General features: G+C 41.4%; 2 protein-coding genes across 6 annotated transcripts; one reads left to right on the forward strand and one right to left on the reverse strand.

Annotated features, from left to right (window-relative positions):
• Positions 1-62,513: 62,513 nt before the first annotated feature.
• Wdr72 (WD repeat domain 72) lies at positions 62,514-277,425 on the reverse strand. Of its 4 annotated transcripts, XM_045160884.1 has the most exons (21): positions 277,357-277,413; positions 265,636-265,682; positions 250,546-250,710; positions 243,103-243,209; positions 237,662-237,740; positions 234,321-234,495; positions 233,223-233,299; positions 231,745-231,864; positions 230,887-231,032; positions 230,405-230,501; positions 225,651-225,792; positions 225,048-225,293; positions 221,548-221,768; positions 219,147-219,342; positions 190,324-190,526; positions 153,075-153,886; positions 149,256-149,344; positions 143,694-143,773; positions 140,710-140,908; positions 69,508-69,612; positions 62,514-64,114 (listed from the first exon to the last, which is right to left on the reverse strand). In XM_045160884.1, the coding sequence occupies exons 3-21, from the start codon at positions 250,696-250,698 to the stop codon at positions 64,059-64,061; spliced, it is 3,303 nt and encodes a 1,100-aa protein (XP_045016819.1). In that variant the 5' UTR covers positions 250,699-250,710; positions 265,636-265,682; positions 277,357-277,413; the 3' UTR covers positions 62,514-64,058. The 4 variants fall into 4 exon arrangements, with proteins under 4 accessions (XP_045016819.1, XP_045016820.1, XP_045016821.1 ...); XM_045160885.1 differs by lacking the exon at positions 265,636-265,682 and having other exon boundaries at positions 277,357-277,425; XM_045160886.1 differs by lacking the exon at positions 69,508-69,612.
• A 772-nt stretch (positions 277,426-278,197) lies between these two features.
• Positions 278,198-861,969, forward strand: Unc13c (unc-13 homolog C). 2 transcript variants are annotated; one of them, XM_045160688.1, is made up of 35 exons: positions 278,198-278,507; positions 279,160-279,345; positions 410,926-412,100; positions 443,472-446,703; positions 525,956-525,978; positions 526,542-526,606; positions 568,692-568,770; positions 570,010-570,015; positions 571,271-571,342; positions 577,867-578,086; positions 595,967-596,194; positions 598,366-598,507; positions 625,029-625,198; positions 628,297-628,412; positions 629,607-629,770; positions 642,654-642,810; positions 655,032-655,100; positions 657,432-657,521; positions 661,500-661,628; positions 687,142-687,275; positions 706,267-706,352; positions 752,442-752,568; positions 755,808-755,904; positions 757,062-757,205; positions 764,430-764,507; positions 769,219-769,296; positions 785,536-785,624; positions 793,158-793,307; positions 798,137-798,260; positions 800,979-801,035; positions 806,690-806,770; positions 818,318-818,465; positions 858,372-858,464; positions 859,174-859,333; positions 860,396-861,969. In XM_045160688.1, exons 4-35 carry the CDS (start codon positions 443,718-443,720, stop codon positions 860,679-860,681), a joined length of 6,648 nt encoding a protein of 2,215 aa, XP_045016623.1. In that variant the 5' UTR covers positions 278,198-278,507; positions 279,160-279,345; positions 410,926-412,100; positions 443,472-443,717; the 3' UTR covers positions 860,682-861,969. The 2 variants fall into 2 exon arrangements, with proteins under 2 accessions (XP_045016623.1, XP_045016624.1); XM_045160689.1 differs by lacking the exons at positions 278,198-278,507; positions 279,160-279,345 and having other exon boundaries at positions 410,847-412,100.
• The last annotated feature ends 291,464 nt before the right edge of the window (positions 861,970-1,153,433 follow it).

Raw genomic sequence — 1,153,433 nt, forward strand, 5'->3', positions numbered from 1 at the left:
AATGATAACTTTAAAACTCTCAAGCTAGAAATTGCAGAAGACACTAGAAAGTGGAAAAACATACCTTGTTCCTGAGTTGGAAGAATAAATATTGTGAAAATGGCAATCTTACCGAAAACAATCTACACATTTAATGCAATCCCTATCAAAATTCCAAAGACATTCTTCATGGAAATAGAAAAAACAATCCAAAAATTCATTTGGAATCACAAAAAACCTAGAATATCTAAAATAATACTGAGCAACAAAAATAAGGGTGGTGGTATCACCATACCTGATTTTAAGCTATACTACAGAGCCATAGTAACAAAAACAGCATGGTACTGGCACAAAAACAGCCATGTAGATCAGTGGAACAGAATAGAGGACCTAGATGTAAGTCCAGGTAGCTATAGCCACCTGATATTCGATAAAAATTCCCCAAATACTTATTGGAGAAAAGACAGCCTCTTCAGCAAATGGTGTTGGGAAAACTGGATATGTATCTGCAGAAGGATGAAAATAGATTCTTCTCTGTCTCCATGCATAAGAATTAAGTCCAAATGGATTAAAGACATTAACATCAGACCTGAAACTGCTAGAGGAAAAAGTAGGGGAAACCCTTCAACATATTGGTCTTGGTAAAGACTTTCTGAATACAGCCCCAATTGCTCAGGCAATAAAACCACAGATTAATCACTGGGACCTCATGAAATCCCAAAGATTTTGCACTGCAAAGGACACAGTGAGAAAAGCAAAGAGGCAACCTATAGAATGGGAAAAAATCTTCGCCAGCTATATATCTGATAGAGGATTGATATCTAGGATATACAAAGAACTCAAAAAGTTAAATAATAAGGAATCAAACAAGCCAATCAAAAAATGGGCTATGGAGCTCAATAGAGCATTCTCAAAGAAAGAAATAAGAATGGCATATAAGCATCTAAAAAAAATGTTCTACATCACCAGTCATCAGGAAAATGCAGATTAAAACTACATTGGAATTCCATCTCACTCCAATCAGATTGGCCACCATCATGAAAACAAATGATCATAAATTTTGGTGGGGATGTGGAAAAAGAGGAACCCTTCTACACTGTTGGTGGGAATGCAATCTGGTCCAGCCATTGTAGAAATCAGTGTGGATGTTCCTAACACAGCTAAAGATTGATCTACCATATGACCCAGCTATAGCACTCCTAGGCATATATCCTAAGGACTCACCTCATTTCCTTAGAAGTACGTGCTCAACCATGTTTATTGCTGCTCAATTTATAATAGCTGGGAAATGGAACCAGCCTAGATGTCCCTTAACTGAGGAGTGGATAATGAAGATGTGGCACATTTATACAATGGAGTTCTACTCAGCAGTAAAGAAAAATGAAGTTATGAAATTTGCAGAAAAATGGATGGATCTGGAAAGGATTATACTAAGTGAGGTAACCCAGACCCAGAAAGCCAAGCGCCACATGTTCTCCCTCATATGTAGATCCTAGCTACAGATGATTGGGCTTCTGTGTGAGAAGGAAAATACTTAGTAGCAGAGGCCAATAAGTTAAAAAGGAGATATAAAGGGAAGAGAAAGGAAGGGAGGAGGCTACTTAATAGGTTGGTATTGTATATATGTAAGTACAGTGTTTGAGATGGGGAGGTAATATGATGGAGAATGGAATTTCAAAGGGGAAAGTGCAGTGAGGGGGAGGGTATTACCATGGGATATTTTTTATAATCATGCAAAATGTTAATAAAAATTGTGAAAAGATAAAAAATTAAATTAAATTAAATTAAAAAAATAAATGACTCTTACAATGTAAGGGATTCAGAGAATGAGAAAAGATTATGGAAGCAGGGTTGGAGTGTGGTTGGATTGAGCCACAAGCCAAGGGATGCAGACAGCATCTAGAGACTGGAAAGTCAATGAACAGATTCTCCTTTGGAGCTTCCAGAAGAAATGCAGCCCTGCCTTCACTTCAGTTTTAGCCAAATAATTTCCTTTTTTAGACTTCTGGCATCTGCTACAACACATGACTACACCTAGATTGTTTTGATCCTCCTTGTTTGTGATGAGATGTTGCTGCAGCTATTAGAATCTAATAACCCTCTAAGACAAGCATCCTGGCCATATTCTCCATGAGCATGGCCCCAGACCCAACGCTATGTTCATCTGTCTCCACCCAACACACATTCCAGCTGTTCTGTGTTAAGACTTTCTGATGGGCACCACACCAACATGCCTGTGTTCTCAGACTACCTACTGAATGCATCTCCTAATACTGGATTCAACTGTAACACACTCTTTGCTGAAGGCACTGAGGCCCCGAAAGGCCCCCTAGAAGCCACCTTCACTATTTCTTCAGTACCTGGCATTTTCACACTTCTTTGCTTATAGAGGGGATATTGATGAAAAACATGTCAAGCTCTTCATTCCAGTATCCACTGCTTTGCAGTCTCCTCAAGATACCTGGCCAAATCACCCTTGACTTATTGCCACATGCATCTTTTAATCTAGTGTCTTCCTTTATTTACTGAGGATTTTAAGCCTAGACCACTTAGCTCGAGTTCTGTGCTAGACTTTTCTATCATCTTTGGGAGACCTTAGAATTCCTTAGGACACTCTGCTAGCCTATTTCAATTTATTTTTTATCTTTTTTGTTCATTTTTATTTATTTATTTGAGAGCGACAGAGAAAGAAAGAAGGAGAGGGAGAGAGAGAGAGAGAGAGAGAGAGAGAGAGAGAATGGGCACACCCGGGCCTCCAGGCACTGCAAATGACTCCAGGCATTACAAACGAACGCCAGATGCATACACCCTCTTGTGCATCTGGCTAACATGGGTCCTGGGGAATCAAGCCTCAAACTGGGGTCCTTAGGCTTCACAGGCAAGCGTTTAACTACTAAGCCATCTCTCCAGCCCATATTATTTATCTTTCTAATGTTTGATTTTATTTATTGTTGAGAGAAACTGTGCATGGCAAGGCCTCTAGCCACTGCAAATGAACTCCAAACACATGTTCCACCTTGTGCATCTGGCTTTAGATGGGTGCTGGAGAATTGAATCTGGGTCCTAAGGCTTTGCAGGTAAATGCCTTAACAGCTAAACCATCTCTCAATCCCTAATTAATTATATTATATTGTTTTATTTTATATTTGCATACTGGGCATTCAACCAAGGCCTTAATACATGTTAATCAAACACTCTACTACTAAGCTATAAGCTATATCCTTGACCTTCCTTTTAAGTTTAGTTTCTTTTGAGACAGGATCTCATCAGACTGCCCCAGGCTGTCTCACTCCAGCCTAAGCAGACCTTAAATTTATAATCCTCCTGCCTCATCCTTCCAAGTAGCTAGTATTATAGGCGTGTAATACCAAACCTGGCTCATTTTTGTTTTTTGATATTTTATGCCCTGGTAGCCTTTAGGCTCACTCTACCTCAGCTGTTAGTAGCCGAGGGCATATTCTGGGTGTCTTTCACATAGAATTTCTCCATCTCTGGGCTCTTAACATTTGTAGATCTTACAGAATTGATCTGAAACCTCAAAGAAGAAACTTAAAGGTGAAACAGCCTGACTAGATGGTGTGTCCACATCATTCCCCAGTCACCCTCGCTGCCCTGATGCATTGCTCATCACTGGATGTCCAGCCACACAGGTGCCCAAGGCTAAGATGTGGTGGGCACTGCCTCTAACTCTGACCCTCATCTCTGATTTTCATGTCCAGCCAGCTGTCATGCCTGTTCATGTTTGCCTTCTGCCTGTGAAACCTGTGCATTTCTCCAACACCATGACACAAAATAACCTTTTCTTGTGCAATGGTGATCTCAACTCATTTCTCTCTAGCTGGTCTCACCTACTCAGCAAACCCAACTATTATATGTTTTTTCTTTTCCTGGTCATCTAAAGTACATTATGATCATGTTACTTCTTTGCTTAGACTCTTTCAAGAGTTTCATTGCTTTTGAAATATAGTTCATCTGTAGTCTTAATGGCTGGCTGTGGTCACCCAGGAAGTGTCACCTGGCTTATGTTCTCCAAAGCATACTTGTCTTCAATTACTTTCATTTTTATAAATGAAGCATGCATGGCATTTATCTCCAAGTTTTGTGTGTGTGTGTGTGTGTGTGTGTGTGTGTGTGTGCCGTTCTCGCACAACTTAGCCCTGCCTTACAGTTTTTTACTTATCTACTAATACCACATATATCCTTCAGATGTAATCTAAACCATTACTTTTCTGAAAAGTCCTTCTCTATTTCTCATCCTGCCACCTTGTCTGATCATTGAAAAAGGCTTCCCTGGAGTAACCTGTACTTACCTCTGCTCTAGCATTGTCACACTCTACTCATGTCTCTTGAGTGATTTCTTTCTTGTGGAGGAAGGGCCATGTCCATTTTACTTTTGACACTCTAGTGTATGACCTAAGGTCATTTTTATTAAGAATGTAAAAAAACAATTAAATCCACATTTTTATTCCTCAATCTTCTCTCCCCACTTTTACTACCTTGACAAATTTCTGGCTCCTCATATCTATCCTAATTGGAGCCAAACTCTGACATCTAGGTTTATTCATGTCTGGATGCAGAGTGGCTTCATATTGTCAGCTCAGGTTAACCTGTATTTGCTTCACACTGGCCTATGGATGAGGTGTTCTCATCCATTATCAGCTCTTCTTAAACCACTCCCAATCTCCCAGAGAGCTCCTAGGCACCCTATTCTGGCTAAAGTTCAAATTACACAGATGTCTACATTTCCAGTATTTCAACCTCACCATCACCAACAACCCTACTGTCAAATGGAGAAGCAAGGAACTCATGGAAACCTCAGGCCTCCTGTAGGGTGACTGTAAACCACCTGCACACAGCAGCTCCAGAGAACACTCATTCAAGATCTTGTCCAACCACAAAACGAATGGAAATTGCCAAGAAACTCCAAGGGAGCCCTTCTTATGACATTAACAGTGAGACAAATGTCAAGCCCCTTGTGCACATCTAATGTAGATTTCTGGCCTCCACATGCATGTGCACACATGTACACTCACATTATGCATGCTCACACACATATGAATATGCATGCACACTCATCAATACCACACACATACTCATCCACACACATGAAAAGAAATAAAGAACAAATGTAAAGTGACCCAATCATTTCCCTTGTTCACTGTAGACATGCTCAGGGGACGAGGCAGCTGGGGTGAGATGTGGAAACTAACTCTTTTGGCTGTAGCTATAAGGTCAACAAATTGGAAAAAGCCACAACTCACCCTTGGGAAGGATTAAATAGGCTGACATCTGCCACATTGATTTACCTAGATCCGACCACATGTTAATGAGGCAGACAAGTTACTCTAACTCATTGGTACTATTCTAAATGCAAAGATGTTTCCACATTAAAGAGGTGGGGCCAGGGATTCAAATGAGTGTCATTGGTTCTTGGCTTGTCCTTCACTATGATTGGACCAGTGTCCTCAGAGTCATTTATGGTTGCTGTCATCCAAACTATACCCGAAGAGCACAGCTCCCAAGAAATGAAGTGATTTTTCTCCTCCCGTTACAGGCACCTGTGTGTGAGGAGAGGAGCAAGATGCTCTCAGCCCACCAAGTGCAAGCACTTAGATTTCTTCTGGGTGCAGACACTGCTGAGTGCTCAAAGATTTTTCTATTATTTGAAGAGAGCCCTTGAAAATGTCTCTCACTTTTCAAGGCTGAGTCCTCAGACAATCTGAAACATTATTGGTATCATAGATGTAGGATCCACTGATCTCCTTTGGTACAAACTGTAAGTTGGGAAGGGAAGGTCTTTTTGGCTTCATACTTCTCACTGGGCTTTATCCTTGTCAAGGCAATGTTCAAGCCCTATGTCAAGCACTCGTTATTTTGTTTGTCACTCACTCACTCACGCACACACAAAAGGCTTTGGAAAAGTACCATCGAGTGGACCTTCCTGTAGGTGAAAGAGAGCCTGGAGACCAGATAATGAACGCTTGGGCTTCTGGGTTCCTGCTACTCAATCCTGCCGTTACCGTAAGAAAAACTTGGAGACAATAGGTAAATGAATGTGTGGAACTGACCATGTGCCCACCAACTTCTATTTAGGGACAACGTTGAAGTTTAAATTTCATTATTTTACAGGTAACAACATATTCTTTTGATTTCTTTCAACAAATGAAAAAAAATGTAAAATTCATTCTACAGTGGCAGGCTGAAGTTCTGCAGCACAGAGTTTACAAAAAGCACTTTAACCCATGGCTTTAAAAAAAAAAGATGCCGAATGTTATCTCTTCGCTTAAATTTTATTTTGGAGTTCTTTACTGACATGAGTTAATTCCCCTGATTGGATGAGATCAATGTGAACCACAAGAACACTCAAGGAACAATTATTGCTATGTGTAAATTTGGTATTTTCAGATTCTACATTTGTACTTTAAGGAAGAGAAAATCCAATAGGGAAAAATCAAGAGGCATTTGTATTTTCCCTACAAACTGTGCTTTGAGATAGACTGCCATGGTATTTCTCATACTTTTACTCCTGTTTAAGTTAATTTTTTCCCAGAACAATCCTAAATTTCTAATACATTTTTTTGTGATTTTTAAAAATTTTTTTTTATTTATTTAGAGAAAGAGAGAGAAAGAGAATGGACACACCAGGGCCTCCTGCCACTGCAAAACACCCCCAGACACTTGTGCCACTTTGTACATCTGGCTTTATTTGGGCACTAGGGAATTGAACAAGGGCCAACAGGCTTTGCAAGTAAGTGCCGTTGAGCCATGTCCCTAGCCCAGGAATTTTGTTTTCTGACAAATGAGCATTCATTCATCACTCATATTAATTAGTAATCTATAATAAAAATTATCATTTGTGATTACGAATGTTGTGTTGGTTTATTTTGGACTACAACAAAACATGAACATAAATTTCTTTCTGTTCAAGAGTAATGCCATTTAACACCAGGACATCTTTTCACTTGCTTTTATAAGTCTGTAGTTATGATATAAAGATTTTCTGTTGGTGAATCTAATGTTGAATGGAAAGCTTGTCTGTTGGAGTAGAGAACTCACTGATTAACAACGTTTTTCAGCTCAGGGTGAAGCAAAGGTCTCAGATGCTAAATATTTGTTGGTAAACGTTGCCCCATCAGCTAGCTGGAAGTCAGTTCCCACAGACTGGGCAAAGCCATTAAGCAAACAGTGCAGTTTAGGACCCATTGGACTTGTGTCTGTGAGAAGTGAGTCTGTGTCTGACCTCAGCCTCCTCCTGTCCTCCCTTCTCTGGGACAAAGCCCACTCGGGTTCAAGAGCACACTTTGTGCTGCTCACTGTCACGAGGAGCCCTACCTCTGCAGGTGTGCACGCTGAAAGCTGGGTCTCCATTACTCTGGCCCCTCCCTTCCTTCGGTAGTCCTACTGGTTGGCTAGGAGCTCAAAGGAGAGCCCCTGGGGCTTCCCTTTAATGGGAATATGAACCGTTAGGGAAACTGTGGGCTACAGGGGCTTTCTGAAATCAAACTCAGCTCCTTAAAGGAAGGAATGACAACAATTCTTAGCCTTCAGACCCCTTTCTCCTGCCCCCAGCCCACACCCCCAAATCACATAGGCCAGATGTTTGTGAAAACTGCAGTTTCCGCAATCAAAAGTACAACATTTACCATAGCTTTTATCAAAGATTTCAATTCCCCTCATCTTAAGGAAAATGACCCTTTTATTTTGTTGTGGACATAAAATTATGGCCCTGGGAAAATTGGAAGCATTTCTGTTGAGGGAAATCAATTTTCTCACCCCCGTATATGATCAACATGTCACCGCCATCACCCAGATAATAATAGGAAAGTACAAGTAAAGCGCCTGGTAATACCGGCTTTAAAGGTGAAAAAGACAGAAGCAAGATAGCACCCCTCCCCCTCTTTAAGGCATGTTAGTGAACAGGGGAAAAGAGAAGGAAGAAAGAAACACCTCGAAGGGTGAATTTTGTCCTTTAATCTTCTTCCTTCGCTCCCAGTGTTCTTCCCTTCACCAGAGCTTTCTAGAATACACATATTTTATTTTGTGTATTAATTGGCCAGAGCATTAATGAAACTATAGAGATATTTGTTCTTCCTGGAAAAGTGTAGGCACTTTATGTGTAAACCACTCTGGCTCCTTTTCAATCATCCTGTTAATGGGTGGCTAATTGTCAAAAGATGTGACCAGAGAGAGAGACCCAAGAGTGTGTTTAGGTGGGAGGCAACTGGGAGAGAACAGAGGCAGTGTCTTAATTTGGATCCTGCAAACAAAAGGAAAACATCAGATCTGACCTCGCGCTGGAGTGTTAATGGCTTTCTCCCCATCTCCCCCTGCCACTTAGCTTCCCCGCGCCCCACCCTGGGAAGCTTCCCGGCAGAAGTGTGCATTAGCAGAACTCTACAGTTACAAAATGCTGCTTACTTCAGACACGGGAAAAACCTTCCCCGTGATTAAATGTTCTCTAGACAAACACATCCATAGCCATAAAAGTGCCATTTTTATCTTGGCCAGTCCTTTCAGTGATGTTCCTCTCGTGGCCACCATCACAAAAGAGTGTCGTACTTCGGATGCACAGAAGCTCTTCAAAGAAAATCTAAGCACCATCACCCTTGCTCTCACAAGGGAGACCAGAGCTGCATTCACTCAGTCCAAGGTCGGACCCCAGGACGCAGCAGAGTGTTGGCAAAACTTCAAATGTTTTAAATAATTCAATCGTTTGCAAACAGAAAAAAAAAAAAGCATGTTTTGGAATGGAATGAGAATGACATATAAGAAGGAGAGGAAAAATTTAACAAAGAAATATAGATGGTGAGAATCTAATAATATATGTGCTGTATGCCAAGCTGTCCATATAAGTATTATTTAGAATTGAATATGGCCTATGCATCTAGCAATATAGGATTGTAAAAGATGAACTATGGTTTTTATATGGTGCAGTTATCCAAAAATAACAGATCTGATGGAAGAAATATGCTAACAAAAAACATATACTAGAGACTTGAGTAAAAGATTAATACCAGAAAGAGCTGTAAACATGCATCTTAGAGAAATATACCAAACATGTTTCATTAGAACCCACTTAAGCCAGGTGTACAAGGTGGCACATGCGTCTGGAGTTTGTGTGCAGTGACTGGAGGGCCTGGCATGCCCACTTCTCTCTCTCTCTCTCTCTCTCTCTCTCTCGTTTTCTCTATCATAAACAATAATAAATACTTAGGCAGAATCCCTATATTGTTGAGTATGAGAATGTCATTCACAAAGAAAGTAGATTTTTTTCAAAAACTTTTTATTTATTTTATTTATTTATTTGAGAGAGAGAGAGAGGCAGAGAGAGAATGGGTGCGCCAGGGCCTCCAGCCACTGCAAATAACTCCAGATACAGCGCCCCTTTATGCATATGGCTAACGTGGGTCCTGGAGACCTAAAAGGGATCCTTTGGCTTTGCAGGCAAACACCTTAACTGCGAAGCCATCTCTCTAGCCCAGAAAGCAGATTTTTAATAGATGTCTTAATAGCATGCCTCTGATGCTGGGAACTAAAGATCGCTGTGGCTGCACTAGCCCAGACGAGGGCCCCTCACTGCGCTCCTCACAGCAGCACCCCAGTGCCTCCCTCTGGCCTTCAAACCCCTTACGCCTCTGTACCACAATATCCATAGAGATGGACCTTGAAGGCTCTAGACAATACCCAATGCTAATGACATTTGTAATCATCACTTTTCCCACGGCTATGATCAAATACCTCAATGTAAGGGTAAAAGGGTTTATTTTGGCTCACAATTCGAGAGGGTGCAGGGCTTTGTGGTGGGAAAAACTCAGAGGCAGGAGCATGAGACTAATGGTTCAGAACCACAACAGACCAGGAGAGATCCTGAGCAGGAACTCAGGCAGGCTGTAACCCTAAGACTGTCCCCAAGTGACCTACTTCTTCCAGTGAAGCCCCTTTTCCTGAAGTTTCCAGAAATACCTAAAGCAGCACCACTTAACTGGTGTATTAGTCAACTTCTCATTACTGAGACAAAATACTGGACAAAAACTAAAAGAGAAAGGACTTATTTCAGCTTAGATTTCCAGGCTATAGTCAGTCCATCATGGTGGGGAAGGCATGGTGGGTTTTGGGAACTTGGGGCAGCTGGTCACACTGTGGCTGTGGTCAGGAAGCAGAGTGACAAAGACTGGCACCCCACTGCCTAGTGCTTTTTGTGCAGTCCAGGGACCCAACCTGGCCCATGAAATAGTGATGCCCCTATGCACACGGCCGGAGTGGGTCTTCCCACCTCAGTTAACTTAATCAAGAAAATCTCTGACAGGCATGTCCAGAGGCTCATGTCCTAGGTGATTCTAGGTGACAATTGTCAAGGTGACAATCACTATAAACCATCAGAACTGGGATGAGGTGCTTCTAGGCAGCAGTTATGTCCTAAGAAGACAATACCTATCCCCAGAGAGGGAGTGGCTAATTTTTCTCCATTTATTTCATAACATTTTCTCCTTGTACATTGGATATGTACATCTTTGTCATGAACTTATCACGACAGCAACCTCTTTAAACACAAGAAGTTGTCTAAGGAATCCATATTCAAGTCCATTTCTTTCCTTAACTTTATTTTATTAGAGAGATAGTAAGAGAGGGGGAGAGAGAGAGAGAGAATGGGAACACTATAGGCTCTAGCCACTGCAAATAAGCTCCAGATGAACACACCGCCATGTGCTTATGGCTTATGTGGGTCCCTGAGAATTGAATCTGGGTCCTTAGGCTTTGCAGGCAAGCGCCTTAACTGCTGAGCCATCTGTCTAGTCCTCAAGTCCATTTCTTGTCCACATACCCCAAAATGAGGGGTTGTGTCAGGTTAAAATTTAAATGCCACTTCAGGACTATGCTGCACCTCAGTGGGGGATGCACAGGTAGCTGTGTCCCACTGAGCACTGTGGCAAGTATGCTTATCCCTCTATAGACTATGTGTTGGAAATGATCAAACTCTGGCTTATTGGAGTGGAATAGCTGGCAGAGAAGTATTCAAAGACCACTTCCTGTCAGTTAGTAAGAGTGCATCAATAAAATTAGATCAATGACTAATTATTTTCAGGGAATCTGCTTCAGATTCAGCAAAGATCCCATTATGTTGCATTTCTAATAGACTAGCCTGGAAAGAACAAGGTCTGTGCTACAGTCACACACCTTGAAGATACCTGCTTTCTGAGATGCTACACCTTTCCCTGAGGCCAACAAGCAAAGTACAGACATACACAAATAGAAAATGTTAAAAATCAGAAGAGGGGGCTGGAGAGATGGCGTAGCGGTTAAGCGCTTGCTTGTGAAGCTTAGGACCCCGGTTCAAGGCTCGGTTCCCCAGGTCCCACGTTAGCCCGATGCACAAGGGGGCGCACCCGTCTGGAGTTCATTTGCAGAGGCTGGAAGCCCTGGCGTGCCCATTCTCTCTCCCTCTATCTGTCTTTCTCTCTGTGTCTGTCGCTCTCAAATAAATAAATAAAAAATTTTTTAAAAAATCAGAAGAGGGCTGGAGTGATGGCTTAGCAGTTAAGGCATTTGCCTGCAAAGTCAAAGGACCCAGGCTTGATTCCCCAGGACAACATAAGTCAGACGTACAAGGTGGCACATGTATCTGGAGTTCATATGCAGTGGCTGGGGGCCCTGGTGTACCCTTTCTCTCTGCCTCTTTTTCTCTCTTTCTCAAATGAAACTTAAAAAAAAGAAAGAAAGAAAGAAAAGTAGCTGGGTGTGGTGTCACACTCCTTTAATCCTAGAAATTGAGAGGCAGTGGTAGGAGGATCACTGTGAGTTTGAGGCCAGCCTGAGACTTACATAGTGAATTCCAGGTCAGCCTGGGCTAGAGTGAAACCTTACCTCGAGAAACAAAACAAACAAACAAACAAACCAAAATAATCAGAAGAAATAACTCCTAATATATGTTTCCAAAACACAAGAAATATCTCAAATAAAGAAACTTTAGAATAAATGAGACGATTGGCTGAAGAATTTAGTTAAAATGCAGGTGTGAAATGGAAGGCCCAAGAAGTGCAGGAAAGTGCCTGAGGGAGGGGACAGAACTTACAAATGTCATGATCAGGAATCAAATCCAGGTCTGATTCCAGAACCTAATCTAGACCTATTAGCCAAGGGCCATGAGCAATTACTGGTCAAGTTGGAACTTGGGCTCCATGGTGCTCACCCAACCTAGTCCCTTTTTCATTGTCCTAATACTTCCCATTCTTACAGAATAGCGTAGGCCTTTTCCCCCATGCTTTTATTTTAAGCCACTTAAATTAGACGAAGAATATTTTCAATCCAAGCTCATTCCAGTGGCTCACATGTCTCTGCCCTTGAAAGGGAATCCTAAGTATAAATATTACCACTGTTTAGACCTGTTACTTGGTGATACAATGTCTTTGCAGCATGAAAATATAAAGAATATAAAGATGCCTGGGCTCAAGAGATGGCTTAATGATTAAGGCATTTGCCTATGAAGCCAAAGGACCCAGGTTCGATTCCCCAGAACCCACGTTATCCAGATGCACAAGGGGCACATGTGACTGGAGTTTGTTTGCAGTGGCTAGAGGCCCTAGCATGTCCATTCTCTCTATATCTGTCTCTGTTCTCTCAATCTCTCTATGCTTGCAAATAAATAAATAAAAATTTAAATAAAGATCCCCAAGCCTCAGAGAGTCTGTGATAGAGATGTCTCATTGCAGAGGAGGTGGCACAAAGAATCTAAGAGCCAAGAATGGTGAGGAGCACTTTGAAACACTGTCTTCCAGACACCAAGTGGAGGCTGCGTTCGTGACCTCACAGGGGCTATAGATACCTGCCCAAGACCTGCATCACATTGGGATTACCAACATGCTGTCATGGAGGATGTAGGATAGCAAAAAGACAAAAACAGAAACAAAATGGCATCAAAATAGAAGAGGGACCAGTTGGAAAGAAGAAAGAGTTGAGTGAAGGAAACATAAAGGAACATAAAGGAGGGCAAAAGAGGGAGGGGAGAGGGATTATGATCAGGAGGCATTCTGTGTATGCACGGAGCTGCTAATAAGAAGTTTTAAAATAAGAAAACAAAAGAACATAAAGATATTTTGTAGAGTGCGGCCTTTCTGTCTCTCTTGCAGGTTAGGAAGCCTTATGAGGCTTGTGGTAATCACTACTAGTGGACGCCAGAGAATAAGAAGAAAGTGTTTCAGGCACAGTGGAGCCCAGGGAGGAAACGACACAGACTGGCTCGGCTCACCGTCCTCTTTCCTGTGAGGCTCAACAGCAGCTCCCCATCCATTTCAAGAGGCCTCCAGATGGCCATGGCCTGGAAAGAGCTGGCTCTGGAGAACAGAGCCAGTTGACATCCTCAACTTGGTGAGAAATGCCAGGTTGTGTACCTTGGAGATCTCACTCATTACCCAGGAAAGTTACTTTACTTTTCAGATTTCAAGTTCAGGGGCATACTTACCTGGGATAAAGTATAGAAGACTCCAATAACTTCTACCTTTATTTTAAATTCTTTAGAGTTCTAAATTTAGTCAGAATAACCCACAGTTTTCATGGAATTGTTTTTAAATATCTTTTCTTTTAAATGTGTGATATATCAGTTCGTGGGATTTGGGGTCAGCCAGAGAGCTAGATTTGAATTGCAATTGTATTATTTACTTGGTGACAGAGAATGAATTGGGTAACTCCTTGAGCTGCAATTTCCTCATCTATAAAACTAGAGTAACATCTCAATCACATTTATTGAGAGATTAAAAATCAAAGCACATAAGCCAGCATTTACTTGGTGAGTAATTACTGCAAGCATTCCTGTGAGGCAGGTCCCTAAGGTCCCTTGTAACCATTCCGACAGAAGGAGATGTCCGGCCATAATGCTGCACTTGGGCCTTGTCCTGTCTGGCATGGCAATTGTGCTGCCTGCTGGTTATCTGACTCTGATGCAGTTCCTCAGTTCTTGGCTGCTCCCTGGCTGTTGTGAAATCTCTCCTGATTTAGATCAGGATCTCTGCAGATCCTGTGGTCTGGTCACAGCTGAAGTACATTCTGTGATATGGCCATTTAGCCAGAAAGGCCTAGAAGGGATGAGGGGGTGGCCAGAGCTGGGGAATACAAGGCACCCTGAACTATCTGATTTTCTGTGTAGCTCAATAATTACTGATCACCTACCATATGCCTGGCTCATCTCACTGTCACAGGGCACGACCAGGACACGGCCCCAGCCTGCTTTGGAGCCCTCAAAGCATGGGCTCGCATAAGAACTGGTTTTCACTTCCACAAAAATACTAACCTGGATACAATAAGAGATTCCTTTAAGGAAAATGAAAGTGTGTGCTCCAAAGAGCCTCTGAAATCTAGATAAAGAAAACATATCTTGCTTTGAAGAATAGAACAAAAAGCTACCTGAAGTATGCAGGCATTTTTAAAATATGTGGATCATCTCTATTAAATACATATCAAAATTGAAAATAAAATTTTGTCAAGTGTAAGTGCTGACATCTATGTGTATCCTCACTGTATAGTTCATCAGACTTTTGCAAAGCAGATGAACTTATATAAGAAGTACAGAGATGAAGAAAATAAATACACACACACTTCACAATCCCTGGAAGCCACTTCTGATCACCGCTTCTCAGGGTAACCGGTGCCTTGCACGCTGACAGCATGCCATAACGTCTTGTCTATACAGTCCGTACGCATTGAGTCAGGTTATAGTATACAGACGGGAAAACATTCCCCATCAAATTTCAGTTTATGATTCAGTGTTTTATTTGTTCAACTAACCAGCAAAAGGTGTTCACTGTAAAGAACTAGCTGAGGATGACATCCTCTCGAGCTTCTATATGAATCGCTCATTCTTTGTGCACAGGATGGAGCCTTGGAACCTGGCTGCCTTGTGTGGAGGCCATTCCTTACTCATGAACTCAGTTAGTGGGGAATTCCTTCCCTCACTGAGCGCCAAGGACTTGCTTCCCAGCAACATACCCAAGGTAAATGCCTAACTCAGACAGTCAACATTACTGTCTCAAAACATCTTTAATTCTGACATGCCACATACTCGTCATTAGGGAAATGAACACTCACATATGTCCACAAATATTTGGTCTTGGTAGACCTAGGTTGACCTGTTTTAGAATCAACAGGATAAAAAAAAAATCTTATCTCCGTCCTTGGAAAACATACAATTCAGTGAAGGGAAAGTTTCAATGTGGCCTCTGAGAGACTTTGTTTCCCTGAAAACAAAATCATTTTGCTCTAGTCAATCAATAACTCTACACAGTAAATGTGAATCTTGAGCTCAAAAAAGAGGTTATCAGACATAACATTTTTTCACACTCTCATAATGTTATCAGGAATCAGAAGGTAACATTTATCAAATATTTACAAGTTGCGTGGGACACAGCACAGGACAAACATATGAGCCTGATAGTATCCAAGCTTCATTTTTAAACAGATGCAAAAAAATCTCAGAAATGTTTGCTTTTCAATGATGCATTCTCCATCATGTAAAAATTTAACTACTGAGGTACTTGAATGACATGTGGAATGGGTCACACAAGAAGGAATGAATCTCAGGTGAAAGGTCAGCGTCAACACAGGAGACGGAAACTACAGCGGCAGCTCATGCCAACCAGGAAGGACAGACCTTTCCTAAGGGAACATGAGCTAAATAATAATTATCTAATGGAGACATGAAACAGATACAATTAATTTTCATTAATTTTACTGGGAGGTATGTACTAAAATATAGTCACACAAAAGAAATGGTCCATCTTTCTGTGGTCAACTCCATTCTCCCTTGGTTGTTCTTGGTGGCATTTCTCCAGATTCTATGAAGACAGAAACTCATTTTTCTTTCTCATTCCTCCATCTGGGTCCTTTGATTCTGTGTAGGACTCACCCAGTCACAAACATTCATAACTACCTCCCTGAGTGAATTTTCTGTTCTATTAGAGATGGGGAAGAATCAAGATGTGCAAGATTAAGACAGAAGCACCAATCTTACATAAAAGAAGGGAAAGCACTAGGTGGAAAATAATATTCCCACAGCGTTAATATTCCAATCCTCACAACTCCCCTGATCAGGAGGCTATAGCTCAGCCCCAGCCTGCACCTGCACACTGCCGTCTTCCTTCTCCTTTGGGCCAAGCTTGAGAGACAGAGCTTGGTGGAACTTGAGTGGTAGATTCCAGAGGAGAGTAAGACAGCTTGAATGATCTGAAATCACAATTTACAAAGCAAAAATGTACTTTAAAGTACATTATGTTGGCAGTGTATCACATATACATGTACATATTTGTGTGTTTCCATAATTGAAGTGTTTACATTTCTGATTTCTTATCCCTTACATTTGAGAACAGTGTTTAATTCTACAGTGGAAGTAGATGGCAGCCAAAAGTTCAAGTTTATAAAGATAATTGGAAATAAAACCCAGAAGACCTTCAAGAACTATAGCAAAAAAATTTTCCTTCTAAAAAAATAGAATTTATGAAGATATTTTTCAAGTATCAGAAGAGGAATTGAGGGGTAAACATACATGTTTTTCAGCATCTTGATATGTATTACATACTGCAAATCATAAAGTGTAAATTTTTTTAGTTACACACATGGTAAAAATAATAAAATAAAAGGCAGTGTATACTTTTAAAATTAGGCTGTAAAACACACAGCAGTTACTATTCATTAACCTGGAGCTTTAATGGATATCTGTGCTGGGTAAATATGGGTGAGAAAGCAAAGAGTCTTAGAGCTAATTGACTTCCGGCCCCAGGCATGCAGACATCTTTCTGTGACTCTGGGTTTGTCCCTCCAGGACACTAGTGCCAAGATGATCAACACAAGGACCGAAAATAACAATTTATTCTGCCCGGAGGACACTGCACTCCGCATCTTCTAGCTAGATGAATGAGCCTCTCTTGCTGTGCCCCTCAAGATATCCTAAGCATCAGGACTTTACATGTGACAATTCAGGGCAAAAACGTCTGCACGGAGACAGCGCTACGAGCGTCTTCTTAGGTTCTTAGGCCCAAACTGATGGAGTGAGACGCAACTCTTCTACCCGCTTGTTTCCTGTAAGATGTTGTCATCCCTCAGGCAAGCCAGGGATCAAGGGCAGGGCTGAATTCTGTCCTGGCTCCTCACACAAAAATATTAGTATTAACCAGCAACAACCCCTAGTTAGCCAATTTTAAGTCTTTTTTCCTCCTGTACTTCTTCCCATCAAGAACCTCTATCTGCTCTCAAGGTCACAGGGCAAATGTTGGTTTGCCCCTGAGCTGTTTCTCTGTCCCAGTCTGAGAGAGAGAGAGAGAGAGAGGTGGGGTGGGGGGAGAGGTAGATAGAGAAAATGGACACCCCAGGGCCTTTCAGCCATTACAAACCAACTTCAGAAGCATGCACCACTTGTGAATCTGACTTATGTGGGTCCTGGGGAATCAAACCTGGATCCTTTAGTTTTACAGGGAAATGCCTTAAACACTAAGCCATCTTCCCAGCCTTTTCTGTTTTTATTTCTTTAGATAGGGTCTCACTCCTGCCCAGGCTGATCTTGTACTTACTCTGTAGTCCCAGGTTGGTCTCAAACTTACATTGATCCTCCTGCCTCTGCTTCCTGAGTACTGGCATTAAAGGGTTAGCCTCAAACTGGCCTCAAACTCACAGCAACCCTCCTATCTCTGCCTCCCAAATGCTGTGATTAAAGGTGTGCACCACCACACCTAGCATATACCCTTAACCAGTGTTACCTGAGAGCTTTCTGCAATGGACTGACTCACTGCCAGAATTTAAGGGCTATTAGAAAAGATCATGTCATTAAAGGGGACAGGGAAGGTCATCCCCAGTGGAAAACCATCTTCTTATGCAAAAATGATATTTATATAAGAACTTCCAGGGTCATGGATATGGCTCAGGGGTAGAGGCTTGTCTAGCATGTATGAGATCAGGGTTTGATCCAAGCATGGCACAGGGAGGGGAAGGGACTGACTCATAACTCCTCAGCCATCCATTGAGTCTAAAATTATGTTTATAATTTTTTAAACAAAATGCATGCTGAATAAAAATGTTGATATGGACTGAATTTCTGCTTGGGGTCTGACAGACTAACCCAAAATGGAATCATGCATATAGAGGTTTCATGTCACCAAAGTAAAATATAGCCAGCTACTTGCAAGCTCTGATCTTCTAAGTAATCAAGAGAGATAGGAAACTCCCCAAACAAGTCAGCTTTCCTCAAAAAATAGAGTCACAGAACCTAATTGGTAAAGGATCAGTCAACCTGAACGTAATGGGAGAACATCTGGTATTAGCCGACTCCCAGAGGAGGCAGCCAGTGGGTACTTCCCAGCATATGAGTACCTAGTCAGAGCTAATTAAATCTTCAAAGCTCAATTTGAAAAACATTGTTTTTTTGACACACAGAACAGGCCACCTCTATTTACTGCCTATTTCTCCTTCAGGCCCGTACTGTATCCATCACTTTCCTGGTGGGATGTGGAGCCCATCAAGGTGGGGAAAGTACGGTGGCATGAGCATGCAGCAGCCGGCCGCATCACATCCACAGTCAGGAAGCAGAGAGCAACGAGGGCTGGTGCTCAGGTAGCTTTCTCCTTTGTATTCAGTCCAAGGCACCAGCCCATGGAATGGTGACTCCCACAGCTGGAGTCAGTCTTTCCACTTCAATTTAATCTAATCTAGAACCTCCCTCACAGATGTTCCCAGAGATAGGTGTCATAGAAGATTCTAGATACAACCAAACTAATAATAGTGATTAACCATTATACTTACCAAAAGGGACAGCTTTCCATTGAACTTTCTGTTTAGTTTGGCTTGGTTTTGAGATAGGGTCTCGCTATGTAGCCCAGGATGGCCTCCATTTTATTGTCCTCCTGCCTCAACTTCCAGAGTGCCTGGATATCCATCATGCTTTCAGTGTTAGTGGGGGTAAACTAATTTGAAGGATTATGTTTATTTTCCCCTCATTTATTTATTCATTCAATCAATGTTAGCTGTTGAGTGTGGAGGGAGATACTGGAGTTACCATCATGAGCTCCACCACTTTGGGTGGATGACAGGTAAGATACCACTTGACATCAATTCATCAAACCCATGAAAATGTTCAGCCCTCTACCCCATGAGGCCTGAGACTATGCATCTAACAGGTTTAGCCAGGAAGATCTGAAAACCAATGCAGGTTCTCCACATTGGGTTGAGAAAGGACGTGTGGAGCAGCTGGGACACAGTGGCAAACAGCCTTGCAGGCACAAGTGATGTCCTGAACGACTGAGGATGATGAGAACGACTGGAAAACAAGCTCCAGGCACAAGTGATGTCCTGAATGACTGGGGATGATTAGAACAACTGGGAAACAAGCTCCAGGCACAAGTGATGTCCTGAACGACTGAGGATGATTAGAACGACTGGGAAACAAGCTCCAGCAGAACCATCCCAGCATTTGGAAAAGGTAGAGACAGAAGAATCAGACTCCCAAAGTGGTTTTCTGTCTAACTACTGTGGGGTATGCCTCAGTTTCTTCAAGGACAAAACTTCTAGCACCTATTCTATCTTCTTACCCCTTCCTCACAAAACTTTGACATTTTCTCTGATGACTTTGGTGATAGAAAACCCTATGACTAGTCCAAGGAAAGAAAAACAGAAATGGGCCTGTTTGAAGACAGGAATGGAGAAAAAGAAGGAAGTTTTGAAGAATATTTCTTATGAGTATTGTTGCCCACAGTGAGAATCTCTCCTGACTCACTCCCTGTCTAGCAGGGATCTTCTCTAGACATTTCAAATGATGTTGGACAAGTTGTCCTCAAATGGAAGCAAGGTGAGTTCAATTTTTATTTATTTATTTGGAAGAAGGGAGGGAAGAGAGAGGGAGAGAGAGAGAGAGACAGACAGAGAGAGAGAGCGAAAGAATGGGTACATTAGGGCCTCTAGCCATGCAACAACATCCAGTTGCGTGGGCCATTTTGTGCATCTGGCTTTACATGTATACTAGGGAATCAACCCTGGGTTGTTAGGCTTTTCAGGAAAGCACATTAACCACTGAGCAATCTCTCCAGCCTTGAGTAAATTCTAGCAGGATAATTTTGTCTAGATATCTGTTCCCCCTGGCCAGGTAGTACTCCTGGGAAAAAGAAAAAAAAAACTTCAAACCATTCTTGTGAAATGCTTCATTTGTATGCAGAGAGGGCTCTGAGAATCTGAGATTATGGGACCATAAAAGTTTCACTTCCTGTCATTCTGTCAAGGAGACTTTTGGGTTGTGTGTTTGCTGCTGTGTACAGAAGACTGGGACACATTTTTTTTTTTTTTTTTTGAGATAGGGTTTTCATACTATCCCAGACTGACCTGGAACTCTGTAGCTCCAGGGTGACCTCAAACTTACAGCAACCCTCCTATCTCTCCCTTCCAAAAGCTGGGATTAAAGGTGTAAACCACCATACCTGGCTATTTTTATTTTTATTTTTATTTTTTAAGAGATAGGGAATAGAGGGGAATGGAGGAGTCTCTTAGAAGTTTAGACGATCTATTATATACAATGAACACTGATATGACCATGATCTGAAGTGGCGTTTAATATGGATCTAGGAGGCTAAGGTAAGCTGGAGATTTTAGAGACATTGCAAGTAAGAGAAATAGCTAGAACAAGGAAAATGAAGTATGAGAATCCGAGATTTGTACCTCCCCCCCTCCAGAAGAATTCTGTCTACTTATATGCATGGAATTTCAGTTCCTGAGCCAGTAGTAGAGGAGAAATAAGATTTGAAAGCTTGACTATGACCAAATTATAGAAGGTTTGGGAACTCAGTCAGAAATGGTAGGGAATGTTAATGTAATAATTTCAGAAATTGAATATGACTACTCCAGACACAGTTATAGTAAAATATAGGTCCTTGAGATATATCAGGGAGCAAAACAAATGAACATTTCCCTCCTTAATGGAATTTACACTCTAGGCATGACAACCCAAACCATTGTTTCTTAATGTTCATGAAATAATGTAAGTTTACAAGTCAATGTAACAGAGACTGTTATTAGCCTGACTTGACATATGAGAAAATTGAGTGTCAGGAAGTTAAGCATGGTTGCAAGGTCACACATCTAGTAAGTGATGAAAGAGAGAATGGTATGTTTTGAGCAATGAGCTGTGGTAAGAATGGGGGAGAGCACCCAGAGACCAAGCAGGTTGTGTGTGTGTCCGCACGTGCAAGCACGCATGCACCTATGTTACCATACGTGTGTGGAGACCAGAGGCCAACAGTCTTTCACTCTCCTGGAGCTCTCCAAGTAGGGTAGGCTAGCTGACTATGAGTCCTCGCTCGTTCTCTTGTCCGTGCCTCCTTAACTTTGGGACCACAAGCATGCATCACCATGTCTGTTGTTCTTAGCATGGGCTCTGAGGATCAAACTCCCTCCTCATGCTTGCTAGGACGCTTGTTACCTATTGAGTCTCAAACACAAAGTTTTCACACCATTCATTTCTGCCGGTGACCCTTCAACCGTGTCCCTGACCTACGCAGCACTGCAGTCTGGCTTCCAGTGACTCAGCCTTAGTGTCTGACTTGCAGCCCGTGCAGAGGAGGCTCAGCATGGAGAGGCTTAATGGTGCTGTCTAGGGCCTGGGAATGAAATTCTGCACCAGTATTTCTAGTCTGGAACAGAATCTTTAGAAGGAGTTTGTGGGTAGATAATTTTTTCAAGTCCATTTAAGGAAGTTATTTTAAAAAATATTTAAATTAATTTATTTATTTTAGGGAGACAGTGAGGGAGGGAAAGGAGAGAGAGTGTATGCCAGGGCTTCCCGCTGCTGCAAACTCCAGACATATGCTCCACCTTGTGCATATGACTTATATGGGTCCTGGTGAATTGGGACCTGGGTCCTTAGGCTTTTCAGGTAAGCATCTTAATCTCTAAGCCATCTCTCCAGCCCTAAGGAACATACTTTTTTTTTAAAAAAATTATGTATTTATTAGAAACACAGAGAGGGAGAGGAAGATAGAGAGTGAGTGAGAATGGGCATGGCAGGGCATCTAGCCACTGCAAACAAACTCCAGATGCATGCACCACCTTGTGCATTGGCTTACGTGGGTCCTGGAGAATAGAACCTGGGTCCTTAGGCTTTTCAGGCATGTGGCTTAACCACTAAGCCATCTCTCCAGCCCAGGAAGATACTTTGTATTTTTTTAAATTTATTAGTTTTCTTTTCAGCAAATACAGGCAGTTTGGTACCATTGTTTAGGCTCATCCATGACCTACCCCCTCCCAACGGCCCCTCCTTGTTGATGTAAGTGGGTCGTGCATTATGGAGTTAGCCCATAGTTCTTGGTACAATAAATGTCTCTGCATATCATGACCCAACATGTGACTTTGACATTCTTTCTGCCCCCTCTTCCACAAAATTTCCCTGAGCCATGTTGGGTTTATTTTTGGTCTGCTTCAGTGATGAGGTGTTGGGGGCCTCTGAGGCTCTGGCTCTCTGGTTTGGTAGGGGTTGATTTTTCTCTGTGTTGGTCCCCTTCCCCTTTGTGCTGGTATCCAGTTCATCAGGAAAACATCACCCCTACTTGTTTCGCCAATTTTCCTTAGTTTCAGTCAGGCCCCTTTTGAGGTATGATGGGGCAGCTCTCTCCTTAGGATTTGCATGTATCTGAAAGAGAGAAGCAGATTCTCCAAAGGAGAGTAAGCTAGCACCTGGAAAATTGAGATAACACTTACTTTTTTAATAGAGAGTTTAATAGGTGTAGACCTTCTTGTACCCCATGATTGATGCTAGCTTGATATTGGAGAGTGGGCTTATGTTTGGATATGGTTCTGACTTGTTTCCCAGTTCCAGCTATGGGTCCCGTACCACTGAGAGGATCAGTTAGCCAAATCAAGAGCAGTTGGTTCCCCTCCATGGCTGTGTGCCACTATTGCACTTGTGTGGGCATCACACCAGGTTATTTGTTGCTTAGTAGGTTAGACCATGAGTTGCTTGGACAGATCTTGGTAATTTCCCCCAGTCACCCATGTAGCATCCTCTAGCACTAGACACGCTGACTGTCTGGGGACTGACTCTCTCCTGGCTTCCAGCCATGCCATTCCATTTTATGTGTCAGTTGCATATGGAGTCTTCAGCAATAGGGTCTTACCACTGACCTTTGGTGGGTCATCAAGTACTCTGACAGAGGTCTGTCATTCTTTTAGGAAACCTTGTAGGTTTCTCTGATCAAAAGCTCATTGTGGATGATAGCCCCATGCTGGTAGTGGGGGTTACAGGTCAGTGCCCACTAAGAAATGAGGAAAAAAATAACTAATATACAAGAGTTAGACAGGAGAGGGGGGGAAGGGGGAGAGGGAGGGAGAGAAGATGTAGAAGATTTAGGTTAGGCTTGATCCTACCCTCTCCAGTGTCTTGTGGTTCAGGTGTTTCCTGTAAGAGTCTAGACTTTTAAAAAATATTAGTTTTTAAAACATACATTTTATTTATTTATTTGAGAGAGAGAAAGAGAGAGAATGGGTGCACCAGGGCCTTCAGCCACTGCAAACAACCTCCAGATGTATGCACCAATTTGTGCATCTGGCTTACGTGGGTCCTGGAGAACAGAACCTGGGTCCTTAGGCTTTCCAGGCAAGTGCCTTAACCACTAAGCCATCTTCTCCAGTCCTAAAATATTAGTTTTAAGGTGAGGGGGTGATAGAAAAATTTACAGGATAAACTTATTTTTGGGGAAATTAAGCTAACTTGTTCTACATGGGGAAATCAACCTCTCAGCTTCATAGCTTCATGGTATGCTCTGCGCATGGCTCTGTCTTAGATGCAGTGTGAAAAATGTATTTAAGATTGCCATGAGAAGCTCCTGGAAAGTGTCATGAAGAAAGGAGTCTGTGGTAAACATTATGAGAATTTGTTGGTTGAATGGTTCATTAATTTATGTACACATTCACTTTGCCCCTGTCCATCTGGTCTTGTAGATAGAGCTATTCTTGGTTTAAATGCCTAGAACTAACTTGCCCCTCAGGTGACAGAAGGAATGTGGGAGGCATTCTGTCACTCTGATCTGTGTACTAACAACTCAGTGAGAAAGGCAAATCAAACCAGGAGCTAAATCTAACAGCTTGTATTTGAACAAGTTAATGTGTTTTTTCTTAATCTCTAGAAACAAAAAAACAAGGGTCTGATACCATGGGTGTCCATTATTTGTGAGCTAATATTTATCTGTTAGGACTTTAATAGCTCACATTTGCTTTCCCCACTCTCAGATCCTATACTTAATTGAATAGCTCCTCTGCACTAAGAGAAAGAAAAACCTATAATTTAATCTTAATAATGACCTAATAAGGTGTACTGATCTCTTTATCCCAAGTATGAAACCTGATGATCAGAGACAAGATGGGGAATGGATCCTGTCTCCTGTGAATTCACAGAGGGTCATGCCTGTGTACCTCATGTCGTCAGACTTAGTGGACCCCACCCCCAAAGCCACCCATGCCAGACTACACAAATTCAAGTCATTTGTGAAATTACTAAAAAATCACTCAAGTCTCAAACTCAGATTTTTTTAGCTTCTATGGAATAACTTTCCTCAGAAATAAGGATGAGGATTTTATTCAGTAACAACAGAATGAATTTCCTCTATTGAGTATGAACAATGAAGCATTGTATAGACAGTCTGCAATATTCTTCGAGTTTTTCTCTGTGTGTGTGTGTGTGTGTGTGTGTGTGTGTGTGTGTGAGAGAGAGAGAGAGAGAGAGAGAGAGAGAGAGAGAGAGAGGGAAATGTGTGCGGTGTATGTACATGAACGTGCAGATGTGCACCACATGCCTATGTGTGCAGACCAGAGAAGAATGTTGGGAGCCCTTCTCTATAACTCAGCCACATATTCCCTCCAGATGAGGTCTCTCCCTCAATATGGAGCCCCAGTCTCCACCTACCTTACCTGTGGCTGAGGTTACAGAGGTATGTGTCTACACCCAGCTTTTTACAAGGATTCTGGGGAGTTGAACTGGAGTGGTCTCCATGGGAGAGACCCTCATGTTTAAGCAGTAGGCACAGCAAGCACTGACAACTGAAGATGACCTACCTAGCCTATTCTTTTCTTTCTTTTTCTCTTTTTTTGAGATTCTGAAGATTGAGCCCAGGGCCTTGCATATAGGCAAACACCTGCCCATTGAGCTATTTCCTCAGCCCTGACTTTTAATGACACATATCTATAAGAAATATATAGTAAAACTAAGAAAAATCTAAATCATTTGAAATCAGCCCAATCATAAATAACTTCCTGTTTCCGGCAACATCCCGTGGGACTTGGGCTGGGGGATAGGTCAGTCAGTAAAGTGCTTGCCTTGTTAGCATGGGATGCTGAGTTCGATTCCTAGGACCCACATAACATGCCAGGTGTGGTAGTGTCTGCTTGTAACCACAGTGCTGGGGAGGTAGAGACAGATTGATCCCTAATCCCCTTGGTCAGCTAGTCTAGCCAAGTTGGTTAGTGGTACCTAAGGCCGATACCTAAGGTTGACCTTGACACACATGCATGCACTCTGTCTATCACAACACATGCACACACACACGTGCGTGCGCACACACACACAATCCAATCACACACACATACACCATATGTACATGCATTTTAAAAAGGCGAGTCTTGATTTTGTGAGAGGTTCTGGAAGAGTGTCAAATAGAGAGGGGAGAGAAAAAGAATAACGTGATATATCTTGCGTAGAAAAATGTGTCTTGGATGTCAGGAAGTGACAATAGAAAATGCACATTCATCTATGGCCAGACTTGATGGAAGCTTAAGGGACTGTACCTGATCTTCACTTTATTTTATTTTTAACAGGTTGTCACTTCTGAAGAATAAACAGTCTTTCCTGAATCCAGAGGTATGAGTCATTTGTCTCGATAAAGTACAGAAAAGAAACATTGTGCACTACTGCCAGTAAGTCATCACCTTGGCCCTCTAGGTGGAAGGCAAGAGTTCTTCCTGCTCAACTCAGTGGAACACAAATTGGTAAGCTGAGAGCTAACAGGTCACAGCCAATGAGGCAGTGCAGAGCCGACATCCCATCTTACCTGAAACGTCAACAGCCATGACCCACAAAAGTGCCACAACAGAGGATGCCCACAAAGGAGCAGTGAGCATGGCACACTTCAAGGATAGCACAGTTCAGAAATTGGTCTGAATCAAAGAGTTTTTCCTTTTAAAAAATGTATCTGCTATTAATATCTGAACTGACTGTTCAAATGGAAATCTGAAGGAAGGTAGTTGGAAAGAAACATGCATATCAGTGAGTTTCTCATTGTTGGGACAAATTACCCAACCAAAAGCAACTTAGGTAAGGAAAGGGTTTATTTTCAGCATAGTTTCTCGGGAAACTACATCATGGTGGAGAAAGAATGACAGGAGTGGGAAACTAGCCTTACATCATCACATTGTGCAGAGGAAGTAGACAGAGGGAGAACAGCACGTGGGCCTGGCTATAACACCTCACTACACACACACACACACACACACACACACACACACACACACACACACACGCCTCCTCTAGCAAGGCCCCACCTCTTAAAGGTTGCACCTCCTTCCTGAGTGGCACCACCTACTGGGGACTAAATATTCAAACTCATGAGACTATGGGGACATTTTCATTTAAAGCCCAGCAATACATGTGGATATTTGATTCTGCTTTTAAGAGCTTTCTTCAGACAATCTCACAAGCAAAGCTTGGGCTTTTAGATTCTCCTAGACTCTAATGATTTTTTTGAATCGTTATTTTTGGCTTTTTTAAAAGTGTCCATTGTGTGCCAAGCCTTGTTTCTGGGTTCTAAGGAAGAGACACAATGCAGATGGTGTCTTCTTTTCAGAGTTCTCTTGTGGTGACCCAGTGGACTCTACTAGATGATAATCTCCACTTAATCTGAGTCCTGAGGAGTGTGTCTTTACCTAAACAGATGGGGACAGGTTCATAGACTCTATGGCCTCACTCAAATCTTATACGATCTCAAGGCAGAACCCTCCACATCCCTGCCAATAGGTAGCTCCACGTACCATAGTCCACACATTTGAAAATTACATATCAAGCTAATAGATTGGTAGGTAAACTGTGATTTATCTCATACACTGACAATTAGTGTTTTCAATGCCCAGTTTGAAGTTATGGGGTTGGCATCATGACATGAACAGTCTTTATTTCTATCTCCTGCCATAAAACTATTCCATGGTTGAGTCCCACCCTGGTCCATCCTGCACTGGGAATGGTCTCTGTGCAGCCTTGGCACTTGGCAGATTTGCTAGGAAGATTTATTAGGGAAGACCCCACACAGGCTCAGACATTGCACTCAGGGATGTCTAGAAAGACTTGCTAGGGAAGACCCCACACAGGCTCAGACATTGCGCTCAGGGATGTCTAGGCAGGAAGTTCTGAGGTCCTTTGCCTAGGGGTTGGGGTAGAAGGGGCATGTGCTCTGTGTGGGCATGACTCTATGATCCCACATGTGCCTTGTGCCAGGTGTAGGGTGCATATGGGGATGCAGTGTGGCCCAAGCCTGAAGCCTGGCAGTCTGGACAGGTATAAGAGTGGTGGTCACTGTCTCCCCATCTTGCTCCCTCTCAGATGTGCTTCGACCCACAGGGTTCTGCTTCTCAAGAGCTACTTGCTTCTCGTTTCACAGTTTTGAAGGACAGGGTGGTCTCTTGATTTTGTATGGCCACTCGTCATCCAGTTCTCCTCCACCCACCATCTTGGAGGAGAAGCCGGCAGCCTGGACTGCCTGCTGCCCCAGCTCATGACTTCTTCCTACAACCCCACAGTTCACTTCCCTCATTTCGTGAGGACATTTTAGAAGCTGCATCACTGTCACTCTCTCCTATCTTTACAATCTATGTGAAATGTCTGGTGACTTCAATTTCCACCTCAGTGGTCCTTCTCGGCTGTTAACCTCTTGTCTTGCAGTAATCTTGTCCTTCAGTCAATCATTCCCATGGTTACATGCTAGATTTGTCATTTTCAATAACTGCACCCCTCATAATGTCAATTTCAAGCAGTTCTCCGACTTTTTCAAGTAATTCTCCTTAATGCTCTTATTCTCACACATCTTTGGCCACATCTGGACTTCCCAGCCATCGATCCTATCACCTCCATTTTGCCTCTGTCTCTCGCCTGCCTCATCTTGTCACTTTTCTCCTTCAGATCCCATGATAGAAGCTTATCATGTGACATGCTTCCACTCCACCCTCCCTTGGTCAAGTCTGTGCATCACAACCTCTTGTAAATCCCCCGGCCTGGTTAGCTCCAGCACTCCTCTCGTTCATCAGCTATATGCATAAACCTGAAAGTTTTGGAAAACACAACTTTAAATTCACCCTTTTGAACCTCACGTGGGCTCTCAGCGCTATTCAGCAAGCCTTTTTTCTTCCCTTCTGTATTCTTCAGGACATCTTCAAACCCGTTTTTCTTTCTTCAAGCTTTAACCTTTCCTCTCTGCACTCTGTGAAGATGACTTGGCATTTTATTCCCACAGAGGAGGCAGGAGCAATTGGAACAATAGAACTTACAAGGTCGCCATTCCACACATCCTCAGCCATGTTCCAGCAACTTTCTTTGGAACCTATAGTCTCCAAATTCCTGCTTGTTTCTTTGAACCAATCTTGCTCCTTCCTTGTTGAAAGAAATACCTCCCCTTGTGGGTGTCATCTCATGAACACAGCTTCTTCATTTAACCAAACAATAGTCGTTGCTTCCCTCTTGGGGCCTATGACCTCCCCACTTAAAGACTTTTGACTCTTGTCTCTTAAAAGGTCTTGCTCAAATAATGTTCCCCCAATTCTTCTATATTATCAAAATTGTGCCACCTGCTCAGTTATTACCAGCCTATACACATATCATTTGTCTCACCTTGAAAAGAAATAAAACAAAAGCAAAGCATTGAATTGCTCATCTGCCTCAGATCCTCTTCACCAGTTATATGGTGCATCCAGTGCTCTTGGGACTTTTATTTTTATCTTATTATTGACCATTTGTACACATATACATAATGTGTTTTTTTATCATAATATCCTCCTGTTTCTTTCTCTTTATCTCCCTCCCTGTCCTACTTCCAATGATCCCCTTCTCCCCAACTAGTCCCTATTATATTTTGATGTCTCATTTTGTTGCTGTATGTGGTCAAGATCCAATGAGGTTAATTAGGGTTATCTGCATGGGCATGGGAATGTGTGGAGGTGGTTGACCTGTCCTGAGTACATGGGTCCTATCAGTTGCTATAACACTGCATAAAGTGCCTCTCACTACCTCAGTTACCTCGGGGCAGGGGTGCTTCATGTCCTCCTCCATCAACCACGATGGAATGTTTTGTATTGTGTGGCTAGTGTGCTGGTACTGACAATCACTGTGAGGTCATGACTCCAACAGCCACATTGTACCCGGATGACAGCATTCCACAGCACTCCTCCTCCTCTTACATGCTTTCTGCCCTTTTCTGTGTTGTTCCCTGAGCCTTGGGGGAGGCGATATCAACAGCTCATTTAGTGTGGAGGGCTCTGGAGTCACTTCTTCCCAGCAGTTGATGAGTTTCAAGTCTCCTCAGTAGTCACCATCATCTGTGAAGGGCAGCTTCTCTGAGAAAGGAGAGAAGGGCAGAGACACACACAGTTAGAGGACAGTTTGTTGAACACTGCATATTCATTTAACCAAACAACAGTACTTTCTTTCCTTTTTTTTTTTTTTTTTTGGACGTTTCCCCTTCTATTGTTTCTTAAACCCAGTCTTCTCAAGCTTTTGACCCAATGACATGACTGAACAAACCACTGTAGACATGGTCATTTATGACCTCCACAGAGCTGAATTTAATTCTGTTCCATATTTGCTAGACCTATTAATGCTTTCATTAATTTTCTGCCAAGATGGCCACCAGTCACTCCTTCCAACCACGAACACTTAAGCCACACTTCCCACTGAAATGTAGCCAGTATAGCCCTGCTGGAACTCAGGCTTTGCTAATCATAAGCCTAAGATTTTTGCCTTTCTCTATTCTTAAAATGCCCAGTGTACAGTATACATTTTTGTGCACATTTAGTAATTGGTTGCTACTGAATCTCAGGTGGCAGGATCCTGAGGGGTGAATAACGCTACGAGGAAAGAATGGGGGAGGGAAGCCGAAGGGAGGCCTCCACAGTCTGTTTAAGAAACCAACCGGCCCTTTGCATCTCAGGTATTTGCAGCAGTGAAGGTCTGGCCAGCCTCTAACCAATCATGCTTATCTATTGAAGATTGGGTTTTGTCTTCTGCAGACTGAAGGATTTATATGAAAATTGCTTCCAGATGGAATTTTTCAAGTGTGGATCTTTGCTACCCCACTCTGCCCCTTAAGGAAACTACAGTGGTCTTTTCCCTGATTTCCACAGTTTTTGTCCATGTAATTCTTTTCTGATGTTCGTTCTGCATTTTACTTTCCAACATACAGCTTCTCATGGGGCCAGGTGGTATTGTTCACTGGGCCGTGGGCAAGCTGTGTTCTGCGCAGAAACTCTGCACTGGTATCGTTCTTCTGTCTTCAATCCTCCTTATCCCTGGCCTCTTACAAATGGTATTTATTCTTTATAAAAAATGATTAGCTTGCAAAGAATTAAGATTTATTATGATATTTTCCCCATAATATTTTGTTTTGTTTCCCTTCCCCCTTTCTCCCTAGCTTCTCTCTTGGTTCCCTCTTCTCCCCACACCCCAGCTTAGCTTTCTTTCTGCTTTCATACTGTTTGTTTCCTTGTGTCCTTCCCCTTCCTATCACTTCTTGTTCCCCTCTCGTGGTCTACTATGTCAATGTTAAGCATGTACTCAATCTCACATATACACACATGCGTACATACATACATTAAAAGTTTGGATTCATATATAAGCAAGAACATAATTTTTTTTATCTATCTTGTTGGGTTTAGGTTGCAACACTAAGTGTATTTTTTCAAATTGCAGCTACTTTTCTCAAATTTTCACAATTTTATTTTTCTTTAAAGTTGAGTAGAACTCTACTGTGCATGTGTATCATAATTTCATTATCCAGTTATCTGCTGATGGGCATCTAGGCTGATTCCATATCTTTGCTGTCATGAGCAGAGCAGCAGTCAACATGGATGTGTAGGTACTCCATAGTTGGCTTTAGAGTCCTTTGGGTACATGCTCAGGAGCGCTGCAGCTGGGTCATCTGGTATTCTTTCTGTGAGATCTTGCTTTGTCCCTAGAGACTCCAAGAAACATTTTCCAGCTATTTTATCCATAGATGTTTTTTCTTCACTCCCTGAAGACCTACTTTTCTTTCTTTCTTTTTTTTTGCACATGTATGTGTCTGTGAGTGTGGTGTGTACAAGTATGTATGCATGTTCATGTCTGTGAGTGTGCATGCCCATGTAAAGACTTACATGTGCATGTGTGTGTGTGGAGGCCAGACGTCACAATCAAGTGTCTTCCTCTGTTGCTCTCCACCTACTTATTGAGACAAGAGCTCTCACTTGAACACAGAGCATGACAATTTGGCCAGTCTAGCTAGCTATCATGGCTAGGGGATCTCCTGCCTCCACCTCCTGAACACTGGGATTACAGGCAGGCCACTGCTGAGGCTTTTACATGGGTGCTGGGGATCCAAACTCAGGTCCTCATACCGGCATGGCAAACCTTTTGCCAAGTAAGTTGACTCTCCAGTCCCGGAAGCACTGTTCTCATTGTGGGTCAGCAGTGTTACGTACTAGTTGACTGATTTCTGTATGTGTCCTGTGTGTTTAGTCTTAAATGTCAGCTGTGCTGGAAACATTAGAAAGTGAGGCTGACTGTTCATCATACAATTTGGCATTCTTTGACTGAATGTGGTCATAAGCTTGTTACATTGAACACACTCATGGTACCTGCCATTAAAATTGAGGTCAGTTGCTGGAGAGATGACTTAGCCATTAAGTCACTTGCCTGTGAAGCCTAAGGACCCATGTTCAACTCTGCAGATCCCATATAAGCCAGATGCATAAAAGGAAGGCAATCACAAGGTTGCACATGCCCAGTAGGTGGTGCAAGCATCTGGAATTATATTGCAGTGTTGGAGACACACACCCATTCTCTGTGTCTTTCCTCCACAAAAAATTAATTAATTATTTTTTAAATTGAAGTTGGCTTAGTGGCCAAGGCCCTTGCCTGAGAAGCCTAAGAATTATCCAGGTGTGGTGGCACATGCCTTTAATCCCAGCACTCAGGAGGCAGAGGTAGGAGGATCGCCATGAGTTCAAAGCCAGCCTGAGACTACATAGTGAATTCCAGGTCAGCCTGAGCTAGAGTGAGACCTTACCCCCAAAAAACCAAAATAAAAAAAAAAGAACATTTAATCTGGAGGTCCCACATGCCCAGACACATAGTGACACAAGCATGCAATGTGGCACATGCCCACAATGTGGCACATGTTTCTGGAGTTTGTTCACAGTGGCTGAAAGGCCCTGGTATGCCCATTCTCTCTCTCTCTCTTTCTCTATGCTTCTTTTTATCTTTGTCTTAAAAATACAATTACAAATCTGTTTTAAAAATACAAATTTCCTTCACCAACTTAAATTTGGTCTAAGTAGTGTGGGTGCTTTCTGTGCAGTGTGGCTGCAGGAATCATTTCTGGCCATCTCAGAAAACATTGGAATCTACCAGTAGGGTATTGCCACCCATTTTGAGTGTGCCTGAAGCTCTATATTTAGCTCAATTTTACCTGAAAATTGTCAAATGTCAATTAGAATTAGTCTGATTCCATTGATTTTTTTCACCCACTATATAGAAAATATCAGATTCAAAATCTATCTCATGAAAATAAAACAAGAAAGAAGGAAAAATAAAAGGTCTGATGCTCATGGGTGGGTCCAGAAGGCCATGAGGAAGGGCTCAAAGTAGTTTTTTGGGCAGAAATAGCTCTTCTCTTCTAGTAAGCCCTGCTGGGTCATGTGTGCCCAGATGAACTCAGGGTACCTTTTGCCAACATCCGGTATGTTTCACACATATTGTGCTCCATTCCTTCTCTTCCTCCAAGGACAATCATCTCTAAAGAAACATCCCTGGATAGCTGTAAACGCCTTGGTTAGAGTAACAGAATATTAACCAGTACATTTCTCTACCCCAGGGGTGACCGAGAGTGAGTAGTCTTGCTTCTTCGTACAGGGAAGAGCTGTCAGAGGAAAGACAGATTAGGCTCCCTCTGTGCTGCCTGCCCTCCAGAGCCAGCTGGGGCCACAGTGGAAGCCACAGGGAGGAGGATGGGGTCTGGGGAAAGAAGAGCTCCTAAATTACCTGACCACTTCATGTTGTAGCCAGATGATCCAGGAGGCAGAGAGCTCTGAGGCCACAGAAGCATGTGGGTGATGGCTATTGTTGGATGCATGTGAGAACTGAGCCACTTCAGGAAACGCTTGTCAGATCAGTTACTCCAATGCTCATACACTTTGGGGTCCCAGCACTGATGGGAAAACATCTGCCTATAAGCTTCTTTCTTACTTTTTAACACCCTCAACCAGTATTCTTGAATCTTGTCGGCAACAAATAGGAATCTAATCTGCTATTTTGGGCTATTCTGGATTATTCTGAACCTCCCCCCCCCCACTTAAACAGAAACAATTCATTCTACAGTGGAAAATGTAGGCACCTTTGAATTTCTAATAGACTTAAATATTTAAGATAAATTGACAACTTCTGTTTTGATAGAAAACACAGAATCTTTCTGGTGAGGGTAAGACCCTGGGGGAGGCAATGCGTATGTGGGTAGGTTGCTGGAGAGAAGGTGGGGGATCTCCACCTTTTGCTGCAAACCTAAAACTATTCTGAAAACAAAGTCTATTGGAAACAAAATTGAAACAGAATTGTACAAAGTGACCTTGATTCTGCCACATTTCCGATAAGGAGACTTTGGGAAAGAAATGACACATTCATACTTCATAATTCAGCTGAATGTAATGTGGGATATACTTTCAAAGACATAGGTTAGGAAAATAAGTCTTTTCCTAGCCAAGGTCTCCTAGCAGTGGGTGTAATCTCCATTGCTTCAGGAAAAAGCCAATGGCATGGTTTCTGCTACTCACTGAAGGTTCTTGCAGGGAGGAGCAGCTCCCTCAGGGGAAATGATGGAAAGACACATCCAGCCCACCATGATCTAGCAGCAGGAAAGATAAGGGACACATTCCTTATTCTAATTTTCCTCCTGTGTTCTGTCATCTAGTGCTCATGGACAGAACCTTCTGGAAAGCTGTGGGCAAGGGCAGCTCTTGATGCAGTCCATAGAGCGTGATTCTCACAGAACCCAGGGTGTGGTGCAGAAGAGTAGAGAGAACCTGGAGGGTCGAAGGATGCCACCCAGAGGATCTACACAATTGTCCAAGAGTTCTTACTGGCTCTCAGATACAGCTGAAAGCAAACATAGTCTTGAAAGAAATTCTATCTTCTGGTGATAGACACTACAATATTTGTAAATTATATATATTTGGGTGATTATCAAATATGTGGGTCCACTTGAGAAAGGGATTATAGAATGGAAGACTTCCAATAGTCCTGTTTCAAAGAAAAGAAGCTTTATCAGAATTCAATGATTCCTTTTCACAGAAGCTATGGATTTCTCACTGTTTCTTTCTCCCATGGCTATATTACACTATCTTGTATGTGAAATCAATGGTAGCTTTTCTAGTTTCATTCTAAATGTTCATATTCAATAAAACATTGAATCACCTTTTGTGATAATCAAAATATTTCATTTTATTAGATAGCATTAAGTGAATGGATGATAATTTCAATATTGATACCTTTTGTAGGGCCTGGTTATTGATAGAAAATGTTTGCTTGTGGGATATAGGTCACTGTGATGCTGGGGAATTGTGAAGGTTATGACATGAGATGGGGGAGGGGCTGGATGGTCATCCCAGGAGCTGTGCACCTATTTCCTCCCCTCCCCCATGAAGAGTGATCAGCAAACGAGTGGTCCTGGTATTTAAACATAAATCCTCCCGTCATTTGGTGCTGGTCAATGGAGGTGTTCAGAGCTCAATTTCAGTTTCATCTCAGAGTGGAATTTCAGAGTTACTTGACAATAACAGGATTGCTCTTGAAAAATGAAAGTGGAAAGAGAAGGCTGGACCCTTGCCACCCGCTCCTACCCACTCTGCTGCCAGCTTCCAGCCTCTTACAGATGGCAGAGCATTCTCACTGCTGGTGCCAGCTGTCCTAGGGGAAATGCTTGGGTATAGTCAAATATTTATTCTAGCAGAAATGCCCAAATCTGGGACTGTTTAGGATAGAGACAGTGCTTATAAACAATAAGTTAAAACTACAAATCAAATCTTCTGATATCTGAAATTCAATTCCATGGTAAATTTAGTAGAAAAATGAAACTATCAATAAAATTAGTAACATTTGAGGGGTAAAGGGTGAAAGTAAAAAAATAAAATTCATTACTAGAAATTGGATATAAGGATGGTAGACTGTTGTCTTAATTTGAGCAAGCAGCTGTTTGGACATCAGGTCTCAGTTACTTTCTATACGTACATTTCAAATATGGAAAGTCAAGATTATTCATATATGACTCTTTTGTGATTTACTCTGATAAATATTGCCCAGTGAAAATTCTTTTTCAGACTCAACATATTGCTTTTCTCAGAAAACACTCAAAGCATATGCCTTTTCTAAATAAAGCTTGAACTTGTACAAATTTATCAAAAGGATATTTCCAGTTCAAATAATGAAAAGCTCCCTATTGATCAAATAATTGTGGGTTGTGCACAGGGAGAATTCAGAATATATTACATGTTATACCAATTCTTGTGCAAATATGTCTTGGGAGACAGCTCACTGGTTCTTCTACTGCAGAATTGGTTTGGAAAGCAACATAAAACCTTCACTATGTCATGAGCATTTGGTCCACTTTACAGTGCTTTGGTACTAAAAATATGGAAAGGGCTTGTCAGAGTGTGAAGGTGACAAATGATTGCTTATGTTTTTTTCTTATGTTTCAGGTGGAAATGAAAAACAGAGAATGGTGTACAATGGCCACACTTTCTCTTACATTCCGGACACCATTTAACCAAAAGGTCAGAAAGTGCTCTGTTTACATATCCTTTTCACACTTATGCCCTAATGGAGGAAAAATAAAAGCAATAATATAGTAAGCAATTGGCCAGGAAGAGCAACTATTTTCCTCTGTCCAGGCCACTTGTAAAATGTCACACTTCCTTTCAGAAGCCAATCCAAGTACACGGGGCAGGAAGCACACAACCGTCACGTTTCTCACATGGGGACTTTGAACGACGCACACAAGTGCATCGTATGCCGACGCTCACTGTGCTGTGACGCTCAACAGTTCCACCATAGAAGATGCAATCGTGCCGCTCTGAATGGAAGACCTGCTCCTCCAGCATGGCTGGCACTGCAGCCTCGAGTCCTGACACCCAGCCACGTGCTCATCACTGCAGCCACATCACAATCAATTACTGGACCTCCAAGTGAATGTCTCCAATCTCACATGCCTTCCTTTAGCTCACCGGATATTCCTTGGGCACCTACAGCATGTGACCAAGGCGACATGATCCAAACCCTCCTGCTGCCATGGGAAATGACATGCTCAGGTTTGAGAGCTGGAAGGCTCTCTGAGCCTGGTGTGTGGTGGATGTGGGGACACAAGGCTCAGATGAAGGGGACTCAGGTCTTCCATTACACACGGCTTTGTAGCTCATATCAGGAAGTGCAACTAGCTGTCATTAGTTGGATTTAAGTGAAAGAGGAGCATCATTTGATTTACGTCTTTAAAAGTTTACTCTAGCATCTGTGATTAACAGAAAGACAAAGCGATAATTTGGGAGTCGCAGTTCACTAGGAGTATGTACTAGAAGATCAGAAAAAAGATTTCAACAAGGCTATGTTTTGGGGGTTTCAAATACAAACCCCATACCTGAGCTCTTGCCTACCTTTAAAAAAAAAAAGAGAGAGAGAGAGAGGCAGCGAGAGAGAGAGAGAGAGAGAGAGAGAGAGAGAGAGGGAGAGAGATCGGAGAAAGAGAGAGCATGGGCAGGTCAGGGCCTCAGCCACTACAATGAACTCCAGATGCATGAGCCATCTTGTATATCTGGCTTACATGGGTCCTGGGGAATCCTGGTTCCTTCAGCTTTGCAGGTAAGTGCCTTAACTGCTAAGCCATCTCTCTAGTCCTTTTGTCTGCTTTTAACCAAAGATTGGATAAACCAGACTAAGAAGGAATAATTATTAAATTATTACATTTTTTAAATTTAAAAGTCAGGAGATATGAGAGTCTGCTGACCAAGAAAGGGGGGAAATGAATTCACCCATGTGGTCTAAGGACCAATGTCCATGGTTCTAGGGGAAAACAAAATTATCCTTTCCCACTCTGGCAGCTTTGGAAGGATGAAACCATGCTTGTGGTAAAAACCTAAGGTGCTAGAGGATAAACAGCCCAGGGGCCAGAACGGGGGAAGAGGTCTCCTTTGTGGGTTCCAACAGGGCTTTTGATTATGGATCTGGGGCTGTATAAGAAGCCAGCATACCTGGGTGCAACCTCTGGAAGAAGCTGGGCTTGAACTACATGAGCAGCTGAGCAATTCCAGCTCTATAGCAGCTGCTGCAGATAGCAAGCTAATGTGTGATATAAGCAGCCAGTGTTAAGATTTTTAAAAAATATTTTATTTTTTTATTTGCTTATTTGAGAGTGGACAAGAGAGAGGGAGATAGGAAGACAGAGAGAGAGAGAGAGAGAGAGAGAGAGAGAGAGAGAATGGGACCAGAGCATCCAGTCACTGTAAATGAACTCCAGATGCATGCACCATCTTGTGCATCTGGCTTACATAAGCCTCTGGGGAATCTAACTTGGGTCCTTCAGTTTTGCAGGCATATGTCTTAACTGCTAAGCCATCTCTCTAGCCCCAATTTTTTTTTAATTTTATGTATTTATTTATTACAGAGAAAAATGGAGGGAGAGAGAGAATGGGCACATCAGGGCCTCCAGACACTGCAAATGAACTCCAGATGCATGTACCACTTTGTACATCTGGCTTACATGAGTAGTGAGGAATCCAACCATGGCCTGTAGGCTTTGCAGACAAGCACCTTAACCATTAATCTGTCTCTCCAGCCCATGGGCTTCAGATTAATACTTCCCTTATGGGCCTTCCTGTCTAACTGCCCCTCTCTAATACTACCCATCTCCTGTTCAGGATGTTGGTGGATGGGCTCAAGAGATGCATGGAGGTATACCTAACCATGCAACTGAGGGCACTCCTTCCAACTACTTCCTGTTGTTTTGGGGGCTCAGCCTGATCCTCACCTCTCCTGGAAAGCTACATTGGAGTTCTCTATGAAGCTTGCCCCATGCATGTACAATGTGACTTGTCATGATGTTGGCCTTTCCATCTGCCTTTTCAGGAACAAGACTGTATCCCATCCAATTCTGTAATCCTGGCCCCATTACAGAGCTCAGGACTCAGATGTGCCAGGAACTGTGCTTCTGATCCGTTGGAGAGCTGTTCACATGGCAGGAGCCACTGAGAAGGGGGCAAGGGCTGGGAGCTTGGGACTGATCTGGACTTGACAGGACCACGGAGGAGCTAGTGCATACCAAGGATATCTTCATCCATTAGAAGTGACCAGGAAATCTCCACCAGGAAGCCAAATTGATTTTTCCAAGTCCAATTCAAAGGAAGGAGATCTTGACTAAGGTGGACACTCAAGTTCCATTTTCAAACCTGCTGGGACAAGTACAGGCCAGAAACACTTGCTTGCAGCGCACAGCTTATCAGACACTGTCATTGTGACGATTCATCCGTGAGTGTCCAGGAACTGCTGCACAGAAATCCCAGTCAGGCCTTCACTATGATCCCCCCCATTTCATTTAAGCAAAGTTATTTTAATTCACCTTCATAAGTATTTAAGTGCTCACTGTAACCTGGGATAGGACCTGGCTGTAAGGATAATGGTGGCTACCAAGATATTTCCTTACACTTGCAATATTGTCAGAGAAACACCTAAACACACACTAATACTTGACATTATATATATCTACAATATGCATATGTGTGTATACATATATATACATACATACATATATATATATGTAACATTATCTGTATATCCTTTGTAGGAGAAACACAAAAGGATAGTTTATTCATTTTTCTGGGAGAAAAAAAGAGTGTCCATTGGCCTGGGGAGAGCATGGGTCAGTAGAGTTTATCAGCCTCTCTGTCAATTTCTAAGTGTCCGAGAGACGCAGACATAAAGCCAGCAGCTCCTGACCTACATGGTCAGGGGTTCAGATCAATTGTATAAGGACTTGGATAGTCTCTCTAAAAGTCATTTAAGAACAACTTACCTCAGTTTATTCGACTGTAAAGTGGGATGATACTAATACATCCCTTGTAGTGTTGCTATGGTAATTAAATGCATGCACATGAGCATGAATATATCATTCTGGACAGGAGCAGAGGGAATTGTATCAGCAAATGCAAAGGATGTATGGGGATGGTCAAGAAAGAGCAAGAAAGGCTCTGTTGTAACCAGAGTCTAGGGTGCTCGTTGTAGTGAAAGCAAGGAGGGTCAAAATTCTTAGTAAGAATACGTTGGGCTGGAAGGAGAAATGAATAAAGGGAGTGAAGGGACTCATGAGGAGGCTTGCAAACTCACACTGGGAAGGCAGCCATAGGCCACGCTCACCCACTCTATGTAAGGTTCTCCAAACATTTCGACTCTGGGTCTTTTCCTTCCTTGCACAATGTCCCAAAACTTCTTCAGGACTTGGCTTGGGCAATGCTGACTCCACACTGCTCACGGTTTGGATGTTTGAATTTTATCTTCTGACATCCTTTTGCATTTTGGCTCTCTGCTCCTGTAACCCAGTAAAAAGTCATACTCACAACCAGAGGCACTTGTAAATAATCTAATGATGGGCAGTTTAGACAATCAATGCCTGAGCATGTCTTCCATAAACCCAGGTCCAAAGTGAGTTCTGGGGCTTTTCTCATGAGCCAGCCATGTCTCAGGCTCTCTTCTTTTTCCCAAGCAGGAAGCTTACAGTGAGAAATGTGATAAAATCTGTATTTGGATAAAATTGACCTGTTGCTGATATGCATTTCTTATTGGGGGAAGTAAAAGAGCCACACTTCAGACTTACCATTGCCTTAAGAGTGTGTTTCAGGTAGTTCTGTCTGCAAACACACATAACCACAAATCCTTAGAATATGCCAATCATAATTCTATTATGCACACACATACATGCACAAATGAAATCTTTGATCTACCTTATAAACAAATAACATTATAATCCTGGTTTCCTGGGTGACTAAACTGAGTCACAAAGAAGGCTGGCATCACATCAATAGTTAATGGCAAACCAAGCAGGAGAATTGATGAGAATGGTCAGTACAAAATGAGCATGTGAAGGCTGGAGAGATAGCTTAGTGTTTAATGCATTTTCTGACAAGGCCAAAAGGACCCCAGTTCAACTCCCTAGGACCCAAGTAAGCCAGAATGTCAAGGGGGTGCACACATCTGGAGTTCATTTGCAGTGGCAAGAGGTCCTGGTGTGCCCATTCTCTCTCTCTCATAAATAAATAAAATATATTTAAAAAAAAGAAATAAAATTAAATGAGTATGTGAATGAAGGAGTGTTGGCATGAATAAATAAGAGACAGATGTAAGACTTGGGAAAGTGGGAGCTATTAGCTTAGGCATCAGAGACTAAATGAGACAGGGGAGTCCCCTTGTTAGCCTGGACAGTATTATAAAGAAATTACTCTCCAGATGAGAGACTCTGAGTTGGGGTAGTAAAGAGAGCATGGAATTTACTCGTGACTACAACAAAATGCAGCGTGTCTCTCACTGGTCAGGATCAAGCCCTCCCGTCATTACTGGCTCTCCTAAGTGGCAGTTGAAACAGACGCCATTTCAACTGCAGAGCATTTACTGAGTAAGCCTGAGAAATGCTTTCACCTGGCCAGAATCTGTGACCTCACGAGTAAAAAAGCTCTCCGTGTATCTAGAAAGAGGTGCACCATATTCCCCACTCTTCTCAGCAAGACATCAGCTTCTGTTTGAACCTGCAGTAAGCTCCTGGATTCTAGGCCCCTGTTCCTCTGTGTCAGTGGCCAAAGCACAAATATTCTTCAATTAGGCATCTTAGAGCATAAACTAATGTTGTGAAGTAGGAACCCAAGATGGCAAGAAGTAAATTCTAATTTCAAGTCAACCTGCATGAAGATAGTGCAAACTCAACTATAAATTTAGGAAACAGGTTTATAAAAACTGTTCTTCTGGAAAATCTTAATAGACATGTTTACATCCTCTGAGTCAGCTCCCAGAAAAATACCTACGATGATACACTCGTGAGGTATATAAGAAAAGGAGGCAGTCTTCATTTGATGCCCAGAAGTATAATACAATATGACAAGAATGACTCAGCAAGGACCTAGGATCTCAGACAGAGTTTAATCAGGGTCTCGATTACAATGTAACATGAGATGGAGGTGAAGAAAGAAAGCATTGAATGTTGATGGAAAATAAGGGCTGATATGAACCTTCTGGTTTCCCCAGTGGTGGAGGATTTCACTACGTTTGAATAAGGAACTTAAATACAGTTATGTAGATGGTTCTGCAGATAAAGTGTTTGCCTTGAAGACATGAAGACATATGTTCAAATCCCCAGCACTCATGTAAAAGCTGAGCACAGCAGGACATGCTCCTGAAAGTCCAATGAGCTGGGGAGGCAGAGACAGAGACAGGAGGATCCCTGCGGCTTGCTGGCAGTGAACTTTAGCTTCAGCACAAGACCCTGTCTCAAATACTAAGGTGGAGAGTGGCTGAGGAAGATACATGGCGTTGACCTATGGCCTCCACGTGCATCCACCCAAACACTTAGAAGCATGCATGCACACGCGCGCACACATACCCTGAAAAAAAGTGCATCCAGAGTGGAATACTCAGTGAAATCAGGTCTATTCTCAGATCTTTTGAATCAATTGCCCAGTCTTTCTATTGGTGTTTTTGGTCATCAGAAACACAGAACTCTCCTGTGCAGAGCTGCCATCCTTTTGTTTCTGAAGTTGCCACCAAGAAAATGCAGAAAAAGTGACTCTGGTTCCTTATGAGGTGAGAAGTCTGGCCTGCTCTGACTTGGCCAAGATCCCAGCAGAGGCACAGCCAAGTCTGTTATGAATCAGCCTTACCTTATGCTATGTGGCCGGCCCTGCCACTATCACCTGTGTGCTGTACTTTTCACCAGCACATAACTCATGTGTCACAGAGGTAACCTGGCGCTGACACACGGCATACCCTGACTGCCATCAATCTGCTCTCTAGAATCTTCCAGCCAACCATCACAGCATATCACGTTGGTGCTGACATTCCTGAGGACGTGTCCCAGGCAGGAGATGTGTGTCACCCAAGGATGTCTGATCCAAATGCATGATGGATAGAGCCTAACCATCGTCCCATCGCTCATGAGCAAGGAGGCGAAAACTGTCAGGGTAGGAGTGTCAGGTGTGGGAAAGGGAATTCCTGACAAGTGATTAATGCCAAGAAGCCAGAAATTACCCAAGCACTGCCAAAAGAAGTGGGCAGTTATGGGTATTTTTTTCTATGACTTGGTTTGTTTTCCACAGTCTTTGACCTCTGGTTTTATGTTTGATGTTATTACAAAAAATATTCTCACTGGGCTGGGGAGATGGCTTAGCAGTTAAGCACTTGCCTGTAAAGCCTGAGGACCCTGGTTCAAGGCTCAACTCCCCAGGACCCACGTTAGCCAGATGCACAAGGGGGTGCACGCGTCCGGAGTTCGTTTGCAGTGGCTGGAGGCCCTGGCACGCCCATTCTCTCTCTCTCTCTCTGTCTGCCTCTTTCTCTGTCTGTTGCTCTCAAATAAATAAATAAAAATAAACAAAAAATATTAAAAAATATTCTCACTGATAACTTTTTTTTTCTCTTTCCTGATTCTAAATATTTATATCCTTCAAAATCTAGCTTGTTATCTGAATCTGGATGGTTCTCCAAAGGCCTTGATTTTTTGTTTTTTTCTGAGTTAGGGTCTCACTCAAATCCAGACTGACCTGGAACTCATTCTGAAGTCTTAGGTTGGCTTTGAACTTAAGGTGATCCTCCTTAGCCCCCATAGTGTTGTGATTAAAGATGTGTACCACCACTCCTGGCTAAAGGACTATATGTTAAAGGCTGTTCTCCAGCATGATTTGGTGGGGCTGGGGAAGGTTTAGAAGATGGAGACTGCTGGAAGATCTCAGGCCACTGAGGGCTTGCCTTCCAAGGAGGTTGTGAGACAGCAGGCTTCTTTGCATCCCAGCCATGAGAAGACAGGTCCTTATCTATGTCCCCTCTTCCTGAAGGACTGCCACCCCTCCAGAGGACTAATACCATAGGACAACTGCTTAGAGATTGGAACTGCCAATCAGTTACAATGTGAGTCAAAATAAACCTCAGTATTCGTGTAAGTTGATTGTCTCAGATATTTTTGTTGCAGTAACAGAAGGATGATTAGCATGCTATATGTATTCTGTGGATTCTGCATGCACGTACACATACAACACATACACACACACTCACACACATGAAGGGGAAAAGAGGAGCTTATTTTTGCAAGGTCTCATAACTTCATGATCTTTTGAAAAATGATGAAAATTCTCCTTGGTTATTAATATTACTCTGGTGGTGCTTTAAAATAATCTTTCTGCTTAGGGCCAAATCCAGATTTCATCCATGGTCTGAACACATTGTTATACCTCTGTGTCAGTTTCCTCATATAAAATGAGATTGTTTTGAGAATTAAAGGATGTGACTTAAAGTAAATATTTGGCAATTGCTGGGTAATAACCCGACTAAACTTCGACTACACTGTCAGGCATGACAGGAACATTTAAAAAAAAATGGAAGATTGTTCAGAGCACCAGATACCTAGGGCAGGCAGGTTAGGGGACTGAGGGAAATGGGTTTTATTTGGCACTGAAAATTATGGTTAAAATGGACCTGAAGTCGGTAAGGCAGGAAGTGGAGGAGAAGCTAAGCTCCGAACCACTGAAAACAGGTCCTTCCTTTCCCAGCACACCCAATGACAGGCGCAAACACTGAGGACTCGGCGAGGGAAGTGTGGGACCTGAAGGGCTTTGCGGCCAGTGGCTGGCAGAAAGCCAGCCCAAGGGAGACTCCCAATGGGAATGGGTGTGGATGTGCTGAGACCAGCATGGACCAGCACCCCTCGAGAGGCAGAAGCCACCCTGGTCATTTTAAGAGAAAGGATTTAGTACAAAGAGGCTAAGGGGCCTACAAGAAAAGAAAAGCTGATACAAGAGAGGCAGCTGCAGGAAGCGGCTCAAGGGCCTTGTGCCCAGGAGCAAAGGGCAGGGGCTTGAAGTGTTCAAGCAGAAGAAGCCTGGAGGAGGGACCCCACCCGCACGGCTCCGACGCCGGGTCTTTGAGGAGCACTGATGTGGACGAGTCCCGGCTTTGGGAAAGCCGGCTGCAGTGTGCAATCTCAGTACTTGAAAGGTGGAAGCAGGAGAGTCAGGACCTCAAGGTCAGGGGGCTCTGGGCTGCATAAGACCCCATCAGAGAAAACCATCACAGAAACAACACACTGGTTGGGAGCAGGGTTCTGTTGCTGCTCCTGGAACCCAAGGAAGGTTGTAGGGCGCGGTAGCACCTATGAGGAGCGAGCCTCCGCTCGCGCAGGGGAAGATGGGGCCTCAGCATCCTCATCCTCGGTGCAGTCGTCTAACTCATCTCCTTTCCCCACGGACACTGACCAGCCTCCGTGAGCCTGGCACCAGGGGCTGGCAAAAACGCTGCTCTCCTTAAGGCTTTAAGAAGAGAAAATGTTGCTGTTCTTGACATTTACAATTGTGGTTTGACCATGCCCTCGTTATGCCATCATCAGCTCCCTGAACCCTGGGATCCGCACCAGCTGATGGCAGAGGCCCTGGATGCTTGTCCTCTGGAGGCCGTCGTCGCTGCGGGCCATGGAACGTGCGCCAGGGATGCTGTCTCCTCTGACATCTACTCTTTCCAGCTCGGGCTCTGTCACACACCCCGCCGTGGATTCCCAGTTTCCCTGGGGTAACCTGCTCCAGAGACCGGACATTTCTCTAGCAGTTGTCTGCATAGCTCTCGACCTACCCTGGCCCTACTGCATCGTTACTTCCTTCTCTCTCCAGCCCTGTAGCTCAGAAAAGCAAGCTCATTTGAATAGGAAGCCCATTCCCCAAGAGACGGAGCAGGCATCTTCCCACGGCCCTCCAGAGATGTTCATTGGCCCCTTAGTGAAGGAGCAGCAGGGGCCCAGGCTGGGTTTCATACCTGTGACTTCCACTCCCTGACCTAGGGGTGGGCCTGTTCTGCCTGGCTGTTTCCTTCCTGTGTTCTCTCTTCAGTGACAAGTAGCAAGTGTATCCATATTGATGTACTTGCCAATAGCAACACCTTGGCTTCTGTGTTTGATGCCTTAATAGTAGTGGACTTCAACTTCATATCATTGGGACTATCAAAAGTATTTCCTGGGCTGGAGAGATGGCTTAGTAGTTAAGCGCTTGCCAGTGAAGCCTAAGGACACCGGTTCGAGGCTTGGTTCCCCAGGTCCCACGTTAGCCAGATGCACAAGGGGGCGCACGCGTCTGGAGTTCGTTTGCAGAGGCTGGAAGCCCTGGCGTGCCCATTCTCTCTCTCTCCCTCTATCTGTTTTTCTCTCTGTGTCTGTCACTCTCAAATAAATAAATAAATAAATAATTTTTTTTAAAAAAATATTTCCTGCATCTTCCCCTCCCCGGGGTTTTATATCTACTCAGAGAGTGTTCTCAAAGATGAATCTTGCTTTTTATTTATAATCAACCTATTAGCAATTAAAACATTTTGTCTGATTCATAACACAACAAAGGCATGGCAAGTTTACTATTATTTTTAAAGCTAACATTACTGTGAACCAGGTCAGACCAGGATATTTCAAACATTCTTTCACACATTTATTCTGTTTCATATATTGATATCAATTAAATATGAAAAAAAGAATATAGAGACCGCTGGGTATGGTGGTTAAATGACAGCTGGTAAATGGGTAGCATTGCTTTAAAACAAAAAACAACTGGCCAGTTCTGGAACTCATGCGTTTACAATTTGATCAAACCTTTCAGGTCTCATCTTCTATAACTGGTCTCTGCTCATGCACTCTTTGCTTTAAAGGTAAAGCCGGGTTTTCTATCTCTAACCCATGGGTACTGATGCTGGGGATGGGACTTCACACATAGCAGATATCAGTGAACCCTTGTTGGAACCAAATGTCCTTTAAATTTATCTGCGAATGAGGCATGCCTGTCACCATACTTCATGCACTGTGGGTCTTGGATAACTGTTTCTTCACTGAATGCAGCATTATAGTCCAGAAAGGGCCAGGGGCCCCTCTCTGCTTGTTTTCTACACCACTCTGTACTAGAAATGAAGCACTGGGGTAGAGAACCAAGTGACTTATTTCATGACAGAATTCGTCCTCCTTTCATGTTGACTCCAGCGGGACCTTCCTGAGTCCCTTTCATTTCTCATCTTCCTGCTCATCTGTCTGTGGCCAGCAACCCAACCTAGAGTGATGTTGTATTATCTTCCCAGGGCCTTATTAAAATATTGTTCAATTTATCCTCTAGTGTTCAGGGAGAAAGTAGGAGATATTAGTTTGCTCCCTTTTAGTCGATGGGGTTAATTGGAGACATCAAGTATCAAGTATCTGACACGCCCAAAATTAAATCAAGTCCCTATCTCCCAATATATGGAATTACCACCAGTAAAATGAACTTCTCTGTTAAGAAATAATAGAGGGCTAGTTGGTAAAGTGCTTGTGATGTAAGCATGAAGACCTGGGTTTGATCCCAAGTACCCATGTAAAAATGCACTGCATTTGATGTGCACCTGTGATTCCTTGCTGAATAGGCAGGCACAGAAGGATCTCTGGGGCTTGCTGGACATTGAGTGTAATCTGCTTGGTGAGCTGCAGGCAATGAGAGCCCCTGTTTCAGGACAGGTGATTCAGTGCCTAAGGAATTATATCCAAGGTGGTCCTCTGACCTCCACACCTACATGTGCATGCACACACATATACCTACACACAAAGGTGATGGACAGAGCCTGCTCTAAACCCCTCTCCACCTGATGTACTCTGTGAACGCAGCAGGGTGTGTGTGTGTGTGTGTGTGTGTGTGTGTGTGTGTGTGTAGACGTGTGCATGTGTGTAGGCATCCCTGATGAAAGGGAAGAAAGTACATGCATATCAGACCACTCTCCCAGGCATTTAGATATGTGGGGTGTCTTTGAGGAAAGTGTTGATATCTTTCTTCATTTTTAAAGCTAAAGGGAGAATTTAAGAAATCTGCCCAAATCTACATCAGGACAACACAGTGTACTGATTTCAAAGGCTATTTCTACTGTTGTTATTCTTAAATTACCTCTCAAGAACCTTCACAGAATAACTCAGCACATAGATCAGGCTTCTCTGGTGCAGGAGCCAGCCCTCACTAGGAAGCAGAAAGGGATGGAGTGGGGAGTATTGCCTTTCACATTCACAGGTTGGAAGCCATGAAAGTAGCGCAGAACCAGTGAGGTTCTGAGTGAGGGACATAAACATTTCCCACGAACATCAAGACTGTGTGCTCAGCCTGAAGGGAAGCCCTGCCCCTTGGCACTCCAAGGCTATTGTGTGTCTTTGGTCCATTCTGACCTTGGGCATAATTCTTACAGTTTCAAAGTTCCACATGCTTGCCAGATCTGATCCTAGAGCATTTAAAAATTATTTTAATTTTATTTGGGAGAGAGGAGAATGGGTGCTGCATGGCTCCCCTGCTCCAAAGATGAACTCCATATGCATCACTGTGTGCATAAGGCTTTGCATGGTACTGGGAAGTCAAACCCCTGCTGTCAGGCTTGGTAAGCAGACTCCTTTACATGCTGAACCACCTCCACAGCCCTTAGAGCATTTGTAAAAGCTGTTTCCACTTGTTGGTGTGGATTCTCTGTCGAGCAGTTAGGAGATGATAGTCATTGCTGGTAATAGCAGTCAGAATCAGGGTAAATGGTTCTTTTTGCTATACTATGTTCTATATTTTCCTTCCTTATAATCCAAGGTGGCTTAGAACAGAAGAGGAAAACATTTGCTGACAAGCTTAAAAATAGAAAAATAACTATTCTTCTTTTACTGTGGCCAAGGTCAACAGCAAGAAAGGAATTTACAGCAGTATGTATGTCATAAACAGACCATAAAGTGTTTAGAATACGGCTCAAGTGAGATGCTTTTGCTTTGTAAGTTCATATTGTGGCATAAATTTTACTATCTTCTGCACATTTTATTAGCAGAAAAATGCAATAAATATATTGTTTTCAAATGCTGTGATTCCCTTTTAGGACCTCTACCTGGTTTCTGACTCATTTTTTCCTTGACAGTCAGGCTCGCCACCTGTGTCCCCTGTCTTCCTGTCTAGCCTTCAGCTTCTGTTGGAAGAGGCACGCCAGTCACTTTGCTGTCAGGTCATTTGACTTCGTCATCAGCCACAGTGGCTCCGCCAGACACAGAGAGGTGAGCATCCCTCCTCTTCATATTTTGGGTTGGTTTCAACTTGTACTTCACGCTTGTATGAGGGAAACCTCCACAGGACAGAGACATGAGCATATTCTTTTCTGTGACATTTAAGAAAAACTACTGCTCCCACTCATAAACACCAATTGTCATTTTTTTTTTAAGTTACAAAGCACTGTGTTCTATAAATTTACATCATTCTTAAGGTCCCTGTTTCATTAGTGAGAGATACTCAGGCTCTTATGAGTTGGAAGTCCCCTGATGCAAAGAAATGAGTGGGAGAATCACCCCAATGGCCTGGGATCCACAACAGACAGGGCTCCGCCCGGCATGGTCAGCTGTGTGTCCCCACGCCCTCCTTGCTCACCCCGGATGTGGCCACAATCTGCCACCTCTTCTGTGGCCCACCTCTGCAGGAAGCCCCTCAGCCTGCAGCACACCTGGGGACAGACAGGAGCAAATCTCAGCCACTGCCTTACTACTTATGATTGAATTTTCACATGTTTTGCTTTTCGTAAAGTCTATCTGGTAGGCCACAGCTGGCCCAGCCCTGGAACCTAGGAACACAAAATATTACCTACTTGGCATTTTAGAAAAAGCTTGCCAACTTTTATTATAGATGTTTTTGAAAAAAAAATGGGACAGTTTAGCTAAGTTGACATAAAATTAACCATTTCAACACCCAGTTATTAATTCTATAGCATGTTTCTCCTCAATAAAAGAAAACCAATGTGTTACACTTACCAAGGATTTGGGCTGTTTTATTGTATAGCTTCTCATACTTATTGCTTTTCTCCCTATGGTCAATAATAAATTTATTTTTGGTCTTAGAAGTGAAAGGCCAAAGTACACAAGCAAAGAAAAAAAATCTTTGAGTTTCAATGAGGCTTTTCTATTTTAAACCTTATAATATGAGGTCATGTTTATTTCACTAGGAGTGAAAAGCAACTCAGGCTGTGTCTTTGTGTCAGCAATGACAATGACATGGGAAAGCAAAGAGAGTACAAATAACTGAGATGTAGGTGGAATCAAATCATCATTAGTGAACGCCTAGTGGGGTTTCGCGTGAGTACAAGAAAAAAAAGAACTAGAATTCAGAACCCAGAAGCATCAGTGTCAAGCCCTGCTTGGACTTCATTTTTTTTAAACGTGGAACAAGAACTCATTTTTTAAATTTTTTATTTATTTGAGAGTGACAGACAGAAAGAGGGAGAGTGAGAGAGAGAGACAAAGAAAGAGAGAATGGGTGTGCCAGGGCCTCCAGCCACTGCAAACAAACTCCAGATGCATGTGCTCCCTTGTGCATCTGGCTTACGTGCGTCCTGAGGAATCAAGCCTCAAACCCGGGTTGTTAGGCTTCACAGGCAAGTGCTTAACCTCTAAGCCACCTCTCCAGCCCTGGACTTAATTTTTATACATATATATTATTTATTTGAGAGACTCAGAGAGAGAGAGAAAGAGAGAGAGAATGAGAGAATAGGCATGCCAGGACCTGCAGTCACTGCAAATTCACCACCTTGTGCAACTGGCTTGTGTGGGTCCTGGAGAATCAAACCAGGATCCTTTGTTTTGCAGGCAAGCACCATAACTGCTAAGCCATCTCTCCAGGCCCAGACATCATAATTTTGAGATAAGGTCTCATCTAGCTCAGTCTGGTCTGGAACTCACCATGTAGCCAAGCACGACCTTGGACTTCTGGTCCTCCTTTCTCCACTTCCCCAGTCTTGGGATTACAGGCATGTACCACTGTGCCCGGCTTTATGCAGTGCTGAGGATGGAACACAGGGCTTTGTGCATGCTAGGCAAGCACTGTAACTGAGTTATAGCCCCAGTCCTGTTTTGGCTTTTGAAGGGAGACAAGGAGTGTTGGAAAGCCCACGAGATCCCTCTAGCCTCTATTAAGCATAGAAGTACTTCAGTGAAGGTATCTGAGAATGTCATGTTCATTCCCAGTGAAGCGTAGAAAATTCAAAGCTTTTCTGTTCACTTTAGGAGGGCATGAGGAAGACCATGCAGAAAGACAGACCAGAAGCATCCATCAATGCAGTGAGGGAGGAAGTAGGTGAGAGGTGTGTACAGATGACCCAAGACCAGTGAAAAATGAGCCTTCCTTTCTGGATCCTGTGAATTAAACAGATTATCTGTCCACCTCATGTGGATGGACAGTTTGTGAGTAAGACACTGTCCCCTTATACTTTCAGAATGACATGCCTCTGTTCATACTGAGTTCACTTATTTTTTTTAAATGTTAAGTTTATTTATCAGGAAAGAGAGAAAGACAATGAGAGAATATGTGCACCAGGGCCTCTTGCCACTGCAAACTCCAGACACATGTACCACTTTGTGCATTTGGCTTTATGTAGGTACTGGGGAATGGAACCATGGCCAACCCAGGAAAGTTTGACCAAGAAATCTCTCTGGCCCCTGACTTAACTTCTTAAACAGTTATCTTTCTCTCTCTCTCTATCTCTCTTTCTCTCTCTCTCTCTCTCTCACACACACACACACACACATTATTTGCACTGAAATGTATATGGTTAACATCCTAAGCCCTAGCACATAGAGGCAACACAGTAGAAAAAGTGAGAAATTTGAAAGGGTTAAGGTTAAGTTTCTTTCCTACCTGGAAAAGACAAAGAAGAAAGCCAAATCTCTTCATAAAGAAAACCAGACTGACTTTTGAGCACATGCAAGGGTGTGCTCTGAGGTTTCATATCTCTCTTCATTTAGAAAGTACCCCCAACTCAGACCTTCATAGTTGCATTTTTAAAAATTATTTTTGTTTATTTTTATTTATTTATTTGAGACCAACAGACAGACAGAAAGAGAAAGAGGGAAAGAGAGAGAGAGGGAGAGAATGGGCCCACCAGGACCTCCAGCACTGCAAATGAACTCCAGATACATGTGCCACCTTGTGCATATGTCTTACTTGGGTCCTGGGGAATCAAGCCTCAAACTCGGGTCCTTAGGCTTCACAGGCAAGTGCTTAACCGTTAAGCTATCTCTCCAGCATAGATCTTCATATTTTCAGATCTATTAGATATGCATAGTCCATTACTAGCATACAAAATAATATACACAATGATGTGTTTAATTTCTGCCTCAACTTTCTCGTGTGCTTTTCTTTTAGAAGGAAATCTGATCTTCACTAATTTATTATTATAAGATGGTAGGAAGTAGGGGTACTTTATGAAGGGTTTCAGAGTCCTGCTAAGGAGGTGTAGACTGCATCCAAACCTGTGGTCTGCTAGAATTGTGTTTTGGAAAGTCAGTATGGGTAACAGTGAACGGCATGGGATGGCGGCCATAGGACCACAGTCAAGCTCCTGAGGCAAGTTAGATGGGCTGAGGAGAGGGGATGCCCTCAGCCGCACCAAGAGGACAGACATGCAAACTACTTAGGCAATCAAATGGAAGATAACCAGAAAGTGACTTTATGCCTGGAGGGAGGAGAAAGGGAATGTCTGCTTTGATGGCAGATGAACTCAGTGTGGGCACAGGGAGCGTGTTCAGGAGATGACGGCTTTGCAGGTGAACAACTTGTGTTTTGGAGAATCAGAGAATTAATTTTTTTTTTTCAAGGAGTGAAGGAAGGAGGGAGAGAGAGAGATTAGGTGTACCAGGATGTCCTGCCACTGCAAATGAGCTCCAGGTGCATGCAGTACTTTGTGCATCTGGCTTTATGTGGGTACTGGAGAATTGAACCTAAGCAGCCAGGATTTGCAAACCAGTGCCTTTAACCACTGAGTCTTCTCCCCAGCCTCAGGTATTAAGAACAGAGAAATGAGAAAATATTGGGGGAAAATAAAAAATTTCAGATCACTCTTTTATGGTTTTTCAGTAATTGTTAGCCTGAGTAAAGTCTGTTTTGAAGTCAGGCTAGAGAATATTATTCTGAAGTGAATAAAGCCCAATTAAGCACTTCATAAACTTTTGTTTGGAGATTTATGTCCAGAGAATTTTACCTTAGACTAGTGTTGTTCAACCGGGTGCAATTTTATCTCCTTAGGTGACATTTGGCATTGGCTTGGGACAGTTCTGGTTGTCATAACTGGAGGAGATAGTGGCAGAAGCCAGCAATGCTGCTAAGTATCCCCAATAGGACAGTACCTACCAATCACCTGGTTGAAGATGTTAATAGTGCTGGGGTTCAGAAACCCTGGCCTTGGACAATCGAGCTAACAATTTTGCTGAAAGAGCTGAAATCACCCTTAAATTGTTTTTCTGATCGAGACACACCACAGAAAGACTTTGATGGAATGCATGAAAGGAGCTTGATATTCTGGCTGGAAGTCCATTCCTGTTAGTTTTTCTCATTCAAAAGGCCACTTACTGGGTCAAAAGCCCTTGTGTTCACAGAAGCACTTTGGCAGCACAGGCACACAGCATTGAGGGCTCCAAGAAAGTAGAGCACTTTCACCCAGTGAGCCCCTATGAAGGACAGCAGTCAATGCAGAGGCAAGAAGTTCAGTATGATGGGAACAGATGGGAAAGCACAGGCCACGCAGAGCATCTAAAATTGGAGGCTTGGAAACTGCCATTCCATCTGGCTGTTGCATCATTAAATATAATTACAGTAAGTTGAATGTGATCAGCACATAGCACACTGGTAATGCAGTGGGCTGAGCGCCACTGTGTGAAACTGCAAGACTTCTGGTCTTATTAGCTGGGTTACTTGCAGAAAATGCTTATCTACAAAGAGCTGATTGAAGATTTTTCACCTGTAAAATGAGCATTAAAAAAAATAACATCTTCCTTAAAGAACTGTGTTTGGCAGTAAATCAGTTACCACAGATAACTAACTTGTAGAGCTTCAGAAGCAATTAGTATATGGTAAGCAGGCTTCTAGTAACTTCTATGTGAATGCGCCTTGGAAGTCTAGCTAGTAGACCATGTTATTAGTATTTTTTTTTTTTTAATTTAGGAGTTTTTTCTAGCCAAGGCTGACCGGAAACTTACTCTGTAGCCCCAGGCTGGTCTTGAACTCACAGTGATCCTTCTACCTCAGCCTCCTAAGTGCTGGGATTGAAAAGTATACCTAGACCATCTTAGTGAAAGAGAACTAAATCCACCTATTCTACTGTGACTGTGAACTCATGGCTCTGGATAACTGACACAAAGATATCCATACAGAGATGCTGGGAACTAGCAGTGATTTGTAAACAAGCACTTTTAACCACTGAGCAATTTCTCCAGCCCCAGATTTCAAGAATTTATTCAAATTCAAGCGCAATCAAACAAATTTTCTTAGAATTTTAGCCCTGTGAATCTTTTTTATTGAGAACTTTAATATGTGAACATATTTCAAATTGATCATAGTCCCATTGGGTTATACTCTTATGTCCCCTCTCTCCCACCCCATTCCCATTAGGGCCCTCCTTAGTGGGGGTCTCAGTACTCACTGTGGGGTCATGAATGCACCAGTGGGTTTCTGGGGGGGGGGGCACAATGCTTCCCAGGACACCTTTTCACTCTGTTTCTGTACCTATTTCTGCCCCCTCTTCCATAATGTTCTCTGAGTCTTAAAGGGCATGTTTATGTCTCCTTTAGTGTTGAGCTCTCAGCAGCCTCTGACTTTCTGCTTTGATGAGTTCCGAGTCTGGAAGAGGTGCTCAGGGTAGCAGTGAGAACAGCTCTCATACTGCATCCATGCCTTCCTCTGTCGTGATTCCTGGTAGGTGTGATGGAGGTGATTTGTCTTGTGGTGGCAGTCAGCTTTCTTCGCTGGTTGTATTGATAGATCTTGTTTCTCTCCAGTATTTTCTGCTCTCTGGACCCTGGGTGGCCTATCAATCATCAATCTTAATGATTCTTTAACCAATTCACCTATTTAATCACATTTTATAAGTAGAAGGTATATGCAGAAATTTCTTGGCTTTTGTACCAAGAGAATAAGAGTTTAGCTTTACATTCCCTCATTCTCTATTCCATCCATAAAATTCTCTTTTCTCCTGATAATTTTAGTTTTTAGACTGATACTGGCTTTGTGATCATTATTCTATCATACACAGCTGGGCCAACAAACATTATACTTATTCTCTCTTGTTTTTAAATTTTCTTAGTTTCCTGTCATACACAATACCTGGTAGTAATTTACTGAAGTCCCAACCAATGCAGTCAGACTAACCATGTAGCCTGCCTGCTTCCTTTCCCTCCTGGAGACATTCCTATTGCTGCTGCTCCTTTATGGAATGGTCTGGACTGGGTTCTACTAGGCCTGTGCACAGCACTAGACGTGAAACCTGCCTTCATCCTCTGGGGAATTTTCTTACCCCGAGGTTGTGTGTGTTGCTATTTACTGTTTATCTATTTATTTATTTATTTTTGAGATTAAATTCACTCTGTAGTCTCAGGGTGGCCTTGAACTCAAGGTGATCCTATATCTGCCTTTCAAGTATTACGATTAAAGGTGTGTACCACCATGCTCTGTTTATTTTGTAGTGGACTGTACCCTCCAACAGCTTAGGGACAAGGTACATGCAAGAGACAGATTGGCTAAGTATAGAATTTCAGGATGGAAATGGAAATGATTTTCATGAGGATATTTAGGTCATTGTTCCATTTGCTTCTAGCACCCAGAATTACACCTGAGAATACCAAGCCAGTGTTCTATGTTCAGCCCTATTTCACTGAGATGTCTGATAGAATTGTGACTGCTTATCACTGGGTAAAAGTTCTCTTTCTTCAGGTCAATGATACCTCTCTGTATTCATTAATATCTTGAAGCAGGTACTTTTAGACTTTTAATATTATTTTTATCTATTTCAGTGAGATGGGTGGGGGAGAGAGAGAGAGAGAATTTCAAGGCCTCTAGCCTCTCTGCAAATGAAGTCCAGATGCATGCTGTCTAGTGCATCTAGATTTACGTGGTACTGGGGAATTGAACCAGGGACTTTAGGCTTTGTAGGCAAGTGCCTTAACCACTGAACCATCTCTCCAGCCCCCTGATGCAGATACTGTTGGTTGACTTTACTGATCCCATCATGAGTTCTTTCCTTTGGCAAGTTGTTTTCATCATTCTTGTTATTTTTATCTTGTAAATTTCATCCTCTGACTCTATGATCACTCTATTCTATGGCCTTTAAGAACTATTCTCATTATTTCTTCTATTTTTCTTCTTTTGGGGAGATTTTCTCAACTATACCTAGAGACATTTTTTTAATTGCTAGTCTTTGGAGGTGTGTATGTGTGTTGTTTTCTGCCACATCCTTAATGTCTAGACCAGTGTTTAGCACAGAGTTGAAAAGAGCAGGGGGTTGTTGAACTGAAATGAATAAGTGTTCTCACATATTTTGGTCCCCTGGATATTCTTATTCAGCTTGCAAACCTATTAAATAATCACCTTCTGTTCTTGCTTACCCTGGCCTCTGGAAAGTACCTTTCTGTTTCTATAAATTTGAATACTATAAATATGGAATTACATAGCATTTGTCTTTTCTTTTTCTTTTTCTTTTTCTTTTTACTGATAATTCATTTAGTATAATGTCTTCAAGGTTCCTCTGTGTGGGGTTATGTGCTGGAATCTCCTTCCTTCTTAAAAGTTAGTACTGCTCCCTTGTGTATGCAAACCTTATATTGTTTATCACCCATTATCCAAGGGCACTCAACTTTTTTGATTATGCCTACTGTATATAATGCCATTATGAAAATTGACAGATAGCTCTCAGCCTCAACCTTCTTTTCAAAGAATATATTCAGAATTGCTGTATCATATGACAATACTGTTTTTCATGTTTTGAGCAATTGCCATCCTGTTTTTTATAGAAGCGGCATCCTTTCACATTCTTATCTGTCAGGTCCAGTGCATGTAAGCTCCAGTTCTCTACATTCTCAATGTTCTTCTGCTTTCTTAAGAAAAGCCACCCAAGATGAGGGATGGAGTGCCGTTGGGATTGTGAGTTGCATTTCCCTAACATAAGGGATGTCTTCTCAAATTCTTCTTGGCCTCAACTCTATTGCTCCATCAGGAAACAATTACAAGTCCCTACTCTACTGTTGATAAGAATGGCTATCAGGTTTCACAGGCAACGTAGGCAGAAGTTGGGGCACGCAGGGAGCATCAGTGTGCAGATTTTTACCCATTCTCCCTTTTTTCAGTAAGATGTCCAGCCTTGGGCAGGGCTTATCACTCCTGAAACTCACATCACCCTGGTCAACCTCCCAGGATCATCCGGAGAGGAAGGAGGACAGTTGCTCTTGTGGAATATGTGGGAAATCAGCAAACTTGCCTTCTTGTTTCAGCCGTACTTAGACTCCACTTTCAGAGGTCACAGCCGATCCTGTTCCCCGAGCCTTTAAGGAGCCCTGTAACTCCAACCAGCACCCCCTCAGCACCACCCATCATAGTCCTTCTCAGCTCCCCAGTTTTTAACATTTTACCACTTTTCCTTTATCTTCTGGGTATATGTCTTTGTTTCATTATTTCAGGGAGGCTTTAAGTTGGCATGGAGTGAGTATGTCCTTAACTTGTTATTTTAATAAAAGCCCATAGTCATTTTATCATTAATTCCCCAATTAATATTGTAGCAGACAGCTTCAGGTTCACTGAGATGAACTTCCAGACCAGGCACAGTTATGGAGGAAGGGATTTATTGAAGCTTACAGATCCAGGGGAAGTTCCATAAGTGGCAGAAGAAGCTGGCCTGCCTTCACAGGACCAAGACGAGAGAGAGAAGCACTTGCCAAAAAGCCAAAAGCCACACAGCACACTTCAGGAATTCCAACTAGGCACACTTTGCATATCTTTAGATTGAAATCGGAAACTCACCACCACACCTTAAGATCACCCAGTGACATTGCCTCCAGCCAGGTAGCCAGCAGATGCAAACTACAAACAAACAACTGAATATATTGGGGGCCATCTATTCTATTCAAACCACCACAAATATGCTTTCATTTAAAGAGAGAGGGGGGAAGAAGAGATCAGAAAGAGAAAAGCTGTGAGGAAATGTATTTCCAAGATTTACTGAGGTCCAAGAAGGGTGACTTGCCCTGTTCCAGATACGTGCTGTTGTGTGTGATGCCCCAAAGTTCATCACGCGCTCATGACTCCACGTCAATTCTTCCTCCCATCAGATTTCTGCCTGGTTAAATTCTTTTTAGAGTTCAGTTTAGGAGAACAACATTCCTAATTCACATCATCCTCGATAGGAGGTCAGGATTTGCTACACACTATCATAATGCTTCACATAAAATCAGTACTCACTGGCTCTGGGGATACCTGTTTAGAAATGCTTGTGTGTTTTGGTTTGGTCTTTCACTTATGTAAAGCTACAAAAACATGTGTTTAGGGTCAGGATATGAATCCTGACAGAAATTTAAAAATTAGTTATTTTTTGTACAACCTTAAGTGAACTACAGCTTGTCTTATTCTGACCTAAGACATTCCTGGAAAATTATTTTTCAGGATGTAGCCAAACAACTTAGCAATTCATTGTTATCCATTACTCCTGGGGCAGCCATGGCCTTTAAGCCAGTTGTTGAGACTTGGAAAACTAGCCTTGCTCCTTGATCCAGCTTACATGAAACACCGTTACAAAGGCACGTGACATAACCCACTTAGCTATAGGATGTCCAAATGCTCCCTCCAACCTGAGAACCAATACTGCCCAAGAAGAAAGGTGCTGCTCTGATTGTCCACAGTTAAGATTCTAACCAGGTATTTTGGCATGTATAGTAATTTTAATTAATTATATTATATTCATGAGTAATAGCATATGAACCCAATGCCTGGGAAATTGCGATTATTATTTTACATGTATAGATGAAGAAATTAAGGCTCAGAATGTTACATGAGACTGTTTGCCCATTATCAAGCAACCAGTAAGACAAAAAACAGGGACAGATTGCCATTACCTACTCCCTATTCAATGCCTGCTATAAATCATGGCTTTATTTCTCAAAACATTTGTATTAAATTACATTGATGGATCAAAGAGATTCGGCATGTGAAAAAACAAGAGAAATGAGAAGGGATATAAAGTTGATTGAGACACAGTAGATCTAGAACCTTCTGCCATTCTTCCACAAACCAATTACCGACTCATCACACCCTTGAAATGCAATTGCTATGTGTTCACCTGGGCCTAGAGCTGTGAACATTACTTGGTAATTTTGAACACAAGAACTGATCCTATGTAAAAAGAACACCAGGAAGCTGCCTATGTTCTCTATAATATATACCAGTTCTGGAAGAAAGTCAGCAACTGGAGAAAAGCCTACTGCACACCAGTTTCCATTACGAGGAAGAGCAAAGTGATTTACACAAGGCTGTGCAATTTGTCCCACGCCAATGTGGATGCAGGAGTGAACTGCTCCCTGTCTATAGTGACACATCTGCACCGAGGGCCCACATGCTCGCCTTAGCTGAGCCTCGGGTAGGAGTTGTGGCCTCTTTCAGGGCCTCTGAGGCTGTCGGTGCATGCTTCCTGCCCTCGTTGGATTTGCACATATAACTAAGATGAGCGTGGTCGCTTGCAGTTAGGACGATCCGGGTACGCGCCTTCATTTTGAAAGCCAAGGATGTGTCACATCGACTGGGAATCCTGTTCTTCACAGAGAAGCAAGTGGCAGCCTGTATCATTACTTCATAAGTTTAGGCAGTTTTCTTCCTGCTCCTTAGAGAAAGCCTTCAGCCTGAGAGGAGGCAAGGAATTCAGGTCCACGAAAAGGAACTGAAAGGAATGCTGCCCGCTTGCGTGAGAGCTGAGTATGATTTCTGTATCGAGGGAAATGACAGATGTCTTCACATTATGGAAACCACTTGAAGCACAACCTTAAAATAGTGCTTTGGAGATAGGTGGGGACAGACAGAAATTTGTCTCTGCACTTTAAACCTTTCCTCTTCCACAAGGCTTTTTATAGTCAGTGTATGTTTTGGACTAGAGCTGAGAAAGAGAATTTCTAGCCTTGGGTGTTGCTGCCACCTACAGGGCAGGAGGACTGTGAACAGAAGCTAGCCCTTCTCCAAGGACACGGATGCTTCCGCACTATGTAAAGATAAACTCCCGAAATCCACAAATTTATTTCTTCAACTATTCAGGTTTATTTTTTAGTATCCCAGTGACCCAATTATACAGTTTGTTTTCTGTCTTACAGAAATAGGAGTAAGTTGCCTTGCTTAGATTGGTGTGGACATACACAGATATTTGAAATAAGAAGTCTAGAACAACTTCTTTATCATAAAAATATCCCAAGGGCAAGCATATATCCTGGGAAACTTCACGGGGAAAGGAGGAAGGTTCTTGATCCCACTGTATTACATTTCCCCCAGCCCCACTGGCTGAGACTAAAATACAAAGAGTGAAAAGACACAAAGCCATTCTACAACAAAGGGAGACAAATGGAGATAATGCAGATGTAAGGGTTACTTAGATCATGAATAAGAAGTTATTTTTGATAGATAATAAATATAATTGGTCTTGCAGAAGAAAGAGGAAATATCTTTTAAAGTCTAAAGGAAATTTGTGGTTCATGAAGAAAATGGTCTAGGGATTGGAAATTAGCTTAGTCTATAATGTTGCCTTGAAAGCACGAGGACCTGAGTTCAATTCCCAGTACCTACATAAAAAGCTGGGCACAGAAATGTGCGCCTGTATTCTCGGTTCTGGGAAGGCAGAAACAGGAGCATCCCTGGGACTCACGGACCAGCCAGTTTGGTTTAACTGGTGAACTCCAGGCTGATGAGAGACCATGTCTCCAAAAAACAACAAACAAAAAAGGCAGACAGCATTCTTGAGGAAGACACCGGAGTCTGTACTCTGGCCTTTACACTCATGCACATTCCCCACAGATGTGCTCCAAACATAGACACAAACAAGGGCACATTAGAACCTGTCATCTTATCTTAGAAGGCACCATCTAAGTCTATGGTACTAGTGCCGTGTGAAACATCTCCCTAGAACATAGATGGGTAGGATCAAAAAGCCAACTGGGTTTACCCATAATTAAAATTAAAATGATTTCTAAGTGAATAAAGGATGGGTTTTGGAAGCCTGTGCCAACTAATTATTGCTTTTACATAATGTTATGAATATTGGCATTTTGCTGGCTTTTGGCACTTTGCAGAATTATGCATAGTGCATAGTCATGGAATAATTATCATTAGTGTTAAAAACTTTGTATCTTTGAATGAAAACGATCATTACTTTCCAATTATTTGGATAATGAAGGTAAAAAAGACCCAGTTGATAAAGAAATTCTCTGAAAATAAATAAAAATATTTGGATAAATAATGAAAAATAACCATAAGATGGGCAGCATTCTCCCTGTCAACCAAAACTAAAAATGAATGAATGAAATGCACAAACTTTATGCAATATAAACTTTATAAAAGCATATGAGTCTATCATGTGAAAATAAGACTTTGAAAATCAATATGAATTAAAGTATTCTGAAACTCAACTCTAATAATATGCATCCTAAAGACTGAAGAAAAACAACATATTTTGTAAAATGTTTATTTGAATTCTTCAAATAGAAGATTTTTAAAATATAGCACACTGGAAGATGATACAAGGAAGGAGAAAAACATCAACCCAAATGACAGCATCTAAAATTAGAACGTGAATATTTAGTTCAACGTTTTCATGACAGTTTTCTACAAAGCTTTAACTTAGTTTCTAAAACAGTAGAATGCTGGAGCCTGAAGCCCCCTGAGTGTGGCTTACAGTACTGTACGTTTCATCTTCTTGCAGGCCCCTCTGCTGTGTAAGGGCCACCTCGTAGAGCATCTGGGGTGAGCTCCGTGATGAAGTTTGCCACCTCGCAGAGGAGATAAGACCCCTAGAAACCTATGCTCCCTGGACACACTGCAGAGCCCCTTCTGCACTTGTTCACCTTCTAGTAGAACATAGCCCATGGACAGCTCCACACAACTCAGAAAGGAATGCCTGCTTGCAAATCTGAAGACATGACATTCCACGAATGATTATTTTATGTAAATGTATATAATCATAACTATGACCAGGATTGTTGCCAAAATGAAATGCAACATTATTTTTCACAGATCACTCACTACAGTGACAGGAGAACTGTGTATGCAAACATGTTTAAGGTTATACAGGGGCCCACAGCAAGACTCCCACCAAATCAGGACATCTGTTTTAACTTTCTAGTGGTGTACCAAGTGATAAGGGTCACCATGTGGTCAATTTAATGAATCAGGTGGCAATTTGCAACTCCAAGTGTGCCCGTGATAGAAACCACTGAAACATGCTGAATACAAGTCAGGATTGACAAAAGTAGACTTTGCAAACACAGTCTGCACATGAATATGCACCAAGTGTGATCTTTCTCTCCCTCTGAAGTTCTCAGCTTTAGGAATTAAAAGATGTTTGTTGTTGTGTGGGCTCTAGAATGATATTGATAAAAATATGATAATTCATTTGATATGAATTTTTAGTGACCAACATCTGCTGTTGGAGAATCTTACTATCTTTATTTTTTTTTTAACTTTTTGTAGTACCAAGGATTGTACCTAGGGCCCTGAGCATGCTATACAAACATTCTACCACTGAGCTACACCCCTAGGTCCTAGTGTTATAGAATCTTAAAACTCCCATTTGGCAAAGTCAGTGTTATAGAATTTCTCATTTCCTATGATTGGTGGCATCATAATATATTTATCAGGGATTCAAAACTGGTTTCTTTAGACTTAAAAATATGCTAAGCATAGTAACTATTGAAATCCTACTGATGGGCTGGAGAGATGACTTGGTGGTTAAAGCACTTGCTTACAATGCCTAAAGACCTGGGTTCAATTCCCTAGTACCCATATAAAGCCAGATGCACAAAGTGGTGCATTCATATGAAGTTTGTTTATAGTGGCTAGAGGCCCTGGTACACCAGTTGTCTTCCCCAATTTCTCTCCCTCCCTCCCTCTCTCTTTTTGTCCCCTTGCAAATAAATAAAATGTAAGACAAAAATCATATTGATACTTCTTTTTGCTAAAGGAATAAAATGTCATAGCAATACAAATAATAAAGTTTATTGTTTAAATAGCAGAATTTTAGCATACATGTGGATTTTAACCATTAAAATTTCTCCTTTGAGGCCATACATATTTAATTTGCCATCATTCCAAATGTTCTTTAGACTCATTGTAATGGCCCCAAAGCCAGCATTCAGCATGCAAGAAAAATCAATTCCATTACTTTTGTTCACTAACTCCCTTTATCTTGAAAGTTGTTTCAAGCAGCTTTTGGCTATTTTCAAAGGGGTAAAAATTATGTCAATGTTCAAAGTATTAAAGTTCAAAGTATCACTAATTTCAATGATTATTTGCATTGACAGTAGTATCCTAAGTACAAATTGAAATTAATATCATAGAGGGGCATGGTATGTTAGGACAAAAGTAATATGTACCTTAAAATTGCTAGACTCATTTGATATCTACTTTCTGACTTTCTGGTGCTAATTATAAGTCCTGAAGAACAGGGAACATGGTATTTCAATTATATATTTCTCTTGTTTAATCTCTCCTACCCCCGACCACTGCATCCCAACATAGGACCTGAGGCTGGTGATGAAAAAGGTGTTGAATTAATTAAAGTGACATTAACCTCCTTATTAGACAGATAGGCCGGGCTATATATCATATATTTAATACTTCTGTTCATTTTTCTATGGTTTAGGATATACCTGAATTCATATATATGTACATTAATAATCTTGCATGATTTTCTATAAATTAAAGAATTGTTCAATATGAATCCCAGCAAACAACTCAGATTTAATAGATGAGCATTTCTGTCAACTTCTGATTATACTGGTTTGCATATTATATACCTTTAGTTCCTGCTACTCAAGCTTCCTTTCTGGGAAGAGAATTGCAAGAGTTTCAACTTGATAAGAATCAACAGTGGTATAGTTTAAGTACGTTCTCCTTGCCTCATTCAAGTCTGCATGGCTAATAAGATCAACCTTTAATGACATTAGTCACAATGTCATTAGAAGTCCAAACTAACTAGACTGTACCAGGCTGCTCACTGTTATATGGTGTGTCACTATTTGGACTAGTTGATGGCTAAGTGGACCTGAGTATCTGTTGACAGCATTTCATGCTTATGAATGAGATCTGTTGCAGTAATGGGTTTGAATTAAAATATCCACTAATGCATAATGTTCTACCCTAACCAATCAAAGTTGGTACAGCTTTAGGATAAATATACTGAGGTAACATCAAAAGCAGTGTGTGTTAACTTGGCTTGAACACCATTTATTATACAATTCAGGAGCTGAAAAGAAATGAAGACATTCTGAAGCAGGGTTGAATTAGTCATGTGGCTGGTGTTTTGTTGGAAATTATAACATAAAATTAGAATAACTAAGTGATTTTCTGGAAGTAGAATTTTGGCGTTTTCAATCAATAACACTTTAAATACACTTTGGCTAAAGTATTAGCAAATATGCTACAAACCAATATAAGCAGCATTGCTTTATTTGATGATAAACAAATAACACTTTGCATTTGCCAATTTGTTCAGATAGGTTTCTGATGTGAGACTGGCTTTAGCACATCTTGCAGGCGCACACCTTTGCCAGCCATGAATGATACCTCAGTTGGCCTAGAAAAGAACACAGGTACCTGGGTTATTTGGTGAAATACACATAGAGAAAGAAGGAAGGGGAAAAGGAGAGATGCAGGGAGGAGAAAGGAGGAGAGGAAAAAAGAAAGTACTGCCTATAATTTCTTTATTCCTTTTCCCCTCTGAAAAAATGTTATATAATGAACAATATTCTTGCCTTATAAGCAAGGTAAATACATACAATAATGTGAGTTACTAATACTTTTTTCTTTCATTGTCAAAGGCAAGGAAAGTTTCCAACAAGATGAATTTGGGCTGAAATTGGCAACTTCCCATACACTCCAAGTATCTTAACTGTCCTCAGAGAAACCCACAACTACATTACAGGGTCAGGCGTTATGCATATTAGCTGAGATACACAAGTTAAAAAATCAAAATGCCCATTTTCAATAACAAGGAGGGTCTAATGGGAGGGGGTAGATCACAGATGAGCCTAAATAATGGTACCAAACTGCCTGTATTTACTGAAAAGAAAACTAATGAATTAAATTAAAAAAAAAAATCAAAATGCCTATTTCTCAGACCTGCTTGGATTATTATCGTTGTAGGTTGGCTAAAACAAATAAAAATACTCATGTGATTGAAATTAATTTGACAATCAGACTAATTGGAGCACTGTGACTTAATTAAACATTTTCTTTTGTTCAAAATATTATATACTAGGTATGTATGTATATGTGTGTGTAAAGAATGTTTATGGGTGGATATGTATATGTATATGGTGTGTGTGAGCAATTTCATGTTGCTTTAAAAATTATGACATTTATGCTTAATCTTCCCCCTTTGGGCAAGTTAACACAAAATGATATTATTAAGCAGAAGAGATCACATTTTTGTTACTGTAATTGTTCTTCCTTCTTTTAGAGCATTTGTTAGCACCTGCCACGAGACCTGTGATGGATGTCTTCTGCCCACACTCCCGGCACTTTCCCGCCTCCTGCATCCCGCCATCATCTCCCACACCCCAGTCCCAAATCTGTCCACTTTCCTCTATGCGGTTGTCACTGTGATTCATGAGCCAGAATTGTAAATGAAAAAAACAAACAAAAAGTCACTCTGGATGTCCCAACATTTTCTTCTCTGGAAATTCCACCAAAAAATTCAAGTTGTACTCATCAGATGCATGCAGATATCATATTGATTGGCAACAATGTACATGGACCCACACAGGACATGCTGCGTAAGACTGCTAAAATGTTCTATTAATGGCTGAATGCCTGCTGATTATGGGCTACTCAGAATTGATGTAAAAAATTGTGTGTATGCATTTTTTTGAATGCCCATGCTCTCTCTTGCCAATGACTGCTTTCAGCCAGTTACTTTAAGTGTCCTGTGCCTAGACCATAGGAAGTCTTCATTTTCCTAGCCAATAAAGTGATCATGGTTCAAGGTCTCTCTTAACACTTGCATAAAAACTGTGAACACTACACTGTCATATTGCCATCTTGAGCGCAGAGGTGAAGGGCGAGGGACCCTTTTAAGATATTCTGAGTAGTAAGGGTAGAGCCTTAGTGGCTTCATGGGGAGAGGTTAGAGTAGGACCGATGAGAGTAAGCCCATCGGAATTAGTTCTGTGAAAGCATCTTTCAGGTTGACAAGCAACCAGGTCTCAAAGAAAAGGAAAAGAGCCTAATGGCCCTAAAACCACAGACAGGGAGCTTCAAGCTTGTGAGGCTGTCTTTGTGCCTCTATTACAAGATATCAACGTTATCCTCACAGGTCTCAGCACTATACAAATGCCAGTGAAGGAGCAAGCAGACTTAACAGAGTCAAAGGCAGAAACTCCAATCTGGGATTCACCTGTGACTCAGAACTCTTTGTTAATGAATTATTCCAAAGAAAAGACATGACTGAGGGATACTTTCTCCATCAGAGAAGACCTCTAGGTTCAGTAGCTAGGTCAAGGTACTAGAAATGCTCGGGTCCACAGGTTCTTTGCCAACCTTAATGGACTCCAGGTGCTCACCTGGGTATACAGCTTGAAGTAGTAAAGATCACAACAGCCTGATGCATACGGTAGAGCCCTCCAGAGACCAGGTGAACAACCACTCCGTGAGGCCTCTATGTTGTGACCTATATGCAGACTGCAACCTATTTGCAAATGGACCTCCCTACTCAGTTCAGTGCTGGGGAGGACATGAGATCGGTGTAAAAATAATCTAGGTATCAAGTCAAAACCCACTATCTTCAAAGGTAATTCATGAAGTCCACATTGCTATTTTATCCAAATTCTAAAACTTTGATTTGATGGCAGTATAAACTATTACCTCTTAAACGTAGCAACTTTAATTCATCTCACAATTATTTTAGTTTCTGTTTCAACACCCTTCTTACTTTCTGCAGAGGAACGTGAGTTAATATCAGCATCACACAGCTACAGGGCAAAAATAAAAGGATGGTTTTGAAGACTTGCGAAGAAAAGTCATTTGGAAGGAATGATATAAGAAGTAATATTCTTTGTATGGGAAAATGATCTTTATTTTCACTGTCTATATAACTGTTCAAGCATTTGGTCTGTTCATTTAAAATGATGTAATAAATATATTAGTCATTTAGCATTACATTAGATAAAACTTTGAAAGGTCAATATCCATTAACGCTAGAAGACTGACCACATTCAGCTCTGTAACTGTGCGATTTTGCACATACATAAAAATGTTAAAAGGAATTTTAGATGAGTGATAACATTCCACTTGAAAGTGGTAAGAATGATGCATTCTCACTTAAAGGCATACCTTCCCACGACATATGATTTTAAATTTGGCTTGTGAAATATCTCTCACTGATCAAAGACATCCTCCAAAATGCAATCCAAATTTGTTTTTTCTTTTATCTAAGGAGAGTTCTCTTTTCCATGGCCTCTGGTAAACAGAGGCACCTACATCGCCAAGGAAGTGCCTGCCAGATTTCAAATGACTTGCACCCTGAAGTTCATCTCTGGACACTGAAAAGTGGACCACCATATTTTCATTAAGAAAGCCACCATATGCCACCAAATTCATACAAGAAATGCAAAGGTTATTTTGTTTTGTGTTTTGTCCGCAGCCTTTTGCCAATGGGATGCTCCCACTTCAAGGAAATGCACACTCTCATCAGGGTCTTTCTTACAAGATGAGCACCTCTGTCAGAAGTGTCTTAATTTCTTATCACAGAATTTTAGCCACACGTAGACCAATAAATAATGCATATGTCCGTCTCTTTGTTGTGTGTCCTGGACTCACAGAGCTGGGCGCCTGACAGGCGTGTCAGGACCAGCCACCAGAGATCTGACAGGACAGGAACTAACAAGTTTCTCTCAGCTCATAGAGAAAGTAGACAATGGTCAAACTGCAGAAAGAAATCTTGAAACAAAATAAGATTTAAAAAACAACACAAATCCTGTTTCCTTTTACCTAAGTGTTTTCTATGAGGCGATTTCCAACAACACACAGGGACTGGTCATTTTATAGGACTGCCCAGCCCCCTCTCTTCCTCACGCTTGCTCGGCCATTTACGCCTGGCCACGGATCAATATGAGCAATTCTTGGAGAAATACGATGTCGCCATGACAACCAAGCCACAAATTCTCAGTGGAAAGCAGTGAGACCAGTCGTGAACTCTCCAGAGGTTTCTAGGCCTATAAGGCAAGATGTCTTAAAATGCAGGGATGGACAGAGGGAAAGAAAGAGGGAGTAATTCATTCTTTATTACTGGTTTAATGATGTCTGATCCAAAGTACAGTGTTCACTCTGGGTGATTCCTCATCAGAACCTGCATTTCCTAATGAATCTTTCCTTTCTGAAACGCCCCTTTGTTTGCTTCTGTCAGAGACAGCCAATCACATTTGAATCCCCACTATAAGTCCACTCATATTAAGGGATGATGGAAATTTATTCTACTTTTGAAATGGTATAAAACTGATCTATTCCTGTCAAACACAATGAACCCTTAAGTAAATACTTGATTTATGGATTTAATTGCCTGACAGGACGGTTGATGGGAACTTTAAAAGACTAGTCAAAATTAGGCAGTTTCATTTCAAATGAAAACTAACTCAAGAATAATTTTTATTATATAAATTTAATATTGCTGTTATCCTTTCCTTTTTACAATGAGATAAATAGATATTTTTTTCCTCTGGAATATTCTGGCAGGGAGAGGGGCTAATTTGTATGTTAAAAATTACTGTCAATACCGAAGATGCTGTAAGTCTGTCTCAGGATGCTGAAGAATTGTGGCTGGGAACAACGCACAGCTGTAATCCTCTTGTGAGGAATCTTGGCAGAGTGGAGGGGGGATGACACACCATGCCATCGCCCCTGGGCCTATTGGGGCTCCAAGATGACTTCGGGGACCTGACACAGATTGCAGGCTACACCTTTCACTGAAAATTAAATCTCAGTAGCTCTCCTCGGGGAAGAACCAGGGGACTGTTTGCAGCTGCCCCCTGTCAGCAAAGGCTACACGATGTGGAAATCTCTTAACTAAGCTGACAGGACACAGACAGGATGAACCGGAAGTATGATATGTGGACCAGTACACAAAGATGTGAGAGTGTAGCGGGGACACAGCATCCAGATGACACAGGACAGAGAAATATCCAGTGGGGCAGGGGAGACACCAAACTCTTTCATTCACGGTAATTAGGGACTTCCTAGAATCTCGTGGTTTCCAGTGATCCAGTAATGCTATTCAACTTTGGCATTTTTTTTTCTTCTTGTAGTTAATTAGCCATTAAACAGAAACAAAAATCTATGTTTACATCTTTCTGACTGTAACAGCCCTGCATATTTCTATTTTTTTCCTACAAAGAGAATATCATAGTAAAAGACTTTGACATAGAATGTGGCTCATTGTATGAGGGTGGATTCCACTTTGCCTTTGACCGTGTCTGTTCCTGCCATGCTGGGCTGCCCCTCCCTGTTACAGTTCCGTCTGAACATTGGAAGGTAAACACGTGCTAATATGACAATCTGTTTCTACCCTCTCCTCATCTCTCCATTTCTGCCTGGCTCTTGCTAGGTCTCACAGTTAGGAATATTTAAGATGTCAATATTCTTCCCATTTTCCTGTCTCTGTCTAAGATGATAATGAACTATGAGAATCAGTTTCCCTTCTTGGTCAGGTCATAAAACCCTTGTACAGAAATAATCGATAAAAGCCAAAAAGATAACAGCTCCACACTGTGACCTCTGGAGGTGACCATTAACTTCAAGTGCTAAGGGAAAGCATGCCACAAAGACGTCCTCGTCCTTTAGTCCTCCCACCACAGAGTCCTCTCTTGCCCTCCCACCACAGCCTCCATTTCAGGGTCCTCCCAGCACCTTCCCAAGGACCCCAAGGCTGCGTCAGCTTTATCATTTTATATCTGACTATTGATCAATGGCTTTCACCTGGAATCTCAGATTCTTCCAGAACATGTCTGTCAGGCATGTCCTCAGCATCATGGGTGTTCGCTGTGTTTGAGTTGTTGTCATGCTTGCCCAGGATGGCTGGAGCTGAGAGAAAGAGAGAGAGAGAAGAGAGAGGGAGGAGGAGGAGGAGAGAGAGAGAGAGAGAGAGAGAGAGAGGGAGAGAAAACACCATTAGATTAGTGCAGTCCCACAGATAGTGTGGGACACACTATGTAAACACAAATAATAAATTGAAATAAAATGTATCCTCTAAGTATTTATTGGCAGACACATAATTAGTTGAAAAATCCATAGATGTGACTATCTCGAAAGAAAAATAAGTTCATGGCATCAGCTTAAGAGCTGCAAAGCTACAGAGTAACAAAGTGAGGCTTTCCAAATAGAAATTGTGTTTTTAATGCATAAATCTACCACAGTATATAGTCAATTAACGGCAGCAAGACTTAGAGAAGACACTAGTTTATTCACTTAGAGAGGCCTCTCTGCAATTCAGCAGCTCTTACTTCTGCTGCACAAATCACAGCCCACGAATACTTTATACTTTGCATTTTGGCTCTATTTCATTGCATTGAAAATACAACATCAAACACCAAAAAAATCTTACAAAAGGTAACAGAATTAATACACTGAAAATTATGTGGCGGTCTAGTGTGTGAACAGTACTTCTCCCTAACAGCTTAGATATATTCAAAGATTTCTTATAAATGCATTATAACCTCCAACGCTAGGTTTCCAAAGGTTGCAATACTTGGTCTAAATTATCCTTATCGGTAACACATCCAAATATTACATTTGTTTCAGCAGTTGTCTGTTATATACACACACTACTGAGTAAATATAAAGTCAGGTATACACATACATATACACTCTATCAAGTACCTGTGTGCTCATACACACATGCATGTATACATACACTATGGAGTATACATGCATGCCTATATATACATATACATATACATATATATACACACACACAAATACACATACATATGTTTGTGTGTATATATATACATTATAGTTTCATATTCATATATACACTGAATGCAAATGTATGTCCCCCATAGATTCTTGAATTTTAGATTAAGTTTTCTACTTGAGTCTCTAGCAGGAAGATCCCTGAGGGAGGAGGTGTGTCATTGGGGTTGGATCTTCAGTCCAGTCACACTAGGTGTGTGGAGAGCCAGTCTGAGCTCCAGCTGTCTGTGCTTCTCTCCCTCCCTCTCTCTCTCTCTCTCTCTCTCTCTCTCTCTATCTGTCTATCTCTCTATCTATATGATGTAGATGCTGGAATGAGCCAACTTCTTTCACCATAATGGAGCTTTCTTTGGAATCTGCAATCCTGAAACAAGCCTCTCCCTCCCATAAGATGCTTCTCCTCTGGTGCTTGTCCAGCAATAAGAGGGTAACTGCAGCACACATATATACTATTGGATATATATCTATACTCATATACACACACTACTGACTATATGTGCACTCATATATACATACACACATATACAGGGATGCATGAGTGTACAGATGCTGGGCACATACATTTACACACATACTACTGTGACCAGAGGGGTTTTATGTCTCAGTTTCTGTAGTAAATACTACCAGTGCTTACAGATATTGATAAATACACCATACTCATAAGCCAAAAATGAAATAAGCAGATCGCATCACTGTACATCACCCCACTAGTATGCCTGGACCACTGCTCTAAGCATCCCTTGGGGAAGAAGACAGAGGCAGGAGGCTGTGCTACTTAACACTCAGGAAGCATGGCACAAAGGTGTGCAGCCCAAGGCCCAGCAGAGAAGCCACACTCACATCCATCACGCTCCTCTCCCTGCTTTCCTGGGGCACACACAACACTGTGGGTATACCTGAAAGACCAGCAGACACGCTTTGAGGGAGACAGGAAACACTTCTGGTGAAAACCCCTGAGATAGGGTAACAGCACTCCAGAATCACATAGTCATCCTTTTCTAAGACCTTTTACTTAGAAACAAATATAGTACGAGTGTAACATTAATTTTTTAAAAATAGTTTTAAATTTTTATTTATTTATTTGAGAGAGAGAGAGAGAGGCAGAGAGAGAAAGAAGGCAGAGAGAGGGAGACAATGTGAACACCAGGGCTTCCACCTGCTGCAAATTAACTCTAGAAGCATGCACCACCTTGTGCATCTGGCTTACATGGGTCCTGGGGAACCAAATCTGGGTCCTTTGGCTGCGCAGGCAAGCACCTTCATCAGTAAGCCATTTCTCCAGCCTTAACATTCTTATTTTAACTAATTAAACCTGATTTTTTTTTTTACATTGCAGACTGAAATTTTCTGAAAAAAGCCACAAAAATATATAATATGCTTATTTCATTTCTGAGTCATGAATATAACAGTTGCTGGACCATAGGAACCATCTGGAAGGATTTCTGGAATGAACAAATGAACAGCAAGTTGAGGCAGAGGTGCCAGGCTGGACGTTACTGCAGGAGGATATTTCTGCCAGATGTGTCTTGGCTACAGTGGGTGAGTCTGTGAAGTGGAGATGTGGGTTAGTCTGAGATCTGGAAGGAAAGGCACATGTATTCTACCTAGCAGTTATTCTTATTGCTGCCTCTAATATAATGTTTTTCAATCTAACTCCTACTTACAGATTATCTTTGAATCCAAGGATTCTAAAATGTTTAAGTGGGATAGTTAAATGAATCAAAGCTACAGAAAACTGTTGTAGTTGTCAAAATTTCCCACCTGGTTTTAATGATTCTTCATCTCTACATATCTTACTTGTTAATTTTCTGAAGCATTTTCATTGGGATTTATGATCGGGAATCAATCATGGGGCTAGTCTTTGCTAAAATCCATGTGGTAGTTCCTCTGTTTATTAGAGTAAATGCATTTCGTTAGTTACCCAATACATTGGTCTCTCATGACTTCACACATTCTTTCAGCGATTCATTTATTCATTCTTCCCACAAATATTTATCAAGTACTGAATATTTAACATGCCATTCTAAATAGAGACTTTCAAGGAAAAGAGGATATGATATTAGGCTACAAAAGCATATATATGCCTATGACCATTTTGAGTGGCAATAATGTTGTCCCAAGCTGAAATGATATACCAAGTTTCCTAAAAACGTAGAAAGTTAGACACAGGCTTATCATCCAGGTCCTCAAAAAACTTACTGTAGTAGGATGCATCCAGTTATCTCTGCCTCTACTGCTGATTCTGGAGGGAGTGATTTGTGTGAGGGTAGAGGCTAGGTAAAGGTTGTTCAGGTATCTTGCTCAAATTACTGATTAGTTTGAAAATCTGAAGATGTACAAGACTGGTCATTTTCTTGGTGGTTCATAGAATAGCCAATTAAATGTCCTGTAGAAGAACAGGCCACCTTATGGCCACTGGGAACAACAGGCTTTGGCGAGGTTAATTACTGCCATTGCACAGTTTTGTGTTTGTCTGATAGGCTAATCCTTGTCATTGTTCTTTGGGGCGTTTCATGTGATGTTTCATCATTAAGTTCTGACATGATGTGTGGCCAAGGCTTCTCAAATGAATCATTTCAAAATTGGAAAAATCAACACGTATTGATTTTGGGCTTATTATGGGTTAGCTCTTTTGCTAGACTGTGTGGGGTAGACAAGTTAAGGTATTTTTTTTAATGTGCCCTCCTTGTGATCTAGATGACTTACAGTGAGAAATACTAGCCAGGAGCCTTAGAGACCACATTCTAGGAGCAAACTGCTTTTGAGGACAGCGGAGGAGAAGGGCTCTGCAATAAAGTGCTAAGAAGGTGACATCTGAATGAGGCCTTCTTGAATGGGGCTGAAGAAACTCAAAGGGAGTCATTCGCACAAAAGAAAAAGGTGTGAAGACAGGTATAACTGTGGAAATACCATATGCCTCAGCCACAGTTGTGCTGGCTCATGCTGCTGGCTGCCTACCTGGGATGTGATGGTAATGAATTCTCCATACTTGTCTCTTTGAGCTTTCCCTAAAGTGCTACAGTTGGCTAATTCTTCTCACCTGCAGAACTTATAGACAGGTTTTCCTTTGCCCTAGATAGTCAATAATTTGATCTTTACTGATGGTGAACCCATTTATCATAGCACGTTGTCCTTTCACTATACATATTGACTTTTATTTGTCAATACCAAAGTCCATTTGTAGCTCATCACTAAAGTTCTTGGATGTTTTCAGTAGTTTCTGAAGGTGCATTTCAGAGCTCAGCAGAGTAGTACTTTTGCCATCAATACAGTGCAAATGGTTGCCAGACTCATCTTTGGGTTAAAAATCAACTGTTGTTTCTTCTGTAATGGATTCTGAAAATGTTCACATTTGGATGGTCTGAGCCACAACTGGACTCTTCGGGACATTTCTCTACTGCACGTAAGGCATGTTACTTCACAAACCTCCACATGCTGACAGCTGAAAGGCCCCTGCCCTAAATATCTTTGCAACTTCTGCAATGACTTAAAAGAGAGGAATCCATGTGGTCTATATGGACATGTTAGACTCTAGTACCGGGAGTTAAGCAGGAATTTCTCTAAGGCTCCAGGTAGTGCTGCCCCACATCTTCTGTTCTCTGTCCTGGTACCCTCATATGTGTGTGTGTGTGTGTGTGTGTGTGTGTGTGTGTGTGTGTGTGTGTGTGTGTCAAAATCTATATCAGTCGCAGTGTGAATAAAACCAGCAGCATCACATAATGTTTTCAATACAATGACCTATGAAAGATTTGAACAAAGAGCCATTCATCATAAGGGTCGACTTTAAGAACAAACGGGGATATTTATGGGAAATCTTTTATACAATGATATGATAATTTGAAATGTTGGTCAAGTGCATAGAACATACCACAGTAGCAACAGATAGATTCCAGACAAAATCTTCATCATTTAATAATCAAAAGCATAAAGATAATTAATATGTAGGTTAGAGAGGTCAGAACCCATGGAATAAAACACCCAACTTCAACTCTACTGGATGAGCTTGAGAATTTAGGCCTCATTCCACTCTGAAGGAAGTACTGAGAAATAAATTAAAAGAATCTTTCTAGAAAGTAAAATAAAATAAAATTCTGGTTGAAGTAAATGTTAATGTGGTCCTTACAATTTCCCCCACCCCCTCTCTCTTATACACACACAGTCATATATTTTAAATTAGAAGGAAACAAATTCCATGAAAAGACTTTAAGTGCTAACACCAACTTGGAAACTAGCTTGAACAGACCTTCAAATTCAGTTTACAAAGCAGTTTGTTCTGAACAGATGCCTTATCAGGAAAGCATTATCTAGCTAAAGAGCTGTGTATATATAACCCTGACTTTAAAAGAGTATCTATTGTGATAATCTCATGGCAGGATCTCTTGATTATATTTGAATAGCAACACCTACAGCTGGTGTCTACTCCAGGCTTACTTTATTTTCAATATGAAAAGAGAAATTGTTTAGTGATGCCAAAAGTTAAATTAGGCATCTCATGTCTCTTTATGACAGAGTGCTAAGTGTCTCATGGGCAAGTTCAGCAAGTGAGAATAATATAATACTTGCATGTTTCTACTGTCTTCCTACAATGATGATCCGATAAAGAATATTATTCAGGGGTGTAGTTTCCCAGCATAAATGGAATATTACTTGAGGTGTGATCTTCTAATTTGAATTGGTTCGTTGGTTCTAATATAATTAGTTCAAAGATGATATATATTTAAACTGGCAAAGGAATGAACTTTTGAAAAATTCCATGAGCAATAATATTGGTTACCTTATTTAGGTGGGTGTAATTTATTATTTTGTTTAAATAATATGCATCCAAATGGAAGGTCAAATTGTTGACTAATTAGGCTAAGAAGAAAATATGCCATAGCTGACAGCTACAGGTAAGATCATTCAATGAATCTGAGGGAAGGTGAGTTTTTGGAACCTCTTTAAACACTGTTTCGGCGTTGGGGAGACAACTGTCAGTAAAGTGTTTGCCTTTCAAGCAAGCATAAGCACCCAAGTACAATGCACAGAGCCCAGTTTAAAACGCTGGTCATGGTGTTGTACTCTTGCAATCCCAGCACTGGAGAGGTGGAGACAGGTCCCCGGAGCTTACTTTCCAGCTAGGTTAGCCTAATCAGTGAGCCCAGACCAACAGTCGACTCTGTTTCAAAAAGATTGGGGATATTTCTAAGGAGTGACACAATGTTGTCCTCTGGCCTCCATATGCACATAACACACATGCACCCTTCCACACACCAAAACAAACACATACATATGTGCATATAAAAGCAAACAACATCGTTTCAGTCCCCACAAATACAAAAGTTCCTCTCTTAGCCAGGATGCCTATGCAATGAGCTGCTTTGGTAAGCCTAACAAGCAGGCAAGTACTACACCACTAAACCTATGCAATGTCCATGGTGGTATTTTAAAAGTGTTGAAAAAGTGGTGGAAAAGAATGTGAGCAAGGTTTCCTAAGGGGAAAAATATTGTGGGGGCTGGAAAGATGGATCAGTGGGTAAGAGCGCTTGCATAAGGGGCAATGTAATGAGGATGGGGACAGAGATAGCAGAATTGCTGAGACTTACTGGTCAACCCGTGTAACTGAAAAAAAGCAGCCCTGGGTTCAGCGAGAGCCCATCTCAGAGAAATAAGGCAGAAGAGTGATAGAGGAGGACACCTAATGTCTTCCTCTGGACTCTGCATGGGTACACACAACACACATCCATATACTCCCACGTGTACACACACACACACACACACACACACACACACACACACACACACACGATTAACTTCATTTGCAGTTGAAGGGGAGAACCTTCAGGTCTAGCATCTTTGGCTTAAATTTATCCAATCAGCTCCCATAATCTATGTTTATGCCAATAGAAAGTTTGCCTCATTTGTCTTGTTTTTGAACAGAAGATGAAATTCTTACTGTTTAGCATCCACATATATGTACTTATTGCAAGAGAGAAAAATATAAATAATTTAACTATTGAGATGAGTTTACAAGCTCTCATAGGTTCACTGTGTGAATCTGGGAACATGTTATAATCTGTTATCTGGTTTTCAACATCACCTCTACCCTTCAGAGTATGACCTTGGACATGTAACCTTAGACATGATGTTCTATTTTCCTGGTTTCAGGTTCCTTTTTTTTTTTCAGTAAAATGAAGGGGTTTACTAGAGATGCCCCTTTGATGCTTTCCAGTTCTCAAGTTTAGATATTCTCAAGACCAACCAACCCCTCTCTCAAATAATACTGAACAGAATAATGCAGATTTCTATCTTTTTTTTTTTTTTTCTTACAAGAGGATTGGGTCCTTCTTGATTTCTGTTTTCCAGGAGACAGATTCTCAGTTGTCCCTTGTCAAATGAGTGAGTCAAGGTTATAGAAAGGTGGGGTGTACAGTTGTGCTCCCCTCAGCTCATATGTCATAAAGGCAAAGGTAGTATAGTCCAAATATTTCCATTCTTCTTATGTGTAAGAAAGGGGGCTATGAGGTAGCCTTGTCTTGATCCAAAAAGCAATATGAAAGCCAACTGTAATCAACTGATCTAATGTTTCCACAGAAGCAGAAAATAGGGATAGAAGACACAGCAACTCTGTAAGATGTTAAGTGGGGAAGGAGAATAGCTGGAAAGGGTGTGTCTTCATGTTACTGCTCTACACTCTCTAGCGTGATTACAACAGATAAGAATGATTACTGTTCTCTAAGTCCTCCCTCAGAAGACCCATTTCTTTGATAAGCTGTGTTCCAAAAAGGAAAGTGGTAAGTAGACATGCAGATATTAGGTTTTGCTGTTTATTTATTATCAAATCTAAATAATTTTCATGACTGCCCATTCTAACCTTACAGAGCAGGAATGCCTAAAAGAAACCCTGCTAATTATTTTGTATGTTCACTCACAATTTGATAAAGAAGATGTAAGAAGATGTAAGAAGTAATTTGGTTTGATGATCTCCTTAATTCCAGCTTTCTACATAGTAGAGATTACTATGTTAAAAAAAAAAAAGGACTCGGGAGCTGCGAGGAGAGGGGAGGGGATGAAGTACTTTTGTGGCAACACAAGAACCTGGGTTCATATCCCCAGCACCTATGTAAAAACATGTTATGGTGGCACAAATCTGTAATGTCCATGCTAGGGAGGCAGAGATAGGAGGATTCCAAGGATTAACTGGCTATCTAGCCTAGCCAAATTGATGAGCTCTAGGTTTAGTGAGAGACCTTGTAGAAAAATAAGATGGACAATAACTGAGGGAGACACTTGAGGTTGACCCCTGGCTCCCGCACACTTGCACTCATATGTGTATATGTATGTCCACACAAATGAAATGAACACACACACACAAAATAAAGGAGAAAGGACTCAAAAACATCTTACTTCAAAAGACCTCTTCAACACTGAAGGGAAGCCTGAGTGGAGAATGGATTTTAGGAAGGTAAAGAAATTAACTCTTATACTTCTCATGCAAGTTAGGCTTGATAAAAGTCATCTGACTTTTCATAAGGACCAAGTTCCAGATAAATGCAGAAGTGCATAGATTTTGCTCATGGTTCAAAATTACAAGGAAAGATGAGGTTGAAAGTAAGAGTAGACTCCAAAGAAGAAAACAAATCGGTCCTCACATATTGACAAATTGAAGACTGTCAGTGAGGGGAGAACTCTGGGAGGAATTTATAGTAAACTTCCCAGCTTGAATTTGAAAATGTAGAAGAAGGTCAGGAAAACAAAACAGACCCTTCAATCAAAAGAGCATCAAGTCAGCACTTGAGACCAGAGATAAACATGATTTATATATGAACCAAAGATAAGGATTTCATAGGGCAATTTAAACCACAGACAAGTCTACCGCTATCCATAAGTGAAAAGTACCAGACAGAGGCCCATCTTGAATCACTGGGAGAAGAAACTGTCAGATTCTGCCAGCGCAGGGACCTGCAGGGCGGCAGCCTTTCCCGGGCTGGATCTCACAGCAGAGCATCAGTGTGGGGAGCACAGCCTGAGTGCCACCTCCACTTCCCAGCTGACAACAGTCTGTCTCAGGGAAGCACACGTGTCTCTGATGGCTGGTGAAATATCAGAATTCTTCCATCTCCTAGCTAGGAAATGCAAAATCAAGAGATCAAATTATCAAGGTAACACCCTGCTTTTGACTCCCTTGTCAACATGAGGAAGGGTGTAAGGAAGAAGAGGTCTAAGGGACCATACTTTGAAGCAATAGGATTGGTTACCAAGATCATGATTTATTCTTATTCGAATTCTATCAAAACGGGGGGGTCTTACAGAAGCTGAATGAAAGACATGTTTGGACACCAATGACATGCTTTGTGACCAGGAGTGTACATCACTCTCTTACCCCACAGTACCTTCATAATAGATGTGGGAAGAATTGGTTACTTAAAAATATTAACACTGGGCTAGAAAGATGGCTCAGGGTTAAGGTGCCTTCCTGTAAAACCTGTTGACCCAGGTTCTATTCCCCCATATGCCTGTAAAACCAGATGCATGAGGCAGCATGTGCATTTGGAATTCACTTGCAGTAGACTAGAGGCCCTGGAGTGCCCATTCTCTTTCTCTGCCTGACTCTCTGCTTGCAGATAAATAAATAAAAATATTTTAAGAAATAATACTACTGGAACATAAGTGATAGAAAGATTTCTTCTTAAAACCCAAAGCTTTCACTAATCATACTCTATATATTTGGGTGAATATTTCAAAATCTGATTACTCAAAACATAGACATAACCTTGATAAGTGGTACACAGTATTTATTTTGAGGCAGGTACTCTCTATGTAGCTTAAGTTGATCTTGAACTCATAAACCTCTGCCTCAGCTTTTAGAGTGCTGGGATTATATGGCTGAATGTCTCATTTTGATTCTAGATTATCTAATGATATTTATAAATGAATAATAAGAAAATATATCTCAAGCAAGCATAAGTTTTAAACACGTGGATAAAGAGAAACTTTAATCTAAGAAGATATAGAAAGAGCTAGTTTCAACACAAGAGATGTTATCATATGCGGAGACTAAATAAAGGGTAAGAGATATACAGATGTGTCTAGATAAAACAAGCCCTTGTGTTATTGTAAAGTACTCCTTTTGCTGGTTAAAAGAATGCCTGGGAGAATGAATGGTTGCTAAGGGTTCCAATGTTGAGAAAATTCAGACTGACTAGATAAACTAGATGACAATCTCAGATCATAGTCAATGAGAGTGATACTCATTTTGGTTAAGTTTCAGGAAGCATTCAAGGGAAATACCATTCACAGTGTGTATAGGAGGAAGAGGGCTCGGAGTCTGCATTTGTTATCACTTTGAGACATTGTACGACTGGAAAAATGTGCCAATGACTAAAAGCAGGCTGGTGCTTTAGGAAAGGGGTGGACACCACAATACCCTAACCATGGAGGAGGGAAAGAGCCTGAGGCCTTTGTTCTTGGAACACTGCATATATCCGTGGGGCTGGCCATTAGGACACAGTGGGGCATAAGGGGGAGCCAATGATCTGGCAGGAAGTAAGGCGAAAAAGAGATACCCAACACACAATATCTGTAAGTTTACCAATATAAGACATCTACAACAGTTCACCATAAGATATCTGTAACAGTTCACCAATATAAAAATCTGTAATGGTCCACCAATAGTTCACCAATAACATATCTGTAACAGTTCATCAACATAGGACTATCTATGAGTTCACCAGTGGGGCTTGGGGGGTGGCTCAGTGGATAAAGAATCTGCCACACAGGCATGCAGACTGGAATTTGAATCTCCAGCACCCATGTAAATGTTGGGTGGGACTTGGCGGCCTGCGTGTAATCCCACTGATCCAGAGGTACATACAAGGAATCCCAATAACAAGCTGGCTAGCTAGACTAGCTGAATGAGCCAGCTCTGGGGTCAAGTAAGAGACCCTGTCTCAGCAAAGACTGAGGAAGATGCCAATGTCAACCTCTGTTTCAATGCACCCATACATATGTGTGCCATCCACATGGACATGTGCACACACACCACACATACAGGCACACAAGAAGGAAAGAGTTTGCCAGTGTAAGAATATCTGAAGACTATCGAGATTCCAGTCTGTAAAAAATCTGGAGAACAGTGTAAATGATATTTATAACTAGTTCTAACACTTTCTCACCTCCAGCTCTCCATCTGCCAAGGTTTCACTTTTCCTATTCCTCCTCTCCTAGAGTCACTATCATGACTCTCAAAGTAGATGTTTCTCTTTCCAGTCATTATTTTAAACCAAGAAATACTGTATCTCTAAACCAAGGCTTAACTCCTCTGACTGTGATGACATGCACTGCAATGACAAGAGATCACTTATAGTCGCTTGGACATGACATTTATCTTCTGCATGAGCGTCTTTGTATAGATTCCAGTGTTATGTATCATTTGCCAACCCAGCCTCCAGTCCTCATCTTACTGCAATATCGCTGTTGAAGATTTAGCCCAAATTCCATCTTTTCTCTCTTTTCTGTTTGGTGTGTAGGTCGCATGTGTGAGGTGTGTGTATATGTGCTCACATGTATGGTGCATGTATGCGTGAAGATGCATATGACCCAGGCACATGCAGGAGGAGTAGGAAAGCTTTAGGCGTCCTTTACTGATTTTCCTCCCTGAGATAGAGCTTCTCGCTGAACTGAGAAATTCCCATGTTTTGATTAAACTAGCTGATCACAGAGCCACAGGCATCCTTCAGTCTGTGCCCCGCTCAGTGCTTGAGTTAGAGGCATGTGTAGCAATGCCCAGCTATGTACATGAGTGCTGGGGACCAAAATTCAGGTCCTCATGCTTGGGCAGCAAAGTTCTTACCCATGGTGGCACCTTCCCAGCCCCCTATTCCATTTTTTCTATGCCATCTTCATCAGCCCCCTGATTATCATGTCTCTTCTGTTGTTCTTAGGACTTTATCTGATTGAAACCACGCTTTTGCTACAGCTTTTGCCGTCTCACTTCTGATCCCCCCTCCGCACTCACACGGAGGGAGCTGGTTTAGATGCATCTCGACATGGACTCTGCTGTCATGAGGCAACTTTTCTTCTCTGATGGGAACTCTGTTGCAATCAGATGGCTGGCTAGAAAAATCAGAGGCATGACCCAATATGTCAGTTTCTGTCATCCTTAGCTTGCCTCAGTCAGTTGGAAATTCACAGAGTACACTGGTTTCACGTAATGAATCTGGTTCTCATGGGACGGCTTACTTCTGGCAGTGATGGCTAAAGAAGTGTGTTCACTGCCCTTTATGCTATGTGGGTGTTTGGTGGACTATGCTTAGCAAAATGTCTATGACAAAGCATCATGCACTTCAAAGAATGAAACTAAGGGCCATATATTTCAAAAGATTACCCCCACCTCCTTCAAAATCAGGGAAAATTCACATACCCATTCCTTTCCCCCCTGACTATCATAAATCATAAAGTTAAATTTACCCAAGGGATCTCACACTACTGAACTTAATGCAGACATAAAACAATTTTTATTCTCACAGGATACACCATTTTTTTCATTAGTTCAAGGAAAGGGTCACATAATGTTTAAAACATTTGGTTTGATCTTTGCTGTGATTCGTGCTATCCAGCGCCCACAGACGTACACTGGAATATGTCTGATAAAGAGAATGCATCTCCCTGGACCCCATAATGGTCACGTCTTCATGTAATGTTCTCAAAAACAGTAACAGGAGCAAAAGAGTGGAAGCAAGGTGATCAGGAATGGAAATATAAGCTTACTTAATATTTATACTACTTTTGTTTTTCCTAAGTTTCTATTCTGAGACAGACTTAGTTTGTCTTCCTATGATATCAAAAACTTCCCCAGAGGTAGGGAAGACAATCCTCTTAATCTATCCCTCCCAGTAAGTCCTAAATTTCTACTCATTTGGTTTTAACATTTTTATTCTAAGTTTAACCTTCATCTAACAAAGAGGCATCCAATAATAAAAAGTTCATTAATATAATAAAAGTAAAAATAAATGAGGTGACTTGTCATAATTTCACTAGAACAAATGGATTCATGTGATCTTAATGTAAAAATGGATTATGCCTTTTAAAGGAATACCCAGTTGTAGAAAGATGATTTTTACATAACAGAACCATTTTAAACAATAATTCTCATACGGATAGCAACTCCCATGCTTTTTGGTCTGTACACTCTTTCCAAAGAGCAGTCAAGTTATTTTTTAAAGGTTTTCTCATTATATTGCTATTGAGGGGTGTTTCTCATCTCTAATGGCCAAAATTCGATTACCCCTGCTGGGTACCAATAGGGAGCCAAGATCGCCTGCCTTTGCATAGAACCTCCTTCTCTTCATGAATTAAAGATCACACATTTATTACTCAAAAACAAACACAGAGAGATTTAGGTTAAACTCCTTTTTTTTTTTTTTGCCAAATTATGGTCATTTTATTTCAAACCCTAAAGATCTGCTCTAGGAGGGACAGACCAAGCTCTGCACAGCTGGTGCCTGCACAAGGGCAACATGCTGTGGAGGAAGCTGTCGTTTCCCGAGCGTCTGTCTCTTATAGTAAGGGAGGTGTCCACCTTACAGGCAAGAGTACTGCTAGAGGACGGCAGCAAAATAAAATGATTTAGATGTCCATTTCACTGACAAATCTAAAACGCAGATCAAATTGGCTCAACATCTCCCCCTCAAATACCCTTATCCTGTGAGCCGGTATCTGAGACAATAACCCACATATGGCCTCAGACCTCGGCCTCCAGTCAGCTAACTAGTTATACATGGAAGTGGCTCGCGGGTGACATAGAGATTGACTGGTTCACACCAATTTACTTCACACAGTTTCCATTTATCTCCTAGAAGATCCCCCGGCAGCAGCATATAATGGTGTATCCTAGGCTGTCTGACTGAATGCATTTTTGAAGCAGTGGTGCTTGATGAATCTGAATCCAGAAAACAGTTCACCGATAGAAGAGTGGGCACATCCGGGGGCACAGCTGTGACTTGGAGCCTTGCTTGACTGGTGGAGCAGCTGACTGTTAACTGTGTTTGTTTTCTGACTGGGACAAGTCAGAGAGGCACCTTGGTTTTGGAAAGCAAGAAAGGAATGGAGGGGGAGGGAGAGAAGAAAGGAAGGAAGGAAACAGAGAGGGACAGAGAGGCAGATAGATGACAGATAGATAGATAGATAGATAGATAGATAGATAGATAGATAGACAGACATTCTGAGAATATCCAAGTGGCACATTCACCTATAAAACTAATTGGACCATTTAATCTTTATTTTTTAAATACTCTGACACTGCTCATTGTGGCAAAATTGTGGGCAACAGTTTTAAACCTAAAATGCTGGACTAAGAAAAAAGTATGAGAAGAAGAAAATAAAGGAGAATTCCAGCTTAATTCTTTTGTTTTTCAACAATGAGGTTCAACAATCTGGCCACAAGGACATGCCAGCATTGAGAAGCAAGTCCACATCTAAGGGAAGCATGCCTTTACAATTGTTCTCTTGTGCCTATCATACAGCTTGGGAAAAATCCTAAAAAAGTAGGTCAGGGAGATACAGCTGTAGGTAAAGTGCTTGCTGTGCAAGGGGCCCTATCTGAGTTCAGATCCCCAGAACTCACAAAACAACAAGAGGCAGTTGTAAGTATCTAATCTCAGCCCACATGCAGTGAGAAAGGAGTCTGGGACAGGAGAGTGCTGGAAGCTACCAGCCGGTCTGCCTAAGCTGGTAACAACCAGAGACCCCACCTCAAACAAGGTGGAAGGAAAAGGGCTAAACTTGGGGTGCTGTTCTCTGATCTCCACATGCAAACTGTGGCATATGCACATCCATATTCTCACATATATGTGCATATCACACTCACACACACACATACACACAAAGGTTTAACAAACACAAAAGGGTTCCATGTTCATCAGATGAATAAACAGATAGATTCTTATATGAACAAATGAGTCACTACTCTCTGCTTTGGAAGTGTAGCAAACCATCAGCCAGTAACATGGCTTGCACCCAAAGACAGAGCCATCAGATGTCCTTTAATGGCATGAGAGCCAGCAGCAGTAAACAAAACCAGCTCAGTGGCAATTCTGTGAGGCAGTGATGGGGCACATTTAGTACTACAAGGTATAACCTAGGCTGCAGTAGCCAGGTGATAGAAAAAGTAGGATTAGGGTTTTTGCATGTGACTTGATTTGATGGTGTTTTCTGCCTGTGGACTGAAGCATGGGAAGCACTGTGGTCATCTTCATATGAGCTTTCTGTAAAAGATGCTCAAATAGTCCCCAATCCAATTAAACAGAAGTAAACAGAGGGCAGACTTTTGCCGAGAACCGTCGTCACTTATTTTTTTCCATAATGAAAAGCAGTATAATTGCATGCGCCCCAGCTCCCTCATTTCACATTAGATCTAATAGATGACTTACACAGAGCATGGTGGCCCGCCTTTTGTGTTACTGTGCTTAAACTTTGGGCCATTATCTTTTATTATGTGACTTGTAATCCTTAAAGCCCCTGATTGTGTCTAGCTATTTGATTAGGATTCTTCTTGGTAATACAGGGATCTTACTTCTAAGCATGATGGTTTAATTGAATAACACAGCATTATTAAACATTTAAAGAATTATGTATATCACTTTCCTTTTGTAATTGCCCAGTTTCAAATAAGTGCTTTCTTCAACAGACATTAAGACCATGATTCAATTTTAGAATTGCTTAAAAGAACAGCATTTTCCATTGAAAGACAGGTAGTAACTCGTGGCTATAGACATTTGTCAAGATGCTATTAAAATACATGATGCAAATAACATCCTCACTAACTGGGTGACCTATAAGTTAGTTAAGTTTCCTAAACTACCTCCACCACAAAACAGTAACGATGAAATAATAATATCATTACTATTACCACTAGCATCCAGTAGAGGAGAAGAATTGTTATTTGCAAAAAATACTTGAAACAATAAAATGCTTAGACTAATGTGAAAGGCCTAAGTAAGTCCAGTATAATTATAATTTTTACATTTGCCTTTACCTAGAAATGTGTGCTTATAGCAATACTATATTAAACATTTGGATCCAAGAACATTATCTAATTTTCACTAGCATTATAATGATACTTAAAATCTATCTGGCTTATTAATATGACAAAGTTTAAGTAGCTATATTAACCTTGTTGTCACTAGGATACTAGAAATCTGGAAGGAATTTGTCAGCTCCCTTACTTTGGCAATTTGCTGAGGTCTATGGGTCTATATTACTGTAATGATATCTTAACCAAATAAAATCCTGCCTGAAGCCATCTGTGGTTCTTATGAACAGTGCCAAATACTGAAGGAAGAGAGCATAACTGCTGAGCATGCTGACTAGACAATGCAGGATCTCATTGCAAAGTTATTCTAAACAGCTTCTTTATCTCCTTATAAATTAAATAAAAATTAGTTTGAATAGGCATTATGTAATACTTATGTTATATAATAAATGTAACAAAAATTCTTACAAAGAAATTGGCCTGGGTTTGGAGTTTGAGTTTCAGATTGCAGATACATTTAGACCATGACCTCTCTAATGACCAGGTGTTATCTGTTGATTCAAAGCTAGGAACAGATCTTGCATAGTGACCCCTGAGCTTTGCATGGTTTACCCCTTCACATTCTAGGTTTTCATAAATGCTAGGATTTAAAATGAAATTTTAATCCAGCACAGCCCACAAATGGTGAAAACAAGACTGTAGGGAGTTTAATTTGAAACCCCAGAACAGTGGCTGACTTATTACTGACATTCTCCATTCTTCCTCATTTCTAAGGTAGGATGCACCTTGAACAAATCAAATAACAACAAAGAAAAAACTCTCTCTTCCTTAAACACTAGGAAAACAATCAAGGAGAAGGTGTGTTTTGTTTATGTCTAACCTAGGATAGAAAATAAATGTATATAGAGCTAGAGTGATGGCTCAGTGGTTAAAGGTGCTTGCTTGTAAAGCCTGACATCCTGGTCTCAATTACATTTTAGCAGAGGCCCAGGCCTTAGACTTGCACTCATGATTCATAATTCAGTGTTTAAATCTATACTCACTCTCCCAAGAATTGAAACTATTGCACAAGAAAATGATTAAAAATAACATAAAGTAAACATATGTCCATAAGTGGTTTGAACAAGTAGACATGTAGTACATCAAGAATTCTAAGGCTGATTTCTGTGAGAATTGAGTTACATGAATATTTCATGCCTGGATATTGCAGAATAACTGAAGTGTTACTAACATTATCTCATTCATTCCATCAACAATGAGAGCTCCTAGGTGGCCGACCTTGCCTGAGGTGCTGGGTATACAGTGGTGATAATTAATGGCTGCACTCTTCATTTCAGTAGAATGAAGAGAAAAAGACTGACTCTATGTATGAAGGATGTGTAACATGCCTATGTATGGATAACAAGAGTAGAACTCCCCAAATTTCTTTCTAGCAAGAACACCACTAGAGTCTGTTGGTCATTACATTTGCAATAAACAGACTTCATCGATTTCCTCTGTGTTTGTCTCATTCAGCCTTAAGTTGAGCTTCAGAATAGGCTGGTTGGTTGAGTTAAAGGCACTACACACCCCTTGCCCAAACTACAATAATGACAGAAAAACTGATGGGTGGTAGGTGCTGTAGGCACACTTACGGAGTCTGAAATTGGTGGAAAAATTGATTTATTGTCTTTGTAGGAACGTTATTCTGAGCAGCAATGAGTGAAAGACAGAAAAACAGAGTGTCACTGATTTCAAAAGGCTGATAGGCTTAGTTAAGAAACTTCTTTGTTAAAGATCTTTAGAATCTTGGAAGTGTCCACTATGTGAGACTATAGTGAATGTGAGAATGTGTTATCTAGTGAAAATCCAGTATAAAAATGACTGGGTGCTCACTCACAAGGTGTGTGTCTTGTAGTCATTTAGAACTGTGTTGTGATAATCACCTTTGTGTTTTCCTTACTTTCTGCAAAGTATTATACAGTAGCAGCAAATAATATTCTTGCACTTCATCGTGATACACCTATGCTAAGGCAAATTTCACAGGTCAGCCTCCCAGTGCAGAGGAGACATAGCTGGGGCCACCTTCTTCCCAGACACTAAGCAGGAGCAAGTCTGACGTGAGTGTGCGAGAAAGCGGCAAGACCCAGAGTGGTTGGTTCTATCCTACAGTGGGACTGGAATGCCTGCTGTGCATGTGGCCCATGTGCAGATATTTTGGCCAACTTCAAAGAGAGAGCTTTTGAAGGGAAGGTGTTAGCTACCAAAAGGAAAAGGCAAGGAATCAATATTTGATAAGGTCCATTTACTAATTTATAAAGGCAATGGGAATTGGGGTGAAGTTACAAAGTAAAAGCCGAAGGAATGATCTGGAGTGAATGATAATGATCCTCTCTCCATGTTGTGAACTGTGATTTCTTTTTTTGGGGGGGGGTAGTGAAAAGTATAGCTTGATGTAACTGAGTCTTTTACAAGTGATGACCAGATTTTAAAAATAACTACTTATTATTAAAACTGGACGATCCATTTGCTAGAAGGTGTTTATAACTGTAAGTAGACACAGAAGAAAACATGCTTAGAACTCAGAGGAGAGGTGGAGAGAGGGAGAGAGAATTAATGTAAATGCAGAGATAAAGGTTCAATCAGAACTCACAATTTTGGGGTTAATCTTTTATGTTTTCCTTTTTCTGAGACAAGGTTCTAACATAGCCCAGGCTGGCTTCCAACTAACATTGCAGCCAAGGATGACCTTGAACTTTTGATCCTCTTGCCTCCACCTCTCCAGTGCTAGGATTATAGGTGTGTGCAAGTATGCCTAGTTTATGCCAGGGATTGAACACAGGACTATGTGCATGCTTGGTAAGTCCTCGATCAACTGAGCTACACCCCCAGCCTTGGTTCATCTTATTAACAACCACACTGGGATGCTGAGACTACCAGGCAAAAGGATCTATAAAGTATGTGAAATAGGGCTGAAGAAGTGGCTTAGTGGTTGTAGCACTTGCCTGCAAAGCCAAAGTACCCAGGTTCAATTCCCCAGGACCCATGTAAGCCAGGTATACAAGGTGGCACATGTGTCTGGAGTTTGTTTACAGAGGTTGAAGGACTTGTAAGACCCATTCTCTCTCTCTGTATCTTCCTATTTCTCTCCTCTCTTGCTCTCAAATAAATAAAATAATTTTTAAAAGAATCTGATTATCTGAAGAAGAACAAGAACAGAGCACATGGTCCTGGTTTTAAAGAATGCAAGCAACTAGAGAGGAACTGTTTCAGTTAAGTATAGACATCACACGTTCTTTACAGGGTGATTTACTGCCACATGATATATATTTGGGGGACCCTGGTATGGATACAAATTAGGTAATTTTCTTTTGTAGCTCAGGGCACAAGCCCCAAAGAACATGGATGCTGTCCTGTCCTGGTGACACCGGAGCTCCAGTCTGACCCTAGACGAAGGACGTAAGAGGCAGCACCCTGACGCTTCCTCCTTTACTCTTCTCTGTCATCCCTCCCCACCCCAGTGGATGGCCCATGCTCAGTCCGCACTCTTCTCTGGGGCCCACCAACCAATCATGGTCCTTCAGGTACATTTGAGCTTGACAACGAGACTCAACCCAGCTGGCTACCTAATTTATACAAAAGGCCTGTCAGAGTTGCCATGTGGTTTCCTTCTCAGTATGCCTCCCAGCCAGGAGGTTGACAAGCCAAGAAGCTTGACAGTTGTTCTTTTTCTCTTTGTTTTCACTCTATTTTAATACAAATCTTTCACAGTTTACCCTTCGTGGTGTCTGCGCTTACTGATTCTGTGCTAATCATAACTAAGAACTTGAGGTTACTGGAGGGTGTGTGGCCACATAAAGCCACATGCACAAAGTGGTGCATGCATGTGGGGTACGTTTGCAGTGGCAGGAGCCCTGGTGCACCTATATTCTCCTCTCCCTTCTTGCCCATGTGCAGATAAAAAAATAAGCAAGTAAAAAAAAAAAAAAAGAACTTGAAAGCCAGCGGCTGGCACGGGGGGTGGTGGTGGGGGGCTCTCAACTGTCCATGGTGAAGAAACACTATGTTGCTATCTAGGGTGCTGCGGAGATGACCACACAAGCATGGCACGGCAGATGCTCTCACAGAACTGGAGGCTTAACAGGAGACACTAAACAAGGAATACAATCGCGTGTGAAGAATATTAAAGTGGAGGAGTATATGGGGCTTCTTGGAATAATGTGGTGGTTTGATTTAAGTGTCCTCCTAAGGTTAGGTGAGCTCTGCAGCTGATGGTAATCTGGGAGTTAATGCCTCCTGGAGGCAGTGTATTGTTGGAGGTGGGCTTATGGGTGTTACAGCCAGCTTCCTCTTGCCACTGGGGGCACACTGTCCTATTGCCATTGTCCATCTGATGTTGGCCAAGAGGTGATGTCCACCCTCTGCTCATGCTATTGTTTACTCCTGCCATCATGGAGCTTCCCTTTGGGAAAGCCAAATTAAGCCTTTTTTGTTTTTTCACAAGCTGCTCTTGGTTGGGTGTTTTCTGCCAGCAATGAGAACCTGCCTGCAACACCAGGTGAGGAACATCAACCAATGTTGTTTCTAGGGAAAACAAGAATATGTAGCAGAAAGGCTTTCAAATCAATTAGTCAATTCCCAAATGTTTTGTTGCTGACATCCATATACCAGACACACATTGTGTCCTTGATCCTTATAGAAATACTGCTGAGTAGGTGTTAGTTTTCCCATTTATTTGTGAGAAAATTTAAATTATAGCAAGGTAAAGTAACACACCTTGCTTTTATTTACATCATAAATCCTAAAACCAACTTCAAAAATCAAGCTAATTTGGGTTGTTTTTTCTAAGGCATGATGGATTCAGACTGACAAAGGGAAAGCATTTTAGTAAAGATGAAATCTTTTTAAAAATATTTTAAAATTTTTATTTATTTATTATGAGAGAAAGAGAGAATGGGCATACTAAGGCTTCTAGACCCTGCAAATGAACTCCAGATGCATGTGCCACCTTGTGCATCTGGCTTATGTGGGTCTTGGGGAATTGAACCTGGGCCCTTTGGCTTTGCAGGCAAGTGCCTCAACCTGTAAGCCACCTCTCCACCTTCTAAAGATGAAATCTTACACTTAAGGCCACTCAGCCTATGATTAATAATGGATCAGAGGTGACCCGGTACCTAGACTTTTGCCTTATTGTCAAGTTGTGCCCAAATTCAAGTACCTAAATCCCAAACCCCAGGACTCCTGAGGATCATCTTGCCCAGTCAAGCTTACTTCCTCTCCTTTTCATTAATGCAGATACTTTTGGGGTAAACTGATGGGATCTTCTCTGGTAACAGAAGGCACATAAATCAGTTCATTTATATCCCAAAAAAATCTAAGTTTATCAAATAACCATTGCTTTTGGAATAGTGCTTAGATGCAAGCACAGTGACAATGTTGAGCAAACAGATGTGATGGGACCTTATCTATGTCCTAACAACTGTTCCCCCTCTCATGGCTGAGAACCTTTCCTTAAAGGGTAAGATGGTAATTACTTCAGACTATGGGCCTTGAACACAGAAGTTACTGCAGGTGTGACCAAAAGGATGTCCTATTCCAGTGAGACTTTGTTCACAGAAACAGGCCACAGCCTGGATTTAGCGCACTGGCTTTGGTTTACAAACCACTTGCTCACTTGCTTGTTTTTTGTTTTTTTTTTTTCCTGTTTGGTGCACCAAACTCCCAGCTGAGCCGCTATCCCCCACCTCCATGTTTACTACGATACTGAGAGCTCTGCAGAGCCTCTACTGCTAGGATTAGAAGTTAATTCTGCCCATCCTTCTATAACTAACATCCCCTTCAGAGCCTCACTCGACCACTACCCTGGTACAGGAGATCAAAAATATGTGCACTTTGGTTTTTCCCTGCAGACACAGTGAGTGAAAGGTATAGGAACCTTATGCAGACATACTGTTTTTCACCAATAAACAGAACAGTATTTTGTAGCTGCTATCAATGACGGAGAAGTGAGATAACAGTGAGGCACAGGAAGTTGTGGGGACATTGGAAGGGAGGAAAACCTCTCCCTAGAGAGTCTCCCAACAATAGAGAAGCAAGAATTTCAGCACAATGAAGGTCATCTGCTTAAAGCCTTTCTTCTTTCACAGTTGTAAATGTTATGTTTTCTAGGTCATGTTTGAAACCTCTTCTGCAACCTAGTTAGTGGCTACTGGCTCAGCCTGATCAGACTGTGATCTTATCCAAGATACCTTAAGAGCCTACCTACAATGCCATTTATCAAAAAAGGAACAGAAACAAAGTTTTTGTTTTTGTTTTTTGAGGTAGGGTCTCATTCTATCCCAGGCTGACCTGGAATTCACTATGTAGTCTCAGGTTAGCCTTTAACTCATAGTGATCTTCCTGCCTTGGCCTCCTGAGTGCTGGCATTAAAAGCATGTGTTACCACATTTAGCAAAATATTTTTTCTTGTTTTACTTTGTTCTTTTTGTTGTTGTTGTTGTTTTGTTTTTTGTCAGGTAGGGTCTTGCTCTAGCCCAGGCTGACCTGGAATTCAGTATGTAGTATCAGGCTGGCCTTAAACTCATGATGATCCTCCTAAGTCTGTCTCCTAAGTGCTGGGATTAAAGGTGTGTGCCACCACGCCTAGATTTAAAAAAAACAAAGAATCTTCTCACTACCTTAGAGATAGTTGCACTACTATGTTTATTGCTGCTCCATTCACAATACCTAGGAAATGAAACTAGCCTATATGTCCATCCATGGATGAATGGATAATAAAGATGTGGTACATCTTCACAATGGAATTGTATTCATTGGTAAAGAAAAATGAAATTATGAAAATTGCAGGGATATGGATGGATCTGGAAAGGATTATACCAAGTGAAGTAACCCAAGCTCAAAAATCCAAATGTCACATGTTCTCTCTTATCTGTGGATCCTAGCTACTAATGTATAGATTTGTGTGTGATTTGGAACCGAAAAACAGTATCAGAGGCCCATAAGCTAGGAAAAGACTATAAGGGAGGGAGGAGAGGGAAGGTCTTAAGAGGATGATATTGTACATATGTAAGCAAAAGAATAGATTACAGGGAGGGGACAGGCCTAAGTGAGGCCAGGGAAAGAGATTGGATAAAAGAAGGGTGGTGGTGGAAAGTTAATCAAAATTCAAGATATTCTGAATAAGACATATGAAAATCTACTTTCTTAAATAATGGCACATCCAGAAGCCACAGATTGTTACTAGAAAATTTCCAGTGCCTGGGATGGGATACCTTCCAGTGAGTCATTGGCCTGGGAGGTCCCTGATGCCTCCAGAACATTACAGGCTATTGCCAAGGCCCTTGGTTCCCCATGAGAAAGAGAAGGTAAGGCCCTGTTGCTGAAGACTTCACATGCCTGAGTGGCAAAGTCACTGAGAAAACAAGTTGGTGCTGAGCAGAAAACATACTCCCTGTAGCCCAGCCAACTAAAATCTGGAAAAACCTACACTGTATGCAGTCTTATGGGAGACAGAAGTCATCAGTGGTGAAAGCAGTGGACACTGGAAACCTCAAGTTTGGCCAGACAGGCCAAATGACTGAGAGAGTGCAATAGTGGCATGTCTGTTCTGTACATCTTCCTTTCTGTCAGTGCCTTTCTTTCCCTTAACTCTTTTGTTTAAGTCTACATTAAAACAGCTTTAAAAAATTCCTGTCTCAAAGATGTGGAGGGCGCCTGAAGAATGGTACCCAATTCTTACACACACACACACACACACACACACACACACACACACACACGCTCATGCGCATGACTGAAACTCACTTAATGAGGACTCTTATTCCAATAAATGGAATAAATGGAGGAGGTGGTAAAAAGAGATGGGATAACCATCTAAATATAGGAGGAGGTTTAGAACACATGTGCACACATGTGCACACACACGCACATGCACACTCATGTACGCATGCACCCACTCACTCACTGTTAGGCAGGAAGCCTCTGACCTGTCTGACAGTTGGCCTCCATTCAGTACAATGGTTCTGTAAGGTCAGGGTGGAATGACCACTGTCCCATCTGCTCCCCTCCTGAGCATAGTCAGAGGAAGGACAGAATGTGTCTGTTCCCAACACTTTGCAAGGCTTTTCCTGACATCTTTAGACTACCTCCAGATGAATTGCCCTCCATCTATCTGCTTGTGTGTACAAAGACACACACACTAGGAGCCACTGTCAGATAAGCTCACATGAGTGACAGAGCAGCCTATCCATGTTCAGAACTGGAAGTTTCTATGCAATATGTTCCCACCTCACTGGGCTCATGAATGCCATGTGTTCTTCATGGTTTGTTTACCAGGTTGTGATTCGTCAGATGCATGTCACAGAGCACATGGTCACATCTCAGATGTCTGTTTCAAAGGCAGGGCCAATGTGACCTTTGACTTTCTGTTTCACAAAGACAAAGTCCTTCTTTAGGAGTATTGACTATTTACGCAGTGACCCATTCTGCTATGAAGTCCCCTTGATTTTCTGCAGCATTGCTTGTTGAATATCTATAGCTAGTTTTATAGTAGAGGGCAAGATGCCTGGGTATGTTTGGATGCACTCTTTATTAGTGTCTAGCTTAAGCCGTTTCTCTTACATTATGTCTTCTTAAATGAGACATATACCATATACAAATGCTTAGGGAATTTATTTTTATTTGTGATGCAGAATCCATATATTGTTGGAGAATAAAAGAGTAGTTATAAACATTCTCTGAGTTGGAAGACTTATGGCATGTTTATCTGTCTCATACTTCTATTTATGAAATAAATATTAGATACATCCCATTTGATTTTTCTCCCCTTCACTCTGGAAGCCAATAACTTTCCATATTCACATTCCTGAAGAGGAATAACTTCTATGGGAAGTGGTGAAAACCCAAATATGGGTTGAAACACCCTATGAATTATAACCACAAAAAATGATTTCTACTATTGTCACCAGTCAAGATCATTTAAATCTCAAGAAATCTTATGTCAAAATAAAACAAAGGACAATTTAAAAGGAATGGCTTACTTTGGAAGTCCTTTCTGTAGCCAATGGTTCAAAATAGTACATTGTAGATACCGGAGAAAAATCCAAATGCACAGTCCAGGGAGAAATAATTTTATTATCTAGCAAGATAGTGGCTTCATCATTAAAAAATCCAACCAACTAGAATACAATGTCCTTTGACCTGGCAGATAAAAGGTCAGGCAGCAATTCTGAATAATAAATGAGACCTGTTGACCCTGTGACCCAAATCTAGCCGAGTGTGTGTTTCCTTCAGCAGATGCCCAAGGCAGACACGCTCAGCTCAGCTAATGACCTGCCTCATCCCTGCTAGGTGCTGCCGTATTTTAGTGTGGCATAGCACCCGAGAAAATGCTCTTTAAGCTGGGTGCTACAAAGAGATATTTATAGCAGTATTTCCCTTGTTGTTTTGAAGGAGACAGGTCTTTTGGTCCGCCATGTTTCTGAATTTCAGCAGCAGACTCACCATTGCTTGAGGGTTTTCTTTGATTTCTGATTATTTTAGCACCACTAACCAAAAGTTCATTTTGCAATATGTATGTCATGAGCATTATCAACAGGGCTTGCGAGAGTTTTCTGAGCAACGACAGTAGGACAGAGACTGCTTATTTCTAATGAGGTGTTTCTCATCTTCCATTCTACAGCAAGCAGCCCACTTGAACTCAGATAAGGAATTGGCACATGCACAGTGCTGAACTATTTTTATGAAAGGGTGTCTGTGATATAATAACTGGTTTAACTGCTAAAGATTATTAGGCAAACACAGGAATCTAAAATTACATAAAAATTTCAGGGAAAATGCAGAGCTATGGCTTGAACTAAACTATTCATCTTTACTGTGTCCATATTTTAAATTTTTATAATACTTTTGGGAAAAAATCTGTCACAAAGTCAACTTAGTAAATGTTTATCCTCTTTGAATAAATGTCCCACATCTCTGTTTTGACACTGTGGATTAATAATACTTGCCATACATTTAATTTGTTTACTTGGTATAGTTTTAAATTTTAAAAAAATGTCAGGAGCTTATCCAAATTCTAGTTTGGTAACTATGTTTATCTTGCTCCTTTCAGTTCTCAACTAATTATTTTTCTTTTCTTCATCAATCATATTAAATTCTTATCAATCGCTACATTGTCAGAGGGCCAGTTAGTTAAATAGTTATCTCTTATTGAGTAACAAAGACAAGTAGGGAATGTTTTCAATGATTTTGTTTGTTTGTTTGTTTACCATAGTTTGGGGGAAGGAAACAACAACAATGTAATCAATAGAAACTATCACCACACATCACACAATTCTCCACATGTGCCCAAAACAGAAAGATAAACTACGGCCAAAGCTAGTTATCCAGTGGCTTTATATTCCGCTTGAGTCTGTTGAATAAAACACACATGACACAGTAATGCTGCATATTGTGCTGGTAACCATCATTGTTTATGTGAGGATTTTTTTTCTAGGCATACCAAATTTTTCCGTAGTCAAAATTTTTTCAAAATGAAAACAGTGGACTTAGATTTATGGTGAGATTACATCCTGATTAATACTATGGAAGATGACTGCTTTTCACCACCTCAACATTAATCCAGGAGGAATAAGTTAGTGTGTAGGCTTACAGAAAACACAGTGCCTTTCCACTGGTGCTGTGGAACACATGTTGTGTTTCATTTTAGACTCACAACAAATGCATGTGGAATATATTCAGTTCCATGCTGGTAAAAGCTTATCAATCTGTTCAAGAAAACAAAAAACAAAACAAAAAGGCATTAAGCAAACAAAAACTTGTTATTTGCTGATTTTCTTGCTGGGAATTCTCCAAAAATCAGGCTATCAGAGTTACATCCCTGAACATGGGGAGAACTGCAGGCAGGTGCCCTCCTGAACCAGTGCTGGTGTTCCTTCTGACCACAATAATATCTCCAATTTAGAGTTGAAGAAAATGATGTGGAGAGATTCAAGAGTAGAGCTAGTACTAGATGCCTTGCATTACTAGCTTTCGAGTTTTCCTCCCACTTCCACCTTGTGAAGTAATCATTTAGCAAAAAGCAAGCATGATTGTCAGAAGAGCAAGGAATGCACGTGTGCACTCGGATGTCCATCCATGCTTCACCACGGACAGAATCGGGGCAGAGCCATGTTGCAGAGGAAGACACAAAGGAGGGACTAGCAGGAGACAGAGATGCAGGTGGAGGAGAGAAGAGGAGAGAGGTGAGGAAAATGGAAAGGGGAGAGAGGGAAAGGGAGGAAGGGAGATTGAGAGAGAGAGAGATAGTGAAGAGGAGAGGAGTGTCAGGAGAGAGTGAAATAACAAAACTTGGTGCTTTAGACTAAAAGTATTTCCAGTTCCAGTGGCTGAAGAATGTTGTTTTGCCCTTATCTTATCTAAGCAGGTAGTCATAAGAGCCACTATGTTGATTGGGTACTAAGTATTCTTACATCCCTAATTACCCTGTGGTTTGGGATGTGTGTCAGTTTTCCCTTGTAGCATACTGACTATTCCTCATTTTGATCCCTTCTTCAGATAAGACAGGGATTCTTAGTTAAAACATCCTATGTAGTTTTCTGATCTATTAGTATAACAGACCAGCCAATACTTTACATTTCTTTCAATTCTCCTGTTCTTCCATGCTATCATATGCACTTAAATAAAAATAAGGTTTAAGTGTTTTATGTTCAGGCCACTTATTTGATTGTTTTGCTGAGTCCATGGTCTGCAGTTTTTAAAAAGAGTTTTTGAAGCATTTTACTGTAGTGTTATTTGGCAAAGAAAATGGAGGGTTTTATACACTTTGTCTAAAGTGCCTTAAGAGTACTCCTTTAGAGGGGCCACCATCTGTATTTCACAAGAACAACAGGGATGAGGTGATTTTCTTTAACAAATGAACAAAGAGAGCTGAGAATTGTACCTACTACATTTCTACAATAGCATCCTATGATATTTTCCACCATACTGCACTGTTTAAAAAATCAAAATATAAATTAAAATGTTTTGAATCTCTGTTCTTTGAAGATAATTGCTTAGGTACAGGTGCAGTCCATCATTTCTCTGTGGAGAGAAAACGCCAATCCTTTCCTTCTACCAATGAAAGGATATCACTGAGGTAAACACTGAAATAAAGCATATGTATCTATCTATATCTGTATCATGTATATCTACATCCATATATGCCATCCATTCTTTGGAGAAAACATTCTATCAGTTGTTAAATAATGAGGCTGAAAGATAATGCTGGGCGTGGTGGCTCACACGTTTAATTTCAGTAAGGCTGAGGTAGGAGAATTGCTGTAAGTTCAAGGCTGGAATGAGACCTTGCCTCAAAAAAAAAAAAATAGAATACATGATGTGTAGGCATTTAAAGTTTTCAGCCTAAGAAGTAGGTGTTAAGTGGGCACACTGATTTTAGAACTAAAGTTTTATATTCTTTTCCTGACTGTAGTTTCACTATGCTGTGAGGTCACACTCCCTCCTAATCTGGAATTTCACAGAAGTATTTCTAGAAAGTTGCCTAAAGGAAGGGCTGTGGTGTGACATACAGCAGTGTCCCTGTACATGGATGGGTGGAACAATTGTCAACTGTCACTAGTGCCACCCAATCGTCCATGTGAGAAAGGATGACAGGCACAGAGCTTGCAATTATCTGGAGCCAGCCCATACACTGGTGAGGCTGAGGAAAGAAAGGAAAATAAATATAACTGCACTGGGGAAGCATGACAAGTCCCTTCTGGTGACTCAGAATGTGTCATCATGGGTTCCATCTGCAGTGGAGGTTCATGAGGTCAACAGATGACAGCCACAGGTACCATACGCCTTGGCTTAGAACACAGCATAGGAAAATATGTATAAGTTATTATTATTATATACATATATAATTATATCATATATATTATAATTAGTCTAGGTACATGTTGAAATTTTACATTCTAAAGTCATATAATATACATTACACATAAAATATACGTACACATGTCTCTTACACACAATACATATGCATGCACTACAACACAATACTAAAGTATTCATGTATCACACATATATGGCATACAGAGATATACATGCCATATGTTAGAGGATACTATAGAAACATATAAAGGAGTTTTACTTTGACTAGATAAAAGGGAAGGAAAAAAGGTTTATTGAAAGTAGCTATTTGAATTAAACAATTAAACAATGGCTACTGCCACAGTGCACTTGGCCTGAATAGAAAACAAGCTGTACTTTAAAGGTAATTTACTGTATGAGCTCTTACTGTGTCAAGCTTCCCAGAGAGCTTGGATGCCAAAAAGCAATGGCCCAGCAATCGGAGAACAATGACCCATTACTATGCAGCTGCACTTAGCGTTCTGCTGGAGGAAGCTCTGTCCTGCTTCCTAAGTAGAGGGAGCCACAGGGTTTACTTCATTGTCCTGAGCTTTTGTGTCATCCAAATGAAGCGAACTGACTGCTGCTCTGTTTGATATGATACATAGAACACTCAGTTGTCTATAGTGAACACAGCCACAGTCCCAGTACTCTGGAAGCTGAGGCAGAAGAATGGTGAGTTGAAGACCAGTTTGAACTATGTAGAAAGTTCTAGGATAGCTTGTGCTAGTGATACTCTGAGACAGAGGAAGGAAGGAGGGAGGGAATAAGGGAGAGAGTGAGAGACACAGAGAGAAGATAGAAGTAAGGAAGAAAAGAATAGGATGGAAAGAGAAGGGTAGAAGGTAATGGAAGTGGAAGGGAAGGGAAAAAGAAGGGAGGGAGAAGAAATGAACAAAGAGAACTATATTCCAAGTAGGGAACATGATTTGTCTTACATTGTGAGTTTAATTGACCCTCACATATTAAGATCACTGGGCATTTCATGTCACCCACCACATCCTCAAGGAGTTTCTAACATTGAATCTGAACCCAGGAAGAAACATGTCTTGACTGATAAGAAGTCATCTGAAAGCTAGGGATGGAGAAGTGGTGGTTCATGGATCACCTCTGTGATATTGTAGGATAAGATCTGGGGGAGGCTGAGAGAGAGGGAAGTGAACATTGGCCATCCTGAGGCCCAGTTCCCTCACTTATTTTAGTAAAAAGAATTTTGCTAGATAATCTCCAAGACTCTCAGACCCTCCTTTAGGCAACTTTCTAGAAACACTTCCATGAAATGCAAGGCTAAGGGGGAGAGTGACTTCATCGTAGCATAGGGAAACTACACTTCTACAGTAAGGAAAGTGATATAAAACTTTAGTTCTAAAAATAATGTGCCCACTTAACACTTGATTTTAAGGTTGAAAAGTATAAATGTCTAAATATCATTTATTTTATTTTATTTTAGCATTTTATTTTGAGACAAGGTCTCACTCTAGCTCAAGCTAACATAAACTTACTCTGTAACTTAGGCTGGACTTGAACCCACAGCAATTGTTCTACCTGGGATAATTTACAATTAGCTCTCAGGTTTGTATAGTAACACCACATTTCAGGACTGAAGAGATGGCTTGGTAGGTAAAGCAATTGCCACAAAAGCATGAGGATCTGAGTTTGGATCCCCAGCACCCACATATAAAGGCAGGTATAATGATATGTACATATAATTCCAGCACTGCAGAGGCAGAAATAGGGAATCCTTGTACTCGCTGGATAGCTAACCTAGCTGAATTGGAGGGTTTTACGTTCAGTGAGAGACCTCTCCAGGAACAGGGTGGAGAACAGTTGAAGATCACCACCGTTGACCTCTGGCCTCCACTGTACTTGTTCACATGTGTGCCCACACATATAGTAACACACACACACACACACACACACACACACACACACACACACACACACAAGACATCCCACAGTTCAATCAAGTTTATGTCTAGTAATATGTATTAATAATCCCTTATGTCATTATTATTATCATTTAAGTAAAGAAGCTGATAGTCAAACTGACTAAAGTGAATCTAGTTGAGCTAGTCTCTATCCAGTTAACACATTTCTTCCCTCATCTGTGCCTAAAGACAGCCCAGTGTACTTCCTTACTTAGCAAATTCCCAAGAGGTAGTGCCCTCCCACAGCCTCCTTTGAAGTCCCCATTCCTTGCCCATGGTGGGGAATCACTGTTGTATTTGGAAGTCTTTCTTTTGGTGCCCTGACATAGCAAGTGACTCTTCTGGGTCATTACCGAGGTACTCTTGCCATGGAGGGACCATACTCCTGCACTGTATCTGTAGTCAAAACAGTTGTTGCCTGATCCAGACAGTGAAGCATCAGACCATCTTCCTCCTTCAGACCCCATCCTGCTTCCTCCTTGTGACCTCCAGCATGCTTTGAGGGTCATGAAAGCAAAGGGTTAGAGCACCAGGTTGTTACCTGTATGGTAAGTGCTTCACATACAGCTAGGTAACTTTGGTGTATGCACTAGAAGACAATGTGCCAGGGTCTTCCTTGAGGGACCTGTGTTATAGTGAACAGCGAGTACAAAGTTTTGCTTCCCTCACTGATGTGGTAAAGGAGCAATGGGAAGGTTCTTGGAGAAGTGGAATGGACAGAGCTTATCTCTGTTATTCTATAGAACCTAAATGACACAGCTTTCTTCTATCATAAGCAAGTGCTAGAAACTATAGCCCATTCCACACTTGGAATTTATAGACATGGATATTAATTTAATGTTTCATCCAATTTTAATGGCAATTATCCTATAACAGTACATCCTGAATTATCACATTTTAAACATTATCCATGACATTTAATTCTACATCACCTCCAATCATGGAGAAACTTTTTGGGGTTGTTCCAGTGGACTTCAACTATTCAAACAAAGCCAAGTAGAAGCACAATAAGACAGTACAGATGTGTAAAATCCAGAGCAAGTTTAGAAAAAGAGGCTCCCAGGTAAATACTAAGTATTAGATTTCATTAGAAAATTTAATTTTATTAAACAGTGTTTCATAAACACAACTATCTATCTTTTATCTGTAGGGAAATGGCTTAGGGGTGAAATCAAAGATTATTTATTTCTCAAAATGATGGCTTAGTAAGCAGTTCAACATTTGTTTAAAATATGTCTAATGTAATGTTGAATTGATTTCTTAATTTGTAAATTCAAAGAAGCTAATGAGTACTCATCAGTTTGCTATAGAAGACCCTATAATATATTCTAAAAACCTAATGAAGATCATCATTTCTTGACTCTATGAGCTCCTTTTATTTCCAGTCAAAAACAAAACAAAACAAAACAAAATAAATGAAGCTCATGGATTCTCATTCATAAGAAAGGCAGTGGCTCTCTAGAAATCCCCCCCCATGTGTATGTGTGTGTGTGTTTGCATGTGATATGTAACTACAGGCCCACATTGTCACAGTGAACATAAGGAGGTCAGAAGACAACTTCAGGTGTTGATTTTCACATTTCACCTTATTTTTTTTTAAATTATTTATTTATTTATTTGAGAGCAACAGACACAGAGAGAAAGACAGATAGAGGGAGAGAGAGAGAATGGGCGCGCCAGGGCTTCCAGCCTCTGCAAACGAACTCCAGACGTGTGCGCCCCCTTGTGCATCTGGCTAACGTGGGACCTGGGGAGCCGAGCCTCGAACCGGGGTCCTTAGGCTTCACAGGCAAGCACTTAACCGCTAAGCTATCTCTCCAGCCCTCACCTTATTTTTGCAAGAGTCTTTATTGTTCACCACTGGGTTTGCCAGGATACTTGGCCTGTGAGGTTCAGGGGAATCTTCCTATCTCTGTACCCTTGTCACATCTTGCCACAGGAGTGTTGGGATTACAAACATGTGGGACTGTGTCTGCCTTTATGTGGATTCTTGGGATCTGAACTCAGTTCCTCACACTTTTCTGGCAAGTGCGTTATCTATTGAACCATCTCTCCTGCCCTTAGTGAAACTTCTTTTGACCTTTCAAAAAAAGGGACACTCTATTTTATACGTCTCCATTGTGTATTCAAAATTTGTGTGAGTTTTATTGACATCCACACACTTGGAGTGTTAGAGTCTCAGGCAGACAGAGAAACAGTTATCTCTTCAGTTTATTGATGCGTGGATCAAATGGTAACCTTAAGTAGCTGTGGGGGGAATAGGAACACTGGGGAGATGAGGAGAAAAAGAGTCAACTAAAGTAAATCATGTGTGAAAATACTTCAATACTATCTTAACTGCCATATGTTAACTAAAAAAATTTAAAAAATCAAAATAAGAAAAGACAAAGTTATTTACTTATACTTCCTATTTTACTTTGAAGTTTGAGAGAACACTCAAAAAATTTTGAATTAAATTATATTTATTTATTTGCTTATCTGAGAGAGAGGGAAAGAGTTGGGGAATGGGCAGGCTGGGGCCTCCAGCCACTGCAAAGGAACTCCAGATGCATGTGCCATCTTGTGCACTTTGCTTACATGGGTCCTGGGAAATAAAACCTGTGTCCTTAGACTTCACAGGCAGGTGCCTTAGCCCCCAAGTCATCTCTTAACCAGCAGTATTTTTTCTTTTTTTTTTTTTTAATTTCATGACACAGAATTTGCTGGTCTAATGGTATTTTCTTTTCCTTTTAGCCAAGAACTAGACAGAACAATCTTCATTCCTCATAGGAATGATCTTTAATGGTGATAAGTGTGTGATTTTTTTTTCTGAAGTACAATGAGAATTTATGGGTTTTCCTTTGAAAGAATACATTTTTAAAATGAGGTGGCCATGGGTCTGTGCAGCAGACATAGGGTTTTGACCATGTCTGTAGGCCAAGCTCATTTGCAGACAGCTGCCATGTGAGCATCCCCTGCTGCCCTGTCATTGACCTCCAACCTGATCTGAAAAAAGAACCTTCTTATAAAGTGAGAAGTTATTCATTTACCATAATAGCTCTATGCTGGGCCTCCTTAGCAGAAGCCAGCAATTGTTCCCAAACGAGAAGGTTTTGAGATCCCCACTACCATTATTACACAAGAAACAACCACAGGAAAGTTCCCTGCCGACAGCCACAGTGGGCAGCCAGAGGTTTATGGTGAAAACTATGGCTGATGCATGGCCATTATGAAACGAGAAGGGGAAGTTATGAGGAGGAGGCGTTTGGACTTGCTCTGGGTATATGCGACCCTTGCCCATTACCATCTCTTCACAGGACAGAGCACAGAGAGCAAAGCTGCTGCACCAGAGGTGAGCTGGCGGCTGCAGCACGCTGCTCTAAAATGAGACCCTCTGTGAAGAGAAAGGGAAAACCAGAAATGATAAGCCTATCGGATAATCATTACAAATAAATAAAAAGCCTCTGATACATGCAATTAGTCACAAGCATTACAAGTTGAAATGCAGGGCGGTGTTAAAGAGACCGATCAGAAGCATGTGGCCCATTTATCACAGCCCCACAGACAAGTTATTGAGCTGTCTGTGAAAAAACACAGAGCCAAACAGGAAAGCTTTCAGTGCCGAATGGCGGCAGAGGTCCTTGATGGATAGAGCAAGATGATGCAGAGCTGTCCGATGGCTTTCTGCAAAATAAAGTGGAGGGATTCAAGGTCTTTCACAGTACTGTGACCACAGATGAACAGCTACTTCATTATGGCCGGGCTTGGGGTTGCCCCTAACTCCATTTCCTGCCCCTTCCTGATGAACATCCTTGGCTGGGGCAGCCAGGCATTGTGTTTAGTTAAATAAGAGTCTACCATCCTCACATTTCCTATGATGTTTAAGATTTTACTTATTTTTGTGTGTGTGCATGTTTGTATGTGTTGCACATGTGTGAATGCATGCCTTGTGTAAATGGATATAAGTGCATGTATGGGCATGTGCATATAGAGGACAAAAGGCAGCTTTAGGTGCTGTTCTCAGGAATACCATGCACCTTTTCTGAGACAGGATCTTTCGTTGGCCTAGAGCTCACAATTAGGCTAGACTGACTTGTCAGTGAATGCCGTGGACCAAACTGCACCCATCTTGCTATGGTAATTAAACTTAGGGCCTCCTGCTTGCAAGGTAAGCACTTCACCCACTGACTTGCCTCCTCAGCCCCATCTGCCCATTGCAAATTCAGAAGTAGGTCCACTGCACAGGAGAAAAGACTGAATCATGGACTATCAGATTCCCTCCTCTTGCTGACCAGCCTCTCTTCTGATATGGGTAAAAGAAGGCACCGTTGTGTTCTGCCCTTCCAACTCCTATCCCTCTTCCTATGAAGGTTATGGCTCTAAAGAGCTATGGGAATGGTCTGCACTGTGACTCCAAACCCAGATGACCCTCCCAAGAATTAAGGTGTTGCACTTGTTAATTTTGTTTGGGCTGTAAAGTTGGGGATGGATAGAGCATGTGTACCCATGCAGGACTTGTTTAAGGCTTTTTGGTTGCTTTCAGTAGGTTTGGGTATAAACCTGGTTTTGCTAAGGAGCTTACAGAAAACAAGGAAATGTTTTGTCCTGATTTTAGCTTGCATCTTGTCAGTTACACTTACTGTTCTTCAAATAAGCACTCTGAGGATCTAGAAAGTGTTTGTTATTTGTGTCCTACAAGGAAGAAAAATGCAAAGAAAGAGAAAACAAAAGGAAGAAAAAGGAGAAAAAGACACAAGAAAGGAAGACAGAAAGAAGAAAAAAAATGGAAAAGAAGGAAGACAAAAATAAAGGAAATAGAAAGAAAGGCCAGATAGCCAGAAATGAAGGGGAGAAAAGAAGATAGGAAATAAGAAGGAAGAAAAGAAGGAAGGAAGGGAGGGAAAGAGGGAGTTGGAGAGGAAGAAGGAATGAAGAAACTGAATGAAGAGAAACAAGAGAGATGTGCTCTAGAATCATTTAAGATATTATATTTTCAGTGTATTTCCTCTTGCATCATTTCCAAATAGAATTTAATCAACATAAATATTTTAGCACAACTGTCCTTTGTTTGATTTGAGCACATTATAATTTTCAAGTTCTACTCTTCCCTGAAGTTTTATATTTGCCCTGATTTTCAGTGCCATAAAAGGCCAAATATCCAGGTTCAATTTCTCAATACCATGTAAAGCAAGATGCACAAAGTGGCACATGTGTCTGGAGTTCATTTGCAGTGGCAGGAGGCCTTGGTGTGCCTATACTCACTCATTTTCTGTCTGCTTTTTACTCTCTCAAATAAATAAATGGGTATTTTAAAAAATGAAGTGGAGATAGTTTGAGGAAGACATTTCCTATATACCTTTGCCCCTACTCATACATGTGCACACATGTGCATGTGTACCTGAACATATATAGTAGCATGCATACACATACATACACACTACACATACATGCATAAGCACATAATATTCAAAATATTCAGTTGGCGAGATTAATTATTGGTACTATTGGGATACCTATCTTCACTATAAGCCTCTGTCACTTATATAAATAGCAAAATTATATATAAATAAAAGCAAGGGAGGGAGAGAAGGATGGTCTTGTAAAGTATGCCAATTATAATTGAAAACAAAACTTAAACCAAGGAATAGTTTGACCATGCCCAGCCACAAGCCCTTTGTGGGAGACAACTGGACTTAAGCATTCTTTTCTCCACAAAGCTATAATTAGACTGTGTCTGATAGCAGGCACGGTAAGTATTCTAAAAGTCAAAGAAACTTATTTGAAGATACTTTTTAGAAAATAAATGAGCAATGATGAACCATTTGAGAGTCTTCTAAGTTTTGTGTCACCTAACTTACTTAAATCACATCAAAATGTATTTAAATTCCATGAAGTGTTTTGCTCCAAGTTATAAATTATGTTGTCTGAGACAATGAAAGCAAGGAATATGGCTGAATTTATCCCAGTGATTTATAATCTGAGTGCAAAATTGACAATTTAAGATAAACACTTGGTTTTTCCTTATCATTTTGGAAGGAAATTTCCCACCTAAAAGAGTGCTAGCACCCTCATTATTTGTTGTGGGTTCTGGTCAGATGTGACTCAGAATATTTATGTGAATCAGTTTCAGCAAAGCCTTATGTTTGGAATTCATGATATCTAAAGTTAGCAAGTCAACTCATATTTCCAGTTGGAAAGTGGACATAGAATATGAAATTATTTTAATTTTTTTTTTTTGTTCTGGCCTATGTAAAATTTGGGGAAAAGAACACAAATAGGTAACTTTCACTTGTATAATTTCCTTGACATATACTTTGAAAAGAAATATTTTCCTGTTGTGTGTGTGTATGTCATATGTATGTGTATATGTATATATATATATATACACACACACACAGCATTTTTGAAATGTTCATGAGCCTGTACCCCAGGCTGAAGGTGAGGCTGTTTGCTGAATGATTAATCTAATGATAGGAATGTCATAGCTGGGACACCATACTTCAGATTTTTTTTCAAAGATGTGAACGACAGTCCCTGCAGAAAGTTGGTTGGATGACACAGAGAGCTGGGGCTGGCCTATCACACTGATTACTTGATGGGATAGTAAGCAAGCGTAAGTGAACTGTGTGTCTTCAATCTCCCCAATCACTTAGGGATGGGCGTCAGAGCCTGCCATCCATCATGCCTGGTCTGAAACACACGGTACATCAGTAATCTCCCGCTGACCTAAATGATGGTAAGAGCCGCTAGGCTGTTCACCATAAGAAATTGTTGTCCACTGAATTACAGGCTTCTGATTAGATTGCTAACATGGTCAACTTGATGTATAAGTGAAGTGTCCAGCGAAGATGTTCTTTAGGATCCACTGAAGATTAATTTATACCCTTGAAATGTAGACCAATCACACAGTCAAAAACTATGTCAAGGTATTTTTCTTGTAGCCAAGAAAGCTCAGCTGTTATAACAGCTATTCATTTATTTCTGGCACCTTTATCTGTGATAGAATTTAATAGGCAAGGTATCCAACAGTTATTGTCTTGGTGGGGTTGGTATTAACCACTATGATAATTCATTTATTTGGAGTCAAATATATCTGAAGAGGAGTTATAAACTGTCAGGAATAGGAACATAAATGTTAACTGTAACTTGTAATTTCAATTTTTAAATTCAGTGTTTTTGCATGTTTTATGTATATGTGTTATGCATGTATGTATGTATGCATGGTTTTATGTGTGTGCACATGTATGTACATGCTTTGAGGATAGAAGTTGACATCAAGTGTCTTCTTCACTTTCTCTCCTCCTTAGTGATTGAGGCTGGGCATCTCACTTGAACCCTGAGCAAATTGATTTGGCTCGTGTAGCTAGCCAGCTGACTCTGGGATGCCATGTCTCTGCCTCCTGTGTGCCGGGTTACGTGGGTTACCACACCTGCACAGCGTTTACACAGGTGCTGGGGACCTGAGATACAGTCTTCACACTTAAACAAGTGCTTTATCTACTGAGCCACTTGCTCAGCCCCCACATCTAAAATACTAAATTTGACTGTCTAAAATGCCTAGTTGTTGTTTTATGCTTTCCCATCTGTGGATATGCTATACATTATTTACTTTCCTGAGATTAAAATATTTGAGCCTGAAATTCAACGTTAAAGAAACTATGTCCCTGTCAAATACAAAACTTAAAAAGAACATTAACACCAGTTCTGTGAGGTCTGTCTTGTTTGGGGTTCTGAGTTAAACTTACTGTCTGGCTTGAGATAAATGACTTGGATACACTTGGCATCAATATGTAGATATATAGTTGTAAAAATAATATATATTGGTCTATGCAAACTCCATTCGAGAAGGATATTTGTTCCTTTAACATCTACAAACCATTCCTACATTTGTCATGTTGCTACTAGAAAGACACATATTCTGCCAAAAGTTCAGCAGAAGGAGACAGACAGTAAGAAGGCAGGTGTGATACTGGCCTCGCAGAATACCACTGACAACCATAACTCAGATGGGTGTCAACACACCCAGTACTGGGCTCATGTGTGTGCTTTTCTAACAGGGACTCCAGGGATCTGGAGCAAGACATTGGATGGTCCATAAGTGTGAGGGTTGCATCCTTGATGCTATGAAGTATATGCAAAAAACATTCAGGAGGCATGGGTATGTACCTTAGTGAGTAGAGTGTTTGCCTAGAATGTACAAAAATCTACTTCCAATCCCCAATACTGCACAAATTGAGTGGGGCAGTACACACCTATAATCCCAGCATTCAGGAGGTGGAGTCAGAAGGATCAGGAGTTCAAGGTCAGCTTTAACATAGCAAGTGTTGCAGTAAGCTTTTCATCGCTGGCACAAAGCACCAGACCGGGCACGGCTCATGGGAGGAAAGGGTTTGTTTTGGCTGACAGTCTTGAAAGGAAGCTCCATGGTGGCAGGGAAAAGATGGCATGAGCAAAAGTTGGGCATCAACTCTGCCATGGCTGGTAGAAACAGCAAGACAGTGAGCCAGGTTCTTGCTAAGGCAAGCTGGCTATAACAACACACCTCTTCAGCAAGGTTCCACTTTCCAAATTGCTACCAACTAGGGTTCAAGCATTCAGAACACATGAGTTTATGGGGGACACCTAATTCAGACCACCACAGAAAGTTTAAGGCCAGCTTTGACTACAGTAGACCTGTCTCAAACTCAAACAAGCTGAACTAACCAAGCATCAAAAACAAACAAACAAACAAAAAAAACCCAGAAAATTTTGGGGGGAAGAAATTCTGGAGAAATACAAGATTCGAAGACAGCAAAGGGAAAGAATGAAAGAAAAAGGGAATGAAAGACTCCTGCCATACCTTCAAGGTTATTTCCCAATAACCTGAAGACACTTTTTAAATTTTTTTTATTTATTGTTATTTATTTATTTGTGAGTGACAGACAGAGAAAGAGGCAGAGAGAGAGAGTGAGAATGGGTGCACCAGGCTTACATGGGTCCTGGGGAATCAAGCCTCGAACCGGGGTCCTTAGGCTTCATAGGCAAGCACTTAACTACTAAGCCATCTCTCCAGCCCCTGAAGACCTTTCATTAGGCTATACCAATTACATTTTCCACCACCTCCCAATATCACTACCCTAGGCTTTACCACCTGGGCCAAGGGTGACACTTAGGGTCCATTCTCTAGAAATAGCCAAACTGGGGTTTAAGTCCAGGAAAATATGAACTCAGAACAAGTGTTTTCTAAGTGCTACACTATTCTGTTTGTGGGCTGAGGAGATGGCTCAGTGGGTAAATCATTTGCTACCCAAGTGTGATATCTGAGGTTTGGTCCTCAGAACCCATGTAAAAAGCCAAAAAGCACAATGACTTATCCTGTGCCTGTGGTGAGATGGGAGGTAGAGACCAAAGAGACCCTGGAGACCTAGTGAATAAGAGTGCATCTCAAAGAAAGTGGAAAGTAAGGACCAATACCAAGGTTATACTCTGACCACCAAACTTACATTTGTTGTATGTGTGTGTGTACACACGGAGAAAGAGAGAAAGAGAGCAGCTCTATTTATGATGGAGAAAAGTTTGATAAATTTGAGATTTATCAGAAGGAGAACTGAGAGAATTTGTTAAATGATTGCAAAGATCATTATTTTCTGAGAGTAGGAACCAAAGAAAACTTACAATTGGAAAGCAAGAAGTGGAGAAGGAGGAGAGGGGTAAATTCAAGGTGTAGAGGGAACAGTCTAGTCTAGTAATGGGTGAATGGCATGTAGCCACTGTGCTCAAGGAGCCAAGAGTGTGGATGCACACTTACAAATTAACAAGAGGAATATGAATGCCAAGGGTGAGACAAGCAAGAAAGATTAAGAACAAACCAGCAGATAAGAAGGAAAACTGGAAAAAATGTTATTCCCTCAACCCAATCTTGAAAAATTAACACAAGATCACTTTTGAACTACTTTACAAGTAAGTTGTTAAGGCCCTCACCTGGTGTTTTCTTCTCATTTTTAAGAAATGATACATTGTGAAGGCAACACTCATGAGATTCTCCCCAAACACAGGTTACTAAAACCTCCTTACCCATACTGTCTCACTCAGGTGACAGCGTGAGGGAAAATGACTTTCCTAAGCTGGCTGAGGGTCCTGATACATTTCTTTAAAACTCCAATAACCATGCAGAAAAGTGTCAAATTGAGGATTTAAAGGCAGCGGCTGCAGTCCCTGGAGAGAGCCTGGGAGTGATTCTTATGTACCTGACATAACTCAGAAACAGGAGAGCTCTCCCACACCACCTTGTGTAAATCTACAAAGGGCTGCCCAGAGGTTTATGTGAGCTGTGTGTCCAACACGTGTTGGAAAATCAGTCTCGTTATATTTTCTCTGTAAATCCTTCCAGGAGTCCTCTAGGTTTAAGGGGGACCTTCACATTTGGAATGGAGAAATGAGTATAGATTTTCTGAGGCTGCCCAGACTCTGTAATATGCTGTTCATACAATATATTTGAGGAGGAATATGTAGGCACTGTCACTCAATTGATGGATTCATACCCAGAAGTTCCAACTGGCTCATCTCCCCAACTCCCTTCAAAGGAACAACAAAAGGCTTGGTTTTTTACAGGGACCAAGTTCTCTTCATGCACCTGTCACACTGGTAGTATGTGGTGTGACTTGCCGAAATGGGGCTGACTGTCTTGTTTAGTGTAGACAATTAGTCTTGTAAACAAAAACTATTATTATTCATGTTGGCAACTCAAGTTCCACCGCCACTGAAAATGAGGACTGGACCAAAATATATAATGCAAACATCTTTTTTTTTTTTCTTCTTGACATGGTCACACTGGTCTCAACTTCATGGTCTTCCTAGCTCCAATGCCCAAGTGCTACCACCACACTTGGTTTATATTATGGTGCTAGAGATTGAAGCCACTGCTTCATGTAGCTGAGTTATAACCCAGCCCAGAATATAAATAGAATCTTAGGAGTGTAAACTATCCCCATAGGGAGAGAAATCCTGAATATTCTATGATAAAAATCACAACATTATTATTATATGCTCAAAAAATAGAAGCTTGGAATATGCTACTAATATTGAAGACAAATTAATTTCTAAATGTATAGACCATATATATATATATATATATATATTGCAGATTTTAAAAATTAGTTCTAAGTTCTATTTGAAACATGGTAAATTAAATACCTCTCCATTCTCTCAAGCATTATTTTAAATCTCTGACTGTTTAGGATATCCCAAGTCAAGGTTTGGTTGTATGCATTTGTTTTTGTAAACTAATTTTGTATAAGATTATATTGCTAGTAGTGGACAATGAAGATCTGATTTTTAACAACAATCATTTAAGCATTATTTCAAATGTAGGAGGACTTCTGTACCATTCAGTATATAGATCTGCGGATATCCCTCCCACACACAAATGCAGGCATGCAAACAGTAGCTTTAAGAAGCCTCTCTTCTCGAGTAATAAACTCTTTGTTTCAGCAAACCCTTAAGAGGTTTGAGACAATCAATCAAGTTCTATGGGGTGTAAAGGAGGGGTTACCTGGACAATTTGATACCCAAACCAGTGGCTTTGACTTATAAGAGACATGGAGCTCATTACCTAATAAGGCAGCCTGTCCTATTGTTCTGCAAACAAAGATGAGCTCTTATTTCCTCTGGCTGGAGCAGTGGTCTCCACTCTGACTGCTGGAACACTCCCAGTGATCTTGTTTTCACTAGGGATATCTCTCATCTCGTCTTCCATGCCAGGATTCCATTCTTGAGGCAACATATCCCCATTCCTCATCATGGTTTTGAAAGTTTCTCATACCCTCCTCTTCCAATACCATGGCTAGTCATCCTAGAAAGACTACAGCCTGTTCCACTCAGTGCAGTCACTTCCCATGAGTTGAATGTTGAGCTTCTGTCCACATAAACTTAGGTAATCAACATATATAGTGTGAACATGTTATTGAAGCATAATGACTTTGGTTGTCTTCTGGAGTTTAGCACTAAGGCTAGGAGAAATTTTTGATAGTAACATACTTAAATTGTAATTTTTTAAAAAAATTCCCAATTGTCTTATGACAAGTGTAGAGCTCAGTAAAAATCCCCCCCAAAAGTTTATTTCCCTTCTGCTCTGTTCCTTCCTAACATGAGGCCTTTTTGTTTCTCTGCAGTCTTATGCCTTTAGTCACAGGCAGTCAGTGCACCCCTGCCTTTACATGGTCAATCTGATTTACCTTAGTTTGAAACCATAGTCCCAGATTCCAAGAACTGGGGCAAAACATCTTCCTATGCCTTGGGTATCCAACAACCACTAATAAGAAATGATCAGATAGCCGGGCGTGGTGGCACACGCCTTTAATCCCAGCATTTGGGAGGCAGAGGTAGGAGGATTGCCAAGAGTTCGAGGCCATCCTAAGACTACATAGTTAATTCCAGGTCAGCCTGGACCAGAGTGAGACCCTACCTCGAAAAAAAAAAAAAAGAAATGGTGAGAGGGTGAGAGTCACAGTGTTACATGAGCAGCTGCTCAAATATCTCTCTGTCGGTACAGGCTCTCTGAAATGTAGGTAAAATGCAGGAGAAGGAAGAAAGACAGGCACCCTGAAAGATGTAGTACCTTTGAGAAAGGTGTCCAATAAAGAAAGCACATATTAAAACTAGAACCAATGATGGCAAGGGAGATAGATCAGTGGTTAGGGCTTGTTCACAGTCTGCCAGCCTGGGTTCAGTTCCCAAGCCATCTGTGTAAAACTGGAATAAACAGGGTGCTTGCATCTGGCATTTTAATTATTTTTTGTTTGTTTGGCTTTCCGAGGTACGGTCTCACTCTATTCCAGGCCGATGACCTGGAACCCACTCTGTAGTCTCAGGCTAGCCTCAAACTCATAGTGATGCTCCTACCTCTCCCTCCCAAGTGCTGGCATTAAAGGGATGTGCCACCATGCCCAGCATATCTGGCATTTATGTGCAGTGGCAAGAGACTGTGGTGCGGGTACACACACATACACACACACACAATGTTTCGACACTGTATATAGTATGAACTATGCAGGTCAAGATAACTAAAGCACACGTTGTCTTGCATACTTATTATTTTGTACTTGGGACAATGTGAGTTGGAAATCTACACTGAAGAGAAGGCCAATGCTCTTACAGTGGGATGGAAGAAGGTGAGGAAGGAGCAATAATATAACCAGGAAGCCTAATCTCTTTGTAACCACATCTAAGCACTGCACTCTAGCTGACACAAATGTATGAGAAAATCATCTGTCTGATTTTTACCACAATTAAATACTTATGGATTTAATTTTGCTCCTCTATGCTAAGTATCTCACCTTGTCCAAACAATATTCTCTACTTACGTATGTGACTGCGTGTATGTTTCTTTCATTCCAAGACATCATCAACTCAAAGATGTATTGTCAATTTAATAAAAGTCATGAGGCAGAAAGAAATCACCACACTGATTACACATTTTGTTTCACTTCACAAAGGCATTTCCTCCCACTTCTTTTCCAGGGGCCAAATAGTACCTGAGTCTAATGTGCAGTGTGATCCATCTAGGACTGGCTTGATAGAATGTCATAGATTCCTGCTTCTGGCTTCTAATGTTTGCTCTTTTCACTCCAATGTTAGCACCAGGTGTTAACATGCGCATTCTCCTATGTCCCTAGTTTGCATTACTTCTGTTTCTTTAATTGATTGAAACAGGCCTGGAACGTTGAACTCCTTAGTCCTTTATAACACATGTGTAGGCTACAGGGATGTCCTCAGTAGGAACCTGGTGATATCCTCTAAGAGAATGGTCTGTTTCTCCTGCATTTGTTCATGTCTCTTGATGTGTAGCAGGAAACCTTGTATGTATAAGGTGCTACTAGGACCAGTTTTATGTCATAATGCAATCCATCTGAAGATATTGTGACAAGCTAAAATCTAAACTTGATTTAAATTTTTGCAATAAGTAATGCTACCCATCAAATATTTTCCACTAAGATGAAAACGAATGAAGAGAAGCTTCCTCTGTGGGACTCTGTGCATATTTAGTGAGCCACACTCATTCTTAGCAGGACTGGTAACTGCCTTCTCCCTTGGATTCACACTCATTCAGCAAACATTTATTTATAGTCTAATCTTGGCAGAAACTGAGAACACTTGGTGAATAAAAAAGACAATGTATCTCCACTTGTTATACTATGTTCTTCTGTAATGTGCAGCACCCAGGTGTCAGAAAATGCAGAGAAATATGCGACTGAGCTATCTCAGAGGAAAGACATAATAAAGCTGCAGCCTTCCCCACTGCCTAACTCGCTCACTCCCTACAGCCTTCCAGTTCTTCCACACATCTCCCTAAGAAAACACTTCACTAGTCACATGTTTTCCATGAGAGATGTTTCTTGCATAATAACAGGACAGTCTTACATAAGAAATTGCATAAAACCTAGACATTCCTTGTTTTCTTCTACAAAGCAAATTAACTAGTGAAATTCTCTAAGAGTTATCTGATATATTTTGTCTGTAATCACAAATAGGAAGCATATTTGGAGTGGGGGAGTAGTATATAGCTATTTTTGATGATGATTCTCAGTGGGATTGATTGAACAATTCACATATTAAAGGAGGACATATTTCAACTGATCTTGTCCTAGAATGTAGTTAAACAGATTTCTAAAAATCAGACACAATGAAATCATCTATGTATCTCTATATTCAAAATATATGCATATTTGTTGTATATGTTATTTTGTTATATCCATATTCTTGAAAATTAAGGTAAGAAGCTTGAAAACAGAGTTGCTCTCTCAGGACCCCCATGGGTCACATGTCCTCCCTCAGCAGGAGAAGCTCTGCTAATTGTATTTGAAAACTGCCAAGTGAGCGCACACTTTCATGTGTAAATGTGGACTTCATCCTTGATTCTCATGAGAAGTGATTCATGGGTAGTTTCTACAATATGACAAGGAGAAGCTTTAAATCTGGGTGTTGACACTTCCTGTATTAGTCATGATCGATATTGCTTGCTACATGCTCTGTCACTGAAATAAAATCATGATCTCTTTGCAAATAAAGTTGTAATTACCGACATAAACATCCATGCTTGGAAATGTTGGGACTTTTTAATAATAATAATAATACATTTTCTTACCAGACTAAAACAAATAAACTCTTATATGTCAAAAAGGTTAATATCTAAAAAGTACAATTGTAGCTGATGTATGTTTATAGATGCAAACTATAAGTTACTATAGGTTATAGGCAGTTTGGATTCTTTTTTCTTACAAAATTAAGATAATAGTTTCTAGCCTCTTACAAAACTAAAGTAAATTAGTAAACCCTCAGTGTTTCATGAGTGTTTCTAAAATTGTATAATTGGAAAAATAATTTGAACTCAAGCATCAACGCCCATATTGGATTAGTTGGAACCTGCATGTTTAACCGCTGCTCACAGTGCCTACAACACAGAGATGTCTCATTGCTGAGAGTGAAGTCACGGAGTCCCTTTCAGAGTCTCAGAGGGTAGCACCCACAACCAGCAACTCATATTCTTGGAGGAAGACATCTTTGGGACAACTGGGAGCATACACTTCCTTTTTGTAGCACCTAGTCCATGTACATTGTGAAATACCTAAATTCGGTATCTGAAAACTTCCTGTTACACTATGACCATGAAACTGTTTACAAATTGGCTCCACACCAGCTGGAGCCTGGTCTCCCGATCACTCATGAGATCACATGCTAATTCTACCCCCAAAATGGGCCCTCTATGGCACTGTGCTGTCCCTGTCCAGATCTGTGTAAAGAACAAGACCTTAGGTGTTCCTCTGTGTCAAGTTAACCAGGGGATGCTCCCCACATCTTTCAAGATAATCACACTTGGAAACGAGTCGCAGCTGTTGGTAACTTTGTTTACAGCCCTTGAGATCTCAGGAAGTGGACAGTTTAAGACATTGACAAAGTGTTGACAGTATTTGTCTCATTGTTTTCTATAAAGCCTATGTAAATTAAACAGAATATAGTTACAGGTCACCAGAAAAGCACTGGCCTTAGGATTCCAAAGCCTGCCAGTCTGTAGGACTTTAATCTTGCAAAGATCCCATGTTCCTTTCAAAAGACTGAGATGCTTGTTAAAAAACCCAGCCGCCTGTTCATAGATCTGGTACCCTCCTTCTTTATGCTAGGAACGTGCTCCGTACATGACTCATAAATTTATGGCTTTCATTTTAATCAGTCAGGAAGAAATCTTGCTCTGCAAAATCTTATTAAAGGAATTTGATTGCCAATTGAATGTGGTCCAGCACCTCTCCAAAGCTCATTTAAGATATTTGATATTTGAAAGAAAAAAGCCTAAATGGCATGTTAGCTATCCATTTACCTACCTGATTCCAAATTCTATCTCCACACACTCTCAGACCATCAAAAAATAATGTCCTGGATGACATTATCCCAGTCAATCAAAGGCACGGCTTCTGAGCTCTGACTCACTGTATGTCCTTTGATCTTACAGAGGGTAAGATTTAAAAAAATTACCCTGCTTAAAGCATGTTTGGTACCTTTCTGGAAAACTAGTCGGAGTACATTTTACTATGTGGATTAGTACTGTTTTATATAAGAACTCGTGTAAGAAGATAGTTCCAAGAAAGAACGTCTATCCTCACAGATGTCTCCATGTATGATGCCTTTGAGGGAAATAACTTCTGGTCATTAGTCAGCAGGCCTAACATAAAGTACATAAAGTCAGGTAAGAACAAGGTATATAAAATATCATAATGAAATTCATTACTTCATATGCTACCTTAAAAAATTAAGGGGCTAGGGGGATGACTTAGTGGATACAGCACTTGGTGCTCAACCCTGAGTACCTGAATTTGGATCCCCAGACATCATGCTTTTTTTTTTTTTTTAATCACAAAGATTAATTTTGGCATTAGGCTTAGATAACTAGAAGTCAGTCAGTTATATCCCATTTGATACCCCATTGTCTATGTATTTTTTAACTTTCTTATGTGACACTATAATTTTAAAAACACACAAATATAACTCCATCTAAGCCACAGACTTTTGTAGCTTCTGGCCTTGAACTCACCATTGTTCTGCCTCAGCTTCCCAACTATCAGGATTAGAGGTGTGAACCACTGGATCTATCTTAAAACACCTTGTATAGTATCTATAATGGGACCTAAATTTTTTAACTTTTGAAATTGTCATTTAAAATGTATATTGCATAAAAAAATAAAATGCATATTGCAGTCCAAGAACTTCCTGTCATTTTTCTGTCAACTATTTACTGAGTACTTGTGGGTTATTTGGGCAGAGGCCCTAGAGATAAGATGGTAAGAATTTAGACATCTTCCCCTTCCATTAGAGGTTAGGCAAACAGGGAAGCAGGCAATGATAACACAGTGTGGTCTGGGTTCTGAAACAGGCTCTAACCTACATCAGGAAGTAGAAATGGCTTCCCAGAAGATGTTTAAGACACAAAACGAACAGAGGAGAGTATTTCAGACTCCACGGGGCTCACAGCTGCATATTGATGCCTTTGCTCAGTGCTTGACTCATGGAAGGCATTTAGAACTTTTAAAGTAAATTAATGAACAATAGGGGCTCACAGCTGAGCAGAGACAAGCTCCCTTGGAAAAATCAGAACTTACTTGGTTTGGGCGAGTTGTGGACCTCAAGATGGGTGAGATGCAATATAAGATAAGGCACCTGAAGGTCATTTCTAAATGATCTTTGTTTATCATCAAATAATCTGTTCTTGGGGCTGGAGAGATGGCTTAGAGGTTAAGCGCTTGCCTGTGAAGCCTAAGGATCCTGGTTCGAGGCTCAATGTTAGCCAGATGCACAAGGGGGCGCAAGCGTCTGGAATTCGTTTGCAGTGGCTGGAGGCCCTGGCGCGCCCATTCTCTCCTCTCCCTATCTGCCTCTCTCTCTCTCTCTGTCACTATCAAATAAATAATAAAAATAAACAAAAAAAAATTTAAAAAAATAATCTGTTCTTTATCCTAAGAAGAGAGGGAAGTTATATGCAACTACAGAAGTAAAATGATACAGGAAACAGCTTCCTTTTCTTGCATGAGGATTGAATTCTCTTAGTTATTTGATAAAGGTAGAAAGTCCACTAAGTTCCCAGGTGTCATGGTTGATAATGAAAGTTACCTCTCATTGGTCAACTGGACCTAAAAGGGACTGTGAATGCACCATAAAAACCTGTTTCATAGATTTGGGATTCCCCAAGAGCAGACCTGGAAGGCTGTACCTACGGGATTACTGCAGGAGAGGGTACACTAAGCAGGCTGGTGGGCTAGGCTCCACTGCTGCCTGACAGACAAGCTGTGGCTCCTATCTCTCTCCTTAGACAGGTGCCTGGTGTGGGGCCTTGTCCTCTGGGACGTCTGAATGCTGATCTGTACTTAGAAGACAAGGATCTTATATCTTATATGGAGGAGAGTTTCTATGAACAGATTTGGTTTCTTGGAGATCTCTTTTGCTAGGGAATACAACTGCCTCTAGGTGGGTTACTCAAATGTTACACTGACCAGAATTCAGTATCAGCCTGGCTAGAACCAGGTGGAAGCCTATGTGGGAGGGGAAGGACAGCACCTCTTTTGTAAGTTTACTATAAACTTTGAGGATTTAATCCTTTCAAGTGGGACTTATAGAAATTCACATTCTGATATGGGATTCACCAGCCACTTCACAGAGAGAATGTCACGGTGAGCTAGAAAATAACAGCCTGAGAGAACAGAGAAATACAGGTGGAGAATGAAGCTATTTTCAATCAGGTTGAATACTATCTCAGTTCTTAAGTAGCTGTGTGACTTTAAGTAAGTGACAAAGTCTCTCAGCCATATAACTATGGGGAAAGAAAGAAAGAAAGAAAGAAAGAGAGAGAGAGAGAGAGAGAGAGAAAGAAAGAAAGAAAGAAAGAAAGAAAGAAAGAAAGAAAGAAAGAAAGAAAGAAAGAAAGGAGGGAAAGAAAGAAGGAAAGAAAGAAGGGAAGGAAAGAAGGGAAGGAAGGAAGGAAGAAAACAAAGAAAGGTGTAGTTTAATTCATCTCAAATGACCCAGGCCAAAGTTCCAAGTACTATTACCACTTGTATACTAAACAATATATGCATCTCAAACACCCCTCTCATTCTTCCAAAGATTATTAAAATTGATTGCTAATTACAGAAGTATCGAGGGCCAGGAGCTGAAGTCAGTCTCTGGTCCATGCTGGACTGAGAACTCTGATCATTCTCTGTACTCAGCTCTCCCTCTGTGTGACACAACAGTCACGCCCATCCCTGAAACTTTCCCATAGGCTTCTTCCGCTCCATTGGCTGTGCTATTGTGGGCTCAGAAAGGCCAGTGTGATCTGCAGCCACCTTGGATAGGGCCCTTACTGCACCATATGCATACCTTGAACTTTCAGTGGCTGCTAATGATTGACAGGGTTAAGAGATAATTAGTGCTAGGTGTGGTGGCACACACCTTTCACCCTAGCACTTGGAAAGCAGAGGTAGGAGGGCTGCTGTGAGGTCTTGGCCAGCCGGAGACTATATATTGAAATCTAGGTCAGCCTGGGCTAAGCAAGACCCTATCTTCAAAAACAAACAAAAATAAAACAAAATAGATAATTACTTCATCTGTGCTTATAAACCACCTGAACTAAGTGATTAAAACAAGTATGTAATTTCAGCCTAAAATCTAAATCAAAAACCACATATTTAAAATGATAATTCTTACTTTAAAGCATGTTTCTAACAGTGTTTACACTTTGATGCCTAAAGGGGACACTGGAATTAATTAACATATAGGTATGAAGAAGAAAATCTTCATGTTTATAAAAAATTTGAAGTAGGGACTTACAGTGGAAAGGGTAGTATGCACTTCTAGGAAATCTCATGATGATCTCAGTGTCATAGACATTTGCCAAAGAGCCTTGAACTGCATCCATGCCAGGCTGTGTTATTGGAAAAAGGCCTGCCCCATAACTTCCTGGAATTCTCCTTCCTTCAAGCCAGCAGCTGACTTGGCACAAGCTGGGCACTAAGCTCTGGCCCTTCATCCAGGGGACACTGAGCAGTGTTAGGGCTCATTCATGAGGACACAGTTTGAATCTGGAAACATGAAAAAACAACCAGCTCACACAGCTCATAAAACACAACCAGCCCCTCTTTGTCACATGCACAACAACCAAAGGTGGCCACTGGCAAAGGCAGGGTGATGAGGGAGACAGTCGTCGTTCTGCGGCCACTGTGATTAGTCCCAAACACAAGCAGCCCGCTGCCTCCGGTCTTATGTCCAGGGAGTCTGGCTGCATGCCATAGGGATTCAAAATTTCTTATAAGTTATAGAAGTCTGGTTCTAACTACATATTGAAAATATATTCTCTAACTATGTTTAAAAACTGTGATTTAAGCTGCAGGTGAAGCTCAATGATAGAGTGCATTTCTACCATGTATAAGGCTTTGAGTTTAATCATCAGCACCAAAAAAGTGCACAAAACTTTACAGAAGCAAAGAACTGTGATTTTAAAATGGAAATTTTTGAGCTGGGGACATGATTCAGTTGGTAGAGTTTTGTCTGGCATGATGAAGCCCTGGGTTTGATCTCCGACACCACATATGCCAAATATGCTGGCATATACCTGGAATTGCAACACTGGGGAAGTCAAGTCTGGAAGATGCGGAGTTCAAGGCCATCCTTGGGTACATAGAGAGTTCAAGGCCAGCTTGGAATGTATGAGATTCTGTCTCAACAAATAAATACAAAACCTGAAAGTATTAATATAATCATATCAGAAACCATACCTTCATTTATGCTTCCAAATGATTGTTTTTGTACAGACCCTCAGTGAGACCAATTTTGCTCATGTGAATTTCTCCAAGCAGGTACTTTTTGCATGCATGTTCATCTTACCAGAACGAGTCATCAGAACTTTTCATCCCAGCACAGTTGATATGACTGCCAACCATTTGTCTTATGTTCAAATCACAGACTCCACTGAAATGTATCTGAACTCAGTGTTTAATTTCAGGACAATACTAATGACTGGAAATGTATCATCATAAATTCAATGAATAAGATTGACTTTGTCCACTTTGTTACTTGTTATATTTTTTAAGAGAAGTTCAAGTGCTGATGAAAATTTTAAAACAGCAGTTCAAATCATTTCTCAAATAGCAAAAGGAAGTTATCCATTGGGAGAAACCTTTGAAACTCTATACATTTCCAAATACAAAATGAAAGCAATTAGCAAATACTTTAGCCTATGGTGTTATTCTTGCAAGTTCTCAATAAAAGATTCATAGAAGTCACCAAGTGAATAATCAAATTCACTTCACAATATAAAATCACTTTTTAGCATCTTTCTGGTATCTAAGGTAATTAAGCAACTCTGTATGGGACAGCAAATAGCCTTTACCTCTAGAATACAGAAGGAATGCTTTAGAACTTGTGACTTTTTAGAAAAACTCTGTCAAGGTTTTCTTGGAGGTTTGAATCGAATGCCCTCTGCAGGCTCACAGGCTTTGTATATTAGGTTCTCAGCTGTTGGCAAGTTGGCAAAGGTATGGACCCTTTGGGAGGTGGAGACTTGCTGGAGGAGGTGTATAATTGTGGGCAGGCATTGGGGTGTTACAGCCCAGCTCCCAGCATGCAACAGCTAGATGGCTCACTCTTGCTTTTCCTCCCAGCTGATGGGACTCAATGTGATGCCTGCTCTGGCCGTGCTTCCACCATGATGGATGTCCCCTCAACACTGTCAGCTGAAATAAATCCTGTCCTTCCATATGCTGCTTCTGGCTGAGTGTTTTGTTTCACCAATGAGAAGGTAACTGATCCAATATGTATTAACTTGATATATTAAAAAAAACAAAGATTAGACAATTTTAATTTATAATTATGCTGTATGAACTTGAAAAGTAAGGACTGGGCAAGGAAAGAACAAGAAAAGTGAGACCACTCTGACAAATAGGAAGGAAAAACTACCAACTGTAATGAGTACAACAACTTAACAATTCCATTGCCCTCTTTAAAAAAAAAAATTGTTACTTTATTTATTTGTTTGAGAGTGACAGACAGAGTGAGAAAGAGGCAGAGAGAGAGAGAGAGAGAGAGAGAGAGAGAGAGAGAGAGAGAGAATGGGCACACCAGGGCTTCCAGCCACTGCAAACAAATTCCAGATGTGTGTGCCCTCTTGTGCATCTGGCTAACATGGGTCCTGGAGAATCAAGCCTCGAACTGGGGTCCTTAGGCTTCACAGGCAAGTGCTTAACCACTAAGCCATCTCTCCAGCCCTCTCTTGCCCTCTTAATACAGCCATTACAGCACGTGCATCCATGTGCTTTTCACCATCAAACACCTCTTTACCACAACTTCATGCTTACATCTCTCCAGTATCTTCTATACTCCTGATTTATGTCTGCAGAATGACTTCAAAAGCCATATGCTTTACATATAGATTCTAGAAAGAGTCAGAATTCAGGTAAGTCTATTAAATCCAGCTCTAGGATGGTGTTATGTGCCTCCTGTTTTTCCAGTAAATCCCCCTGAAGCAAACCTGTCCACACATGGACTTCTTGCAGAACTGAGTTGCTTTCTTGAGCGCTATCATAATGGAATCTTATCCTTTGTAATGTTTTGGAGAGAGCTGAGGGTGGCGCCTGAGCAATTTGATTTGGTGTAAAAATACACACCAAATCTGATTTCTGTTACATTAAAGCATCCTCAGAAAAAAATATGTAGAACAAGAAATGGAGTGAACTGTGTTTTAGAAATATCTTGCTAGCTTATTTCCCGAATACCTGACCACTAATTTTTAAAAATGGATCAAAACCCACTTTAATTGAATTTTTAATAGATAATTTAATGATCAAGTTAAGATACATTTGAAATGCTAAATGTAAAAAAGATTTGTGTTTGCTTACTGGAAATATTTGTAATACAAGCCAACATATATAATAAACTAATACTTAAAGCAAATTTACTGTGGAAGAAATGAAATGATTATATTCAATTTATAAATACACTACATTCATCAAACTATATTTTTGACTAATAGTTGGCTTTTATAAAATGAATATATTAACAGTGAGTTGCCACTAACAGCAGAAATAGTTTAACTCATTTTTTAAATGCATAATATATTTTCTCTTAAGAAGGTCATTGGAAATATGAAGATGGTGATATTCTCCTGGGGAAAAGCTCAAATTAAGCCAAAAGAGATAGATTTTCAATAAGTAAATGAACTCATTCTCTTATAAATTCAATATCTTACATCTTTCCCCATGAAGTAGCAGGTTTACAAAAAAAAATCTGGGATTGGCAAGTACTTGCATACCTTTTAGACTAATGCAACTTTCTAAGAAGCAATATTATTACAGAGAAGCTAGCTGTTTAAGGTGCCCTAATTATTTTCTTAATAAAATTGGCAAAGACTTACTGCATTTACTATCTAAAAAGGACTAAAAGATGCTAAGTCTTGTTAAAAGTGAGGTCAAAACCAGAAAAGTGTGTTCAACATTGGAAAATAATTCACCTGAAAATAAAATTAAATTCATGCTTTTGGGTCCTGAAATTGTCACCTCTTGTAAATATTTTCCATAGAATTACCTTATTAGAAAGAGTGAACCTTAGGTCCTAGGAAGAGTGTAGACCTGCCTGTGCATTTGCCAACATTAAATGCAGACACGCTGTGGTGCCCAAAATATGTTTCCACTTGGGGTCCTCCTGATGAGTTTTCACAGAATGGAAGACCAATTGATGTGTTCCATTCTCTTCCAGCCCAACGAGCGTCCCAGACATCCAGCACTGGGTAGGTGATTGATTCACACAGGTGAGTAGGCAATTCGGCACTGCATGACAGGTATTTTGTCATTACCTTGTGAAACAATTTCACAGTGCAAGATATGCAATAGGAAAAGAAATGATTCTGCCCAATCACAGCAGTTTGAAAGAAACATACATCAGGAGCACAAGAAAAGCAGGTGATGTAATGGGTCTGACATTAAGTAGATGGCTTAAAGAGATGCATTGTGAAGGCCAGCCTTGAAAATTATTCACTGGATATTAATATGACCACACAGAAATGTTACCTTCCTTTGCTAAGTTCTATTCACTAGATCAAGAGTTTCTTTAACATGGTAAGGAGAAATATAATCAATTCTTAGAAAATGCTTAATCTTAAACACATAATTAGCCTGGTACTACTTAGTGCTTCGACTAAGATGATGGTTTTAAAAATGGTCAATAGTGTCTTTATGAGCCCATGTGAAAACAAACAGGAAGAGTAAATAATGTGGATGGTCAGCTTCCCTGCCACCACCATCAACAGGGACTCCAGAGTGTACCATACTCCAATAAACTGGATGGTCACTAGGGTAGGGCAATGGGAGCCCAGGAGAATCTGCTCTTTATAGATGGAGGCAAATACTGGAGATCCAAGATCCACCCCTATGACAAGAAAGGAAAAGTGACTGGCTACAATGGGGCAAGTCATTTCTATTACATCAGCCAGGGGTAAAGGAGGTACTACAGAGAAACTGTCAGGTTAAGAATAAATGCTGCTCTTACTGCTAGCCTGAGAATCTCCTCCAGGGAGATAGTGGTAGACCCTGAGGAGACTCACAACTCATCAAAGCAGAGAACCAGAGGCTGATGAGAGCTCAACACTAAAGGGGACTTATAGCATACCCTCCAAAGCTCAGGAAACATTTTAGAAGAAGGATAGGGAGGAAAGTAAGAAACTCAGACTGGCCAGGCGTGGTGGCACACACCTTTAATCCCAGCACTCAGGAGACAGAGGTAGGAGGATTGCTGTGAGTTTGAGGCCACCCTGAGACTCCATAGTGAATTCCAGGTCAGCCTGAGCTAGAGTGAGACCCTACCTTGAATCCCCCCCACCAAAAAAAAAAGAAAGAAACTGAGACTGGAAAGGAGTATCCTGAGGCATTGTTCCCTACCTCCCACAGAGACTGACATGTGTATTGATGACCCCCAAAGTTAATACCAATAACCCCACTGAAGACAGCCATAGATAGAATGGGGGTGGGGAGAGGAAACATAATAGTGTAACCCAATGAGAGTATGACGAATGTGTAATGTGTTCATACAGTAAGTTCACAATCAATTAAAAATAAAGAATGTGGACAGTGAACCCTTGGCTATAGGTGGCAAACAGCTTAAACAAATCCCCAAGTGATGAAGAATCAACCCAAGTCAATAAGATACAGAAGTTGCAAAAGTTCAAGAACTGATTCAGAAGGAAGGATAGACTGGTATAATCACCAAGCAGAATAAGGACAGCATGGAAGGGATTGCTGAGATCTGAAATATGATGACCCAGAAAGCCTTGCTATTGTCTGGTCTACAAGTAAGGGGGAAATTTTTGCTTTTTTTTTTTATGCAGTCGGAACAAAATCTCTTAAAGACTTTGTATGGGGCATGAAGCACTGATGTTCCACCTAACCATTTTAGGTTTGTAAAGATAGACTACTATTTATCTAAGGAAACACAAAGCTAAGAATAAGTACTCTTACCATAACATGCTAGATGAAAGGAGCATGTGCCAAGAGGTGGAGTAATGGTTTCTGTGTCACCTGTTTCTTTGATTTGGAAATGCTCAATTTCTTTCCCAATTTCTTATATGTGCATGTATGTATGGTGTGTATGTGTGTGAATGTGTGTAGGTGGAGGCCAGGGTTGATGCCAGGTGTCTTGTTTAAACTCTTCCCACCTTATTTTGTGAAACTTGGTTTCTTGCCAAATCTAGAGCTCTCTGATTCTGCTGGACTAGCTAGCCAGCAAGTCCTGGGAGTCCTCCTTTGTCTGCCTCCCCAGCACGTGGATTAGAGGCACACACCACTGTAATGATTATGTGGCAAACAATTTACCTACTGGGCCATCTTCTCAGCCCCTCTGGATGATTTTTGCTGTGATTCCAAACCATCTCATGGACCTTCAGCTCCATACCAGAACCTTCACTCCAGGTCTCTCACATTCTGGGTCTGGCTTGGGATGCCCCCTCTCTTCTAACATACTGACACCCTACTCATCCCCCATTTTTCCCAGTCACACTGGCTGCCTTTATGACTGTTCCATGATTTTCTCTTTGCTTCACTTCTCACACCATCTGAAAATAAAGTCAGGGGTATCAAGGCTGATGAAGAAGAAACCTCTGTGACAAGACAAGGGCAGAAGGGACTGGCCAGGAGGAGCCCTGTAATCCATACAGACCTGACAAGGCTTCACAAGCCTGGAGGAACCTCCAGAGCAAATCTGCCCCATAAAATGTGGTCTGCAGATGGCATAAGCTAACCTCCCACCTTGCTTAGCCATTGGTCCAAGAGCGTGGCTTCTGTTCCCATCTTGACACAGAGACAGAAGCTTCCAGAGATCCCCTTTCTTCACAGTGGGATGAATCTTTATTCCCAAAGAAGCATTTCAGCAGTACATGGTACCACATAGCAACTCCTGAGAGCATACCCATTCCCATTTGATGCTGGGAAAATCACCTGAGAGTTGGCATCTCTGTCTCCATTGCAACTCTCTCAACATGCATTCTCATATGTTCATAGCTCTTTTCTGTTTATAAGCTAAGGCCACATCATAACTTTCCAGATTTCTAGATCACAGCTAGATCATAGCTTGGGATAGAGAGGACCAACCTATGTTAAAGAGACATAGGCAAAGGATGGGCAGTTGGATTTAACAGATGGATGATCAATCACATTTGTTATTCCCTACCCAGGTACAGAAGTATCAAAGGATATACCTTGAATATGTAAAGCAGCATTATAAAATTATTAAAATATAATTCTTAAAAATATTTTATTTACTTAGAGAAGAGGGGGGAGAGAAAGAGAGCCAGAGAGACAGATATGATTTGCCATGATCTCTTGCTGCCACAAATGAACTCCTGATGCACGTGCTACTTTGTACATCTAGCTTTACATGGACATTGAAGAAATGAACCCTGGCCAGTAGGCTTTGCAACCAAGTGCTTTTAACTGGTGAGCCATTTCCCTAGCCTAAATATAATTTTAATATACTTTAAATACTAGATTATGCAACCCTAAGGATTCAATGTACTGAAAATAAGGATAGTGTTTTGTATTTATATTCCTAATCATTAATATAATCCCAATAATCAAGAAATCACATGATCCTCTCTGTCTTTTTCTACCCATTTTATCATCCAAATTCTGCTTCTAATTTACAGATGGGGAAAATCATATTTTTTTTTTCTTTTTCATGTGTGTATATATGTGTGGTATATGTGATTTGTGGCACATGCATGCTTGCATCTGCCCATGTGTGCTCCAGGCATGGGTGTGGAGGCCTGAGAATTTCAGTTACTCTTCTCTTATCACTTATCTGCATATTTCCTTGATGCTGGGTCTCTCTCCCTCACATAGAGCTGCTGTGAGTCAGCAAACTCAGCATTTCTCTTGTCTTGCCCACTCCCACCTCACCAGTGGATGGAGTTACAGATAACCATGGCCAAACCAAGCCTTTTACATGGGTTCTGGGAGTTGAACTTGGCATACCTGTTTATCTACGGACTGAGAGATTTTCATGCTTAAGTGGGAAGCACTCCTAATTGCTGAGCCATCTCTTCACTCTGACATACCTAGTTTTTAGAATCAAGATGTACTATGTATTATAAAATAAAAATCTAGGGCTGAAGAGATGGCTCAGCGGTTAAGGCACTTGCCTACAAAGCCAAAGAACACAGGTTTGATTCCCCAGAATCCACCTAAGCCAGATACATAAGGTGACACATGTGTCTGGAGTTTTTTTGCAGCTGCTGTATGCCCTGGCACATCAATTCTCTATCTCTGCTTCTCTCTCTCTCAAATAAATGAATAAATGAATGAATGAATGAATAAATAAGTAAATATTCCCTTGAGGACCACTTTCATTGTGTCCCATAAGTTTTGGTACCATGTGTTCTCATTGTCATTCATTTCTAGAAATTTTGCAATTTCATTTTTTATTTTGTCCACTACCCATATATTGTTTAAAAGTATGCTGTTCAGTTTCCAGGAGCCGATGGCATTCTTGGTGGTCTTCTGTTGTTAATTTCTAGCAATATAGCATTGTGATCTGATATCATGCAGGGAATTATGACAATCTTCCTAAATATATCAAGGCAGGCTTTGTGACCCAGTATACGATCTATTTTAGAGAAGGCTTCATGAGCTGCTGAGAAGAATGTGTAGTCTGTGGATTTGGGGTGGATTGTTCTGTAGATGTCCATTAGGCCTAAATGTTCTACAGTTTTGTTGAGCTCTCTCACTTCCCTGTTGAGTTTCTGTTTTGGATGATCTATCTATTGCTGATAAGGGTGTATTGAAGTTCCAAACAATGATGGTATTGGTGGCTATTTCTGTTTTATAAATAAATGAAAATAAAAACCTAAAATTGTTGCAACTTGTGGAATTTTATTTAATAATCTATCTGGATAGGGATTAGGTGGTTTGATAATATCTAGTCTTTACTTAGTAGACAATTTTTTTTTTTTTTACCTATGCTAACATCATATCTAGGCTTCAAGGATATAAAGATGAGAGCGAGTAATTGGACAAGGTCCTATGGATGGAGACAGAATAGCAGTGAGATTGGTCACCCTGAAACCTGAGAATTGTCCTGGCTGGAGGTTCAGGCTTGGAGTAAAGAGCAGACATCAGGGAGCTATAAGAAAGGAATAGCTTGAAGTAGCTGGAGGGCACTATTTTGTTTCCATTCAACCAAGTCCTTTTGAGAAGGAGAAGTGCAGGAACAGAGAGAACTCTGAAAGTCTAGAAGTCTACGCCCTTGGGCAGTGGGTCTCGGCAGGGATGGCACTGCCCCACAGAGGAGGCTGCTGAGGTAAGGGACAACTGGTTTCCCATGATGAAGCCACTCACTGGTGTTTTGTAGATAGGTACTGGGGTTTTCAAATATACCACAATCCTCATAAAAGGTATCTTATGAAAAATTGTCCTGCCATGGCACATAATTGCTATTGAAGGAAAATCCTGTTGATAATTTCCTGAGTCAAGAAGAACCTGCTTCATTTTACATATAACCATCTATAATTTTTCAAAACTTTTTACATAGTTGTTTTCTTCTTGCCCTGACAAAAATACCCAATAAAAATAACTTAAAGAACGAAGGGTTGGTTTCAGCTTACATTTGAGGGTGTGCACATTACAACAGTAAAGTCATGGTATCAGGAGCCTGGAGCAGCTGGCCACGTGGCATACACAGTCAGGAACCAGAGTGATAAATGCTGATGCTCAGCGTGCTTTGTCCTTTGTATTAAGTCTGGGACCACACACATCCAATGGTGCTGCCCACAGTTATGCCTACAGTTAGGGCAGGTCCTTCCATCTCTGTTAGAGTAATCTAGAAACTCCTTCACAGACATTCCACAGACCAGTGGCATACGTGATTCTGGGTCTTGTCAGATTGGCCATCAAAATTAGCCATCATGCATACCCTGAATTTTCCACGAAGAAATCTACCCTGTATATTCTTAAGAAATGGATGTTTTCTGTTGTCAAAATTTTTCCTTGAAAGCCTCCTTTGGGCCCTGACACCTCTGACAGTCACCATTCACCTGCAAAGGTCCATTACAGTGTCATCTCAGGTACAATGGGTCAGCATTTTCCTATACATTTAGTGTAGTCATGTATACTTTTATTCATAGTATTTTAAGTCACATACTATTTATTTTTCCTTCAGATGTATGTGGATAGATTGTATTATTTGTGAGTTGCATTTTTACAATTATTAAGGAAACATTACAAAACATTGTTTAGGACTAATAACTCCTAGAATCACATCTGCAAAATTCAAAGAGCAATGTCATTGCAATGAGAAGGAAGTTAAGAGTCTGTGTATGTCGAGAGTCAGGTTCCAACGAGTGCTCTTCCTTTTCCCCCAGACTGACAAGCTGTCATGTTGAAGAACAGCTGTCCCTGCTTGGAGCGAAGTATATAAAGGGTCCATGCTAGGCAGGGGTCAGAAAAAGTAAATATAATTATTTTTAATTAGTTAACTTCATTTCTTGTTGCTTATTAATCAGACAGAGGGATGAAAAAGAATCGTCTGCCTTGTTTTTTACCTTAAAGTATACTTTAGGATTAATTTTTTCCTGGTTGTTCTCTTTATTGATGAATTGCTTTTGAACTGCATAGGCAAATTGGCACATTTTCCCATACATTAATATTTTAGATTAAAATGCTCATCCCTTTATTAACCTCTTCCATTCTCTTCCTAATTCCCCAACATGAACATGTTATTTTGTATTTCTTCTTCCTTGGACCAGAGTTCACTGAAAAAACACCTGTCACAACTATTTCCTAGTCACCTGTTCACTCAGGCAACAGAGATATGCAGAGCCTCATTCTGTAACTTGCAGCGACCTGCTGCTGAGAGTGCAAAATAATTCTAAATTTTCTCCCAAGGAGTTCAGAATGGTAGGAGAGAAAGATACATAAACATGCAATTTGAGGGCCAAGTAGTGTACACAATGTTAGCAGAAAATGATATGATTGAAAATAACATTACCTAGCCTAGTAGGCATAGTAACTATATGACACATTTGAGCTTACACAAATTACTTCAGGGCTGAAAACTGGGCAAACATATCAAATAATTAAAATTGAGCAACGTAAAGGCTTACCCAGGAAGACGCTCTAATGGGAATGGGAATTCAAGGGCACAGAGAAAAAGGATCATTTTTTTCTTACAGTCATCATTTCTCTAGCAATTGATGTGTGCTCAACACCGTGCTACCCGCTGAGAATACAAAACTCACTAAATTTCTGCTTTTTGCTCAAGAGTTTAGTTCTTGATTATATAAAAATGGGTTTCTGACCTCAAAATTCATATCAATATTGGCTGAAAGAGTTACATTGGATGATGGGACTGATATCACACAAAGTCCTAGGCTCAGATAGGGGGATGGAGTTATTAGAGACCACGACCCAGGCCACCCAGGTGGCAAAGGCTCTTTTAGCAGCTCAAGGGTTACTGGTGACAAGAGATCAGGAACGAGCTAGACTCCAAGAGAGGCAGGACACAGGATGTGAACACAAACACTGAGAAAACTGAGTTTGGGCTCTAGCTTCTGAAACACTTCATGCTGAGCCTGTAGATGAAAGAGTAGCAAGAAGAGTTCTCAGCAAGGATGGGACCCCTCCATCATTAAAACTGTAAGCAGATCATGGGCTAGAGAGATGGCTTAGTGGTTAAGCACATGCCTGTGAAGCCTAAGGACCCCGGTTTGAGGCTCAATTCCCCATTACCCACTTAAGCCAGATGAACAACGTGGTACATGCATCTAGAATTCTTTGCAGTGGCTGGTCACCCTGGTGCACACAGTCTCTCTCTCTCTCCCTCTCCCCACCTCTTTCTCTGTCTGTCTGTCACTCTCAAATAAACAAATAAAATATTAAAAAAAAACTATAAGCAGATCATGACAAAATGAGTAGTGAAGAGACAATCTTGAGGAAAGAAAAGCTTCCAGAGTGATAAGCTAAATTTATTTGTGTGTCTATTTTTTAGTACTTATGTCTACATGGTCTCTGTGTATATTTAGGCATGTGTAGGTGCATGTGGGCATTTGCATATATGTTCACATGCATGTGAAGTCCAGAGGAAAATCTTGGGTGTTATTCTCAGGAGTGCTACCTACCTCTCTTTATGACAGGGTCTCTCATTGGCCCATAGCTCACTAATTCAGCTAACTGGCTGGCCACTGAGTTGAAAGGATCCTCTTGTCTCCACTTCCCCAGCGATGAGAGGACAGGCACTCTCCATTAGACCTGGCTTTACATGGGTTCTGGGGATGGACACATGTCCTCATACTTGTACGGCAATCACTTCACTGACTAAGCTACCTATCTTCCCAGCCCCTGTTTTTTAAATACATTATTTATTTACTTACTTGAAAGAGACAGAGAGAGAAAAGGGCAGAGAGAGAGAGAGAGAGAGAGAGAGAGAGAATGGGCACGCCAAGGCCTCTGTTATTGAACTCCAGACACATATGCCACCTTGTGTATCTGGCTTATGTGGGTACTGGGGAATTGAACCTGGGTCCTTAGGCTTCACAGACAAGTGCCTTAGCTGCTAAGCCATCTTTCCAGCCTCCTAGCCACTATTTTTACTTACTTTGTTTGTAGCCTGTCATGTGTACAGAACATAATAACACCTGAAAAATTCAAATTTCACTCTTGACTCAAGGGTATGTCAGGCTGTTTAAGAACAGTGACCCCTGATTTTTCTTGTTCCCTCCCTCTCTTACTAATTAGGAGTTGGCTGAATCTTCAGTACACATTATCCCACTGGTCATCCGTTTATCCACCCACTTAATAAAGAGGAATTACCAGCTCATAGGTGGAAAACACACACACACACAAACACACACACACACACACACGGAGCTTGGAGGAACAAAAGATAAATAGGTCCCATCCGTTCCCTGGAATGATCCGTGTCAAGAGGCCAGTCTTGGCTTGGGAGAACAATAACGCAAATCCATTGATTTCAGCCATACAATCTAGATCACTTTTTCTTCGTCAATAAATTTAAATGGGTATGTAGATAATAATCAATGATGTGGAGCCTGCACAACTGTTACCAAGGAAATATTTAACTCCCCTCCCTGGCACTGTCACCTTTGCATAGATGAGCCAGGCTGGCATTCTGACCACTCAGAAGAAAAAGAGTAATGCAATGCCAGTTCTTCATGTGCCAAGATGGAAATCACACATCTCAACCTCCATGAAAAATGAAATGACTTCTGGAAAAAGAATAGAAAACCCCATCAGTCTTTCTAATGCCATGCACTCTGAGCATGACAGAGGAAGGGAGCAGCAGTGGGGACTGACGGAGTGGTTTGCAGGGACAAAATGTAACTGATGAAGAATTACCGTTAGTTTTATAAGGAGCTAAAAATAAGACAGGGATAAGTTAAATTCAACCCACTGCAGTGTCTTGAAAGTATGTAAGATATGGTAAGTACAAACTGATATGACTTTTCACATGTCAATAGCTGTTCAGCTAACACATAAATATCATGATATTTACATTGTCTATTAGATATTTCAATTTATATCCATGAAGTTTTGAATTAATCCTCGTCCTCTCTCCTCCAAAATGCTGTGACAACTGATGTCTATATTATCTATTAGGATATTTTATACTACTGGTTCAATCTCATTGATCATTATTGGTCTATCTGGATTTGTAAACCTTCTTGGTTCCTTTAGGAAGACCACATGGATCCAGAAATTTGCTCATTTCTGCTAGATTTTCAAGTTAAGGAGATTGTATTCTCTCATGAAAAGGTAGAGGCTGGTTGAGTAGGTAACATGAAAACAGACCCAGTGATGCACCAGTAAAGATACACACACACTCAAAGTTAAGATAGAAAAAGGTATATTAGGAATATAGAGCTCAAAATTGTAAAAACGTAGCATTTATCCCAATATTATAAGCTTAAAATTAAAAAGTACAAGAAGAGACAAGTGTCACCATGGTAAATGGTTCAATTCAAAACAGTAAATAAGGTGTAGTGTTGATGCTATAATGTCAGGATACAATTTTTTAAAAAATAATTGCTAACAATAGTTTATATTTCTGTGGGATCAGTTGTAATATGAGAATACTATATATAAATTGATTCAAGGTTTTGCATTTATTTATTTGAGACAGACAGACAGAGAGAGAGAGAGAGAAAAGAGGCGAGGTGAGGCGAGGAGATGAGAGGAGAGGAGAGGCGAGGCGAGGCGAGGCGAGGCGAGGCGAGGCGAGGCGAGGCGAGGCGAGGCGAGGCGAGGCGAGGAGAGGAGAGGAGAGGAGAGGAGAGGAGAGGAGAGAAGAGAGAGAATGGGGCACGTCAGGGCCTCTAGCTGCTACAAACTCCAGACACATGTGTCATCTTGTGCATCTGGCTTCTATGGGTCCTGGGGAATCAAACCTGGGTTATTTGGCATTGCAGACAAGTGCTTTGGCCATTAATCCATCTCTCCAGCCCTGATTCAAAGTTTTGGAGAGCAGGTATTATGCAACAGAATCTCAATGCATTGATCTTGTTTCACTAAAACTGAAACGTAGCTTCCTTCCTAGCTCAAAGGATAGAGTTGAGACACTTTATGCAGGAAAAATAGCTCTCTGTTAAGAGCTCTGCAAACTCTGAAGCATGTACCAGTGAGTGTAAATATTATATGTTATAACAAATATGCATATTGGTTTTAAAGTATCATCATCTTTTCAATTACAAGAGGTACATAAACTACAAATCCTTAAACAAGGGAATAAACAAACATGTATGTTGGGTATATGTGTTTGTGTATATACATCTAATTCACAATTTAAATATTTTTTGTTTTTGTAATATTTTATTTATTTCCTTACTTGAAAGAGATAGAGAGATAAAGACAGAATGAGTGTGCTGGGGCCTCTAGCCACTGCAAATGAACTCTAGACATATGCACAACCTTGTGCATCTGGCTTTACATGGGTCCTCTGGAATTGAACCTGGGTCCTTGTCTTTGCTGGCAAGCGCCTTGGCTGCTGAGCAATCTCTATAGCCCCACAACTTAAATTTGACAATATTTATAACTTGTTTCCTTAAGCTGGTATTATTACTATTATTTTGAACCATAGTTTCTTGCCAGGGGACTTTTAAGCCTCTTGTCCATTTCCTGGCAGTTAGCTAAATTAAAAGTAGAAAATATAATCTGTCAATCACTTAAACAGACATACACCAAACCCTGAGGGGCAGCCTTTGTTGTGTGCACCTTCTCCTCATCCTTCAGCATCCTAGGACTGTGATATGGCACTTATTTATAATGCTGCATCACCTCACATAGGCTTCGAGTCAAGACACCAGAGTTAATCCATGTAATGCCATCCTTGGACCCCAACCACAGAATGACATGATCCAGCAAAACAGATGCCACTTGTCAACTCAGCTGACTTCCATTCTCAGAGCTAAAGCACACGACTTCATTGTGACACTCAGGCCCTCTACACACAGCATGTCCCCAGAACTGTCTGCTCAGTGCTCATGCAACGTCATGCAGTCCTGTTTCCTAGGTGACATCTGTGACCATGGCAAACCTGCTGGTCTTACTTTTGCCTGGAGGCCTTACAAGGGTGGACAGGATGCTCTCACTACATAAATGTGAGAGACTCAGCAGGCAGCTGCCTCCAAGCTTGTCCTTCTGCAGAGGAGAACCTGCTCAACATATGTTTATCTTCTCATTTTTTGTTTATTTTTATTTATTTATTTGATAGTGACAGAGAGAGAAAGAGGCAGATAGGGAGAGAAGAGAGAGAATGGGCGTGCCAGGGCCTCCAGCCACTGCAAATGAACACCAGACGCGTGTGCCCCCTTGTGCATCTGGCTAACGTGGGTGCTGGGGAATCGAGCCTCAAACCAGGATCCTTAAGCTTCATAGGCAAGCGCTTAACTGCTAAGCCATCTCTCCAGCCCCATGTTTATCTTCTCGATTGACAACAGTTGCATAGCTTTATTGAAACAAAAATTACATTTTTGTTATTTCATTTCTGAGATAAATCACTGGATATGAAGCCTGAGATAAAGATCACTTATAATATCCTTATTTGGGGATATCTTTACAATCACAGTGTAACATGTAATTTAAATTAGCCAATGATTCCAAGGTGACAGTATTACCTACAAAACCACCACTTCTATTTCAAGCAATTTATTTAACGAAATGATTTAGACCACTCATTTAAGCCAAATGACATTGTAAATAAACATAAGGGGAAAAAAGTTTCAATTGCATTTTAGTAATAGAAAATAACTGCTGTTTTTAAGACAATGAAACTTAGCCTCAAGTGAATTAATGATGCCATTTATTTTAAAGAGATTCAAAGAGGACAACAATGAGATCATTGTAAAAATCCGCCACTCTCATAGGACACACAGGTACAGGACTAGGGAGCCTGCTCGGTGGAAAGCCTGAGTACCTGAGCTCGGGTCTCCACACCCCGAGAGGAACTGCACGTTGTGGTGTAGCCACTGGTAGGACTCAAGTGCTCTGGTAAACACTGTCCAAATGTGCCCGTGCAGGTAGCTCTGCTTATCCTCAGAGGGCCACACGCGCACAGAGGAGAAAGAAGAAGGGGTTATGTGAGAGGGGAATGACAAAAGACAGAAGAGGGTTATATCAAAACACACACACACACACACACACACACACACACACACACCACACACACACATATATATATACACATACATACATACATATGTATAAAATTGTCAATATTTTTAAAGCCATACGAAGAAGCAAGTATCTATAATCCTACCACAAGATGAGAGGTGGCCTGGCAGCTCATGGGCCAGCTAGCCAAGCAAATACGGCTAACAATCAAGAGACCCTGCGCAAATGAGGACCAGCGCCTAATGAGGACCAGCGCCTAATGTTGTCCTCTGAACTCCACACATGTGCCGTGTTACATGTGCCTTCACTCATGAACATGCATGGACACACAAACACATGCATATGCATACATACACAGAAGTTAAAAAAACATATACAAAAATCTGTCCTCTGAACATACACATGCCATATAATGTAATAAGTAAACCACTGGGAAGAAAGATGCAAAACTGTAGAGTTCACACATGCATGCTCCAACTCTTGGTCCACTTGATTTCCTTTGCTTCCTGGATGCAGCTCACACAAACAGTCTAAGAAAACCAGTTAGTTTGTTAATTGGAAGGAAGACGATGTCTGTGACTGAAAATTGGATTTTCTTTGGTGGTAAAACAACAATTTATGAGGAAGGAGAGACAAATCTAAGAATATCACTCAATAAATTATTCAATGTTTAGATCAGGCTGACTTAGAGAAAATTCCCTTTATGGGGCCAGATATAGAACATGGCTTTGCTGGACAAGATGCAGGTATTAGCGGGGATATTTGATGTGAATGTACAGAAAGCCATAGTGATAATGTTACTTCTTACAATTAATACATGTCAGTAAACATTTAATTTATTTATTTATTTGAGAGAGGGAGAGAAAGAGGCAGAAATAGAGAGAAAATAGGAGCGCCAGGGCCTCCAGTCAGTGCAAACAATCTCCAGATGCATGTGCCACCTTGTGCATCTGGCTTTATGTGTGTACTGGAGAATTGAACCTGGGTCCTTTGGCTTTGCCAGCAAGTACCTTAACTGTTAAGCTATCTCTCCAGCTCAGTAGACATTTTTAATAACAAAATATTAGAGGTTGCTTCCCAGTTTTTAGTGATTTAGCAGGATAGGTAAGATGAAATCTCAATTAAGTCCCAGATGGAATTGAAAGGTGGGTTAGTAATCACAGATGCATCTCCAATTCGCTATGTACGGTACTGGTGGCAAACAGCTAGCCAGTGCTAGGATGGACTTCACTCTCAAATTATTTTAACTCTGTTCTAATGTGTATGAGGAATACATTTAGAATGTCAAATAAAAACTTTAAAGAGGTGGTATTTCAGGACAAACTAGGCAGCACCAAGAGAATGGATGTTTTTTCAGAGAACATTTCCATTGTACTTGAAAACTTCATTTCCATGAACATGGGCACTCACAAAGCCAGAAGTTTTTCACACAAATAACTCAATGGCTGGAGTCAGTCTTAAGAGTCATGTGGCTTATGTGAGAATTACAGAAAAAAAAGTGAAAGTGCATTCATAAAGTAGTTTTCACAGTGTTGGTGGGCATTAAGAACTCAATTACCTGTTATTATTATTATTATTGTTTTCCTTGCCACTACTGTCATAAGACTACTGTGATAATAAATTAACTACTGTCTACTCTGGCTTGAAAGAATTTCATGAGTATCCTTGCATAACAAAATGACTTTTTACTTCCCAAGTAACTCACACATAAAATGTATCACCAAGAAAGCAAGAAAAAAAATAAATGAAATTATGGAAAAAGCATGGGGTAAGAATATGATAAAGTTAAATAACATACACTATTAACATGATAATATTTTTATAAAATAATACATGTTGCAATGACACTTGGGCTAAGTAAATGCACTTATGAAATTTGATAAATTATCAACATACCTATACACAATCTTGTTTGCCACATGATTTCTTGAGACTTCTCTGGGCATTTGATTAAAAGTTTTTGTTGTTGTTTAAATACCATCATGTAATGTATTACTTGCCATTAAAATTAAAATCTAAAATCTTTTCAAAAATAAGTATTTTCTAACAGGGAAACAGGCTAGTATGAATTAAATATAGCAGTATGTCTCTTTTCAGTGTTTGCTGGGTGTTTTTCATTTAATTATAATAACAGTTAATATTTTTCTCAAGTAACATTTCTTGAGAAAATACATGTTTAACATTTGTGAATGTTATTGTTCTTTAAAATATTTAAAATTCTATCTACCAACATACAAGGTAGGTTTAATACTTTAGTTTTCCAAATCTTATCTGAAATTATTCTCGATTTTCTTTTGCCATGAGCAGAGGGATTATTCAAACTCAATCCAAAAACATTTGCTACCAAACATAAAATCCAAATGTCTGCATAGATTGTGTGGTTTCGGTAGTGTGTGTGTGTGTGTGTGTGTGTGTGTTCATGTGCACGTGCACATGTGGAGGCCAGAGTTCAACAACAGGCATCTTGTTCCATTGTATTCTACCTTATTGAGTCAGTATCTCTCGTGAACCTGGAGCTCACCACTTCAGCTTGGTAAACTGGACAGAAAGCTCTAAGGATCCTCCTGTCTCCTTCTCCCCAGCTCTAGGATTATAGAACTGTGCTGCCACACCAGCGTTTTATGTGGATACTGAGGTCTGAACTTAATTCTTCATGCTTATATAGCAAGTACCTAACCCTCTTAACTCACTGAGCCATCTCAACAGTTCTGCCTGAGAGTAAATGTGGATAGAGCTGGCGGGGAACCGTCAAACATGTGTAAACACTGTGACAGAGAATTCATAGGCATGATTGATGGTTAGCCTCGATTTGTTGCCCCTAAACAGAGATGTAGCCCAAAGAATCAGACAGGTGCTCAGTGCTAAGCATTCCTCTCACAAACAGCCCCCCGTGAGAGCTCATCTGTGGCAAGTGGTTTGTCTTTGAAGAGTTGGAAGAAACTCACCAATGAGCCACCTATTGGGTGGCTCTCCATATCAATCAAGTACAAATATAGCTCCTGAAAATTAATCACAAAGGAATTTTTTCTACTTGTTTGAAAAAAATGTATAACAAGGAGCTTCTTCACAGAGGCAAATTTACCAGAAAATGAAGACTTCTTAGTGCAAAACTCAGAAATCAACAAACCAACATGTTGAAATAACCACTGAACCTTGCTAAATTATTTACTGAAATTACCACCATCAGTGATTACCCAGACAAAGAAAACATTTACCTATTTTTACCTTTGGCCATTGTTGAATACACCTTCCCACCCCTCAGCAAATAAGTTTACCTGATCAGAATCTTACAAAAATAATGAGAAGAAAAAAGTAGTACACACTCCAAAGAATGACATCTGTTCTACGATTTAGTGTCTCAAATACAACAACATTTCTGTGAATCCAAATAAATAAAAATAAAATCTAATTTGAAAGATTTAAAAGAAATACCTGGTAATTTAAAAAAATGGAACATGTAAATTTATAACATATTTTCCTGACAAAATATTCTTAACCATATTATAGGTTAATTTAGTCATTAAGACCTACTAATAAAACTAAAAATTAAGTTTGTACTATTTTACTTCCTTCTTTTCCTTTCCTTTTCCTTTTCCCTTCCTTTTTCTCTTTCTTCCCCTCTACTCTTCTCCCAGGGCTATCCTAGCCAGTCCTGTCTCTTCCCTGTTTGAGACAATGTTTCCTTATTTACTCCAAGCTGGACTTGAATTCACCATATTTTTTCCTAGTGCTGGGATTATAGGTATGCACCACCATACCCAATTTCATTATTTTTCTAAAGTCATGGCTAGTGTGCTGAAGAAATAAGATAGCATTTGATAGCATAAATTTAGTCAGAAACTACAAAAATTATTAGGAAATTTCAGTCCTAAACTCCATTATAAAAATCAAATATTCTAATTGTAAAATCAGTTTATCAGTTCCAGGAAAGAAAATTTAACATGCAGTTCTTACCAAGGAAAAAAATGAAAACAAATGTATTTCCATTACTATAGGTGTCATTATAATATATATCCTCTTAGGATATTCCTGTTAATTTTCTCTTCATTTTTAATCACTTAACTTCAAGACATTATTAAAAATAATATGAAATTTTCCTCTAGAAGTTCTTTAAAAACTTGACAATTATATGATGAAAGTGATAGCAAAATAGGCCAGAAACAGGGTTTGGCTTGGATCTTGCAAAAATGATATATTGTGGACTCACTTTCCCAACATTCTAAGGAGCACAGACCTCCTAAGAGCCGTCCTTGAGCTTCGCACTTACTTTGTGGAGCCACAACTTTTGTGATGCACTGTGACTGCAGCTCTTCCTCACGTGCCGCCATCCTTGCTGAGAACTGTATCACGTCATGGAAGTCGCTCTCTGCCATGGGCGCGGGCTGAGTAATGACTGGGAAGTTTCTCAAACTCTGCATGTGCTGCTGAACCTCGGCCAAGAGAACAGCTTGTATTGCTTCTGTCACCTAAAAAAAAAAATAATAATAATACGGTTTTCCTGAATTATTTAGTATATTCTAAATTCTTAGGAGTCTTGTTTAAAAAAAAAAATCCCAGTATTCTGATTTGAGCTGGTTCAGCATAAACAAGTGATCCATTCTGTAAGAAGTTGCAACAGAAAAAACTGGAGTTCAAGGTCTCTGGGGAGATGGCACACTTGCTACACAAGCATGAAGACCGGAGTTCCGATCCCAGCACCCACAGAAAGCTGGATGCAGCAGCAAGCATCTGTAATCTCTACCATGGAATGGAAGGTAGAGATAAGAGACTTCCCCGAAGCACACAGGCCACTTGCAGTGGAAGACAAGGTGGACGGTAAGGACCAACATCGACGTTATCTCTGACCTCCACAGGTATGCTGTGGACACAGTGCCTGCACTTTCACGTATACACATGCACGCACATATTCTAAGACTAAACATATTGAAACTTGGGCATAACAACTGACACTGTCTTCTGTAGATGAAAGATCCTAAAAGGATACTTCACAGGAGTTTTCAACACTTTGTCTAAGCAATCTTCACAGTTATCTCCTTGCTGGTACAAAACACCTGACCAAAGGCAACTTATGGGAGGAAAGGGTTTATGTCAGCTTACAGTCTTAAGGGGAAGTTTTATCATGGTGGGGAAAGTATGCACAAACCAAAAGCTGACTCACATCATCACATATCAACAGGATGGAGTAGTAAGAGTGAGCTGGCTTGAACATCCAGTGGCTGAACTAATAAATCTGAAGGACCATCCCCAGCAATGCGCCTCTACCAGCAAGGCTCCATCTCCCAAAGGCTCCACAACTTTCCCAAACTGCCACTAGCTGGGGGCCTAGCATTCAAAACACATGAGCCCATGGGGAACATTTCATTCAAATCACCATAGGTATTTTCATTTTATTAGAAAGTGTAGAAAATTATTTGAATATATCACATGCTCTTGAAGACAAGGTTAACTCCTCAATCTATGTCTGCCCTGGAAGCATTGTGTAGGTAAAACACTGAATTTCACTGTAATATACAATTTGGGCCTTTATAGAAAGGACTTTAATATTATAGCTCACTAACCTGTATGTGTGCCAATGTGACTTTTTTTGAGGTGGAGTTTCATTCTAGCCCAGGCTGACCTGGAATTCACTGTGTAGCCCCAGGCTAACCTCAACCTCACAGCAATTGTCGTACCTCTGTCTTCTGAGTACTGAGATTAAAGGAGTGCACTACCATGCCTGGCATGCTTACTTTTGTAAAATTATTTGCAAGGGAAGAGAAAGATAGACATAGAGGTAGATAGATACAGAGATAGATGATAGAGACAGAATGGACGCCAAAGGGCCTCTAGCCACTGCAAATGAATTCCGGATGCATGCACCACTTTGTGCATTTGGCTTTATTGGGGAATTAAACCTGGGTCACTAGGCTTTGCAGGCAATTGCCTTAACTGCTGAGCCATCTCTCCAACCCCTGCATATGTGATTTTTGATAAACTACCACAAGTCATGCCTTCCAACTGCTGCACACCTCTGGTCAGTGGAAGGAAGAATGTTTATCAGAACGTCTGGTCAGATATATCTTCATTTTAAACTTAAGAACCTGCTGCAAGACAACTTAAGATGGGTGGTGAGCAGGCCTTATGAGACCCTGAGTCTGCGCCCCATCATAATATACAGCCCGTAGCTTGCAGAGCAAAGCTAGTAACCATCTATGTCAACTCCTTCTTGGCAAAAGATGAAGCCAGACCCAGGAGTTAAAAGGACAGCTTGGAACTACTTAGGGAGGCACAGGAAGGGCATTCAGGTCTAGGCCAACTGGGATCCCTTCCCATCATCCTCCTCAGGCTCTATAAAGCCAAAGTCCCACATCTCCTCCTGCTTTCCATGGAGAACTTGTGGGCAAATTCATTCTCAATACCCTCCCTGAAGGCACGTGCTCAGTTGTTAAAGTTGGATCTTGCTTTGTTTCACAAAAGTATTCCATTTCTATCCAATGCTCATAAGATACATAAAGTAAATTAAATTCAAGGGTATGTGATCTACACAGTGGCTTTAAGAGATGGCAGGATTAAGAATTTGAATTCATGACTCAAGGGAAGCCTGATAAACCTAACGACCAGGGCTAACTTCCCTAGTACCCATGCAAAGACCGATCCACAGAATGGCACATGCATGTGGAGTTTGTGTGCAGTGGCTAGAGGCCCTGGTGTGCCCATTCCCATTCATTCATATTCTCTCTCTCTCTCTCTCTCTCTCTCTCTCTCTCTCTCTCCTTGCAAATAAATAATTAAAATAGTTTTTAAATGAATTTGACTGATTATTAGAGTACATAAATAAGAATGTGTTCCTGATAAGCCCAGATATTTCTTTTCCCATTTGTGAGTGAGATTAAACAAAAATCAAGAAGTAAATCTAGCTTCCAGAGTTGTGCCTGGAAGAGACAAGAGACTGTGTGGCTAGACTTCCCATGCAAATGGACAATAAGCACTGGGGATGACATCTGTCCTGCTGGTGTGTTTCACACAAGGCACTGAATCACAGAATGATGATAAATCACATAGAAAATTGTAGGTCATGAAATAACTTTCCATTCTCATTCTATCTATATGAATTTGCTTTTATGGAGTCAAGTCCTATAGTTTGACTTCACCTATTCTGCTAACCTATTTGACATAATTTCTGTGGTCTTCTCAGGCAGGGGGACAGTCAGCGAAAACCAGGGGCAGCAGGAAAAGCCTTTGAGCACCTTTAGACCATGGACTCCATCATACCTGCACAGACTGGTCTCTCCAGCAGGAGATCAGCTTCAGAAGCGAAAGGTCCGCCTCAGGTGGAAGGGGTACATTCTTGCCTGGAAACACACATAATATCTTTTGTACTAGAGCAATCCAGGGGTCCCCAGCCCTGTGTGTGTTGAATCAGCCTGAGGCTTGCTTCTACGCACACTGGGACACCAGTGCTCGGACTTATTCTCCAAGAGAACCAGGTCCAGTGAGTCTCAGGGAGGGGATGAGCAACCATTAATACTTCAAAAGTATCTCAGATGTAGGCTGGAGAGATGGCTTAGCGGTTAAGGTGCTTGCCTGTGGAGCCCAATGAACCCAGGTTTAATTACCCAGTACCCACATAAGCCAGATGCACAAGGTGGCACATGCATCTGGAGTTTGTTTGCAGTGGCTGGATGCCCTCACACACCCATCTTCTCTATCTCCCTCTTTCTCTCTCTCTCAAATACATAAATAAAATAGCTTATCCAAAGTCTCTCAGATGATTTTCATATACCATATATGGCGAGAATGCTTACTAACACAAAGTCATGTCCAATCACACTTAGGTTCACATTTTCAATCCATCATTGTACCTCATTGCCAACCCAAGACAAATTAATCAATATTTCAATGCTTCCTTAGATGAGTACTTCCACAATTCAATCTTGCCATGGGCCAGTATCTATCACATGCAAAATCAAAGGCTCTCTTTGATTTAGCCTTATCCAGCTGTTCCACTATGATCAACAGGTAAAGCCCTAACACTTCACTCCGACTCATTTGTTACTTTTTTGGAGACTACCCTCTCTGCATACTCTCCATCCTTGCCTTAATGTCTAGTGGGAAATCCTAAGAATGAGGAAGGGCTTGCTCTATTTGAATTGATTCGTAGTGCCCAGTAGCTATCCACACTAAAAACACTTAATAAGTGCCTTTTTACTAATTGCAAATATACATAGAACCATCCAAATGAAAAATCAATGAATTAAGGCTCTCCGAGGCCTAAAGTACATTGTGTAGGTCTCAGGTACTGGGGGTGAGGAGTGGAACAGCATGGGGTCTTTCACTGGTAAGAATATTAATACTGTAATGGTCTTGATTAATTATTGTTAACTAGACATTATAAAATCATAATGGCAAGGAATAATTATTATAGATTAATTATCATATTAATAAATGTTTGACATTCTGGTATCAACTAATGAGATTAGCATTTGTCTGAATGATTCCATCTGGAAACAAGTTTTGCATATAGTAGGTATATAATAATATACATAGTAATGCATAAGAATATACTTAGTATATGCATAACTAATTTCCATATATTACATTATTAGCTATATCATTATTATAATATACATATATAATCATATTACACATCAAAGAAAGACACTGAGTACAATACAAATTGAAGATATGAAAGATATTTCAAAGAACAGTTGGGGACTAGCGAGAGAGAGAGATATACTTCAGTTGTTAAAGATTTTTGCTTGCAAGCACACTAACACAGTTTTTAAAAATATATTGTTTTTATGTGCAAGAGAGAGAAAGGTGCAGACAGAAAGAGAGTGAGTATGAGTACATCACACTCAAATGAATTTCAGATGCATGTACCACTTTGTGCATCTGGCTTCACATGGGCTGGGAATCAATCCTGGACCACCAAGTTTGTAAGAAAGCACCTTTAACCACTGAGCAATCTTCCCAGCCCCTTACATAGTTTTGATCCTCCTCAGTGCCCATGCAAAGCCTTACAAAAATTGCTGCACATGGCTATCATCACTACACATAGGAGTGCAAGGAGGAGTGGAGCCAGGATAATTCCAAAACTTGCAAGTAGTAGAGGCAAAAATCAGAGAGTCCCTGTCTCAAAAGAATGTGGAAGGAGGCCAGGCTTGGTGGCATAAGTCTTTAATCCCAGTACTCTGGAAGCAGAAGTAAGATCGCTGTGAGTTCAAGGCCAGCCTGAGAATAGTAAATTTCAAGACAGTCTGGGCTAGAATGAGACTATAACTTGAAAGGAAAAAAAAAAAAAAAAAGAAAAGAAAACAAAATTGTCCTTTGGGGCTGGAGAGATGGCTCAGCAGTTAAGGGAATTTCCAGCAAAGCCTAATGACACAGGTTTGATTCCCCAATACCTACATAAAGCCAGATACACAAAGTGGCAGATGCATCTGGAGATCTTTAGAGTGTCTGAAGGCCCGTTCTTCCATCTCTTTTCTCTATGTCTATCTCTTCTTGTAAATGAATAAATAAAAATATGAAAAAGAAGACTCCTGAAGTTGTCCTCTGACATCCCCATGCACACGTGGAGTGTATACGTCCAAACACATGCACCTTCGACCTCCTCATGCACACGTGGAGTTCACATGTCCATACACATACACCATACACATTTACACACAAATAAACAAGAAGAAAGTTAAGAAATGTTCGATTAGTATTTTTTTTCTGAAGGAGCATATAATATGAAATAACCAAAAGCAAGACATAAAGCACGTTGGGTAGAGCACTGTTATTTTGCAGTCATATTTCTCATTTCTTCACAATCATAGCAGAAATCATTTTTGTCTCTTCTGATCTTTTTCCTTTTCCTACTCTCATTCTGTCAACCTTGTGACCATCAATACCAAGCATCCGTCTCAATTGTAACTGCTTACTGGCATCACAGAGTACTTCACAGTGCACTTTAATGTGATGTTAAAATTTTAATACAACATAGAAACGAGAGCCAACTTTTCTTGGCAATGTCAGCGAGTTATAGAATTAATTGCAACTTCAGGGGTAAAGATGAAAAGAAAACATCCTGGGCTTGCCAATATCACTCTGTCACTACTTCTGCTAAGAGAGGTGTCGACTCCTGTCAACCTTGAAAATCTCAGGGTATTGTTTCCTTTCCCTTTCTGAACTTCCCATTATGAAAACAAAATATGTGCTTTTTTAGTCTCTAATTTAATCTTTACTTTGCACATGTATTTGTGTGTGATGTGTGTAAGCATGTTGCTATATGTGTGGGTGCACATGTATACAGGTGTGTTTACACATGCCTGTGTGTCTGTAGAGGCTGTAGGTTGATGTCATGTGTTCTTCTCAATCTGTATCTCCTCCTTCCTTACCCCTCCCTCCCTCTTTCTTTCTCTCTCTCTTTCTTTCTTTCTCTTTTGGTTTTTCAAGATAGAGTCTCACTCTAGCCCAGGCTGACCTGAAATTCACTATGTAGTCTCAAGTGGCCTTGAACTCATAGTGATCCTGCTACCTCTGCCTCCCAAGTGCTGGGATTAAAGGAATGCACAACCACACCTGGCTTCCTCTTTATTGTTGAGGCATGGTCTCTTACTGAACCTTGACTCAGCTGAACCTCACTGATTCAGTTAGTCTAGCTAGCCAGCACATCTTAGGGCTCCTTCTGTCTACACCACCTCACAATCCCTGGGAATATAGGTTCGTGCCACTAAACCTGGAAGTTTGCATGGGTATTGGTAATAGAATTCGAATCCTCAGTCTTACACTGTAAGAAAGAGAGAGAGAGAGAGAGAGAGAGAGAGAGAGAGAGAGAGAGAGAGAGAGAGGTGCACCAGGGCCTTCTGCCACTACAACCAAACTCCTGATGCATGTTCCACTCTGGTTTTAAGTTGGGTACTGGGGAATTGAATCTGATCCATCAGGCTTTGCAACCAGCCCTTAAGTGCTGAGTCATTTTTCCATATATACATATGTAGCATTTGAGAAAGACTTGAGAAACAAAGGGGAAAAGAAGCAGAGCAGGGGAACTGTACAGATATCTAGGGACAGATCATCTCAGGCAAAGGTACAGCTCATAATAAGCCCACATGACCTGCTTGTCATGTTGCTTATGAATAAGGAGACAAGAGTAGGTAATTGTGGAGTTGAGCCAGAGAAGAGTGTGTGTGTGTGTGTGTGTGTGTGTGTGTGTGTGTGTGTGTGTAAAATGATATAGGCCAAGCAGCTACAACAGACAGGGCTTTGGGAATGATGGGAATGACTATGGCTTTTATCCTGAGTAGAAAACAAAAGATATTGGAAGGTTCCCAACAGAGTGAGGATGTGACTTTGTGCCTAATACATCACTCTGGCAGCTTGGTTGGGAATAGAGTGTAGGAGCCAAGGGTGGAATCTGGGAGTGGCTAGGCACCTACTGTGACCATCTAAGTAGGATGTGAATGCAGGCTAGAGGCTCACTCCATGGGTGAAGCATGTGGATGGTGAGAAGTAGTCTGTCTGGGGAATAGTCAAATGATAGAACCACATGATGGCTTACAGAGTGGGTGTGAGATAAAAGAAAGGGAAAGTAAGACATGACATCTAAGTTCTTGACCTGAGAAGCTGGGAGGGTAGGACCAATACTTGGTGATGTGCTGAAGATCTGGAAAGGCATGTGTGGGAGACAGGTTACCACTTAGCATCAAAAAAAAGTCTAAACATAGAGATGCTACTCAGTGGCACTCATGGGGCTGGGGAAACAGCTGGGTCACTGGAGAAACTGTAAGCATGAGTGCCTGAGTTTGGATTCCCAGAACCCATGTACAAGCCGGATGTTGGGGCAGGTGTCTATATCCCAGCACATCTACAAAGAGACAGAAGGTAGAGACAGAGGAATTTACCAGAAGCTCATGGACCAGCTAGTGTGTGGAATGCAGTGATGAACAAGCCATCCCACATCTAACAAAGTTGAAATTTGACATCCAAGACTGTCCTGTGATCTCCATACACATACTGTGGCATGTATATGCCTATAAATCACAAACTCACACACACACAAAGACACACACACACACAACTAAGATTGATACTCATGAGACTATAACCTTCTTGGATGGAGAGATGACTCTGGAATTAAAGGAGCTCGTTTTCAAAGACTGGTGTCCAGGATTCAATTCCCTAGTACATACATAAGGTCAGATGCACAAAGTGCGGCATGTTTCTGGAGTTCATTTGCAGTGGTAACAGACTGTGGCATAGCCATTCTAATTCTTTCTGCTTACAAATAAATACATTTTATTTTATTTTACTTTTTAAAAATATTTTTATTTATTTATTTGAGAGTGACAGAGAGAGAAAGCGGCACATAGAGAGAGAATGGGCATGCCAGGGCCTCCAGCCACTGCAGACAAACTCCAGACACGTGCGCCCCCCCCCCCTTGTGCATCTGGCTAACGTGGGGCCTGGGGAATTGAGCCTCAAACTGGGGTCCTTAGGCTTCTCAGGCAAGCGCTTAACCGCTAAGCCATCTCTCCAGCCCACAAATAAATACATTTTAAAACATTAAATAATGTAACCTTCTGAAATAGCAATGCAATTCTCTAATAATTATTTAGAATAAATATATGGATGCAGTAAATTTTTCAATTAATCACATATGCTCTTTACTTAATATCCAAATATTTCTTTGACAGAAGTCTTAGGCTTTAGGCATTTCAAAGATGGTTGAAGTCTATGTGTTATGCAATATTGCTTATCTTACTTTGCTGTAAAGTTATACAAATATTATACTACTGTATAGGAAAAAATATACTGGGTTCATATATGTGTAAGTTACCCCCTTACCATTTCTTAAGTGTCCGTAGAAACTTGATATATTCAAAATATCATTCCCAGGGCTTTTCCCCTTATGCATGAATTCCATTTTCAAGGGTCTGTTTGGAAAAAAAGAGTTAAAGGATACTGTTTCATAAATACTATGAAAAAGATTTTAAGAAAAGTAAACTGAAGATACGGGAGCAAAGTTGGGAATTGAACATGGACTATTTTTAGCAATTTCTTTCATGTTAACTTCTTGTGGGTACCTCCTCTTCACCTAAAATCTGTACCCCAGTTGAACTGCAAACAAGAGCTTTTAGAATTAAGTCCAATTTTGGAGGAGGGTTCTCACCACTTTAGAACATGTCATATGGGAGTTCCAATTCTGGGATCCTCAGTTGTTGACAGCTGCCAAAGAACTCTCTCTCAAGTTCTCCTTGCTGGGCCAGGACCTCCTCCTCAGGAGTGTTCAGATATTACCCCACTGGTCTCCTCACTGGGCCAGGACCTCCTCCTCAGGAGTGTTCAGATATTACCCCAGTGGTCTCCTCGCTGGGCCAGGACCTCCTCCTCTGGAGTGTTCAGATATTACCCCACTGGTCTCCTCGCTGGGCCAGGACCTCCTCCTCTGGAGTGTTCAGATATTACCCCAGTGGTCTCCTCGCTGGGCCAGGACCTCCTTTACAGGAGTGTTCAGATATTACCCCAGTGGTCTCCTTGCTGGGTCAGGACCTCCTCCTCTGAAGTGTTCAGATATTACCCCAGTGGTCTCCTTGCTGGGCCAGGACCTCCTCCTCAGGAGTGTTCAGATATTACCCCAGTGGTCTCCTCGCTGGGCCAGGACCTCCTCCTCTGGAGTGTTCAGATATTACCCCAGTGGTCTCCTTGCTGGGCCAGGACCTCCTCCTCTGGAGTGTTCAGATATTACCCCAGTGGTCTCCTTGCTGGGCCAGGACCTCCTCCTCAGGAGTGTTCAGATATTACCCCAGTGGTCTCCTCGCTGGGCCAGGACCTCCTCCTCTGGAGTGTTCAGATATTACCCCAGTGGTCTCCTTGCTGGGCCAGGACCTCCTCCTCAGGAGTGTTCAGATATTACCCCAGTGGTCTCCTCGCTGGGCCAGGACCTCCTCCTCTGAAGTGTTCAGATATTACCCCAGTGGTCTCCTTGCTGGGCCAGGACCTCCTCCTCAGGAGTGTTCAGATATGACCCCAGTGGTCTCCTCGCTGGGCCAGGACCTCCTCCTCTGGAGTGTTCAGATATTACCCCAGTGGTCTCCTCGCTGGGCCAGGACCTCCTTTACAGGAGTGTTCAGATATGACCCCACTGGTCTCCTCGCTGGGCCAGGACCTCCTCCTCTGGAGTGTTCAGATATTACCCCAGTGGTCTCCTTGCTGGGCCAGGACCTCCTTTACAGGAATGTTCCGAAACTACCCCAGTGGTCTCCTTGGCATGCAGGTCTTTCTTTAAAGTTCATGGAAGTCATGTGTCCAGTGGGTACCACATGACTTCTCAACCTTCACAACCAAGGTCAAGTGTTGGCAAAAGGGACACGTTTGATGGAAAGATTTGTGTCCAATAAATACATCATTTTGATTTCTCAATGAAACATAACATCCCAGTTCTGACAGATCAACTTTAGAGTTAACTGACTTAGAGAAACAGTCTTGACTCCTGATTCTGACACTCTAGAACTTGTTTCAGTAAATTTTTTCAAACATATGAGCATGTGTGGTGTATATGCATGTAGTATATACATGAGTACATGCAGATGTGCATGCCCGTGTTCATGTGGAAGCCAGAGGAGAACATCAGGTGTCCTCTATTGCATATCCAGGTGTCTCCTTGAGGTGGAATCTCTCACTGAACCTGAAGTTGCTGTTTCCAGTCCACTGGCTGACCATGAGCCCCGTGATTTTCTTGTACCTGCTCTCCACAGGACTCAGGGTATAGATGTGTGGCCATGTCCAGCTGTCTATTGGGGCCCTGGGGAACCAAACTCAGGGAGTCTCAGGCGCCCATGCTTGCAGCAAGAACTCTTAAATCCCAACCATCCCCAGACTTCAATGGACATTTTTTTTTTTGGAGAATACACTATTGCTGGGCATCTTTTGAAGGCCTTTCATGAAAAGCATGTTGACAGCCCATAGAATCCCCTACATAATGCCAGGTATTCCATCCTCTCTATCTCATACCTTGCATTGGGAACAAATTCACAATTAAAGCCTCTGGCAAGCAATGACAGAACCTCCCCTGCCCCGTGCCCTGCCTGCTTTGTGGGACCACACTTAAACACACGGTGAGAGAGCAGTGCTAAGCTTCAAAAATCTGAAGAAATAAGCAATTGCCTGGTCCACCTCAGCTCACTTTGTAAACAAAGAAGGCATACTCCAGACAGCACAGGGGGCTAGGCCAATGTCACACCGCAGTGATCCAATTTAGATCAGGGTTCAATGCTAGGCCATTGGACTCCAGGCTAATTATAGTTTCTTTCATCATACATTAGTGCTATGTAATTTTCCTAGTAATAGCAAGAAAAGAAAGTTTTAAACAACTATCTACATTGTGTGTATATGTGAGTATGCATGTTAACATGTATGAAGACATATGTGTAGGTGCACATACACATACATGTTCATGTGTGTGGAGGTCAGTGATATCAAGCGTCTTCCATAATCACTGTCTAACTTATTTGCTAACTGAGATGGGCTGTCTCACTTGAACCCAGACTTCAGCAATTCCACTGGCCTAGCTAGCCAGCTTGACCCATGGATCCCCTGCCTCAGCCTCCTAAGTGCCAGGATTAAAGGTGGACTACCATGCCTAGCCAGCATTTATTTGCTGGGGACACAATTCCTGTCCTCACATTTGCACAGCAAGCAGTTTACCATTAAGCTATCTCCCATCCCCATGAAATTTCTTTTCAAAGGGACATTTGGGGATTTAGGATGAACAAAAGGAAACAGAGGCTCACTGAGTATAAAAACTGGGCACTTCTTAATCTCTGATCTTGTCAGAGTCGATCCCCATGGGAGCAAAATGTCATGGAGTATTACAGTGCCTTGGTGGACTCCCAACTGATGCTAAGCCCACCAAGGGCAGGATATTTGTCACACAGCATCTGACAGATTTTGGTGAACTGTGCTCTTATCGATGAAGAGAAATTTCTGAGATCCTTCACTGCCATGTAGTGTTTGATTCAGTGTCTATTTGAGGGACCCTGTCCTGGAATCAGCATTGCTGTTCTTTCCCCTCTAACCACCTCCAGCACTTAATCAACAATATTTCACCCAAGTCTTCTACTCTGCTTCAGTACTTCCTGTCTGTATCATGAGCAGTATCTTATCATTCAAACGAGTTCATGCCTACATCAGTCCTTTCTTTAAGTTCCATAGTCCATCAGCTATGGGCATAGTTTAATAAGGAAGCATTTAGAGAACTTAATTCAATTCTATAACATCCGACATATTAACAAACATTACTGAATTTTAATAGTGGGAAAAGACCAACAGGCAGAGCTGAGGTTAGTAGGTGATGACAATCTACAGTGACAATGGTGATATACATATAACACATATATATATGTTATATGTATATCCATTGATTTATGGATATATTAAGCATCTACCATAGTGGATTTTCTGGCATAGATTATGAGAATAACAAATATTTGTTGCATGAATCAATTTTAAAACATATAGATATACTGTCAATTATCTTCCAATCCCAAGAATTAATAGAAAGATTTTTTTACATACTGGTTTTGGAGTGAAGAAGTAGTCTTCTGTCAGAAATAAGGAAGACGGGGACTTGCATACAACAGATCAGCAGTCTCCTGCCATTCTTACCTGTTAGTCTCACAGGCTGCTTCTAAAGGCATGTTAACTAATGTGGTCACCAAAACCAGTCTTCTCAATAAGTAACCTATCGTGTTTGACTCCTGTAAAGGGTCACAGTGGCTTTCCAGGTTTCTTGGTATTCCAGCCTGGCTTGGAAGAGTGGCTGTGTATTTATGTGACAAGTCCAAAACTTTTCTGGAAAACAGATTCACTCTTGGGTACTTCATGTCACTGCTGTCCAAGTCCCAACCCGGGAGCATCAGAGAGAACTGCTCTCCATCGGAGGCAAGTCCCAAAGACACGGGACCCTGCAGCTTCAGGATATTGAGGTGTCTGGTGCAGAGGTAGTCTAATTCTTTATCCACCCCCCATGGCAGGAGACACGACAGGAACAGTTTCGCTGTGTCGATGGTGAGATTAGCATCGGCCTTGCTGTATGGCTTAGCACATGTCTTTTTGGAATGCTTTGTTTTCTTCTGCCTCTTCAAGCTGTCATTTTCCTCTGAGAAGCTGAAGATACTGTCCCCTGGGGCTGGGCTCTCACTTGCAGGCTTGGTCTGAGCCTCAGCAGACAGAGAAGTGCAGGACGCTTTGCTTCTTTTCATTGTCAGGGCCGTCTTCTCCACAGTGCTCTTGGCTCTCCTCAGGATGCCACTGCCATAGAATGAACCCGGAGGGTCAGTGCCACTGAGGGGCCTTGGCAGCATCCCTTCAACAAGGTTTTCCAGATCAAACAGCAGGATGTGAAAGCCAACATCACTCCATTTTGTTTTCACAGGCAAGACATTAAAAGGCCTTGGAACAGATATGGCATCAGCAACCTAAGGAAGTGAAGAATAATCATATTTCAAAGTCATTGCTGTGTAAGTTCTGTGATGTCGACATGCAACATAAAAAGAAACACAAGTTACAGTTACATGCAAAGCAGTATTAAGTTCTGGAAAGACAGGTCACGGCAAGTTGTCTTGCCTTTATTATAAAATTCCTTCTTAAATTACACTCTGTATCCTAATGTTCATTAAAAAAAAATTTAGGGTCTAGAGGGATGGCTTAGCAGTTAAGGCATTTGCCTGCAAAGCCAAAGAAACCAGGTTCAATTCCCCAGGACCCACATTAGCCAGATGCACAGGGGAGCACATGTGTCTGGAGTTCGTTTGCAGTGGCTGGAGGCTCTGGCATGCCATTCTCTCTCTCGCTCTCTCTATCTCTCCCTCTTTCTCTGTAAAATAAATAAAAATTTTATTTATTTATTTATTTATTTATTTATTTATTTGAGAGCGACAGACACAGAGAGAAAGACAGATAGAGGGAGAGAGAGAGAATGGGCGTGCCAGGGCTTCCAGCCTCTGCAAACGAACTCCAGACGCATGCGCCCCCTTGTGCATCTGGCTAACATGGGACCTGGGGAACCAAGCCTCGAACCGGGGTCCTTAGGCTTCACAGGCAAGCGCTTAACCGCTAAGCCATCTCTCCAGCCCAAATAAAAATTTTAAAAAAATTAACACAAGATTTGTTTTTGTCCTCTAGGTAAATTTGAATTAGATTCACTCTGGAGAAAAAAAGTGTATGATATAATATCTATCTATGTATCTATCTATCTATTTGTATGTATATATTGTGTATATATGCATATGTATGTATATATTCTTTCATATCCTATATATTTCATACCATATATATGAGAGGATAACATTTATATTATAATACACATATACATGATCCCATATTCACATATTCCCAACGTAGTCATAGAGATATGCAAGGAAAAATATTGACTGCTCATTACTCTGTATTCTCTCTGTCACATTTTTCTTCTTCCTGTATTTATGATGACACTGTAAGAATGTATACGTTTGCAGGATCACCTTTACTTGTTCTGTATGTCCACTGTCTAGGACTCAAATACTCATCAAGAGGCAGGTGCTGTGGTTCAGACCTCTAATCTCAGTACTTGGAAGGCCAGGAGGGTCAGGAGTTCAAGGCCAGCATCATAAATAAAGCAAATTTGAGGTCAGCCTGGGCTACATGACCCAAAATTGCCTCGAAATAAAAAGGTATAAATAAATAAAGAAATACCAAATAAATAATTTAAATATCTTAAAATGATAATATAAGCTATATTAATTGTTGAACATTTTCATTGATATTTTGTTTATTCTGTACAATATTTACATATGAGTTTTATAGTTTTCTTTTGTGCTTAGGGAGTTATATAGTTATTTGAAATGTTTTGTTGGTCAGCTATGCATCTGAAATACCATATGTTCCTATTTTGAAAAATGAAAGATTTATAGGATCTGATGAAACACCAGTGTATATAGCCACTATTTTAAATTTTTATTTTTTTTCTTTTTGTCATGCTAGAGTTTGGACCTTTACTACTAACCTATATGCCAAGCCTACTAGAGTTTTCTGATTTTCTTTTGCCTCTTCAACAATTTCCTGTTGGTGTGGAGCACCACAATTAGTGCTAATAGTGTTTTTAAAATATTTTATTTATCTTTTTTTCCTCTTTTTTTGGAGGTAGGGTTTCACTCTAGCTAAGGCTGACCTGGAATTCACTATGTAATCTCAGGGTGGCCTTGAACTCACAGTGATCCTCCTACCTCTGCCTTCCAAGTGCTGGAATCAAAGGCATGCCCAGCTATTTATCTTTTTATTTATATGAGAGCAAGATCCAGAAAGAGAGCAGGAAGGATGTGCCAGGGCCTTTAGCCACTGCAAATGAACTCCAGACAAATGTACCACTTTGTGCATCTGGCTTTACACGGGTATTGGGAAATTGAATCTCAGTCCTTGGGCTTTGCAAGCAAATGCCTTAACTGCTTAGCCATCTCTCCATCCCTAACAGTGTTTTTTTTTTTCTTAATTAATATTGAACATCCTTTGAAGATTATACTTTTGGAGTTTTTCTTTTAAAAAAGTTTCCTATCAGAGAAAATGAAAATGATCACTCACATTCCTTTCAAAGACTGTATTTTTGTATATGGTTTTCAATTTTGTATTTGATTTGTGTGACAGAACAATTTTCATGTTTTCCTCTTCTGATATCCAACTGCTTTAGTGATTTGAGAGACTGGTCTAATTAGTTGAGGTATCAATGAATAAATTAATTGCAATAGAACACTAAATTGATTAATAACATTAAAAAAGAACTTGATTTCTGATTAAGTTCCCTTACCATGACCCACTATGGTCTTTAAAATCTTTCATGTGTCAAGTTCTTGGATACATTTCCTACTTAGACCATATTTAATTAATTTAATATTTATTTTGACAGTTTTTACAGTTGTTGAAGTGGGGGTCTGTCTGATTATCAGTTACCCAAATTTTGTGGTATCTGAATCCTTTTTCAATTATATATTTTGCTTCTTTTTTCTTGTTAGGAGTTAATTTTGATACTCTTTTCAAAGAATCAACTTTTGCTTTCGTCTATCCTTTTGATGGAATAATGTTTTTCCCTGAAAGCCAGTTTTGCTGAGTTCAGCCTTTCAGCCTGTCTTCTGCTGCTTCTGGCTTCCTTTCATGTGGTGGAGATGTCAGCTGCTGGGCTGTCACTCCATCTGACTTTCTCCCTGCTATTTTTGATTCTAGGTCCTCTTGTCTATAATATTCTGCATCAAAATATGACTTTTTATATGATATTTTCCCCAGTCCTATATTGTATCTGAGACGGTAAGATGTTCTGAATCTTTCCTGTCCATTCTACCATCACCTTACTGGATGCATACTCTTATTTGATGGAGGCTCTATACCTTGTGTTTTCTGTCTCTTTGTCCCTCCATGCCTCATCTGCACATACTTTTCATAGTTTGTCTTGTCTTTGCCTGTTTGATTTTACTGGTCTCTAATATGTCTCTTAACCAATGAGTTCTTTATTTTGATATATAATCTTGAAGTTCTATTTGATTCTTTAAAAAATCAAATTGTTTATTAAGTATGCCAGCATCATGGGAAGATTCAGGTTATGAGCCACAGATGAGTGAGACCATGTGACAATTATCTTTCTGTGATTAGGTGAGTTTATTGAGAATGATTTGTTCCAAGTTTGACCATTTTTCTATCGAATTTCATTGTGTCATTTCTCCTTACTGCTGTGTAGAATTTCACTGTGTAGATAAAACACATCTTAGTTTTCCATTAGTGTAATGGTGGACATCTGGATTGATTCCAGCTCTTAGCTATTATGAATTGAGGGGTGATGAGCAAGTGATGCTTTTCTTGATGAACCTGGTACCATCATAAGAGTGAAGGGGACAGACACAGAGAACAGTCAACTCTTCAGCTCCCAAGACCTCCCGTTACTGAAATAGACCAAAAATGAACCCACCATGGCTAAGGGAAATTCAAGGAAGAGGGGGTGAAAAAATTGTTAGAGCTATAAGTTTGGTCATTATGCACAGAGACATTGCCTCTCCCCCATAACTGAAGGCCATCCCTACAATGCAACACCCACAATCTGTAGCGGGGAGACAACAGGGAGAAGGCTAAGATGGTACCAACATGGCTGTAAACACACTATACAGAACTAGCAAAAAATAAATAAAAAAGAAAAACCAAACAATAAATTAATTAATTAAATAATTTACCAAGCCAAAAAAAAAAAATCAAAGTGATCTATTCTTTTTTCTTTTTTCTGCTTTTTCAGGTAGGGTCTCACCCTAGCCCAGGCTGACCTGGAATTCACAATGTAGTCTCAGGGTGGCCTTTAACTCACGGCGATCCTCCTACCTCTGCCTTCTGAACGTGGGGATTAAAAGCATGCACATTATGCCTGGCCATTATTATAGTTGATTCTTTCTAACTCATATTTTAAAACTCTTCTTGTTTTTCTTCTGCACATGCTTATTTTATAATTCCAATGTCTGAGATCTTTCTGAGAGTCACTCTGCATATCTGCTCTGAGGATGCTTTCCTGTTTCGTTGCAGGTGTTAGAATTGTATCTCTCCTTTCTCTCTCTCTCTTTCTCTTGTGTGTGTGTGTGTTGTGTGTGTTACATCTTCAGTGAGTTCCCTTTGAGAAGATTTTAATCTGATTTTCAGGTACCCAGGAGTACCCCCAACTGCAAACATTTTCATATGTTGTACCTAGCAAGAATTCTAACTTCTATATTATGATTTTCGACTCTTAAGAAAGTTGTTCATTTATCTAGGGCCAAGGTCAATAAACACAAATACTTTCACTCTCTGTGAACTTATCTCAGTTTTTGTTCATTTTTTTTTTTCCCCTGAGTTATAGCCCCTGTGAGATGATGGATACAGGCAGCGGTTTCTGCCAAACTGACTTGGCTCTGGACTTACACAGGGCTCTTTGGTCACTATGTAGTGGTTAGAAGCTACACAAAGAGTTCCCATGAATTAACAGAGATGTCAGTTGACCTTTATCCTCACTGGTCGGGAATTGTGTTACCATTTTGATTTTGCCTCTAAGAAATTCTTAAAATTTCTTGTTATCACACATAGTCATTATTAAAAATCATTTTCTAAAAATTACTTTATTGTTTTTAGAGAATTTAATGGAACTGATGTTGAGACAGTCCACAAATCGAAATTGCATTAGTAGAGAGCATTGAAAATCAAATAATTCAGTTTTGATCCTGGAAAGAACAAGCCAACACTCTCACATGCAGCAAGACAAATATGAAGACATGCCTGCTTTGTGGAGATGCTTCTCCACACCGTAAGATGCCATGTACTATTCAAAGATTAAATTATTTAAAACAATTAATTATACAGGAAAACTATAAAGATGCATAAAATCATATAAAATAATGTTCATTGCAAATTTTTCTGTCAATAATCAGCAAAATAAATAGCCCATAATAGAATTTTTGCTAAATACATTTCAGTATATGCATATGATGAAGTACCATGTAATAAAACTTATGATGTTATGGCAATAAATTCACATACATTGTTCATGGAAACACTTATACTGTTAAAGTACAATCCAATTTTATAAAGTTATAGTTTTATGAATGTCTCCTTTTTATTAACTCTATTTATATTTCATATTTATTTATCTGGAGACAGAGAGAGAGAGAAAGAGAGAGAATGGGCATGTTAGGGCCTCTTGCTGCAGCAAATGAATTCCAGACACATGCACCACTTTGTGCATCTGGCTTTACATGGGTCCTGGGGAATCAAATCCATGCTGTGTCAGGCTTTGCAAGCAAGCACCTTTAACCCCTGAGCCTTCTATCCAGCCCTTTGTATCTATTCCCAAATTTCTATAGAAGCCCACATTTTACTAAACAAAAAATTATTTAAATTCTGTTTCATATTTCTCTTGATAAATTCACTAAAATTTACAAATAGGAAGTAGAGTATTCCCAGCTGAGAAGTGCTCCATCTGATGTGCTCTAGAGAACCTTCTTCAAAACTGTTGTGGCAACATGTAACAAGTATCATAAAAAAATATTTAGTGCTATTTTCTCTAGTCTTCCCACCTCAGCTAACCTGATCAAGATTATTGGTTATTCTAGATACTGCTAAGTTGACAGTCAATATAAATATTGAAATACTAGATAGACCTTCACCATGCACAAAGTCCTTTACTGTATAAAAGGAGAGAGCTGGCTATGCTCTCTAGGTCTACTTTTCTGCTTCCTCCGTGTTGATAGGCTATGACACTGGTTCCCTTCTCCTTCCAAGTCTTCCTGATGTGATTGATTGTGACTTAGAACTGACAAACCCTTCCTCCCTTAAGATGGTTTCTGTATGGTATTTTGTCTCAGCAATAAGAACTTGACTATTATAAGTATAAACTATGAGCATTCTATGACAAGAACATGGTAGACCACAAAGGTGGGAGCTTGATTACTTAAAATGTTTGAACTCTATTAGTTTCAGATTACCCTCCAAGTTCCAACAACCCTTGAAGGAGTACTGAGGTAAGGACGTCACCTACGCACGAACTACTTCCATGGTGTTTCCTAGATTACTGGTTAACCAAGTTAAGTAAAACGGCTGTTCCTTCCATCACTCTTACTCCCCTGAACTAGAATGTTGTTCAAACACAGAATCTAGATCTTCCCCACTCATGGAACCCTCAAATAGCAGCAACAATTCTAGTCATATTTATTACATGTACCCTGCTTTCACAAGAAGCTCACTGTACTGTTCCAAATGAGCCCTCAGGAGAAATTAGACATTTTACATTGTATTGTAATCAAACATTATTCCAAATTTATTTAATATGTAAGAAAATCGGTTTCATTGGAAATCAGTCTATTATATTACAAAATAAGCCATTGCTTATTTTAATATTTATTTAATGTATTATGAGTAAATATGATTCCAGACTGCCAACACATTGAAATTTAAGGAAGCTGATTATTTTAAGATCTTTTTTTAACAATGGGCCCTGAAAAAATAATTAATAATTACTTTAGGCATAAATACTACAGAAAAGCAATAAATATGCCTCAGAATATGTCCCAAGTCACAAATAGGACATTTACAACACTCAGTAATGTTTAGCAACAAATGTCATAAATTTCTACCTTATTTGTACTGATTTAGGTACAATGTATCTTTTCAAAAATCCTATTAAAAATAGCAAGCTAAATCATAACTGACGTGATAAAATATTAATTTCAGAATGATAGCACATATCAAACATATCATTTAAGCAAATGTTATGGGAAAGTTTGCCAACCTAGTTAAAAAAAAAAATCTAAAGTAATTAAATGCAGAGAATTTCATTCAATGACTCCACAGGCTGCACAGAAGCACAAGGGCTAGGTTTAAATGTCAAGTGCGAGTTCACATGTACATAGCAAGGGTTGCACGTAGTCATCTGACCACACAACAAATAACTCCCCATTTCTTGCTCTCTATGCTTTGCAGATCTGGGGAGGTGCCTGCATTTCTCCAGCGTATCTCTTAGTCTTGGTCTCTAGAGGTACAGGCTGAGCAACAGATGAGACAACAATGGACAATGTGCCTGAACTCTTAACTTGGTGTAGTGGGGAGTAAATAGTGTGGTCATCTTCATGCTAATGTGTGAGCCACATGTGCTGAGCAGTACACAGACGTGGGGAAAGCTACAGAGTTTGCAAATACAATCGCAGACGGCTGGTAGAAGACTGGAATTGTTTCTCTTATACTGACAATAACTCCAAATAAATGACAAAAACTAAAATCAACAAAAGAAAGATCAAGCTTGAAACAACCCAGTACACATATTTAAAAAAAAAGAGAGAGAAAATAAAATCACTCAAGATTTTGGAGGAAAAATGTAATAGGTATGAGGGTGCAGGTATAACACACACATTTGTTGATTTGTTTTCTTTCCCCTTTGTCCCATTATGTTCAGTTTGCATGTCTTCCTTTTCTACCTGATTCAGAGAGACAAACTAGTTAAACAAGACTGGTTTCACTCCCTGCCTTTGAAGGTGAAAATGTACCTTCTATAAGACATGTTCTGAGAAAACTTCATTGCCAGAGCACACTGGAGCCCCCTCCACGTGTGTTGTGAAGGGACATGTCCTGCCACAATCACAAATACACCCAGTACAACTATTGCCAAACTCCCCTTCATTTACTCATGCTCCTGCCTTTGGGCCACTAAAATGAACAAAGCAGCTGTTAAAACAGCTACAGTGAGGCCCTACCTCAAAAATAAAAATAAAAAAAATACGGATTTGGTTACATTACAGAATTTAAAATTTATAAATTGTCTAATATGTAGTCACGTGGTACACTACAACATGTACAAATAATTTTGTGTACTTGCCTATAATCACACAGGTAAAAGTTGGTATGGTCAACATTTAAATCAACTCACATTATTGTAACTCCAAGCCCAAGTTTTAACAAGGCATTTCATTTACTAACATATTTATGGTCATTTCTGTACCATATGATTCATCTGTGGTTTTACATATGATAATATTTAGAAAATTTAGAGTTGTGCACTTATCACCACAATCTGAGTTTAGAACATTTCCATCTCTCCACAGATCTCTCCTGACTATCTGCTACCACTGTTCTCCCTCCTATCTTGCCAGGTTTTCCCCTTCTGAACACGAAACTGTTCCTTTTGTGGGTGTTTTCCCCAGGCTTCTTTCAGTCTTTAAGATTTTAAGAATCATACATGTTGTAGTTTATATTGTTACTACATTCTTTTTTTAAATTTTTTTTTCTATATTACTCTTAGCTTAATTCTGGAAAAGACAAAAGGTCCCATAAATGAAAAAGTAAATAAAAATGTTGTAAATTAGGAGCTGGAGAGATGGCTTAGCAGTGAAGCACTTGCCTATGAAGCCTAAGGACCCCGGTTCAAGGCTCGATTCCCTAAAAGTGAATATCCTTTAAGGTAGGAACTGTATCCTCTGATATGAGCTATTTAAGAGCAAGAAATATGCTCTACATTTTAGAAAAAAAAAAAGTCCTTTGTTGTGTGATGAGAAGTTCAAGTCCACAGGAGAGGTAGGAAAGCACCCCAGGCCCACTAGTCATCCCCCTGTCTCAGCGAAACAAGAGCCTCACATCTAATGTGCAATGTGGAGGGCCTTTCATTCCTCCAGGATATAACCCCCCCCCCAACACACACACACATACACACACAAACTGAGGGCTTGCTTGAATCTAGCCCTCAAAGTCAGGGGAGTTTCAGTTACTGGGCTTTGACAGATAACACATTTTTTAGAACTGTTGTGGGGAATTTCAACTGACGTCAATCCTGAGCAGGACAGCAGTCGCCCTGCAGAGGCATGTGCAGCCAGCTCATCTCCTTTGAGCTCTTGCACAGTCTGCACCTGGCCCTGCTTCTCCCTTCCTCTGCGCTTAGTGCTTGGTATCCACCTTCCGACCCTTTCCCACCCCTCTGCTTGCACAGGTCCTCGTGCAGGTAATGTCCTAAACTCATCTGCACAGCTTTTTCTCTATAAACCTTATCAAATGCCCTCCCAGTAACAACCTTACCTTCCTAGTAATGGTTGCATATATCCTACAAGTACCTTCCCCCATCAAAGATTTTTCCAGAAGGTAAAATTAAATAGTACTTATTGGTGGTATGACTGAAAAAAATCTACCCAGAGTAGATTTTCATATGTACTGGTCTAGGAGGAGGTTGATCACTTTAAGATTTTATTTTTACTTATTTATTAGAGACAGAGAGAGAGGGAGGGAGGGAAGGAGAGAATTGGCATGCCAAGGCCTCTAGACACTGCAAACGAACTCCAGATGCATGTGCTACCATGTGTATCTGGTTTATGTGGGACCTGGAGAATCAAACCTGGGTTCTTAGGCTTCACAGGCACGTGCACGTGCCTTAACTGCTAAGTAATCTCTCCAGCCTGAAGTTGATCAATTTCTGTTTGATGTTTTGTGACAGGTATCACTATTTAGCTGGCCTTGATTTGTAATCCCTCTGCCTCTGCCTCCCAAGTGGTAGTATCGCAAGTCAGCATCACCAGATACTTTTTTTTTAAGAAACTTGCTACAATATCTGAAATGTATTTTTTTCTGCATAAGAAGAAATTCATGTCCACACACACACACTGGTGTAAAGTGTACCACATCAGATCATAATGACAGAGGCAAATATGGGACTCTTTTCTACCCATAAACAGCAGGGCCCTCTCTGAACTGTCAAACACTCACTTCCTAAAATTCAGCCTTGATCCATTAGTGAAACATGAAAACCAATACTGCTTCATAGTATTTTGGAAAGTCTGAAGTTACAACATAAACCATAGCTGAAAAGTGGAGTTACTGTAGATGTTTCTGACATGATATCCAGGAAAAGAAAATGCATTTTCCCCTCTCAAAGACATCAGGGCATTAACTGATTTAATACACATGACTGCATAAAAATTTCATGGAAAGTACAACTTAAATGCTGTTTTACCTAGCTAACCTTCTGTCTCTGAAGGTTGCTTACCGCTGGGATCTAACTTATTCTGGGAACTCTGCTGCCTTCTTTCAAATACACACTCCATTAGCCGAGGGAAAGCCTCTTGTCGGCTTATGACTCTTCACCCTCCTCCCTAAGACCAGTCGTTTTGCTAACAAGATGCAAGCTTCCAGTGGATATGCCCTCCTTCCATTTACTTTGCCTACTGCCTTTCTTCAAAGTATAAAACACAGGTTAGAAAGAGAAATGAGAATTATTAATAAGTACAGTCATAAATTAACATTTATCTAATCTAAAACACATTTATAAAATTATCACTTTGGAATTCCCTGGTCTAACAATATAGAGATGGTACAGATACTGACATGGTTTGGTTTATGAAGATTAATGGGTAGGTAAGTAGCAGTGTGAATGTCTGGTTTCCATCCAAAAGGCAAATTGATTAATCACTTGGTCAACTAATCCACATTCTAATAACAAGTAAATATTTATTGAGTAAACTTTTATTAATCAAGTCAAACAATGTCTCACCGGGAACAAGCAGATTATGAGAGATTTCTTTCTCCTTTTTTTTTTTTTTCTCAAATAGCTTCCTCCATCTAATTTAACACAATGATCAAGCTTCATCTTGCGTGGAAAGCTTCGCTGCTAGTTATTTTCTAAGCCCAGAGCATAAAACCTTCTAGAATCGATGGGCGCTAACTGGACACACTTTTCATCTAACTTTCCTTGGGATGACTGAATATAGTGCTGAGAATGTTGCCTGCCTGGAAGCAACTATGGCAGGGAAGATTGCCTCTAGTCAAGGTTCCTTCTGGCTCTTCGCATAGCTAGATCTACCTTCAGAGTGGTGTGAGGAACTATTTGCTTAATTTAAAACCTAAAGTGCATTTGTGTTAAGAAAGACATAGAGGGCTGGAGAGAAGATGGCTAGGTGAGTAAAGTGCTCGCAGTACAAGCCTGAGCACCTGAGTTTAGGTCCCTAGCATTTGGCATGCACCTACCTACTCTAGCCCCGTCGGTGGGCTTTGGGTTCAGTGACAGAACCTGCCTCAAAAAATAATGTTCTTTAATTATATCAAATGCCTCAGAAGATACTGCACTATTATTTTTTTACTTAAATTGTAAAAACAACTTTTTCATTTCGTTTCTCTGCTTCTTTAATAACACTCCACTGTTAATCACTTATCAGTCAATATTATAATGAAGGAAAACTGGGCATGAGGAATGTAGCAAGAATTCTCTGTGATACTGTTTTTTTTTTAAATGCATCTAAAAAGTTTGTTCAAAGAAAATAGAATTCTTAAGTTAAATAACAATGGCCTGTGCTTATCTAAATGATAGATTTTTAAAAATAAAGATATCTTGGGCTGCAGAGATGGCTTAGTGGTTAACTGCTTGCCTGTGAAGCCTAAGGACCCCGGTTCGAGGCTCAGTTCCCTAGGACCCACATTAGCCAGATGCACAAGGGGGTGCACACATCTGGAGTTCGTTTGCAGTGGCTGGAAGCCCTGACATGCAGTTTCTCTTTCTCTCTCTTTCCCTCTGCCTCTTTCTCTCTCTGTTGCTCTCAAATAAATAAATAAAAATGAACAAAAAGTTAAAATTAGAGATATCTTTTGCAAGTCTGTTATATGCATGAATAGAAATGCCATAATGAAACTATTACTTTGTACAATTAATATATGCTAATAAAGAAAAGGACTCTGTTGCAGTCCAAAACACAAACAAAACAAAACAAAAGTAATGTGAAGAGCAATCATGTGAGACAGTTGGTGCTGACCTCTAGCCGCTGCATATTCACACTTGCACACAAGTCTGAACAATCATATGCACAAAAAGAAACACACACAAAGAAAGGGAGACAGAAATAGCCCACTTTAATTATTCATCCATTTCTACAATCTGACTTAAAATGCTAAAATTTAAATGTAAAGATACTTGCATGGAGAATTATAGTAATCAGTGGTTTAATTTTACCTATGCAAACCTAATATATAAAATCCTAATATATGAAGTTATGGTGTTCATTAAAAAGTGCATAACAATAAATATTTTCTCACAGAATACTCAGTTGTGAAATCAAAATGAAGGTTAAGTTTTGTATGTAATCATAAATTCTACCAATGATTAGCATTTATATAATCATTTTAGGATTAAATCTATACTATGATTTGAGGAAAACAGCATATGCACTAGTCACCAAATGAAATAATTTTGATATAAGCTCAAGTATTTGAAGAAGCTGAGCATATACTTGTTTTTTTTTTTTTTTAAATCTCTTTTTATAAAGGTTGGGCTATTTTAATGCTCACACAAACTATACCTCTCCTAGGCCACTGTGAATACAAAACATAGTTTTTAATTACGAAAGCCCTTTTATTCTCCTTTCTGAGTTTCAGAGTTTACCTTAAGATATATTTAGAGAAAAAGATCTAGATGTTTACAAGGACTTCCTTTACATTTCTTCATGGGAATTTTATCTTCAGTGACAGAAACCAGGAGTATTTTAAAAGGGATAGGATTCATTAGAAGAACACACATCTGAAAAGGATTTACTCTTACCTTACCAACCATACTTTAATATTCATAACTTACAAGTTCATTTCACAGGACACTATAGCAGGTAGGGACATGCTATGTACAAAGAGCGCCAATCTTACAAAGAGGAAAAGCTTAGAAAACACTGGTGGGTTAATATGAATGGACAAGCATCTCTTGGATGTGTTGATCAGACAAGAAAGTACAAATGACAGCACAGCCATCCTCTGCAGCTTGTTGGGGCCCGGGTTGCTGGAGCTGGTTGTTGGCAGGAAAAAACACCTCCTTGCATCTGGTAAGCTGGTGAGCTGCGTGATTGGCAGTGCAAGTAGAAGACAAAGGAGAAAGCCTTCCATCTGCGGCTGAGGCACAGGAAGGACACAGGGAGTGAGTTCACAATAGAGACAACATTACCAAGCTAATGGCACGGGCAATCAGGGGGCCACCGCACCCCGGGTATCAGCGGGGCATCCATTTCAGCTAAGTGTTAGAGTACCTTTTTGCTTTCTCTCCCCACTGCAGGGGTAAAACAACCTAGCGCCTGAAACCCACTGACTGGTAATAAATTACTATATTGGACACTTTTTGTTTTCTTTCAGCAACGACTCACTGTGCGTCTGTGCTATCATTACCAATTAAAGCCGAGCCTGCTTTAGCGAATAGTATCTAACTGTATATCGGCCCCTTGCTCAAATTGCTCTGGCAAGTTTCACGAGGTCAAGAGTCCCCTTTGACCTTTCTCATCTAAGTCTTTCTGGACACTCACTATTTCTAGCAATCTCAGCTGAACAGATGGACAGGTTCTGCGACACCATAAAGCTAGAATATAAAGATAAATGAAATTGCATTTCAGGCTTCAAACTGGTTTGTGAGTGTCAAATATTATTAGTGTGTCCCACAAAACCTCCATAGTAATGTACAGGCTTACGGCACCTAACAGGCAACATTGCCTTTTGTTTTAAATTCTAGACTGTGTCTTAAGCTTGAGGAATAGTAGAGCTTATAAAGAGGTGCCAAGTCACTTGGCTGATGTTTAGATGCAGGGTGCCATATTCTGTGTCTGTTCTGAATAAAGAGTGAGGAGGACATAGCATGTACAGATTAACACTGCAAATGTTGAGGTACAAATAAAGATGTTAATTTGCTATGAATTATATCTTTTATCTGCTAGGTGATTCTGGAATTTCTGTGTAGTTTCAGGTAAAGGAAACATTATTAAGCCTGAGTTTTATTTTTATATTTTTGACTTATTCATGTGAGAGTACAACTTGTTTATCTGAATTACTGACTGAAATTGCTAGTTTAACCTGAAGTTGAAGAGTACATTATTAGTATGTTAATAATTACACTGTACCAATTAAGCACCAGCCAATATTGCCTCAGTGGGCCTGAATGTATGATCACCATATCACAAATGCATAAGGAATCCTTTTAACATTGCATGGTTTTGTGTCACTCTTAAAAATATGGTTACTATTCTATAAATCACAAACATAACCTTTAAAACCTACTGGTAAAAACAACATATTTATTAAACATCCAGGGTGAATTTCAGTTTCAATTCTTAAATTCTGATTTAGAGTAAATTTAAAAAGGGGAGGCTCAAGAGATGGCTCAGCAGTAAAGGTACTTGCCTCCAGAACCTAACAACCCAGGTTCAATTCCCCAGTATCTATGTAAATCAGATGTATGCATCCGGAGTTTGTCTGCAGTGGCAAGAGGCCCCAGAATGCCCATTCTCTCACTCCCTCTCTCTATCTCTTTCTCTGTATATTTTTCTGCTTGCAAATAAAAAATAGAGGCCCTGGTGCACTTATTCTCTTTCTTTCTCTCAAATAAATAAAATAAAATAAGACTGAGTCATAAAAAATTTTTAAAAATTAAAATAAAATTAAACAACCAGTGGTTGGAGAGATTGCTTAGTGGATAAGTCACTTTCTCTTAATGCCTAACAACCTGAGATTGATTCCCCAGTATCCACATAAAACCAGATGCAAATATAACCGGAATGCCTTTGCAGTGGCTGGAGGCCTTAGTGAGCCCATTCTCTCTCTCAGTCACTGTTCTTTCCATTTCTCTCTGCTTGCAAATAAATCAATAAAATTCAAAATAACAAAGCCTCAATAATAACACTTAATAATTCAAAACTTTTTATTTCTACACTTTATGCTCATAAAATCAATACAACTGGTATCCTGTTGTGGAATTTCCACAATATTTTTTCAATCAACTAGGTGTCTGTAACACAAATGCATTCAACTGCACATAAATGAGAAATAAGACATGAGTATGTAATTCATTTTTAAGGTTTTGGGAATAAAACTTAGTCTCACATGTTAGATAAGTTCCTTATTACTAAGCTATTCCCCAGGTCCCATATATAATTGATTTAAAGGAAATGAATTCTCAGCACTTTAGAAGAAAGTCTGGAAATCAAGGTAAGGAAGAGAGGGAGAAGAAAAAGAGAAGGAAAAAACACCAATTCTTCAGGGAGTCAGAATGAATGTTTAGGGTTATCATAAGGAACTGTCTAGCGATTAGAAAAAAACTCCAGATTCAAATCGCCCCTCCTCAAGAAAAAGGCCCACAACCACCTGGCACCTCAGTAAAGGAGGTGAAATCAAAGGCAGTAGTAATTGTTGAGGATCTTGGAGGTAACCTGAAATACCATAGCAGTCCAAGTGACAGGAACACCTCTGAGAAAGAGCTCTGAAAGTGTGCTGGCTGGTTAAGATATATTTTGTATGGGAACTTGGCCAAAAGGGAATTATAAAAAGTAATCCCCCTAATAAAATATGTATGTGTAAGCATAGATATTTGTTCAGGAAGAACTTTAAAGTTCTGATTGGCAATATTGTCTAACATTTGGATAGAGCCAAAAAAACTCCCCAAAATGTAGGACATGGCTAGCATAATGCCATCTGACATGAGGTATGCTTTGTGCTTCCCCTTAAAATTACTCAGAAGAGCCGGGTGTGGTGGTGTACACCTTTCATCCTAGCGATCTGGAGGCTGAGGTAGGAAGATCGCTGTGAGTTCAAGGCAACCCTGAAACTACATAGTGAATTGTAGGCCAGCTTTGGCCAGAGAGAGACTACCTTGAAAGAACAACAAAAAAATTACTAGGAAGACCAAACCCACTCACCCCTCCCCCAAATTTTTAAAGTGTGTGTGTGTGTGTGTGCGCGCGCGTGCGTGCAGAAATCAGAGAACAAGCTCAGGTGTCATTTTTCAGGAACACCAGCCACATTGTTTTAAAGACAAGCTCTCTTACTGGCCTGGAACTCACCAAGCAGGCTACACTGGCTGGTTATCAGCCCAAGGGATCTGCTCTCCCTATGCCGAGATTCTTGCCAGTGCTGGGATTACAAGAGTGCAACACCACCAGCTGTTTGTCATCATTGTTGTTTGTTTGTTTGTTTGTTTTCTTAATGAGATTCTGGGCATCGGGCACAGTCCTCGTGCTTGCAAGGCAAGCACTGTATTGACTCAAGTGTCTTCCAGCCCACTCCCTCTACCTCTGACATCTGTTTTGGTGGGGTTATAATTCAACTTTTGTATGTACTCTGCTTTTTATATTAAAAAAAAATAGCAGTGGTAGAAAAAAAGGATCCACTGTCAAATTCCACAGAAATTATATTAATGAGCCAATGGTGGCAAATGGGTATTGTTGCATATGCAGTCCTTAAATAGCAACTCTTTCCTCAAGTTTCCCTTTACCTTTCTCAGTATGTAGCTGTCAATTAAGATAACAAGTGCATGTTTCTAAACTACTCTGAACTCAGACTCTAGAGGTGAAAACTAATTAAAAGAGACATGCTGTAGACATGCTGATTTTCTCCCCAATGCCTTCACTCCTGACTAGGACGCCTAAGTCACAACCACCAAGTTGACAGTCTAAACGCCATGCTAATAAGTTTATAATTGGGCAAGAGGTCAGGAAAGGTGTCAGTGTAGAGGGAAAACAAACTGGTTAGAATTGGTACACCACTGAATGGATCCAGGGACAAAGTTTTACAAAGTGCTTCTCTTGGGAGTGATTCATCCATGCATTTACATAAAGAATTAGCAGCCACAACATTTATTTTGGGTAGGTATCTCCACGTGGCCACCAGTTATTCCAGTCCATGCAACACGTACTTGCTAAATTGAAATCAATACCCAAAGAACATTTTTACCTGGAAGCTTTAGCAATAAGAGTGTTACAAGAAAGCCGCAAGTGATTATGAAACGCTGTTCTTTTCAGAGGGAAGCCGGCACCATTTCTCTGGCCTCAAGTACTCGATCGTAACAGGATTCAGTCACAGCACAGCCTGCTGCAGGAGTCACAGGACCATCGTGCAGCTCTCCAAACCCTCTGCCTCCTCTTTCTGTAAGTAGCATGTTACTGAAGCTCAGAAACACTCATTTGCATGTGTTTATCACATGGTTTGTCCTGCCTTACACTGGCAGAGTGGTGTGGACACCAGAGACTAGATTACCCACAAAGACAAAAATATTCATTACTTGTGGTGGTCCGAATATAATATGTCCTCCATATATTCATGTGCTTGAATATTTAGTCCCCAGCTAGTGGTGGTGTTCTGGAAAGTTGTGGAACCTGTAAATGTTTAGCCTTGCTGGAGGAAGTACATCACTGGGAACTGGTGTTGAGGTGTCACAGCTGAGCCCCATTCTACTTGCAACTTTCTATGGTGATGTCATGCTTACTTCCTGTTCCTGCCATTCTGTGTCCAACATGATGCACTCTCCCCTCTGGAACTGTAAACCAAAATAAACACTTTCCTTCCATAACTTGCTTCTGATCAGGTACTTTTGTCTGAGAAACTAGAAAGTAATGACTCATTATATACCCATGATCTCTGGCACCTTGCTGAAGCTCCTTGAATCAAGAATCTGGTACGTGGTAGGTGTTCCATGAATATCTATCTACCCATTGAATTTTCTGCTTTGCATTCTTCATGACAAAATTCATAGAACATATATACCAAAGATCTTAAGGCCTATTTGGGAAAATAATATAAATGCTTATAAGTAACAGGCAATTCAGTTCATAGGTAGTGTACAAGTTAAGTAGCATGTGCATGCTACATGGATATAATGAGAGCATGAAAGAGGACACCTGGTGTACATGGCCTTCACGAGGAGCAGATATGCCAAGAATGCAGTCAGCACTTCCAACATGCAGAAGGATGTCAGCCTGCTGGAAGTTTCTGAACAGTGTCATCTCTCAGATCTAAATAGGATATTAAGAGACATTGAAAAAGAGGAAATCCTGTAAGACTTGGAGTCTCCCAGGACTACTAATGGGTGCCGCCCTACATCCCCACACTGAGAGACATAAAAGTATTTGATGTCATGTATCCTGGAGTGTCCTCAGCTCTCTCTCTCTCTTCTGATGGGAGGAGAGGAAAGCCATTGCCAAAGGATGTACCAAAGCAGGGAGCAATGTCTGCTGCTAGAGATGTGCAGAAATGCACCAGAGTGTTTGCATTTGGGAAATGAAACATAAATGAAGCCTCTTCATATTTATTACACTAACATTTCTGAAAGTTATTACAAACCTGTTGATTAGGTGTTTGCTAGCTTCAGGGGTTTTGTATTAAGGGGAGGACTTAGTAAAGTAATTATCCCAGGGAAGTGGAGGAGCTATGATATACAGTACAATCCTCAGGCTATTTTTCAATGCTTATTTTAGATAACTCTGTGACTAGAAAAAAAATGAGTCTGAGATTTAAGAGCAAGTAATGAGGAAGACTCTAAGTGAGATATTTTCACCATATGCCTTGTCTTTCTGAGACTTTATAATGGCACCACAATGCACACCTTACCTAGAGTGAGCCATATAATGTCACCACAACACACACCTTATCTAGTGTGAGCCATATAATGTCACCACAACACACACCTTATCTAGTGTGAGCCATATGATGTCACCACAACACACACCTTATCTAGAGTGAGCCATATGATGTCACCACAATGCACACCTTACCTAGAGTGAGCCATATGATGTCACCACAATGCACACCTTATCTAGAGTGAGCCATATGATGTCACCACAACACACACCTTATCTAGTGTGAGCCATATGATGTCACCACAACACACACCTTATCTAGTGTGAGCCATATAATGTCACCACAATGCACACCTTATCTAGTGTGAGCCATATAATGTCACCACAATGCACACTTTACCTAGTGTGAGCCATATAATGTCACCACAATGCACACCTTACCTAGTGTGAGCCATATAATGTCAGCACAATGCATACCTTACCTAGTGTGAGCCATATAATGTCACCAAAATGCACACCTTATCTAGTGTGAGCCATATGATGTCACCACAATGCACACTTTACCTAGTGTGAGCCATATAATGTCACCACAATGCACACCTTACCTAGTGTGAGCCATATAATGTCACCACAATGCACACCTTACCTAGTGTGAGCCATATAATGTCACCACAATGCACACCTTACCTAGTGTGATCCATATAATGTCACCACAATGCACACCTTACCTAGAGTGAGCCATATGATGTCACCACAACGCACACCTTATCTAGAGTGAGCCATATGATGTCACCACAATGCACACCTTACCTAGTGTGAGCCATATGATGTCACCACAATGCACACCTTACCTAGTGTGAGCCATATAATGTCACCACAATGCACACCTTACCTAGAGTGAGCCATATAATGTCACCACAATGCACACTTTACCTAGTGTGAGCCATATAATGTCACCACAATGCACACCTTACCTAGTGTGAGCCATATAATGTCACCACAATGCACACCTTACCTAGAGTGAGCCATATAATGTCACCACAATGCACACCTTACCTAGTGTGAGCCATATGATGTCACCACAATGCACACCTTACCTAGTGTGAGCCATATGATGTCACCACAACGCACACCTTATCTAGTGTGAGCCATATGATGTCACCACAATGCACACCTTACCTAGTGTGAGCCATATGATGTCACCACAACGCACACCTTATCTAGTGTGAGCCATATGATGTCACCACAACGCACACCTTACCTAGTGTGAGCCATATAATGTCACCACAACGCACACCTTATCTAGTGTGAGCCATATGATGTCACCACAACGCACACCTTATCTAGTGTGAGCCATATGATGTCACCACAATGCACACCTTACCTAGTGTGAGCCATATAATGTCACCACAATGCACACCTTACCTAGAGTGAGCCATATAATGTCACCACAATGCACACCTTACCTAGTGTGAGCCATATGATGTCACCACAATGCACACCTTACCTAGTGTGAGCCATATGATGTCACCACAACGCACACCTTATCTAGTGTGAGCCATATGATGTCACCACAATGCACACCTTACCTAGTGTGAGCCATATGATGTCACCACAACGCACACCTTATCTAGTGTGAGCCATATGATGTCACCACAACGCACACCTTACCTAGTGTGAGCCATATAATGTCACCACAACGCACACCTTATCTAGTGTGAGCCATATGATGTCACCACAACGCACACCTTATCTAGTGTGAGCCATATGATGTCACCACAATGCACACCTTACCTAGTGTGAGCCATATAATGTCACCACAACGCACACCTTATCTAGTGTGAGCCATATAATGTCACCACAATGCACACCTTACCTAGTGTGAGCCATATGATGTCACCACAATGCACACCTTACCTAGTGTGAGCCATATGATGTCACCACAACACACACCTTACCTAGTGTGAGCCATATGATGTCACCACAATGCACACTTTACCTAGTGTGAGCCATATAATGTCACCACAATGCACACCTTACCTAGTGTGAGCCATATAATGTCACCACAATGCACACCTTACCTAGTGTGAGCCATATAATGTCACCACAATGCACACCTTACCTAGTGTGATCCATATAATGTCACCACAATGCACACCTTATCTAGTGTGAGCCATATGATGTCACCACAATGCACACCTTACCTAGTGTGAGCCATATAATGTCACCACAATGCACACCTTACCTAGAGTGAGCCATATGATGTCACCACAATGCACACCTTACCTAGTGTGAGCCATATAATGTCACCACAATGCACACCTTACCTAGTGTGAGCCATATAATGTCACCACAATGCACACCTTACCTAGAGTGAGCCATATGATGTCACCACAATGCACACCTTACCTAGTGTGAGCCATATGATGTCACCACAACACACACCTTATCTAGTGTGAGCCATATAATGTCACCACAACGCACACCTTACCTAGTGTGAGCCATATAATGTCACCACAATGCACACCTTACCTAGTGTGAGCCATATGATGTCACCACAATGCACACCTTACCTAGAGTGAGCCATATGATGTCACCACAATGCACACCTTACCTAGTGTGAGCCATATGATGTCACCACAATGCACACCTTACCTTGTGTGAGCCATATGATGTCACCACAATGCACACCTTACCTAGTGTGAGCCATATAATGTCACCACAATGCACACCTTACCTAGTGTGAGCCATATGATGTCACCACAATGCACACCTTACCTAGTGTGAGCCATATAATGTCACCACAATGCACACCTTACCTAGTGTGAGCCATATGATGTCACCACAATGCACACCTTACCTAGAGTGAGCCATATGATGTCACCACAACACACACCTTATCTAGTGTGAGCCATATGATGTCACCACAACACACACCTTATCTAGTGTGAGCCATATGATGTCACCACAACACACACCTTACCTAGTGTGAGCCATATGATGTCACCACAATGCACACCTTACCTAGAGTGAGCCATATAATGTCACCACAATGCACACCTTACCTAGAGTGAGCCATATGATGTCACCACAATGCACACCTTACCTAGTGTGAGCCATATAATGTCACCACAATGCACACCTTACCTAGAGTGAGCCATATAATGTCACCACAATGCACACCTTACCTAGTGTGAGCCATATGATGTCACCACAATGCACACCTTACCTAGTGTGAGCCATATAATGTCACCACAATGCACACCTTACCTAGTGTGAGCCATATAATGTCACCACAATGCACACCTTACCTAGTGTGAGCCATATGATGTCACCACAATGCACACCTTACCTAGAGTGAGCCATATGATGTCACCACAACGCACACCTTATCTAGTGTGAGCCATATGATGTCACCACAATGCACACCTTACCTAGTGTGAGCCATATAATGTCACCACAATGCACACCTTACCTAGTGTGAGCCATATGATGTCACCACAATGCACACCTTACCTAGTGTGAGCCATATGATGTCACCACAATGCACACCTTACCTAGTGTGAGCCATATGATGTCACCACAATGCACACCTTACCTAGTGTGAGCCATATAATGTCACCACAATGCACACCTTACCTAGTGTGAGCCATATGATGTCACCACAATGCACACCTTACCTAGTGTGAGCCATATAATGTCACCACAATGCACACCTTATCTAGTGTGAGCCATATGATGTCACCACAATGCACACCTTACCTAGTGTGAGCCATATGATGTCACCACAATGCACACCTTACCTAGTGTGAGCCATATGATGTCACCACAATGCACACCTTACCTAGTGTGAGCCATATAATGTCACCACAATGCACACCTTACCTAGTGTGAGCCATATGATGTCACCACAATGCACACCTTACCTAGTGTGAGCCATATGATGTCACCACAACACACACCTTACCTAGTGTGAGCCATATGATGTCACCACAATGCACACCTTACCTAGTGTGAGCCATATGATGTCACCACAACACACACCTTACCTAGTGTGAGCCATATAATGTCACCACAATGCACACCTTACCTAGAGTGAGCCATATGATGTCACCACAATGCACACCTTACCTAGTGTGAGCCATATGATGTCACCACAACGCACACCTTACCTAGTGTGAGCCATATAATGTCACCACAATGCACACCTTACCTAGTGTGAGCCATATAATGTCACCACAATGCACACCTTACCTAGTGTGAGCCATATGATGTCACCACAACACACACCTTACCTAGTGTGAGCCATATGATGTTACCACAATGCACACCTTACCTAGTGTGAGCCATATGATGTCACCACAATGCACACCTTACCTAGTGTGAGCCATATGATGTCACCACAATGCACACCTTACCTAGTGTGAGCCATATAATGTCACCACAATGCACACCTTACCTAGTGTGAGCCATATGATGTCACCACAACACACACCTTACCTAGTGTGAGCCATATGATGTTACCACAATGCACACCTTACCTAGTGTGAGCCATATAATGTCACCACAATGCACACCTTACCTAGAGTGAGCCATATGATGTCACCACAACACACACCTTACCTAGTGTGAGCCATATGATGTCACCACAATGCACACCTTACCTAGTGTGAGCCATATGATGTCACCACAACACACACCTTACCTAGTGTGAGCCATATGATGTCACCACAATGCACACCTTACCTAGTGTGAGCCATATGATGTCACCACAATGCACACCTTACCTAGTGTGAGCCATATGATGTCACCACAACACACACCTTATCTAGAGTGAGCCATATAATGTCACCACAATGCACACCTTACCTAGTGTGAGCCATATAATGTCACCACAATGCACACCTTACCTAGAGTGAGCCATATAATGTCACCATAACATACACTTTACCTAGAGTGAGCCATTTGCCCGCAAATGTTCAGAATACCTGTTTCATTGTTATCACTGAATATATTTTTTTGAGTTGATTTAGACTTGTCGAACTCTATATAACTAATAAACTCTTTACTTGACAAGAAAGGTACCTAATCCTGCCAGGGCTGTTGTGTTTTTTCTGTTGCTATTGACTCTCTCTTGGCTTGGTCATTCCCCTTTGTAAAATCAAGTCATCCAAAATGCAATCTGGACTAAATGCAATTAACTGGCAAATAAATGCACATTATTTCTGGCATTTCCTTTCCTGTTATAATTTTAAAATGTATCTTTCACTTTCTTACCTAGATCTGTTATTATTTTTTGTTTAGACTTTATTAGTTTCATGAGTTTATTCAATAGTTACTTCTGAATGAATGAAGTATGAGACAGGTTACCATGGCAAGTAGTTAGAAAAGTCACAGTTCTCTCTGCATTTTTATTGTATTTGAGGATAGGAATGATTTTTCTTTCACTTCAGGCATGTGTATGTGTGTGGTCTGCATACAGGAGTACAGGTATGTGTGTTCCTATGTGTGTGGATACATATATTTGTGTGGGTGCACAGTATGTGTGTGTGTGTGAGCGTGTGTGTGTGTGTATGTGTGTGTATGTGTGTGTGTATATGTGTGTGTAAGCCAGGGGTTGATAAAGCTTATGAATTCAGCCCAGGGGTCTAGTTATAGCCTCTGCCCCATTTCTGGGATTACAGGCTCATGACACCATGCCAGGCAGCTTTCCATGGGTACTGGAGATCTCAACTCAGATTATCATTCTTGCATAGCAAGCACATTACTAAGCCACCTCGCCAACCTCTTAGAGAAGATTTATTTTAATTTGTTATTTATTTACAAAAGAGGCAAGGAAAAAAGGGAACCAGAATCCCCTGCCATTGCAAACAAACTCTGGATGCTTGGGTACTGGGGAATCATATGCACACCAGCAGGCTTTGCAAGCAATCACTTTTAACCACTGACCCATCTCCCCAGCCCCAAGACTTTTTGTAATGAAATAAAAAAGACTGCTGAGGAAGGAAGTGACAGGAAGTAGACTGCTACTTCCATCTTGAGGAAATGACCATGAAGTATGTCGACAATTCCTCCAGGGGGAAGAAAGATGAACAGTAGAGGAAATTACAGTTTCTATATAATGAAGGCAGCTAGCTGGGATGAAATATCTGGGTTATGATCTGGAATCCACGGCTCACAGTTTACAATATCTTTTGTTGTATGTTTGCTTTTTATTCAAAAGATTAATATAATTCAGTTGAATAACAATTATATTTTTTATTTCGGGGGGCGGGGGCTTTTTTCTTCCCATCAACTCAGGCTCATGGAAGTTCAAAAGACTATCTTATAAACCACAATGAAACTCAACAGACTGGAAACCTGCATGCCTGACAGAACTGTGTAATCCTTTTAGGACATTTCCTCTAAACTCATAACCACTGTCAACTCTAACTTAAAATGCAGAAGGCATTTCTGAAAAGAAGAATAGCTTTAATTCCTAGTTCAATCAAGACAGTAAGATTCCATAATATTAGTATTGACCAGCAACTTTAATTTATAAACATTGTGAAATATTAAATAGATTCTTTTCTAGGTTTTAAGATGCATTAACATGTCCTAAGTGGGTAAATAAACAAAAAGTTACCAGTGGGCAGTAAAAATCAATTAAAACTTTTAATTATAACATGGTGTTGCATGCTCATGCAGAATGAAATATGGCATATCCTGAAAATGGGAATTAAAAGCAATCATATTAAATGATTCATCAAGACGACAGGTAACCGCAGGAGGGCTGAGAAGCATTAAGAGGTACGATGTATCATTCATACATAATGAGACTGGCAGACTGCATTGCTTGGTCCCATTATACTCCATGCATCAGCTGCAAATGAACTACCCATTTATTATGCCCTTTTTACAGGTAGATATATTAAGGACCCAAATCTTTAGAATTTATTCATTGGTGAAGCAAGAATAGATTAAAACTATTACTTTTGTTCCAAAGGGAATTATGACAAAGAATAGTAAGTACAATGTTTTTTAAACACCAAAGCCTAGTCCTAGAAGGAGTGAGCAGGGACGGTTAGGCAGAGACACAAAACCTCAGGTTGTGTGGCCTTTTGTCAGACACTCGCAGTATGTGGAGCAAACTACCATACAAACACTAAGTGGCTCACAGAGGTTTCTGCATGGGACCCAGAGACAAACCCGAGGTCAGAAGGACAGATTACTGAAGTCAGTGATAACTTGTGACGGTTAATGGATGTGCCCCAGGCACACTCAGAACTTATAGTTTTCTGGGACTATCATACGACTCCCTTCCTTGAAAGCCAGAAACTAAGGTAAAACATTCCAACTGTGGTTCAGATGGATGTTTAGCCTGAGCAAATGCAAAGCCTCCAAGGAAATGCCAAAGAGACCTTAGAGATAAGTGTTGTATCATCCATAACATGACTTTAACTGCAACGGGCTGGGTCCTGCATAGTTAAGCTGTTATGTTCACAAGCACATGATACACTCTGTCAGAGTTCTGGATTGAGGGGTCTTTTTTGATTTGGGGGGGTCATACCAATCATCCAATGACATTCTCATGGAGGCTATGTGCCAATTGTATTCTCATCGTGTTCACCAAGCAGCCATACTGGCAATGCCACCATGGCTTTGAAAACACAGTCGCTGGAGGGACTAATAGATGGAAAATAGAGAATGACTGTCAAAAGTCCAGCTTTGTTTAGAGACAAGAGACCTCCAAAAGACAGCTAGCAATAGTAAAAAGGATACTGTATTCTGTATGCTTCCGTAATGGCTGTGGTAAAGCAACTACTCAGTATGTGAAAAATCAAAGAAATAATAATGACTAAAACAAAACAAAAAAATACCTCCCACAAAACAATTTATTTTCAGCACTATTTATGCATATAAAAATATCTGCAGGCAATGGAAATCCTTGCCTGCTCAACACAGACTCTTAAGATGAGTTAATTCCTAAGAGAAATAATAATGTTTGCACCAAAAAATCCTGCCAGATATTTATCTTAGGATAAACATGCTGTTTTCAGAGCAGCCAAACAATAGGGAGTAAATGATGAATAAGTAATTTTCACTTCAGTATGAAAGAAGAGAACTGTAAACACTTTTAAGACATCCTTATTAAAACTCAATTTAGAAGAATGGGCAGGAATATTGGCTAAATATCTTTTCTAAAAAAAATTCAGGCTCTTGGTTTCAATAAATAAAGCTAAGGACTTAATGCATTTTGTTTTTAATAATCTAGAGGGATATTCCATGAGAATAACAGCTTTCTTTTCTGAGAATTGTTTCCTGTCCCTCTTCTGCATTGGTGAGTCTCTCAGAGCCTGCTAGAGCATAGATCACAGGCACCAAGCAGCCTTCCGGTTTGGATTCTCAAATGGGTCCAGGGAGTGTACTCAATCCACAAGTGACATTCTCAGATTTCAAGAAGGAGATTTATTCCCTTCCTTTTCTTTCCTCTAAACATCATCTAAACTTCTATGAATTTCACTTTTTATTCCTGTATATTTCATCTAGTATATTAGTAATAAAATTGGCATGTAAGTGTAGGGCATTCTTAAATGTAAGGTAATGATTTTGTTTTCTGAAACTCATGTTTCTTACAAAGGGAAACACTTGCCATCACCTTCTAATCAGGAGAAGCAAGTTGCTTGTAAAAAGACATCTGAAAATTCTCCCCCAGCAGATATATAAGACCTATGTTAGCAGATTTCTAAATTATTTCTTACATCCTCCAAGAAGGAAGACATTAACACATTTGGAAAAGCCACAGGTCTTTAAAAATGACAGCAATTTGTAACTGGAAATAATGAAAGTAGGAAAGAAAATCAGAAATAAGGGAGAAAAAAGTCTCCAAATGTTTATGAATGGGTAATATGGTATGGGCATGCTTATAGGATTCTTATGTTCTAAAGTATCTAAAAGATTATTCATGTAAATAAAGGTAAAGTTGAAAACATATTTTAGAAGAATGTTAATAATGTCCCTAGATTAATGTGCCTAAATTCAAGTAGCCAATATGCTCACCTTTCTCTATGGTTCAGTGCTGAATTTTTCCATTCCCCAAATTAACTGATGATCATAAACAAAACTGAATTCCAGAACACATTTTAAATCTTAGCTCTTCACATTTCTAACAGGGAAATGAAACTGGGAGTGGGTAAGAGAGATGAATGAGGCTGAATCTAGCACAGAAGAAATGCGATAAACATTTATTCATTGAAAAATCTCACTTTAGAATTAACAGGAGAGATAACATTTTCAGAAAGTAGCTGAAATCAAAGCTGAGCAAACCTTTTCTCTGGGAGAAATCATGATTGCCTATCAGCAATTATAAAAACAATAATGTCGACCTTGAATCAGCCTTCAAGGTCTCTGTTCCCAACTATATTATCAGCTGTATGAATTTTTCTGTTGCTATCTCAGCCTCAAATGTAACCCATGTGGAGTGGGTGGATGGTAGAGGAAAACGGTCATTTGACCTGTGTCCCCTCTGGAAAGGCTTTTGAGAAAGTTCAGCTGACGCTGGCATTGCTCATGTTAAAAGTGACAATGTTTCAAATTCTATTGAGCACACCATCGATGAAGCCATGCAGCATCTCAGAGTAACAACAGTAAATTCAAAGCAATTCAGTCAAAACAAGAAATAACTTAAATAAAAAGAAATAATTTAAATATATTGTACCTGCAATCCTAAGAAATCAACAGTCAGCTGAAGGTTTTTGGTAACTTGAATTATTTTTTGTGGTCTTAAATTTTATCTTAAAACAATTTTGTTTTTCTTCATGAGATTATTATTTGACTTCCATCCTTGTATCTTAACCATAACATCTAGGAACAGTCCAGAAACTCAATCAAAGAGAGCCCTTGTGTGTAGTTATTGTAATTAAGAGATTCAATATCTATTACTGCAAGTCAGGTATCATAGCAACCTTGTAGTGTTGGAAACTGATAGTAAAAACTCCTCAAAACCAGCAAAGCTGCTTTAGCAAAGCAACGCTGGGGACGTTCCTGGCTGTCAATATGTGGCGTTGCCATGGGCACAGCCTGTTCTCCGGGACTCTGCATCTACAGAAAGAGTGCACATGCAGAGAAGAGGGGAGGAGCACAGAGATCTACTGATAAGAGAAACCCAAAGAGCAGAAATAATTGGGCCAGTGATATAAAATAAAAACATAATTATGAGTCCATGCTTTCCACTGATTCTTTTCTACTGAATGCAGAGAATCCAAATCCAAGTTAACTGTAAATGTGACTCACACAAACCAGGGTTTGAAAATCATTCCTACAAACCCACTTTCATACCATTCATCACAAGTCTTAATTGGAAACTCAAAATGGATCGCATTTAAAAAATATTAAACTTCCACTTTTAAACCCTTGATAGTCGTTTATAAATCCACAGAAGAGAAAAGAACAGGTTACCATGAACAAGAAGCCAATATTGATTTTTCAGCACTGCGTCTCCATTCTATGTGGCCGCTGTCAAAGGCTCTCTCTAACAGTTGGAGTCAAATAGCGCTATTTACAGCGAGAGCCCTTGTCAAGTGGACATAAGTACTTTAACAATACGCTATTCAAATGGCACTTTGCCACACAAATTGCTGACTTGATGAATAACCTATGTCAATGACTCAGGCCAATATAAAAGTTTCATTTTTTACGAGAGGTGTTACATTTACACATTAAATAAGCTTTATTTGGAGAACTATTTGGCAGTATAATTCAGGCCTCTGTATGCTAAAAAAATAATTAAAATGTGTTTAAATGCATCAAAGGAACTTGGCAGCATTAACATGTATCTGGTGTTAAATGCATTCGTCACACAGGGAGGTCAGGGTCTTCCTGTGGCTGGCACTCCCCACTGGCACGTGTAGCACAGTGCAGGACCCTCGCCAGCCCTGCACCATGAAACAGCAGCATTCTCCTTTTGTGCCTATGACTTGCATGGCCCATGAATGTTTAGCTATGAGGCTTTGAAGTCCTGTGAGAAATTCACAGTGGCTTCTGGGTGCAAGGTACATAGCTGACGTCAGTTACTGGTACTTTCCCTGATTCTCATAGTGACAAGACCGTAGGTTAGTCTTGAAACAATGCAATGATATGCTTCTGATACTTCGCCTCACAATCAAGGTAGCTTTTTAATAAAAAATGCTGATGCCAGGCGTGGTGGCGCATGCCTTTAATCCCAGCAGTCGGGAGGCAGAGGTAGGAGGATTGCCATGAGTTCGAGGCCACCCTGAGACTCCATAGTGAATTCCAGGTCAGCCTGGGCTAGAGTGAGACCCTACCTTGAAAAAAAAAAAAAAAAACAAACAAAAATGCTGAAATTCATACCATGGAGTCAGATATCTTTTTTATTGAGCAGTTATTTTTAAAAGCATTAAGTATGATAAGAGTATTTATTCAACTTTCAGTAACTTATAAGATGGTTACACACTACCAAAAAAATCTTTATGACTTCATATGCATTCAAAAAGTAAACTACCTTGCATGTGTGTCCCCTATCATAGACCTTCCTAAAATGTCCTACTTAGAAGACTGTTGTCAGTTAGCCATTAAATTTCTGAATTTGGGTTTCTAAATTTGGATTTAATTAGACAAAATATTAAAAATGAAACTTTAATATTTATAGAAAACAATGTATGTTTTTGAACAATTTTATTCTTAATAATAAAACATTTTCTTTCAAAAGAAAATATGCTAATTTTTGTTATAGTGACATGCTAAGTATTAAAAAGAAGAGAACCCAAATTAAATATTGATCAGAAAAGTGAAAATTTTCACATATCTAAGATATGTTCTTATATAATTCAAATGTTTACATGTAAGTATTATTTATTCTCATTTGAACTAATGTAATTTTGATACTAGAATAGTTAAATAACAACCAAGCTAAGCTACCCCTTTTAATGTAAACCAGCATGCATTCTTCTTTAATGTTGGAGCTCTGCAGGAAAAAAAAAGTGTCATTATTATGAACATCACCAGCTTGATTTTGGTTGTGTGTCATAAAATACAAAAGAACTAACTTTTAATCCTGATAAGAAGTAGGTAGGAGGGTCCAACCTGCAACTGGCAATGTAACAGGGAACCACCTGTGTTTTAAAAGGCAAAAGTGGGATAAGACTTTTTACCAAATGACACCAAATATCACTTTAAGCTTAGATAAAGGTTAGAAACAAAAAATTGTACTTCTAGGAACCTCAACTAGAATGGAAATTCATGCAATCCTTCTTTATTTAAAACAAACTTCATACGTCTAAGTTAACATGCCCATTTAAGTATAATGTTTCAGGGAAAAGTCATTCAAACATTCTCAATTGCACCCGAAGTCATCATTGTGCATGTTTGTTTTGTTTTATTTTGTTTTCCTACAAAGGATGGTTTTCCAGACACAGGAATTCTGGTTTCTGTCTGTGAAGACTTGACACAAGGTACTTCAGTTTACATCCCACCCTGTATATAATTAGAATGAATGGTTTTATAAAAATTTTAGACATGGAGGCTGGGGAGATGGTTTAGTGGATAAAGTGCTTGCTAGGCAAGCGTGGGGGCCTGAGTTCAGATCTTAGCACCCACATAAATACTAGCCATGTTGGTGCACTCCTGTAATCACAGTGCTGGGAAGAGACATGGAACCCCTGGGGGCTCACTGGCTAGCTAATTTAGCTTAATCAATGAATTCTAGGTTGATTGAAAGACCATGACTCAAAGATAATGGTAGGGAACATATGGATAGAGGTAGACATGTTGGCCTCAGGCTTCCACACGCACATACTCATACATGAACATACACATACAAACGCATAGTCACACATATGTATACCATACATGCACACACACACACACAAAGAAAGACATTCAGACATAGAAGTAACAGGGAGACATGGATTCTTTGGCTAGGTCTTCCTAACACCTCAAACTCTTCCAGTCTAGAGAAAACTGTGTAGATTCCAAGTTGGCAAACTACAGCCAGGGCATCATGTCTGGTCCACTATGGCTGTTGTAGTGGAATTATGCCACACTTACTGATGAACTGTTTATGGGTGCTTCTGTGCTCCACCACAGAAGTGAAGAGGCACCACAGCAAAGATCTAGCCTCCAAAGCCAGAATATGTACTCAGGAATCACTTACCAAAAAGCTCTCATTGTGTTCACCATCACCATCAAATAAAATGCAAACCACATTTGTGTTTTTTAAATTGCCTAGTAGGCATCTTAAGAAAATGGATAAAATTGATTTTAGTAATATGCTTTACTTAACCCTGTATTTCCAAGATTAATTCATTTCAATATGTAGTTCTGGCCCAAATTCACGTGCTCCAAGATCATGTGAGTGTGACAGTGAGACTTAGATAGTGTATCTGCACAGAATCAACCTGGGAGCTGATGAGAGACCCATTCTGCAAAAAAAACAGCTGAGGAGGATTCTTTCCAGTACAAAACAACTGGCCTAAGCTGTGGTGGTCAAAATTATCCTGCTCAGAGCCTGGAGATGCTCATTCAGTAAACTGCGTGTCTCCTCAGGCATGAGGACCTGATCTTGATCCCCAGTGTCCACATAAAAAAGCCATGCATGATAGTGGGTATATGTAATCCCAGAACTGTAGAGATAAAGGCAAGAGGCTCACTCAGCCAGTCTAGGCTACTTGGTGAGCTCCAGAACAATGCAAGACCCTATTTCAAAGGAAGTGGACTGAGCCCCTGAAGTCGTCCTCTGGCCTCTACACAATGCACATGCATGTGTGCATGCACAAACACAAAGCATAATAATCCTGCTTGTCCTTTTATTTATCTTATGGACAAGAAATGCAGTAAAAACTGAAGAACAGTCAACCAAGTGGCATGCAAAATAAGACATATTACTTAAAATGCAATGAAGCTGCAAAGATTTCTGCCATCGAAATGATTTTAGCAAGGTTGCCCATGCTCTCCTTTAAAGCTGGAGTCCTCCCTCTGCAATTTAAACAGATGCTATCTTGTTTTATCCTCTGCTGAATCTGAGAAAAGTAGTTCACCATCACTAATATGATATTGTATTCCTTTAAATCATTTAAGACTCTGACCCTCTTGTCTGCCCCACAGATTTTCCTTTGTCTAGCAGTACAAATTCAACTCTGTGAGCAGTTAAAACTGGACCCATTCTCAAAATGTCCTCATGGAGTTTGCTTTTCTTTTTATAAACTCTAGTCCCCCATTTCTTTTTTTTTTTTTTTAATTTTTTTGTTCATTTTTTATTTATTTATTTGAGAGTTAGTCCCCCATTTCTAAGCATCTTCTAATGGAAGAAGGTAAGTCATATTCTAGAAATGTCCAAATATTGGTAAGCAGAATTCACTGTTAAGGCTGAGCATGCTATTCTTCTGTTGAAATTATTCACTCCATTGCTCAATATAGCACACGTATACACACACACACACACACACACACACACACACACACACACACGAGAGAGAGAGAGAGAGAGAGAGAGAGAGAGAGAGAGAGAGAAAGAGAGAAAGAGAGCAAGAGAAAGAGATAGAGATGCAAAACAACCTTAGTTTTTCTACATTTATAAGCTTGCTATCCTTAATTTTTCCTGCCTATAGGATGAGTGTTATTCACATCTTCTTTAAAGCTGATTTTTCCCTTATGAAAACTCATGAAGCATTTCCCTATATTAGTAATGACAGTAAGTTCGGAATTTTATGCTTATCAAATTTGTGAATCAAAGGACGCTCTTATTCTAGGAAGATAAAATACTAAAAAACAGTACATGAAAGGTAGACAGTGAGGGTACATGGTATATATCTGGAGAATATATAACTGAAGTTGCAATAAAAATGGCTATAGTTAACATCAAATTCAGTAACAACAGAAGTATAGCACGTGGAGCAAGAGAGGTGATAGTCCTGTCTGACTCAGTTCCTCTACATAAGGAAGAATGCAGGTTGGAAGCTACAGTCATCCACGGCAAAGGGCAATGGCTAGGAAATAAAGCTGAAATCAACCTACAAGTTGAAAGACAAGACCTGGGCATGTTATTACTTCCTGAAGTCAAGAAAGAAACCAGATTACATAGAGAAAATGAAATCTTTTCTACCATTACCACTACCTAAAGGGTAGCTCCAAGCTTCTCCAAGAAACTGAAAGAAAGAGCAATCCTGCCTTCTAGGAATTAAACCAGTAAACTGGCACTGGGTAAGTGGGATTTGGTCCTGTCTGCAGCACTCATCTGACACACACACGGGTCAAGAGACATCTTAGTCTCCTCTATCATGCCAGCACATTCTTCCTTCCTTTTTTCTTTCTCTCTTTTTTTTAATTAGCATACAGTGTCACTGGTTTTCTTAGGGCATTTTTACGCATGCTTAGTGTGGCTTGAACCGCATCTTCGCCCAGCTCCTAGTCCCTCCCTCCATTTGTGTTCTTCTGTCCTCCCAGTGTCCCTTTCTACTTCCTGTCACTAGGTTCTATCGCCACCCCACTACCTCCCTTCAAGCCTCTTGATTTCTTCTCACGGGCCTCCTTCTTTTTTTCCTGAGTACCCACACTTACTCCCACAAAAATTATCATATATAAAAATTAAAGGTTGGGGAGGTGGCTCAGGGTTAAAGGTGCTTGCTTGAAAAGCCTTCCAGCCTGGGTTTGATTTCCCCAAATCCCACGTAAAGCCAGATACACAACTGGCACGTGCATCTGGAGTTTGTTTGCAGTGGCTAGAGGCTCTGGCATCCCCATTCTCTGTCTGTCTGTCTGTCTGTCTGTCTCAGAAATAGGATCTTCAGGGCTGGAGAGATGGGTTAGCTGTTAAGCGCTTGCCTGTAAAGCCTAAGGACCCCGGTTGGAGGCTTGATTCCCCAGGACCCACGTTAGCCAGATGCACAAGGGGACGCACACGTCTGGAGTTCCTTAGCAGTGGCTGGAAGCCCTGGCGCGCCCATTCTCTCTCTCTCCATCTCTCTTTCTCTCACTCTCTCTCTCTCTCTATCTCTTTTTCTCTCTGTCACACTCAAATAAATAAATAAAAATGAACAAAAGAAATTTTAAAAAAAAGAAATAGGATCTTCATATGAAAGAAAATGTGTGGTATTAGTCTCTCTGAACCTGGGATATGTTATTTAATATATGTTGTCCACTTCCATCCATATTCCCAAACCTTTCATAGTTTCACTATTCTTCAAGGCTGAATAAAGTGCCACTGTGTACGTGCACAATATTCTCATTACCCATCAATAAGGCGGTGGACTAGGCAGGTTCCTCTTCGTGGTATCTGCTCATGTGCAAAGGGTGGTGTTCACATACTGTACTGTGAACAGAGACACAAAACAGCCTCATTTTCAGAACACAGTAGCCTTCTGGCCACTTTCTGACATATTTACCCAACCTTCATAAGTTGTTCAGTTTCCCACCTTAAGTTCAGCTGTCAATATGGAAGTTCCATTACAGCCATACAACTGTCCTTACAAACAACCTATTTCCAGCCAATAATATAAAGAACAGATCCAGGCAATCTTACAACAGCTGACTGAATGAGGAAAGAGGAGGGAATGCTGTCATTGGAAGGAGGAAAACATAAACCAAAGTAAGACGTCTGAATGGAATAAACAAAAGAAAATTCCAGCTGAGGGGAACTTTCAGTGCATTTCAGCCATGACCTAGTGAAGTTTTGGCCAAGAAATTTGACTGCGCAGACTCTCCAAGCTTAGTACCCTGCCGTTGGACTAGCTGTGGGGCAAAAGGCTCCATCTTGATCTCTGCCATGCCCCGTTCCAGCTGCTACCACGAGAATAGACTGAGCAGAGTGGTGTCTCAAGCATGCTTTTTGCCATGAAGTAAGTAACTGCCACTGTAGTTTACAGATTCATTGTTAGGCATTTGGCTAGTGTGTCTAAATTCTCAGCAGGGTGACAGGCCCCAGGCTCATTGATAAAATCTAAATCAGATTCTTAAACCTAGCATTAAAAGTCTGTGTGGACACAGCATGCTCCCGGCTCTGCTGCTCAGACACGTGGCTTGGCGCCATTAGCTTTGTTTAATGACAATGCAACCTTCTGCCTCTAGCTATAAATGTACCCATGAGATGAAGCAAGTTCTTACCTTCGGCCTTCATTAATGACATTCTAACACTCATCATAATACTACTAAAATAATGAAAATGTCAACAATGTTAGTTAAAAATCAGCCAAAGCTCCACTCAGAAACCTCAGTTCCCCAAGGTTCTTCAGTTTAGTTTTAAAAAAGGAAAATATTAGGTTCATCTATATGTTATTAATGAAAGTAACATATAAGAAATTGATTCATAAGAAAAATTTTAAATCAGCAATAAAAGGATAAAATGTAGCACACAGTGTGGCCATTAAAATCTAAAGTATACACATGCTACATAACATTATGAAAAAACATGTTAACATGAAAAAACATTAGGTATGTGCCCATTAATGGCATAGTTAGAGTATGCTGAGGGGATAGCCTGGAGGTACAAAGATACAAAAAAGTACCTTACAGAAGTCAGATTAAATGACTACAACATATCAGGAAAGAAAAATAATAAAGCCAGTTCAAATTCCTGCTAGGCTAGTTTTCTTGGTTCATGAGAATTAATGTGAATTCTACCGTGGTGTATTATCTGAGGTTGGGGGGCCTAAGGCATGGAAGCCTTACAGGCACTGAGCGTCAGAAGCCTTGCCCATGCCAAGAGCTAGTTTCCCTGTTATCTTTTTGCTCATTTTCTATGAGCAATTTTACAAGGTGTCAAATACTTCCATCTAAAAAATAAAAATGGAACCAAACTACATAATGTGATCACCACCTTTGGAAATTCCCTACAATTCAAGTTAATAGTGCTAAATTTCTGATAAGCTGAAAGTTATCCTGTCAAAAATAATGCCATCAAATATAGTATTCATTTAAGGATAACATTCACTTTTCTGGTTCACCTAAGGTCATTGGCAGTTGGAATATCTGAGTTTTGCTTTCACCCACATCTTTACACGGGTACTTTACTTCTTCTTCACTGGGTCATTTATGCTCTGTGGAAGAGACTAATGAGAGCTTACCTTATAGGAAGATTCCACCTGCAGAGTGGGGCAGGGCCCTGGCCCAGGCTGGTGGGGGCTTGAGGACCCTGCCTCTATTCCTCTGTGCTTGTATGTCTCTGAGGCAACTGAGAGCATGGGTGCAGTCTTCAGAGGCTGAGGATTTTCTGCACAATTAAGAATAATCCTTGCTCTCTCTCCTGTCTCGTGTCTTTCCAGAGTGCCTGGAAAACAACATTCAAAGTAAAAAGAAAAAAAAAAAAACCTGTAATATATAAGCAAAGCTGTTTTAACAGAAGGATCACAAGTCTTTATGTTATTATGCCTGTCTTGTAACCAGGATGAAAACAGAGAAAGAAAAAATAAATAAAGCAAAACAGAACAGCTAGCTTAGGAGCGTTCTCTAAATTATTCAAATCTTTTTCTCGCCAAGCACAACATTATGGACGTGAGAAGGCTAATCTTCCTCTGCGAGATTTTTCATCCATGGAAATCAACAGGACCCTCAATGGTCTCTTAACAGTAAAATCTCTTACTTATTATTCAGTATGTGAGTGGTCAATAACAAACAAACTATGGAATATTTTGGTGCTGTCCCCTAGTGTTCCAACTCACAAACAACAGACTCCAGAGTGTCCTAGTAGGGTTCCCAGGCTTCCAGTATTTCTACAGGGAACGCAAAATTTAAAATGATGAGGATGAGCGATAAACAGGCTCTGCAGGCTGCTGCCCTTGCTTGAATACCTCACAGATTTTGGTGCTGTTTTCATTGCAGGACTTGTTGCTGTCGTATGTTTTAATTTCATTTATGTTATTAGAAGAATTCAACCCCTTTGCCCTCCAACATCCTTCCAATTCCAGAAGGGTTTTGACAAGTCCAATTTAAAGATAAAAAAAAAAAAAACAGGTATAAAAAAGAGAAAAAAAAGTTAAGGCTGGAGAGATTTCTCAGTGGTTAAGGTGCTTGCCTGCAAAGCAAAAGGATCCAGGTTCAATTCCCCAGTACCCACATAAAGCAAGATGCACATGTGGTACATGAGTCTGGAGCTTCTTTGCAGTAGCTGGAGGCCCGGGTATGCCTAGTCTCTCTGTCTCTCTGTGTCTCTCTGTCTCTGTCTCTCTCTCTCTCTCTCTCAAATAACAAAATAAGTGGAAAAAGTTATCAGAGGTAATTCACAAATAGTAATGTTTTGAATGAAATGCAATGTCATATACTTACTGAAATCTTAAGTGAATTAGTCATGAGTTCTGTTTTACATTTGGTATGAGTTTGTACTATTAATACCATGTTACATATATAACATATCCAACTAAGTAAAATGCTAAGAAAAATATATAACTAGTACCTAAATACTGATTTTATCTTATATTATTCCTGTCCTGCTAATGAGAAAATCTTGTGTTACTTGTAAAGAGACAGTTTTTGTTGATAGTATTCTAAAAAAAAATCAAATCAAATAATTCCACTAAGAATTTGTAGTAAATTATAGACCAACATACTTTCAGTGGGAACATGTGAAAATTATGACCACTCAATCCTTCCTCATATCCCCTTCTGTATTCTTCTTTTACAGCCACCAAAATACCACATGTCAGCACTTGGGATATGGAACCACCAATGCTCACTATGTAGGCAGAATTTAAGCCTCGAGTCTCTTCACGATACTTTCCCGCTATAATATGTCTCCATTCATAAATAAACATCCTTATCATAAACTAGAAAACATGTCTTTCTATGCTTTCTTTTCTACATAAAGATTTATGAATTTAACAACTGAAACTGACAGTTACATGAACAATATATTCTCTCGAGAATGACACTGGAAAAAAAGTTTATCAAATTAAAGAAAAAAGTAATGCTTCATTGAAAATAAATACATACCTAATTTATAACTGTTTGCCCTGTAAAATCATTGTCAGATTTCTATAAAATCTCTCTTTGAATACACTATCACCATTGCACTTTTATTTTCCTAAGTTTTCTGTGATTGCAGAGATTATTCTATTTTTGAGAGTATTTTTGAGGGTCTTACTATGTTGCCTAGGAGTGGACTTGAACTCTTGGGCTCAACACATCCTCCTGCTACAGCCTCCCAAGTAGCTGAAAGCACGGGTCTGTGCCACAATGCCTGGCGACTGAGAAACAGACATGTAAATACACACACATCTGTGCAGGTGTGTGTTATGTGCCTTATACTATGTTTTTCATATACTCACATTTTATTCTAAACTACTGTTTTATTTTTTATTTTTTTATTTTAAAGAAAGCAATAGAGAGAGAGAAAGAGAGAGAGAGAGAGAATTGGCACACCAGGGCCTCAGCCACTGAAAACTCCAGACATTTGCTCTACCTAGTGGGCATTGCGACCTTCCACTTGCCTCACCTTTGTGCATCTGGCTTACATTTGATCTGGAGTGTCCATCATGGGTCCTTAGGCTTTGTAGGCAGGTGCCTTAACCACTAAGCAATCTCTCCAGCCCTAAACATACCGTTTTACAACACACAACTATTTCTTCAAGTATTTAGTGATGGCAATGACTTACCAACACCCTTGATTAATGACAATCCACTTTCCAGAATTAGTATGTCTTTACCCTGTAAAATCCATTATATTTCTGACATATCTCTCTCTGAACATGGTATCATTGTAGATATTTTCTTCTTCCAAGTTGTATAAGAGTGACTCAGATAGGATTCTTGGAACTTATAGAAAATGTAACAGTAGTTCATGGGCAAGAAACATCTGAAAACTACTATAATTATAAATTAATGCCTAGGTTATTTTTTTCCATAAACATAAATCTCCCATTCTAAAAAAAATCAGATGTTTGACATTGTGAATAATTTTGTGAATAACAATTCATGATTAATTATAAAACATGTGAAAAATAATAGGCATCCATTTGTTTCAAAGAATAACTTGAAGTAGGAATGTAACACAGAGTTTGTTGCCATCAACACATTTCTTTAAAAATTATCATAGACAAAATAATACTTTTGGCATAAAATCTGGGACAATATCTTCATGTAGCCTTTAATAAAAAGTCCAACAATAGAGAGGAATTCCTATATGTGGAACTTATAGACTTCCTATCTCCAAATTATCCACCCTGTTATCACCTGCTCTAGGAAAATGAAGATGGCCTTCATAAATACTTTCCCTTTAGTAGATAGTAAAATGTGAGCCTTTGTGGATAGAGGGTGCAGGAAAGGCCCAGCAGCTGATAGGCTGTTTCCTTCTGTTCTGGGATAACTTCTTGCAGAAGAGCCGCATCCCCAGCACTAGGCCCCGACAGAGAGGGACAGCCAGCAGGACCAGCAGATTTTGGAACAAGGTAGTTTTTTAACAAACTACTTCCTCTGAGACATAACCCTATGAATAGCTTCCCCTAGCATGACAGGGCATATTTCTGGAAAGTTCTCCGTCTAACTCCTTACAGCAGCCTCCCTTCCATGTAGTGACTGTAGCAGCATCTTTTCAAGTCAGGTCAAGATCAGTCTTAAGTGGGGATGGGGAGATGTCTTCTGTTTTCAGTCAGGCTATACCCTTGATCAATCATTTCTGATGAATTATGATATGTCCATGTAATTTATGTCACTCCAGATATACACTTAAATTGTTAGAGGAAGTCTGTAGCAAAAACAATGTCCAAGAGAGGAGATAATGAGTGCGGGAGGCAAACATAGAGAATAGCTTATCCACTTGAGACTCCACTTGGATTGAACAACTCTTCCCTTTTCTAACAACACAGCTAGAAAACTCTTGGAAATCTGGGAGCCATACCTGCATCTTTCTGTGGGTACACTCTGCTCCAAACAATGGAACGAGTTTCATTTCCCCTAGTTACTCTCCTTTTTGTGGTCATGTTTTATTCACATATGTTCTTAGCATCTGGGAGACAGGGGTCATCAGGTCTGAACTGGTTTGGGGTACATGCACAGTAAGGCAAACTACATTCTAAGTGAAGTTTTACAAAGAATTCCCTGTTTGTCATCTTATGCATATGCATGATTGGGTGTAGCAATGATTAACATCAGACGCATCATGGGACTGGGCATGCATGGTAGTGAAATGGTTATGTACCGCAAGTCTGTCAATTAAATTCCAACTATGCCCCTTAGCAACCAGTTCCTCCTTCGCGCCCTAGCCAGAGAGTGGAAGAAGTGCTCAGAACAATTAGCATCCTAATAGACAGTGAAGAAAATACCAATCTTAACTGACCCAAAATTGCTCATTTCCCCCAAAAGTCAGAGCACAGAAAGTTGGGAAACATCTCAGCAGACTCCTATGCTCTTGTGGACACTATTTACACAGGTAGTGTCCCAGTGGAAACATGGAAGCTTAAATACCATTGGTAGATGGGCTGGGAAACATTTCCAGTGTAAGAAGGCCACCCTTGATAAGGTATTCATGAGAGTTTGGAGTGAATGTTTAAGGGAGCCACACCAACCATTTACCTCTTTCTGTGTATGAAGAAGAAGGAAGGATGATCCCCAAACTGCTGCAAAGTAGGATGCTGCTGAAATACGGCTGACCACAGAGTAAGTACACTAGACTGGGCAGTGTTCAGAGGGAACTCCAGCCTTTGTTCAGTTTTTAAAACATAGATAACTCTGAAGAAGACACGGTGTTGGCACATGAGTAGGGCAGCAAGTCTGAAGAATGCTTACATAACCACGCCTCAGAGATGCAACACTCTGAATTATCTATAGAAAAAGAGGGAATCCCAACTAAGCCAGGCAGTAAGAACACAGCAAAGGTTGTATTTAGAGGTAGGTCTTTTCCACATCAGCAGGGGTACTCTAACTGAACCCACCATAATATCAGGCAGTGCTTAAGAGCAGTTATTTCCAAAAGTTCTATTTAAATATGAAATTTTAAAGTAGCCTGTGTACCAAATTTCATAGCCAAACTCTCAAAATCAAGTTTTTATCACAATCAAATTCTATGTGTCAAGGAATTTGACCACTAGGGTTACTGTAAGATTTATCATGTATCTTCAGGGTTACATGTAATTCACTGGCTTGCTTGCAGAGTGCATGGAAACTGGCCCAGTAGTCCTTCCTGACAAAAGCACTTCACAGTTCCTACATCCCACTCCAGACAATATACAACTGATGGGGATTTGATGAAGGAGAGAGCCTCTGCAGCCATGACGCTTAACTAACTAGCTTGATATGGAAGTGTGGGGAAAGGGGCTGAATCCAAACATATTTAATATTTCTAAAGACACACCCCTTCACCCCTAAATATATTTGAATATAGTCCACTAGTTGGGACAAAGATTGTCAAAGATACAGCTCATTTGTACAAAGGGTCCTAATATTATGTTAATAAACCCAGAACTGGCTTTGTATCAACCTCTACACCTTAGGGGTATAGAATGCATTTTCAAAACAGCCTCCATCCACCATGACTGCCATGACCTTAACTCTGGCTGTCCCACAGCATCCAGCTCAGAGTGACCCTGGCATTCATCTCTGGGCCACATTCAACTCTCAGAACCAGTTCTGACCACCACTGACCTCCAGAACACAATGAAAGGGTGAGAGAGGGGAATGAAAGAAGGCAGAGGAATGAAATGCACAGAAATTTAAGTTGCTGAAATACATAAGAATTGCAAATAAAACATTAATTTTAAGCAAATTTCAAAATAGAGTTCACTTGATATTGGCTTATTAAGTGTCCCTCTGAAGCATCTGCTGACAATAACATCCATGAGTAGATTGTACTGTGAGCCACGATGTGAAGAACACACTAGCACTGTCATCTTCTGTCATACACCACACTCTGACAGTCATGCTTCTCGTGAGGGGAAATGTCATCCATTCCATGTACTTGAACCTTTATACCAGCTATTCTTATTCCAATTTTAAAATAGGTAAAAGCATATTTTATCACTTTGGTGCCTCCTGCAAGGCTAGGTGGCTTACTGGATACAATATCATTGGAAGTGCTTAAGTGAAGGGTGAAGTCTTATCAAAAGTGCCTTCGGGTTTTTCTTTTGTTTGTATGGGGGTATAGTGGAATTGTGGGGGGATGTACTTTGATTGCCATCAGTTTCCTTGGGGTGAATAGTAGATGAACACCAGCAAGCACACTGGGGTCTGTCTGGAAAGCAACAAGGCGCCCCTCATCCCTTTACATCAGTCTCCCAAAGGAAATCAATGCCATGGCTCTACCCCATAAGACCCAATGAAGCTAAAATGCTCTCTCCTGTCTTATCACTCATCACCCCTGGTTCTTCTAGAAACTCTATGTCTTAAACACCAGGGTAAGAGGAGTCCTAGGAATAATACCCAGCATCCCTCATCCTTGTAGGATCCTTTCCCCTTGGGAATGCATTCTCATTTAGCCTGGTGGTATTTCTCCGTCGCATGGCACAAGGGACTGCTAATTCTCTTTAAGGTTGTTTTCCTACATGTGATGTAACAGGAGACGACTGGAATAGATGAGACTTCATGGGATAAGTCCGTTGGAAGCAGAGTTCTCTCCAGCTACTGAGCACAGGGGACATCAGAGAAATTCAAAGTATAGGAAGGATTTCATGTTTGGCTGCTGGCTGGCAGGATGGAGAAGGCCACAGAGAAGAAATAAGTAACACTAAGAGCCAAGAGCAACACCTAACCACAGCCAGCAAGAATCTCGGGCCCACGGCAGGAAGGAATTTAATGCTGCCAAGGGCCTGAGGGAGCCTTAGAGTAAATTCTTCTCCAGAGACCCCCAAAACATGATGGTTGGCTGACATCTTCTTTTGTCCTCTGAGAACCCAAGCAATGGCCCTCATTGAACTCCCCTGAGCTCTAGCTTACAGACTGTGAGGTAGTGAATGGATATTTGATCAAGCTACTAATTTTAAGGTAATTTCTTATACAACAATGATAACCTAATACAAGTGGGACTGCTTCCACTCTGAACCACAGATTTGCATTTTGAATATTTGATTCCTTTTCAACATCTGCCTCAGAAAGCCTTTCCTATAAAAGAAAATAATAAAATACAGAAAGGCCTAAAGATTTAAAGCAAATAAGTGTGAAACTTGGTTACATAATTACTGCTTTTATTTTTTTTCATTTATTTATTTGCCCAGCCCCCATATTTAATACCTTTTAATATATCTTTCCTGTTTTATATTCTGAGCCTTATGTCATGGAGACATTCATTAAGTGGCTACAGACTGGAAACCATACATTGCATCATCAAATTCCTTTTCAAGCATTAATTTTCCAGAGGAACCATATGTGAGAGATAAAATATTTTCTCATCCTTTTCCTATTTTCGTCATCATCACCAAAACAACCATAAATTATTTAAGGTGCTATTTAATTCTTACATAGGTCAGCAAAATAGAGAGAAACTGAGTTTCAGGAAGAGCAAGCAACAGGGTGCGTCTGTGTCCTACACAGGGCTGACAAGCCCTACTTTAGAGTTGCTCTCCCCTTGGGGGCCAGTACGCTTCTGTTTATTTACTGTATGTGGTGCGGTTTGCAATATGAATGAGGAAAATGAAGAAAGAACTTGGCTGGAAAGCTAACAAGGAAATCAGTCAATACTTTACATAAAAAGATGATGAGGACCCCAGCCCACTTTGCCCTAAGTCATTTTATTTTTAAATGTTTTACTTATCTCCAAAAATGTTCAATTCTATGATTCACTGAAAACTTACAAAAAGGTACTGTTTATCTTTCAAGTGATTAAAAATTATCAACATTGTTAATAGTATTGGGGCCAAGAAAGAGCAAAGATCTCAGAATTACTACTAGGACTCTCATGGAAAAGCTGTTTAGTTTGCTACATGGCCAGACATCTTTCGTGGGCTCTAAATTTGTCATGCTATTGACTTTTTAATTATTTGGCCAGAGAATTCTCTCATATGATTGTTTTAAGTCTTTATTATTATTATTATTTATTTTAGAAAGGGAGATGGAGAGAGGGAAAAAGAGAGAGAACTGGTGTGTCAGGGCCTCAGCCACTGCAATCAAACTCCAGACACTTATGCCACCTAGATGGCATGTGCAACCTTGCACGTGCCTCACCTTTGTGCATCTGGCTTATGTGGGATCTGGAGAGCTGAACATGGGCCTTGGGCTTCACAGGTAAGTGCCTTAACCACTAAGCCATCTGTCCAGTCCTCCTATCCTTTCTTAACATGACCTGTGCTTTGGCTGCCTCTTCCTGTGGGCAAGGGCATGATGTGCATGCACTCAGTGCTTGGGAGAACCCTGTAAGAGCACAGGTTAAGTTCTCTGGCATGTGTGTTAGCAAACTTAATTTTGAATGAGAAAAGGTCTGTTCATATTCCCTTCTGTGGTGATATATATATTATATATCAGGATGAATGATGGCTTGTCAAAATCCCAGGGCGAGTGGTGGCTCAATGTGTCATGCCCAAACTCTTGTAGGCAAAGCTTCAAAGCACTCCTGCTGACTTCTGAGTAGATACCCCAAATACACTAGATGCAAATAGATCATCTGTGCAACCATGTTCATAGCAGTGTACTTACGATACACAAAAGCGAACAAGAATTCACTGAAGGATGAGTGATGGCTCTACACACTGCAGCATGTACGTAGCATGGAATATTAATCATCCTCAAAAAGGACGGCCATCATGACACAGGTTCCGGCATGAATAAGCCCCCGAGTACGTGATGCTGAGTGAGTTGAACCAAAGCAAGGGGGAAATACTAAAGATTTCCACTTATAAGAGGTGCCTAAAGCTACAAAAGCCATAGAAACACAAGGCAGAACAGTGGTTGTTAAGGGCAAGCTTGAGGGAAGAAGGAGGTGTACTGCCTTCTGGGCACGGGATTTCATTTTGGGATGGATGGGGACAGTGATGTGAGGGTATTTAATATTACTGAACTGCACACTCAAGATGGTTAAGATGGTAAATTCCATTCTATGTAAAGACACTCACATTTGTTTATATCTTACTCATGTTTTAATGTCTCACCACAACCACAATTATAATAGAAAAAAATCTCTCTTGATAAGATAGCCCAAGGACAACACAGAGCACTGGGGACAATGGCATGAAATTCACAGGCAGAGCAAGACATTTAAAAAAAGAACACTAAACATCTCAGGAGAAGAGGCGTCATAAAGGTTGAGCATGTTGGAGAAGAAAGAGGGACATAGATGATGGAGATTGCAAAGGAAAGTACCTGTGACCCAGAAAATGACAATTAACTTGGAAGTGAGGGAATTTTTGCTAGAATATCACTGGAATTGTGTAGGTGGAAGATAGACCCAACTGTATCAAAGGAACAGAAGGTAAGAAATCACACATGGGATAGAGATGGGATTTTGTCAAAAACTGTCAATTACTTTTAGTGGAGTGACAGAGAAAAAAATTAAAGTGCATAAACCCTTGTCTAAAATGTTTTGGACCATTATGTTTTAATTTGGGACTTTTTGTACTTTGGAGAGGTAAAATAATGTACTTTATGTGTATTGTATAACACATATAGCAAGGTCAAAGAGAGTGGACACAATCAAAGGTTATATTTCTCCAAATGGAAGACAGAAAAATAGGACTAAGAGAAGCGGGAGGAAGAGGAGAAGAAGAGGAAGGAGGCTTAATTTTCAGAGGCTTTATGACTTTTGAGCTGTGACAGAGGGAAGGGAGGATGTACTCAGGCAATGGAAGCTGGGAGTCCACAACTAAGCAGACAGACATTCTCTGCATAGAGCTAGCAGGGCATTCGGTTTTCCTCAGCGTGGCACGCTGTACATCTAACATGTCTTCATAATCGTGACTTGCTGCATGTGTATGTTTGTCTGGTTTGCATGTACATGTGCATGTTCATACATGTGTGGGCACATATGTGTGCACAGGTATACCTGCATATTAGTGTGCATGTATGTGGTGGTCAGAGGCTGAAGTCATGTGTCTTTCTCAATTGTTTTCCACCTTATTTTTAACAATTATGTCTCTGTCTGTGCCTGTGTGTGTGTACGCATGTCTGTATATGTGCACATGTATGGGCATGTTTATGACATAGCACACATGTGGCGGTCTGAGGATGACCTCAGGGTATCTGTATCGTTCCACCTGCTTGAGACAAGGTCTCTCCCTTGTTGTCTTGTAGCTTTGCTCCATGTGTGTGAGCACCAGTCTAGCTCTGCTCAGCAAGTTTCTGGACTGTCCTGGCTCTGCCTCCATTGATGTAGGTGCACTGAAGTAACAGACATATGCTCCACGTTTCCTCCAAGTTTTTTGTGGGTGCTGTGGACTTAACCTGAGGCTGGGAAGCTTACCAGCACAACCTTTAACTACTAAAGTATCTCCCCAACCTATGCACCTTATTTTTTTGAGACAGGGTTCTTTTTTTTTTTTTTTAAGTTTTTATTAGCATTTTCCATGATTATTAAAAAAAATCCCATGGTAATTCTCTCCCTCCCCACCCCCCACACTTTCCTCTTTGAAATTTCATTCTCCATCATATTACCTCCCCATCACAATCATTGTACTTACATATATACAATATCAACCTATTAAGTACCCTCCTCCCTTCCTTTCTCTTCCCTTTATGTCTCCTTTTTAACTTACTGGCCTCTGCTACTAAATATTTCCATTCTCACGCAGAAGCCCAGTCATCTGTAGCTAGTATCCACATATGAGGGAGAACATGTGGCGCTTGGCTTTCTGGGCCTGGGTTACCTCACTTAGTATAATCCCTTCCAGGTCCATCCATTTTTCTGCAAATTTCATAACTTCATTTTTCTTTACTGCTGAGTAGAACTCCATTGTATAAATGTGCCACATCTTCATTATCCACTCATCAGTTGAGGGACATTTAGGCTGGTTCCATTTCCCAGCTATTATAAATTGAGCAGCAATAAACATGGTTGAGCACGTACTTCTAAGGAAATGAGATGAGTCCTTTGGATATATGCCTAGGAGTGCTATAGCTGGGTCATATGGTAGATCAATCTCTAGCTGTTTTAGGAATCTCCACACTGATTTCCACAATGGCTGGACCAGATTGCATTCCCACCAGCAGTGTAGAAGGGTTCCTGTTTTTCCACATCCCCGCCAACATTTATGATCATTTGTATTCCTGATGGTGGCCAATCTGACAGGAGTGAGATGGTATCTCAATGTAGTTTTAATCTGCATTTCCCTGATGGCTAGTGACGTGGAACATTTTTTTAGATGCTTATATGCCATTCGTATTTCTTCCTTTGAGAATGCTCTATTTAGCTCCATAGCCCATTTTTTGATTGGCTTGTTTGATTCCTTATTATTTAACTTTTTGAGTTCTTTGTATATCCTAGATATTATTCCTCTATCAGATATATAGCTGGCGAAGATTTTTTTCCCATTCTGTAGGTTGCCTCTTTGCTGTTTTCACTGTGTCCTTTGCAAGACAGGGTTCTTAATGAACCGGGAGCTCACCAGTCCTACTAAACTCGACAGCCAGTGAGTCCTAATGCTCCCCAGCTACCCATAACGGGGTTACAGCTGGCCACCATGCCTGGCTCGTGCATGCTCACTGGAGCTCAAACTTGGGTCCTCTCACTTGCGCAGCACGCACTTTATCAGCTGAGCCATGACTCCCGCTCCTGCAGCAATAACTGTAAAAGCACCGTGCACAGGTGTGCTCACTCACTCTTTCAACTCTTCCATGTTGGAGATGTGCTACTCTACCATCTAAGATTAGATTACAATGAACCAAAACTTCCTGTAAGCATAGTTTCTCATACGAGATCAGTGAGGAGGGATATAGCTTTGCTAGTAGACCAACCTTATGGAAACCAGGAAGGTTATAAGAAACAGATGTAAGAACTTTAAATAGATATCCATGCAACACGTAACCATGTTGATGCTTTTGGAATTAAGAAAAACAATGTGGTGATGGAAGAACATCTGTGGACTAAAATGTATTTTGAAATAAGTCGTTTGGGCCTGGGGAGATGGCTCAGTGGGTAAAATGCTTGTGCAAGCATGAAGACCTGAGTTTGGATTCCCCCATAACCCATGCAAAATGCTGGGTGGGGGGTGCATGCCTGTACTCAGAGCACTGGGGAAGCAGCAACAGTATATGCTGGTGAGCTACTTTAGCCAAATTGGTGAATTTCCAGTTCAGTGAGAGACCCTAACCCCACACCTCCCAGAGTAGCTAATGGCAGCTAAGTGTCCCTGGGATAGGGAGAGTCAGGTTTACCACTAACATGCAAGCAACCTAATTTAACTCACTGTGTTAAAAAATGCAAGAATGTAAGATGGGGGTAGTGAGGAAGAAGAAGGGTGATAATGGGAGCTGTGGGGAGGATAAAACAGGGTAATTAAGGGCATAATATCAAAATACAATATAATGTATGAACATGTAAAAAAAAGTCACCAGGTGAGGACCATCTGAGACAGACAACCGACAGTGACCTCTGGCCTCCACAGACACAGGCAAACATGTGCACATAGACCTACTCACACACACATGTGCCCACATGCATATGAACATGCATTCACACACATGCTCAGCACACTCATGCACAGGCAGAACAAAACATAATAATTTTGCCAACCATTTACTAATTTTCTTCTTGGAACCTCAGCTCACATGTTACTTATTTTTATGTATCTACATGAATTACTGTTCATTTACAAAAACAATGTGATTTCTGCTGAAATGGTGAGTGGAAAGATAACATATGGCATCTCTGGTTAGAGTTCTGGGCCTTCCACACTCCCAGCTGCTGAAACAGGTCCTGTGTCTTTGCTTCCCGAAGCATTGGACATAAGTCAGATCAGGTCTGCTTTACTTAAATGTGAAAAGCACTGGGGAAGGGACAGACCAATCTATACCCAGGACTCATTGACAAGTCTGAGATTAATAATCAGCATTATTTGTAGCACCCGAGATCAAATCTGACAACATTCCCACAGTCAAATTCTCAGCTCACCATTCCCAAGCCAAGGACTTGACCTTCGGATTCTTTCTGCCTGCCTCTACCCTAGAAATAGAAAAGACCTTTCCCATCTAATCCTAACAAGGAAGCGGACGGTAGAAGTTGAAGACTATTGATACACTCAGATGAATCAAGTACATCCAATATCCTTTATCTCTCAGCCAAATCAGAGTACCGACTTCGCCCGAGAATAACAATCATTACAGTCCACTGAGTCTTGCTTTTCCAATCGTTTCTATAGCAGCTGCAGAGGAGTTGCTGGGGAATTGAAAAGCAGAGCGAAGGGAGGGCTGATGGCTCCTCGGGGTTGATTTCCACTACACACTGCAGCTGTGAAACCCACTAACGTTCCAAGTGTCTGCAACATACTTGGAGCAAGGGCCTGGCCGAGGGAAAGCCTCAGCAGCCACTTGCAGTGTACCTTCGCTGTGCCCACTTTCTGATTCCTTAGCGTCAGCCCTGTGGACATTAGATGTAACAAGTGTACTCAGCTACTGCTTCATCCACAGCAATGGCAAAACATGGACTGGAGCCAGAATTTTCTTTACAGAAGGAAAACCCAAGGGGTAGCAACTGCCATAAGGAAGCAATGAAGGCAGAGGACGTAGGACTTGATTTGTTTAATTAATTTTATGAGCAAAGTTTATTTTTATAATTAAAATAAGATTTTATTGATTTTTCTTGTTTGTTTCTGGCAATAGAAAATGTTCTAGAGAAATCTTGCAAACACCACAATAACATACCTAATGTATTTAGTTGCCAATTAACCAAAAAGAGAGAGTAAAGTAATACCCCAGTTCAAACACACACAAACACACACACACGTTTTTGTGTGAATTTTACTAGGAAAAAAAGTTCATCATATGCAGGATTCTGAAAGTCAGTCACAGGTACCCAACAAAGTACAGAACCATGCTTATGTAAACCATGATTCACATCACAACAAATGTTTATGAATAAAGACTGATAAGTCCAAATTTGGAGAAAACTATGAAGAAGACAGCACAACCTATGCTCTGCAGACAGTCACATGATTTCATCCTGGAATTGCCTCAATACAGATATAATGAATGTTCTAAAAATTCTGAGATAAAATGAATATTTAGTTTCACTAAAGGTAAGGTCCAATAACCTGATGAAACTTTACACCACAACTGTGATAGAGGTGGAGATGTGTGTGCACACATTTTTGCATGCACATGCATGTGGAGATGTCCAGTGAGGAGTTAGCATGATGTAAAAATATAATTTCAATGACATTGATTAAAACTAATTCATGGGCTGGAGAGATGGCTTAGCGCTTAAGCGCTTGCCTGTGAAGCCTAAGGACCCCGGTTCGAGGCTCGGTTCCCCAGGTCCCACGTTAGCCAGATGCACAAGGGGGCACAGCGTCTGGAGTTCGTTTGCAGAGGCTGGAAGCCCTGGCGCGCCCATTCTCTCTCTCTCCCTCTATCTGTCTTTCTCTCTGTGTCTGTCGCTCTCAAATAAATAAATAAAAAATTTAAAAAAATATATTAAAAAAAAACCTAATTCAGCGGAGTACTAATTGTTGAATTTAATTTGGTTGAAAATGAGATCAAGCTCATTATCATTGTTATAGTTTTGCCTTGGAATTGTGAAAAGACGTGGAGGACAAAGCAACACAGTCTACTGACTAAGAGCACAGCATCGACTCTACTTCTGGTATGCCCGCTGTTGATCTTTCAGCGGATCTTAACCTTTCCCGTGCCATGCACTTCTCCTCTGTGTTCTGTGGAAGCTGCTGACCCCTATTCACGATAATGCAAATAAAATGCATAGGCTTATAGAGGGCACCATTATGATTTAAATGGAAGCATCTAATGCTAAAAATTACTATATAGCAATAAAAAAAGAGGCTGGGGCTGGAGAGATGGCTTAGTAGTTAAGGCACTTGCCTGCAAAGCCAAAGAACCCAGGTTTGATTCCTCAGGACCCATATAAACCAGATGCACAAGATGGCGCATGAGTCAGGAGTTCGTTTGCAGTGGCTGAAGGCTCTAGTGTATCCATTCTCTCTCTCTCTCTCTCTCTCTCTCTCTCTCTCTCTCTCTCATATAAATAAAATTTAAAAAGACAGAGGCTGATGAATGAGATGGCTCAGTGGACTGCCTTGCAAGCCTGAGTCTCTGAATTTGACTCTCAGATCCCACGTAAAGATGCCAGACACAGTATAATGTGTTTTTAATCCCAGAGCTAGAAAAGAGGAGACAGGAGAATCCCTGGAGCCCACTGGTCAGCCACTCTGTCCTAATTGGTCAGATCCAGACCAATGAGAAACCTTATTTTGGAAAATGTGGACCGGATTCCTGAGGACCATCACCTGAAGGTGTACTCTTGTATACATATGAATACATGTGCTCTCATACATGCAAGCACACATGCATAATAGATGACTAATAAAGAAATTGTATGTACGTGTGAATATGTGAGCAAGAAAAGCTTTGACAGTATAATACACCAAACCATAACAATGACTATTTATGAATACTGGGATTTTGTTCCCTTTTGAATGTCTTCAAGCTGCCAGAATTTCTGTTTTGTAATTGGCCTTGAGGTAGAATTGACATATCATCCTTTCACTAGGAAACTCAATGACATTTAGTGTTTCACAATGTCACCCAGTCACTGCCTCACCTTATTCTTAACCTCTGTCCTCACTCCATAAGAGCGCACTGTCTTTAGAAGGCTGAGGCAGGAGGACAACCTGTGCTTATACTGTATTCCAGTTCAGCCTGGGCTATGTAGTAAGATTCTCAGAAAAGAAAGAAACAACTTGTATGCATGGCTTTCCAGTCTACTGTCTTCCACCTTCTGGCAACCACCAGCCTCTGTCTATGTAGATTTGACTGATGATACTTTATATAAAAATTTATATATGTATGGGTTTTGTCTACTTAACATCTTTCACTTGTTAGAGTTTTCATGATTCATTCAAGTACTATGTGTCAATACTTTTGCTTTGGGGAGCAGATTAATATTTCATTATTACTTTGTATGTCTATACCACAATGGATTCCTCAATTGATGGACATTTGGATTTGGCACTATGAAGAGTGTTATGATAAACCTCCATGCACAAGATTCTATCAGTGTGTTTTTTAATTTCTCTTGGGTGTATAGGAGAATAAAAGTGCCAAATGGCAACCCCACATGAAGCTTCCTGAGCAAATGCCAATCACTTTCCTAGAGTCACTGTTTTATATTTTTGACATATACATCCTAGCATTCTACTGCCTTTGTTTGCATTTGTTATCTTCCATTCATCTTCATTGTAATTTTGATTCTAATGTCCCCAAAGGCTAATGGTGATGTGACATGTTCCCTATGCCTTTTGGGCATTGCTATAACTTCTTTGGAGAAATACATAAATTCAAGTCCTATGGCCTTTACACACCTGGGTGGTTGACCTCTTGGTTATGTTGTGAAACTTATTTTACATTCTGGTTATCAGGCTACCACTATAAAAATGACATGCAAATAACTTTTTCAAGTCTTCAAGCTCTCTGTATACATTCTTGAACATGCTCTTGGAGGGGAAAGAGTTTGAAATTTTATTAATTCCAACTGATTTGTTTTATTTTTGGTTGTCTTTATTCTTTTTACTATAAGCATATATTTTATATAAGTGCAAAGATGAGCATGGTGTCTATGTCTATTTTGCAAACACTGTGTGTTACACATCATCATCTGCCTCAGTTCTTCACAGGAGTGATCAGTTCAGTGATTGTTGAAGCCTAAGTTAATAGATGCAGAATCTTCTCGCTGCAAACATTAGGAAACAGCTTCATACGCTGTGATTGAATAATGAGCCGGGGGCAGTATTTGCACTAAATAAGCTATTTTATTTTATTTTTTTCCATTTTCACTTTCAATGGAATTGAACATATGTTGGTTGAGTCCTCCTCATGCCCCAGCTGTTACATTTCCCATGGAAAGAGATCAGCATACGAGACAGATGCATTCCTTGTCCCCCATGGTGTTTCAATCTAGTGAGAAATACAGGCCTTGACTCCCAAAGTCTGTGTAGGACCGACAGGAAGAGGACACCATGCTCTGATAATCAAAGTAGAAGTCATAAACATCTCTGCAAGACTACATCAGTGTACCCAGGCAGTTTAACACATGTCACTTGCCTACATATCATCTTACTTTACCCTTTGAGTGGTTTCAAGGGCACAGAGCTCCCCTTGTGACACTAGAAGTGTCTGCATGACGAAAGCCAGATGTGCTCATTCCACTGTCCTTCTCAAGCTATGCACTTCAGCAGAACAAGAGACTAGGATGGACAGAGAGTTAGGGAATGAAAGGTAGGGGAACCATTAGTGTTAGCTGGGATGGTAGCTTAGGAAGGCTTTATCACATAATAATCAACATTTAGTCAGTATTAGCTGCTATAGAGAATTAACTCCTCTTTGAGGATGTAAAACTTCTTACATAATGTGCATATGTATATATACATACACATATAATATGTATGCACATGCAAACACACGCATGTGCATAAATGTATATATTACATGGAACGGTTGAACAACATTGGAATATGGGTTAGTTTGACTCTCAACATTCAGACTCTTAACTCTTGGGACATCTTCTTCTATTTAAGAAATTAAATGTAGATTACCTGTAAATATTTCACTGCTAAATTTAAAGTGTATACTCACATCTGTGTATATAACCATTCACAGATATACATACATATGTACACACACACACACACAGACACACAGAGTCAGTGCTACATGGACTAGGATAGAAATTTATCTTGTTTCTGTGAAAAAAGGTCAGCAAGGGAGAAAAAAGATTAAAATCATAGGTAGCAAACTAAAAATTATATGTTGAATCATAATAGGAATACTTATCAGAATAAAGGGTGGTGTAGAAAAAGCCCTACCCTGTGATTTAAATGTATACTATCTTTCTTTTCTTCAAACAGTCACCCATGAAGGTTCCATCCATAACTGGTTACACTGAAAGCAATTTTGGGAAGAAGAGTGACCATTATCGGCAGGATACCACATGCCCCAAAGTGACCTTGTGCAATGTGTGCTGACGTGACAGCTGACACGGCGGAACTTTGCTACTATACGTAGAACGTGGTGGCCTTGGTAAGAAATCATGCCAACTGTCTCACAGAATGGAGAGTTAGTAACTAGCATCAGGACAATATTGTTTATCATTTTGTATGCACAGTAACACAGCCATTATATACCATGGAAAAAGACAGGCAGATAAAACCTATATATTGGAATATGGTTTCTTGATGGAGTGGACTTGTGTGCAAAGACTTTAATTGCATGATAATCCTAGGAAACTACAGCTATAAAAACATGTCCACAATCCTGTGAAACTGTGGCTTGTACATTTTCTGTGATTCTTTCCCTCTAGATAATTAAGATCATATCTCTAAAAGACAAAATGTTTGATAGTTCCTTAAAATATAGCTCATTAGCTATTAGCTGACAAAAGTCTTTTAAACTTTTATGATTGCACATGCCTCTGTGTGTGTGTGTGTGTGTGTGTGTGTAGGCCACAGGCATTGTTTCTTGTGGACACTGTTTGCCTTTTACCCTTTTTAAAGACAGAACCTCTCACTGGCCTAGAGGTAGGCTAGACTGGCTAGCCATTGAGCTCCCAGGATCCACCTATATCTGCATCCTCAGCACTAGGGTTACAAGCGTGTGCCAGCATGCTCTCTATTTTTACCTGGGTTCTTGGAGTTGAACTCATGTCCTCATGTTTACAAAGCAAGCACTTGATCTCTTGAGCCCTTTCTTAATTCATTTTATTTGTTGACACTGTATATGTGCACACACACACACACACACACACACACACTTTTTTTTTTTTTTGGTTTTTCAATGTATAGTCTCACTGTAGCTCAGGCTGACCTGGAATTCACTATACACACTATTTTTATCATATTTATTTCCCATTTTCTTCTCTTGTTCTCCTTCCATTCTTGATCAGCCCCTCCTTTTGTGCAAGTAGTCCAACTTCTACTTTGATGTCTTTTTCTTGTGACTCACTGAATTTAATTAGGGTTGCTTGCATTATCAGGGGCGGGGTTGTTTACCAGAGTACAGGCTATACCACTGCAGAAAACGTCTCTTTCTCCCCCAGTAATCATCAACTACAAACAGTTTCTCAGGGAAGGGCTGGTGACCTAGCAGCCTTAGTGGAACATTAATGGGTTCGATTTTATGCAGTTCTTATACAGGTGACAACAGTCTGGGAAGACTCAAAACTTGTCAAAGTGCTGAGAATAAAGTAGTGACTGTTGAATCTTCAGCACTAAATGGGACATTATATCATCTCCAAGGCCCAGGAAAACTGTGATAGAGGGGCAGGAAGAATGTGTGAGCTGGGGGATGGTGAGCAGTGCTGGGGAACCACATCTTCCAGCATGTCGTGATCATAGCACTCCTGAACTTGCAGTGTCTGTTGTCACCTTTCTTAACTTTAAAATACAAGTCTTATGAATACTGTTTTCTTCTAAACCATGGACAAATAAGTGTTCCATTTAAAGGGCATCATTAAAGACTGAAGAATTTTCTAATTAAGAATGAATAATTTCCTTATGAAAACAATTAAGAGATACAAAGTTTCATAGTCATACTGGAAACCTTTCAAAGCATCTTGTTCCTTATTCCTTAATTTTTGTGTTTCTCTGGTCTATTTATACAATGGTTTGTTTTTTATTTTTTTTTTTTGTTGTTGTTGAAAAATAGGCTTTGTTTGAACCAGTGGTATTTTCTGACATCCTATGGCAAAGTTGATTACAGTCAAGTTGAAACAATGCAAACAATCTCCTGTTCAGAGAAATGGGAAAATAGGAGCTCTTCTGCATCCTCCAGCTTAAGAGCTCCTGAGCACACGACTCCTAACAGAGTATATGAAACCTGCAAAGGCTTCTTTTTAAAAATGATTTTTTATTTTTATTTATTTGAGAGTGACAAACAGAGAGAAAGAGGCAGAGAGCGGGCTGGAGAGATGGCATAGCGGTTAAGAGCTTGCCTGTGAAGCCTAAGAACCCCAGTTCAAGGCTCGGTTCTCCAGGACCCACGTTACCCAGAGGCACAAAGGGGTGCATGCATCTGGAGTTTGTTTGCAGTGGCTGGAAGCTCTGGTGTGCCCATTCTCTCTCTCACTCTCTATCTGCCTCTTTCTCTCTCTGTCACTCTCAAATAAATAAATAAAAATCAAAAAAAAAAAAAAGAGGCAGAGAGAGAGAGAGAATGGGCACACCAGGGCCTCCAGCCACTGCAAACGAACTCCGGACGCATGTGCCCCCTTGTGCATCTGGGTAATGTGGGTCCTGGGGAATAAAGCCTCGAACCAGGATCCATAGGCTTCACAGGCAAGTGCTTAACCACTAAGCCATCTCTCCAGCCCCAAAGGCTTCTTTTTTTGTTTGTTTGTTTTGGTTTGGTTTTGGTTTTTCAAGGTAGGGTCTCACTCTGGTCCAGGCTGACCTGGAATTGACTATGTAGTCTCAGGGTGGCCTCAAACTCACGGCGATCCTCCCACCATTGCCTCCTGAGTGCTGGGATTAAAGGCATGTGCCACCATGACCCGCCCAAAGGCTTCTTTTAATACTATATTCAGAGCAGTATTTCTGTAATAACCACACTTGCATTTATAACCAAACATGGCTGATAAAATTCTGCTGACTGTGATGGCTTAAATTGCATATCAAGGAGACAAGGCTTTTTGACTTCCTTTCCTTTAAAGGTGAGAAAACTACAGGTGAGTTGAGCTTGTCATCAGCCTGCTTCCAACTGGCTGGGAGGTCCTCTCCTGTGCCTGTGTGTCACTGTGCTAACAGAGAGGGGAGACACCTGGACCCAAAGACAAGTTTTGCCACATAGCCAACACTAAAATTGGCTTTACACTTTCTAATGACACAAAAGGCTTAAATATACGGGCCCTCATACAGCACAAAATGCCCAAACTTCTGAAAACTAATTAGTGAAACTTATAATCATCCTGCCTGTTTCCTGCATTGAAGGATGACAGGCATATGCTGACAAGAGGCTGTTTTAATCCTTCAAGTATATTCTGACAAAACTATGACAAAACCCCAAACTGGATCTATAACCCCACTATGGTAGCAAAGCTTGTTGCTCGAGGCCACACAGCCCATAACAGAAACAGGTTCACAAGGACCCTGCTGACACAGTCTCTTGAACTTCAGGCTTCAAGCTATTTCTGAGTCTTCCTTGGAACTGAAATCCAAAGCTTTTCCCTATCTCTCCTCGACCCCAGAGCACCTGGGAAGCAGAGAGCCTGCTCTCCAGGATGAGTAGGACCTGGAGATTGGCAGCTGCCCACAGCTTGCGTGTGGTTATGTGAGAGCTTCCTAAACCGAGGACACAAACTAGCTTTTTTTTTTTTTTTTCTGGCAACTTTTCACAGCATGAGCTGTGACACACTGTTTGCCTTTCCTCCCTTCCTGTCAGCTGTCGATCCCACTATCAGACTGCCTGGCACTTACAGCCTCCTACTTGTAATCTGTAGTTTCTAATCTGTCATCTGAAACATCAGATGACCAGAGCTGTTAGGAGTATGTGTAAATTAATAGCCAAGCTCTGAGAGATAGCCACAGATCCCCCATCAAAAGAGCGCGTAGCAGGCTTCCTAGCAGCCATTTTCTCTCTTCTCAGAGCTTTCCTTATCTAACTCTTTGCCTGACAGACTCACAAAGTTGACCTCCATCTGCTGAAGAACCTTGTATGAGGTATAAGGAAGAGCACTATGGAGGGAAAGGAGGAGAATGTGCAAGGGTGGACAACTATCAGGCTGACCTTTATTCACAACAGTTTCCTCATTAGTGAGCTATGAGTACCACACATTCCCCAGCACAGACTCAGCGAGGCATAATGACATAAAAATTATAGCTTGATTTAGGAATGGGTCACTAAGAAGACAGTATGTTTTTCTTCCATGTGGGTATGTGAGTTTGTGGGGGGTGCACATGTGTACAGGTGCATGTGTACATGTGTGACCATGTGTATGGAGGACAGAAGTTGACATCAGCTATCTCTCAGAATCACTCTCAACCTTGTTTCTTTGATAGGGTCTCTCACTGAACCTGGAAGCTCTCTGACTTGGCTAGTCAGGCAAGCATAAGGGATCTTCCTGTTTCCATCTCCCCAGCACTGGGATTACAGGTATGTGCCACCACATCTGGCTTTTTATGTGGGTATCAGGATCCAAACTCAGGTCTTCATGCTTGTCTGACAAGCATTTTATTAATTGAGCCATTCCACCAGCCAGGTAGTTCTTATAGAGCTCATATGACCCAAGAAACTGAAAATAATTTTATCTGTTCCTGTAAAGAAAAACTTTTAGTGAACCATTTTACCAAGAAATATTTTATTTTCAATCATATAAGCCTGGCAGCCTGGGTTCAATTCCCCTTTCACACAAGGCCATATGCCCAAAGTGGCACATACATTTGGGGTTTGTTTGCAGGGCAGAAGGTCCTAGCATGCCCATATTTTCTCTCTCCCCCCTTCCCTCCCTTCCTCTCATAAGTGAATGAATAAATAAATAATTTATAAAAACAGTTAATTGATGCTGGGCATGGTGGTACACGCCTTTAATTCCAACACTTGGGAGGCTAAGGTAGGAGAATTACTATGAGTTTGAGGCCACCCTAACACTACATAGTACATTCCAGCTCAGCCTGGGTAACAGTGAGACCCTCCCTTGAAATGCCAAAATAAAAAGTTGCTTGGGGGCTAGAGAGATGGTTCAGTGGTTAAGGCACTTACCTGCAAAACCTAACCACCCAGATTCAATTCCCAAGCACGCATGTAAAGTCACATGCACAAAGTGGCACATGCATTTAGAGTTCATTTGCAGTGGCTATAGGTCCTGACATGCTCTCTTTCTTTTCTTGCAAATAAATAAATAAAAATATTTTTAAAAAGCTTAAAAAAGCATTAGGGTGAAGTGGCATATGTAGCAGTTACATTACTGGTAGGAAATATCTGACCAGAAGCATCCTATAGGAGGAAAGAGTTTGTTTGTGGATAAGCTTTCAGGGGAAACATCATCATGGCAGGAGCAGGTGCTGGACCTCATAGCTCATCACAGCAGAAGGAAGGAAGGAGTTGTCTACTCCTGATATACTTTCCCCATTCTGATGAAATTTCCCCACGAAACTAAACCTAAATTAACTCTTTTCTTCCATAAGCTGCTTCTGGTAGGGTGTGCTGTCTGTTTCAGCAATAAGGAGGTAATTGCTACAGCATATTTTACAATATAGCCCATGAGCTTAACAGAGACATTCAGTGACAATCATAACAGCTACATTAATAGCACATAAGAAATTCATTGTACAAGTTTTATGTTATGTAAATCCATTTCTGTGAAGATGAAAATCTTCAGGAACATTTTCTGCTGAATTCCTAAGAGCAACGATCAACTTGGGGCTAAAAATTATTTCTGGTGTAAATTTTAGGGGGAAAATCAGTATTACATTAACCTTGTTGGGTCACAGCAATGAGGGCTACAATGCTGCCCAGAACTGTAAGTGCCAAACACACTACAGGAGCTCAAATATTAATCAAAATGACATCTCCAATTTTCCCCCTTCCTAATCAGGCCTAAAGTCACAGGAAATCCTGCAGATCAATATGCAAAGAGGATACTCTTGTCTCTGCCTGTCCAGCCAGGACAAGGGCCTTCAGTGCTATATACACACTTCCTTTTTTGAAATGGGCATGCCTACCTATGATCCCAGAGCAATGCCCTGGCATGTATCTGACCTGCCATTTGTTACAGAAAGACCTCACACCGTTGTAAGACATGCAGGCATATTGATCTAGAATATATGGTGTTTATTCTAGGTTCTTCTTCCCCCAACACACACACACCAAGCACACAAATACACACACAAACTGATCCCATTGACATTGGCTACTAGCTATTTTCCCTCTTTGGGCTCTGGAGCTGTTTGGGTCTTGAAAAATCTTGAAAACTAATACCATGTCAATTTATTCCTCACTCACTTATTTGCAGGAGGCAGACATTTGGAGAACTGGAATAAAGAACAAATTAGTTCATGCATGGTCTGAATTCCATGAAGAAAATGGTGTAATCACAGCTAGAAGAAAAATAAATTCAGAAAAATTGACTGGATCAAACAACATATGGTCCTATGGTAGGAGGTGAGATGGTCCCTGTGAGTCTCAGAAACACTAGAAGACCTGTGAAGCAGAAAGCTCAGGACTCCTGAAGTTGGACAGCCATGCTGGCAAGGCCAGGGACATTTGAGATCATCTATGAATTCATCCTTCCATTGATTTATCTGTGTGCCAGGCCTATCAGTGAATGGACATAATCTGTTTCTTAGAACCCCTTTAGACTGTTCTGATCTTAGCTGCTATTTATGCTGCCATAACTTCATAAAAACATAGATGGAAAATCTTTCCTATGCCAGATTTTTCTACTTTCATATGAAATAAATAAAATACAAGAAATAAGATGGCAGCACTTGATATCTAGCATGTAAAAGTTCAAAAAGGAGTTAATTAATGGTTTAGCAAAATTAGGGCCTGGGGTGGTTACTCCACAGTCAAAGATGCTTTCTTGCAAAGAAAAGCCTAGGTTCAATTCCCCAGCCACCGTGCAAAGCCAGACAGGCATTCGTTTGCAATAGCAAGAGACCCTGTTAAGTCCCCCCCCCACACACACATAACAAATATTTTTAAAGTTGAAGCAAAATTGAAATTGCAGAGATTAAAGTTATCCACAACAAAGCAAATGCTACACACAAAAGTAATGAAACTCTAAACTTATTCCAAAGTACTGTGTATGGTGTGACGTGTGGGTCAGCCTACTGTGTATGAGATGGTCAGTAGGACGCATTTTGAAGGGTAAAGGGGCACTGTCAGTGTGAAGACATGTGACATTAACAGGAGCTGTAAACGTCTTCTTAGGTAGGTTTACCTGATGCTATTTAAAAACACGATGTAGTTAACATGATATACATGGCCTCATCTGAAACAATATTCAAAAGGTTAATTTGGCAAAAGTGCACTTATTTCATATGACAATGTTTAAACACACCTTTTAGTAGGAAGCAATACTCAAAGCCAGCTCTAGACTCCTAAACTAATATATGGCGTGTATATAACAACCATCACCTTTCTTGCCTCCCATGTTCTTCTCTAGGCACAGTGAAGCTAATCCCTAGATCTGAATACCCTTCACTTCCCATGGTTAGTGGGATTAAACTTGAGGTCATTGTAGGACAGGGAAGAGAATTGTTCCCAACGCTGGAGCTGCTTCTGTTCAAGAGTGGTGATCCCTTGAGCTAAACTGTCACAGGATCTCATTACCATCACTTTGTCCTATTACTGCTCAGCCATACAGCAGATGAGAACTTCCTGTCACCATGTCTGGGTGGGTGATGAGGGTGCCACCATCCAATACTGCTCTTCCTTCATCTCACAAACCCCTACAGATATCCTCATTAATGTCTCTTCATTAGATGCATATGAGTTGAATTCAGTGTCCTTCCAGGACTATGTTTGACTACAACATAGACATCTGTTTATTGGCATAGAAATATGTGTGGCAGAAAGTAGAACTAAGTATTAGTAGTATTTATGTTTAGGTACTAAGTCAGGATTGTTTATCTGTATTCACATTTCTTTTTAATTGTGTGTGTGGTCATGGGTGTATGGGCACATATGCATTCATGCATGTGGAGAACAGAGGACAACCTTCAAGAATACAATTCACCATCTTTTGATGCAGGGTATCTCACTGGCACAGAACTTGCCAAGTAGGCTAACAGAGATCCTATTGTTTTGGGATTACACCATGCCCCAAAATTTTTTCAATTTTTTATCCATTTGCTTACTTATTTTCGGTTTTTTGAGGTAGGGTTTCACTCTAGCCCAGGCTGACCTGGAACTCACTATGTAGTCTCAGGGTGGCCTTGAACTCATGGTGATTCTCCTACCTATGCCTCCCAAGTGCTGGGATTAAGGCATGCACCACCACGTCCAGCTAATTTTTTTAATTTTAAAAAAAATTGTTTGCTTTTTTAAGGTAGGGTCTCCCTCTTGCCAGGCCGACCTGAAACTCACTATGTAGTCTCAGGGTGGCCTTGAACTCTAGGTTATCCTCCTACCTCTGTCTCTCAAGTGCTGGGATTAAAGGTGTGAGCCACTATACCCAGCCATGCCCAGCTTTGATGAGCGCTTGCTTATATCCAAACACTGGTTCTCATGCTTGCACAGAAAACATTTATGCACTGAGTCACCTCCCCAGGTCCCTTATATTTAGTTTTCAAATGTCATAGAGATTTTGAGGGAAACAGCAAAATTAAAACACAAAGTGGGGATAAATGTGATCTCATAACATACCAGTGAGTTGGCTTCCTTCTTTTCCTTCCACCTCATCAAAATTACATAAATAAAAGTTGTGGAACTAGGGATGCTTCTCAGTGGTTAGAGGTGCTTGCTCTGCCAACTAGCCTTCTTAAATTCAGATCCAAAGACCCCATGTAAAGCCAGAAACAAAAATGAACTTATGTACAATCCCAATGGGCCTACAGCAGTTGCAGGTGGAAACAGACGAATCCCAGAACTTGCAGAGCCACCTATTCTGCTTGCTTGTAGCAAAAACAACAAGGTGGAAAGAGAGAGCCAACACCCCCAAGGTTGTCCTATGACCTCCATGTGTGTGCCATGGCATGCATATCCATACAAGCACACACGCATAGCATACACACACAAGAAAAAAGAAAAGTTGTCTAACACAATCTTATCCTGATGGGGCCATGGGACATAAACACTTCTCTTTATTTATTCGCTCAGCATTCTGTTACCTATAAAAAGATATTTGGTCACCATGTAGTCACAATTACAAACGCAATTTGGAACATCAGTAAGTGCACATGTCTCAGAGCACTGGCCATCAGAACAAGCAGCTGAAATTTTGATGCTTTCTTTGGTGATAATGATTAATTGTAATGATACTTCCTGCCTACAGGCATTTGCTGAGTTCACCCTGTCCACAAGGGAAGATTATCACTCCCACTCCACAGATGAGGAAATTGACTTGCAAAGAAGACAAGTTATTCACCCAAGGTCATACAGCTCCTTGTTGGCAGGTCCCAGAGACAAGCCTGAGCTTTAGAGCCTCTTCTACTTCATGGTACTCAACCTTCACTCAGACCTAGGTCACCTAGACTCTACCTCGCTTCTCATCTAGGAGAACCAGCAGGGCTCTCTAACTGGCTCACCACAACCTGGCTGTTTTGTCTTGTGTATTTGTACACCAGATCTGCACTCCTCATGAATAAGATAACCAGTCTCTAGCCTTCAGAACCCAGAAATTGCGAGGATCAAATGAAAAAAACATACACATGTGCCACTCTGAAACGAGAATTGTGTGACACTGTTCTCCAAGAAAAACATCCATTACCATCTGTATCAGAAGCAGTTGTGACCACTCAGAAGAGACACTTGAGGTTTGGCCAGTTAACATCTTCCCACAGAAGGAAGGGGTGGAGGGTCTCACACTCTCGTGTGATCTCAGCTGCTCCTTCTGCCAGCTCTATGGGATGATGAGTTTGCTCTTGTGATCTCAGAGGGAGATGGAGCGTGCAGGGGGGAAGCTAGGGGGCTAGGGCTGTCCATCTTAGCAGCTATGGGATGCCACCATCCATGCTGAGGTGAGAATTCTTGATACTACAGCTGATTTAGGGGTCTCCAAAGGGGTAAATGACCCACTCCCATGCTTTGTGAGGAAGCCCCACAAGCTCACCAGTACACAAGGTTCAGTATTTGTAGAACTATGTATTTTTTAAATTTCTATTAAAGTTTACTACAGGGACAAATCACATGTTGGTCAGACTCCTATCAGGTTATACTTTTATAGCTCCTCTTCTCGACCCCGTTTCCACTGTGGAACCTGGTCAGCAGGGTTACTTTAGTTCCACACAGATGCCCTGCCTGGGGGTGGGGGTGGGGGGACGAGGGACAAGTACATATTCCTAGAAAAAGATTTCACTCAAAAAAAAAAAAAAACAAGGGTAGTAAAATGCAGAGTTATCAAAAGTTGAGTACATTAGTCATCAATACTAATCCATGACAGTCAAATATAAAGAAAATAGACATTATTTAGGTGATGTATAGTGCCAAACTGATATTATAAACTACTCGGCCTGTTAATAACACCTAACATAAACCCACCACTGACTAATCAATAAGAGTCATGCGATCATCTCGCTGAATGTACTCTTGAGAGAACACCTCTGACTCACACTCATTAATTACCTTACCTTACATGATATGTTTCCAGCATTTTGGGAAATATGTTATTCTCTAACATTAGTTGCCTACTCAAACTTTTAAAAGAAAAAAAGAACTTTCAAAATTGAAAGTATACAATCTCTCTGGTACAATGTTAAGAGTTCAATTGAGCACTTAGTTTTCACTTTCCCTGACTCAACTTTCTGGAGTTTTATAATTAATTATGTTCCATTAATACTGGTCATCAATTAGCTCAGAATGTTGCTGAGTTGGTGAGGATGCTGAAGAAGGCAAGATGTAATGATAATCTGAGACCAGTAGGACACTAAATTTCTCTCTCTTGTTAATAATTAAAGTAGATAACTTATGTTTTTATTTATAGCTTCCAGAAATATCCGGCTCATTCCTGCGCACTGCCTTGTCAGCTAATCATGAGCTGGTCAGGATCTGACTTGGGCTGTTGTGTTTTATTTCCCACTCATGCCTTCAGCTGAAGCCATAAGTGCAGCCAAACCAGAAGTTAAAGTGAGGTCATTGTTATGTCTTCTTTGGAACTTTCCACCTGGCCCAATACTTGTCCATCACACGCAGATCAAGAAAAAGCAAGGGTAAAATTCCAACTTACCTGTTTCGATTTCCCAGATGTAGACAGAGTCATCTGCACAGCCTACAATTAGAAAGTTCTCCACTGGGTGCCATCGGATGGTCTTCACAGGGAAAAGGTGCTTCCGGGCTCGCAGGAGGCAGCGCCTTCCCTCCAGGTGAAGCAGAGACACAGAGTGGTCCCCGCACACACAGCAGATCATTGGATCATCTCTTAGCTGTGGAAATGCAACATGTTGGTGTAAATGAACAGTAAAATAATTTCCTTATGATTAACCCAGATACTTCTCCCCTGGGAACATAAAGCACTTTTATTTATGTCCTATTTACAAAAGGACATTTATCCATTGCATAGGACCTCTTCGAATGACACTCTGCAGGAAGCTTGGAAAGAGTTTAAACTCACCAACCCATGGGAAGGTCAAGAAATACAAGAGAAAGGAGAGATCTACTTAGAAGATAAATGAGGGACTTTCCCATCACTCAGCGGATTCAGGCAGGGAGGCAGACGTCGGAAATAATGCAGAATATAATAACCTCCAGAACTAATTTGTTGCCACAAAAAGAAGCTATTTGTAGACACAGGCATAGGCCCAAGGGTATCATGAGCTGAGAGTTTCCACTTAAAGCCTCAAAATGTGATTTGGTGCTGTTCCCAGAACCATACAGATTCTAATCCAAACAGGAAACGCAGTGTAGACACAACCTAAAAGAGGTAAACTTCCAACTGACTGCACAGCTTCAAAGACACGGGCAGCAAAAATAGGCTCTCGGGCAGAACAACAGTCCTCAAAACAATCAGCATGTGGTCACCTTGAACAGCCACGCTGGGTGCTGCGGGCCCATCCAGATGTTCAGCTCATATGTTCAAAGCATCAGCTGAAATCTCTCTCCCAGACTACTGGGCATTGGAGGATATGTTTTCTTTCCTAATTCTCTTTAAGAAGACAACATAAATGTTTAGGAGGAAAACTTGTAAAATGCTACTTATGATATATAATGGAACTTAGACTCTAAGATGAGGCAGGTGTCATTTTTCCCCAGCTTTCCTACCTTTTGGAAAATGCCAGAAACTCTCCTCTCTCTCTCCCTCTCTCTCACACACAAGAAAACACTCATAAATATTAATCTTATGTCCATGAGTGAACTCACACTGTGTCAATCAGGTGCTGTTTCCTAGGCATTCCAAAGACAAAAGAATTTCATAGGAAGATGCATAATGTTTGGATTAGGGGATCTGGGTTTCGGGATTTATAGGTCACATTCCACCAATCCTTCATTGCAGGTGGCTGCTATACTGTTTCATAAAGTTCAGTTTTATCAGAGTTTTTTTTTCTTTAAATATATCATCCCCTTTATGGTTAATGACCTATGCCTGAGGCAGAAGTAAAACAGGTTAGAGGGGAAACTAACTTGGACTTAGTTATAAAAGATAAAGAGAGACTAGAGAGAGAAGAAGAGAGAGAAGAAAGAAAAGAAGATAGAGGAGGAATATAGAGGGAAAAAAGGAGACACAGATTCAGGAATAAAAGCTATATGGGGTATTTCAAATCGCCATGTATAAGTTTCAGAAACCTTTAATTTTGCTACTGTTTTCTTTCATCCTATTGCTCTTCTTATGTCATTACAAAAATATAGAGTAATTTTCCCCAAAATTAATTTGGGGCTGAGTTTTTAAAATATTGCATAGAAATAACTTTATAATCCAATCTAACTTATTAAATCTGCTTGCCTGCTTACTTTATCACAAAGTAACCTCAGAATCCAGGTGTTCATATTGTAGCAAAGACATAATCTCTACCAAAGCTGAACTTGATTTGACATTGCATGAGCAGACGACAACTGTGGTCATTTCATTTACTCAACAAAGTAGGTGAGTGCTCATAAATTTGTCAAAGCTCAATATTTATTAAAGAAATAAGAGGTAAATAAAAACCCACAAAGGGATACAATGTTGCTACCCATATTATTAAAAAGAGAATTTGTGAAGACAAATTAATTTTTAATTCATAGATTCCCTACATGGTTTGACTTGTGTTTCCGTTATCTATTAGGTTATTCAAAAATTCGGCATTAGAAATTAAGACAACTTTTTAGTTTGTGTGATTATTTTGAGATAATAACCATGGGGGTTTTGGATTTTTTTAATATCTTTTATTTGCGGGGGGTGGGGCAGAGAGAAAGAATGAATTGGTATTCCAGGGCTTGTAGCCAGTGCAAATGAGCTCTACGCATGTGCCACCTTGTGTATTCAACTTTACATAGGTACTGGGGGACTGAACCTGGGTCCTCTGGCTTTGCTGGCAAACACCTTAACCACTAAGCCATCTCTCTAGCCCATGTTTTTCTGTTTTAATATATATTCTTCAATATAACCTAGCTTTCCAATTATGTGTTATGATTTGCTTTTCATTTTAACTTACTGTGAAGTTCTCTGGTGACATCAAAAGACTTGTCACAGGACCAGCTTCCAAGAGGAACCTATGCAGAATTTCTTCAGTGAAGATGTCCCACAGGATGACACAGGCACCTCGATCTCCAGACACCATCCAACTCTGGTCCAGCTTCGAAGAGAGGCCATGTGGGTAAAGTAATGAAGTCACACTATGGTGATGGCCTTTGAGGGCCTTAGGACAGAGGGAGTCTGGAAAACGACCAAACACCAAGTAGTACAATGTTATTTTCTAAATAATTCTAAGATTCTTGTCTTACATGCATTTTTTTTTTATTTGCAAGCAAAGAGATACTGAGAGAAAGAATGGGCATATTGGGGCCTCCAGCTACTATAAACATGCTCCAGATGCATGAGCCACCTTGTGTATTTGGCTTTATGTGGGTGCTTGGGAATTGAACCTAGGTCATTAGGCTTGCAGGCAAGTGCCTTAACTGCTGAACCATCTCTTTAGCTCTTACATGTTTTTAATACCTGCTCACACATGGCTAGGAAAATTATAGACAAATCCTTAGCAGACCATCACAAAAGGTAAATGCCTTATGGAAGTCCAAATGTGCTTTAGATAAAGACCCCAGTTTTGTTGTTCCGAGTTACAATCTCTTCGAGGATGCTGAGTTACCAGCTCGTTGCTATAAATTAGCAAGTGATATACCAAACCAATGAGTGATTCATGCACTTTGCCTCTAAAGAGGCATGTTCATGACATCTGAGGCAGAGGGAGAACAAGATCACGGGATTGAGTTCTGCGTGTTGTACAGCTGAGGTATACGAAGCTCAGGTAGGCTACCCAAATTGGATTCCACGTGTCAAAACCAAGCATGGTGTCCAAGAGCAAAGCCCTGGTGTTGGGCACGTCTTCTGTTTACCTCAGGGTCAGTCACTTAGGACATGCTTACAAAACGCACAAGTTCTCTTCCCCTCTCATTCACACATGCAGCATCTGGAAGACTATGATGATAACTATCCTTAGTTCAGACACTCTGTTGAGCAGAATAAATGATTTCTTGAGACTCTGCTTGGCACCTCGTAGGCCTGTGGGCACGGGGACCTTTCAAACCAGACGCTAACAAGAACACTAGACTTCTGGCTTCCCTTCCCACTAAGTACTGCTTTTTCTTTCATCATTGGCTGAATTTCCCCTAAGTGGACAGGACCATAGCCACCTCTCTGTGTTCAAATTGAGAATGAATCCCAAAGAGTCATCATTTTAACTTTAGTTATTTCTAGTCCATCAGACAGATCCCCACTGTCTTTCCCCGAGGGAATCATAATGAGTGTTAATTCAGAAGCTATCTGTCAGGTAGAGATTTCTGCTTGCTTCCTGGATCTCAGAGTAATTCAGCGTAGATGAACCTAACACTACTACAGTCGAATCTCCTTAGCCATTTCACCTCTCTTTGCTTCGTCTCCACTGACTTCCTTCTTCCATCACCTCCCTTTGCTACGTCTCCACTGACTTCCTTCTTCCATCACCTCCCTTTGCTTCATCTCCACTGACTTCCTTCTTCCATCACCTCTCTTTGCTTCGTCTCCACTGACTTCCTCCTTCCATCACCTCCCTTTGCTTCGTCTCCACTGACTTCCTCCTTCCAGCACCTCCCTTTGCTTCGTCTCCACTGACTTCCTCCTTCCAGCACCTCCCTTTGCTTCGTCTCCACTGACTTCCTCCTTCCATCACCTCCCTTTGCTTCGTCTCCACTGACTTCCTCCTTCCATCACCTCCCTTTGCTTCGTCTCCACTGACTTCCTCCTTCCATCACCTCCCTTTGCTTCGTCTCCACTGACTTCCTCCTTCCATCACCTCCCTTTGCTTCGTCTCCACTGACTTCCTCCTTCCATCACCTCCCTTTGCTTCGTCTCCACTGACTTCCTTCTTCCATCACCTCCCTTTGCTTCGTCTCCACTGACTTCCTTCTTCCATCACCTCCCTTTGCTTCATCTCCACTGACTTCCTTATTCTATCACCTTTCTTTGCTTCATCTCCACTGACTTCCTCATTCTATCACCTCATCTCCAAATCATAAATCAGTAGCCTACTCACTGAAGCAATTTCTTGAAAGAACACTTCAGTTACTCTAATTTCCAAAATTGAAATTACCAATGTTGACAAAGTAATTCTACACTTTGGAATTTGGGCTACAGATATACCCTCATATATGCAAAAAGATAATCGGTTCTGTATTTTCCATAGTAGCCAAGGACTCGAACATCTAAGTACCTACTAACAGAAGGGTTATAGATGAAAATTTCATTATTTTTATTTATTTAAAATGAGTTCATGAAGAATGAACCAAAATTTTAATTAAGATTGACTTAAGGATATATTAGCAATATATATAGTATATGATTCTGTTTGGATAATTTAAAAAACATACTCTGGCTGGGCGTGGTGGCACACACCTTTAATCCCAGCACTGAGAGGCAGAGGTAGGAGAATCACTGTGAGTTCAAGGCCACCCTGAGACTCCATAGTGAATTCCAGGTCAGCCTGGGCTAATGTGAGACCCTACCTCGAAAAACCAAAAGAAAAAAAAATACTCTGCAGTACTGGTATATGCTTATATATAGACACAGATAAGTTCATAAGTGTAAGAAAACTATTCTTTTCTGAGGTTGTTTTTTCTCTAGCACAGGCTAACTTGGAATTTACTTTGTAGTCTTTGGCTGGTCTCGAACTCACAGCGATCCTCCAACCTTGGCCTCCCTAGAGCTGGGTTTAAAGGCATGTACCACTATGTCCAGCCAAACTGTTCTTTACAGTGACTTTTGGAAATAGACACAGTACAATCAAGCCAGTAATAAACATTTCATTGTACAATTTTCTGCTGGTACTTTTACAAGCTTTTACAACGTTTTATATTCATGTTGAAATATGCATAAATTTAACAAGTGTCAGTGAATATATTAGACCTTTGCATCTCAGTGCTACTTGTTGAAAATTAGATAAATTAATTAACTGGGGATAGGGAGACACCTATATACTGGAATTCAGATCCGTGGCACACACATAAAGCCGGGTGCAAAGTGGCACCCCTGTCTGTAATCCCAGTGCTCTTACACCAAAGGAAGGAGTCAAGAGAACCCTAAAGCTTGCAGGTTAAAGAAGCCTGGCCTTCTCAGCAGCAAACAAGATGACTCTAATTCAAAAATAAACTAAATAAATAGGACAGATGCTTCATATGGTTAAAAACCTTTGCCAGGTGCACAAAGTGGCACATGTGTCCATTTATTAAATAAGTAAATAAAAACAAGGTGAAGGGAAAGGACAAAAACCCTGTAGTTGATATATGATGTACACAGGCCCACTGTGACATGCACATGCACACAGACACTGACAGAGACAGACACACATAGACACACACACACACACACACACACACACACACACACACACATACACATACTCACCATACACACACATACAAATAAAAAAGACTAAGTAAATAGGGTCAAATAAAAATTAGTCACCTTTTAATGAACAGCCACCTTCTAGAAGTCCTGCTTTGGCAGCATTCAAAGCCTTTGTGATGAAAATCATGCCATCCTCACAGCCACATATGAGTTTGTCAAGACTTGGGACATATTCAGATGCAGTGACTACTGCCATTCCTGCCTCCTCTTTGGACCCAGAGAAATGGTCAATTAGATTTTGTGACATAGTTTGATGTTTATCAAAGTTATCTTGAAGGGTCCAGGTGGTAGTTATTGGTATCTCTGAAAGAAACATACAACAAAGGTAAGAGAGGGGTTCTGAATTCATAATAGATATTGAAAATACCAAGACACCTTCAGTTAGTAACTATGAACACTGTGCAACATTTCATGCTGTATTCATTTTTTCCAGTCTTCAACCCTTGTTATGCTTGGCTGTTCTTAATTTAAGTTGGTTTTTGTACTGCTGTGTCAGATCCATAAACTGTCATTTTCCATCTGCTTTTATGCTGGCTTCCAGTACCCGCTGAGCCATGACAAACTTTCTTCTTTGTAGCCCAAGGTAACTCAATACAAACACTCTGAGGTAACCCCAAATCAGTTCTCAGAAGACACAACGTTAGTCACTGGGCCTCTTACCTCTTGGGGAGCCATCAAATTTGGATACTGGAACATCTGGAATGTGCCACAGAGTAATTCTTCCTGAGATGCCTCCAGAGAAGAGAACTTTATAAAAAGGCTCCTTCCTTTCATTCATGTAGCCCATAACAGAACGGAGGCTCTGAGAGAGAACAGAAAGCAGGCATGACACGACATGGCCACCGTTGTTAAATGGCAAGGCAAGAATTCATAGCTGAGCTAACCCTTTCAACTTATCTGACACTTTGAAAATTTTCAAGTGAATTAAATGGATAATCTGATAATAATCAATAATCTAGAAAAATAAACTTACCAGGCAGGCTTCAAAGAGTTGGTACAAGTACCTCATCTTTACTGACTGCATGGTGCATAGGGTTTGTGCATGTCCCTACTCATGCTCATTACTCAGAGGGGCTACACACACTCATCCACGTACTCTGCATGATAATGCTACGAAGTTCACACCACTAATGTCATTATTTTGTAAGTGGGAGCAGGAGTTGAGTTCCTTCAAATGATGGAGACAGCAATGGGCTTTGAGGCCAGTCGCTAGAACTCAGGTGGCCACGTCCTCATGGTAATTCTGCCCACTAAGGATGCATAATCTCCCCACAGTCCCTCTATCTCTACATGTCAGTTATGCTTTTCTTTCTGGTGACCATTTTCACACATACAGTTTCCAATCCTGCTAGAGGCCACAGGGAAAAATGAATCCATAATTTACACCATATGATATGCATTATGTTATAATATACATAATACCCAATATCAGGCATTCTATGTATGATGCATAGCATTATCTATTATAAATAAAATTTATATAAGTAATTATGATTTTGCTAAACACATATATGACCATTAGGCACAGTGCTCTTCAAGCTACACTTTCATGTATCTTTAAAAATATTTATTTATTTATTTACCTGAGAGGGAGAGAAAGGCAAAGAGAGAGAGAGAGAGAGAAAGAGAGAAAATGGGTGTGCCAGGACCTCTAGGCACTGCAAATGAACTCCAGACACATGCACCACCTTGTGCATATGGCTTATGTGGATCCTGGGGAAACGAATCTGAGTCCTTATGCTTTGCAGGCAAGTTCCTTAACTGCTAAGCAATCTCACCAGCCCCTCTTTCATATATCTTGACACATCTGTAGTTTCCACTGTACCCCAGTGCAAAGCAGCTGCTCTTAGGCAGGCTTGTATACAGAGATTATTCAGAGGGAACAAAATGATTAAGTGATTAGTAAAACAAAACCAAGGCCCTCTTTTGATGTATAAATCAAAGAAAGCCAACTGCTGGTACAATAATTACACAAGTCTAAGAAAGAGATAGGTCCTAGTCAAAAAATTCAGGCTTTCAGGTCTGGACAATAAGTAACATAAGCCAAAATATGGCTGCATTTAATCCTCTGAACAAAGCAATGGAATATTTTTGTTACTACCATTAGAAAACTGAGACACAAAAAATAAGAAACGGAGAGATGCTAATCTCTAAATCCCAAGAAATGAGAGACTTCCAGAAATCTGCAGAAAATGTTCCAACGAAGTCAGGTAATGTACACGTTCATGTGTATGGTATGAGTTTCTGAATATATATTATACATGGGGTATACATGATTCAAAGGGCATTGTGGGGTTTATTGATTAAATAGTAATAATTTTGATAGCTATTTGAAATAGTATTGATAAAATTTGGTTGAATCCACAACTGAAATCCTCCAATGGCCTTGTAGGAAATTTACACTAGATCATTCCACTCTCTGTTTTTCTATGGAACTGAATCTGTGAGAGGCATGGAGTTACTCCACATTGCTGGTAGCAAATCTCCCCTTAGCTTAGTGCTCTGCCCTGCAGCAGTGACTCCTTGTGACCAGTATACCCACCATGCCCTCCCTCATAGTTTATCCATATGACCATTCTTTACTTGGCGCATTTATCCCTTGACCCCTCCATCTCACTTCTTCCAACTGCAAAAGGGGGCACTTTCTTCACGGGAGTACTGTGAGGATGGATATGCTGCAAAAGATAATGTGCTTGGGATGGTGTCTGGCATTTACCAGTCACTCAAATATCAACAGCTGATGAATTCACTCTACATGACATATTAAGTCTATTGATAAATTTACTCTAAAGACTTATTATCATACTTGTTATAAGATTAAACAGTGTGGGCTTAAGAGCTTGGCTTTAACCTCTGCAAACATCAGTTTCCAAATGACATCGTGGTGGCAGTTATTGTCAATGAGGTATTGCGTATGTTTGGCAATAATAATACTTCAATAAATGAAAACTGTCATCATCACTTTGTACTCTTACTCCAAACCCTCAGGCTGTTTAGATCCCTGCTACCCCCACAGCTGAGGCCTGCAACCTTACTGCTCTGGTCAGCTGGGACAGGGGAAGTGCAGTTCCTCAACTCACCAGCAGGGAAGTTCTGTCATGAGCTGTGAGCTGAAGCCAGGGGTAACACCATGGAGAGCTCATCGAAGGACCAAAGAACCTCCATTCTTTCTACAACTCTAGATAGTTCACTGATAATACAACAGGAGCTCAAAATGTGTTACTGCCAAACCTTCGGACTCTATTCTATGGAGTCACTCCTTAAAATGAGTCAGGCCAAGTATAATATATGTTTGCAGAACAATCTTTCCTAGATTCCCTGGGTTGATCAAACTCTCCTTGCCCCACAGCCTCATGGCTTGCATTACTTAAAATAGTCATAAGGGCTAAGAGTTCTCATATTAGTGAATACTGGTCCTGTTTGAACACTAAAATACTGCCTGACTTCATTCAATGAACAAAGGGCAGAAATGCACTAATCAGATCAAGTTCTTGTAATTTTACTGGTTTATTTTGTTTTAATATTTTTATTTATTTATTTTCAAGCAAAAAGAGGGTGAAATGGGTGTACCAGGCCTTTTGCCACTGAAAAGGAACTCTAGATGTATGTACCAGTTTGCACATCTTGCTTTACATGAGTACTGAGGAACTGAACCTAGGCCATCAGGCTTTGCAAGCAAGTGCCTTTTAACCACTAAGCCATCTTTCTAGTTCCCACTTCTAACTTTTAAAGTATTGGAAGAAAGATAGCTGTCTAAAGAGTTATTGGTAAGAGACCTTGGGGTATTTGAGATACGGTCATGAGTTTGAATACTTAATCTCAAACTGGTGGTACTATTTGGGAAGGCTGTGGAATCTTTAGGAGGTAGAGTCTGGCTGGAGGAGGAGAATCACTGGGACAGACCTTGAGTGTCACAGTGCAGCCCTGCTTACTGCTCTCTCCATGGCCTCCCTGCTGAGGCAATGCAGCCTCCTGCTCTCCCCACCGGCATGGACTCTCCCTCTGAGAACTGTCTGCAGAAATAAACCCTTTCCTTACATCAGCTGCTTCTGGTGGGGAATTTTGTCCTAGAAATGAGGAAGTAACTGACATAGTCCTAAACATTTATGCCTCCATATTTGAAGAAACAAAGTAAGATAACTTCTGAGTTTTTTTGTTTTTTTTTAATTACCAGTAATATCAGCGGTTAGAGCAAAAGTCCCTTAAGTGACTGTGGCTTCCAGGACAAACTGTGCTAGGTAACAATTCACTCTGGTGCTAAGAAGAAGGAAACAGCATGTCCTTTAAAATAAACATGCCGTTCTGAGTTAACCACAATATTGTTTTTGTTATCAACAACAGAACAAGGTTCCGTTGCTGGACACAGATAATTCTACAAACAGTCCTGACATATGCCATAATTCTTTGCTCAGCCTCCGCAGGATGCAGGGCTCAGATTTGTGACTAATGGATTCTTTATCAAGTTTTTGCAATGAAACTTCTCCCATTTATGCTGGAGGGACGGTATCCACTGAACTCCAGGATTCCCAGTTACTAGCTACGCTGCCTGATTAAGCAAGGCATTGCCTTGTTAGAGGCAGCAGGCACTCATCACTGACATGCCTACAATTCAGAACTATTCCTGTCTCCATAAAGTAGCCTTCTGGACATTTAACTAAGTCTAGAGGCTTTAAAAAAATCATGTAGAGTAACACTAGTGATATAAAATAACTGTGAAGATTTTTAGACTTTGTAGTTTGTCAAAGGTACAGTTTGGTCTTGTACCAAGATCACAATTATATTCTGAAAATTTCTGCTGAAAATCTTAATTAAACTGGTTTTGACAAGAAATTAAGTGAATAATAAAGTGATTTTGACAAATGTTAAGCTTTTGAAAAGTACTATAAAAGTCATTTCATAAAGTTTCAGAAAGTGGATACATCAAAATGTTACCAATGCTCTAACCAAAGGATCAAAAAGTGTGTGTGTGTGTGTGTGTGTGTGTGTGTGTGTGTGTGTGTGTGTTGTGCACACATACAGAGAGAATAAGGGGAATGAAATGTTAACAAGTGATGACATGATGACTCTGGAGAAAGGATTTATAAGTGACCAGTGTGCTAATCTCACAACTTTTCCAAGCATTTGAAAAATTTCCAACTACGATTTAAAAAAACACATGAAACATTTTTTAATCACAGTAAATATTTATGGCTGTGGCATTAGAATTTTGTCTCTTTTATTTTGTCTGACATTTGTCATTTCCCTGAAATAGATATTGTCTTGTTAATAAAGCTTAACATTAATAGATTTTTAAGGGCTATATTTCTCTTTAGTATCTATTAATAGCTGAACTCAATTTGACTTTTTTAGGGTGACTCTGTAACAAAGAAATACTTTGCCAAACAAGGGCTTTGAGGCAGTTTTTCTTGCCTTACCTTGTTTTCCTCCACAGAAGTGGAGCACAGTAGATGTGGGTAAATGGTCTCCTTGCATCCTCCTCCATCGGCAGGGTATATGCATTTGGAAAGCCCACTGCATGGGGAAAATTAAAAGCAAAGTTTAGAAATTAGGCTTCTTTATTTTTTTTTTAATCCCCCTCCCTCCCACTTGGAAAAGCCGGATGGTACCATTCAAGTTTCTAAACTCCAGTTAGAAATTGTCGGGTTAATAATTGCAAGTGACTTTCTGAAAAGCCAGCACCAGCTGTACAAGTTATACATGGCTAATCTCATTCGCCCATCCCCTGCTGTTGCGTACAAAGGCTGAGGCCTTCAGAGCGCAGAGTAAATCTTCCAGTGCCACAGTTGTTTCGTTCTGGTTTTTGATCAGGGGCCGCAGGCAGGCGTTTTCCATAATCAACCTCCCAAAGTTCATTTTCTACCTGAATGTTCTGTAGGCAGCTCCCATCTGAGCCCACCTGTTTAGCAGCTGATAGATGTAACTGTGACCGTCTTCAGTCCAGACGAGGACTCTGTGAGCAGCCAGCACCTCCCCACCAGCAAAGAACTGCCCCTCTCCACTAACTTCAGTCCACAGAAGGGAAAAATCACAATAGTCATAAACCTAGGCGACAGTGTTGATATTCATTACCAAAAGCTTGTAACACAATCTGCTTATGTCATGAACAAAAACTTATGTGTATCAAGACTTAGAAGGCAATAATAACACAATGACATAGGAAGTATTAGGAATAGACCACAGTCTGTACTCATGGATCAAGACTGTTTTTTTTTAATTGATAGCATTTGCTAACACTAATTTTTTTTCACATTTATCCTAAGATAGGATTCATTGGATAACATTTATCTGAATGTATTTTTCTACACTATTCCCACCAATCATAAAAACTTTATATTCCCTTTTGTTGTTTGTTTCATTTCTGAGGCAGGATTTCATTCTAGCCCAGATTAAGCTGGAACTCAGTCTGTAGCCCCAGGCTGTCCTCAAACTCATGGTAATCTATTTCCTCAACCTTCTGAGTACTCTGACTAAAGATGTGGATGAATTTTCAGGTACTGTATTGAAAATAATTCAGAAATAATTTCTCATTATAACTGTAGTTTGTTATTGATAAAACATCTTGAGGAACAAAACATCTTTTTACAAGAAGTTGAAAACTGACAAGCCAGGCATAAAAAACAAGTGATTTTATGTCCTAACAGTATTATCTTTAGCAGTTTTTTCATATTAAAATCATATTCTTATCACTTTTGCACAGAATAAGAGAAAAATCACATTGTCTATCTCTGGTATTTACACTGTTATTGTGTAATACCTTCCAACATTTAGAAAATACCACCAGCAGGAGTCTCTCTGTATATGTGCAAAATCGTATCATCTGGCAGTTTAAAGAGCCGAGAAACTTGGATTCTTTTTCATAGACGTCTTGCTTTTCCTTCAAAAGAAAATAAAACATTTTAGTACAAATAATAGAAAATACATATATATGCATAAGCTGTGCTACCATTAGCCCAGTATAGATCATAGCATCATAAGAGGAAAAGTACCTGAGTTTCCTTTGAGTATTTTGAAATAAATGTTATTTTGCAAAATAAGCCTTGAGCAGAAAATCCTCTAGAACCCAAGGACACTCCCCACCCCCGCTCTCTCTATATATATATGCACACATATATATACATATACATACTCAACCAAAAGAACAATCACAGGGAACCATGCAGGATGCTGAGAATATAGACACAGTCAAAAGACAAAACCAAAAAAACAAAGATGTAAACTGGAAAAAAAAATTCTACAATATCTTAATTGCTAAGACCAAAACACAAACTGTGAAGTACTTGAAAAGATGTAAGGGTTCAACAGAGGAACAGAGAAGAATGAGCCCTCAGTCAGATTCCTCATAGTATCACTGGGGGTGACTCTACATACATAGCAACATCTAACACAATGTCTGGGCTCCTCAATGAAGAAATTCCTGACAACTCCCTTGGAACAGCCAGAACAACTTTGTCCACACACAAATACTGCATCTTCACTTTTGTGCATTCCTCTGCTTCTTGGTCTGATACCAAGAAGTAATTGTGTAATACGGGAGTCACTATGAAAGTGGCCTCATAGACATCCGCCTGTTACTGTTTACCATCCCCTACCTTCCAGAAGAAAGTGGCTATTAAGCTGGAAGGAATAAAAGAGTCATTCTGCTGTGGTTGTTTGAATTAAAAATGTAAGTTCTGGGCTGGAGAGATAGCTTAGAGGTTAAGCACTTGCCTGTGAAGCCTAAGGACCCTGGTTCAAGGTTTGATTCCCTAGAACCCACGTTAGCCAGATGCACAATGGGTCGCACATATGTGGAGTATGTCTGCAGTGGATGGAGGCCCTGGCATGACCATTCTTTCTCTGTCTCTCTCTTTGCCTCTTGCTCTCTCTGTCTGTTACTCTCAAATAAATAAGTAAAAATAAACAAATTTTTTAAATGTAATTTCTTTCTCTCTCTCTCTCTCTCTCTCTCTCTCTCTCTCTCTCTGTGTGTGTGTGTGTGTGTGTGTGTGTGTGTGTGTGTGTGTGTGTGATTACAATCACTTATATTATGCAAGGAAACAAGGGTGGAAGGGCACAAGCCAAATGTACCATGACAACCCTGGGAAGATGGATGTGGGAAGTAAATGTAGGTGAAACTCCTACCTTTCTATGTCACATTTAAACTTTTCACTATAAGCATGTAACACCCTTATAATTTTAAGACTGCAATAAGTGTGATTGATATAAGGGAAAGAGAATGGTTTGCAAGCCCACCTGAATACTATTGATGGATGAGGAGAGGTCCCACACTTTGAGCTCACCAGTTACAGATACCACCAACAGAGAATCTTCTACAGAAAGAACAGAGATTACACATATACTAACACTGCTGGAACTGGCTGCTGTAAATACCATTTTATATTATTTTTGGATGTTCACAGAGCTTGGAGATAGAATACACTCAACATTAATTTTTCTAAATAAAAATTAATATTTCTTATCACACTCAATGTTGCATTAAAATTTCAAAGTGGTCCCTGGGTAGACAGGGATACTAAAAGAATAACAATAGTAACCATTACATGTAGGTAATATCCATCTTATTCCAGAAATAACTATGGAGCAAGCTTCTACTTTCTCTTGTTATCACTCAGTACAGAAGTTGAATCCTCATTACTACATACAAATAACACAGCAAAAAGGGTCAAGAGCCCAAAACAAGACAAAGCAAAGGAAAGGAACGCAAAACAAATGCACAAAACCCAAAAGATACTGCCTGTCACTCACCACAATCAGTACTGGGCTGTGGAAACACCAGTTTTCTCTTTCCAGTCATCTTAACCTCTCACTGGCTTTCTAGTGATTTGGATCTGGTTTATGAAGCTATGCCCAAGAACATATGTGATCTGTTATAAACTATATAGAATACACCATCTCATGAGCTCATGTGCTTGAACACTTAATCCCCAGTTGCTGGTGCTGTTCTAGAAGGCCATGGAACGTTTAGAGGGTGGAGCCTGGGGTACATGTATACACGAGGAAGTGTGTCACTGGGAATGGGCCATGAGGGGATACAGCCCAGCTCTGCTTGCTGTTCGGCTTCCTCCTTGCCAGTTTGACGGTGGGACGCTGCTTCCTGCTCTTGCCATGCTTTCCCTACCACAGTGGACTCTACCTCTGGAACTACAAGCTGAACTAAACCATTTCCTTCTTTATGTTGCTTCTGGTCTAGGGTTTTGTCCAAGCAGAGAGAAAAGGAGCTGATACGGCAGGTGAACGAACAGATGGAATGCCTAGATGGCCCAGTGGTGTCAAGAACACTTCAAATGTCAGTGCACAGCCTCTTAGTGCTATGCAGCACCCAACCGTCACCTTGAATTCTCACGGAGTGCACGATGCATAGGCACACCATCCAATCGGGAGACTGTGATGACATGAAGGTGTGGACAACAGCCAACGTTTTAGCATCAATTATGAGGACATCTTGATACTCTCCACAGCAAAGAAGCCAGCCTTCCCCTGTCATTCGGGATGAGCAGTGGTAATACTACAAAACAGAGCTCACAGTAAACCCAATGATTATCAGCATCATCACAATCTTAATGTGTTGCAAACCTTAAATTTTAGTCTTGCCTTGTACTTAAAGCACTGAACAGAAGAACAACTAAATTTTTCTTTGTTATTTTTGAAAATTTATTTTACTGCTATTTTTATTTTATTTTGGCACGTGTATCCATGTGTGATGTGTGTGTGCGTATGTGTATGAGTGTTTGTATGCATTTTGATACATGTGTGCTTGTGAGTGCATGGAGTGCATGTGTGGAAGCCAGAGGTCAACAGTGGGTGAATTCCTCTGTCTCTTTCCACGTTGTATTTTGAGACATTGTCTTGCAGAGAGTCTAAAGTTCATTGGTTCCACTAGACTAGCTGGCCAGAAAGTTTGGGGATCCTCTTGCCTCGTGCTGAGCTGACACGTGCACACATGTGCCATCATGCCCAACTTTGACATGGGCATGGGGTATCTCAACTCAAGTCCTCATGCGGACACAGCAAGCACTTTACTTCCTGAGGCATCTTTAATTAGTCCATACTTGTGCACTGTTGACTGCATTCTTAAAAACTTTTTGTTTACTTTTATTTATTTATTTGAGAGAGCCAAACAGAGAGAAAGAGGCAGATACAGAGAGAGAGAGAATGGGCACACCAGGGCCTCCAGCCACTGGAAATGAACACCAGGCACGTGCTCCCCCTTGTACATCTGGCTAACGTGGGTCCTGGGAATCGAGCCTCAAACCAGCATCCTCAGGCTTCACAGGCAAGCACTTTACCGCTAAGCCATCTCTCCAGCCCTAACTTTGCATTTTAGTATCACCTGCATTCCATCATTTTTTTTCTGGAGAAACAGGGAGTCTTTTACAAGAAATATTACCACAAATCATGGAAATCCCTTACTTACTTCTCTAGTGCTTTTTATAACCAAACAGCAACATCAAGCCCAGGGTTTATACCCTAGCATTATTTATGCATATTAATAGAAATGAACACATTTTAAGAACCTTTGAGAAGTTCTTGTGCCCCATAATTTTATAAATGGCTTCTGTTAGAGACCAGACCATACCTTCCACCTATCCCGAGCTCTGTGACTGGGCAGATCAGTTCAGAGCAGGAGTTTGTGAACCCTGTGAAACAGACATCCAGAGCAAAAACAATGCAGGAAACACAAAACGTCACTGTCAGTACCAAAGGATGGTACAGCTGCCATGTCTGTGTCTGGAGTCCATCTACCAAAAGCTCAAATTCACTGCTGGTGGGCGTGTAAGCTGTGGCAACCATGAAAATCAATATGGAGATTCCTCAAAAACTAAAACTAGAGGTGGGAGAGATCACTCAGTGGTTAGGTGATTGCCTATAAAGCCCAAAGACCTGGGTTTGATTCCCCAGTACCTACATAAAGCCAGATATACACGTGGAGCATGCATTTGGAACTTTTTTGCAGCAGCTAGAGGTCCTGGTACACCCACACATTCTCTCTCTCTCTCTCTTTCCTTGAAAATAAATAAAATTAAAAAAAAATTAAAATAGAACTACGATTTGAACCAGTGTCACCATTCCTGGACATATATCCTGAAGACTTCATGTCTATCAAAGAGACAATCGCACATCCTTGATTATTGCTGCCTAGACATCCATCAACAGGTGAATGATAATAAAGATGTGGTGCTTACACACAATCGAGTCTGATTCTGCCATAAACTAAAATGAGATTATGGAGCTGAAAAATCTTGTAACAACTGAGGTATCCCAGGATCAGAAAGATAAATACCACATGTTCTCTCTCATATATGATCCCTAGGTTCTGATTTTCGTATGTGTGTATTAAAGTGGGAGTCAGAGTGTGTAGATGCTAAGAAGTAGAGAAGGGCCCATGAGATGGGAGAAACCATGCTTCAAAGGAGGACAGTAGCGAGGAAAATACAATGCATGTGATATGAATGTGGAAGGGTTAAACAGGGATGGGCCCCAGGGCTTGGGGAGGTAGAGGGCTAACCAAAACTAAGTAGATATGAAAATGTCAAAATGAGAACTGCTACTTTGTAAGCTATTTTTTTAAATTATTTATTTATTTATTTGAGAGCGACAGACACAGAGAGAAAGACAGATAGAGGGAGAGACAGAGAATGGGCGCCCCAGGGCTTCCAGCCTCTGCAAACGAACTCCAGATGCGTGCGCCCCCTTGTGCATCTGGCTAACGTGGGACCTGGGGAACCGAGCCTCGAACCGGGGTCCTTAGGCTTCACAGGCAAGCGCTTAACCGCTAAGCCATCTCTCCAGCCCTTTGTAAGCTATTTTTAAAGAATAAGTCATTCAAAAATTGGAAAGTAGAGAGGTGGAGAAATGGTTCAGTAGTTAAAGGTACTCTTGCAAGGCCTGATGGGCCAGGTTCAGTTCTCTAGTAACCATGCACAGCCAGTTGCACAAAGTGGTGTGTGTGTCTATAGTGTGTGACAGCATGAGGCCCTGGAGCACTGGTGCTCACTCTCTATCTTCCTCAAATAAATAAATAGATAGATTAAAAAATCGAAAGCTGAAAGTGGAGATACATTTCAGTAGTACAGCACTTGTACAGCAGGTGTGAGGCCCTGGACTCAACCTTCACCACTGAAAAACAAACTCTGAAATGAGGAAATTGATCATGATGACTATGGTTGTCTCTCTTGTACTTTCAGAAATAAATAATTCAGAAACTAGGGACCCATCCACCAAAAATATTGGTTAAAATTTCTGATGATGTAGCACTTGCATAGCATGTGAAGGCTTTGGGTTCAATCCCCAAGCCTGCAAAAAGAATCGGACAAAATTAGAAATTTAGGAGGTGAAACTTTTCTGCTTTATAAAACTACACATCATGAAAACTGAGTCATGTGTGCATGTAAGTTTTGTGTCACTCAGGAAATAATAAACAATGTCAAAATTATTTTTAAAGATACACAAATGAGATAACCAGGGGAAAATGTCACTGAGAGATTATCTTTTAAGAGGGAAGAATGCAGGACTAGCAGATAATGGCTAATGACATTTTGTTTTCATGAAGTAATAGAAGTAAATACGAGAAAAGACTATCCCCCTAAGACGTTTCTTTCAATGTGGCGATCACTAATGCTATTAGTGAGTTTTAGCCTCCAAAAGAGTCCTGAGGAAGTGTGTGTACTCACGCAGATTGCTGTGTGCTTGTACGGAAGTGTGGCCTTCTCCACGCACTGGCCACTGGTTACATTCCACATACACATCTCCCTGGAAAACAGAGCACTTCGTGTTATTCTCTGTCATTTCCACACAATTGCCTGGAATAATTTTTGAGCCAAGTTTTTCCTTAGTGCAGCACTGAAATGCAACCTAATCGTTTATAAGGCTTTTTGTTACAGATTACTGGGCAAGAAAATGTTGTGGTCATTAGCAGGGTTGACATACTCTATCTGTGCCTTTTTGTTTGGGTAATTACACCCTGCCTCTTCAGCCCGCACAACTCGCTTTAAGGCCATCACTGCCTCTAAGGGCGATGGTACAAGAATCTTTCCATGGAAACAACATCCTGTGGAAAATGGCTCATTTGGCTGATCTTAAAGTACATATTCTGAGAAGCTCATCTCATCAAGTTCTGTTATCTAAGAGCAGACATATCATTGTTGTAAAAACAAACAGTGCCACCAAGAGGCTATCTTTGGTCTATCACTGATACAGTTTATTTCTGTGCCTTTTTCCTGGTTTGAAATCATCATTTCCGCTTAGTACGTAGAAAGTTCTCATTGTTTTGAAAACTTCCTTGACTGAATATGTGTTACAGATATAAACACAGTCTATAAAGTGATGCTACAAAATACCCAGGGTTAGGGCACTGTATCTGTAGGGTTTCTGTGAAAAAAAAAAAAAATAGAAGGACTGAGTCAGCATTGTTTAAAGATACATTTTTATACTAGTAGCAAAGGCCAGTAAGTTAAAAAGGAGATATAAAGGGAAGAGAAAGGAAGGGAGGAGGGTACTTAATAGGTTGTTATTGTATATATATAAGTACAATGATTGAGATGGGGAGGTAATATGATGGAGAATGGAATTTCAAAGGGGAAAGTGTGGGAGGGGAGGGAGGGTATTACCATGGGATATTTTTTTTATAGCCATGAAAAATGTTAATAAAATTAATTAAATAAATAAATATTTAAAACAATAGGGCTGGAGAGATGGCTTAGCGGTTAAGCGCTTGCCTGTGAAGCCTAAGAACCCCGGTTCGAGGCTTGATTCCCCAGGACCCACGTTAGCCAGATGCACAAGGGGGCGCATGTGTCTGGAGTTCATTTGCAGTGGCTGGAGGCCCTGGCACGCCCATTCCCTCTCTCTATCTGCCTCTTTCTCTCTGTCTGTCTGTCGCTCTCAAATAAATAAATAAAAATAAACAAAAAATATTTTAAAAAATAAAAATAAAGATACTTTTTTAGTTTCGATGGTTTCAACACATAGGTAAAACTTTCTCCATAAGAAAAACAAGCAGGCAGACAATATAGGAAATGCAAAGCAAACGAGCTGCTGATACAACGTTTTATACGTATTCAATCATTTCCAGGTGTTTTGAAGTGTTTATTTTGCTCCTGTTTTTCTTTTCAATCCCTGACAGTCAAATGGTCTAAACCAACTATTATCTACTTCAGGTGATTTAAATTCCTATTCTCCTCCACATCCCAAGACATTTAGCAATGTTTGAAGATTTTATTTTTTCCTGGTTGTCACCACTAGGAACACACTACTGGCACCTAGTGGGAAAGTCGGGAGGTGCTGTGATCCAACCTATAATAAATATAATGATTCCTCACAACAAAGGAAAATCCAGTCCCAAATGTCATTTATAATGAGGTTGAGAAAGTGTGTTCAAGATATAAAGCCAAATATTCATAGTTGTTTCCCTTTGTCTATATCCCATATTACTCTGAAAAAAGATTGAGGTAACCTACAGAGGCATGAAATTCTATAAAACAGGAAGGGAAATCTCTGTGTATTTGTGCTTGGGTGTGTGTGCAGGCACACACACATACACACATGCATGCAGGGAAAATAAGATTTTAGGAAATATACAAATTTAAAGAATATATGAATGTATGAGATAAAGTAAATAATGCATCTAAACAGTAAATATATATATCTCTAGGAAAAAGAAATAGAATTTCAAGCAGCCAACAATATAAATTATTAAGTCTATACAGGACTGAAATTTGCCACTGTAATTTCTGACTTGATATCCATCAAATATCATGTGGAAATATTTCACAGCTCATTCTTAGTATTCCGACCTCAGGGCGGCTGTCAGGGTCCTGGGGAGCATCGTTAAAAGAAGCTCTTGGTGGCTGGTCTATTCCTATGCAAGTTTATTTCCAAACAAGAATCTCTCTTTTTTTTTTTTTTCTGGGTTTTCGAGGTAGGGTCTTTCTCTAGCCCAGGCCGACCTGGAATTCACTATGTAGTCTCAGGGTGACCTTGAACTCACGGCGACCCTCCAACCTCTGCCTCCCGAGTGCTGGGATTAAAGGCGTGTGCCTAATGATCAGTTTTTTAAAACATCCATGGCTAAGCCAGCCCTAAACCTGGCTAAACAAATTACATGATTCAAGCTTGGAGCCTGTGGACCAATAAATGCTTCCCAGTAATAATAATATTTTCTTCTAAGTTTTCCATACCTGTACACTGTGCTTTTAGTTGCCTGAAAATGTTTGCAATTTAACTAGAGGTCTTAGTCCCATTATGTAACTGAGATGTCAACCATGCACAAATTTTTTATGCTGTTTGTCCCACTTTTCTTTGATTTTTTTTTTTTGCTATAGTCTTTGACTTAAACATTTTTGTTTCATGCTTTATATATTCCTTATCCTTTTATTTACATTTCTGATGTCTGCCCAGAAATTCAGTGTGCATATAACAAAACCCCAAAGTCAATCAGCACTTTGCCAGCCTCTATAGCTAGAGATGCAGAAATCTGATTACTGTGGACTAGAGTCCCATATGTGTGGAGACAGGGAGAGTGGGTGAGCATACACACTGCACCTGGTGGTCTGTTTACGTGTCTTAGAAACTTGCTGGGCTTTGTTCGACATTACTGCTACACGTCTTCCTTCTGAAATCTTTACTCTTTCTTAAATATTTTATTTATTTGCAGAGAGAAAGAGAATGGTCAAACCAGGCCTTTTAGCCACTGCAAACTCCAGATGCATGTACCACTTTGTCCATCTGGCTTTACATGGCTACTGGGGAACTGAAGTAAGTCATTAGGCTTTGTAGGCAAGTGCCTTAACTGTTGAAACATCTCTCTAGCCCCTGAACTCTTTATTCTTACTGAAAAATATCATTTAGTATTTTGTTACTTACAAAGTCTGCTGATAGTGGGACCCTTAGTATTTATCTTGAATGCTATTATTTTTCCTCAACTTAGAAAGATTTTTTTTAATTGTGTGTGTATGCATATATAAGTGTACATGACATGTGGCATTCATGTGGCCATCAGAGAACCACCTCAGAGTTTCTGTCCTATCTTTGTACCTTGTTTGAGACAGGGTCTCTTGTTTGGATAGTGCATACTCAGTCTATCTGGCCCTCAAGCTTCAGGATTCTCCTGTTTCTTCCTCCCTTTGCCATAGGCATGAGGGGATTATAGACACATTACCACGTTGCATACCAGTGACACAAACCTAGATCAGCAGGCTTAAAAGCAAGCTCAGACCTATCTCTCTAGGCCCTGAAAAATAGTCTTAAGTTTTATATAGTTCTAAGTTGAAAGATATGTTCTCAGTCCTTTACAAGGGAAATTCACTATTATCTAGTCGTCATCTTTCTGTCAGAGAGCAACCTGGTTTTATTTCAGAGCCCTTCACACATAATTTGCTTCCTACCACTGCCCAGTTTCGGGATCTTCTTGGTCTTCCTATTGTCCTCTCATGAGGTTTCTTGATGTTTATTTCTTTCATTATTCAGTAATTCACAGGAATTCCTAAATGTGAGGATTTTAGCCTACAAGTGAATTAGAACTTCAAAAAAAAAAAAAAAAAGAAAGAAAGAAAGAAAAACTGAGTCATGAAGCAAACTCCATGTCCCTCTCTTCATCTTGGAGGCAGAGGTGTTAGACCCACCATGTCTACCTAGGGAGCCTCACAACTGAACACACATTATTTCAGAAATAATAAGGCCAACCCAGCAAAGATAATAACCACCAATGGATTAAGTGGGTTTTCCAAGTACCCAGTGGCTAGAGTGTAAGCTAAGAATACCTTCATAAATTTTTATTTATGTTGCTTGTTTGTTTTTGAGACAGGGTCTGATTGTATAGCCCAGACTAGCATCAAACTCTTAATCCTCATGCCTCAGCCTCCCGAGTGTTGGAATTATAGATCCACATGACCAAATTCATCTTCTTAGAAGTGTCATGGCATAGCTGGCTCAGTTGTGGGACTTTTCAAATCATCTTAGCAAAAGAAGACAGAAATTCACACTCAAACCAGACTCCTGGGCTTTGAAACCCCACACAGCTAAATTCTTCCTTCATGAATATGTCTGTTAGTGTATGCTTCCCTTTTGCAGCTATCCCACTGTGGCAAAAACCTCCAACCGCTACAATTTAGTTACTTTTCAGATCCATTTCTCACTTAGCTAATAAGTTTTTCTCAACTCTAAAAGTAATCCCAGAAAAATATTCACCATGACGCAAATTCTCTGGAGTGGGAATAAACTTCCCAGCATGACAACAGGTCTTGTGACAGTCCTGACACATCAAGGTGGCCGGCAAATGTTACACACTGCAGCAGGGTGTTTCACTTCAGGCCTCTCCACAATTCAGCCTAAGTGCAACACCCTATTGCTTTGTTATAAGGTATGAGAGCAGATACCACTTTGGTATCGGTTCTACTGGCTTTTGTATGACACACACACACACACACACACACACACACAGAGAGAAAGAGAGAGAGAGAGAGAGAGAGAGAGAGAGAGAAAGAGAGAATTGGCATGCCTGAGTCTTTAGCCACTATAACTCAACTCCAGACTCATGTGCCACCCTGTGCATGTGGGTGACCTTGCATTTGCATCACCTCGTGCATCTATCTGGCTTGTGTGGGAACCTGAGGAGTTGAATATGAGTCCTCAGGCTTCACAGGTAAGTGCCTTAACAGCTAAGCCATCCCTCCAGCCCTCTACTGGCTTTTTAAAAACGTATATTTTATTTATTTATTTGAGAGACAGAAAAAAATAGAGACAGATAGAGAGGGAATAGGTACATCAGGGTCTCTAGCCACTCCACATGAACTCCAGGTGCATGCACCACCTTGTGCATCTGGTTTTACATGGGTACTGGTGAATAAAGCCTGGGTCCTTAGGCCTTGAAGTCAAGTGCCTTAACTATGGAGCCATCTTTCCAGCCCATTAAAAAAAAAAAAAAAAACAGGACTTTGTTGACCTAAAAGTTACAAGCTTAGGCCACCACACTTAAGTTATGCAATAGGTAAGGACTGAACCTAGGAACTTCGCCAGGCAAACACTATACCAATGATCTCCATTCTGCAGCCTCATCATAGCTTTTATAAAAGGAAAGGATAGGAGAAGGAGACAAAAGTCCACACAATTCACCTACCCGTTTTCAGCAGCACTTACAACATAAGGCTGTTTAGAGAAGTCTCTTGCTCGTGCTAAACATGTGATTGAAGCTGAATGACCAAAGAGGAGTTCCTTAGCTGAAATCTGAAAATGAGGAGAAGACATGTTTTAAAAACTCTGAGATGTTTGAAAAGTAAAATCAGGGCCTGCTGGTTCCAATCTTGAGTTCCAGCAATAGGATGGCTCAGGTACGAGGATCACTGTGAGTTCCAGGTTAGCATAGGCTAGAATGAGATCTTGTCTAGAAAACACAAAGAAGGGAAAGAAGGAAGGAAGGAAGGAAGGGAGGGAGGGAGGGAGCGAGGGAGGGAGGGAGGGAGGGAGGGTGAAAGGGAAGAGAGGAAGGGGAGGGGGAGAGAGGAAGGGGGAGGGAGGGAAGGATGGGAGAGAGAGGGGAGGGGGGAGGAGAACTGAGAGAGGAAGGAAGGAGGCAGGGACAGAGGGAAAGAAGGAATGAAGGGAGGGAGGAAAGAAGGGAGAAAGGAAGGGAGGGAGGCCGAGTTGGCGGGAAAGAGGGAAGGAAGGAAAGAAGGGAAGAAGGAGAAGACTATAAATACTGACTGGGAAACTCTTTACACGGTGCTATTTGTGCACAGGAGTTTCAGGTAGACTGACAGACAGCTATCAAAACCCAGAGAACAATAAACTACCAGATACAAGGACTGGGTTGTCCATGACTTCTATTTGTTTTGCTCTAGTGGCCACCATGAAGCTCAGATGACCACAAGACCTGCTTTACCACATCCAGGTTTTGAATACAAATAAGCCAGTGTTGGTGCTGATTATACACAAAATATCCCCCAAGTAATAACAGCATACCAACATACAAGTTTTAAGTTGAGTATGGTGGCCCTTGCTGTAATTCCAGAATTTGATAGGCTGAGGCAGGAGGGTCACATGTTTGAGGTCAACCCAGGCTAAAGAGTAAGACCATATTTCAAAACAAAACAAGCATGTTAAGAGATCAGACATGAACTTTGTTTTAAAATAATATGGGAAAGCATTAAACTTTTTGCAGCTATTAAAACAGCTTGTAGGTGGTGGGAATGTAAATTAGTAAGGCAATTTTGAAAACAGTATAGAAGTTCCTCAAAAAAGCTTTAAAAAACTTCAGTACAGACAAGGTATCCTATTTCTGTGCACATAAAAAAGAAATTAAAACCAGTACTTTGATGGGGTGTCTGCATCCCATGTTCACATTTATTTTAGTGACATTCACACAGATCTCTCCATATAAACCATCTAAGTGTTCACTGAGAGATCAAAAGGATAAAGGAAATGTGGGTATACATGCAGTGAGATATCTAGCCACCCACCTGTGACCACATGGCTGGCCCTGAAAGAAACCATGTTAAATGAAATAGGCCAGCACTCAGAAATAGATTCTGTGAGATCGCACTGATCTGGTAAACAGTCAGCCCTCACAGAGGTGCAGAGCAGGACAGGTTGTCAAGGGCTGGAGAAAAGGAGCAATGGGCAGACATTGTTCAAAGGTTCAAAAAGTGAGTTACACGATGAATGTTTGAGGGATTTACTGTAGGAAGAGCAACTATAGTTAATGCTATTGTCTTGCTAAACATGTGATTGAAGCTGAATGACCAAAGAGGAGTTCCTTAGCTGAAATCTGAAAATGAGGAGAAGACATGTTTTAAAAACTCTGAGATGTTTGAAAAGTAAAATCAGGGCCTGCTGGTTCCAATCTTGAGTTCCAGCAATAGGATGGCTCAGGTACGAGGATCACTGTGAGTTCCAGGTTAGCATAGGCTAGAATGAGATCTTGTCTAGAAAACACAAAGAAAGGAAAGAAGGAAGGAAGGAAGGAAGGAAGGAAGGAAGGGAGGGAGGGAGGGAGGGAGGGAGGGAGGGAGGGAGGGAAGAGAGGCAAGGGGATATAGCTTGGTATAGTGACTACTTTCAGCACATGTGAGGCCCTGGCACTGCATGAGAAAAATAACACAAATGACGCATGAGTGAAATTTGCTAAGGAAATAGTTCTCCTCCCCCTCCCCCTACTCCTCCCCCTCTCCCTTCTTCCTCTCCCTCCTTCCCTCCCTCCCTCCCTTCCTTCCTTCCTTTTGTTCTTAGCAAAAAAAAAATAGAAAATAATTGTTCTCAACATACATGGTAAATCTGAATACCTAAGTAAATATGATTTTTTCAAACACACCTTAATAAATCTAAAAGAAAAAGACTTACATTCTATTAGTCATAGACCAATAGCCATGGCAGACTTTTTAAATATTATATTTTATTTCTAAATTACATATATCTTCAAATTTAAGATGATTCTTATTTGCACAAAATAAAGAAAATAAGAGATGAGTCACAAACCTGGAGAAATATTTGCCCAAGACTTATCTGTTACGGGGTTATTTAAAAGTTAAAGAATTCCTTAAAACTCAATTGCCTCAATGAAACAATTTAAAATCTTATTAATATTCAGAAAAAGCTAGAAATGATGTGCACCAGTAATCTCAGCACTTGTGAGGCTTAGGCAGGAAGACTGCTAATTGGAGGTCACCTTAGGCTAAATAACAAGACTCTCGAAAATAAAATATAAAAAGAAGAGATGTGATTTTTCAAGGAAAAAAAAAAAGTAAAGAACAAGAAAGAAAGAAGTCAACAGCCTGAGAAAACAGCTCCTGGAAGAATAGTATGAGCCCGTCCAAAGAAGCCCCACATGACACACCGTATTAACATAAAAACCAGGATGAGAGCTCACTTCATGCTCAGGAGGATGTCCAGACCCAAAACGCTGAATGGTAAATGCTAGAGAGAGAGTGCAGAAGGTGGGGCTCATCTTTGCTGGTGGGAACATGAATGGAATGGCCATATCAGAAGGGAGTTCAGCCACTTTTTATTAAAATGAACATATGTTATAAGATCCAGCCATGACACTTATTAGCAGTTACCCAAATGTGCTGAGAAATAGTGTCCACACAAAAACCTAGACACATTTATAACAGCTTTACTCATAACTACCCAAACTGTGAAAATCTTCAGTAAGTCAGTGAACAGAAACTACAGCACTGTTCATCAATCAACACAGTAAAATGTCTAATGCTAAGAAGAAATGGCTATCCATGCCGGGCGTGGTGGCACACGCCTTTAATCCCAGCACTTGGGAGGCAGAGGTAGGAGGATCGCAGTAAGTTCAAGGCCACCCTGAGACTACAGAGCTAATTCCAGGTCAGGCTGGACCAGAGTGAGACCCTACCTCGAAACCCCCCCCCAAAAAAAAAAGAAAAAAGAAATGGCTATCCATGAAAAGACACGCCCAAACCTAAATTCATGTTACCTAAGTGAAAGAAGTCCATCTGAAAAGTCTACTCACTATCATTCTGTCTCTGTAACATTCAGGGCAAAGCACAGTGAAGAAGGTAAAAGCATTAGTGTTTGTCAGGGGCCTGGGGAAGCAGGAGGGGCATGGATTTTAGTTCATTAAACTAACCTTTAGTATACCATCAGGTGTGTCCAAACTGCAGCACACAGGCCACATGCACCCCAAAATGGCTATGAATATGGCCCAACATGTTTACAGATGACAACATCACGTGCTATGTCAAAAGATGGGACACCCCTGCATGGTAGACATAAGGCATTTGTCAAAACCCATAGAGTGTTTGTCAAGCAACATCAGGAGCACCACTCACAGTGTAGGTCTTGGTACCATGTTGCCTAAACTCAGTGCTTTCGGCCAATCCCTCACTGCGGTGCGGCACAGCAATGAGAGGACCTTGGAGAATGGAGAGCAAGGAACGCTCTGCACTTCTCAGTGTTACTATCAACCAAAAAGCGTTTCAAAACTTAAACAAGGGGAGTGGGGAGATGGCTGAGAAGTAAAAGGCATTGGGTTGCAAAGCTTACCACCCTGGGTTCAGTGCACCAGCCACCCATGTAGAGCCAACACACCAAAAGTGGTGCAAGCATCTGGTATTCCATTTGCAATAGAAAGAGATGCCTATTCTCATTCTCTTTCTCTCTCTCTCTCCATTACACACATATGTATGTGTGCAAATAAGTATTTAAAAATAAATAAATAAGAATAAACTCTTAAAGTTTTAGAACACCTAATTTTAGGTTTTTTACTCAGAAAGAATAAATTTTCTATATAAAAAAATAAATTACTACTTATACTGTCAATGAGTTTCTCCAATATAATAATTTTCAAAGTATCATAATAATAGCAAATTCTTCTATTATCTCATGTCTGAAAATTTATATGCTATTATTACTTGTAAAAACAGGATTTTAAAATTTAAAACTATGAAGAGAAACACATAAGGTCTCCTTCAATGAATAATATACACATGATGGATCAAAAATTAGTTTCAATTATTTGAAAATGTCTTGTGGGTAATAAAAAGATCTATACGCCAAATGAATGAATATCCACTAAGTTTTCTCTGAACTACACAGGCACATATGAGAATCAAATATATCAATGTGATTAAATTATTCCATGACATAATTGTTACCTTTCTTCATATCACTTCTATCATAATCAAAATTATTTTAAAAGACCAGATTAAAATTTTAGACTTACAGAGAGGGAATTGTGATGGTGGGGTAAAATAAAATAAAAAAAAATCTAACAATGCCTTTTTTGGGAAAATTCAGAAGGTTCCATTTCAGAAAACCAAATACAGTATTGGTCACTGTTACTTTCACATTTCTGGGACAAAACAGTTGACAGAAACAGCCTATGGGGGAGTAAATTTATTTCAGCTTACAGTCTTGGCGAGGAATTTCACGATGGCGTGCCAGAGCAGACATGGGGCCTGGCACACATCTCTTGCTTGTCTGAGTCCTGGCTTCCCTGCATCTGTGGACAAGCATTGAAGTGCGCACCCATCCCCTCCTAAGTAACTGGTTACTCTGAGATACTCAGAACTTACATTGCCTTCTTTTCATCCCTGGGAGAACTCCCTAATCTATTTAATCCTTTCACAAATAAATGTTACATATTATCTTCTAAACAGCCACACCCATTTTCTAAACCCCAAGTCTGAATAGTGTCTCTGGCTGTCCTTGCTCCTTTGCCCCACATCCATTTGCTGTTTCAGTCTTTTCCATTGTCTCTTTTAGGTGAGTGCCTCCCATATTCCCACTGCCAATGATCTGATTCCTCTCAATAAGCTGAGACCTCCTATACACAGCCCTTGACCTCAGCACCCTCCTTTTATCCTTTCATCAGTTCCCTCAAGATGAAATATTTCTGCTTTGCCCACATACTATTGACTCCATTTATATGAATCCCCCTGCCTTAAATTCCTATGCACCCCTTAGAATACAGAAGACGCTATGATCACAGGCTACATGGATAAACCTCAAAGACATGATGGTAACTGAAATAACTCTGGCACAGAAAGGCAGATTCTGTGTGATCCTGCTTATGGGGAGTGGGCACTGTACCAGGTTCATAGCCAGAATATATCATATATACACTACTCAATACTTAGTCATATTACTGACATTTTTACAATGTCTTTGTGGAGAATTTCCCACACACAAAGTTCATCTGGTCCCCAGCTTATATCTCCTTAAAGGCTGTCTTTTCCTAGATTAAATTCTTTCACTGGGCATCTTAACTTCTCCATGATCAAAGGAAGTAGTTACTTTCTCACTGCTGAGACAAAGTATCTGAACACAAGTAGTTGATGAAAGCAAAACTTTTATTTCCAGCCAGGATTGCATTCCTGAAGGTCTGGATGGAAGCTCCTTTGCTTTGGGTTACCACCTGCCCTCTGGAATATCACTACCACTAAGCCACTCTCCTTCCAATTCGTATAACCAAAGTGTCTAAAGATAGCATCAAATGTCTGTTGGGTTGCAAAAATATCTTTCTGTTAAGATCTACTGCTCTAACCCCAAGCAGAAATCTTATTCCTCAGAGGAACAGAGCAGAACTTCCCAAGTACATAGACAAACTGTGCTTATCAGTGTCTGCTTAGGGTTCCCATGGAGGCACAAAGTAAGCTCAAGTCCTTTCTCTACTACATAGGCATTCCTCTTTACATGAACTCATGATTAGCTAGCATTCAGGATTTTCAATATGCACTCAACACCCATGCTGAGCCAATGCTGACTACACACCAGGAACATGGAGAAAAGATGAGGATACTAGGATTCCGAAGTGCTTAAGCTTGCAGTGAGCTACACATTACTAAGAACTACTTCAGCCAGAAAAATAAGATGCTTTGACATTCAAAACTCTAGTAAGACACTTGAACCATTTAGGAGTGAGTTTAAATGATAACCGAGGACATGTTTCCGATTCAGATGAACCACCACCTTCAAAATACCCTCCTTGCAATAATGTCCTTTCCTGGGCTGGAGAATTGGCTTAGCAGTTAAGCGCTTGCCTGTGAAGCCTAAGGACCCCGATTTGAGACTCGATTCCCCAGGACTCACATTAGCCAGATGAACAAGGGGGCGCACATGTCTGGAGTTCATTTGCTGTGGCTGGAGGCCCTAGCATGCCCATTCTCTCTCTCTCCCTCTATCTGCCTCTTTGTGTCGGTTGCTCTCAAATATATAAATAAATTAACAAAAAATAAAAAATAAAAAAAGATAATGCCCTTTCCTTCCTTCAAGAACTTTCAAGAACGCCCAGCTGAGCTCGTCTGCTGTGCCACTCTTGGCAGTGAAGTTAGAAGAACTATTCAGGGATGGGAGATGTTAATTAATTACACTATAAAATAGAATTACAATTAATTGTTAATTTGGGTTTTAAAGTGACAAATTTTTAAAGGCTAAAAATAGTCTCTGGTCTTTAAAAGGCTTCTTAATGAGGGCAGTATCCCTTAAGTACATCATTAGTTTAAATGTTCAAATTGGGTCTAGAGACTGTTAGAGTTAGGCAAATATCTATTCCAATATGTTAAATGTTTATGACTTGGGACAGAAACAATTAATTGCTAATCGATGGGCCAAATCCTAGGCGAGGTCAGGATCTGAAGTGGGAGGACGACAATAGTAAATCAGATGTAAAACATTTTGATGTGGTCTGTAAAAATCACAGGAAAGCAGAGACTAAAGGAATAGCAAGAAGGCCAGACCAGCAGAGACGCCTAGATAATTAAGATATTACTCATTTAGTTAATAGTGCTTTGTTTAGATTAATGAGCCATTATTTTGAGAACTATACTTACATGCTTAGAGTTCACTCACTTAGGGCATAAAATAGTAAAACTCAGCATAGCTTAAAGGTCTGTAGCAGCTAGCTTGTGAATAACATTAACAATATTCATAATTTTCAAACACGATCTATGCCTGTTATATAATACTTTTAATCTGACTTCATCAGTAAAACCAGCTTATGACTTTAGTGAGCATCTTTTCCAACATCATAGCACGGAAATAAGCTGAACTTACTAAGTGAGTGTTCTCACCTTTCACGCCGTTATCTTTTACTCACCTTCAGCTCAGGGGACAGGTCCCAGAGGCAGAGCTGGCCCTCCTGACTGCCGGTCACAACTGTCCGCTGGTCATCTGTAATCATGATGGCGGTGATGCTGTGGGGAGGTGCCCTCTTCCCCCACAGTGCTACTGCCTGAAGAGCTGCCCTCATGTTGGAGGACTCCTGGATATGTGGAGAAGGGGAAAAAAATGCAGTCAGCTTTCCAGACTTTGGAGGAACTCATACCTATAATGTCAGCAATCAGGAGTGTTGCCACAAATTCAAAAGGTCATCCTCAGCTAGATAATAAGTTTCAGGTCAACCTGGGCAACAGAGTGAGACTTTGTCTCAAAAAAAATAAAATAAAATAAAGAACTAGAGATACGATGGCTCAGTTGTTCTGTGCATGCCTGAAGGACTGAGAAGGCCAAAGAGCTTAGAACTTGATCCCACATAAGCCGTTGGACATGACCTTATGCATCTGTACCCCCTAGAAAAAAAACAGCAAGCTCCAGGACAGGTAGGAGACTCTGGCTCAAAAGAGAATAGGCAAAAGTGTGATCTAGCAGGACACCTGATACTTTGCTGTAGCCACCAAATGAGCACATGGGGCATATACATGCATACACGATACATGCCACTCCCTATCCCTACCACACAGGCAAAGCTAAATTCATCCTTTCAGTAATTAGACATAAAAATTTTGTGAATGGGTTAGCTGGCTACATTACAAGTGCATTTGTATGGACTCAAAGTTAATGAGTAGGTCTGCTTCCCCAATCAGTAGAATAGAAGTCAATGTGATGGCTAATCCTGTCAACTTGATGGGACTCAGAAGCACAGAATCACTATGGAGACAAATCTTGAAGCTCCTTTTGGAAAGAGTTTTCAGAGTATGTGAACTGAGGTGAGAAGATCCATAGTAACTATTTATGGGCTGGTGTCTTGGAGTGAATAAAAGGGAGAAAGCAAGCTTAGACAACAGCATTCACATCTACCTGTCTCTCTCTTTCTCTCTCTTTCCCTGTCTCTCTGCTTCCTAACTGTGCTTCACACTTCTGCCACCATGACTCTCCAGCCATGATGAACTGTATCTACAAAATATGAACCAAAACAAACCCTTCTTTCCTCAAGCTCCTTTTGTCAGGTATGCCACAGCAGCGGGAAATGTAATTAATGCAGGTAGCTAGCAGAGAATGCCGTTAACATGGGTAGCTAATCACTGGTGGTAGAACATTGAAGCTGATGCATGGAAGAGGAACAGGGCAGCTAAGACATGGAGGAAGAATGGCTTTCCCTCCAACTCTGGGTTGCAGATTTGATGCCAATGTGTGGGGCAAAGATAGTTTTCCCTCCACACCCAGCTCCACACCCTGAGGTAGCTTCATCCCAACCTTCCCCAGAGCCCAGCCAGGCTTCTCAAGAATAGAGCTGTGTTCATAGCACACATTGGAAACAGGTTTGTAGACCCTCTCCAGAAATGGCACCATGTTTAAGTAGCATTCCCTACAGCTCCTGAAACTCACCATTAAACACAAAGCCTCCTCAATTAAGAACATTGTTTCCCAGTTTTCAAAGATTCTTGTAGGCCTGGTGATCACAATTCCTGTCATATTCATATTTTATCATTTTATAATACTTCTGATTTATTTTGAATGTGCTATCTTCCTCAACAACAATCTTCAAGGACTACTTTCATGCATCAATAGTAGTAATGGTGAAAAAGAATATGTAATTATTTAAAAAAAAAGTTTTCTTGTGTGCCACCATTCATTAGGTTTCGGGTATACTGGGCAACTTATGTTTTCTCCAATTATTTTCTTAAATCCAAACAATTTGAGGGTTTAATATAGGAATATATGTTTAATCTCATGAAGTACAGAAAACATTGAGAAGGTAGGAAAACTATTTCCTATATGAACTTTGAGATATCAAGAAAATGAAAGTTTCAGTCGAGTAGGATTTCTGGTGCAAAAAGTACCAATAAGAAATTAGAATGGGGGCTGGAGAGATGGCTTAGCGGTTAAGCGCTTGCCTATGAAGCCTATGGACCCCGGTTCGAGGCTCGGTTCCCCAGGTCCCTCGTTAGCCAGATGCACAAGGGGGCGCACACGTCTGGAGTTCGTTTGCAGTGGCTGGAAGCCCTGGAGCGCCCATTCTCTCTCTCTCCCTCTATCTGTCTTTCTCTCTGTGTCTGTTGCTCTCAAATAAATAAATAAAAAATGAACAAAAAAATTATAAAAAAAAAGAAATTAGAATGGTATAGCTCATGTTACTTAAGGTGATTTGTTATGGTCCGAAGAGATGGGTCAGAAGTTGAGAGCATGGGCTAGAGAGGTGGCTTAGCAGTTAAGGCACTTGCCTGCAAAGCCACAGGCCCCAAGATCCACATAAGCCAGATGCACAAGGTGGCACATACATCTGGGGTTTGCAGTGGTTAGAGGCTCTGGCGTACCCATTCTCTCTCTCTCTCTTTTTCTCTCTCTCCCTCTCATAAATAAATGAAAATATAAAGAGAAGTTAAGAGTGCTTCTTGTGCAAGCTGAGTACCTGAGGTAGCCTGAGAGACTCTCAAGTTATATCCCTAGAACCAACATAAATTTTGGACATGGCCACACACATCTGTGACTCCAGTACTGTAGGCAAGCAAAAACCTGAGAGTTGCCAGAGCCTTAAAAGCGCAGCAAACTTCAGAATTGGCAAGTCTCCAGTTCAGTTAAGAATGGGGTTAAAAAAAGTTACAGAAGGAGTGCCCAACATTCCCGTTCAACCACCTCAGGCAAGCATATGGGGTGTTTTATGGTCACATATGCATGCAAATTTCACATATACCCACCCAACCCACACACATACACACTGCATTACACACACAACAGACAAAATAAAATTTTCAGTCACTCATCTGCAGGTAGCTAAAAGACAATACCATTACCATGAGCAGCTAATCAATGGAGGAGCTAACCCATGTGTGTGTGTGTGTATGCGCGCTCAGCACATGAGTCACAAACTGGTAGTGTTAATATATTCACTTGTCCATTGCTGGAGGTAATTCAGTATCTATGTTTTCTTGGTTCTCTTCTTAGTGCAATATGCAAGTCTATCTAGTCTATAATAGAAGTATAATACTCTTTTTATGAGAGAGAGATAGAGAGAGAGAGACAGACAGACAGACAGACAGACAAAGTATCATTATATTGACCAGAATGGCCTCAAATTTACAATCCTGCCTCAGCCTCCCTACTGCTGAGGTGACAGATTTTAGGCATACATCACCCTGCCTGGTACCATAACTTTAGTATTCTTAGGGCCATACCAAAGCACTATGTAGCCAAGGACACATTCTGACCACTGTAAGTCTTTATTTTATGGACAACTTTCATATATGTACATGATATATTTTTGTCATGATCTCCTCTCATTCCCTTCTTTTGTGCCCCTTTCCCGTCACCCAAACTGAAATCCTTTTCTTTCCATCTAGTTTGTCTTCTATTTTCATGTTTTTTTTCTTATATTCCCTCCACCAATGCCCATGAAGGAATGTTGTGCAGGTAATGATAGCCACTGTGAGGCCTTGGATACAGTGGTCATTCACATCCAGAAGACAGTGTTCCAAAGCACTGCTTCCCATCCTATGCTCTTACACTCTTTCCACCCCCTTCTGCAATGCTCCCTAAGCCTTGGGGGTTGTAAACATTGAAATTCTGAATAGCAGAGCTGCACATATTAATCATATTGGTAATTGAACCTGAGAGTTCGGGGTTGCAACAACACTGAAACCTGAACTTACACCTCTTTAGCTTAAAACAAAAAGAGGTAATGCATAAAAATATATGGGTATGAACACCATATACACATATATACATATACACACATATACTAAATATATACATACATATTCATATATATATATATATATATATATATACACATACATACATATGGACTTATTTGCAATTCTGGTTATAACCAGAAGTACGAATAAGTCTAGGAAAACTCAAGGGGTAAAATCTGAGAAGATTTTGAAAATTAATCTACTAAAGACTGAAGCTGGGCTAGACTGTGGCCTTTTTTTCGAGAAAAATATGTGTGTGTATAATGTGACAGATATGGTGGTGGTGGTTGTGCATGTGCATGTGTGTGTGTATGTATTGTGTAATGTAATATGATGTGGTAGTGGTGGTGGTGGTGGTGTGTGTATGTGGTATGTGTGTATGGTGTGTGTGTGTGTCTGTGTGTGTGTGAGATGTACACACATGTATGTGCCCATGTGGTATCCTGTGAGCTTGACTACAGTGGCCTGAAAGGAACAACAGGTTCCCACTTCTATTCCTGTTCCAGCTGAAGCAAAACCTTCCAAGTGTAACCTTGTTCAAGGAAAGAGGAACTACAAAGAATGCCTCATTAACCTCCAAGAAAATAAGGAAGCTGACTTCCAAATACCCAGACAAAATTGTGCCAGGCTACAACCACAAATGGGTGTGGGAGTGAAAATAAATTACTGTATATAATGCTGCAAACCCCATGTGAAAAAAATAAGCGTGTTAAAAAAAATCTTCCTAAGTCAATGAGACTATCTAGAAATCTGTTTCGGACACTATGGTCATGTTAGAATACCTGAAATCAACAACAAGCAAACAGGCCATGTCAACTCTGTTGGGGGATGGACAATAGAAGCCAGTGTGGTAGTTGTCATGAAGCCAGATAAATATTTACTCTATAGTCCAGCCAGCCACCTCTAGGGCTTACCCAGGAAGATGGAAAAAGAAACAAGTTTATAGAAAGATTGCTACAAGTACAATCTTATTCATAATGGGTCAAACCTGGAAACAAATCAAAGGTCAATTAATAGGTAACCAGATAGACCAGCATATCCACACAATGGGATACTATTCCATAGCAGAAATCAATGGCCCATTGATTCACACAACATGAATGTGAAAATAATCATATCAAGTAAAATGAGTGTTCAAAAACAGTAATATCATATGATCTTGTGAATTAAGTCCTAGAAAATTCAGATTAGCCCACAGTAGTAGAAAGCAGAACACAGGCAGATGATTGCCTGGAGGTAGGAAGAAAACACTGAAGAGTGACGACACAAAGGCAAATGTGGAAAATTTTGACTGCAGTGAGTTGCTTTGTTAGGTTAACTATGGTAATTCCTAAAGTGTATGCATATGTAAACTTCAAATTCACATTTTAAAATTTACACATGTATTTGTGTATACATATATATTATTACATATATATGACTTACATTTAAAGTATTCAGTATATCTGTTATACTTCAGTAAATTTTGCTTTTACTTGCTTTTAAAAAATATTTCATTTTGTTATTTGCATGACAGAAAAAGGAAGAATAGGTGTACCAGGGCCTGCTGCTACTGCAAACAAACTACAGATGAATACACTTTGTGTATCTGGCTTTATTTTCATTATTCGCATGTACTTTGAACATTATTTGTACATATAGGTCCTGGGGAATCAAATCCCAGGTTGTGAGGCTTTGCAGGCAAGTGCTTTAACCACTGAACCAGCTCTTCAGCCCTATTTATTTGCTTGCTAGCACATTCTGGAAGACCCTCAAACAACTAAGACTGAGCAAAATTCCTATAGAAATAGTTAAGAAAAATAGTAAATAAATCCACAGTATAAGTAATGAGAACAATAAACCACAGGGAAGTATGAGTTTAGCACTCTATGAACTAATAATAAAAAATAGCCTAAGATTTAATGTGAAAAATAACAAACATATTAATAAATCACTATAAAGGTAAAGACAATTAAAACCTTAAGAATAAACATCCTGCAGCCAGTCCTGGTGACACAGACCTGTAATATCAGCTACTTGGGTGGCTGAGGCAGAAGGATCTCAAATTCAAGGCTAGCCTAGGCAATTTAATAAAACTCTGTGTAAAAATTATAAATTAAAATTAAAGAAGGGCTGGAGAGATGGCTTAGCGGTTAAGCGCTTGCCTGTGAAGCCTAAGGACCCCGGTTCGAGGCTCGGTTCTCCAGGTCCCACGTTAGCCAGATGCACAAGGGGGCGCACGCGTCTGGAGTTCGTTTGCAGAGGCTGGAAGCCCTGGCGCGCCCATTCTCCTTCTCCCTCTATCTGTCTTTCTCTCTATGTCTGTCGCTCTCAAATAAATAAATAAAAAATTTAAAAAAAAATTAAAGGAATGTGGGTATAAGGCACTGGTAGAATTCTTGCCCAGAATGTGTGAGGCCCTGTGTTAAATCCCCAGTATTCCAAACAGGACAGATTATAGTGAGATTTTTCCAAAAGAAACAAATACTCCCTGTACAAATAATGAAAATAAAGCAAATCTCAATTCTGAGGATAATAAGAATGGTCTCAAGTAAAGGGAGAATAACTGACTTTAAAATAAATTTCAGGAAACTGCCAACAAGGAATTGTAAGGAAATCAAAGTTGTGGAGTGAAAAGAATCAGAGCGATATTAAGAAGTCTTAAATGGGATGGTCGAATATTTGTCTAACATTAGCTCAAAAATTAAATAGAAACTTTCCATTCCTATCTGACTCTACACTAAAACCATCAGGTAGAACGGTGCAGGAGTGCAGTACCAGCTGTCAAATGGGCGGCTGCACTGGCACAGGTTGGGGAGTGGGCGCCTCAGGAGGCTGCTCCGGGCACTCTACCACCACCAGTCCCAGGAGAGCGAGAACAGCAGGGCACTATTGGGCAGGCTGAAGAGGAATGTGGGGCTGTCAGCATGTTAGAGTTGGAGAAAAATGAAGGAGGCACACATCCCATGAGATGTCATACAAGACGTGTCACAAACTTAGGAGGTCTGCACCAGATGACCGTGGACAGGTGGACTCCATGGAGAAAAAGCAGATTCCCGTGCAGGGTGAGAGGGAGTTTCCCACATGGAAGGTCAGAGTCTGAGCAGGGTTGCAGAGGCTCTCACGTTGATGCAGGCCAGTCAGGGCAGCAGGAAGGGGAGGGGCACAGCACAGGCTTGGCTAGCTCACAGCAGAAGTCCAGGGAGAAGGAAAGCTTGCCCTAGGAGACATTCAGCATTAGAGCTCTGGGGGAGGAGGGGCAGGAGGGCTACTACCCAAAGGTGCAAACAGACATGGCAAAGGAATACAAGATGTGAGCAGGTGTTCATCCACTCGAGAGGTGAACTGCGCTGCAAGGACGGTGAGAATAGAACGCAGAGAGAGAACAAGCACGTGAACTTCCGATAAAGGAGCGTGGCGAAGGTCAGTAAATAGACTGATCAAGTAGAAGGGGTCATCAAGCCAAATAGCAGAGAAGGAGCACAGGAAATATACAATGCAAAGTTAGACGCATATTCACACCCAAAAGTTTCAGAGATTACCATAGGTACATGTCAATACATCATTCAAATCACAAAACACCATCCAAAAACTAAGTAAAAATTTAAGTTACTTCTTCTCCAACCTCCATTAATATGCAGAACACAAAAATTAAATGTATTCCTTCTGTAAATATTCAGAATTTAAAAATATATCCCAAATAATCTTTGAGACACCAAAACACAATAAAAATTAGATGTGATTGAGACCCTAAGACAATGAAGATTCTGTATAACAAGACTTGCTAAATTTAGGGGTTTTGTAATTAAATGGGAAATTATAGCTTTCATTGTGTACATTAAGAAGGAACAAGGTGAAAATTAATTAGTGAGTTAATTATTAAAAGTAAAACCTTATATTTGAATAGATGTGGATCAACCCAAAGAAAGTAGAAGAGAGCAAGTCAGAAAAAAACACAAACACACAATATTCTAAAACAACAATATAGAAATCAAATCCAGTTCTTTGAAAGACAAGCTAATATGAGGCAATCTTTGACAAAGAAGTAATGAAAGATACCTACAAGATAATATACAGAGCAGGCATGACTAAAGTTAGTACTTCAGGTAAAGATATTGACAATATATTTAAAAACTTAGAACACTGAGTAAAATAAGTTATGTAGGAGACATAACATACTAGAATTCAATGAATTTGATATACAGATTAGAATATATCTGTAAACATTAATCACAGAATAAAGCTCACAATCTATCTATATGTAACACACTCAGGTTGTCAGAAAAATAAGGGGGAACAGTAATTTTGGGAACAAGCAGATACACACACATACACATTTGGACACAAAGATAATTCTATATAAATTTTAAGTATACTGACAGCCTATTTAACAGCTAATATACTAAAAGGAATGGATTTAGAAGGGAAGGAACAAGAAGCAAACAAGAAGAGGTGTGTCATAACTTTAACCAGAAGCACGCAGGGAAAGTGACCCACACCAAGCTAATCAAACCACAGAACTCATCACCAGAGCCACAACATCCCCAGTCTTTCATGTGATAGGAAACTAGCCTCAAATCTTCAGCACAGAACTACAGACTAGGACAAAGACTGCCCGTCATGGGCATGGGCATGGGTGTGACTGGGCAAAGACAGCAGTCCAACTCATTGTCCAAGAAGCAGGAAAGCAGAACACAGTCGTTTGACCTACTAAGACAAACAGTTAAGTAGATAATGTTTTATACATCAGGAAAGTTCTCTTTGGCAGAAAAGCTCACTCCAGTGAAAATCACTTGGCTGTTGTGCAAAGTGAGGATTACAGAATTGCTAGAGGGGCATGGGCATGTCTTACCACCTGCTACTAAGAAACATCTCGGATCTACATAACCTTCACCACAGCATCTCATGCTCCCACACAAAAATAGCCACAGTTACCTTATGATCCCACATTTGACTTAGCTCATGTGTGTTTCTGGCCACTAAAAAGAGACAGAAAAGGCAGTACCCATGGTCATATGGCTCCAGAGAGAAGTGGACATTTTTGTTTATGACCAAGGCACACTGGCTTTTGTCCAGACTCACCTGCCACCTTTGAAACCTTTGTTGTTGTTGTTGTTAGTATTATTTTGAGGTAGGTTCTCACTCTAGCCCAGGCTGACCTGGCTCTCTGTCTTAGTTCCAGGCTGACCTCAAACTCATGCCTCCTGAGTGCTGGAATTAAAAGTGTGTACCACCATGGCTGGCATGAAACATTTAATGTAGAAAACTAGTGAAAGAAATTCATCAATACTGTGAGGTAGAACCACAGTAGAAACAAATTTGGGGTAACATTGGGTAGGGAATTAATATGTTTGCAATGATTGACATTATACTAATGATAAACAATTCCTACAGTGCATTAATAGACCCCCTAATACTCTGAAAGATCGGCTGCTCTTGTTTGAATCACCACAACACTATCTATCCAATGACTGGTATTCTGAATCCTCTGTAAAATCAAAATCTATACCTTGATGTTCTCCTAATGAAGAAATTACCAGAATGACTGGCCCTTAGTGGGTACGTGCTAAATATTCATTTGACCAAGCCTATACTGATGGTTCATTAATCTAGCTTTGTGTTACTTTGATTGAGAAATGAATCATTTTAATTTTTAAATATTTCATTTTTATTTTTATTTATTTATTTGAGAGAGAGAGAGAGAGAGAGAAAGAATGGGCACACCAGGGTGCATCATGCATTTCTGATTAAGCATCATACTTAATGCCCAGATGACAATGATTTGGGAGGTAGAGTCTTGCTGGAGGAGGTGTGTTGCTGGGAGCAGGCTTCCGGGTGTTATAGCTCAGCATCTCCTTGCTAATTCCTGCCAGGTGTTGTGGCAAAAGGTGATGCCCAGCCTCTGCTCTGCCATGCTTCCTGCATTGATGAAACTTCCCTTGAGACTATAAGCCAAAATAGACCCTTTCTTGCCCTAAGCTACATTTGGGTGAGTGCTTTGCCCCAGCAATGAGAAGGTAAGTGCAACAACCTTCTTATAAAGTATGGGGATCATTTCCTAATCATTGTTATACCCCTTACAGGACCTGAAGCTCAGGGCACTGAAGAAGGACAATGATAAATACTGAACAAATGCTTCTCTTCATTATATTCAAGCTCTTATCTGAGAGGGGAGGAAGGTGATTAAGGGTGTGAACTTAAAGACAGGCTACATTGAAATAGGAATCACCAAATTCTTTTAAGCTTTCAAGACTTCATCTGTGACATGGGTGCAGTAGTGGTAGCTTTCCCATAGGATTGCTGAGATAATAGAAGGACATGGTCCATAAACTGTGAGGCAGAGAGTCATATCAGGATATTGATGCTGTTTCTTTGATCTTCATTTACATATCTTGAAATATAGAGGCTAATATTCACAGGCCAAAGTTTCTCATCATCACACTTTTGCATTTTTCTATATCATATCAAATTCACTTTCCATTGATGTATGTTGTCTGAGAACAAGGGCTTTGGCTTCTGTCTCATTTGTTTATTGCTAAATTTTCAGGGTCTAGAAGAGGAGTGAACAAAATCAGCCCTCAGGAACTATTTTCTGAAGTCTGAAAATTCACATGTAATATTGCATGCGTCAATCTATCTGAATATTTACAAGTGTTTAAATAGGTAGCAAAATATAAGACAGTTGGAGCTTGTAAAAATAAAACCATAGTGCTGGGGAAATGGCTGAGAAGGTAAGAACACCTTCTGTGAAAACCCAAGAGCCTGTGTTCAATCCCCAGCACCCATGTAAAAAGCCCAGCAAGGTCATGATGAGAAATGTGGTCTAAATAATACTTTTATTCAATTGCTTTCTGAGATAGGCTGGCCTTGAACTCACTTTGTAGCCTAAGGCAGGCATTGATTTTTTTTTCCATTCCCATTGCCAGGAGCTAGAATAACAGATGCCACCAGGCTCTGCTGCTCCAGGTAGCTATAAGCTGACTATGATTCTGAGAAAATAAGTGGATTTCACAGTAAGGAAAAAAAAAAAAAGAATGATGTAAAAGTAGCACACTAGAAGTCATGGTTTTCACCCTTCTGTTTGTTTATAGTTTTTAGTGTGTGTGTATGTGTGTGTGTGTAGTAAGTGCACATGTGTGTACGTATGTGTGTGAAGGCCAGAGGTTGACATCAGCAATCTTCTTCAGTTTCTCTTCACCTTACTTTTTGAGACAGGCTTTTCACTGGCCTGGAGCTCACTGATTCTGCTTGACCAGCTATAACAGCAGATCTCAGAGACCCTCCTGTCTCCACCTCCCAGTGTACTGGAATTATAGGCACATGGAATGCCTGGCATTTTACATGAAACTCTGAACTTTGGTCCTCAGCTTGTGTGACAAACACTTGACCCATTGAACCATCTCCCTAGCCATTATTCCTCTCTATAATTATTATTGTTGTCATAATTATTATTTACAGTCAAAATAAAAAGGCTCCAATAAGTTCTTATCTCCCCTAAATATTTGAGAATTAATAGCTATTAATATAAATATCAAACTATAAATATATTTATAAATATGAAAATATCCAATAGAAATATATTCTAAAAGACGTTTTAGTACTTTTTGAGCCCAGGTCTCACACATGGTAGGTAAGTGCTCTATCAACTGAACAGCAGCCCTAGCTCTAAAATGAAATCTAAAAATATAAAACAAGTAGATTCTCTAAGGTGGAATCTCTGTGGTGTGTTTGAAAGAAGTATCCCTTTTCTCCTTCAAATAATTATATGTCTAGACAAGTTTGAAAACCTCAGGGAAGGGCTCACAGACCTCTATTCCACAGCCCTCCATTTATCATCATTGAAACTCAGATACAAATACCTGCTGATATGTCAGAATGTCTGAAAGCCATGGATAGATATTTACCCTTCAATGATTTCTAAATCTGGGCTACTTACATGAAATTTAAAATAAATACTTCTCTTGCAGAGCAAAAAATAGACATTAGATCAGAGGCTTACTGTGAGACAGGTATGAAATTACAGACTGTGTCTTGAAACACAAGTTTCCCACCTTATGAGTCTCTGTTCACATGCTAAGTACATTTCAGATGCTGGTGAGACATGTTATAACAATACATAAGCAAGGTCATCAGTATTTTACTATACAATAAATATAGATACTGAAATAATTACACAAATATGCACAGAACTACTGTAGTCTTAAGTAACTACCAATAACTTCCCAACAAAAACTTGTGTGTTCCCTACTTTGATACCATGGTTACTAGGAGGCGCCTTCAGGAAGCTCCCTACTGGCAGACAGAATCCCCCCTAGTTATGCAGCTGCAGCACTCATATCTCACTGTTCTCCAAAAGAGACCGTAACCTTGCCCATCTGAACAGGCAGAAGTGGGATGAGAACATGGATAGGCATGGAATGACCTACAGCAAGTAGCTTGACACTTACCAATCCTCTCCTTTTAGTGTCTCACACTTCCTCATAGATAGATTGTATCCCAAAACCTCTTTCATATACCTACAGGTGTGTATGTATACATATAGAATCTTGTCATTTCTCAAAAATTATGTTAGAGATAATAACTAAAGAGCCTATTATAATGCTGGATTTGATACAATTTAATTTGATATAAAGACAAATTATATGTGTATACATATATATATACACTCAGGATCAAATTACATACATACATATACATATACATATACATATACATACATATATGTATAAAAACTAAGATATATGCCCAACAAGACCCAAACTTCATTGATGACATGTCTGAAATGTCTGCCTTTTTTAATTTCAGCATGTCTGTTTCTAAATAAGATAGGTTTCAGGGCTGGAGAGATGGCTTAGCAGTTAAGCGCTAGCCTATGAAGCCTAAGGACCCCTGTTCAAGGCTCAATTCTCCAGGACCCACGTTAGCCAGATGCACAAGGGGACGCACACATCTGGAGTTCGGTTTGCAGTGGCTGGAGGCCCTGGTGTGCCCATTCTCTCTCTATATCTGCCTCCTTCTTTATCTCTCTCCCTCTCTCTCTCTCTCTCTCTCTCTCTCTCGTTCTCAAATAAGTAAAAATAAACAAAAAAGTTGTTTTTTTTTTAAAAAAAGATAGGTTTCAGAGAGTGTTACTTGCCACTGGGTTTTACCCATTTGAATTAAAAGTTGTGAATACTTTAACTTTCTAGAAAAGTCTTATGCAATGAAATCATAAGGCTTTTCCCCTTTTGCCTATGACTTTTTAACACTGGGGACAGAACCAACAGCTTTGCACAGGCTAGGCAAGTATTTTACCACTGGCCATACTCCCCCAGCCCTCATGCATATTGTTTAAAGTTGCAGGGACAGGCTGACACCCCTCCATGAATCTTCTTAGATGAGCACAACTGCCTTCTATAGCAATATCTTCAGAATTACTCCTGTTCTCAGGATTTTGATAGCAGCTTGCTGGTCCTGCCTTCTGGAAGCATGATCCACTCTGATAGAAATTAAGAGCATGGGAGCTTCCTGAAAATAAAGTTGCACTCACCATCCATGATGGCAGTGACTCCAGGATAAGCCTCCTATCTGAACTGACCTGCAGAAAATCATATTTTAGCGTTGAAAGACTGTCTGTCTATTCTAACCTCTGAGGAACTCCTAATCACCTTGTAATCATAACTAGGTCATATTTTAGGGTTGAAAGACTGTCTGTCTATTCTAACCTCTGGGGAACTTCTGATCACCTTGTAATCACCGCCAGGAAGGAAACACTCTGGGTGGCTATAGGTCATGTCTGCTGCAAAGGATGGGTCTGTTTGTCTTCCGTGTTCGTCCTTACCCACCAGCAGACTGCCTGCCACAGAGGTGACATTCACTAAACCTTTAAGTCACTATGTGAATATTCAACCTGGACCTTGAGGATGTGGACTTTAAAATGTGGATGTAAACTTTCACTCAGAGGAGGAAGTCAAGCAATGTTGATTTGACTTTCCCAGGACAGAGAGCCTCCTTGTCCTATTAGGATTTACATTCTGAGGAAGTTATCTCTTCTTCAGTCACTGAAGAATAGAAATGTACACTGGTTCCAGGTTCACCTAACATTGTATTTATCATCTCTATTATTTTAACTCTCAATATGCCTTCGTATGGGACAAAGAAGAGAGGAAAATACAATAGAATGAACCAGATAATTTTTTTCTCTTCCTCTTCTATTTTAATAGCTAAAAATTGATTTTTTTAAAAAAATTATCAGTTTGTATGTATAATGTGTGTGTAATTATGCTCATGTGTGTGAATGTGGGCATGTCTGTGCCATAGTCTGTGAGTGGAGGTCAGGGGACAACCTCGAGTCTCAGTCCTCACCTTCCACCTTGTTTGGACAGGGTGCCTTGGTCAATGTTGCTTATGCCAGACTGCTTGGCCTGTGAGCCTCCCATCTCACTGCGGGAGGGCAGGGGTTACAGACACTCACCAGTATGTGTCCAACTTTTTACATGGATTCTGAGGACCCGGTCAAGTCAACAAGCTTATGCAACAAGCACTTTACCCACTGAATTATAAGTATCACTTCTTACTGTATGGAACATGCATATAAGATATTTATCATCTAAAATAAAAAAACACAACTGGATCTCAGAGGCAGCTCAGAGCCTCTGGTGACACTAAGCTGAGGTCAACAAGAAGTGTTGGTGATCATGAATTCATTTTCCTTCTCCTTCAGGTAAGGAAATGAAGACTCAGGTTATTTGGTCAACCCAAGAAAAGAGCAACAGAGGCAGAACCAGAGCCTGTTCTTCTAACAAGCTATCCAGAGCCAAGATGACACACTAGAAAAATTCGGCAATCAACTAAGGAAACTCCCAGATTGTTGTTGGAGCGGGAGGAAGAAGTTAGGCAAAACAACAGTAAACCTTTTATCCCGCTAGATTCTCACATAGCCTCCACCGGTGGCCTTTAAAGATGGACTAAGACTTTCTGACGCTGTCTCCATAAAGATAGAACCATGCAGACCTCAAAGAAGGACAGAAAATATGCCATTACAGCTCTGAGCCTCCAGCCTACCTTTATCTCCTTTCCTTAACACATTGTTCTCACCTTTCTGACTGGTCTGAGGTCAGTGGGGTATGGAGCAAGAGGCAAATGTGGGTCTGTGGCTGGACACTGGAATTTTTAACCTTGTCATAAATAGCTTTGTTCAGAGACACACCCAGGTAATGAGTCCTTCCCTGCCTGGCCTCACAAGCAGACAAGTCTAGAACCTTCTGACTGACAACAACCAACCATACAAAAAAAAATTAGGGGGATAAAATCCTTACCTATGACTTCTGAATGTTTAGAATATCCTTCTGACCACAGTCCACACCTGTTAGGAAAGTAAAAATGGTGTCCATTAACAATGTGAGCTTTGGGATATCAAAGACCTGAGCTTGGGTCTCAGCTCTTACTTTCTAGCTGTGTGGTCTTTTGAAACCCACTGCTTCATGGAGAAGATTCTCCCTGACTTCCTGCAGAACTCTTAGCCACTGAACAGGATAAAAGTCAATTCCCAGGCTGGTGAAATGGCTTAGCAGTTAAGGCATTTGCCTTTGAACCCTAAGGACCCTGGTTCATTTCCCCTGGATCCACATAAGCCAGATACACAAGGGGGCACGTGCATCAGGAGTTCCTTTCCATTGGCTGAAGGCCCTAGTGTGCCCATTCTCTCTTTCTCTCTGCCTCTTCCTCTCTCGCTCTCTCTTTCACAAATAAATAAATTAAAAAAATTAAAGTCAATTCCTTCAAGGTTTTCTTTTCAAAAAGATAACTCAGTCATCTTATGACCAAATGGAGTTTTGTTTTCAAATTTTGAGTTTATAAGGAGATTAAGGGGAAGTCAGGTGTTAAAATTCATTGTATTTCATTGTATTTGTGGCCTTTGAACAGATGGTTTCTTGTGTAAGATGATACCTTCAGAAACTTGAAGACAACACAGACTGGAGAACAAAGAAAACACCTTAGCAGTCACGTACCACACCTGACCTGGGAGGGTAACATTTTGGAAGAAAGCAATGTAGAGACGCCTTTAGACACATAGAGTTCTCTGTAGGAATAAGAAACAGCAACAAGCACAAACTAAAGGATAGAGAAGGTGATGGGCCATCATCTACACAGGGTCGGGTTAGGGCGCCTTGAGAGCCAGAAGAACAGAGCAGCAGTTCTGGTGCTTAGTGGAGCCTGAGGGTCCAAGAACAGATGTCAGAGTCTTAGCAAAAACACCATCCCCCAAACCTGCCTGCTTATAGGGCTTTCTGAGGCAAGAGATCTCATCTCGTCAACAGTCGAGAAACACATCACTCCTTAGAAAACTTAGAAATACAATTTCTACCAAGTCAAAGGCTGCCCAAGTCACATATGAATAACACAAGAAATTCAAAAGGTTTACCCACTGGAACAGGACAACATAAGAATGAAATGAACTGGCAACCAACACCAAGGCCAAGTTCTGTGAGCAATGTAGCTGCCACTTACAAAACTCTGGAAAGTAGTGTGCTTTGGACAGAGGATGTGTTGCAGGTGATGGTAATGGTAAAATCATCCAGAGATCAAGGAGGGAACCAGGCAGATATACAGATTAATCTCTGTACTGCAGATACGCATAACCCAGAAAGTACTTCAACAAACAAGCCAAGAATGTAGAACCACCGTATCTCCATCATGATGGGGATGAGGTTTCCAGCCCAGCTCCAAGCTCTCCAGTTAAAGATTTTCACAAACCTTACCTCCCTGTTCACTCATCTGCAGAGGCAGAGAACTAACACCACACAAAACCAAGTGCATTCCATGAAGGGCACCTGTTAGAGGGATGGGCATGAGCGTGGGAAAAGAAATACTAGAAGGGTAACGAAATTCTCTCTGGGTGGCATTTCACTTTTAAGTCTATTTAATCAGTGAACGACTCCATGGAATTAATAGCCCTCATGTTTAAAACCTCAAAGGTATGCTTTAAGAAGATTTTATCATTGCTTGTGCTAGATTTAACTTTCTGAAGATAATTAGTCTATTTTTAAACTATAAGTGAGCAAATCATATCACTGTTGTAGTCCAGACAAATAATGAATAAATATGTTCATTTGCTTCAGTCAAACAAACATGTATTGTGAAGTAAGCATATGCAAGGCATTGGGTTGGGCTGCAGAGAATTCAGAGTAGAAAAACACTGCTTACCCAGGAAGTATCTGCACCTGAGTCACCTTGTGGTGATTTTTTAACGAGCATCTGTACTCATGGGCAGAGCACTTGTTTTCTGCAAGTGAATTTTGAAAATCTATATGTAGTCTTCAGTGATATAATCCCCCATCCAAGAATAATATGGAAAACTATCAGCCTATTATGTGTTTAAGTGAACACATTATAAATACTACCTGGCACCACGTAAGAATAAATAGTTCTGGTCCCTATTTGGCAAAGGGATCACCCCCTCTCAATGCACTCCTGCTAAGCACTGTGGTGGCATGCTCACTGGTGCCAACTGGATACTATTACCACATGCTTCCTCTTCAGAAAAATGAGGAAAAGCATTTCTTTATACAAGCAGAAAAATAGTAAGTTATATAAATATATTGGGAATCTTGAATGTGTATAAATCCATACCATCCCATGTGCTGACTATAGCTTTGAAAATGGTCACTAAAAACATGTTGTGCCAGGGCCAGGGAGGTGGCTCAGTCAGTAAAGCATTTGCCTCTCCAGCATGAAGACAAGAATAGGGTCCCCAGTGTCCACAGAAAGGCTGAACACAATGGCACACATTTGTAATCCCAGTGCTTGGAAGCAGAGACAAGGAGATCCCTAGATCTCACTAGCCAGCAAGTGCCAGGCCAGTGAGAGATCCTGTCTCAAAAACAGATGGGACAGTGTGCCAGAGGATGACACTTGAAGTTGTCTTCTGGCCTCCACATGTTCATGCCCACATGTGCATGTACACACATGTGCCCACACATATATGAACATGCATATAAAACATATGTGCATTCCACACACATGCAACAAATTATAATCAATTAGCATAAACACTTGCTATGTACCACCTGAAACCACACAGGCAAACATGGCTGCAGCTCACTAACACCATCAAACCCTTCCTCTACCTTTCAGAATCCCACCCCAGCCAAGGTGATCCAGTGAACCCCAACACCGTTACTTGAGCATGCAAACCAAACTCATTCACGCATGCACTCTCTCTTCACTGAGGTATCCCATGCACTCCCCTTGCTTCAGCATATTTTTCCTAAGATAGCCATGCTACTCTTGAAGCCCATCCTACATGGCAGGCTTGTGAACACAGAATCCCATGACGTCTGAAGAAGGGAACAGAAAAAGCTCAGCCCTCAGGGGCCACCAATTCAAGAGAATCTTAGTTTTATTGGAATATTCAATTTTCTAAATAAAATAATTTCTTGACTTTTCATTCTAGCACTGATTCCAGACACAGAAAGTGAACAAGATTATGTTTGTGGGCTTTTGTTTGAGAAAACCTCAATTACTCCCTTATCAATTTCCAAATACCTTGTCTTCAACTAGTCTCTGTTTTCCCTGATCTGTTTGCCTTTATTTATTTACATTTATGTTACCAGTCAAAAAAAAGGGAATTGAGGCCTAAGAAAAAAAAAAAGATATATATTATGTACAATGTGCCAGATCTATGTGACATGGTAAGGAATGACCAGAGAGACAGCCACCATCCTCCAGAAGCTTACCTGTGTTTGAGGAGACAGGCACCCTAAATTACTCCCAGTCCAGATGCTATGTTTAAAGCAAAAACTAGTGTCTCTGGAAAGAGTGATCATAAAAAATGAGAGGATTTTCCCATAAAGATAACAGCTAAGTTCAAAGTGGAAATTTTACATATTCACTGGCTATTTTCAGTTTTGTTTCCCTTCGCCAAAAAGAATCCCCACCTCCCCTGGCTGCAATAGTGAGGAGACAGAATGTGCCTGTCCTTCCACCCTTGAGTCCATCACCCTGGACTGACAAAACACAGGTTCCTGCCTTCTTGAATTCACATCCTCTGAATCAAGCCCTGAACATGACACTGAGGTGAGCACACAGAGGCACCACAGGAAAGTCAGTGTTTGGAAACAGCTTGGCCCTTGACCTCTGCATCCCCTGGAAGATGCTCATGTTCTTCAAGGCTCAGTCATCACTTCCTTGGACTCGATAACTGTGTCTGTCTGCCAATTCAGCAGAGGACAGCAATGCATGTCAGCCCACCACCATCATGTGCATCGCTCCTTCCCCATGAGAAGAGAGACAGCAGGGACACAAGCCTGCTGGAGAAAGGCTCCTAACACCTGTTGAGCCAACTGCTTTCTGCTCAGCCTGGGGCTCAGACCAGGTTCCAGGGATGCCTTTAAGCTCATCTTACTAGGGAGGCTTTTGAATACAAAACCCCATTGTGTTTTGGGGGTGTGACAGAGACCACTCAGCACTCATGGGTCATAATTCAAAAGAATCTTAGTTTTATGAGAAGACTCACTTTTTTGTTGTTGTTGTTGTTGTTTTTAAAAAAAGGACAATTTCACAACTTCCCATTCTAGCCCTAACTCCAGACACAGGACATGAACATGCATCCCTGTGGCCTTTCCATCATGAGTGAGGCAAGCTCTGATTCCCTTTCATATCATCCACATCTCTTTTTCTACTACACAGAACTTCCCCTGATCCAGGATCTTCCCACTTGCCTTTACTTCTGAGCACATCCTACTTCTTTTGTCCTCTTGGTCCCAACCTCTGGAGCCTTACAGATTCTAGCAAGTACTTACTAAGCACCCACTGTGCTCTCTGAACAACTGCCATTAGTATTCTTAGGAAAAAAGAGGCTTGGTAAATCTAAATTCCTTGGCTAGGAATAATTATATCTCTATGTCTGTCTGACCTCAAGGCCCATCCCACTTGTCAAAGGGCGAGGAGTAAGAATCCAGAATGACGAAATCACCTGTTTACAGTACACACCGACAAGCCAGTCCAACTACTTCTTTAAAAGAAACAAAAGCCCAGCAAGTACAATGTACCTTCAACCACAAGTGCGGGTAGGTGCCAAACCATTTTAGTCTGAGGGTGAATCTGTAAGTAGATGTCTGCTGTCTAATCGCCAAAACCTATTTATTGTGCGCGGAATCACACACATGGTCAGGAATGCTCTCAGTGCCCCAGGACTTCACACAAAGGTAGTAAAGACCTCAGTGTAATGCTGGTGCATGGAATGGGAGATTTCAACTCTGACATGATTTCCAGCTAGTGCCTATCATAAAGTCATAAAGGCCAACAGAAACAAAATAGCCTCTTTTATTCATGTGTGTGGTGTGAGTGTGCACGTGTGCACATGTGGACGTGTGTGTGTGTACAGGGATATACATATACATGTGTGGAGGCCAGAGAGCATCCTCAGGTGTCGTCCCTCAAGTATACCATATACCACTTTTTGAGACAGTCTCACATTGGTCTGGTGTTCACTGAAGAGTCTTACTAGCTGCCTAGAGAGCTCCAGGTATTCTCATGTTCCTGCCTCCCCAGAGCTGGGATTACAAGAATGCACCATCACATCTGGCATGTATGTGAGCACTGGTTTGCAAACTCAGGTCTTCATCCTGGCAAAGCAAGCACTTTACTAAGTAACTCCCAGTCTGATGGGCAGCACTTTAGAACCTACTGCCCACTTATGCTTATTCCAGAACAGTCCCTAGGAAGGAGAACCTCTGGTTTCTGCTCCAATAGGTTTCTACTGACCAAGAAGTCACTATACAGTGATATCAACAATTCTTTCCCTGGGTCATAAATAAATGCCCAACTTCTATAGTGCATGGGCATATAAGGGCCTTAAGAGGCCTAGAATCGATCCAACCCATTTTAACTAGCAAGAAACTACCCAGTAATACCTTGTTTGTATTTCTTGGAGGAGGGACACCAGAAACACTTATTTCATTCCACACAATAATTCACTGCAATCAGAGAGAGCTCAGCAAGGGCAACACCATCTCCCAGCTGCTGATTACATCAAAGGCTTGCAGCACAAATTCAATTTTATGATGTTAATCTCAGCCTGCCACTCAGAAATTTTCTCTGAGGGATATGATTTTCCTCTGGATTTCATTTTAAGAATGATTTTCTTCATCCACAATCAATAAAGATATGTTTTCATCAAAAGACTCTATCTTGGCAGAATTCAATTGGCTATTTCAATCCCTTTTGGTGACACAGTATTAATTAAAATAGTTTATGTTGCACCTCAATTGGAAAAAGAGGCAGTGAAAACAGCAGCTACTCAGAACACATGTTCTAGACACAGCAACACAGAGGGCAGAAAATAATTTTCTCCTTCTCCAGGCGACAGACATTAGCAATTCAAGGGTCACTTTAGCTTGGATTTTCTCACATGAATAAAAAGCAAGTAAAGTTCTTCCAGCCAGTATTTTTGGTTCAATGTGAAATAAAAATGCATATATACTGGGTGCTTCAAAGGGTCTTTGTTTTTCCAAGGGCCAAAGGAAGAAGAGAAACAAGTAACACACACGGTGAACTGTTCAACAATCACAGTCACTTTTTATCTTAATAAATTAATAGACAGATAAGAATAACAATGATAGGTGCTGGAGAAATTGCTCTGTGGTTAAAAGAACTTGCTTCAGCCAGCCTGGCCACCGGTGTTCAGATGCTCCAAACAAACATAAAGCCAGGTGCAAGTAGTGTAATGTCTTTAATCCCAAGATAAGATACAGGGAGAGGGATGGACAGATGGCTTAGTGGTTAAGGGTTTGCCTGAAAAGCAAAAGGACCCATGTTTGATTCTCTAGGACCCACGTAAGCCAGATACACAAAATAGCACATGTGTCTGGAGTTCATTTGCAGTGGCTGGAGGCCCTGGCGTGCCCATTTCTCTCTTGCTTTCTCAAATAAATAAATATTTTTTAAAAAAGATACAGGGAGATCACAGCGTGGTGTGCATCCAACCTACCTGGAGCAGGGGTGAAGAGGGCTCTCTGAGGAAAGTCAATTACAGAAATACTCAGCTTGGAATTTATATCCACAGTTGGGAAAATAGGTAAGGTAGTACAGTCTAATGAGCATGTACTCTCTAAACCTCACCTCAGCTTCCTAAACTCAGAGTCCTGAACTCATCCCTCTATCAGATGTCTAACCATGATGAGGATGTAATAGATAAAGCAAGTGTCTCAAGACCCTCAGAAGCCCATGGACTTCAGCAGGCAATGTCTTCAAGGAGATACCTTATTCTGTAAGTGTTGAAAGAATGCTGCTTCAGACTAGCCCACAGTATACCAAAAATTAAGAAACAAGAAACACATCAAAATAAGAAACAGAATGGAAATTTACAGTTATAGCCCAAGTCCTTCTTTTATGTATTAAAGAAAAAAGAAAAGATACTGGATCAGTAGGTAACAACCCATAGGTAGAGAGATAGCTCTATTTTCAGTGCAATGTGAACACAGCTAGAAAATCATTTATTCAAAAAACGTAGAAAGTTTCTATGGGAACCAGCATCACCTCAGAAGTCTGTTCAAATAAAGATTGCTAGGCTTCCTACTTGATGTAGTACATCAGAACCTTCAAGAATAAGAGTCTCAGAATGAGAATTTAGATTAGCCCTCCAAACATATTCACATTTGGAGTTGGGCATCTTGAATCAACCTTGGACACTTTTACAAAGCACAGTGAAATATTCGATTTAACTGATTAAAGAAAATTCACTGGGCAAAGAAAAACTCTTCCTTGGTGAACAAAGAAAAACTTCTTCTGGCCTGGTGAGAATACCTTGTACCTTGTATCAGTTGGGCCTTCCTTACCCAATAGTCCTGATCTAGGCCACAGCAGAACCATTTTTCTCAGGCTGGAGAGATAGCTTAGAAGTTAAGGTATTTGCCTGCAAAGCCAAAGGACCCAGGTTCAATTCCCCAGGACCCACATGAGCCAGAGGTACAAGGTATAGCATGCATTTGGTGTTTGTTTGCAGCAGCTAGAGGCCCTGGCATGCTCATCCCCCCCAACAAATAAATAAAAATAAAATATTTTTAAAAGAACTATTTTCTCTACAATGAACAAAATTGTTACTAAAATTATTACTTTGCTGTCTTCTGGTACCTACCTGATGAGTAGTATTTTTCCATGTTTTGTAGAGCATTACAACAAAACCGTGGTTTTCCTTTGAAGCCCATGTAGAGGAAAGAATTTTTGAAAAAGGGCACCTCTAAGCATTCAATTATCCAGAAAATTTATGCCATGTTAGGGAGAGAGGTAACTCATGCATGGTTAAGCTAGAATCTCAAGGAAAATTCTTCCACATCTAAAAGGACTTTCAAATCTAAACGTACCAAAGAAAAATCAAGAAGGTAAAATTCTATGAGAAATTCCTCTCAAAATGTTCAAATCTCACTTAGATCTTTTTTCCTTTCCTTTCCTTTTTTTTTTTTTTTTTTTTTTTTTTTTTTTTTTTTGAGGCAAGTCCAACAGACTGGCTTTTTTTTTATACAAGAGAGTATGAGCAAGAGAGAGAAAGAGAGAAATGGTGCACCAGAGCCTCCAGCCACTATAACAAAATCCCAGATGCATGTGCCACCTCATGCACAAGTGTGACTTTGTGCATGTGTCACCTTGTGCATCTGACTTACATGGAACCTGACCAAGAGAGTCAAACATAGGTCCTTTGGCTTTGCAGGTAAGCATCTTAACACTAAGCCATCTCTCCAGCCCAGACTTTTTTTTTCCCCTAAGACTCAGTTCAATAGCAGACTGAAGCAGTGAGTGGAGCTTGGAGCTGGAATAAAATGGTCAAGGATCCTATCAGACATATATAGGAATGTAGACTTTTCCCAGAAGAGAACACAGACATACACATTGTGAAGAACTTCTTACACAGAGCCTTGTCCCCAAACTCAGGCAATAACACAATCATCAATGAAGGAAAACAGAACACATAGGGAAGGAAAGGTTAGTGATGGTAGCATATTTATGATTTCGTGCTTTACTCTAAACCATTGTAAACATCTTTCTGGGTCTGATTTTAATGCTATCTATGAAAGTCATAAATCCTACCTGGACTCAAGTCTACTGTTTCCCTGTGACTAATCAAGAGGAGAGCTCTAGGGTACCACCCTGGCTGAGTGCCTGGTATGTAGTCCCTTGGAGAGTGCTTTGCATACAGCGAAGTCTTCCAACAATGTTGGGAGGAAGACACCTGATAACATAAAATTTGAAGTTTATATCATTACCTTAAAAAATAAAGGAAGATTCTTGGGCTGGAGGGATTGCTTAATGGTTAAGGCACTGCCCTGCAAAACCAAAGGATGCTGGTTCAACTCCCAAGGAACCCACATAAGCCAGATGCACAAAGTGGTGCATGCATCTGGAGTTTGTTTGCAGTGGTTGAAGGCCCTGGTGTGCCCGTTCTGTCTCTCTCTTCCTCTATTATCAAATAAATAAATAAATATTTTTAAAAATGTAGTAAGATTCTCATTTCAGGAGACTAAAGTCCATAGGTAAAATAATTGTCCAATGCTGTACCTGTAGCCAGTAAGAATGGACAGTATCCAAATAGTATGTCATGATGTGCACATGTTGTGTTCCCTTGCTCCACAATACCTATTTCAACTTGGCTGAGGATATGGCCAGTCTCAGCATTTTCACCTGGCAAAGGCTCACAAAATTTGAACCTTTGAGACTGAAGCTAAATATTAGCTCCTTTGAGCTTTTCCTAGATAAGTTTAGCACTCCCCATTTTCTGGTCTTCCTTTTTTAAATTATAGGAGTCTTGATTGCTCTGCTGTAATTATTCCTACTTCCTGAACTTTACTATAAGATGGCCATAATCGCCTGAGACAGACAGACAGACAGATAGATAGATAGATTCCAAATGTTCAGAGGAAGTCAAAGAATTAATGTGTACATTATGAGTAAATATGAAAGAGTCATGTCATGTCACTTTCTTCTTCTTCCCTAGACCAATCAGTTTGAAAATGCTCATCTTAAGCTACAACTCCAGCTACTTCAAAAAAAAAAGAAAGACATGGTACAGAGGAAAGAGTCAGGCAAGGGATACAAAAGAAGTGAATTGAAGTATATGATGAACCAAATGCATTGTATACATGAATAAAATTGTCAATAAAAAGAAATATAGTTATAAAAAAGAATACAACTCCAGAGTTTGGGGAGATCGCTCAATAAGTAAAGTACTTGCCTAATAAGCATGAGGACCTGTATTTGATTCCCAGAACCACATAAAACCACATGAGAGCATGTGCTTGTCATACCACAGCCATGGAGCCAGAGACAGAAGGACCCAGTCTATAAAGCTAAAACCACCCAGCATAATGATGTGCAAACTCTATGTTCAAAATTGCTCAGGGCTAAGATTCTAGAGAGACAGGGTCATGTGCATTTTTAGAAGTTCCAAGGGACCCAAATGTCCTTTCTAGCAATTTCATTTTTAAAGATAAAAATAACACAAAATAGTTATGAGATGCCCAAAGTTAATGAGGGTACTTGCCAGGACTTCAGAATGGTTCTGGGGCAAGAACTCAGTGCAAGGTTTGATACTTTCAGCCTAGGTCCGTACTAAATCCCCTGTCCCCATTCAGCCTAGAGAAGAGTTGAATCTAGAACTTGTTTTTACTGGGAGTGTCAGGGGCAACGGAGGATCACTGTATACACAAAACCAGCCCTAGGGAGTTACCTGTTAAGATGTGATAAAATTGTTATGAAGGACACAAACTGCTGTAAGCTGTATTATTAACCCAGGTTATTATTAAGTAACAGAAACAAGGCAATTGTTGAATCACAAGGATATCTGAATGCAGAGATCTTGAAGTTTTGAAATAGTCCTGATGCCAATACTACTGCCAAGGTCCTTTGGAGTTTTTTCAGAACCTAAATATACTCTTCAACTGTGGTGGACTTCTATCAGCTAGAACGTCGGGTTTATCAGGGGTGCCTCGGGCGGGCAGACAGCTGAAGGGTGCATACATGCACCCAGCATAAAGAGAACCATAGCAGTGCTCACTGTTCTGAGAAAATAATTATACTTTGCAAATCTCTTTCCTCAGAGAAATGGAAATGCTCGGACTCAATACACAGTACCAGTACTGTTATTTATTTATTTATTTATTTTGTGGTGGTCTTTCAATCCCATTCAAGGACAGCTTCCCTTTCTCCCTCAGCCCTTGCATTCTTCACAGAAAGCACCACGGGACACTTAGGAATGTAGGCTAAGGAATAAATAATGTTTACAAAAGGAAAGGAAAGGAACAGAAGGGAAGGTGGAAGGGGGGAAGGGGAGAAGGAGGGGAGGAGGAGGGAAACGGAAAGGAAGGGAAAGGAAAGGAAGGGAAAGGGAAAGGGAAAGGGAAAGGGAAGGAAAAGAAAAGAAAAGAAAAGAAAAGAAAAGAAAAGAAAAGAAAAGAAAAGAAAAGAAAAGAAAAGAAAAGAAAAGAAAAGAAAAGAAAAGAAAAGAAAAGAAAGAAAAGAAAAGGAGAGCAGCAGCAGCCCTAGCGGACCAGTGGCCGCTGTTCTGGAGCGTGCTCAGCGCGGACGTCTCCCCCGGGTCGTGGGGCTCCGGGAGGGCGGAGAGGGCGGGCGGCCCTGAGAGAGGAGCGGGCGAGCGCGGGACGGGGCCGCACGTCCGCTTCCCAGCGCGGCCTCCGGGGAAACCTCCGTCCCCGAGGCTGGCCTCGCGACCCCGAGCGCCTTTGGCGAGAGACGCTGGAGGCGAAGCGGCGCGGCGGCCTCGCTCTGGTCCCTCTCTGCCTCGAAGCCGGGCGGTCCCTCAGAACCTCGTCAGGACCCGCGTCCCCTCAGCTCCGCGCCCGCGTCCCCTCAGCTCCGCGCGCCCGCCCGCCCGCCCGCCCGCGTCCCCTCAGCTCCGCGCACCCCCTCAGCTCCGCGCCCGCGTCCCCTCAGCTCCGCGCACCCCCTCAGCTCCGCGCCCCCGTCGCCTCTGTTCCGCGCGCCCGCCCGTGTCCCCTCAGCTCCGCGCGCCCGCCCGCCCGCCTTACCAGAGCCGCGCGCTGCGCACCAAGGGGACGCCGTCCTCGGCGGCCGCGGGACACCCGCACGGACTGACAGTCGGCCGCCGGACCGCGGGCTCCCCGCCTCCTCCGGCCGGCCCCGCCCGGCCCTGCCCGGCCCGCTCCGGTCGCCGCCGCCGCCGCCCTCCCATCGCGGGCCGGGTGCGGCCCCGAGCGCCCCGCGCTGCCTGGGCTGAGGGAGGGCCGCGCCCGCCCGCCCTCGAACCTCCCCCCAGGGCCGCGGGCCGAGACCGGAGCCCGGCGCGGAAATCTGTGCTGACGTGCTTGCCGGCAAGCGGGAGGAGCGGAGTTCAAACTTCAGAAACCATGTTAAGAAAAGAGAGAGAGGGAAAAGAAGGGAACAAGAGAGAGAGAGAGAGAGAGAGAGAGAAGGAAGGGAGGGAGGGAGGGAAAAGGAAAGAGAAGAGAGAAGAAAGAAAGAAAAAGGAGAGGGAGGAAGGAAGGAAAAATAAAAGAAAATACAAAAGAAAGCCAGGCAGTGGGGGAAGCTCAGACAGGGAGGTTCCTCGTGGGCTTGCCAGCCAAGCACCCGGGGTGAGCCCCAGGCTACTGCAGACCCTGTCTGGGAGGAGGTGGCCAGGGCTTTCATTCCGAGGACCCCTGAGGGCGTTCACACCGGAATCCCGGACATTCAGGGTCATAACCAGCGGCTGTGGGAGCCCACTGTGGGTGGGCATGTGCCACTTCTGCCTGGGCGGCTTGGGGAGGTGGGAGGGATGGATGCTTGCTTTTGTCAGGACCCTGCAAACAGGTAGGCAGAGGTTTCATCACCTCCCTCTTCAGTAATACCTGGATACCCAAGAGCTCAGGATATGAAGCCTGGCGCTCAGCAGTTCACGAGTTTAGGCCTCTCCTAAAGGGCCTTTTCTTCCCTGCCTCCACTTCTGCATTCTCTGTGACTTGCTAGTTCTTTATTTGTTTTTATTTTTATTTTTGGTGGGGGAACCATTTCATCAGAACCTCACTTCCACATGCAAACTAGGCATACACTCCCATACTCTCTCCCTTCCTGTCATAACCCTTGTCCCAACTTTCTACAACTGAAAGTGCTTTGACCTTCCCTGCTTCTTCAGAAGCTGGCACATGGAGCTCCTAGCAGACACACTAGAGTATACCAGGTATGATATAACTGTCTTCTCTCAAGGTGCCTCGTAATCAATTTCCCTAACCAGGCCTGAATCTAACTGCAGAACTTTGTATCGAAGCTACTAACCCTACCCATGTATGTGTGACTTTTGTACTTGGATGAGTTCTACCATAAGTACCTTAAGAACCTTTTTTTAATGTATTTTTTAAAAATATTTATTTATGTATTTGAGAGCGACAGACACAGAGAGAAAGACAGATAGAGGGAGAGAGAGAGAATGGGCGCGCCGGGCTTCCAGCCTCTGCAAACGAACTCCAGACGCGTGCGCCCCCTTGTGCATCTGGCTAACGTGGGACCTGGGGAACCGAGCCTCAAACCGGGGACCTTAGGCTTCACAGGCAAGCGCTTAACCGCTAAGCCATCTCTCCAGCCCACCTTAAGAATCTTGAAGACACTCCATGCTTCTGTGTCTTACATTCAAGGATGACATCTGTTAAGGTCAGGGTCTAGGAACCATGATACTTCCTAGGGCCAACAGAAATGAAGGAGAGGAGAGAAGCAGAGTGTTTTGGATTGCTGAATAAAGGGTTACAAAAACAGTAATATTTGTGGTGATTTGGACGGTATGTCTAAGGGGAGACTCATGTGTTTGAATAATTAATCCTCAGTTGATGGTGCCATAGGTTGTGGAACCTTTAGGAGGTGATGCTTTGTGGAGGAAGTGTATCACTGGAGGCCAGCCTTGATGTGCTGTAGCCCAACCTCAAGTTCATCTGCTCAACTTCCTCCCTGCTGATGTGATGATGTGACTCCAGCTTCCTGCTCCTGCCATGCTTTCTTCACTGCAACAAACTTCCCTCCTCAAAACAGTAAGCCAAAAGCAACCCCCTTTCCTCCTTAGCTGCTTCAGGCCAGGTGTTTTGTCCCAGTAATGAGAAAGTAATTGATACAATAGTTGTTTTTTGTTTTTTTTAATCTTGCTTGGTAGCCCAGGTTGGCCTCAAATTCAACTTCCTCCTGCCTCAGCCTTCCACATGCATTGCCAAGCAGTAGTTATAGTAGTGTAATCAGAAACAGTGCTGAATTGTATCTAACACTGATTCTGGATGCTTGAAGTAAGTAACCAGAAAGAGTTTATGACAAGAAACTGTAGTTCACTATATGTCTCATGTAAGATGTATTGGTGCATCCTTGCTTACCTACGAAAAGGATGGGTATGGCCTTTTCAAACTTTTAGCTTTCACATTACAAATGGTAAATTGAATTATTTATTCCCACTGACCGATTTTGGAACAATACCTACTACCTTTACTTAGAAAACTTTTAGGCTTCTTTCTTTCCTCCTGGTCCTTGAACTTTGACCAGTCCCTATCCCAAACCATCACACACACTTCTTCCCTCCCCTTCTAGGAACAGGCTGACCCAGAGTACAACTTTCTTTTTTGACAGGAAGATCTGTCCATCCTATTTCACCCTACTTTTTCAAATCCTATTCTTTCCAGAGTGTTTAACCCTTCCTAGAAATACATTTTCTAACTCTCGAGACATTGCTTTCTACTTATTTATTTGAGAGCGTGAGAGTGAAAGAGGCAGATAGAGAATGGGCACATCAGTGCCTCTATCCACTGAGAAGAAACTCCAGACTCATGCACCGTCTTGGGCATCTGGTTAACATGGGTCCTGGGGAATCAAACCTGGGTTCTTTGGCTTTGCAAGCAAGTACCTCAAACAAGAAGCCATCTGCCCAGCCCATAACTTTGGAGAAATTGATAGATTTCTCCCAGTTGTTAACCTGTGACAGAATGAACTACCTCATTTAGTCTGATCTTACTCATACTTTACTGCTTTGGTTAGTGGACATGGAGCATTCCCCACTCCAGATATGGCTGCATTGTTCATATAAATCCATTTTCTGGTCTAGTGAAATAGCTCAGTCAGTCACATGCTTGCCTCACAAGCCTGAAGCCCTAATGTCAATCCCCAGAATGAGTGTGTAAAATGCTAAGTGTGGTGGCAAGGGGTCTTGCAAATCCCAGAGCTGAGGAAGCAGAGGCAGGAGCCTCCCTGGAGCTCAGAAGCCAGCTAGTTGAGCCTGCCTGGTTATTTTCAGGCCAGTGAGATATACTACCTTCAAAAAAGTAAAGGTTGCTGTCACCTGAGGAACAACACCCAAGGTTGTTCTCTTGCTTCCACATGCATGTACACAAACCCAACAGTGTTCACACAGGCATATACATACACGTAACTTACACTAAATAAATACATTTTGTAAGATCTAATACATTTAAGTAAATATATGAGAGGGAAGAGAAAAATATATCCTAAAGCGTACCAATCAGAAATATTATTACTTACACATATTGTATATAGTGTGTAAATTTCTTGCTTTCTGTAAATTACTTTTTGCATAATTGTAATATGCAGGTTTAGTTTCTATACTTCCCCTTAAAACATTACAGGAAGTTTACCTTGTTGCCATAGTATCTTTATCACTCATTTTTCACAGCTGCATGATACATTACTAAATGGGAGCAGCATAGTATGCCCACTTCCTCCTCACTGAGCATTGTGTTTATCTAACATATGCTGTGTTAAATCTATTCTGAAGGACTTATTTCATAAACATTATATGTTTTATATTCATATTACACATCTTCTTGATATATCTTTCCAGTTTGATTTGCATGACTTTCTCCACTCCTAGCCCTGGGATGCATGCAAGACATGCATTTTTAGCATTTGACAATTCAAATTAAGCATGAGAGAGGGGCCATGTGTCCTTGCTCACCAGCCTATGTCCTTACTTAATAATAATTTTATATTTTAAATTGAAATTGAATGTCAGAAGCCATTTATTTTGCCCATTTTCTCCTTGGATACATTGTCCCTTGCTGTTTATTTTGGTTCTTATTTGAAAGTCTCAAGCTGACTCCACCTCTCAGAATGCTAGGATTATGGGTGTGTGCTGGAACCTGACCATTAAGCATTTTTTGCTCTCAGAAAAGCACATTGAATTCCAGATACTGCCTACCTTTCCTTCCTCTCTATTGACAGGGATAGCCAGGCCATAATGTCTACTTTTTAATCTGTTCTTCGTCAAGCTGTAGGGTGCAGAAGTGTTATCAAAAAGACACATATTTCATGTGCAGCTGTCATGTGTTTCTTTGCTGATAAGATACTATCCAGTGTGAACTCCTTTCTTTCAATTCTGAAGGATCTTCACCAGATACAGTAAATATCCCTGTAGGGTGTGTGGTAATTTAATTTCTGACCTACTGTGATAGAAATTACTAGAACTATTGCCTAAGGAAATTAGTTTGGCAAATTTGTGAAATAAAAACATAAAGTGATGGTTTAAGAAATGCCCTGAAATACCTTGATATTTCTACTTTGGTGAACCTTAACCTCTCTCCTTTGAACACGGGATATGCTTAGTGACTGCACCCTTGCAAACTGAATGCAGAAGGAATGAGACTAACAACCAAATGCAGACTATCCAGTGCTCTTGTTACTTCCTCTTGTGCTCACTCTAAGGAAAGCCAGCTCATGTGCTGAGAAGGATACAAGCAGTTCTCTAGAAAGATCCATGTGGTCAGGCTCAGAGGCCTCTTGTCCATAGCCATGAAATAACAGAGCCCGGGTTCAGGAGACATTTTGCAAGCACACCCTATAGTCCTGATGAGGCTGGAAACCCAGCTTACTGCCCTCCCTTCATGGGCCAACCTGCACCAATACCATAGGGTCAGCCATTCCAAGCCCCTAGTGCAAGGGTACCCTACCCTAGTAAATGTTCACTTTTCACATGACACCAAATTTAGAGAAAACACATTGCAGGACAAAAGATCAGAGAACTCATTCAAGAGCCTTTCTGAATGCTGTCCTAAGAATGAAAATATGATTAAGCTGATCTTTCAGAGTTGTGAGCATTATAATATCTTTATTTTGAGTTATAATCTCACTCTAGTCCAGGCTGACCCAGAACTTACCCTGCATCCCAGGGTGACCTTAACTCATAGCCATCCACCCACCTCAGCCTCCACCTAGAGTGCTGGCATTATAGGCATGAGTTACCACGTCCATCATGTTTTTTATCTTCCAAACTCCTTTTGAGATGTTTATTGGCCATTCTTCATGACGACCCACCTTTTGGCTGTATGAATAAATGAACTTCAACCTACTAGTATCTTATGCAAAAGTTAACTAAAGTGGGGCTGGAGAGATGGCTCAACAGTTAAGGTGCTTGCCTGCAAAACCTAAAAAACTTGGTTTGATTCCCTAGTACCCACGTAAAGTCAAATGCATAAAATATCACATGTGTCTGGAGTTTGTTTGCAGTAGCTAGAAGCCCTGGCAAACACATTCATATATTCTCTCTCTCTCTCCCTCTCTCTCTCTCTGTGTGTGTGTGTGTGTGTGTGTGTGTGTGTGTCACACACTCTCACCGCTCCATGAAAGTGGTCAATAGGTCTATGAAATCTAAAACTTTAATTCATCTAGAAGAAAACCATAAGGCTTTGTTACCTCAGGTCAGGCAAAGCGCGCACACACCAATCACAACAAAACCCATAAGCCACAGAAGAGAAAAGTATGACATATTTGAATTTCAAACCTAAGTAAGTTCAGGTGTAAAAAGCACTGTAAAACGATGAAAACAAAGTCAGAACTTGAAGGGAAATTATTCCCAAATTATGCATCTGATGAATGAATTGTATCCAGCTATGCAAAAGAATTCTCCAAATAGAAATATAGGAGCTAGCAATTTAGTTATCCAAATGCCAAAAGATTTGACCAATTCACTAAAGAAATATCACATAGGAAAACTATTCTCATAAGACAATGTTTAATGTCACCAACTGTAGAGAAATGAATGTTCAGTCTTTTTAGGTTATCACCAAATCTCTATTAACATGTCTGATTATTTAAACCTCAGACACGTTATTAGCAAGCACAGTGTAGAAAGGTAAAATCTGCACTGGGGAAGGTTGCTCAGTGGTTAAAGGTGCTTGCTTGCAACCCTGCCAACCCAAGTTTGATCCTCCTCAGCACCCACCCAGAGCTGGATGCAAAGTGGCACATACCTTTAATTACAACATGCCTATGCCAAAGGAGGCGGAAGCAGAAAAATCCAGAAGCTCACAAGAGACAGAGACCACACAGCCAGATTCCTTGTCTCAAAAGAAGGTGACACACACCTTTAAATCTCAGCACTTGGGAGGCTGAAGCAAGAGAATCCCTGTGAGTTTGAGGCCATACTGGACTACAGAGTGAGTTCCAGGTTAACCTGGACTACAGTGAGACCCTGCTTCAAAAAACCAAACCAAACAACAGAAGGTAGGAGAGGAGAAAAGCCTCATGTTTGTCTTTTGACCTGTGCAGGTGTGCTGTGGCATGCCCATACACACACTTCATGCACACAAGCTTAATAAAAAATAGGAAATACCTAAAGCTCTCATACAGAGTGGTGGAATGATTGATGACGTAAGCATTTTGGCTTAATGGCTGGAAGTTTCTTACAAAATTGAATTTTCACCTTATTTTTATTTTTATTTTTTTAAATTTAATTTATTAGCTTTCTTTTCAGTAAATACAGGCAGTTTGGTACCATTATTTAGGCTCATCTGTGATCTACCCCCTCCCAGTAGACCCTCCTTGTTATTGAAAATGGGTCGTGCATTGTGGAGTTAGCCCCCAGTTATTAGTATGATAAATGTCTCTGAAAATCATGACCCAACATGTAACTCTGACATTCTTTCCGCCTCACCTTATTTTTAAATGCTTATTATTATTATTAACAACATATTTTGTATGGATACATCATGTGTTGGTACCCTCTTTGCTCTCGTCCCTGCCCCCATTACATGGGGACGCTCCTCAGTGGGGTTGCAGGTATTCCCCAAGGGGTTGTTGTTTATTTGTTGTGGGATCAGTAGTCAGTTATCTTATCAAACTACTATGAAAATAATTTTTAATTTATATTTGTAACACTCCTTCATTTTTCTATAATGATAAATGAAAACTTCTTTTCAGAATCTTTTACATTCACACTTACCCTAGCTTTATCTATGCCTGGGCACAACTTCAGCAGACAAATTAGTGTGTCTGTATAGTAGGATGCTACTTGGCAATAAATAGCCAATTATTGGTCTCATGCAGAAACCTGGCTAAGTATCAAATGCATTCCTTTCAGTGAAACCAGTCCAACTCGAAAGGTATAAGCCAACCAATTCCTTTGTAGTGTTACTCTAGGAACAAAACTACAAGGAGAAAAAAATAGCTTAGTGATTGCCAATGGTGTGGATAATTTCTGAGATAATGAAATGATTGTACAACTTGAGTGTGTCCATGGTATGTCACGATCTGCTTGCTGTTCTTCATAACACTATCTTCCAAACAGTGTGAACTTTGTGGCAGCTACATTTTAAAAAGTACCTAGAAAATGTGAAAACCTTTTCCTTTAAATGTAGAATTAAACAGACAAACCAGAAGGTGAGAGTTTACCATGGTATAATAACTACTCATCAAAAGAATGCAGAAAAGTCTGGTGCTTGGAAAGTAAAGATCTCCTGAGGAATTTGGGGCTTAGGGGTGTCTCCCACACTTGTTAACCTCAATTTTGTGTCTGTATTCTACATTTTTTTATTTTTATTTTTTTTAATTTTTTTGTTCATTATTTATTTATTTATTTGAAGTGATTGAGAGAGAGAGAGAAAGAGACTGAGAGAGAGAAATTGAGAACGGGTGCACCAGGGCTTCCAGCCACTGCAAACGAACTCCAGATGCGTGCGCCCCCTTGTGCATCTGGCTAACCTGGGTCCTGGGGAACCGAGCCTCGAACTGGGGTCCTTAGGCTTCACAGGCAAGTGCTTAACCACTAAGCCATCTCTCCAGCCCTGTATTCTACTTTTAACAAATAAACAAATAATTGATAAAACAGACTCAAGAAGAATAAATTATGGATTATTGAGTTTAGTTAGGGAGAAATCACAATTCATGAGGTTGATTTAAGGGAAATTGATATCTAGGAAAAAGCTGGAGCATTTACACACACATATTTTATATTTGTGTGAAGGAGCTTTAGAAAGTTATGGGCTTTGTTCAAGGTTATGCATTTTGTCATCACAGAGCTGGACTCAGTTATAAACCTCCCCTGCCCATTAGTCCCTCCAACCCCATCACGTGATTTGAGTGAGAAAGACTGTGTTAGCTGTCTCTCGTTTATTACTGAAATCAAGTGCTTAATGTTTGTTGCTCTTTTGCAAGGTACTTTGGATTGAACCTTGTGCATGCTATAGAAGAGCTCTGCTACTGGGCCCCAAATGAGGCAGTCTCACTCAGTTGGTTAGGCAGTCCTTCAACCTGTGATCCTCCTGTCTCTGCCTCTTGAAGTAGCTGTGAATAGAGGTATGAGATATGAGATTCATCACACAGTTTTCTACTCAGAAATTTGTTCAAGAATATAAAGAGAGAAATTTGTTAATTGTCCATGAGTATGTGTCCTTCTCTGTGCATGTGTGCACATTTTCTCCTTGGAATGACTTAAGTTCTAAGCCTAGGTAACATGAGTGTAAAAAATGATGGTGGTTCTTGATTATAACAGTGCCATTGAGCAGCCCTACAATATAATATTTTAGGTGAAATGTAACATTTAGACAGGCTATTTTTCTAGTGGCTGATTTCAAGGTCAAATACATTTCTTTCTCATATTTTGGAAATGCCTACATAGAAAGAAAAATGAAAAAAGGTAAGTCAATATATATTTTTAAGTGATAGTATTCTAGGTCAACTTGGAAAATGTTAGCACTGGGTCATTTGAACCCGTTACTACATGAGTGACCAAGTGTCGTTGTTTTCTGTGCTCTTAAGTGCACACAGCACAGAATAATTACCTGAGACAATGAGATAGGATGGATGATCCAGGTGCAATTTCGACTGCAGTTGCTGTGAATTCATCCCCAATGTTTCTATAAATGGCTGCGACACTGTGTATTCAATCATCAGTAACTGGTAGTTTTCAGAAGAAAAACTGCCCCATCGATTTTAGTACATTCTGACATGAAGGGAAATTAACTCTCACAACTTAATTATATTAATATCACAGGAAGGCATGGAACATTCTAGAGTTTGTATACTGTACTCCATCTGTTATCCTGAGAAAAATCAATTGAGGCACTGGGACTGAATTCCATTTTATGATGGTGTCAAGGTCTCTCATTTGGCAGGGCTTCTTCTTCAGGATCTCATATATATTATCTTTGCTGTTGCAAGACGAGATGCACAGGAAACGTAGAGGCGGGACCTGAGGATGAAATCGTTTGCTTTGGACTGCACAGTTTTGAGCAGCTGTGCTAGATGTTATCATTCCCAGTGGGCCCCAGGTGACCTTTCATGAACTTGCTTCCTCTGGATAATCTTTTAAGTCTTGGTCCCTTTTCTTGAATCCAACTTGTTTTTCAGATAACCTGACCTCTATCATCAACTTCTCATGGCAGAAACTCCATCACCTCCATTAGGCTCCCCCATCTGTTTGCCCTTCTTTTCTCCTCTGAGTCTTCTGTGTGCACTAGTCCACACCACACTTTCTTTGATTCTTTTCTCACTTATCTGTTTGTTTTTGTATGCGTGTGTGTGTGTGTGTGTGTGTGTGTGTGTGTGTGTGTGTGTGATGTGCATGTATGTGTGCTTGAATGTGTATGGGCACACATGTGTAGGCAGGTGCAAATGTGTGCATGTGGAGGCCAGAAGTCAACATTAGGTGCTGTCTTCAGTCACTGTCCTCCTTTTTTCTCTTGAGACATGGTCTTACACTCAGCCTAGAGGTCACTGATTTGGCTAGACTGACTAGTTCACAAATGCTAAGGATCCTTCTGTTTCTGCCTTCCCAGCACTGTGAATGCTGGTACATACTATCATCCCCAAGGTTTATTTGGGTGCTGCTGGAGATCCAGTCCTCAGTTGCTCATTGTTTGTAGCAAGTACTTTACCATAGTGGTCATCTGACTGTAAAACATCCCTCATAGGCTCAGTTTTGAATATCGGTCTTCAGCTAGTGGCAATTTGAGAAAGTTGTGGGGCCTTTGAGAGGTGGAGCCTTGCTGGAGGATGGATATCACTTGAGGTGGGCATGTGGATATTATAGCCCAGTACTCATACTGCTTCCTTTTTGCTGCTGTGAAGATGCAATGCCCATGTGGCTGTGGCTGTGGCTGTGGCTGTTGCTGCTGCTATACTTTCCCCACAAAGATGACACTTCCCTCAAAATTGTAAGCCTGAAATAAACCTTTTCTTACTATAAGCTGCTTCTCATGAGGTTTTTTGTCCCAGCAACAAGAAGGTAACTGCTATAACCACTGGGCTTCTTCCCACCATGTGTTCCTGCTTTTCTACTCCTATACTTTCCTTTCCTCTTTTCTCATGATGGCACTATTTTCCCCTCAGAGCACACATCAGGATCATGCATATTCATTCATTTGCCTATTTGCTTTTGTCCCTCATTTGACTGTTACAAGCACCTAGGTAATAACCACGTTGTTGTCTCAGCACTGCACTAGTTGTGGTTACCAGAGTGCTTGGTAGTTGGTACACATGTTAGAGCTAGGTCTTAACTCATATCTTATAAAATAAGTTCCAAATCAATCAAATATATAGCATTTACTGTGATAACCATTATTAAGTATTTAAAGCATTGGTATGTAAACAGTGACTTTGTCCGTTTCTTCCTCCTCCACTTCTTGTATTTTTCCTACTCTTCCCTTCATCTTTCTATTCCTGTCTTAGAATTGAAATATAAAATTATACATATTTGTTGCGTTTTTAAAATGCCACAGATGACCAGGTGTGTTGGCTTACAGGTTTTTAATCTCAGTTTCTTGAGGCAAGAGAGGTGCAAGTTTGAGGCTAGCCTGGGCAACTTGTTAAGACTCTGTAAAAATAAACATATTAGTAAAAGAGTTAAGAATATAATTGCATAAAAGTGTCTGTCTAGCTTATCCAAGGCCCTAAATTTAATTCCTCAGTACCACAGAAAAAATGACAGTGCTTTCCATGGTGCATTCCAACTGGATTCAACTCCATTCTCCACCAAGACTGTTGCAACTGTGGAATTCTGCATCATGATGTAGAGGTGAAAATTTAGTCTAAGCAGCCATAAAAAGGGAAGGAAAGCTCCATCCAGGAGATTTCCATTAAAAGAAAGTGGCAAGGGAGTGAAGAATTCCTCCAAAAAGAAGAGCTTCATACTTATTCAAAATCAGAGGTCAAAGACACAGGTAGCAGGAGACTACAGATACTGGAGAAGGAAAAGTAAATGCGACATGCATATTTTTCATGAGACAACATGAAGAATGGAAGAAAATAAATTTTGATGTGGGAACACAGAGGAAGTAGATGAGAAATAGGAGATCCCTGTTTGTACCTCATCTGTTTTTCTGAAAGGATTAGAGGCAACTGACAGAAAGGACGCGGGAATAATAACCTTAACAGACAAATAGGACTTAGAGAGGGGGAGACCACGACCACCATGAGAGCTGGGGTAGGGGATGACTTCAAGTTTTCTCTGCAGTCCTTGGCTTTCAGGACAAAGGAAAAAATGTGCCATGCTTCCTGTTGTACAAGAACAAATCACCTCAAAATGAGCCTGATATTGCCAGTCCTTTATTATTCACTTTCATGGCTCTGAGCTGTCTGTACTACAGCAGGGAGGTTCCGGCTCTTGGGAACTCAATAATCACGGGGCTTCCATTATAGGAAGACGTGCTTCTGATGAGTTGGTTTGAAAAACAAACATCCAGACAGAACATCAGAGGCTCTCAGGCACCCGATCTGTGTATGGAAGTCCCAAAGGCTGAACGCACCTGCCTTCCTCTCCTCACCAAGTTGGAAGTCAATCAGCTTCTCTTGCTTCCTACTTCTTTAGGTGAAAGTGTAAAGCTAACCTATATTGAGGGAAGGGAGACTAATTTTCTTTGTGAAGAGACAAATGCAGACCAGATATGTGCTAAGGAGCCACCAAGGGTGTTGTCTGTCTTCAAGCTATTATGTGATACAGTAGGTCAGGGGTAGGAGCAGGGCTGGGATGTAGCTCAGTGGGTAGAGTACTTGCTTAGCATGCATGAAACCCTGAGTTCCATCCCCAGTACACATCAGCGGGGTGTGGTGGTACACCTGGAATTGCAACACTTGGGGTGTGGAAGCAGGAGGATCAGAAGTTCAGCTACATAGGGAGGTTGAGGCCAGCCTGGGCTGTACAAGACCCTCTCTCAAAACAAGAAAAGGAGGTGTGATGGAGGTTCCAAATGCTTCTAATTAACTGCAGTATCATATTAGGATTGTCCTTTTTGGATGCACAGATGTATTTCTGGAAGAGAAACAAGTTATGGCAGTGTTTAACTTTTCCTGTAGTTAATTGGTGAAAACACCTTTTGTATTCATACCTTGCATATCAACACGAGGCAAGAAATCCTAAATAGAGAACAATTTCATCTATCACAGATATGCCTAAATACTCATCAGCCAAATTTCACCATTTCTTACTTATATTTACGAAGTGAGGAATAACCAATTCTGTCCGTAGCACGGAAGTATTATAACCAAACAACTTGAAAGCTTGTTCTTGAAGGTCTCAGAGAAAAGTGTGTTTCACATAAGAATTCTCTTTAACACCTATTAACATATAACCACAGTTAATATCTGCAGCTTCCACACTAAAGGAGATCAAAGGATATATTCCAACATGCAAGAATGTCATATTAAAGTTCCTATGTGCCTTAATCACAGGGATGGCCATGATAGGACTGACAATACTTTTTGATTTTTTTAAAATATGGACCGCTCAGGAAACTAGAGACAATATACAAAGAATTTTAATTAATTGGGCCAGTTTTATGATACCTAAAACAGGACATATTTTGATCGTGGTAACTCCACTGAAGTAAAAAACAGGATATATTTTGATATATTTTGGTATCATGGTAGGGTGTGTTTTCTTATATTGCGAGATAAACACAATAAGAGAACAAATCTTGCATCTCACTATCTCATGTATTTGAATTTGTTCTTTCTTTACAAATCCCAAACTCATGTGTATCTGCTTATCAGTTTATGGAACAATTTGGCAATTTTGTGGAGTTTGGAATCATAGTTCTTTTAAAATGTCAGTGTTTCTTTTATTGAGAGCTTCAAAATATGAACATATTGCACTTTGGTCATATTCCAATCATGTTATAGTCTTATGTTCCCTCTCCCCCACCCCATTGCACTAAGGGCCCTCCTCAGTGGAATTATCATAATCACAGTGGGATTGGTATTTTAAAGCCTTCTTGTAATTTTTCCTGCTTTTGTGATGAGTGCTATTTTTCTATGTAGTTTTAACTTAAATTATTTAATGTATTTATTGAATTATGAGAGGAATACTGGATATCTGAGTTTGTGATAATATTCATGAACTAATAATGGCAGAGGTTTAGTAAAAACAATGGGAATCTCATGCCCTATACGAGATTGTTGAATAATCATCTCACCCTTACAAACCCATAAACAATTCATTTGCAGAGTAAAATTTGAAGATGACTGACAAGGTTGAATACAAGTAATACATAGTGGGGAAGAACAAATTATTGCTGAGAATACATTTAGAACAGGCCATACATGCTTTATATGACAATCATATAAAATTATTGATAAATATTATAGGTTATCTAGGACTGAGAATTCCATACAATCATTGACCAGGGTATTAAAGATGAATATGAGATACTTGGGTGGAATTAAAATAGAAGTAAGTTCTTAATGGGGATGGTATAGAATTCTGGATGGGAAGGTTTGTAAAATAAAAAGGTTGCAGTGTGATATAACAGAAGAATTAATTATTTTATACAAATAAATGGCTGTCAGAATTAGAAGATATTAAGAAATTGTCCACAGACAAATAAGTATTATTTTGGTATTATGGAATTAGGTGGTGCAGAATGCTACTTAAAGCAAGTAGTTCATTGGCTGAGACATCACTTGTATTTAGAGCTATTTCTTCAGTAATGAAATTTGATGCCATGTTAAACATCCTATATGTGGTTACAGGCAAACAGAATGGTATTATATTAAAAAGTTGTAGCTTGTTATTAAATGTTATCTCAGACTTCAGTACACATGTTTTGTATTAGGAGTTGGAATTCTGGAGAATGTAGATATCCTTAGATAAATGGTTGTTGTCAATTTGGAATAGGATTTTACACACACACACACACATATGTATATATGTATGTATGTATATATGTATATATATATGTATGTGTATATATACATACATATATATATGTGTGCATATATATATATATGTATATATATATATATATGCGCGTGTGTGTGTGTAAAATCCTGGATATATATATATATATCCTGTCATATTGAAACACAAGTGTTGTAGTCAATTCCACATTGCTGGAATGAATATCCAAACCATACACAATTTACAGAAGGAAGGAGTTTATTTCAGCTTACAAATACACATAACGCCTGGAATATCCTGCCATATTGAAATACAAGTAAGCTATTATAGACACCTGGGTTCATGTCAGAGAGACATCACAGCCAATTTGAGGGGCATTGCCCAGGCCAAAGATGAGATAATGTTAGCAACAAAAGAGAATAATAGTGATAATAGACTAAGACACTTCAAATATGCTAAAATCCATTAGTTCCTAATGGTACTTGCACACAAAACATCAGTCACCTCTGGAGGATGCTAAATAGCCCACATTTATTCTGAAAACTAGTGAATTAAGTGGAGCAATTAAGCCATTAGACCACATCTTGTACAAATAGAATCTCAGGCCTGCGGGCTGTTAATTTGAAAGATGTTTTACATGAATTCCAGCAGATAGATGTGAACACAATAGCAAAATTCAAATAGCGCCATCGAACATCTAGTGAAATGATGGTTTGGGGTTGTGACCATCAATGGCTATTTTACCATTAAGTGTCTTACTGCTGGGAGACTTATGACAACAGGAAGCCCACAGCAGCACCAACAAGGAACAAACTACAGAACTGCACATTATGTGCTGTGACAGTAATCTTGATGACCAGTGTGACAAATCTGGTATCACCTAGGAGACAAACCTCTGGGTGTGGCTGTGAGGGAATTTCCAGACTGGGCTAAGTGAGGAGGGAAGATCTACCCTGACTGTGGGAACTGCCATCCCATGGACTGGGGAACTGTCCTCACTAAGAAGCGGGGGAGGAGCAAGTGAACTCCAGGGTTTCTCTTTCTGCTTCCTTATTCGCACACAATGTGATCAGATACCTCACACTCCACGCCTTATCTACCATCATGCTGTGTACCCTTAAACCCTTAGACTAGGGGCCAAAATAAATCTATCCTTCCTTAAGCTGCTACTTTGTCACCTCAGTGAGAAACGTAACAAATGCAGTGCCTATTAGCAGAATTGCAGTGCCATGGATCTAAGGATAATCTGATTAGTTCCCTAGCTTTATGGAAAATATAAGACCCACAAACACATGAGAAAACTCATGGAGGCAATCAGAAAGTTCAATATTGTGAAAAACCACACAATGATAGTATACTTTTTTTTGCAGCACATCAACAAAAAAAAGTAAAAGCAGCAAGGGAAGATTTATACAGTAAAATATATGTAAAAACTTTTAGATACAACTCTGACGTGTGTGGGGCTGAGAAACCATATCTCCCATTCTTTCCATAAAAAAGCTGAATGAATGAACTGGAAATGTACTTTCTTAGCCAATTGAGCTAATATTTGTCATAACAGCTATGGGAAACTAAAAATGGGGTCTCTTGAAAGAGCTCTCCATGAACAAAACTGAAATAATTTCAGTAACAAAACAAGCAATACAGAGCATCCATGAATTATGACTATTCAGCAAATAATTTTTTGACCAGACGAACATGGCACACATCTGGTAGAAGTCATACTTCAGAAGTTCCTAATTTGAGTTTTCCCTGGGGTAGTGATGCGCGTTCTGCCACTTTCTGCTTTGCTGGGCAGGGAAGACCTCCGGCTTCAGCCACTCCATCGTAGTATGTGCAGCAGACACTGGACAGTGTGCTGTGCTTTCAGTAGTTGAGCTGAATTAAGTGCAGTTGTGATTTATGCTCTTTTAAATACGTGATGATTTTACTGGGACATAGAAGCCTCCTGAGTCAAGGAGCATCTATATTGAGTTATGACCCAAATTGTAAATTTCCCATAAGTACATATAGATAAAAATCAATATGGATGGGAAAGAAAGGACAAGTCTCCATATAAATGAATTTCAAACAAATTATACCAATATCCCTGCTTTCAATGAGGTGACATATAACTACCCTTTGGGAGTTGACTGATGCACAGCAACTTCCCGTGGGTACCAGGTGTAGAGAAGAAAACACAGTAACATTATATGAGCCAGTTCATCAAAGTCAACACATCATTGTCACAACACATGTTAACATTGTGTGCCTTAGGTATGATTTGTACTTTACATATCATGCTTTCCCAGGCCCATAACACTATTAAAATAATCAGGGGCTGGAGAGATTTCTCAGCAATTAAGGCCCTTGCCTGCAAAGCTCAACGATCCAAGTTTGATTCCCCAGTACCCACATAAAACCAGATGCACAGTGGTGCATGCATCAGCATCTCGAGTTCCTTTATAGTGGATGGAGGCTCTGACTCTCTCTTTCTCTCTCTCTCTCTCTCTCTCTCTCTGCTTGCAGATAAATAAAACAATTTTTTTTAAAAAATCAGAAAGCATTAGATTCTAGTAAAGAGGCATTATACTGTATGCCTGAGGAGCAATTATTAAAAGTATTAGGGGTGCCAAAAGTATGATAGTGGGGGGCTGAAGAGATCCCTTATTAGTTAAGTGCTTGCCTGTGAAGCCTAAGGACCCCAGTTCGTGTCTCAATTCCCCAAGACCCACGTTAGCCAGATGCACAGGGGGGCGCTCACGTCTGGAGTTTGTTTGCAGTGGCTGGAGGCCCTGGCGTGCCCATTCTCTTTCTCTCATTCTCTCTCTCTCTCTCTCTCTCTCTCTCTCTCTCTATCTCTATCTCTATCTCTCCATCTGCCTCTTTCTGTCAGTCGCTCTGAAATAAATACACACAAAAATTTTTTTTGAAGTATGATAGTGACAGAAACCTTTGCAATAAAGATGAGCCATTTTTAAACTTTTTTATGAGAGAGAGAGAGAATTGGTACATCAGGCCTTAGCCACTGCAATTGAACTTCAGACATGTGAGCCTCTTTGTGCACATGTGTGACCTTGAGCACTTGCATCACCTTGTGTGTCTAGCTTACGTGGAACCTGGAGAGCCAAACATAGGACCTTAGCTTCACAGGCAAGTGCCATAACCACTAAGCCATTTCTACAGCCCAAGAGGAGCCATTTTTGTTGAATATCTGCCTTTACTTATGCCTGCTACATTTCCCTTTTAAACTTCTCCACAAATGACCCTATTTTGGTCACCTTTAGCTGGATTCCTCTTGATCCGTTGAGTAACAATCATAAACTTTTGTTTTTTAGATATCTATTGCGCTTTGATTTTATAAGTGGAGATGTGACCTTTATTAAGTTAAGAATTAACCTGGGTGGATTCAAACTCCATATTCAATGTCCCAGCTGTGTGGTTCCCAAAAGATACTGGAATAGTTGCCCCAAGAACCTCTATGGGTCTTAACGATTAGACAACATCTCAGGATAATAATGGTCACATTTTTGGGACTCATCTCCTACATGAGTCCTCTCCAAGCTGCTTTGTGAATGCTGAACTCTGACCCCTTTTGCTTCAAAGAGGATCCCACTGCCTATATCCACAGATGGGAGATTGTCTTCAGGAAATATATATGATATACATACAAAACATATAAAATATCTCCAAACCTCACAGGGTGAAATTCTTGATTTTTATAAGAGTGGACATCCAGTTTCCACCTGTTCCTGGTTTCTCTCCAGTGCTTCATTGGTTTCATCCTTAAATATTCGTTGACTTTTTAAAACTTTTATTTGGGTCAGTGTCATCTGTCCAAGCCACACCACCATTGCCAGGAAGAAAACCGATAATAAGCTCTTTTGGGACACTTAGGATTCACTGACACCTGCACCCTATTCCCTCTTCATTTTCATTCTACAAACCTTCAGTCAGCTCTTAACTGCTCTAACATCTTTACAACCGTAACTCATTTATCCCTTACCAACAAACTTTGTGGAAAACAGTTGTCTTTCCTATTTGTCAACAGAAAATCTGGTTAAGGAGAGCTAGAATTCAGTGCCAGGAAATTTTGTCCTAACCATTGCAGACTTAATCTCTGAAATGTGATTTTTGTTAAAGTAATTTTAACTGACATTGACATAGTAGAGATAGTTAATGAACTTAGCTTACTAATGCTGTCAGAGTTTAATTTTTGTTCTGTTTAAAAAGAAAAATAAAACACTCTGGGGTTGACATAGGATTTCTAATGTCTATTTTATTTTCTGTATTTGCAAGGGGAGAGAGGGAGAATTGCAAATGAACTCCAGAAGCATAGGCCACTTTGTGCATTTGGCTTTACTCGGGTCCTGGGCATTGAGCCAACTCATCAGCCCACACTAATTTCGGGGAGGGGGCGGGGGTTGAGGTACAGTCTCATCCCAGGCTGACCTGGAACTCACTCTGTAGTCCCAAACTGGCCTTGAGCGCACAGCGTCCTCCCACCTCCACCACTGGGATTGAAAGGCGAGGGGGATCCTAATGCCTCTGGAGTTACACTGTGAGAAGACGACATCGAAACGGAAACAAGTTCTTCACTGTGGGCCTGACTCTGCCGCTTACTTTGCGCGCCTCTGGCAGAGCCCATCTCTTGCCTGTTCGTTTTTCCTGCGAGATGGGTGACGGTACATTTTTCAGGAAGAGACTCTTACTCGAAGATCCCAAACCGTCCTCCACCCATGTAGTTCCTACGTGTCTCCACTAGAGGGGGAAGCGGTACCAGACAATTTTGTTTTCTTTTTTATTTTTTCAGTTGGCATACAGAGATTCAGGTATCATTCATTCTGGCATTTTTGTATGTAATTTGTTTTTGTTGATTCCCATCCCCCTCCTACTATATCTGTCCCCCAACCCCCCACCCCGCCCAACTACCCGCCTTCTGTTTACATGTCACAAGTATCCTTTTGCCTTTCTTTCCCACTTCTTCCAGCTCATCATTTATATTCACTTTTGGTTATGGGTCTATCTTGATAGGTTTTATCCATATTTGCCTTCTAGATATTACATACTTCTAGATATTACAAGCTAAGAGCCACATATCAGAGTGAACGTGTGGTTTAGGTCCTTCTGAGTTTGTCACTTCACTTAGCGTGATTATTTCCCCAATCCAACCAAATTCCTACAAACTTCTTTCATTGAAATTTGTTTTAAAGACCCAAAAAATAGAACACTGTTTTTGAGATTTTACTATTTTTCTCTGATGATTTCTATGAAATATACCTTATAGAAAATGAAGAATCTCCAAAAAGATTACAAACAAAATACATCATTTAAAATATTCCTGTTTTAAACACTGTCCTCCCTTTTGGACTGTCTGCATCCAAACCCCCTTTACTGTGAACATGTCACACCTCTAGCGTACACCTTTCCGGTGCACCTGAGGTGTGGACATATGAAATAGTGTGGCAGTGGTTTTCAGACCCAGGAAAACACACTGGTGTAACTCAATCTATACTCACACTAGAACCTAAGGTGATGTTACAATGCCACTTACTCAGCCCTCACAGACACATAATGTCTGGAGACTGAGTTTGCTTCCTCTGTCAGTTCCAGGGTTTCAGCCAGCAATGGGCCTCCATCGCTCCTCACTGGGGCTACTGTGCCCCATAGTGGCCTGGAATTTCTGTCTCTCAAAGCACCAGGCTAGTCTTCACACCGAAACTGATGATTTTCTAGGGCACAGATCAGGTTGTGCCATTCTGGCTTAAAATCTTAGGGGCTCTCTACTCTCTTTGGGAAAGTGTCCAATCTCTGAGGTTAATGTGAAGATTCGCTTTTTGGTTTACACCAGATATCCTGCATAGACCTTTCTTTCAGCATTCTCATCTCATACTTTATGTTCTAGTTATGTTTAATGGTTGGCTCTTTTATGAAATGAGAGAATACATTTTGCCTTTGTGCATTTTGATGTCTTTACTTATAGTAATAGAATTAAAATATGTCAGTGCAAGTTGATTTTATACCTGTGTGAGAATCATGCTTATATCCTTTTTCAAAAGCTATCCTTTGGCATGACAAAGCATGAGTCTTTTTTCCAGCCATGTCTTTTCTTTAAACTGTCACTAGTGATGTTTCTAATGACTCTAGATTCATATATTCAAGCATGAGGATTTAGTGTACACTGTCCATGTTTGGGGCTAAGCACTGTGCCTTATGCTTGGTTGAGGTACAAACTCTTTAAATTTTCAATTATTCCACAGTGGTAGAAATGTACACTGTCATGTTATATGGTAGAATTATGTCTATGACCACCAGATGTCACCCTGACATCTTGATATACATGAAGTTGAAAGAACAAACCTTCCTTTCATGTTGTTTTTGATAATGCATAAATAAACCTGTAATACTTTAAGTCTTAAATGGGTCTTGGAACGACTGAAGTGGAGGCAAATCCAAGTTGTATTTCTTCATGTGCTTTCTTACTTGAGATTCTCCTCCTGGATTTTTCTCTCTGTCCTTAGCTTTGATACAATGTTAAAGTACATCTAAGATCGGTTTACAATTCAATAATGAAGTCTTTTTCAAATAACCTGGTCAGTTTTTAGTCATGAGAGGGGTCTCTGAACTATAAGCAGAATCATTTTCAAAATCATCCATCATCCTTTCCTCCCTGTCTTCCACCCTCCCTTCCCTCCCTCACTCTCCCACTTTTCCTCCCTCCCTCCCTCCTTCCCTCCCTCCCTTCCTTCCTTTTTTCTTCCTTCCTTCCTTTCTTTCTTCCTTCTTAACAAGCTACCTTGAGGTATAATTAATAAATAAATCTTGAATATATTTAATGTATATAATTTAATGAACTTGGGCATGCATGTGAAACCTTCAGCACAGTAAATACAATGAAGCAACGATATCCCTGTAGTTACTTGCAATCCTAGAAGCAAAATTTTTATTTTTAAAGACCCTCATCACTACAAGAGGGCCCAGGGATCCTTGGAGAAATGGTTGATTCCAGAGCTGTAACAGAGAAAGCACAAAGAAATCCTGGAACATATTGCAATTTCTTATAGTAGAAAGTGCTCAGGAAATGATAGAGGGAGGTAAAAATATCCCCGCATTCCTTTAGAGGGACTTCCACTGGATGGGTATGGGAGGATTAAAGAACCCAGTATTTACAAATATTGGCATAACAGACTGAGTATCAAAAAATCTGGGGCTAGGGAGATGGTTTAGTGGTTAAGGCATTTGTCTGTGAAGCCTAAACCCAGGTTCGATTCCCTAGAACCCATGTAAGCCAGATGCACAAGGTGGTACATGTGCCTGGAGTCTGGAGGCCTTGGCACACCCATTATCCCTCTTTCTCAACCTCTCTCACTCTCTGCCTCTTTCTCTCTCAAATAAATAAACAAAACTATATATTTTAAAAAAATCCCATGAGTTTGTAATTACATTAACATAATGCAAATGAATTCAAAGGAGAAGCCTAAACATTCTTCAGAGAAGAATCCAGTCAAATGTAGAGATAAAGCAGAAACGGAAATCACGTCTACATAAAAAACTGACAGTCACCAGCCGAGGCTGAAGAAGAAACTTTGGGGTTGTTTAACATTTGTCTCACATGTGCAAGGCCTGAAATTTGATCTTCAACCCTGAAAAAAATAATTAAATACTTGAGTCAGCTTTTTCCTTTCAAGAGCATAATCTGGCTGTCAGTCATGGACAGGTAAATTGTCATTACTGTAGCAGGATCTTCCAGATACAACTGACCAAAGTTGACATCACTAATAAAAGTGAAGACTAACATCGTGTGCTCCTCAGGACAAGGAAATGAGACAGATGGGAGATATCTCTCATACTAATTCTGCCAAAAAAAAAAAAAAAAAAAAAAAAAAAGCAACATAGCTGCCCACTTGGGAAAAATAACAGACCAATCCCAGGTGGAGGAAATTTTTTGAAAACACGAATCCAATTCTAAAATTCTTAATATCATGAGAAACAACAAATGAAAAAGCCACAGAGTAAGTCTAACTTAAAGGAGATTGAAGAATTATCTTCTAAAGAAAACTTTTTTTATTAAGAACTCTCCACCTTTGGTACATATTCCTCAATAAAGCTTTAAGTGGTATAAAAATTTATGAGTCTTTGTGATGCCTGGAGAGAACATTCCTTACAAGCTTTAATGACCTATCTCTGCCCCACCTTGTTTTACTGGTATCTTTAACTAGTATCAGTTCTATATTAAGGTTTAAGGCCATGAAAAGCAATAAGAGAAAAATCATAATAAGAAGAAAATTTCTCCAATAAGAAAACAAAACAAGTCTTACTGTTTTGAGAATGGGATATAGGTTGCTAGCTTTTCAACTTTGATCTTAAATGTTGAAAATTCAATAAATTAGTATTTAAAAGACACTGTTTTATATGGACATAAAAACACATTGGAAGCATTTGATTTGAGAACAAAGGAGATAACTGAAAATATTGGGCAAATAACACATTAGTTCAAAAAAAGTATTTATAAATATCTATAGCTTTTCTCAACTGAAAAATGATATAGAATTAAAAATCCATTACTAGAAAGATAGCATATTTTGAAAGATTTAGGCAAACTACAGATGGTATAGCACAATATTTTTTCATGTTTTGAGCTCTTAACAAAGATAAGAAATTTTGTTAGATTGTATTCATGAAAAATAATTGTACCTAGAGAAAGGATTAAAAAATGAATGCATTGAGCTAAATCATATTAGTGCCAAGACTGATCTTCTTCATGGTTGTCTAACCTAACAAATTAAACGTGACCTATGTTCTTCATTAATAATACTAGGACCAAGAAATGAAAGCTATAAAGTTTATGCATCCCATTGAAGAGTTTACATCATGTATAATTTTGAATTATAATAAGTTTCTAACATGAACATCAATAAAAGGGATGATAAAAATTACTTCATAGTGACAATACATACTACTTAGTATGTAATCTTTTTATCTATACTGACCTTCATGTCTTTCCCTGTATTATTATTTTTTATTTTTTTGTTCATTTTTATTTATTTATTTGAGAGTGACAGAGAGAGAGAGAAAGAGGCAGATAGAGAGAGAGAGAATATGCATGCCAGGGCCTCCAGCCACTGTAAACGAACTCCAGATGCATGTGCCCCCTTGTGCATCTGGCTAACATGGGTCCTGGGGAATCGAGCTTTGAATTGGGGTCCTCAGGCTTCACAGCAAGTGCTTAACCACTAAACCATCTATCCAGACCTCCCTGTATTATTTTTAAGCAAATCAGAGTGATAGCATTTCAAGATTGCATTGTATATTAAGCTTTTATTTTCATTTTTATTATAAAGTAGATAAGACATGAGAATTTATAGGGGATAAGCAAAATGGCCATAGCTTACATATCTATAACTCTGCAGTTCCACATGACCTTAGACAACTTCTCAAAACTTAGAAGTGCCTCTGCAATAATAGAGAGTGGTGCTACAGATCTGATTTTGAAAGTGTTGTCTAATGAAATGTGTTGGTTTCAGAAGATTTCTGAAAGCCTGTAAACCCATACTTTACAAATACATAGCCTAGGGTATTACAAAATTATGCATGATTAAAACAAATGTAACGTATGTAACTAGTTGTAAGTATATACACATATACATATATATTGGGGGGAAATAAATTATGACCAGGAAATATTCAATATGAGATATAGTTATCTTCCTTAAAGTCATTTTCTGTCCATAATAGCTTGAATTGTGGGCACAGAAGCTGTGGGTATGGAAGACTGAGTATGTTTCATTATTGTTAACAACTAGTTAATGAATAACTAAATGCCTTTTAATCACAGTCCAAATCATTTGCCTTTCTTCTTATTTTATGCTTTTACTATAACTCCTTGTTATGACTTTTTCTAAAAACTATTTTTAAAACATTTTATGTATTTACTCATTTAAGAGAAAGAGAGGGAGGGAGAGAGAGAGAGATTGAGAATGGGCACACCAGGCCTCTAGCCACTGCAAATGAACTCCAGATGCATGTGCCATCTTGTGCATCTGACTTACGTGTGTCCTAGGAAATTGAATCTGAGACCATAGGCTTTGCAAACAAGAGCCTGTGTGCTGCTAAGCCATCTTTCCAACTCTGAAAACTGTCTTTTTCTTTTGCTGCAAATAACACATGTCTAGTAGAGGCCAGCAGAGAGCATTGATGGCATACTTAGGAAGTTGAGGCAGGAGGATTGTGCATTTGAGGCTAGTATGGGCTGCACAGCAATCCCCTGTCCTAAACAAACAAAAAAAATCTCAAACAAACAAATCACACAAATAACAACAATAAAGACAGTCTGGTTAAGATAATCACTTCAATGGATATTCCTGGAAATCTTTCTTCTCTTGCCTCCCCGAGATGCTCTGTTCTCTTGGGTCTCTTCCTCCTTCACTCACTATGCCTCTTGGTCTCCTTCCTTGGTGTGCATCTGGATGGTGACAGGTCTCTATTCATCACCTCCCAGTGGATTATGTCATATGACCTGGGTAATGCAAATGTGTATCTCCAGTGCTCTGCTCTCTCTAGTCCTTTCCAACATTTTGCACCCCATGGCCTACTTAAAAGCCATGAAATGTCTGATAACCAATTCATACAAAATGTTGCAGTGGAACTCTTGATGCCCATCAGTCTTTCTTCCAGGCTTGTCCATTGAGTGAAGTTATTAAAATCCACTCAGTGGCAAAAAGTATGACAAAATAAAAAAAGAACACATAAAAAAATCCATGATAAAACAAATTAAAAAACATGAACTCTCATGGTCCTTATCAACCCCACCTGCAAGGTGTGTTTAATCTACCTCTAAGTTCATATCTTCTCTCACTTCCTAGAGCCACACCTCACTCCAGTCCATTTTCCTTTCTCAGAATGCCCAAATATGCCTTGCCACCAACCTCTGCTTTTACTCTTAACCTCTTCCTCCATTCTTCCCCATATACCAACCAGCATGATCTTTAAAATATGAATCTTACTAATTCAGAAATGTTATGCTAAAGCTTTAAAAATTTCCATTGCCTTATAATAAAATTTTTTAAATAAGATTTACTGGAAAGTTTCTCCTGTCTTCATCTAATGTCCAAGACAATTTCAAATGGATAACTAGTAGCAAATATTAGAGAAAGTTCCTTGTGTTTGAAATTACCAGCATTTTAAAATAAAATGTTCACATATTTTCTAGATACAGTCAATTAATTAAGTATAATAAGCAAAATTATATTACTGCTTCAACCTCTGATGAGTTGCATAAAAGGTTCTTACAATTAGATCATATTTGTATAGATTAACAGGTTTTTAAAATATATTTTATTTTATTTATTTATTTAAGAGAAGGAAAGAAGGAGAGAAGCAGATAGAAAGAATGGATGTGCCAGGGTCTCCAGCCACTGTAAACAAACTCTAGACACATGCACCACCTTGTGCATCTTGCTTTCATTGTTTACTGGGGAATTGAACCTGGGTTCTTTGGATTACCTAGCAAGTGCCTTAACTGCTAAGCCATCTGTTCAGCCCTAGATTAACAGTTTTATAGCTAAGGTAAATCAGGGCTCATGGTCCAGCAGTAGTTAATTCCCAATGCATATTTTAAGATTGCTTGTTTTGCATAGCCAAATTTAAGTTTTTTGTTTTTTTTTTCTTTAAAATCTGTTTTTGTTCATTTATTTGAGAGTGACAGACAGAAACCACTGCAAATGAACTCCAGATGCACGCACCATCTTGTGCATTTGGCTTACATGGGTACTGGGAAATTGAGCCTTGAGCTGGGGTCCTTAGTCTTCACAAGCAAGCGCTTAACCTCTAAGCCATCTCTCCAGCCCCTTTTGGTTGTTTTTTGAGATAGGGTCTCACTTGAGCCAAGGCTGATCTGGAATTCACTATGTAGTCTCAGGGTGGCCTCAAACTTACGAAAATCCACCTACCTCTGCCTCCCAACTGCTGGGATTAAAGTTGTGTGCCTCCATGCCCAACTTCCAAATTTAATTTTTATGGATTATCCAGGTATATTTAATTGACTTGCTATAAAGAAAAACTTATGTAAGTTACTTTATATGACTACCTTTGTAATTTTGTTTTATGGTTAAGAAGTATTAAATGTATAACTATTCAGTTTAGAGAATGTTAGAGCACATCCTACCAGTCCATGAGAGTGGGAAGGGCATTCTAATGAAGCCAAGCTGTCCTTTGGTTTTGTTTTTTTTTTAATTTTTTATTTATTTATTTGAGAGCGACAGACACGAGAGAAAGACAGATAGAGGGAGAGAGAGAGAATGGGCGCGCCAGGGCTTCCAGCCTCTGCAAACGAACTCCAGACGCGTGCGCCCCCTTGTGCATCTGGCTAACGTGGGACATGGGGAACTGAGCCTCGAACCGGGGTCCTTAGGCTTCACAGGCAAGCGCTTAACCGCTAAGCCATCTCTCCAGCCCCTGTCCTGTGGTTTATCACATAATAACTTTAGGTGATAACTTAGGAACATTTTGTCCTAAACTCATGCTTAATAGAAATTTAAAGTACACTTTTACCAGCTTTGCAGAAATTAGCAGCTAAAAGAAGAGAAAACAATATTAAGAATGTGCTTACAAAAGAAACTTTGTGTAGGAAAATCTCCAGATTCTAATGGATCAAATGCAACTGTTGGTGGAAACCTAATTAATGAATCATGGGAATATATAAAGCAATAGATAAGCAGTTGAGCGACTACAAACAGGAAGGCTTTGCTGAGGTGAAATGAAATAAGTGTGGGGCTTTGCAGTGTCCAGTGAGAATTCAGCAAGTTAGTAAGATGAATCTTTCCAACTCCAAATAGATATTTAGAATGAATTTTAAAAGCTCTGTCTTGATATGCACTTTTTTCTTACTGATATAATGTTGACTGGAGGGAAGTAGGAAACACTTTAAATTCTTTTCTTATGTGAGTGCTGGGGATACAGACTCATGCTTGCACTCCAGCCTCTACCCAACTTCTTTTTATTGAATTTATTGATTTTTCTTTTGGAAAGGTTGCACACATAGACTCCTTCTCCCCACAACTCTGTCAAGTGTCTTCGGTGGGGTTGCTGGTGTTCGTTGTGAAGACCAAAAGGCCTCAGTCAGTCCCTGCAGGGATGGGGAGACATGGCATCCCAGGCTGTTCCCAGCCACCCTGAGGCTCTGACAGTGTTTCAGCCCCCTCTCTCTGATACACCCTGAGCCTTGGTGGGTGAGACAGAGATCTGATCTAATCTAGTGTTGTGTTGCTTTTTTCTGTAGGCTCTGGATCTGTTTTTTTTTGTTTTGTTTTGTTTTGTTTTGTTTTTTTTTTTTTTTTTTTGGTTTTTCGAGGTAGGGTCTCACTCTGGCCCAGACTGACCTGGAATTCACTATGGAGTCTCAGGGTAGCCTTGAACTAACAGTGATCCTCTTACCTCTGCCTCCCGAGTGCTGGGATTATGGATCTGTTTTTATGATGCTTGACTGACCACAGTATCTTGTCTGTCGCCATTTCCCTGAAACTGGTTTTCAGATTAGTCATGAGAGCAGTATTCGTGCCACCACATCCCCTGTAATGACTTATGGGCCCAGGTTCATGAGGTGTAGATGACCCGACTCCTGGTAGACAGTTGGCTCAGATCCTACAAAGCATGGACACAGACTTAAGCTCACTCGTGCACAGCAGCTTGGCTGTCTTACTACACTCACTCCAAATTGTGGAATCTAACTGGGTCATTAGTAAGGTGAGACCTATATTCACAGCTTCTCAGAGTGCCTAGAAGAAAAATATTCCAATTCACTTCTTTCTCTTTAGAATTTGTTGATTGATTGAGTGTGTGTGTGTGTGTGTGTGTGTGTGTGTGTGCTGCCCCAGCTTACAGCTTTTATATGGGGTCTGATTATTCAAACTCAGTGTTGTGAGGAAGGCACTTTTACAACTGAGCATCTTCCCAACTCTTTCTCCTCTTTACAATTCCTTATAAAAGGTCTCATAGACTGTTTCAATGGACATAATGACACTGTTTTTGTATCCCACTTAAAAGAGCCAATATTTTTATAAAAATCTAAACATATATGATTTTAACAGTATAATTTTTCCAGATAAATATTTAGACATTTGGAATGTAATTAAATAATGATTTTAAAAACCAAATGATTTCAGCATGTTAATACCTTCCTGACTCTGTTATTCCCTTCCTTCCTTGGAATGATTCTGATTACATATACAGTCTCATCAGGCTGCCCCTTCAAGGTGGGGGTCATTCTTGAGAGCACTTGCATTTTTCTAGTGTCTAAAAGAAATAGGCCATGACATTCTATTTCTGCAAGGCAGAATCGAGTGAAACAGGTTGAGATTTTATATTTTGTGTGTCACCTTGAATTTGGCATATTAGTCCTTCAATTCATGTAACTTTTCTACATAACTCACGAGAGTTGGGGAGATGTCTTAGTGTTTGCTGTACAATAATGAGGATCTGACTTTGATCCCCAGCTCCTATGTTAAAAAGGTGTGGCCACACATGCTTGTAACCCCAGGGCTCACGGAGGGTGGAGACAGAAGCATCATTGGGGCTCTCTGGTCAGCCAGTTTGACTGGAAATGGCAGCTTTGTATTCAGTGAGAGATTCTGACACAAGGAAGCAAGGCAGAAGAGAGATGGAGGACAACACCAGAGGTTCTCCTCTGACCTCCACATGCATGTGCGTGGGGCATACCTATGTGCATACATACACCAATACTACACATACATACCATGCTCCCCACACAAACGATAACAAGAAACATGGACTATCTTGTTTGTTAGTGGTAAAAATACAGCATATTCATTGTATAAGAACGGGGGAGGGGGAAGATTAGGCTATCATACTGTTTCTTGCAATATGGGTAACAGTGTGGAACATAGACTTGGGGTATCATTGATTAACCATGTGTATTTGGAAATAGTATTTGACTTGTCTATGCCTCTGTTTCTTCCTTTGAAGATCAGGGGTGAAGGTACTGTTAAGTACACTAACATGGGGTGGAATGAGTATTGCATTCACCCTCCTGGCTGCATTTCATATTGGCCATCATCATTGGGGATGTTGATTGGTTACATGTCCCCCACATATACTTAATGTCAGCTATACTAATGTATGGTTACATGTGTGTCCTGATTCTCTTTCTTTTCAAACTAATTTTAATAATGTTCATTTTATAACTATTTTCATATCCTTATTTTAGAGAGAGAGACAGAGTGAGAGAGAGACAAAGAGAGAATTGGCATTCCAGGGCCTCAGCCACTGCAATGGAACTCCAGACGCTTGAGCCACCTAGTGAGCATGTGCGACCTTGTGTTTGCCTCACTTTTGTGCATCTGACTTACCTGGAATCTGGAGAGTCAAACATGGGTCCTTAAGCTTCGCAGGCAAATGCCTTAACTGCTAAGCCATCTCTTCAGCCCTGCAACTAATTTTTTAAATCTATTTATTGAGAGAGACAGAGAGACAAAGAGGAAGAGGGAGGGAGGAGGTGAGCATATCAGGGCCTCTAGCCACTGTAAACAAATTTCACACACATGTGCCACCTTGTGCATCTGGTTTTAGGTGGGCACTAGGGAATTGAACCTGGGTCCTTTGGCTTTGGTGGCAAATGCCTCAACCACTAAGCCATCTCTTCAGCCCTATAAGTACATTCTTACAAAAATCTCTTCAACTAAAAAAATAGAGACAGTGTACTAGCTCCAAGGTCCTGTATTGCTCATGTCTCAGAACATGAGACAAGTCACCAAGGAGAGCCCTACATCTGTGAGAGAGCTCAATGTAGCTAAAACAGTATACTTGTCCCAAGGGAAATTAGACATCCCTAGCCATAATGCATCTTCTGAGGATGCTGTAATGGAGTCCTTATGCTGTTGTCTCAGTAATAGATATGTCATTTCAGTCAGGGTCTCCATGGGAAACCGCTCCTTTTCTCCCGTCAGTAGTTGCTAACATGTTTTGTGGGAATACAGATCCCTAAAGACACCCTGAGCAAGAAGGTAGCTCTAATGTTCTGTGGAGAAGTGTCAGAAGGTGCTCAGTTGCTGTTGGAGTGAAGAGGAATTCTAAGAAGTCAGCTCTCTTGTCTGGTTGTGTCCCTGCTCCTTGCTCTTGTATGGGAAAGGAAAGGACCCTCCCCCTTTTGCTTCACACTTAACATCACATCATCATAGAATATTTAAAAAGCACCTACTGTGTGCCACAAACTAGGATGGATAGGAAATTTGAGCCTTGTTCTTAGATAATCCAGTGTCTGTGATTGAACCTGTCATGCAGAACTCTTATCCCAGCTATTCAGGAGGCTGAGAAAGGAGGGTTGCAAGTTCAAGGACTGCCTGAGCTACAGAATGATTTCAAGGCCAGTCTGGAAATCTCAGTGATAATCTGTCTAATGACAAAAAGTAAAAAGAGGGCTAGAGAGACAGCTCAGTGATAGAGAGCTTACCTAATATGCACAAGGCTTTGAGTTCAAGTCCAGTACTGCCAAAACCAAACGAAAACATCCCCTGGTGCCTCTGTACCCACATTCATTCTATGTTCTGTCTTTCAATGAGTTGACCTTACCTATTCGGCTTTAAACTTAACCTCCTATATAATACTCCACAGTTACCCACTCATTCCACTTCATTGCTTCATTGTACATGCTACAGAGGCCATGCATGGCTGAACACATGGGGGGGGGGTCCTGTAGATACTGACGAGTCAGTGGCAATCTAAATAAAGTCTCCATCTTGCCAGGGTTTAAAATCGCAGTGGAATTCAGACTATAAATGAGTAAACAGCATGGTATCAGTAACCTGTATGGTGAAGAATGAGTAAGACAGGAGGAAGAGAACATGAGTAAATCTATGTAAAAAAAAAAAAAGCCACTCTTCCTAATGGTTTCCATGTAAAGACCTTACATAAGTTTAACATCTCATTATGTCACAGAGGCTGCATGTAGATTAATGAAGATTAATGAGTTGGTTCTGAAAATAATTGAGGCTGTCTACATGTGGGTTCCCGATGAATGTCTACTGAATTGGGTATGACCTCAGCAACCACCTTTATAATGCCTTGAGAAAGGCAGCTCACAGATCTGGGTCCTCACAGGGACAGCTGTGAGCAAACAGGCAGTCCTCACGGACTCCTTCAAGACAGCAAAATGGACACATTTCCCAGGGTTCCAACAGGAAGGTGGAGCAGAATAGTTATAACTCAGCCTTGAATTCCAGCATATCTGAATAAAAACCTGTTATAATTTATCAGTTTTATGAATTAAACTTAATTTCTCTGTCATTTTCAACATCTCTAAAATGGTCATGATCATCAATACTTCCTTTAGACCCTGGCTGTTGTCCCTTCCTTGTAGCTTGCCCTCTACTGATGAGGCTCCCATACATGTTACAGGGAATCAGTAGGCCAAGCAGATGTGCCTGCCTGAGGTCAATGCTCCTGGACCTGCTTTTTAGACCAGCTCTGAGCATCTGGAATCCAGAACCTCACATCCTTGGATTCTGAGCATCTGGGATCCAGGACTTCGCATCTTTAGATTCTGAGCATCTGGGATCCAGAACCCCACATCCTTGGATTCTGTCTTGCTTTTCGACCCTGTAGGAGACAGCTGTGAAGTATGACATTATTATCAGAGGGTAAATGGGGGTGGGGAGGGAGGAGCACTGAGGTTAGGAGGGGAAATGGGAACCAACAAAACCAAGTTGTATTTAAAATTGCTAAAATGAATGACATTTAAACTTTTTGTATACCAACTTAAAGAAACAATTAAACAAGTAAAAATAATAACAGAAAACATCATGGAAGGAGCTCACAAGAGACATTCATGGGACATCATCAAACAATGAGAATTTCAGCGAGGACATAGTTGGGATCAGGTGTGAACAGCCCTCTGCCTGACTCTTCTTATAGCCTCCCCAGGATGTCTACGGTCCTCCCTGGGATCCATTTTCAGGGGCTTCTGTTCTGGATCTTTCTATCAGCCAAGGGACAGGACCCCTCATTTGGTGAGCTCTTCTTTTCCAGTCCCCTGGCTTTTAACTTTCTTTGCTTCCAGCAGTTGGTTAACCCCTGGCAAGAGCCATGATTTAAGCTGGGAATGAAGCCAGCACCCAGGGCAGCCAAAAGGCAAAGATTGACTGTGAAAATAATTCAGGCTCTGCAGTGGTTAGCAGAGTAATGGAAGCAAACAGTTCATTTTATTTTGGGTTCATTTTTGGGTAGATGCATGGTTTCTATGTTGTTGCTCAATAAATGGCTATAACTGTTTTAAACCCGTGCTCCTGTGTGTGCATCCCCCCTTTTGTGAAGCCAGGTCTCTCACTGAATCCGTAGATCGCCAAATTTGCCAGATTTGCTAGCCAGAGTGTCCCTGTAATTTATCTGTCTCTCCCTGACTCTGTCTCCTCAGTGCTGGGATTACTCACGTGTTCCATCACACCTGGTGATTTTAAGTGGGTTCTTGGGGACTGAACTCTGGTCCTCCTCAAGCTTTAAGTCAAATACATTACTAAGTTATCTCTCCAGATTCTGCAACTCTAAATTTAATACAAATTCAAATATGTCATGAATAATTACTAAGCACATAGTTCATTTTAGATAGTAATATTTAGGGGAGAATGAATGAAAATAGGTTGTCAAACCGTATTTAAGGAGAGTTTGATTTATTTTAATTTTATAAGCCTTTTGATTCATTGATGTTTTTCAAATACAGAGTGATTATTAATAAACAAATTCCTATTAATAAACAAATTCCTTATTTTAATATCTAGAGAGAGTCACCATTAGTATTTTAGCTTAGCTTCTTTTATTTTCTCTGTGTATTGACTCAAGTTTTTTTTTTTTTTTTTTTTTTTTGAGGTTGGGTCTCACTCTAGCCAAGGCTGACCTGTAATTCACTCTGTAGTCTCAGAGTAGCCTTGAATTCCCAGTGATCCTCCTAACTCTGCCTCCCGAGTGCTGGGATTAAAGGCGTGCACAATCAAATTTTCTTTATAAGAATTTAAAAATAAAAGATGTTGACTTTAGAAAACATAATCAAACTAGCAAGAAAATAACCCCTATGATTATACTATGCATAACATGACTATTGAAATGTTGGGGTAATCCTTCTAAGCTCTGTTTCTGTGGGTACCATTTGTTTTAGAGTATGTAAGAAGTCGTTTAACAAAATTGAGCTCACATATTTTCTAATCTATATTTTCTAGTCCATGATACAGCTTCTTGTATTTTTATAAAACATAACTTTTAATGACTAAATAATATTCCTTCATGAAAGTACATAGTGATGGTCTTAACAGCTTTCTTATTTGGGATGTTAAGTGACTTTTTATTGTTGTGGAATAGAAAACAGCAGGCACTCAGCATTTCTGTCTTTTGTGTCAGATGGCATTGCTAAAAATGACTCCAGCCTGTCTGCTGCTTCCAGCCCCTGCTGGTTCTGGAAACCCGCTACTTCAGCCTTCTCTCCTTTTTCCATTAAGAGCACAGACCTCATTATGAGATGATACAGCCTGGGAGAAGAGAACGTGGCTGCACCAAGGTCAGGCAAACCTGAGTTCACATCGTAGGCTTGCCATTTTCTAGATTTCAGACACTGTTACAGGCTGTTGAATTCCACGAGACAGTTTGTCTGTATCTATTTACTATTAAGCAGACACCTTATCAAGGGTTAATTTTCTCTTTCAGCTATATTGACTGAGCAGTTTGTTGTGGTGTTAAGTACAAAATAGACAAACATGGGGACAATAGTATATCCCTGACCTTGTGGCTTTTATAGCCTGGCACTATAAACAGAATCTGTGTATGGTCATGTTTGAAAGACTCCAAACTGTACCTTTAGCAGGTGTGAGGAAGGAGAGTCCTCTGCCATGAGATCTGTCATAGGGGATGTCATGTTGTCACCGAGGGGCTCTTGCTTTCTTGTGGACACTAAGCATTTTTACCTATGATTCAAGGCAAGCAGTCAGGGTTGCAGGAAGATCATATCGACCAGGAAACGGGCTGCGTGCTCAAAGGTCGTTTCTGTCTCCTCTCCTAAATGAAGAGAAGCTGCTTGAATGTGACTTTGTAATAAAGTTCTGCAGCCTGGGGGCAGCAAGACATGACTTTAACTCTTTCCTGCCCATGCCTTTGATCATCTTTCTTACTTATATTGTCTTTTTCCTCCCAGCCTTTTGTGGGAGCCTTAGGGGTGCCCAACCTTTTCCTACCTTTCTTAACTGTCACCCTGATATTGCGAGTTTAGCAAATAAATGTCAATTTCATCTTAACATTTATTGCCATTTGACCTTTTTACAGAATCATTGTGTATTTGGAAAATAAAATGTAATATACATACATATATCAGTTACTTTATAGGCATTTGGCATGGATAGGGGGAATAAATGCTAAGGAAAATCTATTATCCAGATACATAGAAACCAAATCACAAGACTTTTTGTTGTTTTGCTTATTTTTTTTTTTTTCTTTCAGTGCTAGAGGTTGGACACAGGGCTTTGGGCATGTGAGGTGTGGACTCTGAAAGCCCATAACACAGGGGTCTAGTTTAGAGTAAGTCACTTGTCCCCTGAGCACGGTGAAAGGAAAAGGGAGGGGTGGGTTCTCTGCTGCGCCTCAGGCACAGGTGTATTCTCTTCTCCTTCCGCAGCTGTGCCCCTGCAGGTTTCCATGATTGGCAGCCCACAGACCAGGAGCTGATTGCCTTATTGGAAGGCCCTGTGGTTCACAAGGAGTTTTCATTAGTTTGCTAAGTGTATTAACCTCTTCTGCTGCACAGCAGCACCCACCCTGCCACTTCACATTAACCTGATCTTTGTTTCCGGTGGTAATTGAGGACCTGAGTGTTTCATGGGCCAGCTGTAAGGAATTTCAGCTGGTGTTTTAACTGGAGACACCTGATGGCCTAAAGTAACAACAGGCAGCAGCAGGAGACCTTCTAGGGGACACTGGCAGCTTCTCCTTACAGCTACAGTGTCCTAGTTTGTGTTTATAGCCCTGCACAACTGGAACTAGGTTTTGTGTTTTGCTTAGGGTGTGAGGTAGGGATCAAATTTTGATGTTTCAACATTTGGTATATTTCCCCAGCACCAGCTATATGTCACATGGGTGTATGTGTGTAGTTATTTTCTGAGCTCTGTGCTGTGTTGTTTTATTATTGAAATAATACAACAATTTTTGAAATAAATACTATTTTATTTGCTTTTTTAAAAAATCAGTGCATTACCTTTCAAATCAATGCATTATGACCACCTTTGTAAACATTTTAATTTTCACAAATCTGGGTATTTTTGGATAATGTTCCCTTGTTTAATCATCATTTCTGTTTTAGTTTGTAAAATTACTTTCTCATTCCATAATATTAGCTTATCCTATTCCATGGTCAAAGTTTGGTTGGTGTTTGATAAATGTATAGACCAATCTGGGAAGGCTGATTTTTGTTATAAGAGTTGATGTGGAAATTACAACAATAGACTTTTTGATATTAAGTATTATAATATATATATACATTCAACTTGATGAACTGTATTTTAATACTCAAGTTGGGCTTATCAACCTATTGAAGCTATCTGAATCATTTTATAAAAGAGGTTGGTCTACAATTTTCCATTCTTCTACTGTCTTTTTTTATTTTTGGTTAAGTGTTTACTATCTTTGTAAAACAAAAAGTATAAATTTACCCATTTTCTTCTCTCTGAAAGAATTTGCTTATACATTTTCACATCCACTATATAGACAGTAAGATAATCTTAATAATTTTCTGAGGAGGGGCTTTATTAGAATATTAACTATTTATTAAAATGTTTAAGTTTAGGTATAGTCAGATATTTAATCTCTTATCATGGTATGTCTGATAAATGATTTTACAGGAAATTTAAAATTTGTTCCTATTTTCAAATTTACTGGCATAGTTATTCAAAATTGCCATTTTAATATCTAAATGTCATTTATCTCTAGCTTTGAGAGTGTTTCTCTCTAAATATTATGTTTTTATCTTTCCATATGATTTCTAAAAGATGAATAAAGTGTGAATATACATAAAACTTGTGTGAGTGTGTGTGTGTGTTTATGTCTATTGTGAAAGGCCTGGGCCCTGACATATACATTGATTGCTGTGTAATTCTTTGATTCAGGTAAACTAGTTCTGGAATTGTTCCACTGTACTACTCATAACACTTTTTTTTTAATTTTTTTGTTCATTTTTTATTAATTTATTTGAGAGTGATAGAGAGAGAGAGAAAGAGACAGAGAGAGAGAGAGATTGAGAATGGGTGCGCCAGGGCTTCCAGCCACTGCAAATGAACTCCAGACGCATGCATCCCCTTGTGCATCTGGCTAACGTGGGTCCTGGGGAACCGAGCCTTGAACCGGGGTTCTTAGGCTTCACAGGCAAGCACTTAACCGCTAAGCCATCTCTCCAGCCCTCATAACACTTCTTTAAAAGAATGTTTTGGTCTTGAGGGTGACTTTGTTTGATCAAGTATAGCTCTACCAATATTCATCCTTTTCTTTCCAACTTTATAGTATATTTGTTTCAAGTTAGACTGCAACAGCAGTAGTTTCCAGGTTTTTTTTTTGTTTGTTTGTTTGTTTTAGGTAGAGGTTTGCTCTAGCACAGTCTAAACTGGAATTCACTATGTAGTCTCAGGCTGGCCTTGAACTTATGGCAATCCTCCTATCTCTGCCTCCCAAGTGCTGGGATTAACATGCACCACCATGCCCCAGTTTTGTTTTTTTCTTTTAACTCATTCATTTTTATTAAGTAAAGCTCATTTGTCAGCCATTTTAGTTTGTTTAATTTTATCATTGAAATAATGGGTTTTTCTAATATTTTATTTTGTTTTTGTGTGTGAAGTGTGTATGTATGTTCATATGCTTGTGTGTGCAGGTGTGTGCATCCACATCTGTGCATATGTGTGTGGAGGCCAAAGGTTGACATTGAGTGTGTTCCTCAATTTCTCTACACCTTAATTTTTGAGATAGGTCTCTAGGTCTCTCAGTGGAGTTAGAACTCACTGGACTAGACCAGACTAGCTAGACAGCAAGCCTCAGGTCTCCTCCTTTCTCCCCTCCCCCAGCACTAGGATTATAGGCATGTGCCACCATGCTAAGCTTTTACATGGGTACTGGAGATCTGAACTCAGAGCTTAGTATTTGTGTGGAAAGCACATTGCCAACTGGCCATGTCCCTGATCCATCTAATATATTATAAGGTAATTTTGTTTATTTATGAGAGAATATGGGTATGCTAGAATCTCCTCCTGCTGCAAATGCACTCAAGATGCATGCACCATTTTGTGCATCCAGCTTTACATAGGTACTGGCAAGTCAAACTTGGGCTGTCAGACTTTGCAAGCAAGTGCCTTTAACTGCTGAGCCATCTCTCCAGCCCATTATAATGTGATTTCTATTATATTTTTCTTTCTGCTTCTCTCTCCATTTTTATCAGTTATTTTGGAAAAATATGTATGTACTATATCTCTGTAAACAGCCTCACTCTGCATAACAAGGCTGTGGTCACCAGCAGTCTGTGAGTGTGCATGTGTGCATGCGTACGCTTGCATGCTCCCATAGGCTTATATTGCCTAGTGACATTATGCCATATTTGTTTGTATAAGTATACTCTGATATTCACACGATGATGAAATCATCTGGGGATGAATTTCTCAGAAAACAGCCCTGTGAGTGAGTAGAGCCTAGTTCTAGTTTTGTTATTTGAAGATTGCGAACCAAATTTCCATTCTTATGTCAATTAATGTGTAATATTAATTGGTATTTCTAACTGAAGAATTAGACTGAATGTTAAGTAACCTCTCAGCCTAATATTATTGCTGGCAAATATTGTATTTCTGTTCTTTTTTTTTTTTTTTTTTTTTTTTTGCTTTCCTATACTACAACTCCTATCTCTAGGTTTCTAAAATCTGCAAACATTTTCAGTGACTTGCAACTAAATAAGCCTTGCAGCCTCTCCACTCATAGGTATCTGTGCTAAGTGCCCATCTCCTTTCAACAGTGTAAAATTATCAATTGTTGATATTTATTATTTGTCACAAAGAAGTGTTTTCTACAATGAAAGTATGCTCATTTAAAAGTCTGTGACTAGGGCTGGAGAGATGGCTTAGCAGTTAAGCACTTGCCTGTGAAGCCTAAGGACCCCGGTTTGTGGCTCGATTCCCTAGGACCCACGTTAGCCAGATGCGCAAGGGGGCACATGCATCTGGAGTTTGTTTGCAGTGGCTGGAGGCCCTGGCGTGCCCATCCTCTCTCTCTCTATCTGTCTCTATCTCTTTCTCTTTCTGCCTTTCATTCTCAAATAAATAAATAAAAATAAAAAAAGTCTGTGACCAGTACCTTATAAGAAAATACCTTGGGAATTGTAGCTGTAAGCCTAAGGAACTTTCTTCTATTTCTAAACTTCTGAGAAGTAATTTTTATTGGCATTTTTAATTTTTCTTAAAATATTTATTTATTTGAGAGACAGCAATCAAGCATACGTGCACTAGGGTGTCCTGCCACTGCAAACAAACTTCAGGTACATGGCTACTTCGTGCATCTGGCTTTATGTGTGTACTGGGAATTGAACCCAGGGTAACAGCCACTGCAATAAAGCACCTTTAACTGCTCAGCCGTTGCCCTAATTCTTTTATTGACATTTATACTCTATCAAAGTGAAGTAATAGTTTACACTAAATAAGTCATTGAGAGCTTTTTGCGAAGGAGTTATCAGTATTCTCTAGAAAAACATAATGCTGAGATGGGGTTCCAGAGGAATTGGAGTGATGATGAAAAAAGATTGAAGGTAAGAAGGGAGATGTAGAGATGAGGTCAGCATCATCTTCAGCACCTTTGAACTACTGGTAGGCAGCCAGGTAAACCTGAGGCCAGGGATCATTACAATTCAGATCAGCCAATGGTTAACACAACATCCCCAAGTCTTAGGACACTGGTGTGACTTCTTAACAGTGATGGAGATTCTTCTTTTGGCCATAAATAAAGGAATGAAGAAGCTACAGATGTGAATCTCCAGGCTGGAGTGGAGAGACAAAGGCCATCAGACAAAATATGAGGGCATGATCATCCTGCTAGGCACAGTGGACATCCAGGGCAGGGCCTGGACATGCCCAGGTGAACGTGACCCTGTGTACTAGGATGGGCACAGCGGACATCCAAGACAGAGCATGGACATGCCTGGGTGCACATGACCCTGTGTGCTAGGATCCTGGGGTGTGAGTATAAGCACATATTCAGACCCAATAGGAGCAAGTGAGTGGAAGTCAGAACCTCCGGTGTTGTGAAATAATATATAGGATCTTTTATACAGTGATGGGCTGCATTGAGTCCTTGCTTTTGTGCTAAGCAGTTTATACATTTCTAATGCTGACAAGAAGAAAACTCAGGTATTATCTGACTATTTTTGCAAAACTGAGTTTAAAATGTATTAAGAGACTTGGCTTAACATTTATGCATCATCGTAGCCAGAATTAGAATACTGGTTGATTCGATCCCAGAGTCTCAGCTTTACCTTCAAGCTATTCTTTCATTTGGTTCTTGACATCTAGAGGAGAAGCTAAATGACATATTTTCCACGTTAAAATATATCCTATGTGGATTATATTACTATGCACTCTTAGTTCTCAGCCTCTAAAGATATCATCTTTATGAAACACAATAGGGAACTAATAAACACTAAAGGAACTCAGTCAAAACTAAGATGTATTCGTAATAAGTGTGTAAATGATCAACTACATCACACAATTTAAAAATGTTGGTGCATGTGATGATAACCCCAAAGCAGTATAGAAATACAAACAATGAGATGTTGGCTAAGGAAAAAGTGACTGGCAGATTTACCTACTGAAAATGGGCTGTGCGATTTTTAATGTTTTTAGCTGGATCCACACTATTTGCCACAGTTAGGGGGAAAGATTGTCACTGCAACTGATTAATTTTCAGGATGAAATTTGCATCTTTCCCCTCAGGGTTCTTGTTGCTATGGTGATGCTATGACATCCAGTTTTACAGAGCACAGCTTCATACCTGTGGCCTTTGATAGGAACTGGGTGGGAAGAATTTCATTTAGAGGAAGATCTTTATGATTTAAGCCAAAGTAATGATGGAGAATTGTGTGTTAGGGTCTCTATGTTAATCCCTTGTTTTATTCTAAAGTCCTTTCTGAGATTGTGGACATGAATGGGAACCTAAAATGATATACTAACATTGGCATAGATAGAAATTCACATTGAGGTGTTTTCATTTGACATTAATAACTGTAGGACCTGTTCCTTCCTTTGACCAAGAGAACCAGAAGCATGTCAATAGCGGGAAAAGGAACAGAAAGTAACATTCAGTTGTGTTTTCTACTGTTACTTTGATTTAATTCCTCTAAAGCTCATTTTTCACATTTATAAATCATAAATGCATCATCTGAGTTTCCCAGTCAGGAGAAATTGATCAAGGTTTTCTACAATCTTTAAATGATCCAGGATAGACTAAAGACCCAATCCAAACCCCAGAGAATATATCTCAAGACTATTGAAAATGTGTCAAAGTTATTGTTTTTCAGGATGCTTGCTTAGGTGGTTTGATTGGAGAACACCAGAGTTGACAAGGCATTTTTGTCATCAACTAGGAGTATTCTCTGATCAAGATGATACATGGAGATGCTGAGCAGGAAGAGGTGGGATGAAGGAAGGAGAATGAAGAGAAAGGTGGGAGAGAGGAGGAGGAAAGAACAAATAGGTAAGAAGGGAGAGAGAGAGGAGGGAAGGAGAAGATAGGAAAGAGGAGGGAGGAAGCTAGAAGAGAGAGAGAGGGAGAGGACAGAGGAGAAAGAAGGGAGGAAAAGGAGAAGAAAGGATTGGGAGGAAGGGCAGGAAGAAGGGAACGAAGAGGAAGGGAGAACAGAAAAGACAATGGAAGTAGGAGGAAATAGGGAATGGAGAGAAGGGAAGGAAAGATCTGAGAGAGGCTGGAATTTGAAAGGACCTGGGGTAATCATTGGGCCGTAGTTTTGTATAGTAACAGAGTATTGACAGGTACAGAGCCTATCATTAAGTCTTGCCTTCTCACCCAATCTGATATTTGCTGTTGTTTCTTGTATTGTGACATTTAAATTCAATGTGACCATCTATGACTTAGGGTTAAGTTTTCCACGTTATTCATTGTTCATTTGTGATACTTTTTTTTTAAACTTTTTTTTTTAATTTTTAATTTTTTATTATTTATTTGAGAGCGACAGACACAGAGAGAAAGACAGATAGAGGGAGAGAGAGAGAATGGGTGCGCCAGGGCTTCCAGCCTCTGCAAACGAACTCCAGATGCGTGCGCCCCCTTGTGCATCTGGCCAACGTGGGACCTGGGGAACCGAGCCTCGAACCGGGGTCCTTAGGCTTCACAGGCAAGCACTTAACCGCTAAGCCATCTCTCCAGCCCCATTTGTGATACTTTTTAAAAACATATTTTTCACTTATTTTCTACCTTTTGTTGGAGTGAACATTGTTATTATTACAGCTTACCTTCAACATTGCTACGTTATCTATCCTTCTTTTTAGTGATAACTATAGGATTTATATGAAACTTTACATTTTCATAAAACTATTCAAATGCCATTATTGAGCCTATATAAAATAGGAATCCTATAACATTTATTTTTTATTAATAATTCTGGCATATATTTTAAAATTTGTCATTAGTTTCATAATACATTGCAGTTATTTTCATAATTGAATAATTAAATACATGTTTTCATTGTATATTTTTATTTTTTATTTTTTATTTTATTCATTGAAAGAGAGAGGGAGAGAGAATATGGGTGTGCCAGGGCCTTCAGCCTCTGCAAACAACTCCAGATGCATGTGCCACCTTTTGCATCTGCTTTACATGGGTCCTGGGAAATTGAGCCTGGGTCCTTTGGCTTTGCAGGCAAGCACTTTAACTGCTAAACAATCCCTCCAGCCCTATATTTTCTTTTTTTATGAGTTCTGAGAAGAATAAACACTATGTTGCATATGCACATGTGTAGTACATGCTGTGTCCCTATGGACAATGAAAAAGATGTATCATGTGTTTTAACATTAAATATGGCTTGATAAATGGCTCAGCAATTAAAAGCACTTGCTTGCAGAGCCTGATAGCCTTGGTTCAATTCCCCAGCACCCACATAAATCTAGATGCACAAAGTGGCACATTCTTCTGGAGTTCATTTACAGTAGCAAGAGGCCCCTACACACTCACTCTCTCTCTTGCTCTCTCTCTCTCCTCTCTCTATCTCTCTGCTTGCAAATAAATAATAAATATATTCAAAAGAGATTATATAATTAATGTATATTTAACAGCTACTCATACATTTACCATTTAAAACTCTCTTTGTTCCACATATATACATATGTACATTATATGTGTATGTAACATCAATATATATGTGTGTGCTTGCATGTGTGTGGTATATATACATGTATGTGTGCAAATACTCTGTGCACACACAGTAGAGGCCAGAGGATGATATCAGGTATCTTCACTTTTGCTAATTCATCATATTTCCCAGATAGTCTCTCACTGAACCTGGAGCTCCTGGGTTTTCGTAAGACTGGCTGTCCATTAATCCACCTCTCCCCACCCCCCTCAGGGCTGGGGTTCCATGCATGCACAGCTATACCTGGCTTTTTACATGGGTGATAGGGGTTGAGTTCTGGTCTTCATGCTTATGCAGAAGTGTTGTTACTCTCTGAGCCATCTCCTCTGCCCTGTTTGTACCTTTTCAGAAACAAGTTTTTTGTTGGTATGATTGATTTTCCTTTTCCACATGAAACTTCTGTTAATATTTTTTTTTCTTCTATTCTTGGTTTTCCTGGGTAGGGTACTCACTCTGTCTCAGGCTGACCTGGAATTCACTATGTCATCTCAGGGTGGCCTCGAACTCTCAGCAATCCTCCTACCTCTGCCTCACTAGTGATAGGATTAAAGGCATGCACCACTATGCCAAGCTTCCTTTAATATTTTTTTTACAATATATATTTGCCTTAGTCTTATGTTATCCTCATTTTTACAAGGATCTTTAACTTCCACTGAATCCTTTCTGATTAGTCCCTTTTCTTTTTCATGTTGTTTTTGGCCTTCTTTTATTATCCATGTCAAAATGTTAATGGACCCAATGTTGTACAGGTCTGATGCAAGTAGTGACAGCTGCTGTGGGGTAATGAACGCAAAAGTCACTTCATGTCTGGAAGAAGGTGTTCCACAGGGCTCCCCCTCCCTTGGCTCTTACGTTCTTTCTGCACCCTATAGAGATGTGTCATTTAACTTTGAACACTCAACAGTCAATAGGTCTCAACACTTTGGCTAGTTTGGGGTATCTCAAGTTGTCAAGGCCATCTGCAAAAATAAATAAATAATGAATGAATAAATAAATAAATTTTAGAAAAGCTTCTCTTACCAAATGTGAGAACAATACTATCTTTTTGTTTTTCAAGATTAGGTCTCTCAGTGAACCTATAGATCATAAATTCAGCTATACTAGCTAGCCAGTGAAGCCCAGGGGTCCTTCTGCTCCCACCTCCCCCACACTAACACAGGAACATGCCACTCTTAGGGGACTCAGACTCTCCTCCTCATGGTTTCACAGCAAGTGCTCTGCCTGTAGAGCCACCTCCCCAGCCCCAGGAAGCAGAATCTGAACCAAAGTAGCTTAAGGTGTTACCATTAATAGTGATTTTCAATGTTAGAAGAAGACCTTAAATGAGAACCTCCTTAGAATCCTAATGGAATGGCTTTTTGAGGCATGGAGAAAAGTAAGCCATCATGGCAGTAGATAGGAAGTCATAATATTATTTCTATGAATAGAGAATTAGGAGTATAAATAGGAGAGGAGACTAAGCAGTAAGGAGGGATTTGACCAGGAAAGCACTGAGTATTAACTGTCAATTTGTTATGTTTTGCAACATAATATTTCTAATAGTTCTAAGATCCTAAAACTTTAATAAGGTTGGTTGTGCATGAGATGGGAAATCTACCCAAAAATAAGCTAGTATCTAGAACAGAAGAGTCAGATTTGGGAACATAAACTCCCTGGAATTTTCAGAAATCATAGGAAAGACATTAAAAATTCAAATTGCAAGGAATAGAGATGTAGTAAAATATTATGATAACTATATTGAGTGGCCTGGCCCTAAGTAACCTGTATGTTACCCCAAATCACTGCTGTCTAAAACAGGTACCATGCTAAGAGTCCTAGGACATCTATTAATAACCTAATGCTGCTGGTGATGCCAGCATTCTGCAGGGAAATTATGCACAGAAAAAAATTCCATTATTTTTCCCTCAAATTTTTGGCAAAGCATTAGAAAGAAAGTTACCTAAAAGTTGAAATGACTTAATATAAATGTAATATGATAATCCAACCTCCCCACAATGACATTTGCTGAGAGTGCTGTAGTGAGCAGGAACTCAGGTTTCCTGTAATAGGACTTAAAATAATGAATGTGTAATTATTTTTAAGACAACATAGCCACCCAGAATTTATTCTATTCCCAAATGCAGTTCATACATTAATATTTATACTTAACATGCAGCTTTCTTAATTTGGAAAATGTGAGTATAAGGCAATGACACGTTATTTCAGTCCTTCCAATCTAACTCTTGCTATAAAAATGACATTTTTATACTGTACAGAATTGTCACATGTCATGTTTAATCTCTTCATTTTTAAACTTGTTTTATGACAGTGAGAGAGCAGAGGAAAGAGAGAGAAAGAGAGAGAAAGAAAGAGAAAAGAGAGAATGCACACACCAGGTTCTCCAGCCACTGTAATCAAACTCTAGATGCAGTCACTACCTTGTGAATCTGTCTTATGTGCGTTCTGTGGAGTCAAACCTGGGTCCTTAGGCTTTTCAGGCAAGTGCCATAAGTGCTCAGCCATCTCTGTAGCCCTAATATCTTCATTTTTGACATGCATATGTGTAATATTATTGGTTTGACGGGCATGAAGGTTGGCAGCTTATCATTTTACCTTTTTCAAAATGGCTAATTTATTTTGCAAAATAGTTAAACTGTGAAAATGGAAACAATATTGAACCCTGTAGGATATTTATAAATGTTTCCAATAAGTTGCTTAGATATACTATGAAATCAAGCCTGGTTTCTTTTTAGTATTGTGATGTGAATGAGATAATTTTTAAGGATAAGAATAACCATTGTGTATCATCTTCTCTCACATTGTTCCTCATAATGAGATTTAGAAAAAAAATCTTCATTGTGGCTTAATCACTATCATACTGCCTCTTCAATTTTATATGTGTAAATTTATGTGGAATTAGTACTCATGGTTTATTGCAATCCTTCAAAAATGGATACTTAGATTATATCAAGTACCCAGTAGAATATAGACATGATTACATGATTGAAGCTATCACTTTATGTTGTACATCTGTTTTATTTATGATTGAAACTCTAAGAGTACTTGTATTGACTGAAAATATCTATGGGTAATGATGCTTGAAATCTGCTTTATTCATTACTGAAAATTATTAAGACTCTTTTCTTTTTATTTGTATTTTGTAAGTGAACAAACTTAGAACATTAAATATAAGTTACTTAGTATTCACCAAGCCACAAAGGAAACATAAAAAGGATTCTGTGTAGCTGCTCATGTTACAATGCAGATACAAAAGTTTGAATATTTAAACACTAATAACATTATGTTATATCATGGAAAAATTTTGTATACTTATGAATATTATATTTTACGATAAATTGATATTTTTTGGACAGGGCTCACTATATAGTGTAGGTTGGCCTTGAACACAGTACATAAACCTGGCTATGAATTAATTAAAGCCAATGATATTCAAACATCCAAGATCTTTTAACTGAGCCATAATATCAAAAACCCCATAATGGCACAGGATAAACATTCACATTGCAAAAGATGGGATTGGAGGAGCTGGGAAGTGGGGCACTTTGAGCTCTGGCCTACTCACTCCACTTGCACTTACTCTTTAGCACACATGGATTAGGGATGGGGAAACAGGAGCCAGGAATTTGGAGAGCTAGGGGCAAGAGGCCAGCTCCTACAGTGGCCTAGGCACCCACCCTCCAGATCCGAGGTAATAGGGATTTGGGTACCCAGTGGCCAGTCAATCAGGGAATCCCAGAAAATTACCTGCTTCCACAGTCCACAAGCAGGGACTAGGTTGTCCTAAGACAACAGTGGGGGTACTAGGATCAGGGAACTGAGAAGAGGGGAAGGAACCCGGCCCTCTGGCAAACTCACTCTGAGTGCATCCTCTGGAGCCAGGGATCTAGAAGTTGGGGGACCCAAGGGCCATTCAAGCAGGAAGGAGTAAGGGGCCTGCTTCTGCAGCAAACTCAAAGGGTCCAGGCAGCCCCAAGCCAGCAGCAGGGGAGCTGGGAGATGGCGGGACAGGAAGATCTGAAGCCTAAGATTTCAAGGCACTAGGATACCCCTCCTTATCTTTAGCCTTTCTGAGATGGCAGAGGCTGCTATCTGCATGACATCACCTTTGCTCAGTGTTGGTCAGAACACATGACACACGTTGCTAATTGTGTGATTAGTGCTCTCTCTTTCTCTCTCTCTCTCTGGAGAGCAGCTTTGCAGTGCCAATTAAAAGTCATAAAATACTGTGAATTCTTGATTGGGTAGTTTGAATGCTTGCTATTTATCATGATGGTATAGCCACATGCACACACATATTTCTAGAGAAGGATGGCGACCATGATTTGCCTTTTATAATGAAAAACTAAAGTTCTGAATGTCAGCAATTAGATTGATGTAGTTATTCAGTAAACTAGGCAGCTGAAAGAACTAAGAATCCCATCTCAGACCCCATAGCATCATGTGAAATTTTCAAGGTATATTCAGTGCAAAAAGTAGGTTACAAAAGGACAGTCTCCCTGAGTTGGATGCACGGTGCCTCATACACAGATACTCACCCTTACAATAGCAACTGCTTGCTGTACTGATTGTCCATACACTCCTTTTGGTCTAAATTATCTTATGGCCTCCTCAAGAGGCCACCCCAGCACACATTCACTAATTCTATTTTAACTACCCACGGTCATCCATCATTTTGGTGGGAGACCTAGAAGACCCATGGAGGTCCATGTTTGCGACTGGCTGGGATTATCTCATTATCTACAAGTAATAATTTCCATAGTACTTTTCATCTGTTACCACTCCCTGTCATGTTTAACTTTACTACACTTTGACTGTGACTCCTAACATCATCACCTCATGGAACTTGAATCCTAGTGCACATGAGACCTTCTCTCAAGGACTGTCTTCTTTAAGGGAAGTCAGACCTAAAACACAAATTCAAACAAAATATTCTATTTATGGGAAACTAATGTAAATATGCACATGAATGAGTAATTTTTTTAAAAATTTGTGATTAGAGGTGATTTTCTTCCTTTTTTGCTTATCTTCACTATCTTTAATGACCATTAAGAAGGAACAAGTGGGATGGAAAGATGGCTTAGCGGTTAAGCGCTTGCCTGTGAAGCTCAAGGACCCCGGTTCGAGGCTCGGTTCCCCAGGTCCCACGTTAGCCAGATGCACAAGGGGGTGCACGCGTCTGGAGTTCATTTGCAGAGGCTGGAAGCCCTGGCGCGCCCATTCTCTCTCTCTCTCCCTCTATCTGTCTTTCTCTCTGTGTCTGTCGCTCTCAAATAAATAAATAAAAAATTTAAAAAAGGAAGGAACAAGTAATACATTTGTTTTGTGTGTGCATGCACGTCTGTGCATGTGTTTGTGCATGCACATACACATGTGTGCATGTTTACACAGAGGTTGGGTGGCAACCTCAGGCATCCTTCCTCAGTGCCATCCACCTTTATTTAAACAGGGTCTCTCCCTGTTATGGAGTTCACCCAATAGACTAGTCTATCTTGCCAGTGAGCCCCAGAGTTTTGCCTGTCTCTGCCTCCCCAGTGCTGGAACAACAGGCACGTACCACCATGTCTGGCATTTTTACAGGGGTGCTGGGATTGGTCCACATGTTGTAAAACAAGTACTTTACTGACTGGTATATCTCACCAGCTCCCTTTAAGTTGTGGTAAATGGGAAGAATCGACTGATGCTTTTTCCTCCACTCACCCTTCTTTCAATTTCATTCTTCATTCTGTCTCCTCAGAAGAAAGCTACTTCATATGCACTTCCCTGATTTATATTCAGAGATGTATTGCATAATTACATAATGGCTGTACGTGAAATGAAAGTTAAAACAAACGAAGGCCTCAAGGATTTCTGCAACCAGTGAATTTCACTTTAATCTTTCAATATTCTTTCTGCCTTGGCTATATCCTTAAATATTTCACACCTGAAAAATACTTTTCCTTTAACAGAATACTGACCTGTAGAAACCAATCATGTTCATGGAAAGTGCAGGTACAGATGTCTCTGAAGAAATATCCTCTCCTGGGCTGTGTTATTTATAGTAGAGTAACCTCAATTCTTTCTAAGTAAAATGGCATTAGACCTTATGATGGGCTCCACAAGTATTCATTTCATGAAAGCTTAGCATTCAGCTTTCTATCATAAGACAATGCTTGCAAAAGTAAACTCCACAGATGAATCTTTCAGTCTACATACTGAATAATGTATTGAGTGGGAAAATCCTGGGTTCTTAACCATGAGCCAGCTACTCACTGCAGTGTATTCAGTGATGGGTGTGAAAAACTCTAAGCAGAAAGGAAAAAAAAAATATGCCAATTAAAGCGATGAGTTAATGTTTTATTTTTAGGAATAGCCAAGTTATATAAGTGAGTTAAATGACCTACCTTTGAGCATCTTCTTTTTTCACCCTTTAGTGGAGACCTGGGTGCTAAAAAATAATTATTTACCTTAAGAAAATCAACAATACAGGTGTGTCTGGCATCTAGGAGATACGCTTGACCTCACCTGCAGAGGTATGGTGGGAAGTATCACTCCCAGGAACCTGTGTTAGTCTGAAAGGAGGGCAGACATAATAAGACACCATAGCCTAGATATCTAAACAAGATAGAAACTGAATTTCTCATGGTGTGGGGAGGACGTGTTTTCCTGTGTGTCTTCCTCTTTTAATAGGGCACCAGTGAATCTTCCATCAGAACTTCCTCCTAAATGTCTCATTTTAGCCCAATCACCCGGGTAATGACCCTATCTCCAGCACAGTTACATTCTGAGATACTGGGACTTCCACATGTGAATTTAGAGTAATACAATCAGTCAAAATAATGACATAAGTAGGAAAGTAAAAGAATACTGAAGGGTGGAATAATGAGCTTCACTGAACTCCATAATGTAATGATTAATAAAAATCGATTTCAAATCTTAAGGCTTCATTTTCTAGGTATAACTATGAAAACATGTTTCTAAAACTATGTTCTATTTATGTTGAGTTGAAAATAATGACATTTACTAACATTTAGTTCCCTTTAAACAGTCACACAAAGATTGATTCCTAACATATTTGGGGAAAGAAAAATGTCAACAAATCCCCCATTGTAGGAACTCTGAACCTATTATGTAATTATGTAATAGTGCAAGAACTCAATAACAAAAATGTAATTTAAAACAAAGGGAGACAGAAAAGTATACTTTATTTTTATTTATTATTTATATGTTTATTATTAGGGACTCAATAACAAAAATGTAATTTAAAACAAAGGGAGACAGAAAAGTATAGTTTATTTTTATTTATTATTTATATGTTTATTATTTTTCTGCTTTTCTGTGTGTCTTTTCTTATCTGTTTTTTTTTTTTTATTTTATTTTTCTGAGACTGAGTCTCACGTTGTGCAGGCTGGTCTCAAACTCACTATTAAAAGCTTGGAATTACCTTAAGTGTCTGATCTGCCTGCCTCCACCTCCCAAGTTCTGAACTCACAGCCATGTATCATCATGCCCTTTGGAAAAATATTAAAAAAAAAAAACACTTTTCATAACCCAGACTAAAGAGGCAATCAAAACCATGTAGTGAATAGAGATAACAAAGGAAACTTTTCAGCTGCAATTTTCAAGTTTTCAAATAACTTTTGGAATATTAAATTTCTAACAAAATATTAATTAAAACTTGTAAGTATATGATACTAAAATTCTTTATCTTTTATAGAAAAGGATTCAAAATATGCAAGTTATACATTACATTTTAGAAGGAAGATAAATTCCATTCCCAAGAGACCAAAATGAAGGACTTAAAAAGTAAGAGTAAAAATTAATGAAATAAAAAATTAAAGATATTGTTCTAGGGACTGTTTCTTTAGAAGACTTTATAGACAAAACAGGTAGGCAGTATCAGCAATGAGGAGACAGTTTCTCAGACAATGATAAAATTCATCTGTTGTAAATGAATAGAAAATATATATTTATCCCACTATATCTGAAAGACTGACAAAGTCAGAACTGTCACAAAAAAAGGAGCTATTTGAATTCAAGAATGATCATAAGCTATGAAGATAATCACTGTTCTTTCTGCTACTTGTGGGCCCAAATATCCAGGTAGTAAATCCAATCCAGTTTCATGAGAAAGGAATGTGAGACCTGTAAGCTATTGCAAAGCATAAATTAGCTATCAGCAATTTAGCCCATTCATATCAATTAGCAATTCACTTGTAAAATTCACTTGTTGCAACTACCATCTCATTCTGGGACAAAACATCTGACCAGAAGCTTCTTATGGAAGGAAAGGGTTATTTCAGTTTACAGTCTCAAGGGTAACTTTTGTCACAGCATGGTAAAGCAGAGGCTGGGCATCACATCTGGTCACATCATCTGGGAAGTGGCCGCAAGAGTAAGATGAGCTCTGGCAAGGGGAAAGCTAGGCTTTAACACCCCAAATACCACCACCAGCAACACATCTCCTCCAAAAAGACTCCACCTCCCAAATTCCCACTAGCTGAGCCCCAAGTTTCCAAAATGCATGAGTCCATGGGGGACATTTGGCTCAAGGTACCACAGTACAAATTTTAAGGCTTCAAAAGAATGTTTGCTTAAGAAGCGCAAATGAATGATGAACACAAGAAGCTCTAGTGTACTTCTCTACTGATACCAGGAGCCCTAACCAAAGCCCCAGCAAAACTCAGTATTCACCTACACAGTGAAATGTAACAGTGTTCAGTTCTGGCAAAACTGCGTCCATGGCCATGGTCTTACTTTTTATGAGGGATCAGTTTCCTGACTTCCTTCTCTGGTCACCCCACCCTCTCTGTGGATGACAGAAGTCCTGTTAGAATCAACCCTTTATGAATTGTGAAGCCTTAAGATATCCATTCAAAACTGCTGGCCTCCTCTTCTGCAGGTGTGAAAGTCCTGAGCAACTGAAAGGAGACAAGCAAGTGTTGAGAGAGAAGTCTGGTCCTGTGGACAGTGACTATATTTTTCTTACATAGCTCAGGAGAAAATACATCTTACCACGCCATGAGGATAGATTTCCTTTCCACTTGGTATCATGCCTTGGAACCCATTTCCTGCAAATTCACCTTTGTGTCCTCTTGCTGAGGTATGCTCCTGAACTCCTATTTCAAGGTCATATTTCAAACTTTATTACATTTGATCGCCTGGGAACAGAAGTCTCCACTGACCCCCCAGTGGATGCTCAGGCAGACAGAGGGCCACAGAGGAATGGCCATGAACAGTGACCTCATAGCAAATGCAGGAACAACTGGGTTATATACTTGGACCAGCAAACAAAAAGCACAGTCAGAGGTCACTCAGAATAGTATTCTCTGTGGCTTTAAAAGACAAGGACTAATTTAAGCAAAAGAAGTGTGTGGAATAATCAATCAACAATCCTGACTTACCCTGCCCAGATCCGAGGCTGAATGTGGGCTTCATTAACTGCTGCAGGACAGAAGAGGGTTACCGGGAGCTGCCAGCACTTGAAGCCTGCCCAGAAGGGTTCGTGTTGCTGTTTAATGTCCAGGCCTTCTCTGTGAGAGTGTCTCATATGCAAACAGTCAACCCTCTTCTTTCTTAAGATCCAGATAGTTTAATTTCCTTTTTGGCTAATCCTCAAAGAAGCACAAAGTAATCATTTTTAAGTTTATTTTTCTGCATGTGTGTGCTATGCATATTCATGTGTGTGTATATGTGTATATTTGTGTATGTGCACACACGTCTGTGGCGGGCACCTTTCTCAATCATTCTCCTCCTTATTTTGATACACAGTCTAACACTGAACCTATAGATCACCAGTTCAGCTAAACTAGCTAGCCAGTTGAGCCCTAGGAATTGTCCTACGTCCATGTCCCCAGCCGGGATTCCAAGCCTGCACCACCATGCCTGGCATTTACATGGGGCCTAGGGACTTGATCTCAGCAAGCACACTACTCACTGAGCCATATCCTTAACTGTGAAATGAAGCTAAAGTCTAAGGAAAGATTCCATTATTTGGGAGTATGGAAATGGTATTTATATATAAAGTTCCCACTGGGAATTGTATTTTAAAGGACAATAATAATTGAAAATATGACAGGCAAACTGGTAATTCAACATTTCAGAGAGAGGGGAGGTCTTGGATCAGCATCCAGGATAAAGGAATGGCTGAGAAGTAAGTAGCCTGCAGTTTTGATGACATCCATACAGGGACAGTACTCTGCTGCAGTCACAAATGGTCAATGTTACTTGACTCAGGTGACATAGCATCTAACTCATGAACTACCCAGCAGCAAGCCTTTGTACACTGTCATGAGCATCCAATGATTTGTTTGAAGAAGTTTCATGACTACTAGAAAACCACTAATATTTCCCTCCTTTATATTATGTCAATAAAACAGGGAATCCATAGAAAACCCCTGTGGGCTTAATCATGTTTTCTCAATATTAGGATATATATTTTTTTCTCCCCTTAATAATATTTAGGTGTTATTGTATATTTTTCTCAATACTTTATTGTCACAATATGTTGGGTTTTTATGAAGGTAAATCCTTTGGGCTTCTTATTATCCTTACATAATTTTTTCTCTAAACTTTTCCTTCAACAAATGTGGAAAACTTTCACACCTAACACTCCATGAGTAGCTCATATTTACCAGGCCTAACCTCCAGGTGCATTTTTTTAAAACTTCAGTTCTCCAAGCAGCCTCACTCTTTATAGAACATTAACAAATGTGGCATACCGCTCATTAATTTTGTTATACATCCTCCTGAAATTTTTGGTGGGAATGCTAACCCTTTCATTTCTCTTTCTTTCTACTTCTTACTGGCTGGAATGGAGATATTTTGGTCATGTGGATGACAAGGAGGTATCTTTGAGAAAACAACATGGCTGTAATATTGGGAGTCCTTGGCCACAAAAGCCTGCCTTCCTAAGATAGCTCATTCCTGGTTATAAGGGAAATTTACTTACATCTCATGTACACCCTGTAATGTAAGACTCTGTTACAGCCAGACTATATTCTAACACAAATGTCTGCTACTTGCCAGGTGGCAAACTAGCCCTTCCTTACATCATTACTTTTCATCTTCACAAGCCCACCATTGATATCAGACTTATTTCCATTCTATAGCTGAGACAAACAGAAGACAGACATCTAAAACTCTTGGCCAAGGTTGTCCATACCCAGTCCTGTCAATGGCTCTTGCCCACAGTGCTGGAGTCTGCTCTCTTGTCTTTTGCTCTAACACAAGTATTCCTGATGCTGCTTGGCTCCTGAGCTGCTCACTGTGTCTGGCTCCAACCCTAATTCATTTGTATTTTTGCCTCTACAATCCTTTCCTTTCTCCATAAGTTTGATTGCTCTGTGTACTACCTCCTCAAATTCTTTTCCAAAGACTGGGACTTACTATAAACCCCAAATGTCTTTTATTAATAATAATAATAATAATAATAATAATAATAATAATTTATCAGAGAGAGAGATGAGAGAATTGGCACACAAGGGCCTCTAGCTACTGCAAACTCCAGATGAATGCACCATCTTGTACAAATATGCAACTCTGTGTGTGGCTTATGAGGGACCTGGAGAGTCAAACATGAGTCCTTAGGCTTCACAGGCAAGCACTTTAACTGCTAAGCCACCTCTCCAGCCCCCAAATGTCTTTTGACCTCTTTATTTTTATCTTTCTCCCTCAGCCAATCCTCCTCCCTTCCTCCAGGCAACAGTGACATTAGCTGACCTTCCTTACACACTCATGCAGTCTCTCCATCCTCATGTTTCTTGCTGCTGCCAGGCAGTGCTGTGTAAGGCTGGAATGATTTACTTCCTTTGTTAATTTGCACATGTGTGTGAGGGGGGACACCAGGGCCTCTTGCTACTGTAAACAAATGGCAGACAATTGCCCCAATTTTTCTCCAGCTTGATGTGAGAGGCTTGGGAATTGAACTTTGGGCTGGCAGGCTTTGCAAGTATGTTCCTTTAACTGCTGAGTCATCTTCACAGCCCCAGATTTATCACTTCTTTACCTCACCTGGCTGACTCTTTTTCTTCAGACTCCACGTACATCTGAATTTGGGGGCACATTCTCTGAGCCTCTTCAACTTGGCTGGCTCATCACTCCTGAGCTCAATTCGAGAACATTCTCCATTCATGACTTTAGCAATTCCTTTGCAATGCTGAGGACCTTGGTCTGTTGAAACAATAAAAATCAATGGGTCTAATAAACACAGCTATTTTATTTATTGTTGTGTTCTAATTGAGAGTACAGTTGTGGACACAGAGAAGACCTTTAATCAATATATTTTCAATGAACAAACACATAAATGAAATGGGGAGAGAGGGACCTTGATGCAGTTGTGAAATTATGAATTTCTGAGAGGAGAAGCATTTATTTTTTAAGCTCACATAGCATCTTTTTTTCATCATTGGTATAAATTATTTACAAATTTAGTTCGTTTTTTTCCTGATTTTTTATTCTTTTCCATTTTTGCAAAAGTTTATAATTTTTATTTTATTTTACTTTATTTTTATTTTTTTGTTTTTATTTTTATTTATTTGACAGCAACAGAGAGAGAAAGAGGCAGATTGGTGGGGGGGGAGAATGGGCGTGTCAGGGCCTCCAGCCACTGCAAATGAACTCCAGACGCATGCACCCCCTTGTGCATCTGGCTAACGTGGGTCCTGGGTAATCGAGCCTCTAACCAGGGTCCTCAGGCTTCACAGGCAAGTGCTTAACTGCTAAGCTATCTCTCCAGCCCAATTTTTTATTTTATTTCTTAAAAGGTTACACTCTTATATTCCTTCTCCACCACCCCCATTCTACTGAGGGCCCTCCTCACTGTGAGGGCATGAAGGCCACAGTCTCTGTGGGTGGGAAGGGGGCAGTGCCACGGAATATTCCTTCCCACCCTGTGGTTCTTATAATCTTTTGTCCTCTCTATTGCAGCGTTCCTTTACACTTGGCAAGTGTGTTAGTAGTCTGATTTAGTGGTTAGTAGTTTGATTTAGTTAGTAGTCTGTTGAATTCTCTGTAGCCTCAGGCGTTCTGCTTTGATGAGTTTTGAGCGAACACTATGTCTGTTGTCATCTCTCTGGAGCTGGGTGTCAGGCCAGCAGTGAGAGTGGCACTTGTATCGCTGCTCTCTGCAATGTCTTCTTGGCCCTGGCAGATATGATAGAGAGGTGGCAGTTGGCTATCTTTTCTTGTTATGTTGATGGATCTTGGATCTCCCTAGTATTCTCTGCCATCTTCATTTTTTGAGAGAAGGGTGTATTGTATGGTATCTTGTCTCCCCCTCTCCACTTCCCTGGCTTGACTCCAATTTTTGCCATCTTGACTGGAAGTCTCACATACCATTTAAATTACTGAAGTGTTTATAATGGCCCATCCTGACATGGTATGACACTAATGACAGGCAGGACAATGACAATTATGGAGAGGTAGTTGGTTCATGTTTTAACTATTTATCTTGTCATGGTTGCACTCTGCTCCTTTGGCCTCAGGAAAATACCTTACTTAAGAAAAAAGTTGGTTTGCTGCCAGCTTCTATAGTATGTGCCTGAGATGTTTGAATGAAATACCCCCACACCCTAATGGGTTTACAGTTAAGCTTCATTCTCAATCCCCAGCTGGTGGACCAGCCTTTGGGACCTGGAGCTGTGATGGAAGAGGTTTATCACTGATGGTGGACCATGAGGTTTATTAGTCCAGCCCACTGGGTGTTCAGAGCTCTTTCTGCTACCCTCCCCATAATGTGACAAGATGTCCAGTCTGCTCTGCCATGCTTTTCTTCCCATGATGAAACTTCATTTTAGGACTGTAGGTGAAATACATCCTTTCCTCCCATCAGCTGCTTTTGGATGGACAGTTTATTCTAAAAGTGAGAAGGTACACACTACCGTGCCATTGGAAGATGTTCTTGCAGAAGGTATATAGTGTGAGCAAGGCTAAACGTCTAATAATAGGAGGGCCACAAAGAAACTACTACGATATTTTTTGAACAGTTCTGATCAAAGATTTTAATAATGAAAATTTGAACAACCTGGCTCGTTTGTATCATTCGTCTCAAATTTAACTTTCTGAAGCACATGTGCCTGGTGTTTAGCCAGTTTCATCCCAATGTGGCAGTTACTTGTTCAAGAAAGGACAGAATAAGGGGCAGCGACAGAGCATTTTGGAAGATGTTGGAGAGCAAATTGAGACATTCCAAATGAATGAGGAAGGTATGCTGGTAGGCTAAACTGATTTCTGCATTTTTCTTTCAATGATTACTATCCACAGGTATTTGTTATCATTATTTTTTTTTTCTGTTTTGGTTTTTGAGGTAGGGTCTCACTCTACTACAGGCCGACCTGGAGCTCACTGTGTAGTTCAGGGTGGCCTTAAACTCCTGATAATCCACCTACTTCTGCCTCCCAAGTGCTGGGATTAAAGGCATGCACCACCATGCCCAGCCTCTTATCATCGTTTTAAGTTAACATACAAAGTAATGAATTTCATGATGGCATATTTATACATATATTTAATTATACCTTATTTATTTTCTGGGAAGGGACCTGGAAGAGTGGGAAAGCAGTAGCTCACAGTAATAATGCTATCTAGGCTTAAGTACTTCAAAGCAGTTTAGGATAATTCTGCATTTCTACTTTGTAGATTTGGAGGACTGTTAAGATTTAGCTTCTGCAGGTAAAGCACGACTGCTATCTGCCCCTCAGATTCTATTTCAATAATAATCATTCCATTGTGTCCTCCCTTGAGTGGGAGTCACAAAAACTGTCCTGACAATTTCCTCTCAGTCTCTGTTCCATTAGGTCCCAAAAGTACCCCCCCCAACACACACAGCACTCCTTGATAATTCCTCAGAAGTCTGTACTGACCTGGCCACAAACCTTCAAGATTCCCAGTGATCTTCAAGATACCTGAGTGTTAACAGTTCTAGATTGTCACAGTCTTGACTCAGTTTACCACTTTCATGCCATCTCTCAATTGTATTCCACTATAATTGATGCTGTTGGAGACTCACACAGGAAATCATCATTTCTCCAGTCCTGTTCTTCAGCAAGCTAAGGCTCTTTGAATGACAGCTTCACCAGTACCTTTTGGCACTTTTGGCTGCTTAAAATTCTTAAACTATCTAGTGCAATTTTAAACCCTCACTTTACTTCCCCTCCAGAGTTTCTTATACTTCCTAGGAGGGTGTCATCAGGATATTGCCTGCTGTTATCCCCTCTTCTTTTCCTACTTGGTTCTAGATATTTGGTGTGTTGAGGGGGAAGATGAGTGATGGAGAGTGTTTTTCTTTGGTGGTGAAGAGGGAAATGCAGAGGACTCTTTCCTAGGAGATGATGTGCCTTCCTAACACTTCCTCTCCGCTCCACACCACTCGCTGCCATTCACATTTCTGTGCTTGTGAAGTCTGAATGTGGAGGATGGTGGGGTGACTGCTGCAGGCCAAGTGAGATGGCTTAGCTGACTCAAAGGATCCTTCAAGGCTTTTCTCGGGTCCTGAGAATTTACAGAATGGCCTAATCTTAATTGTTGGTCATCAGCTTTAAATTGCAGTCCCCACTTTGGTGAAATAGAATAATCCCAATCCATGCTCTTCTACACTCCCAAATAGCATATTTTCATAATAACAATAGCAGCTAGATCTTAGAGTACATTTACTAGCTGTGAGCTACTGTACAAAACTGTGTCCTCTTATCCAATTCTTCTAATAGCCCAGTACATCTGCATTACTAGTATTGATCTCGTTTTATAGATGGAAGAATCTAAGGCTTTAATAAGTAATAAAATGTTCAAAACTCATAGTCCATGTGGCTTGTAGGCATGTACTCTCAGATTCTATAGCACATTTTCTTCTAATACACCATGTATTGGGCCTTTACTCATGATATTGAAATTGGTCTTTAGATATTACTCAATGAGATATATTTATTGTGTTGCTATAGAGAGGACAGGTGAATGTCAAACTCAGACATCAAAACATTGCAAAAATGTGTTCCCTGTTGTCTGATGTATCCACAGTGTCCATAGCCTTTAAGACATAGGTCCAGTCTCCTTCCATCAAATGCCTTTTGCTCTCCAGTGTGGTACTCAGTGGTCTCCAATTCCTCTGAAAGTTCTACTCTGCTAATCCAGTCACTCAGCACTTCCAAATTTATTTCCTTGTCATTTCTTTATTTGTTGCGTAACTGAAGACAATTTTATATGTGGATGACTCCCCCCCCCCGCGCCGCCGCCATATCTGTCAGTATGTATACCTGGATCAGTTTAGGAAAGGCATCTATTAAGTAATGATATAATATGTTACACTAAATACTTTTCTATTCTAGATGCAATATCTTTGTTTTGGTTACATCTCATCTTGGAGTCCAGTAGTGCAGGATGTGGTACTAATCAACATCATCCTCACATGGGATCATTTTTGGTTCAGTGGGAAATGAAAGCTGCAGTTGCAAACCTCCGCAGGGTCTCAAGGCGGTACTTCTCAGTTGAGCCCTTCCCCAAAATTTTCCATTATCTTACAATACTCTCCTGTAAAATCAAGGCAGGACAGATCGCCTCAGGCATGCAGATCTCTGTAAAATAGGGAGCTATTCCATTGACTTTGTTACCTCATATTACCTGCTATATAGCAAAATTGGAATTTTAAGATAGTATCAGAAGCTGCAGACCAGGATCAACTTCTTCCCTTAAAAGTGCTGAACCTCAGAGTGCTCTCACCATGTTCTGGCTGAGAGCTGGATCTGAAGAGTAGTGACTGCTGTTATCAATAATATATTTTCTGGGCTGGAGAGATGGCTTAGCAGTTAAATGCTTGCCTGTGAAGCCTAAGGACCCCGGTTCGAGGCTCGGTTCCCCAGGTCCCACGTTAGCCAGATGCACAAGGGGGCGCACGCGTCTGGAGTTCGTTTGCAGAGGCTGGAAGCCCTGGCGTGCCCATTCTCTCTCTCTCCCTCTATCTGTCCTTCTCTCTGTGTCTGTCACTCTCAAATAAATAAATAAAAATTAAAAAATAATAATAATATATTTTTTTCATTCTGAATAGCTTTTATCACATTGTTGAATAAATTTTTCTATTTTTTAATATGTGGGAAATAACTTGGATATGAACCATCACAATTATGCAATCATCTGTGACTCAGCACCAAAATGTTTTTATTGTTTCTTTAGTCTTTCACGTGGTAGTAAAAAAAATGCCAAGTATCAATGTAAAGGAAGAGAGGAGAGAGATGGGGAAGCATCCTCTGATTTCTTTCCCCGTGTGTGAGTATGTTGCACTTAATTTCACATTGCTGAACAAACACCCAGCAGGAAGCACATTTTTGGAGGAAAGGGTTTTTTTCAGGCTCACAAATTCCAGGGGAAGCTCCACCATGGCAGAAGAAGATGCCTCACTTCCGTAGATACATACAGAGAGATACCACCAAACAGCCAGCAAACAGAATAGCCAGAGTTCAAACTGCTCTGAACATACTTTATGGCTGAACTAGTCCTCTCCCAGTGACACCTCCTCCAGAAGGGCTTTGCTGATAGAGACTCAAGTTGCTAGCTTAATCAAAAAACCCCAGGGGCTGGAGAGATAACTCAGTGGTTATAACACATGCCTGCAAAGCCAGACAACCTGGGTTCAATTCCCTAGTACCCATGTACAGCCAGATGCACAGTGGTGCATGTGTCTGAGGTTCTTTTGCAGCAACTGGAGGCCTCAGCATGCTAATTCTCTCCCTCTGTCTCTCTCTTTTTGCAAATCAATAAATTTAAAAAAAAAAAAAAGACCTCAGGTTATGGGAAACATACATTCACATGCAGTCCACCGCAGACTGCTACCAAGTGTCATAGTCACACCTAGTAGAATGGATTCCAAAGAAGAAATAATGGCGTTTGTGTAGGCCTAAGTGCAACATTTTCTTCAAGAATAATTGAGGCAGTATATTTCATATTTGAATTTAATTTTGCTCTGAGATCCAACAACTGCAGTGGGATATCCGGACACCATGGATGGGCAGGGAGTTAGGCTCAGGCTGTTGCCACCTGTGTCCTAATTTGAATCAGTGTCTAAAGTTACTTGGTGACAACTTCTTGAGTCCTCAGGATTCTGAAGGTAGTTTCCCTGTGTGGTTCAGGAAGCTGTCAATAAAAGGTTTCTCTTGGTATAACAGGTCAAACATATAGGTTTTCTTCAAATTTCTTTCAAATTGTTCAATTTGATTACAGATTCATGCAAAAATGTCCCAGCATTCTACATGCAGTGTGAAGTAGAAGCAGAAATGACTCCTACTCCCCAGTGCCTCAGCATTAGCTACCCCAGCACCTTGCTCTCTCCCTAAACTGCAGGGTTCAGAACTGTTGGATAGCATAAACTCTACCTCAGGGAGCTCCCTGCTCTGGGCCTCAGAGGACTATGTAGGGATAAGGCAGCCTGAAGCCTAAGCCGCCATTTATAGCAATTGAAGAATTTTACTTCTTCCAGGGCTAGGAAAGATGATGGGGAGATATGAGAAGGTGGTCATTTTACTTTGTAAAATGTCTTAAAGTAAAATGCATGCATAAAGATGCCAATCTTACATGTAGATTGGATGTATTTATACCTGTATAGAACTGTATGAAAACTATTTTTAATTAAAAACTCAAAATGCTTCATTCTCATGCAGGACTCTGCAATTTACAATGCATTTTCAATGTGCAATATTTCAACGAACATCCGGTTCTGAGTATTAGATCTAAAATTAGAGTTTATGGGAGGAGGAAACAGCATCCATGTAGCCCATAGAATTTCACATAGGTCTGAATTCTATTTTTTATATCAGTTTAAGAAGAATTGGAACAACTTCATTACAGGTTTTCTAAAACTCACTGTTAAAAGTCATCAAGCCTGAAATTTGTCAGCTGAGAAATTTTGCAATACTGCCTCAATCTCATTGATTATTAGTTTGCTTAGATTTTCAAATTCTTTATCTGGTAGTTTATCCAGTTCTTCTACCTTGTTCAGTTGTTTATGGTACAGTTTTTTTTTTTTCATATAATCTTGTGCAGTTCTCTGATGTCTATTATGATATTTATTTTTGCCATCTATGCTCCTATTTAGTGGGATATTCATTCTGCTTTTCTTGGTTAGCCTAGCCAAAGGTTTGTCAATTTTGTTTATCCTTTTAAAAACCTGACTATTTATTTCATTGCTTTTATTTTGTTTTAGCTTTAATTTAATTTCATTTCTGATCTTATTTCTGATTTTATTTTATTTCTGATAAAACTGAGTTTGATTTATCCTCAATTTTCTGATTACTTTAGATACATTTCTAGGTTGTTTATTTGAGGTTTTCTATTTATATCTTATGTATGTATTCTTGGCAGAGATTTTTATGTCAGTAATCCTTTTGCTCTATCCAAATACTTTGATGTATTTTGGTGACATTTTCATTTGTTTCTAGGAATTTTCTGATAACCTTTGTATTTTCTTAGTCATTACTCATTTGGGTGCATGCTTTCCTTTTTTTTTTTTCTTGTAGCTTATTTGTAGTTTTATTCCAATTTTGCTCTGAAAAGATTTGTATGACTTTGGTTTTTATTAATTTAGTAGGATTGGTTTGATCTATCATGAAGAGTATTCAATGTTCTGATGAGAAGAATGTGTATTTTGCTGCTAGAGTATGAAATCCTCCGCCAGTGTCTGTTAGGTCATTTTGCTCCAACTTTGGTTCAACTCAGATATTTATTTATGTCTCAATGATATGTGCATTGAGAAAAGTGGGGTGTTGTATTTTCAACTACTACCATATTAAACTCTTCCTCTTCCTTTAGCTCTTATAGAATGTGCGTCATGATTTTCTGTTGTTCTGTTTCCATTACATATAATTGTAACAGTTACATCTGTCACTTAACTAGTGATCCTCTTACCAAAATATAATGACATTATCGCTTTATTTTTACAGTTTCTGATTTAAAGTCTTCCTAATATTATAGGAGTATAGCCATGTCTGCTTGCTTTAGATTCGAGTGGATCTTTAACAGTGAAGTGAGTTTCCTGTAGGCAGCATAAAGTTGGTTGTTAGATCTTGTGCTTTAGTCCATTTATCTAGCCTGCATTTAGGTTGGTGGGTTTGATCTTCAACACCATTATTGAAAACTATACACTACTTCTCTCTTTGTTATCTCCATTGTGCTTGCTTTGCAAATTCGGTTGCTTTCTACTACATTAAAGTATTGTTGTAATTTGGTAGTTTGCTTTCATACTAAGATTTCATTTTCTTCTCTGTCTTATGAATCATTTCTTCCTGTAAGTACTGTATACTTTTATTTTTAGTGAGGAATTGCCTTATTAACTGTCAATATTGGTTTGGTGGTGGTTAATCCACTCAATTTCTACTTAACTCAGTAATACTTTATTTTTCCTTCACTTTTAAAAAGAATAGTTTCCCTTGTATATAATTATTGTTTTTATTGAGGATTTTGAATCATGAGACTATATACAAATTATTGCTTCTTCAGAGAAAACAGTCACTTTAAAACGAGCCAGCTTCCCAAACTGGATTTCAGTCCTATGAGGACAATGGAATTCTCAGCAATAAGGATGGCTGGTGCTGCCATGATCAGGGTTCTAGAATTCTCTTGTTTTCCATTTTCTGGTATGGTCTTCACTGGCCTTAGCCAGGACAGAAGACTTACCTTGTGCTTTCAGATTATATTTGCTATTGTGAGGTTCTATCATTTCTTTCCTAATTTCCAAAGTTCCCCCTTACTCATTCTCCTTAAAATGCAGTTGTTGTTGTTGTTTTCTTCTTTTGCCCTGAGATTTCTCTTTGGCAGACAGGCACAAAGCATCTCAATTCTGCCATCAGAGCTCACAGAAATTTCAAGCACACTGTGGTTCTTGACAGCAAGTTAACATAAGATGCAAGGTATAATAAAAATTGAAATAAACATGCATACGTGAATTCATTTTTTTTAATATCAAGGTAGGGTTTCATTCTAGCCCAGGCTGACATAGAATTCACTATGTAGTCTCAGGGTGGCCTCAAACTCCTAAATCTGCCTCTCAAGTGCTGGGATTAAAGGTGTGTTCCACCTCACCTGGCTTGAATTCATTTATTCACTTTTTAAAATTTTATCTATTCATTAAACCAAAAGTAGACTACTTACTATAACTATTACATCTCCAGGCTGCTATTTGTGTATTTACTATGTTGTATATGAATATATATATATATATATATATATATATATATATATATATATATATGCACAACTAGCTCTTTTTGAAACTGTGTAATTATTATACAAAATTCTATGTGGTAACAAGAGTAATTATTATGCCCATTTAATATACACAAGTGTATGTCCCATTAAATGGATGAAAGGAAATGAGGCAAAAATTCAAACATGGCCCCCTGAGAGTATTTGCAGTGCTCCCCTGCTCAGCAGAAAGCATGCAAGTGGAAAAAGGGGAACACATGATCAATGGTAATTTTAACCAGATCTGAGAACCAGAAGGCAGCTGAGAAGACTGCATTATAGAGACTGAGGAAACTAGATAGCAAATCAATATTCACACAGAATAACCTATAATGGCCATTTATTTCATTTTCAAAGAAGTCAATGAGTATATCAGCAGTTTTGTGATTGTTTTCCTGAAGAACATGAGAAATCATCCCACCATGTCTGAACTGTGTGTTTGGTTGTCAGAAAGGATTGTGTGCAGGGCTTTCGATACAACCATGGGTCCCCATTTCAGTGACAGCATGAGAGGGTTAGCTTGAAAGCCAAAAGCCGTCCTGTGAAGCTAGTAGTGGAGGTTCCCTTGGGATACAATCCTGATCTGTTCTCAGGCTAACCCACACTGTTCTTGAAATGAGAGGATTGCTAACAGAAATGAACCATAACCTCTTTTCTGCTCTTTCAAAATAAGCTGCTCTGCTGACCACTTTTCTCTTTCTTCCCATGGAAATCACCACAAAGGAAAGTCTCAGAGTAAATTGTCCTGCTGAGATGTGGCAGCAGATAATAGAATTAGATGCAAGGAATGGTTCACTGCCCCACTCCACATGCTGGTGCCTCTCCCTCCTCTTAGAGAATATCCACATGAGTTTTAGGATCACAAGTCTTGGTTTTAATGTTCATGCGTAAGAAAAGCAGCCTGTAAGAGTCTCAATGTGGAAAGCAATATAAAGAAACATATCAAGGGAGAAAAGGCACTTGGGGCTATTGCTCCACATGATGTTGACCTTCTAAAATAAGTTACACTATTTGAGTAATTTCCAGCAGAATGTGAGCCACGGTGGCAGCAAGATCAGCTCATCACTGAAGGGTCACATTAATGCCTCCAAACTTGTCAAAGAAGTTGGAGTGCAAGTGTGCATGTGTACATGCATGTGTACATGCGTGAGTGTGTGTGTTTGTTATATGGTAAATTCATCTGAACTAAAACAGCTACTATCAGCTGCATCAAAAGCAACTGGGACAGCTCATGAAAGGTTCCTGAGATTGGTGCTGCTGACATTCCCCTATAGGAGGAAGGGTGTGGAGAAATTGCCAGACTCTAACCTGAGATCTCAGATGCCCCCTGTACCAGCTGTATGCAGTGACTCACAAGGTCACTTGACTTCATGGAAGAAGAAGTATATAAGAGTAAAAGATCAAGGACAGCCAGCTTCTTGTAGCTATGGTGGGAGATCATCCATGCTACAATGAAACTTCTTAGTGGTATGGATGCCTTGTAGTCCCCATGCTTTGTAAGTAACCCTCACCATGAAGCTGGGGAAGAGCACCTGTGGTGGTAAACCTGACACAGGCAGCTTCTTGAAGCTGCCACAATGAGGTGGTTAACAATGCTAGGATGGGACTTCTTGATGTTACAGCTGCTTTCAAGGCTCAGCATTCCTGTAGGTAATCTCTCTTCCTGCTCTGCAAGTGATCCCTTTAAGCTCATTGGTTCTCACAAACTGGTTTTGGTGCAGTTTTACTTTGGTCTATTGTCATGAGCCCTTGGGGTAAGTAGATAAATATCCACACCTTCCCAGTGTGTGTGTGTGTGTGTGTGTGTGTGTGTGTGTGTGTGTGTGTGTGTGCGCGCGCGCGCGTGCACACATAAATTTAAATCTAGTGTTTATTCTTTTGTCCTGATGAAAGGGAAGAAATGATATAACTTAAACTGTGTAAGTTCTGTATTCCAAATATTATAGTAGCCACACCATTTGAAAGATCACTGTGAAGTAAAATTTCCATAATTAAGGAGTAATTATGTCATAATAGTTTTAGATGGTTGACAATTATACCCAAGCCTGTTAAGTGCTATATTGTTAAGAAGACCATTTAACATACCTCAAGTTATTTTTTACTTTATTGAGATCATAACTGTTCATTTGAAGATATTTATAATCAAATTCATAATAAATTTTTGTTTGTTTGTTTAAATTTTATTTATTTATTTATTTATTTGAGAGCAACAGACAGACTGAAAGAGAAAGAGGTAGGTACAGAATGGGCATGCCAGGGCCTCCAGCAACTGCAAACAAACTCCAGATGCATGCGCCCCCCTTGTGCATCTGGCTTACGTGAGTCCTAGGGAATTGAGCCTCCAACCGTAGTCCTTAGGCTTCACAGCTAGACGCTTAACCACTAAACCATCTCTCCAGCCCCCCTTTTTTTGAAGTAGAGTCTCATTCTAACCCAGGTTGACCTCTATAACCCCAAGCTGGCCTTGAACTCATAGTGGTCCTCCCACCTCTGAGTGCTGGGATGTGCGCCACATGCCTGGAAATACTTTTTAAAAAAAATTTTATTTATTAATATGTGTATCCCAGGCTCTCTTGCTTCCATTAAAGAGTGCACATCACTCACTTTGGGTAGAGAATCTTCCCTTTTCAGATGGCAGTGACCTTGGGACGACTCAGAAGGTATCACAGTGCTGGAAAAAAGTGACTGGAGTACTGAGTAACATCTCAGTCACAAGGCTCAGGGTCTAATGTGGAAGAGGTGGCGGAAGGAATGTAAGAGCCAAAGGAAGGGTAGGACTTCTTACAACGTGCTCCCTCCAGACATAAAATGGCCTGGATATCCATGACCTCACAGTGCCTGACACTACCTACACAAGACCATCATAATAGGAAAAGATCATGACATCAAAATAAAAGAGAGGCTGATTGAGATGGGGAGGGGATATGATAGAGAATGGAGTTTCAAAAGATAAAGTGGGGGGAGGAAGGGTATTATCATGGGATATTTTTTTTCTTTTCACAATTTTTGTTAACATTTTCCATGATTATAAAAAATATCCCATGGTAATACCCTCCTTCCACCCCCACACTTTCCCCTTTGAAATTCCATTCTCCATCATATTACCTCCCCATCTCAATCACTGTACTTACATATATACAATACCAACCTATTAAGTACCCTCCTCCCTTCCTTTCTCTTCCCTTTATATCTCCTTTTTAACTTACTGACCTCTGCTACTAAGTATTTTCCTTCTCACGCAGAAGCCCAATCATCTATAGCTAGGATCCACATATGAAGGACAACATGTGGCACTTGGCTTTCTGGGCCTGGGTTACCTCACTTAGTATAATCCTCTCCAGATCCATCCATTTCATAATAAATTTTAATGAGATCCCATTTAGCCAACTCTCAATTTCAGCTACTTTAAATCAGATAAATTCTATTTCCAGAATCATCCATTTCCTCATGATGGTTCAATTTTTGAAAAGTTCAGTATAAAAATAAGGGGTTTGGGCTGGAGAGAAGATTTAATGGTTAAGGTGCTTGCCAACAAAGCCAAAGGACCCAGGTTCAATTCCTCAGTACCCATGTAAAGCCAGATGCACAAGGTGGCACATGTGTCTGGAGTTTGCAGTGGCTAGAAGCCCTGGTGCACTCATTCTCTCCCTCCCTCCCTCTCTCTCTCTCTCTCTCTTTTCTTCCCTCTCCCTCCCTTGCCCCATCTCTGCCTCTTTCTCTCTCTTTCAGATAAATAAATAAATTGTGAGTTTTCATTACCTTATTTTTAAAAAATAAGGGTTTTTTTCCTTGTGATTTGTAAACCTGGAAATGATTATTTTGCATACTACCTAATGTCTGAATATATAGTACTTAATTTATTGTATTGTAATCAGTTATGGAGCACATTTCTTGTGGCCTTATATTATTAAACTTGAGTATATATATGTATGTGAATATGTAATTTTACAATATTAAAATCATGGTAGAATCAGAATTATTCCTATTGACAAAACTTTATGATATCTGTGATCCTTTGAGAAAAAACAATTAAACTATTCTACTGTCATTTGATAGGATAACAGAGCTAAATGTGGCTGAATTTCCATTTATTGACAATGGTTTTGGTCATGGTGGTCCACTCTCTTTACAATCTTGGTGCTAGCAGTATATCAAGGAAGAAATTTGGCAAAGTGTGACATTTCTGAGGTCATTATTTATGGACTGACATGTTCTCTATAGAGGCTTTTAAGCTTTACATAGCTGGGTAACCTTTGGAACTTTTTTGCTTGTATTCATAGACAAATTTTAGTTATCAATCTTGTAGAACTAAGGTAATTTGGGAAGAGCTATGCAGCTACACTAACTAAAAAAAATATATAAAATTAAAAAAAAAACTAACCTTGTAGAAAAGAAGTATTGGTCAACTAGAAATTTGCCTTTCTTCCTTCCTTCCTTCCTTCCTTTCTGAGAGAGAGAAAGAAGGGGCATGCCAGAGCCTCTAGCAACTGCAAATGAGCTCCAGACACAATGAGCCACCTTGTGCATCTGGCTTTATGTGATCACTGGGGAACCAAACCCAAGACCTTAAGCTTTGTACGCAGGCACCTTAACTGCTGAGACATCTCTCTAGCCCCTGCCATGCTTTAAAAAAAAACCTAAGTACAAAAATTAAATATATGTCATAAGCTTTAATACTCACTAGTGGTGGATCTAGGATGTAGATGATGACTTTGTGAGGCTCAAAGATGAGGGACTGGTTTATTTTCACTTATAACAACTATTGCTGTGTTTCCTTGAGTGAAATATGTCCTGTTGGATATGCTCATTGCTCTGCAAGGACTGACAAGTAGAGTGAAATATCTCCTCGTGGTTCTGGCCATCACGCTGCAAGGGCTGACGAGTGGAGCAAATTTCCTGGGATTTTAGTTGCAGTCACAATAAAAACCTTAAAGAGAGCTGTCTGTATGCATCATACTCAAGACTTCCTTTAATTTCCTTATCCCAGAGGGAGCAAGTCCAATGACAATCCAGGCCCATCATGTGTCATTTCATGGAACTGTTGGTAAAGTGATTAAATGCCTACGTGACAGAAATGATAGATGTTGGTTCTATCGCTGCCACTTAATGCGGGCAGGCTAAGTGTTTTCCCAAGAGTAGATTTTTATGACAAGACTTGTTAAAGTCATCATAGCCTACAAATCCATGTCCAAGAAGCCATATTTGGGTTTGGCTGTTGCAGACATTTGTGAGGAAGAAAAGAATTCCCAGGTTCTATTCTCTCTTTTAAGAAGTAAACTGGAACAATGAGGTTTCTATTTTGAAATAGGCTTGTTTTGACATTCAAAGCCTCAGACTCCCTCAAAGCTTTCTCATATTTGGAATAACTTAAAGATCTTTCCTCATAATTCTGGGCAAATATTCGTAGGTAAAATCTGAGTGTAAAGTTCTTCCACTAGCTCTCTGCCTCCTTCCTCTCCCTCCTCCTCCCCCACCCCTGCCTCCACTCCCCTAACATGCTTCCCATTTTAGCAACACCAACAAACTGCCAATATATCCTTTATACACAATATACACTATATACACAATATACTTTCCTCTTAGAGAACACCTCTTGAAGAAGATGAGGACAAAATATACAATTTTAACATAATATGTCACTTTTCTAAACTTGATTTAGAAAAACAACAAGGCTCAATTTATATCCTGAAAATATATCCTGAAAAATATTCCAGGATTCATTGTACTTATATGTTTGCTAAGTTGGGAGAAATAATAATCAACTTTCATTCTGCCTCTCCCTTTTCAAGTAGTGAGTAAGTGGCTGACATGAGCCACGTGGAGGACAGTTTCCATCCTGGGTGAGGTGACGGCTTACTGCCACTTGCTGCAGGTTCAGTTAGTGTAAGTGCCTCCGTGTGGACTCCCCTTCTCTGTATAAGCCTTTGATTCGTTTCCAGGACACTTGTTTGTTCCTTCTTTCTCATGGCTGTATTCCAAAAATTTTCTCACTCCTAAAGGCTAGTACTTCCTGGTCTATATTTCCTTAGATCATATATGATTCCATAGTGACTTGTTTAGGAACAGCCTTGAGAAAGCCAGTGAAGGCTGACATTTTCACCCAAACTTACCAAAGAGAAAGGATTACGGCATACATGCAAGTGAAATAATGACAGCAATGTTCTAAGGTATCAGAAAGCAGAACTTGGGACTTGGGCATCTAGAGTAGCAGTGATGGTAGTTTTGTCTGATGTGGGCTTAGTATAGGTGTACATGAGTATTTCAAACTCTACTTAACTAAGACTTTTGGGTTTTTTTTGTTTTTTTTTTGAGGTAGGTTTTCACTGTAGTCCAGGCTCAACTGAAATTCACTATGTAGTCTCAGGGTGGCCTTGAACTCACGGCAGTCCTCCAACCTCTGCCTCCAGATTGCGGGGGTTAAAGGTTTGTGCCACCACGCCCGGCCCTGGGTTTTTTGTTTGTTTGTTTGTTTTTGTTTTTATTTTTTGAAGTAGGGTCTCACTGTAGCTCAGGCTGACCTGGAATTTACTATGTAATCTCAGGGTGGCCTCGAGCTCACTGTGATCCTTCCACCTCTGCCTCCTGAGTGCAGGGATTAAAGGCATGTGCCACCACACCTGGCTCATAAATAAGACTTTTTACAATAAGAAATAACAGACATTTGAGGGGAGAGGAAACTGAATCACATACAGTTTTAAGTCACTGCCAAGGAGAGAAGCAGGAAAAAGACACATAAAGAATAAGGATGAAAAATGGAAAACAGTAATAACCATGGCAGACATTAGTTCAGTTACTATCAGTAATTTGTTTGCTAGGTTTGAATGTGGTTGATGACATCCAAAGTTCATAGGAGATTTGGTTGCCATTGTAAGGTATTAGAAGGAAGGGGTCTTCATTTAACTTCGCATTTGGCATTAACGCTGAGGTTATTAGTAAAGTATCCATGACTGAATCATGATGGATTTGGAAGATAAAAATCAGCATACATACACATGCACACAAACATGTGTGTGTGTGTGTGTGTGTGTGTGTGTATACATATATATATGTGTGTGTGTGTATATATATACACATACTATATATATATATATATATACATATATATATATATATATATATACACACACACATATTCACACATATACATTCATGCACATGCATAGGTACAACTACACATACACAGAGAAATGCACATAAATATATACACACACATACACATGAAATATATATACAATACATGTGCCACATATGTACACAAATACACATACTCATATATACGCATAGCCATACATGTTTAAACACAAATCTATAGACACATAAACTGCCTGCTTTTTGTCATGCGATATTGTACACCACTTTGGGTCTCTGCCAACAAAAAGACTATTGTAAAATATGATCCTTTGACTTTGGGTGGTATAAACTTTTTCTGTGTGAGAATGTTTTGTTTTCTTCTGAAGTATTATTAGAAACAAGAAAAGTAGGAATAAATTCTTTACAGGCAAAAGTCTTACATAATCCAATTAAAAGGCATAGATAGTCAAAATAGATTAGAGGACAAAAAATATCCACCTCTGCATGTACAAAATAACTAACTTGAAATATAAAGATCTAAGTAAATATAGAATGATATCAAAAGAAGCTAGAGGAGCTATACTAAACTCGGACAAAAGAGTTTGGGGAGCTGGAGGGATGGTTCAGCAGTTAAGGTACTCACCTTCAAAGCCTAATAACCTGGATTTGATTCCCCAGTTCCCACATGAAGCTGGATTCAAAAGTGACACATTCATCTCGAGTTTATTTGCAGTGGCTGGAGGCGGGGACATGCTCATCCTCTCCCCACCCACCTCCAAATAAGTAAAATAAAAATATTTAAGAGTTTGGAACAAGAAAAATGTCTGGGGGAAGAAGACAGATATTACTCATTAAGGGATCAACTTTAGAAGACACAACAATACTTAATGTGTTCGCACCGACCAGAGAGTACCAAAATATATGAGGTAAGTGCTAATAGAAGCTGATGGAGAAGAGAACAGGCATCACTATAGGCAAGGACTTTTACATGGATGTTTTGTTAATTATCAGATCCAACAAGTAGAAAATCATGAAGGACACAGTTGAACTCAAAAGCACCATTTATCGATTGAATAATTTATATGATTTATGGGCTACCTCTACATTTATAGGGTACTTCCTTCAGCAGTGTAATACATGTTCTTAAGTTCACAAGGGAAATTTATCAAGACAGACAATATTTGACAAATAAGTGCATCTAACAAACCTAAAAATAAAATTTACACAACATACCTTCCAAAAACATGAGTTAAGCCAAAAGTTAGTAACAGAAAACAGAAAGGTCTCTGAAAATTGGAAGATTAAATGGCACAGTTCTGAATCGTATGTGGGTAAAAGAGGTCTCCAGAAAAATGTAAAATTACATTGTATTAGGTGAAAATAGAGGGAACTTATCAGAAGTTGGTGGAACACTGCAAAACTCATTTATAAGAAGGAAATTTATAGCATTCAATGTATATGTTATCAAAGGAAAGGATTCAAAATCAGTGATAACATCTTTCGAAATTACACTTTAAGCCTAAAGCCACAAGGAGGAAAGAATTAATAGAAACCATGGCAGGGCTAGAGAGATGGTTTAGCAGTTAAGGCACTTCCATGCAACGCCATAGAACCCAGGTTTGATTCCCCAGGACCCATGTAAAGCCAGATGCACAAGGTCATGCATACATCTAGAGTTCATTTGCAGTGCCTAGAGGTCCTGGAACACACTTTCTATCTTTCTATCTGCCTCTTTTTTTATCTCTGTTTCTCTCAAATAAATAATTAAATAAAATATTTAAAAATGATTTTAAAACCATAGCAGATATCAATGAAATTTAAAATAGGAAATAAATTGAGAACAATCTAGGAGGAAAAAAATGTGTTCACTGATCAATAAAAACATTTAGCTGTTAGATAAATAAACCAGAAAGAAAAGAAAATTACTAATATTGAAAATAACAGAAGCCTACAGGCCCAGGTTCAGTTCTCAGCCACCTACATAAAGTAGGGTTTCTTGGCCAACAACTCACTGGGAAGTGTCCACCCTGGCACTGAAATTTTTCTGTAACAACTTGTGGCTTCTGGGCAAAGCATTATCCTCTCCACAGGGTGTTTCTGCCCAAACTCTCTTTTTAAATTATGTTTCAATTAGCTAACAAAGTAGTAGGTTTCCATATGGCTTATTCATAACATCTTTAGTTTTTATTCACTATCCTTCTACCCCTCCTCTCCTCTGTCTCCCTTTTCAGCGCCAGTATTAAAACCATACTTTCTATAATGTATATTGCTCAGAATTCTGTTATAAATATAATTAAAATATATTCTATCTTATGAAAGCTTTAAACTTATCTAATAATGCATATAATCCCTTATAAATGAGTTTTGCATCCTGCAGCTTTCTGTAGGATTAGAATGTGTGCACTGTTCTGGCAGGAATGAAGCATGCATTTTCTTACTAGTTACACTGGAAGAAGTTACCCTCTGAGGAGTTCATTATCCCATCTATATTCCACCGGTTTTATGGTGTCTGCCTAAATTCTTTGAAGGTTTATGATTTAATCACTGCTCTTTAATGAGCATCTGAAATATGAAATAAGTCTAACATGCATCCATGGCCTAAGCTTAATGTCTTAAGAAGTTATAGTTCATGGGTCAGGTTAAGGACATTAATTCACCATTTTAAATTCTCATTTTTCTGAGCTTCTTCAGAGCTCTGAAAATATTTGTACTAAATTTCTTGCTTAAAATGCTTCTTGCATAAATTGAAACTGTAATAAATAAGTGCATTAACTTAAATATACTAATGCCAAATATGGAACATTAGTTAACTGACACTGAGTGGCTAATGTGGTAAACCATTGTGAATAAAACTTCTCCCAGTCGTCTATGTCAAAAGAGAAAGTAAGTGTCCACATACTGAACTCTCTCATCTGTGAGACTCATCTTAATCAGTTTAACATAAAATTCTCTCTATATTCTCCCTTACTGGTGCCTGTAGTTATAAAAAAATGCACCCTGCCCTCCTCCTGGCTGGAGATTGTGACCACCATCACCATCACCTTCACTACCACCATCACCTTCACCACCACCATCACTGCACCATCACCATCATCTTCAACATCACCTTCACTACCACCACCACCATCATCACCACCATCACCTTCACTACCACCACCACCATCACTACCACCATCACCTTCACCACCACCATCACTACACCATTAACACCACCTTCAATATTACATTCACTACCACAACCATCATCACCATCACCTTCACTACCATCACCTTCAATATCACCTTAACTACCACCATCACCATCACCTTCATGGCCACCATCACTGCAACATCACCTTCATTATCAACACCACCATCACCAGCATCATCATTATCACCCTCACTATTAATACCATCATCACCACAAACATCACCATCACCTTCACTGTCAACACCATCACCACCACCACCATCATCACTGTCATTTTCACTACCACTAACACCACTATCTTCAACAGAACCACTAACATCATCATCACCTTCACTGCTATCCTCATTACCACCACTATCACCATCATAACCTTCACTACCTCCCCCATCATTATCACCACCATCACAATCACCACTACTAGCATCATCACCTTCACTACCACCATCATAATCATTACCATTGTAAGCAACACCATCATTATCACCCTCACTACCACAAACACCATCATCACCATCTCCACCATCTCTACTATCACCACCACCATCATCATCAATACTACTACCACCATCTCTTTTGGGTCCTTCAATCATATAATGCCCATTTCCTCTTGGTCAAATTCTGTGTGCTTGTCTTCCCATCCTAATAGACTTGCGATGTTTTTCATACTGTAACCTTATTCACACCCAAGCGCACACACACACACACACCAGCACCACCACAACCAAGGCCACTTATGCAGTTCTCTTCAACCACTGACTTCATGAGAGTTACGAGTTCTATCCTGTGCCTGCTGTCACTCACCTCTGCAGCACTGCTGTACTTTCTGCTGACTGTCTGTGCCCACTGGAATACAGATAGCTCTTTGAAATCAAGGAATTTGCTTCTTGTAATCATGGTACCTAACATATGGACATAACAAGTGCTCCTCAAGCATCAGCTGACAAATGAACTTGGACCACTACATGCACATTCCTGATCTCTTTGTCTCCAGCATCTTCCTTCACACAAGTCTCTTTCCATATTACATTTCTTGAAACACAAGCTGCTTGCACATCAGTACTATACAAAAGCTTCCTAAGACTCAAACTCCAACTTTCTTTTATTGAATTTGAGGACAGTAATTTTCTTCACACATTGCTTCAATGCAAACTTTCAGCTATTTCCTAAAATAAAACTCAGTGTTATTTTAATCTTTCAACTTTAGTTCTCATTATTATATCCTTATTATTTATTTATTTTATAGTTTCTTTTAAATTTGCATACAATCTTATGGATTTCATTATAGAATTTTTATAGTACTTTGTACCTGTGCTCCCACCTCCTCTCATTGGTTCCCTTCCTTATCTCAGTAGTCCTACTTCTACTTTCTTGTCTTGTGTATTCAATTATCTTCTCATCCCCACTTGAAAACCTATTTTTCCTGTCTCATAGTTTCCTTTTTAGTTTCATGATACACAAGACACACACACCCTTAAATTGAGGATCCAAATATGAAAGAAAATATGGTATTTGCCTTTCAGAGTCTGGAATACTTTGCTCAGTATTATAACGTCCAGGTACAGCCATTTTCCTACAAATGCCATAATGTCACTTTTATACATGCTGAATAAAATTCCTTTGTGTATATGTACCACATATACTCTCATCATACATCTGTTGGTAGGCAGGGGAGTCTGGCAATTTTATAATCTCCCTCCAGTCTTTGCTGCTGTTTCTTTCGCTAGGAAATCTCATGACAGACCACATGGCCCAAGTCTCGCCTTCCCAACAAGCATTGCTCCACCCCACGCTAAGTGCTTCCTTTTCTTCCACATGCACTTTAAATTTTATATTTCCACCAGGGTGATGTCTTAGTTCTTAAGACCTTGAAAATAATGAACCCTAGTATTAAAATACCCCCTTAATCTTAAATATATTCTCAACCTCCATAAAAAAGCACACTCTTGGGCTGGAGAGATGGCTTAGCGGTTAAGCGCTTGCCTGTGAAGCCTAAGGACCCCGGTTCGAGGCTCGGTTCCCCAGGTCCCACGTTAGCCAGATGCACAAGGGGGTGCATGCGTCTGGAGTTCGTTTGCAGAGGCTGGAAGCCCTGGCGCACCCATTCTCTCTCTCTCCCTCTATCTGTCTTTCTCTCTGTGTCTGTTGCTCTCAAATAAATAAATTAAAAAAAAAAATTTAAAAAAAGCACACTCTTTGCTGTTCTTCAAACATATGGACCTTGAAAGTTGTCTTTGATGTATTTAATTTTACTAAACATGGTGAAAAACTTTATATCATGTACACAATATAAGAAAGCAAGGGTGGTGACCATGGACCACTGACATTTGGCCTCACTGATGACACTAATGGTAATTCACATTTGTAGCTACTGCAGTCACAGCCGACTTTCAGGAAACTATTACTGTATAAAAATAGAGGCCAATAATCTTTGAGCTTATTTTTTCTCAACGTGGGCCCATTTTATATATACGTTCTACATATGACATAGAAATGTGCATGCTTGATATTGTAGCCCAGTTTTAAAAGCTCGCTAGGCCCAGACCATACCTGCAGCCTTGAGTTTGCATTTGCACAATGCTGGCTTGGGGGCTCCTCCTTTGTTATTAATTAGCAGAATTGTATTCTCCCACTTTATCTTCACTTTCCACGGGTGCATAGGAAATATTACTTTTTTTTTTCCTGTTGTCCAACATCAGTCTTGATAATTCTCCGTGAATGCTGGAAAGGTTGGAATGCACTTTCTGATGACAGCTGTGATGTGTTCCTCTAGAAAATGTAAAACTACTGAAAAGTATGCGTAAGAACACAAGAAAAAATCTTCTATACATTACTGTAATGTTTATTTGTTTTTCCTATGTGTAATTAATAGAATATTTGATTGACATAATAAAATCATTGGGATTTTAATAAAAAGAATTCCACTGTGAAATTAAAAATTCTTGGTAAGCCCCATCTGAACATTTACATCTATATTTGGTTTTTCAAGGTAGGATCTCACTCTAGTCCAGGCTTACCTGGAATTCACAATGGAGTCTCAGGGTGGCCTCAAACTCATGGCGATCCTCCCACCTCTGCCTCCCGAGTGCTGGGATTAAAGGTGTGCACCACCACGCCCTGCTCTACATATATTTTAATTGTTTAGATATACTATAATTTTTTAGTCACTACCATTAGATATTTAAGTTACTTCAGCTTTCCTCACAATAATGTGACAATGAACAGTGTTGTGTGTACACTCCTGTTAGTATTTTGAATTATCTCCTTAGAAATAGATTCATGGGATTAAGGATATGAATATTCTTGCATGCAGATTGATGGCCCAAAACATTCTTGCTAATTGACAATGCAGCCAACAATGTTAAAGTATGCATTTTACTGGATATAGAATGGAAATTCTCATGGGCTGAGGCACTTGCATGCAAGCCTTCCAGTAGGGTTCAGTTCACCAGCTCCCATTAAAAGCCAGATGCAAGTAGTGGCACATGAGCCTGGAGTTTGTCTAGAGTGGCAAGAGATGCTGGTGCTTCACCATCCTAACACAGGCTCACTGACTAGCTAGTCTACCCAGATGGCTATTCCAGAGTGATGCCCTGTCTCCGCCGTGTACGTGCCAGGATGGCAGGTGGCCACCATGTGCACACCTAGCATTCATGAGGGTGCTGTGGATGTAAACTCTGTTCCTCACATGTGAGCGCTTTACCCAATGAGCTGTCCCTCCAGCCCTGGAGCAAGAGTCTCCTTGAAAATGTCTTTGGAAGAGTCAACTTGACTCTTAATTATGTTGGAGATGATTAAAACATAAAGCCAGCCGGGCATGGTGGCACACACCTTTAATCCCAGCACTTGGGAGGCAGAGGCAGGAGGATCACTGTGAGTTCAAGGCCACCCTGAGAATACAGAGTGAATTCCAGGTCAGCCTGGACTAGAGTGAAACAAACAAACAGAAAAAAAAAAAAAAAAGATAAAGCCAATGAATCATCTTTTTGACGAACTAGTATTATCCAACAAACACAGGGGATAAAATCTTCATCAAACACTAAACTCTGTAATGTTGATGTCTAGATGTTAGTCTCCATTTTGAAACTGCAAAATGAATGTAAACTGCATGACATCAGCTCCCCTTGCGTGGGAGAAGCCTTTACTCCATGATGTAGCCCATACAGGCTTCTTGCTACTGCAAGGGCTCAGACACACTATTCTCCGTCACAGGATTCCTCAATGGAGCCTATTACAGTCTTTCAGAAGCACATCCATCAAATTTCATTTAATATATTACAGAGAATAATCTCAAAGGAGAAAATGGCTTCCTTCTAATTAAGTTTCCTGAATTTGTAATCCAGGTAGAGCAAGACAAATCCAATGAGAGTCTTCTTCATTAGTTTAAGATCATCAGGATAACGCCCCACTGAATTAGCTCGTGAACTAGCCAGCCACAAGGCTGACTGGATCATCTTCTTGAGGCCAGTAAAATGGCTCCTTGGAGAAAAGTGCTTGCTGTACCAGTGTGAGGACCAGAACTTGGGGCCAGAACTTGCAGCACGAGTGTGAGTGTGGAAGCTTGTTTGTAATCCCTTCTGTATAGATCAGAGACAGGATCCCCAGGACAAGCTGGCTACCAAGACTCACTGAGTTGGTGAGCTCTGGGTTCAAGTGAGAGGCTCCATCTGAGCAAATAAAAGTGGAGAGTGATGAGGGAAGACACCCAGCATTATTCTCTGGCTTTGACACATGTGCACACACATGTACACACATGCATGCACACCACACGCATACACATGGAAAGTAAAAGCTAAACCAGGTCCTTTTGCTCTATTTGACACCAGTGAATTCAGCCCAATCAACGCAGTGACTAGTCTCATCAGTCAACAAGCTGTCCTAATGATCAGACTCCCATACAGTGCTGTGCAGCCTCCCTCTCTAGAAGGTTCTATGGCTGGAAAGCATAAGGAAGGCAGGCAGCAGACATGATCTGAAGCAGGAACACTGGAAGCTTTGGTTAGGCTGAGATTGGTAGGAAGTGTCAAGAGCAGCCATATTTACTGAGAATGACAGGCATGGCATGTCTGACGGCCTGTCTAAAGACACCTGTAATGTGTGGGACACTGACAGAAAGAAAAGACGTGGGGGTGTTCATTGGAGATAGCACTTAGCATTTCGATCTTAGAAGCACACTATAAAAACACAAATGATGGGAAAGAGATGATATTGTCTAAGAAAAAAAATTAAAATAGAATAAACCAAAAGGCTCAGTGGGTATTTAGCATGAATTTAACACATACCTGCTAATTCTGATTTAGTTAATTGACTTCCTGTTTGATCAGATCACCTGGCCAATTGCAATCCTTAGCATTACATTTTTTAATCTTTTAAGTTGTTTAATAAAGAAGCCTTTATTTTAGGGTAAAATTAAGCTTTCCTGCTGCGATGATAAGGCCTGTCATCTTTTTTTTCCCCATTTTACAATAGTTTCATATTAATGAAATAATTCCTTTAATTGACATTTCAGGTTTTGTGAGATCATAGTTCTTCTCATATTCAAATGATGGGGCATTTAATATATTCAATAGCTTTTATAAATAAATACACATGGGAAAACATAATAATCTGGAATATAAGTATAATAGAACAATTCCATTTTCATGCTTACCCCAATGAAATATGCTCTTGCCATGTACACATGCAGAAAGACACCAGCACACACATAATGTCAATGAAATGCACAAAGTATTTCAGTGTTTGTCAGATTAACTCTGTGCCCTTGTGTCCCCTTCAGGTTATGAGGTATGCCATAGCACTATTTTCAGAAGATAAGATTCTATCTTAGAGAAGGCAAAATATATTTGCAACATAAGTTATTCTGAACGATATAGTTGAGACTAAAATCTTGAAATCATAGGTTCTTATTCTTACCCTCAACAATGTAATTGAGACTACATTTCATGGTCATCAGTTCTGAAAGGGATTTCTGGGTTTATGCTGGGTCATGACGTTCAGTAGTGATGAAATTTTGAGAATGTGCCAACCCTTATGATATCTCTCACTTTGTTCATCTGAAGAGCATTTATGATTATAATTTCATCCTATAAGACTGATAAGGATAAAACCATCACTGTACATAACAAATGTTAGATATATTTTTAAGATATCTCATTAAAAAGTCAGGAGAGACAGTTCAAGGTCTGTTGCCAGTGGTCCGGTATGGACCCTTGGGGGCAGGGGTGAGCTGGCGCAGATTTAATGACCCAAACTCTGGGAGTCAGGTAAGTATCAAAAGCAGACTAATTTATTGCAAGAAATATGCTCCTTAATATACCCCTCCCCCCACCCAGCCTGGCCTCTCATTGGTTCCTTAGGCATCTGGTGTCCTGTTGTCTCTTCCTCTGTGGTTCATTTCAGTTGGTGGTCTTGATAACATCTATCTCCAGGCCCTCAGGCTGATTCTAGGTTGACTCAAGGCGGAACTGCTTATTACGGATGCGCCTATTGCATCAGGCATTTGGGGTATTGCATCAGGTGCCTGGAGCATGTTAGGATGTTCCTGCTACAAAGAACCAAGAGCACTTCCTGTGCCTGCTGTGCATGAGGGCCTGAGGAAATCTGAGACCACCCCAAGTTGACTCCCAGGACCCACATAAGCAGCTGAACATGGCCATGAACATCTAAAACATCAGTTTTGAGGGAAGCAGGGACCAGAGAATCACTGAGGCTTGTGAAAAAGAAAACAAACGACAACAACATAAGGCAAGCTCTGGGATCAATAAGAGACTCCAGCTCAAGTTAAGAATGGGTAAAGTGCCGGGCGTGGTGGCGCACGCCTTTAATCCCAGCATTCAGAAGGCAGAGGTAGGAAGATTGCTGTGAGTTGGAGGCCACCCTGAGACTCCATAGTGAATTCCAGGTCAGCCTGGGGTGGAGTGAGACCCTACCTCGGAAAACCAAAAAAAAAAAAAAAGGTAAAAGAGAGATGGAATGGAACATCCTACATTCCCCTCTGACCTCTCCTCTGGGACAGCCCACTGCAGGTAAGCACACACAATGCCACGTAGGCACAGACATATTCATGCCACACACAAAACACACACACACACACACAGAGAGAGAGATTGAGAGAGAGAGAGAGAGGGATTTTTCCCAAGGGCCTTGTGACCAATATACATCCACACATAAAGCCATTGTGGAAAACAGAACTCTTATTTCCTTTAAAAGTTAAAAACAGGGCTGGAGGGCTGGGGTCATGGCTTAGGGGTGAAGCACTTGCCTGCAAAGCCAAAGGACCCAGGTTCAATTCCCCAGGCCCCACGTGAGCCAGATGCACAAGGGGGCATACATGTCTGGAGTCAGTTTGCAGTGGCTGGAGGCCCTGGCACACCCATTCTCTCTCTCTCTCTCTCTCTCTCTCTCTGTGTCTCTCTCTCTCTCTCTCTCTCTGTCACTCTCAAATAAAAATAAATAAATAAATAAGTAACAGGGCTGAAGAAATGGCTTAGTGGTTAAGGCATTTGCCTGCAAAGCCAAAGGACCTCTGTTCAATTCCCCAGGACCCACATAAGCCAGATGCACATATTACATGCATGTGGAGTTCATTTGTAGTGTCTGGAGGACCTGGTGCACCCATTTTCTCTCTGTTTTTCTGCCTCTCTCTCTCTCTCTTTCTCTTTCTCAAATATATCAAACAATAAATAAAATACTTAAAAGTTAAAAACAGAACTATTTCATAATCCATCAGTACCGCCATAGATACACATCCAAAGGAAACAAAATGAATACCTCCTAAAAATTCCTACACACCTGTCAATATTTTCACAATGATACTCACCATGCCAAGACTAAGAAAGAAAAACAACAAATACAAAATAGATATTATATAGCTAAAAAATTAAGGAAATCTTGTTATTTACAACAGTGTGGTTGAAGCTAGAGGACATTATGCGGTCAACTAAACCAAACTCAGACAAACACTGCAGGAATTCCCTTATGGGTAGAATGAACAAAGGCCTCTAACTCAAGGGAGCAGAAAATAGAAGTGTTTTCCCAGGGTTGGGAGGTAGAGGACATAGGGATGTGTGATTCCTTGTAATGTTGGCATAAATTTTTGTAAAAAAATAAAGACTTTAAAAGCTTGGTAAGTTAGACATAGATCTTTGTGGCAGAAAGGATAGACCATCCAGAAATGGACACTATATTAAGCAGGTGGAGTATGGTAGAACTACCCTGAACCCTAGTGACCTGAAGTCTGAGACAGGAGGATCCTTAGTTCAAAGCCAGCCTGGACTCCACTGAGAGACTTTGACACAGGAAATAAAGCACAAACAGTAAGAAAAGAAAAGAAAAGAAAAGAAAAGAAAAGGAAAGGAAAGGAAAGGAAAGGAAAGGAAAGGAAAGGAAAGGAAAGGAAAGGAAAGGAAAGGAAAGGAAAGGAAAGGAAAGGAAAGGAAAGGAAAAGAAAAGAAAAGAAAAGAAAAGAAAAGAAAAGAAAAGAAAAGAAAAGAAAAGAAAAGAAAAGAAAAGAAAAGAAAAAGAAAAGAAAAGAAAAGAAAAGAAAGGTTGAGATACCATGTAGGGGCCTACAGCATGACTCACCATTAGCTCTGCCTCAGTTTAGAAGGCTGTCCAGGACGACTTGGTCCTAAGATGGCAGTACAAGGGTCGGATTCTCCAGATCACGAGGAAGAAGTCCAGTGAGATCTATTTGAGAATGACATCCTGTGAGTGGAAAGAAGTCCAGTGAGATCCATTTGAGAAGGACGTTCTACCAGTGGGAAGAAGTCCACTGAGATGCATTTGAAAAAGACGTTCTGTGAGTGGGAAGAAGTTCACTGAGAGCCATTTGAGAAGGATTTTCTGTGAATGAGAAAAAGTCTATTGAAATCCATTTGAGAAGGACATTCTGTGAGTGGGATGTAGTCCAACTTGATCAGTTTGAGAAGGCCAGTCTGTATCTTGAGAATTCTATTGGTGCTTTATCTCCACAGGAGACCCCTGTACATTGCTAATGAAGTTTCTTACCTCCAATCTCAAGAATAGCTGGCCTGGGAATGGAAAGGACAGGGTCAGTAGCTCCAGAGTAGGAACTAGAGGCCCAGAAAGGTCATGGCCTGTAAGACATAAGGAAACTGAGTCCTCTCTGTAGTGGAAGGTCTGGGAAGCAGAGAGCTGCCTATATCTTCAAAGACCTGGAAATTCTTAGGAGTGGTTCCAAGCTTCCTTTCTGAAAATGCTGATAGTGGGCTTAATATAGAACTACTGAGTCCTGGTCACTGAGAATAGACATGTTTAATTCATGTTCAGAATGGTTTTCTTGCACATTGAAAGAGTTTGGGAACCATTTGGGAAGCTTGTTAGGGAACTGTGTGCCCCCAGATTTCAGCCTGTGATGCTGATGCAATTCAGATAGGGTGCCATTAGAGAATCTGGGTTTGTTGTAAGTACCTTAAGTCCTCGAGATAGATGGCTTACAAATTATGCCTCGGAAAACAACATTATAAATTCTTTGAATGAAGTCAAATATTGGTATGAAAACAGGATTCAATCAAGTACTGTGCCCATGATGGCAGAGCTGTTCTTTGTACATTCATTTATCTTTATGATAGGCCAGTCTCTGGTGGATTTGCTTAACATTTCAACTGAAATGAGAATTTTCTGAAAGAATCTTGGTATTTCTCCACTCCACTCTATTGCTACCTGTTACAATTTGGTATAAATCTACAATGGAAGACTTTTCTGAGTTTATCATTTTTATGCAAAGAGTGATTTCATCTGTTTGAAACACTCAGAATTCCTTAACCATTGGTTACCTCTGACCTACAGAACATCACCTTTCTCGCAGTGTGCTCAGCCTTACAGATAGAAAACCAGAACAAAGTGGTAAGGCACTAGGTTTCCAAAAGGAAGAAAACTGAAAAGAACATTGAGTTCAGAAGCAATGCCTGAGAGTGAGTATACCAGTTCTTGTAGAACAGGTCATATGACAAAGCTTTGAAATTAGTGGGTAATCAGAGAAATGAAAACTCATAAGGGAAAAGTTTTGGATTTGGGAAGATGTTGTTACTTTCCCATTTCTTGGATAAAACGCCAAACCAAAAGCAGCCCATGTGAGAAAAGGGTTTATTTTGGCTTGTAGTCCCAGAGGGGAAGATGTTAGAGCATAGGCTGGACATCACCTTTGCTGCAGTCGGTGGAAGAAAGCAGCAAGAGTGTGAGCGAAGCTAGCACTGGGAACTGAGGTCTCACAAACCTCTAGTGAGACTCCACCTCTCAAACTGCCACCAACTGAGAACCAGCCTTTCAGATAACATGAGTGTATGGTGGTCATCTGATTCAAACCACCACGTTTTGCCTCTGGCCCCCATGGACACATGACCATCTTATGATGAGAAGTGTATTCAGTTCAACTTTAAGATTTCTCACCAGCCCAAACACTGTTTAAAAGTCCAAACTCTCGTGTGAAACTGTCTCTAAATCATAATCAAAACACTACTTACATATACATAATGGCATAGAGCAAACATTCCTACTGTAGAAGAAGGCACAACAAGAAAAGACTGAACCAATATAAGGCCTACAAAAAGCAGGGAAAAAAAAATCAAATCCTGCAACTCCATGTACGATACATAGGACCCACAACAAAGTCTCTGGGGTTCCAATTCCACCCCTCCAGATGGGTTGCTGAAGCCCAGGGAAAAAATTCCATCCTGAGCTAGCAGCTCTCCTTGGTGGAGGTTCTATAGCCCTGGTATTTCTAAAGTCCTGGGGTCTCCACTGCAACCCACAGTTCATCTTTACCATGCTCCCCCATGGACTTTCCAGGGACTATGACCACTACACATTACCTAGGATCATCTCCAGAAACTTGTGTGGCAAATACGATGACCCACTCTTACCTGCATGTGTTATTTGTTATGCTTCCATAGTCACAAGTTTGTGGATTAGTGGATAGGGAAAAATAAAGCCAACTTTTTTTTTTTTTTTTTTGAGGTAGGGCCTCACTCTAGTTCAAGCTGACCTGGAACTCACACTGTAGTACCAGGCTGGCTTTGAATTCATGGCAGTCCTCCTACCTCTGTCTCCCTAGTGCTGGAATTAAAGGTGTGTGCCACCACACCTAGCTTGAAAAAATCCAACTTTGAAGAATAAGAAAATATTGTCAGCATTATTACTATTATTCCAATATAGAATAGCTGGCCCAGTCACACTGGTGGTAATTTCTTAAACAATTGCAGCTGAACCAGGATGCAGTCTTTAACCCAACAATTTTATTTCTTTCTGTACCTTCTACTTCTGCTTAATATTCCTTCAAACATATCAGTCCAGTATTTTAACTTTAATATTTTTAATTAATTAATTTATTTATTTAACAGAGAAAGAGAGAGAGAGAGAGAATGGGCGCACCAGGGCTTCCAGCCACTTCAAATGAGCTCTAGATGTGTGTGTCCCCTTGTGCATCTGGCTGATGTGTGTCCTGTGGAATAGAACCTGGGTTCTTTGGCTTTGCAGGCCAACATCTTAACCACTAAACCATCCCTCCAGCCCCAGTACTTTTAACTTTAATTTTGTTTAAATTCTCAAGACCACCTCTCATTCAGACTGCATTCTAGCCCATTTCCAGTAAAGTCCTCTCTCCCCTCTCCTTATAAGCCAAGCTTCACAGTCCAAAGTTCTTTCTGGATTAGGTCTTTCAGCTCTCACAGGAATCCATCAAGCTTTACTTATGGCACTGCTAGCATTTCTTAGCCAAATATGTCAATTCCTTTCATTTCCCTCCTGTAAATCAGTTCCAAAATATCAAAAGTCACACAGTCAGGCTCTAACAACAAGCCCACTCCTCAGGCACCAACTTTCCATTGTAGTTATTCCCAATCAATAGTAGAGGACAGGTATAGCAGGCAGCCTCAGGCTTCTGAGATGAACTTCCAAACCAGGCACAGTTATGGAAGAAGGGATAATTATTGAAGCCAACAGATCCAGGGGAAGTTCCATAATGGCAGCAAACCTGCTTTCATAGGTCCAAGCAGAGAGCGAAGCCACAAGCCAGATCCCTAAAACCACACAACAAACAAACACACTTCAGGAACTCCAGGCACTTCTCATATCTTTAGATTGGAATTTCAAATCCACCACCATACCTTAGGGCCGTACCCTAAGATTCACCCATTGACACCTCCTCTGGCCAAGTGGCTGCAAATCCAAACTACAAACTAATAGAACAATGAATCTGTTGGGGGCCATCTATTCAAGCTACCACACCAGGGTTTATTTAGACCTACAGTCTCTAGGAGATGGGAGGGAAAAGATGATAGAGCAGAAGCTGGATGTTACTTTTTGCCACAGCAGGTGGAAAATAGCAGCAAGAAAGTGAGCCAAGCTTGCACTGGGGGCTAATAAACCTCAAGCCCTGCCCCTGTGACACACCTTCTCCAGCAAGGTTCCATCTCCTAAATTGCCATGAGCTGAGGACCAAGCATTCAAGTCACATGAATGTTTGGGTGACAACTGACTCAAACCATCACAACAGACAATAGTAAGAAATGGAAATACATAATGAAGGATTTTTCTGTTTTCTCCTTTGTTTCTATACCTAGTCCACAGTGGGTACACATGTGTATGGATGTGTAAACACACACACCCATACACACACACACACACACACACACACACAAGATAATACTGCTATACATTTTTAGAAAGTAAGAAAAGTTAGGATGACTAATGGAACTAGCTTTAGCACTATGTACACACAGCTGTTTTCATGGATTTTGTTTGAGAAACAGTGTCATTAGAATTATACTTTATTAGTAAAAGGCAATCACTTGTTTCCTCTGACACTACAAAATATGAGAAGTCTTTTGTTCAAGGCTCTTAGGGCAGCATGTTTCAAGAAATTAAGCTGCTCCTAGGGCTGGGCATAGTGGAACATTCGATCTGGAGGCTAGGGTAGAAGAACTGACACTCAGGAGAAAAGGCTGGGGATATTTCACCACAAATGCCCCTGAGCCTTCCCCAGCATTTCCAGCCAGAACTGTGTTTGCTCAGACTTTTGAGGAGTCTAAATTTGCTTTAATAAGAATTGTTGGTCTCTCTCTTCCTATCTCTCTCTCTTCTCTCTCTCTCTCACTCACTTGCCTGCTTATTTGCCTTGTTTTGTTTTTGCTTATGAAATCCTCTTGATTGCAAATCAATAGGGACTGGAGCTGAGCAGGGAGGCCCTGTTTGTGCCTCTCTCCTGGCTAAGGGGCAGCTCCAGGGACCTGAGCAGGTATTTGGCATATGGCCCAGTTGTCTCTCCCTTGCTGTCAACAAACAGCTTCTTTCTCTACTCAGCTTGCTCTTTTCTCCATTTTATTCTTCTCATGGGCTTGTCACAAATTACACATATTAAAGACCTGTTAATAGTCATTTTGGTTAGGGCAATGGATTAGCTGTTGTCATCCAACCTTCACCCTGTCCTGACATAAATTCTTCATCTCCTGAGGCAGATCACTGGTCCATGATCTTGAGAGTTTTGTCCCTGGCTGGTGAGTCATTTTATATGCAGTGACAGGAAAGTCAATGCTGAACGTGAGGACTGTCTCTGTGCTCAGCTGATATCACATGTGAACTGGAATCAGTGGAGACTCTACCCTCTCATGATCTGTTGACAATTAAATTGCATGGGAACCTTGGAATTGGCTGTTTTCCAAGGCAAAATTAATGATGAAGTATGGATGGTGACTGTGGATACTTCTTCCTATAAGCGTCTGTTGGTGGAGAGGCTGTCCCCACACCATGGAATCTGTCTGGTAGTACAAGTCACAGGCTTGTGAGTATGTTTGGTGTATTGCATAGAGCCTTAGGACATTTTTTTTATGAAGAGGAGACGAGGAGTTGTCTCGTCTGTGCTTGTTTCCCCGGCTCCGTGGAATGGGGGGTCTAAAGAGTGGAGTATCACTTTCTTGCCTGTCTTATGATATATGGAGGATAGGAAATCTTTGATTCATGCACATTTAGCAATAAAGAGTTAATCTCCCTAGTGTCTTCTAATTTGCTATTTTTTTCTAATGCTTTACAAATATCACCTTGTCAAAGAAGCACAAGGTCACTTTATAAACATGAAACTTAGGTCCATCTCCTGATGTTGGACCCATAGTAGCTACATGAACTTGGACAAGTTAAATCATAGTGGTATCTTAATTTCTTTCATTAAAAAGTGGGCTAAATAAGAATGTCTTGTCTGGGGAGTTGTGAGGATGGGCTGAGGTCAAGTGGACATACAAGTGACAGGGTGGAGACGAGGAAAGCCTCCCTGGTCTCCTTGTGCCTCATTGCAGCAGAACTCTTGGGATAGGGCTTCCACTTGCACAGTGGACAGTGGATGTTAACTCCCAGGCAGAATCAGGGAGGAGTTCTCTTAAGAGGGATTCTCAGGGCCACTGCAGCTCTGATTTCTAAACATAGTGCCTCTGACCTCACCCTGCCTGGACCCGCACACATCCATCACCTCATTTTGAGATCGGAGGCACACAATTATATCCCCAGAAGCTGGTGAATCCTGTGTTACTCATTTTGGATCATGGACAGGAGCATTCAGTAGTTGTAAGTCAGTTTTCCAGAGCAAGAGTAGGAGACTGCTGATATAGTCTTCATTCCAAATACACCCCAATAGTTCTTCAATGGAAAGTACTCTGCTGAAGACAGGATTCAATGTTCTCAAGACAGGTACCTAAATGCCTGGTTGAAAATATTCTGGAATCAGCATCAGAGTATTACTTTATTCGATAGCAATATACTAAAAATAAAATTTAAATACTAATTATACTCATAGCAAAGTGTCATATCACATTTTTTTTTCATTTCCACATATTTTACAGTCCACATTAATAGATAAGCAGGTACTTTATTCTAGAAGGCAGTAATAGTTTTGTGTTTTTGTCCCTACTTAAACTTATTCACTATTTTTCCTTTTGTAATAAAACTTCCATGCTTTACATTTTGATGTGTGGATAGTGTTCCAGTAAAAAGATAGATTATTGTACTTATTGACTTACTCTTTTTTTTTTTTTTTCAAGGTAGGGTCTTACTCTAGTCCAGGCTGACCTGGACCTGGAATTAACTATGGAGTCTCAGGGTGGCCTTGAACTCATAGTGATCCTCCTACCTCTGCTTCCCGAGTGCTGGGATTAAAGGTGTGCGCCACCATGCCTGGCTCTTTATTTACTTTTAAAATGAAACTTTCACATTATTCATATCAATGCATTGGTAGCATTCTATTGAAAAGATGTAGCATATTTTTCCATTTCTTCTTGCTGTGTAGTAAGACTGTACTCATCTGATTATAATTTGTACAAGTTGGATTTATCATCTCTTAGACTCTATGCTATGCAACACTGTTCTTAAAGTATTGTGTCATATTTGATGGCATCGTTGTCTTGCTTGGTGTTTAAGGCTCTTTAAGCATGACAGCTAAAGACACAGAGTCCACAGGATGTCATGTGTGCCAGATGTTACTAGGAGTGGGTGGGGTCTTCTGCTGGGGGCTGGCCATTCATGAAAAGATGAGCTAAATAGTCTGCATGTTGTGGGTACTGTACTTAGCCCTGGAGATTAGACAGTGAATAGAAAAGACATGATTTCTGTTCTGTTAGAGTTTTCATCCAGGGAAGGGGTTGTTTTAATTAATTATTATATAAAGAAATAATGCTGCACTTATAACAACAGATACAACATAAAGGGTTATTTGCCAGGAGGGATTAAGTGTGTGGGAGTGATGAAGGTAGGAAGGTAAGAGACATTCTCTGAGGAAGTATATTTGTGTTGGGTTTTGAAGGAGAGATACAAATTAAATCCAAAGGCTGAGGCATTTTCTAGGCACTAGGGAAAGCTCCTAAAGTAGCCTTGTGTCAGGAGAAGGAATTGTGGGGAATAAGGAGAGGTGTGCCAGAGTGGCCTAGCATCTTCTTGGAACAGAAAAACATACTGCTATAGAGTGTTTCCACTGGATGTAAAGGAGGGAATTGAGTCGATGCTTTTATTTTAACTCTGCAAACTTCTCAGTGCTACAAGGAAATCCGGCTCCAACACCAGCAAAAACCTTCAAAGTCACTTGGTACTCATTTCATGCCTACCAGGAATAACATTCCATTAATAGTAAGTTAAAAGAGTTGTCATGTCATTTGTATAGCTCTTTGCAGGGCAGGAAATCCACATCTGTGACTCCATGTCAGTAAGATAGTTCATTTTTACGATAAGATTCCAGCACAGCAAAGCAAATATATATTCTGGTTGACATTAAAGTTGTACAAATCTCCATGGAGAACATGTATTGCATGTAATAGGAAGTCAAATTTCTTAAATATCTATTATTCTCAGGACTCTCTAATATAGTAACTGCATCAATGAGACATCAACTTTTCTTTTCTTTTTTTTTTTGGTTTTTTTGAGGTAGGGTCTCACTCTGGCCCAGGCTGACCTAGAATTCACTATGTAGTCTCAGGTTGGCCTTGGACTCATGGTGATCCTCCTACCTCTGCCTCCCAAGTGCTGGGATAAAAGGCATGCACCATCACGCCTGGCTTGAGACATCAACTTTTTAAACATTGGGACAAATTACAGCTATAGATGACTAAACTAATCTTTCCTGGGATGTAAGGACTCACTGCATACTCTCTCACTTTGGCACATGGCTGGTGATGGGGTTTGGCGATGTTTCCATACCAGTGCACGTGTTATGGCCACACCACATTTTCCTGGCACTTTAAATCTTCTACATCTCTTTCTTATTTATTGTGCTAAAAGTCTGGGTTTAGAAACAGAATGCACTTCAAAGGTCATTTGATTTAGAAGTCATTTGGATGATATGACCAGGAGCAGCATATATCAAGTCCTGACGTTAATTGGTCACAAAATTTGTTGGGTTGTGACTAGCACAAAAAAGAAAAAAGAAGGGAATAGAACATTTCAGGAGTATTTATACCCATACACAGACACATGATTATTTGGTTATACTTGGGAAATTAGTGTTATGGGGTAAACAAATGCTATGGGTCCACAAAAAAAATAGAAGAGCACCAGGCTCCATGACTAGTGTTCAGATTGTGACTCAGCAACCCACTAGCCGAAGGGGCTAACTCACTGACATGCCTGGAGTTAGTCTCCCCATTTCCAGACTGAGGTGAATACCAAAGTGTGCATCTGATTAGCAGTGGTTGAGGTCATGCAGCAGATGTTCAATACACACAGGCATTTTTTAGAGCTGCCCTGTGGGTTCACAAAAAGAGGGACAGAAAACTATACGAGTAACATGTCAGGTTTGTGGACTTCATTTTGTACAGGTTTCAGTGGAAGCCAGTGTGGGCCAGTTCACGACTGCTCAGCAGGCTGGGAAGCTGACAACTCCCAGTCTCCTGGCCCAGTCTCCCGTATGTTTAACTGTGTGTGAACGACACGTACTCACATCCTGTAGTCCACCAGTGGCCATCAGAGGACAGCTTCAGTTGTTGGTTCTTACTTCCCACCCTGTCTTTGAGGCATATCATTCGTGTTGGTCACAGCTACATTTGCCAAGGTAGCTTGCAATTATTCTCCTGTCTTGACCTCCATTCTCACTGTTGCCATGCTGACTGTACATCGAACTTCATGTGGGTTGTGAGGATTTGAACTTGTGTGATCAGTCTTATGCAGCAAATGCATTACTCACTGAATCATCTCCCCTGTCCCAGTCTTCTACGTTTATTCTATCTTTGTCCCTTCCTTTGGAATTTTAGGCTCTTCTTTTCAAGTATTTATTTACTTTTTTTTATATTGAGCGGGAAAAAAGCCAGTAGCACCTGTGTTTTTTGTCTTACATGTTTCATGTCTTACAAAGAGTATCCTTCACAATAAACTATTGACTCATTCTTTTAAAAAATATGTGCAATCAAAAAGACTAAGCTGAATTTCAGAAAAGTCTAAATTTAAAGGTGTGTGTGTGTATTACTAGGACTGAAACTAGATTCTTGTTCATGTTTGGCAAGTGCTCTACCACTGGGTGATATTCCTAGCCCTTTTCTAAATTTTTGAGACAGGGTCTTATGCAGCCTAGTCTTGCTCTTACCATGCAAGCTTCTTGCCTCGGGTTCTCAACCTCATGTAGCTGTAATTACCAGGTCTGTCTTGGGCTTTTTAAAATTTTCTTTTTATTTCAGTAAATGTGTGATCATAAATGAGATATTCTATCTTTCTATACCTAATATAAAAAGATATTAGAATAGGCTCTAGCTAAGAAGGTTTCTACCCTTAATGTTTGTACAGTGTAAGCATAGATAGAAAAATGTTTACTACTTAATTACCAGAAGTGACTACCAACAGTGAAATACATGCCATGACTTACAATTTATATTTAATATGCTATTCTATAGTTCATTCTGGAGATTTTGGCTTCCTGTTAAAATGTCTCAACTTGAGCTGGCAGAAATTTCCCATGGGAATGAATGTATCCATCTACACTTACATGTTTATGAACTGCAACAGGGATGTTAGAACTATACTCAGGCCTGAGAGTGGTAGTACTTTGATATACCTGAATGGTCATATGATTATCACAATCACAACTTACTTATTTAGGCAAAAGTAAATGCTACTGACTTTAAAAATTAATGCTTCTCTCTGTAAGATGAAATCATGCTCATAAGCCAAACTGAGAATAGATTTTATGTGTCTTTATGGGAAAGTATATGCCAAGGAGAGATGAGGAGTAAGCCATCAGGTGAAAAGTGTGCTTTTATAGCTGTTCAGAGCCAAATATGGAATCCAAGTATTGACCTCAGTCTATGGTTTTTATAGAGAGAGTAACACTCATTTTGGGGGGGGGGGGTGATACCTCAGGACGAAGGGAAATGATTAGACTGGGCAGCCATGGACGTGTCAAGTGATCACGTTCAGGTCTCATCTCACATTATGATTCTAGGGTGGCTATCTCCCTCAAATAAAGATAAATCTCAACATAATGTATCTTTTCATGTTCTGAAAACTTAAATGCCACAATCTAATAGAGAGGAAAGCCACATTTGACACTCTCATTTGGGCCCAGCAAGATTTCTAGCCCCAAAGGGTCTGTGCTTGGCGTGGTGCCTCCTTCCCTGGGGAGAGGCTTGTTTGCTCCTGGAAATCAGCATCTGCCAGCCACCTGGGTGTGGAAGGACTTCTGACGTGAGAGAAAATCTTACAGAGGTTTGACATAAAGCCCAATTCAGGTAGTCAGGCAAGATAGAAATGTTTTTGCATGCTGTGCTCTGGCTTTTCTTAAATTCTCTGCAAAGGCAAGCAAGACCTTTGTTTGGATTTTAAACACATGGCTCTCCGGCAAAACTGCAGGCTCAGAGTGTCTGGCCGCCTCACTTAATGTGCGCTGTCGGGAGAAACGTCCCTGGTGGAAATGTGTGCACCACACTATTATTTACAGGGGTGCTGGCTCCAAGCCTAGTCTTCAGGTGTCTCCAAAAACTGTTTCTTGAAGAAAGATTTTCCTGGTTTTGATCTTGTGAAAAATCTTCATACTTGATGGTTTGTTTTTATGGCTGTGCCTGGCTGGAACTATGAAATATGACACCTCTAATGAAGTTTCCTTAGCTAAGGACGTGGTGCCCTTGAATAGCATGCATTTTGGTCACATCCCAAAGTGAACACATTTAGAAAAAAAAACAAAAACAAAAAAGCAGCTATCTGGGAGTTTGCAAGACATTTGTAAGTAATGTATATGTTGGACCAGGAACAACACCATGCTATTCTTTTTTTTTTTAATTTTTATTTATTTATTTATTTATTTATTTATTTATTTATTTATTTATTTATTTATTTGAGGGTGACAGGCACAGAGAGAAAAACAGATAGAGGGAGAGAGAGAGAATGTGCGCGCCAGGGCTTCCAGCCTCTGCAAACGAACTCCAGACGCGTACGCCCCCTTGTGCATCTGGCTAATGTGGGACCTGGGGAACCAAGCCTCGAACCGGGGTCCTTAGGCTTCACAGGCAAGCGCTTAACCGCTAAGCCATCTCTCCAGCCCACACCATGCTATTCTTATTGATTCAAACAAGACAACTTTCTTTCTCTCTTCTCTCACCCCATCTCCCCCTTGGCTAATAAATCTTGCAGACAGGAAAACAGAGGTGCTTCTTGCAGGAAGGTGTAGGGGGCAGTGTCATCATCTTTCTAGTTTAATGCAAAATGGTCATGCTTGAAGAGAGGCCGTGTTGCAGAAAGTAACATAGCACTTAAATTTACAAGCTTGGTATGTTAATGATGGTGGCGTGGTCCTGAGGGATCCCTTCACTCCTGGGAGCTCACGTTATCTATCACCAGTCAAGTAGGCAAAATTATTTTTGTCTTTGATGCATCAAAATAAAATTGTATGCGCATGAGAGTGGCACGATCTTGTCATTTCTAACCCTATTAGGAAGATCGAGACAGACATAGAGATTGACTAACCATGAGGTTTGTTGGGAGGCTGGGAGCACAGCTCAGTGCTAAGGGTTTGGTGGCAAATACAGGGGTCTAGGTTTAATACCTAGCACGATAAAAATGGGTATTCACTGTAGTCTGTGTTCAGACTACAATGTATCAAAAACACAGGGGACATTCTCTAACCTCACAGATCATGCTTGATAGGAAGGTAAGCTTTTCAAATGTGTGAATGCAAGGGAGTGTGTCCTAGATCCTAAAATACCTCCAAAGGAATTTTGAGAGAGTTGGTTTTTGAGAGAGTCTAGAGGGGCTTTATAAAATGATATGCACTCTTGTTTCTTGAAGGATTGAGATAGGCATGGGGACAGAAAGGTAGAACCATTTGGGAATTTCTCATTAATTCCCTATGGGTCCAAGTCTGCTCATATGGGATAAACTGAGTTTTCAAGGCTTAGGCAGGTAAGCCACTTCCATAGTACTGCACTCAAGCTCACATTGCTGGTAGAAATCACCCAACCAAGAGCAGTTTGTGGGGAAAAAAGAGGTTTATTTTGGCTTATAGGCTCAAGAGGAAAGCTCCACGATGGCAGGGGAAAGTGATGGCATGAGCAGAGGGTGAACATCATCCCCTGGCCAACAAAAGGTAGACAATAGCAACAGGAGAGTGTGCCAAACACTGGCATGGGGAAACTGGCTATGACACCCACAAGCCTGCCCCCAAATATACACCGCTTCCAGGAGGCGTTAATTACCAAATCTCCATCAGCTGGGAACCTAGCATTAAGAACACCTAAGTTTATGAGGGACACCTGAATCGAACCACCACACATAGTGATACTTACACAAGATACAGCTCTCACCTCAAAGAGAATTAAAGTTTATTCTGGAGCCAAATATGAGTAGTGACCATGGCCCAAGAACACATATCCAAATAGCCTCAAAATCTCAGACTCCATGTTCAAACATGGTCAGTTCCATGAAGCCTTTACAGTAACAGAACAAAGAAAGTCATAAATCAAGGTACTTTTCAAACACCTTGGTGGCAACATCAGGTAGGTTGGTGACAGCAAAGCAGGGAAACCTCTGCTGTAGGCTTCAGAGGCTGTCTGATATCAGTCTTGGCTTTTGGGGTGGTGGAAGCTGTGGCTCTCGCATACATTGAAAGGATGTACCTGATAGCCACAAGGAGGTTAGGCCAAACAGACATTGGCAATAAATAATATTTATGGACTCAGATAGCTCCAGATAAATTTGCCTCCAAACCTGTAACACTGTGTCTCTCCACTATCCATTAGCCTTATAGAAATTCTAACATAGGTGTGTCAGTATTTATTTTCCTGGGGACTTTAGTTTGTAACCTAGAGGTCTGTTTTAAGTAAGCACTGTTCTGCTAGAGAAATTATATTGAGCAGATAGCAAGTCTGGGGGTGCTGAGTGACAATGAGAGGAGAAAAACCGTGACTGGCATCTGCAGTTTGCCCTGTTAAGTGGTTATATGTAGCTGGGATTCTCAGGAGGGTCTGAGCCTAGCTCTGAGTGTGGGGAGCCATCCCTAGAAGCCCTGATCATGCATGTGATCTCCCAGGGAAGTGTTAGGAACAGATTCCTATTGGTCAGGCCTGATTTGCAAATATACATATTGCTTTTCCCTCATTGGCATAAAGTCAGAAGAGTGAAGTGGCTGAAAGACAATTCTGTAGGGACCAGCCACCACCACGGTGCCTTTAAGAATGCAAGAATGAGAGTGCTGGGGAGATAGCTCAGTGGGCAAAGTAGTTGTTTTGTAAACATGAGGACCAGAGTTCAATCCTCAGAACCCATGTCAAAATGCTGGATGCAACTGGGGCATGGAGGTTCATGCTGCTCCTCCCAGCACTGAGGAAGTTGAGAAAGGAGGATCCATGGGACCTGCTGTCCAACCAGTGTAGCCTAATTGGTGAGCTCAAGACCACTGAGAAACCCTGTCTAAAAAAGGGGCGGGGGGTGGCATTCCTGAGAATAACATCTAAGGTTATCCTTTTGCCTACACATTCATGCACATATGTGTGCACCCATGTACACACACACACACACACACACACACACACACACACACACACACACGGAAGAATGAGAAGAAACACAGTGAAGGAGAAAATAACAGGTCATTTCATCTGCCATCTGCCAGTAATTATCTGAAATACGTATGTGTAACTGGCTTGATAACCCCAGAAACATGGTGTAGGAGATGAAAGGGCCAAGCCTGTCTACATAGTGAACCTTTCGGCACAGAGGCAGGCTGCCTGGCTACTCCACAGCAAAGCTGTGCTGAGGTTCTCCTGGGGGGAGAGGGTGCATAGAGTGTACCTGATGTCTCTGCTTTCAGGTTGCTGTGAGCAATCAGCTTCTCCAGTGGGTTTAACAGGACAGTGTGGTGTGCAGGGAGCAGTTTTCCTGGATCCTACTGCTGCTTTTTGAGAGGGCCAGGAGCTCTGACTCCCTGCTGCACCCCCTGTGCATGAGCAGTCTTCATATACAAATGACGTGTCCTGTCAGAGGAAAGACCAACCACTTCCTGGGAACATGGCTCTGCTGGGAGCAGTGTTCTCTGAAGTCAGAGGTGAGGAGGAGCTTGGGAGACAGCACAGCGTGAAGTTCTGCAGGCAGGAGAATCGGAATTCGGATCCTCAGCACCTTCATGAAAGCTGGGCACAGCTGTATGAGCCTGTAATCCCAGTGCTAGGAAAAGAGAGTCAGGAGGACCCCCTGGGGGCTGCTGGCTAGCAAGTCTAGCCAGACCTGAGAGCTCCAGGTTCCGTGAGAGAGCCTGTCTCCCAAAAGGCAGACAGCTGCTGAGAGGTCTCCAGACTCAACCTCTGGTGTACACACATGCACAGATACACACACACACACACACACACACACACACGTGCACAGCATAAATAAGCACACATTTAAGAAAGCAGTGAGGATTCTGTCGTGACAGGAATCATCACAGAGAAAGAGCTCACTGAGTTTCCTGGAAGGATTTAGCAGGAATTTATCTAATTGTGTTGAGTCTTTTTTAAATGTCACTTAGTAAGATAATATAACCAGAGGACCTTTTGTTAGGTGTGTCTACTCTGCATAATATTAAACATCTAATTCTGAAGTTTCAGGTGAAATGGGCAGATGTCATTTCTAATTCTTAAAAAGTTTACTATTCAGGCATTTATCTTACTGTATAACGAGTCAACTTATTTCTGAATAAGTTTTAAGTGTATTTGGTAAGGCAAGCTACACTGGCTCTGGAGTCTGCTCTTGTCATGCACACGACCTACATATCAGCCTGATTCCAAGAGCAAAAGCCTTGTGTACTTTAGGATTTCATCAAATCTGATTATAAACACTTTTGAGACAGACTGTCTCTAGAATAATGAAGTCATGGTATCTGGCACTGTTCCCTTAGAAAGCATCAGAAACTATCCAAATAAAACTCTTCATTCTAGAAACTTCTTTCAGTATTACAGAGAAGAGAAGCAGAATTTTTCCATGAGAAAAGTATGAAAAATAATAATAAGATGCTAATGGTGACCTGAAAGGAGAGAGCGGGGGCATCATTTGTGTCTCTTACTGTGTCACTCCTAGCCACTCAGGGGCTCAGAATGACAAAACTTATTTTTAGTCCCATCCTGTGAGTGTCCCATGAGCTTCTGCTTCTCCTCATGTTAGGAGCACTGAGTCCACTTACTTGGCAACTAGCTTGGGCTGGAACATCCAAGATGGCCTTTGACAAATACCTGGGCCTTGAACCTGATGATCAGCTGTACTCCTGTGTTTCCAGCAAGAGAGCAGGAGCTCCTTGCAGCAAGGAAACTGAGTCCCAGAGAGCAGAAGTGGATGCTGAGTCCTGACAGGGTCTAGTCATGGGCTCGCACAGGGCCCTGCCTTTGCATTCTATTAACTAACACAAATCACAGGGCCAGCTCAGCTCCAAATAAAGGAGGAGTTTTCTTTCTCTCAAGGGTGGTGGCCTGAGACAAGGACAAAAGGCATCATTAGAAATTCTTTTTGGAGATAAAGATTGTATTGTTAAAAGATATCTCTGACGGCCTGGAGAGATGGCTTAGTGCTTAAGCACTTGCCTGTGAAGCCTAAGGACCCCGGTTCAAGGCTCGATTCCCCAGGACCCACGTTAGCCAGGTGCACAAGGGGGCACATGCGTCTGGAGTTCGTTTGCAGAGGCTGGATGCCCTGGCGCATCCATTCTCTCTCTCTCTATCTGCCTCTTCCTCTCTCTGTCTGTCGCTGTCAAATAAATAAATAAAAATAAACAAAAAAAAATTTAAAAAGACTTCTCTGGGGAGAAAGCTGTTTTGCTCCCTCCTAGAGCTATAGTGGGTTAAATACACTGAACACTGTACTCCAGAACCATGCTGCTCTGTCTGTACAGGGAGTTTGGCTGGCTCCCACCTGTAATCTGAATGTTAGATATATGACATTACAGTCCCACAATGTGCAGTGTTCAGTATCACACTTGGGTTTTACTACTTTGTCGTTATTAAAAACCTGCTAGATTCTAGATCCAGTATTGGTGAAACAGCTCTGAGCATGAGGCATAGCCTCCCTCTTTTATTTCACAGACGAGATACTATAGCAGCTCTCAGTGCCAAGACTCCTAGGAGAGTCACACCTCAGTAATGTCACCATCAGCCTCTGCAGAGTTCAGTCTTGTCAAGAGAAAAATACTCTGTAACTAGTTTCTACTGCATTCTTTCTAAATTGAATGTCCTAAACTGAAAAGTACTTTTAGGTTTCCTGGAGGGGTGGGGAGGAAAACCCAGCAAGTGTCAACTGTTTAAAGCTATTTTTGTGGGTTTTTTCTTAATTTGTATTTATTTATTTGCAAGCAGAGAGAGACAGGCAGAGGGAGAGAGAAACTCTCTCTCTCTCTCTCTCTCTCTCTCTCTCTCTCTCTCTCTCACACACACACACACACACACACACAAGAGAATGGGTATTCCAGGGCCTCTGGCTTGTGCGAATCAACCCCAGATGCATGTGCCACTTCATGCGTGTGGCTTTATGTGGGTACTAGGGAACTGAATGAGGGTTGTTAGGCTTTGTGGCAAGCACTTTACCACCAAGTCATCTCTCCAACCCCTGTTTAATGTTACTTGGTGGTGGTGGACTACTTCATGAAATATGCTTGCTTCTTAGAGCAGAAGATATTTCTTAATTTTTATTTTAATTGCATAATTCATATTATAAAATGTGTATAGAAACTCTTGGATTCTGTGTTGTTAATCATTGTTATCCCGGGTGACTCTGGGTGAGGTTGCCTTCTAAGACTCATTGTTAAGGTGAAAGAACCAAACCATATTAAACACAAAATTGACTTTTGTGAAAGACTTACTCTTAAGAAAAAAGAGATGAATTGCATGGTTTTTGGTTAAAAATCATCCTCTAATGTCACATGTAGCACATGTGTTGGAAGTCATTTTCAGCCCCCATGCGTGCCAGGTGGCTCCTGGTTCTTAGGATAGCAGAGTGGAGTCATTTATTCAAACAGAGATGGTCCTTCGTCAGTGTCTGGGCTCTCCACCACTCTTAGAGCATCCAAGGCATGCCCCAAGTTTCTTTAGCTATGCTCTGGACTCACAATTTAAACGACCAGCAAATGTTCAACTTGAGAAAAGTGCAGGTGGATATTATCTTCTAGACAGAGTATTTGTCATCCTATGAGGATAAATTTTGAGTATTTCACTTAACTGCCAGTGCTCAGTAAGTACTTCACAATGTTAATAGGAAGGTTCCAGGAGGCCTGAAAATACTATTTAAGGCTATGGGACCAGTCATTTTCCTCATGGCCTTTTCTGTTGTCTCAGCTTCCATGACTCACACATCTTCCCAAACTCTTCCTACTAATCTGTGCTTTCTCTTCCTTTCCTGTCTTGTTTTTCTCTAACTTTCCTTGACATATTAGAGTTTCCCTAGCTAAACCTCTTACTTCTTTTTAACTCTTTTCCGTCTCTAGCCAAGCTAATCCATGTATAGGCTATGACTACAGAGTCTTATCCTTATATCCATTTAGACAACCTGTTTCTTTAAAGTGGGGAATCTTATCTGTTTATGTATATTAGAGATAATCTGTTTATACCTATATGTATATTAGAGATACATGTGGATTTTCAACTATCCTATTGTTGAGTCTCTTCTAATTGTCTGGAACATTTTTTCCTCTTGTCTCTTGTTTGTTTTGTTGTGAGGAGTTCATCACATTGGAAAGGTGTGATTCTTTTCTGTTTCTTTACTGTATCTACTGGTGAGTTTCATAGGATGTTTACATGGCAGGCTAATTTTTCTTTTACTTCTTGAAGTAAGATTCCCTTAAGCATTTTGCAAAGCTGATTTGGTGGTGATAAATTCTGTTTGTGTTTGTCACAAAAAGTCTTATTGGGTTAATGTTTATTTTCTTTCAGAATTTAAAATTTCTTCCATTCCCCTTTGGCTAGTTTCCGTTGAGAAATCTGTTGTTCATCTAATGGAGATTTCATAAATGTGACTTACCACTTCTCTCTTGCAGTTATTTTAGAATTCTCTTTTTGGTCTCATACATTTGATGGGTTTGTTATAATAAGTTGGAAATATACATATGCATATATGTGTGTGTGTGTGTGTGTGTGTGTGTGTGTGTTTCCTACATGTAGGTGTCTATATATTTTTCAAAATTAGGGAAAATTTTAGCTATTATTTCAATGAATAGATTTTGATGTGCTTAATGTTTCTCCTTGGGACATTCCAAAAATGCAATTTTGTTTATCTCAATGGTGTCCTAAAGGTTTATGAAATGTTCTTTTCCTTCCTTTGCCCTGGGGTATTTATTTCAGAAGACCCATTTTCAAGTTCAGATGCCTTTTCTAATCTATGGCCAAGGCTCAATGGTTTCCAAGATTTCTATTTGGCTCTTTGTGAAGATTTCTTTCTCCTTCTCTCTCTGCTGAATTCTTACTGAGTCAAACATTGTTCTTCTAATTTTGTCCAAATGTCTGTATTCCCTGAATCTCACTGAGGTATTTTACTGACATTCCTTCAATTTGTGTGTGTGTGTGTATGTGTGTGTGTATGCGCGTACGCATGCGCCCACGCTCAGATTATATGTGTGGTACATTCATGTGTGGTGTATATGCATGTGTATGATATTTGGTATTGGCACTTGTTCAATGTGTATGCATATGTCCATGTCCCATGCATGTGTACATAAAGCCAGAAGACTTCTCTTAAGTCTCGTCAGCCTATTTCCTTTATTTGGAGTCTCTCACGCGGCCCACAGCTGCTGTCAGTCAGACAGCCCCAACAGTTCTCTGGTTAATGCACCCTGAAGATTAGATTTACAGACACGTGTGGTCGTGCCTAGATTTTTACATGGGTTCTGGGGAGTTGAACTCAGTGTTCTTGGGCCTGACAGGCCCTTATGCTTGAGTGGCAAGTGCTCTTAATCACTGAGCCATTTCCTAGCCTTCTTTAAGTTCCAACCATTTCATCAGTAACACATTGTGGGATCTGTTCTTCTGGAGGTATCTGGTTACTTGGCATCCATCCATCTTACTGGTACTTCAACCCTGAGATCTGTACGCAGAGCTGACCACTTTCTCCCACTTTACAGAGTTTTGTGGAGTGAACAGCTCTCTCTGACGGTACATCTTAGGTGTTGGCCTTGTAGCAATGTTGCCTTTGGACTTTTCTGGGCAACACAGTGCAGTTTTCCTTCAGCTATGATTAATGACTGTGGGCACAATGTGTGCTTTTGCCAAAGGGTCACTGTTTCCTCAAGGTCAGGGTCTCTGTGGGGGCTCATGGCAAGTACAGAGAGGCATTCGCTGCAGTGGTGGTAGGGTGTGTACTGTGCAGGGAGGCATACGCTGCAGTGGTGGTAGGGTGTGTACTGTGCAGGGAGGCATACGCTGCAGTGGTGGTAGGGTGTGTACTGTGCAGGGAGGCATTCGCTGCAGTGGTGGTAGGGTGTGTACTGTGCAGGGAGGCATAGGCTGCAGTGGTGGTAGGGTGTGTACTGTGCAGGGAGGCATTCGCTGCAGTGGTGGTAGGGTGTGTACTGTGCAGGGGGGCATACGCTGCAGTGGTGGTAGGGTGTGTATTGTGCAGGGAGGCATTCGCTGCAGTGGTGGTAGAGTGTGTACTGTGCAGGGAGGCATAGGCTGCAGTGGTGGTAGGGTGTGTATTGTGCAGGGAGGCATTCGCTGCAGTGGTGGTAGGGTGTGTACTGTGCAGGGAGGCATAGGCTGCAGTGGTGGCAGGGTGTGTACTGTGCAGGGGGGCATACGCTGCAGTGGTGGTAGGGTGTGTATTGTGCAGGGAGGCATTCGCTGCAGTGGTGGTAGGGTGTGTACTGTGCAGGGGGGCATACGCTGCAGTGGTGGCAGGGTGTGTATTGTGCAGGGAGGCATTCGCTGCAGTGGTGGTAGGGTGTGTACTGTGCAGGGAGGCACACGCTGCAGTGGTGGTAGGGTGTGTACTGTGCAGGGAGGCATAGGCTGCAGTGGTGGTAGGGTGTGTATTGTGCAGGGAGGCATTCGCTGCAGTGGTGGTAGGGTGTGTACTGTGCAGGGAGGCATATGCTGCAGTGGTGGTAGGGTGTGTACTGTGCAGGGAGGCACACGCTGCAGTGGTGGTAGGGTGTGTACTGTGCGGGGAGGCACACGCTGCAGTGGTGGTAGGGTGTGTACTGTGCAGGGAGGCATATGCTGCAGTGGTGGTAGGGTGTGTACTGTGCAGGGAGGCACACGCTGCAGTGGTGGTAGGGTGTGTACTGTGCAGGGAGGCATTCGCTGCAGTGGTGGTAGGGTGTGTACTGTGCAGGGAGGCATAGGCTGCAGTGGTGGTAGGGTGTGTATTGTGCAGGGAGGCATTCGCTGCAGTGGTGGTAGGGTGTGTACTGTGCAGGGAGGCATATGCTGCAGTGGTGGTAGGGTGTGTACTGTGCAGGGAGGCACACGCTGCAGTGGTGGTAGGGTGTGTACTGTGCAGGGAGGTGTACGCTGCAGTGGTGGTAGGGTGTGTATTGTGCAGGGAGGCATTCGCTGCAGTGGTGGTAGGGTGTGTACTGTGCAGGGAGGCATACACTGCAGTGGTGGTAGGGTGTGTACTGTGCAGGGAGGCATACGCTGCAGTGGTGGTAGGGTGTGTATTGTGCAGGGAGGCATACGCTGCAGTGGTGGTAGGGTGTGTTTTCTGTTCCCTTTGACGGTGGAAATGATGGGTCCAGTTTGGCATTTAGGTTCCTCAGTCTCTCCAGGAGCAGATGCAGCTAGCTGTGCCCTCTGGCCTAGTGGGGGTACCTGGACACCTCGTAAAATCCAGAAAGTAGAGCCTTGCCCCACAGTGCACACAGCCACTCTAAGTGGCTGGAAGATTAATCCAGCACTACTGTAATGCTCACACCCCACATGGACCCTGGCGTGGCAAGAGAACTAGGTGACAGTGGTGGGGCCTGAACACTGGCTCCCTGCACAGACCAGGGGGATTGAATGCTCCCCTATTGCATAGAGACATGGTAAGTGTACCCTACATGGATATCTGCCATAATTCTTGATGTTGATGAATCCACATATCTGGCTCCAGAGGACAAGTGACCTGATTACTGTTGTTGAAGTTGGAGCTCAGTCCCTTTCATGCTAAAACACCTGCCTCCTGCAATATTGTACACTGGCTGGACTGGTGCTGAGGTCACACTTGTCCTGTTGGGTCAAGTTCAATCACATAGGCCAGTGTGATAGTGTACTTGTGGAATCCAAGAAATGGAGGTTTGAGTTCAGATGCACTTCTTGTCTTACAATGTCGTCATGGCCTGGGATGTACAGTTTTGCCAGTGTTTGCTATGAAACTCGACAGAGATTCTTCGATGTGGATGAAGACATGAGCACCCCTTTGCTTGCTTTTGACTGATTTTATCATATTCCAATAATATAATGTTGTTGTGCAGCCATCTTTTGAGATCTGTGATAGGTTCTTGGTTAACGTTATCTCAAAATTGTTGACATGGTGTGGAGAGTACAGGTCTTAGTCCACTCAGGGCACAGCGATAGTTCCAGGTACTGGAAAAGCTAAGATCATGTAAGCCAGCAGCTTCAGGGTGCATCAGTTCCCTGAAGTCCATCTTCCCACAGTGGTTTCTCAGGCTAGAAAGAGTGAGGAGGCTATCCAGGACCACTCTTGTAAGGAGATCCACCCTACTGAGTTGACCTCCACCATGTCTTATTCACCTCTCTAAGGCTCCTCACCAGAATAACCTTCCAATTAGTGGTAAAGCATGGATTTGGTTGTCTGACTGGTCACAAGGCAACATGACACATAGATAGAGAGCTGCACATAAGTGTCTAGTCTATACCAAGGTTTATTCTCATTGCCATATACAATGAAGGATCTGAGATAAAACTCTAGAAAGAGCTTCCTATCTTTCCTCTTTTGAGTCCTTCTATTGCCACCTATCAACATTGCTTTAAGCTTTTTCAGATGCTTCCAATCCAAGGAGGAAGGGATCACCCATTGTGAACTTTGTTTCCTGATGAAAATAAGCATCAATGCCTGGAGGTAAACTCTCACTCTTTACTAGTGCTTCTCCCTCTTTGTTTACCTGAGGAATGTTCAGTGCCTTTTCTTTGGTTACAAGGAAATGGGCTTTTCTCTGTTTTTCTGCCCCTGGATCTAAAGCAATTTATAAAAAAGTTTTTTTTTTCCTTTTTTTGTAGGTTTTTGTTTTTATTTTTATTTCTTTACTTGAGGGACAGAGAGAGAGAGAAAGAGAGAGAGAGAGATAAAGGGTATGCCAGGGCCTTCATCTGTTGCAAATGAACTCCAGAAGCATGTGCCACTTTGTGCATCTGGTTTACATGGGTCTTGGGTATTTGAACGCGGGTTCTTTGGTTTGCAGGCAAAAGCCTTAACTGCCAAGGCATCTCCCCATCCTGTATTTTATGTTTTTAAGTATATATTTTATACGGACATATCATGTATTGGTACCATCATTTCCCTCCTCCCTGCTCCCATTTCACGGAGAGCCCTCCTCAGTGGGGTTGGTGTTATTCACCAGGGCGTTGCGGGTGATGAGTCATATGAGCAGTAGTTAGTCAGTGTGTGTGTGTCGGGGGGCTGCCCCTGGATATTCCCTCCCACCTGGGGCACTTACCATCTTTCGCTCCCTTCTGCAAATCCCCCAAGCCATGGTGGATGTGCTTTAAGTCGACTTTAGTGTTGAGCTCTCAGAAGCTTCTGAGTTTCTGCTTTGGTGTGTTTTGGGTACCATCAGGATGTGGCCCACCACCCTGGCACGGGTGTCAGTCTCGCTATGAAAGTAGCACACTTGCTTATCTGGCCAATTCCAATTGATAGATTTTGGTTGTCCTTGGTTTCCCTGCCTTCTGAAAAAGAAAAAGGGATTCTCCAATGGTAAATGAGGTCTTCATAGTTTAAGAGGATAAGCATTGTTAATTTAGAGAGATTTTAATGGGTGTAGCCTCTCTTTTGGCTATAAACCAGTGGGAGTTTCTCATTGGAGACCATAATCTTGGTCTCCATAGGATTCTGACTTGGTTCCCAGTTCCAGCTATGGGTTCCTTTCCACTGAGCAGATCTCTTAACCAATCTAAAGCCATTGGTCACCTGCCTAGGCTGGGTGCCACCATTGCACAGGTGTGTATGTCTTGTCAGTATGGTTGCTTTCATATAGCAGTGTCTTCTGCTTGATGACAATGTTGTTGGCCATTTTCCCCCGGCAGCTGTCACGTAGCACTTTCCAGCATTATATGGGCTAACCATCTGGGAACTGGCTTCCTTCCAGATTCCAGCTGGATCTCTGGGTATTCTGTGTCAGCAGTGTGTGGCACATGTTCTCCCTGATCTATGGTTTCTAACACAGAACAGCTTGAATCGCAGCCATACCTAATTGGCAACTCAAGAGACAGATGATAGGGATGGAAGGAAAGGTTTCGGTGGGTGGAGGGTAGAGGAGATTATCACAAGACTAAATCCAAAATAAAAATAAAAACTTTCCTCCTGGATCATAGACTAAAAGATATAACCCTCAACAGGAGTGTAGGGGAATCATCTAGTAAGAAGGGCCCTAGAGGGCTGGGGAGATTGCTTAGTGGCTAAGGTGTTTGCCTTTGAAGCCTAAGGGCTCATGTTTGATTCTCGATCCCACATAAACCAGACACACAAAGGTGAGGCAAGCATAAGGTCACACATGCCCACTAGGTGGTGCAAGTGTCTGGAGTTCAAATGCAATGGCTGAGGCCCTGGCGCACCAATTCTCTATCTTGCTTTCTCTCTCTGTCTGTCTCTCTTGCTCACTCTCACTAAAAATTGAAAAGAAAAAAAAAAAGTAGGGCTGTGGAGGGGATGGGATGAAGCCTAAACATAAAACCCTAAAAGATTTGGCTCTGGCTTGCAACTCCTGGTATCAGGAAATTGGTTACAATCCACATTGAGCTATTGATTAGAGAGACTTACGAGGTCCCCAAAACAAAACAGGGTTCCATCAAAGCACTTGATTATCCACCTGGCAATAGGGTAAGACCCTATTGCTGAAGACCAAAGCCCTTGTTTTCTTTTTGTCTATTTTTATAATATACCATTTTCCATCCTTTTACTTTCAATGTACAAAGTGGTTACATGGAAGTGAATTTCCTATGTTCAATATATAATTGTACAATGTTTGAAAATTTATCTGGCAATATTTTCATTTTTATAATGTCTGTGTATGTATACACAGATGTGTCTAATGTATATATGTGTGGACACATGTACCATGGCAGGTATGTGGAGGACAGAGGACAAACTTGGGTATTTGTCCTTTCTTTCTCTTTGTTTGAAACACTGTTTCTCACTGTTTTGGAAATATGCATGTGTAAGTCTAATTGGCCTCTCAGCTTCCAAATTCTCCTGGCTCTGCTTCCCATTGCTATGGGTGTGCTGGGATTAGAGGCATCTGTGTCACTTTGCATTCAGCTTCATATTGGTGCTGGGGAGTCAAACTTTGGCTGGAAGACTTATCAACAAGTGCCTTAAATCTCTGAGCTATCTCCCAACCCCATCCATCTCTCTTTAAAAATTCATTAATTGAGATGATTTACATTTTTATTATTATTATTATTTATACTTAATATAAAATGGCTGAGGACTGACAGCCTGAGATGGCTCCACTCTTCAGAATTATTTTGTGTTATTAAACTTATATAGTTCACTTATGATTTGATAACTTGATTTGTTTGGCTTACTTTTTTAAAAAGTAAGAGCCTAGAAGGCATAAGGAAGATTCTAGCCTATTGAGCTGGATATGTGAGCAACCAAAGAAACTGGGTCTGTTCTCTATTTTTCTAAGTGAAAGTATGAAGTAGGCCTCAGTCCCATAGTGATGACTTCTGTGCAACCAGTCAATATTCTGCATGGGCCCTCCTTGATTCTTGCATCTGTTCTGATGAGTTCGAGGACTATAGGCTCCTCCAGACTTCCAAATGCAGTCATAAGCTATAATGTGGAGCCAGGATATTAGACTTATAACTACAAGACAAAGCATGTTGTGCCTGTGGGGGAAATGGATTGGTTTTATCAAATGAATGAATAAAAAATTAGGCAAAAATCTAATATATTTGCTTTCAACTCAAGCCAATCTACAGTTCAGATACCCTTTTTTATCTTCACCGTTCACAACCTCATTTTCCATGGCACATTTTAAAAGTCAATTCTTTCACAACATTTTCTGATTTTTCTCCCAGTTTAAAAATAGTCATGGGCCTGGAGAGATGGTGTAGTGGTTAAGGAGATTGCCTGCAAAGCCTGACAACTAGATTGTGATGCCCTAGTTCCCATGTAAAGCTAAAGTTGAGCACGCATCTGGAGTTCAGTTGCATCATGGCATGCCTGTTCTCTCTGTCTATCTCTCTATCTCTTTTTGCTTGCAAATAAGTAAGTAAAACATATTTTAAAATAGTCACTTTCTTTCCTGATGTGCACAGCCTTCATTGTGTCATTGACTATTTCCTACCTCTTGTTGGAAATATTTGTTCACATGTTAATATGATCTGCTAGTCTTTTAATTTTAACTTACCTATCTGCTTGTACATGTGTATGTGTGTATGGGCATGCCAGGGTCTCTTGCTGAGTGCATCTGGCTTTACAAGGATGATGGGGAATCAAACCTGGACTGGCAGGCTTTGCAAACAAGCACCTTTTACTGCTGAGCCATCTCTCCAGCCGTTCCCCCCCCCCCCAAAGCTTTTATTGGATGTCTCCTACCAAAAATCACATCTGCAAGTAAAGGTTATGGCTGTCTTTTTAAATATTTTATTTTAATTTATTTATTTGAAAGACAGAAAGGGAGAGAGAATGGGCATGCTAGGGCTTCCAGCCACTACAAACGACCTCCAGATGTCTGCACCACCTCTTGTATCTGGCTTATATGGGTCCTGGGGAATCAAACTGAGGTCCTTTGGCTTTGCAGGCAGGCACTTTAACTGCTAAGCAATCTCTGAAGCCCTGTGGCTGTCTTTTAAGAATCTTCCATGATGGTGGCTACAGAGGTTAAGGGTAATAGGACTTTGCTGCAGGGAAGCAGGTGAGCAGAAATATATCTAGAAGCAAAACTCCTATGTCCCAGTGGTTTGTCTTCTAAAATATAATATGAGACATCATTTTGAAAGAAGTAGTCAGTAATAAATGGGTGAGCTTCTGCTAGCTTTTTCAGGTACTGGAGGCCAACAGAAATTGATTGTTCTTTATTACCCAGGGCATTCTTACTTTGTAGGCTCTTGGGTTAGAAAGGGGATGGGTTCTGACATGCCCGCAGTTAGATGTGAAGGAATTATGCAGGTGAGGAACTAGTATTCAAGGGAGGAAAGGAGGAGAATGGAGACAAGGAGCTGGTGTGGCGAGGAGAGACCATAGATGAAGATAAAGCAGGAAACAGATACAAACTGAACCTAGATTGACGAGGCCAGAGCCACAGATGTACTGTATATAAAGAGCTGGAGGTTTGTTCGTCATGCAGGTTAAGCAGTGCAAGAAATTTCCCATGTGCTCATTCATTCAATCACAAGTACTAGGCATTGTTCTCGGCATTGGTGACACAGCAATTGGCAGCTTCGTGCCTTCTGTCAGTGAGGGACACTGCAATGCATGGACACAATACAGTAATGCATGTAACCTTCCTCTATGGTAGAAAGACTTGGGTGGGGATTAGTAAGGTATTTTCAGTTATTTAGATTACTTTCTCTTGGTTAAGTTCAAAGAATGACTATAGGCTATCAGAGCATTGCAATACCTTATGTAGGTAAAGTGATTTCTACATGATAGATACCTGACCCTTGTTCTAAATCCTGGTCCACTTCTTACAGGACAGAAAGGAGACTGATAGATATTTTAAAATGGTAGCACTTGGGGAATTATTCACTACAGTAAATAAGAAATCCACAGAAATTTCATTTGTATTTATGTTTACTGCTTTAAGCGATAAGAAGGCAAGTTACAAAATATCAAATATAGTTTGCATAAAATAGTTTCTCAAAGATTTGCAAATTGTAGTCTGGAGTAGTCATTTTCTATTCCTCCCTAGCATCCTGTGTATATTTCCATTCATATTTGTACAACATGGTCACTGTTGATGTCATCCCCCAGGACTGGAAGCCCATGAGGACCTCCAGCTTGCAACCAAATCCTAAGCAGAGAACTTAGAACATCAAGGCATTATTTTTTTCAATTATAAATTTTCTGTATAAGCATATATTCACTGTACAATGATTTGTACTATGACATTTCAGGCATATAATATGCACATGGATCATATTCTCAAACACCAAGAGAGAGGGTTTTTTCCCCCCTAAGACATCTTCCCAGGCCATGTGAACAGCTTGAAAAAGTGCAGATTCCTGCTCCAGATATACTATATCGGATTGAATTTAGAGTGCTTGGGAAATTGTACTTAAATTCCATTCTCCAAAGGTAACCATGTAAAATGAATGTCTGAAAAGCATTTAACAAACAGGAAGATGCTATTGTTGAAATCCTTTTCAGTGTTATAACCAATTTAGGTATAAGCCACATCATGCTTCACCTTAAAAATCTCCACCTCTTATTTTTCCTCTCTTTGTATTTTTGGAAGCACTATTGCCAATGTGAGAAAGAAGCTGGAAGAAGGTAGAAATGTCAATGCATAGGAATGTACTAGGAAAACATTCACAGTACTCTTACCTCACAACATTATTTCAGGACACACTGAGGGAAAACAAATTGTCTTAACCTCAGCAGGGACAGGCAAAGTCATCCCTATGATGACATCTAACCCTTAAACTACAAAGAGAGGGAGAAGGTGTGGATGACAGCAAGGAAGGCCCTCGATGAGGCCACTCCTATCAGTGAGCTTCTTTAATCCTCATAACCTCCAAGCAAAGTAAGTAATTGTATTCCCATTTTTTCTTTTTTTTTTAATTATTTACATATTTATTTGAGAGAGGGGGGAGAGAGAGAGAGAGAGAGAGAATGGGGTTCCAGGGCCTCCAGCCACAGCAAATGAACTCCAGATGCATGATCATCTTGTGCTCTTGGCTTTAAACGGGTACTGGGGAATTGAACCTGTGCCCTTTGGCTTTATAAGCAAGTGCCTTAACTGCTAAGCCATCCTTCCAGCCCTGTATTCACATTTTATAGACAAGAAGTTGAGCAGCCTTGTGGTTTTATTTCCTTTTTGTTAAATCCGTGGTTTTTCTCCTGCCCCTCTTTCTTTTGTTGAGAAATGCATGAGCAACAACAAAAGCAGAAGCCACAAAGGCTGTCCTTTACTTGGATGTTGGCCTGATTTTTGGCAGCTCAATTCATACAAGGCATTTCCAGCACAACTCTCTGTGACCCTAATTTTGTAGGAATTTCTTACCCATAGCTAGCAAAGACAATGGTTAAGTAATCAAAATTGCAAAGACACTCCACTAATTTTATATTTAGATGTAGATTGCATCGAGTATGCCCACCTATGAAAACTATGCATGCACATAGTAGGAGAGCCAATGCTTCAGTAAGGCATGAGCACAATGGGAAAAAGTCAGATTTATATTTTAGAGTCAGTGCTAAAGACAGAACACAAAAAGTAGCCTGCAGTGAGCATTTGCTTTTCTCTGGGCTGGGAGAGCAAACTCAGGCCTAGCACAGGCCTCAGGTCCTTCGCTGTGCTAGGTAAAATATGATATATCTGAGCCCGGAGACACAGGAAACCAGCTCAGGTGAGGTAAGAACATTCTTCCAAGGCTCTGTTTCCATAAGTCTTGGGTTTTCATATGTAACATGTTAAAATAGATTACATGGAGAAGTGTAATTCAATAACCTGGTGAAGACAACCATGGAATAGTACTGTTTTCTGATACGGTGAAAGAACATGAGGAGAGTATGCATGTTCTGATTATTTCCTGAAAACTAAGAGAGGAGTGGTGGACAAGATGATTCCTATACATTATGCATTATTATATACATACATGTATATGATATATATAATATATATGTGTATATATATATGTATATATATATATATATATATATACACACACACATACACACACACACACACACACACACACACACACACACACACACACACACACACATATATATATATATATATATATATATATATATATATATATATATATATTCATACACCTAAGAAACTTTGGCAAAGGACCTTAGATATCATCTTGTCTACCACTCCTCTCTTATAATAAATGCAAAAAGATCTCACTGGTCTCTTCATCCTGATTCAACTCAGTAACCCTTCATGGATGGATGACTCAGCTTCCAAAACACCAGACATCAGTATAAGAAGTTTAACTTGCCTCTTTCAGTATTTTACCCAGACCTGGCTTCACAACCACCTACTCTACAAGAGTTTTCTTTTTTTTTAATTTAAATTAAATTTAATTTATTTGCAAGCAAAGAGAGAGAAAAGAGACAGAGAGAAAATGGGTGGACCAGGGCCTCTAGCCACTGCAAACGAACTCCAGACACTTGTGTCCCTTTTTGCATCTGGCTTACATGGGTACTGAGGAATTGAACTTGGGTCCTTTGGCATTACAAGCAAGCATCTACTAAGCCATCTCTAGCCCCTCTACAAGAGTTTTCAATGACATTTGACACAGTGAAGCAAAAACCACGCCACTGTTGGGATACACACTGTGTGTGCTGACTCACATTTGCCTGACAGATCTGTGTCTCTTTTACAGAATAATTTAAACCTGTTAATGATAGCTATGACTCCTTTCACTTTCCAAAGTGACCTGGTCTGAATAATAAAGTATGAGGTCATGCCATTTCTCAGAGCACCTTTGTAAGGTGTGTAAGGACTTTTAGTCTCATGGATAAAGAAATAGAAGGTGGCTTTTATGATTATACACCTGGCTTAAGGTAGCAAGTGATTGATTCAGGTGAAAACTCGGATCTACTTGATAACCATTTATTCTTCATGAGAATGCCTTGAAGTACTCCCCTCTCTAGCAAATGCTATAGACAAATTACCGTGTCACACTGAGCTGGATATAACATCTTTTATTTTCATTTTTAAATGTGAGTGACCTTCCCTCCTAGGACATCTTCCTTATGTTAACTCAAATCCATCTTGCTGCAGGTGATTCCTTTGGTTCCATCCCAGCTAAGCTGGAGACCAGCTGGTCACAAGGCTTTATCTTTGCTCATGGTATACTTTCCCCTAACAGGAAAGGGAAAACCTTGCTTGCAAGGAGTAAAGCTGGAGATTGTGCATGGTGGCAGACTTCTTTGGCTTACACATCTCCTATTGGAGGGTATGAGGGTTCCAGTCATGCTGATGTGTGGCACGGTGGGCTCAGCTGATGTAGATCGTTCCTTGAATAGTCATTCTCTGGGAAGACACCAAGACTCTTCCTTGAAGACAATGGATTCTGAAGACTCTGGACACAGTTCCTGGAGCTGTGTGGTAACTGTTCCCACAGTTTACCTGGACAAAAAGGGGTGGCTAAGAACTAAATGCTGGCTAAGATGTTATTATTGGGATGATATCACTTCTCTATTATTCAACACAGAACATTCATTCACCTAGATTTTGACCTTCATGCTTAATGTTGTGTAGAAAAGAATGCTAGCTCTTGAACTCAGAATTTTTATTTCTATTTATTTATTGGAGATAGAGGCAGGTGGAGGGGGGGGAGTGAGCCTCCAGCTGCTGCAATTGAACTCCAGACACATGTGCCACCTTGTGCATCTAGTTTACTGAGTCCTGGGGACTTGGACCTGGCTCCTTCAGCATTTCAAGCAAGTGCCTTAAATGCTAAGCCATCCCTCCAGCCCTGAACTCAGAATTTTTAGATGAAAATAATTCTCCCACTTGTCATAGTATAAGTTGTCAGCCAATTTATACACTAGTTGTTATCAAACATTGCAGAACCAACTTTGGCTAGGCATGTAGTTTGCAAATGTTAATGCCTACTTGAAAAACAATCATTCAAAAATTCCTAGTCCTTCCTGGCTGGCAGCCTAGATAATCTGATTCACTGGTATGGCCTGCCATCTGGGTTCTAGAATTGTTCAGATAAATTTAATGTGTAATCAAGTCAAGAATGTGCCATACTGGTGCTTGCATAGGTGCTAAAATGCCAAGGTAAGCTTATCCCCCTTAAAATTAACAATGGTACCCGTGGTGCAAACCTCAGAATATGTAGAGGACATATCGAAACACCAGACCATCTGTATTCATCATGTCTGTGGAATCTGAAAGGAAAGCAGCTAGACTTTACAGACAAAGTGATTAATTTTGATAGGCTTAGGAAAGAACATGGCAAAATGAAGATAAGATCTCTGGGGTGTCTTGCATTTCTGTGAAGTACAAAATGTGAGATACAAGTCTCTTCTGTGCTCAAAACATTAAGTAAAACAGTGGATTTGTATAGACCAAATTCAAAACATTAAGTAAAACAGTGCGTGTGTACAAACCAAAGTGTTACTGAATCAGTTACCTCACCTTGCTGCTGTTCAGGCAGCTTAGGCTTCTTTATATATCATCCTTACGACTTTGATGTGATGAGCTGATTTTAAAATGCACTTTACTCTGGACGTGGGGGCTCAAGCCTTTAATCTCAGCACAGGGGAGGCTGGGGTAAGTGGGTGGCAGTGAGTTCAGGCCAGCCTAGCCTAGGCTAGAGTAAGAACCTGCCTCAAATAAAGACAGCACAGTGAAAGTTGTTCATTTTCTTTGATGGCCAGAGATCTCATGTTATTTCTGAGTGGAGAACCCTCATCAATCTGATACAAGCTGGCACGCTTGAATCCCGAAAGGGATAAGGAACTGAGGGCTCTCCCTGTATGTTATGTGTGTGATGGCTAAGCAGGAAGTTTGGCTGTGCCAGAAGCAGTGCTGCCTGGTGCTGCAGGTGTCTCCCCAGGAGCACCCCCAAAGTCAAGGCACATTAACATTGAGTCCCTGCTTCCTGTCCAACTCAACCCTCAGGAACCTTCAGACCCAGAGATATTTCTGGAATAGCAATATTAAGGCCCAAGAGTATTATAAGACAAACAAAATAAAGATTCTCTCTTGGGGAGTTGGGCTGAAGCTTGGATAGGCTTGCACTAAAAATGGACACATTACAAATTGGGGACAGTTGCTCTGTGGCAGCAACCGGAGGTAATGACTCAGAGGCCGAACGGAATTTCAGATATAATCTGCATGCCCAGTGGCATTTGTCATTACACATGCTTCCACACTAGATATTAATTTTACCTGCAAAGGCATGGGGTTGCGAGGGATATGATGAGATCCTGGGCTGACTCCCTGCTGAACCGACTGTGTCACATGGGAACAGTACATTGTGGGGCAGAATCCAGACCTTCTTCTCAGCAGGCCACCAGATGCTGCGTGTAGTTGGGCCTGAGCTGAGAAGCTCCATGATGACAACCAAGGGAGGCACTATGGCCAGGCAAGGACATGTGGCTGTGAGCTTCCACTGGACACAGCAGCAGGGTGGCCCTGCCTTTCCACCTCTGTCCCCTTTCTTCCTCACTTAGCTTTTCCTTTCCATATACAACTGGATTCTTATAGTCATGGATTGTGGAAGGAATACGTGTTACCTCTTCACGCACCATCTCATTTAACTCAACCCATCAGGAAATACCACCATCCCCTCAGCTTGCCTGGCCAGCATGTCTCCCTTCTGTATCCTTCTGGAATGTTCCATGGCTGCAATGACACAATATGTTGTCTGTCTTTATCAGACTTTGGGCTTCTTGAGTAAGAGACAGTGTTCCTGTTTGCACTGTAACTGCTTAGCAGATATGGTCATGTGATACTGGGAATAATTAAAAATGTATTTAGGGCTGGGAAGATGGCTTAGCAGGTAAAAGAGCACTTGCAGAAAGCATGAGGGGCCATGAGGTCCTGAGACTGCCCATCTGCTTCCCCAGCACCCATTTAAACAGCTGGATGTGGTCATGCACATCTGCAATGCCAGTCCTGTGGGGAGCAGAGACTGAAGAATCACTGTGGCCTGAGAAAACTGCAGCTTTGCTTTCAGAGAGAGACTGCAGCATCCCAAGAGCTATGTGGTTGAGGGATAGAGGAGGGTATCTCACATGCGCCTTTGGTCACCCACACCTGTAAGCACATCCGTGCGCATATGCACACGCCCACACACACACCACCACCACCACCATCACCCATGCTGCAAAAAGTACTTAGAAGTTAGTGCCTGAAACCTGAGTTAATAAAAGGAATGAAACCCCAGGGTGTTCCAAAGCAGTTTGTATGAGACACACCCATTTCTAAAGCAGCAACTCTGAGTTTCTAACCACAGAGCTTCAATTTAGACCCCAGAGCTCTTTTTGCTCTCATAGGCTCATTTGATGGGACCTCAGATTAGATGCCGCCATACATTTTCACAACTTGCTACTAACCTGTTCAGGTTTGTCTTCTATCTATAGGCTTCAGATGCAAGCTATAAGTGTGATCTGTCTGTGGCAGAGCTAAATGCTTAGATGGTGCCCAAAACTAACTTAGGAAAGACTGCAAAGATTCCCCTCAATGACCTGTGTTTAAGAGAGAGGGTATAGGCAGCATCAGACTTAAGATAGAAATATCATATGAATAATTACCAAATGCTATGGCTACATTTGTATTTCAGAAGCTTGTAATAAATCATATACTCGTAGTTCTGAACAGAATGACCACACTGCCACACTGTTACTTGTTATATTCATAATTCATGTGGTAATAAAGTGAGATTAAAGGCCAATGCTGAAGGTTAATATGACTGAGAAACTGACATATTCCTAGCCTAGTTATAATACTAAAAAGCCGAACTGGCTAGGTTGTCTGACATTTCATTTGTGTTTTCACTTATGGTACTTTCTGAGTATAAGAAGAGACCTGCAAGAGGTACGCCCATCACAGAAGCAGCACAATGTCATTACCACTAAGTATAGGTCACTGCCAGATGGACATGTCTGCTTAGTATGAAATACCTAAATATTTTTGCTTTGCTTGCCTATAGTGCTTGCCTGGCTAAACTGTGTTATGAAGATTTCCAATATTTTGTCCATTAAAGGTAGAGAATTTTCAGATATAAGTACACAAGCATGTATTTTCTAGATATGGGAGGGGGGTCATTCTGAGAAAATAGCAGGCTACATATACTTTTAAAGATCAAACAGGATGAAATAAGAAATATAAAATTATAAAAGACAGGGTTAATACGAGACATTTTTTTTACTATCATATGTTTGTTATTCTGTTTGGAGAGAAAGGAAATAGGAAATAAGAAAACATAAGTCTGCTCCAGCCAAAATCATGTGTGTAACTAGAGCAGTTTATGTTTGGCCAAACAGCAATCATATTGACAAGGCTTTTGACTTAGGTATTCTCAGAGTCCTCTACGGGACTTTGGGGCCATTATGGTGTAGGGATGGTGGCTCTATCATACAGGGATGAACAATCAAAGCTGGCTGGAGACCACCTAAGTGCCTAAGCACAATACCATGCCAGCAGCTTCCTCATCCCAGCGCTTCCTTGGGCTGGCCATTGTAACTAGATTGCATGCAGTTAAGAATCTTGGAGCAGTCGGTTGTTCCCATAGCAAGCACACAATTTCAAAATGGAGACAGGATGCCAGGTGCTCAGAGAAAAAAGCAGATGGGTACTATCTTGATTGAAACTGTTTCCGTAGCCTATGACAATGTCTGGTGGATTTTATCTACATGACAGTGGGGACAAGAAGAATAGGTGTTGATAAGGACATTACTGAGATGATGGAGTTTGCATGTTAAAGTGTATGTGTTGGCATTTTGAAAAAATAGAAGTATGTGGATTGGATAAAATTGGAGGCTCTAATGTTAAGAAGCTTTTTAACTTTTTTTAGATGATCTCTTTTCAGAATAACTGTACAGAATATTTGGGATAGGTTTTGGTTGTTTTTTTTTTTCTTTTTGCTGTGTGTGCATACATATTTCTCTCTTCTTTGTGTGTGTGTGTTTGTGTGTGTGTGTCTGTGTGTGTTTGCATGTGATAGTGTCTATGTGAAGCTCATAGGACAGCTTTCAGGTTGCCTAGCCTTTCTACCTTCCCTAAGGCAGGATTTCTCTATGTCTTTCTCTGATGTTGTTCTTTGATGCACTTGCTGTGAGATTTCAGGAAATATGTCTGTCTTCTGTCTACCATCTTACCGTTAGCCTATCACAGCTTCTAGCTTTTTATGTGTGGCCTGGGGTGTGAACTCAGTTAGCACAGTTTGAGTAGCAAGCACTTTCTCCAATTATTCATATCCCCAGCCCCTTCTTACTTTCAATAAGAGAGAGCTCACACTCTAGGGGAAGGTAGAAAGCATGGGAGCTGATGACCCAACTAGCTGATGAAGAGACCAAGGTCCTGACCTCGCTGGTCTGTCTTGGGATGGTAGAGTAAAGATGAGGCCCAGGGTCTCTGACTCTATCCCAGGCCCCTGTTGTCTGGCTGTGCCTCCTGGGTTGTACCCTTCCTTGCTGTGTGGGCATATTAGCTGAGCTTCCACTTGCATCTTCTAGAGTGTTCAGTCTTCTAAGTCTCCAGGTGTTATACAGAGTTTTCAGGGCTCAGACACTTTCTAAGGTTGATAATTTATTGTTTGCAGCGTTCCTTGGCAGATTTGATGGTATTGTTTTGTGTATTAAGTTACACAACAGAAAACAGAAGCAAGATCCAATATTTAATTTGGAAACTCAATGTGATATAGATGATCCATGTTAAACAGAATAAATTTTATGGCCTAATTTTTCATAAAGTGACTTCCTATTTACATTTTTTCCATGGACTTTATTATAACATTAGAACTGTGTACACTGTAATAAAAGTAAATGGAAGAAACAAATCTTTACAAATTATATTTTAGAAAGAAAACCTTGTGACATTTTAATAAATGTAGCAAAGTGGCTAGAAGGCAACATTTGGGACTCCCTAGGTAAGTGTTATTTCTCTCATTAAAAAAAAAAAATACAGCTAATACTTGAGATCATCCTGACTGGCATCCTACCAGTACTTGGCAAGTACATGACCCCCAAGCACATTTTCTGTTCCCCTGCTTTATACAGGGACCAAAGGCTCATTTCCACTTAGGTACACTCCTTTCTGCAGATAATTCACATCTTAAGTCTTAATCCTTTCTTTATCCATATAAAGTGCTAATTCTCTCTGAGAGGGTTGTGTGAACTATATCTGACCCTCTAGTAGACTATTGAAGGACAGAGCCCACCATGAAATGTCTTTCCTCTGAACAGTTCCTCGGGTTTTACAGAATCTCGGGAATGGAAGCAGAGCATGCCATTCTTTGAGAGACTGTAAAGATCCTTTCTCTTGCTTGAAGGTTAGCTCATCTCTTAAGGCCACTAGGATTCTACTCAATGAAAGGCTTTTGAAACAGAAGTTCCAAGAACTTTATCTTCAAATGCACTCTTAACAACAATACAACCTCTATTGTGGAATTACTATGTTTTTGTTAGCAGCACTTTGGAGATGCTGTGCCCAATTGTGGAGAACAAGTTTGCATCAAAAGGTACAGCATACAGTTTGGGCTTGACATCTCTCAGCCTTCAATTCCCTAGCAGTAAAGGTAAAGAAAAAGCAAGGCAGTTGGCAGTCTATTAAGTTTATCAGTGTACGCTGGCACCTGGTATAGAAGGTTGTTTGTCGTCTGTTGATATTACTGCTCTAGCAAAACAGGCACCCATGAAAAATCTTGTCACTAGTTTCCCACTTGCCATTCATGGGTGATATCCACCTTCCTCACGTGCCAGCCTCCGTTTTCCCCTGGTGCTGTATGTGAGGAATCTGCAATCCAGGCTCAATGCCACAAATTTGGGGAGCGAGGAGCATGGAAATGAAAAACCTCATCAATACAGTTTATTCTGTTTTCTTGAATGGTTTTTGTTCATTTTTGGTTTGGTTTCCAAGCATTAGGGGTTACTGGGCTAGTGAGCTGTTAGTTGTTTGTAAAAGGATAATTCTTCCTTATCTCCCTACATAATTGCTGAAGTTTGGCACTGTGTACTATAAGATGGCTTACATCCTGTCTAATCTCTGACCTTGATGACAACAATAATGCAAGATCCCATCTTGTCTTGTCTTTAAATGTTAGTCTTTCCTTGTTCCTTGGTAATATTGAATAATGCTCAGCATTTTTCTGGCATAACGAATATCATTGTTCCACGCTGACAAATGTGGTGAGGACATCAGACAGATAAATGCACATCTAGGACAAATAGCACCGATGTTGTGCATGTTTATGTATATGTTTGTGTGTGCATTCATGAGTGGGCAGCGTGTGCATACCTGCGGAGGTCACAGAAGGGCCTCAGGTCTTGTTCCTCACACACCATCCACCTTTACTGACAAAGGGTCTCAAATGGCTTCGAGCTTATCACGAAAGCTACACTGGGTGTCCTCAGGAAACCTGCATCTACGGGACTGTACTTTGCCTTCTTCTGTGTGGGTTCTGGTTATTGAATTCAAGTTTCCTGCTTACACAGCAAGAGCTTCACCAGCCGAGCTACCTCCCCAGCCCCAAGCAGCACAGATCTACTGAAACTACTTTGCCTATAATTTTCATATCTTGCTATTTCAATATACTGGTAATGTGTAAATGATATGTGCATATGTTCCTTTTCTCATGTTAAGTTCTGTGATTTCTTGGAAGTCAATTTGAAATTATTTGGAAGTATGCTTTTGAATGTGTGTTTCATTTATCCAGACTCACCATTTCTTGCAGGGCACATGTGTGGTTGTGTATCATGTCAAGGGAGAAATATGAGTCCTTTAGCTCCTGGAGGAAACCATAGCAAATACTGACAGTTATCTATCTCAAAAAGTGAATGACCCCATAAGCCGCTTCCTCCTTTCATTGGTACGGCAGGTGGTGGGCTGCAACTGGCTGCAGAGGGGGTACTGGACCATTAGAGGGAAGAGTGGAATAGACTGGAGCCAATGTCAAGATCTTAGTGCTTTCTTTTTTCTTCTGACCTAAAATGGAATTGCAGGGGTGAGTCTCTGCTTAAATTAATTCCTTCCTCTGCCCTCAGCATAGCTAGCTGAGGAGAGTAACTAATCCACGCTCATCTGACATCCCTTGTAATGATGAAACCCCAGCTTTTTAGAAATCCAGGGAGCTAGTGATGCCCACCTGAAGGAAACTGTAATAGAATATGTTCATGTCATTTTATTTAATTTTTCTAACATGTCTTGGAGGGATGAAAAAGTTTTATTTTCTAATGTGTAAAATATGGGTTACATTCCATAAGCCTACACTAGGGTTTAGGCCTTAAAGAGTATGCTTCTAGGTGTGTTTATTTACTTTACACCTAAAATTGTTCATATGTGTCATGTATAGCAGGTTGTTGTACAGGAAATCTATGTACTTCATACCCATAGTTTCCTATCCCTGAATTCAAACAACCACATTTACAAACACTTGGGGAAACAAGGGCAATTTTATATATTTTGGGGTGAAATACCTTTCACCTATGCTGAATATGTACAGACATTTGTCTTGTAATTATTCCACAAACAATATGGATAGCAGTAATTCTTAAAGAATTTGCATTCAGTGAGGTATTATAAGCAGCCTTGAGTTGATTTCAGTTCACATGAGGATGTGCATAGGTTATAGGAAGCACCATGTGTCATTTTCTCTAAGAGATATGAGAAACCACAGGTGTTAGTGTCCTGGGTCCAATCCCCTTGTCACCATATTCTCAGGGATTGACTTTATATGCACATTGTGCAAGGTCAGACCATACTCACTACCTTATATGTTATCAATCTCCTTATGACGACATATAATATACAATCGCCATGTTTTGTCAAGAACAATATATATTCTTCATTATGGCTATACAGCTGTGGAACAGAACTCTTGAAGTTTTCTCTTATAACAGCAAATTTGTATTCTGTGACCCCCAAACTCCCTCCCTTCCATGAACAATATTCCCAGCCTCTGGCCATCACCATTCAATTCTGCTCACTAATGGTGTGATTATAACTCTTTTAGATTCTGCATCTGAGTAAGATCTCACACTCTTTCTGTACATGGTTTATTTCATTTAACAAATTACTATGTTCAGATTGATGCGTCGATTGACAGAATTTCATCCCAAAGCACAAATTAGATGTGCCAGCAGGGGGCGAGCATACACCATGACAAAAGTTCAGACTCACACTATAGCTTTTGTTGAACCAACACACTTTGACCCAATAGGGCTTTAATTTAAAAGTTCTCAAACGTATAATTACATAGTTCATCTGTCATAAGAAGACCCTCAGTTGTCAGCTTCACAGTTTGCCAATATTACACACTTCTGTTGTGAAAATCCTTTCAAATTAAGGAAGACAACCTAACCTAAAGCCATGTGTGAAGTTTAGAACTAAATCAAACTTTGTCAGGCTCTAATTCCTGGGAGAAATGTGAGAGGAAACAAATGTCTTGATCCATCTGAGGTCCAGTTTATTCCTTAGTGAGGTGGGTATGGAAAGGGTCCCTGCCTCACTGTATTTTAGTGATACCTTATAAGATGGCATGTGCCAGGAAAGATTCTTTATGGATCTGCTGATAGACACTGAGGAAACTTAAAAACTCATCAGATCACATAATAATAATAATAATAATAATAATAATAATAATAATAAAAAAAACAGGCTGTTGAGAGCTCAACACTAAAGAAGTTATCTATTGTGCCCTGTAAGGTTCCAGTGACAGTGCAGAAAAGGAGGTAGAAAGAATGTAAGAGCCACAGGGTGCGAAGGTTTTGGAGTATTGTCCTCCTGTGATAGACCAACTGGTATATTCATGACCCAACAATGGTCACCAGTGCCTGTAGTACCTATGATAATGTTTACAAGGATGCTTCTCTTTTTTGCTGGAGTCACTGTACCTGGTTTGTTTCCCTAAACCCCAAGGGCTTTGAAGAGGTAATATTTTAAATTTAAAAATTAGAGTTAGGCCCAACACTGTATTTTATAGCTGTGTGTACAGAGGGACCCCTCTAGATATCTATGAAAGGTATACTAAGAAAACAACCTTTTTTTTTTCAAATACTTAATGAACAGCCCATATTCATGTGCTCTTTTGCCACTAAAAATGAACTCCAGACACATTCTCCACCTGACTTGATGTGTGTATTGGAACATCAAACCCAGGCCAGCAGGCTTTGCTTTGACCAGAGCCAATCTCCCTAGCCATATGTATATATTCGCTAAGGATATGAAATGCATCTCACTAAGGTAAAGTAACTACAGCAATGCTCAGAGACTTCTAAGGCATCGAAACCCACATCTTAATGAAAGGCCTGAATACTATCTGAACCAGAAATCTATCACATTAAACAGGACTGTATTTTCATCATTAAAGGGGATATATGAGAAGCCATTCTTTAAAGAAATCCAAGTATTGTTTTAGAAATTGTATATTTGTTTGTTTTTGTTTGTTTGTTTGTTTGTTGAGGTAGGGTCTTGCTCTAGTCCAGGCTGACCTGGAATTCACTATGTAGTCTCAGAGTGGCCTCAAACTCATGGTGATCCTCCTACCTCTGCCTCCTGAGTGCTGGGATTAAAGGCGTGCCCCACCATGCCCAACTTGAAATTGTATCTTACCTACACAAAGGAGATTACACAGCAGCAGGACCATGTATGCCCTTTGGCACCTTGATGGCTGTGATAGCAGCTGCTGTAATGGGAGAGACCGCACACGGCTGCAGACATCTGTCAGGCGTTCACACACAAGTTCCATAAGACCCTTCCTGAGTTATCATGTCTGAGTAGAGGTGGCCCTTTGCACTCTACTCTCCCCTGTGGTAGAGAGAGATTTATCACCACAGCATAGCTGCCATAAAGTTGCTGTCACCAAGATTTGGGTATAGGAAACATGTTAAGTGTTACCCCACCCCTTGGTAAAAGCTGGCACAAAGCACCCAGCCAGAAACGGATCATAGAGGGACAGGGTTATTTCCAGCTTAATGGCTTCAAAGGGAAGTGTCAACATGGAGGGGAAAGCATGGCAGGGCAGGTCTGTGAGCACCACAGCTCCAGGGCAGCAGGGAGGAAAGGTAGAGCACAAGCTGAGCGCAGCCAGCTGGGGAGGGCTGAAACACCCCTTCGTCCCCCACTGACCCACCTCCTCCAGTGAGGCCCCACCTCCCACAGGCTCCACCAGCTGGGGCTTATTCACAAACATGGGGGCATGTTAAATTCAGACCAGCACAACCTCCAAACAGGACTCGCCATTGCTTAGAAATAGTCATCTCTGATCTTTTAAAGGCAGAGACAGCTTAGGTCAGGTAAGAAAAGAGTATTGTGCAAAAAAAAAAAAAAAAAATTGATGTTGATAACCTACACTTTCTTTGAGTATGTTAATGCGCCCCAGGTAATTGTTATCTACAAAGGCTTGAAAATCATTAGTGTATTACAGTCACAGGCAACACAACGCAAAAAGTTCCTTGACAGTGTCACCACCAGACACAGGATGACTCAAGGTGTTTGATTACATAAACTACAGACACAGAGAAAGTAGACAAGTTATTATAACAAACTGCCATGCGCCAACCTACAGACTTCTGTGGTGATCAAGCTATGACCAGTCACTTATCTATACCACTCTTCCTTTCTCCTCAGCTTGAAGTAGCTAAATTGAAGACGATTTCAACCACTGTTTCACCAGAAAATACTTCTGTATATATTCTAAAAATATTTTGGTCTGGAGAGATGGATCAGTGGATAAAACGCAGATCCCCAGAGCCCGCATAAAACCAGGCAGTCTAGTGAGCATCTATAATCTCAATGCACCTATGGTGAGGAGGGAGGCAGAGACAGGAGAATCCCCAGAAGCCTGCAGGCCACCTAGCTTGACAAACTCAGTGGTGGTGAGCAATGTGTGTCCTAAACAGAGAGGGTGGTAAGAACCTATACACAGGGTTTTCCTCTGACTTCCACGCATGTTTGGTGCCATGCATGCGCCTTCAACCCCTCTGCTCTCTCCCTCTCCTTCAAAGTCAGATTGGCATAAAAATTGTAAAAATAATTCTGAAGACATACAGACATTTTTTTCTTATAGCAACTTAATCATTTTGTCTCACTATCCAAAATTGGCTAAAGCCTGTCCTAGCATTGCTCATAATGTATTGAGGTTCCTTAGGCATGCAACATTCTCTCTCACAAAATATAATTCAATGCATTTGCTTTAGAGTTCAGAAAACTTTACCTAGATTATACTGTTACTATTTTTTTTCTTCTTTGGGGCTTTCTATCATAAATAAGTTAAATTTTCCTTGCCTATTTTCCATAGTTGTCATTTTATTATAAATTTTATATACTTCTTACATAACCCTTTTACTCACTTTACTTACATTTTTTCTAACGTAGTATCAGTTACTTTTATAAACTTCATCCTTTAATTTCTGTATTGATTCTTTTCTTATTTCTAATTCTTTTATGAATTCTATCATATTAGTTCTAATTTTGCTAATTATAAATATTCTATTTCCTTCCATCTTATTTATTAAGGTTTAAATTCTTATCTGAAATAGTAGATTTTTTGTATTTGATCAGTGAGCTTATTTTTATGCTGTCTTCATTTTTCTGGTGAGATGTTATTGAATATCCTCATGTGTATTTCTGTTATTATTATCATATGGTATTTGAAAAAGTTCCTTTTCTATTCCTCAATTTTTTATACATTAACTTTCTGCAAATCACTGTGAGCTGAACAATGCAGTTGCTGTTCTCAAATGGCCATCCTGTTCCTTTCTTGTTATTTTTCATTTATTCTGGAGCATGTATGATGTGTTTGCTTTTGTGATCACATGTGTATGTGTGTGACTTTGCATGCAAATATGTGCAGAGGTCAGAGGTCAACATCAGATGCCTTTATCAGTTGCCCTCCAGTGCTTTTACAGATAGAGTTACTTGCTGAACCTCTAGCTCACTGATAAGCCTAGCTAGCCAGCAGGACCTGGGGATCCTCCCGCCTCTGCTCCCTAGCATGGGAGACGCAGACACACAGTGTTGTGCCCTGCTTTTATGTCTCTGGGAATCTGAACCCAGGTCCTCATGCTTTGTGCAGCAAGCACTCTACCCACTGAGACCTTCTCTACCTTGACATCCTGGTTCTTAGGGGGTATGCTTCTCTCCTTTGGGGTTAGCCTGTTCTCAAGCTTTTGCATTCCTTGTTTCTTTGAGTCTGTCTGTAAAAGTGGGTCCTATGTATGCACTCATATCTGCTCCTTGCATTTTGGGTTCATTGACAAGACATCTTGTCAACATTTTATGTGCAATCTGTGGGTAGTTTGTTTTGCTGTCTTAGCTTCAAGGTGCTTTCTTGTGTTCCTCTGTGACCACTCTCCATGCAGTGGGGGTGGGGCAGAGATGAGGGAGAGGCCACAGGCACCCAGCTTGTTTGCTTGAATGAACCATGCATCTTTCTTGGATATTACTGACTATATTTGGCCAAGACAATTTGTTGACTTTGGTTTGGTGGTTTTATGTAGATAGGAAAATATGCATTATTTAAAAAAAATCGCTATAGATCCTTTAAAGCTTTTGTTTTCAAAGTGTAGATTCATTCTTTTGTGACTTCAATATGTTAGAACCTTTTATACATTTAACTTGGCAAACCTGTTGAAAACTGATTACTGTAACCGGAACTAAATCTACACTTTCATTCAGTGCTCAGTGGAGAAATTTCTGATGGAAAAATGGTATTTTTCTCATGGCATTAGAGACCAGAGTCTGGATACTATGGAAGAAGCCACACACTCTAAATACCAGATTGTAATGGAGAGAAGAAATGGAATCTGTCCTATGCTGAATTACAGATGCTCATTTCCATGGGCAACTCCAGGGACTTTAGATTGCTCCTGAGAGAACTGGTTCCTAAGTGAATTTCAAAATTTAACTGACAGTTGCCTGTTGGAAAACAAGATAACAGTAAGACCAACAGAAGCATGGAATAATAGAGCACTTGGTAGGGTGAGGGTGACCCCAGTGAAAGTGGGCAGATACACCCTGAACAGTCACAGAGGACAGAGTCTTGGTGCACTTAGTGCAACTCCATAGGAAGCACTTTAATAATCAAAGCCTATTAACTAGCAACAGCTCCTGGAAGCCATGCCTATCAAGACATGCTACAAAGAGCGTTTCAAAATCTCTTAAAGCCCCATAGTAAGAAACAAAAGGTGGAGGCCTGAAGACCATGAGTCCCATCATGGTTTTGCAAGCTCATTAAGTTTTGCATGAAATTTTCTTTAAGACTTGCAAGGACTTAAAGGAGTTTCCAGATTTTTGCCCTATTTTGAGAAGAGATTCAATTGGTGATCCTATAATTATGCAGCTGTTTTGTTAAAAAGGCAGCGTCTCTTGGGCTGGAGAGATGGCTTAGTGGTTAAGCGCTTGCCTGTGAAGCCTAAGGACCCCGGTTCGAGGCTCAGTTCCCCAGGTCCCACGTTAGCCAGATGCACAAGGGGGCGCATGCATCTGGAGTTTGTTTGCAGAGGCTGGAAGCCCTGGTGGGCCCATTCTCTCTCTCTCCCTCTATCTGTCTTTCTCTCTGTGTCTGTCACTCTCAAATAAATAAATAAATAAATAAAATTTTTTTTTTAAAAAAAGGCAGCGTCTCTGCCGTTTCCCTTTTGGTCTATACTTTCTACCACATTCACCTGTCTTTCATTGTCATGACTTTTTGACCACTGAAGTGGCTGTGTTTGCAGTCTGTGTCCTATAGGATAGGATTGTCTTCCAAACATCTGTGCTGAGTTTGTACCCCAGAATCTCTGGAGCCCCACTGATGGCAGAGAGACCATCAAGGAGTCATCCCAATTAGAGATTAGAAATGCCCTTGAAAGAGAAGAAAGCTTGGACAGAGAGGACTTGAGAAAAATGAGGCACCTCTAGGCAGCTGTGGGTCATGATTGTATGATACTAAAGGTGGAGACAGTTTCAGCATTTTTCTCTCCACATCAGGCAGGAACTGGAAAAACTATTTCTGAGTGTAAACCCCACAGAATAGCCCTTCCTTCCTTACTGTCTTAATTATTTTATAAGTTCTGTTTAGTAGTGTTACATACATGTGATTGTGAAAAAAGTCTTACAAAGTGTTGAGAAAAGTAAATATGCTTATGAAAAAGAATGGACCTGAACCCTTACTTTACACCACACGCAAAACCCAACTCAAATGGATTGCAAGACTGGAGAGATGGTTTAGCACTTAAGGCACATGCCTGCACGGCCTAAGGACCCATATTTGATTCCCCAAGACCCATGTAAGCCAGATGCACTTGGCGGCACACATGTCTGGAGTTTGTTTACAGTGGCTGGAGGTCCTGGGGTACCCATTCTATCTGGCTCTCTCTTCAATAAGTACATAAATACATAAAATATTTTAAAAGTGGATTAAGGACTTAAATGCACAATGTGAAATGAGACCTAAATGTAAATATGTAATATGAAGTAGAATTCATGAAAAAAAAAATACGAGTAAAGACACTAAATTTGGCAGTAATTTTTTGGAAATGACATTAAACAGAATCATAAATTTATAAGTGAGACATGAAATTTATAAGCTCCTGTATAAGTGAGTAATCAACAAAGTGAATAATTAATATAAGACTGGGTGGATGTGTTGCATGAGGGAGTCTTTTTAATATAAGATTGTTGTTAGTGTTATATTGGAAACAATATTCATTGATAACCATTCTAACTTTTCATATTTGATTTTATTGATGTATAGTATATAAGGCATTGGGCTCAATTGACATTCTCATGCATGCATACAATGTTATTTGACTAATGTAGCCACTTTTCATTTTTGGTAGGAGGATCTTGACTGCTTCAAAGAGTATGTCCTTGATTTTCCTCACATCTTGTCTACATCCAGAGTAGTTATTGTTTAAGCTCACTAGCAAGGACTTAAGTATAATGCAGACTGATAACCAGACCCAGGACAGTTAAAATCTCTCATGCCAAGTAGGTGAAAGACATTTATGCACAAGCTTTGGGTCTGTGCAGTGTGTGTGTCCAGCAGTAACGGTTGCCCCAGTCTTTACACAGCTCTCTGGAAACAATCCTCACCATTCTAGGAGTTTCCAGAACCTATTCATTAGCTGAAATGGGTATGGAACATTGATTACAATTGTACTCTTTACCTGCACTAGAAAGGAAGGTCACCACACGCGAAGAAGAGAGGAAAACCTAAGTGTCACTTAGTTGTCATTATGTAGGTATTTTGTCTGAGACATTTATGTCTTCTCATATTGGACAAGAAAGCCCAATTTTTATGGGAGTTTTATGGTCAAGTGTGTAAGATGTCTATTGGGCACAGACATTTGGTGAGCAAATATAAAATCATTAAAATGATATATCCTATTTTTATCAAAGGAAATAGAAATTTATACTTGAAAAACCTGTGAAGACTAAGAAAAGAAGAAAAAGAGCACATCTATTGGGACTGAGCAGATGGCTCAGTGGTTTAAAAATGCTTGTTGCACAAGCAAGGGGACCTGAGTCCAATCTCCCTGTCCCACACCCATATAGAAACCCCAGGCATGGCTGGTCACGTGCCTGTGACCCCGGTGCTGAGAGGGGTGGAGGAAGAAAGATTGCTGGAACTCACTACTGATCAGCTTGTGTGACCAAAAAAACCAGGAAGCTTCAAGTTTCATTAGAGATCCTGTCTCTGGGAAAAAAGACAAGAGAGCAATATAGGACACACAATCTGGGATTTAGTTCTCCAGTACCTACGTAAAGCTAGCTGCACAAACTGCTGTGTGCTTTGGAGTTTGTTTGCAGCTATAAGAGGCCCTGGTATGCCATTCCCTTCCTCTTTCTTTTTCTTTGCATGCAATGGACCAATAAAATGTATTTCAAAAAGGACACACAAAATCTACCTCGGGCTTCTGCAAGAGTGAGCACATGACACGCACATAAGCATACGTGCTCACCACATACATATACCACACGGACACAAGCACACATGCACACTCACACATACACACACATACACATCTGCACACATAAGCATACACACACACCACATATATCACACAGACATGTGTGCATGTCACACATACATGCAGACACCAATAAAGGAACATAAATGTTGGGAACATAGTACATTCAAACACAGGATTCCAAGGCTAAGGAAAAATTAACCAACAGTATAACAGCATACAGGTGGAGTCTAGCAGAGTTATGAATTAATGACACACTATCTGATATTCTAAGATTAACTCATATTAGTACTTGTTAACTCGGTTACCTAACATGCCATCATCACAAATAGAAGGCAAATTAGTCATAATGGGAAATAATGACAAATATATTTGGCCAGAATGTTGACACCTTAATTACTATTAGCTAATAATTATTGATTACACACATCTTAACATAGCTATGACTTTTAAAATCATCTTTTTTATTTACTTACTTATTGAAATAGGGAGAGAGAGAAAGAGAGAATGGGCACGCCAGGGCCTTCAGCCACTGCAAACAAATTCTAGACCCATGCTCCCCTTTGTGCATCTGGCTAATGTGGGTGCTGGGGAATAGAACTTGGTTCCTTTGGTTTTGTAGGCAAACTCTTTAACCTCTAAGCCATCCTTCCAGCCCTGACTTTTTAAATCATCTTCTTGCAGTTATCAGCACACATACAAATAGGATGTTTTATACTTATTTTACTTATGCCTTAAAGTAACTAAGCTTGGGCAGGTTAAAAAATGTAATTTAAGTCAGAAAGATATTATTTGCTAGATCAAAAGTTGAGAAGCAAGTATCCTCATTCCAGAGTCTGCCCTCCCAAATGTTGTGCTGTGTCACTCAACCATGTTCTCCCAAATCAACAAAAGTCAAATGGATAAGAGAATCGCATTTCTTTTTGCTTAGTATCACACAAATATTGTGCCTCTTCAGAACTTAGGCCATTTCCAAGCACCTAGTGCTTGCAGGAATGCACTCCTGCACTAACGTCACACAGAAATGGAGTGACAGCAGACGCCGTCACACCAAAAGACATCCAGCTTCTAGTGACCACTACCCAGTGTCCAACAGTGCCACCTAGGCAGAAATCTAGCAGTGTCTGCTTGGATCATTTTGCTCTCTTTAGTTCTTAATTTATAAAACTTACAAATTGTGACATTTATAATAACATTATCTTTGAAGTGGGACAAATTTTGGGGTAAAAATTAAGTGTCTTGGCTGGGTAGATGGCTTCATGGGTCAGAGGGCTTACCGTGCTAGCATGAAGGCCTGAGTTCAGTCCCCAACACCCCTGTATAAAGCCAGCCATCATCACACACATCTGTGGCACCAGCACAGAGAGAGGTAGAGACAGGGGAATTTTGGGTGCTCATTGGTAGCCAGTCTAACAGAAAAATGTAAGTTCCATGTTTGATGAGAGACTGTCTCCAGGAAATAAGGCAGAAGAGAAATGGTCAGAAAACATCCAAAGACTTCCCCTGGCCTCACACATATACATGTGGGGTGCTCATACCTGCCCACACACATGTATACCATGTACATAGTTTTCTTTAAAAGAAATTAAATTCTTGATTTTGATCCCAGTTTCTAGCATGTTCAAGTTCTATATAATCAGACATGCCAAACAACCTTTCTGAATGTTCCTTTATTGTAGTGTGTGAAAAGTGATGTTTTACAGGTTCTGAAAGTTAAATGTCAAATAAGATACCCACAATAGCTCTTGCAGGCATTCTGGACTTCAGATGTTATTCACATATTTCCTTCTCCAAAACCATAACACACATTACTGCTGGAATATGAAGCTTTCAAGCATTGTTCACACATTTGCTTCCCTTTCCTAAAACCCTAAACAAGGCAGACTGCTTAGCTCACTGTGTATCTCAAGCAATGGATATGCCGCCTTACAGGAGCTATTCATCCTGGCACCATTGATGGAAGATTTGACTTCTTATATTTGAAGCAGTGAAAATTTGAGTAAGTTTTGGGTCATCTACCTAGAGATTAGGAAGTGTGTAAATGAAAATTACTCATCTCCTGTCTTGTGGTGTTTAATGTTACTTCTCCAAGGGTTTGACAAGCTCTTAGCAGAAATGGGCTGAGTGTTTTTATAAGAACATGAAGGACCTGAACTGAGGGCTGTCCTCATATTCCGAGCAGTCACACAGCAGGTGAACATTGTCCATCAAAACCCAAAGAAGTTCCCTTAGGGATTTTAGTATCCCCCCAGACCAATAAAGTCAGGAAGCTCTGTCACTCATTCCTCAAGTGAGGTATTTTATTAGCAGCCTGTGTCCCTCAGACATATGATACGTGCCACTTTTGGAGATACAATTTTCATTTTGAAATATATGTCCAGCCCCCTGACCATTAGAGCAGTGAAGTGCATCCACGCCAGCCCTGCAGCATTCCTGGACCACTGTTCCTCCAGCCACCAAGCACTGGCAACTGCTACCCAGTGCTGGTGATGGCAGGGCTTGAATTACAGCCATGTTTCCGGTGCCCTTGAGTGCACTGCATGCTCATTCTGTAGTCCACGTGTGGCTGGGTCATCTTCTTACATTTCTTTCTATAAAGTTAATAACATTATGTCACAATTACTCTCTTTGTCTCTCTCAACATGCACACACACACACACACACACACACACACAGCATAGACCTGTGTTCCTTCCTCCATGTATGGAAGACATTCTTCAAAACAATGTGCATTATAGCTTGGGTGTCAGTGCATTAAAAAGTCAGATTTGTCTGATATTTTTCCTATTACATTCTCTTAGAATTATGTCCTTCAGGTAGTCCCACATCCTTAAGGCCAATGGCAGCAGAGCTGTGTCCTGCCTGCCTCTCTAGGGTGCACTGAAAGCAGGAATCACAGCACCCCAGTGTTGCCCTGATGTGATTCATTAGACCTCAAGCAGCTGCTCACCTCCATTAAGAGTCACTTAAGCAGCAGGTTGGGGAAGCTGGGCTGCTGTGATCTCATGGTGAGGCTGAGAGAAGAAGAGAGGGCTCAGCAGAAGAGAAATGGTCATATTATGTCAAATTTGGGAAGGATTTTATTTTTCAGAGAACATAGTTATTATTTATTGATTGTTGTATATGATAGGTGGAATGATTTTTGTTATAAGTTTTGTTTGACAAAGTTTTGAGGCTCCACTGTTCATGCATAAGAAGGATCAGTTACAAAGCAGATACAGCCATCACTATTCTTACATGGGCTGACAAAGCGACACACACACACACACACACACACACACACACACACACACACACTTCTTACACTGTTCAGTCTCAGTTCCGGCTGCAGGAAACTCTCCTTCTCTTCTCCATAAAGCAAAAAGGGAATAATGCGGCTCAGCCAGCACAGCAGATGCAGCCCAGAGCCCACAAATGATTCTAGGATTTGAGCCTCTTTAAGGTTCTATTTTAAGATTCAGTGCTTTTTATATTTGTTTCAACAGGAGCGTTAGAGGACTGGAAAACTCTGCTTAATTGCTAGAGAGGAGGAGCGGCCCCTCCCCCACCCTGTGCTCAGGCAAGCTGAAAAGGAGAGCCCATGCGATTCCCAGACACATCCTTAAAAACTGCATCAACTGGAACGGAGTGATTCCTGAAAGAAGAGAGAACCTCGAAAACGCCCAGTGCTTCCATTGTTTCCTGCTTTGATGTGTGTGTGCTTAATTCTAATTATTAAGGAATAACCTTCCAATCCACAGCCACTGAAACAAAAACAACAGCAACAGTGATAATAATAACAATAATGGTGCCATTTGGGATGAGATGTCAGTATCTCCTCCCTCTGAGAGGAAGGTTACTATAACCTGCCCCTTGCTGTCTGCCAGGCTGGGAATCACAACTGTGGGAGGTCTACTTTTCATCACCCCAGTGCAGACAGCTGCATCTGAAACAGGAATTACGGAATAATCCTCCTTGTTCTGCTAGCACAAGTCACAGAACTGGTCCTAGGACGGTCACCTGGGTCATCCTCCAATGATCCAGGGAAGAGCAGGCATCCACTCCTGCCTTTCCCAGCGGTAGGCTATGACCCGAGCAGTCTGTTGTCACTGAGGTGGTGACGGCCGCACCTGGCAGCGCCACGGAGCACCTCCTGTGAGCCGCTCAGCTGAGGCTCCTTGCAGCTGGCAGCAGCGGGCTGAGAGCACGGGAGCTCACAGGGTCGCTGCTGCATTGAGAGGAGCCGGCCCTGCAGAGCCGAAGGAAGTTCCCGGGGCGAACTCTGCCGCCTCGCTGCTGCTCACCACCATCGGATCTTACAGGAGCCTGGGCGCCTGTCAGCAAGAGAGAGGATCCCATTTTGCTTTCTTAGTGAAAAGGGATGAGAAATGAGCTGCCAGAGAGATCTGGCAATGCGAAGAGTGAAAGGCAGATTCCTGCCAGCAGCTAAGTTGTAAAATTGCTTTGGAGGCTCCTTGGGAGGAGCAGGATCCAGTTGACAAGAGAAGAACAGACAGCCGCCCGGAAGGAGTCGCTGGTCGCAGCCCCTGCTCCAGTTCCAACTATCTGTGGCTGGATAACGGAGAGGAGACTAGAGGCGTAACTGCAAGGGGGATTCCTGGAAGGAGGAGAGGAACAACCCAGCTGGCGTGCACTTTTTTTTTTAAGGAGAACCCCTCAGGTACGTTTTCTTTCTCCTGTCTATGCACTGCCTCATCCCATCCACAGGCAATTTTGCGTCTGTCTTGTATTCTTGACTCTTTTTCTCTGCACTTAGCGTCATGACCCTGGGATTCACTTAACATAGTAGATGCATGGGGAAGAGCTTACCCTCCTGTACTTACAATATACACGATTTTACTGGGGGGCGGGGGCACAGGCTTCTTAATCTTTGCTTTTATATTGAACGCAGAATAATAAGTATTTTCTGAGTTTCTAGTCAACTTTCAGGGGGAATATCTGCATAAGGACAAACACGGTTGATATCAAACCCAGGGTGCTCCCTGGTCCCTTAGGGCTTTGGGGTGAAATCCAAGAGTCAAGCGGAGAGGAAAAGTTGAGGGTTTCTAGGAAAGAGTTAAAAGCCGAGATGCCATAGACTAGTATCGTGTCACCCAGAAATTTTTCCAGCTCTGCTCCAGTCCAGCATCATGGCTCTGCACATCTAGAAGATGAGGAACCTGGAGACTCACTTCTAAGAGACGCACCGCTGAGACCCTGTGCCTGGCTCTCTTTTACAACTGTTCTGTGGTGCAGAAGGAAGCAGTAGTCTAAAATAAATCCTTTCCATCCAGCAGCCCGAGTGAGCCCTAACTTCTGCAGTTACATCATCACCAGACTCGCATAATAAAGAGAGGGATACGGCAACTATAGAACCAAGCTCCAACAATGAGTTTTACCATGAATTTTCCCCATTGGGCTTGTACAGAGTGAACCAAAAGGGCTAGATGGGTGATATACAGGATAGATTTTCACAGACATCCTGCATGCTGGAGTGAATGGTCAATGACATTCTTTTAAGAATGTCATCTTTCACTCCTCAATATTTTATTTTCATAAAGATGGGTGAGGTTGTCAATAATATGCCAATGTATTAAAAGAGTATTTTATAGAGGAGGGCAAAAAAACAAGACAATGAAAACAGTTTACTGCATTTTTGTATAAATAAATTATTTTATAGATTTTCTTAATGCTTTATTAAACATTTATTACTCAAGCTTTAGTGCTGAATTTTAATTAATGCTGGTGATTTTCAAGTACGAATGGAATAGGAAAAATGGGTTATAAATTATCATTTGCATATATACTTTAAAGCGAGTTGTCACTTTTCTTAAATAGCAACAATAGCAACAACAACAAAAAATCCTGAAATCTCATTTTTGCCAAATGGCAGTGGTTCAGCACTGAGTTGGGCTATCCACCAAAATGAAGTAAGCAGTGGCTTTAAAATCCACATTACTCGGATCACAGCCCCACATACAACAAGTCAGTACAGGTGATGGAGCATAGGAGTGATAACAGATGGACAAGGTATGCAGCTGGGCCCTCAGTGGGCAGTGGAGACCAGTGTGTGTGTGTCCAGGGTTTGCACCTACTGTAGTGCAGCTTGCAGTATCTGTAGGTAGAAAACTTCACAAATGTTGCAGTGACAATTTTATAAAATCCTTTAAATGATTATTTTGAAAGTAATCAACAATATAAAATAACTTAAGTGAATATGTGGAATGAAGGGACCAGGAGAGTTGCCTTTTTAAACTACAAAAGTTGTCCCTTTTTCCAACTATAGTGGGATTTTTTTTTTTTTTTTGAGAGTTATTTAGGTAGCTTTGTGGTCTTGGGTTTGAGGGTGGATGAGAAGATAATGTTAGTTTCCTTTCTTGTCGTCAGACATTCACTGAAGAGATCAGGAGACTTGTCCCACACGCACATGCACTTGGATACATAGATGCTCTGGTAATACCTGAGTGATGTGTGTACTATTCACCATGTGCACCATTTCTCTTCCTAGAGACAATGATGCCTCCTGTGGTTACTCCTCTTGTGACATCCAGCAATGAGGTGCACTATACGTAGACACAGATTGCTTAAGGGTCCATGGATCACTGCAGGCACATGGGAGTGGGGGGTTTCCTCTTTGAAAGAACATATGTGCGTGGTGGTCATGATGGTGGGGTCAGTGGAATTAGAATGCTTAATCTCTGTTCCTTTAGGGCAAAACTGTGTCTTTGAGTATCAGCACACTGCTGTATGGTCACATTTGCCCACTGCTCCATGCACTCTCATTTCTGCTAAATGCAATAGAGAAGCCCTATATGATCTCTTGGGGACATTGTCCTGCCTGTGCTGGGTCTTCTAGCTTTAACGCCATCAGCTTTGGTCATGCATTCTGTTCACCCCATAACATTTGTTGCACAGGGACTTTTTCCAGAAGTTTTGAAGATATTGGCATCACCTGAGATTCCTGATTTTCAATTAGAAATTTTAGTAATTTTAAATACGTGCTGAATTTATTTCTAAATTAAACGTTTACAGATAGTAAGCTGTCATCTAACTATTATGGCTTACACCTGATATCAGTTTACTTGGTGATGTACATTTAAGTCAGTATCACCCGAGCAATTACCACACATTCAAAGGATTAAATCAGTGCCTTTCTATTATTGTTGCAAATCATTTCTGGACCTCCAGTTATCTGTGTTTGCATTAAAAAGCTCCAATTCCTTTCCACCTCGATGAAAAGAGGACTTCTTTTCATTTATTAAGAAGTATGGACACATCATGTGTTGGTACGATCATTTCCCTCCTCCTGTCGCCATCCCCCTGAGGGCACTCCTCAGTGGGATTGCTGGTGTTCATTTCTCTCAGTCAGTGGCTCTTAAGCATGTGCAGGAATGAATACCTAGCTCTCAAAACTCCACTGGGGTGATGGATGCCGCAGTGGCGTTTGCCTCACTTGTGGCCTTGTAGTAAGGGAGACAGGGAGGATGTTCTAACTGCTAGAACCAAAGTCTCTAAGAGGAAAAGTAAGCATCAGGAAGACACACAAAATCATTTGCCCTTCACTTTAAAACTGTTTGTGACCCAAGAGACATGCTTGTCTCCTACCTCTTGCATATTGTCTATTTTAGCCTCACATACAAAAGTTACTGTGGTCTTGATATAGACGAGAATTTATATTGCTCTTTCTATACAGGAAGTTAAATATTTTATAGGAATAAATACTGGGTAGTAAGATCATCTCAACATCATGAATTTTACTCAGGGTTTTAAAAGTATTTTTAAAAGCTAATCACATGACTCATTTACTTTCAAAGATTTTTCTTGTTCCCCTTAGGATTTTGCAGTCCTACCTTTGGCCTGTTTCTACACTAACATTGGCTCATATCCTGTATTCAGAGTAAAACATACTTTATTTATGAGCATTTTGGCTCTTGTGAATATGGGTGTAATATATCTGTGTGATAGAGAAAAGGTGTTTTGCATGAAAATATTTTGCTTCATGTGTTTTATAACTGGAAATAACATACCCTAGAAATAGCATTCCTAGATGAGAGAAAGAAGAGAAGAGGGAGAGAGGAAAGGAGAAGAGGAGGGGAGGGCAGAGGAAAGGAGGAGAGAAGATGAGAGAAGAGAAACAGAGCAATTAATTACTTACCTGTTGATCAGTGATGACTTTAGTATTTTGCATATGGAAAAAACTACTGACTTGGTGAAGTCACTGGGGAAGTTTTTAGGGGAAGAACTGGTGTCTGAGAGTGAGACCTATTGACATGGTCACAGCACACCTGGCAGGAGAACAGATAGCTGCGTTTTAAACCTTGCCATGGCTAAGCTGCATGTAATGGAAAAGAACAGATTAAAAGTGCTACTTATCAGTGAGAAATCTGGAGTTAAAGTGTCAATTGAGAGAAACCCAGAAAATTAATGCATACATTCCAGCAGGAGTCCAGTTCATTACAGGAGACTGGAATCTATAACAGTCATAAAGCCTGCCTCTTGCTGGCTGGGTAATCTTGGGGACATTGTTTTTCTTTCTAAATCTTGATTTTTTCATCTGTAAGTTTGTCTTGAAGCTTGGTTCTCTGACTTGGGGATTTTATAAAATGTGCCTGGTGTAGGCTTTGTAGTGCGAACTACACCTGAAAATGCACTTATAAAGTTTATTGCTCTGATTGGCTTTTCTTAAGGGTTAGGAAGATGCAATAGCATTTCACTCTCTGGTAAGTTTAGGAAAGAGTACTTTTTCCTTTTAGAATTGGGTGGACACCTTGTTTCTTTGCCTTCAGACAACTGGGCAAAACATATTAGCTTATTTATACTTTATGTAACTACATATAGTCAATATCCAAGGAAGACTGAGTCTAGGACCATGCACAGATATCAAAACTCCATAGATGCCCACACTCCTTATGTAAAATAGTGTAATATTTTCATATAATCTAACAATATCCCATGTATCTTACATAATCTCTAGCATATAGATAAATACACATTGCAATACCAATATTATATAAACAATGGCTACACTGGGTTGGCCAGGGAAGGATGACCAGACAAAGATTATACATATTAATTTCAGGTGAAAATTTTTAAATGCATTTGCTCTGTCAACTTTGTTGAATCCATGGATTCAGAACTATGGATACAGAGGTCCAATTCTATTTTACAGAAGGTCCCATATCTGTGAGTCATAATATATTTGCTATAACTCTGATGAATTTTTGCCTTTTGCCAACAAGAAATAAATAGTAAGCTTTGTATGGTTGTGCATGCCTATAATAATCTCAGCAGTTGGGAAGAGGAGTCAGGAGGATTGGGAGTTCAAGGCCAGCCTTAGCTATGTAGATAGTTTATAGCCCAAGCTGGACTATAAATGAGACCCTATATTAAAAAAAAGAAACAAATGGTATTAGGGTACTTTTTTAGGGTCATTCATAGTAGTCATACTATGAATCATACTCTCTGGATGGGCATTACACTCAATGAGAGATCACTAAAGACAACACATGGCAAGGACTGAAGAGAGTGCCTTAAGTCTGGGGACGGTTTACAGCTCCTTCTCACTCTCATGGGAGGCTGACCTCCAGGAAAAAAAGCATGTATGTAATTTCATATATGAAAATGTAGAAATACAGTTAATTACTTCTTAGAAAGTAATACATAAGTACACATGCCTAACTACTCAATAAGATCCCAATATTACCACAGGATAGTTGAAGAAAAACTGGTGCAAAGAATAAATGATAAGAAATATAATGCTTAATAATCATAATAATCACATATTTTACTCACTACCTTCTTCTATGTAATCTTGAGTCTCTTGTGAGCATTCACAAATTCTTTGTACTTGTTTTGGTGACCTGATGTCTCTGAGTTTCCTGTCCTACCTACCTCTTTGAGTGTATTACCATTGACACGTCATAACAGAGGAGATTCAACTCCCACAGCTTCTCCAAACAGTACTTCCTTCCAGCTTCCCTAAGCTTACTGCCCCATTCTTTCTCTTCTCCCTCCCTCCCTCACCTGCCACTGTTTTCTTGCTTATATCTCTCCTTCAGCCATGCTTTCTTTCTTATTCCGGTTTTCACCACTCTGCTTCACGTCCCTGTCACTTACTGCCGGTAACACTGTGCAACTCTCCCTATCAATCAACTCATGGTGGCCCTCCTCTGAGCATCTGTTCTGAATGTTACTGCCAAACTCATTGTCCTAAAAACATCATGACACTTTCTGAGTACACCACTTTGTATTTAAAATAAAACTGAAAATCTTTGCTTTGGCAACAAACTTTTTTTAAAGAAACATCTTCTTTAACTAGGTCCTGGCCTGCTTATCCAGCTTCACTTCTGTCAAATTCTTTGCCCAGTCTATCCCAATTACACAGATTACCTGCAGATTCCACATACAAGCATCCTGTACAGTTTCATAGTACTAAATGATCTATCCATTTTACTAATACATCAAATTCTTTCTCATGAAAATTTTACTGTAGTATTGACCTTAGGTTTGAACCTTCATTGTTTGTGATGCTTTTATAAGACAGTTCTAGCTAAACTTTAGATCCCTTAAATAGTGTCTATGCCAACTGTTGGTCCAAAATACAGAGCTCTGGCCTCAAAGGGAGTAAAAGGGAGTTTATTCTGGAGCCAAATATGAGTGACCATGGCCAGGGAACTCATATTTAGGTTAACAACAAATGCCATGTTCCAAAGTGTTAACAATTTCAAGAAGTTTTTAAAGTCATGGAACCAAAGAAAGTAATAAACCAAGGTACTTTTCAAACATGTTGGTGGTAACATGAGTAGATGGGTTTCAGCAAAGCAGGGGAATCTTTGCTATAGCCTTCATACGCTATCCAACAACATTCTTAGCACTTGGGTTGATGGAAGCTGAGGGTCTGCTAGCACATTCCCAAAACCTGATCACTTCATAGTCACAGGGATGTTAGGTCAAGCACGGAGGTGGGCAAATAATGGCTACTAAAGGGCTGGAAACAACCCAAAATAATTTGGCTCTGAATCTGCAACATTACATCTCTCCATAATCACACAATCAGCCTGGTTGGATATTTGAAGTATGTGTGGCTGATATTAAGGGAAGGTTAGTTCACAAAACTTTAATCAGTTAATGAAAATTTCTACAGCTTAACTGCTGCAGTCTGCTTATGAGAAGTAAATGAAACAACACAGAGCAAATGTTCAGCAAATGCCAATGGGAATCAATTGTAGTTACATTCACATTGTTTAATCTGTGCACAGAAGGTGTCTGCCCAGTACATATGTATTTGATCTTATATTTCATTTGCAATACTTTATCTGTTATATTTTATTAACATCCATCTGTGATGTAAATTATTAATGAGAGATTAGTAAAGGAAAGAGAAAGTCTGATATATAAAGTAGGATGGTAAGAAAAAAATAGAGGTATAACTCAAAACTTTACTTGGTCCCAAGATAGCAATGACCTCAGCAGCTACATTTAGGCCAAATTGGAATAGCTTTGAACAGCCTGTTTTTGATGAGATCAAGTACCCTGGGCTCCCAATAAGAGCTTATGTGTCCTCTCCATAGAATTACGCTGCAAGTCCTAATGACTCTATAGCTATAGCCAATATGAGCTTCATGAAGCATCCACGACTGTAAATGCCCCTGGGACAGGAGGATTCTGAACCAAAGTCCTGATTTATTCCCCTTGCTCAGAGAGCCAAAGTGCTAGAAGCTCAGTAACTAATGGACTCATGAGAACTCTGGCCGGCAAGAGACACCACCACTAGAGAGGTGGAAAATGAACATTTATCAGAGTGCTGCCAGCCTACCTATGTCTAGATCAGAACCAGTTCAGGCTAGAGGCCCATGCCAATTTCTGATGGTGTTTCTCTCCCTCTTCTTGACCATGGCTTCTGGGACTATGTACTGGGTTTTATTTTCAACAGCAGTAATTCCGCACCTGATGTCCTTTCCTCCTATCATGTAATCTCCCCATCTTGTTAACAACTGATGATCAAAATTGTAGTTTAACTACTCCCCCAGCAACACTTAAAGCACATCACACATGACCTCATTACTGTTTTCCCTACCATGGTTCCCTCCCTCTTGATGATATATATACATGTATGTATATATGTGTGTATGTATGTGTATGTTTCTCCAATGAGGTCATCTACATCCATAGTTATGGAAAGAAACTCAGGGAATTCCCAATGGTATGTTTTAGTTTTCTGGAAGGAATTTTTACATCTGTTTATTCCAGAATAGGAGGCAGTGGTCCTGCCCAGAGATTGTGATAGTTTCGCTTGGACAGAATTTTCCCCCAAAGTGGGAGGTGAGTGAGCTGAGCGAGATAATGTCTGTGTTCTTCATTTGTGTTTACAAGGCGTGGGAGTGTCCAATGGAAAGGAGGAAGCAGTAGGATCTACTGAGACAAAACCTGACCTTAGCATTTCAAGTTTTTCTTGCTCTTCAAAGTTATGCACTGCCTTCCTCCTCAGACAGTTGACCAGACAGGCCTTGAGTTTCTTACAGTTTGTACCAGTTGTTGGTACTTTGGACTCTACCTGCGAGATGTTATTTTCTGATTATTGGGTTCTAAGTATAAAGCATATTTTTATGGGAATGAAAAATACATTTCTTGAAAGCCTGAAATTAGGAAAATCCAAAGAAGTAGCATAATTCTACATTCCAAATTATTTACATTTACAAAACATTAGCCATACTCCTTAAAAAATTCCAAGAAAAAAGTTCTTGACAAAGAAGCTCCAGCTTTTGAATGTCTGTTTCCCTTTCTCTCTTTCTGTATGTGTGTGTGTGTGTGTGTGTGTGTGTGTGTGTGTGTGTGTGTGTGTTAAGAGCTTACATATATGTATATGGGTATGTTTGTGGGTGCAATTGTATGTGTGGGAGAGGGGGCATGTGCACATGTATGTAGAGGTAAGCAGTCAATGTTGGGTGTCCTCCTCAGTCACTCTCAACCACAAATTTTTATGTTTAAAACTTTTTCATTTAAGAGAGAAAAGGCAGATAGATAGACAGAAAGAGAAAGAGAGAGAGAGAGAGGGAGACAAAGTGAATGAGCATGCCAGAGTCTCTAGCCACTGCAAATGTACTCCAGATGCATGTGTCACCTTGTGTATCTGGCTTACATGAGTACCTGGGGAATAGAACCTTGGATCCTTAGGCTTGTTACATGCAAGCACCTTAACTGCTAAGCCATTTTTCCAGCCCTTGACCATATTTTTTTTGGTTATTTATTTGTTTATTTATATATTTAAGAGAGAGAAGGAGAAAGTGGGAAAGAATGGGTGTTCCAGGGCCTCTAGCCCTGTAAATAAACTCCAGATGCATGAACCACCTTGTGAATTTTGCTTAAGTGGGACCTGGGAAATCAAACCTGAGTCCTTTGGCTTTGCAGGCAAATGCCTTAACCACTAAGCTATCTCTCCAGCCCCTCAACCATAATTTTTATGACAGGGTCTCCCACTGAAACCAGAGCTCATGTATTCAGTTAAACCAACTATCCAGCAAGCCAAGGGATTCTCCTACTCTGCCTTCACAGGGCTGGAATCACAAAAGCATGCACCACTATACCAAACTTTTGCATGGGTCCTGGGGATCAGAACTCAGGTCCTCATGCTTGAGGGGCATGGACCTTGCTGACTAAGCCATTCTTCAGCCCTGGGTGTCTGTTTCTTGACTACCTTCTCACTTTCCATTGTGAACTTAGTTCAGTTATCCGAAACTCCTACAGGACAGATAATTTACTGAACCATGCCAGGTTAATACCAGATAGAAATGGATCAATAGTTAAGATCGTTCATATTTCAGTGCAAATAAATTCGTTACTATATGTGTGAAAATTAGAGACAATGAGCTTGAAGTTTAGGAGAGAAGCACTAGTAACTATTTATCATTAATTCAAACACTACTGAACAATTAACCAATTTGTAGCAGTACTTTTGAAAGAAAGACAGATTTAATAAATATTTACAGATGAGGATGCTATTATTACATTATATTAAGATGGTACATTTGGTGTCAGTATTGCACAATAATATGTTTATATTCATTATGATGGCATGGAAAATTCTCACCTTACTGCTGTACCAAAAATCATTAAATTATGTTTGCAAAATGAATAATAGCAGGTTTAATGCTTTCTAATTGTCTGAAAATTTATTAGCAGATATTTTGCCTAAACAAGGCATTTCCCATGTGGTTAAATAATACAATGATGATAATGGATAGTTGAGAAGTAATCACAAATGGAACAACTGATCTTTTGGAAGGCAATTTAACCCTTTCATGGACTGGTTATTGACATCAGGGAAGTATTCTGACCTGGATCACATACCTGTTTTCACGAACACCCTTGAAAAGGATCACAGGTGTGCAAAACGCATTGTTTTCCCAGGAAAGCAACTCAAAACCAGCATGGAACTGATAGAGCTGAAAGGCTGTATTTTTCCTGTTCCTGAGCACCAGCAGAGTTATCTTAATGACATTTCTCTTAGGAAACTACTGGAATCAGCCTGTGAGTCCTGAGGACTCAGCAGTTGGCTATGGATGAGGGTGAGGCAGATATATTGTGGACAGTAGCAGGAAGTAGTTTAAAGTTTTAGTTTGAAGCATGACCACCAACTCCACAGTGTGGAGATCACTACACACAAATTTGCTGTTATTTACATTTTCCATTCTCACTGCATGAGTCAGGTGATCTTAGGGACATCTCTGGTCTTTTCTTTTTTCTTAATTATTTTATTGTATTTATTTACTTGAGAGAGTGAGAGAGAAAGAAGGAGAGAGAGAGAGAGAGAGAGAGAGAGAGAGAGAGAGAGAGAGAGAGAGGGAGAGAGAAGAGGGAGAGAGGAAGAGAATGGGCATGTCAGGGCCTCTAGCCACTCCAAATGAACTCCAGACGGATGCTCCACCTTGTGCATCTGCCTTATGTGGGTCCTGGGGAACTGAACTGAGGTCCTTTGGATTTTCAGGCAAACGTCTTAATGTCTTAACAGCTGAGCCATCCCTCCAGCCTGTCTCTGGGCTTTTCTGACTGAGCAGTGAATTTCTGGTCTTTTGTGCTGCTGCTTTTGTCCAAATTAAACTATATAAATTCCTTGGAGTCGAGGGAGTTCTTTCTGAGTTAATTGCAGCAGGTTTGCTGAAGATCTGAAGTTCAGTTTCAGGCCAGATGTGTTAATGTGAGTTTACAGGCAGAGGCCTAAAGGCTTGGCTTTCCTTGTGCCTCAGGTACCGGCCCCTGCCTTCGCCACACTGCAAGTTTTTCTGACAGCAAGTCAGTCTCTGTGACTGCGCACCTGGTGGGATGTTCCCACGCTCTAGCTAAAGGTTCAAGGAGGAGACCACCATGGGCAGTGGGGATGAGTCCACGGTCACTTCCCGTGTTGAACATTAAAAAATGAAAATACTGTTTAAATATACTTGTCTTGATATTTTAAACAAGAGACAATGGTCTTTGTGATTCGTGACCAGAATGACTATTTCAGAAAGAGGAAGTGCTTGTGAGACAAAAGGAATTCAAGTTGTGATGACTGGAGCCAGGGGCATTTCTCTTGTGATATAAGAAGCCTGTGGGCAGTTGGTGAGGCTCCACAGAAGGAAGAAAATGGTGAACTGACTTCAAAAGTCCTTCTGTCTGTTGGAAGAGAGAAATGTGAGCACAGGAGGAGTGGATTATCATATTCCATATTTCAAGAGGGTGGCCTCATGAGTAGGATACCCAAGTGTGCTCTAACCAACCAGAAAGGCACAAGGATGTTCCAGGTTATAATTAAGGATATGTAGTCAGGACTAGAGCTACTGGTAGATCTGAACCTCATGCTACAGCATCAAATATTCGCCTTTTGGTGGAAAGAAAAATAGTAATGTTTATTAAACCTCTTCCTTAAATAACTCTCTTTGTTTAGCCTAATAAAATGTAAAGACTCTAACTATTTTAGACACCCTCTGTCCCCCTGTCCTAGTACAGGCTACAAGGTGGAGCAGGGGACCAATATCTACTGAGTGAATAAATAAAGTGATGACCTATTCAAGTTGTCAATATGTTTAAAATCTTTTACATTCCACAGGTTTTAGCTATTAGACTTCTTTCCAATCTATCTTTATCATCTCTAGACCTATTCTCTTTTGACAGTCATGCAGGTACTGGACATGCACAGGCTTGTGGTGCAATGGGAAGGGGAATTCAGGGACTCTAAGTAGGGTCTCACTGAGAAGTACAAGTTAAATTGAGCTGTTGTGTAATAACATACTTCTCAATACTTAGGAATCAGTTAAAGATCTTCCCTACAAATTGTGATGAGATATTTTTTTGTCTGAATACTGTGGCTTAATTTGCATTTATCATTGGAGACAAAGTTATGCAGCTGTAATTATAATCTTTGAAAAAGTTAACCAAATCTGATTGATGATCACTGCTTAATTGCTTAAAATAAAGATCTAGGTGATCTTTCTTAATTTCTGCCATAGGTAATAGATTAGCAAGAAATTCATAGATTAAAAATATAAGAAAAATATTAGTCCAAAATTTTCTAAAGATACCATGACAGGGCCTTAAATTAAAATTATCATTCCTCATGCTTTGCCTATTTTCATTGGAAAATATAAAGTATTTCTGTTTTGCTCATTATATCATAAAAAACCTGTTCGTTTTATTGTTGTATTCAAAAGCATCCAAGTATACATCAGGGGGTGAATTACTTGATTTTTTTGTTCAGGTGTTTCTTAATTTATACACCATAGGGATTTAAAAAATGTCTTCAAATTGATACCAGTCCTTTAGTGAATTTGTTTAGTAACTTTGGAAGCTGTGTCAATCATGTTTACCATAAAGGACCACCTATTTGCATATTGCTCTTACCTCGGGTCTCTCTGCTTCATTCAAGCTGAAGCTGACCAAAGAGACAGATGATTGTTTTTAAGTATGAACTCGCTTATATTAGCATATTACTGGCCATTTCTTGAGCAGCCAGCCTCATGGCTCCCCCATCTCTTTCTGTTTGGGATACTGTCTGTGGTTCTTACCAGCAGCATTTCCAGGTTTTTATATCAGAGTTTTGACAAAAAAAAAAAAAAGTCTTGCACTGTGCTGATGAGAGCATCAGAAGGGAATTGGACTGAGTCCAACAGTGCTTTATATTTTTCTTTTTTGTGGATTTGGGTATTATCCATATGCAGGGAAATGCAGTTGTGAAGAATCTGTCACAACACCTTTGAGAACCTCAGGTAGGCCTGCCCTCTCACCTCACCCAAATTTTCTTCTTAAAAATTGATTTTTCTATCTATTTTGTGTTTCATACTCAAATTATTTTATTTTTTCTAAACTTGAAAGTAGTTACTCTTTATACTAATTTATGACATAGATTACAGGAACTCTAGAGCTGTTAAGCAAACCCAACAGAAGGAACGAGGGTGATCTTCTGTCTTGCCCTCTGCTGTCAAAGAAATTTGTGACTGATGCCGGGCATGGTGGTGCACGCCTTTAATCCCAGCACTCGGGAGGCAGAGGTAGAAGGATTGCCATAAATTCAAGGCCTCCCTGAGACTACATAGTTCCAGGTCAGCCTGAGCTAGAGTGAGACCCTACCTCAGGGGGAAATAAAAAAAGAAATTCGTGACTAAACTCTACTGCCACCGGCCTGTTCATATTGGTGTGTAAGAGCATACTAGAGTCACATCTACATATGAAATTTGTTTATTAATTAATTAATAATTTTATTTATATATTTATTAATATATTTTATTTTAACTAATGGTAGATGCACAAACCCTTCCTACCTCATATGTTCCGAATCTATAAATTCCCTTCATATTTTCCCCATTATAGTTGAAGTGAACTCAAATTGCACTACCATTAATTTTTCAGTACCTAAAAAATAGCTTGAAAGAAGTAGAAAAGTAATTTTTCACTTTGGTAAGATTTGAGGGCCATGGTGGTTTAATGATTGCGAGAAAATACTGATTTTTATCCTTCTCCTCTCCCACATGATGATGCTTTGTTACTCTCAAAGACTTCTAGATATCTCAGAAAAGTGATTTGTTTAGGCTGCATTGGGTAGTAGCATATCTGTTACCACATTCTTTCCTGAAACTTGCGATGTGGTGGGTAAGTGTGAGCGCTGGAAGCAGATAAAGAAGTCATAAAATGGAACATAAAATGTGCACACTGCAGAGGTTAGTGTTTGGTAACCAACTTAATTTCAGAAGCCTTACTGGAATTATAGGGATAGGCAGTGCTAGTAAACATTTCATTTAAGATAGTCCACAGGCTCAGCACAGATGGGAGATAGAGCACCTGCATTGACGGAATTATTCATGATGAGAGTTCAAGAGGGGGCTGAAGGGATGGCTTGCTGGTTAAGGCATTTGCCTGCAAAGCCAAAGGACCCAGGTTTGATTCCACAGGGCCCATGCGTCTGGAGTCCATTTGCAGTAGCTAGAGGCCCATTCTTTCACTTTCTCCATTTGTCAAATAGATAAATAAATAAATAAAAATAAAATATTTTAAAAAGGAGTTCAAGAGTGATGAAGGCGATATATAAGAAGAGGGTGAAATGGCATATGTGCATTAAAATGCCATTATATGATAAATTTTAAAAGGTATTACAAATTTGTGTGGTAGGGGCTGAAGAGATGGCTTAGTGGTTAATGCATTTGCCTGAGAAGTCAAAGGACCAAGGTTTGATTGCTCAGGACCCACTTAAGCCAGTTGTACAAGGTGGCACATGTGTCTGGAGTTCATTTTCACTGGCTGAATGCCCTCTCTCTCTCTTTCTCATTATTAAATAACATTAATTAAATTAAAAAATGTAAATTGTATGGTAATTTCTACATTCAAGATACAAAGAGTAATTTCTTAAATCCTGTATTATATATCAACACAGAGCCTTTTCATTTGACTATTTCATGAAAATAGCATTTTACATTTCATGTATTTAGATTCACATTATTTCCCTGGGTTATTAGGTACTGTGGATACTTTCCACATTACCTGTGTAATACAGTGATACTAATTTAGGGCTTTGTAGATTCATAACTTGTACTCAGATGTAGGCGCTGGTATGTGGAGTTCGGGGGTTGTGAAACATGCGTAATGGTGTCCGCTGTTTTGTTTTCTTTCTACAACTAGAACAACAATGGTACATTGTAGAGGACTATCGCCATGATTAAACAACATAAGCTTTAAATGCTTATGCTCCATCAGGAGTTAAGCATTCAAATAAAATATAGCAGCAATGATCATTACTTGTTTATGCTCATTAGCCATATCTGGGATTTATGAAATGCTATAAATCTAGAGTCCAAGAACCTGAAGCTCAAAGGAGGGTCTATTCAAGAATTAGAATGGAGGGCTGGAGAGAATGCCTTAGCAGTTAAGCGCTTGCCTGTGAAGCCTAAGGACCCTGGTTCAAGGCCCAGTTCCCCAGGACCCATGTGAGCCAGATGCACAAGAGGGCGCACGCGTCTGGAGTTCGTTTGCAGTGGCTGGAGGCCCTAGCGTGCGAGGGCTCTCTCTCTCTCTCTCTCTCTGCCTCTTTCTCTCTCTGTCGCTCTTAAATAAATAAATAAATAAATAAATAAATAAATAAATAAAACAATCAACAACAACAAAAAAAGAATGGAAAACTATGAAATAGGTTTGGGCACATTCTGAAGTTAAGACTCTCCTCAGGTGAGCATCATGCCTTGAGCATGCAGAGGAAAGTACACCCCAGTTATTAAGGCCCCACACACTGGTACACTCTCCATATCTTCTATGTGTCACTTAAACTCACTTGTTTCATGTGGAAAATAAGCACCATATGAGAAGGGATCATACAAAATTCAGACTCGTTTTCTCCCTAGGGAAATTTACATGAAGGTTATTGAAATCAATTAAAGCCCTGGGTAATTATAACTGATCTTAAGGCCAGTATATTTCCAATTCTAGATAACCCATATATACACTTATTCCTATTATCTTTGCTAACTGTGGTGGCCTGCTTGATAGGGTTACCTAGGATACAATCCTTGAAGTGCCTCAGCCTTTGATTATCATGTCATTCCGTTTTATTATTCTTTGAGTATTTTAATTCTTGCACATATTGTAATTTGACTGTATTCTCCTTTTACTACCCTCTTTTTGTCCCCTCCCCCATCTCTATTTCATTTTGAGCTCTCTCCTTTTTCCAAGTAATCATTCTCTGGTGATGTTTCATTTTTTCTCTCCTCTAGGTCAAAATGTTGATGGACTCAGAATTGTGCAGGTCTTATGGGGATAATGACAGCCACTCTAAGGTCATGAACACACCAGCCAGTTTGTGTTCTGATGGCAGTGCCCCAAAGTACCCCTTCCTACCCCATGACTCTTACATTCATTCCAACCCCCATTCTGTAATATTTCCCAAGCCTTGGAGGGTATGACAGAAATGTCTCTTTTAGTGTTGACATTTCAACAACCTCTTCCCTTGTCATTCTTATTAGGCAAGGACGGTGGAAGGTTTACTCTGTGGCTTAGCATCAAATGGACTCATCCTAACCCTCATCTGTAATTACAGCTCTACATCTTCTCATTAGAGCTATTTTTTTTCTTGTACTAAGTACACAAGTGTGCACAAGTGATGACATGACCATTGCCATCTTAAGATTGCATGACTTCTTCACTGTGTCTCTGAGATGCAAGTCCAGTATAAGATAGGAAACACAGTTGGCAGGTTAGGAAGCATGAATACTCCAAGTAGAACACTAAGAACGGCAGGTAGGGTTATCCCTAACTCCTACGAATGCATTTTGTCTCCTGGGTATGTGACAGGCAGACGTTTGGAATTCATGCAGCATTCTGAATGCTGGGGCTCCATGTTGCCAAGGTGCATTAGTTACTTCCTCACTGCTGTGACCAAATACTAAACAAAAAGCAGTTTTGTTGCAGTCAGGTTCGCATTTCTGGTAGAAATCACGCAACCAAGAGTAGCTTACGGGGGAAAAAAAAAAGATGTTTATTTTGCCTTAATAGGCATGAGGGGAAGCTCCAGGATGGCAGGGAAACACAATGGCATGAGCAGAGGGTGGGTATCACTCCCTGGTCAACATCAGATGGACAATAGGAATAGGACAGTGCGTCAAACACTAGCAAAGGGAACCTGACTATAATACCCATCAGCCCACCCCTAACAATACACTGTTTCCAAGAGCAGTTAATTCCCAAATCTCCATCAGCTGGGAACCCAGCATTCAGAATCCTGAATCAAACCACCAAAGGCTTAAACAAGGATAGGGTTTGTTTCATCTCACAGTGCCAGAAGCCCCATTTCACCATGGTGGGTCAGGAATGGCACCAGGAGGCCAGCTGGTCACATTGCATCCACAATCAGGAAGCAAGAGGGTAAAGAGGAAATTATGTCGGCTAGAAAACCTTAAGGCCTACCCCCAGTGGCCCGCTTCCTTCAGCAGCCTGGCTCCACCTACTCTATGCTCCACAACCTTCTCAAACAGCACCACCAGCTAGGAAGAGAACATTCAAGCACAAGAGCCTGTGGGGGACATTTCACATCCAAACCACCACATGAAGTATCAGTTAGAGAGCTGCCACTTCACCTGTATCTATCGAGACCATTTCCTTTTCAGTATGCATGTTTCTGTGCCTTGGTGTGATAGTACTATTCGAGTCCATGGTCGTGGGTCCAGTGATATATTTTTACTACTATAAGGTAGACCCCTGGGGCTGGAATGAAAGTTTGTGTCTAGGAAAGGCAAGCTCGTTCTTGGAATTATGCTGATTCCAATTATAATGGTGATGCCCTTTTGTGAACAAAAGTTGTTCAATATAATCAATGTCTATAAAATGGCTGGTCAACCATCTTGAAACTCGTTGGTGTTCCAGGTGCTGGGCCTTGGTCTCAATGTCTCAGAGGAAATTTTCAATGGACAGATCAGCCTTGGTGAAATCTTGATGAAGAAGCTGCCATTGACTTCTCAATCATCCATCCATTAACTTTTCTTCTATAAATTAAGTAGTACATGTAGATATAGAAATAAATTCTTCCCTGTTTAAATTTGTATATCTTCTCATTGAACCAGAACCCACAGAATCCAGTCCGTAAACTCTCTACTGGTTTCTACTGGGGCATACATGTTGGTGAGCTCCTGCAACTTCTTCAACATGTGTCCTCTTGAGTCCATTAACAGATGCTGGGGGTTCTTCATCTTGTTGTGCCAAGACCCCTGACCAGGAGCCAAGACCCCCGGTCACCCAGGAGTCACCTAGAGGACCGCCACAGAAGCCGAGACACTTGAATGTAAAAGCAACAGGTTTCTTTTAATGTCAAGCTTAAGCAGGGACTCAATCCACACAGACCGACACAGCGGGAGTGGGAGAGAGCCCCGACCTTCTAAAAGTAGGGGTTTATAAAGGAAAAGAGTGGGAAGGGGGAAAAGGGGTTACATCACATAGCATCTTTTAAAATGATTGGTTCCAAGAAGGCACGCACGGGAACATTTGTAGTTGCTCATCTCTGGTCAGCAGACTGCTTGTAGATCCTATCTTTTGCAAGGGGCCGGAGGACCCCACAGCTAAGTATTTCTGAAATGTCCTGTTGAGCAAGTGAGCATGAGTTACAGAAGCAAAGGTCGGCACTTTAATCAGTTAGTTCCTTATCTGAGCAGAGCCCGGGATCCTCCTTTGTTCACAATGGTTTGTCCTACAATGGCAGTGTCATTGTTTAATTAGTTACATGTTATTTCTTTTTGGTCTCTCAATCTGAATTATGCTGTGACCACCCTTGTGGTTGGTTTGAAGATCTAAGGCAATGTTTGTGGTAGGTCTTGATGGGGAATTAAAAAAGTTTATTTCAAGAAGAAGACCCTTGGGTTGTCTTCACATTTTGTCCCCTGAGGCACAAGACAGGGTCACTTTGTCTTAAATACTCAGAGGAATCAGGAATTCAAAAATTTTAAATCATTCCCACAGACCTCCCATGCATGACTGAGCCCCAACCTTGGTATGGCCAACCTGCCTACATTAAGAATTCATTCTTATTTAAAGATCTAGTCTATTTTTAGAAGAAAAATTTATTTATTTATTTATCTATTTGAGAGAGAGGGAGAGATAGAGAATGGGAATGCTAAGGCCTTCTGCCCCTTCAAATAAACTCCAGATGCATATGCCACCTTGTGCATCTGGCTTTATGTGGGGATTGAGGAATCAAACCCAAGCTGTCAGTATTTACAAGTAAACACCTTTAACCACTTAGGTGTCTCTACAGCCCTATCTTGTCTCTTTAAATTATTAGTTCCTAAGCCATGTTCCTCATTTTTCCTATATCTGCTATAAGAAATGAGAATTTCTCTTTCTCCATGTAGTGAAACAGATTGACCTTTCAATCAATAATAAATAATTTACATCCTTTCATCATCTTTTTCTGCTGCATCAAGAGGCACCAGCAATAGTTAATCAATCTCATGATGCCCTCACTCCTTCCTCTGAACCTCTCAGACATCTAAGACATTGTATATGCTAGTTTGGACTTTTGACTGGTACCCCATCACTGCCCACAGCGACAAGAAAGTTAATTATACTTCTATTGCAATGCACTACAGGCTGTGTTTTCTTTAGTGCCTGTCATTAGATCCTTAGATGGATAAAACATCTCATTTAGAGCCATGACCCCAATGCTTCCTTGGTGCCAACCTTCCTAGGTTAGATTCCCAGGAGAACAAGCTAGACTAAGAAGCCTATGAGCACAGTTTCTTTTGACTTAGGAATGCAATCGCAGTCATAACCAATCCTCATGAAGCCCTGACACCAGGAGGTTCCTTGTGTTCAAGCACACATCCGAACACCCACATCCACTAGTCTTTTCGTGTGGGAAGTCTGGAATGAGCACTGGGCCATGAACCTTTCTCAAAGAGGGACTCAGAATGATCCCTCAGCAAACAGCATAGCCCCTGGAAGTTGGAGCCATGACAAACAAATTCTTGAAAGGGTACCTGTGTGTATGACACCCTGCAGCAGTGCCACGTGACCCTCGATGGTGAGGGGGAAGCCAGTGTGAGGCTGGGCTGAGCCAAGCATGACTGGGATTCTACCTCAGCAAGAGTGTGTGCTGGCGCCATCAGCTCTGTGTCTTTCCTTCAGCAGTGTAGAAGTTGACTCAGGATGTCCTCACAAACATTTAAACAAATGTGATGGCTTAGAAGATCATCCCAGTGAGGTTCCACTGTCAAAATCCCCACATCCTTCTTTCTGGGTTTGCATCAAGACTGAGTCAGGGGAACAGGAAAACCATGGGTACAACCTGAGCCCTCATGGGAGTCTACAGGAGGGAAGGTTTCTCTTTGTCAGAACGGGCTGTGGATAAACAGACACCATGTATTTTTGCCCTTGAGATTATGATAGATGTAAAAAAATCTTACATTACTTTCTTTTAAAAAAATTTCAGTCATAGTGGTAATTAGACCTTCTTTAAATCAAACTATCAACTGTGTTTGTTGTGATCATCGCTAAATATTTTTGAGGTGAAAACTGGTTGATACTAAGTGTATTTTAAACTGGGACATTACATGTATGCTTCATTATTTTATAATGAAAATATTAGAGCATTTTTAAGAACTAATGCTTCATTGGGCCATGTGTATTACCTCTCTTACATGGAATGTGCTGCCTTTGATGAAAAAAGTAGAAAATGTCTTGCTATAATATTAAGCAATTTGACCTAATTTATTTTTGGGATTTATTTTAAAAGCATGTTGTGATGCAGGAAAATGATGAGCTTGCAGATATGTGGTGATGCATTTAAATTTTTGTTGTCAGTGTCACACCCATTTTTGCTTGAGTGCTCTGAAGCATAAACCACTGACTTTTGTCCAAGAATTTGAGTATTGGAAATCTAATTCTCCAAAGGGGAAGGGAGGGAGGAAATAATTATGTAACCATTTAAGTTCTAGTCTGATGCCCTGATATGCAGCATTTGTTAAAATGTGAATTTCTCACTTTCACCATAGAACAAGAATGCATCCAGTTATGCACAAGGAGTGAGAAGAAAAGCCAGGAAGTCAGGTCCATTGTCAAGTGTAAACTATGGTGGTGGTGACTGAGTGAATTCGTGAACTTAAGTGCATAGAGTAGAATGTCTGAAATACTTTCAAGGCCATATAAAATGGATGGGAAATTTTAATTTTTAAAGGACAATATTCTTAAATGAATATTGGTGAGGGGCCTGGACCAAGGTAGATCTGGGAATAGAAATAAGGTGTTCTAGGAACGCAAGTAAATAGAATCATATATATGCGCTCACAGGTAATTTATTTACTTTATTAAAACAACTTCATATATATACATATACAGCAATTTGGTCAAATAGATACTATCATTTCCCTCTGTTATCTCCTCCCCCTCACTGCACCCTCCCTCCCACTTACATACTTTATGCTTAATTACAGGTACATTAATTAACTGCATAATTGAAGAGAATGCCTTCTCCCCCAACAAATATTGACTACTAATAGCTCCTCAGGGAATGGTGGGGACTAAAAAGCCCCTCCACAATCAATAACCAGGTTAAATAAAGTTTGATACAGTATAAGCTGATTTCATGTGTTTATCAAAATATTCCAGTATCATTTACTGAAATATTATCTCAACTTTTTTATACCTTTATAAAACTCAAAGTGATCATATCCAAATGTCCTTATTTCTGCCCTTTCTGTTCCCTTACAGTGAATTCTTTGCCTCCACTTATATCCATATCACATCTGGCACAGTTACTAGTAAATTATAAAGCAAATGTTGAAGAGTCTAAATTATCTCAATTGTGATTTGATTATTCCAAATTCTTTGCATTTCTGTATACACTTGAGTATTTTCTTTTCAAATGCCAGCAATTGAGAGGACTGGTGTTTTATTTAATGGTATTGTGTTAAATCTGTAGCTTAGTTTATGGAGAATAAATACAATGTACAATTTTCTAGTTGCAAGCATATTTGTTGCTAATTTTATTTTGATATTATTGAAAGGGAAATTTCAATAATGGAATTAAAAAATACTGTTGCAGTATTTTGATACTTTTACTATGAAACAGTTGACCTATAGTGAATACGAATGTGGTAAATTAATAGTTTAGCTCTAATAGTTATTTTGAAAATGTCTCACCACTTTCTCAGAAATAATCATGACAGTTGTGGGAAAGACAGTTTACCCCTTTCCTTTCCACTGCTTTATGACTTTCATTTCATTGTCTTGTCTCAGTGAGCTATGGAAATCCTCCAGCTAAATGATGATAACAGTGGTACAAATGGATTTGTTTGGGTAGCTATCTGCCTGTAATAAAGCATTAAGTATTTTATGATGAGCTCACTTTTGATCATAGGTCTTAGATTGAGAGATTTACATTTTATCAGATTGAAGATAACAGTTTTCTTTTGCATTGCTAAGAATTTTTAAAATTTATTTTATATTATACAAAGAACCAGGTTTTATTATGTTGTTTTCAAACAATTTTTTGTTTCCTTTCCCCTTTCTTTGTCTTCCCTCCCCTTATCCCCTCTCCTCAATTTAGCATCCTTTCTGCTTACATACAACATGTTTCCTTTTGTCTTTTCTTCCCTTCTCATTACCTCTTGCCCCATCTACTGGTCTCCCATGTTGAAGTGAAACGTTATACAGCCTCACATCAAAAGAGGCCTTATCCCTGTGGGACTCTCCTGGTTGCTCTGCAATTGTAAAAGGGTTGGAGTAGAGGAAGGAATACTCAAATGAATATTATTATGTATTAATAATCATAATGATAGCCAACACTTTAATGATTATGATGTCCCAAGTCTTGCTCTAATCATTACTTACTTAATCTCTGAAGCAACTTGAGGAATTTGGTCCCCACATTTCCTCACTTGTCAGGAGATTGGCATAGAGAGAGTCAACATCAGGCAGTCTCCTCCACACTCCCTTCTCTATAGGGATTAATGAGTATGCTAGGAGTTAAGCTGGGCTCCCAAGGGCATGTACTGCCTACCCTTCAGGTATAGAAATGTATATTGACTTAATTGGTGATTTTGCCCTTAACCATATGGAGTAGTATGTCCTGGTAACCATGCAGAGATGATTAGATTCCTAGCACTTTTATTTAAGTCACCTAGTACTTCTGAGTTTAGGTTTTCCTCTTCTCATTAGAAATGACATTCTACCTTGTGAAATTGTTTAGGCACACTGAAGTCACCAGACAGATCCTGCATCATCAGAGAGGCCTATGGTTTGGGCAGGTGGTCATCCATGTGTGAGATAAGGCAGGGAAGACAAGGTAGGAAACAACAGATCTTGGAGTGACTTTTGCTGCAGTCAACTGTCTCCTTGGCCTTGGACCTGTAGAAAAGCAGTACATTATGACAGGAGATGATGGAGGGCTAAAACTGCTCAACACATGGCCAGGGAACTAAGAGCAGGAAGGAAGTGAGGCTTCACAGTTCCCTTCAAGAGCATGTGATGAATGGCCTGGGGGTCCTCCATTAGGCCTCACCTTCAAAGGCTCCACCACCCCCCAGTCGTTTTATGGTAGGGATCTTTAACACACGGACTCTGGTGCAATGGTACTTATCCAGACCACATCACTGTGTTTCATTCATGTTACGCACACAGTCTTTTTACCCCTTCTTATAGAAATGTGTTAAATGAGTCTAAACCCTCCCTGCCCCAGTAAAGACATTGGAAGATGAAGATTTGATTCTTGACATCCACCTGTTTACTCATCTGCCTGTCAGCTCTATTATTCCTCTGCTCAGTCCTTGGTGCTCTTCACCAAGGACAGCGTGCTGGTCCTCCCATCACCAGCGGCCCTGGCTTCTCTTTGCCATACTTGAAGGATCCTGCTTATAAAGTGAGCCTGGCAGTATGCTGGGCCACACTGCCTTTCCACGGATCTCTCTTGTTCAGATGCACATCCTCTGCACCTGGCTAGGTTTCCTTCTCAGCTGCAGCCACGTTGCCTTCCTGCCTTATGAGAAGTGTCCACAGTCAGCCACTTTCCAAATCACCATGAATATCATTGTTAAATATTTGGTAAACTATATTTGTATTTAACCTATTTATGTTGGAAGAATTCATTACTTTTGAGACAGGGTCTCACAATGTAGCTTAGGCTAACCTTGAACTCACAGGGATTCTCCTGTCTCAGCTGTTCAAATGCTAGGATCACAGCTGTGCACATACAACTGGTGGAAAAATTATTTTAAAGCAATTACCACAATGCATACCTTAAGATCTTTACTGTTGAGGCACTGTTGTGAGAAAGGCTTTCTCACTATGTTGTTGTGGGGAATTAACTGGAATCCTACATGTCCGTAAGAATACATAAACTCAGTGCCAAAGAAAAGATAATTCAGAGGCCATCATACTTGTCTAGAATTAAGCAGATGGCAAAAAATAGGAAGCCTGACACAGGGGTGTTAAGCACAAATTTCTGAGGCAGGAGCTGGTCAGAGTTGAGGAGCGTCAAAATCGTGAGAAAATTCACACTGGGGCTTGAGGAAGCAATCTTGCTGGTCTGTATCTTGAAGGATTCTGCCCCTTTATATTCTGTCTCTGCCTTGGAAATGAACCTTTAAGTCCCCAACGTGCTGGCCTTAGTTCATTTGATAAACAAAATCATTTATTGATCTGAAAATGTTTTAACTCCACTCTGGTAATGATTAGTAATAAAATTGCCATTTAATAGTTAATTAGCTCCTTCAGTCCACTAAGGCATCCCTTTAGTCATATGAAATAGTTCTTTTAAAAAATAAATTAGTTCAAGTCCTAAAAATTATTACCCATTCAATGTCAATACAAGTTTTTGACTTTTCTTGCTTTAAATCAATATGAAGTTCAGAATAGAGGGCAGGTTGCTGAACTTCATGACCTAACACACATTTCCAAAGCTCAACTTCTTTGAATTGAGTATAATAATAATGCTTATTTCAAATGAATATTATAGGAATAAAATGGGATAAATTTTACACAGTGCTTGATATATAAGGAATAATTAAATGTTATCATGAACACTTCCCACAACAACAGCACCTGGTGTTTTAATTTAATCTCCTTCTAAGTTCTGATTCCCTAAATCTTAATTCTTAGTCACAAATTTCATTGCCTAATATATTGTGTATTGTGTAATTAAACTTAACAGATGGAAGGTTAGTGCAAATTCTTGAATTCAAGTAGTTGAGAAATAGATGATGGCAAGTTGCCCCCTACTTCCTCCCCCCCACCAACTTCCAGCTATCTTCTACCTCCATTGATTTTGTCCTGGTCAGAATTTCTTTCCTATTTTCAATGAACTTCAGAGAAAAGAGTACAGGCATGGCCGGCCATCAGTACTGCTCACTTTAGATGCAGTGAGTCACGTGAGAGTCTGCAGAACTAAGGCAAAGCTGTATTTTTATTTTATTTAGTTGTGCAATTTGAGTCACTTCTCTCCATCCTTATGAAGTGTTCACATCTGCTCAATGGGCGCCCCACGGTCTTCCTTGGATATCCAGGGTATATTATGAGGCTGCTTTAAGTGTCTGGACAGTAATAGTTACTCCATCCTTCCTTACTCTGACACTGAGTTAAATGAAATTTGTGCCTAATTCATTGGATTTTACAAACTTTCCCTAAAGCAGCTATGGATTGATCATGGGGTTATAACGAGGAGAGGGCAGGGACCAAGAAGTAGTGAGGGGGAGGGTGGGAAGAAGAACTCTAACCTGCTAACTAGGAAGGTGAAATTTCAAAATTGGAAAGTTAGAGCCAAACCACAGAGATGTAAGGAAACGTCTCCAAGTGCTTCTCTAGAATGTCTTATTCTTCATCTCACTCTTCAGCCCAGGATAATTTTTAAGCTGTATCCCACTTCTACTACCATAATCTTTTGATGGGGTACCACCCATGATATAATGGCTTTTTGCATCTTTCCCCCACTCCTCTGGGAACTCATAATAACACATTTGCTTGCTGTGCTCTTCTGTTTTCAACACAGTTCCATGTTCCATACATGTTTGCTCAGTGAAACTTTACAGCCACCACTGTTTATCCCAGTGTCATAAATGTACAAGCCCAGGCAATTCAGACGTGTCACTGGATGTCTAAGTGAAGATGCAAGTGCAGGGAATCTGGGTCAAGGGACCATGCTGAAAGCCATTAAGGATTAAAACCTCTTCACCAGATGGAACTTAACCTAAATTTAAAAATGCCTGCATCCTGTTCCATTTCCCCACCCTCTGGTCCCTTCCATAGGCACTTCTCTGGCCAAGGGAGCTGTGTCTCCCACTTGGGGCATGGCAACTTGTGCTCACACTACATATTATAATTATTGCTATTTTTTAATTTTCATAGATGGAGATAGAAAGAGAGAAGGGAGGACAGAGAGAGAGGGAGAGAATGGACATGGTAGGGCATAATGCCACTGCAAGTCAACTCCAGATGCATGCAGCACTTGCTGCATCTGGCTTTATGTGGGTACTGGGGAATCAAACCCAGGTTGTTAGACTTTTCCGGCAAGTACCTTAACCACTTAACAATTTCCCCAGCCCTTCAATTTTTATTTTAAAACAAGGTCTCGCTGTTTCACACTGCCCTAGAGCTCACTGCCCATCACAAGTGGCTTCCTGCTCATGGTAGGCCTACCACCTCAGCCTCCCCTGTGCAAGAATTATGGCATAAGCCACCACACGCATCTTTCATGCTGTTTTGTTTTCTCCCCTCTGGAATGTTCAAGACGAAGTTCAGGTACTTAAGGCTTTCTGGAGCCTTTTTTGTTTTATTTATGAGTCTATGATCAGTCAAGAACTATGAATATTTAAACTAAAGAGAACAAGGTCCCTCTATGCCAGAAATTCACAATGGAATTGGAAAGGCAGACACATAGGTAAAATACTTCACATAAATAGTGATTGTGAGCATTCCCTTAGCAGAGGAACATTCAATGCATGGTAGCAGCACAGAGGAGAAAGTGCTAGAATCCTGTGCCTGGCAGGCCAATGCTTATCTTTCTGGAGAGATAATCTATCGATATTTGTGAGAGACATAGGTGGAGGGGGAAAAGAGAAAGGAATTGGAGACACAAGGAACAACATAGAAAAACTCAGAGTGCCGAGGCAAAAATACGGTGATTAAGGAATGCTATTACTTGAACATGGCTAGAACAATGTAATTTGAGAGTGGCATGAGGCAAGATGGATAAGGTGGAGCTTTCAGTAGGGGAAGTTACAAACTGTTAAATATATTAATATTTTAAAAATGTTGTGTTTGAATAGTCAAGTTAGTGTTAAGAAGATATATTACACTCTTATGTCACTGTAAGTAGCTAACATAAACAACGGAGGAAGGAAGAGTTTATTTTGGCTCCTGGCCTTTGAGGTTCAGTCCATGGTCCATTCCCTCTGTAGTGAGGCACTTCAGGGAGGAGGGAGATTGTGCAAGAGCAAGCTGTCCACCTCCTGGCTGCCAGGAACTAGAATGGAACAGCAATAGTACTAGGAAGGGGTTATAACCCCCATGAGCCACCCCCTCCAACCACATTTCTACAACATCCTGCACAAATTTTAAATCCATCAACATATTAAACCATTCATTAGGCTGGAGCCTCATAATATGATCTTCTGTGGAAATACCCTTCCAGATACACCCAGAGGTGGGCTTCACCAATCTCCTATGTATTTATCAACCTACTCAGGTTGACTAGCAAGATTTCCCATCTTAGTAGAGTAGTTGGGCTGCAATCGCAAGATTCCAGGTAAGAAATTCTTAGGTTGAGAGTTGCATTACCAGTGGAACAGTATAACATTCCCCTCAGGGGAGGGTGTGGGTGGATCTTAAAGAGTCTGGTATGACTCCTGGGTGTGCGTCTTGTGAAAGTCGTTGATAGTGACAGCATTGACTGGGATTGGTAACTCACGCAAAGGACCAGGTTTGGGTAGAGGTCATTTTGGGCCTGGGTAGAAATATTTATTGAGTCATTGAAATGTTTGTCTATTCATAAAATCTTGAGTATCATGAGCTTGCGATGTTTCAGACATGATTTTCTTTTATAAAAAAAATCTTATCTTTTAATGTGAATACAATGTTTTGTAAGGAACTAAAGTTTCTTTATGACATTTTTATATGTTTTGATTTGGCTCCTTCCTCTTATGTGGTAGTTGCTGTATGGCTCCATGGACTCAGGCACTTTGGATTAAACTTCCTACTTGAGCCCCGAGCAGGCATATCCCTGCTACGGGGGCAGCGTGTCACTGGGGCCAGATCTTACTGTCCAGCCCTAAGGTGTGTTTGAGGACAGATACGAAACCTACCCCAAAGGTGCGGACTGAGTGGTTTGAGCTCTGGAGGTTTGGTCTGTGCTTGCTGGTGGTGCTGGCTGCTGGGGGTCTCTGTGCTTGGGTCTACAGAAGGAGGGTGGCTTCTTCCACCACTGACCGTGTTCCCCTGGACTCGAGCCTGCAATAAATCCCTTCCTCCCATAAACTGGGCTTGGTTGGACATTCATCCCAGCAACGAGGAACTGTCTGCATCACCTCACAACCTCTCCTTCATCTCCTTGCCCTTCTCACAGCTCATATCCTCTATCATCAAGATTCCCCTTTCCACTTAAGTTCACATGTGTCCTATTGCCAGCCCTCAGCCCCTCCTTTGAGCCTTGTCTCCCTCTCATGGGCTCCTTTCAAGTTCCTTTTTGTTGTTGTTGTTTTTCGAGGTAGGGTCTTTCTCTGGCCCAGGCTGACCTGGAATTCACTATGTAGTCTCAGGGTGGCCTTGAACTCATGGAGATCCTCCTACCTCTGCCTCCTGAGTGTGCCACCATGCCCAGTATCTAGTTTCTTGAATACTACCCATACTCCCACATAAATGTGCATCTATAGAAGATAGAAGCTAGGATCATCATGTGTGAGAGAAAATTCTGTATTTGTCATAAATTTTAGCCTTAAAGAAATCAATGCAATGGAGAGAGGTGAACATATGTTTGCAGTAGAGAAGATGTCTAATAACAAACAGGTTATGGGAGAGTGTGGAAGGAGGAGCTCAGGTTGGGTGGCGGATGATGCCAGAGGACAAATGACCTTCAAATTTAAACACCATTTTTATAAATAATAGGGGCTGTGCCTAAATGACAGTAGAAAGAGTATGAAAGTTACTGAGGTATGAAAGAAGCAGTACCCAAGGCAGAGAACAGACTATGCCTTGGGGAAGGAGGGCAACATGGGAGTGCCTGTGTACAGTGATGGGCATGTCTTGGGCTGGTGTTCAGTGGGACAGGCTTTGGACTGAACTTTTTATTTTTTTTTTATAGGATATATGACTTTTTATTTGTTTATTTTTCTCAATTTTTATTAACTTTTTCCATGATTATATAAAAAAGTATCCCATGGTAATACACTTCCGCCCCCCACTTTCCCCTTTGAAATGCCATTCTCCATCATATCCCCTCCCCATCTCAATCATTTTACTTTGTTGTCATGATCTTTTCCTCCTCTTATGATGGTCTTGTGTAGATAGTGTCAGGCACTATGAGGTCATGGATAAAGAGGCCATTTTATGTCTGGAGGGAGCACGTTGTAAGGAGTCCTACCCTTCCTTTGGCTCTTACATTCTTTCCACCACCTCTTCTGCATTAGATCCTGAGCCTTGGATGGTGTGATCGAGATGTCACTCAGTACTCCAGTCACTTCTTTCCAGAACTATGATACCTTCTGAGTTGTCCCAAGTGGACTGAACTTTTTCTAACAATATTTGCCTCCAACAGTATTTCTGGACTAGTAGTGTGGGCTGGGAAATTCAGAAATGAAAACATTAGAGAAACTAAGAGAATTCGTGTTTCTATTTAAGCAAATCACAGTTGCTTAAATAGGGTTGTATAGTAGGGTTGGCAAACCCAGGCCTATGGATTGAGGGGGTTGATAGAATATTTTATTCTACTAAGATTAGTTTTAAATGATTTCTTTACCTTACTACAGCCTAAATTTCCAAAGCCTATTTTCTGTAAGGAGAGATCACAGACATGATCACTTTTTCAAACTTAGCACAGGACTCAATTTCTTCATATTGTGTTAGTTCAAAACAAGTCCCAGTTTGTAGCTGTGAGTGAACACCAAGTTGTTTCAACCAAGAGGATTTGCCCTGTAAGCTTATGAAACCCAGGAAGGCCCCTTCTCTATGTTTCCTTTGCTTTTCTCATTCATACAGCCTCCCCTGGAGAAGCTTGGCCCTCTGCCAGGGCATGTGTTCCCCAGTTCCCTGCAGAGCAGATTGAAATGAACTTGGAGGATTTCCAAGTGGAGGGAGGCTGATAAGGGCTTCAAAGGCTCCTAAAGCCATATGAAACTTATGATGGATTCTTTCGTGACTTAGGCAGGTTGATTATCTACCTACATGCATTTTTCAGACCCAGAAAAAGGTCCGAATGAGCCTGGTGAGATGGCGCAGTGTGTAAAAGTGCTTGTGGGGCACACATGATGACCTGAATTGAGATCCTTAGAATACAAATAAAGCCAGTAGTATGTGGCATCTACAGCAAGATGGGAGGTGGAGACAGGAAAAGCCCTGGCAGCTTACAGGGCAGCCTGTCTGATGTACACAGTGAAATGCAACAACAGACCCTTCCTCAAGCCAGGTGCAAGGCAAGGATGGACATCTGTGGTTGCCCTTTGACCACATGCACGTGTGTGTGTGTGTACTCTGGTTTTCTGGGATGTCTTTCAGTGATAAAATATCAACAAATCTCTTGTGTATGTTTGTATACAAAGTGGTGTGGCAGCAAGCCAGTACCACCACATGTAAACTTTTTCTTCATGTAGTCAGGGTAGTAGTTGTCTCAGAGGTCATCGAGTTGCACATAGTCATTTACATTTCAAAATTAACTCATAGAAGGAACTCTGGCTGCTTGGTTTTGGGGTATCAGAGTTCTCATACACTCTGTAGCAGACAGTTCCCTTTGTGATGGAGATGTCTTCTCTAGCAGTGTCCTCATCCCCAGGATGGGTTTTCAGGCACGTGCCCTACATAAGGCTGGGTTGGCTGTTTAGCAAAATTATGCTCTTTCCAGACACAAATTTCTAAAATGTGCTTTTACCATTGTCGTTTCAAGGATACTTTCCTATTGTAGCTTTAATATATGACAATGTTTATTCTCATATAATCTTGATTTTTTTTTTTTTTTTTGATGCATGAGAGTCCATTGTCAGACTTGATATCTACTTAGGTTTTTCGCTTAGCATTTATTGAAATATTTATTTATTATTATTATTTTAATCATTGTTTAATAAATTACCATCACTGAGCTAGGACACGGCTCACGGAGTAACAATGCTTGGCTCACAAGCATGAAGGCCTGACGGAGCCTGAGTCTGATCACCAGCACCCATGAAAGATGGCCATGGCTAAACACGCCTGTAAATCCAGTCTGTAGGGGAAGAGACAGGAGAATCGGGGCCCACAGTTCAGCACCTCCGGATTGAGTGCAAGACCCGGTGTCAAGGAAATAATGTGGGGGTGAGCCATAGAACACACAATGCTGGCCTCTGGCCCCTACACGAAGGCCCACAGGATGCACGCATTGGTGTGTACACACAGTGCACATCCTACACATGCATGCCCCAAACAGAAGGAAGTCACTCACCATTGAAGAGCTGAAATGCAAAGGGTTATTTGAATTAGAAAAAGTCTTACATGCAATGATAATACAAATTTGGTAAAACTTTTGAAGGCTAGGTAGGGGAGAATGCACATATGTCCTTGTGTTTCTGTCAGCATGATTTTTAGATATGGAAAGTAAGTGGACATGTCATCATGAAGTCAATATGACTGTTTAAATGGTCATTTTATCAATGTCAATGTTTCAAAAGTAATCCTTACTACTTTCAGCTCCTTCTTAAGTTGTAATAAGTGACTGAAGGAAGTTGCTGTCATTGAAGAGAAGTAAGCCCGCTTACACAATCAGATATTTCCATGCCCCCTCTACAAGGTTTCACACATTCTGCATTATGAAGACTTTGAAAGTCTGGAAACGGGTCAAACAGAGGATTGAGCTGTGATCCTCACTTTAACGTTCCTTTCTTTTCAGATGCTCCATGGAGCTATGTGCAAATGAGATGGATGGGTGAAACCCCGCCTCCGGAAGAGAATGCCCCGGCCACCCGCCCAGCTTGGCTTCCGGATTCCCAGGCCCTGGGCCCGGGGCGCTGCCCGCGCGCTCCCCCGCGCCCCGGAGCTTCGGGGTGATGCCTGCCTTGGACGTACGCAGCGCCGTCATCATCCGGGTACCGTGTCTACTTCTTCGGCTTAGAGAAGCTGGTTCTAGTTGCTCTCCATGGTGGCTAATCTCTTCAAGGACTTGATTTTACCTTACATACAGAAGCTTTGCAAAGGAATGTTCACAAAGAAATCGGGACCTACAACCAAAAAGAAGGAGAATCGCCAACAGAAAAAAGACCACGCTCTTCCTACTGTTGGCCCAGCCAAACCCCCCAGACTTTCCAATACCCTGAGAAGCACCGTAAAAAAGATCGCAAAATGCTCATCCGCTCGCAATTTATCTGTTGAAGAGGACGAGGCAGCCCAGGACTTCTCGCTCTCCCCGACGTTCAGTTACCGAGCGGCTATCGCCAACGGCCCGCGGCAGGCCCGCGCCGAGCCCCGCGGAGACCATGAGGAGCCCGCTCCGGAGCCCTCGTCGCCCGGGAGCTCGTGCTCGGGGTCGGTGAGCGAGCTCCGCGGCGGCGCCGAGAGCCGCGGGCCCCGCGCGCGCGCCATGCCCGTGCGACGCCACCGGAAGAGCTCGGGCAGCCTGGCGCCCTCCGAGGGCAGCTCGGACGGCGAGCGCACTCTGCACAGCCTCAAGCTGGGCGCCCTGCGCAAGCTGCGGAAATGGAAGAAGAGCCAGGAGTGCGTCTCCTCCGACTCGGAGCTGAGCGCCGCGAAGAGGCCCTGGGGCGTGAGAAGCAAGTCTTTGGATAGAGCCGCCCGGATCCCGAAGGCCGGCGGGCTCGAGCCGGGATTCAGCTCCTCCGGCTGCATCAGCCAAACGCATGACGTCATGGAGATGATTTTCAAGGAACTGCAGGGCATCAGCCAGATAGAAACGGAGCTTTCCGAGCTCCGAGGGCACGTGGACGCCCTGAAGCACTCCATCGACGAGATCTCCAGCAGCGTGGAGGTGGTCCAGAGCGAGATCGAGCAGCTGCGAACTGGCTTCGTCCAGTCTCGGAGGGAGACCAGAGACATCCATGAGTATATCAAACACTTAGGTCACATGGGCAGCAAGGTGAGCCTGAGATTTCTGAATGTGCCCGAGGAGAGACTGGAATATGCTGAAAGCGTGGTGTACCAAATTCTAATAGATAAAATGGGTTTCTCGGATGTACCAAATACGATTAAAATTGAATTTGCTCAGAGAATAGGACACCAAAGAGACTGCCCAAATGCCAAACCTCGGCCCATCCTTGTGTACTTTGAAACCCCTCAGCAAAGGGACTCGGTCTTAAAAAAATCATATAAACTCAAAGGCACAGGCATCGGAATCTCCACAGACATTCTGACTTACGACGTCCGGGAGAGGAAAGAGAGAGGGATACCTTCTTCGCAGACATACGAGAGTATGGACATGAAATTGTCCACCCCGGAGCCCAGAGCCAAGAAGAACGCCTGGCTGTCGCCTGGCGGCAGTGATGCGGAGCTGGAATCTGACATCAACAGAAACAGTTACGCTGTGTTTTCCAAGCCGGACGTCCCAACCAAGGGAAGTACTTCTAAGTCAAGCTCAAAAGCACACAGCTCTAGATCTAGGAATAAGACTGCCAGCAGCAGAACCTCAAATAAGTCAGATCATGATAAGGTGTCCTCACGTGTGCCAGAGTCCAACAACTCACAAAAGCAAACTGCACCCCGCTGTGCAGATGCCTCACCTCTCTGGCATTCTCAGAGTGACTTTTTCACAGCTAAGCTGAGTCGCTCTGATTCAGATTTTTCCAAGTTGTGTCAATCTTACTCGGAAGATTTTTCCGAAAGCCAGTTTTTCACTAGAACTAATGGGAGCTCACACCTTTCATCTTCAGACCGGGAACTTTGGCAGAGGAAGCAGGAGGGCCTGCCTACCTTGCACTACAGCGCCCAGGACCAGGGCTTGGATGGGAGTCCTCAAGGTGTCCAAGTCCACAGTGAGGTCAACCACACGGAGACTGTGGACAGTGGGATGAGTAACAGCATGGCTTGTGTGTCTGCTGACAGAAGTAATTATAGCGACTCTCAGCTCTCCTTACAGGAGGATTTGTCTCCATGGAAAGAATGGAATCAAGAAGAGCAAGGGGCTGGCCTAGGCTTAGATTCATCCACCCAGGAGGCCTTTGACTATGACACCAACAGTCTATCTGACCAACAGCTGGATGTCTTCAATAAAGACCTGGATGGCTTGGGAAAGTGCCACAGTGACCTACAAGATGACTCTGAAAGCTTCGATCTAACGCAAGATGACAATTCATCTCCCTGCCCCGGCTTGGACAATGAGCCCCAATCCCAGTGGGTTGGCCAGTATGATTCTTATCAGGAGGCAAACTCCAATGAGCTGTACCAAAACCAAAGCCCCGTGTCCCTGCTGTATCGAAGTCAGACTGAACTCCACAGTGACGACTCAGAGGATGTCCCACCCAAATCTTGGCATAGTCGACTGAGCATTGACCTGTCTGAAAAGACTTTCAGCTTCCAAAAATTCGGATCCACTCTGCAAAGGGCAAAGTCAGCCCTGGAAGTCGTGTGGAACAAGAGCACACAGAGTCTCAGTGGGTACGAAGACAGTGGTTCTTCCTTAATGGGGAGATTCCGGACACTATCTCAATCTACTGCAAATGAATCCAGTACCACCCTGGACTCTGACATCTACACGGAACCCTACTACTACAAAGCAGAAAATGAGGAAGACTACAGCGAACCAGTGGCAGATAATGAAACAGATTATGTCGAAGTGATGGAACAAGTTCTTGCAAAGTTAGAAAACAGAACTAGTGTGGTTGAAGCAGATGAACTCATCCAGGAATATGATCACCCTTCATATGAGACACCTTATGAAACCCCACAAGATGAGGGTTATGATGGGCAGGCAGATGACATTAGTGAAGGGGAGTTGGAACCTTCTAGTGAACCAGTCCCTGAAATGGAAATAAGAGAAGATGAAAACCAAAACATACCTGAGCCGCCAGTGGAAATCACAAAGCCAAAGAGAGTCCGACCCTCTTTCAAAGAGGCAGCTTTAAAAGCCTACAAGAAGCAGATGGCTGAATTGGAAGAGAAGATCCTGGCTGGAGGTACTCATGTTTAAATGATACGTTATGAGTGAGTTCTGTTCTAACACTGAGTTGAGTGGTACTGCTTTAGAAAGTGGTCTGTTTTCTTGGGAGAAAGAATTTACCCACAGTGAATGTGAGTGTGTGTGTGTGTTTGTGTACACTCTGGGAAGGATTTCATTTTACTCAGGTTGCTAGCCCTCCCAACCAGTTGGGCTTGATGATATATAACGAACCCATGCATGTTCCATCAAGATTCCTGTGCTAGCTTCAGGCACAGCCCCATTTCATCGTTAGTAGCTAGCTCTGTGGCATCTGTTATTAGTCAAGCAACAGTGAAATGGAAGGTCAGCAGTTTAACCCAGTATCCTGGTGTCTGCACCTTGGTCCAAAGGTTCACTTGGATAAGGACAAAGGAGGAGTTGATCTTGAGAGCTTTGAGAGGGTAGACTGTGAGACTTAACCAAACTTTTCTCACCAGTAGTATAGTTTGGAGCCTGGTACTAGGAAGACCTGGCAGTGCACAGCCAGTCCTTAGCACAAGTAGATGTAGCTGAGGCTGGAACAAAGAGACAAGACCCCAGGCCATGCCTGACACTCAAACGCCATTCCTTGAGAATGAGTCAGTACGGAGGGAAAAGTGTGGAGGCTTCCTCTTTAAGAGTAGAAGATAAATTGTTTCCCTTTATGGAAGTAAGAATTATTGATATAACAATCTTTCTTAACTTCCTAGGGGAAAAATTTTGGATATTGGACTTAGAGGGTGTGTGTGTGTGTGTGTGTGTGTGTGCGCGCGCGCGCGTGTGCACGCATGTCCTCTAAAATATATATATAGTATTTTTTTAATCTTAATTAACCATCTTTGGCACGCACCTCAATTTTCCCATGCTTATCATTTTATATTTGGGGGCAGTTCATTAGACTTTTTAAAATGATTATTAATTGTTCATGTTATCTCAGACAATGCCATCATTAACTAAGACATTTAGTCTATATAATATTTCTTAAAGAGATATTTATGTGACTATTACCTGCTTTTCTGAAATAATTAATGTATTAGTTTTGTAGTAAGTAATGGGCTATTGCTTCTTTTTGTTCAGAAACTCCTCAAAACTGGCATTTTTTGGTTCATATGGGTGAATGAGTGAGTCATTAGATTTCTCTATACTTGTGTGCATTGGCTGTGATTCTGTTACTAATTTTGAATGGCTGTAATTCTTAATTCTATTTGAAGCTGATATAAAATGCAAATTAGATGAATGTCTGGTAAATATAATTACATTAGAACAATATCTATCACATATCACAGTAATTTTTTTGTAGAAACTAAGCTGATATTTTTTGAGATAAATTCAGAAGTTTGACTTTTTATTAGTTTTTGATACAGAAAAGTCTATTTAAAATGAATTAAGATTAAATTGTTTGTGAGTGAGAAAGAGAAAGAGATAATAGATACATGTTCAATGCTAACTGCTATAGGCATGTCATTGAAATGATAAGCAATATATACAGGGAGGGACCATACATTTTAGACAAAAAAGTATTTTCAACTTTTAAGAAATAAGTTTTGAATCACACATACACACACAGTGGAATATTACTCAACTTCTACAAGGAGGAGATCATGGCATTTGTTAGAACATGGATGGATGGAATTTGAGGATATATGTTAAATAAAATAAGGTACACATAGAAAAGATATTGCATGAATTCACTTATATGAAAAAATTTAGACAAAATATGTAGAACTTAAGTATAGCTCCCTTACTGAGTTATCTAGCATGTAAGAGACTCTGGGTTTCATTATCAGCACTGACAAAGTAAATCAAAAACCATGTATATACATGCATTTGTGTCCATATATAGTATACATGTACTGTGAAATGTAAGCACTACTCCCACCACCAAGCACAGTTTGGAGCTATATATTTGTATCTAGCATACACACACACACACACACACACATATGGAAAGAGAGAGTGCAAGAGAAAAGGAGAGAGAAATAGAATAAAACAAGATACCTGGAGCAGTGTATATAGAAGAAATGAGATCTATAAGAACAAGGACACAAAGTAGTGAACATGTAAAATAATAAAACTAAGTATCTAATGGTACTATGATGACTATAGGGAATGTTAGTTACTATATTTTGCTTCCTTTGCTTCCTGCTAAATGAGTAGATTGCAGCTGTTTACACACACATGCACACATACATGCACACAAAAATAGATATCTATACCAGCTAGTGGATATGGTAATTTGCTTCCCTATAGTCATTTTGGTGTCTATATTTCATTATATCATAGATATATGTGATAAAGTTTTTTTGAAAATTAAGTTAAAAAAAAGTTCCTTAATAGTACCCCTCAAAACTGTAAATTGTAAAAATGACCATTCATTAAGCTAATAGACCTGGTTATTGAGTGACAGTTCTTACAAAATACAAATACACTTGGTTATATACAATCCACCAGTGAGAGAGTTCTAAACCAGAGAAACAAACTTGTGCTATGTGCCAAGAAACAAACCTGTGCTACGTGCCTAATGTCCATGGAATATGTTGCACAGAGCAGACCTCTCCAGCTACACACCTGACCTCCATGGCATATCTACAGATGGTCAGACCCCTCCAGTCATACACCTGACCTCCATGGCATTTCTACAGATGGGCAGACCCCTCCAGTCATACACCTGACATCCATGGCATATCTATAGATGGGCAGACCCCTCCAGTCATACACCTGACCTCCATGGCATATCTACAGATGGGCAGACCCCTCCAGTCATACACCTGACCTCCATGGCATATCTATAGATGGGCAGACCCCTCCAGTCATACACCTGACCTCCATGGCATATCTATAGATGGGCAGACCCCTCCAGTCATACACCTGACCTCCATGGCATATCTATAGATGGGCAGACCCCTCCAGTCATACACCTGACCTCCATGGCATATCTACAGATGGGCAGACCCCTCCAGTCATACACCTGACCTCCATGGCATATCTACAGATGGTCAGACCCCTCCAGTCATACACCTGACCTCCATGGCATATCTACAGATGGTCAGACCCCTCCAGTCATACACCTGACCTCCATGGCATATCTACAGATGGGCAGACCTCTACAGTCATACACATGACATCCATGGTATATCTACAGATGGGCAGACCCCTCCAGTCATACACCTGACATCCATGGCATATCTACAGATGGGCAGACCCCTCCAGTCATACACCTGACATCCATGGCATATCTACAGATGGGCAGACCCCTCCAGTCATACACCTGACATCCATGGCATATCTACAGATGGGCAGACCTCTCCAGTCATACACCTGACCTCCATGGCATATCTACAGATGGGCAGACCCCTCCAGTCATACACCTGACATCCATGGTATATCTACAGATGGTCAGACCCCTCCAGTCATACACCTGACCTCCATGGCATATCTACAGATGGTCAGACCCCTTCAGTCATACACCTGACCTCCATGGCATATCTACAGATGGTCAGACCCCTCCAGTCATACACCTGACCTCCATGGCATATCTACAGATGGGCAGACCTCTACAGTCATACACATGACATCCATGGTATATCTACAGATGGGCAGACCCCTCCAGTCATACACCTGACATCCATGGCATATCTACAGATGGGCAGACCTCTCCAGTCATACACCTGACATCCATGGTATATCTACAGATGGTCAGACCCCTCCAGTCATACACCTGACATCCATGGCATATCTACAGATAGGCAGACCTCTCCAGTCATACACCTGACATCCATGGCATATCTACAGATAGGCAGACCTCTCCAGTCATACACCTGACATCCATGGCATATCTACAGATAGGCAGACCTCTCCAGTCATACACCTGACAGTTATGGCATATCTACAGATGGGCAGACCTCTCCAGTCATACACCTGACATTTATGGCATATCTACAGATGGTCAGACCCCTCCAGCCACACACCTGACATCCATGGTATATCTACAGATGGTCAGACCCCTCCAGTCATACACCTGACATCCATGGCATATCTACAGATGGGCAGACCTCTCCAGTCATACACCTGACATTTATGGCATATCTACAGATGGTCAGACCCCTCCAGCCACACACCTGACATCCATGGTATATCTACAGATGGTCAGACCCTTCAAGTCATATACTTGACATTCATGGCATGTCTACAGATGGTCAGACCAGACCTCTGCAGCCACACATCTACATCCACGGCATATCTACAAATGGTCGGACCTCTCTAGTCATACACATGACATCCATGGCATATCTACAGATGATCAGACCTCTCTAGCCACACACCTGATGTCCATGGCATATCTACAGATGGTCAGACACCTCCAGCCACACACATGACATCCATGGCATATCTGCATAGAAAGGGATCAGAACACTTTCCTCCCTTGGAACTTGTCTCCTCATCCAGTAGACCAACTTTGACCAAAAGCTGTTGGACATCATGTGTCCTGGAGGAAGTCAGCATGCACCTTTTCAGGACACATGCTGGTTGATGAGAGGCACAGATTGGCTATGCGGGAGTCTGCAATAGCCTAGATTTTAAAGGGCATCTCTGCTCCCTTTGGCAGCAATTGGGCAGTTTTCCCTCCTGTGCCACCAATATGCTTCTGCAAGAAGGGCAGCCAAAAGGGACATTTTCCCAGGCCCTTCCCTGCTCAGAGAACCCCAAGGAAGTGCCAATTGTCATGTTGGGTTTTGTGCCCATGGCCATCTGCTTACTGGTTGTTGGACAGATGCCAACAGATTTTTCTCCCCATGGCTACACAGTACTTGTAAAGCAGCAGTCCTGTTTCTTATGTGTACCTGGTCAAATTTAAATATAAAAATATTGATGTTGGGGCCGGGCATGGTGGCACACGCCTTTAATGTCAGCACTTGGGAGGCAGAGGTAGGAGGATCGCCATGAGTTCAAGGTCACCCTGAGACTACATAGTGAATTCCAGGTCAGCCTGAGCTAGAGTGAAACCCTACCTTGAAAAAAGAAAAAAACATATATACATATTGATGTAATGGCTGATTGAAATGCCTACCAGCCTGGGTTCAATTCCCCAGCACCCTTATAAAGCTGGATCATTCATCTGCCATTTGTCCACAGTGGTGAGAGAACCTGGTGTGCATGTATATGCATATGTGCATGCCTGCACACATGCACACATGCACACAAATAAATATTTTTTAAAAGAAAAGGAAAAGGCTTGTTTAATATAATAGAATTAGGTACGTCTGGTAATATAGGTCGGTGTCAAAGAACTTTCTTAGCATGCATGAGGCCACAGGTTCAATTCTCATCAATCCTCCTAAATACAATTTAAGAGAAAAATCTTGCTTAAAATGGTAGGATGTTCAGCCTATAACTTAATGTTATGGAATTATAGGCTCAGTCATTTGAATAACTGATTTCAAATCTTGTCCTTGCAGTCTAGAAGACAAGAAATCCCTATTGTTTATAGGTGTGGATATTTGGTGACAGTATGTTGGAGACCTTTCGCTCTGACGGCTAGGTATTGCCCATAGGATCACATTCTTCCCTTGCTGCTGAGCCCGATGAGTAGTGCCATTTGAGCAGCTACCTCAAACTCAGCACCATGATAGGGACTCTCAGATCTCTTACCTGCAGCCCTGAACAATAAACCCACTGGAATTTACTACTGTCCCCTAAATTCCCATAGGGCTGCCTCTATGAACCTGCATTCTACCTCGTGTGTGTGTGTGTGTGTGTGTGTGTGTGTGTGTGTGTGTGTGCGCGCGCGCGCGCTGGCTTTAATGTATGCCCCCATAGACGCAGGCATTTTTTATTAAGATGGAGCATGCAACTTGTTGAGTCCAGTGGGTGGAGATCTGCTGGGGAAGAGGTATGTCACTGGGGACTGAACTTGTTCTCTAGCCCTAAGGCGTGTTGAGAGCAAGTTGGAGCTCTGGCTGTTTGTGTTCACTGGCTGTTTGGTGGTGTATTCCTCCTGTGACCTATGGAAATGAGCCAGCTTCTCATGCCATGATGGTGCCTGAAATAAACCCTTTCCTCCCCCATGAGCTACTTCTGGCCAGGCATTCGTCCCAGAAAGCAGAAAGTAAGTGCAGCGGTACGTTTCATGTTTGTCTTCCTTAGAGCTGAGATTGTAGTTCTGTATAGAGAAAGCAGTGAATTCACATGTCTGAGAAATACGTGGATGAAAAGGAGGAAGTATACTAAGAAGAAGTGCATGCTTCTGAGCAGAATCCAAGCTCAAACCATTGTGGTAGTCAATGGCTAAGGACAAAATGAGATTTTCTGAGGATGCAGAGGAATGGCTCATGATGAAAGGTGGCTATTGCATGTTGACGTGTGTATGCTAGGCACTTTCCAGACATTATGGCTGTTTCCTACAACACCTCTGTGAATTTGATTTCTTTATCATCACACTTTTTTTGTTTTTCCACTTTCAGGAAACTCAGATAACCTTGCTTAGACTTCATGAGGTAATACAGTGAATAACAGTTGTATCCAGAATTAAATGGGCCATTATGGGAAGAAAAATTGTCAGATCAGTATCTCATTTCAAAGATTGCTTTGTATTCATATTCAAAGTATGAAAACAATGGAGGAAAGAGTGAGCCCTTAGGTTTAATTTGAAATCAAGGTGCTAAATTTTCTGCACACTGAGGTTTTGATAATAAATGGTTCATTTTCAGTGTTTTTATTCTAAAATCTTTGCACTATTTTATAAATCAAGGTTATCAAGAGCTGTTGGGTGACTCTATAGTTGGATCCTAAACTCAGTTTTATGTAATTTGCTTAATAGAACAACATTGAACATGAGTATGACTATGTCTTTATCACTGGGCACGCCTGTTAAAGTGCTTGGTTTTGTGTGTTGAATTTGTATTGACCATCACTGAGAAGGACTTGTGAAAATCCTCATCAGCATTCCCGTTCCCTCAAAGCAGCTACCAGTCATCACCCAGGCTGTGAAGACCAGCACTGGAAGGGACGGGGCCAGAAGCCTCCTCTAGTCTTCTTGGCATACCAAGATACTCATCACTCCTTGTGCATGTTTCCTTATCTTTCTTGTGACGTTAGAATGTCTGTCCTGTAATCAAACTTCTGAGTCAAAGGTATTTCTCTCCTGACTTCTAAAGTCAGTGGTTCCCGTATATTGGGATGCATGGAAATAGCCTTGGCTTTCCTATTAAAAACATACATTCCTTGATACATTCGCCAGGTGGCACTCATACAGGTAATGCCTAGGTCATGCTCAGAGTGCTCAAACATGGGCAGCCAGTGATGCATCCTCTGGAGTTTCTTTTCATTCTCGCTTGAGTGATGTCATTTGTTCCATGGGATTGACCTATATCTATTTCCTGATGCCCTGAACCACTGCCTCTGGGATAACTCTCTTGTCTCCATATCTGGGTTATAGTTATCTGAGTTAGTATGTAAATTTGTTCTCTCAATCATTAATTCATCATCTGGGCCATTCTTCAGTGAATATTTAATTTCTTGGCTTGGCATCTGTGATAAGGAGTAAAAAATCAGGTTTGGTTTTGTCATTAGAAATAGGTAAGCTGAACTTAGAAATTACACACATACATACTTTGATAACTGCAGTAAATGTAGATACAACATGGTAAGAAGGCTGTGGTGGGGCTGGAAAGATGGCTAAGCAATTAAGGTGCTTCTGACGAGTCAAAGGACCCAGGTTTCACTTATCAGGACCCACATAAGCCAGATGCACAAAAAGGTACACACATCTGGAATTTGTTTGCAGGGGCTGAAGGCCCTGGTGCACCCATCCCCTCCCTCTCTCTCTCCCTGCCTATTTCTGTTTCTCAAATAAATAAACAAATAAAAATAAATATTTTTTAAAAAGGACACAGTGGGTTAGTGATGAAAGAGCCTTCCCTGAGGAAATGATATTAGGTCTGAGATCTGAAGAATTAATACATTGACATCAGCTAAGAGAAGGGGAAAAATATTCCAGGCAAAGAAATGACAAGACCAGGAGTCCAGAGACAGAAAATAACATGACAAGTTGTATTTGAGGAATTGAGGAAAAGCCGGGTGAGGCTAAAATGCATCCAGCAGGACACAGAAAGGTATAAGACAAATCTGGAATGGTAGTCAGAGGCCAAGTTGTGTTCTGAATTTTGGTAATCCCTTGGAGATTTAGTTTGTTTGCTGTTTTACCTGGGAACCTTGGAAAGCCACAGTCAGCTATAGACATACCAGGAAATAGAATATTCTGTTGCTTCAAAGTCATGATGACCCCTGCTAAGCACTTTCCTCACCATCTCCTAGTCCTTCTCTTTGTAGGATTCCCGTCTCAACAGACAGCATGCCTACATGCATGCAGACCGAGCCCTGTGCCTTGACACCACCTCAGTGCTAGCCTCTGTTGTGTTCTGGCCGTCACACGTCTGTTTGACTGCCTTTCTTATGACTTATCCTCATTTGTTCTATCACAAAGCTGGTGAGAGATTGAAATTCCTTCTCGACTAGCCCTCATGCCTTGAGCACATAGCAAATTTAGATACCTGGAAGCTTTTGTCTAGGACTTTGAATTTGGAGGGCGTAAGGTAGGGGTAGGTGGGCATAATTTCCTAGTAGCACCTTCGGTACCATGCACAGAGAAGTGGTTGCCCCATTGGCTATTATCTAGGTACCAGGAGTGGTGAACCAGCTGTGGCAAACCCTGGCTATACTGCATCATCTTGACTCTTGTACGCCAAGTGGATGGGTAGTCAGACTTCTTGTTGACTTCAGGACCTACTCAAAAAAAAAAAACAAAAAAACCACCCCTTTTTATTTATTTATTTATTTATTTGAGAGCGACAGACACAGAGAGAAAGACAGATAGAGGGAGAGAGAGAGAATGGGTGCACCAGGGCTTCCAGCCTCTGAAAACAAACTCCAGACGCGTGCGCCCCCTTGTGCATCTGGCTAATGTGGGACCTGGGGAACTGAGCCTCGAACCGGGGTCCTTAGGCTTCACAGGCAAGCACTTAGCTGCTAAGCCATCTCTCCAGCCCACACTTACCCCTTTTTATGTTTAATATTTTATGTTTAATGTTATGTTTTATGTTTAGTGTTTAATGTTGTCATGTGGGATATACTCATCACCTCAAATTCATTTAATAATCCCTGGCAATTTGACCTCTAAATAGCTTTTCAAATGCAACAATTTTTCTCAGTCCCATTGTTTCTAGGCTCACTATGACAATCACTGTCTCTTGCCTATTGTGAGAGCCTTCTAAATAGTCTTCTTGTCCCAATCCTGCCCTCTCACTTGTTGGCTGTCAAATCTCTATATGTAGTTATATGTTTATGTATGCAAATCAGTAAAAGCGTCATGGAATCATTCTTTAGGATGGGGTCTAAGCAATGGAACCACGCTACTGACAGTGCCTCTCTTCTTGTTGCCTCTATAAGGAGGCTGTCACCCTTTGTAAATGCAGCCCTGTACCCCTCTACCAGTAGCCAACACAGGAGCATCCAAGCATGGTAGCTGAGAACATAACTTCTGAATTCAGCATTCAGGTTGTGAGACCAGTGGCAAGTTATTTACCTTCTCTGTGGTGCAGATTCCTTACATAAAATGCAGTTAATCACACCCCTATGTGACACAAATAAAATAAACTCTTAAAAATAAGACAGGTAGGCTGGAGAGATGGCTTGGCAATTAAGGCAGTTTCCTGCAAAGCTGAAGGACCCAGGTTTGATTCCCCAGCACATAAGTTAGTTGCACAAAGTGGCACATACATCTGGAGTTCATTTGCAGCTACCAGAAACCCGATGTGCCCATTCTGTCTTTCTACCTGCTTCTCTCTCTCAAATAAGTGAATAAAAATAAACACTTTTTTTAAAAATGACAAGATATCAGCCAAAGCAGTAAATAATCAGTAGGGAGCTAGCTTACCTAACCAGCACAATGACTTCGACTTCATTTCCTAAACTGTTTCTGAGAGTTATGAACCGGAAACAAAATGCTATAATTATCTTTGTCTGTGTTTCTTATCTGAGCTAAAATAATGAACCAGGATTCATTTTGGGGATAGATAAATTATGTGGTAATTTCTGTGGTCTTGAATGGTAGCTTGGTGGAACTGGACACAGTATCCCCAGCTATGCTTATTGGTACTTTCAAGAAATACCAAAGCGTGCACCTGTTTGAACTTTAGCTTGTTAACAACTTTGCTGTGGGTCAATAGCAACAAAGAGAGCCACATAAGTGTGGCAGCATTCGTTGAATACCCATGGGTATGCTGGACATTAGATTTTACTTATTTATTTACTTATTAGAAACACATAGAGAGAGAAAGAGTGAGAATGGGCATGTCAAGGTCTCTTGCCACTGCAAACAAACTCCAGACTCATGCACTACCATGTGCAACTGGCTTATATGGGACCTGGGGAGTCGAAGTTGGGTCCTTAGGCTTCTACGTCATGTACCTTAACCACTAATCCATCTCTCCAGCCCAAGTATGTTGAACTTTAGAGGATGTGGGTGGGGAAAACACTTGATAAAAGGATATAAATTATTCCTTTGACATCAAGGTAGCCTGGCTCAAGCTACTCAGAATTATTTCTTGGGGCTGAGGGGAATGACAACAGTTAAAAGACACTTGCTGCGAAGCCTGCTGGCTTGGGTTCAAGCCCATAATACTCATGTAAAGCCAGATGCAAATGTAATCACAGTGGACCTGAGAACATGAAAGATGGAGCCAAGAGAATCTGAAGCTTGTTGGCCAGAAATCTGACATCCCTTTGCAGTCTGGCAGGTCATTTGCAGTGGAAAGAGGCCTTATCTCAAAGAAGCTAGAGCAGATACACTTTGAAGTTGTCCTCAGACCTCCACACATGTTCTATGGCATGCATACACACACATACATACACACGCATGTCCTCCGACCACCACATGTGCTCCACAGTATGTACACACACACACACACAAATAAAAATTTAAAAATAAATCTCTTGAGTTCTTATCGTGGGAGGCATGTTTACTGACATTGTAATTGAGTTACTTGCAAGACAATATTTGTTAGCATCTACCTAAATGTATATTGTGAGTGACATCTTGGTTATAAAATAAAAGATAATATTAACTAGATGGCTAATGGTATGACAGTTTTGTTATCATTTCATTAGATGGTATTAACAATAAGGCTAGAAAGTGAAGCTAGAAAATGGCTAATGTTATTCAGTCTGAAACCTATGACAGGGCAAAGTGATTTGCACACATTTTCCACCCATCATCACACAAGTTCAGGGGTGCAGCTGATGTCTCCAGAATGCCATCCTCTGATGGCAGTCCAACACATTTGGCTTTACCTCTCACTCAGATTGGCACCTTCCCCTTTGAGAGTTCCACTTCAGTCTTCCCTGGTGTTGCTGGATTTCCCTAAGGAACTGTCAGTCAGCGGAGCCGACACTAGGCAGCATCTGCAGGCTTCTGCCACTCAGCCTGGTGCTCAGGGCTACACAGGGATGTGTCCTGTGTCTGGAGCTGAGTCCAGCCCTACTGTCTGTAGCAGCTGCCTTGGTACCATCCCCTGATCTTGGCTTTTCCTCCTGATCATGTGGATAGCAGCCAACTTCTTGATCAAGTAAATCAAATCAATTGATAAGAAAACACTCTGGCTACATTGGTGGTGTGGACCAGCCAGTCTACAAGGAGACTTTTTCCAATCTCTTGAATTTCCTCCTTGTATTGGGAAATTCAAATTCAGCTTTAACATATAAATATCAGTCAGTTATTTCTTTGCCATAAGCTGCTTAACACAAGGTATTGAGCTTTGAATACTGTGTCTTGAAGACATGCAGATTTAATGTGACATTTCTTAGTCTCATGGATTTTTAGGATGTATGGGACATTATAAATCATTTAGGCCAAAGCTGTCATTCAACTATTGAGGAAAATAAGGGCTCAGAAGATAAGTATTTTGTCTGAGGTCATACAGTGGGTTTGCCTTAGTTCAAAAGATTATTTTCTTATGCCAGAGTTCAATGTGTTCCAAGATCACACATATCTCTGCTAGAGAAGTTACTAGAAATTACTTCTTATTATATAGGTAGCCATTGGAGTAAATAACTACTTGTAATAAAAGGAATGCTGGAATTAAAGTAGCTAATCATAACAGTAGCACAAACACAAAAAATAACAGGGCTTTTTTTTGTCTAGGAACCCAACTTCTAATTTATGGAAAAGAAGAACAAATTCAAAATACTTAATATACTTCTATTTGCCAACATTAGATTGAAAATCTAAAAGCTTAGAAATACAAGAGTAAAGTCATAACATTTTTTTAAAGAGGTTGATGAGACACCATTGTGTTAGATGTATCTTAACTGCAAGTTTTCTCTGTTGGATGGTGAAGAAGTGGTGTTTTAGGTTGTCTTTGCAATGTCAGCTTTCCATCTTGGAATTTTGGTGCTGGAACAGGTCACGAAGGTCAGTGAACACCATGGTCATCAATCGTTGAAGGCAGGCTGGCTTTGTGTAGGTTCAGTTTATTGGTACAGGTATTGAGGTCCAAGTGAGGTGGTCCTGGAGAAATATCTGAGCATAAGGACTGTTGGATGGATCTTTAAACTTCTGACAATGGGCCAAGCTGGAGACTCCTCCTACTAATGTACTTTTGTTTCACAGATTAGACAAGCAAAAGCACCAGAGAGGTTGCAAGCCCAGGCCATAGTTTCTTATGTGTGTATTTACTGGACAGCACATATAGTGTGAAAGAGGGATGTTGTGTAGCACGTCTGGAGAAATAGACTCAGGCACAGACTACAAACACTTTCATGCTCTCTTGGTTGAGTATGCACACTCACATGACTTTTCATTCTTTACTTAATGCGTGCCAAGAACAATACCACCAGCCATGAGCTTTCTAGTATGGTCCTCTCATATGCCATAGAATCTCATCTTAAGGACACTAAGTTTCATTTAACCCCAGTGCCAAAGAGAGAGGAGAAAAGGAGAGCATAATTAAAACCATGCCATTGATTTCCCCTTGCCAATGCATGCCCTGAGCTTTGGTCCCAGAATGCACTGCTCTGGCTTGTTCTCTGCCCCTGTAGGCCAACCTTTGCTTATCTACTGCGCCTTGTAGATATCTACGCCAGCAGGCTTCCTACCAAATTTTCAGGAGGTTCACTGGCAGAAGGGAAAGGTCAGGGTGTCATTTCTCATTCTGTGCTTTTACTGTCCTTGCTGTAGCCTTAACTCTCCTGATGTCATCCCCCAAAGCAACCTGCATGGGGCACTTGATTTCCTTCACTTGTCCTCAAGCTCTGGACAGGGTAGCCATTTCTGTGTCTGATTTCTAGGCCTTACCAATGCCCTTTGGTCTCTTAACTCAGCTTTCACAACTGTGTGTCCTTTGGACATCTAGATTAATACAAGACCCAGAATATAGTTGTTTCTCTCTTTTAGTCATCCCAAAATCTCAAGTTCTCTCAGAGTGCCAACATCTCCTTAACCCCAACATGATTCATTTTTAAGAACATAGTGATGTGAATGGCTGAGGAGGCGTCTCTTGTGTTTTCCACACAAGCTGGAGTACCTACCTGAGTTGGAACCCTCAGGCTCCATGTAAGAGCCTGAAGCTATGGCGGCCTTCTGTAACCCCAGTGTGTCTGTGAGGAGATCATAGGTGGAGAAAGGAGCATTCCCCAGAAGCTCTAGGGCCAGCTAGCTTGGTGAGCAGAGCAGTGAACAAGAGACCCTGCCTCAAAACAAGCGGGTAGGCAAGGACCAACACCCAACGTTGTCCTCTGACTGCTACCTGCATGCTGTGGCACATACATGAACACATGCATACACATAAACAGTGATGTGAAGTTTACTTTATATAATAACTTAATTTGAATTGATTATTACTGCATGTTTTATATTTTTTGCACATACATAAATGCATACACTTTTTATACAAAACTACATACAATATATTTGCAAGCCATTTAAGGCACTTTCTAAGATTACTGGCTGGACAATCTTTCCTCATGAGAAAGTGACTTTGGACCCTCTTCACAGCTAAGTACAACCTGATTGTATCACAGAACAGTTTAAAGCTGGAAGGGAGACTACTGGGCACAAAGACTAGAGTAGAAAGAACTCTGTTCATCTAATTTCTATAATGTGCCATCTGTTTTGGCTCAGAAGATGGAATCTTTTCTCCTCATGATACTTTAAGATGGTCTGGGAAAGAGTAAATTGATACGATTGCTTTCCAGAACAATTTGACAATAATTGCCAGTCCTAACCGAACATGCTCTTGCTATTCCTCACAGCACTCCATGGAAGCACAGTGCTCAGCCTAAACACCATGCAGGGGGCATTCTTAAAGTGTGTAATAGGCCCATATGGACAGTGGGCTACTCCACAGCCAGAAGAAGAGTGAGGAATATCCCTGTGCTTGAGTGATGTTATGGTGAGAAAAATCAAGATGGAGCTGAGGAGATAGCTCAGTCTATAAAGTGCTTGCCTTACAAGCATGAGGACCTGAGTCTGAGCCCCAGATCCCATAGTAAAAATGGAACACTTAGTGACATGTAATTGTTACCCAGAGCTGGGGAAGGCAGAGACAGGAGGATCCCTGCAGGTAGCTGAATAGCCAGTCCAGCCTAATTTATGAGTATCAGGTCACTAGGAAACCCTGTCTCATAAAAAGGCAGGAGACACCTGAAAATGAACACATGAGATTATTCTCTGGTCTCCTTGCTCAGTCATCTGAACACACACACACACACACATGTCAAGATTCACAATAACATATGTCATATGACTTCATACAGACATAAACGTATGCATGTGTTTATATATTGTATCCACATACATTCTTCATCTTGTTGTTTTTAAAATCATATGCATGAATTATTTATAGAATGAAAACAACCTAAAATTCTCCAGTACAGTGGTGGAAAGTTAAAAGCACTTGGTAAACACCAACAGGAAATTAACTAATCACCACTTTCTTTAACTAGCTTATGGCTGGATGAATGTCTTTTTGTCACTGGGTGGTGATTGGACTTGGACATTATTTACAGAGAAATGAGTGCCCGTGCCCAAGCACCATCACTCAGAGGAGGATGCATGAGCCAGTTTCCATAGGCAATATGAAGCTTTTCATCATCCAAGAAGTCAGCATCGCAAAATGAGGATGGATGAGTGTGAGAAGCCAGGATACAGGGAGTAGAGGATGCAATTCCAAAGGCCAAACCAGCCAGAGGACTTACGGGAGATGAAGGAGTTCTGTCAAACATGTAGTCAACAGACGTCAGAAAGATGCAGGAAAGATGAGGCTGTGGTCATAAATTCATCTGTCTCCAGGTGCAGGCTGGTGATTTGACCTGGTCTCTGTGACTTGTAGCCACCAAGAATTATCATACTAAGGATCTGCAAGTGCGGCTGGGAGATTGCCTTAAAGCCCACCTTTTCTCTCCCAGGGACTCTGGCTTGTCTTCACATTTGAGTTTGTTCTCAAAGAATTATACAATTCCAGAATGTTATACATGAATCATCATGTTCCTGGGAATCCCCATATGCAAAAGATGAAATGCTTGACTAACGGTTTTACTCAGTGTTCTCAACCCGGGGTGCTTGTCGGGCTGGAGGGCAGAGTCTAGGATGCCGCTAGCCACCTCAAGGACACAGTATGGACGCCACAGCAGAGGCTTATCTAACGCAGGTGCCAGAATCCTGATTTAGGCCAAATGCTTCAATTCAGGAACATAGAAAGCAGCATGTTGTGTTCTAGGGATTGAAGCCAGATCCTCAGGCTTGCAGGGCAAGAATGTTACCCACTGAGCTTTCTCCAAAGCCCTCCAAACCCTCCTATTTCTTTGTTTCTAATACTAGCCCAACTCATTTTGCCCAGTCAATAGGATTGATTTATTTCCCCTAGGTCTCCAGGCACCTTGTTCTGATTAGGTCTCTATAAGAAATATATTCTAAGAGAAAATGAATGCAGCTAGTTTATTTTAAAGGAAATAGTAGGATTGCACTGTGTGGGAGAGAGGAAATGAGTCAGTAATGTGCAGGAAGCTGGTAGGTGAGCTGTGTTTACAGTGGGTGGTGGGCCAGGCTCTCTGAGTAACTATATCCTTTCTACTTAAGGTGTGCCCTAGAGGCAGCTGCTTTGGGTTTTTGTAGGAATTCATAAAGTGAGAATCTCATGACCTATCCCAGACCCACTGAGTCAGAGTTTTCATTTTAAAGGATTTGGGGGGATTCCTATGCCCTAGTTTAGTGTATAAGAAACACAGTTCTAGCAGACAGTTGGCATTTTGCCAATTCCTTAGCTGACTGGGCATGTCTTGCTTCTGGGTCGATTGAAGATTGCTTAGCAGATCCATGGCCTGAAAACAAAGGCATGGAGGAAGAGGCCTGTGGGTGCCTGCAGTCGACTGCCTACAGATGTAAGGAGGCTTGCATATGGTACCTACCCGTAGCATCTCCTTCTCTTTTGTTCTGTCAGGTGGGATCCACCCCAAGCCCCCTTCCATCCAGGATTCACGTGGGAAGTCCTCACTTTCTCCAAGACTTTCCTCACATCTTTCTGTCTCTTTAAGGCTTGTATACCAACCCAGCGTTACCAGTTCCCATGACCTCGCTCTCCTTTTCCCTCTATTTGTATCTAGCCTTTCAATTTTTGCCTAATCTGGTTACTTAATGTGCTGCTTGCCTACCACACAGGTACATTATCTTGCCAAAGCAGGGAAGCTTGTGATGCTTACCAAGAGGTACCATTACAATATTTTCTATATCACTGAAGCTCTCATATATATGCCACTTTTTACTTTATGCCAAATATTTCTTTGTCTTTACAAGTTATACTTAATGTAGCTATCCTCATAACATTTGTAATTTAGGTTATTTTGTGTTTTCTTTTAATGATTACAAGAGGTACTGTCATGATCTCTGTGCATGTGTTTTTAATTATCATTTATAATATAATTTCTAGATGCTAAAATATTGAAACAGGCTAAATTTACTTTCAAGACTTTAAAAAATATTTTATTTATTTATGTATTTATTTAAGAGAGAGAGGGAGAGAGGCAAATAAAGAGAAAATGGGTGTGTCAGGGATTCTAGCTGCTGCAAACAAAATCCAGACAAACGTGCCACATTGTGCATCTTTACATAGGTACTTGGGAATCAAACTCTGGTCTTTAGGCTTCACAGGCAGGCACTTAACCACTGAGCCATCTCTACAGCCCAAGGTTTTATAAATATACATATTATGATTTCTTGAGAGAGGAAGCAGATGTGTGCAAACCTATTGCTGCTACAAGTGAGGTCCAGAAACGTGCATCGTTTTGTGAGTCTAGATTTTGTGGGTACAGGGCAATCAGACCCTGGGCCGGAAGGCTTTGTAAGCAAGTCCTTTAATTGCTGATCCATCCCCCAGACCTGTCAAAACTCTTGATGGATATATATGAAATGTCTTTTACAAATTTTGTCCCTATTTAACTTTGATCAGTCTTAAATGAATATGCCTGCAACGTAATACCTATTTCCTCAACCTGAGCCAATGTAGCTTACAGTAGTTAAGAGAATGACTCAATCATAGCTTTCTGCTTATGATTTTAGACAAGGTCCTCAGCTTATTTGAACCTAACTTTTTTCCATTTTTAAATGAAATGACAATTATGCTGCTAACCCACAGGATTATTGTGAGGATGAGATTAATCTGTATGAAATTATGTACTGTACATGGAACACTTACATGAATGAATTATACATAATGAACAATATCACTTTTTAGCTATTATGATATCAAGACCTTTGAAAATGCACAAGTGAATAAATGATATTATAATTTTACTTTATTTGCATTGTGAAGTGTGACTTACAGTTGAAAAACTTCTTTTTGTTTTTGACCTTTACATTTTCTCCTGAGAATTTTATAATCTACTTGTGTTTTCTCATAGACCAATATACTATAGATATTAAGCTAGTATATTTGGGACAAACATTTTCCCAACTTATTTCTTATTATTTGTTTCTCTTTAAACTATATACATATATATAATATTTATGTTTTATTTGTTATACATTATATTTTCCATATAATGTCTTCATTTTAAATTTGGATTTTTCTTTTTTAATATCTTACTTGTTTATTTGCAATGAGAAAGGGAGAGAGGTAGAGAATGAGTGAATGGGCATGTCAGGAACTCTTTTCACCAGCAAAGAAATTCTAGGTGCATGTACCACTTTGTGCATCTGGCTTTATGTGGGTACTAGGGAATCCAACCTGGGCTCTCAGTGTATTTAACTACTAAGCAATCTCCCCATCCCTACATTTTCTTTATTCATATAATCGGAAATATGCTTACCCATATTTTAGAGTTTTTAAATGTTACTGGTTTATTTTTGCTGCTTTTGTCTCCATAAATTGAAGAACAGACTTCTAACTCACCTTATATTTCCAAATAATCTATAATTTCTGAAGGAAGTTTGAGTAAAAACATAGAGGAAATAGGATCAAGTTTCATAATTCAGCACCAGAAGCTTTAAGGCATGAACCTTACAGGACTGCTCTTCTCAAGGTGTTCATAAGCATGCCCTCAGTGGTGAGCAGAAAACTCCTCCACACGTTTCCTTTGGCGAAGAAGGGACTCTAGCCCTGTTGTAGTTGAGATGGTGGCACCAACATAGTTTTTTCTGAAGGGTGAGTTCAAGTAGGCAATCTAAAATAAGCCTTCTGAAGCATACTTGCACATCTGACTGCACATGAATTACCCAAGGTTACCTGCGGAGGGTTCTTGTCATAAGGCACACTTGAAGGTAGTGGGACTTTTCTACCCCTTATCCACACTGAAATGTGTCTCTCAGATACCATTGCCACTGGTGAGGACTGACTGCTAAATCTTATGGACATGGTAATGTTGAACAGTCTGGCCTTACACATGTCGTTGTAACATGGTGCTCATGGTGTTTCTTGGGATTCTACATTTGTGCATGATCTGATAACAGAAGACTCCAGTTAGTGATGTATTCTGTCCCGGATCTGATAGCTAAAGACTGTACTCAGTTGGACCCTGTGCCTGGGCTGATACCTGAGGACTGTAGTCAGAGATACAGTCTGTGTCTGAAGCTGATACATGAGAAATTTTGTCTGCAAGCATGTCTATACTAAATGCAAATTCAGAATTCAATTTTTTTCTTTTAGTCAATATGCACTTGTAGCTGGGCGTGGTGGCGCATGCCTTTAATCCCAGCACTTGGGAAGCAGAGGTAGGATTATTGCCATGAGTTCGAGGCCACCCAGAGACTCCATAGTGAATTCCAGGTCAGCCTGGGCTACAGTAACTCCCTATCTTGAAAAACCAAAAAAAAAAAAAAAAATGCACTTGTGGAATTCTGAGCATATTTCTTTGAGTTGTTTCAAAGGATTAATTATCCAAGATATTGAAAGGATTCCCAGGCTACTGGATGGAGTCACTTCCACTTAGGGAAGTCTTCTCCCCTTACTTGGTCCTTTCTGGAGATGCCTCCACACCCCACGATGTATGTATGCACATCTGCTAGCTCCTTCCAATCAAGGTGAAAACTATCATGCTTAACCACATGTGGATATGGAATGTTCTGAAAATGCATATACTTTACATGTATTTTCTGAGATGATATAGTAGAATTGGTCAATAACAAGGTGATCATAACAGAGGTGATTCTATTCATGAAAACTCTTGCAAATAAAATGTGTTTTCCTTCTAGCATTCCCATTCATTACTGACACCGTTGAATTTTATAGGAACTAATAATAGAGGAGAAAAAAAAATACCCAAGAGCTCAGACAAAGAGCTATGAATTTTTCCTCACATTCTCCTGGCTTCTATTGGTGGGATTTCTCTGACCCTAGCAGGATGCATGGCCCCTTTGAGGATAACGGCCCTTTTTTAATACCTAGAGGATGTTGGTGGATCAATTCTACTGCCCTAACTTGGAACAACTTAAGTTGTGGTCAACACCATTTTCCAGAAGTGAGTCCCTAGGTCCCCCAAGACTGGCTTCCTTTTGTTTTCTCTTCCTTACTTCCATATACCTCACCAATGTTCTCTTAAATAAATTGACAGGGGTTACATGATTTGTCAGGCTCTAATCCAGGAAATCCAGTCTGTTACACTTACCAACCAGAGTGACCCCATAATGAGACATTTAGTACATTTTGTATATAAACACAAGAAATGTCTCATTGCTCTTGAAAGCTTTCCTACCTTTTCCTGTGGACCATGCACTGTGTATTTGTGTATTCTTCATTAGTTGGATTATTTTCCCAAATTTCCTTCCTACCAAAGTTCTCTCTATTTTAAACCAGGGCATAGCACAAAGACCATTTATTTAAAAGTCTTTAGCTCCCTGTATACAAGTTTTTTGGAATCGTACCTCACTTACTGGTAAAATAGTACAGCAAGACTTGTTTGTGAGGCATACTTAAGTAGAAGAGTGAAAAGGTAGGAACGTGGTGGAGAAGAGAAGGCATGGGCCCTTCAACATGGCTTTAAGGAAATCCAAAACACAGCAATCTCATGCTAAAGACTTTTTTCATGCACAATGTAAAGACACCTGATGAAAGTTCTAGAATTCATTAGAGTTGGAAAAGAGTGAAGAAGGGAGATAGGAAGGGAGGGAGAAAGAAAGGAAGTAAGGAATGAAGAGAGTGGTGGGTCACAGCTTTCTACAGTGTGGTGTCTTTCCTGTTGTCTGTGCTGACTCTTTACTACTGTCTGTAAACTCCCTCTACTCCATATTCTGCTTCCTTTTCACAAGTCTTGGTGTCCATGAAAAGAAAATGTGACTGTCACTACTAATATAATTATTTCCATGCTATTATGTTTCTGAGTTTATCTTCCTTCCTTTTAGAATATTCTTTCTTTTCCATGTTGAAGAGCAATTAAATATAAAGCAATGAATCCTAACAAGCTTCTCTCAAACCAGAAATACCAGAATCAAAAGAACCTTGTTAGTCATATGAATTTTCAACACTACCCATATGTACTGACTTAATAATTGGCACTGAACCGAACAATCTGTGTAAAACAAGCCTTTTAGGTAATTTTGATTCATTAAAAGCTTTGAAAATTACTTGTACAATGATTGGCAGAAACAGTTATTGGGAATGAGACAAGAAGGTCCTCTTGTAGGTTGGTTTAAATGTATCAGTTGCTTACCACAACTGCTTCTGCTGGTCTTGATTCAGGATCGTGTTGGCAAAAGAATAGAAGACATTATTCCTCTCAGAGAGATGCCTGGGAACTAGAACTGTGACACATGGATCAAGAGAAATGCTCGTGGGATGGGTTTTCTCCTTTCTGAATAGGAACAGATACCTTCCTATCCCAAAATATTTCCAACTCACCACCACCACCAACAACAAAATATTACCAACTGATATGGAAACACTCCTGGGAAGGTCAATAAGTATGTGATGAGATGTCTAGTTATAAACATAATGTGAATTAATTTACTAAACTTTCACCTAACCAGACTGAAACACCTAAAGATAATGTTTGGATTTAGCGGAAGGTGATTATGAGTAGAGTAGGAGGTGGGTGTGGTTTCTCAAAGAGTGTGTGATCTGAGCAAAGGAGTCATGGGAAAACATTTAGATAGCTACAGTCCTTGTGAGCTTGGGCAGGGCAGCAATGTCAAGGAGAGAACTGAAGGTATACCAAATCAGGTATCTGAGTATCCTTGTTTGCTGTTGCTGAATCTTGCACAGCCTACCTGGAACTCACTTTGTAGTCCAAGACTGGCTCCAACTCACAGCAGTTCTCCTACCTCTGCCTCTCAAGTGTTCAGATTAAAGGTGTGTGCCACCACATCCGGCTTCTGAGTATCCTTTAACAAACGCTTTCTTGGAGGCAGCAAATTGAAGGATCCTGCTTTTTAACCCAGTCTGCAAACCTATGTCTTTTGGTTGGGGCATTGAGGCTATTGATATTAAGAGATATTATTGAAGTGTGTATTTATTTTTGCCATTTTTTGTAGTTCTTCCGGTTTTACCTTTGCTCTCTTGTATTAACCAGTATTTGAGTATTGTTTGTTTTTTCCAGATTCCTTATATATGTGCTTTTCTTTCTCTTCAGCATGGAGGATTCTTTCAAGTATTTTCTGTAGAGTTGGTTTTGTCTTCAAATATTCCTTTGTCCTGCTTTTGTGTGGAATGTCCTTATTTCTCCATGTATTTGAATGGATAACTTTGCAGGATAAAGTAAACTTGGTTGACAGTTGTTATCTTTCAGAACTTAGAATACGTCACTCCAAGCCCTTCTGGCTTTTAAAGTTTGTGTTGAGTAATCTGCTGTAATCTTGATGGGCTTGCCTTTGTAGGTAACTTGATTTTTCTCTCTAACTGTGTTGGGTTTGCCTGCTATGAGAGTATTCCAGTAGGCTGAGTGGAACAAAATACAGGCAGATTCTCTAATTTAACTAAACAATGTGCACATTCAGTGAAAAACAATATAGAGTATTTATGCAAGAATAGGTATTATAAGAACCAGTTCCTCTAACAGTCACTGCCCCTTAGGGCGTGTGGTGCCCCACACCCTTTATCCTGTCAACAAGGAGGTTAAGATTTCTGGTCTGTTGAGGGTTCTAAGTTGGCTTGTGACCAAGTGAGACCTTTCCCTAATATACAACAGAAGAGGAAGCAAAGCACTATAAATCAAGAAGCAACAAATAACAAGCCCCAAATGAAGTTTAAGAATGGCAAATCTGACCATCCATCAGATTTAACATATAATTTATCCTGATATGGAAGGTGCAGTTAGCACTTCCAGTTCAGGCCTGTATACCAGGCTTATTTGGTGGGTACTGACCTGGTGCAATCCCAGTTATTTTGGAATTATTTTGGTCTCAGTTATCCTGTGCTCCTGCTGCCGCTGCGGGAGCTGCTTCTGCCTGCCTATGTGGGCTCTGGATACTCTGGATCTCTCCTACTTCTCTGCTGCCACTGGTGATTTCTTATACACCTCACTTTTTAGTAGAAGAGTACATTTTGCTGTTTTTTTTTTTGGTTTTTTTTTTGTTTGTTTGTTTCCCCTCTAGGCTGCTTTGGCATGGTTCCTACACTATTATATTAATCGGAAGTCCCAACACAAATCTTGATGAGCACAGTTAAATAAATACAACTAGACATAGTGTTCAATGCAGCGTCAGGGGACAGGATTAAATTGATAAAGTCCTATCTCTTTAGGTGTGCTTGCCAAAATATTAGGGGGCTGGATTTGCCAAGGCTGGTCACCACTCAGATGTTTGAAGAAAAGTCTTATATTTCATTCTCAAAACCGGAGAGGGCTAATCGTACTTGGGAAGTGAGATCTGTGATTAAATTCACTCTGCAAAATTCTCTAGCTGACTCATACGACTTTTGTCATAGAAAACAATGTTGACTGAAGATTCATTCACTACAGTTTCATGGCACTTTTGGAGTTACGAGTTAATATGTAGACTTCAAAATTGGATATGCAGTCTAAGCTGTTTTTCTCTGAGCTCCTCCTGCTGTATGCATCTCATGGTGCCAGCCAGGAGCTCCCCTTCCAACCTAGACTTAGGGGAATGTCCTCTGGGCTTTTCTGTCTACTGGAGGCCATAGGAGGGAGGCAGCTCCAGAGTCCATGCTCAGGCTCTGCCCAACCTCTGCTGCTCCAGACTTTGATTTCCCAGCTGTCTCCAGCTCCTATTCCATTTTCCATTCTGCTTTCTTTTATTGCCTCATCCTTTCTCTTTTCCTTGTCGCTCTTTCTGTTGCACCCAGTGAGAATGAACCACACTCAGTAACTGTAATTGAACCTGGGACTCTTTCTTGATGGCAGATCATGCTGGTAACCTCTTTAAAGAAACAATTCCCTAATCTCAGAGGTTCCTCTACAAAAAGGAAGATATTTATTGCTAGCTCAGAGACTACCTTCCAAGTTAAGGTGTGAGGACACTAGCATTTGGAGCTTTCATCTTGGGATTCTTACCTTCAAGCCAGTGGGACGAACTTCAGCATGTGACAGGAATTCTTGAAAACCTGGTCTTTTTTTCATCTAGTGTTAGTTCCATGGCTCCAGACTGATTGTGAGTCAGCGTCATGTGCTCTTGCTGGGGGCCAAGGGAGATAAAATCGCACGTGGGACCTTCTTGGCATGCTCTGCTATACTAATCATTAAATGATGAATTAACTTCAGGAAAGGCAGGATTAAAGTAATCGCAATATGAAACAAATGTGATCCCAAATGTTCAAGTGTTGTTAGTATTTAGAGTTGGGCCTGTAGCAGTTCCCTTCTCATTCTTGGGACAAAACACCAACCAGAAGTAGCTTATGGGGGAGGAAAGGGTGTATTTGAGGTGATAGCTTCAAGTTTCATCATGGTAGGACAAGCATAGAGCTGACAACATAGAGTGGTGTCTTGTCACATCATTTGCAGCATAAGTGAGCTGAACCCCCATTGTGCTGGACTAATAAACCTTAAGGTCTACCCTCAGTGACACACCTCCTCCAGCAAGGCCCCATGCCCCAAAGGCTCCACAGTCTTCCCAGCTTGCCACCAGTTGTGGAACAAGTATTCAAAACATGTGAACCTGTGGGGGACATTTCACTAAGACCACCACATGCCTTCAGGTGATAGTTAGGGTTAATGAGGTCGCAAAGGTGTTCCAATGATGCATTGGTGGCTTCATAAAATGACACAGATAGACCTCCTTTTCCATATGGCTCTGTCTCACCATGTGGCTCATGTGTCTTAAAGACTTGGCAGTCACCAGTGCCTTCATGCTACACTTTCTAACTCTAGACCTAGGAGAAGTAAATTTCTTTACTTTGTAAAATTACCCAGTCTTTGGCATTCTGTTGTAGCAACACAAAATATATCCAGACAAGTGATGTAGAGAAATCACAGGAAGCAGTTTGAATTTATTTTATTTTTTGAATTTATTTTTTTTTGAATGACTAATTGGCCACATCCACAAATGTTATGACATGTTAGCATGGACACTCATGTAAAATTTTAGAAAGCCAAGTTACCTCATCTCTTATTGCATCTCTAACTGTAGCATATCTCTAAACAATGCTTGAAAAATTATAATCAAACAGAAGTTCAAAAACCTCTTACCCTAATTACTAAACTCCACTCCAGAGAATTAAGTAAAGTATTCGAGGAATACTTTACTTAATGACATGGTCTGTGCCAATGGAAGGTTCTTGGGGATCATGTCACTGAGTCAGTTAGTAATTGCCGAGTAATCAGAGTTATATCTAGGGTACTCCCTGCCTCCTAGCATGTTAATACCTAATATATAACTGGTATTGAATGAAAGTTTCTCTTTTCCTCTCTTCCCATAAGTCATTTCTCTGTCTTTATGTCCTTAGTTAACATTTCAGGGTTTAGATTTTTAGGATTCCCCCTGTGTCATACTTGTTTTTGTTCTTGATTCAGAAGCCCATGTTCAAATTCAACCTCATCTGCTCACTTAACAGGTATAGAGAAAGATTTGGGCCCAGGATTTCATTCAGCCCTGGGTATTAGCCTCACAGAGGTCCTTGGAACAATGTCCATGAGAGGACATCAAAGCACCTATGTATGTTTGTAATACTTAGTGAAGTCACACGTTATACTTTTTGTTTGCATGTGGGGTGTGTACATGCATGTTTATATGTATGTAGGTATACATTCATGTGGAGGGTAGAGTTCAGTGTCACGTGTCTTCCTCTACCACTCTCCATGTTATTCTTTGAGACAGGCTCTGGAACTGAACCTAGAGCTCATCAATTCAGACATACTAGCTAGCTATAAAGCTCCAGGGATCCTGCTGTCTCCACCTCCCTAGTCCTGGGATTCCAGTCATTGCCCAGGTGCAGCCTTTATAGGTAGGTGATGGGGATCTGGGCTGAGATCCTCATGCTTGTGCAGAAAGCACTTCACCCATTGAGCATCTCCCCAGGCACATGTGTATTTTTAATAGCTAATTTCTAGGAAGATAATGGACAAACAGGCCATTATTGTCTTCTAGTGGAAATGAAGCCAGTGGGTTATGTGAGACCCTAACACTGAAGAACAGGGGGTAGAAGTCCTGTGTGAGCCCCAACACTGAGGAACATGAGGATGAAAGCCTTAGGCATGACATTGTCAAGGTACCCATAAGATCGGGTCCAGCCCAGTACTCCAGAATGCCAAGCTGTCTCCCAAGGAGACATCCAAATGCATTGACTAGATCTTCAGGGTCCATGCTGATAGCAGAAACAGAAACATGTACTTATTGGTTTTAAATGTAGGCAGGATATTTCTCCATGCCAATACATGATATTTTCACATTCACTCCATCTGCTGCTTGGCTTATTTTGATGGTCTTTTAGCTGATGCCCTTGGCTGATGCTGACATTTTCAAGGTAAACGAGTTTCTTAGATTATTAAGAAAGTGATTCTTCCCTTAACTCCTATTCTGTTCAACTGATGGCTGCCTGTTGTCTTAATTGTGGATAAGACTTCCTGAAAGTGATGTTGCTTCAAGTAATTTCATTTACCTCCAGGAAAGTTGGGTTGGCTCCAAGTGGACATTGTTGAGTATTTAAATCAATGCCACACATAAAGTGTCTTTTAGCCCTTTTCTTTATCTCTTAAAATAACAATTGTATGTATTGGGCTGCCTTCTAGGGCAGTATACTTTTGTCCTAAGCTTGGATTATGTGTTCTCATGTTTAATTGATGTCTTTATAAAACTGTTAAATATTTGACCTTCTTCAATTGATTAAAAATGCTCTTTCACCAGAGGATGATTCGCAGTTTCAAAACATCAATAAGTCATACCATGACAAATGAAAGCTTCCCATGTGATTCATTTGAACAATGCATAGGTCATAGCTGTAAGTGTTATAGTGTGTAAATAATTCAGAATGGGTAACCCCTTTGACATGTCTGTTCTTCTCATTGACAGTTGTTCCATCCCATGATGAAATATATGTATTATCTGTTGTTTTTTAATAAAAAATTCAACTGCTGCTGCTTACCCTTGTGGTTGTAATGTCACAGCTAGACTTACTCTTATTACCAGAGGCAGAACCCTACTAAATGTATAATTTTCTTTTCAAAAGTGACAAAGTATGAAATGCACAGAAGCGTGAGTGACTTCACAGATTAATACACATGTTCTAGACAGTATATATCAGGGATTTTCAGAACTGATATTTTTCTGTTTATACTTTTGATTGTACAGAAAGGGCAAATAACATGATTAGGGAATAGTTATTAAAGGTCATTTTACCCAAGACATAATGCCTGTTTCGGGCACTCACAAATGAAGTACAATGCATGTGTTTTGTCATCAATTTGACAAACCACATAAAAAACGACATCAGATATATCCTGTATCATCTCTTAAATAATTCCAGAAACACAATGGGGCGTTCAGTACTTATACATACAAATATGGGCTCTAGCAGGAAGTGGTGGCACAAACCTTTAATCCTAGCACTCAGGAGGCCAAAGCAGGAGGATCACTGTGAGTTAGAAGCCAGCTTGTGCTACAGAGTAAGTTTCCCAGTCATGTGAGAGCTTGCCTCAAACAACAAGCAAACAAACAAACAAAAAATGCAAATAATGTGCTGTTACACAGTATATTGCTCCCTATGTCCATAGAGATGGAACAAAGAGAAGTCAGGAGTCATCGTTAAGCTCTTGTCTGAGTTACATTTCTTCTAATATGGTGAATGCTGTCCCTGGAAGGACGGCCCTTCTGCTTGGGTCAGGAGCATCAGAGCAGCTCCCAGGTGAGCTTTGGGAAGCTGAAGAGGAGGAGGGCTGCCCGGATGCTGCTAATGCCTCTCTTGGTGCTGGGTTTGGTGACTAACCGCTCTGATATGCCAAAGTCCTGTTCTGTGATTCAGTCTGCATTGACATGCACCTGATGCTGTGAATGTCTGAAATTTATTGCAGTCTACAAAATATAATCTGGGGGGACTACATTCTTGACTAATCTGTGAGTCAAATACTAAAAAACCACACACAGTTCTATGCTTTGCCTAATTTGCCTCAAACATTTTGTATTGGAAGGTACAAACATTTCCACAAGCTTTGCTAGCATTTCCTATGAGAACATTTTCAGGGCTAGAGAGCTGACCTAATGATTAAGACATTTGTCTGCCAAGCCAAAGGACCCAGGTTTGATTCCCCAGGACCCACGTAAACCAGATGTACAGGGTAGTGCATGCATCTGCAGTTCATTTGCAGTGCACTCATTCTCTCTCTCTCTCTGTCTCTCTCTCCCTCTTTCCATCTCTCTCAAATAAATAAATAAATAAATAAATAAATAAATAAATAAATAAATAATAAAACACTTTTTAAAAAAGAATATTTTTATTCCTGACCACAGAAGCAAGGAAGAGAACCACGATAAGTTCACTTAATTCATAGATGAATGTCTTATTAACTTTTCCTTTACAAATGAAGTCTTTAATCCATTGGCAGTTATAAGAAGTTTAATGTCTTATTGCTCGAAATAAAGGAACTCCTACTCTGGCTTTAGTCTGCTGCATTCCAAAGGCCCTGTTGGGCAGTTTTCCCACAATGCCTCCCATTGGCAGTGGAGAATCCAAATATCTCAAACTTGAGATTTCTGATATGCCTCAGCTGCTTATAAACTGTGTAACCATCAGTAGAAATGTTTGCATTAAACCCTTTCTGTATTCTAGGCACTGGGCCATTTGTTTTGGAAATTCAGTGCTAATTCCCCACCTCAAGAACCTTCTAAATTTAGTTCGGGATAAAGCAAAGGAAGAAAGAGAAGATACCTGAAAAGGAAGGCAGCCCAAGACAAGAACTTACTACTTTGAATACACAAGTGCTATAGAGTTAAAAAGGGCCCTCTGTGCCACTCAGGTGAGGGTTGAAGACCACATAGCCCACATAGCTTATAGATCTATTTTTTATCCTGTTTATAATTTTAAATCAACTCACATACAAATCATATGTTTGCCCACCCCACCAAATACAACATCTAAGTCATGCATGTCCGTGTAATAAAAGAGAAGACTGGTGTTTCCCAGTGCTGTGCCTCTTTCTTCCCAGGGGCTGTAGTTGCCTGACATCTCCATTTGCATCAGCTACTTGGTCCTGTGAGTATAGACAGTCACAGTCCACAAATGAGATAAATGATCCAGAGAAACTAATTAGTAAGAGACTATGTTAGACCCAAAGTGTCCTATTAACTAGCTTTCTTTCACATACCAAACTGTCAGTCATATAGGCCACTTCATACTTCAGAAGGAAGCATGGAGCTATGATAGGTGTGTGTGGGGTTTTATAGGAAACGTCCCCATAGCCACGTGTGTTTGTGATTAAGCCTCATACTCAGTCTCCAGCTGGTCCGTTTTTGGAAGTAGAACCTTGCAGAAGAAGGTGTGTTGTTTGAGGGGCTCTGAGGTGACATAATCCAAGCTTCCCCTGCATGAATCAGCTTACTTTTCATTAAAAGAATACACATAGGCCCCAAAGCCACTTATTAGAGATGGCTCAGCCATTAAAGGCACTTGTTTACAAAGCCTGATGACCAATTTTATTGCCCACCATCCATGTAAAGTCAAATGCACAGAGTGGTGCACACATCTGGAGTTGGTTTGCAGTGGCTAGAGTCCTTGGTGTGTCCATTCTCATCTCTCATTTTCTCTCTATATCTCTTATCTCCTTGCAAGTAAATAATAATTTTTTTAATATCAAAAAAAAGGAATCAGCTTTCTTTTGCTATCAACTTCCAACTGCTGTGGCAAAATGTGATGCTCAGCCTCTGCTCTACTGTGCCATGATGAAATGTTCCCTTGAGACCATCAGCTGACATAAACCTCTTCCTCCCATAAGCTGCTTCTGGTCAGGTGTTTTGTCCCAGTGGTGAGAAGGTGACTGTAGCAGTGTATGCCTAGTTCATTACTCAACACCAATGGGACAGGACGTCTTTGGAAACTCAGACATTATTATACCTCAGAAAACTGATACTATTCATATATCAATCATTGAAGTACAAATACAGAAGCATTTGGGGTAGCAGTTGATAATGTAGTATTTCTACAATGAAATATGTGAATATTCCCTCAAATGGGAGAAATAAAGACTATGTGTAGGCAATAATTCAAGTAATATTTTGCTTTAAACTTGCATTCATTTTATTGACAAACTTTTAGAATATCAATATCTATAGACTGGAATACTATTGTATCAGAATGATGGATAACTGCAGATTTCATATCTGTAAATGTAGATAATCTTAAGTTTCTAGGAGCTGTTGGTAGAGTGCTTGCTTAGCATGCCCCAAGCCCTAGCGCCCATCCCTAGCAAACATAAACCAGATGTGGTGAGTGGCCTGCACCTGTGATTCCAGAGGGAGAGGCACAAGGCACAAGAGCTCAGTATCACCCTCAGCCACACAGTGAGTACAAGGCAAGCCAGTACTTTCTGTAAAGTCTACATCCCATGTAGACTTTTCACCTTGATATGTTCCTTTTGATCATGTTCTAAGTGCCTACATTTAAGCGCACAAAAATACAACAAAAGAAAAAATGGGAGGGGAGAAGGAGGGAGGGAAGAAGAAGGAATGATGGAGGAGAAAAGAAGGGAAAGATAAAGGAAAGCATGCCAACTCATTCAGCTCATCGTGAGTGACCTGCCCTGAACCAGGACTGCCCCAGGGACAGCTCTCTCTGGAGCACACACAGCCTGCCACGCCTGTAGGTAGAGACAGGAAGCTAGCAATATATTTTCACATTTGAAATGGATGAAAAATTATCCAAAGATAAACAGTAATTCACAGTATGTGAAAAATTACATAATTAACGTTTCAGCATCTAATATGGAGTTTGAGACACAGCCGTGCTCATTTGCATGTTGACTTTAGTTATGTTCAGTTGTTGGAGTGGCAGGGGTGAAGAGCTGTCACAGAACCCCTGTGTCCCACAGAGCCCAAGGTATAGATGCAGTGGGGTGCTCAGGGTTCAGGAAAGTCCTTGAACCCTAAACCCTAGGTTAGTGTCTAATTTTTAACTGAAAAAATTGAATTAAAAAAGTACTAAGAAGGATAGTTACTCAATTATTATATTTATTTAGGGGAGTACAGAGCCAAGAAAAGACACCCACATAGCTAGAGATCATATATGGGGGTTGGGCTGGGAAAACCATGGAAAGAAAAGAAAGTTCAAAGTTCTAAGAGCACCTGCCATGTGGGGAGCTGGAGGAGGCTCTCCCCTTGGCTGGCCTGGTTGGGCCTGGGCTGGGCCAGTCCCAGCCAAAGAAAACTCACCAACAGGTGGAAGTTCCCTAGAGGTCAGGCAACTCAGAGAGCATGCCTTCTCCTTGCAAAGCTATTTATAATCTTATGGTGGTGAACCTTGTCCTTCGGCTCAGGTGAACCAGAGGGACAGCTGATTATAAGGGCGAGGGGCTGTCTCAGGAAGAAGCTAGCCAAGTTCTAGGGGCTGAACTTGACCAACCACAATGTTTGAAACAAAGACCTCCCTCCCAGGAGGGGCCCAGTTTGCTTGTGGAAAATTCAGGTCTAGGTAAGAGATAAGAATTCTAGCAAGTACAGACCCTCCTGCCTTTTTTACTTTTAGGGGTCCAGTCACCCTAACTATCTACTCCCTCTCATAACCTTGTAGAAGCTTGCCCTGAATTATCATGGGTAAAGTCACATGCTGCTGTCAGTGTCTCTGTCTCTTGACTGTTTCTCTCCATTCTCCCAGTCCAGACCTGCCAAAGAAACCCACTACCCTCTACCTGAGCTCCTAAGATAACCTTGGATTTGTTTCTCCTCCCTGGAGGCATCCCTCCTTCTCTATTTCAGAATTGGATCCTCCCTTTTTTCCCTTATGGTTTCTTCTGTTCTTGGTATCTTTAACAGTTCCTGTTCCAGGAACCATCTCCATGATCCATGGCTGATGTGCTCTGAGGGAGAAGGGTGGCCAGGGTGTAGCTTTTTCTGGATGAAGTTTCTGTTGTTACTTCAAGCATGTCTGACATTCCAAAACCCATTCCAAAGCAAACTGCTTCACTGATTTGCAAATCTGTATGTCCACACTATGGGGTATCCCCCACATAAACCCCTTAGTTTACCTGTGCATGGGTATAACTGGTGATAATCCTAAGGCAACTCAAATTTTCCACCAGAGTTACTGGCCAAGTTCTGGTAACTGCTGTGCATATAATCCTGATTTAAGAGTTTGCCATGTTGCTATTACATGGGTCTTGATCTGCATAACAACACACAGCCTTTTCAGTTCTCTTTTCTTGCAAGACACCACATTTTCATTCACATCACAATGATTTTAATCAAAAGTTCAGCTTGAGGTAGGTGGAGGTATATTGAGAAAAGGACTGGAATTATCTAGGATTATTTCTTTTGGGTAATATTGACTTTGGAATCTTTCAGAATGATCTATATAAAAGGAATATTTCACTACTTGTGGGTATAGTTATATAATCAAGAAATGAATTTGCTAACTGCACCTTGGCCTTGGCAACAGATTACTCTGTAGATCCATGGCCTCTTTCTGCTATAATTCTTTGACAGCTTATCACCTGAAAGTGTTCTCATCAGTATAGTACAGACAGACAGACATGTGCTATAGGGTTCATTAGTGGCCTGAGCTTCGGTTCCCACATCTGTAAGATGCCACTCACAGAGTAGCAGCAGAGTTCAGGAAGAAAGTACATTATTTTACCTACCATCCCAGAGCTTTTGAACTCTCCATAAATGCGGATTGTTAGTACTGTTAAAAGTATTACACAGCTATTGTGAAAAGTGAGCTACATCATAACTTGCTGGCAAAAACACCTCATCCGTACTAGAGGTCCATTACATAAATATCAAGGGGCCTAGAGAGATGGCTTAGTGGTTAAGGCACTTGCCTGCAAAGCCAAAGAACCTCAAATTCCCCAGCACCCACGTAAGCCAGATGCACAAGGTGGCACATGCATCTGGAATTTGTTTGCAGTGGTTGGAGTCTGATACACGAATTGTCTCTCTCTCTCAAACAAATAAAAGATTTTTTTAAAAAATGTTTTAATAAAAAAATAAATCTTTGGCTGGAGAGATGGTTTAGCAGTTAAGCAAGTACTTGTGAAGCCAAAGAATACTGGTTCAAGGCTTGATTCCCCAAGATCCACTAGATGCACATAGAGGCACATGCATTTGGAGTTCATTTGCAGTGGTTGGGGGCTCTGACATGCCCATTTTCTCTCTCTCTGCCTCTTTCTCTCTCTGTCTGTTGCTCTAAAATAAAGAAAAATAAACTAAAAAAATAAATCCCCAAAAGTATTTCACTATACATTCATGTGTATACATATTTTTAAAATATTCCTATATAACTTCTCCCTCCAAATATAATAGTACCAGAAAACTTTCAAATAGTAGATTCTACTAAGAATACTAACAATTTATTTAATCTTAAAGTTCAAAAGATCTTATAGATGAGTTAGCTAGCTTGATTTTGTAGATGAGGTGCTACATAATTTGCACAGTTACTCTAATACAGAGCACAATCTTTAAGTTCTAGGACTTTTTCCTTCCACCCCTCAGTTAGAGTCTTACATCTAATTTAAGATCCATTTAAATACTCCCACCCACCCATTCTCATTTTTAAATACAGAAAACACTCAAGTAAATAATTGTGAATGCTTACAATTCTCTGGGAAACACATTTATCAAAAAGTTGAAGTAGGGTGGGTTGCTGATGAGGTAGACAAAGTTTCCACTTCCACATCCTGCATTGGCTTGGATGTAGGAAAACCAGGAGTTGGACTAGTTGACATTATATCCCTCCCTGCACCCACAAGACCAGACACTCACACACACACCTTCAATATCACTCCTGTGTTTTGTTAGTCTAGTTTCTGTGAAAACGGTCTATGCTGTATATAATCTGGTTAAAGGAGAAAGATATCTATAGAACTGAATAATTACCTTTTAAAATATTTTATTTTTATTTACTTATGAGAGAGAGAAAGACAGAGAGATAATGGATGTGTCAGAGCCTCTAGCCACTGCAAATGAACTCCAGATACATTTGCTACAACGTATATCTGGCTTATGAGGGTTCTGGGGAATTGAACCTGGGTCCTTAGGTTTCACAAGCAAGTGCCTTAACTACTAAGGCATCTCTCAGCTCACTATTTCTATTCTCTATAGGAGCTGAACTTTGAATGATTTAGATAAACAATCATCGATACTCACTTGGTATGGTGGTGCTTAACAGACTGTAGTGACAGACTTTTTTCTAATGCAGAATGTTTTATCCTCATTATTTGCATAAGGAAACAGTATCTTCAAGATGAGTAGTTTATGAATACCATGCAATTAAAAGGAATCTCAGGTCCTCATCTTTAGATGATATATCTTGTGTCCTGCAAACACCAGAAATCTTTCTCTTCCTATATCCTGGGTCTAAAACAGCCTTGGTAGAAAAAGGAAGAACTACCCATCAAAAATAGGCTATTTTTTATCTTAAAATCTTACTTAGAAATATATTAATATATATTTTAATATACATAGTCTTAATTATGTTTTTCTTATGGTGCATTTTAACATAATGACTTATTTATAGATTATATTTCTTAAGCAAGATTCTCGTTCCTAAAACATCTAATTCTGTATTTGGCACAGATAGTTGCTGCTTTATTGGTCCCACAATATCTAATTAAATTTAATAGCAATAATTATAGACCAACTTGCTAAGTAAGAAATTGCTACCTAAACAAATAAGCCTGTGATGTTCTTTGCCCACAACCTTTTTGTTGTGGTAGTTCCTGTTGCATACTTTCTACTATGCTTCTTATAATTAGTTTCACCCAATGAACCACAGTTTTAGGTTCCCTCAAAGTTCCTCTTTTGCAGCTTAATTAGATGGGTTTATGAATTTGCTTCATAATTCAGAGGTAGTGAGTAGGGTGATATTCATTTTTTTGTCTGTCCTAAGTCAACTTGACCTAAACTATTCATGTCTTCTTTACAACCCTCAGTTCGTGTTTTCCACCCACTTCTCTAATGCCAGCGGCTCTTGGAGAAGGGTTCTTCCTCAGCCCAGTGCATGAAGTGAACGTATTCATCCATGTCTCCGTCTAGCCATTGCCAGGTTTTAGGCTTATATGTTTGGATGGCTTATATCAACTCTCTGAGATCCTATGACAATTGAAGTAAATATACTTGTGCTGTGTCACCATTTTTGGACACACAGCTCCTACAACCCTTAGAATCTCAGCTGAGATCTTCTGTTCCTCAGTGGCATGTCATGCGATGGCTGATATCAAGCCATCATTATGTCATTTCTGGGCAGAGACTAGTCACAAAGAGACCTAGATTAATAGGTTGGAAATTTTAGCCCCAAACCCATATCCTGGGAGGGGAGAGGGCTGCTTATCAGTAGCCAATGCCACAAGTTCAATGAAGACTCCAGGTTTCGAGGAATACCTGGATAGAGGATCACTTGGGCATGCCTGGAGGGTGGCACACCTTGAGAAGGCATGGATGCCCTTGTGCCTTTCTCCTTTCTTAAACTCTTCACCGCATGCATGTCTTCCATAAAATTGCTAGGTGTCTCCTTTGTAGTCAACCAGCAAATATAAGTGCTTCTCTGTGAGCTGCTCTTAGGAATTTGTGGAATATGAGAAAAGGGTCATGGGAACCTTGATTGATAGTCTGTTGTTCAGAAGTTTCCAAGCCTAGCCTTGGGCTGACATCTAATGTGGGCAGCAGCTGAGTGGGACTGAGCGCTTAACCTGTGGGGTAGCCTTCACCTCAATCCATAAAATCAGAATTCTGTTCAATCTGAGGACCCCCAGGCATGGTGGAGAATCTGGGACAGAATCCATTGGTAGCTGATGGGAAAAGCCCTCCCTCCAGATATGTAATAGCATATTTTATGCTCACTGTGTTATGAGATTATTGTAGCAGTAACAGAGCTTTCTCCTCAGTGTGTTCACTGACCCCTGTGCTATAAAATAGTCATTCTAGTTCTAGCTAATCAAACTGGAAACAGCCCTTTGTCTCCTAAGGCAGAATGGGTTAGCCGTGGCAGTGTCACGTGGGAAATGATAGACATGGTAACTAACAGGCAGTGCAGGGCCCCACAGGCATTTGGCAAATTCTTAGAAAGTTATTTTGGAGTCACTAGTCAGTGGCTAAAGAGGGTGCACTGTCACCTGTAGACATCTGGCTGTGCTCAGGATAGCGCCTGTATAACTAACCGTTTTCTGACCCAAACCCTGGCAACATTGATGTTGAGAAAACTTGTTCTTCATCATTGAGTGAATGAGCAACAACTTGGATGAATCTCCCAAATGTCTTTTTTTGGGGGGAGACAAAAGGGTGGGAATCCATTTCCAAGGAATATGTAATGTAATAGATGGCTCCATTTATTTGACTTCAAAAACAGTGTAAATTATAAGGTTTGGGCAGCCAAGCTCACATCATAAAATGAAAAAGAAAAGGTAAGTGATGAACAGGGATGTCAAGACTGTAATTACTGCTGGGGGTGTAGTAGAGAGAAGCCTCCAGAGGAGGCACAGGTGGGTTTCAAGGGTGTTGGAAAAATTCTATTTTCTGACCTGTGAGGGTGTTACATGAATGTTCATGCTCTGATACATTTTGAGCTTTAAAAAGAATTGCAATGCTTTTTGGTGCACAATTAAAGGTGTTTCAACAAAGCAAACTAAGTCACTGAGTCCATTATTGGTGAGTACTGCAGATGTGTCAGGTCCCTTCTCCTCTGCATACTCCAAGATACTGAACAGAAACACACAGGGCAGACCATCTAAAAATATTTTTTGCAGGAGAGGACTAGTTCTAATGGTGTCTGAAGTTGTTTCCTGTTGACTTGAGAGTCACATAGCATGGCATCCAAACTTTTGTAGTCAAATAATGAAAGCAAGTCTTCTAGGCTTCTCATGATAAAAATGTCCTGCAAAGGACCTGGAGTGTAGGAGATGGGTTTGGATTTCATAGGAAGGTATGGAGGAAAAGCGTGAATCGCTTCTCAGTTTGCTTGTTTCAGATGAGAGTCCGAAAGGTCTAGATGGTATGGTGTAGAAAAAAAATTCTCAAATTTGTTGTAGTGTATTGACACCCTCTGATAGAAATCCTTACTTGTAGGTTTGAAATATTACTATTCACTCCATGTAGTCCTTGGGTGCTGCTAATTTTCTACCTGACTGCCTGTCAGTTGTTGGGAGTGCTATTTTCTTTTTCTCCTTGTGACATAAATTGAACTTGCTTGATTCAGACAACTGTCATTCACCTCCTATTATGTGTTTTCCAATTGTTCCCATTTCAAGATTTTCTTTTAAATAAATTCACTTCAGAAAGTGAAGCCAGATTCAAGTCTAATTGTCTATCTACTAACATTACAGTGTTAATTATGACCTCTGGTTATATATCAGTTTTCTCAATGTGGGCCATGCTTAGAGAAGGTAAGATACCAATTAATTATTTTATAAAATCAAACAAACATTGAGGGCTGGAGAGATTGCTTAGTGGTTAAGGTGCTTGCCTATGAAGCCTAAGGACCAAGGTTTGATTCCCCAGAACCCACATAAGCCAGATGCACAAGGAGGCGCATGCATCTGGAATTTGTTTGCAATGGCTAGAGTCCCTGGTACACACATTCTCTCTCTCTCCGTTTCTTTTTCCCTCTGTCTCATTAATAAAAATAAAATATTTAAAGACAAAAAATATTAAACTGTAAAGAGTCCTCTGCAATCATTAGCTCATAACTCTAGGTCGGCTGTTCATGTTAGATGGATCGGCTAGCCTAGGTCTGAACACTGCTGGGGGCTGTCAGGACAGCTCTGCAAGCTTCTGAACTCTGTGATAAATGTTCTTTCCTGAGAAGTGGAAATATGTAAATGTATATTTTCCTCTCATTCTCAGGCACTTGATCTTATCCATATTATGATATGATCATATTCATTTCCTTTCCAGCCATCAGTGTATGCTAATCATTGCCTCCATTGCCAAGGAAGCAACTGTGCAGGTTACAGGCTTAAATTAGTGTGATGTGATTTACCACTGCGGGGATCTGCTTCCCCGAGAGATGTCTTGAGAGCAGTTAGACTTTAGGCTTATCTTTAGACAGAGATTTGTCTGGGCCTCAGAGAGCTGTCACAGATGAGCTAAAAAGCTGAGTCACACAAAGCTTTCTATTTCCTGTTTTGCTAGCTCATTGTCTCTAGTGACCAGATCTTTCCTGTCTACCACAGCTCGCCTGTAATTGAAAGAATTATGAAATAATTTCCAACTATAACCAATTCTGGTTAATTTAGGTATTGGAAAGAAAAGATATGCTTAAGAAAAAAACTATTCAAAATATATACCTAAGTGAAAAGAATGTGACTTTATTATAATTACATCCAATATCCAAGCATTCATTTATGTTTTATAAAGACACTGTTAAAATGTAGATAGATGACACTTCTATAATGTAGGAATCTAAAGCATTACACACATGTCACAATTTTTTAGAGAACTTTAAGATGATTATTAAAATAGGCTCATGTAGCTGAATTGTACTTTCCAGACCTTTTCAAGATTCACGAGGCAAAAATGTAGATGTATCTACAAGTTTCCTTTTTCTTTATTCCTCATCCTGTCACTCAGCTTTTTCTGTTTCATAGACTTGTTTTCAAGATTCAGGCCTCATGGGTCACCTCATGAACATGCTGTCCTTAACCTTCACTTCCAATTTCCCACAATCCTATCCTGTACTGTCAGGCAAAGCTGGGAAGAAGTAAGCTGTTCCATGCTAACCCCGAAGGGCGAGGAGCATCATTTTTAAGCCGGCATTGGGAAAATGGTGATGGCAGGCAGGTAGATACTTTCAGGTGAATAGGAGATCATGATGTTCTACAGGAATTTAAAACACTTTCCCACCAGCATGCTGTTGTTTTCAGTATTGTATTGTTTGAATCAGGTCTCAGCTCTGAACAGGTCTGTCCATGCTCAGGTTGTTCCTTTCCACAGGCTACTTCCTTCCCCTAACTATGTTCTTACCCATTGACATAGAAGTTGGGATCCTAGGGTGAAATGACAGCCCTCAAGTGTGTCCTGTTATCTCTGGTTTTAAGCATACAGAGGTAGAGACAAAAACATGCATAGCTGCACAAGTCAATTTATAAGCAAAACAAGGAGATTTACACCCATTCTGGTGTTTCAGTAAGAAAGGGCATGCCAGAAGTACTTAAGAGGAAGGGTGATGAAATTCACACTTGTGAAAAAGGAAGGAAAGTCAGAATGCACCCCTATTTGGCCTAGAGGTAGGTAGTTAACCCCCTCATGGGCGGGGTGGGGTTAACTACCTACTTAGCTGACTCTTGTGAAGTTAAAGGCAAGGTACACATATGCCTGTGGTTGGCACAGGGCCCAGAGCAAAGAAAGCTCATTCTACAAACATCAGCTCATGATGGAAGATAGGGTCTACCCATCATTTCCTGTCCTAGCTCAATAAGGATGTAGTATTGGCCTTTCATAGACTTGCAGGTGTTTTTTGTTTGTTTGTTTGCTTGCTTGCTTGTTTTTTGCTTTGAATTGAGATAGAGAAATTCATCGTGCCCATGTTACCTTCTAGCACTCCTTAAATTCTGTCTTTTCCAAGGTTAGAAAAGTGTGTGTGTGTATGGGGAGGCAATTTGGGGGGAACTGTTGAACTGAGTAAAAATACTTATAGACTATCCACATTCCCTTTCATAAATTTTTCTTTTTTTAAATTTTTTATTAACATTTTCCATGATTATAAAATATATCCCATGGTAATTCCCTCCCTCCCCACCCCCACACTTTCCCATTTGAAATTCCATTCTCCATCATATTACCTCCCCATTACAATCATTGTAATTACATATATACAATATCAACCTATTAAGTATCCTCCTCCCTTCCTTTCTCTACCCTTTATGTCTCCTTTTTAACTTACTGGCCTCTGCTATTAAGTATTTTCATTCTCACGCAGAAGCCCAGTCATCTGTAGCTAGGCTCCACATATGAGAGAGAACATGTGGCGCTTGGCTTTCTGGGTCTGGGTTACTTCACTTAGTATAATACTTCCCTTTCATAAATTTTTCACTCATTTGATGAAAGCATTTCTGGTGTGGCTTCCTACAACCCCTTTTCTACTATCTAAACACTCTTCTTGGCTATGTGTGTAACCTTTGGGATTCAGAATGAGATGTTGGGCTGTGAATTTCTGCTGTCTGGTAGGAAAGCTTAAAGGCACACCTGTGAAGCGACTCCGAAATCCAACTCACTCTCAAAAGATACCCTGCAGGGGTACGAATACCTTATCTGATAATGGCGTTTGTTCCCATGTCCCCAAACTGACTGGTGCAGTGGGCTCAGGCCCGGCAGTAGGGCTTGGAAGCATGCTGCCCAGTCCACGTTCGGATATGTGACAGGAAGTGTGGATGGCGTCAGAGCTCTGACCCATATTACTGGGAAGGACTTTGGCCATGCACACGTAGCCAGAGGCAGACATGTGTTCCTTTGCTTATGTACTGGAGAACACAGACATTGGGTAAATTTCTTTTTTTAAGGACATTCATCACTGCAAATGTCAAGTATTTATTGTGCGCTCACTGGGGCAATCAGCTCTCTGAAAATGGAACTGTTCAATATTTCAAGGGGAGGGTGCATCTGTAGGGTCTTCTCCTGGGGACCTAGTATTCTATATTGAAGGATGTCCTTTTCAGGTACCATTTGAGAATAGACTTCGCCATTAGGATTCTGTCATTTCAGTAGAACTTTACTAAAAAACAGGGGGAGGTGGAGGATAAGGGGTGAGAAGTCCTGCCTACCCAATACCAAATGTCCTATTTAAAATAAGAGCCAGTGCTTTATAGTTCTTTGCCACAAGCTTGCTTCTAATGTGCATGAGTGTGCATATGGATGCCAGAGGACAATGTTGCCTATCAATTCACTATTTTTTAAAATTTTTTATTTGTTTATTTGAGAGATATATGGAAATAGGCAGATAGACAGAGAGAAAATGAGAGAATGAGCACACCACAGCCTCCAGCCACTATAAATGAACTCTAGACACATGTGCCTCTAGTGTATCTGGCTTCCATGGGTCCTAGGGAATTGAACCTGGCTCCTTTGGCTTTGCAGGCAAGAGCTTTAACCACTAAGCCATCTCTCTAGCCCAACTTTTTTTTTAAAAAAATTTATTAGCATTTTCCATGATTATAAAAAAAAAATCCCATGGTAATTTCCTCCCTCCCCACCCCACACACTTTCCCCTTTGAAATTCCATTCTCCATCATATCACCTCCCCATCACAATCATTGTACTTACATATATACAATATCAACCTATTAAGTACCCTCCTCCCTTCCTTTCTCTTCCCTTTATTGAGAGAAAGAGCCAGAGACAGAGAGAGAATTGGCTCAATAGGGCCTCAACCACTGTTTTCGAACTCCAGACACTTGCGCCACCTAGTGGGCATTGTGAACTTGTGCGTGCCTCACCTTGGGAACCAGAGTCAAACATTAGTCCTTAAGTTTCACAGAAAAACACCCTAACTGCAAAGTCATCTCTCCAGCCCCCATCCACCTTTTTTTGAGACAGGGTTTCTTGCTATCTAGTGAGCTTTAGGGACCCTCCTGCTTCCACTGTAAGTTCATGTCACAATATCCAGCTTTCTTTAAAAACATGGGTTCTGGGGCTGAAGCTCCTCACAAGGCAAGCACTTTTTCGACTGAGCCTCCTAGCTCCACAAGCATGCTTTTAAGAGTTTTGTGTATGATTTTCTAATCCTTATGGTAATCTTAAAAAATACTGACATTTGTTTACCAAAAATATGTCTAGAAAAGTTGACTGACCACTCATATTTAGAAAATGGAAAAGCAAGGATTCCAACCATATGTTCTGGCTCAAGTTCACATGGTTAGCCAATCATTTCATATGTATCCAACCACCCAGAAGTACGTACTGCACGCTGCCAGCTGTGCAGTGTTTGGACATATCAGAAGGCTCAGTCACCCATCCCCTTCTTTCATCCTGACAGTGCTCTTCTGTAGAGATGGGCTGTAACACAGCACTGATGGAGGGGCCAAAAAGCCCAACTTTTATGAAATTGCATGACGTTTAGGCAGGTGTGTCTGCTCTGGGAAGCAAGGACTTCACTCTGGCCTTCTGTGGTTAGGAAGATGATGGGGCTGGCCCATGTTGCTGAGGGCGCTACAGATGACATAACAACAAACACTAGGAAGAAATGGAGTCTATGGACGCAGGCAGGGAAAGGCCATTAAGTCACTTCCCTTTGGTTCTGTGTGAGCTAAAGTAACCCCCAGTGCCTGGGACACACCATCCATAGAGGCCAGCGGAGTTGGCCCCAGGAGAAACACACCCCCATACAGACCAGCAGGAGTGACATGAGTTACCCATTGCTTTTGTCCATAGGTCTCTCTGGCCCCACTGTCTCATGCCAGAGTGCTTCCCCATGCTAGCTAGTTTAATTCTGCTCTTACTTACCTAGCTTAAGATTTATGCTTATCCTCCCCTGTGCTTTGTTTCCCCAAGAGGCCCACACTTGATACATCCCTTGTGCTTTCCTTGCCTTGCACTGACTGGGGTGAGAACTTCCATTCATTTCTGTCCCTGGAAGTCTTTAATCCAACCTTTTGGACTCATCTTTGCCTTTGATGCTTTCAGGCTGATTTTAGGGTCTTTTCAAAGTTTCTAAACCTCCAGGTTAAATTCATAGCGGACCTAACTTTACATCTGTGAGTTGACAGATTCTGTGTTTGGAATCACAACCTTAACACCTGCTATTCTGTATTTTTAAATAATTTCAGATTTAGTTTCTCCTCTGTAAGATTTTTCCACATTTTAAACATAGATCCTTTGTAAATATTAATGTTTTATTTCTATAGATTTTGTAGTTTTATTGCTCTCATGAATGGAATTCTTTTTATTATCGTTCTGACTGTTATATTGAATCTATTAATTTGTAAATATTTGTTTTGCAATGTGCTCCTGAAACCAGTTATTAGTTCTCTGATGTTTTTCAGTTGTTTCATTTTTCAGAAAGCATTGCTTTGCTGAATTTTTGTTGCAAAGACTTAAAATTTTCCATTTGGCTTTGTTTCTGCTACTGGCATTTTCCTATTGAGGTCTATTCCTTTGTGAAAAGCCATCTTTGGTCACAATGTGTTTTTTGGGAACCAGGCATGCCTCTTCCCTTAGTAGTATTATGTAAGGAATGGGAAATGGTTACTCTAAGCTTTGATATCAACATTGGCTGGAAATGCATTCGTATTTATTGAAACTGGACTTAGTTTGGAGTGAATCTTCTTTCTAAGGAGCTGTGGAATGGATGACATCTTTGCAACTTTTTATCCCCACCATGCCATCCTTTAGGTCTTAGCTGTGCTCTGCCTATGTCACTGGCAAGATAAGATGTGTCATAACATTCTTAAGTGAGGCTATCTTGTTCAGATTGCAATCTAAAAGTAATTCAGGAAGGAAAGGGTGGAGTATGGAGTCAGGTATTTAGCATGATTTATGTTTAATTATGAACATCTATACTTGCAATATCTGAATTTTATTCCTGGGCTGGTAAAACCATAGAACACCTTCACACACTGATATTTAAAGCTCAAAGTTCATAACCGTGAGCATGACTAGGATGAGTAGCTGTGCTTTGTCCTTGTGTGGCGTGAGCTCAGTCTTCACAGATAAATTGAAGTCGGTGATGTAATCTAGCTTGCAACATATGTCTTGATTGGGCTCAAGAGAATGCCTGAACTTCTCCTTATCCATTCTCTTAAGGTATCTTCAAAATGTTTAGAAATGCACTGACTATAGCAGAATACATTGTGAAGACAGATATTCAAATAATCAATATATAATACAATCATAAGGAAAGTGTAAGTAGAAGAGGCGGAGCATGTGGTGGGCACACTGGGGCACAGCCTTGTATCACAATACCACGTGTGCATTAGCATGCATTTCCACATTACCTCATTGCAGTCCTCAACCAACTACAGTCTGTTTATGAAAGGATCCAAGGTTCTGTCATATAGACCGGGCTGTCTGCCCAGTCACAGTCTCCCTACTTCTACCAACCCATGTAAGATTACATGTAGGTAACCAGCACCCCCAGTCGTATTTAATATTTTACAGCAAGGAGAAGGACTTTGTTTCTCTGCTTAGAGAACAAGTATCTCGTCAGGAAAGAGGAAAGAAGAAGACACGTCACCCACCCTCTGGAGGCTATCTGAGTTGACGTCATATTTTAGCTGCTGTGAACAGTGCTACAGTTAACGTAGGTATCTTTTTGGTGTAATGATTTCATATATATTACACCAAATGTAATGTAGCTCTACATTTCAGGTTTCATTTGGTTTTTATTTGGTGTTTAGAATCTCCATACTGCTTTCCTTAATAGATGTACTAATTTACACTTCCACCAACAGATATGAGTACCCACTTCCCTTCATGCCAGCATTGTTATTTTGTGTCTTGTTGTCCAGAGCAAGTCTAAGTACAGTGTGATGTCTCCTGCTTTTGAGTTGCAATTCCCAGAGAGCTAGTGGTAATGGGGTGTTTGTTTGTTTGTTTCCATGTAGTTGTTGGTGACTTGTATGTTGCCTTTGAGAAGTGTCTACTTAATTCTTTTTCTATTTTAATTAGATTATTTGTTTCAGTGTGGTCTGGGATTTTGAGTTCCTTCTACATCTTAAATATCAACACTTGCTAGATGTATAATTTGCAAATATTTTCACCCATTCTTCAGTTTCTCTTAAGTATGTTCTCTACTGTGCAATGATCTTAGCTATAACCACAGCTGTCTATTGGTTAAACTAATGTTTTGAAGTGTTTCCTTTATAATTTCTTCTGGTGATTTCATAAATTTTGGTTTAACATTCAAGTCTATAATTCATATTGAATGTTTTAAACAGATGATGAGAGGAAGGGATCTAGTTTCACTCTTCTTGGATGTATATCCAAATTTTCCAACAGCATTTGGGAAACTGTTGTCTTTATTGTAGGTCTTTAGCATTGTTGTTAAACATCAGTATGATTTGGGATCAATTCCTGGGTTCTCTGCTGTGTTCCTTTGGTTTGTGTGTTTATTATGATAGTGACTTACTTTTTGGTTACTATATCTTTGCAATATGTTTTTAAGTCATGCCTTGCCTTTACCTTACTCACACACACATACAGACACACACACACACACACACACACACACACACACACACAGAGCTAAATCATTTGTGACTCCATGTGAATTTAAAATTTGATTTTCAATGTCTATGAAGAAAGCTATTGCTATCTCAAAGAAAATTCTATTTAATTTACAGATTGCTTTGGGTGGAATCATCTCTTTGATATTAATTCTTATGCATGAGGATAGATAGTTTAATGTATAATTGTTTTCATCTGCATTTTATAATTTGCACTGTAGAGTTATTTTAATACATTGGTTCTATCTATTTCTAAACATTCCATTTTCTATCGCAATTATAAGTGGCATGGGCCTTTTTAGTTTATTTTTTAGTTAGTTCATTATTAGTGTACAACACATTACTGATTGACATTTCATCCTGTAGTTTTGTTGAATTCATTGATCAACTCTAATATGTTTTTCTGTATTTCATGGTATATTGTACTTAGCTGGACTGAGGAGTACCTAGGAAAGACACATCTGGACATGGTGGGAAGGCAGCTTCCAGAAAGGATCACCTGGGAGAGCAAACCTTCCCTCCTGCGGGCAAGACTGTATGGGTAGGAGAGACAAGGGTCAAGGGAAAACAGCATCACACGTCTGCCTTGGTTTCCTTTCCGAGTGCACATGCCTTTCGCTGTGGCTGTACTCGCCCACCTCACACACACATCAGGGACATGCTCCTCCTTCTGTCCAACAGGGACTCAACTCCCAGCAACCCTTCGTAGGGCTTTCCTGGCCTTCTGTGGTGGGATGGGACAGTTCAGGCACCCAGCATCTTAGACTGTGCAGCTACCAGGACCTAATGTTTCTGGTATATAGGCAGCCATTGTTGGACTGTCCCGCCCTTGTCATATAAGCTAACCTAATAAATCCCTTTATTTTGATACATTGTTGAATATGATTTTCTGGTATTTTATTGAGAACCTTTGTATCTTTGTTTCCCACAGATGTGCGTTTGCAGTTTTTCTTGTCATTGTTATGTGTGTGTCAGGTTTGGTATCTTGATAATACTGCAGTCCAAGTGTCAGTAGCCCCTTCACCTGGGTGTTTGAAGGTATGGTGAAGACCTCCTGAAGAGGATTCTGGTTTCTTGGTGATTTGTCCTCAGCCTGTTTGGAAGAGTGCCTGCTGAGAGCACTGAGCTGGAACCAAAGTTGCAGTTATCCTGTTTTCACATTCTGTTGCGGCATTAGTTATTATTTATTTGACAAATATTTATTGGGCACTATTAGTTACATGACATTCAGAAGGCTTAGTTAGGGTTTTATAAGGAGTTTCTAAAAGCTCATGCATAAACATGATACAAAGTATAAAATTTAAATACTAAGAGACAAGTATAGTTCTGTAGAGCTTTGGAGAAGAAATTTACTTTAGGCTGAAGAGTTAAGCAAAGGAAAGGACTTTGAGTTTTAAATATGTACTTGGATGTGGAGCAGAGAAATTGGTTTAAACAGAGGCACAGAGGGTTGAATTATCAACAAAGGCACAAAGAATAGGAACCCTTGATTGGAAAAGAGGGTCCTAGAAAAATATACCAAAGTTTTGCATGCTGAGTTGGACCTTAGACTTCACTTAGAAATGAAAAAGATTTAGTCTGATGGTTTATGGAATGATTCTTTTTAGGTATGCCTTTTAGGCTGGGACCAGTGTGGAAAGGATTGAGTTATTATTTTAGCTTGAAAGTTAAAATCTGGCTGGAGCAGAGAACTTGAACATGCAGGTAGGAAATTGGATTGTGCTAGGTCCTGAATTTTTAAATGCTTATTGTTTTTCTATTTGTGATATATATGTGTATATGTTATACATATATACATATATACATATATACATATACATATACATATACATATACATATACATATACATATACATATACATATACATATATATATATATATATATATATATATATATATATATATATATATATATTTGTGATGGACCAAAAGTTGTGACATCAAATGTATCCAGTGGGATTTTAAGAAGAGAAAATCCTGGAATTAAGTATTTTGGAGACAAATTATTTTTCTGCTTCTCTTTAAGGCAAAACTCATTTGCTTAGAATTATTGTTTTAATTCTTCAGTATGGTGTTCATTCAGCTGTCAATGCCACTCAGATGCCAGAGTTGTCTTATGACATTGATTATACTGTCCTTTTCTTACCTAAACACAGCTGAGAATCAACACTAACTTCCCTAGCATTGTTGGAAGTGTCTGCTTGGCCTGTGTACATACAAGGTCTTGACTCTGTGGCCGCTCTGACCTCTCCTTGGGCAGATCCTCCTCTCGTTCACCATGCTCCAGTCTCCACCCAGAGGCAGGCACTGAAGCATGAAGAGATTGCCCTGTGTACATACAAAATATGTGATATAATAATGCATTTTAATATTCAGAACAATACGACAAACCAATTACTATGTTTATTTTGGTTTAGGGAGAAGATACTGAAATTAAAATGGGAAATTATTTTACCTATAATATTTGACTCCAATTTTCTACAAGAAAATATATATGAATGTATTAGACTTGTTTATTTTTTTTATTTGAGAAAGAGATAGAGAGAGGGAGAAAGAGAGACAGAGAGAGAATGGGTGTACAAGGGCCTTCAGCCACTGCAAATGGACTCCAGCTGCATGTACCACCTTGTGCATCTGGCTTACGTGGGTCCTGGGAATTGAACCTGGGTCCTTTGACTTTGCAGGCAAGAACCTTAACCGCTAAGCCATCTCTTCAGCCCTAAAGCCCTTGTAAAAAGGCTCAGAATTTCCCTTCTCCAAGTAGCCCCAAATCAACTTAATGTGATCATTCAACTTATGTTCACAGAAGTATTGCTTCAACTTACATTTCATTTTTTGTTGTGTGTGTGTGTGTGTGTGCGCGCAGGTTTTTGTGTAAGGGTTGCTTGTACATGTAGTGGCTAAAGGACAGTCTGGGCTATCGTTCCTCACTTTCGTGAGACAAGGACTTTCACTGACCTGGAAATCTAAGCAGGCTAGAGTAGCTAGCTGGTCAGCATCCCAGGAATCCTCTTACTCTGCCTCTACTGGGCTTGGTTATAATTGTGTACCACCACACTTGACTTGGTCATGTGGATTTTGAGGGTGGAAATTAGGTCCTCATGCTTGAGAAGCAAGCACTTTACCAACTGAGCTATCTCCCCTTCTCCCCAGACTACAGCAGTTCTATTTTCATGCTGTATTATTCAAGTATTTTGATGCCACTTGACAAATGCCTTTTCCACCTATCATTAAGCCAAAGGGGAACTCCATCAAGGAAAACTGGAGCCTGCATCTGATTCTACACCTCAGTTTAATGTGATGACTGGCTGCTCTCTTCTTGTCACCTCCAGTCCTTAGTCACCTGACATTTCTTCTGCTCACTGGCCGCTCAGAGTAGCCTCTGACTCCTTTCTGCATCCAAATTGTAAATGTTGGTGCACTTTAAGACTTTCACCTGGGCTCCTTTCCCATCTTCACTTTTGTTCTCTCCCTGTCTGATTTTATCCAGTGTTGTTTCTCTTCATTATTTTTATGCTTATAACTTAGTTTATGTCTTTAGCCCAGGTTACACTCATAGTGATTCCCATGTGTGCAGTTTCCTGTGAGGTGGAAACTTTATAGAACTCTCGTGTTTAACATTAGTTTCTTAAGAAAGAATGGGTCCTCAAAATTTACAAATACATTAGCTACGCAGTTAATGGCATTTCCAAACATTTTACTTCTCATTTCCTCCACCACCATACCCTGACCATCTCTTGAGGGTGCTAGATGAATTCTTAAATCTTCTTTTATCTTCCCTCTTGCCCATCCCTCTTCTTATTCCCTAGTCTACATTCCACACAGTATGGATAATACATTTGAAAATACATTTATTGATGTATTTTAAATGTAATCCATAGTAAAGTATATTCATTATACTTGTACAGCCAAATGACCAGTGTACAGATCAATATCTGTTCTTAAGTACATTTTAGTTTTATGTTTTTAACATTAGAATTTCATTTGATTTGTTTAATGTGCTATGGTGGAAATCACCCCATATTTCTTCTAACATATACATATATACATACCATGGTCATTTAAAAAGTCTTTCTTTAAATCCCTGAGACCTAGACATCTAGTTAATCTGTTCTTGTCCTTTTCTTTATGACTGACAGCAGAGGTAGTGAATAAAACCCAAGTTTCTTGATTTACAGGCTGTGCTGTTTTTACTGTTTCTGTTACTACTGCCTTTCTCCCTCTTTCTTTTATAGCCAGGTTAAGTTGTATTAGAATAAAGATTTACCCTTTCAGAGTAACAGTCCTCACTCCTTTCTGAACCCATTATTTGTGTCTATAATTTATAAATATTTTATTAAAGTATGATAGATTTTGTGCATAAAGAGTTATTAGTAATTTCAATATACATTAAGATAATAATTCAATTACTTCAAGACTAGTATGTGGCATGAAGTTAATCCCATTTGATCTCCTTGGGCCCCAATGACTCCTAGAAAATCTCCCTTGGTAATGTGAAGGACCACAGAATAGAATTTTTAAAACACAGATACACTGAATCAGCTCAAATTAGTATACTGTTGCCTTTGTTTGGTGCTTATTAGAGTTAGAAGTTCTCTCTAGCACATTTCTGTGTCACATTACTTGATGCTCTCTGTATCCTGTATGTGATACCTCAGACATGGAATTTAATCAGACCTGTAGTACAGGGGAGGAAAAAGAAGAATCAGACAAACTTACAAAATTCTGAATCTACCTCATAAAAAATAAGGAATGAATATACTGATATCAAAAGGTCTTATTTTCTAGACACCATTATTCTTATTTTTTATGTTAAGTGTGTGGATATAAATAAGGCAAAGTTTTTGTTACTAAAATAATATGGAAGCTAAAATATAGTCTAGCCTGAAGACATATATTACTATTTAGTGTTTTATTTTTAATAAGTCAGCATTTCATCTTTCAAGGATGGTGTCAGAATCGAAGTACCACGAGGGTCTTGCTTCTGACTAATTTCCAAGTGGACATTTTCTTGGTGTTGTAGGACGCGTTCAAGTGTACCACACCCAGGGCGCATGGTGCCACTAGCCTACGCCTCTCCTCTTTGCTCTTGGAGCAGGTCTGCAGAGTGGCGATGGGGCTTTTCTGTGTTCTGAGGGTGTATGGAATGTTCCCATCACCTTGGGGGCGGGAGAAACAACTGAAAACCACAATAAACACCATTTGGTGTTGTGTCTCATATTTAATACTTGCTCTGCTTGAATTATTTTTTCATAGTGCGCCCTTTCAGATGTTTACTTAAATGCTTAGCACATCCATTCTACCACCAAGAAAACGCTGTTGTTCCTCATCTTTGTCTTTCCTCACCTGTACAGCCACCCCATTCTGCGTCACACACTTGGATCGCCAGCCCCAAGGGGGATCACTAAGTCTTGGTGACTTGTGCATCAAGGGAAAATACAGAAGAAAATCCAGTTGTTCCTCCTGCATGTCAACATTCTTTACTCTGCTGCTGCCCTGCTCCGGGCACCATTGCAGTCAGAGACCCTTTGGGCACATCCAGTTCTAGAGCCTTGCTGGAGTCTGTGGGAATTAGCCGATGGCACCGCGAACCGAGTTCTTCTGAAGGAAAGTGGATTCTGAAATTTAAGTTTATGATCTCACAGCATTCCAGGGTAGAAATGAGAACAATGCCCTTATTTCCGTAATAAGTTATTTAGAAGTAGTTGTTTTATGTTATGTGCCTATCATAGACTCGTGGTCAATTCATTACACTTGTATAGTGATTCGCTCCTCACTCTCCCCCACACACACACATAGATATACTCTCAATGAATTCTGGGATGGAGAGAGAGAGAGAGAGATTAATAGTAAAATTTTCAGAACTGATATAATTTTATACCCAAAGCTAACTTTATTTCCTGACATAGGTGAACAATATTTTCTCAAAGAAAAACTCATATATTGTCATGTGTACAGGTCATTTCATAGCTTGCAAAGTTCATTCAAACTAACTATCTTATTGAAACCTCACTAGTAATGTTTGCTTTTCATAGATTGAAAAAACCTCAAGGAGATTAAAGACATGTGAGCTCTTACATGAACTATCTATTGGCCTCTGTCTTTTTTCCTGTCATTTTGTGTTTTTTTAAGAAATATTGCAACTTGTTTTGACATAAAATTATTCATAACATAAAGAATAATGGAGTGACTACCTGTGTACCTGCCAATGGATTAAGAAATGAAATATTGTGCCAAGTGTAGTGGTGCATGCCAATAATCCAAGCACTTGAGAAGCTGAGACTCCAAGTGTGAGGGTCCACTGGACTACATAGCACCACCCTGATTTAAAGTGAGGGAGGGGGAAGGAAGCAATGAGGGAAGGAAGAAAGGGAAAAAGGAATAGAGAGAGAGAAAGAAAAGAAAGAAGGAATAAAGAACACAACTAGAACTTGCTAGTGGGTAATAGTTCTTTATAGCATAGGTAAGAACTTCTAATTAATACCTGTCTCACTTTATGACAACTTTATACACCTCAGTTTCCTCATTGTAAAGGCAGGACTTCTTTTCCAACATTATTTGACACATATAGTGTGCTTGTGTCAAATATAAGCTTAAAAAACTTTTTTTTGAGGTAGAGTCTTACTCTAACCCAGACTGACCCAGCGCTCTCTAGTCTATAGCTGACCTTCAGTTCACGGTGACACCCCCACCTCTGCCTTCCCAGTGCCGGGGTTAAAGGCATGCACCATCACAACCTGCTAAGCTTTTATAAACTCTATATATTGTTTTGAAGCTTGTTTTTTTTTTTTTTAATTTTTACCCTAGGGAATGTTAGTGAGCTCCAGTGACCTAGGAGCATATAAATGTAACTTCTTGTGTTTGCCCAGCTCTTTGTCAGGCTGCTTTTTATTAGCAGCTTGCATTTAAATTTTTATCATTTTTCTATTAAAGCAATGTTGTCATGAACATTCCTGTGTCCCTGGTGCTCCTGAGGAAAGCCTCCAAAGTATAAAGGAGTACCTGAAGGATGCAGCCGCCCTCATGGAAGCACTCGCCTTCAGCCTGATTAGACACGGCCACCCTGCCGTGGCAGACTTGGCTTCCAGTGCCCAGCAGCATGAGGAGACATGTGAGTGCAAGCATGTGCCCATGTATGATGGCGCTTTACCACTTTGCACAGCTGGCAGATGAAGGTGTGTGGGACAGTTTTCAAAAGGTTTTTTTTTTTTTTATTCCCCATGCTTAAATATCCACTCACATATTTTGTTTCATCTGGTAAACTGTATGCTCTTTTCTCTCTCTCTTCTTTATGTACATTGGTTTACAATCCTTTTTTTTTTTTCATTAAATCAGGTGATTGGATCTTCTCACACACTGACATTTTTATTGCACCTTTTTTAACAGACAAGAGTTTTATATTTATTGTAACCAAATATAGCATTCAATTTATTTTTGAGAAAATGCTATTTGGGGATTTTAATGAAGAAACATTTCCCTACTCCATGGTTTTATAGTATCTTCAAATTTCTTCTGAAATGTAGAATTTTAATGTTTTTGAGTCAATGTTGCTATCTTTTTGAGGATTTTGGAGACAAATCTCAGGTATATCTCCACTCTTGTTTTTCTTTTTAGTGTGTAGCTGTGTTGCCATGGCCTGTTTTGATTTTCATCCACTTCTTTATTATCCACTTCCTCAGTAGAACAGAGATACAGGATCAGGTCGGCACTCTGTCACGTTCCACCTATATATTTGAGTCTGAACCAAATTCAAAACCATTGTTTTGTATTTATATTAAGTATGTTTTTAAAATAGTTTATTTATTTGAGAGAGAGAAAGAGAGAGGAGCAGACAGAGATAGAGTGGGCATGCCAGGACCTCCAGTCACTGCAAACAAACTCCAGATACATGCACCACCTAGTTCATCTTGTTTATGTCAGTACTGAGGAATCAAACTCGGGTCCTTAGGCTTCATAGACAAGAGCCTTAACAGCTAAGCTATCTCTCCAGCACTTATGCTAAGTATTTTATGAAGTAAAAATTAATGAATTTATTGGAAATTTAAGAATATTTTATTAATTTTTTATTAACAACCTCCATAATTATAGACAATAAACCATGATAATTGCTTCCCCTCCCTCACTTTCCCCTTCACAGATCCACTTTATATCATATCCCCTCCCCCTCTCATTTGGCCTCTCTTTCATTTTGATGTCATCATCTTTTCCTCCTATTATGAAGATTCTGTGTGTGTAGTACCAGGCATTGCAAAGTTATAGCTATCCTAGTCATGTTGTGTCTGGAAGAGCGCACTGTAAGGAGACATATACTTCCTTTGGCTCTTATATTCTTTCTGCCCTCTCTTCCACAATGGACCCTGAGCCTTGGAAGGTGTGTGATAGAGGTGTTTCAGTGCTGAGCACTCCTCTGCCACTTTTTCTTAGCACCATGGTGCCTTCTGAATCATTCCAGAGGTCATTGCCATCTGAAAGGAGAAGCTTCTTGTATCCCCAAAACAATCTGATAAATATTACTTTAAACAATAGTAAACATTTTTTTCCACTGTTCCCTCACTGGATATTCAACTTTTGGGGTAATATAACCCTTCATTCATAATATCAATCTTGGCAAGATTTGGACTTACTTACTGGCCTTCTCAATAAACTCAATTTGAGGTTTGAACTTTTGGTTTTCCTCTGTTTTGCAAGTGGTTATTGAAACCCAGCATTTCCATCAGGACATTGGAATTAACTAAGACCTGAGGCGGCCCTTTAACTAATGAGTGGAACAGGTCTTTCTGAGGTAGACATATGCTAAGGACCATGATTTTCTCAGCATCCCACAGACTCATTCTTTGCCACAGCAAGGGTTGGACAAGACTGAAAGCTCGCGTACTTCATCACATCTCAAACTCTCCTGAAAACTTAATAGGAAATGGGTAAGCTCACTTGTTTGAGTATGGATTTTTCATGTGTAATTGGGAATAATAATATACAACTTACCAGTTTTTAAACGTAGACAATAAATGTGAGATAGCATATTAGCAGGTATGAGTATTTGATAAAACCTCAGTTTCATATGTTTTAGTAAAATTCATTTCAAGAAATAGCACCCAGATCTTTGCTGATTAGCAAGAAACAGTGTACACTGCAAATGATTTGGCTATTTGTTGAAGTGGCAATGGTATTGGCTCAATTAATTTGAATGGATTTTCTTTCATACTGTATATATTTTTAAGATAGGATTTGGAATAAACATTCCTTTCTGAGCATTCCAGTTTTACTGTGTGCTACTGACATGATCTAGACCAATTTTCTTATTGGTAATATGGGAATAATTCTTTATAGTGAATGAAGATTAAAAACAGTAGATTCAGATCCCCCACTATACTGCCTGCTCTAGTGTTAAGCGTGGATTAATTAGTAGCTGTTACTTTTATCATTTCATAAGACTGAGATTTCACATATTTTGGTATAATTAAAATGGGAAATTCTAACCCTTCCTACTCCTTGAGAATAATCTCATGGAGATTATATATCAATAAAAAAATCTCTGATCTTTGTCTCTTAATAATCCAAGCCCCAGTGCTGACAAGTTTTCATAGTAATTTGCACAGTCATCAATCAACCACTTCACATGGATAAGGAGTATGGTAGAAATTGAGTGTTTGTTTATCCCAGGTGTACATCGGTTATTAAACTTTACTCTCATCGGGATGAGTGCAAAGAAAAGCTGATAAATTAGTGACAAAAAGCTTCCACCTGGGGATTCAAACCACAGGGAGTAAGGAGAGGAGGTCTCAGAGCCCCTGGGTGTTTCACTGGAGGACTGTCAGGAATCCAAGACAGGCCATTGGCATAGTTACTTAATTTTTTCCATTTAAATGTAAAGAGATTTAAATTCCTAAAATTCTGCTACATTTTTTCACTTTTGGCCAATCACAAACAGTAGGAACGTGTAGAGGACACGTGGTCTGTAAATTGCTCCTCCCTGTGAAGACAGGCGTATTTTTAAAGCAGTTGTAGAGCTATACTTTGAGAGCTATAGCATGGGTCTTTCAGAAGGAAAAGAAAGGGTATTAGATAAAAATAACAGATCTACAGGAAGGAAGGAAGAGCACCAGAATGCAAGCTACATGGAACACAAGATAGAAATGCCCTTGCTCATAGGGAGTTCAAATCTAGTGGCAGAGTAAAATGTTGTGTTGAATATTTTATCATTCAACAGACTAATTAAGTTGCAATTAAATTATTTACATTTTAATTAAAAGTATATTGCTGTCTAAATCAATGGTCTAAAAAGATTTAAATAAAAATATAATATGTCATACTACTGCCTCTACATCCTGGAACTTTAGTTCACAGCAAGCTCTTGACATTATATTAGTTTCTCAGATTTAGTTCCACACTCAAAATAATGTAGTGATACAGCTGTTATTCAAGTGTTAATTTTCATGGTAAAAATGAACCTACTTCTTCAACATCTTTTATACCCACTCATCCACCCACTGTTCTATGCATCACGTTGTTATTGAAATCGTTCCTGCATGTGTTTCCTGTGGCTGTATGTCCATGTTGGCACAGCACACATTTTAGACTTCTCCCATTAAATTTACTTGAAGATGTTTCTTTTGCTTTCCTCACAACCAATGATTTCCCTCTCTGCTTGATTTTCTGTGACTGTTATCATCGTTGTTTTCTGCACACCCATCAAACCTGTCAGAAAACCCTCATTATTTTCCAGGTATGTAGACCTTGGATATTAGTGTAAAGTCCTCAGCAGCCTTCAGGCCTCACGCTGTGGCCACAGATCCTTGCTCTAGAAACTTGCTGCACCTGCCTCATTTCTCCTCCTGTCACTTATGGGAAGCCACTCAGTGCCCTTCACTGTCCCCATAGGATATCTGATGTGTTCCGTTGGTTAGTAACTGGGTGAGAAAGAATCTCTGTGAGGGTTACTTTTTAATAATGCCTTTCTTCTTTCCTAGAAAATTACTCATACTTGGAAATGTTTTGGTCTGTGTAACTTTAATAATAGTAATTGAAGGAACGAGAGGGATGCCATGACAGGCTTCAGAGTCACCAGTAGGCCTAAGTTTCTGTTTCCCAGCAAAGTCTAAGTGAGAGTTTAACAGTTACTGAAAAAAATCATAAACTGCTTATGCCATACATTCCTGTGGTCATAAGATAAGTTGCTTAAAGTGTTGCTTCAGTTCCTCAAACCTACATAGCCAATCACAATAAAGGTTACCTAATCTACCTGGCATTCCCATAGCCACTGCTCTCTAATTTGGCCCACCAATATCCTAAACCAATCAGGAGAATACAAGTACAGTTACTGTGGAAAACAACCAGTCATGTAACCATCCTCTACTTCTATGTTCAAATCCCTATAAAAACTGTTCTGACACTTGGGGCTCTTGTATGGATCCACTGCATTGGTGAAGTCAAGAGTCCAAGGTTAAGCCCGAAATAAAGCTCCTTGACTTTGCATATGTGTTTGGTTCTCCTTGGTGGTCACTGGGGGCACTGAGAACTGGGCATAACAGTAATAATAAATATTTTATTTATTTGTGAGGAGAGAGAGATAGAGCAAGAGTATGGGCACAATAGGGCCTATAGCCACTACAGATAAACTCCAGACGCATGGGCCACTTTACCTGGGTACTAGCTTTGTGTGGGGACTAGGGCATCAAATCTGGGACAGCAGGCTTCACAAGCGAGTTCCTTTGACAGCTGAGCCATCTCCCCTGTCGAATTTAAAAAAATAATTTTTATTGTTGACATAGTTGAACAGATGAAAGAACAGCATATATGTAGAATGTCAAGAGTAATTTTTTGAAATTCTTAGATGATATTTTCCCCTCTAAATTTTTTCATCACTTCTTTCTGGATGACTTTTAACTGAGGCTGACCTTGAAGACTTAACTTCTGATTTTTTTATTCATTGTTTTGCTGCCTTTAAAAAATTTATTCTGACTTGGGAGTGATTTCCTCATCTCTGTTTTTTCAATATTTTATAGTTTTATTTCCTCTATCAGGTTTTTAATATCTAAGAGTCCTTTTTATATCTTACAGTAGTCTTTATAGCATATCATTGTTACTTTTTGGAGATGAAACAATGTTTCATTCCTCTAATGTGTTATATTTAGTGTTCTAGTTTTATTATGCTCCCTGACATTCCATTTATTGACTGTGGCTCATCTGGGTCCCTGTGATAGTTTGACTATGTCCATCTGTTGTATCAGCAGCTGGTGTTTGTCTTTTGGTCTGTACGTAAGCACGAGACACTGAGAAGACAACCAGTTGTGTTTTGTGGTGTTCATAACTGTGGATGCACAGTAAATGGCAAGACTGAATTGGAGTGTATGGGGTAGGAGCGTAAGTACATGTAAGTGTTCACATGCCGCTTTCTGAGAATCTTGTCTGGGAAGCTCTTGACTGTGTCCACAGGAAAAGCCTCCAATCTGGTCCCCATACCAGACACCATAAAACCATGCCTGTGTCTGAGGTCCTAGGAACCATGTGAGCAAGCAGAGAGTTAGGGTAAGGGCTATGTGTCAACAGTGTATAAAGATAGGATTTTGTGCAACTCTTTTACTTAATCTCATTTTCTACATCTGCTTGGATTTTCTGTATTCATACTCCATCATCAGAATAAACCTGAGGTCTTGTCTCAAAGCTGTGACCATTTAGCCATACATAGTGTCACAAAGGATTGGAGGTACAAATAATGTATCCATGTGGTCAGGAATCCTTTGTCCCTTTTCCCTGTGATCACATACTTGGTCACCTGTTACCTCAGGTATGGATGGCCCTATCAGGGTTCTTTCAATATAAATACACTTACATTTTCAGTAACTGTTCACTATTGGCTGTTTCCTGAACCTTACTTTATTCTGAAGTCAGGTTTCTAAAAAATATTTTACAATTTTATTATCATTTATTAGCATATGTATGTGGCCCATTAATTTAGTCTAAACAGAAGTCTCCTGTTATTCTTGGAAACCCAGATGAATAAGACACATCAAGTGGTCACCACTGCTCGGGTGCAGCAGGGTTGGAAGAAGCAGACGAGGAGTTTGACTGGGAGAGAATTCAGGGGATGCCTTGACCAGACTGGGTGATTAAGGGGGAAACTAGAATGAAAAGTCTTTATGGCTTTTGCCTGGCTGACCAGGTGGAAGCCATTGACATCCTCAGCAAAGAGGATGCAGGAGGGAGTCTAGGAGAGGGCCAGGCCCATTCCAGTTTAAACTGAATACTGAATAAAATTGAGATAATTCCCCCCCAACACACACACAAGTTAGTTGTTTTCCTTTTGAAGACTGGGAGGTCGTCGTGATGGCAGTATGTGCTGGAATGATCTTCAGGGCTGTCAGCTGTAATGTCTTAATAATTCTATTTGTCAATACAACAGTCTTTTTAAGTCCCATGACTCATTAAGCAGATATAAAGAATAAAGTAATTCCAATTCAGCAACAGATACCTTTATTTGACAATAAGAAAGAATTATAAATCCTCTGAGGCTCATGCTTATAGACTCAGCGAGCAACATATGTGTAGTTGGCTCTGAGGCCGAGAGTTGGGGCTTACCAGAGTTGATAACTTCCTTTCTTATCAAAATGAACCATTGCTGATGCTCAGGTCTTCTCAAGAAGAATAAATATTAAAACAAGAACTTGAAAGACTCCAGTGGCCCCTAAACTCCTTTAAAACTTAAAAAAAATCACATCAAGCAAGAATAGTTTCAGTTTCCTGTTAAGAAGTGATTCTAATGTGAAAGTGTACACAGAATGACTTGTAATGCACTTGCTCAGAACACAAGAAGCATATAAACATTTCACACACATGCATACATCACACACATACACACACATTCTGTTATCTTCTTTGGGTCAAGGGAAAACCTTTTTCAAAAGTAAGTTAATCCTTTTTTCTGTTTCTTGTGTTCTCTTATTATCATTCCCATCAAATTTCCCTCCTTTCTTCCCTCACTCCTCTGAAAAGACATTTCACAGGTAACTTGTAACTTGGGTTTAAATTGCTCAACATGACACACCAGCCTGTAGGCTAGCGGCAGTTGGACTGCAATACAAGTTGAGGAGTTGAGGTGAGGATATTGCTGACAGTTTGAAGTCAGGAAAAAAACAAACAAACAAACAAACAAACAAAAAACGTATTTCTGTTTCTGAGTTTTCAGACTAATATCCACCTTGCAAAATATTAGCTGTGGAATGGGCAGGTCTTATCAGTGCATGCCCCACCACTGTGTGTCATGGGAAGTATTTTTTAATATTTTGTTTATTTATTTATTGGACAGAGAGGAAGAAAGACAGAGAGAGGCAGATAAAGAATGGGTATGCCAGGGCCTCCCACCGCTACAAACTCCAGACATGTGCACCACCTCGTGCATCTGGCTTATATGGGAACTGAAGAATCAAACTTGGGTCCTTAGGCTTTGCAGACAAGTGCCTTAATCTTTCAGCCATCTCTTCAGCCTAGGAAATTAAAAAAAAAAAAAAAATATATATATATATATATATATACATATATTTACTTTGAGAAAGAGAGAGTAGGCATACCAGGGCCTCTAGCTTCTGCAAACGAACTCCAGAAGTATATGCCCCCCTTGTGCATCTGGCTTACATGAGTACTGGGGAATCAAACCTGAGTCCTTTGGCTTTGCAGGCAGGCACCTTAACCACTAAGGCATCTCTCCAGCCCCATAGAAACTATTTTAAAGTGATGTGCTCCACAAAACATAAATTCCTCTGATTAGTTTATTTTACAATTAATATGCAGTAGACATTATCTGGCCATACTAAAATTGAAATTAAATATTATTTCAAGGTAAAGCAATACCAGAAAGTTGACAAATGCTTTATGATAACACCTAATTTAGTTGGCGTAAAGAGAAAATTGTGACTAATATTTTGATAATTTTCTTTATTCTAGACTTATTCCCATCCTGCTATCATGCTTGGTCCTTTATCTTACTTTAGTATACCAATAATCCAGTAGGACACCTCTGAAAAATGGAGTCCTTGAGGTAGAAGGGAGAAATAATGCAAGAAGGGGTTATAGCTCAGTAGTAAAGCACTTGCCTTGCCTCTATGAGGCCCTACATTTAATTTCCTACACTATAAGCAAAAAAAGACTTACATTTTTATTTTGAATATAATCACTTATTTACACTTTTGAAGTCAGTTCCTTAATTTAGCTTATTTATCTTTGTGTTTTGATTTTAATTTGTGCGTGTGCATGTGTGTGTGAGCACACATGTATGGAGGTCAGAGGACAACTTTCTGGTCAGTCCTCTCCTTCCAAGCCTGGTTAAGGGAGGGTCTCTTTCATTCTTATTTTGTTATTTTGACTGCTGTAATGGCTGGGAGCTTCCAAGCTGGGAAGTTTTCCCACCTTATTCACCTCCCATCTCACCACTTCTTACATGGGGTTTGACAATGGAACTGTAGTCTTGAGGCTTACTCTGTGAATGCTTTGTTCCCTGAGTTTTCTCTCTAGCCCTTTAATTCCATATTTGGCAAGTTAGACATCCTTTCCTGAGATGTTCCATAGACTCATGCAGGTACCCAACACCAGCACCACATTAGAATGTCAACATGTCAACGTGAGGGGAAGAGGTCAACCTGGCCTTCCTGCTTTGAGAAGCCTCTTGCCTCTGGGAGAAGCAGTGCAATGAGATGATCGTAAGGTGAAGGCACCACAGTGGCACCAGCAGCTTCCAGTGGTACATCTTCCCCACAGACAGAGGGTTCAGCTATCAGTTCACAGAAGACTGGTGGGATAGATGTCAGTGAAGATGAATGGAGTCGTCTCTCAAGCTTTATATTAGGCAGTGTTCTTCTCATTATCTCACAATGGCTTTGATATCTACTTAAGAAAAATGAGAATAGTTGAGATTATCTCTCATGGCCCCTTTACTTTCATTATAAGATTATATTTTAAAAAAAAGAATGGAGACATCTCAGAATGAAAATTCCAGTGGAACGGTGATATTGAATTCTCAGCAGAGTGAAATTGTAATTCATTATTCTTGGGGCTCTGGAAACTGGTCTAGACAAAGGCAAATCCGAGGCTGCTTCTGTGGCCTTGAGAAGCAGTTTATAAAACAGGAAAATGTAGATATTTTTCCATGACTTTGAGTCCACAGTCTATAAAATAGGAAAAATAAAATAAAAAAATTTCCAAGTATGTATTACAAAGATTGCCTGCCTTTTATTTATTTTTTTAGGAATGACTATTTTTTTGGAACTGGAAGCAATGGATTAATGCCAGTGTACATTCTATCATGATTTCAATAAAAATGCATGTTGCTAAATAACACCTTAAAAATCTCTACAATATGGTGACAAATAACTAGCTTTATAATGTGGTGTTTTAGTAAGCTTGACTTTCAGACTCACATTATAGAAAATTCCTTTGGCACTTTTTTCAAACCATAGCAAATAGAATTATCTCTAGGGCTGGAGAAGAATGAGTGGTCTGTCCTGTTCTGAGATATCCTTTGAAATTTTCACTCCATCCTTGATTAATTTGTTTGGGAGGTAAGGAAGGTAAATTAAATCACGATGAATATCTATATACAGCTGGATTTCTTTCTGTTGGTTGATTTAGTGATATGATCATGAGAAATATTTTTATTTTGTGTGTGTGTGTGTGTGTGTGTGTGTGTGTGTATGTGCATGTGCATGTGTGTGTGCATACAACAGGAGCTCTTGCCACTATAATCAAATGCCTATCTGGCTTTATGTGGGTGACTGGGGAATCAAACTGGAGCCAGCAAGCTTTGCTGGCAAACACTTTTAACCACTGAACCATATCCCCAGGCCCATGACAAACCTTCTGTTGGACATAGCACATGTTCTGATAGCACTTCAAGTGGAAGTATCCAGTAAGAAACGCATAGGCCAGAGCATTCTATGCGGCTGTTCATGGTTTAGGTGGTTTGCTTTTAGATCCTCAGCTCGAGGGTATGTCTGATACAGAGAATGAGACTCAAAACCTCGTGCATGGGCTGGAGAGATGGCTTAGCAGTTAAGGTACTTCCCTGCCAAGCCTCAGGACCCAGGGTTGATTCTCCAGGTCCGACGTAAGCCAGAGCACATGGTGGTGCATGTGTCTGGAGTTCGTTTGCAGTGGCTAGAGGCCGTGGTGTGCCCATTCTCACTCATTCTTTCTCTCTCTCTCTCTCTCCCTCTCTCTGTCTCTAATAAATAAATAAAAATAAAAATAAAACCTGGGGCATGGGAGTAAGCTTTCAGCCATCTCACTTTGGAGGGGTCCTGAATTCCCTAACTATTTGGGGGAAGGTCAGCCTATCTTCTCTCACTTTAGTACTTCCTGCATAGTCATATCTCTTCTTAGAACCACAGAGGTGTTTTTTAATATATAGCTATCTTAGAATCCAATTCATGTTGCATAAAATCAAAGTAAGGGTTGGAGGGATGGCTTAGCATTTAAGGCATTTGCCTGCAAAGCCAAAGGACCCAGGTTTGATTCCCCTAGGGCCCACGCTAGCCAGATACACAAGGAGGTGCACATGTCTGGAGTTTATTTGTAGTGGCTGGAGATGCTGGTGCGCCCATTCTCTCTGTCTCTCTCCCCCCCTTCTCTGCCAAATAAACAAATAAATAAATATAAAATACTTTTAAAAATGTTAAAAATACCTAGTAACTGGTTGTAGTGACCCTGTTGTTGCTGAGAAAATTAAAAAAAAAATAAAAAAAGCCAGCCCAAAGCAGCCTATGAAAGAAAAGGTCTGTCTTTACTCACCTTAGTTTCCGGGGAAAATTTCATCATGGTGGGGAAACAACTGCATGAGCAGGAAGCTGGCTCAAATCTTGTCACATATCTGGGCGGAAGTAGTCTACGGACTGAGTTTGGAGCTGGGCTAATAAGCCTCAAGATTTCTTCTCAGCGACACACCTTCTCAAGCAAGGCTCCATTTCCCAAAGGCTCTCCCAGCAGGGCCTTGATTAAGTAGGCAGTTTAATCACAAACATGTGAGGCCAAGATGGACATTTAACATTCACACCACCACAAAATAGGAAGAGAGCAATTTATTTCTAATGTGAACAACTTACTCATTATCTTCATCCAGAAAAACCTGCACCTAATAAACTCTGAGTAAACTGTCCCTTAATAAGGGATAGGATCATTGCAAAGCAGCGTGAGCTGTGAGCTGCCAGGGAGTGGATGTTATGAACATGATCTGCCATTTTCTCCCCCACTAGAATTTGTCTCTCACTGCTCTTCCCTGTCATCTCACTGTGAAGGAAGAGTAGGAACAGTTTAAGCATCATCCCCAAATATGGCAGATTAGCTATAGGTACTTCTGTCTGAAGTCTGAAAATTCATACACATTTCCTAACCTAACAAGGAAAATAAACAGCATTTTCACAGAGTCAGTCTATACCAGAAAGAATAGGAAAACAAATATTGCCATCATTCTGTTTCTTTGGTCGAATGAGATCTGAATGTAAAATCAAGTTCTGTCTTCAGTCTATAACCTTGGCTTTGAGATGCTCTTTATGTCCAGAAGATATGATGAAAATAAAACAATACATAGTTTGTAGTTGGTTTTTAACTTGATTAAAATGTTTCCACTCCATAGGGAAAGCAAGTGTGCTATTTGGACTGGGCAACACTAGCTATGACATTATTTTGTGACAATTAATGGTTATTAGTTTTCTAGTTTATTAAACCAGAACCAGTAGTAAAAATAAAAGTTATTTCTTGTGATATTTCTTGCTCATGAGCTACAGAGTCTAATAGGATGGTCTTCTCTGCCTTTATTGCTCACAAGCTAAGGGGCCTAATTGAATGATGTCCTTCTCCTTTATTGGTTTTCATGAACACTACTCTCAGCCCCAGGGACACCCCCACTAGAGACCAGCAAGCTCACAGAAGCTGCCCTGGAAACAATGACTTCCTCATTCCCCCCACAAGTGGAGACCAGAATAAACACCCAAACTCACATGCATCATTCTCTGTCTTTAATGACTAATACCTTTGTTCAAGGTCACAGCTAAGGTTAAAGAGTGTAAATGTTATTTGTCTCCCATTTGCCCATGACTTTTATTATTCTCACCAAAGCATGGTGTGATGCCCATTAACAAAAATTTAGGGGAGCATATTCCATCTTCTCTTCACCCATGATTTTTTTTTTTGCCAAAATTGCTGTGTTGACAATTTAAATGTAATTCTTTCACTTTTGATTTGACATTGGAAGAACTCCCTTCTGCTCATAAGTCAGGGAAAGATGGATGACAGAAACCCAAGTCCCTCCATAGCTTCTGTTGCAGCCTCCTATCATGGTGAGAATTCTGTAAACACCAAATGTGTTAAACATAGAAGAGATATGAGACATTTCTACCAAATAGCTTACTTAATCTTTACTATATTCTTTTTTTTAAGAGAGGTATTATTTTTTAATGTGTATTTTTTAGAAAAAGAGACACACACACACATACAGAGTGAGGATGGTCATGATAGGGCCTCTTGCTATTGCAAATGAACTCCTGAAACATGCACCACTTTATGCATCTGACTTTACGTGAGTACTGGGGAATTGAACCCAGGCTGTTAGGCTTTGCAAGAAAGGACCTTTAACTGCAGAGACATATCTTCTACTACTGTGTTTTGCAAACACAATCTCATTTGGAACCCCAATGAGGAAAAAGGTAGTATTCTAACTGTCTGAATCAGAAGTGGTGGGTGAGGCTCCTGGCTGCCTCATCTGCTAAGAACTCTGAGGTTTCTAGAGGATACCATTTGAAAACCCCTTAGCCACACAATTTCCAAAAGACCTTTTATTCTGAGGTAGTCATGATTGCAACAAACCAATAGACTGCTTATATCAAGGGTGTTTGGAAGGAGAGGGCCCTGGTGTCCACGAACGGAATGAGTTTAACAAATGACGAACTTGCCAAAATAAGATTTGAAGGTGTGTGTGGATGTGCAGGTGTTGGGGTTGGGTGTGTGTGTGTTGTCCTGGGGGCAGAAAGGAGTATCGTGCTTGCTAGGGAACAAGGAGATGTGAAGGAAATACTCTTCTGAGGGGTTAAGGCAGGAATCAGTTCCTTCCAAGGAGCCGTGCACCATCTCTGATGGACTGAGACTTGGTAGACCTTTTGTGACAGAGGCAGAGGCTGGAGTAGCAGTGATGAGGGATCTACCATCAAGCCTTAAATCTTCATTCACATAAGCCACATTTATGCTAACTAAGCCTTCTGCCTAAAACCATAGGCGGTGGAGAGGGAACCTGCACAAATGTGACCTTAAAACTCTGCTTTCTGGCCGAGGGACAAGGACGTAATATCCACACATCGCCTGGCTCCCTCTGCCCAGCACCAGCCCTGCTTATACACTGAGACAGGCAGCCAGTGATGTGCCTAAATTTCACTTTTCTCTCCATCCAAAATCCACGTTAAAGAGAAAATACTCCTGAGAGCCATCATTTGATGATCTTGAACTCATCAGTGGATGAGAGCCACAGTATGAAGGAATATGGCTGTGAATTTGCTTGGTAAATTATGTTTCATATGTTTACTTGGTAGGTGAGTGGCCTTGAAATGTTGTAATAGTTTTGCTATGTTAAACTAGTTTTTGGCCACCACTTCTTCACACTTGTCTCAATCAACATGCCCATACCTTAAATTTCAAACTCTTTGGGAGAAGGGATGATTGTGTTTGGAAACCCTCAATCAATTGATTAACTAATTAATCAGTTGGCTAAGTTGGTAAAGAGTGAAAACTAATGGAACACAATCCTCTTTATTACAGTCTTTTATCTCTCAAACTCTTGGTTTCTGTTAAAGATAGGAGGAAGACCAGTGGTGAGTATATTTGTGTGTTTTAACAGATTTACCCAGAAATAGTAAATTTAAGCAGGCAAGTCAGGGAGTGGCAGCTGAAACAAGGAGAAATCAAATCAGGTACCTTCAGGGAAGGGAGGAAAGAAAGAAGGGAGGAATAGGGAAAGGGAGGAATGGAAAATGGTGTGATGTGAGGAAGGGGATAATAGAACATGGTAGGTCCAGGGGAAAGTCACCAAAAGATTGTGTGTGTGCGTGTGTGCGTGCGTGCGTGTGTGTGTGTGTGTGTGTGTGCTGTGAGGTACTGTAGGATGTTTGACAAAATATTGCAAGTAGCCTCCAAGTATATCCAGTTTTAAATGTAATGCCCAAAAATTAAAACATGTCTAGGGGCAGCTGGGGAGATGACTTAGCAGTTAAGGTGCTGTCTGCAAAGCCTAAGGACTCAGGTTTGATTTCCCAGGACCCATGTAAGCCAGGTGCACAGGGTGGTGCACACTCTGGAGCTCATTCACAGTGACTGGAGGCCCTGGCGCGCCTCCCCCGTGTCCTCCGTAGCCTCTTCTCATAGCTCCTGGATATCCGTGCCAGCACCAATCCTGCCCCAAAACGTGCTTGTGTGGACTTTGTCAAAAAGAATGAAGTCAGCTCCTTCGTTCCTCCCCACTATCTGTAGATTCCTGTGGCCAGTCTTCCAGATGAACTGTTTGCCTGGAAGCTGCCACTGGAGCAGAGGTCTCTTGTCATAGACACAGTTAATTAAAAGGAAAGTGCTAAGGATGAAAGTGAAGTCTGCTTTCTTGGGTCACTAGTCCCTCCCCTAAGGGCACTCTACCACAGTCTGATGTTTATTCTTCTTGCTCTGTTCCCATCATTGTAACCTGCATGGACGCTATAGAAGTGAGCTGTGTGACTGGAACTTTTAGTTTCAATGGAGTCACATGTTTTCATTCAGTGTTATTTTTTTAATTATTCAAATTGATATCTATAAGTCCAAGTCATTCATTTAATATATTCCCTAAGTGAAAAAATTAATTATGTCCTATCAATAGATATTTATAATCTATCATATTTTACCATTACAAATAATATAGCAAATATCTTTCTCTATGTAACCTGAGAGGTAAGAGTTTCTTTTTCTTTAGTGTAATATTGTGTGTGTGTGTGTGTGTGTGTGTGTTGTAGTATAGTGTAAACACATGTGTGCAGATACACATACCCTGTGAGCATGTGTGCAGAGGAAAACAGCATGGGTCCCTCCTCTGTTGCTCTTCCACAGTATTTTCCCTAAACAGAATCTCTCATTGAACCTGTAGCTGCTGCGGACAGTCCGATTGGCTGACCAGGAAGCCCCAGTGACTCTCCTGTGTCTAACCCCCCACCCTCAGCAGTGGGGTTTCAATATTCCATGTCCACACCTAGCTTTTTCCATGGGTGCTAGGCATCAAATTCAGATCCTCGTGCTTGTGTGACAAGTGCTCTTACCCACCTAGCATCTCCTCAGTCCCGAAAATTTCTTTATGTCCCAAAAAGAGAGGCAGAATTATTGGGATAAAGAGTAATAACGTTGAATCTTACCAGATATTGCTGCTTTGGTCCTGCAGAGTACCGTATTGTGCTTTGTCACTGCAGTACTGCATAAAGATGTCATGCCACGTATGACTGTGCACTCCTCTCAGATCCTCATTTTCACGCACGGACATGGAGCAGCGCCACCACTGCCGTGACTGGCACGCTCTGTGGAGCTGGAGTTAACTCAGGCCTCCCCTCCGTGAATGCCCCGTTGAAATGCCCTTCTCACTATTCCACTGTGCTGGGTTTTGTTAGGTCTCTGATTAGCGATAATAGCCCTCAGTTATTAGAAAAAATATTTTACATTTTGTTCTCAACATATTTGCAATTGTTTGTTGAAGCATTTGAGGTGTTTTTTTTTTTTAAAAAAAACTCTTGTTTGTTTCTTCTGCTTTTTGTGCTTTGTATCTGAAGTCATTCCATAGGTATATATTCTATAAATCTAAATAGATTATGAAAGTTTGTTCATGTCTATATTTTAATGCATTAATAATGTACATGTGCATGTTTGGAGAAGAAAATCTGATTTTCTTTCTATGTGGAGAGCTATTGTACCAATCACATCAATTTTCACCTTTCTCCATGGTTTTGTACTACTAATTTAATACAATATGTACATACATGTGTACACACACATGTGTATTTTGAAACCCTATGTTTGGTTCTAATTATTCTCTGAACTGTGTCAGCATCAGTTGCAATTGTAACAACCTTTTAATTTTCTTTAACATTTGATGAGGCACTAGTGTTCCCCTTTTTCTAATTTTTGTAATGTCTTTACCTTGTTCATGCAAAGGCTATGAACTATGTTCATAGAATTCCATATGATTATGTAACTGATTACAACTGTCTGTCTTTACATTATTTTTATGATACTACATCTCTAGGTATTGAGTTTTATTATCTATAACATTATCAATGGATTCATATATTCCTTTTCTGCAAGTGATGTGCATGTGGTGTGCATGTGCATGTGTGCATGTTTGTATGTGGGTGAGTGCACATGTGCTGATTGCTGGAATTTTTTACTTCTTTATTAAAATTTTTGTTCATTTGTTCTCAACATATTTGCAATTGTTTGTTGAAGTATTTCATACTAATTTCTTTAAAACCCTTGTCAGAGCCAGGCCTGGTGGTACAAAACTTTAATCCCAGCATTCTGGGAAGTAGGGGCAGGAGGATCACAAGTTCAAAAGCTGTCTGGGCAACAGAACGTGTTTAAGACCAACTTGGGCACCACAGTGAGAATGTCTCAAAATAAATTTTAAAACATGGGTGTAGCTCAGAGGGACAGCTCTTTCCTGGTATGTGTGAGGCTTAGGGTCATTGTTCACAATAACAACAAAACATTCCCATCTGATAATTCTACCACATGAACGTCTTTATGGCCCTATTAGCTGGCCTCTGTTGATTTTTTTTTCCATTTAGCTTGAAATGTTCATGATTCTTCATATAAGAAGTGACTTTTTTTTTGTTATGGAAATCTGAACATTGTAGTTGCAGTTTTGTGTGTCAGCAGGCTTTGTGTCAGAGGAACCAGGCTGAATGGGAGCCCTGGCTCATAGGGACAGGCGGAGTTGAATATATGGGCTCTTTGCTCCATCTCCTTTGTCATGCAAGAGCACAAGGTCTTATTCCCACCACATAGGACTGGGTTTGGGGCTTCCTGCTCTGTCTCCGCTTATGTTACTCTTTGGGAAAGGAATGAGGGCCCTGTTGTTGTTCCCCATCTTATGCTGTGGGCTGACCCCCATTACTAGTAGGAGTGGTGACAGTCCTCCACTAGACCTCCCACCACTCTGGCGACAAGGGGAAGCATGCCTCCATAATGCTTTATGGGGGTAGATCAGGGTTGGGCTGTAAGAGCTCTAGCCAGTCTAACTTCCCTCCATTTTTCGTAGTTTCTTATGTTCACTTTATAGAAGAATAAGATAAACAGATGTATCTATTTTTATAGGAAACAAAACTTTCATTATCAGATTATGTATTATTAAAACCCATTTTTACTGTTTGGCCAAACACAAGTTGATTAAATGTGCACACCATTACATAGATGTGCACTGATGGGTTTAATTTTAATATCATTAAAATTCACCCCATTATCTTTTTCCTTGTAATTTAGTAGCCATCACTAGGCATACTTTCAACAAATTGGATAATTCTTCACACTTAATTACTATGGTTGCCTGTTTTATTTATGTGTAGGAAAGAGAGAGGCAGAGAGACAGAGAGCGAGAGAGGAAGAGGAGACAATGGGTGCACCAGGACCGCCAGCCGCTAAAAATGAACTCGTTGTGCATTTGGCTTACATGGGTCCTGGGGAATTGTCCCTGGGTCTTTTGGCTTTTCAGGCAAGTGCCTTAAGTGTTATGCCATCTTTCTAGCCCGATGGTTGTGTTTTAATTTGTGAATTACCTATTTTCTCTAGATTTTTAACATCTTATCCCAAAGGTCTGATAAGTATCCATTTCTTTTTTTATTTAATTATTATTTCATTAATGTATTTTTAATTCTATAATATACATGTAACACTGTGACATATGCATGAGATAAGGATAAAAATTACAATTATACGTACTTAACTATTTGTCAAAACACCATTCCCCGATTAATTATTCTGTTTGTCATTTATGAAATTGTGTCTTTTCCTAATCACTTAATTATTTAATATAAAGCTATATTAATTTCAGTTATATCTCACCTTCTCCTTTGTTTTTGCCTGGAAAACAGTTTTAGGATTTATATTTTTGTGGGGGTTTTTTGTATTTTTTTATTAAGAACATTCTGTATATGGATACATCATGTGTTGGTACCATCTTTTCCATCCTCCCTGCCCTCATTCCTCTGCATGCCCTCCTCAGTAGGGTTTCTGATATTCCCTATGAGATTGTGGGTTATGCATTGTGGGTGCAGTAGTCAGTTATTGGGGGAAGGTATGACGTCAGATATGACGTCCCAACCTGTGTCTCTTACAATCTTTCCATCTGCCTCTCCTGCAAAATTCCCTGAGCCTTGGTGGGTATGTTTCTTTTTGTTTTTTGTTTGGTTTTATTTTATTAATCCAATTTGTATTGAAAACTTCTATACTTACAGACAATAACCCAGGATATTTCACTCCCCTTCCTCATTTTCCCCTTCATAACTCCACTCTCCATCATATCCCCTACCTCTCTCCATTAGTCTCTCTTTTATTTGATGTTATTGTCTTTTTCTCCGAGTATGAGGATCTTGTGAAGGTATTGCTAGGCACTGCAAAGTCATGGATATCGAGCCCAATTTCTGTCTGGACAGTTGCATTTGTGAGGAGTGGTGTACCCTTCCTTTGGCTCTTATATTTTTTCGCCACCTCTTCCACAATGGACCCAGAGCTTTGGAGGGTGTGATAGAGATGTTTCATTGCTGGACACTTTGTCACTTCTTTTCAGCACTGTGTTGCCTTTTGGATCATCCCACTGGTCATTGCCATGTGCAAAGAGAAGCTTCTATAACCAGAAGTGAAAGTAGCATTGATATGTGAATATGAACATTAAGTGTAGTGCTTTCAGGGCAGTTTGGTGAGAATAATATATGCATTTATCCAGACAAGAGCAGGCTTTATACCCCTAAGGGTCTTGACTTCCCCTGCTATAGGCTTTTGATTAGGTTTTCAGTACTAAGCATGTATTCACTTCAATAGAGCAGGCCTCCAGACCAATTAGAAAGCAGCTGGTTTCCCCCAGAGCAGACATGCCACTATTACACCTGTTGGCTCATTTGGCCTGTCTGGCCAAACTTGAGCCTTCCAGTATCCACTGTTTTCATTGCTAATGACTCCTGTCCTGTCTCCCATAGGGCTACATGCAGTGCAGCTTTTTCCAGCTTTCAGTTGGCTGGTCTACATGGAGAAGGTTTTCAGCTCAGCACCAGCTTGATTTTTCAGTGACCTTGCTGCCCACACATGTGAACTCTTCAGCAATAGGGTCTCACCATCTGTTACTGTGGGAAACCAAGGACCTTGGCAAACGCGTGTAATGTTTTGGAGGCAGTGGGGACCTCCCTGGCCAACAACTCACTGGGAGGCACCTCATCCCTGGCACTGAAAATTTTCTAGTAGAAATCTATGTTTTCTGGATGTGCCATTATCCAAAGAAGTCGGCTTTCATATGTCTTATTCAGAATATCTTGAATTTTGAATGGCCCTCCCACCTCCCTTCTCTTAGTCTCTTCCCCTGGCCTCATTCCAGTCCTTGTAATCTGTTCTTCTACTTACATACATAAAACACCATCTCCTAAAGTTCTTCCTTCTCCTCGCTCCCTTGTAGCCTTTTTCCAGCTTACTGGCCTCTGCTACTGATTTTTTTTGGTTTTAGCTCCACAAGTCTAAACATTTGTACCTAGTGTCCACATATGAGCAATAACATGCAGCATTTGTCTTTCTGGGCCTGGGTTACCTCACTTAGTATAATCCTTTTCAAATCCATCCATTTCCCAGCAAATTTTCTAGTTTAATTTTTCTTTACTGCTGAATAGAACTGCATTGCACAAATGTGCCACATCTTTATTATCCATTCACCTGTTGAAGGACATCTAGGCTGGTTCCATTTCCTAGCTATTGTGAATACAGCAGCAATAAACATGGCTGTGCAAGTATCTCTAAGGTAGTGAGAAGAGTCATTAGGATATATGCCTAGGAGTGCTATAGCTAGATCATATGGTAAATCCATTTTCAGCTCAAGAATCTCCACACTGATTTCCACAATGGCTGTACCAAATTACATTCCCACCAACAGTGTAGAAGGGTTCTCCCTTTTCCAAATCATCATCAACATATATTGCCATTTGTTTTCTTGATGGTAGCCATTCTGACAAGAGCAAGATGGAATCTCAAAGTAGTTTTAATTTGCATTCCCCTCATGGCTAAGGATATAAAACACTTTTTTAGATGTTTATATGCCATCTGTATTTCTTCCAGTGAGAACTCTCTATTTAGTTCCATAGCCCATTTTTAATTGGGTTGTTTGATTTCTTATTGTTTTGTTTTTTGAGTTCTTTATATTCTGTTAATCCTCTGTCAGATGTATAGCTGAGTATTACTTCCTGAGAAATTAGCGTTATATTCAGAAAGTCATTACCTATGCCAATATGTTGAAGGGTTTCCCCTACTTTTTCCTCTAGCAATTTCAGAATTTCAGGTCTGATATTAAGGTCCCTGATCCATTTGGACTTGATTCTTTTGCTTTTTTTAAATTTTTTTTATTTCTTTTTTATTTTTTTTGAGAGTGACAGAGAGAGAGAGAGAGAGAATGGGCATGACAGACAGAGAGGAAGAGGCAGAGAGAAGAGAGAGAGAGAGAGAGAGAGAGAATGGGTGCTCCAGGGCCTCCAGCCACTGCAAACAAACTCCAGACACATGCGCCCCCATGTGCATCTGGCTAACGTGGATCCTGAGGAATCGAGCCTTGAACCAGGGTCCTTAGGCCTCACAGGCAAGCGCTTAACCACTAAGCCATCTCTCCAGCCCATGGACTTGATTCTTGTGCATGGAGAAAGACAAGGATCCAATTTTCCCAGTCCACTTGTTGAAGATGCTGTCTTTTCTCCAATGAAGACTTTGATGTTTTTATCAACCATCAGATGGCTGTAGCTGCTTGGATTAACATCTGGGTCCTCTAGTCTGTTCCACTGGTTTACATGTCTGTCTTGTGCCAGTACTGGTTTTGTTACTATGGCTATGTAATATAGCTTAAAATTGGGTATGGTGATACCACCAGCCTTATTTTTGTTGCTCAAAATTGTTTTGGCTGTTCGAGGATTTTTGTGCTTCCAAATGAATTTTAGTATTGTTTTTCCTATTTCTGTGAAGAATGCCATTGGAATTTTAATGGGGATTGCATTAAATGTGTAGATTGCTTTTGATAAGATTGACATTTTCACAATATTGATTCTTCCAATTCAAGAACATGGAGTGTCTTTCCATTTCCATGTGTCTTCTGGAATTTCTTGCTTAATTTTTTTAAAGTTTCCATGGTAGAGATCCTTCACTTCCTTGGTTACATTTATTCCAAAGTTCTTTATTTTTTTTTTGAGGTAATTTTGAATGGGAAAGATTTCCCGATTTTATCTTCTGCATGTTTGTTATTAATGCATAGGAAAGCTACTGATTTCTGTGTGTGTATTTTGTATCCTGCTACATTGTTAAAAGTGTTTGTCAGCTCTAACAGTTTGCTGGTAGAATCTTTAGGATCCTTTATAGATAGAATCATATCATCTGCAAATAAATAAATTGATCTCTTCCTTTCCAATTTTTATCCGTCTTATGTGTGTCTCTTGCCTTATTGCTATAGCTAAGACTTCTAGTACCATGTTAAATAAAAGTGGGGACAGTGGACACCCTTGATTTGTTTTGAATTTAGTGGAAAAGCTTCAAGTTTTTCCTCACTTAGTATTATGTTAGCTGTAGGTTTATCATAAATAGCTTTTATTATATTGAGATATGTTCCTTCTATTCCCAGTTTCTGTGTGACTTTTACCATGAAGTAATGTTGGATTTTGTCAACTGCCTTTTCTGCATCTATTGAGATGATCATGTGATAGTTTTCAGTCCATTTATCTATTGTATTACATTTATTGATTTGCATATGTTGAGCCATCCCTGCATATCTGGGATAAAGCCTACTTGGTCAGGGTGAATGATCTCTCTGATATATTCTTGCATTCTGCTTGCCAATATTTTGTTGAGAATTTTTGCATCTATGTTCATGAAGGAGATTGGTCTGTAATTTTATTTTTTTGTTCTGTCTTTGTCTGGTTTTGATATCAGGGTGATTGATGCTGGCTTCATAAAAGGAGTTCGGTAGAATTCCTTCCTTTTCTATTTTATGTAAAAGCTTGAGAAGTAGTGTTGTTAGTTCTTCCATGAAGGTCTGGTAAAATTCCTTGGAGGGTACATTTTAAGTCTACCTCAGTGATGAGCTCTCAGGAACCTCTAGATTTCTGCTTCGGTAGGTGTTGAGTATCCTCAGCATCTGTCTTGTTCACCCTGGTCAAGCTCACCTTGGAAGCAGCACGGCTAGTTTCCCCAATTCTCTTGGGGTTTCACCTGGGCCTTGGCTGAAATTTGAGGGGTATTTTATCTCCTTGGGTTTCGTTACCTTTTGAAAAAGACAAAGAGATTCTCCAACAGAGAGTAAAATCAGCATAGGTTAAACAGGATAAGCGTTATTAATTTACGGAACTTTTGTTGGATGTAGCCCCTCATTTAGCCAGAGACTAGTGGGAGATTGACACTGGAGAGCGTCATCTTTGTCGCCATAGGATTCAGATCTGATTCTCAGTTCCCAATATTGATTCCTTTCCACTGAGCAGATCTCTCAGCCAATCAGAAAGCCTTTGATTACCCAACAAGGCTGTGTGCCACTCTTGTACCAGAGCATACTTCTTGTCAGCCTGGTTGCTTCTGAGTAGCGTAGAACCCTGCTTGCTCACACTGTTTTGGCCGTTTTCCCCCAGTAGCTCATGTAGTACTTTCCAGCACTAGACAGGCTAATTGTCTGGTGACTAGCTGTCTTCCAGTTTCCAACCTGAGTTGCTGGCATACCTGAGAGACAACTTGAGGGCCAGACAATAGGGATGGAAGGGACTGGTGGGGAGGACTTATAATTTTTAATACCTTTTTAAAAAATTTATTTGAGAGTGACAGACACAGAGAGAAAGACAGATAGAGGGAGAGAGAGAGAATGGGCGCGCCAGGGCTTCCAGCCTCTGCAAACGAACTCCAGACGCGTGTGCCCCCTTGTGCATCTGGCTAACGTGGGACCTGGGGAACCGAGCCTCGAACTGGGGTCCTTAGGCTTCACAGGCAAGCGCTTAACCACTAAGCCATCTCTCCAGCCCTATAATTTTTAATACGTTTATGGATTACCCTCAGAACAGTTATCTGTTTAAAACGGGTCATAGATATTTTCACTTATATCCTTATCACATTATACATGAAATTAGTATAATATCAAATGACAAACACCCACCACTGGGATTCTACTAATAAATCTATTTAATGTAATCTGCATTTATGTAGAAATATAAAATAATATTTCCTTTATTCATAAGTTAAGTACTCCCCTACAGTTGTATAATTCATTAACGTTTTTCTTTTATTATTCAGAGGCACTTATTAGTCACCTGATGCATTCCAGGCACATGGTAGACAGTGAGAAAACACGGTTCAGTCTTACTAACATGGAAGTGCTCAGACTGTAGGATTGCCAGGTAGGAAACTGGCAAAGGGGCAGGATGGGCAGAGCGGAGAGGAGTGCTCCGTGTACAAAGAACTCTGCTCAAGGCCGACAGGCCCTGGGTGCGTAAAAGGCCAGTCTCCAATAGAATCTCGGGGATGACAGGCTTTGATGAGGAAGGGAATGTACAGTGTTTGAAAGAAACTGACATTGGGGTGAAGAGATGGCTTAGTGGTTAAGGTGCTTGCCCGTGAAGCCTAAAGACCCATGTTTAAATCCCCAGATCACACATAAGCCAGACTCACAAGGCGACACATGTGCAAAGTCATGCACAAGGTGGTGCGTGCATCTAGAATTCAATTGCAGTGTCTGAAGGCCCTGGTGCGCCAATTCTCTCTCTCTCATAAAAAAATTCAGTGTGTTGGGCTTGCCTAAAAAAAATTAAAAAGTAATAAAATAAAAAATGAAAGAACCTGGCAATGACACAGGGCTCAGTAATTTAATTCTGATGGAAGTTCAGCATGGGAAAGAGGTGAGTCAGGAAACTGAGGAACTTGGATGGGCTGTGCTTTTTTTTCTTGAGACACAGAGTGTCATTGCTGGCTTATTATAATTATACTTGTACTTTGGAAGGTTCCAGAGATGAATATGGTAGGAACATAAGAAAGGAACAAAGAAAGATGAAAGGATTTGCTGATAATAAATGTGTTAAAAGCATGAATGAATGAATGAATGAATGAATGAATGAATGAATGAAATAAACAGTGATTGAACAGATGTGTAAGCAACAGTACTTTAGTGAGATTATTATCATTTGCCTGGATTGTTGAGATGAATGACAAATATCAATGAAGAGCAATGAATACAAATTATTCACAATATTTAGTATTTGAAATCAGATGTTTTATTGTTTTCTAACTAGTCATTGCTATTATGTAGGGCCTAACTTTGTTTTGCTTATATATTGATTAGATGGTTTTCTTAACTATTTTGTTAACCCTGATAGTTTTATAGGTAACTTTGTATTTTGTATATAAAACTATAATTCCTGAAAGTAATGGAAGTTTTGTTACCTGAATTCCAATGCTTATGTTATTTTTTTTTGATGTTTTAGCATATTGGCTAGAACTTCCAGAACCAAATAGAAATATAATATATATCATTAATAATGATGTAAATGTTCTAATATTTCAAACATAAGTTCCTTAGCTCTGGAAGTTAAGATATTTTAACATATTAAGTAAGATATAATTTGATCTTGTTTTAAATGTGTCTCTAAGAAATATTCAGAAGGTTTGAAAATATGTCACATGATTTTTGGTACCTATTGAAATTCAGGTACAAATTTTCTGACTAATAGACATGTGATCAACTATGCATCACATTGTAGTAGTCATTCCTGGTTTTAACCATCTGTGGGATAAAACCAACTTGAATATGGTATATTACTCTGAAATAATGCTGAATTTAGTTGTTATGTTTTATACAGTATTTAAAATGTTATGCCATAGATAAGATTCATTTTATGTTATCATATATTTAATTTTGTCTTATATTTAAAGAAATAAACAAAAGGTATTATAAAGTCTACATAAAATAGAGCATTCAATCCACACTTATTAAGTCACAGAAACTCATATATTTCAGACTGTCATCAAGAAGGGTCATTGTTAAACTACATGCCCTTGGGGAAATTACCTTCCTAAGTCTCATCTATATTTGATCTATATTTGAACAAAAAGGGCTTGGACTGAATTTCAAGGTCACTCCAGCTTTACCTGCCTGCCAGTTTGTATCCATAGATACATCCCTCCAGCTTTATGCCAATAAGCAAAGCTAACTAAATTTAAGAGCAGTCATCCCATGTAAGGTTAAAAATTACCATGTCCTGATGACCCTGGTGAATGCAAACTTGAATTTGAGAACAGAAACAAAATAGCATCCAGCACAGCCACATGGGAGATGGCTGTCCACCTGATAGGGCCCAGCAGCAACTGCTCTGAGAAATGGCGGTCCCTGATTTATCTTACATTCTACTAGTAGTCAGCAGACCTACAACTTCTCCCTCTGTACCAATCAGCCCAGACAATGATCACCAAAGGGACTCACGTCTCACTTCTGCTCACTGCCACTGTGATCACGACTCGTTTTAACACTTTGAGGCATCAGTCTTTTTTGTAAGGAAGACTCTTCTTAATTAATTTTAATCTCTTAAATTTTATGATGAAAAGCCCTAAGTAATCCTTTTATTAAATGAATGTAAATGGGATTGGAGAGATAGCCCAGACAGTAAAGTGCTTGCTTGGGCATGATAATGGGTGCTAATGATCCCAGTGCTTGGGAGATGGAGGTAGGCGGAGTTGTAGAGGACCCTGGCCAGCCAGTGTAGTCCCACTGGGGAGCTCCAAGCCAGTGAAAGACCCTGACTCAAAATATGATGAGCAGTACCCAAAGAACACCCTGTGGTCATCCTTTGACCATCATGCACACACTCTGTGCATGCGTTCATACACATATATTACACAAACCTGCAACACACTATGCGCTGCATTCATACACATGTGTTACATAAACCTGCACACACACTATGTGCGTGCATTCATACACATGTATTACATAAACCTGCACACACACTATATGCGTGCATTCATACACATGTTTTACATAAACCTGCACACACACTATGCACTGCATTCATACACATGTCTTACACAAACTTGCACACACACTATGTGCATACATTCATACACTGTATTATACAAACCTGCACACTCACTATGTGCATGCATTCATACACATGTCTTACACAAACCTGCACACACGCTTTGTGCGTGCATTCACACACATGTCACACAAACCTGCACACACGCTCTGTGCGTGCATTCATACACATGTGTTACACAAACCTGCACACTCTATGTGCATGCATTCATACACTGTATTACTCAAACCTGCACACACATACACATATATACACACATGATATTTAATGTATATGGTCACCTGAGCTTGAATTTCACAAATATTTGCCAGTCCTCTCAACAACATTGTGAAGCAATTGGCAAAGTATCTGTGACCTTATTTCAGAGTTGGGTTTTACACTCTGGAGAAGTTGGTGGTTTTCCTGGCGTGCCTCACAAGAGGCAGCATCTCAGCCACCACACAGGCCTTCTGATTGTCAACTGTCTCCTCAGGATGACACTCTTTCTTGAACTAAATCCAGCATTTTCCCTTGTATACTTTTCAGATCTGTCACAATTTCTGGCTACTTACATTGTGAGATTAGCAATCACTGCTCCCCTGGGGTTCAGCCTCAACACTGTTGTTTGATTTTCAATGTGTCAATAGTGCTGTGTTTGTATATATGTTAAATGATTTCTTACAAAGTGCTCCATCTAACGTGTATCCCTTCTCCCCCTGGTTCTCTTTCAGATAGCAACTCTGTGGATGAAAAGGTTTTAAATCATGCTTATTCTTCCCTCCTGAGGGATCCTGTCTTTTGTACATGTTTGTGTGTGACACATGAGCCCTGTTTTGGTTTCTCTGAGTTCTCAGTTGTGATATATGCATGTCTCCCTGGCTTTCCATTCTTTGTCCTTTAAGTGTCCCCCATATGTTGCATTCATGAAGAGGTCACACCTTGCCAGCTGCGCTTATTTAGCTTATTCTTGCCAGCCTAGGGGTCTGCTACGGTCAAACACAGCACCTGTGCCATGGCATGACCTTCCTGCCTGATTTGTGGTCTTCTCTGCACATAGCAACTTTTAAGGACAAAGAATATTTGGAATATGATATATTTTTTTCCTGGACTCTGGCCAGTGCTCTGGTTGAAATGCTGACAGCTAATTTCAAAATCTCCGCTCACAAAACTCCGTGTTGACTTGCAGCTGACCCTGCTTAGCATTTGTTGTGCTAGGTGTCACGTGTGTAGTGCAGTTGGCCTGTGTCCCCGATCACCACGCATTCCACTGCTGTATGCTAAACACCGTTTTGTTTTGTTTTGTCTTATCCATTTAAGGCTCGAATAGTAAGTGGAAATGACTTGGATGCTTCTAAATTCTCTGCACTACAGGTATTTGGTGGGTAAGTACTATGATCATGTCACTCACTCCATTTATCAAGGACACTGCTGTGTTCTCTACATGTTCAGAACACAAAATGTTGCATGATGGGATCATTAGCTTTGTGGTTGCTTAGTTTTCTGACTTCAAGCTCACTTTTATATTATTTATTAAATAATGGTGTACATATGTGCAAAAAATTTTCTAACTTTAATATATGTATAATTCTGTGTACACATATACATATAAATATGTAGGCATGCATATGTGTGTGTATATATAAATATATATTTAAAGTTTAAATCACCTAACAAGGTTAGCTGTTAGCATATGATTTCATGCATAAATCCAACCACATACATTACTAGATTTATGTGAGATGAATGCTGTGTCCTTATCTGTTGATTTGCATGAACTCTTTCCAGGTTAGTACCTCAAGAATGTGGTCAATGCCATTAGTCTTCTCATGGAGTATCATGTTAATAAATCTCAAATGTTTTAACATTTAATCACAAAATAACATCAATTATATTCATTGTAAATAACCATCAAGAAACATCTTCTTCAGCCCCCCAAATCACACCCTGGTATAACTCTTTAGCATACATGTTCACAGAATGTTTTTTGTATGTTTGAGTTCATAGCTCTATTCCTATAAAATCAGAAATTTTATTGTGATCATTTTACAAGTTAATATCAGTGAGATCTTGTATGTGTAAATAAGTAAGCACTTGTGTAATGCTGACATTGTATTATGAACTGCTATAATTGCTTCACTGTGACTTATTCAGTCCCTGCAATGGTCTCCAAGGTAAGTACTATCTTGATATTCATGCCCAAGGTAGGAAATAGTACACAAATCAATGAGAAAATTACAAAGTCTATATTGAAGCCCAGATCTAATACAAAAAATCTATTGTCTTAGCTACTATGGTATATTACATTCATAACTTCTACCTTGTGTTTTTTATTTAATAATATGCCTTGTAAAACTTTATATCATCTTAATCCTAAGTAACAAAAATATCTCCAAACATCTGTGATATTTATTAATGAATGAACTGACAGTAGATTCTCAAAATCTTGTCTACCTTTCATTGTTATCAATGATACTGTAGCAAACACTTGGAGTAATTAGATTTTATGTACAATTTATGGAATAAAACTTACATGGGCTGGAGAGATGGCTTAATGATTAAGGTGCTTGTAAAGCCAAAGGATCGCAGTTCGACTCTTCAGGACCCTCGTAAGCCAGATGCACAATGGAGTGCATACATCTGGAGTTTGTTTGGCTGTGGCTAGAGGCCCTGGTGCACCCATTCTCTTCCTCCCTCCCTCCCTTCCTCTCTCTCTGACTCTTTCTCTCTCTGAAATAAATAAATAAAATATATTTTAAAAAACATACACAAAGTTTATCTAACCATATTCATAGATGCACAAGTATACAACCTGTGGATGTGTATTATGTGTCGTACATGTTAAGATTTGAATATATTTTTGACATAAATAGAACCAAAAATCTTATCTAAGATATCTCAGAGATTTATAAGTTATAAAGATTCATAGTTTGTTTTGTCTATGACAATCCCAATTGTTTAAAATTAGTCTTTTCTTAAATATATCCGCATGTTGCTTATTTTAAGTTAAACATTTTATGATTTAACGTCTCATACTTAAAACTATTATGAAATTATATACTCATGAAGGTTTATTTTAATTTTCCCCAGTGGATATGATTAAGAGGTATTTGTTACATATGTAGAGTTAGGTTGCATAATGCATTCACAAAGGTGGTTTAATTTTCTAGATATTTTTGACATAGCTCTAACATCTTTGTTATATTCCTCTATAAAGTCTAGAGGGTTACATGCCCTCTTAGACCTTCTTGTTCACTCCTAGGCTTGACTTCTTTCTAACCAGGTTCTAAATGTATCCACTAATCAAGAAAGCTAAGTTTGTTCTTATTTGTTGGGACCTCAAGAGATACTTTTCAGAGTATTTTCACAAAGTGAATCTCTGTTACAGCTAAGAATTTTTTTTCAGGTTTTCTAAATTTCAAATATGGTTCATCCTTATCTTGTTTGTGGTTCAGAAGCTTTCCTAAGTCTGAACAATGGCTATCTCCATCATTGTATCCCTTCCCCAAGGGCCAACATTGACCTAAACACTCACCTCCTCTGCCTCAAGTTTGCAAGGTGTTAAGAAATCAGAGTTCTCATGCATTTTCAGTTGTTTGTTATCTGGAAAAGCCCCCTTCCCTCTGAGCAGAGGAGTTTACTGTAGGTGAATACTGAGCCACAGATTGTTGACTTTAGTGGCTTTTCACTTCAGGTCGTTGTTTTATGGAAATCTCCCCTTCCCTCCAGAACTTCTAGACTTTAGGAAAATGAGGAGATGCAGACAGGGACTTCCCCAACTCATTATCTCAGAATTTAATCCCCATGTCCACAGTTTTCCAACTTGGTTATATTTACACTGCCATAGGCCTCTGTGCAAAACTTGATTTTCCTCCTCAGTGCCCTTTACCTCGGCACCTGCAAATCGATTTCTGCGTGGCCTTCCTTCATTTCCTCCCCCACGTTATGTCCAACCCATACTCTGTTAAAGCTGTATTTTTCAAGACTTTATTTTCTGCTATGTAGAGTATTGAATTTTTTCCACATCATGTGAACATCTTTTCTGATTTCCTTCTCTCTTTTACAATAAGTATTATGTCACATCCCCATGTTCTTCTGTGTTACACCATTCAGATAGTACCTATTAAGTTCTTTTTTTTTCTTATTTTATTTTATTTTTATAATTTAATTTGTTAGTTTTCTTTTCAGTAAATACAGGCAGTTTGGTACCATTGTTTAGGCTCATCTGTGATCTACCCCCTCCCATTGGACCCTCCTTGTTGATGTAAATGGGTCATGCATTGTGGAGTTAGCCCCCAGTTATTGGTATGATAAATGTCTCTGCAAATCATGACCCAACATGTGACTCTGACATTCTTTCCGCCCCCTCTTCCGCAAAATTTCCCTGAGCCATGTTGGGTTCATTTTTGGTCTGCTTCAGTGCTGAGGTGTTGGGGGCCTCTGAGGCTCTGGCTCTCTGATTTGGTAGGAGTTGATTTTTCTCTGCGTTGGTCTCCTTCCCCTTTGTGCTGGTATCCGGTTCACAGGAAAACATCACCCTTGCTTGTTTCGCCATTTGTCCTTAGTTTCAGTTGGGCCCCTTTTGAGGTATGTTGGGGCAGCTCTCTCCTTAGGATCTGCATCTATCTGAAAAAGAGAAGCAGACTCTCCAATGGAGAGTAAGGTAGCACCTGGAAAATTGAGATAACACTTACTTTTTTGATAGAGAGTTTAATAGGTGTAGGCCCTCTTATACCCTGTGATTGATGGTAGCTTGCTATTGTAGAGTGGGCTTGTGTTTGGGTATGGTTCTGACTTGTTTCCCAGCTCCAGCTATGGGTGTAGTACCACTGAGTGAATCAGTTAGCCAAATCAAGAGCAATTGGTTCCTCACCATGGCTGGGTACCACTATTGCACTTGTGTGGGCATCACCTCAGGTTATTTGTTGCTAATTAGGTTAAATAATGAGTTGCTTGGACAGATCTTGGTCATTTCCCCCAGTCACCTATGTAGCACCTTCTGGCACTAGACACGCTGACTGTCTGGGGACTGACTCTCTCCTGGCTTCCAGCCATGTCATTTCATTTTACGTGTCAGCTGCATATGGAGTCTTCAGCAATAGGGTCTTACCACTGGCCTTTGGTGGGTCATCAAGTACTCTGACAGAAGTCTGTCATTGTTTTGGGAAACCTTGTAGGTTTCTCTGATCAAAAGCTCATTGTGGATGGTAGGCCCAAGCTGGAAGTGGGGGTTACAGGTCAGTGTCCACTAAGAAATTGAGGAAGAACATAACTAATATACAAGAGTTAGAGAGGAGAGAGATAGAGGGGAGAGGGGGAGAGGGAGGGAGGGAAGATGTAGGAGATTTAGGTTAGTCTTGATCTTACCCTCTCCAGTGTCTTGTGGTTCAGGTGTTTCCTGTAAGGGTCTAGTGAAGGTTCAGCCATTTGGTCTGTCTTTTAGGAAGTAGAATTTTATGGTACCATTGCCGGAGTTCTTTTTTTTTTTTTCTCGATTTTATTAAACAATTTCCATGATTATAAAAAATATCCTATGGTAATACCCTTTCCCCCCCATTTTCCCCTTTGAAATTCCATTCTCCATCACATCCACTCCCCACCTCATTAAGTCTCTCCTCTGTTTGGATGCAGTGATCCTTCCCTCCTCTTATGATTGTCTTGTGTAGGTAGTGTCAGGCACTATGAAGTCATAGATCTTGAGGCCAATATTTTGTCTTGAGGGAGCATGTTGTAAGGAGTCAAGTTCTTCAATTGTACAAGTTTTAAAATATTTTTGGTCCTCTTGCTTTTAATCTAAAGGCATTTAAAAGCCATTGCTTTGATTGAATAGCCACAGGGAAAACAATCCCTATGGGCTACTGTCAGGCCAGTTATGCTGGAGGATAGGGACAGGCTAGAAGGGAGCCACATGTGAGTGAAGGGGACTTACAACCCTGTCTTTTACTCTTGGTTGGATCTGGATTATTTTAGTGCCCCCCCCACTCTCCTCCCCCACACAGATGCATTGTACCCTAAACATCAATCACTGGAAACCTAGACTAGAACCAACATCCATCTCTTTAACTGCCTCCTATTATGTAAAACAAGCTGTAAGTGCAGCTGGGACTCAAGGAATGTGAAAATAAATGTCTTCCTCGGTGTTGTAAAAATGCCTTTGTCATTTTTTATGATCCAACGTAATAATGCATGCCAACAAATATTCTTCCCACCATATCTTTTCCATAATTTGAAGAAAATAGAACACTATTTCATCTGTTTACCTCTACTTCAAACAAAACATTCTTTGTGTTTGGAATACAACAAAAATTTGCCACAAAACACCAATTTTTTTTGGTATTTATCCACCTGTCTCAGTCTCAATACAACATAATGAATGATTACTTCCCAGAAAAGTGGACACAGAGCTCTAAAAATTTGAAGCAAGTAGATGGTTTTAACACTGAGGTATTGCAGAAAACTTCATGGGGAAGATGGCATCGAATCGAAACCTACATGGTGGGTATAGTTTTACAGGTAGATTTGCAAAAGAAGATGGAGACCAGGAAGCAGCGCAAAACTTTGAAGTGCACCACAAGGGCAAGAAAATATACTAGACAATTATACTGTTGGAAGAAACTTTTTTCCTGAGCAAATGCAAACACATGTCTATTCACCCCAGATAGAGCACAGAGGAGAGCCCACAGCACAAATGCACCAAAACCAGGTTTGGTGAGCCAGTGAATTTACTGGCACTCCTTACAGAGCAAGGTGAGGGATGGCATGCAGGAACAGTGGATTACCAAAAGACAGCTGCATCCCTGAGAAGTCCAACCCAGCATAGGTGGCACCTCACTGAAGTTGTGTCACTGGAGCACACTGCACAACCCGTACTCACCTTGGCTTGTCGGAAAGTCTCTCCCCAAGAGTTGTTTTCCCTTTACGTAGCCTTAGAGAGGGTTTATCAACCTTTTCCCCAGACATTTTGATTTCTTAAGTGTCCTGAGCTCCTCTCCATCCCCAACCAGGAGAGAATGTTTACTTCAAAGGAAATTGCTATGCAACATATGATAAAGCTTGTGAAGCAAAGAAATCAAAGGTGTATATGGAAAGGTCAGGTCAGGTCTGAGTAATCGTACAGTTACGTACATCACTTTGTGAATAGTGCATGTGCTTACTGACATCCTGTAAGGCAAGGAGTCAGGTGTCCTGAGAACATAGTGGTTGAATGTTGACTTCCAGGGCACAATGAAAGCAAAAGAGAAGAAGCCAGTGAAATCACACGGCTCTGTCCTTTTTCTTAACTAGAGCCGAATCAGCTGCCAGAAGTATGCAAAACTTAATTTCTGGAGAGACACTAGGCTCCCAAAGCAGGTGCATCCAGGCGTAGCAGGGATGCCTTGTCCTCTGAGGACTTTTGGGTAGCTCTGTCAGGCGCGGTGAGCATCACTGTAATTCCTCCTCATTATCTTGATGTTTATACTGCACAGTGCCAGGTAGGAAAGGCCAAAACCTGGGATTTGTATGAGCCAGCACCGTTAGAAGGATCTGAGGACAAATCTTTCTATGCAAGGTGACACCATCTGCAATGTAACCCTTACATAGGAATAAAAATCTCTCCAGGACACAGTATTTGAAGTAATTGTTTCAGATTCCCACAGTGACTATTACATAAGCTCTTGGGGTCTTAGTGGTTCCTATGAAAAATGTGGATAATAATCATATTATACTAAAATACAGTCACATGATCATTTAGTGTGGCCCAACTTTTTCTTATCCAGCAGCCTTTAGAGAAAATATTAGTTTTATGATATATTACTAGAAAAATAGTTCTTTTTGTTTAATGGTGATTGGAGGTAGAATTTTCTGGATGCAGAAAAGGAATGTTTTTCCAAAATGTAAACCATTGAGTTTCAAACCTAGTCATTTCCTGAACAGCCTGAGACAAGAACTGGCCACTCTGTGGGATCTGCGGGACTCTGATTGCTGCCACCGACCACTGCAGTGCTCCTCTGTGATCAGCTGCATGCCCAGCTCCCTAGAATCTCTCATTAGAGTTAAATTGGGCAATATATTTCTACCCAGGAAGGTCTCTTGATCTGGGCTTCTGTCTAAGAAAGTGTACCAACCAAGGCCTGAAAATTCATTGCCTACTCAGCTCCCTACTTGGCACATTTCATTAACCTTAATGGTAGCTACAGCCTTCCTCCTGTCCCTGCAAACCGGAGGCTGGGCAGGGCTCTTCTATGTTATGTTGCAGTCCAAGCTGCAAACAGTTCTTTCCCATGCCTACAAGCCTGACACGTTCTGCATCACACCATTAAGCACTTCCTACTGGCTGTGTGTCTTACTTATTATACTTTAACTGTTTTATGTTTGCCATTGAGCAGGCGACAATAGAACTGTCTAGTAGGCATGCTGATATCATAATTTCACAGTTTCTCTAGCACCCTGGTTCTACTTGGACCAGTGGAGCAAACAGAATAAACATAGTAAAAGTCTGGCACAACATTAGTGTCAATGGATTTGAAGAGAAAGGAAAGATCAAAAGGGGGAACAGGATGCTAACATTTCATTTGAAGAAGTCAACAGGCTTCTCGAGGGCACAGCAGGTACAAAGTCCTGCTCATTGTATGTTGGTGTAATTTAGAAAGACCTTAAGCTTTAGTATGAACGTTGGCAGTTTGTGTTCTGAAACCTGTTTTTCTAGCTCTGAAGGTAATTTTGGTTTACCATTGTGGCATTGGTATGCTAGAGAAACTATGAGGATTGTGAGAAGGAAGAGGAGTCAGGAGTGCCTACCTCGTCCCTTAGTTATCAGTACATGATCTATATTACCTGTCCTTCTTTGAGGAAACTTCCAGCTTTGCAGCTGGAGAAGCCAGCAGACACTTGAACAGCGAGTGAAAGTGTCCAGTCTTTCACATACGAAGACTAAGGTGGAGGGAAGGCTGTGACAGAGAGAGGAGTCTTGACCATTGGAAAGCTCTCAGATGATGCTGAGAAGCCATAATATGGGGAACACAGTGACAGGATAAGCGATGACTTTGGCTGTAAGATTTCTTGGCCTGGAAATGATAGGAAATGATTGTCGGTTTAAAATGTTAACTAAACTACTCGAGTATGGGATTAAGTGAATGTGATCCAGGTGTACAGAAGGGATAGCTAGAGGAGAAGGGCATGCACCATGGAATCCTAGATTGGAGGAGTAAGGAAGGGTGTTGTAACATGCTTCTAGCCTTACATACTATCTGCTTATAGCCAGAAAATGACCCATGAATCTGTTGTAGAAACCATGATAATTTCCTATCAATTTCTGACCACTAGAATATACTTTGCTTCTATGTATTCAGGAATTAATAATTGAGCCATTCATTCTTTGATTTAAAAGCAAAATTTGAAAGATTTAAATCGTGCATAAACTGATATCTAAATAGCTATTCAGGATATAACTATGGGGAAATGCCTTATTTCTCTGCAGGTATCTTTTTTCATTTGCCCCAGGGAATAATCACAATTTCTACCTCATTTGATTGCTGTTGTATTAAATGAACTTAAAGATATAAACATTTACCCCAGCCACAGCAAATAAAATACAAACATTTTGTCATTATTAACTGTTCCTAGTGTTTAAATATCCATATATATCTATATGGCTGATAGATTTCTGATTGTGAGTTTGAATTTGAATGATCAGCTTATGGAAACTTAAGTGTTCGTAATGATGAGGAAAAATAACTAAACTTCAATGTTCACACTGGACTGGATACAGTAGCCTAGGAAGAGCAGAGAAAAACCAGTGTAGATAACAGGTGAACTGCTCCATTAAAGAGAAGATCACAAATAATTCATATTCAATTTATTATGGTGGAAAAACACCCAATAATTTCATCTCTAGCCATTGTAAAAATAGAATAATAAACAGGAGCCTGAAGCTGGTCAGTCTAGATGCAAATACAGGAGTCTGTGTTTTGGTGTTTTGCATATTCATCACGGGTCATGACTTGTCAGGTGTCACCACCACATTGGGCAGTTGAAGAAGACGTCTAGGGCCAATGATCTTATCCAGTTAAACAATAGCTGTAAAAATTTCAGTATTGATTATTTTATCCTACTCCAGTGACCTATGTGAATTAATAACTTCTCTTGGAGTGGAAATAAATATCTCAACTTTTTCTAGTTTCTAGTTGTTTACTCTTGGTGGTTTTATATTTGCTTTGCTTTGGCTACGATAAGCCCTTTTGTCAGTTATTAGAAGATTGACTTCTTCTGAGTAATTATGTGTCTGTGTGGTGGTGGGGGTTGCAGTTTGCTAAAACTTGAATCTCACGTTGCTTATGTAACACTGACTTCCGTGCTTCCTTGCTCTGTGTGATTAGGAAGATGCACAGGACAGGAACTTGCAGTCTCTGGGTGTGCGTCTCTCATTCTCTCATGATAGAAGAATCTAAGGATTAGAGTCCCTCGGCTTGTCCCACAGTGAATCATTTACTTGTTGCTGTGACCAAATACCTGTCCAGAAGGTTAAGAAAGGAGGGTTCATTGTAGCTTACAGTTCTTGGGGATACCTTCCATTATGATGGGAAAGGCATGAAAACAGGAGGAGAAGGCCACCTTGTCACCCTGTAGCCAAAAGCAGGAAGCAACTGACCATCAGGAAGTAGGGCCAGGTTATAAAACCTCAGGGCCCACCTTTTATGACACACTTCCCCCAGAAAGGCTCCACCTGCTAAAGGATCCACAACCTTCCAAGACAACACCAACTGGAAAGCAAGTATTCAAACTCCTGAGGCTCTGGTGACATTTCACATTCAACCCACAATATCAGGCCAGAAGGTATAAAAAAGGATAGCCCGGCCCAGCCCTTGTCATCAGAAATTTGAAGTGCTGCAGCCTTCTCTGGAAGATCTCCCACAAGGGGATTCCATGACTTTCTTCTTCCCAAACTGGCTGCCTGTCGCATCACCGTCTGAGCAAGGCACTGTTGACCAACCAGAGTCCAGAGTTTGAATCTGTTTCCAGTATCATGCCCTCTTTCTTTTGAGGCCTGTTCCAGTGCTCAGTGTTTCCTGGCTGTCACTGAGTTCCTGGCTTTACCCAGCCCTTTTTTCCACTTCAGTGGACATACTTTGAGCTTTCCTTTAATGTGGTAGCTCTCAGGTCAGTTATGGGGAGGTGTACCCCAAATCAAATCTGTGGTTAGAGTAGTTCTCTAGTCCCTCATTACAATTAAACCTAAGCACTAAGCAACATTGGGAAATAGTGAGGTCAGCAGATGCTGAACAAGTCAGTGTCACAGAGTTGCTTAACTGTTTGAACTGTGGTACTTGAACACAAGTAGACTGTAGTTAGGTGTGCTGTGTTCCAGACTTTCTTCTGACTTCTATCATTGTTCCATATAACCTGCATTATTTTATAACCAGATGCAATTTTTAATTTTTATTTTAAAAATTAGTACCTGTGGTGGTGGGAAATGTGTGTGTGTGTGTCTTTTAAAAAAATAGGGCAACTATACAATGTGGTATTTTATATGTCATTAATAACATCTAGTATCTGCTATATCAATACAAAACATATCAATCCCATTGAATTCATTTTAGTAAAGGTTTTATGCAAATATAATAAATTGGTGAGTATGGTTGTTGGGATGTAAATGCTCCCCATAGCTTCAAGTATTCATTATTAAGCTTCTTACTTGGTCTCCAGCTGGTGGAGTCTTTGAAGCTGGAGCCTTGCTGGAGAAAGTTTGTTGTTTGTGGGAGAGCCTTGAGACTTAGGTCTACTGGATGTTCAGAGCTAGCTCCCTCATATTGTCACACACACACACACACACACAAAACCAGCAACAGTGCACAATAAAACATCATCAGAGAAGTGTTAAAGTGTCGCAAGAGAAGCCATGGGACCAACACCGTGCCCGCAGGGCTCTCCCTTTCCTGTGTGGCTGTGTTTCTGAAGCCACTACCCCTAGGAGAGGCTTTTGCTGAGTGGCTGTGGGGGCCATGATGCTGTGGTCAGACTTGAAGTATGTTGTTAAATGCTCTTGGTTAATGTGAACCTTGTAGGTCTGACATTTCTCAGAATGAAGTGGGCTTGGCAATGCTAAAAAAAGTATGAAACTTTGAATGGTTTCCAAGAATTTCAGAAAAGGGGCCACTGTAGTTTGGACTAGTTTAACCATGTTATTTAAAAACAAATAAATGAGTGAAAACAGAATTTAGGACTGGCGAGATAGCTTTGCAGTTCAAGTGCTTGTCTGCAAGGACTGGCGAGATAGCTTAGCAGTTCAAGTGCTTGTCTGCAAAGCCTAAAAATCCAGGTTCGATTCCCTAGAACCCACATAAAAACCAGGTGCACAAGGGTAGTGCATGCACCTGGAGTTTGTGTGCAGTGGCTAGAGGCCCTGGTACAGCAATTTTCTCTCTTTCTCTCAATCTTTCCTTCTAATGAATAAAAATAAAATTTTAAACTAGATGTTAAAGAGAATGTAAGGCAGAGGCAGGAGGTTCATGAGTTCAAGGTCAGCCTGGTTTACATAGTAAGTCCCAGGCCAACCAGGGCTACATAGCAAGACCTTGCCTCAAAGAAATTACATATACATAGGTAGGTACAGACAGATGGATGGATGGAAATACAGATAATAAATGACAAACAGACAGATGATAGATAGATAATAGATAGTTGATTAATTTGATAGATGATAAGTTGTCAAAACTATAGTAGGTAATTTACATTAATGCAGTTTTACAGATGAGACATTTGAGGAGCAAAGATGGAATCAGAAGGTCATGTACTCAGTGAGAAGCAAGTCCTGATCCCACTACTGTCTTACTTTACAATTTAAAATTTGTCCACATGTTCTTATGCCAATAAATAAGTCATCTTTATAAATACTTCAAGCCATTCAAGTGTAACATGCCATAATTTATTTAACAGTATTTTATTATCATACTTTAGGCAGTTTCTTTCTAGTTATTAAAAATAATGTGCTTTGAAAATTATTTCCTTGTGAATAAAAATGTAATTACTGAGTTTCTAAATTGTATTATTATACCCAACAAAGACTTGTTCTTACTTCCTATATGATTATAATTCTCTCCTCCTCCCTCTCATTCCTCCCCTCGCCCTGTCTAAAATGTCATAATGCATCTTGTTTTAATATATGTATATTATGTTGGGTCACAATCCCATTACTTTCTCTTCACCTTCATCCTGTCCATTGAACCCCCTCTTTTTCCTGCCCATGCCGACAACCTTATTTAAACTCAGCGGGTCACACCCACACACAAGAAGAACAAAGACATCAAGATAGAAGAGGGTCTGGTTAGGGAGAAGTGCTCAGTGGGAGGGGTTTTAAGAGGAGACCAAGAGAAAGTAACAGCAGGGGACTTTGATCAAATACATTATGTACAAGTATGAAAATTGTCAATAAAATTGATGTTTTAATAATAGGCCAGATTTTTTTTTTTTTTTTGCTTATTCTTCCATTTTGTGATTTTTCTTCTGTTCTTTGTCCACTAATGCTGTGATGTCTTCTAATCAGGCAGTAGGAGTTATCCACATACAAAAAACAGGGTATTTGGCTAATCTAAGTCCAGAATCACACATAGACATGGTCATTACTTTTCAGCAAAAGCCATAAAGGAGTCCAATATGAAGGGTCCTTTTAATAAATGCTATTAAAGTAATTGAATGTTCAGATACAGGGGACCCCTAACTGACAACATGCACACATAAAATAATTCTCACCTCTCTTAAACATTAAAAGTGAAATATTTTGAGAAGAAATAATGAAGCACTCCTTTGGTTTAGGTCACAGACAGTAATCATGGTCACAATAAAACATCTTGAAAAAAGAAGACTTCATAAAAATTCTGCTCAAGAAAAAATACCCATGAAAATGAATAGATCAGCCACATATTGGAACAAAACATTAACTGAACATTTATCTGACAGAGAACTGGAATTCAGAGAATACAAATGAATCCAGCAACTCAATTTTTTTTTAATTGTTGCAGATCCATGAGAAATGTATTTCCTGGGATCTCTGATATTTTAAGTTTCCATTTAGTGATCAAAGTGGGTTTTTTGTTATTTTTAAAAAAATTTATTCATTTATTTGTTTGTTTGAGAGAGCAAGAGAGAAAGAGGCAGACAGAGAGATGGAGAGTGAGAGAATGTGCATGCCAGGGCCTCCAGCTACTGCAAGTGAACTCCAGACGTATGTGCCACCTTTGCACCTGGCTTGCTTGGGCTTGCTTGGGTCCCAGGGAATCAAACCAAGGTCCTTTGTCTTTGTAGGCAAATGCCTTAGCTGCTAAGCCATCTTTCCAGCCCAGCAAATCAATTTTAACAGAACACTTAAGCCAATAATATATAGGCAAAATATTTCTGCAAGCATAACAAAAGGACATAAAAGAGTGACCAATATAGAAATGTGTATATCCGTGGGCCTCAGGAAAGTATGAATTACAAGTTTCCTGAGTTAGTATGATACATACACCAAACTGGCCACAATTATAAATGCTGACATTGCCAAAGTTTCTCAAAGACATGGAACAGCCAGAAACCTATAGATAAAGTCAGAATTGGCTCCTGGATAGTGAGGTAAAGATAGGTGACAAATTAAGTCTAAGAAAATGACAATGATAGAATCCAAATGCTAAGTACACAGCATCACCTTACAATTATTGTCAACTTTAGTGAGAGTTTAAAATGTTTCACAATGAAAAAGCCGGGCGTGGTGGCACACACCTTTAATCCCAGCACTCGGGAAGGCAGAAGGAGGAGGATCGCCATGAGTTCAAGGCTACCCTGAGACTACATAGTGAATTCCAGGTCAGCCTGGGCTAGAGTGAGACCCTACCTCAAAAAAAAAAAAAAGTTTCACAATGAAATATTGAAAAGGACTGGAGAGATGGCTTAGCGGTTAAGCGCTTGCCTGTGAAGCCTAAGGACCCCGGTTCGAGGCTCGGTTCCCCAGGTCCAACGTTAGCCAGATGCACAAGGGGGCGCACGCGTCTGGAGTTCGTTTGCAGAGGCTGGAGGCCCTGGCGCGCCCATTCTCTCTCTCTCCCCCTATCTGTCTTTCTCTCTGTGTCTGTCGCTTTCAAATAAATAAATAAAATTTAAAAAAAAAAAAAGAAATATTGAAAAGGTGAAACATTAAGTCTTAGTTAATTTTCTCGTTTCTCTTCATTCCAAAGGTCTTGGCTATAGTCTGGAGAGATGGCATAGTGGTTAAGGTGCTTGCCTTTGAAGCCTAAAGACCCATGTTTGATCTCTTTTCAGATCCCATGTAAGCCAGAAACACAAAAGTGATGCAAGTGCAAGTTCACACATGTCCACAGGATGCCACAAGCATATGGAGTTTGAGTGCGGTGGCTGAGGCCCGGGACACCAATTCTCTCTCTCTCAAAAACTTTAAAATAAAATAAGTAAAAGATCCGGCTTTGTATTATAAACTAATTAAGTTGAACATTCTATTTTCACTTGTTTATATTACCATGCTCAAAAAAAGAAACTGTAGTAACAAGTTTTAACTTTTGTTTCCTCAGGTTATTGTGAACATTTTGGAAGATTTGAGCAGTTTAATTATGCTCATACAATTAATAATTTTGTTTTATATTTATTGTTGTGTTGGTTGGTGAATATCTGGTTCCTTGACTGAGATATAACTTTTTATTGTAATTAGTTCTTTCTAATACGGATGTTTTACTTAAGGGTGTTCAACTTGGGGCTCAGTAGTTAAAGTGCCTGCCTGCAAAGCCTAACAACCCTGGTTTGATTCCCCAGTACTCACGTTAAAGCTGGACACACAGAGTGAGACATGCATCTGGAGTTGGTTTGTAGTGGCTGGAGGCCCTGCAGTGCCCATTCTCTCTCTTTCTCTCTCTCTCTCTCTCTCTCCTCCCCCCTTCTTCCTTGAATATAAATAAATAAAAATATTAAAAAATAGAATGTTCAACTTAACTAGTTTATAATACAAAGAAAGTCTCTGCCATTAACAGCAGCCTGAGAGTTTTGTCCACAGTCATTGGGTTCTGGACTTGTGAGTGGCTTGCTTACTACGCTTAATTAGATCTGAGGCAGTTGGTCAATACTCCAAGTGCATTAAATTCAATAGTAGTGAGAGAGTAAGATGGCTCAGTTGGTAAAGTGCTTTGCTATATAAAGATCTGAATTCATATCTCCAGCATCATATACAAAAGCCAGTTGTGCCCCATGTCTGTAATGGGCACTAGGGGGACAGAGACGTGAGGATTCCCAGGAATTGTTGCCTTAGCTTTAGCTTTGTTTATCCTGATAGATGAGATCTAGGTTCAGGGTGGGCCCCTGTCTGGCTCAGTGTTAAGAACACATCTTGTGCAAGCCTGAGAACCTGAGGAGGCCTGGGAGACAACTCGGGCTCAATATCCAGGACACAGCTGCACAGGGCCACATGTGTCTGTAACCCCCTAGCCATAACCACAGGGGAACAGTGACCCAAGAATTGCCAGAGCTTGTGAAAACAATAGCAAATTCCTGAAGCAGTAAGAGACTCTATCTCAGATGAGAAAGAATGGAAGGGAAAGGGATGAGGACACTTGATGTTCCTCTCTGGCCACCTCAGGTAAACACATGGAATGCCACATACACGTGCATGCACAAGCACACAGCACAGCAGTCTTACACCATGTTACACACACGAAAAACAAAAGATGAAGAACAATAACAATAAAGGGAGATACCATTGTCAATCTCTGGTCTCTACACACATGTGTTCTCACACCTGCCCCAGTGTGCATGCCTACACATACATAAACCAGGTACATACACATGTCTACAACCACACACATACATGTGTGCGTGTATCAAGCAACACAAATGGTAGTGAGTCTATCAAAAAACTTAACAACTTTATAAAGCAGAGTACAGTGGTTAAATTAGAAATCAAAGAAAGTATTCAAAGGATTTAAAAATACAACTATTATAAATGCACATAGGATATGTTTTTATAAAACAGACATTGGGGAATAAGTGAAACTTGCAACATACAACAATTGCTAGCTATATTATACCAACGTGGACTCTGTGATGACAGTAACTTTGGTCACAGGATCCGCAGGCCCAAGGACCAAAAAAAACACACACAATATTAGAACAAATGTGTGCGGTTTCCCTGGATGGAGAAGAAGAGCATGCCAGATAACATCAAAAGGATTGGTGTTTGCTAAAATGTTTCCCAGTATAGATGAAAATTATCCTTTATATAAAAAACCCATGAGGATGTTGAGGAGAATGTATCTAGTTAAGCAACTTTGATGGACAATCCATGAGCCTCTTAGATGAAATGTATCTAATGACTATATAAGCTTATGTCTCTCTTAGCCATTTTGAATTTATATACCAATGAATTATGAGCACATTTTCATAATCCAAGATCTTTTCTTTCCATGTGTAAAAGCTATTCTTGCCAGGCATGGTGTCACATGCCTTTAATCCCAGCACTAGGGAGGCTGAGGCTGGAGGATCACTGTGAGTTCAAGGCCAGCCCTGAGACTAGTTCTACATCATCTTAGGCCAGAACCAGACCCTACCTCGAAATCCCCCCCCCCCAAAAAAATGGTCATTCTATTAATCCTGGTCACTTTTCTCCATTCTACCTCTTATTGACTCCAAGTACTATTGACTTCTTTGGGAAATTCTTTATAATCACAGCCCCAAAAGGTAATTACAAGTAAAATTCAATACAGCTAACTGGACTTGGCAGGCTGAAGGTCCCTCCTTACATACTCTCTCAGGCCTTTCCTTTTTCCCAGAACTGTCAACAACTTTGGCCTGTTTTGTTTCCTTGGGTATAACAGTTGCACACTGCAGCATGGTGACTTTAAATGCACTGTACTTGCTGCCTGCAGTACTGTGTGATAAACTTACCTCCTCCCCTCACCAGTTCCTACCCATTCTTATTCCTCTTCCAGGGGGATGCATCTTCCAAGCAGTTGTGTAACCAACCCTGCACCTAAGGCTTAGATGAAGCCCCTTGCTTGATGTCATGACAGCCACTGCTTTTCCCGTAGGGAACATTTTGCAGTTTCAATCTGCTTATTTTATATGGTAATGTGCTGACATCTTTGTCCTCACTGACAAGATTGCAATCTTCCTATCACAAAGGACAATTTCTTTTTTAAAATCACTATATCCTAGCACCTATTATGATACATGATATGCAACAGAAACTCTATAAGTATCAGTTTAAAAAGCTATCAAAATATCCTATGTCTTTCAGATTAGTGTGTGTGTGTGTGTGTGTGTGTGTGTGTTTAGAAGGAGAATTGGATCTGATAGCGACTTTAATAGATTTCCACTTGACAAGCAATTGCACATGAAAAACAGGTGATAATGTGTTAGTGGACTGAAAGTCTTTGAAATAATAGAGTCCCTTTACAGAATGCTACAGGATATTAAGGGAAAAAAATTGTTCATAGTATATAAGGATTATTAATTTCAAGTGTCTCATCTGGTGAAGGATAAAAATCAACTGACATATAAACAATACTGAAGGATGATAAATATATAAAAAAATAGACTTTATCTGTGGGTATTTGAAAGGTGCTATTATTAATATATATGATACCAAAAGACCATCAAATTTTCCATTTTAAATTAAAAACATTGATATCTTTTTTAATCTTTTTGTTATAAATGTCTTATTTTTCTGAGAAAAAATAGCCATTTCATCATTCTGTTTTCAGGGCTTTTTCTATTATAACATGTATCTTATAATACAAACTATATTGAAATGGAGATGTTTTGTGGGCTCCATCTGAAATTGGTCTGTGAAAAAGTTTTTCACAGGTAATTTCTTCTGTTTTTTTTTTTTATAGAAAAGACACTTCCTTTCAAGAATTTTCATCCTACCACAAATGCATAACAGATAAACTGGCTTAGGGAATTAAACATCTAGGGGCTGGAGATGTAGCTCAGTAGCAGCATGTTGCCTCACATGTGCAAAGATCAGGTTAAATATGTGATGCATTTCTGTCAGGCTCAAACAAGAATGAGATGGCACCACAAAGCAGAGCTAAGGTTTAGATGGGACTGTTTACACAGTATGAGTACAGGAAAGTCATAAAGATGGGACAAGACATTGTATATGGAAATACATAACCACTTAGAGTATGCCATTTAGGAGGTTTTGTCAAATGTGCCCACACTTGTATAATTACAATAAAAATGAAAACAGCTCTGTCATTGCAAAACCACCCCTCATGTCCCTTTATAAGCAACAGCAAGCACCAGGCTTCAGGCATTGATGCTCAACTTGCAATTATGATACCCCAGTATTGACCATTCTTAAAAGTTCTATATGGGCTGGAAAGATGGCTTAGTGCTTAAGGCACTTGCCTGTGAAGTGTAAGGACTCATGTTTGACTGTCCAGACACCATGTAAGTCAGACACACAGTGACACAAGTGTGCAAGTCGTACATGTGCACAAGGATTTACACACATCTGGAGTTCGATTGCAATGGCTGGGTGCCCTGGCCGGCCAATATTGTCTCTGCCTCCCTCCCTCCCTGTTTCTCGCTCTCTCTTTCCCTCTCTTGCATAATAAACTTCCACACATGAGGCAAATTATGCTTTCACTGCAGCTATGCTGACTCAGTGCCATGCTGCCCATCGTAACAGGGTTAGGGCTTTGTACCACTCAGCACCGCATGAATTTGCTAGAAACGATCAATTTTCTGTTCCAGGATTAGCACTTTTTATATCCCTACTCTGAAGCTGTAAACATTTTCTTCTATGGTATCCTTTAGAAAGTGTAATGTCTTAGTATTTATATTAAGACGTACATCTATTTATACTTTAAATATTTTTGCGTATTATAAAGGTAAAATATAGCATTCACCTTTGCTTATATGAATATGCTTCTGTTGAAAATACTAGCATGCTATAGTTTACTTGTAATTTCTAATTTGGAATTTGTTGGTGAGTCTGTTTCTAGACTCTGTCTTGTTCATTCTCCAGTTATATTTATGCTCATAGAGTCATGCCATCTCTGCAGCTTGAGTAAAGCTTAGAAACCAATTATATGTGTTTCCCATTTTGCCCTCCTCTTTCAAGATTTTAAAACAATTTTCAGTCCACTTAATATCCATGTAAATTATTTGTGAATTCTACCTTAAATGCCTTCTGGGTTTGAAGTTGTGAATGCATTACCCTTCTTGACCAGTGGGTGGAAGGTTTCCATCTCAACAATGACTGACCGCTCTCACTGATCAATAATGGAGTGCCTCTCCATTTGTTTTGGTTTTCCAGTTTCTCTTCTACCTCTCTGATTTGTAGTTTCCACTGTGCGATTTTGCTTGCATGTGTTAAGTTTACCTGATGATCTTGGATACTCTTAATTTTTTAAAAATTTGGTTTCTCTCGTCATTTTTGTTTCTCATTGAGATTGAATAAATTGATTTTATGTTCTGGAAACTTGACAACAAAATTCCTGGCTTTCATAATAGTTTTCACAGGTTGCTTGTTTTTTTAAATTTTTTTTGTTTATTTCTATTTACTTATTTCAAAGTTACAGACACAGAAAGAGGCAGGTAGAGAGAGAGAGAGAGAGAGAGAGAGAGAGAGGGAGAAAAGAGAGGGAGAGAGAATGGGTGCGCCAGGTCCTCCAGCCACTGAAAACGAACTCCAGACATGTGCGCCCCCTTGTGCATCTGGCTCACATGGGTCCTGGGGAATCGAGCCTCGAACTGGGGTCCTCAGGCTTCACAGGCAAGTGCTTAACCACTAAGCCATCTCTCCAGGCCCAGGTTGCTTGTTTTGAAGGTTCATAATGGTGATGACTTCATATATTTAAGGAGTTTCATTGCCTTATTTTCCATATGAATAGGATCATCATTCTTGCTTGAACAGGTTGACTTAGGAGCCCCACCAAAATGCTTTCTAGGAGTAAGGAGAATCTGTGTGCCTGCCTACTTCTACAGTGAGGAGAGTCCCACAGCCTGTGCTATCAAGTGGGTCAGCAGCAAGCACCTTTCACGAGATTCCCTTTTGTTTCTAAGCATTTCTTTCATCATGCATCGTTGAATTTTATCAAATGACATTTATGCCTCTCTAGTGTATTGTGATGCTCCTCTGTGATTTGTTTATAGTGTGACTTTAGTGTATAGTTTATAGGATGCACTTTCCATCTTGTAAGTCCTAAGATAAATTCCCTTGGCCATGATATATATGCCTTGGCAGTTATTGCTAGATTCAATGTAATTATTTCTGTAGACTAATGTATCTATGGTCAATGGGGATAATTGGCCTCTGATTTTATTTCCACTAAAATATTTATTTGGGTTTAATGTTGGGATCATGCTGTAGTCTTTATTTTCTGAGTTGGAGTTGTTTCATTTTTTTCCTTAAGTGATTGAAAAACAAAGGAACTTTTCTTTGCTATAAATTGTACCTCTAGGAACACAAATATTTCTATTACTAGAGAGTGTGGCTTGGTTGTATAGCCCACTCTTTCATTAGTGTTACTTTTTCCCTTAATTGATTTAAAAATATCAGAAAATGGTTTTGCTCAGCTAATATTTAATCATTCTGTTACCAGCTTTTCCATAGGGTTACACTTACCTTCTCACTGCTGGGCAAGACACCCAACAATAGCCAGCTTATGTGAATATGAGGTTTATTTCAGCCTACAGTTTTGAACAGAAGTTTCGTCACGGTGGGTCAAAGACAGGATGAGCAGACAGACATCACATTTTCTCATGTCAGATTTGATGAAGCAGCTACTGAGCTGTGAGGCATAGGACTTCTACGGTAGCGGGAAGGAAGTAGTCTTTCTAATGAGGTTGAAGCTGGGCTGTGTCACCATAAAGCCAGTGGCACCCCTCATCCTGAGAGGCTCCACCTCCCAAAGGCCCACAGCCTCCCCAGATTACCAGCAGCCGGGCACCAAGTATTCAAAACAGATAAGTGTGTGGGAACTTTACATTCAGACCACAACATAGAGCATAAAGAAACAAAACTGAAGTCAAGTTGGCTAAAATGAGCTTGTGCATGTCTTGGTACAACTGGGAATCTGGAGGTGGTTGTCTTGACTAAGTTTCACCAAGAAAACAGTTATCTCAAGTTGACAGATTTTTCATTTTAACTCATTAAAGGGAACCTCCTAAGATTCAATTTTGCTTTTGTCAAATCCTGCCCATATTTTGTTTTTTGTCAAATTCAAGTCTACTGGCCCCATTTGTGTTGCTTTGCACTTCTCAAACATTATCCATTAGTAATAAGAAGCAGTGTGACCTGAACCAGATCTCTCTCAGCTCTCCCATTCCCCAGGCCATAGCTAAACCTCATTACTCCAAATTGCGAGATATATCCCTATCTATCACTTATTTCCTTGGTGATGTAGAAACATACTTAAAATGTACAAGAAAACCATTCTTCAACTATGCTAAGACTGGGCAGGAAAATGTTTCATAATCAGGACAAAGGTAGCAGAATCCATGGTAGTCCATGTAACATCAGTAGCAGTAACTTACCCATGAATATCTAACATCAGTGAGTGGGAGACCTGTGATGCTGAGGAAGGTCTCCCCTGGTGCCACACATGTCCTGTTTCCTGTGCAGTTTATAGCAGGTGTTCTCAAACAGTACTTAGTCCAGGGCACCCTGCTGTCCATACCAGCTCAATAACCACAGTGTCACAAGTCTTGTTTTCTTATGTGTATGTGTGGGTGGTTTGCATGTGTGTGCATTAGTATGTGGATACACATATGTGTGGAGGCCAAAGGTCAACACTGAATGTCTTCCTCAGTCCCTTGCCAACTTAATTATTGGGGAAAAACCTCTCACTGCACCTGAGACTCACAGATTCACTTAGGTTAGCTAGAAAGCAAGCCCTAGAGACCCTCCTATTTCTGCCTCTCCAGTGCTGGGGTTACCGTGATGTGCTACTACACCCAGCTTTTTATGTGGGTCCTAGAGGACCAAACCCAGGCCCTCATTCTTGAGAGGCGTACACTTTACCTGCTGAGCCATCTCCCCAGGCCTTAAAACTTGTTCTTTATGTTATGTATTATTAAATTACAACTTATATCTTAGTCTGAAATTTCTGAAACTCTGAGGAACACATTCCATCAGCATTTCTTTTTGTGAAGTTCAGAGTTGCTAAGACAAGTAAAACATTACTTTCTTTTTCCCAGATTATGTTTTGTACTCCATATATTCTCTGTCAAAGTTAATATGGAATATGCAGCTTAGCCCAGAGTCCTGGATGGTTCTCTACCTTCCATGAAACCTCAGTGTAAACACTGGACTTGCACAAGTATTCCTTTGGCTTCAATAGACTGTTAATTTAGGGGCTGGAGAAATGGCTTAGCAATTAATGTGCTTGCCTGTGAAGTCCAAGGCCCCACATTCCATTTCTCCAATACCCATGTAAAGCAAGATACGCAAGGTAGTACATGCATCTGGAGATTTTATTTATTTATTTTTGGTTTTGTTTGTTTATGCTGTGTCTAGAGGCCCTGGTGTACCCACTCTTTATCTGCCCCCCCTCTCTCTCAAATAAATAATAATAAATTTTTTAAAGAAAGTAAGCCCAGGTGATTCCTATGGTTATTTTATTTGTTATCCATTGACTCTGTGGTTTAAATTTCCTGGAACTAGATGTAGAGCATAAATCCTATATAATTGACACTTGAAAGCCATGGCTTAAGCCACAGCATAACAGTGTGAAATCAATCAAGTGAAGAAGTACTGGAAATATTTTCTCAATTTATAGAACATGTCTGGATTCTAAAAGTAAACTGTCCTCCTAATGTCATACTACAAAATGTAATTTTTATCAAGACAAGTAAATTATGGCATGATACTTTTTTACATTATAGATAAAAATGAATCCATTCTCAGTGTGGGAAAACTTAACCAGAGACTGTATTTAGGATGGATCAATGCCCTCCCCATTAAGTACTCTTTGATATTTTGACCTTCATAGGAAATTTTCTATTATGTGGTTGGGAAATGTGAATATTCCTTTGATTTAGGCATTATTCAATATGCACAGCCCCTGGATACCAAATTATTATGTTTTGTAAAACCCATAAGGAAAATAAGAGGATTTTTCTTATTTTTAGACAGCAAGTTTTATAAAACCTTAAATGTCTATGTTTCTGACAGTGAATTTTCAAATTAAAGCAAAATTCTAATTGTCTCCTAAATCTTCCTGCTTCCCTCCACCTGTACTTGGACTGCCATCCTTGTCTCCAAGGTGCCATGACTTCTATTCTTTTCCCATACTAAGATGTCCTTGCGGGTTGTGGCCTGAATGGGATAGTTCAAATGCAATTACAAGCTTAAACATTAATATAAAAACACGTGTGTCATGCCCTGACATGTCTCCATGGCTCCTTTTTGAATATTTTGTTTACTTATTCATTTGAGACAGGTGAGGAAGAGAAAGCAGGGGGGTGGGGGATGGGTGCAGCAGGGCCTCTAGCCAGTGAAACAAACCCCAGACAAGTGCCACCTTGTACATATGTATTTTCCTGGGTACTGGGAAATCAAACTCAGATCCTTAGAATTTGCAGGCCTGCATCTTAACCACTGAGCCATCCAACCCACCATGGCTCTTCGGTGTAGATGGATTCAATGATGGTGGATATTTGGTTGCTTAGATGCATCTAGCTTCTACCACTGGCCCTATTTCTCTGATGCCTCCCTGCTGAAATCTATCTTTTCAGTTTTCCCTTTTTATTTATTTTTTAGTGGTTGGGGAGGGGGCAGAGGGAGAGAGCATTGTCATGTTAGGGCCTCAGCTACTGAGGTGGAAATCCAGGTGCTTGTACCACCTAGTGGTCATGTGCGACCTTGCACTTGCATCACCTTCATACCTCTGGCTACTGTGGGATCTGGAGAGTCAAACAGGGGTCCTTAGGCTTCACAGGCAAGTGCCTTAACTGCGAAGCCATTTCCCCAGCCCTCCCTTTGCATAGTTAACTTCATAGATCAAGCCTCAATCAGAGCATCTATGAGGAGGTTACTTTCTTTTCTAACATTTGAGACAATGGTTTTCTTTCATAAGTTTTTTAATGGCCCCATGTGTATCTTCTAACTTCACTCACTCGACTGTGTACTGGCATAATGATTTGATTAACATCTTTTCTGTTCACTGGGTGATAAGGCCCATCTATCTAGATCATATCTTATTTACTGCTGTTTTTCCAGAATCCCTTGTAGTACATTTGGTTCTTAGTAGAACTCAACTCTTACACTACATAAACTCAGCAGAAATTCATCAAATTAAAGATAACTTCAATAGCATAGACACACATTTAACTTGTCTTAGGTAAACAAAAATGTATTAAATAATTTCAGTCATGATTTTTACATAAGTGTATATAAAAGTAAACTACTAGTTGAATTCTTACAATGGAAGTTATATAGGATGGATTATAACAAGACTGTCAATATTTGCAATTTTAATAGAATTACATTAAAAGTTTTAATAATAATAACCACATCCAACACAATGTTTATTTTTTATTTTTTTATTCATTTTTATTTATTATTTATTTATTTATTTATGAGTGAAAGAGAGAGAGAGAGAGAGAGAGAGAATGGGTCTGCCAGGGCTTCCAGCCACTGCAAATGAACTCCAGATACATGCACTCCCTTGTGCATCTGGCTAACATGGGTCCTGGGGAATCAGGCCTCGAACCAGGCTTCACAGGCAAGTGCTTAGCCACTAAGCCATCTCTCCAGCCCTAAAACAATGTTTATTTTTAATCCATGGTATAAGTTGTATTTTGTAAAACAATTTGCTTGCATTACCACATGTAGTCCTCATAAGAGCAACATTTGAATAGTATTCAAATCAAGATTTCCTGACCCCAAAGATAATTGCTGTGGCAATTTTTTATCTATAACATTAGCCAGTATTTGTAAGGCACCTACTATGTCTTAGACATTCATACATGATCTCACTCAACTTTTATGCTCAGTAGATATTATCTTATTTATTAGATATGGTCTTAGGGTAATTACATTTACAGAAATTTAGAATTAATGATTATGCAAAGCAGATAATCACCAATTCTGTGATGTCACCATTATTTCCATGTCCAAAGGAGATCTTCTGTACAAGGAACACACATTCTCCGCCACTTTTGTCTATGAAACCATTTTAGTACAACTGCATTAAAAGTGACAATGTCGTTCTTGTTAAATACTATCCAAATAGAAGACAATTATGACTAGAAATTTGATATTTCTGTACTGAAAATAAATGAAAGAGGAAGAAATCCAATCTGTGTTCATAGGAGAAGACAGAAGTCATTTTCTTTGTCAGGTCAATATCTGGGACCATAGTAGGAAGGATAAAAGTAACTTGGGAGGTATTCTGTTTTCCTAAAACAGAAAACACACACTCCCTGGGTCCCCAGGGGAAATAAGTTGGAGGGTATGAGTGTCTCCTTTGCCTGTTCTTCATCAGTTTACAATTTATTTTCTTGTAACTTTGATTATAAGAAAAATCCTTGTGTGGTACCACTTTTAAAAATCCAATTAATTTTAATAGCACTTTCAAAAAAGCCACATCATCACAGTACTGGTTGCCTACCCAAACTTGTTAGTGACTATTAGGATAATGTGCTTCTAGAGTAGTGATTCTGTAGGAAGGACTAAGAAATCGTGAGGGTCGATTAAGCTGCGGACTTTGTCTGCAGAGGGAGAACAAGAGTCAGCAGAAACAATTGTCTAGGTACTAGGGTAATGGCAAAGGGCATTAAGATAATCAGATTAAAGAGTGATGATCTTTTAACTCTGTAGGTTGACTGGTCATGAGTCAGTTTTAAGTATGGAAAAGTTCATATGACTAGATTTAGAAGGTGTTTTCAGAAAGGAGAGAAATGCCACCAACAACTATGGCATATTGCTGTCTTTATTCTTGATTTTTTTTTTTTCTAGCAGTCACTTCGGTAAAAATTACACTTTGAAAAAAAATGTGTAGAATTGATTTAAATTATTTAAAAAATAGAAAAATTTTATGCAAATAAATAAAAGTATCTTAAGAAAGAATGTTTGAAAAAAACTGCCTTTCTCTGCTTGCAAATAAATAAAAAAAATATTTTAGAAGACTGTTTAGAGAAAAAAAATTTAATATATGTATTATTTTTTATTATTAGATATGGGCATATTTGTATGTAAGCATCTCATGTTGGTACCATCTTTCCCCTCCACCCTGCCCCTTTTCTGAAGAGGCTTTCCTCATTGGGAATTCAGGTTAACCCCATGGGTATTGTGGGTCACATATTATGGGGCAGCAGTGAGTTATAGAGAAAAAAATTTTATGTGGCTATGTATTTATATAGGCAAGCCAGATAGACTTTCCAGGTAGGCATTGTGGATATATATTACTTAATCACTTTCATTTTTGCTCCCTGGCAATGTAAATTCTGTTTTGAAAATTATTTATTTGCATGCAGCAAGGGGAGTGTGCGGTAGGACCTCTTGCCACAGCAAATGAACTCCAGATGCATGTGTGTCTGCTTGAGAAGCCAAATTAATCTCTAATGATAATTGAAGGATATTGTAAATCCATCCTTTCAGCAAGTGCCTAGTGACATCCTGTAAAGGTTCATGAAATCTTTTTGCTACTGGTATGACTCAAGTAAGACAAACAAGCCCTTTAATAGAAGTTAGATGTTAGTACATTGAGAAAATCAAGTAAATAAAAACTGTCAGGTACTGCTAAATTACCTAAAAAGACGTGAGATAATACTCAAGATTACCAAGCGAATTCCTGAGGCTCTTTGCCTCGTGAGTCACCTGTTATTCACATGGCCCCATCCCCATAGACATGGCTGGATGCTCTGGTCTCTGCATAGGTTATGCTCTCAAGAGAAGTTACAAAAGTATTCAAATGTATAATGGAAAGGAACTTTGAACATTATTCATGTTTAATGAGACCAGAGAAGCCATAAAGCAAGCCCCCAGTGCTTCACAGGCGGGATATAGTGATAGAACTGTGATTTCAAGTCTATCTGTAGTAATTCATCTTCCACCCAGCAGCACAGCTCCCTGTTGGCATCCTGTTTGGTTCAGTTAGCTTTTTGCATAAAGAAGTTTTGTATGCAGGCATTTGTAGAATTTTAAACAAACTCCTACCCATGAGTTCCTATATTGCAACCACAGGAAGGTAGCACTTCAGTCCTGACCTTTCTCTTGTTGGTAACCACTCCATAAGCATTCTGCTGGAGTGGGGAAAGGTCTGTGTCATGGGGACGCAGCTTGCTGTCCATCCATCTCTAAGTATCATTCTGGCTTGCGGACAAAATGTGGGAAAAACAGAACTGTCATTTGAAAACTGAATGCCACACACCCTACCACCCTAATATACCATCCTTCCAGGGCTTTGCTGTGAAACCAGACAGTAACAGCAACTTGGCTTTGAAAAGAACCAGGGATGGCTTGTCTTTATTTGCTCACTACTGCTATTAGGCAGCCAATTCTGTATGACTTTAAGTAAGTACAGAAGCTGCCCAGATGGACCCATACACTAAGCCTTATTACCAGGAAAGGTCATAAGTGCAAGGCAGGCCAAACGGCGTAACCTGAATGCATCCTTCATCTATTAAAAATCATCTATTTGTGCTTCAGTTTCCACACACCTCTGCAATTAGTAGCAGTGATGTTTTATGGTTAGTGGTACCTTGTGAGATTCAGGGAAATGAAACCAAGTACAGATGGCTGCAAAGAGGGTGTTCTACTGCAGTTAAAACGGTTAAAGTTCTGCTAATTAATTGCTCTATAATACATTGGAGGTGAATTAACTTAAGAGTTTTCCTGATTAGTTTATAAATGTGTCTGTTTTGTCCACATGCCCACCTCCTTTCTCACAATACCCTGTCATCATGACCAATTTCTTCTCCTCCCTAATTCACTTATTCAAGTTACACTTTCCTTTGTTGTTTCAACATATCTGGGAATGCCATGTGGGAAAGCCCTCCTGCTATATATTCTCATTTGTGTTCTTTTCTTAAAAAAAATAATTTGTCTACTTACTTATTTGAGAGAGAGCGAGAAACAGAGAGGCAGGTAGAGAGAGAGAGAGAGAGAGAGAGAGAGAGAGAGAGAGGGAGGGAGAGAATGGGCATGCCAGGGCCTCCAGGCACTGTAAACAAACTCCAAACACATGTGCCACCTTGTGCATATGCCTTACATGGGTACTGGAGAATGGAACCTGGGTCCTTAGCCTTTACAGGCAAGCACCTTAACCCCTAAGCCACCTCTCCAGCACATTTCCTAAGTGGAAAATAAAAATCATCCACACAAGTTATGGTTAAACTTGCACAAAATAACTGAAATTCTTGTAGATCAAACAGGAAGTGGGAGTGCAAATGCTGAGAGACCAACAAGCATGAGGCAGGGAACTGCCCTGGGTATGTTATGACCTCTGAAAGCTAGAGCAAGTCACAGGAGAGAAAAATCCACAACTTCCAAAAATGAGACTTTTCAAGGAAGACCTTTTCAAGGAAGACCTCTGCAAAGTGCAGGGCTCTAAAAACACCTAGGCTTATTTTTTTCACATAGAAAAGAAAAATGCATCTCTATTTGTGAAGCTGACATGACCTTGATATTTATTTATCTGGCATAAGGAGAATAAAAGGCAAGGAGAGTTACATGCCATGCCTACTTCTGAGTATATATAGAAAATGACTAAATACAATATCAAACAGCATTCATAAATATAAATATGATCAGGCAAGGTTTATTCCAGGATTTGAAACTTTAGCAGGAGGAAACATGGAAGTATATATACTAGCTGGTTAAGAAAATTAAGCCATCATTCAAATGGCTAAGGAAAAGCATTTAGTAAACCTGAAAGGAATTTGTGATTTTTGGAGGAAATTTTCTAGTTAATTAGAAGTTATCTTCATCTGCTGAATATATATGACAGAAGTCTATAGGAAATTTCATGGCTAAGGTAAAGAGTGGGAATATTCAAGGCCAGGAATGGATAAGAACAAAGATTTTATTAAACCATCCCCTTTCAGAACAGTCTTGGAGAGTCCAAGCACCACAGAAAAGGGAATAAATGGCAGGTATACTGTCTGGACAGAAGGAAGTGAAGCTTGGGGGATTTTCATGGGATATTATGAGGATCTTCCCAGGAAGCTCAAAGAATCTTCAGACAAATGTGTCCTTTCCAAAAATCATGTTTAGATAAAACTCTGGATAGATTTGGTATACAAAATTTATCTTTTAATAAAAACAAGAATCTATAATATTAGTATATAAGGCCTATAGAAATAGAGTGGAGATGTATAAGCTCTTTTTTGAAAAAGTATCAAACTTAGTTGTATTTATTTTTGGAAACATAGATTGAAATATGTACTATGTTCATGGATAGGATGATCAAATATAAAATATATATTTGGAGCTGGAGAGAAGTTTTAGTGGTTAAGGCACTTGCCTGACTAACCTAAGAACCCAGGCTTCATCCCCCAGAACCCACATACCATGTAAGCCAGATGTTGGTGGTGCATGTATCTGCAGTTTGTTTGCAGTGGCTAGAGGCCCTGACATGCCCATTCTCTCTCTTTCTCTAATAAATAAATAAAAATAAAATATTTTAAAAATAGGTATTTGGAATGGGGAGATGACTCAGCAGTTAAAGGCACCTGCTTGCAAAACCTGACCATCCATGTTCTACTCCCCAGTACATAAGTGAAACCAGATGCATAAAGTTATGCATCTGTCTGAAGTCTATTTATAGTGGCAAGAAGCCCTGGCATGCCCATTTTCTCTCTCAGTCTTACTGTCTCTCTCAAGTAATATTTAAATAGATAAAACATTTTTAACAAATAAAAATGGATATTTTGATGACCTATAGATTCAAAGTGATGCCAATAAAATTTTTATTCAATTGAAATAATGTTCTAAAATTTTATATATGACAGAAAAATAGCAAACTGTCCTTTTCCAACAAAAAAGTTATCTGTTAGATAATTCACATTTAAAGTTCAAGATGATGATTAACTCTGGAGCAGAGGGAGCATAAGATTTGGAAGATTCAACACTAATGAAGTTTTTTTTTTTTTTTTTGAACTGATAGTAAGTACATGGGGGTTACTTACAATATTACATATAAACCACTTACCATGAAACAATTTAGGAGGTTGGGGTGACAGCTCATCCGGTTAGAGCTCTTGCCTCACAAATATGGGGACCTGAGAGAGCCTGATCCATCCTGAGTTCTGTTCTCCAGTGCCACGGAAGCAGGTGGGCATGGTCTGCCCATAACTGTCCCATGGGGAGTACAGAACACAGAGACTTTGGGCTTGCTAGTCAGCTGATGTGATGGGGAATGGAAGCTCCCTGTTCAGTGAGAGAGACTGTTACAAGAAAACAGTGCTTTCAGAAGAGCCAAAGAGAAGGACACCTGACATTCTCCATGTGAGCCCATGGGGCACTCACATCTGCACATGCATGTGCATATGCCACACTAACCATACCACACATACTACACATGCTTCTATGCAGGTCTAGATAACACGTTACCAAATTTTAAATATTGATGTATACTCTATAATATTTTCTAAGAATGTAGTGCAGAATACAGGCAAGAGAGAAAAGTGGATGCTACCTGTCCTGACTTAAGCTGCATTTGTCCAATTATAAGCTGCCCACCATCTTCAAGCAATGGAATCAGGTGTTTTCTACAGTGACCCTCACATTTTATGAAGACATTTGTGAACAGCATCGTCTCTTTATCTGTTATTGGTTGAACAGAGCTCACTTTAGCATGTTGCTATCAGCATGATCACTCAGATTGGTGAGATGGTTGAGTCTTGTGATATCAAAATTTTATATTGGGTTGAATTAAGACAAGTAAAAATGAACTAATCGAGGTGAAAGTATTTCTATGTTTATTTGATCTTATGTGTGTTTTAAACAGTGTTTCAAAACTACTTGCTTAACATTAGTTGAATTAATTCTCTGCTACCTAGTGATTTCATAAACACTTCAAATTTAATGTTCATTTAATCAATTGACTCTTCTGAGTCACAGTTTCTTTGTGCATAGTTCCTATTTGAAAAGTTATTACAGGTATTGTAGGAATTATTTTTATAGAGCCAATTGTATGTAGTACCTGGTGTTCTGTCTGTGTCCTGTATAAATGGAAGGAATATGGTGCTGTGGTTTGAATGTGAAATGTTCCCCATTGGTTCATGTGTTTGAATACTTGGTCACCACCTGGTGGCACTGTTTAAGGCAGTTGTGGAACCTTCAGGAGTTGGAGCCTTGTTGGGAGAAGTCAGTCACTGGGGTGAGAATTGAGGGTTTTTGTAGCTTAGCCCCAATTCCTGTGCACTTTCTGATTCTTGCCCTGCCACTGTGATGAACCAACTTCCTGCCTCTGTCACCATGGCTTCCCCGCCTGGAACTTCCCCTCAAAACACAGACTGAATGGAACTGTTTGCTTCCCTAAATTGCATCTGAGTCAGGTACTTGCTCACAGCAAAGTAACTAATTCAGATTGGTTACAATTAAATATACTCAGCAAGGTAAATAAACACTATCTATACATCTATATGTATAGTATATATATGTAGATATATAGACAAAATGTAACTTTCCTCATTGTGGTTTGAACATCATTTATGCTGTTTTCAGTCATGTGTTCCTAATGCAATGATCACCACATCTGTCTTGAAAGTATGATTACACTAGGATTACATGACATCAAATATTGGTTTTGCACTGAAATGGAATGATGTATTACAAATTACTCCACAAGGAAGATTAAGCCATTATGATGTAAATCTTTCCATTCTGTGTTGACAGTATTTAATAATTAAATACTATCTTTAAATATTTTGGTATTACATAATTCATTGCTTTATAGTTACATCTATTATCACATGACTAGTTTACATGCCCTTAAAGGACAAGAACTAATTATTTTATGCTATGTATGTCTGACTCAGCGAAGGGTCTGGAATTTTACCCACGTGAAGCTTAAAATTTAGACTAATCTTAGTTGCACAGGTGCTGATGGGAGACGCAGGACTCCTAGGCCAGAGACAAAGTAGTGTTAGTTCTAGGCTCAGCAGAAATCATAACTGTCAGGTATCCTTGTCTCTTCAGCCTCACAGCTGGCATCGATGTGGACCTAGTGGGACACAGTGGATTCACGTCCATTTCTAAGCTTGGAAAACTACGTTCTAAAACGTAATGAAGCGCTGGCTTAGGAATGGGACTCAGCAGCTGTCATGCTTGCCTAGCATGTGCAATGCCCTAGGTTCCGCCCAGCACTGTATGCATTAGATATGGTGGTACAAGTTTGTAATCCCAGCACCCATGAGACAGATATTGGAGGGTCAAAAGTTCAAGGTCTTCTTGTCCGCATTGTGAGTTGGAGGTCATCATGAGCCACACGAGACCCGGCCTTATTATAGGTAGGTTGGTAGGTGGATAAGTAGATGATGTATAGCAGGTATAGACAAAAGAAACACAGAAGCAACGAAGCCAAGTTTTGCCTTACAAAGACTTTTCTCTTTTTTGTTGTCATTTTATTTTTTTAAGATAGGGTTTCACACTAGCCCAGGCTGACCTAGAATTCACTGTGTATTCTCAGGGTAGCCACAAATTCAAAGCAATCCTCCTTCCTCTGCCTCCCGAGTGCTGGGATTAAAGGTGTGTGCCTGGTAGACTTTTCAGTTATTACATCAACCAGCACACAGCTTCCATAGTAAGATCCACAGAAACTTAAGAGACCTGAGAAGACTGGTCTACAGCATGTGCAAGGTTTACATGTGTAGTGGGAACACGGTTCATGTAGAAAATTTGACCAGTCATATCACACAAGCCCTGAATTGTACTTATCACTAAATTACTTGTTCTTTTCTTGCTGACCACCCTATCAAATGAGTTTCTAAGAAAAAAAAATATTTCTAAGAATTCAAACATTTGTGCAAAGATGATATAGAAAGAGTATCAGGGTGCATGTCAATCAAAGAGGGGATCAATGGTTGTTAGTGAAATGACAGATTATAGATGTCCCTCAGTGACTGTGAGCAAGAGTTGTGGTTAGTGAATCCTGGCAAAAACTTAACTGGCTGTACACTAAAGGACTCTAATTTATAACAACCTCCTGGTCCTTGTTATCCCACTGTGACCAATTTCAGACTACTATGACATGTCTGAATCATAACTGAGGAAATTTGAGTATAGTCGGCTGTCCAGAGCTGCAGGGCCAGCTCACCACTGCTTGTATTATACCAAAGGGAAATGTCTTCACACTAGAAGTTTACCCCGCCTCCCTACACACCAGACTCACCCTCTGTCCCATTGCTCACACTGTAGGTATAAACAGGAATGAGCTGGGTGCACTGCTGGTAGACATCTTCAAATGTGACATATCTGGAAAAGCTAAGCTTGGTTGCTTTTCCAACAACAACAAGAATCAAAGATATTAAGAATGCATCACAGATAATAGTGTTTAAGCAAAACTTAGGTCAGAATGCAACGTCAACTTTCGTACTGTGCAACACTACTGACATGAAAGGCAAAAGCCCGTTCCTACCACACTACAAGGTAAGAGCTGGGGTGGAGCGTCTTGTTGGCTTGCTCATACACCTTTCTGAACCCCACACCCACTTAGTTTATATGGGATCCTGATGATCACTGTCTCAACTTTAACCTCCTGCACAAAGAAATAGAGGGACTGAGTTATAATTCTAGAAACTATTAAGTTCTTTTTTTTTTTTTTTTTTTGGTTTCTTGAGGTAGGGTCTCATCCTAGCCCGGGCTGAACTGGAATTCACTATGTAGTCTCAGGATGGCCTCGAACTCATGGTGATCCTCCTACCTCTGCCTCCCGAGTGCTGGGATTAAGTTCTGTACTTGACAACTGTAGAACAAGTTTGTTTCCCCCCACCACCTGATTGTAGTGTTTGTAATTTTTAAAGCCAGCTGCCCTATTTCCCAAGGCAAGATAACTATTTATAAGTAATTAAGGCCTCTTCATGTTGAGCTGCTGAGGAGAGAGCCAGGTGATAGGTGTATGGACAAAGAGCGTGGAGGGTAGACACACTGAATGCACGTGGCAGGATACCCCTCGCAGGGCTGAGCAGAGTGGCCAGCTGCCTGCTCTCGGTTCCCTTATCCACTCCACACTAATTGTGTCTCTGTTTGTTTTTGTTTTTAAATACTGGATTTGAAAGGAAAAAAAAAACAAACAAACAATGTTTCTAGAGCACTAGTTTGATAGCCTGTCAGCAAAGTTGATTACACATTAAGCCAAACAGATAGATTTGCCTTTGTGTAAATAGCTATAATTGCTTTTGGGGGTATATGTTTTCTAAAGCATCATTTCAGATCCAGCAGCTGTACCTGAAAACACAAGACATAGCCCTTAGGGACAAACAGTTTTTATTCTCTGTTCACCTTGAGGAGGCAAAATGCCCCTCAACGAAGAACAAGAGACAAGATTTGGCTTAGAGAGGTAATAAATTTGTTTTCCAGGTGAGTGTCATGCCTGCTACAACAGTCTACATTTGAAGTGTTGAAACAGTAAAGGAAGTTGGGACAATCTCTCATCTCTAATTACCCAAGACTTCCATGTATGTGCATATTTCTTTGGTTCACAAAGAATGTTTTAAAAATAATTCTTCCATTCTTTACCTTTACTGTATATTTACTAAATAATATGTGTAAAGTCCTCTTTTAAATAATGGAGATGTAAAGAAAACTACATGTGGTCTTCATTCTTTTCTTTTTTTGTGTGTCTGATTTTATTTATTTTTTATTTATTTATTATTAGTTTTCTATTCTGCAAGTACAGGCAGTTTGGTACCATGGTTAGGGTCATCTGTGACCTACCCTCTCCTAGCCCCTCCTTGTTGAAGTATATGGGTCGTGTATTGTGGAGTTAGCCCACAGTTACGGGTGGGATAAATGTCTCTGTATATCATGACCCAACATGTGGCTCTGACATTCTTTCCGCCCCCTCTTCCGCAAAATTTCCCTGAGCCATGTTGGGTTCATTTTTGTTCTGCTTCAATGATGAGGTGTTGGGGGCCTCTGAGGCTCTGGATCTCTGATTTGGTAGGCGTTGATTTTTCTCTGTGTTGGTCTCCTTCCCCCTTGTGCTGGTATCCGGTTCATCAGGAAAACAGCATTTTTGCTTGTTTCGACAGTTTTCCTTAGTTTCAGCCGGGGCCCTTTTGAGGTATGATGGGGTGGCTCTCTCCTTAGGATCTGCATCTATCTGAAAAAGAGAAGCAGATTCTCCAAAGGAGAGTAAGTTAGCACCAGGACAAATGAGATAGCCCTTACTTTTTTTATATAGATTTTAATAGGTGTAGGCCCTCTTGTAGCCCACGATTGATGCTAGCTTGATATTGGAGAGTGAGCTTATGTTTGGATATGGTTCTGACTTGTTTACCAGCTCCAGTTATGGCTCTCATACCACTGAGGGGATCAGTTAGCCAAATCAAGAGCAGTTGGTTCCCCACCATGGCTGTGTTCCACTATTGCACTTGTGTGGGCATCACAACAGATTATTTGCTGCTAAGTAGGTTGGACCATGAGTTGCTTGGACAGATATTGGTTGTTTCCCCCAGTCACCCATGTAGCACTTCTGGCACTAGACATGCTGACTGTCTGGGGACCTTTTCTCTCCTGGCTTCCAGCCATGCCATTCCATTTTACGTGTCAGCTGCATATGGTGTCTTCATTAATAGGGTCTTACCTCTAACCTTTGTTGGGTCATCAAGTACTCTGACAGAAATCTGTCATTCTTTTAGAAAACCTTGTAGGTTTCTCTGATCAAAAGCTCATTGTGGGTGATAGCCCCATGCTGGTACTGGGAATTACAGGTCTGTGCCCTCTAAGAAAAACCTTCATTCCTTTCAATGTCATATGTATGTATATGTAGGTATGTGTGTGTGTGTGCATGGGTGTGGAGGCTAGAGGACAAGTTCAGATGTCATTTCTTAGGAAATCCATCCACCTTTTTGTGAGACAAGGTCTGTCACTGGACTGAGTTTACCCATTACTCTTTACTGGCTGGAAAGCCAGTCCCCAGAGTCCTCCTATCTTCACCTCCCTAGCACTAGGATTACCAGAATGCACCACTATTTTTGGGTGGATTATGGGATTAGAATTCAGTTCCTCATGCTTGCAAGGTGTGGTGGTTTGAATGTAAGATATCCCCTGTAGCCTTGTGTTTGTGATTGAGCCTCATCTGTAATGCACAGCTGGTAGAGTTTTAGGGGAGTTACAGCCTTGCTGGAGAGGGCTGGTCACTAGGGACATGCTTTGGGACATATAGGCCAGCCTCACCTATGAGTACCTGCGTGCTCACCCCTGCATTTCCTCCCTGATGAGAAGACATGATACATGGCTGTCTGCTTACCCCCAAGCTTTCCCCACCAAGATGAATCTTGAAACTATAAGCAAAAAGAAGCCCTTTCCTACTATAAACTGTTCCTGCTCAGGGTTTTGTCTCAGCCGTGAGAAAGTGACTGTTATACAAGGCAAATACTTGTATAACAAATACAGAGGCAACTCCCAGCCCTATACTTTACATATTTGAGCAGCCCATAATCTGGGGCAGTTGTATTCAAACAAAGGAAACTGGCACAGTGCTTAGTGTGTGTCATGAGAAGAATACACTAGGTAGAATGGTAGCATGCCTGCTTGGCCTGTGGCTATTAAGTACCATTATTTAAGAGCCTGGCAGCTTTGTCTGTTTGTATGCTGCTTATCATTTACACTACTCTGGATAATCATTCCCTAGAGAACCTTCTTAGGTTTCAGATAAATTATTTTGTACTAGATAACTATTCTGTAACTTGCCAAGCATAATAGGTAGCTGTGCTCTAAACTACTAGGGGCGAGGGAACCTCCTGCATTCCAGAGATGCCAGGGGGCCACCAGTCACAGACTTACACTCATACTTCCAGGGAAGCAAGAACACAACTTCAGCTATGGAGGATAATCAATATTAGGATGTAAATGTGTTATCAGAGGACCATATAAAAGTATAGTTGATCCTGAAATATATCCCATTCTTGCAGGTTAGGATTAATTAGAATTATCTTCAACACTCAAACCCCAATGGATGACTGATTATAATAGTACCTGGGGTATATATATTTGTTCTTTCTCTAAAATCAGATTTTAATTCTGCTATAAGACTTGAGTAACTTCCTTAAAATCAAACAGTGATCACAGTGTGACACACAACCAGGATTTGACCATCTGAGAAAGCAGTGCCTCTTGAGAGGTGTGCAGTTCTCCTCAACTGACTCTGTCCTCTGTCCTCAAGATGAGCCATGCCAGGCCAGCCTTCCTAGCATGATTCAGAGAAGCTAAAACTACTGGATCAGGTGAGCCTTCAGTCATGCTTGGATGTGGAGTTTGTGTGATTCTGTCTGTGGACAGCTAAGAAATTAAGAAAAAGGATGCAAGGAACATTATCTACAGGACCAGAGAGACTAGGGATGGGGAATTCTGGGAATCACCTTAGAGCTTCAGTATTTGTCTTCAAGCACTGCTAATTTTTATTAATGATGGGAGCAACAGTAATTGGTAAAAAGTCTAGGGATTTACACAGGCTCCATAATTCCAGCAAACAGTATAATGAAAAGGAATCTAAGGTTTTGGTTCTAAGAAATATAGTTACTTTATATTGAGTATCTAATTATGTTTAAAGACATTAAAGTTGAGCCTGTTAATCAGCTAGTCTTTCATTAATTATGAATGATTATACTTTACAAACTATGTGAAAATGTATGCCGAGGTGTCCCTAAAAAAGATGACTAAGGAAATTAGCTTCAAACAGAGGGACGTTCACATACAAAATTTCATATTTACTGAAAAAGTTTAAAATCTAGCTCCCTAAATTGTGACCCTATTTGGCATAAATTTTAATGTAGAAGAATTTTTTTTCAAGTCCTAATTGATGGTTTGTGATAAGAAAGCTGAGGTCTGCGTGGTTTGTGTCTTATTCTACAGAAAATGGTAAAGCTTAAGGCCAATTTAGGTCCATATGAATTATGAGATGAGCAAAAAGGGTTTTGATATAAGAAACTGATGCAACCCTTAGAATGTGCTATGTTGTCTACTTGACAGACAAGTTGTCAAGGAAATAAGCCCTAAATGGTATGCATTATAACTGAATCGTTAGAAGTTAAACTCTGACACTTGACGTTGTCCCCTAGCCTGACATTGAGAACACATGAAGAGAGTTAAAAGCTTCATTTAAGATTTCACTGCATAGTAAATAACTAAGGTCACTGGACAGTTTTTTTTTTTTGATATGAAGAAGATTTTTAATCATTGGAAACTTGTTTTGCATTCCATTCCCCTTGTCTAGGAGAACAATATTTCTTTCATATCCCCCTTATCTATTTAAAAACATTAACATGGCATTAGCTTTTTAAAAATGATATAAAGATGAATCCAGAGGAAGTCAGTGATTCTCCATCCATGTTTCAAAGGATGAAGGTTTGAGGGGAAATCCTGTCTCAGTTGTTAAAGAGCCATATAGAGCTTTAGGATGTCAAATGCATAAGAAAGGAGAAAGTAATTTAGTAGAACACAAAATGTCTCTGACAACAAACACATTTAGTCTTTAAAATATTATCACAGTTCAAACTGGGACTTTTACCAATGTTCATAAAGTGATATGAAGGGTTGAAAATGAAAATGGTAAAACCACCCCAATCAAGACTGTCGTTAAGGAACCCATTGAAAGATCTGGGATTACTTTAGCTGTCTCAGTGACCATCTCTCGGTCTCCTTTGCTTACTCCAGTCCCTCATGATCGTGGTCTTCAAACAATGCCTTTAGCATGTTGGTCTCATAGCTAAATACATGTAGGAAGATAGCACAGCCATTCTATTCAGGAGGAACTGTAGCCCATAAAGGACAGGTGAAGAAAAAGAAATTTAGAATGATTCATTATTTAGTCTTCCACAGTGCTCTGATGCTGCATAATGCTAAAAGATTAATTACTTAATTATATCCAGCAATTGTCTTAGAAACATTTTCCATTTTACTATTTTAGAACTGTATTTTTCATTTAATTAACAACTTTCATATATAAATAGCCCACCTAGTTTCTGATTTCTGATGGAAACTAGCAATTGAATAAATATTAGCCAATCAACTATTAACCATCCACTTGTAGAAAATAAATACATCTGTCCTGTATTCAGAAACATCTACCTTTAGAAAACCTATTTGGCAGTGATTCTTTGAATCATCTTATCTTTGATTTATTAATTTAAATTTATTAATAAAAGTATATTTACTTACTGTATGCAAATGACAACATACACATCATATATATATTGGAATGGCAAGTATAGATAATTAATATTCATTACATCTTGTTATCATTTTATGGTGAGAACCCTTAGCAAACATGCAGCAATTTTTGAAAAACAGTATATACATATATATATATATATATATATATATATATATATTTTATATATATATATATATACATACATATATATATTCACTATGTGGAATTTATATCTAAATTCAAATTTTTTGCTTGTGTGTATGTATGTATGTATGTAGGTATGTAGGTATGTAGGTATGTAATGTGGTATATGTATGTGTATGATGTGATGTGTGTGTGTGTATGTGACAATGTACTTGCCCGTGGTGGGTTGTACTCATTTTTAGTGCCAGAGCTGAGCATTGGATGTTTGCCCCTTACATATCCACCCATTTTTATTTGAGCCGGAGTCTCTTACTGGTCTCAGAGCTCGCCATTTTTCACAAGTTCCAGTGATTCAGGTTCTGTTTGACTACAGAACTGGGATTACAGATGAGTGTGGCAATGCCTAGCTATTTATTTGCGTCCTGGCAATTGAACTCATGGTGCTTTTCAGACCTCTTCAGGCCCTTATACCTACAAGAAATGCTCTTAAGCTCTGAGCCATCTTTACAGCCCTAGCTTGAATTTTATAACCAATACCATTGGACCATCATCCTTGCCTACATATTTGTAAGGCATAGGCTTGCCATAAAATCTTTCTTATTACTTATTGGCTAGGCTCTTTAAAGATATATGTTCATGGAAACATCTTATAGTAATTATAGAACTATGAAAATAAAAGGGAACACAACCTATATTTTTAAATGTGGTTCTGAAGAGGTGGCTCAGTGGTTAAAGGCAATTACTTGAGAAGCCTGAGTTCAGTTCTCCAGCACCTAAAAAGCCACACGAAAAAGTAGAATGTGTCCTGTGTTCATTTGCAATGACAAGTGATCTTGTCACACTCAAACCTCAAACACAAACAAGCACACATAGAGGGAAAATAAATAAAAATTAAAAACAAAAAATATCACATTGAAGCCTCTCTGTGAAGAGGATGAACACAGTTTTACTATGTTGCAAGTATCCAAACTGAAAACTTGAAGGCAGAGAAATTCAAAGTCAAATACAGAAAGGGCAAAAGTTAACTTTAGAATGTATGTCATGTAACATGGGTTCATTAATCCAGAGTGTTCAGTTTAACTTGTGTCCTTGGACACCTCTGTGATGAACACAGGAGATAAGGGGCAAGCCAAAGAAACATATGTGTAGCTAATACCCAAATCTATGAGTGTATCAGTTTGGCTCAAAATTCTGGACATCTTTTGAGAATTTTGAAAGCATTACATGAGAAGGAAGGCATAAGGAAAGATGAATGCTTATTGATAGAAATGAAGTTTATAACTCAGCTGCACAGTTCATGAAATCACTTTCACAGTCATCTTAATTGAAAGTGTTTCTTTACATAGCTGTGAAAGTTGCATTATTTAAGTCAAAACATTTCAAAATACTTGAAGGCAACCACTTAGTAGATGGATGTTCACTATAGCAGAAAAGACTTATTAATGTACACTTTAGATCATTATTGCTGTTCACAAAGGGGAAAAGTAGAGATTTCATATAATCACAGCCTAAAATTTGAGTCAAAGATATGAGAAATACCTTTCTTGAATCCTCTTAACACAGCTGTCTTCTCCACACTGCTGTTCTGAATGTGAGTGGGTCAAACATGAGTTCGTTTGAAGAAGGTAGGAATTTAGACAGGAGAAAATGGAAGTACAGAGTTATACTCACTGGTTGTTGGGTTTTTTTTTTTTTTTCAAAATAATTTTAAGATAAAATAAGTTCATTGCAGCCAGGCGTGGGTGATGGTGCACGCCTTTAATCCCAGCACTCAGGAGGCAGAGGTATGAGGATTGCCATTTGTTCGAGGCCACCCTGAGACAACATAGTGAATTCCAGGTCAGCCTGGGCCAGAGTGAGACCCTACCTCAAAAAATAAATAAATAAATAAATAAATAAATAAATAAATAAATAAATAAATAATTTCATTGCCTTATTTTGCTTTCCTAATCCATAGTTTATTAAAAGTTCATAAGCATTTGATGTTATTACCACAAAATATGAGAGGTTGGTAAAGTGAAAGTTGTTGATTAACTTGATTCTGTCTACAATTTATGCAAAGATTAAAACATCACACTGAGTTAGGTAAGTCTGTAAAATTATTAGTGACCTATATACATGGATCAAGAAGAAAGTAGAAAAGGAAAAAGCTGTTATTTAAAAAGAAGAGAAAGGAAGAAGAGGGGGGAAGATGGAAGAAAAAGACTTTCTTGATGAAGGTTGCACGGAAGAGGAGGAGAAATGGGAGGAGGAAACTAAGGGGAAGAGAAGAGGATGAAGAGGAAGATAAGGAGAGAGAGGAGGAGAAGAATGAAGAGAGGAGGAAAGTCAGGAGGAAGATGAGGAACAAAAGAAGAAATAGGAGAAAGAAGATAAAGAAGAGTAAGAAGAGAAAGAGGATGGGGTAGAGTCAGGAAACGAAAAATCTATATCTTAAAATTATTTTATTTGTCAAATAATGCATTATCAGAAAACACTGAACTATATGAAATATACAACAGTCTTCTCTTTTCCTCTCTTTTCTCCTCAGCTGGTTTCACTCCACGATTTTAAGTTTGAAAAGCATCTTTCTATATATTGCCTGTGTATATGTAATGACACACATATAGAATCACACTCAACTCACTAATATTCAAACTTACTGCTTACACTTAACATATTAATATCAAACATGGATCCTTAGGCTTTACAGGCAAGCACCTTAACTGCTAAGCCATCTCTCTAGCCCACACCCAACAATTTTGATTCTTCTCTCACCAAGGAGACACTGACAGATATGCAGCCCATGTAATCAGGCCATGCACATTTAACATTTCAGCAAGGGACCACTATGAAGAAATTGACTCCCCAGCCACACACACACAGATGCACATACGCACCCACTAGACAAAGAGCTAGAGTCTTCCAACCATTGCTCTTTTGCAAATTAGTTAAAATAACGATATCCATATAAGTTTTTTACAACCTTTATATGTTGAACAGAGTGTTTTTCTCATACAATGTCATCCATTGAAATCATTGTATTTCTATCTTTTATCAGGGTTGGCCGAGGACTTTATGGTATTGACAGCATGCCAGACCTGCGCAAGAAGAAAACCTTGCCTATTGTTCGAGATGTGGTAAGTCATCTTTCTTCATCCTTGCTGGTTCCATGCATCGGTATCTTTTTTGCTAAAATAGAGTGTCCTCACTAACTACATAGCTTGTAAATATTTCATAGAATAAGATATATGAGGCCAGATCCTACCAAGTGTTAACATACTTATTGTATCTTTAAAATGCATTTGATGGAAAAAAATGACTCTAACCTTTCAACTGCCTTTGATATTAATTGAAATTACAAATGTGAGCTAAAATGTTTCTATAATTGAGCCGAAAGGAATGTCACAGCAAGCCAAGTGAGCGTCTGCAACTTGACTTTGATGTATTCAGTGCTGTGAGCAATGGTACTTTTAACTTGCAAAGTTCAAAGTCTGCTTTCAATATCTTCACCTTCACCCACTGGACCTGAGGACCTTATAAGGGAAATAGACACTCCTGATCAATTCCTTATTCTGATATATTAAGGTCAGCTCTAGTAACTCACCCTCCCATAATGAAGTATTCTGAGGACCAACCTGAAACACAGACAATTCCTGGGGGGTGGGGAGTATAGTGGACTGCTTATACTATGAGAAATAAGAAGCCCCTGAGAATGAAAAGCAGTATTGCCTGTCATCCAAACTGTTGTTACAGGTAGGTGTGGTGGTGCACACCTGGAATCCTCGTACTTACAGGGAAGAGGCAGGAGGATTACAAGTTCCAGGCAGGCATGATCTACAAAGGGAACAATTGTCTCCAGAACAAAACAGGAGTTACTTTTTATTCTGTCAGTATATAAGACTCTTGATAGTTTGTAATATCAAAAATTATATTATCTAGCTGGGTATGGTGGTGCACCCTTTTAATCCCAGCACTCAAGTATGAGGATTGTAGTGAACACAAGGTCAGCCTCGACCACAGAGTGAGTTCCAGGTCAGGCTGGGCTGAAGTGAGACACTGCTTGAAATAATTATCTTACCCAAAGAAAAATAAATTTCTCTTTTAGCAGCAATGAGTGCAATTTTTTATGCCAACGGTTTTTGATATTGAAGAGGAATCCATCTAGACTGTGACTTTGGTTTTCAAATATGATGCTGCCTGGCAAGTCTTACAGTGGAAAACACAGCTTGTCCTTGGGTCAATCCGTTCAGGTTCCTGGCATTCTTGTATGAACTTTATGGCAAAGTGTTAGAGTATTTTAATGTTGTTATACTTCCCCCACCTTTCATATGTTTAATGGTTGAAATTTTATTTCCTTTTACTTGCGGAACCTTCAGGCCATGGTAAGTGGTCTCATTTTCCTTATCGTTTGTGGGTCTCATCAAACACTCTGAGTGGAAGAGGGCAAGGTGGGGAAATACAAGCATTCTAGAATGAGAAGTGTAAGTTCTCCAAGAATTTAACATAGAGTTCAGTTCTGAAAAACTAAATAATGTATGTGAGTGGAAACACAGGCCAAGATGGAAAATAAACATGATTTTATGAGTAATTACTTGTCAGAGAAGCATTACCTTCGGTAACCCTGGACAATAGTGTTCTGCAGATTGACACATTAGGGTACAGATGGATGGAGAGTGGCTTCTTTACTCACACATAGGACTGTGCCTGGAAGTGTACCTTCTCAGCTCTGAGGATGTGTACTTATGAGCTGATGGGACTCCTGGGATGGTGAGAAATGTATAACTCCACAGAGACTTCCCTTTGCTCCTACTGAAATAGCATGTTTAATACTCCCATTTGGAACTTCTGACTTCTACATTTCTTCATAGCAGTGCTGAGTTTATGATAGCCTAATATCTTTGATAGAAATTAGGAGGTGAGGACTCTTTGTAGCGATGGAAGCTAAAGGGACTTGAGTCTTATGTAATATGACATTACCATGCTTCAGTGAGGAAAATGGATCTCTGTGTGACAATAATCAGGAACATGTAGGAGAATGTAACATGGCTGTATGTGGAAGAACAATCTAGGAAACTGTCAACAATCAAGAGTCACATGGCTTTCAGTGTGATCCAGAGTCTTCCCCCACTGTCTGTCTTGGGGTCATCTGTCACTGTCCATCCAGGTTCAACCTTCACTGTCCATACAGGGTCATCTCTCATTGTCTACCCAGGGTCATCCCTCACTGTCCATTTGGGGTCACCCCTCACTTTCCATCCTGGTCCACTCCTCACTGTCCATCTGGGGTCATGTCTCATTTGGGCCGTCTCACCCTCAGTGGTCAGGTTTTATGAAAGAACACAGTTGTGCATATCTTGAGAAGTAAAAAGTTTTAAAAGCATTTTGCTGGCCTAGAAACCTGTGACTGGCCATCTTGCCTCAGTTTTACCTCCTGGAAAATGTAACGTTGGGTTCAACAGTCTGTAGGATCTTCTATGAGTCCACTTCTGGATGAACTAACTAGTTATAGAGAATAAAAATGTCCTCCTCATAAACATAAGCAATGACATCCAGCATCATTACCTTTTCACCTTCTGCTGAGCAATGTGCACAACACTGCCCCCGTATATTAATATGTCACCATTCTGTGTATTTCAGACACTGGCTGCCCGGAAGTCTGGTCTCTCCCTGGCTATGGTCATCAGGGCATCACTTAACAATGAAGAACTGGTAGGTGCTTGTCACATGCTAATTATGTGGTTGTTAGAGTGCAGGAACAAAGCCATGTGTTCTGAAAACTTAGACATGTTTATCCCGTTGTCCCTGGAGTTACTGGGAGATGGGGAGAGCCCGGTTTCCCTGCACAACCTTCTGAGATCATCTATCTGGCCACCCTACCACATGGGTTTCAAATGCTCACATGCCTTCTCGCCCTGAGGACTGTCATTCTAACCTGGCAGAGTTTACCTGTCTAGCCTCCCCCTGGAAAATCCTAACGTTATTTTACACTTCAGGTTCAAGTTTCACGTAACTTAAGGTTTCCTCCTTTGGACTGTAAAACATCGAATTATGACCTGTATGGTGGATATGGTTGAGTGAAGATTTCTAGGTTTCATTTAATCTGGGTTTCCTATAAAGTAAGATTAAAAACAAACTGAGAAGTCAAGGATGGTAGTGCACACCTTTAATGTAAGCACTCAGGAGGAAGGTAGAGGTAGGAAGATTGCCCTGAGTTCAAGGCCACCCTGAGATTACAAAGTGAATTCCAGGTCAGCCTGGGCTAGAGTGAGACCCTACCTTGAAAACAAGCAAAAAGAAATAAAAATACTGAGAAAATTGTGGGAGTAGATACATGTTTAATATTTGGCATAGCATACAGTATAGTAAACAATACATGGGAGCTCCTGTCCTTTGTAATGTCTACATGGAATACGGGGTATTGTGTATCTTGTTCCTTATGAGCCTGGTGACCTCCAAGACAGCCGTGAGGCTTGTTCACTGCTCTGGTTAAATGCTGTCGTCACCACTGCTTCCTGCATTGTCATCATGAGGTAAATGCTTTGTGAATTCTTGTGGAGTGCAAGAGCCAGGCAGACTAGAAGATTCCAGTGGCCTGTCTAGATCTAGTCGGTGACTCTTGACTATGGCTTGTTAGAATACACGAGGGAGCCTTGAAGCTCACTGGCACCTGGTCTCCCTCCCAGCAGTGCTGGTGTCATTGGCTGCAGGTGCAGCCTGGGTCCAAGAGATATCCTCAAAATGCCCCCAGTGCTTGCGCCTTGCATGTTGAGCTGTGGTAACTTGACCCTGCTTCCTCAGCTGAGGACTTGCTGGAGAAAACTTGCACTTTGTCTTTCTTTACAGTCTGATCAATTCCTCATCTTCATCAAATAAAACTTCTGTGAATATTTCATGTCTGGTTTTAGCTTTCATCATACTTGACATGTAATGGTCATAGATTTCTTACTCTTGTCTTCCTGTCATTGCTACCTTCCACCCGGAAGTCCTTTGCTAGTCTCATTGTCAGTCTGCTCCCTGTTACTGTTACTCCAGACAACCTATTCAGAGATGTGGAGGGATGAAGAGGCTCCTGCAATTTATTAAACACATTTGCTTGAGTACTCAAGGTCTATAGCAAGTTAAATTTTTTCTACTATACTATATGTGACTGCTGGGATTGGAGAGCTGCATCACCAGTTAAAAGTACCTGCATGCATAGCCAGCCAACCTGGGTTCAATTCCCTAGCACCCACATAAAGCTTGATTCAAAAAGAAGTGAAGCATCTAACATTCTTTCCTAGTGCAGGATTTTCTAGCACACACATACATATACAAGTGAAAATAAAAATAAATAACAAAATAAATTTTTTAAAATGTGACTGCAATTCAATCAGATTTATGACATCATGTGATGTTTTAGAAATGATAAAATGTTTATGTGAAAATTAAATAAACCACTGATAAATATATCAGTAGCATTATTTATAGACAGTTTAACTAAAAGTAGATCAAGATATAAGCCAAGTTTATCTTAAATTTAAAAAATAAATGTAGGGCTGGAAGAATGGCTTAGCAGTTGAGGTATTTGCCTGCAAAGCCAAAGGACCCAGGTTTAATTCCCCAGGACCCACATAAGCCAGACGCACAGGAGGGCACACATGTCTGAAGTTTGTTTGTAGTGGCTGGAGGCCCTGGCATACCCATTCTCTGTCTCTGTCTCTCCACTCCCCTTTCTCTGTCAAATAAATAAAAGTAAAATTTTTTTTAAATATTTTAAAAAAATGTAGACAGCTTCTGGTATATGAAAAAAATCCTCCTTTTTTACTGACTATCAAATATTCAATCATTTTCTTTTGAAGGAATAAAGTGGAAGGATTTTACTTTTACTAACAACTTTGGTACATTTCTTTCTTATGTTTTAAAGCGTGGCATTTTGCTTGGGTGAGCGTATAGTGGTAGAGTACTTGCCTAGCTTGTATGAGGTCATACATTCAATTCCCAGTGCCACAATGGGGGGAAACCTCTTCCAAATACTGTAGCTATTAAAATATGCCTTTTATTTGAGGTGTAAATACTCACTGTGGTGAGAACTTGGCAGGAAAACAATAGACATTAGTGGAATAGTACTGTATTGCCTGAGGCCCTAAACAGGGATATCTTTATTTTAGAGGTAAATTAGCTATTAATCTATTTTTCATCATTCTAAAAAAAAAAAAAAAAAGTAATTGCTTAGCAAAGACCTAAGTACAGGACCCTCTTGGGGTACTGGATGGATGGATAGAGTGCTTTAGCTCCCTGTCAGACTCACAAAGCCCATTTCCCTGGGGACCAAAAAGTAAAGAAACAGGATGTGAGCCAAAGGCATGAAATGTCAGTCCTGATGCGCTGCTGCATTCACTCATTACTGGGACAAGGGACGGCAGCGCCGCGTGAACTTTCCCCACACTTCACTGCAGGAGCCATCTAGGCGCCTCAACGTGACAGCACGGAACGTTTGCCTTTACACGAGGGAAATATCAAATGGTGGCATTTCCATTGCAATTAGAGAAACGGACGGTTAGAGAAACAAACAACTCTGCCAGCTCTCCCATGCAGGGAAAGAGCTCCCGTTCTGCAGAGAGGCGTCAGGCAGCTCCTCCTGCACGCGCGGGCGGCTCATATTGCTTTCCAGGCGTTGGATGGGGACAGCAGTAAGAGGCCCCATTTCAAATCCTGTCTTATTGGCAGCCGCTGCTATGGGTCTCAATTGTCTTCCTCACCAACCAGTCTTTGGTGGAGGTCCGTGTTGCTAGAGCTCCAAGGCGGGCTGGTGTCCGAAGGACAGTCTCCTGGCCTGGCTTCCTTAGGTGGTCAATAGGCACGCGTCTGTGAGTGTCCATAAGTCGAGGAGCAGGTGCCTCACTGTGTCCTTGAACATGCGCATCATTGTCAGTGCTAAATTAGCTTTGCAAAGTTGAGTGGGAAGCTTTCTTCTCTGAACTCGGAAGGGAATGCCTCTGTCTGGAAGAACTAAATGCCCCCAGGACCCCCTGGTTTGAGGTAGCTGTTAGACTCCTTAATGAATTTATTTAATGTAGCAGTTATAAACACGTTCTTTAAACATTTGTTTTGAGTCAGTTTTGATAATTGTTCTAAGAGGTTGTGGTTCCTGTTGTATTATTTATTATTGTTGTTGTTGTTATTGTTATTATCTGTACTGTGGCTTATTTCCAACTTTTAGGTAAAGTAGGCAAACATTTTTATACTTAGCAATAATCCTGATCCCCCCTTTCTTACACTTTGACTTTAATATCATCAAATTAATGTTGTAATTATGATTTATAGAATTTTGTATCCCTATAACTCTATTGTTAATTTCTCTCGTTTGTAAGGTCAGCACTCTAAGGAATTTCTTAAATCTTTGCTGACTCCAGAATATTTCTTTGTTTTATATCAACTATCTTTTTGTTTTCTTGTTTTTCTTTTATTCTTTATTATTTTTTTTTAAATAGGCCCTCACTTTAGAGCAGAAGCTGGCCTCATACTGGCAGAAACCCTCCTGCCTCAACCTCCTGAGTGCTGGCATTACAGGAGTGAGCTACCACTCTGACACCATCAAGTTTATTTCACCTCCGGTCTCTTTTACATTCATTCTCCACTTCCCTTTACAGATTTTCTAATACAGCTTCCATACTGTGAAACTAGAAAATAATGGCAAGCCGCTCATTTCAGTATAGCTGAGAATATTCTGAAATGAGGTTTAAGGACAAGTCAAGTGTTTTTCATCTGCATCTATAGATTTTAAGGGTTGGAATTTGTTTTAATGTCCCATTCAATTGATTTTTAATATCCTGTTGAAATTTCCATGTTTCTTTTATTTTTAAATTAAGTTTATTCTTTCTTTGTTTGAAATAAATCATGACTGTTTAAGCAAAATGAAGCAAACAAACATTTTAATAAAATTTTACCTGTTCTCTATTAAGCACAGTCTTTTTCTTCTAGTTTGCTTACCTTCTCAAGTGTTACCTAGATTTATTGTTTCCACTGTACCCTGAAGGATTATAGGGCTGACCATTTATCACTTGAATTAAGTAGAAATAGATGGACATAAAGAAACAGAAACAACATATTAATCATTTACTTAAGCTTAAAAATGTAGATAAGTACATAATCACAAACAGCTCCTTGACCAACTTTTCTTTTTTAAATTCATATATATTCCTGACTTTTCTTTTATTCCGAATTAGAATTCCACTATGTAGAATAATTGTTCCTTTGTTCCTACTACCAAATTACCTTATACAAATTTTAAGATTAGGTTTTCTTAGTTCTTAAGCTAGACCAGAAATACACAATTACAGAGGGAGAAAGAGTGGAAGGAAACTTTGTGGAAAAATATGCTGTGCAATGACCCTTTAGTTTGCCTTAGTGATATCAAAGTTACTCACTCTGACTGGGTTGGTAGTATGAGGGAGGTGACGAGGAACAAAACCTACTCCCAACTCTCAAAATACCTCTGTGGCTGGAAGACAGTAGCACGCTGGTCATTTCTGCATAGCAGGCTCTTCCTAGATGAGATTTAATGACTATTAATGGGAAAATGAATTATTTCCCTGGCAGTCCTGATCAAGTAGGCACCCACAGGGTTTAGGTAAATACTCATTTGCTCTGTAATGGTCATGTGAAATTGTTTGTAATCACAGCCTTTGGGGAAGGCTGCTGTTTCTCACAACAGTCACCTGCATATTGGGCTATCAACAGCATAGGCAAGGTTTCATCCAATCATTTCTCTTTTCTATTGGCCTGTGTGTGCTAGAGTTCTCCATCAAACCTTAGTATTTTGAACTCTATAGAGCAGTTTTGTTATAGTATATGTTTCCTAAATAAATAATACCATATGGTAAGCAAGAGATAGGATCTCAGAGGCGCTAGCTCTATGTTGATCAAAAGAGTCATAAGTATCGGAACATTTATTCTTGTGTTTAAGTGAAGTAAGCCAGGGTTAATGATAGGCAATCTGTAAGCACTAAGAGAAAGATGAAAGGTACCATGATCTCCCGCATGAAGAAGTCCACTAAGTGCACCATGTGATTGGGCCTGTGCTAGAGCACTCAGGTCTCCTGACTAATTGTTTGGAGGACTTTTGCAATCCACTGATGGCTAGCCATTAGAAAATCCTTTCATGTGCTATTAAAAATTAGCTCTCTAAAATACAAATCATCAGGGGAGAATGCCATGTTTAACTTTTATCTACCAAAAGAACTTTCTTTAAAATTTGTTGATAAGATCCTGTCAAATAATGGGTGCTGAAAGCCATTTCCTGCAGAAGGAATTAAAACAGCATCACTGGAGACCAAGGAATGATGGTGTTGGGGGCAGGGCATAGTGAAGGAAGAGAGATCTGCATAGCATCTGAAAGTGGAGTGGAGATGTTCCTGAAGGGTTGAGGTGGGAATGATGAATTCCTTGCATACATTACATAATTTTACCCAGAACAAATTAAGAATAAAGTGAGTCAGATGAATTAGTATTTTTAGGGTGTAAATATAGTGTGGTATGTGTATATAGAGTGTGCATGAGTGTGTGTATGCATGTGCATGAGCATATGCATACACCCTCTGCACATATGTGAGGAGGAGTATGCTCTCTTCTGCTTTATTACTTTGAGACGGTCTTTCACTGAACGTGGAGCTCTCTGTTTGGGCGGTAGGAGCTCCAATGTGCTTCCTGTCTCTGACCCCCCTCGTTGCTGTGGTGACAGGCGTATGTGACCATGCCAAACTTTTCCAGTGAGTGCTAGCCATCAAGTGCAGGTCCTCATGCTTATATGGTAGGTGTTCTTGCCACGGAGCCATTGCCTGTGTCCTCAACTGACTCTTTGAATTAGCATTTCATGAATGTCTTTCTCAAGTTAGAGCTAGATTGGGGTCTGAGCATTGGGGATGCAGTGTGATGTCCATCGTTCTTGCCTCGGTGAAATTCAGTATAGCAGGGACATTGGCATTATCAGGAAATTAGAGCTGTAGGCTGGTAAGGAAAAATGTTTCCCAGTCTGGAAGACTAGGAAATTCTTTCCATACAAAAAAACAAACAAACAAAACCTAAATTGGGCCTTAGAACACCAAGAAGAATAAATGAGGAGAATAATGTCCTTACATCAAAATCAAGGGATTTTCTCTAACCTTTATAGGGAAAGATAAAAATATGGTTGGTTCTATGTGATATTCTCCAAATCCACTAACATGGTGCTTTGGTTGCTTCTCCCATCATCACAGAAAATGCATGTCTTTAAGAAGACCTTGCAGGCATTGATCTACCCGATGTCTTCCACCACCCCACATAACTTCGAGGTCTGGACAGCTACAACGCCCACCTACTGCTACGAGTGTGAGGGCCTCTTGTGGGGCCTTGCACGGCAGGGCATGAAGTGTTTGGAGTGCGGCGTGAAGTGTCACGAGAAGTGTCAGGACCTGCTGAATGCCGACTGCTTGCAGAGTGAGTACTCAGTGATGCTGAGACCAGACCCCTTCACAGACAAATGATAAAAGGTCCCATGTCACCTCAGTCTGCATCTCTTCAGCTCTGTTTTTCTTCTCTCTCCCACCACCCATTCAGAAGATACAGGGATAGTCTCTCGGGTCACAGAGCTGAGGATGCATCCCTGTAGGGTTGTCCTAGATACTTTGAGAGTAAGGATGTCCTTCACATTTAGTTACAGTCCCAGGTACAAACTCCAGTTTTTTGTTTGCTGGTGTCTTGTAATACTTCTATGCAGGAAGTGTGAAGATGAAACATTCTCCAAACCTGAGCCAAGACACTCCTCTGAAATTACCTCTACTATAATGCTTTCCCAATCTCTCTGAAACCTGCCTGACAAAGGTACCCCTCTAAAATCCCAAATCAGGTTCCATAATTAAGGATGCTGGGCTTGACATTGTCAAGTGTAGTGAATAATTGTAGATAATATATTTATCTCAGGGGCAAGAGAGATGACTCTAATGGGTAAAAAGCACTTCTTCCACCAGGAAGGACCTGAGTTCGATCCCCAGCACCCATAGCCAGCGGGTAATGGCTTTGCAAGCCTGTAATCTTGGTGCTGGGAGCTTGGAGATGGGAGGGTCACTGAGGCTTCCTAGTCAGACAGCCAAAAACAGTGAGATCAGATCCAGTGAGAGAGTCAGTCTCAGGGAATAGTACGGAACACTGATAGAGGAGAACACCCAACACCTTGCTCTGGCTTCCACACACATGCACACAAGGCACATGCATGCACTGCATGCACATGTGCATCTTCACATACACATGCATCTGCACACACATATGTATCTGCACACAGGTGCATGCACTGCACAAACATGCAGGTTTGTCTCAGAGGTAATGGGAAAGGTAAGTAAAATAACTATGTAAAAGTCTAGTACATTGTTGATGCTCATACACCAATGGCCTCTATCTATTCATACTTCTGAATAGCTATGCCCCACTCTGGTTTTCACTATATTTATCTTAAATTTTCTATTTCAAAAAAGAAATCATTATCTGATACTTCAGATCCTAAAATGCCATACTCACAACTACGTAGAATTAACTTCACTAAGTTTATGTGTCACCTGTAAAGATTTTGTCAAGGAAATCTACTTACAAATTAATATTCATTTGCAAAACTGGTTTTTCACATTAAAATATTCTCCTATCTGATGTTGATATGAATGCAGTAATTATAAGGTTCAGGGGTTGCCTGAAGTTGAGTGGGGCACAGAAAATGTCAGAATAAAAGTCATCAGTCCCAGTCACAGGTTTTCTACAGTTTTCTCTGCTTACTAGAATTCTTCACGCACATTAAATCAGACTGCAGTATAAACACACTTTTAGCAAAATATATAGAATCCTTTTTTGTTTTGTTTTGTCTTCCTTGTTTGTTTGAAATAGGGTCTCATTAAGTTCGGTCTGTTGAACTCTTAGATGAGGATGACCATGAATTTGTAATCCTCCTGCTTCCTCCCTTAGAATGCTGGGCTCACCGATGTGGACTACTGTGCCCAGCTCCTTCTCAGGATGTTTTTAAAGTATATTTAAAAATAATTGCTTAACAAGGGACTGACTTACTATTACTCAACCAATTTAATTACAACCTAACATTATTCAATTAAAATTTAATTCCTGCAGTTAAAAATGTATTATAGGACTTCTGGTTATGATGGTGGTGTAGGTACCACGCCAAAGCAGCCTGGGGGGAAAAACCCCTCCAAAAAACCCCAGCAAAACACACACTTTTACTAAAAAGTGAGGTATATAGGAAATTGAAACAGCAGCGGAGAAGTAGGAGAGATCCAGAGCATCCAGATCCCGCACAGGCCGGCAGAAGCTGCTCCGGTGGGGCGGGTCCACGCGAGACAGCAGCAGGCAGGCTAGGCTTGAGCAGCAGGAAAAGCCAGGCAAGGGGATTTTCCACTCACACTGGAGCTCTCTGCAAACTCAAGAAATGTGAAGGGAGAGCGACAGTGAACAATGGAGGAGCAGATCACAAGGTAGAACATGTGGAACAGTGGGCAAACTGAGCAGCATCAGCTCCCTCGCCTTCCCTACCACCAGTGTCCAGCCCTGGGTACAGAGCAGCAGTCCAGGGACCCAGCCATGCCTACTTGAACTGACAGACCACCAAAGAGGGACCCAATCAAGAGCTCAGCTGAAACCAAAATCATCCCAAAAGTTAACTGGGATTACACCAGGTATATAGGCCTGAACCAGAAGTGCTAATTGTACCTTCCATATCAGATAAATTAAATGTTAAACTGGATGGATGCTCAAATTTCCCATTTTTAAATAAGCTGTATTTTGGGCTTGTTATTTGTTGCTTCTTGAATTATAGTGGCTTTGTTTTTCTTCTGTTATATATTAGGGAAGGGTCTCACCTAGTCACAAGCTGACTTGGAACCCTTTACAGACCAGAAATCTTAACTGCCTTGTTGTCAGGATTAAGGGAGTGGGTGAGGCACCACACAGCCTAAGGGACAGACAGAGGATCTGGTTGTCATAATACCTACTCTTGGATAAATACTCTGTGCTATTTTTCATTGACAATGTGCATTGCCTGTATTTTGTTCCTCTTAGTCTACGTGAATACTCTCATAGCAGGCACACCCAACACCTAGAGTCACTTTTGCAGATACTCTAAGAGTTTTCAGAGACACACCTAGTACCTTAAGCTCCTACCCTGAAGATATATAACAACAGATTGATTGATACATCTCATAATACCCAGCTAACTGGAAAATCCAATCATTAAATAATCCAAGATGCTAAACATATACATTATAACACAAGAAACACCAACAATCAAGACAATATAAATCCATCAAAAAGTATTAATGCATCAGAAATGACCTCCAGTGAGAATGAGTTAGAGGAAATGCCTGAGGGAGATTTCAAAAGAATAATTATAAATATGTTCAAAGCACTCAAAGAAGAAATCAAAGGAAGAAAAAGAAGACACAGGATGCCAATTTAATGAACTAAAGAGGTCAATACTAGACATAAATTAGGAAATAGAAATAATAAAGAAAAACCAGGTAGAATTACTAGCAATAAAGAACACAGTTAATGAAATAAAAAAAAAATCTCTGTAGAAAATATCACCAGTAGAATGGACGAAGGAGAGGACAGAATATCTAAGCTAGAGAAGATCAGGTGGCAGATCTAATACAGTCCAACAAAGAGAAAGACAAACTTATAGAAAAGTATGAGTGGGAATCTCAAGATATTTGGTACACTATGAAAAGATCAAACTTAAGAATGCAGGGCATAGTGAAGACTTTTACTCCAAAGGCATACTTGGCATCTTCAACAAAATTATAGAAGAAAATTTCCCCCAAATTGTGAAGGAGGTGCCAATGCAGATACAGGAATCCTGTAGAACACCAGCCAGACAAAACCTGGAAAGAACCTCTCCTCGCCATATTATAATCAAACTACCAAACATGCAAACCAAAGAAAAAATATTGAAAGCAGTCAGAGAGAAAAATCAAGTTACCTACAAAGGCAAGCCTATCAGGATTACACCATATTACTCAACACAAACTTTAAAAGCCAGAAGGGCTTGGAGTGATGTATTCCAAGTTCTGAAAGATAACATCTGTCAACCAAGGTTACTTTATCCTGGGAAGCTATCCATTCAAATAGACAGAGAAATAAGGACATTCCACAACAAAAGCAGGCTAAAGGAGTATTTGAAGACAAAACCAGCTCTACAGAAAATACTTGAAAGAATCCTCCATGCTGAAGAAAAAGAAAAGCACACATATAAGGAACTGGGAAAAAAACAAACAATACTCAAATACTAGTTAACACAAGAGAGCAAAGGTAAAACTGGAAGAACTACAAAAAAAGTGGCAAAAATGAATACATACCTTTCAATAATATCTCTTAATACCAATGGCTTCAATGCCCCAACCAAAAGACATAGGTTTGCAGACTGGGTTAAAAAGTGGGATCCTTCAAGTTGTTGCCTCCAAGAAACCCACCTTTCTACAAAGGATGGACACTATCTTAGGGTAAAAGGTTGGAAAATGGTATTTCAAGCAAATGGACCTAGAAAATAAGCAGGGGTTGCTATCCTAATATCTGACAAGGTAGACTTCAGTCCAACATTAGTTAAGAAAGATAAGGAAGGCCACTTTGTATTGATTAAAGTCACCCTCCAACAGGAGGACATTACAATACTAAACATATACACACCTAACATGGGGGCCCCCAAATTCATCAAACAAATGCTATTAGAACTAAGGTCACAGATAACACCAAGCACAGTGGTAATGGGTGTCTTTAACACCCCACTCTCATCAATTGACAGGTCATCCCAGGAAAAAATAAACAAAGAGGCATCTGGACTAAATGAGGCCATAGAAGGAATGGACCTAACAGATATATACAGGACATTTCATCCAAATACTGCAGAATAGACATTCTTTTTAGCAGCACATGGAAAATTCTCTAAAATTGGCCATATATTAGGACACAAAGCAAATCTTAATAAATACAGGAAAAGTGAAATAATTCTTTGCATTCTATCTGACCACAATGGAATCAAACTACAAATCAATAGCAAGAAAGCCCATAGAGCATACACAAAATCATGGAAATTAAACAACACATTACTAAATGATGAATGGGTCAATGAAAAAATCAAGAGGAAATCAAAAAATTTATAGAGTCAAACGGTAATAAGAACACAGCATACCAAAATCTCTGGGACAGAATGAAGGTGGTCCTAAGAGGTAAATTTATAGCTTTAAGTGCCTATGTTAAGAAATTAGAAAGGTCACAAGTAAATGACCTAATGCTTCACCTTAAAGCCTTGGAAAAAGAAGAACAAGGCAAACCCAAAATCAGCAGACGGGAAGAAATAATAAAGATTAGGGCAGAAATTAATGAAATAGAAACTAAAACAACAATCCAAAGAATCAATGAAACAAAGAGTTGGTTCTTTGAAAGGATAAACAAGATGGATGAACCCTTAGCAAATCTGACCAAAAGAAAGAGAGAAGAGACACAAATTAATAAAATTAGAGGTGAAAAAGGTAACATCACAACAGATGCCAGAGAAATTAAAAAATGTATTATAAACAAGTATTTAAAGAAATAACATCCTAGAGTGGGAACATTTGAGAAAACAGTCATAAAAATGCTACCATCAAAGAACAAATGACTTTTATCTTTTGGAGAGAAAAAAAAATGATGTGGACCATGCCTAACAAATAACTTTACTCTTTCTCAGTTTTTCATGCAGGAGAGATACCACCTCTTCATTAAACTGTCAAAATAGTCCTGTAGTCCATTACATTTCTTTAAATAACATTCATTATTTGATGCCAGGTGAATAAATTATATAATCCAATTTTCATTTCAAATAAAATGCCATTACATGCAAATTAGAAGAACCAAAAACCTTGTAGGCAGTTGGAATGGCTGTAGACATTGTAAAAAGGGAGCATTTTCTTTAATATTCCCTTCTCACTTTTCCTCCAAAATCCACTCTTTCACATTGATCAGAACAAGATTCTTCAAATATATGTATTAAACTCAATTTTTCCAAAGGACAATCAATAAAATTTTCAGTTCTTGCACAAAATCAGTGCTATTTCCTTCAAAAACTTCTTCACTGTTTAACCAAGTAATTCATATTGGTAGGATGGGAAGATGGCTCAGTAAATAAAGTGCTTGCTGTGCAAACATGAAAACTGATTTTCAGCTCCCAGGCCCACTTAAAATGCCTCATGGTTGTGATGGCATATCTGTAATCCCAGTCAGTGTTCAGGAGGCAAGGAAGGATGGATACCATGGTAAAACTGGCTAGTTAGATCCAAAACATCCAAACTGAAGCCTCTGTCTCCTCAGCACTTCACCTGGTAAGCCATATCTTACCTCTGAAGAAAACACCACAAAGACGTTGACTTTTATTGCTGTTTTATAAATTCTTATCAATAAATAATTATCTGGTCTCTTTTCTTTTGGTATATAGAATACTCATTATTTTACTATTTTTTTCTGAAATCATTGCTGTGAATCAATGCCCATACACACACACACACACACACACACACACACACACACACACACACACACGAGAAAGGGAAGAAGCTCTCTACATGGTGTCTGGTTAATGACCATGCAAAACTAACAAGTGTCTAAACGTAGCTTTCCCTTATTCTCGTGCAATCTCTGCCCTATGACCTGCACGGATGTTTGTGAGACCCTTTCATGCTTGAGCTCTTCCTGCAGGTTGGCACAAAAATGCGTACCGGGTTTCCCGCTCAGCCTCTCTCAGCTCCTCTCCTGCTGGGCTGACTTGGTGGTGCCTGCTGCACGCCCTGCCTTCCTCACCCAGGCCTGGGTGTTGGCTGGGAACCAGGAGAACACAGGACACAGAGGCAGATCATAGGCCACTGTAGCTCCCTTCATTATTTACACGTCATTGGGAGCAGCAGAGCCCACCTGCCTATTATTCAATCGATCACTTCATGTGTCCTCTCTAGAAAGAATTTCCTTAACTATGGAAACAAATATTCACTGGTGGAAGTTTTGAAGTATAAAAAGTAAATGATCAGATTACAACCCTACTGATATTAATATGATCTATAGGGATAGTACTACTGAAATGATTTTAAACTAGGACATGCCAAAAATTAATTTAAAAAAAAGGAAAAGAAAAGAAGAGGGGGCTGGAGGGATGACTTAGTAGTTAAGGCATTTACCTGCAAAGTCAAAGGACCCAGGTTCCATTCCCCAGGACCCATGTTATCCAGATGCACAAGGGGGCACATGTGTCTGGAGTTCGTTTGCAGTGGCTGGAGGCCCTGACATGCCCATTTTTTTTCTCTCTGTCAAATAAGTAAATAAAATATTAAAAAAGAAAAGATAAAAATCAACTCCTACCAAATCAGAGAGCCAGAGCCTCAGAGGCCCCCAACACCTCAGCACTGAAGCAGACCAAAAATGAACCCAACATGGCTCAGGGAAATCTTGCGGAAGAGGGGGCGGAAAGAATGTCAGAGTTACATGTTGGGTCATGATTTTCAGAGACATTTATCATACTAATAACTGGGGGCTAACTCCACAATGCACGACCCATTTTCAATAATAAGGAGGGTCTAATGGGAGGGGGTAGATCACAGATGAGCCTAAATAATGGTACCAAACTGCCTGTATTTACTGAAAAGAAAACTAATAAATTAAATTTAAAAAAAAAAAGAAAAGAAAAGATAAATTCATATCCTGTAATTGGAAGACATGAAAAACGTGGATTATATCTGAAAGATTTTCTTTCTGTGTGTACTTGCTTCATTTTGAGTGCTTCTTTGAGACAAGGTGTCACATTGTAGCCCAAGATGACCTAGAACTTGCCATCAGATCAAAGCAATCCTCCTGACTCAGCCAGCCGTGGTCTGGGATTGCATGTACAAGCTGCCACATCTGGTTCAAAATATTCGCCTTGGTTATCTTTCCAGTGTAAAAGGACAACCACAGAAAGTGAGAAAGTGTGCAAATGATTAGGGTGACTAGGCCATTGGGCTGCAATTCCTTACTTGTCTCCAAGAAAGAATACCAGAGTCCTGGAAAATAAACATTTTTGTTCCATATTAATTCCTAACTGAAAAATTCAGGTACCTGCAATGGCCAGAAAGTCATTTCACTATGAGTTCAGCAAGCAAATCTTGTGTGATGGACTCTGGTTCTTCGTGTTTCCGCTGTTATTCCAAGTCTGTGTACCCCATAATAGGCCATTTCAAATTCACAACAATAATGAGATTTGCCTAGCAGACGTGTGTTTGCAAATTGGATATTGATTCCTATTTTTTTGTTGTCCAATTACCATGTTTTCCAACTGCAATGTTTTCAAATAAATAAATAAGTGAGTATATTGAGCACCTACTGTGGATAGGAGTTGTATTCAGGTTTTCAAAACTAGAAAAAAAGCAATTTTTTAACTTACCTCTTTTCTCTAAAATATAACTAAGATAAGCAAATGTGAACATATGTCTTGGAAACTCTTGAATTTCTACTCTTTCAACAATAATTGTATAAAATATATTTTTGGAATGAATACTCAGGAAAGTTAGAAGTAAGACTCAGGGCTAGCCATGGTAACGTATGCATTCAGGAGGCTTGTGGTAGGAAGATCTTGATTTTGAAGTTAGCCTGGGCTACATAGCAAGACACTGGCTCAAAACAGCAACCAGGGCTGGGAAGATGGCTTGGCAGTCAGGAGTGCTGCTTGCAAAGCCTGCTGGCCAAGGTTTGGTTCCCAAGCCTTAGATGTACACTGGAAGCAAAAAGTGTCACAAAACCCAGGCGTGGTAGTGCACAACTTTAATCCCAGCACTTGGGAGGCAGCGGTAGGAGGATCTCTGTGAGTTTGAGGCCACCTGAGACTACATACTGAGTTCTAGGTCAGCCTGGGCTAGAGTGAGACCCGACTTCGAAAAACAAAACAAAACAAAGCAAAAAACAAAAAAAGTGACACAAGTGTCTGGTGTTCATCTACAGGGACAAGAGGTATTGGTGTGTCCATACACACAAATTTAAATAAATGAAGATTTTTTTTAAAGAGCAGGTCTTGAGAGATTTCTTCGTAGTTAAGTGCATCAGCATGAGGGCCTGAGACTGTCCAAGTTCAAATCTCCAACTCCCAAGTGACAGCTGGCTATGGCCACATATGCCAGTGTCCCCAGTCCCACAGATGAGCAAAAACCCAAGAAGCTGAAAGACCAAGCCTCCAAAAGCTCCAGAAATAGTAAAAAGAGACTCTGACTCAAACCAAGACCAGGTAGGAGAGCAAAGGAGCAGGTTGACCAATATTCCACTCCAGCCACCACAGATAAACATGCAGGCAAACATATGGGGTGCCATGAGGACATATACATGGCATATACCTCACACATACATCATACTACATTACAGATAAGCACACACACACTATATATATCTATATATCTATATCTATATATATCTATATCTATCTATATCTATATATCTATATCTATATCTATATCTATATCTATATCTATATACATGGCATATATATTATCCAAAACAAATATAGCTGGGTGGTAGAGATTCTTTATTTCTCCAAAATTTAACACATATTTAGGAACTTGAGCTGCTTAATAAATATAGACAGACATGGGATGAACTGGGTGATGACCAATACTACAATTAAGTAGCCTGCTAAGGCTGGAGAGAGAGCTCAGCAGTTAAGGCCAACATAAGGTAGACAGACCATAGCAACAGGAGAATATGCGAAACACTAGAATGTACTGGTTTAATTACTTTAGATGAGCATTGATGAGCCTTCAAGAGAATCTAGTGACTGTCACAGAGAGGCTTAAAAGTGGAACCCAGTGGGGGCTGGAGAGATGGCTTACTGGTTAAGGGGCTTGCCTGTGAAGCCTAAGGATCCCAGTTTGATTCCCCAGGACCCACTAAGCCAGATGCACAAGGTGGCACCTACATCTGGAGTTCGTGTGCAGTGGCTGGAGGCCCTGGCGTGCCCATTCTTTGTGCGGGTATATGTCTGCCTCTGTCTCTGTCTCTCTCTTGAGATCTCTCTCTCTGACTCTCTCTCAAATAAATAAATAAAAATATGATATTAAAAAAATAGAACCTAGGACTCTGAACTCCCAGGCAATACTCTTTCCTGATTTATAAACACATATATATAATTGGTCCTAGCAAAATAAATAAGGAAACAAAAGTAACACACACATACACACAAAATAAAACCTACAATGGCTGAACTTTATTGTTGATGCTTTTGCTTGTGCTCACATGGTTCCCCTGTCTACTTAGACATTCCATACTACTCCATCTTCAGCTTCCCAGAGGGCACCATCATGAATCTGCCAGACCACACTACCATCCCTAGTTTCAACACAGGATGCACTGACTTTCAAACAACTCCAAGGGAATTAAACTGTGGGTAGAGTCTGGCAGATCCTTAGCTCTCACTGGCAAACTATTCTAGAAGAATCAGTGAGCTCCAAGCCAGTGAGAGACCCTTTATCAAAGGAGGGACTTTTCCTAAGGATGCCACCTGAGGTTGTGCTCTGGCTTGTACACACACATGCGCATGCTTACATACTCACACATACACATTAAAACCCATCTTATCCAGCAAGTACAGCATAGATGTACTGGCCTGTAGTATCAGATTCTAGAGAGGCTGAGGCAGGAGACCCACTTTAATGTTTGGGGCCTGTCTGGTCAGCAAACAGGAACCAGTTTCCAAACCCAAACAGAACCAAACAAAACCAAAGGCTTTCGTGACTCAAGCTAGTCTAGAGTGGAGCAGTAGCTGGACTTCCTGTAAGAGCATTGACCACTCGCTCCATGGAAGGAGGTGGGGTTTGAGGGCTTACAAAGCAGTCACTTTTGTTTGTGCCTCAGCATGATACACAAGCACCAGTGTGAGAGCCTGGTGCTCTGCCACAGGTGTATGTACCACACAGGGACACGATGGTCTAGCTGTGGGCACTGGGCCAGCTTCCAATGGCAGTGTGAACTGGCTGAGCTACTATCTTGCCAGATGCCCAAGACTATTATTCAAGGGAATACAGAAGTAGGAAGAAATTCTGTGTTTAAAGTGCTTGGCTTGGGGCTAGGGAGATTGCTCAGTTGGTAAAGTAACTTGTCTTGCAAGCACATGAACCTCAGTTCAAGCTCCAGAATCCATATAAAAATCCAGGTGTGGTGGTGCACACGTGTGACCCCAGAGTCGGGTGTGGTGGTGCACACGTATAACCCGAGAGCCAGGTGTGGTGGTGCACATATGTAACCCCAGAGTCAGGTGTGGTGGTACACACGTGTGACCCCAGAGCCGGGTGTGGTGGTGCACACGTGTGACCCCAGAGCCGGGTGTGGTGGTGCACACGTGTGACCCCAGAGCCAGGTGTGGTGGTGCACACGTGTAACCCCAGAGTCAGGTGTGGTGGTACACACGTGTAACCCCAGAGTCAGGTGTGGTGGTACACACGTATAACCCGAGAGCCAGGTGTGGTGGTGCACATATGTAACCCCAGAGTCAGGTGTGGTGGTACACACGTGTGACCCCAGAGCCGGGTGTGGTGGTGCACACATGTGACCCCAGAGCCAGGTGTGGTGGTGCACACGTGTGACCCCAGAGCCGGGTGTGGTGGTGCACACGTGTGACCCCAGAGCCGGGTGTGGTGGTGCACACATGTGACCCCAGAGCCAGGTGTGGTGGTGCACACGTGTGACCCCAGAGTCGGGTGTGGTGGTGCACACGTGTGACCCCAGAGCCGGGTGTGGTGGTGCACACGTGTGACCCCAGAGCCGGGTGTGGTGGTGCACACGTGTGACCCCAGAGCCGGGTGTGGTGGTGCACACGTGTGACCCCAGAGCCGGGTGTGGTGGTGCACACGTGTGACCCCAGAGCCGGGTGTAGTGATGCACACATGTGACCCCAGAGCCAGGTGTGGTGGTGCACATGTGTAGCCCCAGAGCCAGGTGTGGTGGTGCACACGTGTGACCCCAGAGCCGGGTGTAGTGATGCACACATGTGACCCCAGAGCCGGGTGTGGTGGTACACACGTGTGACCCCAGAGCCAGGTGTGGTGATGCACACGTGTGACCCCAGAGCCAGGTGTGGTGGTGCACACGTGTGACCCCAGAGCCAGGTGTGGTGGTGCACACGTGTAACCCCAGAGCCGGGTGTGGTACACACGTGTGACCCCAGAGCCAGGTGTGGTGGTACACACGTGTAATCCCAGAGCCAGGTGTGGTGGTGCACACGTGTAACCCCAGAGCCAGGTGTGGTGGTGCACACGTGTAACCCCAGAGCCGGGTGTGGTACACACGTGTGACCCCAGAGCCAGGTGTGGTGGTGCACACGTGTGACCCCAGAGCCAGGTGTGGTGGTGCACACGTGTAACCCCAGAGCCGGGTGTGGTACACACGTGTGACCCCAGAGCCAGGTGTGGTGGTACACACGTGTAATCCCAGAGCCAGGTGTGGTGGTGCACACGTGTGACCCCAGAGCCGGGTGTGGTACACACGTGTGACCCCAGAGCCAGGTGTGGTGGTGCACACGTGTGACCCCAGAGCCAGGTGTGGTGGTACACACGTGTGACCCCAGAGCCGGGTGTGGTGGTGCACACGTGTAATCCCAGAGCCAGGTGTGGTGGTGCACACGTGTAACCCCAGAGCCGGGTGTGGTGGTGCACACGTGTGACCCCAGAGCCGGGTGTGGTGGTGCACACGTGTAACCCAAGAAGCCAGGTGTGGTGGTGCACACGTGTGACCCCAGAGCCGGGTGTGGTGGTGCACACGTGTGACCCCAGAGTCGGGTGTGGTGATGCACACGTGTGACCCCAGAGCCAGGTGTGGTGGTGCACACGTGTGACCCCAGAGCCAGGTGTGGTGGTGCACACGTGTAACCCCAGAGCCGGGTGTGGTACACACGTGTGACCCCAGAGCCAGGTGTGGTGGTACACACGTGTAATCCCAGAGCCAGGTGTGGTGGTGCACACGTGTAACCCCAGAGCCAGGTGTGGTGGTGCACACGTGTAACCCCAGAGCCGGGTGTGGTACACACGTGTGACCCCAGAGCCAGGTGTGGTGGTACACACGTGTAATCCCAGAGCCAGGTGTGGTGGTGCACACGTGTAACCCCAGAGTCGGGTGTGGTGGTGCACACGTGTAACCCAAGAAGCCAGGTGTGGTGGTGCACACGTGTAACCCCAGAGCCAGGGGCATATGGGCAAGACGATCCCTTTCGATTGTTGACCAACCAATCCAGCCTAACTGGTAGGAGATCCCTTGTGATTGTTGACCAGCCAATCTAGCCTAACCAGTAGGCACCAGGCTAATGAGACCTTGTTTCAAAAAAGGTGGACAACACATGAGAAACAATACCTGAGATTGTCCTCTGGCATCCACACATGTACACACACACATGTACACACACACACACACACACACATCTGAACACCTATACCCACATACTCACCCATCCATACTAAATTTCAAATATTCAAGCATAGACAAATTTTGTGTTATTTGGTTTACTTTTCATATGTTAAAAATTCTTTGTAACTAAATGTGACAGAAACAAAGCTACCTTATTCCTATTGTCTCTTCCTGCCCTTTACTTTGTTTTCCTTGCTCAGTAAAGTGTTTGAAAATTGAGCACTTTTTTTTTTAATTGAATTGTTTATTTAAACCACATAGATGCTTTTGATGCCATGATGCCTGGAAATCTCTAGAAATTGCTGGTGAGATCTAGTAGTCTTGGCCTACACTTATGAGTGTGCAGCCTGATTTTGCATTTTTAAAAATGTGCCCATGTTTCTAAACTCATTCTAGAAGTTTGCGTGAACCACGAGTGGGATGATTGAATATGGTGGGATAGTGTCACAGCGGGGAATGGAAATTGGGATTTTGTTTTGGGTGGCAAATTCACTGTCAGTAAAGTCACTTTTATAGAAAGTGGTGGGTCCTTGGGAGGGATCTACCTGCCCACATTCCCCCACTTCTGTACCGAAGCCACCTACAGGGGTGAGACAAGACATTACGCCCGAACCCTGCTCCTCTGACTGTTGTGCAGGGAGCCAGGCTCTGGTAGTCCGTGAGGAATGTGGAGTGTGCAGCTTTGACATGAGAGAGGAGGCAGCTGCTTGAAGCCCATGGGGCGTGGCAGGTGTGCCCCTGGAGAGATGGAAAAGGGTGGGGAAGTGCCAACTCCATGCCCACCTACAGGATTTCATGGAAAGAAAACAGCCCTCCAGAGCAAGTCCACCTACATGATTTCACTATGCAAGAAAAGAGAAAGCAGCAGGACCTATGTCTGCTAGGGGTGCTCGTGGGATAAACCAGTGTTTAATTATGCCATCAGCAGCCCCTCGGCCTACTTTTTTGGTATAAGCCTCAACGTTCTCTGGGTCCATTAGCCTCAAGTGCAGATAAGGGTATGTGGATGTCTGAGAAAAAGACAAGTCTACTTTGTTGGAGTCAATAGCTTTTGTCTTTACGTACCACAGTGACCCATTAACAAATACCTTCAGAGCATATAGCATGCAGCTGGCACTGAGCATGCCATTGTCCCTAGGCATTTACAACTTGTTTCACTGGGATTATTAATCTCAAAATCTTAAAATACCCTGTCAAGGTGAATCTCTTTAGTGGAAGCCTCTACTCTACTCCTTATTGAAACCTAAAATCACACCCTGATTTGATTATTGTTATTACTGTTATTAATTATTATTACTCTGCTGACATGTGTTGTTTTAGTCTACACATAACCCCAAGAAAATCAGGACTGGGGGTGGGAGATGGTTCAACTGTTAAACGTGCTTGCTTGCAAAATCCACCAGCCTGGGGCTGGGGAATGGCTTAGTGGTTAAGGTGTTTGCTTTCAAAGCCCAAGGACCCTAGTTTGATTCCCCAGAACCCACATAAACCAGATGCAAGAGGGGGTGCATGCACCTGGAGCTCATTTGCAGTGGCTGGAGGCCCTGGCACGCCCATTCTCTCTTTTTCTCTATCTGCCTCTTCCTCCCTCTCTCCTTCATAAATAAAACAAATATTTAAAAAAATCTAACACCCTGGGTTCAATTCCCCATCACCCACATAAAACCAGACACATTAATAGAACATGCATCTGCCATTTGTCTGTAGTGACAAGAGACACACACACACACACATGCACACATGTAAATAAATAAAAATCAAAACAGGACCATTGTTTTCCTTCTGGTTTATGGTGAGGCTTAGAAGTAACTGGCCCTAGTCCAAAAAGCTCACGTAAATGACCATCAACTGCATGAATGCTGAACAAAGAAACTCCCTCCTTTCAGTCTGAGGGTAGGTCCCATAACAGATTCTTCCTGGTCCCACTGCTGGATTTCCTGTGTAGCCACAGGGCAGAAGGGGAAAAGGCTCTTTGGGACCCATTTCCTGAGAGCGCTAAGCACCAGCCATCAGAGTGTTGCCCTCATGACCTACTTTCACAAGTCCTCATCTCCTAACATTGGTGATGAGGGTTCAGTCAATAAGTTGTGGAGGGCATACACACTCAGAAAATAGCAGTTCCTAAGTGGAAGGTGAGGATTCGTACTCAAGGTGGCCTCCTTCTGTATCAAAGGCATCTTCAACACTGTGTACCATGCCTCACTGAAGAATGATTTTCTTAATGAATTCCTTCCATTTCAGGTTGAACTTGTGCCCCTGTTTTATGCTGACCATGGAATGTACACAGTATGTAGGTCAATCCAGTTCTGCTTTCTAGTGATGGGCACATGCCTATTGTGCTCTGAAAATTCCAAATGTGACCAAGGGGCAGGTGGACTCTGTCTTCACAGAATGTGCTCTGCCACGTTTATCATTTTGTGTTGCAAGTATCGTCCCTTCTACAATTATAGCCTCGGGGTCAGAGTTCCTGAGAAGTACCTAGCACATTTAACACTTGATAATGAGAATGAATTTATCCTAAATTCCTTGAAGAAGTACTTGACTTCTATAATTTACTAAGCATGTGCTATTTTCTAATTGTGGTACCCACTGGAAATCACATTTCATGGCAGTTGGCCCTACCAACTACCATGAGGAAGGAGGGACAGACATGGACACAGGCAGGTGTGTCACTGGTCATTTTTAAAACACACAGAAGTTTTGAATGTTAGATTTTGGCAGGATTACACTGTAGGAACGTGCTCATGACACTAATCAGGCTTGGCATTTGCTTTTATTTTCCATAGCAGAGGAGAGACAATGTGACCATCACATGTAAAAGGCTGAGAAGCGAAGGTAATTGGGGCAAAGAGGTGATTTGAAGAGTGTGCGAATGTTTGGGAACAGCTGTTGAGGTAAATAGGAAGGAATAGGGACACGGAACAAGGAGAGGTTATTAAAGTTAATGTATATGGAAAGAGAATCAGAGACAGAGACTGCTAAAATTGAGAACTGCTGTAGTTATGAAATTCACATGAAAACTTAGATGCCTTAGATAATAAATAAAAATGAAAGAAAATGAGAGGCTCTGGTGAATTGATGGCCCCGTTAAATTATGTACAAAGAAAGTAATCTTACCTGACTGGAATAAGTTGACTTCTGCCTGAGGTTGGATTCTCTTGCAGTTTGTTATACATGATTGTATTGTCTGATCTGTCTGCTAAGTGTTTTAAAAGTAATGAGGGGGCAGGAGAGATGGCTTAGCGGTTAAGCGCTCGCCTGTGAAGCCTAAGGACCCTGGTTTGAGGCTCAGTTCCCTAGGACCCATGTTAGCCAGGTACACAAGGGGACATACATGTCTGGAGTTTGTTTGCAGTGGCTGGAGGTCCTGTTGCACCCATTCTCTCTCTTTCTTCTCTTTCTCTCTCTCTCTATATATGTCTCTTTCTCTCTGTGTCTGTCACTTTCAAGTAAATAAAAATAAACAAAAATATTTTTTAAAAAGTATCAAAGACCTACTTCATTGGATAATGCATTATATTTTACAAAGGGTTTACTGTAATTCTCCCCATTTTGATGCTGTTTATTTTGACCTCCAATTGATGCATCACTATATTTTAATGAATTACTTGGACTTTTATCACACATTTTGAAGGAACGCTTGTATAAATGCAAATTTAAAGTTGTCACTGATTGTGCATAATGTGGCTGAAGAGGAAGAATAAACCCAAAGGACTGGAGACCCATGGTGAATGGCAGCTCTAAGGAATTGGGTGATTAGAACACTGAGCTATATGGGCTTGCTAAACAAGTGTACTTGCAAATTGCTAACAATAAATTATTTATGAGTTGGTATGGAAATCTCTGCTGTAAACAAATCGAAGCAAAAGCTTATTTTCTTCTGACCAGAAGTGGGAAATCAGACTCATGTACACGTCTTCTCTAGAACAACAGGTACTAAATATATATGCATATATACATACATATATAGACATATATACATATGTATATTAGGTTTATATATATTATGGTTTAGCAGTGACCACATCTGCAGACACAGACTCCTCAACTTTTCTCACTTCCTGGCCACACAGAGCTATGAGAAGTGGAATCAAAGCTCGCCATCACTTGTATAACACGGGCCTCCCTGTAAGTGACACCCAGCAGTGAGGCTATCTGGTTTCCAGGGGGAGGATTTGATGGACCCAAAGATGAAGTTTTGGAAATGCTTTACTGGCAGAAAGATTGATGCTAGGAAAAAGAAATGCAGTTCAGAACGTCGAACCCTATCAAAGAGGTTTGCGTCGAAAGTGAATGTTTTCCTGTTCAGAACTGTGAACACCTAGGAGAGAATTCTACAGTTACCTGTCAGCTATGCTGTAGTCATGGAGCATGGCAGTGTCTAAGACGTGGAACAGCACGATTGCAAGTGACATTTTATCCCACGTTTTAGCATATAACATAAGAAAGTGACTTGCTTTTGATTTAAAGAAAACTCCTAAGCATTTAAGAACAGTAAATCCTAGTAATAAAAGTAATTAGGTAAGTTGGAAAAGCTCTTTGTATTGTTGACTTTCAGATAATAGTCACCATTTATGTCCCAATCTATTTCTGCACTTGCTTTAGACATTTACAGAGTAAATACATGTGCCATGTAACATATCTCCTTGTATGAAGTCTTTTGGTTGTTTTTGAAGTTTTGTTTGAAAATTCAGAACAAACATGGATAGAGCTCTTCATTTTTTCCAGTATTTCCACTGAGAAGACAGAATCATGGTATTCTGATATCTCACAGCAATCCAGTGCAGTTCCTCACGACAGAAGCGTTCATGTTCTCATGTCTCCTTTCTCTTCCTCTTTTGAACCGTCCCAGTGGAAGCCCCGTCCACTCACAGCACCATTGATCTTCCCTCATAGGAGCAGCAGAAAAGAGCTCCAGGCACGGCGCAGAGGACAAGACACAGACCATCATCACAGCCATGAAGGAGAGAATGAAGATCAGGGAGAAGAACAGGCCGGAGGTGTTTGAAGTCATCCAGGAGATGTTTCAGATTTCTAAGGAAGATTTTGTGCAGTATACCAAGGCAGCCAAACAAAGTGTTCTGGATGGGACATCAAAGTGGTCAGCAAAAATCACCATTACAGGTAAAATTGGTCTCTTTAAAACTTTATTTTATATGAAGGATTTTTACATGTCTTAGAAGTCATGGCCAATACTAATTATTAGTGAACTAAATGAAAGGTATTTTTTTCAATTGTATCAATATTGACAAATCTAGTTACTTCAAATTTCTCAAATATATGCTAGATAAATAATTTCAGGATGCATTCTACTAGGAGGCTCATTGATATCCCCATGATTACAAGAAATTAGCATTCTTACTGCTTTCTAATGATACATGAATTATGGCTAATAATCTCTTCCTCAGTGAGGTTTTGTCAATGAGGAATCACTTTAGTTATGACTCTCATCAGATCCTTAAATAAAGCCATTTAAGTTCAGCAAGATCTAGTAATGCGGACTTCTAAAATCAGTCATATGTGCAATGTTAACATTACCAACCTTTTAAAAAAGTATTTCTTTTTATTTATTAGAGAGAAAGAAAGATAAAGAAATAGGCAGGTACAGAGAGAGGAAGAGAATGGGTACACCAGGGCCTTCAACCACCGCAAACGAACTCCAGATGTATGCGTCCCTTTGTGCATCTGGCTAACGTGGGTCCTGGGTAATTGAACCTGGGTCCTTATGCTTTGCAGGCAAACACCTCAGCCGCTAAGCCATCTCTCCAGCCCCTTCATTACCAACTTTTAAAACTCCTTTATGCTCCATTACATAATAAAATAAAGGTACACTTGTGTTGAGCTGATCAATGCAGACAAAATATTCATGTAAAAAACTTAAATCACAGACTCTGGAATGTCTCTGGGTGATGTTTTGCATGTTGCACATATGACCTCTTCTATACATGCAGATGAGGTGTACATGAGCATAGAACAAATGCACATGAGGAAAATACTAGTCATGGGAAATTTTCTCAATTTTTTCTTAATATCATATGATTCTAATCATGTAGAGCATGATGTATTGGTATTAATCTGCATTAAGGAGCAGTGACATCTAGTTCCCGCACCATCACGTACTCATCCCTCATGGCCATGGCATAAGAACACAAATATCCACACATTACATTTCGGAAATGTGCTACATGCTATTTCCTACACTTGCCTTGCTGTGTCATATATCTCCTGAAATACATTTTTCCTACCAAACCATAAATGCATATCATCTGAATATCTTTCCTTTAACCACCCCAGCTTCTAGTACACATCACTGTGCTCTTCTATGAAATAACACTTCTTAGGTCATGCATATGAGTTACATCATGTAGTCTTTGCATTTTTATCCCTGGCTATTTCACTTAACACAATGTTCTTCAAATTCATATAGGCTGCTGTAACTGGAAGGAATCCATGTTTAATTTCTGTTAATAAATCATCACAACACTTATATAAACCTTTCTCAAACTAACATTTATATGACCAACAAATATATGCCTACAAAGCCAAAGGACCTAAGTTCGATTCCTCAGCACCCGTGTTAAGTTGGATGCACAAGGTGGCACATGTGTCAGGAGTTTGCGTGCAGTGGCTAGAGGCCCTGGCCTGCCCATTCTCTCTCTCTCCTCCCCCTCTCTCTAATAAATAAATAAAATATAAAAATATTTTTAAATGTTCAACATCACTAATTATTAAGGAAGGGCAGATTAAAACCATAATGATATATTATCTCACACACATTGGAATGGCCATCATAAAAAAAGGGGATGGTCAAATGTGAAGAAATGTACTGTTTTATATTATTGACAGGGGCTTAAATATATATGCAGTTGAAAAATAATACAAAGGTTCCTACAAAATATCAAAGTAGAATTACCACATGATTCAACAATTCCACTACATACACCCAAATGAAAACCGAATGTTAAAGAAATCCCTGTGCTCCTGAACTTTTTGCAGCACAAGTCACAGATGGGAAGATGTAGAATTAAGCGAGGTGTCTGTCCACAGCTGATAAACATGTGATAAACAGGCACAGAGAGCATAAATCAGAACAAAAGGTATGGAGGGGTGTTCTAAAGCTCACCGTGTATTTTATCTTTATTATATACTTTTAAAGGCTTATTGGTTGTGAGAATGAAAGTGAGGAGGAGAAGTTTTTAAACTCAGGGAACAAAAATGATAGGAAACATTTTCTTTCATTGTTTTGTTTCTGGAAACATCTTCATATTAAGCTGTTGATTTTGGGTTTGCTCCAGTGGTTTCAGCACAAGGCTTGCAAGCAAAAGACAAAACAGGATCCAGTGACCCGTATGTCACAGTTCAAGTTGGAAAAAACAGAAGAAGAACAAAAACCATCTTTGGAAACTTGAACCCAGTATGGGATGAAAAATTTTATTTGTAAGTATATGATATAAAGCCATGATAAGTATGAAAATATTTGAGAATAAAGTTAAGAAGATATGCAAAGAAAAAGTAATAATTCTTATATTTTAATCTCATAAAAAATCACAAAGGGGATAAAGCTGACATTCTAAGTTTAATATTATCCTAATGTGCGTTATCATTTAGAAATATGTGAATGCAAAAGTAATTTTAGATAAAAGAAAGTATATGGCTCAGGGTACTTAACAGAAGTGAAAAAAGATATCCGGAACAAAATCTATTACTAGGGATGGCCCTTCATAACAAGGGTTTAACAGGCCTGGCCCAGCAGTATCATGATACCTGAAAATCTGTAACTAAGTACAGAAGGGTGACTTTGAGCGCCCCCTGGCCCCTCACTCAGGGTGTGGGGACCTATACTAGCCCACAGTGAGGACATGGCTGATGATAAATTTTATGAACCTCTTGCTGTCTGGGAGGACATTTATTTTTAAACCTCTTATATCTGGTATCAAACAGCAAGAAATCATTTTTTTTCTCTCAAAGGCTCTTATCTTTCTATCAGTCCTTTTGGTGAGAAAAATAAAATGACTTCCAATCATTGCTTGGTAGAAATGGGCTACGGAGGTCAAAGGCAGTCTGTGGAATCTCATTTACCAGCCACGTACACAAAGCTGGGGCAGACGAGGCTTATTTGGGAACAGTGATTAACGTGTGGAGTTTCTTGGATGTGCTGGACTGATGGGGAAAAGTGCTGATAGACGTGGAGAATTAGTTGGGGCTGTAACAAGAGAATGAGTGGAGGCACTTGTCAGCTCTCCCTTGAAAGACAGGGCAGAGGTAAAGTGCTTTCTTTTTAAACTGAAGAAATCGATTGCCGGTTGGAAATTCAAATCCTTCCGGAGTGTGGAGAATGGGTAAAGCAGGCTTGGGCAGCAGGGGAGAGAAGACATCCGTGACTCCAGCAGAGCGGCTGCTGCCAGCCCACGGTCCTGGACACCCCGTGCGCTCAGAACTTCCAGGGCGTGAGGGGAGGGTGGAAAATCAGGCTTCAAAACAATCTTTCTGAGGCTTCGTTGACACACCAAATCTACACACGGTGTACAGGCTGCTAGGCGTTGCCATCGCAGACTGTCCTTGGACGCGATGATGAATCTGGCCATCGCCCTGCGAGGCTCTTCCTCCCCAGCTGCGAGCCCTCCCTCTGACCTCGAGGCAAGAACGCGGCTTCCTGATTCGATGAAATGCATTCTATTTCACATGTTCTGGATTTTCATAACTAGAATCATCAGGGATATGCTCTTAGTGCAGTTCTGTTCACCCTGCATAATGATATCGACACCCCCACAACTTTTACAGTGTACCCATGTAATATATCATACTTTCATTTCCCTGTAGCAGCTGGGGTACTTGCAAAATGTTATATTTAGAACATAAACATATGGGAGTTTTGTGTTTAACACAGCTTTGCAGTGTTGATAAGGCTAAATCCCCACTCTTTTAAATTTTAGCCATTCTAACTTGTTTGCAGTGCTATCTTATGTGAGTAGTATTATGCGTTCCCTTCATGACTGGTCATTTTACTGCATGTCTATTTTGGTTAAGTGTCTGTCCAAAAATTTTGACTGATTTCCAAGTTTTTGTATTGTTTTATCAGTTTAAGAGTTTTAGGTTTTAGTTTTACATTTTATTTTATTTTTTGCTTTTCTAAGGTAGGGTCTTGCTCTGGCCCAGGCTGACCTGGAATTAACTTTGTAGTCTCAGGGTGGCCTTGAACTCACAGTGATCCTCCTACTTCTCTGCCTCTGGAGTGCAGAGATTAAAGGCATGCACCACCATGCCCAGTTTAAGAGTTTTAGGTTTTGCAGTCAGGTCTTGATACAATTTTAAGTTACTTTTTGTGGGATTTTGTCATTTTTAAGCATTGTTTAGTCTCAGCTAAATTACTTTTGTATCTTTGATGAAATTCAACTGTGTGTATGTGTGTGTTGTATGTGTGTCTTTTAGGACCTTTTATCATTTTTTTGAATGCTTACAGCTTATTATTTTTTTTATTTACTTACTCATTATTTTATTGGGGGGAGGGAGAGCCTCCTGCTGTTGCAGACTGCAGAAGCATGCACCACGTGTGCATAGGGCTTTACGTGGGTCCTGGGAAACCCTTACTCTGTTAATCAGCATGTTCTTCAGGACCACATACACTCAGTGACCACAGCCTCAGCCTTGTGCGGGGCTTTAAAACCTTCCAACTTCCTTTTCTCTGTTTTGTTTTTTTCAAAGTTATTGTCGCTACTTTAGGTCTGTACAATTGTTTTCATATTAATTTTATAATGCTAATTTATTTATTTATTTTTACAAAATGAAAGCAAGGCCACAGATGGAGTTTTGATTGTGCCTGGTCTTAAATGAGAAGCATTCCTGTCTTAATTAGCTTGGATACTAGACATGGTTTTATTAGGGTAGCCATTTATTCAGTTAACAAAACTATCCTCTGTTCCCAGTGTGCAAATAGTTTTAATAAACCATGGGTGCTGTGTTGTGCCATGCTACCTCTTGATTATACTGACATGATCATATGCCTTGGGCTAGCATCATTTTAGAAAGTGGCCCTCAGGGTCTGGCCTCCCTCCACCGCGTTGGTAGCGAGTCAGCTCTGCTCCTCAGCTCTGCTCCTCAGCTCTGCTGCCCAGAGCGGTTCTTCCTCAAGACTTGATTTTCTTCACTCATTTTCACAATTTGGTTGTCATGCAGCACGGTATGATTGTCATCTTACTTCTGGTGTTTAGGATTTGTTGGGCTACTTCAGACTGTGGGTCTACCATTGCTTCCAGTTTTAGAAAATTTCCGGTCATTGTTTCTTCTCCTTACTCCAAGTTTGGAAACCCTACTTACACATACATTAGACTCTTTGAAGTTTTCCAATGGCTTGCAAATTTTCTGTTTTCAATGGTTTTTTTCTTCTTCTTCTAGTTCTTTCCTCATATATCACCTGGGATTTTTTTTTTTTTTTTAATTCTGGTTTTTCAAGACAGGGTCTCACTCTAGCTCAGGCTGACCTGGAATTCACTATGTAGTCTCAGTATAGCCTCGAATTCATGGCAAAACTCCTACCTTTCCTCCCAGGTGCTGGGATTAATGGTGTGTGCCACCACGCCTGGCTCACCTTGTTTTTTGGTTTTGTTTGTTTTTTACCACACAGAGAATGAGTTGTCACTGAGGTTTTTTCATACAACATGTTTTCATTTCCTTTCTCTCCTCTTTCTCCCTCTCCTCTCTCTTTGTGCCCTTCCCCAACTTAGCCTCCTTTCTGCTCTCATCCAACATGTTTCCTTTGTCCTTATCCCCTTCTTTTTTTAAAATTATTTTTATTTATTTATTTGAGAGTGACAGAGAAAGAAAGAGGCAGATAGAGAGAATGGGTGCACCAGGGCCTCCAGCAACTGCAAATGATCTCCAGACACGTGCACCTCCTTGTGCATCTGGCTAACGTGGGTCCTGGGGAATCAAGACTTGAACCAGGGTTCTTAGGCTTCACAGGCAAGTGCTTAACAGCTAAGCCGTCTCTCCAGCCCATCCTTATCCCCTTCTCACCTCGTGTTCCCCTCTGTGGTTTCTTGTCTAGAATTATAGCCCATACTCAGTCTCACATCCCCATATATATGTGTATATGAGCATTAAAGGTTAGGATCCACGTATGAGAAAGAACATGTGATTTTTGTCTTTTGACCTTGGGTTACCTCACTTAGTATAATTTTTCTCCAATCCAATCCATTTTGTTTTAAGTTTGACAACTTCATCTTTCTATTGAAATTGAATCTAAATATTCATGTTGCTCCTATGATATCTAACATGCTACAGGTCTAGGCTACTTGATTTTGCATATAAGCTATTGTAGGTTTCTATCCTATGAGCTTCATGCTGGGTCTTTGCATCTTCTGTTCCTGTTTAACACTTTACAATTTTATTCTAATTATTATTACAGAGCGATCATACATGCTTCCACACAGGTGTGAGCTATGCCTTGGTCATACCTGCCCTCCCGAGCACTCTCCTAGCATTCCTGGTCTGGTCTCCTGCTTCCCTTGGCTTCCCAAGCTGTGCTTTGACTCAGTTCAGCCTTCTCCTTTGACTTCCACACAGAAGAGAACGCATGTGATGCATGGCCCTTGGCATCTGGCTCTTTCTTTGACTATGATGACTTTAGTTCTATCCATTTTCCTGCAAATGACATGATTTATGATTTTCTTCTTTATACATGAATTCTATTCTCATGTGAATACAACCCACCATATATATTCTGTTAACCCACTCATCTGCTGACAGGCATCTAAGCTAATTCCATATCCTGGCTATGGAAAGTTATTTTGACCCTGGCTGGGTGCTTGGCAAAATTACATACGATCCATTCTCAGGGACCCTCTGCAGATTGTCAGTCTTGATTCTGTTCCACTCTTTTCAGTATTATTTCCAGGGCGCTTTAGCTTCCCTGTTCTCCCCAAGTTTTCATCTTTGTCTTCCAGCTCAAAGAGCTGAAGGGATTCTCTCAGGATGCCCTCCTTAGTGGTAGCTCGGAAAGTCCCTCAAAATGGCGAGCTGAAGTGCTCACAGGGCTCTCTGGGCTTTAATTACACAGGGCACTGCTCTCCCATGACAAGCCTCCATTCCACGTGATATAAGAGATACATGTTTAGTCCAGTATCTTAATCCCATGGCTGTCCCAATTCTCTGTGCAACTCTAAGTGCGTGATGTGGGGAAATGAACCAGAACCAACATAAGGTCCACTGAGAAGGCCTAGATATGACAGTGGCCAGTGTTCATTGGGACCAAGATAATAATTCCTAGAACAAATACTCAGAGGTACATATCCTAACGGGTTTTAAAACATGAGACATTTATATTAAAATTGAATACTTTTATAAATTTATGCCTTTCAATTCTGTTTTCCTTTTAAAAGGAGGCAACATCTGTCCTGACAGTAATCATACATGTATTTCTAAATATTATTTTCAATGAAAAGCAAATGCATTTTTGAATCCATTGTGCTCTACCATGTGTGAAATATAAATGGTACATAATTTTTCAATCTTTTTCACTTTACTAACAGAATATGACTTTCAAGTGAAATTAGAGTCACAATTGCTGCCTGTTTCTTTCCATGATATCAAAACTTAAATGACATTTTTTTTCTCTAACAATTATTTTTGTTCACCATTTTTCTGGAGTCTGGGATTCCATTCCTCTGATAGGCATTCTAGATCAGGGTACTGGGGCTCTTGAGTGGCTTTCTGCTTTGCCATGAAAATGGGAAAAGCTACCTTTCCCTATAAGTAGGCACTTTTTCAGAAATAAATTAGATATTTGTGACCTTATGTGCAGAATCTGAAAACTGCATTTTGGTCATGGATTAATTTATCCAGCCCTCCTCCTACCCTGGTAGTTTTTCCTCTGTGAATTTGGGTATAAAAATGAGAATTGTTGCTGGGTGTGGTGGCCCACACCTTTAATCCCAGCACTCAGGAAGCAGAAGTAGGAGGACCTCTATGAGTTCAAGACCACCCTGAGAATATAGAGTGAATTCCAGGTCAGCCTGGGCTAGAGTGAGACTCTACTTCGAAAAACAAAAAAGACAAAAACAAACAAACAAAAAAAATGAGAACTGTTCATCTAATAATAGAATAATGGCATGGTCTTAGTTAATTTGGTGCAATTTAACTCCTAGGCTTCATTAATATAAAATAATATGTGTATCATAAAATTGTTATGTTTGTTGAGATAATATTCAAATCTCATGGCATGTGTTACTGATAGTAGTATTAATAAAAGATCATATCCTTTATGCTGTGGGATGGTAGCTCTCTCATGCCAAAAGTGCTCCAACTTAAATAGTGAGGCCAAGAGGGGATTCATGCATGGGGAGCTATGAAAAGAAAAGGGAAATACTGTTACAATCACATCAGAGAATTGAGATCACACAAAGGACCTAAAATATCATTTTGTGTAGCTCTCTCATTTTACTCATGAAAAATCCTGAAGCTGACATTAAAGGAGAACCAGCAACATGAAGTTGTCACTGCTGTGGAGCCAAGTGTAATGAAGTAATGACTAAGGGATATGTTTCTCCTCTATCCAGACTCTTATTTTAAAAAATTAAATTGCAAAGCTGGGGAGGTGACTGAGCAGTTAAGATACTTGCCTCCAAAGCCTAAGGATGAGAATTCATTTCCCCAGTATGCAGGCACAAATTGGTATATTCATCTGGAATTCATTTCAGTGGCTAGAGGCCTTGGTATGCCCATTCTTGCTCTCTCTCATTCCCTCTCTCTTTGAAAAAAACATAATTAAAATTTACAAATAAATATATTGCCATTTACCTGAACAAGGCAAACATTCATAAATCTATTTAAGTGAAATTGAAGTACTTTTCCAACTTTTAGATTTGGTTTAAAAGTTTAGACACTGAGGTGAGAGTATAGTCAGGAAAGTGCTTACCTTGAAAGTATGAGCACCTGAGTCTAAGCCCTAAAATCTATGTTAAAAAAATTATGAGTACATGAGTCCAATCTACATGATCTATGTTAAACTTTTAAAGGCCAGGCAAGGTAGCACACTCCTGTATCCTAGCACTGGGGAGGCAGAGGCAGGCAGATCCTCAAGACAAGCTGGCAAGCTAGACTTAATGAGTTCAAGGCCAATGAAATACCCTGTCTCAAAAAATAAAAAATGGACAGCGCCTGAGGAGGAATGCACCTCAGGTTATCCTCTAGCTGCCACTTCCATGGGTGCACATGCACACGCATGCACACACACGCACACACATGCACGCGCACACACACAGGGTAAACATTTTAATTTTCTTTCTTTTTTGCATTTTTTAAAGAGTTATTTTTTATTTATTTGAATCAGAGAGAGGGAGAGACAGAGAGAGTGAGTGAGAATGGGCTCTCCAGAGCCTACAGCCACTGCAAATGAACTCCAGACGTGTGGGCGGCCTTGTGCATATGGCTAATGTAGGACCTGGAGGATCGAACCTTGAGTACTTTGGCTGGGCAGGCATTCACCTTAACCTTAACTGCTAAGCCATCTCTCCAGCCCCAGTTTTCCTTTTTCTAAAGGCAATTTGATACCATCCAGATTTTTTTTAGAGGGAGACAGAAAGAGAGAGAGAAAGAGAGAGAGAGAATGGCTGTACCAGGGCCTCTTGCCACCACCAGCGGGCCAGATGCATGTGTCACTTGGTGCATCTGGCTTTACATGGGTACTGGGGAATAAAACCCAGTCCATCAGGCTTTGCAAACAAGAACTTAACCACTGAACATTCTCTAGCCCATCCAGATTTTTTTTTCTTTTCTTTTAAATAATTATATGTATTTATTTGAGGAGAGGTCAATGAGTGGGCACACCAGGGCCTCCATCTGCTGCAAAGGAACTCCAGATGTATGTACCACCTTGTGCAACTGGTTTATGTGGAATTGAACCTAGATCCTTGGCTTTGCAGGTGAGCACCTTAACTTCTAAGCCATCTCTCCAGCCCCAGATCTTTTTATAAGCAATTTCAATGTTTGTTTGTTTTTTTTTACTTTTTAAACCATTGCTTAAAATAGTATTCATAGATTTTTAATTTTGTGTGTGTGTGTACACATGTGCGTGCATGCATGCCTTGAAACTAGAGAGGGGAACAGAAAAGGAAAAGAGGAAGAAGAGAGCAAAAACAAGAGCACTATTAAAACACCTGTGACAGGAAAACATAGGGAAGGCTATGGAGGATGCAGAAAAGGACCAGCAAGTGGGAGCAGAGGGATGGGAGAGGAGAGTGGGGAGGGGACATAGCAAAACAGATGGAGGGCTGGGAGATGGCTTAGCAGTTAAGGCACTGGCTTGCAAAGCCTAAGGACCCATGTTTGATCTCTCACCAGATCCCACTTAAGACAGATGCCCAAAGGTGAGGTAAGCGCAAGATCACATGTCCACTAGGTGGCGCAAGTGTCTGAAGTTTTAGTGCAGTGGCTAAGGCCCTGGCACACCAGTTCTCTCTCACTTGCCCTAAAAAACAAAACAAAACAAACAAACAAACAAAAGATGAATGGAGTCATGTGACTTCAGAATGGGTTATTCTGGAAAGTTGTGAAGAGAGCAGAGGTATAACTCATTAAGACCTTGTGAAACCTGGGTAGAAAGGGTGGCTGTAAAATATCACATGAACAGTAGTGAAGATAATGTAAATGAAGGTGCTGTATTATAATCAAGTATTCTATAAATCTAAAGTACTCATTGTCTCCTTTTTTTGGTCCTAAATGGCTTGGTTGATCATTTCAGGATTAATTGTGACATTTGATTTCATTTTCAGAAGCTACAGGTAATAATATGCTTTGTGCCTATGATAAACCATTCCCTCGGAGGGCAAAGGCATTTCTTCCATTGGGCTAGAGAAAGGCACTGACGCTGTAGTGTGTTCATATAAACAAGGGATATGGGAGCTAGGAGACTGTGTGCGTGTGTGTAGATGTTCTGTAGGTAGTCTGTAATTGATCATCCTTCAATTTTTGCTAATTTCTGAAACAGAAAGTCGTTTTCTGAATCCCTCCTAGGGAGTGGTCATAAGGGTAGCAGTAGGGTGTGTTTATGTAATCCTTTTTTAATTGGTATTAACCTTTGGAATAAGGGCTATTTATGTTAACAGAAAGTCTGGTCGACCCATTGCAGTAAAAGTGTAGACGTGGTCTCATTCGATGTGCAATCTGAATAGGAGCGCTGTGCTGCCTAAATGCTCTTCTGATGCAGTTCACTGGGAAACCAGCTCCACTTTCCTCTTTCCTGTTGGTTAAATTCTGAGCACTTGAGTGACCACTATGCATGTGGAAAAGGAGTGCTTTCTCGTTACGCATCAAGTTCACTGGCCTACAAAACTGTGAACCTGAGTTCTAGAACTATCCTGTGTCTAATATGCACCCTGACTTGTAGATCATCCCTTCAACTCTGTTAATCTTGGTTCAGAATAAGAAATTGTATTAGCTGCTGTTCTTATTGCTGTGACAAAATACATGACAAGAAGCAACTTAAGGGAGAAGGCTTTGTTGTGGCCCACAGTCTAAGAAGAGATATAGTCCACCATGCAGAAAATCATGGCCGAGGGTCCAGCAGGCCGTCTGGTCACATTGCATCCATCATCAGAAAACAGAGGCTGAACAGGAAGGGAAGCTGGGCCCTAAGACCTCAGTGCACCCACCTTGGAGACCTACTTCCTCCATCGACACTCTACCTCCTAAAGGCTTCACAGGTTTCCAAAAAATTTACACCCTCTAGGAACCAAGTATTCTCACACATGAGCCTCTATGGGGGACATTTTTTACACTCACATGATAGAAATGACCATGAATTTTTCTGTACCTTCACTCAGTAGTAGTTATTATAGGAGGTTGGAAAACATGAAGACACCCGAATCTGTACCACTACTGTTATTGAGACGTGATCATCTTGGCCCATGTGAAGCATCCCTAGGCTGTGTTCAATTCCCAGACACCTCGCTGGGGTGGCAGACAGACAGCCTCAGGCCATGGCTCCCACCGCCCCGTGCTACTCAGCCAGGAGGAGTATGAATTAAACATCAACCACACTCTGTGCAAGATGGCTTACTTAGCACTACAATTAAATAAAAATGTCTGCACAGAACAGCCGATTAATATTTTAAAATGACAGTGCTAATGCAATCAAGGGTTTGATTTATGGCCTGCATCCCCAGCACAGTCCCATCCAGAGCTGGGTGGGAGGGAGTATTTCCTCGGCTGCTGGAGCCAGCTTTCAGTGACCCTGTCGTCTGTCGTGGAGGCTCGTCTCACAGCTATCTCAGTGAGTCTCGATGCTGCTTTGGACTAGAACTGACAGAGGGATAAGAAAGAGCACAAAACTGGTTTTGACTTAGTCTGAGCCCAGAGACTAGTGGGAGGAGGTGGCCTCTGGGCCTTTCATGATCAGGTTCATGTCCTCCATTCAGACCTCACAGAAATAAACATGACATTGAATACATGGTGTGTACAGCTGGCCCTAAACTCTGGGTAAATGTTGGCATATCTTTTCTGTCTCAGGGTGATGATGTCTAAGGCCCTCACTGACATCATACATTTGTTGTTTGTTGGAATTTTACTATGGAGAGGGAGGTGCTGTGAAACCTTCATCAAAAAAGGAGATCCTGGGGCTGTAGAGATGGCTCAGCAGTTAAGGTGCTTACCTGCAAAGCCAAAGTATCCAGGTTCAATTCCTCAGTACCCATATAAAGCCAGATGAGCACAAGGTGGCACATGCATATGGAATTCATCCCTCAGTGGCTGGAGGCCCTGGAGTTCTCATGCTCTCTCTACCTATCTATCTGCTAATCTCTCTACCTCTTAAATAAGAAGAGCCTAACTTCTGCTCATTAGAATTTCTCATACAAAAGTCATGTGTATCATGGTTTAAAGCATGCTTCAATGTTTAATTCTGAGTTAGGGCTGGTTTTTATCATGTGTTCCAAAGGGGAATTGAAACAAGTGATCTTGTCTTAGTTCTCATGTACGTCTTCAGCTGTAGAAATTGGAATGAAGCTAAACATTTTGAAGCACAATTATTTTGTAATGAAGCTGTACGAGCTGTTGGAGCCGTGGTTTGTTTTCATAAAATGCAGTTGCTGGTGACATTTTTGAACTGGCTTTCCTGAGGGTGTCGGAGGCTCAGGACTTTTCTAGGTGTGAGCACTTCACATACAAGAAGTGACTGGTGGACCAGTGGACACTCAAGAAAACCAGTGCCCTGGGAAGACCCGTCCTTTTACAGAAGGAGATCCATTTGAAGTTGCTAATATTTGACTCCTTTTAATGATAAAAATGGTAATTTCAGTGGCCCAACCCACATTAATAGCATTAATTAAAATAAGTTCTTCCAATCATGCCTTGAGTGCATTAGTGTCTAGATTTTGGAAGATAGCATTTAGTGTTCATTGTGGTAGTTTAAGAGTGGAATACCCTCGGAGCCTCATGTGTTTGTGAGTAAGCCTCACACCTGATCCCCAGCTGGGGGAGCCTGTGATTGGGGAGCCTTGTAGCCATGGAGGAGGCCTTGCGGGTTATTGGTCCTGCCCACTGGACGTTCAGAAGGAGCTCAGGCTGCTGCCTCTTCCCTGCTGGCATGTCACAGTATGAGTCAGTCCTGCTCCTGCCCTGCTTTCCCATCCTGCTGAAACTTCCTCTTCAGGCTAGAAGAAAAAATGAACCCTTTCCTTCCATACACTGCTTCCGCATGGCCGTTTTGTCCCAGCAACAAGGCTAACTGTTACGTTTATGTTCAATCCAAACTTGGTTTTGTTGTCATTGCAAATTTTTAGAAGGTGTGAATGCAAACCAAGAGGTGATAGTAAACCTCCACCCAGATAGACAAAACCCTACATATGTGTGTGTGTCGGACTTCAGCTTTTACAGAACTGGAGTTTGCATGTTAGTGACGATGTGTGGCCTTGCAGATTGTCCCAGCGACAAAATATCACAGGTTTAACAGGTTTATCATGACTGTGCGATGAACTGCTTTTTTTTTTTCCTTTTTGTATTCCTTCTCTGCATTTTGTACAACAAAGTGAGCATCCTGAGACACGTAAAATTAAGCCAGAATTACCACCTATGAATGCTTAAGCAGATTTCTCTATTCCACATAATTGGCTGAAACTTGGGTTTAAGTAGAAAATTTAATTGGATTGGGTTTCCCAAGATTTCTTCCCGTTGGCAGTTCCTTGGTGATTAGAGTGGAGTCTGGATGCCCGTCTCAGTGTTCCTGGGTTCCGGTATTTGGGATGAGAGGATTGTTACTTGTGTTTACCTGTGAGATTGCTGCTCCTGACTCACGGCAGTGTTCATACAAAGCCCGAGCTGTGAAGGGAAGCCGTCTCCTCGCTCTGAACACTTGCTTCAGCACTCTCACATTAAATTAGGGCTCTCACGTTAGCATGGGTGGGAGGTTATTTATCAGAGCATGGGCAGCCTACCAGCGGCTACTTTGGGGGGATACTGGTGGGCACCTCCCCTCCATGAAGGCGCATTGACAGGCTCAGCCTTATGCCGGAAACCAGCCCTGCTGCTGTGAGTTCATGAGGGTCACGTGCAAGGTCTGGAAGTCAGCTCTCCACAGCCCTCTTCCCTATCCTGCACATCTTTTCCAAATATTCCTTTCCAAGGATACCAAAGTTCTGGAAGGGTTCAGTTGTTCCATTTAGGGCTATAGCAGGTTCTCTTTCTAGTGAAGAATTCTGGGTCAATTCTAAGAGAAAGGGAGGTTTTCTGTAGAAATGAGTGGTTTTGCATGAGATAAATTTTACCTGTTCATTTGTTGCTGTTCCCCCTCTGGTAAGAAATATTTATGAGCCATTGAGACACCTCTTAGATATGCGAGGAGGCTTTCCATTAGATCTTTTTTCTTTTCAGATGGTATAGGGCAAACTGTTATGTAAATGCCATATGCACATATATCTTCACATGTATGATATCTGTGTTCCCCAAAGAAAGTCAGTATAACATTAAAAGGTGGTTTTTCTGTGACCTGATTTAAAATGTGAACATTCTTGCTGTTAGAGAGTAAAGAATTATGGTCAAAAGTAAGCACATCCCTGTTCTCTGGAGTGGATTTTAGTAGCACGTGTGCACATAAGTGTTCATTTAATATACATATTCAACCTAGAAAACCCACTTTGAACAATTTAGCTAAAATATTTTCACAAGTTAAAAAGATATGCACAGTAGGATTTCTGGGTGGTGCTGTTTATAATAGTAGAGAACAGGAAGCCATATAAGTGGCAGCAAGGGCAGACATTAATTTAAAAAGGCATATTCATATAAAAATATTAAATAATTAAAAGGAATACTGTCTATGTATATATATTGGATATATCTGATATGCTAAATTTAAAAGTCGAGAAGCCCAATAGTATGCATGGTAACATTCCATATTTGCAACAATTCAAATTAGATGTTAGAAACCCAAACATTTAATAGATAATTGCTAAAAATAAAAGATAAATTTTTGCTAACTAACTGCTTAGAATATAGCCTACATACAGTATTGTAGCATATTCAGCAATAAAATTGAATTTTCCAAGCAGTGCAGAACAATAAGAGCTGTGCTTACTGCAGATGGCAGTTGGCAAGGGGAGTGCTGTCTTTCTGACAAACACTCACTTCTGTGGAAAGTGTTTGAAAGGAGCCATACACTTACACAAAGCAACCATCTCCGCATAATATAATGATGACAAAATCATTTGTAAAGTACTGTTTTTCCAAAGCATTTTATGCATTACTTAGTATAACAATGTTTATTATATTTTATTGGTTTTTCCTTCCTGAAATAAGAGTTAAATACCTTCTATAAAGTACTTTTAGCATTTAAAAGTTTCATGTTCCCAGTTGCAAAAGCTAAAACGCTTTAGGGAAAAACAAAGCCTTATCATCAAAAGGTCAAAGCTAAGAACGTAACCTGAGCATCTCTGCCCAGCACATCCCACGTGGGCCTGGCATCTGTGCGGCTGATTGCTGTGCCTACTTCTCTACATGTTTTCTGAAGGTGATGCCATCCATCGTTGCCTCTATGTTTGGGAACTGCATGCTAGCCTCCCCTCCCCAGACTTCCTTGTCCCCTAGGTTTAGCTGTTAGGAGGAATTTGACCCCAGAGGGAAGCCAGGGCATTTCTTCTTCTTTGTCTGGGAAGGTACGGCCAATAAAGCTCGCTGCTTCCAGGGGATGAAACTCCCTGGTGGTGCTAACCCAAACCTTGCAGCACCCCCCCCCCCCGCCCTAGCTCTGCCCTTGCTTCTGGAAGCTTCTACATCCTCCCACCACAGGCTCAGGAGCAGCTCCCCGCAGGGCTACTTTCTGAAGTCCTTAGTAGCCTGTCCTTGGCTCCTCTGCTATTTTATCATGTCCAAGCATTTTCCTGTATTAAATTCCCTAGACTGTTTTCTGGTGTTGACTGAGTCTTGACAGGATTCCACCGTTCCAGTACATTGATTCATGCTCACCCTTTGTACTTTAATTGAGCAAAGATGGAGGCATATTTTCATTGCTTCTAACGCTGTGTAGTCACAAACAGAGAGGAAGACACATCCTTTCTTTCTCTGTTTCAGTTATAGTGATTCTTAAGCACACTGCAGTGCTGTGAAACAGTTGTCAAGTTGAACTGCCTGAATAGTATGTCTAGAACAGCAGTGGTCTTATGCTATCTGCGCGTCACATGCGGCTCTGGTGGCAGGCATTGAGCCATACACCGGGGTACACAGCGAAGGAGAGAGGCCGCTCAGAGCATTCAGTCTTATCTGCTTGGGCAGATGGAGGAGTGTGTCAACCCTTGTCAGAATCTCTCCGTTTACAAGACATTACTCATCCCAAACAATCTTTTTTTCTTGAAAGCTAACTGTTCTCACAGTTTCTGTATTATTCACAGTACTCAGCGAGAGAAAGCCTGAAAACAGATGTCTTGGTAGTGTGGAAAAGAATGCATGCACTGATTTTACAGACACTTACAGCTAATGTTAAAGTATTGATAGTTTCCTGGGAGTTACTCTAAGTCATACACTGAAACTTACACATACACACACAAAGACATGCATACTCACTGGAGTTACTTCTTATAGAAGCATTATAAAATGGATGCCAATATTATCACCACTAAATGGATTAGAAACTAAGCTATAGAAGGTTAATAATAATTAAACACTCATTGTTGATTTGTTTTCTTTATTATTTATTTATTTATTTTGGTTTTTGAGGGACAGTCTCACTCTGGCCCAGACTGACCTGGATTCACTATGTAGTCTCAGGCTGCCCTAGAACTCATGGTAATCTTCCTACCTCTGCCTCCCAAATGCTGGGATTAAATTAACTTAATTTCTTTAGTAACAATTTACTATACTATACTTTGCATATAATGCCACTCAAATATTTAAGTATGAGTCTGGCTTGGTTCACTTTTTGAATGCTATCCATTTTGTTGCATGTCTCAGTAAATCATTCCTTGCTACTAATAATTGTAGTATTTTACTGCATGGCAGGTATACCATGTATTCACATATTGCTTATCTATTCTCCAGTGGTGGGTTGGATCGATTCCATTTTCATGGCGGGGGGGATTATGGGTAATACTACTTGACCCTCATTCATGACCAGTATTCTGAACTACTTTTCCTTGACATAGTATGGGCTGTTTTGAGATAAGCACTATGAAAATAACCAGCCTAAAATTTTTTTAGTGTCTGTACCTATAATCATGTTTGCATTATCTGTAGACTCACACATAGTTGTATATATAGACATACAGTTATCTCCATCATATATACGTGTGTGTGTATATATATATATATATATACCTATATATGATTGCCTCTATCTCTATTGATGTGGGTTTATATCCATATATACAATCATATATACATTACCATATATACACAAATATATGCATACAGTTATGTATTGCTTAACAACCAAGGACATCCTGAGACATGCCTCCTCATGTGATTTACTTTATGAGCATTATAGAGTATGCTTACACAAGTCAGGGAAGTTGCCATGTTCCTAATCAATGTAATCTCATGGGAACATGAGTCTGTTGACTGAAAAGTCATGATACAGTCATGTATATAAATAAAAGCACATGACAGTTAAGAAACAGTAATTAGTTTTCTTTCATATTTTAATTTCTATTAATGTGTCCACATTATAAAATATACTCTCTTTTTGTAATACTGGGGATTGAACCTAGGTCCTCCTGCATGGCAGACAAGTGCTCTGCTACTGAGCTATAACCCATCCCTTAAAAGACACTCTAAAGAGCTGGGGAGAGAGCTCAGTGTTTAAAAGCACTTGCTTGCAAAGCTTGTGTGTCCAGATTCAGTTTTCCAATATCCCCATAAAGCCAGATACACAAATTATCATATGCTTCTGGAGTTCATTTGCAGAGGCAAGGGCCCTGGTCTACCCAGACTCATTCTGTCTCTCAATCTTTCTCTCTCTCTCTCTCTGTCATCTCTCTCTTTATAAATAAATAAATAAATAAAAATACTATATATATATATATATATGTATATATATATATACACACTCTTAAAATTGTATTTTCAATAATTGTATAAGATTTTTGCATCAGCGCACATCAAATATTTAATCAATGTCCTAAGTTTTGGTCAGTATATAAACTAAAATTTTCTTATCTTTGTACCCATGTTGTCCTTTGCTGTTAAAGTCAGAATGATTTTATAGATAAAAGTTGCATGATTAAAATGGCCAAGTATAATTAAAAACCTGCTAAGTATCTAGCATATCTATAAGTGCATTGCATATATTACCTTTAATCCTCTTAAAAGTTAATTATCCATATTCTGATTATATTGGTTGGACATGGAGGCACACAGTGTAACTGAGTAACTTGCCTACAGCCTCATTGCTAATAAGTGACTCAAATGGAATTTGAGCAGGTCTTTTTCCCCAAATTTCTTTCATTTAATCATGTGTAATGCATATTAAGTTTGGAAGCAATACACAAAGTATCAACAGATCATGGACTTTTTGAGCTAGAATAAGAGCAGAAAGCAACAGAAACACGTAGGCCTCCACACTGTCACAGTTATGGGTAGTTTAGATTATGTGTTTGTTGTGTTTTGTTTTGCTCCTCATAAAAACTCCATAATTTAGAGCTGAGGAGATGTTTCAGGAACTAAACATGCTTGCTTACAAATCCTGCTGGCTTGGGTTCAGTTCGCTAGCACCCACATAAAACCAAATGCACAAAGTAGCAATGCATCTGGCATTTGTTGCAGTGACAAGAAGCCCTGGTGAGGTGCCTATATTTATATTCTTCCTTGATCTCATTTTCTCTCTCTTTTTCCCTCTCTCTACCTACCTCTCCTTGCAAATGAATAAAAATATACTTTTAAGAAAACAAGAAATTGGGGCTGGGGAAGTGGCTGAGTGGTTAAGGCATTTTCCTGCAAAGCCTAAGGACCCTGATGTGATTCCCCAGGACCCACGTAAGCCAGATGCACAAGGGGACGCATACATCTGGAATTCATTTGCAATGGTTAGAGGCCTTAGTGTGCCTGTTCACTCTTTCCATCTATCTGCCTCCCCCTCAAATAAATATATAATTTTTTTAAATAAAATAATAAAAGAAAACAAGAACTTTAGGGGTCATTGATCTACAGCTTTTCATTCCCTGAACAATGTGAGCAAAGATCCAAACTAGTGCAGGAGAGTCAGATCTATTAAGACAAAGATCTTAGTAACATGTCTAATCGATGCTGCACATATGCACACAGTGGATCTTGCTTGCACCATCAAACAAATGGCTCAAGTCCATACACAGTCACAATGACACTAGTTGAAATATTAAAACTTATAAGGTCCATAATAGGAAAAGCCTGGTCTCCTTGTGATGTTCTGCTTTTATATTCAGGAAAGATTTGAATGACTATGTGATGTGGGTGCTTGTGACTAGAAAATGAAGATGAACTTAAGAGGTCCTGAGGTCTTATGATAAGTAACTCAAATGGAATTTTGAGGAAGTTCTATTTATAGAGGTTATTTTGTCTGGTAAATGGAGATAGGACAGGTGAGTATTCACCAAGTAGAGAAACAGAAAAGATGACCAAAGGAAAAAAAAAAAAAAAACAGTACTGAATACTTTTGGAGCTGGGAAAGTAGTGTGGGACACTGAATAGGAGGTATGTACACACTATCTCCAACAGGTGTGCAAACATGAGCATTTCTCATTGTCTTCAGGGAACAATTTGACTGTTCTTCTTTCTCATCTCTTGTCCTAGAGTGCCTTTTTCTCTCACAGTAAAATGAACACTAAAGTGTATTCTTAAGCAAACAAATGTTTATTATATGAATATTATAATCAATTATTGATTTCACAATATATTCTTATGTCATTAAAGATTTTATTCTTAGTGTTCTAGCATTATTTAATTTGAAGATTATTTTAACAATTATCAAAATAGCTCCTTCTGCCAAATTAGTACCCAAGGAGAAAATATTAGCTCAAAATACATACTTTGAGGCATATGGGATCAAATTCTGAAGACTAGAAGGGCGTGTGTGGTGACAGACATATGCTATAATGACATAACAATGCCCTTTGCTCCTTTAATGGGTTATTACACAGAGACTTTCCTCCACCAGTGTGAACATATTGTTTAGCCTTTGCTTTTTGAGGTTAGGCTAGAATAGTAGCACATCAACAGAATTTTAGAACAATGTAACATAATAGATGATCCAGAAAGAAATCTATGAAGCCACGACAGCCTAATATTTGATGAGGGTGTCAAAAACAAACACTGAGAAAAAAAGGTAGCCTGTTCAATAAATGTTGCTGGTAAAACTGCGAATCTATCCACAGAAGAGAGAAATTAGATCTGTATCTTTCACCCTGTACAAAAATCAATTCAAAATGGATCACAGACCTTAATTTAAAATCTGAACTTCTGAAACTTCTAAGGGAGGCATTCAGGCAATACTTCAGAGAGTCACAGGCAAAGCCTTTCTGAATAAGATTCTAATAGCACAGGAAATAGCCGCGAGAATTAGCAAATGAGGGCTCATGAAATTGAAAAGTGTCTGCACTGCAGAGGCAATGATCAGCAGAATAAAGACAACCTACAGAATGGGAGAAAAACCTATGCCACACATTCTTCTGACTGGGCTTAATGTCTAGAATATATAAAGAACCATAAAAATCAAATACCAAAAAAAAATTCCAACATGCCAATCAATAAATGACCAATGAACTGAACAAATAGTTATCAAAAAAATCACAAAATTGTCTAGTAAACATTTGAAAGGTGCTCAACATTATTATCAATTAGGAGAATACAAATTAAAACTACTTTGAAAGTCTATCTCAGACCAGGTTAGAATGACTATCATCAAGACAATAAATGTTGGCAGAGTGGTAGGGAAAAGGAACTCTTATATACTGTTTTTGTTGATAACTATGAAGGATGCTCAAACAAATCTAAAATCACCATATTCCTCACCAGTACTCCTCCTAGGTATGACAAAGGACTCTAATCCCTACCACAGAGATACTTGCACAGTCATGTCCATTACTGCTGTGTTCAGATAGCTAGGAAATAGAATTACCCTAGACATTTATCAACTGATGACTGAATAAAGAAAATGTGGTACATATGCACAATGACATTTTATCCATAAAGATAAAGGAAATTTGCAAGAAAATGGTTGGAAATGGAAAACATTACAATAAGCAAGGTATCACAGGCTCAGAGAGACAAATACCAAGTTCTCTCTCATATGCAGATCCTAGATTCTAACTTACATATATTTGTATTTATGCGGGTGTGGCTAGAATGAGGCCCATAAAATAGGAAAAAGTGTTTTTAAGGAAGGGAGTGAGGAAGGTAGTAGAACATATGTGACATGAAAGTGGAAAAGGGAATACTGTGGGTGGAAGTGTACAAGAAGGGGCAGGAGAGCAAGAGATGTGGAGAATAGTATAAAACATTACAGTTTAAAAACTCATACTGGGGATGGAGAAATGACTTGGTTAAGGCACTTGCCTACGAAGCCAAAGGACCCAGGTTCAATTCCCCAAAACCCCCAAAAGCCAGATACACAGGAGGTGCATGCATCTGGAGTTCATTTGCAGTGGCCAGAGGCCCTAACTCACCCATTCTCTTCCTCTCTCTCTTGCTCTCCCTCTTCTATCTCTCATAAATAAATAAAAATTTTAAAATAATTTTAAAAACTCATACTGATATCATAGTTTATTATCATTATTTTAATCATTTTCTATTTCATTATTTTATACAGTAAAATACAGTTTCAAAATACTACAAAGAGGGCTGGAGAGATGGCTTAGCAGTTAAGCACTTGCCTATGAAGCCTAAGGACCCCAGTTTGAGGCTCAATTCCCCAGGACCCACGTTAGCCAGATGCACAAGGGGGCGCACACATCTGTAGTTTGTTTGCAGAGGCTGGAAGCCCTGGCGCTCTCATTCTTTCTCTCTCTCTAACTGCCTCTTTCTCTCTGTCTGCCACACTCAAATAAATAAAAATAAACTAAAAAAAATACTACAAAGAAAAACCTTGATAAAACTTAAATAAGGGTAAGACTCTAGGGGAGGGTGAGCTGTTCTAATTCTCAGACTTAGGTGTTCCCAGTAAACGCAGGGAGGAGCAGGCAAGGCGGCGAGGTTTCTTGTGTAACCACAGCGTCAGGATGTGCTGAGCTGAGAAGGTGCTGATACAGGCACTCTCCTAGGAGTCCAGCCTGGGGTCAAACTGAGACTTTGTCTGAAAGACAAAATACCCATGTGGAAAAGGGTTTTCTGCATTTCTCATTGAGTAATAGAACTCAGGGAATTCAAAGATAGCAATCTTCGGGATCTTATTTCAGTAATCCGTGAGATGCCAATATTTCAATGGGGTAGGTGACATAATTCATAATAAATCACAAAGAGGAAATGTGAAAGTTGGAATGTCTCACAGTATTTCCATTTAGAGGGTTGGAGTTTAGGAAATCAGACTTTAAGTGGAATTTAATTATTTTCTGAAAGGCTGCCTCACAATGGCTCTTACAGGAGGCTCCTGGCTGCTCTGCTCAAAGACCTACATTCCAGACGAAGTTGAAATGAGTTCATTTACAATCAGGAAATGTATTTTAGAGTATAATGTTTAGGCTGGAGGGATGGTTTAGCTATTCAGGCATTTGCCTGCAAAGCCAAAGGACCTAGGTTCAATTCTCCAGAACCCATGCAAGCCAGATACACAAAGTGACTCATGCATCTGGAGTTCATTTTCAGTGGGTGCAGGCCCTGGCGTGCCCATTCTCTCTCTCTCTCTCTCTCTCTCCTTCTTTCTCTGTAAAATAAATAAAGAAAGAAAAATAAACTATTAAAAAGTAGAGTTTAAAGCCGGGTGTGGTGGCGCACTCCTTTAATCCCAGCATTAGGGAGGCAGAGGTAGGAGGATCACCAAGAGTTCAAGGCCAGCCTGAGACTACATAGTGAATTCCAGGTCAGTCTGGGCTGGAGTGAGACCCAACCTCGAAAAGAAAAAATCCCAAAAATAGAGTTTAATGTTTGTTGTAACAAATCTATAAAGAATAAATATGATTTTTCAGGAATTATAATTCCAGGAATTTTTCAGGAATATTTTTGGTTTTTTGAGATAGAGTCTCCCTCTAAGCAACCTGAAAATCACTATGTAAGCTGGTCTCAAGCTCACAGTGATCCTCTTAACCCAGCCTACCCAGTACTTATATTTTAATATAGCCATTTATAGCCAATTTGAATGATTTAATTTCTGTTTAATCTGTCACTGATTTGTCTCTTAATAGACTTGGTACCATACTAGCTAAATTATTAGAGATTATTGTGTGTTACCTCTAATTTTGTAGCTAGAAATTTGGTATATTTTCTTGATAATCATAACCTTCAATAGTGACATTATTTGCTATTGGCTCCTTTCTGACAGATGCTGTTTGAGACATAGATTAATTACTGTGCTAGAATCAGCTCAACTGTAAGTGAAGCTTCAATTTGAACACCTGTTCACTAATGCTTTGCTCAGAACATGGTTTCTCCAGGGGATAACAAGCAACCAAGTTTACAGATCTATGGGTATCTCTCCAAGTAGAGCAATCCATCCAAGAATGAATGAAATTCTTATAACTAGGATCAGAAAGTATTGGTTGTTGTTGTTTTTTTTTTGTTTTTTTTTTTTTTTTTTTTGCTTTGGTCAGAACAATTACATATTTGAGTCATCTGCAAAACACTGAATCAAAAAATATTTGCAAAGAGACCATTTGAAAAATTAGAATAATTATAAAGAAATTATTCACTTGGAAAGCTGCCAAAGCAAAATTGTCGAAATGGTGAATTTAAAGAACTATGACATCTGAGAATTAAAATACACACACACACACACACACACACACACAACATGATCTTGAGTCAAAAAAACAAACGTGGGGTGAGGTTTTATTTTGATGAGGAAAGAATAAAACATTACCCCCACAAGAACAATACTAGTCCTTTTTGGACAGTGAAATCATATAAAATTAGGAAAAATAAGCCACTTTTAAGAAAGAAATTATATTCAGCCAAAGAAAAGCTAAAAAGTAAGTCACTTGGATATTGCAGTCTTTTATTTTATTTTATTTTAGAGAGAGAATTGTCACACACGGGCTTCAGCCACTGAAATCAAGTTCTAGACACTTGCACTACCTAGTGGGCATGTACGACCTTGTGCTTGCCTCACCTTTGTGCATCTGTCTTACATGGGATCTGGAGAGTCAAACATGGGTCCTTAGACATCACAGGCAAGCTCCTTAACTGCTAAGCCATCTCTTCAGCCCTGAAGTCCTTTTTTATTCAAAAGTTTGTGCAAGGGACTGGGGAGATAGCACAGTCAGCAAGTATCTTGCTTCAAAAGCATGAGGACCTGTGTTGATCCAAGGACCAATGTAAGAATGCGGGGCATGGCAATGGTTGCCTACAGTCTCAACTCTGACAAGACAGAGACAGGAGGATTCATGATGCTCTGGCCAACCAGTCTAGCCTAATGGGTAAGCTCTGGGCCAATGAGACACCTACATTTTTTCTCTCTAGTATATATGACAGATTTGTTTCTGTTATATGTAAGAGATATTTCTCTTGTTGTCAAATGATGTTCTTCATGATAAAGCTCATTTCCCTGAAATACAACATGTCTATGTTCATAAAAGTCAAGGTTTAGCCAAGGAATTCCACAGAATACCTGAAACATAAGAGATAATAATAGTTCATAAATGAAATTTATTTTAAATTAAAGCGCCAAATAACATGAACTTATTAAGGATTTTATTACTCTTCTCACTTGCTTCAGTGAGTCTTTCTGACTGGGTATTTTCCAGGTTCTTAGACCTTTGTGGCATATGTGTTGATCGATAGGAGAAGGGGTGTTTAATATGATTAGAATTTCACTTGGAACTTCACATTAAGCCACAGTGGTGACTTAATAAAAAGGACAGTTATTTCGCTCAATAAGGATTCCAGCTATAAGCTTTTAGAAATAGTACAGAAACTCAGTATTCCATCTGTTTATCTGCTCATTGTTTTCCCATCCATACTAAAGATAGTCCCCACTGACATTTCCAGAAGGTCATGAAGAAAAGAGGCACCACCAGGTGACCACAAATTAGATGGATGTCCATGGCAGAGGCCTGTCACATATTCACCAGTAGAGCGGAAAACTTTGAAAAATGAGGAAAGGGGATGAGTGTAGTTTGACAGCCTCTACCACCACCCACGTCTTTGATGTCTCAATATTTGCTCATGGTTTGTCCACCCTTACATTTAAGTGAGATGAATTCATCCTCTCCTGCCCAAAGTAGGTCATCTCAGAACGATACCTACTTCATTGCATAAAGCTTAAAGTCCAGTCTTGCATTAGCCTTTCCTTAGGCCCAGGTTTATGTCTTTGTTGCTTCTGTGGCCAACAAATTAAGGACAATTATCCACCTCCAACACTCCCTGTGGATAACTGTTGAGAGAGAAAAGGAAACAGAAAATTAAAGGTTCTTACTCAGTAAGTGGGAAAATGCAGAATCATGACCTTTGTTGGCACCCAGCAACAGGACAAGAGCTCTACTGGGCATGTATATGAAGTCCTCCATCCTGGTAACAGTAGTAATTAGCTAACCAAATTAGCAGGTCCTGGCGCTTCTTTCCTGGATGAATGAATTCATTTCATCTCTTTTCTCACATCTGTGCTTCACGGCCTGCATATACTCTCTATCATTTCATCTTGAAGCCTCTGTTCATGTAAGCACAGGTTTGGACAACTGAGCAGCCAGCTTTCCTCAGCCTTGCAGAGTGATACATGTGACACTGTAAGTCAGCTCACACAGCCGGGCATGAGCAGGGCGACCCTCTGCTGGCCTCGTGGTCCTATGTAGCACCTCGGCCTTCAGTGTCTAGCTCCAGTTTGAGGATATCTCTGCTTGGTGTGCATTTGAAGGTGGAAAGTTTTCATGACCATACGCCATCATGGTGCAGTTTGTCCTCCCATTACCATTAAATAAAATGTCTCAGTTTCCATGTGCTTGTAATGCCAATGTACACCAAGCACAGTTTGACTGACTCTTTGGCTCTGCTTTACCAGCAGACACTGGCTTTCCAGCCTGTAGTACTAACTCTTCACCTTCTGTTCTGCCATATCCTCCTCATAGTCAGTTCCACATTCATTACCTGAAACTCCTTAATGCTTTAAAAAATATTCTAGCTGGGCTGGAGGGATTGCTTAGCAGTTAAGGCACTTTCCTGCAAAGCCAAAGGACCCAGGTTCGATTTCCTAGGACCCACATTAGCCAGATGCACAAGGTGGCTCATGCGTCTGGAGTTTGTTTGCAGTGGCTGGAGGCCCTTGGTGCGCCCATTCACTCTCTCTCTCTTCCTTTCCCTCTTTCTCTCTGTCAACTAAATAAATTAATTAAATTAAAAAATATTCCAATTGTTAGTATTCTTAGTTGCAAACAGCAGTAACCATTTGGGTTATTTTGTATAAAAAAAGACTATGTAAACAATTTGCTTGCTCTAGAATTGTTAGAATAGACAGCAGCACCAATTTATGATGCTACAGTGAAGAAACAATGTGCACCTCATTATCTTTGGAGAGAACACTATTATTCACCCATGTTTGCCTGTCAGGATTAAATTCTAGAAATTCTGTATGAAAGTTATAACACCTCCACCACCATGGGGACCAGATGTTAATTATGGGGGTTCTGGGGGAGACCACACATGATTTTTACACTGTTACTCTAACTTTTCTGTAAATTTAAAGTGATTCTCAAACGTTTAATTGATCATGCAAAAGAAAATCAGAGAAATACAGAGGCTCAAACCCTTTACAGCAATCATGAATATATTTATATGGGCTCATCACTGATTATTTTTATTTATCCAGTATCCATTAGTATCACATATAGTCTACATTTACATTAAAAAGACAGGGTTTGGCGAGGTAAGGTAAGCTTCAGCAATAAGTACAATGTCAGTAGGTGCAAGGCAGGTAACTGGTAAGTGTATGACTGGTTGAATAGATCAACATGTGAATGAAGGCATTTGAACCTGATGTCATAGGAAAAGCCAAACTGATGGGAAATGTGGCCTGTAATTAATTATTTATGACACCAAATATAGAGCTATTTTATTTACCTATTTTTACATGTGTGTTTATTTGTGTGCATATATGTATGCATGGGTAAGTGAGCTAGTTTGTGTACAGTTGTGCATGCCCTGTGAACACATGTGTGAAACCCAAAGGAGACTATCCAGTGTCTTCCTGTATTCCGCATTGTTTCCTTGAGAGACAGTCTTTCACTGTTTTCCAGACAGTGCAGCTGACATCCAAGCCCTTGGGAATCCCTTGTCTCTTCCCCCACAGACTGGAGCTATATGTCTGGCCATGCACAGCTCCGTGCATGGGGGCTCCGCACTGAACTCCGGTACCTCAGGTCCTCATGCTTACCCAGAGTCTTACCTGCTGAACTGTGTCCCAGCTCTCCACACGTTATTCTTATATGTTCCACAGTCTCCACTTATGGGTTAATGGAAAATACTTTATGTTATCAGGAGATCTTAAAGAAAATTTAAACTTGCTTTATTGATACCTTTTCAAAATTAAGTGGATTGTTAAACATATAAAAAGAAGTACAGAATTAAAAAGATAAACTATTATATTAAAATACAGTTTTAGTACACAGGTGATAGATTGAAGTATAATTTCAAGTTTCCGGAAGGACCGTAATACGTGTGGGTAATTCTCAGCACTCTGCTGCAATGGAAGGGGGTAGAGAAACTCTGGAGGTGAGGGACAGACAAGAATGTGCAGTTTGTTACTAAATTCAGAAGCCTTTTTCTCTAATTACATTAGATTGAACAATATGTTATGTGCGTAGTGATGTTAGGGTTTGGATATGAACGTGCTGAGGAGTCTGCTCCATGGGAAGGGGCGCCATTGAGCAGTAACTGGATCACAGGACCCTGAGTATCATTCATGAATGAACCCGTTCATGAGTGCATAGCTGAATGGGCTCCTAGAAGATGGACCCACTTGGAGGACAATGGATACACTCAGTCCACTTTCGCATTGCCACTGCCACTGCAGTTAGATGTGTGCTTCTGATGAAGAATTTCTTGAGCTTAGATGTGCTGTAAATAAGAAGAGTGAAAATGCCCAAGCAGAGGCTGCTCATGCACATTTCACTATATTTAGTTCTGCTAGAAGAAATAGGCTGGAACGGGATAGCTCTTTGCCTGATTTATGTGATTTAAGTAGCAACACTTTTCTTCAGCATACTTGCTCCAGATCCTGAGACATGCCACAGCTGGAATGGGTCACCAGGGAATCTCATTTAAAATAAGGGACACCACACCCCCACAATTGAGATAGACTCATAGTAAGTTTCTATCATTGCATGCCATTAGCGTGGTTTCCCAAGTTCACTAAGTTATGTGCATTTATTTTCAGCGAGTGCCATAACTCCACAGATCGAATCAAAGTCCGAGTGTGGGATGAAGACGATGACATTAAATCCAGGGTCAAGCAACATTTCAAGAAGGAGTCTGATGACTTTCTGGGACAAACGATTGTAGAAGTGAGGACGCTGAGTGGAGAAATGGATGTCTGGTATAATTTAGGTGACTATTTTTATACTGACTCAAAACTCAGCTAAAATACAACCAACTCTGTGGCATATATTATATTCTCATATAGGCAAAAATAATCAATGTCTTTCTAGATCATTCTGTTGAACTTTAAAGCAGCTTAGTTTCATTATCAAGTAAAGACAATCGTTTACTCAAGTTAAGTATTATTTAAAAATATTGGCAAATTTGAAATGAAAAGAACAATCTAAAAATCACCTGGATGTCTTTTCAAAGAAAGGTATTAATTTTAAATTCATAGCAAATAGTTTCAAAAAGCTTTTGGTGCACTGTTTAGTAAAAAGTAGTCAGTATATGAGTACAGTTTGATTTATTTCTTTTTGGTCCATTAATATAAATTTTTGCAAAATAATATTTTGGGTTTCTTTCAAATGCTGATGCAAAAATAGACTTTTGTTGACAAAGTCAAGATTTGTGTGGGCTTAACAATGATTCTGACAATGAGATACTGAGAGTATGTTTGGTGGGCTTGATTTTTAATATTTTATTTTTATTTACTTATTTGAGAGAGGAAAAGAGGCACAGCAAGAAAGAAAGAGAGAGAATGGGTGCTCCAGGGCTTCTAGCCACTGCAAACAACTCCAGATGCATGTGCCGCCTTGTGCCTCTGGCTACATGAGTCCTGGGAAATCGAGCTGAGCTTTAGCTTTGCAGGCAGGCGCCTTAACCGCTAAGCCATCTCTCTAGCCCCTGGCATGATTTTTAATGAAATTTTATTATAAAAACAAGAATTAAGACAAATTTTAATTTGACTTTTACTTGACTTGAAAGACAATTTAGAAACCATTGGTGACATAGTGATAGTAAATATATATGGTTATCCCAGTTTCCATACATGGCCCAAAGCTTTCTTAATGATATCCTATTATAGATTCTGGTTAAATATTTTGAGGGTCTTCTGGTTATGAATCAATGAAAAGTTGACATATTCCTAGGGCTACACAGTTACCACTTATGTTAGTTACCTGTATACCTTAGCAACTTGAAGACTGTTAGTTTAGCCAAAACAACAAAATCTGAATAATATAATAGTTTACAAAACATATAGAGAATTTGTTATAGAGTTAATGAAACTCCAAATTATATAACAATTTAAAGAAACCAGCAATTTAACTTAATGTGAACGCAAATGATTCAAGCTACACTGGAAACTCATTACCAAAAATGTTTAAGTAATATTCCTTAAAGAAAATTGGTATTTCTGCATTATTGAATTCTTAGTTTTAACTCAAGTTAAAACACCCACATCTTGCTTAAATGATTAACTTTATATATGAACACAGAGAGGTTAGAGGAAGAAAATTGCAGGCTATTAACCATGCAATATTCACAAATCATATTTTAATTAAATAGGTTTGCATGTACATGGATTTTTTTTTCCTAGTTGAGTCAGTGAAGCTGGAAGAACAGAAATTCTCTAGCTTTGTTTACTTGACAAACCAGATATGGTTATATGGGGTTTTGCTGAGAAGCTTGAGCTGTTACAAATACCAGCTGTCCAGCTCTCATTCTGAAGCTGTCCTTGAATGGACAAGGGGAGGCACGATGTGGTAGGTTATGGGAAGGCATTGCAGTCACATCCTCAGCCGGTACTGTGTGCCCACATTTCTGACATTGTTTGACATGAAGGCAAGGAGGAAAGGAGAAAGACCTGGAGTGAAGAAGTGAGAAGAGGACAGAAGGAGATTTTATCTCTCTTAATTCTCTCAGCATGTCCAGTTCTCTCAGATATCACATTTCCATTCTTTGTCTGCCTCTCATCCCTCATCACTTAGAATTCATCCCCCACACAAAGTAATTCTGGGCTAAAGATCCAGAGTGCTCAACCAGCATCTACCTCCAAGGGCGTGATGGGATAGCCATATATACAAGTGATCCTGTGGTTCTGGAAGGAGGTGGGTGGCAAGCAGATGCCAGGAGTTGCCTCCTCTGAGCCTCAGCAGAGAAGTTCATATTTGTTGAGAACTGTTGAAAATAAAGCCAGCCAGGTTTGGTGGCACAAGCCTGTAATTCCATTTACTCAGTAGGTGGAAACAGGGGGAACCACAAGATCAAAGCAAACCTGGGCAACTTAAATACATTCTGTCTCAACATAAAAAGTCAACAGGCTGGGGATATCTCTCAGTGTTGGAGCACTCACCTAGCATGTGTGAGGCCCTGTGTCATGGATCTCGCCGCCAGAAGGAGAAACAATGATGCCTCCGGCTCTGCTGAGAATGGAATCTTCACAACTTAATGCCTGATCCCTAGTAGAAAGGGGAAGTCCTCATTCCATAACATCATGGTAGATTTCATGATTTAATGATCTCATGTGGTTAAAGATACAGGTATGTTAAGAGAGAGACAGTTACAGAACTCTCCAGCATTCACTGTTGATCTACTTATATCTTATGTTTTCCTTGGGAAAGGGCCACCTGTACAGTTCATCTGTGACATAGGTATAGACCTTGGGGGCTCCCACACACCTTCACACTGTAGGGATTTCATGACCACGTCTTTATCTCAAAGCTGTGTTTAGTTTATATGGAACACACACACTTAGACGATTAAATTGGTTATATGCTGATTCCACTCAAATAATGAATACGTCTATACGCACATGCTGTACCCAGACTATAAGTCTTGGTAGTCATGACCAGTGAAGACTGATTTTGCTTCTGTCATTGCTCTTAACCAGAAGTTTGGTTCATTTTTTAAGGTCCAGAAAGAAAAACTAGGCAATAAGCTTCTAAATGAAGTATTTCCTGGTTAATTTTATACTTATCATGCTATTAATTGCCACATGATATATTTAATTTACTGTATATCTCATTAGGTCACAGATATTTAGGTCAGAGCATCAGGGTCTTGTGAGTTTTCTATTTGAACTATGTGTGAGGCTGTTAGCCATCACAGTCATACATAAGGCAGATGTGGCATTCAAGGGAAACATGGTTAGTCACATACGATCTAACAAAATGAGTGTCAGCCATGTAAACAATGGGTTTGTTAAAGCTTCTGGGAACTCAGATGAGAAACATGCTGTTATTCAACGTCTGACCAGATACTTGTTTTTTATTTTTCTTTCTCAGAGAAACGGACAGATAAGTCAGCTGTATCTGGGGCTATTCGTTTGAAAATCAACGTGGAAATAAAAGGAGAGGAGAAGGTTGCCCCCTACCACATACAGTATACGTGTCTACATGAGGTAAATGCACTGGACTATTTATTAAGTATAAAGCATAGAAAATTCAATGTTCCTAATCATGAATCATACAGTGCTAGGTTTTAAAAAATCATGGAATTGGGTTTGTGACATAATTTTGAGGTCTTATTTTATACTGTAGCAGGTTATATCCTGAGGCATAAAGATCCCATGAAAAGGTGATCCTTTAATGAGAATCTAGAATAAACCCATGAGGCAGGAACCCTCAGACAGACACATCAGTTCCCTTTTGCGCCCCTGTATAGATTTACTGACCAAGTAGCCTTGAGCTTTTCTACTGGATGCTTTGCTTTGGGGCGGCTAGTTAGAGGTATCAACTGAGGACTATCTGTGGTACAAACGGTATTTTTCCATATATCCAAAAAGATGAGATGAAACCAAGAAATGTGCTTTCCTCATATTCAAATGGAGAAAGTACCTTCCTAAGGGGTTTAAAAAATGGAAAGAAAGGTTTGCTTTTACTATAAAGACATTTATGTAATCCATACCTCTGAACACTTGACACATGTAAATATTTGGACATCATTTTGCTAAACAAGACTTGAGTTGTTTATGCATTACACAGGAATTAGGTACACTCTTTCAGCTTAATTCTGTGACACATCTGATCACTGGAGTGCTTCTTCAAGAAGCATGGCTGAGCCTTCAGACTAATGGAAAGGAATTCCATGTGCTGCATGTCAAGGAGCTGACCTTATAACACAGACAGAAAAGGCTTGGGCATTGTGCTTCACTTTGCAGAGTCTTACCTCTTGGCTCAAGAAGTAGCAAGAGGGATGAAGAGATGGCATAGTGGTTGAGACACTTGCCTGCAAAGCCACAGGACCTGGGTTTGATTCACCCGGACCCACGTAAACCAGATGCACAAGGTAGTGCATGTGTCTAGAGTTTGTTTGCAGTGGCTGGAGGCCCAGGAAAGCCTATTCTCTCTCCCTCTCTCTCTCTCCTTCCCTCCCTCCCTCTTTTTATCTCTCTCAGATAAATAAATAAAAATAAAATATTTTTAAAAAAATAAGTAGAAAGAGCCAAAACCCACAAAGTCTTGTTGATGGATCCAGACTACATTCACACAGCACCTCCCAAACTTGTTAGCAGCTGGCTTTCTTTTCTTGTTTCATTGAAAATTGTAGTTAAGTGTGAGGACTCAGTGAATAACTAAAAACCACTTGTTTGTAGAACCTGTTCCATTACTTGACGGAGGTGAAATCTAATGGCGGTGTGAAGATACCAGATGTCAAAGGCGATGAAGCCTGGAAGGTCTTCTTTGATGATGCTTCCCAAGAAATAGTTGATGAATTTGCCATGCGTTATGGGATTGAGTCCATTTATCAAGCTATGACGTAAGTACTATGGGACATATGGTCCAAGATCTTTATTTAACCTACAAAAGGAACTTTTATCTGAATTCTGCTAACCCAAATAAATTGATCAGAAAGAAAAAACTTCATTTTATTGTGCAAGTATGATGCTGAGCACTGCTATACAGTATTAAAAATTTGATAATTTGCTACCACCATCTTCTCAAAATGGATCCCTTGGGCTGGAGAGATGGCTTAGTGGTTAAGGAGCTTGCCAAAATTGGGTTTGATTCCCCAGGACCACCAACATAAGCCAGATGTCCAAAGTGGCACATGTGTCCGGAGTTCATTTGCAGAGGCTGAAGGCCCTGGCACTCTCATTCTCACTAGCTGCCTCTCTCTCTCTCTAATATATATATATATATATATATATATATATATATATATGTATGTATGTATGTATGTATGTATGTATGTATATATACACACACACGTGTGTGTGTGTGTGTGTGTGTGTGTGTGTAAAAATGGGGCTCTTGAGGAAGTGCTTGGATACTTAGAAGTGAACATTCACCTGTCTGAGTCTCCCTGACTGAGAACTTCTGAGGACAGGTACCAACAGTGTCAGCTCTAGCACTGTGGCCATTTGAATGTGAAATGCCCCCACAGGCTGGTGTGTTTGAACACTTGGACCCCATCTGGAGGCACTGTTTGGGAAAGTTGTGGAACCTTTAGGAGGTGAATCTTTGCTGCAGGAACTACGTCACTGGGAGGCAGCCTTGAGGTTTCATAGCCCAGCCCCACTTCCTACTTGTTGTCTGCTTCCTGACTGTGAGTGCAATATGACCAGCCAGCCTCCTGCTCTGTGCTATGCCTCCCCCCCCCCAACCCATATGGACCAGACTCCCTGGAACTAGGTACCGAAATAAATCCTTCCTTTCCAAAGTACTTCTTGTTGGTCATTGGTCACAGCAGCGAGCAGAGGAACTGATGCAACCATTAACCCTTGGTTGATATCCCAGGTAACCAAGCCCTGCGGTGTCCAGTGTCACATGGCTGTTTACAGTCAGAGACACAGAACATCATTATGATGTCTTGTTCTAAATATTAAGCTAAGTCTTTCCTCTGATATTTAAACCAGTGTTGTATCACAGTAAAACAGGGCAGAACCCCATGTTAAGTGAGTGAGATGTGACACAACTAACTTACCAGCCACATACCCCTTAAGTGAGGGCTCAGTCAGGATTCAGAACTGACTTCTTGCCCTAGCTGACCCTTTGAGATCTGGTCTTCGTTGGTAAGTGCATTAGGCTCTTATCTATACCATGGGCAGTATGCATATGCTAAGTAAATGCACATATTAACAACAGGGGAAACAGGGTGATGTTTTCATGTGAAAGAGTAAGATGACTCAAGATATCAATTCCACTCATCTTAATGATGGAAATAATTGGAGCAAAACTAGTGTCTTTCCGCAAGTCTGAGTGCTCACAACATTTAACACTCGTCATCATTCTGGAATAGCATAATTAAAGAATGAATGCATTTTTAACAGCACTGTGGTTTCCAATGTGTCTAATTTCCTGGTGATGAACAACAAAAAATGATACAGATTTTTAGACATGCCAGGGGTCTTAAAGGTTACCAAATTCACCCTTCCTCTAAAAGCTGCAAACAGTTACTGGATCTTTGTTCCTTGGTCAGCATTTTTCTGCTTGCCTATTCTGCAACAGGCATTTATTTCCAAAGCAACCTTTGAAATATATTGGGTAGCTATCAAGGAGCTGGGGGCTTGGCCATCTGTGTTATCTCATACCAAAGGCTATATAATTCATCTGAACACCTAGCACAAAATATGGACACAATTAAAATATAGCTGTGATTAACAGTATGAAGTAAGGCAGCTGTTTTACCTTAGGAAAGTGAGGTTAAAAGAAAATAAAAAGAATTTATTCCAAAGTGTCTCTGGGTGCTGATATCAAATGTATTCATTTCTCTTTCCTATATTGTTGAGAAGTACAATCACGCTAATATAGAAAAATGTTAAATATATGGTGGCTGGAAGCGGGAGAATTAGCCCTCTTTCATTGTTTCATAGTTTATTTTTCTCATGTCTCTCAATCTAAACAATAAAAACAACATAATTTGGATTCTTATCTGATATTAAGTTTACCTACATGTAAGTTGGGTCTTCTGCTTATGAAACTCGGGTTTAGCAAAGCCCTTTTCACACTAGATACTAAAGCAAGGTTGATAACATCTTTTTTCTTTTCTTATTTTTCATTCTATTTAATTCAGTTTAAAATATTTATCTCAACTAACAACATTTATTTCAAATTTTTACTTTGTTCATATGTACAACAATTTGAGAGTTAGCATTCAATATTTTTTGAATATGACCCAAATACTAAATATTTTGTTGGCTTTCCTGTCTCTTTCACATGTTTAAACATGCAGTCGCACTACAAATGAACTGTAAAAACTAAGCAATCTAATAGGCGTGGCTGTGTTCTGATGTAACTGTACTTAAAAAACAGAAACCATGGTTAGACTATGGCTTGAGGACCACAGGTTACCAACTACTGGTATAAGAAATGGAAGTGAGGTAGACAGACATCCGGAAGAGACCCTGTTGGTTTTGAAAAGCTCACAAATTTGCCTCAATGTAAAGTAACTTGGATGGTTATTCCTACTTGTGCTAACCCTCTTGCTCTGACATTTCTATCTCCTATGGCTTATTTCTTTTAGCTTTGTATGCTGGTCAACATGGCTGTGATGGTTTTTCCTCAGTCTGATAAACCTATAAACAGGCTTCTTTTGTGCCTCTGGACTCTTGACTTCCTTCTCAGCCTGAGCCTCACAGACTCCAGATGGCTAGCCCACAGAGGCTCCTGACATTCCCTCCATGCAGCATTTACTCTACAGAACATATAATTGTAAATTCTTCTTTGCCCCTTTGAGATGTTACTCTTTGTAAAAGATATTGCAGAGGCTAAAGAGATGGCTTAGCAGTTAAGGCACTTGCCTGCAGAGCCAAAGAACCCAGGTTCAATTCCCCAGGAGCCACATAAAGCAAATGCACAAGGTGACACAAGTATCTGGACTTTGTTTGCGGTGGCTGAAGCCATGGCATGCCCATTCTTTCTATCTGCCTGTCTGTCTTTCTCTCTCTCTCTCAAATAAATAAATAAATAAATATCTTTACAAAAAAAACCCTATCTAGTCTTGTCCTGCATATCACTGGCCATCAGGGGTTTTCAGTTACCAAAAACAAAGTATAAAGGAAAAGTTTCATGAAACTGATAGGTATCTCTTTTTTTTAACATTTATGTATTTTTTATTATTATTTTATTTTTGAGAGAGAGACAGAGAGAGAAAAAGAGGCAGAGAAACACAGGAAGAGAATGAGAATGGGCACTCCTGGGCCTTTCAGCCACTGTGAACGAACACAGACTCGTGTTCCCCCTTGTGTGCGTGTGCAACACTACATGCTTGCACCATAGTGTGTCTAGCTATGTGGCACCTAGATATTCAAACGTGTTCTTAGGCTTCATAGGCAAGCACCTTAACAGTCAAGCCATCTCTCCAGACCCCATTTGTATTTTATTAAAACATTTTCATATACATCATATTTATCATTTCTAGAAATTTGCAAAAGTTTCAAAAACTGATACCTTACTGCCAGTGGTTAAAGACATTTTTCAAAGAAAACGGCCATATTTTTAAAATGTTATTTCCATCATTGAGCTGTATCGCTATTTCTAATCTATTGTTGGCTCAATATAACTCAAATGGAGAGTTTTTATATACACTTGTCTTTGAGCTTGAACTCGTTGACTTGTGAATCACCATTTGCCTATTGTTTTGAGACTTTGATGTAGAAAATCAAACAGCAAAACAAAATATTACCAAAAGTATTAAAAATAGAAAAGAGGCAGCTGGAGAGATGGCTTAGCAGTTAAGCGCTTGCCTGTGAAGCCTAAGGACCCCGGTTCGAGGCTTGATTCCCCAGGACCCACGTTAGCCAGATGCACAAGGGGGCGCACCCATCTGGAGTTTGTTTGCAGAGGCTGGAAGCCCTAGTGCACCCATTCTTTCTCTCTCTCTGCCCATTTCTATCTCTGTCTGTCACTGTCAAAATAAATAAATAAAAATAAATAAATAATTTTAAAAAGTTTAAAAAATAGAAGAGAATCAAACAACACATGTCTCCACCAATGCCAAAATACAAACAAAAAATAGATATTTTAAACTTATCTTAGAATTACTTACTCTTAGTTTTTTACATGTTTTATTGAGAACTTTATTGTATGAATATATTCCATATTGGTCATATTCCCTGTACCCAACCCCTGTTGAGGGCCCACCTCAATGGTGTTATCAGCAATCACTGTGGGGTCATAGATGTACCAGTCAGGCTCTGGAGAGTAGAATACCTCAGGATATTCCTTCCTACCCTGTGGCTGTTACATTCTTTCTGCCCCATTTTTGGCAATATTCCCTAAACTTTGGAGGGTATATTATAAGTATCCTTTTGAGTTGAACTCTCCTCAGCCTCTGATTTTCTGCATTGATGACTTTTGAGTCTCCTAAGTTTCTACCACTATCTCCCTGGAGGAGGTTGTCAGGCTAACAGTGAGAGCAGTACTCATGTTTAATCTACCACTTCCTGTGTAATGCTTCCTGGACCTGGACAGACTTGATAGACATGACTTATCTTGTGCTAGTCAGCTGGCATTTTATTTTTCTGGTCATGCTAAATGAGTCTTGAATCTCCCTAGTATTAGCTGCCATCTATAAAAAGCAGATTGTCTAACCAACAGTAAGAGAAGCATGGATCAAAGGGGATAAACACAGACATTTAGAAAACTTTTTGACAGGCATAGCCCCTGCCTTTACCAGGCTTCATATTCAGTCAGAGAGTAGCTTAATACCATAGTAGCCTGTGCTTCCTCTTAACTTCCAAAAACACACGATTGGGAAGCTTTGCTTTAAGGAAGAAATGATGTCCCATCTGCCTAGAAAAGACTCTTAGTATGAGAAAGGACAAGACTGCTTAGTTTTGAGAATTTTCCCAGATACACCATTGATCAAAAACAGAACCCAAATTGAAGTTTCTTTTGACACTTAAAGACCCCATGTGCTTAGCCTAATCCCCAGGTAACTTGGTAATCACCCACTTACTGAAGATTGTAGTTTTCTCTGAAATGCATCCCATTTCTTTGAAGATAGATTCAGAGAAGAGATCAGTAAGGGGCAGGTGCATTAAGCCACACAGTCTGGCAGTACATTATTAAACTTTTCTCTTGTGTATTTCTCATCACAGAAGGAATCTGTTCTTCTGGTAAATAACTTGACACTAACAGTCAACTTCTCCCAGGCCCCTCTGTTTCCTGTAAATGCTGTCTCCGTTCACCACAGGCTAAATTCCATGAGGGTCCATTTATAAGCCCTCTCTGCTGCATAAAAATGCATCTTTCACTCTGATGCATTTTTAAGAAATGCAGGGATTCCAACTTTCTTATTTAACTAAATTATCAGGGCTAGAGTAATGTCTTAGTGTTTAAGGTGCTTGCCTGCAAAGCTAAAGGATCCAGGTTCAGTTTCCAAGAACTCATGTAAGCCAGATGCACAGGGTGGCACATGCATCTGGAATTTGTTTGCAGTGGCCAGATGCCCTGCCTAGTGTGCCCATTCTCTCCCTCCTCCCTCTCTCTGTCTCTGTCTCTCTCTCTCTCTGCCTCTTTCTGTCTCACTCTCTCAAATAAATAGATGAAAAATAAAATATAACTAAATGATCAAACACCTGAAAAATTTGTGCCCATATGGCAAATGTAATTATCCTTCTGAAACAAAAACACTTTTCAGCTCATGACCAAAAGAATAAGTGTCTGTTCCCTTTTTTAGGCCACACACTATTTCATGTATCTAACATTATGAGGTCAGGTGTAGAAACTGTTTTCATTATGAGAATGTGAGGAGTCCTTGGTATTTCTCATCCATTTGTGCAAACAGAGTATATGTATATATTCCTTATAATGTTCCAACACTTCTCAACATATGCAGGGAACTCCGTGTTAATGCTTAAGGCTTATCATCCTCTGGAGGTGATTTTTATTAAGAAAATGCATTTTCAGTTGCTTAGTGTTATTGCATTCTAAAATGAAGTATTATTTTAATAATGTGAGATTCAGCTGGGCTCAGGTTGTGACTTCCTAGTATCTGTATCAAGTTACATACTTATTGCTGGGACAAAATAGCCAACCAGACGCAGCTGAAGGGAGGAAAGGGTTTATTTTTGGTAGACATCATTGTGGCCAGGTTGGGAAAGCATGGCAAGATCAGGAGGCCAGGATCACATCATCTGATCAGCAAGGAAGAAGGAGAGAGAGAACCAAACATGGGAGCTGGCTGTAACACCTGAAAGCCCACCTCTAGGAACACTGTTCCTCCAGGGAGGCTCCACCTCTTAAAGGTTCCACAACCTTGCCTAACAGAGCCACCAACTAGGGCTTAAGTGTTCAAATGCATGAGTTCATGGAGGACGTTTAGGCTCAAACCTCCCTGACACTACATGAGAGAAAAGCCGCAGATCAGCGTTTCTCACCTTGGCCTGCTTGACGAGTGATCTGTGTCTCTGTCTTGTCCACCCTACTGATGTTCAGCTTCGGTTGGAGTTCACTGTAAACCCAGTCAAGTAGTTTTTGTTGTTAGAGTCATAGTCATGCTTTCTCTTCTTATCCCCCTCTTCTTTTCTCTTCTCTGCTCATCACTTCTCTTTCTTTCTTCTCTTCTGTCTGTTTCCCACTCTGTCTCTTTCTGTTTGTATCTTTCTTCTAGACTTTCCTTTTTCTCCTTCTCTCCCTTTCCCTCCTCTCCTCTCTCTCTCTCTCTCCTCTTTTATTCTAGCTTTTCCTATGGGCCTGAAATCCCACTTCTTAACTTGTTTTGACATTAATTCCTTTTACTTGATGAAGCAAATACCAGTGTTTTAACATTATTAAGCCCCTGCATTTAATCTTTCTTGGGGGAGACTACTGACCATCTTTAGGGACTGAAGTGATATTTTTGCCGGGTGCTGTATTGATATCAGGTACACTCTCGGCCACTCGAAACCACTGGGTGTGTCTCTAGTCCTCTTCCTACCTTTAAAGTAGCTTATGTGTAGTTGGACCTGTGACTTATAAATGGAAATGATTTGGGACAGAAGTGGTTAGAAGCAGGAAAGAATTTGCCTTTGCTGTAGCTGCACTGAGAAAGAGCCAAAGGATGGACATGTACTCCAGATGAAACATTCTGCCAAATCGTAAACTGTAGGAAAGTTCCTTGGATGCAAACTCTGCAAAGAGCAAGGACTGCTTCAGGCTGACCCAGTATCCAACTGAATCAATCATTGATGATAGGAAGAAGTAGCTGGGAATGATGATCTGTCTTCTGTATTCAGAGGTGCATAGAATCCTGGAGCCTTTAAGGATTAGATTTGTGTGTGTGTGTGTGTGTGTGTGTGTGTGTGTGTGTGTGTGAGAGAGAGAGAGAGAGAGAGAGAGAGAGAGAGAGCAAGAGTGAGAGAGGGAGAAAGAGAGAGAGAATTGGCACATCAGGACTTCCAGCCACTGTAATCGAACTCCAGACACGTGTATCACCTTGTGTGCATGTGTGACCTTGTGCATTTGGGCCACCTCTCATCTGGCTTACGTGGGACCTGGAGAGTCGAATATGGGTTCTTGGGCTTTGCAGGTAATCACCTTAACCACTAAGTCAAGGATTAGATTTTAAATTGTCCTTGTGTCTTAAACGGGTAAAACCTGAATTGAGCTATGAGGATGCTGCTTTTCAAGCTTCATAGCAGGGAGCACAGGTCTTCATCAAGCATCTTCATGCTTGGTGGCTCCAAAGCAGCCACCTAGACCCTTTATTGCCCACCAGGGAAGAAAACTAGCTTTTGGCTGACCATTCCTTTAAAATCTCCAATAGCCACTACTCCTAATTAATGGTTTCTTTCTTTAAAATTGAAGTTTTTCCCTTTTAAAAAAATATTTATTTATTTGAGAGAGAAAGGAAGGGAGGGAGACAGTCACACAGACAGACAGAGAGAATAGGCACAATGCCACGGCCAACCACTGCAAACAAACTCCAGGCCATGCACCCCTTGTGCATCTGGCTTATGTGGGTCCTGTGGAATCAAACTTGGATTCTTAGGCTTTGCAGGCAAGTGTCTTAACCACTAAGCCATCTCTCCAGCCTCCTTTAACTTTTTTCATTTAGCCATCTAATAATATGTGTGTGTTCACACACATGACTGCACACACATGTGAATATGCATGTACGTGCATGTGTCACATACTGCATACTTGCCGGGGCCTTATCTCACTGCAGACAAACACCAAACACTTGCATCACTTTTTGCACCCATCTTACATGGGTGGCTTGAGAATTTAACCTGGGCCAGCAGGCTCTGCAAGCAAGTACCTTTAACTACTGAGCCATCTTCCCAGCCCCCATATTATTTTTTTAACCAGGAACACATTGTTTGGTTTCTGAAAGACCATGTGTTAGGCTACTATGTGGAGGGGTGATGCCCTTGAGGGGAATATGGAGATCTTAGTCCTATTCTGACTCTGCCTCTCTCTGCTTCCTGGCTGTCCCAATATTCTACCTCATCTAAGACCCAAATGACAGGGTTCAGAGACCATGAACTGAAGCTTCTGAAACCAAGAGCTAAAATAATCTTGTCCTCCATTAGTTGATTGCTTATGTAATTTTTCCCATAAATAAAATCTGCCTAATATATAAACAAAGTTCTGCTGTAGTTAATCAAGCAAGAATAAACCATACCAAATTATCTGTAACTTATATTAGTACTTAAGCTTTCAAAGAAATTTTTAATAATAGTCAACAGTAGGTGAAATGAACACTATAGCAGAAGTTGAATTAGGGCAATATTTAAAACACATATACTTTTTCTGATTAGAGTAACAAATTATAAGAATATAATCCTTTTAAAATAAAATTCAAATTGATTTATAAACTAATAAAAATCTACTCTGTTGTGAATATATATATATATATATATATATATATATATATATATATATATATTCCCTTGAGACTGTATATATCTATAAATATCTATGGCTTCCACAAGAGATAACATTACAAGAATTCAGGTGGATAGTGTTTCCTGCTGGGGTTTGGTTGTTTTGGCTGTGGATGTAAATATAGGTGGCATGCACAAGCGTGTGTGTATATAGTTAGCTAATAATATACAGCTATCTGTATCCTGCTTGTGCGGGGGATCTGGAGGGTTCTCTGTAAATTTGTGTGTGCTCCCCTCCTGAAAGTCATCAGGACCCACCTGCAGACTAAACTGCAAGACGGACCTCTCAAAGTTTTTTACCATGCCCTCATGCGGAGGCAACTCTCCTTTAGACAGGGTGTCCATTTATGGTATAAACAGCCTGTGAATTCTGTTCTGCTAGTGTCAGCACAGAGAATATTCTGTTCAACCCCTGAAGGTACTGTTCTTAGAACCTCCCGCCTGCTTCAGTGAGCTTCACATCCCAGTGCCCATTACCTGTCCCACAAACTGCATTGCACACTAGGGACTTGTGCACTCTCTAATGGACGTAGAGTGGGAAGGTGTGGGAAATGGAGACAGCTTTACAGCTTCAGGAGGCTGTTACCTTGGAGCAGGGACTGATTGATATCCTTGCTAGGGAGTAGCCTGGGCCATCTCACAGCTGCAGAGGCATACAGTGCAGGGTTATTAGAAATATCCCCGTTTCTTGCTGGTCAGGTAACATTTTAGGATTTACACAGCAATCAGTCACCAGGTATCTCTCTATCTAGCTACCTGCTGTCAAGTTACAGAAAGTTGCTCTGAGGTACCAGAAATTACTAGCTGGCACTCCCTCTTTCCAAGGCTCGTGTGGTTTGACTTCCTTCCTAGGTTTCTTTGAGCCTTCAGTGGAGTCTTAGATGGTGGTTCAGGACTTTATAACTAATTCCCACCATAGCCCAGAAATTACCTTTTCCAGTTTTAATCAGGGTATGAACATTTCCATCAGTGCTTTTTCTGGTTATTCAAGCCAATATTCTCAGTGTGGCTTGCAATGGTATGTACCAACTATTTACCTTCCACACTCTTATCACTATAGCTTCACCTGGTGTATCCCACAACCACATGCCACAAAGTACCTGGATGGCAGAGTATGGAGCTCACATCCTTCAATTCTGTTCAAGCCTTTGCCTCCCACTGCTTTGTTTCCACTTAGGAAAGCGTATTAGTCAAAGCCATGCATAGGAAACAACTGTATAAATACAACCCAGGAGCTGGAGGGGTGGCTAAGCAGTTAATGCATTTGCCTGCAAAACCAAAGGACCCCGGTTTGATTCCCCAGTACCCACGTAAGCCAGATACACAAGAGGCACATATGTCTGGTGTTCATTTGCAGTGGCTGGAGGCCCTGGCATGCCCGTTCTTTCTCTCTCTCTCTCTCTCTCTCTCTCTCTCTCTCTCTCTCTCTCTCTCTCTCTCTCTCTCTCTGTGTGTGTGTGTGTGTGTGTGTGTGTGTGTGTGTCTGTCCCTCTTTATTTATTTCCATCTCTCAACTAAATAAATAAAAATAAAATATTTATATACAACCCAGATAGAAGGACAAATAACAAACAAGACGTACTCCAGAAGAGACAGGTACAGACACCACATACAACACTGAAGGGATAGAGGGTATTCCAAAAGAAGGGATGTGCTGAGAGATATCTACCTTTCATGAAAATTGGCCAGATGTCACCATGCAACCTCCTCATATGACTAAAGATGAAATACTTTCCTGTGTTCATTGTGATGTCATTCACAATAATCAATTACCCGCTTGTTGTGGGGACAAAACACCCAACCTGAAGCTGCGCATGGAAGGGCAAGGTTTACGTAAGGTTACAGCTTTGAGGGGAAGTTTCATCGTGGTGAGAAGTGCATGCCAGACCTGAGCAGGAGGCCTAAGTCACTTCTCCACATCAGCAGGAAGGAAGTTGTCAGAGTGAACTAACTTTAAACACCCAGTGAGCTGGACTAAAAACCTCAAAGTTGGGCTGGAGAGATGGCTTAGCAGTTAGGGCACTTGCCTAAGAACTCATGTTCAAATCTCCAGGTCCTTTGTAAGTCAAACACACAGTGATACAAGCATGCAATGTCACATATGCACACAAGGGGCACATGTGTCTGGAGCTTGTTTTCAGTGGCTGAAGACCCTGGTGTCTTTCCTGTCTACCCCCCCTCTTTCTCTCTCTTGCTGTCTTTCAAATAAATAAATAACCTCAAAGTCAATCCCCAGTGACACACATCTGCCATCAAGGCTCCACCTATCCATGTCTCAACTAACTTTCCCAAGTTGGCACAGCTGGCGCTCAAATCACATGAGCCTATGGGTGGGGAGAAAAGAATCATGTCCTACATGACATCATGGTTAACAGAGAGGACTGAGTTGTATGAAGTAAGCCAAGCATAAGAAGACACATATGGCAAGGTTTCATTTACATGTAACATCTAAAAACCTTGAGCTCAAAAAAGTGGAGAGTAGAATGATAATTATCTGGGGTTCTTTGTGGGGGAGGGCTGCATTGATGTTAGTCATAGGATGCAATATGTTCAAGATATTTGACCTCAATCTCTGACCTCCACACATACGCACCAACATGTATGTATAGATGTACCCACTCACATATGCGCTCACATACACACAACCACACATCTGTGGTTCTCTTAATGGATAACAATTATAATAAGGTCAATAAATGTTAAGAATCAAAAATAACTAATTTATCCTAAAGAAGAAAATACCAATAATCTATTCAAATCATGTAGCTTCCATGGCATAAATTGTTATTTCTGATTCTCAAAGATCCAGGTTTAAGTACCCAGCCTTCCTGTTTTAGCTGGTGTCATGAACAGAGAGGGAGAAAGCTAACCAGGCTGAGATCTAAGAAAAGACAGTTTCAGGACTGACATCCACTTACTCAGACGGTGCCACTTGGGGTGGCCAATGATGCAGATGCCTTCCGTTTTGGTGTTCATTAGTACAAAATACAGAGAAAAGCTGCCTAGGTGGAGGATAAATTACTAAAACATAGGAGTAAAATAAGATGAGAGTATATTCCAGGCACTTCTTTCTTCTATAAGTATTTTATCTTCTATTTTCATCAAAAATTGCACTTTCAATTTTCCAATCTTTTGTTATTACTCACATGAAACAGATGCCCATGGGAGAAAAAAAAAAGAACCAAATGCTTTATATTTTTGAGATTATTAATAATCCTCTTCTTTCAGGTTTGAAGAGAAAGTCTTTAAGCAATAGACTGACATCATTCATTCAGTCCTGGCTATTCATTTGCTTGTCTAATTAAATCCAGTCTACCACAAAGTGCTTAGAAAACAGGATTGCATGGGGAAGTCATTCCATTCCTTTCTGCACTCTCCACCCATGTCAAACATGAAGCTGACTAGTTGAGTCAGTGTGAATGAAAGGAAGGACTCCTGCCACAAAAAGAAGGCAATCAGAGAAAACTGCAAATGCCAAAGAGCATTTGGGATGGACCATGGGCATGGTGAAGGCAAGTGGGAAGAAAGGTAGACTCCAAGACCACCGCCCCAACACCACCTGATTCTACCAGGGGGACACACATGCACTATGACCATTGACAGAAGCTGCCCACAACCTCCTGAAGAGCCGCCCTCTCATTAAGCCATTTCCCATTGGAAATGGGAAAGTTGCAAAAGGTTGGCAAGGTTTTCTGTTCCAATGAGAGTCAGAGCAGTTGTAGGTGTAGGGGTGGTGGAGAAATGACTGCACTGCTGACACTAGAAGGTGCCTGTTATGTGAATTAATTAGCTCAGCTTAAAGGTGTTTTTGTGTTCTTTACTCTGCAGGCACTTTTCTTGTTTGTCTTCTAAGTACATGTGCCCTGGTGTCCCTGCTGTTATGAGCACCTTGCTGGCAAATATAAACGCCTTTTATGCTCACACAACGGTTTCTACAAATGTACAGGTTTCGGCTTCTGATCGATTTGCTGCCACAAACTTCGGAGTAAGTCTAAATTTAATTTTATGTTTTCTTCTCTCTCTCTCTTTTTTTTTTTTTTTTTTTTTTGGTTTTTCGACATAGGATTTCACTCTAGCCCAGGCTGACTTGGAATTCACTATGTAGTCTCAGGGTGGCCTGGAACTCCTGACGATCCTCCTCCCTCCATCTCCCAAGTGCTGGGATTAAAGGAATGTTCAAGGGGCTAATCTGTGCTATTCTTGAAGCTTATTACAGAAGGAATGTCTTCAGGAATCTCACTTAGTGTAATGTACTAGGATTCCAAGTTCATTGAAATGGTTTGTATGAAATTACTTTGACAGTCAACAGAAATATTCATTGGTTCCAACTTCATACCTGGAATGACTTTATGTTTTTAACAGAAGAAAGCCTGCATTTTGTAAAAATATAAGGAGATTCTGTAAGAAATTGTGCAAGATTATAGATTTGGTGTTCACCATTTTTCAGTCAAGTTTCCAGTGTTAGCATGGCTGCTTTCTCTGGCACCCTGATGGGTCCCTGCTGTCTGATGAATGAGGAAAAGTAGTCAGTATATAAAAGGCCCCAGGAGAATTAACTGTAGCTAATTAAAGCTGTCCGCCTGAAGCATTCAAAGATTTCGAGATAAAAACCATATGGTTTTACAGTCTCCAGCATTTATCTGTCACACCTATCACTGAAATTCATTCTGTGCAAGTGAAATAAAACTGAAATTGGTAAGAATGGAAATGAGATGCAAATTAAGAGTAATCCCAGGACAGTGCTAAGAGTCAAAACTGAGACAGAATTAGTGGAGATGGAGAGAAAAAAAAATTAAAAAGGATAGATTCTGGCTTTGTGGGCCTAGAGCCAGCAGCACCAACAGCCATGATATGATATGCTTGGAGACAGCTGGGGAGGAAAGGGGAGGGACACAGGTTCCTGTGTCTGGCCAGGGCATTGGGCAGGCTGTGTGACTGTTCGGTAACCCTATGAGATAAGTCTTTTTATTTTCTCCTTTTTTCATGGAGGAGACTAGGATGCATTATAAGGAAATTGTTGCTGCATATTTACTGCAGCCCTGCCTTCCAGTGTGGGTCACTGGAGGACTTTTCTTACTGAGTAGTTGCAGACATGGTGTTTGGGGCATGTTATGTCATAGAAATACCAGAGGTGTGACAGGTAAAGGGATGAAAGCCCAGTTAGACAACATGCTGTTGTGTGTCCTCTTGTTCTTTTCTTCCCACCCAAGGGAGAGAATCCATATACATGTCTTTTTTGTTGTTTGTTTTGTTTTGTTTTTGCAATTTTAATTTAACTTTATTTTTACATTTTCTTTAATTTTTTTAATTAGATATGAACATATTTAGTATGTGAACAACACATGTTGGTACCATCCTTCCCCTCCTCCCTGCCCCTTATCCGAAGAGGTTTTCCTTGTTGGGGATGAAGGTCAACCCCATGGGGATTGTAGGTTGTACATTATGGGAGGGAGGGAGGCAATGTCTCTCTGCAGAATGTCCCAACTTGTGGCTCTAACACTTTTTCTGCCTCCTCTACCACAACATTCTGAGTCATTCTGGGAGCATTTTAAGTCGAATTCAGTGTTGGGCACCTAGGAGCCTCTGGGTCTCTGGTTTGGTAGGTGTTGAGTGTCCTCAATGTCTGTCTCCATCACCTTTGTGCTGATATCAGATTCACTGAGAAAGCAGCACTCTTGCTCATTTCCCCAATTCCTCTGTAGTTTCAGCTGGGGCCGAGATGAAGTGTGCTAGGTCGTTTATGTCCTCAGGTCCAGGTCCCATCTGAAAAAGAAGCAGATTCTCTAATGGAAAATGAAGTCAGCACTGGTTAAATGGGATAACCATTATTATTTTAGAGAGAATTAAAAGGGTGTAGACCCTCTTATAGGCCAAGGTTAGTGGGAGTTTGAAAATGGAAAGCAGAATCATTATCTGGATATGATTCTGACTTGTTTCTCAGTTCCAGATAAGGTTTCCTTTCCATTGCGTGGATCCCTTAGCCAATCCAAGAGCAGTTGGTTACCCACCATGGCTATGTGCCACTATTGCACTTGTGTGAGCATCATATTAGGTTGTTTGCTTCTGAGTCCCTTAGACTTTGAGTTGCTTGAACAGATGCTGGCCACTTTTTCCCAGTAGCTCATGTAGCACCTTCCAGCACTAGATGGGTTAAATGTCTGGGGACTGGCTCTCCTCTGGATTCCACCAGGTCTCTCCATGGTCCAATAGCATATGGTGTCTTCAGCAGTAGGTTCTTACCATTAACCTCAGGTGGGTAATCAAGTGCTGACAGAAGCCTATCTTTGTTTTAGGGGATCTAGTAGATCTCTCTAACCCACAGTTCATTATGAATGTTCTGTGTCTTCTTTATAGCAAGAAGTAACCATTATTCAATGAAAACTCAAAAGAACTATTGATAACCCAGAGCATCTTGTGGGACTGTACAGTTTAGCAAGAGTCGGTCTGTCATCTAAACCTTCATTTCTTAGCCCAGGGAAGAGAAATGAGTCTTGTTCTATCTAACATGTTTCTGAAATTTAAGACTAAACCTCAAACAAGAGAGGGGTTTTTTTAACTTATTTTTATTTATTTATTTGAGAGCGACAGACACACAGAGAAAGACAGATAGAGGGAGAGAGAGAGAATGGGCGCGCCAGGGCTTCCCGCCTCTGCAAACGAACTCCAGACACGTGCGCCCCCTTGTGCGTCTGGCTAACGTGGGACCTGGGGAACCGAGCCTCGAACCGGGGTCCTTAGGCTTCACAGGCAAGCGCTTAACCACTAAGCCATCTCTCCAGCCCCAAGAGAGGTTTTTAAAAATGACAGTGGGAAGGAAGCTGAAGAAATGAATTAGTTGGTAAAGCACTTGTCATGTAGTCATGAGGGCCTGAGTTCAGGATCTTAGCACCCACATAAATTCCAGGTACCTCCCTACCCATAATCCCATTGCACTGTGGGATGTGAAGACTGGATATATGCAGCAAGCTGGCTAGCTAGACCAACTGAATCAGCGAGGTCTGGGTTCAGGGAGTGACTGTCTCAGTAAAGGGAGAGAAACTGACAAAGACACCCAACACCAACCTCTGGCTGCCACATGTGTGCACACGCACTTATGCCCATACACATACATGCACAAATGCAAATAAAATGATAATCTGGTGTGTGAAAGATGAGAGTGCTGGAATTACATAAAATATGAGCATTTTGTCTCTGCTGCTTAACCTCTATTTTAAGCAATATACCACCATCTACTTTTATTAGATGGACTCTTGTAGAACCTGGACCATATAGTATTCCCAGGCCAGTACAAAGTGCTGTCATGGCCCGGTCCAGATCAGGGACTGGCTTTGTAATAAAAGCCTCATCTGGGTACAGAGCTCATTGTCACGGGTCCTCACCCATCACATACAACACGCTGCACTATGAATTGTTTCACCTTTCATAGTCTGCCTGGGTACATTGTGGGGAACAAGCCAGCCTCATGGAACACTGAGCTTTTCCCCCACTGAAAGAGGTGGTGGGATGATTAATACACACCATAAAAGGCGCCCAGAGGAAAATTAGATACCACATTCGCTTTCTCCATGCTGACCCAGAGAGGAGAAAAGAGATTGATTTCAGACATTTCAAGTTTTAGTAGCAGCATGCTTAAAAAAGATTTTGTTTTGTAGACCAAATAATTTCATGTAGGATAGACCCCCCTCAAAAAATATGAGGGCTGGAGAGATGGCTTAGTGGTTAAGGTGCTTGCCTGCGAAGCCTAAGGACCCAAGTTTGATTCCCCATTGCCCATGGCCCATGTAAAGCAGATGCACAAGGTGGCACATGTGTCTGGAGTTCGTTTGCAATGGTTAGAGATTCTGGTGTGCCTACTCTCTCCCTCCCTTCCTGTGTCTCTCTCTCTCCCTCCCTCTCTCTCTCTGGCTTTTTCTTTCTCTTTCTCTCAAATAGATAAAATATAAAAATAAATATTTAAAAAAATAGAAAGATTTCTTCAGACTTCAACTTGATAAATTGGTGATTTTGCATGTGAACTTAAATTTTCTCTAACTATTGAAAATAATACCATTTTGTATGCCAAATATATTGAGTATAGTATGGCTTTTGCAGTTACTTTCTTGTTACTGGGACAAAACTCCTGGCCAAAAGCAGCATAGGGGAGAAAATATTTCATTTCAGCTAACATTTAGAGAAGAAGCTCTCCTGTGGTGGGGAGAAGCATGGCACTGTGGGGCTGGCCGTCACATCTGGCTACAGCAGGAGCAGGAAGAAGCAAGAGAGAGTCAAGCTGTGGGTGGGAGTTTTCTCATCACAATAGCTGGAAGGTGACAGCCAGAGTGAGCTGAGCTACTAGTGGCAAAGGGGAACTGGGCTGTGTTCCCCATAAGCCTGCCCTCAACACGCGTCCTCCAGCAAGGCTCCACTTCCCACATTTTCACCAGGTGGAGACCAAGTATGCAAAACACCTGAAGGTCTGGGGAGGGGCAAACCATTGTGATGCCCACCACTCTGGTGCCTATGGTGTTTATTTACCTGACAAGTGAAGCTGACACTGTCATCTAGAATCTGGTGACAATTAGATGGTCACTTCTTTAACCTCCTCACAGGTCTTTGTTCAGGCATGTTAAATCTCTAAAACAAACAAACAAAAAAATCCAGCAGTAGAAACAGCTTTCCTAACCTAGAGTCTGATGCATGCTAGGCAAGTGCTCAACCACTAAGCTACATCCTGCCCTGTAAATATCATATGTGCTCTTTCTTTTGCCCACTGTTTTCAAAATTCACTTTTATATAATAATTTATATAAGTAAGTATGGTATATAATGGAAAGAAAGAGATAAATACTAACTTTTATCTCTGAGACTTATAGTCTAAAAACCATATAAACGTGTCTCAATAGGCATCAATCACTCCCCAGATATAGTAAATCTCAAGGAAGCTTATGAGATACTTATACATACTTTGAGATGAAAGATTGAGAAATGATGGGCTGTCTTCAGTGGTGCATGGACGCTTAACAGAAGAATGATGCACATTCAAAGTCCACAATGTACCAGAAGCACAACCATAGGCTGAGCAAGATGTTTGAGTAAACACAAGGAAAACTCAAAGTGGAAAAGAACTTGTAAAAGGTGTATGTAGAATAAAAATGGAGCTTAGGCAGAGAGCTGGGCTATTAGATTGACATAGATTATTGGGGGTCTTTGATATGCGCTAAATTGGTTGGACTTTACTCTTAATGTGGAGGGGATTATGAGATATGCTTTCTTTTCCTTCAAATATTTTTACTTATATGTATGGAGACAGAGAGTATAGGTGCACCAGGGCCTCTAGCCACTGCAAATGAACTCCAGACACATGCACCACTTGGTGCATCTGGCTTTACATGCATACTGGGGAATTGAACTCAGGCTGGCAGGCCTTGCAAGTAAGCACCTTTAACCACTGACCTATCTCCTCAGCCCTGACACAGGATTTCTCATAGGGGAGATGGAATGCATATGACACAGGATTTTGTCACAGTATTTAAGTCCACTTGGAAACTTTATGTAGAAAGAGATGTACCAGAACATGAGCTGTCTGCAGTATTATCTATCTCAGAGACTGTCGTAAGCTTTCTTCACAATTTTCAATACATTGATTTGCAAGTGAACCAATAAGCTTTCATGCAACCAGGGATGTAGGGAGCCAGGAGAATGCCTGCATGGCGATGTCACAAAACTAGTGACAAAGACTAAGAATAAAGCTCCTCTAACTTCTCTCTGCAGAAATAAGCCACACAATAGGTAGCAGTTCCATCTCAAGTCTATCCCCCATAGCCAGTGCACACGCATCAGATAAGGAGACAAGGACATCTTTACAGAGACCTGACGGCAAAGAGGGAGGAAAGAAAGGCGTATTTTCACGTCTGGTCCCAGAGCTCCACGAAGGACATGAAGGCAAGGAGGAGTGAGTGGGCTACCCTCAGTGTTGAGAACCAGGAGACATGATGGAGACTGACAAGAGAGCTGAAAGGCTAACCTTGGCTCAACACCATGACACAGCGTCTGGCCAAAGGCTAACAAAATGAACTATGGGGCAAAGGCTGAAATGCATGTGCAGAGCATTTTAGAGGAGTTTGCTTCTTTAAAAAAAAAAAACTGTTTTTTAAAAATACCTTGTTTATTTTTATTTATTTATTTGAGAACAACAGAGAGAGAGAAAGAGAAAGAGAAAATGGATGTATCAGGGTCTCCAGCCACTGCAAATGAACTCCAGCTGTGTGTGCCACCTTGTGCATCTGGCTTACCTGGGTACTGGGGAATTGAGCCTCGAACTGGGATCCTTAGACTTCACAGCCAAGCGCTTAACCACTAAGCCATCTCTCCAGCCCCAAAGAGTTTGTTTCTTGATGACTTACCAAATGATTAGTCTAGATGCAAGTACATCCAGTTTGGTATGGTAGAGTCTTTGATCCTTTCTTCAAATACTAAAAATTCTGAAATATTTGTATAGCATGAAAAGAAAGAGAATTCAGTCTTCTATCTGTCAGAGTGGATCACACTTTAAAAATTCTAGTCTAGAAAAGTCTGTTTTATATTCACAACCCATTCATAATGCCACACAGCTTCACTACTTTTCTCAAAGTTCAGAAAACCTTGACAACATTGTTTTCATATGTGATTTAAGAGCAAAATTGGCCTATGCGAAAGTTAAATAGTGACATTTTCGTCAAGGCTACTTCAGTTGAAGAGAGAGACCTTGGGCCTCTGCTCAGCAGTCCTGGAACACAGGGTAGGAGGGGTTTTGGAGTGGGAGCCTTTAAATGGAAGGTTATGGAGGACATGAGGGGAGAGGACAGAGTAGTGGGAGGTGTCCCGCACATTGTGAGGCTCTGAGTTTGCAGTTTGTTTTCTGTGATGGGCTTTGTGTGTTTGATCGTTGACATCTTTCAGAGTGAGGCTCCTACCCTCCCTAGCAGGCTGGGACAGAGTAATGTTCTCTCTCCTCCCAGAGGATTACATTTCAAAGTGATGGCTCCCACTGTACTTAAGAAGACATCTGTGGATTATAAAACTGGAAAGAGAATTTTTTGAAAGATTTACATATCAAAGAGGCAGAGAAAGACTATGCAATTGCAAGTTTTCTAAGCTCCAAGAGAAGGGAGGGCTGGACCCGGAGACAGGAAGGATCCTATCTGAAGCTAGTCAGGCTGAGAAGAGCCTTGTGGCTCCCTAGTGAGCAAAGTGAGGCATCACTGTACTTTTCACATTTTCCTGTGAGGGAAATCTAGACACAGTTGAATTGGTGAACACTGTTCATCTGTTTGCTATTGAAAATGTAGTGGTATTTAATGACTACATGATATCTTTGTTCATATCGATGTTAATCTCAAATCAATAAAAAAAGGAAATTCTCACATTATTAACATTAGATTCTCTTAAAAAATTAAGTATAGGGCTGGAGAAAATGGCTTAGTGGCTAAGGTGCTTGCCACCAAAGCCAAATGAGCCAGATTCATAGTCCCATGTCCATAAATTTAGTTTTAATGGAAAATAATCATGCCCATTTGTTCTCATGTCATCTATAGCATCTATGCTGTCACAATGTCAGATTTTAAGAGTTATGATCAATTCACCAAAGTCAAAAATATTTACATTCCAGCCTGCTTCACACAAGATACTGGCCACTGAGCTTGTTATTCTCATTGACTAATAAAACCTAAATTTTTGATAATTGATCATCCTTAGTGTATCAGATACTTACTGTCTTATCTCTAAAACAAAATATTCTAACAGATGCAAGTTAGAGAAGAAAAGTGCTTATTTTGGCTTACAGTTCCACAGGAAGGATCCCATCATGGTGGGAAAAACGTGGCAAGAGCAGAAAGCTGACATGACGTCACATTGTCACATCAGCAGAGAAGTGGAAAGGGATGGCAGCAAGCAGTGCTGGATTATAACCCTGCGGTGTCCACCCCCAGTGCCTCACTTCTTCCAGCAAGACTCTGCCTCCCAAAGGTTATACAACCTTCCTGGACAGTGCCACCAACGGGCTACCAAATATGCAAGCACATGAGTCTAAAGGGGGCATTACATTCTAACCCCCACAATTAATATTGTTGTTATAGACTTACCTCCTTGCTAAACATACTTGAATAACACTGCAGTTCCCACATGGTTGCCTGCCCCTCGGGGGACCTTTTTCTATCAATCTGTGTTCTGTCATTCCTCAGATTGTACTATGTAGACAGTAGACCTCTGCTTTTGCAAAGGTAAATTCCCTCTAGTTGAATGAAAATATAGTAAATAAAATTATACCTCAAGCTGCCCCTGATGTTTAAAGAATCCCTGAGAAATCAACCAGCAGAGCACTTTTAACATCATATCATATGCTATTGTTTGTAATTCCATGATAGCATGCATAGCTGCTTCCCCACATTTTTCTCATCTCCTCCCCATCTATAAATGTTCCATGTGGACCCTGAGGACCTAGGTGTGGAGAACCACTATGAGATCTGCCTCAGATCAGTGCATGAAACAGAATCTAAAAGAAATAAGATTAACTGGGGCTGGAGAGATGGCTTAGTGGTTAAGGCACATGTATGTGAAGCCTAAGGACCCAGATTTGTTTCCCCAGGACCCACATAAGCCAGATGCACAAGGGAGCTCACATGTCTGGAGTTTGTTTGCAGTGGCTGAAGGCCTTGGTACACCCATTCTCTATCTCCCTCTCTCTCCCTCTCTCTCTCTCTATCTCTCTCTTTCTCTGTCTATTGCTCTCAAAAAATAAATAAAAAATTAAAAAAATTTTAAAAAGAAATAGATTTTTTTAGAAAAGAAATAAGCTTAACTACATGAGATGTTTTTCTTCCATGTAACTTAAGTCTAGATGTAAGAAATTCAAGAGGAAGAGACTCCATCTCAGGGAAATATGCAGTTAAGTAATAGAGGAGGTCACTCTAAGTTCTCCTATGGCCTCTGCACTCACACATATATCACATGTACACACACACACACCATACATATATAACTCACACACACACACACTTATCACACACCACACCACACATACACACACACACACACACACACACACACAAACACACACAGTATCAGTGGCTATAAAGGATGGAATTTCCTTATAGGTACTGGCTTTGCTGTGTGTGACCATTCTATAGTGCCTGTGTGTATATTCATGTTTGTGTACATGTGAATTCAGGTGCACACATGCCACAGTGCATGTGCAGAGATCAGAGGACAGTCTCAGGTCGATCCTCACCTGTTGACCTGAGGCAGAATTTCTCAGTCTGCTGTTCTTTGTTACACTCACCACAAGTTTCCGGAAAATTCTGCTGTCTTTTTTTTTTTTTTAATTTTTATTTATTTATTTGAGAGCGACAGACACAGAGAGAAAGACAGATAGAGGGAGAGAGAGAGAATGGGCGCGCCAGGGCTTCCAGCCTCTGCAAACGAACTCCAGACGCGTGCGCCCCCTTGTGCATCTGGCTAACGTGGGACCTGGGGAACCGAGCCTCGAACCGGGGTCCTTAGGCTTCATAGGCAAGCGCTTAACCACTAAGCCATCTCTCCAGCCCTCTGCTGTCTTTTCCCCCCATCTCAGCAGCAGAGTTAGCTTGCTGGGATTACGGATGCCCACCATTGCTTCTGGCTAATTACATGGGACTGTGGATTAAACTTGGCCTCAGTTTGAACTATGAGCACTTTACCCACTCCTTAACTTTGTCGTTCTTACCGGTTGTTTAGCTCTTTAACTTCCCAGCATTTCACTTTCTGGTGCCTTTCTCATCAAGGGGCGAATCACAGAGGGTGAAAGAAAACAGACTGAAAGCTATATTGAGCAAAGAATTACATAGCAAACCACAGTAACATGAGCAGTGTCTGCCAAGCATTCTTCTTGAGGGTCTACTTAAATTAGCAATTTACCGAGAAGATAATAAGTGAGTCCTTTCCTTTTAACAAACCGTATATGTGAAACTGTGTTACCTGGCTGTCCCTAGGGGAAAATAGGTCTGGTGAGGTAAGTGAGCATATCGCTATGGGCATATTTGACACATAGAGACTATAGCAACAAGAAGTATAAGCAGGGATAGTGGGCAGCTGGCCAGCGCAGTTGGCTCCACTGGGGGAACAGGTTCAGTAATTAGGGCCATGGTTGCTCAGTCACGTCAGCTGTCCTGGTGACCTGTGCCAATCACAGAGGTCAGCTAAAGTGTCTAGAGACATGGCAGGCATCAGAGTGACTCTTGCAGTATCTGAATGATTAACTTTACAGTAGCCCTGAACTGATTATTGTAGGGGCTCTTTTATTTCCATGTGGATGGGGAGCCACAGATGTGCATGAATGGAAGTCTCAGAGAATCACAGATGTCTCCTCCCTGGGAATGTGTGATAGAGTCACAGATGTCTCCTCCCCAGGAACATGTGATAGAGAGAGGCAAAGAAAACTCGAAGGTGGTCAGCTCATCCATGTCTCAGTAGCTTGGTAGGACAAGGTGCTTTTAACCTGCTTAACAATTTTCTAGAAGCTTCAGGAACGCAGAACTGATGATTATGCATCTTTATTCCACGGGAGCTGAAATGATCACACTTTGCTTAGTGATGTGAGGCTCTGAAAACAGCCCTTTAACAAAAATATTGAAGTTTCAATTTGGGAACAATTCATCAGCTTCTGTTAATATACACTGATTTCATTAAGATCAATAATTTCAAGGAAAGAGTAATACACCCCGTACATCTATTTCCCAAACTGGGAATCGATTTCATGTTTTCCAATACCTTGCAAAACGTGATTTGTAATTTACAGAATACTGTAGACAGAAACTTTTCCTCCCCATTGATCCTGAGTTTACTCATCATTTTATGTTTTGACAATAAGATTCAAGCCCTAGAAGTAGGTTGTCTACTTATGGAGTCTGTCCACGTGGCTTTGATATTTCTCCTTGTTTGTAGTAAGTTCACATGATTTCAACCTTGTACTTACCAGCAAGACTTTTTATTCTTACCATTCAACAACTTGCAGGGGGCCAGGTGTGGTGTCGCACGCCTTTAATCTCAGCACTCGGGAGGCAGCGGTAGGAAGTCCACCATGAATTTGAGGCCACCCTGAGAGTACATAGTGAATTCCGGGTCAGCCTGGACTAGAGTGCAAAATCAAAAAACAGAAAACCTTGTACGGGGCTGGAGAGACAGCTCAGTGATTAAAGGCACTTGCTTGTAAAGCCAGAAGGACAAAGCAGCACATGCGCCTGCAGTTCTCCTTCAGTGGCAGAAAGTCCCGGCACACCCATAGCCAAGCCCTGTCTGTCTCTCTTTGTCTCTCTCTGTCTTCTCTCTCTCACTCTCTCTCTTAGATAAATAAATAAATAAAATATTTTTAAAGTGTGCATGAAGTGACTGATTCTGCATCTGCAATTAAAGGACTTGATTTGTATATTATTTTTAGGAAATCATAAAAATGTTTTGAAAATAACTGATAGTTCACATTGTTCCGTCTATATTTGCTTCCAAAGGGAAAATGTCTTGAAATTTTTTCGGACACAAGCAATAGTTGTTTCCAATTCCATAGGTAGAAGTTTAATAAATCTGTGCTTTATTTTCCGGGGGCTTAGGGTGGTGTGCAGAAATAGAACAAGGGCGGGTTGACTTACGCTTGCTGATGTATTATCGTTCAGTGAAGTGTCACAGAGAGGAATGGTGAAAATTCACTTGTCTGAGCTGCTTGTACAGAACACAACACTCTAGAGACTTTGCTAGAACAAATGTTCCTTTCTCATCCATTTTACAGTCTTTGTGACTTAATAAGAAGAGCATGGAGGGGCCTGGAGAGATGACTCAGCCATTAAAGCTTGCAAAACCTAATGGCCTGTGTTCAGTTCCCCAGTACCCACATAAAGACAGATGCACAAAGTGGCACATACATCTGGAGTTTGCAGTTGCAGAAGGCCCTAAGCCATTCATTCTCTCTCTCTCTCTCTCTTTCTTAAACTCTTTTCCTTGCAACTAAATAAAAATTAAAAAAGGAGATCATGGATTGGTGTCAGAGACCTGAGTTTACATTACTCTTAAACCTTTATAGTTTGTGGTGCCTCTATGTTCCTGAACAAGTCGTTACATCATTAATCCTTTCCATATCATGAGAACACTAGCTCACATAGAATCATTGGGAGGATTGTACTAGAATGGCCACTCATTTCCATTCCTATTTTGTATTTTCTTGGTACAGAGGGAAAAATTCATAAAACTATTGGACCAGCTGCATAACTCTTTAAGGATCGACCTGTCGAAGTACAGGGTATGTACAAAATTATTTCCCTTAAGTTAAACCACGGTTTGTTCCAGACAATTTCTTGTCATCATGGATGATTAGCCACCTAGTGATGGAAAAGTAAGGATAGTGGTTTTGAGTTCTGTCACTGTGGAGGCAGTTCAGATAGTCCTCTTTGTTGTTCAGAACCCACACCTTCATAGCAACATTGCCTGTACATGGTTAGCTCTAGCTTCTAGTAACCATCAGGGTTAGAGACCCTAAGCTAATACGTAAGAAATATGAGCTAGCCCTCATGCTGAAAATACACTCCTTGTTACTGAGATACCTTTTGACGTTTGCCCATCATCTGAGATTCCAAGTGTAATTACACTTTGTTCTTGCCTCCTAGGTCACTAAGTGTGCTCATTCAAAGCTGCCCAGAGTTCACAGTTAACAGTTCTATCAGTGCACATCCACATGAAATACATATGCACAAAGACAACCATGTGTGCATGTATATAAAAATACACATGCACAATTTTGGTAACATAATATTTATGAAAACTTTAGTTATAAAACAACTATACTGAAAATTTATTTGCTTTTATGCAGTATGCCCTTTAATAAGATATTCAGATATTTATTGATTTGCATACATGCATCTTTTATAGTTTTTTTTAAATTTTTTAAATTTTTATTAGCATTTTCCATGATTATAAAAAAAAATCCCATGGTAATTCCCTCCCTCCCCACTCCCCACACTTTCCCCTTTGAAATTCCATTCTCCATCATATTACCTCCCCATCTCAATCATTGTACTTACATATATACAATATCAACCTATTAAGTACCCTCCTCCCTTCCTTTCTCTTCCCTTTATGTCTCCTTTTTAGCTTATTGGCCTCTGCTACTAAGTATTTTCATTCTCACGCAGAGGCCCAATCACCTGTAGCTAGTATCCACATATGAGAGAGAACATGTGGTGCTTGGCTTTCTGGGCCTGGGTTACCTCACTTAGTATAATCCTTTCCAGGTCCATCCATTTTTCTGCAAATTTCATAACTTCATTTTTCTTTACCGCTGAGTAGAACTCCATTGTATAAATGTGCCACGTCTTCATTATCCACTCATCAGTTGAGGGACATTTAGGATGGTTCCATTTCCCAGCTATTATGAACTGAGCAGCAATAAACATGGTTGAGCACGTATTTCTAAGGAAATGAGATGAGTCCTTTGGATATATGCCTAGGAGTGCTATAGCTGGGTCATATGGTTTAATGGGCCTCCTAATGAAAGCTACCTAATTACATATTTCTTCAAATCACAAACCAAGTTTTATCAAGGTCACATTTCATATTGGAATGGAGCCCTGCTAAGTGTGGCCATGCCTGTCAGCCATTTTAAAAGATATTTCAGGGGCTGGAGAGATGGCTTAGCCATTAAGTGCTTGCCTGTGAAGCCTACGGACCCCAGTTTGAGGCTTGACTCCCCAGGACCCACATTAGCCAGATGCACAAGGGGGCGCATGCGTCTGGAGTTCGTTTACAGTGGCTGGAGGCCCTGGTGTACCCATTCTCTCTCTCTCGCTTTCTCTCTCTCTGCATTTTTCTCTGTGTCTGTCACTCTCAAATAAATAAATAAATAATGAACAAAAACAAATTTAAAAAAGGATATTTCAGGACATAAAGGGCTTCAAGGACAAATCATTTGCTACCATTGAGGACCCAAACCATTTCCTGATAATTCTGTAGAAAACTAATTTGAAAGCAATTAATATGAAGAATTTCTCAATGTTAAAATTACCTTTTCTTCCAAAATTCTGAAAATTTGTATTTTAAGGTGATTTTTTTTACTAAACTTCAATAGAGAGAAATTAATTTTTGAAGTTCCTAATTGTTCAAGAGAGACCATGACATTCTATTTTATTTTCTACTGTTAGAAGTTTCCTTGTAACTCTAAGGAAATGTACCACATGTACCATTCTCAAAGCAGTTTTTAAAAAATGTACTCAACATTAGAAAATAATGAAAATTTCTTAAAATGTGTGCTACCCTCCCTTCTTTTAATAATACAGCTATTTTATGAGCAACAATTAGCATCATTGCATGACAATAATGGTATTGTTCTGTACTTTCATTACTGAATTGTGAGGATAAATAAAGAGGAGGGCTTCCTAAGATGAACAAGGGAATATTTTAAAACCTTCTACTTTTCATAATGTTCCATGATAAAAATATTTTAGAACACTTTAGAGCTATTTTTAAAGGCTGTTCGGTTTATTTCACATTTTCTTGCACAATAGCTGGTTTTTCACTTGTGTTCCCTTGGAAGTTCAATGTTGGCACTTTTACCTATTTTTATTTCTTATTTAACTAGGAGAACTTTCCTGCCAGTAACAGTGAGCGGCTGCAAGACCTGAAATCCACAGTTGACCTGCTGACCAGCGTCGCCTTCTTCAGGATGAAGGTAGCTCATCTCATCCCTGCACTGCTTGGTTCCTTGGCACAGCTCCGTGTTGCCCTCCATCTGACCAGTGCTGTTCCATCCCAGCCACGAGGCATGAGCTAAACAAATTTTCCTAGGGTATGCTGAAGGATGACTTGTAGGCATGTAAGACACTGGTATACACTGGTATATTTTGCTCAAATTTAGTTTTTTCTCTTAAAGCTCTCTGGTAAGTTGACTTGGTGCTTTAAAAATACCAAAGAGTGTTAAATAGAAAAGAAGTTTACCTATCTTAGTTTTCATTTGTGTGTTTTGCTAATTGTTCATTCTAATAGAGTCATAGTTGACCCCTCTTTACCCAATTGCTACTTAAACAGTTACAGTGGCAGCTTCTATTTTCAGCCTGGGCAAAGTTGGTATAGGACTATGCTTGATCACATAATTGACTGGTTTAGTTGACTATTATCTAACAAACTGTTAATGGTTTGGAGGGTGATGCAGTCTTTCAAGCCAATGGCTCTGAGTTCATTACCCTGAAACTGGCAAAGAATTGACAAGTGCCAAATGGGCAGAAGGACAAATTAAGAAAGATTTTTGTTAGGAAAAAAAGCCAAGCCAAAAGCTGCAAAGTTCAGAGGGAGGGTCCCTATCAGGTAGTCTTCATAGTGACTTGGACTGGGTTTCCTTATTAACTTGGGGTTGTGAATTAGGTACGGAGTTGGGATGAGCTTTACTGATGAAGTTTAAATGTATCTGGAGAACCCTGATTGGTTGTTGGGTCAAAAGAGAAGAGTATGGAGCCACATGCTCAAAACTGGTTTACAGAGATTCACCATCACCAGCACTTTGCGACCTGTAATGATCAGTTAAGACACCCTCCCCTTACAGTGTTTAGGAGCACTGGTGATTAGTTTTTCATCTCACTCTATAGTAGTTAGGACCACTTATACTTTTTGTTACTCCTTTCCCTGCAAAAAAGTTTTAGAATATCTATCTTCTGTCATATTCTATTTTTCTCATCAATCCTTATTTTTTAATCTTCTCCTGTATTCTCTCTGATTTGCCTGAGATAACAGGATAGAGTCACATAAATTTTACTTCTTGGACTCGTTTGATTCTCTATACATACTCAGTCAGCTCTGTTTCCTTTAATTCTTCTGTATGCTACTTTTAACCTTTGCTCTACACACCCCCATTACTCCTGATTCATTTACCCAAATGTTGGCTTGAAGTCTGTACCATATATGTCCATTAGGGCTCTCTGACTTCGGCTAAATGAGCTCCCACCTCCCAGATCAATTCTTCCCAGTCAGGGTGAGGCTGTGTCCGCTATGCTAGTGGCCTGAGCTCAGGCCACGGTGACAAATGCACTCTTTCTCTCACCTACTCATCTACTTCTCCTGACAGAGTTGTTACGATAGTCCTGAATTTATCTTTCTATATTACCCGTAATCTACCATAAAAGAGTACATGGAAGTCTCTTTTGCTTTTAAATTATATTAAATTAACACTAATAAGTATGCATACTTACTGAACACAGTATTCTGTTCTAATGCATTTTACTATAAAATCTAGTCAAATTAGGACAAGTCACATTTTCATCTGTGTCATTTTTTGTGGTGGTTCTCAGGATTGAACCCTGGGGCTTGTGCACATTCTTACTGGCTCTGTACTTTGGGTGCCTTTGAGCCCTTCTCTTTTAATCCCCTGTGACAAATGTAATTGGTTAATATGGGTTATACTTACTCCACTGGGTTGTAGAACACTAGAATTTCTCTCTCCTGCATAACTATGTCTATCTATGCCTCATCTCTAACCTTCTTCCAAATATCTAGGAATTAGATTCTGCTTTCAGATCAACATTAGCTTCCACAATGGAATATATGCTGTTTGTTTGTTTATTTTTTTCCTATATGTGGTTTAGTATAGTATCTTCCAATACAATGTACTTTTCTGACAATACAATAACTGGATTTTATTTTTTAGGCTTTTCCTAAGTAGCATTCTATTATGTATCTGCATCTCATTTTGTATATCCACTCATCAATGGATAGGCACCTGGGTCATTTCTATTTATTAGATAGTATCAACATTTTTGCAAGAAACATGGAAGTTCAGGTGTTCATTCAACATATTGGGTTCATTTCAGGTGCATAAATACCCCCAAAGTTGTTCAACTTCATTTGATTCTAGATCTACTTTTAGTTTTATGCAGAAATTTTATAGTTGCTAATGTCCATAATTTATAATTCCCCTCAAGAGTGGTTAAGGATTAGTTTTTCTCCCCAACCAATAGTTGCTGATTGTTAATAAGTCTTTTTTGTTTGTTTGGTTGGTTTTTAAGGTAAGATCTCGCTGTAGTGCAGTCTGACCTTGAAATCACTATGTAGTCTCAGACTAGCCTCAGTCTTACAGGGATACTCCTATCTCTGCCTCCAGAGTATGGGATTAAAGATGTGTGCCATCACACCCAGTGATAATAGTCATTTTGACTGAATGTGAGATGACACTTCAATGTGGATTTGAGTTACATTCCCTTGACAGCTATTGTTGACCACTGTTTCACATACTTGGTCATTTGCATTTCTTTTGGAGAAGTGCCCATTCACATAATATTTTTTAATTGAGTACTTTGTTTTTTGTGAGGTTGTAGGTATCTTATATATCCTAGATATTAATCTTTTATCAGACGAATGGTTTATTGTATCATCTCCCATTCTGCAATTTGTCTCTTTGCTCTAGTAATTGTCACACAGAGCTTCTAGTTTTATTCAATCCCATTTGTCAATGTTATTATTTTATTGCTTAAACTTTGGGGTCTTACCCAAAAGGTTCATTACTTATACGAATGTCTTTAGTAATTTTTATTCATAGTTTTAATTCTATATTTATGTCCACTTTGAGATGACTTTTATACAAGGTGAGGCATATGTTTCCCAGTTTGAGTGTACTGTATCTGGGTACCCAGTTTTCCCAGCATTACTTATTAAAGAAGCCATCTTTTCTCCATGGTGTGCTTTTGTGCCTTTGTTAGCAGTCAGTTGTCTGTTCATGGTTCCATCTTCTCTTTTATTTCCTAGTCAAGTGAGTTTCTTATAGGAGACATAATTTGGGTCTTGTTCTCTTGTTTATTCAAACGGAGTGCTTACTTTAATTTTTACTAATTTTTCTGGCTAATTTGAATTTTTTTTAACTATGCTTCTTGTCATACTATTTTGGTATTTAGATGGTTTTCTATATTGGCAATGTTTATTTTTTCTTTCTCTTTTGTGTATTTGGTATTCTATGAGTTTAATTTTTTTCACTTTTTCCAGACTGGAGCTTATCTTTCCCAACAAAATATAAGACTCCCTAAGCATTTTCTTCAAGGCCCGCTTGATGGCTATGGACCAAGGGAGCCTTTTAAGTGACAATAAAGTCAGGGCATTTTACCCTTCTGTTAAAAGTGCTAAATTCTTTCCTATCATAATATAAAAAACAGGTTCTTACAATGATCCGTGTACAACTTCCCCTATTCCCATTGCCATCCAGTTCCTTTTCTGACCTCATACTGTTGCTATCCTCTGTATTCGTTCTATTGCATGGACACCTCCTATCACCTTTAATTATTTTACTTTTCTTTCAACAAGCATTGTCATCAATACATGTTACTTTCTTTCTGCTTATTATCTACTGCATTTTAAGCCTGTGGAAAGTGAGAGTTTTTTAATTGCGTACAGTTGCTCATTATGGCCTTACAGTAGTTGATAAATCCTTGTTGAATGATGTAAGGGGATTGAGTGAATGTCATTGTTCCTAGTCACTTTAAATTCTTCTGATTAGATGTTTATAACATGGATATTGGCAGTAAGTTCCTTCATCAGAAAGCTCAGTTACTATACACATAAAAGTTTTCTAAGACCATATTTTGTACAAATAAGCAAACCAACTAAACATTAAATATTGAGTGGTTTCCTGGTATCACAGTTTCTTGTGTTTAAAAAAAAATTTGTCTGGTAGGTCCTGGAGCTGCAGAGCCCCCCAAAGGCCAGCATGGTGGTGAAGGACTGTGTCAGGGCCTGTCTGGATTCCACATACAAGTACATTTTTGACAATTGCTATGAACTCTACTCTCAGCTAATAGATCCGGTAAGTGAAGATGCATACATTTTTATGATCTATACTTTTCTGTCTATGATGTCTGCTTCAGTAAGTTTAGAATGACATTAAATGGGCAAATATGTTTATCTAATTTCACATTAACTATGGTTTGAGAATTTCCATACAGTTGCTTCATGTCTGAGTATCAATTTCATGTGCTTGAACTAATTCATATCTCACAATAATGTAGTAAAGGCAGACATCGTCACTTGGGATTTTCAGGCGAGAGCTCAGGTTTGAAGAATTAAGAGTGGGTGTGTCATCAGGACACCAGCTGTGATTGTTCTCTCTCCCTTGCCTTATATTTTCTTGCTCATCATTTTGCCAAACAAAAGTGATAGATGTGGAAATTTTTGATGGAACATTACAGCAAGATTATTATAATATTAATTTGCTAATAAGAAACATTTCAAAACTATCAAGGAAAGCACAGAAAGTTACTCAAATATGTAAATACTTACCACATAGGTATCTAAACAGAACATTTAGCAATAGCTGATTTTTCCTTTCTTGTTTAAAGGCAGTCAATATTTGACATAAAGTGTGATTTCATTTTGTATTTCTTCCAGTATCTTTCCTCGTCCCTTCCTGTTTCAGGTAAACATAAATGTAATGTTAGTGCATTGAACATCGTTTTCATAGATTCTATAATACTTTGCTGAGGTTATTCTCTTAGCTTCCTTGTGTTTTCTTCACTCATGTGTACATGGTTCTGCAACCAACCATGAGTGTTTTTGCTTGGTAGGCTGAATGGATGTCATCTATTACTTTTCTCTTTGTGACATTTCTGAGCCCAGTGGAGTTTTTCATTGCCATATATATATATATTCAGTTATATCACCTATTATATTGTAGCCACCATCCACACATATGTACACACACACATATATTTGGGGTGGTTGAATTAGGGTCTCACTCTAGCTCAGGCTGACCTGGCATTCACTATAGTCTCAGGGTGGCCTCAAACTCACAGTGATCCTCCTACCTCTGCCTCGGACCATCACTATTTTTGAGGCAAAATTTCTTGTTGATCTATAGCTCTTCTTCTCTAAACTGGGTTTCATCTTCACCCAAGTGCACTGTGGTATACCTGACTCAACAGCTTTGATAAATAAAGAAATTAGCCAACAAACAAAGCCCTTTATGAAATAGCATATCCTGAGTGAGTTACTAACAGTCATATCGAATGATTGCTTTAAACCCTGTGCTGAAGAACATGAGCTCTAACATCAAAACCATTGTGTTTGAATTCTAGCTTCATTGCTTAGGTTTGTGACCATAGTTGAATACAGAATCCACAATCCTGAATTTCTTCTTCAGACCATAAATTTTATTTTCATTTATCTCCTATTTTCTCTGAGATCTCTCTAGATAATGCAGTGCCTGAACCAAAAACACTGAAAGGTAATGGTGAAATTCTAATTATTTAAATGTGAAGGCAAACTTTCTCTCTCCAGAAAGATTTTGAATAATCATATAAACATTAAGTGCTTGGAAAAGAAAAGGAAAATTGACTCCATAGAAAGTAGAGACATGTTCCTGGCTCTCAATAGGTGGTATTAACATGGCAGAATCACTTGCCCAGTGATTGTCCTTTAGTTCTATGTAACTAACTCCAGCAATCACATGTCCACACTCACAGCCCAGATCCATCACTCCATGAACTAGACTAGGTATCCATTCAACAAACACCATGAAATAACACCAAGCATTAGGGTAGGCTCTAAGGATTCCTCAAGGAGCAAATAATTTCTTTAAAATAAAAAATATATTAAAACACTCCTAACAGACTTGACTATGTTTCAGCTTATGATCCCAGGAAAACCGTGTAATACTTAGTATGAAGTAATGTGCAGGTGACGTTTATTTATAAAGCTTGTAACATGAACCATAGGGCTCTAATGTCAAGCTGCAATTCTGTTACTGACAAATACAACTCAATAAATGATGGACCAGCCTCAGCTTTTCCATCTCTGCATTAAACAATATTCCCATCTATGTGAGAGCCTGCTGTGAAATCAAAATGAGATATGTTTATGAGATAAGTACTTAGTACATTACAAATTGGAAACATACTGATGAGAAATGAAAAATACACAAGATAGAACCCAGTGGAAGCATCCTGAACTCTGTGATTCCATAGTGCAGATATGAAATTTTAAAATAAGAGACCAGGGAGGAACTCTGGATCATCTATAGGAGACCTGTATGGTTACATGTGGTGTGTGTGTGTATGTATATATATATATTTTTTTTTTAATCACCTTCCATGAAGTACAGGTACTGTTATCTTTATGGATTTTTACATTATGTTAGGAATATATTAAATTTATAGGAGTATAGATAGCACCTCTTTAAATATAGTCAGTTTTTATAAATCTGACTGAGGTGATGTCACATTAATAATGTTGGGTTAATGTGTTAGTTAATAGGGTTTCTTACTAGAAGAGTCTTACATTTAGTGGCAAATTCTTTCCAAGATCCTGACTGTTCAGAGCATTGTTGAAGAGAAGGCATAAGACATTCAGCACGTTTTGTGTTCTATCAGAGCATATAGGTAGCTAGGTTGTAACTCGTAAGTCATATCCACACTTGTTATGTAACTGGTGGTTACCAAAGGCAAGGCAGAGGGCAAGGTCCAGTAATCCAACGTCTTGTTAGCTGCTTCCAGCACAAGCTAAAGGGCAATGAACCTCAAAGGAAATCAATTAGTCCCCTTATCTATTCCCTTGCTTCCTGTTTGTACTCCAATACCCTACATGACTCTCCATAGAGGTGCTGGGTTTCTTTCATTCCTTCAGAATGTTATATTAAAATTCAGCTTGTGTATCCTGCTGTATTCCTTTTAAATTTTCATTTGCTGTGAAAATTCTGTCTGAGCAATGGTCCTTTGTTCTTCTTTTGCAATGGCAAAGATGGCTGGGCAGAAGGAATCAAAATCATGTTGAAAGTTTAGCTCCGAAATTTTTATTCCATATAGGGAACAGGATTTAAATCTCTTAGTTAATTAATTTATAGATATACTGTACTAAGATTTTGTTTAGGTCTTGCTTTATTCCTGACAGTATAGAAATAAAAAATATGAATAAGACAAACACAGTCACCATCCTAATGGGACTCAGAGTCCCAGCAGGAAGACAGACATTAAACATGCAATTATGTCAGTAAATAAAGTAGTGTCAGATTCCAGGAGGGGAGACAAAGCAGAGTATGAGGATGCATTAAAGGAACGGCCATGGTCCAAGGTGTTGGACGAAGTAGAACTTAACATAGTTACTGCCGAAAATGTGTCTGCAGAAAGACTTGGAAATCTTGCAAAACAGAGAGATAATTAAACGGTTATCTTACCTTCCTTCAAAATTATAGTATGGGGGCTGAAGAGATGTTTCAGTGCTTAAAGCACTTTGCAAAACCTGGCAGCCTAGGTATGATTCCCTAATACCCACATAAAGCCAGATACACAGTGTGGTGCATGTGTCTGGAGTTCTTTTGCAGTGCCAGGAGGCCCTGGTGCACTCTCTTTATGTCTGCCTCTTTCTCTTTGACTTTCTCTCTCTCAAATAAAATAAATTATTATTTAAAAAAATACATAGTATGGGGCTCAAACCTGGAACACTAAATGAAATTCTGCTTTTCATCAAAAGAAGGAAAATTTTGACCCCTGTGTTTAGGTCCAGGTTTCCCACATCCTACTAAAACTCACTAAGGGCCACATTCACCTATACTTTGCTTGACCCACCAGTCAAGCCTCACTTACTCAACCTTCCAGCAGCATTTATTGCTGTTGCCTACTCTTTCTTTCTTCAAGCACTTTCTAAGTCCCATTTCCACACTTACTTAATTTCTCTGACCTCACTGGCTGTTCCTCTGAAATTTTTTGCCCAATGCCATCTTCTACCAAGACTTTATGTCGGAATCCCCATTCCCCAGGACTTTGGTGTGACTCTCCCAAAAGACTTTAACCTTTTAGAAAGCAGGGATTGTACCTGCTGCAGAATGCAGGAATGCAGGAATGCAGGAATGCAGGAGACTGATGCTTTGCTTTCATGTTGGCAAGCACACTCACAAGCCCTAGAGGAGAGCAGGTAGCCTTTTGTCTGGTTTCTTGTTTTCACTTAATATATACTTAGGATGGTCTCAAAACTATAGTGTAGTATAAAATATTCTTATCTTTTGCTATCTGTCATGGGGTAGACATTTCAGAATAAACTTAACCTGTCTCTGTTGATGGAAATTCAAGTCATTCTAACATAAGGCTATTAAAAGCAATTCTGAAGAAATCTCATAATTTTGTAGCTTGTGAAAGAAAATGTTTCTTGGATAATATTCTGAGAGATATTTTTGATGGAAAGCAGGCATATTCTTTCATAATTTTAGTAGGCACTTCAAAATCATCATCCAAACAGGTTTTATAAATTGTAACTCACTCCATTAATCTATAAAAGTAATTTTCCCTGCATGCTGATGATATACACTATGCTACCCAGGCTGCTGTCTGCATCCATTTGCACTGCTACAAAAAATAGACTGGGTAATTAATTAGCAAAAGAATTCTGTTGGGTCCTGAGGCTGGAAAGTCCAGGCTGGGACTCTGCGGAGCTTTGCTCTTTGCTTCTGAGACGGCACCTCCTTACTGGTTCTCTGGTTCAGAGGGGCGGGGATGCTCCCAGTCTCCTTGGTCAGCAGGGCCTCATCTACAAGGACGGGGCTCGCCTATAGGCTGTACCTCTCAATACTCGTCACCAGGTATCAGAATCCAACACGGGAATTTTGGTGGACACTAACATTTGGGCCATAGCAGTTGTTTCCAACTTTTATCTTATTTACAGATGTAAAGAATGCATATAGCTGAGTCTCATTGTGCATTTATCTTTTATTGATATTTAACGTGTGTTGCAGTATTAGAAATCCAGTGTATAATCCATTTTTCTTCACTTCTTTTGATGTATGTATACTATTTTGAGCAGTAAGATCTTACTTTTTATTAAGGAAATTGGATATTTGTGTTGATAAGGGCTACAAATATAGTCTGTGTAAGTTATATTCATGAAAGTTATTTTGTTGTTTTTTTAATTATACTGTCATTTGTATTAACGTAGACATTTAGTAGGAGTTACATTATCTTGAGGACTATCATCTCCTGTTTGGGAATATTTTAAAAACCTTAATCTTTCTATGTGTTATATCCGTAGTATATATAATATACACATATATACATGCATACACACATACATGCATTTTCTTTCACATTTATACATATGACTCAGTTAGAATTTATTTTTGTGTGTACTGTGTTAGAAATATTGTCTTAAAGTAATTTTCTCTGAAACTTTGAAAATGAAAGTATGAATTATAGAACAGAATTAAATCAACACATAACATTTTTGCTTTGCATTTCATCCATCCTGCAGTATAGCCTGGAGAACTATGGAAAGACTTTCTTATTTTCTTCCAGTACCCAGCATTCCTTTCTTTAAATTAGTTTCATGAAATATTAAATTTGAAAATATTTGTCAAGTCCATATTTCAGTCCATAGGAATAAAATGACATTTCCAATTCTAAACTTATTACTTAAAATTCTAAAATAATGATAATGAGACCTAGCTAATTTTTAGTACTGTAAATTTTACATATTTTTACTCATAATGTTATAAAGATAAGGCAGAAATTAAAACTTCTCAGTAAACTCATATATTTAACAAAAAAGCCTTCAAACCCCTAAATTTAATGTGAAAATAGACTACTTTGAAGGAGTAAACTTTCAAGAGAAAGCAATGTGAGAAGATAATCATTGAAGTAGCCAGGGGGAATATGCGAATGAACACTGCTTTCACCCTTCCAGCAAAGGGCCCTCACTTCCCATGTACATTTATCTCCCTTGCTCTGAGGCTCAAAGTTCTTATAGAACCCAGTAGCCTTTATAAAAATTAAAAAAAAAAATAACTATGAGTCTTTTCTTGATTTTTATCACAAGCCATGCAGGCTTGGCTATGGTAATAATTATGTTACCCAAAGACATCTTTAAATCTTTTTTTTAGTTTTAAAGGTATTATAAGCTATTAAAAAGATTTTTTGTATTTAATCATTAGTACATAATCTATTGAGTAGTTTAAACATTGAAAATTTGACCATGTAAAATAGTGTTGGTCATGTCAAATGTTGCATGCCAGGAAATAGGTTAGTCAGTATTGAGCAGGGGATGCTACATGCAGAAATTTATGCCCATGTCATCATTTTCTTTAGATGTACCCCAAATTTGCAAATCCTTGCTATAAATACCCAGGTAGTTCCTGTTATATATGAGCATCAGTCTAGACACTTTCAAAGTTCATTTCTGATACAATGTATGCAAAACAGTGTTATAGGCCCATAGTCACAACATTTCCTAGGAAATTTCTAGAAAAACACATCCTCAGGCACTCCCCAGAAGCTTCTGAATCGAGTACTTTGTGATAATCCCCACAGGCAATTCCCCTCACAGAGCTGATAGATGGTCACCGATGAAAGAGCCCTCAGGATGTCCACAGGGCCAGGGCCGTATGGGCTGGAGTAGGCTTCCAGATGAGTGACAAGGGGGAGGTATTGTGCGTGGTTGAGGGGCAAAGGACCAGGGTCTCTCCTGTCAGGTGTGCAAGATGGTGGGAGCCCTCCGGATCTGCAGCTGGGAGCAGCTGTGACCTTTCTGAGGGCCGAGGCTGATCCTGAGGACCCAGCAATAAGTCAGGTGTCACAGGTCAGTTGATACAAATGATGGGATGAAGGCCACAGTGTGTTGGGACTGAGTGGCTTCCTCTCACCTGTGACAGGTAAGTGGAACAGATGTCTTAGCAACAAAGTGAAAATTTGTCCTGAAAGAATGTAGAGCCAGCAGGAACTTGAAGTGGGAGCTGGACACGATCAGTGTTGTGTTGCTACAGTCAGGGCTGACAGCAGGCCGCACACTTACTTGGAGGGTGAGACAGGAAGTGAGAAGAGCAGCCTGCAGGTTGTGCTGGTGCTCTGACTCCGTGAGTTCTCCCATGGGACCAAATTTGTTCTTTCTAAAATAATTCATTTGAAAAAATGTACCCTAGCTCTTTGGCATACCGCATGCAAAGTGACTAACATCTTACCTCTACAACAGTGATTCCCACTTTGGAGAGTCCTTGTCCACTATTGTGTTAAAAAAAAAAAAAAAAACCCCAGGGGCAGGGAGATAGTAAAAAGTTTTCCTTGAAAGCAAGAGGACCAGAGCTCAATTCTCAGAAGATCTGGGCCTTGTGGCACAGGCTTGTAATATCAGTGCTGGGGAGGCAGAGACAGGAGGGTCCCTGGAGCTTGCTGGCCAGTCAGTCTAGTTTAATTGACGGGCTCCAGACCACTGAGAGGGTCTGACTCAGAGGAACTGGACAGCATGCGGAGGATCAACACCCAGGTTTGTAGTCTGCCCTACACATGCACCTACACCTGCTCCTGCACACACACACACACACACACACACACACACACACACACACATGCACATACATGCACACATGCACAAAATAAGCATCAAGAGTCATGCTTTGTGTACACGTAAGTTAAACATTCAAGTTGCTCTCATTTTGTCTGAAATCATGTCACTCAGCTCGAGCTCACTAATCATGTATGCTGATCAGAGGCTCCAGCTTGACCTTTTCATGTCTCCAGAGGACAAAAACTTGAGAAAATGAGCTTTTTGCTTCATTGATACAGTATGAAGGGAAAAGAAATAGGACCTGATGGAAGAAAAATCAATACATGCATCTCTGTCGTTAGAGATTATGAGCAGTGGCTCCTTATCTATTATGTGATGGTGCCGGACCCAACTGAATTAGATGGTCACCCAAGCATTAGGTGGAAAAATGACCTGAAATGAGAAGAAAAATTAAATTGCATGAAAATAGTTCAATTTTGAGATGAAAGTCATACCTTATTTGTAAGTGATTACACTGAATGCTCGTATGGGAAGGGAAGGCATTGGCACTCAAAAACAGCCCTGTGCGCTCTGGAGCGAGCAGCTCACAAATTTGGTGTTCATTTTACATTGGCATGGGGGAGGGCTATGGGATTTAATGCCATTTTGTATAGATTCAAACTCAATTCAGGATTGAGTGATAGGGACTTTTGTCATATGACTGAGCTGGTGACAGTTTATATTTTCAGGGAGAGACAGTAAGATTTAGTTTAATGATATTTTTTAAAATATTTTTATTCATTTATTTGAGACAGAGAAAGAGATAAAGAAAATGGTGCACCAGGGCCTCCAGCCATTGTAAACAAACTCCAGATGTATGTGCCACCTTGTGCACCTGGCTTACGTGGGTTCTAGGGAATTGAACCTGGGTCCTTTGGCTTTGTAAGCAAGTTCCTTAACCTCTAAGTCATACCTCCAGCCCTAATGATACTTTTTTAAAAAAATATTTTTATTTATTTATTAGAGAGACAGGGACAGAGCAAATTTGGCACACCAGGGCCTTTTGCTGATGCAAACAAACTCCATCCGCATGTGCATCTGGCTTTACATGGATACTGAGGAATCAAACCAGGGCCAGCAGGACTTGCAAGAAAGTGCATTTAAACACTGAGCCATCTCCCCAGCCCACTTTAATGATACCATTTATGAGAACAAACTCATACGACTGTAAAGGAAAAGTCCAGGACCTTTGTGGTGTCCCATATTTATGGTTCTTATCACCCCACCCACAGGCTAGTGAGGAATGACAATACTTATTGTTTTCCCACTGAATCACTTAAGAGGCCTTTACCAGTGTGAATGGTGTCTAGAAAGTGCAAGAACATGTTTAGCTAGTGATTGGAGTTTCACTGATGAACAGTGGTATGAATTGGAAAGTCCCCGCTGAGTCTCAGCCATCTAGAGTCACTGTTGGCTGGACATAAAGTCATCCTGGTGGTAACCGTGGCCAGGCTACCATATTGACATATGGTGATACTCATTCTAACACTTTGTCTGGGGCAGCAGCTCAGTCTGGACCACAGAGATTCAGCTGCACCACTGTTCTCTTGATCATCTTCTTTGCCACATCGAAGGGAGCCTAGTCAGCAAGCTGACCTGCTGGCTCACACCTGTCAAGCAGTAGAGCCTGGTCACATGCCTAGACTGTGCATGGCCCTCTCAAGTTTTTCTGTGTCCAACCTCTTTCTGACCTCATTGGATATAGACTCCACAGTGAGGTCCCTTCCTCTGTGGCCCACTTTCCCTCTGGCCAGCTGGTACCCTTCTCAAGTCTGTTCATTGTGCCTTTGGGAAATCTCATTTTTGTGGTGCCCAGGGAAAGGTTTTCTCTGTGACTTCCAAAGTCCTGTGTTGGAACAGACATCCTGTATTAAATACTTTTTTGTTAATTGTGAACTTTAATATATGAGCATGTTACAAAGTGGTCATACTCCCATTGGGTTACACTCTTATATCCCTCTCAACCACCTCTATTCCATGGAGGACCCTCTTCAGCAGGGTTTTCGTATTTGGCATGGGGTCATGAGTGCACCAGCAGTCTCTATGGGGGCAAATCCCTCATAGTACACCTTCCCACCTGTGGCTCTTTCTTACACTCTTTCTTTCTCCTCTTCCACACTATTCCCCGAGCCTTGGAGAGCATGTTATTAGTCTCTACTTCGTAGTTATTCCCCAGCTTGTACAGTCTTGGGGAGGTGGAGCCAAAGGACACTCCCTTTTGAGGTATGATTGCTCTATAAAGAATTCCACCTCCTTAACATATGTAACCAAATAACTTTGGATATACCTTGCATCCATAAACAAGTCTACCACTGCCCAATGTTTCCTTTTTATTTGCTCAAATTCAGTTCTCTTATATTGTCAAGACATCCCTTGCATACCTATTTGAGCTATCACAGAGATGCATTGCATTATGGTAGCTATGCGGCCTAGGAGGTTAGGGTTTGATAACAGACATGTGTGAGTCTACAATCAATTTCCTAGGTTTCCTGTCACTCATTCCTATGCAAAAATCTGACTTCAGAAATAGCCTCATTTTGTGAAGATCATGAAAATATCCTTTAGATTTCTTCCATGACATCATGTGTCCCTGGAATCTCAGTGCATCACTATTCACCTTGTCAATTGGAAAAGCTTGGTGGGTTTTCTTAAGGATTCTGTTCCCCATCCTGGAATTGTGCAAGTTGGAAGTAAGTGATCTTTGGGCAAGTCTATTCTAGCAGACTTTTCCATTTCCTCATCGTCCCATGGCAGAAACACCATTTAGGATATTGCTTGGGAGTGTTCTTTATTTATAAATTGCTCCCTTTAAAATTAATATTTCTCTTCCCACAATGTGGGAAATGTCACAGGATGCAGCTTGGACTCCTGGTGCTCATCAGCGCTTGGAGAGCCCCACGGCTGCGCACATGCGGGTGTTAATCCCACTTCGCATTCTGCTCGAGTTTCGCTTTCAAGCCCAACTTCAGATCCCCAGGCTCCAGGATTGTCCTTGTCTAAAAGCATTGTATTATACTTATATATGTGCAAAAGAAAGCACACACACACACACACACACACACACAATAATATAATTGCATATTCATTCCCTACCTGATGCTATAATCTACTGTAGATTTATGCAGTTTCTTGATGTCTTTAGTCTGTGAGTTTTGTGTGCTAAAATGCACTGATTGGTTGTTTTGTTTGTTAGTTTTTTTGTGGACTGTCTCTCTGTAGCTCAGGCTGACCTGGAATCACTCTGTAGTCTCAGGGTGGCCTCGAACTCACTGTGATCCTCCTCCTACTGCCTCCTGAGTGCTAAATTAAAGGTGTGCACCACCACACCAGGCTTGGTCATTTACTTTTTATTTCTATTTATGTGTGTGTGTGTGTGTGTGTATATGTGTGTGTGTATGTGTGTGTGTGCACTCCATTGCCTTTTGCTGCTGCAAATGAACACCAGATGCTTGTGCCACTTTTTATCTTTGTCTCACATGGGTGGCTTGGGAATTAAACCTAGGCTGGAAGGGTTTGCAAGCAAGTGCGTTTAACATCAGATGTCTTCCCAGCTCCCAGATCTGTTAAATATGTTTTTTTTTAAAAAAAAAAAAAATAGCTGTCTGGCTGAGGATATTGGATGTAACTGAGAACATCAGGGTAGCTAGAGGAAGTGAATCTGACATGCTGAGGGAAGCGGAAGCTTCACTGGATATCCCTGATGTCATCTGAGCACTGGATGGAGTGACTACATATCCACAGAGGGGCCACAGAAGTTCCTTAGAAAACATTGTGCTTTTCCTGAGAAGTGTCTGTCTAGTCTCTGAAGAGTATCTGGAGAGTTTATGCGCATGTGTCTACAATGCCCAGTGGCAATGAGGCACTCATGTCATTGTGGAACACAGCAGGTCACTACTTCCTGAGACCCAGTTAGTTGTCCCCAACACCACCATCTCCTCACAGGAAATCTGGATGCAATCACAAGTCTCATGGGGAAAACTGACCTCATAATTTATGAAACTTAGCTAGGCATGGGGTCATCTATTCAGGACATGATTGTTTACTTAAATCTATTTATATTAAAATCTATTTATATTAAAATTATTTCTCAGGAGCAATCAGAACAGAAAGTACCAAGCAAGCACAGCAGGAACAAGCCCCATGCGTCCTGTGTCCTAAGCAATCCAGAATCCATCCATGTAGCTTACAGTCCCTCTTGCATTGGCTTTCCTATGGAGTTCTCCCTGCTACTGTTCTTCTGTCCTCACACTTCCCAACCCTACCTATCCATAAAGGCCAGAAGTCAGTACATACATATATATGGTCATTATACATGTGTGTATATGTATATAGTTTACATATTTATTTATGTATATATCTGTATGTGCATGTATATATACACTTATATGTATGCGTATATATCAAGCCATCTTCTATTTGATAATTTGTTCCACTACTATTATTATTAGTAGTATTATCATATTTTTATTAAAAGACTTCTTAGCTTACTTGCCATGCCACAGGCTCCTTGCAGGGAGGATTCTGGTTCCCTTCATCTTTGAGAATACCTTTCTTCTCCTTGTGTACAAGCAGTGTCTGGCATGGGGTAGCTGCTCTGCTAATACTGTTTAGATGAATGAATGCAAAATAAATCTGTTATAAATAAATGATTCAACAAATGATCATATAATAAGGAATGCGTCTATCATCTCCTTCATTTTATAGCCCATTTAAGCATGCAGTCGTAGTTAAAAGTAGGAGGATCACCATGAGTTCAAGGCCACCCTGAGACTATATAGTGAATTCCAGGTCAGCCTGGACTAGAGTGAGACCCTACCATGAAAAAACAACAACAACAAATCTCCCATTCAATATTATTTGAACATAAAGTATTTCTCATTAATGTGAGGAAATTGAATTTTTTATGAATCTCATGGAATTATAACTATAAAATTAAAATATCGTTCTTCATTAAAATGCCAATTTTCACTAATCAATTTTTAAATTAAAAAAGTTAATTGACATAAAATTTCATATATTCATTATGTATAACACGTTTGAATGTATTAGATTGTACAATAACAAATTCTGAGCTAATTAACATGTATTACCTTACATAGTCATCAATTTCTATTTTTTATAGTGGTAGGAAATAAACTCAAGCCTTAATTATGCTTTTAAGACATGCACCATTTAGCTATATCCCTATCCCTCTTTTTACTTTTCTTTCTTTCTTTTTTTTTTTTTTTTTTTTGAGGCATCATCTCTCAAAGTTGAGCATGATGACTTCGAACTCACTGTCGTTCAGGCAGGCCTTCAACTTGTGGTCCTTTCATCTCAGCCTCCTAAATATATGGGATTTGAGGCCCAGTTTATATAGCTTATTTTCTGCCTTTCTTTTTACATACTAAATACATTCCTCTGTGCCATGTTCTTTGACATCATGACTCCGTGTCTGAGACTGACCATGCAGCTGTCTGTGATGGCTTGCTTTAGTTGGTGTTGCCTGAACACAGATTCACAGATTCGCGGGGAGGTGGGACACTGCGCATTGGAGTTAGAGTGCTCTTCCCATGGCTCTCCACAGGCCTGCGGGCCATGGCGGCAGGCGGCAGTGTTCCATGCCTGCTCTTCCTGGTTGACCAGCTGTAACTAATGGCTGTGTGTGACTGCTGAGAACTTAATCAATTCAACTCAAAAATAAATTTAAGAATCACTTGCATACAGTGGGGAGATTAGACAGCCAAGCTCTAGAGAGATAACCCAGCTGTAAGGGGGCCAGGATTAAGGTTTGGGGAGAGGCTGACTCAGCCAACACTAGAGGAAAGTCAGTGGTGGGCCAGCCTTTCACTCCTTTCTCCAGCTGAGCGAAACACCTGCACCTTCCTGAGTTGCCAGTGCTGCTGCATGGTTGGGTGAGTAAGTTCCTTACCTTTGAGCATCTCCCAGAAAGAAGACAACCCTAAGCATTTGGCCATCAGTATGCCCAGCAGTCAGAGGACTGACAGCTAGCCATCTAGGAAGGAGCTGTGCCGATTAATGCTGAGCCAGCTACAAGGCCATCCATCTCCACTGCACTGGAGGGATCTTATTCTATAAACGAACCAGAGCTTGTCAGTCTGCAGGTGATGGACACTCAGAGAGGTGTAGCAGTGTAATCCACTGGTCTTTAACTGATGGACACTCAGGGAGATATAGCCCTGGTAATTCATCAGTATATTTGTGGGAAGTCAGAGACGCATAGCTCTGGTAATCCATTAAAATATAGGTGGTGGCCACTCGGGGAGGTGTAGCTTGGCAATCCATGAGTGTACAGGTGATGGACACTCAGAGAGGCATAGCTCCAGCAATCTGTCGGTCTTTGAATGGTAGGCGCTCAGGCTATCTAGCCCTAGTAGCCATCAGTGCACAGACAGTGGACACTCAGGGAGAAGTAGCTCTGGTAAACCATGAGTCTACACATTTGAGTGGCATGTTAAAGGTGAAGGGGTTTTACATGTGGGACTAAGGTTCCCACTCAATCTTAGTTGATAAAAAGAAAGAGGGCTAAACAGATTGCTTAGTGGTTAAGGCACTTGCCTGCAAAGCCTAAAAGACCCATGTTCTACTCTCTAGATCCCACATTAGCCTGAGGCAAAAGGTGAGGCAAGCACAAAGTTACACATGCCCACTAGGTGGTACAGGCATCTGAAGTTCAATTGCAGTGGCTGAGACCCTAATGTGCCAATCTCTCTCTCTCTAAAAATAAATTTTAATTGTTTTTAAAAGGAGCAGGTACAGTAGACGATCCTGGACTAAGCACACAAGCCATTAAGGGGAGGAACTAGAGATTCTGAAGTCAGGAAGAGGAGCTAGAGATTCTGACGTCAGGAAGAGTACTCAAGCTTTCGATCCGGGACTAAGCAGACGAGCCTCTAAGCGGAGGAGCTAGAGGTTCTGAAGTCAGGAAGAGTACTCAAGCTTTCATGAAAGCCTCAGCTACAAGGAAATTAAAGCTACTAATGGCTTAAAATAATAACAGCTTAACAGATCTGCAGTTTGGGAAGAGGTATATGGTAAATGTCATCTCTGATGGCTCCATGGCTAAGGTGCTTGCCTGCAAAGAGCTAAGGTGCTTGCCTGCAAAGAGAAAAGACATGGGTTCGATTCCCCAGTACCCACATAAAGCCAGATGTACCAAGTGGTGAATGTGTCTGAAGTTCATTTGCCGTGGCTGGAGGCACTGGCTTGTGCATGCTCTCTCTCTCTCTCTTTCCCTCCCTCCCTCCCTCTTTCATAAATAAATAATATATTTTTTAAATAATCTGATGGTTCTTTTCCATGCTCCCTGGGCAGCCTCACCACTTAATGGCTGAATTTAAAAAAAGAAACATAAATTTTCAGTTGCCAGTTTCTTATATCTGTGGCACACAAACCAAATGACATATATCACTTTCACCATACTCTACTGGTCAAAGTCATCCACATTCATGGAATGGAATCACTTTTTTTGATGAAAGGTCTTTGAAAGAATTTGAAGCCATTATTAACCTTCCCCAGTAAGGAAGCTATGTGCCCAAGAAAAAAAAGAATCAGATTTATTGAACAGCTCTCCTTCCTCTAGATTTTAGTGTAACATAAAGCAATTACAAACTTCATCTTTTTAATAAAGCAACCCTATTGACATTTTGCCAAATACTCCAAACTAATGGCTGAATATATTTTTTTACCGCTATTTACAAAAGAAAACTTAGGTTAGTAACTTCTAAGTTCAGTTTTAGAGTTTGGGAAACCCAAGGTGAAGATACCTGTAGATTTGGTGCTCAGTGAGAGGCTTTCCTCAGACATCATCTGCTTGCTGTTTGCTGGATCCTTATGTGGCTGATGGGTAAACAGTCCCTTGTGCCTCTTCCATAAGTGCACAAATCTCCTCTGTGAGAGCTCTACCCCCACAATCTAGTCACCTTCCAAGACCATCTGGGAATCTATTGCACTGGCCCTTAGGGTTGTGGTTTATGTGCATCTCCATTAATTACTTACAGTCATATAATAATAGAAATGTGAAAATATATTCAATCACTGTTTACATTCACTATAGAGATATCTTTTTAATGTGTTTTATTAATTAATTTATTTATGAGAGGTGGCAGAGAAAGAGAGAGAGAAAAAATGGGCATGCCAGGGCCTCCAGCCACAGGAAACAAACTCCAGATGCATGCGCCACCTTGTGCATCTGGCTTACATGGGTCCTGGGGACTTGAACCGAGGTTCTTTGGTTTTGCAGGCAAACGCCTTAATAAGCCATCTCTCCAGCCCCACTATAGAGATATCTTACATAGCACTTCCTGACAAAGGGTATTTCCTACGTTGGTTTATCTCTAACTTCATGGAGGGTGAGGTTGGAACATTTGAATATATCTGATGCTTTCAAATTTTCTTTTTGTCATACAGACATGAAATCACCTATTGTCTTGGTCTTGAGTTTGCTATAATATATCTGATGCTTTCAAATTTTCTTTTTGTCATACAGACATGAAATCACCTATTGTCTTGGTCTTGAGTTTGCTATAATATTTCAGATAGAAGCTAAATGCAAGATAGCTGTGATCCACTACTTTTTTATGAAACTGTGTACTTATTAGCTATTAGTTCATCTGTACAAATATTAATATTTTTTATTTAGGAAGCTTGCATATGCAATCAGCTAGAGCATATACCATAGAAGTTAATCACTCACCTTTAGGGGAAAGCATTTTATTTAAAGTGTTCTACCACTTGTACTCACCAGAATCTTCAGAGACATAGAATTAAGTATACCTATTAGCATTTCAATATTAGGAATGCAGAGCTTAACAGAATTAATGCCTTGCCCACATTTACACAATAAACTAACACTGAGCTAAAAACAGAATTACATTTCTGGTCCCATGTTCAAGTACCATTTCCATGTTATGCCATGTTTTCCATAATCTGTATCTTTGAAAGTTCTCTCTCATAATCATATTTTACTTGCCAGTGTAGAGCCATTTTAAGATCAACCGACCATCTGGAGCTGTTTTATAAATCCCTTGCAGTGCCTAAGGAAATAACTCAGCAGTTAAGAGCACATGCTCTTTAATCACGAGGACCTCTCAGACTACAGAGTGTGCTAGGTTCAACTCCCCAGAACCCACATGAGAAGCTGGGCATGGCCACACAGGTCTGTAAGCCCAGTCCACGGGAACCAAAAACAGAGAGTCTCTGGGGCTCACTGCTCAATAGAAGCTCTAGGCTGAGGGAGAGACCTTGTGGAAATTTGTAGTTGACCAATAAGAGAAGGACACTGGATGTTCTTCTCTGGCCTATGAATGCATGTGCATGGGACCTGCATCTGCACACACACGTGCATATACCACAACACGTAATACTCTGCACACGTGTACACACACACACACCACTTATCCCAATCTCTTTGAAGCACCATTTTGTCTATTTGGATGTCAGAATACCTCTGCTTTTGAAGTGGAAATGATCCATTGCAGACTCTTTGTTAAAGTGGAAAAGGTCCAGTGAGATTCTTTGTTAAGTGGAAAAGACTCAGTGAAGATTCTCAGCATAGATTCCTGTAATGAAAGTGAATGTGGAAATATGTTGAAATTCCTTTTTGCTAAATAAATCAGTGCATATTTAGTTTTGAATAATTAGTTTTATTTAATACTGCTAGCTGCTCATTTTTTCATTCTCAATTTGCAACTGTACATTATTTGAGCACACTAGTAATTTCCTAGTGACTGTTAATTTCAAAAGCAATTTTTTATAAAAAGATTTAGCACTGGGATTGACAGCTATGTATTTGCCATATAAATATTCATTGAGGTATTCTGACTCCTCCTAAATTAAGAAACCGTGCATACTTGGATGTTTGTCAGATATAAAGGTATATATAAAGATATATAGATATAAAGATATAAAGACTTCTGTTATCTAGAAAACCTGTAACTGAGGTTGGCATTCAAGAGACATTGTTACACATTTCTTTTAAAAATATATATTATTTATTTATTTATTTATTTATTTTGAAAGAGTGAGGGTACATGCACTTCAGGCCCTCCTGCTGCTACAAAGGGACTTCAGATATGCACACTACTTTGTGTGTCTGGCTTTTCATGGGTGCTGGAGAGTCAAACCCAGTCTAACAGGCTTTGAAACCAAACAGTTTTAACTACTGAGCCATCTCTCCAGCCCTCTAACACACTTTTTTTTGTTGTTGTTTGTTTTTCAAGGTAGGGTCTTGCTTTAGCCCAGGCTAACTTGGAATTCACTATGTAGTCTCAGGGTGGCCTCAAGCTCACTGCGATCCTCCTACTTCAGCCTCCCAATTGCTGGGATTAAAGGCATGCACCACCGCACTCAGCCTATAACACACTTCTTGAAGTGAAGTGTAGAACTTTTTACCTGATTTAATTAGAAGCTAGTAGTGGACTTGCCTTGAGTCATTAAAGACTTCATATGAATACTGCTGAGTGTGTACATTCAGATTTCTAGGCAGTATTTTCATTTATTCTGATTTAACAGGTCTGCAAGAGGGATCCTAAGAGCAATTAAATTCCTAGAAATCAGCCCAGTTGATCCTGATGGAAGCATTCTATGTTTCATCTTAGGAAATGCTGACCAATAGTAGCCTTTAATAGCTTCGAATTTCACTACTCACGATGTTTCAGATCCCCTGTATTGTTTATAATTCATGTTTTCCTAAAGCACATTTGGTATGGGTTTTTAAGCTAGTTTTCATAGATCAGGAAAACTGGGACACTGATTCTATCTATTCCAGCTATCTCAGAAGTCGACAGTACCACTGCTTTATCTGTGGTAAATGTGAACTGAGATTAACCCCCACAATGACAAGAATGCTAAGAGCTGATCATGCAGTGTCTGGTGATGATCCAGCCTCATTCATCCCAGCTCTGCTAATCTCTCCCACTCATGGGCAAAGCTTAAGCACCTTATCATGTGTCAGTAGGATTTGGTGGGTCAGGAAAGCAACTTAGACTGTGGCGTTACAGACTGACAGCAGAAACAGCCTTTGAAGTAGACAAAGTAAAGCTGATGGGGAGAATGGTCTGAGAAGGAGAGGAGTGGTCACTGCCAAAGACACAAAGGAAGCAGAGGGAAACTTCAATCTTATTCCTCCAGGTTACCATCTTTTGTCCCACTCCCCTCCCATTAATACCCTTAGTCTTCTAATTAATCCCCATGTTACTTTCATGTCTTTTTTTTAACCCACTGATTTAAATTAGGGTTGTTTTCATGATCACAGGTGGAAGGTTACTTACCATGGAATGGGCTGATGAGCGTGACTCCCTTCGCCCAGCAACCACCAATGCCGTTCACTACTCTTCAAGGCGTGGGGTCTCAGGCATCCTTCCCACATGGATGCAAAGCCCTGAGGTTCAGTCTTATGCAGGAAAGAACAGCTGCTAGGCATGCCTGAGTGAAATGGCCACGCCATGTTGTATACCGGAGACAGCGTTCTGCAGCCCTTCTTACCATCCTGCCGCTTCTTTCACGAGCTCCCCTGAGCCTTAGAGGGGAAGCTGAGATGTCCTATTGGAGGCTGAGCACACAGTAGACTCCATCCGCAGTTTTAACAGCTATGCATCTCATTAACCATTGCCCATTGTAGTAAGAGAACCCCGAGATCAAGCCTTCAAGCAATACTAATAATCTATGTGACAAATATAAATATTTAGAAGTCAGTTTGACATCTATTTAGCATAACCTAAACTTAAAAATTGCTCAAGTTAGATAGTAGAAACTAGTCATATTTTATTTTCAAACAAATAAAGATGCAAATGAAGGTGTTTCTCAATAGAACAATTAAGAAGCTGAGGTTCATTGCTAAAAAGAGGCAATAGCATTATTTTAATACTTATAAGAGAGACTTCTTATATAATCTACTAAAACTGCAAGTAAAAATATGACAACTTTTTCTTGCCTAACTTGAGTAATTTTTAACTTTAGGAGAAAGAAAATGGTAGCCTGTCTTCAAAACATTGCTTATGAGGTCTAGTTTGCTGGCATCTATGACTTAATAGGGCCTTGGATGGATCTCTTTCAACTACCTCAGGCTTTCTTTACTCATCAGTAGAAGACAGAAAATTGTCTGCATAGATGTTTTCAGGACTACAAAGAGATTAGAAAACAAAGGAAGGAGATTGATTCATTGCTATGGGATCAGCCAAGAGCTGTTGGCAAAACTTGAGCAGTGAAAATTTAAAAAATTAGAAAAAATGCATCGAGTTACATACTGGTGTTAACTTTTGCTTTGCCTGTGGAAAGTCCCCTTGATTTCATTTCAGACAAAATATTGTAGTCTGCCCTTGAGCCAACGAAGAGGAGGGGCTGTGCCAAGGCCCTTGCATAGTTACAACATTTTAACAGTTCCTTTCCTTTTATTGTTTTCCTCTACTAGGTGGTAACTTCCATGAGATATTTTCCTAACACACTGTTTTAGCTTCCTGTCCACTTCTTCACGCCATAAGCAGAGATTCGTGTCATTTTGTTTAACGGCATCATGAAGGCATTAGTCTGTTAAGATTTCCCAGACAAGCAACCTGCACAAGTCTCCTTCTCATTGCTGGGACAAAATGCCTGGCAAAGCATCAGTTTAAGGAAGGCAGAGTGTATGCTAGCTTTCAGCTCTAGGCTGCAGCCCATCGTGGCAAAGAAGGCATGGTGGCAGGAGCTTGGGGCAGCCGATCACGTTCAGGCCACCATGGGGCAGCAGACAGCTGTGTTGCTGGTGCTCAGCTGGCCATCTGCTCTTTAGACTGTCCAGAACCCCAGCCCATGGGGTTGTGCCCACAGTTAAGGTGGGTTTTTCTCACAACTGTTCCAATCTAGATAACTCCTCTCAGATGATTTCATTTCCTTTTAAGGTAGCAATTTAAACCACCACACCATCTTTGCATTGTTATTCTCGAAGCCAATATGTCATCTGATGTTTGGGTAAGCAGAGTGGAGGGACTGTGAAGACCTGAAAGTAGGATTCCTGGATCTCCTCATTGTTACCCATGCCTAGTTCTTCATAATGCCCCAAGTTAAATAGAATTAAACCAATATTAATTGAAAAAAAGCAGATAAAAGGGCCAGAGCAATAAGAACAGAATTAGCAACAGAAAGAGCAACAATGTGCTGAAGTGAAACACTATCAAGTGAGAATGCTGTAAATGGACATGAGCTACATACACCCTGATTGTGCCTGAAACTCTCAATCAGAGAATGAGTGGCCAGCAGCCTTTAAGTCAGGAAGTCAGAGCGTGTGCAGAGATTTCACGAAGCACCAATTCCCTTGTTTCCTGAAAGATTTCCTTATTTCAATATATAACTCGGAGAAGAATTAGCATGGTATTTTTAGTAATACCAATGATAGTCATGGTCTGTGTCTATAACCCACATACCCAGGTCCTGGATAAAAAGAGAGAGAGAAAATCAAGAGCCATGTATTTCAGATGTGAGCTGCATGTTTTGTTACCCCATAAGAAAAGGAGATGATTAGGCCCAGGGCTTGCTCCATGCTAGACCAGTACTCTACCAACTGAGCCACATCTCCAGCCCCTCCACCCATCAGGTTTACTCCAGCCAACAGAAAGGAGGAAGGACTAAAAAGGAGAGTGCATCGCTCGTGAGGACCCTGCCCCTCCCAGAAGTTACCTCTGTGTTTCTGTTTACCTTCTGCTGTCCACAGCTTAGCAAGGGGACATCCTGCTTCAAGAGAAGTCTTTACGTCAGTGTCGAGTCTCATCTGAACATCAATGTTTCTATTACAAAGAGTAGATAGGGGGCAGATTGAGGGAAAGGGTGATGCCACTGGGGACATCGTTTGACAGGAAAAATCTGGTAATGCTAGAGAAACCTTTCTGAATCTGGGCCTCCACTCACTGTTCTGTTCTGTGGAGTGAGGATCACAGCGCAGTTCCCTCACTGGAAGAGTTAGCATGGTATGGGTCAGTGCATTGTTATGGTAGGCTGATGGATGTAGGTTCAAGCACACCCCTGGGTTCCTGCCTCTCTCCCTTCTCACTCCTCCTTTTTTCCCTCTCCCCTCCCTTCCTTTATGAAGTGAGGAAAACCTATAGGGAAAAAAGTTGTAGATAACATAGAACTTGCCATATTTTTTTGAGACAAGGTCTCACTGAGTATCCTAGTCTGGTCTCACACCTCAGGTATACTGGGCTGTGGGGAGATGGCCCTAATTGGGAGCATTCCTGCTTTGGAAGGGTATGTCACTTTGCCAGAAAGTCACCTTCATGTAGTTCTCAAGATGCAACCTGTAATATCAGGTCGTGGCTAATTTTGCTTGGCCACTGGGCTGCCATTTAGACAGAATAGAGTGAAGCTACACTTTTTCTGTCTTGGCAATGTTTTCTCGATCAGTGGTCGCATTGGAGACCGCTTCTCTTTCTGGTTTCTCAATCCCAGCCTTCCATCCACACATTGCACTAGCCTTTGATCTGTTGGTGTAAGACAAGACCTGAGGTTGAGGTACTTTACAAAGAAGGAGGTGTCTTTAGCTCCAAAGTAGCTCACCCTCACATTTCATAAACACTGTAACATTTTGTAACTAATAAATCTATAGTTACTACATTTCCTGTTTATGATAAGTACTAATACGTGAGTGTCAGGAAGAATGAACATGTGTATTAGTAACTTTCGTAAGTGTCTACTACCATTTATTACCTTAATTTTTCTAATCATGAGGCCAAGTCTTTGGTAGATTTCCGAGATATTAATAAAGTATTACTTAGTAAAATTTAATTTTGAAGAAACTGAATAAATATTATAATACATTATCATAATTTAAAATACTTTGAAGTTTGAAATCATCTACATTTGTTTATTTGTGTGGGTGTGATAGAGAAAGCATGGGTGTTCCAGGACTCCTTGCCTCTGCAAACAAACTCCAGACGCATGTGCCACAGTGTATGCCTGGTTTTACATGGGTACTGGGGGTTGAACCTTGGCATACAAGCACCTTTCACTGCTGAGCCATCTCCCTTGTATTTTAATCATGCAGTCTATAAAAGTAGGAAAGGCTGATTTACGCTACTGTACTGTGTAACGTATAAAATGATTTAGCATCCAGGTTGGTTTAATGTGATGTAATATACAGAATTGGATGCAAAAACAAATTATGTACCATCCATAATCCTACAGTGCCATTAAGAAGGGAGTGATGGGAAATTAGTATGTGACACCGAAAGGACTTCACGGTTAGTGTGCTTCGGACTCTCCTTCCTATATCACTCTTTGCAGAATACGTGTGGTGACATCAGATCGCTTAGAGTAATTTTCTTTCATTAATCATACTGGTTAAAATATGTAAGATAGCTGGTTGGACCATGTACATGCCGTGGTGGTTAATAATAGTTTCCTAATATAGTCCACTATGACCATGAGAACTAATTTGATTTATAGCTTATGCAATTTACCATGTTGCTCAGATATTGCATTCAGAAAGAAAAATCTGTTGGTTTTAGTATAACTCAATAACTTCATTACCATGACAACAATAAACTCTTATTCACAAAATAAAGACAAAATTTGATTAACAATTGACTAATCCAGGGAATTAGGAAATGGTTTGGTGGAAAACACACTTGCTGTGCAAGCATGGGGACCAAAGTTCAGATCTCCAGCACCCACATAAATACCAGGTGAGTGTGTTGGCCTGAATTTAATCCCCATGCTCAGGAGGCACAGTCAGCAAGTTATGGATTCAGTAAAAGCCTGCCTCAGTAAATAAAGAAAGGGGACAGCATGGAAGAAGATAGCCGGCGTCAACCTCTGGCCTCTACAGGTATTCACACACACGTGCATATGCACCAGCTCACACGCACGCTTATGCATATATGAACACACGTGTAACACATTCACATAAACTGAAAAAAGAAAGATGGCCAAGTTTGATATTAGTACCTCCATCTCTGTGCCTAAATATGCGCTGATTCCCTTGAAGTAAGTAGCTCAGGGGTTGAGGGAGATGCCAGCCCGGGAGGTCCTGTGCTTCTCAGGACAGATGGGCGTGCTCCACAGACTTGAAAACTGCCTCCCCTCATTCTGGCCACTTGAAGTCACTCCTGCCAACCACTAGCTTTCTTAACACCTTAATTTAGCTCTGTCAGTTTTAACCTCTGATGCATTTTGAACATAAAGGTAAATTAATAGCTGTCAGGAGCACCCAGGGGAATACATATCCCTAAAGCAGAGAGGTCTGTGCACGGACGTATCTAGTAATAAGTGAATGTAGTGTGGGGCTAGATTCTTAACCTTTGTGCATGTGTGGACTGTATGTGGAGTGAAGTATACATGAGTGTGTTTGCAGGTGCGCACAGCACATGCACATTGAGGTGAAAGAGATTTTTAAGTGTCCTTCCTTATCACTCACGTGCATATTTCCTTGAAACAGGTTCTCTTCCTCACCCCAGAGCTTCTGATGCTAGGTCAGTGACTCTACTGATTCTCCAGTTTTCTTCCTGACAGAGGAGTAAAACTGAGGCATTCTCAGGCCTCTCAGGCCCCCCCCCATACAAAAGTGGCAAGTGTTCTTAACCTCTGAGCTCTTTCTCCAGTTCCCTATACATTAACTTGTAGAAGAGAATGGCAATAGGGAAGTGACTCATATAAATATAGTTCCATATCTTGATTGACATTGGAAGACATGAAGCTACACCATTCAGCAAAGGATGCCTGACTTTTTTGTTCCTGATAGAAGACATGGCAGTTAGATACAGAACATACAACGTATAATTTATATCAGTCTTTTTCCTGAGCTACAAGTTGAGGGTTCTTTTTAGATATTATGAAACTAGAAAAATGATTCAACAAAAATAGTCATATGAGCCATATACTTAGGTGGAAACAATTTCTGCCTGTACTTTTTTCCCGCACTTAAAAACTGAATGTAGGGCAGGAAAGATGGCTCAGCAGTTATGGTGCTGGCCTGCAAAGCCTAAGGACCTAGGATTGATTCCCCAGGACTCATGTAAGCCAGATGCCCAAAGTGGCACATGCAGCTGGAGTTCCTTTGCAGTGGCTGGAGGCCCTGACTCTCTCTCTCTCTCTCTCTCTCTCTCTCTCAGTGACACACACACAAATTAATAATTAAAATGTTTAAAAAACTGAATATAAAACAAGGGCTGTATGAAGGATGCTTACCAAAATAAATCACCCAAAAAGTGTACATGCATGTTGGAAAGAACCACCGGTGTTGAAATGTGAAGCTCGTATGTGAGTAGACTAAGGTTGGGGTTGTGCTCTGTCAGTCAGAGTGTGTTCCCATCATCCCAGGCCACCCTGCCTTCCAGATGTCATAATTAAAGAATTCAGACAGTGTGCTGACTTGGAAAGGATTCAAATGTGATTAAAATGAGCAAGAAAGAAGAAATAAGTAAATTTACCCCCCCCAAAAAAAAAAAAACCGAGTTAAACAAAGTTGTAGACTGGTTGGGGGAATTCCAGCTAATTCATGTAGCAGGTATACATTGTAGGATTTTATGGATTGTTTTTGTTTTGTTTTGTTTTTAGGATTCTTTGAGTTTTGAAAACTAACTTCCACCATGACTTTGGACAGACTATCTAGAATTCATCTATCGCACATGCATGTGCACACACACACACACACACACACACACACACACAATCTTTATGTCCAGCAAGTTGGATCTCTATATACAGAAGAAGCTGAAAAGAAGGAATAATGTATGTGATAACAATTCTTGAGGTTGTGAATCATGAATTACAGTATTCATAGGGAGCAGAAACCTACACAGTGGAATGGAACAAGAGTGGCAGAAGCCAAATCAAAATCAGAGATTGAAACAGGAGCCTGTCCACCATGAGTTTCTTCCATTCAATGTTCTCTCTCTCTCCCTCTCTCTCTTTCTTTCTTCCCTTTCTCTCTCTCTCTCCCTCTCCCTCTCCCTCTCTTTCTCTCATCGTCTTTCTCTTATCCTCTTGTTGGACAGTAGCGTGGAACTCAGGTCCTTCCTGTGCCCTTTTCTCTTGCATGTGGCATGCCATGGGAGTAGAGTAAGAAGCGGGACGTTCCTCGGGAGGACCAGGGACCAACCACCAAGAACTTGGACTTCTGGACACAACTGATCACGCTGATGGTTACTATCATCGACGAGGACAGAACTGCCTATACGCCGGTCCTGAACCAGTAAGTACACTGCTTCAGGAAATCAGCGGGTTTGATTCCACTAAAGCTAAACATATGTGTAGTTTATGTAAAGTCTAGAACTAATAGCAGTGACAAATGTTTTCTAAATTAAGCAACAGTATATAGTATTTTTAAAATTCTACCAGTAAGTATCAATCAGTGACAAGCGTTATCATTATTTTTTTTAATTTAATCCCCATACAATGTAGCTGTTTATATGAGGCCAGTGTTTCCCAAGATTTGATTTTTATTTGATATGAAATAGTCCTGTCTCCTTTCATAACTGTTCCAGCTATCCTAAAAGGAAAAAAAAGAAAAGTACTTCACACAGAAGTTAGAAAAAAAATGTTATAAAAATAGTATTTGATTTTGCTTTATGGCTTCTTAAAAATGACGATTAGGCCAATAAAAGAGAATGCATTTTCAAGATTGTTATTGTATATAATAACTTTACAGTAATACTCAGTAATAGAACAAATTCATTTCTGCAAGTTCAACTTATAATCTGTGCCTCAAAATGAGGTAGCAGGAGTAAATCTACAGATGTTCTAAAATTCTTTAAAATCATCACCTTCTCAAAACGGCATGTGCAGACTATCTGACTTTCTGGGATCTCAGCTTTCTTCCATGTAAAATAAAGAAATACTATTAGGTGGTTTCCAGGCCCAATTCCACTTCAGGATATACTGAAACTGCAGGGATCCTAATGGGCTGCAAGCCTGGTCGACAGTGTGGGAACTTGGCACGCTGGTGAGACCTCACATGATCTGGACAGCAAGGGCAGCGGGTGAAGGCAAACCATGAAACAGAACAAAGAATAGATCCCGACTTCCTGTCAGAATTGGGTTCATTCTTTCTCGCTCTCACTCCTGGTCAAGACAGTGTAATCTCATTTTTATAGCATCACCTGTCTTTCATTTTTATACCCTTAAAACAAATCTTAGGGGTTGGAGAAATTGTTCAATGGTTGAGGTGCTTGCCTGCAATATCTAATGAGTGGGGTTCAATTTCCCAGTACACATGTAAAGCCAGATGCACTAAGTGGTGCTTGCATCTAGTGTTTGCAGTAGCTAGAGGACCTGGCACACCCATTCTCTCCTCTTTCTCTCTCTCGCTCTCTCTCTCTCTCTTTCTTATCTGTCTCTCTCTCTCTTCTCTCTCCAAATAAATAAAATATATTTTAGTATTTTATTTATTTATGTGTGAGAGAGAGGCAGAGAGAGAGAGAAGCAAAAAGAGAGAGAGAGAATGGACATGTCAGAGCCTCTAGCCACTGCAAACAAACTCTAAATGCATGTGCTACCATGTGCATCTGGCTTTAGGTGGGTTCTGGGGAATCAAATCGGGGTCCTTAGGTTTTATAGGCAAGCACCTTAACTGCTTAGCCATTGCTCCAGCCCAAATAAAATATTTTAAAATTTTTGATTATAATTTTATGAAGCATTTTGGTATTTTTTCTCAAGGTATGGTCTCACTCTAGCCCAGGTTGTCCTGAAACTCACTGTATATGCTGTTCTAGACTGGCCTCAAACACACAGTGATTCTCTTACTTTTGCTTCTCCAAGTACTGGGATTAAAGTGTACCACCACACCCAGATTCATCTTAATATTTTTAAAATACATGAATGCAGAAATAAAAATAAAAATAAACACTATTTTTAATATTTTATTCATTTACTTGACAGAGACAGAGGGAGAATGGGCACTCCAGGGCCTCTAGCCACGGCAAACTCCGGATGCATGCCCCACCTTGGGCATCTGGATTTATGTGGGTACTGGGGAATCAAACCTTCATCCTTAAACTTTGCAAACAAGCACCTTAACCACTGAGCCATCTCTCCAGCCCAAGAGGCACTATTTTAAGTATACAAAAGTTATGTTAGCTGACTGATTACTATATCACTAATGTTCTGATGTTCTCAGTGAGACACAGTAAGCTCTGTGAGGCCTGGGAAAGTTTACTATTTCTAATAGACTTTTTTATATTTTAAAAATTGATAAGCAAAACCTAACCATTGCCAGGATTCTAAAACATAATGCATAGCAAGACCTACTAAGCCTGGTGTCTCTACTTTGACTAGGTATGTCATAATGTCATTCTCATCTTGTCCCACAGTATGAACCTGAGGATTTACGCTACTGAATCTCCAAATCTGGAATTTCTGAGAACCAATCATCTGAACTCCTTTAACTCCCTTTATTATTAAGTCAGGCACAACACACAATGTTACTTAAGCTACTTTGGACCCACTCTATCTTATTTACCATAGCCAGTAGATACATTATCTTATTAAATGCTCATTTCAGTCATTAACCTAGACCCATTCCAAATTTTTTTTTCATACTAAAGTTAAATATATATTTAAAGATTCAAGTTTCTTAAAAGTAATGCCTTGAGGGCTGGAGGGATGGCTTAGTGGTAAAGGTATTTGCTTGAAAAGCTAAAGGATCCAGATTCTATTCCCCAGGACCCACATTAGCCAGATGCACAAGGGGCTGCACACATCTGGAGTTCCTTTGCAGTGGCTGGAGGCCCTGGCACGCCCATTCTATCTCCCCCCACACACCCTCTTTCTCTGTCAACTAAATAAGTAAAAAGAAAATACTTTTTAAAAAAGTAATGCCTTGAGCTATAAAATCATGTAAGGAGAAAAAAGGGGAAAGGGATGACTGGCTTTAAGTAGCAGGAGTGACTAGCCTGTTTTAAGGTATGAGGGAACCAGTCTGCAAAAGAAAGCTCATCTCCATTGGAAGTGATCAGTTAGGTGAGCTTCCCTGGGAGGGCATCTGCTGGTTTTCAGCCTGAATTGGAATGTTAAGACATATTTTACTTTCCCCTCAATTCAGCTTCAACTTGCAAGTCTATTCTATAATTTACTAATGGAATCTTGCTTAATAAAATTCATCATTTTGTCAATTTTCTCTGTTCACATGAATGGTGAAGAATTGCACTAATGTATGTCAAGTGTTCTTAAATACAAAGCATATAACATAACAGAAACCGTCTTTAATATAATGTGAAGGAGCCCAGGAAGCTAATGGCTGTTGAATACCAACTATGACGAAGTTTTGGTTGCACTCAGGAACACTGCCCACGCCTCTGTACCAATGAACACTCTTTTTCTTGAAAGAAATATTTTGCATATCAAAATAACACTTCACATTTAATGGATTCTAATTTTATCTGTTATGACTAATGAATCAGAATCATCAAACGTGGCTATGTTAGATCATGATTTCCCTATTTCACAATGAGATTTGCAAGATAATAAATTGGTTTATTAAATTGTTGTGTCTCATAAGATTGGAGGTTTAAAACATTTATGCTCTGTATTAATTGCTACACATTAGTAGCAGGAGACATTCTCATGATGGTAGCATGGATCAGTTACTTCAATAAGTATCCTCTTTTTAAATTATAGATCAGGTTAAATTAACAATACAGTGACAAGGAAAAAATGGGTTTTCCATTGCTAAGAGGATAAGGATACCAATTAGGATAAGAAGGGGCAATTTAAATGTATGTGTGCTTGTCTATATGATAGAAGATTATCATTCAGTCTTCCATAGTTTGGTATCCTTGTTGTAATTTTTATCTCCCTCTCTCTCTCTCTCTCTCTCTCTCTCTCTCTCTCTCTCTCTCTCTCTCTCTCTTTCTTTTTCAAGGTTAGGTTTTGCTCTAGCCCAGGCTGACCTGGAATTGACTATGTAGTCTCAGAATGGTCTTGAAGTCATGGCAAGACGATCCTCCTACCTCTGCCTCCTGAGTGCTGGGATTAAAGGTGTGCACTACCACTCCCAGCTCTCACTTTTAAATATAAATAATTTTTATGAGATGAGAAAGGTGAACATTTGGTCTGCCATCTTTGTGTACAGTTGCTTAACCTTTCAAATATACACAATAATAGGCAGTAAGGTGAGGAAACTGTTCAGGAAAGTTATTACATCTTACAGTCCTGTTCCTGTCACAGTTTGTAATATGTTTCTAATTAGCATATGAATTGTCAGAGTATCCACTGGGATTTCTGAAGTTGTAAAATGAGTTTATTCCTGAGTCCATAAAAATTTTCTCTGCAATCAAGTTTATTGCTATTAATTCTACTATTTTTTTTCTTGGAGACCAAAGCCAAGCAAGTATAAATATATACTTCCACTCATTTTCCATGGTAATTACTTTCAATGTCATCCACACAATACTTTCCTTGATGTCTCATTTATACTTAAAATTCATTATCATACCACTTTCAGGTGTTGACTGCTCATAATGCAATGGCACAGAATATTTACACATAAAATCTCATTCAATTCTAACCACACCAGCCCTAGATGAACTCCTAACTCTCACAATTATCAGCCCCTTGACAGATGAGGTAATTGAGTCTTTAAGAAACTACTAATTGCTCTACGAGATAAATTAGTTAAATAGCAGAGGAGAAATCAGATCTCTGCCTTTTGGATGGTACAAAGGTGTAGTCATGGGAACTAACTACTGTTGGTAGAAGAAATAGATAAAAGTGTGTTTAACTATGGAAAATCAACTCCTGGCAAATATATATGTAGTGAAAACTTCATAGCTAGCCCCAACGACAGCATTGAATGAAAGTAACACTGCAAAAAGTCACTACTATGGGGTTGGGGTTGTTTATGACCTCTTAAAATCTATACACTTAAAAGTTAACTAATGGTAACTCAGTACTTTTAGAAAGACTATGTTATCAAAAAAAATGTGGTGACTCTTGTCAGGAAGCAATGATGTCATTTTTTCATCTGGTGTATATCATTTATGGTTATGCATTTTTCTTCCTTTTTGTCAGAAAGTAGGAAGGGGTAATATATATTATTGTGGAAACTGATAGTTTGCCTATGTCACCAGGTTATAATTTGGCCTCTAGAGATACTAAAGGCATGTGGGAGGGAATAGATATGACTTCACGGACAAAACTCATGTGGTTTGGTGGTGAAGACATGCTAGGTGAGATTAGCATCTCTGCACCCGCCCTGCCAATGGGAGGATGTGCTATTCCAGCCATGCTGCCCCCACTAGAGAGGACTTACCCTTTGGAACTATAAACTAAAACAAACCCTGTCCCTCCAGAAAGAGACAAAGGAGAGATTCTAGGTGAGAGAGATTCAGGAGAGGAGAAATCTTTCTTCCTTTGACTTTCTGAGCTCTTGCTGTAGTTCCTCTAAGAAGGCTGAGTGACAAGAGAAAAGTGCACAGAGTTATTAGTGTAAGTTCTCTGTGGCTTGGAAGCATTCATCATGAAAGGAAGGTCTGAAGAAGACATTAAATCTGAGTGTTTTGATGCAAGAGGTGACGAGCAGAGAGTCAGGGAAGCATGTGAGGCCGTCTCAGTACAGTGCCAGTGTGGTCAAGGAGAAAGGGCGAGCTCACTCTCTTTGATTTCTCTTGACTCCTGAGTCCTCAGAGACTATGATGCTTCTTCTTCTCTCCGGGTGAGGGCTCACTCTTCTCCCTGCACAAAGGGAGTCCTGAAAGTCCTTCCTGAACATACACGTTTTCAAATTCCCTCACTAAAATATTAATATCCCAGGTATCAGAGTAGCATAACTTGAAGCCTATCAAAAGAGATATATTGTAATGCTAGACAAAAATTGCTGAGAGAAGAATATTCCTGTGGGGTTTTTGTTGTTGTTGTTGTTGTTTGTTTGTTTATTTTTTCGAGGTAGGTTCTCACTCTAGCTCAGGCTGAACTGAAATTCACTGTGTAGTCTCAGGGTAGCCTCAAACTCATGGAGATCCTCCTATCTCTGCCTCCAAAGTGCTGGGATTAAATAAAGACATGTGACACCATGCCTGGCTTAGTCCTGTAGTTTTCATCAGTTCTAAAATCTCAAGAAAATGTCAATAAAAAGTAATAGAAAGTTAGATCCTGTGCAAGAATCAAATGGCATTCAGCACAAAATACTCTTCAGAAGTTCAGTGAGCCGACACCTTTCTTTGCTCTTAAGCTCCAAAGATACCTCGTTATAGCTAATTCTTTCTGAGTGCATCAGAAGAGTTTAGAGAAAGGGATAATTGGAATGTGTTCTTGAGGAATAAATGGTGTAAGGATTAACAAGAAACTGAGAGGAATCTGGAGAAATGGGTCAGTGGTTAACATAACTGCTGCACAAGCATAAGGATCTAAGTTCAGATCCCCAAACCACTAAAGCTGGATACAGTAGCACCAGGCTATGTAATGCCCATGTTGCTATAGCAGCATGGGAGGCAGAGATGGAAGAATGCCCAGAAGCTCCCAGACCAACTAGCCTGGGATATATACCAATAACCAATCAGAGACCCTGCCTCAAACAAGGTGAACGGTGAGGACCGACTGCTGAGGTTGACTTCTGACCTCCACACACAACCTGCACTCATGTACACATGCATACACATTATATGCACACGAAGGAAGGAAGGGAGGGAGGGAGAAATAGGGGAAGAAGAAGGGGAGACAAAGAGGAGAAAGGAAAGGGGAAAGGGGAAAGGAAGGGAAATGAGATTGAGAGAGATGAGGAGGGACAGAAAGGATCAGAAGATGTGAGCTCACAGGCGTATCTTAACAAGAACTCAAAAGTGGCATGGTGGCTAGCAGATGGCAAATTCAGTGTCAGGAAACGGAGTTGAACGAGTGACTTTTGGGCTCAGCAAACAGGATAGTCATACAAAAGACTTGAAAGGGTTATAAACTAATGAGCATCACCCGCCATTGGTGGTTTGAAGGAAGTGGTTTGGAACCTCATGGTTTGTGTTTATGGAAGATGAGTCCTCTGGTAATACAGCAGACACATGAGGAGGGGACAAAGAGATAAGCTGACAGGCTAATGCCATTCCTTAAAAGCCTGAGTTGAGAATGTGGCATTGGAAGAGATAGGAAGAGTCCTTGGGCACCGCCAAGTAAGAATGCACAAGAGAGGGAAAGGGAAAGACAACATCTTAGAATGCTTGAGGCATGAAAGCTGACCAGGCTCCACTGGGGGAAGGACAGGAATAGCAGGAAGGACATGGCAGGGGGCCGGAATGCGGGGAAAGAGGGTCAACAGAAATAAAGTATGCATAAAAATGCTGCAGTGACACCCAAAATTGTGTTTGCTGATTGAAAAAGTAAATAGAAGGAGGAAGGGAGGAGGAGGAAGCCATGGGTTGTGGCAGAGGTGGGTAACTATAGTAGCTCTCAGTTCACGGGTATCTTAGTAGCCTTACTTGTTGCTGTGACAAAATACTTAACTAAAGCAATCAAGGAAGGATCTATTTCGCCTCACAATTCAAGGTTAGGTGGGAAAGTCGTGGGTGCCGGAGCATGAGACAGATGGTCACATTACATCCACAGTCAGGAAGCGGAGACATGAACACTGGTGCTCAGCTCATCTTCTCCTTTTTATCCAGTCTAGGGCCCCAGCCCAGCGGCTGGTGCTGCCCACAGTTAGGGTAGATGATCCTCCTCAATTATCCTCTCTGGAAACACCCACAGACACTCTCAGAAGTATATTCCTAGGCTATCCCAAATGCAGCAAAAGTACCAAAGAAAGGTAGTAAAATAAAATATAAAAATATGGACTTCATAAGAACCTGCATTAAATTAAATAGACTTTGCAGTTCCTCACTGTAGGCTGTTTTTATACCAATAGGTAATATTAAGCCCATCCCAAACTGAAACAATATTATCACCTGTACATACATGAACACATGTACATACACGTGCACATACTAAAACAAAACAACACATTGCCATTGATTTATTCTATGGTCTAGTTTACTTTTTTGTTTAATCACCTTTTCTTTGAGGTGCTGATGATGGAGCCCAAGGGCTTGTACCTATCATGCATATATTACCACGGGTTACATCCCCAGCCCCAGCCTGCATTTCTTAATCTGCAATGTTCCTAAGTCTTAGGTGAATGTTTCCATAGTTACCTTTATGTCTTCTCTAAATATATATTTTAAACCCTTCCTATTAAATACCATTACCCCTTCACCATGGAATTTTCTAGGCTCCCATCCTAAGTAGCTTCCTCAGTGGCAAAGTGGGGATAGCAAAAACAAATAAAGATTTGGTGAGAAAGAAATATTACTCATTTCTAAAAGAACTTACAAAGATGATAAAGCTCCCATTGATTTTATTTCAAAATAGAATTTGAAATATGTTCACAATTACAACAGTAATCAGCATCACCTGGCTCTATAAAGGAGAGAATAAAAGTTCTAATGCTTATGCATCGTTTTATGAAGAAAAACAAATAAAATCTAAGTGCAAGATTTTTTCTTTGAGTTTCTTTCCAGATTATGATCATCTGGTTTCCCTTTCATTTGGGTTTACCAATTACTATTTGGCAAAATAACTCTCAGTGAAAAAATGAAAGAATACAAAGTTAAAATAATTTTTGCCTGCACATGTGACTATAGAAATTGACTTAATAGTGTTGACTTTTATGTTGCAATTTTATGCACTATCAGAACATATGATATAAATGAATCTGTAATTTGCTCATTCTTCCCAGCAAACATTTATTCGTGTCAATTCAAGCTGTTCTACCTTGTTTTCTTTAATAGTTGCATGGTATTTCACCAAGTCATATGACACCATAGGAAGGACCCAGAATGCAGAAAAAGAGCTGCATCAAAGCAGACATTGATACTCGTAAGAAGAAACAGGAGACAAAGGGACCAGACCCCCAAATGCCCAGTATTCATCACTTCTGCGGCCTCTAGCCTTTATTCTCAGTTTAGTTGGAAATTTTTTGTGAGATAAGGTGAATGGCTCTTTTTTGAGGTTTGTTAAACTTCTGTTTCTTTTCTAATTTTCCCTTAACCTCTTCTGTAGCATTCATCTTTTTTTCTTATAGATGGATAGCACTTCTTTCCGTAACAATACCATCTCCTTGCCTTTGTACAGGTTGTGTGGAATTTTCCTGTGTGTTTTTTTTTCATTTTCCATGGTGATTTTATTTTTGGCTGAGCTTTTGGCATGTTACAGATTCAGTAGTCTCCTTGAGATGCCGAGGACAGTTTTCTGAGAATGAAAATGAGACCCAACAGTTCTTATCTATCTGTGAAAACCTGAGAACAAAATCTTATGTGTAATTTGAAGTTATCTGACTAAAACTTCCAGATTAAAGAAAATATTTTAGAAGTCACTGGAAGTTTTTTCTTGTGATAATTGGAACCTTTAACTGGAGTAAAAGCAGTTTCTGTCTTCAACAGTTAATCTTTATCTTTCTTCAAACATGCATATGAATCTTCCTTCCTTCAGCTAATCACTAAATGACTATAGTGGCTTATTCTTACACACTTTTCTTTATTGTGTTCCATCATCCACACACAAAATGTGCCCATTTTGATAGTAGCCACGTTTCATGATACCACATCATCTTAAGAGTAGAAAATAGGGCTGAAGAGATGGCTTAACAGTTAAGGTTGACTGCAGCTGTAAGGATCCAGGTTCAACTCCCCAAAACCTATGTGAGCCAGGTGCACAAAGTAATGCATGCGCACAAGATCACACATGCACACAAGGTGGCGCATTGCCTCTGGAGTTCAATTGCAGTGGCTAATGCCCTGGCATGCCAATTCTCCCCCCACCCTCTCTCTCTCATAAAAATAGAGTAGAAAATAGAACCAGAAGGGTGCCCCCAACGATGCCTAACCCTACCTGCTCACACCCTCTAGCAGTCCTCAAGGTCCTCAGTCACTGTGATGGACCTCATTCTCATTCTTCCTCCCTGTTCCTGTCCTATTAGCTTGGATCCCAGTGAATGCCATCACTTAGAGCTTTCTCCTATTTTCCATCTGTGCCTGGGCCTGACAGCAAAGATTCCAAACCCTTCACTGCAGAAATTAGTCCTGGGCCTGCTGCAAACTATCACTGTCACAGACAGGAGAGGCAATAGCAATTCATTACCATTGTCTTTCCAAAACTTGACCCAACAACAGCTATTTTGTTTCCTTCTCCATTGTGTCTTTTCACTCTGTAGTTGGCTTTAGAAGACCTGTCATGATGCTTGATAGTTGAAAATATTTTTATTAGTGTGTATGAATTTTGTATATTAAGAGATTTCATTGTGAGATTTCCACATATGAATTGAATGTACTTGCACTATTACCCCTCTATTACTGTTCTCTCCCTTCCTCCTCCCTTGCCCCTTTTCCCTTCTCCTTTTGTATCCCTAGCAGTGCTTCAGAGCCCCTTTCAGTTGTGTGCAATTTGTTTGCTTTTTGATGTGGAACGTTACACAGTAGCCCAGTCCAGGCTCATACTTGGAGCAGTCCTGCTGTTGTGACCTCTGGAGTGCCAAGATTATGAGTGTGAAAAGCACCCCAACAAGTTTCATGCACTCTTATTTTTCCCCAGCTTCCATGTATGGGAGGAAGCATGCCACCTGTGGTTGTGGAAATGGTTATTTCACTTAACATGATGAGCCCCATGGTCATGCATCTTTCTGTCAGTGCCCTAAGTGCATTCGTCTCTGTGGCTGAGCCAGGCTCCACTGGGCACATCTTCCATGTTTCTGTCCACTCATCTGTTACCACCAAGGCCACCGTAAATAACTCCACATGAAGCAAGGGCATGCAGCTGTTCCTATAACGAACTGACATAGTCTTTTACATAAATACGCATGGGTTGTCTAGCTGGATCAGAAAGGAGTACTGTTTTTAACTTCTTGCATTAATTTTTTTTTCATTTTTATTTATTTATTTATTTGAGAGTGACAGACACAGAGAGAAAGACAAATAGAGGAAGAGAGAGAAAATAGGCACGCCAGGGCTTCCAGCCTCTGCAAACAAACTCCAGACGCGTGCGCCCCCTTGTGCATCTGGCTAACGTGGGACTTGGGGAACCGAGCCTCGAACCGGGGTCCTTAGGCTTCACAGGCAAGCGCTTAACCGCTAAGCCATCTCTCCAGCCCCTTGCATTAATATTTTAAGTTAGTCTACAAGAAAGGGGATCACTATGCTATATTCATACATCTGTGTCATTATAAAATTTGTCCCCTTTCTCTATTGCCCTTCCAGATGCTGCTTTCTGGCTAGGACCCTTTCTTCCCCCACTGTCTTCTACCTTCTCTTTACATATCACATGCAACCCATCCTCCTTTCTTTTTCCCCTCCCTTAAGATCTCTTCATCCCCTCTCCTGATCCTCTTTCATAACTTACACACATATATAATTTTAAATTTGCACGTGCACAATGGAATTTTATACAGCTATGAAGAAAATGAAATCTTGACATTTGCAGGAAAAATGGACATAACTGGAAATCAGTGTTAGGCTAAATAAGCCAGACTCAGAAAAACATACCATGTTTTCCATTTCAGAACCTAGATTTTAAATTATATTTTTAATTTCTTGAGGAATCTCTGTGCTTATTCCCATTATGGCTGGAATAATTTACGTTTCTACTTAACACACTAGTAGCATATCAGCACCCCTTCCCCATCATGAGTGTTTTTCTCATTTATTTTCTGTATGACAGCTATTTTGAGTATAGTACAATGGTATCCATTCAGACTGTACTACAATGATAACCATTCTGACTGCACTACAATGTTATCTATTCAGACTGTACTAAAATGATATCTATTCTGACTGCAGTACACTGATATCCATTTGAACTGTACTACAAAGATATTCATTCTGACTGTACTACAGTGATATCCATTTTGACTGTACTACAATGATATCCATTCTGGCTGTACTACAGTGATATCCATTTCGACTACAGTACAGTGATATCCATTCTAACTTTATTACAATGATATCCATTTTGACTATACTACAGTGATATCCATTCTGACTGCAGTACATTGAAACCTCAATGTCATTTGTTTTTATATTTCAATGTCATTTTGATTGACATTTCCCTGACAGCAAAGCATGGTGATTTTTTTTAATATATTTGACAATTCCTACCTTTTCATTTGAAGAAATGTTTGTTCAGCTAATTTGCCAATTAATTCATTAGATCACTTACTCTTTCATTGTTCAATATGCTAAGTGGCCATGTGCATGCTTTTTTATTTTCAGTACTCTTCTATCACTGCCTTCAGGAAGCTGGAGACTCTTATTTAGCAGTATGTAATCTGCTCTTGGCAGAGCACCTGAAACACAGTAGGGGTTTGGTTAAGAGCTACTTATGCTTTAAATAATTTATTTTATTTGAGAGAGAGAGAGTAAGTATGGGTGTGCCAGGGCCTCCTGCCACTGCAAATGAACTGCAGATACATGTGCCAGTTTTGTGCCTGGCTTTATATGAGTTACTGGGAAATTGAGCCCAGGCTACCAGGCTTTGCAAGCAAGTGCCTTTAACCACTGAGTAATCCCTCCAGCCCAAGAGGAGCTACTCATTAAAAGAATTTTTATGATTTATTTTATGATTTATGCAATGAAAATTTTCTGGGGGGCTGGAGAGATGGCTTAGCGGTTAAGCGCTTGCCTGTGAAGCATAAGGACCCCGGTTCGAGGCTCGATTCCCCAGGACCCACGTTAGCCAGATGCACAAGGGGGCGCACGCATCTGGAATTCGTCTGCATTGGCTGGAAGCCCTGGCACACCCATTCTCTCTCTCTGCCTCGTTCTCTGTCTGTCGCTCTCAAATAAATAAATAAAAATAAACCAAAAAATTTTGAAAAAAGAAAATAAATTTTTCTGGATTTTTTGTAAAATAGATAAGGCACCACAATTTTGGTTAAAGCCTTATGTGCACATATGCTTCTTTGAATTCAGTTGTCTTTGTCCCTCACCCAAATATGGCTGGCTGTTAACATGATTTTGATGTTTTTATCCTCATGGATCTCTTTATGCCTTTTATAGCATATGCATGCATCTGTTAGAAAAGCAAGTCAGATGTGCACCCATACCCTTCCCTCGGGACACTGGCAAACCTGGAAGCAGACTGATGGAGAGCTGGAGCAGGGGCAGAAAAGCAGCTAAAACTCGAGCCTCTGAGACAAGAACAGGAGGGTAATTGAGAAACAGAGCCCACACTGTACTGAGTTTTGGGGAAAGAAAAAGTAGCCCAGACAGACAACTGGAGGTGCTGAGATCTAATTCCTAGGAGAAGCAAGAGTAGATTACTAAACTGCTTTGAATGTGTTCAGTCCATCACTGAGTTAAACTCCTCTCTCCAGCCATCATTAACACCATTACTACAAGAAAAATCCTTCTTCGAAGAATTCTAAGACTGTCTGGAAATTCAGATGATATATCCCCCTTTTCATATGCAAAGTGCCTTTCATGGAATAAAAAATAACTAGGCTTTATAAGAGTTTAATTGAATAGAATTTAGAAGCTCAGATGTTGTAATAACTGTGATAATATATATAAGAAGTCAAGTAACAAAATGAAGAAACTCTGTAGTGGATTGAAATCTACTAAAAGGATAAAATGGAAATATCAGAAACAAAAATTACAATCAATTAAATTGCAAACTCAACATACAGTAAGTTAGATATAACTCAGAACTATCATGTGGGGCTAGAGTGATTGCTTAGTGGTTAAGGCGCTCACCTACAAAGCCTAAGGACGCAGGCTTGATTCTCCAATACCCACATAAACCAGATGCACAAGGTGGCACATGTGTCTGGATTTCACTTGCAGTGGCTGGAGGCCCCGGCATGCCCATTCTTCCTCCCTCCCCCCCCATCTCTCTCCTTCTCTCAAATAAAAATAAATAAACTGTGAGATAAGAAATGGAAAATAGGGCTAGAAGGATGGCTTAGCAGTTAAAGCATTTGCTTGCAAAGCCAAAGGACCCAGGTCACATTCCCCAGGACTCACATTAGCCAGATGTACAAGGGAGCGCAAGCATCTGGGGTTCATTTGCAGTGGCTGGAGGCCTTGGCGTGCCCATTCTCTTCTCTGTCTCTCTGTCTGTATCTCTCTCTCTCTCTCCCTCTTTCTCTGTCAAATAAATAAATAAATAAAATATTTTTTAAAAAGGAATGGAAAATAAATGATATAATATCTGTTTTAATTAACTAATTAGTGAGTTACAAAGTAAACCTCAAGTAGTCTGAAATCAGTCTAATGAAGGCAGAGAATAGCAACCTAAGGATAGTTAAGAATTCTCTAAGTAGTTATAGAACTGAAGAACAAAATTCATAAAAGATTTTGATGGAGTTAACAATGAAAATACATCATTTCAAAGGGTGTAGCTAAGAAATTCCTAAATAAAATCATACTCTAAAATACAAATGTTAGGAAGGAATAAGTGCCAACAAGCTAGTAATTACCTAATAACCTTTCTTTTTTTAAAACATATTTTATTTATTTATTTGAGAGAGACAGAGGCAGACAGAATAGGCATGCCAAGAGCCTCTAGCCACTGTAAAAAAAAAAAAAAATCTCAAGATGCATGTGCCACCTGTACATCTGTCATTACGTGAGTACTGGGGAATCAAACCCAGGTCCTCAGCCTTTGCAGACAAGCATCTTAACCACTGAGCCATCTCTCCAGCCCCTAAGCCTCTTTCTTAAGGAGATAAAAAAAATATTTTAAAGCCAAAGGAAGGAGTAGTGAGTGCAGAGAACTTAATGAGCTAATCGTCCCTTAGTTACTAAAGTGAAGATAGTGAATGGCTGTGTCACCCTCACTTTCTTCACGGTCCTTTATCTGACTACCTGCAGCTCCTGCTGAACAGTAAAATGGTTTCTGTTCCTAAACGTTGACCCTTTCAATGGTGGATGATAAAGGGGCGCAGATGATAGACATGGGTCCACCTTTTCTTCTTTTAGCACAATCGCCCACATTAAGGCATCCATTTTCCTGCGGTGTGCCATTCCACTTTATAGTTTGATCACCAGATTTCCTCTCATCTGGCAGAATATTGGCCATTTTTGATCACTGTGAAATAAGCTGCTATAAAAATTAATGTTCAGTGTTTCATATGAACTTACATTTCCTGGGCATGAACATCTAAGGGTGAAACTGCTATAAGTATGGATTTTTAGCTTGGTGAGAAATGGCCAGAGTGTGTTCCACCATGACACCAAAGGAACACTGTGCCGCTTCAGAAGCAGGGTGCTCCTGCCCGGTGTGACATGTCCTGAGAGCCACCTGCGTCAGCGCTGACAAACACCACACTTCTGCTTTAGATTTTAGGTTTGGGATTACAGATATTCTAATAGACAGGTAACGTTATTATATGGTAATTTTAATGGACATAGACGTAATTACTAATGAGGTTAAAGATATTTTCATGTACTTAATAGCTATTGAGCTTTATTTTTTCTAAAGGATTGTCTGAAGTAGTAATCCTCCTGCCTCAGCTCCCAAGAGCTATAATTCCAGCCTTGTGCCACCACAACTATCACTTGCCAAGTAGCATTTTAACCATTCTTGATATAAGTTATCATGGTGCCGACAAACACTCCCTTAACTGTTCCCTGACCATCTTGATGCCTCTTATTCCTGTCTCTTGACTTTTGGCAGGATTCAGGGTCTCCAATGGCATCTAATAGAAATATTGACAGTAAATATCATTTCCTTAATCTTGAGCTTAATATGCAATCACTAATTATGAGGCTAGAAGTAAAGATTTCTGTTGTTGTTATTTGAGACTTTTAATTTTCTAAGACAGGTTTCTCTTTTAGGCCAAGGTGCCTTGAAGTTGCAGCCCAGGCTGGTCTACAACTCTTTATCCTCCTGTCTCTGCCTTCTATGTGGTAGTGTGAATGCATGTCTCCCATAGACTCATGCATTTTTTATTAAAGTTTGAAACTTGGATTTCCAGCAACCTGACTAGAGGAGGTGTCACTGGGGAGAGGGGCATGGGTCCCAGGGTCCAGCCCTAGGGTGTGTTTGGGAGGGCAAATCTGATTTCCAGCCCAAAGGTGTTCTGAGTTCTGGCAGGGTCCTTGCTTCTTGCTGCCTGTGTGTGCCTATTGTTTTAATTCTCCATGGGCTGCTTGGTGGTCTCTCTCTGCTAGGATGTGTGGAAGCAGCATCTCCCACCACTGATGGAACTGCCCCTGGATCTGTCAGCTTGGAATGAGCCCCTTCCTCCCCTAAGATGTGCCTGGTTTAGTTGTTCATCCCTGCAACACGAGGCTGTCTGCAACATACAAGTTCTCTCTGCTTAGGCAAGGTGCCCGGAAATTGCTTTGTAGCCCAGGCTGGTGTACAGCTGCGTCTTCTGTCTCTGCCTCCCAAGTTCAGGGCTACAGGCCTATGTCATCATGCCACCTAGCAACAGAATTTTGTGTATTCTCTTTCTGAGGAGAATGTTCACCTTAGTTTTCAGAAATTTTTAAATTTTTTTTTGTTCATTTTTTATTTATTTATTTGAGAGCGACAGACACAGGGAGAAAGATAGAGGGAGATAGAATGGGCGCGCCAGGGCTTCCAGCCACTGCAAACGAACTCCAGACGCGTACGCCCCCTTGTGCATCTGGCTAACGTGGGACCTGGGGAACCGAGCCTTGAACCGGGGTCCTTAGGCTTCACAGGCAAGCGCTTAACCACTAAGCCATCTCTCCAGCCCTTTTTTTTTTTAATTTTTTTTTTTAGAAATTTTTAAATATACTATGAAAAAAAAATGTTGAAGCTTAGCACATATGTTTTCTGTATCTATTTAATCATAAATTTCCCCCTTTAATCTTTTTTATTTATATTTATTTTATTTTATTATTTTTACTTTTTTTTGAGTCAGCCCAAAAGACTAGCCTTTTTTTTTTAATGCAAGACAGTAAGAGTGAGAGAGAGAAACAGAGAGAGAAAATTAGTGCACCAGGGCCTCCAGCTACTCCAGACACGTGTGCCACCTAGTGTATGTGTGACCTTGCACACTTGCATCACCTTATGTCTGGTTTATGTGGGACCTGAAGAGACAAACATGGGTCCTTAGGCTTCTCAGGCAAGTACCTTAACTGCCAAGCCATCTTTTTATTTTTTTGAGGTAAGATCTCACTCTAGTTCAGGCTGACCTGAGCTATGTAGTTATAGGCTGGCCTCGAACTCAGAGCAATCCTCCTACCTTGGCCTCCCAAGTGCAGGGATTAATGTCAAGCACCACCCATGCTTGGCCTGCTTATTTTTATTTTATTTTGTAGTTTGGAGACAAAGTCTCATGTATCCCAGGCTGGCCTCAGACTTTCTATGTAGCTGAGGATGACCTTGAACTTTCTATGGCCCTGTCTCTACCCCCTAGGTCTAAGATAACAGGTGTACACAGTACCCAGTTTTATGTGATTCTGGATATGGATGGGACCCAGGAGCTCATACATATTAAAGAAGCACTATCTCAACTAAGCTGCATCCCCAGGTCCCTCTCAGATCTATTGACGTGTTAAATTACATTAATTCATGTTTTATTTTGATTTTATTGATTGTTTTGCAAGCAGAGAGAAATAGAGATAAGAGAGACAGACAGAGAGAATGGGTTCACCGTGGTCTCTAGCTGCTACAAATGAATTCCAAATTCATGTGCTATTTTGTACATCTGGCTTTACATGGGTACTGGGGAATCAAACCTTTGTCCTTTGGCTTTGCAGGCAAGCATCTTAACCTCTAACCCAAATCTCCAGCCCATTAATTTATTTTTAAATGTTGAAATAACTTTGCAGTTCAGGGCACACCTCTGTTGCTAATGATGCATTATCCTTTTTATATAAGATTAAATTTGTTTTTGTTGGAAATATCTTTATTGACATAGATGAGAGATAGTATTCTACAGTTTTCTTTTTACAAGGGTGCTATGAAGTGAATTGATGTACTCTTACTTTATTTTTGACTCAAAGAAATTAAAATAATTATCTATTTTCTCTATTATGAGCTCAAAATAGCCAGTATATCTTTTTCAATTTTACTGTTGTGTATTTACAACAAAAATTAATATAGTGAAAATTGTTTGGTATTAGTATCTATGTACAAATTAAAATATTTAAAATAAATTATTGTCTAAGTTTCCCTGTATACCAATAAAATAAATTTAATGCTGATGTTTAATTTATATATAATTTAGGCGTATTAATATTTTACTATGATAAAGTTCAAAGACTAAAAATGTAAAACTTAGGAATTAATGTTTTAAAATATCAATAGATTTTATCACACCAATTAATATTTGTGAATCAGTGTGTGATGTTGAGAATTACATTCTTTTTAATAATTTATTTATTTTAATATATTGCATACTGGTCATTTCCCCATCATGTCATAATCTTAGGTTCTTGTTTCCTCACTCAATTCACTGAGGACCCTCCTCAGTGGGGTATAAGTATTGAGTAATCACGGTGTGATCATACATGCACCTGTCTCTCTGGGAGGGGTCAATGCTCCTTCCCAACTTGTAGCTCTTACAGTCTTTCCACTCCCTCCTCTGCAATGTTCTCTGAGTGTGGGAGGGCATATTACAAGTCAAGGAAGCACATTATGGAACGTTGAACTAGAATAGTTCTTCATGTATCTTACTCAAGCTCATAATGAGGTAGTATTTACAAGATTAACTTACTCTTACTAAGTTTGGACTCAAATATATAAATATATACACTTGTCTAAATGGGTGAAAATTTTATACATATATATATATATATATATATATATATATATATATATATGCGTGTGTTTATGCATGTTTATATGCACTGTGAATGGGTAAACATAAGGTGTGATTTCTTTGATGTTAGATGATATCTGGTGTTTTGACTCATTCAATTTATTCTTATAATTGACACAGTGGAACATGCCATATCTGGTAGAAAGTAAGTGCTCTCCAGACACAGTCACTTACCATAAGACATCCTTGGTGAACCCTGGGCACTATTTCTTTGGCACTGATAAAATGAAGTCCATTTTTCTACCACCTAATCTATTTTATAGTACCATACCCTGGTGGGCAGCTCTTTTCCCTGCTGAAGAAAGCCCATGGAAGTAAAGTTCATGAATAATAGTGTATATGAATTATATAATCTGGGATTGAGATAAAATGAGGCATTTTGTTTTTCAGGGACAATACTCTGTCTGATATACTAATAAAATATTTTTGGCTTTAGGTTTCCTCAGGAACTAAACATGGGAAAGATAAGTGCAGAAATCATGTGGACTCTTTTTGCCCTCGATATGAAATATGCACTTGAGGGTAAGTACAAATACCTGTGCTTATTAGAATATGTGCTTTAAATGTGAGGAATAGACACATTAAAACATGGATTACTATGCCTTACTACATGGCAGATGATAAGGTTCTAAGCAAGAGCACCCATCTTTAATCAAGTGGACCAAGTTATCATATCATAACCAGAAACTCACTTGGAGGATGATGCAGAGGCAGGAATTCTTCGTGGGTGTGCATTTACCAAAGCAGACCACTTGAGAAGGTGGGGGTACAATTGTTGGTGTTTGTCTCCATGGATTTTGGAATGTATCCATAGGACGCTTTAGTTAAAATTCAACCAAAGCTTTAAAAACAGACAATAGCAAGGCTCTTCACAAGAATCTCCGCACAAGTGTGTGGTGCTGAGTGTCACTCTCAGTGAGTCCAGTTCATACCATAAAGCAAGAAAACATAGCCTTAGGTTTCAAGCCTGGGCACTGTTGAGAAGTGGTTATTGAAACCATCAACTAGGTTGCTGCCCTTGAGCTACAGCCTAGTAGAAAAAATTATTTATATGTCTCTAGTAAATATACGTAGATGCCCAGTAATCATCAGAGCACTCCATGTGTGGGATCCAGTTGTAACTAAGACAACCACAGTCCCTTCCTTCAACAAGATCATGGAGAGCTCCAAGGTTTGCTATGGGGAGACAGTTGTGATCTGGAGTGGTTAGAGCAAATGAGTGTTTCGAGAAGAAACCCCTAAATCAGACTTGGGGCAGGGCTGGAAGAGTTGTTTGTGAGGAAATTATTTCTTGACATAGATCTGTATGAGAAATGGTCCCAGCAAAGGAAAGAACAAAAATATAGAAACATGTGGTGTACTAGAGAAAAGAAAATTGAGTCCCTACCAAAAGTTGACCTTAGAGAAACTGGTAGGCGTCAGAATACAGGGTCTTGCGAGCCTTCATGTGGAATTTGACTCTGCTACAGGAAATGGAGAGGGCATGTCTTGCTCAGACTTGCAACTTAGAAGGGTCAATGTGCCATTGGAAAGATAGACGGGTAGGTAGGACCAGGGCAGAGCCAGTGGCCATTATACTACTCCCTAGTTCTTAGCTTTGCTAAAATGTAAGCTTGAGAGAGACAGAGGAAACGTTCAAATGTTTTCCTTATTTGACAAACAAGATACATGGTTGCTTATAAATTGGTTTTCTGATAAAGTCAGGATCTCTCACCCACAGTGAGAGAGATTATTCTTCACATTATACCAGCCCTGTTCAGTGAAGACTCCTTACTGGAAATGAGTTGCTCCTTCCAGCATAGCAATGACCCAGCCCTCTTGATCTCCACTTCCATCTCTCCTCCCACCATCCACATCCTTCATACCCCTCTGATTGAACTGCCTATGTGGTATCCAAAATGCTGTTGATAATCAGACAGACTGGGCTGGAGAGATGGCTTAGTGGTTAAGGCATTTGCCTACAAAGCCAAAGGACCTCCATTCAATTCACCAGGACCCATGTAAGCCAGATGCACAAGGTAGCACATGTGTCTGGAGTTTGTTTGCAGTGGCTGGAGGCCCTGACATGCCCATTCTCTCTCTCTTACTCTCTCTCTTTCTCAAATAAATAAATAATAAATAATAATCAGACAGACCAGTAAGCTTCTGGGTGTCTTCAGACAGCATCCACTCAGCTCAGCCTGTTGCCCATACTCCCTAGCACTCCTTGGACTCCTTTAGGCATCTCAAACATTCCAGAATCAACATAGAATTCTTGATCTCCTCCATCCGTGCCCTCCCCTTCTCTTGCTTCCTGTTGTAGCTCTTTCCACAGCATTTATCTCGGGACGCACGCCAAACATTGCGTGGTTATCATCGGTCCTTTCCTTATCTCCACTGTGACCAGTGTTCACTTGCTCTACTGCCTAAACTGTTCCCACCAAACTTCTTACACAGCCACAAAGGCTCAGCTCATGTCACATCCTCAGGCAGGATCTCCCTTAGCACAGCATTGGCAGGGTCCAGTTATAGCTTTTATTCTCCACATAGCAACAAATTATTTGCTTATTTGCTTACATTTGTTCATTTGGTTATTTAAAATGTTTTTCCTATGATTTTTACCAATATGACCATATGATTTACTTTTCTTAATGTCATGGCCAAATACCTTCCAAGAAACAACTAAAGAGAAAGGGTTTGTTGTGGTGCACATTTAAAGAGATACCATGCTTCATAGTAGAGAACGCAGAGCGGTGCCCCACAAAGCAGCTGGTTGCATTATGGCCGTAGTCAAGGAACAATGTGATGAAGGATAGTGCTCAGCTCGCTATCATCTTTCTATGCAGTCCAGGACCCAGGCCCATGGAATGGTGCCTCCCGCTGTTAGAGTGGGTCTCTCCACTTCAATTCACATAGTCTAGCAAATTCCTCACAGACCTAGTTACAGATTAGTTTCCATGATGATGCTAAGTCTCAGCAAGATGACAGTCAGATTTAACTGCCACAAAAGCTTTGTGCCCAGACGATGAATACTGTATAGTAGAAGTTACTCAGTAGCTACTAGTTCAACAAAGATAATGCTGACCTCAGGGAGCAATCTGAACTCAGTGGAAGTGTCCATGGAGGGGCTGGATGCCCACTTGTGATGTCTGGCTGCAGGACCTTGGAAACACGCTAATAACTGTGCTCACCTGTGCAAGAAAAGTGCAATTTGGCTCCAGGAGCCAGGCAATGGCAAAGACAATGGCTCTCACCCACACTGCACAGGAGTGTAATGACTCAGATCCAAGCTAAGGTGAGAGCCCACCAGAGCGTCCTTACCTGTGCTTATACAGATACCACGGAAATGTTTATGCTGTCTTCATTTAAGAAGAAGTCACAGTCTGAGACACATAGGTGTGCTGGTTGAATGTAAAAGGCACCCATAGCCTCACGTACCTGTGATTAATCCCAAACCAGCAGCAACTTGAGAGGTGGACCTTGCTGGAGAAGGTGTGTCACTGGGAGCGGGCAGGCTCTGAAACTCATTAGTCTATCTAGCTGGGTATTTGATAGCAAGCTCACTGTTGCTGCTTCCTCCAAGCTTATGTGACAAGATGTGACACCCCACTATCTCTTCTTGCTTTGTTTTCTCCACCATCATGAAGCTTCCCCTCAAAATTGTAAGCCATGCTGGGCATGGTGGCAAACACCTTTAATCCCAGCACTCGGGAGGCAGAGGTGAGTTCGAGGCCACCCTGAGATTATATAGTGAATTCCAGGTCAGCCTGGACTAGAGTGAGACCCTGTCTCAAAAAAAAAAAAAAAAAAAAAAACAACTGTAAACCATAATAAACCCATTCCTCCTTAGCTGCTTCAGGAAGCATACCTTGTCCAGCAATAAGAAAGTAACCACAACATTGGCATATTTACATGAAAAAAAAAATATATATATATATAACTTGAGATGAGATTGTAATGCAATTAGAAGTGCAATTAGGGCCTAGAGAGATGGCTTAGAGGTTAAGGCATTTGCCTGCAAAGCCAATGGATCCTGGTTCAAATTCTCCAGGACCCACATAAGCCAGATGCACAAGGTGGCACATGTATCTGGAGTTTGTTTGTAGTGGCTGGAGGCCCTGGCATGCCATTCTCTCTCTCTCTCTCTCTCTCTCTCTCTCTCTCTCTCTCTCTCTCTGTGTGTGTGTGTGTGTGTGTGTGTGTGTGTCTGTCTGTCTGTCTGTCTGTCTGTCTGTCTGTCTGTCTGCCTCTTTCTCTCTCAAATAAATAAATAAATAATTTTTATAAAAGGGAAATTAGAAATGCTACTATTGGGCTGGAGAGATGGCTTAGCAGTTAACTGCTTGCCTGAGAAGCCTAAGGACCCATGTTCCACTCTCCAGATCCCACGTAAGCCAAAGACACAAGGTGATGTGAGCATACTAGGTGCATATGCATACAAAATGGCACACACATCTGTAGTTCAATTTCAGCGACTGGAGGACCAATTGCACCAATTCTGTTTCCCTCATAAAAAAGTTCTGCTATTGAAATCATGTTAATCTTTTATCAGATGTTTATTAATTATAAGTTCATAATTTGACACTCAGTAAAATAATATGACCTCAATGCTGAGATTATATCATCAGAAAGTAGCCTATGATTAAGCATAAATTAATATTCCATGTTTTTTCTCAGCCATTTGGGGAAAAAAAATCTTCTGAACAAGAATTTTTATGTCCACCATTTTGTTAAATAGCAATTAAAAAAATATTTACTTATTTATTTATTTGAGATAGCAGAAGAGGCACAGAGAAAGAGAAAGAGATAATGGATATGCCAGGGTCTGTAGTCACCTCAAATGAACTCCAGACACATGTACCACCTTGTGCATATGGCTTTATTTGAGTACTGGGAAATCTAACCTGGGTCCTTTGGCTTTGCAAGCAAGCACCTTAACTGCTAAGTCAGCTCTCCAGCCCTAAAATTGCAGTTTTATAGATATATAATTCACATATTCTATAATCCACAAATTTCAAGTGTATAAACCAAACATTTTCCTATTAGTAGATTTGTATATATTTTGAGGCAGGTATACAGTACAGGAGTAATTTGGATTATAGTTCATGGTTTATCCATCCCCTTACATTGCACAAGCACTTACAAGTGTACAACTCAGGCTGATTACTGGGTAACCTCTACACAAATTAGTTTTCTTATGTAGAAAGTGGTGTTAATGGCTTGCAAGGTGGTGAAAGATCAATGATACTTTAATGCACCTGTGTGGATGGAAGGAGAAATTGCAATTATCATCAAAGGATGAAATACTTGTGTCTCAAATGGTCTGCTTTAGGTGGTAGTTAAGGTTTTATCTCCTAGGAGACAGTTTACAAATACATGACAATCTATTCACTCCCTTTTCTCATTTTCTAACTCAATTTAATGGGTGACTTCAAGAAACATCTTTTTTAAAATTTAGTAAGAATAATAATTGTTAGAGAGAAATGAGGACTGAGTATCTCAGGAAGTGGAGGGCATAAACTTAAAAACATTCCTCCCACAGGCTCTCGTGCATGTTGATAGTAATGCACTTACTCTGCCAATTTGCCTCATAGAACGTTGTTAAAATTAATTGACTGTGGAGTAGCACTCCAAGCTGCTGACCTAGAAAGACACAGGACTGTTATTATATAATTTGGGCTACATCATCTGTCTTATGATTAAACCATCTGAGTCTGACCCCAGAGCCCTTGATGATAAAGACAGGTCAACAGGGCAGAATGGGCTAGAATTTATGCACTCGCAGCTTTTTAATGCATCTTTCCACTTTTCTTTATGGATTCATTATCTGCCACAAAAAGAATAATCTATTTTAACAACTGAAACAACTTTTTCCCCAATATAGCTCAAAAACCTATATGAGCCAACTTATTTTGTCGTTATGTTTGACATTAGCCACCTTCCAAATTTGATAAACAATAATTGATTTGATCACTGTGAAACCATGTGTTTGTCTTCTTAATGCTGTGAGAAAATGCTAGACATATGCAGCTTGAGGAGGAAGGTCTTGTTTGACTTGTTTCAGTCCATCATAGGGGGAGAGTGTGGGAGAACATGCGAGCTCACATCATGGCAGCCAGCAAACAGAGGGAGGGAATGCCTGAGCTAACTGGCTTTCTCCTTTTCTTTCTTCATTCTTCCTGGCCCGCCCCCACCAGCCCATGAGAATGGTGTCACCCACATTTAAGGCAGGTCTTGCCCCCTTCCTATCCCTCTTTAGAAAACCCCCACAGATACAATAGAGGTGGGCTTCACCAATACCTAGGTATGTTTCAAGCCAACCAATCAAGAAGAGCACTAACCACAATAACTAATCATCCAGATTTGAGAACCCAGACTTGCCATGAGGAAAGGGAGAAAAACATGTTCAGATAAAATGTCTTATTTTGTGTTGAAATAGAATTTGTTTTGCAGAATTTCTAGAGTTTAGTCTGAAGATCTCCACAGCTTTCCCCCTACGGATATAAATGTGGGTTTTGCAGTCAATTAGACCAAGATATATCTAAAGAATAAGGTAGAGAGAGATTGAGGAAGACCCTGGACATTGACCTTTGGCCTCCACACTTGCACGTGGGCCCACACACTTTTGAACATGCATTCCTTCTCCCTAATACCAAAACTAGCCAGAAGTGCCACAAGCAAAGAAAACAATAGGACCATATCCCTGAAGAACTGAGACAACACATCAAAGTCGGGACAAAGAGGCTGCCGCAGGAGCTTGCCACCGTCTGCTTTTCCGAAATCCTAGATGCACTTGCCTCTTCCACTCTTTAAATTCAAGGAAAGCAGCAGGCTATTTCAATTGCCCTGAACTAGAAGCAAAAAACGTCTTTCACACATACATAAATTCATTTCACAAGTTCCTCCTAACAGCCCCTTCTTCCTCCTTGCCCTCCTTGTAATTAAGCTGAAACTATTTGTTTTATATTTCTGGACTAGACAGGATAAGCTATGGGGGTAATTTAGAAACATGCCGATGAAAACACGTGGCTTTCAGGTAATAGAAAAGAAAGAGAGACATCCATGAGTATGTGTAATGCTATTTATTATTTATTCATTTTAACCTTTCAGATACACAGATTCACCTTATTGTCTATTTTGCCAAAGGATAATTAAAATATTTGACCTGTATGCTATATCATGTTCCTTTGCTAGACATTAGAGTAAATTTATAATTAACCTACTTTCTCTGGGTCCAACTCAAAAAATAATAGAACAGCAAAAACAAAGGTAAGCTGACTTCTCTGACTATGACTGTGTCTCTCTTTTAGCAGCATAAGCAAATCTGTTGAACACCCCCCTGTGTGTTCTGAAATTCAGTGGCTGATAAATCTGTTTTCCCACCCTCTATCCTAACAAAACCTCCAATGACCCCAATCGACACTAAAGTTTAAGAGGCACCATTCCGGAAGCATGCTGTGTAGTTGTGAGTGAACGAAAAAGAGTGATGGGGTCCCTGGTGCTCAGTAGTCACTCATTGCTCTTGATTCATCACTATGCTGCTATATCGTTGACATTGTATTGTCATAATATATAACTAACACTATATTGTTAAAAATTGACTTCTTTGATAAAAATGCCACCAAAACATACTCACCACTGATAATTCTTTTATTAGTAAGCACACTTATATGTCATCATATAACGTATTTCCTGAATGTCCCAGACTCTTCAAGCATGTCCCTAACTTGAGGAACTATTATAAATAATAATTTTACATATAACTGTATTATTACAAAACTTAGTCATGGCCTGGACAGATGGCTTGGTGGTTAAGGTGCTTGCCTGCAAAGCCTAAGGTCCCAGGTTTGATTCCCCAGTACCCACATAAGCACAAGACAGCGTATATGTCTGGAGTTCTTTTGCAGTAACTAGGGGCCCTGGCATGCCTTTCTCTCTCTATCTGCCTCTTTCTTTTTGTCTCTTCAACTAAATAAATAATATATATAATATATTGTTAATATATATTATTTATTTGCATATAATATTTTATATTTGTATATATAAACATAGTCACAATATGTATGAAAAGGATACCTATTCAACATGCCCAAGCTAGATGTTATAAATATACCTCTGCTGGGCTGGAGGGATGGCTTAGCAATTAAGGTACTTGCCTGTAAAGCCAAAGGACCGAGGTTTGGCTTCCCAGGACCCACATTCTCATATGCACAAGGTGGTACATGCATCTGGAGTTTATTTGCAGTGGCTGGTGGCCCTGGCGCACCCATTCTCTCTCTATCGAATAAATCAAAATTAAAAATATTTAAGTGTGTGTGATTAAAACCTTTTATCTCAATCCTATCCCTTTCAAAATACAGCAGCTCTGCTGCCATCATCATGTGTTATCTCTGCTCCATTTCTCACCCTACCACCGCCTGAGGACACCCAGTTGGCACAAACCCATAAATAAATTCTGCCTGTTCCCCTTCTAAAGCTGCCTGGCTCTTACGGTTCTCTCTGTGCTCCCTCCAGCTAGTTCCAACCACAACCCTGCCACTTTGATGTCTCTAAGAACTCCTAAGTAGTTTTTACATTTCCATATTCTTCCTATCCTATAATCCATTAGCTTTGCTCAGCCTATGCAAATTTACATCCATAAGTTTAAATTAGGTCGAGACATTATCCATATATAAAAACTTCCCAGAGCTTCCCCTTCTGAAATTTGGCTTTATTTTCCTATGTTGTAATGCACCATGTAATGACTTTATCTCGTTTAGGTTCCCTCTCAGTCATCTCTGCCCATGCCGCTGCATGCCCATCTCTCAGCAGGACCCAGTGTGTTCCCACAGGAACGCTTGGGCTCAATCTCTCACCTCTAAAGCTCCCTCTCTCTGCATGGCCAACTTCTCGCTCCCTCCATACCCTGCTTCACCTGACATCCCTTCATGAGCCTGCCCTCTGCTGATAATCTCACCTTCACCCCAATCCCATGCACCCCTCCTCTCCTTTCCCCAACATTTACCAGCTCTGATTGTGTTATTCATCCTCGTTATTTGTTCTCATATGCACTGTTTTTCTTTTTGTTTTCAGAACACAATTTGCTAGTGTCCTAATCAGAATCCAATATATAAAAAATATCTGTTTATGCACACAGATATACACATAAAATCATAAGAAAAATTTTATGAAGCATGGGTAAGAAAATTTCTTAATAAGGCTAGGTAATAAGATGGGAATGTATTGCTTAATATGCACATATTTAGTAATATATGCATATTTATTTATATTATCATCTGATCACAATGTGTTGATGTTATGGCTCTCTGGATGAGTTGAAGTCAGTAACGTAAAACACTGCTTTACAAAGAGGCTTCATAGACTCAAAAGCTTTGCAGTCCCACCAACAATTGAATACTGCTAGTTAAAATGTGTTCATTTAATAATTTAAATACATGCTATATAGTATAAATTTATGCCTGACAAAAGGTATGTCCGTAGATTTCCATATTCAAATATTTTTAGTTTTAATGTATAATAAATTTCAATGAGCATGTACATAATTTTCACAGTAATATTTAGGTATTTGATACAATTTGGAATCTATAAAGTTAGTTCTTTATTATTTTTTCATGTATTTGCGTGTGTGTGGTGCCCTCATGTATGCAAGCGTGTTTACATGTGTGTGTGTATGCATGTTGGTGCAGGCACATATGCATGTGTGTGCCCTTGTATTTGGACAACAATGTGAAATCGAGTGTCTTCCTCGATCTCTTCACCTTGTTTTGGAGATAGGGTCTCTCACTGAGCCGTAGCTCACTGACTCAGCTAGACAAACTTCAAAGTGGCCCCGGGATTCCCAGAGTCCACCTCCCCAGCCCTGGGACTACAGGCGCATCACCATGCCCAGCATTTTGCATGGGTCCTAGGGACCCAAACTCAGGTCCTTGTGTTCACTGGCAAGTACTCCAACTGAGCTATTTCCCCAGTCTTTATACTGAGAATTTTATATGGAAGCAAACACACTTTCTCTTAGACTAAGGTGTCCTGGGTAATTACCAAATCCCTGGGAAAGGTGTTGGAATACAGCATTTGAATATGAAGATCTGCAGCAGGTCATAATTTCCAGGAAGAAAATGGAGTAAGAGTGTAGTCACAACTATTAAGCTAGCACTGGCTAAAAATGGCATTTTCTATGCTAGCACCATGAAATACTACATAATTACATGTGAAAGGTCACATTTAAATTTATAATTTCCTCCTGCTATTAATCTTCCTGCCATTTCTAATCTAGGAAGAATAAGGTGAAAAAGAGATGATCAAGAAGTAATAAAGTCTTAGTTGGATTCTCCTCCATTTATTTATTTATTGTTTGAAACAGGCTGTCACCATGTTAGCCCTGCTTAGCCTGGAACTCCTCAAATAGGCCAAGATGGCCTCAAACTTGTGGTAGTCTGCTTCCCAGTGCTACAGTTAAAGATGTAAGCCACCATCACACCTGGCTGATTTTTCTTCCTTAATTAGCCTTTTGAGGCAAAAAGCTTAGAAAAATAAATGAAAATTATTAAATTACTTCAGGAAACTAAACAGGAAGTAGAAATATGTAAATGCAATAACCTCAGACACTAATTGGTACTGTGCAGCCCCCTGCAGATATTAAAGGAGACAAATTATGTTGGAACAAATGAACGTTGTCTAAACACTTGAACTTTACTTGTGAGACTGTAAGCCTAACCAACTCCTCATTAAATCAAATTAATCAAGGCCCAGACAAAAGTCACTGTAACTGTTTTTGTAATAGTTTTGTGAAAAACCTTCGTTTCTGTTTTGCTATTGCTCCTGCCCAGGCAATGGAAGCGTTTTGGCAACAAAGAAAAATGGAACATAAGACATGGTATCAGCTTTCCTCTCAACAAGGAACCAAGAAACCTTGTCTGTGCCTGTGAATTTTATTCAGAAACCTCCCAAAGAAAGCTCTGAGGAACAAGGTCTAGTTGGAGCTCTTGGAGTCATTCTGAATACAATACACACACAGAGAAAGAGACTGTGAGAGAGAGAGAGAGACAGTGAGTGTGTAGGTGTGTCTGTGTGTTTGTGAAGCTCATGCACATGTATGTGCCTATGTAGCGCCCATGCTCTCACCCTGTAGTGGCTGGAATGGAATGTCAGGTATCTTGCTCCCCTGGGGTAGCAGATGCTCATGGCCACGCGCAGCTGTTTGTGTTGGTCCTGAGAACGGAACTCAGTTGGTTTCTTGAATCTTTTCAGGCCCTTGTGCTTACACAGGAAGTGCTCTTAACGGTTGAGCCATCTCTCCAGCCCTTGTACATATACACATACGCATACATATATACATACACACACACACACACACACACAGAGAGAGAGAGACACGTACACAGACATTTACACAGACACATACATATATAACTTGTTTACCTTGAGGTAAAGGGTGAAGAACCCATGGAAATCCCTCTATGCTTGAGATCAGCATTTCTCAAGCATTGATAGATGACCTATGTATGTGTCACAAAATCAAGAAACTACAGTGGGAAAGAGAAGGATCACGTGAGCCTACTCATGAGGAATATGAGGATATTGATCTACTAGAGGAGTTTTTGAGGGCTGCATGGGGCAGTAGTAGAACACATGATGTGCAAAGGAGAAGGGAGAAATCCAGGGGCAGGAAGGCCCAGCAGATAAGGGGAGGAGAGGCAGGGAGGTGTAGGGGAAGAGTGAACAGGGGAGGACCAGCCAAAAGAAAGTGTTATGGAAAGGCTGTAAGGAAACTTATTGCCTTATGAGCTAATTAAAAATAATTATTGTGCTGGAGAGATGTCTTAGCGGTTAAGGCATTGGCCTGAAAAACCAAAGGATGAGGCTTGGCTCCCCAGGACCCACGTAGCCCAGATGCACAAGATGTCATATGTGTCTAGAGTTCGTTTCCAGTGGCTAGAGCTGGAGGCCCTGGTGTGTCCATTCTCTCTCTACTCCCAATCTCTCTCTCTCTCTCTCTCTCTCTCTCTCTCTCTCTCTCTCTCTCTCTCTCTCTCTTTATATATATATATATATATGGAGTTGAACTTTGGACCTTGTACATTCTCCAGCTGAGCTACCTGTCCTACCCAGTGACTTATTTATTATGTCCCTCAATCTATAATAGACAGTTATTTCTCAGGAACTATAAATACATAAAGAGCCTGGAAATCTGAATAAGTTTATCCTTACAATATTAGCTATACCTAGCATTTCCCACCATCATTTCTCTTTATCACATTCATTTATATAAAATATAATACAGGAAGACAAACTAAATCATAAATATATTGTGGTATGACTATTTCTTCATTTGTAATTTTAATTATAATTATTTTATTTAATTAAACTCTACCAACTTGACTATATTCAAATTTTTATCCACTAACTCTTACTCTTTATCTGTATAGAAAATTGAAACCAGAACATTACAGGCAATGTAGTGGCAGCCTTGCTATGTTTCTCACTTATTTTTATTTGCCTAAGGACATCTATGTCAAGTTCATTTAAAAGTAAGTTTCAGAAAGTGAAAAAGCAGTGTGCTTTGGAATACAGTGTAAGAGCTGGGATTTAGATATAAAGTTGAATTTTAATGACATTTTTCTTGTTTAGAAAAGCATATGGTATGCTGAAATGTACACTTGTCACTAAACACTTCCTTGACAAAATAATACATCACAAAGCTGAAAGTGTAAATATATAAACAAGCGTGCAATTGACAGCCAGTTCACGTTAAGACATATTTCATTTGGGCATGTATTTGACCACAAAACAGTCTGTAACCTAATAGAATGGCAACATACTTGGTGAGGGGAAGCCTGAGATGCAATACCATAGGTAGGAAAACGGAGAGAAAGAGGGATAGACATTGTAAAGGAGGTAGAAATGAAGGGGTGTATGCACTTGGAGCAGGAGAGCAGAAGGGGCTCACATTTCTTTTAAGCTGTGATTTATCAACTTTTATTCCAGCTTGTGTAAGATGGTAAAATACTAATACATGAAGTTTTGGACATCTCACATTCTAATAGCATCTGAAGTATCTTGGCAAGTGCTAGATAACCAAACCAAACAGATACCAAATAGCAATCTCTACATAATTCATGTTAAATGTAAATAATTCTTTAAATTTCATCATTATTTCTCTTTGCCTTCTTGTTTAGAGTCTCACACCTTTCATTTATGAGCTTAGATATTTTTTAAATATTCTGAATTTTTCATACTCATTACAGTAGTAAGCTGTCCAAATTTTTAGAAGTTAAATCAGGATTAAATAATACTGACAAAAACGAAGGTTTACAGAGGTTAAAAGGCTTGTCAAATCATATTTCCTATGGCAACAAAAAACTTTTAAAAGAATTATCTTGCTTAAATTTTGGCTAAATTAATAAAATTGATGGCATGGGAATTTAAATCTCATTTTCTTCCCATTACATGGAAGAAGGCAGCCCATATGGTTAATAACTACACTTAATAACAGCGCTGGAGTTTCAGGAAACACAATGATCCTGCTGGGTGGTGTTAATCTTTCATTCATTGATTCCCCTGAGAGGACGTGGCATTTCATAACTCTGTTCTGAGAGCTAGCTGCACGGAAGGAACAGGTGGACCGTGGATTTGGACAGATCTTGCCTGCTTAGTGTTCCGAGTCTGCCTGTGGGAAATTTCAGATATCATGGGCCATATGACAAATTTTCCTCAGAGAAAACTTGGACAGGGAATGATAACATCTAAAGAAGTACCATCAACACTGCCTTTGAAAACAAAATAATTTGGTGAGCCTCTGCTCAGGGACCTAAGTGCTGGATTGGGGACATTATTTTGGTGAATATCTGTTTTTGTTAAAGTTTGTATTCAAGAAGAATAATATGTGAAGATTTCATTGGGATTTAGGACATAATCAATTTACTAGGATAATTAGAACTTTTAAAATATTTTATTTTTATTTATTTATTTGAGAGAGAAAGATACAGAAATAGGGAGAGAGAAAATGGGAGTGACAGGGCCTCCAGCCACCGCAAAAGAACTCCAGATGCATGTGCCACCTTGTGCATCTGGCTTACGTGGGTCTTGGAGAGTCGAACCTATGTCCTTTGCCTTTGCAGTGAAGTGCCTTAAGTGCTAAGCCATCTCTCCAGCCCAGGATAACTAGAATTTTTAAAGCTCAAATGTTCTTGATTTTTGGATCACCATGTTGGCTAATATCCTGTGCCAATTTACATATATTTATTTATTTATTTATTTATTTATTTATATATATTACTTTCAAGGAGAAAGACAGAGGCATGGCAGGGCCTCTTGACGCGACAAACTATTTCCAGATTCATGCACCACTTTGTGCATCTGGCTTTACATGGATATTGGGGAATCAAATCCAGGTTATCAGGCTATGTAAGCAAGCACCTGTAACTGCCAAGCCATCTTCCAGCCCACACCTCTGCCAATTTTATCTCTGTAATCACAAGGTGACTTTTCTGCCTCAGGACCCAATACTTTTTCTCTGTCTTCAAAGGAACCCTCAGAATTTATCTTTTTGCTACAATGGCTGAATGTTTAAAATGTTAGATATAGAGTCTCAGGTATAATCTGACATCTTGTCAGTGCATTCATTCTAGGATATTAAGACATATATATCCATCTGATTTTATCTATTTTATGCTCTGAAGGTTGATGAAATTGATTTGTCACCCTTGTTTTAAGAACCACATTCTATAAAACAGATTTACTTATAGTAGGAGACGTGTTACAGTCTAGATAATATGAATTGAATGCATCTGAGCAAATTGTTTTGGAGACTGCCAGTTGTTATCCAGTGAGTTACTTTCCTTGGTAATGTAGCCTTCTCTAGTGTTCAGAATATCCTGTAGCTGTGGTAACCATATCTTTTAAATATTGCAACATGGTCTGACAAGGAAAACAACTGTGTATAAACTGGAGCTAAATACATGAATTAGAAGCCACCTTAGAGAATTCAGACCACATGTCTCCTCATCTGTGCCAAGTATCAGTCATTCTGTAAGATGTAACTTAAAAAAAATCTACTTTGAAAATATTTTTAAACTATCAGCTTATCTATAATTTGTATTTTAAATATACTCAGAGCCCCCACCTAAAGCAATTTCCTCATTTGCCCATTCAATAGGCTAACATGTAAATATCTAATCTGTATTAGGTACCATGCTGAGAATTTGAGATTAAAAATGTAGAATTTATACTCTTGGTTAACTTGTGATTTGGCCATGAGACATGTATTAGTCAGATATTCACATTTATTTAGGTAAAAGTAACCATGAAAACTGCAATAAAAGATGAAAGTATGCTGAGAAGAAATAAGAGTGAACTGTTTTATTTTGTCAGTAGAATTAAAAGTGTTCCATAGCAAATATGCTTAACTGGGATCTTGGAGAAAAAAAAGAAACTAACAAATTGAAAAGAAATAGGATGAAATATTTTAATGAAAAAAAGTAAAACAATAAATGCATAGCACACTATTTCCTTTAACCTGTGAATTTAAATTTTTTTATTTTTATTTATTTATTTTATTTTTACTTACACATCGAATTTAACATATTTAATACTGTGTAAGTCCCTAGTCAGTGTAATATAGAATTGACATTTTTCTTTTGGCTGCCTACAATAAGATTAATTATTTTATGTGCACATGCATTCATCCATTTGGCATGTCTGGTGACAAACCTATTTCTTTCCTCATTCTAAAATTAGCTTCCCCTTAGACAGTTGCTCTTACTGGTCACAATTCAGCATCAGCTATATTTTTTTTTTGAGTTGGCAAGTCCCCAAAAAATCCCAAAAGAGGAAATGCATGTCCATCTTTAGAATTTGATTATGCGCATGATATTTTAGTCACGAAACAGTTTCCAGCTGGCAAGCTTGGCATCCATATTCAGTAGCATCTAAATATTGTTGTTGCATTTATTATATAAGCCGCAAAAAAAAAAACACTCAGCAGATGCTCCAAAATTCATAAAACTTGTAATCCTCCAAGCATTTGGCGTTTTGTCATAAAATCCAAGTCACATCTATGATTGATTTGAGTGCTCACATAACAGCCCTTCCCTGTCTGCTTTCTTTATTTTCTGGGATCTCACAAGATTGGGCCACTTTCCCAAAAGTTGAGCCATGGGTGAAAAATTAATGGTAAGGCAGCTTGTATGGGAAGAGCCAGGCTAGGTGAGCTGTTAGGCTCATCACAGAGAGATTACTTAGGTTACTCACATCAGTCTAGTTTCACACAAGAAGATGGTGATAAGAACATGTGTGATTGTCCAAGATCACATGAGTGGCAGGAATGCAGCAGGGGACTCAAACCCTGTTCTCCACAACCTATTCAGTGCTTCTTGTATTTAACATTTTATAAGCTTATGACAATTCTCGGAGCATATGACTTTAAAAATGAACTTTAAGAAACAAGCAGGTTCCTTGTGATTTTAGATATACAACAAAGTAATAGGTTGTTATGTTAATATTGTTTGACAATCCAAAATTCATAAGTTGCTTTAACTAGCAGAGAAATGTTCATGAGAGAAAAACAGGATATTATAAATTCCTAATAATTACCAGTTTAGGTCCTTCACAAACTATTTGATAGGATTCCACTCCAGGAAAATATTAATATAAAAATAATGGTAAATAATAATAATGCCACATTACTAGCCCAGCCTATGTTACCTTTTCAAGGCCAAATTATTTAATCAATAGCTGTGGCCCCAGAAAATCTGAGCAACATAAAGTTCATAATGAAATCCTTCCAACTTCCATCACTTCCTCATGTGCCTCTCTATTTTTTAAAAAAAATATATTTTATTTACTTATTTATTTATTTATTTATTTATTTATTTATTTATTTATTTATTTGAGAGAGAGGCCTATAGGGAAAGAAAGAGAGAGAGAAAATGGGTGCTCCTAGGCCTCCAGCAACTGCAAACGAATTCCAGACTCATATGCCACCTTGTGCACCTGCCTTACATGGGGACTGGGTTCTTGGGCTTCACAAGTAAGTGTCTTAACCACTGAGCCTTCTCTCTAGCCCATTGTGTGGCTCTCTCAATCACACTGATTCTTCTACTAAAATGTGGATAGAAGTGATCATGGTATAAACGTGCCAGCTGCTTGCTTTTCCTCTAGTAAAACCATCCTGTCAATAAGAGAACTGAGATTTAAACAGTGAATTTTCTAATTCTAGGGCTTTGTTTTCACCAATTTTAAAACTTTATGTGTTTCTGCATTCATGCATGTGGGTACAGGTATGTGTGAGTACATGTGTGTGCACATGCATGTGGAGGCCAGAGGGCAACCTTGGGTGTTCTGCTTCCCATGCTGTCCACCTCCCATAAGACAGAGTCTCTGATTGGCCTGGAATTTGCCAAATAGGCTAGACTGGCTGTCCGATGAGTCCCAGGGATCTCCCTGTCTCCACCTCCCCAGGCTAGATTTCAGACATGTGCCACTAACCCAGCCTTTTATGTGGACTTCAGAGATCACCCTCAAGTCTTCATGCTTCTAAGGCACATATTACCAACTTGATAGCCATAGCCCCAGCCCATGCATGAGTATTTTTAAAAGATGGATTTAAATAGGGCTAGACTACTATGGTCTAGTCAGTGTAAGCGGTCCTCTTTCTATGTCTGGATTTGTACAACCAGAATCTGACAAATAGAACACAACTTCATGCTTGTATCTTTTCTATAAAGATAGATGTCTGATTTAATGCACAGACACAATTTCTCAAGCTCTTGAATTGCTTTTAATCTGGACATCTGCGAGGTGTGCTCATCTTCTCTAGAGAGCTGATGGTACAATGCATTTCTAGATCCCACTCCACATCCAGAAACTCTCTTTCTTCCAAAACCTTTCTTTTCTCTGCATTCTTTCTTTTCTTTGCATTTTCTGTCTGTGATAAATAAGAGCCATACTCTGACCACAGTACCCTTGTCAGACCCTTGAGTTCCAACTGACGCCCCTTTGTCCTCACTCCAGATGCGCAGAGCCAAAGCTGTCTTCCCTCTCGTCTTCCTCTTACCCCCTCCAGTCAATATTTAGGACATCATTTCTCCCATGGAATCTGTCCTGGGCTATATGCCTCACAAATTAGCTCTCTCCTCCTGAGATTCACCAACTCAAAAACCCTTCTCTCCCTCTTTGCCATGTGAATTAGCTGCACATATGAAATACTCACTATAATCTCATTAAAAAGAAACCCAATGTCATTCAACTGAAAAATAACCTTATCCTCCATCACAGGGCCTCGGACACAGATGACTGTGAGTGGTCTTAAGAGAACATGAGACCCCAGACCTCGTCAGGCGATCAAGCAATCCAAAGCATAAAATCCACACGGTAGAAAAAATATTTCTCTCCTTCAAGAAACACTAAAACTCCTTGCTTCGTATCTGTTCATCTTGAATAGATTTATTTGTCTTATTTTCACAGCAAATAAAGTTTCAAGTTATCTATGATTCTATCACACCAATTCCTAGAGCTGTGTTTGCCTATAAAATATAACACAGGCATCTACATATGTCTGTACTGTTTTAGAGTATTGACACCTAATCTCAGAGTCATTTTAATACTTATGTAATATTCCATCAAATCCACAGACCTCAGAAGTTTAGCTGCTGCCTGCTTTGGGGTAATCAGATTGTTAGCATTCTTTCTATAGAGTGGATGATGCTACATAAAAGTGTTGCTGCATCACTGTTCTCATTTTATTTGTACCGTGGGACAGATTACCAGGAGTGGAAATAATGAGTCAAAGAGATGGATGTCATGTCATGTATTGCCAAATTACCTCCCTGAGCTTTCAATGGTGTACACACACCAGTATCATTGGTTTCCTTCTAGAACATCATTCTAGAATATTCTAATGATTTTAAAACACTTTATTTTATTTATTTTAATTTATTTATTTTTAAGTATTTTGTTTATTTATTTGCAAGCAGAGTAATGCAGACAGATGGTGGGGGGGGAGTATATGTGTGCCAGGGCCTCCAGCCACTGCAACTGAACTCCATATGCATGTGCCCCTTTGTGCATCTGGTTTTAAGTGGGTACTGAGGGATTGTACCTGGGTTGTTTAGCTTTTCAGGCAAGTACCTTAACTGATGAGACATCTCTCCAGCCCTATTTATTTATTTTTGAGAGAGAAAGATAGAATGGGTATGCCAGGACCTCCAGACACTACAAACAAACTCCAGACACATGTGCCATCATGAGCATCTGGGTTACGTGGGTACTGGGAAGTCAAACCTGGGTCCTTTGACTTTGTTGTAGGCAACTGATAAGCAATCTCTTCAGCCCCTTCTAATGATTTTTGACATTGCTATTATGACAGCTGTACAGAATAACCTCCTTATTTATGCTTTGAATGTATGCCATTACTGAGGAACTGAGCATTATTTTCATGATTGTTGACCAATTTTATTTCTTCCTATATTTTTTTAATGTCCTTGCCCTTGAAGATGTATATTTCTCAATGAAATTCATTCAGTAGTATTTTAAGTTTTAGTTTATATGGCTTATTGATAAAAATAGCTTTCAAATTTTGAAACATGTTCTCTATATATTTTATCTCAAGGCATTTCCCCTTAAAGTTGCATCATTTTGTTTTAGAGTTTGATTATGTTGAGTAATATTTACACTTGGCCTTTGGGGTTTGATTTGTTGAGAAAAACATTGTGTTAACCTATAATTTGATTTGTATATGGGCAGTGTTAATTCTCTCATCCTCAACTCATTCTTTTAGTACTAAAAGCCATTCTGTAATGAGGAAAATATTATACATTTTCAAGCTTAGGAGAGTGGTTCAGGAGACAGTGAAGAAATGACAGTGCAGAAGGAGAAGTGGGAAATGGCAATAGCAATTTCTTGGGAGGAAAAATTGCGTGAGGTCCAACTGTTTCCCATGTGATCAGGGTTTGGGGTGTGGCCATTACAGCGACAGGGAAGAAAAAGTCTAAGGCAGGTACTGAGAGGGAAGGAAGAGAGCAGGTGGTCAGATGAAAGAGGAGAGCAAAGACGTACAGGAAGTTTGAAGTAAGCTGAGAGGAGAAGCTTGAGCTGGTCAGTGAAGTGCGGAAGATGTGGCCAGTACCGAGGGCCCTGTGTGTGTGTGTGGGTGGGGGGTGACATTCTAAGGTACACTTGTATTTTCCATCACACTGAGATGCTAGGGACAGTCACAGAATAGGTAAGGAGTGGGACTTACCCAATTACGCTGTTGCCACAGAAAAAATAGTCTAAATAGCTAAGGGATACAGAAAACAGACTCCAGTCTTGAGCTTCACGAGGAGAAGCTGGGAAGTCCTGTAGAGAGGGAAAGTGGTTTCCAGTGGCATGGTAGTTTGAAGTTGAAAGACTGAACGTTTGGCTCAGATAGACTTAGACATTTTTTGTAATTTTTTTAATTTATTATTTATTTGAGAGCGACAGACACAGAGAGAAAGACAGATAGAGGGAGAGAGAGAGAATGGGCACGCCAGGGCTTCCAGCCTCTGCAAACGAACTCCAGATGCGTGCGCCCCCTTGTGCATCTGGCTAACGTGGGACTTGGGGAACCGAGCATCAAACCGGGGTCCTTAGGCTTCACAGGCAAGTGCTTAACCGCTAAGCCATCTCTCTAGTCCAAGACTTAGACATTTTTTAAAAATTATTTTTATTTTAAGAGAGAATGAATGGGTGTGCCAGGACCTTCAGCCTGTTGTGAATGATCCCCAGATGCATGTGCCCCCTGGTGTGCATGGTGCTTACATCACTGGGTCTGACTATTTGGGACCTTCAGATTTGAACATGAGTTCTTAGGTATCACAGGCAAGCTAACTTAACTGCTAAGCCATCTCTCCAGCCAGACTTAGTCATTTTTTATTAAACTTCCTACTTGAGCCCCTAGCAAGCAGATTCCTAAGAGAAGAGAGGCTCACTAGGGGCGGGTCTGAGCCCAGCCCCACTAGGTGTGCTCTGAGCAGTCTGAGCTCTGGCTGCTTGGCTCACTGCTGCTGGCTGTTGATAGTTTCTCTCTGTTTAGTTCTATGAAAGGGAATCAGCTTTGTCTGCCATTGATGGAACTTCTACTGGACTCTGTAAACCTTAAATGAATACCTTTCTCCCATAAACTATGTTTGGTTGGAATGTTTGACCCAGCAACTTGAAGCTGACTGCAGCAAGTAGATCTAAGAGAATAGCGATCCAGGCGTGGTAGCTCACACCTTTAATCCCAGCATTCGGGAGGCAGAAGTAGGTGGATCGCCAATAGTTCGAGGCCACCCTGAGACTATAGAGTGAATTCCAGGTCAGCCTGAGCCAGAGTGAGACCCTACCTCGAAAAACCAAAAAAAAAAAAAAAAAAAGAGAGAGAGAGAGAGAGAGAGAATGGCAAAGCCCTGAGTGGTGGCACATGCCTTAAATCCCAGCACTCTATAGGCAGAGGTAGGAGGACATCCATGAGTTCAAGGCCACCCTGAAACTACTTAGTGACTTCCAGGTTAGCCTTAGTTAGAGCAAGACCTTATCTTGAAAAACCAAAGAGAGAGAGAGAGATTGAGGGAGGTGAAATCCAAGTCAAGGAAGATGATACTGGTTAAAGAACAAAGTGCATGAAGCTGATATTTAAAGGATGCTTTTATTGACAGGGAGTTAGAGTACAAAGGGGGCTGGCTGAGGTGGAAGGGAAGCAAGCCCCCATGGAGAAGGGCAGGACTGAGACTGGGAGAAGAGACTTTCAGTAGCCCATAGGCGTACTTGTGCTGTTTTAATGGCACACCTTCATACGTTGACACATGTAACATACAACATGGAGACAGGAATTATTGTGAGGAAAAGGAAGCTACCGAATTCAAATTGATGTTAAGTACCAATAAGAATTTCCAGTGAGGGCTGGAGAGATGGCTTAGCGGTTAAGCGCTTGCCTGTGAAGCCTAAGGACCCCGGTTCGAGGCTCGGTTCCCCAGGTCCCACGTTAGCCAGATGCACAAGGGGGCGCACACGTCTGGAGTTTGTTTGCAGAGGCTGGAAGCCCTGGCACGCCCATTCTCTCTCTCTCCCTCTATCTGTCTTTCTCTCTGTGTCTGTCTCTCTCAAATAAATAAATAAATAAATACTTAAAAAAAAAAAAAAAAGAATTTCCAGTGAGCTTGGCTCTTTCCAGATTTTCACTATAGTGTTTTGAAAGTGCCTATTTCTCCATAACTTGCCAATGTCAAACATTATCAGTGCAGTTAACTTTTATCAACCTTAGATGAAAAACTACCTTGGAGCTATAATGTTCCTATCTAAATAATTAACATGGCTTTTCCTACATGGTCTTTCACATTTCCTTTTTCTGCTCATAATCTTTATAGCAAGTTTGTTGGTATGCCCATTTTTATTCACTATTTCAAAGAAAGTTTCCTGAGAGAAACTCCCTCTATAATTTTTCTTGCAAGTATTTCCCAATTATTTTTAGGTGATTATGAATTATGAATGCATTTTCCATTCTTAAACATAATAGTATAGCGGGTATTTATTAATTGATTATAGATAGAATATAAGCTTGCTAAGACATTGGATTGTTGTGTTTCTTTTTCTTTTGGTTTTTCAAGGTAGGGTCTCACTCTCTAACCCAGGCTGACCTGGAATTCACTATGTAGTCTCAGGCTGGCCTTGAACTCACAGTGATCCTCCTACCTCTGTCTCCAAGTGATGGCATTAAAGGTGTGCACCACCACACCTAGTTCTGGATTATTTATTAATTGGATTTGATTTTTTCATCTGAAAGACAAAAAAAAATCATTGTATATTTGTGAAATATTTTTGAAAATTGCATAGTGTCTGTGGTTTGTACAAGGAAAAGAATATGTTTTAAGTTTAAAACCTCTTAAATTAGATATCTTTTCAATAACATTAAAAAGAATGGATAAATTATTAGAATGAACCATGCATACATCGAAGATGGCATAATTTCAGATAAATTTGATAGAAGATACTGTTAATCTCTACAATGCCAGGAGATATTCAACTTTATTAGATACTTGCTTTAGAAAAAGGCATTAAAAACTCACAAATAGGTTGGTTTGTAAGAATAGTTTCAAATCTATGATTGCACTGCTTTTCTTGACGTCTGAAAACTTCTTGGATACCATGCCTTACTAAAGTTTTCATCCTTAGCACCACGTATAACAAAAGCAGTTTCCATCTTTTGTTCCTTGGGATTGTTCTGATTGTTGAAGTGGTCACGTGTATCTGAGGGCAGTGCTCAGAAATTCGCAGTACACAGAGATGCTGCTGTCTTCTGATTTGGGAATTTCCCTCTGAAGTGCCACAGTTTTAGAGAAGTAACAGATGAGCAAGAAGGAAACAAGCAAAAAGATACCCAAAGAAATAAGACAGATTCCCAGATTTCAAATGCAGTGAGCTATTTTGCGATTTCCCTCATCTTCCAGTATCCTATAGATATTCAGTCCATAATCAGTATCCTGAAGATAATTACCTATTATCACAGTGTTCCTGGTTTACTTAGCCTGTCCTTTTGGCCTATGAATAATGAATCCCAATTCACTTGTTTAAAATGTTTGAGCTCTCACTCTTTGCAAACACTAATGTAAATGCTAGGAAGGACACGATTAAGAAGAAAGAATGAGGAAACGATGGCATGACTGCTGAGTACAAGGTCAGCTCAGGATGACAGCAGGTAGGAATACCTTCTTGGACTATGAGAACACAAAACCTCATTGAAATAAGATATCAACTATGGCTGAGCCTAGAGGAATGGGGAATTTATTTAAGAAGTGAAGAAGACAGCCAATAAGAATGTATAAGGATAGGAATCATAGGATAACCCAAGAAGGTGGCAAGGCATATGGCATTTTAATATAACAAATCTTCAAGTGTCAGAATTGGGGTGCATACTGAGGATGCTATTTGGGATACAATACAGAAATGCAAGTCTCAGGGAGGGCATTACCATGAGATATTGTTTATACTCATGGAAGTTGTTAATAAAAAATTGAAAGTTAAAAAAAAGAAATGCAAGTGTCTGAACAAAGGTATCAGATTTGAGAATGATAAGAAGTATTCCTTAAATGCCTCCAAAGCCTAGATTAATCCTGAAAAGGTACATGACTCTAGCATGCAAAACCATAACTTGGGAGTTTGCTACAAAGTCATCTATCTCTAGTATACAGTCTACTGGCACATGAGAAACAGGTGTGTTAGAGACCAGCTGAAGGCTGAACATGCCACAAGGATCTGACTGTCCTTCAGAGGGGTGAATGACAAGTCAGGAAGCCACATCTATAAGACTAGAAATGGTGTATTTTTTATTATTCTATTAGGGTAAGTATAAGCCACCCATGCACACATGTACATGCATGGACACACATGCACCTGCTCACATGTTATTCATAAGGAGGAGGTCTGGTCACTATTCTAAGGAAGGGCTTTCAGTAGAAGATGGGAATCGGGATGTTGATCTTGCTCCTACATTTCAGTAATCAAATATTGCTTTAGTAATTGGAAAATTACCAAATGAAATTTAAAAAGGAAAAACAGCTTAATAAAGGTTAATAGAAGCTATGTAAATTAGAAGAAATTAAGAGTGACAACAAATTAGTCTTGAAGTGATTGTGTGGGAAGCTAATATGTAATCATGAGTAGTTGGGGCATGTGGAAACAGCTAGAGTCACCAGAGGAGTAGCTTATTCCAGAGAAGTTATGACAGACTGGCTGTGCAGAAGAATTGACTGTTACATTGTCAGGGCACTCATACTTCTGGGCCCACCCCAGGCCAATTCATCATCACTTTTAAACAAGAATGGGAAATAGATCCGTGAACAATACAGTCATGTTCCCTTCATTCTTGGAAGTTAAATTTTAACAGAGAAAGCTGCTCTTGAGGAACTGGAGAATTTCCAAACAAATGCAGATGTGCAAAGTACATGATCTAATGAAGCCATGATAGTGGTGACCTTCACATCTGTTAAACCTTTCCCAAAACTCCCTAAACTAATAAGCACACGAAAGCATGCAAACTTTAACTTCATCATAATTAAAAGGCAGAGAACACTACAGATTGTTCATATTTAGATTTTTAACTTTTCAGAATTTTTTCATTGAAGTTCCCTTTATTTTTATTTTAATTGAAAAATAATAGTTTGTATATGTTCGTAGGGTAAGATGTGATGGCTTGTCACATTTACACTTTGAGGGAATGATTGAGTCTGGCTAATTATTGACCATTTGCAAGTAAACATTTTTTAAAGTTTTTTTTGGTAAGAACACCTAAAATCCTCTCAGTGTGTTTGAAATATACAGTCAGTATTATTAGCTGGAGTCATCGTGCAATAGATTGCCAAAATCCATTTTTCATGTTTAACCAAAGCTGTGTCCTTTGACCAAAGTCTCTTCTGTTATCAGCTGCCCCTCCCTCAATACCCAGCCTCTGGTGACCATGAGTCTACTTTGTGTCTTTGAGCTTGAGTTTTATTTATTGCTGCTGTTTGAACCTGAACAGTTTTCCTTTTTGTACCTACACTGCATTTTTTTTTTTTGAGGCAAGCCCAACAGACTAACCTTTTTTTTTTTTTAAAAGCAAGAGACAGAAAGAGAGAGAGAATGGGCACACTAGGGCCTCCAGCCACTGCAATCAAACTCACATGTGCCACCTGTGTGCATATGTGATCTTGCAACTTGTGTCACCTTGTGCATCTGCCTTATGTGGGATCTGGAGAGTCAAACATGGGTCCTTGGGCTTCACAGGCAAGTGTCTTAACCGCTAAGCCATCTCTCCAGCCCTTCAATGCATTTTTTTTAATCCATCCATCTGTTGATAGACAGCTGGATTGTTTACATTATCTCAGTGTTTCTTGGATAAGGTGTAAACATTATGGAAATAAGATATCTATGACACTGTATTGCATAGTGATTTCCTCAGAATTGAAACATCCCATCCTCGAAGGAAGCTCATTAAGATTCAGGACAGTCTGTAGCTCATAAATCTCAGGAAATAAATGAAGCTGAAGACCTCACAAGTCTGGGGAAGCTCCTGAAACATACAAGATCACAAGACACTCCCCTCACCCCAAGGTCATGTAAAAGGTAAATAACTGTTTGGTGAGAGACTCTGACCAGCCCCGCTGTCTGCATAGAGATACAGTGTCCATGAGTTGTCACATATGCAAGGATGAAATTGGATGGACTTTTTGGTGCAGCAGCCACCTTCGAGTTATCTCTGCTCTGTCACTAACCCCTCATCTGTGCTTTGTAAGTAACCCTAGTAAACTCATTGGTTCACCAAAACTGGTTTTGGTGCAATCATGCTTTGGTGACATTTGTGCTCTAACTGCAGTGAAGAGATGTGTGTTCATGTCTTTCCAGAGAAAAAGTTCCTCACAACACACTGATTTCAGTTGCTTTGACTATTTATCCAGGAATGTGATTGCTGGATATCTATCCTGTGGTTACCTTGTAGAAGAATTTCCATATTTCTTACCAAACCACACCAGTAGTAACAGGGTCTGTGGGCTCCCTTTGCCCCGTAAGCTGCCAACAACTATAGTTCTCATCTCTTTGAGAACAACCAACCCAACAGGCATTAAGTGTTACCATCAGGATATTGTTTATGTATCTGTTGTCTATTTGCATGTCATCTGTTTAGATACATCAATTTAGGTCATTTGCTTATTTTTTAAATGTGATATTGTTTGGTTAGTGAATACTTTGAAATACTTCCATGTTCCAGTTATTTCCTCTTTTCCAATGTATGATTGTTGTAGCTACGTTTTCATTGCTGGGATAAACCTTCTACCAGAAGCAGTTTATGGGAGTTGATTTCAGTTTCGAGAAGTTTCATCGTGGCAGAGAAAGCTTGATGGAGCAATGGCTGGTCCTCTTGTCTCATCAGCTGGGAGGCAACAAGAAGTGAACTAGCTGTAGAGGGGTGGGATTGATAAACTTCAAGGTCCCCCCAGTAACACATCTCCTCCAGAAAGGCTCCACTTCCCAAAGGCTTCAAGGGCTAGAGGCTGAATATGAGACTTAATCACAAATGCATTAGGCTGTGGGGGACATTCCACATTTAAAACACCACAGTAATTTACAAATATTTTATCCCAGTCTGAGAGGCTGTTCCTTCCCTCTGTTGTTTACTATGCAGGAGGGCTTTGAGGTTTGTTTATTTGTTTGAAGCAATTCCATTTGTTTGTTTTTGCTTTTATTGCTTGTACTTCCAGGGTGAGGTCGGGGGAGGGTTTGCTAACAAATTTGCTGCCTAGGGAAATGTCTTGGACCATCCCTATGTTGGCTCTAGGAGTTTTATGTTTAAGTCTTTAATACATTTTGAGTTGACTCTTGCATAAAAGGCCAAGATGCTTGTCCATTTCCATTTTTTTTTGCATGTGAAAATCTAGTTTTCCCAACACCACTTATTGGAACGATTTTCTTTTCTCCATTTTTGTGTCATTGGCAACTTTGTCAAAATCAACTGGTTAGAAATGTGGATTTATTTCTGAACTCTCTCCTATTCCATGGGTAAATGAGTTTATTTTTATGCTAGTCTCTTATTGTTTGAATTACTTCACTCTTGCAATCATGCAGTGTGATGTAACTAGCTTTGATCTTTCTGAGCTGGATGGTTTCTTCTGTTCGTGTTTTAGATGGGGGTGGGTATGTGTGTTTCCGCACAAACTTTAGTATTGGTTCTTTTTCTATTTTCTGAATGACGTTGGATTTTTGATGATTACATTGAATCTGTTATTTGTTATATGAGAATTTTAACAATCTCAATTCTTCTATTTCATTGACATAGAGTATCCTTATATTTACTTATGCCAACTTCAACTTATTCCTTTAATATGTTGTAATTTCTGTATATACGTATTTCATCTCCCCACTTAATTTGTAAATGGAATTTTTTTTTCTTTTCCTTATTGTAAATGAAATTGTTTCCTTACTTTTTCAGATAGTACTCATTGTTACTATCTAGAAAAATATATCTTGCAAGTAATTTTGTGCCCTGTGATTTTATTAAATTCCTTTATCACTACCAAGAATTTTTGGTGAAGTCTCAGGTTTTGGGGCTATGATGTCAGGAAACAGCATCCATCCATCTCCTTCTTTTTCTATCCTGAGGTCATTTTTTACCTTGCCTAAATTATCTAGCAAGGATTTCAAGCGCTGGGATGAACTCAGAAGTCGAGAGTAGGCATCCTTTTGTGTTTTAGATAAAAAAAAAAATCTCTCAGCTCACCATATGAGTGTCACAGTACCCGTGGGTTTGTCATATAAAGCCCCTATTAGATTGAGATGCATTTTTTTGTAATCATTAATGTGTGGATGGTTGGTTTTTGCTTTTTTAACATGAGAGCTTTTGGATTTTGTCTGCCACTTTTCTGCATCTATTGAAGGGACCCTAAGCTTTTTGTCCTTTATTCTGCTAGCATAATGAATGATATTTATTGATTTGTGTGTGCCTGACCATCCTTGCAACAAAGATAAATGCCACTGATCATGATGAGTGGTCTCCTAGTGTACTGTTGACATCTGTGCTCATCAAGGACATTGCCCTGTGATTATTGATCTCTCTTTTTCTGTCTTTCTTTCTTTCTCTCTGTGTGTAAGATAAGGAGAGAGAGAATAAAAGAGAGAAAGAAAGAAAAAAGAAAGGAAGGAAGGAAAGAAGGAAGAAAGGAAATAGTTTGAAAACAATCTCTCCTCTTCAAATTTTTCAAATTTTTGGAAAAAATATAGGATAATTAGTATTAATTCTGTGCATGTTTGAAGAATTCAACAATGAAGTCCTATGGTGTTGACCTTCCCTATAATGGGGAATTTAAGTACTGATTCAATCCCTTTACTTGATATTATCCAATTTCTTTATGACTTAATTTCATTATATGCTTCTAAGAATTTATCAATATCTTACATTTTGCCTAATTTTTTTTGACATGGTTTAAAATAGTCTATAAAGTTTCTTTTTAATTTTTAATAGTTCCTATTTTATTTATTTCACTTATTTTAATATCCAGTTTTTTAGTTATTCTAAGAGATTGTCAGTTGTGTTTAATATTTCAGAAACACAGCTCTTAATTTTGTTGATAGTTTCTGGAGTCTTATTTCATTTAATTCTGCTTTGGTCTTTTTCATCTCCTTTCTTATTCTCTGGCCTACTTTGTTCTTTGCTAGTCTCTAGAAGGGCAACATTAGGTTGTTTAAGACTTAAAAAAATTTCAGGGTATAGACTTTTACTTACGTAAAACCCCTCTATCAAGACTATTTTTGTATGTCCAATAAGTACAGGTATGCTGGGTCAATAAGTACTGGCATGCTTGGCTTCTGTTTAGCTAATCACAAGAGTTTTTTTAATTATCTTTTTTAAATTTTTTTTTCTTTGACTTAGTAGCTGTTTAGGAGTCTGCTATTTAAATTCTACACATTTGTTGATTTCCCAAGTGTCTCCATAGTCTTATTGCTTAAATTGCTTACCATTGTTGGCAAAAGAAACTACTTGATAGAATTTGGTCTTAAATACATTGACATTTTTGAGTCCTAACGTGATCTTTCATGGAGTATTATGTGTGAACTTGAGAATATATATTTTGCTGTTTTGTGTGGCTAGTCCATGCATGTCTGTGAGGTCCATTCAATCTTAACTGTAGTTCATGTTCAGCATTTATTAATTGATTTTCTGTCTAGATGATTGATTATTGAACATAAACTATTGAACCTCCTACTTCACTGGTCTGTTTGCTGTATATATCTAGGTGCCTTGTATAGCTAAATGTTCCTAGATTGGTGTATAAATGTTTATGATTGTTCTATCCTTTTGCTGAAGGAACTCATTTACTTCAATATCCTGGCATGTTATGGATGACATATTGCCCCCAAATGGTCCTGTGTTGAAGGCACCTCAGCCTGTTGTGCTGTTGGGAGCTGATAAGCTTTAGGAGGTGGGGCTGAAAGAAGGCAGTTAGGTTGTTGGAGGCATATCATCACAGGACACATTGGGACCTTGGTCTCTCCTCTATCTAACTGCCAGCAGGTGAGATCGACTTCTCCAGTTCACCCATCCTCAGGATAAACATCAACACTGATCTGTCCCACGCTTTCTCTGCTCTCAGATGAGGGGTGAATGGCAAACACCAATGCTTCTTTCTATTACGCCCACCATGCTCTCCTCATTCTGGGGGACAGCTGCCGACTGTGTCCCTATTTCCTTCTTTTCTTGGTCTAGGATCACTTGAGAATGTGAAGCCCTGACCACTCACTCCCAGAAGCAGGTCATTAAGGAAAACTGTTTGATCTTGTAGTGCTTGGGTGAATGGACAGCCAGGAGCCTGGATGCAGATTTGATGCACCTCTAAAGTGGGCCAGATGAAGACTGTGATGTGCCAGGCATCCTCTCGGGCAGCCACAGAGCTCCGTTTGCTCTTGTCCTGTTTGCTCCCTATGTGAGCTTATTAGAAGCTTGCTGGTCAAGTAGGCGTGAAGGAATGGGCTCAGAATCCTTTCCAGAGGAAATACAGGTGTGGGAGTGGGGAGTGTTAGGTGCTCCCAACTTATTTCTGCGCTGCCTTCATAGGGGAGCATCTGTTTCAAATTACTTGTTCTGTGATCTGGGGAGACATACACTCCCTTTTTTCTCCCAAAGCTAGGAAGTTGTTAGTATGTGAACACTCAGATGGACACTGAAAATGCTAGAGCACTCTGAATAGACTACTTCTTGGAGGCTGTAACAGACCAGTCGGGAGAAGGTGTGGGAAGGACTGATCATTTAATGCCGCCACTGAGGTACTTACTGGTCCACTCCTTTAATTCCCTGATGCGTGTCCAAAGTCCAGATGCTAAAGGGCCACTGAAAAGCAAAAGGTCACAATGTCCCCAGGACAAACAAAAGGCTATTACTATCTTATTATATTTAATGTTAATATTATTTGTTTTTTGACATTTCCATGCATATATCTTACATTCTGATCATATGTAGCCCACATTACCTTTCCTTATCCCCCTCAGTTTCACTGCAGCCCTCATCACTTACCAGTGGCTATGGTGTGAAGGAGAATGGCCCCTCTCCATGCAACCATTAGCTGTGAATACTCAAGCCCATCCTTATCCATGACAAAATTATGATGGGTGGGCCCCAGCATGTGCAGGTCATGTATAGATAACCATGGTTGCTGTGTGTTCGTGAGTACAATGGATTCGTCTTGTGTAGACATGATTTTATATTTGTATGTCCTTTCTCTGAATTGCTGACAGCAGATGATGTCCCTGGGAATACTTACACATTAAATGAAGCCACTGTTTTTGGTTTGCTCATTGGTTGTTTCTATGGTGGGTATAGAGTTGGCCAATGCCTTCCACTCCCTGAGTTACTGAATTACTAACTATGTCTACCTTAGAGTCAGCATGCCACATGGGAGGCCAAACCCAGAAGCTGGGCATGGGTATTTCTTAGAAGGATTTCTTTTTATCTTTTTTAAAGAATGATCTTAAATAGCTGTATTGTTACAGGTACCTCCCAGCATCTTCCCAGCCCATAGGGAGACATCTCACACCTGGCACTGAGATTTTCATTTAATAACATAAGGCTTCAGGGAGCAGTTTTTTCTCCCCATACTGAGTACTTCAGTTCAAACTCCTTTAAAGAAATTATTCTTTTAATTGGCTTACAAGGTAGCAGGTTTCCTTACGGCTTTTTCATACATCCTTAGTTTTGTTGATCATCCCATTCTTTCCCCCACCCCAACCTCTTTGCCTTCTTATTTGGCAAATGACAATGTTACTTGCCCATGTGTGCCTCAGCTCTCCCTACCCGTTCAAGGAATGTGTTTTCTTAGGAGTCCTTCATCTAGTTTCTGACTGTCCCAGAACGAACTAGTCATGAAATCGGGGCAAATGTGAACAAGGAAGAAACAAGCCCCACGGCTGATGTCGCCCCCTGCAGTTGGCCGGTCACTCATGCAAACCAGTTTTCAGAAGAGGAGCTCACAAGTCTCCACCATAGGTGTTTTCCTAGACAAAGGAAAAGAGGGGGATCCCATCTGAGAAAATGGCATGAGAGAGAAAAGGAAGGGATGCAAAGCCAAAGGGTGAATGTAGGACCCGCAGCGAGAAAGTCTGTCCTAAATGTCAGCACGATGGAGAAGGGCCGTCACGGGTACTTACAGGACACAGAACTTAAGGTGGAAGGATGCCGTGACTTCCAAGGAGAAAGCATTCACATTTTGTAAGTTCTGCAGTACAAATCTACCCAGAAAGCAGTAGGCAAGTTCAAACCCATTCCAAGAGGCTCTAAGGAAACAAGAAATGGGAGATGAGGACCAAAGCATTTCAGTAGATGAAAATTGCCCCTACTCAGAGGGGACCCTCAGGGGAAAATAAATAAATAAAATGGTAATACAGCACACCAACTGGATGACGTCGCTTCAGACAAATGTTCCAGAGTAAGAAAAACAGGCTGAATCAGAAATATTAAGTCTTTTTGAGAAAGAAGAAGGAAAAGGACTACAGGAAATGCAATGAGAAGGAAGAGAAGAAAAGAAGAGGTAGAGGAGGAGGATAGAAGTGAACTCAGGGAGGATTTTGAAGAAAATAAGAGAAAAAAGAGACAAAATTCCTTAGAAATAAAATCTAAATTACCAAGTACTCACAGAGACATAGATTTATATGAAAAGGCAATGTGGCACATTGAAGAAAAAGAGAAAAATCAATAGAATAAAAACAAAATTAACCAAACGAATTTAACAGCCTTTCCAGTTGTTGGAATAGCAGATAGGTTAGGCAAATCCAATATGTGGGATAGGGATCTCTGAAGAAGAAAAAAAAAAATGAAGGAATTGAACTTACATGTAAACTGTAATGAAAGAAAACTCCGTGGAAAAGACAAAGAAAAAAGGAAGATCCCCTGAAGCAGAGGACATTTTACAAGTTTGCAGGAAAGTACTTGGTAAAGCTCCAAACAAAGACATTTGGAAAACTGATAAGTTCTTAGACACGCATATGTTGTATAGCTTTCCTAAAACTTTCAAGTTTAACAGTTTCCACAGGCAAAATACAGAAAAGCATCAGCAAAGTACTCTAAACACAAAAAATAACAATGTGATAAACTGGGCTGGAGAGATGGCTTAGCGTTTAGGCGCTTGCCTGTGAAGCCTAAGGACCCCAGTTCAAGGCTCGATTCCCCAGGACCCATGTTAGCCAGATGCGCAAGGGGGCACATATATGTGGAGTTCGTTTGCAGTGGCCGGAGGCCCTGGCGTGGCCATTCTCTCTCTCTCTCTCTCTCTCTCTCTCTCTGCCTTTCTCTCTCCGTCATGCTCAAATAAATAAATAAAAACAAACAAAAAAATTTTAAATGTGAAAAACTGATCCCCAAAATCCCAAATGCCATCAGAAGTAAATGATAAAACTTTGAAAACCATGATCTTCTGTCTCCATACTGTGTGTTGTTTCGGGGCACAAGCTGCAGAAAAGCTACCAATCTTTCTTTTAGTAAGCAATGTTAATATACACAGTACCGGTTGCTTAACTCATTTTAAAATATTTTTGTTTATTTATGTGCAAGGAAAGACAGAAGGAGAGTGAATGAAAATTCCAGGGTCTCCTGCCACTGCAAAGGGAGTCCAGGCACATACGCCACTTTCTGTATCTGGCTTTGCATGGGTTCTGTCAAATTGAATCCAGACCAGCTTTGCAAACAAACGCTTTTAACTTCAGAGTCATTTCTCCAGCCCATGGTACTTAATCAACTCTGTTAGTCATCACTTTGCTGTTTTGTCAGGACTCCACATATAAGTAAGGGTGTTCAGTAAGTATCTTTCTACGTCTATCTTTGTCTACTTAGCACAGTGTCCTCAAGGTCTCACCTAGAGAAGGATTTCTTTTTTTAAAACTGAGGAATATCCAGTGTGAAATATACATAACATTAGTACCTACAACACTTGCTTTATTCACTGATTTGCCCACTGGTGCTTCTGCACGCTTCCATGTGGTTATTATGAGTAAGTCAGCAGTGACCTTGGGGTACAAATGTGAGTCAACCCTAGCTGTGAAGAAACAGGGGTTCGGTGGGATGTAGATGGTAGGTAATGAAAGATATCGTGATCAAAATACATCATATACATGTTCTTAAAAGAGAGCCACTCTTTTAAATCGTCCAGATGACCGCTCTTTTTCCTTCACATTAATTTCTTTTCATAAGCACCAGCCAGTTTTCTCTATGTCATGCATTCTCCATCTTTGCTGGTAGGTAGATCATTAAGGTGATTTTAACTGAGAGCCATACTCAGGCTGACAGAATGCCCTTGGCATTTCTTTCCTTCTGCCTTCTCACATATTTCACCAAAGAAACATACATGTTCCTAGATAGTGCTCTTTTTCTCTTCCTGTGTTCTTTCTCTTTCCATCCCTCCTTTCTTCCCTCCCTTTCATCCTCTCTTTTTCCCTATCTCCCTCTTTGCTCTCTTTGTATTTCCAGTCATCTTTGGGGAGTGGCCTCATACAACTTTTCTTAACAGTCAGAGCTCTGACTAAACCAACAGCACCTGGGCAGCTCAGGTGTCCCTCATTTCCTTTTCCATCCAAACACACCTGGCCAGTGGTTGGACTGGGGAAGAAGCAGAAAACGCAACAGGCTGTGGAGAGGGACTCAGCAGCGTTGTCTGAGACCTGCTCAGACACATCCGAGTGGGTCACCTATTGCAGTTTTATAGCTCCGGGATCTCTGGAGAGAGTCTTCCTAGATTCCAGACATAGGTATTGAGCAGTCTTTTTTAAATTTTTTGTATTAACAACTTCCATGATTATAAAAAATACCCCAGTAATACCCTTCCTCCCCCCCACTTACCCCTTTGAAACTCCACTCTCCATCATACCCCCTCCCCATCTCAATCTTGATCAGTTTTACTTTGCACTGGTCATGAGCATATCCGTGCATTCTGTGTCTGCTCCCATGTTTCCAGATGGAAATTGAGGCAGCCTTCAGGAAAGGGTTCTTACGCAAATGCTATTACAGGCCATAAGAAGAAGCATGTGGGACTAGAGCTAAAGCAATTAGATTTATAAGCAAACAAATTTCATCAAGAAAATAAAAAGTCACCAATGGTAAATTTAAAAATAGTCAAATATACATGATGTTTTAATTCCAATTAAATTCTAGGCAATTTTGTTTTCATGACTTTTTAATTAGTGTCATTTCCCTTATAAGTAACAAAGAGATGGTGTGAAACCCAGAAAATTGAGGGAAAAATACTTGGTTCAAATATACCAAAAAGAGAAATTCTTGCATTTTATTTTTGGCTATCATAAATATTGATAGAAATTTATTTTTTTCCTAGGGAAAGGATCTTAAGTACATGTTCTTCTTAAATAAGTAATGAGAAATGTACAGGAAATAATAATACATAAAATCTGTATAGTTTTGAGGTTTTAGTAAAAATGTTATAAGCAATGATTTTGAAATAAAAATCTACAAGTATCTGAGAAATGCATTAAATGACTGCCTGTGAGTAGTTTATATGACTTACACATTAAAGAAAAATTTCTAGATTTTATTGACGATTTTTAATAAAAAGGTAATGGTGTATTGCCATAAACAGAGCTTCTTATTGCAGAAAATTGGGTGTTTGAGAAAGAGCAAGGATTTGCCTCCGTAGAAGATGTGTACCAGGTGTCTGCAGGCTGAGCCCAAGGCTAAATATGTCCCTCATCAGTCTTCGAACTCATTCCACTCTCATCAAGACTGGGGAGTAAACGAGCAAAGGGAAGGAGCATGGCTAAAAGCCAGACATGACCCTTGTATTCCTTCATCAGTCCGTCTGCCTCCACCCCATGCATCCGTCTAAGGCTGTATGCCAGTGAGGTGGAGTGTGGGCACAAATTCAGTAAATTGCCACTTCCATTCTCAAAGTGCTAATTCGGGAAGGGGATGGGTGAGAGGCAGAGCTACGAGATGGGGTGATTCAGGACCACAGCTGATGTCCCATTTCATGCTCACCATATCCGCCAGCCACCACTGCCACCGCCAGGTCCCTTCCACAGCACTCCACGCACTCCTCACTTCCACTTCCGCATCCCCACAATCTGTGTTTTTCTTCTAGACAGGAACCAAAGTGATGTTTTACATATGTAAATGATAAGTTAGACCCAAATCACCCAGTGCTATTTTATGACCCTGAGAAATGTGCTTCTCATAGGCTACAAGATCCTGTGTCACTGAACCCAGCTCTCACTGAGCTTCGGCCACACAGGTCTCCTCTAGCCCATGGGGCTGCCTGGGCTGTGCTGGGGGTCTCTTCCCTTGCTCTGTCTTGTACCGAAGATGCTCTTCCAGGGCATGGCTGCCCCGTGACCACTCTGTTCTTACTGTGTTCTGCTCTCACTGGAGACCTTTCCTGAATACCCAAGGCTCTCTTGCTCATCACCCCTCTTACCTCTACTTTTTCCTTTCCAACAGCCTTACCACTCTTTCACATTACACTGAACAGCAGACATTGTCTGCCTGTCCTCGCTGTAGAAGATGCTCCATGACAGCAGAAACCCAGTCCCCTGCCTTGTTGTGTCCTCTCTTTGTAGGACAATGGTGCCTGCTTCATACTAGATGATAGATAGATGCTGCATCTACGAATAATACCCACACTTATGTCCCTGGCTCCAACTCTCAAGAGAATGGCTCTGCTCTGTGTCTACTCCCATGATTCTAGTTAAAAAATACAAAGTCACGGAATTTATCTCTGTCTTTTTAGTACCTTTCCTTGTTGCCCTATCCGTTGATGGCTAGAATTTCTTGGTGTCTGACTGTTATCATATGCTCCAGCCTGTGGAACATCTAATATCTTGAAGTGCTGTTCTCTTCCCATCACATTTTTCCTGTAACACCCTGTCTTAGCCACAGGTAACCTAGCTCCTGCTCTGGCTGCCTCCTGAGCCCCAGGACTTGGGGCTCCCAGAGTGAGTCCTCGATCTGAGAAGAGCAACCTGGCTCTGGGACACAAGGTCCACACTGTATTTCTAAGTCAGTGTGTCACAGAATCTATGTATGAGGTTTATGTGGCCACAGTGTTCCTACTTTTATATGCCCAGGAAGCCTGGATTTGGCTGAGGAATTTGTTGAAATCATGAGGAAAGCAAGCTGACAGTTCCTTCCTTTAGCATGGCTTGACATTGTGTGTAGTGGTCTTGAAGTTGGGCAACATTTTTAATTTTTCTTGAAATTTTCCAAACATTCTTATTGGAAAATTGTCATGAAACAAACTCCAATATCATTTCTCTTGGCTACAAAAGTTGTTGATATCTGTTCCTCCATAGTCAGTGACCCTTAAGAAATTCAGTTGAAGATATTTTACTAGGATGATTAATATTTCCTCATCCATTTTCACTTATGGAAGATTCACATTAGTCCTGGGGATTTTCCCTACCATGTTGTGTATAACTTTTGTTATTTGTTTTATTTTGTTCTGTTACTCCGAGTTTCTACTTTGTTAGGATTGTAACTTTCTTTTGGCAGCCAGAATCTTCTGTAATATATCATCTTCAAAGACATGCTATATTATTAAAACTGTGTAAAGCTTATCTATAATGGAAAATAGAAACTCTTATTCCTCATTGTATCTTATCTTTGAGTTTCCTTATATAGCTCTATATTCTGTGTATATATTACCATCCATGATTGTCACCTAAATATAGTTAATACAGAGTTATCGTAAGATATAGTTTTAGTAACATGTCTGTGTGTTTCTAAAATAATCTGGTACAAACTCATTTTAGGACCAAAGTTTCTGGATAATAAAGTTTTGCATTTATGAGCACATAATGGCTAGAAAAACACAGTATATGCCACTGCCCACCCCCAATAAAACATACTGGAAATTAGAATGCAGGGGGTTGAATAATAAGCGGGCCATCACTTTTGAAAGCTTTCTGGAACCCTGAAGACTCACACCATAAGCAATTTGACACAGCACAACTTCCGCCTAGCCGCTGCTTGTGTGGGTAAGAGTCAGTATATAGGGGCTGGAGAGAAGCCTTATCAGTTGAGCACTTGCTTTTGAAGCCTAAAGACCCCAGTTTGAGGCTCAATTCCCCAGTACCCTTGTAAGCCAGATACACAAGGTGGTGCATGCATCTGGAGTTGGTTTGCCGTGGGTGGAGGCCCTGGTGCACCCATTCTCTCCCTCCATCTGCCTCTTTCTCTCTCTGTCTTTCTCAAATAAATAAATAAAAATAAAAAAATTATTTTAAAACACTGTATAACATGGACCCAGACACTGCCTTCTTATTGGATATTCCTTCCAGACATTTTGTATTACCACCTCGTAGAGACAGAGTGTGCTGTCTAACACCAAGAGGGTTGCTTAAGGAAAAAACATATGCTATCCAATATAGGTCAAAGCAATGTGTGTGGTAAACTTATATCACAAATTAAAGAATGAAAAAGGCTACTATAATGGTCACAGACCTTTGTCCTGGACATGAAAATGGGCTATGTAGCTAGGTGTTGTGGCACACAACTATAATCCCAGTACTTGAGAGGAGGTAGGAGGATCAAGCAGTCAAGGTTACCCTCAGCTACATAGTGAGTTTTAGGAAAGCCTGGGATATGGCTCAGTCAGCCTAGTGCTTTTGTCCTGTAAGCACGGGGACCTGAGTTTGGATCACCAGCACTTACATGAAAGAGGTCGGGCAGGAGGACCTGGAGTTCAAGTCATTCTCAACTACTTAGCAAGTTCAAGTTCAACCTGGACTACATGAGATGCCACTGCCCACCCCCAATTAAACATACTGGAAATTAGAATGCAGGGGGGTGAATAATAAGCGGGCCGTCACTTTTGAAAGCTTTCTGGAACCCTGAAGACTCACGCCATAAGCAATTTGACAGAGCACCACTTCCGCCTAGCCGCTGCTTGTGTGGGTAAGAGTCAGGCAGCTAGACCGTGCGAGGTGGCTCAGGGTGGCAGCGTCCTAGCACTGGGGGCGCTCCTCCTGCTAGGTCGTGATGGTGGAGTCCTGCTCAGGACCACACTGAGCCAGCATTTGAGCAGAAAAGCATCAGAGAGTTCACCAGAGTTGCTGACAGCAAGACTGCAGTCGGTAGACATTTCAGCCCCAAAGTCATAGGGCACAGAAGGCTAGGAAAGGTGGTCTGGCTGTGTGCCTGGGACAAAAAACATGACTTGGGAAATAGTTAAATGCCACCATTCATGACAGCAATTCGCTGCTTTGAAGTGCATGAATAGGGGCTAGAGAGATGGCTCAGCTATTAGGGTACTTGTCTGCAAAGCCTAAAGACCCAGGTTCAATTCCCCAGTACTCACATAAAGCCAGATGAACAAAGTAGAGCATGTGTCTGGAGCTCGTGCTGGAGGTCCTGGTGTGCCCATTCTGTCTGTCTGTCTGTCTGTCTGTCTCTCATAAATAAATAAGATTTTTAAAAAATATATGCATGAATAAGGCTGAAGAGATGGCTTAGTAATTTAGGCACTTACCTGAAAAGCCTAATGACCCAGGTTTGATTCTCCAGTACCCACATAAAGCCAGATGCTTGAACTGGCACACGCATCCAGAGTTTGTTTGCAGTAGCTACAGGCCCTGGCACCCCCATTATCTCTCTCTCTGTCCTCACTCTTTCTCTCTCTGTCTCTCTCGCTGTCCTTGCAAATAAAGAATAAAAAAATTTAAGTGCATGAATAGAAATGAAAACTTATTTGTGGCTCTCTGCTTACAGACAAATGTTACAGATGGACCTTGGCTCTCTTTCCTTGAAATTTTTTCTTTACACTTCCTTCAGGATCAGAATGGATCACAGATGAGCTCATTCTACCATAGATCTTTTGTTAGTTTAGCTGAGGAACATAATGTGTGTAGAGGTGACAGTTACTATTTTTAATTGTCAGAATGGGCTAATAGCTGGTACTAATCTGTTTCCACTGAGAGCAGTGAATATCAGTTGATAGTATATGAAAAAAAATACATCTTGAAGGGATAGAAGCTAGGGCTGGGATGTAGCCCTGCTAATGGAGTGCTTCCCTGGTATGCGTGAAGTCCTGGGTTTGATCCCTAGCACCGCATAAACAGGGTGTGGTGGTGCATGCCTATAATTTCACACTTGAGTGGTAAAGACAGGAGGATTGGGATTTCAAGGTCGTCCGCAGCAGCCTGATGAGTTCAAGGCTATCCTGGGATACAGGAAATACTGTCTCAGAAAAATACAGTGGGATAGACACTTACGATTATAAAAATCATTCTCTTTCAAGGAAACATTGAGATTTTTTTCCAAGAGGCTGATGAAACCATGATAGTTTAATGTTATCTTAGCAATTTCATTCTTAGAAATGAAAATAGATATTCTCCAAATCCACATTGAGTATTCTAGAAAGATCAGTAACACCCGTTCTATGACCTGTCCTGTATTCATTTCATTCTTATGGAAGAAGTGGCCAGACAGAAGTGTTCTCCTGGAGCAGTGGGAACTGTAGGGAAGAGGGACCTAGTGGGTGTGGCAGGGCCCAGGACAAAGGGTTTGGGAAGGTCTGCTAGGAGGACGAAAAGTGCAAAGTTGCATGCACTAGAAAATAAACCAATTTTCTGCCTGAAGAGGGGAGGGGAAGAGTTGGGGGTGGAGAGAAAAGAGCAAGGAAAGGGTTTTTACCTTTTTTCAAAGTATAGAGACATCCACATTGCAAGGGTTGGGGATTAGAGAGCATTTTGTAAGACACAGTAAGTTCAAGGTTCACCACTACCATTAATACATCTTTTAAAATGAGAAGAAATAACAGCCAAAGGTTCTGATAGGAAGAGTTACATAACTCCACAGAGGGTGCCAAGAGTCTAAAGGAGCATTCCTTTCATGTCATTGGCCCTGTTTCCTATGATGTAAATTTACCTTTACTAAATTGAACTACTATGAGGAAAACACTTCTGTCTTTTCCAACTTATCAGAATGGACTAAATTCACCTCCTCAAAGAGGCTACATTTTCCTATAAGTGGTAACCCTTGCCACACAGTTGAATATGTCACCCTTCCTACCACACACAATCCACATCCCACCAAGAGCATCTGACCTTCATTGCCTATGCCCAGTACCTCATACATGAGCTGGCACACATCATAAATGCTTCTGGCATTAAGTGAAACTATGGCCTTGCCCTTTGAGTTTGTTAATATGCCTACAGTCTTGGAATAAGGACCCATCAAGTCTAGCGCATTTCCTCACACTTGCAGAGGGCAGAGTATGCAAAGGGCCCAGGTGTTGTATCCATGTAGATTTACAGTTCATAAAACAAGCTCATAAACTATTCAATAAAACGTGTTCTGTCTTTCTACTGTAATGAATACACCTTCATAATGATATGGTAAAAATTATGTGTAACATCAATTCTGCTTTATTATGTGGAAAGATCACACAATGTCAAAGTTAAATCTTAATTATCAATGTGTATATGTGGATCTTCTGTTTTGAATGGTAATATTTGGATATTTAAGCAAATATATCCACAAAATATCTTTCTTCTACATTGTATTTTTTCTCCTCTTTATTTCAACAAAATGGCTATGCAGTCATTATAAACATGTTGAAATAGTTTGCATTCCATGTAGCCATGCCAGTGAGTATGGCCTTCTTGATCCATATTTCCTGTTTCTTTTCATTTCCCATAGCCCTTACCCCTCTTCTGCTTATGTCACATGTATCCTTTCACTTCTCCCTCACTCCTCTTCCAGTTCATCTCCTGGTTGCCATTTTGTCTTTATAAGTTTTACCCACATAACCAACCTACATATACATATGTATAGATAATATTAGCTGAGAACTGCATATCAGAGAGAACATACAGTTTTTGGTCTTTCTGAGCTTGGGTCACTTAATGTAATTCTTTTAAGTCCATCAATTTTCCTGCAAATATTGTAATTTCACTTTTCCATTCTACTGAGTATATATATATACCACATTTTCACTATGCATTCATCTGTTGATGGGCAACTAGGCTGATTTCAAGTCTTAGCTACCGTAATAGAGCAGCAATAGACACAGATGTAAAATTCTGTCTGTAGTGGACTGTGCAGTCCTGAGGACACAGGCTCAGGAGTGATAGAGCCGAGTCCTATGTTGGCTATACCCCCATGTTGATTCACATAATGGTTATACTAGTTTGCACACCCTCCAGTTGAAGTCTTTCCCTACATCTTAGCCAGCATCTATTATGGTATCTCAGAGTGGTTTGAATTTACTATACAGAAGGATGATTTCTATACCTACTTTCTTTGAAGATTTATTATGGAAAGGATGTTGAATATTGCCAAAGGCTTTTTCTGAATCTATTGATAAAAGCATGCGATTTTATTTTTGATTCTATATATCTTCTGTGTCAAATGTATTAATTACAGTGTTAAAACATTCTTGCACCCCTGAAATAAAAACAGCTGGATCATGGCTTATTTCCTTCTCCCTCCCTCCCTTCTTTCCTTCCTTCCTTCCTTCCTTTCTTCCTCTTTCTCTTTCTCTCTTTTCTTTATCTTTCTTGTGTGTGTGTGTGTGCATAATCATGTGTGTGAGTATAGACACAGGCACATGCGTACTGTGGCGTATGTGTAGAGGTCAGAAGGCAACTTCCATGTGAGTTTATCAGGAGCTACAAGCTGGTGGAAAATTGTGGACAGGAGCATTTTGTCTAATGTCTCCAGTGCCTGCCCAAGTACCTATTTGCTATGGCTCTAAGTCTATAGTAGAATTGATGTAAACCTGAGATCGTAGTGCCCCCACCATTGTCACAGCAGCTGAGGGGACTGTGGATTCATAAGACACAGATAAACCCAGGCTCTGTTATCGTTGTATGTTTATGTGTGCTCTGCCCTTGTCTAACTGGGGGTTTGCTGGTCTCAGCGAGCACTCTGAGACTGTAGAGAAGATGGCTTGTTTGGTGTGATCTGGCCCATAGGACAGATGAGTAGTGGCCTGCTGCAAGGCATAGCTACTCTGGCTATGTCTTAAAGGCCTAGTCTCACTGTGAGTTATTGAGGATCTTTGCATCGATGTTCATAAAATAGACGGCTCTGCCATTTCCCACTTTTTTCCTTATTCTTTCTCTGCATCCTACTCAACTTGCTTTCCTAGCTTTTATTCTTTCCTCTTTAAATTAATTTTGGGCTAGTATGCATAGTAATGTGTTTCATCATGGTGCTGGTATGCACACATGTCATCATGCATAGTTCTCACCCACCGCCCCCCCCCAGACCCCATCCCTCCAGCTGGTCGCTTTCCTCACCCAGTTAAACCCCTTCTGCTTCCTTATGATGTGTATTCCTTTGCCCAATATTCCCACCTCCCTTGGGATATCTTCCTCCCATTTATAGTTTCATGACCTTCAAATACACATATATAAATACACATATGTACATGCATATATATGTGTAAATTTAACTTAAGTTTCCACATATAGAAGAAAATGTGTGATATTTAATTTTCTTGGTCTGACTTATTTCACTTAACATAATTATTTTTCACTTACATCCATTTTTATGTAAATGAAATGCTTTCATTTTTCAAATTTACAATTGTATAAAATCCTAGAATGTATATATACAAAATTTCTGTATCCATTCATTGAAGGATATCTAGGCTGGTTCCATTTACTGGGTATGGTGAATAGAGCAGCTGTACACATGGATGTGCCAAGTTTCTCTGTAGAATACTGACTTAGAAGCCTGTGGGCTCATGCCAGAGAGCATCACAGATGGATCATGTAGGCATCCTCTGTTCAGGTGGGGAACCTGTGTGTTCCATTGTCCAAAACGTAGGCTTGTATATGATTTATATATATATCCTCTTAGATTTTTATTAGCCCTCCCTCCACCTTTTCTTTACTTAGTCTCTTCCCCTGGCCTCACTTAGGCCTCTTCACCCCCATTAACCTGTTCTTCTACTTACATATATATAATACAATCCAATTAAGTGCCTCAGTGTTTGTTTAGTGAACAGACATTTTCCTCTGGGGCCCAAGTTGTCCTTATACTAGCAATCCTCTTCCCTTAGCCTCCCAAGTGTCTGGGATTATAGGTTTGTGACAATTCTCACATCCAGCAGACATATAGCTGTCAAATAATATTTGGTGTCACATACTTTACACCTAGGATGACTCATATACAAATGAGTAACATGAATAAAGTCATATGAAAAATATTGGCCAGTAACCATGCACACTTGTTTAGATTCATAAGGACCCTACTGTTGTACAAATAATGAAAATCAAAACAAGAATTAATAAAATGTGCATTTGTTGGTTTGGAACTAATGCTTAATACTGCAATAACCTTGCATTTCTGCCATCTTGGGTAGAAAGATCCTGCTAGGAACCTCCCACCAGATCCTTCGACAGGGCAAGTTCCCACCCACATTCTTGAGCAGCATGTGTCTCTGTTTCTTGGCAATGGCTCAACTTGAAAACTTTGGTAGCAGTGGAACATAGTCACCTTCTGTTTGTTTTTTATGAAAGAGAGAAAGACAGACAGACAGAGAGAGAGAGAGAGAATTGACATGCTAGGGCTTCCAGCTACTGCAATCAAACTCCAGATGCATGTGCGACCTTGTGCATGCCTCACCTTGTACATCTGGCTTACATAGACTCTGGGGAGTGGAACATGGGTCCTTAGGCTTCATAGGCAAGCACCTTAACCACTAAGCCATCTCTCCAGCCCAACTTTCTGTTTTTCATAGGACAAAAGATAGTCTAGAGCAGGGCTTTCGGCTGGTGTCAATCAGAGGAAAGGATGTTAGCTTGCTCTGGGGTGCTTCTAAGTACAGGGCCCCCAGTGAGAGAGGAGTCCATGAGCTGTTTGTTTAGAGTCTGTATTTGTGATCAACTGAGCCTTCTAAATGTGAGTGCCAGGACAAGAATCTCCCACTGTCTGAGTTCCAGGGTAGTATCCTGGTACATTCCTATCTATGAATGGATCAAATATTCCTCTGAAGAAATGAAGGAATACTAAACATCAGAAAAGAGAGACTGGGAGGGGGGAGAACTGACACCAAACAGTGAAAGAGAAAAATTAACCTAGAAGTAGCTAAACAAAATCCCTTCTTCATATTTCTTTCTGGCTTTCAGCCCCGAAGTGCCCATCCCCACTTGTGCTGCTCTGTGAGCACCGCCCCCACGGCACATTGTCTTCCATTAATCACTGCTCAGGCCACCTGTTTGGCATGGGGTTGAATCCTCCTGTGTAATCCATTGGGATTCACATCCTTCCATGTTCAGGTTTTGGAAAACTGGAAAGGTCTTGATTTTTTTTTTTCATTATGCAACATGGAATGCAGAATATAGCTGTGTCTATTAGTAATCAAAACCGTGTGCTGAATAGAGAGTGACAGACGTCCATCAGAACTCCTCAGTGGGCCACAGAGATAGTTCAGTGGTGAAAAGTGCATGCTTGCATAGCCTGCTGGCCTGGGTTTGATGCATAAAGTGGTATATGTGTCCGAAGTTTGTGTGCAGCGGCAAAAGGCTTTCTCTCTCTCTCTCGGTCTCTCTCTCTCTCTCAACCTCAATCTTTACTCACAAAAAATAAATAAGGATATTTTTATTTAAAAAAAACTCAAAGGATGCTATCATCTCAAACATGCCCAGGTATATTTTGAGTTTAGTTGTGTTTAACAATCGTAGCCAGAATTGACCAACATATTAATATTAGGGGGGTCAAAAAGAGAAAAAGATGTCAGTAACATTACTAAATGTCTCCCCTTCCCAGTCCATGTCTCTCATGCATACACAGTTTTAAACAAGAGAAAAAGGGAATGAGGACTGTAAAAATGGCTTAGTGGTTAAGGCACTTGCCTGCAAAGTCAAAGGACCCAGGTTCCATTCCCCAGGACCTACGTAAGCCAGACGCCCAAGGTGGCACATGCATGCAGAGTTTGTTTGCAGAGACTAAAGGCCCTGGCGCACCTATTCTCTTCCTCTCTCTTTTGCTCTAAAATAAATAAATAAAAATCAACAAAAAAAAAAAAGCTTTAAAAGGGGAAAATGACACATGTGACAAATTTCCTCCAAAGAAATATTTTTTAAAAAGTCCACAGGGTAGTAAAATAAATTTAGTTGAACTTAAAAAATGAGCATTAAATGATAAGGCTTAGGGCTTAGAAGTTAGAGACCCCCCCCCCACCTTCCTTTTCAAGTATCTTAGTTCTTTAAGTGTTTAAAAAAAAAAAAAAAAGAAAGTAAGAAACTAGGTCAGAAATACCATCTGCTGTTCACAGGTCTGTGTTATGCAGTGACTTTTAGTTTGAGTCATGTTTGATCCCAGCTCAGAGTTTTAATTACTTATGTCATTTCTAGCATAAGGCTAAATGTAGTCCAAATAAAAAGCCTCCAGATTCATAGAGAGGTTTGCTGTGTAGTTACTCTGCTTTCAGCATGTCACAGTGGGACACTCATATGATCTCCTACCCTATCTGAACAGGATCTATGAGTCCTTATCCCACATTGCCAACTTTTAGGAGTGCCTTCAGCAGTTCACTTTGCCACTAATTTCTTTCTTTTTTTGCCACTATTTTCTTCCTTCCAGAAACACTCATGATGAAGGCAGGTTGGACTACAGCAGCATTGTTGCCTAATCAAGCTTCATTAATCATTTGATTTTATCTGTTACAGAACACGAGAAGCAGCGGTTATGCAAGAGCACCGATTATATGAATTTGCATTTCAAAGTGAAGTGGTTCTATAATGAGTACGTGCGCGAACTTCCTGCCTTCAAGGGTGCTGTTCCAGAGTACTCCCTGTGCGTATTGGCTCTTGCTCCCCTCCCCCATTCGTTCTGAATTCACAGTTCTGCAAAATCACAGCTGAGAAGCACAGCACTGAAAGCGCTTCACATAATCTTCATTTGAATGCAGACATTTCTGTTGTAGAATTAATGTTAACAGATTTGCACGTCTTGGGAGCTACACTTAGTCGAATTGGTTCGCATTTTTTGCATGCCTTTCTTGGATATTCAGTTCAAAGAGGATTTGTCTGGTTCAGATGAACTTATTTCCTGTAAAAGTGCTACGATACAACTTTTTAAGAGAGTCTTGCATATTGATCTATGTAGTCGAATATTCCTTTTAGTAGAAGTTATATAAATACTCATGTTTCTGATATCAAATCATTACTTAATGGTGGCATTTTCATTGTATAAGCTTGTATCTATCCAACACATGTGTAATCGTGGAATCCCTTGGGAGTGTTCTGCATTGGTGTATATGGAAACTCGGATCTGTTTAAGGGGGTCTTTGTACTCCAAGCTGCATGCCAAGTGCTGTCAAACTTTAGTGTGTAAGACAGACCTCACCCTGCGGAGGCTTATAATGATAAGCACAAAAGTTACAATAAACCAATACTAATGAAATAAGCTAAGTAAGGGAGGGGTTGTAAATGAAGCCCAGTGGCATCTAAGGGAAGATGGGATGCTACCTTAGCTGAAGGACTCTGCACAGTGGTCACAGATGGGATGGCATTTGTGGTAGATTTTAAAACTTGGTCAGTCTATGGCAAGAAAAGGTAGAAGAGCATGAAGATAAAAATGAAAGTTGAGAATTCGGAACCCATGGGCTGTGAGCCAATGGGCTATTCTAGGGGATCTAAGACATGTCTACCAAAGCAGCAGAAAGTGATGGAAGAAATATATTTTAAACTAGATGTAAATAGAAGTTAGGAAGCATGTGCTACATACATTAGGTATAGTGGGAACTGGGAGACACAGAGACTGAGAACAGAAAGGAGAGTTTGGGGTTCCTGCACAGCAAGGAAAGAACAAGTGTTGACAGCTCAAATACAAATCTCCTCACGGATATATGTGAGATGAACAGGATAGTGGAACAAATTAAATACAGTATGTGCAGTGATGGATGCATGGGATAGTATACATCACAGGGAATACCAGTCAGGAAAAGTAAGTTGATGACATCGTTAAAACAGTGACTGTAGCTAATAGCAGTGTATGAGCCAGGCAGGATATCTCACATCTGTATTCCCAGCACTCGGGGACAGGCTGAGGCAAAAGGATCACCATGAATTTGAGGCCAGCCTGGGCTGCAGAGTGAGCTCTAGGTTAGCCTGGCCTAGACTGAGACTCTGCTTCAAAAAACAAGGAGGGCTAGAGAAGAGGGCTTAGTATTTAAGGTTTTTGCCTGAAAAGCCAAATGACTCAGGTTCAATTCCCCAGGACCCAAGTTAGCACATGGTAGCGCGTGCGTCTGAAGTTCGTTTGCAGTGGCTGGAGGCCCTGGCATGCCCATTCTCTCTCTCTCTCTCTCTCTCTCTCTCTCTCTACCTTTTTCCCTTTCTCAAGTAAATAGATAAATTAAATATATTTTTTAACAGGAAAAAAAGTGTATTATCTTCTTAAGAACTGCTAGGCATTGATTTTATAGGTTCTCACTGCAAAAACTCACAAGTAGGGGCTGGAGAGATGGCTCAACAGTTAAGTGCTTGCCTGAGAAGCTAAGGACCCCAGGTTCCCCAGGACCCATGTTAACCAGATGCACAAGGGGGCGCACATGTCTGGAGTTCGTTTGCAGTGGCTGGAGGCCCTGGCACACCCATTCATTCTCTCTCTCTCCCTCTCTCTCCCTCTCTCTGCCTCTTTCTCTCTGTCACTCTCAAATAAATAAATGAAAATGAACAAAAAATATTTTTAAAAAACTCAGAAGTATGTGAGGTGACATATTTTTATTAATGTTTTAAGCTACAATACAAAGCAATGGGTTTATTTATAGCATTTTATACATGCTTTGCTCTTATCCATCATACATGTTAATGAATTTGGTCTAACCATTCCTCAAGATATATATTTCAAAACACATCCACAGTGAATGTGCACACTTTTCTCAATTAAAACTTTGGAAATTACATAAAACAATGTACTTTGTTTTAAAAGGCTGACCAAGTATAAAAATGAAATAAATAAAATATTAAAAATAAAACAAAACCAGTACTAGATCTTTAAAGTCTTACTGCAGTATAGAGTCCTTGAAATGAGAGTGTAAAGGGTGAAAACACATGGGAGAGACAGTTTAAAGACAGAATAACAGAATTTGTCCACCAAATACATCTGAAGATAGAAAGTGGAGAAGGAGCTGGGTGTGTAACATATGTATGCTGCAGCAGTTGACGGCACCATGGATGGAGATTAGGGAAGCAAAACAGTAGAACCATCTTCCAGAAACATCTGCTTCTGGCTATCTAGTCTCACTGCCTTAAGCTAAAATCAGATAAATATGCTGACTGAATCCCAGTTGAAAAGGGAATAAAATTAAACAGCATCAGAGACCAACTGTGGCATCTAGAAACAGAAAAGTTGGGGTCCCTGATAAAGAAGGGGGCAGAGGAGAGTCCAAGCATACAGACACTTCTCAACCTTCCCTCACACCCCCCTCCCATATCTGTGTGCTGGCTGGAGGTCCTAACAGTGACTCAGAGCTTACAGCAATCTCCCTAGGCAGGAGAAAGTTATATCAGATCAGACACACAGAAACAATTACAGATGAACTACAGATTATAATTATGAAGTCCAAGGAAGCCAGGCATGGTGGCATTATGCGTTAGAGGCCACCCTGAGACATTCCAGGACAGCCTCCCCCCCCCAAAAAAAAGAATGAAGTCTGAGGTAAAGCAAGACTGTTTACAGGAGATAGGTGTGTATATAGAGCTCCACAGAAAACAAGGAATAATGGAAAGGCATCTTAAGGGACACAGTGCACAAGGTCTCCTGCCATGAACAGGAGTTTGAATTGTAGAGGGAATTGCAGAGTGGGCGTCAGCAAGTCAGCGTGTTTGTAGCAACATGGGATGTACAAAGGAAGGGATACAGACTGAAGATGAAAAAAAAAAGAGGGAGATAAAACAAAGTATAGAGATCTCTGAGAGGGCAGAGCTGAGATCTCTGATCCTAAATTCTTCTGAGGCAAGAAGAGAGTGACTGTTAACCATACGCAAATGCTGTTTTTGGAGTTGAGTAACCCGGCTGTCCCTGTGCAGGTGGTTTGAACCTTTTGTCATGCAGTGGCTTGATGAAAATGAAGACGTGTCCATGGAGTTCCTTCACGGTGCCCTGGGAAGGGACAAGAAGGATGGAGTGAGTTCAAACCACCTTACACTTGTCATCACTTACCTTATGCTAATGGGAAACCATGGGCTCATTGGTACTGCTTCGGTTTTGTTCTACTTCCCTAATAACCAAAATAGATTTAAAACAATGCCCAAAAAAGGATCAGAACCCTGTTTTACATTAAAAGGAACCCCCATCAACAAAATATATCAATCAGTTGCCCAAAACTCTTTACAACTCTCTAAGTGTGACTCTACAACTTACCAGAGTTAGTACAAAATTTTGTTGCCCTGAGGATTTCTAGACTAGGTAGACTAGGAGCATATCTGCGCTCGCTCACTTGATCGCTCGCTCTCTCTCTCTCTCCCTCCCTCCCCCCACTTGAGCTAAACCCAACTCAGAAACCAGCGTGACGCTCACGAGGAACAAGAACTCTGAAGGAACATATCTCTGAATTTAGCAACACAAAGCAAAACCAATTAAAAGGAACCTGTTCTGTGTTCTTAATACCCTACAATTTCCAGGGAAGGAGGCCTGTTCAAAAATGAGTAGACATTTCATGCCTGGGAAGTACAGGTGTTGCTGGGATCTCGCTTGTTGATTTTGTTTAGAAGACAGGCTCTCCTGTAGCCCAGGCTGACCTCAGGCTTTCCATTCACCAAGGCTGCTCCTGAACTCTTGCTCTTTCTGCCTCCTGGTCACGCCACAGCTGATGAAAGACAGAACAAACTTCTGTCCTACTGATCTGTAGGTCACAGAGGTCAGAGAGCCTGTCAAGGGATAAAGACCTGTGCCAAGTTCAGGCATCTTCCACCCACGGCCCCACCCAATCCATCAGACCTCTCCCTTTTTGGAGAACAAGGAATACTCTTATAGGCGTCTGGATTCCATTTCCCCAAGCCTCTGCCTCCCCCATCTCTATCCCTTAGATTGCTTCTGTAGAGGAGCGGGCTTCAGGACCACTAGGGGTCAGGGGCAGAGAGCTGTACTTAAGTTCTTACACAATGCTGCTGAACAAAAGGGAGGGTCTGACTCCTCAGTGACCTTCAGCCTGCTCACATCTGACTAGCTACCCACACAGATGTCGGGTGGGGGAGGCTCTGGAGCATATGTGCAACAGCAAAGGCCCTTCCTCTGTCTCCCTCACATGCCAATTGGGTTGTTTCTCCCTCTTCTTCTCTCAGTTCCAGCAGACGTCCGAACATGCTCTCTTCTCTTGCTCCGTGGTGGACGTCTTTGCTCAGCTCAATCAGAGCTTTGAGATTATCAAGAAACTGGAATGCCCTAACCCCGAAGCCTTGTCCCACTTAATGAGGAGATTTGCAAAGGTAAGGTAAATGAATTGTGTCTTTCCTGGGGCTGTGCCAACCCGCAAGCATCCTGTTTTGGCTCCGGTCTTCTTCACAACTTTGGCTGATTGAATTTGTAATTCTACACTGAGAGATTCAGTCACCCCCAAGTTTATCTTCCGATTTACCTCACTTGCCATTTCTTCAATATGGACTTATCCTGTGAAAGAACTAAGTACGGTTCACCTGGTCACTAATAAATGAAGAGATTACCAAGCTGGACAAAAGACTTCCATGTCCAGTGTAGTGTCTTCTGGCTCTCTTAAAGTACTGTGTTGCCTACTCAAATTAGTAGATGATTTTTAACAGACACTGCACTTAGTGAAACGTATATTGGACTTTAAATCACAAAAGCACTTTTGAGTACAAATCAGCCGGTAGCTGTCATATGGATCCGAGCAGTTCAAATGCTTTTTATGAATTTAGCTTTCTTATGTGACAGATTGTATTTGATCAAAAAATTTTCTCTAAAGGCCTTTTCCCCTCTTAAAATGCAAGGCAGCTTGCTGTGTGCTCACAAGTTCACCAGGAGCTTCAGGAGAAACAAGAGCAATAGCAGAAGCAGGGCTGAGGGTGGGGCTCTGTGGAGGGGCTCTTGCCTAGCAAGCATAAGGTTCTGGGATTAATGCCTAGCACTGAAAAGACTTACAAAAATCACATATAGTACTCAAGACCATGTATTCTTTTTCTTCTTTTATTATTATTTGTATATTTATGAAAGAGAAAAAGAGGCAGAGAGAGGAGGAAAGAGAGAAAGAGAGAATGGGTGTAACTGTTGCACTCTAACTCCAGACACATGCGCCACCTTGTGCATCTGGCTTATGTGGGTCCTAGGAAATTGAACCTGGGTCCTTTGCCTTTGCAGGCAAGCGTCTTAACTGCTAAGCCATATCTCCAGCCCCTGGGTGACATTTTCCCTTTTTTTATTATTATTTATTAAGACCATGTATTCTTAAACAAATTAGTAGATGGCAAGAAAAGGGACACAACGTAGGTTCAAGCATAGTAGAATGTGGTGTTTAGAACCAGGTGTTGCCTGTAAGCTTATGTGTTCTGAACGCTTGGTCCCCAGCTAGTGGCAACTTGGGAGGTGGAGCTTTGCCGAGGATGTGTGTTGCTGGGGGTGGACCTTGGAGTTTATTAACCCCTAGCTTGCCAGCGTTTATTTGCTCACTCTCCTGCTGCTGTTTTCTACCTGCTGTGGCGAGGTGACATATAGCCTCTGCTCATGCCAGGCTGTCCCCTGCTGTCAGGAAGTCCTATCAAGACTATAAGCCAAAATATAAATTCTCCTGCCATCAACTGTTTTTGGTCAGGTGCTTTGTCCCAGCAACAAGAAGCTAACTGCAACTGGGATTCTGCAATAAATTGAGTGCAAGGAAATTTGATAAAAGCTGAAATAGACTAAGGCTGCATTATAAAAGTAGGACTAAGCAATGGCCAAAAGAATGACTTCAGAAAATCCAGACAGTGAGGGAATAAAGGACCAGTGAGGGGAATACAGCAGCCAGGGCAGGGAGCTGCTGTCATCCTCTGACAGACCGAAGGAATGGAGAAGGACCTACACCTTCAAGAGTTTTGTTCTACAGGTTAAGAAGTTTGGTCCAAATTTCTTGGCCCATTTAGGAAAACTTAAACGTTTTTTATTTTTTAGTTTTTGAAGTAGGGTTTCATTCTAGCTCAGGCTGATCTGGAATTTACTACATAATCTCAAACTGGCTTGGAATTTACAGCATTCTTCCTACCTTTCCCTCCCAAGTGTTGGGATTAAAGGCATAATCACCATGCCCAGCCATTTTAGAATTTTTAAGCAGGGGAATTATATTACATGTCAAACATAATAATTAAGGGTACTAATTGCAATTCTGTTTGACTGGCCCACCATGGGCCTGGCTCTGAGGACTGACTAGTGACAGAGGTAGAAGCCCCTTCAGCAAGAGCTTCCTGACAACCCACCTCATGCCACTCAGGATGTGTCATCGCTGTCTGATCTGACCTCACAACACTTGTAATGGGAGCATTGAAACCTAACTGCGCCAAGCCAAATGCTGTACAACTATCAGAGAAGTTGAAAATATACATGTTTTCTTGATCTCAATAAGTAATAAGCAAATCTATATTCTCTTAATAGTTATTTATTTTTGGTAATATGTACTTTTATTTACCATGCTAGAAAATGAAGAAATGTCAAAACCTAAAGTGTGAAATATTTAAGACCTTATATTAATTTGTTAGGACTATTATAAGAAGATAATACATACTGAGGATCCTAAACAACAGGAATATTAATATATTTTCTCACAGTTTCGAAGACTAAAAATCCAAGGTTAAGGTGTTCATATATCTGGTGTCTTCTCAGACCTCCCTTCTTAGCCTGCAGAAGTCCATCTTTCTTCCATGCCCTCCCATGGGGTCTCAGTCCAAATTTTCTCTTCTTATAAAGACACTAGCCGATTAGATAAGTGCCCAACCTAGAAAGCCATTTTAGACTTAATTGACTCTGTTAAAGACTCTTATCTCTAAACATACTGAAGATAACCCTATCTTGAAATATGCCTCATTCTGAAGTACCACAAATTAGGACTTTGGTTTACAAGTTTTGAGGAAACCATTTTGTTCATAAAAAAAAAAAAAACTGTATATGTTTCACATTACTGCTTCTAAACACCTATGCAATGATTTCATACCTTCATCTGACATTATCCCAAAAGTCTAAAATTAAGTTCAAGTTAAGTTTACTCATAATTAAGAAAGACACCTTCTAGGAAATAGCATCATTATTATGATCAAATAGATAGTACTGTGATAACAGTTAAATCCAGAAACTCCATTGTTCACAAAGATTTTCTTGTGGGTCATTAAACACCCAGCACAGTTAATGTGACCTTCAGGGAACTCCCCTCCATTCGGTGACTGAAGAGCTCTGGCCTGCCCTGCAAGGGCCTGGCAGAGAGAGGGCAAGGGGTGACCTGGGAGACTCTCAGAACGAGGTGGGAACATTAGGCCCATGTTGTAAAAAACCTTGAGAAATAGACAAAGTAGATGGACTAACTTGACAGAAAATGAGGAGCCAACCAAGGCTTTTAGACAAACTAAAAATTTTATTATAATACTTATGCCAAAATTTAATTACAAAATATATCTGCCATCAAACATGTTAAATTCAATTATTATTTATTGACCAGAATGACTAAAGTAACTGTTCACTTATTAAGGTAATGACCAAAAAATATTTATTTAAATCCTAAAATAATTTATATTGGATTCCTACAGAGGTCTTCTTGGTAGTAGGTGATTATAATTTCCTAAAATGTTCTAAAAGTGCTCCGTTGTTTTTTGGTTTTTGTTTTTTTTTTTTTTCTTAACTAACAGTTCAATATTGAGTAAGTGCTGAAAAATACAACTAGTCATTAGGAACAGTGTTTGAGACAGTATGTCACATGGTAGGTGTCCTTGGAGTTCAGAACAGCTTATAGTGGAAGAAGGATCCTGTGGGAGTTAAAGGCTCTGAGTGAATATGCTTGGTCGCATATATCATGGTCAAAGGCAGTACTAGAAAGGTGAGTGGATTCCCCATTGGGAGCCAGAGCAGGTTATTCCAGGTGAACACCTCAGAGCCCCTTAAAAGAAAGGAATGTTGAAGGAGAGCCCAGCCTGCACCCCCGCCCCCAGCAGCTCTGACCTGGCAGCTGTGGAGTGGCCCAGCCACTGTGAGACTGCCAAGGGTACAATCCAGTGATTGGAATAAAAAACCGAAAGTGGGGAGTGAGAGGGAAGGTCACATATGGCTCTTAGTAGAGCCACACTCAGAAAATGTATCAAAACTTAGGATCCCAGGGGTGTCACTGAGGAAAGATGTGCCTTTGCTGGTATAATTTTTAAAAAGTTCAATTAAGTAAAGCATTTTTAATGCAAAGAAATTCACTAATATCCAGTTTTTATCACAGGGAGATAATATAATAACAATGAAACCATTTTGTGGAAAGGTGGAAATTTACAAAGAAATTATATTTTGTGAGAATGATTTCAAAAGTCATGTCAGTATTCCCCCTAACTCTCAGACTCTTACATTCTGAGATAATGAAAAGCAAAAATCAATTAATTATGTGAATATAAAAATAAGCAAACCTCATTTAAATCCATTTTGCCAGTAACTTGCACGTATGCAAAACAGTAGATAAAAATGAGAGTTAGTAGTAAATATAATTCATTATTTTTAAATAATTAAAAATGAGTGGAGTTTTAGTTTTGTTATGTTTTGTTTTTCCATCCATTGTAATCTTTAGTCTTGAAAGCCCCTTCCTTCTTAGCACTGGGATCCTTGTATCATGATACACTGAAATCATATAGGGACTATCATGGATTTACAATATCTACCAGAGATAAGATATGCTGATAGTGTCAGCAGACATTTCAAAAGGTCTAGTAATCTAAAGTGGGATTTAACTTCTGATTGGACTCTGTTTGCAAGATGGTAAACACAAACATTCCTCTTAATAGTTTTCTGAAAGCCAATCCTAATTTAAAAATCATGAATGATAATTCAGTGAGTATAACAAGTGCTAATCATTTTATAGGAGCATTTCACATATTTTCCCACCTACCCTGTGAAGTGAGTGTCATGATCCTTCCTCATTATTTATTTATTTACTTACTTATCTATGAGCAGAGATGAGAAAGAAAGATTGGGCATGCCTGGGCCTCTAGCCACTGCAAATGAACTTCAAATGCATGTGCCACCATGTGCATCTGGCTTATGTGGGTACTGGGAAACTGAACCTGGGTCCTTAGGCTCTGTAGGCAAGTGCCTTAACTGCTAAGACATCTCTCCAGTCTTTCTCATTTTTTAAATGATGGCACAGCATCAAAAGGTTTGAATAACTAGATCAAAGCACCTACCTGGTAATGGAGTACAGACCTCTTTTTACCACTGAAATCTAGTTTCCTTCTCAGCCCGATATGACCAGAAATCCCTCGGAGGATAGAATCTCCCCATGCACTCTTAGCCTTCATACCAAAGTTGGGTGTCTGTGGTGAATTAGTGGGGGATTTACCATATGGAGGATGTGTTCAAATCCAGGGCACAGAGCACCAAAGTTCCATTTCTAGGTGGCTGAATTGGTGTGACAGTCCTCTTACCACCTATGCATTGCTGTATTGTTCAGTGCATAAAATGTGAGTGAAGGTGTGTTTCGAACACACTGATCATAAAAGCAGTGCAATAGATGAGCCCTTAGATGTATTAACATGGCATTTAGCCCAGTCCTACTATGTGGCCTTAGCTCAGGAAACTACAGTGCCTATGAGTGACAAATGGCTGTCCCACTCCACATTCCAGCATTCCTTTCTGTCATCAGAACTCACTGAGGTCATCCATTCTTTGCTTTAAATGGCAGAATTTCACCTCACTGCCACAGTCTGGGTTGAATCCCACCTTCTTTAATCTGGAGCTCTTGGGGTGTCAATTCTTCTACTACATCCCTAAAAGAGTCCTCTCCTACTTAGGACTATTTCTTCATGCAAACTATATTTCGTGGTGGAACAAGATAAAGACATCCCCTGCTAAACTGTCTGGGTCTCTCTGTCCCTCCCTCTCACTATGTCTCTCTCCTGATCTCCTGTCTGCCCCTCCCCCCCCCCCGGTTTCTCTCCCCCTTCTATCTGCTTCTTTCCTTCTTTCTACATTTCTATTTGCCTCCCTTCTCTTCCTTCCCTCCCTCACTTTCTCTCCAGTGTTTAACTCAATTGACAGAATTCTCCAAACATGAAACCATGAGCTAAAGCCACACAACCAGACATCTTGTCTTCCAGGCCTTGTAAGCTGAGAGTCAGTCCTGTTTGCATGCACGAATGGATGAGCACTCCTTCGGAAAGTCCAGCACAGGTCAGCATGAAGATAGCAAGAGGCATTCTGGAGATATATAAGGCCATCAGCCATCTGCTTGCCTGGATTTAGTCATCCAGTGCTTGATAAGAGCTTATATTTCCAGGGCCAAATTTCTTCTTAAATTGATTCAAATTACCATATTGCTATGCACTTCTTTAAAATACAGTCTCTTTTGTTTATATACGATTCCTACTTTTAACTTTTTATTGTGACTTTAAGAGTTCATAAAACAAGTTCATGGGCACATCTGGTGGATTCATTTTAGAGTAAATATTTTCCCCTTGAGCTTAACACTTTGGGATCTCTCTCCTAGTTAATTTTTAACTTCTAAAAATTTAGAAAAAAATATTGTATAAAAAAGGAAATAAATGTTTGGTCTTTGATTTTCTAAGAATAGATGATATGTTTGAATTATTGTTGTCACCTTTATCAAGAAAATGGCATCCATGTTTGATTCATAGTGCTGCTGCTTGCCTGTAAAAGCAGAAGGATGCAATTGTGTATATATTTACATAATTAAAATAAGCTTAATACCTTAATTTTTGTTTTGCATAAATAATGAAAGCAGAGGTCATATTTAGGCTCAAAATTAGTTATTAGAGAAAGGAAAAAAATACCAAATTTGGGAGAAGGCTCACAGAAGAGGAGTGCACTGCCAACATTTTTAGTATATTAGCATTACTCAACAAGAGGTAGACACTTAAATCTGTAGAGGCGTCGCGATGTAGCAAAGCTATAGCTTTTAACCAGTGCTTTGTTTTGTTTTTATTTTTTTTTTTTTGACAGTATCCAATTTCTTGTCAATGAAAATAGTCACCACTGACTGATGTGTAGAAGAAAGCCTGACCCCTCTTATGAACGAGGCACTTAGGGATAATGGAGAAAAGCTGCAAGTAATTTTCATGAGAAAGATGTGGGATGGGAAGAGCATTATAAACCAGAAGCTGTCATAAGAGAGAGGGCAAAGGTTGGGGGAGTGTCAGGCATCCTTCGGTGGCAACTCCCTGAGTAGAGAGGAGATTGTCACAAGACGGCTGGAGTGTCTCTGAGTAAAGGTAGAAAATCACTTTGGAACAGAGGAAAGGGAATCAAATAGAATGTAGTGTGAGGAATATGTTCCAGTGGCAGTCAGGACTCTGACCAACTATCACCCTCCTCCAGTGGACTCATGGAGACGCTTCCTTTGGCAAGGATGTGGGGTGGATTTGCATATGGTTCCCTTTCAGCTAAAAAGGACAGACGCCTGCCTGACTTGGGCCTCGTCTGTGCAGGGCTTGCATGAAGCCGCATGCTTCTCACAACACATTCTTTCCCAGACCATCACCAAGGTGCTTCTCCAGTATGCCGCCATTGTCTCCAGTGACTTCAGTTCCTACTGCGACAAGGAGAACGTGGTAAGATGTGTGCTTTCCAACTCTGAGTGCATGAGGGAAATGGTTCATACAGGGTAATGAGACATGGGGATCTCAAGAAATTGGATGTAAGCAATTCATTTTCTGGAACTGGCCCCAGTGTAGGCAGGATTCACAGGCAAGTAGAGATTGTCATGGTGCCTGACAGCTGGAGGTCTTCTGTGTTGATAGGGAACAAGATGATAAATACTGGAAAACCCACAGACTCATAAAATGCTGGCATGGAGAACTAGAACATGAGTATTAACGTCCATCAGTTTTGCTTGGGCACCAACGTGAAAACATGTATCATTTAGTCTTGCAGCTTTCAGGTAACTTGAGAAGGATGGTTGATATGTAGAACATCACTGCTTCCTACTGTGAATTATAACAGAGCTCCCACTTTCTAATGATTCAGGACATGTTTATAAAATCTAAAGAAGCCTTGTAACTGATTCAACAAAGGGCATAAAGAAAAGCAAGAGAAATGGAAGTTATTTGGAATATAATCAATGCTATTTTGTGGTAGAAGATGAAAGTGTGCCTATTTACTCTGTATGATTAAGAAAAATATGTTGACAATATTGTGAGTTCATTAAAAGAGCAGCACTGAAAAAGATGCTTAAAAAATTCAGTACAGGACTTTTAAAGAGGAAACTAAGGTTACTTGCCCCTTCCCAAAGAAATTAGCACACACTGGCCTACAGATGGAGGATGGAGGAGGACAAAAGGAATGAGACAACAAAAAAGAGAAAGGGCCACCTAGACAGAATGGGGTCCTCAGGGGATTGCAGCAGGAGAGGGGGATGAAAGAGGACAATGGAAGAGGAGCACGATCAAATCACAGTATGTTCATACACTGAAGTTCTCACTTTACAAAAAAATTATAAAGATGGTATGAGGGCTGGAGAGATGGCTTAGCGGTTACGTGCTTGCCTGTGAAGCCTAAGGACCCCGGTTCGAGGCTCCGTTCCCCAGGTCCCACGTTAGCCAGATGCACAAGGGTGCGCACACGTCTGGAGTTCGTTTGCAGAGGCTGGAAGCCCTGGCGCGCCCATTCTCTCTCTCTCCCTCTATCTGTCTTTCTCTCTGTGTCTGTCGCTCTCAAATAAATAAATTAATTAATTAATTTAAAAAAAAAAGATGGTATGAAAACGCATTCTGCTACCAGAACCTGGCTAACATTCGCTGACAGCTCATTAGACAAGTTAGTACAAGGTTCTTGAATATTCCAGTAGATTTCTTTTTCCCTAAAATTAATATGCTGGCCAGAAATTTTATTCTAAGTTTCAGGCAACCTTCAGCAGGGATTTCTAATTGCCACTGACAATAACATGCTAAAAGTGAGAATATTTACTCATTGAAAGCACATTTTCCAATTAAAGGATAAAAATACAAGTCTGATTGAAAATCACAACAGTGCTATATAATTTCAGAAAATAACTGTTTACTCTAGGATAGCCAAAATGAATATTCAGAAGTTAGCTATGAAGAACGCCATCCTGTCATTCAGAAAAGAAAACGAGCTTTCCAAAGGTTCGATAGGCTTCTACTTTGTGTGCTAACATTCCGCATTCTATAGCATATTAAAAACCCTGAGATAAAACTTACAAATAAACAATTATTGCATTGTCTTGTGATTTTTCTAAAGTGCATGTTTTTTCTAACTTAAGTGTACAAATAAAATGACACAACTAGACTTCAAATACGCCATCTCATCTCACCAAACCCCTCAGTCTGCGACCTTGCTCACTTAGGCTAGTGTTCCATTCACTGTGAATTTTTCTTTATTTTTTGGTTTTTCTAGTTAGGGTCTTGCTACATGGTCCATGCTGACATTAAACTTTAAATCCTCCTGTTTCAACCTCCTGGTGCAGGGTTCCAGGCATATGTCATGCCTGTCGTGGATTTCTTCCCCACCCCCGCCCCCCGCACTTCATGGACTCTGGTATTGTTTAGAATAAAGCTGTTTCATGATTAGAATCGAGGTACTTTTCTGTGTAATCTGGTTCTTAGCAATAATGTAACAAATTGAGTTAGTAAAAGCGAACCCTGATCATTGCAAGGTGAGGAGAAGCTTGCCAATGAGGAGAGTTTGGCCTTTTGTTTCTCTCTCCCTCTGGAAAGCCAGGCCACTCCCCTTTTCCCCCACCCTTGTGTGGGCTACAGCAACCTTACCAGGTGAGCACAGGGAGCCCATTTTGTTCTCGGTGCCTCTTTTTCATGAGAAATATTCACATAAGGGCTTTCCTATAGAAATCTTCTTCCAGAATCTGCTTATACATTCTGTTATAGGCAGACTTGAATGCTCTCATCAGATAATCACAAAAGAGCCCAGCTAAGTCATATGCATGGGAACAAATGATGAAGGTCTCCACTGCTGGTATCTTCCCACTTCTCGGTATGCGTCAGGGTCTTGCTTTGACCTCAAGTAACTTTCTGGTAGGATTGCCCCAAACCAAGCCATATCTCCTGCCCCCATCTTTATGCAGTAATGTTTTCCAATAAGAAAAGATGTGTATTGGTTTAGTCTGTGGACTCTAGGTAAAGGTGCCAAACCCTGTGAAAAGCTAACCAGCTCAGTGTGTGCCACATAAAGCAGGAAGCCTCCATCAAATCTTTCCAGTCATGACCAGGGCTCAGAATTGTGTGAGGAGCATCTGCTTAGTGAATCAGAACGTGTAGGGTATAAATCTCCATTATCTGTGTATTTAAGTGGCTAGAATCAAGGGACCAGAAGAGAGGCTAAAAATTGTTCTCATAAATCAAAGTTAGGCTGAGGTCACTTTAAGAGTCAAGTACAGGCCTCCTCAAAGATCAGTGATGTGCTTCAGGCAATAATGAAATCTTTCCACTGAGGAGAACTGGCACCTCTAGGATACCCAGGAACCTTTTGTATGCGTTTCTGACTCTTTACTGGCTGGCCTCCCAGGCATGGAAGATGATCCATGTCCTTTCTTTTTTGCCCCCCACCCCCACCCCCTCTATAAACTCTCTGGAATGGAGGCAGCAGCTGATTCTGCAACTCGTCCATTGTCTATTTTCCTATTAGAAATTAATTCTAATATTCTAAAGTTAATCTTGTCACAAATGGTATGTCATTGTTATGGTCATAATCTCCTCTTTGGAAACAAGTCAGGAAGTGCTTTTAAATATGCATGGTATAAAGTGCTCTGGTAGTCTGTAAGAAAACTCAGAGAAAGGTTCAGTAGCAGGTACAGTATATTAGAATTTAATGGCACAGTTTAAAATGCAAGTCAATATAAAGTCTTATAAAACAAATACCAAGTAAGTATAGATCCTAAGGAGAAAACCAGCCCATCACACCTCACCAGGGCCCCAGCTGAAACCATAGAGTAATGGAGGAAATGAGCAAGAGTGCTGCTTTCTTGGTGAACCTGGTACCAGCACAAAGGGGAAGGAGAGAGACACAGAGAACACTCAACTTCTACCAAACCAGACATCCAGAGACACAGGTTCCCAAGACCTCATCATTGAAGCAAACGTAAAATGAACCCAGCATGGCTCAGGGAAATTTGCGGAAGAGGGGGCAGAAAGATTGTTAGAGCCACACATTGGGTCATTATGCACAGAGACATTGCCTCTTACCCATAACTGATGGCTAACCCCAACAAGGTATGACTGACCCACATTTCCCAACGAGGAGGGTCCCTGCAGAGAGCGGAAGATGGGGGGAGGCTAACATTGGTACCAACATGGCTGTATACATTGTGTATACAACTAATAAAAGAAGTTAAAACTCTAGGAATGAGGGCTCTAACCCAAATGATAGGTTTGCCTCAAATAAGCAAAGATGAGAATGTGACATGGGTTAGAGCCAGATGATTAAGGGACTGAGCAGTGTGTGGAATTTATTAGTAGCTAGAGAATCCATTAAAGATATTTTAGATTTTCTTTGTTTTCTTAGATACAAAAAAAATCAGTTAATATCTGAGTTTGTTTCAGTTTTGTTAGTGTTGTTACTGTTGTTTGTTTTGTTTTCAAGGTAGGGTCTCACTGTAGCCCAGGCTGACCTGGAACTTACTCTATAGTTTCACTCACAGTGATCCTCCTACTTCTGCCTTCCAAGTGCTGGTCTTATAAGCATGAACCACCTCACTTGGCTAATATTTTGGCTTTAAAATACCAAAATAACACAAGAATTTAAATTAATCTCTTTTCCATAAAAGGGAATTTTTTGAAAGTAGAATGGGGCAAGCTGGGGAGGGAGCTCAGCTCGATCAGTGTTACCTAACTTGTAGGAAGTCCTGGGTTCAATCCCCAGCACTACATAAACTCAGTGTGCTGGTGTACACCTGTCATCCCAGCTCTTAAGAGGCAAAAAGATGAAGACCACGTCCAGTGTCATCCTTGGATGCATAGCAAGACCAGCCTAGGGTGCATGAGACCCTGTCTTAATCAATAGTAAAGTTAAACAGGTTAACTTCTAAGTATGAAATGCCACAATATGAGAGATAAAAGAAACTTTGGTAGCAAGTTTCTAGTATTTATTGCATGTCATTAAATTTCATTCCCAAAATGGTTGTATAACTTTTGGTTACCTGTTAAAAGCCATCATTTTAAATAGCAAAATTATTATATTAGATATAAGATGGCACATCCGTGATTGCTGTGCAACACAGTGTTTCAGTTAAACTCTCTGAGTCATCCATGCAGAATGGACAGTCACATGCCTCATGTGTTCCGTGTTAAGGCTTGCATCCTGATGAACAACATTCAACAACTGCGGGTACAGCTGGAGAAAATGTTCGAGTCCATGGGCGGGAAAGAGGTAAGGTTGCTTTTACTTCTGTACTTGCCAAATGCCTACTTACCGGCTATTAGCAGTGTGTCCTTTACTATGGTAAATGCCTTGTGTTGTAAAATGTTTATCAGTGAACAGGAAATGGTAACAACTAAAGTCCCATCAACACTTAAGATGATGACTGTCTCTAGCGGAAATACTTAGGAAACAGAATTATAAATGGAGATAGGGACATAGCCTGTTGTCATGGGTACATAGGTCTCTCTCTGTCTCTCTCTCTCTCTCCCCCAACCTCTCTCTCTCACACACACACGCAATTAAATATATGTCTATGTATGCTAATAATTGGCGAAACATACAATGTCAGTTTGAAAGTGATGTGTGATAGGTATCATGTCCCTAGTGTTTTTAATGTATCAGCATGTTTGTTTGTTTACATCGAGAAAGCTGTGTCGCAACGTGTTGTATGTCGTGTCTGTAATGTGTCTCTGTTCATCATCTCTGGCCTGCAATCCCATGAGCAGAAGAAGGAAGGAGAAAGATTCTCGTACGAGGTTTGTAATGGCAACCATCCTCCCTCTCCCCGCCTGCTTTCCTCTCTCTTCACCCAGAAACCCTCCTGCTCCCCACCATCCTCATTGCTTGTTTGGATCAGGCAGAGGAAAGGCAGCCGCACACCCCCTCTTCTTGCCTGCCACAGTCATGTCTCTTCTTACACACTGATGTGAGTGTCCAGGAATAGAGGAGTGGAGAGGATGCTGGGAGTGAGGGCCATGGAGCAGGTAGCCTGCCCAGCCTCACCCCCGCCAATGACAGCAACAAAGAAGCAGTCCTCAGGGCCGCATGGTAAGAACGTGTGGCTATTTCTGTTTGCTTCACTGACCGCATCCTTACTGTGAAAAGATGGATGGCATGCGTGTGCAGCTAGGTTGGAGGTGGAAGAAAATTCTCACCTTTATTTTACAAGTGCTTTCTAAATGGTGCAGAGTCTCCTTTTAAGATTGACCTTCCTCATACGCTTTGTTTTTTCACCCTAATTTAGATGCTCCCCAATCCGTCTGTTTCATTTTTATATTTTTATAATGAAGTTACCATCTAGCTGCAAATGAGAGGCCAGGATAAGCACAGACGGTGCTGTGAAACATTAAGGAGCCTCCATGTGCAGGGCTTCTGCTCAGCCTCCGTTTAGTCTGCGTGGAGAGAGGCCACAGTCCTCGAAAGAAGGTCTGTTACGGGGCCTGAGGGCGTCAGTATTGTTTTAGGTTCTGTTGGGTTAGGTGAACACTAGCAATTGGGAATCACAACATGAGTTCCCTTTCTCGTCTTTGTGACGCTCCATACTCAGGCTGTTTAGTCCGTTTAATGGAGAAGAAACTACCCATTTCTTATGGGAAAACCTCTCTCCAAAATTCCATGAAGTTTAAAGACCAGGATCATTTAAGAGTGAAGTCTCATGTAAAAATGCCCTGCTATCTCATCACTATTCCACACTTGAGCCTTAATGTAACATATTGCTGAGCTGAATATTAATCAGACAATCAGAAAAGGCACAGAGGCAGAGAGCTCAGGCCTGCGCTTGGAGGAAACTATGGGCTAAGCCACCTGCTAGCCACATTCCTAGGGATTTTTTTCACCAGAGAGGAATTCTTGAGTCTGATTAAATCACCAGTTTAAAATATACAGGTGTCACTTCATAAACTTAGTTTCAAGTAAATAACTCAAAAAAAAAATTGAAGGCAGAAGTCTCCCTTCATAACTCACTCCATGTCTACTTGTTAAACTCCCCACATGTAATCTACATGGAAAATTCTATTAAACAAATGAACAAAATGAAAGGCAGGCTCAGATTCTAACCTTATACTCTGTCAGATAAATAGTGCTGACTGTTTATTTATCTCTCTCTTCCCTATATTCTGTGTTCTCCTGTCTCTCCCCATGCAGTTTTTCACTTGTTCTCCTCTACTTTAATCTCTTGCCTTTTACAGCTGAGAAAATGCCTTAAGGGAACACTCGGCATTGGCGTAGGATTGGTGACATGTTGGGAACCCAAGGCTGAGCAAAACATACATTGTACCAGACAGAATTAGCCTTAATCAATAGAGGATTATGTTGGAGTCCCTGGCTGCCTCACTCAGCCTCCTCCAGACACCAGAATATCCACATGAGAAGCCCATTCCCTCCATAGACTCAGCTGTATGTGCCACTCTCTTAAACGATTTCCTTAACATGGGCTTTTACAGAGATCAAACAAGATTAAATCACCTTCAACTATTATACCATGTATGGGGCCTGGAGAGGTGGCTGAGTGGTAAAGTGCTTGCTCTGCGAGCACAAAAACCTGAGTTCAAATTCCAGTCACTAGGTGTGTGCAGCAGACCACCTGTAATCCTGTCACTCAGAGATGGAGATAGGGGATTTCTGGGGCAAGCTGGCCAGCTGCACGAGTCAAACTGGTGAGCTCCGGGTTCAACTGAGGAACCCTGCCTTAATAAATAAGGTAGAGGGTGATTGAGGAAGACTTCCTGTGTCAGCCTCTGACCTCTACACACATGCACAGGCGGTGCATGCACACCACACACGTGCGCACACACACACTCACACACACACATTAAATCACATAGAGTAAATGGGATTCCCAGTTCTTCCTTGTTACTGGAATGACGTATAAAACCCTGACTGACAGTGCTCAGAGAAACTTAACAGCCTAGACCCCGTTCTTCCCCTTGTTGGTATTTATTAGTTTGACCCCATCATGTGTGCTTGGGTGTGTACTTCATGCTGCCGAAACTTAATTAGCAAATGATGGCTTGTGCATTTGCTCAAAGTAGTTTTCAGTGCCGTGCATTTCTCAGTTGGCTTCTCCCAACAGTGCTGCTCACTGGCCTTCAGCTCCCCGCAAGGTGCTGGCTTCTAGCAGGCATGGCTGCATGACCCGTGCCGCAGCTCGGCCACTGTTGCTGAACGCTCTGTGGGCGCCTCTCTCTTCACAGTGTCCATCTCTTGTCCCTCTGGACAAGGGAGTATTGCAAACCATGAAGTTTTGGATTGGTTTGTGTTGGTTTTGGGCGGAGACATCCAGCCTTCTGTGTTGTTACTGTTATTGACAATGGCTCTAAATGTCATCCCTGGACACCTGACACAAGTGTCTGTGCACTCGTTTATTTTTCCCAGTGCTGTGTTCAAAAAGGAAACAAGGAGGAAAAGTCAGCCGCTACCTTTCTTCTATTACATCATGTCTTTCCAACGTGCTTCCCTGCATACAGATTAAGAGCATGTTTTCCAGAACAGCTGTATTCCTTCTATGCAATACCAAAAATATTAGTTTTACAAACAATACGGGAAATAACAACTAGAAAGATTTCCGAATCACTGTACCGAACAGTATAAAGTAGCTAATCTATATGACAGTTATGACTGGCGCTAGAAGTTGGTAATTTATTCTACCATCCCTGGATGTGTCACCTGTCCCTGTAAAACTCAGTGACAGCAAAATCACTGTGAGAATGGCATGTAATAATTACCATGCATTGGTGAATGGTTATTCTGTTATCTGATAATAGCTCAACTAACTCAACAGTAAAATAGACCCATTTTGATTTATATCATTCCAGCAGTTGGTCTCTTAACTATATAACTCAGTAGGTGTTAGTTGCAAATAAATATGTTCTTTGTATTCATTTGTAGCAGAAGCATGTAGTTATAGCCACAGGAAAGAACTTATTAATGTGTGTTTCATCTGAAATCTAATTGGTAAAAGTATGTAAAAAAGAAAATTAAATAATCCAGAATTTAATTTCTTTGCAGGAAGTCATAATATATGGTTTTGAAGCTCTATGAAATTGTGCTAATTGGTTTAGGAGAATTATGACTGTGCCATATGAGCAGAGCACATATTGTTTCTTCCCAAGATTGTGAAAACATTTGAAATGGTAGGATCTGTGGACTTCAAACTCTACAAGCTAGCCCTTGTCAAGATTTTAAAGAAATAAGGGGGTTTGTTCAGCTGAATTTTCTCAATCAGGTCACAAAACAGATCAAATTTTCGGTTGTAATGTGATTTATTTATTGATAACTGTCTCAAATATGATGGGATCTTCTAACTTTTCTCATGGTAGTGAGCTCTCCTGTAAGAGTAACTTAAGAATATATCCTTATAGAACACAGCCAAGGAATCAGTATCATCTTTAAATTTAACAAAAATTTTTAAATTTTTGACAATTTGAAACATATCTAATGTATTTCAACTATATTCACTTCCCTGTTATCACCGTTTGTTCCTTTCCCACTCCCACTAAATGTCTTTTTGTTTTCAACCAATCCCTTCCTACTTTCATGTTTTGTTTTGCTTTGTTTGTTTTTGTGACTTACTGAAATTTAGGGTTGCCTGGTTAGCATGGGTGGGGAGCCATCTATGGATCCCAAGCAGCATGGCAACACCGTGAAGAACATGACTCCCCTCCCCCAGCAACAATTAATTGCCACTCAAAGAGGGGTGGATTCTTGCGAGCCCTTCCCCATCCGTGATGGAATGTTGATGGGCTCAGTCAGGTGCAGGAAGCTCACTGTATATTTTAATGCAAGACAGTAAATTTATTTCAAACACGCCTACATGTATCTCTTTAATTTTAAAAATGAATTTGCATTACACTTCTCCAAAGTGTGACATATAACTCATTGAAATTCTTCCCCAAGCTCATGAACCATATGGACTTAATTAGCTAAGTAACCCCAGATCCAAAGAGGGAAGAATTTAACCTCTCATCTAGCCTTGCAAATTCATATGTGTGTGGGTTACAGAAGTTGAGGGTCACTGCTTAGAAGATAGTGGCCACTCGTCTTCTGCCTGCATCAGAGATTCATGGTTTCTGGATTCTGCCCCAGAGCATTGGCTCAGTAGGTCAAGGGCAGGGCCACGTGATTTGCCTTCAGTAAACCCCCAGGTGATGCTCATGCTGTGGCTCTCCAGACTATGGAAATTATAAGGTAACTAGAAAATGACTCAGAATGTGTCCTCCTTTTATGTGTGCACCACTCCTAACCAGCCTACTTGCTGTTCTTTTGATCTTGATCCAAGTGCTTGAATGGAATCCAAGACAACATGCTTGGATTAAACATAATAATCTCAAGATATAGGCAACCATTTTGCAGCCATATGAGAAAGTCCAATGTTTCTTAAAGACATTCTGGACCTTTAGATATTTATAATTCCATATATAATCATATTTCACAGTGGTGTTACAAGCTTAAATTTATAATTTTAAAGAGGCTAACCTTTATGCTCAGGTTTATAGATTAAATAATCTATGTCAGTGATTCCCTTAATATAAATTGAAATATCATTTAATAGTTAATAAATGAATGAGGATCAATCTGTTGTAGTTATCTTCTGTGGTAACTGCAAAATAAATCACAGAGTAATTAAATAAAACATACATTCAACACTTAGATAATAAAACATAATTTAGTTACTTGAGTTCTAAAATTTTCTCCCAAAGCAATTTAAAAACTTCGCAAATTAACAGGTTTAATTATCCATCGTACCTGTTCATAGTTACTATGTCTGCAGGAAGCAAGAGTTAGGATAGAGAATAAAAAACTCTTTTAAAAATGTCTTTGGCCTCAATGAGTGTGCAAAAGTGGCCTCTTTATAAAGGCACATTTAGAGCTGAGCTGCTTTTAGCATCTAGGAAAAGACACACTCAAAAGTCAAGTAACCATGTCTGTTTGGACCAGTTTTAGCATCTCTTCCCATCTCTCCTACCAGGTTGACTTCCTTATACAAAGCTGAGTTTAGAGCTTTTTAAGTGTTGCTAGACATAAGGAATGCAATGCATGTTACATGTATGTCAACACATACCTCCATACATCACAAAAACATTTTGTATTAGCAGAGGCAGGACAATAAAAGAGGTAAGGTTTATGGGAGAAAAACAACACTTACAAATGTTGTGCTTGATCCTTCAGTGATCATAATAAACTCTTATGTGAGCACACATGTGGAAATTGGAGAACAACCTAGTGTGTTTTCTCTGGTACACCATCCACCTTTTTTCAAAAAAAAAAAAATCTAATTAATTAATTTGCAAGGAGACAGAGAGAATGGGAGGGCCAATATCTCCAGCCATTGCAAACAAACTCCAGATGCATGTGCCTCTTTGTGCATCTGGCTTTCCATGGGAACTGGGGAATTAAATGGGTTGTTAGGCTTTGAAGGCAAGTGCCTTAACAGCTGAACCATCTCTCCAGCCCCCACCATGTACCTTTTTTGAGACAGGGTGTCTCAATGCCTGTGCTCACTAGCTAGCCAGCCTCAGGGATCCTTCAGTCTACACCTTCCCCAGTACTAAGTTTACAGGTATGTATCAATATGTCTGACATCTTCCATGGGTACTAGGGATCAAACTCAGGTTCTCATACCTGTGAAATAAGCACTTTACCCTCTGAGCTATCTCCCCAACCCTGTAACTCCTTTTTTATTATTTAAATAAATCTCAGAAGTAACCATGTTTCTGAGCTCAGTGAATGCAACAAGTTATTTTTAGTTTCACAGCACTAGGCAGTAAGGATAATTGAATGCTGGATGCAATGGTCTCCTCTCTGCAGATATTGCCTGGTGCCTTGTTCCACTCAGCCATCTCTATAATTAGAGCTATCAAATTGGACTTCATGAAAAATTAAGAGAATAATGAGGGGCAGAAAAGCAACTTGTGTTAAGGTTATTTAATAAATGTCACTCAGAGTCCAGCACCACTTCCACACAATTTGGGTTTTAACGGCAAATGTTGTGAGATCAAGCAAAGGTACTGCAAGGAGGTTCGGAGCCTCCCAGGCTGGCACTACATGTGAGGCTGGAATAGGGAACCACACAGGGCCAACCTTACTCCCCAGAGCTTCTAGAGCTCATGGGGTCATTCACGTACCACCACATCTCTCTCTCTCTCTAAACCTTAAGGAAAATTAAAAGAAACAGATCTATGCCACAGCCAGGAGGGAGAGAAATAACATTTATTCTGACTACCATATTGCATTAAAATCCCTTTCTTTATCTGCTTGTGGCCACTTTTGGTTGCTTATGCCTCATATATTACAAGTCAACGTGAGCTGCAGTGAACCTTGACTCCTTTTATTTTGTCTTTCTTTGTAGTCTTCATTATGTGTGCTTTTGATGGACACATAATGCATGCACACAATTTTAGAGTGCCATGTGATATTTGGATTGGTGGATCCATTGCAGTGATCAAATTAGACTAATTACCATGTGAATCACAACAAACATCATTTCTTTATGGATAGTATAGACAAAGCCCTCTCTTTTAGTTATTTGGAGATATGAAGTGTATTAGTATCAACTGTGCCCTGCCTTCTCCCCCACGATGGGCTCTATCTCTGGAACTGTGAGTTGACCTAAACTCTTTCCTTCCCTCGGTTACTTCTGCTCAGGTATTTTGTCCCAGCAATGAGAACGTAATTGATACACCCACACAATACACCCACAGTCTGGAGACCCACAGCATCAGCCTCGCCTGGGGATTTGACAATACGAATCACATGGCCCTGCCCTTGACCTACTGAGCAAATGCTCTGGGGCCGAATCCAGACACCTGGAACACCAGGGCTTCTTCCTCCCTGTAGCCATATAATTGTTCCCGTTGACCAGCCTCTCCCTGTTTGTTTCCCTTTCTTTTTTCAAAACTTAACTTCTTCCCACTAAGTCCTCCCTTGTCTCCTCCTAGGCTCAGCCGTCCTCAGACATCCCAAGCAAATGTCTCACTGAGTGTTCTGCCTGATGCTCACTGTTCATCAGGTCCTGGAGGTGGTTGACTAAACGTGCATTCAAAGTGTGAACATAGGCTCGTTGTGAATGCAGTCATGGATAAATCTATTGGGCAACAATGCAGTATTTACAGATTAAAATCCAAACAGATGGTGTCTCATTTCTTCTACCCCGATCCATTCCTGCTTTGCACAGTTTCCCGGCCAGTAAGATCCAAGTCTTTTCCAGTAAAGTTATACTTAGGGATGCTTTTGTTTTTTCCAATGAGCCTTTGCAGGAGGGGATTGCCTTGGGCAAAATGGCTTCTAAAAGTACAGCCCCAACAGGGTGACACATCATCTGGCTGTATCAATTAACCTTCTCATTTCTGGGACAAAATACCTGGCCAGAAACAACTTAGGCAAGGAACGAGTGTAGTTCAAATCACAGTTTCAGAGGTTAGAGTGCATCGTGGTGGGGAAAGCAAGGTGGGAACAGGAAGCTGGCATAATATCCTCATGCCACCAGGGAGAAGATAGAAGGAGAAATGAATGCCACATTTCATCTGTCTTCCTCTTTTAATGCAGTCTGGGAATCCAGCCCATCGGACGGTTCTTCCTACAGCTAGCATTGGTCTGCCCTCTCTCAACAAACCTCATCTAGAACATTCCTCAGAGACATGACCAGAGATTTGTTCCCACTGTGATTCTAGATCCTGCATAGTTGACAATCAGCGAGGAACCATCACTCTGGACCTTGGTTTTTCTCACCTACAATGAGAGTGAAGTTGAATTCTAAAATTCCATGATTATAAGTGCAAGAACCCATTAACCATCCACAATGCTGAGGGATGGTGTGTGTGGTGCAGGGGAACAGGGAGGAAGTATTGACTAGGTGAGAAGAATGTCACATCACAGAAATAAGGCTTAGTGATGTACTTCAATGTTGAACGGCATTGAGAACCCAAAATAGAATAATCCAAAACTTGCTATATATTCACTAACTCAAAACTGAAGTGAGGGAGTTCTGAAAGATAAAATAATTTTTCCTCTCAGTTGTCCAGGCCACAGAACCTCACTCAACATGTCGCTGTGGCATTTAGTGCTCTGAATGGCAGTGAGGTTCACGGTGCAGAATCTTCAATCTAGGGTACAGGCAGAGTCAGAGGTTCTTTAGCCTTGTGAAGCCAGAGTGACAAGTATGACTTGTTCGCTGTAGCAAATACTTCTAGCATAGCCTCACCCACCGCCAACTAGAATGAGAATTACATAATAGCTTATTTTGAGTGTGGCTATGTTTGAGCCCCTGAAGGGTCTCTCCAAAGAGGAATGACAATGACATGAGAGAGAGTGCCATTATTACAGCTGGGTGCTTTATTTTGCAGCAGAGGGGACTGAGTATCTTATTCTGACAACACTGCAGTATCCATAGACTACTCTCTATAAAGTGATTCGGGGCAGTTTGAGAAGACTACCTTACTCCCAGGTTCACTAGAAAATTTCCACTGACTTATCAATTGTATTTTAGGTTGAGTTAATACTCCTTCTAAAATTCATAAAGTCTGGTAAGTGGTATAGTGGGAGAGAATTGACCCTTTCAAAATAAAGAATATGAGCCCAAGTTAGATCATGAGACATTGCTTGAAACCCTTCCCTGTTGAAAACCAGCTTGAAGGGTATACATACCAGTGCTAAATCAGCCTTGGCTTTTTAAAGCAATGCTGGGCTAAGCGATGAGAAGGATGGGAAGAGGAAACAGCACTTAATAACATGATCTGTGCTGACAGTCACAGACTAGAGGAGAACAGCAAATCAGGAAGTGAGGAGGGCACATGAAGAAAACACTTCATAGAGGTGTTATGTCTGGAGGGAAAGACTATAGAAGAAAATATTTCAGAGAGACTGTCATTTCTGGTATTCAAGCATATATGGAGGGAAAAACTGTAGAAGCCAAAGATGTCTTTCACATTTCTGTTTTGAACAAGTATACCCCGTTAGCCAAATCAGACAAAAAAAAAATAGAAATAAAATGAGATGGTAAGACATGATCTGATTGAGATTGAGACATGTGTGGACCATCAAACTAGAAAAGTCTGATCACCACTTGAGACTGTAGACAAGATTGTCAGACATTCTGTTATAGCTGTCAGGAATAGATTCAGAGGCTATTAGCTGACAAGTGTCAGTGGAAGCTGTAGGCATGAATGTGATTGCTCAAGAAGAGAGAATTGAATGGGAAGAAGGTTAGAAGAGAAATATTGAAATGCATTCATATTTAAGAGCATGCACAGAGAACTATAAGTCAACAAGAAGACAGACAAATTGTGGAAAGCCAGAGAAGCCAGGAAATAAGAGAACATCACTCCAAATGAAGCTGATAAGGGTACATAAGTTACTGAGCTTGACAATGAAGAGCTCATTGGTGACCTACATGGAGCATTGCACTAATATCTCCAAGAGCAAAGGTCTCATTGCAGAGGCCGAATGTATGTTTAAAAGATAAAAATGGAGCTTGGGAAGTGGCTTAGTGTTTAAAGGTGCTTGCTTGCAAAACCTGATGGCCAGGGTTCGATTTCCTAGTACCCCCATAAAAGTCAGATGCACAAAGTGATACAGGCATACAGAGTTCATTTAAAGTGGCAAGAGGCCCTGGCATACTTGCTTTCTTCTCTCTCTCTTTTTCTCTATCTCTCTCCTTGCAAAAAAATTAATTAATAAATATTTTTAAATGGTTCCACAAGCTTGCTAACCCAAATTTAATTCCCAGCATTCACATAAAGCTGGATGCAAAGTGGTATATGTGTCTATGATTCCAATGCACCTGCAAAGGAGGCTGAGTCAGGAGACTATCAAAGCTCATAGGTCAGCTAGTTTCAGCCTTTCCAGAAGCAAAACAAGAGAGACTCTGTCCCAAACAAAGTAGAAGGGCAGGATTGACACCCCAGTGTTGTCCTCTGACCTCCATACACATGCCATGGTATGTGTGCATGTGTGGAGAGTCAAGTTTCATACTTATGAGAAGTTTGAAAAGCAAGGAAAGAGAATAGCTAAATTGTCAATGGGAAAATTGCTCATATAAATTTGACTCTCATTTTTTAATTTTAATGTGTTATTGGACAAGGAAGCAAAACTAACAATCAAGTGATCTAAGATGAAGAAAAATGATCAACAGAACAGAATCCAAAGGAAAGAATGGAAGCCTCACGTTGAAGAGAGCACTACTTGGGAACGAGGCTTGATTTTTCATAGAAATAGCAAATTTACATGTTAAAAAGGATATAATTCAAATTAAAGATCTAAAGTAAAAATGTTAAAGGAGTTAATGTAAAAGTATTATATTACATTTTATACAAGATACTACAGGCTTTCATTCAAAAGAGTTCCAAGGGTAACTCTGCAGACTAACACATAGCCCTTGGACCTATTTCCTAGGGAAATGAGGGGCGAGGAGTGTGGTCTGGCCTCCTGAGCCAGAATTCTTTACATGAGCAGAATCTCACCCTACCAGTGATGAGCTGAACCTGAGACAAGGCAGCATGGGCCACCGTAGAAAAACAAGGCAATGAGACAGTAATGCACATGTGTAGAAGCAAAGCTCACACTAACACGTCTTCTGTGCAGAGTGTGTGTATCACGTGAGGGTCTTGGGGTACAAGACAACATTAGATGTCAGGTAGCTCCACAGTGCTTGGTGGTCAGTGCAACACCAATGTTATAAGTGGATAAGTGAGCACACATTCTCACTAGATCCATGGGGAAAGAATTGGTACAGGTTAGAGATAAAGAGTATAAATGCATACAGGGTTGTCATGGTAACCATATCTTCTGAACCATCGAGTCATGGTTTGGATATGAGACAAATATTTGAAATCCAAACTAACTTGGTAAGTCAAGAAGAGTTTTTGCCAATGAATAAAAGATGATTTCAGAATCAGACATGCTCCTAGTAGTCAGAGCAAGGTGCCTGTCCACAGAGGAAACCCTGGCTGTGGGGACAGCTCCTGAGGAAAAATGCCATGCTTCCATCGGCCGCTCCTTCTGCAGACCCTGGCAAATCCTGCTCTTAGAGGACGTTGGGAGAGACATCTAGGCTCAGGTAGTGGTGAGACAAAGCCTGGGAAAGAGATTCAACTTTCACAGAAGTTTTATTTATGTCACCAGCCAAGTAGTTCTGGTGCTAACTCAGCTTCCAATTTAGCATAGATTCATTAATTCTAAGGTTTCAACATTGTTCTATTGTTTTTTTTTTCCTTTTAATAAAAACTCAAGTTTAGAACCAGGTATGGTGACTCACACCTATAATTCTAACACTCAGTATGCAGAGCAGACACATCACCATGAGTTCAAGGCTAGCTGGGTCTACTTGCTAAGCTTATAACAGCCTGGACAACAGAGTGAGACCTTGTCTAAAAATAAAAAATAAATCAAGTTCATCTTATCTTATACCACTCATATAGCTAGGCTAATATGTAAAGATTTATGCAGAATATTAGGTAGCTTCTGATATTTCCTAAGTAAACAATCATTTTTAAATACATTGTTGTTCTGAAATTCAAATCTACTATCTGACTTTAGGATTCAGAGAAATTTCCTCAATTAGGGCACATAAAAATGCAGGACTCAAATGTCAGTAATGTTGCTGCCAAAAATGGTCTTGCAATTAGATAATTACATGAATGTTTATTACTTTCTGGTCACTGCAAAAGACTACACACATTAGAAGGAGCCATACACGATGGCCTCATAATTACTGTGCCTGCTTTAGTGGTATGATTTGAATAAGATAAACATGTAAAGTAGAAAATTTCCTTTTTTTTTTCTAGCTCCCCACCCCTTTTGCCTGGTTATATGACAGACACAGTCTATCCACACCTACCCAGAAATACACATCTATCAAAAAAGAAAAAATAAACTGTCATCCAACGTTTAAATTTCTATAGTTTGACAGTTTCATATTTTCATGTAACAACCAATTATTTGATAAGAAATATCTATTCACAAAACACCTGAAGTGTACTGGTGGGAAAATTGCATAATTTCACCCATGTAACCATTTCTTATAGCTTCAATATTATTACCATAATAGGTGAACAAGCCACCTGAAGGTCTATAACAAACTAATATGAAAACCAAATATACACTTCTTTATTTGGCTTTTCAAGGTAGGGTCTCATTCTAGCTCAAGCTGACCTGGAGTTCACTCTGTAGTCTAGGGGTGGCCTCAAACTCACAGCGATCCTCCTACCTCTGCCTCCCAAGTTCTGGAATTAAAGGTGTATACCACCACGCCCTGCTCAAATATACACTTTAAGTGAGAAACAACCCCACCCTGTCTCTTGACAAGCAACCTTTGCTTTCAAAGCCATTTCCTTTCAGGCAGGGGAGCTGTGTGCCCTGTATCCACAGGGAGTGGCAAGCCTGGGAAGAACCAGATGGAAGGGTTTCTTTCCCACACCCTTTCGAGAACAGTGTCACTCAAGGGAAATCAACTTGAAACTGCTCGTAGGACAATAGCAAGACAATGCAATGACAAGCCAAGATTGGGCCATTCCCCTGTGTTGCCTTTGTTAGGAGTTAAAAAGTTATAGTTTATTAGGCAGATTGTTTAAATGCAAGCAGTTCTCAATATTTTTTAAAAAGATAAATACACGTGATCTAATTGTCTTTCTATACAAGTTTTAGAAATTCTGAGACTCCAGGGTTTTAATTTTCCTGTTATAGGTGAGGACTCTGCATTACAGTGCAATATATTTGCATGCAAGAGCCATGAGCATCTCTTATACTGAGACAAATAGAAGATGTAAGAGTCTAGAAGAAACATTGGCTCTGATAAGAGGGGAAGAAATTAAGGGGTCCTAAAAGTTACCTAGATTTGAGTTGAAATTTGGCATGAGAGGACAAATAAAATGTTTGATTTTATAATATTTAAATGTTTTTGTCACTTTCATACATGTCTATAATGTATTTTGATCATATTTACTTTCCACGATCCTCTCTTATGCCCCTCCAACTGAATCCCTTCTTCCTAAGTCCCTGTTCAACTTTCATATCTTTTCTTTGTATATAGCCCACTGAGTGGAATTAAGGTTGCTTCCATAAGCATAGGCAAATTTCTGGGGGCTACACCACCAAAGAAAATACCCCCATCTCCTCTCCTAGCAACCACTAACTGGCGACAACTCCTCAGGAAGGGGTGGGACAATAGTTGATTTTCATTTTAATATATTCAGTCATGTCAGTACAATCTAGAACTACTTGCTACCGAAGCATGTAAGTGATACTTCTTGATCACTGTGTCTTAGTGTGAGAAAGGGCTCTTGAGAGATTGTAAAACTGATACCCAGTATGTCTCTCAGGGCAACTTCTTAGCCTGGGGTAGATCCTAGGAACTTAAGGTAATATTGGTTCCTATACTCATTTGATAAGCTTCCTAGATCTCAAATGTATATAAGTCATGGACTACTTGGTTTTACTTGTAACGGTTAGTTTTATCATGACTTATGATCATAAGTAGACCTGCTTGTCCAACAACTCTATACTAATGATAGGAAATTAAATTTCTGAAGACTCAGTGGAAGTTTCCACTGCAGTTTCAGAGACTCTCCCAAATTATCCTTCACATGAATTTCTTTCTGATTGATATTATACATCTATTATGAAGCATTGTTTTATTTTACTTGCAACTAACACTATAGAGTTTTTTTTTTTCTTTTTGCAAAAATATAACAAACAAGATAAAATTTTCCCAAATGCTGGGAAAACTTCACATTGATCATGTACTTTCATTGCAAAACTGAGTTCAAATTAATAGGTTAGTATGTCTATTTATTGTTTGTGTTTATTTATGGTATAAGTTATGTTACAATATCTGTTAACATCATTTTAAAAACAAATTAGATAAAATGGAAAGTTGGCCTCTAAATTTTGCACTGTAAATCCAAACATGACGAAGTAAGTTACGTTGGTCTGTGAAAATTTTTGTTTTGCTCCCAATTTCACTCACGAGCTTACCTCAGATCACTGAACTCACTCACGAGCTTACCTCGGATCACTGAACTCACTCACGAGCTTACCTCGGATCACTGAACTCACTCACGAGCTTACCTCGGATCACTGAACTCACTCACGAGCTTACCTCGGATCACTGAACTCTCTCACGAGCTTACCTCGGATCACTGAACTCACTCACGAGCTTACCCCGGATCACTGAAACCACTCACGAGCTTACCCCGGATCACTGAAACCACTCACGAGCTTACCCCGGATCACTGAACTCACTCACGAGCTTACCCCGGATCACTGAACTCACTCACGAGCTTACCCCGGATCACTGAACTCACTCACGAGCTTACCCCGGATCACTGAACTCACTCACGAGCTTACCTCGGATCACTGAACTCACTCACGAGCTTACCTCGGATCACTGAACTCACTCACGAGCTTACCTCGGATCACTGAACTCTCTCACGAGCTTACCTCGGATCACTGAACTCACTCACGAGCTTACCTCGGATCACTGAACTCACTCACGAGCTTACCTCGGATCACTGAACTCACTCACGAGCTTACCTCGGATCACTGAAACCACTCACGAGCTTACCTCAGATCACTGAATTCACTCACAAGCTTACCTTGGCACACTGAATTCCTCAAGAAAGTAGAATGTTACCTTCAGTCTCATCTCTGTACAGCACACGATGCCCTGAAAGCAAAATCAGGCCTGTCTTCTCCAGAGAAATATGGAATCCCTGCATGATTTGTTTATCATTACTTAAAATCCTAAAGTTGGACAACATATGAACAAAACATACTCTCCCAATCAGATCCAATACTATGCATGCTTAGCATACTTTATCCAAAAATATATAACACAAAATGCTCCAAAATTGAAGAATTTTGAGTGCTGTTTTTGTTCTCAAAAAAAGTTTTATATTTTGGAACATTTCAGGTTTCAGGGTTTGAATAACAACTGAGTAGTCAGGAAATTCCAGGCAAATTTTTTAACATCTTACAAACTCTGAAATCTGATGTAACCTTGCTCCTTAATGTTTTAGATTAGATACTCAGCCTGTTCCCAAAAGTTTATCTTTAATAGGATTTTTATTTTCATTTCATTTTATTTGTGAATATATTAATGATTGGCACATATTTTGAAGCTACATATATTTTTAAATACTGTGTGCCATTCTACAACTTATACATTAGGAATTTGTCATGTTCTGGAGCATTATTTTGTCATGCTTTGCAACCCATCACTGTAACCAAGAACTGCTTTGCTCTTATTCTAAGCATGCCATCAAGTTGATCAATATTTTCTTCTATGAGAACCTCCTGGTTTCTTCACAATCATGCAAGCCTTTACATTTGATTTCAAAGGCTAAAAATAAAGAACTGGAAAGATAGCATATTTGTATGTTGTTTGAAGTTACCACCTTGCAAACAAAATGTTTTTATAAAAAACAAAGACATTCTTCCCAAAACCCTGAAATAATATTGTTCATGGTCTTTCTGCAGCTAGACCCTGAGGCCAGCGCTAGTCTAAAAGAACTTCAAGTTAAACTCAACGGTGTTCTGGATGAGCTGAGCATCACCTATGGTGAAAGGTAAGTATCCTAAGTAGTTATTGTTTGAGTGACTGGGTTTTGTTTATAACATGCCTGCAGAGCTACAACTCACACTGGCTAGATTCCTTCACCCTAACCCTAGGCGGAACATCATCCCCTCTGAAAAGTCTTTCAGGATGACGATGAGGTCCAGCTGTCAACTCCACTCAGCCTTCATAGGTAGGGTTCACCATGCATCACTAGGTCCTAAGTCCACATTTACAGGTCTGCTTCCCTTACTTTTCTCCAAGTTTCCAAAGGGCAGAACTCTTAGCTCTGATCTAACTGCAATTCCAGCATATAGAGGATCCCTTGGGACACGGAAGGAATAAAGAGAGGGCTGGAGGAAGGAAAAAAATCCTTGCGTGTAGGACGTATGGGTTATGTTCATACCATACATATTGATATGATTGCATAGAAAAATTGTACCCCAAGTCAAGTGGAGTCAGGATTCTTGGTTTTAGAACTTAAAGAAAGGAATACAACCCCTTCATGAGAAGGAGTTAGCAAGCTACTGCCATGTTTAGATTTTTCCTGTTACTGAAAAAGTCAACTTGTACTAAAGAGAAGCTTACCCCAGGTAAACTTCGTTTTGGTCCTATGGGAAAAAGCAATCACTGGGCTATCAAGTGTTGAAAAACGAAACCAAATACATCTTTGCAAAGGTTCATCAATTTAATATAGAATTTGCTATAAGTATCAGTTCAATAAATGTTGACTACCAACTGAAACTATATGTTCCATTTTGTGATGAAGTTGTAAAATGGTCTTCACAGCAGGAGCTATCTGAACACTACTCACTGTCTGTTGTGTTCTAGAAGGGAAAGAGATTCATCAACATTTAATGATTACTGAGGCCATATTTCACAAGGAAGACTAAAAAGACCCTGACAGCATCATGCAAGAATGAAGCAGAAGGAAGGAAGTCGTCCCCCCCCCCCAGACTTCTCTTCCTTGTCAGGGGCAGGATCACAGCTCCCTTAACTCCAGTGGTGTGGTAGCCTTGATGGAGTCTCCTCATAGCTCAGACACTGTCCTGAGCTCAGGATATTCACTTCCCCTCCCCACTCTGCATGGGAAGTGGGCTGCATGTGTTGCTGACTTAGCCTCACTGTTAATCAGCAAGGTGAAGGTTGCATTTGCCCTGCAATTTGAGAGATGGGTGGTGCTCCAGAGGTGTGGGGCTCACTGGCTACATGACAAGGCTTTGGCTCAGCCATGTCAGGCATGCCTCTGTTCTGGCTGTGAATTAATGTGTGGTTATGAAAATACTGGTAGGCAAAGCCGTTGTAGTTAGTTAAACTATCCTAATGAGCTAGGCCATCTGAGGACTTCGGGGCTCTTAAAAGGAGGAATATTGAGGTTCCAAAGACTAAAATATGAATCCTGATTTTTTAAATAATGTTTTTTTAATTTTATTTATTTGAGAGAGGGGCAGACAGAGAGCAAGCAAGAGAGAGAATGGGTGTGCCAAGGTAGGCTCTCCTGCCCCACTGCAAACAAACTTCAGACACATGCACCACCCTGTGCACCTGGCTTAAGTGGTCCTAGGGAATCAAACCTGTGTTCTTTAGCTTTGCAGGCAAGTGCCTTAACCACTAAGAAATCTCTCCAGTCCTGAATCCTGATTTTTAAAAATCTGGGCAAATACTTGTTATAAGGGGTGGAGTAATGACATTAGGAGGGACTGCGGAAGTGCTTCATTTGTACAGGACCAGATATTTTATTCGATGTATTGAAACCCAAGAAAGAATCCATTCCTTTGTTATTTTCAAGTTATCAAAACGAGCTTATTGATTTGCTCAATCAGGGTCATTTGGATTTTTCAAGTAAACAGGCTGTATGCCATGCTTCCTTTGTAAAGAGAAAAGTTATTCCATCCTTGTTGCTATGATACATCACCCACATGGTGGGTGGGAAGTCTGCAGCAATCAGTGTGACCACGTTGCAAAGTCAAACTGGAAAACTTTCCTCTGAGTCTACCTTAGAGTCTAAAATTAACCTAGAGCATTATAAACAAAGGTGTAATTAATTCTGAAAGTCAATTTGTTCTTGTTTTATTATAAACCACAGATAGGGGTTGGGGAGATAGCTCATTTGATGGCACTTGCCCAGTAAGCATGAGGACCTGAAATTGATCCCCAAAACCTATAAAATGCTGGGTGCATCAGCGCATATTTGTAAACCCTGCACTGGGGAGGTAAGGAAAGGAAGACTCCTGGAGCTCACAGACCAGCCAATCTAGACTAACTGGTAAGCTCCGGACCAGTGAGAGACCCTGTCTCAAAGGAAGTGGATAGTGTTCCTAGGAAGGACACTTGAGGTGTACACTTAAACATGTACACACAATGCATAAATACATACATGCTGCCAGGTGTGGTGGCACATGTCTTTAATCCCAGCCCTCGGGAGGCAGAAGTAGGAGGATCGCTGTAAGTATGAGGCCAGCCTGGAACTACATACTGAATTCCAGGTCAGCCTGGGCTAGAGTGACACCCTGCCTCAAAAACAAAATCAATAAATACACACATACACAAACACACACACACATACATGCCACAGATAGTTCTCCCATGACCAGCTGTTATAAAAGTTTGCTGTGGACCCAGAGCAGAGGCATACATATATCTGAGGTCTTTCTAGGGGCCTTGACAGGCTCACAGGACCCACCTCCACAGGCACAGTGATTTCACGCCAAGGATAAGTGAAAGATGATATTAAGACGGTCTTAAATTTTTTCAAAGCGTGTGTCACATGGATTTCTGCTTTATATGTTTTTCATTGTTTTTCTTTTTCTTTTTTGTTTTTCTCTTCTGGTTTACTGACTTTCTTTGAGCTTGAGTGCCAGAAGCTGGCTCAATTATGTAAATAAACAATTAAGGGATATTTCCTAGGAATCATTCTGGAAGTGTTTGTCTCCTTGGGAGTCCACATAGCCTGTAAGTATTTACTTGTTTCAGATTGTATGAATAAAAGCCTTTTTCAAACAAAACATAAGATAGCAAAAGAAAAGACCTGTGATAGATGAATTTACTGCAAAGAGAGAGTTCTCAGGTGAGGTATAAGTTGGTTTACCCTGGACTCTGCAAGAAGTGGACCATGAGACCACCCCTCCCTGAGCTTGAGCCTGAGCTTTCTCCTCCCCCTGACAAGGTCTCTCAGTCCTGACTGCTCAGGAACTGCCTTTCAGAATGTGAAACATAGACGCTGTAGGCTTTGCTCCACCCCTCCCATCTCCCCAAAGCTCTGATTTGAGGATCAATGCAAGAGAAAACCACTACCTCAGTGAGAGCTACAGCCAGTAGGATCATTGATGACCCCCAATAAACCCATCAGTTAGGTATTTCCAACATTATTTGCATTATTTTTTGGTTTTTGTTTGTTTTCCAAGGTAGGGTCTCACTCTAGCTCAGGCTGACCTGGAATTCACTATGTAGTCTCAGGGTGGCCTTGAACTCTCGGCTATCCTCCTACCGCTGCCTCCCGAGTGCTGGGATTCAAGGCGTGCGCCACCACACCTGGCTGCATTCTTTCTCTATTCTCCCAACCAAGTATCTGTGACTACTACACCCATTGAATACGCATATCACCACAAAGACCCATATCTTCACTACCCCCCTTCCTTGCAACTATTACCTGGCAATAAATAAATAAATAATAAACAAAGGTGGGTGTAGTCAGATGAGATCCTAATGGTGAGAGATGTGAGGTGTCCTGGCTGACAGCCTCATAGACGTTGTTCCACTGAGTAGGAACAATACAACGGATTCATAAATAGTAAACAATCACAAGAAAGTGGGTGTGGTGGCTCATGCCCATGATCCCAGCACTCTGGAGTCTGACATAGGAAGATTGCTGTGAATTTGAAGCCAGCCTGGGCTACAGAGTGAGTTCCCAGTCAGTCTGAACTAGAGTGAGACTCTTCTTCAGCAAAGGAAATATATATATCAAGGAAAAGACAGAGACAATAGCCAAAGATGGAGACAGGCCAAACATCCCAACACACAGAATCTGGTCCATATGTATATGCTCAAAATTATGAGACAGTATGTTTATAAGCCTACTTGTCACAGGGGTTAAGATGTGAAAAACATCCACATTGTATAATTGTAAATCTATTATATTTTCTACAGTAAGTAAAAATCAAAAACAAAAATGAAATGCCTTATAATAGGCTAATTAAGAATTTCAATCATGTAAATATAAAATAAAAGGTCTCAAGTGTGTTACATTATCAAAAAGTTGTGCCTTTTTAGTCATGGTTGCCTTCTGGGAACCTGGAATCATGATTAGTAAGTACTTATGAAATAATTTCAGAATGTATACATGCAAAAATAAATCATGTTACATAGCAAAAATTCCAAACCTCTATATAGAAATAGAAAACCTTATGCATTTGAATCCTTTTTAGGTGACATTAGCTGTGCCATCAGTGTGCGATGAGAATGGGACTGACTTGGTTTTGGTTCTGGCATGAAGCCCCCCTCTCCTCAATCCCAGTAATTGGACCATTTACTAAGCTTTCATTTATCATCATTCCAAGTGTTTTTTGTGCCTGCATTTACATGTGTTTTAATTAATCGCATTGCCGGGAGTACTTTACTATAGCAATGCCAAGAGAATACAATATTTCCTGTCTCTGGGTCCTTGTTAAGGCTTAGCTAAGAACCTCTAAAACTGGTATTGGGAATACAGATGATGAAACAAGATGATACAAGATTACTAATCCAAGACTTGTTCAGAGCAAGGAGGCAGCAAGGGACCAGAAGGAGAGGATGACTGTTTGGTACAATCAACGAATACTTCCTTTTTTTTTTTTTTTTTTGTGGTAATGTCTTGCTCTAATCCAGGCTGACCTGGAATTCACTATGTAAATCTTGGGATGGCCTTGAACTCACTGCTTCCTCTGCCTCCCAAGTGCTGGGATTAAAGGCATGCACCACCACACCCAGCCCAATTTTTCCTTTGTGGCAGCTCTATTGTGATACCAGTGATGTGTAAAATGGTATAGAGTTTTAAAGTACACAACTTGATATTTAGATGCATGTATAATTTATGAACTAGTCACCACATTCTAACTAGAGAATCTGTCATCTAAAAACATATATATATATATTTTAATTTTTATTTTTATTTTCAAGGATAGAGAGAAAGAGAATGGGCACACTAGGGCCTCCAACCACTACAAACAGACTCCATATGCATGTGCCACTTTGTGCATCTGGCTTTAAGTGGGTACTGGGGAATTAAACCTGGGTAGTTAGGCTTTGCAGATATGTGCCTTAACTACTAAGCCATCTCTCTAGCCTATGAATCTGTTATCTCTTGAGTTACTATTTCTTTGTATTGAGAAAAATAAATTTAATTTAATCAAATTCTCCTAGCAATTTTGAATATACAATGCAATGGTTTTCACTGTTTTAATATTTCTTGAACCAACTTCTTCTTTGTATCAAACATAGCACCTTGTTGTCATGGCATGGATATATAGTACAGAACACAGCTAAGACATGGATCTTATTTATACCTTGACAGGGTAATATGCAATAGATAAATAAACTACTGTACACAATGTGTCAAGTTACGGGCACACAATTTAAAATATAAAGGATGCTTGGGGAGTGGAGACTGAAAGGGACGTGCTTCAGTTTGACTATTCAAGAACAACATCCTGGGGCTGGAGGGATGGCTTAGCGGTTAAGGCGTTTGCCTGCAAAGCCAAGGGACCAAAGTTCTATTCCACAGGACCCACATTAGGCAGATGCACAAGGTGGTGCATGCGTCTGGAGTACATCTGCAGTGGCTGGAGACCCTGGTGTGCCCGTTCTCTCTCTCTCTCTCTTTCTGTCAAATAAATAAAGACATCCTGGGCTGGAGAGATTGCTCAGTGGTTAAGGTGCTTGCCTTTCAAGCCTAACAAGCTGACCTGAGTTTGATTCTCCAGTGCCCACATGAAGTCAGATGCACAAAGGGACACATGTACCTGGAGTTTGTTAGCAGTGGCTAGAGGCCTTGGTGTACCTAGTCTCTCTCTCTCTCTCTCCCCTTGCAAGTAAATAAAATATTAATAAAAAAGAAAGACTTCCCTGTGCATGTGACATTTGGGGTGTGCTTGAAACAAATGAGAGGCCAAGAGTGCCACCAGCATTTCTGTGACCACAGGGACATAATGGTGAGCATATATAACCAGTGTGACCTCTCTAAAAGCACCAGGGAGGGGCTGTAGTCTGCGCTGCCTCAAACTCAGAAAACAGGGAGAAATGCCATTGTCCAGATCACCCACAAGCTCCCCTTGAGCATGACAATCCAGGGAATATCTTCAAGTGGATCTGGTAGTTTGTTTTTACTAGGAGATGCATGTTCTGGCCTAGTTTCAAAGAATAGCTGTACAGGGTCAGGCAGAGTGACACAGATTTCGAGGAAAGGCGATGATGAGCTAGTCTTCAAGCACATTTTGGAACTAATAAATCCTTAGATTTAGGACACTTCATGAAAGTTTGCTCATGGTATGTATGTTGCATATTAGGACCTCAGACTCCCAAGTGGAGGGTTTAGGCAAAACACTCAGGAGTTTGGGTATAGTCAGGTTTGCTCATGTCAGCCAGGGACTCGGCAGTATCTAAGTTTGGAATGTATGCCACCAAAAGCAAATGCCAAGTAAGTGACTATTAAAGAAAGGGGTCCAAGGATGGAGCCCAGAGTGCCATCATGTAAGGTAACCAGATAAAATAGTTATACTTGATTTTCACATGTGCGGTGAATACTTATATGTAAAATCATGCCCCAAATATGACATAGACACACTCATATAAAAACACTTGGTATCTGAGCTGGAAAGACGATGGCTTAACAGCTAAGATGCTTGTGTGTGATGCTTAAGGACCTTGATTCAATTCCCCAGTACCCACATAAAGCCAGATGCACAAGGTGGCATATGTGTCTGGAGTTCATTTATAGTGGCTAGAGGCCCTGGTGCACCTATTTTTCTCAATCTGCCCCCCTCCTTTGCTTCCTCCCTCTCTTTCTTTTTTAAATATATAAGTTAATTAAAATAAAATCTGAAACCCAAATTTCATTTATGGTCACTCTACCCTGAACACACCAATCTCATCTGAAATTTAAATTTAACTAGGCTCTTTGAGTTTTAATTTGATAAATGTGGTATTCCTACTCCAGTAGAGGCCAGTCAGCAGAGAGGCTCAGAAACCAAACCAAAGAGGAGCTGTGTCTCCATGCCAATGGTCTTTCCAGGGCAGCCATTCTGCCAAACACACACTCTGGAAAACATGCCAGATGTCAGCATCGGACAAAGAGAATGGATGAACACCCACTGACGTTAATTCAACCCAAAGAGCATCACTTTTGTCATCCTTACATGCAAAGGTTCCAAGTTAGCTTTCCTGACAAGATAGATGTTTGGGAGTGAACAAGCCAGAGGCCTACCATATTGAAACAGTTCAGACTCCCTGGGGAGGGTTCAGACTCAGGCAGCTTGTTTACTTCCGTTCTAGAACCTGTATTCTGTGCTTTCAGTTTTCAGCTCACAATTGAAGAGTGCATAAAACAGATGAATTTTGAACTGAGTCAAATGAGAGCAAATGGAAACGCCACATCCAATAAGAACAGTGCAGCAGTGGACGCTGAGATAGTGTTGAGACCGCTCATGGACTTCCTGGACAAAACGTAAGTTCTCGACCCACAATATCTTCCTTTTTGCCTGGCGTGCCTGCATCTGACCGATAACTCTTGAAGAAAAGAACTGGTTTTCTCTATGTAAGGCATCTTAGAAAGGACTTCCAGGAGCCAGGGAGATGGCATAATGGGGCAAACACTTGCCGAGCAATCATGAGGACCTGAATTTAATTCCCAACACCCATGCAAAAGCTGGGCATAGGGGCTGGAGGGATTGCTTAGTGGTTAGGACGCTTGCCTGCAAAGCCAAAGGACCTAGGTTCAATTCCCCAAGACCCACGTAAGCTAGATGAAAAAGATGGCAGATTCATCTGGAGTTTGCAGTGGCTGGCTACCCTGGCACACCCATTCTTTCTCTCTCTCTTCTCTCTCCCTCTGTCTCACTCTGTCTCTCTCAAATAAGTAAATAAAAATAAAATATTCTTTTATTTAAAAAATGCTGGACATAGTGATACATGCCTGTAATCCTGACAAGGAGGATCCCCAGGGTTCACTGGTGGAGAGCAACTGAGGAAGACACCTGACATCAACCTCTGATCTCCATATATGTACACACACGAGTGCCCATGCACACAGTGTGTACATACATACAACTGCAAAACACACACACACACACATACTTCTATGGACACAAATAAATCCATTAAAAAGCAACCCACTTTTAATTCACTGCTATCTGTACAGGAAAAGAAACAAGTGGGGTGGAAACTGTCTGGAGTAGAGATTTAGAATTTCACCCTGCTCAGATAGTGTATTTTGCATCCTTCTGGACACAGAGATGGAATACCTGATTTCATGTCAGAAACTGCTGAAAAAGAAAATAGCACACACAGGGTTAGATTGAATTCAGCTGGGAGGCATGCAGACCGCTGCCTCACGGCTTCCGTCACTGTCCCCAAGTGCTCGTCTGTGTCGATCACTGGAGCATGATGAAAAAGAAAGTCCAATTTCCTGGTGCCTTTGTGATCCCAGGCTAGTGACAGGATGGGGGTGGGAATGAATGCCTTACTAACCACCTAAGACGGTGCTGTTAACCACAGAGGCTGGCTGGATATTCTATTTGTTTTCAGTATTTCTTTCCTGTGTCTACTCTCAAATGTTCTAATTTAGTAAGTTAGGGATAGGGTCAAGGCACCCATATTTCAAAATATTTTCACAACTAAGAGCTATCTATTTAAAGCAACAAGATACGTGATTTTTTTTTATAAACAGTGATATAGGTTGAACAGCCTTAAGTCAAAACTCAGAAATTTGAGTGCTAACATGGCTCTCAAAAAGTTCCAGGTGTTCTGGACTGGAGCCCTAGCTCTTCTGTGGATCTGTTTATGGTATGCTTGTGAGCATATGTGTGCTTGCGTGCGTGTGGGGGCACAGGTGTGCCCATGCATGGAGAGAAGCAGGGTCAACACTGGGCGTCTTCCTCAGTCACTCTCCGGCTTCTTTGTTCACGCTGGGTCCCTCCCTGAGCCTGGAGTGTACCCGTCCAGCTGGACAGACTACACGGCCAGTATGCCCCAGCCATCCTTCTGTCTCCACTCCCCAGCGGTGGGACGACAGGCACTCACCCACCGTCATAGCTGGTGTTTTACTTGGGAACTGGGCATCTGAACTCAAGTCCTCATGCTTGCATGGCAAGTACTTTCCCCACCGAGCCAGCTCCTTGGTCCTGAGGATATAAGCCCATGGTGAAGTGCTGGCCTCGTGTATGTGAGCACCTGGGTTTGATCTTCAGCACTGAAACAAGAAGAGTTTCACATCAGGAAACCTTTCAGGTTTGGGACGTTTTTGACTCATCAGTGCTAACTTGCTAAGGACTTTGAACACATTCTCAAATCCAGAAAAGTCCAAAGCCAGAGATATTTTTTCCCCGGCACTGAGGGTGGAGGAAGAAGGCATATACTTTTGAATCCCTGTGGAAGGACTGGCATCATATTAGGTTATACAGGTGTTATTCATTGTGGCTGTAGAAAATTAAAAACAAATGGATAAAAATAAAAAAAAAAAGAGAGAGAGAGAGAGAAGCTGGGTGTGGTGGTGCACACCTTTAATCCCAGCACTCAGGAGGCAGAGGTAGGAGGATCACTGTGAGTTTGAGGCCACCCTGAGACTACATAGTGAGTTCCAGGTCAGCCTGGACCAGAGTGAGACCCTACCTCAAAAAACAAACAAAAACAGAGAGAGAGAGAGAGAGAGAGAGAGAGAGAGAGAGAGAGAGAGAGAAAATGCCTTCCTTAAAGAAAAAGCCAGCCAAAAACTGGTAGGAAGAGCTTCTCCTGCTTCATGGTGTCTTTGTTCTATGTTAATTCTGTTTCCCCTTGGCTATAATCTTACAGCAGATATAAGACTAAGGTTCTTGTCAGCTTAGTTTCAGTGTTTGGTAGAAAAGCTAAGTTAACCTTTGTTCTCTGTTGGAACTATCTAGAGGGTAGATGAATGGATAGAAGACTAACAAGAGGTAGATAGACTAATGAGTGTATAAGAAAGAAGAAAGCAAAAGACCACTCTGCAGTTAGAAGTGCTTGGTTACAAACCTGCCAACCTGAATTCGATACTTCTCAGTGCCCACGTAAAGCCAGATGCACGGTGGAGCGTGTGTGTAATCCCAGCACACCTGGCAGTGGGAGGTGCCAGGAGAACCTGGGAGTTCACAAACAACAGTAGCAATGAGAGAGACAGGGAGACAGGGAGAGAGGGAGAGCAAGACCTTGTCTCAAAAGAAGGTGGAAAAGAAGGAGAAACACCCTAAGATTTCCCTCTGACTTCACATGCATGCTGTGATACGTGCAGCCACATACATACACACATACACACAGACACACGCACACATATTCATGCAAATAAATACAGAAAAGAAAGAAGAGGGGGGAAGAAAAGATGAAAAAAGAAAAGGACTTTTCTTCGTGCCTGTACTATCTTAATACACGCTTTTGTCACATATCCCCTAAACATACCCTTGAAACTTTCATTTGTTTACATAACTCTTCTTGAACAATTCAGAGCTGAGTCCCCACAAATGACCCATTCCCTTGTCAATGGAATGGTGATGGACAAGGCTGAGCCATCCTGATTCTCAGTCCTCCAGTCGGAATGCCTTTCCATTTGAGAACTCCAAACAGTAGTTTGGCGACTTCGTTTTTCATTAGTAAAACCATTTTTCTTGTCTGTAACCAGAGGTTGTAGCACATATAGAAAGTTTAAGTGATTCCAGTGCTGCCTAGGTGATTTCAATCTAATTTACTACCCGTGACACTAAGGACTGGATCAAGTGGCTGACTTGTCATTCCTAATGCATTTACTTTATGTTCTGAATATTCTATTTTGATTATAAGTTATACCCTCATATATAGCATCCCTTGTAAGTCTTAGTAAAATGAGATGCTAAAACAAAACCAGGAAATAGTGTTGATTCTTGAGTGAAATGTGGACACCTTTGACATGCTGTTTCACTGCTCAGTGCCCAGTCGAGACAAGACAGATACAAGTGAGGATACTGTGGGGAGGGACCCTTACACACTGCTGGGATGCAGACTGCCCAGCCACTGTGGCAATCAGCATGGAGGTTCTTCAAGAAACCAAAGAGAGATCTGCTCTGTGACATAACACGCCCCTCCTGGGTGCATACCCAGAGGAGCCTTACGTCCACACACCGCAGGGTCAGCTGCACAGAAGCCAAGCTGAGCCATCATCCTGGGTATGCATCAGCAGAAGAATGGATAAAGGAAATGTGTCACATACATACACAGTGGAATTTTGTTCACCCGTGCACATAAGGAAATTGAGTTATCAGCAGGAAAAGAGATTCAACAGACATCATCATATAAGAAAATAAGTCAGGCTCAGAAAGACAAATATGATATTGCCTCTCATTTGTACATGTGTGTATCCTAGATTTTACATAGACACATAATGCTCACCTACATATGTGTACACACACACACACACAAACCCCCACCTGACATGAAAAGATGGAGGAAGTGAACTTCTAGGAAGGAGAGGATGGAGAAAAGAGAGGCTATTGGTGGGGTGAATATTATCAAAATACATGATCTACTTGAAAGAGATGTCTTCATGAAACAGGCTCTGGATACAGTGAAGAAAACGTCTACTAATAATAAATGAGTATATTTCCTTGGTGTTGCCATAGAACATGAGTAAGGAAGATGCAAGTCAGATGACATAGGGGCTTTGCCTTTATGGCGCCCGTCTGCCCTCTGCTCTTGCTTGATGGATGGAAAGTAATTGTTCTGTCCTCTTTGTCTCAACCCTCTTGCCACACCCTGGACAACTGACCTCGGGTATTTCTACTGGATCATAAATATGAAGAGAGATAGATCCTTTGTGTTTAAATATATCTTAATGTATTCCTTCTAAAGCAGGCCAATTAGACAGTAATTAAAGGAAATAAATTCACTGATTTTATTTTCCATCAAGTATAGTGGACCGTCTAATGTATAATATAATTAAGTATTTTATATGTGAGTTTTTCAATAAATGAAATTTATCATTTGAAAATGACAAGGGCCTATTTAAGAATTTGAATCTCTAATTTCTTTTTAAAACATTTTTATTTAGTGGCAAGGAGAGAGAATATTGACATGCTGGGGCTTCTTGTTGCTGCAAATAGACTCCAGACACCATCTGGCCCACTTGTGCCTCTGGCTTTACATGGGTACTGGGGAATTGAACTGGGACTAGCAGACAAGCAAACAGGTGCTTTAGCCGCCAAGTCATCTCCCCAACCCTATGCCGCTAACTTTAGGTCAATCAAGTAACCAAATACTTTGATGAGAGTTACAATGAATATATATCTATTGTTTCAGATTAAGTCTCTCAGCCAAAATCTGTGAGAAGACAGTCCTGAAGCGAGTTTTGAAAGAACTATGGAAACTGGTTCTCAACAAAATCGAAAAACAGATCGTTCTTCCTCCTCTCACAGATCAAACAGTAAGTGTTTGCAACGTAGCTGTGCCATCCACATCCCGTCAGATTCTCCTTGGTTTAAATGAGTGGTTTTGATGCAGATGGAATATTAATTAAATCCATTTTGAGACAAATGTATTTGATATATAAGTTCTTAACAATGACTAATCAAATTACATTGTCTTATCCACATCAATTTAAAGTAGGGCCAAAGCAGTCAAATTTCACATTTGCTTATCATTCAAACTTTCATCTTTTCAAAACGGATCTGACTTCAGTTTGATAGGCAGTCTCGACACAAACACTTTTTCACTTAATTTTTCTGTAAATCTACAGATAAATAGGTCTAGGTTTAAATATAGTCATTGTGTTTGTTTCTTAAAAGTTCTGGCCTAAGAAGGTAGCTGTGTTCCTGTGATGGGGATTTTTCATCCTTCATCTCTGGTTTCATCTGCTGCTTCCTTGCTTGGAGGTTAATAGAGGAGACAGCTTTCAGTGGAGTTGAAGAAGGTGATTGTATCATGCACAGTAAAATAAAAGAGAACCAGAAAGACCAATTGGCCACAAAGTGGGGCAATGGTCCAGTGGCTACACAGGGCTGGATTTTGTTCTTGCATGCCAAACCAAGCACAAAAGAAAATCCTAGCCAGCGCTAATCAAGGAGTAATTGACTTTTTCTGTGACTGGGAGAGATAAATTGATGTGAATAATGAGTAATTATAAAGTAAAACAAACTACATATTGACACTATTAATCATACGCACAGTCCATGTTTATCTAATGAAATTTTATATGCAGAATGTGTTTTCTTATAAAGTGTACCAAGATGCAAAGATGAATATGTTCTATTGATTTATTGCAAGTGAATGATAAAATATAAATTAGTTTGAGTTTTGCTTAATGCCTTGAGGGTATGGTTTAATCATTTATAGCCTAAGTCTCTGGGTGGCCAAATCACACATAAATATACAAACACACACAAATCTTATTTTGCTACACTATGTAATACATCTTCCTAACACCAGAATACTAGCTAGTGTCCATGTAATTGATCAGGAGGGGGATGAACCAATATTATCTGGAAGTTGGATTGCTGTATATATAAATTTCATAATCAGAAGCTTGGGAATATTAGGGAAGTGTAACATCAGCAGAAACACTAGGGGCTCTCACTTTGGCTATGGCACAGAGTGTTTCAAAGAGAAACAAATACAGAAGTTCCTGCATACAGCCCCCCAGAAAACTGCACTTCAAAGGGCTCTCATGAGTGGCAGAGGAACTGCTGTGCTTCCATTTCCATTTGCTTTGCCTCAGCCCACATTGTACTCTGCTGCTTACGTCACATGTGTTTGTTTCATCTCTTTTTTGTTTTGTTTTGTTTTGTTTTGTTTTGGGCAGAGTCTCACTGCAGTCTAGGCCTTCTGAGTGGCTCACTGAGCTCCCTGCCAGTTGCCTATGTGAGCACTCTTTATCTTTTAATTTTTTTTTGTTTGGTTTTTTCAAGGTAGGGTTTCACTCTAGTCCAGGCTGACCTGGAATTCATTCTGCATTCTCAGGGTGACCTCGAACACATGGCAATCCTCCTACCTCTGCCTCCCGAGTGCTGGGATTAAAGATGTATATCACCACGCCTGGCTATCTTTTAAATTTTTATTAGGAAGTTTAATGTATGAACGAACATATTGCCAATTGGTCATATTCCCATCAAGTTATCCAGTTATGTACTCTTTCCTCCACCCCCTAACATGTGATCTTTTAAAGTAGCAGTTATTATTTTTAAAAGTTCTTTGGTAAAACTTCACATGGGCTCTGATTACCATATCCACTGTTACCCCATGAGCTCCACAATTGGACAATATGGGCTTTTTCAGATATGTATAAAAGACACTGCATCAGAAACACTGTGTGTAAGGTCCTTCCTAAGAAAACATTCCCCCAGTGCTGAAGTCTCTAAGTATGGAGCTTTATCATTCAGTCATTTGTTCATGGACTAAATGCTAGTTAAGCTTTTTATGTGTGCCAGGTGCTTGACTCAGGAGAAAAATTAGCCATATTGTTTTCTGTTGTTTCTTAATAACTATGTACTCCACAACAGAAACAGAGCTACACACAGGCAATTCAGAGTCGCCACTTTCCCTCCCTAGGAAAGCATTCCAAGTGACTCGTGAATTTGGCCAAACTTAATATTCACCCAGTCACATATCCAAGCAGACCTGCCTCCCTTATTTCATTCTTAGAAGTGTTTTGGATTGATTGCTTTAGCGTTTTCCGAATTCATTTCTCCAGGGCTCTGCTATTCTAGAGCAAGCCTCCCACTGAGGGAGTGGTTAAGTCACTGACAATCTTGGACCCCATTTCAGAAAGACCATCTCTACCTGCTTTAGCCTTATGTCTTAAAAGATCACATAGATTTATTCTTTATTCTGGGTGGCCTGAAGTGTTGCCTCTGATAAACAGAAATTCAAGTTTGGAGCGTGTGCCTCACTGAGCCACTTCCCTAGCTACAGCCCGTCAAGAACCCAGCTTCACACTCTGGGAAGCGCACGACCCTGAGGTAGGCTGTTGTACACCCAGCTCACCAGGCCATCTTTGCCCTTGACAATTAAGGGTTTCTGACATAAAAACCAAAACACCATACAGGAAATAAAGAAAAGTCTCTACTGGTTACTTCTTTACTATGACAAATACTGAAGATCTTAAAACTGAACCTTTTTTTTTTTCTTTTTCTCTTTATATTTCTAGGGACCTCAGATGATCTTCATTGCAGCAAAAGATCTAGGACAATTCTCTAAACTGAAGGTAATAACAGAGCTGATTGCCAGTGAAAAGTCATTATCTAATTGCATCTCTGTAGAAGCCCATCCTCACCAAGGAGGGTACTGTGCATGGCACGGTAAAGGACATCCGTGTCTGTGATCTCACAATCTGCCCCCAGAATTGCTTTGTATTACAGCCTTCAACACAATTGCTTTTGGAGCAAATCAGAAAACACATTTTCATTCGTACATCAAATTTGATTTGCTTGAACAGAGGCAAAGTGGAAACTGTAGAATCCAGTGAAGCCTAGAAAAGACAGGAAGTCAAGAAACATGATAAAGGAAAAGAAAATGCATCAAAAAGGACCTTGGACTAACAGGCATGCTGAACTCCACTAAAAGTGAGAAATTGACTACAAAAATAATCTCACCCTTGATTATCACTAGGCCTTCCCAAAACTTAGCTCTAGGACAGAAACTTGGCTGCTTAAAATACCTGTTGTATTAGTTATATCTCTGCCCACTAGAATATAGTTAAGGGATGGATTGTAGACAGAGAAGGCCTTGGTTCCATTTTTTTTTTCAAACTGTGTTTCATGGGCTAAAGCAGTTAACTTTTATATTTTTTAATATGATATTTGTAAAATGCAGGAAACTTTAACACTTGATTCATAGGATGTTTATGAGAACAAATAATAAAATGCATGGTACTGCCAAGAGCACGGCACCCCTCACTCACAGAAGGAACTGGATTCATTTGCCTCCCACTGGTAACATGCTGATAAATGCCTCCCCGGGTATTGCTATATATCACCAACACAGAGGGAGAGAATCAGCTTGCAGAATTGTTTACTGGGGTAAAATATGCACCTTATAATTTAGCATCCTATCTTAACATCTTCTCTTTCCTCAAGGGAGAAAAAAATCCTTAAAATAATCCATCAAGAAGACACAGCCTGCACCTTAAATTGTTTTCCATAGGTGTTCAGTGCTGTGGAGAATTAAGAGGGAAAATAGAAAGTAGGTCTAACTACTAAGCCATTGTTTTGGATCATGGGTTTCTATTCCTTTATCATTTTTATTACCACTCTGAGATCTCAGGACCCTAGCTTGAAAAATGGATTAATACAGCACTGAGGCTCTTATATAAAACCATAAAGGTGAAACAGCATAGGTCTGGTTACAAAAGAAATCACCCTGTGATGGGTGTGTTTTAATGAAACTCACTCCCTCACCTAGCCTTCAGCTTTCTGAGTTAACTGTTATATGGTCTATAACTGCTTCTGCTTCTAGTGATAGAAAGCCCAGCTAGCATAGAAAGGGGGGAATTGATTGTTGCCTGAAGTTCTGTAGTCTAAAGCTAACTTGGGTTCCTCTATTTGATTGATGAGGATTCAAGCAATGCTGCAAAGCCAGGTGACTCCTCCCTCTCCCCTCTGTTCCTGGTTGTATGTGTCACCTCAACAAACCTTCCACTGGGTCTGACTGCAAATTTATACAAAAACTCAAAAACAAATGAAAAGTATCCATCTCACTGTCAAGAATCCCAACAGTAGACTGATGAGTCACTGTCTCTAAGGGCATGTTTCACCACTTCTAAGCCAATCACCATAGCAGGAGAAATAAGATGGGCCAACTGTATTAACCCTCACACCCAACCCTGAGCTGGGAGACATTGTACAAACCACATGAGCTTAGAATGAAAAACAGACTAGCTTCCCAGGGAAGTCATGTGCCCTCTGTGTACGAGTGCCTAGAAATTTTAACATTTCAGTGTCCTTTTAGCTCCCCCCTCCCAATGTTTTGCATTTGAGAGACTACTCCTAATTGCTAAAGGAAAGCAATGAATGAGATCTTCTGTTTCATCAACACTGAGACATTGGGCTGAAAATGGACTCATATGACCTCTTGGTCATACTCTATTATCAGCCCTTGAATTTTTCAATTTTTAAATTGCAAATCTATTTAATTATTATCTGAATTGCAGATCTATAAATCCTATACAGTCTCGTGCAAAATATTGAAACTGTAGCTCACACAAAGTACTTCAAATTATTCCTGTTTTACTAGAATATCACTCACTTGAAAAAAGCTTACAGTCACATACATATTTTTATATATTAGCTTGAAAGTAGATATGATCACCTGGAAATACACTATTGGAAATAATTTTACTGATGGATAATTTAAAAGCTGCAGTGTGTGTGTGTGTGTGTGTGTGTGTGTAAACATTACTGCATAATCACCTTGCTTAAAAGGACCTAAGATTACAAAAAAATAGAACAGGAAAAATAACCAGTTTTTTTTTGTATTAGCTCCACAATTGTTCACTTGTTCTTAATGTTCATTATTTTAATTCAATCTGTATCATTTAGAATGGAGTCAATGAGAAAGTGTTTAACAGTGCAACATCTGCTACATTATTTCAGAATATATTATGTGAGACTCACATGCTATTTAATTGGATTTGATTTATTTGACATAACATAATATTAAATTAGCATAAATCTTTGTGGACTATTGACACAATATCAGAATATATTTGTGGAATATACCAGAGTGTATTATGAGTTTACTGTAATCCTTAATCCTTTTACTAGGGGACTGACTCACTGCTGATCTGAATGAGCTAGTGCTAAATCCCAGAAAGTTTATTTCTAGTGACAATTACATTTTTATAGCACCTTTATATTATTTCACATCTACTTTTTAAATATTGATACAAAAACAGAGATTTATTTAATATAAAACCTCTGTATTTACTTGTCCTAAAGCTTTTCTCCTTATAATTTACCAAACATTATTCCTTATTCTTTAAGTCTCAATAAACAGTTAATATTACTGTTTGAAAAATATTAAGTCACTTATGTTTAACTTCTAACTCCTATGCTAAAGAAATACTTATCAAGGATACTTATAGCATCACTCCATGCTTATAACCATATTCAAAGACAGTGGCTCCATTCATATATATACTGAACCCATGAGTATTCCAAAGGAACCACAATGTTAGTACCAACAGTATGTAGAGGATCTAGCAGGTTCATGCTCAGACCCTGGGAATCTGAAGAAGTGAGGCATTCATAGAGATTATCCTCGGGGAATCATGGTGTAGCAATCTCCTTCTCATTGCTGGACAAGGCACCTGACCGTGGCACCTTATGGAAAGAAAGGGCTTATTTTGGCTTGTGGTTTTGAGGGAAAGTTCCATGTGGTGAGGAAAGCATGGTGAGACCAGGAAGCTGGCTTGCATCATCGCACATCAACAACAGGGAGGAACCAGCCAGAGTGAGAGCTAGCACTGCCCGGGGCTGAACTAGAAGACTCCATGACCCTGCCCTCGTGATGCACCTCCGTCGAGGCCCTGCCTCCCGAAGGGTCCGCAGGCTGGGTTGAGCATGAGGCTTAATCAGGAGCACACGGGTCCACGGGAGACGTTCCGCACTTAGTCGGGAGCGCACGGGTCCACGGGAGACGTTCCGCACTTAGTCGGGAGCGCACGGGTCTATGGAGACGTTCCACACTTCAGCCGCCACCAAGCATGGCTTTTGTGGAGCAGTAGGGTAAGAAAAGGAACAGTATATCCCTCCCCTTCTCAGTGCTGGGACAAAATCCTAGCCAGATGTAGTTTAGTGAAGGAAGGGTTTATTTCAGTTTACAGTGCCAGGTTAGTCTGTGTTAGCCTATGGCAGAAGCTTGAAGCAGCTGGGCTCCCTCAGTCCACAGGGAGAAAGCAGAGAGAGATGGACGTTGGTCTCCCCTTGTTTCACAGTCCAGGAGCCCAGCCCATCCGATGGTGCTGCCCACAGTCAGGTTGGCTCCTCCCACCTCTATTAATCTAATCTAATCTAGAAAATCCCTCACAGACATGACTGTGATTTATTTCCATGGTAATTATAAATCCTGTCATGTTGACAACCAGAGCTGACCCACCACAGGAAGAACAGAACCAGCCAGAGAAAAGAGCTGGCCCGAGCAGGGAACAGCCCCTGGCAAGGAGCTGGAGTCCCCTGTGGACTCCGTGTCAAGCCCTGTGCCTACCTAAAGCTGTGCTTTCCTGAGGAAGTTGAGTCTTCACTCTAGTGAAGGGCTCGGGACTCATTCATCAAACCTCGCCTTCTCAGAGCTGTGTCTACACCACACGTGGGACTTGTCCTCTGGCTCACACAGAAGCACAAATATAGGTTGGAATTTAAGCTTCAGGATAAACATTTTATTGTTGTTGAACAGTATCTCTCAATCACCCAGGACAGTAATAGCACGTAGTAAGTGTGCGCTGAGTGTCGTTGAACAGAGTAGCAGAGCCCCGGGAGGTCACACCCACGTGTGCCATCAGGAATCTACACACTCTTCTCATTGACAAGTTTTATTTGTCAGATCTCTTCAGATTAAGAAATTTTTCTCTTAAATACAGTTATGTTTTCTCTCCCTACTATCATTTACCTAAATGATCTTTGAACAATGGCTCAAGAGAATCATGGTGAACAGAGAAATCCATTGTAAAACCATACAATTGATTCAAAGTAGCCCTAAACTATTAACTGGGCTATTTAAAAAGAAGGTTGAAAATCTCAGGCTGGAGATGGCTTAGAAGTTAAGGCACTTTCCTGAAAAGCCTATGGACCTGGGTTCAACTGCCCAGAACCCACATAAGCCAGATGCACATGGTGGCACATGAATCTGGAGTTCATTTGCAGTTGTTAAAGGCCCTCTCCCTCACTCCCTCTCTTTGAAATAAATAAAAAACATATTTTTTAAAAAGATTGAAAATCTCTGCAAATAAATGCACTTCACTCTCTGAGGATCTTGTCAGTGATGAGCAAGCAACGAGGAACTCTGAAAGAGAAAACCTAATGGGGACATTATACTTAGAGATTGGGTCAGTGATCACTGGGAGAAGCTGAAATTGACTCCTGTTTGACATTCCTCATTGAGACAACACACAACAAAAATATGCAGAAGGTGAAAAGGCTTTGGAAAACTTGTTTCACATTTGCCTTCCCCCGCCCCCACTAACATTAACTTGCACAGAAGACAGATCCACATCTCTGTAAGAGTTCTGTTTTTTTTTTTTTAATTTTTTTTTGTTCATTTTTTATTTATTTGAGAGCGACAGACATAGAGAGAAAGACAGATGGAGGAAGAGAGAATGGGCGCGCCAGGGCCTCCAGCTACTGCAAACGAACTCCAGACACGTGCGCCCCCTTGTGCATCTGGTAACGTGGGACCTGGGGAACCGAGCCTCGAACCAGGGTCCTTAGGCTTTACAGGCAAGCGCTTAACCGCTAAGCCATCTCTCCAGCCCAAGAGTTCTGTTTTTAACTAGACAGCATTGTTTATTTTCTTTTAATGGGTATGTATGTATCAAATACATGACATAATACTGTTTTAATTAAGTCAGTACAAAGAAAGCATTTTAAGTAGTTAGCTTTTGTGAGTTTTATAGAGTTTGTTTGACCAAAGCTAAATAGATGAAGCAATTACCTTATAAGGTATTTTAAATAGAAACTCTTAGCTTATCTGGGTTGTACAGAGTTTGTTTGATCACAGTTAGATAGATGAAATGACTGCTTTCTAAGGTATTTATAAAGGTATTTTAAACAGAAAGTGCTAGTCTGTGTGAGTTGTACAGAATTGGTTTGACCAGTTACATAGATGAAGTGATCTCTCATAAGCAGTTGTTAATTTGCTTTCCAGGAACACATGGTCCGAGAAGCCACCAAGGGTCTATCATCAAGACAGTGCGCAGTAATGGAGGTGGTCCTGGCTACCATCAAGGTGAGGTTGCAGTGACCCCGATAAGCATCCAGAGAGCCCCATTCCCCCTCCCCAGAGTGAGGTACCCCTAGTGTATATTGACAGCTGCTCCATCCATTCATCCATCCAGGAGATGGCTGAGCAGAAGCATTCTAGAGTGTGCCAGATCACGCTTGTTCTCTTTCCTTCTTTAGTGCATTCGTGTCACTGTTTTATTTTATACTTGCTTGTTTTGCCTATCTCTAAAAATTGTGTAGGAAATATATGGTGTAGCATATGTTTTGCAGAGAAAAGCATATCTCCCCAAAACCCAGTTGAACAGATGGTTCAAGAGGGTTTTAGGTTAACATAATTTACATTTATGATATCTATGCTTGTTGAAATGATTTTCAAAATGCCTGCCTTCTACACTCTCAGCACTACAATAATTGAGTTTTGTTTTCTACTGAAAATTCAAACCTTCTACTGTGTAGTACATTAATATTTCATGGACCACAGCAGACCAGAAGCTAGTCAAGTATGAATTAAATTTGTGCAGGTCTCAAGATGTAACTTAAAAGTGATTTCCAAATAATTCATTTTGTGTATGTGCATATGTTCTATATTTATATGTCAAGTTTATCAAAGGGTGATATGAATGAATTTGCCTCCTAAATACAAACACTGTGTAATGATTCCAGCCATCACTGAAAAGAACAACTATTAACACACAATGTGGCCAGCATCGTAAAGAGCTGTTCACCTCCTAGACTCATGTGCAGAACACAGAACTTCCGCTGGATGGAAGGACACCTCACAGTGGTCTTTGTTAAAGTTCTGCATGAATGACAACCACATACCCTCACAAAACAGTTGCCACGTGGGTTGTGTTTTGCAATCTCAGCATTTAATATGAGGCCATTTTTGCTCCTTCCAGGTAGAAAAGGCAAGTTATAAAATGAGAGTCCTGTGGTAGCTGGTGGGAACCAGGGGGTGTGAGTCTAGTCATGAGTTTCAAGGGTAGCGACAAGAATTCATCTCAAAATGTGTGATATTACAGTTTTGCTCAATCCTGTCTTGTTGCTGGAACAAAGTATCCAATGAGAAGCAACTCAGGAAAGGAGAGTTTTTTGTTTTGTTTTCTCCCCTGGCTTATGGTTCCAGAGATAGATGGTCTATTTTGGTGGGATCTTCCAGCTAATGGTTCCATGAGCCTCTGCAAAATATATCTCACTCAAATCACCACAGTAGGTTCTTTTTTAATGTCTTATTTATTCATTTATTTGAGACAGAGAGACAGATGGAGAGAGAGAGCATGGATGTATCAGAGCCTCTAGCCACTACAAATAAACTCGAGATGCATGTGCCACCTTGTGCATCTGGCTTTACGTGGGTGCTGAGGAATTGAACCTGGGTCCTTTGCCAACAAGGACCTTAACTGCTGAGACATCCCTCTAGCTCCACACTAGGTTTTGAACCTAGGATGTTACACATGGCTAGGCAAGTGCTGTACCACTAAGCTACCTCTCTGGCCCTGGTTTTTGTTGGATTTTTGTTTTGTTTCTTGCACTGTTGTGTTGTTGTTTTAGACTGGGTCTCTTCACGTAGCTCGGATTAGCCTGGGATTCATAATCCTCCTTCCTCAGGGTCCTGAGTGCTGGGGTTATAGGTATGCACTGCCACATTTGGTTTGGATAATTTTGAGAAAATAATTGGCCAATATAAAAAATATAGAAAAATTTCAAAGCTAATTCTTTCTGATTTATTTAAAAAAAATTGTATGCAAATTGACTAACCCTTAGAGTCATGAAGAAGTGCTATTGGCTATGTATAGATAAATATTTCTAGGAAGAAATGAACATGCTGAAAAGAAAACTAAAGTAAATTAGAGAATGTGAATCCAGCCCTTCATGACATTTTCTAGAAAACACATGATATTAAGGGAGAAAATGAAATGTGTTCTATAGAAAAATGAGTGGCATTTACTGCTGGACTTCAGTCTACCGTTTCTCAAACTTTTCTCTATGGGGCCAAAAGACCTCATACGATAAGACAATCTTCATCCCTGAGCATGTCCCTTTAAGCCACATCTTAAGTTTTTTTTTATTTATTTACTTGAGATAGATACATAGAAAAAGAGGCACACATTAAGAGAGTGGGTATGGTGCACCAGGACCTTATGCTACTGAAAAAAAAAAAATCCAGTTGCATGCACCACTTTGTGCATCTAGCTTTATGTAGATACTGGAGAATCAAACCTGGGTCATTAGGCTTTGCAAGCAAGCTGGAGTCATCTCTCCAGCTCTGAGCCATGCCTTGATGCCTCAAGTATTCTGTCCTCTGTGATTCATGAAAGTTTTACAATTCAGTCTCACCCACCAGAAACTTGCCTTCTTTGGAGAAAAAAACCCTACCTGTGGCTGAAGATCCCTGTGACTATTCCATGTCTCCTCATTCTTCCCAAACTGGAGACTGACTCTGGCCCTCCTGCACTGTACTGTGGGTCCTGTGGTGCCAATTCTTTCTGTGGAAAGCGCCATATTAGGACTGCTCTGCCAGCTGGAAGATCCTCTTGACCCAGTGGTCTGCCCATCTGCTAAGGGTTTTATCTAAGTTCTGCATTTTAGCGCTCTAGCATCCATTTGCAGAAGTGGAAACTCCTTTCGTCTTGTTCACCTGTGCCATTTACCCCACCAAGTGACTTACCAAACACCAGTGCTGATGCTGACATCAGCATGACTCAACAAAAGAGGAGGAACCTTTATAGAGTTACAATTAAAGTTGAAACTTCTAGGGCTGGGGAGGTGGTTCCCTGAGCAAAGTGCTTGCTACACAAACATTTGGACCTGAACTTCAATGCCCCGAACCCACGTAAGACTCCAGGCATGGTGGTATGCAACTATAGCCCCAGCACTGGGACAGCAATGACAAGGCATCCCTGGGGATCAGTGGGTGAGCTAGTCAAGTTGAACTGGTAAGCTCTAGGTTCACTATGAGACCCTGTCTCATAGAAAAAGTGCAGAGCAATAGAGGAATACATTCAAGGCTGACCTGTGGCCTCCACATGCATGTGTGTACAAATGCATGCACACCCACACCACATACACATGCAAAAATATTGGTGGAGGCCTGAAGAGATGGCTCAGTGGTTAAGTGCACTTCCTAGGCAAGCCTGGGAGGTGAGGAGGCCTGAGACTACCCAAGTTCAAATCTCTAGATCCCTCATAAAACAGCTGACATGGCCATGTCTGCCTGTAACCTTCATTCTTCAAGAGATCACAGGTCCAAAACTCGTAGGACCCCACAAGCTCTTGAATCTGTAAAAAGAGACTCTGGCTCCAAACAAGACCAGGCAGAAGAGTGATGGAATGAGCCAGACACCCAGTGGTCCACTCTTACCACTGCAGGCAAACGCCCCCCCCACCCCAACCACAAGAGAGTGTGTGGGGCACCACATGGGTACATACACCCCACACTCCACATTATATACATAAGCAAAGTTTTTTTTTTCAAATGGTCTGGAGAGATGGCTTAGCGGTTAAGGCATTTGCTTGTGAAGCCTAAGGACCCAGGTTTTTTCCCCAGGACCCATGTAAGCCAGATGCACAAGGTGGCGCGTGCATCTGGAGTTCACTTGCAGTGACAGGAGGCCCTGAGCACCCATTGTTTCTTTCTTTCTCCTCTCTCTCTCTCTTTCTCTTTCTCTGTCTTCCTTCCTCCCTCCCTCTCTGTGCTGTTTTCTCTCTCAAGCAAATGAATAAATAATAATAAAATAAAAAGTATAAGGAGGAGAGTGATCAAGGAACACATTCACCATTGACCTTTGGCCTCCACATGCACTTTCTCACATGCTTTTGCCCACATAGTATGGACATGCATATACATACACATGCCATATATGAGACTGATGCACTGCCTACTGTGCTAAGGAGGTGCCTCACATGCCATGTATGAACATAAACATGCAAAAACATTCTAACTCCAAGATTTGAATACTCCTTGTCCACCTGGAGCCCACCCAGAAAGCTCTATTCTGTAACTGGAGGCCTCAGGAGAAAGTCATTCTTAGACCAAAGTAACAAATGCCACCCAGGCCAACTTCCAACAGCTGCTGAAGAGACTCGTTGTTCTTCCTTAGTTCAACTAAACCAATAGGCCTCGGCTGAGGGTGCCAGGAGGGGCTGTAGACCACAGCCCTTACACTGTCCAGTCTTTCTCATTGTCTTGCCTGATTCTTGTAGACACACCCTGCGTATCAAACTGTGCAAGAATGATCCATTACCTTTTATTACAGATGAGAAATTAAAAGTGAAGCCACAGAACTGATTAATTTTCAGGGCTTAGAAAGGACTCCAAGTTCAAATTCATGTTTAGACACTATTTGCTTCAGCAAATGTATACTGTAAAGCAGACGAAAATGGAGAATATTTCTTCATAAGTACAACTTCATTCCCTACTAGAATATTGTACTTTAGTCACTTAGATTTTTTTGAATTATTGAAAAATTATTTAAAATATTTCAACTTATATATAAATATTCATAAAAATATTGATGTCTTAAACACTGAAACTTTAGTTGAGCTATAACTCTGTTCTCATAGCAACCACATGTAGTTCCAAAGTAATCAAGAGTTTAGGATGTGATGCTGGGCGTGATGGCGCACGCCTTTAATCCCAGTGCTCGGGAGGCAGAGGTGGGAGGATCGCCGTGAGTTTGAGGCCACCCTGAGACTCCATAGTGAACTCCAGGTCAGCCTGGGCTAGAGCGAGACCCTACCTCGAAAAAGCAAAAAAAAAAAAAAAAAAAAAAAAAAAAAAAGGAATGTGAACTTGGAAATACATAGGAAAATGCTGCTGGTTTGACTTTTCATACCCTTCAAACCCCTCCCACCAGCCCTTACATGGACCTGAACTCAACGTGATACTACATGTTGATGTAGAGGCATTTGACATCATGGAATTGCAACATGAAGGACTGCCAAAAATAATAAACACATGGGGCACAGCCTTAAAAAAAATCTGGACATGGTGACATGCACTTATAATCCCAGCATTCAAGAAACTGAAGCAGGAGAATCACAAGGTCAAGGGCAGCCTGGGCATCAGAGCATGACCTTGTCTGTAAACAATAACAACAAGAACTCTACAGTTCTTAGTATAAAGAAGAGGATTTAAACCAAATACAAATTGAAATCTAGCTTTGCAGAAAGGACTATTCCTCGTTTATTCAATCCTAAATAACAAGCTGCATTTCTTATATTAAATCCTAAATAACACCATTTCTTATATTCAATGTTCTGGAAAAAATAACTGAATATGGCTTTGAATTACATCTCATGCCTCTGAGTGGCTTACTTCTCGGCCTCTTGTTTTTGTTTCTGTTTTTAAACCATTGCTTAGTTTTTAGACTTTACATATCTTTCATCATTGAGAATTCTGTTTCTATAGCAAGGACAATATAACCTACATTATTTGTAGTACCACAGTTCACAGACTGCTCTTGGAGGGCTTCCTATGCAGAGAAGATAGTGGACAACAATAAGGTTAATGGACATAGGGGAGTTTTTTGGACTTGGGAACAAAGATGTCAACGAAGAAAATTGCTACAGAAAAGTTGGTGAATAATCTGAGGGTGTCTAGGATAAATTCTCCCCTAAAGGGGTACTGGGAGAGTTAGAGAATAAAGAGGGGCAAGACAATGAGAGAAAGGCATTGAGTGTCTGAATAAAAAGGCATGAGTGATATGAGAGATAGTATTATGAGCATGAAAACTTCAGATAATCCAGAGGAAAAGATCACAGCTGGCTGAGTGTCACAGGCACGAAGGAGGAACGCTGGACTAAAGCCAGACTGCTGAGGCCTGAACACCATTTTAAAGATTCTCAACTTCTGTCTGTCAGTGACAGGGAAACACTAGAATATGTTCTGGGAGAGATTAACACTTCTGATTCAATCTGATGCATTAAAAATCTCTGCATAGAAACTGATGTTTCATTATCTATCAACTAGTTTCTTCATAAGTTAACATTTAATAATTGAAGTGAGGAATGCTAAGATCTCACTTTGCAAAAACGAACTGTCTGTGTGTGTTTGCCAAAAGCAAGGCACAAGTGTTTGAAGTAAAAACTGTAATCACAGGAACCTGCAACTAAAATAGTACCTGGAGCCAGAAAGGAAATGCGCCTTGAAGACTTGTGAACCGACATCACCATGCTCATAAGTCAGTAAAAATAAGTTGTGAAAGATCAACTATATGTGGCAAACCAACTGTTAGAAGAATTTATAGAATTGTATTATGTTTATAAAAAGAATGTCTTGCTAAATACTCAAACAATATTTATTCTGGTCTTTCAGTTAGTAGTACTATTTCTTCCCATAAATCGTAGCCATGTCTAAAGTTCTTAATTTTCTGCTATTTCATGAATAATATAAGAAAGAGAAAAAAAATTTCTCCAGTGATTTTTTTTCAAGATAATAAACTAGTACTTCATACATAGCTCTTTCCACAGCCTAGCCTGATAAGATAGGTACACCCACGCAGATCTTGGCGGCACCAATATGTTAATGAGGGCTGTACATATCTCAGAGGATGAATACAAATACACACATAAATGAAATGTTTGAAACACCATGAAATTACATCACTGACAAGTGGACTAGCAAGACAGTGAATGATTGATAGAGAAAATGATTCAAAGATGCAGGCTACTCTCCTGCAGTAGTACTTCTGCTGGTCAGCCAGTATAGGTAAACGGGTCAGCCAATGAGAGATGGCATGCCCAAGATCATCCTGTGGCCTTCATACACATGTACACCCACACATATGTAAACACACATCCAGGCACACATACAGACATGATCAAAACTAAGTTAAAAAGAGGATCCATTGGTAATTTTGAAAATATGACATGCTAAAAGCATCATTTCAGCATGGAATCTTCTAGATATGTACAAAATAGATTGCATCATTCAAGACAGTCATCATCATGGGGACAGTTATAGTCATTGACAAAACGGTGAATTAATAAAATAGATGATGACCATAGAAGCCCAATGTGAAAGATGGGTGTGAGTGACATCATCAGGGTAGAGTCACTGAGCCTTGGCAATTGAATTTGGGACAAGAGATACAAGGACCCTAAATTCACTCAAAGGCTTCAGTCCCAGGAACTGGGAAAGTATCATTCTGCTGAGAAAAGTCAAACCAGGCAGCAGAAGCCTTCCCCACTTCCCTGTTAGATACAGTGGAAGTGACATGGAAGGAACAGTTTGTGTCCTGCCTAAGACAGAGGATGGTGCTTAGGAAACGAAACCAAGCTGGGTAGTTTGGGATGCTGTGCTCTCAGTTAACTACATTTCCTTTCAAGTGAAAAGAACTCTACCATTCACATTGCCTTTCCAGATAGAGTACTAGTTACATGTCTTCAGCACCACAGGCAGTAAGTGTATCTGTGATGAACGAAAGGTGGCTAAGCAATGTGAAATATCACACTGTGTAGATGACATAGGCATTACATATACCAGCACACCATCACCTAAAGATCAGGTAAGGTGAAAGAAGTTTCTAGAAATTCAGAATCAGAAACGTGATCCAGCACCCTACCACTCCTACTCTTCTAATAGATGCCATCTGGGGCTGGAGAGATGGCTCAGCAGTTAAAGGTGTTTGCTTGCAAAGCCTAACTGCACAGGTTCAATTCCCCAGTACCCACCTAAAGCCAGGTGTACAAAGTGGCGTGTGTGTCTGGAGTGCATATGCAGCAGCAAGAGGCCCTGGCTCATCCATACACATGTTCTTCTTCTCTCTCTCCCTCCAGCTCCACCCCTCTTTCAAATAAATAATAAATAAAATATTTTAGAAGATGCCATCTGGAGTGTTGAGATCACATCATAATGTCCATCTGGCCATCCCTGAATAGGGGCCAGTAATGGCTCCTCACTAACTCACCAGTGATCATGTTGCTTTTTAAGATATACCATCTCTAAAATGATTTTCTATTCGTCAAACCAAATTCTATTTCTTGCTGCTTTTAGCTATGCCTTGGCCTCCTTTTGATCCATTAAACAAAATAAGACAACCTTTTTTCCTTTCCATGTGATATTCTCTGTGAATAGCATGTCTTCTAGAGGACTCTGACCACTGTGCTGAGATGGCTCTGCTCTTCCACGTGTTTCATATGCGTTGATGCCTAGAGATGAGCTTCGTGTTCCACATGTGCTCCCACCAGGCGAGAATATTCTGTTCATCACACCCTTCGCCTTGGCCTGCCCAGTGACACTAATGCAGATTTCATTAGCTTTAATAACTGCCCTATTAAATCAAGCTGAGTTTTAAAGCAAACACAATCTCATGGCTTTTAGAGCTTCAGGGTTGTTAAGAAAGGTCACCACTATTCTTTACTCTGCAGTAAACATGAATGTGAATAGTTATTGAGTACAGGTGATTCCATGTTCTTTCTGCCATTTCATTTCATATTGGTTGGCCTAGCATTCCCCAGGGCCAAGACCTCTCTGAAGTAAGTATGTGCCGTCCAATGTCATAACATTCATCTTTGACTCAACAGAGTATTTAAGAGGCATGCTTTCTGCCTTTGTCTTCCTAAGCCTGTGGTAAAATACCAGCCAGGATGGGATCAAGCACAGACAATGAATTGACCTGGACTATGCTGTTCATTTGCCTAGTGAAATGTTACGAGGTTGAGGGGGGACATTTAGGTTGAAAATACAAAGGTCTTTTGTGTCCTTAGTATGTCCTATAGACTAGGACCCAGTGGTCATTTTGAAAACATAACGTCCTAATAGCATCATTTCAATCTAGAGTATTCTAGAAACATATGAGATAGATTACACAGACCAAGACAGCAGTCACGGGGACAGTAGAGTGATGATATGAGGAAGTCCATAGTGGCGATGGTGATTTTTATAGGAGCAGAATGCATAAGATGGGGTCACCTGGCTACACCCATGTCCCTTAAAACATACAAAAGTCAACTTTGATCCACAGACTTCCCAAGTTTAAATATTCTTTTCTTGACAGAGGAAAAAATGGCCTTGTCCTTTCACCAGTTTGTACCAGTGTTGGAGTCTCTGAACAGATCAGACTGAAGGGTCTTGGATCTGGCTTCAGGAGACAGAAGAGACAGCAGCCGAGACTTGGTGTTCTGTTCAGAACCCATGGAAGAGTATCCACTTTCTCGTGCCTAAGGGAGACATCCAGAAAGCTTTGAAACCCAGTATTTTCAAATTTTCCTCTAGCATGTAATTCTCCTCTAACATATAATTTCCTCTAACATATAATTCTCCGTAATGAAAGGAGATCAAATGATGCATCAAGCTGTGGATATGGATTTTGTGTGATGCCTGAGACGTTCACTCCCACGCCTCAGCTACCCATCACATTGTGCAAATCCAAGCCTCAGAAAACATCCTTCTTTCCACTCCTCCAGGGTGGCTGGCAAAGGGTCAAACCTGCACTGCACCTGGTACCTGCACTGTCAGGAGAACACTTCCCTCACAATTCCCTCCAGCCGTCTCTTTGGATGGCTCCTTGGTTCATGATGTTAGCGGGACAGTAATGAAAAACCCTGTCAGATGATTCAGCTGAACCTCTTCCACTCTATATTAAGATTTAATCTTCTTTAATTTTAGTTTAGTTTAATCACCTTAAGTGTCCTATCAAGGTTCAAGAATAAACTATCATATAGCTTTCATCTATCACACACTTGAAATAATCCTGGACTTTTGGTCTTCACTAACTCTCATCTGCATATGAAAATGTTTTGACATTCTGTAAGTTCAAAGTGTAGAGAAAATTTGAATAGTACATTTTTGCCTCCTCTCAAAAAGTAAGAAAGAGCTGGGCGTGATGGCACACGCCTTTAATCCCAGCACTCTGGAGGCAGAGGTAGGAGAATCGTCAGGAGTTCAAGGCCACCCTGAGACTACATAGTGACTTTCAGGTCAGCCTGGGTTAGAGCAAGACCCTACCTTGAAAAAAAAAAAAAAAGTAAGAGAAAGAGTTTCCCATTTCCCTAGAAATTTCTTTCTATCCACATGTAGCCTTATCCACACCTCACGTTTCCACAGTACCCTTAGCTTCCACCGTCAACACGAGTCTTTTCTGGAGACCACAAGTGTGGCCCTCTTTCTTCAGCTATGCCCCCTTCCCTGCTGCCTCCAGCCTTTGCCCTGCACCTCCTATGCTTTCCGCTCTCTCCAAGCACGCTCCGATGCTTACAAATGCCCACAGGTTTTTTGTTGTTGTTGTTGTTGTTTTGTTTTTTGCCTCTCCCTTTGAATAATGGATGAAACTTAGATGGGCATGATTTTCCAGTTCATTCAGTTTTTCTCCTCAGAAGGTCTGAAGGAATAAGATATAGAAGTAGCACATCTCCACTTAAGAAAGCATTGGGGGCTGGAGAGATGGCTTAGCGGTTAAGCGCTTGCCTGTGAAGCCTAAGAACCCCGGTTCGAGGCTCGGTTCCCCAGGTCCCACATTAGCCAGATGCACAAGGGGGCGCACGCGTCTGGAGTTCGTTTGCAGAGGCTGGAAGCCCTGGCGCGCCCATTCTCTCTCTCTTCCTCTATCTGTCTTTCTCTCTGTGTCTGTCGCTCTCAAATAAATAAATAAATAAATAAATTTAAAAAAAAAAAAAGAAAGCATTGGAACTGTTCACTGAACATCTTGGTACATAGTCCATTAATATGGGAAAATATTATACACATTACAAATGTTGAGAATTATAGATCACAGGGAGCCAGAGTTGCCCACAAAGGGCTAGGTTCCTCTGGCATTTTCTTGAAGAAAAAGCCCAGACCAATCTCTGAGATTTGTTCCTCAGGAACAGACAAAGAGAGGACCATTTATCTAACCCCGATAGAATATTGTTAAGATTATGTTGTATAAATGATTGGAAAAAAGTCCATGCTTCTATCACCTATTTCTAGGAATCCTACTTTCCCAGAGGATGCCGCACACAACACAACATGAAAATGCCAACATCCCTCAGTGACAGGATTTACTGTCAAGGAGTAATTGATCTGCTCTCTTATTTGAAAATACTGAATATTTTACATTTGGGTGACATTTGCGAAGAAAAATAGGCTCAATGTTTTACCATAGTCAGCAGACATCAGATCTCAGAGTGTTGGATGTCCAAGGCGCAGTGTGCCCCCACGGATGGGTCTAGACTGCACCATGGCATGGTTAGAGGAGATGGACCCGATGGCACAAGAGGCACTCAGTCCAGAATCCCAACAGGTGACCAGGACAGACCTTCCTTGTGAGATTGTTGCAGCCCTGATTAGTCTTTAGAAACAGAAGCAAATTACCCAGTTGACAGTTATTGCCCAAGCCTGTCATTCTAGAAGGATTCCAAGCACCGTGTCTTCACTATCCTGTTTGTTTACTGTTTTCCAAGAGAGGAAACGGTGTCTCTAAAGAACGCATGATGATGACTGCGCATGGGCAAAGTGCCGCGTGTGCTTACCTCAGATCGGTTGTACTGCTGTTTTCAGCTTCATTATGAGAGTGATAAATTTCTTCCTCTCAAGTCCCGTGCTTATGTGACTTTACTTTTTCATTTTTAGCAATACTTTCACGCAGGAGGAAATGGCCTGAAAAAGAATTTCTTGGAGAAAAGCCCGGATCTTCAGTCTCTGAGATACGCTCTCAGTCTCTACACGCAAACTACTGATGCCTTGATCAAGAAATTCATAGACACTCAAACCTCACAGAGTGAGTAACGCAGTCACCTGAGGGAAAGGTTGTCTGCTCACTAAACTGAAATTCAGCCACATAATTTTATTTTACTTATTTTTAAATTTTTAATATGCTTATTTATTTATTTGAGAGAGAGAAAGAGAGAGGCAGATAGACAGAGAATGGGTGTCCCAGGGCCTCTAGCCATTGCAAACAAACTACAGACACATGCGCCACCTTGTGCATCTGGCTTGTGTGGATCCCTGGGAATCCAACCTGGGTCCTTTGGCTTGGAAGGCAAGTGCCTTAACCACAAAGCCACTTCTCCAGCCCATCAATCACATATTTTAAATGGAGGATCTTGGTTAACAAAGAATGCCACAATTATTATCATTATTAATTATGATTGGAAGAAACAGGAAGTTGAGGGGTTTAAAAATAGAAGAAAAGGAGTAAAATGCCTTCAAGACAACTCTGATGTGTTTTCTGCCTCCACCGTACCCCAGAGTTCCCATGAGATGGGACTCCACTTGCCCTCGGGGAAGGGGGTGGGCTGGCTTAATAGTACATTTATTTTCCTCCTCCCTCCCCTAACAAGTCTGTCCTGGGATGTCTTCCAGGTAGATCCCCTTAGGATCTTGTGTAATTGGTAACATTTGACTCTAGGTAGACCCCTCACCCTCGAAAGCTTGTTTCTGGAGAAGCCATACTCAAGGTCACATGGCTAAGAAGTGCCGAGCCAGATTCTAGTCCAAAAGCCCGGAAGTGGAGACCTTGCTGTCAGCTTCTGTGTATGCCTCTCCTTGACAGACAGTGTCATGACTAAAGGACTTAAGGAGGTTTTCCCCAAGACTGCCTTTTCTCTCAGGCTACCTTAAGTCAACATAGAACTAATTAATGAAATTTAACTTTTCCTCTTTTCCTTCCTTTTATAATTCGTATTTCTCATCCTTTCTCTATTTTCTCTTTTTCCCTTACCTGTCTGTGTGAGATTAACTGTAGATTGCATAAAAGGAAAAAGTCAATTATTTTACATTAAATGGTTTGTTTTGGCTATTGTGGTTTGAATGTAATGGCCCCATAGCCTTGGGTATTTTTGATTAAGCTTCCTACTTAGTCTCCAACAGCAGAGCCCTGCAGAGAAGGTGAGTTATTGGTGGCAGATCTTGAGTCTAGCCCTAAGGTGTGTTCAGACTCAGCTGGGACTGGCTGTTGTCTCTCTACTATAGATGAGTCAGCTTTTTCTGCCATGGTAAAGCTTCCCCTGGAAACTGTAAGCCTGAAATAAGCCCTTTTTCTCCCATAAGCTTCTCCTGGTGATGAGAAAGTAACTACAAACCGGACGTGGTGGCACATGCCTTTAATCCCAGTACTTGGGAAGCAGAAGTAGGAGGATAGCTGTAAATTTGAGGCCACCCTGAGACTACATAGTGAATTCCAGGTCAGCCTGGGCTAGAGTGAGACCCTACCTCAAAAAAAAAATGGAAAAAAATTAAATAAAATAAGGAAAGAATGAAAGTAACTACAACAGCTATGTCCAACTTGGAACATAGACATTCCCTGAAAAAAATATTAATTTGAATTTAACTTTTTCATAAGTAAGCTCATTGGAGCTTACTCATTTAATCTTTCTCCCTATGCATCTAATTTTTTTCTTCCTTCTCCCCTTTTTATCCTAGTTTCTTCCTCTGTTGTTCTCTGTGTGGAATAGAGTTACATGCCATCTAGTAGTGAAATAAAAGGAGAAATAAAAGAAATACAATGTTCTTAAAGTCCCATTATAAATTTATGAACCACAGAGTTCAAATGAGAACTATACGATTGGAAAAATACTGCCTTCACTTTCTGTCCCAGACATTGGAAAACAAATCCAAAATAGATCTTCAAGTCCTAACTAAAACTGAGCATACTCTAGGTTTGCTATCCCAGTAACAGATTGCAGAACTAAGGCCCTGTCTCAGTCGACACTCATCTAACTCAGGTTTACGGGGCACCATCACTTCAAACTTAGCCTCATACAATGAGGAATGTAGATATCATGTATATAAGTTGTTATAATAAAGTGGATCTCAAGCAGGGGCAAGTTTGTCCCCCAAGGGACATGAGGCAATATCTGGAGAGCTTTGGTTGTCCATCTGAGAATAGTGTTTATATTACTGATACCTAGTGGGCAGAGGTCAGGGGTTCTGCTAGACATCCTACTGTACATAGAATAGCCTCCCATAATCCGCAAAAATTCCATCTCTGTATTTGTCACTTTTCTCATTGCTATGATCAAGTGCTTGACAGGAAGCAACAAAGCGTTTGTTGTGACTGACAGCTGGAGGCAAGGCAGTCCATCACAGTGGAAAAGCATGGAGGCAGGGGGAGGGGCGGAGGCAGCTGCTGGCGCTGGTCTGTAGGCAGGAGACAGGGCTGGCTTGTCCAACAGAAAGGCTCATCCCTGGTGGCCTACTTCCTCCATTAGGACCTGCTTCAAGGCCCACCCCCAGCTGGGGACTAAGTGTTCAGACACTTGAGCCAAAGGGGACACTTCACATTCAAAGCGCAACAAGCCGCAGATGATAATAGCATGGACACGGGGAGCCCTTCTCTAATGCAAGCTGAAAAGTGAGTGATATGGTAATGCCAAATGGGTCGTAGAAGAGTGAGGAATTTGGGCTCCAGGAGTTGAATAGGAAAAGGTGGAGCTGGGGAGATGGTTTTGCATGTGATATCTCGTGTTGTGTGAGCATGAGTTTGATCCCTAGTACCTATATAAAAAGCCAGGTGTGGCCACCCAAGCCTGTAACCCCAGTGCTCAGGTGAGAAGATACAGGAGAATTGCTGGGACTCAACAGTTAGCTGGTCTGACCAAAAACATAACAGCAGCTCCAGGTTCAGTGAGAGACTCCACCTCAAGGAAATTTCGCAGAAGAGCAAAATAATTCTTAAGTGATTAGTTAATTAGAAGAATGAGTTTGTACACAGAATCTTCACAGGAAGGTATACATTTTTACTCTTAATATTAAAATCCCTTAAGACAAGCATATTGACAGTACATTTTTATGAGGAAAAAAATACTTTGTTTTTAAAAATCTCACCACAAAATTCACCACATCACTATTTTTATCAATAAATATTGTGAAAGAGGGCTTCAATTTAAAATATACATAACTACTATAGTATGTTTGGGAATTAGTAGAAATGATTTTAATGTCTGTACCAATTTTTATATTTCCTTCTTCAAGTTTGACAGACTTGAGATGGGTAGCTAGCTAGAAAAAAAAAAAAACATTTTTTGTCATTGTTGCTTCTCAACGATGCATTACTTACAGTTTAGAATTATCCAAAATGTACTTCTTGTATCCTGATAACAGCATTCATCAGGGGAAAAAAAAAAAAAAAAAAAAGAATGTCTTTCCTTAGAGTGATTTCATCACACCAGGAGCTCTTTGACTATTTCATGCAGTATCAAGCAGTTAAAAAAAAAATGTATGAACTGTTCACGTATTAAGTAGGTTTTCTCAGAGTAACACAATTTAGAATGGAGCAAAGAATGACTAATTGCAGACCCATCCTGTGATATTCCTTTATTTTATCTGAGTTTTTGTTACAGCATGAGGGACCTGGTAGATCACAAAAGCTTTTCACAGAAAAGAGGTATTTTATGTCTAAGTTACAATTGTCTTGTAAAGAAAGAAAAATTTCATAGTTAATGGCTGTGAATTAAAGTATGTGAGCTAAAAATGCTTTTATTCTATGAACCATCCCTGTTTTCAGATTTTTTTTCTGAGTAAAATCTTTAAGCCTTTGCACATCCAAGTTTCTTAAAAGTGCTATCACATTATTTCAGTCACTGTAGTAATCTGTATTCTACTGAAATAGGGAATAGTGGATTTTAATTTTAAACAGAAAGCAGATAGCATCTGGTTCTAAGAATATACAGGGATGCCATTATATTACAATAATTATAAGACACTAAAGTTATAGAGAGTTTGGTCACTTATAGTTATTGCCATTTTTATAATTTAAATGGAAAATTTGTGATTTATGGCAATATCCAAAATAAAGGATGAAAAGTTTAAATATCAGATTATATATCCAAGCCCACTTTTATTCTTAGCATTGAAATTTGGAAAAGTCTCAAATATAAGCTTTTGGAGTCACATTACTTAATGAAACTATTAATTCTCTCTAGCTATGTTTCCCCAGATATAAAATATATGCTCAGAAGTAGAAAAAACATTGTGTGACATGGTTCATTGTGGGAAGAAATTTTATCTTACCTGAAATGTGGGGAATTTAACATGAAAACATTTAGTTAGGAAAAAAAAAAAAAAGAACCTGACATTTGAATTTTAAAAAAGAAAATTGAAGGCTGGAGAGATGGCTAGCAGTTAAGCTAAGCAGTTAAGCCTGTGAAGCCTAAGGACCCTGGTTCGAGGCTCAATTCCCCAGGGCCCATGTTAGCCAGATGCACAAGGGGGTGCATGCATCTAGAGTTCATTTGCAGTGGCTGGAGGCCCTGGCACGCCCATTCTCTATCTATCTCTATCTGCCTCTTTCTCTCTCTGTCTGTCTCTCTCAAATAAATAAATAAATAAAATAAACAAAAAAAAAATTTTTTTTAAAGAAAATTGAGCTTTGGGACCAAGGGCCAGAGCAAAATTTGCATCCAGATAGACAGGGATGGGAATGAAAACACCCTAGAAGGTGTTCAGTGGATGCGGGGAATCTCCTCAGCCATTGTCAACTTCCAGTTTGAAAACCTAGTCACAGGTGGTTTCACATTTCAGCCAGTAAGCCTTCCAGAAGTGACTGAGGATCAGGAAAGGTTCCAAGACATGTGCTATGTCTTGTCCCTAGAGACCACTGAGCCAGCTAACAGCCTCTGAGTCAGGGGTTCACATTCCTCTAGAGATACCAGGGGCGGGGGTGGGAGTCTGTGAGGCTTGTTTGCAAATGCCACCTTCAGTCACTGGTGTTGACAACGCCATGGGAGAGTGGCCAGGAAGGAAAAGCTGCACGCAGACAGCGCGGTGGTGGTTCTGAATGCGTGGACCCTTTTCTCGGAGCGCAGAACTGGGCAAGCGTCCGTTATTGCGGAGCAAGCTGTCACCCTGGGATGTCTCTCCCAGTCCTGCAAAACCAGTGGCATTGTTACATCTGCAGGTTAACATACTGTCTCACAGGTTGGAAAGCTTCCTGAAGCTGTGACCTGATAAGCTTTTGGCAGAGAAAATACTCCTCTTCCTCACCCTCCCTGCCCCCCAAACAAAGAAACGTGGCATGCTATGGCTTCTCAACCCCCTTCCTGTCTGTGAATATGACCACACTTCCTCTTCCTCTTCCTCTTCACTGTCTATGACTAATTCTCCCTCCTACTCAGCAGACAGTCTCTAGGCTGACATTGTGTGATCTTGTCAGCAACCAGCTCCTCCTCCAAACTCGTAACTCTGTCCTTGGTGCTCCAACTGCCTGTATTTCTAGCACTTGTTACAGGCCATGCTCAGTAACACAGCACTTGGAATGTTAATTGGAAGTATTCACATTGTAGGAATCCAAGCTGAATGTAAGCAAATGTGCATGTTTTCAGAAAACTCTTGAATACAGCCCAATTTCACTCCTCTGGTGTCTCCTGCATTTGTTGGTGTGTGGGGTGGGGGGTGGATGTTTCTGGTGTTGACTGTCTTAGTTGATGTTTGGGAGAATATTTCTGGGGTCTCCTGTGTTTGTTGGCAGGAGTGGGATCTTACTGGTGTTGACTGTGTTCGTTGGTGCATGTAGGAGATTGCTTTCCATCTCCCTCCCTGTCCAACCCTTCTCCACCCTTGTCCCTCAAGGCAGGAGTGTTCATTTTGCAGCGCCCCTCACAAGTCATCGTTGCTGTCTGATCATTTTTGCACAGTGTAAGCCCTACTAAGACAGAAGCTTTTCTCATTCATCCCCAAATGTCAGTACTTACCACAATGCAGGTGCTTAGTAAATTTTAGGGTGACTGAGTGTTGTTAAATTCAATGTAGAAGTGTCAATTGCATGATGTAATATGGTTCTCATATTTCAGTTTATGTGATCACAAAGTTTATTGAAAGCAGCTATGTTTTTGGACTAGTTAGGAACTCTGGAATGTTTGCATGTGTGTGTTTCCTTAAGAATGAAAAGTTTGTGGTTGTATGATACTATATGTTAATATCATGAAAGCTAGGAGACAGTAGTATTGGAAAGATGTGCAACATTTGGCAAAATGAAATAATTGATTTTTAACAAACTCTTAAACCACAATGTTTTATTCTCTCTGTTACCTAAGACTCAAAAACAACTAAGAAAAACATATGCAGTTTGCTCCTGGGTTCAGTTTGGGTCCCTATAAGATGGGTTCCTTCTGTCACTAGACTCCATTTCAAGAGCATGACCACGTGTGAGTTCAAGTGCTAATGGCTCCTTTTGCCCTTCATGTTGCCAGCGTCTTCCATGAGCTGAACTGTGCTCCTGACAGGTGGTGGCTCCTGTTTGTCTCCTGTTGGGTTCCAGCTGTCAGATGCTGCATGAGAGGGAAGACTGACGTCAGACCATGATTCTCCAGGCTACTTCTGGGCACAGTCCCTTAAGACGGCCTGTCTCCTCTGACTCTCGATTCTCACAGTTCCTCTCACTTCTAGTCCCTACTTGTGGCCCCTCAAGTTTGCTAGAAAAGGGGTGTGGTCTTTCAATGCAAATGTAGGTGGCCCATAGCCTGAGGTTTTTTTTTTTAAGATTTACTTGTATTTATTTATTTATTAAAGACAGAGGGGTGGGGAAGAGAGAGAGAGAGTGGCACACAGCAGAGGCACGCCAGGGCCTCTAGCCACTGCAGACAAACTCCGGACACATGTGCTACCATGTGCATCTGGCTTACGTGGGATCTGGAGAATCAAACCTGGGCCCTTAGGCTTTGCAAGCAAGTGCCTTAACCACTAAGCCATCTCTCCAGCTCCCCTGAGGTATTTTTGATTGAGTAACGTGAGTGTCCAGCAGCCCAGCTGGAGAAAGTGTCACTGGGGGCAAAGCTTAGAGTCTATCCCTAAGGTGTGTTTTGGGGTAGATCTTGAGTCCCTCCCTAAGGTATGAAAAGGGCAGTTTGAGGTGCTTGCGACAGCTGTGTCTCTCTGATGTGATCTATGGAAGTGAGCCAGCTTCGTCCAACATGATGGAGCTTCCCCTGGATTCTGTAAGCCTGAAACAAACCCCTTCCTCCCATAAGCTGCTTCTGGCCACGTGTTTGTCTGGCAACGTGAAAAGGAGAAGCAACATGTTTATTCATAATTCCTGCTTCCACTGTCCCTTCTGTGGTCCCCATCAAGCCTTCATAAACAGTTACTTCCTTAAACCACCCTAAGGTGGCTCTGGTTTGCATTTCTGCCTCTTTGCTATTAACAGCCTAACTGATATGAAGATACACTATTATGGCTTTGTGAAGGATCTTTTTTCTTTTTCCACAACTAACTCTTTTTTGTTTGGATCATAGACTCACATGCTGAGTTAAGCAGGTCAGGCACTGGAATGATTTCCTTTAGAGTGAGAAAGCACCTGATGCCTGAGTTGTCCAGAATGAACAAGAGATATTTCCACATGAATATTTCTGGTCCATTCTGGGCAGGATATCAAAATTCCCAGAAGCCACTTCCTCCTCCTGTGTTTTATATTGCTCAGCATGTCATCTGTCCTGGAAATATAAAGTGAGATTAGAAGAACTGGGGGTCACTGGTGGATTATTTTTAATATTTAAGAGTTCTGACAGCATGTGATGGCAGTGTGGTGTGTTGTGGATGGAGGGGACTTTATTATTTTCAGCATGCTAGTACACTAAAAGAAAAAAAAACAAAAAAAAAAATTTAAGCGAAGGCAGGTGTAGTTTCTTTGTTTCTTAATTCTGATTTTGGCATGAATATCTGCATCAACTTTTTCACAACTGTTTTATACTAAGAATTCTTTGTGCACATCTTCCTCTGATTAACTTTTTTCATTTTTCTGGTGTGTGCAGATCTTGTTCCCAGGTTATATCCCAGATCTGTGGTATTGGAATTCTTGTTATCTGTCCTACATTTTTTCTCTATGTGTCTCAAAACCTAAGACTGGTCTAAATAATTGTGAATCATATACCTTTTTAAGAACAAAACAAATGGAACATCTTGCACAAGAGGTGGGACAGCTCAGCCAGTCACCACCCACATATAAGTCCTTCACATATTTTTTTTTCTCATCCAACCCTCAGACAAACTACAAAGACAGACAGAAGTCTTTGGAGTACTAGAGTGATACTCTACACTGTTTTGGGGTGCGCTTTTGAGACAGTCATCCCACCCAAGCGAAATAGCAGCCATGGGCTCAACCTGAGCAGGAACACTGTGTAGGAAAGAGATTAAGGACGGTGGGGCCCTCGGGAAGATAAACTGCAGCCTGAAGCAGACCTCTGGAGCAGCGATGGAGAGATGAGGCAGGCCAGAGATAGAGTCCTTCAGGAAGTAAGTGAGCCATTGAATTAATGAACCTTGGGTGCAAATCTATTTCATGCCGGGGTCCAGCCCTGACTTGAAGGAGGGTCCCCCAAGAGAGGTGTGAAAGGGAGCTGCAAAATAATGACTCGAAGTCAAGTTCTGGTGCAAGCTGACAGGCTAATGCTGAAGGCAGCTGAGTTTTTCCATCTTTCTCTCTGCCTCCTTCTCTCTTTCTTTTTTTTCTTTTTCTCTTTTTCTATTGTTTTTCGTTTTTTCTTTTTCTATTTTTTTTTGTCTTTTTCTCTGTTCTCTGTTTTTCCCTGTTTCTATGCTTCCATGCTTCTCTACTTCTCTGCTGCCACAGCTCTTAGCCTCAGTCTTTTATTTTCTGATCACGTCATGCAAGAACAAACTTCAAGAAAGGTACAATTTCACAGAATTCATGGAAACATTTTGTTATTCCTTATCATCAAACAATCCCATAATTATTCACCTCAAGTAAAGTCATCAGGCCCCTATAATGATTAACTGTTTTCACATTTTCCCCATTTATGTGTGGTCAAGCACTTGTGATTTCCTGAACTTCTACTTTCAATTACTATATTAAAGGTGAGAGGCAAAACAACCACAAATGGGGCTTCCCATCATGAATCACTGATCCAGTAGATCCATTTATCTTTCAACCATTTATTTTGAATTTTCCTTTTCACCTCCCTCCAGTAATTAGACTTTGGTCCCCCTGATTGAACTCTTTCTGACTTTGGTTGTTTCTCTGTAAGGATTCTTGATAAAAAGTCAATTACAATTGCCATCATTTAGAAAAACTAGTCCTAGAACAATTTTTACATTGTTTCAAGAGGTTCATTGTTTCCTCCTAAGTGTACTATATTCTGTGCCTGACTTGCTTTAAGGCCTTTAAGGAAAACAATTATCTCTGACCCATTTTCTTGTTTTTCCAATTCTATGCCAGAGCCTCTTTCAGATACATTGACCAACACTTCACCAACACCGATTTTTACTGGACAAGTAAACTTAGAGATTGGGACACCAAGTGAAAGACAGAAAAGACAAACATTATACAGAAAGTCACAGATTTCTGTGGCATAGAGAGCCAAAGATTTTTCTATAGAGGGGCCACATTGGCCTTCAAGGAAGAGACAGCTGGGCTGGAATTGTATCAAGCAGCTCTTCAGCACTCTATTCCTTGTGATCCTGAAGTGGCATGCTTGCCATCTCCGGCATCTTCACAGGATTCCAGACTAAATGAGCATAAGTCAATTCTGTGGTGAATTATAGTGGATTTTTCCCTTAATTATGATTTTATGAACTTTTGAAGCATCCCAAAAATGTGCCCAGTTACTTCTTTCTGAATCAGAATTTTCATTTAAGAAAGAAATCTAGGGAACACACTCCCCAGAAAACTAAATTATAATTTAATCGATAACCAAGAGGTGATTAATTCAAAGTGAAAGATTTGAGGTCTTTTGGGGCCTCGGATTGTCATCTGTAGACTTATATAAACAACACAATTAAATGTTCTTGTTAGGATTCAGAGGATCCCCAAATTGCTCTGTGGGTAGGGGAATTGTCTGGAGTAGGCGCCATGCATTACAACCACATAACCCCACTGCACATTCATAGTTAGGAACTTACCACATATATTCAGTGAATAAGCCTGCCAGTGATGGCATAGTGCAGTGATGAAAATTCTGAGTTGATAAAGCAAGGTTGTGTAATTCTTTTTCCTGAAGGACAACTGTGACACTTGTCAGTATTGCTGCTGCCACTGCTGTTAGCTTAGCTCTGAATGGGAAGCAAATCAGAGGCTATGGTAGGTTGTTTGGAGGTTTGAACTGGTGACATGACAGGAAAACATTCTTTAAGTCACTGAGTCTTAAAAGCAAAATACAGTATGATTTCTTTGGACGTGATCAGGCATCACACCAAGTTCTTTCCACCAAGATCAGGTTTTGGGACTCATGGGGTCAATTGTATTAACTGAAAACTGTAGACTCTTAGCACAACCCAAATCTGTCCTTCAAACTAATGTTCAAGAGAAGACATGTGTGATTTATCCTGTTACCTGTTAACACAACAGCTGAACTTCAGGCTAAGTGTGGTGGCACACGCCTTTACTCCCATATTTAGGAGGCTGAGGTAGGATTGCTGTGAGTTCGGCTACAGAGTAAGTTCCAGGTCACCCTGGGTTAGAGTGAGACCCAGCTTTGAAATTAAAAAGAAAAAAAAAGGAAGCTTAACTTCAATTAAGTATTTGATTTACCTTGGAAAAGAAGTATGAACTGTTTTACATGACACAGACTTGGTAAGCCAGCATCTTCAAAGGTTGGAAGTTGAGCTTTGCGTGATGGGTATAAAAATCTCTGGCGTGAACGTCTCTTTGTGGGGAAGACGTCAGTGTGTTGGTTAAACCAAGGGAGGGGAGCCTGTTCAGCTCAGCAATCGTCACCTATGCCTCTGCCTCTGGCTTCATGACCTGGAAAAAGGCATCAAACCTCTTTAAGGCTCCACTTTCCCATCTTTAAAATGACTGACATGGGCTGGGATGTAGCTCGGTTTGTAGAGTGCTTGCTTAGTGTGCATAAAGCCAGGAGGCAGAGGCAGAGGTATATTAGGAGATCAAGGTCATGCATGCCTCAACTACACAGCTAGTTCAAAGTCAGCCTGGACTCTAGAAGACCCTGTCTGAAGACAAGTAGCTGACAGTCAAGCCATTGGTTGTACATTCCCTAGCCAACGAGCTTTCATTTTCCTGAGGTGCCTGGGGCGACTGGGAAGCGTCAGACACCTGAGTGGTTGGCGTCTGCACTTCCTGTGAGCTGCCCGGTCGTCCAGTCGTCATGTGTTTATTAAGCTCCTTTGGTGCAGAGTCCTGTGACGGGAATGAGACATGGGGGACAGCTTATGTGCTTCAAGGACCTTACAGCAATGCTAAGTCACACACTAGATTATGCAAGATGTCCTAGGAGTGGAAAGACACCTTGAGACAGGCTTCAGGACAAAGAAAAGATTACTATGGACAGGGGAGTCAGGAGGCTTCAGAAAAGAGATGCAATTGGAAGTGGGCTTTCAAGGACATGCGAGGTCCAGAGCAGGAGAGGAGGAGGGCAATGTCCGCAGGGTGTGCAGAGCCAGGTGCAGGCTGCAGAGTAGGGCAGGGCACACCCTCGGCGGGCAGCAGCTCCAATGAGCTTGGGCCATGGCAACAGGACACCATGGACTGGGAAGCCTTACACAGAAACTGATATCTCCCGGGTCTGCAGACTGGTCTACATCACTGTACCAGCCAGGACTGTTCCATGCAGACTGGTCCAAAACTTGAAGAAGAAAAAAAGAAGTAAAACTAGTTTGAAGAGAGGTTTTTGTACTTGTCGGGGCTGAAGTTCAGGCCTCGCTTCAGTGAGAATGCTAGAAGCTTGATCCCCTGCTTGTTAGACTAAACAAGGAGATTGTTTGCAGCTGGTACCAATTCAGTGTTGTTCATAAAGAATATTACATAAGTCGTTTAAAGGCAGGTTCTGTGAGAAGTTGTCATACATATGTTAGATTATATGTGCTCTCTGAGTATTCCCCGTTACGCCTGGCACAAGTTATTTGAAACTCAGCTGCACCCCGTCATCTAGTCTAGTTAAAGCCCAACTTCCTCAGTGGCTTTTGGGATTTAACCCAGCTGTTGCTCCTCCCAACAGGCCCCGCAGCTGCTGACCACAACTAAAGCCAATAGCCAACACCTGAGTAGTGCAAGTACGCCCCTACCTTCCTGCGTAGCTGCTTTCAACTGGCCAATCCACAGCCCCTGTGGGAAAGCCCACGGAACGGGAAGTAAATCTTGACTCCTAAAACGAGGTCCACAGGTCTGCTCCCCGCCTGGCTGAACAGCCTGCCGCTGTCGCGCTTCTGTCAGCGTCCGTCCCCTCTCTGGAAGCTGTGCTGCCTGAGCCATGAGCACCAGAACTTCACTTGCCTCTGGTCTGGCCTCTCCCAGGCTGTTTTGATGACTTTTACTGGAGAGACCTCAAGACCAAATTAACCCCAAAGTCATTAGTCTCAGCGGGCAGCTTGCGTGTTTACTCACAATATAGGTTTCTAATGTGAACTGTGTTCATGACGGATTGACAGCACAATTGCATTGCTAACTTGCCAGCTCATATGCCGCAACGCCTCATTTCGTTTTATTTTCTGCTTGAAGCCATTTTCAATTCCTGGGTTTGTAAAGACCTTAAGTTCTCCTGTGCTGAAAAGGCAAAGGGATTCGGTAGAGCATTACCCTTAGAGAGCAGAACCCCCAAGCAAAGCTCTAAAGCACATGTCCTGGAACATAGAAAGAGAGAGAGAGAGAGAGAGAGAGAGAGAGAGAGAGAGAGAGAGAGAGAGAGAACGGAGTTGTGATAGAGAAAATCTACTGTGGGTGAGCTCACCGGGAGGACATAAATGAGAAGGAAGGAAGTTCTGCTTTTCTTTGGGCAGAAGTCAGTTTGGAAATAAGTGGTCTGTGTATATGACAAAGTTAGTGAACTCCAGGCAATCTTTAGGATCCATACGTGTGATGTCCTGCTTGGTCCCCTGGTGACTTAGCAAGGAACATGAGACATCTTCAATAAGCTTGCTGGTCCTCAAGGTGACATGTATCAGTGGTGTAAATGATCTGTGGCCAAACTGGACTCAGACCCAAATTCTTCCAATTACAAAAATGGGCCACTTTCTGTTAACAACAAAATTGAATTTTCTAAACATGTACCTCCAGCCTAAAATCTTTATTCTTCATTAGCCTAACATTGGTAACCTGCCAGGTTAAGATGTAATCCCATTTCATATAGCCTCTTGTTTTGTAACTATTGTAACATATATGGAACCAAAGACTTTCATTCAACAGATTTTTATATATTGGTACTGGGAATTTTGGGAGAAATATAATAAAAATAGAAACCTCTTTCCAGTCCAGAAAACTTCTGTGCCTGGTAGAAGAGAAAGTATGTTTTCACTAGTAGTAATAAATGGATTGCTGGACCACAAGGCAGTTCTCATTTTAATTATTTATTAATTTCCATGCAGTTTTCCATGATGACAATACGAATCTACACACCCACCATCATTGTGCAAGGATTCTGTTTGCCCCACATCCTAATCGGCACTTTCAGGTGGGGCGGGTGGTATGTGTCACGCTGACTTCAATGTGCATTTCCCTGGTGATTGGTCATAGCAATTGATATGCACCTGTTGTCTGTAGGTCTTCTTTTGAAAAATGTTTCTCTTTTTCTTAATTTTTTTTGTTCATTTTTATTTATTTATTTGAGAGCAACAAGACAGAGAGAGAGAGAGAGAGAGAGAGAGAGAGAGAGAGAGAGAGAATGGGCATGCCAGGGCTTCCAGCCACTGAAAATGAACTCCAGATGTGTGCATCCCCTTGTGCATCTGGCTTATGTGGGTCCTGGGGAATCAAACCTCGAACTTGTGTCTTTAGGCTTCACAGGCAAGCGCTTAACCGCTAAGCCATCTCTCCAGCCCAAGAAATGTTTCTTTAGATTATGTCTCATTCTAAATTGGGTATACGAGTCTTTGACACTGAGGTTTTAGAGTTCCTTATATATTCTGGATACCAACTCACTGTTGGATAGTTTGCAAGTCATTGTGTCGTCTGAACATGACCTCTTCACTGCGCTTGGTTTTGAGGAAGTTCCATTTATTTTCCCTTTTGTTGGCCACGCCTTTGAGATCTTACCCAGAATATCCTTGCCAGAGATGGGTGTTGTTACACGTGTTGGTAACTCCAGGACATGGGAAGCTGAGGCAGAGGAGGCTTATGAGCCTGGGCTACATAGCAAGCCCCTTTCTCAAAACAACAATATCCTTGTCTGAGACCACTGTCAAGAACTTCCTCCGCCCTGTGCTTTCGGGTGGTAATTTTAGTTTCAGATGTTGTGTTTATTTCTGTGATCTATTGTAGCCCAGATTCATGTGTTTTCATTCTTGGCCTTCAGTCGGTGGCGCTGTTCTGGGAAGCTGTGAAGTCTTTAGGAGGTGAAGGCTTACTGGAGGAAGAGAGTACCTGGGGGTGTCCCACGAGGGCAACAGCCCAGCCTGCTTGCTGTTCTCTGTCTTCTGACTGCTGCTGTTACTGCATGACTTTGCCTTGCTGCTCCTATCATGCTTTCTGTGCTATGATTAATTTCCATCAAAAGCGAGCTTAAGGGCTGCAGAGATGGCTTAGTGGTTAAGGCACTTGCCTGCAAAGCCTAAGGACCCAGGTTCTATTCCCCAGTATCCACCTAAGCCAGGTGCACAAAGTGGCACATGTTTGCAGTGATTAGAGGCCCTGGTGTGTCCATTCTCTGTCCCTCCCTTTACCCTCAAAAAATAAAATATTTTTAAAAGTAAGCCTCAAATAAACCTTTTTCTTCCTTAAGCTGCTTCTGCTCAAGTATTTTATCCCAGCAGCAAGAACGTGACTAACACATCCATGTTGAGTTATTTCTTATGAGTGGTATAAGTTAAAAAAAATCTAATTCCATTCTCTGTATGTGTGGTTTCAACTCATGGCACCTTTTATTAAAGAGACTGCCCTTTCCCCCTTATATGTCCTTGGCACCTTGGCTGGAAATGGGTTGGATATAAACAAAATCATTTATTTCTAGGCCTGCTATTCTGTTCTCTTTGTCTATTTTCACACTAGTACCTTGTGTCTTTGTTTACCATAGCTTGGCAGTGTATTTGAAGTCAGGTGGTATGATGGACTGTATAGATGCTTCTGTGTAATACTTTAGCTAGTTTTTTATTTCTGTAAAAAATGTCACTGCTGTTTTCTCAAGGTTGCATCTGTAGATCATTCCGTGTATCCCAGACACTTTAATAGCACTTGTGTATGTCACAAGTGTGGGAGGTCTAACCTTGTGTGTGCAACTTCTGGACTTCTTTCATTATTACTCCACGTTTTTCAGTGTAGAACTCTTTCTCTTCTATGCTTTGATTTATTCCAGGGACTTTGTGTGTTTAGAATGTTTAGCAGCTGTTATTAGTGGGATGGATTTCTTGATCTCTTGTGCAGTTGTCTCACTGTTGGTGGTGGGAATTATATTGAAGTGTGTGCATGTGTGCATGTGCAAGTGTGTCCATGCACATGCATGTGTGTAGAAAGCAAAGGAGATACATTGGGTGAAAGAGAAAGCTCTCAGAGGTCCAAAGTGAGTCTCTAGCCATGAAGGGCCTTGAAAGCAGGTTTCTATCTGAACAGTCATGTCTAGGGTTTTTATTCACATCCACAATGGAGAAGGGGTCCAGGTATATGCTAATAGAGTGCAAATATAGTGGTTATCTATAGGATTACAAGGCGTGGGCATAACTTCATTGGGCCACTCAGGAATCTGGGTTTATGCCTACTTTACATAATGGGTAGTGTTCAAGGTGGTCCACCTGGCAGTATTTGGGCTGATGCAACCATGCTGGGCAATCATGTGGCACCATCCTGCCACAGGATCCTCTGTCCCCTTCTTTTTGCCTGTTGTTGGGATCTGGCAGCTTCCTGATTCAATCCCCTTCTGAAGCAGTAACTTTAACTGCCATCAGGGGAAGGGTGACTCCTCCTGAGAGGAGACAGCAGTAGGAGCTCTTCTAATGGTCTGTCTAGCTATTCACAGTAGAATGGTCCTTTGGAGGACCATCTGAATTTTTTGATTTGTTCCATGTGGGAAGAGAGAAATTGGGTACGGAGCTTTGTACACTGGCTCTGATTTGCTAAGACTCTGTTGAATTCATTTATTAGACTTACCAGCCTTCTGACAGAGGCTTCAGGACTCTCTGCATAGGAACAAGTCATCTGCAGATAGTCAATTAGACCCCTGCCCAGTTTGGGGATGCTTTCGTTTCTTTGCTCTGGCTAACACCTCCAGTACTATATTTCATAGCTGTGGCAAGAGCAGGCACCCTTGTCTTGCTCCGGATCATCACAGCAGAACTCTGAACTTTTCCCAGCGTGAAGTGATGCTAGCTATACATTTGTCATATGTAGCCTTTTTGTCCATTAGAACTTTAACCATTGAAGGTATGTTGGATTTTGTCGAATGCCTTGTCCACATCTATAGACGTTATCATACGGATTTGTTCTTTATTATGTTAATGGGACATCACATTCATTGTTATTTTGTATACTGAGCCATGCTTCCATTTGTCATGGTTAGATAATCTTTTTGACACAATGTTGGATTTGATCTGCTAGTATTTTCTCATTTTTTTTTTAATTTTTGTGGTCATAAGTCCAAGGAACTTACATTAGGAATCTTATAGTTATAATGGACTATTTTAAAAGTGGTATCTTAAATTTGGCCTAGGCTTATTCTCTCCCAATTTTTATTTTTCTTGTATTAATTTGTATTTTTAATTTTATTTTAGTATTTCTTAGCTTGATATAAGCTTATTTTTCTTAATTGGTATTCCTCCTTTAGGAATAACAAGACAAACTAATCCTCTATCATCCTAGGCATGTAAATAAGCACATTCCTATGATGTATTAGTCAGGAGTAATGATCAATAAAACATGGTGATGAGAAAAAACAGTTGGCCCAAGTAAATTGAATGTTCCTAAGGATTGGAAAACTGGAGAAAAATTTATTTAGATAACCAGAAATGTAAATAAGCTATAGATCTTGTTAGGACAATCAATCTAAAATTACTTCTTAGCATCTCATTGACTTAATTCAGTTTTCATTCACTAAATATTTAATCACTTGGTCCAATCATAGATCCAAATGACTATAAGCTTTCCAGAGAATTTGTTTCCTTTTAACATTTACTACTAAATACTAAATTACTACTGAACTATAGATTTTTTGTAATTATTAACTGAGATTCAATCTTAGATATAAATTTCAGACTTTTTTGAGACATGGTTTACTTTGTAGGAAGCCTAGGCTGGGCTTGAATTGTGATCTTCCTGTCTGTGTCTCATGAGTTTGGGGGGTTACAGACATGTCAACATACCTAGCTACTTTTATACTATGATGTTGAAATTCTCATATTAGAACAGTTATGCAAATATGAAATATACATCCTGAAGCTTCCTCTATGTCAGAATCTCCTGTGAGGAATAGAGCTCTGTACCGTCCTTTCCCATTCAGTACTCAGACAACCGCTAATCAGTTCATGTAGAATGATCGACTCACAATGACTAGTATAAACGACAATCGATAAAGTATGGATTACAGAATAATTTTTAATTATATATATATATATAATATATATAATATATATATATATATATATATATATATATATATTTGTCTTAATATAGGAAAAGAACACACTAGTCAGTAGACCTGCCTAGTTAAGGAATGCGATGCCTTTTGAATAGCACTCAGTGTCTATGTGACAGAAAATGGTTATGCTAAGGCTGTCTGACCATGTCCAAGTATGCTATAAAAAGGACTCCTACAATAAGAGGAACATTTTGACCTTCCAGATTCTCTAATACTGCTCTGAGATCTTGGAAATTCACAGGCAAACCTGAGCCAGGTCTTGTATACAGAGGTATAATCTGGTCCCTAGAGATGCATCTGAAAGCAGAGCACGTGACTGGGTGTAGACGGTTTGTCCGATCATGAAGAAGGAAGCAGCATTTGGCCATTCCTCTTATAGGCTTCCTGACAGAATTTAACTTATCCTCACTTCACTCGAGCATTTTCAAAGTTCAGGTTGTAAAAACTGTGTCCGTTCCTTTTTGCTGTATAGGTAATTAGTAACACCAAGCATAGAATGATGCATAGGAAAGGGGGTACCCTGTAATGTTTTGATATGCATAACATTGTATCATGTTTAAATCAGGGTCAGCATATAAAATAATGACCAATGGCTCCTGTGCATAGTGCGGGAGTGAACAAGGAAGCACAAAGAAGACAGTCACTCCACTTGCTCTGCCTGAATTCCACATGGTAGTTCTAATTTCAGTTGTGGGAAGTGTCTGCACACTGGTGACCATCGTTGCTGTATAAGTTTACACTCCCACTAAAAGTGTACGAAGCTTCACTGTTCCCCACACCCTCATGCACTTGCTATCTTCGGCCTTGTTGATAATAGCTATACTAATTTGATGAGGTGGTCCTAATTTTCATTTCTCTGATGACTAGTAATGCTGAACATTATGTGACTTCTTTGAGAAATGCCTGTTGACAATTATTGTGCACTTTGAGTGGTTTTATTTTATGTTCTTATGATGTTGGGGTTTTTGGAGTTCCTTGTGGATTCTGCTTGTCAGATGCACACATTGCCAGCGTTCTGACACACAGTTGCTCATTTGCTCAGCTGTGGAAAACCTTTTATTCGTTGTAATTCCACTTGTCTTTGTTTTTGCTCCTTCTTAGAAAAGATTCAGGGACTGGAGAGATGGCTCAGTGGTTAAAGGTGCTTGTTTCCAAAGCCTGACAACCTAGGTTCAATTTCCCAGTACCCATATAAAACCAGATGAGCAAAGTGGTGTGTGCATCTGGAGTTTGTTAGCAGTGGCAAGATGCCCTGCATTCCTGTTCTCTCCCTCCCTCACTTTCTCTTTCTCTCTTTCCCCATCTCTCTTACTTTCTGCTTGCAAATAAATAAATTATAATATATAATTTTATATTATTATAATATATAATAATAAATTATATATATATATATATATATATATATATATATATATATATAATTTCTACTCCTGCTGGATTGGTGGTACATGCCCTTAATCCCAGCACTCAGGAGGCAGAGGTAGGCTGTGAGTCACTATGAATTTGAGGCCAGCCTGAGAATACAGAGTGAATTCCAGGTTAGCATGGGCTAGAGCAAAATCCTACCTTAAAACAAAATCTACTCATTCCAACATCATAATGCATTTCCCCTATGTTTTCCTCTGATAGGATTACAGTTAGTTGCAAGTCCTAAACTTAAGTATTTAATAAATTTTGGGTATATTTTGTTATCACTGGTGAGAGATAGAGGTCTAGTTTCATTCTTCCACATGTAGATTTCTAATTTTCTGCATGTGGATTTCTAATTTCCCCATGCCATTTATTGAAGCCCTCTTTCTTCAATGTTGTTCTTAGCACCTTTGTTGAAAAGTCAATGGGCTGCAGATAAATGAGTTTACTTCTGAGTTCTGTTCCACTCCACTGGTAAAGGAGTCCATTTTATGTAAATTTTCTGTTTTGATTGCTACCACTTTATAGAATGTTGTGTAGCATCTGTCTGCACCCACTTCAACAGGGGTTTGTCATTGATGAATGTCACAATAGACAGAAGGAAGGAAAATGGTTCAGGTAATTCCAGAGCTACCACCATTCACCTAAGATGCTGTTTCTGTTTAAAAGGGGGTGTGGCAGCAGACAGGACAGGGCAAGGAAATTGCAGGGCTGAGAACTGACCAAGCTCTGCATTTTACTGCAGCCAAGCACACTCTGTCCATGGCTATATCCGTTCTTCCTGCCTCATCCCTCCTCTCACACCAGTGACCCCCCACCAGCTCCCCAGTCCTCTGGTCCTGCTCTTCTCACTGGCTTCTCTTCACTGGGTTAGATTCATTAGGCAATTATTTCTCCATCAGTCAGAAGCTGTTGAGGAGAGATTAGCTCCTCTTTGGCCTCTGAGGATCAAAGAAGGCGTCCAAAGGAAGCAAATCTGTAGGCTGGTTTCCATGGAGCCCCAGTCTAGACCAGTAGGAGAGAGAACTTTATTTCTGAGACACTGTAATTACCACAATAGCTCATTAACACACTTCTCAGAGTAATAAACACAACTGTTTATAGAGAACAATAAATTAATTATACTGTGCTGGAAGTGAGATAAGGTTAGTGCAAGCTAGGCATAGAAAGCAAATCCTCACCCTAACTCTACCAACTTCCTACAGAAATGAATGCCCATTACAAACCACCATGGGTAGAATATTTTAGTATTTTTATTTTTCAACAGACTTTGTGCTTAAGTAGTTTCACTTTTTTGTTATATGACCTAGCATATTGAGAGCATTTTGATATTTTTTAATCTCTTGAGATTTAGCATTTCTTGTGAAATACTGCTTAAAACACAAAACTACATAAAACAAAGGCAAGGACCCCTTTAGGTCAACCAAGAAAGTTTCACTGTTAGCCCCATTCTAGCCCCAAATCCTATGTGCCCTACAAAGTCAACTGGTACCCTAACTTTTAATCTCTTCATAGTTGTTTTTATAGTTTTAATACCCAGGAGTAGATCTTTAGACACATAGCTCCCTCACCACCTCTCTTGTTAATTTGATGTATCACTCCTTTTAAAATACAGGGTCTCCCCCATATATTTCTTTTATCTTTTGAAGACCAGGGGTTACTAGGTTGTAGACTCCATGATAGCCTGGATTTCATGTTTGTGAACATATCCTCCTGTGTTCCTGAAAATTGGCTATTGAGTTCACATACTTATTTCAAGTTTCATCTCTTAGGCAAAATTAGTATGGATGAAGCCAGGGTGCTTCTACCCTACCAATTCTTCCCTTCCTCTGTTCTTGCTTCTGTTCCACATGGACACAGTAATTCAAAGATCTTATCACTTTTTTTTTCTTGAGGTAGGATTTCAGCCTAGCTCCGGCTGACCTGGAATTCACTACGTAGTCTCAGGGTGGCCTCGAACTCATGGTGATACCCCTCCCTCTGCCTCCCAAGTTCTGGGATTAAAAGCATGCACCACCATGCCTGGCCCTGACCTTTTCACTTTTTGTTGGTTCTTCCTTGATCCTCAAATACAGGGTTTGAGCAGGTATCTTGAGACCAGTTTCATGGTCAGTGTTTTCCTTAGGGTTTTGACTTCACTAAGACATCTCTATATATGCTTTTACATGGACTTAGCAAGAGCCACAAATCAGACTTCTACATCTGTTGTGTATGACTCTTCTCTGATTCTATAGATTTCACATTTGCAAGGAAATATTCTTTAATTTTTCATGAGAAAAAAATATTTGACACTCAGTAAAAGAACATTTTATCAGTGATTTCTAGAGAATGCGTTTGGCTGGCTACTTATCATTCTGTACCCAAATTGCTGCCAGAATCCTGCCTGCAGTCCTGCATTCATTTTTAGCCAAATACAGATATCAATCCAGGGCCTGATACTCCTGTCTGGGTCTGTATCCATCCCTTTGATGTAGATCAGAAAGACCCAAACGATTTGTCTAGACAGGTCCTTGGAAAGCTTGTTCCTATGTGTCTCTTTTCCACCTAACTTTCTAAATGCAGTTCCCACTGTGTTCATACTAAAATCTCGGTGCTTACCTATGCTTATTCATAGATCCTTTGACTCCCTGGCCACAGACAGATGCCTAACCCCCAGGTTTTCACACATCTACCCTTGACATCTTAAACCTCAGCTTATGGGTCTGACACCTGAGCCACAATCCCCTCTTGGCCTTTTCTTAGTCTTGTTCTTGTTAACCTAGTCCCCCATTGTCAACATGTCCCGGAATTGTATTTACCACATGACATTAGTACAGCCTTGTTTTCCAGCACTCTTTTAACACCTTCACAATTAATTTAAACATTTCTGATAGTTTAATTCAAGATTGTGTTCATATCACAGAACTAAAATCTACTTAGCTGTGTGTCTAATGCTTATAAGTTACATACAACATTTGAAAGCGTATTTGTCTATAAACCAAAGAAAGTCCCATCTGGCAATAGCTAAGTATAGAGATAGCTTATAAACACTTTATCTTGAGGGATGGCAGTTTTTGAAAATGACTATCTCTGTTCTCGAAGCGTCACCTTTCTGGGACACTCACAGATTCTGCAAAGGAAGACTCAGGTCTAAATAGTGATTCTGGAAACCAAGAGGGCAGACTGTCCTTTGATCTCGAAGCCAGCAGTTCCTTCTAAGAGTGTGTTGTTTCTGGTCACATAATACTCCTACCTGGACCTTTCTCTCTAGAACCAGTCTGGGGCAGGACTGTGCCAACAGTGGGCTGGAGGCTTTTTTGTTGCCCACAGGTGCTATTGTGCTGAGAGACCATTGAAAAAGAGTGAAAGAATATCATTATAATAAGCAGCGTGAGGAAACCCAAACAAAGCAGGGTGGTACTCCCTATGATGCATGCGCACATGCTCACTGAAGCCCAAGTCTAGACACAGATCTGACTGAATCAAAGACTGCCTTGTTCTCTAGGTAGCAATGCTAAGTTCACACGGAATCCGTCCCTGTGTCTGTTCCCAGCTGGGGGTTGAGATTTATTGCCTGGGATCCAGACCTGCCGGGTGGTGAGGCTGGGATGAGGTAGGAAGTTTCCTGTGGTCCAGGAAGGACCGGAAATCACCAAGATGCACCTCGGTGGAGCTGCATGTTGAGTCCTCATCTGCTTCAGCCAGCCATGGTCCAGGTTGATGTCAGGGAAACGGCAGGGTTGGAGTTGGTCTTGGGGTTTGGGCCTGGGATCCAAGTTCTCTGGGAGCCTACCTCAGCACACCAAGCCATTCTCCATGACTTGCTCCTCTCATGGGCTTCCAGAGCCCCATATTTCCTGTCACTGCCTTGATCCCAGCAAATATTCACTGCATGTCCACAGCTTTGACCCCCCATGAGCTGACAAAGTTACAGAGAACCCTAACTCTGGCCACAGCGCAAGCTGCCTGCAGAACCTTTGAAAAATACAAGTGCTAGAGCCTGCACCCTAGGAACTCTAGTGTAACAACTGGTCCGGGGACTCAGACAAAGGGTTCACTGGGACATGGTGGTGTGTGTTTTTAGTCCCAGCACTGAGGAGACAGAGTCTGGAGGATCTTTAGGGCTCACTGGACAGACAGTCTAGCCTAATTGGTGAGCTCCAGGCCAAGGAGAAATCCTGTCTCAAAAGAAAAAGGTGGGATGGGGTTCCTGAAAGTGACAGGGCTGACCTCTGGCCTACACACACCTATGTGCATCCCCCCTACACATGCATATACATAAATACTTAACTGGGCGGGGATGAGGCCACATTTCTATTTTAAAGCTCCTTGGTTACTTACACAGCAACACTGAGGAATTACCAACCTAAGCAACTTTCATCGTCTAAGATACAAATGCCTAGGAAGTGTTTGATGGATGCCTAATGGATAAGTGAAAGGCTGAGCTCTGGATTCAGTCAGCTGGGATGAGGTGCCACGGAGTGGAGCCCAGCAGACCTGGATGGCTCTGTGGCTTCAACAGCTCCTCTAGCCACGAGTTCTTTCACTCCTGTAACGGGCAAGACCCGCGAGTTTGTCCCCCACATACATACTACTGACGGACATTAGCCCACGGCTACCTGCAGCTGCTGACAGAGTACCAGGGAGAATATACCCCGGCAAAGCACTGGCCATCTCAGGCATTCTTTGGAAAGCAAAATTTGTCTCCTTGCAGTCTCCGCAGGGCACCGCTGGGCTGGGCCCCACTTCTTGGGCGGCTTCGATAGCAAGCCTGTCTGTGCTGCAAGCTTTGTTATTCTGTCAAACTATAAAAGAGAAGTAGGCTCATGAAGCCAAATGCCCCACTGTGACTGGAAGTGCCATCGAAGCCACTGTGGCCTTCCTAGATTCCTGACTACTCTTCTGAGCTGAAGCGTCATCTTGCTCCTCAAAAGGTTTCAGTCTGGGTGGACTACTCAGTGGAAAAATTATGGCTACCTGAGTGCGGAACCCCAGCGCCCATGTGAAAAGTCAGATGCTGAGGTGGGCACTACCCAGTGCAGAACCCCAGCGCCCATGTGAAAAGTCAGATGCTGAGGTGGGCACTACCCAGTGCAGAACCCCAGCACCCATGTGAAAAGTCACGTGCTGAGACGGGTACTACCCAGTGCGGAGCCCCAGCACCCATGTGAAAAGTCAGGTGCTGAGACGGGCACTGTGGACAGGAAGGGAGGCAGAGGCAGAAGAAGGCCCCAGAGGCTCATGGGCCAGCCAGCCTGGCAAAGGCAACAGTGATCAATATAAGCACCTGCCTCAGGGGAAGTGGAAGGCATTGACGACATTTGAAAGTTGTCCTCTGCCCTCCGCACACGTGTTGTGGCAAGCACATGCCCAGACACACATCAAAAATTTATTTTGACAAAGCACAGAGATGAGCAAAGACTTAAGACTTGGAATTTTATACAGAACCACTGAGGATTGAATATGATTTTGGAGCTTTACAACAGACACATTTCTTGTTTAGAAAACTTTAAATTAAATTAAATTAAAATTCTGCTCCATTGTGAGCAGTGCATAATTTCGAATGTTATATGTCACTAAAAGATATTTAAACTGGTAGGGAGGATACTGGTGGAAAACTAAGGGGTTAAACTTGTCATTTGACGAGCTTTATTAACACAAAGAAAGATAAATGTCACCATACACAAGTGACACACAAACCAGAATTCTCAACGTCCCTGGTTTTAGGCTAAGTTACCCTTAGAGAAGACATTAGCCACTAACACTTTACTCACCATAACTCTACATAAGCGTACTGTATGCTAGGTCCTAACTGGGATCTGAAATTCTGCTATGACTCTCTCTGCCCATGACTGTCCCTTTATCTCTCAGGCTGTCCTTGCTGAATGACGTTGGACTAGATCAGCTTCAGAGAAAAAGATCAGAGTAGTATGTTCCCAGCTCGTTGCCTTTCCTTGGAGGGGTTAATTGGTGGATGACTACTTCCCAGGGCATGGCTGCTTCCCAGTGGCAGTTACATTGTACTCTTCCAACATTCGCTCCTCATTGTTCTGCCCCCCCCTTTGATGCAACCCTGAAGCTCATTAAGCGAGCTGTGTGCCACAGGCCTGCAACCTGGCACACTGTGGTCACCCATTTGCATGGCTGTCCATAGCCATGCTAATTCCTTCCTCGTCTTTTTAGTGACCTTTCATTGGTGAGGCTCCAGGCCTCAGCTGGAGGTGTTTCTGCTTGATCACTGCTGGAGGGAGGTCAGCTCCCTCTGCTGCCACCATTCACAAGGCCACCTATGATGGCCTCGCCGTGGACAGCGCTCCACCCTCCCATCAATGCCGTGACTGATTTTCCTTGCGACACTGATCACTTACTGCTTCAAATTCTGCATTCAGCTGTTTGAACATGGCATCTGCTTGGCAGGGTGGATAACATCTGGTCAAAGTGACAGGTGAAGTGTGTGTGCCCACAGGTAGGAACAGTGTGGTGACCTGAGTTTGTCATCTGTGGTAGTTTGAATGTAAATGTCCCCACAGCCTTAGGTGGTTTTTCAAGTTATTGATTGTAAACTTTATCATATGAACATATTTGTCATGTTCCCATCAGGTTTTCAATTTATTGTTTATTTTAATGTATTGCAAATTGATCATGTCCCATCAGGTTATACTCTTATGTCCCCTCTCCCTTGCCCCATCCCACTGGTGACCCTTCTCAGTGGAGTCATCGGTACTCACTGTGGGAGAAACAGTGCCTTGTAAGTATACCTGAGTCTTCCTGCCCCCCTTCCACAATATTCCCCGAGCCTCGGATGGCTTGCTCTCTTCTGCCTACTGAGTCTCCAGCTGGCAGAGTCTTTGGTAGGTGGGGTCTTGCTGGGGTGGATCTCGAGTCCCACCCTGCCATGTGCTGAGAACCAGCCCGTGCTTGCTGCTTGCTGTTTGCTGTCCCTGCTGTGCACAGGTGTTGAAGGGAGCCCGCTTCCTTCACCATGGTGAAGATTCCCTTGAAACAGAAAGCCCGAAAGGAACCTTTCCTTCCACACACTTCTTCTGGTTGGGTGTTTTGTCCAGAAACAAGGAGGAAGCTGCTACATCATCTCTGTCCTCTTGCTCTAGTCATTTGGCTTTAGATGTATCCTGCATGAACAGGAAAACAGACAAACAGTGAGGTGGACTACCGAGTGACACAATGGCTGCCATGGGTGAGGGTGCACTGACCCCAGGAGTCACTGAGCCCACTGCCTGGGAAAGTCAGAGAGAGAGAGACAGGCCCAGGACTCAGAGATGGGTACTGGCTGAATTAATGGAAGGCATTGCAAGGGGACATTATTCAGTGTAATGAAAGAGAAAGTTGGTTAAAAGCATCTAAAGTCTACAATTAGGAAGTTTGTAATTTTTCCTTCAAAATAGCAAAAGAAGTCCTGAATTGCAGCAAAGGAGAGAAAACGGGATGGAATTGGTATCTGGAGAGCGTGAAGTACAGCAGAAGTGGCTGGGAGTGAAGAGACCTTTTGAAGGTCAGATAGAGATATAGAGACATGAGACACTGGAGCCTAAACCAAGACAATGGGTTATACAGAGAGGGACTCAGATAAGCTAGACAAAGAGTAGGTGGTATGACCTAGTTATTGGTTGGGATCAGAAACAAAAGTAGAAGATGAATTCCTTGGTATGTCCAAAGGTTGGGACCTTCGGAGTAGGGCTGTCAGTGTTAGAAATGGGGAGGTGGAGAACTGCGGGTATTTTGAGAGCAGGAGTTAATGTTTGGACTGGGTGAGGCTGGCTAACAGGAAACCATCAGCAGGCATATCCTTCAGACAGTAAGAAATGTAGTTTAGTTAAATGACTGGTTATATGTGTAATGCAATTATATGTAAGGTAGACATATATTTAAATAGCGAAAGTACATGTTAAATAATACTTAACATGTCTCTATCTAAACTTTTTCTTCATCTAGATTTTATTTGGATAGAAATCTATAAATTAACCTATTGAATGCAAAGTTCTGAGTGTCAGAAAGCATGTAATATCCAAGCTGAGCTCAGTGTTTTTCCAGTTTCCCATCTGTATGGTCACTCTGTGAACAAGCAACAGCTAAGCAGCTGCTTTTGTCCCATCACCATTTATTCACAAGACTACCACTTCAACAACAACACGTTCTTAGCATCTTTGTCAGCCAGTTGCCTGTGGAGAAGTGTTGTTTATGTTGGTGTTTATCACAGCTTTGTAGTGTGTTTTATGGTTTTCATATAATCTGTGATTATTTTTCTAGTTCTGTGAAGGATGTCATTGGTAGTTTGATGGGGATTGCACTGAATCTGTAAGTAGTTTGGGGTCAAATGTACAATTGTAACAATATGATTCTTCCTATACATGAACACAGGGTATCTTTACATATTTTGGCCTTCAGTTTTTTTCATTAGCATTTTATATATTTCTGTTCTTTGGTTTTATTTATTCTGAGGTGCTTTAATTTTTGTTGCTACTGTAAAATAAAATGAGATCAGTTCCTTGATTTCTGTTTTAGATAAATCACTGTTGGCACAGAGTCATGCTACTAAATTTTGTATGCTGATTTTTTATTTTGAGCGCTTGCTGAATTCATCAGTTCCAGTAGTTTTTCTGTTGGACTCTGGGGTTTCTGTTGTATACAAATAGATCATATCATCTGAAGTCAGGGATGGTTTTGTTTGTTACATCTGAATGTCCTTCGTTTATTTTAATCTCTTACCATGCTGGTTAGTGCTTCCAGTTTCATGTTGAACACACGTGACGGAAGTGGCGATCTTCTTTGGGGGAAGAGTGCAGCTTTTCTCCATTCAGCATAACATTAAATGTTAGAATAATATAGTCTTCATTGCATATTAAGATATAATGATGTCTGGTACTAATTTATTCAGCATTTTATCATGAAAGAGTGTTTAATTTCATCAAAGACATTTTGGGCATCTATTGAGATGACCGTATCATTTTTGCCCCTTCAAAATACTAATGTGATGGATCCCATTTGTTGATGGGATGTATTAAACCATCCTTGCTTCCCTTGAACGAATCACTTGGTCATGTTGAAAACTATTTTTAATGTTTTGTTGGAAATGGTGTGCCATAATTTTGTCAGGGTGGCATCTGTGTTCATCAGACTTTAGCCTATAGGTGTCTTCTGTGTAACATCAAGCTCATTGCTTGAGAAGTTTCTCGAGGTTTTGACCAGCAGTGGATATTTTGAGTCTAGGGTTTGGACTTAGTTCCCTCCCCCACCCCGACAGGCAGCATCTCTTTCCATGCTGAGTTGCTTGAAGTTACAGGAAGAATGGTGAGGACAATTCTTTCCTTCCTGACTCATTCAGTAGGATTTTTCACCGTGCGGGTACTGCTGTCTCTCACCAATCTCCTTGGCCCTCATACAGTCATTTGTTCTATAAGGAGCTGACAGGGTCATGGTTCTCTGCTCTCGATGTGGGCAGAATCAGATAGCGTCACAGGAATCCCATAACTAATATGCAAATAATGACATCTGCAAAGTACTTTATACATATTTCTTTAATTATTTTACACTTGGAAGTATCAATTTAGTGATTAAAATAGTCTATATCACACTAAAAAATCCTGAAAGTCTGAACAATCTCAGAGTTTTCATCACAAATGATTATTGGAATGTCAAATATTTTTTCAGATTTTTGGTGAGATTTATTTGAATTTAGATTAAACTTTCCTCATTATAAACTCAATATAGTCAAAGGGTTATATTTTATCATATTTCATTTAAAACTTTTTTATAGTTTTATGATGTAGCTAGTGAGGTGTTCTTCTCATGAGCTCCATGTCATTATTATCTCAAAGTTACATACACATAAAATTAACTATATTATTATTTCCTCAAAAAGCAGGAATTGAAAAAATCTTTATAACCAGACAACATGATTATATACATTGAGAGTAAAAGCAATTCTGTGTATAAAGAAGTAGAAAAATAAAGATTTAACCAAACTTGTCCATTATACAAACTCAACAGTATCCTTTTACATAATTAAGTCTATTATAACATAAAAAAGAGAAACATTCTGCTTAAAATAGAAGTAAGGCAATAAGATACTGCAGTGAACAAAGAAAAATGCATACAAAATCCTCAGGAAGAGATTTGAAATTTTATTAATCTATGTGAACACTTGAATCACTGGAGAGAAAAATCATATCAGTGGAGCCAATTACAATATCACAAAGGTTCCAGTTTCCAAATTTATAAATTCAGAGCAGTGCAGTGTTGATCAAAATCCCAGCAGGAGGCATGCTCAGAACCACCCATTGAAAATGTGTTGCTTTGTTATTGCCACAAATGTTACAGCAAAATATTAAGAAGCCACCTAAGTATTAAGAGAATACTTAAGTAGTCTAGAATGAGCATATGGAGAGTATGAACCTAAAAACCACTGCACTTGCCCTTCTAAACAGGTGAGCTATAGACCTTCTAGCAGGTGAGCTATAGACCTGCCAGCCATGTGTAATGATAGTGTGATACATCCTCCTATAACCCAAGCAAATATCTAGCAATATCAAGTGAAGGAAAAGCAAGGTCTGGATCGATAACCAAGGAGATACTGTTTATTTTTAAATCCTATTATTAAACTATGTGTATGGGTCCTGATATTTATATTTATGTCGTATTTATACTTATAGATTGACAAAAACCCTCACAGGAGCTGGAGATGTAGTTCAGTTGGTAGAGCATTTGCCTAGCAGGCACAATGCCCTGGGTTTGATCCCTGCACCACACAAACCAGGAATGGCGGTGCATGCCTGCAATTTCAGCACTCGGGAGGCAGAGGTAGGAGGATCGCCATGAGTTTGAGGCCACCCTGAGAATACATCGTGAATTCCAGGTCAGCCTGGGCTAGAGTGAGACCCTATCTCGAAAAACAAAAAAATAAACAAAAAAAATTGTTGCTTTCATATTGGAATGCACAATTTTTTTTGCAAACTTAGGTATGATATTTCAAGAGAGAATACCTCTGTGTAATGGAAGCTAGGCAAAGATCAGTGCTCAATTAATTTTTTAAGGAAAATCTATATTGAGATGCATTATTTAACCATTGATTGGCATCTCAATATTTCAACATGTAATCCAAGAGAACAGACCTTTGACAGTTTGTTATTCACTCATTCATCCTTAACACCTGTCACTCTGTTAAACCCTCATATTATCTTTGTGCTTTTAGCTCTCTGTGGAGTTTTATCATGCATTGGGGTAGAAGCAGACACTGAGAGTATATGAAATGATATTGCCCTTAATTTCATAAGCTGAAATCTAATGGGTGAGCTGTATCCCCTGCTACTTACCCAGTGGTTACAGTAGGATATATCCTCCTACTTAACATGGTTACACTGGCCACCACCATGCCCCTCACCATCCACCTAATGTGACAATATTATATATACTTCTTTTAAACATTTATTTTTATTTATTTACTTGAGAGAGGGGAGAGAGAGAGAGAGTTGGTGTACCAGGGCTTCCAGCTGCTGCAAACGAACTCCAGATGCATGTGCCACCCTGTGCATCTGGCTTACATGTGTCCTGGAGAATCAAACCTAGGTCCTTCAGCTTTGCAGACCAGCGCTTTGACCACTCGCCATCTGCCAGCCCTATATACACTTCTATTTACATGGTGTCATTAGTCACCCGCCATCCATATGACCCCTGCCGTCCACCTGATGGTAACAGTGCAATATGTCCTCCTATTTATATCATTCCTCTTATATATATAGTGGTCGCTGCCAATCTTATATATATATTTGTTGTTGTTGTTTCTGAGGTAGGGTCTCGCTCTAGCTCAAGCTGACTAGAATTCACTATGTAGTGTCAGGATGGCCTTGAACTCACAGCAGGCCTTCTGCCTCTGCCTCCCAAGTGCTGAGATTAAAGGCATGTGCCACCATGCCTGGCTGCTGCCAATCTTTTAATCACATAGTATTCTATTGGCTAAATGTGTCTGGGTCATTATATTTGAAACTCTATTTTTTATTTCTTTAAATAAATTGTAATATTTATATAATATTTTTATATTAAATTTTTGGAAGTGGTTTCATCTCATTTATATGAGAAACAATAGCTGGATTTAAAAATCTGGGACCAAAGATTCTCATGTAAATCTTCAGCCCTTGCTTCATTTCTTTATGAATACTGTTGTAGGATGAAGCCTATAGGCCATTGGATTTCCCTCTTCTTGGAAGATGATTAAATTCCATAGCCCATTTTGCCCTTTGTCTTTGAAATTTAAGCATTTCAGACAGCCTGCATTGGTGTAGTCTATACTTCATTAGTCTTTTCTTGAAACAGACTCCATTTTTTTATGCTTAGAATTGAAGATTTTTACCTGAAGCAAATTGCTTTTTTTAATTTTAAAGTTATTTATTTATTTGGCAGAGAAAGAGGGAGAGAGAGAGAGGGGGGGGGGGGGATAGAATGGGTGCATCAGGGCCTCCAGACACATGCGCCCCCTTGTGCATCTGGCTAACATGGGTCCTTTGGCTTTGCAGGCAAACACCTTAACCACTAAGCCATCCCTCCAGCCCAGGAAAATTGCTTTTACTGTACTTTGGTTATGGCTCTGTATTTCATCCTAGTTTCAGGAATACATTTGCAGAGATAGGCTTTCTGTGAGTCCCTAAGCTATTGTTATTTTATATTCTCATTTATTATATGTTTTTCAGAAGCCATTATTGATTTTAGTGTGTTTGCTTGTACTTAAGTCAGAAGATCCATTCAGATATACATTTAAAATTTTTATTTGGTATACATTTGAAAACAGAGAGAAAGATTGAGAATGCAAATGAGAATGGGTGCATCAGGGCCTATTGCCTGCAAATGAACTCCAGACATATGTGCCACTTTGCACATCTGGCTTTATGTAGGTACTGGGGAATCAAACCAGGGCGATCAGGCTTTGTGAGCAAGAACCTTTAACTGCTGAGACATATTCCCAGCCTCAGACATACATTTTTCTATTCATGCAACCTGGCTTGTCCTTACCAACTTCCTAATTCTCTTTAGTAACGGACAAAACCAGTGGTTTGAGGGTGGCAAGCCTATAGTCTGGTTTCATTTGTCAGGACCAGTCACCACTGCATTAATGGTAAGATGTAAGTAAGTGCCCAGGAGGCAAGATCCATTCTCTAGGTGAGTCTCTTTATGCCCATCAAGATTGCTAGGGAGACACATGGCATCTGGAAGCCCCTCACCCCACACTGGCATTTTGCTGGTCCTCATGATGCACAAGTAGATTTTGGAAGAGAGAGTCCACCAGGCCAGGTGAAATAGATTGGAGCCTGCTCCATCACAAATAGTTCTCAGGACCTAGCATTTGGGTTTCTGATTTATTTTCCAACTACCAAGTGTCTAGAGGAACAAATACAAGTGATTGGGGAAATCCCCTGGCTGCCTAGTGGCAAATCCTATTTGTTACTATTCTTCCCTATTGTGTAGCTTTTGGAGGCAAGCTACTTTAATCTGTGGGATGAACCACAATTTAAAATAAAGGAAAATAGGAAGCCCTGCCACTGACTCTGCCCAGATACAGGAACTTTCTCAGCTTCTGTATGTCTGAAACAAGCACCTGGAACAAATGGTCTCCAAGGTTCTGTAATTCTAAAATATCATTAGTTTAAATCCTGAAGTATTTAAAGCTAGGATAACTCAACTTTGCAATGCAATTTTATTTTTCACTAGTTGTGTATGTGTATATGTGTAAAGGTACACCAGGGTCTTTTGCCACTGCAAACAAACTCCACATACATGTGCCACTTTCAGAATCTGGCTTTTCATGGGTACTGGGAAGTCAAACTCAAGCCACCAGGTTTTGCAAGCAAGTGCCATTAGCCACTGAGCCATTTCCTAGCCCTGCAATGCCATTTTTAAGACACCTAACTACCATAGTGACTGGCTTCAGGGATTTGAAACATAGCCCATTTTATTAACCACTGAAGTTCTGAACAACACCCTTCTACACACTGGCACGACATCATACAAAGAGAACCTAGATGTCATCATGAGAAAATATTAAGCTATCTAGATTGCAGCCAAGCAGTGTTGTTTTAATCTTCATCTCACGTTCTGTCAGGCTTTCAGTTATACAAGACATCTGGAAGGTTCTTTTGTAAACATTTCTTTCTCTTTGCCCCAGCCATGTGCTCAGGGGGCTGAAGTGATAAATGGAATCACAGAAATACCCAAGGGCCCCCAGCACGCCCCTGTGAACAGGGCAGCAGTGGTGTTAGTTGGCCTTGTTAGTAAGAGGTGCAGTGGGAAGGATTGTGTGTGTCTACATGGCTGGCCAAGCCTTTGGTCTCAAAGGTCAAGCTTCCTAAGTGCTTTGTTAGTGTGATGATGCCATCCAGCACTGTCTGTCTGAGAATGCAATGCACATTCCCTACGGTGCTCTTGCCTCAGCTGGGCCCAGTTTGGTCCCTAAGCCAGTGGGATGCTGGATTTGAGAATATACAGGGAGTTCTGATCCCAAAGACAGTCTATTTTCAGATGGCCCCTGTCTACAGCACCCTGGGGGCTCATGAGCATTGATATGCATCCTGTTCTAAAGCCAGGCTGCCTTGCCGATTTCTGGTGACTGGTTAGGTGGGCTGCAAGCCTGTGAGGATGGGGCACTGCCCAGTGGCTAGAATTGCCACAATTTACACTGATAATTTGCTGGAACTTTCTCTTCCAACATTATTCCTCTAAAGGTAGAGTCCTCCCCTGCCAAGTGTAAGACTGTAGGACAGGGTGACAGATGAAGGATAGCTTGGTTTTCTTACTGAGCTATTCTCTCTGTGTCTCACCACTTCGCCGTCCCCCTGGTCACTCACCTAACAGTGCAACTCTGCACTCATTATCCTTCCTGGCTTTTCTTTGTGAAGGAACACAGCTGCTGGCTTCTCTACTCAGCCATCTTGAGTGGCATAAAACTCTTCAGAAATAAATGTACCAGTGCAAGTCACTGTCCTAATTAGAATTTTACATTTTTCCTGTATAAATCTCACGAATTCTGTAACAACACAATTAAAGTCTTTAAATTACCTTGGGGATTTTCTCTTCAGAAGAAATATGCTTCCTGGTGATCGCTTTGATGGGAAGTTTTCTGATTTGTAAATACATAAAAGCAATAATTCGGCTGTCATTCTTGATGTTTATTTGGGAACCAGCTACTGCTACCTTATAACACAGAAAAATGCAGAGACTCTAACCAGGCGGAGAGCAGGCTGTCTTCCTCAAGAGACAAGCCTGCCACATCAATCTTCTCTCTTCCTATCATGTGTAGAAACCTAAGTGTATTGCTGATGGGGTTCCATGTATCACTGAGTAATGTATAAGTAAAGTTAAACATACCTGCCTCCCCAAAAATTTTTAGTGCCTTGATGGTAAAGATCTTCAAAATTTTCCTTCTAGTTCTTTTGAAATGTAAGACACATTTTCATCACCTCTCTGCCATGCAACAGCACCAACCGCACCAACGCTTCTTGCTGCCTACTGGTCTACCTCTCCCCACTTCTGTCTCCACCTCTGCCCTGTCTTCACTGGCCTCTGACAACCATCACTGATCAACTTCTCAACCCTCCAGTGTGAGACATGCGTTCCTCGTTTCCTTGTACCTGATTCGTTTTGCTTAACGTCGTGATCCTCCAGGCCATCCATGCTGTCACAGATGACAGGGTTTCGTTCACTTCTGGCTGACTATCCTCCCCTGTGTCTATGTGCTTCATTTCATAATTCACCCGTTGTGGACAGTTGTGGGGTTTTCCCCATGTCTTAGTATTGATTGTATTTGTCTTGGGTAATACCAACGAGTGAGATTGAGGAGCCTGCTAGGATAGTTCAGTGTTTGAGTTTTGGAGGCCCTTCCACAATAGCTGCACCAATTTACATCCTCAGTGTAGAAGGATTCTCTTTTCTCCACATTTTTTTACCTGCATTTGTTAATTAACTCTTGTTTTTTGATACACCCACAGCTGTGTGCTCTTGTTACCTGGAGGTGTATTCTTGAGAACCAGGGTTTTGATAACTCTTCTTTTAAAATGATCACAAATTGCCTTTCATGGAACACTTGGCTGATGAAATTTCTATATCAGCGAGTAGAGTTGTTTCCTCACTATACATTTCAGGGCTACTAAAAATCTGACATTTATTGTGCTTAACCAGGATATTTTAGTGAATAAGGGAATTGAAAGATGTTGAAAACACCAGACACTCTAAAGTTGTCTGTTTTTTATTTAGATAACTGTAATTCTTTTCTTTTAAATCTTGCACACATTAAAAGGTAAACATGATGTTTTAACACATACACATTATATAATGCTTAATTTAATCATAAATGTCTCTTCATGTATTTGACATTTCTTTCCTTTTTGTTTTTGTTGGAGACATGTCCCCAGTATGTTGCCCAGGTTGGTCTTAAGCTCAGTCAGCAATCTTCCCCTGCTTCAGCCTTCCAAGTGCTGGGATTACAGGCATGCTCCTCCACACCCAGCTTCTCCCTCTCTTGCTCTTCCTCCTCTTTTTTGTTAGTATTGTTTTAGGCAGAGACTTACACTAGCTTAGGCTAACCTGAAACTCATGGAAGTTCCTCTTCTTTTGTCTCCCAAGTGCTAAAATTAAAGGTGTGAATCATAACACAAAACTTTAACATATGAACACATTGAAATTTGGTCATATTCCCATTGGGTTAAACTCTTATATCCCCTCTCCCCCACCGTTATTCCACTGAGAGCCCTCCTCAGTGGGTTGTAGGTAATCAGAGTAAGGTCGTGAATGCACTGGTCAGTCTCGGGGGACAGGGAGCCTCAGGGTACTCCTTCCCACCCTGTGGCTCTTATATTCTTTCTGCCCCTTCGTCCCCAATGGTTCCTGAGTCTCTTTAGGGCTGAGTTCTCAGCAGCCTCTGACTTTCTGCTTTTATGAGTTTGAGTCTCCTCAGGTTCCATAACCATCTCCCTGGAGAATGTTCTCTGGCTAGCTGTGAGAGCAGCACTCATTTAAGCTGCCACTTCCTCTGTGACGTCTCCTGGGTCCTGGCAGCTGTGATAGAGATGGCTTATCTCACGCTAGGCAGTTGGCGTTCTTTTTTTCTGATGGGTCTTGGGTTGTCCCAATATTCACTGCCACCTGTAAAAAGAAGATTTTCGACCCAAAAGTAAGAGCAGCATGGATCAAAGGGGATAAACATAGATATTTAGAAGATTGTTGACAGGCATAACCTCTCCTTTTAGCCAAATACCAGTGGAAGCTCTCCTGAAGGGTCTATGGCCTTGCAAAGCATAGGTTTCATACATGAGTAATAGCTATGAATTCCCTCCCACTGAGTGGGCTCATATCCCATCAGAGAGCAGCTGACTGCCCCACAACCTATGGGCCACTACTGCACAGGTGAGTACATCTAGCCTGGCTCGTTGATTTTGTAGCTTACAGGATCCATTGCTTATTCCTGCTGTTGATGGCTTTTATGCCCCAGCAGCTCACATAGCCCTTTCCAGACAGGAAAAGATAGCCAGCAGGCTTCAAGCTCAGTTCCAGCTTGATTTCTTGATGTCCTGCAACCACATCCTGTGGTGTCTTCAGCAATAAGGTCTTACCATTTCATTTTGGTGGGTAACCAAATGCATTGGCAGTGGCCTACATTGTTTGAGGACCTCCTTGGCCATTGTGAGCTGTCACCCAGTTCTGGCCCTGGGATTTGCCAACAGCAACTGCCTGTGGTTTTAGGGTAAAGAAAGTTTAACCCCTGCCGGATGCTTCTTCCCAAACTATGCACTCTCTCACTCTCAGAGTTATATAACAAAGAGATAGGCTTTTAGATACTGATTAATGCCATTATTCTGGCAGGAGTGAGATGGAATCTCAAAGTAGTTTTCATTTGCATTTCCTTGATGGCTAAAGATGTTAAAGATGTTAAAGATGATCAGCCATTTGTATTTCTACTTTTGAATATTCTCTGTTCAGTTCTGTATCCTATTTTATGACTGGGTTGATTTTTTTTTTTTTTTCGTTGCTGAGCTTTTTGGGTTCTTTCTATATTCTAGATATTAAACCTTTGTCAGTTGAAGAGCTGGGTGAGATTCTCTCCCATTGTGTAGGTTGTCTATTGACTTTGGTGGTTTGTTTGCCCGTGCAATAGCTTTGTAGTTTCATGAGATACCACTGGTTGAATGTTTGTCTTACTACCTGAGCCACTGGGGTCTTATTCAGTAAGTCTTTATCTTAGTGTTCTCCTTACTTTTTCTTCCACTTGTGTCTTTGGTCCATTTGGAATTGCTTTTGTTTGTTTGTTTGTTGTTTTGTTTTTTGAGGTAGGGTCTCACTCTAGCTCAGGCTGACCTGGAATTCACTTCATAGTCTTAGGGTGGCCTTGAACTCATGGCAGTCCTCCTACCTCTGCCTCCAAAGTGCTGGGATTAAAGGTATGTGCCACCATGCCTGGCCTTGGAGTTAATTTTTTTGCAGGGTGAGAGAAGAGGGTCTAGATTCATACTTCCCACATATAGAGAACTATCATTGTGATATGCAGTGTTATGCATAAATCTTATAGGAATTTATTAAAGGATTTTAATACTTATTAAACAACTACTATATGCAGGGCACATAATCCATATTAAAAATTCCTTAGCCTATAATAACAATGCTGCCAGGTTTTATCTCCATTTTAAAATATGGAAGTGAAAGTTCATGGAGTTTTAACTGGTAATGAGTAGCTGAGGGCAGATCATATAAGGCCATTGAGAATATAATTAAAAATTATTCATAGCATAAAATGTGAGGATATAATAGCATAAATTCTTAGACAGGGCTTCATAGAAGCCACACTGAGTTTTGTGGATAAAAATAGATAGTTTTGAAGAATTTGTCCAAAGAAAACAGCATGTAATGCATCTTTGTCAAAGTTTGAGTTTAAGATTAGATCCTAGGTTTCATGGAATGCAAGTGTGAAATTTTGCAAAAGAAAATGAGATGATAATGACAAAAGGGCTACTTCCTCAAAATCTCCCCACTTGTGCCTAAAAGAACTTTCAGAAGCTCTCAAATACTATCTCAAGACTGTAAATGCCAATCAAGCTCCCCACTTTGTAGCATTTCCATTGACCACTACTTCATCTGTTCTGAACTGAAGCTTCCTACCTACCCTCTCCTTCACAATTGTGTGCACACTGTTACCAAGTCAACCTTCAAAAGCCTCCTTAAGTATTTTCTTCCCAGTGACACTCTTGATATAGTTGCGAGACAGTGAGTGTCAGTATGCTGAGTCCTGTCTACCACCAGTCATGATTATCTCACTGATCCACAGTACCTAAGATTATGACAACACTGGAAACCTTTCCATTAGGGTGGAAAATGAATTCAGAGAGCCCAGTGGAAGATAGTGAATGCATCCATTTTTAACTTTATCAGGCATTGCAGCTGTAGAAATAGAGCCAATAAAATTAGCCAAGGCAATCAATTAGAAGATTAAATGTTTCATTTACTAATATTTTTATCCAAGCAACTGAATGTTTTAATGAAATATTGACATTCCTGTCACATGTTAAGAGAAATTAGTGTACTTTTAAATGGAATAAGACAAAATGGCAAGAAATAGACTTTTAAAAATGTAACTTAAGTACATAAAGATGTGAATCATGGAAAGATTGTGTATATATGTGGGGGGTATGAAACTATTTTTCCAAAACTAGTCTCTTGCAAGTATAAGTTTCTATAGCATAGCCACTTCCTTACAGTTATCCCAGTGTGGATTTATGTTATTGTTGGTTGAACCATTAGAATTATTAACAGGTTTCATCACCCTCCCCCCGCCCCTCCATGAAAGTGTCAATCACATGCTGCTTCAGAATTCTTCTCCCAAGCAGGCATCTGATGTATGGACACTTCAATTTCCATACTGTGATGAGAGGGTCACTTTTTCCTGGCTCCATATTTGGCCAGTGAGTCCTCCTGGGGGTCACCTCAGTCTCCTCAGTATTTCTCACCCTCACTTCGGGAAGATAAAACATTTCCTTTATTGCTTATTCCTAGCATGGGATTTGATCTTCTATTGTCTTATCAAGAGAGAAGTTTTAATCAGTTTCTGAAGTTGGAAACCTTCAGAATCTTTTGGTTTCAGCTTTAGAACCTAACCAGTTGTTTTATCTAAGAGCTGCGTTAAGCTTGCAAATGACTATGTAAAAGTTTCAATATGGCAAAATTTAAGCTCTACATAACTTTGACAAAGGTATTTCACTTGTGAAAATTGTGCTATAAATAAGCCTGAATATGTAGGAGATGTGATTGGAAACAACTAAAAACTGGCCATTTCATCACACAATAGACTAAAGGCCAAATGTTTTTGTAAACTCAGTGATTATTTTCCAGTAAGATTCAACGCCCTAAGTACAAGGTTCAGTGAAACAGCCTCAGGTACTATGAGAGAGAAGGTCTTGCACTGTATATTTTGTAAATGATGCATTAACAGTTGTGAGAATGATAAACTCATTACATTTCATGACTGGCCTCTAACTGTAGCCTCATGAGGATAAGTATTTTCTGCAGAGTCACCTTTTTATTTTCCCTGGCACATCACTTTGTAGAGGAGCTCTTACAAAAGCATCAATGCACAGAGCTTTATCAGTCCAAAGGAACTGAAAACTCTTCCAGTGGGAATAAGGAATTGCACAAATTTCTGTAGGGCATATGAAATTTTAATTTAATGGGCTAAGTAGGAGTATGCCCAAGTTTCAAACCTACGTAACAAGAGCTATTAGTAGACAGAAATCTTAGGCAGAGAATGTCGAGCTCCACTAGTCTGTAGCCTGAACGCCTCTGCTTGCTCACAGGTCGATCCTCCAAAGATGCAGTGGGCCAGATATCTGTCCATGTGGATGTAACTGCTACCCCAGGGACTGGTGAGCACAAAGTCACCGTAAAAGGTATTTAACATCTAAAATAATTGTATGAAAACATTATTAGAGGACATCCTCAGAATATCAAACTCTTCATTTAAATATATTAGAGGCATTATTTGCAGCAAATGGGTGGCTCAGTTTATGACCTTTATATTATGAAAACGGTTCTTAAATTTCATCCCTGAAATGAACTCTAATTTTAAGACTAACATTTTGCTCAATATGTCTATATTCTATTTTTAAAATCACCATAGACAAGGTCATTTTAATATCCACATTAGCCCTCCAATATATTTTAAAATGGTATTACATGGATGGTACTTGTGACAGTTCAGGTTAATAGTCATGTTTATACATACATTTTTAAAAAAAATACTTAGATCAAATCCAAGTGCTTAATTTTTAGCATTAGAAATGTCAGGCATGTTCCTAATGCTATAATCTGAGATTGAGAAAACATATGCAAGTGTTTAGTAGAGGAGAGACTATATTCATATTTTACAATGAGGTTTCATATAAGATTATAATACATTTTGTGCATAAACACACACTACCCCTAAGTGAAATCATAGATGAATCATGAAGATACCTTCATGTTAAAATATGATACATCTGACTTGCTTCTACTACAAGGATACTCATTAAATAAAAATCTAGCATAAGATCCTAGTAGAGAATGCAACAGTCTATGCATTCATTTGCTAAAAAAAAAAAATGTATTCTTGGATTTTAGTGATCGCCATCAACGACCTAAACTGGCAGACCACAGCCATGTTCCGTCCCTTCGTGGAAGTTTTCATCCTGGGACCCAACCTTGGTGACAAGAAGAGAAAACAAGGCACGAAGACAAAAAGCAACACCTGGTCACCGAAGTACAACGAGACGTTTCAGTTGTAAGTCAGACACCTAACTCCTTCATTCAACTGGCCAGAATGCTGTGGTACTTACTGGGGCATTCAGTGGGAAGCCTGTAGGGTTATATCAGGCAGCTAGAGGTAGCGATGGCATGCAGAAAATTTTATAGACAGCCCTTTAGCAATTCCCAAGTCAAACTAATACCTACTCCTGACAGAGAGAGACTTGAAAACATTTCAAGTAATGGGATGAGCCACCTCACTCCTGGGATTACATGTCTTAATCCTGTAGGTGGCCCTGAGTGCAGGGTTTCTAGATGAACAACTGAACACCAGTTGTGTTGCTTACATCAATAAGGAACTACAGAGAGCCAAGACCACTGTGAAATAGGCAGATGAAAGAGTGTATCGTACTAGCCCAAGCACTTAATGGGGGCTTATTTTGCAAAGACATGAATCTAGGGAAAGAGTGATGGCACATGAAGAGCCATTTACTTAAAGGACAATCCAGGACTTGGGTGTGAGTAGGTAGGCAGATAGTATAGCATTAATACATCTCTGTGCAGATGTACAAGATCAATAACAGATTAAGCCAGTTATTTATTCCACAAGCAAGAACTTTGTTCTATAGGTTACAAATACTGCTGTAACAGTGAACAAGAAAACCAGCTCACTGTGTGCTCTTGTCAGGCTCCCATTTCCTTCCAGTGATTTCTCCATGCACAGGTTTGTACCATTGTTACCTAGAAACAAGGCTGAATAATAGTTCATGAGGAAAAGGTAGCATAGAAATTATTTTTTTGTTTGTTTGTTCGTTTTTTTGTTTTGTTTTTTGAGGTAGGGTCTCACTCTGGTCCAGGCTGACCTGGAATTAACTCTGTAGTCTTAGGGTGGCCTTGAACTCATGGCAATCCTCCTACCTCTGCCTCCCGAGTGCACCACGCCTGGCTCTGAGAAATTCTTAAGAGTAACTCTCACCCCAGAATAGCAGTCTCCTAAGGAGATTGTCTAATAATGTAACATAACATAGTATACATTTTTCAATGGTATTTTAGCACTATGAGCAAAAGGTTTCCTAATTTTCACTTTTAACATCCACAGCATTCTAGGTAACGAAAACCGCCCAGGGGCCTATGAACTTCACCTTTCTGTTAAGGATTACTGCTTTGCCCGAGAGGATCGGATCATTGGCATGACAGTCATCCAGCTACAGAACATAGCAGACAAAGGAAGCCACGGGGCCTGGTACCCTCTCTTGAAAAACCTCTCCATGGATGAAACGGGCCTGACCATCCTGAGGATACTCTCCCAGAGGACCAGCGATGACGTGGCTAAAGAGTTTGTCAGACTGAAATCTGAAACCAGAGCCGCTGAGGAGAGTTCCTGAAGCGTCTTCCTAGCCTGACCCTCGCATGCGTGTGCAAAACACAGGAGTGTTTATCTCACAGGGTCTGCTGGGAGTCAAGGATGGGCTCTCCTTCTGGACTTTATACCAGTCCTTGTCTTTGGGAAGTAAATGATCCATGAAGTGCCAAAATTATGTTTAGTGAAATATCAAGATAATCTTTTAAAATGTTCATTTCAACTCACTACAAATTCTCATCGAGGAAAAAAAACGTCTCTCATTTGTTAAATTAATTTACACTGACCCTAACAGAAAGAATCTGTGACTCCCATTCCATTTCAGTCACCCTGACTTCATTGTAGACATCTTGCAAATACCATTTTCTACCACAAGTAGAAATACCGTGACTTATAGAAAGCATTTGTAATTTTATAGTTGCAGATATATTGTGATGACTTTTGCATACAAATTAAACTAGAAAAGGAAGGAAATATTTTATGTTGACCAGTTTCCGACCTTTCTGAAATATCACTGTGAAGAACTGCTGTCACAGCAAACTTACACAAAGCGATGCTAAATAGTTTGTTAACGTTTGATAAAACTGTGTTCCTCAAAACTGCCAAGGTCCCGTCACATTTGTATAAAAAAGAAGAAAACCAGTAAACCAATGCATTTGCCATCTAGCATTGCCTCAGCTTTACCAAATCCCATCCTTTGGAAAGTCATAGAATTCATGTTTTAGAAAATGGATGGAAAGGGTTGTTGTTTTAAGTACCTATGAAAAGAATATCAGAGGGAAAAAATAATATAGTTATGACTGTCTCCTTAAATCTATAGTCAAATGTTCCTTGAAAAAAAATATTCAATTATTTATACTGAATGCAGCATTATTGTAACCTGCATTGGAGCCTAAAGTTATGTCTTTCATGTATTAGTGAGAAAAAAAGTGAAATAAACTCTGAGGAAATTGCTTACAATTTTGTAATTTATGTTATTTATATGCCTAAAATGCATCAGATAAAATAGGAGAACAACTGAACTTGATTACAAATATTTGCATTTTATGGGTTTTATGATTTCACTTTTTAGTCTGTACCTAAATACCTGGCTGCAGGACAGACCTCCATAACTGGTACTGTCGCTGTTAGTGGATTGAAAGTGAGAAACTGCTTCCCCTGTTGTTCTGTGGGTGTCCTGGTCTGACATGTAAAAACAGGCCAGTGGGATTGGCTAATTCGTGTTAAAATCTTAGGCAATTGCTTTGTTCCTGACTTTGCCAATGCATAGTATCAATCCTCTGGCACATGCATTAATAAATGGATTATATGTGGCTGTGTTGTGCCTTCTTGTTTCATTACCTAATTATCGAATGACAGGCTCTTTGCATGGTGTGCAACATGACTCACATTATCTGGTTCTAAATCTTGTTGCAATTCACTCATTTAGTGAGTGTTATCAATGGAAGCAACCATACACTTCAAGATAATGACAGTGAAAACAAAAAATAACTAATGCAGCTACCCATGAATTGTGGAATGCTGTTAATCCTGTAAAGAAAACTCAGCAGCTCTCTGGCTGGGCAGGTGGTCTCGCTGGTTGAGGTTTCCAATGTCCCTTTGACAGACTCAAAACCTGTAGCATGAGAAGGAGCAGAGGCTAAGTTCCAATTTGAATGTCTCATATATATTTTAGAATGCCAATTCCCTTCAACTTATAACAACTTTCAAAGCACATATTTTATATTCACTTGCTTTGTTGTACTTCAGTTGGCATTGTTTCTCCTGGTGTACATACATATAATTTTTATGTCATATGTACATAGGTGATATAAAAAATTCATTGTATATAATGATTTTTACCTCAAACATACACTGTTATTTTATCTCTTAATTTCCTGGTGATTCTTACTAATAATCTAGCTATTTGATCATTCTGAAAACTAGGTTTGATTTCATTACTTTTTCTCTATTTTTAATCCTTTGAACTTCAATCTCTCGATTTTACTTTTAGTCTATTCTTCTATCTTCTTGGTTTGGTTTAATTTTCTCGTTTCTTCCTGGCTCATTAAAAAACAAAAACCTAGGCCTGGAGAGATTGCTCAGTGGTTAAGGCACTTACCTGCAAAGCCTAAGGACCCATGTTCAACTCTCCAGGCCCCATGTAAGCCAGATGCACAAGGTGGCATGGCAAGATTGCACATGCACACAAAATGGCACATGTGTCTGGAGTTTGATTGCAGTGGCAAGAAGGCCCTGGTGCACCAATTCTTTCTCTCTTAAACAATAATAATCTAGCTGGGTGTGGTGGTGCGTGCCTTTAATCCCAGCACTTGGGAGGCTGAGGTAGGAGAATTGCTGTGAGTTTGAGGCCAGCCTAGACTAAAGTGAGACCTCAAAAACAAATCTAACCTCCTATTTCATCTTTGGTCTTTTGAAAATTACTCTATGGTGACGGATCTCATAAAGATTTCCTTCCAAGTGTATCATGTGCTCGGAGGCCTCTGCCTTCCTGCCCCTTTCCCTTGCCCCTCCATGCCAGTCCTGCTCTTTCAACCATGGCAGTATGGAGGGGCCACAAATATGTTCTTCTGCTCATATGTGTAAATGTTAAAGGAATCCATACTTTACAATATATGTGTTCTGAATCTCAATTCTGGAGATGAGGAAAGTGAGCCTAAGAGAGTTTAAATACACTGGCCAAATATGCTCTGCTCTTACTAATTTACATTCATATAAAGATGTACAAAAATATTCTTCATCAATTCGAAAACATAATAAAAAATAAGACTTTGTTCACAACAGCAACAAAACTTAGCCCACTTAAGAAAAAGTCTAACAAAAAAAAGGACATTTGTAAGACATATAAGACAATTCAAAGCTACCAAAAACTAAAAGATATAAGAAGGAGCCAGGTGTGGTGGCGCATGCCTTTAATCCCAGCACTTGGGAGGCAGAGGAAGGAGGATCGCCATGAGTTCAAGGCCACCATGAGACTCCATAGTGAATTCCAGGTCAGCCTGGGCTAGAGTGAGACCCTACCTCAAAAAAACAAAAAAATTAAAAAGTAAAAGATATAAGAAGGAAGCAGGTCTTTTGACAAGGTACTGACCGTGTAGATGGCAATGTTTCCATATTAATATTAAAATTTGATTATATTCCCATAAAGATCACTACAGAAGACTTTTAATTACAGATCCACATGGACTCAAAAGAATAGAAAAAGCAAATTTGGAATATGATGAGCACACTTCTAGTAGAAACCAGTGGCATATTGTAAAGCCATAATAAAGAAATAAAGTGTTTCATAGATACATGGGATAGATATACAGTCTGTCTAGAATAAGCCTATACATATATAGGAATTTGGTACTGTGTTGAGTGTTATCAATTGGAGTCAAATATACTCTATGTCCACATATCAATAGATAAAACATTCCCCTTCCTAATGGAAGGGGAGGGGAGAATAGCGAGGGTGAATACAGTCATAGAACATGATATATTTGAATGAAAATGCCATTATTTCTTGTAAAATGAATAGATACAACAAAATACGAAAAAGGCCAAAATAGAAATAGATAAAACTCAGTCAGTATACAGAGCACACAAGAATAAGGCAGAATGCAGGTGGACTCCATGTCTCCAATTCAGAACAAACATAGAACAATTCAGGGTAAAATAGCGTGTCCTCTAACCCAGGAGTAAAGACTGGTCTCCTGGCTGGGTGTGGTGGCTCATCCTCACCGTCTTCTTGATAAACCGACAATGACGCTTAGAAGCTACAACTTGGAGCATGTCTGTTAGGATGCTCTCACAGAGCTTCAAATGAGGAAAGGGACCCATCCTAAACAAGGGTGGCTCCATTCAATGAGGTGGGTACCCAGACAGAATGGGACGGGCTGCCTTACGTGCCTGTTGCCATGCCTCCCCGCCATGACAGACTGGATCCCCTCAAACCATGAGCCTAACAAGCATCCTTCTTCCCTATGGTGTTTCTTGCCAGGTATTTTGTTGCAAGCACAAGAAATGTGACAAATTCACTGGGTGTGATGGCATCCACCTATAGTTCTAGCACTCAGGAGGCAGACAGGAGGATGACACGGTCAAGCCCAGTATGAGACACTGTCTCAAAAGGAAAAGAGGGTTATAGCTCAGCAGTAAAGTGCTGGCCTAGCATGTTAAAGGCCCTGAGGTCTTAAGCAGAAATTCAAAAGATTAAAAGGAATGAAATATGAATTTGGCCATATTAAAACCTTACTGAAACAAAGCTACATGCACAGAACAAAGGAGAAACATTTGATATTCGTAATGGATTAGGCTCGATTCTGTGGTGCAAATTGATATAAATCATTTAAAACCCCAATAGAAAATTGAGGGAAGAGACTGTTAAATATCTGAGTAGAAACACCCAGCACTCACCTGTTTGTGCACAAGAGGAACTGAAACATCTGATGTATCACTGGTGCAGTTCCAGCTGAGAATACTGAAAAGCAGAAACTGTGTTAGACCCCGGTGTCTATGGCAACAATGTACTATAAGAAACAAACAGAAAAATACCCAACTCTATAGTCTCAGACCCACAGCAGGGGAGATACTCACTTTTGTAGCGATAAGGATAAAAAAACAGTTCAGAAAAATTCTAATAGTGCAGATACTAGCAACCAGAGCTACAAGCCTCGCCAGCTTAGAGCCCAGCTAGGAAAGTGACTTCAACTCTGTAGAGCATACTGGCTTCAGGAAAAGATCCCACATCATCCTGCAGAAAGCGCCAGATGTGAACCATCCAGAGAAGGTCTGAATTGTCTAAGCCTGGGATGTCAGAGCCATCTTGAGAAAGTCTAGGCCCAGAGTGCTACAGGCAAGAACCATATTGAGAAGGTCTGAATTGTTTAAACCTAGGATGTCAGAGCCATCTTGAGAAAGTCTGAATCATCTAAGCCCAGAGTGCTACAGGCAGGAACCATACTGAGAAGGTCTGAATGGGCTAAGCCCAAGGTTCCATGCACAAGAATCATATTGAGAAGGTCTGAATGGGCTAAGCCCAGAGTTCCATAGAAACTTGAAACTAAACATTTTATAAAAATCTTTTATATGGGCTGGAGAGATGGCTTAGTGGTTAAGCACTTGCCTGTGAAGCCTAAGGACCCTGGCTCAAGGCTCAATTCCCCAGGACCCACGTTAGCCAGATGCACAAGGGTGCATGCATCTGGAGTTCGCTTACAGTGGCTGGAGCCCTGGCACTCCCATTCTCCCTTTCTCTCTCTCTCTCTCTTTCTCTCTGTCACTCTTAAATAAGTAAATTAAAGTAAAACAAAAAAATCTTTTAGAAAGTCAACATGTCTGAAAGCAATATATTCTTTTCCATCTATCAATTCCTGTTTGGATCACAACACACATCCTAGAGCAGTAGTATTTTAAACCTAGAATTAATACTCTCAAAATCGTTTAATCAAAAATGAGTTCTTGCTCATATCAGCAAATAGGTTTGCTCTCAAATATTAACTAATTCTGAGCAACATAAAATGTAATGGCTTTCCTAGCACAGTTTTATTATTTTGGAAATTGTTCAAATGTCATAAAAGTACAATAATTCAGTTTTTCACACGATTCCTTGCTCCTCTCCCTTAGAGCTCAACTGTGCAATGCAGGAAAATCCAGGCATAAAATCAGAGTTTTGCCCTCACTTCAGTTCTTGCTGCTGCTGTCATCCACAGAGCATTTCCATAATCACTGTTACTGACGGACATGACTGTTAAACTTACTGTTTAATCAAATGTAACTAAAGAATTAGATATTTTCAATGTTGTTTGTTTGAGGAAGGTTAAAATAATTGGAGTAAGACAAAAAATGAAAATACTTTCTTAGATAACTCATTTTATAGCCCTGTTCTTTCTAAGAGCGATCTAAAGTAACTGTTGTGAAATACACTGTCAATGCACACAAACGCTTTCTATCATACTTGTAACTTCAATTACTAGCATCCCAAAATGTATTCTATCACTTGGTTCAAGCCTGTGGAGCCTGGGCATCCAAACCTTGTGGGTTACTGATATTCGAAGTGCTTAATTGAGCATGCCCAAAGCAAAACTTTTTCATCAAACCCTACTACCAGGGTGGGTACGTGGCTCAGTGGGTAAGACTCCTTGCTATGCAACCTTGAGGACCCTAGTTTGGTCCCTGGAACGCACATATAAAAAGAAGGGTGAAGCTAAGAGGTAGCAGAGACAGAAAGATCTTTGAGGGCACTGATCAGTCAATCTCATGAAAAACCATGGAGTTTCAGGTTCAGTGAGAGAATATCAGAAGAAAAGAGGATACTCGATCTATACAGTGACGCACACATCTGAACATGTACACGCACACACACATCATGAATTAATATGATAGACAGAAGATAGAATATAGACAGATGATGATGATAGATATAGAAATAAAACCTTATAGATAAATGATGAGGATAGATAGATGAATTATAAATAAATACAAAAAATAAAACCTTCTGTGAGACTAAGCAAGCCAAGACCTTGCACTCTTGAGTGATGCTCTCTCCAATGCCCCACACACAAGCTATGGCCAAGTGTTGTCTCTTCAGATGTACAACCCTGTCTCGTAACTATCAGCTACAACCCAGTACACACTTGTATAACTTTTCTGTCCTACTCCCAATCCCCTTTGGCCTCTCCTCTAATCCCCTCTTGCAATTGTGAAACCAGGTGTAGCTCTCCCAGGCCACCCAGGGCTAGAGTGAGATCCTACCTCAAAAAAAATACAAAGAAAAAAAAAAAACATGGGTCTATTCTCCCTCATGTTTCAGCATATCTAAGTGTAAATTTTTTTCAAGGTAGGGTCTCACTCTGGCCCAGGCTGAACTAGAATTTGCTCAGTAGTCTCAGGGTGACCTCGAATTCATGGTGATCCTCCTACTTCTGCCTCCCATCATTGCTTGAAACAATGGCTTCCCACTGTGTTAATGACAAAGATAAAAGTCATTACGACTCGAATAAGAACAGACCCTGGTCCCTCCTAGGTGTCCAGGTCTATGCCCAGCATCCCTGGCATTCTTTGTGTCCACTGCCTGCACTTTCCTCATCCTCCACTGCTGAACCTTTGCCTGGGCTGCTCCCTCTGCCCAGAAGTACTCTTGTCCATCCCATTCTTCACTTCACGCTTCTTCTCTATTTAATTTCTATCAGAGTTAAGGCCTTATCACAAATCCTATTCAAGGAAGAAACTTTACCTGATTCCCAATTATTAGATGGTACAGTTTCCTCTTAAGTATCTGTCACAGTATTTTTCTCCATAGTACTAAACCACAGTGGCAATTTTAAACTTATCGTGTGAAGAGTTGGTTGGTAACTCTCTCCCTATATCCTGTGTCCAAATACATAGGGTTAGGAGTTAGCTCTGCTTAGCTCACTGTGGTCTTCCAATATAGTGCTTAGTTCAAAGCACATGCTGATACAGATGCATGTGTAGACACATATAGATGCAGATATAGCCCTATGTTTATTATATCCACATAGATAAAATAAAGGAAACACACATTCTAACATATTAGCATGTCTATGAGCATTCAGATCATGGATAGTGGCATTATTTTATCTTCTGTGTTTTGTATCTCCTATAACTTGAGAATAATTTAGAGTTTTAAACACATTATTTTACAATCTTGAAAGACAAAAAAAAATTATATTTTACTGAGATTTTAAGTCAGTTACCTTAATTAAGTCCATCTCTCTCTGGGGCTCCATATCCTTTACAAAAGCAAGGTATTTCCAGAAAAGTGAACAGAAAAGTCCCAGGAACAGTGAGCACTTGTGTTAGCCAAGACCTCAGTTGAAAACAGAGCTCCAACCAGCATCCCGAAAGTCCACCAGTGTGCGCACGCGTCCTCCAGCGTGTACACACATCCCACAAGTGCCTCCTCACCCAACCTCATCATTACAAAGAAAAGGAAAAGACTCTTCCAGAGGCAAAGGACCCGCAAAACCCCAACACGACACAGAGCCTGGGAGACCCTCTCAGTTGAAAGGCCATTGTCCTGAATCCTTTCCTGGGAAACAGGCTGATGCTCACTGAACATTCCTCCATAACTTAAAATGCAACTCGCACAGCTAGCTCTTGCTCCCACATGGGGCACCCAAGCTAAGAATTTGTTGGTCATTCTGACTTTGCTTCTCTGGTCCCTCCCTCTCACTAACCAGTGTGGTCTTGCTAGGACAGACATCTAGAACAGCATTAGAATAAAGAGAAGGAAGGGGTAAGAGAGAGGGCAAGTGGGAGGGAACAGAACCAAAACGCACTTTGTAAGTACGTGGAAGTGTCAAAAAGACATCTACTTTAGATATGCAGTAAATGCTCTTTGTAATACCTTGATATTTTTGTTTTGAATTGGCATATAATTATGTATTTTATGGGGAACAATATGATAATATGTAGATATATTTATACATTGCATAATAATAAAATCAAGGCAGTAGGCATAGTTTGAAGTACTGGTTAGTGCAATATTTAATCATCCATGTTAGAGGAGAAAAGAATCTCAAAAGATTGCTTATACAGTTTTCCTACATGGCTATAATTATTTTGGGTTTTTAATTTTTTTTTTTTTAGAATCTAGAACTCTGTTTTTTTTTTTTAGAACTTTGGTTTTTAATAATTCGTGATCCTTACTAATAAGCTTAGTGTGAGCTACAAAAATAGTTTTCAAATATGCCAAGTAATTATATGTCTCCTGGTGGAGAATGCTAAGTGATTCAGGAAAACCTCTCTGTTCTTTAAGTATCATGTAGGAGTGAATGCCACCATTCATTTGTTTTCATTCTCTTACATTTCGTTTGATTAGATAAATCAAAGCCTCGTCACATTTTGGTATTTCTGTGGAAGTGTCCAGGAGTGTCCTTTGTCGCACGCATGTTTACTGCCAGTGTCTGGCAGCAGTGCTCACCCTGCATGCTACGCACTCGGTCTTTCCTGGAAGCAGGAACCACGTCAGAACTTTCCTTGGTAGTTGGAGAGCTCATAGAACCTCATGCTTTGGGACTGTTACCTCTTGCTAGACAGCAGAGCCTAAAAGAATGAAGAGGAACCCCAGCCTCATGCATACCTAAGTGCAGATCCTGAGTTCTCATCTCTGTCCCTGCAAAGGAAACTTCCCTCATGAGTTTATTATGGGAATTGATTAGAAAGTACATACAAGGCTGGAGAGAGGGCTCAGCTGTCAAAGGAGCTTGCTTGCAAATCCTGATGGAAACAGGTTCAATTCCCCATGTAAAGCCAGATGCATGAGATGGTGCATGCATTTGGAGTTTGTTTGCAGCGGTGGGAGGCCCTGGGGCACTTATACTTATTCACTTATTCATTTATCTGTCTGCACCTTTCTGTATTTATCAAATAAATAATAAAAGAATTTAAATCAGACTGGAGAGATGGTTTAGCAGCAAAGGCACTTGCCTGAAAAGCCTAAGGACCCAGGTTCAATTCCCCAACACCCACGTAAGCCAGATGCACAAGGTGATGCATGCATCTGTGCATCTGGAGTTTGTTTGCACTGGCTGGAGGCCCTGGTGTGCCCATTTTCTCTCTCAAATAAATATTTTTTTTAAAGTTAATACAGGGCTGGAGGGATGGCTTTGCAGTTAAGGCATTTGCCTGCAGGGCCAAAGGACCCAGGTTCAATTCCCCAGGACCCACATCAGCCACATGCACAAGGGGGTGCATGTGTCTGGAGTTCGTTTGCAGTGCCAGGAGGCCCTGGCACACTCTCACACACACTCTCACTCTTCTTCTTTCTCTGTCAAATAAATAAATAAATACTATTTTTTAAAAAGTTTATACAGAGCCAGGCATGATGGTACACACTTTTAATCCCAGAACTCAGGAGACAGAGGTAGGAGGATCACTGTGAGTGCAAGGCCAGCCTGTGACTGCATTATGAATTGCAGGTCAGGCTGGGCTAGAGGGAGACCCTACTTCAAAAAAAAAAAACAAAAAAAAAGTACCACATCTCTGACAGTAGACACTTAATAAGTATTAGCCTTCTTTCCCCATTCCCCTCCCTACTAATCCAACATTTCCCTTCTGTTTACATGTCACCTGTGCCCTTTCATTCCTTCCTGCATCCCTCTTCCTACTGATAATTTTTAAATTTTTTAAATTTTATTTGTGTGGGTATATATAGGTGTGCATTGCAAGTATGGACATGTGTGTGCTAAGGCCTCCAGCAGCTGCAAATGACCTCCAGATGCATGTGCCACCTTATGCACCTGGCTTATGTGGGTCCTGGGGAATCGAACCTGGGTCCTTTGGCTTTGCATGCAAACGCCTTAACCACTAGGCAATCCCTCCAGCACCCACCTTCTTTTTTAAACTTTTTTATTGACAACTTCCATAATTATAAACAATAAACCATGATAATTCCTTCCCCCTCCCCCACTTTCCCCTTCAAGAATCCCCTCCCCCTCTCAATCAGTCTCTTTTATTTTGATGTCATCATCTTTTCCTCCTATTATGATGGTCTTGTGTAGGTAGTGTCAGGCACAGTGAGGTCATGGATATTCAGGCCATTGTGTGTCTGGAGGAGCATGTTGTAAGGAGTCCTACCCTTCCTTTGGCTCTTACATTCTTTCCACCACCTCTTCTGCAGTGGACCCTGAGCCTTGGAAGGCTTCCATCTTCTTTTGAAGCAGGGTATCTCCTGCTGCTGCTGTTTATGAGCTTCCCAATTCTCCTGGCCTCTACCTCCCATCACCATAGGAGCATTGAGATGACAGCTATGTGTACCACTCTGCATCTGGCTTTATGTGGGTGCTGAAGAGTAGGGAACTTGGTTCAACAGGCTAGCAAGCCAGTGCCTTTAACCACTGAGCCACCTCCACAGCCCTGAATATTTGTAATAGCTCATCACGCCAGTCAGTGTGGGCTTCGAGACAGGGGTCCTTTGTATCTAAGAGGATTTTTCTGGATTCTGCTCAGTGAAGTCACTTCATTTGGAAGATGGTTACATGGGTTTCCTTGTAAATTACCAATTTCCTTTCAGGGTTCATGACTCCTCCACCAATGAGGAATTCCCTGTCTTCTCACTTATTAAAATAATTGCCTTTGGTCTGTAGAAATAGCTTAGCAGTTAAGGCATTTGCCTACAAAGCCAAAGGACTCAGATTGGATTCCCCAGGTCCCACGTAAGCCAATGCACAAGGTGGTACACACATCGGGAGTTCATTTGCATTGACTAGAGGCCCTGGCGCACCCATTCCCTCTCTCTCTCTCTCTCTCTCTCTCTTTCTCTCTCTCTCCGTCCTTCTCTCCCTCTCTCATTCCATCTCTCTGTGAATTAAAAAATAATAATTGCCTTTGAAGCAGAGTCAGGCTGTGTTAAGAAACCTACAGAAGGCTGTTGAAGTCATTCTTCCCCCTTCAAGTCTTTGTCCTTAGCAGGGACCCTGTGGAGCTGGAGACTGAACCCTCCAATGTCCTAAGGACACAAAAGGACTCCATGATCTTTCTCCAGCCTTCACTGGGGGCCACAGTTCATTTATTTTCCAATTAGAGGAACAGAACATGATGCTGTAAACATTTCCCTGACCCGATAAAACAAAACGTCCTGGTAGAAACTGATTTCAACCTCTGTCCTGAGCCTAGAACGCCCGCGCCTTCAATGCCCTCTTTGCCCGGTTTCCACTGGCCTGCCATTAAGCCCAGCTGTCATATTTTCACAGGCAACCTTAGTATCTCCTTCACACACACACACACGCACACACACACACACACACACACACACACACACACCTTTTGTACCCCACGTGCAAATTTCTTTCATTAAACCTTCATTTCTGCACCCCAGGGACAACATCAAACAAGGGGACGTCCCCGTGATGCAGCCACGCAGAAGCCAGGAAGAACTAAGACAGTCCCAGTGTCTGCACAATTTCTCTTCCAAATATTGTACCCGGCAGTGACCTGACAAATGTCCTCTCTCTGGTAACTGTCGTGAGAGTCATTACCTGGTATTCAGTTATGTAAAATTCAGACCTGAGTCATATATTCCATGTGCTTTAGTTCATTATTATGCCCATGGTTTTGTAGCCACGTCCAGTGCATCCAAGCCCCCACCTGCCAGAGTACTAGCAATGCAACGACAAGTGTGGAGCCACCACCTCCAGGCTGTTCCTCACCCAATGACAAGGCTGGCAGCTCTGGACTCAGATGGAATGGAGGAGTGAGCAAGGCAGCCCTCAATGTGGACTGATTTATAATTACTAATACCTCCCACAGCTAACAGCTTGTCCTCCATGCACTGGCCTCTTTACCAGTAACAGATATATATCCTGCCAGATTTTGGTTCCTCAATCACAATAGAATCGATCTTATTGGACAAACACCATCCAAGAAACACAGTAAGGTAGGTGACACACACTGATTCTGAATTACTGGTAGACTTTATAAACTACCAACTCATGTTATTTCTATGAAAAATAATGAATTTGAAACTTTCCTTGTCAAATCATATTTTCATTGTTTCTAGCCTGAAATAGAATGGCATGATGGATGGGTGGATGGATGGACAGATGGACGAATATATGCTGCCTTATTTTGTTTTACAAGGTCATCCTGAAAGACTATATGCTACTTACGACTTGTTACTGCTGTTAAGACTACTTACCTGGAATTCAAATCTGGGGCTAGAGAGATGGGTGAAGAGCATTTCCTGTGCAAACACAAGGGCCTCAGTGAGCCTGAGGGACTTCCTTGAGTTTGACCCCTAGGGCCCACAAAACAGCTGAGCATGGCCACTTCTGTCTATAGTCCCCGTCTTGTGAGGAGCAAAGACCTGAGAATTGCTGACGCTGGTGACAAAAAGCAAATGGCAAACTCCAGGATCAGAGACTGGCTCAAAAAAGAATGGGTGGTAAAGTGATGGAGTGATCACATACGTGTGCGTACACTACATGCCACACACATGCTACATTCCACACAGCATATACATACCACATACCACACATATACCACTTTACACATCACACACCACACACATGCCACACACTACATACATACCACATTCTTTGCTTTAAGCAAGATGTTCTCACTCCTCCCCCACTACCCAAAGCTCACATGACACTCAACCCACACAGGTGATTTTATACCAGCTCATAACAGATGCTGCGAGCCTGTCTGTCCTTATCAGTCACATTCCCAAGATCAAGCACCCATCCTCTTGGCTCAGCCAGGTTCAACATTGCCCAAGTGGAGTGCCGATTCCCCAGTGGGTGATAGGGGAGGGTTAGGACTTTCATGAGACACTGCAGCAAGGTCGAGATAACCTTCGGCCTACATGAAGAGCACTGATTAGTTTCCTGAGAAAATGCCCACATAGTGGTGGTCTCTCCTACTTCCTGCCCAGCCTTTGCAGCTGGATACTCACACTCTGCTACTGACTTAGTCACAAGACAGTTTCATTTTTAACTTTTCTAATTCGAATACGAAGTAGAGGGCTTCACTGTAAGTTTCATACGACATACTGTACTTTGCTCCTATCCTTATCACCCCCCCCTTGTCCCCCAGCCTGTTCCCCCTCGTTCCCTTTCTCCTCCCCCTCCCACCCCAGCAGACTCAACCTGTCAACTCCATCATCACCTAATGGTCGTGATTCCTGTCTAACAACAAAATAACCCAAAACCTGGAGGAAATGCAGACCAGTAGTGGCAGCCCGCAGCAGCTAAAAATGGGTTTCAAAGGTGGCAACGTGGCTGGGCAGCTCAGCATCAGGACTCCCAACGGCCCTGTGTGGGCTGGCAACTGCCATCTGGTGGCATCAGATAAGTCGGTGAGAGCCCACCTGCCTTGTGAAAGGCATCTAGGGATATGTTGCATCTACCTACTCATTTCTGGGATGAAATCCCTGACCAGATGCAGCTTTGGGGAGGAGGAAAGCTTTATTGCAAGCTTATAGCCTCAAGGAGGAAGTTCATCAGGGCATGGCGGAGCAAAGGCGGGCATCACGTCTTACCACAGAACCTGGTAGGGGACATCGAGAGGGAGCTGGCCCTGGTGAGGAGGGTTGGGAAACAACACACCAAGGCCCTCCCAGAGTGACACATCTCATCCAGCAAGGCTCCAGCTCCCAAATTGCCACCAGGGATTGAGTAAAAGGCCTTAATAACAAACACACAAGGCCATGGGGGGCGTTTCACATTCGAGCTACCGTGGGGTGAACACCACTATAGTGTTTTCCACCCAAGAGACGATGTGATCATCTACCTGACGGCCAGTTTCACGTATAAATCAGACAGGTGGCGGATCTCATATGATGGCTTCTTATAGCTTCTTAGCACCTGTGGGCCCTGGGCAGGTGTCTGCATCCTCTCTGCACCTGTTTCCCGCTCAGCTTTAAGATGAAAAGCATGCCAGCATGTTCAGAGTCCCATGGGGTGAATGCCATGCTCTCCCTCTTTTCTTAGATGGTTACATTAGCCTGTCTCAGCTCGATGAAGTCATCTTCATATGTCTTTCCAAGACAATATACCATCTATTTAGTTCACTGAGTCTGAGTTTGTAATAATGCTCTAAAATCTAAATATTTGGCTTCTATGTTGAGAACTTATTATCCCAGTAATTTTCCAGGATTAAAAAAAATCATATGATTTACAAATTCCTTAGTGATGTACTGTTTCCAGGAAGCAGCCTGAGCATAAAGTGAACAACTCAACATAGGTTAATATTAACCAGTGGGACTAAGCTGGTGAAAAGTTTTACAGAGCTGTGTGTGCTTCTTATGCCAATCCATGTCCATGCCAAGCAAGGCCGGGGCTATGGACATCTGGACAAAACAAATGCCAGTGAAGAGCTGTGTAGATAAATGATGCATGTTGCCTGATCTGGAAGAATCAGTTATGCCTTTATTAAATTTTAACAATTTGGAGGCTAGAGATACAGCTCAGTTGTTAAGAGGCTTGCTTGCAGAGCATAACAACCTGGGTTTGATTCCCCAGCACCCACATAAGCCAGATGCACAAAGTGGTACATGCATCTGGAGTTCCTTTATAGTAGCTCAAGGCCCTGGTGCACCCATGCTCATTCTTTCTCTCTCTGTATCTCTCTGCTTGAAAATAAATAAAATATAAAAATAAATAAATTTTAACAATTCAAAGAACTAAATGGATCTCCCCCGACCTCAGTTCTACTTCCACACATGTGCATGTGCGTGCAGGCGCATGCACACACACACACACACACACACACACACACACACACACACACACACAGAGCCGAATTTAGGATGGGGAGTAACATTAGTGCAGAAGCCTGCACACATCTTTCACATTTTAAAACAACAATTGAAATAAGTTAAAGCTCCTATTTTGACAGATTTTTTTGGTTAAAAAAAGGGCCTAGTATAGATTGATCCATATAATACAGCCATTAAAAATAAAGCCCATTGTTTGTGGCACTGAACTGACAAGCTCATTTTTCTTGTTTTGTTGAAATTATTGTTGCTTAAGTAAAACCACACAATGAATTGTAGCTAGAACTTTCTGACCCACGATGACTTGAGATTCAAGGGAAGGAGAGCACTGAGCGCTGAGTGCATGCTGGTGCTGAGAGCTAACGCCTATGCAGAAGGAGATGTTGACGTCACGTGCAGATTCCCTCGGCTCTTCATTTAGTTACTCATCATTTATTTACTGCATATTTTGACATGTTAGGCATGGCTGTAAATCCACAGACACATCAGTGACGTAAAGGCTCAGAAACCCTGTACTCCTGGAGGAGCTTACCTCCTCGTGGGAAATGAGGACCCTGACGCTCAAGAGCACTTTGAAACTTGTCCCAGACAATTAAGATGGAAGAGTGTTTCATAATGTCTGGTTTCAGTGACATCTATTCTAAAGCCACTGTGGGTGTTTTTTAAAAGTGAGAATGTTCTTGGCCCTATCTCAGAATCATAGAGGGTGGGCAAGTCCCAAGGATTATGGGTATTTCTTCTCCCCCCCCCCCGGGAAGGCTGAGGAGATGGCTCAGTTGGTAAAGTACTGGCACACAAGCGTGAGGACCAGAACTCGGCTGCCCAGAAGTCACCTGTCATCCTACCCGGGGGAGGGGGCAGAGACAGGAGGATCCCTAAGGCTCACTAGCCAGCTAATCTAGCCAAACTGTGGACTCAAGATTCAGTGGTTGATCCTTTCACAAAAATAATAAGGTGTAGAGGAACTTAAGAAGATATCTGTTGACCTTTGACCTCCACATACATGTGCACCCATGTACACACATGTGCCACACCCATGAACATATATACACACCATACATATAGACACACACACACACAAAACCACTGATCTCCTTATGCACAGAGATTTATGGAAGCCACTGAGAAATCAGATTCAGTCATGCTCAAATACTTCCATACTTCTAGGTCAGAGCCAAGCATATATTGTATGTACGATACAGGTAGAGTGAGATAGCAGCTGAGGAGATCATCTGATGGGCTCCCACAGACACACCAGCAGACCAAGCCTACACTCACCAGGTTAAGAGGTGAGGAGACCAAGAGGAAGACCACAGTGCCTGCTTTTGTATAACACAAAGGACAGATGGACTGAAGAATGCATGGAGGAAAGGAGCGCCCTAGATCACCCCTCCCCCAGCCAGACAGCACAACTTGGAAAGAGACACCTCGTGATTGAAAGAAGAGGGAATGGAGTCCAGGCCTTACATGTGAAAAATCTAAAACCAGAACTTCCATGCTGGAGAGGTGGCTTAGTGGTTAAAGGAACTTGCTTGCAAAGCCAGACAGGCAGGTTTTGATCTAGATGCTCAAAGTGGCACATGCACCTGGTGTTGATTTGCAGTGGCAGGAAGCCCTGGTGTGCCCGTACTCACTTTCTCTCTCTTTTTCCCTTTTTCTTCCTATCTTTCTCTCAAATAAAAATATTTTTAAAATATACTAAACAGAAATAACATCCTAAAATAGATTCAATTTCATTATGTTTAAGTTTGATTTGTATTCATTTAAGAATACTTTCCAGTTTCTTCATGTTATTTCTGTCCTGTGAGTTGTGGAAGTGATGTATGATATTCCCCAAGTCTATCTCTCTTCACCATCGTCCACGATCAGCTACTCAGTCCAACAGATCCCTCCAGACTGTGACCCCACCCAGGAATGCAGAGTTCAACATTACAGAATGTTCTCATTCCTAACAGACATCTAGTGACAAAAACCCTGATTAACTGAGCAGTGCCTCCTTCCACATCCAGCTCCTTAGAAACAGTGACTCAGCAGAAGACAGATGGGCCATGCAGTGCATGACTAAGGAGAGCTCAAGACAGAGAACGTTCACAAACGGGAGACAGGAGTCAGGAAAACCCCACCAGAAAGTAAGACACCTTGTCACAAACAACTACAGGAAGCAAAAACAGGGAATGGTTATCTGAAGGCTCTAGAAACAGCGATCTAACTGGAGCCAAAAACAGGTAGTCAATGGTGAAACTAGAAAACAAATAAGCACTCTGGCCTCTCTCTTCCTGTGTCCCAATCTCCTGGTGCTTCCTCCCATCACTCAGTGCCTACCAAGAGCTGACAGCAAGGTTGGTGGTCCACATCATCTAGGGAGGTGAGCACCCCAGAGCGCAAGCGAAACAGCAGTGCAGAATAAGTCGGGGCGGGGAGGGGGGAGGTTGGGGACACATAGCAGAAACAAAATGCTATGAATCTCTATGCAAGTCCTAGTGCCTCCAACGACCCCAACGAGCTTCCTCCCATGGAAGCCACTTTTCCCCTAAGAAGAAGCCACTACATAAACACTGTTTGCCCTGGAACTAACAGCATCCGTCCTGCCTGTGTGACTCGGTGCTTAACGTTCCTGTTAACCCTGGCTGACTGACACAGGACCTGAAGGGAAGTACTACATGGCATTTACTCTTCCTTTAAAAGCTGCTTGATGCCAGCCTGTGGAGCTACTGGTTCCTCCAGGATTCACCAAAGAGAACTATCAGATGATGATAGCAAACCTGAGAGCAGTTGACAACTCCATCGGATGCAGGCACTGGGGGTCAGGATCGAGGCTAGAGGTGGCTCGGCGGATAAGAGCACTTGTCCGTAAGCGTGAGGGCCCCGGTCCTCAGGAGTCTCAGCCCAGCACCACACTCATGGCTGGGCATAGCTGCACAGGCCTATGTCCCCAGTGTGGAGACCAGAAGAGCACTGGGGCTCACTGGTCAGCCACTCTGACCTAAAACAGCAGCGCTGGGTTCATTAGAGACTTCATCTCAAGGAAACAAACAAGAGTAGCAGAGGAGGGCACTGAAATTCTCCTCTGGCCTCTGCACACACACACACACGCACGCACGCACGCACACACGCGTGCACATGCACATGCACGCACACGAGCGCACGTCATGAATGTATCAGTGGGCAATTTGCCCTCACTAGAACCTTACAAGTGGGGAAGAATTCTCAGGAAGCAGGCAGCATTCAGAACCATCCAACCAGCAACTGGTCTAGTATCACATTCAATCCATCCTTGCTACCGACGAATGCAATCCTGTCTGACAGCCACTGGACAATTAGAAGCGATCTATTTATAACCACTGTAAATCAGGCCTTTCTAGTGACAACAGCTAATCACCCCTGGCATTTCTTTTAAGGTTCAAGAGTATGAATTTGACCACCAGGAGTTAACTCCAGCCCTATTTGGAGGCAGCCCCATTTCAAACACTTTATTAGTATCATTGCCCTTAGTAGGTTTTTCTTTGGGAAGAGGGTAGAAATGGTAATTTGGAATATTTTTTTCCAAAGCTATGACCATCATTTGTGGGACTGTAAGATTCTCTAATTAGTTTATAATCGACAATAAACCAGAACCTGGAAAAGTCTTTTGGAGGACAAAGCTATTTCTTTCCTTCATAATAATAGCTCCTGTTTAAAGACCACCTACCACATATAAACCAGAGACTGTGCCAACCATTTAGCTTCTTTGTATCAAAAATATCTGTATTTTGTATCATAATATATGATGCTTTATTTTAACTCCCATGACAGACATCTAAGATGAACAGTGTTATGATCTGTAGTCAGCTGAGACTGAGGTGACTCACATGTGTACATGCATGTGGTGTGTGTGCATGCATGTGTCTATTCATGTTCGTATGTGTGCATGTACATGTGGAGGCCAGAGGTACATGTCGAGAGTCCTCCTCTGTCACTTTCTACCTTACTGTAAGTGTGTAGCATATATGTGTGTGCATGGGTGCAGGGAGTCTATATATGGGTGCATAAGCCATGGCATGCGAATGGAGCCAGTCCTCGCTTTCCCCCTGTCTGAGTCAGCCACTGGGAACTCTAAACCAGCTGGCCCATGAGCTTCAGGGTCTCCTGTCTCTGCCTCTCATTGCCAACTTGGATTACAGACACATCCAACTTGACACTGGTACTGGGAATCAAACTCTGGTCATCAGCCTTGCTCCACAAATGCTTCTAACCACGGAGCCTCTTTCCCACACCTCCATCTCATGCTTTGAGGCAGAGTCTGTCACTGAACCAACTGGAATAGACTAGCTAATCAGTGAGTCCCAGGGACTCTCTGTCTCCACTCTCCAGACACTCAGATTGCAAACACATGCTTAGTTTTTGTGTGAGATTCTCAGGCTTGTGTGACAAGCACGTTTCCCAACAAACCATCTCCTCAACCCAACTCTGAGGTCTCAAAGAGGCGCCATAACCTGGCCAAAGTCACGCACTCAGCCAAGGGTGGAGGCTGGCGGGACCAGAAGCGCTAGTTGTCTGACCCTCACATGCGCACTGCTGCCTTCCCTGGCATGTATCCATCCAACACACCACCAGACAAGAAACTGGTTTGATAACCTCATAGGCCTGGATTAGCTATGCAGAGAAAATGTACTTGTGCATGAGGAAGACACACGCTAGTCAAACACGACAGTCAGTCTCTCATTATGACGAGTCTTAATCCGTTCTGCATGATTGCTGGATCTGAGCTATGAGGTCACAGTGGGAACCGAATCTTCCAGGTACCTTTCTTGCTCCTTGTTTTGTTCTCTTTTTAACAAGTTAAGAAACTATAGGTCCACTCTGGGTGCCCCCTGTCAGCTGCCACTCAGGGAGGACAGCAGGGGTTGGGGGCAAGACAGACAGATGATACAGAACACTCTACTCCCAACACTTGCTTTTTCTGTAGTTTTTAGAGGTAGGGTCTCCCTCTAGCCAAGGCTGACCTGGAATTCACTATGTAGTCTCAGGGTGGCCTCGAACTCACAGTGATCCTCCTACCTCTGCCTCCTGAGTGCTGGGATTAAAGGCATGTGCCACCATGCCCAGCCCAACACTTGCTTTTAGTAAGATGGAGTTCAAACCCTAGGACCTTAAGAGTGGACTTCTGATTGACTTATCAAAGCTCTCCACAGCAGTACATACAAAGCAGCAAATACAGACTTCAGAATGGGATAACCCGACAGACAAGAGTGAAGGCTAGCTACAAAGATAGTAAAGGTGTCTACTGGGTCCAGACAGTAGAGCTCTGAGGTCTTCAATGATATCCAGACAAATGTTTGAGCCCAACCAATCCACACTGCCTCCCCCAAAAACCTTTCAGTGACAATCTCATGATTTCAAAACTTAACTCAGTGCATTCTGCATGCAGACCAAGTCTGTCATCCTAAACAAATAAGTCGGCTAATGGAGAGCCAGAATTCACACTGTGGTCTGAGTTCAGAGTCTGAATTATTAAGTGCCAGGCCCTGCTGCTAACACTAAGGAAAGTCCATTGCTAGTTTTATTTATAAATAGATTGTTTGGACATAAATTAGAGATTATGATCCATCTTTCTATTGTTAACATTTCAAAGAAAATTTAATGGAAATGAATGAGCATCTCATACAATCAATATGATTTAGAAGCCAGTCCTCCAAATTAACAGAAACTAGAGTAAGTAAGGCTACAAAGGGAACACTGAAAGCCTGATCATTATTAACACATGTGTCCATAACTGTAAGGGTTAAGCCTGGACTGAAGCTTTCAGTAGCAAGGACAATGTGTGGGCATGTCACAGGTATAGTTAGGACTACACTTCAGCACCTCAAGGTCACTTAACCAGTAAATCATAAACATGAAACTGAAGTGTAAAGTTGTTATCATTTCAACCTGTTTTATCCTTGTATTGCCATATATAATATAAAATATATGCTTCAATATTCCAACCTCAGACATAATTACCTCCATTTTCCTGTAATTCTTTTTTATATTTTATTTATTTCATTTATTTGAGAGAGAGAGAGGAAGAGGCAGATAGAGAGAATGGGCATGCTAGGGCCTCTAGCCATTGAAATGCCAAATGCATGTGCTGCTTTGTGCATCTGGCTTACATGGGTACTAGGGAATTGAACCTGGGTTCTTAGGCTTTGCAAGCAAGTGCCTTAACCACTAAGCCATCTCTCCAGCCCTTATCTTATAATTCTTGATGAGCCATTACTTTGAATTAATTATAATAGTTTGATACTTCAGTATATTAATGCAAATGATAATCAGGCATGGTGATGCACTCCTAAAATCCCAATACTGAGGATGATGACACAGGAGAATTCCAAGTTCAAAGTCAACCTGAACTATATAGTGAGTTATAAGTATGCCTGAAACATATATATATATATATATATATATATATATATATATATATATATGCGCATACATATATTGTAATATTTTTGAGGCAATGTTGATATGAGTATATATATGTGCATATATATATATGTATATTACTCTGTAATTTAAATACATTTAAAAAAATATTTATTTATTTATTTGAGAGAGCAAGAGAGGGAAAGAGGCAGACAGAGAGAAAGAGAGAGAATGGGCATGTCAGGGCTTCCAGTTACTGCAAACAAACTCCAGATGCATGCATCACCTCTTGTATCTGGCTTATGTGGGTCCTGGAGAATCAAACCTAGGTCCTCTGGCTTTGCAGGCAAATGCCTTAACTGTTAGCCATCTCTTCAGCCACAATTAAAACACTCTTAAAAGTCACTTTCATCTTAACTCCATATATATACATATATATATATATATATATATATATATATATATATATATATATATTTCCTAGAATAAAAGATTAGGTTTAGAAGTTACTGGGATATAACAGGATTTTAAAGGCATGATAGTACAATATTTAAGTTTTAACTATGAAATCAAGCATCACAATAAAAATGAAATGCCATCCACAAAAGACATTGAAGTTTGACCTTTTGCTCCTGCTCTGTGGTAGAGTGGAAAAGGTGGGTGTTTCTGGAAATCCTCCTATTAGCTGCTGCAGCATGCCCTGGCCCCCCAACCTCTCTTAGAGCCAATTCTAGTCCTCTGTGGGCAGCAGGGCATGAAACACAAACCCGCAGAGCTACGAGTCAGGAATAGGAGGTCAGGTGAAGGACAACAGCATCTCCCCCGGTCCTTGTCACTTGGGCCGACACGGAAATGCACACAGGGCTCCGCGGACAAGCACCACTAGATTTGCAAGTGTGTAGCTCCACCTCCCTCTCGATAGCTCTGGACCAGTTCCAGCTTCATGCCCAGAGCAGGAGTCCCGTGGAAAACAACACAAAATGAACAAGACACCTTCCCCCCCACTGGGGAACCACAAGCTGCACAGAGGACTGGGAAATGCAGGAAAGACCCCTTGACTGGGTTTCCCAGAGTTGGGCATAATGGTGAGTGCCCGTAATCCCAGCACCAGGGAGGCAGCGACAAGAGAATCCCTGGGGTTTGCTGGCCAGCATGTCTAAACTAATTAGTGAACCCCAGGTTCAGTAAGAGACCTTATCTTAAAAATAAGGTGGGGGGAGGGAGAGATGGCTTAGCATTTAAGGCCCTTGCCTGTAAAGTTAATGGACCTGGGTTTGATTCCCTAGTACCCTCATAAAGCCAGATGCACAGTGGCCCATGCATTTGGAGTTCATTTTCAATGGCTGGAAGTCTTGGCTCACCCATTCTCTCTTTCTCTCTGTCTGTCTCCTATCTCTCTTGGCTTGCAAATAAATAAATAAATTATATATACATATACATATATACATACATATAATCTCCACATATCCATCTATTTAAAAAAATAAGGTGGAAAGTGATTTAAAAAGAGAAGATATCTGGGGCTGGGGAGATGGCTAAGTGGATAAGGCACTTGCCTGCAAAGCCTAAGGACTCAGGTTCGGTTCTCCAGGTCCCATGTAAACCAGATGCACATAGTAACACATGTGTCTGGAATTCATGTGCAGTGGCTAGAGGCCCTGATGCGCCCATTCTCACTTTCTCCCCCCCCCTCTCCTTCCCTCTGTCTCAAATAAATAAATAAAGATATCTGATGGTGACCTCTAGTGTCCACACGCATGTGCAAACATGCACTTCACACATATTTACCCGCACCCATACAGACATTCATGCACACAAGAACACACCACACACACACACACACACACACAAATCCTGGTTTGTGTGCTGGGGAAGCTGGGGGTGGAGAAAAACATAGGCTCCAGGGACTCTAGAGTAAATAAAAAAAGGTGACCAAGTAAAGTAGCTACTGCAATAATCTTTACTCTGGCATCATGGGGGAAAATTCTACTGGAGATATATTTGAGTATGAAATTAATATTCTGAGATCCTAGATTAGAGATGCAAGGGAATGAAGAAAAGGCTAATGCCATTGCTAGCTCAGGTAACTGGAAGGATCAAGTCACTGAGACTGAGAGCTGGAAAACTAGGGAGATAACAATGAGGGAGGAAAACCCCAGTGTTTTATTGTAGCCATGTTTAACTTCAGAGACTTGTGAGACATTCCAATAAACACAGTAGCTAGGTCATTCATTGTTTGAGTAAGATGTTCAGTTGAAAGTCTAATCTATACTTCTATACTTCTAATAATATAGGAATTGAGGGGACTTCAGTTTGTTTCTTGTGGGGAAGATTGTCTGAAATGGGGTCTTACTGCATAGGCCAGATCAGCCTTAATGTCTGAATCCTCCTGCCTCAGCTTTCAGAGTCCTAGGATTACAGGAGTATATAACGCCCACTAAGAACTTGAATCGTAATGTTCACCAATAGGACAAACAGTATTGTTTGCATGTATACGATGTAGATCTAATTTCATTTTTCCCAAATACCATCCAGTTGCCCTAGATTCACTTTTTTATATTTTATTTTTATTTCTTTGAAAGAAAGGAAATAGGGAAGGAGGAAGGGAGAGACAGAGAGAGAGAGAGAATTGGTCCACCAGGGCCTCCAGTCACTATAATCCAACTCCAGACAAATGTACCACCTTGGCATCTAGTTTACACGGGTCCTGGGGAATTGAACCTGGGTCCTTTGGCTTTGCAGGCAAGTGCCTTAACTGCTAAGCCATCTCTCTAGTCCTCACTTTTTTGTTGTTGTTGTTTTTAGCTCTGTGTAGATCTGAAACCCTATTCCTGTCCTCTACTAGATTTATATGCACACCGTGCTACATCTTCATCACACTGCTCCATTTGTTTATTCATATACTGTGAGACATCTGTATTATTTATAGTGTTTCCTGTGTGCTAAGTGTCTGGCATGGTAGACCCCAAAATGTTTTCTTCCATGTTTTCCTAAATTTTCTCACCTTTTTGTCCCCTATGAAGTCTCATGTCTATTTGCCTATCTATGCACAAACGCTTATTGCTCTCTTATTTATAACAAGATTTAGAAATATAGTTTTGAATTAACTTACAATTTCCCTTAGGATATATTCTCAATCTACCAATGTGCTAAATCGGATATTCAAATGCTGCATTTGTGGCACACAGGCAACTTGGAGAGGTGTTGGTGTGTCCTACATGTAGGGTGACCATTGAAAAGCCATGATCATGAGCAGAAAACTTGATGGCAAAGTGGTCGTGGAGTGCCCCACATTCCCAGTCCCCTTACAGGTAGCTGGAGTTCTTTGGCTTGCTCTGGTTAATGACCATGCATGGAAGAGTGTATGTGGGTCAGAGAAGTTAAGGACTCATATGCAGTTCCATCAGCTGTTAAATTCTGCCACCCTGGGGACCAGCCCTTTCAATACATTTACCTTTGAGAAACATTTATCCAAATCATAAGCCAAAAATTAGTGTGAGTGACTCAAACATCAAGTACATGTGTGAAAATCTACAACATCATAACCATACTTAGGGAAAAGGCAAGCCAGTCCCCATTGCCAGAATGACAAAAAAAAAAAAAAATCAGAAAGCTAATTAGTTTAAAGTCAACAAATTCCAAAGGTTAAGATAATAAGCATTGCTCCTGTCTTTCTAAATAAGCTCTGCTTCCAAGTGAACACAGTTCTCCCATGGCTGTAATACATTACTGTATGTTTTCTCCCCCTCTGGGCTGCCTTCCCCACCTATAAATGAAGACTCCTTCACAGTGTTACCAAGAGAATTAAGTTAGTATAGAGAAAACTCTAGCACAGCGTGTGTCTCCTCTACAAAAATATCCTTACCACACTTAAACAATTAACCTGCTACGTACCCCCTTTGTGCTCTTTAGACCTCTCTCCAGTTCATTTCTCTTCAAATTATCAAGGGCGTACTGTACGTCAAAGCATTTTGAGTTGAAATATAAGGATTAAGACATGCTCCAGAACCTCTAATCTAGTAAGACTACCATCCAGAAGGCAGCTGTGAGTCAAACAGAAAATTTTAGACTGACATAGGTAGGTTTCATGAGCTTGTCCAAATATCTTTTATAATCACCCATATTCTTGTGCTACTGAGAGAGGAGGAGGAGGAAGAGGAGGAGATGGATGATAGAAACAGTCTTGGTAGAATATTACCAAGAAAATAATGGCAAGTTGTAAGTTAGCAACAATATGACAAAAATAATAAGTTTGATATGACTTAGAATTACAGGAACCGGGGATTAGAGAGATGGGTTAGTAGTTGAGGCATTTGTCTGCAAAGCCAAAGGGCCCCAGTTCAGTTCCCCAGGACCCACATAAGATGGGCACACAAGATGACTGCATGTGTCTAGAGTTCAGTTGCAGTGGCTGAAGAACCTGGAGCGCCCATTAATTCCATCCCCCATCTGCCTCTTTCTCACTCTCAAATAAATAAAAACCTTTTTAAAAAGGAATTACAGGTAACAGTGTCTGGAGGGTCTGTCTGTAAAAGTCGCCTGCCAGCACACAGCCCTGTTAGGCTATTCAAGTCACACTCACTGTGTAGGGCAAATGGAGAAAGAATGAAGATTAATGAAGACAAACAGCACTGGAAATGGCAGGATATAACCTGAGGCACGCAGCCCTGGGGATGACAGCTGAATTCACTCTCGCCCCCAAATGACACCCAACAGCAATTCATTATACACACAGAATGAGATGAGAATCAGTGACCCCAAGTGCGCACTTGTCTTCAGGAACTGTCCTGCAAGCAGGTGGCAAGCTGGGCACACAAATCTATTCTGTGCTTGGTAGAAAAATCTCTACTGTAAGAAATGCACAAAACAAGGTGAATGCCACTGAGAAATTCTGAGAAACCGTGGGAGATATTGACTGCTGGCTTGCATATCACCTGCTATAACCAGTTGTGAACTAATTGTTATCTACACACTGGTTTAAGAAAAATCACCAAAAAAAAAAAGACACTGAAAAGAAAGTAGAGCTATAAAGGGTAAAGGTGAATGGATAAATTTGCAAAAATAACATTTGAATGCTGCAAATTGTTCCTCAGACTATTAGCTACTGAAGAATTCGTTTGTGCAGTGGAATTTGTAACCATGACTGTGATGGTTTTAAAAACTGACTTAAACACAATCTTTTGGGCCAGGGCTTCCAACACTTTGCATATCATAACATGTAGAAACTAGCAATACTGGGCTGGAGAGATGGCTTAGTGGTTAAGGCATTTGCCTGCAAAGCCAAAGGACCCAGGTTCAACTCCCCAGGACCCACGTAAGCCAGATGGACAAGGGGGAGTACATGTCTGGAGTTCCTTTGCAGCAGCTGGAGGCCCAGGCACACCCATTCTCTGTCTCTGCCTCTTTGTCTCTCCCTCCCTTTATTAAATAAATAAATAAATAAATATTAAAAAGAAAAAAGAAACTAGCAATATTTTACAGCCACAGTGCCTTGCTATCTAGTTCCTGCACAGTTGACCCAAGGCACAAATGCCCAGAGCTAATACTTGCTCTGGGCTTCCTCAGAAAGCCATTTTGATGCTTCTGCCTACCATTCTGATAAGGAGGCTGAAGGGTCCTGATTATATAATCCTACACACTCTCATCTCAAACAACTTTTGTTCAAGAAAATATTGCACTGAGAAAAAAATAGTTTGAAAATTACCTACTTAGGTAATTAAAAAATTTTTAAGCTACCTTAAAAACTAGAGGTTGAATTGACAACAGCCAGTCTCAACCCCTTCTCTTTGTTGCAGCAAGATACCTGACCAAAGCAATATGAAGGAAGGAAGGAAAGGAAAGAGGGAGGGAGGGAGGGAGGGTTTGTTTTGGCTTACAGTTCGAGGGCACAGTCCTCCGTGGCTGTGGGGGTGTGAAGTAGTTGATCACACCCCGTGCGCAGTCAGAAAGCAGAGCATGATGAACGTTGGTGTTCACCTTGCTTTCTCAGTTTAGCTCCGTCCAGGACACCAGCCTATAGGACAGTGCTGTCCACATGCAGAGTGGGTCTTTTTGCCCTGTAAAGCCATCACAAACACAAGGGGGCTGTCTCCTAGAGGATTTTAAACAACTTCAGGTTGACAATCAAGCTTAACCATCATTTACTTTCTCACTGCTGGGACAAAACACCCAATCAGAAGTGCCTTATGTAGGGCTGGATCAATGGCCTGGCAGTTAAGGCACTTGCCTGTGAAGTCTAAAGATCCATGTTCGGCTCTCTAGATTCCACGTAAGCCAGATGCACAAGTGACATGTAGTGCAATGTAGAACATGTGCGCTAGATGGTGCAAATGTCTGAAGCTCATTTGCAGAGGCTGAGACCCTGGCACACCAATGCTCGTTCTCTCTCTCAAGAAGAAGAAGGGGGTATGGGGAGGAGAAGTAGTGCAAAGGGGGTTCCTTTGGCTTATAGTTGCAAAGGGTGGAGTCTGTCATGGCAGGACCAGGAAGCCCAATTAGATCATCACCTCAGCCAGGAGGAAGCAGAGAAAGACAGGTGAACAAATTGGGCCAGGCTGTAACACCCCAAGGCCTGCCCCTAATGACAAGACTTCACCTCCTAAGGTCTCCCAACCTTCCTCAAAAGATGAGGACCAAGTGTCCAAACACATTAGTCTACAGGGAATGTTTTACATTCAAACTACCCCACCATCATACCTCAATACACATTAGAACCACATAGAGAGATTTGGGGGCTTTTTGTACATTGGTGCTGGGGATTAAACTCAGGTATTCATGGTTGCACAGTAAGCACTTTTACCTGCTGAGCCGTCCCCCCAGCATTGGGAGCTTGTAACTCCCTCAGATCCTGGGCTCTTCCCTTGGAGATTCTGGGGAGGTGATTAACCCTAATGGTTATGAGAGGCATTGAATAAGAGCAAACCTCACTGGCTGAGTACAAAAAGTCCTGGAACAGGGATCTGCTGAATTATGTATATTTGACAGATGGAAATACTATGTGTTGTTCCTAAGCTGTTAATTTATAAGACAGTAACAGTTATATGTGGTCAGTTTTCAAAACCAATCAGCTTTACCTGGTGATGAGGGAAAATGCAGGGTGGACAAGGAAAGCAGGAAGAAGTGGAGGCCGTAGTGTGGGAAGAAAGTTTTGTGGCTTTTCTATTTGAAAATATATAAAATAAAATAAAATAAAATAAAATAAAATAAAATAAAATAAAATAAAATAAAATAAAATAAAATAAAATAAAACATAACATGGTAAGGGATTTGTGTGCTTGGATTTTAGGTATGTGGGTCACTTGAAAATAGAAACCAACAGGAAAGACAGAAAAAAGTCTGGAACCCTAATTCAAGAAAGAAAAAGGAGAAAATAGAAATCAAGGTAGGTATCTGGTTGGAATGTCCTATTCTCTAGGATCCTAGAATTTCCAGAGAACGGATGTTATAAGCAAGAATGAAGAAAATCTACAGAAACCTCTGAGAGAGGAGAAACAATTAGTTGTGCTAATATTTTTCATGAGATTGAATGCTTATTGATAGTTCTTAGTTAAAATTTATTCAAATTCTCATTTGCTGAAATAATGCTAGCCATGTAATGCACACTTGCTATGGACCAGACATTGGGTCTGATGTACCATATGGACTATCTTCAGTTCGGATGTTCTCATGATCTCATTTTACATACACTCCAACTTCTATCATTTCAGTGTCCTAAAGAGTTCACAGAACTTAGGAAGCTGTGCCAAGAAGAGAAGGAGGTTATTCTTCTTGAAAATAAGCAGCTTTCTTTGTGAACAATAAAACTCTTATTGTAGGGCTGGAGTAATGGCTTAGCAGTTAAGGCATTTGCCTGCAAAGCCAAAGGATCCAGGTTTGATTCCCCAGGAACCATGTTAACCAGATGCACAAAGGGACACATGTGTCTAGATTTGTTTGCAATGGCTGGAGGCCCTGGCATGCCCATTCCCTCTCTCTGTCTTCCTCTCTCTCTCTCTCTCTCTCTCTCTCTCAAATATAAATAAATAAATAAATAAATAAATATTTTTTAAAACTCATTGTATAATTAAAAAGTAAGTAAACATTATCAGATTTCTATCTAGGAATACAAAGAATAAAACTTTGGCACATGAAGGGGGGATTAACCAATGCTATATGATTTTCACTTACAGCAAGATAACAATTTGTGAGGGGTTGGGAAGAGGGCCTGAGTTCAGACCCCAAGTATGCACTGCATTCATGCACAAGCACATGTCCAGAAGCCTCACGAGATGCTCCTTAGAGAATGAGGTCAGAAACTGGGTGCTGCACTCACCCAGCCAAGAGCAGCTTTTGTGGGGGGAGTTTTGTCTTGCCTTACATACTCAAGGGGATGCTCCACAGTGGCATGGAAAATGATGGCATGAGCAGAGGATGGACACCACGCCCTGGCCAACATCAGGTGGACAACAGGAACACGAGAGTGTGCCAAACATTGGCAAGGAGACACTGGCTAGGATACCCATAAGTCTGCCCCCCAACAACACACTGCCTCCAGGAGGTGTTAATTCCCAAATCTTGATCAGCTGGGAACCTAGGATTCTGAACACCTAAGTTTATGGGGGACACCCAAATCAAACCATCATACTGGATATGAAGACAGGCCTTGCTGGTGGTTCACAGATAAAATATGACCATTCTCAGAGCCATTCTTGCTCTGACTGAAGCCATGAGAGATGGTTAGGAAACCCTACCACTGCTTACTGCCAGAGTAGGATGGGAACAAAAGCTTCCACCTGCTGAGGAAGGGTTAGGAGAGTGGAGAGTCCCTACTATGCGTAGACTTCCAAGGGGAGTGCAAATTGAGAGAGACTCTGGTGACCTCCACCATAAACTAGTAACCAGGCAGGGCAACAGATGTGTGGAATCACTCGAATGCTGTGGTTGGATTATAGACAACAATAAAAGAACTCAAACCAACCTCCAGGCCTGACCACGCTGACTGAGTTCCTCATACTCCTGACCTGGCAGATGGGGCATGCATTTCCAGGCATAACCATTACTCTCCCCAGTATGATGACTCTTGACACAAACTTAGCACTAAAAAGTATGAAACATTCAAGTAGGCGAGAATAAAAATAACACTGCAGGATAAAAAAGCAGTAAAAAAGAACTAAACCCACAAATGATCCAGATGCTCAAACTCCACACAGGAACTTTAAAACACCTGGGAGAAATTGTCTTAAATAACCAAGCAGGAAAGGCAGGCAATACGCCAGAACGCATGGGAATCCCTATCCGAGGAATGCAGCTTCTGAACACGAGTCAAATGAACTGCTGGAATGTGCAGAGGCTCTGCAGCCATGAGATGTATTCCCTTCATATCATCATCATCAGAATTCAACAATGAATTCTAAATGTATAGATGTATACATTGTTTTCCTATATCATTATTATAATAAAGACCGCGTCCTAAATTTAGACTTTGCCAACTTCAAATTCCAATGCCTTTGTGTCTGATGCTGACATCACTGCTCTGCCACCCAACTCTTGATACCTCATTGCTCTTTGGTAGTTCATACATTTATACACAAACTCATCTCTCCCTCCTCCCCTCCCCCTCCCCCTTGTCCCCATTCTGAGCTTTAATCTCATCATCGGTAAAGTGAGACACAGTCATTGTCAGCCCAGGAAATTCTTGCTGGAGAGATGAACAATAAAGGTCAAGCAGATCATATACAGAAGACACTCAACCAACAGTGGCTGCCGTGGCTGAACTTTGGTGTCTGGGTTTTCAATAATCCCCACAGATTTGGAGGTGGGAAAGTTAGCTGGTGGTACTTGTTCATCCAGTACAAAACAAGGGATTTGGGACATCAGATTCAGATTCAGATTCTCCTTGACCCACATCAAGTAACCAAAAATGTCACACCGGGGCCTGGGCTCTCTTAAACATGAAATAATCAAACCAGGTCATTTCCAAGGTCTCACGAAATCATAATGTGTGCAGGAGTCATCACATTAAGATATGGGGTAAATTAAGGAGTTTTATAATTCTTTGTAAAAACAGATAGACTGTGATTTATGCCATGAATTAATCCATGATATAATCAAGAAACAAGTTATCTATCTAACCTCTGCCTGTGGAATGAATGAATGATTAAATGCTATATGTATGCAAACCTCTGGAGTTCACCACTCATTTTATCTAATAACAAGAAACAATGCTGTCTTTTCCTCTGCCTTTCCTGCCCAAAGTCCTGTTTTTATTTTTACTTTGTGATATGAATTTTCATTCTGTTGTTTTTTTAGATAGTTTATTATTCATTTGCAAGGAGAGAAAGAGACAGAGAGATTGTGGGTGCACCAGGGCCTCCAGCCACTGCAAATGACCTCCAGATGCTTGAGCCACCTTGTGCACCTGGCTTTACGCGGGTGCTGGCGAGCCGAACCCCAGGTCGTGCTGACCCATCTCTCCAGCCCCTCCGAGTGTTCCTTACCACATGATAGGGACTGTGCTCGTTAACCAAGGGCCACTCATCCCATCCAGGAATCTTCATTAAAGCCTTTGGCCCATTTTGTACTGTTCTCACTCTGTTTTGTACTATAAACAAAAGTGACTGTGAAGCATCTGGCTGCGTTTTAAAACTAGATGTGACAAGATTTATGAAAATGAAATGAATCACCCATTGGATTAACAGGGAACATTCTGTTTTGGCATCAAGACGGCTTGCTGAACTGGAAATTAATGTAAACAAAATATTCCAAAGAGGGCTGGCATGAGAACCTGTCATTTGTCTTTTGTTAACAAGTTCATCATTATGACTATCAAAAGAATCTTGACCACTATCCTTGCATATTACTAGATATAACGGAAAAATTATAGGATGGTCAACATTTTTTATCTTGTTACAACATACACTATTTCCATTGAACAAAAAAAACCGCATTTAGCAATATCTATATTTTTGGCTGTTTTTTGAAAGAAAATTTTATTCAAATGTCATGTAATTTCACCTAGGAAAACAATTTAATGTCAAAGAAGATAATAAAACACTATTCCTTTTACTCAAAAAAGTTATAGAACTAATGTCTTTAAAGTACAACTAAATGTTGTATACTCTGTGGAGGTCATCAAGAAATGCTCAATTGAAAAACATGGTAAGATATAAATGAATAAAGGGTCTGAGTTTTATAAGAAAACTATCTCAGCATATTTTTCTTGTATTTTAGGAGGCCTAATACACAAGGCAATAGAATTCAACACTGACTTCACACAGGGACTTGTGATCTATGTGCTGAATAATTTTACAGACACAGTAATAACTACATAAATTAGAATTCATCTTTCTCAGAGACTATAAAATTTTAGAAAGTGATTTTAAGAGTCAAATACCCATTTTCCTTTGATGGATTACCAAAAGTCATCACTTAAAAATATAACATAATAGTATACCTATTAATTTTTAAATAATCTGATTCCTAACTTCACAGCATTGAATGACAAAACAGGAACCAGAGAGAATCCAATATGGCTACCACAGAGGAGAAAGAATTATTGCTCCACATTTCCTTGGTTTAGGGGACCAGAAAAATTCAGGCAGGAGACAAGTCAGCAAATATGTGTGAGCTACTCGGAGAAGAGGACCCAGTGTCCAGAAGATGATGACGACAGAAGCACGGGACACATGCTACTCAGTGATTCCACGATCTATGGGCCCAACAAGCCCATATTAGGAAATCAGAAACACAAAACTAAACCGAAAGTGAACTGTTACCATAGAAACCTTTATCTTTGCAAATAGACTAAAAGATATAACCTTCAAAAAGAGTACGAGGGGATCATGTGAAAAGAAGGGTCCTGGAGAGGGTGGGATGAAGCCTAAGCTTATTTTTGTTTTGTTTCTGGCCTGTAACTCCCAGTACCAGAGATTGGTTGCTACTCACAATAAGCTGTTGATCGGAGAGACCTGTGAGGTCCCCAAATCAAGACAGCTTTCTGTCAAAGCACTTGATTACCTGCCTGAGGCAAAACATAATACCGTATTGCTGAAGATACCATATGCTGCTGACACAGAGGATGGAGGGACCTGGCTGGAATCCAGAGGAGAGCCTGTCTAGTGCTGGAAAGTACTATATGAGCTATTGGGGGAAAGTGACCAACAGTCTGAGCAGCCAGAGGTCTAAACTACTCAGAAGTAAACACCCTGACACAATGTACACGCCAGTGCAATAATGGCACACAGGCTTGGTGAGTAACCAATAGCTTTCTGATTGGCTAAGAAATTCACTCAGTGGAAAGGAACCCATATCTGGAATTGGGAACCAGATCAGAATCCTATGGAGACAAAGATTATGTTCTCCAGTGTCAAGCTCTCGCTATTCTTTGGCTAAAAGAGGGGTTACATACATCAAATTGTCCCTAAGTTAATAATGTTATCCTAGGGCTGGAGAGATTGCTTAGTGGTTAAGGTGCTTACCTGTGAAGCCTAAGGCTCCAGGTTTGATTCTTCAGGTCCCACGTAAACCAGATGCACAAGGTGGCGCGTACATCTGGAGCTCATTTTCAGTGGCTAGAGGCCCTGGAGCTCCCTCTCTCCCTCTCCCTCTCTCTCTCTCTCATAAATAAATAAATAATAAATATTTTAAAAATAATAATAATAATGCATATCCCATTTAAAGTATGCTGATTTTACTCTGTTGGAGAATCTGTCCTTCTTTTGCAGAAAGTAGCAAGACCCAAGGAGATAAACCACCCCTCACACTTCAGACAAGCCACAGCTGAATCCACAGAGGAATGGAGAGATGGGCAAGAGAGCTGCTTCCATGCCACTCCTGATAATCAGTGCCAGGGTGAAGGAGACACACCCTAAGGATACTCAACACATACCAAAGCAGAGATACAGAGGCTCCTCAGAGCTCATCACTGAAGTAGACTTAAAACTCACCCACAACAGCTCAGGGAATTTTGTGGAAGAGGGAGCAGAAAGACACTAAGGGCCACAGGTTGAGACATCATGCAAAGAGGCATTCCCTTCTCCAAAAAATAGCTGATGCTGCTCCCACAATGCATCACCTACAATCCCATAGGGAATACCTGCAACCCCCCTGAGGAGCGTACCAACACATGATGTTTCCAAACAAAATATGTTCTTAATAATAATGAGGAGGAGGAGGAGGAAGAGAAAATAAAATAAAAAGAAGTCAGAAACAATGGCCCTATCATGAGTTTCTGGAAGTAGAAATAATTACCCTCAAGCTAGGTTTTATATTTCAAGATTAATGAATGAAATTCATTACAATCCAAATAATGAAATAATGTCTCAAACTGCAATGGATAGATAGTAGATAAAACCTGCATGGAATTGATTGTTATTATGAGAAACACTGAAAAAAATCTTGAAAAGCAAAAGTACGTTTAGTGTCTGGGCATTTGTAAAGTCTCTAGGAACATGAAGACTAAAGGAAATACAGGATTTTACCCCCTCCCTCTTCCACCTCCCTTTTATTTTATTTTTTCCTTTGTTGCCTTCAATTCCCTTCCTTCATTGTCCCTTCCCTCTTCTTATTTTCAATTCTTGCCTTTATTTTCTCTGACTTGTTCTGTCTAAACACATCCACCCATTCTGGATCTCACGGAAGCAAAGTCTTCCTCTCACATCTCTGCACCCGTGGCCATCGCTCAGTCTCGCAGCCCCCAGGGGAGGCGTCAGATGCCCGTGCTCACAACGGAAGTTGCCTTTGCTTGCACATTAGCCTTTTGTCCAACATGGTGTGGTCATGAGACACAGGGAAAGATCTTCAGGAAGGATGTGTGTCTGCTGACCTGCCCTGTCATCTAGACAGCCTGGCACCTGACACGGCTCACTCAGGCAATGCAAGAACACAGGATTGGCTACACCCACAAGGGATGAAGTGCACCAAGTAGGTGACAGGAAACAACAGAAACAACAGCAAAAAAAAAAAAAAAAGAATGCTGTCCAGGGATCCACAACTGCTACCCCTTCTTATGAGCGCACACATCTTAGCTTTAGGGCCCACTGCTCTTTGATGTCAAGTTCTTGGTATCACCACTGAGTGACCACATGCTGCTTCACTTGTTAAAGTACATCAGTCCCTGGCGGCTCTGCGCTGAGGGAGAGACCCACCTCAAGAAAATACGTGATGAGCAATAAGAGAAAGGAACCCAAAGGTCTCCTCTGGACTCTGCACACACATGCAAGCACCACACAACAGGTACTCTACACATGCACACACTTGCATGCAGAAAAATACGTCAGGCCAGGGCTGGCAAGATTGGGCAGTGGTTAAGGTGCTTTCCTGAAAAGCCTAAGGACCGGAGTTCAATCTCCCAGTTTCCATATAAAGCAAGGTGCGCAAGGTGGTGCATATGTCTGGAGCCCCTGTGCACCCGTTCTCTCTCTCCCCCACACACACCTGTGTCTCTTACTTTCTCTCAAATAAAAAAGTAAATAAATACAACAATTTAAAAATACACCAGTCCTGATATAACGCTGTAATTTTGTAAACAGGCTATCTGGTTGGAAGACGTTCCTTCTAGATCTGAGAGGTGATTATGACACGGGAAGCACACCGAGCTCTGGAGCGAGAGCACAGCTTGACTCCGGTCGCAGTCTCTACTCCACCAACTGAGGTAGCCAAGCCCCTCAGAGCTCGACTCCCTTGTAGTGATGTGTAAGTGATCAGTAAGTGATGTGTGCTCATGAACCAGCACAGCCAGGCTGGAGAGATGGCTTAGTGGTTAAGGCATCTGCCTGCAAAACCAAAGGACCTTGGTTTGATTCCCCAGGACCCACATAAGCCAGATGCACAAGGGGGTGCATGCATCTAGAGTTTGTTTGCAGTGGCTGGAGGCCCTGGAGCGCCCATTCTTTCTCACTCTCTCTGCCTCTTTCTCTCTTTCTAATAATCAGACAAGTAAATAAAGTTTTTAAAAAAATAGCACAATCTTTATGTCCTGGTACCCAACAGTATGTTTTCCCAATATTTCACTGCAGGATTGACCGCCTCATTTTGTGTATACATAATGTGTGTGTGTGGCTCTGCACGCATAAACTCCTGCGTCAATGTGGGGGTGCACAAGGTGCAGTGCCTGTGTCTAGGTCTGAGGAGAACTTCCATTGCCTGTCCTCACTCACCTCCTTTGTCTGGGGCAGGGTGTCTCTCTGTCGCTGTGGCGTTTGCCAGGCTAGCTGGCACACCAGCTTCGGCAGGGTTCTCCCGTTCCCTCGCCGTAGGCATGCTGAGGTTACAGATATTCATGCTGCAGTGTCCAGTGTGTGTGAGGTCTGGGCACCTGAACTCGGGCACTCATGCCCAGGCAGCAAGTGCTTTACCCACTGAGCAATCCTCTCCAGGCCGTGAATTGAACTGGCTCTTAAAGAGTCTAATGGTGCTCCCCCAAGGTCAAATGAGCATTCTAAACACAGAGAATTAAACATTGAAGCAGCTGGTTAGTGGGGTGGGGATGACCATACAAGTTATCTGATGAATTCACTGACCTCTCCTTGCTCAGTTTCAATAAGGAAAGTATTTTAGGTGTGACTGATGGACAATTCTGGAAGCTGGAGATGCACCTTGTCTAAATTCCACTATGCTTTTCCATGATACTACTAAACTAAGTAGATCTTTGGCTTTGCAAAGATCTGTGGTAAATTTACTTTACCACAATTTTATTCTTAAGCTCAGACTAGTCAAATTACATTTATGTGTCTTCAGAAGATATTTGTAATAGGCCAATATAAGCCACCGATTGATAAAAATTAGAAAGTGATTGCACGGTCCTGGTTTCAGATAGGAAAATTATCAGTAGAAAACCTGAGCCTGTTGTATTTTTCCATAGAATTAGCTGTGCCCTTGCCTCTCCCATCTATCCTCATTTTGGTCACTAACGCTGTCACTTTTCTGCTCGCAAGGCCCATTCATTTTGTACTTTTCTTCTTTTTTTAAGCTTCTTTATTTTTTTTAAATTTATTTGAGAGATACAGAGAGAGGGGGGGATGAGGCAGAGAGAGATTGAGAATGGGCATATCAGGGCCTCTAGACACTGTAAATGAATTCCAGATGCATGTGCTATCTTGTGCATATGGCTTACGAGGGTCCTGGTGAATTGAACCTGGGTCCTTTGACTTTGCAGGAAGTGCCTTAACTGCAAAGCCATCTCTCCAGTCCTGTACTTTTCTTCTTAAAAACAGTCTCTATCTGCTCTCAACAATAAACATAAGAAGTGCAAAGCATTATAGAACAGACATCCTTTTTACCAGTAATGATTTATGGACAAGGTGAAGTCTGATTGCTCAGCCCCATGGCTCTCATTGGCCATCAGCACTCGGGACAGGTCTGCACACCTCATTCTTGCTAAGTCACCTCCTGTCTTCTCCGTCATCTCATCAGGAATCTGTGTTTTTACACTTACATCCCCACTTCACATGCAGGCCTTAGGTGTAGTATGCCAGGAAACTAGAGAGAAGTGTGGGGGAAAGCACTTCAAGCATTTATGGACATTAACAAGCAAGAAATCACACTAAGGCTGGAGGGATGGCTTAGCACTTAATGTATGCCTGCAAAGCCAAAGGACCCACATTTGATTCCCCAGGACCCCCATAAGCCAGATGCACAAGGTGACACGTGTCTGGTGTTTGTGTGCAGCAATTGGTTTGCCCATTTTCTCTCTCTTTGACTCTTTCTCTGTCTCCCTAAAATAAATAATATATATTTTAAAAACTCACCCTAGAAACAGGAGTAGAGACACCCATGTTTATCACACATGGTGAACCAGTAAGAAGAAAGAGTCTAATTACCCTTCTCTTTGAGCCACGGTCTCCTAAGACACAAACACAGAGATGACATGAAGTGTGTGAGGCGTAGGTGCCGCCCAGCTGGCAGAGCGTTCCCCTTGCACGTACGCGGCCCTGGGTTGTTGGACACCCTGCACCACATAACCAGCTGTGGTGGTGTACATCTGCCATCCCTGCGCTTGGGAGGCAGAGGCAGGAGGACCCAAACTTCAAGGTCATCCTTGGCTACTTACTGAGTTTGAGGCCAGCCTTGGATACATGAGACTTTATCTAAAAAAGAGGGGGAAAGTGAGGATTTCATTAAGGGAAATGCTATTTGAAAAGAAAGAATAAGGTTGGGCAAGAGACATCTGGACTCTCATTACTGCTATCATTATGTGCAGAAAACAAGTAACAGAAAGAAAAGCTGAGGGGACAGAGTGGACACATGCTAGACAGCCATGTCCTCTCGAAAGTGACAGTAAGTCCTGCTCGTCCCTGAGGCTGAACCGCCTTCTGCACTCAGTTGTTCGCCTCCATGGAAGCAGGGCCTTGGATCTCAGAGCACAGCAACTGTGTCACTCATACCCCTGCGCTCGAGGTTCCTACAACACACGTGCTCGTGGCTGTCCCAACTGCACAGTAGGTCAGCTCAGTCTCCCACCCGCCCAGCCCCCACTTGGTCCTCTCTGAGGGGCTGGGGTAAAACTAGAAAGGTGAGGTAGCCCTGCCAATTAGTCAAGGCCTCAGCAGCACCGGAGCACTACGAATGGTCTCTGGACTGAAAGGCTTCTTTGGGAGAGGGGATTTTAAGGGATGCTATGACTAGTGTTGAATAGTTATTTGTAATTCCCATTAATCATTGCCTTGAGGAGTATGGGGTCTTTAAAACATGCATTGTCAAATGACTGACAGAAGGTTAAAAAAAAAAAAAGAAAAGAAAACTGTTTTCTGACTGGATCTGAGGACCACTCCATGGAAGAGAACTCATACAAGGTACTCAAATGTAAATTAAAAATTGATGGCTTGGAAGGTCATCTGCCTAGGGGTGAAGCTGCTACTGTTGTTTGGCCAAATAGATACAGTGGGCCTGTCAAACTGCCCTCTGTGGCTATGTTCATGCCCAGAGATTAGCGTTCACTTTTGGTTGGAGAAGCTTCTTTATGCAGGTGGCAGTGACAACCGAGAAGATCCAAGACTTATCAGAGTGAAAGTGACAAGCAGGTGATCGGCACTGGACAAGACGCATCTCTGCCACAGCCGCCAGGACCAGAGAAGCCTGCGGAGGAGGCAGTGGACGTCGTGCGGCTCCCTTGCTGATGTCAGTGGGTCGTGGGGAGCTCAGCGATAAGCGAGACATCTTCAGCAAGCCCTTCAAGGTCCAAGAAACACCACAGAAGATGGGGTGTAAAGCATGTTGGAGCCACGGGGTGGGGAGGAATATTTTAGGGCACTGTCCTCCAGACATGAGGTGACCAGTGTATTCATGACCTCACAGTGAATGTCGTCACCCCCATGAGTCCTGCACAGTATGGAGCCCATCACCACGGACACAAACATTGTTGGGGGGCATAAAGAATAGTCATCAAAATAGAAGGACTACTGGGAAAGAGGAGGGGATCCAGTGGGATGGGCTGAGAGAGGGACCAGGAGGGTAACTGGAGGGGATTATGACGAAGTTACTGTATGCTCATGTATTGAAATTCTCAGTGGAAAACACGTAAGATAGTAGTAGCCTGCTCCCAGGCTCACTCCTTAGCTACATCGTGGCATCTACTTCAGTCAGACACTGGTGCTGTTTAGTCCTCAAAGTGAACTTCAAAGCTTCCTGACAAGGGGGCGTCCTCCCTTCCTTGGTCTCTCAAAGCCTCAGACACAATACAGTGGCTGAACCGTAGCAGTGGTGTCCTTGGTGCCAAGAGTACGTGGTCTCAGTTCTTTCATTCCTAACAGCGCCAGCAGGAGCAGCGCTTCACACAGCGACAGCTTTGGAGCGCCTGGGTATCACGGGATGCGGGGTGGGGGGGGTTAGTCCCCAACACAACCGAGAAACCTTAGACACTGAGAGCTGTTAATAGCAGGCACCCATGATGTTTCACATTCCAGAAGATACCAGAAGCTTTTGAGAGAATTATCCAACTCATAGTGAGTAGGTAAAATTAAGCTGGAAAAAATTACAAGGTTTTCTATTAGTTATCAGTGGCCTCATTTTTATATCCCAGCTGCTCTGACAGTATGAGATGCACAGACACTTTCATGACTGAATATTTTAACGAGTGTATGGTAAAATAAGGTTAATTTTAGTCAGGGATGACTCCTATGACTGAGGGATACGTGTCCACTATTAAACGAGGGAGTGAATCTCCTGTAAAATGAAGGCCACAGAGGAAGATTGGGAGGAAAGAGATTTTTGCCATTTTTGGCTGAAACTAACCTCATAGAAAGGAGCACGTTTGGCTATAATAATACCATAAGCACTAAATAAAAGTAGAGATGACCTTTTGTCCCCACTTGAAATGCAAGATCTATGTCAGCTTTGAGATTTAAAAGAAAACAAAGCCTCTACTCATATGGCAAGAAGAAAGCTCTGAAAGCCTGGTTGATCAGGACGACTGGAGGCCGCAGGGTGCTTAGTCACCACGGCTGAGGTGCGCAGGGTGCTCAGTCACCGCGGCTGAGGTGCGCAGGGTGCTCAGTCACCGCGGCTGAGGTGCGCAGGGTGCTCAGTCACCGCGGCTGAGGTGCGCAGGGTGCTCAGTCACCGCGGCTGAGGTGCGCAGGGTGCACCTAGTCGGGCTCTGAGACAGGAGGTAAGGACCACAGAACCATCGCAGTGAACAAAAGGAAACGGATTGTCTACGATCCACACACAGACGTCTACGATGTTACAAGCCACAGGACTGTTGACCCAGGACCTGGAAAACTCACACAATATAATTGAAAGATAAGACGCTTCCCTTAGGCTCTCTTATTTCACAGTGCAAGCCCAAAAGGACCTGGTTTTCAGGCCAGCATCTATTCTACTGCAAGCAGTAAAAAATAGTTTAAACACACTAAATTCAGCAGCTACAAACATGCAGGTCAGATGCTTTCAAAGGATGTGTAGAAACATTGCTGAAATCTCAAAGAAATGAATATTAGAGTGGACTCCACGGAGAGAGGTCTGTGGTGGAATGGGATGAGGGCACAGGTGTTTCTGACATCTCAGCATATGATATATGGTATTTTTGCTCCATTATTACATCAAATCATATCTTCTGAAACACTACATGGAAAGTTAACACATGTGTATGCTCTCAAGTATAAATATATTCTTTAATTTTAAAAACTGCAAGGACTTCTGAAAATGCAAATATAACCACTTAAGAGTTGACATTTCACTGTTACCTTCAAGTCTTATAGCAAAACAAACAGATTCTTACCCATCTACTTATTCAACCCAAGGTACTGTTTTGTTTTTGCCACAGACCTGAGCAACTATAGTGATAAAAGGTTCACCCTATAAAAAGTGCCAAGTGCTAAAAAGCCTCTTGAGTGACTAATTGTATAAAATTGGTACTTTTAAAATACAGTAGAAACTTTAAAATATGTGACAGTGAGATGAGGAGAAAACATTAAAGTTCTGTACACCCAGAATTTCGCAATAACAAAGCACTTAAAAGAGAAACAGAATTTATAGATGAGTTAAATGCTCTTATTCAAGTAGCTGAGGTGGACTGTGGACTCTTGTTCCTCCTGCCTCTGCCTCCCAAGTGCTAGGATTAATTACATGCATGGGCCACCATGTCGGATTATAATGTGGTATTGCGGGTGAAACCTAGGGCTTCTGTATTCAAGGCAAACACTCTACCAACTGAGCCACATTACCAGCCCTAAGTCAGACAGTCCTATACAGAGATCAGATAGTTTGTTTTTTGAAGAGATGGGTTTCATCGTGACATCTTCATACATATGTATCATTAAACTTTGTTCTCATTGTTCCCCTCACCCACCCCATGCTCCCTCCTTCCTCGGGCTGGTTCCCTTCCTTCCCCAAATTGATCTTGCTTCTGCCTTCTGATCAAATGTATTCATGCCATTGCCTTCTCTAATTTCCACCACTCTCAAGACCTCATCCGCCCTCTCCTCCCCTTTGACAAATGGTGTTTAATCACTTTTATAACCGCTCCCAGGGAGATTTAAGGAAAAAATGTCTGCACATCAACCAACATGGGTTACAGCATGAATTCTAAGTCAGCTTGGGCAAGACAGATCTTGCCTCAAATATATATGTGTGGGAGCATGTGCAAATGTGTTATGTTTTATATACATGTGCATATGTGTGCATGAGAGCGTGTGCAAGTGTGATATGTTATATATACATCTGCAAATGTGCACGTGAACATGTGCAAGTGTGATATGTTATATATACATGTGCATATGTGTGCATGAGAACGTGTGCAAGTGTGATATGTTATATATACATCTGCAAATGTGCACATGAGCATGTGCAAGTGTGGTATGTTATATATACATGTGCAAATGGGCACGTGAGTTATTTCATTCATAAGAAAGGGAATACTTTCACAATGAATAAGAGAGGAGAGGAAGAAAGAAAGAGAGAGGACAGGAGGGAAGGAGGGGGGAAAGGAAAAAAGGGGAGAAGGGAAGGGAAGAGCAGAAAAGAAGAGAAATTTTAGAAACTGGTATTTGGAAATTTGTCTAGGATTTGTCATTTGAACAACAGGAACAATCAAGGTGACACACACACACACATAATATATATATGTAAATACATAATAAGAATATGTTAACTTTTAAAATTTTGAGGAAAAAAAAAAGTGTAACCTAACCTGGTTTTTACAATCTTTCATTTGCCGTGGGTTCTGAGCTAACTTATCACAAAATACAAAAGGCAGCACTTTCTATTAACTGTGCAAGAATAACAAATACAGGATAAAATTGAATCTTCTACATAAAGAAAATGGATAATTTGTACTTAAATTGAATAATTTGTACTTAAATTGAAGTGTGGTGAGGTGTGTCAATACATTGAGAACTCTAAGGGTGGGTGTCCCAGGCAGACAAACAGAAAACCATCTCTTTCTCCCTCAAAACTGACCACTACCCGCTCCTGCCGGAGGATGTCGCCTTCCTTTGCCCCGCCATCTCAGCAGACGGCATATCATCTGTCGGGTTACTAGTTTGTCAGTGACGATCTCTGTGGTACTTTTACACCGTGAAGAAGAGAAAATGGAATTCCACTATAGCCTCACCTCAGAGCACTTGCAAGAATCAATTGTTATAAATATAAAATCATAACATACATGTTAAAGCCTGGTACACACATGAAATACTAATGTATCATGGGATTTCATGTCCCTGGCTGATGACTTTTATATCTTGACAATAAGAGCAGTTCTAACAATGTGACGGCCAGACTTGACACATGCTGATGGGCTCACACTTATGATAACTGCAGTGTCAAAGGTAGAGCCATGAAGAGGACGAACCCCAGCGTAGTGGTGCAGAAACTGACTCCCAGAGCTGGCGACAGGCACAAGGAGAAGGCAGGGTTCTGATGCTACCGTGACAAATGTTCCTCTCCACCTCATACACCTCCCTGACGTTTTCACAGCTAGTTACTTGCATATTTGCAACACTGCATGACACTGTAACTATTAAGACTCTGTAAGTAATTTAAAAAATACGTTTGCTTAATTCTTCTCCATAATTACAATAGATGAAATGTCTTCCCCTGGCCCATTCTAGGGGTGATTCATGAAGCCTGTAGTAGACCAGCCAATTAGGTAGAAAACGCATTAAGACACATGTCATTAGCAATAATAAATTCCAAAAAATATAAAACCCATGGAGAAACTGAGCAGAGAATTTATCCACTTCATATATGCCATATTGTAGAATAATATGATACACTAACATATGTTTTATTCACATTGAAAAATACAGCCATTATTTAGCTTATATTTACAATTTGTTCATCTTTAATTTGAATGGATCAAATACACTTATGTGTAGCACCACTTCTTCCAAAAGCATCTATAAACAAAGTCAAAAGCATAGCTTACATGTACTTGGGATAATTTTTTTAAATGAATATGTATTTATTTTCTGATACATGAATTTTTCTCAACAAAGTAAAACAACTGAGAAAACAAATGTTGCTACCACCATTTGCCCTATAGTTGGTACATATCCTCCAAGATTATTTTTAGAATAATCTTTTAATAAAAATAATTTGATTCTAGGCAAAATTACTCATACAAAAACATAGGAAATAATATTAATACCTGTTGGCAAGTTTTAAAAGAGCAAGCAGAAATTCAAGCACAAACAAAAGATTTCATGACTGCTAAAAATAAAATCAATCTGAGTTTTTCTAAGGGAAAAGGGGGCTAAATTTACAACAATGATACCCATGTGTCACGGGACAAGAGAGCAGCAGTTCACCCAGCTGTACCTTCCTGCAGAATTTAATTAAGGACTATTCCAGTGACGGGAACTGGGACTGAGGGACTGAGTATCTGCTATCAGAAGGAGGTCTTCATCACCCCACACGCTTGCAGGAGCCTACACGGAGGCTGTGTCCCAACCAGAGGGATCGTTGGAAAGAAACAAGTACTGTAGGAGCCAAAGTAGCAGGCAGGAAAACTATCCAAAATTCTACCACCCATAGTCCAAACCCACCGTGAACCCAGTGAGTGAGGTCTCCAGGGACACAAGAGGGCAGGGAAGGAGGGAGGAGGCGAGAGGAAGAAGACGGAGAAGGGAGGTTGTGTATCCTTAACCTCAAGTCCTTCCTCCCCCGTTCAGTGAATGACGTGTAAGGACGGCGATACGTGAACTGTGGCTCAAGGCTCACCGGCAACATGCTGTTTCTGCTCTTTGGGCAATTAGGCAATTACCTCACCTAACGGACATAGTGGCACGTTCACAACCAACGCTCCCGGAGCTACCTCTGAGGCCCCGGGTCCACTAGCACCCTGCTGCCCGGGTTGGCTGCTTTGAGAACAGGTGACGCTGACAAATTCTCTTGCCTCTCTGTGACTCATCTTTCCACTCAAAGACCTTGATGGGTTTCCATGTCTGTTGCAATCCAATCATTATGCTCTCCTGTCATCTGGGGCTGCAGATTCATTTTTCTGAGCAACAGGTAGGTAGACCCTTTCAATTCAAGACTCCTGTATTTTCTTTCTTTTTAATTTTTGAAGTAAGGTCTCACTCTAGCCCAGGATAATCTTGAACTCACTCTGTAGTCCCAGGCTGGATTCAAACTCATAGTGATCCTCCTACCTCTGCCTCATCAGTGCTGAGATTAAAGATATGTGCCACCAATCCCTGCTCCTTTTTTTTTTCCCTAGGTTTCATGGATTATATTTTTAAATTGTTTCATTCTACTGTTAGTTTTTTCTTCCTCGGGATTAACAGTTATATGTATTTGTATCTTCTTTGTTTGCAAATTCAGCCATTCTTTTCTTCTGATTCATTTTTGTTTGTTTGTTTTTTGGTTTTTTGAGGTAGGGTCTCACTCTGACCCAGGCTGACCTGGAATTTACTATGTACTCTGAGGGTGGCCTCAAACTCACAGTGATCCTCCTACCTCTGCCTCCCGAGTGCTGGGATTAAAGGCGTGTGCCACCACAACCGGCTTCTGACACTTTTTAATCTGACTCATTTTTATTCCCTTTAATTATTTTCTCTCTTCTTTGGGCAGTCATTACTTGGTCCTCCTCTCTTAAATAATCTGCCCTCTTTTCACTACTTCCTTGAATTCAGTCAACTATAAGTAATGCATTTCCTCCTATTTGGGTTAATTTCTTGTCTCAATTTTTGTATTGTTTCAAGGTATTTTTTATTTTCTCAAATGCATTTAAGAATACATAATTTTTGGAGTGCTTTGTTGAAATTTTTCTCCAGGTTGTGGAAAGTTTTCTGAGTGACATTTTGAATTAACAGTGAGACTTCTGTTTATATTTTCCAGTGTTTGTTAAAATATACATGCACTGGTCTGCTTGGTGCTATTCCTACTTAGAGGGTACAGCGTGTGTTAGCACCCACTCCTGACAGATCTACTGTGTTTTCTTTCATAGACATGATAGGGGTAGGGTAGAAGAAGAGTTAGCTAATTGTGTTTATTCTTTTGTTTCTCTTGGGTTCTTAATTTCCTTTTATCTTAATTTCCTTTTATCTTCTTTCTCTTCACCAGTTCATCTGCAGGGAACACTCCTCCTGTCTAAACCTGGTTCTCACTCACAATGCCCTGCCAAGCCCACACTTCAGCCCTACATACCCAAGCAAGCTCCTTGCCAGGAGCTAGAGCTGTGGCATGTGACAGGTGGGACAGGGGTATGACTTTGCCCTCCGGGAAGAGCTCAAGTCCCATCTACTCTCATGGACGTGCCTGGCCTCCTGTCTCTAGTTCTCAGTTCTCACTGAAGGGCACACACATGGTAGGAAATTATTGGTATATTTTTTTCTCCTTATAGGTAATTAGAAGCCTGTGGTATTCTCTATCTCCTAGGAATGAGCCATAGTTTTATTTGATGTTCTGACTAATTTTTTTTTATTACTTTAGACTCTAGTACAGATGTCATTATTCTCCAAAGACAGGGAAGACTGATTTCTCAGCAAAAGTAATGACATGAGACGATCAAGGCCAGTGCTCTAGAGCCCTAGTCTCTCATTGTTCCTTCCTGAAACTCTTCAGACTAGTTTTGTGGAGAAGCTTCCAAAGACACCCAGAGACAAAATTGTGTGCTTCTGTATGTTTCTGTGTGCCTGTATGGAAAAACTTTTTGTTTCACATGTCAAGTATTGAACACATTGTATTCCAACTGTATATATAAGTATACACAACAACAAGGTAAGGTCCCCTGTTGGCATCATAGGTCTCATAGCCAAACAGAAAATCTTTGCCAACATTTGTAACATTAAGTCCATTTTCCTATAATGAAATCAGTCATTGTATTTAAATCTAACATCTCACTACAAATTGTCTTTTTGTCCTTTCTGTTCTGTGTTCCTTCAACACTCTTCCCTGTCTTTTGGTTTGAGTATACTTTATTATTCAATTTTCCATATTAGCATAGTATCAACACTTGCAAAAGTCTTACATGAACAATATGAGGCATAGATAAACCTGTCCTGGGTCAAACAGGGAGTACATATTTAAGACACGATAAAGAACTATATGAGGGTTGGAGGGATGGCTTAAGGCATTTGCCTGCAAAGCCAAAGGACCCAGGTTCAATTCTCCAGGACCCACATCAGCCAGGCACAAGGGGTTACACATGTCTGGAGTTCGTTTGCAATGGCTGGAGGCCTTGCATGCCCACTCATTCCCTCCTTTCTCTCCCCTCTTCTTTCTCTGTTAAATAAATAAATAAAAATAAATGCTTCCATTTTTTTTTTAAAGCTATCTGAAACTGTGACCTCTATGAGGCTTTTATACTGGTATTTCTCAAAATACAATCCCTGGTCCCATTAATTTACAAGGCACACAAAGTCTAGGGCCCTGTCCCAAACCTACTATACCAAATGTTCTGGGGTTGGTACCCAAAAATCTATGTTTTAACAAGGTTCTAACGTGTACTCATGTTTAAAACCCTGTGTGACAGTAAGTAGTGGTGACAGCAGATTGAGAACATGACACAAAGCAGGGTGGTTACCCATCAGCACAGGTTCTATAAAGTCTCTTATAGAAGGGAGAGAAAGTATGAAGTAGGGGCAGGTACTATCTAAACCCCCTCCCAGTTATAAACGCTTGCGGGATTATGAACATGAGAAATGACGAAAGACTGTGATGAGAGTCAAGCAGCTTAGAACTACATCGAGCTCACAGTCTCGCCACTGTGGAGATTCGCTCATTGGCACGGCTGTCGTGTTCACTGTTTAGTCTATAAAATAAATGAAGAAACTCTCTTATACTTTGACGCATTACTGCTTTCCCGGGTGACACAAAGTCCAATGGCTCAGATGCCCCAGACCTCTTAGGTCTTCCAGAAATAAGACTTTGAAAAAGAGGACAGTAGCGCCGGGGGGTGGAGAGAGAGCCCTGGGGGACTCGGCGACCCAGACTGCAGACCAGGAACAACTTTGAAAAGCTGCTCTCGCCGCCTCAGAGCTGTTGCCGGCCAGCGAGCTTGCTCAGACAGCCGCCTCACCTCTTCTTCTTCAGCGAATGGAAAACCAATATCAAATAGATTGCAAGTGACTTTCTTTGGCATTACATGAATAACTGATTTTCATGGAAAACAGATATTCCAAAATTCATAGCAGGAGTTCTGGTGCCTGTTTTCACACTTTCCAACCAAAATAGAGGCCATGCAGTGTGACATGTTGCCTCGGCCCGTGAGGGTGTGCTGAAAGCCCAAACCCAAGGAAACAGGCCCCCGAGGCGAGAACCCTGTCGCTGTCACCCACTTCTGGAGGAGGGGCCGGCGGAAAGCTGGTGGTGAGAAGAGAGCATGCTCTTACCTCCGTCTGCCCTGCTAACTTTCCTCCCCGCCGCTTCCCATGTGTCCTAGCCCGCGCTGTCATCTCAAAAGCCATCGAGGTGTATTTTATGAGGAATAACTTAACGTCACAGAGGTTAAATAGACCTGAGTATTTATATGTTGGGTGAGGACTTGGGCTGGGACAGGTTTGCTGGATCCTGACCTCCGTATCTGGTATTGGGCTGATTTTCGTATCAACTGTACTGTGGCGTCCACAGGAAAAGCTCTCAGCATTTTACAAAGAAGATGCACAACAGGCTTCTCTGCGTTCGTTGCAGCGGAGGGTTGCAGCCTGTTTCTCTTGCTTTCTCTCATTAGTACTAGCAGAGCTCCTCACAGGCTAAGCGGTGTGAGGTATACGGCAGAGACTAAACAGAAAACTCAGTGTTCTTCTACCAAGATGCCATTAAGAGACAAGAAAAATGCAAAAGATGTCCATCTTCTCACTACATGAGTTCACTGTTTTATAAAATCATGTTATCTGGATTGATGTGTAATTTTATCATTCTCTCTCTTTTTTTTTTTTTTAGAGAGAGAGAGAAAGAGAAAGTGTTGGTATGACAGAGGCCCCGGCCACTACAAACAAACTCCAGATGCACGTGCCACCTTGTGTGTCTGGCTTTACATGGGTACTGGGGACTCAAAACCAAGCCATCACCTTTACAAGCAAGTACTTTTAACCCCTGAGCCATCTTCCCAGCCCAGACTTATCATCCTTTAGAAAACATGTCAAATGAGCCATCATGCTTCAACCATGTTTTCAGTATATTTATTCTTTCATTCTTAATGCAACAATTTCAATTTTTTTTATTTTCTTTCCTCTTTTTGATTTTGTTTTTGAGGTAGGGTCTCACTCTAGCTCAGGCTGACCTGGAATTCACTAGGTAGTCTCAGGGTGGCCTCGAACTCACAGCAATCCTCCTACCTCTCCCTCCCAAGTGTTGGGATTAAAGGTGTGTGCCACCATGCCCAGCTTCAAAATTTTTTTTTCTTTTAACTGGTGCAAAAAAAGTTACTGATGCTGGACACACGATGGTGAACAAAACAGTCCTCCCTAATAACCAGGGAAGAATGCAGTGACCGTCCATGGTCCTCTGGCATGAAAAGCACCAACACATTCTTAGAGAAAGAAGACGCAGTAGACTAGCAGTGTGAGGAGAAGGGCGCTCATCCAGAGGAGGAAGGCTGTGCAGAGGAGAGGAGGGATTTCATGAACCGGATGAGAGAAAGGGGAGTCGGCAAGGAGCCAGCATGTTTGTGCCACCCTGAGGTAAGGACTTGGTGTGCTGAAGGAGGCGACGTGTTCACAAGCAGCTAAAACGCCATGCAATAAACAGGCGAGGCTAGAAACTGAGGCAGGGATGCCCTGCAAACAATCATGTGTCATGATGCTAGTTTCGTTTTTGTGGCCTTTTCTTTTTCCTTTTTCCTTTTTTTTTTTTTTTTTTTTTTTTTTTGCTTTTTTGGTGGTTTTTTGTCATTGTTGTTGTTGTTTGAGACAGGTCTCATGTCACCCAGGCTGACCTCAAACTTATTATGTAGTTGAATTTCTGGTCCTCCTGCCTGGACCCCGAGTACTGGGATCACAATCCTGCACCATCACCTACTTGCTTGATGAGATGATTGGGATGAAACCCAGGGGATGTATATGCTAGGCAAACATTTTACCAACTAGTTGCATCCCCAACCCATAGCTTTAGAATTTTTCACATTTATTTTATGTATTTCTTTGAGAGGGAGAGAGAGAGAGAGAGAGAGAGAGAGAGAGAGAGAGAATGGGCACACCAAGGCCTCCAGCCACTGCAAACAAACTCCAGACACATATGCCACCTTGTGCATCTGGTTTATGTGGGTACTAGAAAACCGAACATGGGTTCTTAGGCTTTGCAGACAAATAACTCAACCATTAAGCCATCTCTCCAGGCCAACTTTAGATTTTATACATGTGGCAGGAAGTCCTGGAAGGACATCAAGTAGTGATGGAGGAGGAAGCAGTTATTATTAAAACCCAGAAGAATAAACTGTAATAATCTAAGTGGATGCAAAGAGATTATAGCAGATAGCTTCAGGTTTGCTGACATGAACTTCCAGACCAGGCACAGTTATGGAGGAAGGAATATTTATTGAAGCTTACAGATCCAGGCAAAGTTCCATAATGGCAGAAGAAGCTAGCCTGCTTTCATAGGTCCAAGCAGAAAGAAAAAAAAAAAGCACAAGACAAAAGCCACACCACACAGCACACTGCATGAACTCCAGCTAAGCACACTTTGCATATCTTTTGATTGGAATTTCAAACCCACCACCACACCTTAAGATCTACCCAGTGACACTGCCTCCAGCCAGGTGGCTGCAGATCCAAACTACAAACTAATAAAACACTGAATATATTGGGGGCCATCTATTCAAACTACCACAGAGATTGAGCAAAATCGGGGGATCCAGAGTATATCTATGCATACCAAAATTTGGTGGAGAAACGTGTAAACTGAGGAAGGAGAACTGTGCAGGAATTGTATTGCTTTGCACAATGAAGTGAGTCAAGCAGTGAAGATGCTTTAACTTTGACCCAATGGACCACAGTCCACTTGAGTTTGAACCACTCAGGTATGGCCTGGGCTAACCTGGCAAAGAGAACACATCTACATGTCCAGTATTATAATAATGATAATAAATTTTTAAAGAACTCAAATGAAATAAATAGCCACTGGAGTCAAGCAAACAGGGGGTCTCAAGTGCATTTGTGAAGTCTTCAGGAGGAGGGTAGGACATAGAACTGAAGCCCAGTCTGAGAGGTGGGCTCCTTACATCCTCACTCTTCATAAGCTGGCCTGGAAGCAGAGTAATTACAGTGCTTATTGCACACATACTCTGTGTGTGTGTGTGTGTGTGTGTGCGCGCGCGCGCACGCGCCAGAAAGAAAGACAGACACACAGAGAATACAACAGAAATAAAAAGCAAGATCATAAAATAGTAATTGGTCAAAGGACGTCAAGATGTTTTTGCTGTACTGCTTTTCAACTTTTTATGAATTTAAAGTTTTATAAAAAGTTGGGGAATGTTTAAAGACACTTACGTACTCAGAGTGAACACGCTCTTCAAATTTATGTGCTGGATTTTGGTTTCCTACAGTTCTGTTATGCTTTGGTAACTCCTGATTGCCTTATGGGTAAAATAATCCTTCCTGTAAAGAGAATAAGCCATCAAGGTAAACACTTAAAATCAAACTACTTTCCACTAAGTAAGAAAAGCCATCAACATTTAATTCGTTGACAAGTGATATTTTTTATATATGGTGATTTTCCTAATCCAACAGAAGCAATTATGGCCTTGTGTCAGTGTTGATGAACAGGCAGACAGAGAATAGGATTTATGTGCACTTAGTCTATGAGAGTAATTGTTTATAATCTGAATACATCATGTCAATATTAAAAAGAAAAGATACAGGAGGTACTTTTTCACAATTTACAGGACAATGAATCACATTATCTTCTGATGATTAAATACTCCAGGACACATGCACTTAGGCTTATAGTTCTAACAGACAAGTATACAAGGTGCATAAGAAGCCTTATGATCTTCCGTCATTATGATCATTCCAATAGGAAGAGGCATTTTTAAAACAATGGACACACATGAGAGCAGACAGTGGCTGAAGCACCTGGAGACAGAGTGAATGTGAAGTGTGCCCACAGCCCCATGTGTTTGTGGCTAAGCCTCACTCTCGATCCCCAGCTGCTAGAGCCTGGGGGACGTGCAGCCCTACTGGATGAGGTTGATCACAGGGGCGGGGCAGATCTTGAGATTTATTCATTCAACTCTACTGGGCATTCACTAGCTCACTTGTTCTTGTTGCTATCTTCCAGCTCATGTGACAAGATGTGGTTCTCGGCCTCTGCTCTGCAATGCTTTCTCTACCATGATGAAACCTCCCCATTGAGACTGTAAGCCAAAATAAACCCTTTCCAGAGCTAGAGTGATATCTTAGCAATTAAGTGCTTGTCTGTGAAGCCTAAGGACACTGGTTCGAGGCTCGATTCCCCAGGACCCATGTAAGCCAGATGTACAAGGTGGCACATGCATCTTGGGTTCGTTTGCAGTGGCTGGAAGCCCTGGTGTGCCCATTCTCTCTCTACCTATCTGCCTCTTTCTCTCTCTGTCTGTCATTCTCAAATAAATAAATAAAAATAAACAGCAACAAAAAAATAAACCCTTTTCTTCCACACTGCTGCCTTTTGCCAGGTGTTTTTTCCTAGCAACAAGAAGGTGATGACTACATACCCAAATGGTAATGTCACACCTTCCTCTGTGCTCTTAGGAGTCCAGTTATCTTAATCCCTTCCTCTGAGCTTTCATTTCCTGGTCCACACAATACAGCAGCTGAAATGAATTAAAACTGAACCTTTAGGGTCAACCTTTATCCTTCAAATACTACAGTATGAGGTGCTAAATTAAAAGAATCGTATATAACATAAAAATTCAATTTGATGTAGATGTTATTGATTGGAACCCCATGGGACAGAGGAAGAAGCTGCTCACAAGGCAGGTCAGTGAGTGGCCTAAAGGACTCACTACATTCTCAACTGTCTTGTCTGAGATGGGCCACTTGGCCAGAGGGCCAGCCTAGGAAAGCTCTGGAGTTGAGATATCTCTCAGACCAAAGGTGCAGATTAGATGGGACCAGAAAGATGTCCACTGACTTCTTCTCATCAGATGTGACTTCATCCATAGCCACAAAGTGCTTCTACAGTTGTGTGGCTACAATGTGCTTTATTTTGTAAAGAATTAATTTTATTAGTGTTTTTAAAATTTTGTATGCTGTTTTTTCAAGACAGGACAACATTGAGTATAAATGCCCTATTAATTTAGTGAAAGTTCTTTTCAGGGAAAAACAAATGAACAAACAATAAAAAATTTAATAAAATTAAGGAAAATCTCATTATTACACTAAATAAGTCTGTCAGAGACAAGAATGGAAAATAATAAATCACGGAGCAGAAAATTGCAGTATTTTCCATAGCTGCTATCTGCTATCATTGCTAAATGACCTTTGAGGCTCCACCATCCATAAGTACAAGGCATTCTTCTTCAGGTCTTGTCTTGTAGCCTATGCACAATGATTTTTATTTTAATAATTTTATTGAGAACTTCAATATACGACCATGTCGCAAATTGGTCTTATTCCCATCAGGTTATCCTCTTACATCCTGCTCCCCTTCCCCAAAATCTTCTAAATGTCTGTGTTTACCTCATTGGACCCATGCTGCTCTCACTCTTGGTTAGAGAACCTGCTTTTTACAGATGGCAAAAAGTATTGGGGACACCCAAGACCTGTCAGAATAACAGAAAACCCAAGGGCCTAGTGTGAGAGAAGCCATCTCTGTCACATCTTCAGGGCCTAGGAAACCTTACAGAGGAAGTGGCAGATTAAACATGAGCGCTGCTCTCACTGCTGGCCTGAGACCCTCCACCATGGAGATGGTGGTAGACACTGAGGAGACTCAAAACTCATCAATGCAGAAAATTAGAAGCTGCTAAGAGTTCAACACTAAAGGATGCTTGTTAGCATGCCCTTCAAGACTCAGGGAGCATTGCAGAAAAGGGGACAGAAAGAATGTAAGAGCCATGGGGTGGGAGGGCAACTACCAGGCATTGTCCTCCCCACTGAAACCACCCATAAATGATAAATTTTAAAAAGGAATAATATTGGCCACCCAGGCTCCTACAGATAAGGGAAGAGAAAATTCTGTGAAATTAGAGCTTAAATTTTTTTTTCCTTAACTTCCAAGGACAAGGAAGTCATGGAGTGAGGCAGGGCTTCATTCAAACACAGTCAGACCATGGGCCAAACAGGAGTCTTGACAGATTATCCAGTTCACTTGCAGATCCTGTGGCAAACGTATTGGTCTTTCTCTTTACTAATCAAACTGTCTCATTTTTTTATTACACAAGCTTCTTTCCTAAACAGCAATCTGCTCCTGAAAATTGCCGAGTCATTCCCCCATCATCTTTCCTCACGTGGTGCCTACCAGTCACTGTTTGAAACACAATTCTCCGCCGGGTGTCTGTAAACATGGGTGATGGAGGGACTTGTGTTCCCTGGGAGTTGATGTGGACTCCATCATCAATACGATCTATACCTTATCCTTTGTCCCCACTCATGGGATTCGAACATGGCCAAACAGAGACAAAGTTCAGGCAATTGGGAGGTTTCACTAGCTTGGGTTCATTTAATCAAGGACTTACTGTTTGGCTGTAAATCAGAGCAAATCAAAATTTGATCCACATTCCCCATTATGGATCAAGATCGAGATGTGCACCTATCATAATTCTGCACTCTCTCAATAGAACTATCAGAGCAATGTTTCCTTGCTCTTCTGTTCAAGGTTCTAAGCATTCATCTTTTAAAACCTTAATAATTTAGAGAGACGATTCCACTCACGGCTAAACTTGGTTGATTGACAGAAGCAGTTAAATTCCAATTCTGCAGTGGAGCAAACCCTTGCTAGAAAGCTTAAGACAAATAAAGTAGACTGTGATGGGAAATTCTAAGCATCAACCCCGGTTTTTACCCTTAGTGATGGGCTATGTTGAAAGTGTCTGTCCTCCTGGGAGCTTTCTCCAGTATCCGTCCACGAGAGCAGGGTGCAAACATCCCAAATGACTCAGACATTAATATCAGCAATGTAAAAATATCTGCACATCAAAGAGGCATCAGGTTGAGAATAAATGTTCTAAACTGGTATCTAATTTGGGGGCTTAGGAGATAGTTCTGTAAAGTGTTTGCCTTGAAAGCATGAGAACTTGAGTTCAACCCTTATAGCCAACATTTTTAAAATATTTTTTTATTTTTATTTATTTATTAGAGACAGAGAGAGGGAGAGACAGAGAGAGGGAGAATGGGCACGCCAGAGCCTCTAGACAATGCAAACGAACTCCAGATGCATGTGCCACATTGTGCATGTGGCTTACATGGGACCTGGAGAAACAAACCTGGGTCTTCAGGCTTCACAGGCATGTGCCTTAACGATAGTCAACATTTTTTAAAAGCCAAGTGTGGTGCTTGCTGCCTGTAATGTCACTGCTGGGACCATAGAGCTAAAAGAATCCCTGGGGCTTACTGGCCAGCCAGTCTAGCCTAATTGGGCAAGATTGAGATCAATGAGAGACCTTGTCTTGCGAAATAAGTAAATCAAAATGTACGCGGCACCAGGTGTGGTGGTGGAGGCCTTTAATCCCAGCACTCAGGGGCTGAGGTAGGAGGAGCGCCATGAGCGAAGCCAGCCAGAGGCATGCGGCCCGTTGCGCATCTGGCTTACGTGGGAACCGGGGAATCAAAGCTGAGTCCTTAGACTTCAGAGGTAAGCACCTTAACTGCTAAGCCATCTCTCCATCCAGACTCTGGCTTACAATTTCAAGTGGACCCGTGCGTCCTGGTAGGAGCAAGAGGCCAGCTTGTCATCTTACAGCCAGAGTCAGGAAGTGCAAGATGAATAAGAGGGGCTGGGCTGTAGAGCTTCGAGATCCACCCCCACTGACACACCCCAGCAAGCCTCCACCTCCCAGAGATCCCACAACCTGCCCAAACCTTAACCATCAGCAGCTAGGGACCGTGAGCAGGTGGGAAATATTTCACATTCAAACCACAACACCCTCCAACCGGGTGTGATTCCGAGAACCTACTTGGAGAAAGCCTCCTGCACCCTCACTTCCACCTCAGTCAGCTTCCTGGGTAGAGAATCTGCAACTATAACCACGCCCTGTGGACCCCACCACACTGAAAGAAAAACCATGCATCTGGCATTTTACTAAGGCCATAGTGTTTTTCTACATCTTTGAGTATTTTATTCTTTTGGCTATTAATTTCTGTCTAAGAACAAGGAAAAAGTCCCTTCAAATGTATCAATAGTCTAACAGGAGCTATAGTAAACAAGATTATTTTTAAGTAAATCGAACTTTGATTCTACCAATGTAATTTGTTCATATGACTTCAGGTCCAAGACAGAGAGGACAAGGAGAATTAAATTATGGAATGGAAATGTTTGGGTATTGGTAGCAAAAAAAAAAAAAATTGCTGAAATGTTTGTTGCAGTCAATTGGTAGCCAAGCTTAAACTAATCCAAATTTTCAGAAATCAAGAGGCTTCTTACTACAATATGACTGGGGAACTATTTATGGTCCTTCCTTCCTTGCTTTCCTCCCTCCATCCATCCACCCATCCATCCATCCATCCTTCCTTCCTTCCTTCCTTCCATCCCCCTCCCTCTCTCTCATTTGTTCTCAAGCCTGTGTCTCCCAAGCTTGTTCTCCTTTCTCTGTGTTCTGAGACCAGCTTCCTGCGTGATGTGCCTGCTCTCCTTCAACAAGCTCCTGGTTGGCTGGAGAACCTGCACTACCTGGAAGCTTCGGGGTCCAGCAGGGTCCAGTATCTGCCTTACTTATCCTCCTTATGTTGGTAACTGCCCTGATACCATTTTTTAATCTGTTGGGGGGGGAGGTAGAGAGAATATGGGTGCACCAGAGCCTGTAAACAACTCCAGGTTCATGTACCACTTTGTACATCTGGATTTACATGGGTATTAGAGAATCAAATCCAGGTCATTAGGTTTTTCATACAAAGGCCTTTACCACTGAGCCATCTCTCCAGCCCTGCCCTGATGTCTTTTAAATTTCAACACAGAGGTATCATGCATAGGTCAGTTTCTAACATCTGGATTAGGTTTGAACATTAGCCTGTATGGTAAAAAATAACATACATTACTTTTTAAAAAATATTTTATTTATTTATTTATTTATTTATTTATTTATTTATTTATTTATTTGAGCAAGAGAGAGAGATTGGCAGATAGGGATAGAAATACTGAGAGAATGAGCATGCCAGGGCCTCCAGCCACTGCAAATGAACTCCAGATTCATGCGCCACCTTGTGCATCTGGCTTACATGGGTCCTAAGGAATCAAACTGTGGTCCTTTGACTTTGCAGGCAAGTGCCTTAACCACAAAGCCATTTCTCCAGGCCGCATACCATTACTTTTGAAAATCCTATAAAACAGAAAAGTGTGTATGCATAAGTCTGTCTTCCAATAATGGCACTGACACTGGTTTTTCCTTGAGCATTTGAACAAGTCATTATGAACTCTGACTTTCATTTAAGAAAACACCTTGTACAAAACAGTATACAGAAGTCTCACCTAGATTAAAAGATACCAGTTCTATAAAGGACACAGGGGATTTGAGGCCCATAGACAGTAAGGCCATTCTTGTCCACTGACACAAAGTTATAGGTCAACTCATCTCCCCAAGCTGAGTGATTGTTTTTTTCCCTTACCTTTTCTTTGTTAGCTTTTTTGAGTTGGTGGTGACATATAACTGGATTATTACAAATTAGAGTGGATGTGACATAAAGAATGACAATGAAGCTGGGCGTGGTAGCACACGCCTTTAATTCCAGCACTTGGGAGGCAGAGGTAGGAAGGTCACTATGAGGCTACCCTGAGACTACATAGTGAATTCTAGGTCAGCCTGAGCTAGAATGAGACTCTACCTGGAAAAAACAAAAAGAAAAAAAGAATGACAACAAGATCAGTGACCCCCAGCACATTGAAGGACATGGACAAACATGACATCTTGCTGAAACCCTGTTCCCCAAATTCCCTTATGTGACTGTTTCAGTTCTTATAGATGTTTCTACTTACATCTTTTCACTCACCTATAAATTTCCACCCATTCCCATTCAACCTTAGTCCATGTCGATGTCCAGCTTTGCTACCCTGTGTGGATATTGTCAGCCCAAGGAGTCCTCAGTTCCATCTGTCTACAGGATTGTGACAGAGATGAGAAAAAGAAACCTAGCACTGAAGTCACAACTATACATTCACATTTTTTTAGGATTTTTTTTCTTTTCAATTTTTTTTTGTTAACAACTTCCATGATTATAAAAAAATATCCCATGGTAATGCCCTCCCTCCCACCCCCCACTCTCCCCTTTGAAACTCCATTCTCTATCATATCCCCTCCCCATCTCAGTCTCTTTTATTTTGATGTCATGATCTTTTCCTCCTCTTATGATGGTCTTGTGTAGGTAGTGTCAGGCACTGTGAGGTCATGGATATCCAGGCCATTTTGTGTCTGGGGGGAGCATGTTGTAAGGAGCCCTACCTTTCCTTTGGCTCTTACATTCTTTCTGCCGTCTCTTCTGAAATAGACCCTGAGCCTTGGAAGGTGTGATAGAGATATTGCAATGCTGAGCACTCCTGTCATTTCTTTCCAAAACCATGAGGCCTTTTGAGTCATCCCAAGGTCACTGCCCTCTGAAAAGAGAAGATGCTCTACCCAAAGTGATCATAGCATTAATATAAGGGTATGGATATTAAGAGAAGTGCTTACTGGGCAGTTTGATAAGCATAGTATATACATTTAGCCAGACAGCAGCAGACGTTACACCCCTAGGGCTCATGACTACCCCTGTTTTAAGATGTTGGTACCAGGGATGTATTCTCCCCCATGGAGCGGGCCTCCAGTCCAATTGGAGGGCAGTTGGTTTCCACCATGGCAGACGTGCCACTATTGCATCCATTGGTACATTCACAGTTTAAATATTTTTATTTTATTTGCAAATAAAGAGTAAGTGAGCAAGCAAGCGAGAGAGAGAAAGAAAGAAATAATGGGTAAGCCAGGGCCTCTAGCACTGTAAACCAACTCTAGAGGCATGTGCCCCTTTGTGCATCTGGCTATACTGGAGAATCAAACCTGGGCTTTGCAGACAAGTGCCCTAGTCACTGAGGCAGGCAGAGAAAGACAGAGACAAAAGAGACAGAGAGGAGACAGACAGAGAGAGGGAGAGAATGTGTGCACCAGGGCCTCTAGCCACTACAAACAAACCTCAGATGCATGTACCACATTCTGCACCTGGCTTTCCATGGGTTTGGGGGAATCAAACCAGTGTCATTGGGCTTTGCAGGCAACCACCTTAATTGCTGAGCCATCTCTCCAGCCCCACCATCCTTTTTGGTTCACTAAAGTTATAAGGAAATCTATCCCTGTGGAAAAACTCTAAATGCAAGAGAAATTATCACAGTCACATGAATACAATCTCCATGTTAATAATTTATAAATGAAGAAATGAGTTTGCCAACCACATCTTAATTATACAGGTTTGGCCCACACATTATTTATGTAACATTTTAAAATTCATCACTTAATAATTAATCTGGGAAGAATAGTTTTAATAAATTATAAACAAACACGTTATACCAGTACCAGTTCCTCTCAGTATATTGTTCCCTATCTCACTGGACATAATAAAAATATCCCTGGGTCAGATATATTCATGCCCTCAAATTTGCCAAGCTAGGCAAGTGTTCTTAAATATATTAGTTCAATATGTTACCAATCAGAGAGCAAGTTATTCAGTGAGAAAAATGCATGTACCAAAGTGTCACTACATGGTCATGAATGGCATGTTGGTTTCAAAGACACAAGCAAGGGAGCTGGAGAGATGGCTTAGTGGTTAAGCACTTGCCTGTGAAGCCTAAGAATCCTAGTTTGAGGCTCGATTCCCCAGGACCCATGTAAGCCAGATGCACAAGGTGGCACATGCATCTGGAGTTCGTTTACAGTGGCTGGAAGCCCTCGTGTACCCATTTTCTCTCTCTCTCTCTCTCTCTCCCTCCCTCTTTCTCTCTTTGTCTGTCTGTCACTCTCAAATAAATAAATAAAAGTAAAATAAACAATTGTATTTTTTTTTAAAGACACAATCACGGAGAGTTACAGAATACATAACCAAGTCCAGGTATGTGAGACTCAAGAGCATGCTGGGTGGCCTTGGGACATACGTGCAGTTGCAAAGGTACAAATACATGCTCCCTTTGTGCAAAGAAAGCGAGAGAGAATTTCATAGGAAGAACATCTAAAATGTCAGCAGATGCGTTTTCTCCATCACTGTTCTCAGACAGGTCTGAATTTGTTAGTATCTGTGCGCTCCTTTCTCCTTGTAACAGTTCTAGTGATGAATCGAGTTCTGAGAGACAAGATGTATTCAGCCTTTGACATTCTTATCCTGTACTTGAGGAAGAGTGTTTGTAAATCAGAAATATATTCCCACACTTCCGTATTTAAAACACACTTGTGATATCCATCCCAAAGTGCTCTGACACGCGTCATCCCATCTGCTTACTTCAAAACAGCACTGCCACTGTCTGATAGTTGAGAACACTGATGCCAGGGACGGCTGGACTCACACAAGATTGCCGCTCTGGTACTGGAAAGCTTCCAGCCTTGTTTTCAGCTTTCGTGCCCCTTACTGCTGCTACGTGGGTGTGAAGAGAGCACGTGCTGCCGAGAATGGCATCACTCGGCTGGCAGCAGTTAGTGAGCATCTGCAGAAACGGCCAAGTGACTGTTGGCCTCTGCAAATGGGAGATCTCATTGGCACCCTATAGCAAGACGTGGGACCTTCAGCTCATTAAAGTGGGGCAAAGACCTCTAACAATCCAGCAATTTTAAGCAATTCCTAAAGCAAGAACACTCACGATCCTGGCTGCAATGGCCATTTTAAAATGCCTGTCTCATTTTTTGCACGGGTGCAGCCACTCGTAAGCTGCGTGCATTCTGGTAAATAACGCCCTCCATGTCACGCAAGTGACCCGAATTAAACCCTCAATAAACTCAGTGGAACAGACAGATGGATGGATAGACACACACATGCCCACAGACGTCAAAGACAAAGGAAACAGTAGGAGAGAAGAAAGGGTGGGAAGGGTATGGAAATAGGGAAGAAGAAAAGGCGGTAGGAGAGGGTTAGGATCAAAATGCAGCATGTGCATGAAAACTGTCAACAAGTTTTTAAATAAAAATGCCTGTCTTCTATAAGCAAGTGAAGTTTAAGTTACCTTACAATAAAGTAATATGACAAAAGATGATCTACAAAGGTGTCCGAATAATAACCCCAAAGCAAAAAGCTAAGCTGTAGACTAGAGAGATGGCTTGGCAGTTAAGGCACTGACATGCAAAGCCTAATGGCCCAGATTTGATTTGCTAGTACCCAAATAAAGCCAGATGAACCAAGTGGCAAATATGTCTGGAGTTCATTTGCAGTGGCTAGAGACCTCCTCTCTCACTTTCTCTTTCTCCCTCTCTCTCTCTCTCTCTCTCTCATACACACACACACACACACACACACACACACACATTTTCTCTCTCTCTCTCTCTGCTTGAAAATAAATAAAAATACTTTTAAAAATAAAACAAAAACTCGGGCTGGAGAGATGGCTTAGTGGTTAAGCGCTTGCCTGTGAAGCCTAAGTACCCTGGTTCGAGGCTCGATTCCCCAGGACCCACGTGTTAGCCAGATGCACAAAGGGGTGCAAGCGTCTGGAGTTCATTTGCAGTGGCTGGAGGCCCTGGCGCGCCCATTCTCCCTTTCCCTGTTTCTCTCTCTGCCTTTCTCTCTGTGTCTGTCTCTCTCAAATAGATAAATTTTAAGAAATGAACATAAAAATAAAACAAAAACTAAAGTGAATCATAAAAAAGGAAAAGAATTAAAAACGTGCTGCTAGCTGAGTGTGGTGGCGCACGCCTTTCATCCCAGGACTGGGGAGTCAGAGGTAGGGGGATTGCTGTGAGTTTGAGGCCACCCTGAGACTAGATAGTGAATTCTAGGTCAGCCTGGGCTAGAGCAAGACCCTACCTTGATAAACACACACACACACACACACACACACACACACACACACTGCTACTAAAACATATGCATGGTTGGAGAGATGGCTTAGCGGTTAAGGCACTTGTCTGCAAAGCCAAAGGCCCTGGGTTCTATTCCCTAGTGCCCACATAAGGCCAGATGTCCAAGGTGATGCACATATCTGGAGTTTGTTTGCACTGGCTGGAGGCCCTGGCTTGTCCATGCTATCCCTCCCTCCCTCCCTCCTTCTCCCCTCTCTCTCTGTAAATAAATAAAATATTTTTTTTTAATTCATGCAACCAAAACAGAAGACAAGAACAGAGCAAGAAGGAACAAAGACTCTACAAGCAGAAAGGAGCAAACGAAATATCAACACGAAATCTTCACCTAGCAATATTGTGAATGTGAACGTCTACATTCACCAGTCAGAATCTAGATGAGACTGGGGGAGGGGACGGGGTGGCAAGACGAGGGACTAGACCAGGGAGGAAAGAGAAGGAAAGAGAAGGGAAGGGGAGAGTGAGGAGAGGGAAGGGAGTGGTCAAATACGAGAAGAGGAAAACTAAGACTCAGTTCTATGCTTCTTATAAAAGAGTAACTTCATGGTTCAAAAAAAGATTCAGAGACTGAAAGTGGGAAGATGTAAACATGTACACACAGTCTGAAAATCAGGAGTTGCTATACATCAGATAACACAGACTAAGTAAAAAAAAAAAGACTGTCAAAAGAAAAAAGTGATTATTCTGAATCATGAATAAAAGGGTCAATTACTCAAGACCCTATAACAATGGTGAAGCTACATGAATGCATCACCAAGCACCTGAAGGCAACAGGCAAATCATACAGATGGAGGTTTAGAAAAGGCTCTACGGCAATAATAGGTGAAGCCCATAAACCACTGTCAGTAACGGACAGTCTGTCCAAGGGAAAATCAACTGAACCTACACTGGACTTTAGACCAGAAAGCCTGAGAGACACCCACAGAACATTCCACCCATGGGAGAAGAGTCCACGTTCCTCCTAAGCCCACATGGATAATCAAAAAATATAGACATACACAGAGATAAAGCCAGAAATTAATGTGGAAACATAATAATAGATGCATCAGGAAGTATTTATTTATTTATTTATTTATGAGAGAGAGAATGGGCACTCCTGGGTGTCTAGCCACTGCAAACAAACTCCAGATGCATTTGCTACCTTGTGCATCTGGCTTATGTGGGTTCCAGGGGGTCGAACCTGGATCCTTAGGCTTTGCAGGCAAGCTTCTTAACTGCTAAGCCATCTCTCCAGCCCATGAATTCTTTCTTTAAAAAAGTAACATCGTGCCAAAGAAGGCCCTCAACAGAATTGGGGGTGGGGGATCTGGGGACTAAAGGGAAAAATCATTTTATTTTAAAAAGTTTAAAATGGGGCTAGAGAGATGGCTCAGCAGTTAAGCACTTGCCTGTGAAGCCTAAGAACCCCGGTTCGAGGCTCGATTCCCAGGACCCATGTTAGCCAGATGCACAAGGGGGCGCACGTGTCTGGTGGCCTGGCATGCCCATTCTCTCTCTCTCTCTCTCTCTCTCTCTCTCTCTCCCTTTCTCTCTGTGTCTGTCATTCTCAAATAAATAAGTAAAAATAAACAAAAAAACTTTTTAAAAAAGTTAAAAATAGCACTGAAGAAGATAGAGGCCTACTGAAAACTCCATATCTGTTAAAGAAATTAAATTTGTAATAAAACTCCAGGTATAGATAATTTCTGTGGCTAAAAACAAAAGTATCATAAATGCAATTAAAAGCTGGGGAGCGCTTTTTGGCTGTTTCTCTCTCCTGAACCTTCAGGTCCCTACTCTGGTACGCCCCCACTGTCTCAGCCCTCCTCCCACGTGGGCTCTGCCCCTCTCGCCTCCCTCACGGCTCACGGCGGGAGCTCTCTGCACTTCTTCCTCTTTCCTTCTCTTAATCTAACAAAATCTAAGGCTTGTTGTTAAAGGCTGGGGAAATGGCTCAGTTGGTGGTGAAGAGTTGTCTCGTGAGCATGAGGACGCATGTGGGATCCCCATGAAGATGGCGAATGCCTGGCGTGGTGCTGCGCATCTCTCGTGCCGCTGCTGGGAAGTGGAGACAGGAGCAGCTATTCCATCCAGTCTCCAGTGCTGCCCTCCGACCTCCACACACGGTGCACCCACGTGCACAAATGAAGATGACTATTTTAAACAACCATATGCCAACAAAGAAGGTAAAAATGGATGAATGCCTAGACTTATAAAACAAACCTTAAACTGAATCAAGTAAAAAGCTTACATAGACCTGTGAGCATTCTACGTAATAAGCCCCCACCACCATGGAAAGCCGAGGATGAGATGCCTTGCACAGCTGAATTCCATCCAACATCCCAAGAATAATTAGTACTGTCTCCTTACAAACCACAACAAACAATAAAGCTATGGGGGATGCTTCCTAACTCATTTTATAAAGCGACCACCACTCTGAGAGCAAAGTTAGCAGTGCCTCAGGCAGGGCATGGAGAGATGGCTCCGAGTCTGAAGGAGCTTGCGAGCAGGCTGACAGCCCAGGCTGGATTCGCCAGCACCCACCTAAAGCCACAGGCGCAAGGTGGCCCATGAACCTGAAGCTGGTTAGCAGTGGAAGAAGGCTCGGGTGTGCTCATATTTTTTTCTTCCTCTCCCTCTTCTCTCTCTCTCTCTCTCTCTCTCTCTCTCTCTCTCTCTCTCTCTCTCTTCCTTTTTCCCCCTCTCAGAAAGAAAAGGAGAAAAAGAAAGAAGAAAGAAAGGAAAAAAGGAAGGAAGGGAAGGGGAAGGAGGGAAGAAAGAAGGAAGAAAGCTCTCAAGCAGAGAAAATCATAGTCTAATTTCTCTGATGGACAGAGATGCAAAACTCCTCACCCCACAGTAACATGTGAAGCTCTACAGAATGTCAAAAGAAGCATACATCGTGATCAAAAGGTACTGATCCCTGCAGCGCAAGACAGTGTTACCATAGGCAACTCAATTATCATCATAAGACCCTCTAACAGAATGAGGATAAAATGTCATCTCAATAGATCCATAAAAAGCATATGACGAAGTTATCATTTTCATGAGAAAAAAACGCTCAAATTCTGTACAGAATGAAATTCTCTCAACATAATAAAATCCACTTATAAGAGGCTCACAGCTCATTCTATCTGTCCTCTCTCAAATAAATAAATAAATAAAAATATTTTTAAAAAATTTAAAGGGCTAGAGAGATAGCTTAGAAGTTAATGCACTTGCTTGTGAAGCCTAAGAACCCAGTTTCAGTGCCCCAGTACCCATGTAAGCCAGATGCACAAGGTGGCACATGTGTCTAGAGTTCGTTTGCAGTGGCTGGAGATCCTGGCATACCCATTCTCTCTCTCTCTCATTTGCTCTCTCAAATAAACAAAAAAATAACTTTTTTAAAAAGCTCACAACTAACATCATAATTAATGGAGGAAACATGGTTCTTCTCAGTAATTTGATTCAAGGCATGGATGCCCACTCTCCCCATTTTTACTCCAATAGCACCATAAATATTAACAAAAGCATCAAAAATAAAAGGCGTCCACTCAGAAAGGAAGAAGCAAACCCAGGGCTTCATGCATGCAGGACAAGCACTGTGCCGGCTGAGCTGCGTCCCCAGCCCTCCTGTGTTTGTTACAGGGAAGGAAACCAGTCAAGCCCAGCGGAAGTCAGAGCTGAAGTGAATCGTGAATCAGGCACCTCGTCTGGTAACAAACCTTCGACCTAGGGGTTAGTCACCAAAACGTGTCTAGGATTCCCACTCTGCTTCTAAAATTAGCTTAAAAATTAAGGTAGGCAAACAGTTAATAAAGCAAATAGCCATCAGCTGACTGTTAAATATGATCTTTCTAAGCCCATTTTCATTTATTTATGTATGTGCATGTGTTTTTATGATGTGATGCGCATGTGGACGTGGGTATATCATGGAGCATATGTGAAAGTCAGAGAACAACCTGTGTGTTTCTCCTCTCCCTCACCTTCTTCTGAGGAAGTCTCTCTCTCATTTTGACAGATGACACTTCTGGATTCTCCAGGCTCTGCCTCTCATTGCCATAAGTGCAGCGGGATGATGAGTGCATACATCACTTTGCATCTGGCTTTACATGGATGCTGAGAAGACTGAACTAGGTATGCAGGCTGGCAAGCAAGGGCTTTAACTGTTGAGCCATCTTCCCAGACCTGAAGATGACTTTTTAACCAGCTAAATACCATTCCTGTGAACCAGTGATCTAAAAACATGGGGAAGGGGACTGGATAGATACATAGCAGTTAAGATGCTTGCCTGAAATGCCTAATAACCAGAGTTCAATTTCCAGTACCCACAAAATGCTAGATGCCCAAAGTGGTGTATGTGTCTGGAGTTCATTTGTAGTGATTGGAGGCCCAGGCACACCTATTTTCTCTGTCTGTCTCCCTTCTATCTTTCTCTACTTGCAAATGAATAAATAAAAATATATTTTTAAAAACTTTAGGACTAGAGAGATTGCTCAGTGGTTAAGGAACTTGCCCATGAAGCCTAAGGAGCCTGGTTTGATTCCCCAGTAACCACGTAAGCCAGCCATACAAGGTGGCACATATGTCTGGAGTTACTTTGCACTGACTAAAGGCCCTGGCATCCCAATTCTCATTCTCATTCTCTCCCCCCCCCCTTTTTACATATTTTTTAAAACCTTTAGAAAAATTCATTTGTATTATATTAATAAGTTTATAAGTCTGTGCATTAAGAAAACAACATAAGGTATATAAGAACGTAGATTATGAAGCTGAAGGGATGGCTTAGCAGTTAAGGCATTTGCCTGAAAAGCCAAAGGACCCAGGATCAATTCCCCAGGACGCACATTAACCAGATGCACAGGGGCCGCATGTGTCTGGAGTTCACCTGCAGTGGCTGGAGGCCCTGCAGTGCACATTCTCTCTCTCTCTTTCTTTCTTCCCTTTTTCTCTCTGTCAAATAAATAGATAAAGATAGAAATAAATATTTTAAAAAAGAAAGTAGATGAGGGGAAGTCTGTAGCAGCACATATCCTGCAACACTTGTGGGGCCCAAACCCCTAGAAGACCTTCACCCCCATCTGCCTGCTGATATCTGGGCACTAGCCCCTAACAGGCATGAGCTTCCTGGGCAAGGAATCCAGCAAAGACAGGTCACAACAACCTCAGGTTTCTGCCCACAGTGAAATATTTTCCTTAGGCCTTTCTATCACTTTCTCAGTCACCAGCTGCACCAAACTGCCCTCCCCTTCTAGAGTTTTCTGAAATCAGAGTCTGTGGTATGTCCTTATTGATCCATGTAGCAATGACCACAAAACAGTCACAGAAGAACTGTGTTCCAAAACCCGAGAAGAGCCCCAGGTTTGATTCACGTGTGGTCTGGCTTCGGGCCGTAAAAGCATCCTCAGGTCCCCCTGGACCCTGCGTCCTCTGACTGCCAACACTCCTTACACCAGGATGACATTTCTGAAAAGGACCAATGGAGTGAACGTTATGGCTGACAAATTTAAATTCTCAACACACAAAGGTTAGAGGAAGAGAATGACAAGCATGGCCAAATATAGACACATTCACCTGAGAGACAGGCAGCTACAGACAGGCAGAGAGAACTCCCGAATGCAGTCCGCCCTGGAAACAAGCCCAGCACTGGCTGGGTAATTTCCTCTGCTCTATTCTTTGGCCTGACTCAGCTTCCCCTGACCTTTAAGGAACATGTGCATCATGCTGACCCAAGTTCTGTTTTGTTTCTTTGAAAGCATTTGAACCAAGATTTGCTGGTTTCCAACTCAATGTCTTTTACACACGCATTTCCTCCTGTTTGGTTTCAAATGTCACTGCACAGAGGTTTGTCATATTTTAACCTTGGAACCAATGGCACAGGTGCCAAACAGTGTTTTTACCATACTTTATCCATATATTGAAAGGATAGGCACTTTCTATATAAATAATACCATAAAACCAACATAATTCACTAAAGAATGGTATGTGGCTTGTTTGCCTCTCTCAGGATTCCCAGGCTGATCTCAAGCCTGCTGTATGCTCAGGATGCACTTGAACTTCTAATTCTCCTGAGATTACAAGAATGCATCATCACACCTGGTTTAAGAGTGCTGGGAGAGAGAAAAAAAAAAAAAACGCTGTAAAAAGGGGGCACTAGAGAGATAGCTTAGCAGTTAAGGTGCTTGACTTCAAAGCCAAAGGACCAGGTTTGATTCCCCAGTAGCATGAAAGCCCGATGCACAAGGCGGCACATGCATCCGGAGCCGGTTTGTAGTGGCTGGAGGCCCTGGTGTGCCCATTTTCTTCCTCTCCTCTCACTCTCTCAAATAAATTAAAGAGAAAAAAAGAAACACTGCTAGGGATTAAACCCAGGACTTCACGCATGCTAGGTGAGCATGCTAACCACTGAACCACGGACTCCCAGCCCTGTTACATGTTTTCAAACTCATTCACATCCAGGTAAGCAGAGCGGATGCGAAAAAGGCTCAGCGGCTTCCTTTATTGCAAAGAAATGATTAGGAAAGGACCAATACAGTCGCCCCCACAGTCCTCTCACCATTGACGTGCCACCACCCGTGGAGCCCACGTCGGCCAGCACTGAGCAGCCTCTGGTCTCTCACCGGCTATATTGCCATATGGTAACGCACATGGTCTCTTTCTTTCCTTTCTTTTTAAATACTTATCAGAGTACCACATTTTCTCCACGAGTATCATTTTCCAAAGTATTAAATGAGGGCCACTCATAAGGACTTTTCACATACTTATTTATTATACTTTTTTAAAGCTTACTTTTTAAAGCCCTTAAAGTCATGGAATTGTATTTTGCAATAGGTATCAATATATCCATAATTTTTGATCTAGCAGTTCCACTCTTGGGAATTTATCCCAAGAATCAAAATGCATGTGACACTTTCACCTATGAAAATGAACACTAATGCCACCAAGCTTTAAAAGAGCCACAAGGTCCAGTAATAAGAGATTGGTTAAATGAGTTGGGATATAGCTATATGATATAGCAATGTATCCTAATGCCAGCAACAATGTTAAAAAAGATTAAAGGAAGACATGAAACTACAAACATTGTGACATGAACTTGGATATCTGTTTGTCTTTTGTTTTGTGGGGATAGGATTGAGGTAGGGTCTCTCTCTAGTTCAGGCTGACCTGGAATTCACTCCGTAGTCTCAGGCTGGCCTCAAACTCACAGCTGTCCTCCTACCTCTGCCTCCCGAGTGCTGGGATTAAAGGTGTGCGCCACTATGCCTGGCTTGGAAACTAATTATATGTGAACATATATACAAAAGAGCCAAAAGTTTATCTCATTGAACAGAAAGCACTTTAGTGCTTATAGTTATTTTTTTATTTTCATCTTTTCTTTTATCTTTCACTATCAGCAGTATACATCTTCTGCACGTAGATGTATATCCTTCCTGAATCTGCCCTCCTTCAAATACTTAATTGATTTCAATTCCTGTTTCTGTAAGTTTATATATTTAGATATTGCATGTCTATAATTTGCAGTACTCATAATTTTACTTTTTAAAAAATTGGACTGATGTGCTGGGCGTGGTGGCACACACCTTTAAACACAGCACTTGGGAGGCAGAGGTAGGAGGATTACCATGAGTTTGAGGCCACTCTGAGACTACATAGTGATTTCCAGGTCAGCCTGAGCTAGAGTGAGACCCCACCTTGAAAAAAAAAAATGGACTGATGATATTATCTATACTCAGAAATTCCACTCCTAGGTGTGGGAAGTGAAACACGTGGTCACACGAATGTGCGTGCATGTTGGCTACAGCTGCATTTGAGCAATCAAAGTTACAAACAACTTGCATGTTCACCTGGATCAGCAAAATGTGGAGTCCATACGATGAAGCATTACTCAGACACAAAATTAATTCCAACATGAAAGGCTTAGACAATATTACAAGTGGCGGGAGGCAGACACAGGGGGTCACATTCTGCAAGACCTTTACACGTGTCCAGAATGGGCAAATGTACCGACATGGAAAGCGCAGGAGGGGCTCCTGTGGATGGGGCAGAGGGACTGCAGCAAAAGGCAAGGTTCCTCTAAAGGTAAGGAAAACTAAAGCTGACTGTCGTGAAGGTTGTACGTTCGACCTAATACACTCAAACCACTGAGTGAATATGGTACATGAAGAATATCTTAGTAAAGCTATTTCTTAAAGGAAACTAGTACACTTGCATCATTAGCCACTTCCTTTCCTGTGGTAACTACAGTAATTCACCTTTCAACTAATCCTCAGGAGGAAGAATCACAATAATTATATATAATATATATACCATATAGATGTATACACACATACACACACACACATCACCACACCTCTTGAGTTAGGTTTTTGAAACCTCACTGAAGAAGCCACAGGCTGAATTTTATATATTTTATAGATGGATTTCAATTGAGCATATTTGTTTTCAATATCACCTGCCTTTAGAAACTCAAATCCTTTTAGCTCATAAATATTACAGTCTCAACAGCCAGAATCACACACAAAGTTACGACTGCATGATTTAGTCCAACCTTTGTGTGGGCAAGTATCATGACTGCTGGGCCAGGAAAGCCTTATTAATCTGCAGGGGGATGTGGGTTTCCACAACAGTGGATGTCAGCACTGTTCAACACCCAACAGTATTATGTGACCAAAACTACGCTGGAGCCCTTCTCTCTCTCCAGCATCCAGGAAGTTTGTCTCCTGTATCAGTGCAAATGTAAGATGAGCAATTGATCACTAATGGAGCCTAGTGGCCCTTGACGACACAGTCGCCAGCCAGGCACTGAGCAGGAGCTCTGGACTTGGTTTTGTGTCTAGACACTAAGAAACTCGTGCTGAAAGCAGTGTGATACACTTCCTCTATGTTGTTCTAAGTGTCTATAAACAGTTACTGATGGTTTATGATATACCAAATCCTCCTCTTGGATATGAGTTGAGGCAATTAACTAAGAGATTTGTATTCATTTTGTGAGAAAGTGGGAAGAAGAGTAAACAGAGCCCAGAGAAGGCCCTGCAGACACTGGGGTGAGCCAAGAATCCCAGAGAATGGAGACAGAACACAGAGCAATGGAACGTTTCCAACAGGACCATAGTGGAGATTTGCAGTGGACATTCTGCACCTGTGTTTAGGGGAATTTCCAAAATTTTCTTGGATGCAGAAATGTACTTCTTCCCGCAGTCTAGAATCATTATAATAAGGAGAGTCAAGAGAAGTGATCAAATGTCAAATTTGTAAGGCAGAAAGGACTTAGAACAAAACACAGACATAACCCAGTGATTTCACGGAATAGAATGGAATAAAAATCGGATTTTCTATTTCCGTGTGGGCGTAGGAAGCATAGTGTTTGTGCATGTGTGTGGTCTATGCACACATGTGTGCAGATGCATAGGTCCCATTGCAAGGCTAGAGGACACTGGGTGTGCTCCTCTGTCACTCCTGCACCTTATTTCTTGACACATGATCTACTCCCGAACCTGGAGGTGCTATTGTTCAGCTAGACAGGCAAACCAGCGGTCCTCCTGTCCCCAGCTCCTTCCTCACTGCTGGGGTTACAGGCATTTTATGTGGGTGTTAGGACTCAAACTCAAGGTCCTCATGCCTACACAACAAGAGCTCTTTCTCAATGAGCCATCTCCCTCACCCAGATTTTGTTTTATTATTCATACTTTCAATTTAAGTTTTCTAAAAAAAAAAAAATGTTCTAACAGCTTGCATTGACGTCTTCAACCAAAATAAAAATGCTTAAAAATTATATCTGTGTTATATATAATATATTATAAATAAATATAGAGACAACATTGTTCTCAAGGTTAGAAAATAAGTAAGACAGCACATTGTAATTTGCACAGGTTTAAACCTTAGGAGGTTGATGTTTCTACTGAGACTAAATCTGTCCTAGATCTGAACCTGTAGTTTATCTCCAGCAAGCCAGTCATTCTCCTGTATTCAAAAATAATTAGGATACTCTTCATGGGTCTGCTGTCCTTCAAACAAATACTACATTTCTTTCAATTTTTCCCCAGGAGGGGATGGCTTAGAAAGTTCAAGGTTGGCTTTAAACTTATTCAGTATATACATTATGGGTATTAAGATAGATCCACATGGACAAGTTTTAACGGGAAACACTGCTGCTCACTCAGAACACAGCAAACCTGTCAGCATGGACAGAGGCCCTGCTACCTGAGGTGGTAACTTATCAGGTGCTAAATCATGAGAGAGATTCAGAGATCTCACAAAGACTGCAGAGGTTTCTACAGGATGTCTACAGGTAGTGGCTAATACCCATCTGTGTGAAAGTAGGCTGATACTTTAAACTGGGGGCTATTACGGGGACACTGAGTAACATCCCTGCCTTCACTTCTTTCCCATATCTAATGTTTCTAGGATTTTTATTAATTTGTAACAGTACAATTGTGACGCAAAACTTCATCTCTGTTCTCCCTTAATATTGCCATCGTATAAGGTAATCAAATAGGTATGATACCATATCAAGAGATAAGTCAGGGCTGGAGAGATGGCTTAGCAGTTAAGGCGTCTGCCTGCAAAGCCAAAGGACCCCAGTTCAGTTCTCCAGGACCCACATAAGCCAGATGCACAAGGGGGCGCATGCATCTGGAGTTCGTTTGCAGTGGTTGGAGGCCCTGACATGCCCATTCTCTCCCTTTCTCTTTCTCTGTCCCTGCCTCTTTCTCTCTCTCTCAAATAAATAAAAAATTTAATATATTTTTAAAAAGAGATGTCAGTGAACTTTTGAAAGACCGAAAATTGAGGAGGGATAAAGCCAGGCTTGGTGAAGCACACCTGTAACTCCAGCACTCGGGAGGCTGAGGCAGGAGGATCACCATGAGTTTGAGACCATCCCAGACTACTTAGTGAGTTACAGGGCAAGCCTGGGCTGCAGAGTGAGAACATGTCTCAAAATTAAAGGAAAAAAGAAAAGGAAGGGAAAGAGAAAGAAAACTGACAAGCAATATTTCTCTGATGGTCGGGGAGGCATGACATCGAAAATAAGAGACTGTTCAGAAGCTGTACAGGGTCAATTCCATGCCATCTCTTCCCTGACCCCACACAAACCACCAGGCTACCCCTCCTTTGTCAATGCCCCAGGAGATGCCTGATTCGTTCCCTGGGGAAACACAGTGATAAGTCAGGTGAGGCGTCATCCTAGAATCCAGAGCACTTCCTAAGGCTGTGAACCTGTCCTCTGGCCCCAAGTTCAAAAGACCCCTCCGGTCCTCCGGCAGACTTACAGCAATGGCTTTGAGAATGCATTGCTGAGATTGTAAAATGAAATGAATGTAAAGCTGTGTGCTCCTTAAAACATTAAGGATTCACAAAACATTAAATCCATCCACCATGTTCCAGATTCCCAAAAGAGAAGAACATCTATTCATCCAGACTTGTGTGAAGGACATGAAAGGCCATAGTAGCACTCCTAGTGACAGCCAAAGCCTGGGGATGCTCTAAAGGCCATCAAGAAGTGAGTGAGGGCTGGAGAGGCTGGCGGTTAAGTGCTTGCCTGTGAAGCTTAAGGACCCCACTTCAAGGCTTGATTCCCCAGGACCCACATTAGCCAGATGCACAAGGGGGCACATGTGTCTGGAGTTTGCAGTGGCTGGAGGCCCTGGCGCACCAATTCTCTCTCTCTCGCTCTCTCTCTCCCTCTTTCTCTCTCTGTCTGTTGCTCTCAAATAAATAAAAATAAACAAAAATATTTTAAAAAGAAGAAGTGAGTGAAAGAGTGTGGCTGCATGCAGTGTGGAGCTACTCAGCAACCAGAAGAGGAATGGTCAGTGCCAGCAACAGCAATACAAACCAGGGAGGAGGATGTTCTGCACATACAGGACGTGGGGATTCAAGGAAAAGAGGGGCCTGAGGGGGCAACAAGACATGAAGGACATGTTTGCTAGCTTCATGTGAGGGCTTCATGAGTATGCAATATGTCAAAATACATAACTGTAAGTTTTAAATATATTTGCAGTATATTTTAAATCTATACATCTTTGTATGTTAAATCTAACTCATATGATTGATAGATCATAGGTGATAGATACATAGACATAATGAAATTGATGACAGATGTATAGGTGATTGATATAGATGATTGATGATAGATACACTGAGATAGATGATGACAGATAGACAGGTAGATAGATGACAGAGATAGATTCATAAAAACACTGAGCTAGATGACTCACGATATATAGAAGATAGATGATAGATTGGTGGATATAGAGACGAACAAAAATAAAAATAAAATGATAGATGATGAATGTAAATAGATGAAATAGTTGATAGACAATATGATAAATATATATGCATTGATAATGATGATAGGTATAGATTACAGGAACATAGATAAATTGCAATGGATAGATACATGATTGATAATAGATAAGTATATACTAGATAAATTCATAGATTCATTCTGATAGATGACTAATGATGGACGAATGAGTGGATGGATAGATTGATAGAAAGATGATAGATAGTTAGATACATAGATAAATAGACAGAAAGAAAGAAAGAAAGAAAGAAAGAAAGAAAGAAAGAAAGAAAGAGGAAACCCTTTGCATCTTTATAGTTCTTGTTGATGTTTTGAATCTCTATAAGCCAAGTTTGTCCTTTTCAAATCACTACTGAACAAGAATACACTCTGTCTTTGATATTGTCTTTGTAAAATTTAATTATTACATAATTCACTTTATAGTCTTTTTCTTGTTTTGTTTTGTCTTTTTCAAGATAAGTTCTTGCTCTAGCCCAAGCTGACCTGGAATTCACTATGTAGTCTCAGGCTGGCCTCAAGCTCATAGCAGTCCACCTACCTCTGCCTCCCAAGTGTTGGTATTAAAGGTGTGTGCCACCACACCTGGAAGTATGGCAGTAGCTATATTCTTATTTATGCTTTGCTTTATATTCAAAAACTTTCTCAATGGATATGAATATTCAATTAAAAAACTGCTGCCTGTAGTGCATTTTAGTATAAAATGTATTGACATGTCAAGACAAAATTTACAAGTGCAGAAATGTGAAGTCTGCTTTAGTTTATTGTCAGATATTTTGAAATCTGCTTTAGTTTATTGTCAGATATTTCACATTGTGCTAATGATTCTGTGCAAAGCTGATTTACTTTCATTTGGATGCTTCAGCTCATTTTATGAGAGGCTATTTGGTTTTAATGGATTTGTTTTGTGTACGAAGGAAAGAAAACACAGGTGTGCAGAGCCTGATCCATCAGGGAGCCAGCGTCACTGGAGAATCAAGGAGAATGCTGGCCATGATGTGCACGGGGCTGAAGGATGCAGCATGATCAACTCACCCAGCGCTCTACAAACCCCATCTTGCAGAATCATCTTTATTGGGATGTGTGAATCATCTCGATCTCATGCCTGGCAGGTTTTTGTTTTCTCACATGCCCTCTGGTACTGTAACTCAACTCAGAGGTTCACACTGGCTGCACATCACAATGACCTATTAAATCTCCAAGGCCCATGCTTAGCTAAATGAGATTTTCCTTTAATTGTCTCAGCTAGGGTTCTTGCATAAATATCTTCAAAAAGCATCCCAGGAGGGTCCACTGTGAAGTGTTGAGAACCACTGAGTAAGCAATGATTTCTAGATCTGTGATCCCCCATCTTGCTTGCACAGAAAAATGTTCAAATGAGGTACTTAAAAACTGGATCTCAGAGCCTTAAGCCAGACCTTCTGAATCAGGAACGCTGAAGAAATAAACAGAAAAAAGAACCACAGCTTAGGGCTGGAGAGATGACTCAGTGGTTAAAGGCTCCTGCTTGCTTGCAAAGCCTGACAACCTGGGTTCAACTACCCAGCACCACATAAAACCAGATGTACAAAGTGGCACATGCATCTGGAGCTCATTTGCAGTGGCAAAGGCCCTGGTGTGCCCATTCATATTCTCTCTCTCCTCTGTCCTTTCAAATATTTTTTTAAGAGACAGAGAGAAGAGAGACAGAGAAAGAGAGAAAGCATGCCAGGACCTCCAGCCACTGCAAACAAACTCAAGATGCATGTGCCACTTTGTGGATCTGGATTTACATGGGTACTGGGGAATCAAACCCAAGTCGTTAGGCTTTGCAGGCAAAAGCCTTAACCACTGAACTATCTCTCCAGCCCTCAAAAATGTATTTAAAAAAAAACAGCAGGTTATGAACCAAGCCTCGCAAGATTCCCCATGGACATTATAATGAATTCCATTGCTAACTGTGGAAGCAGAGAAAGGGTCTAATACATGGTCTAGAGATAGTTTTGTATATGAAAGAAAAGAATATATGGTCCATAGTTGTTGGGTGCACTGTTCTGTGATCTCCAATGTGGTTTCATTCTCCTGTTTTTTGTTGTTCCTTGGTGAGACCAGGATACTGAAATCCCCCAACACTGGAGCCTAACTTTGCCTATAGATCTGATTATGTATGTCTTATTTTAATTTTATTTATTTTGGGGGATGTTTTTGTTTTTGCTTTTGCTTTGTTTTGTTTTTCAAGGTAGGGTCTCACTCTGGCTCAGGCAGACCTGGAATTAACTATGTAGTCTCAGGGTAACCTCAAACTCATGGTGATCCTCCTACCTCTGTCTCCTGAGTGCTGGGATTAAAGGCATACACCACCATGCCCAGCTTATGTTTTTTAATTTTGTTTATTTTTATTTATTTGAAAGTGATAGACACAGAGAGAAAGAAGAAGATAGAAAGAGAGAGAGAGAATGGGCGCTCCAGGGCCTCAAGCTACTGCAAAGGAACTCCAGATGCATGTACCACTTTGTACATCTGGCTTACGTGGGTCCTGGGGAATTGAGTCTTGAACCGGGGTTCTTAGGCTTCACAGGCAAGTGCTTAACTGGTAAGCCATCTCTCCAGCTCACCTGGAATTCACTATATAGTCTCAGGGTGGCCTCAAGCTCATAGCAACCCTCCCACCTCTGCCTCCCAAGTGCTGAGATTAAAGGGAGAGAGAATGGGCGCACCAGGGCTTCCAGCCACTGCAAACAAACTCCAGACACATGCAACCCCTTGTGTAGCTGGCTGACGTGAGTCCTGGGGAATGGAGCTTTGAACCGGGGTTCTTAGGCTTTACAGGCAAGTGCTTAACCACTAAGCCATCTCTCCAGCCCCCGTGACGGTTTTTGTCTTTGTCTATGACGTGTGGCACAAGAAGAGGCACCTCTGCTAGCAGCTGGTTGGCACTCACATGGGGTATGATTCTCCGTCCTCTCGCCCGTAATCACCACCCTCCATACAGGGTGTCATCGGGTCTTGTTCTTCTTGCATTCAGGCAGTCTGCGCCCTTTAATTGAAGAATTTAGTCCATCATATTCAAGATTATTGTAGATGTATGTGTGTGTGTGTATGTGTCATTTTGTTAAATCTTTGTTTTGAACATTGTTCTGTTCTTTTTAGTTTTATTTATATATTTGAGAGAAAGAGTGAGCATGGGCATGTCAGGGCCTTTTGTCACTGCAAACAAACTTCACACAAATGTGACACCATGTGCATTTGGCTTAAGTGAGTTCTGGAGCGTCAAACCTGGGTCCTTGGGCTTCACAGGCAAGTGCTTAACTGCTAAGCCACCTCCCCAGCCCTGTTCTTGCTCTTTTTGGTGCTCATTGTATTGATACGGAGTGAGTCTTTGTGTCTCTGGAGCACGTCGTGCAGCACTAGCTTTCCTGTTTCCACATAGTATCACAACGGCAGTGTTCCCCTTTGCCTTCCACGTGGAGGACGACTCCCTTCAGCATCCGCTGGTGATGAATCCGTTCCATTTTCACTCATCTTGACATGTCTATTTATCCTTCACTTCTTTGTGTGTTGAGTATGTGACAGCGAGAAGCTGTGACTCCAAGAAATGGGATCACAGTTCTCTCACCACAGGGAAATGCAGTCTACCAATAATCTCACAGTACAGAAAACCGGGTCTATCCTCATATGTTGACTTGAATCCATGACCACACAGTGCTGACCTGCAGACCTGGAAGGTGATACACATGTGTGGTTTGAAGCCACAAGTCTGTGGTAGTTTATGGCAACAACAGAAAACTAATATCCTGGAAGAGAGAAGATCCTTGTGAGTGATAAAGAGAAGCAACTCCTAGCTAGTGCAGAAAGGGAGACCGAGGGGCTGGAGAGATGGCTTAGTGGTTACGGCATTTGCCTGCAAAGCCAAAGGACCTTGGTTGGATTTTCCAGTATTCACATAAACCAGATGCACAAGGTGGCACATGTGTCTGGAGTTCGTTTGCAGTGGCTGGAAGCCCTGGCCTGCCCATTCTCTCTCTCTCTCATAAATAAAAAATAATAACTTTAAAAAAGAAAGAAAGGGAGATCAAAAGGTTTATATGCAACTTCATAATCCTCACACAATTCCTCTGATGGCGACTCCCTCACCTCTGAGAAGAGGGAACTAAAGCCATAAGGTCACCCAAAGCTTTTGTTCTGACTTGGCTATCTCAAAAGCTGTTCCTCTATTACACATCATCTTGAGCCAACAAAGATCATAATTTGATTTACAGACCATTTGAGAGTTTGAAAGTCACTTTTTATCTACAGTATCTTCTCAATTCATCCCATGATGAATCTAAAACCACCATTATTTTGAAGTTAAAGGAAAACTTATTCTATAAAAGGAAAATCCTGAAGCTAACGTGTACTAACAAAAACTGAAATTCATTAACACCATATGCCTCACACTTTCCTAATACCTTCTGTTATCTCATCTCTTCCAAATATTAATATGAGAGCAAGGATTCTGATTAACTTCCCATTATTATTGTCTCTTCTGTTATAGTTCCTTTTCATCTTATTCATTTATTTATTTATTCATTCATTCATTTGAGAGAGAGAGAAAGAAGCAGAGAGAGAGAGAGAGAGAGAATAGGCACACCAGGGCCTCTAGCCACTATAAACAAACTCCAGACACATGAGCCACCTTGTGCATCTTGCTTACATGGGTTCTGGGGAATCAAACCTGGATCCTTGGGTTTCACAGGCAAGTGCCTTAGCTACTAAACCATCTCTCCAGAACTCTATTTCAGTTTTTTTCAGATTAAAAAGCCACACTAAGCTGAACCTTTGACATTATTAATTATGGTAGCAGAACTGGTTCAAATCTTCTTACTGTTCCAATTTTAACTCAGCAATTTAAAATACAAAATAAAATAAATCAATTGACTTTTTCATGTCATGATTCTTTTTCATTTTTCAAATCATATATTTAAAAAACACCTTCTATTTGCATAATGGAGTGAGATATTTTTGTATGGCAACAGATGTCCATGGAAGAAATATGTCCCCCACATGTAAGGCTCCATGGAGAAAATTTTAATTTATAAATGTTTAATCACAATGTAAGATGCCAATTGACACAGCAAAGATGTCTTTCAGGCAAGATGATTGTTACGACTTGAGCTAGATATGAAAATGGAAATTAGAAGAGAAAATGCATGCATAATTTCACTGGTGTGCATTCAAAACTCCATCAAATTTAAACACTTAGTAATACTTCCCTACTCTTCTCACTTACTTTTGTGTAAGTTTGGAGACAATTTATTTTGACATGGGCATGCAGATACCCAGGCAAAGTATCTCCTATTAGGTTTACATTAGAAAAAGAGCTACTAAAATTGGGGGTTGGGCCTTGGGGCTGTGGCGAGAGCTCAGTCGGGAAGGTGCTTGCCTTGCACGTCAGCTCAAACTCCAGAACACACACAGAAGGAGGTGCACGTTCTGATAGGCCCGGCACTGGGAAGGTGGGAACCAGGGTCTCTGGTGCTCGCTGGCCAGTTTAGCTCTAGTAAGCTCCAGGCTAATGAGAGATCCTTTCTCAAATGAGGTGCAAGACACTTGAGGAACAATACCCAAGGTTGTCCTCTCGCTTCCACACAAAGATGCACACACATGTACGTCTACACACACTAGAGAAAAAGCAAAGGGTGCTTTAGAGCTGAGGGTGAAGCTCAATGGCACAGCATTTGCCCAGCAAGTCCAAGGGTCTGAGTTCCATTCTCAGTACAATAAATAAATAAAGGATGGGGCTACCTAAAATGTTCTCTTCCATGTATTATCTTTCCCACAATTATTCTGCATTCGGCAGCACTCGGTTCCTCACATTTACTACAACACTGTTTTTCCCTTTTGCTGCTCTGCCTTCCTATTTCTCTCCCAATATGTTGCTTGTTAGTGTGTTTGATTCAACCTGAATGTTGTTATCATTTCAGCGGTAACCAGGTACTTAACACATTTATCTGCCGATATGCCTCCACCATGGTCTAGCTACGGTCATGTCGAGTGCAGGGACCAAGAATTTGGCATTGCTGAGCTCCTCGGTCCGTGGAAACAGGAGATCCTAATACACGCACAGTATATTCTCAACCTAAACAAGACAGCAGTCCGCTAAGTGTGCCGTGGGGGACTTAAGTGCATGCTTAGGTCTATACATCCATTCTTCCAACAGAAACGTTTTTGTAATTTTTTATTGACAACTTTCATAATTGTAGACAATATCCCACGGTAATTCCCTTCCTTCCCCCCACCCCCACTTTCCCCTTTGAAACTCTGCTCTCCATCATTTCCCCTGTCTCCCTCTCAATCAGTCTCTTTTTTATTTTGATGTCATGATCTTTTCCTCCTACTATGTTTCCAACAGAAGCTTTGACGTCAAGCAATTCACTGTGTTCTAGAGATACAAACATAATGTCATGGCTTTGCCCTTAGCAGAGCAGTGTTGGGAAAACCTGAAATTACCACACCAAGGATGAGTTTCTTAATGGAGGCTACTATTATTTGTTGGAGAAAGAACTGCTTTAAAGCAGACCACTGATTGTTACTAGTTCTATAACCTGAGGAAGTTAGTTGGGTACCCTGAACCTCAGGTCTTTATCTGTAATGTGCCAAGGACAAATAAAACCATTATATTTCCAGTTGAAATAGAGAACCATTCACTAAATGACAAGACCTTTAAACTTTCACTTTAGACAGCTCATGAAGCTACCACACTTGTTGGCTGTTTAACTGGCATGTTGCTCCTACACCCGTCAGAGGAGACCAGACAAATGCAACCTAGTAAGAAAAATAAGACTCGATAATAACCATGAAAACTGAGCTCATACCACTCTCCAACAAGCTCTCCGCTCATGCTGTGGGAGCTGTCTCTCCAAGGCAAACCTGCCCTTTTCTCTAACCAAACACCTCACCCATTAGATGTTCCCATAATGGGGCTGAGCAGATGGCTGAGCAGTCAAGGCTGCTTGCCATTAAGCATGAGGGGCTCTCAGGCTGTAGGCCACCTCGCTCATCTCCTCAGAACCCACATAAAAAGCTGGGCATGGCCGTGCATGTCTGTAACCCCAGTCCACAGGAGTGGGCGGGGCTGGGAAAATTACTGGGACTCCCTGAGGGAGAAAACCTGCCTTTAGGGAAAATAGGGATGAGCAATAAGAGAACATCACCCAAAATTCTCCTCGGGCCTCAGCACACACACGCATGGGTATGCATCTGCTCACACATGTGTATACATCACACATACTACATAAACACTCTACACACACATGCACAGAAAAGTTTCAGTAATTTGGCACCTAAGCAAATACTATAAATGCATGCCATATAAATGCTGATACGCAAGCCCGAGGACCTAAGTGAGACCTTCGGCCCCTGTGTACAAGCCAGGTAGAAGACCCCAGAGCAGGGAGGCCGAGACAGCAGCAGCCTAGAGTCTTTCTGGTCGGCCTTGTAGGTAAGCAGTGGGGAGTCCTAATTTCAGTGAGTCCCCATGCCTAAAGTCAGAGTGGACAACAGCTGAGGAAAACACCTCACATCAACCTCTGGCACACATACACACACACACACACACACACACATGCGCACGCATGCGCGCACTTGTAACCCTCCCTTTAGCTATAAGACGGCCGAAGCAGTGGCCCCTAAGGAATTATAATTTCCATAAAAGGCTCAAAAATGGTGGAAGAAAGACGCTGTTGAAGAAAAGGAGATAGAAATTAGCTAGGCAGGTTAGGACAACAGAATCCCCAAAATAGCTAAATGTGGAAAGTGTCTCCAAGCTATGAGGAGAAATCTGGTTTCTTCCCTAATCTCTTTCTTCCCTAGATAATTAAGATTAACCAGAATTACCCCTTCTGAGGAAATGACATCCTTTCCTGGAGAACTGAGGTTTATGGGAAGATCGCTCCCTATCCTAGGAACCTGACCCCTTACCTAGAACCTCGTGGCTCTGCTTTTCCCTTCCCTAGGACCCCTTCCCTTATGAACCCCAGCCAGAGTCACCAGGCAAGCTCTCCTCATCTCTGGAGACCCCTCCTATCTCATAGGAGCCCACCTTCCCTCAAATTCTAGTAATCTCTGAATTCTACCCTCATTCATTCATCAAATTCATTAGACAAGGACCTGAAAGGCCGCTGACTCAGTAGATGCTCTATGTGACCATGACCATCAGGCATCTCAGCTCCTGAGCCATCGCCCATCCAAGAGCTGAGAGATACGACAGTGCTCTCAAAGACACCCTAAAATTCCCAAATCACCGTGTGCTGTCAGACTCATTCCTCAGCACCAGACAGCTGGGGAACCTGCAGACATCTGAATGGTGGAGGCTCATCTACCACCCTGTGTTAAACCCTCTCCTCTCCTCCTCTGGCTCCCTTCTACCACTGCTAAGGCCGTAGACCCAGCAATAGCTCATCCCGCATTGCCTCAGCAAGCTAACTCTCACCCTCATGTTTATTACCCTCACGAACAGCCACAACTTTTTCATTTCATTTGTCAACACTTCCTCCTCCTCCTCTTCCTCCTCTCAGGCCTCATGCAGATCTTAGACCCAAGCTTCCGCTAAGTGATCTTCCTCACCATCCCTTAAGGGGACGCAATGGCACAGCCAAGAGAGACCCACCGTAGTTGTTGTGAACCATTGAGATGTAGAGGACGCTGAAAACTGCAACAGAGCCCATCACACTGGCCATCACAAGCGTGACATAGATATGTGGCAGGATACCACAGACAAAGAATTCTAGCGCTCTAGAACCATCCATGAGGAATAGTTCAAATCTATAATTTCTTAAAGTGCATTAAGGGAAAGAACATGATGCTTGCTGTAGCTGAGCCTGTATTTTAACAAAATTTCCACATCTTGTACCTAGTGATATTGATTCCTAGCTCATGGAAACTTCCTCAACCTTCAGATGATTTCTCTGTCAGTTCATCTAAACTCATGTGCACACAGAAAAAATTGCTCAATGCAGTTTGCTCACACCCCAGTGATGGTTGGAGACTGGATAAAAATCCACCAAGCCTGGATTTATGTGGCTCTGACAAATCATGACATTCTCTAAATGAATCTGCAAAATCCATGTAGATGACAGACACTGCCAATACTCTAGAGGACATATCATGGGTTCTGTACAGAAAATTCTGCTTCTCGTTTACATACCTAGTCTTCTCAACTCCTTAAAATATTTTATAGTTATTTATTTATTTGACAGAGAAAGAGGGAGAGAGAGGGAGAGAATGGGCACTCCAGGGCCTCCAGCCACTGCAAACAAACTCTATATACATGCGCCCCCTTGAGCATCTGGCTAACATGGGTCCTGGGGATCAAACCTGGTCTTGTAGGCAAACGCTTTAACTGCTAAGCCATCCCACCATCCCTGCCTTCTCAGTTTTTAAGGGATAAAATGAAAGTAAGCCAAGTGTAGCTACTCAAAATTTAGAAACTGATTGAGTAGGCCTCAGGTAAGTCACCAGCTTTGGCTGGTTCACTTTCAAAAATCTTGTAATGGTTACACATAGTTTACAATTATTTTTAATGGCTTTTTTGGAACTGACTGGGCACATATACCCTATAGCTATCACTCACATTTAATTATAATAAATCATGCATGTCTTTTATTCACGTAGCCTGTTACCAGCCCCAAAGGAGTTTCTCATGTTCTTAATTCTATTAACAGCTCAGAACACATGCTTTAAGAATGAGGATAATGAGGTCCAGAGATGACATTGCTTTCCTAAGAATTACATTTATTATAATGCTATGTCACAGAATATATCCTCCAAAACCCAACCCCCATTATTCTACCAAGCTTAATGCACTTAATGCCCCAACTCCAATAGTTCTAAGCTCCCACAGGCAGCTGCACCCTCCATCACTGCCCGTTTTTCTACCTGGACTCGCTCTCTTGGCCTCACCCCTCCCAGCTGTCAGTCCTCCACCGCAGGGCAAAGCTGTTCTTGACAGCTGAGGTTCGGCTTGGCTCGGCTCCTGGGTGCTTTTACGGAGGGCACTGAACCCTGTGTCTCTCCTCACTGCTGGCCTTGGCTTCACAGGCAGCCAGACCTGCAAACTCCCCATTCCCAAGAACCGAGTCTCCTTCACTTTCAGATGCCACATCGCCTGTTCATGAATGCATGGGCCGTACCAGCTGCATCTCTGGTTCCTGTGACCAAAACTCTGGCAAGAAGCTGCTGAAGGGAGGAAGTGCTTATTTATTATTTATTTCTGAGAGAAAGAAGCTGTGGTGGTTTGATTCAGGTGTCCCCCATAAACTTAGGTGTTCTGAATGCTAGGTTCCCAGCTGATGAGATTTGAATTAACGCCTCACGGAGATGGTGTATTGTTAGGGGTGGGCTTATGGGTGTTATAGCCAGTTTCCCCATTGCCAGTGTTGGACACACTCTCCTGTAGCTTTTGTCCTTGCATTTTGGGAGAACAGGAAGCAGAGAAAAGACTAGATGTGGGGCAGAGCTGTGACCCATAATACCTATTTAATACCTATTCTCTCATATTAGGTTACTATTTTTATTTATTTACAAGGAGAGAGAGAGGAATAGAAAAAGACAGAAAGGGGGTGTGTCATAGCCTCCTGCCACTGCAAATGAACTCCAGATGCATATGCCAATTTGTGCATCTGACTTTACATGAGTACTGGGAAACTGACCCTGAGCTATCAAGCTTTGTAAGCAAGCGCCTTAATCACTGAGCCATCTCTCCAGCCCATATATCAGGCTTTTAAATGAGACCACTCCATTTCAGTTTTAGTCCTTCAACATGTTTGCATGTGAAGGTGGGTCACATTGTAAATCCCAATAAGCTAATGAAACGTCTGTAATGTGTATTCTTCGCACATAAGTGGGTTGGATTTGTTTACACCATTGGGGCAGGGAGAAGGGGGGGTCATAAACACACAACGGGCCCCAGGGACTTGTAGCCTCATAAACACATGTCACCGCCTGTATTTTGTCAACAAGTGTCCAACTCACACAGGAGATGTCAACAGAAGTCAGTGACTGCAGGCAGGCCCAGCATGGCATAATTCAGAAGCAATTTGCCTGCAAGATGTTGGGACAGGGTGCCTGCCCAACCAACATGGTTCTTCTTGGCAAGATGCATCCCACGCAACACAGAGGTCAGATGGTTTGCTAGTAATTGAAAGACAAATTATGAAAAGACAAAAAATAAAAAACCGTGAAGATTGTTTTTTGTTTTATTGTAAGCCAAGTTGGCAGTGGCTACTCTTCGTCTCTACTCTAGGGAGAGAAAAAGTCTGGGAAAAGAACTGAAGAATGGCCATAATGTTTTACGAGACGAGTGACGAGTTTCAGGCTGAGATGGTTGTACAAGAGGAAAGGAAGTGTCCCCAGCTTGTGAAGAATTCCGGACCCAGGGCCTTACGCCATGTCATAAGCGTCTTCTTTCCTTCTGACTCCTGAACATCTCCAACGGCGAAGATGATGACTTGCCCTTCTCACACACTCCACAGCTCCCAGCATAACGCTCGGCCAGAGGTCCTCAGGGGACAGTGAAACAGCACAGCTTGGAGGTCCCCGTGCAGGCTTCCCTGTCCCCGGCCCTGCTTGTCGGCTACCTTCACCCAACCCACACCTCCTGCTGTGTAAGACAATCCCCTAAATAAACCAAAACGGCCTATCAGTTGGTCCCTCTAGATGTTCTTCACGCCCCTCCATTGGTTCTACTTCTCTGCGGAACCCTAACTAATACCTTAATCAGGTCATGTGAGAGAAGAGCCAGTAGGAGAAGACACTCGGACAAATGTGTCACCCCTCCAAGCACGCTGAGAGCGGCACGGGCACCAGGTCTTGCTGCTCTGTAGCTTCCTGTGTAGGAAGAAAAGCTGCTGACGCAGGAAGGCTGCAGAGTGGACCAGGGGGGAGAGGAGGGTGACAGGATACTCGTAGGAAGGGAAGTGGCACCTTATCTCCGTTGCCATGGTAAGAGGACTGTTTGGTTGTGAATGGAGGGAGAGTACCCTAGCTCTGGGCAAGGCTCAGATGCAAGAGGTTTAGACATGCCAGCTGTCCTATGGGGCAAATGAACTGGAACTGTGGAGTTTTACCTTTAGTTTGTGCTTGTGTGTGCACATGTGTGTTTGGGGATTGTGTGTGTGTGGTGCATACACATGTGGGGATGTGCCCATGTTGCACCCTGTGCTCACCTGCAGCAGAGCGTGCTCGCCTATGGCCGCCAGAGCATCAGGTCAGGAGCTCCCCGCCCCTGCCCGTCCACCCACTCTTACTTGAGCCAGAATCTCCCACTGATCCTGGAGCTTGCAGTTTTTTCACAAGCCCTGGCAGTTCTCCAGTCTCTGCTCCCCCGTAGGACTGGCTTACAGACACGTGTGTCTGTGCCCAGCTGTTCACATGGCTCCTGGGATCAAGCTCAAGCGCTCTCTCAGGCCTCTTAGGACCCTCATGCTTGCACAGGAAGTGCTCTTGACTCCTGAGCCATTTCTCTAGCCTGAAGTTACCTTTTGCTAAGAAAAGACAAGAAATTCTTGAGTTAAAAAGAAGAAACTGACCGAAGAGACTAGCAAGGTAGGAGGAGAGGCCTATAGGGAGACACAACCAGTAAGTCCAGGTGTTCCTAACCCCAAGCCGTCAGGGAATTGGAAGCAAGAGAGATTGCGCTCTCAGAATTACAACAATGAAATGGCATTTAGCAGTTCTTACAGCCCTCCTAAACAAACTGAGCTCAAAAGCCTCAGCAGCCTGTTGAAATACATGCAGCCAGGGTCAGAGGTAGGATGAGAACACAGGTTTTCTGACCCCTATGCCTTCAGGAGAGTTGAGGAGGCAGAGATAAAGCTTGGGCAGAGAGGAGAGGGCCAGGTGGAAAGAAAGGGGATTCATGGGGACAAGTGCCAGAGAGGGAATTAGCTACTGGAGGAAGAGCTCGTCTCCCACTTCCTTGTGGGAAAGTGCCTGTTCCCTTGAGTCTCCCGGCACTGTGTCCAGACACCTCCAACCATCTTCTATTTCAAGTACTTTGGAAAAGGGTATAGACCTTGGAATCAAGAGAGAAGGGACTTGGGGTGGAGAAGAAAGTGGCAGACGATGGCTTGAGGTGTGAGGAGGGAGGACGGAGACACTCTTAGAAACACGGGAGCCTGAGAGTTGTGGAGGATTGAGTGTGGAATGTCCCCCTAGCCTCCGGGGTGACTACGCCTCACCACCGTCAGTCCCCAGATGTTGGAGCCTTTGGAGGACAGAGCTTGCGGGGGGGCAGGGAGATGTGCCACTCGAGGTGGGCCTTGAGGTTCAGCAGTTCTCCTAGCGGGCATCCATGAGGGAACTCATTCTTATTACTACCTCCCAGCTGCAGTGGCAAGATGTTATGCCCAGCCTCGGCTCTGCCATGCTCCCCCCACCCCCGCCACGATGAAACCGTCTCTCAGGACTGTTGGTTCCCATTAACCTTTTCCTCCCTCCAGCCGCCTTTGCTCAGATGTTTGGCACCAGCAAGAAGGAAACTGCAAAGACAGCAATGAAGGGTGAAATCCACCCTTGAGGTGCCTGCAGTGAATTCTCCAGCAATAGCTATTGCTATACATTACTTTGTGCAGCTTGACTCAGATAAAGCATGTTGTGTAAGAAGATATCAACAGGTTACAGGGAGGAGAAAGGCCTAAGTGAGGCCAGGGAAAGAAATTGTGTAAGAGAAGGGCAGGGGAGAGGGTTGATCAAAATTCAGGATATTCTGAATGAGATATATAAAAGCCTACTTCTTTGAATAATGGCACATCCAGAAGCCATAGACTGTTACTAGGAAATTTTCAGTGCCAGAGGTGGGATACCTTCCAGTGAGTTTTGACCAGGGAGGTCCCTATTGCCTCCAAAATATTACAGGCTGTTGCCAAGGCCCTTGGTTTCCCTTGAGAAACCTATTGCTGAAGACTTCACATGCCTGAGCGTCAAAGTCACTGAGAAATCAAGCTGGTGCTGGGCAGAAAACCTTCTCCCTGTAGAACAGCCAACTGAAAGCTGGAAAAAGCTGCACTGCATGCAGCCACATGGGAGACAAAAGTCATCAGCAGTGAAAACAGTGGTCACTGGAAGCCTCAAACTTGGCCAGACAGGCCAACTGACCAAACAAGTGCAATAGTGCATGTCTGCTCTGGGGAAACCAGCTGCTGTCTAATTGGACTGAGGGCCCACAGTATGGGAGGGAATACATTCCTGGTACAGAAAACCTAACCAAAAGCCTATGGCAGGGGAGGTCATGAGCCTTAGGGTTATAACGCCTGATCCTGTCTGAATAAATGCATATTATTCTCATCAAACTGCCCTGAAAGCACTACACTTAATGTTCATATTCATATATTAATACTACTCTCACTTCTGGTTAGAGAAGCTTCTCTTTTCAGATGGCAGTGACCACTGGGATGACCCAAAAGGCAACATAGTGCTGAGAAGAAGTGGCAGAGGAGTGCTCAGCATTGAAACATCTCTATCACACCTTCCAAGGCTCAGAGTCCATTGCGGAAGAGGTGGTAGAAAGAATGTAAGGGCCAAAGGAAGGGTACCACTCCTTACAATGCAACTGTCCAGACAGAAATTGGCCTCAATATCCGTGACCTTGCAGTGCCTAGCAATACCTACACAAGACCCTAATAATAGGAGAAAAAGATGATGACATCAAATTAAAAGACAGACTAATGAAGAGAGGGAGGGGATATGATGGAGAGCAAACTTATGAAGGGGAAAGTGGGGGGAGGGAATATCACGGTCTATTGTCTATAAGTATAGAAGTTGTCAATTAAAAATAGAAGAAGAAATCAATGGGTTTGTGACCTCAGTGTAGCCCAGATGGAGCTCAAGCCTCACTACGATCCGCATTGCACTCATGTAGCAAGCAGTATTGATGAGCTCCACAAGCGCTCTCACAGCCGCTCTGGGGAGAGGCGCTCTCAAATCTCACGTACAGATGAGTAAATGGAGGCCCAAGCGGGAGTCTTAATCTCCCTTATGGTGATGGGTGACATATGAACTGGATAAGGATATAAATCACTAAATGTTCTGAAAGCCACATATGTTTATTCTCGATTGGAGGCCCATAGGATTTAAGCAGTTAATGGTGTACTCACTGATGAAAGAACAAACCTTCAGATATTAAGGCTAAATTATTATAATTAATCCTCATACATTATGTCTAAAAGCCAAAACACCAGTAAGCATCATATATTTTTAGTATTCTGTGAACAAAAATCCTCTTATAATATTAATTCTGTTGTTCAATGCTAGGCAGTTATGTAAGTTTCTAGAAATTCACAACACATAAAAATAGAGGCTCCTCGGGCTAGAGAGGTGAATCAGTGGTAAAAGGTGCCTGCATGCAAATAGCCTGAGTTTGATTCCCCGGTATCCATGTAAAGCCAACTGCACAAAGTGGCACATGTGTATGGAGTTCATTTGCATTAGCAGGAGGCCCTGGCATGCCTATTCTCTCTGTCTTTCCTTGCAAATATATAAACAAAATCTTTTTTAAAGGGCTGGAGATATGGCTTATGTTAACGGTACTTGCTTGCAAAGCCTGACAGCCCTAGTTCAAATTCCCAGTACCCTCGTAAAGCTAGATGCACAAAATGGCACCTGTGTCTGGAGCTCATTTGCAGTGGCAAGGAGCTCTGACATGCCCATACTTTTACATTCTCCCTCTCTCTCTCTCTCTCTCTCTCTCTCTCTCTCTCTCTCTGTGTGTGTGTGTGTGTGTGTGTGTGCTTGCAAATAAATAATATTTTTTTAAATAGAGGCTCCTCTTATCTGACCATACGTATGACAATGAGGTTTGTATTTCAGGAGAAAGGCCTCTTCAAACTAGAATATCTATATATGGTTTGCCTATACCTAACTCCATGCATGCAGAGGTCACAAAGATTTCAGAACAAATTCGGATACTAACCTCTGAAATGATTACAATCTTTCAGGCTTGTTCTGAAGGTTACAAGTGCTCTGATGCATACACCTGTGCCCATCAGTCCTGCGGTGGAGAATGGCCCTGTGGCATTCTGAGTAAGCTGCATCCTTTGAACTGGGAAAGCCAGGTTGAATGTTCCTCTCCTGTGGCTAGCCTACTCACAAACCTTGAGAAACTTTTAGAAGTACTTTATGGCTAAGCTTTCTTAATAGTAAATTTGAAAGAAAAAAACAGTAACCACATTAGGTTTAATGTGTGCAAAGATTTCCAGCACCATGCCTAGCTTGTTATAGGAAAGGGGACAATTGCAATTTACTGGTAACTGAGCTTCCCTTGCCTGTCTGAACCAATCTTACTCTCAGTGTCTAGAATTTTAAGACATGAATTGATTCAATAAAAATGTACCCTACAAAACGCTCAGTGATAATAAACTGCTGTTCACATTGTCCATGTTCTTGTGATGGAAATGTTATTGTGATCTTAAAGTTTTATTACTTGTAGGAAAGAAAGGGTCCATTTCACATTGAGTCTCCATGCATTCGGGCCTTGATCTAAAAATCTACTTCAAACTGAGAGCAAAATCTAGTTTGTTCATAAAGGTCACAAGATTTTTCCTGGGTCAAAGGGCTCTGAGGAAAAGTTTCAATACTTCCCTTTTGCCTGGTGAACAAGCACAATTTGGACAATATCTCAAAAATATTAAAGGTTAAATGCCACATGGTGTCCTAGATGAGATCTTGGAATGGAAAAGAACATTAATTGACTACTTGCTAATACAAACAATGTCTGTAGTTTAGTTAATCACAGCATACAAACTTTAGTTTTTTTCTACTTCTGATAAATATACTCAGGTTATGTAAGATGGAACACTGGGAGAAACTGAGGGAGAGGTGTGGAAGAACTCTGCACTATTTAAAAATTATTTAAAAATCAAGGCTTTACCTTTAAAAGTTCATTCAGGATAAATGTGTGTTTACTGGCAAAGGAGTTATGAGTGCAAAAGGGAGGAGGCCCAGGCTACAATCAGTAGTGTGTGACTGGGATTGGAGGGAGTGAAAGACCTATTCACTTCAAGGTCAGAACACATCATGAGGAAGCTTCAAAGTCAGAGCATATGGTGGAAAAGCACCTTAAAGTCGTAGTACAAGGTTCTAAATTTGCCGTGAGGCAGCTGCTTCAAGGCTGGGCTGGAGTTCCCTAAGTCTTTGTCTGGGAGATTGCCTGGGTCCCAAATACATGCTTGGGATAAGCTAACTCGAACCCCTCACTGAAGTATGCAGTTGGGAGCAAGAGACAGTGGTGACTAATCAAGAAATACAACAATATAGAAGTGGGGAAAGGTCTGTCACCAGAGCAATAAGGAGAAGGTGAGAAAAAGAGGGGGGCTGGGGAGATGCCTTAGCAGTTAAGGCACTTGCCTGTGAAGCCTAAGGACCCGGGTTCAATTCCCCAGTACCCACATAAAGCCAGATGCATAAGGTGGCACATGCATCTGGAATTCATCTGCAGTGTCTGGAGGCCCTGGCATATCCATTCTCTCTCTCTCTCTCTCTCTCTCCCTCCCTCCCTCCCTCCCTCTCTCTCTCTCTCTTTCAAATAAATAAAGCATTAAATAAAGAGAACGTGGTTCAAAGTATGGGCTAAGGCTATGTCATTAGGAGGGATACACCACTGGACACAGCAACCATCCCATGAGTTAAAGGGACAAGAGCAAGGTCAGGTGTCATGGAGCAAAACAGAGCTGGGCAAAGCTCAGAAGTCCTTACAATGACGGAAGGTCCGGAAGCTTGCTAGACAAGGCCAAACGCCCTTCACCAATACCTCAATAAACAGACAGCACATCATAGAGAGGACATCCCTCTCTACCTATGTCCTTCGATGCACCTTGAAGATTTCTATCCTGATACAAACTCACCCCAGTCATTACATGAATTCAAAGCTGTCCCACTTCTCAGCTTCAGGTAACGTACACAGCTAAGATGTGGGGAGAGCATTGTTAAGTCAAAGCTGAGCCGTCACCCCCAAAGTCCTCCCAACAAGACTACTTTCCTACCTGGTAAGGCAATCTATGAGCCCCTGAAAAGCATCTGCAGTAATTGCTCTTGTACATGAGCCATCCATCTCCAAATTCACTGGCCATGCACCTAAGAGGGCAGTGCCCCAGCTGCCCACGTGAGCTGACAGCTCACTTTCATCTCTGCAGGAAGTTTTCCCAGGCTCCCCTGTCAGGTGGGAGCGCGAATCCAGCTTTTCCCCAGCACGTAGACACGAGGCATGTCTACCAGAGGAAGGAAGCCCAAGAGCATTGGTAATCGTGGCCAAGAGTGCAACAGCCTCTCATCTTTCCAAAGTGGCTTATTACTTGTTGGTTTTCAAGATTCTGAGAGGTTGAAGAAAGATAAAAATCTCAGTAATAAGTTTTGGCATTAAAAAAAAACAAACCTTCAAGTCACTACCCTATTCTCGTAAAAACATCTAAAACACACTGCATGCCTGGAAGGAGGAGATTCCTCAGAATAGCAAGATGTGGGCAAAAAGCTGAATGAAAACCCTCGAGGGAGACTGATGACTCTGTCCACAGCGAGCCACACTGACAGAGGTTTCTTCCTGCCATCTTTGGCAAGGCTGGATAGTGGCTGCCTACAGGATCAGTGAAGAAAGTTCATGATCGATTAGTAATGTCTGCCAAGATGTGGGGAGGGAGAATGACTGCAATGAAGGTGATGTATTTCCATCCATTGAAAGCTGCTCAGGTAGAATTTGGACAGCCATGTGACACTGGAAGGGGGAGTGAGCACTAAGGGGAGCTCCTGGTGGGTGACTGGCTCCACCCACAGGTGCCAACAGTGGGCACCGCTGAGCGGTTACAGATCTCCCTTATACTTTCATGAATTTCAACAATACAATCAAAGATCTTTTTTAGAATTAGAAAAAAAATCCTATTTTTTTAAAAAGTTGAGAATTTAATAGATAACTTTCAGAGTTAGATCTAAATGAGAAAATATTATCAAGGCGGTAATCCCTTCTCAGTTTTAAGCACTTCTCCTTCCAATTTTATTTTTATTTCTTGTCACATGAGTGCGTATAGACAGCATGTAGTATGTGATGTGGTAAAGTATGTGACGAGTCTGCACATGTTTGTGCAGATTGCTCGCCCTACACCCACGTGCAGGGGCCAGGGAACGACATCCAATGTCCTCCTTTTTTCACTCATTTGTTTCCTTGAGACCGACTCTTGCACTAAGCCCAGAGCTTCCATTTTTGCCGTTGTTTTGGTATCAATCCCCAGAAACCCTTTGGTTTCCACCTCCTGCAGGACTGGTGTCACAGAGCTGTGTGCCTGCGCGCTGTCAGCTACACGGTGCTGGGGAGCAGACCCAGGCCCTCTCGTCCTTGCACGGCAGTCACTTTTAACTGCTCAGTCGTCTCCCCGGTCCCTGAGCACTTCTCATAATTTCAAGCAGAGTTATTACCTCTAAGATTTTCATGGAATGTAATGCTATACATAAAGTTATATAAGACCTAGGAGTCATTTCTATAAGAAATTATTCAGGACCAAAAAAAAGGCAGATAAAAGACAAAGCCAGGAAACAGGACTAGAAGAGAGCTAACATAAAATGTTGGCAATGAAAGTTTAAGAGAAATTCAGAGCACAGAGACAGTCCAGGCAGACCTAGATGGCCCTCCTATGCTGTCAGGAGAGTAGGAAGAGGCCTGGCCTTGGACATCTCAAAGACAGCCTATCCACAATGGGCCCAGACTGGTGAGCAGCTTACAGCTCAGTGCCCCAGAGGGAACCTGGGGCTGGCTCCCTGCCCCCCACTCCCACTGTGCATGGTCTCCCGTAAACCACTTAATCTCTTTGCATCTTTCCCCTCATCTAACAAATGGCGATAATGACTGCATTTACTTCAAAGGGCTGCTGGAAGGATTAAGTACCTTAATGCAGGTAAAATGCTTAAAGCAGTGTTTGATATACAGCAAGCGGAATCAAGGCTCACGCTCATCCGATGTTTTACTTACCACTTTTAAGAATTATTCACCTCCAATAAGTACATCAACATGGCCATATCCAAAGCTCTCCTATTTCAAATGTCAAACATGTTCTGTGATCAGGATGAGACCTACAAGACAGAGATCGACAACAGTGCCACCAAGTGAGGAAGCCTATGAATAATTAAACCAAAGAACAGACTACAGTTTGCTAACACCTCAGCAACATTTTGCAGCAGGACTAAAGGAATTCATAAACATCTTATGGGCAGCCGAAAACAAAAATCCAACAAGCAAAGAAGAGTAGGAAGCATTTAATTGCATCTTATCCATTGTCACTAAATTAAGACATGTGAAATAATATCGTTATTTCTTTTTGCTTTGGTTTGGTTTTTTGAGGTAGGGTCTCACTCCAGCCCAGGCTGACCTGGAATTCACTACGAAGTCTCAGGATGGCCTCAAACTCATGGCAATCCTCCTGCCTCTGCCTCCCTAGTGCTGGGATTAAAGGCATACGCCACCATACCCGGCTTCATTATTTCTTTTTATTTAGATTGCTGTACTAATTTAGTCAACACAGAATATCATCACATTGACAAGAGCTCTCACAAGATTACTCAGGACTTGATTCTGGCCTAATTTTTATAAGAATGCAATTTCTACAACTATCTCATACCAAAAAGAAGGTTTTAAAACCCTTCAGGGCTGGAGAGCTGGCTCAGCAGTTAAGGTGCTTACCTGCAAAGTCTAACAACCCAGGTTTGATTGCCCAATATCCATGTAAAGTTCATTTAGAGTTTGTTTGCAGTGGCTAGAGGCCCTGGCTCACCTATTCTCATATTCTTTCTCTCTCTCTCTCATTGCAAATGAATAAAATAAAACACTTTTGAAAAGAAACTTCACAGATATATACATTTAGATAAATGTTAAAATCAATATTTAAATTATTACTTCAGTAACATTGTGATTATTTTAGGTTTTAAACGAATTTTAAACATTCATCTTAATTCCGCTGATATGCTAATGGAGTATAGTTTGTGACTATTTTAGAGTTTAGATTAATTTTATTTTTTTAGATTTATTTTAAACATTCATCTTAATTCCATAAAAAGCACTTTCACCAGGGTTCCTAAGGAATATCATGTACACAACATTCACTGGAGAAATAAGTCTCCAAAACTGCAAGAGAGCATTCCTCTGTTTGCTGTTGACCCTCCATGTTCTGCCTGATTCTAAACCTGGAGATCTTTCCCTAAAGCCAGGAGCTCTGGACCTATTATCTAGGACTCAGATCCCAAGTTAAGATCTGCTATAACAAAAGCAAGTGGTTACACTTTCCCAAACTCTTTGGTAGTTTCCTTTATTTAAATATTATTTAAATATAACACATATTAAAACTATTGCATGTGACAATGAACTCATGTAATATAAATATAATTGGAAATGTCACATAAATCACATATTGTGACCCCTCTAACCTCACCTTTTCCCCAGAAAATCTTTTTATTAATATTTTATTTATCTACTTAAGAAAGAGAGAGGCAGATAAAGAGAATGGGCACACCAGGGCCTCTAGCCACTGCAAACCAACTCTAGATGCATGCGCTACTTTGTGCATCTGGCCTTATGTGGGTACTGGGGAATCGATCCTCGATTCTCTGGCTTTGCAGGCAAGTGCCTTAACCACTAAGCAATCTTTCCAGTCCTTCCCCAGAAAATACAAACACTCAGTTTTGTGAAAGTTTGGAATGAGTATACCATGCATTAAGACTCCTCTTTTCTCCTCCTTTCTTTTCATTCTAAAACACAAGACTTAGGAGTTGGAGTTTAAGAAGTGAGGGGCAGAAAAAAAGGAAATGAGGAAAGCTTTGAGGAAGGGATGCTGTCCCCTTCCCATCCCACACCCTAGGCTCTTCGTACACTGGTCCCATGCCCTCTGCCTCCATTTCCACATCCTCCATATCTTCACATCCCCTCACCAGCCCCCAACCCTGTCTTTATTTTGGACAGAAGTCTTCTGTGGCAGACCATCTACCTTTGGACAGTTAAAAAGATCTAGGGTTGGAGTCAGAGAAGGAGAGGAAGCAGCTTATTGGATGGGGCCTCTTCAGCCTGGAGAGGGAAGGAGGGAAGAAGAGAAGGATGAGAGGGAGAGAAGAAAAAAAGGAAAGAGGGAAGGATCTAGGCAGAGAGGGAAGAAGGGCTAAGTTCTCAATCACATGCAGTTCATCTATTCTAAACAGAGCTACTAACTGTTTGCAAATGCTGCCGGTGTCTAGATTATAGGTGAGGCAATCCACACTGGGTTGTCATAGCAACAAAGTCTGTACAACCAGATAGCTATATCGTCACCCTGTCACAGCATGCTAGTTCTGACTTCTTTGTCCCTGAACTCTGCTTTTGAGAAGTGAAGTCTCAGCTTTTAGCTCACTCTTAAGTAAGTGATATTCATAGAATTTACTTGATGTAACCAGAAAATAAGAGCTTTTTCCTGGATGATGTGGTCTTTGAATTTATTTTATAAAATTTCAGCCAGAGTCTGTTTTGATTTCAGTCTCATTCAGAATGAGAGGGTAAAGTGGGAAATTAAACTGCTTTTATTTCTTATGACTAGGCAACTTTCAGTAGGAGCTAAGAGCCAATTCAATACTGACCCTGGAAGTTGTGAGTCAAATCTCTCTGAGATGATGAGCTAGCTCACAGCCAGCCATAATGAAAAACATTATTAAATATTTGGACCTTTTTCTTCTCCCAGGAATTCTTTTCCTTGAGTTGTTGTTTGAAAGTAGGTCAAACCACTGAGAGTCATTCATTCAGCTCACTAATTAAAGACATTTTATCAGTTCTTGGAAACAGATGGATAATAAATCATTGTTAATTCTCCATATGTCCTCTTCCCTCACTTTCTAGTTCTTTTTTAAATGTGTTAGCAGGAATTCTACAGGTTGGAAGATGGCTAAGCAATAATACATATATGTTTCCAGTTCACTGCTAATATAAGGAGCAGTCTTACCGGCAAGCAGGCATGGGGGAAAGAAAGGTGTCTCAAGCCTTCCCCAGAATGCAAGACCCATTATGGGAGACACAAATATATTTTACTACACCAAAATGATACACCATGTATACTCCTAGCATGCAGAATTAACTGGAAATGTGATCTTGAGTTTAGATCACATGTAAGCTGTGGTTCTATTTGAAAGTACACCATATATATATATATGTGTGTGTGTATATGTATATATATATATATATATTTATATAGAGAGAGAGATATAACAAATGCACAAAAGATACCTATACCTATACCATAGATAACAATGGTTCATTCTGAGAAAAGAGCTCAGATTTAGGGACAGAGAGGGAGGGTTGGTCAGAGGTGATACTCATTTTGCCTGTTCCTGTTGAAATTTCCTCAGACAGGATAGTCTCATAGTATTTTTATAATTCTGTCATTTATAAAAGTTATGGCACAAAAAGTTAAGAAGCAAACACATAACTTTCGTACTAGATGCAGAAACTTTTAGGATTCTTCTCCTCCACCGTCTTAGTGCCTCACAAGTTCCTCCTTAAGAGCCAACGTTTCTCGTGGGGAACTTAATTTACAGAGTCTCCTTATGGACCCCTAATCAGAAGAACACTGATCCCAAATCTTCTTACCTGGCTTGTAAACTACTGTTTCACTTTGGAGTTGGCTTCCCTTTCCTCTTTCCTAAAACAAGAGAGCTGCTCAGGGACAAAGACTGAGAATCTACGTTTTCTGCCATGGAGTCGGGTCCACAGATAGAGGAGTGAATGGTCAAACTGGCTGTATTCTTCTTACTGAAATTTCACTAGAAGCAATCCTTATCTATCTAGACTTGCAATGAAATTTCTGATTCACTTTGCTCTTATCTTGTCAAATTTTCTTAAGCCTTTAAACTCTCAACCCTAAGTCTTGAGTACACATCACTTCACATTTTCACTCCTTTTTGAAAATCACATCCTGTTGCCATTCTCACCCTTGACCTTGCTGACATGAAAGAATATATTATATGATAGGGTTAGAAAGAAAATGATGAGCTTTTTGAAGATTTATTTTATTTATTTATTTATTTGAGAGAGAAAGAGGCAGAGAAAATGGGTGTGTCAGAGCCTCCAGCCACTGCAAACAAATTCCAGATGCACGCACCACCTTGTGCATCTTGTTTACATAGGTACTGGGGAATATCAAACCTGGGTCCTTAGGCTTTACAGGCAAATACCTTAACCACTAAGCAATCTCTCCAGTCCCAGGAAGCTTTTAAGACAATAACTAAGTCCTATAAACCTATGAACTTCATACTTGTATTACAGTGTTGCCATATGATTTGTGCTTGGTAAATGAACAAGTTAATCTCAATTCAGAAAAGTCTGAAGTCCTTAAAGGTATCATTTTTCAAGAACATCCTCCCTGTTCCTCTATCTACCCCAACACTTAGCATTCCACCCATACCAACACTCAACACCCAACACCCGACCCACACCAACCCCAATACTCACCACTCAACCTACACTCACACCAAACACCCATGCTTAAATCCTGTTGACATGCTCTACCAATTCTGTATGGGTTTGTAAGCATTGCAAATTCCAAAGACTAGATAAGCTTATTTTAGAGAAAACCACCAGATCCCGTCTAAGGGACTATTGGCTTCACACTATATACACATGAACGCTGAATGACAGTTAAAATGACGAATCCCCAAACCAGACACCTCTAAGCTTGAATCCAGGCACCTCCACTTACTCACAGCGTCACTCTATTATTTGGGCCCCTCGCACTCTCTGTTCTTTTGCTCACCGGAGGCCACGTCACAACCTCTTCCTCAAGGGTTGCTGTGGGTCTGGACAGACGAGCAATGCGCACAGGCCCTGGCTCCTGCTGAGAGCAGCTGGCATAGGTCTTATCATTACTTGGTTTTCTGACTCAACAATAGAGCAAAAGTAGAAAATTTAAAGGAAAGAGGAATAAATAGCTAAGAGAAATCAAAGACCAAGAAGAGAAAAGAAGTTGCTACAATTTACACAGCATCTTTTTCTGTGTGACTGGTTCATATAGCCCCACATTATTTCAACTGTCCTGGAAATGCTGAGAGAATTATAACATGGGGCATATACTGCTACCTATATTAACATCCAGGGGAGAACAAGGGCTCTACTTACCCTCGCTGAAAAAGCAATAAAGTGAATATTTCAATACGTGCCAGAGTGACTACAGTAATACTTTCCTTCGAACAGCAAGTTCTGTTCACTGGGGAAATGTTTAAATTGTTCCCATGGGGAACATTAGTAGCCAGAGGTCAGGGCTTCAGCTGGTCCTTGAACTACAAAGCAATAGTAAGAACTAGAACTGCTCTCTACGATGGGACAATGTTCTCCACACTAGGGAGGTCATCTAACCGGACAAGGACAGGAATCATTTTAATTTAATTACCTCTATAAAGATACTGTGTCCAAATAAGGACACATTCTGAAGGACTGAGACTTCCACGATTCAACCAGTACCACAAGTGATGACATTTTAAATAGAAAATCAGGGGGTTAATGGATAAGCAGAAAAGAAATAAAAGAGGGGAAGGGCATGAGATCTTTCTACTTAACCAATTGTGGGGAGAACTGTTGATTAACTGAGTGCAAGATAGGACTCATTCCCACGAACTTTGAGGAGAGAAAAGGGGCTTTTGGGTCCTTGCCACCTTTCTTGTCTCTGGAGAGGCGCAGTGCTCTATTCACAGTACACTAATGCTCTGCGTGATCCAAGTGCTTGCAAGACCTTCAGGGGAGGAAAACAAGAAACGCAGGCTCTCGTCTTCCTGCTTAGCGTATAAGGGAAAGTTTCAAGTAGTTAAGGATTCTAAAATGGAGTCTAATAGGAACAAGAGATTTGGGGCTTAATTCAACCATGGTGTCAGGCTTCTCTTCCTGCTAGACAACTCAGCTAGAACTCAAAGGAGCTTGGGAATATCAATTCTTGTGTTTTAAAACTATTTTTTTCTTTTATTTATTTGAGAGAGAAAGAGTATGGTTGCACCAGGGCCTCCTGCCACTGCAAATAAACACCAAAGATGCCACTTTGTGCATCTGGCTTTACGTAGGTACTGGGGAATCACACCCAGGCCAGTAGGCTTTGTAAGCAAGCGCCTTTGACCACTGAGCGATCTCTCCACCCCCAATTCTCATGGCTTTTTTGATGTTCATATGACTATTTAAGATAATAAAAGCAACCAGTCACAGCACCAATACTGCCTGATTTCTTTTACATTCAGCATCTAACATAGACAGGAGTGGAGCAGATTATGTCTGCCTGCAAAGCCTTAGTTCTTCAGATAGTTTTCAGTGGCTGAAGCACCTTTCCTCTATCCCTACACACTAGAACAACTTTCTCAGTAAGAACTGTCCATCACACTCACATAGAAGCCGCATCAGTTACTGTCCTGTGGCTGGGACAGAACACCTGACGAACATCAGTTTGAGAGAGGAAGGGTTTATCATAAAGAGTACACTTCCCAGTTACAGTTCAGCATGGTGGGAAAAGCAGCTGGTCATAGCCAGCCCCCAGTGAGGAAGCAGACAGAGATGAATGCTGGTTCACTTCCTCCTGCTTTCTATACAGCTCAGGACCCCACCCCACAGAATGGTGATGCATACACGTAAGGTGGCTTTTCCATCTTCAAGAACTAGATCATCCCTCACAGTGATTCTAAGTCCTGTCAAGTCAATCAATACAAACCACCAAAGTCCTCTAAGAACACACGAGGCTGGGTGTTTGAAAAGAGGAAAGTTTGACTTTCAGTATTGAGTAGCCATTTCAACTTCGGTATTTCCACTTGAACATATGAGAAGCTCTGTGTTTCACCAGAGTTGGTCCATTTCCTTTAAGTTTTCAAAATGCCTTTGCAGATATTGTCCCTCTTAAATTCATTTATTGTCTGTGTAGTATGTGAGCATGTGGTGTGAACATGTGTGCATATGAAGAAATTGAGTGTCCGCCTCTGTCGCTCTTCGACCTTATTTTCCTGAGACAGAGTCTCTTGCTGAACCTGGAGCTCCCTGGCTTTTCGCTCCAGGGAATCCCAGAGACCCTCCTAACCTGTGACCCGCTCGCTCCGCACTGAGTTTCAGCGCATGCCGCTGCATCCAGCTTCTTATGCGAGTGAGGGGCACTGAACTCAGGCCCTGATGCTTCTGTAGCAAGCGCTCTTACCTGCTGAACCATCTCTCCAGCCCCAGTTTTGTTTCCTATTAATTTTTTTCACAGTTCAACTCAATCATACTAAATGTTAATTGATATCTAAATAATACTGATTACAGAATCAGCTTCTGAATTTGTTGATCTTGAGAGCTTGTTTTATTCCTAGAGTTCAAAGATTTTTGCTAGCCGCTTTTTCACTTCCATCTTTCTGTTCCTTTCAGTTTATCCTGTCACTTTCATCTCCCTTATTAGTTGAATTCTTAGATCATGTTAAACAAGTTAGCCCATGCTTTTATCTTGCACTAATATTACCAATATTTAATTATCAATGCTACATCATACTGAATTTTCATTCACTATTTTCTTTTATACCTAAGGCTATTCTGTAAAATGTAGCTAAATATTAAAACATATGGGGGCTGGAGAGATGGCTTAGCAATTAACACGCTTGCCTGCAAAGCCTAAGGACCCAGGTTTGACACCACAGAACCCAGGTAAGCCAGATGCACAAGGTGGCAAATGCATCTGGACTTTGGTTACAATGGCTCAAGGCCCTGATGCATCCATTCTCTCTCTTCTCTCTCTCCCACTCTCTCTATAAATAAGTAAAAATTTAAAAACGTTTTTAAAAACATGGGTTTCTTAAGCTTTTAAAAATTATTTTTAATTTTTCCAAATTAAAGTCACAAAACCCAATCTGCGTTGTGTTGACACAATAGGAATTGGATGAAGCCTTCTTTGGTATCTCTCATTGTCCGGTTTTGTAAGTGCTCGGTATGGTCCCTCATGAAATACCCAGATGGTCCTGCTAACACACTGACCAAAGCTAGGCTATTTCCACAGTGAAGGTTTCTTGTTTGTACAACTAAAGCTGTCTTCTTAACAGAGATGTGCACTCACAGTTGCTCGCATCCTGGCCTCACCTCTCCTGCCTCAGACCCTTCATTGACCTGCGTGTGATACTGGGATCAAGGCCACATCCTTTGAATGTCCTGAAGCCTGACCCCGCCTCTGCAGTGCTATCTCCCACAGCACCCCTTTGAAGCCTGACACTCCAGCTATAACCCTGCACAGGGCTTCCTCTGTCCGTGAGGCCCTAGACCTGCTGTGGCCCTGTGGGGAGATTATCTCCACAGCCCCCTTTGCACTGCTCATGTGTGTCCCTCAAACCACAGTCCAGTCACGTTCTCATGAAAGCCTTCTGTGGTCTCTTGGCAGGTTAGCCACTCCCTACATAACAAGTGCTCAGCACACATTTTGTTTTTTATTACATTTACTATAGTCTTAATTGTATATTTCTTCTGTGATCCTGAGATATCTGTGCATCCTCTGGTTTGCATGTGTCAGGAATGCTGGGTGTAGGTATTTTTGTTCACTGCAATTTTACTCTCACTTTCTAATAGATTATCTTCAATAACCATTGATTAAATGATGGACAATCATGAAAGGGAAAATTAACCTGACATTTCAAGGCAGTATTTCGCCTCCTGATTACTATGCTACTGCATAGGAGAGAATCTAGCCAGTGTGCCCTCCAGATGACCCAGAACCTCACAGAAATAACTTGAGCACCTAGCAAAATGGTGACACAAATGAATTCCAGGCAATGCTAATGATTCCCTAACCTCTAGCAACCATACTTTGCATTTGGAATAAAAATAGTAAACCAGGGCTGGAGAGACGGCTTAGCAGTTAAGGCATTTGCCTGCAAAGCCAAAGGATCTGGATTCAGCTCTCCAGGACCCACATGAGCCAGATGCACAAGGGAGGCACACGTCTGGAGTTCCTTTGCAGTGACTGGAGGCACTGGAGAGCCCATTCTTTCTCACTTTGTCTGTGCCTCTTTCTCTCTCTCAAATAAATAAACAAATAAAATATATTTTTTAAAAAAGAGTAAACTAACCACAGTGTAATCACATATTACAGAAGCAAATAGAAAAAGAAACAAGCTAATTGTAATAACACAAATGGATCTCTCACCATAAGTAATGTTAAGCAAAAAAGAAAGCTATATAAAAGAAGATACACTATGACTCCATTTATGTAAAGTTCACAAACAGCTAAAGTTAATGTGCAGAACTAGTTAGGGTTCTGCAGGAGGGAGCAGGGCTGGGCAGTCTTAAATGGCAGGTTTCATGAGAGGAAGAAAACCATCCTCCCTGTAAATAGCACCATCCCATGAGCTGGGATCCACCACTTGTTCAGTTCATTCATCCTGTAATACATAACTTCAAGGCACCATGTCCTATGTGATTAAATATGTGCAAGAGAATTAGAGAAGACTGGGGAGATGCCTCAGTGGTAAGGACCCCTGCACCCACATAAAAGCTTCATGTGGTGGCATACATCTGTTATGCCAGCTCTCGGGCAGGTCCCTGGCCTAACTGGGTAGTTAGTATAGCCAAACTGGTGAGCTCCAGATTCGTTGAGAGACCCTGTCTCAAAAAACAGGACCAATGTAGATGCCTGGCTCCACACACCTGCACCCATGGATCTGAGTGAAGAAGCTGGAATTCCCACACCATGTGAGATGGGACTAAGGCTGCTCAAGTCCATCTTTCAGGACTATAATCCCCACAGGCTAAAGGACCCAACGGTGCCCAGCAAATCAACCCCTTGGCACCTATGTCATACCAACACCTGTTAATGTGAACTGAGAATTTAAGGTTCATTTTCAAATAGCCTTATACAAGCTACAGTTAAAAATGAAAAAGGCATGGTGGCGCACGCCTTTAATCCCAGCACTCGGGAGGCAGAGGTAGGAGGATTGCCATGAGTTCAAGGCCACCCTGAGATGACAGAGTTAATTCCAGGTCAGCCTGGACCAGAGTGAGACCCTACCTCGAAAAACCAAAAAAAAAAAAAAAAAATGAAAGCCGTTGTAAACAGAGCTTCTGGGGTGTAAAGCTAGGATGTCAATACTAATAGCTAAAAGTTAGAGTTTTCCACTCGGAGGAGCTGCTGTCCTGGGGTCATTCTTAACCACGACAGTTCACTCGTAGCAATATGTTATCAGTGATGTGGAAAAGCAAACAAACGTCTCAAGGTTTAATCCCCTCCCTGAAAAAGACAGATGAACCTGGCCCCCTAGAAAAATGTCCTAGAAAGAGAGTAGTGGCCTTGAAAATTCCGGGTTGCAGTTTTTCTCAGGAAGTCAGTGTGTCCGAGATCACATAAGCTAGAAGTGTCTCCTGTGTCGTCTCATGCCACCCAGGGTGCTCACAAAACTTTGTTACAGTCAGGTCGTCTCCAGTATTTCCCTGTTTTCTCCAGTAGTTTCTTTCAGCATGACTGAAGGTTATATGAAGGTCAGGCCTTATGTTTATAAACACATCCCCTTTTTGGTGACCCAGATCTCACCAATTAAAAAAAAAAATTCGCGCAAACTTTTAAACTCTTAGAATCCCCACTATGATGGTCAATCTCAATTATCAGATTGACAGGAACTAGCATCAGCATAGAGACTGATCTCTGAGCCTGTCAGTGAGGGAGTTTCTAGATTTGGTTAACTGAGGTGCACAGACCCACCCTTCCTGTAAAGAGCACCATCCCATCCTGGGGTGAAAACAAAGCAAAACTGAGCCGAGCATCAGAGCCATCTCTGTTTTCCTGACGGCAGACACAAGGTGACCAGCTGCCTCACACTCCAGCTCCCACGCCCTCCTATCATGGTGGACCACACCTTCAAACTGTGAGCCAAAATAAACTGCTCCCTCTTTAAGTTGCTTCTTGTCAGGTATTTGGTCATAGAAACTAGAAAATTAACTAACATGCCCAGAGGAGGGAGAAGCGGGAGAATCTAGCTATGGGTTCTGAAATGGAATCACCTGGTATGATGAGACTATAACGTAGCATTGTCACTGAAATAAAAAATGCTTCCCTGTGGGCCTGCATCTCTCTGCTCCCTCCTCTCTCCACAAAAGCTGCTAAACTGGTAACTATACAAAGATAAACACAGCCAAATTCCCTCTTTTCAAAAAATTTAGAGGCTGGAGAGATGACTCCATGTTTAAGGCACTTGCTTGCAAAGCCTGATGGCCTGGGTTCAATTCCCCAGTACCCACATAAAACCAGATGCATCAAATATCACTTATGTCTGGAGTTTATTTGTAGCAGCAAGAGGCCCTGGCATGCACATTCTCCCTCTCTCTTGCTTTTTCTTCCTCTCTTTCTCTGTGAGTGTGTCTCCTTATAAATATTTTAAAAAGAAGAAGAATTTGAAGAAGGGAAAACTAATGTCATCACTATACATGTACAGTGTCCTTCCAACCTTTAAGCCAGAGGTCACGTCAGCTCATAACCAGAGAAAAGAACTATCCAGAGAAGTGAACTATCTTCCTTTTGGGCAAAATTAAAATAAGCCATCAGTGAGATTCTAGAACAAAGCAAACATTTGACATGAAGGCTCTAGCATCTGTGAGGGGAATAAATCTCAACGAGGGCCTTTCCCTGGGACGGAGCTGCTGAAAATCACACATCCCCTCCATTTCTCTGTCAAAGCAGAATCTTCTGGTCCCGCTACCTGCTCAGAAGGTGATCACTTCCCATTTCTGCCCTTTTATTTCTAAAAATGTCCTTGCTGCCTCAAAGGCATCTTTGTTCATGCACACAATTTTCCCAGATATTAAGGGACCCAAGAAGAGAGTCATAATGGAGGCAGCCCCAGGCACATCAAGATTGAGCAGGGGGAAAATGTCACTGCCTGACCCTTTGTCACCCCCCTGAGAGGCTCAATTGCTCAATGCCAGCATGGTGTTTTGGTCTCTGTCATCACTGGTGTTTAGACAAAAGCTGACAGTCACAAAGTCAGTGCTTGATGTAAAATTAATGGAAACTAAACTAGGCTAAAGGTACGTTTGTGTGAGAATCTTGAAACCAGAAACCAGGCAGCTACCTAGAAACAGATTAGAAGAGTGGTGTAAGCTCCGGCCTAAAAGTTCAAAAACTTGGGCCCAAATGTCAGCCCTGCCAAGAACCCAGCACATGGGACTTTGCCCAGGTCACATGACTTCTCCAACCCTCACTTACTATAAAGTGGGAACAACGGGATGTAGAGTGAGAACTACTGGACACTGGTCATTGATGCAGAAGCTCTGAGTGTACCCCAAGATCCTCATCAACTTCTGTGATCTGAAAGTAGACATTGGGTGGGACCTCAGTTCTACACCTGGTCAGATGCCCAGTCATCCAGCCCTCCCATCAGGAGCTGGCACAACAGAGTGTGTCAGAGTCCACAGAGGGCTTCTCTCACTTCTGTTCTTCTGACAAGCCTCACAGGCCTTTCCCCTAATTACGTCGGTTACAGAACTGGGTAAAGACCAGAATCTTCATTCCTTTGTCATTCTCACACAGCTGAGTCCCCATAATGCTGGCAGAATTTCATGCATGTGGGAAACAGAAGAGAATTAAGGGGAAGACTGACAAAATGTGGTTGTTTTGGCATATCTTGTCTCCTCTGGATTAGAAGATGCCTAAGACCCAGGAAGCTAACAAAAGGTACAAGATCAACAAGGCCCCTCCCCAAGGGTATGAAAGTAATTTTAAAATTACTGAGGGAGAGGAGACTCCCTCCATGGGAGCAGACCACAGCCTGGAAAAGGAATTCCAGGGGTGCAGCTTTCGTGAGTGGTCATCCATGCTGCAATAGGCTTTTTGCTGATCCGGCTGCCTTTGACTCCTTTAAGTGACCACAGCAAACCCACTGGTTCACTAAGCTCAACTTGGGTAAAATCGTGTCTCTGATCTTTCACTGATTCCCCTATTTGAGGTGAAAACATTTATTTGTTCATTTTGCCCCCTCCCCACTGAAAAAAAAATCACACAGCAGTGACTCAATATATTGAGCTGACGCACTGGTGAGATACTCGAACCCATCAAATTATTTTCATTTGAGCTACAAATTCCCTGGCAAGTGCAATTCATGTGAATGATGCGTACTTTTCTAGCTGACTAAGAAATAGAGTGCCCTTGAAGAAGCAATGGAAATACTTGACACTTGCAGCAGCTACCCAAAAAGAAGACAGAATTGTCAGGTCCCACAGACGTATTGACAAATGCACTCTACCCTAAAGCTTAATGAGCAGAAGGCTCCTTTGCTAATGATTTATGAAACATCAAAAAAGTCACATTCAGGAACTAGGGGGACGGCTTGGCAGTTAAAACACTTGCAAGGCCTGCCAAGCCCTTTCCCTAACCACCACGTGAAGCCAGGTGGGAAGCGGTGCATGCATGTGTGAGCCCAGCATGTCTATGGCAACAGGAGGTTAAGCTAGGAGAATCCGAAATTCTCAGTCAGCCGGTCTAATGTTCACTTGCAAGAGATACTGTCCCAAAGAAAGCGACACAGACACCTCACAGTTGTTCTCTGAACCCCACACATGCATCATGGCACATGCATATACACACAAAAAATAATTCCTTCCAGAATGCATGACCCATATACCTCAACAAGGAGGGGACAGGGGGAGGGGTAGGACATGGATAAGCCTAACAATGGTACCAAATTGACTGTAGTCGCTGAGTACAAAACTAATTTATATATATATAAAATTCTTAAAGTCAAACTCAGAAGTAAGCATCAGGTTTCCATTTATTAAGATTATAGAGAGTTTTGTTCAGAAATCAGCTGAAGACAAGTAATACAAGAAACATGAACGAGGTCTGGAGAGATAGCTCAGTGGTTAAGGGGCTTGCCTGAAAAGCCTAACCACCCTAGTTTGATTCCCCAGTACCCACGTAAAGCAAGATGCACAAAGTGGTGCATGCATCTGTAGTTTCATTGCAGTGGCTGGAGGCCCTGTTGCACCCATTCATATTCATTCTCTGTAGATATATGATACATAGATAGATAGATAGATAGATAGATAGATAGATAGATATTAGATATAGATAAGCTATAGATATATATAGATATATAGATATATAGATATATAGATATATAGATATATAGATATATAGATATATAGATATAGATATATATATCCAATCTGTATATATATATATATATATATATATATATATATATATATATATATATAAAGACTGGATATCTACATCATCTATATATATGATATAGATATAGATGATGTAGATATCCAGTCTGACCCTAACAAAGACATTTTCTAGAGCTGAATGATGGAGAAGAACCTCGCCTGCTCTGTCAGTTGGTGGCTAGGAGGAACTTAAAGCCAAATGAACCCCTCACATACATCATATGTATATTATGGGTTGTAAACCAGGAAGGTGACTGGTGGCCAGAATAAAATACAGCCTGTGTCTTTTCCAGTATGAGCCTCTTCCAGACAGACACCCCGGGCGGCTTCATGTGGTTCAAAGATGAGTGAAAAAAGGTCAGCCCTTGAGCTAGACAAGCACGTTACCACTGTTTAAACGTCAAGGGTAAAGAGTAAGAAAAATAAATCATAGAAAAATATAAAATTATTGTCACAGAGAAAATGAAAATTAAAGACAGCAAACGGAGCAAAACACGTGGAGGCCAATGTCCAGCTCCGTGTGCAGCCGCCGTGCAAGCAGAGGACAGCGGTAAGCATCAGCCGCGCAGGGCAAGGCTGGAAAGCAGGGACGCGGGAAGGTGGCAGCTGACGGGGCTGAAGACCACCTGCATGAGGCAAGGCAGGCACTGCTGAAGGTAGGACAAGGAAAGTGAGAAAAGTAAACAAAATAAAATGGCAATGAGTGAGGAATGAAAAATGCTAGCAGGTAAATCAGACTGAAAAAAAAATGAAAGAAATTCAATACCTAACTTTTGCTCCTATAACACTGAATGCACGCTACATATATACTCAGACAGACAGAAAAGCGCACACTAGTGAGCTGTGTACCTCACGCTACTTGTGAGGAAGCCCAAAACTTTAATTTCAATTCCACTGCAGGCTGGTACTTTTGTTTGTAAAGATAATTCCACTGCAGGCTGGAGAGATGGCTCAGCAGTTAAGGCGCTTGCCTACAAAGCCTAATGGCCCAGGTCCAGTCCCTCAGGACCCATATAAAGCCAGATGTATAAAGAGGTGCATGCATCTGGAGTTCATTTGCAGCAGCTGGAGGCCCTGGTGCACACATTTTCTCTGTCTCTCTTCTCTTTGTCTCTCTTTGCTTGCAAACAAATAAAAATAGATAATTTAAAAAGGATCACAAAAATCTCACAGCAATGTTCAGTAACAACAAAACTCTCTAAAGGTTTGCTCTTGTGTTCTGGGCTTACATCATCGACGGTCTGTGAAGCACCACCAGTCTATAGACAACACTGGTCATGTGGCTTACACAGAGCTGAGAAATTCCCAGAGTACATTCCCAAGAGCTGGAGTTGGAGTCTGAAAGGGGAACTATGCGGGGTGACAGCATCAGAGGGACAACATCACCATTAACCTAAGTTCCTTAAAGGGGGAATGTGATGACTAGGGCATATTTGATGAGATATTATTAGCCGGGCGTGATGGCGCACACCTTTAATCCCAGCACTCAGGAGGCAGAGGTAGGAGGATCACTGTGAGTTCGAGGCCACCCTGAGACTACATAGTGAATTCCAGGTCAGCCTGCACCAGAGTGAGACTGTAACTCAAAAAGAAAAAAGAAAGAGAGAGAGATTACCTTAGAAAATTCAAGAATTGTCGAAATGTGAATGCTGTGCTGTGAATCACAAATCTAGTGCAAAATTGCAAAATGAGTGACAAGAAATCGACACATAGCTACATCACAACGAGCACGCACACCGCCACAGACAGAGAAGAGCTCAAAGCACACAGAGGTGAAGATAAATGAGTAACAAAACCACCCAGCTGCAAATGGAGCCTAAGACATCCACAGGTAACTCACCACAGAAGATATGCTAGGGTCAAATACACAAGAAAAGAAGCTCCAGTCAGCGGGTCCAAGCTCTTCACACTGGGACACACTGTTGTCAGCTACAAAGGTATTGATTGGGCCAAATGCACAGCTCTCCTGGGATGTGTGCACCCCACAGGCCACGAGTCAGGCACACTGGCCTCATCATGTATCACCAAGGGAACGCAAATGGAGACACTGATCTACTCACCACACACCAACTGGAAAGGTCAAAATCCAGACCACTGGTCATAACAAGCACAAAGAGGGTGTTGATCAGCAGGAGCTCACACTCGTTGCTGGTGAAAATAAAAGGAGACATTTATTTCAGAAGCCAGTTTGGCAACTTCTTATAAACCTACACATACTCTTCCCACACCACCCAGCAAGCAGGTCCTTTGGTGTCTATCTAAGCAGATAAAGTTCAAGCAAAAGTTGACAAACGGATGCTTCTAGTAGCTTTATTTATAAGTTGTAGACCTGGGAAGATGTCCTACAATGGTGAATGAATAAACTCCTGAACACACAGGCATGGGACACTGTGCAGTGCTAACAAGCAATGGGTACTCAAGCCATGAACACAGAGGAGGCACGTCTCTAAGGGAAAAGCCAGGCAGCAAGAGTTAAGTCCTCTGAGTCCCACTGAACATTCCTGAAAAGGCAAGACTATGGGCAAAGAAAACCCATCAGTGTTTCGAGGGATGAGGAGGTAGAAGGAATGGGCATAGGATTGTCAGGCCCATGAAAATAGCTCATTCTTCAGACAAGGTCTCTTGCTAATCAGATAGCTCACAGATTCAGCTCTAACTAGCTGCCCACTGAGCCCCATGAATTCCGTCTCTACCTATCCAGTACTGGGCTTACAGATGGGCACAATCATGCCCAGGATTTTACTTTTACCTGGGTGCTAGGGATCAAAACTCAGGTCCTCACGTTTAACTGGCAAGTACTTTGCCCAATGAGACATCTCCTCATCCCTCTCCTGATTATTTCAATAACCACTGGAAGCTGATCAGTGGTGAAGAAGAGAGAAACACACATGATATTCACATGATCATTTGTAAGTAGATATTCTAAAGCAAAAGCATATAACTTTTCATCAGCGTAATGGTGAGAGGAGGTTAGTATGGAATGTCAGGTTTCCGACCTTTACCATTACCTCAGTCATCTTTACCTTGACTTTGAGAAATTACTGAGAATAATGTATGCTTCGTGGTGGAAATATTATTGTAGCTACCGTTTTCATAAGATCTCATGACCACAGAAAGTTAGAGGTTAAAGGAAAGTTTGCGGATATTTTAGCATCCCAAATTTTCTAATTTTTAACTATTTATTTATTTTATAAGATTTAAAATAGGTAATTTTGGGCTAAGCATAAAACTTCCAACATTTTATTAGGACTTTGTTTTTTATTTTCCTTTTTTCAATGTAGGGTCTTTCTCTAGTCCAGGCTGACCTGGAACTCACTAATTAGTCCCAGGCTGGCTTTGACTGTACTCACTATGTATTCACTATGTAGCCTCAGGATGGCCTTGAACTCTCAGCCATACTCCTACCTCTGCCTCCCAACTTCTGGGATTATAGGTGTGCACCACTGAGTCCAGCTTTTATTAGGATTTTATTCTCAATTTTTTTGCTTGTTTTTTTAGGATAGGGTCTTACTCTAGCCCAGGCTGACCTGGAACTCACTAATTAGTCCCAGGCTGGCTTTGACTGTATGGTATTCCTTCTACCTCTGCATCCTGAGTGCTGGGATTAAAAGTGTGCACCATGATTCTCAGCCATTCTCACATTTTAAAAAATATTTTTTAATTTATTTATTTGACAGAGAAAGAGGGAGAGAGAGGGGGGGGGATGGGCACGCCAGAGCTTCCAGCCACTACAGATGAACTTCAGCCACTTGCGCCACCTTGTGCATCTGGCTAATGTGGGTCCTGGGGAATTGAACCTGGGTCCTTTGGCTTTGCAGGCAAATGCCTTAATCACTAAGCCATCCCTCCAGCCCATTCACACATTTTTAATCATATATGGAAGAAGAAATTAAGAATAATACTTAAGATGGAAAAGGTTTTCAGTTGTCATTCATTTTGTCATCCTCTATGAAAATTTTATCACTGATGTCACTAGTCTAGGGACAGTGTTTTGGAAACTGTAAATTAATTCAGATGTGTCTTCAGTGAAGTGACCAAGGCCCAGAGAAATGGGATAACTTACTCATCTAAGAGCTGGACCTAGTCCAGGGTCTCTTCTAATATATAATTCTTGCTTTCATAAATTGTAGAGAACTCACTGAAAACCTTTTACAAAGGCTGTTTTAGAATACATAGAGAGAATATATAGAATACATAGTCTGCTTACTGCTCAGCTTTTGTCTGGCTCAGCCCTGGCCCCTCATCTAAGCCCTAAGGCAATCTGGCCAGCACTCCTGCTTGCTGATCCCAGCCATACTATTGTCTCACTGACAATCCCACTTTTACAAACTCCAGGGAAAAATTACTGTACTTTCCTCAGGAGTGACTAATGAGCTAGAAATACAAACCTTTCAACCTCTCAGGACAGCCTGATATTCTAGTTTCTCACAACACCTCATAAAACTGTACTGGGTAAGGCTAGAGAGATGGCTTAGCAGTTGAGGTACTTGCCTGCAAAGCCAAAGGACCCAGGTTCCATTCCCCAGGACCCACATAAGCCAGATGCACATGGCACATGCATCTAGAGTTTGTTTACAGTGGCTGGATGTCCTGGTGTGCCTATTCTTTCTCTTTCTTCTCTCTCTCTCTCTCTCTCTCTCTCTCTCTCTCTCTCTCTCTCTCTCTCTCAAAAACTGTACTTGGTATAAAATGCGTGAAAGACCCTTGGACTGCCGCAAGAAAACAATTTCAATTACTGATGTAACATCGCCTTGCTCATCAGCAAGGATCAAGTGTAAGCTCCATGTGCCACATATTCATGGATTACACATTTCTATTATCTGTATTTGCATGCAGGGACAGAATTAATCACGTGCCAAAAACTAATTAATGTTTCAACTATCACTCAAACTGCTGCCAAATGAGCCAGAAAGTTTCTCTCTACAGACCAGGTATCCAATATATTAATTTAAATCTCCTGATGTCATATCTATTTCAGAGTGTCTAATAAAAGGGCTGTGTAGTACAAGAATGGCTTGAAACAATAGACTCGCTGTTTTCTAGGAAAGTGACTAAGGAGAATGAGGGTTAGACCCCAGCAATTCTGCTCTCCTCCCTCATTTACGCAGAATAATCTCTAGTGAGATTTTGCACACACAGAATTCAGTACTCCTGAGGCAGGGTTACCAACATCAAAGCAATCAATCATCAGGTCCTTGCTGGTTAGGTCCAGGCTGCCAAAACTGTAGAGGAGTTTAAGCTGGGTAACAATCTCCTTTCCTGTGGAACTAATATGTTATATTTATAATAGGCTTAGTACAGCCTAAACACAGCGCACACATGCACACCCCCCTCCTTCAAGCAAGAGAGAAAGAAATTTAGGGAACAAGCAAAAATCTATTTGGAGGTTATAACAATTGTCTCTAAAAGCTTAAACCTTTTCACAGAGGAGCCATCAGTTAAATTGAGGGCATTCAGTCATGAAAACTAGCCCATTAACACAAAAGTGAGTATTTTGTAGGACTCTGCTTACTCATTCCTCGGGTGAAAGTGAACTGGTCTTTGGAAAAGCAACAGCAAAAGTTGCTTCTGAAAGGCATGTGTTTGCATCACTCATGAGGACAAAGTTAATTTACAGAATCTACCCTTCCTCATTCTTTGCAGGACAATACTACCTCCACATATTTGAAAGCCAGGAATCCTCTTTCATAACCAGCTACAAAGGAACATATTTCCTACCTCTGCTGAAAAGACCTAAAAATAATGAGACCTCCAGAGCAGTGAGCAAGCCTGCAGCCCAGACCTGTGGCTGGCAGTGCCACTTTCCATCAAGAAACAATCAAAGGACCTGGGAAAGAACTGAATCCTTATCTAAGGCTCAGAAAATGAAAACGCTTAAAACATCTAGGGTTGCTACTAAGCTCTCAATAGCCATTAAGTGATCTTAACAGGAAATAGGAATGAACCTGAAAGAAGGCCTAATAGCAAATTTTGGGACAATAAAGTAAATAATAGCAATTTGGGGTCATAGAAGAAAATAAATATCCATAAGTCAGTACTGATAATATGGACTCAAATTATGGATACCAATAAAATTGAAGAGATAATCAAATTTTCCTTGCAAAATAACTCTGGCAAAAAAAAAAATCAGAAAATAACCATTAGAAAAATGCCGCAGAAATAACTCTGCTGGCATGATCTGTCAATGGATGCTAAAATTAGCAGGCAAAACGTGACACCCCCCCCCAAAAAAAAAACATATTCATAGTTTTAAAGAATCTCTTCCTGGGCTGGAGGGATGGCTTAGTGATTAAAGCATTTGCTTGTAAGGTGAAAGGACCCAGGTTCAATTCCCCAAGACCCACGTTAGCCAGATGCACAAGGGGGCTCACACATCTAGAGTTCATTTGCAGTGGCTGGGGGCCCTGGCATGCCTATTCTCTCTTTCTCCCTCTTTCTCTGTCAAATAAATAAATAAAAGAATCTCTTCCAAAGGCATGTGTTATCTGTATAGGATAAAACCAACTTTACAATGAAGAAAATCTGATAGTCCTCTCTTTATACTAAGCAATTGAGTTTGTCCCAATAATGCATAAGATGGTTACAACATATATATATATATATATATATATATATATATATATATATATATATATATATATATATATACACATACATACATATATGTGTATGTGTGTATGTATGTGTTTATATATATATATATATATGAAAAAAATTAGAAAACACAGGTTGAGGGAAAATCTAACAAATAACTGATCAGGATCGAGGTCATGAAATATAGAAAGACTGAGGAGGGGCCACCAAGCATTCTGAGCTAAGAAAACCTGACTCAATATAGAATGAGATTCTAAGTTGATGCCGAATCCATGCCAACATGTGAATGAGGCCTAGAAGGAAGGGTATTATATTATATTGATGGAAGTGTACTGGTTTTGGCCACTGCACTGTGTGCATATACTATACTACTATGGTGGTTTAGTAGAAAGTGCCTCCCATAGCCTCGTGTGTTTGTGAAGCCTCATCCTCAGTCCCCAGCTGGTGGCAATTTGGGAAGTAGAACCTTGCTGAAGGAGGTCGCATGGGGCAGGGCCCCGGGGATTACAAAACAGCTCCCCTTGCCAGAGCCAGTGCTGTCTTGCTGCTGCTTTCCAGCTGCTGTGGCAAGATGTAATGCCCGGCCTCTGCCCGGCCATGCCTGTCCATGATGAAACTTCCCCTCAAGACTCGAAGCCTGAAATAAACCTTTTCCTTTCATATGCTGCTTCAGGAAAATAATCTGATACAAGCCTCAAACCCCTTCCCTTCTCAGCAGGTCTATGTTCCAGCACTTAACCACCTTCATAAATCTCCGTCAAGCCAAGCCCTGGACAGGCACGTCAGAGTCTTGTGACATGAAGGCTGTGCTAGCTCACCACTGGCACAGGCTCACAGCCTGAGGGCTCTTTGCCCAGGAACTCTAGTATATGACATGTGCACGCACAAAGGTGTCCCCCTGAAGCCCGTCATTCCATATAATTAATATGTGCTAGTAAAAAGATTACAATACAAAGAATCTATGGAAATCTCATAAGAATATGGACCCACGGCTGGAGAGATGGCTTAGCGGTTAAGCGCTTGCCTGTTAAGAACCTGGTTCGAGGCTTGATTCCCCAGGACCACATTAGCCAGATGCACAAGATGGCGCACGCATTTGGAATTCATTTACAGGGGCTGGAGGCCCTGTCGCGCTCATTCTCTCTCTCTCTCTCTCTCCCTCTTTCTCTCTGTCTGTTGCTCTCAAATAAATAAATAAAAATAAAAATATTTTTTAAAAAGAATGTAGACCCAGAGCTGGGGAGATGGCTTAGTGTGTGATAGTACTTGCCACAAGTGTGAGGGGCTTCAGACCGCCTGAGTACATCTAGAAAGGAAAATGTCAAAGAGGAGGGAAATACATGCCTTTCATTGAAAATACATGAGTTTCATGTGTAGTATGTTGGTAGTGAAATAGTGTGAGCCAAACTGAATATAATCCAGAAATAATGCAGGTGTCTCCAGGCTACACATCACTCATTGGCACAAATAAAGTAGTATTAGCTATGACAAGACAGAGATTTTCCACCCTTGCTTTGACCTGTTTACAAGGAATAGCTGTTCTAAGAATCTCCCCTAGGGCTGGAGAGATGGCTTAGTGGCTAAGGCACTTGCCTGCAAAGCCTAAGGACACAGGTTCAATTCCCCAATGTCCACATAAGCCAGATACACAAGGTGGCACATGTGTCTGGAGTTCATTTGCAGTGGCTAGAGGCCCTGGCACACCCATTCATTCTCTCTCTCTGTCTCTCTCTCTCTAAGTAAATAAATAAAATAATAACGAATTGGCACTTTAAAAGAGTAATCTCTCCTTTTACATGGCTGGCTCCCACGGCGCTGGGCTCTCTTCTGTGCACCCTCCTACAGCTGGGATAGTGAGAACCCTCCACAGGTGCGCGTCACGCAGGCTGGGCTTCCTGCCTGTGCTGCTGTGGGGACGTGACCTTTAAGAGGTGGTGCCCAGTGGGAAGAAGTGAGGTCACAGGAGATACCCCTTCTGCCTCCTGGCCATCCTGCAGTGAGGTCTCCTCTGCCCCTTGGTGTCTGCTAAGATGTACTAGACCACCACAAGCCCAATGCACCAGTCACATGCACTGAAACTTCTGACTGTGAGACTAAATATTTCTATGCGTAATTTATCTCGTGTGCTTTGTCCCAACAGCAGGTAGCTAAGGATATACTATATCTAGGGGAGTCCCATACACATGGGAAATATTCACTGCCCTAGATGGACAGGAGGACAACAGTCACTTTAAGTGACAGGGGTAGAGCAGAGCCTTAGACCAGAAGTCAGAAGTCCACAGGCAGATCTTCCCGTCATGTGCAGCACATTGTCGAACAATCAGAAGTCAGAAAAATTCATTCCCAAAATATAGGTATTCAACTATCAGCCCACATCCCCCACACGGCATCCCCAGTCTACAGCATCCCCCAGTAGTCCACAGCCCCTCTCCAGCTGGCTTTCCTCAATGACACAATCCATTTTTCCCAAGAAATGGTTGATTTCATGAATCTATGACCATAACTTTTAATAAACTTTGTCTCCAGCCCACACACACCCTGGGCCTCTCCCAACCCATTTCTGAATTGCTTTCATAAGCCCAGAACATTCTTGATGTGTATGAATGTGCAGAGCATGGTCCTGCTTCAAAGAGTTCTTCACCCCCATGTGCAGAAGGGAGCTTCATTTCTATCTGTTTTGGTTCGCATAAGATAACAATTCTGGGTTTTATATACTTTAGATAACATATGGCCCTTCCCTAATCCTTTTCCTTGCAAAGAAGAAAATCATTTCTTGCATCAAATCTTGTCAAGAGAATCTGTTACTTACACCACTAAAGCCAGAAAAACAAGGAAAGTGCTGTGAGTACTAAGATGAAAATTACATGGCATGATTTATGTTTTTCAAAGAGTTTTCACATCCATTATCTAATTTATTTTTACAGCAGTTATGCAGCTCATAGCTATACAGGGTGGACTGCCACCTCTCAGTTCACAGTCAGGTGAACACCATGGAATGGTTAGATGCTTGTTGATATTGTTGTTAATAGCTTAGCAGGCTACTCAGGGTCAATGGTGTTTCTCAGAACACACACAGAATCCTTGGGCACCTCAGGTCTTTGCAAGGCCATACCTAGTTTATGATGCAGGAAGACACATCAGATCTACTCTAAGTACTAACAGTCCATACCATTGGAGGACAGTAAATTTTCAGGACACTTTTATTCATTAGATTTCCTCACTATTAGGAAGAGAGAAAGAAATATCTGAACACTCCTATATTATGAGGAACAGGTCCAATTTGACTCAAAAATAAACATCTACACAATTCTTACTTATAAGTAGGCACGTCAGTCAGCCTGGCTTGGATGGTCCAGCCAATTCAGATGAGAGAAGACATTCCTGCAAATGAGAAACTTTAAAACACCTCGCTCTCTCTAACCTCAGCACTCACCCAGCACAGCCAGCAAGCTCCCAGAAACAAACATCCTCCTGCCCTGTTGATGGATTTTTTATTAGGGTTTTGCTCCAGTGACATTTTAAGGCCCAGTGATAAATTAATAGGCTATTTCTCTTCAAGAAGTTCACAAGAACAGTCCACATTTCAGGAAATATATTTATCAAAAATTTGTAGTTTCGGTATTGTGCATATATTTGGAGAGTATGGAGTAGAACCCAGGGAATGAATTTAATTTTTAAAATATCAGTTTCTTCAGTCTTTGTAACATCAAAGAGAACAATTATAAAGAATAGAGGGGGCTGGAGAGATGGCTTAGCAATTAATGTGTTTGCCTACAAAGCCAAAGGATCCTGGTTCAATTCCCAGGACCCATGTAAGCCAGATGCACAAGATGATGGATGCATCTGGAGTTCCTTTGCAGTGGCTGGAGACCCTGGCATACCCATTCTCTCTCTGTGTCTCCCTCTCTCTCTCTCTCTTTCCCTCTTTCTCTCTCTCCCTCTTTCTCTCAAATAAATTAATTAATTAATTATATTTTTAAAAAGAATACAGAATGGATGGACCTGGAAAGGATTATACTAAGTGAGGTAACCCAGGCCCAGAAAGCCAAGCGCCACATGTTCTCTCTCATATGTGGATCCTAGCTACAGATGATTGGGCTTCTGCGTGAGAATGAAAATACTTAGTAGCAGAGGCCAGTAAGTTAAAAAGGAGACATAAAGGGAAGAGAAAGGAAGGGAGGAGGATACTTAATAGGTTGATATTGTATATATTTAATTACAATAATTGTAATGGGGAGGTAATATGATGGAGAATGGAATTTCAAATGGGAAAGTGTGGGGGTGGGGAGGGAGGGAATTACCATGGGATATATTTTATAATCATGGAAAATGTTGATAAAAATTAAAAAGTTAAAAAATAAAAAGAATACCGGGTCCCAGTGGCTCAGTCACTGATGCCCACATAAACTTGGAGAAGTCATGCCTCAGCCCACCAGCTTGCTCACCTGTAGAATGAGCTCGCCAAAGCTCACCTCACTGAGGCTATGTGAGGATCTACCTGATTTGTCCCCCAGGTCCTCATGCATTGGGAGTGCACAGGAATAGTCAAGAGAGGGGCCACCACCCCTGGTTTTGACCTCAATGATGCCCTCGTTCCCTTCTGGGATTCTGTTAAGGAGGGAAGAGAACAGGGAAGGCATGGACCAGGCTGGGTTCTAAGTGAGTGAGAAATGCAGATCGTAACAGAGAAATACTACTGAGGGCAAGGAGAGAAACAGGGCTATGTGCTGGCAAACACACCTCTTACCAGCTGCAAGGGAGAGAAAGAGAGACTGGCTCTTGACAGAGCAAATCTCAGAGGGTATGGAGCACAGCAACCCCCTAGGAACCAGCTTTTTAGGTGAGTGCTAGGGATCAAACTCAGTTCGATCTCAGATCTCAGGCCCCCATTCTTGCACAACAAGTGCTCTTACCAACTGAGTCATTTCCCTATCCCCATGTATGTACTTTAATTTCTTTATTGGGCTGGAAAGATGTCTGAGTGGTTAAAGGTACTTGTTTGTAAAGCCTGACACCCTAGGTTTGATTCCCCAGTACCAATGTAAAGCCAGATGCACTAAGTGGTACATGGATCTGGAGTTTGTTCGCAGTAACGAAAAGCCCATACCTACTCTTTCTGTTCTTTCTTCACAAAACCCTAAAGAGTAAGGCAGAGCCAGTGCTACAGCTACAAACCCACCAGGAGAAGGCAGGTGTGCCTCGTGGTCATGAGCATCTCTTCTCTTCAGTCATGTTCACATCTGAGTCTCCTGTTCTCTATACATGTTGAGCAAATAGGACCATTGCTCAAGGGCTTCATGCAGCTCAGGCTGGCCTTCAATTCATTATGCATCCACAGATGACCTTAAACTTCTGACCCGCCTACCTCCACCTCCTCAGTGCTAGGATTACAATAGGTATGCATCACCCCGCTGATTCTGGCCACCTACTATTTTAGCTTTTTATTGACAACTTTCATACATATAGGCAATACGCCGTGATCATAGTCCCTCCCACCATTCTCCCTCCACCACTAACTCTCCATTCCGCTGAATCCCTTAATTCCAACTAGTCTCTCTTCTTTTTTTTTTTTTAATTTTTTTTTTATTTATTTATTTGAGAGCGACAGACAGATAGAGGGAGAGAGAGAGAATGGGTGCGCCAGGGCTTCCAGCCTCTGCAAATGAACTCCAGACGCGTGCGCCCCCTTGTACATCTGGCTAACGTGGGACCTGGGGAACCGAGCCTCGAACCGGAGTCCTTAGGCTTCACAGGCAAGCGCTTAACCGCTAAGCCATCTCTCCAGCCCCAACTAGTCTCTCTTCTATCTGATTCCATCAGTTCCCCTCTCTAATTCAAGTCTGACCAACTATTCCTGGTCTACATGCCAGAATGCTTTCTTCTACTTCTACTGTCCTCTTAAGAACTGTCTGTTGACTATGTGACAGTATCTCTGAGCTGTACCTCTTCACTAGCATGGAGTCCGTAGTTTAACAGCATGTTCCTTGCAGGGGTTATAAGAAAGCTAAATAATAAGATATTTGTAAAGTGCTTAACCTACTCTATAGCAGATTGTTATTCTAAACTGAAATGTTACTTGAGGTTACTAGGCTTCTTGAAATCAAAACAAAATGGGGATTTATCTCTCATTCCGTATGCATAGAAAATCTCTTGACCTCCCCAGTATTTCTGCCAACTCTTTGGAGGACAGGAAATTCTTGCATTCCTGATACTATGTGCTCTAAGTTCAACTGAACAAGCTCAGCGCGCTGTGTTGCTCTCCCACCAATAATATTCCTGGTTCTCATGGTACCTTCAAAGCATGAGACTCAATTCCTTTAACTGATATCTATTTTCACTCATACTCTTTCACATACATCATGTATATGTGCCAGTTATTACGTATCTTTTCTATGTGAATAACAGGATTTATATTGAGGCAATTTGAATTTTTTAAATCTCAGCCAGGCATCTCTAATCTTAAAATCTCTTGGAATGAGAGTGGCAATATCTTTATGAGGTGGATTTTACCTTCTTGGGCACACATTCCAAAGAGGAGTTGCTGGGCCATATTCTCCTACTTTTTAATGTCCCTAAGGACCCTCCATACTGTTTTCTGTGGTGTGCCCCAATCTACACCCCCCACATTATACCAGGGTACTCTTTTATCCTCAACCTCATGGATACTTGCTATTTATTGTCTTTTTTCACAAAATTGTTTTTTAATAATTTTATTTATTTATTTATTTGAGAGCGACAGACACAGAGAGAAAGACAGATAGAGGAAGAGAGAGAGAATGGGCGCGCCAGGGCTTCCAGCCTCTGCAAACGAACTCCAGATGCGTGCGCCCCCTTGTGCATCTGGCTAACGTGGGACCTGGGGAACCGAGCCTCGAACCGGGGTCCTTAGGCTTCACAGGCAAGCGCTTAACCGCTAAGCCATCTCTCCAGCCCCTTTTTTCACAAAATTATTAAAAGCTTTATTTATGATTGAAATCATTCAACAAAAAAGCAAAAGCAAATAAGCCTGAAAAAGGAACTGAACTCTTGTCTATAATGTCCTCAGAGCATTCAGTACCTCAAGACCATAATTATGAATGTGAAGTCATACCTTTAGAGGTGTGCAGTGATGTAGTCTCTGTGACTTGCATTTCTCTGCTAATTAGTCATGTTGGTGACTTTTTCATGTGCCTGGTAGTCATCTCTATCTTCTTTGGAAAAATGTCTGCTCAGATCTTTGGCCCATTATTTTTATCAGGGTTTTCTGCAATTAAGTTGTAAGGGTTTTTCATAAGTTTTGGATATTGAGCCCTCACCAGATTATGATGTACAGTGGGGTCTTGCTTGCTTGCTTGTTGTCTGGCTGGATGTTCTCGTTGCTATGTTGCTGTGCTTGTTTGATATAATCTTATTCACTTACTTTTTATTTTGTACCCTACGCTTTGAGTGTGATGGTTGAGAAAATATTTCCAAGGTTAAAGAGTTTATTTTTCTATATCCTCTCTTTTAGGAATTTCATTTGTTGTGGGTCTTAAGTTTGGACCTTTTGTCCATTCTGACTTAATTTCAGTGTAGGCTGTTAGATTATGATCAAATTTCATTATTATGTATGTGGAAATTCAGTTTTCTATTTATTAAAAAAGCCTATTCCGCCGGGCGTGGTGGCACATGCCTTTAATCCCAGCACTTGGGAGGCAGAGGTAGGAGGATCACCATGAGTTCAAGGCTACTCTGGGAGTACTGAGTGAATTCCAGATCAGCCTGGATTATAGTGAGACCCTACCTTGAAAAACCAAAAAAAAAAAAAAAAAAAAAAAGCCTATTCCATTCACCCTAATCATGATATGGAAACTTAGAGCTCTATTGGTGGATGAGTGGATAGAGGAAATATAACATATGCATACATACATAGTATGTATATACATACTGTGTATGTATAACTATTAGTTTTTAGATCCCACCATTTCCCACAACATGGATAGATAACATGCTAAGTGAAACAAGACTGACAAATGTCACATGGCACCACTTCTATGTGGAATGTGTTTTTAATGCAGAGATCAAATACCTAGAGATGGAGCATGAGACAATGATTACAACACACAATGAGGTAGAGATAGAAAGAAAATGGGAGGTATTGGTCAAAAGACACAAAAGAGGGGGCTTGAGGGATGGCTTAGTGGTTAAGGCATTTGTCTGCAAAGCCAGAGGACCCAAGTTCAAATCCCAGGATCCATGTAAGCCAGATACACAAGGTGGCACATGCATCTGCAGTTCATTTACAATGGCTGGAGGCCTTAGTATACCCATTCTCCCCCACCCACAAATATATTAATAAATAAAAATAAAAAATATTTTTAGGGCTGGAGAGATGGCTTAGTGGTTAAGCGCTTGCCTGTGAAGCCTAAGGACCCCAGTTCGAGGCTCAGTTCTCCAGGACCCACGTTAGCCAGGTTCACAAGGGGGCACACGCATCTGGAGTTCATTTGCAGTGGCTGGAAGCCCTGGCGTGCCCATTCTCACTCTCTCTCTCTGTCTCTCTCTATTTGCCTCTTTCTCTCTCTGCCACTCTCAACTAAATAAGTAAAAATGCACAAAAAAAATTTTTTTAAAGACACAAAAGAGGATGTATGCGGAATGAACAGGTTAGGAAGTCTGATGTGGCTTTAGTAGTCCTCACTATGGGATTGAATATGAATCTGTCTCACTATAGTAAACATTTTACTATCTGTACAGATTCCATAATATGTTGCTCAGCTCAAATACACACAGTAAAACTGATTTTTTAAAAAAACTCTCCTGTCTATATTGCATGAGAAACTCCAGACCACAGAAGTGTTTCCTTATCTCTGGCCATCCTCCCATGCTTCCCCCAAAGAACTGCATCTGGTTCCTCACATACAAAATTTGTCTTCCTGGCCCTGATAACTTGTGCCCCACACTGTCCATTTCCATCCTAGCTAAGAAAATATGTTTCACTCTCCTTAATCATCAAGATGGAGCATTTATTCATCCTTGGCCTTTTTGAGAGCTTTGTGCCAAAAAATGTCCTTATGAGCAGGACTAGGAATTGGAGTAGAAAACCAAGAAAAGATGTAGGCATTCTTTAAAGTCTCTAATTTATTAATTTTCTTCAGTGCATGCTTACTGCATTGGGTCTTGAAGGAAATTCAGTCACTGCCCTGTGATGTTCCTCAATCAAGATACAAAACACCTGCTTTATTGAAATAAATTTGGGATGAATTTCACAGAAAGAGGAACTCAAGGAACCTCATGGAGACATGACAGAATGATGGCTCAGATTAAGAGGGGGAAACACGGTGAGCAAAGAAAGGGAAGGGTGCGAAGACGTGGACACGGGCTTCTAGAGAAGAAAAACAAGGTCAAACGAACATCTCGCTGCACTGGAGTGACAGCAGATTGAAACTACACAACAGTTCATTGCAGCTACCCTCACATTGCTCAGATCAAGCACCTGACCAGAAGCAGCCTATGGAAGGAAAGGTTTCACTGCAGGTTTATTGTGTTTTTTTTTAAATTTTTTTTGTTTATTTTTATTTATTTGAGAGTGACAGACAGAGAGAGAAAGAGGCAGATAGATAGATAGAGAGAATGGGCGTACCAGGGCCTCCAGCCACTACAAACGAACTCCAGACACATGCACCCCCTTGTGCATCTGGCTAACGTGGGTCCTGGAGAATCAAGCTTCGAACGAGGGTCCTTAGGCTTCACAGGCAAGCACTTAACCGCTAAGCCATCTCTCCAGCCTTAGGTTTATTGTTTCAAAGGGACAGTTCATGATGTGGAAAAAGCATGGCAGTAGCAGAGGCTGGGCATCACATCTTTCCACAGCAGCTGGGAGATAATGGCAAGGATTGAGCTTGCTTGTGAACACCCAATAGAGTTGAACTAATAAGCCTCAAGGTCTGTCCCTGGTGACATACCTCCTGAAGCAAGAGCAGACTCACCAGCTGGGAACTGAATATGAGGCTTAAACACAAATACACGAGCTTGGAAGACATGTCAAATTCAAACCACCAAATTATTATTACAATATTCTGAATGTTGATGAAAAGAACAGTGCTTTTCTGAGCATTTGTCCATGTATCTCTGTTATTTTGACTCATCTTCAGAATTATTGCACCCAGCCACAGGAATGCCCAGAGCTATCTACATGACCTTAGATGTGTTTTGGCCCCTCAGAAAGTGACAGATTCCTTACCCACACACTGGAAAGAACAAGAGAAGCTTTGGGTTAAGACTTCTCATTAAATTAAGAATACAGTTATGGGCTGAAGAGATGGTTTAGAGGTTAAGGTGCTTGCCTGCAAAGCCTAAGGACCCATGTTCAACTCTCCAGATCCCATGTAATCCAGTGCAAGGTTGCACATGCCCACTAGGTGGCGCAAGTGTCTGGAGTTTGATTACAGTAACTGAGGCCCTGGTGTGCCACCTCTCTCTCTCTCTCTCTCTCTCTCTCTCTCTCTCTCTCTCTCTCTCTGTCTCTCTCTCTCTCTCTGTCTCTTTCTCTCTCTCTCTCTTTCTCTTAAATAAAAATTAGGAAAAAGAATATAGTTAAGACTAGCCAGGCATGGTGGTGCACACCTTTAATCCCAGCACTTGGGAGGCAAAGGTAGGAGGATCACTGTGATTTTGAGGCCACCCTGAGATTGCAGAGTGCATTCCAGGTCAGCCTGAGCTAGAGGGAGAGCCTATCTTAAATAGCAAGCAAACAAACAACAGGAACCAAAAACCTGGTGTTAGGAAAGTGGTTCAGCTCCATAACCCTGCAGAACGTGAGCTGTTACAGAACAGAATGGGCAGATGCCCAGCATCTGTGGGCTCCCTGCCACGTTCTGCAAGATATTTCTATACACCTTCATCACACTGAGCTCGACATTGCAATGACCTTTGAAACAGAACTTTGACAAGTAGCACAATGGCGGCATTCACTCACTGAGGGGCATGGGAGATCGCAGCTACAATCTCCTCTAACCCTGTACACCAGAGTCCAGTGAAGCCCTTCATGGAAGACTAGAGCACCCCAGGATCTAAACATTGTAAGACCTCTATTTGGAGAGGTTTGGAATTCAATCAGTGCTTAGATATATCAGGTCATATTTGGGGCTTTTTGCTTGTATTGTGACCTAATCCAACAGACCCACGGCTGCCTCTGCTCTGAAGTCCCTCTGGGCAGCAGAGGGTGAGAAGGGTCTCTGGCGCTGACCAACAGCTATTAGAAGCAAGAAAGGAGGTAGGGTAACCATCAGCAAATTCTCCTTAAGTTCTGCTTTAGTGATGATCACAACGGTTAGGTTCATTTTCCAGGCAGCTCAGCATACAGTCGATTCTGATTAGTGAAGAATTACTGCTCCTCTTTCCTGAATGGCTCGTGGAAAGGGTCAACACAACCCGATTCTTTCCTGAGATTGAACCTGTGGAAGAATGGCGGGTAGAGCTCCTGCTTTTATGACTCCTGGTTATGTCTCCTCACGCAGCCGTTGCCTATCCATATTCAGTAAACTCAGAAAGCTCTGTGGACCTACAACCATGCCGTAAAATTATAGCTGTCCGTTATAAGACAGCTTAACTATTCTGACTCTAAGGAAATAATCCTGTTCTAGAGACTCCTGGGAAGGACACAGAAGGCCGTCCTGACAGCTCTCTGAGGAGGAGGTAGTCAACCTGTGGTGAGTGCTCCTAGCATATCTCCTAGTACAAATGGGACATCGAGCTCCCAGAAAGGTTTGCTTTTCTGCTCGTGTGTGTGTGTGCGCGCGCGCATGTGTGCGTGTGTGCGTGTGTGTGTGTGTGTGTGTGTGTGTGTGTGTGTGTGTGTGAAGAAACCAATCTGTGGTGTGACCCTCGGGTATGCTGTCCACCACCACCACCACCCCCGGCCTGCAGCTCTAATTAGGCTAGATTGGCTAGCCAGTAATTTCTGCCCGTCTCCACCTCCCCAGCGCCTGGATGACAGGTGAGCACGCCAAGCATTTATGTGGGAGTTGGGGATTCAACGTGGGTCCTCGTGCTTGTGAGGTAAGCGGTTTTCACTTACTGTGCCATCTCCCCAGTCCCAAAAGGTAAGCTTTCCTTTTTACCCTTTCATTTTTGGTATAACATTAGTGATTAACTCCAGGCCTTGTCTCTGCCAGGCAAGCACTCACAGCCAGTGAGCCATTTCCCCAACACACAAAGCTGATAAAATGAGAAAATGCCTGAAACTATTTTACATACAAAGGAGAACAAGTATGTAATATCTTTTCCACTCAACAAGCCCTTGCCCCAGCAGAACTCCCATACATATGATGAAATGTAAGTTTGAAAATTTAAATTGAGTAACATATTAGAAAAATATGGGGGGAAAATTATTGACTAGTGTTATAAGAGAGGGTAAGCGATTCCTGTTATTAGATCCAAGGCGATCAAAGCTGCTGGTGGGTGCGCTGTGTGCACAGAGCCACAGCCACGGGAGGGTTGCTGACAGGAATCCCCACAAATAAGCTTATCAACATACCCAAATCAAAACTGAGCACAGAGCTTGGGGACTTGGGGAGGAAATTTTTTGGCTTGCTTCCTTTTACTGGAGGCAAAACTTTCTACTCCAGATGTCTGCATAAACTTGAAAAGGTAAAACCCATTATTTTGTGTAATTGATATACACTGGTAAAAGGGGGCTGGCTCAGTGAGCCTGGTACATAGCCTGAGCTTCAGAGTTCAGATCTCCAGCGCCCATGTAAATGCCAGGTGCAGGTGGGTGTGGCACAGGGTGGCTGCCTGTAATCCCAGGGCTTTGGGCATGGAGCAAAGGATCGCCAGGGGCTGGTTGGCTGGCTAGACCCACTGAATCAGAGAACTTCAGGTTCAAGTGGGAGCCACGGCTCGGTTAGTAAAGGGGACGCAGTGGAGGAAGACACATGAGGTCAACCATTGGTTTCCACATGTATGCACACACATGCACACATAGTACTACCAAAAATAACATGTTGGTCTATCATCAGGCCTTGCTGACCTCTTGGGTTTTTTATTTGTTTGTTTTCTGTTTGTTTGTTTTGTTTTGTTTTGTTTTTTAGAGGTAGGGTCTCACCCTAGCTCAGGTGGACCTGGAATTCACTATGTAGTCTCAGGGTGGCCTTGAACTCATGGGGATCCTCCTACCTCTGCTGGCAATAAAGACATGCACCACCACCTCAGGAAGCTCTTTGTCTGAAAGCTGTTCTCATGCAAGCCTTCCAGTGTCTTATTGCAGATTTCCTGAGTCATCCTTGTTTGCAGTCCTTGTCTTTACATCACAAACACACAATTTTCACGTTTATTTGTGGGACATGAGGGGAAAATCCTCAGTTAGTATTACAGTGGCTGATGGTCTACATGCCTCAGCTTTCTCTTGAACTGACAGATAAAAGCAAACAAGAAGATGGGAGGCAGAGGTAGGAGGATCCCCATGAGTACAAGACCACCCTGAGACTACATAGTGAATTCCAGGTCCGCCTGAGCTACGGTGAGACCCTACCTCAAAAAGAAAAAAAAAGAGCTTCCTGACAAAGAGGCTCATGAAGGATGTTCACATCCAAGAGACCTCCTTCCTGGGGAAGAAGAACAGACGGGGTATGAAAGAGTAAGTCAAGATGTTCCCTGTTTTATGTAAAAGAAGAATTGGTCTGCAGCTGAGGTGAGCTCATCCTGAGATCTGATTCCAACAGGAGAAACCTGCACCAAGCTGCAAGCGCTGACCACCGTCACATCTCCACCCAGGCCCAGTGGGAGTTTGTGTGAGGAGCGTGTGCGCTGGCAGAGACTCGATCCACATGCAGAGTCGTGAGGTCACGGCTGTGAGGCCGGAAGACTGCAGGGGAGGGCTGGGGAGATGGCCCAGGCACCCAAGGGCATGCCTCACAGGCCCGAGGAGCTCAGCTCCAGCCCCAGAGCCCACAAGGAAAATGTTGGGCATGGTGGCCTGTGCTTAAAATCTCAGCACTATGGAGGTGGAGACAGGCTTACTGGCCAGACATTCTAGCGTAACTGGTGAGTTCCAAGCCAATAAGAGACCTTGCCTCAAGAAAGGGGGCTGGAGAGACAGCTCTGTGTTTAAGGCACTTACTAGACTACAAAGCCGGATGACCCAGATTTGATCCTTGGTACCCACATAAAGCCAGATGCACAAAGTGTGCATGCATCTAAGATTTGTTTGCAGTGGCTAGATGCCCTAGTGTGCTCATTCTCATTCTCTCCCCACCTCCTCCTCTCTCCCTCTCTCTCAGCTTTCAAATAAATGAAATATTTGAAAAAGAAAGTGGATGATGTTCCTAAGAAACAACACCTGATTTAGCCTTCTGGCCTCCACACATGCACATGCACACATATTTATACACATAGGCATAAAAAAAGTCATGGGGAAAAGAGGACCAGCTAGCTTCGCATAGCCTGTGAGACACTGCTTAGAGTAATTAGAATTCTAATATAATTCTGTGCCACTGTGAATACATCAATCACAGGTGGGCAAGTGGACTGTCGTGAGGGAGTGTGAACACAAAGGGTAACATGCTTTAAGATAAAGGGACCTGATTTATTAAAAATGTAATGGTTTTTCCAGACTGGAAATTCTCTAATTATATTGTTAACCAGATTAACCTGTAGATGTTAGTTTACTTATTTTACAAAGATGGGGTGGGGTGCCCAGATGCCAGGGCCTCTGTCCATTGAAAACTAACTCCAGATGCATGTGCCACTTTGTGCATCTGGTTTTATGTGGGTACTGGGGAATCGAAACCAGGTTGTTAGGCTTTGCAGGCAAGAACCTTAACCCCTGAGCCATCTCTCCAGCCTGACGTTAGCTTTGTAAGTTTTAGATCCCCAAATCTACCTTTGATACTGGAGTCCGAGAATGTTCGTTTTTAGAAACCTATACAGATGATTCTAATAATAATTTAAGAAACCCATAATGTGGATTCCCTGTATATAGCAGCCGTCCTTCATTGGAATGAGTCTACCAGTATCTTTTCCATAGCACCAAGTTCCTCCAGCTTCCAGAGAGTTCTGTCTTGCTACCATATTTTGGCCAGAAGATGACACTAGTTGCATCACCGAAGTAAAACAGCCCTTGACCGTGGGGACTTAAAGCTAAAATAAATACCATATGTTTTCCTCACCGTATCCACCCTTCAACATACTTAACGTAACCGTGGAGTCAGATGCGGCCGCGTTCCGGAGGGGGGCTGCCGTCCAAAGCCGTCTGCCCTGGGCTCCGAGCTGCAGGATGCTCCCCGGCCGCCGCCTCCTCCCTCCCAACCCGGTCCTCCGCCAGCTGCTCGGCCGCCTTCGGCTTTTCCAGCACGCGGTGAGCCTCGTTACACCGATTACTGTGCCTGTCACTCAGCACCCCGCACGGCCTCCCTGCTGCCCACCCACTAGCCCACCGTGCGCACGGGCTGCCAGCCCCCCGGGCCCAGCCCACGCGGGCACCCACGCAAGCTCTGTCCCTCGAAGCCATTTCGGCCTCGGCTGCGGCGCAGCCCGGGAGCCACCGGGCAGGGCAGAGCCGGGCCAGCCTCGGACCAAAGCGGGAAGAGCAAGCCTGCTGAGGGCCTTGAGCTCAGCCCTTGGATGGGCAGGAGCAGGAGACTGCTAAATCTAGATTCTTCCGTCGTGACCCTGGAGGTGGAGACAAAGGGCGTTGGCGTACAAGCATGGGTGACTGCTTCTGAGAACAGAGATAAATGCCTCTGATAAATTTTACTTTCTCATTAATCTGTTTCACTGGGCTTATGAAAATTGGCATTGAGACAGAACACTTTAAATCGAAAAGCTCTTTCATTTAAAAAGAAAAAAACAAACTTTATTGTGTAAGTCAGTCCAGACTGCCTGATGGTTCCGAGGCTCTTACTAAATCAGCTTAATGGAGAAGTGTGTGCTGCAGGTCACTGAGTACATGACACTGAGCTTCTCCCCAAACCCCTTCATGATCGCCCCCTGCGCCCCGAGGTCTAGAAGGCTTCCTGGTGGGAATTGTTGAAACCCTGGAAGCAGGACCCGGATATGACTTACTGTCGTTGGAAAGGAGGCCGCAGGGTTTTTTTGTACAATAGCTCCAATCTACCCCCTTTCCCTACTCAAAATTTTATCTTAACAGCCATAACTAGAGGAGCCTCTCTGGTTTTTGCAAAGAGGAAGAAACGAGCTGAGACAGAGTTGTCTCCAGCTGCTGTTCAATTAAGCAGCAGAGAAAACAAGCCAAGAGCAGGGAGTTGAAAGCAAGTGGTCTGTTTCCTCAATAGAAAGTTCTTCAGGACTGGAGAGATGGCTCAGCAGTTAAAGGTGCTTACTTGCAAAGCCTAACAGCCCAGGCTCAATTCCCCAACACCCACACAAGCCAGATACACAAAGTGGCACATGCATCTGGATTTCATATGCAGAATAGCAAGAGGCCCTGGTGTGCCCATATTCAGTCATTCTCTCTCCCTTCCTCCCTTGCAAATGAATATTTGAAACGATAGTTTTCCATGCACTTTAAGGCAGATCTTTGTCCGTCCTCTTCCCTGCCTCACCCAGCAGCTCACTCAAGATATGACATGTCGCTGCTGCGTGGCTCAAAGGCACCTCTGTGAGACCATTTTCCAAAACCTCAGAGTATGCCACAAAGAATTCAGAAAGAACTGAGTTAGCTTGGGGCTGAAGAGATGGCTCTGTACAGAAGAGCGCTTGCCGCACGTGCATGAGGGCTGGCTTGCCCTGAGTTTGAGCTCTAGCATCCGCCTCAACAGGAGGCAAGTCAGGCATGCCTGCCACCCTAGTCTTGTGGGGAGAAGAGATGTGAGAATTGCTGGGGCACTGTGGCCAGCCGGTCTGACTGATAACAGCAACTCTGGATTTAGTGAGAGGCTGTCTCAAGGAAACAATGCAGAAGAGAGATCGAATACAACACCCGTGTTCACCTCTGGCCTCCACATACATGTGTGTGATGTGTGTGCATCTGCCCACATGCATTCAAACAGTACACATGCTACATACGCACCTGTCAAAAAATAACTGAGTCATCCTGAGAGAAGCACTTGCTTCATCTTCTAACACCAAAGACTTTCACTTAGAGTTTATTATAGTTCCTGTCAAGTGTTGCCGTGGGTGTGGTTCACTATTAAGGTTGACATTTATTCTACAGTGCTAATTGTGCAAATGGAATAAGATCTGAGTATCAGAATTCTTTTGCAAAGGATAGAAAGGCATCTAAATTCACCGTGGTGCAAAGTATGTCCCAGTGGTGCGTGGAATCAAACCTAAGAGCCCATGTTAATGTTGGCACCATGATCAGTGGGACACAAGACTCAAAGGGCATTGGGGCTCGCTTCCCTCCATCCTCTTTTCTCCTTTCTCTCCTTCTCTGTCCCCCTGACTTCTCCCTGCATGCTGTAATTCTTCCCTCAGGCAGAAAGCATGGCCGCTATTCACTGGGAGCTCACTGTGTGACAAGGAAAGCATTCTTCCCGGTCAACAGGTTAGCAAGATACAAGGCACCTGTGTATGGGATCAAGAGAGGGATCCACAGGCTGTGTCTGCAGGGACAACCTGGAACCAGGGGTGGGGGGCTATTTCTCAGGAAGGAGAGTGTAAAAATGAACCCAACATGGCTCAGGGAAATTTTACGGAAGAGGGGGCGGAAAGAATGTCAGAGTCACATGTTGGGTCATGATTTGCAGAGACATTTAGCATACCAATAACTGGGGACTAACTCCACAATGCACGACCCATTTACATCAACAAGGAGGGTCTAATGGGAGGGGGTAGATCATAGATGAGCCTAAACAATGGTACCAAACTGCCTGTATTTGATGAAAAGAAAACTAATAAATCAAATTTAAAAAAAAAAAAAGAGTGAGGAGGAAGGAGCTGGGCAGAGGAAGAAACCCCCATAACAATGACCTCATGTATGCCTCATGTCAGAAAAAAATCACATGTGCTTCAGTGAACAACGTACGTAAGTCTTCCTGCGATCTTCCCAAAGCTGAGACACAAACACAAAAGGCTGGAAGTTGTGCCGTTATCTTTCTAACAACACAGACAAAATTATCTGGAGTTCTTCTTCCAAGCCCAAGCAGAACTTCTGTCTAACTCTGCTTTGAGACATGTCCTGTGCTCAGAAGCATCAATGAGAAAACGTTGAGCTTGAGGGCGATCCTGCATTTTTAAAAAGTACCTTGCTGGTCGTGGTGGCACACGCCTTTAATCCCAGAGCACTTGGGAGGCAGAGGTAGGAGGATCACCATGAGTTCAAGGCCACCCTGAGTACATAGAGAATTCCAGGTCAGCCTTGACTAGAGACCCTACCTCAAAAAATAAAATAAAATGTATCTCTCCTGCACATTTGTCCATAAGCCTCAGCAGCAGCTCTTTCCTGCCTTAACTTAGATGGCTTTCTTAACTACTTTTCTCATTGCTATGACAAAATACCTGACAAGAAGCAACTTAAGGGAGGAAGGGTTGATTTGGGCTCACAGTTTGAGGAGATACAGTTCATCGCAGCAGGGAAGGCATGACGGCAGTAGTGTGAGGCGACTGGCCACACGGCGGACGTGGTCAGGAAGCAGAGAGCTGAATGCTTGGTGCTCAGCTCACTTCCGCCTTTGCATTCAGCCAACGTTCAGAATCAGACTTCACCCACTGCAGTTAGACCTTTCTGAGAACAGCCTCACAGACACACCCGAGCTGGGTTGTCATGGTGATTCTAAACCCAGTCAGGCTGATGGTGAAAATTACCATCACAACCATGTTAAAGAAAGCCACACCTGACTTATAAAACTTCGGGCAGTTGTCTTGTTGCTTTACTTTGCTAAGCTCCAGGAGGTCCTTTTCCTTCCCGAGCATTGGCTGGGATGTGGGGGACAGTAAGGCAGTGGATGGAGCCTGTGAGCATGAGCCTCAGCGAGGCTCTCACCGAGGCTCCAGAATAACTCACACGCTCAAATGCTAGCTCTTTCCCTTCAACTTTCTTTAGTTTGAAAACACAGAGTTCTTTTTGGTTTTTTTGTTTTTTTCTGAGGTAGGGTCTCACTCCGGCTTGGATTTCTTTTAAAAAATATATATTTTTTTATTTATTTATTTGCAAGAAGAGAGAGAGAAGTTATGTACCAGTGCTTCCTGCTAATGCAAACAAACTCCAGATGCATGTGTCACTCTGTGCACCTGGCTTTATTTACATGGGTATGAAGGAATCAAACCCAGGCCTTTAGATTTTGCAAGCAAGTGCTAAAAGCACTGAACCTGAAAACACATATTTCTGTGAACAGTTCTTATTTCACAAGCAATCATACATATAATGCATTGAATGGTCTTAGAATCCTTTTACACAAAACATAACTTTAAAAACAGGTAATGAACTGAAGCTATCATATATATATAACTTAGGGAATGCAATATACTAATATGCCTCTTAAGAATGGAACTCTCTTCTGCACAAAACTTCCGTTTGCATCAGGGAGGGTTGCTCTAAGTGGATTCATAGTATACTTGCAATTATCTGATAAAAGCACTTGTCCCAAATTGATCCATGGTTTTCTCTCTACTAGACCTCAAGCAAGAGGGGAAATCAATTTCCAGCATTTGTCACAAGAAGTCTACCTGTGAAGTTCCTATTTCAGAGAAACCCTTTGGGAAATTAAGTGCCCAGCCTCTAAAATCTGTGGTAAGAGTTTAAGAAACTGCACAAAATGTGTGTTGAATGAAGAGTTAAGTGCCTTATCCAGGTGCTATACAGCACAGCTGTAATCTCAATGGCTGGGTAGGACTAAGGCAGGGGAATTATGACCTTCATGCCAGCCAGGTTTACATCAAAATCCTATCTCAAAAATAAATTAATTAATTAAATAAATAAATAAATAAAGGGGGAGATGGCTCAGTGGATAGAGGCAGCTGCTTGCAAGCCTGCCTGCCCACGTCCAATTCCTCAACAGCCACACAAAGCCGGATGCGAAGTGGCACACACATCTGTGACCGGGACATCCGACAGCCGGGGGAGCAGAGCCAGGAGAATCTGGAAGCTCATAGGCACAGTGGCAAAAGTAAGAAGAGATGGCGGAGAGGACAATAAAAATTAAAATAAGGAAATGTAATCCAGCAGGGGCTGAGGGATGGAGTAGAGCTCACTGGGAGGACGCTTGCTCAGCCTGTGTGCAGCCTTGGGTTCCAACTGCAGCACTAAAACAAAAACTATCTTTATAAGCCTTTCCCCAAGCAGCTCTGCTGAACATATACATATTTAAAAAGAAATATTTTAATGACTTTGTCAGTTTATTTGACTGTGTGCGCTGTATTTTTATCCCAGAACAAATACTCAATATTTGAAATGCGGAACATCGAGTTGCTAATGACAGCCCAAAGACACTTACCAGGAAAACAAAACCTCTGAAGTTTATTGCATAAATAGTGGAAATGCTTCGCAGAGAATTCATGAGAGTCTAATGAATCCATGACGTTTGCTTTGGGCAGTAGAGCCTTTGTCTTTGTTCTTACTTGTGAAATTCTCCAAAGCATGAAGGCATTTTCCACACCCATAGAAATGCTGAGGCCTCTTAAGTGTGAGAGCTGCTCAGGCCAGAGACTCCCAAGTTCCACAACCCAGAACTCATAAAAAGCTGAGTGTGGCCACACATCCATAATTGGGGGCAGAGACTGGAGGATCACTGAGGCACAAAGCATCTGGATAATAAAATACCTCAGGTACTGGAGAGATGGCTTGGTGGTTAAGGCACCTGTTGGTGAAGCCTAAGGACCCAGGTTCCATTCCCCAGGACCCACATAAGCCAGATGCACAAGGTGATGCATGCATCTGGAGTTTATTTGCAGAGGTTAGAGGCCCTGGTGGATCCATTCTCTCCCCTGCCCCAAATAAATGAATAAAATATTTTTTAAAAAGAGACCTCAATTCAAGGAAAGAAATATATGGATGAGCAATAATAAGACACCAAATGGTGTCCTCTGGCCTCTATAAGGTCATGCATGCGCATGTGTGCACACATACACACACATGTGCATCAACATACAAGCACACACATCACATCACACACACATACATACATACACACATACATACATACATATGGCACATGCACAACTACATACACTACACATCACATCAAGCATCACACACATACACATACATATGCACACGCCCACAGCACACACATACTCATACATACATACACACACGGCACACACACATCTACATACAAGCATGCACCACAAATGCATACATACATATGTGCACTCACACACACACAGTATGTGCCCATCTACACACATGCTAACATTACACACCACACACATATTCTACACAAACACACACATACACAAGCACACATGCAAAAATATATATATTAAAACTAAGGAATTCCTAGGACCTTCAAAAATTCTTGGGTTCTAGGATTCAACTTACTCACTGTTTTTTATCTTTGATATTTTAAGTTGTCAAAACGAAATTAATTCAATCGCTGTTAAAAAGAAAACTCTCTTTTTTCAAGTAGTTTTTGTTTATAATTTCATCAGGAACTATAATTGAAGTATTATTTTAAAAAAACAATTTACAAGACCTGTTGTCCATTTGGCTTATTTATAGCAAATATATTTATAATCATGATTTGGTGGGTCCTGAGAATAGGAGAATGTTGAGGAAATGAGAGGTGAAGAGAAAAGATATGAACAAAAATTCTTGCTGTGTTCTCAGTGAGATGGTTTAGAATTTTACAAACTTACCAAATGCTTAGCAGTGTCTTAGGAGGTTGTTTGGTATGTTATTGAATTAACAAACTATGTCTGTATGTACACAATCTTCTGATAGGATTCCTAACAAAGTGCCTCAGAAAATTTTAGAGAAATTAGCCCTACATCTTCATATCTCAAAAGAAGCACAAGCATTGATTGCCTGTGGAAAGTTTCCACTATAAGTAAGATGAATTTCCTAGGGAAGTACCTTTGCCACAGTATCTTGTCAAAACAGGGGCCTATAAAAAAAAAAATTGCCTAACAGAATAATGCAGAAAACACATATCAACTCTGCCCAGCAAGATTCTCGTGGGTTTCTGCTGACAAACCTAATTCTACACCAGGTTTTATGCTCACATCAGTATTTGCCCCAAATAAATATAGTGCCAGTGACACCAATTACCAACTCTGAGTGTCTAGAGCAAGGATCCCAATTCCACTGTCAGACACTTCACAGAGAGAAGATGTCACAGGCCAAGCCTCATATCTAAACCAAACTCGGATACAGAAACCCACGTGTCCTGCTGTCCTTGGGCTACTGTCCCTGTTTCTAAGTGTGGGTTCCTCTCCTTCCCTACCTTCCTCCTTAGCACTGTTCAGGGAGCCTGGCAGTGACTCTCAGAAGCCAGTCTGGATTCCAGAGCAGCTGTCAACAGGGATCTCCCCTAGCCGTGACATGAAGCAGGAGTCTGGGGACAGCCAGGAGAGGGGTCCAATGTCTAGTACTTGTCCCGAGAATAGCCAGCTTTAGGGATCCACATCCACATGTCCCCCAGATGCCCTCGTGAACCAGCCGCCTTCAGCCAGAGGCAGGACAGAGTGAGCTTAGCCCTGTGCCCCCCCCACAGGTCAGAGGTGAGCACATCCAGGAGGAAAGGGAGAAACCAGCTTGAAGGCCAGCTCCGCCTTCTTTCTCAAGCACTTCCTGCACAGAACTCTCACCATCTCACAGCCAAGCCAAAAAAAAAAACAACAGCAAGAGCAGAAAATGGAATCTTTTATACTATGCTAGTGAGAATGTAATTGGGCCCAATACTTCAGATGGACAAGGAATCCGTATGTGCTTTGACACAGTGATTCCACATTAAGGAATTAGTCCTTAGGCAAGCACCAGAAGTTTGATCAAAGCCTTATTAAGGCAATACTATTTATAAGAGTGCATACTTGAAAGAAATTTCAGTGTAGAAGTAAGTTATACCAGATCAACAAATTAATTATTATTATAGGCATAAAAATATACTTCTGAGTGATACTGAATATCATAGGGGAATATTTAAAATTCAACTGAAAAAAATCAGCAGATAAAATTCAATCCACTGTGATTTTTCTCTAAAAAAACAAAAACAAAAAAGGAAGAAGAAAAAGAAGGCTGGGGAGATGGCTCAGCAGTTAAAGGTGCTTGCAAAGCCTGGTGGCCTGGGTTTGATTCCCCAGCACCCATGTAAAGCCAGACGCACAACATGGTGCATGCATTTGGAGTTCATTCGCAGCAGAAAGAGGCCCTGGTGTGCTCTTACTCTCCTTGTCTCTCTCATACAAATAAAAATAGTTTTACCAATGCGTAAGTATAATATAATGTGCACAAGGTAAAAGGCAGAACAGATGTAGAATATTTATTATTGGCTTCTTTTCATAATGGGATTGGTTATTTTAATGTTTCTTTATGCTTGTTTTCAGTAGCATCCTAAATATTTTACATGGATATTTTAGTCACCTTGTGTCACTGTGACAAAATGCTGAGATAAGTAACTTAAGGAGGTTTCAGAAGACTCAGCTGGCTCCATTGTTATGAGCCAGTGGACAGCCAAGCGTCATGGCAGTGGGGATGCAACAAAAGTCACTGCTCACCCCATGATGGGCACGAAGCAGAGAGCCAGGGAAAGGAAGAGGCTGGGGCAGGATCCGCCCCAAAGTTACACCTCTCCCAGCCAGTCTCCTCTGATCAGCCACCTTGCATCACAGCTTCTGCCAGCCCCAACAGCTCAAGTACCGTCCATTGATGGACTAGTGCATTGGTTACGCCCAAGTCCGCAGGATCCAATCACCTCCCAAGGACTGAATCCGGCAGCTGAGGATCAGACCCCATAGCAGGAACATTTGGGGGCACAGTTCCTATCCAAACCATAACAATGAGTAACAACTGGCCCATCCTATATACTTACTCATATAGACTAAATTCAAACATGATTTGTTAATCAAGAAAGAAATGATTGGCCTTTCAAAAATAAGAGTCAAAATTTGATGCTTTGGGCTGGAGAGATGGCTTAGCGGTTAAGTGCTTGCCTGTGAAGCCTAAGGACCCCAGTTCGAGGCTAGATTCCCCAGGACCCACGTTAGCCAGATGCACAAGGGGGCGCACGCGTCTGGAGTTCGTTTGCAGAGGCTGGAAGCCCTGGCGCGCCCATTATCTCTTTATCTATCTCTCTATCCCTCTCTCTCTGTCACTCTCAAATAAGTAAATAAAAATCAACAAAAAATATTTTTTAAAAAAATTTGATGCTTTCTGCCACCGCCCAGCCCGGCTCCTGCCCCCGCCATGGCCCAGCCCAGGTCCTGCCCCACCGCCCAGCACAGCTCTATCCCCACCACCTCCCAGCAGAACTCTGCCAAGGGTCTAGGTGCTCCAGCTCTGCAGCATCAGCCCTGAGGCTCCACAGAATCCACATTGTGCAGACCATTGCCACAGGTATAGCACCAATCATTGGTATAAGGTTATCTAAGACTGTGAATGTGGCAGGCCTTCCGTGACCACACACAAACCTGACACTGGAAGGTGGGTCAGAGAACTTGCCATACCAACATGAGGGTCCGAGAGAGCCTGATTCACCCCGAGTTCAAGTCCCCAGCACCCATGTAAACAGCTAGGCATGGCCACACATGCCTGTAACCCCAGAGCTGTGGAAAGTAGAGACACGAATTCTCAGTGCCTTCCCCATAGCATTTGATGCTGGCCTCCACCACGTTTAAGGGAAGCCGATTTCAGCCTAGTCTTGCATCTCCAAACATATTTGATCATAGAACTTGTCACCTGTCCGACATGAACCCTTTAAGCACTTAATGTTAGTATTCCATAGAATGTTCTAAGCAATGTGCTTGAGGACTGCCAAACAAATTTCTTTTCAAAGCAAAATCATAACCTCTAGAGAAATGTATGTGTTCAGACTTCCATAGTAATTAATAAGGAAGCCAGCCAGATTGAATGACCAAAAACAAGTACAACAAGAGCCCAGGCACAGACACTGAGCAAGAACTTCTGAAGGGACTTCACAGATGCTATAAAATGGGTTATTCCTCCCACCCAACAAATAGGCTAGCCCTGAAGCAAGAAACAGTTGCATGTTTATGGAAATCATTCATTGTATTGGTATCCACTTTCTGTAACTTTGTTTTTTCTGGAACAAGGTCTATTGAATCTTCAAACTCTCTATGGAGCCAAGGACGCCCTTAAACTCCAGATCCTCCTGCTTCCACCTCTTGAGTACTAGCCTGGTGTGTGTGACACCATGCCCAGGCTCTGCAGTGCCGGGGTTCAAGCTCAGAGCTTCATGTGTGTAATGCAAACACTCTGAGAACTGGGCTACAACCCAGGCCAAGCTTCAAGTAGCTTTCAAAACTGTAAGATAACGGCACACAACAGAAGTTGTAAAAACAGTAGATGAGAGAGGCAGACGCTTGCTAAAATTCCCTTTCTTATGTTTTTTTTTTTTTCCTGACAAATGTTTTCTTTTAAACCCAGAGCTCCTAAAGACCAAAAAGAAAAAAAAAAAGAATGAAAAAGAAAAAGACAGCATTTAAATGTAAAACTTCAAAAATCTTCACACTGTATGGGTTTGAGAGATGGCTTGGTTAAGCACTTGCCTGCAAAGCCAAAGGACCCAGGTTCAATCCCTCAGGACCCATGTAAGCCAGATGCACTAAGTGGCACATGTGCCTAGAGTTTGTTTGCAGTGATTGTAGGCCCTGATGTGCCCATTCTCTCTCTCTCCCTCTCTCTCTCTCTCTCTCTCTCTCTCTCTCTCTCTCTCTCTCTCTCTCTCTCAAATAAAGAAAAATAAAATAAAATCTTCACACTACAATCTGAGTGATGAAATACCTTATTTCCTGAATGGCTTATTTACACGAAGTGAATGGAGTTCCCTTCTTCATATCTCCTCATAGTACCAAGATGAGTCCAGTTCTTTTCCTGAGCCACAGTTTGGGGTTTTAACTCCCCTCCCCCAAATAACAACTTCCTCAAACCCTTGGAGATAACAGGGTAAATCCAGATACTTGAAATGAACACCCCAACAAACACATCCCAGGCTTACCTCCTGGACCAGGTCCCCTGAAATGTTTCTAGTAATCTGGGGATTCCTACTATGGTTACCAGGGATGTTTATGAAGCAGAGGTGAGCGTACTTAGGACTGTAGACATCTGCCAAAAGGGACAAGCTCTTCCCTCGCAATTCACTTGAAAACAAAAACGAACACTTCATAAGGCCAGTGCCACCTCCTGTGGGGTTCTGAAGGGCCCTGACAGGCTGTGTAAAAATGTAGTTCCTCCCATTCAGCTGAAGCAAAAACCCCAGATGCGTAGCGCCTGGCACACCCAGCTCCAATTAAGTGCTCATATTGACCAATGACTGGCACCATTTGTTGCCAGTGATGAAATACCAACCTTTCTCACCCAGTTAAATCTAAGCACTAAACTCCTTGGTCAGACTGAATGGGGGTTTCTGCTTTGGGTAGCAAGACAGCAATGCAGGGACTGGGGCGTCATCTTCCCTAGCCTACAGGCCTTTATCTGCTAACGATCTTGTTCCCTTGTTGTTTTCACAGCATATCACTTACTGTCTTGTTGCTGGGACAAAATACCCAATCAAAAGCAGCTTGGAGGGAAGAGTTTATTTGAGCTTGTTCCGGAGATAGAGTCCATCGTGGCTGGGAAATTCTGGCAGGAGCAGGAAGCCAGCATCATGCTGTCACATAAATGGAGAAAGCAGGGCTGGGCCGTGATAGCACAAGGCCCACCACCAGGGACGCTCCATCCATCAAGCTGCACCTCCCGGGGTTCCTCAAGCTTCCAGAGCAGTGCTACCAGCTAGGGGTTCACTATTCGAACACATGAGCCTGTGAGGGAACACTTCACACTCATAGGCTATCAGCCCAGACTCACTGCCAGGCAGTAACATGAATGGCTCCTGGTGGGACCAGTCCTGTGCCTGCGAGTATCCATTGGATTACACCCACCACCACCACCACCCTCGCCTTAAGGAAGGGAACTGCTTGATTCTCCCACTCTACCTTCAGGACCTAGGAGAGCGGCTTGCAGAAAGAAAAAGCCCTCTGTGCATGTTATAAATGAGGACGGAGCCTGAAGCCTCAGGCTCGGGGCTGTTTAGGAACCGCTCATTAATGTCTAACAAAGAGCTGCTTCAAACTCCTAAAATCTGCAGAAGAGACAGGCGAGGGCTGGACATCTCCCCCGAGGACAAAGCACAGACAAGGAAGACACAGGCATCCACCGAGCAAAGCGTCAGAACTTTTGCCTGTCTCATCATTCACTACCCAGAGGCTTTTCATTCTACAGATTTTAGCCAGTCAGCTTTGTAGCATATGAAGTGGAGAAAGGCATGCAGACAGTTAATTCTCTTCCCCATCCCTGTCTCACACGTGGAGGTCATCAATCACAATATGATATGTAGTCTTGCACATCGTGTCTTCACACAAACACTCACATATTCCTTTAGGAAATTACATGTTTCTTTGCTTTGTTTTGACCAAAGTAGAATCACATTCCTATTGCCTGGTACCTTTTTTCTTCCTAGTCTGTCATGGTGTTTCTGTTCACACTCATGTTTCCAATGTGTGCATATGTGCAGACAATAGAAAATGAAACTCCCCTCAACTTGTTCCATGAAATTAATGGTTTAAAAAAAAATGTTCTGGCCATGTAAATGGTAAAATTCTTTAGAGGCAGGGTCTTATTCAAGACCAGGCTGGCCTCAAACTCACAGTGATCCTACCCCTGCCTCACAAGTGCTGGGATTAAAGACATGCACCACACTTGACTAAATGATTTTGTGTGGGGGAGGGTTTTTCAAGGTAGGGTCTTGCTCTAGCCCCAGTTGACCTGGAATTCACTATGGAGTCTCAGGGTGGCCCCAAACTCACAGCAATCCACCTACCTCTGCCTCCCAAGGGCTGGGATTAAAGGGGTGCACCACCACGCCCAGTTTAAATAATCATTTTTTAAAATTTATTTTGTTTCAATTTTTATTTATTTATCTGAGAGTGACAGACAGAGAGAGAAGGCAGCAGAGAGAGAGAATGGGCACGCCAGGGCCTCCAGCCACTGCAAACAAACTCCAGACATATGCACCACCTTACATCTGGCTTACATGAGTCCTGGGGAATCAAGCCTTGAACCAGGGTCCTTAGGCTTCACAAGCAAGCACTTAACCGCTAAGCCATCTCTCCAGCCCTGATGATCACTTTTTAATGTCATGCATATACATAGAAAAGATATATTTCTTTACAAGAGCTGCAAAGTTCTATGTAAATAGAAGATTCAATATATCATGTTATCCTTTTATTATATTGCTTGAATTCTCTTTTTGTTTACTACATTTGGTACTAAAAGAAACAGCAAAATCTCCCATATTATAATTGTGTTTCAAGTTCTTATAGAACTTATAAATTTTTATGTGGAAGCTACGATGGCATCAGATTCTTTCAATTCACGATCATCAGATTTCCTTCATGAATATTGCATTATCACCACTTAGTGTCTTGTCGGCCTTCTTTATATATTTTGTGGGCATGTTCATGTGGGGGTGCATTCATGCAAGCATGGCATGGGGGTTAGAGGTCAGAGGATAAGCTCACGTGTCATTCCTTTGGTACCATTCACTTTTGAGTCAGGGTTTCTTTTTTTTTTAATTTTTTATTTATTTATTTGAGAGCAACAGACACAGAGAGAAAGACAGATAGAGGGGGAGAGAGAGAATGGGCGCGCCAGGGCTTCCAGCCTCTGCAAACGAACTCAAGACGCGTGTGCCCCCTTGTGCATCTGGCTAACGTGGGACCTGGGGAACCGAGCCTCGAACCGGGGTCCTTAGGCTTCACAGGCAAGTGCTCAACCGCTACGCCATCTCTCCAGCCCGAGTCAGGGTTTCTTACTGGCCTGGAACTCACCCAGTAGGCTAGCCTGGCTGACCAGTAAGCCTCAGGGGTCCACTTATCTCAGTCTCTCCAGCACTCAGACTATAATCTCATGCCACCATGCCCAGCTTTTTTGACGTGGGCTCTGGGGAATCAAACTCAGGTCTTCATGCTTGAAAGGCAAAGCACTTTAGCAACTGAGACATCTTCCCAGCCTTTGCTTTTATGTATTTAAAATTATTTTAGTTTATTTGACATTAATATTTTTACTCTGACATATTTATTTATACTGTTCTAGGATTTCTTTGTGCATGCCTTAATTTTTCTGCAACAAGGTATGAGGTATAATTTTCCTATGCAGTTCAACCCTTCTTAAAATGTAGGATGTGATAAATTTGGGGTTTTTTTTTGTTGTTTTGTTTTTTTGAGGTAGGGTCTCACTCTAGCTCAGGCTGACCTGGAATTCATTATGTAATCTCAGGGTGGCCTCGAACTCAGAGTGATCCTTCTACCTCTGCCTCTTGAGTGCTAGGATTAAAGGCATGGGCCACCATGCCCAGCAGGATTTGATAAATTTTGATATACAGCCATAAATATCACCACTATGAAGACAGAATATTTCCTTCCGTTAAAATGCATCCTTGTGTACAGTACATTCCTTCCCTGATCCTCAGCCACTAGCATCCACTGATCCATTATCCGTCATAGAAAGGGATCATGAATCATACATAACTCCTTTGTGTCTAGTTTCCTTAGCTAACTGCTCTTGGTGTTCGTCTATGTACTTGCATGAATCTCTGTTCTTTGTCTAGTGCTGAAAGGATTATCATATCGTACAGACAGATAGCAGTCTGTAATCACTCACTATTGATGATGTGTGCTACTTCCATTGGAGGGCTACTGAAAATAAGGCTCCTATTAATGTACATATAAGGATTTGCACACACACACACACACACACACACACACACACACACACACTTTAGCTCCTAATAAGTATGCATATGGGAGGGGGGCAGTGATTGTGAACATTCTCAAACCACTCTCTCCTCTCCTTTTATCTCCTCCTCCTCCTCCCCCCCCCCTCATTCCTTTGGGTGTACAGTTGAAAGCCATGTGCAAAATTATATTTAACTTCCTAAGAAATGGCCAAAAGCTCCAAGAACCAAAATTATTCCTGAGATGTGTGTGTGTGCTAACTACAGGCATTTCCATTTGTGCCCAAAGGAAGCTTGAGTGTCCACAAAGTGACTCAGCGAAGACACTGTTCTAGAGGCTAAGGTTACACCAGCAGCCGGCTCAGAGCCCATTAGACGCCATTTGCAGCTCTGAGAGCGTGCTGCCTCCAAGGCACAGCGCTAACCCTGATGGAACTACAGCTGCTGAAATAAGAAGAAAGGACGTCCAACTTTTTTAGCCAAAACACTTTTTGTAAGTCATTAAATTTTAGGCATATAAAATATGTAAGGTGACTGGAGAGATTGTTCAGTGGTTTAGGTGCTTGCCTGCAAAGCCTAATGACCTGGGTTCTCTTCCCCAGTACCCACATAAAGCCAGATGCACAAAGTGGCACAAGTATCTGGAGTTCATTTGGAGGCCCTGGTGCATCCATTCTCTGCCTCTCGTCTACCTTTCTCTCTGTCCTCTCTCTCTGCTTACAAATAAATCTAAAAAAATTATAACCAAATAGATGAAGAATATTATCACTATTTTTGCCATTCAGCTCAAAATTTCAACCAAGGTGAAATCCACTGAGTGTTCCTCCCTGGTCCACCACCTTCTCTCCCCACCCCACCTCCAGCCTTAAAGGTAACCACTCATAGGACTGGATGTTTATCTCAGAGCAAATATATCACAACACGTGTGGAAACCCATGCACTGTAAGACTGAAGGTTGTTAGCTAAGCCTAGTGGCACATGCCTGCGGTTCAAGTGCTTGGGAAGCCAAGGCAAGAGGCTCACAAGGTCAAGGTTTGCCTATGCTGCAGAATGAGTTCCAGGACGGCCAGCAATTAGGGGGATCCTGTCTCAAGACAGAAGGTAAAATGAGGGCTGAGGCTGTAGTGTTGCATGTCTGCGTGCTTTCTCAGCATGCACAAAGCCTTGGGCACAACCTTTGTACCACACAAACATTTATACAAAAAAAAAAAGATTTGATGTTTTAAAAATATGTATTCATGATATGGCATTTTGTGTTGTCTGCAACTTAACTTCTTTGGTCTACTTTATATTCATGAACTTCATCTACTATTCTGCAGTTTGCTCTTCTATGGGAATGCTATAATTTTCTCATCCCCAAACTGATGGCCAATTAGGCCATTTTGTTCTCACAAGCACAGCTTCTTCACACCTGAGTGAGAGTCAGTCTAGAATATGCATCCAGAAATGGAGTTGGGCCATCAGAGGACTTTTGCCACCTCACCTTTTCTTTTTTCTTTTTGTTTATTCTTACTTATTTATTTGAGAACAACAGAGAGAGAAAGAGGCAGAGAGAAAGAGAGAGAATGGATGCACCAAGGCTTCCAGCCACTGCAAACAAACTCCAGAGGCGTGCACCCCCTTGTGTATCTGGCTAACGTGGGTCCTGGGGAATCAAGCCTCAAACCAGGGTCCTTAGGTTTCACAGGCAAGCACTTAACCGCTAAGCCATCTCTCCAGCCCCATTTCACCTTTTCTACAGATACCCAAGCTATGCCAAAAAGCAAGGTGCCAATATATATTTATACCAGGATTGCAGAAAACCCCACCTGCTCTCCCTCCTCACAGACATTTGCCATCCTGGTGGCTATGATGTCATATGCAGTGGTGTTATTACCACCTTTTGTTGCTATGGTTTTAAGACAGGTTCTCGTGTTGCCCAGGCTGGCCATGAACTCCTGATCATCCTGTCTCCACCTGCCAAGTGCTAGGTTTACAAGAGGCTAGGCCACTATGTTGAATTCTTCTAAATAAAGCGCCAAGGCAAAAAAACAAAAAAAAAAAAATCCAAAGGACAAGGTTATATTAAGGAAGCCTTCATTATAGACTATTAAGCTAAGGCCAAAGAGAGGAGTCCATCAGATGTCCTTGTCACACAAACAGAAGGATCTGAATTTGATCCCCAGAACCCATGTAAAAGCCAGGCATCTTTTTAAAAATATATATATTTATTTATTGATTTATTTGAGTGAGAGAGAGAGAGAGAGAGAGGGAGAGAGAGAGAGAGGAGAGGCAGATAGAGAGCATGGGCATACCAGGGCTTTAGCCATTGCAAACGAACTCCAGAAGCATGTGCCCCCTTGTGCATCTGACTTACATGGGTCTTGGAGAATTGAGCCAGGCTCCTTAGGCTTGGCAGGCAAACACCTTAACAGCTAAGCCATTTCCCCAGCCCAAGCCAGGCATCTTTATCTCAATGGTAAGGAGGCAGAGACGGGGTCCCTGGGGCTCACTGGCCAGCTAGTCTAGCCAACAGGTGAGCTCCAGGTTCAAAGAGAGACCCTACCTCAAAAACTAAGGTAGAAAGTGACTGAGGAAGATGCCCCACATCAACTACTGACCTCCACATATGCGCACACGAATGTACTCATGCATGCATACACACACACACAACATATACATTAAAAGAAAAACAGACTATCAAAATGGTAAGAGGCCAAATCGAATTCTAAATTCCCCTAGGAGTAAACAAGAAACCCTGGAGGGAGCTAGTGGAAGAGTGCTGGGAGATGTTAGAAAGAGGTGGTCCATGGCACATGACAGAAACTGAGCTGTCCTCCAGTTGGTGTCTTCCTCAATGATTCGGTCACTGTGGTCACTACCTGATGCCACTGAGTTGGGGGCCTGCACCCCACAAAGGCTGAGTGATGGGCCCTGTGGCCCTTCATAGTCACATGTCAAGGGGCTGGACCCTGAGTCCTCAGAAAAGACATTCAGCTGTTAAACTTCCAAGAGGATTTCTAAAAGGACTTCTATCTGGGGCAAAAGAACAACTTTATGCTTCCATAGCTCCTAAAATAAATGCTCTAAGAAAAGCGATTTGGCCTTAGGAGGAAGAAGTAGCTTTGTCTAAAGTCGAGTCGGGCTGAAGAGGACTTTAAGGCCGTCTTCGTCAGAGGTGATTGGCTGGTCAGTTTCCCAATTCTCAGAGTGGTCTGTTTCTTTTTCCTACTTCTCTACTAAGTCCCGCATCTTAATGGTTGGTAAGAGTCTTTATAATATACTCACCATTCTTTTATCAGTTATATGCACAATATATAGTTACTTTATGTCTTTTTTACTTTAATTTTAGTATATTTCTATAAAAGATAATTATAACTTTAGTTAAGGTCATGTAATATTTTCCCTTTTGATTTATATTTTTGTGTGTGGTATGTTCACTGCACGTGGACTCACATGTGTGTGGGTGTGTACACACCTATGTGCATGTGGAGGCCAGAAGTTGATGTCAGATGCCTTCCTTGATCGTTCTCCTCTTCATGTAACAGAGGTAGTATCTCTCACTTGAGCTCACTGATTCAGCGAGGCCAGCTCGCTCTAGGGCTACTCTGTCTTCATCGCCCACACAGTGAGCCACCATACCCACCAGGCTTTACATAGGTGTTTGGGAGTTTAACTCTGGTCTTCACATGTTCACAGCAAGCACTTTATCTCCAAAGCCACTTCCATAGTCCCTGAATTATATTTTGTTATGTTAAGACATCCTTCTCTGTCTCAAAGACAGAATGATGGTATCTTCTTTTAATCCAAATATGACTGAAAGTTTAGATTTGCAAGTGACTCTGGGGTCTGGTACAAATATCTTTGAACTATTACCACATATCAAGCTCATAGGTATATAGGAATCTGTTCAGAGACTCACTCACCCCCACTGATCTATTGTCTCTTCCCAAACAGGACGACACTGTCTCATCATAAAGCTACAGTAAATGAATTCTAATACTCAATAAGTCTTAACTTGTTTCCAAAATTGTCTTATCTTGAACTTTTCTACACTGTTTTTCAGCTTAATGCTTAGCTACGATGATTTAAAAATCCCAAAGGAGTAATGCCCTTGGATTTATTTTGCCAATGTGGAAGCATGGTTGGATTAGAAATTGTTTTGACAAGGAATGGTGTACTATGTGTCCAAGTGGGAATGGAGACAGGAGTTCATTAAAAAGAAAGATATTGGGACTCTCCATAAACCACCACACTTTGGTGAACCTGGATAACCCTTATCCTAGAGCTCTTTGAGAGTCCTAATTCCTTCTTCTATGGATTCCTATGCACATCTCAAAAAACTACAACAGCTTGGTTCTACAACCAAGCAACAAATCAGCACCTAGGGAGAAGAGAGGAGCTGTTGGTGCTACTCCAAGAAAGAACTTCATCCCCAGAAATGGGCTTTCTTGAGAACTCTAATTTGAACATTTATGAGCAATAGTCCTTCCAAGTATCATGTAAAGAGATAAACTATGCTGAGGTTTGCCTGTTTCTTCAGCTTACTAACATTCTACTGCTACCAACCAGCCAATGTCAAACAAAAACAATAAACTGATTGGGTTGGAAGAGGGCTCAGCAGCTAAGAGCACTTGCCGCAAGCATAGGGCCATAAGGAGTCTGAGCTCAACTCCCCAGCACCCCGCCAACAGCTGAACACATCTGTAACCACAGTCTTATGGGAAGCAAAGACCAAAGACTCACCAGGACTCGGGAAAACACCCAGCTCCAGAATCAAAGACCCTGTCTCAAGGAGACATGAAGGTGGGTGAGAGGGGAGAACGTGTGATGTTCTCCTCTGGCCACTACATGTGCAGACAAGATGGGCACACCTACACTCATGTGCACACCACACACACACACACACACACACACACTCACACTATACATGCACACGCAAAACAAAGATAGCCAAAAGGAGACTTCTGACAGTTTTGTCTTTTGGTAAGCAGAAGTCTGACAGTAGAAACTGTAATAAATAGTCATACAAAGCTTCCTTCATCCTCCCTTTATTTTATTTTAGAGAGAGAGAGAGACAGAGAGAGAATTGGCACACCAGAGCCCCAGCCACTGAAATCCACCTCCAGACGCTTGCACCACCTGGTGGGCATGTACAACCTTGCACTTGCCTCACCTTTGTGCCTCTGGCTCACCTGGGATCTGGAGAGTGGAACATGGATCCTTAGGCTGCACAGGCAGGCACCTTAACCACTAAGCCGTCTCTCCAGCCCCATTCTCTCTTTAAAAATGGCAAATTCAGCTGCTCCTGTTCAGCAGTAAACTTGGTTTAAGGGTGCATAGGACAGACTGCGGAGTGTAGAGATTTGACAGTTGTCTGGCTTTGATAAATTAATCTTTCTTTCTTGGATTCTATTGCCCCAAACATATTCACATTTTAAAAAATGTGTCATGATGAATTAAATTTTTTTTTAATTTTTTTGGTTCATTTATTTATTTATTTATTTGAGAGCGACAGACATAGAGAGAAAGACAGATGGAGGGGGAGAGAGAGAGAATGGGCGCGCCAGGGCTTCCAGCCACTGCAAACGAACTCCAGACGCATGCGCCCTCTTGTGCATCTGGCTAACGTGGGACCTGGGGAACCGAGCCTCGAACCTGGGTCCTTAGGCTTCACAGGCAAGCGCTTAACCACTAAGCCATCTCTCCAGCCTGAATTAAAATTTTTAAATGGTATTTACAAGCATTTGGATACCTAGATGTGGTATTCCAAATGCCACTTCTTGCAGGCACAATCACAGCACTACAGTTGACATCATTCTTTGCTTATTTTCTTCCTCCCTCCATCCCTATGGTCTAGACAGACCCATGTAGAGCTCCCTGTAAGGCAGAAATGATAAAATTGATTTTCACTAAGTGAGAAAGCAATTTTCCACTACAGAATTGTAAATGCATAGGATTCCTTAAACTCTCAAAACCAAGTCCTTCAGCATCTCAAACCACTCCATGTCTCCCTTGAAACCAGGGACTGGAGCTCTCATTATAAAACCTGTAACTGGGCTGGAGAGATGGCTGAGCAGGTAAGAGTGCTTCCCCCACAAGCATGAGGGTGTGATGCCACTAGGGTTTACCTCTCCAGCATCCACATGAACAGCTAGGCATGGCCATGCATGTCTGTAGCCTCTCCAGTGGGGAGAAGAAATGGGAGAATCAAAAGGGGGTCGCAAAAACTGCAGGTTCAGTGACAGACTCTGTCTCAAGGAAACATGTACATGAGCGATAGAGGAAGTATGCCCAAAGCTCTCCTCTGGCCTCCACACACATCCACACAGGGCACACACATGTGCAGAAACCACACACATCACCATACCTGTGAAAAAGGAAATTAAAATAGAAAAAATAAAACCCAAGAATCTTGTCCTTTAGTTAGAAATAAACAGAGATTGCCCAGTGTAAAAATTCAGCTACAGAACCTTATAGAAAGAGAAATTGGATCTCGTATCATTACATATGACCTTGGCCCACTTGACTCTGCAGTCTCACTTTCCCCATGTGTAAAATTAAGGTTGGGTTTGATCTCAACTATGAGCCCTTGCAGTTCCCATCTGTGACTGAGCCCAGACTGTAAGAAAACAGAACTAGGAAGCATGTATGGAGAACATGTGCTCCAAAGTGTGAGTGACAATCAAAACTCCCCAGCAGCACTTAGGCTTCACTCATTATTTCCTCTGGTAGGGAGCTGTGATGGGGAGAGCCAATAAGGCTCCATCCTTCATTTATAGAAATAAGCCACATCTAAATAAGCCACATCTAAAGAGCCTTATGTAAGCAGTCCACACATGGAATATTGGTGACCATGAAGATGTCTTATGTGACCCACCACCTGCTTACATTTATTCTAGAATAAGCCAGAGTCTTCAAATTTATCAGAGGTCTTTTCATGGCTACAGGTTGCTACAGAAGTGCTCTTCTAAAAACTAGGCAAACTCCATCTTCTCAAAACTATTGGGAAATCCTTTCCAACTATGCAAGAAACAGCGCAGACAGTCCTTAGGACGTGATGCTCCGGCGTTGAATTGTAAATCATGCAGGGAACGTCTTGTCTGAGTGGAAGCCCACAGTACATACATGATGGCAGGAATAAGAGTTAAAAAGTTTAGAGATCATAATGAGGGGCTCATATATGATGCAACCCACTAGTAAATGAGAGATTCTATTCTTCTTTTGTTCTGTGGCGATAGCATAAGGGCAGCTCTAAGCAGAGAACAGAAAGTGAGGAGATGGAAAACAGTGTCACATAGTGCAGCAGATGTGAACAGAGCCAGCCTGGAAAGTGGAAGACCTCAGCTCCTGCCCGCATTCCCCCGTGTGCCAGCTTCCTGACCTTGGCAAAGTTAATTGCTCTCATTTATGAGCATGAAGGATTGAGCTCATCACTTCAGAAATCCAATATTCTATCCACCAGAAAGGATGAAAACTGTTAGACAATCTCAAGTTCAGAAGTTAAATACCTCCAAACTCCCAGATGCTCTTCATATGCAAAAGAGACCCCATTCACTGTTCTCCAGAGGCCCCAGGTGGCCTCCGAGCTTTTCTGTTCTTTCCAGCCCTCTTATGCTCAGCAATTAAGAGGTTACCTGAACACTGGCGACAGAGTAAGAGTAAGCCAGGCCCTTCCACTGAGAGTCCTGTCCGCCTTCCCCAAATCCTTCCTTCTTTTTACTGCTAACAGTAAGGAACTAAACATAAAAGTTTCCGTGTAGTCTGGGGATATGGCTCACTTGGTGAAGCACTTGCCCAGCATGAAGGAAACCCCAGGTTCCATGCCCAGCACTGCACACCCTTAATCCCAGGACTATGGAGGTAGAGGCAGGAAAATCAGACACTCAAGGTCATCTTCAGGCTCATAACATGTTCAAAGCCAGCCTGTGCTACATGAGAGCCCATCAAAAAATTAAGTGGCAGGAGAGATGGCTAAGTGGTTAAGGTGCTTGCTCACAAAGCCTAAGGACCAAGGTTCAATTCCCCAGGACCCACATAAGCCAGATGTACAATGTGGTACATGTGTCTGGAATTAGTTTGCAATAGCTGGATGCCCTGGCATGTTTGTGTTCATTCTCAATCTCCCCCTCCCCCCCTCCATAAATAAAAATAAATTTAAAAAAAATTAAGGACTTGGAAGATTACTCAACAGTTAAAGGCACTTGCCTGCCAGGCAAGGTTTGATTCCCCAGTGTCCACGTAAAACCATATGCACAAAATATCACATGTATCTGGAGTTTGAGCTGTTTTACAGCTGCATGAGGTTTGGGTGTCCTCTCTTTTTTTCTCTCTGTCTCTTTCCTTGCAAATAAATAAGTAAAAATATTTTTTAAACATTTTAAAGGGGAAAATAGTTGAAGCATAAAAGCTCTCTCAATCCTTTCATAAATAGTATCCCATATCTCTAAACCCTCTCAGTTCTTGTGTCTTTTTCTAAGTTGAAAAGCATATTCCCTCACATATTTCTGCAGTATGTGAAAGCCCAGTCCCTCTACCATGCAAGACAAGAGCTATAGCTAAGATAGAATTATAGGGAAATTAACAAGCTGCTTGTCAAGAAAAATAAATCTCTTCTCAAGTTGTAAAGTGACTCCCCTCAGGGATACACATTATTCTAGGGCTGTTTTCCCTTCAAAGACGACAATACCCCTGGCAGAAATGTTTGGTAGAACCTACCTGGCAGACAAGAGATTATTTTCCAAGAAAGATCTGTATGATTTTATTAAGAAATTCCTTTTCGGTCTTCCCAAGCATGGAGTTTTTCTAGGTAATAGCAATGAATTATCTCTTAGCTTTGGGAAAAGGTATGCTCCCTCTAAAATGTTTCAGAAATTTTTCTCCTTTTGACTTTCTGTATTACTGGTGTCCTGTCCCAGGTAAATGTACAAAGAAAGCAGCCACTCCTCAGGCCATGCTGACTTGACCTGGTTCCTATTCTTTCTTTCTCTCTCCCTTCCTCCCTCCCTCCTTCCCTCCCCCGCTCCTCTCTCTCTCATATGGCATCATCCTTCCATGGAGGTAGCCATCAACTCAAATCTGTTTCTCACCCATGACTCCAACTGCCCAGGAAATTTTCTCGATGACCGCACCTCCTGGTCTGATAGAGCACGAATGCCCTGCCCATCACTGTCAAGTAGTTTCAGATTTGCAATTCGCACAGCTGGAAGCTTCACAACTCTCTCATAAACTGTGTAATGGAGCACATTCGCACCCCCAGCACGTGGGAGGTGACAGCGGACCCTCAGCTACATGGTGAGTTTGAGGCGAGCCTGGCATAGATAAAAGCCGCTGGGGAGAGCTCTCAGAGGAGAGGACACTTGCCTCACGAGCATGAGAGCCTGAGTTCAATTCTCTCTAGCACCCATGTAATGCATAGAAACCCTCATCCTGTGGAGGGCAGAGACGGGAGAATCACTGGGACTCAATAGTCACAAAGCCTGACCTAAAACTGAAGTGCTGGGTTCAATGAGAGACTGTGTCTCGAGGAGACATGCAGAGGAGCGGCGAAGGAAGATACCCGATACCTGGTGTTTTCTCTGGCCTCCACACACATGCGCACAAAGAGTGTGTTGTGCATCTATACACACGCGCATGCAACACGTGCACAGGGCCATTCTCATTACGCTCAGAGCATCAGCTGGGATCAGCAGGAAATTTACAATAATACATGCAACTTCCTCTATTTGGGCAAAAAAAAAAAAATTATGCACAGCTGTTCATGTCGAGAGGCCAGAAGAGCCAGAGCGCCCCCGGGAAAGCACCGAGGGGAAGCTTCACGCGGGCAGACAGCGCACGGCGAACTCGGGGCTGCCCCCGCGGGCCGCCACCGCCCAGGGCGGCCAGCCTGTGCCGGGCGCGTGCTTTCCTGGGCTCTGCAGGATCAACAAGGCGGAACCGTGCCAGCATAAATCCGGCCTAATCTTGAGCCCCCGCAGCCGTCTCTTAGAAACTACCTTCTCCAGGGGAAGGGAAGCCATCAGGGTTCGGGAAGGCTGCTCGCAGTTCACACAGGGAGGCGCATGCTGGCCATGGGGGCCTCATACGGGCATCGACTGCATGGCCCTCGCCCAAGCATTGCCGCAGCCGCCACCACGGGAGGGCCAGCTGGTCTGCAGAAGCCAAGAAATGTGCGTGCTTGCTGGTTCGCGAACTCCTCCTCCTCACTCCTGTGACGTCACCCTGTGTCTCCACCGCCCTCACCCCACACACAATTCCCCCACCCTGGGAGCTAGTTAGTGCCCTCCCTGACGTTTGTTTGACATGGGTGTGGCTGTCACATCATGAAAAATTCACCACCGAGGAAGAGACACCATAACTGCGGCTGCTGACGGTGCCCAGCAAGACACCAGGAGAAGCCTCTGCCCACGCCCTTGGTCACCAGTGGTTTCGTCTTTTTCATCTCATCCAGTCTCCCAATATTTGGCTGTAAAGGACATCTCCTGAATCCACTACTTCAGTCTTTTACTTCTTTTTTATTATTGTTATTCTTTTTTTTTTAATTTTGTTTATTTATTTATTTGAGAGCAACAGACAGAGCTAGAAAGAGGCAGAGAGAGAGAGAGAGAGAATGGGCATACCAGGGCTTCCAGCCTCTGCAAACGAACTCCAGATGCGTGTGCCCCCTTGTGCATCTGGCTAACGTGGGTCCTGGGAAATCGAGCCTCGAACCAGTCCTTAGGCTTCACAGGCAAGCGCTTAACTGCTAAGCCATCTCACCAGCCCTATTGTTACTCTTGAGAAAGAGAGAGAATGGGCACATCAGGACCTTTAGCCATTGGAAATGAACTCCGGACACACGTGCCACCTTCTGCAACTGTCTTAAGTGGATTCTGAGGAATTGAACCTGGGCCCTTAGGCTTCACAGGCAAGCATCTTATCCACTAAGCCATCTCTCCAACTCTGGTTTTACTTCTTATGTTCTCTGACTCTTGATTCCTCAACACACTTGCCACTCCATTCAAAGTCTCTTGGTCCCACCTTCACCCAAAACACAAGGCATTGGGGTGCCCAGCTGTACTGCCAGGGCCCTGCCCAGCATGGCCTCCCCGACTCTGTGATGCACATGGGCTCCTGAGCATTCACATCTCCACTGATACGGTTGACACACAACCCTAATGCTTGCCTACACTCAGAGAGAAAGCAGTCTGGCACTGTTTTATCTGACAGGTATGGGCTGGAGAGATGGCTTAGCTATTTGGACACTTGCCTGCAAAGCCTAAGGGCCCAGGTTCAATTCCCTAGCACCCACATAAGCCAGATGCACAAGGGGGCACATACATGTGGAGTTCGTTTGCAGTGGCTAGAGGCCCTGGTATACCCAGTCTCTCTCTCCATCTGCCTTTCTTTCTGTCTCTCAATGGATTAATAAAGTAAAAATAAAAATTAACTGACAGGTACTACTAGTGACTGAGTCTCTTCACAGCATGGTCGGCCTCTAGACCTTAAGTCTGAATCATCCTGTGTCGTCACTCTGAACTTCCATCTTAATAAATCATTCTACTCCTACAGCACAATGGGCTTTGCCTTCTGAGCTGTACCACCAGCATCATGGCTCTGGGCAGGATGGGGAGGGACCAGGTGACGGCCAGGTCTCTCCTCCTCCTCCCCGGTGCAGTCCTGCTCCACACTCAGAGACATCTGCGGCCTACTGACCTTTAAGATACAGGCCTAAACTGGGGTTGTTTCCGTGCCTCTGGAACTCTGACTGTAAGGATGCTGATGTCAGTAGAAAGCAGAAACCATGGTATGAAGAGATTGCTGAGTGGTTAAGGTGCTTGCAAAGCATCGTGACCTGGGTTTGACTCCCCAGCACCCACATAAAGCCAGATGTGCAGGGGTGCATGCATCTGGAGTTCAATTTCAGAGGCTAGAGGCCCTGGCATGCCCATTCTCCATCTTTCTGCTTGCAAATAATTTTTTTAAAAAGACATCAGCAATCATGCACTCACGTATGCAGACTAGCTCACAGAAGCATGTGTCATTATAGTACGTAGTTTCAAAAAGAAGAAAGCATGCTGGGAAGGTGGCTCTTTCAGTAAAGTGCTCGCTGCACAAGCACAGGCCCCAGGGCGTCCACATAAAGACAGGCACTGCGGTGCACCCCTGTAGCCCCAGCACAGAGGGGACAGAGACATGAGGATTGCTGGGGCTCACTGCTCAGTCAGTCTAACCAAAAACCAGGGGACTCCAGGTTCAGAGAAGAACTCTGTGAGAGAAGTAAGGTAGGGGGCAGTAGAAAAGGACATCCTATGCTCTCCTCTGGTCCCTGCACATGTGCACATGTATGTGCACATGCATGTGGTTACACTATGGTGTCAATCATCAACTCACGCATCTAGTATTGAATTATCACCATGTACTTTGTAAACGTGTCATCGTCATGTGTCAATTTACAAAAGAGAGTGAGGCAGTCAAAGGCCATTATCTCACTGTCACATGAGACAATTCGGCTCTGGACAACTTGCTCACAATGCAGAAAGACACTCCCCTGGGTCCTGGAAGGAAAACTTGGGTTCCTCTGAAAACTGCCTCTTAGCTTCCCTCTGTGACGTCAGCGTCCAGTTCTTTGTTCTGTCATCCTGCATGCGTTCTCTCTGTGTTAGCATCGGCCTTGCTGACTCCTGTTTCCCGTTTAGTGCTGGGGACTGAACCCAGGCCTTGTGGCTATGCAAGTGCTCCACCACTGAGCCATAGCCTTACTTCCGGCAGTCTCCCCACCCAGCTGAACTGGGCATGGGGGTGCGCCTGTTCTAGCATTTTGACCCCTGAGAACTGTAAAATGACTGGACACACCCACACAAATCTGTACTCCAAGGTGCAGGATGCAGAGGCCAGAGAATCACTGGGCCTCACTGACAGGCAGTAGTCCTGGGTTGAAGGAGAACCGCCCCCACTCCCCCCCCCCCCGCCTCAAGGAAATATGCACATAAACGGAATATAAGATAACTGGAGGATACTGACATTCTACACACACACACACACACACACACACACACACACACGAGACACACACCCCTGCACACAGGCATCAGACTCTTTAAAAACCCTGTGATGCCCCGGTCACTGCAGACCATATTAGAACCTTCAGCAGGTGTGTAACCAGCAACTTGTGGAAGGGTAAGAACTTTACTTTTTATAATTCAAGTACAGGCGCAAACTAAACTTTAAATTCTAAAGTGTCCAAGCTGTGCACACAGCACACGCTCTCACATCACACATACCACACAACACACATGAAAACTGTATGTTAATAAAAAAAGAATATGTAAATAAATAAACGCTGAGGCCCAAAGCACCCACAGGACTTTCTCAGACTCTGAGTGTGTCAGGTCCAACCAGAGCACTAGTGAGCACAAAGAAGGAGTCCCTAAACAGGCACGGCTGAGCAAGGCCTGGCCATCTCTGGACCAGCTGTCACCAGGCAGCCTTCAGCTTGTCAAGAACAGTGGCAGAAAGGAACTCAGTTGGGGGTGGACCCACAGAGCCAGGACCATTAGGGTTGATGCCAAGCTGGCCTACTGGCCCTTTAACAGCATAGGGTGCCCACTGAGCACAGACTGCCGAACGGGACCATCTCCCCTGTCAAAAACAGTTTATGAAGATCCCCCAGATGTTGTGCTCAAAGGAATCAGTGCCTGTTATAGCAAATCCAGTACCATGTTTGAAGAGAGAGTGCACGGGGAAGCCTTAGCTGCGCTCCACTTCGAACCCAGGGAGAACCCATACAGAATGAGACAGGCATCAGGCACTGCGTCAGGGCTAGGCCAGACCACTTGCTCTGGCTTTTAAGAAATAGTGCTTCAGGCTGAAAAGATGGCTTAGTGGCTAAGATACTTGCCTATGAAGCCTAAGGACCCAGGTTTGATTCCTCAGAGCCCACCTAAGCCAGATGCACATGGTGGCACATGTATCTGGAGTTTGCTTATAGTAGTTAGACTTATAGTAGTTAGAGGCCCTGGCATGCCCATTCTCTACCCCACCACATAAATAAATCGATGAAAATAAAAATTTTTTAAATGTTTTTTAAAAAAGAGACAATAGCCAGGTGTGGTGGGGCACGCCTTTAATCTCAGCACTCGGGAGGCAAAGGTAGGAGGCTTGCTGTCAATTTGAAGCCACTCTGAGACTACACAGTGAATTCCAGGTCAGCCTGGACCAGAGTGAGACTTTACCTCGAAGAAGAAAAAACAATGCTTCAAGGCACTGAACAACAAAACATCGAAACTAATGAAACCCCTGAAATGCCTCCCACTGCTGAGAAAGATGCAGCTGTTAGCCACTGATACCATCTGCTTTATTATCCATGAACAGCACTGGATAAAAGATGGTCGTTTAATATCACTGTGGCTTATACCTTAATATCTCATGCAGATTCTGACTGTGCAAGTCTGCAGCTGTACTTAGACTATGTGTTCCTGATGAGCTCCTAGGTGGTGCTAGACCTTGGACTCACTTTTAATAGCAAGTCTCTGTCTCATTGAAGGCTTCTGCAAGAAGAATCTGTTCTAAGGGAATGAAAGAGCAGATGGCAGCCCAGGGGTGTCCTGAAGTACTACCCCAACAGCCGCGGCTCTGTGGAGACCTGAAGGCCTTCCATCATCACAGTGACACGCCTGCCAATCATGAAGAGGGTAGAAGAAAAAGCACCTTGGGCTGGGGCCTAGAGATAAGACTCAGTGGTTCAAAGCCTAACAGCATGGGTTCAATTCCCCAGGACCCACATAAAGGCAGGATGCACAAAGTGGTCCATGCATCTGGAGTTTGTTTGCAGTGGCTAGAGGCCCTGGCGTACCCATTTTCTCTCTCTTTGTCCTTGCAAATAAATATATTTTTTTAAATCATGGATGTTCCTCCATATTACCTTCCTTGGTGTCCCGTGCTTGAGTCCTCGCTCAAATCCTATCATCAAGTAAGTGCTTGGGCTCCATCGTTCTGCATTTGCCAAATAGTCATCTGAATTCAGGCTTGATGAGAAAAAATCCAGGTGCTTTTGATTTTTTGGAGGGGTGTGTGTGTGTGTGTGTGTGTGTGTGTGTGTGTATGCATGTTCATGGTTGGGGGCATGTGTGTGCATGCTTGTTCATGGGTAGGGGCATGTGTCTGTGTGTGCATGTTCATGGGTGTTGGGGGGGGTCAGAGAATGACTTCAGATGTTGGTCTCAGGAACACCATCCTCCATTTTGGAAACCAGGTCTCTCTCACTGGCTGCAAGTTCACCAAGTAAGCTAGATGGCTGGCCAGTGAGCTCCCGGGATCCTCCTACATCCACCTCCTCGGCACTGGGGCTCCAGGCATGTGTCCCCTCGCCTAGCACTTTCCCAGTGCTGGGCATCAAACTCAGGTCCTCATGCTCACAAGGCACGTGGCTGAATCGCTGAGCTATCTCTGCAGGCACAGAGATGCTGGGCCTTGTGAGAGCAGATTGCACGGACAGCCAAGGAAAAAGAGCAAAGCTGGCTAACCTCACAAGATAAAAGCCAGAAAGGACTTCTGAGGCAAGCATCCTGCGGTTACACACACTGCGACAAAGCTTTGCGCTTTACTTCTTTGGAGGCTGGGGTGGGTGGGGGGAACAAACATTCCACAAGCAACTGTAAAAGGTGAATTTCCCAAATGAATCCCACTGTTACAAAGGAAGATTGACTTGAAAAATGAGGAAATTGCCCAAAACAGCAGTCCCAGGATGTTATCAGACCCTAAGTGGGGGAAGATTATTGGTGTCCCAGCCAGGTCAGAGCCTGGCTCTTGACCCTGTGCTGAGCCCAGCTGCTCTGCGAAGCACCCAGATGAGGGTGATCTGCAGGAACTACTTTAAGTCCAGCCAGCAGGGCAGCGGAGGCGCCTCACTTGAAGGATTCCGAGTGCGATGCTTGGGTTGGGAAGGGGCACCAGGATCCCCAGTGTTCCTCATGAGCTAGGAAATGAGCACATGTCTCCCAAGGTAAGGAAGCTAGGGTGTATTGTTAAGGCCAACACTAAGGCCAAACACTGAATTTCTAAGTGGATTTCTGTTGATGCTGTTGGGAAATTTTTACTGTTGCTCTGAAGTGGTCATTGGAGAGCTTTTGTTTTGTTTTTGTTGTGTTGTTCTGTTTTATGTTTTTGTTGTTGTTTTGGTTGGTTTGTTTGTTTGTTTTACAGAACTAAGCAATGCTGAAGGAAAATAAAGATGTCCCGGGGCTTCAGAGCTTGTACCTGGCATGGCGGTCCAAGAGAAGAGCTTCAACGAGCCGGAGAAGCCGGGCGCGTCCTTGACCTGGCGCCTTCTCTGCCTGTAAGGGATGCGCCCACCCGACAGCCCAGAGACGCTGGGGAAGCGAGGACGAGAGCTGCAGAGGGGTCAGCTAGCGGAGGGCCACCCACGGCCACCCACGGCTGCCGCGGCAGCACTCCCAGCGGAGACACTTCCTGTTGCTTTTTCAGGCTTTCCAATGAGAGGAAGAAAGAACTAAAGTTCATGTCGGGGGCCTGGCACATTATAGGTCTCCCTCCGGCCACAACCCCACTCGGGAGATGAAAAGATAGCTCTTTTCCAACTTCTATTGATGAGACACATGGTGATTTAAGTCAGTAAACGGTTATCCAAAGGAAATGAACTATTTGAAACCAGTCAGACTCCAGTAATGAACTTCACAGAACTATGAGGTCTCAGAAGAGACCAAGTCGAAGTTGATGCATCGTGGAGTCCCCCGGGATGCAGTGAGTAGCAGGAGAGTTGACAGGGCAGAGAGTTCGGGGTACAGAGCTGCAAAGGCATCCAGCGGCCATGACCAAGTCCAGGAAAACCAGACCGCATGGCTGAAGTCTTCAACTTTCTCCTTCAAAGACATGGAGACAAGCATTCAGAAAGGATGTGCCACGGGGAGAGAACAGATGAGGAAGCTGCGTTTGTGGGCATGCATGAGTTAACCAACTCCCATCAACACTGGTCAAGTGTTTACAGAGATGCGCGTTGGTGTGTTTTGTTCTCAGCATCTCCAGAGCTAAAGGCCCATGTCCAGCGGCCTCTGTGGGTCAAGCCTGATGTCACCCCACAGTGAGGCAGCCTCTTCTCTCTTATGAAAGAAAGGTTGTGGTGCACACCTGACCTCCACAGCACTGTGGAAACTGAGGCAGAAAAACTGAGAAGTTTAAGGGCACCTAGGGTACATATTGTAATTCGGTCTCATAAGAAAACAACAGAAAAAGCTGAGCTTGGTATGAATCAGTTTAAAACAAGTTATTCCAGGAACTCATTACAAAAACATTAAGAAAGGAAACTACATAAGTACTAATATTAAATTCATTGAGAGGAAAATGTCTTCCATTTTATATGAAAACAACTAATTGGTTATTTGGTCATAAACCAACCGAATGCTCTGGATGTGATTTTTGGGTGAAATAACCTACTAAATGCAAGTGATCTAATGAATTTGGCATACAGCAGCTGTTTCCATTAGCAGTCATAGATAGTAGGTGATGGGCTGTACAATGACTAAATGATTCTGTAAGACACACATGTACTTGAAAAACCAACTCCTAACAATCAGAAACAGCCACAGAGCTTACCACAGGGACACACCAACATCCATTGAGAATTCTGATGTGTTCAAATAGGGAAAAATACACACTACTTTTATAAGAAACATTTCTAATGGTGGCACACACCTTTAATCCCAGTATTCTAGAGGCTGGGGTAAGAAAATCACTGTGAGCTAGAGGCCAGCCCAGGCTTCAGAATGAGTTCCAGGTGAGTTGGAGCTAGGATGAGACCCTATCTCAAATTAAATAAAAATAAAATACATAGACACACACACACACACACACACACACACACATATATGTACATACACACACACTGTAGATTCAGCCGGGCATGGTGGTGCACGTCTTTAATCCCAGCACTTGGGAGGCAGAAGTAGGAGGATCACTGTGAGCTCAAGGCCACCCTGAGACTACATAGTGAATTCCAGGTCAGCCTGGGCCAGAGTGAGACCCTACCTTGGAAAAAAAAAAAAAAAAAAAAAAAACCCTCGATTCTAATAGGCTTTGAAATAAAGCTACAAGAAAGTGTCTGGTGAACTTCACCGTAACTGGATATATTTAATCCAGTTATGTCTCTAGACAAAGAATTCATCTTTCTTTCATGATTTATTCTACTTAAAAAAACACATTTATGGCCCTCCTTTATTTTTCAGGTAATAGTTCATACGGCAAGAACATTCACAGCAGGTTGGAGAGATGGCTCAGTGGGCAAATGGCTTGCTACACAAGTGTGAATTCAGATGCCAAGCATGGTGAGACGCACCTATAGATGCCCAGTGCTGGACAGGCAGAGACAAGAGAATCCCAAGAGCTGAGTGGCTGGCTAGGCTAGCCAAATCTGTGAGTTCTGGGTTCACTGAGAGAGTTTGTCTCAAAAAACAAGGTGGAGAGCACTGAGGCAGCCATCCAGTATGACCTCTGGCCTCTACATACCTGTGCACACATGCATGACGATTCGTACACACACACACATGTGCATGAGTGCTTATACACACATGAGGATACACACATGCACACACACAAGCATGAGTACTTAAACACACATGCGCATGCACACATGCAAGAATACTTGTACACACACGACAAGCATACACACATGCACACGCACATGCCTGAGTACTTGTACACACACAGCACACGCACATACGCGAGTACTCGTACACACAAAGAGACACACATGCACACATTAACAGTTACGCTCAGCTAAGTATTGAAACGTTCCTGTGAGGAGCTCACAGTTTAGGGTGGGACCAAAGTTACATAAATTATCCACAATAAAGCACCTCCACCCCGGGTCTTCACAGGCCTTTCATCTTTGCAACCGTGGAATAATTTATCATGCGTGTGCATTTTAATTACATAATTATAGGTGACAACATGAACTCACTTCCCCTCAAAGTTTCTCTTCATCTTGTTTTCCTTGTGATAACAGAAGCCACTTAAAGTGAGGAGCCCTGATTAACCTCAGGGTTCAATTCTCGATACCTGAGCTATGTTGACATGACTTTCTCATTGGACTTACATGGTGTGTCCTGCTTAACTGAAGTCTCATATGTCCTGAATAGCTTCCATCAAAAACTCTAATGAATCAACTTAAAATATCCATATGCAAATGAGCTAGCAGAAAACTTGCTCAAGAACCTACATGGTAAAGCTGAATCACACTGGTTCCTTGCTCCAAAAACTCCACTGGGAAAACACCCCAGAGACTTTTGTAAGTCCTTTGTTCTCAGTGCCTAATACATTTTCTGACACTTAATAGAAACCAGCATGCACTGTGTGTCCAATTACATCTGTCACACCACCCAAGAAAATACAATTGGGGGCTGGGAGATCGCTCAGCAGCTCAAGGCGCTTGTTTGAAATACAACTGGAAAAAAATATTTATGGATCTGCTCTTGATGGCCAATTTCTCCAGGTGTTAAAGGCCTTTAAATAGTTGATATAAAGCTGTTGGTGAGGGCCCAAAATGAATGCTCCTGTAATTCAAGTTCATATTACAATAAATTGTACACCAGTTTTTAATGTTTTCAAAGTGTACATACAAATCAATTTAAAGAATATACTAATTGGGCTGGAGAAATGGCTTAGAGGTTAAAGCTCTTGCATGTAAACCCTAAGGCCCATGTTCGACTCTCTAGATCCCATGTAAGCCAGATGCACAAAAGTGAGGCAAGCACAAGGTCGCACATGCCCACTAGGTGGCATGCGTCTGGAGTTTGATTGCAGAGGCTGAGTCCATGGTCAATTCTTACTCGTTCCCTCTGTCTCTTTCTCTTTTTAAAATTAAATTGATTAATTAATTTTAAAAAGAATATACAGCCAGGCATGGTGGCACACACCTTTAATCCCAGCACTTGGGAGGCAGAGGTAGGAGGATCGCTGTGAGTTCAAGGCCATCCTGAGACTACAGAGTAAAATCCAAATCAGCCTGAGCTACAGTGAGACCCTACCTCAAAAATTTTTTAAAAATATATATTAACTTAGGACTGGGAGATGAATCAGTAGGTAAAATATTTGCCAAACAAACATAGTCCTGAGTTTGGATCCTCAGCACCCATGTAAAATGCTGGAAGTGATGGCACAAGCTTGTAACTCGAATATTGGGGAGACAGGGACAGGAGGATCCTTAAGGCTCACTGGCTTGCTAGTCTATCCAAATTGGTGACCTAAGTTTCAGCAAGAAACCTGTCTCACTTAATAAGGTAAAGAGAGTGAGGAGGACACCAATATCAACTTCTGGACTCTATGTGCACTCTAAGACACACACACATGCATACATACATACTCTACTTGTACCCTCACATACAAACATGCATACATACATACTCTACATGTAACCTCACACACAAACATGCACACATACATATTCTACATGCACCCTCACACACAAACATGCATACATACATATGCTACATGAACCCTTACACACACAAACATGCATACATACATACTCTACATGCACCCTCACACACACAAACGCCAGAAGATCCCCATGTCAAAGAAGTGGGGCATCACCACGGTCACTGCAGATGAACCTGAAGGCCTGGAAGCTGAGAAGCGGCGCAACCCTGATGGCTGTGGGCTCAAAGACATCCCCAGTCACGGTCCCCTGGACGAGTGGCGGGCTCTGCACTCCTGAGAGCTTCCGTTACTCATACCTTGCCAACCACACTCACTCAAGAAACCTCACATACAAAAGATAAAGAAACACACAACACAGCTCATCGTAGGAGAGCACTGTGTAAGCATTAGGACACCATCAGCAAGACACTGTGGTGCCTATGGTGCTTAGAACCTAGTCAGCTTATGAAGACCTGAGTAATAACAAGTACTTCAGGGCTGGAGAGATGGCTTAGCAGTCAAGGCACTTGCCTGCAAAGCCTAATGACCCAGGTTCAATTCTCCAGTACCCACATAAGCCACATGCATGTATCTGGAGTTTATTTGCAGTGGCTGGAGGCCCTAGCCTGCCCATATTCATTCATTCACTCATTTTCTCTCTCTCTCTCTCTCTCTCTCTCTCTCTCTCTCTCTCTCTCTGCCTCTTTCTTTCTTTGTATCTCTCATCAAATAAATACATAATTCTTTAAAAGTATTTCATGGGCTAGAGAGGTTACTTAGTGGTTAAAAGTGCTTGCTTGCAAAGCCTGACAGGCCTGGTTCAAACCCCCAGGACCCACGTAAAGCCAGGTGCACAAAGTGGTACACGCATCTAAAGTTTGTTTGCAGTAGCAAGAGGCCCTGGCATGCCCATTCACAGTCATGTTTATATTCTCTCTCTTAATCTGCTTGAAAATAAACTTTAAAATTTCTAATATTTTAGTTAGATGGTAACACAGTAGAGAAGCTCTTGGAAACACAATTCTAATTTTTTTTAATAATTTTATTTATTTATTTATTTGAGAGTGACAGACACAGAGAGAAAGACAGATAGAGGGAGAGAGAGAGAATGGGCGCGCCAGGGCTTCCAGCCTCTGCAAACGAACTCCAGACGCGTGCGCCCCCTTGTGCATCTGGCTAACATGGGACCTGGGGAACCGAGCCTCGAACCGGGGTCCTTAGGCTTCACAGGCAAGCGCTTAACTGCTAAGCCATCTCTCCAGCCCCACAATTCTAATTTTTTAAAAACAAACTGTGCTTTCAGGCTAGAGAGATGGCTCAGCATTTAAGGCACTTGCCTGCAAAGCCTAAGGAGCTAGGTTTGATTTCCCCAGTACTCACATAAGCCAGATACACAAGGTGGTGCATGAGTCTGGAGTTCATTTGCAATGGCTAGAAACCCTGGTACACCCATTTTCTCCCTTTCTATCTGCCTCTTTCCCTCTCTCTCACTCTCAAATAAACAAATAAAATATTTTTTTAAAAAAAAAACTCTGCTTTTCACTATAATCCTTTAAACTCAATTCAATATGGGTTCCCAGAAGCTGTCCCACACATATCTGCTCTATGAGGCCCCTCCTGAGAGCTCAGTAGAACAGCAAAAGCCAAAACTCTGCCCCCCTGATAAGTTTATGCTTTTCACCAATGTTTCTTCCTCAGCTTTTAGGGCTGTAAAATTGGCAAAGTGAGCTGGAGAGATAGCTTAGCAGTTAAGGTAGTTGCCTGTGAAGCTTAAGGACCCAGGTTCAACTCACCAGATCCCACATAAGCCAGATGCACAAGGTGACACAGTACATAAGGTGGCTGGAGTTGGAACACAGTAGCTGGAGGCCCTAGCTCAACAATGCTGTCTTCCTCTTTTTCTCTCTCTCCCTCCCTCATAAGAAAACAATGGCAGAGTGATAATTACATATTACAGTAAGGAAAATAAAACAACCGATTCATGTCATCAGCACAAAGATTTCTGTGACCAGCCATTTTCCCTGGCACGGCAACAAGCCCGCCCTTGTTCCCGATGCGCACCTTAGGAACGTGAGTACGTCCCACACCGTGGCTCCATTTCTACTAGATGCCTGGATCCACTGGGAGAGATGCCACTTCTCAAAATCTCTCTAGTGCTCATCTTCACATTCCTAGGACAAAACGCCCGGCCAAAAGCAGCTGATGGGAGGAAAGAGTTTATGTTGGCTCACAGTCTCAAGGGGACCTTCATGACGGCAGGGGAGCAGGCACACGCAGAGGCTGGGCGTCACCTCTGCCACAGCAGAGGGAAAACAGCAGAAGAGAGTGAGCCAATCTTTGGCAAGAGCTAGTACAACGTCCTAAGAAACACGCCACCTCCAGCAAGGCCCCACCTCCCAAACTGCCACCAGCTGGGGACCAAGCCTTCACAACACAATGAGTTTATGGGGGACATCTGACTGAAGCCACTGTCTCCAAAGAGCCTGTGGCCAACTCCATCTCCACGCACGCCACTGGGGACAGGGAGAAATCGCGGATGGTGTCTCTGGATATTTCCAGAGGTGATGGGTATTCCAAACGCAGAAGTCAGAGAGTAAAGGTCACAGCCACCATAAAAACTGACATCTTTGCTTCCGGTAAACAACTTTTCCTCTGCTGAGGAACTTTTTTTTCATCCCACTTGCATTTATATTGCTAAGCAACACCATGGAGCCCCAGTGTTATTTTTGGCATTGCGTTTGTAGTCATAGACACCTACAAAGTTACAGCCCACATGCTGGAGCATTTTTAGATCTCATTTGTAAGCGGTTATATGTGCCATTAGAATGACAGTCACAATAACGTTTTGTTCTTACACATATCACCAGTGTCTTTCTCATTAATTTTGAGACTCCTGGAACTACTCCATGCGGCTGGCCTCTGACAATATTCCTGTAATGGGAACCCACTCCCCCTGCCTCTCCAGAGGAAGGAGAGACTCAGAGAAAAGGCCAGCTCCAACTCTCCACCCCCCAGGTAACTTGAGCCACCAACAGAGTGCCTCAGTTTACTCACTTGTAAAAGAGAGATTTGGCTCAGCTGCATCTACACTGTGTGCAGCTATAATTTTATGACATTGAACAATTATACCTCACGAAGAACTTCAATTTTCTCACCTCCTGATGACTCACAGCCTCTTCTAGCAACTAATTTTGAAAATGGGAGCAAAGAGAGATTTGTAGTATAAAAACTCATGATCCTAAGTAGAAAACCATGGGCGATAACACTATTTAGTGAAGTCTTTGCAAACAATCCAGGAGAAAGAATTGAAAGGAGATACATTGGATTCAATGCTTTAATCTGACCCTTCACTGCTGTCTTTCTGGATGGGCCCTCTCTTGGTGACCTCTGAGGGTTCTAGGAAGGAATGTCCTTCCAGGAATCGATACCTCCAGAAGCTCTGTGGACCACAGCACATTAAAGGCCTCAGAGACCAGTAATGAAGAAGAGCTCATTAATCTGTGACTACTGAAAATATCTGCGAGGAACATTTCAAAGAGCAGCAGGGGCTCTTCAAGATGTGGCTCTGCGTAGCAGTGTGGCCTGAATGCCTCACCAGAAGCTCCCTTCCTCCCGGGCCAGGTCACCTGAACTCGTGGGGAGAGCTCTACTGCCAGCTGCTAAGTGGACCGGGAAAGAATAGCGAGTGTCTGACCACCCACACATGCACAGCTTTCCTAGTTTGTATATGGGTTATTTTACTTATTTATATCTTGTTCCAAAAAATATATTTAAGGCAGTTTACAACATAGCAACTTTAAATAAGCTTCCAAAAAAAAAGAAAAGAAAAAAGTTTAAGACAGAAGAAGCATACAAATAGGTGAGCTGCTTTAGCTCAGTGCAGCCGAAAAACGCATTTCCATGTATGTTTAAATTGTTGACATTCCCGCTGTGACAGAAGCTGCGCTCAACGATGCCTGGTATAGATACATGTGAAGCACAGTAATTAACATTCAGTCCCTTGCTGTTATCTGTTATTATAGCCCAAAGTTGGGTTATTCGCTAATTGGTCCCAAAATTGAGGTCAGACTCTGTCTATGGAAAACAGCCATCCCTTGCACAGTCTCCCACTTCATCATCTTTGCTGTGAGCTTGCAGAATGGAGAAGATGTATAATAAGGTCTCAATGCCATTGGCATTCTGATGTGGATAATGCCCAGAATCTGTAAATTTCTGAGTAATTTGGGTATTCTAATATTAATTCTTCTCACTCATGAACCTGGCAGGTCTTTATTCCCTCTCTCTCTCTCTCTCTCTCTCTCTCTCTCTCTCTCTCTCTCTCTGTGTGTGTGTGTGTGTGTGTGTATTCTCTTCAATTTGTTTCATCAGACTCTCATTTCAGAGGTCACACAGACCAACAGAAAAGAGTAGAACCCCTATAAGTAACCCCCTGCATGTACAGCCAACTTACTTTCAACCAAGTTGCCAAAAACATGCAGGAGAGAAAGAAGACCCTCCTCAAAACATGACGCCGGGGACAAGACAGCATAGGGAACCACTTAAAGCTTTAATCTAAACAAGGATTCTTTCTGACAGGATTTGAAAGGGTTGCAAAGTATGAACAGATCTGCTCTTTGAGGAGAAAGGCACCTGTTACCACACCTGAACCCATGGACTGGGTAATAAAGTCCAGCATGCCTCTAAGATCCAGTGGTCCCAAGGTCAGCACTGGGGCTGCCCTGTCTCTGTACTTCTGAGACCATTCATCCCAGCCTAAGTCTCAAAGTCACCTTGGGCTGCAATTCTACAGTCTTGCGGTCACTTTCATGGCCACAGCCTCCCTTCTCTGGTTTCCCATCTACAGCTCACTCTCCTTACTGCCGTGGGTAATTCTGAGTGGTTGCATCAAGTGTTCAGGATCCTCTTGTTACTCATCAGACAAGAACATCTTTCAGGGTTGCTTTGTATGATCAAGGGGGAAAAACAATCTATTGCTCATATACTAAGGATTACTTAACATTATAATAATATATAGTTATAACTTAATTCTTTTAGCCATGTATGCATGGAAAATTTGTGTCCCCCCTGCCCCCTGCCGACAAAAAGGCATTAGCTAGGAGCTAGGAAGAAGGCTTAGTCAGTAAAGTGCTTGCTGAACAAGCCTGAGGACCAGAGTTTGAAACCCAGCACCTACGTTCACGCTAAGCATGCATGGCAGCCACTTGTAATCCCAGCACTAAGGCGGTAGACACTGGGGACTCCCCCCTACAGTGCAAGCTGGCAAGTGAGAAAAGCCAAATCACTGAGCTCTAGGTTCAAGCAAGAGAACCTGTCTCAGTAAATAAGGCGGAGGGCAGTCAAGGAATACACCTGACTTCACCCTCTGGCCTCACACATGCATGTTCAACACACATGCAAAAAACTAGGGCTGGAGAGATATCTTAGTGGTTAAGACGTTTGCCTGCAAATCTAAAAGACCTCCATTCAATTCCCAGGACCCATGTAAGCCAGATGCACAAGGTGGCGCATGCATCTGGAGTCCGTTTGCAGTGGCTGGAGGCCCTGTCATGCCCATTCTCCCTCTTTCTCTCTCTCTCTCTCTCTCTCTCTCTCTCTCTCTCTCTCTCTCTCTCCCTCCCTTTCAATCTCATAAATAAATAAATAAATAAATAAATAAATAAATGTTCGTTTTAGAAAAAGTTTAAAGAAAGAAAAACTAGCTGCTCTGTCATTCAGCCATAGTTTACCTTCTGCTTTGTTTTCTCCATTTTCTTCCATTGTGTCTGTGATGCCCACAGACCACATAAAGGAAAAAAGAGTATTAATTAATGCAGCAAAAATTACACTTTGCTAACTTCACCCAAACATGCTACAGGTTACAACAATAGGGCGTAAAAGGAATTCAATGACCACGCTCACTGAAACTAGAGCTCTCCTCCAGGATGGATCAGTATTTCTGCCATGTTATAGCTATTTCCACCGTTAAAGTTGTGTCATGCTCAGCCAGTGTTGCCTTTCCCTTCCAGTTGCAGAGAGAAGACTATGAGAAAACCTCTCTCCTGTGGAACAAGAACTCAAATAAAGTTGAATTTTTCTACAGGGCTACAAAGAACAATAGAAGCTGAGAATGCTGACGGCTGAATATTCCAGAAAGAAAAGATATACTCTTACATGAGCAAAGAGCAGAAAGCAGCATCCATGCCTGAGGCAGGAAGTCTGGCCCAGATAGGGACAACCAGAGAGCAAGCCAGGGCCTGGGTGACTTCCCAGAGGCCAATAGCCCACTGGGGAGAAAGATAGACCCATGGAGTGTGTCTGAAAGAGCCCTCAATGGAAAACAAGCTAATAAAAATTCAAAAAACATAGTATTATATCCCAGCCCCCTCCCAGCCCAACTCCTGACCAAATTAAGGAGGAAGAGGTGGCACAGAGGTTAAGTTTGGCTTAAACACAGGGGAATTCAATCTGTCATTTTAAAGCTCTTCCTTACTCCCCATAGTAAAAGTCCACATGATCGCAATGGCTGTACCCCACCTGCTTCCGAGACAAATGCATTCGCTTCCTGGAAACTACATGTACGCTTCTGCTGTCTCTGTGGTCTCATGTGCAGTCTCCAGTATACAGGAAAGAGAGACAGGGGAAGGTGACTAGTTTTCAAGGAACAAGCAGCCAATAAATCTATAGGTGGCCCAGTGGTTCAGATTAGAAGCCAAGAACTTGAAAGTTACTGTATACACATTAAAGAGCTTATAGGAAAGGGTAGGAGAGATTGCTCAGGGGTTAAAGGCACTTGCTTGTAAAGCCCAGTGGCTCAGCACTAAATGATACCTGTCTACCATCAGCTCAGGAAGCGTTGCCGAAGAAGTGGCAGAAAGAATCGAAGAGCCAGAGGATGGGAAAGAGTCCTCTGGAGCACTGTCTTCTGGGTGTGACGTACACTTTGCATTCATGACCTCACAGCAGCTATCTTTACCTGCACTGGGCCTGCCCAATATGGGGGCCCAACAATATATCATCATGGATGATGGAGGAAGGCAAAAAATGACGTAAAAATAGAAAAGGGTAGGCTGGAGGGAAGGCACTACACTTAAGGTTCTTGCCTGCAAAGCCTAATGACCTGGGTTCAATCTCCCAGTACCATGTAAAGCCAGATGCACAAAGTAGTGCATGCAATCTGGGGTCCATTTGCAATGGCTAGAGGCCCTGACATACCCATTCATTCAGTTAGTCAGTAATATTCATTCTCAATCTCACTCTTTCTCTTACTCTCTCTCTCTCTCTCTCTCTCTCTCTCTCTCTCTCTTTGCAAATAAATAAATAAATAAAACTTAAAAAAAAAAAGAAAGAAAGAAAAGAAAAGATGTTTCCTGCTGGGTATGAGATAGCCAAGCCAACTGGATAAAAGAGCCAAACTCAGGGAAAAACAAGGTCTTATCAGGGAAGCAAAAATGAAAAGTGAAAAAGAAAAAGAAAAAAAATGAAAAGGGGCCAGTATCCCAGCCACGTTGAGCTAAGACCCCCCCCCAGGCTCCACCCCTCCCTCGAGGTCCCATCATTTCCCAACAGCACCTCCCTGTGGACCAAGCCTTCAGGACATGGCCTCTAGTCTATTGTGTTGTCTAGGAGACCTCTGGCTAACACAAGGCTCCAGTGACTTGTCATCTGCCTTTAGGAAGATTGTTATTGTCAGGCTTCACACAGGTCCGTGGTGTGTTTGGTTTCAGTTTGGTCTATGGTTTGGGGTATGCGTCAGGCCCATTCTCATACATGTATACGGCTGTCCATCCAGTACCCCCAGGTGGACATCCATATGTAAGGAGAAAGAACAGCTCTAGTTCCAGGTTGGAGATACTGTCCTTTCTTCATTGTGTTACCCTGTCACCTCTGCCAAAGGCCAGCTGCCCTGGGCCAGGGCGATGGCTGAGTGCGAGGACTTGCCACCTACGCAGAGGGCCTGAGAGGGTCTGAGACCTCTGGAGTCCAGTTCTCCAGAGCCTGCATAGGAAGCAGGGAGTGGGGGCTGGAGAGATGGCTCTGTTGTTAGGGCACTTGCTTGCAAAACCTAAGGACCCAGGTTCGACTCCCCACTACTCACATAAAGCCAGCGGTACAGAGTGAAGCATGCATCTAGAGTTTGTTTGCAGTGGCAGAGGCTCTAGTGCACCCATTCTCTCTCTCTCTCTCTCTTTCTCTCTCAAATAAATCATTTAAAAAAAGAAAAAGAAACTGGGAGTGGTCGTGCCTATCTGTAACCTCAGTCCCCATGAGGGGTGGGGACCAGGAGATTCACTGGGGCTCAATTAGAAAACTCAGCAGCCCCAGGTTGGGGGAGAGAGAACATGAGGGAAAACATGACTGCATCACAGAAAGGAGCACACAAGGGTCTCCTGTGGTCACCACACACACATGTGCACACAGTACCACACGTGCAAAAATATCAGGTGACCAATCATGAGGGTTTGTTTCTGGGTAACCTATTCTCTTCCACTCGTTTAGGTCTTTCTTTTCACCAGTACTGCACTATCTTGATTCCTGCAAATATCAAAATTGAATATCTATTAGCTATGTAACCGTGTTGAATGTGGAACAATAGCACCAGGGACGGGGAGTCGGGGTCAACAGTGCACTTGATTTTCTATTCTACATCAGAAGAGTAATCACGGCATCCTGAATATTCACTCGCCATCGAGCAAGCCTCTGCTCGGGGGTACCTGCCAGATTCTAGCGTTGCACCAGGCAGTTCGTAAATTAGACGTGAATGAAAGAGGCCGAGGTCTGCCCTGGTGGAATTCAGAGTCCACAGGTAACCCTGCGACTTCGCACGCCGAGGAGCCCTGCCGCGAGCAGAGGGCAAAGAGGAATGCTGCCGGACCTAGCGGGGGAGGGCTGGAGGGAGGGCTCGGCGTGAAAGCGCCGCTTGCACATCTCGAGAGGGTCAGGGTACGTGGATAGATAGCAGGCGACACCTCAGTTCAAATACCAGTATTGCTGGTCTGCCTCTTCTTCCGGGCCTGTGGGAGAACTGCATTTCCCCGCCTGCCTACAGCTGTGCGCAGCCAGGGCTTTGCGCGGAGAAATGCAGCGGATGACGCCGCTTTCCCAGGCAGAGGGCCTGAGGACCCCCACCCTCCACGGGCGCCTCCGCACCCCCGACCCCGAAGCCGCCTCAGCATCAGCAAGCAGTGAAGTCGTCCAGAATGCCTCCCTGAAAGATGGGCCGAGCTCTGTGCCCACCCGCACTGGACACGGTGCCACAAACGAGGCCCGGTTGTCCTAAGACACCGCCGGTTCCGGGTGTTGCTACGGAACGGCCCAGCCAGACTCAAGCAAAGGACAAGGACGTCTGAGCTACGATCCCAAAGCCAAGCAGGGCACAAATGGGGAAGGTATTCCAGGCAGAGGGAGCAGCACGTCCCCAAGCTGTGACCCGAGAAGCCCTTGGTTCACGACGGGGAACATGGCCGAAGGGACAGGACCCCGCAGGGAAACCACTGAGGAGGTGAGATTCCACTCCGCGTTCTGCGTCCTCTTCTCAACACTGTAGGACAGGCTTCAAAACCTGTATCCGGAGGGTTTATGCTCACTCATCAGTGCTATTCCTCTGGACACTGAAAGGAGGGTGGATGGCGCTGGAGGAGGAGGGGAGAAGAGCGCCCCTTGGAGACAAATTCAGCAGTGAGCAGGGAGTGTCAGGCACACAAGGGCAGTCAGTGGAAACGGAAGGCTGGGCTTGTGATAATGCATAGAGTGAAAAGTGAGTGGGGCTGGAGAGATGGCTTAGTGGTTAAGGCACTTGCCTGTGAAGCCTAAGGACCAAGGTTCAATTCCTCAGGACCCACGTAAGCCAGATGCACAAAGTGGTGCATGCATCTAGAGTTTGTTTGCAGTGGCTGAAGGTCCCAGTGCACCCTTCCCTCTCTGCCTCTTTGTCTCTCTCTAATAAATAAGTATTTTTAAAGTGAGGGAGAGGGGAAGGGAGGGGGAGGAGAAAGTGTATGAGCTGTGCCCAGTGCACACGTCGTGTGTGCGGAACCAAGGCTCCAGTGAAGTCACACAATTCAACATGGGTGGACGTGACCAGAAGCACCTCAGGTCATTATACGTTTCGTTTTGAGTTAATTCTTAATGCATGTATATTCTGAATCTTTTACTATTACCAAGTATTTCTAAATCTCACACACACATTCAGTTACATAACTCCAGTTTAAACAATGGGCAGTCTATGCTGCAAGCTATCCATCCACCTCTTCTCCACACATTCCTATATTCAAAACAAAGATACCAGGTATGGGCACTGGAGGGATGGCTTAGCAGTTAAGGCACTTGCCTGCAAAGCCAAAGGACCCAGGTTCAATTCCCCAGGACCCACATTAGCCAGGTACACAAGGGACACATGCATCTAGAGTTCGTTTGCAGTAGCTGGAGGCCCCGGCGGGCCCAATCTCTCCCTCCCTCCCTCCCTCCCTCTCCCTCTCTCTCTCTCTCTCTCTCTCTCTCTCTCTCTCTCTCTCCCCCTCTCCCTCTCCCTCTCCCTCTCCCCCTCCCTCCCTCCTTCTCTGTCAAATAAATAAATAAATAAATAATTATACACACACACACACACACACACACACACATACCAGGCATGGGCTGGAGAGATTGCTTAGTGGTTAAGGAGCTTTCCTACAACACTAATGACCTGGGTTCAATTCCCCAGTACCCAGAAAATCCAGATGCACAAAGTGGTGCATGCATCTGGGGTTCATTTGCAGCAGCCAGAAGCTCAGGCACATATTCTCTACCCCCCCCCCCGTGTGTGTGTGTGTGTGTGTGTGTGTGTGTGTGTGTGTTCTCTCTCTGCATACAAATACATAAAAATATTTTTAAAAGAAATACCAAGTACAAGGGTGATATGTGAGCTCACAACCAGGTGAAGACATCCTATCCACACAGGTATTAACATTCTAACCATGATGTCATAGCAGCATCATTGAAAGATGTTTATTGGGCTGGAGAGATGGATCAGTGGTGAAGGTGCTTGCCTGCAAAGCCTAACAACCCAGGTTCGATTCTCCAGTACCCATATAAAGCCAGATGCACAAAGTGATACATATATCTGGAGCTCACTTGCAATGGCTGAAGGCCTTGGCATGCCCATTCTATGTCTGTTCCCTATCACCCTCTGCTTGCAAATTAAAAAAATATATTTTTTATGGGCTGGAGAGATGGCTTAGCGGTTAAGCGCTTGCCTGTGAAGCCTAAGGATCCCGGTTCGAGGCTCGGGTCCCCAGGTCCCACGTTAGCCAGAAGCACAAGGGGGCGCATGCATCTGGAGTTCGTTTGCAGAGGTGGAAGCCCTGGCACGCCTATTCTCTCTCTCTCCCTCTATCTGTCTTTCTGTGTCTGTCGCTCTCAAATAAATAAAAATTTTAAAATATATATTTTTTTTAAATATACATTACTGAGAGCTTACACCAGACACAGCTCTGTGCACTTTGCACATATTAACACTTCCAGTACTCACAAATAATCATTTTATCATCATTCCCATTTTATAGACAAGAAGGGTGAGCTACAGAGAGAGGAAGTGTTTGCTCAAGATTTCAAAGGCACTTCAGCAAGGCCAGAATTTTAATATAGTCATTCTGGTTCCAGAGCCCTCAGTTTCATCAGGGACACTGCATGACATCAAAAACCAAGCAGTTTCTTCCACCACACCTGCTCTGGTGAGTCGCAGGAGATACAAAACCACATTGTAGAGGACAGAGAGGAAGCCCTTCACTGTGAGCCAGGATGAAACATGGCCTCATCTCCCCACAGAGGACTCTGTGACCTGGAAACAGCTGCGACTTGGAGAACAGATGTATTCTCAGTGGAGAATTCCCCTCTAGAACAGAGGCTCTGAAAGTTTAATGATCAGGACATTTACTTTTCCAGCTTATTAAAAATGCATGTTCTAACCGGGCATGGTGGCACACGCCTTTAATCCCAGCACTCAGGAGGTAGAGGTAGGAGAATAGCTGCAAGTTTGAGGCCACCCTAAGACTCCGTAGTGCATTCCAGGTCAGGCTGGGGTAGAGTGAGACCCTACCTTGAAAATCCAAAAAAAGAAATGCATGTTCTAAATATATAGCCCTTGGATGATGCTTAAGTCTTAAATTTCCTTTCAAGCCTGTCAGGAGATGCATGCACCACTTTGTGCATCTGGCTTTACTGGGTACTGGGAAATCAAACCCAGGTCATTATATGCATTAAGAATTAACTCAAAACCAAATATATAATGCATTATATGAAAGAATCAAGATGACCTCTGATATTAATGATAAAAAGAGCTTTCCTTGTACAACTAAGACTAAAATATCCAAGAATGTGTTGTAAGCCAGGTTTGTCAGCAGTTCGTATAAGCAAGACCAAGGTCAAAGCAATGCCAAGGTCTGTGTTAAAAATCTAAAGAAGGCTAATCATGTCCAGACTGGCTTACAACGGTAGAATGTTCTTATGGGATAATATTGTCATGAGGGATTCCTTTAATAAAGGTGTAATGCATTCACGAGCACATGATGCAGGTGTGATGCCTTCATGAGCACATAATACAGATATGATGCCTTCACAAGCACATAATGCAGGTGTGATGTCTTCTGGAGCACGTAATACAGTCATGATGCCTTCATGAGCACATGATGCAGGTGTGATGCCTTCCAAAGCACATAAAACAGGTGTGATGCCTTCATGAGCACATGATGCAGGTATGATGCCTTCATGAGCACATAATACAGGTGTGGTACCTTCTGAAGCACATAACACAGGTGTGATGTCTTCACGAGCACATAATACAAGTGTGATGCATTCACAAGCACATGATTCAGGTGTGATACCTTCATCAGCACATAATTCAGGTGTGATGCCTTCACGGGCACATGATGAAGTTGTGATGCCTTCACAAGCACATGATGCAGGTGTGATGCCTTCACGGGAACATAATACAGGTATGATGCCTTCATGAGCACATGATTCAGGTGTGATGCCTTCACGAGCACATGATACAGGCATGATGCTGTCACGAGCGCATAATATAGGTGTGATGCCTTCTGAAGCACATAATACAGGCATGATGCCTTCCCAAGCACATAATACAGGTGTGATGCCTTCACGGGCACATAATACAGGTGTGATGCCTTCACGAGCACATAATACAGTTGTGATGCCTTCCTGAGCATATAATACAGCTGTGATGCCTTCATGAGCACATGATGCAAGTGTGATGCTTTCACAAGCACATAATACAGGTGTGATGCTGTCACAAGCACACAGTACAGGTGTGATACCTTCACAAGCACATAATACAGCTGTGATGCCTTCACGAGCACATAATACAGTTGTGATGCCTTCATGAGCATATAATACAGGCGTGATGTATTCATAAGCACATAATAGAGGCGTGATGCATTCACAAGCACATAATTCAGGCGTGATGCATTCATGAATACATAATACAGGTGTGATACCTTCACGAGTACACAGTACAGGTGTGATGCATTCACAAGCACAAAATACAGCTGTAATACAATCACAAGCATGTGGGGTTTTGTGTGCAGGATCTGTGGTTTACATGACATGATGCCCACCTGGGGCCCCAAGCTCTGCACAATTCTGAATGTGAAGGCTAGCTTTAACCCTTCTTTTACTTTTGCTGGGCAAATAATACAGCAGCTTAACCTGATAGGATTGACTGTGGATAAAACGATGCTGTATTCTGTGTGTGTGTGCAAGTGTGTCAAGTACATGTGGATGAGCTACAATGTCGTTCCTCAGGCACCATCCATCTGTTTTGAGACAAGGTCTGTCAGTGGCCCAGATTTCACCAAGAATACTAGACTGGCAGCTGGGCGTGGTGGCGCACGCCTTTATTCCCAGCACTAGGGAGGCAGGGGTAGGAGGATCACCGTGAGTTCGAGGCCACCCTGAGACTCCATAGTGAATTCCAGGTCAGCCTGGGCTAGAGTGAGACCCTACCTCAAAAAAGCAAAAAAAAAAGAAAAGGAAAGAATACTAGACTGGCTTACCAGTGAACCCCAGGGACCCACTGGTCTCTACTTCCATAGCACTGGGATGGCATCTGTGCACCGATATAATCAGACTTCTTTTTTTTAATGGGCTTTGGGGAATTTAACTCAGCTCCTTATGCCTGCAAGACAAGAACTTTATCAACTGAGCTATCGCCTCAGCCCAAGATGATGTATACTTATCTCCAAAGTCTGAAAGGCTGCATGAGATGGAAACCACGGAGACCTATGACAGGCACAGATAGCACATACGTCTACACACTGTCGTCAGGGGAGGAAGACGGGGCTCCGCCAGCACAGGCTGGAAAGCAGAGCGCTGGGCTCCTCTCCGGCTGCACTTCCTGTCAGTCTGCTTCCTCCCCTCCCTGCCCCAGCTCCCTCCCATCTGCACTCACGTCCTGTGAGTTTGTGGGGTTTGTGGGGGTTCTCCATGAAGCCTGGAGCAAGTCGGCAGGGACTTGCTCTTGCAGGTCCCTCCCCTTCAAAGTTGGCATCTCCTTGGTTTTGCCTAGTGCATGGCTCAGGTCCCCTGGGACAGCTCCTCCCTCTGCATCCCTGCAGCCCAAGAGGACCCCGAGTTCCTGCCGTTCCCGGGTTGCTCCTTCAGCATGACCGCCACCACTGTAACCAACCTCATATCAAATTGCTTCCGCTAAATTACCCGGCATAAGCTGTTTTCCTCTGCAGATCCTCACTGGTTCACTGCTCTCGTCCATCACTGTCACTTACCCAGGTGGACGACTGACGAAGGATAATTGTTATAAATCCATCGCTCTTTTGGAAGGTCCATGAATTCAGGAGATACATGACTCAGTGATGGCTGAATAACTCCAGGGCTGCCAACCCCAAAGTGGCAGAGTAAGAATAGCATAGATAATGGTATTGTGAATCCAGACACCAGAAAGCACCTCACCATGCTCGGAGATTCCTGTGGCCTCCAGTGAGTGATGGGAGAGATGCAAGAGGTCCCCAAGACTCAGGAACTTCCTGCCAACCCTCTGGCTGTCTAAAACCCAACTTCTGGGCTGGAGAGATGGCTTAGTGGTTAAGCGATTGCCTGTGAAGCCTAAGGACCCCAGTTTGAGGCTCACTTCCCCAGGACCCACATAAGCCAGATGCACAAGGTGGCACATACATCTAGAGTTAGTTTGCAGTGGCTGGAGGCCCTGGTGCACCCATTCCCTCCCTCCCTCCCTCTCTCTCTCTCTCTGTCATTCTTAAATAAATAAATAAATAAATAAAACTCAACTTCTGGTTTCTACAAATAAACTACTAAACAGGTCAGAATCTATTTTTATCCCTTTTTTAAGTGTTCAGCCACTAGACAAGTCCTCAACATTTGATTGCAGATAACTACCCTGTCTACCAGTGGCTTCAGGCGGCCTCACTCTCCCCTGCCTATTTGGGGACTGTGAGATGAGATCAGAGCACAAGGAGACATTTTCATCCTGGGACAATGACTCTGACAGCCACTGCAGCCACCTTGGCTTTTTCCACTTTTGTTTGTAATATTTAGAACTACTGGGTTCTGTTCAGTTGAAAATTATGGAGGTCACTTTATCCTTAAGAATATATAAGTTTGGCCTGGAAAGATTGCTTAGTGGTTAATGCACTTGCCTGCAAAGGCAAAGAACCCAGGTTCAATCCCCCAGCGTGGGTTCCTGGGTTCTTGCTTCGGGCTGACCGCGGTTTCCCCAAAGGTGTCCCAGCAACTGTGGAGACCAAGGTTAGTGCACGATGGTTAGTGAGGAGAGAAACACTCGAGGGAGATAGTTCCAGTGACCAGTTCTCGGTTTATTGTCTGTGAAATGGGTTTATAAGCATCTGAGGTCAGGAAAGGGACCTAAAGGGATTGGAGGATTTAAAGGTTGCTAGTCTAAGGGGACATTCGTTCCAGAACATAGGCAATGGTGGGTCAGGAGATCTAGGGTCTGAAGATAAGCAGTTTCCTAGGCAACTGCCAAGGGCTACAGAGTTATGGGCAAAGCCTAAGTCTTATCTGAAAGTCCAGTTATCCCATGCTTAGAGAGGGAGTGGCCTTACTTCCTGCAGATCTCAGGGTCCAGGATTTGTGGGGGAAGGGTTCCAGGCTCACTGCAACCCCCAAGGATGGGGGGAGGAGCTAGCCCTGCCAGTCTGGTCCTGAGATATGACCAGGGTTCAGGCTGCTGCTACCCCTCCATAGCCTGGGGCCATCGTGTCAAACAGTTTAGGTTTGCTTTAATCCAGGGCCCTGCCAATGTCCGACAGCTCCCCTTTGTTTTTATAATAGGGAGGTGTCATCATATTAAGTGAAATCCTTATAGTCTGTCATAGGCATAGGTGGTGCACAAGAACCTGATGAGTAGCAACCTCAGCAATGTCAGTTATTTGTTGTCTGAGAAATTTGATGAGGCAGAGGCTACAAGTAATAGGGTTCCTATAGCAAAGAGGGGAAGAAGCCAAGTGACTAAAGGGTTAGAGAACCAGGTGATGGGCTCCTCAGGCTTGTAGTAGTCAAGCAGCTCCTTGTGGAGTTTTGAGAGTTTTAACGTCTCGTTCAACAATATTTGACTCATTAATGAAAAAGCAGCATTCTTCCCCCAACACCATTCATGTCCCCCCATATTCAGCAGTAATGAGCTCTAAGGCTCTGCGGTTTTGAAGTACCACACCCACGAGAGAGTTCAGTTGTCTCTGAAGAGCTTCGAGGCTGTCGGTGGTGGATGTCATGGCCTGGTCAAGCTTGTCTCGGAAGTCCCCCGTGAGGTGGTTGGTCTGGGCAAGAGCAGCTCCTGCAGCACCAGAGGCGGCACCAAGGGACAGCGTCAGGCTGATGCCCACCAGCAGAGGCACGAACAGCTCTCTGTCGGCGCAGGTGGAGCTGATAGGCGGCTTCCTCTTCCTCATAAGATACCCCTGTGGAACAATCACTACTGGGGGACAATAAGTGGGAGAGGAAACGTTTATGCATGGGGCAGTCAGCCCTCCACACCATAGGAGAGTGGGTGTCTTGACACAAGTGGTCCTGGTTATGGAAATACTGAGGAGGCATTCAGCTCTGGCTGGCTTAGAGCTGGACAGGCAGAGAGGCATGCCTTGACTGGAATCAAAGAGGGGAACATCAGTAAGGCGGGGCTGGGAATAGCTTGTTACAGATGTAGGCTATTCAAGGGTGGCATTGATAGGAACTGCAGTTAGCAGAGGACGGGTAGGAGATGCACAAAGAAGCAGTTAGAAGCATTAGGACGGTTCGTAAAGGAGAGAAGGTCGGCCACATATTGGATATATTGTGTCCATGTTATAGTGGCTTGTATCTTTTCTGTGACTTGTTTTTCCTGTGAGAAAATATGATGGTTAGTTTGCACAGAGTGGGAGGCAGGGACATACTGTCTAGAAATATGAAGAGTGCCGGAGGAAAATGATTAGTAGTAGATACCAGCATAGAGTTTTCCGGTTACGCCATCCTCCAGCATTCGTTCCAGGGGGTTCATGTGGAGACTGCACATTGTCTAGCTCTCTACATAAGCCAGAAGCACAAGGTGGCACATGTATCTGGAGTTTATTCACAGTGGCTAGAGGCCCTGGTGGACCCATCCCCCCCCTCTCTCTCTGCCTCTTTCATCCCCTTGCTCTCAAATAAATAAATAAATAAATATTTTAAGAAGAATATACAAATTTAACCTGCTTTTTTCTGACATCTAGCTGCCATCTATTGTGTTGTTAGTTTCTAAGCCCCATATCGTCTCTTCTCTGGATGTGACAGGCTTTGTTTGAACCACATCTAACAGTCTCCCACTAGTCATGATTTTTTTCTCTATTTACATACATTAAAATTACTGCTTATGCCGGGCGTGGTAGCTCACGCCTTTAATCCCAGTACTCGGGAGGCAGAGGTAGGAGGATTGCCATGAGTTCGAGGCCACCCTGAGACTCCATAGTGAATTCCAGGTCAGCCTGGGCTAGAATGAGACCCTACCTCAAAAAACCAAAAAAAAAAAAAAAAAAAAAAAAAAAAATATATATATATATATATATATATATATATATATATATATATATACATATATATACATACTGCTTAAATACTTGGATTATTCTCCCTATTATCATGTTCTCTATACAAACCAGGTTTCCACTCCTCAGTCTACTTTTGTACATCCTCGGGAATAGGATTCTGGGGAGCAAATGGAAAACCAGGAGAAACACCTACAGAATCGGCAGCCGGTGGGGGGGCACTCACGCTGTCTTGTGTGACTCTTGCAGAATGTTTCTCCACACTGGTTGCCCACAGGAAGAAAGGGAGAACAATTACCCATTGGCCTCTGCCTTCTCCCCACAGAGAGAACTCGAGTCAGAGCTCAGCCCTCTCCCCCAGGCTGGCCACGTTCATGTGCACAGATCTGTTAAACGCTCGAGCCTCCCCTGCTGCAGCTCAGGCTAGCCCGGCCATCTTCCTGTCAGGCACAGATCACTGGTGTGCTACTGGAGGAGAAATGCTTCCTAATTACCTCGGTCAAGTTCACCTTAACACATCTTCTTGATAGTTGCCAGACTCAGCAAATAAAAATAGAGCATCTAGGGCTGGAAGGATGGCTTAGTGGTTAAGGCATTTGCCTGCAAAGCCAAAGGACCCAGGTTCCATTCCCCAGCACCAATCAATGTAAAGCCAGATGCACAAGGTGGCACACGTATCTGGAGTTCATTTACGGTGGCCAGGGGCCCTAGTGCAGATTCTCTCTGTCTTTTTCTCTGCCTCTCATTTATTAATATTTTTTTTAAAAAAACCTGAGCAGAGCCTTGCATAGAGGGAGTGTTAGCAAACATCAGTGTGTAGTACTGACTCTAACCCCTTCCTCACCCTGTCTCTAAGTTCACAGGGAGGACAGGGAGGAATGAAGATTAGGGTGTAGCTTTTGCTAATACATAGAATTTGGTTAAAAAAAAAAAGCAGCTCATCTGCAGGAGAACATGAAATAAAGTATAGAAAATGCAAATAGCAATCTAAATGCACAGGATAACTAAGCAAAACACATAAATGAACAAAATAACATATACATTAGATGTTCTTTATCTGAAATGCTTGGACCAGGAAAGACTTAGACTTCAGAATAAATTTTTGGATTCTTCGAGGTTTACAGATACATAATGAGACACCTTGGGGATGAAATGTAACTCTAAAGCTGAGATTTGTGTTTTTTATTACCTTATACACATAGACTGAAGGTATTTTACTTAGTATTTTGGTAAGTTTGTGCATAAAATGGTGTTTTGTAATGTGGCAGGATGTCAATGCTCAGAAAGCTTCAGTGTTCGAAGCTCTGCGGGTTTCATAGTTTCAAAATGTAGATGCTCAACCTGTATGCACACATGCACATCTGCACCCACATACAAACATGCAAGTACATCACCCATATTTTAAAATAAAAAGACCTTAGCCAGCTAGAATAAGAAGGCTCAGGGGTGGAGACATGGCTTAGCAGGTAAGGTGCTTGCCTGCAAAGCCTAAAAACTCATGTTCAAATCTCCAGGTCCCACATAAGCCAGACGCACAGCACGGTGGTGCAAGTATGCAATGTCACACACGTGCACAAGAGGGCACACACATCTGGAATTCATTCATAGCAACTGAAGTCCCTGGCACACCCATTCTCTCTCTCTCTGCCTTTTCCTCTCTCTCGAAAATAAAATATGAATGCTCAGTAAGAGCTGAAGAGATTGCTGAGTGGTTAAGGTACTTGCCTGCAAAGCCTAAAGACATGGGTTTGATTCTCCAGTACCCACAAAGAGCCAGATGCACAAAGTAATGCATGCATCTGGAGTTCATTTGCAGTGGCCTGAGGTCCTAGTGTGCTCTTTCTCAAGTAAATAAATAGTTTCTGCCAGGTATGGTGGCACATGCCTTTAATCCCAGCACTTGGGAGGCAGAGGTAGGAGGATCACCTTGAGTTCAAGGCCATCTGAGACTACATAGTGAATTCCAGGACAGCCTGAGCTAGTGTGAGACCCTACCTCAAAAAAAAAAAAATCAAAACAATAAATAAATAGACTCTATAAAAAAAAAAACATAGGGCTGGAGAGATGGCTTAGCGGTTAAGCGCTTGCCTGTGAAGCCTAAGGACCCCAGTTCGAGGCTCGGTTCCCCAGGTCCCACGTTAGCCAGATGCACAAGGAGGCGCACGTGTCTGGAGTTTGTTTGCAGAGGCTGGAAGGCCTGGCGAGCCCATTCTCTCTCTCTCCCTCTACCTGTCTTTCTCTCTATGTCTGTCGCTCTCAAATAAATAAATTTTTAAAAAATTGTTTAAAAAAAATACTAAACCAGGAATGGTGGCACACACCTTTAATCTCAGCACTTGGGAGGCAGAGGTAGGAGGATTGCCGTGAGTTTGAGGCTACCCTGAGACTCCATAGTGAATTCCAGGTCAGCCTGGGCTACAGTGAGACCTTACCTTGAAAAACACAAACAAAAATAAAAAGCCATCTCTCCAGGCCCTGTATGATATATTTTGATCATAATCCCTCCTCCTATCACTTTTGTTTTGTTCCCTCTCTCCCTTCCACTGCACTTCTTTCTAACTAGTCCCTCTTCTGCTTGGATGTCTTTTTTAAAGTCTTCTTTCTTCTTCCACTGTGCAGATGATGACAGCCAGTGCATGGGCATGACTGTAATGGCTACTGCATCAAGAAGATAACATTCAGGGCTAGAGAAATGGCTTAAAGGTTAAAGCACTTGCCTGCAAAGCCAAAGGACCGAGGTTCGATTCCTGAGGACCCATGTAAGCCAGATGCACAAGGTGCCACATGTGTTTGGAGTTCGTTTGCAGTGGCTTGAGGCCCTGGTCCGCCCATTCTCTCTTCTCTCTTTTCTTCCTCTCTCAAACAAAGAAACAGGAAGACAGTGCTCTATGACACTCCTCCCTGTCCTTTGGCTTCTACATTCTTCCTGTCTCTCTTCTGCAATGGCTCCCATCAGGTTGTTTTGAAACAATTTCCAAATACCTTTTTTGTTTAAAGATTTACTTATTAATTTATTTGATATGGGGGCGAGGAAAAGAGAGACAGAGAATGGGCGCATCAGGGCTTCTAGCCACTGCAAATGAACTCCAGATGTGTGCACCACTATGTGCATGTGGTTTTATGTGGGTACTGGGGAGTCAAACCTGGGTCCTTAGGCTTTGCAGGCATGCACCTGAACTGCTAAGCCATCTCTCTAGCCCCTAATATCTTTTTGATGCCTGTAAAGCCAAAGGACCCAGGTTTGATTTCCCCAGACCTACATAAGTCAGATGTACAAGGTGGTACATGCATCTGGAATTGGTTTGCAGGCCCTGGCATACCCATTCTCTATCTGCCTTTCTCTCTCTCAAATAAATAAAATAATTTTTAAAAATACATTATGTACATGTATGAAAATTATCAATAAAAAGTTTTTTAAAAATATCATAACCTTAGGGTAAAAAGTTGGAAGAGGTTATAGATAAAACAGCCCAGCCATGAGTTGACTATAATAGTAGTCATGAGTATAAGAAGTTTCATTATGTATTTCCTCTTAGGTGTTCAAATTTTTGTGTAATTTTTTAAACAAACTTTTATTTATTTATTCAAGAGAGAGAGAACGGGCATGCCAGGGCTTCCAGCCACTGCAAATGAACTCCAGATGCATGCACCTCCTTACACATCTGGCTTACATGGATCCTAGGGAATCAAACCAAGGTCCTGTGGCTTTGCAGGAAAATGCCTTAACCACTAAGCCATCTTCTCCAGCCCTATGTAATGTTTTAAAATACATGTATACAAAACATATTGTTTAATAATGCCTTCCAAATAAAACAGCATACATATAAAATACAGTACATCCAGGCATGGTGGTGCACACCTTTAATCCCAGCACTCAGGAGGCAGAGGGAGGAGGATTGTGGTGAGTTCGAGGCCACCCTGAGACTACATAGTGAATTCCAGGTCAGCCTGGGCTAGAGTGTGACCCTACCTCGACAAACCAAAAATAAATAAATATGAAGTAAAATAAAATACAGTACACTAGTTGCCAAAGGGAATGGAAAGGGAAGGTGGAGAATAGATTTGAAGAGGAAAATAATGATTCAAATTAGAAACCTCAGCCGCATGTGGTGGCGCATGCCTTTAATCTCAGCATGCGGGAGGCAAAGGTGGGATCGCTGTGAGTTCAAGGCCAGCCTGGGAGTACAGAGTGAATCCCAGGTCAGCCTGGGCTAGAGTGAGACCCTACCTCAAAATAATAATACAGTCCTTGTGTGAGCCCATGATGCTAGGGTACCACTTAATAAGCCTGTGAGTTAGCAATAGGGTTTAAAACTCAAGACTGGCTTTGGCGGGGGGGGGGGGGGGGGGGGGTGCTCCAACAGCACTAAGGTGTGACCAGCCGTGAACATCAAACACAAGTTCTCAACTCAGAGAACTTTCCAGGCCCATGACAGGAGGAAACTGTAATTGTGTGTCATTAAATGGGGGGAAATCAACTGCTCTCTAATTGGGCTGGAGGCCTGCCCTATGGGAGGGAATGAATGCCTGGTACTGAAAACCTGATCAAAAGCCTATGGCAGGGGAGGTCATGAGCCTTAGGGGTATAAAGCCTGCTCTTGTCTGGACAAATGCATATATATATTCTCACCAAACTACTCTGAAAGCACTACACTTAATGTTCATATTCATATATTAATGCTACTTTCACTTCTGGCTAGAGAAGCTTCTCTTTTCAGATGGCAGTGGCCACTGGGATGACCCAAAAGGCAACACAGTGCTGAGAAGTGACGGAGGCGTGTCCGTCACTGAAACATCTCTATCACACCGGCCAAGGCTCAGGGTCCGTTGTGGAAGACGTGGCAGAAAGAATGTAAAAGCCAAAGGAAAGGGACCACTCCTTACAATGCAAGTGTCCAGACAGAAATTGGCCTTGATATCCATGACCTTGCAGCGCCTAGCAATACCTACACAAGACCCACATAATAGAAAAAGTAGATGACATCAAAATATGAGAGATTAATGGAGAGAGGGAGGGGATATGACGGAGAGCGGAGTTGTGAAGGGGGAAGTGGGGAAGGGGGGGAAATTACCATAGTTTGTTATAAGTATAAAAGTTGTCAAGAAAATTTTTTAAAAAAGAAAAAACGGTTGTCACTGCTTTCATTGTTTTAAAAGTAAGAAGAAATGTAATGTCCCTTAACTCAAATAAAAGATTAGTGCTATGCCTTTCCCTATAATGCCATTCATGTCTCTTTCATGCACATCACCATGGATTTACTGCTTAGTAGTTATTCTATTGGTCGGTATTTTTCTTTCACCATGGTTTTCACACCACAGTATTAAATACTTCCCTCTGTTCTGTTATATCATCTTGTACATAGTTTTATAGTGACACACAACCAACTTGAACAATATTAGGGAAATGGAATAGAAAAATTATTTATTGCAATGAAATGTTGACTTTTTAATTTCACCTTTTTTGAATATGTCTCTGTAAGTCTCTATGTCATTTACATGCTATTCTGAGAGGTAAACTGGACATCACATGTTGGATTCTCCCAAACCCAAAACCAACTTACATGTACCCACAGAAGATTTTATGCCTCTATCTCTTTACAAGTAGAAAGACAAATACAATCAGAGTGCAGCCATTATTTTCACTCTCCCAGAAAATAATAAAAGCATGGGTTCTAAAGAAGAAGAAAGGTGGGCTGGAGAGATGGCTTAGCGGTTGAGTGCTTGCCTGTGAAGCCTAAGGACCCTGGTTCAAGGCTCTATTCCCCAGGACCCACATTAGCCAGATGCACAAGAGGGCGCACGTGTCTGGAGTTCGTTCGCAGCTGGAGGCCCTGGTGAGCCCATTCTCTCTCTCTCTATCTGCCTCTTTATCTCTCTGTCACTCTCAAATAAATAAAAATAAACAAAAAATTTTTAAAAAAAGAAGAAAAGTGGAGGGGTGGAGCAGTAAAATAATAAAACATTTGCGCTAAAGTGTCTTCCATGAGAGTATGCCCCAGCATTCCCATTCAGTATGTCTAAATGACTCCCAGTAACAGAGGTGGTAACAACCAGAACCATGAGCCAAGATGCTCAGGTCACCTGACATGCTGAGGACCCGTACTCGTGACATGCTGGTGGCCCAAGCTCTTTTTGTTAATTAATTTATGTGATAGAGTGTGTGAGAGAGAAAATGGGCATGCCAGGGCCTCTAGCCACAACAAACAAACTGCAGACAGATGTGCCACCTTGTGCAGCTGGCTTACATGGGTACTGGGGAATCGAACCCGGATCCCTAGGCTTTGTAGGCAAGCACCTTAAACACTAAGAAATCTCTCCACCCCCCAAGCTGTTGATCATCAGAGAATATTGCCTATCACACTAAGGTGGAATTTTGCTTAAGGTATTTTTCTAAGCTACCAAAACCAAATTTAATTTATATGTGGCTCTGTGAGAAAGCCATTTCTAACAGAAGTCACCAGTTCTCCACTAATCAAAAAAGCTACCTCCAGAAACTTCAGCCTGTCCAAACATTTATAATTAATGCTTCCTATAGATGTCCATTAGAGACCAGCTTGTTGACCCAGCATTATGTTAATAACTGAAAGGCAGGACAAGGACTTTGAGTCACGGATGTAACCTTGAATCAAGGATCTCTAATCGTCCCAAAACAAAAATCATCAGAGGGACTCCTCCAGTCTATGTAGAGCCCTACTGTGAATTAAGACTCTCATGCAGCAACAGACACCTAGCTTGATTCTGACTCCCCCTTGACCTTGGGTTCAACACCTTGCAGAGTGTACAACCTAAACAAATGTTCACCATGAGCCTCCTATATTGAAGCCTTTAGGGTTCAGTTTCGTTTTATCTCTACATCATATGCAATTCTCAGGCTTGGCTGTGGATGTTCATACTGCAAGCATCTCTCAAGCTTTAAGAGGCTTGAAGGTCAAAAGACCAATCTTCCATGTGTGCATGCACATACACACACACGTGTGTGTGAGCATGTAGAAAACAAGTACCATGCAATTCTCCAAATAAAAGGTACCAAGCTATCTCAGGATCAATGTTTTTAATTTCCAAAGATTATATTTTGCTGTACTTTTTCCCCTGTTTCTTACATTTTTCACTGCAGCCTGCTTTTATGTCCTAACCATTCCTTTGAATGGGCGACCAGTTTACCTCTTCTAATGATAATAAAGTCATCCCCGGAGAGCATCTGCCATGTTTAGCTTCCCTAGTCCCTTCATGATGGATTTCTAGCTTAGCATGGAAGTCCAAGTACCCACAGAAATGGTTCATTGATAGTCCTGACTCATGTCCACTCCTGGGCTATTTGGAGAGGCAGTACAAAGTAGGGGGAGAAAGCAAAATTTCAACCCTTATGTATAAGAGTCCTGGCTCGGTGATGTGAGAGGAAATGTTGGAAGTGCCGACCCATGGGAAGCAAAGAAAATGCTACAAAAATGACTCAAGGGCTGGAGAGATAAGTCAGCAGTCAAGACACTTGACTGAGAACCCTAAGGACCCAGGTTCAATATTCCAGGACCCACAGAAGCCAGATGCACAAGGTGGTGCATGCATCTGGAGTTCATTTGCAGTGTCTGGAAACCCTGGTGCACCCACCGTCTATCTGCCTCTTTCTCTATTCCTCTCTCAAAATAAATTTTTTTTTAAAGATACATAGATAGAAACATGAGAAAAATGACTCAAGAAGCTGGTAGGAACATATTCTCACAGACGTGCCCCTAACACCACCTAGAACCCTTGAACTGGCCAAACTAGAAGCATCAGAAAACTCAAGACAAGCCTCTTAATTAGGACTTGATTTGCACATGTAGCATGCTGACCTCGCAAATGTTATTTCAGTAGCAACAACGCAAGAAGGGAAGCCTACTTCTGTTAGTCCGTGTGGCTTTGCTCTGGGCAGTTCCTGTGCTGTCAGAGGAGGACACGCCACATCACTTTAGGAGCAGGTACGTTATGTTCACCAATGGTTCAAACACCTCTGTGACTCAGTCTCCTGCTGTAAAATCCCAAAGCCATGGCTTCCTGAGGACATCACGCCCTCTAGGAGTGAGCATGAGATTGGCATTTTACGAAGCTCCTCACATAACACACGTAAGTAGGTGGAATTGGACCTCACTGAGCTCAAAAGTTTGAGTTATAAGGACTCACTCTCATCATCAGCCAGGAAACTGCCTCAAACTGGCATAAATAGTAAGTGAAATTAACAGCTCACCCAATCGCAACCGCAGCACTGCATGAAGACAAGCTTCCAGAAAGGTCTGTCCAAGGCCCAGCCCTGCATGTCCAAAGCTGCCACCTGGACTCGGACTTATGGCTTCCACCTCAGGCTAATAGCAAGATGGCCTGACCACAACTTCGATGTCTCCTTCAAACAGGTACCTGGTAAGGGCTTCTTTGTAGCAATGAAATTTTTCCCAGAAGCTCCCAGAGGAACTCACAGCTCACTGGCCAGAATCAGGTTGTAAGATAAAAAGGAGATTGAAGTATGAAGACTGGCTGAGGCCGATGGGTCTCACGTTGAGTGTGCGTTAGCATCGCAGGAAGCTTGTCAAAGCACAAGCAGGGGAATGGGGAGCAGGGCCCGCATGGCTTGGCCTCGGCTTCCAGCTGGTGCTGATGGACGCTGAGGAGCACAGGTTTCTCCCAGTGAGGACCCACCTGCTGAGAATTCTATCAGCTTCCAGAGAGCAAACCCAGCAAGCCCCTGTCATCAGTTAAAGACCTCCACATTCTCTGAACTCCTTCACAAGGTGGGGACTGGATGCCCTTCCCTTCATGGGGGCTGGACTCAGTGGCTCACTTCTAACACAGAGACCAGGTCAAAGACATTCTGCTTCCAGATCAGTCTCTCTCAAAAAGCGTTTACTCTGAGAAAAGCCAAGGCCTTATCATAGACAGTCTAGGGAGCATCCCATGGACACACACACAAAAAAAAAAAAAGACCTGATCATAGCCATGTGTGTAAGCCCTCTTGGAAACACACCCTCTGTTCCCCACTCATCAATGGCCGTAGCCTCGGCCATCATGGGATGAAGGCACTGAGCAGCAATCACCCAATTCTGCCCATCCTGAATTCCCAGCCCTCAGAAGCTAAGATTACCAATGCTGATTTTTTGGCAGGGAGGGGTTCAAGGTGCGGGTCTCACTCTAGCTCAGGCTGATCTGGAATTCACTATGTAGTCTCAGACTGGCCTTGAACCCACAGCAATCCTAGCTCTGCCTCCCCAGTGCTAGGATTAAAGGCATTTGCCACCATACCTGGCTTTTCCATTGCTGACTTTTTTTTAAGAAGTAAAATTGGAGAGTAATTCTTTATGCAGCATTACATCAAAAGTACAGTTAGTGAAGGAAAATAGGAGAAGGAAGAACTGTCATGAGTAATCAAGTGTTTGGCATAGCCACCTTTCAGTGGAATCACCAACTCAACAACTCACCTTTAAAGACTAGCAAGAATGGGCTGGAGAGATGGCTTAACAGTTAAGGTGTTTGCCTGCAAAGCCAAAGGACCCAGGTTCAATTCCCCAGGACCCACATAAGCCAGATACACAAGGTAGTACAGGCATCCAGAGTTTGTTTGCAGTGGCTGGAGGCCCTGGTGCACCCATTCTCTCTCTCTATCCCTTTATCTGCTCCCCTCTTTCTCTGTCAAATAAATAAATAAAAAATATTTAAATATAGGCTATGTTTGAATGTGCTCCCCAAATTCCACAGTGTGAAATTTAATTCACAAATTCCTGCACTAATGGTATTTGGAGGTAAGGCCTTAGAGAGGTCATGGGGGTTACATGGGATCATGAGGATGGGGTCCCCAGGATACCATTAGTGGCATTATGCAAATAAGAGAGGAATGCAAGCTAGTATGCATGCTCTGTCTCACCATGTAATGATGCAGCAAAGAGCCCCTCCCCCGACACAAAGCAGATCCCAGCACCACACTCTCCAACTTCTCTCCTTAACTGTGAGCCCAGCATGGGGTTGGGACATTATGCAGCAATGGATCAGTGGCCTGGCCTGCATGAAACCCTGGGTCCCACCCCAAGCACCCCAAAATAAGTAAATGATAAACATTACCAAATCTGTGGCATTTAGAAAAATGGGCTAAGACAGTCTTATCAGCTTGAAACTTCTTAACAAATCCCATGGGCCACATAGCAGTACTGCTATATTCCAATTTGACAGGAAAAAAATCTGAAATATTTCAAGGGTTAAACAAAGGGAAACGAAACTAAGATTCAAACGCAAGGAGCCAGTCCTGTCCCCTGGAACGTTAACCATCCCACTTGATGCCCTCGGTCTAAGGGCTCCCTCTGCCTGCTGAGGAAAGGGAAGCAGATGTTTTGCATCTGAGGTGCATGAGGTCCAGGCAACAACAGGGGAGTGCAGGCTTTCTTAGGTGGCATGGGAATGGGCACAGAGACGCCATCCTGGTAACTGTCCCGTCTTTCTTTTCCCTCAGGCTAAGTAGTCAGCTGTAGCGGTCTCTCCTGTCCTCAAGGGTCCCAGTGAAATGTCTCCAAAATGGTACCGTCAATGTTTCTGAAAAAGCACTAGAATGCGAATTTTTTTCATCTAATTCTTGCCTTTCGTAGACTCTGGAATATAAGAAATATAAACCTTTAAATAAGAATTTCCAATTAACCTGCTTCTACCTCTGCTGTCTTTCTCCTCATCCAAGTTCTCTCTCCTACAGAAACCAATTACCGCTGCCCCTTGCTTTTTCTAGACGCAGCTTCTCCTCTTGCATCTCCTGCTCCTGCTGCCTTGTAGTTCATCCCAGAGAGCTCCCCTGACAAATTCATCAGCCAGGTTGGTTTTCAATTTAACTAAGTTTTACTTGTACCTTTTTGCAACTCTTCAGCAATTCATCCTTCAGCCAGTGACACTCACAGAAAAAAAAAAAAGTCCTCCAAGACATAGACAAGGACCATTGTATCCCAATTGGAACAAGACCAACTTCAAATTAAAGTTTAATTTAAGCTTAAGTTTGCCTTTGGTACTCTCTAGCTTCCAGAACTTGCCCTATCCATACTTTATTTTCTCTTTGCCCTTTGCAAATGTGACCACCCATTCTCTCTGCTAAATAATTGTAATCTCTTTGTGGGGAAAATGTGGGGGGTGCGTGGTACATATGTGTGTGTATGTATTCCTATGTGCATGGCTACACATGTGTGTGTGGAGGCCAGAAGTCAATGTCGGGTGTCTTCCTCAATTGCCCTCATTATTATTTATTTAATTTGGGGGGGGGGTTGGTTTTTTGAATTCCAGGCTGACCTTGAATTCACAGTGTAGTCTTAGGGTGCCCTCAAACAGCAATCCTCCTACCTCTGCCTCCCAAGCACTAAAATTAAAGGCATGTGCCACCATGCCCAGCATTGCTTTATTCTTTTCTTTTCCTTTCTTTCTTTCTTTCTTTCTTTCTTTATTTATTTATTTTTTGAGACAGGATCTCTGAGCCTGGAGCTCATTGACTGAGCTAGACTACTTAGCCAGCAAGTTCTTCAGGTTTTTCCTGTTTCTGCCACCCCAGTGCTCGGATTACATGCACACGCTGCCTCACCTGACTTATGTGGGAGCTGGGAGCTGAGCTTGAGTCCCGATGCTTGCTGCTTGCTTGCGTGGCAGGCACGTTCCCCGCGGGGCCACCCAGGCCTCCGCTCCCTGTTCTGCACTATCATCTGCTCCCCTCTCCGCTAAGTCACTCCCACTGCCAGGCAAATTTTGTCAAAGAGCTCACAACAGAAATTACGTTTCTTAAAGTCCACATTACTTGAGAGTTGTCATCCCATATTTGGCACAACAGTTACAACAGAGTTAGTCTACAGAACTTCCAATGTCACGCTACACCCTCATGATCTAATCTCTGCCTTCATCTTCCACCATCAATGAAACAGTGGCTCTTGTCACAATCACCCTCTCCCTGACAAGACAATAGACTTTTATTCTGCCAAAAAGAAAAGTAAAATCAAGCTGAAGAGATGGCTTAGTAGTTAAGGGGTTTGCCTGTGAAGCCTAAGGACTGCGGTTTGAAGCTTGATTCCCCAGGACCCATGTAAGCCAAATGCACAAGGTAGTGCATGTATCTTGAGTTCATTTGCAGTGGCTAAAGACCCCAGTGCACCCATTCTCTCTGTCTCTTCTTCGCTCTCTCTCCCCCCTCATCATATAAATAAATAACTTTTAAGATTTTATTTTTATTTATTTATTAGAGACAAACAGAGGGATAGAGAGAGAGAGAGAGAAAAGGGGTGCACCAGGGACTCTAGCCACTGCAAATGAACTCCAGATGCATGTGCCACCATGTGCATCTTAGCCAGCCCAGAAAAAATACCTCCCTTCTCAAAAAAGAAATAAAAATCACCCACTATCTTTCTCATTACCATCCAAATAAACCACAATTGGTAACTGAGGGTGAGAAGTTAGAGCTAAAGTGTAGGGCTGTCAGGCACACCCCACCTCAGCATCGTAGGCCTGAGGTTAAGAATTCTTCTCTCGGTTGCTGTTATCATTCATGTAAAATCAATAGGATAGATGGGTAATCAATTAAAGGGGCTTTCAAAAACTAGGTTGTTCTCTTTAAGAAATCATCCCATGCTGAATCATTCCATGTTTCCAATTTTACTTGTTCCAGACTCCCGGAAGCATGCCACGTCAGTCCTCTTTGGTCTTTGTCTCTTATTTGTCAATTGATGCTGTCTTCCTCACCCTGCTGTTGCTATTAATTAGTCTGTTACTTCGATCTTCCTGATTGTTCTACTAAGGCTTAAAAGAGAAAAATGTAAAAAAAAAATCACCTAACACATGTCGGTTTGGAGTTAATTATCAGGTGTACCTTCCACTCACTCGTTTACAGCTCTCAAACATCTATGCCAACCCTTATACACAGCTAAAGAGAAAAATAAAAATGAAAGCAGGACTGGAGAGCTGCCTCAGCAAGCTTGAAAGTCATACGGGGACGGAAACAACCGCGTTCCGACCTCCAAATCCCACATACACAGCTGGGGTAGCCGTGCCTGCCTGTGACCCCAGTCCTGTAAAAGGAAGCAGAGACCAGAGAATCACTCAGGCTCCCAAAAAAAGTCAAGCTGGGGCAGGGGGGTGAAGAGCTGGCTTAGCAGTTAAGGTGCTTACCCACAAAGCCAAAGGACCCAGGTTCAACTCCCTGGGACCCACATAAGCCAGATGTACAAGGAGGCACATGCATTTAGAGTTCATTTGCAGTACCTGGAGTCCCTGGCACGCCCATTCTGTCTCTCTACCTGCCTATTTCTGTTCTCTCTCTCTCTCTCTCTCTCAAATAATAAAAATAAAATATTTTTTTTTTAATAAAGCTCAGGTGTCAGTAAGAAGCTCTGGCTCAGAGTGAGAATGGGCAAAAGAGTGATGGAGCTGTTCTACTCTGACCACTGCAGGTAAAACACCCCACTATGCCACCGGAGTACATGGGGAGCTGCAGGGGCACATACATGTGCATACATCACACCACATTACACACACACATATGCACAATCCACAAAAAAAAAAAAAAAAAAAAAAAAACCCAGGGCCTGGAAAGGTGGCTTAGCAGTTAAGGTGCTTGCCTGCTAAGCTTAAGGATCCAGGTTCGATTCCCCAGTACCCACGTAAGCCAGATGCACAAGGGGGCGCATATGTCTGGAGTTTGTGTGTAATAGTTGGAGGCCCTGGAACACCCATATTCATATTCTCTCTCTCTCTCTCTCTCTCTCTCTCTCTCTCTCTCTCTCTCTCTCTCTCTCCCTCTCTCTCTCATAAATAAATAAGTAAAACAAAACAGTGTCAGGGCTGGAGATGGCTCAGCAGTTAAGATACTTGCCTACAAAACCTAATGACCAGTATTTGATTTCGCAGTACCCACGTAGAGCCAGATGCTCAAAGTGGCACATGCATCTGGAGTTTGCACTGGCTGGAGGCCCTTTTGTGCCTATTCTTTCTGCCTCTCTTCTCTCTGTGTCTCTCTGTTTGCACATAAATAAGTAAAAAATGTATTTTTAAATTGGTTTTTAAAAGTTCCTATTCATTATTTCACCATGGTAACAAACGCACTAAAACGAGAGTGGAATAAGACAGAAGGAGGGTGTCTATCCCACAGACTTCACCAGTACTTTGCTGGATCATAGAGCAAAGTGGACAGACCAGATCCAAGAGAAGCTTCTCACTAGGACAGATGGTATAGTGAACTTAACTGTTGTAAAAACATACACCTAAGAGGGCTGGAGAGATGGCTGAGTGGTTAAGCACTTGCCTGTGAAGCCCAAGGACCCCCGTTCAAGGCTCGATTCCCCAGGACCCATGTTAGCCAGATGCACGTGCCCATTCTCTGTCTCTCTGCCTCTTTCTCTCTCAAATAAATAGATAAAAAAAAAATTTAAAACATACACCTAAGAGAAAAATATTTAAGTATTTATTACTTATATATAATCTTGGTTGCTGAGCATTATATTGTAGGAAAATGGGGTGAACTGAATAACTGAAAGGTTTCATAGCGAATGAAACTCAAATTGAGAAAGTAAATGATTTATTAAGCTTGGATACAGAACATCAAACTTTATAGGCACAAGTTATAAAAGTGATATGGGAAATCTACAACAAAGAGATCTCCTGTGGCCAATTTTCATCAGAGAAATCCGTGACTTTCTATCCAATATGAGTTTCTCTCTGAAAGCATGAAAAATGACCTGTGGAGACTACTTCTCCAACAGGAAATAAAGAGCTGGTGAAATGACAATGTCAGAACCTTGGAGTGAAGCAATCACACAGCCTCACATGCCACAACAGCTGAACAAAAGACCCAGGCAAGAGTATGTATCTGAGAATACAAGTAAGAAGCCGGGCGTGGTGGCGCACGCCTTTAGTCCCAGCACTCGGGAGGCAGAGGTAGGAGGATCGCCATGAGTTCAAGGCCACCCTGAGACTACAGAGTTAATTCCAGGTCAGCCTGGACCAGAGTGAGACCCTACCTCGAAAAAAAAAAAAAGAGAGAGAGAGAGAATACAAGTAAGAAATATCTTCAAAGAAGTGTTGTCTGATTTTTTTTTTCAAAATATGAATACATAGGATAGACAACTGTGTAAATAAAGCTAGTGTTCGTGCCCAGAAAGTTCTCTAATTCACTCACAATTTTCTTTAAAACAATGAACCAACTTCGAAAAAGATACAATCGAGTATAAGTAAGAAGTCTCAGGCGTGAAGAAGGCCAGTTCAATCCCCCGAACCCATGTCAAAGTGTCAGGTGCAGGGCTCATGCTTGTAGAAGCAGGAGGATCCCTGGAGCCCCCTTGCCTGCCACTGTAACCGAACTAGTGAGACAGTGAGAGGCCCTGTCTGGAAAAGAAAAAGGATGGCATTAATGAGGAACATCACCTGAGGTTGTCCTCTAGCCTCTGCATACATGCACATGCACCTACACATGCACACACACACACACACACACACATGCCCACACTCATGCATGCACACACAGAATGGTGACAAGAAAGAATATCCATTTGGCTAGAAGTTTGTGGGAAACTGAGAATAAATGAAAGATGGAGACAAGGAGATGAAGAGTTCTCCAAAACAGACACACGTATGCTGTGAAATGAAATGCCTTAAACGTCAGAAGTCAACCAAACCATGTCAGCTGAGCTCCAAGGCGAGGGCGCCCCATAGAAGGTAGCAGATGGCTCCGAGGCAGCCCTCGGCCTGCATGGCCACCTCTTGAAGATTCCTGCTCCATTCCACTCACTCCTGGTAGTGTGTGCACCTGTATCTGGGGACCACACACCTGCACACTCCTTTCTTCCCAAGGCTGTCATCATCAGGTATTTTTTTAGAACTTATCAAAATTTTTGTTTCTGATAAATTATAATTGTATATTGTATGTTTTGTATAAACTATAATTGTATATTGCATAATTTGTAAATTATATATTACTTTTGTGAAAAGTGGCTCCAAGGAGGAATATTTTTAGGAAAACCTTATTCAATTTTATAGAGGCAGTATCCAAGAAAAGCTGGAAAAAGAGCTTGCATGGTCTCAGCCAAAATTTCAGAAAACTTGTGGGATGTTTGAATTTGGCACCATCCAACATGCTGAATCAGTTAGCCTGTGTGGTGCAGCGTGCTTCACGAAGCAATGAATAATTATAAATGTCTTCTTGGAGACTTTTCTATTTATCAAGCCATTCCTACATCAACCTCATTACGGCCTCCTTGGCAAGAGTCTATTAGATGTGAAAGGACACACACTCAAACTACAGTTTAACCCAAGGAAGGAGGGCTGGAGAGATGGCTTAGCAGTTAGGACACTTGCCTGTGAAGCTTAAGGACTCAGGTTCAACTCCCCAGAACCCACATAAGCCAGATGCACATGGTGGCTCATGTGTCTGGAGTTTGTTTGCAGTGTCTAGAGGCCCTAATGTGTTTTTTTTCTCTCTCTCTCTCTCTTATTAATAAAATAAATTTAAAACAGAAATAAGGAAGGAGATTTTCCTCCCTCCTTCCACAGAGCATTTATGTCAGAAAGCATGGGGTTAGAACACCGTGTCCTGCTTTGAAATGTGTATTAGTCCTTTTGAATTCCAGGTCATCTTTTTGCGAGTTGGCCTTGTGTCTGCTCTATGACTTGGGAATATTTTTCTCAAGAACCTAGGCTGTGTCTCTGAATTGCAAACACCAAGAGAGACTGCACCTTTATGCCCCATGTCTGTTAGATGGCAGAAGCCTAGCTTCAGTGGGATCCTAGCTTCAAGTTACAAAACTACCTCTTGGGATCAAAGGATGTGAAGTTTAATTATTCCCCAAATAAAGTTAATTAGCTAACACAGATAGTCACTTAGATGTCCAGATAAAGTTTAAAAAATTGGTTGTGTGGAAAATGGTGTTGTGAAGTCCACTGACATGACAGCCAGATATCTGTCTTGAGAATACGTTGGTAATGGCTCGCATCCACCAGCTCTAAGAGTGAGATTTCTTTGTGCCTTGACAATATCTTAGTGAATTGTCTGTGGTGGGCATCACATTCTGGTTTAATACTTAGTCAAAAATAAAAGTGTTTTCTTTCTCTATTACCTTTGGGAAGAAGATTTCTGGACTGGGAGAATGTTTTGTTTTTAATATATTTCTCCAACAAATGCCAACCTTTTTTTTTTCCTGCTGATTCATTGAAAATTAACCATGTTGCCAAGTGTGGTGGTGCACACCTTTAATCCCAGCACTCTGGAGGCAGAGGTAAGAGGATCACCATGAGTTTGAGATCACCTGAGACTACATAGTGAACTCCAGGTCAGCCTGAGCTACAGTGAGACCCTACCTCTAAAAAACAAAATAAAAAAGAAAGAAGGGAAGAAAAAAGTTAACCATGTCAAATTTCAAAGCACTCCCTTGTGGCAGGGGCTTGGCATGAGCTGTACTGGGACAGATGCCACTCACAACATGCTTCGTCTGGGAGTATCTGTCAAGCCTGAGCAGTTAGTATTTTCAATGATGTATTTGTTACATTAGGCTAAGGTTTTTGAGATTTGTGTTTGCTTATTTGATTCCAAGTTAGTAAAGTATTAACCTTCAGTTATACTTCTTCCCTGAACAAAAAAGAATTCTCTTCTCAATACTGTTGGAAATGAGGAAATTTTCCTAGATGAACAAAGTGGCATCTCAGAAAATTCCATGGGTATATCCGAAGGTTAAATATTTGCAGGCTGTGTAACAGAACAGCCACTGAGTTCTCCTGAACTCATCTTCCTTTTAAAAAGAAATATTTGGGGATTGGAGAGATGGCTTATGGTTAAGGCACTTGCCTGCAAAGCTGAATGGCCCAGGTTCCATTCTGTCATGGGTTCAATTCCACAGTACCCACATAAAGCCAGATGCACAGTGGCACATGCATCTGGAGTTCATTTGCAGTGGCCAGATGTCGTGGTATGCCCATTCATTCATTGTCTCTCTCTTTCTCTTTTTCTTTCTCTTTCTCTTTCTCTTGCTCGCTCTCTGTCTCTCTCTCTCTCTCTTCTCTCTGTATCTGCTTGCAAATAAATTTTAAAAAATTTAAGAAGAAAGCAAAACTCATTTCTACATATCACAATGAGAGAGCAGCTTCAGACCTCTCCACTCCTGTCTTTGGTCATGTACTGGAATCAGTCTCAAAGAAACCACTCATGTATCTCCAATGGCTTTACCTTTGTGTCCAGGCTGGTTTTTGTCACAGTGCCATTGGAACTCTTATTAGATTGCCCATATACAGAATGTTCCAGAGCACATGAAAAACTTGTCTGGTATTTCATTTTACTCCTCAGTTTATGTAGGTATCTAGGCCAACTAGGTTAGTTATTTTTCTCATTGCTGCGACAAGATACCTGACAAGAAGCAGCTTAAAGAAGGAAAGGTGTCATGCTGCTCTCGCTCTCACTTGGAGAATCTGCTTCATTTTATAGATGGCAGAGGAAACAGAGGCAGATCCACACATAACACAAAAAGTTAGCCAACTTCCCACCATAAGATGTGCCACCTCTGCCACGGCCCAGGAGAAATTTCAGGGGAAGTGAGGACATGAATACTGCTCTTATGGCTAGCCTGACAACCAGTTCCAGGGTGATGGTGACAGATACAGTGATCAATCAAAACTTACCAAAGCAGGACGTGGTGGTGCACACCTTTAATCCCAGCACTCGGGAGACAGAGGTAGGAGGATTGCTGTGAGTTTGAGGCCACCTTGAGATGACATAGTGAATTCCAGGTCAGCCTGAGCTAGAACGAGACCCTACCTCAAAAAAAGGGTGGGGGGCTGGAGGGATGGTTTAGCAGTTAAGGTGTTTGCCTGCAATGCCAAAGGACCTAGGTTTGATTCCCCAGGCCCCACATAAGCCAGATGTACAAGGGGGGCGCACGTGTCTGGAGTTCATTTGCAGTGGTTGGAGGCCCTGGAGTGCCCATTCTCTCTCTCTCTTCCTCTTTCTCTCTCAAATAAATAAATAAATAAATAGAATAAAATATTTTTTAAAAAGCTATCAAAACAGAAATACAGAGGATATGGAGAACTCAACACCAAGTTAGATGCCAACAGGTCTGCCATGGCTCAGGGAACATTACAGAAGAGGGGGCTTTAGAAAGACTGTCTAAGAGCCCCAGAGTGGGTAGGAATATCCTGAGGCATGGTCCCCCCACTATCCTACAGGGACTGACTGAGGTCTTCATGACCCAAAATAAGTACCATAACCCCTCTGAAGAGAGCCTCAAAGGCAACACAAGCTAAGGTGAAGAGATAAAAGAATATAACCTGTTATGAATTATATAAAATTAAATGTAAAATTAATCTTTTTAAAGAGAGAAGGAAGGTTTTATTGTGGCTCACAGTTCCAGGGTGCACAGCCCATCATGGTGCAGACACACACCAGAAGCAGAGAGGGATGTACGCTGGTGCTCAGATGCCTTTTGTCTTGTTTTGTTTTGTTTTGTTTTTTGGGGATTTTTGGATTTTTGATTTTTCAAGGTAGGGTCTCACTCTAGCCCAGGCTGACCTGGAATTCACTCTGTAGTCTCAGGGTGGCCTTGAACTCACAATGATCCTCCTACCTCTGCCTCCCAAGAGCTGGGATTAAAGGCGTCTGCCACCACGTCTGGCGCCTTTTGTCTTTTTATCCAGGCTAGGGCTCCAGCTCATAGAATGATGCTGCCCACAGTCAGGCTAGGTCATCCGGCTTCAATTAACCTAATCTAGAAACTCTCTCACAGACATGCCAAAAGATTTGTCTTCTTGGCGATTTTAGATCCTGTCCATGTTGACAATGGCCGATAACCATCACACCGACCCTAAGAGTTGGCTAAGACCAATCACACAAATAATATCAATGGTGAGGGCTCTCCTGCAGGAGTAACGCTTTTAAGACTGACCCACAGTTTCAGCCAACAAAGTTTCCTCGACCTCTGTGAGGCCTTCTTAGCATGGGTAATAGTCACAGGCAGCTCTAATGGGCATGGTCACAGCACAGTGTTCTCTGAGACACAACAGGCCACGTCACAGGGCCTCACCGTGACAGCCTCAGAGCATCTCATTCTCCCGAGTCCACCCTGCCAGAGCGGAGGCAGCTGTGGGCACGCAGCGCAGAATGACAAGCAGACAGCTGTCTACAGCTCACAGCCACGGGGCTGATAAACGCTTTGATCTTCCCCGTGTTTCAGGGTTGCTTTGAAATCGAGAGATGAGGAAATCACTTAGGAATCAGGACAGTAGGAAAACCCTTCTTTTGCCCTTATAACTCATTAACAGATGCCAAGGCATGTTACGGAACTTCAGGTGATATTTGAGGGACATAAGGGGCTGTTTATTTTTTTGTGAAATTTGCTAAGAAGGTGGTCTTGGGTCATCCTCTAGGTATCTAAGAAGCAGAAGAGAAAATATTTAACAACTCAAATGAGATTTGTAAAAGAAGTTGAGCACCATGTGAAAGACAGCCACTACAGAAATACCACGAGGGGGTTAGGGAATGGTTCGGTGGACAAGGCCCCTGCCATGCACACACAACGACCTGAGTTCTCACCCACAGCATCCACACAAAAGCTAGGCGTGGCGGCACGTCCCTGCAATCCCAGGTCTGAGAAACAGAGACTAGAGGATCTACCAGCTAGCTAGTGTAGCTAAATCAGAGAGCTTTGGGTTCCGTGAGACCCTGACTCAAAAACTAAAGTGAAGGGCTAGAGAAATTGTTTAGTGGTTAAAGTGCTTGCCTACAAAGCCAAAGGACCTTGATTCGATTCCCCAGGACCCATGTAAGCCAGATGCACAAAGTGGGGCATGCCTCTGGAGTTTGTTCGCAGCGGCTAGAGGCTCTGGTGTGTGCCCATTCTCTCCCTCTTGCTCTCTTGCTCTCTCTCTCTCTCTCTCTCTCTCTCTCTCTCTCTCTCTTTCTCTCTCTCAAATAAATAAAATAAAATATTAAAAAAGAAAACTAAAGTGGAGAGCATTTGAGAAAGACACCTGATGTCAACTTTGGCACGCACGCACACACACACACATACACAAACATACACATTCACTTTACACTCATGTACCCACACACACGAGCATGCACGTGTATACACATCACACACATCTACACATGACAAAAGAAAAAATATCAAAGTATGGATGACGAGTCATTGACTGGTAGCCTGTCAATATAAAGTAACCCCATCAAAAGGAGCCAGAGTCCCTGCACCTCGAAAAGACAGCACGGGCCAGGACGTGCCAAAAGGAAAGAATGAGCCCTGCAGAAAAGTTAACAGGACCGCGCACAGACAACGGGACACAAGGCTGCTGTGACGTCGTCCTGACAAGAGCCACAGGAAAGCGGCAGGGGACTGACAGCAAGGCAGATGAACTGGCCTTGCCTGACCCTAGCCCTTCATCTGCTGCATGTTTGTCACTGACCAGCAACTGACACCATCAATAAAGCCTGTGGGAGTGCGGTCACCGCCTCGTCCACATGACATCTGTGGCTGCTCCTGGATACAACGCCTGAGGTGGGAGCCCCAGCCCTCCGCACGCTGGGTGCCCCCGTCACCTGCACCCTGTCTCCTCCTTCTCGCTTGTGGAAGAACATCTAGCCATAGTCCTAACTCCAGAAAGTACCTGGGTCCCCACCTAAACCAACAGCCTAGAACCTGGCTGCCACAAAAGTCTGGTTATAGTTTTGTTTCAGAGTTTGAGGAAATTTTGTCACTATTGTTTTTTGCCTCACTTGCAGTCATTGACTTTTGATAGAAAGTCAGATAATACCAAAAGTGTCTACAGAAAGAGTAGACAAATTTACCTTTCTCTCCATTCAAGCTCTTGAAATAATCAGTGTTGATATTTCAATCCTTGCACACTTTCTTAGAGGCAGTTTTTTTAAGATGTATATATTTAAAATAAGATTGAAGGAAGAAAATACTTAATATTTGACATCAGAGTACATTAATTTTATTCAAAGAGTGTTTTTGAATATCTCTATATTTCAAGCACTATGCTAAGTGCTGAAGAATGAAGTTAAAACTCCCTATGGCACGGCTGGAGAGATGGCTTAGGAATTAAGGGATTTGCCTGCAAAGCCTAAGGACCCAGGTTCAATTCCCCAGTACCCAGAACAACCAGATGCAACTAGGTGGTGCATGTGTCTGGAGTTTGTTTGCGGTGGCTGGAGGCGCTGGTATGCCCCTTCTCTCTCTTTCTCCCTGTCTCAAATAAACAAATAAAGTAAAATTCAAAATCTTTTAAAATTCCCTAGGGCAAATACCTGGACATCAACTATCATCAGTCATTTCTGTTGATGAAAGTGGCTAATGAACACTGCCTCTTATGGTCCATAAACTGTTAACAAGTTGGCTGTAAATACCAGCAAGCCAAATGAAGGATGGGTGACAGTTGGCACTAGGGGACTAAGAAACGGTTGAAGGTAGTCCATTCTCTAGGTCTAGAAATAAAATAATTCAAAATCCAGGAGACAAACAAATCAGTAAAAATCTCCTCCTAGGGATATGATGGAATGGAGTTTCAACGGGGAAGGTGAGGAGAGGGCGGGCATTACCATGGGATATTGTTTACAATCATGGAAGTTGTTAATTTTTAAAAAATTGAAGAAAAAACAAGATCTCCTCCTATGCCCCGGTAGTCACTGGTCACACTTAGCAAGAAGTCTGCCTCTCTTCCCCAGGAGTTCGGCTACTGTTCAGTGACTTTATCTGGCAAAAATGTGAGCAAATGTCTATTCACCCCAAATAAGGCAACAATGACTGTCAGCCAGAAAAGAGCCCTTTCCTTCCTCAAGCCGCTGCAGATCAGCACTGAGTCAGTGACGCAATCAGCGTCCTTCCAGGAGACGGCACATGAAGGCAGAGACACCCCTCGATGACCACATGACGGTGTCGCCAGAAACTGAGGACAAAGTCCTTCTACAGAATCTCCCCCGGCCTTCAGAGCAGGTACTGACCCACCAACAACTTCCTTTTGGACTTCTGGCTCGCACAGCTGTGAGGAAATAGGCTCCCGTTTGCCTCGTTTCAACAGTGCGGCCCTGTGTTACAAGAGCCCGTAAGAATCAGGCAAAACCACTTTTGGCCAGCTCACTCCCTCACCTGAGGGAGAAAACCGCTGCCACCGAAAATGGCCAAGTCACTTACTGGGCTCCGAGCAGCATCCCACCTCCCCTCACCCAGTGTCCTGTGACCCACGCACCGTGGGGCAGTCTGCGCCACCCAGAGGGTGCCTCACTTCTCACCCCCACCCTACCCAGCCCAAAGCCCACAGGTTGACTTCTAGCAGACCGGTTCAAAAGGAGTTAAAATTCCCAGGAAGGGGCTGAAGAGATGGTTCAGTGGTCAAAAACACTTGCTTGCAAAGCCTGTCAGCCTGGGTTCAATCCCCCAGTACCTACGTGAAGGCCAGATGCACAAAGTGGTGTGTGTGCATGTGTGTGTGTGTGTGTGTGTGTGTGTGTGTGTGTGTGTGTGTGTGTGTGGAGTTTGCAGTGGAAAGATGTCCTGGCACACCCCAACATTCACTCTCACTCTCTCCTCTCTTCCTCTCTCTTTGTCAAGTAAATAAACAAATATTTTTAGTAATTCTCAGGAAGGGGACTGGAGAGATTTCTCAGTGGTTAAAGGTGCTTGTTTGCAAAGTCTGATGGCCTGGATTCAATTCCCCAGTACCCACATAAATCCAGATGTACAAGCATCTGGTATTCCTTTGCAGTAGCAAGAGGTTTTGGTGTGCCCATTCTCTTTCTCTCTCTCCATCTTTATTTCTGCTTGCAAAAAGATAATATTTTTAAATTCTCAAGAAGAGCAGGTGAGATGGCTTAGTAGTTAAGGCACTTGCTTACAAAGCCTACAAACCCAGGTTCAACTCTTCAGGTCCCACATAAGCCAGACACACAGGTGATGCAAGCACACAAGATTTCACATACACACAAGGTGGAGCACACATCTGAAGTTCAATTGCAGTTGCTGGAGGGCCTGGTGTACCAATTCTCTCTCTCTTCCTCTCATAAAAATAACAACAGGGCTGGAGAGATGGCTTAGCGGTTAAGTGCTTGCCTGTGAAGCCTAAGGACCCAGGTTTAAGGCTCGATTCCCCAGGACCCACGTTAGCCATATGCACAAGGGGGCGCATGCGTCTGGAGTTCGTTTGCAGTGGCTGGAGGCCCTGGCGCGCCCATTCTCTCTCTCTCTCTCTCTCTCTCCATACATACATATATATACATATATATATATATATATATATATATATATATATATGCATATATATATATATCTGCCTCTTTCTCTCTCTGTCATTCTCAAATTAATAAATAAAAATAAATTTTAAAAAATAACAACAATTTTTTAAAACATTTTATTTTATTTATTTGAGACAGGGAAAGAGGCAGGTAGTGAGAAAGAAACAGAGTGGGCATGACAACAAACTCCAGACATGTGGGCCACCCTGTGCATCTGGCTTACATGGGTCCCGGGGAATCAAACCTGAGTCCTTTGGCTTTGCAAGCAAGTGCCTTAATTGCTAAACCATCTCTCCAGCCCCCCAAAATCAAGTTTAATTCTCAGGAAGAATCTTGTTATTCAAAACTCCTAGAAACATGTTCCTTCTATACAACAGAAGGATTCTCTGGTGAAGCTCTCAGGGGGAGGGTCAGTCACTGAAGGAAAAGGACATCATTTCAGGCAGCATTTCTCAGCCAAATGCAGAGGTCTGAGACTCATAACAGAGTGGACCCAGCTGGTCTCCAGATGCCCCCAGGGCGGATCAAACCACACTGCAGTGGAGTGTTTCAGAGGACAAGGCCTTTAATTCTCAAATGGAATTCAGTCATGGGCTCTGAGCAGTGTGGTGGCGAAGCAAGCAAGCCCAGAGAGATGGAGGGAAGGAGGGAGGGAGGAAGAGAGGTCAGGACGCGAGGCTCCGGGTCCCTGGCACCACCAGCCACCAGCTGCCTTCATTAGCTGCTCTTGCTCATAAGCGGTCTATTTCTGACCCAGACATTCAGTGAACCATCCAGAGTTCTCAGTTCCTCTGTGAGTCTGGTGTGTGTGTGTGTGTGTGTGTGTGTGTGTGTGTGTGCGTGCGTGTGCGTGTACGTGTGTGTAGAAAAGATTTGAGACTAGATATCTGGCTTCAGGATTTCTGAGGTCCAGACGGCGTGAAAAGCTTGGGTGTGCAGCTGCAGGAGTGTCTCAGAGCCTGTCTGTGGTCTGGTCTATTTTTAGCCATGATGCACCATGACGCGGCACTCTTCCCCAATCTAACTGACAGCTACAGGATCCCACCGGGACCGTAACCCCAGCTAAGCACACCGCGGTACGGCTCAGAACCAGTTCAGGATCCTTTTGGAGAAACAATGACGCATTTCAAGACTGCTGAGACGTTTCAAGCAAACTGATTATGTTCCAGAATTTGAGAGGCAAACGGAAAGAAAAAGATCTCATGGACCAACATTACCTCCACAGGGGGCTTCTGCAGATGCCTTAAAGCCTGGGAACCCAGCAGACCAGTGCAACTGAGAGAACAACCATGACTCTTGTCTCCCACAGTCAGTAAACCTGAAAATGATGCTGCAATTGACACGAATCCATTAATCTCTCTGTCCACTTAAAGATATAAAGCAGGTAGGTTTAAGTAAAATAAGTCAATGGCAGTAATGGCCTTTGAAAATGAGGAGTTGTGTCGCAGATGCTAAAAGAACTCAGAGTTAAGATTACTAAGAAGTTACTAGAGCAAGTCTATTTGCTCTTTAGAAATGTCTAAGAATGCAGACAAATTTAGGAACTCCTAGAATATCAAATCTGGGAGAAAAAAAAAAGAAAACAAAAGCCTTTAACTAAACAATGCAAAGTCATAATGAGTAACTGGGAAATGATTCTGATGCTATGTGATACTAAATGAGACGTTTTGTACCCTGTCCTCGGAGGCCCAGGGAACACTAATGAGGGAGACAGAAAGAATGTAAGGACCTGAGGATGAGGAGGAGCGCTGTGGGACACTGTCTTCTGGGCGTGACATGCCCACTGTGTTCATGACCACACAGACTGCCGTTGCCTGCCCAACACCTGCCCAGCACTGAGTCCACCAGCGCGCCGCCTGAGTGGCCGAGGAGGGCAAAAGGAAGGCATCAAAGCAGTTGGAAAGAAGGTTCGGTGGAAGAGGGTGCAGGAAGTGCAAGAGAAGATAACCATGATCAAAATACTTTATGTATGTAGATGAAAACGGTCAACAAAAAAAGTTTTAAGGGCCAGGTGTGGTGGCATGTGCCTTTAATCCCAGGACTCAGGAAGCAGAGGTAGAAGGACATCCTGAGACTCCATAGTGAATTCCAGGTCAGCCTGGACTCAAGTGAAACTCTACCTCAAAAAAAACAAAAATAAATTTTTTTAATTAAATTAAACAGACTGAGCTGGGCATGGCGGCGCACACCTTTAATCTCAGCACTTGGGAGGCAGAGGTAGGGGGATTGTTGTGAGTTCAAGGCCACCCTGAGACTTCATAGTGAATTCCAAGTCAGCCTGGGCTAGAGTAAAACCCTACCTTGGAAAAAAAAAAAAGGCTTAAACAGAAATAAAATGGCTATGAGAGTCATAGATGACTTCTGAAGACCTAAAGATGCCTAGAGCTGAATGTTATTTATAGGCACGGCCACAAATTGCCTGATGGCCTAGATGATTGGCCAATATCTCATCCCATGCAGTTGGGGCAACTTCTACCATTTTTTTCTTTTGACACGGGGCTTTCTTTTCTTTATTTTTTTTTTTGTTTATTTTTATTTATTTGAGAGCGACAGACAGAGAGAAAAAGAGGCAGACAGAGAGAGAGAGAGAGAGAGAATGGGTGCGCTAGGGCCTCCAGCCACTGCAAACAAACTCCAGATGTGTGCGCCCCCTTGTGCATCTGGCTAACATGGGTCCTGGGGAATCGAGCCTCGAACTGGGGTCCTTAGGCTTCACAGGCAAGCGCATAACCGCTAAGCCATCTCTAGTCAAACACAGGGCTTTCTTATGCAACCCAGGGTTGGTCTCCAACTCCTCCTGCTTCAGGCCCACAGATGTTGAGATCAGAGATGTGAACCTGGCTCAAATCCTCAGACTTCTTGCCCAGTGCATTCTGAACTACCCTGAAGCTCCCTAGACCTGACTCTGTGCCAAGTGCTTCATATAACCACAAAGGGAAAGATGCCCAGTGAAGGCCCACAGAGAGCTGAGTGGCTCTTGCTTGTAACTAAGAGAGAGAGTCGTCCCTATAGGATACTCAGAGCTATAGCCTCCCTCTCCCCTCAAAACTGAGGTCAGATCAGCAGAATCTCTAAACCTGAGAACCTGCTTCACAGGGGACCTGGGTGGTGGCTAGAGGTCCCCTTGCTGGACCTTCCCACTCAAGACCTCATTAATAAACTGAATATTCGAATGACTTCAGCATGGAGAGGGAGTTGTCTCTGGGTGAAGGAAAGACGAGTATACAAATAAAGCAGGAGATTAATCTTACTCCATGTTCACTTTAGCGACCCCAGAACCAGCAACGCTTCGTAGCCCCGCCCCTAGGGCACGCAAGTACACAACAGATGTTAAGAGCTGCATTTCTCGGGGACAGGAAATGAAGCCTAGTCTAGAGGTTTCTGGTGCTGATGCAGAAACTTGTTTTCAAAACAGGAAATGTACATCAAAGATCACATTCAGCACAGTGAAAAATGCTTCTGTGGTATTAAAAAAATATGTGCAAAGGGTCTGGAGAGATGGCTTGGCGGTTAAGGTGTTGGCCTGCAAAGCCAAAGGATCCAGGTTCGATTCTCCAAGACCCACATAAGCCAGATGCGCAAGGGGACACATGCATCTGGAGTTCATTTGCAGTGGCAGTGCCCTGGTGCACCCATTGTCTGTCCGTCTGTCTCTCTCTCCCTCTCCCTCCCCCTCTCCCTCTCTCTCTCTCGATCTCATAAATAAAATATTTATTTATTTATTTATTTGAGAGCAACAGACACAGAGAGAAAGACAGATAGAGGGAGAGAGAGAGAATGGGCGCGCCAGGGCTTCCAGCCTCTGCAAACGAACTCCAGATGCGTGCACCCCCTTGTGCATCTGACTAACGTGGGACCTGGGGAACAGAGCCTTGAACCGGGTTCCTTAGGCTTCACAGGCAAGCGCTTAACCGCTAAGCCATCTCTCCAGCCCAAAATATTTTTTTAAATGTGCAAACAATATCTGGAAATGCTTACTCTCTTCGCTGCTTTCATAACACTTCCCCCGCAGCACAGTGACTTGGAGGGAGTTTCAGCAGGGTGGCTCGGGGCATGATCAGAACGGTCTTCTCAGAGGCCCACCGTGGGAACATACTCAGCAACGCGCATGTCCCATCACCCACCTCCCCACTGACGCTCCCTCAGGTCAACATCCAAACACATCTTGCACACAATTCCTTCTCATGCTGTCTGCTTTGGGGGAGAATTCGAGCAAAACAAGACATTGGGAACAGCAGCTGCCAAAACTCCCAAGGTCCCCAAAGAGACACGGGGCGCTTGGAAGAGACAGCAAGGAGGGCTCCAGAAGCGCCTGGGAAGCCTGCCAGTGACCTTTCATTCTATCTTACTTTTGATCCCCAGAATATTTCCAAAAAGTAAATTATAGCCAGGCATGGTGGCACACAACTTTAATCCCAGCCCTTGGGAGGCAGAGGTAGGAGGATTGCCGAGAGTTCGAGGACACTCTGAGGTGAGACTATATAGTGAAATCCAGGTCAGCCTTAGCTAGCCTGAGACCCTACCTCAGAAAACCAAAAAAAAAAGTAAATTATGACACAATGTTTCTCCTGAAAAACAAAATGTAAAACTTGGGAAAGCACCAGGATAGAGGATATGTAGAGTTCTTTCAGGCCACTCTTAACTCTAACATTTGGGGTGTGAATGTTCACACTTGGGAAAATTTTCAACATTCAGGTTTTTTGGCTGTAAGATCACGTGACATTTGTTTCTCATGGAGGTAACAGAAATGGCTAAAATTGGAAGGTTTCCCCGAAAAGTAGAAATGCATTCATCTGGGCTCACCGAAATACCCTCATTCTCAGCGGGACATGAGCCCCCTTCTAGAAAGTGGAGTGTCGCTCGTACCCACAGGACCTGTTTCACCCAGAGAGTCACTGGTAACCTGGTCTACGGACAGACGGACTCAAACTCCATCCCCTAGTTTTGCCCAAGTGGAAACAGACCAAGTATCTGACATTTAGTCGGGAACCTGAGTCGCTGGTGACTTTCCACTGGGGAGCTGGCATTTCCGACGCGGCCTTTTTGTTCAAGCGAGGCATGTTTGTTGGTAATAACACTCGCTGGCGTTGCGCCTGTCTGCGGGCTGTCTGGCTGTGGACAAGGATGTGTCGATAATTGCACTCCTGCTCCCCAAAGCCCACAACGATGCTGCTATCTTCCTGCACCCCACCTGCCATCACTGACCCCACCAAGCTTCTCGCCCCCACGGAATCTGTCACACACCCAGCAGCACACCTCCATAGCCACGTTCTAACGCACTAAGGCTCTTACACTCCTATCCCCTCCCCACCTCTCCTCAACCCTAAAACTGTTGACTGCACCGTGTGGAATTCAGCTGTCTGCAAGGCCCCTGCCCTCCCTTCCTCTGTAGGTGCCCCTTCCCTCTGCTTCTTCCTCTCTTGGTGCCCCTTGGACCACCCTGGTCCAACTAAAGCCTGTCTCCCATGAGACCACTTCCCAGAAGCCCTCAGGACTTTAATTCTACTGCTACTTACTAGATATAGAAATGAGTTAGGAGTTCTTGCTGCTCATCACTAGTTTTTTTATTGAGAAGTTTAATATATGAACATGTTTCAAATTGGCCACATTCCCTTTAGGTTACCCTGTTATGTCCCCTCTCTCCCACCCCCACATTCCACTGAGCACCTCCTCAAGGGGGGTATCGGTGATCACTGTGGGGTCATGAATGCACCTTTTATTCTCCTTTGCTACCTAAAATATCCATCACTGAAGGCCAAGTCATCCAGTTATAATGTCTATTTTTCCTCCTAGTATATCTGCCAACAGCTCCACAGTGAACCCCACCTTGTTTCTCACTGGTTTGAGCTCTTGGTTTTATACATATATTTGGTTTTTCAAGGTAGGGTTTCACTCTAGCCAAGGCTGACCTGGAATTCACTATGGAGTCTCAAGGTGGCCTCAAACTCACAGTGATCCTCCTACTTCTGCCTCCCAAGTGCTGGAATTAAAGGCGTGCGCCATCACGCCAGGCTCTTGGCTTAATATATTCTAATCCTGCTTCTGTTTTAAATGGTATTAATTTTAACACGCATATATGACATTTCCAGTATCCTAACCAATGTGTCCCCGACTCTCTCGTCCCTGTAATCCTGTCCCCTATCCTGCCTAGACGCTGACTCCCATGGTCACACTCTCCATGTTGTCTCGTCACTGAACTACTCAGTCTTCGACCAACAGCATGACCTGTCCACACTCTGCCTTCCCTCCTGCTGAGAAGGATGAGCATATTCTGAGGAAGTCAATCAAACTCCCTTTACCCCCTTAGCTGATGCAAAGACTCTCACAAAACTGTCAGTATCCTCAACTTCTCCATTTCCACTAAATTTTCCCAAAGAGAATATAAACATGCCATTGTTTTACCATCTCTTTAAGACAAAGAGCGAGCAAGAGAGAAATAACCTTACCCTGATGAGCAGCTGAAACCTGAGCACATACACCTTCATACAGTAAGGCTTTTTATAATTTGGTAAAAAAATGGATTCATTCTCAAGCAAAAATTCCACTTTCATCTGAAATAATCTATAATGTCCATTTCTCTCCTTAAGAATGTCCTGCACTCAGCTGTGCAGTAGAATTGATGGATGTGCTGGATTTCATGTTGATCCGGAGGACACTGTCAAGGTCTGCGGTAATTTATAATTAAAGGGTCAAGTCTGAAGCCATTGCCTGAGAAGTTACTTCCCAGCACCTTCCTGTCATTCCTTTCATAATCAAATGCCTTCTAAGTTCAAAGATATATCTTACTCTTTTCACCATTTTGAGTTAAAGAGGAAAATCATGTGCAAAGTAAACACCTAGTTATTTGAAATAATGTCTTGCATTTATATGCCTTCCAGTTTGGCTTAAGAATGTCACAGGCTGACGGTGAAAAGGAAAGCTGGTTGTAAGTCTATCTCCTTTAGGCAGATACTTCCTGTGGTGTTTCTTGATAATGGTCCATTTAATACAGGCATCCTGCTCCCTCCTGGCTCAAAGAGCAAACGTGGTTGTCCTGAGGAAAAGCTGAGCACAGGCATACAATTCAACGCGCACCAAAGGACGAGATAAGATGGAATCAAGACACATTGAGACCTCGCGTCCATGAGCCCTCTTCTTAGGCTACATAGATCCTTCTTGGTGGTAACGCCATACTCAGTGTACGTTCTGACGGGTACTACAGACTACCAAACACGTCATGGTTGCCCTCTCTGCCTTCTTGGGGTGTGTCTCATTGGAATGTGTCAACCTCTGTCCTGTTTCCTCTGCCCTCTCCTCCCATATCCTGGGTACACCTCCCTCTCACCCCCCATCTCCACTCCACCCATTCTCTTCCTTGTCTTGTATGTTTGCTTTTAACGTGGGTCCGGGTTGGGACCCAGCTCCTCACGTTCCCTGCTGAGCTCTCTCTCCCCAGCCCTTCTCTTTGCCCCTCCTTCTTGGCGTCATGCCACCATAGGACAGGAGCTCTGTGTGGCCTTGACGCCACCTCCATGGACTCCCCTCCACCGGGGTGGGTCAGTAACCTCCCCTTTCAAGCCAGCATGTGTCCCCCTGAATCTTTCACCTGAAGTCCCAAGCCAGCAGCTGCTGGATCCCCTGATAGGTGAAGTCACCCTTTGTGTGACAGCTCAAGGCAGTCACCTTTCTAGACTGTACTGTCCTGTCACGGGGCTCTAAACCCTTTCACTCCCGAGTTGAGACCCCTCTCTTTGCCAGCATCTACACATGCTCACAGGTTTGTGGGGACTGGGAGATGATGGCTTGGTTGGGAAGGTGCTTGCCACGCACACATGAGGAGCTGAGTTCCGAACCCCACACTCATGGTAGAAGATCAGCGTGGGGGTACACACCCAAAAACCCAGTGCTGGAGAGGAGAGATAGGCAGGCCCGACTAGCTGGGGTAGCCTCACCAGTGAACCCCAGGCCAAAGAGTGATTCTATGGAAAGCAGAATCAACTGAAAAGGAAGTATTTAGCCAGGCGTGGTGGCACATACCTCCAATCCCCGTACTCAGGAGGCAGAGGTAGGGGGGTCCCTGTGAGTTTGAGGCTACAGAGTGAGTTCCAGGTCAGCCTGTAGTAGAGCGAGACCCTACCTCGAAAATAAGCAAATAATGAATGGATGGTGTTTCTGAGGAGGACATCCGAGGTTGTCGTGTGGCCTCCACAAGCACACATACACACACACACACACACACACACAAACACACAAACACACACATATGCATGCACACCACACACACATGCATGAGTGAATAGGTGAAAGAAAGAAAAGAGAAGGAAAATGCAGGCAGAAAGAAACATTTTTAAAAAAATCTCACATCATCAGGGCCACAGCTGCACTCAGCCGTGCAGTAGAATTGATGGATGTGCTGGATTTCATGTGAATATGAATAGATCCACTAGTTAACCAGAGTCATCTTTGTACCTCTGAGCTCCCACTCAGCGCCTAGGCCTCGTGACGCTGGACTTGAAATGTTGTACAAGTCACCAGTCTCTACATATGTGCTAGGCTCATTGCCACAAGATGGCCAGCTCCCTGAAAACACAGACCACGACTTACTCTTCCTCAGGCCACCCAGAGGGAGTCTCTCACAATGCTCCCTGCGATCCTGTTAGCCAGTCACTGGCATGGTTGTCTCAGAGCCTTACTTACATGCTGACTCCTGGTGTGACTATTCTAAGAAAGGACAAAGATGTATTTGCGCAGAGACTGTGGTAGAGAAATCCACTCCTTCCCAGCTCTTGACAAGTTCTGTGTACACCAGAGGTCTATACACCTGACTCTATGGCAGCCCTCAGAAGAAAGTCATATTTCATATTTCATATTCTTGAGCTGGAGAGATGGCTTGGTGGTTAAACCTACCAATCCAGGTTCCATTCCCCAGGACCCACGTAAGCCAGATGCACATGGTGGTGCATGCATATGGAGTTCGTTTGCAGTGGCTAGAAACCCTGACACACCCATTCTCTCTCATTCTTTCTCTCTCTACCTCTTCTCTCTCTCTCTCTCAAATACATAAATAAATAAAATTAATTTAAATTTTCATCTTCTTGGAGCTAGGGCCGTAGGTCGGCAGGTTAGAGCGCTTGCTGTGTATGCGTGAGGAGCTGAGTTTGATCCCCAGCACCGGTGGGAAACAGCCAGGCATGGAAACGCATGCCTGTAACCCCATTGCTGAGTGGGGGTGGGACCAGGGGGAATGCCGGGGCTCCCTGATCATCCAGTCGAACTGAAAAATGCCAAGCTCCAAGTTCAGTGACACAGTCTGTCTCAGGGAAGTAAGATGGAGGCAGACAACAGAAGACACCCATTGCCTTCAGCTGGTCTCCGTATATGTGTACACAAGAGTCTAATGGGAAAGAAAAAGGGATTTAGTGGAGGGGGATATTGGAGAGGGAAAAGGGAAGGTGGCAGGAGGGGACTATAATCATGGCAGATGTATGAAGATTGTCAATAAAAGGTTTCAAAAAGCCCTGGGGTGTGGGGGGCTGGAGAGATGGCTTAGCGGTTAAGCGCTTGCCTGTGAAGCCTAAGGACCCCAGTTCAAGGCTCGGTTCCCCAGGTCCCACGTTAGCCAGATGCACAAGGGGGCACACGTGTCTGGAGTTCATTTGCAGAGGCTGGAAGCCCTGGCGGGCCCATTCTCTCTCTCTCCCTCTATCTGTCTTTCTCTCTGTGTCTGTCGCTCTCAAATAAATAAAAATTAAAAATTAAAATTAAAACAAATTAAAACTTAGCACTTTTAAAAAAAAGCCCTGGGGGGCTGGAGAGACGGCTTAGCGGTTAAGCGCTTGCCTGTGAAGCCTAAGGACCCCAGTTCGAGGCTCGGTTCCCCAGGTCCCACGTTAGCCAGATGCACAAGGGGGCGCACACGTCTGGAGTTCGTTTGCAGAGACTGGAAGCCCTGGCACACCCATTCTCTCTCTCTCCCTCTATTTGTCTTTCTCTCTGTGTCTGTCGCTCTCAAATAAATAAATAAATAATTTTTTTTTTAAAAGCGCTGGGGAGATGGCTCAGCAGGAAAAGGTACTTCCTTGCAAAGCCTACCAATCCAGAGTCCAATTTCCCACAAACCACTTAAAGCCAAATGCACAAAGTGGTACATGTGTCTGGAGTTCATTTACAGCTAAAAGAAGCCCTGTGTGCTCTTTCTCATTCTGTCATTCTCATTTTTTTTCTCTCTCTCCATCTCTTTTTCTTTCTCTAATAAAGGATAAATAAAATATATTTTAAAGGTTTTTTTAAAAAAAGATCTTAACCAAAAAATAAAGTAAATAAATGAGCCAGGCATGCTAGTGCATGCCTTTAATCTCAGCACTTAGGAGGCAGAGGTAGGAGGATCACCATGAGTTTGAGACTACCCTGAGACTACATAGTGAATTCCAGGTCAGCCTGGGCTAGAGAAAGGCCCTACCTCAAAAAATAAATAAATAATGAGCTTAAATACAGCTATAAAAAGTAAATAAGCTCCCAGTCGAATCATCCCAGGCAAACAGGACTTCTAAAATGGCAGTTCATATACTTGTTTTGATTTTACAAAAGAAAAAAAGGGCAATGAGATACTAAAAGAAAATCAAAATAATAAAATATTACATTAACCATGCATAGAAATCTACTGTATGGGGCTGGAGAGATGGCTTAGTGGTTAAGATGCTTGCCTGCAAAGTCTCAGGATTCATGTTCAACTCTCCAGGTCCCATGTAAGCCAGACACACACAGTGACACAGCGTGCAAGTTTGCACATGCTCCGAAGGTAGCACACACATTTGGAGTTCAATTGCAGTGGCCGGAGGTCCTGGCATGCCAATTCTTTCTCTCTCACTCTCTCCCTTTCTCTCTCACTCACACATAAAAAACTGGACTGTTGGGCTTCCCTAAAAAAGAAACAAAGAAAGAAAAAGAGAGAGAGAGAAAGGAAGGAAGAAGGAAGGAAGGAAGGAAAGAGAGTCTACTGTATGAATAAAGAATGACAGGAGGATTTGGGGGGACTGGGGAGCTGGCTCCATGGACAGAGCACTTCACGCAGCTCTGAATACCTGAGTTCAATCTCCAGATATCACATCTTTAAAAAAAAAAAGAAAGAAAGAAAGAAAGAAAAGAAAAAAAGGCCAGCTTCTATGGCGGTCTTCTGTGATCCCGGGGGACTTCTAACAGAAAGGAAGATGGAGATAGGAGAATTTCTCAGAGTTCTCAGAGCAGTGAGCAAGAAAATGATCCTGCCTCAAAATGAGCTGAAAGGCAAGGGCTGACACAAAATGTCGTCTTCTGACCTCCACATACACAGTGTGGCGCATGGGCACCCATCCTTGCTTACAAGAACATGTACACCCCCCCACACACACACTAAATAAATAAATGCAGATGGAAGTGTTAATGTTCACAGACTAATTAGAGCAGCCATTTCTGACACTGGGCATAATGCTGACTTTGACCTTTTCAAGGTTATTTGTTTTAAGCTAAACCTCAGTCTGCTCTGCCTCTCCACTGCCACTGTCAGCTGGACGCTATAGTCATTGCTAATGACATCACCGGAAATAACTGGGGCTGCACCTGGGACGCCGCACATGAGGAGCCCATGACAGTCCATCAAAACCCATCTTCGCTGGGAAAAAAAAGAAACCACTTATTTTCCGCCAGTTTGCTGTCTGCGTGCCGGAGGGTCTGACTCGGTGGAAGGCCTTCTTTCCAGTTGGGGAACAGTCGGCCATCCACGATTACTTCACCCTCACCTCAGATCAGCTGTGCTGAAGGATATGAATCAATATCCCACCATGACTTTGTTTTTATTTGTGAAGGATTACATTTCACAATACTAGTCCTGTTTATGACCTGACATGTCAATATACTACACTTTCTACTGAATCCATTTTCTACTAAAATGAATGTATTATCCTGCTTTCACAATTAACCTCTGTGCAAGTAGTCATGAAAAGTTATTCTAGAAGAAGAAAGATGTTTTAGCCATTTTTCAGCTATAGACCCAAATCATATTTAGATGAGTTATAAACCAGAATTTCAGCCTGGAACCCACGGGAAGGGCAAAGATGACCCATCTTGATACTAGGCAAAGAAGATGCATACATATTTTTATCTATCCTAAAAATAATGTGCTGTGGTCAGGCCTAGTGGCTCATGCCTTCGATCCCAGCACTCAGGAGGCAGAGATAGGAGGATCACTGTGGGTTCAAGGGCAGCCTGGACTAGAATAAAACCATATCTCAAAAAAAAAAATCTGTTCTAACCCCTACATATGTAAGGGGAGAGAGAGCCATTCAGGTAGACTGGCTAGATAGCAAGCTCCCAGAATTCTCTTGTCTCTTCCTCCCCAGTGCAGAAATTACAGGCGTTCGCAACTGCACCCAGTTTTTACGTCAGTGGTAGAGATCTGGACATGGGTCCCCATGCTTGCATATCAAGCACTTTAGCCACTGCGCCACCTCCCTTGCCCCCCCCCCCATAGTCTTTACCACTAAGGATGACAAATAGTGGCCTAGTCTGCACTTAGCAAGGACACTGAGAAATTTGGTCAGCTCTAACCATCATAAATATGTCCCCTAAATGTTTTTATCACCATGTGCACCTAGCCTCATACACATGACATGACCCTTTAATGGATATGTCTTCTCAACACTAAGGAGGCAACCTAATCCTTCCAAAATCGATGCATGAATTATTCCTGGTTCCAACTAATAAAGCAATGGACTCACAGAGGAGACAGACAGTAATTCATGGGCCTGTGTGAAGCGGTGTCTCGAGGATTCTTTGGCATGAAGAGCAGGTCCATTCTATCTCAATCTATCATAGCTCAGGGATAATATGTCATGGGATCATTAGCAAGGCTCAAATAACTCAAAAGGACAAGTCTCTCAGGATATGATGGAAAAATTAAGTTTATTTTAAGACAAGTAATAAAAGCTGCTTTAGGGTCTGCCAAGGTGGATGACAAATCCATTTAAAAAGCAACAATAAGTCCAGGAGTTTTTATAGCTAGCAAGTTGATATAACTGCCAAAGCTCCTGCCATTAAAAATATATATATATATATTAACTTCGGGGATGAAAGATGTGTTCGAACGAGAGAGACTGGACAGGGGTAGCAGGAGAAAAGTTGCTTCCGTGCTCACGTGTAAGGGGAGGCTAAGTGCACGGTCAGCTCAGCGGGCTCGTGTCAGCAGCCTGTGTTAAAGCATGCCAGGAAACCGTCCTGCCTTTCCGACCATCCGGTTATTCCACACTGGTGTATGTTACTGAGGTGATGAAATCATCCGGTGTCACCCACTGTCCAAAGCGAGCTTCACCCTTGGCTGTGAACTCCTTTAGTTTCTAAACTTCAAGAGAGGGGGGGTAAATGGATTTAATTAAAAGAAACATAAGTTGCCTTGGGAAAAATACTTTCCAAAAATAAACTTAGAAAAAGCAAGTTTAAAATATCTGGTCCAGCTGGGCATGGTGGCACACACCTTTAATCCCAGCACTCGGGAGGCAGAGGTAGGAGGATCACCATGAGTTCGAGCCCACCCTAAGACTACATGGTGAATTCCAGGTCAGCTTAAGCTAGAGTAAGACCCTACCTTGAAGGAAAAAAAAAAAAAAAAAAAAACTCGCATCCTACGATGCCACTAGGGATAACTGAAGTGTCCAAAATGAATAAAGGTGTTGAACTGGAAAGGAAAGAATGAGTTAAGAGAGAAAGGAAAGAAAAGTTGTATTTCAGTCATCCTATGGATGCCAGGGAAGATGACCACGCATGAGATACTTGAAGTTACAGGTCGCAAATGAGATTGGAGTCCAAAGTCTTGATTTGGACGGCTTCCGCATGGAGGATGGTCCAGGCCCTAGGAATGGACACTATTTTTTTCCAAGGACGGTAGGATAACAAGTTAGCACCCAAGGTCACCTACAGTGCCTTAGGAATGCAGAGAGGTGTCAGAGGAACAACTCAGCATGTGTCGTGATGCTGACCACGAAGTAAAGACAATGGTTCCCGGGATGGAGGAGTGCCTATTCTCCTCTACCTCATTCCTAAGGACAGAGGTGCAGGAGTGGAGACCCTCTCTCTCTCTTTGTCTCTTCCTACCTCACTTCTTCCCTCCCACTCTCTCTATGCTTGCCAATAAAAATATTTTTTAAAAAATTTCTGAGAAATTTAATTCTACCATGCTACACTATCTTCAAACTCCTCATAATTTTCTCAAAAAAAAAAGAAAGAAAGAAAGAAAAACCATAAGTATGGGCTGGAGAGCTGGATTAATGGTTAAGGTGCTTTCCTGCAAAGCCAAAGGACCCAGGTTCAATTCCCCAGTTGTGCATTCATAGATAAACAATTCAAGGTTACCTACTCTTTTATGATTGTGTCCCATAATCTTATAGAACGAAGAAGCAAGGAACTGAAACCCACCAATGCTGGGCCCCCAAGTTGAATCAAAGATACTAGACTTTCCGATCTTTGGCAGACATAACCAAAGTATTTCTCTGGGTTTTCCAGAACTGAGGCAGAGTTCTTCACACTTGACCCCAGTCAAGACTCAGAGCCTGTGGTGAGCACACGCAGGACAAGCACAGGGTATAATGCCGACTGCTCCCCGCTCTGATCTTCCTGCCGGGGCGGGAGAGTCGACACCTGTTACTCAATGACTGACTGAAGTTCACGTTGAAAGAAATCAGCTTCCTCCCGTAGACTGAAGCACCAACATCTGCCACTCTTCAAAACAAGTGTGGGGACCGAGATATTCTGCAAGTCCCAAAGGAAGCCAACACTGGTGAGACAGGGTTAAAAATGATCCTGCAGGGCTGGGGAGATGGCTTAGCGGTTAAGGCATTTGCCTGCAAAGCCAAAGGACCCAGGTTTGCTTCCCCAGGACCCACATTAGCCAGATGCACAAGGGGGTGCACGCATCTGGAGTTCTTTTGCAGTAGCTGGAGGCCCTAGAGCACCCCTCTCTCTCTCTCCCTCCCTCCCTTTCTCCCTCCCTCTCCATTTGCCTCTTTCTCTCTCTCTCTCTCAAATAAATAAATATAAATGAAAAAAAAAAAAAGAAATATGCCCTTGTGACTGAGCCAGTCAACAATCCATCACTAATGGATGAGGGGCTCACAAGACAGCTTCCCAAGGGCACACCTCCCAGAGCAGCTTGGGAGTTAATGGTGGCTAGGGGAGGAGGAGCCACGTTCTTCAGTAGACTCGTCACTGGTAAGCTGCCCTGCTCCAGTGCACTCCCCCTCATGCTCATGCAAGCAAACCCGATTTCAGTCAGTGGGACCCACAAAAAATAATAATAATAAACATGAAAGGAGGAGATTCGTTGGGAATAAGAAGAGGTTTCATGAAAGTGGGAAGGGAATAAGAGAAGGTAGTGGAGGATGAAAATGAGCAAAATATATATGTGCATGAAACTGTCAAAAATTAAATTTAGAGCTAGAGGGATGGCTTAGCAGTTAAGGCATTTGCCTGTAAAGCCAAAAGACCCAGGTTTGATTCCCCAGGATCCACATAAGCCAGATGCACAAGGGGGTGCATGCATCTGGAGTTCATTTGCAGTGGTTGGAGGCCCTGGTGCACCCATTCTCTCTTTCTATCTCCCTCTTTCTCTGTCAAATAAATACATAAATAAATAAAAATAAAAATAGCTGGGTGTGGTGGTGCATACCTTTAGTCCCAGCACTCGGGAGGCAGAGGAAGGACGATCACCGTGAGTCTGAGGCCACCCTGAGACTCCATAGTAAATTCCAGGTCAGCCTGGACTAGAGTGAAATCCTACCTCAAAAAACCAAAAAAACTAAAATAAAATAAGATAAATGGAGTTGGAGAGATGGCTTAGTGGTTAAGTGCTTCCTGTGAAGCCTAAGGACCCCAGCTCAAGGTTCAATTACCCAGGACCCACATTAACCAGATGCATAGGGGGACGTACACATCTGGAGTTCATTTGCAGTGGCTGGAGGCCCTGGCATATCCGTTCTCTTCCTCTTATTTAATAAATAAATGTGCCTTTGAGAGGTGGCAAAGCCATGGAGATTCCTCTTTCATGAATACGTTAACTCCCCCAACGACCTAGCTTCTTCTCACTAGATTAGGCTCTACCTGCCAAGAGTTCGCCACCTCCCCACAGCAGCAGGGGACAAGCAAGCCTTTAACATGCCATGGGCGTGGTCAGTCCCAAAAATCACACCCTTAGCAGATCCTCCCGGGCTTTCAGTCTCCTGTGACCAACAGCCTAATTCCAAAAGGAAAGATTGACAACTTAGCTCTTGGTTGGGACTACCTACACATACTACTAAACAAACAGAATTTCAAGATGGATCTGACTTAGAAATCATCTAGCCCAGGTCCTCATCTGTTCAGGAATGAGGAAAGAAACCCAAGGAGATGAAGTGACCGGCAAAGGTCACCGGACACATCTAGCATCAGGGCTGGAGCCCCTGGGCTCAACTCCAGGCTTAATGCTCTTTCCTCGATGCCAAGTCACCTCTGCTGGCTGTTCACTCACTCATGATCGTCAGACACAGAAGTTTAAGTTAGAAGGCATTTTATTCTCCTAGTTGGGGGTTTTACACTATGTGGGTATCTCTTGAGACATCATAATACAGTCATTGTTTATCACAATCTTCCTTGTCCAGCTGGGAAAAATAACCATCAAATACCAACAATATATAAATCATAATGGGGCTATGCCAAGAGACGCACTGAATCCTGGGGTTCATCCCCTACAACAGGGGTTCACTATCACCAGGGAAGGCTTTTTTAACAATTCAAGATTTGTATACACTCACGGGGCCAATAGGAAGAGTATGAAACATAACATGTGTGAATTCTAATCTTGAAAATAGCTCTCTGTAGAGTAACACAAATGACTGTGTTTATTTTTAGCAGCACAGTATTGCTATAGACAGTGGATGGTTTTTTAGAAAATATAATTCAGAAGAGTTTGAATTCTAGACCTGGAATTTTCTAAAACTATCATTTATGCTATACATGTTTTTCTACATGTAATTTTAACTGTTGGCTACTATTTTAGGGACTGTGGGGGGAGGGAAGCTGAGACAGCCCATACTCTCTCTAGACTATCAGAGACTCCAGTCATGAAGGCAGATTGTCTAGGTTTTTTTTAACTTTCCAAGACAATTCTGATATCCAATTAGAGCAACAACATTTTCCCTAGGCAACTGAAACCTCAGAGCTACAAGTGGGTAGACTTTTCTGTATCCCACTTCCATAAAACACCATATTCCAGAAATTTCTTGGCAATAGCAACTCTAGCGGACACCAGTGTTGCTCAGATTTGTAACTTTACCACATGGCTACACTTCTTACAGACATTGTGACGCCATTCTGTAACGTTAGGAGCCCCATAAACATTATCATGCCTTTGTCTTTTCCTGTTGCTGGTTTGTTTGTTCATTTTGCGGTGCTGGGATTTGGACCCAGGGCCTCGCCTATATGAGGCTAGCGATGCACCACTGAGCCACACCCCAGCCTTTTGTGCTTTCCTTTCACTGTAAAAAAAGTCTTCACTGTAAAAAAGCTGAGTGACACAGACCTCATCACTGAAGCAGACCTAAAATGAACCCAACATGGCTCAGGAAAATTCACAGAAGAGGGTCGGAAAGAATGTCAGAGCCACACGTTGGGTCATTGTGCATGGAGACATTGCCTCTTAGCATAACTGATGGCTGACACCACAATGCACGACCCATATTCCCCAATGAGGAGGGTCCCTGCAGAGGGGGGAGGACAGGGAGGAGGCTAACGAAGGTATCAACATGACTGTGTACACAATGGGTACATAACTAATAATTTTTTTTTTAATCTGGGTGACACTAGTGTGTCAAAACCTGTGACATTCTTTCGTCATCTGTTAAAATAACATGTGCTCCATAACTACTTTTCTTTTTCTGGGTTTTCAAGGCCTTAGTGCAGGCTGACCTGGTACTCACTATGCGGTGTCCCGGGACACCCTCAAACGCACGGGGATCCTCCTACCTCTGCTTCCCAAGTGCTGGGACTAAAGGCGTGCACCACCATGCCTGGCGCTCCATAACTTTTCTTGTTTTCTTGTGTGTCCACCAAAGATTTCCATCCTGGACACATTGTGGAGTAACAAGTCAGTTACAACCATATTTCAAATATGTAAGATCAAGTTGAAACAAGAGTATTGTCACACTTAATCTCTTCAGAAACCTCTAAAGGCAGATGTTATCATTGAATTCAATTACAGATGAGAAATTGGAGTCAAAAATATTAAATATGGGCTACAGAGATGGCTTAGCAGTTCAGGCACTTGCCTGCAAAGCCCAAGGACACAGGTTCTATTCCCCAGTACCCATGATGCATAAGGTGGCACATGCATCTGGAGTTAGTTTGCAGTGGTTACAGGCCCTGGCATGCCCATCCTCTCTCTTTCTCACTGTCTGCCTCTTTCTCTCTCTCTCTCTCAAATAAATAAGTAAAATAAATATTAAATAATTCTCCCAAGATCTCCCAGGAGTGGCAGATTCAAATGAGCTCTGGCTGATCTCAGGGCCCTCAATTTACACTCAAATGAGCAGCTATTTTGCTCAGGCTGCTTCATGTGCACATTACTGGACATTGCAATAGCTGAGTTGTGGATTTTGTTTGTTCAGAAGTGTGGCCCTTCGACTATTATAGAGACCATGTTTTCTATCACAGAAGCACGCAGGTGCACATGCACACAGGCAGAGCGTAGTCACCAAATGTCTCCATCGGAAGAGCCTCAGAGGGAGTGCTCAGCCCACACGAATCATGACCTAAGGGAGTTGAGCCAGGGCTCAGCACCCTGCCACACTACAGATCACAGGCAGAAGTGAAGGCCTCTCTCCACACCGCCTCCCCCTGTGAGGCATCCCAAGAAGTTTATAGCTGCAAATGATTTTTTAATGCATTCATCAATATTTTAGAAACACTGGTCAAATCCCATTACAAGATTTTCATGCAACAAGGCTATGTCTATTTAGCAAATAAAAGTTAAAAATCATAGCACTTTGTCCTCCAAAGACACATTGAACCTTAAGAGCACACGAAATTCTGGAGATGCCTGCGTTACTCTGGCGTCTCCCCACATGCCCATTAGTCTGTTGGAAAAGGCTTGTGTGTGGGGTGGGATGTTCCCTCAACACACACACACACACACACACACACACACACACACACACACACAAGAATTTAGTGAAACTAAGCTATATGCAGCTTTGACATAAAAATCCTTTCTCAGGAAGGGAGGAGGGTACTCAATAGGTGGGTATTGTATATATGTAAGTACAATGGTTGACATGGGGAGGTAATATGATGAAGAATGGAATTTCAAAGGGGAAAGTGCAGGGGGTGGAAGGGAGGGTATTACCATGGATATTTTTTATAATCATGGAAAATGTTAATAAAAATTGTGAAAAGAAAAAAAAAATCCTTTCTCCTACTTCTCCTTTACTGTTCTATTCCTCCTAAGTCATTGAGATCACTGGTAACCTAAGACTAAACAGTATTGAGTCTGGGGGCTGGAGGGATGCCTTAGTGGTTAAGGCATTTGCCTGCAAGGCTAAAGGACCCAGGTTCAATTCCCCAGGACCCATGTTAGCCAGATGCACAAGGGAGTGTACGCGTATGGAGTTCCTTTGCAGTGGCCAGGGCCCTGGTGCACCCATTCTCTCACTCTCTCTCCCTTTTTCTCTGTCAAATAAATAAATAAATAAATAAAAATAAAATATTGAAAAAAGAGTATTGAGTCCAATACCTGAGTGATGGTGAAGGAGGTGCCTGGTGCCCAGAGCCAATCCTCACACCTGGTAGATAAATTGCTTTTTTGTTGCTGTGAAAAAATACCTGACAAAAGCAACTTAAGGAAGGGAAGGATTTATTTGGGTTCATGGCTTAGGGCACAGTCCATCACACCAGGGAAACCATGGTGGCAGGAAGGTGAGCTGGCTGGTTACTTTGCATCTGGAATCAGGACACAGGGGTATATATATACACTGGTGCATAGATGACTCTCCTTTTCATTCAGTCCCAGATGCCAGCCCATGCAATGGTGCCACCCACAGTCAGGGTGGATCTTCCCACATCAACTAACCTAACCTAGAAAACCCTCACAGACATGCTCAGAGGTTTGTCTCTACAGTGATTCTAAAGCCTGTCGAGTTGACCCTCAGTGTTGACCCTCACACTCAATGGAAATGTTTGAGGTATATTTCCTGCTCAACACCAGGCTCCTCCAATTCCCTCGCTTGGCAGATGTTCACAGAGTGCCTACTGGGTGAGGTTAGGAGCTAGAAGCAAGGAGGTGGGCAGAACTCAAAAGTCCCCTGAAGAAAGCCGGTGAACACAAAATGCAGAAGTTGAAAAGTCCTGTCACACAGATAAGTTCAGGATATGTTGGTCCTCATAGGAAGGATATTTAATTATGTTGTCAAAGTAGAGAAGCTTCCAAGCAGATATAAGACATGCAATGAGTTCTAAATGATGTCCAAAAATTCCCTTAAAGCCGGGCATAGTGGTGCACTCCTTTAATCCCAACACACAGGAGGCAGAGGTAGGAGGAGCACTATGAGTTCACAGACAGCCTAAGACTACATAATGAATTCCAAGTCAGCCTGGGCTAGAGTGAGACCCTACCTCAAAAGGTGGGGGGGGGGGAGCCAGGCGTGGTGGCGCATGCCTTTAATCCCAGCACTCAGGAGGTAGAGGTAGGAGGATCATCGTGAGTTCGAGGCCACCCTGAGACTCCGTAGTGAATTCCAGGCCAGCCTGGGCTAAGTGAAACCCTACTTTGAAAAATCAAAAAAAAGAGGGGAGCTGAAGATATGGCTTAGTAGTTAAGGGGCCTGCCTGCAAAGCCAAAGGACCCAGGTTCGGTTCCCCGGGACGCACATAAGCCAGATACACAGGTGGCGCATGGGCGTTTGTTTGCAGCAGCTAGAGGCCCTGGTATGCCCATTCTCTCTCCCTCTCTTTCCCTCTCTCCCTCCCTCTCCCTCTCTCTCTCTCTCTCTCTCTCTCTCTCTCTCTCTCTCGCATTCTCTCTCTCTCTTTCCTCTCACCTCCCCTTGCAAATAAATAAATAAAACTATTTATTGCAAAAAGAATTCCCTTAAAAAAACTAGATGAAGGAGGAGCTTCCAGACAGAGGGAGCATCTTGTGTGAGGAGCTGCCATGTTTAGGGCAATGAAGTCAGTGAGGCGCAGGACAGCGATGTCAACAGCAGTCACCTTCGCGCTGAGGGGATGAAACGCCAACCAGAAGCCGTGAAGGGTTTATTTTGACTTGCAGTTTTGGGAGGAAGTGAATATTCTCCACTTTCCAAGTAGTCCTTCTATTTCCTTTAAATGTTTCTATTTATTCATTTGCAATGAGAGCAAGAGAGTATGGGCAGGGTCTCAGGCTGCTACAAGCTCCAGGCACATGTCCCACTTGGCGCATTGGTTTCACATGAGCACGGGGAAAGTTACCGTGAGCCCACAGGCTTTGCAAGTGCCTGTAACCACTGAGCCATCTCCCCAGCCTCTCTTCCATTTCGATGGCTCGTTCTTGTTGTCCTCCTCCACACTCTGTCAAGACACTAATGGGCTCAGAATTGCGACACTATTCTTTGACCTATGCTTTGAACCCATCTTCTCCCTGCACCACTAAGTTGCTACCCATAAATTATCCTCTCTCCCTACTTTTTCAAGACATTAGATTTAACATTTTGTTCAAGACTTGAGAGACTGAAGCACGGGATCACTTATTTGAGGACAGTCTACATAGCAAATTCCAAATCTACCTCAGGTACATAGACCCTGTACTCAAACTTTGATATAATTATTATACTGTGTACAATTTAATAACCATTTTTGTATATCACAGAGCTGCCCCATCATTAGCAAAACCAGGCTAGGACACAGGAGGAAGAAAGGGTTCAGTGGGAGGGGGATGGACAGGGGAACAAGAGAGGGTCAAAAGACATTACATATTATATATTATATATTATATATTATATACATGTGTAAAGTTGTTAATAAAAATGTTTTTAATTGTGCTGTTTTGAAAGAGAGTAGCTCATTTATACAGCCAGACATGCTTAAGAATGTTGGAAGCACTAATCCTGCCATTACTTAAAAGGCCTATGGCAATTAAATTTTATTTCTACTTCAAGTCGGGGATGGTGTTACAGACACTGTCTAAGTCACTTTAATTAAAAACATTTGCTTAGGGGCTGGAGAGATGGCTCAGAAGTTAAGGCACTTGCCTGCAAAGCTTCATGACCGGGTTCGATTCCCCAGGGCCCACGTAAGCCAGATGCACAAGGTGGTGCATGCATCTGGAGTTCTTTGCAGTAGCTGGAGGCCCTGACGTGCCCTCTCTATCTATCTATCTCTGTCTCTTCTTTTTTCTCTCTCTCCTCTCTCTCAAATAAATATTTTTTTTAATTTGCTTATAATTTGCTTTAATTTGCTTGTGCCATTAGTGGAATGTTCACCAGAGGGAAAAGCTCAGGTTTCAGATCTTCCATTCAAGGCTTGTGGAGCTGAGCACTTCCCCCACTCCTCCTAACCCCCCCCCCCACCCACACACACACACTCATTCACCAGTCAGCTGCACTAGGCCAGGAACTGCGGCGGGTGAAGCTGTGACAGAAAGAAAAGGCCATTCCTCATGCTGAAAGCTGTCTGCTAGGTTTCAACCCTGCAGACGACGGCAATATAACATAACGTGCAGCTGAAATAAAGCTGTGGGCCGCCATAGCAGGGAAGTGACTAAGTGCCAGGAAAAACACAGTTAGGCTTCAAGTTGACATGACATAAAGCGAGTCTTCAAGAATGAGATGGAAGCTTCTAGACAGAAAAACCAAAGTGGTGTCACCTTCCAGAAAAAGCAAGTGATTCAGAAAAATGACGCTCTGTAGGGATGCCAGGGACCATGTGACACAACTGAGAATTGGTGGTTTTATATCTAGCTGGAAACAGGGAGAATGGGGTTTTTTGATTTTTTGTTTTGTTTTGTTTTGTTTTGTTTTTCTAGATACAGTCTCAATCTAACCCAGGCTAACCTGGAATTGACTATGTGGTCTCAGGCTAGCCTCTAACTCACAGCAATCCTCTTACCTCTGCCTCCCAAATGCTGAGATTAAAGATATGTGCCACCACGCCCGGCCAAGAATTGGGTTGTTTTTAAGCAAGAAACAGCAAGATTAGATTTGAATGTGTAACATCTCTGGTAAAGGGAAAGTGGGCCAGGCAAGGAAGAGACTAACTCACTGAGAGACAAGAACGAAATATTTATCGAGAATCTACCCTAAACCAGGTGTGACGGGCCCTTCCTTACTTGCTATCACAGTATTCTTACAGTACTATAGGGATAAAGGGACAAATTTCCCCCAAAACCACTCTTAGATTCTTTTAATATTTATTTATTTATTTGAGAGAGAAAAGGAGAGGGAGAGTGGGCAAATGGGCATGCCAGAGCCCCCTGATGCTACAAACTAATTCCAGCCACATACACTACTTTGTACATCTGCTTTACAGAGGCACTGAGGACTAGAACCCAGACCATCAGGCTTTGTAAGCAAGTGCCTTTAACCACTGAGCCATCTCCCCAGCCCACAAAGGTCAGTTCTGAATCCTCTTATTAATGTCCCCAGCAGCAGCGCTTCCTCCTCTCTGAATACATTCTTCACTGCTTCCATGAGGAGACACTGCTGGCTTGCCCCAGCACACTGGCTCTCTTCTCAGACTTGGCGATCCTTCCCTGTGTCCTTGATTTGGGGGGCTGAGTGCCCCAGAGCTCAGTTCTGTTCCCTAGCCAGAGTTACTCCCACAGTGGCCACCTCGATCATCTCTCTAACCTGCACCTGTGTACCCATGAATCCAGACACACACAATTATCCACTCTATCTCTCGGCTCAGAGGTTGGAAGATCCAAATATAACATTCCCAAAATGACTCCTGAATGTCTCCCATCCCACAAAACTTCCTGCAGCCACTTACTAAATACATTCCAAAGGAACTCCAGATGCATGTGCATCTGGCTTTCCGTGGGAAATGGGAAATTGAACCCAGTTTGTTGAGCTTTGCAGGCAAGCACCTTAACCACTGTGAATTTTTTCCAGCCCTCTGTGACTTTTTAATTCAATAAAATAAAGAGCTACAGCCACCCTTTCTCTCAGCCTCGAGCCCCATCCCAGCTTCCTATTTTCATTACACATCACAAGAGCCTTCCGTATGGGCAATGGCAATGAGTGAAGTCCATCCCTGGCTCACTGGGGACTCTAGAAAAAGAGCTAGAAGGACTGGTGAAGACCAACATACCTAAACTGAGATTTTTCTTTTTTCCTATCTCAGGACTACAAAGATATCTAACATAACATCATATAGTTATGGCCAAGTTACCGAGATCCACTCTGGCTCAGCATCTTGGCATGTGTCTATATGTGTGCCCATGTGTACGTGTGTGCCCACGTGTACCTATGTGCCCGCATGTACCTGTGTGCCTGCGTGTACCTGTGTTTGTGTGTATGTGTGTGCCTGTATATACATGTGTGCCTGCGTGTGCATGTGTGTCTGCATGTACGTGTGTGCCTGCATGTGCATGTGCCTGCGTGTACATGTGTGTCTGCGTGTATGTGTGCCCATGTGTATATGTGTCAGTGCACATGTGCTGGTGCATTGGAATTTGGAGGTCGGCATTGGGTGTCCTCCTCAGTCCCTCTCCCCCTTATCTATTGAAACAGGATCTCCCACAGAACCCGTAGCTCGCTCAGCTCCACAAGCTAGCCAGCATGTCCCAGGGTGCCTCCTGCCCTGATTCCCCAGCACTGGGACTTCAGGAGCCTGCCACCATGCCCAGGTTCACCATAAGGACTGGGGATCTGAAGTTAGGCCCTTTTCCTTGCATGGCAAGCACTCTGCCCTCTAAGCCACCTCCCAAGCGTCTTGTTTCAATGACAGAGCTCTTTGGATATTAGCACTTACATCTTTTGACAGCAATGTAATGTTCCATAGAATCAACTTTATTGGGAGTCAACCGCAGCTGATTAAAGGGCTCTCCAATTGATCAATAAGTTTGTTATTGGTCTTAGGAGTGAAACTGCAGAGCCGTCTTTTCATACCCACTCTTTAAGCATGAGATGAATACCTAACTAGGGAATTACCCAGTCGAGGTGCACAGATACATTCTGTCCTCTCCACTAATATCCAATTCCTCTCCAAAGAATTTGCTTCCATTTTGTTCTTGTTCCTAATGCTTGATGTTAATGGTTTTTCTGACTTCCTACACTCAGTATTATCAAAATCCAAGCACTGTAAATCCAGTAAGGATCCCCTGATTTGGATTTCCAAGTCTTCAACTATAATTAATTCCATTTTTTATATTTTATAACCCATTTATATTTCTTTGCCTGTGAACTGCCTGCCCCTATTCTTTTGCCTGTGTTTCTACTGACTTATTATTGCTTCCTTTATTAAATCATCTAGCGCTGCTGTGGCTGAAAAAACTATTAGAGAAAATAAGACTTTTCTTCTTCAAGAAATACAAGAACAGTTTGAGAATTTATGTTATAGAGTTATAGAACCCAGATTATTAAACATAAAGTCATATATTCCATTTTTACTACTACAAGAAAGGCCACAAATGATACATCATACTTATATATTTATGAGGCTACCGTTTCAAATTTGTTAGGTCTGACCAGTGTGTGGAAACACTTACAGCTCATATTTAATATTAAAGGAGAGATGCTGGGATTTTCACTACTTCTTCATTTCCTTATCCTCTACTCTTTTGAAAGAAAAATCTCCTTCTTTTGTTCTTATAATTATTTTTTATTTGCTCCCTCAGTCTTGACCGTAAAAGAGTTCTGTTTGTATAGATCATGATATCTGTAACGTGGAGACACTTCATGGGCTGTTGAGCTAATGTGTGGGTAATACCAGGGTCTCCTTCAGAATGCTTTCTGACCCACACATCAGCTCCCCTAAATAGGAATTTGCCATGGCCAGACATGGTGTCTCATGCCTATAATCTCACCACTCCAAAGTCTGAGGCAGGAAGATTGCCATGAATTTGAGTCCCACCTGGGTTACACACTGAGTTCTAAACCAGCTTGGGTTACAGCATGAGAGTCTAGCTAAAAAAAAAAAAAAAAAAAAAAAACCCGCCATTCATGCCTATAATCCCAACACTTAGGAGGCTGAAGTAGGAGGAGTTCAAGTCCAGCCTGGGCTACAAGTTGAGTTCCAGGACAGCCTGGGTTAAAATGAGACTCTACCTCAAAAAGCAAAGTTAAAAAAAAAAAAACAAAAAAGTACAATGGCCTCAAGCCTTGCTCTTCCATTTTCCAGTGATAAAGTCCTAGATTTGGGGGAGGGGTGAAAAGATGACTAAGTGGTTAAGGCACTTGCCTGCAAAGCCCAGCAACCTGGGTTCAATTCCCCAGCACCTATGTAAAGCCAGATGCACAAAGCGGCGCACGCGTCTGGAGCTCGTCTGCAGCACGTGGAGGCCTGGTGGGCCCATTCTCTCTGTCTGTCGCGCTTCTCTTTATCTTTCTCTCTGCTTGCAAAATACATGAAAACTTTTTAAAACCTGGGTTTTCACACACTTTGCCCTCACTGTGTGCCAGGTAGACGCTTCTGGAGCATCTCCTGAGGCCTGACGGTGTGCCCTACAACGCTGAGGTGTGATTGATGTGACCGTGCCAGAAGGTGGGGCCTCCAGATCTTGCAGGTTTCTTCCCTCCTGAATGACATCAGAGGTTCTCTGCAGCTTTCAGATCGCTTGCCCTTCGGTCTTCTACATGTGAGAATACAGCAAGAAGGGCCCCATCCCGTGCTAGCACCTCCCCTGGGACTTTCCAGCTAACAGGATTTGAGAGAAAGATAAACATCAGCTTGCTAAAAATCTCCCCGACTCAGGTATTCTGCCGTAGTCTGCCTTCGACGCTGCCGTACTTGGCTCACTTCCGCGCCTCTGCCCCTCCGCCTCCCAGACTGCAAGCGCCTTGCAGAGCAAAGCTGCGTCCACTTCATAGCACAAGCCTTGCTCGTGACAAACCCTCAGCAAATACACAGAAGGCATGAACAAATGAATAAATGGTATCACCTATTCACTTGCCACCAGTTAACCCAAGGCAACCAGTCCCTGCTCACAGTTTGTTTTAGCATCCCCCACAGGCCATGTCCCTGAGAAACAAGAAGTAATGTGCTCTTTCATAAAATAATCAGAAGAGGCCTTTGGAGCCCCATCTACCCTTGTTGGATCCCCCCTCCTGATGATCATAGAGCGAATTGCATCCAATCCGGGCTGTGCTGGTTCATAAAGCAATTTCAAGCACTTAATAGGATACTGAATTCTTCTCAAAGGGAAACTGCTCTGTTTCCCCTGGCTAACTGAAGTGTGTGTGTGTGTGTGTGTGTGTGTGTGTGTGTGTGTGTGTGTGTCTTTCAGCCCCAAAGAGGTCATTGATTACATGAAAAATGAACGCATGAATAGCAGAAGTGAAAGCGAGAGCTGTTAGCAACTCAGGGCTCTCAAACCTGAGCACTGGGCCTGGGCCGCGCCAGTGCACGGACGCCAGGCGGGCACCAGCACCAGGGGTGGGCGCTACCGAAGCAGAGTTGGCAAGCACTGGGCACCGCTCCCAAACGTGGGAGCCCAGCACGAGCGCCTCGCCCACGCCGAGGCCACCGGCAGCCGTGGAGCGTCTCGGGAGCCGCACGTCGGCCACTGACCGGTGAACCGGTGGTGACCCACGGAGTTGCAGAAAGTCACCCAATACAAATCGGAAGATGTGGACAACTAGGGAGACACATCTTGAAGAGACGCAAATTCACTCAGGGCTTACCTTTTGAGACCTAAGGTAATTAATTAACTTGTACAGAATCTTGAGGGAAAAGAGCAACAAAAACCCTCAAACAAGGCAGGGCGTGGTGGCGCACGCCTTTAATCCCAGCACTCGGGAGGCAAAGGTAGGAGGATCGCCACGAGTTCGAGGCCATCCTGAGACTACAGAGTGAATTCCAGGTCAGCCTGGGCTAGAGCAAAACCCTATTTCAAAAAACAAAACAAAAAATAAATAAATAAAACCCTCAAACATAATTTATGTCCTAGTTCCTAAAACCCATGAGGGTAGTGTATTGCCTGACAAGGAAAGAGGGGCTTTGCAGATTGAAGTCCCTGCCACAGAGAGTATCCCGGATTACCCTCACATACCCAGTGTAAATGCAAGGGGCTTCGGTGGGACGGACGTGAGCAGTGTGGAGGGGATGCAATGATGGCAGTAACTATGGTAAGAAGTCACTAGACAAGGAAGGCTACGTGGAAAAGGCAAGGAAACCAATTGTCCCCTCTGGCTTCTGGGAGGGATGTAGCCTCACAGACACTGAGAAGTGAGGACCTGCGAGGTATAGTAGAACTCTGTGTGACGCAAAGCCACCAAGTTGGTAACAACAGCAATAAACTAACAGAGTGTCAAAACAGGGTGCAGGAGACAGACCCTGAGGACACTCACCGCCTACCAAAGCAGAGATCCAGAGGCTCCTAAGATCTCATCACTGAAGTAGGCTTAAAACTCACCCACCACGGCTCAGGGAATTTTGTAGAAGAGGGGGTGGAAAGATTGTAAGAGCCACAGGTTGTGACATCATGCCCAGAGGCATTCCCTCCTCCTAAAATAACTGACTGCTGCTCCCACAACGCATAAACCACAACCCCATAGGGAATACCTGCAACCCCACTGAGGAGTGTCTCCAATGGAATGGAGGGGGAGCAGGAAAAGAGGGTACCAACCCATGACGCATCCATACGAAATATGCTGTTAATAATAATAAAACTGTTGTTCCGTTAGTTGTTTCTTGTCAGGTATGTTGTCACAGTAATAAGAAAAGTAACACACTTTAGTTTTTATTTCGTTTTCCAGTAGTGGGAAGTGCCTCTGGGACCTCATGTATGCCTGGCATAGCTCTATCACTGAGCTCTATCCACATCCCTCGTTTTTCTTTGAGAGAAGGTCTCATGGGGCCGAGGAGATGGCTCAGTGGTTAAAGACACTTGCTTGCAAAGTCTGCTGGCCCAGGTTTGATTTCCCCAGTACCTACCAAAAACCAGACGCACAAAATGGCACATGACTCTAGTGTTTGTGGTGGCTAGAGGCCCGGGCCCACCCACATCCATTCCTGTTCTCTCTGTATCTCTTTCTGTGCATGTGTGTTTACAAACAAATAAATAAGAATGTATTTTTTAAAGGGTCTCACTGCCTTTATCAGACTTGTCTTGAATTCATTCTACAGCCCAGGAAGGTACTGAACTTGTGATCCTCAAGCATCAGCCTCCCACGTGTCTAGATTACAGGCCTGCATTACCAGACCCACTTAGGAAGGTTCGTTTTAAATTTTTACAATACCACTTCTGCTACACACAGGATTAAGCTATGATTCCCCAAACATTTCATCAGTCCTGAAAAATGCTAACTAAAGCAGGTGTAAAATGAATCAGAGTAGGGTGCAAATAGATCTTGGCTGAGGAGAGAAATGAACAAGAGTCTCATGAGCAGATAAAATATGCCAGACTTCATGAAATTAGAATGAATGCTCTCTGTAAACACCATAAAGTTCTGGCCACTTTAAATTATTCTAACATAGACACATGATGAGGAGACAAATTTCAAGCAAGAAGAGCTTAAGTGGAGAAAACGCATAATCAAACCAGTTTCTTCCTTCCTACACCATGGGGCATACTGTGGATTGGGGAAAAGAGCTGCTGTCTGCCATGTCTGCTAAACCATGGGAGACAGAACTCTCCCCTACCCAGTAAGCCTGGGGAGGATCCTTTATGCCTGCTTACATGCCCGTGGGAGCTAGTGGGTAAGTTAGAATATTCCCTCATCTCCAACTCCACACCCTGTGTGCGTGCATGTGCCTGTGTGTGTGCCTGCATGTGAGTATTTACCACACATTCAACACCAGTAAAAGACAGCCCTTCCTTACAATGTCTTAAGTGGCCCAGGAGTCTCTGCCCAGGTCAACTCACCTGCAGTAAGCCTCTTCCCTTCCTACCTGGCTAAAACAAGACACCACTAGATACAACCAGAGACACAGAACTTGTCTGGCAGCCTTAAAAACAGATCATAAGGGGCTGGAGAGATGGCTTAGCCATTAAGCGCTTGCCTGTGAAGCCTAAGGACCCTGGTTCAAGGCTGTATTTCCCAGGACCCACATAAGCCAGATGCACAAGGGGGCACATGTGTTTGGAGTTCGTTTGCAGTGGCTGGAGGCCCTGGCATGCCCATTCTCTCTCTCTCTCTCTCTCTCGCTCTCAGATAAATAAAAATAAAAACAAATTTAAAAATCAACAGATCATAGGAGCTGGAGAAATGGCTTACTGGTTAGGGCACTTGCCTGCAAAGCCAAAGAACCACATTCAGTTCCCCAGTACCCACATAAAGCCAGATGCACAAAGTGGCACATGTGTCTGGAATTCATTTGCAATGGCTAGAGGCTCTGATGCACCCAATCATTCATTCATTCATTCATTCATTCTCTCTCTCTCTCTCTCTCTCTCTCTCTCTCTCTATCAAACAAATAAATAAATAAATAAAAATTCTTTAAAAAAATAAATGATAGAGCCAGGCATAGTGACACACGCCTTTAATCCCAGCACTTGGGAGGCAGAGGTAGGAGGATCACCATGAGTTCAAGGCCACCCTGAGACTACACAGTGAATTCCAAATCAGCCTGAGCTAGAGTGAGACTCTACCTCAAAATAATAATAATAATAATAATAATAATAATAATAATAATAATAAACAGATGATAGAATGGACATGAGTAGAATTCATGGCATGAAGAAAAGCTGCTCCTCCTCCTCCTATTTTCCATCCCCTCCAGGAAGGACAGAGCCTGCAAGCAACCCAAGCTCTTACAGAAGTTTTAAGATGTCATGTAGTTCCTTGTGAAGATTAAAAACTGCATTTCCTTGGGGTGGAGAAACAGCTTAGCAGTTAAGGCATTTGCCTGCGAAGCCTAAGGACCCCAATTCAATTCCCCAGGACCCATGTAAACCAGATGTACAAGGGGGCACATGCTTCTGGAGTTCATTTGCAGTGGCTGGAGGCCTTGGTGTGCCCATTCTGTCTTTCTCTCTGACTGCCCCCCCCAAATAAATAAAATATTAAAAACTGCATTTCCTTATACATAGGGTTTCACTCTAGCTCAGGCTGACCTGGAATTCATTATGTAGACTCAGGGTGGCCCTGAACTCATGGCGGTCCTCCTACCTCTGCCTCCCAAGTGCTGGAATTAAAGGCATGCACCACCATGCCCAGCCTCATTTCCTTATATTTTAAAAGAAAAAGTAGCATAAAATTATTCCTAAGAGGTCTAGCTGTGTAGCAGACAGCTTCAGGTTCACTGAAATGAATTTCCAGACCAGGCACAATAATGGGAGGAAGGGATTTATTGAAGCTTACAGATCCAGGAGAAGTTCCATAATGGCAGAAAAGGCTGGCCTGCTTCACAGGACCAAGCAGAGAGAGAAGCCACAAGGCCAAAAGCCAAAACGCACACAACATAGCACACTTTAGGAACTCCACGTAGAGCTAGGCATTTTGTATATCTTTAGATTGAAATTTCAAACCCACAACTAAACTTTAAGATCTGCCCAGTGACACATCCTCCAGGCAGGTGGCTGCAGATCCAAACTGCAAACTAATAAACACTGAATATATTGGCGGTCATCTATTCAAACTACCATATCCTACCTCTGGCCCCAAATTTATTCAAAATCATCACACATTGTAAGTTGAATTCAGTCCACTTTCAAAGGTCCCCACAGTTTTTACCAAGTTAAGATAGTCCCAAAGTCCCAAGTCTCCATCTTAAGTCTCCTCTGAGATTTAAGATTGTCTCTTAGCTGTGAGTCCTATAAAATCAAACATGTTATATACTTCCAAGGCGTGCGCCACCACCCCCATCTTCTCACCTATTGTCTGGTTGGATTTCTTTCTTAGCTACCTTAGAAACTTTGGATTCTAAGAAATAAAGTTACCTATGAGCAAAACAGACACATGAGTCCAAATAAAATTTTAATAAGCAATCCATGATTAAATCAAGAAGAGAATAAAAACAGCCCTTAGAGCAGCTTCCCAGGAATGACATAAAACGAACCCCATGGTGATGAGTGGATAGCTCCCGCACTGCTGAGTAACTTTGAAAGCAACCCAACAGCCTGGCTGTCATCCAGGGTGTAACAGCTTCCAGTCCAGAGGCTCTGTGGGAGCCTCACTTCAGGAGGTGACCGGGGCCAGACTCCCCTCAACCAAGCATCAGGCATGTTCCTTATTCAGACATGGGGCTGACACAAGTCAGCCACCTCCATTGAAAGAGGCTTTTCCCTCTGAGCTCCTGCTGCCTCCCCAAATCCCAGGACAGAGCAGTAGAGAGAACTTCAGTAACTGGCGCTTGCCTTGGCATAGTGTGTGGTTGATGGAGCGTGTAAAGTTTGAACATAAAACGTTCCCCACACACTCATGTGTGTGGACACCTGGTTCCCACCTGGTGGCACTGTTTAAGAAGGCTTTCCAGGGGCTGGAGAGATGGCCCAGCAGTTAAGGCATTTGCTTGCAAAACCTAGCATTTGCTTGCAGTACCCAATATCTGCGTAAAGCCAAATGCACAAAGCAGTGTATGTATCTGGAGTTCATTTGCAACAACTGGGGGCCCTAGCACACACATTCTTTTTCTTTCTTTCTCCCTCTCTCTCTCTCTCTCTCTCTCTCTCTCTCTCTCTCTCTCTTCTATTTCTCTCTGCTTACAAATAAATAAAAATATTTTTAAAAAGAAGGCTTTAGAACCTTTAGGTGGCACCTAGCTGGAGAAAGTGGGTCACTGGGGACAGGCCTTGAGGTCCCATAAGCCAGCTCCACTTCTGTTCACCCTCTGCTTCCTGACCGCTGATGCAATGTGATCCTGCTGCCGCGTCTTCCTGGCCAGGGTGGACTGTGACCCCTGAACTGTGAGCCAAGGAAACTCCAAGCATTTGGTCACAGCAACCAAAGAGTAACTAATAAAGAGGGTCTTGAATGCCAACTCTGTCCTTTTGTGATCTAATCAGATAAAATTAAAATACAATACAATTAAAGACTGGAAAGATGGCTCAGCAGCTAAAGGCACTTGCTTGCAAAGCTTGAAAGCCTGTGTTCAATCCCCAGTACTCACGTAAAGCCAGATGTACAAAGCAGCACAGGCATCTGGAGTTTGTTTGCAGAGGCAGGAAGCCTCCTTCTCTTTGTCAAGTAAATAAAAAATAATAATATTTTTGTTTGTTTGCAAGCAGAGAGAGAAAAGAGAAACAGAGAGAGTGGGTGTGCTAGGGCCTCCAGCCACAGCAAATGAACTCTGGGTGTATGCTCCACTTTGTGCATCTGGCCTTACATGGGTGATAGGGAATCAACTTGGGTCATTAGCCTTTGCAGGCAAGTGCCCTAACCACTAAACCACCTCTCCAGTCCAAAAAAATAGTTTTAAAAATTCAATAAAATTAAACTAACATGTTCTAAGGATTCTACAAACCTATAAAGCAATCATGAAACCTAAACACCGTCCTGTGAACTGAAGACATTCTTAGAAACAAAACCTTGACACTGTAAGGGGAGCTGAACAGTATCACTAAAAATTTTTTTTTAATTTAAGTCAGATTATTTTATCCAAAGAAACGCTGGACTTTTTTTTTTTTCAGTTGATCACATTAAAGAAAAAAATGCCTTCCTTCTCCGAGTTCCCTTTCCGGTGGGTGGGCAGGTCCATCAGTTGCTTGCTTAATTGGTTGGTCAATTAGTTGGTTTGATGTTTGGTGTTTGGTTCAAGACAGTATAACGCAGAATAACAGTCAGCTCACTATGTAGCTGAGGATAACCTTGAACCTCTGACTCTCCTGCTTCTAACTCTTGAGCTCTGGGATCACAAGCGTGAGCCACCACACTCAGTATTCCTTCTGTTTTGTTTAACAAGCATGACACATGCTTCTCAATTTCCATCTCTGTGGTCAGGTCAGCTCACCAAGGGACAGGTGTGTCAGCTAGTGATTTCAGTACACAGTGGTCCTTACCTTACTTCAGCTGTGGAAAAGGTGCCTTGAAACCCTGGGTAGGAACCTGGAGGATGTGGAAGGCAGTAAGGGTATGAGGATAGCAAAGGAGGGTGGCTTATCGAAAGTAAACACACTGTGAAGATGGAGAATGTGGACAGAAACCTTTCCGCGAGCATCCTTTACACAACAGACATGATCCCAGACACAAAGTACCCTCAGAAGAGAGAAGGTCCAGGCTGGAGGGACGGCTTAGCGATTAAGGCACTTGCCTATAAGCCTAAGGACCCAGGTTGGATCCCCCAGAACCCACCTAAGCTAGATGCCCAAACAGTTTGTTTGCAGTGGCTAGAGGCCCTGGCATGCCCATTCTGCCTGTGCGTGCCTCTCTCTCTCTCTCTCTCTCTCTCTCTCTCTCTCTCTCTGCCTCCCTCCCTCTCTCTCTCTCTCTCTCTCTCTCTCTCTCTCTCTCTCTGAATAAATAAAATTGTTTAAAAGAACAGATAAGGTCTATGTACACCTGTGTGTGGTGCTTTTCTGATAAAGATGGATGCTGGCCAAATAGATTCTTTACATAATAGTAGTGAAAAGTACTACAGTGAAAGGAAATGGACAACATGATAAGGAATGGTTTGGGAGCATTTTAGGCTGTGTAGCAGACAGCTTCAGATTCCCTGAGATAGACTTCCAGACCAGGCACAGTTATGGAGGAAGGGATTTATTGAAGCTTACAGATCTAGGGGAAGTTCCATAATGGCAGAAGAAGCTGTCTTCTTTTACAGGACCAAACACACAGAGAGACACACAAGCCTAAAAGTCAAAAGCCACGCAGCACACTTCAGGAACTCCTGCTAGGCACACTTTGCATATCTTTAGACTGAAATCTTAAACCTATCATCACACCCTAAGATCCTCCCAGTGACATTGCCTCCAGCCAGGTGGCTACAGATGTAAACTACAAACTAATAAAACACTGAATATATTAGGGGCCATCTATTCAAACTACCACAGGCTGTGTGGTCTATAGGAGTTGATTTAATGCCAAAGAATGGGATTTTTTTTTTCTTTTTAAATGAACCCCAGATGCATGCGCCACCTTATGCATCTGGCTTACATGGGTCCTGAGGAATTGAACCTGGGTCTTTTGGCTTTGCAGGAAAGTGCCTTAACCATTAAGCCACCCCTCCAGCCCAAGAATGTTATCCATTATCTCAACACCGATTTTTGGAGGGCTTCTCAGAAAGGCTGAAACATTTAACACAAGAATTGATAACATGATTATAGGCAATTACTATGAAAAACCAAAAGACAGCCAAAACCCTATGTGGACATTAATGTAAAGCTATTTGAGGTTAATAGTTGAATGGTGTAGGGGGACATAACAGAGGATGCACTCGGTAGTTCTCAAAGTAAAGCACAGAGCACGTTCAGTCAGGAGTGGGGATAAGGTGATTGCTATGAGTTTGAGGCCAGTCTGGGACTACAGAGTGAGTTACAGGTCAGCCTGGGCTACAATGAGACCTCCATCTTGAACAAATAAAAAAGAAACTGTGATCAACAAAAACTACTTTTATTTATTTGTTTGGAAGGCAGCACTGCTAACCACTATGCCACCAGCACCTCATATTTATTTATATGAAAAAGAGAATGGACACACCAGGGCCTTTGCCACTGCATACAAACTCTAAATGCATGTGCTACTTTGTGCATCTGGTTTTACATGAGTACCAGGGAATCAAACACCTGGCCAGAAGGTTTTTGCAAGTGTCTTTAACCACTGAGCCATCTCCCTAACCCAGCATCTTACTTTCAAATGATCTTCCAAATATTAGATGCAGAGGTAAGGCAATTTGGCAAGTTATGGACAAATGTTGACCATAAGTGTAATATATACAGAGGTTCATTACACAACTCTTCCAGATTTGTTGCTATTTGAATTTTTCAAAAGAAAGAAATGGAGGGGCTAAAAGATGGCTTAGCAGTTAAGGCACTTGTCTGAAAAGCCAAAGGATCCAGGTTTGATTCCCAGATGCACAAGGTGGTGCATGCATCTGGAATGGCTAGAGGACCTGGCATGCCCATTCTCATTCCCTCTCAATCTCTCTCTCTCTCTCTCTCTCTCTCTCTCTCTCTCTCTCTCTCTCTCTCTCTCTCTCTGCCTCTTGAAAATGTATAAAAGAAGATTGTGTGAAAGAAGGGCTGGGAGAGGGTCAATCAAATTCAAGATAACCTGAATAAGACATATTAAAACCTACTTTTTGAATAATGGCACATCCAGAAGCCATAGATTATTACTAGAAAATTTTCAGTGCCATGGGTGGGATACCTTCCAGTGAGTTGTTGGCCAGGGAGGTCCCTGTTGCATCCAAAACATTACAGGCTATTGAAAAAGTCCTTGGTTTCCCTTGAGAAACAGATGGTAAGACCTGAGTGGCAAAGTCACTGAGAAATCAAGCAGAAAACCTTCTCCCTCATGCAGCCCTATAGGAGACAGAAGTCATTAGTGGTGAAGCAGTGGACACTAGAAACATAAAGTTTGGCCAGATAGGCCAAATAGCCAATCGAGTGTAATAGTGGCATGTCTGCTCTGGGGGAAACCAACTGCTCTCTTATGGGACTGAAGGCCCACTCTATGGGAGGGAATACGTGCCTGGTACTGAAAACCTAGTCAAAAGCCTATAGCAGGAGAGGTCATGATCCTTAGGGGTATAAAGCCTGCTCTTGTCTGGATAAATTCATATATTATTCTCATCAAATTTCCCTGAAAGTACTATACTTAATGTTCACATTCATATATTAATGCTACTCTCACTTCTGATTAGAGAAACTTCTCTTTTCAGATGGTGATGGCCACTGGGATGACCCAAAAGGCAACATAGTGCTGAGAAGGGACAAAGGAGTATCCAACACTGAAACATCTCACACCCTCCAAGGCTCAGGGTCCATTGCAGAAGAGGTGGCAGGAAGAATGTAAGAGCCAAAGGAAGGGTACCACTCCTTACAATGCAGTTGTCCAGACAGAAATTGGCCTCGATATCCATGACCTCGCAGTGCCTAGCAATATCTACACAAGACCCTCATAATAGGAGAAAAAGATGATGACATCAAATTAAAAGAGAGACTAATGGTGGGCTGGAGGGATGGCTTAGCGGTTAAGGCATTTGCCTGCAAAGCCAAAGGACCCAAGTTAGATTCCCCAGGACCCACATTAGCCAAATGCATAAGGGGCGCACCTGTCTGGAGTTCGTTTGCAGTGGCTGGAGGCCCTGGCATGCCCTTTCTCTCTCTCTCTCTCTCTCTCTCTCTCTCTCTCTCTCTCTCTCTCTGTCAAATTAATTAATGAATTAAAAAATAAATAAATAAAAAATAAAAGAGAGACTAATGGACAGAGGGAGGGGATATGATGGAGAGAGCAGAGTTATGAAGGAGAAAATGGGGGAGGGGAGGGAAATATCATGATTTATTGTCTATAAATATAGAAGTTGTCAATAAAAAATATTACACATTTAAAAATTTTTAATTTAAAAATAAAGAAATGGAACCCCCCAAAAAAATTACAGGACACCATGGTGGCCATGGCCCTTACCAAGGCGTAATACTAACAATTCCCAACTGCTTCTCTTTCTTCTATATTTGTAATAGACACAAGAGGCATCGATAATGACTAAACAAAATCACATTTATAGATATGCATACTTTCTTAACTATGAAATTTTCAGAAAAAGTTTATTTTCTCATATCCTTCAAAAAACATATGGCTTTCTTCAAACCTGATCTACCATCCAATATTCCTTTGTTTGTTGAACTGGCTAAAGCATTTGTTAAATTGTGAGGCATCATTGCCTCCTGCCAACATCAAATGAGGTATTGAATTGTGTCTGAGCAATCTGCAGTTTCCATAAATACTTAATAAGATCTACTTTCTCCATTTAAAATGGAAAATCATTTGGACTCTACTAGAAGGGGAAAATATGCTTTCTTTTCAAATAAGAAATAGACATCTTCTCTGTTCAGTTTTTAGGTTCTTTACTGAAAATAGTTCTTGCTCTTTTTCAATGTGTGTGCATCTGTGTATGTGTGTGTTTATATGCATATATGCATATATGTATGTATGTATTCATGCATGTGCATGTGGAGGCCAGAGGTTGGTGACGGGTGTCCTCCTCCATTGCTCTCCGCCTTATTTAGTGAGGAGGGTCTCTCGTTGGAACCTAAGGCTTTCCCACTTGGCTAGTATAGAAGGCCAGCTTGCCTCTGGAATCCCCTTTCTGCCTCCTGAGCTCTGGAATTGCAGGTGGCCTGCCAGATGTGCGCAGCATTTATGTGGGTGCTGGGGGTCCAAAGTCAGGTCCTCACACTTCACCACGGAGCCATCTCCTCCAGCTCCTACTGAAAATGTTCGCTCGACTTATATCCTGCAAGGGAACCCGCAGATTGCACAAACCCGCACGTTGTACAAACCGAGACACAGCTTAAACGCGTGCAGGAACTGACTCGAGCTCAGTTAGGACTGGAGCCGCGTGTTCTGACTCCCCGTGTGATCTCACACAAGCGGCTTCACCTCTCTGCACCTGCGGAGCGACACCGCCACAGCCGCTAGCTGCTTCACGACCCTCCCGTCCACATCTGGCTCCAGATGCAGCTGTCGAGCACACCTGCGCTTTCCAGGTCACCTGGTGCCCAGAGCTGTCCAGCGTCGGGCCGCCTGCGATCCTCGCTCCGCCTCCCTCGGGCAGTCAGGCAAAACCTGCCCAGCCATGTCTCTGAGATTTATAAAATGAAGAAATTCTGAAACAGCTTGCGAAAGCGAGTGTCTTAAGGCTGTGTTAATCAACAAACGTGCGATTTGTAACACAGATGTGGGCTTTTCTTTAAGCACCAATTCCTCGTGCACGGCGTGAAAGGTCATGCCGCGCTTCAGTGCAGTGCGATCCACATATCTCGGTAAATGAGCACGTTTATTGGAAAATATACACAAAGTCTAAATGTGAAGCCTTTTACATTCGTGAGGCTGAGGCCAAAGGTGCCACATAAGTCAGATTTGCAGCCAGAGATCAGCTGAGGAGCCCTGGGGAGGATAGGAGAGGGGAGGGAGGGGAGGGAAGAGAGGGGAGGAGAGGGAAGGGGAAGGGAGGGGAGGGGAAGGGGAGGGGCTCCTTCGGTTTGGGGTTGATTCAGCTGTTTGGGGGCTTTTATGCTTCCATATGAACCTTAGGGTTGTTTTTCTATTTCTGTGAAGAATGTTGTAGCAGACGGCTTCAGGTTTGCTGAGATGAACTTCCAGACCAGGCACAGTTATGGAGGAAGGGATTTATTGAAGCTTACAGATCCAGGGGAAGTTCTATAAATGGCAGAAGAAGCTGGCCTGCCTTCACAGGACCAACCAGAGAGAGAAGCACAAGCCAAAAAACCAAAAGCCACACAGCACACTTTAGGAACTTCCACTAAGCACACTTTGCATATCTTTAGATTGAAATCTGAAACCCACCACCACACCTTAAGATCCACCCAGTGACACTGCCTCCAGCCAGGTGGCTGCAGGTGCAAACTACAAACGAATAAAAACCTGAATATATATATGTTTTTCAAGGTAGGGTCTCCCTCTAGCTCAGGCTAACCTGGAATTCTCTATGTCCTCTCACGGTGGCCTCAAACTCAAGGCAATCCTCCTATCTCTGCCTTCTAAGTGCTGGGATTAAAGGCATGCACCACCACATCTGGCTAAATATTTTATTTTTTTTTATTTATTTATTTATTTATTTATTTATTTTTTAGTTTTCTAAGGTAGGGTCTCACTAGCTCAGGCTGAACTGGAATTCACTATGTATTCTCAGGGTGGCCTTGAACTCTCAGCGATCCACCTACCTCTGCCTCCCAAGTGCTGGGATTAAAGGCGTGCGTCACCACACCCGGCTTATTTATTTATTTTTATGTTCACGGTATTAAATCTCCCAATCCATGAGCATAGAGAGTCTTTCCATCTAGGGTTTTCTTCGATTTCTTTCTTCAGCATATTAAAGATATCATTGTAGCTGGGCTTGGTGGTACACACCTTTACTTCCAACACTAGTGAGACAGAGTAGGAGGATCAACTGTGAGTTTAAAGCCAGTCTGGAACTACATAGTGAATTCCAGGTCAGCCTGGGCTAGAGCTAGACCCTATCTCAGAAAAAAAAGGGGGGGCTGGAGAGATGGTTTGGTGGTTAGGCGCTTGCCTGTGAAGCCTAAAGACCCCAGTTCAAGGCTCAATTCTCAAGGACCCACGTTAGCCAGATGCACAAGGGGGCGCACGTGTCTGGAGTTCATTTGCAGTGGACAGAGGCCCTAGCGCACCTATTCTCCCTCCCTCCCTCCCTCTCTCTCTCTCTCTCTCTCTCTCTATCTGCCTCTTTCTCTCTCTCTCTGTCCATCACCTTCAAATAAATAAATAAAAATAAACAAAAAAAATTTTTTAACTTATAATGTTTGAGCTGAAGAGCAGACTCAGCTGTTAAAGGCAACTTGCTTACAAGGCCCAATGTACCTGGGTTCAACTCCCTCATACCCATGTAAAGCCAGAAGTACAAAGTGGCACATGCACCTGGAGTTCATCTGCAGTGACAGAAGGCCCTGGCATGCCCATACTGTCTTCTTTCTCTTTCTCCTTCTCTCTCTCTCTCTCAAATACATGAATATTTTTTTTTTTAAATCTCACTGTAGTGGTCTCTTACCTTCTTGGTTAAGTTTATACTAGGTATTTAAAAAAATTACAGCTATTGTGAATGGGATTTCATCCTGATTTATTTCTCAACCTATTCATGATTGGTCTAGAGAAAAGCTACTTTTTTTTAAGTTTGGCGGTTTTATTTTTATTTATTTATTTGTTTGTTTGCAAGAGAGGGAGAATGGGTGCACCAGGGCCTCCAGCCACCGTAAACAAACTGCAAATGCATGTGCCACCTTGTGCATCTGGCTTATGTGGGTCCTGGGAATTGAACCTAGGTTCTTCAGCTTTGCAGGCAAACATCTTAGCCACTAAGCCATCTCAGCAGCCCTAGAGGTTTTATTATAAACAAACTTTAAGAGAAGGAAGGAAGACAGGTTGTGCATGAGCAGGGAATACTGATTTGGGTATACTGAACATGTATCCTGCTACTTTGCTGGAAGTGATTAACAAGTCTGAGAGTCTTCTGATGATATTCTCACTGTCTTTTAAGTATTGGATCACACAGTCTATAAATAGGGATAATTTTACTTCTTCCTTTCCTATCTGCATCTCTTTTATTTCCTTTTCTTACCATATTGCTGTATCTAAGACTTCAATCACCACAGTGAATGCGTGAGTGAGTTCCTGCATCTCCTTCCAGATTGTAGAGGAAACACTTTGGTTGTTCCTGATTCACAAAAAATCACGTTTAGCTTTATCATTTGTAGCTTTTATTATGCTCCTTCTGCTCTTAATTTCTTCAGGGTTTTTATCCTGAGAAGATGATTAACTTTTCAAAGACTTTTCTGCATCAATTAAGATGATTATGTGATTTCTATAATACATCTGTTTATGTTCTGAATTACACTCATTGATCTGAGTATGTTAAACCAATCTTGCATCCCTAGAATGAAACCAACTTGAACATGGCATGTGATTTTTCTCAGTGTGTTTGTGAATGTTGTCACTAAGAATTTTATTGAGAATTTTTGCACCTATGTCCATCAGAGAAATTAGTCTATTGGTCTTTGTTTTGTCCTTATATGGTGATAATATCAGGACAACACTGGCTATCTTGAATGAATTTGATAGTGTTTCTTCCCTTTTGATTTTGTGGAAGAGTTTAAGGATGACTGGTGTTAGCTCTTTTTAAAAGGTTTGGTAGAATTTGCACTAAATCCATCTGGACCTTCACCGTTCTTTGTTGGAAGACCTAATAACTGCTTCAGTCCCACTATTAGTTAGGGATCTGTTTGAGTTCTTTGATCAAGTCTATGTATTGATGTTTTACTCTCTATTTCATGTAGCTCATGAATTTCTGCCCTGGTTTTTATTACTTCTTGCCATCCACTGCTTTGGGGTTTGGACTGTTATTTTTCTAGGACGTTGAGGTATATCACTACATTTTTTTTTTTGAGAACTTTCTCTTTCAAAAATATTTTATTCCATTATGGAAATGCAAATTAAAACTACTTTGAGGCTGGGTGTGGTGGCACACATCTTTAATCCCAGCACTTGGAAGGCAGAGGTAGGAGAATTACTGTGAGTTCAAGGCCACCCTGAGACTACATAGTGAATTCAGGTCAGACTGAGCTAGAGTGAGACCCTACATTGAAAAACCAAAAAAAAGAAAAAAAGAAAAAGAAAACTACTTTGAGATTCCATCTTACTCCTGTCAGAATGGCTATCATCAAGAAAACAAATGACAATAAATGCTTGGCAAGGATGCAGAAAAAGAGGAACGCTTCTACACCATTGTTGGGAATATAGTCTGGTACAGCCATTGTGGAAATCAGTGTGGAGGTTCCTGAGACAGCTAAACATAGATCTACCATATGACCCACCTATAGCACTCTTAGGCATGTATCCTAAGGACTTTTCTTTCTACCTTAGAGATACTTGCACAACAATGCTTATTGCTGCTCTACTCACAATAGCTAGGAAATGGAACCAGCCTAGGTGCCCCTCAACAGATGAATGGATAATAAAGATATGACACATTTACACAATGGAGTTCTACTCAGCAATAAAGAAAAATGAAGTTATGAAATTTTCAGGAAAATGGATGGATCTGGAAAGGATTATACTAAGTGAGGCAACCCAGGCCCAGAAAGCCAAATGTCACATGTTCTCTCATGTGTGGATCCAAGTTACAAATGCTTAGGCTTGTATATAAGTTGGAGTGAAAATCAGTAGCAGAGGCCAGTAAGCTAGAAAAGGGCTATAAGGGAGGGAGGAGAAGGGTGGACTTAAGGGGATGGTGCTGTATATAGGGAAGTAGATGGACAGATCACTGTGGATGGAATGGCCTAAGCGAGGTCAGGGGAAGAGACTGAGTAAAAGGAGAGTGGGGGGAGGGGTAATCAAAATTCAGGATATTGTAAATAAGCCATATGACAACCTACTTTTTTGGATAGTAGCGCATCCAGAAGCCGTAGATTGTTACTAGAAAAATTTCAGTGCCAGGGATGGGATACCTTCCAGTGAGTTGTTGACCAGGGAGATCCCTGATGCCCCCAAAACATTATAGGCCATTGCCAAGGCTCTTGGTTTCCCACCAGGAATAGATGATAAGACCCTATTGCTGAAGATTCCACATGCCTGGGCTTCAAGGTCACCAAGAAATCAAACTGGGGCTGAGCTGCAAAGCTTCTCCTGGCAGACCAGCTGACAGAAAGCTGGAAAAAGCTGTACTGTATGCAGTGTTATGGGAGACAGAAGCCACCAGTAGTGAAAACAGTGGACACTGCAACTCTAGTTTGGCCATCCAGGCCAAATGAGCCAACGGGTGCAAAAGTGGCATATCTGTATTGGGGAAATCAACTACTCTGTAATCAAACTGGAGACCCACTCTATGGAAGGGAATTCATGCCTGATACTGACAACCTAATCAAAAGCCTATGGTGGGGGAGGTCATGAGCATTAGGAGTATATAACACCTGCTGGTGTCTGGATAAATGTATATATTATGCTCACCAAACTGCCCTGTAAGCACTTCTCTTAATGTTCATGCCCATATATTAATGCTACTCTCACTTTTTGTTAGGGAAGCTTCTCTTTTCAAATAGCAGTGACCACTGGGATGACCCAAAAGGCACCATAGGGCTGAGAAGATGTGATGGAGGAATGTTCAGCACCAAAGCATCCCTATCACACTTTCAAAGTCCATTATGTAAAAGGTGGCAGAAAGAACATAAGAGCCAAAGGAAGGGTATGACTGCTTACAATGAAACTGTCCACACAGAAATTGGCCTCAATATCCAAGACCTCACAGTGCTTAGCAATACCTTCACAAGACCCTTATAACAGGAGGAAAAGATGATGACATAAAAATATAAGAGAGACTAATAGAGAGAGGAAGGGGATATGATGGAGTATAGATTTGGGAAGGGGAAAGTAGGGAAGGGGAGGGAATTATGGTTTATTGTCTATAAGTAAGGAAGCTGTCAATTAAAAAAAGAAAATATTTTATTTAGCTATTTACAGGTGGGGGGGGATTAATAGGCACACCAGTGCTTCCAGCCACTGCAAATGAACTCCAGACACATGTGCCACCTTGTGCATCTGGCTTATATGGGTACTAGGGAATCAAACCTGGGTTCTTAGGCTTCGCAAGCAAGTACCTTAATCACTGAACCATCTCTCCAGCCCAAGTATATTTTCAATTCTTCATGCACTTACATAGTTTCTGTCAATTTTTGATACTTATTTCTAGTTTTACTGAAGTATGGTCTAATAAGATCAATTCTTAGGTATTTGTTAAGGTTTGACTTGTGGTCTATAATGTAGCCCATTTTACAGAAGGTTCCATGGGAGATAAGAAGACCATGCGTTCTATTTCTGTTGGGTGGAATACTCTGTAGAGATCTGTTAAGTATGTTTGGTCTGTGGTATAGTTTAACTGTGGGGTTTCTTTACTGATTTTTAGTTTGGATAACCAATCTAGAGATGAAAGTATTGAAATCACCCAATGTTCATTGTATCAGGACCTACCTTGTCTTCTATGTCCAAAGTTGGTTATCTTATGAAATTGTGAGACCCAATGTTTGGTGCATATATATTTGTAATTTTATGTCTTCTTGAGGAATTATTCCCTTTATTAATATGCAGTGACCTTCTTTATGTCTTCAGTATGATTTGGGGTTGAAGTCTACTTTTTCCAGAATAGCTGCAGCAGCTTGTTTTCAGTTTTCATTCACTTGGCAGATTGTTTTCTGTCCTTTGGCGATTTCTTATAGAGTTAAATATGTGCTCACCAGATGTCCTAGCAATTCTGCACTTAGATACTAAACCAAGAAACTGAAGGCATATTTCCACATGAAATTCTACCAAGCATCTGTGTGTGTGACATGTGTATGTGTCCATGCATGTGAGTGTAAACACATGCATGCTACGGCATGTGGAGATCAGAGGACAATACCAGGGATGTTCCTCACCTGCCACCTTGTTTGAGGCAGGGTCTCTCCTCTTCTGTGTTGTTCACAACCTCATCTACAAGGACAGCTGGCCCACAAGCTTCTGAGGGATTCTCCTGTCCCTTCATGTTTTAGACACACTCGGATTCCAGACATTAGCACTACAGCATCTGGCTTTATGTAGGACCTGTGGGTATAAACTCAAGCCCTCACTCTTAAGTAAAAAGTGTCTTGGCCACTCAGCCATCTCCCTGGACCTCTAAAAAACATTTACTGAGGCTGGAGAAGATAGCTTGGAAGTTAAGGCATTTGCCTGCAAAGCCGAAAGACCCCCAATTCAATTCCCCAGGTCCCATGTAATCCAGATGCACAAGGTGGCTCACGCATCTGGAGTTCGTGTGCAGTGGTCAGAGGCCCTGCCATGCCCATTCTCTCTCTCACTCTCTACCTCTTTCTCTCTCTCTCTCAAATAAATAAATAAAATATACTTTTTAAAAAAGATTTACTGAAGAACTAATGTTAATCTTTCTCCAACTCTTCCAAAAGTTTCACAGATGAAAGAATATTGCCTTTTATAAATTATTGTGATACTATAGCCAGATGCGGGCACTAAAAAAAAAATGGTTAAAGATGGCAGGTACAAACCCTATCACGTTGAAATAATTTTCAACAAAGGTGTCAAGAATACATAAGGGAACCCTGCAGAATGGGGGCAGGGAAAAGGGAAGATATGTCACCAACACATGATGTATCCATACAAAGTATGTTCTTAATAAAAATAAAAATAAAAGAAAGAACACATAGTAAGAGATCCATCTTGGCATTAGATGAAAGTTATGAAAGATGAAAGTTACAAAAACCTTCAACAAAAATGGGCGTGGTGGCACACACCTTTAATCCCAGCAATCTGGAAGCAGAGGTAGGAGGATCACCATGAGTTCAAGGCCACCCTGAGACAACAGAGTAAATTCCAGGACAGCCTGGGCTAGAGTGAGACCCTGCCTCAAAACACAAGTTTCAACAAAGCACTAGCAAACCAAACTCAACAGCACATTCCAAAGATCATTTATAATGATGAAGTGGGATTTCTTTCTCCCAAGGATACAAGCAAAGATTAGCAAATGCAGATTCATACTTGTGAAATGCCACAGAATCAAGGACAAATACTAGATATATGTTATAATACAGGTGACCATTACAATGCATGTGATCACTACAATGTGTGTGATCACTACAAAACAGGCAGAAAGTGTGGTAAACTTTTGTGACCTTTCATGATTAAATTCATTAAATTTTAGCATAGGAGGAAAGAGTGAAAGAGGGGAGAAAGAGAATAGTGGGTGACTAAGAACAAAGAATAATGATATGTGTGCATCTAAATGTCACAAGAGGGCTGGAGAGATGGCTTAGCAGTTAAGCGCTTGCCTGTGAAGCCTAAGGATCCCGGTTCGAGGCTCGGTTCCCCAGGTCCCACGTTAGCCAGATGCACAAGGGGGCTTACGCGTCTGGAGTTCGTTTGCAGAGGCTGGAAGCCCTGGCGCGCCCATTCTCTCTCTCTCCCTCTATCTGTCTTTCTCTCTGTGTCTGTCGCTCTCAAATAAATAAATAGATAAATTTTAAAAAAAATAAATGTCACAAGAAAAGCCATCTCTTTGCATGCTAACAAAAAAAATTAAATAAAAATTAAATCTCTTAGATTTAATTTTAATAGGTCATTTGTGCCTAGGAATTTATCCATTTTTTCTGGCTTTTTATAGTTTTTTTAGAATAAACTGAAAGGAAAAACTAATAAAAGTTACATAGGACAAACACACAGTTGACAACATACTCAGGGGAGAATTTTTTTTTTTTTTTTTTTTTGTGGTGGTAATGTCTGTAATACCAGTATTTAAAAAACAAAACAAAACAAAAGTGAGAGTAGCATTAACATATGGGCATACACATGAATATTTAGAGGACAATTTGGTAAACAATATATATTCATGTAGCCAAACAATAGTAGCTTCCCCCTACTGCAGGGTTTATGACCTCCTCAGCCATAGGCTTTCAGTACCAGCCATGAATTTCCTTCCATGGAGTGGGCCTCAAGTCCAGTTGGAGAGCAGTAGGAATTCTCAGGGGAGAATTTTGAATATGTTTCCTCTAAGATTATGAACAAGATGAGGCTTCTCACCCTCTCCATATCAATACAACATAGCTCTAGACATCCTGATCAGCGTAATTGGGTGAGAAATACAATAAAGAACTGTCAACATGGGAGAAAGTTAAACTATCCCTGTTTGAAGATGACATGATCTTATATATACAGAAAGCTACTTAGAAACTGGCCATGTAGCACACACCTTTAGTTCCAGCACTTAGGAGGCAAAGGTAGGAGGACTGTTGTGAGTTCCAGGTCATCCTGGATAGAGTGAGACCCTACCTCATAAAAAGAAAATAAGAAAAAATTCTGTTAGAAGTAAAAGCAAATGGAATTTCAAAGGGGAAAGTGGGGGGGGGGAGGGAATTACCATGGGATATTTTTTTATAATCATGGAAAATGCTAATAAAAATTTAAAAAAAAAAAAAAGAAGTAAAAGCGAGTTCAGTAAAGTTTCAGAATACAGAATCACCAGCAAAAATCAGCAGTATTTCTAGCCAGGCATGGTGGCGCACGCCTTTAATCCCAGCACTCAAGAGGAAGAAGTAGGAGGGTTGCCATGAGTTCCAGGCCACCCTGAAACTACAGAGTGAATTCTGGGTCAGCCTGAGCCAGAGTGAAACCCTACCTTGAAAAAAAAAAAAAAAAAAACCAGCAGTATTTCTATACTAACAGTGAACTCTGAAAAAGAAACAAACAATCCTACTTACAATAATTACACAAAGGAGTAAATGCAACACAGGAGCGTACTAAACAACGAGATGAAAGATCTGTGTCCCAAAAACCATAAAGCATTGATGACAGTGAGCAATGAAGACACAAGTAAGTGGAAATACAGCTGATGTTCACAGATAGGGAGAATGAGTACTGTGAAAATGCCCATACTTCCCAAACCTATGTACACAGTCAAGCCATTCTACTTATTTATTTAAGAGTGATAGAGGGAAAGAGGCAGAAAGAGAGAGAGAGAATGGGCTCACCAGGGTCTCCAGCCCCTGCAAACAAACCCCAAGACACATGTGCCACCTTGTGCATCGGGCTTGTGTGGGCCCTAGGGAATCGAAACTGGGTTCATTCTTTGGCTTTGCAACCAAGCACTTTAGCCTCTAAGCCATTTCTCCAGCCCTCAAAGCAATTCTTATCAAAATACAGAACATATATATGCATTAATACATAATTTTTAAAGGATTTACAAGAAAAGAAACTTAACTCATATGAAACTATTTTAAAAGCCTCAAATACCAATGCAGGCTAAGAAAAAGTAAACAAAGGCGAAGACATCATACTATAAAAATACAGTCAAGAGAAAGGAAGGGAGGAGGGTACTTAATAGGTTGATATTGTATATATGTAAATACAATGATTGTGATGGGGAGGTAATATGATGGAGAATGGAATTTCAAAGGAGAAAGTGTAGTGGGGAGGGAATTAACATGGGATTTTTTTTATAATCATGGAAAATGCTAATAAAAATTAAAAAATAAATATATAGTCATCAAAACAGCATGGTATTAGCACAAAGAGAGAAATAAGCACAAATGGGATGGAATGGAGAGACCAGAAAAAAATGCATGTAGTGACTGTCAGTAAGCTGCTTTTCCATAGCAGAGTCAAGAACATACAGGTAAAAACATGATGTCTTTTTTTTTTTTTTAATTTTTATTAAGATTTTCCATGATTATAAAATATATCCCATGGTAATTCCCTCCCTCCCCACCCCCACACTTTCCCATTTGAAATTCCATTCTCCATCATATTACCTCCCCATTACAATCATTGTAATTACATATATACAATATCAACCTATTAAGTATCCTCCTCCCTTCCTTTCTCCACCCTTTATGTCTCCTTTTCAACTTACTGGCCTCTGCTACTAAGTATTTTCATTCTCACGCAGAAGCCCAATCATCTGTAGCTAGGATCCACATAGGAGAGAGAACATGTGGCGCTTGGCTTTCTGGGCCTGGGTTACCTGACTTAGTATAATACTTTCCAGGTCCATCCATTTTTCTGCAAATTTCATAACTTCATTTTTCTTTACCGCTGAGTAGAACTCCATTGTATAAATGTGCCACATCTTCATTATCCACTCATCTGTTGAGGGACATCTAGGCTGGTTCCATTTCCCAGCTATTATAAATTGAGCAGCAATAAACATGGTTGAGCATGTACTTCTAAGGAAATGAGATGAGTCCTTTGGATATATGCCTAGGAGTGCTATAGCTGGGTCATATGGTAGATCAATCTCTAGCTGTTTTAGGAACCTCCACACTGTTTTCCACAATGGCTGGACCTGATTGCATTCCCACCAGCAGTGTAGAAGGGTTCCTTTTTTTCCACATCCCCGCCAACATTTATGATCATTTGTTTTCATGATGGTGGCCAATCTGACAGGAGTGAGATGGAATCTCAATGTAGTTTTAATCTGCATTTCCCTGATGACTAGTGACGTAGAACATTTTTTTAGGTGCTTATATGCCATTCGTATTTCTTCCTTTGAGAACTCTCTATTTAGCTCCTTAGCCCATTTTTTGATTGGCTTGTTTGATTCCTTATTGGTTAACTTTTTGAGTTCTTTGTATATCCTAGATATTAATCCTCTATCAGATATATAGCTGGCGAAGATTTTTTCCCATTCTGTAGGTTGCCTCTTTGCTTTTTTCACTGTGTCCTTTGCGGTGCAAAATCTTTGTAATTTCATTAGGTCCCAGTGGTTAATCTGTGGTTTTATTGCCTGAGCAATTGGGGTTGTATTCAGCAAGTCTTTGCCAAGACCAATATGTTGAGGGGTTTCCCCTACTTTTTCCTCTAGCAGTTTCAAAGTTTCCGGTCTGATGTTAAGGTCTTTAATCCATTTGGACTTAATTCTTGTGCATGGCGAGAGAGAAGAATCTATTTTCGTCCTTCTGCAGATATTTATCCAGTTTTCAAAACACCATTTGCTGAAGAGGCTGTCTCTTCTCCAATGAGTATTTTTGGCATTTTTATCGAATATCAGGTGGCTATAGCTACTTGGGCTTACATCTGGGTCCTCTATTCTGTTCCACTGATCTACATGTCTGTTTCTGTGCCAGTACCATGCTGTTTTTGTTACTATGGCTCTGTAGTATAGGTTAAAATCAGGTATGGTGATACCACCAGCCTCTTTTTTGTTGCTCAGTATTATTTAGATATTCGAGGTTTTTTTGTGATTCCAAATGAATTTTTGGATTGTTTTTTCTATTTCCATGAAGAAAGCCTTTGGAATTTTGATAGGGATTGCATTAAATGTGTAGATTGCTTTTGGTAAGATTGCCATTTTCACGATATTGATTCTTCCAAGCCAGGAACAAGGGATGCTTCTCCACTTTCTAGTGTCTTCTGCAATTTCTCGCTTGAGTGTTTTAAAGTTCTCATTGTATAGATTCTTTACTTCCTTGGTTAGGTTTATTCCAAGGTATTTTTTTTTTTTTGATGCAATTGTGAATGGGAGTGATTCTCTGATTTCATCCTCTGTGTGTCTGTTGTTAGCATATATGAAGGCTACTGATTTCTGTGTATTTATTTTGTATCCTGCTACATTGCTGTAGGTTTTGATCAGCTCTAACAGCTTGCTAGTAGAGTCTTTAGGGTCCTTTATGTATAGAATCATGTCATCTGCAAATAATGATAACTTGATTTCTTCCTTTCCAATTTGTATCCCTTTTATGTATGTCTCTTGCCTTATTGCTATGGCTAAGACTTCCAAAACTATATTAAATAGAAGTGGGGACAGTGGACACCCTTGTCTTGTTCCTGATTTTAGTGGAAAAGCTTCCAGTTTTTCCCCATTTAGTAATATGTTGGCTGTAGGCTTGTCATAAATAGCCTTTATTATATTGAGATATGTTCCTTCTATTCCCAGTCTCTGTAGGACTTTTATCATGAAGGGATGTTGGATTTTGTCAAATGCTTTCTCTGCATCTAATGAGATGATCATGTGATTTTTGTCCCTCAACCCGTTTATGTAATGTATTACATTTATAGATTTGCGTATGTTGAACCATCCCTGCATCTTTGGGATAAAGCCTACTTGGTCAGGGTGAATGATCTTTTTGATATACTCTTGTATTCTGTTTGCCAATATTTTGTTGAGAATTTTTGCATCTATGTTCATAAGGGAGATTGGTCTGTAATTTTCTTTTTTTGTTCTATCTTTGCCTGGTTTTGGTATAACGGTGATGCTGGCCTCATAGAAGGAGTTTGGTAGAATTCCTTCTTTTTCTATTTCCTGGAAAAGCTTAAGAAGCAATGGTGTTAGCTCTTCCTTAAAAGTCTGGTAAAATTCAGCAGTGAATCCATCCGGGCCTTGGCTTTTTTTAGTTGGGAGATTATTGATAACTGTTCGGATCTCCATGTTTGTTATAGGTCTATTTAAGTGATTAATCTCATTTTGATTTAATTTAGGTAGGTCATATAGATCAAGGAAATCATCCATTTCTTTCAGATTTTCATACTTTGTGGAGTATATACTTTTATAGTATGTCCCTATGATTTTTTGAATTTCTCTGGAATCTGTTGTGATGTTACCTTGTTCATCTCTGATTTTATTAATTTGTGTCTCTTCTCTCTTTCTTTTGGTCAGATTTGCTAAGGGTTTATCAATCTTGTTTATCCTTTCAAAGAACCAACTCTTTGTTTCATTAATTCTTTGGATTGTTCTTTTTGTTTCTATTTCATTAATTTCTGCCCTAATCTTTATTATTTCTTCCCATCTACTGATTTTTGGTTTGCCTTGTTCTTCTTTTTCCAAGGCTTTAAGGCGAAGCATTAGGTCGTTTACTTGCAACCTTTCTAATTTCTTAATATAGGCACTTAAGGCTATAAATTTACCTCTTAGAACTGCCTTCATTGTGTCCCAAAGATTTTGGTATGTTGTGTTCTCATTATCATTTGACTCTATAAATTTTTTGATTTCCTTTTTGATTTCTTCATTGACCCACTCATCATTTAGTAGTGTATTGTTTAGTTTCCATGATTTTGTGTATGCTCTATAGCCTTTCTTGCTACTGATTTGTAGTTTAATTCCATTGTGGTCAGATAGAATGCAAGGAATTATTTCAATTTTCCTGAATTTGTTAAGATTTGCTTTGTGTCCTAATATATGGTCTATTTTAGAGAATGTTCCATGTGCTGCTGAAAAGAATGTATATTCTGCAGCCTTTGGATGAAATGTCCTATATATATTTGTTAGGTCCATTCCTTCTATGACCTCATTTAGTCCAGATGACTCTCTGTTTATTCTTTCCCTGGATGACCTGTCAATTGATGAGAGTGGGGTGTTAAAGTCACCCACCACCACTGTGTTTGGGGTTATCTGTGACCTTAGTTCTAATAGTGTTTGTTTGACGAATTTGGGAGCCCCCATGTTAGGTGCATATATGTTTAGGATTGTAATGTCCTCCTGTTGGAGTGTGCCCTTAATCAATATAAAGTGACCTTCCTTATCTTTCTTGACTAACGTCGGAGTAAAGTCTACCCTGTCTGATATTAGGATAGCAACCCCTGCTTGTTTTCTAGGCCCATTTGCTTGAAACACCATCTTCCAACCTTTCACCCTAAGATAATGTCTATCCTTTGTAGAAAGGTGAGTTGCTTGGAGACAACAAATTGTAGGATCCTGCTTTTTAACCCAGTCTGCAAATCTATGTCTTTTCATTGGGGCATTGAGACTGTTGATATTAAGAGATATTATTGAAAGGTGTGTATTTATGTTTGCCATTTTTTTGTGTATGTGTGCTTCTGGTTCTACCTGTGCTCTCTTCTGTTAACTGGTATTTGAGTATAGCTTGTTTTTTCTAGGTTCCTTATATGTGTGCTTTTCCTTTTGTTCAGCATGGAGGATTCTATCAAGTATTTTCTGTAGAGCTGGTTTTGTCTTCAAATACTCCTTTAACCTGCTTTTGTCATGGAATGTCTTTATTTCTCCATCTATTTGAATGGATAACTTTGCAGGATAAAGTAACCTTGGTTGACAGTTGTTATCTTTCAGAACTTGGAATATATCACTCCAAACCCTTCTGGCTTTAAAAGTTTGTGTTGAATAATCTGCTGTAATCCTGATGGGCTTGCTTTTGTAGGTAACTTGATTTTTCTCTCTAACTGCTTTCAATATTTTTTCTTTGGTGTGTGTGTTTGGAAGTTTGATTATAACATGGCGAGGAGAGGTTCTTTCTGGGTTTTGTCTGGCTGGGGTTCTAAAGGCTTCCTGTATCTGTATTGGCACCTCTTTCCCAATTTGGGGGAAATTTTCCTCTATGATTTTGTTGAAGATGCCTACTATGCCTCTGGAGTGGAGTTCTTCTCCTTCTACTATGCCCTGAATTCTTATATTGGATCTTTTCATAGTGTCCCGAATATCTTGAAATTCCCACTCATACTTTTCTATAAGTTTGTCTTTCTCTTTGTTGGACTGCATTAGGTCTGCCACCTGGTCTTCTAGTTAGATATTCTGTCCTCTCCCTCATCCATCCTACTGGTGAGATTTTCTACAGAGTTTTTTTTTCATTAACTGTGTTCTTCATTGCTAGTAATTCTGACTGGTTTTTCTTTATTATTTCTATTTCCCTATTTATGTCTTGTATTGCCTTCTTTATTTCATTAAATTGGTGTCCTGCCTCTTCTTTGATTCCTTTGATTTCCTCTTTGATTTCCTCTTTGATTTCCTCTTTGATTTCTTCTTTGATTGTTTTCATGTGTTCTTTGACCTCTTTGAACATATTTATAATTATTCTTTTGAACTCTTTCTCAGGCATTTTCTCTAACTCTTTCTCACTGGAGGACATTTCTGATGCATTAATACTTTTAGGTGGATTTATATCATCTTGCTTTTTAGTGTTTCTTGTGTTATAATGTATATATTTTTGCATCTTGGATTAAGTTAATGCTTGGATTTTCTAGCTAGCTGTGTATTCTTAGCTGTATCAATTGATTTGATGTAATATATTTTCAGGGTAGGACCTTAAGGTATTAGGTGTGGCTCTTAAGACTCTCAGAGTATCTACAAAGATGTTCTTAGGGGTTGAGTTTCCCTGCTATAGGAGTATTCAAGCAGGCTGAGTGGAATAAAATACAGGTAGATTCTAAAATTTAACTAAACACTGTACACATTCAATCAAAAACAGCCCCGAGTATGTATGCAAGAGTAGTTATTATAATGACCAGATCCTCTATCAACAAAGAGGTTTAGATTTCTGGTCTGTTGAGGGATCCAAGTCAGCTTGTGATCAAGTGAGACCCTTCCCTGGTGCAATCCCAGTTACCTTGGGTGATTTTGGTCTCAGTCAAGTTGCTGCCTGGGTCGTCGGGCTGCTGTTCTGATTTCTGGAGCTGGGCACTTGCTTTTCCTACGGGGCAAACCGAGCCGCTGCTGCTGCTGCCTCTGCTGCTGCTGTAGCTGCCACTGCTGGAGCCACCACTGCTGCTGAAGCTGCTGCTGCCGTGTCCACTGCCGCTGCTCCCCCTGAAGCTGCTGCTGCGGGATCTGCCGCTGCTGCCGCTCCTGGGTCCGCTGCTGCTGGGGCCGCTGGTACCGGTGCTGGAGCCGCTGATGTTGCTGTCGAACTCTGCTCCTGCTTGGGTCCCGCTGTCAGCCCAAGTTGGCGTGGCCGGGTCCCGGGCCGCTGCTGTGTTCGCTGGAGCTGGGTTCAGGCAGTGGGGGAGGGGGGGAGCCGCGGCTGCTCTGGTTGTCTCGCTGCTCCACGTGTTCTTTCTCGCGGTCTTCTCCTCCGCTGCTCGCTGCCGCTCTCCCCTCGTGTTTCCCGAGTTGCGGAGAGCGCGGTGTGAGGGGAAAATCCCGCACCTGGCTTGTCCTGCGGCTCGAGCCGAGTCTGGCGGTTTTCTGCTGCGCTGAGGCCGCGGCGGTTGGCCGAGCTGCCGGAGCCGCTTTTCCCGCCTGTGCAGGCTCTGGATGCTCTATAACTCTTCTACTTCTCCGCTGCCGCTTTAATTTCCTATACACCTCACTTTTTAGTAAAAGTGTGTATTTTGCTGAGTTTTTTTGGTCTTTTTCCCCCCTAGGCTGCTTTGGCATGGTACCTACACCGCCATCTTAACCGGAAGTCTCCATGATGTCTTTAATAAATAGTGCTGGAAAAACTGAATGTCTACATATGTAATGAAATTATCTCAAGTCAAATACAAGATCCAGAGCTAAACTTGTGAAGCTCATAGAAAATGAGGCGAAGTGCTCCATGATACCAGACAATGATTTCTTGAATGAAACCCCCAAAGCACAGGCAGCAAATTCAAAACTAGACAAATGGGGTGGAGATGTGGCTTCATGGTTAAGGTGCTTGTTAGCAAAGCCAAAGGACCCAGGTTCAATTCCCTAGTACCTGCATAAAGCCAGATGCACAAGGTGGCATACACATCTGGAGTTCATTTGCAGTGGCTAGAGGTCATGTTGTGCCCATTCTCTCACTCTCTGATAAATAAATAAAATATTTTTTAAATAGACAAATGATTTATCATAGCAAAGAAAACAGAGGAAAGGGTCCCTCGTCTCCCCCAGATTGGGATGAACTATTATTTACAAATAATATATAAGAAAGGGGCTAATATTTAAAACACATAAAGTACTCAAACTGCTTGGTAACAAATGGATTGGATTTTTTAATATTTTTATTTATTTACTTACAAGCAGAGAGAGACAAAGAGAGAGAGAGGAGAGAGAAAATGGGCATGCCAGAGCCTGTAGCCTCTGCAAAAAATCTGTAGCTGCATGTGTCACTTTGTACACTTGGCTTTATGTGGGTATTGGGGAATCAATCCTGGACTTTAAGGTTTTGCAGACAAGTGCCTTAACCCTTGAGCCCTCTCTCTGGTACTGGATTAGTTTTTGTGGGGTTTGTTTTGATTTTTTTGGTTTTTTGCTGGGATTAAAGGTGTGCGCCACCACGCCCGGCCAGAGTGAGTTCCAGGTCAGCCTGGGATACAATGAGATGCTGCCTCAAAGGAAAAAAAAAAAAAAAACTCAGCCTTAAATGGGAAGTTTTAAAATGTATTTCATTTCCCAAAAAGAAACTTTTTGAAATTTTTGCAACTATTATGTATGTTCGCACTCAGGGCCTGGTGTATGTAGCTCAGAGGAAGGATGAAGGTTTAATATGTATGGAGCCCTAGATTCAATCCCCAGCAAAGAAAAAAAAAAATCCTTTAAAAATATCTCACCACCAAACTTGGAAATATAGAACTGAAGATAAAAAAAGTTGGGGAGGTTGAGATTCCTAGCTCTACGACCTCCTGTAGGTTTAATTAACTGGGGAAGAGAAAAGCCAAGAGGGAAAATGAACAGAGATGGAGGGGCGCAAAATAAGAGAGGGGAGGAGGAGGAGAGAAGAAGCCAGGATCTGATGCAGGCAGCCCAGCACATTCTGACTCCTGCTGAGAGCCAGCTTGTCCAGGTGGGATGAAAGCATGTCACTTCCATCACAGGTCCTTCCTCTTCAAATGGCAGGGGAAAGAGAATGGAGGGTAACCCTAGCAACTCAGACAGCACCACTTTATTCAAAAGAGAATAATGTGAGTGCTCCTGTAACAAGATCAGAACCAGTTGGCAGAGGAATAAAATTAGTTTCAGTGAAAACAGGAATTATTAAGTGATACAATCAATAAAATTTTAAGCCAGGCATGGTGGCACACGCCTTTAATCCCAGCACTTGGGAGGCAGAGGTAGGAGGATCGCCATGAGTTCGAGGCCACCCTGAGACTATATAATGAATTCCAGGTCAGCCTGGGCTAGAGTGAGACTCTACCTCAAAAAAAAAAAAAAAAAAAAAAAAAACACAGAAAGAAAAAGAAGATAAATAAAATAAAGCAAAATAAATAAATAAAATTTTATTTTTAAAGTGCATAACTATATTCATTCACCAGACTATTGGTATAAGATAAAGGCCTTTGATTTGAATATTATGAGAATTTCTCTTTTTTAATTAGTTTATTTCAGTGAGAGATAGGCAGAGAGAATGGGTGCACCAGGGCCTTCACTGCAAACTATTGAACTCCTTGTGCATCTGGCTTTATGTGGGTACTGGGGAATCGAACCTTGGTCCTTTTGCTTTGCAAGCAGTTGCCTTAACTGCTAAACCATCTCTCCAGCCCATAATGGGAATGTTAAGTGAACTAACAGAGCTGCAGGCCTTCTGCAAGTCTTTTTAGAACATTTAACTGAACTCTCAGAAAAATACTTCTTCTTTCTCACACAGGAGTTCCCAGTTTACATAATATTTGACTGCTGGGAATCAAAGGACTCAAATGGCAAGAGGATCTCTTTGTATTATTAATGAAGGCTTGAAATATGATGATGAGAAGCTTGCACCTCATTTAGCAAAACACCATGAAAAGGCTTGTATCTACTGAGCTGCCCAGCCTGAACTTCTGACGCTGAGCCGCCCTTACCTGACGTTTGGGATCCGTGGCGCCGTGGTTACAGGATGCGTTCTGAAGGACTTCAAGCGCTCTTGATGGGTATTTGGTTAAAGCAATGAGTGAAGTAAGCAACCAGTACAGACACGTTCACAAGGAAGATCCATAGCGCTGCAGTCAGCGCCTCGTTGCTGGGGTGAGCATACAAAGCAGGCACAGGTTAGGGGAGGAAGGGCGTATTTCAAGCTTACCGGTGGGGGGGGCGCTCCATCAGTGGGGGAAGAGCTGTTTTTGGATGTTCAAGCAGAGAGAGACCCTCGCCAGCCAGGAAACACCCGAAACAACAACCACACGACCTGAAGCAAGCAGCGGGGCCCCAGGCAGAGCTCAAACTGCTCCGCCAACGTTTTTGCTGGAATTCAGATCCACCTCCAGCACACCTTAGGGCTGGACCCCAGATCCCAGTGACATCTCTCCCACGCAGGCATGGAGAGATCTAAGTTGCAGCTTTGTTAAAACACCTAAGAGTGGCACAGGGTCGCACATGCGCACAAGGTGGCGCACACGTCTGGAGTTCGATTACAGTGACTGGAAGCCCTGGTGTGATGGAGTGTTAGGGGTCCATGAAAGTCTTTGAACCCCAAACCCTAGGTTCAGTTCTAATTTTAATCAAAGAATTGAATTACAAAAAGACTGAGAAGGATATATTAAATTATTATATTTATTGAGGGAAGTACAGAGCCAAGGAAAGGCACCCACGTGGCTAGAGATCCCATGTGGAGGGCCTGGGAAAATCATGGAAAGAAAAGAGAGAAAAGAAAGTTCAAGGAGCTTCTCCCATGTGAGGAGCTGAAGGGGATAAAGAACTCATATGGAGAGTAAGGGTTGGGGGGTGTCCCCTCAGCTCAATCCTGCTGAGCCTGGGCGGAGCCAACCCAGGCCCAGCCAAGGGAAATAGCTCACCCGCAGCTGGAAGTTCCCAAGTGGTCAGAGCCTGCCCTCCCCTTACAAAGGTATTTATAACCTTATAGTGGTGGGCTGTCTTCCCGCTCAGGTGAACCAGAGGGCCAGGGGCTGTCTCAGGAAGAGGCCAGCCCTGACACCAAGTTCCAGGGCTGAACTTGACCAACTACGGTGTTTAAATCCTAGGAAAGACCTCCCTCCCAGGAGGGGTCCTGGTTGTTTGTGGAGAAACAGGTCTGGGGAACTAGGCAAGAGATAAGAAGTCAGATTATCTTTGATTTCTAGCAAGTGCAGACTTTCCTGCCCTTTTTTTTTTTAACTTTCAGGGGCTCAGTTGCCTTAACTGTACTCCCCCTTCTCAGCATGGCAGTTCTCTCTCTCTCTCTCACACTTGATTGCTCTCGCTCTCGCTCTCACTCTTGCTGTCTCACATTAAAAAAAAAAAAAAAAAAAAAAAAAAGGCCAGTAAGTTAAAAAGGAGATATAAAGGGAAGAGAAAGGAAGGGAGGAGGGTACTTAATAGGTTGGTATTGTATATATGTAAGTACAATGATTGAGATGGGGAGGTAATATGATGGAGAATGGAATGTCAAAGGGGAAAGTGTGGGGGGGAAGGGAGGGTATTACCATGGGATTTTTTTTTATAATCATGGAAAATGTTAACAAAAATTAAATAAAAATAAATAAATAAATAAAATAAAAAATAAAAGGGGGGGGCAGTCTGGGTCTGGAGAGATGGCTTAGTGGTTAAGCCACTTGCCTGCAAAGTCTAAGGACCCATGTTCTACTCTCCAGATCACACGTAAGCCAGATGGACAAAGGAGAGGCAAGCACAAGGTCACACATGCCCACTAGGCGGCAAAAGTGTCTGGAGTTTGATTTCAGTGGCTGAGGCCCTGGTGTGCCAATTCTCTGTCTCTCTCTCTTGCTATCTCAAAAATAAAAATGAATAAATAAATAAGACCAGTCTGTTGAGCTTGCCTCAAATAAAAGGTAATACCTCAGGGCTGAAGAGACAGCTCAATGGTTAAGGACTTGCCTGCAAAGCCTAGCAACCCCGGTTCAATTCCCCAGGAGCCATGTAAGCCAGATGCACAAAGTGGCACATGCATCTGGAGTTTGTTTTCAGTGGGTAGAGGTCCTGGCATTCCCACTCTCTGTGCCTGTCTCTCTTCTGCCTTTCTCTATGTGCAAATAAATAAATAAAAGACTTTTTTAAAAACACACCTAAAAATAAAAATTCAGGGGCTGAGGAGATGGCTTAGTTGTTAAGGCACTTGCCTGCAAAGCCTAAGGACACTGGTTCAATTCCCTAGTACCCGTATAAGCAAGATGCACAAGATGACACTTGCATCTGGTGCTCATTTGCAGTGGCTAGAGGCGCTGGTATACCCAGTCTCTCTTTCTCTCTTGCTCGCTCTCTCTCTCTCTCTCTCTCTCATTCTCAAATAAATAAAAGAAAATTTTTAATTAAAATTTTTAGGCAAGCATGGTGGTACACGCCTTTAATCCCAGCACTCGGGAGGCAGAGGTAGGAGGATCACCATGAGTTCGAGGCTATCCTGAGACTACATAGTGAGTTCCAGGCCAGCCTGGGATAGTGTGAAACCCTGCTTCAAAAAACCAAAAAAAAAAAAAAATTTTTTTTTAATTTTTTTAAAGTGAATCTATGGAGGACATACATTCAAACTAACGCAGAACATATAGGTCCATCAACAAGCCAGGCAGTGAAGCCTCAGACAAAACCAACCTTCATAATGCCCTGATCTTCAACTTATAACCTCCAGAGTTCTGAGAAAATACATTTCTGTTGTTTAAGCTTCCCTATGTATGCTGCTTGCTAATGGCAACCCTGGAAAACTGAAACAAATAACATGTTGTGTTCAGTCAATTATATCCCAGTTACTACATTCTCAACATGTAAGCAATATCAACATGTACCAATGGGCTATCTGATCTACCCTTTTTTTAAAAGATTTTATTTTTATTTATTCAGAGACAGGAGAGAGAGTGAATGGGTGCGCCAGGGCCTATAGCCACTGCAAATGAACTCCAGACACATGTGGCCCCTATTGGCTTACATGGGACCTGGAGAATCGAACCCAGGCCCTTAGGCTTTGCAGGAATGTGCCTTAGCCACTAAGCCATCTCTCTAGCCCTGATCTTCCCTTTTCTTAGACTGTTTACAGAACCTAATGTGTGAGGGGAGCCATTTTACAGGTATCACACATCTGAATTTGAACTAGCCAGACCATGAGTGAGCATCCATTACTGGAGGCCACGGCCTCTGTATGAGAGACATTTAGAGTCCAGCCTTCTTCTGAGGCAGGGTGCTGTCCCTCCCTGTAAAGCCCCAGCCTGGTCTTGTTTATCTTACAGTTCACTAGTCCCACAGGCTTCCCACCAGATTTGGGCTGGAGCAAGGGAGCCCCCAAGCCCGGGTCGGTGAAGCGCCACCAAGGAGCCTCCAATCATGGGGAGGTTTCTGAGCCCACAAGGATCTTGGCTAGTGAGGACTGAAGATCAAAGAGAGAGAGTGTGGTGGAAGGCAGCCAGCTCCACATCTGGCCTCACACAGGTACCCTGTAGATACGTGGGGTTTGCACGGCCTCACACACAGGGAGAATGAAAAGGACATTAAAAGGTGGCAAATGTACTCTCGGTGCTAAGAAAAGAATGCTTGCTGCCTCCGCCTCAGGAGCAAAGACCTACTTTTGCAAAATCCTTGGAGATGCAGACAGATAAGATAATCCTTGACTAAAGATGGTTTTATTCCGATCTGCTGAAAAAATGAGCAACTTGCTAGAACATTTCAAAGGCTGCCTTCCCCTAGGTAGCATGTGCTGGGGTCTCCTCTTTCATTCTTTCTTCTGAAGTTCCAGCTCACTCACAGCCTGTGGAAAATGTATAATGGTTTTTAAATATACATAGAATCCAGATAGCAACTGGCATTGACCTCTTTCTCAGTATCTAGGTTTAAAAACGAAAAAAGACAAAAAACATATCTGCATTTGGGGGATTGTAAGAAAACACACTCCACCCTAACAACCTTTGACCATTTGCCCATTTCTGTACTTTTTTGCATCCATGTGTTTGTGGTGTGCACGTGTGTGTGCATGCCTGTGGTTGTATGTGTGCATGTGGAGGCCGGAAGTCAAGCTAGACTGGCTATTTAGCAAACCCTGGGGATCCTCTGGTCTCTGCCTCCCTAGAACAGACACATGTCACCACCCTGACATTCTTATGGAGATGTTGGTGGTCCAACCTCGGGTCCCCATGCTTGCACGGACAGCACTTTACCAGGGGGGCCATCTCCCTGGACCCTTTGCCCATCTCTGGCTCTCCACTCCTGCCCCTGGCCAGTGATGAGGTGAGATCGGCGGACCCTCTCACCAGCCCCTCTCATCTCTCCAGCCCTGCTCTGACCCTGTCTTTAATTTCTACCCCACACACCCTCCCATCCTGACATGAGTGAGTAGAATATATCACCAAAGATTTGAAAAAGGAAAGACCATATTACAGCAACATAAAAACTTTGAAGCCAGGCATGGTGGCACATGTCTTTAATCCCAGTACTTGGGAGGCAGAGGTTGAAGGATCGCTGTGAAGTCGAACCACCCTGAGACTACATAGTGAATTTCAGGTCAGCCTAGGCTACATACAGTAAGACCCTACTTTGGGGGGGGGGGGGAATAAAAAACCAACTTTGAAATGCATTAACATTTTTACTGATGAAAGTCCCTGGGCACCACCAGCCTCCCTCCTGTGGCTTTCTCTCCTTGCCCTCCCTCTTCTGTTTTGTCCCTCCTACACTCTCCGTCCTTAACTCTTTGCTGTGTCCAGGGCACTCTGCTGTGGCGATGACAAGTTGGCCACGGCTCCCCATCCGCACACGTCACCTCTCTGCTGTCGCCGTCTGTGCACCTCTGCTCCCTGCGGCTTCCCACAGCTCTACCTCTAGAGCGTTCCACCGGCTCAATTTTAAGATTGGTTGCATCTGCTCTGTGAAGTTAAACATCCTTCTTTCCTTTTTCTTCGTTTCATTTCTCCTCCTTTCCCTTGTGCTATGCTCTTTCTGTTCTTGGCTCTCCATTCAATGTCCCACCTCCTTGCTGGCATTGCATTAAAAAGAATACTCGGCATCCGTGGTGGTTTAACTCAGGTGTTCTGAATGCTAGGTTCCCAGCTGATGCAGATTTGGGAACTAGCGCCTCAGAGGCAGTGTATTGTTGGGGGCAGGATTATGGGTGTTATAGCCAGTGTCTGGCACACTCTCCTGTAGCTATTGTCCACCTTACGTTGGCCAGGGAGTGATGTCCACTCTCTGTTCATGACAGCATTTTCCCCTGCCATCATGGATCATCCCCTCGAGTCTGTAAGCCAAAATAAACCCTTTTTCCCAAAAACTGCTCTTGGTCGGGCAATTTCCGCCAGCAATGCGAACCTGACTGCAACAGCATCTTTTACATGAACCAGTCGCAGTGCCTTGCTGACACTGCCCCTGCTCATAGCCAGATGTGAGCCCGTGCTGCATCAGGAATCTCCTTTGATCCTGGGGTGTCTGCGTTCTGGTTGATGGGGTGTCTACGTTCTCATGGAGGAGGGGTTTACATCCCAGTTGAGAAGCCATAGCCTTGCTACACCCCCCAAAGCAAGTAAGACCTGAGGATCCCAACCTTGAGCACAGGGCACGACAAGCCCTCCCTCTGCCTTCCTGCCTCGGGCAGCCCCCACCGCATAAGGCCAGAAGGTGAGCCACTGTCCATTTGGAGAAATGTGATTTGGAGGAGTTTGAAGACAGACAAAACCGCAGGTCGATGATATGACTTACTTCCAGATCTACTAGTTACTGTCAACAGCCGCTCTCTCCCCGCGCTGGCGAGGCTAGCTGCCCTGCAGAGAACCCGGAGGAAAAGCCTGGTGTGAGGCGCACGCTGCCTGTTGCCCACTGACAAGTCCAGCCTGGTCCTTACAGCTGCCCAGTTCCAGAAAGAGCCTTCCTCTATATCGTCTCTCACTCCCTGACCCCGCCCACCCGGTGTAGCCCCTGACAGTGATGTACCCCTTTCCTCTCTGTTCAAAGCGAGTTCTCTTGGCACTTGCTCTCCCCTCAGATTAACACATCTCTGCTCAGATGTCATCCCCAACCAGCCTCTGTAAACACAGTAGGCTCTCTGTCCCCAATGCTTCTCTCTTCCCAGTATCTATTTTTTTTTTATTAGCTCTTACTATTGCTTGACATGTGAAGTATTTATTTGTGAAAGGATTTTCTTTGCATGTCTTCCCAATGCATACCCAGGAAGACAATTCCTTAAGAAAAGATACTCCACTGTGGATCCTGCTCTGTTCTCAGCTTGCAATCAGAACCTGGAATGCAGTAATGACTCAACAGATATTCATTAAATGAGAGAATCAATCATAGTTATTCACACATCCAGCTAGGGGTCCCCAGTAGTCCAGGGCCTAGTATCTCTTAAGAACCTGACAATTGTTTGTTGAAGGAAGGAAGGAAGAAAGAACAGAAGAGAATGAAAGCAGAGAGACAAGAGGATGTGTAGAAGAGAGGAGGAGGGAAGGAGAGAGGAAGGAGAGACTACAGATGGGCCAAGTAGCTAATGAGTCAGTAAATGAGGTTCTACCAAAGCAACATGTCACCTTGGGACGTGATGAGAAAGACCTCAACTGTCATTAAAATCAACTGGTGCAAGAGAGAAGAGGCCCAGACAGTGGCTCGTTTCCTTGGTAGGATGATTTACTGCTGGGAGTCAGGATGTAAGGAAAATCACTGGAAGTGAGCTACATCCTGCAGTGTGGCCAAGTGAAATATTAGATGAAGTCAGACATTAGCCCTGCTTGGCCAAGCGCCACAGAGCTAATTGTTGCTTGTTGTTTGAGCCTCTTCTGATTGCACCATTCAAACATTCATTTTTTAATAAAACAAATAAATGTCTGGGAGCCCTATAATTAGAGATGGTCTGGCAAATTAAGAAAATTGCTCTTTTTAAAAGAGCACATAAAAAAAGTGCAACCAATCAGTCCAGAAAATTGCTCAACTGCCTCTGTGTAAGATGGATGTGCGTTTCCTCCTGAAACACCTTTGGATCACAGAGCCCCCCACCCTTGTCGGCCCCACCTGACCTGCAGGTGAGCCAGGCCGCCTAGCCACCCTGCTGCAGTTGGTTGGCCACCAGGTGCCCGTGAAGATGGGCCTATGAGGGCTGCAGAGATGGCTCAGTGGGAAAAGTGCTTCCACATAAGCATAAGGACCTAAGTTCAACTCCCCAGCACCCATGAAAAAGTGGGTTGCGGCAGCATGTGCCTATAATACCAGCACTGAGGAGGCTCTCCGGGGCTCACTGGCCAGCTCCTCTCGCTGAGTCAGTGAGCTCCAGGTTCACGGAGAGAACCTTCCTCTAAGAGTAAGTTAGAGAGTAACTGAGGAAGACACGCAACATCAATCTCTGGTCTCCAGGAGCAAGCACACCACCAAACACACATGATTCACATGCACTCACAAGTGAACACACACATGCACTCACAAGTGAACACACACATGCACTCACAAGCACACACACCTATACAAGCACACACATGCACTCACAAGCACACACACATATACAAGTGCACACACACATATACAAGCACACACACATGCACTCACAAGCACACACACATATACAAGTGCACACACACATATACAAGCACACACACATGCACTCACAAGCACACACACATGCACTCACAAGCACACACACATATACAAGTGCACACACACATATACAAGCACACACACATGCACTCACAAGCACACACACATATACAAGTGCACACACACATATACAAGCACACACACATGCACTCACAAGCACACACACATATACAAGTGCACACACACATATACAAGCACACACACATATACAAGCACACACACAGGCACTCACAAGCACACATGTACTCACAAGCACACACACATGTACTCACAGCACACAAATATGCAGTCACAAGCACACACATGTACTCACAAACACACACACGTACTCATAAGCACACACACATGCACATGCAGAAAAGATGCAGTTTGTTGTCTCATGAACAGAGGCGTTCTGGCGGTGCCAATAAGACAGTGAAACACCGGGCTAAGCATTCGGGGAGCTCTGGGTTTGGATCCAGGTCGGTTTTTAAGTACTGTGTGACTTTGGTCATCCTCTTTAACTTAGCCCGCCCCAGTTTTGCTGGATAACAATGACTAGCTCCCATGCGATGAATACGGCACAGGCAAAGTGTGAGGTTTGAACATGCCACTGGGGCGGGCATCGGGCTTCATAGTCACCCCTCCTGGTACCATAGAGCCTCTATACTTCCCCCACACCGATGTGAAGAGACAGCAGCTGTCTGCTCCAGCCACACTGTGGTGGTTTGAGTAGATGCCCCCAATATGCTCAGTGTTTCATTGGTTTGTTGTCTGCATCTGCAGCCACCTGGCTGGAGGCGGTGTCACGGGTGGATCTGAAGGTGTGGCGGTGGGTCTGAGATTCCAGTCTAAAGACATGCACAGTGGGCCCCGCTGCAGTTCCTGTGGTGTGCTGTGCTGTGTGGCTTTTGGCTTTTAGGCTTGTGCTTCTTTTTGTGTGTTTGGTCCTGTGAAGGCAGGCCAGCTTCTTCTGCCATTATGGAACTTCCCCTGGATCTGTGAGCTTCAATAAATCCCTTCCTCCATAACTGTGCCTGGTCTGGAAGTTCATCTCAGCAAATCTGAAGCTGTCTGCTATACATACTTTCCCCACCATGATGAAATGTCCCCTCAAACCTGTAAGCTGGAAAAAAAAAAAAAAAAACTTTGCTTCTAGTCAGGTATTTTGTCTCAGCCACGAGAAAGTAACTCTTACACAAAGTATTTAACATGACTCCTAGAAAACACAGTGTGTCGTGAATGTCACCTCTTTCCTGGCATATTTGTTTTGCCCTTTATCCCTTGACAAAGGGAATTCCTTAAGGAAAGAGGAGCAGGTCTTCATTTCCTTGATAATAATTCATTCTGACTTAAGAGAAGGTCATAGCAAAAGTTTTAAGGGATTCCATGCATCTCCAATCATAGCTGCTCCTCGTGGTTTCCCAAAGAGAACAGGCAGCTGTGGACAGGCAGGTGCTGGCATGTCACCCAGGCAACACTCTGACCCCCAGCTTTACTTTCGTTAGTAATCTTATTTATGTATTTATTTTTGCAAGGAGAGAGAGAAGAGAAACTGACAGAGAGAAAGGGGGAATGGATGCACCAGGACTCCAGCAAAGGGACTCCAGACACATGTGCCACCTTGTGTGTCTGGCTTTATGTGGGTACTGGGGAATCAAATCCTGGTCATTAGGATTTGCAGCCAAGCACCTTAACTGCTGGGCCATCTCTCCAGCCCCACCCTAGTATTTCCATTAGGGTTTTTCTCTCTGCATTGAAATCATCTTTGACTTCCCTCCCCTACTTCAAAAGGTTAGATTGAATATTTACAATCTAAGTGTGTGGAGTCAGCACAAACTCAAGCCATACTCTTCCCTAGGACACGAGCATGTAATTGGTGGAGGATGGTGTGACTGCCTCATATAACTAAACCGGCCTCTCACTTCCCAAAGCTGCCTCTGTTCTCAGCGCTGACAGACACCTTGTCACAGAAGGCTGAAACCCAAGAGAGAAGAGTGCTGACCCCTTGTGCAACATCACCGAGTGACCCTGCCCAGCTAGTCTCTTCCTGTGCTAATGAGGCTACAAGGAGCCAGCCCATCCACCCACCCACTTCATACCCCAGATCCATCAAGAGAGGTCACAGAGCTGCAGGAGGAATCTCGCCCACTTGCCCTAGGGAGCTTAAGAAATTTCCCTCAGAAGAAGAACAAAAATATCTTAAGAAAACTGAAGGGAGAGCCAAGCGTGGTAGTGCTTAATCCCAGCACCCAGGAGGCAGAAGTAGGAGCATCAGTGTGAGTTTGAGACCAGCCTGAGACTACATACTGAATACCAGGCCCAGGCCAGCCTGGGCTAGAGTAACCTCGAAAAGAAAGAAAGAAAGAAAGAAAGAAAGAAAGAAAGAAAGAAAGAAAGAAGGAAGGAAGGAAGGAAGGAAGGAAGGAAGGAAGGAAGGAAGGAAGGAAGGAAGGAAGGAAGGAAGGAAGGAAGGAAGGAAAGAAAGAAAGAAAGAGGGAAAGAGGGAGGGAGGGAGGGAGGGAGGGAGGGAGGGAGGAAGGAAGGAAGGAGAAGGAGAAGGAGAAGGAGAAGGAGAAGGAGAAGGAGAAGGAGAAGGGAAGGGAAGGGAAGGGAGGAAGGAAGGAAGGAAGGAAGGAAGGAAGGAAGGAAGGAAGGAAGGAGGGAGGGAAGGAAGGAAAGGTTGGGGAAATGGCTTAGTGGTTAACACATTGCCTTGTGAAGCCTAAGGACCCACACATGCACAAAGGGGTGCATGTGTGGAGTTTGTTTGCATGGCTTGAGGCCTAGAAATGCCCATTCTCTCTTTTTCTCTATCTGCCTCTTCCTTTCAAGTAAATTAATTAATTAATTAAATGAATTAAAAAATAAAACTATCTCCTGTTTATTCTTCTTAAAAAAGAGAAAGAAAGAGAGAGAGAGGCGGAGAGGGAGACTGAAGAGAGCTGGAGAGAAGGTTTAACAGTGAAGGTGCTTGCATGCAAAGCTTAAGGACCCATATTCAGCTCCCCGGATCCCACGTAAGCAAAACGCATAAGGTGATGCATGCACACGTGTGCACAAGGTGGTGTGGGGATCTAGAGTTTGATTACAGTGGGTGGAGGCACAAGCATGCTAAGTCTCTCTCACTCACTATCACTCTTGCTTTGTCACTTAAAAAAAAAAGGCCAATCTGGGATGGAGAAATATCTTAGGGGTTAAGGCACTTCCTGTGAAGCCTAAGGACCCATGTTCAATTCCCCAGGATCCACATAAGCCAGACGGACAAGATGGTACATGCATCTGGAGTTCATTTGCAGTGGTTGGAGGCCCTGGCACACCCATTCTCTCTCTCTCTCCCTCTCTCTCTCTCTCTCTCTCTCTCTCTCTCTCTCTCTCTCTCCCCTTCTGCCTCTTCCTCTCTCTCTGTCTCTCCCTCTCTAAAATAAATAAAAACATTTTTTAAAGGCCCATCTTCTGGGCTTACCTGAAAGAAGAGAGAGGGAACTGAAAAGAGTTACCAGAAGTCTGGCCAGGTCAAAGAACACGAGCTTCCAGTCATAGCCTGAGAAACACAATGCACTAGGAGAACAACAGACTCAAGGATTCAGAAATGCAAAGGCATACTTAATTGCTAAAGGAAAGTCAGAATTGGGCTTCGTTGAGATAACCTAGGTTTTAATGTACCCCCCAGGAATGGACTGTCTAGGTTCCTCATACAAAAACGACCCCTAAATCTTCATCACTTAAAAAGCTACATGCACATGAACTTTTCCCTTCGCCATCTGCCAAAAGTTTAAGCCTATTTCCTTATATAATCAAAACCTGGGTACAGCTGGTATTAATAATACATCTTTGTTACCCATAATTGCTTCAAGCTTCATTCTGGCATGATTAAGGATAATCGTAATCCTTTGAAAAGTCCATAGTTTATTCTGTTTAAAGCTACTGTTAAAAGTTAGAGCATTTTCATTTTCTGCCTCCCATTCAATTAATGTGAAATCAAATGTGCATTTCTTTGATTGGTGTGTAGAACGAGGAAAAATACTTACCAGACAGAAATAGAGTTATATGTCACAGTGGCCCAAAGACTGCATAGTGAATTCCAGGTCAGCATGGACTAAAGCAAGACCCTACCATGGAAAACTAAAACAAAAGGAAAATGCCTAGGGGAGAAAAAAAAAAAAAAGCACTAACACATACTTCTAGGTGTGTCTGAGATGTTTCCAAAGAAAACTGTGTGGGTCAGCAAGCTGGGTGGGCAGCTATGCCCAGAATGTGTGTGGCATCCTCCAAGAGATCCAGGCCTAGAAGGAAGCAAAAAGAAGAGGGAAGGCTCACTTGTGCTTGACCATTCTCTAGCAAGCTCGTTTTTCAGCTCTTATTATGTGTTGTCATTGAGGGTGTGTGTGTGGGGGGGGGGGGGGTGTTTTAAATGTCTCATTTATCTGAGAGAGAGAGAGAATGGGCACACCAGCGCTTCTAGCCACTACAAATAAACTCCAGATGCATGTGCCACCTTGCGTATCCAGCTTTATGTGGGTGCTAGGGGATTGAACCTGGGTCCTTCGGCTTTATAGGCAAGCACCTTAACTGCTAAGCCATCTCTCCAGCGGCTCATGCGTGTGCGCGCGCGTGTGTTGGGGTACGCTTTCCCTCTGCTGCCGCTCGGCTTCCGCGCTCTGCTGCTGAGGCTTCCCGCTTCCTGGACTGGGCCGCTGCTGCCCCCGGCTCTCCAGCCTGCAGAGTGGTCGTGGGGTGATGCATCCTGCGGTCACTTGGAGCGCAAGCCTGGGTACTAAGCTCCGGTCGCCGGAACCCAAACCAAAACCAAAGACTGTGGCATGAGCATCTGTAACCCTACGGCGAGAAGAGAGGGGGAGAAAGAATCGTCTAGAAACTTGCAGGCCCACTAGCCTGGTGAGTGCAGCAGTGAGCCCCCATAGACCCTGCCTCGACAGAGACCACAAATCCCCTCTCGCTTGGCTGTGTCTAGAGAGAGCCCGCTCGCTGTGCAGCGCCTGACTGTCCCGGGACCGAGGCCGCCTCGCAGACTTCGCTCCGCCTGCCGGCCAGCGCGGGCCTCCGAGCCTCCCCACGCTCCAGACCGAAGGCCAAAGAGACACGGGCCGGGATGCAAAGTCCTTGCTGGGTAAGAATGAGGACTTGAGCTCGGACCCCCGGCCCGCGCCCATGCCAGGGCTGGTGGTGCATCCTGTGACACCAGGGCTGGGGAGGAGCACTGACAAACCCTGTCTCGGTAACTAAGGTGGAGAGTGATTGAGGAAGACCCCCACGTTCACACACTCACATACACCCCCCCACACACACACACACATACACACACACACATGCAGAAAAGAACAATAAAGTAATTGCTATCACAGCCTTTCCTTCCCTACCCACTTCTGCCAAGACACCAATTCAGTGGCCCACCCTTCCCCATGGCTCAACTTTTTATTTACTTATTTATTTTGTGAAATAGGGTCTCACTCTAGCCCAGGATGACTTGGAACTCACTATGTAGTCCCGGGGTGGCCTCAAACTCACAGTGATCCTCCTACCTCTCCCTCCTGAGTGGTAGGATTAAAGGCATGTGCCACCATGCCCAGCAGAGCTTTTCAGTAGGACTGTCCCCAGCTCCACCTGGACTGACAGCCAATTTCTAAAACCAAGGCATCTGTTGTAGTCTCCAAAACACTCCCACCCCGGAGAAAGCCTTCTTGACTCCCGTGACCAGGACTACGCTGACCCAACCACACCTCTCGGTGCCAAGGACAACACACAGGGAGGCCGCTCAACAAAGGCCAACCGAGGCTAGGACTGGGCCAGCCCTCCTGCTAAACTTCTAACCTTACCTGGCTAAATGGCCCTTGCACACGGGGCTACCCATAGCTTCTGCAGTGAGCCTACTGTGTGTAGGATCAGGCTCCTCACATGCATCTGTAAGATTCCAACATCGGCAACAACTGCACCTGAAGCGAACACATGTCTGCTACATGTCTCAGCAGGCTTCACCATGAGTTCAAAGCCACCCTGGGACTGCTGACACATGCAGCAGAGAACTCCTGAGAACAGGTGCCCTGTCTCACAGCCAAAGACTCTGGTCAGAGCAAGGCTTTTTACTTTGTTATAGCTGTGCTGAAATTCTGCTGTAATAAACTAGGTCATGACCCAAAGTCTGAAACCAGTAGCTCCCAGTCCTAGTGAAATAGTGCCAAGTGAGATTCCAGTAACCAGAATCTACAAACGGGGCGTGGTGGCGCACGCCTTTAATCCCAGCATTCAGGAGGCAGAAGCAGGAGGATCATCATGAGTTCAAGGCCACCCTGAGAATACAGATTAAATTCCAGGTCAGCCTGGGCTCGTGTGAATCCCTACCTCAAAAAAAAAAAAGAGTCTACACAAACCTCAGCCATGTAACCATAGATCTCTACCCATCCTCCACCAACAACGGTTTGACTGCCTGAGGCATGCACAGGGAAGGATGTCTTGAGTTCACTGTGAAGCAGTTACAGCCAGTGTGGAAACAAGGTAAGTTTTCAGAGCCAAGTGAAGACATGCCTCAGAAATGAAGGACGTCGGCTGCTGGAGAGATGTGCCATGGTTAAAGGTGCTTCCTTGCAAAGCCTGCTGGTCAGGGTTAAATCCCCATCCACCCAGGTAAAGCTGAACAGGAATTCATTTGCAGTGGCAAGAGAACCTGCCATGCCCATGCATATACATATAAATAAATAATAGCCAGGCCCATGTGGTGGCACACGCCTTTAATCCCAGCACTTGGGAGGCAGAGGTAGGAGGATCGCCATGAGACTACATAGTGATTTCCAGATCAGCCTGGGCTAGAGGGAGACCCTACCTCGAAAAAAAAACAAAATAAATAAGCAAATAAATACTTATTTTAAAAAAGAAGAAAGAAATGAAGCCGGACATGGTGGCACACGCCTTTAATCTCAGCACTAAGGAGGCAGAAATAGGAAGATCACTGTGAGTTCAAAGCCGCCCTGAAACTACATAGTGAATTCTAGGTTAGCCTGGGATAGAGAGTGAGACCCTACCTTAAAAAAGAGAGAGAGAGAGAGAGAGAGAGATGAGAGATGTGCTGGGGAATCAAACCCAGGCCATCAAGCTTTGTAAGCGGCACCTTTAACCACTGAGCAATCTCTCCAGCTCTCTCCCCATCTTTATTTGCATTCCCATCCTCAATCTCATTCCTTCTTCCTGGTTCCATTGAGAATTAACATCTCTTCTCTCAACCTTCTTCTTTAAGGAAATCCTTTGCCTCTTCATCACCTGGCTTGCCCAGGCAACATTTGCGTGTGTGTGTGTGTGTGTGTGTGTGTGTGTGTGTGTGTGTCCGTGTGTGTCTGTGTTGCACGAATGTGTGCTGGTGCACATGTGTGCATTCACGTGGAGGACAGAGGACACCTCGGGTATCATTCCTCAGGTATTATCCAACCTTTTCTGAGACAAGGTTCTCACTGGCTCTGAGCTTGCCAGGTAGACTGGTGGACCAGCGAGCCTGAGATCCTCCTGCCTCCTCCTCCCCAGAAGTGGGATTACAGACAGACAGCACCGTGCCTGGCATTTTAATGTAGGTTCTGGGGACCAAGTCCTTAGGTTTGCAGGGCAAGCACATTGTAGACTGAGCCATCTTCCCAGCCTGCCAGGTCAACATTTCTGCCACTGGCAAATTAGCTTACAGCCTGCCTGTATTAAGATCATGTGAACATTTTCAAAATTACAGATTTTAAAAAATACTTTTTGGATGTTTCACAACAGGTGAGGCTTTTTAAAATATTTTTAAATAAAATTTTTTAAATTAAAAAAAATGCACAGTGAAGAGTTTGAGTGTTCTTTGTTTAAATTTTCTTTTTTGTTGTTGCTGTTTTGTTTTGTTTTGCAAGGTAGGATCTCCCTCTAGCCCAGGGTGACCTGGAATTCACTATGTAGTCTCAGAGTGGCCTCGAACTCATGGCAATCCTCCTACTTCTACCTCCCAAGTGCTGGGATTAAAGGCATGCACCACCACACCCAGCTTACACTGCTTTTATAGGGCTGGTGAGATGGCTTAGCAGTTAAGGTGCTTGCCTGAAAAGCCAAAGGTCCCAGGTTCAATTCTCCAGGACTCACATAACCCAAACGCACAAGGTGGAACATGGACTGGAGTTTGCACTGGCTGGAGGCCCTGGTGCACCCATCCTGCCCCTCCCCATCTCTTTCTCTCAAATAAATAAAATAAAAATACTTTTAAAAGATTACTTTTATATCACTATAGAAATTTATAAGTCCAAAGATAATTGTCAATTATTTTGCTTTTCTTAAATAGTATATGTGTAGGTTGTTTTATGAGACAGTTTACATCTGTAGCAATGAGGATCGTCCTCTTAGAGCCAGCTCGAACAACAAAGTTCCACCTGCAGAGAAAACATCTGAAGCAATTTCAGGAGACAGCAGATACCACAGGCTGAAAACAGGTGGGGAGAGGGGTATGGGCAGTAAAGAGAGAGATGGAAGATGGGGAGTCTAGGAGGAGGGGGAAGAAGAAAGGTGGGAGGGAGGGAGAAAAGGAAAGAAAGAATCAATGAAAAATCCAGAGAAGAAAACAAAAACTTCACCAGAAAGTAGACGTGGTATAATTGGCACCTCTTTTGTTCCAAGGTCTTCTACGAAGCTCAGAGTCCTACTTGCCAAACAGTCTTTGGACAATGTGAGCCTGTGGACGTGACCCCCAGGGGCGGCTGAACTGAATCAGGAGAGAGCGCTGGGCTGCCCAGCCGCAAACAGCCAACAGGGCACAGCATTCAAAGCTGGAGGGAGTGCTCATGAATTTTTCTCATTTTCATTCTTTAAATTTTCATTGTGCCTCCAGAAGAATGAGTGAGATTAAAAGGAAAAAAAAATCTGTGCTTTTGCTGTTCTTTTGTTTTGTCTTCTCTACAGACAGCAAACAGCTTCTCCATCCTTCCAGCGCCATCCCAAATGGCCCAGCGCCCTCCCTCGGCCTTCCTGCGGCACTGCCTCCTCTGTCTGCAGCCTGGTCCTGGCCACAGCTCCCCGTGATGGATGATGGCTTAAGAAAAGTGCTGTATGGATTGAACACAAGTCATTTGATAAACAAACGGGTATAATAACAAACTCTGAAATCAAGTGGTAATGTCCCTTCTTGCCGACGCATTGATTATGCCACTTTCCTCTTGCAAACAGATTAAATTTGTCTTAAAAACTGCTTTGTCACATGGCTAATTTACCAATAATTGAAGCTTGACCTCCGTCAGAAGTAGACAGTGAGTGACAACGGTAACCAAAGTGACAGCAAGCGAGGGGGTGCTGGAGACTGTCACGGCCCCCTCCTGTGGAGCCCAGCTCTCCAGCCTAGTCAATGTGGAAGCTGGGGTGGAGGGTGAGCTTAGGAGTCACCAGGTGAGGGGAGAAAGTGTCTCAAGAGAACAAGAAGGTATTCCAGAGACCAACACATTCACACTCCTAGACAGCCATTTTTTGGCATGGATTTTAACACCCCCAGACCTTGATCCTTGGACTCACTTTTATTTTTATTTTTAAATTGGGGAGAGAGAGAGAATGGGCATGCCAGAACCTCTAGCCCATGCAAATGAATTCCAGACGCATGTGCCACCATGTGCATCTGGCTTACGCGGATTCTGGGGAATCAAACCTGGATCCTCAGGCTTCAAAGGCAGGGGCCTTAACCACAAAGCCATCTCTCCAGCCCTGGACTGTCTTTTACGTGATGGTGTACGGTGGCCCTTGGTGTTTCAGCTTTTGCAGTAGACGGCTCTGTCTCTTTGTAAAGTTCTGTTTTACCCCAAATGTTCAATCCCCAGTGCCCACATAACAATGCCAGGTGTGGTGGTACATCTGCGATCCTACAGCTGGGGAGGCAGACAAGGATTCTTGGAGCTCTCTGGCCAGCTACTCAGGCCTAATTGGTGAACTCCAGGCCACTGAGAGACCCTGTCTCCAAAGGATGTGGACAGATCTCCTGAAGTTGGGCTCTGGCCTCCATGCACATGCACATACCTACACATATGCACATGCACAGACATACAGGAACATGCACATACCTACACACACACACATGCACATACCTACAAACATGCACATACCTACACACATGCACATGCACAGACATACGCACATGCACATGCACATGCACATGCACATACATACAGGAACATGCACAGACACACACACACACACACACACACACAGACCTACACACATGCACATGCACAGACATACACATGGATATTTTTAACAGAGGGGGTTGAAGAAATGGCTCAGCAGGTAAGAGTGCTTGCTGTGCAAGTAGGAGGACCTAAATTTGATATCCAGCACCCATGGAAAAAGACAGGGATAGGGCTGGAGAGATAGCTTAGTGGTTAAGGTGCTTGCCTGCAAAACCAAAGGACCCAGGTTCAATTCCCCAGGACCCACATAAGCCAGATGCACAAGGTGGTGCATGAGTCTGGAGTTTGTTTGCAGTGGCTAAAGGTCCTGACATGCCTTTTCTATCTTTCTCTATCAGCCTCTTTCTCTCAAATAAATAATTTTTTTAAAGACAGGCATAAACTGGGCATCATGGCACATGCCTTTATAAAATATTTTTATTTTTATTTATTTGAAAGAGGGAAAGAGCATAAAGAGAAAGAATGAATGCACCAAGGCTTCCAGCCACTGCAAATAAACTACAGATGCATGTGCCATTTTGTGCATCTGGCTTACGTGAGTCCTGGGGAATTGAACTGCGGTCCTTTGGCTTTGTAGGCATGAGCCTTCACCACTAAGCCAGCTCTCCAGCCCTGATGCACACCTTTAATCCCAGCACTTGGGACGCAGAGGTAGGAGGATCACTGTAGGTTCCAGAGCACCCTGAGACTATATAGTGAATTCCAGGTCAGCTGGACTACAGTGAAACCCTCCCTAAAAAAAAAAAAAAAAAAAAAAAAACAGACAGACAGACACAGTGCACGAGCCATCACCTCAGCACGAAGGAGCACAGAGACAGGGGGTCACTGGAGTTCCCTGGTCAGCCAGTCTAACTGAAAAATGAGGGTTTCCAAGTCCAGGGAGAGACTCTGTCTCAGGAAAATGAGACAGAAAAGCAATACAGGAGGACATCTGACATGCTCCACTAGCCTCCATACCTGTGTACACATGAAGCACACGTACACACACACACGCCAAAAGAGAAAGGCAGAGAGAAAGAAGGAGACTAAGGCCACCCCACTTCCTGACTGACTGACCCGCTCTTGGAGCAAAAAACTTCTTTTTTTTAATATATTTTTTATTTTTATTTATTATTTGAGAGTGACAGAGAGAGAAAGAGGCAGAGAGAGAGAGAGAAAGAGAGAATGGGCACGCCAGGGCCTCCAGCCACTGCAAACGAACTCCAGATGCGTGCGCCACCTTGTGCATCTGGCGAACGTGGGTCCTGGGAAATCGAGCCTTGAACCGGGGTCCTTAGGCTTCACAGGCAAGCGCTTAACCGCTAAGCCATCTCTCCAGCCCAAGCAAGAAACTTCTTAAGTGAGATTCTGTCACAACACAGGACCGGTATCAGGAAATGATTTCCCTCAAACGCTAAGCTAGTGAAGTGTGGTCGTTCAACAGTGTTGAATCAAGGTTGCACCAGGCATTGGGATGGGAGTTGGAGGAACAAAAGTCAATAAAACACAGCCCCCTTCCACAAGATGCTCGGTCACATAGGACACAAAGGCAACCGATCATAATTAGAACATAGCACTGTAGGCCCAGTGACAAAACTATGCTCAGTGTGGGAACAAAAGGTTCTAGGAAGACACACGGTTTCAAAGCAGTCCTCTGCATTGCCCCCAGCTCCACACAGTCATTCACAAAGGATTTAGGTAGCACTGAATTCCTCTAAATGCCCTTCTGGTGTGTGGTTCCCAAGGACAAAGATGGCAATGCGTACACATTCACTCAAGTCTGATTGATTCGAAATCACAGCAGCAACAAGCACAAAGAACAGGCTACGAAGACAGGCAGAGAGGCTTCCAGCAGAGGGTGGACAGAGACGACTCCAGTGCAGAAGCCTCTGCCTGGAGCAGGAGGCGGGACAGGCCGAGTTCAAGACAGGGCTCCGTCCAGAGATGAGGACAAAAAGCCCAAAGACGCGCGTAAAGGGGAAATGAGCACGTCGGGCCGGGCTCGTGGCAGCGCGGTGCGCTTGAGCGGGTCCCTCGGGGACCAGAGCCGTTCCCTTGAGACACAGGCGGAGCATGCACGCCGCTCATATGGACCTGGGTTTGAGGGCCAACCGCACGACTCCAGGCAAAGTCGTTCCTCCAAGTCTCTGTAAGATGAGATAATTGGGTGTTACCCGGTCGGTCAGTAGAGGGCTCGTCCACCATGCATGAAGCCCCAAGTTCGATCCAGAGCACTGCATCGACCAAGCATGGTGGCGTACACCGGTAATCCCAGCACTGGAGTAGAGGCAAGAGGATCAAGAGTTCAAGGTCAGGGCTGGAGGAGACGGCTCGGCAGTTAACAGTGCTTGCTTGCAAAATGTCTCAGCCTGGGTTCAATAACCCAGTGCCCATATAAAGCCTTCCAGTCATTTACAGTAGCAAGAGACTCTGGCCTGCCCATACACACTTGTAAATAAATAAATAATGGCTTTTTTAAGTTCAAAGTCATCCTCAGTGAAATACTGAGTTCAAGACCACCTTGGCCACATGAAACCTGTTTGCTAAAAAAGGAGGGAAGCAGGTAGGAGAGATGGCACAGTGGTTAAAAGTGCTTGCTTGCAAAGACTGTGGGCCTGGATTCAATTGCCCAGGACCCAAATAGAGCCAGATGCACAAAGTAGCACGTGCATCTGGAGTTCATTTGCAGTAACAAGAGGCCCTGGCATGCTCATTCCCTCACTCTCACCCTCTCTCTGCTTGAAAATACATATTTTTATTTTTAAAAGAGCGGAAGGGAGCAATCATAGAACTTGCATTTTGGAAAAGGTACTTAGCATAGACTATATTTACCGTGTAGTAAGAAGTCAGAGGAGTAGCCCGACGTGGTGGCGCACGCCTTTAATCCCAGCGCTGGGGAGACAGAGGTATGAGGATCACCATGAGTTCTAGGCCACCCTGAGACTACATAGTTAATTCCAGGTCACCCTTCACCCTAGGCTAGAGTGAGAGCCTACCTAAAAAAAAAAAAAAAAAAGTTCTAAAACTCATTAGGAGAAAATATGTACACAGGGTTAGAAGGAAATGTTTTGTTTGGATTAAAAGAAAAAGATCATCCTGGAGAAAACTATCAGTTTCCCTCGCCTGGTACTTGACAGACCAGCCAGGCAGCCCCACAGCCCTGTGAGAGCCCAAGGCGTCCCTGGACCTCTGGAAGGGCTCCGTGCGCCCCCTGCTGGTGCTCAGCAGAATAACGTGTTCCCCAGGGAAATCTGCACAAGTTTGTGAGATTTGCACAGAAATGAATAACTAACTCCCATGGGCCAGAGGCAGGTCATTCAAGAGAAATCGAGGGCTGGATAGATGGCTTAGTGGTTGAGGAGCTTTCCAGAAAATCCAAAGGACCCAAATTCAATTCCCCAGTACCCACGTACAGCTGGATGCATAAGGTAGCACATGTGTCTGGACTTTTGTTTGCAGTGACTGGAGGCCCTGGTGCACCCATTCTCTTTCTCTCTGTCTGCCTCAGCCTCTGCCCCTCCACCAAATAAATAAAAAATAAATAAATAAATAAATTTTCTTAACATTTTATTTACTTATTATTCATTAGAGACAGAGAGAGAGAGAGAATGAGTGCACCAGAGCCTCCAGCCACTGCAAATGAACTCCAGACGCATGAGCCACCTTGTGCATCTGGCTTTTGCAGGACCTAGAGAATCAAACCTGAGTCCTTAGGCCTTGCAGGCAAGTGCCTTAACTGCTAAGCCATCTCTCCAACCCAAAATATTTTTTAAAAAAAGGAGAGAATGAATATGGCTCCATCTCAGATTGTGTCTAAGATGATCATACAGGGGAATCTGCAGCCAAAAGCTGGGGGGGAGGAGGGGCATATTGGCTTCTTAGTTTGAAAGGAGAGGGGAAATAATAAAGGAACAAGGATTTCACCTCTAAATATCTCTTTATTTTTCTGCTAAGATGACATTTAAGTTATTGTTTGTCTCACTTGCTTGCTCTCGCCACTTACTTCCAAACGCACAAAGTGTACGTAAGAGGAAGTGGGGGGCCCCAGACGAGGGACAGATGAGAGCAGCCAGCTCAGTGAGGTGTGCCTTCCTCCTGGCCGGGGTCTCCTGAGAGATGTGTGAGATGCCATAACAGCTTTGCGGAAGCGCCTGTTTCCTTCTCCTCCTCAGCTGTCGCATTGAGAAAAGTCTCAAAGGTTTCTTTCATGATAAATGGCTGAGTACTGGGGCACTTTTCCAGGTTTTTAGGCTTTTTTTTTTAAAGTGAGAGAAGACAGCGGTAAAGAAAAATGAAGTTACAAAATTTGCAGAAAAATGGATGGATCTGGAAAGGATTATACTAAGTGAGGTAACCCAGGCCCAGAAAGCCAAGCGCCACATGTTCTCTCTCATATGTGGATCCTAGCTATAGATGATTGGGCTCTGCATGAGAAGGAAAATACTTAGTAGCAGAGGCCAGTAAGTTAAAAAGAAGATATAAGCCGGGCATGGTGGCGCACGCCTTTAATCCCAGCACTTGGGAGGCAGAGGTAGGAGGATCGCCATGAGTTCAAGGCCACCCTGAGACTACATAGTGAATTCCAGGTCAGCCTGGGGTAGAGAGAGACCCTACCTCAAAAAAAAAAAAAGATATAAAGGGAAAAGAGAAAGGAAGGGAGGAGGGTACTTAATAGGTTGTTATTGTATATATGTAAGTACAATGATTGAGATGGGGAGGTAATATGATAGAGAATGGAATTTCAAAGGGGAAAGTGGGGGGGGAAGGAGGGAGGGGGTTACCATGGGATTTTTTTATAACCATGGAAAATGTTAATAAAAATTAAATAAATAAATAAATATTTTTTAAAGTGAGAGAAGAATTTTTAAAAAATTTTTTTGTTTATTTTTATTTATTTGAGAGTGACAGACAGAGAAAGAGGCAGAGAGAAAGAGGGAATGAGCATACCAGGGCCTCCAGTCACTGCAAACAAACTCTAGATGCATGCACCACCTCGTGCATCTGGCTTACATGGGTACTGGGGAATGGAGCCTCAAACCGGGGTCCTTAGGCTGCACAGGCAAGCGCTTAACCATCTCTCCAGCCCTTAATTTTTATTTTATTTATTTTTGAGACACAGGAAAGAGGCAGATGGGGGAGAGAGAGAGAGAATGGATGTAGAATGGATGTACTAGGGCCTTCAGCCACTGCAAATGAACTCCAGACACATGTGCCACCTTATGCATCTGGCTTACGTGGGTCCTGGGGAATCGAACTTGGGTCTTTAGGTTTTATAGGCAAGTGCCTTAACTGCTAAGCCATCTCTCCAGCCCCAAGACCACAACTTCTTAATGCCTGCAGATGTCTGGCTAAATGCATATATTATGCCCCCAAAACTGCCCTGCCAGCACTTTTTAAATGTTTATGCCCATATATTAACACTACTCTCACTTTTTTCAGATGGTGGTGACCACTGGGGTGACTCATAAGCCACCATAGTGCTGAGAAGTGACCGTGGAGTGTTCAGCACTGAGACATCTCTATCACACCCTCCAAGGCTCAGATGGCCGAAAGAATGTAGGAGCCAAAGGAAATGGCCTTGGTATTCATGACCTGTGGTGCTGAAGCTACCTACACAAGACCTTCACAATAGGAGGAAAAGATGTTATCAAAACAAAAGAGAGACTAATTGGGAGGAGGAGGGGATGTGATGGAGGGAGGGATGGGAGGGGGGAATGGAAGTGGAGGGGGGGAATTATCATAGGTTTATTGCCTTACTTATGGAAGCTGTCAACAAAAAGTTACAAAAAAAAAAAAAAAGACCATGACTTCTATACTACAAGTAAACTGCTGTGACACTCTGAAGTTTCTAAAAGCTTTTCATCCTTCCCTTCTAAAATCCTAATTAACTGGTAGATCGCAGTTCACAGCTCATCAGCTTTTCTTTGGCCATTAAAACTATCTTTGAGGAAAGTTAGCTCAGGCAGCTCTCAGCATCCAAACCAACTACACCACAGAGGCTAACTAGCCCCGGCAGTAGGGAGCCATGTTTGGGACCCCACTACAGAAAGCTTCCGCGTGCCATGACCCCAGTAATTATTTTGCAGATCATAGTGTGGTTCTTTGTTGTGGTGATGGGTAAAAGCCTCGGCACTTGTCTGCATCTGTCTGAGACATCTGGCTTCCCTAACCTTGTCTGTGAGGCACAGCATCAATCACAGACCCAGAGCTGTGAACAGTGAGACACAGAGATATGAAGACTGATGAGCTTCCACGCCACGCCAAGGGCCTGTGTCCATCCCTGCGTTTCATTTTCAGACTGTCTCTCAACCACCTCACCACTAGGGTTTGAGTTGGGGAAAAGGCAAATCTGACATATCTGGACATGACTTGCTAAAGCTCATCTTTATTTTTGCTTCATATTTTTATTTATTTGAGAGGGAGCATGCTAGGGCTTCCTGCCACTGCAAATGAACTCCAGACACATGTGCCACTTTGTGCATCTGGCTTTATGTGGGTCCTGAGGAATCAAACCCCAGGCTGTCAGGCTTTCCAAGCAAGTGCCTCTAACTGCGGAGCCACCCCTCTAGCCCCACTAATTAAATTCTCAGCGAAGGTCCTCTCTACTATGCGTACTCCCATAGGCATGCATTTTGTGCCTTTTTAAAAATAGGGAGAGGAGCTGGAGAGATTGGTCAGCAGTTAAGGTGCTTGCCTGCAAAGCCTAATGACCTGGGTTCAATTCCCTAGTACCCACATAAAGCTAAATGCAGAAAGTGGTACGAGTCCATTTGCAGTGGTTGCAGGCCCTGACACGCTCACTCTCACTCTCACTCTCACTCTCATTCTCATTCTCTCTCTCCTTGAAAAAATTTTTTTTTTTTTTTTTTTTTTTTGGTTTTTCGAGTTAGGGTCTCACTGTGGCTCAGGCTGACCTGGAATTCACTATGTAGTCTCAAGGTGGTCTCAAACTCATGGTGATCCTCCTATCTCTGCCTCCCGAGTGCTGGGATTAAAGGTGTGCACTACCGCGCACAGCTAGTAAAAATATTTTTACAAAGAAAACATAACCTGGAGAGATTACTCAGCAGTTAAAGGTGCTTGTTAGCAAAGCCTGGTTCAATTTCCCAGTACCTATGTAAAGCCAGATGCACAAAGTAGTGCATGCATCTGGAGTTCATTTTGCAGTGGCAACAGGTCCTGGCATACCCATTTCCTCCCTCTCTCTCTTTCTCTCCCTCTCTCTCTCCTAACAAATAAATAAAAGTACTTTTAAAAGAAAACACGATGTCACTGAAACTCATAGGCTGGTCCTGTGACACCTGCTGTGAAGACTCCCAGCATCGACATAGTCGACATAGTATTTTCTAAAGCCAAGCATCCAAACTCAAATTTATATTGAAATTCAGGTGACGTGTCATTTATTTTCATGTGTGTAATATATTTATAAGAGTGCAAATGAACACACTTTCGTGAGGGCAGCCTGGAAGTGAGAACAGTTCCGTGACGAATCAAGCTCTCTCCACAATGGCCACCACTCATAATAACCAAGTGTGGCAGCGCCCTGTCCTCAGGACACTTATCAAGCTCCTTACCAGGCGATCATTACACAAAATACAATTGTACAAACACTCCGTTTCCCATATCATTACCCCAGCTCAAGAACAAAAATCTATGCTATTGGGGCTGGAGAGATGGCTTAGTGGTTAAGCGCTTACCTGTGAAGCCTAAGGACCCCGGTTCAAGGCTCGGTTCCCCAGGTCCCACGTTAACCAGATGCACAAGGGGGCGCACACATCTGGAGTTCGTTTGCAGTGGCTGGAAGCCCTGGCTCTCTCTCTACCTCTATCTGTCTTTCTCTCTATGTCTGTCGCTCTCAAATAAATAAATAAATAATGAACAAAAAAAAATTTAAAAAAAAAAAATCTATGCTATGAAACAGAATAACTCCAGATGGTGTAACTCAAATGACAGCAAAAGACACTGAGCAAAACTGACCTGTGAGATGAAATCACCTCCTCTTCTTGGCGCCACGCCTGCGCAGACCCCAGTAAGCACCCTCACATATCACACCCACCCGGCCAACGCCATCTACACACCACCCCCAGATAAGGTAAGGACAGTGGATGGCAGCCAAATCTAGCTCTGGCGAACCAGTGAGCTGGCTGGAATTGCATAGAGAAGCATGGGTGAGGGGTGACTGACAGAAACACGGGTGACGCCAAAGCAGCCACATCACCCCAGGGTGGATGAAACTTCCTCATGGCCACATTGATGGAGACCCCGCTCTCGGTCAACCCTGCACTCCCCAGCGCCTCTGGGGACCACCAAGGCCAACCGCAGCAGGGTCATATACAGCTGGCAGGGAGGCAGGGGCTCAGAAGAGGGCCCGATGGCCTGCCCACCCCTCCTCCCGCGAGGGCATGTAGACAGGCCCCACACCGCCCTGGGGAAGGTGGCGATGGCTGAAGTGTTCAGAGGACACTGTGTGTGGTAGTTTGAGTCAGGTGTCCCCCATAAACTCAGGGGCTCTGACTGCCAGGTTCCCAGCTGATGGAGATTTGGGAATCAACGCCTCCTGGAGGCAGTGTATTGTTGGAGGCTTATGGGTGGTATAGCCAGTGTCCTCTTGCCAGTGTCTGGCACACTGTCCTGTTCCTGTTGTCCACCTGATGTTGGCCAGGAGGTGATGTCCATCCTCTGCCCATGCCATCATTTTTCCTGCCATCATGGAGCTTCCCCTAGAGCCTGTAAGCCAAAGTAAACCGCTTTTTCTCCCCACAAGCTGCTCTTGGTTGGGTGATTTCTACCAGCAATGCGAACCTGACTGGAACAGCGTTCCACAGTGCCCGGTCACCCTCTCAAGCTGCCTGAGCTCTAGCTTTCTCAGAGAGAAAGATTGTGACATCCAAATAAAAGAGAGACTGAGGGGAAGGGCTATGATGGAGAATGGAGTTTCAAAGGGGAAAGTGAGGGGAGGGAGGGAGGGAATTTCCATGGGATATTGTTTATAGTTATGGAAGTTGTCAATAAAAAAAAAAATACTTAAAAAATAGAAACAAATAAACATTAAAAGAAAAAAACTTTAAAGGCATTTTAGGAAACTGGAAAAGTAAATCCTGTAAGAAATATATGTCTGAAGGGTTGGAGGAGATGGCTCAGTCAGTAAAGTGCTTCTCTCACAAGCATGAGGACCTGAGTTTGATCCCCAGAACCCATGTTGGGGGGAA

Source organism: Jaculus jaculus, chromosome 10 (assembly GCF_020740685.1).
Source record: "Jaculus jaculus isolate mJacJac1 chromosome 10, mJacJac1.mat.Y.cur, whole genome shotgun sequence".
Classification (NCBI taxonomy): Eukaryota; Metazoa; Chordata; class Mammalia; order Rodentia; family Dipodidae; genus Jaculus; species Jaculus jaculus.

Bases quoted from the DNA above. Each gene is read 5' to 3' on its own strand.
- Wdr72 (XM_045160885.1), bottom strand. From the start codon at position 250,698: ATGAGGGCAGCTCTTCAGGCAGTAGCACTGTGGGGGAAGAGGGCACCT. The intron at 233,300-234,320 runs GTGACGGTTGGG...TTCTTTCTGTAG, and splicing joins GCACTCCGTGAGAATTCAAG to AAGATTCTCTGTTGGTGGTA. The intron at 64,115-69,507 runs GTGAAAGCCATT...GTTCTTTTCTAG, and splicing joins GGAAGAATCTGAGATTCCAG to GCCAACTGAGGTATCATTCA.
- Unc13c (XM_045160688.1), top strand. From the start codon at position 443,718: ATGGTGGCTAATCTCTTCAAGGACTTGATTTTACCTTACATACAGAAG. The intron at 629,771-642,653 runs GTAAGTACTATG...TTTACTCTGCAG, and splicing joins TCCATTTATCAAGCTATGAC to GCACTTTTCTTGTTTGTCTT. The intron at 859,334-860,395 runs GTAAGTCAGACA...TAACATCCACAG, and splicing joins TACAACGAGACGTTTCAGTT to CATTCTAGGTAACGAAAACC.